This window comes from Eupeodes corollae, chromosome 1 (assembly GCF_945859685.1).
Source record: "Eupeodes corollae chromosome 1, idEupCoro1.1, whole genome shotgun sequence".
NCBI classification, from domain to species: Eukaryota; Metazoa; Arthropoda; class Insecta; order Diptera; family Syrphidae; genus Eupeodes; species Eupeodes corollae.
In genome coordinates this window covers 175,952,440-177,071,901 of record NC_079147.1, presented here as the reverse complement: position 1 = coordinate 177,071,901, position 1,119,462 = coordinate 175,952,440, and the positions used below count along the sequence as shown (strand labels likewise).

The window sequence follows — 1,119,462 nt, the reverse complement described above, 5'->3', positions numbered from 1 at the left end:
TCCATGATAACTGACAGGGTCTTCATATCACAACACATCCTCCACGGCTATCTTGGAGCTTTAAGAACCATAATATTTTTCAAATCGTGAAAATAAAAGTTTGACTCATTATTATTAGATTTTTGTCTGTAAAATACACGTGGTTATATTTATTTGCATCTTATATGAGTTTTAAAAAACTCTAATGACATAACTTACCGTTATGGTAGGTTGTTTGATTCAGACAATAAATGGAAAATAGTACTGCTTTACTTTGAGCGGTTCCCTTGCATTTTTCTTAAGGTTACAAGCCTAATTTGCCAAAAAAAAATTTGAAAAGAATATTCCCTGTGGATATCTCGGATTTTAATAATATACTATATTAATAATATAATACGTTAATAAAGAAGGTATCTGGCTTCCATTGGCATAGTTTGAAAGACTAAAAACTCTTGATTAATAGAAGATTTAAAAATGAGGCGTTTTAAAATTTTACCAGTGTAAATAAATTGTTATTATAGTGAGATATTTTGTTTACCACTTTCATACAGTTAAAAATAATTTGTTTAATTTGACTATTAATGTCTCCAGATCAAGTACGGATACTTAAAATTATTTCCTTTCCATCTTTTTTACATTTCAGGTTCGATGCACAGCTTTGATTCACGATGTTTACTTAAAATCAACCGAGAAGAGCATTGAAGAAGATCGAAACAAATATAACAGCAATAGTGGCAGTGGAAATAGTATTAATTTAGTTCAAACTCTTCCCTATGATCAATTTGCTCTGCAAGATGGTGATTTAATGGACAAAAAGGACACTTACCTCACCAACATAAAAGGTGAGCTAAAAATAATTTGTGTTTTATAGAGTCTCAGCACATACAATTCCCCTCCCTTATCCTTGTAAATTTAACGAAGAAAAAAACACATAAACATTATATTCAAAGTCTCAAAGCCACCTGTGTAAAATAATTTTTAAAAAAAGGAAATGCATTCGGTCTATTAACCTTTTTTTTTTTTGACTTCATGACATTGGGTATGTAGTTGTTGTCTATACTGCAGAAAGTAATACATACACAGATTTTTGTTTCCCTATAGCCTGGATTTTATGCAAAAAGAATTTGAGCATCATTTCATGGAGAATGTATGGGGTATTGCTATAGGTAGATTTTATATGAATATGTTGATGGTTTTGGAATACGAACGAGTATAGCAAACGAACCAAACTAAGATTCAAGGACTCTTTTCTTCCGTTGAGTGATTCGAGCATCACAATAAATACTCAAGATTTACAAGATAGATTCACTCATTTTAATGGAGTCTTCGTCGATGTGAAAATATTTGATAAACTTAAAATGTATCCAAAAACTTCTAACGACTGCCAAATAAATAGAAAAACTTTTGAAAATATGCTGAAATCAATTTGTGAAAATATAAATTTGTATTTAGAAAATATATTCATTTTGAAAATTTTTCACCAATAACAGAAAAACGATAGAATATCGTGTCTTATTGACACAAATTGAAACTGACGAAATGAGGTACATAAAATGAAACAAGTCAAGTTCAAGGAAAATGGGAAATGAAAACAAGACAAAATATTTTATAAAAATATAAAAAGTATGTATTTTATCGGAAATAAATGTAGACTTATTAAATTCAACCATAGTGTATTGTAATCAAGTAAAAGGAATATGCAATAAAATTGTATCTTATACAGATAGAAATATTTCTTGTACCTACTTTCTTTGTATGAACTTTTGTAGAATAATATATTCATTGATGTTCATGATGTAATTTAAGCTTTCGGCAAAAATTTATTTGCTGTAGAAACAGAAAGAGAAACCAGGTTTTGAAATTTTGATGATGAGGGCCATATGCGTCTTGTAAAATTATTTGAGTGATATTTTTATTTGTGTTCAATGTATTCTGCACTAAAAAGGATTGTTACTGCATTTTCTAGTCAACTAACAACATTTTTGTATACAAATCTCCGTCTTAGAAAATTATACTAAGTGCCTTTATGTGATACATACAGTTTTTATAAAAATAATGGAGAGTGGGTTAAAATTCCATATTTTGTTCATACTAACTTTGTTTATTGTTTCACTAAATAGGATAAATTAAAATTTCTATAATTCAATTTAAAACAAAATCATAATTATGCACTTTTTAATTGATAAAAGAGACTGGAATGCAACAAATACTGATACCTTTCCATTCTCACCCACCTGTCAATGTTTCAAAAAACATGTCTACAATTTCAATAACAACATTTTGGGTACGGTACAAAATATTTAAGTCAATATCTTTCTTCAATCTGGAGATAGATCAGTTCCAAACCTTATTATATCAGTTTTAAGTTTTTTTGTAGGTTTAGGGTTTTTGTAAAAAAAAAGTTGTCGACTGGATTTTTCTCAAAAAATAAACAAAAGTTAACAACAAAATTTTGCATATCAAAAAATATTACTATTTGAATGTTTATATTAAGTATACAAAAATAGACACTAATTGAATTTTTGTAGAAAAACTGAACTTAATATTAACAACAACATTTTGTATACAATTGAGAACTTTAAAGTCGTTAGAACTTACTCAATCTGATGATATACAAATGCATTTGAGTTGCCAGTAAGGGCTCGTAGAACACGGTGTAAGCAGTCTTAATGAAGACCTTGACAAAATCGAATGTTTGTCACAGAAAAATGATCCATTATTAAATATTAAGAAATCTTTAAACCTTGAGGTTTCAAAGAAAGTTGTTGACTCTTCTTGCTTTCCTTCGGTGTTTTTACAAAGCTCCTCATGTGAATATGTTGATTTCTAGATTTTCCAAAAACCTATTAAACATGACTTTTTTAAATGTTTTTCTTTTTTCACTGTCACATCCGAGCGTTAATTTTGTGTGTATGAAATTTCATTTTAGAGTTTTCTTCCACGAAACATTATTAGAGAATTGTTCACAATGAAAATACTTTTTTCACATTTCCCATAGTAAATTTTTTATCATGTGAGCATTATTTTTTCCAGTGAAATATTTTGGGTCAACCAAATGTTTCACTATTTTTTTAAATCGCTACGTATACACAAACATTTCTCAACATTTTCAGTTCGACAAATGGGACCAATTACAATAATTTCATATTAGAAGTCAACAAGCGAAATATAAAATAACCAGGTTTCACGAGAATAAAGCGTCCATCCAAAAAAACATCACGAACTATGAAACTACAAGTCAATATTGGATATTATTAACAGTACCTTAACTTAATCTGGAAACAATATATTTGATGACTTCAAGTTATGTAAACAATTTTCAATAATTAATTTAATATTTTATGAAAATAATGGAATGGTATAAGGGTGTATAAATAACTAAAAACCTTACATTGAACCCACACAATAACTTTTGAATACAGTTTTCAAGATAATCAAAAACTGTATTCTCTCAAATAGAAATATTTTCGAAAACAAGTATCCTACTAAAATCTTATCTTTAAATTATAAAAAAAATTAAAACACAGCAGTCATGGTCACCCGAATCCGTTTCGTGCCAAAAACCTTTTAACCCATATTAAATTTCATATTATATACCAAAAACGAAACACACTCCTTCTCGTCAAGCCTTCATCCTGTACAAACATCACCTCGAGTAACAGCTAATTGCCGTAAATTCTGTATTTTCCTCTTTCTCTCGCATATCTGCACACATTCATCATTGTTCGTTCTCAATTTCGACTCGAAAAACGGAAAAGGAGTAAACTCTACTGCATCCCTATAATACTGCTGCTCCATACGAGTCTATACCTTAGGCCACTGATTAATTATATAAATATTTTATTATCGAATTCAGCTTCCATCACATACAGCTACTTCGTATAATAGGAAGGTGCACATATACGAATAATACTTCCCACGTAGGTCTATAAAATTGTACTGCATCCAACACCAGCAGTGTAGCTATTCATCCATCCAAAAGAATAACCCAATTCTTTGTTCAGTTTTTCCTTTTTTATACCTACATACATTTTTATTTATGATTCGCTACAACGAAACAGACTTTCTCTTTCAATTTATCCCTTCAGGTGATGTGTCCTCGTTGAATGCTGGCGGCAGTGGATCGACTGCACTTATATCTTCAGCACCCACTGTCACATCCGTGGTCCTCCTTTTGGCAATCGTCCTGCAACTATCACACTTTTATATTCATCACCTTTGCTCAGATGGAACTTTCAGAAGCACCAGCATCAGCAGCAAAAGCAAAAAAAGTAGTAGAAGTTTCAAAAGTAAAGCCCGTTGGAGCGATGGACTTACACAACTAAGGACACCAGGTGTATCCTTAGCGATGCAACAATCATCATCAACTACAAACTCGTTCTCGCTGTCCTTGCCAGTATTTTCTACTGTGAATTCAAGCTTTGTCATTGGGCAGCAAAATTCACAATTAAAGGACTCATGACTTGAATATTATATGACAATAGATAAACAACAATAAGGATTAAAAAAAATAATAAATAATTAAACCAAAATATTCATATATGTCCTTTTTTCCATTATGTTTAAGTAAAAACAAAACAAAATATTTATAAATAAAATAAAAGTGAAAAGGAAAGAAAACAAGAAACTATTTCCATTCTAAACAATGAACGAGCGACGATATGATGACAAAACTGCTTGGTTTCTACAATAAGGAGGCGAAAAAGTAACGAATCCTTTTTGTTTTTGTTGTAAACATAAATAAATAAATAAATAATAAAATACAAAGTATATTTACAAAAAAAAATGAAATACAAATAAAAATATTATTTATATACATACATCTATGTAAATGTAAAAGGATAGCGAAAGGCAAAAGAATAAGGATAATGGTGTGTTTGTTGTTTCTTACACTTCAAATTGCCCTCGTTACTATGAAGCATAGCCGCAAGTTATTTTTCAAAATTAAACTAAGAAACAAAAAATCCTCCTGCGATGAAAATGGATTTAAAGGACTCAATATTTTGTCTTGGAACTTTTCCAAGAAAAAATATCTTAACCTATTTTGTATGTAAGAAGTTGTGTAAATAATTGAAAGTTACAGTTAGTATTAAATTTTTTTACAATCTACTCTTTTCCAATCAAAGTTTATACCAGTGTTAGCTTCTGATTGATATTTGTGGATTCCAAATTCGATTTAATACTTAAAAATCCAAATTGTAAAAACCAAAATTAAAACAAAATTTGTAAGAAACTTGTAAATTTTTTAAAATTTAAGTAAAAACTATGAAATAATTTAGTTGAATACTTTGCCAAATTAAGATATCGCAGTTTTGCAAGTTGTTTAAAGTATTTGTTTTTTTTTTTAATTGAATAAGGAGTCCCAAAATTTGAAAGATTTGAATTGAATTGAAATATAATAAGTATTTCTTTAAAATACTATTTGAATATTACAAAATAAAAACACTTTTGTTGAAAAAGTAAGATTTCCTGACTACTCACATTCGTTGAACATTAGAAATACTTAAAAATTGATAATCAAAATCAAATGAAACCAAAGTCTTCAGTTTTAACCTACTTCCTCAAATAAACAAATTGGTTAATTTTTCAGCACTGAGTTAACCAGTTTAAATTTAAAAAGGAGAACTGCCAGCATATGTTTCGCGGTGAATTCTCATCATTTAACCGTTTCGAAAACTATAATGTTTTCCATTTTGTTTGGTTAAAAGTAGAAAGCTAAGCCATTTTGTTAAGCTTCTGCTTGCCATAAACAGTCAAACCCGATTAAATTCAGCTGGTCTACTTGGGTGAATGCTTACTTAATTGGAACAAGCCGACCTACTTTGAACACATCTTGTTCGGTTTAAATAGTTTTGTCAAAGTTCTCTAATACCTAATTCCTAATACCTTGTACCTTACAAAATTGTTAGTAATATAAAAATTTGTGTAGAGACTTGGAAATTGGAGAACAACATTTTTCTTACTAAACAACAACAAAAATTGGGGAATTTTATTATTTTATTTATTGCAATGAAAAGTCAACTTAATGAATGTGTTTTAAAATAGAATTTACATTTTTAAGTATTTTGTATAAATGTTATTTTTTTATATAAATGTCTTCTGTAATAATAACTAGTTACCTAAGTTTTTAATAAGTACTTACGTTTTAAGCTTAAAATTGTTAAATAAGCTTATAGATAAAATATATTATTATATTTAACTGACTTATTATGTAAATAAATATATAACTTAAACTCTGTTAATAATAAAAAATAAACCTTAAAGAAAACGTTTTAAATAAATTTGCAAAACTTAATTAATTAAAACAAATAAATCCTTGATTTCAGGTTTGATAAAAGTTAATAAAAAAAAAAAAAACAAGTATAAAATATAATTAGTTACAATTTGAATGTGTTTATTCTTGTATACAACAAAATTAATGAAATGTATGTAATACTGAGCACATTTACGAATTGAGAACTGAATTAAATATAAATTTAAAAAAAAAGAAATTTTTATACAACTACAATTATGTTTTCGAAAAAGAAATATTAAAAAAAACAACAACAACTTTGTATAACTAAGTTAATCCATACTTATTACAACCTATCCCCATAAAATGTTTATAATTGTACATTATATTAAAAACAATGAAAAATATATACCTAATTAACTAAAGAGAGTAAATATACCAGCAGAATACGATAATGAAATGTGAAAGTTTATCTATAAACTAAATATCGACATACAATACCTATTCCATTAAAAATATGAAAAAAAGACAAATTAAATTGATGTGTGTTGTTTAAATGCAAATTAATCCATAATAATCCAAACATGACATCAACAAAATAAGAACAGAGACAAAAAAACATGTTGCAATTTGTATATTTAAGCATTTACATAAATTTAAAATTTTCATTAAAATTCCCATATTAAAAAAAAAAAAAACTAAATAAAAAGGTAAAAATAACTAAAGTTATTGCTAGTTGCAGTGTTATTTGGGAGTAATATGATAATATTATTAATGTAATGTATAGAAAATAAATAGGATTCAAAATTGTATATGTATAAAATGTATATTACTATATTAAGCAACAGAAATTGTACTTAAAAACAGCTGAGAAATATATTATTATATTACCTATATATAAATTAAGAAATGTTTTGTGTTTTTGTTTTTGAAAGGACGATTGCAGAAATTTAACATTTAAAAATATAATTTGGAGCATGAGACTCAAAACTATTTGAATTATAACTACCATCTTGACAATTATGAAAACAGAATCAGTATTGCATTGATTTTTGTTTTAAAAAAAAGTTGTTAAATTCTTCAAGGGGTACGAGTAATTTGCCTATCGATGAGAATTTGAATAGAATTTGAGGACATCATATTATTAAAACCCCATTTAAGTATAAAAATTAATTAAATTTTTTATTTCAAAAATTCCCATTCTTAGGAACTAACAACTATTGATGCTGGTAAATGCTGAATAAAAGTATTTTCCGCTAATCTTTTATTGATAATTCTGAAAAAGTAGACTGCACTATAGAGGCTTCGGTCTTTATTAACCTGGCTTACAAAATCTTCTCTCCCGTAATATATGAATGTCTAAAGCATATCGTCAACAACCTGATAGGTCTTTTCCAGTGTGTTTTTGGACCAGGAAAGTGCAAGGTCGATCATATATATAATATTATTTACATTACGGCAAAAAAAAACCAAGAACATCAAATTGACACCCACCATCTCTTTATCAAAATCAAGTCCACATATGACAGCATCTACAGTGACGAGCTGTATATAGCCATGTCTAGTTTGGCATTCCTGCCAAACTCGTGCGTTTAAGCAGGATGGCCATGGAGAATTCACTCTGCTCCATAAAGGTTGGAAACAACAATTTATTCATTATTATTTTATTTTTTGATGGAATTAGCTTACACAAGCTTCAGTATTAACATACTATTTAAAAATGTTTATGATGTTAAGTAAAAAAAGAGAAAGATTCAAAAACTAATAGAAACAAAATGCAAAATTACCATTTGATATATTTAATGGAAAAAAAAGAATACTTGCATTAAACAATATCAAGGTAATAAAATTAGTTAAATATAATCGAAAAAGCTTATCATCGAGCGTCTCCAAAGTATTGTCTTGGTCTCTTCTTGAACCGAGTGCTGCATCCAATCATCTTTATGGGCAGGGGGAGGGAATTCCACAATCGAAACGCGTGTATAAAATATTGATGACTAGAAACAAGGTAAGAATAGCGTTTTGGAGTCAGATCATAACTTTTAGTTGAACGAGGAAATTGAATTTAGCTATAAAGATATGGTGTTTTTTTGTGAATACTATGAAGCATTAATAAAGTTGTTAAAGCAAAAACATTTTCGAGAGGGGCGCCATATGTTTATTAATCATATCTCCGCAGACCAAAGACATACCTTTATAAACAACATTAGCTTCCTTTTGTCCCTGAAATCACAATTACTAAAAATTTCACAACAGTATAATAATAGGGGAATTGGTGTAATTTTTTGGGTCGTCCTAAACATTCGTAAGCCTCCATACACTTTTCCAACTGTCGTTTTCTGTTTAATACTACTCCTAGATTTTTCGCAGATTCATCAAACTGAACTGCAGTATTGTTAAGAAGTATTGGAGGAAAATACATTGTTTTTAATGTTTTTCTGGAAATAATAAGACATTTTGTTTTGGTTGGGTTTAAACATTACATTGAGACCAGTGTAGGACTTTATTTAGGTCTTCATTTATCTCATAACCTCCATTTTCAATTAGACCTAGAGAACAGCTATATCGAAGTTGAATCCTAGAGACAGCAGTTCATTTATATACATTATACATGGTAAATAGAAGAGGTCCAAAAATTGATCCTTGGGGGACACCTCGACTAAGTGAAAGGAAGGTAGACGTTTGATTATTAGCAACGACTGCTTGATACCTTGAAGATATGTATGAATAAACTAGTTTCACCGATGATGACACGATCTGGAATTTTTCTCGTAGTTTGGTGCATAAAACATGGTAGTCAACAGTGTCAAATGCTTTTGAGAAGTCTAAAAGTGTGAGGAAAGTCACATGTATCTTTTCAAGATTCTCTATAATTTCTTCAACTACATTTATGAGAGCTATGGGGCAGCTATAACCGGGCCAAAAACCGGATTGATTTGGGCAATGCATTTCATTTTGATCCAATAGTGTATATGGAAGGGTCGCTTTTAAGAACACTGAATCAATTTCATCAAAACCCACTGAGCTAGATTTTAGAGCTAAGCAAAATTTAGGAACATCTTCTTCATTCACATTGGAAAAGCTTAATCCTATAGAAGATAGGCTTTCAGCTTCCAAATTTAAAGCGATGGAGCTATCATGATTTTCAAAAGATGAGAGAGACGTACATTTTGTATTCAATTCATCAAAGTTATATATATTATATGAATTATTTCTATGTTTGCCAACACAAAGCTTATCACTAGCCAGAGAAGGATTTAGTCGAGAAGAATAATAACATTTTTTTGATTCTCTGATTTTAAGTAGAACTTTGCTTTTCAAGTCGTTATAAGCTCTCCGAAACACTTCAAGTCTAAAACGTTTCCATATTTATATGCCGTATTGCGTTGATTGATTAGTATTTTTATATTATTGGATTTATAATCAAGATTTTTATTTTGAAGTGAAGAACTTTATTTAAGTGGCTTACAAAAAAAACATTAAGGAGGGTACTCGAGTCTCTTTTAAAGTGGGTTGGAGTAGATATATTTACTCGGTGTAAATTAAGACCCTTCAAATCATCAGTGAGTGAGGACTCTTAAGAATAGATTACTAATAAAATCTCCTCCTAATACAATATAACGCTATATATTTGCCAACTCATCTACCTTAGTTAATAATGATGTGGTATCAATATTTTTAACTTTACAGAACTGTTTGATGTCAAAAAAGGCTTCAGACAAGGTGACGTGCTATAATGCGATTTCTTTAACATCGTACTTGAAAGAATATTGGTAGTCAAGGACTCCGTCTACGTAGTAGGCAATTGGATATTCCAGCTAAAAGTTTGTATAGCTATTTGGGTAAAGTGTTTTGAATTGATCCCATAGAAAGGAATACACATTATACTACAATATTCTAGAATAGATCATCTCACAAAACTTTAAGATTTAGATAAAACGTTTTGGATGTGACAATTGAATGTTAATTTGTAGTCAAATATAACTTCAAAATACTTTTTTTTTTACTCTGCAAAAAAAATTTCCATTTCTGCAAAAGTCATTTGAGAATACGCCTAGTCTCGTGGCGTGCCGGTGTCCGGTTATGACACCTATTATCGAGCTTACATGCGATCTGCTTAGAGAGAGCAAGCACCTTGAACGTTTTATATCCAGTGTTGGCCAGATGTTTTTTGTGGCTTGACACGTGGTGATGTTGTTCCACCTGTTCCCTCCCCTTCTCACAGCGTCTTGCATTAGCAACAGGTTACAAGTAGCGATTGGTATGCCAGTACTTGCCAAACGTGGTAGGATGGGCTGTACTGTACCGTTCCTGGCGAGTTCATTTCTGCCTTACAGTTACCTGGAATGCCTCTATGGCCCGGCACCCAGCAAAGGTGAATATTAAACTGTTGCGCCATCTCCATTAGAGATGATCGACAGTTATGGAATGTTATAGAGTTTGTAGAGACAGAGTCCAGAGATTTGATAGCGGCCTGGCTGTCAGAGAAAATACGGATATCAGATGTTGATATCACGTTTTCTTTGAGCCAAGACAAGACTTCCTTAATCACCAGAAGTTCCGCCTGGAACACGCTACTATGATTGGGAAGGCGGAATGAGAGACTTAATTTCAGTCGTTCAGAGTACACACCTCCACCAACCCCTTCTTTTGTTTTTGACCCATCTGTGTAAAAATGGATTGACTCATCCTCCAAGAATGTCCTATCCTCCCAAAAAGATCTGGTAGGTATAGAAATCTGGAAGTTTGTGTCGAATTGTAGTTGGGGGATGGTGTAGTCTGTGTGCTTTGGAATTGATTCTAAGTACCTTAGAATTACGGAGTGGCCAATGCTGTTGTTAGTCCACTGCGACGAAGCATTGACCTAGATCAAGACCTAGCACCACATACTTAGATTTGCGGTTGTAGACCTCCCACTTATAAAACCATGTTGATATTAAAAACCTATCTCTTTAATACAAAAACATAAATAACATAAATTGCTTAGCGTAAATAAGGTTTACTATTTATATTAACTAAGAAAGAGTAAGCTATAGTGAAACTTATTAAAATAAATAAATTGGCTGGCGCAACAGTACGTTGTGAACCAGGGCCTAGTGACTTACAACTCGCAACCATTCCTGTGTGCGAGTACTGTTGTCAGAAATGAAAGGGACCTACAATTTTAGGACGAATCCGAACGGCTTATTTAAAAAGCACTTTTTCATGACAAGAATTACTCTTGAAGGAATTGTCAATTCCTCGCAAGAGGCAGTACCCGCGAAAATTATCTCAACATACATAAATCCGCTGGTCCGATAAGTAACCTCGCTATTGTTTTGAAAATGTCTTTTTCAACGCTGTCAAAACCACTGGGTAATGTTTTTTATCCGTCCTATTCCTAAGTTCTCGTTCTGATTCGATGGAAAACAGCATTTGTCCAGCCAATCCCCAAAAAAGGCGATCCTTCCTCACCCACTAATTAACAACCGATTGCACTAACGTCCCTTCTTTCCACGGTCATGGAAACATTGCTTAATTATCATTTGAAGAAATATCTCGAAGATCGAAAGCTTCTTAATGACCGACAGTACGGATTTCGCAGCAATTGCTCCACTGGAGATCTCATGGTTTATCTCAAAAAACAGTGGAGCAAATCTATCTTGCATCGTTAAAGCGAAATATACCCACTTGCCAATATTCATTGTTGGCACTTGTATCAAGGAGATTGAACATCTCGATATTCTCGGTATGTGTATTACAAAACCAGCTCTTGTGGAACTATCACGTACACGATGTTCGTCTGTTACATGGCGTACGTCCAAAGGTTTAGTATAACTTCCATACCTGGGCTAGTGCTCCTGCAACTTACTTAAGCCTCTTGGACAGTATTGAACGTAGACCATTGCGATTGATTGGTGATAATACTATCATAGAATCATTTACGTCTGTTGAACATCAACGTAAAGTTTCTTGTCTCACCCTTTATTTTAATTATTATTGATTACCAGTTGGATTACTCCCCTTAAACGGTCTAACCTCAATACTCGCGCTTCTACGAATGCTGATCAGTATACCCTCGATCCCAACTACGATCGTACTGCAAGAACGGAGATTCGTTCTTTAGCCGTATTGCACGAATGTGTAATGCCTTACCACTCTCTGTCTATTCAAGTCATTGCAATATTCACCGACACTATATATACATTGCAATGCAAAACTTTTTCAAACAGTTATATAACTACAGAATATTGTTATATTCTATAAGTTATAAGTTGTGTAATGTTACTTTCATTACTAATTAAAGGTGTAATGGAAGAAAACATAGACATTTTTTTTAAATTGATATGAAATTTAATTTATTCGAAAGATAATTTCCTAGCAATATAATTTAATTATGATGAGCCTCTGATGGTAGTTCGACGTTTGCTTTAAGTAAACTACACTTTCTGAAAATTCTGAAGTGTAAAAATAAATGACCGACACGTCTGGCTCAAGGATTCTAATCTGAAGATATAATTTTCAATGACTTTTCCAAACATTGTCTTGTAGGCAAATGTAGATATGCTGTATTTCAAACTAGTACACAACCAAGTAGCCTAATAAAAGTACACGTAAAGTGATGGTTAGTGCCAAGGCTTGAGTTGTTGGCTAGAGTTCTTTAGTTCAATCCCTTCCTGTGGAACCTAAAGTTTTTTTTACGGGTACTGTGTCTTGCGACGAGCCGTAACTCTTGTTGTGAAAAGCATAAAACCCCTCAACCCTTGGAGTTTGTAGTATCATCATCATCATAAATTTGAAGCTATGGCAAATAAGAACTGTGTATGTAAATTACAAATATTGAATTCGTAAAAAATTCGAACACTATAGATTAAAATGTATGTCTGTAGTCGTCAAAGTTTAACCATTTAGATTGAGTTCAAATCGAGAATTTTCGAAATTTATATGATTTTGAAAGACATCTCGAAGCCACAGACTTGTTTAAAAGTAGCCATAAAAATATCGTTTTATCTGCTTGTTTTTTGAATTTTTCAAGAGGTATATTTTAAAAACCTGATGTTATAAACAGTGATTTTCTAAAAGCTATAAAAAGTTAAAAAAGAACACACATTGAGAAAATGCATGAAATCTTTATTTGAATCGATAATACGGTCCATATAATCTAATGTTTGTAGATTATTTCATGCAAATGTTGACCTTGACTGTGCCTCAAATGGTCCATTCGCTTAGTCCGTATAGGCATTAAATTGGACGATCTAGGTGGCCAATTGACCGGTCCCGAACGTGAAATAAAATCTTCACCGAACTCGCCTCTCAATAAGTCCATTGTTGCGGGTGCTGTGTGGCATGTGGCATCAATGTCTTCTTAAAACAACATGTCATGCAAGCTCTTGCATTTTGGGCAAAAAAAAGTTGGATATCATCTCACGGTAGTGGTCACCATTTACAGTTACGTTACGATTCGCATCATCTTTGAAGAAGTACGGTCCAATGATGCCACCATAGCCCATAAACCGCAACAAACTGTGACTTTTTTCAGGATGCATTGCGGTAGCTCTTGAAATCCTTCTGGCTGATATTCACTCCAAATGGACAATTCTACTTATTTACGTTCCCATTGAGTGTTCGTCGTTGAACACAATTTTTCGGTACAAAATTGAATCTTCGGCCAACTTTCCAAGGGCCCATTCACCAAAAATTTAACGTTGCAATAGGTCGTTCGGCCGCAATTCTTGCACCAGCTGTATTTTGAAAGGCATCACACCTAAATCCTTCTGCAAAATTGTCCACGATGTTGAGTAACAGAGGCCGATTTGCTGCAAACGGCGACGAATCGATAATTGATGGTCATCATTAACAGTGGCCGATACAGCAGCGATATTTCTTCAGGTCGCACTCTACGTAAGCGTGTTGGTGGTTTATTGTTCAACATTGTAAATTTGGTGTGAAATTTAGTCAAAATAGCCCGAAAATGTTTGACTGTGAAACAAAACATAAACCGTGCGCCAGCTGTTTAAAATAGTGTTGCCAAAAAGATAATAGCTAAAAAATCACCCGATAGAAAACGTATACAATATATTGAAATTTCAATTCAGGACAGTAAAAACCTTTTTATTACCTTTAAATAGGAAGTTATTGTAATCGGCCCGATTTGTCAAATTGAAAATGTTGACATTTCTCGACGTTTCAAGGTTCCTAGAGTCGAAATAAAAGATTTCAAGTGATATATCTGTGCGTGTGTAAATACGTTCGTTCGTCCCTACGTTCGGGAAGCTTATTTCGTCGTCCATAGCTCAAGAACCAGTAGAGATATCGATTTCAAATACATTTTGTAATACAGATAAAAATAATGCAGAAAGATGCAAAAAAAGGACTCTCACAAAAATTAAAAAATATTTTTTTTTAACCACAGCAATAAAAAAAATATGAATATGCAAAATGTTATTAATAATGTTTAATTTCTTTAGAACTATCAATTTATTTAACAAAACTCGATAACCTACAATCCTTTTAAGCAAGACAAATCGACAGACGGGTTTGGAAGTTATCAGTGTGGGTCGCTTCCCAGACTCTTTCTAAAAACCATTGCTTGGCTTGCTGGTAAGCTCTTTAAAACGACTTTTACAAAATGAAAGTTTTATTTCATTTCATTAACAACATAACATATTATTAACTGACTTCATCGACCACATAAGAAACTACAATTCATGGCGAAAATTTAATAAAACCCACGACAAATAAGGTAATTTATCATATTTTTCATCAAATGAAGTATTTAACACATACAATCAGAAAAATGTTGTTGTTCAAAAACCATAGAAAATTCATTATCTAAATCCTTTTTCAAAGCTCACACAAAAAAGAAACAAAAATAAAAGTTTCAATATTGAATAGCTAATGGATGATAACAAAAAAAGAACAACAAAATAATAATGTTGTTCATTGTCCTTCCTGGCGCCAGTATCATAATTCATTTTGGTATAATACACCTTCGTTCACATATATATTTATATATTTTTATATACATAGGTTTTATTGATTAAGGCAGAGAATATGATGATTGTTCAAATTCTTTTCTATATCCTAGAAAAATAAAGCTCAATCGAAAGAATGTTAACGCTTTAATTCAGCTCCAATATGGCATCACCTCACCATCTCAAAGCCTCACAGTAAAGCATGAAACACACACACAACCCCACTATCTGATGGTTGCAGATGATAATATGATGGTCCAGGATTATTGGCGCCATTGACTCCTATGTGTCCTCGAATGATTTAACGAAATAATGTTGGTCTTTAATAATTATTATTCGTATTATTATCCTTTTTTTGTTTGCTATTTCCTTGTTCTGTTTGCGAATGTGTGTGTGTGTGTCTCTGTGTATATGGATGGGAATGTTGATGATATTTCGTATATTGTATTCCATAATGAACCCCAGTTTCTTAATGGGATTTTAATTACTATGACAATGTATATTTTCTTTGTCTGTATGTACATATTTATGGAAAAGGATAACGCATCCTCATCATAATAATAATAATAATATCTCTCTTTAACCAAAGGATATGGAAATAACTTTGTGTATCTGAAAATAGAGGTTATGTACATAGATAAAGGAAGATGAAATTAATATTCAACCGTTTAATGTATTCAAATATTTCTGTATCTATATTGCCTGCCATGTGACCTGGCCGCACTGATTTAATGATGGAATAATTTTGGCAAACCCAACTAAATGAATTTATATAGACAACAATGTATCTATGGGTTAGTTGGTATACAAAATGATGTCCTTGTAGCAATAAATTTAAGGAGAACAAAACAAAGACAGAAGCTATATACGTGTATATCTAGAGGTGAGAACTGAGGAGCCTTTTGGAGAAAATATAGCAAGATTTAAAGAGTTTAAAATCGTTAAACGGTTGAAAGTCTATAAAGACTGCATCCTCTTATTTATTAGTGACCGTATATATTTCTTTCCATCAAAATGATTTCAATGTTAGGTAAGAATTGGTCGTCCTGTTTTTTTGCCATGCATGGAAAGGATCCAAACGCACACTTGACTGTAATCCAGTTGTCTGTGACTGCGAAGACAAAACAAAATGTTTTCAAGTACAAAATATGCTAATATTCGAGCTAAAACCTCTTTAGTCTCTCCCTCTACAGACAAACACAATCGGGCAAATATATTTTAAGAACTCATCGTTCGTCCTGCCCCAAAAACAAAAACGGTTCTATCAATATCTCGCAATAAGTCCATATAGAACATGAGCCGAACAAGCGGTATTCGGGTTGGGGTGGGTTGAATTGTTGTTTATAGAAAGACTCGATGCTTTGTTTACCAAGTGCTCAACTGGGTGTTAATGGATTTTGTGAAAATTTTGTTTCAGAATCTGGATACCTTATATTCTATACATCGACTTTCCTCTACCCAAATACACATATATGTATAGGTACTTGTATAAGACATGTTGAACCTAAGTAGAGTACAACGATGGGTACTTTTGGTAGTCTAGCCCTATTCAAGGATTCGAATTAATGAATCAACATTTAAGTTTTGTGTGCATTAGGCCATTAGAGAGAGAAAGGGTTTATTTTTGTTTTAACCATTTATATCTATACCTTAGCCTTAATATGAAGATTATGTGGTGATGATGTGTGTGGGTATTGTTGCTTTTTTGAAGTACACTCCATTTTATGAACACATTATTTACCAAAATACTCATATGCATATGTTATATGCATGAAAATGAACGTAAAATAATATCCTACAGCATTATTATCGGTTGCGATAGCGAGAATGAATATGAACTCCCCTTCGGTTAAGTAGGAGTACATATATATGTGTATGTATTCGTATCTAGTCATGATACGAGAATTTCTAATTATTATTTGGATTTGGATGTAAGTGCGTAAAAGATATCCTTTTTGTGAAGAGTCACTTTTTCGAACAAGGACTTGAATAGGAAATGCTTCGATATTACTTGCAAAGTAATGTTAATGAGTAATGAAAATGAGATTGATTGTATGAAAAAGGAAATTTCAAATCTCAACGCTTCAGTATAGAAGTTCTGTGGCTTCAGCCTAGACAATGTAGAAACATTTTTGTTTGTATTATTTTTCTTTCGAGCTCATTTTCAGATCAGATGATATTTTTGAAGCGTTGATAAATGGGTGGACTAATTTTTGTTGTTTCGTTACAAATATTAGCGTACTTCAGGTTTTTGTGTTAAAAACAAGTCCATTTTTGATTTATCTTGAATTTTATAATTGAATCTGAATATTAAATAGAAGAAAAGATATAGATTGAGATAGAACACGCTACCTAATTACAGCATTAGATTGCTGGAGTTTCTTAATTAATACAAGTCGGGTCAACGAAATTTTCTGCCAGAGATAGCAGACGTTATTTAAATGCAATCTTTGTTGGCTGAAATTACAGTCGGAGATCTAAAACCGAATCGTCAAAAATATAAGTTATAATATGGTCTCTAATTTGACTGTGCTAGAGAAAGTGGAATATTTTTCGCAGTTTATCAACAACGGAGACGGTTCAATTTTAAATCGTTGACGCTATACAAAAAAATACCTTTCTTTTCATCAACATATACATATCAACACTCTTAGAATATTAGTTTGAGAAGAACCAGCTTGTAACTCAGTTCAAGAGATGACTTCTTCCTGTTTCTTCCCATATCAAATACAACTGACTCAAAGAACAGTGCCATAATTTAATTTCAACATAGTTTTTTTAAGATTGTATCTTTATTATTGTAAGGCCTCTCTAAATAAGTCTGCCCTAATCCATTTTGGTCACAAAGAGTATTTTCTGTTTATTAAATGGAACTTTTTCATGTCTAAGCTTAAGAAAAACTATTTTTAGCAAATCGAACTATGGCGCTAACAAATCTTTTAATCAATAACATAAGAAGTAAATTCAACACATTCGCTACTAAATAGTAGTTGAAATTATAATTGCTTAAAGTTGAGATTAAATAATTTTTGTAAGCTTATGACCAAATATATTGGCACTTTGGCTTTTGTCAATAGAGGTATCAATTAACTATTTTTCTGGTCAAACATTACCGAAATAAATTGGAAAAGACAAATATGTATATGCACGAACTTTATTTAACATTTGCATTTCAACATAAAATATATTGCACAATGTATTAAAATAAACTACAAAAATATCGTTTTAAAAATTTAGTTCCTTCTTTAACATCTTGCTTATCAGATTTCGAAACATAAACAGTTTTTATGAAAATCAAACATCTTCAGACAAAATAAATAATTTGAAAATGTTTTGCTGAAAAAATATGACATTAAATTCTTGAATTTGTTTAGTAAGGACCATGCTAGTAAAGTCACTAACTGTTTTATTACTAAAAGATATTTTAACCTACACTTTTCACTTCTTTCAGATTTATGACATGGGATCAACTCATTGTTTTATTGTCAAACTTTTTACGAGCCTCAAAAAAACCACATCACATTAAGGACAAATAATATAAACACATTACAAAGTCGTTAAATTTCAGCAACAATGTTTAAATTTTGTTCTCTTTTTTTTAAATATTAATAATTCCCTTATAAAATAAAAATAAATAATGCCAAGCTTCGAGTAAAAAAAATAAAAGTTATGTGCTTTTTTATTTACTAGCTGACCCATTTGATTTGCATATTATTTGGGGGTTGTTGATATTGAAAAATTGTTTACTGTCAATTTCTCTAAAGCTCATGATGGTTTTTAGTACCATAAGTTTTGTTAAATAAGCATACCTACATAAGAATTCAGTATTGATCAAAACTTAGGATACGTGATGCAGTTCTTAAAAAATAACACCCAACATAAGCCTTATTATTTTAAACACTCAACTGGAAATATATTTTATGTATATTATGTATTCTTTCATTATTTAATTATAATCAAGAATATTCAGAAAGTTTCTGACCCCCTAAATTTTAAACACTTCGATACACATAGAATTTACAAAATCGTAATTGAAACAGCTTTTTAAAAACACTGGTCTGAAATGTTTTATTCCTGGACATCAAATTGCACTTTTTCAACCGGTTTTGATAGACTTTATTCAAATAAGGCTCCATCAGATGTTTCTATTGTAAATAAACAAAAAAAACACGTATGTATACCTTTTGGGGCTATCTAAACTCATGAAATAGTTTTTTCTAAAATATTCGGGATGGTTTTTCAAATCTATATAATACCTTTATTCGATATTCATTTGAAATTTTTATTGCAATTCATAAAAATTCATACATTTTTAGATTCATGTATCTCAGATTAATCTTAAAGAAACGCTGAAAAATTTGTACTTTTTATTCTTTCACTGAATCCAGGGTCTCAACAATTCTATAATATTAGGTTTTTGAAAAATATTTTAAAATAAGGAAATAATGTTGAAAACGGTTATTTTTAAAACTTTAGTGGATAGTCATAATCAAAGTTTGAAGTTCGAAATCACCACTAAAAATTAACACCAACACGTTTTTTTGTAACTGTAAAAAATATCTATTTAATTCAAAGTTTGCTCAAAACTTTATCCAGTCAATTAAAAACTGATAAAAAAGTGTATCTTCGGGCAACTTTCAAAGAGCCGATTCACAGAAAAATTTATGCAGCAGGTTGTTCGGCTTCAATTCTTGCACCAGCTAAACGATTCATGGTTAAATTAAAGACCAAATTGAAGATGTTTGACAGTAAAACAAAACACCAAACGTGCGTCAGCTGTTTGAACAAGTGTTGTATTCTCACATAATGTACGTTTCTTCCGTTGTTTCACAAGGAAACCACCTGGGACAGCTTTTATTTATTATTTTTATTATTTTCTAATAAAATTACTAATTGCTAAAGATTATTTTGTGCTAGAATGTATTTTTAGGAATTCCTTAAGCATTTGTTATATCTCTTTTAGAATACTGTTCTGTAATATGAAGCTTCTTCTGTAAGGCAAGTTCGGAAAGGATTAGAAATGTTTTTAAAAACTTTTCAAAAGATTGGTAGTTTTTTGTTTAAATTTGGATATTCGCAATCCCTCGTATGATTCAAGATGCCAACTTATTGGTTTACTTAAGATATCAGATCATCGTTTCATTAGCCTCCAACACGATTTTCCATCTTTTTCGTTGGAGTGCTTCTCGCAAATAGTGTACTAGTACATGCGGTTCGAATAGCATTTTTGATAGTTAGCGTTTGAATTGTCCTCCTACATTTCCTCTTTCTAGTGGTATCCATTCCGCAGACCGTCCCGCTAGTTTCAATTTACGATTTCGAATAATGCCTTTGACATCTTCAAAATAAGTTTTCATTCTACTGATTTTTTTTTTGTTAGATGCTAAAATTACTCTTTCCATTACTCTTTGGCATATTCTGAGCTTGGTTTCCCAATTTTTAGTAATTTTCCATGTTAGACATCCGTATGTTAAAAATGGGACCACTGTTAATCCAATATATATATTCTTGTTTTGTTTGGAGTATTGAAATCAAGAAGTTGCTTGACATTTTAGCACTGTTTCCATTAGATTGTAATTCGATGTTATACCACTTTTATTCCTCCATCATTGAGCGAAATATTTTGACCAAGCATACGTAGTCTTTAGCAAAATATTAAAGTGGTTCTATCCAAAGTTATAAAATTGAAATTGACATTTTGTTAAGCCAATATTTTTTAGAACATATATAGTTCATTGATCATAGTATGGAGCTCTCCACAAATGTTTGATAGAGCAATGATATCGTCTGCATATTGAAGATTTGAAAGATATTTACATTTTTTTTTTGTCCTTTCTCCTCCCAATCTAGATGCCTAAAGTTCTCTTCGAGGACTGCGAAAAGAGCGTGGGTGAGAATAGTTCTCATTGATAGATTCCTTTTTTATGCGTGCAGTGCTTTTATTGTATATATTCTTCAAGATTCGGCTTATTTGTTCCTGTGTGCCTTGGTTTATAAGTGCCTCCCATATAAAATTCAGTTATCCATTCTTTTGTATTCTTGATTTACATTTTAAATTTTAAAATATTATCATTGAAGTTGTTGATATCTTCTTGCGATTTTTTCGTAATTCACTTTATCTTTTTAAAAATATTGTTGTTAACATTCAGTAAAATTTTGAAAAAATCGAATTGACAGTTTTCTTACAAAAAAATAAAACTCTAAAAAAAACAATCAAAAAAACCAATGAAATCCCAGGGCCATTGATTTTTTGTTTTTTCTGATATACTATAATTTGTTTGTTATTTAATAAATTAAATAAGTCGACTTCCTCTTTCATTACGACAACAAAATATGTTTCTTTTCCTTTCTTCCTGAAACAAATGTTTGCGTTTAAATCTCTAATTATCTGCAATATATCTGACCTAAAATGTGCAATAGCTGACTTTAGTGAATTGTAGAAGCAGTTTACTTCTTCATCAGTTGCTGTATAGTTGGTGCTTATACTTGTTATTAAAGTTTCCTAATTTTATTTGTATTCCAATTACTCTACTGCTAAATCCTTTGAGTACTTTTTTATTTTATAAGAAAACCGACGCCATTTAAACCTTTTTTGGTTTCATAGTAGCTATGAACAACTATTTATGTTGCTAAGTTCTTCTACTCGTATGCATTCTCCTTGATGTTTAACCTCAGCTTACTAATTATGTATCAAATCATCTTATCAAGGACATTTTAGTGTTAGGTGTCCCCGTATAGTCTGTTGTTGTTTAAAATATTGTTTGAGTTAATATTTTCGTAATAGTTTATTTTGTGTAAGAAGTAATCCGGGTTTTTTTGCCCGAATTTCTCACGGCGGCGGGCCATCTCGTTGTTTTAAGTCCTGCTGGGGTCATTTTCTAGTGTTTGTGTTTATTGTTTGACTTTTAGTTTTTATTTGGTGGGTTTTTCTTCTGCTCGACTAATATCATCGTTACTAGTGCTTTTATTTCTTTGTGTTATTTAGTAAAAATTGCATTATTAATCAAATAGACTTCTTTAATAGGAGTATTAGAAATTTATTTGAAAAACAATTATTATTTAACCTGAGTGAAAATTAGGTATTTTTCTAGTAATCTTAAGGAATTTATATGTTCTTATAAGATATAGTTGATGAAATAAAGAAGTTAACTTAACTAAAATAAATATTAATTTTAAAGAAGATCTCACGAAATTTACCTTCAATCGGCCAAAATTTATTTTGATTTTCCTTCGTCAAAAAGTATCCCCAGCACAAAACTTTATGCTTGTCTAACTAAATTAACCCTTTAAATTTTCTTATTTGGTTAGACACTAAGCCTCAGCTTGAAGCAACATTGTAATTTATGTAATGTATTGCAAACACATAAATCTATCCAAAGACCACTTTCGTTTCAAACACAGCATTTTCTCAGTAGCTGTATGCTTCAAAATTCTTTTTTTTTAGCAAACATATCACGTTCATTTGATATGTGTGTTTTCTTCTCCCATAGCACCAAACCATTCCAAAAAGTAACCTCTTAAGGGTCACCAAGGGACTTGTGCATGGTGCATCCCACCACAGATGGATATCCGGTTAAAGCCCTATATATAAAAATCTTTATATTGTGCAAGGACAGTCTAATATAACTTTGGTAACTCTCAAAATGAAATCACGAAATCTTTATTTGGCTATTTTTTCGGGCAAGCTACTTTCTAACTTATACAACAGAAGCAACACCCCCTTTTTTGCGCCTTTACTCCATTTTCTATTCCAATGTTCGTGTTTTGAACAATTTTACGCCATGTTTCAAGCAAAGCAATGTGTCTTAATTATTGTCCTTCGTTAAGTTGCCTTTTGACTTCTTAATTAGCCATTTAAGTAGAAGAGAAGAAAAAGTAAAAAGTACAAAATTAATCTTAAAATACAGTTTTTGTTGGTGTTGACTATTTTTTCCGTTTGAATATAAAGCTGTTGCATGCAACAGAAATGAGAAATAAAGAAATGGAGGATAAATAATCACTTCTTTTTACAGGGAGAGGCAAAAAGTAACAATTTTCGGTATAGTTAGTAACCTATTTTTTCCTAGCTTGATTAGCTGTACTTGTTTTGAAAGACAGCGAATGAAATGAAATTCGCGCTGAAAGAGAATTAGCAAAATAAAAATCAACTATTTTTCTCAAAACCATAAACTAGAATTGTCTTCCATATAAAAGTTCCTAAAACCAGTGGCGACGGGGTAACATATGACTTCCCCCCTAACCCCAACTTGATTCAAGTTTAAAAAAATATTCGATTTTATGCTAAATGCATTTTTCAATTATAGAGATATATTCAATTAAGACATTTTTTCAGCCAGAACCAGGAGAGTTTCTTTTTTTTAAATTTCACTTTGGTATTTTAAAACACATACACAAATAAAACTACAACAACATTGCAAAACTTTGCTTACGTTTTGTATTTAATATTTTTTTGTTAAATCACTGTCGGCATTCATCTATACCTCGTCCTTGGACAGTATACTTTTGTTTCTGCAATCACCTGAACTTATCTGGTACATAGCTACCTGCCTGGAACATTGGTCCTTTTTTTGCTGATGGAAATATTAATTGTTTTTCTTCGATTGGAATTTATAATTACAGTAGAGTAGAGTTGCAAAATTGTCATAGGAATGGGATATAAAATACAAACAGAGAAAGAAAGGTGACGGCAACAGATGAAGATCTGGTGAAATTGAATAAATTAACTAACTCAAAAGAAAATGAGCGACACAGACAATCTGCAATAAAACAAAAATACAAGTTTAGTTTAAATTTTCTATTGAAATAAGGAAAATAAACTATTCGATTGATAAAATTGGAAAACATCTGTCAGTTTTCCAAATTAATATGTTTTATATGCCCAACACTTGTTTATTTTTGCGGTACCACTTTCATACGTTTGCACATGCTTTAACTATTGGCACAAAAATAAAGGAGAAGAACTGAAATGTAAGAGACTTTAAAATTAACTGCAAATTTCTGCGTGCAAACCCATTAAAAAAAATATAATTCACGATTATTATTATTTTTATCTTTATTGTAGCATCAGTTTTATAACATTTTTTCTTAAACCAAATTGTACAATTTACAGAGATATGGTAAAAGGCTACAATATTATAATTAGTATCTCAATCAACCAAGAATACAAAAACAAATAATATTGAAGGAAAAGATACATAAACACATTCATACAAAAAATAATAGAATGAAAGAAAGGTGGCAGGTGGAAAAAAATTCAAACCAAGCTTTGAGTCTTACAACAAAGTAGTTAAAAATATATAGAATATAGATATAGAACAGAAAAGAATAAAAATAATTTAAATAAATAAATTAATAAATAAATAAACAAACAAATTAATATATATTTAAATAAAAAAATAGATACAAAATAAACAAATAGACAAGAAAATGAAATAAATAAGTAAATAGTTTTATGAACAAAAATTTAAAGACAATTAATATACATAAATAATGAATAAATATAGTAAAAGGTCATTGTGCAAGGTTTGAAAGCAAGGTATTATCTTATCAGACATGATGCTAGGTATCGCGCATTAAGTTTGGGTATCCTTCCTGATACCTTATCCATAGCTAAAATGGAATGAAGTTCATTAGTTGAAAATGACCATGGAAGCTTCAGAATCATTTTCAGAATCTTATTTTGAGCTATCTGCAGCCGTCGCGTTGTATATTAGAGATGGCACAATTACCCCATAAAGGTGATCTATAGTACATGATAGCTTGGAAAACAACTTTGTACATTATAAGCTTATTATAGGTGCTAAGCATTGATTTGCGATTATTGAAAGGATAAAAAGGTAACTGTATTATTTATTTTCTTAATCGTTTTGTGTATATGTAAGTCAAATATTAATATTTAATCTATATTTTTTCCGTGATATTTTGCATCAGATTTACATTCTATACTTATGCCATCCATAAGAAGATTATTACTTGTTAAAAAGCAGGCTATTCTTTTTCGAGTAAGAAAAAGATTGCCTGAGGTTTTGAAGCATTGATTCTTGTTTTCCAGTCATGGAACTTTGTATAACATTTAGACTAGCTTGCAGATTAGTTTCGATTAAGAAACCAACTGAATCCGAATAAAAAATACAATTATATTGCTGTTCTACAAAAAGTTAGCAATGGAAAATCGAAAGTAAATATTGAGTATAGAATAAGTCCTAAAAATGATCCTTGAAGCACACCATCCGTTATATCATATTTTTAAGAAAACCATTTATTGACTAAAACTTAAAATTTCCTCTGAAATAAAAATGATTGAATTATTTTTATTAAAAACACTGGGAAGTTGATTATCAACAACTTGTGTAAAAGCGCATTATGCCAGACCGTGTCGAACGCTTTTTCGACATCAAGAAGTACCAAATCTGTACTTTTAGCAGACCTTAAGACACTTCTTATTTGTTTAGTAATCCTATGTACTTGATGGATTGTACTGTGAAGTAAGTAATCTAAAGCCGAACTGCTCGTTTGGTAAAATTTATTTATGCTAAAACATTTGATTTTTCATTGTTCGTGATTAGAATATCGTTACCCATTTTAAAAGAAGGAATGTGGTAGTTTTTCTTCTTTATGATTTATCTACACTCCAAAAAGGATTACTTCACAATCATTTGTCAAAATTAGTACCAAGGAAATGGACAAAATGATTTGTAGCACTCGTCAAAGTGCCATACTTCTACTTGAGTCAACTAGCATTTGGAAGTACATAGTTGCATTAATCCACGGTTGTATGTTGTATATCATCTATCACAAATTTATTAACCAAGGCAATACACAAGCTTTTAGACGCAGTGTTCCATTTTATTGAATTATATTTTAATTATGACTTATGGTTCTGTTTAATTTAATATTATAAAATATAAAATATAATATTAAAATAAATTTAATATAAATACTGTTCATCACGCCAACAAATTACCGACACGACAAAAAATTAATCAAATAACCCAATAGAGTGGAAACTAGCACTTAAGGGGATTTCATTTCCACACGACGAATTCGTTTTTACAGAAACGTGGCTTAATTCAAGCTTTTCAGACACAGAACTTTTCAGTCAAGAATTAGAAGTTTACAGAAACGATCGTCATGTTGGTAATGAAAAGGATTTACGTGGAGGTGTTCTGCTAGCGATACAAAATACATATTTCTCTTCTTCTGTATCTTTCCATTTAAATTATCAATTGAACTGGTATGTGTAAAGATAATGATACAGACAAAAACTTTTTTCATTTTAAACGTTAACATTCCTACAAAAAGTTTGGAGGCTGTTTAAAACGATCTCTACTTGGCATTAGACTAACTTATAAATATGTCTAGCTCTGGCACCAATATTTTACTTCTAGGTGATTTTAATTTACCACACATTGACTGGCTTCCATCCGAAGACGAATCCTGCCTTGAAGCTTTTCCTTCTTCTTCACAAATGGAACTATCTCTTCTCGATAAAGTCCTTCTTACTGACTTACAGCAAACATGCTGTATTAAAAACTCAAAAAATCGAATTCTCGATCTAGTCTTTTCTTCTGACGCTATTAGTACTCTAGTTCTAGAATCTGGATCAGGATTTACTAATATTGACAAATATCAACCCACTTTGGACATTATTTTTGACTTAAGTAATCACCTTACTGATCACAGTAATTCCTTTGATTGCTTATAAAATTTTCATTTCAGAAGATCCAATTTCTAACAGTTGTCTGAAGATTTAACCATTTCTGGAATTGCTGATACACTTGCATATTCTAACATTGACGAAGCGGTTTCAAGTTTTTATAAGATCCTTAATTATTGTTTTGAAAAAAAAGTACCAATAAAGAAATCAAGAAATACAAACTTTGGTACACGAAAAAATTGCGTTTACTGCGTAACAAAAGAAATAAGGCATGGAAAACGTATCTCAAAACTCTCTCTTCAATCAAATTCTCTTTTAATGTTGAACTCTTTAACCAATTAAAGTCTCTTACTATTTTTTTATATCCTTGTTATGTTACTGATATGTGCACGTCTTTGATAAAGAACCCTAAAAAATGTTGGAATTTTATAAACACAAAGAAAAAATCAGATGGCTTTCCAGTTAACTTCACTTACAAGAACCTTTCGTTAGATAAAACTTTTGATATCTGTAACGATTTCGCATCGAGTTTCCGTGAGTCATTTGTTAATAGGCCTCAAGAAGTTGATGAAGTATATTTTCATAATCTTCACACTTTTTCGCAAACTAGCTGTAGTCACATACCTGTGCTACAGAGTACGGTCCTTGATCTTTTATCTGCGTTGAATGATGAATGCTCAGCCGGTCCTGATGGTATTCCCCCGATAATACTAAATAAGTGTAGTAATGCTTTAGTTGAACCCCTTACGTTTTTATTCAAACTTCCTCTAAAAACAGGCAAAATTCCCAGTATATGGAAGAAGTCATTTCAAACACCAATTTTCAAGAAAGGTAACAAGTCGGATATATGCAACTACAGGCCCATTGCAGAGCTTTCTTGCATTCCTAAAGTATTTGAACAAGTTGTTTCTGAAAGCGTAGCATATTTTAGTAAAAATATTATTTGCGAACAGCAACATGGTTTTGTGAAAAAAAGATCAATCGTTACTAATCTCTTCACATTCTCAAACATATGTTCAAACGCTTTAAAACAAGGTTATGAAGTTGATTGTGTATACACTGACTTTTCTAAAGCCACGGAATTATTTTATTTAAACTCAAGGCTCTTGGTTTTCCACCATTTTTCTTAGCTTGGATTAAGTCATACCTTGAAAACAGATCCTACGAGGTAAAATTTAGAAATTGTCATTCTGAACCTTTTGTTGCTCAATCTGGTGTTCCCCAGGGAAGCCATCTTGGCCCTTTTCTGTTCATCCTGTCTATTTACGATGTATCGTCATGTCTACGCTCAAGTGAACTTCTCATTTTTGCTGACGATATAAAGATTTTCAAAATAATAAAGTCCACCCATGATCGTATTAATTTACAAGCCGACATTGATAGTTTCACATCTTGGTCTGGGAAAAATAGCCTTTCACTCAACCCTTTAAAATGCCAGGCGATAACTTTTACTAAAAAACTAATCAGAATCGTATTTCACTGCTGTATATCACAGCAAAAATTGACTTCCATAGAAATAACTATGGGAAGATAAAGCTTTAAATCGAATGAGCATTTTATGTAACTTAAACTGTTCATCCATAGATTTAAATTTAAATAAGGTGGAATTGAAATCATTGCTTAGAACCAGTGCTCCACTATCTTAAGCGTCTTTATTTTTGTTTGTTCTGTAATACATAATTCATGTTAAATGTTAATTATGTTTTGTTTTTTGCGCTTTTTAGGCTTTAATTGTATTTTTTTACTAATAACTGACACATACACTTATGGTGAGCCTGCATATAAGCTAACTACTTTCTAAAAATTCTAAAGTGTAAAAATAAACATAGATATGCAAAAAATTTATTGAGAACATTCAGGCGTATAAGTGAAAGTGACCTCATGAAATGATCATACTGATTTTTGCCGTGATGTAAAGAAGGTTTAGATACTTTACTGTCTTAGGATTTTTTTCCAATAATAGGATATTTCTTAAAGTTTTGCAAATTTATTAATAAAGACATTTCCACATTTTTTCACAAAATTGTCAACATTCTGTCAAAAAAAAGTCGCTAGCATTATTGGTTCGAGAGATATTAAGGGTTAACCAATATTCACTTTTTTTTAATTCAGGGGTAAAAAAATGTACCCACTCAATTTTTTTTAAAGGTCATTTCTGCATGTTTTGATGCTGATGTTGTGGTGAAAAAAGGATTCCCAAACATATTAATGCATGTATACACACAGTCACAGACCTTGGAACGTCAAGAAATATCGGACCAGTTACAATACCTTCTTTCTATGGGAGTTTAAAAGCGGACTTAGTGTTTTTTTTTATATTATCTAAACAGCTAAATGATAATTCTAATATTTCTTCATTTTATTGCAAATACTTTTAATTTTTCCCAGTACTTTACCATATTTTTCATTTTGTTATCTCTAATCGTTATTGAAGCAGTTTCGTTTTTGCTCGGTTACCCATATTCCTTCACTTAAAATAAATTAGTTATATTAAATCCCTTGAAATATTGAAAATTTTCGCCGCGAATCTTCTAAACACCAACACATTTAAGTTAATTTTCTCGTCTTGTTGTTGTCTTAGATATTGTTATTGATGTTGAGGTACTGTAGATGTATCCTTGCGGCGACAGTTTTGATTAAACTTTTGTAGACAAACATCTCAATATACTTAACCTCCAATCATGCAGAAGCAACAATACCACAGAACCACCACCAACACCCTCGTCAGTTTATTGTGCAAAAGAAGTTCTTTGTTTGAAAACATCAACCTGTTACAAAAGGTCTATCACTTTTTTTTTCATCTAAAACCGTACAATTAAAACATACGATGCTTCTTAATCCTTTTCAAAACCCAATAATAACCAATCATTAATTATCCAGTCAGTGTCTCGGCAACGAAGATCCCCCTTTCAAGTTTTTAGTAAGAAAAAATTATATTTTTTTCAAGGCTGAATTAAATGTTCTTAAAATTATTTTTGATTATCTATCAAATTTATTCGCTGATTTTACTCGTTCCGAACGCCCTTTAAGATTCACTGAAGATTTTCAGTTGGTTTTTGTTTATGTTTTTGTGGGAGGGTTAATTTAATGCAAAAAGCAGACATTTGCTTTGTCTAAATTTTGCCTTGAAAACATAAAGGTCTATGTTAAACGCAGCTAACACGTAGGTACCTTTTAGTGGGTATATTCCAATATTATCCTCGTTGATTCGCAATGGGGTTATATTTATCGCAGCTTTATGTATGTATGATAAGTACATACAGATGGTATACGTTTTTTTTTAATAAAATTATAGGGTGAATAATGAAATACAAATTATACTTTAAAGTTTCGTATCCCAGCTTAAACGGATAAAAAATAATTTTCAACTCCGCTTTTCACAATTTTTGTTTTAGATAAACTATAAACCATTTAAGACATTTTTAGAAAATCTTACCTATCGTCTTGAAGTAAATACAAAGAAAATATATATAAACGGACCTCGACTTTGTTCGTATAGCCACTTCGGACATATTTGCATTACCCTAAAGAACATGGTCAAGAGGTAGTAAATTTCAGGCACGAAGCAGCCATTCAACTGTACATATCATTCAATTCGGGCCAAAAATAATCGGTTATGATGGCACTTAACAGAAAAGTTTCTATTGTCATTGTCAACGAAAAAATATGGCAAAAAAATGACACTGGCATGCAAACCACATCCAACAGCATGTTTTGTAGATACAGTTATGATTCATGTGGACTAATAACGTTTAATGACGAAGCCATTGAGCCAAAAGTGAGCTTTGTCACTGACAATGATTTTCTCTTCTCTAAAGCCCAATTGGAGAACGTACATACGTCTTCTAATGGCTCGTCGGATTTATTTCTGGAGTAAGATTAATCGTGCATGGGTGTAAACAAAGATCCTTATGAAAAATACGCCATAATTTGAACAATACTAAGTACCCGTGGCGTAACGGTTAGTACGTAGGACTGTCAGGCCAGAATTCTTGAGATCAATCCCTGCCTGCGCCACCTAAAGATTTTTTCATGGGGACTGCCTTGAAAAGTGCTTCCCAAATTTGGCCTTCGGATTTTTCATAAAAACTGTACGTCCCCTCCATCGCTGACAATACTTGCACACAAGAATGGTTGGGAGTTGTTAACCACTAGGTTTATTTTGAATGTGAGCGATATCCAATTTTTTAGAACGACGTGGGATTTACGGATTGGATCGACACTTAAACGGCACTTCAATCAACCCGTTGTCTCACTGACACCGCAAAATATCACAAAAAATATGTAGACTCAAATTTTTCCAGCATCCTTGTTATTACCTGTCTACTAGGCCGACAATTACCACCAAACATTGGAGTTAACACTCTTGAAGTTGCGGTCACTGAATTTGAATTTCGGTAGGAAATTTTTATAATGTTCAGACGTTGCTGGATCGTGCACTTTTTCATGATGAAAATGTTGAATTCACTGAATAAATTGACAGCAGTTTGACGAAGAGTTAAACGATTCGTTCACAAATTAAGATCAAAGTTGTCAAGTTCCTATTGGAAAACCCAACAACTATCTTTAGCATCCAAAGACAAATAGTCGTGGAAAAGGCTACTTTTTACTTTGACGAATATAAAAAATATGGTAAGCTAAAAATAAACAGTTTTTGACGTTAGCAAAGGCAGTAGATCCGTTGACGCAGCCGTTGATTGATTCTATAGGTTAAGGTCTTTACGTTAATATTGAAAACTTGTGACGAGCTGTAAGTTTTGATAGAACCTTAATTCTGATCATCTTCCTATATCTTATTTCACTTTCGAGTTTCTTGTTATAAATATAATGAAAATTTACCCTATAACTTATATTTGGGCCTATATAATATTCGTGAAAACATTGGTAAGAGCTAAGTGAGGCAAAAAATGTAAATACTATATATTTATATGAATTGGCTTTATATTGATTGCGTTCTTATATTTCTATGCATACATATTTACAACATTGAAAGTTATTTTTTATTCAAATCAGACTTATACATTTTTTGTTTTGTTTTTAGCCCTAACGATTATTTAATTTGTTTTTTGGCTCTTTGTCCCTATGAGGGATTTCTATTGATTACATGCGTTCAAAATGTTGTTCAATCAAAGTATCGCATATATTTTATTTTTTTATTGTAATTGATGTTGTAGATGAGGGAGGTAAAAAGTTACCTACTATAATTTTACTGTCTATATTTGAGTTGATTTTACTTATTCTAGAATACCTTTTTTTGTGTGTTGTTTTTTTTTTGCTACATGAAAGTCGATTAAATCAAAAATTACCTCTAACTCCATTTTTTGTGTGTGAGGATATAGGGATAATGTTAAGCTCGAATATTGATGCCGTGTTTTATTATGTACTGTCAGTTGTACAAATATATGCATGTATTTTATTGAATATTAAATGATTTTGTTTTGGTTTAGATAATTTTTGTTTTTGATAGTTGTGTTTATAGTTATGGAAGCTATTACTGTATTAATTGACTTTAATGGTTAAAATTGTAAAATTTCAATATGTTGTTTTTCCTATTACAGAAATTAAATATTTATTAGAATTAAGTATATTTCATCATTATTAGTATAGTAACCAAATATTGTCGAAAAAATTCAAACTTTTGATACTTACTTAATTTTTCTACAAAACAAATTAGATATGGTAGTTTTAATGCTTTTACTAAGCTTGAAACTTTACAAATATTCCTGAAGTGAAATGTAGGCATGCGTTTTTTCTCACAATAGTAGTGCTAAGGAATTAATGAATCGAAAGACACGACACTGCCGATTTTGAGGTTTCAAAAGTAACCGTAATAATAATACACATATGAAATATTTTTTCCATGATATTCCGTTTTTATTATAAAGTTTGGCAATGCAGATAATACCGCCATCCAAGAAGTGCGATGGGATGGACCGGGCAAACGCAAACTAAAAGACTGCGATATCTACTACGGCGACTGCTACAGTGAACAAGGACAGCGTCTATTTGGGTGTGGATTTGTTGTTGGAACTAGGCTCAGGCAAAAAGTCTTGAGTTTCAACAGTGTGAACGAGCGCATCACAACAATCCACATCAAGGCTAAATTCGCCAACATAAGCCTAATATGAGCGCATGCCCCAACAGATTAGAAATATGAAGACACCAAAGACATGTTCTTCGAGGTCTTGGACAAGACATATGAGCAGTGCCCTGGCTATGACATTAAAATTGTCTTAGGAGCTTTTAATGCCAAGCTAGGAAGAGAAGACATCTTTGGTGCCATAATATAGATTGATGTGCAACTGAGTGGACGTGTTTGATTAAGTGGCAATAATCTAAATAGTTTCAAACGTTTATTTTAACGTACCAAGGTTTTAATCCACAAAATAAAAAAAAAAACTATTTTAAACATTTTACCCGTTACATTATAATATTTGATTAAATCAAAATTGCAAATTAATTTAAAAGTTCTATTTATATTGCACAAATTTGATTTTTGATTTTGCACATGGTGGAAAATATTATCTCTTAAATTAAAGTGCGATCTACTCTTTATCAAAAATTAACTCACACTCACGTAAATTTAACAAAAAGTGTACATGACTGGTAAAAGGCAGAGAAAACAGCTCTCCCAATCCCCTGGTCAGCAGCATCCTCCATCTCCAGAACCTAAACAGGCAAAAAACACATACACTACATCAAACACCGACATGTCACACGAAGAAGCTCTTCGTAAGCAAAGTGAGTACATCATATCACTTCTTTCGTCAAAAATAGAAAAATTCGAAGAGAGAATAATGTCGAAAATTGACACTGACATATCCAAACTAAAGATCTCTATTGATGACGTTACTAACCGTATTAAAACTATTGAAACCAAGTTAACCGAAATTGACGTCACCAAAGAAGAAAACAATTCACTTAAAGCACAACTGAAACAGCATGATGATGCTCTTCGAAAAATCATCACTTCTTCATTTAGAAAAATATAAATTTGTCATTGTCATTGTCGTTATCACTGTCATCGTAATCGTCGTCCTTCTATATTTGAAATTCTTTCATGATATGGTCGTGCAGCTTTTTAACTTATTTTGCTGGACTAGTTTGGGTCCTTGTTGCTTCAATATCTATATTAATGATTGATTCTAATAATCATAACAGGAATTCGGTTTTCGAGGGTTCACATGATTCTACGCGTTCTTTGATTCAAATTTTAGGTGCGCAGCACACTGGCTTGAGAGTTTGCCATATTAATGCTCAGAGTTTAGGTCCCAAGCTGGATGAATTTCGTTATTTGTTTGAACATTCAAACATTGATGTAGTCTGCGTCTGTGAAACTTGGTTTTCTACAGATTCCGTTTGTTGCATTGAAGGGTTTAACGTCTTTCGTTGCGATAGGGTTGGTCGTGTGGGTGGTGGTGTGGCGATTTTTACTCGCAGTGGCTTGAGCTGCAAGATAATTCGAAAGTCTCAGCCAGGAAGTGGTGTCGAATATATATTTGTCGAGTTAAAATGTAACGACAACAAAATTTTGCTAGGTTCAGTTTATCGTCCAAATCGCAATATCGATTTAACACCGTTGTTCGCAATATTAGATGAGTTATCTTTTGTGTCACCTTTTATCATTGTTGCGGGAGATTTTAATCATAATGTTCTAAGTAGCTCTGATCTTGTAGATAGAATGAGATCTTTTAATCTATTTCCTACTAATGTTTCAACCCCAACTCACTTTACCAGGGAGAGTAGTACATTAATCGATATGTTTTTTGTAAGTCATTTACAAAAAGTTCTTCTTTATGACCAAATTTCCAATCCCGGTTTCTCTCATCATGATCTAATTTATCTTACTTTTCAATGTTCACCCCTGATATCTTCATCTACCTTCACCTTTCGTGATTTTAAAAATGTCAACAGACAGCAGTTGGAAGCTGATTTGAATTCACTTGATTTTCATCAAATATATCTTATGCCATCTGTCGATGACCAGGTTTCATTTTTACAAAATAATATAAACCAACTCTATAACTTACATGTTCCTCTAGTTACAAGGCAATCTCGTTTTAAAGCTCATCCTTGGTTTAATAACCATATTAGGTCGCTTGTAACAGAACGTAATCGTGCATATAAGCGCTGGAAAACTTTCAGGATTGACGAATTGCATAGTGAATACAAATCTTTGAGAAATAGAGTAGTCTTTTTAATTCGTGAAGCTAAACAACGATTTTATGCTCCAAAGCTTGACCCTTCTCTAGCTAAGCAAAACCTATGGAAGAATCTGAGAGAGATAGGTGTAGGTAAAACAATTAACAACAAAATCGTATCTATCGATTGTGATGAGCTTAACAAAAATTTTGTTACTCTTAATTCCTCTTTTTCTGAATCCCAAATTATTTATTTATTTATTTATTTAGCTTAATACAAGCTATCATAACTTAACTTAACTTAAGACTAGCTTAACATTTTTTTTTTTTTTTTTTTTTTTTTTTTTTTTTTTTTGGAGTTCATCTGTCTACAGGTGGTTTCTGCTTCTCACCTGTTAATGAGGTTGATGTTTTAGAAAGTGTTCTTTCTGTAAGATCCAACTCTGTTGGAATTGATGGTATCCATCCGGTGTTTTTAAAAGCTATACTGCCTTCTGTTCTCAAATACATTACTTATGCATTCAATACTATTTTTATGACAAGCACTTTCCCCTCTGCTTGGAAGCAAGCCAAGGTTATTCCTATACCTAAAAATCGTGATGCAGATGATTTTCGACCCATAGCCATATTACCATTTCTTTCTAAAGTTTTAGAAAGACTAATGAATCATCAAATCCGCACTTTTATAAACAGAAATAAATTGCTATGTATCAACCAATCAGGTTTCAGGCCTAAACATAGTTGTACTACTGCGTTAATTGACGTAACAGAAAATATAAGAAGCGTTTTGGATGATGGAAAAATAACTGTACTTACACTTTTGGATTTCTCTAAGGCTTTTATACCGTCAATTGCCATATACTTTGTAAAAAGCTTAAGGATCAATTTCATTTCTCAAATCCTTCAGTAAAACTGATTCTTTCCTACTTGACCAGTAGATCTCAAGCAGTTTTTGCAAACAACTCTATGTCAGGTTTTCTTCCTCTGCAGAGAGGTGTCCCTCAGGGCTCTATTTTGGGCCCTTTGCTGTTCTCCATGTATATCAATGATCTACCATCTTGCCCATTGAGTTCATCTGTACACATGTATGCAGATGATGTTCAATTGTATAATAGTTTTCCACTTGGTATGCTCGAGAACGGTGTGCATGAAGTTAATGAGGATTTGAAAGAAATCGTTATCTGGTCCCGTAAAAATGATCTTTGTTTGAATCCTAAGAAATCAAAGTGCTTAGTAATTTCCAGGACTGTAATTGACACTTCATATTTCCGTGACATCTATTTAAATAATACAGTTATTGAATTTGTTGATACTGCGAAAAACCTTGGTCTCACGTTTAATAAAACGCTCAGTTGGAATAACCATATTAGAATTTCGATAGGGAAAGTTTATGGAAGTCTTCGAATGCTTTGGGCATCTCATCATATAACCCCATTAAAAACCCGACTAATATTGGCTAAAACCCTGATAATACCACAAATGCTTTACTGTTGTGAGATTTTTAGCAATTGTGATTATGAACACAAACGGAAACTTAATGTTGCCTACAATAGTACTGCGCGTTATGTTTTTGGTTTAAGAAGATATGATCACATCTCTAATTTCTCTAAATCAATTTATGGTATTACCCTAGATAATTTATTTAAACTTAGAACACTAACCTTATTTCACAATATTCTGCAAACCATCAGCCGGAATACCTTTACAATAAAATTAACCATACACGATCTGTAAGATCTTGCAATCTCATACCAATACGCTGTTCATTTTTAGTATCTGAACGACAATTTTATGTGTATGCCACTCGATTATGGAATTCCCTCCCTCAATCTTTAAAAATAATAAGCAGCTCGACCCTGTTTTGTAGGATGCTCAAAGAATTTTTCTCCTAATTATCTTGTGGATGTTGATGGTGATGATGACAATCAAATATATTTTTTCTTTTGTTTTGAATAAAATTTTCTTTTTAAGGTAACTCATTTTTGTTTATATAAATAAATTTCGTTTATATATTTTTTTTTTGTAATTTTTAAAATTTTCAATTTATATTTAACATTAAGTGAGCGAATGAATTAGCTTTTTCAATTTTCTATTGTATCTTAAAACCACATTAGAAAAGCACAATTAATGTACAAATAGTATTATTATACTGATGTTTTACTCTAATTTATAAGGTATTGTATCTTACTGAGTAAATTTATGCAAATAAAATAAATGAAAAATGAAATGAAAATAATCGGGAGATACAGCCTGCACGACACCACCTCCGACAACGGATTCAGGCTGGTCGATTTCGCTGCGGAACGAGACGTTCTGGTAGCTGGTACGCAGTTCACTCATCTTAATATCCACAAGGGGAAATCTCCTGATCAATCAACCGTCAACCAGATTGACCACATTGCGATCGACGCACGACACTTCTCCAGTATACAGAATATCCGAACATTCCGAGAGCCCAAAATTGACTCGGACCACTACCTCGTTGTAGCAAAGGTACGGCTACGGATTTCCCGATCCAAGCCAAAACAAGGAAGTACTTTGAGAAGATTCGACGTTAGACGGCTACAATCGCAAGAGATCGAGTCTCTAGTAACCTCTTAAGGAGTCCTATGCTACCTGCATTAAGCATTGAAAACCAGTGGCAACATTGCCTTGCAGCCATCAGAGATGGTGCCTCTGAAGTGCTAGGTTTCACACGGCCACCACAGCGAAACCCCTGGTTTGACGACGGATGCCGGCAAGCGCACGCAGCGAAACAAGTGGCATACAAAACGGCGCTGCACAAAAGGGCTAGAGCTGCTCGCGAGCTCTACGAGCAGAAGAAGAGAGAGGAACACCGGCTTCTTAGACGAAAAAAAAAGAGAGCATGAGAAGTGCGCAATCGAGGAGATAGACGGATGTTACAACAGGAATGAGGTTCGTTAATTTTACCAAAAGGTAAAAAAAACTCCCAAGGGTACCAGCCACGAACCGAAGCCTATAAAGACGATCAGGGGAACATCGTAGTAGAACCGCAGTCGATGGTGAGAATATGGAAAGATCACTTCTCCAAATTATATAACGGCGATGACGAACCAAGTTCCGCTGTAAGGGAGATACAACCACTCAACCTCGGCGACGCAGATCAACAATTCCGCCTACCCGACCTTGACGAAGTGAAGATAGCTATATCTAAACTTAAGTCAAACAAAGCTGCTGGAGCTGACGGCATCGCTGCCGAACTATTCAAAGCAGCAGGCGATGACTTGGTACGGAGCATGCACCAACTCATCTGCAAAATATGGTCGGAAGAAAGAATGCCCGATGAGTGGAATCTCAGCATAGTGTGTCCGATACATAAGAAAGGAGACCCTCTAAACTGCGCCGACTACAGAGTCATCAGTCTCCTTAACATTGTATATAAGATCCTCTCTGCCGTATTATGTGAACGTCTGAAGCCATTCGTCAACAACCTGATTGGTCCTTATCAGTGTGGCTTCAGACCAGGAAAGTCCACTATCGACCAAATAATCACACTACGGCAGATCTTGGAAAAAACCCAGGAGCTTCAAATCGATACCCACCATCTTTTTATCGATTTTAAAGCCGCGTATGACAGCATCTATAGGGAAGAGCTCTACTGTCAAACTTATCCGTTTGTGCAGAATGACGATGGAGAATGCACGCTGCTCTATCAAGGCCGGAAAAGATCTTACCGATACATTTGATGTCAAAAAAGGTTTTAGACAAAGCGATGTATTCTCTTCTTCTTTTTCGTTTTTTGAGCATTGCGACGGAAGCGAAGAAGATGGGTTTAGTGGTCAATGAGGGCAAGACCAAGTATATGCTGTCATCAAAAAAGGACACTGAACTACGAAGTCTTGGACAAAACGTCACAATGGACAGCTATAACTTTGAGGTAGTTAAATACTTTGTCTACCTAGGCACCGCTGTTATTAATACAGACAACGACACCAGCGCTGAAATCAAACGAAGAATAACTCTTGCAAATTGCTGTTTCTTTGGACTTAAAAGGCAATTGAGAAGTAAAGTCCTCTCTCGAGCATCTAAAATCACCATCTTTACGACCCTCATCATCCCGGTTCTCATGCTCATGCTGAGGCCTGGACCCTGTCAAAGAAAGATGAGAGCGTTTTAGGATGCTTCGAGAGAAAAATTCCTTGGAAGATTTTTGGTCCCGTACGCATAGATGGAGAATGGAGGAGAAGATATAACGACGAACTGTACGGGCTGTACAGCGACTCTGACCTAGTTAGCAGAATTAAAATTCCAACGGCTTAGATGGCTAGGTCATGTAGAGCGGATAGACATCAGCGCTCCAGCCCGGAAGGTCTTCGAATCCAATCCCGAGTTACGGCGCAGTAGAGGAAGACCACGACTCAAGTGACGCACCCTGGTGGGAGAGGACCTCAACCAACTTGGCGTGCGAAACTGGAGACAGCTAGGTAGGGACTGAGCTGGCTGGAGACGCATGTTGGTTGAGGCCCAGGTCCGCCCGGACTGTAGCGCCACCTTAAGTAAGTAAGTAAGTCGTTCTATCGTCGTTTTCAAAAAAGTAAGGTCCAAACACACCTCCAGATCAAAGAGCGCACCAAAAAGTGACTATTTGTCGATGTAATGATAATGAACCCTTTTCCATAATTTGAAGATCTTCAGAACCCCAAATACTACAATTTTGTATACATAACCACCGATTGAGAAATGTGTTTCGTCGCTGAAGAAAATTTTGTTCGAAAAATCGCCGTCCATCGCCTGTTGTTCAATAACCCTCTACGATGTTATGAATTATGATGCTGGCTTCAGTTGTTGTGTGAGCTGGACTTTATATGGATGTAGGTTTAGATCCAAAAGCAAAAAACGGAATAATGAGACGTTAGACGGTCCTAATTCCTGAGAACGACGAGCAATCGACACATTCTTGTTTTTGGCAACACTTTCACTAAAAGCAGCAATTTTTTAGTGGTACGAGCAAAACGGTGGCTTTACAATATGTGTTAACAATTAAATCTCTTTAAATTTCTTCACAATTTTGACAATTGATTGCGCAGTTTGACGATTATGTAAACCATAATATCCTTTTAAAGGACGATTTGTCGCTGTGGCAGAATGACCATTTTTGTAGTAGGTTTTAACAATTAGTATGCATTGTGCGATAATTAAAAGATACATTTTCGTGAATGTCAGACTTTCAACTGAAAAAAAAAAAAATTAATTTACGTTTATAAGACTAAGCAAGAAGTAGTTCAAGAACTTACATTAAATAGTTTTTAACTACTTTTATTCACAGACATAAATAAAACGTTTGTTTGAATTTCGAAAAAATAAAATATTATTTTTTTACAAAACACGGAATTATTCAAAATAACCAAAAAATTAATTTTAAAAAATTCAAGACAATTTGAATGTTATTTTGTAATACAGAGAAAAATTCTTAACAACTCACCGAACTGTTTTTGTTTTCATTTCACTTATAATATTAGCCGTAAGAATGTTTGGCCACATTCTCATCAAAAAAAAATGTTCATCTGATATTTTTACCCCTTTATTTACGAACTCTTGAATCTCTGTACTTTACTTTACTGAACTCAACATAGTTAAGAAGTTAGACAAATACAATGTAGTCCGTAATCCGTTAGAATAAAATTAAAGGTTTTCCCCAATATTTTTATATGTCCTTCTTTAAATACTGTGGAAAAGCCGTAAGAAGGTTACTGTAGCACCAGTCCAGAGATCGAAGTTTTGTACTGAAGGTTTTGACAATAACATTCTCTATAGTTAAATGCGTTATGATCGGAAGAATAAGCAATAAAGGCTTAACATTCGAAATTAAACAGAATCCGATCACAGAACCAAAGATACTACATACGAAGATCAAAAGTTGTACTGTCATTAATATCAATATCAATTCACAAGCCACATCTAATATTGGATATTGGAATTAATTTTCCACAAATTTATCAGAAATGCATGGCACTGTTCAAAAAGTATAAAAATGAAAACAAAGAATTTTAAGAACTAACCTGAGTTTAAATTGACATCGTTTGTTGTAACAATACGTTTTTATAAAGGAAAAAGTGTTAAATCTGATTCAGAAAGTGAGGATTAAAAGCTTAGTTGAAAAAGTTGAATTATTCTGTTTCGTTCTTTGTGATTGTTTTAAATAACATATTCTTTTTTGAAATGCAATTTTTGAGTTAATTCATAATGAATTCGAAAATTTTTTAAATATGATATTGACTTAAAAAAAAGGAAATAAATATAAATGGTTGATTATAATCACAAAAAGCCGAACTTAAGTATTCATATTGACGTTTTAATTTACAGTATATTTAAGCCTTTATCTTCTGGACCGTTTGTATATTGACTAAATTCAACTTCCCAATACTATTTATTTTTCAAGGAATATGTTGTTTCTGGCGTAAAAAGAATTGAGCTTAGAGACATTTTTATCGGTTTGTCTTTGTTATATTTAAACACAACTTTTGATTAAAAAAGCTCCCGACTTTAGAAAAAGAGGCTGGGATGTGACCCACACTGATAACTTTCCATCCCGTCTATCGATTTGTCTGGCTTAAAATGTTTGTAGGTTTTCGTGTTGTGTTGAATTATTCTTAAAAATTCAAAAATAACCAACAATATTTTGCATATGATGGAATCGTGTGATTTTAAAATCTATTTTTGCTAAAGAGATTTTAAGTCTTTAACCAATTTAAGTAGCAGTTCTTAAATGTTTTAATTTTTAATATAATCAAGTACAAAAAGGATGAAAGAAACTAATGTCAATGTTTTCTTTCATTCACGAAATATCAAGAACCAAACATCGTACATGCGTACTATTTTCTGAAGATTTAAATTTATTATGAAAAAAACGGACTGTTAGATTTTTATACAAAAATTACTAAATGTTGAAAACAATATTTTTTATAAAATAAAAATAATTTGGAGCCAATATTTAAAATGTTTGAAAATATATTTGAGTCCAAAATCAATTTTCATGATTTTTTATTAATTTTTTTTGGGTATTCGTTTTCGTTTCGTTTTTTATTAAAAAACTGTGAATTGGATGTGTCTCAAAATTGTATTAAATGTTCAAAACAATATTTTCTACAAGATAAAATAAGTTGGAAGCCATAATCCCTAATTTTTGAAAAAATATTTGACACTTAATTCAATGATTACCAATTTTGAGTTATGTTTTTTTTAGGGTTTTTATTTAAAAAAAAACTATTATTTCGATTTTTCTTCAAATTTTACCAGATGTTAAAAACCTTATTCTTCGTTGTACAAAATTGTCTTGCAGATAACAATTTTATTTTTCAGTTTTTTTTTATTATTATAAAAAAAACCGTCACTTGGATTTTTTCCAAATTTTTCTCGGTACAATATATAATATAAAGTTTAATTTAAGTCAACCAAGCGTTATTGGTTCGTGAGATATTTTGTGTTAATCAAAATTTTCACCTTATTTTATACATATATTTAATTTTCTTTAAAGCCCCTTTCCGCGTTATTATCTGTGAAACAAAATTTATTCGAAGTCGATATCTCTTCTGGTTCTTAAGGTATGGACGACGGAAAAAACGTCGCGAACCTACGTTAGTACGAACGTAAGAATTCACGAACGGACAGACATCTCTCTAATAAACTTTTCTTTCGACTCTAGGGAAATTGAAACGTCGAGAAATGTCAACATTTTTAAAATGACAAATCGGACCCATTACAATAACTTCCTATGGGAAGTTACGTTATAAGAAAAGGAGGAGGAAATATGATAACATGACAAGAAATTTGGTATTTTGATGTCGAAATACTATTGGCACATATAAAAAAATTCACCTTAACAAACATTTGGACAATGCTTATTGGAATTTGTTTATTAAAGTTGAATAGAGTTGATACTTGAAACTTGGTGATAGTCCCATTTGACTACAAAAACTGTGGCTATCAGTTATCAAATTAGATACTTCTACCACTATAGAATTCAACTTTGTACCTTAAAATTAAGAAAAAATGCCAGCTATTAAATTAAATTATTGAGGCTTTAATGCTTGTAAAAAAAACTTGGTTTGAGGTGATATACGAAAGCTATTAAAGAAAGAAAGGTTGCATTTTTTGCAAAATGGGCTACTTAATTTTTGACATAGTGAAACTAATATTGTTTCATAAACTTTTCATCAATTTAATCGAAAATTAAATTCAACGTTTTCTTTTATAAACTGTAAACGTCCCTCATACAATTATATTTTGCTTATTATAAAATATTAATTCTCTACAGAATGAATCACTAACAACCAATATAAACTGTGAATGCTTAGCTATTACTTTATTCTTGAAGGAATTTAATCTTTAGAAAAAAAGGTTAAAAAGTTAGTTCAATTTTTCGATTGTGAATTTCTGCTTGGGTCTTACAAATTCTTTATCGAAAAATCTATAATCGACGAAAAACAATATCATCTGTTAAAAGAAAACCAAATCGTAGTATTACAAATACAACAATATAAACAACAGTGTGTTGGAAGGTGATAGTTACGAAAGATTTGTATCTTGATATTGGGTATCATTGCTTAGAACGCTCAAAGTAAAACCTACGAAGCTCATATGGTCGATTTGCATTTATTTAAACCTCCGTCAAACCTAACTTAAATCACTCTGTATCTTTGATTTGACTCGGTGTTATTTCAGGGCTAAGAAACTGACCCTTAAGTTCAGTGAGTTTTCCAAAAAAAAACAATTCCATTAATTAATCAAATTTCCCCCAAATGTCACTCTAATTCATGTCCATAACCTTATAAATGATATAGGTTCACTAACTTATGCTCATACCTATTTCAATTTCATCTAAAAAATAAATCCCAAAGTTTTTTACCCATCGTGTTGGCTATTTAAAAACACATTCGGCTCTCATTTTTGTTAACCATCAGAAGACTTTATCGGCTCCTCTTCGGTCTCGGTCTCGGTTTCGGCCTCGGTGTCGGATGTCGATGTTATGAATGTTTAATAAGAGCATAAAGGACACACTTGGATGAGCTTGAGCTACAGAGACAGGCACTTTTTTTTTATTTGTCGAATATTATTCATCTAAAGTGTTGCTTATGGTGTGTAGTTGGGCTAACCCAACCCAACAAAACCAAAAGCCAACACCCGACAAAGTGGATTCGATTCCGCTTTAGATCTGCTTGCTTTTTTGCCTTTACCTCGGGCATGAGCATATTAAAAAAAAAAAATTGAAAAAGAAAAACGAAAGACTTTGAAACTTTTCCTTTCGTTTCTTGGAATCGAAAAATTCCGTAGTCAGGGGAAGTGTCGGAGCTAATTTCAATATTTATGTTTTGTCTCTTCGTCGATATTTTCTTTTGGATTCAGGTTTTTTTATTATTGTAACCCACTTCTTTCTCGATTTTTATTTGGTTTTACACGTCGAGAAGACAAATTTCCTTTCGCAATATTCTTGGGCAACTTGAATTTATTGACACAATTGTAGTATGAGTTAGAAGATTGACAAAAAAAACCTGAAAATGTGTTTCTAATACTTTTTTTGCCGAAAAGAGGAAAGTGCCTTTTTCGTCCTTTTCAATCACCATCATTCCTGGTGATAGAAAGTTGATTCAATTGTTTTTGAATGTGATGTGATGTGCATGCCAGGCAAATCGATGGCAAACTCCAACAAAATTGTGTGCCCTTTATGGGAATAGGAATACGCCCACAAAAATTCAAGAAGATGCCTCAAAGCTACTTCACTTGTTCAGAATCCGAAATATGTACGTCATATCCTATAAAAGCAAGGCTAGGTGTTATATTCGGGAGGGTAGCGACTTGTATAGGATCTAAGGAGGAGGTTGTAGTTTTATATCGTAGTCTTCGGTCATATAAGCAAGCTGTTTCTTGAGGAAGCCTGGTGCTGTGCTTGCGCTTGTGCGTGCTTCCAAACAGATGCTGGCGATATAGAATGAGAATTTATTGGGATCTGATAGACAGACAAAAATTTATACCGAACCAGCAAAGAAACATGTTTGCTTATTGAAAAGGAATTGTCATTCTTCCGTTTTGGTTTATTGGTTTATGGTTTTTTTAGCATTTTTTGATTGGAAGGGATGCCAAGGGTGTAATTTAAGGAAGTAAGCAGCGAATTGTATACTTACCTACCTTTTATTTTTATTGGCAATAATGCTTCGTGTTTGGCAGTAATTTGTGAACAATTTGCAACAAAGTCTTCTATTTTTGTTTTTGTTTTTACTTTCTTTCTTGTTTTGGATAAATTAGGTATCTGGAGAAACTAATTTGTTTGAATTGCTTAAGGGAATAGGTAAGCTATAAGGTCTGTCATTAAAAGATTGAATAACGGTTTTGAAGTGATTTATTTTAATTAAAGGGAAAGTATACACATATTTTTGAATAAATAAATATAACAATGTCACAAATGAAACTGAGATACTTAATCACGTTAATTTAAAAAGCATTATTTCAAAGAAGTTTTCGAAATATAGCAAAGACAATTAATTCAAAGGTTTGGGGATGAAGACTATCACTTGAAGCTGGCAATCAATTGACATTTTTTTGTTTAAGGGTGGTATTATACACACAATTTATTAAAAAAAATTAGTTTTGTTTTATACAAAGGCTTCAAAAAGAATGAAAAATATAAAAATGATTTTCAGCAATGTATATGAAATTAAAAACTTCCTAAGTATAAAATCAAAACAATGCGTTATTCTAAACTTGAAGTAGCATACATCATTTCATACCTTCAACGATAGTGGCATTGAATTTTTTGACAATTTTTTAACGACAATTCTTTTTTGAATGAAAAACAGTTGTGACAGGAAACTCAGTTAAGTCCAAGCTTTGACAGTAAAAAGAGCTTAAACGGTTAACGATATACTTGCAAGTGAAAGTGAAAATGATGACGATACTCAGTTGTGCCTCCATATAACATGTCGAACACCGCCGGCCGGAATTATAAATAATGAACACCTAATGATTTCGAATTATTAAATGGTATCTCGGAGGTGCTTTAAGTCTTTGCTCAAAATCCATTGCATCGAACCTTTTGACTTTTCTGAGATATTCTTTAATTAATTTTGGGATTAAAATATCTTTATTTTCTTAAATGCTTTATTTTGAAAATGTTCTTCATTTTATTATGTTTTATGCACTTCAACAAAATTGGTTGAGATTCAAGATGAAAAGGTTTTGTTTCATACTTCATCGTTACTCGATCATAACACATTTTAAAATAATACAATTAAATTCTCACGATAAATTTATCAGTATATAAAAATGACAAAATTGTGATGATAAATTGTTGACTGTTTTTTTCTGAAAATTTTGAAAAGAATCGAATTGACAGTTTTTTTACAAAAAATAAAAACCTTAACAAAAAAATTAATAAAAGTTGGTAAAAATTGATTTTCGACTAAAATATCTTTTCAAAAATTTGAGATTATGGCTTCGAACTAATTTTTACTCATAAGAAATTATGTTTTTAACATTCAGAACAATTTTGAGACAGATCAAATAGACAATCTTTGTTTATAACAAATAAAAACTTAAAAAAAATTACTCAAAGTTGGTAAAAATTGAATTTCGACGCAAATAATCTTTTCAAAAATTTGATGTATTGGCTTTAAGCTAATTTTATCTTTTAAAAAATAAAGTTTTAAGCATTTAGTAAAATTTTGAGAAAAATGGAGTTGACAGTTTTTTACAAATAATAAAAACTTAAAAGAAAGTTTAACAAAAGTTAGTAAAAATTGATTTTCGATTCAAATTTCTTTTCATTCATTTGAGATTATGGGTTCGATCTAATTTTAACTTAGAAAAAAATATATAATTTTTAACATTCAGAAGAATTTTTAGAAAAATCGAATCTATAGTTTTTTTTACAAAAAATAAAAACCTGAACAAAAAAATTACTAAAAGTTGTTACAAATTTATTTCGACTCAAATATCTTTTCAAAACTTTGATATATTGGCTTTAAGCTAATTTCATCTTTTAAAAAAATGACATTCAGTAAAATTTTGAGAAAAATCGAAAATTTTTTTTTCAAACTTTTTTTTTATTTCACAGAAACTATTGTTTTCGATATTCAGTAGTTTTTTTTTATAAAAATCCAACAGTTCGTTAAAATCTACAAAAAATAGTTCGCAAATTAGGTAAAAATTGATGTTCGGTTCTTGACATCTTTCAGATTAATTTCATTCATCTATTCATTGGTAAAAATTTGTTTTCGACTAAAAATCAATTTAACAAAGTAGACTTTCAAGCTGAACTATTTCTTTATATGAAAAATAATGTTGGTAATTTAAAAATTTTTAAGAATAACTCAACTGACAACTGTTTTAAACCAACACGAAAACCTACAAACTTTTAAGCAAGACAAACCGATAGATGGGATGGGAAGTTATCAGTGTGGGTCAGAGTAATTTAAAACATTTGTAGAAATGCCACATGTTCATTTTTTTAAATCGAGGCCCTGATTCCTAACAAGCTGTTGGGTCAGTTAATTTATTTTAAATTTAATGATGCAAGAAGATAAAACAAATTAATCCTTAGCGGAATATTCCCTAATGTAATTGGCCTTGAAACCTAGCAGACGTTTGCTTTTTAAGGCAAGAGGTAATGCTATTCACAAATTAACGACAATGAAATACACAAATTGCGTATACGCCCAGTGTGACATTATTGAAATGAAGTTTATAGAGGAAATAGAACAACGTGATTTTTTAGAAACCTATTCTTAAATACATTTTAATTCTGGAATTTGACAAAAAGCAAATAAAGTCAATACTTACAAAGAAACAATACAGGTCGGGAAAAAATCTCATAATTGATTTTAAACCCAGTTATAAACATATGATTGTATATACAAAAAAAATCAAGTTCTTAACATTTAAATAGCTCAAGAAATTGTATCTTAATGACTGCTACGAGCATAATATGATACTTTGATGTGCATTTATATCAGTCTTTCAATTAAAATAGGAGCCCAATTTATATTAACTGTTAGTTACTATTTTGTGTCTTATAAAATATTAAACAATTAAAAGTGAACACAAAATAAGACCATCAAAGCTAATTTTTGTCGAAAAGTTGTTATATCAAACAAACACAGAAATGGATTTTCAAATAATCCATTTGACAAAAAAAAAAACATTGAATACAGAAAAACTTTGTATTTAATTTTGTAAATAAAAAGTAAAAACATCCACACAAATACAATCGGATAAAACTTATTATTTTGATTGTCTAATATTTTTATCTTGATTTATTAAAAAATAATCCTTCACCTGACTCTTACATTTTAATGAACTTTTAGAACAACCATTTCAAATGTCAAAATCCATCAAAACTCTGACACAAAATATTTAAAGTTGTCAAAAAGTAAAACTATATAACCTAAAAAAGAACATGCTCGTCAGTGCATCCAATTCATTAGGATAATAATAAACTGTTGCCGAATTAGAGTCCTTCCATTTATGTACTCACTCTGTATTTGTTGGCAGGCTAAAAGTTTGAACCTAACCGTATAACAACAAATATAAACAGAAATACATTTCCTTCCATGACATGACGACAGTAGCAGGAAGAGTTTCATAAAGTTAGGCACCGCATTGAAACTCCTGTTTGTGTATCGTCGCAATCCAGTTCCAGTTTTGGAGGAGTTGATTTTGAATACGGAGATGAAATGCATCTAAACAGGTAACTGTTTCTAGTTCAGATGTTTTCTTTTTAAGGACTTTATACGAGTTTGGTTTTTGGAATTTTAAACGAATGAAATATTAGGGACACAATATTAAACAAGATAATGTAGTTCTAGAAAATTAAATAAATGGATTTACTTAGTGTTAATTTTCATTCAAAATTCTCCAAAACTAATGCAAATTTTTAAATTCATTAAAAACTATTTGGAATTTTTCCATCCTATATCGATAATCCAAAAACGTAAGTCCACTTGCTTAAAAAGAAATAAGAAATAAATTACATCAGACATTTATAATTAAATTTGCACATCTCATGGCGACAAAAAATGCTCTATAAGTTTTTCAAAATATTAATTTAAGATTTCGTTTACAGTTTTCAAATGACTTTAAGTAATTTTGGCTGCCTGACTTTGTCTTTGCAGAACAACTGAACTGATGGACACTACCCTAAAGGAGGTTCGCATCAAAGCTTTGCATTTGTCACTACTCCCAAGGAATTGAATTCAGTTGAGGAAATATTACTCTTTCCACTAATTGCTTGTCAATAATATTTGTCTCAAATTAGAAAGTGTTTTAACTGTCAACAAATTCGCTAAAGCCATGAAATTTTAAAGCGTTTTAACAATTTTTGACAAGTCACAAATACCTCAAGTATAATTTTTTTTTCTTTTCTAACAGACTTGAAATGGATGTTTTAAGGTTTCCGGTGAGTTTCATGTAAAATGATAAAAGGTACCTATTTACCTAGATATTTCAAAATAATGAGTTTCATAAAGAATATTCTACCAGTCATCTATGATTCACTTTTGTGCAAAATCCATAAGACCCTACGTTATAATTAAGGGAAGATTTAACCTAAAATACTTATATTTTCAGACACATCTCTAGGCAAACGACTTTGTGCCAACCCAATTCTATTCTGAATATGACCCAAATATAGGTATGAGCCAACCAACATATACCTAACCAAAGTTTATTCAACTTGGTCATTCGTTAAACTCGGTTGGTGGGGCCGTCAACATCTACATCCATCACAGTTTTGTCACAGTCTCCAAAAGGAGACAAATTAGTCTTCGAAAGTTTTCTTAAAAGACTTCGAGACAGAATAATTTAGATCTCAAGAGAAGAAAAAAATAAGGAAAAGCCCTTGCGTGCAAGCAAAAGCCAAACAATGAATAAACGCCTGTCCATCAGATCTTCTTGTTAATGCAGGACTTTTGCAAAAGGACAAAATAAAGAAAGTCAAAGTCCTTTGAACTACTTAATGTACTCAGAAAGACTGAATGGAAATACATTAGTACATACATGTGTATATGAAAGTATTCAAAGGACGATTTGTAGACAAACTTCATTAAAAGGCTCACCCACAGCAAAATATATTTTAAAAAGGATAATTCTTGTCTACATATTTTGTGAACTTCAAAAACTTCAACTCAGATTTTTATACTCTATGGCTATGTATTCCGTTGGTCTGTGTCTGTCAATGTGCCTTTTACCATGAAATGTGTTTTTCTTGAGTTTTATTTTACTTAAAGAAAAAAAAAACTAGTGCATATTGCAATTTCGATGCGGTCTGATGACATCGACCAAGGCCCTAAAAATACATACAATTTATCAAAATTCTTAAGCTCCTTTCACAGGATACACTTCTATTTCCCGGAACCCCAACCAGCTCCCAGAGCACTCTTTGTATTTTTCCTGACTTCTGACACAGGACTTGCTCCTTCATATATGTCTGCATCCTTTTGTGTGTCTGTCTCTCTCTCTCTCTCTATTCCTTCATTCTTATTTCTGTCACCAGGGTTAATGCTTTCGTTCTTTTCAATATGTTGATGATTTGTTTCCTACTTTTTTTGGTTCTATTCTTCGTCATTTTTTAGTTCGTTTCTTATATTTCTTTGCATAGTTTAACAAAGACGTTGAGAAAAAACCTCATTGTTATTTTACAATAAAAAAAGCAAACTTTACTGAAAGCATACGGAAAAGATGTTCTTTGCTTTGATTTTATGCTTTCATTCCTTGGAAAGACTTTTATGCTTCGTCGTATTAGGGGACAAAATAAAGCGACATTTGATGTAGGGACAGTAAAGGAATATATAGAAACATCATCATCAGTTTGCATCAATAATGCGTTCGATTACAATTATGTATAACAATATGCCTGAATTAATATCTAACAACTTTTATCTCAATTTTCTATATCTATATTTATATTATTGTATAAAAGCGAAACCATTTTAAAGTTTGTTAGGCACGATCTCAGAAAGTAGTTAACCGATTTATTTTAAATATATTTTATTATTATCTTCCCATAGGAAGTTATTGTAATGGGTCCGATTTGTCAAATTGAAAATTTTGACATTTCTCGACGTTTCAAGGTCAATAGAGCCGAACCAAAAGATTTTTAGAAAGATGTCTGTGCGTGAGTGTGTACGTACGTTTGTACGTCCGTACGTTCGCGACGTTTTTTCGTTGTACATAGCTCAAGAACCAGAAGAGATATCGACTCCAAATAAATTTTGTTATACAGATAATAAGGCAGAAAGATGCAGAAAGGGCGGGCTCTCAAGAAAATTGCGTGGATGGTTTTTTTACCATAGCAGTTTAAAAAAAAGGTGAACATTTTGGTTAACCCTAAATATCTTACGAACCAAAAACGTTAGAGACTTGAATTAAATTTTATATAACGGTTTTTTTATAAATCAAAAAAACTGAAAAAAACAATTTGTTACCTCCAAAATTTGACGACTAAAATATAATTTCATCTCCAAAACAATTTTGAGCAACGAAGAACAATGTTTTTGAAATCTGATAAAATTTTGGGAAAAATCGAATTGACAGTTTTTTTTTTTATAAAAAATAAAAATCTAAAAAAACATTACTCAAAGTTGGTAAAAATTGAATATCGATTCAAATATCTTTTCAAAAACTTAAAATTTAGGCTTAAAACTTATTTTATCTTATAACAAATATTGTTTTTAACATTCGATAAAATTTTGAAAAAAATCGAATTGACAGTTTTCTTACAAAAAATAAAAACCTAAAAAAAAAGTAATAAAAGTTGGTAAAAATTAATTTTCGACTCAAATATCTTTTCAAAACTTTGAGATATTAGCTTGAATTCACTTTTATCTTTCAAAAACTATTGTTTTCAAAGTGCAGTAAGATTTTGAAAAAAATCGAATTGATAGTTTTTTTTACAAAAAATTAAAAACCGAAAAAAAATTAATAAAAGTTGGTAAAAATTGATTTTCGACTCAAATATCTTTTCAAAAATTGTAGTTATTGTTTTGTATCTACTTTTATCTTTCAAAAAATATTGTTCTTAACATTCAGTAAAATTTTGAAAAAAATCGAATTGATAGTTTTTGTACAAAAAATTAAAAACCAAAAAAAATTTAACAAAAGTTGGTAAAAATTGATTTTCGACTCAAATATCTTTTCAAAAATTTTAGATATTAGCTTTAAACTTATATATTTTACAGAAAATATTGTTTTCAATATTCAATGATTTTGATATAAAAATCCAACAGTCCGTTTTTTCATAAAAAATAAAATCTACAAGAAATAGTACGCAAATTTGGTAAAATTGATACTAGTACATATAGACAAACTTTTAAGCAAGACAAATCGACAGACGGGATGGGAAGTTAACAGTGTGGGTCGCATCCCAGCCTCTTTTTTTCTATATTGTTATGAGAGTGTTTATGGCTTTAATTTGTTTTCATTAATTATTTGTCCAACTTAAATATTAATAATTTTACATTTTTTGTCCATTTTTGTTCATTAGTTGACTTATACAACCATTTATATCTTAAAACCTATACATAATCGACAATGATTAGCATTTCTTCATAAAGTCAATATTTTTGCGCAAATTTTAAGCCTAAAATCACTTCTAAATTAAACATACCACCTGAGAAATAACTAAAAACAAATTATAAAATTATAAACTTTTTGAATTTATTTTATCCAGGAAATTAGATTCCATCACGAGGTCGCTGCTTTGTTTCATTTCATTATCATTCATGCGTTCCATTTAATAGTTACGTTTTTTTCATTTACCTACCTACCAATTTTTCTGTATTGTATAGTTCATCAACTAACCTACACACACATTACACACACTACAGTGCCGTGCTCATAATATGCCGATTTATCTGAAGAAAAATTAGATTTTTTTTATTTTTTTGGTTCGAGGAAGTGGAATAGATTATAGTTCTTCCAAATTAAAAATAAAAATTATCAATTTTGTATCACTTCCTCGAACAATAAAACTGAAATAAAGGTACAATTTTCTTTACAAGTAACTCAAAGAAGGTACTTACAATGACGTCGATAAAAAGAGCACACAAATGTGGGTAAGTTAATTTATTTATTTATTTAGCTTAAAACAAGCTATCATAACTTAACTTAACTTAACACTAGCTTAACATTTTTTTTTTTTTTTGCAGTTCTTGTTATCAGTTTTCAACATTAATTCATGTGGGCCCTTTAATGTACAAGAACTAACAATTTTGAATCTGGACATTGGTTCAAAGTGCCTGTAATTAGTGCGGTTATGAGGGATATGGAAAAAGGAAACAGATCGCAGATTTCGAGGGTTAAGATGAATATCACTCAGGAGTGCCGGGGAATCTATATTGCCCATTAACAATTGGTGAGCAAATAATATATCAGCGTTTTTGCGTCTAATATATAAGGGCTGCCAACCTATCAGTTTTAATCGATCGGCATAAGGAGGCAAGTTGGATGTATCATCCCAGGGGAGGCCACGTAAGGCAAATCGAACGAAACGTCTTTAAACATTTTCAATTCTGAGTGAATGGTTTTCATAAAAGGGAGACCATACTTGGCATGCATATTCAAGATGAGGACGGACTAGGGAAATGTAAAGCGCTTTAGTTACATAGGGGTTGGAAAATTCTTTTGACCATCTGGAGATCTTTTAGCTTTATTAATAATTTGGTCAAAATGGGAATGGAAATTCAGATGCTTGTCACACATAATGCCAAGATCTCTAATAGAATCGACTACGTTGACGGCGTCATTAAGGAACTAGTATACTCTATGAGATAAGATTTGTTAGCCCGAAAAGGTCATTTGTTTACATTTACCTACATTTAACTCTAGGAAATTATGCATGCACATTCCACGACATCCATTCGATAGATGGACTAGTCGTGATGAAGAGTTCAGTACTAAGGATATCAGGTGTGAGGTTGGTTTCGGTAAGGAAGGTTTTGGGAGTTATTAAAGACGGCAGAAGTTTTAGACCTTACCCTCTTACATTTTGATAGTAAAAGCTAAGACATTTAGGTTTAGTGGTCTTTAGGCTAGGAGCAATAGTATTTCTTCATATCTGCACGGGATTTTTGGATATGAGATAGTCGTTTTGAAGAGATAAACGACGCAAAAGAGGTTGGGTCTTCTCTCACTTTTTGAGGAGAAATTTCAAGGCCATCATGAAATTTCAAGAATATTTCCATAAGTGCATCACGTTTGTTAGGGAGGCTTTCTTGGGAGATTAAAACCTTAATGTTTGTATTTGTTTTACCTTCAAAGCAAACAGAATCTGGTTTGTCGTGCAGGAAAGCTAGGTAAAGACGAGCATTATTGTAGATTTTGTGGTCTCTAAGACGGGACATAACATACCGATCATTAATATTGGCCTCAGATAAATGTTTAGTTAATTTAACATTTGGAGGGATCATTGGGTTAAGGAATCCTTGAGGTTCTTGAGAAACTGATAAAGAAGAAGTAGGGTTAATGGTGTGAGAATGGATGAAATTTGTATAAGCGGGTATTTTAGCTGGAGCATCAACCATCGTAGAGCATAAACCAAGACCGTTTGGATGGAGGCTTTACAGATGTAGGAGAAGTTTTCCGTTTAAGGGACGAAAGTTGGTTAGAGAGAGAAAAGTTTGCAAAGATTTGTGTTTTAAGAGTCCAGTTAGTTTCAATATTTTTTTTTGGGATTAGGTTTGGGATTAGATTTGGGATTAGGTTTAGGATTAGGTTTGGGAATAGGTTTGGAATTAGGTTTCGATTTGTTAGACTTAATTAAATTATAATTGCTACTCATTCTGGAAAGCCGCATTCGACCAATTCGTAAATATCCTTTTTGGTGATGAAACATCTAGTTATATTTTTAGGGAATCAGGAACTTGAATCTTCTTCCAGACAATTGAAGACATTCGCAGATATTGACACAGAATTCTCGTTTAAAATAGGAGCGAATACATGTAGCATCAGCAAGTCAGTTGCACTGCACTGAACATAAGCAGATGAATAAAAAAATGTTCGTTGTTACAATTTGCGAAGCAACGCGAACACGGGTCGGCTAGTATTATATAAAACTGAAATCAAGCAAAAGAGGAAATCTTTGTTACGGTTTGGCTTCGAAACTTTTTATCCAATTGTCGTGCAGTTTTTTACTTGCAGTTTTCCATTCGTACGAAATTTTGAACTCGAGATTTTAATCAAACACGATATTACTATTGTAGAGAAGTCGAAAAAGTGGGTCCCGCAATTCCGTCCGGTCTGTTTTGTCTGTCTGTCCCCGCTCCTGCAGCCTAAACCAATATGTCCATTGAGTTCAAACTTGGAAGTTAAGGTTTTGAGCAGATTCGCGTTATTCTTGAAAATTTTATTTTTTAAATTGGCTTCTTTTGGTAAGAAAAACATATTTTTGCATTGCGCTGGAAAGGAACAGCTAAATTTCTCCGAAATTTATGAACTGATTTCAATATTTTTTTTTTGAATAAGCTCTTAATTGCCTTAACAATATTTGATTATCAAAAGTGCAATTTTTTATTGTTTGGATTAAAAAAAAAAAGTATTAAATTTGTTTCACAATTCTATATCTTAAAAACGGGTCAAATGTAGAGCGTATATTTTTATTTACAATCACTAAACAACTGCATACCAAATATATTTCTAGAACAGAATTAAAAAATTTTATATGTGTAGGTATAAGAATACATTTGAAAATATAGAGTTTTTTTAGACAAAGGTATTTTTCAGGTAAAATTTTGAATTATAAAATTGTTTTTTTTTTTTTTTTAATTAAAATTCATCAGATCCCGAAAGAGTGCATTATTTTGACAAAATTTGAATTACATTCCTATCATTTATCCAAATTATGCATTTGGTACATACTTATGTATTTTTATAACTACAACTATTGTAAATACCAATGAATATGATATATTTAATCAACAATCGATTTTAAAGTGTCTATCAAGAACTATTATTTTGGTACATTTGTTTATACATGATAAATATTATTCTTTAAGAATAATGTTGTTTCCCACACACATATTTTCCTTGCCTTCGCTTATACCTATAAAAGAATAAATACTTAGTACAAGTTAAAGAAACGGGTATATGTATTTTCTATTAGAATCACTTTTTCAACCTATACACATTACACATTACACTCTCCAACTACTGCTTACGTGTCACTTCATAACTAAAATCCAAAACGCACAAGAGCCTGACTGTAAACAACACATGAATAGCAATTTCTTGTACCTTTTCGTGTGCTTGTTTTGTTTTAAACTTTACCGAAAAAAATAAACTGAACGTAATAACTCCATTTTCCACTGAAAACTTGTAGGAAAGAAGGAATGTGATTGGATTGTATTAAGTGCCTTTCTACCAATGACATTCTTTCATTATCATCATAAACATGTGATAACTTCGACAAAGACAGAAAAAATCAAACAGTTAAATATATCCCGTAGTACCGGGAAAACAGACCTTTGACGCGAAGGTCAGAAGGATGAATTCGAGATAAATGAAGAACACCAGAAGAAAAGCAATATACTAAGAAACAAAGGAAAACACTTCTTTTTGACTTTCTCCAACAGTTGCCGTAACCCTTCCTCAACAACTTTTCTCACAGCAGAACCAAATCTTCAATTCGCTAAAACTTAAAAAAAACTATCGTACACAAATTTCGTCTTTTTCAAAAAAAATTCCTTCACACAATTTTCGTTAATCTTCGCTTTGGGCGCAATCCAAAAAAATTCGTTAAGGGTGGTTAGCATAAAGGGAGGTGAAACTTGTTGTGGTAAAATTTACCGCAATAGTTCATTCAAATACACAAACCATTTCCCTTAACATAATATTTTCCGAGTATTTCATATTTTTATTATATTAAAAAGTTATGTTTTTCAACAAATTATAAATTAATATTAAATAAAATACAATTCGCATAGTTCGCATAGTCTACGGAAAATTCGCTTGGTTTTGACACTTTATTTGAAAGCCGAAAAAGGGAAACAAGCTAACGTCTAGTCGTCTAGACTAAATTTCTACACAATCACTAAACAACTGCATACTCGTAAGAAAAATATTTATAAGAAAAAATGGAAAATTTGTAAATATAAAAAAATTAATTTGAATGAAACTTGTCTAACGATTTTCAAACAAAAAAATTGACAAAATGGAAGTTTTTATTGACAAATCAAATGGCATTTTTTTTTAAGATAAACTTATTTTACAGGTATATTTTTAAATCTTTTTTAAACAGACTCTTTGCATAAAGAAGCAAGTTCGTGCATTTTATTTTAAATAGAAGAGGATATCACGGAGCAGGTTTTAGGCATAAAAAAAGTCCGATAATGTAAGTCAATCATTTATTATCTATACATACTTAATCCAAATATCACTGATCGTTTTCGATAGGAAATATGAATACCAGGTGTAAATTTTTTCGTGCATTCAAACAGCCTAAAGAACCACCAGGTCTATATGCTGTTAAGGAGGAAAAGTTTTATTGGGAGAAATTGCTGCTTCACCGGAACCATTAAAAAGTCTTTTGAATGATTCTCATCGAGATTCTAAACATTTTCTAAATACGATTCGTGTTTACAACTCAGCTTTCCAAATAACGTCATTCGGTGCAAATGAAATCAGACATATAGATTTTATGCCTACATTTAAAGTTCAGGGTCAAGTCTATCATTTAGCAGGATCTCTTTTACCAAACAACCCTGACGAACTGAAATGTTTGCAAATATATTTCACGGGTGATTCGGTGAGTGAATAAAACGGCAAATGTCGATAGCCGAAAATACTTACAGAGAATTTTTATACGACTTGCAATATTTGTTACATTGTCAAAATCCTTACGTACGCAGCTTCAAGAGTGCTTTTGAAGCAATGCCATAAAATATAGTACATTTTCAAGTCATTATCAGAGCTGATCGTGCTCACACGCACAGTACATAGACGTCGTCGTTATAATGCACCTCAAGTTGATGATGATTAATTGTTGGACAAGATTTTCAACAAAAAGGGATATCGTTTTGGGAGTACGAGATAATACTCTAAAACATGTTAGGGAAATACGATGCACTGCAGTACCCTTTGATATTTAGTCATGGTGAAGACGGTTATTCTATTCAATTGACGTTCACGTTCAAGTTCACCCAATATCAAGAGTTACTAAAAAAAAAACTGCGTCAGCAATGGATTTTTACTCTAACTGGCTTCAAGTCAGAGACAATTTAAATAACATTTTACTTTGTTGCGGGAAATTATTCAGCCAACATATTGTCGATATGTACGCTAAAATTGAATCTGAGCGAATTCAGTTTTTAGGAGCAAGTCAAACTAAATTACAGCCGATAATTACAATATTCTATGCAATTCAAAGTGACGTTGATGCTACAGAAATGGAAAAAAGATTTATTTTACAAGCTTCATTCACCGATGGCCCTCGATATATGTAGCACGTAAACAAGATTCTATGGTTTATGTAAGATATTTTGGACGCCCTGATCTGTTCATCACAATGACTTGAAATCCACAATTTTTGGAATTAAATCATCTTTATTTATAAACCAACAAGCGACAAATTGGCATGATATTATCTTACGAGTTTTTAATTTAAAAGTTAAAAACTGATTGATTTAATAACCAAAGATAAAACATTTGGTAAAACAAGGTGGTATATGTGTATACAATCGAGTTGAAAAAAAGAGGCTGGTTCACCTTTTAGTTTGGTTTCAACATAGAGTACGGCCCAACGATATTGATATTACCTGATCAAAAAGAAGATCCTATTTTATGCCATATCGTTCGAAAAATATGATTCATTCGCCCTGCGATCGATTAAATCCTAAAGCACCATGAATGAAATATGGAAAATGTACCAAGGCATTTCCAACAGACTTTTTGAAAGACACTCAATCAGGTAATTTCAGCTATCTGAAATATCGGCGTGGGGTCGATTACCGGCGAAAGGCGGAAAAATAATACGTAGATAATACTCTAAAACATGTTAGGGAAATACGATGCACTGCAGTACCCTTTGATATTTAGTCATGGTGAAGACGGTTATTCTATTCAATTGACGTTCACGTTCAAGTTCACCCAATATCAAGAGTTACTAAAAAAAAAACTGCGTCAGCAATGGATTTTTACTCTAACTGGCTTCAAGTCAGAGACAATTTAAATAACATTTTACTTTGTTGCGGGAAATTATTCAGCCAACATATTGTCGATATGTACGCTAAAATTGAATCTGAGCGAATTCAGTTTTTAGGAGCAAGTCAAACTAAATTACAGCCGATAATTACAATATTCTATGCAATTCAAAGTGACGTTGATGCTACAGAAATGGAAAAAAGATTTATTTTACAAGCTTCATTCACCGATGGCCCTCGATATATGTAGCACGTAAACAAGATTCTATGGTTTATGTAAGATATTTTGGACGCCCTGATCTGTTCATCACAATGACTTGAAATCCACAATTTTTGGAATTAAATCATCTTTATTTATAAACCAACAAGCGACAAATTGGCATGATATTATCTTACGAGTTTTTAATTTAAAAGTTAAAAACTGATTGATTTAATAACCAAAGATAAAACATTTGGTAAAACAAGGTGGTATATGTGTATACAATCGAGTTGAAAAAAAGAGGCTGGTTCACCTTTTAGTTTGGTTTCAACATAGAGTACGGCCCAACGATATTGATATTACCTGATCAAAAAGAAGATCCTATTTTATGCCATATCGTTCGAAAAATATGATTCATTCGCCCTGCGATCGATTAAATCCTAAAGCACCATGAATGAAATATGGAAAATGTACCAAGGCATTTCCAACAGACTTTTTGAAAGACACTCAATCAGGTAATTTCAGCTATCTGAAATATCGGCGTGGGGTCGATTACCGGCGAAAGGCGGAAAAACTTGCCCACTGAAGATGAATGGTGGACACGTTGTTCTTATTGATAATCGTTGCATTGTACCATATAATGCAGTATTATCCCGTATATTCGAGTGCGCATAAGCATGGAACTCTGTAGTTCAGTAAAGGCAATACATTTGTAGTTATATCAATAAAGGTTCCGATCAAGCAACATTTTCGGTAGAATCACGAGATGAAATTCAAAATTTCCAAAATGGCAGATATGTATATGAGTTCATCCGAGACTGTTTGGTGCATACTTGGTTTTTCTATCCACGAACGTTTTCCGTCAGTTTTTCAACTAGCTGTACACTTAGAAAATGGTCAGCGTGTTTATTACAATGAACAAAATGCTCATGAGAGAATCGAAAATGTAAAAAATACTACACTTTTGGCGTTTTTTGAACTCTGCACTCGAGAAGATTTTGCTAAAACTTTATTATACATTGGAGTCCCAACTTACTATACATTTAGCAACAATAAATTTAGTAAAAGGAAGCAAGGAGAACCAGTTGCTCAGTATCCAGGCATTAAAAAATCAACTGTTCTCGGCCGAGTGTACATCGTTCACCCAAGCAACGCAAACTGTTGCATATGCTTTTGCATCACGTTTGAGGACCAACATAATTTAAAAATTGTTAATAGCGTTGAGTTTCCTACTTTTCAAAGAGCTTGCCAGGCACTCGGCCTATTAAAATAAATAAAGTGGGTGGCGCAACAGTCCGTTGAAAACTAGGGCCTAGTGACTTACAACACTTAACCATTCCTGTGTGCGAGTAATATTGTCAGGAATGGACTGGACCTACAGTTTATTTGCCGAATCCGAACGGCTACTTTGAGAAAGCACTTTTTCATGACAAGAGTTACTCTCGGAGAATTTGTCAATTCCTCGCAAGAGGCAGTACCCGTAAAAAGACTTTAGATGACACTGGCAAGGATCGAACCCAAGACCTCTGGCATGACAGTCCAACGCACTAACAATCATGCCACGGGTACTACAACTCGGCCTTTTGGAAGATGAAAATGATATTTTTCAAGTCTGCATCACATTTACGCGAACATTTTGTAACAATCTTTTGTCAATTTGAATGAATTATGGAATAAATACAAAGAAAATATGGCATCTGACATATTGCAACAACACAGGCATAATTTGAACAACCGGGAATTAGAAATCACGCCACAATTTTTGGTTGAGGCATTAATATTGGTGGAAGATCAACTTCGAAAAATATCAGGAAAAATTATGTCAGACTTTGATATGGAATCTTCTACACGGATTGAAGAACTTGACAGGCAATTTCTTCAGGACGGGTATTATCTTTCAGAAACAACGTATGATGCCAACCAAGCCAACCAAGAAACGACGTTAATTGTGTGGGATGAATCGACTATGGTAAATAAAGGTGGGCCTGAAGCTCTGGGGCGAACACTTTGAGATCTTAGAGTTAATGAACGTCAGATGGAAAGTGTTGTTATACTGTTGGCTGGTGATTTTCGGCAAACATTGCCAGTTGTACAAGAGGTACAAAAAGTGATGAAATAAATGCTTTCCTAAAATCGTCGTTTCTGTAGGCTTCTGTCAAACTTTTAAGATTAACCACAAATAACGTACAATTGGGTGGTGATTATAATGCAGTACAATTTTCAAGAACTCTTTTGGAGATATTAAATGGAAATATTTTAAATAATGATGGTGAAGTATATACTAATAGAACCAACATTTGCAACTAGCGTCACTGGACAAGACGAATTAATAGCTAATGTTTACCCGCAAGTCGCCCAAATTTCAGAGAAAACGGATGATTGGTTACTCGAACGACCGATTTAAGCTCCTAAAACAATTCTGTTACAAGCATAAATAATAAAACTTATCTTTCTATTAATAATCTGACTGATCAAGATAATGCTATTGATACTCCAATTGAATTTTTGAATTCTTTGAATACATGAAGACTTCTTCCGCATAAACTGGACTTGAAAATTGGGACTCCAAAATACTTATGAGGAATTTAAATGCACCGAAATTATGCAATGGTACTAGATTATGGATATTAACTATGCAGAGGAACGTGATTGAAACTACAATTCATTCCGGCTCAGCTTAAGGTCAAGTCGTGTTTATTCCCAGGATACCGATGATTACTAACGAAAACTCGTTTGAATTTAAACAAATACAATTTCCTATAAAGCTTTGTTTTCCTATGTCTATCAATAAGACACATTGACAGACACTGAAGGTGCAGGCCTTGATATCACAACCCTGTTTTACCCACGCACAATTGTATGTTGCTTCCTCCCGTGTCAGCTCGGCAAAATATCTATATGTGTTTCCGCCTCACCAAAGAACAAAAAATATTCTTTACAAAGAAATATTATAACCGTATTAGAAATATGTAATGTACAGAGATAATATATAAATTAATAAATAAAAAACGTACAATATAAGAAAATAGTAGTTTTTTCATCCTCATTTTTTTTTTTGAATTTGAACATTTAGTTGAATACCTCCCTGGTAAAGCAGGGTAAACCAGCTAGTAGTTTATATATTGGAAAAACCTCCAAGTTTCGCATCATACGAAATCGGCATTTCTATTCGTAAATAAAATACTGGAAGATTTTGAAACAACGTGTAACACATTATAATGGCAATGACAAATGCAAACCTATCCAATTGGCACATAATATTCGATGGTAAAAATCGTTGTTTAAAGAAATCATAAAAGGACTCCCATATCTTTAAATTCGTAAAATAAATAGTTTCCGAAGTTAAGACATTGATTGTTGGAATGGTTAATATTAATATTTACAAAAACTGTACCAACACATAAAACAAAACAAATATTTTGAATTCTTTAAGCTGAAATAAACATTGAAGTTATAGCTTATATTCTTATGCCAAAGAAATTCTGTCAATATAAAGTTGAAAATAGACACCTATCCATGTTACAAAGAAACAAACATATACATGCCCATTTGTATTATGTACTTGTTGAAAACAACAAAATTCAAACCCTCTTAATGATATCTCATCAATTCAATAATATGTTCTAACATTTCTGTTATAACAGGTTGGTAGTTTCCAATCCGCTTTGACAAAAACGTGACTTTAAGTTCAATCATCAGGAACCAAAATATTATATGGGCATAGCCCACTTTAAACCTATTAAAAACCTGAACAAACACAACTGTCAAACTATTTCCATTCATCCTTCCTTCCGGTAGATTAGACTTCTTCATTTGTATTAATGAACATATATCCCACTCCCCTTTCCATATACCCAACTCTTTCGGTTCAACTTTCGATAGTGACCTGCAGTAAGAAGATATACCTATATATTTGGGTAGATATGTGGTTCAAAAAACGTTAGGAAACCTTCAATTTACGTCAGAAATTCCAGACAATTCATAACCAAAATGTCAGAGATATAGCAGTTTCTAACAGAGATATAGAGAAAGAATCAAATATCTAAGAGTATTATACGATGCCAACGGATATATCTCTCTATTCATAGAACTTCTTGCAGAACTAGTATGGGAAGAAGATATTTCTCATCTTTTTGTAAAATTTATTCCACTGTGGAAAAGGGAGTGGGAGAAGGGGCTATGGAATACCTATAAGGTACAGAAGCAGATGCACAGCATAGCACAGTACACCATAGGTTATAAGCAAGGTGTTCCGTGTGCGTGTGTGTTGTGTTGTAGAAGCTTTCGGAAAGGTATTTTGCATAAATTGCTAACCAGATGAAGGAAACGAGATACTTTAGAGACGGAGAATTATATACCTATAGAAACATCAGGAGGTGACAAACTTCGAAAATGGGGTTGAATGCAACCACTTCACCTCTTTTTTGACTCTCAAGTAGTTGATTAAATTATATCGTAGTCGTAGTCGTAGCCGTCTTCTCCATCTTCATCTCGTTCTATAGTCGGAAAATCTAAATTCCAGCAAAGGCTATAAAGAACAAGAAGATCTTTGGTAAAGAAGTACAAGCGGTTTATATATCTTACCTTATTTTTTTTTTAAATATCTTGTTTGCACAGAAAAGAATAAGAGAGAAGTACGAAGAGGTGAAAGTATCTTCCTTACCCATAATAATTTACATAAAGTCCAGGTGAAAATTAGACAAGACTCTTTCTGCTTTACGCTCTCTCTTTGCCTGTACCTGTAAGTAACTTAATTCCATGCATATGATTGCTTACTTTTGTACGTGTTGCCACATTATGATGCATATTTGAAATTAGCACAATATATCCATACCGCATATCCTTATATCCATTATCCTTCTCTTCATTCTTATTCAAAATTCAGCTACCGTTATCTTCATATCTTCTTACGAAAATGTATTCTGAAAATTATCTAAATTATATACAAATAGAAGTCTTTGTGTTGCACACAATTTTAAGAACTAATATTTTTATTAAGTTGAGCATCAATGTTTTTTATAAAGTTAAGTTTGAAATAACGAAAAGCTTAACAATAGGATAAATACAAATTCAATGAAACCAAATGCGAGTACATATCAATAATTCCTAATACATATATGTAATTCTGTAAGGTAAGGACGTAGCTTCTTGGGTACTCGCCGTAAAGGAGACTCGATTATTTTTTAATAATGTAAAACCATTCAGTGCCAGGCAAATAGGGAAGCATTTAAGACACCTGTGAACATTGCCCTTAAATTTGTGAATATCAAAAGGGAAATAAAAACGAAACTAATAATCGTTCCTAGAATAGTTCTATAGCTAACAATTTTAAAATATAATTTTTGGATTCTATCCAAAAGACTTAAACTTGTTTTGGGGACATCTGTCAAACATGAGATTTTTTTTCAAGTTTAAAATAAATGAAGGCACTGTAAGTAACAGCTAAATCAGAGGGTTGAAATATTTCTTGCACCGTGTCGGGCGTCTGAGTAATCCTAAGCAACTGGCAGCATAAAGGCAATGTCAAATATGTGATCATTTTATATGAGGTGATCTTTGATACACATGCCGAATTTTTAAAGTTGATTAGTTTCCTCCATACAGGTGTTACTCATGGACAGCGGCATCAGGAATGGGTTATGCTTTATCGACAGAAGTTAGCATTTAGTTATTGCAGCATTTAATTCTAGACGATTAAAAATCCCACATTGAACAATGCTATCGAGATGGAGTTTCATTAGCTTAGGAATAAGGACGTAAATCTTAAAACGAATATGAAAAACCGTACCGTCATAGAAATATAAGGAAGAGCATTGGAGACAAAACGGAGCCCTGTGGAACAATAGCATTTATTTTACTAATTTCAGGCTTTTAATTTACAACTTATACTTTTAACGAATAAAAGATTCCTTAATACTAAAAGCACGCATTTTTGGTAAGTGATTGCTGACAACATTTATCAAACGCTTTTATGAAAAGATGTTTCATTGTTCGGTTAAATAAACTATCAAATCACCGGTGAACCTATTGCTACGAAAACCGCACTAAAGTTATTTGTTTATTAACTGTTAATGCAAGCTATTAACAAAAAAACGCTTAAAGCTAAACTTGAATCTAAATTTCTCAGACAAATTTGTTTTACTTTCATATTATGTTATATTATGGGTAATTTGCGGAGAGTGATGAACGGTTTTAGTAACTTTTACTGGAATAAGTACCATCCCATTGAATAATATTTGTTGACAGTTAAATTTTCAACAACTTGCATTTTATATTTAAACTTGAAAGCAAAAACGTTTTATAAAAAGAAACCAATAATTTATTTATGTACCTAAGGCGATAAGGGGTTAGGGTTTATGGTTTTTCCTTGAAAGGATTATTGGAACTTTTTTTTTAAATTAGAAATAACGTTACTAGCCGTAAGATTTTTTTGGAAAACGTCTTAAATAACAAAAAAGTCAGTTGGGATCCGATACATAAAAGAAGAATTTGAGATACAAGAAGGCTGTTGAAGGGCTAGCTACGTCCATCACTGTTGAGTATAAATATACCAACATCAACATTCAATCTAATTTGATAGAATAATGCATAATTTAACCTGATAAGTATCTATTTACCTTTGAACTGATGATAAATTTAAAAAAGGACATGTGTTCAAAATCAATAGTCATGGCATCATTGATTTTAAATATTTCATATTAGCTAATTAGTCTTCGTCCAAATCTATTTTTAACACATCAAAATCAACCCACTCTTGGATGATTGAGAATAGGTATTGATCTTTATAAGGTTCATTGCCATTTTACATAAATGTATATTTAGAAGTAACATTACGTCTATTCTTATAAAATAAAAAATAGATGGGTAAGGAAGATTTTTCTGTAAAGATAATCAATCATAGGCGCCTACAGACGTTTTTGCTATGGAGCGTGGAGGTCTAAGAAGAACCTTTCCAAAATATACTGTACTTACTTTTGACATCATCGAGATTTGGTCCATGTAGCTTTTTAATGTTAAGAAAAATGTATTAGTTTTTGATACTAGTTCATATTTTTTATTTCTATCGAATAAAACCAACTTTTTTGTGTTATCGTTTAAATATAATATTTATTACATTTAAACCTTTTAATAACTAACTACTTCAAAATTGATATACATGCCCCTATTGTTTCTGAAGGCCTCGTGTGTTTTTTTTTTCTTTCGAGTCTTTCGAGTGGAACTATGGTATTAAGTAGGCAGCCATACAATTCAAGCTTCAGCTATCAGATTACGAATGTCGTTTATTAAATCTCTTTTGTCAAATAACCATAGACAATCACAGTTTCGTGGGCTTCGCCCATTTTACGGTTGCTTTCAAAAATATTATTTGCAGTATTAATGTCGATACATTATCAGCAAAACATCAACTTACACCCGTAAATCTTCTATATTCCTCCTCTCCACCAAGATCTTCCTAAAATATATTGACTATCCGTGACAGTGCCCATCATATTCCGAGGTAGCCGATTTTATTAAAATCACAATATACTCGGCTGTTACTGCTTTTCACCTCAATTGTCAATTTGGTGAATTTATGCGTGCATCGTCAGTTCAGCCTGCATCCATATAAAACAGGTCATCAACTCAAAAGGTAACGATTGAACTTTTTAGTGCTATGATTAGCATCTATCGCTCCTGATGTATGTACTTGAGTCAATTAATATTGGCATCCAAACAAGATAAGTTAGATATCAGCGACTAGTTGCTTTTGCCGTTTCTATAGTGGAAATTAGTTAAAAATGTCAAGAAGCAATTTTCCGTGCCAGGATGGTACGAGCGATTAACAATTTTTTTCATAAGATTCTTATATTCTGCCATTATTTCAAAACAGGACTCATAAAAAATAAGAAAATGTCCAATTTCCTATAAAAAAAAGTCCTGGATTATTTATTTATTTATTTATTCAGTTTAATGCAAGCTATAACTTAACATAACTTAACTTAACTAAACACTAGCTTAAATTTTTTTTTAAGTTTTTGTTATCAAAATATCAATGAGATATAAAGTAATTTTTAAGATATAAGTCGTTGAAGCTTGAGTAGCATTGAATTATTACAATACACTTTCCAACCAAAATGAAGCAAATATCGCAAACTTAAAAGACTGTGACGCACTATTTTCTGTACGCCTTTCCATTTTCGCAATATTGATAGAAAAATGAGAAATTTAGCAGCCCGTACTACCCCGTTGGTAAGATATAAACATAAATCGCAATAAACACTTTTGTAGAGCTTCCAATTCTGAGATAAACCCGTCACTGAGTAAAATGGTACTATAAAATGGAGCAAAACTATGTGAATTTGAAAAAAGTTCAAGTTGTACCTATACTTGTGTTTCATAAAGAAAAAATTTAAAATGTAATGTAAGAAAAACTAGAAATTTATACTAAACGCTTAAATTTTCTGGGTATTGTTTTTCGAGATTTCGAACAAATTTCCAAATAGAATATAACATCGTTGAAATCTTCGTAAAGTTACACAATGATAATTTAGTTCAATTTTTTCATCAAACAAAGTTACAATTCTTCATTGATTATTTAGTAATAATATAATATAAAACAAAATTAAAATTATATTAATTATTGCCACCATAAACATTAAAACCAAATCATTTTTAAATGAAAATCTAAAATCGATTATATTACAAACGCTGTTAGTTACTCTTAAACACCTAGGCAATGGTTCTTTGGCTGCATAATTTGTTGTATAATATGGATTCTTAAAAAAAAATGGTTCCTAAGGAACAGCAGGAGCATTGAAGTTAATGAAGGCCAAATTATCTTAACAATCAATAGGATTTGACAATACGTCACAATTAAACATAACCCCAGATACATCCTATACGTACCCCAGTATACGCGCAAAAATATAGTACAAAACTATCTTCAAAAAGGAGTAAGTTCATCTTTAAGAGATGACAGCCCACTAAGATGTACACTTTCAACACATTAAATCCCGTTACAAGCGTGTTACTTCAGCAACTTAGCTATTACACTAAACCGCACACCTCTTGTTATCCGATAGATATACAACTCCAAGTCCAAGAATACCAAGCAATAACAATGTAGGTACAGTTTAAAAAAATATATAACAGGATATTCGAATTACAATCAGTGAATTCCGAAAGCAAGAAGAATTTTCACCATCCAAGCAACCAACGTCCATCCAGGAAAATCTCCTCCATAATAGCAAAACCCGGAACCGCAATTAGATGAAATATAATTCGCTCCGACACGTAATGGCACTCTGCTTCACATGCGGCTACAAAATACACATATCCTTGTATACCACCTTTGTGGAAGCAAACAAACCAAAAAACATACCTGCCGTTGCCGTATAGCCGTTAAATGAAATTTCTCTTAAGCGTGAATCCTGGATCCGGAGTTCCTTTGCCAAGTATAAGAGCTATTGGAATCCGAATACCTTTTTGCTCTCCTCCTGCTTACAGAAAGACACATCACTGTGTAGTGTGTAACGGTCGCAACAGCCAATATCGAATACGGATAAGCTCGATTTCTGCACCCAAGCGCGTCTCATCTCCACCCGCCCACCCCATCACCTACCATCATCACCACCGAACTCAGTTGCCATGAGCTTCAGCTTCAACACAAGAATACAAAAGCCAACGTTCTTGCTGCATGGTTGTTCCTAATTGATTTATTGGCGTTCCTGGGTATTTCACTTATCCTCTCTGCCTCTTTCAGTTTTGGCCTCTTCATTGGTGTATAATATGTGTATATTGTGTGTTATGGATTTGGTTTCATTATTTGTCGTCCTATTTCATTTTTCAAGTACGATTTCTCTCCGCACCGCAGCGCAGCGTGCAGCAAGGATAGGGCCCTGGAATCAACCATTGACGGTTTGTTTTTTTTCGAACTCCTTTCAAAAAATACCTTAAAGGAACCAGCAACAGCCTCACGTGTACGTACATACACATATGGAAAAAGGACGAAATACCTTCTGAAATGGGACAAAAAAAAACGCAACGTACATACATACTTCGATACTCCTATGTACGTTGCGGATTGCAGGTATTTTTCTCCGTATCCCACAGGACGAAAATTGCGATTTAACAATGTTGATAGTTACCTACCCTCAGTTTTTTTTCTTGCATGTTGGCTGCTTTTTGGCTTGGTTTAAAAAAGATTCATTGGACTGGGTTACGGATTTATATAAGTCTACCAACCGAACCTATGGTTCAACTGGAAGCCTTGGTTTTATGTGAATTGAAATGAACTAATGGCTACAGAATGTGGAATGTGCTAGATAATAGACTTTAGTTCTGGAAAAGCCTATTTCTTTTGTTGTTGTTAACGCTCGGTGCTATGCGACATGTGAGAATGTTATTTTGACGAATAAACAATAATCAAGTAAGAGGTATGTATGAAATGAAATACCCCAATTCGAGATAATGTGAAGGAATTCGACACTTTCAAAATTAAGAACTTCTTGATTGCAGGAAAAGAAGGTATGTAACCTTAAGGTATGGTTTCTATCATAACAAAGCATAGTGCCAATATTTTTGTATAAGATCCGTTGGTGAACTGGACGAAAACTATTATTTAAAACTTCGTATGATCACAATTCTGAAAGAAGGTGTGTAGAGATTGGTTGCGAAAGCAATGGAGAACCAAGGTTGGTCATATGAGCCACAAACCTCATACTGTGTTTAGTTGATTTTAATTCAAACTTTATTTTCATAACTTACACAGTAAGATACAATATCTCATTTGATAGTGCAAGCTTCATTGATAATTCTATTTATAATATTTAAGTGAATGTGTTACAATTTATAATAAAAGATATTAAATGTAAAAATGACAAATAAATATATTTATAACTTTTACTACAACATATGTAATTATTTTTTTTTTTAATTAGCAAGTATAATATTGCTTTTTGAAACAAAAAATAAATAATGAAGGAAAAACAGAAAAGAAAGAAAGAAAGTAAGAAAGAAAGAAGGAAAGAAAGTTATAAAGAAAGAAAGCAAGAATGAAAGAAAGACTCGAATATCTAATCATCATCTGGGTGCCTCCAAGTATTGTCTGAGCTTAATCTCAAACAAGGTTATACTACTTATTAGCCTAATGGCTCGGGGAAGGGAATTCCATAAACGTATCGCGTGGGTAAAGAATTGTCGTTCGGAAATCAAACAACTATGTCGTATTGGTATGAGATCAAGAGTTCTTATTGATTGGGTGAAACAGATCCTGTTATATAGGTACCTTGGTAGGCGCGTTTGGATGACGTTGTGGAGTAAGGTCAACGTTTTCTTTTTAAACAGATCATCAAGTGTGATACCAAAAATAGATTTTGAAAAAGTGGAAATGTGGTCATATCTTTTCAATGCAAAAATATAGCGTGAGATACTGTTATATGCCACATTGAGTTTCCGCTTATGTTCATAGTCACAGTTATTAAATAACTCACACCCAAACATAATAACTCTCGTCATAAATATGGAGTTAATAATGTGTGTGATGTATTTTAGGATAAAAGGAAGAATAATTTTAATGAAAACCGGACTTATTTCATCAAAGCCTATCGAATTTGATTTAATAGACAAGATACTTTTTAAAACCTCAACATCATCAACAGCTGAAAAGCAAAAATTAGGAGAGGAGTTGTTAACATTCGCAAAATGCTCTTCAGTGTACCTTACATTCGAAATTTCACCGTCGTCGTCGTTGAGAGTCGGAAAGGAAACAAAAGACCTATTTAACTCATTACAGTCAATATTATCCATATTCCTTTTGATTTGTTTGCCTAAACCAATTTCCTTTAAATTTTTCCACAAATTGTGTTTAGCCTGAACAGGATCAAGGCGTGGGGCATAAATGCGCATTTTAGCCTCGCGTACTTCACTAGTTACCTTGTTTCTGAGAGTACGGTATGCACTGTAAAGTACGTCTAAACGAAATCTTTTCCACCGATTGTATGCCTTGTCAGGTTGGGATATTAGATTTTTGATACCTGTTGTAAACCAAGGACATGAACTTACTTTGGTTTTTAATAACTTTGTAACTAGTGGAACATGAGTATTAAAAAGACTTAGAATTTTGTCTTGAAAGAAGCCTACTTGGTCATCAACATATGGCATTCCATATATCCTATACCATTCTACTGCAACAATATCTTCTTTTAGTTGATCTATATTAATGTTCTTAAAATCACGGAACGTAATTTTCTGTTCAATGTTAACAGTATCACACTGGTATGTTAAGTGAATCATGTCGTGACGGGAGAAACAAGGAACTGACAGTTGATTGAAGTGAAGAACTTTGTATGGATGACTCACGTAAAAAATGTCAATAAGTGTACTACTATCCTTAGTAAAATGGGTAGGAAATGATGTATTCACTGGAGTTAAATTAAAAGCTTTCATACTATTTACAAAGGATGAATCTTCAAGAATATTGCTGTTGAAATCTCCACACATTATAACGAAAGGTGATACGTACGTTAACTCATCTAAAATAGAAATCAACGGTGAAATTTGAATTGAAGCATTCGGTCGATATACAGAACCCAATAATATTTTATTGAATTTACAAGCTATTTTTATAAAAACATATTGTGTTTCACTATAATGAGGGGCCTTCTTTACAAGTTGACAATCGAAACTTTCACGAACATAGATAGCTACACCTCCACCAACACGATTGATTCTGTCAGATCTAAAAAGTTTATAACCACTTAAATTATAAATTCTGTCATCAACATCACTTAAAAAACAAACTCCGAAACACATATCACATCAACTTTAGAACTAGCAAACAAGTATCTAAATTCATCCAATTTTTCTCTTGATCTCAAACTTTGTGTGTTAAGATGACAAACTTGCAAACCAGTATGTTGATTGCATATAACATTAATCATTATCCGCGTATTATCCCTACTGATAGCCTATACAGAATCCCTTATATGCTGCTCATTAGGATACTCCATAAACGTCAATGACATAAATAAGAGGTGCCCAATAAACTGCACCAAGCATTGCATAACCCGTTCCAAAAAAAGAGCAAACTAAAACACGAAGAGGACAAAGATTAGATATTAGAAAAAGTGAAAAAGAAAATAGAGACATGAAAAAGAAAAGTTTACATTCTACGAGCATTTTATGTTTTAATTCAAAATAAAAGAAAAATAATAAATAAAAAAGGTAGAATAATATAAGAAAAAATAAATATTAGAAGCTTGCAAAAAATAAAAAAACAAAATTTACAAGTAGCGAACAAATTTTTTTTCAGTGTACTATTTATCTGCATCATTTGTTGTCGTTGTTTGCGTCATCATGGTAGTATCAGCTAAGTCATCAGTGGTCTCAATCAATTGTGCCTCCTCATCTTTACTCTTCTTCACATAAACCAGGCCACGAATTGTAAAAACAGAATGTAGCTGTTTATTGCGTTTCATTTTCAACGCATTCTGCATTATAAAGCGATTTTTGGGTGTTAAGCTCTCATGAATGATACCCTATTTCTAAGGGTATCCATTCGGTTAATTTTGTCCATCGATTATCAGGTGTACGTATTACATGTCCTGCCCATTCCCATTTGAGTTTCTTAAGCTAGTGTCTAACGTCTTCAAAATTAGTTTAACTTCTTATATTCTGATGATTAATTCTCTCTGACATCTCTCCATTGCTCTCTGACATGATTATTATAGTTTCATTTTAGTGTTTTTCGTGACCTGCCAAGTTTGGCACCCATAGGTGAGGACTGGAAGAACTGTTGAGTCAAACATATATTTCCTTGTTTTACTCGAAATATTCAATGTAAGAAGATGCTTAACGTTCCAGAACTGCCTCCAAGCGTTCGTCATTCGCTGCTCTATATCCTTTTTTTCTTTGTATTTGAATGAGATAATCTGACCAAGGTATTTGTAGTCTTCAACGTATTCTAATATATTGTTATTAACACTAACTGGATCATAAGCACCATTTGTCATAATTTTAGTTTTCTGTTGATTTGTTGACAACCCAATATTTCCGCATTCCGAGCACAGTTCGTTCAGCATCGTTTGAAGTTCTTCACTGCCGTTTGCGATAATTATAATGTCATCGGCAAATCGGAGGTTTGAGAGACTTTTGCCATTTATCTTCAATCCTTTGTCTTCCCAGTCTAGCTTTCTAAATACTCCTTCTAAGGCTGCGGAAAAGAGTGCTGGGGAAATTGGATCTCCTTGCCTTACTCCTCGCGATATTTTAAAATCTGGTCCGTTGTATTCCGTTTTTATGTGGGACACCTTGATTGAGAAGCGCCTTCCAAATAAATCTCTGCTCTACTGTGTCAAACGCTTTTGCAAAATCGATGAAGGCAAAGTATATTGTGATGTTATACTCTTTGCATTTTTCTATTATTTGATTAACGGTTTGTAGATGATCTATTGTTGAAAAACCTGATCTAAAACCGGCTTGTTCAAAAGGTTGATTTAAATTAAGAGTGGTTTTCATTCTCTCAAATAAACACTTCGCAAAAAACCTTGAATATCGATGATATTATGCTTATCGGTCTATAATTGTTGATATCGTCCCTGTCCCCTTTCCTATGTATGAGAACTATTTCCGATTTCGTCCATTGGTCTGGGACTTCCTCGGTGACCAAAACCTGATTGAAAATAGTAGTCAACCAGTTGGCCAGTGAAAAGTTGCCGAACTTTAGGTATTCAGCTAATATCCCATCGTTTCCTTTGCTTTTTTAATTCTTTAAACTATTTATTGCTATTTCACTTTTAAGAAATGGTGGAAAATCTTCTTCCTAGTTTTGTCGCTCTAGAAATATATCATCAGTATCATGCGTGTTTTGTATAGATCAATGTAGAAGTTTGTAGCTATTTGGTTAATATTCTTCCTTTCGTGAATTCTTTTATCATTATACGCCATTGCTGTCATCCACTTTTTATAATCTTGGATTGCATTCTTTGCCTTTTTTATTGCTCTCGTTTCTTCGATTACTGTCTTTAAGAGGTTGTCATTGAATTTTTGGATGTCTTTTTGACAACGTTTTTTGATGTTCTTCCGTATATTTTTCATATCTTGTTTTTCTTGGGCATTCAGGTTGGTCTTCTTTCGAATACTATCACGAAGTGCTATCATATTTAGAGTTTCACTCGATAGTTTTTGCGGTTTTTGAGATACAGCAGTGAGAATATACCTGTCTGCAGATTCTTTCATAGTTTTTTTCCATTTTGTTATATGCTATTTGAGTAGGTTCATTTAACCTTGATATAATGTTATATCGTTATTGAAGAAAGTTATTAAGTACGGACACATCTTTAAGGATTGATCTTTTATTGCAAGGAATAAAATCTATTTGTTTTTTGGACTTTCCAGGTCCATTGATTTTGTGGTTTCTTTTTAAATAACGAGTTTCCAACTATAAGTTTTTGTTGCCAAATATATATAGGATAAGACGACTACCTCTTTCATTTCGATTACTAGAGCCACATTCTCCCATAATGATTTCTTCGCCGTTTTTCCTGAACCCTAATTTAGCATTGAAATCACCGATTATCAGTAAAATCTCTGTTTTAAAGTGTGCTTTCGCTATTTCCAGTGGACCTACAGTTTTAAGTGAATCCAAACTGCTTATTTGAGATAGCACATTAATTGTTTAGTACTCGCAAGAGCTGGTATTGGTGAAAGAAAAAACTTTAGGTGGCCTGCAGGCATGGATTGAATCCTCTGGCATGACACTTTCGTTAAACTAATGGATAATTCAACTTATTTTATATAAACTCTTTGAATCTCTCGATAATTGAAGTGAGAAGAGATTCTGCTACGTGTATTTGGCAGTTTTTAACTGCCATTGGAAGTTATTGTGATTGGTGGGACTTTTTGACTTTTCTCGACTTTTCAAGGACTCTAGAACACAAATCATAGAGAGATGTAGTTGTATACCTACGTATGGACGCATGTTCACAGATATTGAAATCAAAATTATGGTTAAAACATTGTTGTTAACTTTAAGTTAATTACAAAAAAAAACTGAAAGCTTTTCTCACACAAAAACAACTAAAAAACTGATAATAAACTATTTTCGTTCCAATTATGTTAAGAAGAAAGGAAAAACTTGAAGATGGAGCAGCATTTTTTAAACCTATATAATCTTAGCTTTCATTACACAAAAGACAGTTCAACTTGACAAGAAATCAAGATTCACATCAAAAGTTAGATTTATATCAATATAGGTATAGAATATCGACCAAACTGAATTAATATATATTTAGAAGAAATAAGTCAAACAAATACCTTCCCTTATCGATATTACAGAGCGTAATGCTTCAATCAATAAATTGACAAATTCTATTTTGCCATCTTATCTTTCCATGTCAATCAATCACGTGTCCATTCCAAAAACTTTTTTTAAGATACAACTTTGAGGAAATATTCTGAATTTTTTTACTGTTCGAAGTTGTTATTCCTTCCTTATAATGTACACAGGTAAGTTAGGGAAGGTACCATGTGCTGTGCGTCCATCCATCGTGCCTTTGATCTTCCATCTATAACACCTTATGTTTCGCAACAGCACATAACCTCGCCTTTAAACGTACAGCATTATGTATACCCATAGACATATATTTATCCATTATCCTCACTCTGATTCCTTGTGCTGATATAGTTTATCTTGATAAATGTAGGCTAATTAATTGGCAGGATTATGTGGAGGGTAATTTGCATTAATTACTACTTTTATATTGCATTCACTTCACATAATATACAACTACAAGAGAACAAAGGTAGATTCACCTATACAATGTATATATGTACATCAGATTTGTAGATATATTTATGTATGAAGGAATGTTAAGTAAGCCACGTGATGCATGGAGAAGACTCAGAGCTTGTGGAAGTGAATTTAACCCCAGAGACAGAGAGAAGATTGATTAATGGAAAATGGTATAAAGGTATAAGTTTCCTTTTTGCATTATCTTGCGTTTTAAACTCTATAGGTATACAGTGTAGTTGGATATGCATGGAGTTTTTCACTGCTGGTGCTGGAATTTTTGAAATTCAACATTTGCATATTCATCAGCATTTTGAAGCGAATGTATGTACTCATAGGTAGGTATGAATAGGTTTGTATAAAATATGTGAAAAAGCTTTTTTACCTTTCTTTTTGCAATAATGGCATCAATTGTATGAAAACCGATGTTGTGACACTTTGTTTAATATCAAAAGTTGTCGCACTGATGAGAAATCATAAATCATAATTTATAGCTGTCGGACAGAATTTTATCTCAAACGATAATCATTAAATGTTTAACAATTTATTATAGATAAGCCTATATTGGTGTTGTTTAAAGTATATTATAAAGAAAGACTCAATCGTAATTTATGCTTTCTTATATTTATTTTCATAAGTTATACCTAGTTAAGCGGCAGTTTGAAATGCCAAAAATCGTCTTAAATTTACTCCAGCAAGAATAAAACTGGGAAAGTACAGTGCCTGTTATTAGCGCTTCTTGTTTTTAAATTCAAATAAATGAATGAATGCAGGGGCTGGAATGCGACCCCACAGAAACTTTTCAACTGGTGACTCTCTTTAAATGTTTTCTAAGAGCTTAAGAAAATATTATTATGTAACATATTTTCTAATACATACAAAATAATATTTAAAAATTTTAAGTACATCTTTTGAAGGGCTTTATTTTTTAATAAAATAAATACCTAGCTATTGGATTTGTATACTAAGAAAATCGCCTCATATCAACAATAATACTTTACTATCATACTCGAGTCTCAAAACAGTTTTTACCTAGTTTGTGTGGTATTATAAAATAAACATTGATTTGATTGGTCTAAACATTTAACCGAATGTTTAAATCAATGTTCTTTTCATAAGATAAAATGAATTTGGAGAAAATAACCTTAATTACTGCCATGATATCTAGTAACAATTCATTGTTACCAATTTCAAGTGGTCTTTTTTTAATTTATTTTTGTAAGATTTTTCTAAAAAATTTAACAAATTTTCAAAATGTAATTTCATTTCTTATACAAAAATTAAAGTTGCTAACGCAATTGGCTCTAGAGATATTGGAAAACAACCAACTAAATTTGTAAACGACGTTTTTTTGTCGCCCGTAGCTCAAGAACCTGAAGAAATGTTGACTTCAAATAAAGTTTCTTGTACAGATAATAATGCAGTAGGATGCAGAAAGGGCTATTAAGACAATTGCGTGGGTTGTTTTTTTTTAGCATAGTAGTTTAAAAATAGGTTAAAATGTTGGTTAAACCTAAATATTTTACGAACCAATGAGACTTTAATTAAATTTTATATTATATATTGTAACGAGTATACCTGTATATTTTTGAAAAAATAAAATCAACGGTTTTTTATAAACCAAAAAACTGGAAACAAAAAATTACCACCTGTCAATTGACAGTCGGGATGGGAAGTTATCAGTGTGGGTCGCATGCCAACCTCTTTTTAACTTCCCATAGGATAATGTAATGGGTCCGATTTGTCAAATTGAAAATTTTGACATTTCTCGACGTTTCAAGCTCCCTAGAGTCGAAATCAAAGATTTTTAGAAAGATGTCTGTGCGTGCGTGTGTACGTACGTTCGTACGTCTGTACGTTCGCGACGTTTTTTTCGGCGTCCATAGCTCAAGAACCAGAAGAGATATCTACTTCAAATAAATTTTGTTATACAGATAATAAGGTAGAAAAATGCAGAAAGGGCTCTCAGTTTGAAAAAAGGTGAACATTTTGGCTAGAGACTTGAATTAAATTTAATATAATATATTGTAACGTGATATCAAAGAAGTATATATTTTGAAAAAAAAAAAATTTGTCACCTCTAAAATTTTACAACTAAAATATGATTTCATCTCCAAAACAATTTTGTGCAACGAAAAATAATGTTTTTGACATCTGATAAAATTTTGAGAAAAATCGAATTGATAGTTTTCTTATAAAAAATAAAAATCTAAAAAAAACATTTCTCAAAGTTGGTAAAAATTGAAGTTTGGGCTTCAAATTTATTGTTTCATATAAGAAATATTGTTTTCAACATTCTGAAAAATGTTGAAAAAAATCGAATTGACAGTTTTTTTACAAAAAATAAAACTCTAAAAACAAAACAATAATAAAACTTGGTAAAAATTTACTTTCGACTCAAATAGCTTTTAAAAACTTAAAAATATTGGCTTCAAACTTATTTTATTTCACAGAAAATATTGTTTTCGATGTTCAGTAATTTTTATATAAAAATCCAACAGTCCGTTTTTTCATAAAAAATAAAATCTACAAGAAATAGTACGCAAATTTCGTAAAAATTGATATGAGTAAATATAGACAAACTTTTAAGCAAGACAAATCGACAGACGGGATGAAAAGTTATCAGTGTGGGTCCAGCCTCTTTTTTAATTTTATATTTGTAAGATTTTTTCTAAAAAAATTAACAAATCCTTATTGTACATACAATTATTTTGAATGTAATATAATTTTTTGCAAAAAATTAGCTATAATTTTTTTTTAAGTGCTTACGCAATTGGCTCGAGAGAGATATTGGAGAACAATCAATTTTTTCACTTTGTTTACATGATTACTAGCCCCTTTCTCAATATTCTCGGGACTTTTTCTCTAGGAAAGAAAGTTCTTCTATTCCCGGAAGCCAACAGATTTTGTATGTTCCCCAAACAGCTGTACCGATAATATTTAACAAATTTTTTGGAAAATGAAAACAAAAATATTAAAATTGATATTTATGCATAAGGTAATGCATTAATTAATTAAAAATATTCAGTTTTGTAAAAAAAAATTTGTTTCAAGAGAAATCAAAAGATCAGCAAGGTGCCAAAGCTATAAGAAGATCCTTGATTGATAGTTCAAACCCTATAAAGGTACCTCAATGGTTGTTAGTGTACTCGTAAACTCGCAAATTAATATTCTAAATTAGTTTTTTCTAGTTTCATTAAACAGCTTGAATCATAGGTTTCCAACATATTATAAAGTTAACAAAGTTGTCTTTAAGTATTTGCTAGATAATCTCCCCAGGTCCTGTAATCCAGCTGAAAAAATTCCACGAATAATAAAATTGAGGGCTTGAGTAAAAATGGGAACATTTCCCCGGGAATTTACATTTAAAATTGGGCTGATTAATAAAAACTTTGATCGCCCTAACGTAGATAAGGCACTCTTCTACTTTTTGTTCCCTCTGGCTTGGCATTTATTATTCATTTGCTCAACTTATTTTAGCTAACTCAACTTTTGGAATGACAAATTAGAAAAAAGCAAATAAAATTCTTGATAGCTGCATTAAGAGATTTTGGTGTTAATTCCGTGATCTTTATGTTCTTTAAATACTTCTTTGTTCTTGATTAACCTGTGTACCTGATGGCACCTTATCATTCAAAACCTGAAAGATAAAATTGATTAATAAAAGGTTCTTGCGTTTTTATCTATTCTTACTTGTTTTCCTGCAAACAATTTGCCTTCTTATTCTCAAACTATAGAAAATATTTTCAATTTTGTTTTATTGCAACAATAATAAATGGAATAATATTATCAACATCAGTTCTTGTTCGTTTTAAAATAAGTTTTAGTCGATCTCGTATAGTTTTTGTTATACAGATAATATTGCAGAAAGGGCTCACAAGAAAATTGAGTGTGTGTTTTTTAACCAAAGCAATTTAAAAAAAAAGGTGAACAATTTGGTTAACCCTAGTATTTCACGAACCAGTTACGCTTAAGACTTGCAAAAAATCCAATTAACGGTTTTTTTTTTCTAAATCAAAAAAAACTGAAAAAAAAAATTTTCACGTCCACAATTTTACGAATTAAAAATGGTTTTACAACGTATTTCATGTCAAGTTAAATTTTGAGAAAAATCGAATTGACATTTTGTTGTATAAAAAAATAAGAACCTAATAACATTACCCAAAGTTGGCAAAATTTGATTTTCGACTGAAATAACTTTTCAAAACCTTAATACATTAGATTTAAACAATTTTTTTTTGCTTAAATATTATTGTCAATATACTCGGCAACATTTTTGGAAAAAATCGAATGGACAGTTTTGTTTACAAAAAATTAAAAACACAAAAAAACAAAAGTTGGTAAATATTGATTTTCGACTCAAATATCTTTTCAAAAATTTGAGATATTGGCTTCCAAATAATTTAATATTATAAAAAATATTGTTAGAAACAATCAGGTTGATTTTGAAAATAATTAATTGACAATTTTTTTTACAAAAAATAAAAACCTACAAAAAAAAACATTACTAAAACTTGGTAAACATTTACTTTCGACTCAATTATCTTTTCAAAATTTAAAAATATTGACTTCAAAGTATTTTTATTTCGCAAAAAAATATTATTTTTCATACAAAATTTGTATCTACAAAAAATACTTCGCAAAATTGGTAAACATTTGTTTTCAATAAAAATCTCGTTAACCAAAATAGATTTTGAAATCAAACTCTTTTATCATATGCAAGATATTTTTGGAAATTTTTAATTTTTTTAGAATAATAATAAAAATAAAATAAACCGATAACTGTTTTTAACAAAAGATAGACGGGATAGGAAGTTATCAGTGTAGGTCGCATCCCAGCCTCTTTTTTGACAATGTTTTGGATTAAAATTAGATGTTAAGTACAGTGTTTTTAACATTTTAAATAATCACCGGCCGCGGCGGCGCCACTAGAGTATCAGGCAGTGTATGGGAGGGTCCTATAAAATATTTCCTGAAATACAGTTTGATTGTGTTTTACGCTAGAAGGGTACCAGTCGGGTCTCTACGTTGCTGATGCATTTTAACTGTGGATAATTGTCCAACTACACTTTTCTTCACTTTTGAATTTACGCTTTAAAAATTAGCGCCTTGTGACTAGTAACCTACAGTTATGAGCCGAATCCAAACGGAAAATTTGAGAAAGCACTTTTCATGACAAGAATTACTCTTGAAGAATTTCTCAATTCCTCGCAAGAGGCAGTACCCGTGAAGAAACATTAGGTGGCACAGTCAGGGATCGAACCCAAGACCTCTCGCATGACAGTCCATCGCACTAACCATCATGTCACGGGTACTACTCTACATTCGTGTAGTGCAACTAAAAAAACGAATCTCTCTACCAAAGTATGTCCCAATTTTTCCGAAATTGATAAATTTCATTAGATATGAGCAGAGATGGCAGAAATGCGATTTTTTTTTATTTCTTACATTTGTTACGCCTGCTACATAAATGAGGTAGTTAATGTAGTTAAATGTAGTTAATGTAGTTAAATGTAGCAGACGTAGCGGTAGACGTCAAAACGTAGTTTGAAATGTCCATTCAACCACCAAATTGACAAATTGCATCGAAGAGATAACTGTGAAAGTGTGAAAAACGAACTCTCGAAAATTCGGAACAGGCTTAACTAAGAACATTCCAAAAATTGATAGATATCATATACACTATACTCTTAAAATGAACGACAAAAATAAAACAGATGATTATTAAATTTGCATTTTTCTTTCATAAAATTTCGAATTCCTTGATTTATATCATTTACGCAACATATTTGGTTCTTATGTATAGTTCAGTGTTTTTCAATCGTTAGTCGTTACTTATTAACTCGTTTTTTTAAAATTCTTGTCCAAAAAACAGTGATAATAAAGTTTAACGCACAAAACAATTTAAATTATTTTGAAATTAATGCATTTTCTGAATTCATAAAACAATCTCTTGTAATAAGATATACGAAGCTGCCCACATTTTAAGACAATAGTTTCGATGTAGACGATTCTGGTTATTACGGAGTTTGGAATTCTAATCTTTAAATCTTTGGGTTTTTTTGATTCTTGGTTTTTTTATTAAGAATCTTAGTACTTACTACTATTTTTTGATCATTTACAGAACAAAGGGCAGCTCAATTTGTCCTGCTGCTGCAACTACTGCTTTTGCTTTCTTGGATGGGAGATTTTGGGACCGTGAAATTGGTGATTCACGCGATATAGTGGACTTTTAATAAAAACAGTTTTATCGGGTGTCTTCTTTATTTTTTAACACAATATTCGTGCTTTCGTAGTTTTGAAAAACAGAATGCATTATTACCTACAATTTAACACAGTAAATATTTTAACTGCCAGATCGTCCTAAACTCTCTCCTTTAATATAAAAAAAACAACAAAGTGATTTAAGGAATTATGGATATTCTGATGTGGGCGAATATCCTCTTGAATCCCAAGCACAACATGCCATGAAGTATATTTTATAATTTTGTAAAACTTTGTTTACTTTTGTTTTTGTTATGTAGCTATAGAGAAAATATTCAGTGATAAAATTCTATTTTTCATTCATCCATCAACTATTTTGAACAGCAAAGTTTTCTAAATGCACCTACACGTCTACGTCCACGTTTCAATCCATTGTCTGTCAATCCTCTTATGATGGACATTTACGTCAATTTCTAAATACCTACTCATAACGTCAATAAAATAGACTGTGCACATTATTAACTTAACAAATTTGCTTTAAAACGTTATCAATAAACTATAGAAACACCAGTTAACTATTAACAAAAATATTAAACTAAAAAATTTAAATGTCCGTCACATGATTTTTATTACCCATCTTCTCCGTGACGTGACGTGAATTTCAACCATCCCACAACGTCTCTAGCTCTCATCAAAAATACTGTTCGTCGCTGTCTGCAAGCTAAAAACTTCCTCCCCCTCGTTTCAAAGTACTCATATAAAATGTTTGCTGTGTTTTTTTTTTAAGCTAAATCGAAATTTGCATTTCGCAACTATTATTTCTCTTTTCCTAAACTATGTACTAGTATTGTATATCCTTCTCCCAAGATCAGCCCAGTGGATGTGAGTGATGGTTTATCCTGATGGATGAGGATAATGATGATGATGATGATGATGATAATGATGATGACGGTGGTTACTTTGCTTTCATCTAAATATATCAGAACATACCATTGAACATTGAGAGAGAGCTGATGCTCCTGATCCTGATGCTGATGGTGATGGTGGTACCAATGGATGGTGGTTGGTTATGGTGGTTGCTTGGCAAACGTTGTCGTTCGTTGAAATTGAATTACTTTGCACAATAGTTCGTTCGCTAGCTTTTGTGTACTGTAAGAGTGAAAATGCAAACCTATACTTTTATGTAGGATGAGAGAAAAACAGGACATCACATATAAGAAGACACAAGGATATGGATTGAGAGGGTATTTATTTTGACAGGACGACGGACGTGAACGATTTAACCAATCGAACTCTGCTCACAAATTCATCCGACCGTTAGGAACTGCATTTAGCTGGGCTGGATTGAGGATGGAGGTAGTGTGCATCGGTGGGAGTCAGGATTCAGAGCTCAAGAGCTGCGGAGCAGACTAGAATTCAAGGCTCTATGATATTACAACGCCGCCTCTGACTATGCACACTCACTGCATATAATGTTGCAGTCTCTCTGTCTGTTAAACCTTTATAGTCCTGTCAGCTTCCGGGCATACATATACACATAGACCGACCCGTTGGCAGGCTGTTCAATTGAAGATAACGTTATTGAATATTAATTTATCCAATCCACAAACACAAAACACTTTGTGCAATCTGAATGCTGGATTTCTCCGCAATATACAGAGATACTCCCCAGAGGATTTGATCGGTCTTACTCCATACTGCCGGCAAATGTTCGGCTGCGCAAATTTACACAGCAAGGCTTAGAGGGAAGGGGTATACCTGTTCCTGGTCTCTCTCTATGTGAGTTCTTCCGAAACAGGTGGTTTCACGTTGCAATTTTATAAATGATTTTAGTTCGTTTTGGACTGAAGGTTTTTTGTTTGTTTGGGTTTTTCTTCATGGAGCCGCATTTGATTTTATTGTTTTATTGTGAAATTGCCGGATTTCCTGTTGTGAAGTCGTGATCGATTGATTTCGAAAAATTATGCTAGCTCCAAATAAATTTGATTACTGGAAGAAAAGTGACTAAATAATTTGTTTTGAGCGATAAATCAAAATACATAAATGCAATGCTGATTGCAATAACGACATATCTTAACAGTAATTTTGTTTTGCTACTATTTTAAAACAGTGTTAAACAATTAGACGCATATTGATTTAAAATTAAACTTGAATAAACATTGGGCAATTGTAGGTCAAGAATGTTTAAGTGAAAATTCAATAAATGCTAGGCATTTATTTTAGTTATTTTAGGTATAAAACAGATTCCACTTTGTATTTAAAAAATCTAATTGCCTCAGGCTTTTGACTGATGTTACTTTAAATGCAATAGGGTTTGAATTTCTGCACGTTGAAATGAGTGGGTAACATTGATGTGAATAAGGCAATCTACATTCGTGTAGTGCAACTAAAAAAAGAATCTCTCTACCAAAGTATGTCCCAATTTTGTCCGAAATTGGTAAATTGTTTTATTTCATTAGATATGATCCCTTGTGGTGGAGCTTAAGATATAAAAAATTTTGTAACCGCTATCATTTCAAAAGCTCTCCTTTTAAATTTGTCCAGAATTCTTAAGTGGGTCACTAAAACTAAAATATGGGAATTGTAATGAGATTGAGACGAATAAATTGACACTTTATAAATTGTGACTATGAAAATTTAATGAACTTATCAAACCCTGCCATCGGAAAGTCCACCACGACAAGGATGTAAATCTAAAAACTAAAAAGAAGGTATTGTCATCAGTAAAAAAAATTAGTGGGTTAGAAGTTTCAGACAAAACATCATTTATAAAAATAAAGAAGAGTGTTGGAGACAATACAGAGCCCTGTGGCTCACCAGCTTTTAGTTTGTGAATATCAGGTTTGAACTCGTAGAGCTTGAGGAAAAATTCTATCTAAAACGTCTTTGAAATATCAAGTGTAATAGTCTTCCTTTTTCCAAAACAATGTAATGAATGAAGCTTTCGTTCTTCAATATAAGTTTTGAGCTGAAAAATTATCAGCGTATCCATGAAATTGGAAAGGGGGGACGTAGGTGCAATTTGATGGTAGTTAGAGGGGGAGTAGAATTCGCTTTTTTTAAGGACTAACTGTATAAGTATATAAAAAAGCATACGAATTGGTTTCACCAACATTGAAGAAAACCTCTTTTAAACAATAAGAGGGATACTATCTAGGCCAGCGGAATTGTGTCATGAACTTTTAAAACTCTGCTAACCTTACGAGTTCGAGTGAATATTCGTCTCATGAAATCGTTTACGATCTTAAGTAGATACAGGAAGGTAATGTTACTCCCTAGTTTTATCGATCGAGCTTACAAAGTGGGTGTCATTAAAAACGAGAATACGAATCGATGATGAGGTGGAGTTACGTATATTTTTCAAACAAAAGGACAGGGTAGTTTTTTCCCGTATATTCTGGTCATGTGAACGTTTTGTTCGTCGAATATAATCGTTACAGATTTGTCTAGTTTGTTTAAACTTATTCCGGTCTTTTACTCAGTGGAGTTAACATTTATAACATAGGATATTCTTTGATCGTGATAACTTCTTTAAAGCTTGTATCAAAGAATGAGTTTTCTTTGTATTTGATAAATCTTACCCAATTCGGAATTAAGAATTAAGTTTATTATCATATCTGCACTGGAGTCTACATCGTCAAATTGCTTTTTCTTTAACTGAAATGTCAAGATCAGAGTTAAGAAACAAGTCTAGGGTGTTTGCGGATTTAACTGCAACGTCAGGAATTCGAGTTGGCTCGTCGACGAGTAAGTCAGGTTGTTTACCTCGGGAAAAATATCAAAATACGTCATCAAGATACGTTTGACAAGAACAATGCTGTCAGAAAGAGCTGTGTACTTTTGAAACTTCTGATTCTGCTGATATTTCCAATTATATAAATACCGATGATTCTGCTTATAGCGCTGACGATGTTGATGCCGCTGATATTCCTTAATTGTTAATACTGAGGAAAATCCTGATGTACTGATGTTTCTGATATTGCATTTGTGATAACTTGTGATAGTGCTTATAAAGTGATATCCCATTACACTTTTACATGTATTAATACAACGTTACAATGTTCGACTCATTCGACTTATAGCAGATTTTTAATCAAAACTTGACATTTCTTAAATTTTTGAAGCTTTAACAAATAAAGTGCTAACATCTCAGTAAACAGAATTCCAATAAAACAGGAAGCTCTACAATACAAAAATTTGAAGATCCCAAGAATCTAAAAGTAAATTTTACTGTCTGGATACTCGTATATTTAGATCTTTTAAACAAAATATTCTCTCAAAGTTTATTTTGAAGAACTCTATCTTCCATATCGCATAAGCCAAGTCACCTAAATTAAACTTCATAAATATATGTTAAGATACTTTTTTCTTCTGGGAGGAAAAATATGACCCCCATAAAATTGCTCAAGGGCTTACAGAAAATATGTACGTATTTATATAAAAATGCTTATACATTCTTTCTTATGTTACAATGAAGAAGAAACGAAAACCAACAAAATGAATAAAAATGAAAAGGTAATATAAAACCAGATAAAAACAAAAACGTCTCCATCTTTTTTTTTTTCAAATCAATAAACTCCCAATTGTTTACAGACAACGTGTCGCCATACTATATGACTACGACCGACGACGACAATGACGAGAAACGACAACGCGTTTCATTTCGTTCATCCTTCTTTACACACGAGGACGAAGAATGGCAGGATGTATAATGTACTCTTATATATGTGTGTCTTTTCTTTGTAAACCTACTCTCCTATAGGGAATACCTATCATCTATCCTTCTGAATTCTGACAAAACTGTACACAAATCCATGAGAATAAAATCAATTCGTAAAAATTCAAAAATGATATCCTTTCCTCGTCATATAGCCACTGCCACTGGTGCTCTTGTTGGCAACAGGACTTTGGGATTCTGAGAAAATAAGTTTATCTCCTTTTATAACTCCTCATCCTCCACATACAGCAATGTAGTAGGAGGTTAAGGTATTATTCCTGTGCAGTCGCGAACGTCACAGCTAGACGAAAAAAATGGATAACAATTTAGGGGGTAAAGAAGACTCCTATAAAAGAGTTAAAAGGTCTTCATTTTCGCCTGACTGAACTGTATTCGGATTTTTCCGAGAAGGTCCTTTTCTTTTTCGCATTAACCTCCTGCTGTCTCTTGGCTTCTATCGGTGTGTTATAAACTGCAAGAAAAAATCCAATTTCGATCTCATATCATCTCCTTAGCAACAAGCAACAACAATAATATTATAAAATTGATAAGGAAATATAAAATTCATAGCGCTCATTTAAGAAGTCGTATTATTAAAGTTCCTGTCGTCCTTGTTGTCACTGCCATCGTCATTCCCTTACGTCATTTTCTTCGTATCCTCTTGGACATTTGAGCACCATCACCCCATCGACCGTCAAGCAGGCAATATCATTTCCACAGCATCTCCATTAAGGATTCTTCGCTTCTATTCTTAGATCCTGCCTTTGGCTTTTGGCCCTTGTTTCCAGAGTCCTAATGCACTTATGTGTGCAAAAGTTTGAATAAATATTTGGAAGATAATTTTCTAAGTCAAAGTCATGCATAAGACAACGACAACAAGCTGAAAATTCCGTCTATGGAAAAGCGAGAAAGGACATTCCATAAAGCTTCATTCGAATTGAGAAGAAAAATGAAAAACAAAAACTATAAAAAAAGGAGAGATTTTCTACCTACCATGCCAAACTGCCAACTGCCAACACCTCCCCGCTGTCTAGACATTTTATGGATTTTTCTCGAAGAAGTTTTAAGGACTTGGTTGGTTGGTTAGGTTATACTTGGTGTGTGGTGACAAAATAAGCAAAAATAGCAATATCCTTGATAGTCCTTTGACCCGGTGTTGTCGCCGTCACGCCGCGCGCCAGCCGCCGCCGCGCCATCTATGCCACTTACACACACACTCATCACAGGGAGAGAGAGAGCGCGATGTAAACATTTTAACATTATCAGCGCTAACTTTTATATGAGTGTTTTAAGGGGTGTCGTTTTGGAAAAGGAGAGGCGGCCGACATGCATATAGTGGGGTTATTGAAAAATGAATGCAGGCTCAGGATGTTTACCCCACAAAACAGGCGGCAGGATAAACGAATTCTTTTTTGTTTGTGTGTGTGAGTGTGTGAGGAAATTGATGCAGGATGCTATAGTATTTCAGTGTTGCCGCCAAAGTGGCGCCCAATAACAAATGGAAAATGAAAGAATCCAAAGCAAAAGAATTGGGGGCGACAAACAACAATAACAACCACATTTATTTTTGGGTTTTTGCAAAAACAACAACAAACAAAACATCTCGAAAATCAGAACAAAAAAATACATTAAGGAAGAAAAATATTAAAGAAACTGTTCCCAGAAAAAGGATATATTTTGGATAGTTGTCAAGAAGAAAGAAAGAAAAGAAAGACCGCATCACAAGGAGTGAACATGATGTAAATAATCCTGCCACACAAACTGTTGTATAGCAGAACAGAAGAAGAAGATGAGGGCATATAAACCATTAAAGACATATCCTAGTTCCTGTGCCAGTAGAGTAATAGAATGGAATGAATACACGAGAGTGTAGAGTTCTAAGTTCCTTGCCGACCGACGACGACGACTATGACGCTCTGCTGCAGGATCAACGAAAATTTTGAGATTCATTTATTGCTTTGACAAATGTTTACAGGGTTATTATGGGGGATATGCTATGCACAGTTATGGGTCTCTACACTAGATATCAACCATACACTTCTTCATCTCCTCCGGACTCTGCTGTCTCTGGAACGACTTGAATGTGCATGGTGCTTTAGTATTATTTTGTGATTTATTGAATTTGTTGTTTCCCTATGGTAAAATGTAACGATAGAGTAATAAGTTTTCTAGGACATTTAGTTATGTACGTTTTGTAGGTTTTGTCGATAAGGAAAGAGTTGGAAATATATAGGAAAATGCATATGCATCTGGGTTCTTGGTTTATAGAACATTTAATTCCAAAGGAGAAATTACTGCTGTGGAAAAATCAACAAGAAGAATCATAAGTAATTCAAACTCAATGAAGAAGAATAACTAGATTTTGGTACCTACTACCTATAGGTAGTTATATATGTTTTATGTTGTGTAGGAATTTTAAAGTGCCAAAGAGATTGCTATTTGTTGACACACAAGAACATAGGTTTATAAGGTATTAAACTTATATATCAAATGTGTCAAAAGAAATCGGAAACTATTTCAAAATTAATTGATAATTCAAATGTGCAGGTTGGAATTTAATTTCTTCCTCCTATGTCTTCGAGTTTCAATCTCAAGATTAAGATGCAATTTATGTAAATCGAGAATTCTATTTATTTTTGATTACCTACTATAGCTTGGCCTCTGGAAGGTCATTTCGTTTGGAAAACCAGACCAAGAGTATATTAATATATTTTAGATTGGCAACTAAGAAGATTAATTAGTAATATTGAAAGGAAATCAAAACAGAAATTCTCAAGTAGATCGGTTAGCAGGTGCGTTAGCATGGTTGATACATATGGCAGGTACAACTATATAAGAACATAAACAAATAGATCAGCTAAGTTTTTCGTTGGAGCAAAATGGAGATTTTTAATAGGTGACAATTTGAAATATAGTTAGTCAAAATATGGATTGGATATCTGGCGTCAAAAATGTAAATTTTGAAGCTAATGAAATGCTGCACATTATTGTGCTGCTACATGAATCTATGTATATGTTCATGCTCTTTTATTTCTGCCCTTTGTCATGTGAATATTTTGAACGCCTTATGCTTATTGTGTGTTTCTCATTGCAAGCATAGTTCATCCTTCGCAGTATTTGCGTTTGTTTTTATTTTCGTATCTCCATTGAAATATGTTTACCAAACTTATGCTCTTTATTGTATGCACTGTTTAACTCAAATATTAGACATCTTACAATTTTGTAGATAAGTTTATTATTTTATCTATTCATCTAAAAACGGAGCTCATCAATAAAAATGATCAATTTTCAACTCCTAGGTGTTTCTCCACGCAACTTTCCGTGAGGATTTGGCTTTAGTGACTGATACTTTGACAGAAAGTAAAGAAACAATTTGGCTGTCACGAGCTGTCAAACCCTCTCTATTAGAAAGCCATATATGTACATGGTTTCTTTTAATAATATGATATAAGCCTCCCCCAAGATCGTCTTTATTTTTCGGTCAGATGATTCTCGCCAGGAAAATGGATTTGGCTAGGTAGATAATTTTGCAAAACAATTATCGAAATGGTGAATTATACTATGTGTAGCCCATTACGTACGGTTTAATGGCCGAAGCATATTATTTTCGATGTATCGTTGATTTGTTGATAGAATTAAACGTTACATTGGTTTTCTTCATTGCCCTTTCACATGATCAAAGTTTGGCTTCAACATTTTTAGTAATCTATATATATAAAAATCAATGCCACTTTTCGTTGTAATGTTATAACTCAACAATACCTTTACCGATTTCCATAATTTTGGTCTTGAATTATTTGTGGCAGTCCAGAGAAGGTTTGTCCGTAGAGAAAATTAAAAAAAAAATCTTGAAAAGGTGTAAAATCAACATCTTTCTATACTCCCATATACAAGCAATTTGTACTAATACTGATAGAAATACCGATTTGTTGATTACCTTGAAAATGTACAACGAAGCTGTAATAATAATTGAAGATATGTTTCTTATGATTGTAAACAAAGCATTTGTACAATTGGTAATGACCACACCAAATACTGAGATACATGATTTTTTTGATCGTGAATTGCAACGTGAGCAGGAGTTCCATTATCATGATTTACGTTTATTTGTACAATCGAATATAACCAAATTGAATATTCAACAAAAACATGTGTAAGCCACAATCATGCAAGCCGTTTCCAATAATGCAGGTGGATTATATTTCTTGGATGCACCTGGTGGTACAGGCAAAACTTTCGTTGTGGAACAGAAAATTGAATAGGTACTTGCAACTTCTGGAATTGCTGCTAAATTATTAGAAGGTGGTCGGACCGCACACTGCATTAAAATTGCCATTGAATGTACAGGTGATTGAAACTCCAACTTGCAATATTTCGAGAAATTCTGCTATGGCAAAAGTGCTGCGATTAACGTCAATTATTATATGGAATGAGTGCACAATGGAGAATATAAAATCAATAGAACCATTTAATCGAACAATGCAGGAATTATGCGATAATCAACAGCTGTTTTGGTGGTGCTCTGATATTGCTGTCAGAGGACTTTCGTCAAATATTGCCTGTCATTCCTCGATCAACTCCTAGTGATGAAATAAACGCCTGATTGAAGTCATCAGTTTTTTGGAGATATGTACGAAAATTTACACTGAACATTAATATGCAAATTCACTAAAAAAAATAATGCAACTGTCCATGAGTCAAAACAATTGTTAGAAATTGGTAATGGCAAAATATCAATCGACAGTACCAACGGATTGATCACTTTACCGAACAATTTTTGTGCAATCTAAAGATTCAATAAACAGAATGTGTTTTTCCGAATATTCTTCAGAATAACAGAAATCATGCTTGGTTGAGAGAATGCACCATTTAAGCACCGAAAAACATTCATATCAATGCCATTAATTTTCAAATTCAAGCGAAACTGCTAGGTGTAGTCACGACCTATAAATCAATTGACAGTGTTATGAATCAAGATGAGTCAACAGATTATCCAATGGAATTTTAAAATTCATTGGAACCGGCTGGTATACCACCACATTGCTTGAATCTGAAAATTGGTTCTTTGATTGTATTATTGCGAAACATTAATCCACCAAAACTGTGTAAGGCCACCAGATTGGCAGCACCAAAGTTTTGCCAAATTTGATTGAAGCTATAATCTTAACTGGTAGATCAAAAGGAGAAGTGTGTTTGATACCGAGTATCCCTTTGATTCCAACTGATATGCTATTTAAATTCAAAAGATTACAATACCCTGTTCGTTTATCATTTGCGATGTTCATAAATAAGGCCCAAGGGCAAACACTTCAGGTTTGTGGTGTCAATTTGGAGGAATCATGTTTTTCACATGAGCAACTTTATTTTGCCTGTTCCAAAGTCGATACACCCAACTGTTTATTTATTCATGCTCAAAATGGAAAAGCTAAAAACATTATTTATCCAATTTTTTTAGATTTATCCATATAGACCCACCATAGTAAGAGTACCCAATTCTTTTTTATTTTTTAGTTTTTACTCTTTGTTGATAAATATATTATAAACAATATGTCATTTGGGTCATTTGGACTTTTAAATAGCTAGCAATTTAAAATATTTGTTTCTTTGAATAAATGAACTTAATAATAATTATTTTTAATTACTATGCCTTATACGTAGCCAAGCACGTACCGAGCCGCTAGTTATCCATGTTTTTTAGCATCCGTAATCTGTGTGTGTAGAGACCGAAGAATAATGTTCACATAATGATGAAATGATGACTTTTCAAACATTTTTATTTCAATCTTTTTTGTTCATCGCTGTGTTATTCTTTTAAGTTCACAGACATTGACCGCATCGTCAAAAATAATAGTTTTTGTTTCAGAAAAAAACGAAGATTTAAGGGAATTATTACCAATCCGTTGACTAAAAATTATGTTGACTTGTTTATCAACACGTTTTAAAAAAAATAGTATTAAAAAAGTATAAATTTAGTTCCTAAAAAAAATGTAACAATATTGTCCTCCCGTTCTAAGTATTTAATATTTTATGCACATAAAGGCTTATCCATTTTGGGGTCCAAAAAGTAAAAGTAAATTCAACATATAAAATATTTTTTTTTCATGATATTTCTTTTCTATTAAAAAGTTTGAACGTCGACATTATGTGTGAAAAACTACATCATTTAAATCACCCACGCTAGCTGTTGCAAGCATCGACCATTTTTTGACACATATATTGGCAGGTATATCAGCCATAACTTAATGAATGTTGGTTTTTCAGTGCTCAATAGTTAAAGAGCATGACCTTGGTGGCCAACTGATATCACCACGACGAGGAATTACGCAAATTGTAACAAAGAGCGCACCAAACGGTGACTTTTCTTTTAATTACTGGAGGATTCTAAGAACCCTAAATACGAAAATATTTCTACTTCAATTTTAAAAGAATTTTATTTCACTCATAGACAAAACTTTAATTTTTCTGATTTTCTTCCTCAGAATTATCTTTAAATTAACAAATACTAAGAAATGAAATAATTAATTTCAAAACATTTGTAGTTTATTAATAAAGTTTCCACAGACTTAAAAATAAAATTCAACATGAGCAGTTGAATTTGTTTTATAAAGTGTGTTTCGCTTATTATTATTTTTTTTAATAAAATATTATTTGAAACTTTAGACAAGTTACGCCTCTGATGGATAAAATTCACAGCTTTACGATATGGTGGTGAAGTATATTTCCCAGTAGTTCAAAGATATAAAAAAATTAAGTTTTTTTCAAAAGAGGTACATTCAATTCTTGGCAGCTACATATATATTTTAACAAACAACATTTCAACATGAAGGGATTAAAAAACCACGCACTATGGTTGCTTTCCTTGACATCGAAGGTGCCTTTAACAACGTGGACACATCTGCAATCACTTCTGCACTGACATCCCTAAATGTAGAGAGTTCGCTTCGGGAGTTAATTCATTTAATGCTTACTAGCAGAATAATTAACTCAAAACTGGGCAACTCTTCTAGCAGACGATTCGTTAGTAGAGGGACACCGCAAGGTGGTGTTCTATCCCCTCTCCTCTGGAACCTAGTGGTGAATGAAATCCTAACTAGTCTGGATGCGGAGGGTTTCACAGTGCTAGCCTATGCGGACGACGTTGCTATAGCAGTTTCAGGAAAGCATCTTAATATCCTAAAAGAACTCTTACAAAATGCCTTGGACAGACCAATACTTTGTGCTGATCGGTGTGGACTGGGTGTTAACCCACACAAAACCGATCTGGTCTTATTTTCGAGGAGATACAAAATTCCATTTGCCAACCCTCCTTACATTAAAGGAATACAATTAAAATGCTCAGACGAGGCTAAATACCTAGGTCTTGTCTTAGACAAAAAACTAAATTGGAAACGCAACGTACAAGAAAGAGTCAAAAAAGCTACTGTAGCTCTCTTTTCTTGCAAAAAAAGCTATTGGTAATAAATGGGGTTTACAGCCCAGAATGACGCATTGGCTATACACATCGGTAATCAGACCGATTTTAACGTACGGCGTAGCAGTATGGTGGACTGCTTTAGAGAAAGGTATAAACAGGGTTAAGCTAAATAAAGTCCAACGTTCACCCTGCCTATGTATAAGCGGATCGCTTCGCACGACCCCGTCTGCGGCGCTGCACACCTTGCTCTACCTTACACCTCTTGGCATATTTAGTAAACAAATAGCTGCAAGCTCTGCTATTCGCCTCAATTCTTCGTCGCAGTGGGCTAACAACAACATTGGCCACTCAGTAATTCCAAAGCACACAGACTACACCATCCCCCAACTACAATTCGACAGGAATTTCCAGATTTCTATACCTACCAGATCTTTTTGGGAGAATAGGACATTCTTGGAGGATAAGTCAATCCATTTTTACACAGATGGCTCAAAAACCAAAGAAGGGGTAGGTGGTGGTGTGTACTCTGAACGACTGAAATTAAGTCTCTCATTCCGCCTTCAAAATCATTGTAGCGTGTTCCAGGCGGAACTTTTGGCGATTAAGGAAGTCTTGTTTTGGCTCAAAGAAAACGTGATATCAACATCTGATATCCGTATTTTCTCCTACAGCCAGGCCGCTATCAAATCTCAGTCTCTACAAACTCTATAACAGTCCATAACTGTCGAGCATCTCTAATGGAGATGGCGCGTCAGTTTAATATTCACCTTTGCTTGGTGCCGGGCCATAGAGACATTCCAGGCAACTGTAAGGCAGATGAACTCACCAGGAACGGTTCAGTACAGCCTATCCTACCACGTTCGGCAAGTACTTGTAAACTGCTACTAATGCAAGACGCTGCGAGGAAGGCAGGCACCAGGGGGACCAAACATCTGGCCAACACTGGATTTAAAACGTTCAAGGTGCTTGCTCTCTCTAAACAGATCGCATATTAGCTCGATAATAGGTGTCATAACCGGACACTGTCTAATAGGAAAGCACGCCACGAGACTAGGCGTATTCTCAAATGACTTTTGCAGAAGCTGTATGGACGAGGAAGAGGAAGAAACGGTTCTTCATCTTCTCTGCACATGCCCTGCTCTAGCTCGAAAACGCAAGAATTACCTAGGCGAATTTTTCTTTAACGATCTAAACGATCTAAATCATATCGGTATAATCAGCCTCTCACGTTTCGTAAGGGACTCTTACTGGTTCCATTGAGCTTAGGAGGAAGCCTCAAGATTCATGTGGTATCACAATGGGCCATTAAACTGGCCTAAGTGTGTCCGTTTCCATCTTGGACAGCCACTATAACCTAACCTAACCTATCGATTTGGCAGTTGTGGTCATTTTTAATTGTTAGGTATTCTGATATTATAAGATATAGGGTCCGAATAATAAAACTAAAAAGAAACTATGGAATGTGACCCACACTGATAACTTTCCATGCTTCTCTGCTGATATTTTTAAAGTTTGAAACAATATTTATAACAACATTTTTTGTTAGATAAAAAAGTCATTAGTTAATATCTTTTCTTGTTCTAAAGATAATTGAGTGAAATTCCATTGTATTATCAGTTTTAAGTTGTTTTTGTTGGCTTTAATTATTTTTGTTTGCAGTTTGTGAACATTTTTATTTCTTATAAAAAAAATGTCTATTAGATCAAGTGTTAAAAGCTTCGAATTTATATAGCAATTTGGTATCACTTTACAATGATTAATATACATTTAATTAAATCCGCTTCTTTCAAAAGATATTTAGGATTAACCAAATGTTACACTGTTTTTTCTTCCAACAAATAGCAACTAAAGGATTGTTAAACTTTAAGGGCCGAAGTTCATTGTGAACCACACCTAAACATCAAGTTTTTCTGAATTTCTTTAGAAATTTCTCAAATTTGAACTACTATTTGCTTATTACTTTAGCAAATCGTATACTGAACATCTGCATGATCCTGATTCACACTACTATAGTTATTTAGATGGTTGCACTCAAACCTCCTTTTCATCGTTTACAATAACTGAAGAAATGGCACTTGCCAAAATCGTAAGAATCAAAGAAAACTTAAGCCCTGGTCCTGATGGCGTCCCATCAGTTGTTCTAAAAAAATTTATGCATTCTCTGTCAAAGCCTCTAACTGCACTCTTTGAACTCTCTCTTTCCCAAGGTGTGTTTCCTCATATATGGAAAGATTCATTTATATTTCCTATTCATAAACAAGGCAATAAAACTGAAATTAACAATTATAGACCTATTGCTAAACTTTCATGCATTCCAAAACTTTTTGAAAGCTTAGTTTATGATTTCGTTTATTTCCATTGCAAGCCTATATTCTCCCCCGCTCAACATGGTTTTCTTAAAGGTAGATCCACTACGACTAACTTAATTGAATTTATATCCAAAGTTTTGTCAGCCCTTGAGAATGCAAAGAAGTTGATTTTGTGCACACTGATTACAGAAAAGCCTTTGATAAAATATCCCATAACATAATTTATCTCAAACTAAGAGCTCTAGGCTTTCCATCTATATTTATAAACTGTATAATCTCCTATCTTACGAATATAACTTATAGAGTCCTTTTCCGTAACTCAGTCTCCAGTCCGATAAATGCAACTTCAGGAGTCCCTTGGCCCCCTTCTCTTCGTCTTATCTATTAACGATGTCTGTCTTAAATTAAAAAACTCAAATATCCTAATGTTTGTGGATGATAAGAAAATTTTTAAGATTATCTCTACTCCATCTGATTCCTTACTTTTTCAAAATGATCTTAATATCTTTTTTGTTTGGTCCATGCATAATTTCCTAGAGTTAAATGTAGGTAAATGTAAACAAATGACATTTTCGCGCAAACAAATCCCATCTTATAGAATATACTACTTCCTTAATGATGCCGTCAACGTAGTCGATTCTATTAGAGATCTTGGTATTATGTGTGACAAACACCTGAAGTTCCATTCCCATTTTGACCAAATTATTAATAAAGCTAATAGATCTCTCGGTTTTATTAAGAGATGGTCAAAAGAAATTTCCAACCCCTATGTAACTAAAGCGCTTTATATTTCCCTAGTCCGTCCTCATCTTGAATATGCATGCCAAGTATGGTCTCCCTTTTATGAAAACCATTCACTCAGAATTGAAAATGTTCAAAGACGTTTCGTTCGATTTGCCTTACGTGGCCTCCCCTGGGATGATACATCCAACTTGCCTCCTTATGCCGATCGACTAAAACTGATAGATTTGCAGCCGTTATATATTAGACGCAAAAACGCTGATATATTATTTGCTCATTAATTGTTAATGGGCAATATAGATTCCCCGGCACTCGTGAGTGATATCCATCTTAACACCAACCCTCGAAATCGATCGGTTCCCCTTTTCTATATCCCTCATCACCGCACTAATTACGGGCACTTTGAACCAATGTCCAGAATTCTTCGTCAATGCAACGCTGCTATGGTAGTTTTCGATTTCAACATTTCCAAATCCCATCTGAAAGATGCCCTTTACTTTTTCCCTTTTTGAGACCGAATTCCCCTTCGAGTAATTAATTCAAATAAAATCAAAATTGTTAGTTCTTGTACATTAAAGAGCTTTTATGTGGGCCTTAGGGTAGACTGGTAGTGTATCAGAAAATACCAGTCGGGAAACCACGTTCAATGCAAGTTAAAGCGAAACTAAATTAAACTCGCTTAATATTTAATTTTATAACGCGGCTTATCCGGGTATTTAAAAATGTTCCTATGGGAAGTTAAAAAAAGGTTAAGTATTTTTTTAATTAGTTGGATTTATGTGTGAATGTGACAGAATGATGTTTTATGGTAATAAAATGTGAGTTTAGATTGTTCATACTATTTGTTTTAATTGGACACGTTATGAGCAATCTTAGGATGAACAATTTGGATTGTTTTTTCTTCTGGAGAGTGATTTCATTTGATTACTTCAAGATCAAGTCCTGGGCAGTTTTTGAACGTATGATAATAAACAAATACCAAAGTGTGTACTAAAATGTATCAAAGCAATTTTAACGATAAATTCTAAAAGTTGTCTGCCAATTTACAACATAATGAAAAATTAAATTTCATCAATTCCGTTTTTATTCTTTTGTCAGTAACATTTTCGAAAATAATATACTTATTTTACTTATTTATTGTGTGTGTAGTACCCGTGGCATAATACTTTGGAATGTCATGTCAGAGGTCTTATGCCACAGGCATGGTTGAGAGTTGTAAGTCACTACACCCTAGTTCTCAACGGACTGTTGCGGCAACCAATTTATTTTTTTTAACTTATTTATTGTACAAAAAATATAATTTAAAAAAGTTGATCGGTTGCAGCAATTCTTGATCACGGATTGCGACACAAGGTAAACTGAAGAATTGGGTTCGAATAGTTTAATTTTGTAGGTACCTTAAAAGTTCAATATAGAAAAATTTTCAGAACTAAGCGGGTTCAATTATATAGCTACATTTCTTTTAAATTACCTAACATTTTTAAGACAACGTTTCCTAAAAGAAATGCATTCAAAGTTCATTATTTGTATAGTTTTAGGAAGATTGAGAACAAAATTTGTATTTTAATTTCATCAAAATAAGCTTCTTCTTAACTGAAAATGCATTAAAATAAAAACAAACATTTCACTTCCTGTTATATGTGCAAACAAAAATTCATGTCTCTTTTTTTGGATACCTCTCGAGAGCTTCTTTGAGCTCCATTTAAGATATCTTGAATAAAAAATCCATAAACAAAGTCACCAGCCGCACATATTGTACCAAATGACTTGGCACCTTAAGGGAATCGTGTGTATAAAAAAAAACTCAATAACAACAATAATATTGAACATGACGACGACGACAACATTACCCCTAAGGACTAACAATAAAAGACTTATGAGCTGAGTAAATATCCTCATTCAAAAAAAAAAGAACTTGAAAAAAACCTTAAAATCCCAAAACATATATTTTTACCTTTTTTTCTTGGTTCTAGTGAACCTGGCTCAGTATGTCTCGAGCAGCGAAGCCATTTCCAAAAACCTTAACTCCTGCCTTGAGGCTTGAGGCTATGCGAGAACACACGTTAAATTAAATTCACTTACCTTAAGCCAGCCATATACTCTGGCATAATACCTCTCCTAATGCGAAAAACAGTTTCGATAAGTAAACGTATCCGGGGCGGGCCCTGATAAAGTGTTTAAATATATCCAGGTAGATATATAGGTGTATTTTGCCTACAGAATATAGATCCTTCCACATGGATCAACAACAACAAATGTATGTCGTCGTCGTCTTGTCATGGTCATGAATTTCTTTCTATATATGTTCTATAGTGGAGTGCGGGTGGGAATCCGGGTTGCGGGTTGCTCATGCTATTCAAACTCATATACTTTATTACAAACTGTTTTTTTTTGTCGTTTTAAGAAATGGGGCTATGGCAGGATCTCTGCCACATCCCTAGAGTTTTCTTCTTCCTTAACGTGATTTCGGCTTCCCTTATTGAAGCAGAGTGTTTTCGGATTTTTTTCTAACTTGCTTCTTTTTGTTGACACTTTAGGATTTTTTTGTTTTCTTTTTTTTTTTTAATATTTCTTGAGGTTTTCTTTTTTTATAATTTGGGTGTTTTTGTCTTTTTACTTTGAAGGCATATAATGGGCGTTTAAATTTGATTATGAATGTTTATTTATAGCAGAATAGGATTTCTTATTTGTGTTTTTAATTTTCTTTTCTTGCAAGTTCTTTAAGCTTGGTAGGAAGTCCATCAAGAAGGTTTCTTCGAAACATCCGTTGTCGTCGCCAGGAGGTCGAGGTAGTTTAAATACTTGCGTAGGTTTTTTTTTTTTTTTGTTAACTACATTACCAATGAGCCGATTATGAACTTTTGATGAACTTTGTAGCTGAAATATTTTCTTTATGTTTTTAAGAACATTTTATTATTATCAAAAAAACTGTAAACAAAGACGACTTTCTTATTTATGTATAGCCTTGATGAGGAAATTTATTTCGATGCGGTTGTGTAAATTATGTCCTCAGGCTAAACATTTAAATAGAAATCCACATTTTAATTGAATTTTAATTCATTTATAAGTAAGCATGATTTGATAGGTACCTAAGTTCATACCCCATATTTGAAAACATATTTAAACAAAGCTTAAATTTTGAATTAACAATTTTTTCGAGATTGTGCAAAATGTCAAAGTTGAAACATGCAATTTAACATTACTTATGAGACATTAAAGTTGACAGACACAAAAAGTAATCAGGTTCTCCAATCCAACCCTTCCAACTGGAAGGTTGCGAAACTAGAGAATCCAAAGGGACCCTACAAGGGTGTAATTGTTATCATCAATGCAGAGTCCCTTTCTCCTCTGGCGCAATTGAAAGGTGTGATCAGGTTCGAGTTTGATGAAATACCGCTGAGGGTCTACAAAAAAGATGGGGCCGAGACACAAACCCTTCTCCGTTCCCAACCCATACAAGCGGAAACGGCTGCTGAGGAACCTGGCGCATCGGTCACATTTCTTTCACTGGAAGATGATGCATCCCTTGTATCCCCAGTACCAGTGGAAGCTCCTACCACCGACCAATGTTTTTCCGCAATGGAGGCCGAGGTCTACGACAGCGGAGATGAGGACATTCTTTTAGAATCGTCCTCTGATATAGATGACTCTGATACCCGGGTGACACTCTGGAGAGAATAACAGCTGAAGCGCAAAGGCTCAACATCAGCCTCATTATCGGAAGTGATGTTAACGCCAACCATACAGTGTGGGGTAGCACGGATATAAACGACAGGGGTGAGTCTCTTTTCGAATAAATTCTAAACACAAACCTACTCATAAGTAACGTTGGTAAAGAGCCAACTTTTATTATCAAAAATCGACAAGAAGTTTTAGATATAACTCTTGTCTCCGACTTCATCAATAATAATATTTTGAACTGGAAGGTATCTAAAGATCACTTTTTTCCTGATCATAGATACATCCAATCTAACTTTATAAATGAACCACCTTGCCAACCGATCTTTCGAAATCCAAAAAGAACAAATTGGCCAATATACAAGAGAACGTTAAATAGTTTAATAAAACCTGAACTCTTTAATACCCCCTCCAACACTAAAGATCTTGACGTAAAAGTCAATAATCTAACATTAGCCCTAAATATAGCTCTAGATACTGCATGTCCTCTTATACAAGTAAGAGCTAAAAAGAAACCACACTGGTGGAAGAGCTAGATCCACTTTGAAAAGAATGGAGAAAACTCTTTAACAGGGCGAAAGCTTCTAGATACATGTCTGACTAGGATTCATATAAAGAATCACTGACGATATATAAAAAAGAACTGAGGAAAACCAAACGATCGTCCTGTAGAAACTTCTGTAGCAACGTGGAAGATTGCTCTGAAGCATCCAGGCTGCGCAAAATCCTCTCCAAAAATCCAATCATGTCAAGTTTCTTGAAAAACGCCTCTGGCCTATGGACCAATTCAAGCGAAAAATCGCTCAACTTGCTACTAGACGTTTACTTTCCTGGTAGCTCTAATATTATTAATAACATTGTACCAAATAGTTGTGCCAATACATTATATATAAATGTGCAGGTCCGGATGGTATAATTCCAGCTGAACTGCAAGAAAATGCAAGTTTTCTAATACCCATCCTAGAAAACATCTTCAAGGGATGCCTTAAATTGGCATACATCCCGATGTCTTAAAGACAAGTTAAAGTCGTTTCTATTCCAAAAGCTGGAAAATCCAGCCACGTTAACCATAAAGACCTAAGACCTATCAGCTTATCATCATTCCTTCTCAAAACTTTTAAACTTTTGATCGATATCCACTTAAGGGCAAGCATTGATAAGTTCCTTCTTTCAAAAGCTCAACACGCCTACAACAAAGGGAAATCTTTTGAAACAGCTCTACACAGTATAGTACGTACAATCGAATATTCCCTCCATCATAAAGAGTACACCTTAGTTGCCTTCTTAGATATAGAAGGTGCATTTAACAATGTTGACACATCTGCAATTGCACGTGTGTTGACATCTCTGAAGGTAGATAAGTCGATCAGCGAATTGATTATTTAGATCTCTCCTTTGGAACTTAGTAACAAATGAATTACTAATTACTCTAGAAAGAGAGGGATACAGAGTGTTTGCTTATGCGGACGATGTTGATATTGCAGTAACGGGTAAACATCCCATTATACTAAAATAACTCTTACAAAACGCTTTAAATAAGCTCATCACCTTATAAACGGTGTACCACTTAAATTCTCTGAACAAGCAAAATACTTGGGTCTCATTTTGGATAAGAAATTAAGTTGGAAACCTAATATTCAAGAGAGAATAAACAAGGCCACAATAGCCCTGTTCTTCTGTAAAAAGGCCATTGGTAATAAATGGGGCCTACAGCCCCGCATTACACACTGGCTATATATCTCGGTCATAAGGCCGATCCTAACTTATGGAGTAGCAGTATGGAGGACGGCGCTAAATATAGCGACAAATCGCGATAAACTCAGCAAAGTCCAACGAACAGCTGGCCTGTGTATGGGAGGAGCACTTCGCTCTACCCCCTCGGCCTCACTTGATGTTCTGTTCCATCTAATACCACTGGACATTTTCAGCAAGCAAACGGCTGCTAATACAGCCAAACGGCTTCAAGCCTCCTCTCTGTGGATCAACACCACTATTTTGAACTATAAACAGTAATACTGACTAGACCATACCCCATTATCAGTTTTATAACTATAGCTTCAAAGTGACTATACCTCCCAGGTCTTCTTGAAAGAATACATAATTTTTGATGATGATCCTATAAACTTTTATACAGACGGATCAAAAACGAAGGATGGTGTTGGTGGAGGCGTATACTCAGATAGACTAAACTTATGTCTCTCCTTTCGTCTACCCGATCATTGTAGCGAGTTCCAAGCTGAAATCCTGGCTATAAAAGAAGTCCTATCATGGCTAGAGAAAACGTTATATCAACTAATTGTATACGCATCTTCTCGGATAGCCAAGCTGCGTTAAAGTCCTTAGAATCTGTTTCCACTAACTCACTAACAGCCCTAAATTGTCGATCATCTCTTGCGGAGATTTCTACACAGTTCAACATTCACCTTTTCTGGGTGCCGGGACATGGAGACAATCCAGGAAATTGCAAAGCTGACGAACTTGCAAAAAGCGGAACAACTTTACCTCTGCTGGCTCACAATGCTAGCATAGGTATTCTCTTAGCTACATGTAAACTCATGCTTAAAAAAGATACCATAGAGAAAACAAACTTCAGGTGGAATAACACCACCTGCTGTTTAGCGACTAAACTAATTTGGCCTAATCTTAGCGCCAGTCGCTCAAAACAATTAATCTCTCTGAGCAGATTGCACATTAGCTACGTTATTATTGTCCTGACTGGGCACTGCTTGATAGGAAGGCATGCTATTCGACTTGGAGCCCCCGCAAATGATTTTTGTAGGTGTTGCATGGACGAGGAGGAGGAGGAGACAATCTCTCATCTTCTGTGCACATGTCCTGCCTTATCAAAAAGACGTAGAATCCACCTTGGAGACTACTACTTCAACGATACCAACAATCTAAAAAATTCTGACATAATTTGTCTTCTACACTTCATTCGGAGCTCCAATTGGTTCGACGATTTAAGCTGATCAACTGATCCATGTGGTATCACAACGGACCATACTTTGGTCTAAGTTTGTTGGACTTTCCAACCAACAGCCACTTTAACCTAACCTTACCTACATTGCCACTTTTTACAACAAACTTTCTACCGCTAAGCATATCATAAAGTATATAGAACAATGGTTTGCTTATGCCAAGCCTGCTCAGTTTAGGTAAAGACCCTCTTACCATACGGTGTGAAAGGCCTTTTCCAAATCAACCAGAACAGCACCTGTACATTGTTGGTTTGATTATTTATTCCATTGGATATCAGAAACGAACACACCTTAAACCTGAACTGTTTATTTATTGATGATCTCTTCGAAAACTTTGCTGATGCTCGGAAGAAGACTTATTGACCGAAGATTTGGCGGGTTGAAGTTGTACTTTCCCTTTTTCGGGAGAGGATGAACCACAGCGGTATTCCAATGCATTTTTCAGTGCATTATTGAAGAATGTGGCTTAAATGTCAATTGCCTCCATCGGTAAATGACTAAGTACAACGTTGGATATACCTTCGACACCTGCTGACTTTTTTTTTTATTTTTATAATAAGCGCACACTCAAAGGGTTATATTACCCTTATTATGTAGACACAGTGTGGGCACTAGGAAAGGGAGAGAGGGGTTGAAAGGAGATGACGGTGCACATTGGTTTTGAATTCCTAAATATTGCAATAGTTGGGAAAGACAGAGTGTGGCAAGGCATTCCACATTCGCATAGTACGGCTAAAGAACGAATCTCTGTACTTGACAGTACGACCGAAGATGGGCTCGAGGGTATATTGATGAGCATTCCTAGAAGCGCGAGTATTACGGTTGAACTGTTTAAGGGGAGGAATGCAGCTAGCTATTTTTCTAGAGCATAAACCATTAAAATAACGGTAAAAGATGGTGAGACAAGAAACATTTCGACGATGTTCAAGTGACGTAAATGATCTTATGATGGTAATATCACCAATCAGTCTAAATGCTCTACGTTCAATACTGTCCAAGAGGCTTAAGTAAGTTGCAGGAGCACCAGCCCAGATATGGGAGTTGTACTCAAGCTTTAGACGTATGTAAGTCTTGTAAATAACAGCCAGATCAGAGGGGGAGAAAAAGTTCTTGCATCGCCTTAGAAAACCCAAACATCTTGCGGCATTTTTGGCGACATCGCGTATGAGATCGTTCCACAAAAGGAGGTTGGTGATACACATACCGAGAATATCGAGATGTTCAGTTTCCTCGATGCAAATGCCATTTATGGATAGTGGCAGGGGGGGTATATTTCGCTTTAACGATACAAGACAGTATTGCGTTTTCGAAGCATTAAATTCCACGCGGTTTCTTATTCCCCATTGTACAATGCTGTTTAGGTCGCAATTTAATGAGCTTATCATATTTTGTCGTTGCAGTTCCACATCCGAAGAAGAGGGGTGTGAATCCGAAAACGAATATGAAAAGCTAAGAGTACTATCGTCAGCGAAACAATTTATTGGATTAGATGTTGCAGACAAGAAATCATTAATAAAAATGAGAAAGAGTGCTGGAGATAAAACAAAGCCCTGGGGCACACCAGCATTTATTTTGTAGTTTTCAGACTTGGATCCATCCATTGAACGATTCGAAAGGTAATTACTAATCCAATGAAGGAGGGATTAATGAAAACCTAAAGCATGCTTTTTCGATAAGAGAGCCTGATGCCAAACCCTATGAAATGCTTTTGAAATGTCTAGTGCAATAATCTTACTTTCTGCCGTATTGCCGGTCATTAAGAAGCTTTCGATCTTCAAGATATTTCTTGAGCTGATAATTAATCAGCGTTTCCATGACCTTGGAAAGAAGGGACGTAAGTGCAATCGGTCGGTAATTAGACGGTGAGGAAGATTCGCCTTTTTTGGGAATAGGGTGGACAAATGCGGTTTTCCATCCGCTTGGAACGAGACCTGAAGAGTATGACTGATGAAAAAGCTTACGCAGTGGTTTTGCCAGCGTTGAAGGTGAGCTGAAGCTCAACCTTCTTCACTAACAAGGGATTTCGTCCCCTTTGCTCGGCGATTATGGCATTTGCCAAGGAATCGCCATTGAACCGCATGAAACCGTGGTTATCAGATCACCATTGTGTCATATCATTTCGAAGGTAATGTAACATAATGTCCATAGCTGTACATATATGTAATATTATTAAATGACCTTTTAACTCAGGTATTTCCATTTCATTCGTTATTTCACACTTGTTTTTTCTTTGAAGCGCGCAGTCTATTTTATTGAACAAATCACCAATTTCATTTTGAAAACATCGTTAATAAATTATATAAAAAACGGAACACGTGCCGCACCTCATTGAATTTAATTTTAATTAATTATTTTTTATTTTCACACGCTTTCAAATACATCTTACATAAATATACACATGCATAAGCTAAGCATATGAGTATAGCACATTTGATACGTATAAAGTGAGTATAGCGCCTTCACGACCTACGCTTATATCAAAATGTAAATTTATCTTCATAACACTCCATATATCCACTTACTCATAGTCATAAGCACACAGCATGATTTTACTTTATTAGAATTACATATATTACACTATACGCAGAAGGCACGCTATCTCACTAAATACACCAAATACTAATTAGATTATTAATCTGGGTGTTATGTAATTTAATTAATAGATAATAGGTAGAGCAAGTCTATCCAACAATAATAACTCAGAGCAAAAGGGGTTACGAAATTAGAATTACAAGGTAGGAAGACGCTACCTATAACATCATAGGTATGTCTTTTGTCAACACTCGTCTTTCATTTTAACACATTTAAGCTATTATATGAATCACGTTTAGGTCTACGGATGGGCCTTTCATTTACAAATTTCTAAATTAATTATATTCAGGGAACACAAGAAAATTAATCGATTACTTAAGTTAATTTTCCCATTTTTAACACTCATTGCCTTCGTTCACTTACTTAGGTTCCTATTTGTTTTAATACCTGTTTTCAAATTAAACTATTTTTACCTGGGAATATTAAAATTGTGTTAAAATCAAGGTGATTGAATGGAAGTTCAATTACACCTTTATGAAATCATATCTAGTACCAGTTGTTGTCGTATTGACCTAAGATTTTCAAGATGTCAGGATGGCCGAGCGGTCTAAGGCGCCAGACTCAAGAGCAATCTTGCCTAGTAAAATAGGTACCTGAGCGTTCTGGTCCTCTCTGAGGGCGTGGGTTCGAATCCCACTTCTGACAGGAACTTTTTTTTTATTTTTTTAAACTCATGTTTTTCTGAAAAATATACATTTGTGAATTTTAAATACGTTATTTGCATATTTACTCGTAATAATATTTTTTTATATTCTATGTCATGTTATGACACACATGTGTGTTTATATGTTATGCACATACACTCAAGAAGCGACGAACATAAACAACTGTCAGATATAATTATTCCACTCAGTGGAATATGTATAAAAGCTTATAGAGGGAAGAATTAAACAAAGAAGGAATTTTAGAAAAATATCTTTTTTCCTTGTTAGAATAAAAAAAAACAAAATTCTTCAAATTTGTGTGTTCCAGCAAAATGAAGAAAATTTAAATAATTTCAAAACATAAAAGAAAATTTATAAACAATGAACTCTCTAATGTCTTTATATTGCTTTTTTTTCTTCCGTTCCTTTGATGAGATCCAAAGGATGACTCATTACGCATCTTAAATTTTTATATTGTAAATGTGATAAATACTAAGGAATTTCAAATATAAGAATTTTACGAAATCAAAAAATAAAAACAAAAAAGGAAATGTGAAATTCGAATCTTTCCTCCACCCCTTGGGGCACAAGAGAATATAAAAACTTTGGGAAAGAAGTCTGATATTAATCGCGTTTATCTCTGTTTTAGAGGAGGGTGGATTTCTTTTGGCCAAAGTCTAGTTGTAGGATGTACAGGGTAATTTATTTTCAACTCACTTTTTGTAATTTTTATCAAAAAATTGTGATTACGGATTTCTGAAAATAAGATAGAATAAAATTAACAAAGTAAATTGGTTTTAATTTAAAAATTAAAATGTATAGAGATTTATATATGTATGAATTATAAAACGGCTGTTTGTCCATACTTTACCGTATCAATGAACTCAAATTTACTGGACCGATTAATTTGAAAATTGGTATATACATATATGTATTTTTCCACAGGTGAAGCTGCAGAATGGCAACTTTTACCTATTCAACCGATTGTCAATAAAATCATTATGGTTATGTATTTTGAATAGGCAAGACGAATACAAAATCAAATTCATTTATTTATATTCTTATACTAGCAGACCCGACCACGCGTTGCTGTGGCTGAGTAATTAAGGAAGGACTTAATAGACAAAATTGAATTAATTTACATAACATCTTTAATTTTATTTTATTAATAAATACTATGATTGACATAAATTAAATAAAATCAAAGTTAAAGTTTACTGAAGTGCCAATCGACAAACAATATATTTGGTCAGCCTGTCTTTTGTCAATACAAATAAACTCGATGGTCTCCCTACACGTGAACAGGCCACGTATAATTGCCCATGAAAGAAACACGCATTCTCTAAGTCTAAGCCGCAAATAGACATTGTTTATCCTTGTGATTTGTTAAAAGTCATCGCGAAAGCTAAACGGATAGGAAATTGCAGTCTTTTGAAAGGTATTGGAGAATCTGACGGTATCATTGGAATGCGTGGTATCAGAACGTTTTCTCCTTTAATCTTTCCTGCCAAAATAGTCGCTTCGAGAACATTTCCGGTGATTTTTTTGATTACCAAACGTGTACCGTTGCATAGTTTAGGGGGGTTCAAATTACGCAGAAGAGTAATCGGTGATCCAATTTTAAACACAAGATTGTGAGGTGGCATTCCTGATATGTCTAAAGAATTCAAAAATTCAATTGGAAAATTCACTGCCTCGTCTTCATCGACAGTAGCGTCGATTGACTTAAACGACATTATATCGCCTGGTAATAATTGTTGATCTACATCAGCATTTTTTGCTGCCAAAATAGCACGATTACTGAGCCAATTGTGATTTAGATAGTTATTTATTATATCTGGGAAGACACTCTCGATCAGATCATTTTTAGTTTCAACAACAGTACAGAAATTGTCTGGCAATCTTATGCATTGGGTATCTTGATTAAATTCCACTTCACCGTTTCCAATATCTAATAGTCGCTGAGAAAATACTCGTGCTTTCGGATCATTTTGGAGTTGTTTTTGTTAACCTTAGTGTTTCGACGTTTCTCCATAAAAATGATTGTTTTAAACATGCATTGATTTCATCAGCAAAAGTAGAGTGAGGAATCACTGGCAATATTTGCGAAAATCACCAGATAATAGTTTGTTTAAATCCTGCAAAGTTCTATTTAATGCTTCGAGTGAATGCTTATGAGCCATGGTACACTCATCCCAAATTATGATTGAACTCCTTTGTAACACTTTAGCCATTCCACTCCTTTTCTTAATGTTACACATAGCATTTGGATTTTTATGGACGTCTAGTGGTAACTTAAAAGCAGAATGTGCTGTTCGACCACCATCTAACAAAGTAGGCTGATGATGCAATTTTCTTTTGTGACCTTTCTTTCGCAAGGATCAACGATATCAAAAATGTTTTACCGGTTCCAGCTGGTGCATCCAAGAAAAAGAAACCACTTTGTTTAGCATCAACATAATCCGATTGTATACATTTTTTTGTTCGTCAGCTAATAATTTTATTTTATTTATTATTGTTCTTCTCGCCGCAAATCGCTATTCACTAAGTCTATAGCTGGACGATTAGGTGATGGCATACCATAATGACTAAGTGATGAATTTGAGATCATAATACATAAGTTTTCAATTAATATCAATGCATATCTGGTGAGAAATCTAGATTTGGACATTGGTTTGTTTGTTTAAGTCGGTATAGTATATCTTCAGTCATGTAGTTTTTATATTTTTCCCACAGTATAGATGACTGTGTTGGAAAACATGTCGTCAAGATGATGGCAAATAGTTGACGAATACAACTTGGCGAGGACGTTAAAGCTGCATCAGCAAGTGTCAGATCCCAATGATTGTCATCTTCTAAAATTTGCAACTCACGCCATGCATCTTGATACGTACTGAACACTCGACCATTAACTTTTCGTAAAAATTGGAAAGAGATTGGTCCAGGAACAACAAACGCAAAAAGAAGCATTCACTTTGTTTTGGAATAACTGCACTGCCGATTTCATTGGTGTTTAAGTTTCCATCGATGTTTCCAACAACAGCATCTCGTAGCTTGGTTTTACCGAATAAATCGCAAACGTTCGCTTTCAATCTTAGCAAAAATATTTACAACGTATTGATGATAAAACTGACGATATTGAAGAATATAATTGTCCTGATTATGTCTAATCATTAATCGATGCGCGTAGTAATTCATTGAACTAACTTTTTTACTTTATTCATTACCATTAATTCGATCACACTGTTTTATATTCCTTGTCAGAATATCAATGGGTATTGGAGTGTGTCGTACAAACGGTGTATATCTGAAATTCTACTCACTTTATTATATCGGTGTGTAATTTTAATAGATCTGTTGTCAACTGGATCAGCGACCATAATAATAGAAACTTCATCTACGGTTGGCGCATTGAATCTGCCAGCGTGCTCTCCTGATGGTGCTTTGTCAGCTTTGATGACAATTTGATAATTATCATTTTTCAATTGTGGTGATACTCTTTTGAACAGTTGAACCAGATGATTACGGTTCTCTAAAAATATTTCCAACAATACTACAATTGCTCTCTCTCTTCTGGCTTCTTCAATAAACTAATACTGTCAAAGAGTTGTCACACGTTCTTCACAACTGCCCATGAAGTAGATTTGGAGAAATTTTGGATCTTCATTTGGTATTGGCATCAATGATCCAATTTTATGGTACACTTGGCCTTGTATTCTAAATGTTGTTTCAAAATTACGACCATCAGATGAGAGATCGAAAATTGGTGCTCCAAATGATGTCATTTGAAAGCAAGAATTAAATTTTCGTGCCTTACGCAAAAATAATTTTGAATCGTTTGAAATGCCAGAAAGTAGTGATTTCATGGGTTCATGTGGAGTAGGAAGTAATGGCAATACAACTTTTGCGGATGCACAACACATGCCAGGTGTTTCATTGCTAAATTTTAACGCTCGTTCTTGTTCTTAATAAATAGTCTTGTAGATGATTATCATGCTGTTGCATCGATTCATGTGCACGAATATCTGCAATATGGATTATTCGAGCTGCATTTCTTTCTTCTCTTTGCTCAACTGATTCGTGTGAAGAAATGACCTTGTAGCTAAGTCATCATGGAAGTAGTTTCGTTGGCAAGATAAATATTTCAATACTTACGCAATTTGTCATAATATTGACAACCTGCATCCCATCCTAACTAAAAGATCTTTGGGAAAAATACAAGGGCTATATCAGTGACGATATTCTACATCGTTTACGCACTACGAATCGAAATCCGGATAATCAATTCAAAGTTCAAACGGAACGTGTATAATGAGGCTCTGATTTTGATTGGAGGCAGGGCCGGCCCAGCCAAACTTGCGCCCTGTACACGATTTGTATAAAGCGCTTCCCTTTTTTATATTTTCACACATAAATTAATACACAAGCATAAGCCTTTCCCATATTATCCAGGAGGTAGACTTTCAATGCGATTTTTTTTACTGAGCATGAACTTATACATGTCTTAAATCATCACTTCTATGCCGTCACTTACAGAAATTGACTTTCAAAACTATCATACGTGTAACTGTACAACTCCAACGGGATATATCGGCTGAAAATTTTGCAAACAATCAATGGATATTGGAAATGGTTGAATGGAAATTGATGAATCTACACAATGTGTCACCCTGCCAGCAAACTTCTGTAAGATCACAAAAAGCATACAAAGTTATATAAAAAAACAAAAAGCATCGACAAACTAATGCAAAAAGTTTTCTCAAGCATTGCACAAGACTACAAAAACCATCAGTGGCTCAGTACGGTTGCTAAATTTGCAGCCAAAAACATAGATGTCAATATCATCAACTTCACAATGCAGCATGGGATACCCAGTGAAACGACGGGGTTGTCTACTATCCAACTGAATTCTTAAATTCGATCGATTTGCCAATCGTGCCAACGCACTTTCTTACATTTAGAAATGAGGCAACAATTTTGACTGAAGACGTACTGTAGCCAAGTGTATCCCAATGATCCCGACAGATATGGTATTTAAATTCAAACGTTTACTGTTCCCGGAGCGACTCGCTTTAGCAATGACTATTACAAAGCACAAGGACAATCGTTGTAGGCTAACAAAGTAAATAAAATTGAAATTTTTTCATTTACAAAAAAGATTAAATAAAAATTAAGTCGTTAGCTAATTTAAAAAATACAAAAATAAATAAATTAAAAAGAAAATCTGTCGAAATATCGGAGTTTATCTTAAGTTTATAATTGACCTCATAATGTTTTGTACGTTGAACGCTATTATGGTTCAATCACAAACACGCTTTAGCTTCGGCTTCACCTGACGTTTACGAGTTCAGCCATAGGAATTAAATGCATGATATCACAATGAAGCTTTGACCTTACGATTCGTTTGACAGTCGTAAGAAAAAGAACGTTTGCTTTGTCTGACGGCTCAACAGCTTGCTTTTGGATGGATTCCCCTTGGTTGTTATATGCTGTATAAGCTTTGAGAAAAATAAAAGTTGCTAATGACACAGACGCCATTTTAGAAATATCATTCAAAGCAACCTCGGAGTAAGCCCATTGTAACGCAGATGAAGCCGAAGGCGAAGCCGAAACCGAAGCTGAAACGCGTTTGTGTTTCAGCCATTAAACAAATGAAAAACTCGAAAATTGGTTTTGATACTCGAAAAAGTGCCAACTTTACCTTTTATCAGCAGTAGTTCTACTGCGGATGTTATATATGGAAAATAAACATTAAACATTTTGGTATTCCAGTGAGAAATTGCCAACAAAACGATCCGCAGTAGCCAATTTTTGGATTTAAAAAATGGTACAATCGATCAGAATAATAATTAAAAAAAAAAACACACACAAATAGAAGAAAGTTTTGTTAAAATCAAATGTTAAAATTAACTTAGCAAAACAAACTAACTAAAACTAATAAAATGGAAATTTTTTAAGAAGAAATAGTAAGAAAACATCTGGAAATCGAGATTCTATAAAAAAAAGTTCATTTAACAATTACTTCAAGGAGGGGGTTTGTTCGTAGACCGCTACATTAACATGTGGTTTTGAAATGAGCTTGGTTCGCCTCTATTGGTCTGTTATGGTCTGTTTATTTGCATGTTTGGGAACAAAAATATGGTTTTAGTTAATCAAATTAAAAAAAAATGCATATGGAGTAGGTAGCATATTCTTATATGGTGCTGAACTATTCAGTTTTTCATTGTTTAACACGAATCAAACTATCTCACTTGCACTTCATGAGAAACAAACACAGAAAATGCTGTCAAACTTAATAATTTTTAAATCTTTTAAATCTTTATTAAATCTTCTTGTGCGGTTTAAATACCATGAAGATGTATTTAATATAATCTGAGATAAACCTTTGGTGGAAAAGTAGGAAAACTTATTTATTATCTATTGTTTTCTCTTGTAAAATAAGCTTAGTTAGTTCATTTTCACTAACAAAACTAAATACCAACAGTAATAGATTGTTTTTTTTTCCCCAATGGAAAACACGCATGATTCCAAAAGCACAACTACTCAACGAACATAGCCATCGAGATACAAATGCAATATCAATCGTACCAACATTTGAGAACGAAATCACATAAGATCTCTTCGAGACTCGTAGAAATGTCAAAAACACAACCCTAGTAAAATTCTACTCTAACTTTTATCGCTAGTATTCATACTATGGATATTGTTTTTGTTAATAGTGTAAAATATTACTATACTATGGATAGATTTTCCAACAAAACACGGGCACTCGAGGTTATTACTACCCTTAAAAGGTTTAAGTTAAGCACAGTGCAACCGAAAAAATAGAAGAATTAAAAAGGAAATACCGGTAAACATTGGTCCTACAGTTTTGAATATCCAAATCTTTTAAGTACGGGTAAAAAAAGAATCTCTTTACTTTACGGCTGATTCGACAAATTAAGTCTTTAAAACTATAGGAAAAACAACGGCAGCCATGAAATATTGCGACGGTTTTTAAACAATATCAAAGTTCATGTTATATTTCTATAACCTAGTATCATTTTTGAAATCCAAAACTATTTTCTTGCGATTTATTTTAATTTCAAGAAAAAATATTATGGTACACAATTTGTTTTTTTTTTCAATTTTTTTAAAACTTTGAATCTCCAATCCAAATCAGTTTTTAATTTAAGTTTCATTCTCAAGTCAATGGAAATCTACATTCATAAACATATTACCCTGTATTACTTTTTTTCTATAATCATGTTGTAGCCCTATTTACGTATTTATCTGTTCTCTTAATATCCAGCAATTTTGATTTATGTGATTTGTTCAAGTTTTCGGCCATTAAAGTCAAAACTGAAAGGACATTTTGGTCTCAAAAAATATTCTATATACCTACTTATGTATGTATGTGTATGCACAATACTTTTAAGATATAAACAGATACTGGTATAAATAAACGTTTTTATCGTTCGTCGTCAAGTTTGGGGCGCGACAAAAAGGACATTTTGACTTTTGCACAAAAAAAAAGTAAATAGTCCGAAAAACAAAACCAACGACCGACCGCGCGACCGAGCGACAGCGCGAATGACGCAACGGACGAACTAATGGCAACACAATGTGTTAGAAAAAGAATAAATAAATAAATACATTATGCGATTTCCCCCATCATTCTTCTTATTCCTATATTCTATACTTATACATAAATATGTTCAAAAAATGTGTGGGAGTTTTGGTGAGTTTTGTTTTCGGTTTAGTTTGGTTCTGTATAGGAAACATTTTAAACATGGGGTTGGACCATTTAAGTGCATTTGAAAAAGTAAAACCATTTAAAGGATAAGGACAACAACAACAACAAAAATAACTTTAACTTGACAAGGGATATTCTCCATGGGTGGACATTTCCCACACCGCATTATGTGTGCTTATAATCCTTATGGGATGAAATATTTGTGTGTGTTTATTGTTAAACGGTTTACGTCCGATTGAATGTGTTATTTTGTTGTTTAAATAAAAACAAAACAAAAATTAAGGAAGGGTGAGACAAGCATTTTGGTTAAAGGAATACTTTTATTTTAAATTCGTTCAAGCGGTAAGGGAAGAATATTTCAGGAAATAGGAAATCTAAAATTTCAAAGGTCCCAACGAATTTTATTAATATCGCTTCTTAAATCGAATGCCACGCTTTGGTCGCATTTTAATTGGATATTATATTACCAGAGAAGTAGGGGAATTGTATATAAGGACATATTAAAAACAAGTAATAAGAAATACGAGAAACAGTCATTTGGGGGTTATTGATGTTACTTAAAAGTGACAGATGAAGTAAGGCTATTTTAAGTTGGTAAGGTATTTAATGCAATTTTGTAGCCTATGGGGAACTTAATAGTGTTAGAGTAATATAAGTTTCCTTTGAAAGCGGTGTAAAATTTTTAATAAAACCAATTTAATTAGTATCAATGGCAATAAATGAAAATCATCTTGGAACGAGATATTGTTTGAAATCAAATGAAAAGCACAAACCTAAACTGATAGTGAAAATTTGATCAGAAAACCAGGATATAACTTTTTTTTTGACTTCCCATAGGATGTTATTGAAATCGGTCCGATTTGTCGAATTGAAAGCTTTGACATTTGTCTACGTTTCAATGTCCAATCTAAATCAAAGATTTTTTAAAGAGATGGCTGTGTGTGCGTGTGTACGTACATATGTATACGGAATACCATTTTGTCGTCGTCTATTTCCCAAAAACCAGTGACTTCTTGTTTTGTACCCAAAATATCTCAAGAACCAATAAAGCTATCAACTTCAAGTTGATAAATAACTTTTTTTTGAAGATGGTCACAAAACATCGCGTGATCCTGTTGAAATCAAATGTTGCCAATATCCTCCTTATCAATTTCTGTGAACACAAATTTGTTCAACACGGCCCGATAACCACTCCTTGATCACATCCTAAGAAAATTTGACCAATTATGCCTCAGGTTAGGTTGGAGTGGCTGTCCAGATGTCATTCCTCAAGGGTCCATTGTGATACCACTAATGAGGTTACTTATAGGAGAGTAATGAACTTAAACAAACCATTTCGTACTTTTAATAAAGTTACAGAGACGTTTTGTGTCGTTGCAAGTTCACTGGTGTTATCGAAGAAGGGATTACCGAGAAAGTTATTCCTTCTAATGGAGAGTGCTGGACATGTACATAGAAGGTGTTGGACTGTTTCCCCTTCCTCCTCGTCCATGCAGCTTCTAAAGAAGTCATTTGTGTAAACCCCTAGCCTCAGAGCATGTCTTCCTATGAGGCAGTGTCCCGTTATTACTCCAATTGTAGAGCTTATACTTTGTCTGCTCAGTGATATCAAGCCTTTTGACCGTTTTAAGTCAATACTTGGCCATATTTGCTTGGTTGCTAGGCAGGTGGTACTCCGTGACCATCTAGCATTTGTTGATTCTAGAGCATATTGCTTGAGAAGATATTTGCATGTAGCAAGTGGTGTTTCTATGTTATGTTTTTGTCTAACATTAGGCAGAAGTGTTCCGTTTTCGGCGGGCTCATTGGCTTTGCAATTTTCCGGAATGTATCTGTGGCCCGGCACCCAAATGAGGTGAATGTTAAACTGTTCTGTCATCTAATTCAGAGATGATCGACAATCGTGGACTGTTTAAGAGTTTGTGAAGACAGACAGGAGAGATTTAAGAGCGGCTTGGCTGTCTGAGAAGATTCGTATATCCTAACAAGATATAACGTTTTCTTTGACCCAGGATAGTGCTTCTTTAATCGCCATTACTTCTGCCTGGAATACACTACATTGATTGGGAAGTCTATAGGATAGACTGAGATTTCAGTTGTTCCAAAAAGATACCACTTTCAACTTCGTGATCGGTCTTTGAACCGTCTGTATAGAAGTGTAGCGCATCGTCTTCCAGGGGTCTCTCTTCTTCCCAGGAGGATCTTGAAGAGATGGACACATGGAAGCTTTTACCAAATACCATTTTTGGGGTGGTATAGTCTAAGCGATCTAGGATAGATCTGAAATTGTCTAGAATAGTAGTATGTCCAGTATTGTTACTGGTCCATTGAGAGGTGGCTCTAAGCCTCCGAGAGAACTTGGGGGTGCTTCCAGATTGTATTCGAGGGAATGTTCAATAGTACGTACCAGCGAGTGCAGTGCTGATTGTACTGATTTTTCCTTAGAGTAAGCATGTTGAGCTGTGGAAATGAGACATGGTTTTAAGTTATCTCTGATGTAAATTTCAATCAATCTTTCCAAGGTTTTAAGAAGGAAGTATGATAGGCTAATTGGTCGTAGATCTTTAGGGTTAACGTGTGAGGGTTTCCCTGCTTTAGGAATGAAGACTACTTTTGCCATTCTCCAGGATTTGGGAATATATATCAACCTTTCACAGATTGTAAGAATGATTTCCAATGGTGGAATGATCATGTCTGAGCGTTTTTGTAGTTCGGCCGGAATGATTCCGTCTGGTCCTGGAGATTTATATGGATCAAAGCTGCCTATGGCCCATTGCAGTTTTTCCCGCGTTATTAGATCAACTAAATCGCTTGTAGAAGCTTGAGACTCTGATGTTAAGTCATTGAGTATGTTAGAGCGGAGTGGGTGTCTAATAACAGATTAAGAGATTCTACATCTTCAATGTTGACGGCTTTAGATCCATAATTTTCCGTGGCTGTCTTATGACAGAACTCATGTATAAAGTATGATGACGGAAGGTTATTTTCTGATATTTCAAAACTAGACATTTGCAGTATACAAATAGACAAGCGTGGCTTCGTATGCTCCTCGAAAGCGTATAACATTATGTAATGGGAGCATTTTCTAATAGTTTAGTCTAACGCTATAACCACTCCGACTTCATTTGCTAGGGCTCATCGCATAGTCGGACCCTTTAAAGAAAACATTCGACAGGAATACGAAAAGTTATAACCGGAATTCTTGCTAAACTAACACAATTGTGGGGCCAGCCTGATATATAGAAAACATATTGATGTCTAGTACTTCAATTCTTTGTGTGTACCTATCCTTTAATATAAAATATGCATATTCATACATATTTTATTTATATTGTACACCTTCTACAAAAATTAAAGGCACCGCCTTTGCTTCGTTGCAACTACAATTATAACAATATTTAAAGAGTCACTAGAAACAAAAATAATACAAAAAAATTTGTCAGAAGTGGGATTCGAACCCACGCCCTCAGAGAGGACCAGAACGCTCAGGTACCTATGTAACTAGGCAAGATTGCTCTTGAGTCTGGCGCCTTAGACCGCTCGGCCATCCTGACATATAAAAATGAAAGTGACACTAGATGTTCGGATTAGCTGAACAAAGTGTAGCACATTCTAAAAAAAAAGTTTGAGTAAAAAAAATAACAAATAATAACAAAATATAAAAGTTCTCCATGGCTGTGTGTGTAGTTTTAGGAAGCCTTAATTTAGTTTTGCTTAGTGAAACAAGTTTTTTTCAAATCCTTCTTGATAAATAAAACACCTAAAAGTGTTGTAGCTCTAAGTTGTTTTGTAGGCCGAAAATTATTTTATGATGAGTATGTACGAAATTTAACTTAAAGTACTATATAGTTAGTTTAAACTTCTTCAAAACGAATAAGATAGAACTAAATGAAAGAAAAAGTAACGAATAACTTTGAATTTAACAATGATAAAATTTTCGACTATTGTTGGATTTCCTTAAACATACCTTTATTTCGCTCTTAATCATTTTTGTTTGTATAAATCAATCAGTATCTGAAAGATAAAAGTTTAAAAAAAATATAATGAGATTTAAATCGAACTGGATCGCATTTTATGTGTAACTCAAGTATGAAAACCATAATAGATTGATCTTTTTATAATTTTTTTTGATTTTTATGTTTGAAACTTCAAAAAACTCTTGTCAGAAGTGGGATTCGAACCCACGCCCTCAGAGAGGACCAGAACACTCAGTAACCCACTATTTTAGTTAGTAGGTAAGATTGCTCTTGAGTCTGGCGCCTTAGACCGCTCGGCCATCCTGACATATAAATATTTTATTATTGCAAAAAGTTAGCAAATTAATTGAGATTTAGGCTTTCAAATGTATAGTGTGCAAATTTGCGGATTTTTTTTAATTTTTAATCCTAGATACAAATACCTTGGTACAAATTAAAATCATTTGAATATGATTTCAATAAAGGATTAATTGTAACTGGTGAATCAAGCATTTATGGGAAAAAATCAACTCGCGCTTAGCTTTAAAAGAATCAAGTTATTCAGCCTTTTATTGAAGCGGCCTTGCCTGCGTGGACCAATACAATATTTCATAGATACATTTCAGGGGCTTAAGAGGAGCTTAAGAGGAGCCAACAGTAAAGCTTTCTATGGTTTAAACGATGAAACACGGCTTGATTACCCCCGCAATGTTTTGAATATGAATTTATAATTTTAACAGGCGGATCTTATCAAATAAGCTGTGAATGAGACATGATACGCGATAAAAGTATAAAACACTCTCCAGCCTCGTAATATTAGTATACATTAATTTTAAGGGCGAAAACCGCTCATTTTTGTGTCCTATTGTCTTTCACATAATTACACTTTAACTTCCCGATAACCGTTTTGAATTTATTTGAATCCAACCTATAATTACATAAAATCAATCACCCGTAGTGTAGCGTGTATAAAATGGATATTAACACTTCAGAATTTTTTCTAACTGTTGAATCAAGCATTTATGGGAACAAATCAACTCGCGTTTAACTAAAAAAAATTAAGTTATTCAGCCTTATTAAACATACCTTCGTCAAGTGAAGTCGTATTTTCTCTTCGCTCCTCAGTTGCCCATTGCCACCTTTTAGCCGACCCCAAAAAATCAATTACAAATCAAAAACTATCAAACAATCAATATACTCGCAGCGCGTGTGATAATTCTTACCCGACCTACTTTACTGCCCATCACCCTTTCCCATTACACCAGATTTTTTTTTTCTTCTTGTGTGCTAACAAGCATAGACAAAATTAAAAACAACTAAAAAAACTTTAACAAAAAATCATATTTTTTTTTTTTGCCTAATTATGTCGTGCGCCAACAAAATGTGCGTCATCGTTGACTCAAACGCGAAACTATTAAAGTGCAGTGGCCTTTGTGCGAAATACTTACACCCCTCTTGTTCTGGCTTGGCCAGAAAGGCGAGTGTATACCTAAAAGACTACCTACACAATTTTGCGTTTTATTGCGATGAATGCAATAAAATATCTGTGTCGGATATTATGATTGCAATTCAATGTCTAAAAGAATCCCTTTCTAACGAACATTCCGTTTGCCAAGATCAAATTTCTAATCTCTACAAGAAATTTGATCACGTCTGTAATAGTGTTGAGGACTCAAACATCCAATGTCAACAATCGTCTACGCAGTGCCTTTCCCCGATACGTTCTTTAGAAAAACTATACTGTGACGTCATAGGTGGGTTAAATTCTCTTCGTATAGATATTGACGAAAAGTTAAAGGTGCTAACTTGGTCGGCAAACGATCTAAAAAAAACTTGTCTGACCAGTTAAACATACTGAAATCGGATATTGATTGCTGTTTGCAAAGTTCGTCATCCCGGCTCTCCCCCTCCTCTAATCAAAAGAGTGAAGTTACAAACGTTAGACTCGTTAACGAATTTGAAAACATTAATTGTATGCTTTCTCGGGTTTCAACGGCACTCATATCTATTGCTTACGATATAAGCAATCAAGAACAGAAATATAAGTCTAAATGTTAAATCTCAAAAAATTGAATCGCTTATCTACGACATCATTAAACAACCCGGCATACTGTCGTGTGATATCGCGAACGTATCCATGCGGCGAACCTGGCTGCTGACTCTCTGCAACAAACCACCTCAGTGAATACCATTGCGGAGGACGAAATAATCAACAAATGTGGCCATTCCTGGAAGTTATCGGACTGGAATTTGAGACTAAGCAGGCTTGAATCTGCTAATAATACTTGGTTCGTGCTAAATAATTGTCCCGGATACGCTGATGCTACATGGATTTGCTCCTATTTTAAACGAGAATTCTGTGTCAATATCTGCGAATGTCTTCAATTGTCTGGAAGAAGATTCAAGTTCCTGATTCCCTCCAAATATAACTGGATGTTTCATCACCAAAAAGGATACTTACGAATTGGTCTTAAAACTTCTCATCCGGGTCTTGGTTTTTGCTCTCCGATGGTTAATGCTCCTGCTAAAACACCCGCTTATACAAATTTCATCCATTCTCACACCATTAACCCTACTTCTTTTTCATCAGTTTCCCAAGAAACTGAAAGTTTCCTTAACAAAATGATCCCTCCAAATGTTAAGTTAACTAAACATTTATCTGAGGCCAATACTAATGATCGATATGTTATGTCCCGTCTTAGAGACCACAAAATCTTCAATAACATTCGTCTTTACCTGGCTTTCCTGCACGACAAACCAGATTCTGTTTGCTTTGAAGGTAAAACAAATACAAACATTAAGGTTTTAATCTCCGAAGAAGGCCTCCCTACCAAACGTGATGCACTTATTGAAATATTCTTGAAATTTCATGATGGCCTTGAAATTTCTCCTCAAAAAGTGAGAGAAGACCTAACCTCTTTTGCGTCGTTCATCTCTTCAAAACGACTACCTCATATCCAAAAATCCCTTGCAGATATGAAGAAATACTATTGCTCCTAACCTAAAGACCACTAAACCTAAATGTCTTAGCCTTTACTATCAAAATGTAAGAGGGTTAAGGTCTAAAACTTCTGCCGTCTTTAATAACTCCCAAAACCTTCCTTATGACATCTTTGCATTTACCGAAACCAACCTCACACCTGATATCCTTAGTACTGAACTCTTCACTAACGACTATTCCATCTATCGAATGGATGTCGTTGAATGTGCGAGTAATACACACGGTCGTGGTGTGCTTTTAGCTATCGCTAGTAGTTTTGAAAGTTCATTACTCCGTATTCCCACTTCAATCGAATTCAGCTAATGTTACACTCCCTAAGTTTTGTCTTTTTGTCCTTTGTTGTTATATTCGACCAGCCCAACAAATTAAAGCATACCAACCCGCTCTTAATGCCATTGATTATCTGCTTGAACTAGTGCAACCTAATGATTTAATCATCGTTCTTGGAGACTTTAATCTTCCTCATCTCAATTGGTCCACCTCAGATGATCAGACATCCTTCTTTCCAACTAACATCTCTTCTGAATCTGAATCTCTGTTCATTGATTGTCTGTCTGATTGTGGTCTTTTTCCACTAAATGGAGTAGCAAACTTTATGGGGAGACACCTCGATCTCATATTCTCATCTGATTGCGATAACTGTGTTGTCTCCCCGAGCCCTCACCTTCTCCCAATTGAATTTGAAAACAACTTTTTTGAAATGGAAAATTACTGTTATAATTTTCGTAGGGCTGATTTCTCCAAACTTAACGATCTTCTTAGCTCAGCCGACTTTGAATTAAGATCACTCCACTTAACAGTTGAGTCCCTTACAAATTGGTTTTATTTGATTCTTTCGTACTGTATTGAAGAATCAGTTCCGTTCTCTCATAGAAAAGATTTCATTTCTGCTCCCCCTTGGTACAACAGAGAGCTCCGTAGCCTAAGAAATACCCGTAACAAGCTTTGGAAGATCTTTTTACAGTCCAAATCTGATACTGATCACAACAACTATCTTCTCGCCTATAATTCTTTCTCTGAATTAAGGGAAACCCTTTATAACCAATACCTTGACCAAATGGAAAATAACCTTCTTTCTGATGCAAGGAAATTTTTCAAGTTTATAAATGTCAAACGAAAATCTGATGGGTTTCCACCTTCAATGAGTTTATCCACCATAATCTCCTCTGATCCCACAACCATATCAAATCTATTTGCTAATTACTTTAGCAAATCGTATACTGAACATCTGCATGATCTTGATCCACACTGCTTTAGTTATTTAGATGTTTGCACTCAAACCTCCCTTTCATCGTTTACAATAACTAGAAGAAATTTTACTTTCCAAAATCGTAAGCCTCAAAGAAAACTTTAGCCCTGGTCCTGATGGCGTCCCATCAGTTGTTCCAAAAAAGATTTTTGCATTCTCTGTCAAAGCCTCTAACTGCACTCTTTTAACTCTCTCTTTCCCAAGGTGTGTTTCCTCATATATGGAAAGATTCATTCATATTTCCAATTCATAAACAAGGCAATAAAACTGAAATTAACAATTATAGACCTATTGCTAAACTTTCATACATTCCAAAACTTTTTGAAAGCTTAGTTTATGATTCCGTTTATTTCCATTGCAAGCCTTTATTCTCCCCTGCTCAACATGGTTTTCTTAAAGGTAGATCCACTACGACTAACTTAATTGAATTTATATCCAAAGTTTTGTCAGCCCTTGAGAATGTCAAAGAAGTTGATGTTGTATACACTGATTACAGCAAAGCCTTTGATAAAATATCCCATAACATAATTTATCTCAAACTAAGAGCTCTAGGCTTTCCATCTATATTTATAAACTGGATAAGCTCCTATCTTGCGAATAGAACTTATAGAGTCCTTTTCCGTAACTCAGTCTTCAGTCCTATACATGCAACTTCTGGAGTCCCACAAGATAGTCACCTTGGCACCCTTCTCTTCGTCTTATCTGTTAACGATGTCTGTTTTAAATTAAAAAACTCAGATATCCTAATGTTTGCAAACGATAAGAAAATTTTTAAGATTATCTCTACTCCATCTGATTCCTTACTTTTACAAAATGATCTTAATATCTTTTTTGTTTGGTGAATGCATAATTTCCTAGAGTTAAATGTAAACAAATGACATTTTCGAGCAAACAAATACCATCTCATAGAGTATACTTCTACCTTAATGACGCCGTCAACGTAGTCGATTCTATTAGAGATCTTGGTATTATTTGTGACAAACACCTGAATTTCCATTCCCAATTTGACCAAATAAAGCTAATAGATCTCTCGGTTTTATTAAGAGATGGCCAAAAGAATTTTCCAACCCCTATGTAACTAAAGCGCTTTACATTTATCTAGTCCGTCCTCATCTTGAATATGCATGCCAAGTATGGTCTCCCTTTTATGAAAACCATTCACTCAGAATTGAAAATGTTCAAAGACGTTTCGTTCGATTTGCCTTACGTGGCCTCCCCTGGGATGATACATCCAACTTGCCTCCTTATGCCGATCGACTAAAACTGATAGGTTTGCAGCCCTTATATATTAGACGCAAAAACGCTGATATATTATTTGCTCCCCAATTGTTAATGGGCAATATAGATTCCCCGGCACTCCTGAGTGATATTCATCTTAACACCAACCCTCGAAATCTGCGATCTGTTTCCTTTTTCTATATCCCTCATCACCGCAGTAATTACGGGCACTTTGAACCAATGTCCAGAATTCTTCGTCACTGCAACGCTGCTATGGTAGTTTTCGATTTCAACGTTTCCAAATCCCGTCTGAAAGATACCCTTTACTTTTTCCCTTTTTGAGTCCAAATTCCCCGTCCCTTGTAATTTTAAGTCAAAAAAGAGGCTGGGATGCGACCCACACTGATAACTTCCCATCCTGTCTGTCGATTTGTCTTGCTTAAAAGATTGTCTATATGTATTTTTACCAAATTTGCGCTCTATTTTTTGTAGATTTTATTTTTTATGAAAAAAACGGACTGTTGGATTTTTATATAAAAATTACTGAATACTGAAAACAATATTTTCTGTGAAATAAGATAAGTTTGATGCAAATATATTTAATTTTTGAAAAGCTATTTGAGCCGAAAGTAAATTTTTACCAAGTTTTAGTATTGTTTTTTTTTAGAATTTTATTTTTTGTAAAAAAACTGTCAATTCGAATTTTTTAAAAATTTTACCAAATGTTAAAAACAATATTTCTTATAAGATAAAATTAGTTTGAACCCAATATTTAAAATTTTTGAAGAGATATTTGAGTCGAAAATCAATGTTTACCAACTTTCATAAATTTTTTTCAGGTTTTTATTTTTTGTAAAAAAACTGTCAATTCGATTTTTCTCAAAATTTGTCCTAATGTTGAAAACAATATTTCTTTTAAGAAAAAATTAGTTAGAATCTATTACCTCAAAGTTTTTAAAAGATATTTGAGTCGAAAATCATTTTTTACCAACTTTTTTTCATTTTTTTTCGGTTTTTAATTTTTTGTACAAAAACTGTCTAATCGATTTTTTTCAAACTTTAACTGAATGTTGACAACAAGATGTTTTGAAATATAAAAGTAAATTAAAGCCAATATCTCAAAGTTTTGAAAAGATATTTGAGTCGAAAATCAATTTTTACCAACTTTTATACATTATTTTTTAGGTTTTTATTTTTTGTAATAAAAACTGTCAATTCAATTTTTGTCAAAATGTTATCAGATGTCAAAAACATTATTCTTCGTTGCACAAAATTGTTTTAGAGATGAAATCATATTTCAGTCGTAAAATTTTGGAGGTCACAAATTTTTTTTTTCAGTTTTATTGATTTATAAAAAAAACCGTTATATCGATTTTTTTCAAAAAATATATTTGTTTGGTATCACGTTACAATATATTTTATAAAATTTAATTCAAGTCTCTAGCATTTTTGGTTCGTAAGATATTTAAGGTTAACCAAAATTTTCACCTTTTTTTCAACCTGCTATAGTGAAAAATCCACCCACGCAATTTTCTTTAGAGCCCTTTCTGCATCTTTCTGCCTTATTATCTGTATAACAAAATTTATTTGAAGTTGATATCTCTTCTGGTTCTTGAGCTATGGACGACGAAAAAAACGTCGCGAACGTACGGACGTACAAACGTACGTACACACGCACGCACAGACATCTTTCTAAAAATCTTTTATTTCGACTCTAGGGACCTTGAAACGTCGAGAAATGTCAAAATTTTCAATTTGACAAATCGGACCCATTACAATAACTTCCTATGGGAAGTTAATAAAGTCAAAATTGTTAGTTCTTGTACATTAAAGAACTTTTATGTGGGCCTTAGGGCCCACATGAATTAATGTTGAAAACTGATAACAAGAACTGCAAAAAAATGTAAAGCAAGTGTTAAGTTAAGTTAAGTTATGATAGCTTGTATTAAGCTAAATAGGTAAATAAAAATAAAGCCTATTATTGAAGCGGCCTTGCCTGCGTGGTACAATACAATATTTCATAGATACATTTCAGGGGCATAATTACATAAGTAAGCATTCCACAATCAAATTAAACAAAGAGGAGCCAACAGTAAAGCTTTCTATGGTTTAAGCGATGAAACACGGCTTGATCACCCTCGCAATGTTTTCAATATGAATTTATAATTTTAAATTTTAACAGGCGGATCTTATCAAATAAGCTGTGAATGAGATATGATACGCGATAAAAGTATAGAACACTCTCCAATTACTGCTTTGAATTTATTTGAATCCAACCTATAATAACATAAAATCGATCACCCGTAGGGTAGAGTGTATAAAATGGATATTAAAAGAAATAGGCAACATGAACGACAGGTCACTTGTCTCCAAAGTTAAGAGAATACTCTCAAATTAGAAAAAAATATTTCTTGGATTTTAACATCTCTTATAAAAAAGCATAATTTTGTTTTGCCTACAAAACTTGAACTCATTCCATATTTAATGTTTTTAAAAGATAGTCTGTGCTTGAATTTCATTGCAATGACAAATTAAATTCGTACTCAAATTAAATTGACTTTTTTGCATGTAAAAATTTATGCGATGAAATTTTATCGTATATTCAATCTCTTATTTTGAAATTGCAATGCAGTTTTAATTTTTTAATTACCTACATATGGCGGTTAGTAAACATTTACCGACGGTAACTGAACACTTTTTCGCAAGTTTTCGCTAAAGTTATTCGGATTCCTCTTTAGAGACACCACGACAACATTTAATCCCATTTTATATTAAAAGTGTTACGTGGCGTATGAGTACTTTTATACCAGCGGCATTTAGGAACTTTGTATATATATTATTTGTAAAAAATCTTAAATTTGAGATTGTAATCATACATGAGAAAACGATGGTAGAGAAGTCCTTTCAATATTTATTTTTCTGCACAAGCTCTTACCTGTCTAAATAAAATTTGGCGATAAAACTGTCTTATTTTTATTGTCAAAAGAATACTATTTTTTCGAAATTCGATATCCCAAACCACGACAAGACGATTTCTTGTTCAATTCAGATTAAATATTGATTTGGTTTTCGATGTTATTCATTTTATATTTTAAAGTTTTATTTAAGTTGAAAGAACAAAAAATTTCTTGTCAGAAGTGGGATTCGAACCCACGCCCTCAGAGAGGACCAGAACGCTCAGTAACCCAATGCTTTTTTGATTTTTTGGGTAAGATTTCTCTTGAGTCTGGCGCCTTAGACCGCTCGGCCATCCTGACATGTATTTCACCGTTATATTTGTCTAGACTCTACAGATATACTTTATATGCCCTCATCAAGATCTAATTTATGAAAGAAGGACTTTAGACCATTGATGCTTTTTCTTACTTTGTAAGGTATTTTATTTGACTAAAGATTAAGTTTTGTGTATAAAGTCCTATCAAGATAAATATATCTTACTTAAACGCTTATTTAACAGTTCAATAAACTTTGCCATAGAAACAAAATCGTTTACTTAAAGCAGCAGACTTGATTTTCCTAAAACTTCCCAATTTTAGTGTAGTCAGCAATGAGTATTACTCTTGACTATTCACTTCAATAGTCTTGGCTCAATTATCAAAAAAAAGGAAGATCAGCTAAAAAGGTTAGTTCAAGTTAATCCGTTATATTAAGATGCTCAATTCGAAAAGGTTGGCATAAGCGTTAATTTTGGTGGAGAGATAGACATGAGCCTAAATCATATGTCATACATACCAGGCGAAGTTCAGTAATTCTAAAAATTGAAGGTATTATACAAAGTAAGGCCATTTTTGCATTGAATCAAATTTTTTTTTCTGATTTGCATACACCCCTTCAATATCTACCACCTGAAGGTTTATTGTTCCATAATGTTAAAGTTTCTGCATACCAAATCCTTGCAAATTTAATTCTTTTAAATCAGGTCCATATCGGACAAAAATATTCCCAAACACCCAGCTGTTGGCACTGCAAATTTTTTAAAAAGAGTTCTATTTTTAGAATTAGAATTAAATATGTATATGTTCATACATAAAGCATACTCCACCATGAGCTTTAGATTGTATCTGAGTGAGAGAATAATCAATCAAACTCAAACAACACTAAGTTTCTATTTTAAACTTTATCAAAAAGGCTCCGAAAATAATTTTTTGCAGATAAAAAGTAGAATTTTGTTCTGAATTTTTCGTGCGATTGTGAATGGTAGGTATATGCATTTATGTTCTGTTTAATTCAGCATTCAACACTGATAGAGTCTCAATTTTTGTAATTTAACTTAATCTGAACGTTTTTGGACTATCACAAAAACATCTTAAATTCCAGCCAGACATAATAAATTACCTAAAAGTACATAATATCAAGACAAACCCAATGGTTTTATTCTGACAGTCTCTAGATTTTCTAATAGAATAGAACTTTCCTTTATTCATAATATGCTCTTGACTTGATGTTGCGACAAATTGTGATGCTGGGGAATCTTTTTTCGTTTTGAAAGAAGAACAATGCGTGATTCTTTTTATATTTGTCACCCTCTTACATTAAAAACTTCCGCGGGGCTAATAAAATCTTATGATCACTATCAGTGATAATCTAAATAAATGCGTTCAACCCACAAAATAAAACAAAGTTTAACAAAAATATCTGGTATGATCCACCTAAAACTTGCACATACAGTAAATCCCAGTTAAATGATAAATAAGTACAAATTTGAATATAAAATTAAAGTGTAATCGACACAAAATTGATGACGAGAAATAGATCGACTCCGAGTTCCCACAATAGAGAAAAGTTAAAAAAACAGTCGGTGATTAGTATGTAATAAAAGACCCACACAAAACGAACAAAAAAGTCATCCCATTGAATATTTTGATAGTAAAATAGACTATCAAATAGTCACTTTTAAGCCCATAACCGTGATAGTCAATAGTACAATTTTCGGTTGTCAATACGAAAATGTTGTGCAACTTGATAGTCAATATGACAACATGATAACTTTGGTTGAAATAAATTGAAACAATGGTTCCCATGTTGACTAGCGTGGTAATCAATATGACAACTGCAGTAATCAATATGACTACTGCATTAGTCATATTGACTATTGACAGATGAGGTTGTCAATATTACAACTGCAGTAGTCAATATGACACTGTGGTAGTCAATGTGACAACTGCGGTAGTCAATACGAAAACTGCGTTAGTCAATATGGGCATCCGAAAATCGATGACTACCGATAGTCAATATAACCATTTTCGATAATCAATTTTTGTAATAAATTTGACAACCATATTGTAATATTGACAATGTTATTTCCACTACTTTGTTGTAATATGAACTATTAAAAATTGAAGACCGAGCATTGTTTTATTGACTGCTCGGAAGTAATTTTTGTTTAAATAAGGTTGTCATATCGACTATTTTGGTAGTCAATACGACAATTTTGCCAAATTTTGAGTTGGCTATCGACGATTGCTAATATGACAACCTTTTTTTCTGTGATAAATCTTCTTCAAGTGGCCATAAGAGATAACGTTAAGTTAACCATACATCATCCGCGTATATTAATGTCATTTAATTTTTAACACAAAGGAAGGTAATTTATAAACAGACAAAATAACAATGGAACAAGGTGACTACCTTGAGGTACACCAGAATTAAAAATAAAAGAATTAGAATGGTAATTTTTGAAAAGAACACTATTATGTCTATCAGTAATTTAAGCAATTAATTTGACATGCACTCCAATTTGATCTAATTTAATTATAAGCAATTTATGGCTAAGTTTGTCGAATACTTTGTAAAATCTGCAAATACACAGTCAACTTTTTGTTTTTTCTCGAAAGCATCAATAAAAGATAATGTAGATGTCAAAACAAAAGAGAAACATTTGGGGATAGATCATCCCAAATAAGGGATTAAAATTCTTTTGGGATACAGATAAGATTTGTGGGACTCTTTTGGTGGGTTGGTTTGAGAAACTCATACATATTTTTAAAATATTCGATAATGAGAGCATTTTAATGACTGGTCAAACAGAATAAGCTTTGAGTATCAACGATGTTTGATATTTTGGAAAGAATCTTCATAGACACTTTCAAAAATCAGCTAAAACATATTAGATCACACTTAATAGTGACTTGTTTCTTCTTTGTATGTCAAGTCTGGAGGATATACGCGTCAAATTTTTGTTTACCATCAACATTCTTCCTAGAAGTTCACGTTCAGTATTTGCAACAAAGTCTTTATAAACACAATTCGAATAGTTAAAGAATTTAATTTTGATTTCTATGTATGTGGAGACTGACTATATTTTATCCAAGCTTTATTATTTTTATTTGTTAAGGTCTTATGATTCTGAAGAAACCCTGGTGGATTGTTATTTTTGAGTTTAATTTTACGGAGATGTATGTTCCCTAAAAGAAAAACTAAATAATATTTTATTAAGTTTTAAAACCATAACATCTAAGTTAAAATTTAAAAATATAACCAAATACCAAACTTTTTAAATCGTTTCAGAGTTGGTTGAAACTACTGTTTATGAAGTCAAATTCAATTTGAATATAACAGGTAGTATCTAGATTAAATGCATCTAAGCTTAAGGAAATTGTTAATGCAGGAAGATGTCGATCTTCGTTTAAAAGTTGTATGTCTCTTCGGATAACAGTATGAACAAAATCACAATTTGTTTTGTTATGGTTTTTGATTGAGCTAAATTGAATGAGTCCCAGGGAGGCCTTTGTGTCGATAGTACAACATTTTTAAAATAATCCTTGTTATAAAATACTTGTGCCAAGTTGGTTTTGAGAAGACTGAAGTCCTGAAATACTCACGAAGCCATTTACTGTTTTTTTTTGTTGTCCAGAAGTTCAATTTTGACTGTAAAGACATCATATGGATAAATATGAACCAACCTTTATTACCCACGACAGAGGAAAAATCCGTCTAAATAATACAAGTACAGCGTTTAGCTATTGAAAAAGAACAATTAAGCAGGTGCTATTGTGTTGGCACTTTGTTCTTTGTGGTTTATTTGTTAGTACTTTTTTATTTGCTCTGTCTAGTGTTCTGTGTTTAAAATAAAACGATTCGCATTATTTTGATGAAAAAACTTTTATTTGACTCATTCAAATGGCTGATGTTAATTTACATCACAAACTGTATAAAGTACATAGTAGGTATATATGTATGTCTATGTATGTCCTTCATAATAATTTTCAAAAACATAACTAAAGCAAAGCAAGATAACAACAAAAAATTAACAAATAACAAAAAAAAATCACCTCCTCGCAGTCCCCAGGCCAATTAAATGAATTTTCATTTTACGCCTTGTGTTTAGTTTCGAGTGTCCTTTTCGTCCTTTTTTCATTCTATTCATAGGAGGTTGTAATAATAATCAACAGGATGCAAGCATCACTGAACGTCCTTTCCGTTGTCGTCGTCGGTCGGTCGGTCGTCTGTCTGAACGCGCCAATTTTTCATGTGATTCCACCCTTAAGGGCGGGCGCCTCTGTCTCTGATTCCCAGTGTATACGAATATACAAATAGTCAGAACGAACGCAAACAACAAACGGAAAACTCCAGCCATGATTCATTGACAAAATAACAACAACAACATTCTTAATGGAAGCTATGAAAGGGAGAAGTGTTTTTTGAAGGGATAGGGAAGGATGCAATTTTGGTGTTTCATTTTAGAGCATTCTTGATTCTTGATTCTTGACGCTTGCTGCACGTTTCGTCAATTCTGTATGTGCTGTATCTATTTACACCATAGTCTCAAAAGTCAGACTACACACTCGAATATTTCATTCATGGAACTACATACACCAGCTACATACATCTACAGATCTAGAAGTGATAAGGGGGAACCCCCATTTTCTCTAGAAATCTATTAAACTAGCATTCCTTGGGTTTTTCCAATCTGGTGCACATAATAAAATTGTGTACGACTTTATGGTGCCATTTCGGATGTCAATTGTGAATTTTCTACGTTACCGTTGTTTTCGTCGTTGTAGTCATAGTCGCAGTCGTAGTCGTAGTCGTTAACTGCAACGCAACGACAACAACGTCTATACTTTCAATTAATGGCGCACGTGACCCATGCACTTTACAGTTGTTCTTGTTTCTATTATGGTATAACAGTACAATATCTACAACTACCAAATCAAAGCGTTACTTTTTGAATGTTCTCGTAGTTTTGTAAATGTTTTCGTCGTCATATTCGACGCTCGTCGATGTCAAAAAGGACGACAATGATGTTTAGGTGTAGGTTGGAAGTGACGGTGATTTTAGTTACTTTTGTAGTGACGAGACAAGTAGTAAAGTGGTTGGTTGCCTGGCGACAATGCTGGGAACATGTTGCAGTGGCAATATAAAACAAAAGAAATTAAAGAATCTCGATGCGGTTACAAGGTTTTTCTTTTGTTCAAATTATAGATGAATATCGCTGCGAAAACGTTGGATGAGCCATAATAGGTTATAAAGGTCTAAAATCCACATAATACTTGGAGCTAAAATGCATCTTTTATACGTAGCCTTTTCGAAACTGGTTGGGTTACGTAATATGTCCCACTAGTATTTAAACAACACAAAAATACAAATACAATACTTTTTTGGGTGAAATATGTCCTAGTTAACTTACCATAAATTATGTTATACAGATAATAAGGCAGAAAGATACAAAAAGGGCTCTCAAAAAAATTGCGTGGGTGGTTTTTTTTACCATAGCAGTTTGAAAAAAAGGTGAAAATTTTGGTTACCCTAAATATCTTACGAACCAAAAACGCTAGAGACTTGAATTAAATTTTATATAATAAATTGTGACGTGATATCAAAGAAATATATTTTTTGAAAAAAATTCATTTAACGGTTTTTTTATAAATCAAAAAATCTGAAAAAAAAATGTTCACCTCCAAAACTTTGCGACTAAAATATGATTTCATCTCCAAAACAGTTTGTGCAACGAAAAATAATGTTTTTGACATCTAATAACATTTTGAGAAAAATGGAATTGACAGTTTTTTATAAACAATAAAATTCTAAAAAAAACATTACTCAAAGTTGGTAAAAATTGAATATCGATTCAAATATCTTTTCAAAAACTTGAAATTTAGGCTTCAATCTTATTTTATCTTATAAGAAATATTGTTTTCAACATTCTGAAAAATCGAATTGACAGTTTTTTTACAAAAAATTAAAAACCGAAAAAAAATTAACAAAAGTTTTTAAAAATTGATTTTCGACTCAAATAACTTTTCAAAACTTTGAGAAATTGGCTTTAATTTACTTATCTTTCAAAAAATATTGTTTTCAACATTCAGTAAAATTTTGAAAAAAATCGAATTGACAGTTTTTTTTACAAAAAATTAAAAACAGAAAAAAATTAGCAAAAGTTGGTAAAAAATGATTTTTGTCTCAAATATCTTTTTAAAAATTTGAGATAATAGCTTCTAACTAATTTTTACTTATAAGAAATATTGTTTTCAATATAAGAACAAGTTTTGAGAAAAATTGAATTGACACTTTTTTTTACAAAAAATAAAAACCTAAAAAATATGTATAAAAGTTGGTAAAAATTTATTTTCGACTCGAATATCTTTTAAAAAATTTGAAATATTGGCTTCAAACTAATTTTATCTTATAAGAAATATTGTTTTCAACATTCGATAAAACTTTGAAAAAAATCGAATTGACAGTTTTCTTACAAAAAGTAAAACTCTAAAAAAAAAATACTGAAACTTGGTAAAAATTTACTTTCGATTCAAATAGCTTTTCAGAAATTAAAAATATTGGCTTTAAACTTATTTTATTTCACAGAAAATATTGTTTTCGATTTTCAGTAATTTTTATATAAAAATCCAACAGTCCGTTTTTTCATAAAAAATAAAATCTACAAAAAATAGTACGCAAATTTGGTAAAAATTAATACGAGTACATATAGACAAACTTTTAAGCAAGACAAATCGACAGACGGTATGAGAAGTTGTCAGTTATTTAAGACGACTCATTAATTTGTTTTTCTTAAAAAAAAGTACAACAAAAGAGAAACGGCTGATGCTTCAATTAAGAATAAACATGACAACAAGCTTACTTACTTAGGCTAAAGGCCTGTGTGTATGGCCTCACCCAAGCAACCTAGATGTCTCTAGTTGCACACTTTAAAAGTAGATCACACGCAGAATTTTCGTCTCGAAATGAAACTACCTTAAAATTACGTCTGTCGATGACGTCTTGACCGAGAGAAGTGCGTTGTAGGTACTTTATTGATGACAGCATGTCCTTTATTTTGGCTCTAATGTTGGAATGGAATGTTGAGGTGGAAGCTCTGCAATATTCTTTCAAGAACGATGTTAAGGAAATCACATGACATCGTATCATTATGACAACAAGCTATTTGTATAAATATCAAGATTTCAATGAGTGAGAAATAGAATTTTTTACTTAGGAACTAAGACCTGTTAACTCCATGGGTGATCCCGAACTGGATATAAGGCTTTAACTTATCCTACTCTCCATCGCGTGCAATATACCTCCTTGACTGTTTTTCTCCACATGATTCTCGGTTTCCCAGCCATTTTGCATTTTTTATAAGTGGATTTCACTGCATTGCCACAGTCAATACCTTTAAGAAGCGTATGTGCAATCCACTGCCACTTGTACCTTGGTATATAATAGTGTCAATGTGTACCTGACTCGTTATCCTTTATAGTACTTCCTTGGATAAATGATTGGTTTTAAAATCTCGCATAATGGAATAATGTTTTGTAGACACCTTTTAACAAATGTCTGCATTTTTCTGATAATCTCTGCTGCTAATTTCGAAATATTAGTATAACAGCACTGTTACAAAATTTAAGCGCAACAGTCGTAGCTTTGTCTTTAAGCTGAAAGATTCATTCCTCCAAACATTGGACAACATCCTGAAAGCGCCTAAGATTTCCCGATACGTTTAGTGATATCTTGTTCGGTTCCACCTTCAATATGCCCAAGATATTGGAAACTCTCTATTTTTAACTTGCGACATATAAGAACTAAATGCATAATATGTTTACATGTCAAGAATTGCATTCGTAAAAAATGTAAAACTCAAACATGACATTGCGATTGTAAAAAAGTCGAATACAGCGCGTTCCCCGATTGGGCCCGACTGTTCTAACTTAAAATTTAAAGCATTTCACAATAGGCGTTGATCTATCAAATTATTGGCCAAAAATTCGAATTTTCTCAAATACAAAATGATAGATTTTTATTAAATTGTTTCTATTTTATTTTTCCTTAACTTGGAATCTTTCAATACACAAAAGTATGCACAGGAAAACTTTATTTAATTTGTGTTGAGCAATATTTTTTAGAGAGGATGACAGGGAGGTTCTGAGCCTGAACATCTTAGTTTTTCTCGTGTTCATATTCAGTCCCTCAATGTCTGCTTCTCGCTCCACCCTTATCGTCATTTGGTGGAGATCCATTTATCCTATACTTCGTCTGCGTACTCTAGATGTTTCACTTATTTTGTCAGTGTCCATCTTATTTCTCCGTTTCCTATCGAGGCTGCCCGCAGCACAATACTTAACACTAATAAGAACAGAATTGGTAGCAATATGAAACCCTTTGTCTGACTAGCTACGCTTACTAACTATCTATTAATGTCTTTTATCTTCCTACTATAAAGTAGGTACCTTCTTTTTGCTACTTAATACCTTCCATTTACAAATTGCCTATATCCTAGGTAGGTAGAAATGGCGATCTCAAGGCAACCTAGCCTGAGATCCAATTAGCGCTGTAGTGCGCCGTTTTTATATGCCTATATCCTACTCACTACAATTTATTAATAACTCCGAAAATCTGAGGATATTCTCAAAAATGAGTCTTGTCTTCATATTTTATGATTCAGTATTAATTGTTCATTTTATATCCAATTTTCAAAAATCTTACTGTTTTGTACAATCCGCAAACTTTGGTTTGCATTTCTTAGAATTAATGCTATTTCGATTTTTTAGATCTTTTTAGGCCGTGTTTTTTTTTTAAATTCTAATGTTAATGTTAAAACCTTTAACGGACAAACGTTTTGAAAGCTATTTTTCCAAATCTTTTCTAAAATGGTATTGGGTATAGTATTTATTGTAATATGTTATTTTCCACACGATGCTCTTTCACAGAAAGGATCACTGTTTTAAAAAAAAAAGTTTGTATTACTAAAAATATTCAATGGAAACAATCCTTTTCAAGTATCATACAAATGTCTGCACTGTCAAAGCTTACGTCCACTAGGTCATTTCAAATATAAATGCATCATTTCCATAAAAATTCTTATGCAGAGAGTTATTAACAAATTAAATGACACTCCATTCAAGAATATTTTCAACGTAATAGAAACAATTTTGACATCATAGATATCATTAACATCTCCTCATAGTTCTAATAAGTCAAAAGGGGTTCAAGTTCTGGATAAACGCAATCATAATCATACAAAGGGGAATATTTGACAAGTCAAAAGTAGCTCAGTTATGTTATACCTAAGAGCTGTTTAATTCACCACGATGTATGCCAGTTTGAAAAGAACAAATGGTGAGTTTGCGTACTAAAAGAAGGTATGATATATTATATTAGAGTGAATATAAGCGAACATAACTATAAATTCAAAAAAGTTGAATCATTTTTGGCGCCATTAAGTCTTTTCAAGACAACGTTTTCAAAACAAAATAAAAAAACAACAATATACCCATCAATCTTAGTATTTTGTTAAAAATAAAAATACAAACGATTTGTGACTTTGTGTATCTAACTTTAAAGTTTCGAAAAACAATCTGTCAGCTTGAATGCGATATTCCGGATCCGGACGCAAAATGTCCCAAACATCTTTTGTCTAAGATTAAGCAACCAGAAGGGGTTTGTCAAAAGTTGTTCCTTGCTTTGTACTATGTAGGCATGTGCTGTACAGTGTACATACGTCCATGTTTTTAAACATTTTAATATTTTTCTATAAACCTACACAGCTCACATCATTCTATATGACATAGTGGTATGTATGTGAGTAAGTGTTGTAACAAAACAAATTAAAATAATGAAGAAGAACCCTTTGATGGAGGTCTTGGGAATTCAGACGTAAAGTAAAATATAAAATCTCTCTGGCAACACATCATTGTCTCCCAAAAATAAAAATTAAAATGAACAAAATATGACAAACTTTCTTTAGACTTTTCTTCTAGAAGAACAAGAAAGCCTAGGGAGTTGTCTTTTGTGTGGATATAGCACGTATGTATTATTATAGCCGACTCTTATACATTTGGTATAAAGCTTAAATCCTTATTGTAGTGCTTACTTATTTATCCGACAAAGGATTTATGAAGAAGGAGGGAATGCACTTTCGGAAACTCTCTGGTTCCGTTTGTGTTGTGTGCCTTTTTTTATTATATTTTTATTTCGTTTCTTTTTTATTTTTGTCTTTTTTAATGTTGGATGTCAAAAATATTTTAACTTAAATCTGAGCAGTCATGTTTTGAAATACATGTGTTGTCGTCGGTATTTTTTGTTTTTATTTTTGTCACATAAAGTGAAGTTATGGAATACACAAAAATGTTTTAACAAAGTGAAAGAATTAATTAAAAATAAGACCATCAATTCAACAACTGACTTGATAAAATTTAAATAAAATTAAAATTAAAAGAACAAGGTGAACAACAGTGATTATAATTTATTTAGAAAGCAAGGTTCTGTTTTGAGTATGAAGGTAACATCGTGTATCCCATAGACATATTATGCCAGATAAAACAAAGCCTTCAAATAAATCATAGGTGATTCGAATGTTTAGGTTTATTTTATTGAACTTAAACACTTCTAAATTACCTATTCTAAGATTCACTTTATTCAAACTCAGGCGATTCTAGAAGGAAAGAAATACTTTTGTCAAACTTGCTCTGTCAAAAGGGATAATAGACGGATTGGGTGAGGCCATACAGAATCTGTATTTGAAATTTCAATTAAAAAATCTTTGTCAGAAGTGGGATTCGAACCCACGCCCTCAGAGAGGACCAGAACGCTCAGTAACCTACTATTTCAGTAGTAGATAAGATTTCTCTTGAGTCTGGCGCCTTAGACCGCTCGGCCATCCTGACATATATTTGCTTTGTGGTCAATTTTTTATCGGACTTGGCAATTTATTTTTGTTTATGTTTAACTTCAAGTATTAGAATAGTGTTCTTTTTCCTTAATTTAATGCCCCACACTTGACTTTGACATTTTCATAAAAAGTTTATTTTTAGCATATTAAATATAAAAAGTACGTTCTAGTGGATTGTTTCGACAATATTATATTCTTGTTTGTTCACAACCATTCTTATAGTGACAGCAATTTGATGGAACAAATAAATAAATAACATTCCAATAGAACTTTATAAATGTGGAGGTATACAGGATATCCTATAAAGCATGGTTCAAACTAATAATGGTGATAACCACGCCCATTACGTTTCAGAATTTGGAATTTTTGGTATCCCCTGTCATAATAGTTCTCGACCAATGGTTAACTTCCCATAGGAAGGTATTGTAATGGGTCCGATTTGTGGAATTGAAAATTTTGAATTTCTCGACGTTTTAAGTATATTCGTAGGTCTGTACGTTCGCGACGTTTTTTTTCGTCGTCCATAGCTCAAAAACCAGAAGAGATATTGACTTCAAATAAATGTTGTTATATAGATCATAATGCAGAAAGATGCTAAAAGGGCTCTCAAGAAAATTTCATGGGTGTTTTTTTTTTTACCATAGCAGTTTAATTAATGGTTCAACCTACATATCTCATTAACCAATAATGCTAGAGACTTGAATGCAATTTTATATTATATATTGTAACATGATTCCAAACAAGTATATTTTTGGATAAAAATCCTATTAACGGTTTTTTTATAAATCAAAAAAGCAGAAAAAAATGTGTCACCTCTATAATTTTACGAATAAAAAATGATGTTATCTCCACAACAATTTTGTGCAACGAAGAATAATTTTTTTAACATCTAGTAAAATTTTAATAAAAATCGAATAGAAAGTTTTTGTTGCAAAAAGTAAAAACCTAAAAAAATTGATAACAGTTGGTAAAAATTGATTTTTGAGCCAAAAATCTTTTCAAAAATTTGAGATATTCGCTTTAATCTTACTTTATCTTATAAAAAAAATCGAAATGGCAGTTTTTTACAAAAAAAAAATAAAAACAAAAAAAAAACATTACTAAGATTTTGTAAAATTTTGAAAAAAAAAACCAATTGACAGTTTTTTTACAAAATAATAATCAAAAATATCAGCTTCAAATTAATCTTATCTTATAAGAAATATTGTCTTCAACATTTGATAAAAATCGAATTGACAGTTCCTTTCCAAAAAATTAAAAACCTAAAAAAATCATACCTAAAAGTGGGTAAACATTGATTTTCGACCTTAATATCCCTAAAGATTAAAAATATTTGCTTCAAACTTATTTTATCGCTCAGAAAATATTGTTCTCCACATTCAGGAGCTTCCCACAGTCAGTTTTTTTAATACAAAATTAAAATCTACAAAAAATACTACTCAACTTTGCTAAAAATTGATGTTCGGTTCTCGATATCTCGTGAATAATAGAAGATATAGACTTCAAATTAATTTCATTGATCCAATTTGTATTTGTTTATATAAGAAATATAAACTTTTAAGACATGCTGCTAAAATTGTTAAAAATTGGGTTTCGTTTTAAAAATTCGTTAACTAAAATAGTTTTGGAAATCTTACTATTTCCTCATATGCAAAATACTGTAATTAATTTTTTTTCAATAATTCAACTGACACTTTTGTTTAAAAAAATTGACGGACGGAATGGGAATTCATCAGTATGTCGCACCTCCGGTGCAATAATGACGTAAATGCAATTTTCTTAAATGTTCAGGAATCACGGTTAAAGTTTGCTTGCTTATTGAAAATACTATATCATCCTAAAATAGGCCTACAGAATCGACTTCAAGAGTCCTAAAAATAGCTGACTATTCAGTGAGTTAGAGTTCATATTCTTACCTTTTATATCTTTCACCTGTTTCTTTTTTGAGCTTGTAAAGGGTTTGAACTATTGTGGAGCGCAAGGTACATTACGACTTTGTTGCTCCGAAAAATTTTATAGTTTAAACTTTTGTGTCAAACAAAAAAGTGGCCTCTTTTGGGCACTAGCAAAGATACAATCACGTCAATTTTACCACGGATAAAACTTGACATTTGGGACATTATGGCGTTCTTAACTCAATTTCAGAAAAAATTGCAATTGCGTCGATATTGCACCGGAGGTGCGATGTGTCGCATCCCAGCCTCTTTTTTAATTAAATTTTGCAAAAAACACTTGCTTTCGTCGATTATTAGTCGATTGTTCAATCTTCCTGTCCACAAATGATTTTTGTTTTCAATGTTCTTAGCATTTTAAATGTAACCCAATTTTACACTTCAATATTTAAAGTTGTATTTTGACAAAAATTTGAAAAGGTCAGTATTTGTTTCTTATCTCAAAAATTGTCTTTTTTCTTACACTTTTGAATCAAGTTGTGATTTTTAGAGCAGATTTGAACCCCCACAGAAATACACCCTCCATAATCGATATAAATAATTACATCTTATACATATAGGGTTTTCCACTAAGGACTTGACACCATCTTATGTGTCTAAAACTATGTGACCGGCTTTATGTTTAATTAAACAATGCATGAATAAAACTCCAATTCATTCATATTCCACCATATGCATGTTTACAAGGGTTGGGTTTTTATATTATTTCTTATATTTTAGTCAAGCGGATCACACAAAACCTATTTCATTTTTTACATTTTTTTATAATTTATATATAATAATTTTATTGCTCTAAATCGTTTGTGACATTTTATATCTAAATTTATAGCCACTTTACAACTGTCTACTAATGTAAGTGATTTTAAACAAATATTTGAAATGCAAATTTAATGTCAAATCAAAATAAGACAAGTTTTAGTCGTATTTGTTCCTGGGACTGGTTTCTTAAATTCAATCGTGTACTCGTAATGCGAGAAATGTATTAGTACTAATTTCTTTGGTAGGGCTACGTCGCTCGAGAGGAATTCCGAGCCCTAGACCGGGACGGGAAAATCTCGGGCCCTCCATATTTACCATTTTTTCAAAGTTCATGAAACAAAACTAGAAGAAAAGAAACTTTATAAAAACAGAAACCAAATTAAATATTTGTGTTTTGTTTTAAGTTCCCGGACCCCTTATTTTGACTTTAAAAATTTTCAAAATAAAATAAATTTGAAATGTACGTTAAATTAAGTAAAAAAATGTATTATAACTTTCTTTCAATAGTTCAGAGTTGCCCAATTTTTCATTAAATATTAACAAAAATGTAAGCCAATAATAATTAGGGGTTCAGATCGGCAAGCTGGTGACTGATAGATTGGTAGATTACATGCAAACAAATAAGTGGAAATAGGTATTTCCTCATGGCTTTAAATTTTACGGGCCCCTAGAAAATCCCGGGCCCGTGGGGTTTCCCCCTCGACGGGGCTGATCAGGCGTAGTACGTAGACAGGGTAGAATGACATTTTAAGGCTGATGTAAAGAAAGTTTATAATTTTTTCTAATGAACATTAATAAATAAAAAAGAGGCTGGGATGCAACCCACACTGATAACTTCCCATTTCTTCTGTCAATTTCTCTTGCTTAAAGGTTTGTAGGTTTCCGTGATTTGTTAAAAAAGTTATCAGTTAAATTATTCTAAAAAATTTAAAAATACACCAACAATATTTTGCATACAATGAAATATTAAGTTTGATTTCAAAATCTTATTTCTAATGTAAACAAATATAGGTTAGATGAATGAAAATAATTTGAAGCCAAACGTGTTAAACAAAACTCTTCAAAATTACCTGACCATTTAGGAAGATTCTAGTTCTAGAAAGCTTTAACTGAGCTTTTTAAATTTTTGTTTTTAATAAATGAATTTTTTTTGTATCGTATTTTTGAACTTTTAAAAAATTGTTCGAAAATCCTTGACACAAAAAAGTATTTATCGAACGAAATGCATTCCATCAATGACTGTCGTCTGATATAAAAAGGTATGCAAAATTTTTAAATTTAGTTTGTTTGAAATGTCTTAATTTGAGAATTTGAAAACGAGGGAAATAGGCTATAAGCGTTAAGTCAAACAACCAAATCGACCAATCGGCATTTCTTGAAGTAGAATGTATCAAACTTATTCTTCAATAAATCAATTGTAAGGTATGATGTGTCTGTGTAGCTTTATGGCACCATCCCACCAAACACAATTGGTAACCATGTCGGTATAACGCTGAAAATTCTCAATAACATGACGTTTGTAATGTTTTCGAAAGATTGGTTGAAATTTCACCTTTGTATATTATGCAATAATATGCTGTACAAACCATATATATTTATATATGCATATTTTGTCAGCATCTTTCTATGTGTGGGCAATAGCCGTGTCCACTGCGTTGGTTCATGTTACGCTTTATTGTCTCAGGTTCCTGTTGATAGCGGAGAATTGTAATGCTATATAAAGTTGTGTCCAAGCTAAAGAAACATTTTTGTAACACTTAAAAGCGTTTCAGAAAAATAGAAATGTTTCTGAAATGTTTTTTTTTTGGTCTGGACGCTCTCGAAACAATTCTAGAATGTTTCTCCGTTTCTCATTCTGGGTGGAAATCTTTATTTCTTTCCCAAGTATTTACATAGGTGAAGTAGATTGTGGGTGATTGGCTATGATATGAATATACATATATTAAATGTAACGGAAGGAATAAAGCAGCGTGAATGTTATCTAACTGATAAAAACGTATAAAATAAAAAAAGGTTTGTACACAACTTTTTTCAAATAAAGTTAAAAAAGCTGATACATATTTCCGAAAAAATAAAATTTCAATACAATGATGTAAAAAAATAAAATGTATGTTTGTAAAACATATTTCATTTATATATATGTTTTAATAGTCCAATATCACGCACAAAATCGGATACATAATTAAGAAACAAAGAGACATTTCAAAAAAAATTTTCAAAGCGTTCACTCAAAATAAAAACAACGAACCAGAATCATCTGAAGTATTTTTTAAACCAAGTGAAAACATTTCAGTAACGTTTTTTAAACAATCTTTCCTGATATGTGTTTTTGGTGTGAACACACCCTTACAGTACAGAATTCTTTGTTGAAAGGTTGAGCTGTTGCAGCGATGACGAGTTTATTTTCTTGAATTGAGCCTTTAATCTCGCGGCTAACCCAGCCATACAATTAACGTGGTGTCTCATTCATAAATTGTAGCCCGGAAACAATGATTGACTTTACGCATGAGTATCAAACAACAATATCTTCACAGAGTTTCAAGCTGGATATAGTAAGGAAAACATGGACAATATTTAAAACTTGGCTTCAATAATGCATATTAAGCTTAAGGAGAAAAAAGAGCTTATGTATTTTTTGTATGGATTCGAAGGCTGAATTCCATAAAATCTTTCGAAGCTTGTTAATTTATAAACATCACTCAATTGTAATTTAGACAAAAATCGTTCGGATAATTCAGTCCATTTATGTCAACACTTTTTCTGCTGTGTGGCCAGGAAAAGATATGTCTTAAAATTTTGAAACAATAAATGTTATCAAACCAGGATGCCACCGCTCCTCTTATGCTTTACTTTATGCGAAAGATTTTCAAGATTTTTTGAATATGACGAAATAAGAGGTGATAGTGTTTCGGAATGCAGGTAGACTATCTGACAAGGAACATTTTAAATTCAAAGAAGTACCCGAATACGATCAACTTCAAGTTACAAAATATCTTCAAATCTTTTAACGCTTAAGATGACCTCTAGGCAACAAGAGGTAAGAAATATTGGAATGAAAATTTTGATATTGGTAAAGTGACATGGATTTCCAAATGATATGCACTCTTATTCGTCTAAATAGAAGCAGATACGGCAGTTTTGGATCATCGATGTTCAGTATTTGCAATTTTAAGAAGACCGAACATTTCCAAAACAGATGACCCGTACTGAGAGAATTCCAAGCCACTTAGCCAGTGAAGCTTTAATTTAAGTGAAGACAAACAATTTTAACGTTTAATGGTGAAAATACGAATGATTGAAAACAACTATTCAAATTCTGAATAGTAGCTATTTCGTGCAGAAACCAACTCATGGAGGAATTCAACTATTTATCAATTTATAATATCAACTATAAGTAAAATCAATATCAAATATTCCTTTCTGCTTTTTTTTAACAATTAACAAATGTTATGAACATGTTTGTCAATATCAATGTAGTATCCCCAACTTTTTGGAAATACCATATCGGTTTTAAGCCTTAAAATATAATTTGCCATGAACATTTTACAATAATGAAGTCGTTATCCTTCAAATTCCTCATTATTATCAACTATAAAAGTGGTCTGTTTCTCTCACTCTCTAAACTCTCAATGTCTGAAGAGTTTACCAACCACAAACGTCTATAATAACCACAAACTATACCCGCTTTTTAATAGGTCCTTAAACCCTCTTTCATGTCAAAATTGATCCTTGAGTTTTTTTACATACACAAAGCACCTAAAATTGTTCATGTATACTTCATCGTCAAAAGGAAAGAAAGTTAACACAAAAAAGTAGTATCGACACTCGAAATTGCGAAACATCAAAATTCAAATAACCTTATGGGCAATTACATTTAACATTTGCTCTCATCACACATCCCAGCTCAGCGGCGGCGGCGGTGGCGGCATATACCGAATCAAAGCAAAATTGTTGTTATCCTTACCAAATGACCATCATACGAGTATATGTGTATGAAAATTCACTTTTAATAAAATCTTTTGCAATACTTTTTTTTATCCACATCACAAGCAACCTTACCAACTGCTGTGCAGAATGAAATTGTATTTTACGAGTTAGTTTAGCTTGAATACTTATAAGTCTGCATTTAGCTCCTTTTTTTGTGGCTGTTTTTGATATTTTTTAAACTTCCTCCCAATTCCCAAATTCAACTCCTAGATTCGTGCTGTGTGATGTGAGGTAATGCTGCTGTGGTGTTATTTACTCAAATTTTTAATGAAACACTTCATACCGCATTGAAGAACTTTTTCGAGAGGATTTTTCTCTATAAAATTGCTGTTATATTTGACCCTTAAAACTGAGATGGGAATCTTTTATTATATTAGATTTTTCTTATTTTCTGTATTTTTTTTTACAGAGGATAACGAGTATTTAAGATTGAAGTCATTTAAAAATGGCGAAATATTAGCAAATATTTAGCTAGCACTGAAATTATTTTCGAGAGGCCGCATTTATATCTTTGGGTGGAATTTAGATGTTTTTTATGGATGTGTGGTGTGAGTCTTTGCTGGGGGAATGCGGGAGGTACAGATTAATGGTGTGCCGATGGGGTTTGTTTAAGTACTTTTATGTGTTTTTAAAGAGAGAAAAAGATTTATTAGTTAAGAGCAAATATTTCTGATGTGGATTTCGAGTTTTGAGAAGTTAACCTTGCGAATTTGCTGTGAGGTTATATTTGATTTTGGAAATTATTATTGTCAATGTCATTCATGAGTGCTTAAATGCTTATCTGTATTTTACTGATTTGGAGCCTTCAAAACTTTAAATCAATTTTCAAATGCAAACATTACGATTTAAGGGAAGGAATTAAATTGTAAGGGAATGATACAACATTTTGACATTAAGATTAAAGCTTATTTTATAATTGTTATACCTACAAGAAAATCCAAGCTTAAGTAATTTTAAATGTTCGAAACGTAAAACAAATTTTAGGACTAAGAATATTCTTAAGTTTTTCATTTTTATAAAAAAAGTGTCAACAATTTAATTTATTAACTTCCCATAGGAAGTTTTTTTAATGGGTCCGATTTGTCAAATTTAAAAATGTTGACATTTCTCGACGTTTCTAGATCCCTAGAGTCAAAACAAAAGATTTTTAAAAGATGTCTGTGCTTGCGTGCGTACGTACGTTCGTACGTCAGTACGTTCGTGACGTTTTTTCGTCGTTCATAGCTCAAGAACCAGAAGAAATATCGACTTCAAATAAATGTTGTTATACAGATAATAATGCAAAAAGATGCAGCAAGGGCTCTCAAGAAAATTGCGTTGATAGTTTTTTTTAACATAATATGGAGTTTAAAAAAAGATGAAAATTTTGGTTAACCCTAAATATCTCACGACTCAATGGCGCTAGAGACTTAAATTAAATTTTATATTATATATTGTAACGTGATACCAAACCAGTATATTTTTTGAAATCAAAAATACTAAAAAAAAATGTGTGACCTCGAAAATTTTACAAATAAAAATGATTTCATCTTCAAAACAATTTTGCGCGACGAAAAATAACGTTTTTACTCACATTTTGAGAAAAAATCGAATTGACAGTTTGTTTACAAAAAATAAAAACCTAAGCAAAAAAATGAAAAAAAAGTTGGTGAAAATTGATTTTCAAATCAAATATCTTTTCAAAACTTTGAGATATTGGCTTTAAACTACTTTTATCTTTTAAAAATTATTGTTGTCAACATTCAATTAAATTTTGAGAAAAAAATAAAGAAAATAAAAACCAAAACAAAAAAATTAATAAAAAATGGTGAAAATTGATTTTCAAATCAAACGTCTTTTCAAAACTTAAAGATATTATCTTTAAACTACTTTTATCTTTTAAGAAATATTGTTGTCAACATTCAACATAATTTTGAGAAAAATCGAATTGACAGACCTAAACAAAAAACTGTACTAAAACTTGGTCAAAATTTACCTCCGACTCTTTAATTTTTGAAAAGCTATTTGCTTTTTTCTTACAAAAATCCTACAGTCTGTTTTTTCATAAAAAATAAAATCTACACCAAATAGTACTCAAATTTGGTAAAATTTTATGTTCGGTTATTGATATATCCTCAATTTTATTTCATTTATCTAATTTGTAAAAATTAAAGAAAGCTATTAAAATTTGTAAAAATGTGTTTTAGTCTAAAAATTAGATTTTGAAACTAAACTATAAAAAATATTGTTAGTAATTTTACTATTTTTAAGAATAATTCAACTGACAACTTTTTTAACCCAACACGAAAACCTATGAACTTTTAAGCAAGACAAACCGACAGACGGGATGTAAATTTATCAGTGTGGGTTACATCCCAGCCTCTTTTTATCAATAGTTAGAGATTCCAGCTCAGCGGTAGTATGGCTACACAAGTATTCGTAAAATTGCATTTGTATATGTAATTGACTCTGTATACTTCAACTTGAACTTTAATTTCAACTTCAACCTTAACTTCAACATCAACTTTAACTTCAATTTGAAATTCAACTTCAATTTCAACTTCAGCTTTAGCTTCAACTTCAACTTCAACTCTAACTTCAACTTCGACTTCAACTTCAACTACAACTTTAACTTCAACTTAAACTTCAACTTCATCTTCAATTTCAACTACAAGTTCATATTCAAATTCAACCTTAACTTTAACTTCACCTTCAACTTCAATTTCAACTACAACTTCATCTTCAACTAAAACTTCGTCTTCAACTTTAACTTTAACTTCACCTTCAATTTCAACTACAACTTCAACTTGAACTTCAATTTCAACTACAACTTCAACTTCAATTTCAAATTCAACTACAACTCATCTTCAATTTCAAACTCAAGTTGAACTTCAAGTTCAACTTCAAATTCAACTTCAACTACACCTTCATCTTCAACTTCAACTTTAAGTTCAACTTCAACTCCAATTTCAACTACAACTTTAACTTCAACTACACCTTTATCTTCAACTTCAACGGCATCTGCAATTTAAACTCAATCATACTGATTCTGCTATAATACCTTTAATTTTATCGTATTCAATTTTGTATCGGTATCGCAACATTCCCTCAATTATTGTATTTTACAACCTTTGTTAAGGATCTTACAGTCTTTATCATAAAACACAAAATTACAAAGTTTGAAAATTTGAAGTAAATATGCTTTTGAATTAACTATACTAATTTTTTTTTTTTTTATTTATTATTATTTTGTTTTTCTTTAACTAAGAAACATACCTTCATCCGAAAGATGAGTTAAAACAATTTGTTTTAGTCTCAATTGATTAAAGTCTCAGATCGTGGTGTAGTGCTGATATAATCACAATATTCCCCTCCATCAGCAAGTCCCACCTTTTTGTTTTCAAACAAACTTTTTTTTTCTTTTTATCTACAACATTTGAATTCAAAACCTTGGATTAGTACATCTTGTTTGCAATTTCAAACACAACTTAGATTTATATAATATTCAATTTTTATGTAACGAACTTTTATTTGGATACCTTACCTGCACATATTGTTGTTTAGTTTGTTTGTTACTTGAGAAATAGCAAAGAGACGACTAGCAACGTTCCCATGGCCACCGCCAAACCTTGTAAAAGTTTTCAATTAAAAAACTTTTTCTCCAGCGATTCACGTAAATTGTTCTTCGCCACCTCTTTGTATGAAGAGATTTTTTAAAGAGTTACCACATTATTTTCGTTTACCAACAAAACCAGGCCAGACACTATAACGCCTTCAAAGTAACACCCTTGCAAGATTTCTTTTGGGTACTGAAACTTCCAATTTTGGATGTTCTCGGTAAATATTTCGGCACTAAGAAGGTTTTTCTTTCTAAAATTCTGTTCTCGTCTGAGGCAAGAATTTTCGTCTCTACATACCTTAACATCATAACCATATTTTTTGTGTTACACTAAGAAGCAAAAAGCTAGACTCTTGACTCAATAAAATACGACGACACTCCCTTGTAGGGCCGTGGAAAAAAGTTTGCCAGCAAAATACCCTTAAATTTATTACAAAAAGTTTAGGGACGTTATTGTTGATTTTAACTTTGTTTTTTGTTGTTGTTTTTTCTTCGTCTTGATCTAACAGCGGTTTTTGCTGACCGAAAATATCTTTTCTTTTCCTTTTTCAAAAACATAACAAAGTTTGCATTCTCTTGGCCTTTATTAATGAAGTTGAAAATATAAAATCCAAAGTGCCAGTGTGCGAGCTGTGTGATGACGGAGAACAATTTCAAGCCATTAAGTCTGGAGAGGTAGCCCTATATACCACCTATAATAATTTTACCTCTATATGATGATGCGGTAGGTATAAAGGGTGGTATTTTAAGTGATGATTGTTTTTATATGATGAGGCTTAGGGTCAGTGCTGCTGCGTTGGACGTTCGGGGGTTCAAAGAAGACAGACTCAACTCTACTGTATTAAACTTACCCGTCTAACTAATAAAGGTGCAAACGGAGGAAATTGATGAATGAAGGTCGTAGGTATCTTATAGATGAAAAAGGTGGTTAAATTAAATTGTTGCTACAAAAAAAATGAAAAAGAAAAATGATATTTAGTGGGTAAATCGAGAATGCTATTAGTGATGGTGGGATTGATGATAGCATCATGGCAAGGGAATTATTATCAATTAAATATTTTATACACCTTAAATAGGCTGATGAGAATGAAAGGAGGGTCGAAGGATGAATTAATGAGTAAATTGAATGACTTTGCAAATTATTATATCCTTTTATAGAGATTTATCTTAAATTTGAAGAAGGCACCCTCGTTAATGGATAAGTGATACTATAATTATTGTAAAATTTTAACCATAATTTAAGCTTTTAAACTAGACCACAAAAAAGTAGCGCTCGAGTTGTTAAAAAATGTTTTTGGTTATGATTTATGGCCATCATCATGGGAAATTAAAGAATATACAGTCAGTCGTTTTACGAGTAACTAAATGATAATTTGAAGTTTAAAAAAATGCTTGTGTTGCCTAAGGCAAAGATTCTTTTACTTACTTACTTAATGTATCGCTACAGTCCTGTGTGAACTAGGGTCTCACCCAACAAACTTCTCCATCTAGCTCGGTCCATAGCTAAGATCAAAGATTCTTTTAGTTAAACAATAATTTTGTTAAAAAACAACCAATAGATGGATCGAACTATTTCAACAGTACTTTAAGGATTCTGTTTTGAAAATTATAAATTTCACACTTGATTTCATGATAAGCAAACTGGGTAACCTGGGGCCTATTTCACCAAACACATTTTACTTTCCAATCTTACAAAAAAATAATAAAATATATTGAGAATAAAATAAAAATCATGCAAAGTAAAGTGTTTCACAAAATTTGAAAAGTACAAAAAAATTTTAATTTTTGATTTCTAAGACTTTATTTGAAAAGTGATAAAAAAATGTGCTTCACCAATTTAAAATAAAATTTTTCAATTGATTTGTGATTTGAAAAGTGTAAGGTAAACCTTAGATTGTGTTCATTAAGATCCAATATGATCAAATAACGTATGTACAAGCTGGCGTTGAAAATGCAGCATTAGTCAATCAGACAAAAATAATAAGAGACTTCCCATCCTGTCAGTCTATTAGTCTGGCTTAAACTTTTAACAAAATATTCATAACAATATTTTGTGAAAGATATATTCAATTCAGATTCTCCTATTGCTCCGAATTCAATACATCATAAAGCTTTATCTATTTGTTTTGAATATATTGAATATTTTAAAAATAAATTTTCTAATAAATTTAATTTAATGTACCACAAGGCTAATATTCAGGGCATAGTGAGTTATATGTCTCAATTTAACTGGAATTTTCAGCTTAATTATTCTGATTTATTGGTTTCATACAAATTTTTTACTAACTCGTTGAAAAGTGCAATTAATACATTCGTACCGAAATTGCCTATTAAATGTAATTCGAACCCTTCATGGTTCAATAAAAGGTTATGTAATCTTAGCAAGAAAAAGAACAAACCTTATAAGCTATATCGAAATTCATTAGATAATTCTTTTCTTAAATTCAGCTATTCCCAATTGGATAGAGAATTCAATGTTCTAAATTAGTTTCTTTATAACAATTATATATATTCAATAGAGAGAATTAAAGCATAATAATAAAAGTTTCTGGTTTTTCATAAAGAATAAAAAAAGATGTAATGGGTTACCAAAAACAATGCAGTAAATGGGTGACACATACTCCGATATTGCATCTATTTGTAATGTTTTTGTCAGCTTATTTCCAATCAAACTATACTTCTCCAAAGGGATATTCTTTACAAACAATTAATTCCGAAACTCCATTAAGTATTGGATTTTTGAATATAAGTGTAAATGAAGTTGAAAATGCATTACATAGCTTAAGCTGCGATAAAAGTGCTGGTCCAGATGAAATTCCTCCAGTTATTTTAAAAAAATGTGCATTTGCTCTTGCTGAACCTTAAACAATTGTTTTTAATAATTCTCTTTCTAAAGGAGAATTTCTCTCTGAGTGAAAGAAATCCTTCATCAATCCAATACAAAAATCAGGTTCTAAACAGGAAATATTAAACTATCGCCCGATCTGCAAACTCTCAGCGATACCTAAACTTTTTGAAAAGATTGTATACGATAAATTATTGTTTTGGTTCAAAGAAATAATATCACCTTACCAAATCATTTGATACTAAATTCTAAACTAAAAAGCGCAGCCTTTCACTCTGCTATGCTATCATGGCTTTCTTCCTGCTTAACGAAACGTTATCAAATTGGTTCCATAGATAACATTCAATCTTCTCCTTTATTGGTAACCTCTGGCATACCGCAAGGTAGTCATCTTTGACCGTTATTGTTCTTGATTTTTATTAATGACATGCCTAACGTTTTTAAAAACTCATCACCGCCTTCTTTTTGCAGACGATCTTAAATTCTTTAAAAGCATTAAATCCTCTCGCGACTACCATCTACTCCAAGACGATCTTAGTTGTTTAACTAATTGGTGCACCATTAATGACTTGTTTTTGAATGTCTCCAAATGTCAGTGTTTTACTTTTTCGCGTATTGCCAATCCTATCAAATTCGACTACAAAATAAACAATAATATTCTAGAAAGAGTTTTTGAAAAAAAAGATTTGGAAATAATATTTGATTGTAAATTAAACTTTATAAAACATATCGAATACATAATTGCATCTAACACCATGCTTGGTTTCATAAAACGTAATTCATCTGGTTTTACTGATCCCTATACTCTAAAATGTCTGTATAATGCTTATGTCAGATCTATTTTAGAGTATGGATGTGTTATATGGAACCCTCATTACAGCATTCATTCTACTAGAATTGAAAATGTTCAGAAAAAGTTCACTAGGTTCGTTATTTGGAAACTTGGTTGGAATATTGAAATGAACTCTTATTCAACTAGATGTAAGCTAATTGATATTCAGTCACTCGAAAACCGTAGAAAAATGTACTCTGTATTGTTTGTAAGTGATATTTTCTCTTCTCGTATCAATTGTTCTTCGCTTCTGTCTTTGATTGAGTAATAGTAATCCGGCTACCCTTAAATGTAATCTACAACGTCATTTATATATATTTATTTTTATTTATGTAAGTTATTTTCAATTAGTCTGTAAGATATTTTTGTCTGATTGATGAAAAAATAAATAAATAATAAAATACTAAAGATAAATAATTTGAAGTCAAAATATTTTTCTTTGTTCTGCTAATACTTGAGTCGGAAACAATTTCTTATCAGTTTTTTGTTGTTTATGTAGATTTTCCCGTTTTGATAAAAAATTGTCAGTTGAATTTTTCTAAAAGATTAACCAACAATATTTTGTATATGATGAAATAGTTTAATTTCAAAATCTATTTTTGCTAACGAGATATTTAGTCGAAATACAATGTTTACAAATTTTAGTAACATTTCTTCAAAATTTGTATTTCTTCTAAGAACATTTTCTTATAACAAAATTAAGAGTACATAATCATATGATTTTAAAGTCAATGCCTTGATTTAATCGCGAGATTTCAAGAACCAAATATCAATTCCTACCAATTGTCCGTACTATTTTTTTGTAGATTTAAATTTTAATAAAAAAAAACTGAGTTTCGGATTCTTATAAAAATTTTACTGAATGTAAAAAACAATATTTCCTATTAAATGAAATTATTGTGAAGTCAACAGTTTTTGAAAAGATATTTTAGTATAGTATCACGTCAAAATATATAGTATACAATTTAGTTCAAGTCGCTAGCGTTATTGGTTCGTGAGATATTTTTGGGTTAACCAATATGTTCACTTTTTTTAAAATAGTTATGGCAAAAACACACCTACTTAAATTTTTTGAGAGTCATTTCTGCATTATAATCTGTATGTTCTGTATTTGAAGTCGATATTTCTAAAACTTCTTGAAACATCTACGACGTACGAACAAAAGTACACACAGACATCTCTCTAAAAAATCTTTTATTTTGACTCTAGGGACCTTAAAACGTCGAGAAATGACAAAATTTCCAATTAGTCAAATCGGACCGATTACAATAATTTCCAATGGGCAGAAAAAAAGTTAGTCGTCTTAGAGGTTGTAAAAATAAAGCGGTAATTTTTGAATGCTTATGTTGTTACTTCAAGATTTATAAAAATTTGTCTTCCAAAAAAAAAAAAAACAAAAGTTGTTACAAGAGTCTTCGAAACATATTTCTTTGGCCATTGAATTGTACTTTTTTTTATACCATTTTAATCAACACAAATTCAATGGTACTTTTCGTTAATCGACAACTTTCTTTTGCCGGAAAATCATTATCGATATCAGTTTCACTACTCTTGGGTCTATATTATTCAAAAAAATTAATTTTTTTTTTATAAATTATCTTACTTTTATATCTTGCTTTTTAAAAGAAACAATTACAAGTTGCATTTTAGGACTGCTACGATTTCAATGGGTTGAAAAAACTTTACAAAGCAGACATTTTTGAAATTGAAATGAATCGACGAGCTAACTGGAAAATGTATGTTCTTTGGTAAATTCGTAAGAATTCTGTTGTCAACTATTATTTTCTTATTAATTTTTCAGTTTTCGTCAACTTTTCAAAACAAACATAACATAATTTTTAATGTATATTGTTTGGTGAAACAAAAAGAACTTTGCAATTTTGAGTTTGGTGAAACGTGATTTGCAAAGTAAAAGTTCAAAGTTGCAAAAAAAAACAAAAAATAGCCATATTGTTTTTAGCTTATTTTAAAAACGATGCTATCAAATCAATCCAAAAGCCCAAGTATTGGAAAGCATAGTTTCTTAATTATGTCACAAAAAAATTGTAGTTCTCTTTGTGACGAAAGACTAGTCTAGATTTATTAAACGTTTGTACCTAATAAACCTACCGAAAAACAAAAAAAAATGTTTTCATAATAAAAAAATGTTTTTTGTCGAAACGATTCTGTATAAAATTCTAGCTTTCCAAATTGCAAGTCCATATCTGTAAGTGCTGGAATTATCATTGCCATATTTTATTATTCCAGTTATTACCACTAAAAATGTCATATTCACCGTATTACATTTATCATGGGGGTTCATAAAGTGTGATACCTAATTTGTTGTTCAGCATTTTAACTATTCAGAGAGAGATAAAGGTTTTTCCTGTTTGCTCCATTTTTGAAATTTCATGTTTTATCTGCACCCAAATTAAAGTTACAAAAAAACGTTACAAAATTAAAAACACATGCATTTTGAATCATGTTGGTGTGTTGAAAAGATGTGTAATCTCTCTTAGCTGCCTATTTTATGAGTCTTTTGTGGCTGCTTCGTATTGACTGCAGTATCAGTCGTACTGCCTTTTAGAAAACCTAAAAATTATTTTGGAAAGTTTTCAAAAGAAGATTAAGACAATAAAATTTAAATTTTACATTTCATTCTGGTTCTCAACGTTGTTTACTACTAAATCGATCTGAGAGTTTTCTGGGCGTCAATGTAATCTCTTTAGAATTAATTGTAAAGCTCAATAAAAATATAATTTTGATTTTTCAAGCTGATTCCAGTTAGTTGCTTTATTATTAGAAAATATTTGCTTCTTATTGTGCAATCATTTATTGTAGACAGATATATCGACATCTATTTCACATGAAGATCTGTCCACCGTTAGACTACAATCTACAAACTACTTGTCTTTTGTTCTTATTTTAGCTTCAATTAACCAAATGGACGAAAACAAAATTAATTTCTTTTCATATCTTGTTTAAAATTATCCATTTTATTAAGTTAAATTACGTCCTGGCCTGAATTTCGCTAAATTTCTTACAATTTTGTAATACATTCTTCTGAAATATGTTTAACTGTATCAACTTATAAATATAAAATCATTAGTTAAAGTTTTTCTGGTACACTTAGGCGTATGCGCAATTTTTGTATGGATTAATTAATTTAAAAATACATTTTTTGCATTATTAGTTTCATGTTTTTCCAAGATGTTTAGCAATTTCGAAGTAAAAGAAGAAGAAAATTGTATGTATTTGCAACACCCCCATTTCTCCTTTACAAAATATTACCTTGTCAAAATGATGAATGTGATTAAATGATAATGGCAAGCCATCAGCTTTCTCAAGTAAATTTTCGGGAAAAATAAAGAAAGGAAGTACTTCTTTGTAAACAATCCTTAAATATTTATGAATACAAATTATGTAAAATTAATTTATTTAACTAGCGAACCTTTTGTAGAAATTAGTATGACTTTTCAGCTGGATTACCCTATTTAAAACAATAACTATTGATTTATATGTATGTATTACTACTAAAATATAGTGGTCTACCTTTCAAGATGCCAGATGATGATCTTTTGCTTGCAAATATAGAAAGTGTAATTGAAATTTGCCACATATAACTATTACATAAGTACATGCGTAAATATAACCATCAGTGTGTAAATTACACATTCTAACTTTATTTCTCGGAAACCATAATTCTGATGCCCAGCATCATATCAGCTCACTTGCTTTAACCTGAATTTAATTTTAATTTAAACCTGCTTAATTAACAACTTTACTCTTCCTTCTACTGAACAAAATATGGTTAATTTACTCCTACAGAAAGGCTGGGGTCAAAATATTTAAATAAGAAATAAGTTCACGGTGTACACTGTACATACATATACGAGACGGTCTCAGAGGCATAAAATAGAGGCTCTCATAATAAATTGGAAAATTACCATACAACAAGATTAAATCCGCCATACATCACTTAACCTACAAACATACAAATAGAAATAGTCAATATTTCCCATTGACATGCAAAATTGTAAACGAAAATAACTCTCCCATCCTTCTTAATGCAATTTTACTTCTTGCCACCTGGTTTGTATGCACAAGTCGGGGGCTATAATTTAATTTCAAACAATTTTAACAGAAACCCTCTACGTTCGCGGCTACTACACACATATGCATGTACTTATGTAGTTATTTAGGTAAAGGGACATAATTTAAAGCTATGTGCTGCAACTGCATGCAATAATTAAAATAATATAAATACTTTCATGAAATTATTCAATTTGGAAGACACGTCCCATATGTAAAATGTAACAACTCGATTCAGCTCAAGGAATTCCGATCAAAATATTTTACTATCGAGGCACCAGATTTGTGTTGAGTTGCTAATATGAAACAACAATGCTGACAATGTCATAATATGTATGGGAAGACACATCTTATTTAATGTATAAATACACTTGTGGTCACAAAATAGGATCACACAGTAAGCAAAAACTTATCGAAACTATGAGAACCTGATTAGCAGCATTGTATGTCATTAGCAACTTGGCCCCATTGTACGTGATAGTCGAAAACTCAGTTAAGAGCGCCATATTAAGATTTGCCAGGAGAGATCGGATAAAAGAAAAATTAAGACTTTTGGAGAAAAAGCCTAGATTTGCAAGTCCTCAGAAGTAAACTTTCTATACATTTTAAGAACAAAAAATATAACTTCGAGAAAAACTTTTGAAAGGCGTCAATTTCCAAGAAAGAGTGAGTGATGAAAATGTTAACCACACCCCAAAATCAAACAGCATTAAGTGGTACACTTGTAGTTTGAAAATATTCCAAGAAATTTGGTGAAGGAGTCAAGAACCAAACTATCAATACTGACGCGCCGCGACACTACAGTCTATTAGCATCTTTCAGGTGGAAGTCAACGTCATGGGAAATACACAAAAGCTGCATTAAAAGTCCTATAGATTCTAAATGTGTTAAATGTGTTGGTAGAATAAATGATTCCTTAGCTAATTCGGAAGCAACGGCAAACTAAGGAGACTAGATCCCTATTGTGCTATAGCAAAAAATGTAATCAAAAATACTTTGGATTAACTGCCCCCCTAAACCAGCCAAACTACTGTTTCGGAACTACAATAACAATCGATTTTTTAGCTGTATCACTCCGCAGAAATAATGGCCAGAAAATTCTTCATACAAAATTCTGGCTTTTTTTCCTAAGAAAAAATCACAAATTTTTCTGGCAAAATTTCTGAATTTCAGGTATTTTTTCCTAACAATTCTGGCGTTTTTTTACATTTACAGAAATGGAAAAAAAGGCAAAAAAAATATTTGGAAAAAAAGCCAGAAATAAACTTTCTGGCGTTTTTCCTTTTCATGTTTAGGAAAAACGCCAGAAAACTGTATTTTGTATAAATTGTTGTAAAAAATAAACAGTTTTACTACACATTCTTTCATCTATTGTAAGAATTATTGTTAAGTTGCTCTCGCGAATTCATCATTGACACTTGACTACTTTGTTAAATAAATTGTTACAAATAAAAAAAATTATTGAAAACTTTAGTAATTTTTTGCGTGGCAGCCACGCCGTAACCGCGCCGGCCCGCACTGTGTCCGCAATGCCATGGCCACGCCTCGCCCGCGACTGCCCCCCCCCACGGGTGCATGTCAAGGGCTGTTTTCTCCTGTTGTGATAAAATATCTACAATATTGACCAAGTAGCGACTTTTAAAATGCAAAACATTTTCTTTTTTTTCCAAATTGACATCAGGAAATTAGGCCAGAATATATCAATTGGTTTTCTGGCCTAATTTCCATTCTGGTTTCTGTTTTGTTTCCATTTCTGTCTGGCACAATGTTTCACGCTTATTTTCCACAAAAAAATCTGCTTCTTTTTCCAATTTGAAGCAGAAAACATTTTCTGGCGTTTTTTCCAAAAAAAAATTCTTGCGTACCTAATTTCTTCTAGCGTAATTTCCGGGAGCCGAAATAATATTAGATTAATAATAGCCCCTAGTGATCACTGCGAGCAGAAGCATCATCATTAGATGTCATCATCTTAGGATTGGTGAGCAGTGATATCTATAAGTTTTTTATTGAACAGTAGAGAACAATAGAGGAGATTAATGTAACGCCAGCATTGGCCAGAGGCGATTGGACCTAACTTAATACAAAATAAAGAACTATCTTTTTTTAAGACACATTATTAAGTTTTCTGAAGAATATCAATTGAAGGGCATACTGATTTCAAATAAGTATTCTAAAAAAGAAATCTAGCTCTTGGTGAAATGCTTTCAAAAACCCAAACATTTGTGAATTCCCAATCTCAGATTTCTCTTAATTTTATGTTAGGAATTCGCTTTAAGTCTATGGTAAAAGTTTCGAGAATTAGCTTTAAAAAAAAACACTATTTTTGAAAATAGGAAATTGGAATGGATTGGCAAAGAGGATTTCTTACTGATATTGGTTCAAATTAGAGTCCAAACCATAACAAAATGATTCAAGAATAAGGCCCTGAAATAGACGCTCTGCAAGGTGCAAAATAAAATTATAACCGAAGACATCGTTTCAGGCAAAACCCTGTTCAGAAGTCCGTCCTCACTCAAACAATTGTACCCAAAATACACCAAATAGATTGTTAAGCAATTGTCAGGACATCAATAATTTTATTGGGATGTTTCAGCTCATATGATGCTAATTTATTTATTATCAACCTCAAATAGACACAATAAAAATAATATGTTCCTTTAGACATAATAAAATTTAGGCTTTACTTAAAAATTATATAACCAATTAATTTGCCTAAAAGTACAAACTTAACATACTTCTAAATGAGTTTCTACTAAAATAAAAATTAAAATCAATTTTATTCGATAGGTTACTAATCTCCCTAACATTGCGATTTATGGGTCAATTAAACTTAAACGCGTAATAAACTCTATGCATATTTTCCCGCAATACGAATTCTTAGCTCTTGAGAACGATAACAGAAAAGAACAATCAATATGATATGATAATATATTAACTAATGAAATGTATAGCAAACATCTTACTGTGATTTGTTAATGTTTAAATGACAATAAGCTGATGTGAAATAAAACTTTGTACACGTTTGAAAAATTCTAAATCATCCTCAAAAATAGGACGCATTAAATTTCAAGGAAATCAGTTAGATCATTAATATAAATAAGCAACAAGGTTGGACTTAGATAATTCCCTAGCGGAACGCCAGAAGTAGCTAAAAAGGCTTGGACATAGTAGAATCAATACACACAAGTTGACTGGGTCCTATAAGATATTCAGTAGCCCATTGTAGTATGCTGGAATGAAAACCTAATTTTTTCATAAATTTGTATGATGTAGCCTATCAAACGCCCTTGAAAAATGGAAATGTTAGATGAAGTTGATCTACCAAATACAAAACCGTGTTGGTAAAAGGAAATGGTTCCTTTCAAGAATAAATTCAATTTATCGCAAACAATTTTTTTTAAATAACTTTGGCATTGATAAAAATTTACTAATTAGGCAGTAGTAAGTTATTTCTCGTTTTAAACCTATTTTGTAAATAGGAGTAACGAAGGACGTTTTCCATTCTGGTAGAACACGAAACTATAGAGCGAGCAACGTAACATTTTTTTAATACAATGGTTGGAAACTCATGAGGACTAGAATTATTGTCCTCAGTAAGACCGATGCGATGGAGCCTTTTCCACTTCTTAAAAGCTCAAACTTAAATGACCTAAGCTTGTACTATTAATTTAAAAAAGGAGTTACTGACATAACTGGAGTCAGTATAAATTGTTTTAAAATCTTAGTAAATGCATCACAGGTAGTTGGTAGACTTGTTAAATTCCCACCTAAATATTGCATACTTGTAGGAACTTTATTAGTTAGGGGTTAGTCCTATAATATAGATCAAAAATGAGTGGTAAGATCTATTTCGATACAGACAGTCATTTCCAATTCTTTAAAAGTTTTCTTTTAAAGCTTCGTGATCAAAGTCCATACTTAAACCCAATATAATATAATATATAATAATATAGTGGGTAGATGCACCAGGAAACGCAACGAATAAGGGTTCACTCTGCAACAGGAGTATGAACATTAAAATGTTTTTTTTCAATTATTTAATATCCATTTAAGAAAATTTTAAACAAACTGCGTTTAAATGTTAAATTATGTTTAAAGATTAATGTATTATAATAAAGTCACTTGAATAATGTAGTTAAAAACCAGAATTTTTCACTAAATATTTAAACTTTAATTTAAAAAATAAACAATTTCAATTTCAGTGCCTTAATTTTATGACCACAACTGTGCGTATGTACTGCGGTTGAGAGAACTAATATATGCAATTGAAATGTATATCTTACGACAATAGAAAGCGAGTCTTAGGAGTATTCTATCGAGCTCTGTGTGATTGGTAGGCAGGCAGGGTAACAATGAGTAGCGTCAGCTATTTTACATTTATATTCCACAGGTAAATTATGGTTACACTTGCCACTGCCAGAGGAGCATCGTTCAGCTAAAAGGTGATTAAAGGGGATGAAGTGAATATAAACACAATTAATCCACACACTATGCAATAAATTACAATTTAATTACAGCTTTGATTATTGTTACAATGCATCGATAGATATGTATATTATTTACAGATCCTAATATACGTACATATCTTTATGTACATATCTTATGATATTCAAACCTAGACATGGTCAAGTTTGAGGGAAATGGCAGCTGGGGGTGCAGAACAAGGCCACTGATTACTATACGGTTGTGGTTGTTGTTATAACTGTCAATGGCTAATTGAAGGTTATGGTGTTAGACAATTACTAGTTAATGTTTGCAAATGAAAAGCAATGGCTTCTATTGTGTATTTCTTTCTGTTTTGTCCTTTAAAAAAAACTGTAATTATGGTATTATAGGGAATTTAAAATTAAGTCATAAATAACCCACATTTAAGAATAGAACGATCAGATATGTTAAAAGGCCTTAAGTTGTTTAAGGCGTTTTAGTCACGAATTTTAACAATAAAATATACTTCTAATTTTACATTAAAAATCAATAATTTAAATCTGTATCTGTCAGAAAAATTGAGAAAATTGTCCCTCGCATATCTCCAAGAGGAATATTTACCCTTCCTGCAAGTGAGCTATGAAAGGCCAATCATTGCCGATCCAACTCCTGACCTATCAACTATAACCTGAAACCAAAATATTAGTAACATGAAAGTTTATTTTTAGGCTGGATAGTTTATCCCAAAATTGTTGGGCCGAATTGATAGCCATAGTGCAAATATGAGTATTTTAAATGCTGGTAATTCAGATTAAAAACAATGAACAAATCAGGTAGCCAAAAAGAATAAGAGACATTTAGTTACACGGAGAAATTTGGAATAAAAATAATGGTTTTCGTAACCATGCTATCCTCCCAATCCTTTCTAGCATTTAAGACATCATTGGGGCAAGATCAAAGGCCCCTGTGGTGCCAACATTTTTAAACATTATTTAGTTTGTCGTTTTGTATTTCTTCCACCCCGAAGTACGTAAAGGATTCGTGAATCGATTTAGTAAGAACGATATTGAAAGCTCTTTCTACTTCTAGAAAGATAGCTAAAGTAAATTCTTTATATTTAACTGTCTTCTTAATGGTGCTCACTACCATATGATCTCAAGGGATAAGCTACAATGGCTTCTCAACAGCTTCAAACCATTTAAATCTGCAGGACCAGATGGAATAATACCAGCCGAGCTACAAAAGACTTCTGAAGTAATTGCACCAATCCTTGAGGAAATTTTTACCAGCTGTCTATGTCTAATCCATATTCTCTAGTCATGGAGAAAAGTTAAAGATGTTAAAGAAAGAAGACAATCCTAAAGATCTACGACCTATAAGTCTAGCATCATTCCTTTTTAAGACCTTCGAAAGATTGATTGATATCCATTAAAGGGCAAGTATTGATACAAGACTTCTGTCTGAAGGTAAATCTGTGGAAACAGCACTACACACCTTAATACGCACCATTGAATATTCGCTCCACCATAAAGAGTTCACTATGGTTGCTTTCCATGACATCGAAGGCATCTTTAACAACGTGAACACTTCTGCAATCATATCTGCACTAAAATCTCCAAACGTAGAAAGTTCGCTTGATAGTTAATTCATTTAATGCTGACTAGCAGAATAATCGCTCAAAACTGGGCAACTGTTCTGGCAGACGATTCGTTAGTAGAGGGACACCGCAAGGTGTACCTCTGGAACCTAGTGGTGAATGAAATCCTTACTAGTCTGAATGCGTAGGGTTTCAGGGTGATCGCCTATGCGGACGACATTGGTATAGCAGTTTCAGGAAAGGATTGAGCTGATCGTTGTGGACTGGGTGTTAACCCACAAAAAACCGATTAAGTCTTTTGTTCGAGGAGATACAAAGTTCCATTTGTTATTATAGGAATCCAATCAAAGTTCTCGGACGAAGCTTAATACCTGGGTCTTGTTTTAGATACAAAAAAACTCAATTGGAAATGCAATGTCAAAAAAGCTCTTTTCTTGCAAAAAAGCTATTGATAATGAATTGGGCTTACAACTTAGAGTCACGCATTGGCTTTACATATCGGCCATTACAACAAATTAAATGAAGTCCAACGTTCAGCTTGCCAATATATTAGCGGATCGCTTCGCTTTGTACCGTGTTCCAGGCGGAACTTTTGGCGATAGAAGAAGTCTTTCTGGCTTAAACAAAACGTCAGGCCGCTATCAAATCTCTGGACTCTGTCTCTTCAAACTCTATAATAGTCCATAACTGTCGATCATATTAAATGGAGATGGCAGAACGGTTTAATATAACCTTTAGTGGGTGCCGAGCCATAGAGACATTCCAGGTAACTGTAAGGCAGATGAACTTGCCAGGAACGGCAGAGTGCAGCTTATCCAATCACATTTGGCAAATGCTGGCATACTAATCGCTACTTGTAAACTGTTGCTAATGCAAGTGCATTCGTATGTACCTACATAAAAGGTTAAGATAGATACGTATTATTTAGTTTGAATAAAAGTCCAATTTCCTTCGCAACTGCCTTCAAAAGGGATTAAATAAATATTATTGGCGCCTATGTATACAAATTTGAATTTATGGTAAGTACCTGATCCACCCTTTATAATAACTTTCTTTTGGTTTGAACACACATATAAAAATCAATATAATGGATTTATAATAATGGCAAACATTTAAGTCGTCAACAAAGTTGTCGACAAGCTCTTTCAACAAAAATCAACAATCTTATAGGTAGATAAAGGTAATGCTCTTCAGAATATCCATAGATACCATGATGGATATCATTTCTCAGCTAAATGATAATACACACAAGTATATATTTGCATTTCATCACTTCATCTTCTTTCATCCATATTTAATTTAGTGGAACATAGATTGTCAATGTCATATGATATATTTAGGGACATTTTACATATATTTCCGCTAAGGCAACGACGACGTTAAGATGCTTTTCCATTTATCAAAATGTAAACAGTTTTCTTTTTTTTTGGTATCTTTCGTTCTTATTACACAACTTACAGTAAATTAGAAAATAAAATATAAGAAACCAAAGGGATTCAAATTTAAAGTTAAACCGAGAATAAGTATAAAATGAAGAATAGCGTCCTTCATTTTTTTGACACAATGTTGTTTAAGAAATCCGGGGAAGAAACGGTGCAGTAAAGCTGGGGTTAGGTCATTTAAGAAATATACTTTTTTGTTTCTACTTCACAGTCATAACTTTGGAACGCAATGGAACCATTACCGTCGTCATCGCGCTCGGTGTTAAGAGAGGTTTCACGTGGCGCGAATTTAGTGAATAATTTACGAAGACTCTGGATGAATATGTTAGGGAAATATACTTTATTAGACTTTGTGGTAAAAATAAATACAAACAAAAGTAAATAAAAAAAATGAATGCTGTAAAATGTACCTTATATACATAAAAAGGTTGGTACAGAGGGTAAATTATTTTGTTACAAAATATTGTTTTTATGCAAATGTGTACAAAAAAAATTATAATGAGCAAAACACTTTTTTAAGATACTTTAAATTCGTCTTAAGGGCAAATATATTTTAATTTATAGTCAACTCTAAGACAAGGGAATGGCTTTGAAGAATAATATACTGATATTGCTTGAGACTCGAGCTACTTTAAGATGCGGCTATATCTTTTCCAAAAGTATCTATATTATGTTTATGTTAATGCTAATGTTGGTACCCACGTTTTCAAGCCCGCAAAAGTATATTCTCCAAAACAATTAAAACCATTGAACCTGAAACCTCAATCAATCAATTATATTGTAACAAAAATTGATTCAAGTGACTTCGCCAACAAATCACAGCGAAGTAGTTCGTTATTAACTCAAGTTTCAGTAAGAAAATCTTAAAAATTGAGGATCTTGATCACGGGCAAGTAAGTAAAGTTTAATTATTTTTCAAATAAAATAAATCCTATACATTTCAGAAGAAACAGAGAAATTGGTCATAATGTCTAGAAATAATTAGAAAAAAATCCATACTAATATTATAAATGCGAACGAAACTCTGTCTGTCTGTTACTCAATCACGCCTTAACTGCTGAGCCAATTTGCATGAAATATGGTATGGAGATATTTTGATACCCAAGATAAAGATAAGCTACTTTTTACCCCGAGAAAATGACGCATTCCCATGGCAAAATTCAGGTGGGCCATTCGCTTTTACCCCTTAACTACGGAACAGAATTACATTCCGGAGAATCTGATCGCTTTCACTCCTAAATTACCAAAGATTTGAGTAGAGTGTCCCACAAAAAAGCAGTTAAAGCACTAGATTGTACACTGAAAGACGTAAAAACAACCGGGCAAGAAAGACCTTGCCGGTAATTACTAGAGGTACACCGGCAGATGAAATAAACGCATGTTTGAAAGCATCTGTGTTATGGGTACATGTAAAAAAGTTTTGTCTGACTACGAATATTCGACTACAGCTACAAAATGATTCTCAAGCAAGACAATATCCCGCTACTCTCCTTACAATCAGAGAAGATTGTATGCCAACAAACTGTAACGACTCGATTACATTGAGTCATGAATTCTGTCAAACGGTCTGTAGCACAGATGAATCAAAAAGTAATGTCTATCCAAACCTGCATACAAATATGAGCAATCGGGAGTGGTTGTGTAAGAGGGCAATTTTAGCTCCAACTAATGAGTAAGTTAGCCATATAAACGAACAAATTATGTCGGACGTGGAAGGAGATATCGTCGAGTACCTCTCAGTAGACAACTGTATGGACACGGAACAAGTAATATCATACCCCATAAAGTTTCTCAATTCCTTGGAATTATCAGGGCTACAGATTGCTCACCTAGGTTTTAATTCCCCGTCTTTCAATAATTCCAACTGATTTTCCGTTTAAGCTTAAAAGAGTGCAGTTTCCTCTGAAGGCAGCATTTACAATAATAATAAATAAAGCTCAGGAGCATACGCTGAAAGTTGCAGGTGTAAATTTGGAAAAAAAAACTGTTTTTCCCATAGACAATTATATGTAGCGTGTTCATGTGTCTCCCTAACCTATGAAAATCACACTTAGTATGGCCTCATTGCATCTCGGCACAATTGAAACATACTTACAAAAAACTACAGCTCAGGTTTTTTTCATACCACTATCCAAAAAAAACTACCTAATGCGGATAAAGTCGCGGTTAAGAGCTAGTAAATAATAAATTGAGTAATAGCTTTTTTAGGGCATCTAAGGCCTGCAGAGGACCTGTATAAGACTTTATTGAAAAATACCTAAAACTATTCACGAAAATCTATTTTGCAAACACAGAACTTGAGATTGTAAGTCTTTAAAAAGCTATTAACTTACCTAACTTACGACAAATTTATTTGTACGAGTATAAGGCATTTTTGAAGTTTCATACAAGTCAGAAATAAGCTTGTATTAAGCCTTATATAAGAAATTGTTAGTTGGGTATTTATATATTTAGAATCTTTTTAAAAAGAAAAATCACGACAAAAATTGCATATCAAATCATCGAAACAAAACGATGTAAAGTTACTCTCTGAAAGTATGTGGAGAAACGCCCTATTTTTATGGTTTAGCGGATGGGTCCAGTTGGGAAGCACAAAAATTGTTTTTATCAAGATGGGAGAAGTCTACAGCATTTCTCAAATTACTACAAATTGGATGAATGAAATTAATTTGAGAGATATCAAGAACCGAACATCAATTTTTACCAAATTTTCGTTCTTTTTCTTGTAGATTTTATTTTTTTTATGAAAAAACGAAGTGTTGGATTTTTATTAAAAAAAACGAATGTAAATTGAAACAACATTTTCTGTGAAATAAAAAGTTTGAAGACAATATTTTCAATTTTTGAAAAACTATTTGAGTCGAAGTTTAAGTATTGTTTTTTTGTCTAGGTTTTTATTTTTTGTAAGAAAATTGTCATTTAGATTTTTCTCAAAATTTGACTGAATGTTGACAACAATATTTTTTGAAAGATAAAAGTAGTTTAAAGCTAATATCTCAAAGTTTTGAAAAGATGTTTGAATCGAAAATAAATTTTTACCTACCAACTTTTATTAAATGTTCTTTTAGGTTTTTACTTTTTGTAAGAAAAACTGCCAATTCGATTTTTCTCAAAAATTTTTAAAATGTTGAAAACAATATTTTATAAAAGATAAAACTAGTTTAAAGCCAATATCTCAAATTTTTTAAAAGATATTTGAGTCGAAAATCACTTTTTACCAACTTTAATTAATTTTTTTGTTTATGTTTTTATTTTTTGTAAGAAAACTGCCAATTCCATTTTTCTCAAAGTTTTTCAGAACTCGCAACCATTCCTGTGTGCGAGTACTCTTGGCAAAGATGGAGGGGACCTACAGTTTTAAGCAGAAACCTAGCAGTTTATATGAGAAAGCACTCATAATGCAAGAATTACTCTTGGAGGATTTGTGAATTCCTCGCAAGGGGCAGTATCAGCGAAAAAAAAAACATTTTAAATGGCATAGGCATATATTAATGTTTGTGTTTATATTTATAATTTTATTTATATTTATATTTATATTTTTGTTTATATTAATATTTACAATTATATTTACGTTTGTTATTTATGTTTATATATTTTTAAGGCAAAACAAAAATGTACACAACTTTTATTTTTGTGCCTAAAATAGTTTGCATAGTTACCCAAAGCAAAAGGTTTCCTTAAAAAATTTAATTTAAAACATCCTGAATTCCAAAACAAGAAATGAGATTGGAATGCGACCCACATTTATTTAAAATTTGTATAAAAATTTCCGAAGTATTAACTTATTCTTAAGATAATTATGATTTCAATTAAGTTTTTGTAGGCCCTAAACCGTCGAAAAATTTAAAAATCCCAAACCAGAACTATTCCATTAGAATAATTTGATAGGTATAATTCTTAAGGAGTATAATAAAATTCGCTAGCATCTGTCTCAAAGCGTTATTTACTATTTTTCTATTAATTTATGAAAATATCTCATTTAAACCAAAAATGAATGTCATACAAAAGTAAATTTCACTAAGCCAGTTTTAGACACAGGCGTAAACGTTATGTTTTTATTTTGTTGTGAAATTAAAAACATTTTCCCCATTTTTTCGCACATTTACTAGTAGAAATATCGCACATGTTAAAGCAGCGCAACGTCTACTGGTGCAGCTAGTTAAGCTTACTATATTTCATCAGTAACTTTAAAATCAAACCTATTTCATTAAAATTGTACTTGATATAGTTTTTAAATGATAATTTATGAGAACACTGGTGATAACTTCTAACTTAAATCTCTTGAATCCCACAAAATTCCCTCAAAAGCTCTCTAAACTATCTCTGTTGTTTTCATAATTCTCATTTTCGGCATTAGTTGGGTGTTGGGTGATTTTTAAACACTGCATGATGTAGGTATGCCCATTGCCCATAGCCAGCCAGCTTTCCATTGAAAACCGCTAAATGCTGCCTTTCCATCGACCGTAAAATACCCTTTTTAAATTCCTGTCGAATCTTTCACATCCGATTGCTGTGTGCTGAAGCCGAATCTGTGTCGCAAATTATTGTTAACGAATTTCTGGGACACAAAATCAACACACTCACATGCACATCAGTCCAACATATCCTGGCTTGCTGTTGTTTGGACACAACACAATTCCCAAAACACAACAACGATTAATCATTACTCGAGGTTCTGCCAGTGTTTTTTTGTTGTTGTTGTATAGAAACGAAGAATGTCATCCCACTATATTGGTACAGGCATTTCCTTTGCCTTATATCAAACCAATATCCCAACGCGCTTCCAAAAGTTGGCTTGATATACGCCTTGAACCACCAAATGCCAAATATTTTGCCATAAATAACAAAATCCACTACCACCGCCGCCGCCACCGTCGCTTTTGTTTAGTGTTCGCATTGCAGTGATGGGCAAAGAGGGGGGAGTCAACGGGTCACACTCATCTTGATGATAGAACTGCGAATAAAAGCTACCTCAACCATCCCCTTGCTGTATGCTCATAGGTACTGTATCACATTCAGGCGTTTATTGGATACGGAATGTATAAATTGTTTTACGCAATTTCCAATATAATCTGGTGAATCATTAGTAACGTACGTAAGGTCGGATCTGAACGCGTAAACATGTTTTGCGCAATTTTCGAAATCGCATTTGAAATACTGAAACTGCATTCTGCTACGCGGATGGTCTGCGATAGGAGGCGGCTGTGAATGTGATGGCGACACTCAAAACGGATGAGGGTAAACAATTATTATTCAATTTCAAATGATGACGATGATGAGTTGAATTCGTAGATTTACGGGTAGGAGGACTTGAATAGGAGATAATAAATGCAGTTTTGGAAAACAATGTTGAAATGATTATTCAATGTCACTGGAGAGATTATAAAAGATAATTGCATATCATTGCAAGTATTAAAAAGTTTAGAAACTATAAAGGTACACGCATTTTAATCCTTACATACTCGTAGGAAGTTATTGAATTTGTTCCGATTTGTTGAATTGCTCCCTAGAATATAAATTATAGGTTTTGAGATAGATGTATGTATGTGCGAGCTCGTGGTGTGATGGGTAGTATGTATGACTCTGTTCTGGTTAGAGGGTCTTTATCTAAATCTGAGAAGGATTGACTTAGGCAAATCATTGTTATACTAGTATATGCCTCATGATATGCTTATCCGCAGAAAGTTTGTTGCCAAAAGTGACAATGTAACTTCTACCAAAACATACCAAAATAAAAATGGTTTTTGACAAGATTTCGACAAGATTCAGCGATATTGCAACGACTGGAAACTAAAAATAAGCGTCCAGAATGATTCCTAGAAAATGATACGGTTCCAGACTTCTTTTGCTAGGGCCACGAGGGATACATGCAAGAATTGGCGCAAGATAGTGATCGTTGATCTTAGCGGGCAGCGATTACCAACAAAAGTGTAGTAAAGTACGTTGGTATCTGGTGAGATCAGTATTTATATTTCGACAGACTTATAAAATGGTCTTTTGACCAAGTACAAAGGAGACTTCAGTCTGAAGAAATGGTTATTTTCCACCAGTCGACTTAACCCCAGAAATAAGATAATTTTTATATGGCCCTTATATGGCCGATGATCGTTTATGCGGTGTAACTGTGCCACTTGGTAAATTATAATAGTTTTAATAATAAACCTAGATTAAACAACCCTTACAAATAATGTAGTGCAAATTCTGATTTCCCTTTCCCTAAAACCCTGCGGCCAACTTATCCTTATAAGAATTTGCATAGGTGCAATTCCGGATCTTCCTTTCAAAGTAATTTAAACTTTGGTCTTTATATAAAAAGGTAACCCGTAAAAATCTTTGAAAATTATTTGATCAATATTAAAATAATAATAAATAAGTCAATCGAACAAGTTATGCTTTTTTAATGTCTTTTGTTTTTTATTTAAGAAAAAAAAACATTACAATGGTCAGTTTTTTTCTTTAAAAAATGTATTTATTTCTGCCTAAAACTCAGAAATGTTTCATCATGTGTGGCAAAGTATGTTCGAGAGTGAATAGACGCATTTTTTTATATCTCCTCCGGCAAAAGTCTTTAAACGCGTGCATAATCTAATTTATCAATACTATATTGTGCGGAAATAATTTAAGTTCTTGTTTTTGGCAATTAAAGTCAGTGTTAAGGTCTTAAATATAAAGAGCTTCAACAAAATAAATAACTATAATAATTTCAATCACTTGAACATTTTATTCCCGCCATTTTTTATACATACATTGCATGATGTCATACTTGGATCGCGAGCAACAGCAACTTCCAGCATCAATCAAAACACATGTTGATAAAAAGCAAAAGTCGAAGAAAAAGTCTGAAACGTCTGCACCTCAACCACCACCGATTCCGAATTCGCCAAAAACTAGCACTTCTGACGCACAAATGAGTCTCTCTCATTACAACTCAGCCGACGGTAGCCAAAATAAAAACGGCACTGATTCTATTGCTGTCTCACATGTTCCACATCTTAGTCAACAAATTACTCCCGTTAATTCATGGCTCTCCCAGGAATCTTTTCACACCGAACTAGCAAAACAAACCGAAAATATAATTGGGACCATCAGGGAAGAAATTCACAAAATTCGCAATGAACTGTTTAGTAAAGTCAACGAGCTTGAAGATCAATTAAATAAACACGTCAACAATGTCAACCTGGCGATATCAAACTTGACAAAGAGGACCGAGTGTATTGAGAAGAAAGAAAACAAACTAGCGAAGGAGGAACTGGCTGTGTTAAAGAAGCGATGTGATACACTGGAGAAGAAAGAATATCTGACTGATGCTGTTATTTTTGGTATTCCTAAGCTCATGAATGAAAACCTGCACGACATGTTCAATAAGCTTTGCAATACGATCGAGTTCAAACCGCCTGTTTTGAAAAGCATATTTCGCACCGCACATCGTAATAAAACTGACGAGCCCCCCGTAATAATTCAGTTTAGTAATGTAGGTGAAAGAGCTGCAATGTTAAAAGCACTCTCCAAATATCGTAAGAAATCTAAGCGACCGCTTTCGTTATGCGATCTTGGGCTCGATTCAAACAGCAATGTGTATGTAAACGAGAGCTTGTCACAAAAAAATCGAGCTCTCCTTCAATATGCGGTACGTATGAAAAAGCAAAAGCGATTGTTCTCTGCCTACTCCCACCTTGGCACTGTGTTTGTCAAATTCACTGAGAACGGGAAATCTTTAGCTGTTGATGATATTGACAGTTTAAATTCTGCTGCCATGAGATGCCAACTCAGAGAAAACGAAACAACACTCATTTAAAGTAAACTCTTCACAATAATTGCAGCAATTTATATAATTTTTATTAAATTTACAATAAGAACCGTAATTTCTCTTTATCATTTCTTTATTTTTATTTATATTTTCTCTTTATAGTTTAATGTTATCTATTTCTCTTTTTAATATTTGTTAATCATTGGTCATAGAGCTTATTTTTGTTTTCCCTTCATAAGTTAAGCTTCTGCTATTCAAATTATATTATTAGTGTTGATACAATTTGATTCCTATTTATTTCAGTTATGATATCAGCTGGTGGTGGGTTTGGTTTGAGTGATATGGATGAAAATTTATTTCGAATGATTCGGGTATTGCGTTCGCGAGAAAAAGGTTTGCATATTGTACACCTTAATGCTCAAAGTTTGAGTCCAAAATTGGACGAATTTCGGTGGTTGTTTATTAACTCACAGGTTGATGTGATATGTATCTCAGAAACTTGGTTCAACTGTAAGTTTCCTAGTGCGGTGTATGATATTGAGGGCTACAAACTCTTCCGTAGTGACAGAATCGGTCGAGTAGGTGGGGGTGTTGCTGTTTACTTGCGTAATGGAATAGGATATCAAGAAATTTGCCGATCAGGTGAAAACACTGCTAAAGTGCTAATGATTATTTGCTTCTTAAAGTTAATTGTGGAGTAGAGAGTGTTATGCTAGGGGTGATTTATAGACCTAACAAAAACACTGAATTTTATACAGTAATTAATACATTAGAAAAATTTTCTTTCTATGCTCCTAATATAGTTTTGTGCGGAGATTTAAATTGCAATTTGTTAGATATTCGTTCATCAGCTACTATGACTGATTATCTTAAAAGTTTAAATCTTCTACCTGTTAATGTTACGTCGGCAACTCACTTCGCTAAAAATCATACCCCTACTCTTCTCGACGTATTCTTTGTTAGTGATATCAAGAAAACTCTTTTCTATAACCAACTAACTGCCCCGGGTTTCTCATGTCATGATATGATCTTCTTAACCTATGATATTCAATTGGACGTGACAGATGCAGTCATAAGTTATAGAGACTTTCAGACCATAGATTACCATAGTTTAAGTTATGATGTACAAAGTACACAATGGGAATATATTTATCAAATGCAATCTGTGCACCAACAGGCAGAGTTTTTGCAAGACAATCTAAACAACCTTTATGATCGTCACGTACTCATGAAATATAAGGTAATTCGAAGTAATTCTTTGCCATGGTTAAATGCTTCTATAATAGATTTGATTAAAAAACGAAACAATGCGTTTATTCGTTGGAAGCGTTATAAACTAGCAATTTTTCATGATATCTTTCGTTATTTCCGAAATTTAGTAGTTTCTCGCATTAAAACGGCTAAGAGACGCTATTATGAAAATTTATTGAACCCAGATAACCAATCTGGGAATAACCTTTGGAAAAACTTGCGTAAATTGGGCAATGGTAAACGAATTTCTGAACCTAATTCTAACATAGACTGCAACCAACTCAATGCCCAGTTTGTGTCTTTATCTGTTCCCAAAACACGTAGTTCAATTGACTCTAATGGCTCTGCATATGATGTTTCGAGTAATGAAATTGACGACCCTGAACAAAGTTTTAACTTTACTCGTTTCACAGAAGAAGATATCGTCGAGGCAATGCTGTCCATTAAATCAGGAGCGGTAGGCATAGATGGGATAAATCCGAAGTTCTTGAAAATTGTACTTCCTCATATTCTAAAATACATAACTCATTTATTTAATTCTATATTAACTAGTTCTGAGTATCCGAGAATATGGAAATATACTAAGATACTTCCTATTCCTAAGACTTTAAACTGTGCTAACCCAGAATATAGGCCTATTGCTATCCTGCCATTCCTATCCAAAGTCTTTGAAAAACTACTTTTAAAACAGATGCAAGGACACCTAACATACAATAGCCTGCTAGATACAAACCAATCCGGGTTTCGGGCAAAAAGAAGCTGTAAAACGGCGCTTTTACTTGTTGTTGATGATATACGCAGAGCGATGGACATGAATCGAGCTACATTCTTAACATTGCTAGATTTTTCAAAAGCGTTTGACACAGTCGATCATTTTGTGCTGTGTCAAAAACTTAAGTATGATTTCAAATTCTCTCGTTTTGCGGTGAAACTTCTGCACTCATACTTATCTAATCGACAACAATGCGTTGCTGTAGGAAATCAGACATCTTCATTTCTGACAGTCCCAGCAGGGGTCCCTCAGGGTTCTATTCTTGGACCTCTATTATTTTCACTTTACGTTAATGAGCTTCCTCGACTGGTTAATTCTTGTAAAGTTCATATGTTTGCTGATGACGTCCAATTATACTTGGACACTCCTGTAGATAGCATAAGAAATGCTATTAACTATGTAAATGAGGATCTAGTAGTTATACAACAGTGGGCTCTCAAGCATAACCTCACCCTTAATCCAAGAAAATCTAAAACTTTGTGTATTTACAAGCGCGCCCTTGATAAGTCAAGCTTTCCACCGGTTCTGCTGGGTGGCTCAGTTATTGAATTTGTAACGTCTGCTAGGAATCTAGGTATTATTTTTAACGAGACTTTAACATGGAATCACCATGCAGCTACTACAATTGGCAAGTTATATAGTGCTCTGCGTCTACTGTGGACATCCCAAAGGTTTGTTCCTGTCAGTAGTAAGATGTTGCTTGTAAGATCTCTTCTATTACCTATTCTGCTGTATGGATGTGAAGTGTGGTGTAGCGTTGACTCAAATACAAGGCGAAAACTTAATGTTATATACAACAACTTTGCCAGATACATCTTCAACATAAGATATTACGACCATATTTCAAGTTATTCTAAACAAATAATGGGTCTGACTTTTGATAACCTTATAAAATTTAGAACTCTCATTCAGCTGCACAGTATTTTACAGTCTCGTCAACCTGATTATTTGCACAACCGATTAACTTTTTCAAATTCGCTAAGAACTGTCGTACTGATCCAGCCAAGATTTGCTTGTCTTCAATCTGAACGTACATTTTTTGTCCATGCCACTCAATTATGGAACTCACTACCTATTACAATTAGAAGAATAATTAACACAAACGCATTCAAAAATCGTCTTTTGACGCATATAACCAATGATACTTAGGGTTATTATAACTTATTAATAAAAAAAAAAAAAAAAATTAAATTAAATATTGTAAACTATAGTTTTAAAATTGTATTTTTAGTATCTACTAAATTTAAAATTCTCGAACGCTCTAATATATTTTATAAAGCTTTCACAAATAATAAGGTTGTAATCTTAATGTGAATTATGAATTAATAAATATGAATATGAATTTCTTTAATTTGTTTTTCGTTTTGTTTGCTATAGATCCCGAACTATATTAAACTAGCTGCCCGGTACGTGCTTCGCTACGTATAAGGCATAGTAATAAAAAAAATCATTATTAAGTTCATTTATTCAAACAAAAAAATATTTTAAATTGCTAGCTATTTAAAACTCCATTATATTTACATTATTATATTTATCAGTAAACAGTTAAAACTACAAATTCAAAAATTATTTGGTACTCTTACTATGTGTTAGTGTAAAACAGTTGGATAAACAATATTTTTTGTTTCGTATTTGTTGTGGAAGAGCTGAAGTAGATGCATCTAGAAGTGTTGAATAACAATGTGCATCATCCTCCAACAGATGCAAGAGTTGACATGCTTCATCATGTTTCATGTTTGACATAAAAGACCATTGACTGTTCCCAATTCTTGAAATGATTTTGGGCCATTGACGTTAACTAATAACAATCGCAAATAAAAACACTGCATTTTTTGGATGTACTGTATATATTCTCCCAATAGCATCTGTTTGGAAAATACCTGGATGCCCATCGACTGCCGTTCCTTGTTTACGTCTTTGAAATTTTTTTGAAGACACATTTCATGTGTAATACTGGGGCACATCAGAATATAACAAATTTATCGCAAATGCATCAGTTTCGCATAATTTGAAAAAAGCGGTCAATGTAGTCGCTGGTGGGTGTTCTGCTCTTTCCAATACATTTGCTTAATTAAAATAAATACGTTGGCCATTCTCAAGATGCACAGCCAAGTGAACACCTACCATATGTCTTTCGTGCATTGGAAACGACATAATCCTCCAGACAGCTTCAATACTACTTATATAGCTCCCCAATTGATACTGAGTAATTTTATCATTTCTATTATCACCAGTATCACCGAAAACAGCCATATCGCTTCCTTTATTTACATACTTGCAAATATACTTAATGGATTTGACTGAATTACAATATTCCACATTGCACATTACATATGAGCATTGAATATTTTCGATAATAATGGACAATACGGAACCACCAAACGATTATCAACTTCAAAGTCCTGATTACGCATTCTAATGGTTGCCGTTTTGTTTATCATTAGGTGATCTACGTCGATACAAAGGATATCAGTCATTGCCAGTTATTGTGTTTGAAGTGAATTGCCTTGGGTATCGTTTCGAACACTTTCCATCAATCATACATGGCGAATTCATATTTAGTTCACCGCACGGACCATGTATCATGTTTTTAACGACAACGTGAAATAACTCAGGATCGACAGTTTGATCAGGAATTTCAGCTGATATAACGTTATCTATTTGATCCGGAGTTATTATATGTACCAGCCAATTTAATATATGTGCGTGCGGTAATCCCCTTTTTTGCCATTCGATGGAGTACATATGGCAACGAACCTCTCCAAATGCACATAATTTTACAATTAAATCTAAAAGTGCTTTCAATTTTTGCCGAAAAACACGTGCTGTGATGTCATGACGATCAGTTGTAGACTGTCCTTCAAATAAATTGTTTTTGATGTCATCCCACTTTGGATTACATGTAAATGTAATGAACAGATCCGGTCGACCGTATTTTCGTACATAAGACATTGCGTCTTGTGCATATTCGTTCATATGCCGTGGGCTACCAATATACGACGATGGCAATATAGTTAAACGCCAATGTCGTTAACATTAGCATCATTCATTATCGCATCTCGCAAATGAATATATTCCTCGGATCTTAATTTTGATTGGTTGAAACGAATAAAATTAAGACGTTCAGTTTCTATTTTGGCATACATATCAACGATGTACTGATGATATAGTTTACCACATCTCAAGATATAATTTTGTTCTTGTGGACGAACCATCAATCGATACGAATAAAAGTTCATGGCACTAACTTTTTTCTGTACATGTAGACCTGAAAATAAGTGCAAGACCTGACATTAGAAAATTATACAAATGAAATGAACTGAAAATAGATCAATTATTCACCTGTTCGTGGATCAATCATTGGTATATTGATATGGTAGCCATCGTCACTTTTCCAATGCAATATTGGGTATTGTAATGCATCGTAACTACGATGCAGTTCCGAAACACGTTTCAATTGATCATTTCTGCGATGAAGTACAATATCACGGGATCGCAACTGATCATCAAGGATAACAATAGCAACCTTATCAATTGTCGGTGCATTGAATTGCCTTGCATGTTCTCCAAAAGGTGTTCTATCAGCCCTTATTACAATTTTGTGACTATCAGATGGCATACGATTAAGAGCAATTTTGAACAATTGAACCAATGCGTTATGCTGATGGAAAAACCTTTGTAGCTCACGAATAATTTCTCGTCTTGTATTTGAAACAATTACACAACGTTGATGCAATTCACGATTTCCATCACCAATAAAATAAATTTGCAAAAATCTGGCCCAGAATCTGTAAAACATGTATGCAATTTTAGATAGATGTTGAATCAGAGTTTTTAAGACTTTATGATTAAGATTGATATAAACATGGGACAATCCTGTTGAGGTATTTACCTTTAAAGGCGGCATAAAATTATCTCTAATAATTTTAGTAGCACCAAAAGAAGTGATTTGAAATGCCGAATTTTACTGTTGAATATTACTCAAAAACTGCTTTGCCGTTTGAGATGTCCGCATCACAATGTGAGTATATTGCGTCCATCATTCCAATGTATCCGTACGTACTATAATCAATCTGACTATTGTAAATAAAAGCAACACGTAGCATTTCATCCAAAACAGCACGACGTATTCGTGATCGCCGTGCAAGATTAAGTACAGGTACAGGGTCAACAGATTATTATAGTATTATTGAGTAAATACTGTGCAGTACGTTCACGCTGCGATGCATTAGCTTGTGTGCGTTTATCTGCAGTCTGAGACCGTCTTAATAATGCCACTTGATTCGCATTACGCGTTCGCCGGCCTATGTTTAGTCGTCTTGCTCGTGGCACTGTAACTTTACTCAATAATTCAACAATATTTTGGAAACTATAAACCCAACAAAGCAATAATTATCGCTTATAAAATGAAATGACATATGATCACATCAAATTTGTTTGACAATACTAACATTACTTTCTTCGATTGTTTTTTCAAAGGTTGAAATTGGCTTTTAAATATTAGTACAAATTGTTTGTATATGGGGGTATAGAAAGGCGTTGGTTTTACACTTTCTCAAGATTTTTTTTTTATTTTCTTTACGTACAAACCTTCTCTGGACTTCCACGAATAATTCAAGACCAAAATTAACCAAATCGCTAAAGGCATTGTTGAGTGATAAGATTACAACGAAAAGTGGCATTGATTTTTATATATATAGATTAGTCAATAATTAATAAATTTTAGTGGCAAATAATTATTATTTTTTTAATCTATGGTTAATAAAAACGATATTAATTGTTATCACTCTTAGCACTGTTACAAACATTCAGTGGTCAAATTCCTGTTCGTCTCGATGAAATTATTTTAAATAAGTGGGAAGAATTGCCTTCAAGCTCTAACATCGACACTTTTGTTCCGAAATTGGGTTTATACTTTATACCCATAAAATTTATGATTTAAAAGACCATTTACACATATTTAAAAAAAAAAAGAAAAATTATATTTTTAAAAACATACCCATCGTGACAAGGCTTTGAAAGAATAACTAAGAACAACCTGGTAGAACAGGTAATTTCACCAGTTCCAAAAGGTAGTTTCAAAAACGGAGCACAGATCGTAAGTTTACTTCCTTCCAAGTCGTAAGAAACAACTCATATATCAAAGTTTCACCCCCCAAACAAGTTTCTTGTAACATGTAATTATTTTTAGTAATTTTCTATACTTCTGCTTCTTAAAGTTCTTAAAGTCTATTGCGCTGTAAAGAGTTCAAATTGATTTCAAAATGCCTAGATAGAAGTCAAATACTTTTATAGAAGGAATTGTGGATTCATTTGACAGTAAATATTAATTATATTTATTTAAAAATATGACTTTAGGCCTTTTTTCAACTACTTGAAACATTCAATATTTTGTTTTTTTTTTCAAACTTTCAACAATGAACGTGATACTTTAACACAGCACTTTAAACTCTGAATACTATTAAGTCAATAAGTCCAAGTCATTCCCTTCTATACATATCCCAATATAAGATCATCAGTCAAAAACTCATTCTTCTCACCGCAAATTTTGATTTCCTTTTCTCTCGAAAATCCATCAAAACTCGCTCCTAGGAAAACCACATAACAAATTTTCACATTACATTAAACAATTTTCTAACTTTCCTCGTGTGTGCTTCGGAATAAAACAAACAAATCAAACAAAACTTTGTATTATATTCAAATGAAGCTGCCCTTACCCATCAGAAACCTCAACGCCCACCACAGTCCACAAACCCCATCTACTTTGCCTCCTTTTATAGCTCGCAACAAGCATCTTATACATAATCTAAATCTATGCATACTTTATAGATATACGAACATGAGTGAGTATGAGTACGCATATTATATGCACTGCACATGTAAAAATTCAAACAAACTAACAATAGTTTTCAATCCACAGGAGGCTTCAGCAAAAGCAACATAGATATAAATTGTTTCCCAGAAAGCTCAGAGGGTACGACGAGTACGAGTAATATTTAGGATACAAGTTCAATATGCCAAAGCCGACCGACCGACCAACCATCATCCGCATCCTTCAAAACTGAATTTTGTCTTCTGGTCACGTTCGGATTTTCTCTTGAAACATATATTTATATAAATGTAGACAATATTGGCAGGAGCAAAAGTTTCATTTTGTTATTGGGAATATCCGTATCGCTATATTGGTATAAACTTCAATACCACACTTTTCGCCAGGATATCGTTGGATATATTGAGCACAAATGATTTTGTATATCCTTATCCTGGGCGATTGGTTTTATCTTGTTTTGTTTCGTTTTGTTTTTATTCTTCCTTAAGCTAGTATAGTGTTATTTTTACATATCAAGTGGCAAGCAGTGTGATGGTGGCAGCAGCAAACACAGCTTTTCATGTAATATTCAAGTGAATAACTCAAATTGCAATTCATATAAGATAGATACCTTCTACCAAGGACACACAAATACTCATACAAACATAAGATAGATCGTAGAGATTGAAACGGAGAGTGTTGAAGATACTTTATATCTATACGTTGAATTGAAAACTTATAGATATTATATCATCCATGCAAAAGGATTTGCAAAAATAGGGATCTATTGGGTTTCATATGGATGACGATGATGGCAGGGCAGGAAACCAAACTTTAAAAACTGATACGATAAGCAAGTGATTGTTTGCATATAAATATGAGCAAACAGGATAGTCTTGCGCCTAAGCTCCGCACTCCAATAAAACCATCATCTTCACTCTTTATTTCTGTTGAAAGAAGAAACTTTAAATTATTCACATTCACGAAGAAGTAACAATTTCGTGTTGCAGTATCAACAGGAGCACTTTTTGGGGTCCGGTGATGCTCCTTTTGGTGCTGGATGTCTTTGGATTTTTGTCCACAAAATATTATTTATTCGATTAAATTGGATTCCAAACGAAATATAGACTAAGATATATTTTGTTGTTTTTGTATAAATCTATATGGAGTAAATATATATATACATATGTGCACACCTAATACGTGATGAGATACATATTGTTAAACTTTATATGAGGGTTGTTTAGTTACAAGGATTCTTGAAATTATTTTATACACTCGTTTTAAAACTGCTTTGTTCAAAAATATTTTAATTGAAATATATTTTGGGCAATCAGTTCAAGATACTATCCCACATTTATCTCTATAAAAAAGTGGTGAGGTTTTGATCTAACAACATTTATTATACAAAGATTATATTTACATAAATCGTGTTTGTGTAATTCAAAAACATATATTGTATTTGATGAAAGAGTATACAACTTCTAAAGTTTTTTTCACTATTTTTTGTACATGTAAGCCAGAACTAAAGTAAAGTTTTATCTGAGTTAATTTATTGACCAATTTGTGTAATTATTGTGATTAGTGGAAATATAGTTTTCCGTCCTTTTTTTTGGTCGCTGTATATTTTAATTTGTAATTTGTGTTGTATTCAATTTAGACTTTACTTCATTTTTCGAAGTGCTAATTATATTTATAGTTTTATTTTTAATTTATATTATTAAAAATTATAGGTAATTGTCCGAATTTGTTGTTTTACGAGTTTATACATTAAAATGTTGAGTGAATTCAGGGTGGACTTTAGTAACATTCGTGGTTTAAGAAAAAATTGCTATGCCACACATGTCCAGACTGCATCAAACAGGCCAGCTGTTTTGGCATTGAGTGAAACTCAAATATTTGAAGATTCCGATCATTCAGAATTCAATCTAAATGGGTATAACTTAGTGCCATTATTTTTCCTCATCATGGATTAGCCATATATATAAGAAATGATGTTGCATACCAACTTCAGCTTCAATATGGTTTGTACTCTAACACAAACTTTAACTTCATGTGGTTATAATTCATGGTAGATAAGCACATCATCCACACATTTTTCATATCGAAGTCCAAATCTAGACAAAAATTCAACTTTTAACGAATTTGATGCTCTGTCTGACTCCATTCAAAGAATTGTTGCCCATTACACTGAAATCGTCATTGCGGGCGATTTCAATGTACACAATTCTTCTTGGCTTCGTTATTCTGGCCAGTCAACACGAGAAGGAAGGTATGTTGAGATCTTTGCTGAGTTAAATCTATTAACACAGCTTGTCGATGAGCCAACTCGAATCCCTGACGTTGCAGGTCAATCCGCCAACACCCTAGACTGGTTTCTTACCTCTGACTCTAATAAATACACAATCAGTGTATTACCGCCTCTAGGCAATCGGTGTTTTACCGTCTCAAGGCACATCATACCATTGTATCGTATCTGCAAAATTCTCATGTCTAAAAAACCCATTTAAAGAAAAAACTCCTATCAGAACCGTTTGGCAATATGAGAAAGCCAACTGGGACGGTCTTAATGAATTCTTCAGGAACTTTAATTGGTCACTACGCTTCCTCGATAGTTACATCGATTCCAGCACATATAAGGTTAAAAATTTAATTCTTTGTGGAATGAGAAATTTAATCCCAAACAGGGAAAAATCTATCAAAACCAAATGGATCTCATGGTTTGATTCGAGCTGTAAAGAGGTTATTAGGATCAGAGATGTAAGTTTCCGTTGTTACAAAGCGAACCCGACTGAGGAAAACCGGAATAAGTTCAAACAAGCTATAAAGACATGTAATGGACATATTCGTCGAACCAAATTTTTGCATGATCAGAAATTAAGTCAAAAAATACTACAATGTCCCAAAGGTAGTAAAAATGTATGGTCATTTGTAAAAAACGTACGAAACACCACGCCATCCTCGGTTTTACAAAGCCAATTTGCCAAGCGGATTGCTAAAGCCAATTTGCTTGCAGCGCAGTTTGCTGTTAATTCGACGCTACCGGAAAGTGTCATGAGTCCTCCTGTTCTTGAGAGCGTAAATGATTCTATGGGACAAATCTTCTTTCGCACTCGTACAGTTGCAGGAGTACTGAAAGACCTTAACATACATAAATCCGGTGGCCCGTATAGTATCTCCCCAATTGTTGTGAAGAGGTGTTCTTCATCGCTGGCAAAACCCCTGCGTAAACTTTTCCATCTTTCCTACTATACAGGTCTCTTTCCGAGTGGATGGAAAATGACATTTATCCAGCCTGTCCCTAAAAAAGGCGAATCCTCTTCTCCCTCTAACTATCGTCCAATAGCACTCACGTCCCTTTTTTCAAGGTCATGGAAAAGCTGATATATCTCGAAGAACGGAAGCTTCTTAGTGACCGACAGTATGGCTTTCGTAGCAATAGGTCCACTGGTGATCTCATGGTCTATCTCACCGAACAGTGGAACAAACCTTTGCATCGTTTTGGAGAAAGTAAGATTATTGCACTTGATATTTCAAAAGCATTTGATAGAGTTTGGCGCCAAGCTCTCTTATCGAAAATGCGTGCTTTTGGTATTGATGAATCTCTTCTTCGTTGGATTAGTAATTACCTTTCGAATCGTTCAATACAAGTTGTATTGGATGGTTTCAAGTCTGAAATTCATAAAATAAATGCTGGTGTTCCCCAGGGCTCCGTTTTGTCTCCGTTTTGTCTCCGACACTCTTTCTTATATTCATAAATGATCTTATGTCTGACACTTCTAATCCATTAACTTGTTTCGCCGACGACAGTACCCTCAGCTTTTCATATTCGTTTTTAGATTCTCATCCTTGTCCTTCGGATGTGGAACTTCAACGGCAGCGTATAATAAGCGCATTAAATTCTGATCTTGACAGCATTGCACAATGGGGAATCAAAAACCGTGTAGAATTTAATGCTTCGAAAACTCAATGCTGTCTCCTATCGTTAAAGCGTAACACACCCCCGATGCCACTATCTATGTGTGGCACTTGCATTCAAGAAACTAATCAACTATCATGTGTACCACAGATCACCTTTTATGGAATGATCATATATTTGATATTGCCAAAAATGCTGCCAGGTGCTTAGGATTTCTCCGACAGTGCAAGAAATTTGTCACCCCTCGTGATCTGGCTGTAATTTACAAAGCCTTCATCCGTCCAAAGCTTCAATATAATTCGAATATCTGGGCAGGTGCCCCTAAAACAAGTTTAAATCTCTTGGATAGAATACAAAAAGGTAAAAGGTAAGGTAAGGAACTATAATCGAAACATTTACATCACTAGAACACCGCCGCAATGTTTCATGCCTTTCGTTATTTTATCGATATTTTTACAAACAATGTTCTGTTGAACTAGCCAGTTGCATTCCACCCCTTAAACGATTCAACCGTAATACTCGCACTTCCAGGAATGCCCATCAGTTTACCCTTGAGCTCAATTTCGGGCGTCCTGTCAAGTATAGAGATTATTTCTTAAATGGCACATCGTGAATGTGGAATGCTTTAGCCAACTCTGTTTTTCCCTCACATTTTGATGTTCAGAACTTTAAGACCAATGTGCACCGGTATCTCCTTTTTAATCCTTCCCTATTTTCCTAATGGTCGCACTGTGTTTAAATATAAACATATAAAGGGTACTAATATCCCCTTGAGAGAAGGCGAAATTCCCTGCCGAAACGTTGGAAAAGTTAATGTAACTCAATTTTTTCATTGCGAAAACTACAGCGACAAAAAACACCGATGAAAAACTATATTCCAACTAATCACAGTAAAGTTTTAAGGAGGTATATCTCCCAAAAAAAAAATAATTAAAAAAACATATAATAATAATACCTCCCAAGATATATTGCACTTGATTGCCGAAAATAACTAGATTGTTGATTGGCAAAAAACAGGCTTTACTTTTTCAAGTGAAAAAGACAGCCACTGTTATTTATGCTTTTATTTTAGATTTCCAAGCATTGCAGTAGCGTTTTACTTCATTTAATTCAGATTGCGAGTTAGTTTCTATGAAAAAGCCACCTAAATCTAAAGAAAAGATAGAGGTATCATCAAAGAAAATAGCTTTTTAACCTTCAAAGTCATAAGTGAAAATATTATTAAAGATATTACCAAGTTCAGAGCCTTGAGGTACTTACATCAAAAGTATCAGAAAAAGAGGCTTTGATGCGACCCCCACTGGATAACTTCCTATCCACTCTGTCGATTTGTATTGCTTAAAAGTTTGTAGGATTTCGCGTTTTGTTAAAAAGTTGTCGGTTGAATTATTCTTAAACATTTTAAATTACCAACAATATTTTGTATATGTTAAAGAGTTTGATTTCAAGCAGCTATAAGGAGCGGTATATCCGGCTCCCCGTCCTTGGAGCTATACTAAGGATCTGGCCCTTAAGGTTTAGGGTTGTGCCGTGGGAGTGACTTCCTGACCACGTAAAAAATACATTAGCTTACCAACAAGCCTGGGATACGGATGGATTTACGGTTGACAACGCAAATAAGGGCAACGAACGTAGGATCTGTACATGTTAAGTCACTCAACAGACCAAGTGCAGCCGAACAATCAGCCAACATTGATTTGGACCAATACCTCGTTGTATCCAAGGTATATCCCGATCCAAGTCAAAACAAGGAAGTGCTGTGAGAAGTTTCGACGTTAGACGGCTAGAATGACAAGAAACGTCCAGTCCTTTTCCGATCGAGTCTCTAATAATCTCTTAAAGAGTTCGTTTAGATCGAAGTTCCTGACGTTCAAAGTTTTTTAAAAATAATAGTGCTGCCTTTTACCCATGCGCTGTAGTTTACCTGTTGATTTCCACGCATTGATTGACTATTTTTTTCAATACAAAAAAGAAGTACAACTCTACACCGAAATTAATCTACTTCGTTAAAATTAAAATTATTTTTAAAAAAAATAAACCACAAAGTATCACGGCCTACATACAAATGATGAAAACCAACAGTCATTGACGGCGGCGATTTAGATTTTGGGATTTCGTTTGTGGATTATGTCCATGGGAATTTAGATTGTGGGGATTTTTGTTTTTGGGGATTTTATACTTGGGGAAGAATTTGAAGATTTTTTAAAGTGTGGGGCTTTTGTTTTTGGATATTTTGAACATGTGTATTATGTTGGTATCCCCGATAAACAGAACCGATTACAATAAGTTCCTATGGGCAAGTAAAAATCTCTTGACTCCTAACAAAATGGTCGCCAATTAATAAATAGAATCAACACGCATTACATCATAAATTATTAATTACATTTCAATACATTAAAAGTTTATATAAAATTATAAACTTAAGGTGATAAAGTTGGAAAATGGAACTATATAAAACTGAAGGCGATAATTGGATCTAGAATTTGAATTTTCGAAAAAGTGAAAATAACTGTAAAGTTTAGATTTGCTTTAGCGATTTTTTTTCAAGTTTAATCAAAAAATAATCATAAACTAAACGATTGGTGTGTCTTTTGAAGCTTATCCGTTCTTTTAAATCACTTCTTGTCTATGGATTCATTTTGTCTATGATTTACTCAAGATGATGTTAGTATTTTAGGAACAAATTCTAAACAATCTGGCTTCACAGACCTCACTCTGCTTTTTGATTGATACGTTTAACGTCGATAAGCGTGGAGAGCTTTTTTTGTCCTCCATATCTCAAAACCCAGCAGAGATATCGACTTCAAATAAATTTTGTTATAAATATAATAACACAGAAAGATACAAAAATTACTTTCAAAAAAATAACACTGGCAACTTCTATTAAATTAACAAATATTGTTTTTAACAATTAGCAAAATTTTAATAAAAATCCAACACTCATTTTTTTCAAAAAAAAAATTAAATACACATAAAATTGGTGAACATTAATGTTCGATTCTCGCTATCTCTTGAATAACTGAAGTTATTGACTACAAACAAATTTTATTTTATTCTAGAAAAATCAAATATGTATTTTGTATGTAAGGAGTAAAAACTTAAAAAAAAATGCTAGTACTAAAATTGGTCAACTTTAGTTTTAGACTAAAAATCTGGCTAACAAAAATATGTTTTGAAATCAAACTATTTAATCATTAGCAAAACAAAACTCGAACTTTCCATTTTTGACCAACACATTTGTATGGCGACTTTTTTATTTTTAGTCTTCAAAATGAAAAAACGCCTAACGCGAATCTGCTTAAAATCTTAAGTTCCAAATTTGAAACATTCAAACTGAATTTCAATTCGATCTTATATCTGATTTAACTTTGTAGACTCACTAAATTCCAATACATGCCTGTACTGTACATACATCTGTATCTTTAATGTTTGGATTACCATTTAATTTTAGTTCTAAGATTCTCATATACTTAGGCATGTACGTATGTATGTACCTACATTATCCTATATGTTTAAACCTAACAAAAATATTTGCTTTAAAGATACACCATGTACCTAATCATAATTCATTTTTATTTTTTTGTTAAATTTTTTTAGATTATCTACCAAGCCATATGAAAGCCCCTGGAATTTCTTCTAAAAATATGTCAAGGTTTTGTTTGTTTCTTGCCACAAAATGTAAAAATTTAAATCTATTTTATATGTTTTTTCTTTCGGTGATATTTGGAGCAAGTATAAACATAAATCAGTGAGCTATACAGAAGATAATATGAAGGAAAGGAATAATAATTTCAATGTCAACTTACTTATATTTAAGCCCATCAATGGAAATAGGAAGTTGTGTAATAATTTAAGTTATTCTTGATATTATTTTATGTCGGTGAAACATTTTGTTTTGTTAGATTATCAGAGATTACTTAGTAAAATGTTCGGCCTATAGCAGAAGATACTTTAACCATTTTAGATAAATTGAGTTTAATGGATGATCTTAATAACTATCACAGTAAAACAAATAAAAACAGATATACAATCAAACTTCTCGGAAATTATGTGGCAGTAGCGTTTAAGGTTTAAATCTCATTAATTTTAACTCATAACTCGAACAGCGGCGGAGGATCAATTAATGCTGGCCGCAAACATGTTAAACTAAAAAACTTAAATTCTCTTAATAGGCAGATGTAAAAAAACTCATTTCTTCAATGGTGTTGAGTGGTTACCTGTTGATTATAAAACAAATTCCAAGATGTGGATGACCACATAATTTTTTTAAGATTTAATTTTAAAGTTTTCACAAAAAGGATAATTGAACGGTACATCCGCAGTCTATCGCATCAGCATTTTTTCTTCTAAATAACATTCTTAATTGCCGATTTTACAAAAATGGACCATTGGTACATACATAGAAATTAGATAGGGTGCAACACAGCTTCTTTATTTTGTTCAACTTCACCAAACGATATACTGATCATTTTGCGAGCAAAGATACAAGGCTTTTCTTGGCTTATTACTCCAGAAAGTTTGTGCTGCATAGAATTAGCCTTGTCTTGTCTTTTTTGATGATTTATGTATATGTCGGACGAGTTATCTTACTTGTCTTAAATGTTGTTCTGCTTTGGTATAAGTTGGAAATGAATTTTTTTAAAGGTAACCAATTTTTTCTATAATCATAATTTAATTAATAATAATTTATTTAAAGGCTGTGAAAGAACAATAACTTCCTTGTATTATAATTATTGACAACAAAACTTTTCAGCTATAAAGCTATGATTACACAGTCAACGTAATCAGTCAATGCGTTGACTCTCCGACGTAAAAATGACGTCACAATCTGTCCCAAGAGTGTCACTTCGTGTGATTGTCAACGAAAACTGGTGTCATTGCGTTGACGGGTACGATGACACTCTCGTTGACACACATTTTTGGGTAATCTCTCTTTCAACGTCATTGGGACGCGTTGACGGAGTCGTGTCATCGCAATGACCGTGTCCCAGCGTTGACGGGGCAGAATTAAAAACCGTGTCATCGTCTCAGTTTGACTGTGATTTTTATACATATAAAAAAAAACATGGCCCTGATTTTCTTACATCATTTACGAGTAATTCAAAAAATAAAAAAACAAAACTGGACATACATATAATGAAATTTTAAAGCTGCTGGTAAGTTTTTTTTTAAATTTAAAATAATGTCCCTTTCTTTGATAAAATTTATCAGATTATGATGGAAGATATCGACGATGCTACTCCAAGACAGGAGTCACTTGCCCAAGATGAAGACCAAAAAAAAGGAAAAAGCATATGCTTGGGCCAATATCGGCGTTGATTTCAGCTGTCCAAAAGCGACCAGCGCTTTGGCATGGAGGATGCAGCGATTATAAGCTGGCTCACATAAAATGTGAGTGCTGGAAACAAGTTGCTGAGGAACTAGGGATCCAAAATGTTGATAGCTTTGAAGCTAAATAGAAACAAATGGAACGCCCTTCGTAAAAAAATCGAGCCAAGGCACTTCGGAAATAGCGACCGTGTCATGGGCTCACTTTTCCGAAATGATGTTCATTGAGTCTGCCGAAGTGCTTCAATCAGTAGAATCAGTTTCAACATTGCTCTTGGTAAGCTTATATTTTTTTTTATAAATTCAATCGTAAAATATACATACATATATTTTTTAAGGAGGGAGCCTACACGGATGCTTCGTAATCATAGCTTAAGTTAGGCCGGAAACTATGTTGATGCTACATAATTCTATAGACAAATACTACAAAACATTAAACGTTCAACGTATTTACTTCGTAACTTATACCATCAATTGAAATGTGAACGTTTTTGGTCAAATAAACGCTTAAATCTTTTGTCAATCGCTCCGATTGGTCAGGGGTCATTCCAAAATAGAAGGAAATACCATTTTTTAACTTCCCATATTAAGTTATTGTAATGGGTCCGATTTGTCAAATTGAAAATTTTGACATTTCTCGACGTTTCAAGGTCCCTAGAGTCGAAATAAAAGATTTTTAGAAAGATGTCTGCGCGTGCGTGTGTACGTACGTTCGTACGTCCGTACGTTCGCGACGTTTTTTTCGTCCTCCATAGCTCAAGAACCAGAAGATATATCAACTTCAAATAATTTTTGTTATACAGATAATAAGACAAAGATGCAGAAAGTGCTCTCAAGAAAATTGCGTGGGTGGTTTTCTTACCATAGCAGTTTGAAAAAAGGTGAAAATTTTGGTTGACCCTAAATATCTTACGAACCAAAAACGATAGAGACTTGAATTAAATTGTATGTAATATATTGTAACGTGATACCAAACAGGTATATTTTTTGAAAAAAATCAAATTAACGGTTTTTTTTATAAACCAATAAAAACTTCAAAAAATATTGTTGTCAACATTCAATAAAATTTTGAAAAAAATCGAATTGATAGTTTTTTTACAAACAATTAAAAACCGAAAAAAATTTTCAAAAGTTGGTAAAAATGATTTTCGACTTGAATATCTTTTCAAAAATTTGAGATAATAGCTTCTTACTAATTTTTCCTTATAAGAAATATTGTTTTCAATATTAGGAAAAATTTTGAGAAAAATCGAATTCACAGTTTTTTTACAAAAAATAAAAACCTAAAAAAAAATGTATAAAAGTTGGTAAAAATTGATTTTCGACTCAAATGTCTCTTCAAAAATTTTAAATATTGGCTTCAAACTAATTTCATCTTATAAGAAATATTGTTTTCAACATTTGATAATTTTTTTAAAAAATTCGAATTGACAATTTTCTTACAAAAAATAAAACTCTAAAAAAAAACAATGCTAAAACTTGGTAAAAATTTCCTTTCGGCTCAAATAGCTTTTCAAAAATTAAAAATATTGGCTTCAAACTTATTTTATTTCACAGAAAATATTGTTTTCAATATTCAGTAATTTGTCCATTTTTTTATAAGAAATAAAATCTACAAAAAATAGTACGCAAATTTGGTAAAAATTGATACGGGTACATATAGACAAACTTTTAAGCAAAACAAATCGACAGACGGGATGGGAAGTTATCAGTTTGGGTCGCATCCCAGCCTCTTTAATTGATAAAGTGATCCCTTGGGCGGCAAGATCCCAACTTTATGAGATTGTTTTTAAGCTTGGCACATTCCAACATCGTTGTTTAGAATTTCAGTTGCCATATTCAAAACAGATTCAATTCAAGGCAAGGCAAAAGTCGAATAGTAGCAGAGCAGTGACGTCACGGTCAACAACACCACTTGCAATACCTTGTTACGCCATGTGAAGATAGGGGAAAAACTTCCTCTTCTTGAAGACATTGTACGATAAAGTTAATGTCATTGGCTGGGGGTGCAAAGGAATTATTGAGTTTTCCGGGAATTGGTTAGTTTGCAATTGTATATAAAAAATTTGATTTTTAATTACCATGATATCATCCAGACAACCTTTAAAGTAAAGATCACATGTCTCTGGATTGTAGTCCATTTTCATAGAACCGTAGAATCGCTCTAGCATAATTTTTTGTTTTAGATAACCATGTTGCCTTATGCAAAGGAAGATAATACGATTACTTTTATGGATTGGCCTTCTTAATCACCCGATTTTAACCTAGAATCGTCTTGAAATTTGTTATGATGTTTCGAAATTCATTAATATTAACTAATCATGTAAAATAGGTTAAGAATTTGGTAAATATTACTAAGCGACGCATCGATGATGAAAAGGTATAATAACAAAATAGTGAAAAATGTTGTTTAAATTTCTCATTTCATTAGCAAAATAATTTATACAAAAACCTTAACAAGAATGAAACAGATAACTAAAACATCCTTTATCTTTTTCCAAAATTATAAAACAGTTGCACCCTGTGCGAAAATCCCAGATCAAAGTTTCTTCTAACTTTAATTCATATTAAGCGTGTACGTTCAATTTTTGTTTCGTATTTGACTTTAACCATAACCTCCTGGAGCAATCTACAAACTTAAATTTCAGGATATTAGCTATAGTTTCAACCAAGAGGAAAAATTAAAAATATGTACATTTCAAAAATAATGTTAAATCTTCATGCAATCATAATAATTCCTTTTTAAATTGTCATTGGTAATAATATAACATTGTGTTTTATATATAAAATCCTTATTTATATGACAAAAACAGATTCTTTAATTTTGTATTAATATAAACAAGAAACACCCCAAAAAACCAATTGTTATCAATGGCCCATACAGGAAATAACCTATCAGATAGACATATAAAAGTAGCCCTCCTTCACTTTAGTAGAAAAAACAACACTAAAGCTTTGTTTAGCCTTAAAAAAAGCCACACAAAAGGACACTACTTCAAAACATATTATATATTACCCTCTCCCCTTAATCTTGTTTTTATTTGTACTTTGGCCTTGTACAACAACAGCTTCAAAGTGAAATAAAATAATGTCAAGTTAACTTTTTTTATTATTATTTCATTTCGGTAGATTCTGTCTCGTACACAATACTAAGTCAATCTGTCCTTCCGGATGCTTTTCTTTTGCAATTCAATTTAGACGTGATTCTATTACTTAATTTTTATTTCAAGGACAAAAAATGACAACCGAACCCGAGCGCGCGGTTTAGTTTTGTTTGTCCTTTGAACGTCGAGTCTTCGTACGTCGCTCGTTCTTCTATGTCGTAGTCAGTCTTTGTTATATTTGTTCGTATTTTATTTGATATGTATACCATAGTTTTATTTTTCTTTGTGATGTTCTATGATTTAATATCATCAGTTTTTATTTTTTGATGCATCACTATTGCATTTTTTATCAAGTCAAGTTCATAATGTGCATTGATAATAACAAAATGTCTTTTTATTTTTCATTTTATAGCATTCTACAAATTTGTTTGTCATTTTTTTTAATAAAATAAAAATTGAAAATTATTTCAAATAAAATTATATGAATGATTCTAGAAATTAATATCAAGTAAATGTTTTTGTTTTTAAAGGATAATGACAATTTTTGAGCCCAGTGGGTACACCCCTGAGATTGGTACTAAATGAATGCTGATTAATATACATTATTATAATATTTTCAAAATCGGTTTGGGAGAATTCGAGATATTTGAGGTTGAACTTTGTGTAGATTGGATTGGGAATTAACAATTATTTAATAATCATGTTTCGTGTGTTTGTTAACAACTTGTTCATTGCAACAAGCAATCTTTTATTGAAACACTGAGACGATCGACTCTCATTTAGCAGGAGTAGTTAATAAGCAAAACTTTCGTTACTGGGCCTCTGAAAACCCACAAGAGCTACATGAATGACGAATGACCTCTCCACAGTCCCAAAGTCAATGTTTGCTTTGGAATCAGTCGTAACCTCATTATTGGTCCGTTCTTTTTTTCGTGAAAATAATCAGGCTGTCACTGTCAACACAGATTGTTACTGATTTTGGCTTCTTGATTTGTCTTTGCTGGAACTAAGAAGATGACCCATCAACTTGAAAACTAGCCATACATCCACAGCAACAATGGGTTCTTAAGAAAAATATTCCCTGGACGTCTGATTTTTTTGGGAGCTGATTTGAAATGGCCCCATGATCACCACATATAGAATATATATAAACCACTCGACGCCGAAGTGATACAATAATCAAAAACATTCAAAGGAGTATGCGGAACTTTTCTTAATGTCCGCAGGATTGTTTTAAAAAAATAAAATGGACATCAGTTGACTGATATGATTTTTCGTTCGTAATTTATATATTTTTTTTTTAATTTGTTGAATCGTTTTGTAATGGCACCATCCAAGGAACACATTCATACAAAAATGAGTTTTTTTGTTTATATTGTCCATATTTGAAAAGCCTATTCACTTCATTCTCCTGAATTTGTAAGCTTATAGCTCAAAATCACCAAGGTGCAGAATTGGTTCTGCTAGAAATTTAATGCCTTAAATCTTGACTTAATTGAAAACAAAAAAAAATGAATAAAATACTAAAACTAATCTTTTTGTGTGTCCATCAAACAATATAATTTATTAATAATATGAATTTTAAATGAAATCAATAAACACGCATAGAAAATCATTTCGGACACACGTCCTAATTTACAATCTTCAACAACCAGTCCAAAATATAATTGAAAAATTTAAGGTATTTAACCCCGGTCATTACTTAATACACCGTATTTTGTATACAAAATGTAGTTTCATAGAGGATACTAAAAGATTTTTTATTTTTAACTATAAAAATAAAAAAATAGTTTGTCCAATACCGCAAAAGTCATTTCAGTGAACATATCGATAATGGATCAAAAATAATTTAAAGTTAATCCATCTATTCGGTGTCAAACGTCAGTCGAGGAAGAGAACAATAACAAAGCCGGCTGTCAGAGTATTTTTCGTCAAATAAATTATATCTAAATGTTAAGTACCTTTGTATTCATTATTTGTACAGCGTACATCAATAGTCCGTCATTCCGTGAACGTACTTATTTCATTTAATTATTGATGAAATTCTTTTTTACAACTCGAAGTAACAAAGGAACATCAAATATGTTCCTATTGACAAAGTCAGATCGCTTTTAAGATGGCCGCCGTATACTCAAAGGGCGCTCTTATTTGAAATCGCCATTTCGTGAACGGTCATTTCGGGAACGTTCCCGGACATGTTTTGACGTATTTTCTTTGTAAAAGATTTTGTATGTATTGTTTTCATTATTGCTTATTTAATATAGATATACTGTACACCCATGTTATAAATCAAAGCTTAAATTATGTGCTTTATTTTGTTGATTTTATCAAACTTAGAAAACCGTTCCCAAATTGATGGTTTCTATTAGATATTTAATACTAAAAAATATTTCTAATAAAGTATAAAATTGTATGCGCTGCCCTGTCAAAGTTTATTAAAAATTTTAAAACAGTATAAGCTAAAATTCATCATTTTAGCTTGCAATTTTTTTTTCATAAAACCGATTTTGAAATTTGCAACCTAGGTAATTTTGAGCCTTATTAATAAAAAAAACCGAGGAAATACTGTAGAAGATTTTCAAATATGTCCTATATGTAATATAATAAGAAATGTTGCTTTTAACATTCAGAACCATTTTGACAATTTTTTTACAAAAAATTAAAACCCTAAATATCTTAAATATCTTTTCAAGCTTCGACATATTGTCTTCAAACTAATTTTATTTTATAAAAAATATTGCTCTAAACATTCGATGAAATTTTGAGAAAAATCAAATTTACTGTTTTTTGACTAAAAATAAAAACCTAAAAAAGAGGCTGGGATGCGATAACTTCCTATCCCGTCTGTCGATTTGTCTTGCTTAAAAGTTTGTCTATTTGTACTCGTATCAATTTTTACCAAAATTGCGTACTATTTTTTGTTGATTTTATTTTTTTATAAAAAAACGGACTGTTGGATTTTTATATAAAAATTACTGAATATCAAAAACAATATTTTCTGTGAAATCAAATAAGTTTGAAGCCAATATTTTTAATTTTAAAAAAGCTATTCGAGCCGAAAGTAAATTTTTACCAAGTTTTAGTATTGTTTTTTTTTACGTTTTATTTTTTTGTAAAAAAACTGTCGATTCGATTTTTCTCAAAATTTGTCCTAAAGTTGAAAACAATATTTCTTATAAGAAAAAATTAGTTAGAAGATATTATCGCAAAGTTTTTAAATGATATTTCAGTCGAAAATCATTTTTTACCAACTTTTGTTAATTTTTTTTCTGTTTTTAATTTTTTGTAAAAAAATTGTCAAATAGATTTTTTCAAACTTTAACTGAATGTTGACAGCAAGATTTTTTGAAAGATAAAAGTAAATTAAAGTCAATATCTTAAAGTTTTGAAAAGATATATGAGTCGAAAATCAATTTTTACCAACTTTTATACATTTTTTTTTAGGTTTTTATTTTTTGTAAAAAAACTGTAAATTCGATTTTTCTCAACATTTTTCAAAATATTAAAAACAACATTTCTTATAAGATAAAATAAGCTTGAAGCCTAATTTTCAAGTTTTTGAAAAGATATTTGAATCGATATTCAATTTGTACGAACTTTGAGTAATGTTTTTTTTAGATTTTTATTTTTTATAAAAAAAAACTGTCAATTCGATTTTTCTCAAAATTGTATAAGATGTTAAAATTATTATTCTTCGTTGCACAAAATTGTTTTACAGATGAAATCATATTTCAGTCGTAAAATTTTGGAGGTGACAAATTTTTTTTTTCAGTTTTATTGATTTATAAAAAAACCGTTATATTGATTTGTTTCAAAAAATAAACCTGTTTGGTATCACGTTACAAGATATTATATAAAATTTAATTCAAGTCTCTAGCGTTTTTGGTTCGTAAGATATTTAGGGTTAACTAAAATGTTCACCTTTTTTTTAAACTGCTATGGTAAAAAAACCATTCACACAATTTTCTTGAGAGCCCTTTCTGCATCTTTCTGCCTTATTATCTGTATCACAAAATTTATTTGAAGTCGACATCTCTTCTGGTTCTTGAGCAATGGAGGACGAAAAAACCGTCGCGAACGTACGGACGTACAAACGTACGTACGGACGTACAAACGTACGTACGGACGTACAAACGTACGTACACACGCACGCACAGACATCTTTCTAAAAATCTTTTATTTCGACTCTAGGGACCTTGAAACGTCGAGAAATGTCAAAATTTTCAATTTGACAAATCGGACCCATTACAATAACTTCCTATGGGAAGTTAAAAAATTAATAAAAGTTTGTAAAAAATGATTTTCGACTCAAATATCTTTTCAAAAATTTAAGGTATTAGGCTTTAAAACAGTCAGTTTTTTCATAAAAAAATAAAATCTACAAAAATAGTACACAAAATTGGTAAAAATTGATGTTTGGTTCTCGATATCCCGTGAATAATGGAAAACATTAACTTAAAATTGATTTCATTCATCCAATTTGTATTTGTTTGTATTAGAAATAAAAACTTTTAAGAAATGTTACTAAGATCTGTAAAAATTGGTTCACGACTATAAATGTCGTTAAATAAAATAGATTTCGAAATCAAACTATTTTTAAATTTTTTTAGAATAATTTAATTAATAACTTTTTTAACAAAACTCGAAAACTTAAAAACCTTTTAATCCAGACAAATCGATAGACGGGATGGGAAGTTATCAGTTTGGGTCGCATCCTACATGATTTTGCTTCTATAAATCCTGATTTTCCTAAAAACATTTATTAATGCCCCTAAAATGGAAAACCCAAAACCTCACAGGAAATAAATTATCATCATACATCATACTCGCCCCAACAACCAAAATAACAAGTCTCCATACATTTTTTTTTGGCAAAAATCGAAAATTCGATGTTAAAGAAGAAAAGCCCGATAGATTTTTATTAAATTTTCACTTTTCGATTTTAGTTTAAGAATATTTTTAGAATGCAGTTTTTTGAAGCAAATTAATATGAACTTCACATGTAATTCAAAAATTTAAATTTTGTATCAATATAGGAGCTTAAGGAAAACAAATTATTTAAATGATGTGCATTTGTTTTTCAGAAAGCTTAAAAGCAAAATAACGCATCCTGCTGGAGCAAAACAAATATATTTTTTTATTGAAAGAAGACAAGTTAAGAAAATAAAGTTCATAGATAATTTAATACAAATCTTTCGGTTCGTTTATGAGAAAACTCGAACTCTTGATTTTTGATCAACAAATTTGTGTGAGGACCACTGTTATTTTTAGTCTTAAAAAATAAACAAAAAACACCTAACGTGAATCTGCTTAAAACCTAAACTTCAAAGTTTAAACTCAATCGACTCACTGGTTTGAGCTGTAGGGGCGAGGACAGACAGAAGGACGAAATCAGGGGACCCATTTTTTTAGTTTTAAAAATAGCTATGTAATTATGATAACGAAACTGTGTATAAGAACAAATAAGTTTAGAGTCAATAGTAATTTTTTGTTCTTAAAATGCTTTAGTTAAAAATCAATTTTTTTTGAATAACCTAAGTAAATTTTTGTAGGTTTTCTTTTTTTGTCAAGAAAAAAGCCAATTGGTTCGTATGCAGAGTCAACTGATTTTGAATTTAATAATCTTATTTGTCGAAAACATTATTTACCAAAATTTAAGGTTTTTATTATTTAAAAATATTCGATTTAGATTGTATGGACCTTGAAACATTGAGATATGCCAAAATTTTCATTTCAACAAATCGGAACGACTAAAATAACTTTCTATTTATTTAAATTTTTGGAAACAATGTTATTTTGCAGGTAAAATTCTAAATCTTAAAATATAGGTTCTAAAACATACTCTTTGGATACAGGAGCAAGTTAATGCGACACAGTCGTGATGTTTTTTGGTAGTATTAAATTTGAATGTATATAATATTATTTTTAACTTCCCATAGGAAGTTATTGTAATGGGTCCGATTTGTCAAATTGAACATTTTGACATTTCTTGACGTTTCAAGGTCCCTAGAGTCGAAATAAAAGGTTTTTAGAAAGATGTCTGTGCGTGCGTGTGTACGTACGTTCGCGACGTTTTTTTCGTCTTCCATAGTTCCAGAACCAGAAGAGATATCGACTTCAAATAAATTTTGTTGTACAGATAAAAAGATGCAGAAAGCGCTTACAAGAAAATTGTGTGGGTGGTTTTTTTACTATAGCAGTTTGAAAAAAGGTGAACATTTTGGTTAACCCTAAATATCTTACGAACCAAAAAAACCTAGAGACTTGAATTAAATTTTATATAATATATTGTAACGTGATATCAAAGGAGTATATTTTTTGAAAAAAATCCATTTAACGGTTTTTTTTATAAATCAAAAAAACTGGAAAAAAAATTTGTCACCTCCAAAATTATACGACTAAAATATGATTTCATCTCCAGAACAATTTTATGCAACGAAAAATAAAGTTTTTGATATCTGAGAAAAATCGAATTGGCAGTTTTTTTATAAAAATAAAAATCTAAAAAATACATTATTCAAAGTTGGTGAAAATTGAATATCGATTCAAATATCTTTTAAAAACTTTAAAAATAGGCTCCAAACTTATTTTATCTTATAAGAAATATTGTTTTCATCAATCTGCAAAATGTTAAGAAAAATCGAATTCATAGTTTTTTTACAAAAAATAAAAACCTAAAGATAAAATTAATAAAATTGGTAAAAATTGATTTTCGACTCAAATATCTTTTCAAAACTTTGAGATATTGGCTTTAATCTACTATTATCTTTCAAAAAACATTGTTGCCAACATTCAGTAAAATTTTGAAAAAAATCGAATTGACAGTTTTCTTACAAAAAATTAAAAACCGTAAAAAAATTAACAAAAGTTGGTAAAATATGATTTTCGACTCAAACATCTTTTTAAAAATTTAGGATAATAGCTTCTAACTAATTTGTACTTATAAGAAATATTGTTTTCAACATTAGGACAAATTTTGAGAAAAATCGAACAGACAATTTTTTTACAAAAAATAAAAACCTAAAAAAAAATGTATAAAAGTTGGTAAAAATTGATTTTCGACTCAAATATCTTTTCGAAAATTGTAGATATTGGCTTTAAACAACTTTTATCCTTCAAAAAATATTGTTTCTAACATTCAGTAAAATTTTGAAAAAAATCGAATTGACAGTTTTTGTACAAAAAATTAAAAACCTAAACAAAATTTAACAAAAGATGGTAAAAATTGATTTTCGACTCAAATATCTTTTCAAAAATTGAAATATTGGCTTCCAACTAATTTTTTCTCATAAGAAATATTGGTTTGAACATTCGATAACATTTTGAAAAAAATCGAAGTGTCAGTTTTTTTTTAAATAAAACCCTAAAAAAAATTATAAAACTTGGTAAAAAATTTACTTTCGACTCAAATAGCTTTTTTAAAATTAAAAATATTGGCTTCAAACTTATTTGATTTCACAGAAAATATTGTTTTTGATATTCAGTAATTTTTATATAAAAATCCAACAGTCCGTTTTTTTATAAAAAAATAAAATCAACAAAAAATAGTACGCAATTTTGGTAAAAATTGATACGAGTACAAATAGACAAACTTTTAAGCAAGACAAATCGACAGACGGGATGGGAAGTTATCAGTGTGGGTCGCATCCCAGCCTCTTTTTTATAATTTATTTTCATTTACAAAAAATAAAAACTGTTAGTTGAATTTTAAACTCACATAAAAACGGTAAGTTGTATGAATACCATCAAATGTACAAGATATTTTAAACCAACAAATGCCTTTTCTGCACATGATGATGTCATAACCTTTAAGAGAAACTATATACGATGTTTATGTCTTTGATAGTTCTTGTGATGTGAAAGACACAGAATGTTATTTTGGACGTAAAAACATACACAGATATCTTTCTAAAAGCCATGACTTTTGAAACCTTGAATTATGTCAACATTTTTAATTCAACTTATCAATCCGATTACAATAACTTTGAATCGAAATATAAAAATTACTTGTTTACAATGTTATTGATTTGATATTTTTAATCAATTTTTAAAACATTTCTTGATTTAACTAATCATAGTTAAATATATGTATACATAAATATTTTTCTCTGTCGTACTTCTCACATTTCAAACAGAAACCCAAAGCAAAAAATCTTCTACCCCATCATTTTAAGAAAATAATAGTCCTTTGAGAAATCTTCTTTAGTTGTGTACAGATGGTTTAATATTTCTTTTGTAATTTGAGATATACTCGTACATTCTGTTCTTAGAAGTCTCAAGAATGGGATTCACAAAAAAATTCATAACATAAAAATTTTGAAAATTATTATTTTTATAGTTATTTTTAAATTAGGACTAAACGAAAATGATCAAGAAATAAAAAAATCACTGTTTTCATCAAAACCAAAGCAAAATAAATAAAAGCATAAACAGATTAAAATGACTAAGTATTTTTTATACAAAATAAAATCCTTAAAAAATACTTTTAAAAATTGTTCAAATGACTTTTCTGCCCGAATACCAAATAAAGATATTGACATCCAAATTATATCCTTCCATACAAAGTTGTCAAAATTTATAATTGTAGTCAATTCAAAATTGGCGGCGGGTAAAATAGAGTGATTGACATTAAGGAATGTTCAGATTTAATTGATTCATCTTACACCAGTCAGAAAGTCTTAAATTTGCAAAGGATCGCAATCGCTTGTACTTTGCATACATCTAACAAATTTCCGATCATCTGCAAACAGGACATAAATTGAGTTTTGAAGTACACTAGATAAGTCATTAATGAAAACGAAAAATAATATCGGACCTAAATGGCTTCCCTGGGGAACTCCTGATGAAACAATTATAGAACTTGATAGATTTGAATCAATACGTACATACTGACAACGATTATTTAAATATGTTTTTAACCAGTTAAGCATGTTAGAATGAAACCCGATTTTTTAAAAGTTTTTTCAATAGAATATGGCGATGCACCCTATCAAATACCTTAGCGAAATTTGTGTGAAAAAAATTCACTTGGGGACCCTTCTCCATTTCATTCACTACATAATTAGTACAAATAGCTAAGTTCGTAGAAGTGGATCTACCAGAAACGAAACCGTGTTGAAAAGGAGATACAAACGTCTTGCTTAGAACCATTTTTTATGGATTGGCATTATATAGGACGTTTTCCATTCAGGAAGAATCAGCCCATCATGAAGTGAGTTATTCAAACAGATGAATAAAATTTTGCAACAAGCGGAGACACACTTTATTAAAAGAATAAGGGGAATTCCATCAGGGCCAACATTATTATCTTCGTTTAACTCCTTTAATGCATTTTGTACTTCTGGTAAAGTTATACTTAAGTGTCCTATGTTTATATTGCTAAAGGACTTTACATCAAGAAAAATTAAGTTATCATTTATCATTGATATAATTTGATTTATAAAAGTCAGGGAAAGCATTACAAATGTCAGTCAGATTATATAAAGTCGATCCTAAATACTGCATACATTTTGGTATTCCATTAGATTTTCTTTAATTTTTTATAAAGTCCCAGAAATGTTTGCTATTGGCTTTAAGTTTAGATTCAATTTCATTGATATAATTCTTATTCATATAGGAATTTATATATGTATGTATAGGTATTTATTAAGTACGTTAAAATTGTTCGGCAAATTTAAGTAATTTGTACGCAGATTGGAATTACATAGAGATTTCCGTGAAAGTTTGTATGCTTTTTTGTTTTATTATTTAAATTAATAAGCTGTCTGTTGTGCCAATTAGGTTCAGATGTGTTGAAGCATTTAATTGTAGGCACGTATAGATCAATACCCTCTTTCAGGTAGTTTAAGAAATTGTTATAGTATTCTGATAAATTTTGACATTCGATCGTGTCTGGTTGCAACGAAAATTCTTAATATAACTTGAAAAGTTATTGAAATCAGCTTTCGAAAAAATTACATTATAAAATTGTATTGGAATTTTTTTTTAACAAAATATTAAAATTAAAACAATACGACTTTCGGATGTGGCACCATTTTTTTTGTTGAAAAGAGTCCAGAAATTCGTAAAAATTTCTTACTTTCTTTCCTTCAAATTTTGTTTGGTAAAAAAACGTCATAAATTAAATTTTTGCAATTATTTATGTGTGCACAGAATACAAGGTTTCAAGGTCTGCACGCAACTATTTTCACGCCTCCCCAAATGCTAAAAAAGTCCAGGCAGAGGGGTTACAGGAGGCATCATCACTGCTAAGACGTCCGTCGTTCGTGAAAACGCATACATTTTGATTTGAAATTGATACAACTTGAGATATTTATTGCATAGAATATACTTAATTAGATTGTATATTTGTATTGATAATTTTTTCTTTGTTGGGTTAGAAATTTCCTTTAAATTTGATAACCACGAAATAAATGATGGTGTGACCAAAAGCTGCGTTTTGTCTCCGTAACTCTTTATTATTTTTATAAATGATCTTTTGCGTGAAACTTTTAACACACAAAAATATTTCACTAATGACAGCACCCTCAGCTTTTCATATTCGTTTTTAGATTATCATCCTTCTTCTTCGAATGCGAGCTACCAACGCAACGGCAGCGTAGCTCATTTAAATTTTGTGTGTCACAAACCACTTGTTGTGGAATGAACACACACTAAGACGATGGAAGAAGCTTTTTACCCCTGCTGGTCTGGCTATAATTTACAAAACTTTTATTCGTCCCAAATTCAACTAAAATTCACATATTTGGTCTGGTGCCCCAATAAAGTACTTGAGTCTTTTGGATACAATAGAAAAAAGAGCTTTGATAGGCGATCGCTCTATTACTGAGCCATTTGTATTGAAGGGGTTTAACCTTTCGTCAAAATTCGGTCGTTAAGTATAGGGATTCTTTCTTTAGCGGCAGTACACGAATATGGAAAGCTTTACTAGGCGCCATATTATCCATTCAATACAATATGCAGACATTCAAAACCAATGTGCATCGGTATCTCCACTCTAATCATATCCTCCTTTCCTTATTTCTCGTAGTTTGGGGAATCCTTGTAAGGGTATTTATAACCTCTTGATTGCACATAAAATATATAACAATTATGATTGAAAGACAGGTATGAGAACAAGTTTAAAATACCTCATATTTTGGGACAAAGTGCTGAATGAAATGTCGACCATTGGTTTGAGTAAGATTAAATATATATTAACGTTAAATTCGTGAGCAAGTTCAAGTGACCCGTCAGTGAAAGATTAATTTAAATTTTTTTCTTAGCTTTTTACTTAGCTTATTATAGTATTATGAAACAAGAAGATGAAAAAAATAGGAAAAAATCCTTGTCCCTCTAAACTTTTTCTTCTTATCTGGTTTGTAAATAGTTTTCGTTTAACCATTGGTCTTGTGTGTAATAGCACTGCGGTGTGTCTTTCTTTATTTTTGTTTGTCTCCAGAAAATGTTTTTGTCCTCTTGAAGAAACATCTTCCGCTGCTAGACTTAAAATATTTCTGGCTCCTTGTTCCATTCATATAGACTCATGGGAAATACTTGAGAGGAAATAACAAGAAGAAGAAGATCATGTTGCACACAGAAAAGTTGCATTTATATAGAAATGTATACTTTATTTATTTTTTTTGTTTGTGCCGAGATAATATGGGTATTCCCTGCCCTGCCCAATGACCATTGTGTACGTACAAGTAATATATGCCCAAGAGATCGTCTAGATGGAATCTTTAAAAATGGGAATTGAAACTCTGAATCTCGCAGTGTGTGTCTCTTCTTTAATTCCTTTGGGGTTGTTTAGGTTCTTACGCATTTGAAGACTATATTGAATTCTGTTGGACTTTTAAAAGGAAAAAGAAAGCTTGAGGTACTTTGCACATAATGTCATCCCCGTTAGTCCGATGGACATTGAGTAGACAATGTCTGCAGGGTTTTTTTTATGACAAGCATATTTCAAAGGTCATATAATGGAAAATAGAGCATTGTACTTCATACATTAAAACTAAAATTTTGGAAACAAACAAAATTGTTATTTTAGGTCAATAGACTAAAGATTATTTGTATACTCGGGATTTCCAAGGTATGACATTGAGACTGTTTATATGACTTTTTATTTTATGAGATTAAACAAGATTGTCGATAAAGGCCAACATCCGGATCACCACAATTGCTTAATTGTATTTTATAGTATTTGAAGTTTGTTGGCGTTGTCACGTCTTAATGAATTCAAATTATTATAATAATAAATACAAAATATTATTTAAAAACACAGTTTATTTACGGGTTTGGTGTTGTTCCAAGAAAGTGACATGTGACACATAATTGCCAATGTGAAATACCATGAGTTTTTAAGATTCCTACACACGAACAAAAATTGGTGGGTAAAATATATAGATATTATAAATCAGCGTATTTTTTCGACATATTACCAATATCGAGAAATTGTTTGGAAAAAAAACAGTATTAATTTATTTATAATTCGTTAAATACTAATGTTAAAAATTCTTATTATATACTTAAAATCTAAAAACTCAAACTAGACTGTTGAAAAACATCAATTTGCATATTTATACTTTTTATATTATCATTTGGTGAATAAATACAAGAGTGAAATTTATTATAGATTTCAATTAATTGATTAAGTGGACTATGTACACCATAGATTGATCTGCTAAAATTAGTATTCAATGGTTTCTGGAGTCTTATACTTTAACGACTAAAACTAAAGTTTAAACTACCAATAACTGATGGTGATGAAATTTGTCCGTTTATTATTCAAACAACAAAACAAAACTACAAGTACATCCTATGAATGAGGGGGAAATGTATGAATACCATGAAACCACGGAAGGGATCATAAAAAAAAACGCAAAAATCTTTTCTGAATGGCTTCGAGTCTCCTGGCGTGTACGGTGGCGTAGTAAGGTACAGGTATATTCCAGGACTGGTTTCACAAATGAAACAAAAAGTAATTTTGAAACATATGGACACGGAAATCACGGCCAAATCTCTTAATAACACCCAGAACTCTATTTGCTTTTTAACTATGAAATTAATATGTTCATTGAATGTTAGTTTAGGATCTAAGACAATACATAAAGGACAAGAATCAAACGTGTTGGAACTTTTTTGCGTGTAAAACTCATGGTTTTACATATGTCAACATTTAAAACAAGATGATTATTATTGCACCATTCCCTAAATAATATTAAGTCTACTTGAAAGAGAAGACAGTCAGACTTTATGTCATCAGCATATATTAGGACAGACGCATTTTGTATAATCGAAACCAATTCATTTATAAATAAAAAAATAGAATAGGACCAAAGTGACTACCCTGTGGGACACCAGAATCCACAACAAATGAATTTGAACACTCATTACGAAATTTAAAACTATAACGTCCAGAGATCCAGTTTATGAAACAGTCGTTAAAACCTTGCTGTGATAGTTTTAAAAGTAATGTTTTACGACACAGTTTGTCAAAGGCCTTCCGGAAATTAGTAAAGATGCGTAGACGTAGAGTGAAACAGATTAGTAAAAGTTGAACGCTTTTTAACAAAACCATGCTGATGGTAATCAAAGATAATTTACCTAAAGCGAAAAAAAGGACGCTACATAGATTGACTCAAACAGTTTAAGTATCACAGTTTAGCAATAAGTCGTAGTTCGTTATTTCGTTTTTAGGACCTTTTTTGTATATTGGAATTATGAAGGAGCTCTTACAGATAAAAGGAAACAAGGAGTTACTTAAAGACGTGTTTAAAAGAACACATAACTCACATGTGCTTAATACGCAACGCATTTCTTTAAAATGGATGATGGTGCACCGTCAGGACCAGGACTAAGGCATTCGTCAAGTTGTAGGATACTATTAAGGTCAGTCTCTTCACTTATAATGAAATTGATAGAATTTAAGTGGGGGAAATTTATAACACTGGTAGATGTGTTAGGAAAACTAAAAGTATTGTAATCTACAAAAGCATCTTTGAAGTAGTTTGCAAACATGTTCGCAATTATTCTCGGCTCATTAATATTTGATGTCGAATCAGTCAATAAGTTAGGGCACCCACATGTTTTTTTCTTGCGATTAACGAATTTCCAAAAACTATAAAGATTATTTTTAAGGTTTAATTCAATTTTCCGAATGTATTCCTTATATAAGATGTTAGAGTAGCCAGTGAAAAGTTCCTATAATCATCATCAGTTCCTGTTTGATCATACTTTATCCAAGCTTTGTTCCTTTTGGTTTTTAAGTTTTTAATGGAGAATCAAACCATGGTTAAACATTTAAGTCTTTTTAAATGAGTCTTTTTAAATGAAATCATTTTGTAGAAACAGTTAAAAAGAGTTAAATAAAAAATGTTACATTTATCGTCGATATTTAAGTTACAAAATAAGTGATCCCAATTTATCGTACATAATAAATTAAAAAGGTTTTCAAAATTACACCTACTAAAGTTAAATTCTATTGTTGTTATTAGAAAGCATATGAGGTGAAGCTATGTCTAATGCAGGATGATGGCGAAGAATCACAGCAGCAGAATCACACCTGCTTCAGAGCTTATGGTTTCGGAGAAAAATACTAGATCGAGTGTTTTTCCAAAACGGTTCTTCACACCGTTGAGTTCACTTAACCCATAATAAGACATATCATCTGTTAATAAAAGCTCATTTGAAGATGACGCGTTTATTGGAACGTAGAAGTTGTCGTCGTTTGAATCCAATTGAGAATGGGTAAATTAAAATCACCAACAACCAATACTTCGTCTTCAGGTTTCCGAAGGATATAAATACATTCTATACAGTTGTTTTGTTTTTCATAAACATCGTTGTTGGAGCTTCGTTGCCATTTTAATTTTCGAGCATAGTATTTCGATGTGTGTTCAGGTAACCAGCGAAAGTATTATTGAAAGCGACAAGAATTCCGCCACAAACGGCGTTCGAATTATCTGAGTTATTACAATCACATCTAAAGACTTGATAAGAGAAGTCAAAAAGCTCCGAGTCCGAGATAGAATTGTTGAGACAAACTTTTGACTTTCATGTTCATATTTAATTTGAGCGCTTAAATGTATTGCCAAAAATGACTTTAAACATGCGCTTTCGGAACTCCATGAGAATTAATAAAGACCCTGAAATTTGTATACATCTTCGCGTTCCTTGCAGTTGCATAGATCACATAGTATTGTCAGAACTGGCAAGGAATGAAGTTTAAAGATATAAATTCACCTCTTTAAATAACAAGCTGATTTATTGATCAGTGTTTTTGGCTAGGAATTAGTTGTTCAAGATTAGATTTCCACTTTTTTCAAACACGTACCTCCTGAATTGATAACTTCTGTGAGCACTAGTCGTAAAATCCTTTCGTTGCCGACTGCCATAACTCTTGTCATGTACTTAAAAAGTAATTTAAGTGTGTCCAAAAAGAGAAGTCCTATTCCTGTTTCGAGATGAATCATATATTTGGGCTGTGTACTTGGTAGCCTGAAGGTAAGACAATCTATGTAACTGTTAACAAAATTTCGTTTTTTTTTGCATACAACTTCTCTTCATAGAAATTTTGTCTCTACAGTTTTGTTTGAACCATATTTATTTCTACAAATTTTAGTTCTTTTTTTTCGTGTTTATTAACTTTGATCCAAACTCCAAATTCCTAATTTTTTTGTAATTTCAAAATGTTGACATAAAATAAGTCTGTGTTCCTTGGTTCCACACCATCAGCGTACTGCACAATTACCATATCAAAAGGTTCGATGCGTAGAGGTTTAATGTTGGTACGATTGTTAATTATTAGTGGCTTAAACTACCAAAACCTAGGAAACTTTGAATGGATAATAAGCTAAAATTTAAAAATTAGTAAACTCTTAAGTTAACCATACCAAACATTTTTTAAATGAAGTGTACATAATCACCATTAAAATTTCAAGCAGATTCTCACAAAATATTGGTATGGTGTCTCGATTTAATCAACATTGATTGAGTGCATACTTACATGGGTAAATTATTTTTACATAAAAATACATAAATTTATATATTTCTGGCTAAAAGAATTTAAAAACATGTCTCAGAATAAAAAGTTATTTTTCCTCATAGAGAAACACTAAAACTACATTTGTTTTTTGAAATGCTTTTAGATACTCAAATGATAACAATATGCGAAAAATGTATATATTCGACGTTAGAGATTTTTTGAAACTGCTTTAACTTTTTAACGTTTGCTCGTAGACAAAAAACGATCATTTATTTTGAAAACATCTGCTTATCTTGAAAGTATCATTCACCGTGTAAAAGTTGTTGCCTACAAACAGAAATATTTGCCAAAAAACCTTTATTGCCATTTATGATGACGTGGGGTTTTCGGAACCTTTTTGTCACTTCAACCTCGACGAAAGGCCTCTAAATTGCCCTGACTACATAAGCTTCAGTCTCCTGAAAATCGCGTATAAGATCCTATTACCGAATTATGTGAACGTCTGAAGCTGTTTGTCAACAACCTGATATGTCCATGACGATGACGATAATATATGCACGCTGCTCTACCAAAGGATCACTGATTCGTTTGATCTCCAAAAAGTATTTAGACAAGGCGATGGACTGTCATGGGACTTCTGAACCTCGGCAAAAGTGGAAACTGGAGGAAAAGATATGACAACGAACTGTATGGGCTGTACAGCGATACTGACCTCGTTAAAAGGATAACGTTTATTACAGTTGAATGAACACCAACGCTCTAGCCCAATAGCGTTGGACGGCCCAGTAGAGGAAGACCACTATTTAGGTGTCGCACGTAGGTGGGATACAGCTAGCTAGGGACCGTGCTATAGCTGGAAACGCATTTAGATTGAGGCCCAGACCCGTCCCGAACTGTAGCGCCACCTTTAGTAAGTAAGTTCTGTTACTTGTTCACAATGATAACGATATCGATATTAAACCTAGGTTTTATGAGTTTTGTGTCTATTTTGATTGGGCTATTTTTGGTTTACCCAACTTTAAAAATGCCTTACTAATGAAATCAACCTCATCGATCTAAGAAGACATACAAATTCTGGCGAGGTCTGGTAGTCAAATAAAAATAATATCCTAGAACATACAAAGCATATGACAATTGATTAAGGTCAATAAAATAAATTTGAATCACCACACAAATGTTTTCTTATCAAATATGTATACTATACGTATACGCCCTTTAAAATTCGTAATTTTGAAATCATTAATATTTTTAACCGTTACAACTCGAATTCATATTCTTCGTACAAAAAATAAAAACCCTAATTTTTGAAATTATTATTCCACAATTCTCTTCCTTCAGTTTCAAAATAGCTCAAATCACTAAAAAAAAAGGCTGGGATGCGACCCACACTGATAACTTCTCATTCCGTCTGTAGATTTGTCTTGCTTAAAAGTTTGTCTATATGTACTCGTATCAATTTTTACCAAATTTGCGTACTATTTTTTGTAGTTTTCTTTTATGAAAAAACAGACAGATTTTTATATAAAAACTACTGAATATCGGAAACAATATTTTTTGAAAAGCTATTTGAGTGGAAGGTAAATGTTTCCCAAGTTTTAGTATTGTTTTTTTTTTTAGAGTTTAATTTTTTTTTTTTTTAATTTCAATTCAATTTTTTTCAAAATTTTTTTGAACGGTGAAAACAATATTTCTTATAAGATAAAATTGGTTTGAAGCCAATATTTCAAATTTTTTAAAAAAGATATTTGAGTCGAAAATCAATGTTTACGAACTTTTATAAATTTTTTCTTAGGTTTTTATTTTTTGTAAAAAAAACTGTCTATTCGATTTTTCTCAAAATTTGTCCTAATGCTTACAACAATATTTCTTATAAGAAAAATTAGAAAGAAGCTATTATCTCAAATTTTTGAAAAGATATTTGAGTCGAAAATCATTTTTTACCAACTTTTGTTAATTTTTGTTCGGTTTTTAATTTTTTGTATAAAAAACTTTCAATTCCATTTTTTTTCAAAATATTATATTATAATATTTTTTGAAAGATAAAAGTAAATTAAAGTCAATATCTCAAAGTTTTGAAAAGATATTTGAGTCGAAAATCAATTTTTACCAGCTTTTATACATTTTTTTTTAGGTTTTTAGTTTTTGTAAAAAAACTGTGAGTTCGATTTTTCTCAACATTTTTCAGAATATTGAAAACAATATTTCTTATAAGATAAAATAAGCTTGAAGCCTAAATTTAAAGTTTTTGAAAAGATATTTGAATCGATATTCAATTTTTAACAACTTTGAGTAATGTTTTGTTTAGATATCTATTTTTTATAAAAAAAAACTGTCAATTCGATTTTTCTCAAAATTTTATCAGATGTCAAAAACATTATTCTTCGTTGCACATAATTTGTTTGGAGATGAAATCATATTTTGGTCGTAAAATTTTGGAGGTGACAAATTTTTTTTTCAGTTTTTTTGATTTATAAAAAAAAACCGTTAAGTAGATTTTTTTCAAAAAACATATTTCTTTGATATCACGTTACAATATATTATATAAAATTTAATTCAATTATCTAGCGTTTTTGGTTCATAAATATTTAGGGTTAACCAAAATGTTCACCTTTTTTTCAAACTGCTATGGTAAACAAACCACCCACGCAATTTTCTTGAGAGCCCTTTCTGCATCTTTCTGCCTTATTATCTTTATAACAAAATTAATTTGAAGTTGATATCTCTTCTGGTTCTTGAGCTATGGACGCGAAAAAAAACGTCGCGAACGTACGGACGTACAAACGTACGTACACACGCACGCATAAACATCTTCCTAAAAATCTTTTATTTCGACTCTGGGGACCTTGAAACGTCGAGAAATGTCAAAATTTTCAATTTGACAAATCGGACCCATTACAATAACTTCCTATGGGAAGTTTAAAATGTCATCTTAAAAAAATGTAAGGTTAGAAATTCAACAGAAAAAAAAACAACATCAAAAGAAATAAAATAAAAACTTCCTACATTATATTTTGAAACTTCACCCGCATCTCGTTGTCAAATCACTTTCTATGTCACTTTTAGTGTTTCTATCCTTGACATCCATTACAAAACTCACTATCACTTGCAGCTGATGCCTTCCTTGTAATTAGACATCAAAAGTATTATCCTTTCTCTTCTATACTATGCCCCTATGTTGCTCGCTTTCTACCTATGAATAGAAATAGAAATATAAATGTAATGGATGTGGATGCAACATTTTACTTAATTATGTTACTTGTATTTCTATGTATCTTTCTGTCACTATTATATAGTTATAGATATAATATGTGCGTGTGAATGTGTTTGTACAATTTTCTCTTTTTCTCCTAATTAAATGTCACTAGTGAAAATAAATGTTCACTTTTATCGTTATCCTGGAAGCACCTGTGTACATATGCAACTTCTATACTGGATGATGGGTTAGTTGGTTGGTACTTCATCTGATGATGATGGTGTGTATAGAATGCTACTCTGTACCTTCCTGCAAATACATTATATACTCTCACTCTGGTTGACGTTAACGATGACGATGATAATGATGATGATAATGATGATAAATTCTAAGAGTCCATTTGCAGCGGCTGGCCCATATCACTGAACTAAGGGAACATATGAATGAACACAAAGTGGCAAACGCAGCTAACTTACTTAAAGGCATTTCTATAGCCTTTCCTATCCCATATAATATTCAGAGATAGTATGGATGAATCTGAATGTGTGTTTGCTTTTATAGACATTTTGCAAGGACTATATAAACACCTTGTCTTGTTTGGAGTATTGGGAACATGTTCAAGGAGCTTAGAGTGTTGTGGTTGTTGGATTATAGAGTAATTTAACTTCAAGCTTGCCTTAGTGACATGAGTGACACATACCTTAGGCATTTGAAAAGGTATTAAAGGAGGCTAGTAAATTAATGTTGTCTACTTGATAAAATTGGGTATAAATATCAGGTGCGATAAAGACACATCAAATTTTGTTTTTCGAACTAGGTAGGTCAATTGGTTCGGTTTTGCTTGTGCGGTATTCAAGTTCCAAATCAAGTATTTCTTGGAGTGTTGTCATGATTTTAGAAATATCGAATATTTTTGAACCAAATTAAGAGGAAATTTGTTTTCATAATAATGAAGATCTTGAAAACTTTTCATCAGTTGTATTTCCTTAATCAACGAAAATGTCACCATTTACAGAAATACGGAAAATTCTATTGCTCGTTCATAAACAAAATCTTGATTATAACTATTTATTAAGATTTAGGGATAAGATCCAAGGAACTGTTTTTTATCTTATCTCTCTTTTCTTTAATGGAATTATTGACAATTAAATTTTTGTATGATGTTCCTTATGTTCACCATTATACACAATAAGGGAAAAGCTTTTGAATTTTAAAAAACTGGGTCGCCTGATTCCGTAGTCTGTCTATCCTCGCCCCCTGGAACCCGAACCATTAGGTCGACTGAGTTTAAACTTGGAAGTAAAGGCTTTATTAATCAGATTTGTCTTGCGATCCGATTTTTTAAATTTTCTCTTAAACATTTTTCTAGGGCACGGCCTTGGATCACAGAATTCAAGCATCAGTGATTTAGAATTTTCTCGAAACCTACTGCGTGCTGTTGTCATGTGTTTTTTCTGTCTGTTGTTTTTCCTCCACTGTCCTTCTCTCTTGTGTTGTTATCACAAGATATAGTCTTATAGCTCAACGTGCTGTGTCTCTAATCTGTACATTAATGTGTTGAGCACGGTTGCCAGTTTGGTCGTTTACAACCAAATTTGGTCATAATTTTCTTACTGGTCGCATGGGCATTTCTTATTCCATTTTGTCCCTTTTTTTGTAAGAAATTGAAAAAAAAAATAACTCGACTCTATTCTCAAAAATAATTGAAAGCCTAAAGTACTTTTCATTTGTAAACGGTACATAAATGTATTTAATTGAACGCACCCCATAATAAGTGCTCGATCATTAAATGCACACGCTGAATGCATTCATTTTGCAATTTATTGGCAGATGGCTCAACATCTCAAAATAATCACATCTCAAGATCATAATCTTACGGATAGAATGGACATGTCAGATTTTGGGAAAAGGCAAGTCAGCATAAAAACGGCTTAAATGAATATTGTTTCAAAATTTAGGTAAGTTCGTTTATAACTTGATGTTACTTTCTCACAGCTCAACTGCTGCTAAGTGGACACTTTTGTAAATTAACTTTAATTTAAATGAAAAGCGGTTTAATTTTGATACCAAAAATAATAAAATGCCGGCCAAAGAACGTCAAAAAAAGAAAAATAACCATATTGTTTGGTCTGCAAACAAATTTTTTTAAATTCATTTTGTATATATTTTATTAAGCGATAATATTCGATCTTTTTTTAGGTTTTTATATTTTATAATAATAAACTATAAATTCGAAGTTTCTTAAAATTTGATGTAAAAAACCATTTTTTAAATCTTGCAGATGACAATTATTTTTTGTCAGTTTTTTTTTAATTTATAAAAAAAAAACGTGGAAAAACCCCAATTTTCCAAAAAATATTTGATAATTATCTCGTTACAGTATATTTTATAATATAAAATTAAATTCAAGTAAGTACGTTTGGGTTAACCAATTTTTTTTTAAATTGCTACGGCTAAGAAACACCCACTCAAAATTTTTGAGAGTCCTTTCTGTATCTTTCTGCATTATATAGATAGTAGATAGTATAACAAAATGTATTTGAAGTCGATATCTCTACTGGTTCCTGATTTATGGACTACGAAAAAAACTTCCCGAGCGTACGGATGTACGAATGCATGCACACGCGCTCGCACAGACATTTCACTACAAATCTTTTATTTAGACTCTAGCAACCTTGAAACGTCGAGAAATGTCAAAATTTACAATTCGACGAATCAGACCGATTACAATAATTTCCTATGAGAAGTTAAAAACCGTTGCGGACACAAATTATTTTGGTCCTTTTTTGGTAAAATTGGTCATTTTTATTTTCAGCTTTGATCATGCAAATTTTGTCTAAGTGGCAACCGTGTTGCTGATTAGTATGAATGTAATTTTTTTATGAACTTGGCTTCTCTCAAAAAAGAAACAATATTTTTGTATTTTACCAGAATTGTACCATCCATAGAACCGTTATTTTGTTTTTAACTTTTGGATTTCAAAAAAAAATTATTTCTCTTTCAAAATTCGAGGTCTCAAAAACTGGTTTAGCATTTTTTAACGAACATTGAAAAAGTTCTAAAAACTGCATTACAAAAATCTGTTTAAACTTAAATTGAAAATTTTCATATTAAAAAATGAATTTAAAATAAAACCCTCCAACGATTTTCGAAAAAAAAATTAAGTAAACTAAGTTTTTTTTTTATTAAATGGCATTAAAATTTTTGAAGACAAACTTTATTTGATACAAGAGCAAATAAGTGCGATTCAATCGTGTACCTACTTTATTTGTTTTGCTTAAAATTTTAGTTTTCTAAAAGGTTTGTTTGATTTTTGAAGCATTCAGATTAAATTGATTTGGATATGAAATATTTTTTGTATTATTTAATTTTTTCTTAAATAAAGAAATTAATATGACTTGCATAAATAAATACTTGTTTTTGTGGACTTCATTCTATAAATCTTTAATCAAATTTGGGCAAGAAGATAACGATATAGGCGTTAGGTATTTTCGCCCAAAACCATATCGCTCAAATTAAAAATGTCATAGCGCACAATTTTATTAACAATTTGTTGTTGTACGATTTGGGGTATATTACCGAGTCTTTGGACGTTAAGACTTTTTTGGGTTTTATGAAATTTCAAATAAAAATAAGCGTTCGGTCACCTCCAACCTTGAATTAGACATTTTGCAATACTTGCCTTATGCCACAGGCTCCACAAACAATATTTTGAGCATTGTAATTGTAAAATGAAATGAAGTCCCTTTGGACATTTATCTTTTAAACAGTGAAGAATTTATTTGATGCCAACAATCCGGAAACAATTTAAGCACTTATAAACACAAATAAGACGTTCACGTTAAAGTTCATGAATTCCAAATTTCTTTTACAGGAAGTTTGTTAATAATTTTATTATTTTTGTCATCAGGTTCAAAATGTTCTAAGTACTGTTTTTTTAATAGTTTTAGTCCTACACGCTTATTTTCGTTGAGTGATCTTTATTTTTTAATGAAATCAAATGAATCACAAACCTTATAGAAAAAAAAACAATATTTCATAGAACCAGGAAGGAAAAAATCGATAAGCCATAAATTCTGGAATCAATCTAAGTAAACAGAACAAAGTTAACAAGAAAAAGCTGTTCCAAGCTTTTAATAACTATTTTTCTTGATAAAATCATAACAGTTAAAAACAAGACAGAATAGTTTGGTGGCAACATATTTATCATCCCTGTACACTTCCGTACGTCACGACTTGAGCCCGCACATGAATTGCCGAAAATACACATTTCGATACTCTTACGCCACATAACTTCTTACACCAGAGAACAGGTATCCACGTTCCTACACAATTAATTGCCAGCAAAGTGTTTAATTTTTGTAAGCGACAATAATTAACAAACTTTATGACCTTCAGGAGCTTGCATATAGTTTGTACAGAAGCACACAGGAACTTTCAAGGACTTATAAATGGCAATGGCGTGATGCCAAAAATAAATATCATATTTTGATCGTTTGTTAAACAACTCCAATTTCTCTACTATCAACTACTCTCTACGTCCCTTCTTCCAAATCGGCCATAATATTTGTATCCCCATTGGCAAACTTTTCCTAATCAGCCACATGATTAATTCTATCAAAGGACCAATTAATCTAATTATCAAAAAACTGCCTAAATAGACATATCGTTTAGGGCACTTTTTCAGTGTCAGTTCTGCGCTTAATTCATACCTACTCATTCACGGCTATATCTCTCTCATTCACGTCTGCTAAATAAATGGGCTCTGTTGAGAACAGAGAAAAGCATAATGCTCGCGGGCTATGTTTTGTTCCTCAACAAGAAAAAATAAATAGGTCTAGAAATAAAGGAAAATCCTTCTACCAAGCCAACATGAGCAGCAACAATCAATGGTACAAAAACAAAATCTTAACTGATGCTGTGAAAGTGAAATATTAAAGACTTTGGTTGATTCTGGAACAACAAGGTCATAGGATCAACAAACGTTGAAAACATCAACCCAAACCATATCGTCGTCTTGTAGCGTATAACTATGTTTATGTATTGTTTGTATACCTATGTGCTTTCTACCTCGATAACCTATTCAAAAAGGATAACTCTGCCTACAGGCGTTTGTTCGTTCTTGAAAGTCCTTGATATGGATGTTTATATTCCCCAGACGGTGATCCTTGATGTAGAGGTATTGTAGGTATGTATGTGGCTGTGTGTACCAAACTCTCCTACTAATTGCATATTTCTCTCGAAAGTAATCAACGGATATAAAGCAAGGGCATAGACACGAAGGAGGTTGGTTTGGTATTGGAAACGGGTGATGTGTTTTGCCTGCAAAACAACCAGGCTGTTGCTCTTCTATACCCATTATACAGAACTCATAGTCTTGTTCGTCTCTCTTATATTTTGCTTTGATATATTTTTTTTGTTTTTGTTTATATCGCTTTGATAATTCTTGTTCCGCAACTCCACACAACCATAAGAACCAACCCACCTTCCTTCCATCTTTCCATCCTCCGTATACGTTATGGATATAGAATTGGTGATTATTTGCGAATTTCTGTAGTCTTCGCAATCGTTTAGTGTTATTAGTGATGTGGTTTCATTAAGTGAGTTGATCCTTGGAGAGTTTTTTGGAATCTCATAGAGAATGACACTTCATTTGGCATAAATGTATGTGTGTGTGTGTGTATCATCCTGCTTCAGCTCCTTGCTGAGACTGTCATGGAAGATGGAAGAAGTGTTGTGAATGCGGAAGCACTTTTGGGAAAACTCCATAAGAGTAATTAAAAGTTTATCCTACATGAACACTGCGAACTGCGAACAACTAACCATACATCATGTCTATGTCTACAAAACATAAGACTTTAATTTACTGGTTATTTCCTAGGAACTATGTGCCAAAGTTATAAGTAAGGTAAGGTACCCATCACATGTAGGTTGATATGAAAAGAATTATTTACTTTACTAATGTGTATTCCTGAACAAAATGGAGCAATCAAATTGATATCAAAGCAATTCTGTGTCATCGAGAAGTTCTTCTGTGATTGAGTATCATTTAGGTGTTTGATCTTTATGTAAAAAGTAACTGGGTTCGTCACAAGAAAACTTCGAGTTTTATAATAAAATCTTTGATAAAGAATTCGTGTCTTGCATTAGCCATAGTTTACATATAGAGATTGGTGTGCCAGCATTAGCCAAACGTGGTAGGCTGTACTGTACCACTTGTGCCGAGTGCAATTACAATTTTTTAACATGTCTCAAATTCAGGCACCCAGCAAAGGTGAATGTTAGACAGTTGTGGCATATTCATTAGGGATGATCGAGAGTTATGGACGGTTATAGAGTTTTTAGTGAGATTTGATAGTGACCCGACTATCTGAGAAAATACGGATATCCAATGTTGATACCAAGTATTCCCTTAACCAGGACAAGACTTCTTTTATTGCAAAAAGTTACGCCTGTTCTTGATCCATCTGTTTATAAGAGTGGATTGAATGCCCTATCCTCCCAGAAAGATCTGGAAGGTATAGAAATCTGGAAGTTTCCGTCCATTTAAAGTTAGGGGATAATGTCTTCTGTTTGCATTGGAATTGATTCTAAATACTATAGACTTATGGGGTGACCAATTTTGTTATTAAACTGTGATGAAGCTTTGAGGCAAAAGAGCTTGCACCTATTTGTTTGCTAAGTATATCAAGAGGTGTCAGGTACAGGAACCAATACGTGATTCGGGGTTGTAAGCCTTATTTATTTACAATAGCTTTTTGCAGGAGAAGAGAGAGAGAAGTGTATGGAAATATTATACACATTTTTAATTCATTTGAAAGGCTTATTTTGAACAGGACGCAATATCGTTCAAAAAGTCACTGTGGTTTCGAGAAATCCCAAATGAAAAATTCGGACAAAGCTAATCAAATTTTGTGTTCTCGTAGGCCTGTATAGAGTGAAGACACTACCAGGCTGAAATCATTCAAAGAGTATCTTCTTCAGGATACATTGGACGCTCTAGGGGCTTATGTGGATTGGTATCGTTTCAAATTCGACAGTATTATTTTCTAAATTTTCGTAACTTCTTCAAAGCTCATTACTTACTTACTTACTTAAGGAGATGATACAGTCCGGGGTGGACCTGAGCCTCAACCAACATGCGTCTCCAGCCAGCTCGGTCCCTAGCTAGCTGTCTCTTTCGCACGCCCACGTCTTCACCCACCTGAGGGCGCACCCTAGTTCGCGGTCTTACTCTACCCTGCCGTCCCTCAGGATTGGATTAGAGGACCAAAAATCACCCGAAGAATTTTTCTCTCCAAGCATCCTAAGACGCTCTCATCTTTCTTTGACAGGGTCCAGGCCTCAGCACAATAAATGAGAACCGGGATGATGAGTATCTTATAGATGGTAATTTTAGATGCTGCTAGAGAGGACTTTACTTTTCAATTGCCTTCTAAGTCCAAAGAAGCAGCGATTTGCAAGAATTATTCTTCATTTGATTTCAGCGCTGGTGTCGTTGTCTGCATTAATAGCGGTGCCTAGGAAGACAAAGTCCTTAACTACCTCAAAGTTATAGCTGTCCATGGTGACGTTTTGTCCAAGACGTCGTTGTTCAGTGTCCTTTTTTGATGACAGCATATACTTGCCCTCATTTACCACTAAACCCATCTTCTTCGCTACCGACGCAATGCTCAAAAACGCTCCACTGACATCACGCTTTGATCTTCCAATTATGTCAATATCATCTGCGTATCCGAGTAATTGGATGGACCTTCGGAAGATTGTGCCTCTAGTGTTGAAGGTTTAGTTTTGCACAATTCTTTTCTGAACAATGTTGAAGAAGTCGCATGACAGTGCATCACCTTGTCTAAAAACTTGTTTGACATCAAATGCATCGGTGAGATCTTTTCCGAGCTTGATAGAGCAGCTTGCATTCTCCATCATCATTCTGCACAAACGGATAAGTTTGACAGGGATGCCAAAACTAGACATTGCACTGTAGAGCTCTTCCATATAGATACTGTCATACGCGGCTTTAAAATTGGTGGATATCGATTTGAAGTTCCTGGGTTTTTTCAAGATCTGCCGCATTGTGAATATTTGGTCGATAGTGGTAAGGACCAATCAGGTTGTTGACGAACGGCTTCAGACTTTCACATAATACGGCAGAGAGGATCTTATATGCAATGTTAAGGAGACTGATACCTCTGTAGTTGGCGCAATTTAGAGGGTTTCCTTTTGTATATATCAGGCAAAACAAAAATGCTTCAACGATTTTATAATTTACTTTGGCAAGATCTCGAATTCTGCGGCAAACCTACGGAAGCTGTAATTTTTCGACACAATTTCAGCAACTTACCAGTGCTGGTTCATTATTGGCGTAAGGTTTTTTCGGCAAAGCCCAAAATTGGTTACAAAGCCAAAAAAGTGAATACAAAATCGCAGAAAAACGCAAAGCTCCCAAATACATTTTAAATAAGAGAACGCCCAAATTGTTAGTTTAGTTTTGCCCAAAAGAATTTTGAATTTTGAGCTTGGGTTGTTTGGAATTTTTACTGGGTTGTGTGACAATTATTTTGGGCATTATGAAGATTATGATTTCTATTGTTTTGTATGTATTATCACCCAACAATATATAACCCAAATTGTAAAATGACACAAAGCCTAAAACGAGAAACGTCGTAAAAAATATCACTTAAAAAACATCACAATGTCCAAAAATATGTCATATCACCCAAAACCATCTTTCAGTGTAACACAAATTTAGAAATTTCATAACAAAATAAAATTCTTGGTTGGTGGGTGCGTATAAACAGTGAGTGCCTACTTGGTCTCACTATAGGATTTGAAGTAATTGCCAAGTTGGGCCTTATATCGTTTTCTGAAATCGAAATAATGCCAAACATATTAGTGTTCCAAAGTTTTGGATGAACTGAAGTTTTAAAAACTCAAAATAATTGAAACATGTGGAATCTTGTAGTCGATATCGTGATATGTCTATTAGTAATTTGGATGATATATAATTTTAAAATTGATTTTGGTAATATGGCTTTGTGGCATTTTGTTCTGAAAAAGTCTTTGGGCGATAGAGTCATTTTTGGGCGGTGTGACATTTTTAATATGTTGGTATTATTTTATTGGGCAGCTTTTTTATATTTTGAATTTCCTAGAACCCAAAAAAGTTTTAACGTTCAATGCTTCAGTAGTTAATTTGTGCGAAATGGTGTTGGGTAAAAAGAAAGTGTACTTAAATTAAACAACTACTTTGCGAAACGCGCAGAACAATCAAATTTTTTAAATGGATCTATCCATAGCAAATCGGGCTGAATAAGTGACAGCGAATTTGACAGATTTAGCTTCAACAATATAATTTATTGGTCAGCTGTCATTTTGACAAGAGCACATTTGACTTGGTAGCTAGGGATTTTTTTTTATTAACTTTCTAGTTTCAATTTTTCAATAAGTTTTTAACCGCCGAAAATGTTAATCCGACAGACATTCATCGTTGCTTAAAAGCTGTTTACGGCAATAAAATGTAGAAGCACAGTATCTCCTTGAGTATCAAAATGTAAATTAACTGACCCTGGAAAAATTAATATTCTTGATAAACATCGCAATGGACATCCGTAACTGTTACAAAAGAAAAACATCGAATTCAAGTGGACGAGCTTATCAAAAATGATCGCCGAATAACTCTAAACTGCATTGCTGATATTGTTGGTATGTCGCAAGAAAGATTCGGGTTCATTATTCAACAACTTGGCTATCGATAACGCCCGACCTCACACATCAAATGCAACCAGTACCGCTCTCAAACAGTCGAAATTCGAGGTTTTCCAACCCCCACCGTATTCACCAGATTTGGCACCTTGTGATTTAAACTTCTTCCCAATCCTATAAGAGAGACCTCAATGGTGACCATTAGATGAAGAATTCAAGGAGGCAGTCAAGTCTTGGATACAAAGGAGACCAGCTACATATTTCAGTTTCGTTGGGAGAAGTGTATATCTGTTTATGGTGATTGTATATTGAAAAATAAAGGTTTTAATTTCTAGCTAAAGAGTGTATTTTAATATATTTGTCTACCTATACATACACTTGAGGCCTACCAGTTTTGTCTAACTAGTTACAGTAAGAAACTTTGTCCAACTCTATTAAATTAATTATGTATCCCTGAAGGTATCCCTAACACTCATATGACGTTGTATCAAATAAAACAATATGCTATGCAGTTGTCCTTCAAATGTCCTTTCGAAAAACGCTATGTCGATCGACGGAGACTATGACGATGACGATGGCAATGACGATGACGATGACGTTGACGAAAACGATGTCTATAGTACATTTTTATGCGCCTTTCAATGATAGAGCTAATGGCTTTTAGCATCAAAAAGTTTTTAATTAAAACTTCACGCACGTTTTCACAAAGTAAATTCGAAAACATTGCCTCTCAGCGTGTCCTACAAGCTATACAACAGCCTACAACTGCAACGGCTACATAAGCAACAAACTGATGTTTAGTTCACAAGCAACAACTGTGAAATGGGATCCATGAAGGATATAGGCAAGGTATCTCCACACAGGACACAACAGAATAGAACGCTGGCTTACAAGTAACAACTGACAACTATAGAGGTACGGTTAGTGGTAAAAAGACCTACAGGCAAAATGGCAGAAAGCCACGGGTCCAACCATGCATGATAGAGTGGAGCAACGTTGGGGTATTTTCCTTGTAGGTATGAAAACAACATATGTATGTACATATATTGTATAATGTATATTCTTTTTATTTTTAAGTTTTTGTTCTGTTCAGTTTTTTTTTTCTATAGGAACTCGGGACTTGTATATTGTGACTCTGGAGGGACTATTCTGACAGGAAACCAGTGGTGAATCAAAGTTTTTCTTGTGAAAACAAAAGGATGTGTACAGAGGGGACAATTTTAGTATTCGGTTTCAGTAGCATAACACGCATGTATAAACTGCTGAGAGGGAGGTGTGCGCCTCGAGGAAGCTCTGCTTTTGGCTTCCCGTTTTATGCCGTGGTACCGAGTATATATTTATATTTCGGTAGCTAAGTAAACAAACCTGAAGGCGAATGGAAGCATGTTACCATGTTCTATCATCATCGTCATCATCAAGAGCAACATCATGATGGTATACAAAAGAATCGGTTAAGCAATTCGGGTCAGGTAGCTTTATCTAGTTAATCGTTTGAATAAGTTTTAAGAAGATGATCAAAAATTAGACGAACTTCTATTTACTTATATATTGGTTAAGGTATCAATTTAAAGGCTCTGAAGTACTGAGTTCTGCAACGAGAACCCGATACACAGCCCCACTCAACGGCTAATAATGTCCGAAGTGCAACTGCTCTGCTTCCCTCTAAATACTTTATGTTTTCGTTAGACAATAATCCATAATTCAAGAAAAAGATCTCCCATATTTTAAAAGGCAATGCCAAATAAATAAACAATGTAACAAAAAAGTTGTATTGAATTTTTTAAATTGAATGCTATGCCATTTTACATTAAATAAAGTAATTACTTAGTTTTAAGCATTATATCCGTTAAATAATGTCCTTTATTATTAATACATTTACAAAGCCTTTACCGGAAGTTTTTCATTGTTCGTCGAGTCATTTGTGGTGTAATGGCTGCCACTTCCTGAGTGAATGCCTCCTTAAGTGCTTCCAAGTTGGGCCATGAGTGTAGACTTGGGCCTTTAAATGTCCCCAAAGACAAAACTCACAAGGTGATAAATGGGGTGATCTTGGTGGCCAAGTAATGTCTCCTCGTAAAGAAAGAAGATGACCTGGAAACATCTCTCTCAAAATGGGCTGTGGCTCGATCTTGTTGGAACCAGACTCCTTTGTGGTTCCTAAGTAAACTGATTTAAGTTTGGTTGGAGGAAGGTCTCAATCATGTGACAGTAGCGATGCGCAATAACTGTAACTTTTTGCCCATTTTTTCTCGGAAAATACGGACCTAACACACCAAATTCAGCAACAGCACACCAAACTGTCACATAAGGGCTGTGAAGTGGTCGTTGACGAATTTCTTGAGGGTTTTCTGTTGCCCAATATCGGAAATTTTGTTTTTGTTACAGTACACTCCTACCAGACAATCCAAGGGCAACTGCATGTTTAAGTGCTGAATGCCTTGGAGATTGCTGGATAGACACACTTACATGTGCCACAATATCCGGCGTTGTTGCGGTTAAAGGTCGGCCAGACGATTTTCTCTTTAGCGCAAAACACGTTGCTTTAAAGTTTGATAACCAAACTTGAATTGTTTTTCCATCCGGAACATGATCATGTAGTCCAAGTTGAAATCGAATGCGAAATGCTCGCTGAGTAGTAATGGCAGAACCACCATTACGGATATATTCCTCTACGACAAATGCGCGATGCTCACCGTCCCACGCCATTATGATTACTAAAAACGGCACGTAGACTTCTATCTCTCTATACCCGAAATAGAATTTTATCTATAAATAGCTTTAAATATAAACGTCTAAAAATACGGGAGGTTTTTTATAGCCCTACTAGTCACTTATTGATTTGAGGAGCGTTGTTCTGCGAAACTGGATAGCATTGCGGTCAATCAGCAACAGGAAAATTAAAAAAACAATGTTGAACGATGTCTAGACCGTACCCCGTTTGGGACAGAGACAACGAAAAATTGTCTAGGCCAAAGATACAAGTGAGCAAGCATGACAGGTGATAATATTCTATAAAACTTTTGTCAGCGAAAGTTTCGCACTTTTTTTCAAAAAATATATTTTAAAAAACTTTACATACATTAGGTTTTCAACTTTTATTTCGCTTTATGTTAATTTTATAAAAAAAAATAATTGAAAGTAATTTTAATATGATTTCTGGAATATGACCACCACGCTTTATTGGACATTGTCCAAAGAAGACTTTTTTCAACAGTGAACCTATCAGAAACTATAATTGATCAAGCTGAGTTTTTTATAAAAGGTTATGCACCAAAATTCTTTCAAATCAAAACACATTCAACTTGCAAAGATGTTTTTCTCCTGAAATCAAAGAAATTATAGATCTAGTAAAACAGCGTAACGCATATTTGCCCACCTAGAAAACTTTTTACTATAGACGTGAACAGATGTTTTGTTACACTTACGGGAGCTTGCTGCTCGAAGATTCATAAAAGAGCTGAAGCTGTAACCATACAAAGAAACATACCAAGAGTTTTTAAAATACCTAAAATAATTAATGTTGGTGTTTTTTCATATACAGACATCTTTGATTGGCAACAAAGTATTTTTGAGCCCCGAGTTCTGAGAGATGTTTCCAATGATGAAACTGTGAATATTTACGATTCGCGAGGCAAAAACAACTTGACGTTCCTAAGGCTACCATGTCAGACTAAAGCAGTAGAACAGTACTTCAAAATTGTCACTTAAGCTGTAACGTCTGCATGTCGTGAAAAGTCAAGACAGCATTTAATTCAAGTCAAAAAATGATGCTGGGATGCGACCCACACTGATAACTTCCCATCCCGTCTGTCGATTTGTCTTTGCTTAAAAGCTTGTAGGGTTGGGTTAAAAAAGTTATTGAATTATTTTTAAAAAAAAATAAAATTACCAACAATATTGTTGGTATGGAGAAATAGTTAAGTTTGAAAATCTAGTTTTGTTAAATAGATTTTTAGTCGAAAACACATTTTTTAAATTAAATTAGGATTTCTTAAATTTTTACAAATTGGATGAATGAAATTAATTTGAGAGATATCAAGAACCGAACATCAATAAATATCAAAAACGTTATTTTCTGTGAAATAAAAAAAATTGAAGACAATATTTTTGAAAACTATTTGAGTCGAAAAGTAAGTTTTTAGTATTGTTTTTTTTAGGTGTTTGTTTTTCGTAAAAAAAAACTGTCAATTTTTCTCAACATTTAACTGAGTGTTAAAAAAAATATTTTTTAAAAGATAAAATAGTTTAAAGCCAATATCTTAAGGTTTTGAAAAGATATTTGAGTCGAAAATCAATTTTTACCAACTTTCATAAAGTTTTTTTTTTAGGTTTTTATTTTTTGTAAAAAACTGTCAATTCAATTTTTCTCAAAATTCGTCAGAATGTTTGAAACAATAATTTTAATAAGTGAAAATTACTTAGAAGCCATAATTTCAAATTTTTGAAAAGTTATATGAGTCGAAAATCAATTTTTACCAACTTTTTTTTTGACAGGAGGAAATCTTCAAAAGACACTTGGTAGTATTCGACACAAAGTAGTGTGGACTCTTAACCACTAAAACCACCTCTTCATCAGGACCAATCTTGAAGAATCGACTTCCGATTTTTCTTTCTTAATGTTGTACAATCACTTTGGGGGAAGTTTAAACTTTTAATACTTTCCCATGTTTTTGTACACCATAAGCTCATGAGGCTTGGTTCTTCTTACAACTTCTGTAACCATTTCTATTTGTAAGTCACGATGTAGATCGGTATTTCTTATGTACCAAGGTGCATTAACTATTCCACGAAGGACTTTGTTTTGGAATTTTTGGATGATTTCGGTATTTGTTTTCTTTGTACAGCCCCATAATTGGACTCCATAGGTCCAAACAGGCTTTAGTACTTGATTATACAGCGTTATTTTGTGTTGGATTGATAATTTAGAGTTGTTACCAAGCAACCAGTACATTTTTCTATATTCCAGTTTAATTCTTCTCTTTTCTTTTTGATGTGCTCTTTCCTCTTAAGCTTTGCATCCAAAGTCATTCTAAGGTATTTGGCCGTATTGGCGTAAGTTACAGCTTGATTATTAATGATTATTGGAATATTGTTAATCTTTTTATTTGTAAAGTTTATATGTGAAGATTTTGTTTCATTGAGTTTGATACGCCATTTTTCGGTCCAAGCTCTCACTGTGTCGACGGCATTTTGTAGTTTTACTGCTGCCTTAGAGACACATTTGTCGGGTACCAAAATTGCGGTGTGATTTGCAAAAGTAGCCATTATGGTGTGAGTACCAACTAGAATATTCCTTGTGTATAGTAAATACAGGGTAGGACCTAGGACACTTCCTTGTGGTACACCGCCTCCTATTTTCTTCAATTCCGAGTATTCTTGATCGTACCTTACTCTAAACAATCGGTCTGAGATGCACGATTTTAATATTTCAAAGTACTGCCTGGGAAGGTCCCTTTGCAGTTTGTACTCAAGTCGCTCAGGCCAAACCTTGTCAAGAGCTTGAGCAACATCTAAGAAAATAGCTGAACATACTTGTTTTTCTTCTAATGCTTTTTCTATTACATCCGATATTCTTTGAACTTGGTCTATCGTGGAATGTTTATTTCTAAAGCCAAACTGATGATTTGGGATTAACCTTCTTGCTTCTATGATTTTCCTAAGTCTCTTCAGAAGCAGTTTTTCAAAAACTTTTGCCATAATTGGTATAAGCGATATTGGTCTTGAAGCCATCACTTCTGTAGGTGGTTTACCTTGCTTTGGTATGACAATTACTTTAGCAATTTTCCAATGGTGCGGGACATACCGGTACTTAAGGCATGCATTTATTATATATTGGAGTTTAATGAAGGCTTTCAATGGCATTTCTTTCATAACCTGAGCAGTAATTAGATCGTAACCTGGTGATTTTTTATTTGGTGATTTCATATTTTTGAAAAGATATTTTTGAGTCGAAATTCAATATTTACCAACTTTGAGTAATGTTTTTTTAGGTTTTTATTTTTTATAAAAAAAAAAACAGTCAATTCGATTTTGCTCAAAATCCTGCCAGTTGTTAATCATTTTCGAGATGACAATTTTTTTTTCAGTTTTTTTGATTTATAAAAAAACGTTCATTGATTTTTTTCAAAAAATATATTTGTTTGGTATCACGTTACAATATATTATATAAAATTTAATTCAAGTGTCTGGCATTTTTGGTTCATGAGATATTTAGGATTAACCAAAATGTTCAACTTTTTTTAAACTGCTATATAAAAAAAAACACGCAATTTTCTTGAGAGCCTTTTCTTCATCTTTCTGCCTTATTATTTGTATAACAACATTTATTTGAAGTCGATATATCTTCTTGAGGTATGGACGACAAAAAAAACCTCGCGAACGTACGGGCGTACGTACAAATTTGACAAATTGGACCCATTACTATACCTTCCTATGGGAAGTTAATAACATCGAAGAAAATTTTGCCAACATTTGAAAGTGAACGTGACCTTAAAGTCCATTTGAACTAAATGCTAACATTCGAAATATAAGTTTAAAACTAATATTTAACTTTGAATCCATTGTCAAATACTAAATACTCTATTCTTGAAGCAAGATTACAAAAAACTTGTTTAAAATAAATGCTATAAATATTTTTGTATTGCTTGATTTCTGCTAAAGCTATATGAATTCTTAAACACAATGCGCAGGCTTAATTATTTTTTTTGTTGTCCTCATAAACATTAAAAAAACAATTCCTTAAACAATGTTTTATTAATATTAGAATTAAAACAAAACAAAACTCTCATATACATAAGAATAACCCGTCCTACATACAATATTTGGAGTAGAAGTTTCAAAAACTTTCCCACAGGAACAAACAAAGCAACCTTTCTATCAGGAGTTCTAAGAAGCCTTCTGTTAGGTGTCATACAACACCAAAACAAATATTTCAGATACAAAATTCTTTGTTGATATCGACGTATACCAACAATCCATGTCAAATTAAAATAATATCGATAAAAAGTAATAATTCCCTTTTTCACGTTAAAGACTAAAAGTGTAGGTGTTATACTTCACTTCACATATTCGTTGAATAACTAGCTATATTATATTCAAATTTTGATAAATACAAGCTCGTGATGGTCATATAACTAAATTTTACCTATAAATAAACAGCAATAATAATCATCAATAGTCATCAATCAATACAATTTCCGAAATTAAAGAGCAAATATTAGCCAAATGTGAGATACAAACATAAAGTACGCCTACATATGTAAGAATTCAAATATCAACATTTCTAACTGTGTATATTAAGTTCAATATATACTAAAGTATACCTAAAGATACACTCTATAGATAAGTATAGATAGTCAAACGCACATCATTCCCTTAAAATTATAAATAATAAATCTATTCAACTTGAAGCTTTGATAGAGGTAGCATATTAGCAATCCCAATCGCGTATAGCGTTTCGTCCTAGCGGACCTGTGTGTACTGTGTATCTATCGGAATTTGATGATTTCACATCGAAATCAGCACATCCGATTGATAATTTCCCTATAGATTGAGGTATGTCCTAACTATCCTAATGCTAAACAACCATATACATGGCATATAGGCATAGGGCTCTAGGACTTACAACGATACACCTTTATTTACATAGATATAGAAAATGGGATATATGTGTACATTTAGCTAACAAACCATCTTTCTATCTCCGATTAATGGCCGTTTAAGCGGAATAAATAAACATACCCAATATTGTTGTTTTCTAAGGTAGATACAAACATATGTATTTGTAGATATGTTTACTAATATGAACCCTCTTATTCTATCCGCAGTCGCGCCGTGTACCTTCAGCCTTTGGGCAATGACTTGCCCACTCCAACTTCCACATATTTAAGGATTTTAGGATTCAAATCATCATCATATCCTCATCGCATAATGATATCGCAAAATGTGGTGTTGGGTGTGGGTAGATTATACAGAGCATCGGACTTATGTAACCAAACAAACATTAATTATCCTCAGTAACGATAGTAATTAAATTAAACAAAATTCGTTTGCAAAAAGTTAAACTATTATGTAAGAGCGATAGTAGAGACCGAGGGAGGGGTTAGTGCCTATAGAGAAAGAGTACCTTATGCCAACTATAATGGTATTATCCGCCGAGCCGGTAGGTTTTATGGCCTCCCATCATCCAGCTAAATAGGTAGTTAGGGAGATATGCACTACATAGTACCTATGTATGTGTGGGGCTTTTGGGGATACCTATAAGTTTTACTCGGAAAACAAGACGTGAGGATACTTTATTCCTTTTTTTTCAAACATTACATCCATCAGCATTACCGTAAATGTTCGCTCGAGCGATGCTAATTTCAAAGCCTTGTTTGAGGTGGAATTAACAATGTGCTTGCTCCGGCGGGCATCACTAGGGCGTATACGCAACCTTTTTTACGACTTTTTTTCTTTGTTGTTCTCTTTTATGAAGAGTTAAAATACACTAAGGTGAGGTATACAATTTAAATGCACATAATGTGAAAGGTATTTGTTGCTAGCGAGTGAAATATTTGTAAAGTATGGTAAAAAGAAAAATTGGTTGGTTAGATCCTTTTTGATGCAGAAAAATGTACTCTATTAATTAATGTTAAAACACGCACCGCGCAAATATATGTATATGCATCAACGATTTATTTAACAGGTCACTTATTTTAATATTATAGTAATATTTCAGTGACTTGAGCATTTGTCAAAATGTCTAGGAATTATTTTCTACAAAATTGTTTAAATGTTTCCTTCATTATTTTCACTATATCGTTGGTTGCGACTAAAATTATGATTTTTATTAGTTGAGCTAAGTTTTAATAAATAGAAAATATTTGTTTAGGACCCTTTTTTCTATGCGAATTAATAACTGACTTAGTCAACAAGAATTGAGGTATAAGTGCATAAACGAGTGCCTCATGATCATTTGTTTTTTTTTTTTTCAGAAAAAAAGGAGATGCTGGGAAAAGATACAGCATCAGCCGGCTACAATTGCAATAAATCGCCAAATCCTTCTCCGACAAAGTCAAAATACGTCAATGTCTAAAGCACATTGTCAACAACTTGGTCCTTATCAGTGTGGTTTTAGAAAAGGAAAGTCCACAGTCGGTCAAATATTCACATTACCGAAGGTCCCTGAATAAACCCAAACATAAAATCGACACTCGCCATCTCTTAAGGGGTTTGTTTTGGCGTCCCATGGCAGCCATTTTGTTTTGGTGACATCTGTCAAATCTTTTGTTTATTATTCAGTAAATGAGTGTTCGCTAACGCAAACCTTGCGCGTATGGTGCCCATTTTACGGTAGACGTTTTTGCAATTCACAGTCGACTCTTCAACGTTTGGTGGCCAAATTTAGGACACGAGGTTCGGTAAACAATCAGCCAACAGTCATACGTTTAAGGAACTCAAGATCGGCCGACAACATCGCCGAGGTCTGTGAAAGTGTACAGCAGAACCCGAGGCAGTCTATTCCTTGCCGTACACAAGAACACGGCCTTTTGCAGACTTCAACTTGGCGAACTTTTCGTCGAGACTTGGGCCTACGCCAGTGCACGATCCAACGGACCTAGGAGCTCAAAGTTAATGGCCATAGACAAGACAATTGCCGTTTGTTCGCTGACTGGGCTGCAAATCGTTTGGAAGGAGGCCCCAATTTTGACCGAAAAATCATCTTTAGTGACGAGGCTCATTTTTGGATGAACGGTCACACAGCAAACGCCCTTATTGAAAAACCCTAGATATAAAGCCATATCAACTTATTGGCATCCCTACCCAACTCATCATGAAGAATTCACGCTGCTCCATAAAGGTTGGAAACTTAACCGAACCATAGTCATTTTCAATGTGTATACTTTAAACCTAAACAGGTGTTATAGCCAATGCCAAATAGGAAGATCATTTCGAATGTACCAAATTGGTGACATAAACGTTCAAAGGTGTTAAAAGTAAGAACAAAGTCAAAGTTATAATGATAAAACAATAACACAGTGCAATGGGTAATCCCTTCTCTCCCTTCCCTCCATCCCTCACAGTCATATTATCTCAATCGATGTAGACATTGCGTACGGTTCTTTTTATTGTTATGCAGTGTATATATGGATTGAGTTGATGTGTCTTCGGATAGATTAGTACATGTGATATCTAGTTAACCAGGGGCGGATCGATATGCAGATTTTCACTAAGGCATAACACTAGTGAAAGTCTGTTATTGAAAAGTCCAAATTGGATTCTAGTTATTACATTTACTATAGGTAATTGTCCGAATTTGTTGTTTTACAAGTTTTTATACATTAAAATGTTGAGTGAATTCAGGGTGGACTTTAGTAACATTCGTGGTTTAAGAAAGAATTCCTATGCCACATATGTCCACATTGCGTCAAACAGGCCAGCTGTTTTGGCATTGAGTGAAACTCAAATAGGTGAAGATTCTGATCATTCGGAATTCAATCTAAATGGGTATAACTTAGTGCCATTATTTTTTCCTCATCATGGACTAGCCGTATATATAAGAAATGATGTTGCATACCAACTCCAGCCACAATATGGTTTGTGGACTAACACAAACTTTAACTTCATGTGGTTAAAATTCACGGTAAATAAACACATCATTCACACTTGTTTTTTATATCGAAGTCCAAATCTGGACAGAAATTCAACTTTTAACGAATTTGATGCTCTGTCTGACTCCATTCAAAGAATTGTTGCCCATTATCCTCACACTGAAATTGTCATTGCGGGCGATTTCAGTGTACACAATTCTTCTTGGCTTCGTTATTCTGGTCAGTCAACACCGGAAGGAAGGTATGTTGAGATCTTTGCTGAGTTAAATCAATTAACCCAGCTTGTCGATGAGCCAACTCGAATCCCTGACGTTGCTGGTCCATCCGCCAACACCCTAGACTTGTTTCTTACCTCAGACCCTAATAAATACACAATCAGTGTATTACCGCCTCTAGGCACATCAGACCATTATATCGTATCTGCAAAATTCTCATGTCTAAAAAACCCAGTTAAAGAAAAACTCCTATGAGAACCGTTTGGCAATATGAGAAAGCCAACTGGGACGGTCTCAATGAATTCTTCAGGAACTTTAACTGGTCACTATGCTTCCTCGATAGTGACGTGGATTCCAGCGCTGATATGGTTACAAATTTAATTCTTTGTGGAATGAGAAATTTTATCCCGAACAGGGTAAAATCTATCAAACCCAAAGAGAACTCATGGTTTGATTCGAGCTGTAAAGAGGTTATTAGGATCAGAGATGTAAGTTTCCGTTGTTACAAAGCCAACCCGACCGAGGAAAACCGGAATAAGTTTAAACAAGCTAGAAAGACCTGTAATGGACATATTCGACGAACCAAATTTTTGCATGATCAGAAATTAAGGCAAAAAATACTACAATGTCCCAAAGGTAGTAAAAATTTCTGGTCATTTGTAAAAAACGTACGAAACACCACGTCATCCTCGGTTCCAACGCTCGTCCACAATGACACTCCCTATGTAAGCTCGATTGATAAAGCCAATTTGCTTGCAGCACATTTTGCTGTTAATTCGACGCTACCGGATAGTGTCATGAGTCCTCCTGTTCTTGAGAGCGTAAATGATTCTATGGGACGAATCTTCTTTCGCACTCGTGCAGTCGAAAGAGTACTGAAAGACCTTGACATACACAAATCCGCTGGCCCGGATAGTATTCCCCCTATTGTTCTGAAGAGGTGCTCTTCAACGCTGGCAAAACCACTGCGTAAGCTTTTCCATCTGTCCTATTCTACAGGTCTCTTCCCGAGTGGATAGAAAACTGCATTTGTCCAGCCTGTCCCTAAAAAATGCGAATCCTCTTCTCCCTCAAACTATCGTCCAATTGCACTTACGTCCCTTCTTTCCAAGGTCATGGAAACGCTGATTTATTTTCAGCTTAAGAAATATCTTGAAGAACGGAAGCTTCTTAATGACCGACAGTATGGCTTTCGTAGCAATAGGTCCACTGGTGATCTCATGGTTCATCTCACCGAACAGTGGAACAAATCTTTACATCGTTTTGGAGAAAGTAAGATTATTGCACTTGATATTTCAAAAGCATTTGATAGAGTTTGGCACCAAGCTCTCTTATCGAAAATGCGTGCTTTTGGTATTGATGAATCTCTTCTTCGTTGGATTAGAAATTACCTTTCTAACCGTTCAATACAAGTTGTATTGGATGGTTTCATGTCTGAAATTCATAAAATAAATGCTGGTGTACCCCAGGGCTCCGTTTTGTCTCCGACTCTCTTCCTTATATTCATAAACGATCTCTTGTCTGTCACTTCTAATCCATTAAACTGTTTCGCCGACGACAGTACCCTCAGCTTTTCATATTCGTTTCTAGATTCACATCCTTGTCCTTCGAATGTGGAATTTCAACGGCAGCGTATGATAAGCTCATTAAATTCTGATCTTCACAGCATTGTCCAATGGGGAATCAAAAACCGTGTAGAATTTAATGCTTCCAAAACTCAATGCTGTCTCCTGTCGTTAAAGCGTAACCCACCCCGGGTTACTGAGCGGCACTTGCATCCAGGAAACTAATGAACTTTCAGTACTTGGTATGAATATCACAGATCACCTCTTATGGAATGATCACACAGTCGCAATGTTTCATGCCTTTCGTTATTTTATAGATATTTTTACAAACAATGTTCTGTCGAATTAGCCAGTTGCATTCCACCCCTTAAACAATTCAGCCGTAATACTCGCACTTCTAGGAATGCTCATCAGTTTACCCTTGAGCTCAATTTCGGGCGTACTGTTAAGTACAGAGATTCTTTCTTAAATCGCACATCGAGAATGTGGAATGCTTTGGCCAACTCTGTTTTTCCCTCCCATTTTGATGTTCAGAACTTTAAGACCAATGTGCACCGGTATCTCCTCTTAAATCCTTCCCTATTTTCCTAATGGTCGTACTGTGTTTAAATATAAACATATAAAGGGTACTAATAACCCCTTGAGTGCTTGTGAATACAAAAAAAAAAAAAAAATCATTTACAACAAAACGGCTTTAACTGAATCCAAGTTGGTATTTTTCATGATAACCAAGGTTTCATATTAATATATAAGAAGAAAACATAGAAGATAATTCTTCCAACGAAGACATTTTAAAATCTTTAAAAATTATCAGAAAACTGTGAAAATTCACATTTTGTATATAGAAAGATAAGATTTTGAGAAGGCATTTTGAGTCAATCGTGAATGCATCTGGAGATCGCTTATTGCGCGAGGAATTCCTGAGAAAATTGTCACTATTATTAAAGAATCGTACGACAACGCAAGGTGTTTTCTGTTGCACAATGGAAAGCTTTCCGACTCATTTGATGTCTTGTCACCAATTCAGTTTTTGCTAGCGATCGACGATGTGATGACTGCCAAATGGGTACAAATGAAAGACACGGTATCCAATGGAGTATATTTGACAAGCTTAGCCACATAGATTATGCTGACGATATGTGTCTCATGGCAAACAACACCGCAGGCTTAAATCAGATGTGTCATTCACTGCAATTAAATGGAGAGGTGGCTGGCTGGATTAACACAAATAAGATCAAAGTAATGACTACAAGACAAAGCACACAAGTTATTCTAAGGCACGGAACCATAGAGGAGGTCGAGCAGTTTAAATATCTGGGAAGTTTTATAGCTCTCGATGGCGGAACGGATCTTAATGTTAACAGTTGAATAAACAAAGACCGTAGTGCATTTGGAATCCTTTCTCCTGTGTGGAACTCTAGCAAAATATCGCTACGCACCAAGCTCAAGCTCTTCGAATCCAACGTCAAACCAGTGATGTTATATGCTTCTGAAACATGGAAATGGTCTGCCAACATCTCTAGCAGACTACATGCTTTCGTTAACCTTTGTCTGCGCTCTATTTTGCAGATCCGGTGGCCGCAAACCATTTCTAACGTTGAGCTGTGGAATTGGGCCGGACGGAATGGACGTAGATAACGGAAATGTCGTTGGATAGGTCATACACTGAGGAAACCGGACGACAATATAGGAAAACAATCCGTCCAATGGAACCTGGGGATTCCATTAATAATAACAGACGCGTTGGAAGACCAAAGACAACTTGGAGGTCATCAGTTTTCAAAGAGGCTCGGTCTCAAGGTATTCAATCGTAGCCACAGCTGAGATCAGTTGCGGTGAATCGGTATAGGTGGAAGGATCTTGTTGCTGCCCTATGCTCCAGGAGGAGTTAAAGCGCTGCTGTACTTGCAGCCGGACAACATATATACATACAAAGAGACATTTTTATTGTAAATAAAAATAATTTAACTGAAAAATGGTGTGTTTCTGTGCAGTAAAAAATGTCAACCTAATTGAATTTTGGAGGAAAACAATATATGGCTTTTGTCAGCACTTTCTCGAAAATGACCAACAGTGTTCTCTATATATATAATAGACTCTGCCAGGAATCTTCAAAAGATTTAGTTTCCCTAAGAACATTTGTTTTCCTCGGAATGTTTGTGTCTGCCTTAAAATAAATATTCTTCCGACACACAAAAACTCCAGTGACTTTCAAACTTTTCTGAGGGACAGTTTTGAGCATCCTTATGGTTCCCAATGTTATATATATAAAGTGAATAACATTCTAGAAAGTATTATATTCCTGAAACATCTCAATGAAAAAATGGACTTTATACCAAAATTCAATTCGTAATATTCAACAATTTTCCATACAACTTCGAAAAATACATCATAAGTATTCAAAACAGATTAAAAATGTAAATGTAAAATCCATCATGTGTTAATCGGGTCAAGTTTGGGGTATATAAAAACGAGTCCATCAAAAAATGTTTAGAAACTTTTTCAAAAAGCTGTTCAACTTGCCTTTGAAAACGTAAACGCACTTGACCTTGAAACAGGACTTCCTTGAAAGTACTCTCTTGCGAAATAAACGCTTTCCCTTTATTGGAAATTCGTGCAATACATTTTTTCGATTGATTGACAACTTATTCAAATTCGGTTAAGACTCAACTATATCATGTTATACAGATTATATGAAAATCTCGTCCGAAATGAGTTTATAGTGAGAGTTTGGGGATCGGAGAAAGAATTATTTAAGCTCGTTGTAGAAAGACTATTTTCATGACCTGTATAATTACAGAGAAATACATGTACATATCTAATTTTTAAAACAAGATATGAGATATGAATTACCAGGTCTAAATGAACGCCTATATAACTGAAGTTTCAACCAGTTCTATTTATTTTGTAACCTAAGGGCAGCAGAAGACTGTTTTCACTTTCTTAGTATAACGTGTCATTGAAAAGTAGATCCTAGTGCCTTACAACTCTCAACTATGCCTGTATGCTAGTAAAGTTATCAAAACATAAGAAAAGCTTAACCATTTATGTTAAAACAGTTTATATATAGACAGATATGCTTATAGTTTATTTTTTGTATACCTTTATCCGTAGTCTAACCATCAAATTTTGAAAAATCTATATGTATTCAGAAAATATAAAAACAAAGTTAAAAACAAAGAAATAAGATTTCATTAAACATTAATGAAGACTCATAAGTAATATTACAATAAATTATAATTTCCAGAAACTAAATAAGAGAGATGCTTAATAGATTTTAACTACAATATCTTCATTTATAATTTATTGCTATGACTGGTTTCGTGTTTACGTTAGCCTAAAAAACACCATTTTTTAACATTTTCGAAGAAGCACATTTCAAAAACTTAATAGATGGAAATAATAATTATAAGGCTAGATTCAAATTTAGAATATTTTTTTGTTTATTATAATAACACAGAAATCAAAATATAAAACACTAAAATTCACTTCGTTTTATGCTCCGAAAGTTAATTTCAGAACTCCAAATATTAGAGTGCATAGAAACATTCCGTGAAAAAAAATATCTTAGCTCTACTAAAAACAGATTGTACAATGCTTGGGAGGCTGGGTTGCAACTCACCTGATCTGTGCCCGTCCTTCCATTTGTCATAAAACTTTAACAATATCTTTTTTGTTCTACTAATACTTGAGTGCAAAACAATATTTCTTATCAGTTTTTTGCTGTTTTCGCACGCTTTCCTATTTTGTACACGAATTCGCAATTGAATTTTTCTAAAAGCTTTACTTAAAGTTAGCTACAGCGTTTTGCATACGGTAAAATAAGTTTTATTACAATATCTGTTTTTTTCCCGATATTTTTACGATAACACCAGATTCAATACGGAATAAAACTATTTTTAATCAATAGCTGTATTTGTTTTTAACAAGGTTTAGTAATGTATTTTTAGTTTTTTTTTTTAACTGTCAATTCGATCTTTCTTAAAATTTTCTTGAATGTTCAAAACTAATATATTTTATAAGAAGAAGTTAGTTTAAAGCCAATATTTAAATTTTTTAAAAAGATATTTGAGCCAAAAATCAATTTTTAAAAAGTTTTAGGCAATTCGATTTTTCTCAAAATTTTACCATATGCCATACAATTACTTTGAAGATAAAGTTATTTTTGTTCGTAAAATATTCGAGGTAACATTTATTTATGTTCAGTTTTCTTATTTATAAAAAAAAGTTGATTGAATTTTGTTTCAAAATTATACTAGTTTGATTTAACACCTCAAGCAAAATTTAATTCAAGTCGCCATTGTTATTGGTTAGTGAGATATCTTTGCGGTTAACCAAAATGTTTACCTTTTGTTTAAATTATTGCTATGGTAAAAAAAACCACCCATTCATTATTTGTGCATCTTTCTGTGCAATATCTGTATAACGAAATTTATTTGAAGTCGATATCGGTACTCGTACGGAACTTGAAACATGTAGAAATATCAAAATTTTCAATTCGACAGATTGCAATAGCTTCCTATGGGAAGTTAATAAAAGTATTTTATCCTACATACACTGCTGGTCAAAAAAATAGGTGTGGGAAAGTGTTTGATATCCACTGTTGAAAGAAAAAAAAGAATGGTTGTTCTCTCTATGAGGTTCAATTATTTGTGTTTCAATAAAATTGTATGCCTTCTAAAATCTAAGCTTCTTATAATATTCTTTATTTTATGGTATTTACTCTTGAGGTGAGTCAAGGGCGCATCTAGACATTTCATCAGGGGGGGGGGGGGGGTTACACACTTATATGAGTTTTTACTCACCGCTTAAAAATGTTCTTTAATGTTTTGTAAAGGATCCTAACAAAATTTAATAATTGCTAAAAAGCCAACTTTAGTTATCAAATTATTTAGAACACTGTTGTCCAGCAAGGTATGGTCTTACTATTTAATTTGGATGACTCATATAAAAGCATTTCAAGATTCCAACAGTATTCTTAATATGTCATATTTAAGAGCTTGAATACAATAGCTTTTTGATGCATTTGGCGTAGAAATGTAGGAAATTGTTTTGAAATTTTGCTTTTTTCCAAAAACAAAACACACTTTTCTTGTTTTTATTTCTATTAATGCAAAGAACGCTGCAAAAATTTAAAAATCCAGAAAATGAGAGGATCTGATATGTAAAAATATCGGGCTTTTTTGAAATCAATTTCTGGGAGTCTCTTTTTACTCTCGTTATCAGTCTGCTTAATCGTATTTTGATCTTACAAAACTTAAAAATTGTAGAGACAAAAAAGTTTGATTCTTGAATCCAAGTAAGTAGCTGCATTTTACTTCATAATTTCTCTAAAAAAATTATATTAAAACAAAGTAAGGTAAGTAAGCAAATAAGTTGGGAAGAAAAGTTTTGTAGTACTCACAAATTACACGTTTCAAAGCTTTTATATCAATAGATATAAAACGTTTATTATGTTTTTCACTTAGCCATTAATTTAACAAAAGTGTCACTTGATTTTTTTGGGACATTTGTATTATTGAAATTCGTGTTTGAATCTCAGTTCTAGAGCTTCAAAGCAAATTCATTTCAATAGTAGACTTTTTTAATTTTTTAAAGTCTTTTGTATTTAACAGAAAACACAAACGTGAACTTGCTAATTTCTTTCAAAAAGACAGTTTAAAAATATTTCCTATATTTTAAGATTTAAAAATGTACCTTCAAAATATTTTTTTCTCAAAAATTTAAGTGCCATTTTATTTGTCACAAAATCTAGATTAACCTATTTTTTTTTCGAAAATCATTTTAAATTTTGTCTTAAAAATATTTTTGGTATAAGCACTAAATAAAGAACATTTTGCATTAAAATTTCGTCAAAAAATGTTGTCCCCTTTCTGAAATATCGAGTTTTGTAAACAAAATTAGTATTTTATTAAAAATCAAAACAAAATACATTTTTGGTCATGAAAATAATCATGAATTTGATCATTGACAAGAGCTTGCACTGCACAGAAAGAGAAGAATTTTGAAATCGTTAAATTAGTTCTTGAGACAACTTAAAAACAAAATTAAGGTTTTTTGAATGGTACCCTTCTGGACCAATACGAACATATGTTTTTCTTGTAGAAAGAAGCCAAATTAAGAACACACAATTTAAATAAAGTTTTAGAAAAATCACATGTTTTAACCAAAAAAATTTCGTATTAATAAAATAAAGCAAAACTCCTTACGCTAATCGGCTGAAACCCTTAATTTCAATCAACATAATTGTTTGGACTGTAGGAGCCATGAAAGGCAAACAGACGAAAGGAATCGGGGTATCCACTTTTTTCGGCTTCTCTACCGTCGTAATGTCATATTTGATTAAAAACTCTAGTTTAAAATTGTTTACTTATGCAAAACTTGCTATAGTTTATAGTTCCTATAGTCGCAGTTAAAATCACTTCAATAATCACTATTTATGTGTGTCAAAAAAATGTAATAATATAATTGAAAGGAACTTAATATAAGATTCATGATCTCTTATTTAAGGTTTCTTCTTAAGAACCTGAATATTATCTCTTTTTCTTAGAAACAATTTTTATGAAAATAATTTAAAACATGACTAAAGTTTTTTCAAATTCTAAATTGAGCGAAAATCAAAATTTGAGTTGTTTTTGACAGCAAACCACTTTTTGGTGAATGTCGTTAAATTACTAATAAATCTTTAAATGAAATCTTTACTTATACAACTTAACTGTTATAAGCTTTTTGGCTTATGCGACCCCCCCTGGATCGTCAATTGGTCAAAAGTTGATTAATTTGTGCTGTTTTTTTGGAATAAGGCTGAATATCCGATTCATATTATGTTCTTCGTCCAATCTTCAGTCAAAAGTAGTACTTTTAGCAACAATGTTTAAGGAAGTAAAATATAAATGTTATTTTCATTGACAAAAAATAAATAATTCAAAATATAATGAGGGTCATATCCATTAACGCAATACGATTAGTTTTGAATTAAAGTGAATTCCTGCGAAAAAGCAAACAATTTATCTCACAGGGGGTGGGGGGGTCATGACCTCCCCCCCGCCATTGATGTGAGTTGTTTTTCATCATTTTATTAGTTTCAAACAAAAGCCTTTTAATTTATTAGTCTTTGAATATGGATCGAAAAGTCCACTGCTCCCCAAAAGAAAGTAAATTAATTCGTCGACTTAGAGATGAGGGCAAGACCTACAAATTCATTCGGCAGATCTCAAAATTTAATAGCAATTGCTCTGAAGACCAGAGGAGAGCAAAAATAGAGGTCTGCCGAAAAAAAAACATAAGCTACCACTCAACGCCGCGGCGCGCCGCCGCCCCGCATTCTACTTCTAGCTAAATCTAATCATTTTATTTCGTCAAGGACAGTATGTGCGCAAATTGTTAATGCGGCCAGTGCCCGCTTGATCCGAAGACGGGTTCAGAACTCCAGTCTCAGGAAGATTCGCCAGGAAAGTTCCTTTCCTTAGGGCCTTAGACCATGTTAATTGGAACGGACTAGAAGACATACAAAAATGACGAAATATAATGTGGAGTGATGAAACAAAAGTACATTTATTTTCATCGGAATCCGGGCGCAATGTAAGGCGACCAAGAGGTAGAGGCAGCCATCCCCACTATAAACAAAAAACTATTAAATACGGAGGAGGGAATATATGGATAACATGGATGCGATTGCTTTTCCTACTACGGTGTCGGTCCTATTGGATAAAGACAATAAAAAGACAATTTATGTTTTATTTTAAATTTAATTTATTCTTCTTCGACTTTCTTCTTAGTCGTACAAACGCAGAATGAATGGAACTAAAGGTTATTCCTGGAAGATGTCATGTTACCGCTTTCTTAGGAAAACATGCCCCTGTAATGGCACTTTCAGAAAACAACGATCCGAAACATACTGCATTTCTTGTCAAAGATTGTTTTCGAGAGAAACAACTATCTTATTTGAACTTGTACAATGAGCTTAAGCGTAAATTAGGGGTCAATGTTTCACTAATGAAGTCCAATTTTGGGAGGCGGTACCAAGGTAATGGTTTTCCATACCCATACAAAAATGCCAAAAGTAATAAAGTTAATGCCGCGACTCCAAAGAGTTTAGGGTAATATTAGAGGATATTCAGGTTATTAGAGTAGATAGGATAGATAATTCATTATTATTAAAAACGATAATATTAATACTTTAGGAAGACGTACTTATTTTTTTGTTCAAGTGAAAAAAAAAACACCATCGGCTGTTTTTGGGCTATATTATTTATGATTGGCATGTATTTGATTTAATGAATATAAGAGCTTTTTAAAATATCTACGTAAAATTATTATTTAACATAAGAAAGTAATAAAAAAAAAAGAGGCTGTGATGCGACCCACACTGATAACTTCCCATCCCGTCTTCCGATTTGTCTTGCTTAAAATTTTGTCTATATGTGCTCGTATCAATTTCTACCAAATGTTGTAGATTTTATTTTTTTTTGAAAAATCGACTGTTGGATTTTTATATACAAATTACTGAACATCGAAAACAATATTTTTGTGAAATAAAATATGTTTGAAGCTAATATTTTCAATTTTTGAAAAGATATTTGAGTCGAAAATCAATTTTTACCAACTTTTGTTAATTTTTTTGTAGGTTTTTATTTTTTTGTACAAAAACTGTCCATTCGATTTTTTTCAAAATTTTACTGAATGTTGACAACAATATTTTTTGAAAGATGAAAGTAAATTAAAGCCAATATCTTAAAGTTTTGAGAAGATATTTGAGTCGAAAACCAATTTTTACCAACTTTTATTAATTTTTTTTTGAGGTTTTTATTTTTTGTACAAAAACTGTCAATTCGATTTTTCTCAACATTTTTCAGAATGTTGAAATTAATATTTCTTATAAAATAAGTTTGAAGCCTAAATTTCAAGTTTTTGAAAAGATATTTGAATCGATATTCAATTTTTACCAACTAATGATTTACCTAATGATTTTTTTAGATTTTTATTTTTTATAAAAAAAAACTGTCAATTAGATTTTTCTCAAAATTTTATCAGATGTTTTGGAGATGAAATAATATTTTAGTCATAAAATTTTGGAGGTGAAAATTTTTTTTTTGTGTTTTTTTTTTTGATTTATAAAAAACCGTTAAATGGATTTTTTTTAAATATACTTCTTTGATACAACGTTACAATATATTATAAAAAAATGTATTTCAAGTCTCTAGCGTTTTTGGGTCGTAAGATATTTAGGGTTAACCAAAATTTTCACCTTTTTTAAAAACTTAATTAAAAAAAACCACCCACGCAATTTTCTTGAGAGCCCTTTCTGTATCTTTCTGTCTTATTATCTGTATAACAAAATTTATTTGGAGTCGATATCTCTTCTGGTTCTTGAGCTACGGAAGACGAAAAAACGTCGCGAACGTACGGCCGTACGAACGTACGTACACACGCACGCACAGACATCTTTCTAAAAATATTTTATTTCGACTGTAGGGACCTTGAAACGTCGAGAAATGTCAAAATTTTCAATTTGACAAATCGCACCCATTACAATAACTTCCTATGGGAAGTTAATAACAGGCATAAATAAACATCAACTCATGAAATTTCCAAAAAAAACTGTTGTGTTCATTAATTGATAATTTTCATATTTAATAAAAATACAAAATAAACCAAAATGATAAGCAACATAGCTTTTGAAGAAAACCAAAATTACAGAAAAAAAGTAAGAATGCTTTGCCTGCGCAAGAATATTCGATACAACTCTAATTTCTTACAACTGGAAGTACTTTTAATTCTAATTAATTCCTTAAGTTTCAGATCATATTTTCGGTTGAATAAGAAAGCGTTTGCATTCGTATTAAACAAGTTGGAAGGCCAATTTAAAAATGCAAGCACCTCCTTAATCCCTGCTATACTAAAATTATCTTCTGCCCTTAGATTTTTTGCTAGTGGGAGTTATCAGAGCAGCGTAGGAAAAGATTTTGACTTAGGCCTGTCACAATCCTCGGTTTCCTTAGTATTAGAAGAAGTTGTGTATTTGCAATTGAACCCAAATTATGTGCAACCTGGATCAGTCTCAACATGTCATCCGATGAGAAACATAACACACAAAACAACTTTCTTTTAACAACCGGTTATCAGGAGTAATAGTATGTGTTAACGGAAAGGCAATGATAGTAAGTTTTTTCTCGAGAGTAGCTTCTGGTTTTTATTTATTTATTTTATTTATTTATTTACTCTAAACAATTTACAAAATTAATTTATAAATTATTTACTAAGGAAGACTTCAGGGCGACAATGCCATTTGAAGTCGTTTTTTAAGTTCAAAAATGAATTTAAGTTAAGATTAATTTATGATGATTAAATACAAAAAATATTTAAAAATATTTACAGAAAAACAAAATTCAGTATGTGTTTGTAAATAAATAGCAAGTTTTTATAACAGAAAAAAAATTATTTAAATATCCAAAAATTTATGATGAGGTGTTGTTGCTAATTTGATGTATCTTAAAGATTCAGGGTTGGCAGGATCTAGTAGTTCCGCAAGTTGTTGTTCATTGCTTGAAGAACCGTTAGCGTCAGTAAATATTTTTAATCCAGGACATGTAATTAGACAATGATGTACTGACAATTCGACGTTACAAAAATTGCATTTCTCTGGAGTTTCTCTCCAATGCCTTTCTCTGTAATAACGCCTACTGGTGAAAAGTGTTCTTCCCAGCCTCATACGGAGTAATTTAATGCAATTTTCTCTGGTAAGGTTTTTACTGTAGGGAGTACGCTTGTGCTGATTTTCGTACATTTGCAAGAAAGTTTGACTACTTTCCCACAAAGTGGCTACCTCTTTCTCTAAGTGTACTGCAAATATTTTTGTAATTAAAATCGATTATTCAATTGTTAATGGTAAGTTGAAAGTGTCCTTAGCTGCGGTGTCAGCATCTTGGTTGCCCTTGATGCCTACATGTCCAGATACCCAAGCCAAGCAGGTATCTATGGAAGAGTATAAGAGACTTCTCACGTTTTCTAAGGACTGGCATTTATTGAAACCACTTTTAAGGTCATTTAGTATGTTGAGGTTGTCAGTGAAAATAATTTTTTTTACAGGTAGATTCTTGGTGAAAGATAAACATTTCAGAATTGCATTAAGTTCTGAAATATAAATATAAATATAGATTATTTTTGAATTTTCATTTGATTCTAATTCCACTACTGCATAAGAGGAATTTGGATCCTTAAACGAACCACCTGTATTAAAAATACGATCGGCTTTTTTATCAGCGATCATCTGACTATGAAGTTCTTTAAATTATTGATCCGGTGTATTGTTTTTCTTATGACTTGCTAAAGAAGTGTCGATTAAGAGGAAATTTCGTTTCTAAGATGGAGGATGACTCTGAACTACCTCATCTCTTGATGTGAGGGAAAAAGGAAGAGGAAACCCTGGTTCGGATAAAAAGGACGTTATCTTATTTATTGCAGATGGTAACTTTGCGAGGCTTTCCTATGCTAAGCCATTTCTTCGTAGCCTTGTGTAAAGGGTGCAAGGGATTTCCCAGAGCCTTGCATGCTTTTGATCTTTTCTTAGCAAAGAGTTCAAATGGTAGATAACCAAGTGCTAATATAGGTGTTGTTTTTAGCGCACCTTTTGCCGTTCGGAAGCATTGGTTGATGGCAGCATTAATAGTTTCTACATTTTTCTGTGTAGACCACATGAAAGTGGGTAAACCATGTTGAAGAGAACCATCTACTTAGGTCTTAGCTAGTCGGATGGCGGTTTTCGGTAGACCACATGAAAGTGGGTAAACCATGTTGAAGAGAACCATCTACTAAAGTCTTAGCTATTCGGATGGCGGTTTTCATTTGGAGCAGACCATATTGTTATTGTTGCGAAGTTTAAGTTGATTTGTTGCTTTTTTTATTTGAGAATTCCATTTCAAATTTCCAGAAAAAAGTATGCCGAGTATCCTGAGTTCTCTTTTGAGCAGATAACATCTATACTTTAGCATCTGGAGACCCAAACCTTTTAGTACAAGTTTTTAAGACGTGTGACCATAAAATGTGTATTCGTCAACCCATGATTCCTCTGTATGGAAATTGGTTCCAATCGATTCGACCAGTTCGACTAACTTTTCGTACTGATGTTTATTAGTTCTCTTGCAGCTGAATAAAAATGCATTGATTCATGTTATTTTATAAAAGAAATGAAATATACTTATGAACTTACATTGTTTTATTTTCCGACATTTCTTTTACATAAGCTTCGACCTAATCTTCGAAAAACGTATGATTTTTAAGTCGAATGTTCTCAATTCGCCAACGGTAATACAAATTTCTCACTCACAAAGGGTTCAATAACAAAATCAGAGTCTCTCGCATCCCAGCCTCTTTTTTTACAGTTTTATTTTTAAGACAAAATTCCCACACCTACATTCTCCGAATTTCTCAACAAAAAAAATGTAAATTAATCTTTGCAATATAACAAATTTATATTCAACGAAATGAGCTTTATTTTAGTTTCTTTTTAATTTGTACAATCAAATAAAAGCCAAATAAAAACATAATTAAGTCTTAAATATCATTGAATAGAGTAGGACTAGGCTCGTAAACATTTAGATAAATGTCATCTGGATTCTACAATTTAGTCAGCCTTATCACAGGCCCCGTCGTAATAGATTCGTAGTACGAACCCCGAATAATTGTATCATTGGTCCCATCGTACTAAACAAATTTGCTACGAAATTCGGAGTTCGTGAAAATTGGTATCACTATTCACTAGCCCCGAATGAATAGGAAGTTTGGCAGTTTTTTCTACGAACAATTATTTTGATCGGAGTTTTTAAAACGAACAAAAAATTAAGCTTTCGAAGATAAATTAAATAAAAATAAAATATATGAAAAGAATCATGTAAGTTTTACTATTGTTTTAATGTGAAAGTGTTTACCTATGTTTTTTTATTTTTTTTTTTGAAGGGCAAATAAAGTTATCACAAATAAAATTCAATTCGAAAAGCTTTATGAAAAGTCTTCAAGAAAAACTTGAAATTGCCCAAGGATTTTCAAAAATCCCTAAGGAGGAAGTGAATTCGTGAAGGCAGTAAAAATAGAGTTAAATAGTTAAAGACCCACCTTCTAAGGACACCTCTAGCTGGAAAAAAGTAAATTGAATAAATTAGTCCAAACTTTTTTATAATTTAATTTAATTCTTAAGTGTGGTTAGATTGAAAGGCATGAATCAAGAGGAAAATGGTTGAGAACAAAAAAGAATGCAAAGCTACAGGTGGCGGAGCAAATAGAATGCATTTTTTTAGCAGCCTCGAAGAAGGTGTCATAAGAATGAATGAACTTTGACCAGCGGAATAAAAGACCCACAATCTTTTGGATTCGAAAATTCCTCCGAGCCTTTAGAATCAAATGAACCTTGTGAAGAGAACTAACTTGCCGATGTTTCGATGTCATCAGACGTAGTTGATGTGAGAAATGTTCCACGGCGTCTTCCAACCACTTCGCGTCAATCATATGTTTCATCCAGTCTTCGTGTATTTTCTTCATTTATTGCAAAGATTGCAACGACAATACTATCAATTTTTAAGATAGGTAGAAATGTCGATCTCAAGGCAACCTAGCCTGCGATCCAATTAGCGCTGTAGTGCGCCGTTTTGATACCAAAATCAACTTTTAAAGACAAAAACAAATAAAAATAAGAACAAATCGAAAGATGAAAAACGAACTTTTATTTAATTTTCTTATTTTGACGCATATCAGCTGATTTTGAAACTCCGAAATTAGTATTTATGTGTGCTAATGCTTTCTTGAATTCGTTCGGGGCTTATGATGTAAATGTATTCGTATTCGTAGCGTAACACAATTTTCGGGGACTCGCTACGAGGGACTCTGTGATAGGGGTGAGTATCTTCTTGAGTTGCAATCCATGTTCCATTTATATAACACGCTGCACTGTAATAAACAAATTATTTCACATGAGAAATTGATCACCAACTTTGATATTTAAAGACAAACAAAATTGAAGTCTTATAACTTTTTCGATTAATAATAATGAAGAAAGGCATTCTGAACGATTGATTTTGTTTTTGATACCAACCAAAAAAGTTATGCATAACATCAGAGTAACTATGACAAGCATTTTCATATCCACCAGGCTAAAGTTTCACTCAAAACGAGATCGACTCTATAAAGTTGATGGTCGCTCGTGAGTTCTTATCGTCATTTGAAAATATTGTAAAATTTTAAACTTCAAAAGTTTTTGCTTGCTTACCTTTATACGAATGATATCCCAATGTATCTTTTATCCCCTCATTTGGGCACCATCAATTATCATCCTTAACAACACTTCTTCCATCAAAGATCATTTTTCTGAGGCGAACTATGCCACTTGTTGATTTGCTTAAATGATAAACTTATTTTTAGCCATCCGCCTCCCAACTTTCTTAAACTGAAAAATAGAAAAAATAAAGGCACAAACTGGCGGCAAAACTTGCCAAACACGCTGACGGCTTCATTTTCTTAGTTGAGACTTCTTATTATCACAATTTATCAACTAATGTTTGTCGAGGGAAATTAAATTCAAAATGAAAATGGAAATAGAAAACTTTAACAAACTAAAAAAACGTGAATGTAATTTTTTTACAGCGTAACAAACTTTTTATTGAACATTTGTTACTAATTATTTTTCTGTATCCTTTTAGTAATAAAAAACGCTCAATTTCATATAAAACTATGTTTGCATAGCGCTTCCTTTTTATTTCTTAATCTTCTTAAGGTAAAATTCAAGTTCTTTGCCTTCAAGAATGTAACCATCAGCACGACCACATTGTCCTGGGCGGGAAGAGACACAAGCTGTTAGGAAAAAAAAAACAAAGATTCGTCATTAGAAAATTATCAAAAACCAGTGTATCAAAATATCTGCAGAATACAATTTAACATCAGAGTAACTATGACAAGCAAATCATATCCACCAGGCTAGAGCTTCTCTCAAAACGAGATCAGCTCTATAAGTTGATGGTCGCTTTAAAAGTAGATTAACATCATTTGAAAAAGCGAAAATAGGGAGACAAAGTTGATTGTTAGGCTTACCAAGGATACGTCCAGAAATGAACTGGTCCTCCAAAGCCTGCTCAACCTTGGCGTACTTTTGGCGGTCCAAGTATTTCTTCATCACACGGTCGCTGCGCTTCTTGTTGAGAACGTCGTTCTCATCGTCTTTCACTGCGTGCTTAGGGTCACGTTTGCGTCCCAAGGGCAGGATGTAGTGGGATTCGTACCACTGTCTGAATGGAGTGGCATCGATCACGATGATGGCGTTCTTTACCAGCGTACTGGTACGGACCAGCTCGTTGTTGGAGGCATTGTAGACGACATCGATGATACGTGTCTTGCGGGCAACACCCTCAGACGCCCAGGCGAAATTGCCGGTGTCCAAACGGAGAGCACGGTATTTGATGTTACCGCCACGGGTGCGGACCTGGTGGATGCGGGAACCGCCAAGCTGTAATTGAATAGAAAATCGATATCAAAAATCTGGAAACAAGATCTTCGATCTTAGGAATGATAATTTAACAATCAGTGGTCCGAACATAATGCTTGATCATCAATGGTGTACAGGTGACACGCAGTATCATCATTGAAAGAAATGTCTGTGGGGGAAAATTCTCCAAGACGAAAAACTTACTTTAGTGTTTGCAGCAGGACGTCCTAACTCGAACTTCCTCTTCTTACGGAGGGACTTGCGTTTGCCACCAGTGGCCCTTCGCTTATGAGCGCTATCACGACTTATACCTGAATGGATTCACAAAAAACATCACTTTAATCACAAGATCTAAAAACTATGAAGAATCTAACATAATCTAAAGGCATCTTTAAATAAAAAAAAGAAACTTTCACGATTCAATCTCTATAACCCAAGTTGAGGAGCAATTTCATTTTAACGTTTTAAGATAAAAGTATGTGAAAACTTTAGAAAATAATTTAACAAATTGAAAGTTGATTGAATTTGATTTCATTTTATTGTAGTTTTAGTTTAAATTTGTTTTAATTTTTATACGATGCCGATAGATTTAGTTTGGATGAAACCGAAAAAACAAGCACTCACCCATCTTGGAGTAATAACAGAGAAGGAAAGGAAGTAAAAACACATGAATTTTCAGCTCGTGTCAAACATTTTTATTGTAGTAGATTTTTCAGTTTGGATTTTGACAATTTGTGCTGAATTGAAAAAATGGCGGTTGTTTTTGATCTAGGCAGTTTTTTAAAGCATGTCATTAGACAGTGGGGTAAAAAAATCCCTAACTATTGTTTGTGTATTATGTTATTATATGTTATTCTACTTACTTCTACAAGTAGAATTCGGCAAGTTTGATCATTACAATTTATCGTTCGGGAAGACGTATTTTATTTAGATTGCGAATAATAATTTTGTTCGTATGCTCTAATTTTCATCCTAAAACTTTGTTTTCTGCAGAAAAAAGTTTAAAATTCTAGTTCGTGGCTGAAAAAATCCACAAGAGTTTGGAGAAGTATAAACTTTAATTGTGTGATGTTTGTGCATTCGATTACTGCAAACAAAAGGATGTTAGATAATTAATTAATGCTTTTTCAGAAAGATATAAGAAACCAAAATGTTGAAGGCACTTATTTCTGCATGCTTAAAACTGTAGGTCCCCTCTATCCCTGACAACAGAACTCACACACAGGAATCTTTGAGAGTTGTAAGTCACTAGGCCCTAGTTCTCAACGGACTGTTTCGCTACCCAATTTTTTTTTAACTATCAATTTATGTGTACTGTGAAATGCTTCTCTTCTTGAAGGCTTACGGCAACACTGTACATTTTTGTATAGGTAATTAAAAAGGACTTCCACTGGAGTCTTCTCTCCTACTTCCGGGTTTTAACATGTACCTTTCTCTGTATATTTTATTGTAAATACAGCATTAATCTAAGCGGAAAGGCAAACAATCAGCGCTACGGTTACACTTTTTAATAAAACATTTAGGTGAAAAACTGGTCCAAGAAAAGTACGTCTGTTCTTATAAGCTTCTAACTTATTGCCATTTCTGACTTATTGCACTTGTGGTCTCAGGAGACGACTTGATGCCATATCGCCCGTGTGAACTGGAAGTTAGATTTGTCTAAAACTCCGAATCTACTACATTTTACTAAAGCGCCCCATACACGATTCAAATCGATTGAAAACTGAGTTGTCAACTAAGTTTGTATTCGAGCACACACTGTATAGCATAGAGAAAATATATTTAGCCCTATGAGGAGTTTCGCCCGAATGTGGTTCCACCCGAAAAAAGAATCCCTTTTTCTTTTCCCTTACTTTGAGTTTCACCCGAAAAAAAAGTGATGTTCGAAAAATTCCTCCTATCAGGAGCATTCAATTCGGGCGAAATATAACACACTTGACAGCTAAAATGCAACAACGTTAAAATGTAGGTTTTTCGACGAAATTGTTGATTATGGCAAACATTTATTAATTTTTGTTTTATTTTCAGGAGTAAATCAATAAACACAAAACAAAGTGATATACTCTCGCTGAAAATGCAGGGCAACCCTGACATTGCAAGAGGTTTCGTGAAAGAAAATAAAAACAAAATTAATGCATTTTGAAAGCTGCTAAAGTTGGAGCTGAATAGCGCTGGGCCTCCCATTAAAAGTGATTTTAAAAGGAAGAAGGTAAGAAATTATTTTTGTTGTGTTTTTGTATTTAACAAATCAATTATTATCAGGTATGGACCGACCAAAAACGATACGTGCGGAAGAAGGCCTCCCAAAACCGAATTGACGAAAAAGGAACAGTTGAAACAAAACTAGGAAGTTCTCTCCCTCTTAGGAAACAATTTTCCAACTCGTTGGAATGAAGACGGCAGTCGAGGGTGTCGTTGCCTCCTCTTCATTTGGACTGCATCAGCCAAAGACGAAACCAAATGAGAACACAGAAACGAACAAATCGGAAGCATTTTACACATCCGATGAAAATGTATATGAAGAGGAACAGATAGAAGACATCGAGGAGATCACCATTGTTTCGGCTCCACCACCTGTTCCTTCCCAAATTATCAACAGTAATGCCTCCGCTCTGAGTACAACATTTCAAGAAGGCCAAAAAAAAGGATTGACAAAATCGATGCGCAGCAAGTTCTTATGGAAGAACTATTTTTCGTACTGTCAGTTTCGAAGTGAAATTTTATTCGGGCGAAACTCCTGATAGTTTTTTACCAGATCCTGATAGGGCTGATTATATATTTATTACAAGAACTTGATATTATAATCTTAAGACTACAAATTCGTAATAGGAAATAGTAAACATTAGCAAATGGAATATTGAAGAAAGTGGATTTCCACTCACATTAATTTGGGAATGGGGCAATTGATGGGAAACAGTCGAAATACGGAAGCCACCGAACTCAGGATCTTTTTACTTCAATTACAAGAAGACGTTTAGCATCGTTTTAAAGGCCATCGTTAAAGCTAAGAAAAAAAAAAACAAAACTGTAGGTAACAAAAATGTCATTAACAACCTTCTCTGTCTACAAAAATATCCGATATGCTGGAATATTTGTCTTCTTAGTTTTGGTTTAATGAATCCTAATTATTGATTTCCTCTCGTTGTTGAGTTCTCCAGGAATTTTAATGACAAATTTTCTGTGAGCAACTTCCTTGTTGGGTCAAATAGACATATTTTTGTGGTAATGAACTGCATGAAGATGATGATGTGGAATGTGATGGTTGGATTAACGGTGATTGATGGTATTGTATTGGTAATGAACTGGACATAGGATATATGGAAATGGGTGGCGAAGGTGAAAAATGTTTGTAACTATTTGTAGTTCTTGATGGTGATATAATAGAATGCAATGTTAGTTGTTGAAGTTCCCCAAGAATGAGAATTTTTTCAGTGCTTTTTTGCATAAAACCATGCCCAGAACTTTGCGTGGATGGTTGCATCATCTTCATTGTTCATCGACTCAAGTTGGGCGCAGGCTTATTGCTGAAAATCTTGTTTTGGATTGTTCTTGTTCCGTTTAGGCCGAATTTTCTATAACAAATTTAAATTTGAATTTTTAAAAAATTCTTAACTTACAAATATTTACCTTTAACTCCTCAACATCGAAATTTACTGTTGTTCTTGGTCTCGAAGAATATCCAACTCGAAAAAATACCATAACGAGGAAATATAAACATTTTCTCCCCAACTCCAGATTTTAGGTAATCGGCTACTTTTGTCAGTTCCCGGCGGTAACCTGTTTTTTTTTCTTTATTTAATTTTGATATTTAATAATAAATAAATTGGGTGGCGCGACAGTCCATTGAGAACCAAGGCCTAGTGACTTACAACTCTCAACCATTCCTGTGTGCGAGTAATGTTATCAGGAATGGAGGGGACCTACAGTTTATATGCCGACTCCGAACGGCTAATTTTGAGAAAGCACTTTTTCATGACAATAGTTACTCTTGGAGAAGTAGTCAATTCCTCGCAAGAGGCAGTACCCGTGAAAAGATTTTAGATGGCATAGGCAGGGATCGAACCCAAGACCTCTAGCATGACAGTCCAACGCACTAACCATCATGCCACGGGTACCAATTTTGATATTTGGCGTTTTTTAATTTCCAAATAGCTAGATGATTTTGAGCTATTTTTAAATTTTCTCTCCAAATATTCTTGTTCGCGTTGAGAGTCATTTTTAGCAAAACATCAACTTGCTTTGTTGAACTGTGTGGTGCGCTTCAGCAGCAGATCTATAGAGGAAATATATTTCCTCTTTGAACAGATCTTGAAATCTGAATTTCAACTCACAAGCCAAAAAGAACCGAGCCGATCCAAAATCGACCGTGTGTGAGGAAACTGAAATTACATTGTTTGGCTCTGTCGATCTATTCGGATTTTCAGAAAGTCAAAGCTTGAGCTAAGGAGCTAAGGCCAAACTTACAAGAGAACAAGCAAAGCTAAAGAGGTGGATTTAATTTTAAGTTGGATCTTCTCGAAAAAAATAATTGACAAGCAGTTTATATTTAGTAGGTCAATGTCCACGGCGTTTTGGTCACTGCAAGATTTTCAACGAAACTATTAAGTTATATTTCAGAATTCTGCAAAGAAAAAAATTCTGCGGAGAAAAATAATATTTGCAATCATCGTATTAATCTCCAAATTGATGAATAAATTACCTTTAATAGCAGATGTCGATAGTTAGTTCTTGTGGTTGTAAAATAAAAAAAAATGCGTTTGGAATTATATTTTTTTCATCAAACCTTCAAAAGATTTGAAATCAAATTGAAGGCTGTTTTTGTATAGGAAAAAAACTGACCAGCAGTCCATGTCTGGTAAATCAATGGTTTGGAATGGGATCTATTCATGAGCGTGAAAGAAAAGTGTTCTCAATTAGGAAATATGTATTTTATTATATATTTCTCTATAATGAGCTTCGTTATAATATTTTACTTCTGATTTCTAACATTGTTACTGAATTATTTAATTAAAACCATTTTGTGGAAAAATTTATCAAACTTATATGAGTTTTTTAAGCAGAAGTTGAATATTAGTATTGATTGCTTTTATGAAATAAGTAATATGAGTTTAACAAGAATAGTATTTTAATTTTGTGATAAAATACTGTCCTGTGTAGAGAAGTCAATGTAATGCCAATTTAACAAACACAAATCATCGCACTAAACAGAATCCTTCAGTGTAACTACAGATTACCGAACGCTTCTAATCTTCAAATTGAAGTTTGTTTGTTTTCATGCCAAAAATTCATCGTTCATCCTCACACTGCCTTACCTACTCCTTGAATCTCTTTTCTCTCTCACTCTGAAATTGCAAAAACGTTTTTCTCTTTCTACCACTGAAACATCAAAAGCAAAACAAAACGTCAAAACGTCAAGTAGAAAAAAAATATGTCACTTTTCACTTTCGCAAAGTCCACAAATATCCAATTAAAATAAATCGAATTATAAAAATCTAAATCCAAAGAAACAAATCCAACTGGAAGATGTCTGCCCGAGCAGACTATTTCTCCTTTCAATCGATGTGCCAAAGTCTCGCCCGAGTATTGGCCAAAATCGATCCTACACCCTGGGAAAAGGTGATAAGAAAAAGAAAACGAAGAAAAGAACCACCTCAGTGATTTGTCAGCGAAATAATTTCTTTTTTCTTTTGTACTTTCGTATCTATAGGTACAATCTCTTTTTCGTTATTGCCCACAAGAAAACGCTGTAGGTGTATTCTGCCTAGATGCTAAGGCTCAAGACGCTGTCCTCGCCCTAGGACTCTATTTTCTCGAGAGTAAATGCCAGCATGAAGAACAAATTGTTCCCTATCTACTCAGACTTGCCAAATGCCTGCCCAAGGCCGTTTGGATTGATGACTCAAAGTCGACAAAAATCGATCGTAAGTTCATGACCATGACGTCAACTTGAAGAGCTGTTCTTTTTTTGTTTTTGTATTACATTTCTATTTACTTTTGTGCTTGACAGGTATTCCCTCGGCGGAGAAGTTCAGTTTCTGTTTGAATACACTTCTATCAGACATTGCTGCCAGGTGCCCAGATCTCCGAGATGAAATAATAATCAATCAAGTGGAGACTCTCTCTGCCTTGACAAACATCATCAAATCCAGCAAGGAGGGAAGCAATGCTCCTCCTCCCATCATTCTTTGCAAGGCCACAGTTCCGCTGCTGTTTGGACTGGCCCGGTCGATGGGACGCTACGCTGCGGCTGAACCTCCTTTGTTATGTCGGATTTTCCCGTTGGAAGAGATGCCCGTGGTTAAGAGCAAGGAGACGGCCATCTTCAGTTCACATGAACGCCTCGGCAGCTTCAGCCACTTTCGTTCCATCATTCCTCGGTCGATGTCTGGCAGTCTGAGTCAGGATTCCACTGATTCTCGTTTCGCCCGTAATGTAACGGCGATTTGCCACGCCGCCAGCACTGTCAAGAAGCCAACGTTCCAGACGTACTTCTCAGTACCGTACGACCCCAAGACCCACTTCTTCACGAAATGCGGCTCCAGCTTCAATCAGTTTCCCAATATGAGAGTCTGTGACTCCCCCACCAAGCAGTCGAATGGCACCCACAACCCCATGGTCTTTCCAATACAACATTTGCAGACAATCTTCTCGATTGCAAAAAAACTGCTTACCAAGGAGAATCTGGAACACCTGGACGAACAGGCAAGCGACATTTTCTCCTTGCATCAGATCAAGGGCTACTGCTACAAGAGCTTCTCGGAGACTCTGAACCTGGTGATGGTGACATTGCTAAGGGAACTGCTGCAGAATCAAAACGATCTGCCGACCCCATTCACCAAAGACGTGCAGGAGTTCGTCAAGCGACTGTTCCTCAATGGCCAGACGGAGCTGCAAAACAAGCAACAGGATCATGAAAAGGAGAAGAAAGAAGACAACGGTGGCATCCCGGTAGTGAATAAATACAAAATCAATGTCATGGCTAATGCTGCATGTGTGGACTTGCTGGTTTGGGCGATTCGCGATGAAACAGGTTGGTTTGGGTTGACTTAAGTCACTCTTTCTTCTGGAAGCTAAATTTTCTAGATCTTTCACAGTCGACGAAGAGTACAATGTTCCTTCTTTGCAGAATGGTTTAAATTATTTACTCACTAAAGGTTAAAGCGGGTGTTCCCTGTTTTTATTTTTTATTTTTGTTGTTCTTGAGTTGGTTTTCTCTCATTTTTTGGTTTATTTGTTCTTCCTACTCCTCCTTCGCCAACACCGTCCTAAATCCTTTGAGAGTTTGAGAATGGTTTTTTGTTTGAGCAGAGAAACAGCGATCGATTTCTTTTAGTAATGTTTGTTTATGTTGCTTTCTTCTCACAGAAGCCGATAAGCTGTGTGGTCGGCTCTCCCAGAAGCTAAACTCGATTTTGAGTCACAAAATCGTCATGGATCACATGCCTCTTCTGATGGTGTGCCTTGAAGGACTCGGCAAACTTGCTCAAAAGTTTCCCAACATCGCAGGAACATCAATATCATATTTGAGGGACTTTCTTGTCGATCCGAGTCCCATTTTAGCCAAACTTCATGTTTATTCCACCGTGCAGAATGCCCAGCAAATTCAGAAAAAGGATACCAAGGAAGTGACTCCGTTCAAGATAATTGTTCAGAGTAGTAGTGAGTTGCGAGCGATTGATGTATTCGGCAATGGAGGCAAAGGTGGTCTCACCAAATCCGGACAAGCTGCGTTTGAAGCTTTGCGAGATGCGGCTATTGAGAATTTGAGCATTGCTCTGAGATCGGCGCATAGTTTGGACCAATATTGTGTTCCGGCTCTGGTGGCGAATGTATCGAACCGGCTTTTTACAGCCGAGAAACATGAATCGTAAGTATATCGTGATTTATTTAAAGTTGTTTTTAATTGCAGAAGGTTTGAGGTGGAGGTTTAGTTTGATTTTGAAGCCTTTTAGTGTTAATTTTTTGTCAAAACTTTTGAAAAAGTGAATTGCACTATAAAACGGCGTGTTTAAGCATTTTTTAGTGTAATGAATAATAAAAAATCTATACAAATTAAAATTCACTTAAAGTTAAGTGAATGTTTAAGATTTCAAGTGCACAAGTTTTTTTTTTTTAATTAAAAGAATAATAAAGTGTTATTGAGAATTCTTAGATTTGGGATTTGTTCAGCACTAAATTTTGGTTCAATGATTTTAAGCATTTTCATATTTGCAATTTCTGTGAGGTTAAAGCGTACACAAATTATTCAACAACAGTTCCCCGGTGACCGTAAACTAAACAAACTGTTGCAAAACGTTTACTTTAAATGTTCGTTCCAAGTTCAAAAGTTCCAATCTGAAATAAAACAGCACAATTTTTTAAATAGTTCAAACAAAAAAATATGATATGGAATGGAATGGCAACCACAAACGCCGATCGTATCGATACAAATTTCGGAAAGTAAAAACATTTTTTTTAATTTCATGCGGTCTCCACTGTTTTGAATCTTTATATTGATCGGCGGCCCACATTATCCTCTGCGAAAGACCACATGATTTTTTGGAGGCTTTCAATGCAAATATGCTGAAGAACAAATAACCAAATCACTATTTCTGTTATTTTAATCTTCAAGAATTCAAAAAACAATTTAAACTGTAACCTCCCCTCTAACGCTTTCATTTTTTTCTTAATGCTTATACTGTTACTCTTGGATTTTATAAGCATACATACAATTCTTTGTGTTTGTGATAATGAGAATCAAAGCCGCCATACAATACAATTTTCCTATAATCCATTCATATTCGTCCACTGATATTTTCAGTTGTTTTGACATATGCTGGGTCCTCTCTTGTTTTCTGCTTATATAAATGAACTTCCATCTTTATTAGTTAATTGCAGCTCTCACTTGTATGCTGATGACGTTCAGCTTCACTTCAGATATCGAACGAATCTTTGTGTGACTCGTTGGTAAGGTTTATGGAGTACGTTATAGGTTACACAACCTTTCACTCCTTAAAAACGCGTTTGATTCTCGCTAAAACCTTGGTAATTCCTATCCTGCTTAATGGTTGTGAAATTTATTGTAACTCCAGTTTCACGAGCAGCCGAAAACTTAATGTATCATTCAACTCAATCGTTCGTTATGTTTTTGGATAACCCAAATATGGTACGATATCTGATTTTGCCTTGCGCTTTTCAAAAATATAAAGAACTTCGTAGTTTCATTTTGCTTTCCGACATAGTTATCGCACACCAACAACAATATTGTTTTGATAGAGCAAGAAAGGTGACCTCAAACAGGTATTATCGCCCTTAGGCACATCATAACATTGTTTCATATCTGCAAATTTCTCATGCCAAAAGAACCCAATGGCAATATGAGAAAGCCGACTGGGATGCCTAAACGAATTCTTCAGGAATTATTATTATAAGGTTACTGTTCTTCCTCTATAGTGATGTAGATCTCAGTGAAGATAAGGTTACAAATTTTATAATTTGTGGAATAACAAATTTTATTCCGAATAGGGGTATCAAAACCAAAGAAAGCTCATGTTTTGATTCGAGCTGTAAAGCGGTTATTAGGATCTAAGATTTAAGTTTTCGGATTTAACAAACCACTGATAGTTACTTAATTACTTACTTAAGGTGACGCTACAGTCCTGTGTGAACTAGGGCCTCACCCAACAAACTTCTCTATCTAGCTCGGTCCCTAGCTAGATGTCTCCAGTTTCGCGCTCCAAGTTGGGTGAGGTCACCTTCCACTTGTGCGCGTCACGTGACCCAGCCATCTTAGTCGTTGGACTTTTACCCTTCTGGCTAAGTCTACGTCGCTGCACAGCTCGTCGTTCCATCTTCTCCTCCCTTCCACTTCGATGCATTTGGGACAGTAGATCACACGAAGAACTTTTCTCTCGAAGCGACCCAAGGTGCTTTCATCCGTTTTGTCATGGTCCATGCTTCTGCACCGTATAGCAGGACGGGGATGATAAGGGTCTTATATAGAAACACTTTGGTCCCTCGAGAGAGGACTTTACCACTCAATTGCTTTCTTAGTCCAAAGAAACAGCGGTTAGCAAGATTATTCTGCGTTTGATCTCAGCGCTGGTATTGTTTTCTGGGTTTACAGCGGAGCCTAGGTAGACGAAGTCCTTGACTACCTCAAAGTTACGTCTGTCGATTGTGACGTTTTGACCAAAACGTCGGTGTTGTATGTCCTTTCTAGACGACATGTACTTTATTTTGCCCTCATTAACCGTTAAACCCATTTTTGCCGCCTCTGCCTCAATACTCACAAAAGCCCCATTGACATCACGCTGAGTTCTTCCGATTATGTCAATGTCATCAGCATATGCCAGTAATTGGACAGACTTTTGAAAGATAGTGCCTCTAGTGTTGACGTGTGATAGTATCTCTCTTATTGTTCGTTCGTTGTGTTCTTCAACGCTGGTAAAATACAGGTCTCTTTCCAACTGAACGGGAAGCAGCATTTATCTAGTCGGATCCCAAAAAAGGTAATTTCTCCTCATCCTCTAATCATCGTATAATTGCACTCACGTCACGAATCAATTTACATCTTAAGAAATATCTTGAAGAACAAAAGCTCTTAAAGACCGGCAGTATTTTTACGCCTTGAGTGCGCCTTAAATATAAAAAAAAAGAATAGTTAATGGAACTATATGAAACTTTGACTCCAACCATTTCTGTTCCGCCTTACTTCGCCCTCCTCAGTTCCTTAAATAATGTTTTAAAATTTTATTTGAAGTTTTACAAAGAGAAATTAAATAGGAGGCTTTCAAATCTAAAAATTACTCCATTTTCTAAAATTTAATACAATTCAAAACCTTAATCTACTTTGCAGAGAATCGAGTCTAGTTAGTTTGAATATCATCGTTATGTTGGGTCATGTTGCTGTAGCTCTCAAAGACACCTCCAAAACAACACAAAATATTCTACAGTTCTTCATTCAGCGGTTTTGTAAAGTTCCCTCCGAACAGAACGTACTCATTGTCGATCAACTTGGCTGTATGATAATCTCTCAATGTGAACCGCATGTTTTCGATGAAATCATGAAGATGTTCTCCCGAGTAACAGTTCAAGCAGCCTCTTTGGCATACACATCCAATCCAGATCATCGGAAGCAATTTTGTAATGTATCAGATGCAGTTGTGAATGCGTTGGGCAATATTGCAGCAAATATTCAAGGTGATGCCGAGATGTTAGAGCTTTTAGGAAAGCTCTTAGAACTGTTTGTTCAAATTGGTTTGGAAGGTGAACGTTCCTATGATAACACTCCGGGTGCACAGAAGGCCAGTTCAAGTGCTGGTAACTTAGGAATGCTTATACCAGTGATTGCGGTTCTAGTGCGACGTCTGCCTCCGATCAAGAATCCCAAAATGCGATTGCATAAGCTCTTCAAGGACTTTTGGGTGTATTGTGTGGTCATGGGATTCACTAATTCTCGTCTATGGCCAGCAGACTGGTATCAGGGAGTGCAGCAGATTGCTGCCAAATCACCGTTACTCATATCCCAGACGACACACAAGTCTGATATGAGGGAGTTGAACTACACAACAGCGATAAAAAGCGATTCGGTGAGCTTGAACGAACTGAGAAGTCAAATTCTTCTCCTTCTTGATCATCCTCCAGCTGAGGTAACAGCCTGCATCAATAAGTTGACATTCGCCCAGTGCACATTCCTGCTGAGTGTGTATTGGCTGGAGACACTTCGAGTAGAGAACGCAGAAGAACCTAGCTTGGAACCGATTCTAAGTTATATGTGCGATACGGCATTGCAGAAGGACAAGTCTGGAATCTGGCAATGTGTGAAATGGTAAGGCAAACTCAGAAATCGAAGGGTTCTTAAAGACTATTGTCTCTTTTTAGTATTGCTGATCAGGTGTTTGAAAAGTTCCGCAATGTTCTCTTCATTCATGACGATGTCCGCGAAAAGGTTCTGGAATCGCAGGCGACTCTGCTACTGGTCTACTTCAACCACATCCATAAACAAATCCAACTCGTGGCCGATCAATATCTCTCACAGTTGGTCGATAAATTCCCCCATTTACTGTGGAACCGTCGAGTCCTGTGGTGTATGCTGGACATACTTCAGCTCTTGGCGTTTTCCCTGACCTTGGATCCCAACGAAGAAACGCCAACACTGCGAGTAGTTTCAACTCCTTACACTCTTCATCTTATGGATTCTTTGCCAGCCCGAGAGGGCAGACTCAAGGACTTTGCTGACCGTTGTCAAGGAATTGTTAACGAGGCTATGAAGTGGGCTCCTCGATCGACACGCTCACATCTCCAAGAGTATCCCAATCAGATTCCCACTCCTGTCCTGGCTCACCATAGTGGACTGGCGCTGGCATTTGATTCTGTTGTTGCAAGTAGTAAATTATATCCGAATGCCCTTCCGTCCACCAATAAGAGGCCACATTGCGTAAACAGTGACACGCCCAGATTTGTATCGGTTCTATGCCTCAGGGCTAAGTATGCCGGGGAGATTTCGGGAATGCTCTCGGCTATGAATGAGAAGGATAAGGCTGGAATTGCTGATCGCCTGGTAAAGGATGTATGGGATGCTTGCAAGGAGAAAAGTGACGCTAAACATCGAGGAGCCCTCTGGAGGGCGACTGCCTATTTGGTTCTATGTTCGGGCATCAATCGAAAGTTGCTGCATGCTGTTTGTAGGTTTTTTCTGATGATTAATTTGAATGTATGGATAAATTGATGTTTTTGTTTCTCCTTACAGCGACATCTCAGGTTGAACTGTTTACCGAATCGGCCATGGAGACTGCTGTCGAGTGCTGGCAGTGGGTCCTCACTGCCCGACAAGATCTAGAACTGTGCTTCATTCAGGACATGGTAAGTGCTTGGCAGATAACTTTCGAGAAGAAACTAGGGCTGTTCTCGGACGAAGTTCAAATAACCAATCCTCTGGCTGCATACGACGGTTGTAAATTGGTTTCCAAGCCCATTCAAATAGCTCCTCATCTGATCTGGTTGCAATTGCTGTCGGAAATGGTCGACACAGCAAAGTACTGCAATCGAGATAAAGTAGAAATGTTCTGCATGCTCCTCAATCGCTGTTTGCCAATTTCCAAGACCAACAAGCAGAATCGGCAGGTCTCAACAGTTGGATGTAGATTCAAGCTACTTCAATGTGGATTGTCCCTACTGCAAGGAAACACCATTGCCAAATCGATAGCCAGGAATATTCTCCGAGAGAGGATTTATAACAATGCTTTGGATTATTTCTGTGGCCCACCAACCTGTCCAAATCAGTCAAAGGAGCAATTGTTGGATGATATCCAAATACTTCTTAAGTTCTGGCAGACAATGAGGAGCGAAAAGAAGCATCTGATGACCACCGAGGTTGGTGATAATGACGTAGCCAGTGTTTTAGGAACTACATCTTCCAGTCAAATGCTATCGGTGAAGCAGAATCCCGAGACGGCATCGCTGATCAGTGGAAGTGATGTGGCACGATCCATGTCGGGAACAGGTGGATGGTACAACACCATCCCCCATTCGACTTCGACTCTATCGAAAAGATCAACTCGATCGAAACGACTTCCTTATCAGAAGGATGCATACGATAAGGACTATATGAAGAAGAGAAACCTAATTCTCGAGCTTTTGGCGGTTGAATTGGAATTCATGATCATTTGGTATAATCCTAATTGTTTGCCAGATCTGGCAATACCGGGGGAGGAGCAGATAAACGAATGGCGAGCCAGACCGTATAAGTTAAATGTTTGGAGGGACTACACACGCTTGGCGTGGTCATACAATCCAGCTCTAGCTGTGTTCCTTCCTTGCAGGATCAAAAACTCAGACTCCATTGAGGACGAGGTGACCAGGTTGGTGTGTGCTGATCCAATTGCAGTTGCTCACATACCCGAGGCTCTGAAGTACCTCGTAACAACTAAAAACCTTCTTCAGGAGAGTCCTGATCTGGTGTACGTTCTAGCTTGGTCAGCAGTAAATCCCATCCAAGCCCTCTCCTACTTCTCCAGACAATATCCGTCGCATCCCCTAACAGCTCAGTATGCAGTGAAAACTCTCTCATCATACCCAGCTGAATCAGTGCTTCCATACATTCCACAACTTGTCCAAGCCCTTCGACACGACACTATGGGCTATGTTACTGAATTCATTAAAAACATCTCCAAGAGGTCGCAGATTGTGGCCCACCAGTTGATTTGGAATATGCAAACAAATATGTTTATGGACGAAGATCAACTGCACAAGGATCCCAATTTGTATGAGGCCTTGGAATTGCTTAGTCAGAATATCATTTCGTCATTCTCTGGCTCAGCAAAGAGATTCTACGAGAGAGAGTTTGATTTCTTTGGAAAAATTACTGCAGTTTCAGGGGAGATTCGATCGTTCCCGAAGGGTATCGAGCGAAAGAACGCGTGTTTGGCTGCTTTAAGTCGGATTAAGGTGCAATCGGGATGCTATTTGCCATCGAATCCGGAGGCTATGGTGCTAGATATTGATTATAACAGCGGAACTCCAATGCAGAGTGCCGCCAAGGCTCCATATTTAGCCAGATTTAGGGTCTACAGATGTGGAATCAATGAGCTGGAGACAAGAGCAATGGAGGTTTCAAATAATCCAGTGAGTATTTTTTTGGATTTTCATAGTTTTATAGATAAGATAAGTTTTTTTTTCTGTAGAATTCCCAAGAAGATGCTCATGCCACACATGGAGTTGAATCATGGCAAGCTGCTATATTCAAAGTCGGAGATGATGTGCGCCAGGATATGTTGGCTCTGCAGGTCATAACAATATTCAAAAACATATTCCAGCAAGTTGGACTGGATTTGTTCCTGTTTCCTTACAGAGTTGTGGCTACAGCTCCTGGGGTAAGTTGAACATTTAAATATATATTTGTAGAGGCCAGCGGAATGAATAAATCCTTCCCATCCAGTGCGGTGTAATTGAATGTGTACCAAATGCCAAATCAAGAGACCAACTTGGTCGACAGACAGACTCTGGACTCTATGAGTATTTCCTTCATCAGTATGGCGATGAGAGTTCAAAGGAATTCCAAGCGGCTCGAGCGAACTTTGTCAAATCAATGGCTGCCTATTCTCTGATTGGATACTTGTTGCAAATCAAAGATCGTCACAATGGCAACATCATGATTGACAAAGACGGGCACATAATTCACATCGATTTTGGTTTCATGTTTGAGTCATCTCCCGGCGGCAACATTGGTTTCGAGCCAGACATGAAACTCACCGACGAAATGGTCATGATAATGGGTGGCAAAATGGAGGCTCCCGCCTTCAAGTGGTTCTGTGAACTTTGTGTGCAGGCATTCCTAGCAGTGCGTCCTTACCAGGATGCCATTGTGTCATTGGTCTCTCTAATGCTCGACACCGGATTGCCCTGCTTCCGTGGGCAGACCATTAATTTACTTAAACAGCGATTTGTTGCAACGAAAAATAATCGAGAAGCTGCTGCTCATATGTTGGCTGTCATAAGAAATTCCTATCAGAACTTTAGGACACGAACCTACGACATGATACAATACTATCAAAACCAAATTCCATATTAAGTCATTTTCTGTGTTTTGTTTAAATATTTTATTTTTCGTATTTTCTCTTAAAAAACCTAAACTCTTGTTGATTGTTATTTATTCATCGTATTTTTTTTTGTTTAAATCTAAACTAAAAACCTAATGTGAAGAGAATTTATTATGTTATTGTGTTTAATGTGTGTTTTTAAAACTATACTTAATAATTAAGTCATAAAGGTACATAATTATTATATTATAATAAATCTTCTATATCTTCGTGTATTGTATTATTCTGTTAAATTCCTTAAAATGTTATTCCTTGTAGGTCCTGTTCGGGGATGATAAGCAAAAAATAAAAATGCAATATTAAAAAAACTATCTATCTATCTATCTATTAAAAAAAAAGAAAAGAGTTTTCATCATTTTAAATTTGAATGGCATGAAATTGAAACTGTTTAAATTTTGCAGGGAATGTAGAATTTAAAACATTAACGTCCCACAAGGTGGATAAAATTTATTAAGTTCTAGGCGTATTTAACCGTAAGAAAATAAAATGAAAGATATCCTTTTTTTCAATTTGAATATAGTCCGAGCCGAGTTCAAATGGCTTGTGTAAATAGTCTCGAAGGGAATTTTTTGAGCTCTTTGGATATTTGGGTGGTGATGTTAATACCTATTTTTATGTTCTGTGTTATGTTCTTTCTATCCTGGGTAGTCAAATGTATGCACAGATATCCTAGTGAGATGCTTATTTTAGAACTTAACCTAACCTGAATCGAATGTTCTTTTTGTTTTCACAACCTACTCTATCTCTTTGAACTCATTATTCTGACATCTAAAAAGGTGACGAAATGGTTAGAAATTGCAATTAAATATCAAATATAATATTTAGGTCTCCTAATAATTTAAAAATGAATATGAAATTAAAAGATGAATATACAAAAACGTACATAAAGTCAGGTAAATATCTAAATTGAAAATTATTTTGAATTAGGAAATATCCTGTCGAGTGGATATATCGTAGGATACACAAACAAAATAATACTGTTTTAAAGGTTTAAATTCTTCTGATTTCGAATCTAGCCTTAAACTTTCTCTAAAAATGCTAAAGACAACCAATTATAGGATTTTTGAGGCTAAGGTAAGGCAGAACATATCCATGAACAATACAATGTATGATGATTTTGCAAGGTACTGATCTTATTGTCTTCTCTTACATAGGTTAGGTTGGAGTGGCTGTCCAGATGTCATTGACGCACGTAGACCTCAAGGGTCCATTGTGATACCACTAATGAGGTTACTCATGGGAGAGTAATGAATTTAAACAAACCATTTTGTACTTTTAATAAAGTTAGAGAGACGTTTTGTGTCAATCGTTGCCATTTCACTGGTGTTATCGAAGAAGGGATTACCCAGAAAGTAATTCCTTCTAATGGAGAGTGCTGGACATGTACATAGAAGGTGTTGGACCGTTTCCTCTTCCTCCTCGTCCATGCAGCTTCTACAGAAGTCATTTGTGTAGACCCCTAGCCCCAGAGCATGTCTTCCAATGAACTGTGTCCCGTTATTACTCCAATTGTAGAGCTTATACTTTGTCTGCTCAGTGATATCAAGCCTTTTGACCGTTTTAAGTCAATACTTGGCCATATTTGTTTGGTTGCTAGGCAGGTGGTACTTTGTGACCATCTAGCATTTGTTGTTTCTAGAGCATATTTCTTGAGAAGATATTTGCATGTAGCAAGTGGTGTTCCTATGATATGTTTTTGTCTAACATAAGGCAGAAGTGTTCCGTTTTTGGCGAGCTCATCGGCTTTGCAATTTCCCGGAATGTCTCTCTGGCCCGGCACCCAAATGAGGTGAACTGTTCCGTCATCTCATTCAGAGATGATTGACAATCGTGGACTGTTCGAGAGTTTGTGGAGACAGACGCGAGAGATTTAAGAGCGGCTTGGCTGTCTGAGAAGATTCGTATATCCTTACAAGATATAACGTTTTCTTTGAGCCAGGATAGTGCTTCTTTAATCGCCATTACTTCTGTCTGGAATACACTACATTGATTGGGAAGTCTATAGGATAGACTGAGATTCAGTTGTTCTGAAAAGATATCACTTCCAACTCTTTGAACCGTCAGTATAGAAGTGTACCGCATCGTCTTCCAGGGGTCTCTCTTCTTCCCAGGAGGATCTTGAAGGGATGGACACATGGAAGCTTTTACCAAATACCATTATTGGGGTGGTATAGTCTAAGCGATCTGGGATAGATCTGAAATTGTCTAGAATAGTAGTATGTCCATTATTGTTACTGGTCCATTGAGAGGTGGCTCTAAGCCTTACACGTGAGTTTGCAGCCACCTTTTTAGAGAAGATGTCAAGTGGTGTTAGGTTTAAAAGCACTTCCAGTGCTGCGGTTGGTGTTGAGCGAAGTGCTCCTGCTGACCGCTGGACTTTGATGAGCTTATTTAGATTTACTATCTTGTCCAGTGCGGTCCACCATACGACGGCTCTATAAGCACATACCTGCTGACCGCTGGACTTAGATGATCTTATTTAGATTTACCATCTTGTCCAGTGCGGTCCACCATACGACGGCTCCATAAATGAGTATCGGCCTGATTACCGAAGTGTATAGCCAGTGGGTTATTTTTGGGGAGAAGCCCCATTTTGATCCTATGGCCTTTTTACAAGTAAAAAGCGCCACAGTAGCCTTTTTGACTCTTTCATCAATATTTGCCTTCCAATTTAGTATTTTGTCTAAAATGAGGCCCAAATATTTAGCTTGATCGGAGAAGCTTAATGGTATTCCTCTAATCTTGGGTGGGCTAATCTGAGGAATTTTATATCTTCTCGAAAAGAGTATTAATTCTGTTTTGTGTGGGTTGAAGTCCAATCCGCATTGCTTATCCCATTTAGTTAGCCTGTTTAGGGCATTTTGTAGGAATTCCGATAGAACTTGGGGGTGCTTCCCAGATGCGGATATCGCAACGTCGTCAGCATAGGCAATCACCTTGAAACCCTCTGCTTCCAATGCTGTAAGTAGGTCGTTTACTACCATGTTCCATAAAAGAGGCGAAAGGACTCCACCTTGTGGAGTGCCTCGATTCACCGATCTGGTGGTAGTAAAACTTCTTATGTTAGAAATTAGTGTCCTGCTTTTGAGCATGAGACTTATAAGATCTATCTTCTCTTACATTATCATTAGGTAGGAGCCCTTATTGCAATCTAAATGGAGTTTTGAGAAATATTGAATTTAACGCTTTTGTAATTAAAAAAAAAAACGTTTTGGATCTCAGTTTTCAATTCTGATTTCGAATCTGAGCTTTGTACTTTCTAAAATTAGTTTTTCGCATTCGGCTTAAAACTGTAGGTTTCCTCCATCCTTAACAGCATTGAGACTAGTAAGTCACGAGGCCTTATTTTTCAACGGATTGTTAGTTTTATTTATTTTAGGTGGCACCTTACAACTTATGAAGGCTTTTCGAACATTTTATAAAATACAATAAATATTTTAACGGAACGTTAAATATAGGGATTAGGTGTAGATTTGGGAAACCATCATGAGTTTTATTAAAAAAAAAATTATAATAAATTAACATACACAAGTTCAAAAAGCCTTTCTTCGAATGTTAACTTAAATACTAGCATCTCAAAAACCTGTGTGTTATCTTTTTTGAATTCTTGGGGCTACTCTCAAATAATCAACCAATGCACCACAGACGAACCTAAGTTACTGGATCTAAATTGTACTTTTCACCAAAGTTTTTTTTATTTAAATAAAATTTAAGCTTAGTATTCTAGAAATAAAAAATAATTGTGTTATAAAATATTTACAGCGACATTCGCTCCTTTTATAACTTTTCGAGACTCATCATTTTTTAAAGTTATCATATTTAACCGTTATTATAATATACACTGAGTGCCATTAATATTCGGTTTTTTTGCTTCTTTCCATAAGAACACTTTACTTTTCACTTTAAACTTTAAAAAAGTTAAAAACCAGTTTTTTTTTTAAAAAATATGTTGTATTTAATAATTTCAACATATATAAATTTAAAATAAAATAAATAAATAATACGACAAAAAATAACACTTCATTAATATTCGTTTTTTTTTACATACTTATATTAACTTTTTAATTAACCTTTTTAACATTGATTTTAATATTTTGTTGGAATCCGTCCAGTCGCTTGGGCATATTTTGTATAATTGTTTGAATGTATTCAATGTCTATTTTGCTTCATTCTTCTTGAAGCCGTTGCTTAGGTGCACTTATTGAAGAAACAGGGTTTTCGCGAACTCGAGGGTCCAATTCATCCAACAAATTCTCGATTGGGTTAAGGTCTTTAGATTGTGGAGGTGTTTCGATAACTTTTGGACAGTTATACAGTAGCCATTCTCTTACAATATGCGGCTTGTGCTTCGGGTGGTTGTCCTGGTAAAATTTGAAATTCCTTAAAATGACTATTTTCTCAGCATTTTCAGTTAAATTTTCTTTTAAGATCCCCAAATAGTATTCCTTATTCAAAATACCGTATATGAATACTAAATTTCCCATGCCTCTTGTCGAAATGCACCCCCAAACCTTAATGTGCCCGCCTCCATGCTTAGCTGTTGGCTTTGTGTTCCTGCTTTTAGCTCTTCATTTGGTTTGCGCTACCCCATAGCTCTTCCATCCGATCCAAAGAGGTTATACTTACTCTCGTCAGCAAATATTACATCATCCCACCAAGTTGCATCCTTATTTTTGTGTTCCCTAGCGAATTTGATCCGAATTTGCCTGTTGTGCATATTGAAATATACATTTTTTCGGAAAACACGACCATTGTAGCCATTTGTATTTATGGTTCGGCTTACCGTTGATGCAGATATTTTCTTTTTGCATTCCATTAACACATCTTGCACAATTTTTGGGGCACTTAAACGAGTATGCAAAAGTCTAGTCAACATTTTATTTTAACGGTACTCTTGAATAGACAAACTGTTAATCAACCTTTACTACGAACAAAACACCAAAAGAATGTTTAAGAATTAATGACACTCGCTATAGGTATTTTATGACAGAAACTCTGCGGTTGTTGTCAATAAGTTATCCGGTGACAGGATTTAATACACTCAAAACAAAATGTTAAAGAATATTTAAATTTTCAAATACATTTTTGAGTTACGCCTTTCATGTACTTCTATAATAAATAGTTTACAGAAAAATGACGCTACATCGTCGTATGGGTCCCGAGCTACAACGGCCCTATACGTCTTTTCATTCTCCAAATTATTTTTAAAACTTCCAACCATAAGTGTCTGGTGGCTAGTGCTGTAATTGTTAATATTGTTATATTGTAAATTTATTTATATTGTAATAAATAATATAAAGGGAAATGTTGGTGGTCATCTTCTTATGTTTTTTGAAAAAAATATAGTATTCTGTTGACATAACCTTCGCTTTGCCATCTCACTTTCTATAAATATTAAATAATCATTAGAAATTGTAAAAAGGGAGTTAATTAAATTTCAATTTCACAACGTTTTGTAAACACCCCATCAATATAGTTCTCTGAATACATTCATTTTATAAAACAACATTACCGACTTCATAGACGACCAGAAACATCTGTCTTCTTTCTACTCACTGGAAAACTGTAAATTCCGTATTTTTTTTTTCTTCAACTAAAATCCAACATCATCCATTTTTAATTTATATCTGAAAAGTGTTCAAGACGTGCGAAATACGAAATTCTTATTGCGGTTTAAAACCATTTAATTCTCAAATATTGTGCATTAAAAATACTTGAAAAACGTTTACTAAATCCTATAAACTGTCGATAGATTGAAAATATAACCAGTATTTAATTGGAAAGACAAATAAATTCGAAAAGAATCGAAACAACGCAGCAGCATTTCAGTGCAGGAGCAGCTGAATTTTATTCCATTTCAGTTTCAGTTTCGTACAATGGAAATCGAGTTCACGTCGTCTCTTGACTCATAATTTGTTCATTTTCGTCATAGAAAATACAGAGAAAAAGCAAAACGGAAAAAGGAAAAAACCAGAAGAATAATTTTTGTTTAAAAGCGAAAACGTGTGTGTTAAAAGTTAAAATAAACATTTAACAACATTCTACAATAACAACACAACAGAATCTGTAGAAGATAAAATAGAACTAATTTAAGTTTAAGTTTACGTGCGAAAAGGTTAATAAAATAAAAATACTGACTTGTGCAAAATCATAAATTTGGTCTTATTATTGGTATGATTAATTTATATTGTTTAAAGTGCATCTTTTTCAATCTCGAAATTTCAATATTTTTCAGCATGAACGACAAAGAAGCAGAGGAAACTGGGCTGTTCCGTGGGCTAACTGCGATGGAAATTTCTGGTGGCCGTGACCCCAAGGAGACTTATCGGTGAGAGTTCTTTTTCTTTGCGAATTAGCTGTTTTGCTGCAATCGGCTTCGTTCGGCAGATCTATTCATTTATTTTTAGTTTTTTCTTGTTTGTAGACAAAAAAAATTAATCAAGTGTGATTTATTGTGTTAAAAATAAACCCCAACCTATTTACTTGTATGTGTATCCGCTTGTACATCAACCCCCGTCTGATAGTCGCCCCCTTGACCAATCACCCCTCACTTCCACTTGGTGTTGGTCATAGTCTTGGTTTTGTTTTTATTTCTGTTTATTCACAGAGACAAGTGAAAAGTTTGAATTTTTCTTGGTCGTCTTTAGCTCCTTTGTATTAAAATTCTGAATTCTAAGACAAAGAAGAATGTGGAAAATAGTTTGTTACAAGCTTGATCAAATTATTGAGGTAGGTCCGCCACTGCGGTCGCCAGCGAAGGTATTATTGTTTCAATTTCGTCACAAAACAAAAATGTAGCTCGTGTTTAAGATTATTAACAATTAACGTCATGACTCATTAACATTTTTATTTCCATTTATTGTTGTAATCGTCTAATTTTGTTATTTTATAAGTTGGTGAAGGTGACGTAAATAATTAGGTATTCAAGCAATTGCAATAAATAAACAAATTAATATATTTACGTAGTGTCTATTGCAGCAGTTAGTCGTAAGTGTTTTGAAAACGATTGTTAAACGAAAGAACGATTTTTTATCGAAAATCTAAAACTTGTTTCTTCCGGTTTTTTTATTAGGTATTCTAATTGGATAATTTCCAATGACATTGTTCAGGGCTGCCGTTAGTAAGACTTGATGTGTTCTTTATGGAATATAAAATAGTACGCGAATAAGTATTCCTTTTAGTTATTTATTTTTCATAGAGTTTTGCATTAAACTGTTTATTTTGTATTTGTGGCTGCCTGTTAAAGTTCAGCCCATAACAATTACATATTATCTTCCTTTCGATCATTAGTTCGTTTACTCTTCGTTGTCTACTGGTAACAGGATTTGCTTTAATTCTTTGTTCAGACAGGTTTTTCTTTTCATTAGAAGGTAGGTTGCAAGCTTTGTTTGTTTTTTTTTTCAGCAAATTTTTGTTGGGTGCGGGTTAAATTTTAGCAAGTTATTGATCTAGTTTCAAGACAATATCTACCAGTAGTTCTACTGAGGTAGATAAGTTCCGAAACAATCTGTAAGTTGACCAAAATTGATATACACACATACTTCTAAAATGAAAAAAACTTGCCGAAAAAATCGTTAGATAATTTGAAATAACTAATAATCCGCGTAGTATCAACAAAAAAACTGCTTATTCGTATAAAACGTTTTTTCAAGATATCTTCAGAATTTCAAATCATTTGTCAACTTAAAAAATTAACTTAAAAAATGCAGTATTGAGAAGTAAAGAGAAGGAAGCCTAGAGCCTAAAGCTTTGTTCAGATTCCATAAACTCAATTTGAAAGGGCACATTCGTTCACTCAAAGTTGAACTCTAGAACTGAAGGCGGGGTTTCATATAATTCAAGGTTTATTACTTTTATACGTATACAATGAAATATACTAAAATACACGAAAATTAATAAATCAATTAATGAAGAAGATTAGTGGCGAGCACAGGTGCTCGCGATGATGTTCAGGATGTAAGTGGCCGAATGATGCCGCGAAGAGTGCAAGATGGCAGCGGCGGAAAAGGGTATCATGGATGACACAAGGAGAAAATCTTTCTCCTTCGCTGCACGACATCTGTCAGACAACAGTTTCCTCCACACTTATTTGGACTTTGACTTGGTTCTCCTTTTTTGTTGTAAACGTTCCGACCGTCTATTATTTTCTGGGGCTGGATATAAACTGAAACTAACTCGCTTTTTCCTGCCATGACTCGGCTGAGTCGCGGGAATGTTGGAAGTTGATGAAGTACTTGCATGCTCGGCTTTGTCAGCTTCAGTAGATGTTGAGCAAGTTGGCGATGAGCAAACTGGCGATGTAAGATCAGTGGTAGGTGGTGATGGTGGATTCGTCTTGATAACTGAATCCTCTACCCTCTTTGGTGATGACGAAAATGATGCCTCATATGGTATATGTCTTCAACTTGATGACTTTTCTTTTTTGATTGTGATGGTTGTGAAACACCTAGGTTAGAATAAGAGATAGGATTGGTTAAAGTGAATTCTTTACTCCCCTGAACTTTCGAAGTTGGGTGATCATTTTCGGAGGCTTCTCTTTGGCGAATTTGGTTTTGGTGGCGACGCCAAATGGAACCATGTTCAGTTTCCACTCTGTACATTCTCCTTCCTAACGTTTCCGTAATGACAGCTTTGATCCATTTAGTTTTATGGCGAGTTTTATTCGGACGAGAACAGTTTGGCCACTGACGAATTTGGCTGAATTTTTTTTTACGTGAGTTTTTGAATCGGGGCACAAAGCAGATAGCGCAGTTCGATGGCATCGCCCCTGGAGCTTCTCCGCAGGTGATTTTCCATCTTTGCCCGGGGATGACCGGTATGTTGGTAAAAATACCTGTAGAGCGTCTTCACATCGGGTGTTGTCACAAAGAATTTTCGCAATCGATGTTTTGAACGTCCGTACCATTCGTTGAGCGGCTCCATTTGATTCTGGGTTGAAAGGAGAGGAAGTGATGTGTTGTATTGAGAACCGTTTACAAAAATGTTGAAATTCGGATGACGTAAACTGAGTGCCGTTGTCAGAAACTATCGTCTTCGGTAACCCCTCCAGAGCGAAAACCGTTTTTAACGTATTTATCGTAGTTGTTGCTGTACAAGAAACCATTTTTATGATGAATGGAAAATTCGAGAAAGAGTCGGCCACTATCATCCACATGTGTTTCTCGAACGGGCCCGCAAAATCAACATGAATGGGGACCCAGGCTTCATCTGTGCGTGGCCAACTTGTGTAGTGTTTCGGAGGCTGGCTTGCGTTCAACTGGCAAGCGTTACACTGGGAGACGGTTCGATGGATGGCGTCGTCTAGTTGTTCCCTGTTTTTTATTATTTTTTTTTGTTTAAATTATAATGTTTTGGTGTTAACTTATTAACTCTTTCTCTCTCTCTCTCATTAACTCGCATATTCATCTGCAATTTCATTTTGATGCAAAACTGTGACATTAGCATCCACATCATTAAAAAAAAGTCAAATCATCGACTAAAATTATAATTATAGAAATTGATTGCTTTTTTTCTAAGCAATTGTATTGATTAGTCACCTGATATAGCAGCAAAACCGAAATTCGAAGATGTAAAAAGCAACGACAATTGCTGCATTAGATTATTTAGTGCTGGTAGCTACTTTTCTTTGGTCCGACCACCCGTCTTTTTGGGGCTCGATCCCTTGAATTCGGTTTAATTTTTGTTTATTTCTCTCGCAAAGATTTTACAAATCGTGAAATGCAGAAACAAAAATTCCTGCAAACCGACTTACTTCGCTTGTTGTTGCAAAATTGAATATATTTACATACAATCTTCTTCCACGCCTTCTCCTTATCGCGATTGGTAGCATCTTTCGTCTTTCCTATAATTGAATAGTACTCTAATATGATATTGATGAACTAAGAGCAAGCTATATATTGTGCCCTCTAATGGTTTAGGTGAGGTTACTCATTTTACAGCAAGCCCTCAAAAGTTGCTCTTTAAAGGAACTTAAAATTTTGTGTTTTTAAAGAGAGAGTAGTTACTAGGCTTCGATAAATCCTACTTATAGTGATACAAGCAAAAAGTCGTTTTTGATTATAGTTTCCAAGTAGTAGTTTAGCCTGTCTTAGTAAGGTTTTGATCTTGTTTTTGATCACACTATCTTCTAAACCACAATAAGGCTCTGGTTCCGTCAATGAAGCTGCTTCTTCATTGCCTTGCATTCCAAAGTGCACCGGTATCTTATGAAGTGAGACTATATTGTACTTTTCCATTTTGTCTACCAACGCATTTCCTTACTAGTAAGTACCTTACATACTTACTTAACAACATGCGTCTCCAGCCAGCTCCCTAGCTAGCTGTCTCCAGTTACGCACGCCAAGTTGGTTGAGGGGTTCATCCACCTGAGTGCGCCGCTTGAGTCGCGGTCTTTCTCTACTACGCCGTCCCTCGGGATTGGATTCGAAGACCTTCCGGGCTGGAGCTTTGATGTCCATTTGCTCTACATGACCTAGCCATCTAAGTCGTTAGACTTTAATTCTATTAACTAGGTTAGTTTCGCTGTAAAGTCCGTACAGTTCGTCGTTATATCTTCTTCTCCATCCTCTATCTATTCATACGGGACCATATATCACCCAAAGAATTTTTTGACAGGGTCCAGACCTCAGCGCCATAAATTAGAACCGGGATGATGAGTTTTATAGATGGTGATTTTAGATGCTCGAGAGAGGCAGCGATTTTGCAAGAGTTATCCTTCGTTTGATTTCAGCGCTGGTGTCGTTGTCTGTGTTTAAAGCCTAGGCAGACAAAGTCCTTTACTACCTCGAAGTAATAGTTGTCCACCGTCCAGCATATACTTGGTCTTGCCCTCATTGACCTCTAAGCTCAGCTTCTTCGCTACCGTCGCAATGCTCAAAAACGCTCCACTGACATCACACTTTGATCTTCCAATTATGTCAATATCATCTGCGTATCCGAGTAATTGGATGGACAGTTGGAAGATTGTGCCTCTAGTTTTGACCGTTGAGTTTTGCACAATTCTTGCAAGAACGACAAAGAGGTAGCATGACAGTGCAACGCTTTGTCTTAAACCTTTTTTGACATCAAATGCATCGGTGAAATCTTCTCCGACCCTGATAGTGCAGTGTGCATTCTCCATCGTCATTCTGCACGAACGGATAAGTTTGACAGGGATGCAAAAACTAGACATTGCTCTGTAGAGCTCTTCCGTATAGATGCTGTCATACGCGGCTTTAAAATTGATAAAGAGATGGTGGGTATCGATTTGAAGCTCCTGGGTTATTTCAAGATCTGTCGTAGTGTAAATATTTGGTCGATAGTGGACTTTCCTGGTCAGAGGCCACACTAATAAGGGCCTATCAGATTGTTGACGAACGGCTTCAGACGTTCACATAATGTCCAATTCAGCTAGTAAAAATATTCGATGACTAGAAAATTGATTGTGACAAGAGCTCTACGCCATGACGGACCATCCTGGAAGAACCAGAGGTCGTCTATATCCACGTCTTCAAATTTATATAAAAAAAGTCATTTAACATGGCCTTGTAACGCCCATCGTTGAATGACCCAGTAATGCTGCGACTACTCCGAAATCCGCACCAAATTATCACTGTCTTTAGATGCAATGGCTCCTTGAGAATAACAGATAACAGAAATGTGTAAATATAATTCCTTACAGAAGGCGGTGTGTGCTTCATTTCGGCCAAAACAGAAATACAAAAATTTAATAAATACAAAATTAAATTGATAAAATGTGGTGCACTTGGCGTTTTTTCTACGTTTCCATTTTGATTATTTTTCCCTTACTGCTTTTTTACTTTTATTTTATTTCTTTATTTGCAGCTCCTTGTATATGGTCACCAAACAATTGGATGATGAAAAAAAATCCATAGTATCAATGTCCGAACTCTTCGATCATGACATCGAAGATAAACGTTCACAGTTGGTGCAACTGTGCAAGTCCATTTTATTTAAAGACTTTCAAGTTGTTGGTAAGAAAGCACGCGAAATACTCTGGCGCAAAGGTTACTACGAATTTATAGCTTTCGTAAAGAAGAACTGGAATAAAGAACAAAAAGAAGAAAGTGCCGAAGAGAACTTCCAGAAGCTGGAGAAGTTTCTGTTCAGTGGTATCGCCAACTATAAGCGTATCGCATCTAAAATGGAAGAAATCTACGATTTAGATTTGAAATTCCTACTTAATTTCGGTGTCTTCACTGAGGGGGTTGATGGATGTGATTACCGCAAGATCAGCACCAGCGATGGTGAGGAAATTATCGATGACTTCGTGGTGGACAAGAGTCTCGAGGCGGTTAGTTTTGCCTTGGACACAATTCACTCAGCATTGCTTTCCTTGGGGGACTTGCATCGATATTTTCTTGATTTCAAAATTGATTCAAAGCCGAAGATAACGAAGAAAATGGCGGCGAAATTTTATTACGAGGCATTCAAGTTGAATCCTGCCATTGGCATGTCCCAGAATCAGCTGGGAACTCTGTATTACGGACAGAATTATGACCTGGATTCCATCTATCATTATCTGTACTCGTTGGTGTGCATTGTACCATTTGAATTGAGTGAGAATAACGTGTGCAAATTGTTCCAAGCTCACGCAGACTACCTTGAGAAGTTAGATCCCAATAAGGTTGAGTTCAATCTGAAGGATTTCTATGCTCGATTCTATCTGATTGTGGATATATTCTTCTTTGACAAAGAAGTTCCAGACTTCAACAGCTTGTGTCATTGTGTCTTGGTTGATTTGAGGAAGATTCTGTGCTCGAAGAGCATCAACATCACGGAGGCAAGTGTCTTCAAGGTTGTCAATATTCTGTTCTTCTGTTTGTCCAAGTTGAAGATGATCAACTCGCAGAAAGTGTACTCGTTAAACGCTTTCCTGGTGGCAGTTTGTTCTGATCTCATGGACGCTTGCATTGTCAATCTAGAGCAGGTGGTTTTGTCGAAATCGAAGGAGAACGAAGAATTCCACGAGATGTACGCGAAGAAATTCGAGGAATTCGATATGTCAGTGCGAAAGAGTCGCAATGAGTTCAAGAACTGGATGGCCACAATGGGAGAGACTGAGAAGAAGATCAAACCTCCATCGGACACCGATGAGCAGGAGGAAATCAATGGGAAGCGCGAGATCAAAGCATCGGTTGTTGTTTCAAAGAAGGATAACGATGAGAAAAACCCACAGAATTCGACACGCAGCAGTGACGAGGCCAAGGAATCCGACTTAAAGACACCATTGTCGAGTAAAAGCAAGAAGAAGGGCATGAAATTGCGACGCCGTCGTAGGAAGATAGCACAAAGTGACGATAGCAGTTGCTATGACACAGAATCCGACATGGACACGGACTTCTCCTCCGAGGAAGATGAATACTCGGATTTGAGTTCGAATTTCGAGAGCGATTTCAGTGATATCGAGGATGGCGGAGCATTGCCCAATGGCAAGGAAATTAAACAGAAAGCCGAAGAATCAGAGGACGATGAGTTGGAGAACAGAAACTACCCAACCTTTTCCGATAACGAAGATATTGTTATCGAGGAAGAGAAGATCATATATCCTGGAGCTGATTTGTCCCAAGAAGTCGATAGTGAGGAGCTCCTAAAGGGCTTTGAGATCCTCAATCTGAATAGTGCTTCATTGGGCGCAATCAATTTTAAATCAGACATCGAGGAGGAGGTGAAGGTGGGTGATCCGCCCAAGAAATTGGTCTATCGCAATAAGTACACCAAAATTGACCCCAACATCATTGTGGACTTTGTTCAAACCGAGCCGACAATGCGTGCTCTGAAGATTCTCTTTGACTGGTTGAAGATAAACCAGGAGATTTTGTTTGGATGCTATCACTCCAACCCCGAGTTTATTCATAAAATCATGAAGCTTCTGAACTACTGCAACATTGACATCTTCACCAGAAAGGTGTACTTCGAGAGGGAGTTCTTGCTCACTTCAAATGTCCGTGAGCCTCTGAGTGAACTGTTCGATGTCCGCGCCGCGGTTCCTTTATCGGAAGATTTTGTTCTGAAGAACTTTGATCTATTCCAAAGCACACAGATGCAGCTAGATTGGGAAACCACAATTCGCGAGAAAATTACTCCCAACGAGGAGAACATACTGAGAATCTTCAAAATGGTCGATTTTGGATTCTTTATTTGCAAACAGAAGAAGTTCAACTATAGATTCTGTGTTAAGTCGAGGAAATTCACCGAGAATGTGAAGAAAAAGAGGGAGGAGAAGAAAGTATCCTCATCCCGTCGAAGGGAACGCAGATCGGCAAAGAATTCGAGGAAGCGCGTAGAAGGACGCACTCGTCGCTACAGTGATCGTAAGAATGGAATCGTACGCAAGAGCTACACCAGCAATGAAGAGAAGGACACAGTTGAGGAGTGCAAACGAATGCCCCGCAAGGGTTACCTAAGAAATCGCAATGCAGGCGAAAAAATTGAGAAGCTGCAATCGAGCAGTGGCGCCGATGAGGAACGCAGTGAAGCCCAAAAGAACGAAGTCAATAAGAAATGCGAGATAATGGGCAAATTGTGGCTGAAGAATGAAGTGGAAACTTTGGAAGAAGAGGTACAAATATTTTATCCGACTTAAACAAATTGAATGGTGTTTATTTTATAATTTGTATTATTTTTAGCTCCGCAAAAATCCATTGAATATGATTATGACACCATTTGTTGTTGTCGATGCGAAGGCACTTACTGAATATACAGGGATTGTTAAGAACTTGGTCAAAAGCAAGAAGTTTATTGTTTTGATTCCAAATGCAGGTAATTTTATTTACATTGGGTAAAAGTTCAAATGATCTAGTTTAAATTGGGAAATATCCCCTCATTTAAAACTACAAATCGTAAGTTATATTTTCTTTATATTTGGTCTAGGTAATTTTATAAGCGTTAACGGTAGTAGAGGTATAGCTTTTCAGTAGGTAGTTTTCCCCTTGGATTCTTAATGTTTCAAAATGGTTTCAGAACTACAACTGTGCAGCGAACGCTCCTGATAAAAACGAACTTTTGCGTCGGAAAATTGCTGACACTACGTTGGTCGTCCACTTGGTTCCTGCACTAGTGGAGCATATCATAAATAGATTTGGACATAAAAGCCTTCTGGACAACAAAGGGAGAAGTGCAGTAGATGATTATGCGAAAACTGCAGCAAAGCCCAATGTTATCAGCTCCGAACATATCTTCTTAACACCCCGCGTGGTTTATAACCTTCATGGTCGAGTTCTCCAAGATATTTCTTGAGCTGGTCATTAATCAGAGTTACACTGACCTTGTAAAGGTGCGGTCGAAGATGTTGAGAGGTTTAAAAGCAGGAATGTTGTTCGAAAGTTTTATGAAAAGGTGAAACGAAAATCACAGGTACATAAACCTAGAACTGAAGGCTGCAAATACGAAAGTGGAAACATCATAGTGGAACCGCAGTCAAGGCTGAGGATATGGAAAGACTACTTTTGCAGACTATATAGCGGCGACGATGAACCGAATTCCGCTGTCAAGCAGGATGATCCATTCAACATAGACGACGAAAGCCAACAATCCCGTCCTCCCGATTTAGACGAAGTAAAGATTGCCATATCTAAGCTAAAGTCTAATAATGAATGCCCAGCTCTTTAAAGCAGCTGGAGATAAGGTGGTTAGGAGCATGCACCAACTTATCTGTAAAATATGGTCGGAAGAAAGCATGTCCGATCAATGGAACCTCAGTATTGTTTGCCCGATCCTGAAAAAAGAGACCCTCATCATCTTAACATCGTCTATAAAATCTTCTCTGCCGTAATATGTGAATGTGTAAAGCCCATTATCAACAACCTGATAGGTCCTTATTAGTGTGGTCTTAGACCAGGAAAGTCCACAGTTGATCAAATATTCACATTACGGCAGATCCTGGAAAAAACCCAAGAACACCAAATCGACACCCACCATCTTTTCATCGATTTCATATGCATATGACAGCATCTACAGGGACGAGCTGTATAGACCCATGTCTAGTTTTGGCATCCTTGCCAAACTCGTCCGTTTGTGCAGGATGACCATGGAGAATTCACGCTGCTCCATAAAGGTTGGAAACAACTTAACAGAACCTTGCGATGTCAAAAAAGGTTTTAGACAAGGTGACGCGCTGTCATGTGATTTTTTTAACATAGTGCTTGAAAGAATAGTGCAGAGCTCAAACGTCAACACTAGAGGCACTATCTTTCAAAAGTCTGTCCAATTACTAGCATATGCTGGTGACATTGGCATAATCGGAAGAACTCAGCGTGATGTCAATGGGGCTTTTGTGAGTATTGAGGCAGAGGCGGCAAAATTCGGTTTAACGGTTAATGAGGACAAAACAAAGTACATGCTGTCGTCAAGAAAGGACATACAACACCGACGTCTTGATCAAAACGTCACCATGGACTATGACAAAAGCGGATGAAAGCACCTTGGGTCGGTTGGATTCTACCTATGCATCGAAGGGGAGTGGAGGAGAAGATGGAACGACGAGTTGTACGGGCTGTACAGCGACGTAGACTTAACCAGAAGGGTTAAAGTCCAACGACTAAGATGGCTGGGTCACGTAGAGCACATGGAAACCAATGCTCCAGCCCGGAAAATCTTCGAATCCACACCCACAGGACAGCACAGTAGAGGAAGACCGCGGATCAGTCAAGTAGTATTGGACGGGTCCAAATCTGATATTCACAAAATAAATGTTGGTGTGCCCTAGGGCTCCGTTTTGTTTTCGACGCTCTTCCTTATTTTTATAAATGATCTTTTGTCTGAAACTTCTAACCCACTAAATTGTTTCGCGGATGACAGTACCCTCAGCTTTTCATATTTGTTTTTAGATTCTCATCCTTGTCCTTCGGATGTGGAACTTCAACGGCAGCGTATGATAAACTCATTAAATTCTGATCTCGACAGCATTGTATAATGGGAAATCAAAAACCGTGTAGAATTTAATGCTTCGAAAACTCAGCTGTCTTCTATAGTTAAAGCGAGATATACCCTCTTTGCCACTATCTGTGAGTGGCCCTTGCATCAACGAAAATGAAAATCTTGACATCCTCGGAATGTGCATCAGCAACACGCGATGTCGCTAAAAATGCCGCAAAAGATCTAGGTTTTTTGAGAAGATGCAAGAAATTTTTCTCTCGGTCTAATCTGGCTACAATCTACAAAACCTACATATATACGTTTAAAACTTGAATATAACTCTCATCTCTGGGCTTATGCTTCAGTAACTTATTTAAGCCTCTTGGACTGTATTCAAAGAAGAGCTTTTAATTGATTTGTGCCTTTTCCATTACACGATTACGTCACTCGAACATCGTCGTAAAGTTTCTTGTCTTACCCTTTTTTACCATTATTTTAACAGATTTTGCTCTAGTGAAATAGCCAGTTGCATTCTTCTCCTTCAACAATTTAATCGTAATACCCGCGGTTCTAGGAATGCCAATCAATTTATCCTTAAGTCCAACTTCGGCCGTACTATAAAGTACAGAGAATCATTTTTTAGCCTACTACGCGAACGTGGAATGCCTTGCCACGCTCTATCTTTCCCTATCATTGCAATGTTCAGGAATTCAAAATCAATGTTCACCGGCATCTCCTATATTTTTACCTTTTTAATGTTCGCTAATTATAAAAAAAACTTAGTGCACCCAATAGATAAGCTACAAGGTATGGTCTTGGTAGATACTAAAAGTTGACTGAGCTATTTCATAATCATATTTCAATTTTTCAACATGGGTTTGTAGCAGGGAAATCAACGGCAACAAACTTAGCATTATTAAGCAATAACATCATAACAAATATGGAAAATGGTTTCCAAACTGATGTTATTTTTACTGATTTTGCTAAGGCATTTGACAGAGTCAATCACCAAATCTTGTTAAATAAATTAACTTCTCTAGGTATTAACTCTTTTCTATTAAAATGGGTTGAGTCATATTTAGCTGGTAGAGTTCAAATAGTAAAAGTTGGTAATTCGCTCTCAAAATTTGTTTCTGTTCCATCTGGTGTTCCGCAAGGAAGCCATTTGGGTCCATTACTTTTTTTGTTATTTGTAAACGATATACCTGATCTATTTCAAAATTCAAACTGCCTTCTTTTCGCAGATGACCTCAAACTATACCGTAAGATTTCTTGTCAAACTGATTGTTTTCTTCTTTTGGAAGATCTGTCGAAGCTTGACAATTGGTGTAAGCAAAATCACCTTCTCTTAAATGTTTCCAAGTGTCAAGTTTTGTCGTGTTTCCGAAATTCTAATCCTATAGTGTTTGACTATAATATCAACTACACAAATTTAGAACGTGTAACTAGGAAGAAAGATCTAGGGGTAATTCTAGATACAAACCTTTCTTTTTTACCGCATTATGATTTTATTATAAACAAAGCAAATCAAATGCTTGGTTTTCTTAAAAGAAACACAAAAGAATTCTCAGATTCATATACTTTAAAATCCCTTTACAATTCTCTAGTAAGATCAGTTCTTGAATATTGTAGCATTGTTTGGAACGCTTATTATAATAATTCAATTGACAGAATTGAAAAAGTTCAAAAGAATTTTACAAGATATGCGTTTTATAAGCTTAATTGGCGGATTGCAAGGCCTTCTTATTATAGTAGGTGTTTATTGTTTGGTATGCATTCTCTTTATGATCGTCGGGTTTATTTTTCAGTTATGTTTATGAGAGATACAGTTACATTTCATATAAATTGCCCTCCTTTATTAACATTAGTTAATTGTGTTAACGTACCCTCTAGAACTACACGCTATCGGTTTCAATTTTATGAGCAGTTTCATCGCACAAATTATGGCCGTAATGAACCAATCGCGCGTTGCACTAGAGAAGTGAATTTAATTTGCAATAGGATTGATTTTAATATTGATGTTTCGAGAGATTTATTTAAAAAATATTTGTTAAATAATATTAAACTGTAATTTCCTAATAAATTTAAAGAATTGATCTTTTTTTTTCATAAACTTATATTTATTAATTGTAAAATTACGAATAATAATGTATAACTTATAGTAATATTTATTTAATTTATTTATTTATATAAGCATACAGCCCCCAACAATTGTATTATTTAGTATCTAGTCTATAAAGATTGTAATCTGATTGATGAAATAAAACTAAAACTAAAACTAAGAGAAGTGAGCTTTTAATAGGGATGGAATTGTTTATTACTTTTTCAGTAATAGAAACGATTTTGTAAGCTGAGTTTGATTCCAATATTTGAGGCATATAAGGGTAGGATCAATAATTATTGGGTTGATATTGACATTTGCTGTTAGAATCTTTAGAAAGCACTTTTTCGTTACGTCAAGTACACTTTTTGCATCATTAACACTAGAACCTGTTTGCACGAGAATATTATCATCTGCATAAGAGAAATAACTAAATTTGTTGGGCTGTACTAAACCATAAGTCTAAGGAAACTGTCAAACATGATGTTAGTGTTCAATGACTTAAATAATTTTCAAAATATTTAGAAAGTTTTTAAATATCACCCTTGAAAGAAGCCATTCTAAAAGCTAGTTGGGATACTGAGAATTAACAGCTGTTATTAGGTGTATTTTTAAACTAGTTATAGAATACACGAAAACTTATTTAAATTGTGCTTCACAGTGCTTTGAATGCTTAAACATTAAACAAACAATTCCAGTTATCTAAGTGGAAGATTATCAACTAGAGCCAGTTTACAACCTTATAACATAAGAACAGATGATAAAGTCAATGTTCAGTATCTAAACAAAATTTAAAGCTTGCAATTAACTTCCAAATGATGTAAAAATTGGCAAATATCACATATTTCAAAAGATACCTAATATTATTTGCACAAAAAAATTATTAAATTTGAGATAATTAGATAAATTATTACCTTGAATTGTAAAAATAGCTAAACTACGTAAGCTTAACAACCTATATCTAATCTAATAACTTAAACTCCATGGATCAATTATTAGTTATTATTATTTCGATTTGTTGTCAATTGTGAAAATTCGGAAATATTAATTCTTGTTTTTTCTTTAATTTAAATTTAGTATTTAATGAATTGGACGATTTGAAGAAGCGCAGCGAAAATGCCAGGAACGTTATTCGTTGGCTAGAGCAAGAATTCACCCATGGCAACAGACATATGCGTGCCCAGAGGGATAACGAGAATATGACATTCTCGTTGGTTAAAATTCCAAGGAAGCTCGGTGAGTAATAATCAATAATTATTGATTCACATCAAAATGACCTAATCAAAAACGGCTTATCATGTTCTTTGTTTTTCATTTCAGATCGCGAGGCAACAGTCTTCGTTCAAATTGCTCAATTCTGCAATCACCTCGTTGCCAATCACACCGATCCCAATTCAACAGAATTCCAATCGAACGTGGTAACTTATCTATCGGGAGATAACTTGCACGAGAAACGTCATACAAATTTCAGTTTCACTGGCATCTTAGACGCCATACCAGTGCGTCATGATCAAATTGCTAACTTCTATGCTAAATTCAAAATGAACAAAAAATGAACAATGCCACAAACGGAGGAACAAGAAATAAAACAACAACGAAATCAATCCATCAATGACGAAGAACATAAGAAGAGAGAAGATTTCACCAGAATTTTTAAGGCGAAAGGTTTTGAGGAAAAAAATTAATACCGAATTGCGCATGCGTGTTCATTTCCAAAAAAAAAAAAACTAAAAAAAAACACCACAAACAACATACAACAAAAACAACATGCAAAGGGCAAGCGTATATTATATTCGTACATATAAAAAGTAAAATCTTTAAAAACCTAAATCAACAACAAACAAATTCAGCAAACAGACATTTTATGTGTAAACACAACAAACCAATTTTTGTTTTATAAGGAAAAGATGAATGGGAAGATGAATGAGGTGTAGAGGTAGAGAGGCAGTAAATGTGGAATCGTTTGTTGACGAGTGGTGGTGCTGCTCCCCCTCCCACACGACTCACGGTTGTAAAACAAACATTTTTACCATAAAACGATCTTGAAACAATATAGAATTAAAACAAACAAATACAAAACAGTCAAAGCCATTTTGCAAAAGTCATACAAATTGTTCTTGTTACGGTCAAAGAAATTTTTTTTTTAAAATCCGATTGAAAGAAACAAATATCCATTAAATAAATAAATTTCAACATTTAAAAAACAAAAATACACAACAAAACACAAGCAGATTAAAAGATTAGAGGAACACAAAACCAAGAAAAGAGAAAAAGAAAAAAAAACAGCGAAAGAGCAGCGCGCAATTCGAAGTGCAAAAAGGCGAAATCGCATCCAACAAAATTGTTCTTTAAATTGTGATTTTATCGTGTATTCGCGTCTTTCCCGAGCTTGAGTTTGTTCTTTTATGCTAACCTTTTTGCTTCAAAAACAAACAAACAAAATTAAAAGAATTTTCAGCGAAAAATTACAACAAAAAAAAAAAAACAAATTAAAGAAAAGAAAAAAACAACAACAACACAACAAACATAAAACTACATGGGTCTTAATATCTTGAAAGGAAAAAAGGAGTAGATGTGGACGAAGAAAACTAATGCAGGACAAACAAAAATATAAAATTAAATACTATTTTATTATTATCCTGCAGACAATAGCTTATTAGATTTTTTCATTGCTTTAAATTATTAAATTTATTTTTTCTTATTTTTATTTTGAATTTTTGAATCATATCGATCTTTCTTTTATATTTGAAAACATTTTATTCGACAGAATTGGAATAAATAAAACAGCTTTATGCTTTCCAAGAAGGATTAAAAATTAATCGCTTGAATTAAGCAGATTTAATGGGGGGTCATTGGCCCCCACTGAAAATTAAAATTTTATCATTTTTCTTTTCTACACAAGTCTTGAATTAATTTTGTATAGAGCGGTTTTAAAACAAATCTACATCCTTTCTTTTTTTTAGACAATAACAAAAAAATATGTTTATTTTGTGTTTTTGTGTTAAGTATTTTTTTTAGTTATTTAAATTAATATATGTATGTATTTCATCGAAAGAAGAAAATTTTATTCAATTTCTAAATATGAAAATCCTTTATAACAAAAACAATACGTGTCAAATTAAAAAATGCATTGCAAATAAAATGAAGCGTTTGTTTTATTATTATTATTTATTTATAATTAAAGTTACAAATAGTATATTAAGATAGGGCATAGCAGCTAGGACTTCCAGATCTAGGTTGATCTTATGGATTGTGTTGTTAACATAGTGATGAAAATTTGTTAAAAAAAAGTTGAAGATTTTGGTGATTTCATTTAGGTTGGTTGTGGGGAGAAATCAGAACAGAGCAAGTTAGTGTTACATATTCAGTACGTAGGTGGTTTCCATACCTATAGACGCTTTTTGGATTGCATAATTAAATTCCTTGTAAGTCTAATTTTGTTAAGATGTTAAACAGGAACCCAAAAAAGTTAGAGAGATTTGTCATTTTTTATAAGAATATTGATTAAACTGTTTAATAAGATAAAAACTGGTGTCAGGGTTTGTAGAAATTAAAAAAAAAATTAGTCAAATTTTGGTAGAAATGTTTTTGTTAATTAGGCTGATTTTGAGAAATCAGTAAAAATGAAGTTGCAACCTGTAGATTTTAAAGTAGTTAATTACCAAGAAACATTTGTGGAAAATGTTGTTGGTGCTGTTTTTCTGATATTTGAAGAGGGCAAGTAGAATTTAAGTTGGTTTAATATTTCAAGGTGAGGATCTTACAGCCCTATTATGGTTATCATATATCAACACGATATTTGATAACAGTTGATAATTATTAATATTATTGAATCGGTATTATGGTGATCAATTATCAATATTTTTGATAAATAGTGAATTAAAAGATCTATTGTGAATAGCTTTATTGATAAACTCGGTATTACGGCTATCAAACATATTGATACCCATCAAATATTCTATCAGCTACAAAATCTTCGTTGACAAATGTATCAAATATTCGTAAATGGTAAAGAATTGTAATTTATATACGATTTATAAAAGTTTATTTTTAGTAGTTATAGCCTTCACTAGAATTGTTGTTTGAAAGCAATTGTACTGAGGGACGAAGGTTTATAGTGCAAGATAAAATAAACAGTATTACGAGATGCTTTAAACCCACTTGACACATTTTAAATTCATGAATTAAAATAAGCAAATTAAACTTAGTATTACTGCCTTTTGCAACCTCAGGATTTTCCTCCATTAGTTTCACAAGCCTTTCTATTTGTTTTCTTTTGCCAACTATTCTACTCCTAAATAAACAAAATATTATTAAGAAAAAGGAGAAATTTATTTAATGAAAACAACTTAGGTTAGGTTAGGTTGGAGTGGCTGTCCAGATGTCATTGACACACGTAGACCTCAAGGGTCCATTGTGATACCACTGATGAGGTAACTCATGGGAGAGTAATGAATTCAAACAAACCATTTTGTACTTTTAATAAAGTTAGAGACGTTTTGTGTCAATCGTTGCCAGTTCACTGGTGTTATCGAAGAAGGGATTACCGAGAAAGTTATTCCTTCTAATGGAGAGTGCTGGACATGTACACAGAAGGTGTTGGACTGTTTCCTCTTCCTCCTCGTCCATGCAGCTTCTACAGAAGTCATTTGTGTAGACCCCTAGCCTCAGAGCATGTCTTCCTATGAGGCAGTGTCCCGTTATTACTCCAATTGTAGAGCTTATACTTTGTCTGCTCAGTGATAACAAGCTTTTTGACCGTTTTAAGTCAATACTTGGCCATATTTGCTTGGTTGCTAGGCAGGTGGTACTTTGTGACCATCTAGCATTTGTTGTTTCTAGAGCATATTGCTTGAGAAGATATTTGCATGTACCGAGTGGTGTTCCTATGTTATGTTTTTGTATAACATAAGGCAGAAGTGTTCCCCGGAATGTCTCTGTGGCCCGGCACCCAAATGAGGTGAATGTTAAACTGTTCCGTCATCTCATTCAGAGATGATTGACAATCGTGGACTGTTCGAGAGTTTGTGGAGACAGACGCGAGAGATTTAAGAGCGGCTTGGCTGTCTGAGAAGATTCGTATATCCTTACAAGATATAACGTTTTCTTTGAGCCAGGATAGTGCTTCTTTAATTGCCATTACTTCTGCCTGGAATACACTACATTGATTGGGAAGTCTATAGGATAGACTGAGATTCAGTTGTTCTGAAAAGATACCACTTCCAACTCCGTGATCGGTCTTTGAACCGTCAGTATAGAAGTGTACCGCATCGTCTTCCAGGGGTCCCTCTTCTTCCCAGGAGGATCTTGAAGGGATGGACACATGGAATCTTTTACAAAATACCATTTTTGGGGTGGTATAGTCTAAGCGATCTGGGATAGATCTGAAATTGTCTAGAATAGTTGTATGTCCAGTATTGTTACTGGTCCATTGAGAGGTAGCTCTAAGCCTTACACATGAGTTGGCAGCCACCTTTTTAGAGAAGATGTCAAGTGGTGTTAGGTTTAAAAGCACTTCCAGTGCTGCGGTTGGTGTTGTGCGAAGTGCTCCTGTGATGCACATACCTGCTGACCGCTGGACTTTAATGAGCTTATTTAGATTTACCATCTTGTCCAGTGCGGTCCACCATACGACGGCTCCATAAATGAGTATCGGTCTGATTACCGAAGTGTATAGCCAGTGGGTTATTTTTGGGGAGAAGCCCAATTTTGATCCTATGGCCTTTTTACAAGTAAAAAGCGCTACAGTAGCCTTTTTGACTCTTTTATCAATATTTGCCTTCCAATTTAGTTTTTTGTCTAAAATGAGGCCCAAATATTTAGCTTGATCGGAAAAGCTTAATGGTATTCCTCTAATCTTGGGTGGGCTAATCTGAGGAATTTTATATCTTCACGAAAAGAGTATTAATTCTGTTTTGTGTAGGTTGTCGTCCAATCCACATTGCTTAGCCCATTTAGTTATAGCCTGTTTAGGGCATTTTGTAGGAGTTCCGAGAGAACTTGGGGGTGCTTTCCAGATACGGATATCGCAACGTCGTCAGCATAGGCAATCACCTTGAAACCCTCTGTTTTCAATGCTGTAAGTAAGTCGTTTACTACCATTTTCCATAAAAGAGGCGAAAGGACTCCACCTTGGGGAGTGCCTCGATTCACCGATCTGGTGGTAGTAAAACTTCTCATGTTAGAAATTATTGTCCTGCTTTTGAGCATGAGACTTATAAGATCTATGAGTGACTTCTCTAATTTCAGCTTATCCATTGCTGTTGTGATCGCCTGGTAACTCACGTTGTTGAAAGCTCCTTCAATATCTAGGAACGCTACCAGGTTATATTCTTTCTTTCTTTCTGTTCAATAGTACGTACCAGTGAGTGAAGTGCTGATTCTACTGATTTTCCCTTAGAGTAAGCATGTTGAGCTGTGGAAATGAGACATGGTTTTAAATTATGTCTGATACAAATTTCAATCAATCTTTCCAAGGTTTTAAGAAGGAAGGATGATAGGCTGATTGGTCGTAGATCTTTAGGGTTAACGTGTGAGGGTTTCCCTGCTTTGGGAATGAAGACTACTTTTGCCATTCCCCAGGCTTTGGGAATATATCTCAACCTTACACAGCTTGTCAGAATGATTTCCAATGGTGGAATAATCATGTCTGAGCATTTTTGTAGTTCGGCCGGAATGATTCCATCTGGTCCTGGAGATTTATATGGATCAAAGCTGTCTATGGCCCATTGCAGTTTTTCCCGCGTTATTAGATCAACTAAATCGCTTGTAGAAGCTTGAGACTCTGATGTTAAGTCGAAAGTGGAAAGTCGGTGTATAATAACAGATTAAGAGATTCTTCATCAGTGATAGTCCACGTGCCTGCTTCTGTCTTTAAAGCACTGGGTATTGTTGGACTTTTTAAGAGAATTTTCCTGAGTCTCGAGGCTTCTGAAGTATTTTCTATTTTACCACAAAAATTTCTCCAAGAACACCTCTTACTCTTTCTTAATTCTTTTTTATATTGCCTTAGAGCTTGTTTGTATAAGTCCCAGTCAGAAGGAGATTTAGTGTACTTAGATCTGTTGAAGAGTTTGCGACAGCTCTTTCTGAAAGGTTCTAGTTCTTTATGCCACCAATGAGGTTTCTTTTTACCCTTTAAAATGGTTACAGGGCATGAAGATCTCATTGATTCATTTAAGGCTTCGGTTAGATGATTTACAGAAAGGTCTAGTTCATCTTTACTGGAGGAGCTTTTAAGAAGGTTGTGATTAAGCAGTTGTACTAGTACCTCCCTATAACGCTCCCAGTTTGTATTCCGGTGATTTCGAAATCCCGTAGATGTATTTGCTACATCTTTGAGCTCAAACTGAATGTATTTGTGGTCAGAGAAGGAATTCTCTTTTGAGACATGCCAGTTTAAAATCATATTGTGGATCGAGTCAGAGGTAAGTGTAATATCAAGTACCTCTTTCCTATTTTTGGTTACAAAAGTGGGTTCATTACCAAGATTACTTATGGGTAGGTTAGTGCTTAGTAAATAATCAAATACGTACTCTCTTATTTATATCAGAGCTACCCCATACCGTGTGATGGGCGTTAGCGTCTGAACCAATTAGGAGACCAACTTTTTTCGATTGCGCGTCCGCAATTGCCTTCCTCAAGGTGTTTCCTGGAATTGGGCTGTCGTGGCCAAGGTAGGAGGATATGAGCCAGTAGGTGGCTTTATCCGTTGTTAGGACAGCGGTGTCCTTGTCGCTGTAATTGGGGAGTAAAAATATGTTTAAGTCATTTTTTACTAACATGCATGACCTTGGTTCACCTTTCTCCGATGCATACAATATATTATAGCCAGGAGTCCTGAGACCTCTGATGATGGAGTTTGAGACCCACGGCTCCTGTATTAACACGATGTCTTCCTTGTTCATATGCAGTCGGAGTATTAGGTCGTTCGTGGCCATGATGGCGTGATGGAGATTAATCTGTACTAATCGCAGCATTGCTACTATTAATCAGATCAACCTCCACCACTGTTTTGTCGGCGTTTTCCTCGTCTGAGGAGGACCTAAGCAGGTCTTCCTCACTCCGAGTGATGCCTAAGATGGCGTCTCCATGTCGGAGTTACTGTCGACTGTAGTTTTAGCCTCCACGTCGGATGGCTTATTTGGGGCTGTGGATGTCGATGGTTCCACTTTTGGTGTTGCATCGACTTCCATTTTCGTTGCCAATGAAGCGCTTCCCTCCACTGAAGAGGCTTCAGTGCGTGTTTAGTGTATCTTCATCTTTTTTGTATATGCGGATCATGATTTCATCAAAACCATACCTAATCACGCCTTTGGTCGCGGCCAGTGAAGCCAGTGATTTCCTATTGATCAGCATGAGAGCCGATCTATAGTGACCCACTGTCTCCTTCTCAACCTTTGGTACTTTCCAGTCGTGAGTAGGCAGGTCCGGATTACATGTTTTGATCAGTTTCATGATCATGTCTGGACAGTTGTGAAGAGCCGGGACCATTATACGTGCTCTTGGCCGGCAAGGAATATTCTCCCTTGCAACAACCTCGAGCTTGGCACCCGGCCAGACTTCTGATGATGACAGATAAAAATCTGAAACTGAGGTGAGCCTTGACCTCTGCCCAATGATCATGAGAGATGTTACCATCCACATGACTTCTGTCAATGACCGCGGCAATGATCTTACCTTTGAGCGCGCCGCTGAATGAAAGATCTTTGTTGACGGCTGTTGTGCTGTTGGAAAGCACCTTCTGCCTTTTTGGTTCGGGCTTGTCACCCTCGAAAGACCTATCTTGCTTTGACGTTGAGTCACCGCAGGTCGGTTTAGCTTTTTTGCTAAGAAAGCCACTAGCCCACTCGAGTTTACGCGTTTGCTCTGGGGTTCTTTCCGTCGCCGGTATGACACCGACTGCGGCTAGAATCCTTTCGGCATTGCGTTGGTCTCGATTGGCCTGTGACTTCTTGGACTTCTTTTTGGCCGGCCCAGAGCTATGTCCGTGTGTCACAGATGTGGGTCCACCTCCAGATTTAATCGCTACCGATACCAATCCGGGTGTGCCCTCACCCTTCGAGTCAATTCCACATGTCGCAGATTTTGTCTCTCCGGATGGGGTGTCTCTTCTTGGGGTCGCTTGCGACGTCCTAGCAGAAGCGGGGAAGAGGTGGGGTGTGGAATTTCCGCCATTGGGACTGCCGAGCGTCACAGCTGTTCCACTGACGGGTAATTCCTTCAAGTATATGTTGCGGCTAGTAGAGGGAGAAGGACTCTCGCCACTAGTAGCAACCACAAGGTTGACAACACGTTCACACACCTGATTTGGCTCGACATCCTCTTCAGGTGATGTGACCGCATTGGCAGCCTTGGTGCGATTTTTTTGTTTTAGGATAGTTTTGCTTGTTTGTTTATTTTTAATTTTTTTCATTTTATTCCCACGAGTAAAGCGGAAAGACAGTCAGCCCCGGCAGAGCCGCTTGCCGGGTTAAGGCAGAAATATGACGGACCTTGCTACAGCATCCGAAAGAGCTCGTTAACGGCTGGTTTATCCCCCAGCCTTTCATTCTTCGGCACGGTTTTCGTACTAGTACGCTCACACCACCACTGAAATTAGGAACCTCTAAACTATGATTAAATTGGGTTTCCGAACGTTGCACTATTGAGGAGTTACAACAATTCATCGATCCAACTCAACCTTAGCTAATCACCATCCTGCCAAAAACGCACAGGACTACTGTGGTGATAATTCCCGCCTGGCACCAACTTGGAAGGTTTGAATGAGGATTTTGCCGGGCAAAAAAAAAAAAAAAAAATCTCCCGTACTATCAAGCCAAGTCAACTTATGTCAAAATGACAATTGATCATTTTTTTTTCATTCAACTGAAAGCTGAACTTTATTACCTTATGATTTATTTATTTCATGCACAATTCCATTTAATGTTTTGTGTAGAAGGGTTCCTTATCAAATAAGGAAAGAATATTTCTTTACAATACAAAATACAAATCGTTTTGGACTTGTAGCTTGTCTGTTATTGGTTGTGTGTTGGCACCCAAATAAGTTTAATCCGGCCAAGCGAATGAATGTTTTACAATGGGAAGGAATACCGCAGTATTAATACGATGATTGTTAGTAAAAACAACAAATTACTAATTGTAAATGTGAATACTAAATTTAAGTGTTTAATACACTTACATTTCCAGCGGTTTTAAACATTCGGTTTTGTTTTGAATTTCATTTCGTGATGAGTCTTCTTATTTTTTTAAATTTTACTTTAATCAATTTTCTTAATATTTTTTTTGTTTTACTTCTTGCTCAAGTTTTACTTATCGATTTATATGTATGTCCTATTTCCTAAGATATCTGAAAGATATCAACATATCAGAAGTATGCAATAAAATTTGATTGGGTATGAAGCGATTCAGAATGCCAAATATCAGTGTCGTAAAATTTCTTTCGTTTTTGAAAAACGAACGTTCGCTTTCGTTTCGTTTATTACAGAATCTGGCCCCTGTCATCTTTTTTTTAATCAAAAAGGACAGTGGTTAAGAACATAGAAGAAAACAAACTTCTGATTAAGTAAAATTGATTAAACGAGATTCCGATAAGGAATATCTGGAATTTATAGAGATCCTTAGTTTCGAAATTAAAATTAAAAGACATTTTTTTGCATTATTGTGATTTATTTTCTTTCGATTGTTATTGGTATTTGATTTTAAAACATTTCATGTAAATTTTCGTGTATATTTTGCAAATTTTATTGTTTTTGTGGTATTTATCTATTTGTTTTTATTTAAAATCTTTATTTATAATCATTTCTTACAAGATTTAGAAAAAAACGTGATTTTTATGCGCTATTTTAGATCGCAACAATTTTATATTATTCTGTGCTTCAAATTGCATTAAATTTGTATTTATTTATGAATTTTTAATTCAGCAAAGTGTAAAATGTAATTAATATTTTGTATCAGCTTTATTGTAATTCCACTATAGCGAGCGATTGTATTTTTGTTTGTTTATTATAAAGTCGATTTGCGTTTTCTAATGCTTCCGATTTTGTATGTTTTTTAAAATTTACTTTCACTTTTTTTTTGTCTAATAACTTAATTTCTTAATATCTAAATTATTTTATTTCATATTTTGTTAATTTATATTTAATTGTTATTTATATATATTTTATTAATTTACTGTTTTTTTTTTTTTTTTTATAGGATGTTCCTTATGAAATCCTCTGTCAATACATTTATATTTCATTATATTATAATAATATGTTACATTACAAAAATTTTGAACAAAAAAAAGGTGAATCACATTCAATTAAAAAAAAATATTTATAAAATATAAAATTACAATTACGCAAAAATAAAAAAAAACATTAAACTAAGGAATATAATTTTTCGTTTTTTTCTACACATACATACATACATACATATATTTGAATTTTAACCTTCTTCCAAGGATATTATATAGAAACAAAGTACATTTATAATATTTAATAAAAAAAGATTAAAAATAAAAAGATAAAACAAACAATGAGGATATATCGTTGGAAACAAATACATAATTATAAAGTTTTAACAAAGTTTATATAAAGAAGGTAGAATGTGTGTGTGTATGTTTTGGGTCCATCAAGGAGCATCACTGGCCGCAACAAAAATAGGATTCAATATTTAATTAATTTAAACAAAGAAGAAAGGACTACAATTAAATAAAAATACAAAATAAAAGTTAAAAACAAAAATCAACGATATCTTATCCTAGGTTAACATATACATATAAAATACATATTTAGCCCCAAGTAAATATTTATTAGGGTTGCTTTATGAGATTTTTTCGTCATCTTTTTTTTTATTTTTGTTTAAAACAGTTTTTTTTTTTAAATTTGATTGTTAATTCTATTTGTTTTTTTTTTTTCTTAAATAACACCAGATACAGCTTTTTCATAGGGTGTCCCGAGAGTATCCCTTCGTCGAGGTAATGTTCCGCTGGCGGTTAAAGGTGCCGATTCAGGACATCCTAGACTCATAAGCAGCTCAACTAAGGCGGTTGTTTCCTCAACGCTGTAGTGTGGTGTTGGAATTCCATTTCCACTTCCACCATTCGATATCGCCGCTGAGGAGGAATTAGTGGAGGATGTTGAGGATGTGGTGCTGGTATTGCTAGAATTTGTTTGAGCTGCTTTAAGGGATTTGGCCGTGGCTAGAGATTGGGCAGCACGTGCATAAGCTAAGCAGGTACGTCCTTCGTGATCGGTGTGTTTGATGTTGGCATGATTCTGCAAAAAAAGGAATATAAAATGTTATTTTCTGTGGAATTCTTAAGGAAGTTTGGGGAAAATGTTGCAAGAAGATCACACACCGGACGCCATTTTATTGAGGATAATTAATTGTTTTTCTTTAATTCTTAAAAGACTGAATAAAAAGAGTAACATATTTAAAATTAAGAGATTAATTTTAATTTTGTATACAAATTTTTCTGTTATCAAGGATTTGGGCAGTTTTAAAAATTAACACTTTTTTAAAACTAAAACCATCGCGTTCAAAAATGGCGCCCAACGTAGCTCCCTTTTTGCTTCTTTTTAAACTTACCCATATCAGTAATTGAGCAATAGCCAAGTTTCCAATAGCACAAGCAAGCAACAGAGGCGTTCGAACATCCCTTGGACTAACAGTTGAGTTAGTGACTTCATTGGTTGCATTAGCAAGTATTAGAATTATTGATTTCATATCAGATCTACAAAGATAAAAACAAGTAAGTTAATTTTATAGTCCTACAAGAGAAGGTAATGTCTTAGTTCTTACCTTATCACTGCTTCGATAAGCTGCTGTCCAGCTGTGGCATTCGTATTTTGATTGCACATGGGTAGAAAATCTTTAGCCTCGTATTTGTTTCGAATCCATGATTCTTTTTCTTCCCGGCTTGAATTTGGTCGTGGTTTGGGTCTGTTTCGAGTGCAGGCTTCCCATACTGAATTAGCTAGACTATTTCCAATAGCTAACATTACACTTAGATGACCAGCACTATTAAAAGAGAACAAAAAAGTTAATATACTTTGTTCGAGGTTCGAAGAAAGGAAAACAAAAAAACTTACGGCCAATCATCTAAATCCAAAGATCGAACTTTAGAAATGTGAGATCCGAGATTCCTGTGAATGCCAGAGCACTCTATACACATTAGAACTCCCAAATTAAGACTAGCCCATTCAGGATCTGTAATGATTCAAACAAAAAAAGTATCGATAGAATTTTAATTCCAAAGAAACACATTTTTTTAAAACTTACTTGGCGCATCACAATCTACACAATGCCCATTGCCTGGAACCCGCGTCCTTATCGATGACATACTCGCCATTTCACTTGACGTCGCTGGCTTCATCTTGCTCGATTCAATGCCCTGCAGGGATTTGAATATTTCCTGTTCAATTGCAGCAACCCAATCGTCACGCTCCTCACTATTGGCCGCCTCAAAGTGCCACTGTTTACTGTCCAACGACACAATATAGAACTCATATCCATCCGAATCATCGACTTCTTGATTTTTCACTCCACTGCTCTTCATTCTTCGATGACGTTTCTTCACATTCGGGGTCTGGGCATCCAACTTATTAGCACCAACTAACATCTGTTGGTTGCATGTATCACTTGCAATGAAAGTCTGTGAATTGCTATTGCTCATGGCGATTCCTTCGTCGCCAGAAGTTTGTTGGGAGGAATTTGACTTTCCAGGCTCCCACAAAGTGTCGAAGGCAGTCAGAAGACCCTTCTCTGAAAGCTTTTTGTTGTCCTTGACAATCGATAGACAACCGATTCCTTCGCTGAGACCATTTTGGTTTGATTTGCCATTTGAAAGCATTGATGATGTGAGAGCACTGTTGGTTATGATTGACTTTGATCCACGAGGTTTTTGTCCCGGGACCTTGACGGTAACATATTGCAAAGGAATTTCTTTCCCATGGACATCGTCCATGTAGTCGTGAAGAGATGGATGGTAAGTTAGTCGACCGTCATCACACAGAGTCACATACTTCTTCTTCCATTCCTTGTTGAGTGATTTGCTGGACCGCTTGTACAGATAGCCCTGCTTCAGAGGTATTGACCTGCCACTACCAAGTTCGCCGTTCTTAGACTTATCCTCACCCTTTTTCGACGAGGGGATAAAAAGATTTGATCGTCGTCGGGACTTGCGACTTGTTGTTGGTGTCGATGTTGGAGTTGGCAGATCCTTACCACCACCACCCCCACTGCTATTATCCTTCCCCGAATCTTTACTCTGCGGAACCAGCGATAGGGGAGCCAGATTCTCGGCAGAAGGAATCGCCGAATGATGCACTGTCACCGCTCCGGGTTGAAATTTTGTTGTCACATTATTATTTTCATTCGTTACAGTGACAAAATGTTGCTGCTGTGAATGTGACTGATGATGGGATTGCTGCGACGGATGACCCGAGATGGCGGCCCATTTTTGTTGTTGTTGTTGTTCGTTATGCACAAAATCGGCACTCATCCGCATAGGGATGTGATGACTTGAGGTTGATAGCACATGATGCCGATGAGGCAACGTTGCACCTGATGATTGAACAACGGATGGGGTTGAGGCAGAAAAGCCATTTGCCGCTACTGCAGCATTGGAATGATGAAAACTAGCTATGCCAAGACGGGTTCCTTGTGGAGTGGTTGGTCGAGAGTTGACTGGCGGTACACAGGTGGTGATTCTTTGTTGGAGAATCTTTTGACAAGCTGTAAGCATATAAAAACAAATTTAACATTGAACTAGGTAAATTAGAAAAAGATGTCGTCGTGTAAAATTGAAGTGTTAAAAGAAAATAAATCTGCATTGTCAAGTCAGTTCGTTTGAAAATCTAAGGATCAATCAACTAACTTTTTTGTTTTTTTAATTAATTCCGAACTACATTTTTGAAATTAGAAAATGCATTAAGCCACTGAAATCAGTTTATTTCAATTGGTTTCAATGGTTTAAACTATTTTTTTAAGTTAAAATAGACAAATTTCATAATTTCCCTGTTGAAATTTTTCGACTTAAATAGTTAAATTCATATTTAAAAATAATATTGAAATTAACTGACTAGGACCGTTGGAAATAATTGTTTTACTTAGTTGAAACAATATGAGTGAAAAAAGGTTTGCACAGAAAAAAATATTTAAAAACTCACCATCTTGAAACACTCTTTCCACATTAAGGCCATACGTTGCGCAGGTTTCATAATACGAGCATCGTTTCAAGTCGTTTGCAAGTTTCCTAGCCCTCGAATCGTCTATCACACGGGGATTTCTTTCACTAATGGCATCTAGAAAGAAAGAAGAATAGTTTAAGAAAACCAATGGTAATGAATTTGTACACATATGTATGTAATTTATTATAAGACAATTTCGTTCATAACAGTAATGATATACTAGCGTGTTTTTTGAGCATTTAAAAATAGTTTATCAATCGTAAATAACGCTTACTTAAAAGCAGTACGTTTTTTCGCTTAGAATTTGAAATGGAATTACAACTATTTCCACTTCTTTTCTTTCATAGAAACCAATACATAACATTATTGTTAAAACATACTTTTCATTCAAACACTAAACACCAACAAAATGGCCAATAAACTGTTATAAACTGGTATGTCTCAAGAGAATCACCTCAAGAACGAAACAAATAAACTAATTAAAACACTTACCTTGTGTTCCAACTAAAATAATTGGAATTTCTTGACTATTGCGAAAATGCGCCATTTTAGTATAATAACTGTATACCGCGTTAAAACTAGCCTCGTTTTCCAAACTAAACACAAAGATAACAGCATCAACCCAAGCAGCAAACTGTAAAATAAAAGAAAAATGTTTTGTTATAAATGTTTGGTCGAGTTTAGCGTTAAGGTTATGATTAAAAGCCCTTGACAGCGAATTTAATTTTATTTTAATTGTACTTGGCTTTGAAAATATCAAGTAGGTATAAAGCCACCAACTGAGACGGAGACGCTATGTCTGAACCTAACGGTACCTACAAAGCCTTTGAAAGGATAATAATTTTTTTATTTTATTTTAGTTCGAATTAAAAATCTACTTTAATTTTTTTAAATGCGTTTTGAAATAAGCATAATATGAACAAAAGGATAATTGTTTTAACCTTTGCTTAAATCACGGTGTTTACCTTAAAAATGCACCCCTTTCACTGTTCACGAGGATGTTTATAAATATGTATATAGAGGTAAGGATAATGAACTCACGACTCAAGTTCTTCTCAAGTCAATGCGCAGGCAGTTTTTTATTAAGCAAGAGAAACACCACACTATAAATTCACAAATAGTCCTCCTCGCCGCCGTCGTGGTGCCGCGACGCGACGCGCCGGGTCGAGTTGGTCGTCCTTAAGATGGTATGAAGGTATAGCACACACACTATAAACACTCTAAACACTCTAAAGCCCTTGAAAATGTTGTTTTTTTTTCATCAAACGAGCACAAAAACTTTGTTTGGTGTTACTGAAAAGTCACTTGAAGTTATTCAGAGGATATGCTTACCCCTGTTTTTTGTTTTTAAAGAAATTCACAAAGAGAAAATATTTATCGATTTTATTTAAATAACAAAAAATGGATATGAAAAAACAAGATATGAATTCGTTTGCCTGAAAATTCACGAATGTCCTTTGCAGGACGAAACCAAGCGACGAACTGAATTTTTGTGTTTGATAATGCAAAGCCGGGCCCCCGGTTTTGTTGTCATGAATTTCCAGTATTGGTGGTGTTGCTGATGATGTTCATGTTAATGATGATGGTTTTGGTGATGATGATGATGGTTGGCTGACTTGACTATGCTTTGTGCGACGGCGGCGGCAGAAACAGCAGCAGCAGAGATTTTGCTGTAGCTGAATTGCATGCACCCTTGTCGATGAAATGACGAATGAGTCCTTATATTTCCCTGCCGTTGCTGCCACCCACACACAATTACCTATTCCCCTCTCATTTGCCTTGCGGCGCATAGAGTCTGCAATCAAAAACAGAAGGACATATCACCATAGGACTACACTTGCAGCAGCAGTAGCAGCTTGTGGTTGCTGTCAGAGTTGTCGTTCCTTTTATTTAGCAAAAAAAGGCATTTCTCTGAATTAGTTCGAATTTGAATGTATTTTTGTGAAAGCTTTTTGAGGACATCAACAAATGTGATGTTTAGTATTTCATTCACAATAGCTTGGGGTGGCCTTATGACGAAAATATTACATTAACAGCAGTTTTTAATTTCATACCTACTTGTAAACTGTTGTCAGAAAACAATTGAAGAGTTTAGATGAAGAAGGGGTTTGAGTAACATTTGCAACATTTCGAGACAGAAGGACTTAAAGTTACTTTGTACAGAACTGTTCGTATTCCAACATCAGAAAATGATGATAAACCAATAAATCAAGAAAAAAAAAGACTTTAAATCACTAACAAACTTCTTTAATGAGAAACAAGGCAGACTATCTGCAATAAACGTTTTAAGACACTGTCGTATTCGATTTAAATTTTATGCTATTGATGAAAGGTAATTTCAAAACCAATGGCTAATCAACGACATATGGTCCGATATACTTATTTTTCAAATCATTTGTCTGTGTTTTCATTGGATTAAAATATGTCAAAACGCTGATTTCTATATTTTGTTTAAACTCGGTTTACAGAATCAGCTGTTAATGACTACTAAAAGTCAAAACATAAATGTCAAATTGCTAGTTTTGCTGTATTTTCTTCTTAAGCATTTAAATGCGTCGACCTTAGTTTTTCAACGAAACATGGCAACCCTGAAATTATGCTGTCACTACTCCCGCTGCTCTTGCAATAAAATTGTTCGATATATGTTGCGGAAAGCCGCCATATTTGCATACTCAACGGGGCACTATGCTGCCGGTTGAATGCTACTGCTGATGAAGTTTGTTTTTGTATTTTTGTCATAAAAGTCTCAAGTACACGTGGTTCTCTTGTACACACATAAAAAGCATACAATTCACCACCTACTCTCTCTTTCTCTCTATCTCTCTTTTTGTGTGGTTAAGCTATAGCTCTGATATCCTATTCTGGCACATGTTGCAGTGTTATGTCATCGAAATTGAGAAACAACCGCATCATAGTCCTCATCAGGAGTAGGCATAGGCTAGGCAGGATAGCTTCATCATCATTAACCATGACAGACTACCAGACTACTCGTACAGTACAGTCAGTGTTTTTTTTGTATGAGCTATCTGTGGCTAACTTCATACTGAGGTGCAGTAGGTACATAGGTGCACCTTACATATGCCTATTTTCTCCAAATCATATATTTAATGAAAGGACACAACAAAAACCCTCTTTGCCGCTCAATCTCCTTGTCAAGCGTCGACACTGACACTGACTGCCATGTCAGTGAAGCCTTTATTTTTCCCTCTTTCAGGACTATGATGGGCGCATTTCATAGTCAGAAGTGGGATTGAGGTGTATGCCTCTCTATGCAGCAAAATATCCTTAAGAGGATTTTTCTATGAGCTTGTAGTAGGTTGAAACTACCTATAGTATTTCTGATGACGAAATAGTGTACGACAACGACGATGACGCGACGCGACGAAAGGGAATACAATGACTTCTTGTGATATTTATTTTTGCACCCAAAGGACGAACGAAAGAAGGAACAAAAATTCATCTCTGAAAGGAGATTGTTTTTCTCGTTTGCCTTAAATATCTATCTACTAGATTCAAAGAATGCTGAACCTTCAATGGTGACAAATTGTATAGGAAATGAGTGGAAAAAAGCTAAGGTTGATGACGGAAGAAATTGTGTTTTTTAAAGACAGTTTTTTGTTAAATTTATTATTTGTTTGCTTAGAAATGAATTTTCCTGAAAATACAAAATAAGCGAATGACGGAATAAAAGAAACGAATCCAGTCGTAGTAAAAATGAGGGAGGATGTCTTCAAAGATGTGAGATAAATGTGTCTTATGTATTTTTAAAAATTAATCACGAATGACTGCAGCAGACATTTAAAAGCTTTTAAATATAAAACAAATTTTAAATGAAAGACAAATGCATTAATGCTGTACAAGGAAAGAATGAGACAAATGAAAAAGAAGTTTAGGAAGCAGAGTTACTTGAGGGTTTATTTTTTGCTGAATACTACGGTATAATGAACATATTGCATCTGTAGACCAGAAACATTTCCTTAAGGCTAGCGGCTAACATGAATTTAATACATTATGTACTCGTATGTATGCATGTTTTTCAGCCTTTGGCAATGCAGACTGACAACATTCGAATCAAGAAGACTTTAGAGAGGATACGATATCACAAGCCCAGATAGGAGGGGTAAGGGGGAACTTTGCTCCAATGGCTCCGAAATACACTGCTCATTTTTTAAAAATGTTTAACTACATAACTAAACAAATTTGAAAGTTATTTTACATTTGCATCCTTCTGTTGTTATAAGGCTTACGGGTCTTAATGGTTTAATTTTTTTAAACCAAGGGAAAGTGAAAAACTATGAATGCATTCTTTTGAAAAGCTTCCATTTTTAAAGCTGGAAGGACGTAATTTATTAAATAACCAATTCAAATTCACTGTAGCAAGACACGCAACAAAAAAAATGTGATACATATATTTAAAAAAAAAAAAATTAACAGAGAATTTGTGCCATTACCCTTTTCACCTGACTCCCCACAATATACATTCATTTTCTAATTTAATTAAATTCACTGAACCAGGTAGATACTCGCCAATGTTTTCAATGAATTTCTATTCAATTCAATTTCAAAAAAAAAATTGCAGCTCTGAAACAACGAGTATTGTAAAGGTACACACAATCTATATACACATACACAATTTTTCACTATATTTTAAAATTGTCTATTTTTTAATGGGATAAAAAAACACTGCTGTGGAAAATTCCCTTCCATCTGAATTCTAACGAAATCAACAAAAAAAAGAAAAAGAAGCGAACCATCAACCTAACACTTTCCCATGTCACCAATTAACATGCAATGTCAACAAAAACCTTCACTTAGAAAAATTGAAACAAAAGGCTTCTGAACATACATATATCCTCTTAGTTTGATATAAAACCGCATCTATAACACACTATCTCTTCGAACTTTTTGTGTAGAAAGTTTGTGCAACACACAGTATAACATATAGCCGGAAATTATATAGGTATATGAAAGTTCATTAGGCTCCACTTTGGTTAGAACAAGCTGCACCCTCCTCAACTACAACTATACCATTACGAACTTGTGCACTATATTGTTTATTATAAAAGGTCAGGACTGGATTTTGTTATATTTCATTTACAGGGGCAAGACCAAAATTATTACCAAAAATTAATGATTATTATAGTTCAGAATATCGCTCTTTAAATTAAGTTAGACCGACTATTGGAATCTCAATATTTAGTATTTTTTAAATATAATTTTTGTGACTTTAGACCGTCAGATTTACCTTTATCTACAAGTAGTGAATTGTTGGAAAATAATAAAACTTTCTTAGGTTTACGTCCGTAATCCGCCACTGTCTTTACCTACATAAATATATTCTCTAGTTATTTTCCTTCATCCCCATTAACAAAATGAGTATGAGGTTTTCTAAAGAAACGTGCAACAGAAGCATTTTTCCAGGGATTTTTCCAATGTTAGGAAGCACAAAACTCTTGTTTATAAAGGCTTTAACTATACTATACTATAATTTAAGTTTAATAGTCAGTGAGTTAACAACAAATAAAATATAAATATATTTTAAAATGTTTAAACGTAATTGACTTATTTATTGATTTAACTAAGAATAATAAACAAAAATATCTTTTTGCGGTGTAATCTAACCAACTTTCTTAACCCTCTTTAGAAATATTTGTATTCTTTTTTAGACAAAATTCTTATAAAATTACACACAACTTACTGTAAAAACTGATTGGTATAAAGTTAAATAACCAACATTAAAAGTTCAGTAAGTTTATTTTCATTTAAGGGTTTAAATATACAAAACAAATTTCAAAAGTTGAAATGACTGGTATAAACAAGAACTGACTATTTTTCTTTTACATCAAGTCATACATCATTACTTGTTTATATGGTTTTGAAAACCTATTTACTATAAGGAAACCTATTGAAGGGCTCACATTTGTATCTAATTTTTAAGTACTGATTGGTATAAAATGGTCCAGTCCAAAACAATGAAATCGCACCAAGCATTTAATACTTACAAAATCATATAAAATATAAAAATGTTATAAAGATTTCAATTTAATGAATGATTGGGCTTTCATCATGCCCCTTTATTATAATAACACAAAAACTAAGATGGTTTCTCCTCTGTAAAATGTACATGTATAGAAAAATTGTTAACATTTTCAATTTTTATGTTGTTGGTATAAAGAAGCATTAATTTTGTTTATTTTATTTCCATGAATTCATTGGAATAAACTGGTCTAAAGATAATTGTTCAGATATCACAAGATATTTTATCAATTCGTTTAAGTTTTAAGTCCTTTATACCAGTTAAAAGACAGAAAACTTAACGAAAGATGGTGTTCTCACTATGTCCCTGATTGGTTTAAAAGAAAACTATCCTTACATTTTCAATCATTATTTAGTTGGTATAAAGGATAATTAATTGTTTCATTTTAAAACCATATATTCATTAGAATAAGCTGGTCTTATCAATTCAGGCAACTGGTCTTAAGAACAAAAAATAAATTTCTTATTAATTTGGCTATAGTCAACCTTGACTCCCAGACTATAAGTGATACAACAGTGTGTTATAAAGAAAACAAAATTTAAAAAAAATGCGAAAAATTAGTGCAAACACACATGTCCCATGTCCAACACAGACAAAAAGTTTTATGAATTTCCATACACAAAACCGCTGCAGGAGATTTTAAAACGAGTGTTTATGAACAATATTCATTCACACTATACACAGAGAGGAATCATCATGATGCAGTCAAAAACTTCATTATGCCACCCCTTTTTTGTTGAAGAAACATTGAACGTTGATTCTCACTGACGCGTCATGACGGTCCATATGCGAGTACTTTAAAAAATTGATGTTTTTTGTTGTTGTTGTTGCTTTCTAGATAACACACTGAGAAACGATTAGACAAAAATCAATTGACTTGCCAGGGCAATATTTTGATTGTCGACGCAACTGCAATAAATCTTTTGTTACAACATCAAATAGGACCAGGATCCAGGACGCATGCAGCAGCGTGATGGTTAGCCGAAGCAACATCAATAACTCATCAGGGATTAAGTGCTTTTATCCATACCAACAATTTTTGTATTGTGTTAATGGCGCGAAGGGGGTCACTTTAGTTTTTCCTTTTTTTTTATTCTTTTGATATCAAATGAATTTCTGCATGCAAATACCGTGGTTATAAAAAACCCTAGACCCTATACTCATAAGTCCCGTAGTAGGAAAATTTATAAAGGATAATGAACCTGGTGCTACGTGCGATGCGTGGTTTTATGGTATTTTCAATGGTATTGTACCTGATGGTAGAAAATACTTTTTTTTCTTCTTTACTTTCCATAAAAAGAGGTGGATTCCCTATTGATTTTATTTTATTGATATCGCGTGTCAAAAAAGGCGTGCGTGGCTGTTTAGAATGTTTGTTTTCTTCTTCGAGGGATGATAATGACACACATCATTGTGCTGCTGTTTCAATGACGGGAGGTGTAAATTTTTTTAAAATTATTATTTTTGTTTGATGAAGAATTTATGGCCTAAGGGAAAAGTTTGTTTATTTAAAGAACAAACAAAAAAGAACAAAGAATATGAATTTTAGTTATTGTTCGGAGGGGTTGTCTGTTTTATTATTAACTATTGATGGAATGTAATAAAAAGAATGTATCTAAATAGAAAGTTAAAGTTTTTGAAAACGTTTTAAAATAATGAAAACTCATACAGAATTTCTGTTTATTTATGTCTTAAAACTATCCCCTTCCCTGTGTATAGAATTTGGCTTAAATTTTGCAATTATTAACTGTCTACAATTCACCACATCCTTCACAGCCTTTATCTCTCAAGCTATATACCCTTTCAAATTAGCATCAAATGAATGGGAAATGCATTTATACAAAAAAAAATATAATATCTGTCACACAATTTCAGTGACATCCGATAAATTCAAATTTATCACATTAGTGTTGGCTCTGGATCTGGCACACAATTGCATTTTTGTACGAACGTTTCATATCGATTTCATGGCAAAATAATGAAATAATCACTATTTGCTTATAATATGCACATTAAGCTTGTATATTGTACACATTTGCCTGTTTTAAAAGGTTAAATAGGGTTCAAAATGTCAAATTTGTGCTTTGCTCCAGAAATGTCACCTCACTATGAAAATGTAGAGACACAAATTATTACTTTATAGACTAAAGTTTTATGCAACATCAATGTTCATTTTGGTATTTCCACTGTCATTCATGTGATGCAAATGGTGGAACATTTCTACCTCTTTTCCAACAGCCTCGATACCACCCCATTTTCAGCCTTCTTGCTTACACCAATTCTATGTCAAACCATTGGGGGTGGATATATGAAAACACAGAGAGGGAGAAGAACAAAAGAGGGTTGGTTGTTATATTTGTTTTGTTTGTTTGATTGCAAAAAGATTGACCTGAATATCGCGTAGGATGAATCGAGAAAATTGTTTTTTTTTTAGTTTTTTTTCTGCCATTGTAGGATTTTGTGGTGTGGCCCTCCACCACGCCGCGCTGTGTCATTGTTTAAAAAAACCTCCTTAAGACCCAAGGAGTTTATTAAATCGAATTTTCGGTTGTTTATAGCGCGGGGGTTAAATTTTGAAAATTATTATTTTTGTGAAAAAGTTGGTGATGGTATTTTTTTGTTTTGTTTTTATTTGGTTATATCAGTTTTTTATTGTTGAGTTTACTGTTTTGTATTTTAGATGTTTCTTAAGGGAAAAATTAGGATTTGTTTGGATAAGGAGTTTTGTTAAGGAATGCTAAATATTAAAACGCCAAGATATTATGCTCAGGAATATTGAAATGGGTTAGGTTTTTTATAGGTTAAGGGCCGATTGCAAAGAATTATTTTCAAATGTTATTTCGACTTTTGAGAAGAATCAAAAATTAGCCAAATGTTAAAAATGCACAAAATGTTAAAGATGCACAACATTATTCTTTCAATTTCTAAAAGTTAGAAATATCAGGAAATTTTACTCTGGTTTTATTATTAAAGTGCTTATTCTTTTTGATCCTTTTCAATTAAAATGTATAGAGTTTTCTTTACCAAAATTATTATTTATAGAATTATAATTCCAAAAGGAAATTAATTTTAACAACTCGAGAGAAAAAAAAAACAGTTATGGTGTTTATAGTTTTAAAGTGACATACAATTGCAAAGCTTTTGAAAGTCACTCATTTAGAGTAAATTAAGTCAACCTAAGTCTAGTCCTCTCTAATTAAAGGTTTAATAAGGATCGAAACGACTTTTAATTTTATTATTTTTGTTCGTGAATGAAGAAAAAAATGTCTTATATTTGTCGACAGGTTTTCCGGGTTGAGCCTCCAGTTATAATATTTTATACACTCACATTTTTCCAACATAAATCTTTATACAACTTGTATTCAATATATTCGATGTCGTCACACAATTTAACCTAAAAAGGACTTATTTATCTATTAAATTACTATATATCACGAACATACATATTACCATATTATATAATCATAAACATTATGCATTTTCCCTTTTTCAACAATTTATTTTATTTACATTCTATTTAACCTTGTAAACAAACAAACAAATATAGAACTTATTTTGTGTGTGTGTCTGTTTTTGAAATTAATTTCACTGGAGTTAGGGAAATGGGAAATGAATGTGGGGTGAAATATTATATTTTTCCCAAACACCCTATAAGCACGAAATAAAAAACAGGTAACTTCATAAATGCACGTAAGCATGACGTCGACACCGACACCCACTCCTATATTTAGCAATGTAATAAATAGCATAAGGATATGAATTTCCTTATTACAGTGTGGCGCCACAATGACCTACTCTGAGGAGTTGGGGCGAAATTAATCGGTCTGCAATAAAAACTTAAACTAGTTGGTTAAAAAAGAAAAGTTTATGAAGGAATAAGTTAAAAAAGCTTTAAACTAAAGAAATAATAGTAATTATTATTATTATTTATTGAACTATACATAAATGTACAAACCAATACTTAAAAGCTAATAGCTACTAGGGCTTCTAGCTCTAAGGAAATAAGTCGACCTTTAACTTTATAAAAAGTCATTTTAATGTTATTAAAACAAATGTTTGTGAAAACTCCCCAGCATGTCCTTTAGTTGAACATTGAAAACTTCATCAAAGTGTAAAGAATTATAAACAACCACAACCACAAACAAAAAGAAAACATTAAACTTCAAAGTGAAAACAAAACGACAAAAAATAAAAAGTTTTATATCACGCTCGGATAAAACTTTTGTCGTGAAATATAAAAATGAAAATAAAAACAAATGTAATTATATCAAAGAAAGAAGAAGTTTACTAACAGTTTTTTTTTGATTTTTTATTTAATAATTTTCGTTTGTCTTAATTGTATACGCTCACCAAAGAACGTACGTTTTCATATGTGCTCTGATTATTTTTATATTATTATTATTGAAGCAAGTTAGGATGAGTGCTCTTGGAAAAGGATCATTTCCGCCATTTTTTGTACGAAGTTGCTGTTGTTTTATTTTTGCGGAAACTTTATAGAAACAGAAAGAATCCTTTAAGAAGTGTGAGATTGTGATAAGTTGAAAAGACGACTGACATTGCAAAACACTTTTGTCATTTCAAAAAATACTAAAAAAGTACTTGAAACAAAGAACGTGTCTTGTCTAGGTGTTAAGGATAGCTTGAGTCAGCATCAGGATAAATAGACAAAATAAGGAAGAGAAAAACTTGTGACTTACAGGGACGTATTTGAATTTTTTTTTTCAATTGGTGACTTTATACAAAATACAATTTTTAAATAACATAGAATAAAAGAAATGATAAACTTACCTGCATTTCTGGTGCACCACCTTCATCTCGTATTAACAGCAAATAACTTTGATTATCAACAAATATTTCTTTCTTAAATCGTCCACCTTCAGGTGATTCTTCTTGCATATAGGAACCAGTTAAATAACGATGCACCAAGGCCGATTTGCCAGAGCTCAATGATCCAACAATGCCCAGTCTTAGATCCGGAACAGATCGTGATATTGTCCATTCTTGACTGTTGACAAAAGAATCTGCAAACAAAAAATAATAATAAAAATCAATTTCGATTAAAGCCAAACCCTTAAAACAAATTTCATCACGTTTATGAATTATTGACAACCATCAACATCATAATTTATATAAAGCTTCCTCTTTTTATTTTTTCAGTAGAATAAGAAAAAAAAATCTAATAAGTATTCATAAAAGTGGTTAGAATACTCAATGATAAGAATATGTGTATAAAGTTGCTTCACACCTTGTTCTTTCTTTTCTTCGACTTTGGCTTTGACATGATATCTTCTTTTGACTCTTGTCTTTTTTTCAACTATATGAATTTAAATATATGGTCACTTATGATGGTTTGAAAGATATGGACATCAAGAAATCAGCACTTATGACATTTTTTTAATTCTTACGGTATCGCTTACTAACAAACCAGATCGAATGTTTCAAAAAGGGAAACAAAAAACAAAAAATAACCTTAACCCTGTGTAACCCTCTTCAAACGAAAAAATAAATAGTTTAAGGACAATTTTCATCTGAATATCCTCAGAAAATTTCTAGAAAAATGATTGACAGGACATGTTGTATATCTAGTCATTCAAAAGTTAAATTATTTCATACCTATTTATGAGTATGTACGTACATGAAATCTCAAGTACTTCATCGTAAGGTAATAAGTCTTAAATAAAAGGAACTCGTTCTTTTATTAGCTCTATCTCATCATTGGCATGAAATTGTTGCGCCAATGAACTGGACTAACCAAATGTCGCTTTCATCTGATTGTCACTTTATATATTTTTCTTTTGATTATTTTTTTTTTTAAGACGAAAAGAAAATACTGTTACACATTCAGGGATTGGCATTTGATTGACAGGATAATAGTTATGCCAAGGAATGGAAAAGTAGTTACAAAAAAGAAACATCTCGAAAAAGGGTGACTAAGTTTGTATGATTCCCAAAAAAGCGTTTCAAAGTGAACATGTTAAATTTAATGAGGGCATTGAGAATACGAGTTTTAAGCATAACAGGGCTTGAGATAAACAAAGGGAAAACTGAGTTGAGGTTATAAGTATTGAAACATGTATATTTTAAAGTTAAGATAGGATATTGGAGGTTAAAACTAAGTGTCCTAAAATTTGGTACACTAGCTTTCTAATCAGATTAAGTGAGTTAACCAAGTTATTCGTTTGAAAATGTTATTGCATGTAAACTTAACATGGTCCCAAAATTTTGGGACACATTTAAAACTAATTCACGTGTCGCATTTTAACAGTTTTTACTAATGAGGACGTTAACTTTATTATACTGCTTAAAATAAATAAAACATACGAATTAGACAAGACTACAACATTTAAGTGTCTAAAATTAGACCAAGTTCACAACATTTAAGTGTCCCAATGGATATGTTGCAGATCAGTTTTCAAGAAAAATAATAAATATTTCGAAAAATTATGTTAAGAAAAATAAAGTAGTGTATCCAGTCTAGTTTGGGACACTATGTTACATTAAGAAATACTCTATGCTTGCAATGGCCACCACAAATAAAAGTTGAAACATGTCCTTTGGATTTCAAAGAAATGAAGATGATTAATTAATTTCAAAAGAAAATATTTTGCGTCCCTTAAATACAAATTACTTTGCATTTGAAAGAATTGGGACAATTTGAGGATTGCTACAAAACCAATTTTAAAATAATAAGTACCTATATCTTTTCAAATCGATAAACAAAATGTTCTTAAAATATTGGTAGAATAATTTGCTATAATAATTTGTGGATAAATATTCTCCCACACTATTCCCCCTTATCAAATATTTCATAAACTTCATTTCCGGAACACAAATCATTGCCTTTTTAAGACATTGGCACCTTCAGATGTTTGTCCTATATACAATTTTTGCCAACAATACTTCCTTAATTGCTACCAAAAATTGTGTTTGTTGCTCTAATTTATGAGGTTGAACCTTCCAGGCGCGTACCCATAAAAGTCTTAAAAATAAAGAAAAAAAGTGCTCATAATTAAAAATAAAAATATTTCCTACTGTTCTCGAGATAGGTATATTTGGCACATGTCATCTAGAACATTCTATTCAATATGTGAACAATAACCAAGGCGGAGATGCAATCAAAAAAGAAAAGACAAGAAAAAAAAAGAAGATCCTAAAGGTAGGTATCTATCTTACGCACCTTCAATAATAACTGGCAATTGAAATTTAAGTCCACCCTCTGCCTGTAACGTGTGCGTGCGTCATTTTCTGACTGAATATTTGTCTGTGTATGTGTGAAACAAGCCAAAAAGGTAGAGAAATCAAAAGTAGATCTCTTCCTTTTAAAGAAAAGTAGATCAACAAAAAGGCGCGCGCAGATGTTCAGTTCTTTTTTGTCTAAGGTTTTTGCCATCGGGATACCTTCCTTCAACAGGAATAGGTCAATAAATCGTATAAGTAAACAGGATTCAGCAAAAATCCGTGAAATGGGAAATAATTCAAATGGTTTTGATAGGCGAAACAGAGCTACTGTGGTGACTTATAGATGACGACTATAGTCTTCCTGGAAATATATACCAACTTGTAATTTCTAAAGAAGAAGACGAAAGAGAAGCACTTCGAGTCTCGGAAGGACATTTTACACTTAATCATTGTACAAAAAACCATCAAAATTAGCGCAACAAATAAGAAAATACGCTGTTGATCCTATGCATATGTTCACATACACACAAACGCTAAATAAACACATATCTGCAAATACTGACCAAAGGATTTTTTTAAAGGATTCATCCAGCAAAGCAACGCAAATAAACAAGATAACAAAACAAGTTACATTCTATATACATGCATATAACATACATATATGCATCACAACAAGCTCAACAAAAGGATGATATAACCAAGTACGACACAATTGACCCTTTTCATGTCCTTACATGACCATACATTTATATTTTACGATCAGTTAAAGGACAATATTCACATTGCATCGCATCATAAAGACGAGGAGCGGTGGTCAACCCCTTTTTTTTCTTCTTTTTCTATTGACAATAATACAACAAATAAGTTACCTTCCTTGGAAGTTTTATCCTTTTTTCTTGAACTGTGTTGTGTTTTCTCTCCCAACCCAGCTCACTCCCATTTTCAATAACTACTCCTTCGTTTCAAGAAGAAAAAAAAGAAACAAAACACTAAGGTGAAAATGATCCGTGCTACTTAACAACGGCACAAGGTCCTTATAATAAAAATTCACTTTATTACCGTTTTATTATATCCTTTTTTTTTTCTTTTTGTGCCTGTTTTATACTTGAAGATTCGAAAAAAGGACACAATGACCATTGGTCAAGATGTAAACGAGGCTACATCATCACTCCCGATATAAGATAAAAATCCAACCAACAACAACAGAAAAAGGACATTAAATTAGACATTTTTATGGTTATACGTGTAATGTGCATAATACGTATGTATATAGGCGGCGTGGTTAACATTGTTCTTTTGAGCTCAAATTTTATGAGCTGTTGATGAGAGTTCGGGAGGAGTCTCAATAGTTTTTTTTTGGCTTAATAAAGGTATCAGTTACAATCGTAAAATTTAAGTTTATTATGCGTAACAAGGCAGTTTTATAAGTTTTTGATCCTTTTCTTGGTGGTTTTGTTACAGGATTGCATAAAATGGATCATAGTTCACCTTTTGGGGTTTTTATTTTTTCTAAGGATGTTAATATGACCTTTTGTGTGTTTTTGATCGTTAAAATTTAATGCATTTTTGAAGATACGGTTTTTGTTTGTTTGCTTTGCGATACATAATTGATTTATAAACAAAAGAAACAAAGCGGCTTCGGGATATTACTAAAGGACCTTTTAAAGGAACTATAAAATAAAAAAAAATTAATGCATTTTCATAATTAAAGTATTTATCTACTTAAGGAATGAAGCACAATGGTAATAGTATTTTTGTATAAAAAATGTAACCAACAGAATATTGCAATTTTAAAGGAAATGACTTTTTAAGACTTAACAACGAAAGGACGAATTGAGTTCTTATTTGAAACATGTATTTTTTCAATAGAAACTATTTAAAGGCTTTAGACTTGGATTCTTTATAAAATATCGTCTCAATTTTTGTTGAATTACATAATTTTTACAAATTTTGAAATCCATACAAAAGTTTTAAACTGCCAAAAAATATGAACAATTTTATTTAAGATTTAAAAAATAAGTGGACATTTTAAAAGACATTTTAAAATTAATAAATCTATTGGTTTCCATTCATATATTTTGATGAAAAGATATCACTTTTGGAGATTTTCTATTTTAAAATCTTACCTGAAATATTAAAAACGAATTAATAGAAGTCTCCAATGATTAAGCAAAATGTTTATGCACAAACCTATCCAACAAAAGTTTTCTTGATTAAAACAGACATTTGTTATAAACAATTACTTATTCATCCAAATGAGAAAAAAGGAGACTTGACAACTTTGTGTAATATATGAAATTTTTAAACAAAATCAGAAAACGTTTTAAATTTAATATTAAATGTTTCATCTAAGAAAGTATTTAACATCTTAATTTTTTTTAATAAATAAAAACGGTCAAAAATTAATTCGAATTTATAATTTCTTAGTAATTTATATTAATAAAATATGCATACAAATAAATACTGTACATTTTAATTTAATTATTAATTTCAAACAGTTTCAGATAAAATATAATTAAGTCTCATCAATCATCATGGAGACTTTTTTAGTATTGAATTTGAGCTTGACAAGCTTCCAAAACTGACATTTTCATACAATTTGTCGTTCGCCTGCAGGAATTATAACAATCCTTTTTTTTAATTCCTGGAAGAAATGTCGAGCAAAAATAAAATAACATATATTCCAGCCAACTTCCATCGCATAATATGAAATGACAACCACGAAATGTGTCCCATCCCTCTAAGGTTTAAATCCTTTTTCACAAATTGCCACAACAAATTTGTGAACAAGCCACCGAATCTATATACACTGTATATTTTAACTCTTGTTCAAAAGTTTTTGACATATGACATATTATGTATCTGCAAAAGGTAAACATTAAAAAAAAACAGAATCAAAAACATTTCTTAAAATTTTCTTACATTGATGTCCATGTAAAAGGATTATATACCTACATCCCTATAAGATGTATAACCTACACTCTCTGTATAAGATCCTGACTTCTTTGTTCAAATTCTTTTCGGAGTTGTTTCCATGCCCACAGAATTAGATCACCTCAAGGTATTTCTTTTTGGCACAATCCGGGTTTCGGATGCATTGCATATTCACTTTATCTGACAGTTGATGAATTACTTTTTCCATATAAATTATTGTTTTAATACTTCGTATATGCAAGGATATGCAGGTCAGGTATCCTGATGGCTATATACAGTGACAACATTTTATACATACCTATATTCTACATAAATTATGTAAATGATCAGCTATTTAGCCAAAGGATTAAATGACTCAAGAGTAATCATCGTGATAGGTGGTGTCCTTGGGTATTTGTTTTTCAACTTATGTGTGCAAAGGGTTACTTACGGGTCAAGGATTGTTTACCTATACCTATCACTTCTCAGGACTTCAAATAGAAAAATAAATAAAACTATGAAAAAAAACGAGTTTATCTTATATGAAAATATTTATCCTGCTGAAGTGATGAGTGTTAAAATTGTAAAAAAATACCCTTCTTCGTTGTGTGTGAAAGTTCAACACATAAACTGTCAACAGATTATTGTTTTATCATGATGATAGATTGATATATTTAGTGTCAAAATTACTTAGATGCATCATTAGCACTCACTAAGTTATACGAACAAATGCATATAGGACTATAGGAGAAATCTTAAGCCGTATGCATCTCAAAACGGCAATTAACTGAATAATTAATTAGTGCGAGAAAAAAAATGTCGGATCTATCATAGAAATGCCATATGAGGAAACGCCTTTGGCTAAATGAACCTACTACCAGACACCGCACGGTGAAGTCGCAGATCTTATGGCTTATAAGATAATACGAAAACAGACGTCTTCCCTTGTATGGAATGATGGAACAGCTCAATCTGTTTGGATAGTCACTTTAAGTGTTGCCACTGACAATAAATATTGTTGTTCGAAAAGTGAATGTGATTTGTCTGCTGCACCAAAAGAGAAGTAGTTAAAAAAAATAGAATTAAAGAAAAACAGTGAAACCAAAGCTATTCATAAAATTAACACAAAATATTGATAACTGAGTTAAGTTCATTTTTTAGACATCTCTCTCACCAATTAAATTTTTGCGGAAGAAATCTTAAAGACATTGAAAGCTTTTCTTATCGAAAACCAATTTTTGATAAAAAAAAATTGAGTGGCGCAACAGTCCTGTGTGCGAGTACTGTTGTCAGGGATGGAAGGGACCTGCAGTTTATATGCAGTATCCGAACGGCTAATTTTGAGAAAGCACTTTTCATGACAAAACATACTTATGGAAAATTTGTCGATTGCTCGCAAGAGGCATAGAAAGGGATCGAACCCAAGACCTCTGGCATGAGAGACTAACGCACTCATGATAATAACTGCTTCGTATTAAAAACATATATCTCTATAATGAAAACGTATCACTTAGTTCTACTCTATTTCTAGCTATTGAAATGTTATTTTTTTTAAAGTTTTCGAACACAACTAACCATTAGATGAATAAGTTTTTTGGTATTTTCGTTAAAAATATATTTTTAATTCAACAAAGTGGCAACACTGATAACTTGGGAGACACTGATTTTTGTCTGTGCCTATAATGATTCATACTCAAGACTCGACTCATGCAATATATTCACTAGTCAGTGTCATTAGCTGTTGTATTCAATTTTAAATCGCAAAATTGAAGGCATGAAGTGTGGATCAGAGCAAAACAACTTAAGTCACCGGCAGTAGTAGCAGCAGCATCAAGAAACAACTTTTGGATTTGTTTATTTTGTGTACTCTCCTTGAAGTTGTCGTGGGCTGAAAATTGGTCATTTAACTGGGATTCCATTTAAGGCAATGTTAAGTTTCAGTTTCGATAAACAAAAAAAATTAAACCAATCTTCTTTTTTGGGATTTCAGTTTTCTGTTATAATTAACTTTTTGGGTTCAAAAAAGCATAAATAATAATATTCTTGAAGGTATACGTTCATTTATATAAATATAGACAAATGACCTTCTCACATAAATTATATGAATTTTTTTTTATAAAGTTCATTAAAACTTATGGCTAGGTACATAATTTCGTGTAGTCAGCAAAACTTCTTGAGAGAAAAAGACTGCGTATTTTATATGAGAGTATGATACCTACAAGTGAAGTTAAACATCGAAATGAGCTTCGACACTACTTGAATTCTGTTTATGGAAAGACATGATTTTTATTTTATATAGATAGTTTTTGTTTAAGACATTTTAATATTGAATTCAAGGTGAAATGTTGGTTAGACAAGTTAAAAGTTTAGAAATCATATCGTGTTTAGAAAAAGTGTTGTAGACACATTGTCGAATCACTAACAATAAGCTTTATATTTGTCTGATTTTCAAAGAGCAATTTTTGCACTCAATTTAATGTTGTATAGTGTTTTCATACATTTAAATTTTTGTATAAAAATATTAAATTTGATTGTTAAGGACGCAAGGAAGATGTTTTTTTGAAGCTGCAAGTTTTGATTGATTGTTTAAAATTTACCAATGAGTATTGGCAAATCGAAAAACCAAGAAATTTTAAGCGTATAACAATTTATATTTTTAGCCTTCAAGAACACTTTCAAACTTAAAAAATTGCAGTAATAGTTGTATTATATATATTAATCTTAAAAAATTATGAAAGAACTTTGAAAACATGGAAGTTCCTTATTACCATGTAATGCAATAATTGATTTATAAAAAGTTTTGTTTTGATTTTACACAATTATGGTTAAGGTTTGTCCCCCTCTAAGAAGATGTCGTACAAAAAGAGGAAGTTTTGAAATATCGGTCGCTATAATTCAGGTCCCTCTACTTTAAAAGATGGCAAATTTTACAATCGATTACCAACTCAGATTAAGGCTTGAAGAAAGTAACCTTGTCCCTTAGCGAGTAACAAGATCCCTCCCCCCCCCCATCGACGAGCTAAGCATGGCAACTAGCAAGGATTAGGTTACCAGAGCTTTGGGACACCACTAATGACTCCGGCCTGGACGGGCCGATGGGTCTGTAGACATCGGTACTAAAGGTGGGGAAAGTCGTTAGTGGAAAAACTTTTAGAAGAAAGAGAGCGCTTACAAATTTAGTTTCGTTTGTTTTGGGATTGGTCATAATCTCGAACCGAGCAAAAGTCGGTCTCGCAAGTCCTTTTTGGTTTTAAGAACCGAGGTAGTCTGAAAAGAGTGTTGAAGAAATATCACGATAAAAGCAAGACTTGAGACTTCACAATGATCCATCAAAATAGTCTTACAAAATTAAAATATAAAACACATGAAGTTGCTAAGTGGTAGCTTATAGGATTCATTTGAATTATTTAGTTTTATAAAGACAGAAATCGAAAGCTTCATTTCACAAAGGATGCCACAAAAAAGGCTTTCAAACTTGTCTTTACTTTTTATTTTTTTACAAAAGTTGTTAGGGCGTTATAGTCTTTACACTCTCATTCAAGGGTTATAGAACATAATAAGAAAATAATTGTTCGAACTTTCTAAAATTTGAAGGCCAAAAGTGGTTAGGTACTTAAATGCTAAAAATGACGCTTACATCATTAAATTATCAAATATTACACCTAAAACATAATTATTATTATTTCCAAAGTCATAGTCAATAGGTACTTCAAAATCAAATAAAAATTATATCACAAATAAAACACAAACAAAAAATAAGTAACGATAAAAACAAAAAATAATCGCTCATGTGGAAATAAAATTTGTATGGTCTCGTCACACGCACTATTACCTTATTTTTGTGTACAGAAATAGGTTGTAGGTTCTTTAATACGTTAAGTCTTTTTACATATATATATTTTTTTTTAAATATTTGTTCGTATATTTCAATGTTACGCACCTTATATATTTATCTTCGATTTTATGTAAGTTTTACATGAAAAAAAAATACTAAATATTGATTTTTTATTTTCTGGGTAATTAGGCTTTATGATTATAACACGCGATTTTTGTGTCTTACAAAAATTTAATGACGAATCGATGACTTTCAAAAAACAACATAGGACTACATTGAACAAATAAAAAGAAAATTTAAAATGTTCTGCTTAATTAAATTCAGGAAAATTATGCTCGTTGTTGCTGTCGCAGCATATTTAATATATTTTTTGTTTAAAAATCATTAATCATTCATTTTCCAGTTAATAATAATCAGTCAACCAGAAATAAAACATCATACAATAGCGGAACTTTGATAGTGTGATAAAGTATTGTGCCTCAATCCTGCTAAACTTATGGCAAAATGTTGACGGAAGTTGATTATAAAAAAAAACATTACAAAATCGTTGCAGTTGCAATATTCTAATCAATATGATATACTACTTTTATATATATTCGTATTCGTCGTATAGTTAAGGAGAAACCCTACAAAATAAAATGTAAACAAAAAAATAAATATAATTTCCTTTGATTGACAGAATTTTATTTAAAATTGGATTTGGAGAATGAAAATATCTTGGCTCTTGCACCAGACGGCCTTCAATATTATTCACAGACATATAACATCAAGTATTTCCTGTGTTGCGAGCTAAGAGTCTCATGGTCAAGCGTGTTTTGTTTTTATTATTAGTAATTCATTTTTAATTACAGTGCATATACATACTCACTTATAATAGAAGTTTAATCTTTTAAATTCGTGTGATTTTCACATAATCTAGTGCGGTCAATTCAAGTGTCAGAATGCTTTCGGCTCATTTAGCAATGACTCACGAAAAATGCAGCTCATTTTAGCCAATTCTTAAGTTTTCCGATATCAATCAGACTTATAAAAACGAAAGCATATATGTATTTTAAAATTATAAGATTTTAGCAATTAAATTAATTAACGGGCGCCCAACGTGGAGCTTTTTTACTCTTGCAATAAAAATAATAATACATTTGATCTCCCTACTAGGAACATTTTCGGCACACTTTAAGCTTTTCAGCATGTTTCATCCAAATGTACTTAGTTGGCGCCCAATGTGAGGCTCTTCTTATTAAATGTGATGTATAGATTTGATCTACACATAAGTCTTTAATTCTACTTGAAGAACATTTTGGACACAGTTTAAGTTAATAGAATTTTTCATCTCAACCCACTTAACTGGCGCTCAACGTTGAGCAATTTGCTAGGTATATGCGGTGTGTTGATTTTATCAGTTAATAAAGCTTTAATTTGTTTTGATCAAACATTGGAAATGTTTGGTGCCCTAGATTCCAATACCTGGCTGTACAGCTGCTTCCTAGATGGTTAAGGTACAAAGAGAAAATACAAACAAATACGTTGAAAAGTATAAAATTCATAACAATCCGTGACTAGCTAGCTGCCCTGAAAACAAACAACATTATGTACGAACTTATATAATGTAGTAAAATTTATTTGTCTTTGGTAAAACGCAGGAAAAACTGAAAAAAAAATCCAACTGAAAAACCAATCCAACCAAAACAAACAATTATTCCCTAATCATCTACTATTCATATCCATATCCTTTCCAAAGATTTATGTTCTTCAAAACAAAGGTAGGTACCCCAAACAAAACAAAAATTGTGCCCTAATGCACACACCTTTCTCTTAAGAACTTCTTGTAAGGTAAGGGCAATTGTAAGCTAATGAGCCTAAAAAGAAAACTCTTAAATTCATACAAAAAAAGATGAGAAAAATACTAAAAGTGTGCAACACAAGACAGCCATTCTGTCTTGACAGTATTCTTCCCATAAATTCTCAAAAACAAGGGATGCATTTACATTAAAGACGATCCTTATTGTGTACTTCACGCCGCGCCACCGCGGATGCAAATATTATCCATAAAGAGAGGTACGTATCTAATTCAAATTAAATAGCTTTGCATATATACACGTGGAATTGGAATTGAAATAGGGGTCATTTGATGTAGACCAAAAGCCAGAAGGCGGATGTTTGTATCGTCAATAAATCGAACTGTTACGCTTGGACAATTTGGCTATTGAAAATTAAGGACTCTCTCTGTTCACTGTTACGGTTCTGATATGCTATGGTCATGGATAGGGGATTAGAAACATTTTTTTATTGAAAATATGTATGTAAATAACTAGTAATGTTTTATTGATATTTATAACTAATTAGCAAACACCATACAAATTGTAAAAAAAAGAAATGAGGGAACAAAGTTTTACTGGACAGATGCAAATAACTATTATTTGTATAAAAAAAGAAAAGAATACAAAACAGATTTCTACATCACTCCCAGGCATAAATCTACCGCAAAACGAATAGCATCTATTTTTACGTCTTGTGTAACATCATCGTGGATGTGTTGTCCTAAAAAGAATCATTCGAGTGTGACTGATTTTTTGCCCGGTTTTTCTGCCTAAATTTGTTGCCTATTATCACCAAAAATTCATAAATCCCCACCAAATATCAACAACACAAAAAAAGGACATTCAGAAAGACAGACAGACAAACAAACAAGGGCCATAAATATACGTAACATTCAAATTTGCCCAACAAATATTTAGAACATATTATATCCTTTGACCAGCAGGATTTTTCATTTAGCAAAAATTATTTCACTTATTGTTCTGCGCATTTATGTACTCCTATATCCTTAGATCCTTAAACAACAAAAAGAAAATAAATGCCAACTTTTAATGTCTGGCGCGTTTCAAATCTATTTTTATTTGTGTCGGTCGTCTTCAAGGGGTTCTTTGGTGGCGCGGAAAAAAGTACGACAGTCACAGTGGAGTGAAGTTTTGCACAAGGATATCTTTTTTTTGTAGGTAAAGAAAAAGCAAGTCCTTTGGAATATATTCAGAGAAGAAAAAAAATCTGAATTTAGAGTCCTTCTCATGTACAATTTCACAACTATTAAATGCTAATAAAAAGGATGGTTTTCTTTTTATGAATAACGAACAGAAAAAAACAACAACTATAAAATATTCTGGTTACCCTTGCTCCTTATGGTTATCCTTTAACGATTTTTTGAGGTATTTGTCTATGTATATTGTATAATCATATATTTATATATAGACTCGTACTTAAAGGTATGATATTGTTTGTTTCTCCTTTGAAATTCTTCTTCTTTAACGTGCACTTGAAAATGATTTCTAGGTTGATGGTTCTCCCTTATTTTGTATACTTTCAAGGAACATCCTGGCTTATTAACAAATAATAAGCAATAATTCATTCGCTAATAAAAGGATATAAATTTTATTTTGTGTGTGGTGCATACTTTAATTTTTTGTTCTTATTTTCCTTTTTTCATTCCAAACAAACTCACGTACATAGTTATGGTATCCTCATTTTTATTTTTCTGCGTTGTTTGTTCGTTCTTGTTTTCGTAATTAGATCACTCTTATGGCTTTCTTTTGATTGTGTTCAAGGATACTGTATAGGTAGGTTTGTATATTATATGCGCGCGGTATATGCACTTGAAAGGAAGAAGAAGATTGCAAAAGAGGTGGATGAGATGATGCTTGGAGATATAAAGATTGGAATGATTTATGTGTGCAGCAAACGAAGAAGGTGAAGTTAACCCTTCGTTTTCTTTAGATACATTTTTCTACGACGACGTTGCTGATGCTCTAATGGTGTTCCTAATTTGCAGGAGTGTGGACGAATGTATTAAGTTAGTTTTTCTCAAGTAGTTTATTTCCGGTTTTTTAGGTAGGCACGATAGCGTATGAAGTCAAACGTTGAAGAAAACACGCCCATTTTGGTTGGTTGAACTTTAAGAAAGTGGTTGTGATTGGCCAACTAAGGTTTGAGATACTAATGGGTGGCATTATGGGATGCAATTCTGCTTTTGTTAGATGAAAAGATTGCACATGTTCTTAATTTAGGACACGTTAAAGTTGAATGATTTTTCGAAAGATTTAAAGGTTTTATATTTTTTAAGGTTGTTCTAAACTCGATTAAGGCATTTTTAATATGAGCAAAAGATATTTTTGGTTATTTGTAAATATTTAGAAATATTCGTATTACTATCTATCTAATTACTATCCATATTTCTTTAACTACATTTTTGGGGTCTTTCATTTATTTGATAAAACAAACTTAATAAATAGAAAGAACATGTCGTGTGGATTTGAAAAATATGCATTAGGGGAGTTTTATAGTTAGGACAATTTAAATGCATTTTTTCGAAAACTCAACTTGTCCCAAAATGTTTCAACACAAAGAAATGTCTTTTATGGTTTTCATAATATAGAAATTTATAAATTAAATTCAATATTTAATCGAAAGGGGGAATGAAAATGTAGACTAAAACAATTTGTACTGGTTCAAAAAAATGGTTGATGCTGTTTTTTTTTTATAAAAACTTAACTTGTCTTAAAATTTATTCAGAGGATAATATAAAAAAAAGTTTGTATTAATAGATTCGTGCACAAAAAATCATAAGGTCAAGTTATTTCCAGAATTTAACCTGTCCCAACATTTTGGGACATGAAAAACTAGTATAAACCAAGTTTTATTAATTACTATTCTATTTAAAAAAATCGTAAGGTCAAATTATTTCCACAATTTCCTGTCCCAACATTTTGGGACATGCAAAAACCAGTATAATCCAATTTTTATTAATTACTATTCTATTTTAATAACTATACTTAGTTCATTTATAGACGGTCTAGGTCTAGATGACTGATTAATTTCGTACTTATTGAGTGTCTTTAGACCTCATCGTTATTTCGGGAATATTTTTTATTATCTCCATCACAAGAAATTAATTAACCTCATTGAAATCCAAATAATAACCTCTAACTACAATAATTTATTAGCTTGAGGCAAGGTGTCTAACCACATTAAAATCATTACCTTCACACCACTGCACGATTATGTGTACATCAAGATTCATACTTTGATTTTCAGGTGAATGGCTCTTGAAATTACCTAAAAAAACAACATTTTAACATCTTTATTTTGTTTGACCTTTAAATTTAGAAAAAAAACTTTTCTGTAGGTAAAATGTTTGATCTTTTACCGAGGAGAGGGCAAACTTTAATCAATATATTTCCCACCCCATCAAAGACCCACCAATTAAGACGACACCAACGAAGACCGATAAAATTGCATAACCTTGCTGAGTGGCTACTACTGCCTGCTGAACACACCACCCTCATTCTCTTAAAGACTCAATTACAAACCTATGTGTATATTGTATAAAAGAAATGAAAGAATTCGTTAAACTTCTTGAGAAAAAAAAGTACTCGTACATTTCGAAGACCATTGGAATGAGGTGCAATGAAATGGCACTCACTAACCTACCAAGAGGCCAGAGGGCTACTTATTCTAAATCCAATTACACTTTATCCTGAGAAGCTTTCTTCGTTGTTTATTTTTTGTGCTTTCAATTTCTGTTTGGTGTTATTTTTAGTGAGATTTTTTACGTTTTCTTCTTTTATGTTAACGTTTTTTTATTTTACATTTAAATTTCTTTTTCTTATTCGACTAAAATACAATTGAAGAAATTCTTGAGAGCAAAATCAGAATGTGTTTATCTGATGCTGTTCTTTAATTGATTTGTTTAGCCTTGAACTTTTCAACTTTTGACAAAGGAATTCTTATGGTTTGCTTGTCGGGTTGTTGTCTTTTTGTGATGATGCTCCTCAAAATAAGTGCTTACGAACTTAATCTTAGGTAAAATGTACTTTTAGAAGTGATTATTAATGCATATCGAAAAAGAAAAATTCCAACCAAATAAGTTGAAGAAGATAAACGTATACGCAGAGCGCTGCTATATAACCTCGAATAGTTCAAAGGCTTCTTCTGAATCGATTGAGAAAATGCATTATTCCAATATTATTATTTTTTTTTTCTCAATTTTTATTTAATATGAATTATTTGTTCTTTAAAATTGTTGGAATAATTGAATTTTAAATTAGCTGTTGGATATGGAAATTTTTAAAAGTAAAAATGTCCCAAAGGAGAAAGAGAAAAAGTTCAAGGATACGATATTAAAAATTTAACAGCAAATTAAATAAAAAAAGGATTTAACTTTAGAAGTTTATGGAGTAGCTTTCAAGTTTTGAATAAGGAACGATAAAGTGAGGTCTAAGTACTTTTTAATATTTAAATTACTGGAAAAGGATTACACTGTCAAAAGTTGATATTTAAAAGTTTTAAAATAAAAAACGCAAGCACTAGGGAAATGATGCAAATGAAATAAAAAAAAGGTGAGTAAAAACTGGGCTACTAAGGTAATGTGGTTTTAGAGCTAGTTGACAAGCCTGTGTTTGATGAGACTGTTCAAAAATTCGAAGGTTCTCATTCTTATGTAGGTGTCCTAGGCGACCGCCAATGTTCTGGCTCTATTGGTATTGAGATAGCAACTTTCGAAAATTAGGTATTTCATTGTTTTTCACAACACGTCTATTAAACTTAACGCTAGAAGCAAATGGGGGTTTATTTTGATTTCGCATGGGTTTAGTATTTCAAATAGAAACAATGTAGGTAGGTATGTAACCACCGCAAAGAATATTGTGACAAATTTAAACTGACTCATCTTTTAAAATTCAGAAGGTGTAATTTGTAGACATGCTTAGTCATCTTGGAATCTTCTAAAGACTTTAATTGACGTAATTGTTTGTATTTGCAGTTATGTTTGAATATCTATGCATAATCGCACCTTGTTTACACATTGAACAAAATTGGTTAAGTACCGTATTTGCTGTCATCATCACCGATAAACTTTTGAACTTGACATAAAATCATTCACCTACTGTCATATAAATTTAATTTGAATTTATAATTCAAAAAATAAGGTACAAATTTAAAATTACCGACACAGTAAAGAACGCAAGAAGCCATAACTCATTGACCTTTTTTGTTGTTGTTGAAATTCGAAAGGTTCCTACACAAATTGCTTAATTCATATACGTTACAAGAACATGGTAAATAATACACATACACATAAAAGCCATATAAAGGTATATAAAGCAATTAAATGGCGAAACGTGTTTATTTTTAAATTTGAACGCAATTGATAAAATCAAAAAGTATACATTTACATTTGAGAGAGCAAGGCCCTCTGATAGAATCACGTCTAAGCCATAAATAGGCGTCAATTTCAAAATAAAATATAATAATAACACAATTCATTAATTGAAGAACCTGTATTGTATATTTTAAAGCTTGTCAAATATGAAAGTGTACATAGTTGAGTCTAGATGATACAAGTTGAAGGTTTGAGATGGAATTCCTAAATTTAAATTGCCATCAATCATACTCATACCTAATCAGAAGTTATGATTTTAAGAACTTTATTTGGTTCCTTCAAACCAAAAGTCTTTGACCCTTCAAGAATAAAAAATCAAGTTTTTATTTACGTAGATGGCATATATCTAGACATGATTGCCTTTTTGAATTATTAGTTCTTTCAAAATTCTAAACAAATTATGTTTTTTTTTTACTGCTTACACTATTTAATAAAAAATACAATTTTTTTAAATTCTTTAACTCAAACTTACAATAAATAAATTGGTTGGCGCAACAGTCCGTTTGAGAACTAGGGCCTAGTGGTTGACAACTCTCAACTATTCCTGTGTGCGAGTACTGTTTTCAGAAAGGGACCTACAATTTTAAGCCGAATTCGAACGTCAATTTTGAGAAAGCACTTTTCATAACAAGAATAACTCTTGGAGAATTTGTCAATTCCTCGCAAGAGGCAGTACCCGTGAAGAAAACTTTATGTGGCATAGGCAGGGATCTAACACAAACTTAGCCGAGTTTAATATTATAAGGGCAATTTTGTTCACATCAGTTAAACATTAAAATTATTAACTTTATCGTGTTGTTTTTCAACTTTTCAACCAAAAGAATTAAGCTTGCAAAAGCAGCTATTTGAAAACAACTGGGGGGGGGGGTCGGTGCACAGAAATCTTTGATATTGCAATGATTGGGAGAAAGACAGAGTGTGATAAGGCATTCCACATTTGCGTAGTATGCCTAAAGAACGAATCTCTGTTCTTGACAGTAAAGTTCTGAGTTCATACAAAATTTTGTGAAGCGATTTATTTAAAAATGGCGAATGTCCATTAAAAGTAATATCGGACAAGTGGCAGCCGCGGTAGTCTCAAATAAATTCCTATAGAGATGCCCAATTTTTGACCATAGCGGTGTTAAATCGCACGATCTTGGAGGCTAAGCCACAAGCTTTGTTTTGTTCCGTCGCGTGAACTATCATTATTAACTTCCCATAGAAAGTTATTGTAATTGGTCCGATTTTTCAAATTGAAATTTTTTAAATTTCTCTAAGTTTCCAGGTCCCTAGCGTCGAAATAAAAGATTTTTAGAAAGATGTCTGTACGTGCGTGTGTACTTACAAGTTCGTACGTCCGTACGTTCGCGATGTTTTTTCGTCGTCCATAGCTCAAGAACCAGGAGAGATATCGACTTCAAATAAATTTTGTTATACAGATAATAAGGCAGAAAGATGCAGAATGTGCTCTCAAGAAAATTGCGTTTTTTGCGTTTTTTTTGTACCGTAGCAGTTTAAAAAGTGGTTAACATTTTGGTTAACCCTAAATATCTCATAAACCAATAACGCTAGAGACTTAAATTAAATTGTATATTATACATTGTAACATGATACCAAACAAGTATATTTTTGGGAACAAATCCAAGTAACGGTTTTTTTTTATAAATCAAAAAAACTGAAAAAAATGTTGTCACCTCGAAAATTATACGACTTAAATATGATTTCATCTCCAAAACGAAGAACAATGTTTTTAACATCTGAAAAAATGTTGAAAAAAATGTAATTGACAGTTATTTTTATAAAAAATAAAAACCTTAAAAAAAACATTACTCAAAGTTGGTAAAAACTGAATTGATTTCATCTCACTGAACAGTTGAAAACATTCAGTGAATTTACAAACTATTTCATCATAAATGCAAAATATTGTTGATAATTTTAAATTCTTTTAAAATGATTGAACAAACAACTTTTCTAACAAAAACGAAAACCCACAAACTTTTAAGCAAGAAAAATCGATAGACGGGATGGAAGTTGTCAGTGTGGGTCGCATCCCAGCCTCTTTTTTAACAAAGTTATACAATTTGCAAAAGTTTATAAGTTCAGGAGTAAGTCAATTTATTGTAAAATAGCAAATCAAGTTAAGCATTAACCAGGAGACAGCTTTCAAAAAGATCAACTCCGAAAAAAGTATTGTCAGATTGAAAAAACACTTTAAAAAAACACCTGTTATAATAAATTATTTAGAAGCATATAGAAATAATTAATGCAAAATAAAAACCTTTTTCTTCAAAAAAATGCATTTTTTAAAATATATGTACATAGGTATTGAAAATTTCAAGTAAATAGAGTAAAAATTGTCATCATAGATAAGCAAGTTTAAATTTTTTAGTAGTAGGTAACTATAAATAACTATGCAATACCTTTATTCCTAACATTTGACAACCTAGTACTTAAAGGCTATAATCGTGGTACCTTTTAAAATTTAAGAATGGATTTTTCTAAAATTCTAAAGTGGCATTTATGTTTCAATACCTTAGCATAATGTTCATTTTTTTTTATTTCAAAAGAATTAAATCATGGCATCTAATTTATAAACTCTTACAAAATTTCGCAAATTCTCCTAATTTTGACCAAAGTGGCAACAGTAATTACAACATCATCAGTTTTGTTTGTGTATCACTCTCAAACCTGTTCGATTATATATTTTTGTTGTTGTTAAACTTTAAAAATTTACATTTTTGTTGGTGAGTATATTTTTTGAAATGCTTTGTTTAACCTTGAACTTCAAGTGTTTGTTTAAATTATCCCATAGATACAAGGGAATGTGTATAGTATATTATGGTTGACATGCAATCATTATAATTCATGAGAAAAAATAAAAAATTGTCACAAAAATGTTCATTTAAATAATTTCGGCAAAACGATTGTGAAGTAAAGAAGATCAAATTTTATACCTATTAAAATGTCAAAATTAAGAAATCAAAATTTACACATTAACACACATTTGTTTCCCTCATCATTTAGACCAACAAAAATATAAGAAATATAAACAAAATATTGTGAAAATGATATTTAAATGGGATACATGAAATGAGCCATATTAAATCTTCATAAATTATTTAAAGTCACAGAAACTGTTTTAACTAATGACAATTAGATACGGTTTTTGGAAATAAATGGTTTATTAAGTATCTCAAGGTAAAAAGGCCTTTTGGAGAGTTATTATATAAACAAACAAATGGTTGGGCTATTAAATGACGTTATTTTATTAAAATTTAAATGGTTTTGGAAATAACAAATAAAAACAATACCAATTGACTCTTTTTTTAATTAGTCTATTGGTCAGTTTGGTTCGTAGTTTTTGCCTTCTGTCCTAAATGTTGAAATTAAACCTTGATACAAAAGCCTTTAAAAACAATTGAAGTGATAATGAGAATTAGTTTAATGTTTACCAAAACATTTGATTTAAAACATTGAGATTGGTGTTTTAAAATTTAGTCAAATTTTAATAACTTCTTTTTAAGTTATTGTTAAGCCAACATTTTTAAGTAAAAGTAATTTTTTTAGTACCCGTAGCATGATGGTTAGTGCGATGGACTGTCATACGAGAGGTCTTGGGTTTAATCCCTGCCTATGCCACCTAAAGTTTTTTTTTTCACGGGTAATGTCTCTTACGAGGAATTGACAAATTCTCCAAGAGAAATTCTTGTCATGAAAAGTGCTTTCTCAAATTTGCCGTTCGGATTCGGCTTAGATCTGTAGGTCCCTTCCATCCCTGACAACAATACTTGCACACAGGAATGGTTGAGAGTTATCAGTCACTAGTTCTCAAACGGACTGTTTATTTATATTTATTTTTTTAGTGAATGTATAAAACTTGGAATAGACAGTGTATTTAGTCCATTCAAGTCAATGATATAAGATTTTAGGGAAAGACATAATACTTAAGTCTGTTATATTAAGAATTCAGGTGTAACTTACTCAGAATTTAAAAATCAGTCCTTTCACAGCTTTTTATGTGAAACTTAAGTGACACTTATTTAATAAGTATACACACTGTCAAATTTGCCTTTAGATGAATTCTTTATTATCAGAGACATAAAACACCTGCTTTGAAAAAAAGAATTCTTAGGATTTAAAATCATTCACTTAAATCACCCCTCAACTTTCCGCAAGTACAGATAAGCAGAGTGTTAGAAAAAAAAATATTCAAATCCATCAAAAAGACTTTTGTATGAATTTAAATATTCTCACAAGCAAAAAAGCGCGCAAATTCGATTCAATCACGAATTCAAATCCATTGTAATTCGTATAAATTTTTTCCATATTATGGGTAAAATTTTAAGGAAAAAAAAACAATCTCCTTCGACAGCTGATCAAATTTTTGATGGAATAAAATGCAAAAGAAAAGAAAGAAATCAACATGAAATAATATTGTCACAGTCAATAAAAATCATTTTTTCATATACTGTGGTTTGTAAGACAACACACACACACACCTAACCACTTACTGAAAGAAAGATTATTGAAAGGATATCATAAATTTGCTTTCTTTTTTCCCTTTCATTTCATTCGATTTTTCAAGGATTTTATTTCATTTTTTTTCCTTTTTCTACGATTCGACGTCGAAGACGTGGTGTTCCTTGAACGTTATGTGCTGCATATTGCTACTGTCCGTGACTGTGTCGGTCGCCTGTCAGTCTAGCCACTTAATATCTTGTCTATCAAAATACACATTTTTTTTATGGCCATATTGAATTGTATTTAATTATTGATTTACTTTATATCTACAAACATGTATTTATGGATGTGTTTAACGTCTTTTGTTGGTAATTCTGAGTCAGGCCTGTGTCCTTGAGAGCAAGAATGAATCTTTCACATGAATGTGGTAAAATTGTATCTTCGTCCTAAGTTAAGGACTTGGGTGAGTTTTGATTCCGTTTTTCGTTCAATGTGTCTGAATCGATGATCGGTTGGATAGGAATATAAAAATTGGCATTTAATTTCTCCTTGCAATCAAATTGATGTCTATTTTTAGATTAAGTCGTCATTGGTAAACAACTAAACTGGATTTAAAATATTTTCTTAAACAAAGAAACGTATATTTTTAGACTCCTAACCCACTCAGTAAATGTACACATGTACATATGTTCAGGTGGATTCGGTGTTCGGGGTGTGATAAATAAACGATATTATCCACCAAGTTTTATGCATTTTGAATTAAAGTTTTATAAATATTTGCAAATTGTGAGAAGCACGAACTTCTGCATTTGAGTTAAGGTTGGTTGTAGTGTGGTGTGGTGCATAATTGCATTTAATTTATTTATAATGACGTAATTAGGAAATCGATAAATATAAACTCTATTTGAATGAAACTAAATAAATTAGTCATTATATGAGACAACAAAAAAAAAAAACAAAGAAATACAAATAATATGCACCAAAACAACATTTTATTGCGACTTGGGATTAATTTTAAATTTGAAACTAACAATTTAATTGTCCCAAAAATCAACAAATTGGGTTAAAAAAAAGTAGATATGTGGGTGCATTGAGAAAAAAACACGTTTTTATCAATTTTAAACTTAAGTATTCATTCTGTTTGGAATATTAATTATGTTTAAACTTATGAATTTTGACAAGGACTAATATGATATTGATATGATATTGATATAATATTTTGATAAATAGTTCCTGTTTTGTGAACTTTTTTTTTTAATTTTTCCACATACGAATAATTTTAATATTTTGATTCATTCTAAAATAAGTTTTTAGTCACACATCAACAAAAATAAAAGCTAAATTTTCTGATGTAAATCAAATGTTTGTACGAAAAAAGAATTTAGATCGTACGAACTTGGAACATTGTCTTATTTAAACTTTTTATTATTTTTTTTTTCCTTGAAATATATAATGGAGATAGAAAAAATATACGTATTATTTGAAGTATTAAGTATACAAAGCATTTATATGTTCTAGACTTTGGGAATACAAAATTGTTTAAAATATATAAAAAAAATATTTAAAGTATAAATAAGTACTAAATTTTATATTTGTCCCAAAGTTTAAAATTTCTAGGTATAAATAAAAATGTACTAAAATGTTTTCTATTTAATATCAATGCAGAACATGTATCTGAAAATACATTAAACTTCTATTTCATGTGTCCTAAAATTTGACAAACTATTAATTGAATATGAAACTAAAGTAAAAGTACACTTTTTAAAATTTGTCCCAAGTTAAAAAATAATATGAAAACATAATAACGGATTATTTTTATCAACGTTTAGGTTTTAATCAGGCAATACCATTTTTGGATTTGTTTTTTTTTTTTTGACAGCTGTCACTGTGGCAGTCTAGTTTTTCATTTCATAATAATTAGACTCACACCTGAAAAAAGTGGTGCAAATTAACACCGCTGAACTATTTTGTGTGGGGATATATGCCCCTAGCCTACGCAGATAAGTCCTTGACGTTTGAAGCCCTGAAAGAAAACATTCGTCACGTTATTGCTAAAATACGGTCGTAATTGCTGCAAGAAGTGTTCGAAAATTGGTCATTGGAGCTGAAGTTTGTTCATGCCAACCGCAGCACCCACTTGACCTAAAACATTTTTGAAACATTATGAAAAACTTTTATCTTTATAATAAATTTGATTTCTTGGCCATTACATTAAATAATATGATTTTTATTTCTTCTTGAAATTCATGTAAATTTTGATAAAAAGTATTTTGATGAATTCTTCAAACTTAAAACAAAAAAAATATATTGGGACACACATTTTTTGACTGTCATAATTTATTTCGGCTTCAAATTCAGAACATTTTTTCTGGCTTGGTTAAAATTAATAATTTTTTAAGTGGTAAGTTTATCTTAACCGGAAAATATTCTAATGGAACGATCACACAGACAGAGGGCCCCATTGTCGAAGATTACTTTTTTTTAAATGTGAAAAATCAAAAATACTTTCTTGTCATCATAATTTGTAAACTGTCATATGCTAATATAATTATTCTCCAGTCTTGTCCCACGATTAAATATAAAAAAGCTACACGAACCTGTCGCACGACTTACGTGCATATAAAATATCATTTCACCCAATGTCGCCAATGTTTCAATGTAAAAACATACAATTTTTTTCTTTTGATTCTTTGTAACTTCAACCACGACATAAAGACTTCTTGTAAATCCAAATGCGCAAATTTTATCATCATCGTCATCGCCATTGCCAGCGTCATCGTCATCGTCATCGTCATCATCATCTTCTATAACAAATCGAGCTAATGGAGTAAACTGCATTAAGGATTATGCGCCAACAGCTGTCGCGTCTGGGTACTTAGTGACAAAATTTGTTCTTTTTTTTGCTTTTTGTATCAAGTCGACAGAGAAGTACCTATTGACTTGTGTATGATGATGTTGATGATTTCTTGAGTTCATATATGTACATAATTTTGCATTGTGGGTGCAGCTGTGGGCTTCTTCAAATCTTCTTTATGAATCATGGAGTTTTTGCTTTTTTTTTTTTTAATTTTCAAATGTATTTTAAGGGTAAGGCTAGGCATTCATACAAAATCTTATTATCAAAAAAAACTCTAAAGGCTTGTTCTTAGTTTAGAGAAAGCAGAAATGCCGTATTTCAGTCGACACAGGTATCCACTGCAGCTTAATCAAGTTTGACTGCGAAAAAGGTGCGAAAACGAGACTTTAACCTGACGAAAAACAGACAAAAAAGATTTGAATGACTTGGCGTCGAGTCACTACGGTCGCCAGCGGCGGCCGGCGTCAACCAACCTGCAGAAACGACAGCCGAACGTCGTCACAGTCCTCGTCGTTTGTTGGGGCAATTAATAAATTTAACTTTTACTGCTCTTGCTCTGGTAAAGTCAGTTTAACAAGTAATTATTGGACAGGTTAGGCTTCTTTTTCGTGTTTTAAACTCGTATACGATGTACGTGATGAATTTCTGAATAACTCGAAATCAAATTACTTTATCATTTCATCGTCGTATCGCATAGAGTGCGCTAAAATTGTCGAAAAGATTCGCCGTCTCTCATTTTTACGACAGTTAATGGCAATTAATTTCCCAAACGAACGGGTGAATAATTGTTGAAAGTTTTCTGACAGATCCTGTTAAGCATACCTTTAATGTGCTGCGCTGCACCGCACCGTGAAGATCAATAAAATTAAAAAAAAAACATAAAGAAAATTTATTCATGGTCATGCTCGGCAAATGTCCCAAATTTGGGTGGCAATGGCACTCTGTGCCTCTGTGGCCCGTGGTTTCGGTTTTTCTCTGTTTGGAAGAGAACCTTCACTATTTGACAATTTTATGTATTTAGTTGCCTTTGCCAACCATCTGTGGCACAACCACGGTCAATGGGCATGAATACCTACTTGAACACGTGCTTTATACTTATTTTATAGGGCCACTCGACTATAGTATCTATAGGATTGTCAAACGGGCTTTCCTGTAAAGAGCTATCAGTATTCACACATCTATCAATTCATTAGCTGAGGAGAGAATAAAACCACATCGGTCGTCGTCGATAGTATGGTTATGGCATTGCTCACCGAATTTGGATATGAAGAGAGAGCAAAATAAATATAAGTACCTTCAAGTATATCTAAACCGGAAAATGTTCTAACGGAACGATCACACAGTACACGGTACAGAGGGCGGTCTCGGAGGTCGCGGTGGTTGCGGCGAATAAAACCCACCATTCAAAACAAATGATTGTAATGGCTGGCTCCCCCACAATAAAATATAATACTTGACTGAATGGTTGATTTTTTGCCTTCCCTCTTTAATGGGTATTCCCGACTTCAAAACGAGTGAATAAAGTTCCATAGTTGAGTAGGTGAAGGGGTTCCGCATTTGTTGTTTTTAATCAAATAACTAGCCATCATCGTCATCCTCCCTGTACTGATCATTCTTTCCCTGTTGACCGCGTCGGTCGTCGCGGTCGTCGATGGACGACCAGAGTATAGGTATATAGCTAAAGATACTTTATGTTAATCCGACAAGAGGAATTCTACAGAAGAGTGATTGCAAACATTTCTTTTGGTCCAAACCTTAGATATACCTAATATTGGTAGTGACCTAGAATTGGGATTTGTTGTGTGAGAAAAAAACATTTTCGTTTTGACCTTTAAAAGATTTCATATATTTCTTTTTTGATCGCACTGAGCCATTAAAGGTTTTAGTTGAATTCAAATTATATTTTATGATAATATAGACATGCCATACGTATTGGGACAGTTTTTGCTGTTTGGTTGCTTGAAATTATTAAGAAGAAGGATATTTAAAACTTTTTTAAAACAAAAACAAATTGATAATCACTTGAGACATCGTAGTAAACTTTGTCCTAAAAGACAAACAAATTTAACGTGTCATAAGTATTGGGACAGTCTTTGCTGTTTGGTTGCTTGAAATAATTAAGAAGCAGGATATTTAAAACTTTTTTAAAACAAAAACAAATTGATAATCACTTGAGACATCGTAGTAAACTTTGTCCTAAAAGACAAACAAATTTAAAATAGACATGTCATAAGTATTGGGACAGTCTTTGCTGTTTGGTTGCTTAAAATAATTAAGAAGCAGAATATTTAAAACTTTTTTAAAACAAAAACAAATTGATAAGCACTTGGTATATCGTTGTAAAATTTGTCCTAAAAGACAAAATATTGTACATATATGGAGTTAAGTTTAAAACTTCAACTTATAAGTCAACGTGACTGATCATCACTGACAATTCGTTGACCCGCAAAACTTTGACGATCACACGACTTCAAAAAATGAGTGTATATATGAGCCAACGTGACATACTTATAATCAACCTGTATTAAGAAATTGAATCATACAAGAATCTTTCAACTTAATTTTCATATTATACGTTGCTATAGACATACATTAAAAAATGAGTTCAATCAGTACTAAATTCTTCATTGTCAATTTTGGGACACAGTCATTGCCAAAAAAGAGTCTTCTCACATATGAGTGTCAATGTGCTAGTCAACACGTTGACAGAATTTTTCGTTGTCGATCAAACCACGTGCCACTCTTGTGACAGATTGTGACGCCATTTTAACGTCAGAGAGTCAATGCGCCGACCGTTCACATTTAGGTTCTAATAGTAGCTTTATAAATATTTTCTTGAATTATTTTATACTTTTTAAAGAAGTCGATAAAGTTAAAATCAGCCGCTTTGCAAAAATAATCAATCAGATGAAAAGTTAAGGTGTCAAATTTAATTGAAAAGCTCTGCAATATAAATAGATACACAATATTACACACCTTAAGTTCAATGATAAGTCAATTTCTCTAATTAAAACCTTGTCCCAAAATCTTGACTTTTATTCTCTGGAGTTTAAAAACATCTACTTTTGAAAAAAATGTGCAATGCCAATACCAAAAACAAGCAGATTCTAAAATTTATCAAAAATTCGTTATATTTCTCTATTGCATAGGTGTCCCAATGTTTGGGACAGCTTTCCTTTCTACTATTTGCTTTTTACTCAATTGTATTTCATAAACATTTCATCTTAAATAAAACAAAACAAAGGAGGTAAACAATATTGTCACAGATAACATCTCAGTTTGCACAATAAGTTTATATGTAGAAAAATATAAATAAAGTTGCAATACCTCCCTTACCTAATCAAAAAAAGTGCTTGAAAAAACGGAAAATTAAGACCAAAGAGACAACAATGATACACTAAAAACAAAACATACCAAAAGCGAAAAAATAAAAAGTCGTGAGTAGTTCTAGTACGATATAGCTTTTATATACCTAACCTTAAAGTATATCCTTCCTACACTCTTGTCCCAAACCCAAACCTAAGTTCACTGGATTGGGAGTTAGTTACAGTCAAAATGTTACAATATCTTTATAACCTGTCTTTGCTTTATAAAGTGGGCTGGTTTGGTATCCAAAAAAAAAAAACACCCAAACCCAAACCTAAGCAACTATATACACAATTATTTCTTTGAATGGCTTTAGCGTCACCAAAGGATTCTCTACGATTGGATATGCAATTCTTTTTCTCTAAGTCTACGAGTCATACACCTTGGGATAAACGTATCATTGGCATAGATCGGAATTCTATTTGACTTATGATTTCCTGTGGATATACGAGTATTTTCTAAAAGAAATAGAACTCGAGGTTCGTATTGACGATATTTTTGCATTTTCCATCCACAAGATTAAATGAACTTGAATCCGAGAGATGCATCGAAATAAAAGAACAAAAGAAGTTACCTCTACTTGGTCGACCGCAACTTCTGTTTTCTGTTTTGAGTTTAGTTATGTTGTGCTGTGTGTGTGGTGATTTCCTTCCGCTTTGAATACACAAACAGTTTGCGGGCGGTCGATTAAATTCTGACCGACAATGACCGTATTTGCACAGAAGTACCACAGGGTTGAACGTTTGGCTGCTGTTTTGTTTTTTTTTTCTGTTATTGTTCATTATTTTCTTTTTTCGTTTCCTTTCTCATTTCAAATTTATTCCTTTTTTTTCGCTGTAACTGTAGGCTGCACTACTACTGCTGCTGCTGCTGTGTGTATTGTTTTGGACCTTTCTTCTTTCGTTTTTGAAATTATGATGATATCTTTTGAAAATCATTCATTCGGTCTTGTACGATGATGATAGTCTGTGCGTGTCCCCTTTTTTGTGTAAGTGCTTTAACTACATACTTTATGTGACATTTTTATGATGACCCGGTCTGGTCAGTCTATGTAATTCATTTGCCATTTAAAAGCAATGCAATGAAATGAAATGAAATGACACAAATGTGAAAGATATTGAATGAAAGTAAAAATGATGACGAAGAAGAAACAATTCGATTTGCCATATCTACAATGAGAAAGTAATATTGGCCTTTTTTTTACTATGAAATTTTCTTTAGTTCTTGACATAAGTCAGATGTCAGTTGATTTTAACGATTATTAAAACTAATTTAATGTCCAGCTGCCATGTTAAAGTGTCACATAAACTAGATGTGATTTTATATCGTCGCATTGCGTCGCTTCCAATAACTATCGATGGGATCATTGATGTAAGAAGTGCAATAAGTTAAGTCATTGTTCTGATTAGTGATGGTTTAGGATATTTGCACTTTTCTTTTTGGAGAAACTATCTTATTTTTTTAAAGAAATTTTAACAACCTGAGGACAGATGCAATGATAAGGAATAGGCCTACGCATTATGTCAATTCATTGGGATGGAATCTGTATTAGGTGTTCTTTAGAAATTGACTAACTCTGTTCTTGTCCCAAATATTTCTTTGAAAATTTGTATTTTCTATAAATCATCAATAAATGTGACAAATTAGAGAAAATTTCAAAATATAATATTTTATAAAAACTAAAATATTATAATTAAGAATTCTAAAAAAATTGGGACAGAAATATACAAAATATGCTAAAGTTCTCATTATAAAAATAAGTTCAAAAAGGATTTTCTTAAGCAATTTTTTAACGAAATCTCCCCGTGATGCCCCAAAACACAAACAAAAACCATCAAGAACTCTAAAACTGTCTACTTGAAATCATATTAAAAACTCAAATTGAACATTTGGGACAAAGTATTGCTTAAGTCGTAAATATCACATTAAATAATAACAAATGTTTCTTGTATCCAGAATATTTGAACTTATATGTTAACTCTTATAACAAAAATCCAGAATGGAAGAAAAGTTGAAAATTCGTAATTGCTTTTGGGACAAAATTAGATAACCTTTAGTTTGATTACACATGTCCTTAAGTTTTTCTTTGTTCGCAAAAACAAAAATATACTGCAAGAATATAATCAACTGTCAAAGGTAAAACCGTGTATCCAGTCCTTCCCACAATGAAAACATGAAAATGTCTCAATCTTCCCACATCGTTTTTTTTTTTTTTGTAAATTGAAACATTTCAAAACGTTGACACTTTATTCTCTAGAGGCCGTATCTAAAGCCAATTTTTCACAAAGGACACAACTTCAACTTACTTGTATTCATACCTTTACAAAACACGATACACCCGCAATTCCATGATTAATGATTTCTCACCTAAGACACAAAAAGAACAAACTCCACAAAATAGAGATACTCTTCAAAAACTTGTAAAATAATTAATCATCACATTCTATTCACCTATTTTTCTTTTCTTCTATCTCTAATAGACTTTCTAAGCCAACAACGTGATGATAACGATGAGTTTATGTGCTGTATGGAAATAAAAATAATTGTGATTGCCCTTTCTTTATTTTACATATAAAGGTGTATATAAAAGATAGATTTGTATCTTTTTGATTGGGTATTATAAAAACAAATCCAAGTATGAGTATGAGAGATACTTTGAATACCAACGACCCTGAACGCTATAAAATAAGTTCAGTTGTTCGGTGAATGCGGAAGTTAACTTGATTTTGTTCGCGGTGTATATTAAACCAAACCAACTCTCTCGACACAAGAACACATATTTAAAGATGCTTTTTTTGTGTTCTTTGGATTTAAAAAAAAAGATAAAGATACTCAGACACTCAGATGTCTGGTGAGTATAGATACGACTGTTTATTTTTTGTTTATTCTTTTGTTAAGCCGTTAATGGAAATTCCATGATCTCATTAAAATGTGTTGAGATAAATTATTTTGGATTGCGAATAAAATATTAAAAAAACTTTAACAGATGTTGATGATTTTTTGTTGAGTGAATAAAATTGCCACAATTAATGTGCGCAATTTATCGAATACACTCGTTTTATGATGCCAGAAAAAATTCCTCAAGAAAAAATCTTCAATGATATCAAAGCTCCGAAAGTACTTAATCATCAACTAAAAATAATTAAAATTGTATATTTAAAATAGAGCAACATGCCCTTCAAAAATTCTATTCATCATGTATCGGCTTTTCACACTCAATTATTTTTTCTGTTTTATATAAAAGGACATTATCGTGAGTGTGTAGGATACACGAGGGCACGAGTTTAAAATAGTTTAAACTAACCCTCTTAGCTATGATTTTTATTAATATAAGGGTTTCTATTTCGTCCTTTTGCTGCGCTTCAAAATGACTGTAGTCTTATGTAAAGTAGGGACATATTATATCAACTTTCTAAGCACAGGAGAAAAAAACACATCCTTGAATGGGAATTGCTTATTAAAAATTTATTTTCCGTTCTACTTGCATTCAATGTAGGTAAAGAATAAAGTTAGTTTTGGTATTCAAGGAAAGAACTCTAGTGTTTTTTTTTGTTTTTGTTGGCATAACACAGGTGACTGTAAGTGATTTATCTTTTTAGGTTAACAGCAACTATATACTCATGCCTACTTATACTTTTATTCACAGTGAATGACGGTACTAAAAAATTTGGGCAAATATTTGCAAAGTAAAAATGTTTATGAAACTAGGACAGAGAATTTTTGTTCAGTTTTTAAATATGCAAACTTACATTAGAAAGGTGTGCTAATATAATGAATCACGAATATTTTTGATGATACATACCTGAAACGATACAAAAAATTATAAAAATTAGGAATTGGGATATTTAAAAAAAAGCATTGAAGCAAATAAAATATATACGTTTTACAGATTATCTCACAGTAAATTTGTCAATCTTGGTGTCCCAAAAACCGTTTATATGTTTTGTTCAAACGATAATTTCAACTATGAAAACAATCGTCATTTTTGGCCTCTCTTCGTCAAGTCTTCGTTAAAAATCACAATAAGATCGCTCATAACGTAAGAAAGAACTCTTACCAAAATATTCGAAACATCCAGACACTAACTTATCGAAAAAAAAGGTTTGAGCATTCGGTGAGTTCGTTCAGAAACATAAACCATCTTCTTTTAATATTTTGTTTTACCAGTATTTTATTTGTGTGTAATAATAAAAAAATAAGTTTTTTCAATAAATTGTAAGTTTATAATCAGTAGAAATGTAATTCGCATAGTATGCAGATAATTCTTTTTCTATTAATACCAAAATTTGTTTAATGAAAAGTTGTAAATTTTCAACAAAAAAATAGGGCACAAAATTAGGGCATTGATAAACATTGATTTTATCTTTTGAGAATAGAGGGAAGATTATTTTATTGAAACTTATAGGTAAACAATGCTTTTAAGAGATGTACAAACGATTTCATGCTTTTAACAAAACTAAATACAAATGTCAACTAAAAAATGTGAGTAAAAAAATTAAGAACATGAATAGACTAAACACTTGGATTTATAAACTTGTACAAACGATTATCAGTCAAACTGAATTTTTAGAATTTGCAGAAGTACAAAACTAATCATGAAAAATCATACAAAATATATTCAAACGATTGCAAATAATTTCAAAAAATTAAAAACAAAATTTGACAAAAAAGTGTCTTGTCCCAAAACGTTGGGACATGTAAAAACTAATCATAAAAAATTAAAAAACTAAATTTACAAAAAACTGTTTTGTCCCAAAACTTTGGGACATGTACGAACTAAATGATTGTATGTACAAATTTGTACAAACGATTACTAGTCAAACTGCGATTATAAAATTTTCAGATTCGAAAATTGGTAGGTCAAATACTTTACATTTTTTAAGTTGCTTTTAAAAAATATGGTGACCACTAATTTTTCTAAAAGTTGTATAAACTATACTATAGATTTTCATATTCAGAATTTCGCAACTCAAAAGATGGCGGACCAACTACATGCAAACGAAATTTAGGTAAATTTTAAAAAATTATGTACACATTTTTGATACGCGGTTTTCTTTCTTCAAATGTACATTAATTGCACTTCTGAATAATGCATTAAATAAACTAGAACATTTGTCCCAAATTTTAGTAAACAAAACTGAAATTTTCTGGTTGAAATCTATCATTGATTTTAGCATTGTATACTTGTTATTCAAAATGAATCACAACTTGAATATGTACCGAAATTTAAAACAAGCTGAAAGTATACAAAATTGTGTCATAATATCCAAGTTTGGCCACACTCACTCACTAAATTTAGGTCTTCCACCTGTAAAACTTCAATAAAACGCATACATTTTCAGCTGTCTAATGAAGCCGCCTTTATAATTAAACTTCTTCAACAAGATTCTACACAAAACCAAAAAATAAATATAAAAAAAACTGCCTGCAACTTGTGTTTCAAATCAATTTTCGGGGCTTCCGAGCGAAACAATAACTACCTACGATAAAAATCATGATCAAAATACAAAAGAACACAAAATACATCGTCAATAGCTAAAGGTTATAAATTGCCACCCATCTCTCAATTCACAAAGTATTCACATACCCAACATGCACGCTACATTCAATGACAATAATGTATCTGACTATCTCGCCTATTATCAAGTTTGCAGAGATAAAAAGATACACAATCTAAAGGTACGTATGCATGTATCTACAGTGAGCGTACAGAACCTACGATGTTCAGTTCAGTCATAAGCTTTTTGTATGTCTCATTGGATATGCAGAACGTCACTTCAGGTGACACGTTTCCTTTTCATATGTTCGTAAGTATTCTGGCTCGAAGAACAAAATAAACTTGCTTCACTCTCGGTGCGTGTTTGCAATTGAATTTTCATCAATCAATTCGATGGGAAAGAAATAATCAAGGGAAAAGTAACTCACAGATACAAATCTTTTCTTTCTTTTTTTGCAATCTATTTAGCGATTTTATTGGGAGTATTAAGAGGGTTCCTTTATAGGGTAAGGATCATGTATGTGTCTCGTGGGGGAGAGATAACTTGTTGCACAGGATAAGCTGACTATGCGGGAAATTGAGAACATAATTAATCTTAACGATTTGTGTTCTTGTAACTTTGGGACAAACTTACTTGTTTGTGAAAGTTTTTTTTTTATAAGTTGCTTGGTTTAGAAAAGAAAGAACTTATTTTTAAATCCAAATAGTTTCAGAAACTATTGTGATGCTCATTAATGACTAACGACTTATAGATTGCTTAGCAAAAGTTCATTTGAGCTCATCAAGAAGTAAATTATAAACAAAAGATCTATCTAAGTGTGTTTTTTTGTGTTTATCAATTTTGCTGCAAATAGAAATCCACTAATGAAACAGCAAAAGTTCATAATCAAGCAGACACGTCAACTGTTGCTTTTTTTGCGACCAAGTACTTATCTGAGTTTGATTAGTTGACGTTCAGACGTTTGAAGACAATGACTTGGGTATTTTTAGAATCACCATCAGTCGCTATGGAGAGAGAGAGATTGATGATGCTTGTGTTGATTATAATATAATGGTTGGGAAGTCATCATTATATTATATACGTTATAATAAGCTGTTTTGAGAAAATAAAGAATCGTAACTAAATTAGAATTATGTTTACTTCAAATTGAATACAAATTTGTTTGTTTTTTTTTATTTAATCAAGGTCATGTAAGGGACTATAGACAATTTGAGACATTGTCCCAAAACATGAAAACTCGTCACTTGTCCTTTAATGTAATTAATAAGCTTTAAGTTTCTAGAAATTAAACGCTATACTAAGTTATTGGTGCTTTGTAATTTCGTTTGGGACAGTTTAAAGATAGTAATTTTTAGACGTTTAGTTTTGTAAAGGCACCATTAAAAAAAGAAATTAATAAATAAAAGTGAATTCTAGCAAAGAAAGCTATTTATTTGTTTATGATGCCTACTTTTATTGGTTTTGGGACAGTAGAGGTTGTGAACACTTATTTAGTTTAAGAAACTATTTTTTAGAAAGAGTTTCAATAGATTCACAAACTGTATTTTGCTGTCTCTAATTTGATAATTTGTTAAAATTGTGTTTTTTTTTTAATTTAAGTCTACATTTGAAACATTAAATATCAAATCATTGAGACAAAGTATATTTTTTTTTATAAAAACAGAGAGTTTTTTGAAACAACATTCTTTTTGGGCTTTTTGTTTATTCGATTATTAATATTGAAAAGTTTCGATAGATTACATAGAATAAATATTATTATAAATATTTAAGTGTCAACGGAGTAGATATCTACTCTAAATGTCGATTAACCTTTCCTGACAATCTTAAGAAATATTTTATCAATTTTTTTTGTAATTCATTAACAAAGACACAACTTCAGTAAAAATAAAAAAGTTCAACAGTACTTTGATATTGACATTGTAATAAATTCCATAAATTATATATATATATGAATCGTTTATAATTTTGTTGATTCACTGATAAGCTTTCTATCAAAGCTGTGACAATATTTTTGTTTTGCACGATATCTCTTTAGGAACCCTTCAATATCTATTAATTTAATATTTTTGTTTGTATATATTTCTGAACTTGACGCCATATATATACGTCAATTCTATTTTTACAATAGGCATAATGTGGCATTTGCTATTTTGTTCCGTTTTAACAGAACCGACCTTCTACAAATTGATAAATGATAAGAGACTATGAAGAGTTTAGTGCGTTGTTTTAATCAATATGAAGAACTTTGTAATTTGTTTTCTTATTTTATTTGAGTAATTCAAGAAACTTAACTTAACCTAGCTTTTCCTTGGAAGTCCATAACCAAGAACCAATGGGTTCAAATTAAATACGTTTTAAGGTTCTAAATTTTGGCGAACTTTGAAAATTAAGAATAAAAGAAATTAATTATTTAGATATAATCAATTTCAATATTTAGATATTAGATATTTAGATAATTAGATATTAGATATTTAGATAATTTTGGAATAAAATATAATCATTGCGATTACAGAATCCGACGAATTAATCGTGAATGGATTCGGAGCGAGTATTTGACATTTTTAAAGTGATAGAAATTTTCAAACTGACATTTCACTCTTTCAGCAGCCTACTCATCGCATTATGTAATCAATGCGAATTGTTTTGAAATGATTGAAACATAATTTCGAAATTTATTTGATAAACATTTTCTTTTTCTGGATTCAACTAATTTTTGGACAAAATAATTGATCAAACACAAGTTATTGTTAAAATATCCAACTGAAGTTTGTATTTTTTTCAATTTAAACGCAGAAATGTCACAATAATGGGACATTATTTATATCATTGGTGTTGTCCTTAAATTAAATTGTCTTTATATGAATTTAAAAATAAGAACAAGCGTCTTTCCAGAGTTCAATATCACACCGATTCTGTTTGAAAAGTCATAAAATTATCGAAAACCCAAAAGACAGTGTAATCAAGTAAAAAATATGCGGGTTAATTTAGAAATAACTTTTCCTTTAATGAACGTCATTATTTCATATGGTCTTAATTTGTATATTTCTAAACTAAGAGGGGGACTTGTAGTCAAGTATTTTTGTAAAAATAAAATCGTCCTGAAACTTAAATCAAATATTTTATTTAAAACAGACAGTTGTCATAAATTATGACAAACAGCAACAAGTAAAGATTTTTCTATTTTTTTTAAACCAAAAATATGCCGATTTTGTATTGAAGGTTAATTCTTTTAACTTCTTTTATCTAATCATCATGGCTTACACTTTTGCAGAAACTACTGAAATTTTTGAATTCTATGGCATTTTCGAAATAAAAAAACCGAGGCCAGTACAAAGACCAAACAACTTCTCTGAGTTAAGTTTAGACATTATTTTTAAAAATTCTATATAAATAAAATACAATTTGTATTTTTTGTCGCAACACTCTACCTCACCTGATTTCCTTTTTTCCCGATCGGGAACAACTAAACTTTTAGCCCTTTTCACACGCAACGATCTACGACGTATCGATCGTAGAAAAGCTTCTGGCATCCGTGAGAATCTTTGTGGGGTATCCGGTGCTTTCCTCTCGGGGAGGAAGAAATTTTTAACAGCCAACATGATGCTCCTTGATTTTTCAAAAACTATTTTTTTCTATATATTTAGGTATAATCCTTAAAATGGCAGGTAGTAAGATATCCTTGTTTGGTTTTTTTAGGTTGAACTATAATTTATTTGTTAACACAATAAATTCGTTTTAAGTATAGGTTTCGTACGCGCGCTGCACAAATATACACACATCAAGTTTAATCTAAACTTTTTTATAAGATTATGCGCAAAATTTATCCAAGGGGTAGGGAATTCTTATCTTTCACTATAATCATATTCACTAAGGTAAACATTTTGTCATACTATCAACATATGGATGGGGTTTTGAATTGTAAATTTCTTTTTATTTTTGCAACAAATATTCAAAGCATCTCAATTAATAAGTGCATAGCCGAAACGACCCATAATAAAACTTTTAGCACTTAATCCGACCTTAACCGTGGCATTAATACAAAACAAAATAACTAAATCAAATTTAGACCGACAAATGATTCATTGATAAGCTAACATTTTTTTTACAATTTCGCTCGCATAAAGTATCTACGAGATAGATCTCCCGTTTACTTAACACAACAACAAAAATAACAAAAAAACCTACAAAGACGGACAATAATCCGACCGACGTTAACAGATCTACAGTCAGATATCAACTGAATTCGGTTTGGAGGAAAACCGCCTCGGCGAAGTATAACGTAGTGGTTGTAGATACAAAAATGTATCTGTTGGATGCGAACACTTTAACAGACTCGTAACAGAGTCTGTTAATATTGAATATTGCAACAGATTATTTCTGTCTCTTTTTTATTTTTACTATTCTTTCTCTTTCTCTGCTTCTGTTTTGTTTGGTTGGGTCGGTCGTTTTCTTTTTTACAACTTGTGACGCAATAGAGATACTTTTGCATCTGTTGGGTGGATTTATGGATTTTTTTATGATTCGGCAAGTTTTGTACACGTGTTTTTTTGCAGACTAAAAAGATAGATGGATTTTGGTGGGGTATTTTGTTGTTTTTTAATACCAGTGAATATGTGTGTGACTCGGAATAAAAGTGTTTGTTTTTATTTTTATTGTGATTGTAGGTTCTGTATGTTATCAGAGAAAATCATTGACCTTTTTTGGGTGGATTTGTGGGGCTTTGGGATTATTTGAGGTAGGTAGGTAAACAAAATTGTGTATACTTTTTTTCTCAAGAGGATTTTGGTCTAAGAATTTGTTGCTGGTTTTTGGTGAATCAGAGTCATTGTCAGGAACGTTAGTTCTTCTTTTTCTATTACCAAACACTTTTATGTTGATGCAATTTAAAACCTTATGAAGGAAAATCAAGAAAAAAATGTATTTGGAACATAACTTCCACAATCATTCATATTTAAATAATAATAATAAATAAATAAGTCATGAAAAAAGATACATCAGTTTTCAAACTTATATTCAAGTGTCCAATCATGAGTTTTAAAAAAATCTAAAATAATGTCATCAAAGTAGATCTAACTTTATAATGGTATTTGGTTAATTTTTGAAATAAATGTATGTTCTACTTTTTTGTTGATACATGTATGTATTTTTTAAATTAAGTTAAAACTATTGTCTTATGTTTGAATATAAATATTTTCAATATGAAAATGAAACATCGGGTTGGCACCAATGAATGAAGTGTACCTACGTAATGTAATTAAAAATTACAAGCCTGGAAATGGAAGGCCTTAATCGACTTCATGAAGGGAAGTGCATCTTATTCACCGACTTTCAATCCGGGACAGATTTCACCATGCTGGGGACACCGAGCCAAAACAATACGCTCAAATTTAATTTAATGAATTCATTTGAACAATTTTAGAAATATTGATGAATTCTTTATGTTTAGGTAATTATTTTTAAAGATTCTCTTGTTATTTCTTCGAATTCAGAACTGTTGACAAAAAAGGGAAACAAAATAAGAGAAAAACGTCTAAAAAATGATCATTGTGGGGAAATGCGTGATAGAAGAAGTTTGGTTAAAAAGTTCTTCAATTTCATTCCAAACCGCATTCGTGAGTTCATGAAAAAAAGAGGCGGAACGACGAAATATTACTTATTATTGCTTTTGGTTTGTATAGAATTGTTTACTATACCCTACTGCCATATTTTTTAAGAGTTCAATTATCCACAATATAAAAGTGATGTGATACCTACAGACAACAATAGATTTAAATATTGAACAGAGTCAATACATTGAAAAAGTGCGTATACGCCATAGTTACCATTGTTTTGTTATCGTGTCAGAGAGAAAAAACAAATAAACTTGGTTTATGGGTATATTTCAACTTCAATATAGAATTCATGCTGAATAAGTTCATATTCTTTTTATACTTATAGAAAACATTATTAAATTTCTATTCTATGTATGGGCGGTGTCTTCTTTGCAGTTCTTTCTATTTTGGTTTAAAAATATACTAAATATGGTAAATTATTCGATTTACATAATTTTGACACTCTATAATTAACATTCTTTACTCTATTCGAATGCAGCACAGTTTCACGTCGATACATAAATAATTTTGACAGAGCTCAAAAAATGTCTCTGTTACTTGTACAAAAATAAATTATGGCATACGTTCATGTTGGCGAATTTCACATGAATCTTATTAAAATTTTGTATTAAATTCTATTGAAAGAGTAAGAACCATAATGAGGCACCATTTTTTACTTTTAATTTTCGACACAGTTCCACGTCTAGTTCTTCCATTGAATCTAATTCAACACCTTCAAATACCACAGTTTCCTCTACCATTAATTCAAATTCTTATAAAAACCAGACCACAACTAACACAATTATTTTAAAAACATTTATGTTCTTACTTACATCCCAAATTGCTTCATCAAGTGAATAAAATTCAACAAAAGATCAAAGTCTGTACTTCCCGATGCTGGATCTTAAAATGTGATTAGACCAAAAATAAACAATCAAAAACAAAGATTCACTTAATTCAATTTCACTTCACTTCATTCACTCCGTAGAAAGGTAGGATTATCTTAATAAAATAAACCCCAACATTTTCCTATCAAGATATTTAAATACAACAACAACAACATCTTAAACCACAAATCTTTTCAACACCAAGTATACTTATTCTACCTTTAACAACATTGATGGTCTCCCAAAATCCTTCCCCAAAGCAATTAACTCGAACAAAATCCTTTCATTCCACACAGCTGGCTACGAGTGGAAAATAAAAAAAAAAGGACAATACAAAAAGAAAAAAAAAACATCAAAATAAATTGCAACACCTGCGTCTACCACCACCACCGCCGCCGCCCTCCATTGCCAATGCCTACAACCACTTACTGGCCTCCTCCAACTCAATTAGAATTTTTGCTATACCTCTCCGTTATTATTTTATCCCTTGATGCATAGCACAGTGAGCTTAAACAATGGCTACAAAGCTGAAAGTCCCGGAAAACTTTTAAAATACAAAAACTGCTTCACACTATAAATCAATGTACACGTCACATCTTCACACCTACAACAAAGCAAACAGATAGAGTCTGCAAAAGATACAAAGTGACTGTAGGACCATGCAACAATATTTTTATAGGTCAAATTTGAGGCGCAACTATTGCAAAACTTCGTCGATGTATCTATAGACCTATCCTACCAGAACGAGTGCAGAGCTTGAGGTACCCTGCTTTTCATTGATTTGCAAATGGATGGTGTTGGCGCAGGTATTGTGATGCAACAACCAAAACTAAGTACTTATAGATAGGTATTCTTTTCCCCGGCACATGCAAATTAGGCAGGTGATTAGCAGCAAACAAAAGAAACAAAAAAAGCCCCGTGTCGGTAGCCGTCGTCGTCCGTAGATACAAGATACACACAATATTAACTGTCGAAGTAGGTTAGACTTATTTTACTCGCACTCCATTATGTATGTAAAAAAAAACATAGATATAAAACTTAAAAGCTACAAGCTACAACAAACATAAGCAATTCTGGAGTATGGAAATATGGTTGCATGTATATAAAAGTATATGATTTTATTCTTACCCAGATTGTCCCTAAAATGAGAATCCTCGCTTCTTCCACAAAAAAAACTCAGGATGAGAAAAGAAAGCAAAGCAAATTCCTAGTATACAACTCCCGGGAGTAAACGTAATACTTTACTACGTAACTTTTTACTATTTCTATAGAAAGATATACAACGAACGTTTCCTGACACACTTCGAGGACCTAGGACCAAACCGAGACCGACAACGACGACGAGGAAAGAGCCTTTCCCTGACGTTTTTTGTGAAATACCAACGTGACACAACTGTGTGAATAGCTTCGAACAAAAGATGGAACAACCCTTGTTGGAAATGGAAAATGGAAAAATAATATTCAATATATGGTTGGTAAATGGTGATGCAACAGTGCACCATATCAAAACCTCTTCTTCTGCAAAGGAATGCAGTCGCAGCGCAGTGTTGAGCATAAGTCGACGATGCAGTTCGTTTAGTATCTAAAAGCAACAACTGTTAATAGCATAAGTTCGAACTGTTAACAACATTCTTAAGTTGAATCAAACATGTCTGAGGGTTCTAAACAAAATTTGGTTTCAAGTTCGAAAGAACTTTAAAGAGGTTGTTTCTTAAGAGTGTTCTGCTTCTGCTTCTGTTATCTGACAGTTTAAATCTGTAAAGTGACGAAAAGAATGGAAGTGGACGTGGAAGAGGAAAACGAAGCATAACGGTGTGTGTCTGTGCAAGTAAGTTACCTTTTACTAAACTACTATCAGTCTGTCAGGCGTTGCAGCAGTAGAAGCAGAGCAGGAGAGTGTGTATTGGTTTTGCTATTTTTTTGTTTGGAGTTGGGTCATTGCAGGATTTGCAAATTTACAGTGTTGCCATAGGAATATAATTAAAGTAGGGACAGAATAAAGAGTTTAGTTGGTAAGATTAGGTAAGATTAGACTGACAAATTATTTTAAATCTCTTTGATTCAATACTTATATGTTATATTTTCTTGAGATTTAGTAAAGTTTGGAAATTTGCAGTAATTTAGAACCTTTAGTTCCGGCTAAGATAGAATAAGAGGTGGGTTTTGGGTCACACATAGGATTAAAGATTCATTCGGAAAAAATAGAATTATGTAGAATTAGAGCAAGATGTCGTTTATATAATTGAAAAGGTAAAAAAGTCGGTCAAATGGTTCTATCAGTTTATTTTATTTGCTGATCTTGAGTGAAAACGGAAGTGATTTGTTTGAGCAAAATGTATTAGCATCTTCACAGGTCTTATTGAATTTTTATCCAAAGTTGAAGAAACAACCTCTTTGGACTGTATCAAAGTGGTGACAGAAAAGTTAAAAGAGTTCCTTTATTTTACCAAGATTTATATTTAGTATTGCTGAGGAACGATTTTCATTAGTTGAAAGTATGACGAAGTTTGAAGGTATTCGGATGAGTATTCTTAAACCAAGAATATTTAGTTCGAATTGCTTAAGGAAAGGTCACTAAAGGTGAAGCACAAGTCCAGATATGAGAGTATTTTAAGCATATATAGTTTCTTAGAAAATATTCATCTCAGAGAGGATGGCGATACTCCTAAAGTCTTTCAAAATATTAATAATATATTGTGTAAGTTAAAAAAAAAAGTCTGAAACCAATATATTTTGTTCTCAACAAGTCAAAGTCTATATTTTTCAGTTTTTTTGTAAAGTTGTCAATTAAAAAATTATGTTAAAAACAGTATTTTTTATAGATTGAAATAATTTCAAAGTCATTTTCTTCATTGATTATCGGAATTTTCGAGTCGAAAATCAGCTTTTAAACAGTTTTAGCAATATTTAAGATTAATAAGCCGGGTAGGTGGAATAACATGTACCATACGAAACATGAACGTGCCGTAACTGTTTGGGACTGTTGAAAGTAATAATCTAACAACAAGCCTCGGAAATTGACTGATTTAACAACAACAACCACGGCAACGGAAATGCAACAAAATCTTACAGAATTTTCCACCTGGATATCACCTAATGAAGTCAAACTAAATCAACGATGTTATAGAACGCTCTTTTTGCGTAGTGCTCAAGAAACTTAGTAAATTACTGGACTACAAGCCCAGATAATGGTAGCTTTGTCTTAAATTAAATTGAATTAAGTTAAATTGGGTGGCGCAACATTCATGACAAGAATTACTCCTGGAGAATTTGTCAATTCTAGCAAGAGGTAGTATTTGTATTTGTATTAATTTATTTTAAAAATCGTTACAAGGTATGACATGAGTCTTATAAAGTGTTGCAAGCCTTTACTTCAATTTCAGAATTCGAATATAAATTATATACTTAAGACTTCTATTTACATATTTATATAAAGAAAAGGAAATTTTACATTAATTATTTGCCAAATTATTGAAAAGTAAAAATTTAAATCTACTTATGCTTCTTATTCTTCTCATGGATGCGAGCGATGGGTGGAGAGTTCCAAAGGCGTAAAATATGAATACAAAATTGACGCTCAGTATTTAGAAAATTGTATCGGGGTAATATTAAAGCAAAGGACTTGTTGAATGAGGGAAATTCAGCTTACCCTATAGATAATCAGGCTGTTGTGTTTGGATGATTTTATGCAAGTTACTCAGAGAGCGAAAGTTTATCAAGCTGTCTAGGCTACAACCAGAATTCCGTACCGCAAAAATGGATATGTGATCATAACGACGGAGATTATAAATATAGGGGGTAATATTGTTATAAGCGGCTAGTCACACAGTCTAGTTTGCAAAAGATTTAACATCCACACAGCACAGTTGGTAAGGGCCTTAGCAAATGGCAGTTTAGTTTTGATCGGGATAAAATTTCGAGTGACTTGAAGAAGGCGGAGGTTAGGTAGGTAAGGTTAACGTGGCTGCGGATTAAAAATCCACACACTTAGGCCAAGAGAAAGGCCCGTTGTGATACCACATGAATCTAGAGAATAACTATTAACTAGTCGGACCATTTTGAGCTTTTTATAAAGCAAGAAGATATTTGATATCCTTTTTAGCTAGTTCACTGGGATTATCAAAAGAGTAGTCCCCTAGATGAAGTTTGCGTCTGAGTGAAAGAGCAGGGCAAATGCATAGGGTATGAGAGATTGTTTCCTCTTCTTCTTCGTCCATACAGTTCCTACAGAAGTCATTTGAGGCTCGTATTGCGTGTCTGCCTATAAGACAGTGTCCCGTAAGGACACCTATTAGGGAGCTAATATGAAGTCTGCTTTGAGATAACAAGTCTTTAGAGCGCTTTAGGTCCAGTGAAGGCCATATGAGTTTTGTGGCTGCGCATGTATGAATTTGCTATCGCAAAAGCTGTTTCTTTTAGCTATCGGTATACCTATCTTCTCCCTTTCAGGTGAAATAGGTATGACGGTTCCATTTTTAGCGAGTTCATCGGCTCTACAATTACCTGTGATGTCTCTGTGACCCGGCACCCAACAGAGGTTAATGTTAAATTGCTGCGCCATCTCCATAAGAGACGATCGACAATCGAGGGCCGTTAAAGATTTGGTCGAGACACCGTCAAGGGATTTGATAGCAGCTTGACTGTCAGAGAAGATGCGGATATCAGAAGTTGACATTACGTTTTCTCTTAGCAAGGAGGTCTTTCCGCTTTGAAAGACGCTACAATGATTAGGGAGGAGGAATGAGATGCTTAGATTGAGCTTTTCTGAGTACAAACCACTACCAACTCTCTCATTTGTCTTGGATCCATCTGTATAAAAATGAATATTTTTGTTATCCAGGAGTTTTTTGTCTTCCCATTCATCTCTGGATTGAATATATACCTGGAAGTTTTTTCCAAATAGGGGTTTAGGAATAGTGTAGTCTATGTACTTTGGTATAGAACCAAAGAGGTTCAAAATGATGGAGTGCCCCACATTGTTGTTGGTCCATTGAGATGAGGCGTCTAGTCTTATCGCTGTGCTCGCTGCCACTTGTTTACTGAAGATTTCGAGTTGTGTTAGATGGAGGAGAGTGTCTAACGCTGCTGAGGGTGTGGTTCTTAATGCCCCGCTTATGCAGAGACATGCAGTGCGCTGGACTCTGCTGAGTTTGTCGCAGTATGTGACTTTATCCAGTGCAGTCCACCATACTGCAACCCCGTACATAAGTATTGGTCAGATGACCGATGTGTATAGCCAGTAGGTTATGCGAGGTTGAAAACCCTATTTGCTTTCTATAGCTTTCTTGCAAAGGAAAAGAGCTACTGTAGCTTTTTTAACTCTTTCCTGTATATTGGATTTTCAACTTAATTTTTTGTCCAATATCAGACCAAGGTATTTGGCTTCATTGGTAAAAATTAGTGGTATACCTTTTATTGAAGGAGGTACAATTACTGGGATCTTGCATTTCCGTGTGAAAAGGACGAGGTCTGTTTTCTGAGGATTAATACTAAGTCCGCAGTGATCAGCCCATCTAGTGAGCATATTGAGTGCATTTTGGAGGAAGTCTCTCAGTGTATTAGGATGTTCCCCTGTGAGACGGCGATAGCAACATCATCGGCATACGCAACCACTATGTAGCCTTCCCTGTCAAGGGATATTAGTAGTTGGTTAACCACTATGTTCCACAGAAGAGGGGACAGAACACCACCTTGCGGAGTGCTTCTACTGACATACCTTTTTGTGCAAAAATCTCCCAAACTAGAGTTGATGATCCTGCTTTTTAGCAAGAAGGCGGAGACTTCCATAGTCTTTACCAAGGGCACTATAAAGGTGGTCATTCCAAATGAGAGTGCTACTCCTAGGTTTCTAATAGTGCTAACATATTCAATGGTTTCGTCTTCAAGTTTCAACGGGTTTAAACCAGATAAATATAAGTTTTTGCGTTAGATGGGGATGGGATGTTGATTTGACAGGTTTAAGGCGGAGATCTTTTTTCTTTTTTGACCACTGTGAAATGCAGTGTACCCGTGAAAAAAAAATTTAGATGGCATAGGCAGGGATCGATCTCAACACTTTTGGCATGACAGTTCAATGCACATTTTTTTTTTCTCAAATTCATTTTTATTTATTCAATCTTAAACTTATCTTAAAGCTAGACAAAAATTCATAAAACTAGCCTAATTATCCATAACTTACAACTAACTTAATGGTCCCATACGGACACTCTAAGTTAAACTATAACAATTAAAACTAATGCCTTTCGGCCCTAAGATCTATTTTACTTCAATTTATATTTTATTTATTTCTGTATTCAGTAGTTCAATGCACTAACCATTATGCCACGGTTACTACTGTCTTAACTTTTATTTGTTCGAAATGTTAAGCCTTATAGATAATAGTCATCTTTCGTTTCAGGAAAGCTAAAATTCTATTTATTGCAATCTTAATTTAAAAATGGAATAAGTATGTATCAAGGTATTAACATCAACTGTTTTCTTCTGAACAAACTCTAAATAAAAGGAGGAGTTTCTAAAGAAAAAAATTGATTAATTTAAATATTGTAAACAAATCTTCAATTTCTCAAATTATAAACATTTTTAACTTCCAGCTTCCTCATTCCTTACTTTTAATATTATTTAATATCTAACACAAGAACCACACCAACATTCAACGTACATATGTGTACCTGTGCAAAATAATTACTTAATAATCTCTCAAAATGCACAATCTTGCAATAAGGTAGGATTATAATATCTATAAAACCACATCGGAAGAGAGTTTTTCTTTCCGTTTCTTCAAGCTTCAAACTCTTCGTTACGTACCTCTCAACAAATGATGCTTATAAAGCCATAGACAACCACTTTCACTTGAACAAGCTAATAGGTTTTTGTTTTTTTATCTCAAGAGCTTGTTATAGAAAGACTCAAATCATATTTATATAGCCGACGAATATAATTTCACTGTCATTTAGGTAAATCACTAGTTGAGGTTTATTTTCCTTGTTAACTAACAATTTTCATCGATAGAAAAGTGATGATAGACAATATAATGGTTAACAAACAACTGACAATAAGGCTGTAGTCAAGACATTTTCTAGAGAGGGATAATTTAAATAGAGTCTGGATTATTTGCTTAGCACAGAAAAACCACCAGTGATGAGAGCTTAAGCCCCCAAATATCATTATTTATCGACGACCTTGTCCATCATTCTTCGTATCGATAGATTTCGATTTCTATCATGGAAATGTGTTTGAAGATAGATAAATGATTTGTATCGCGGAAATTAATTTCACGGATACAAACGATTATAATCAAACCAAAGTCAAAATCGAAATCGAATCCGAAGCACCTATACAAATCTGTCTGAATTGAAAGTGTGACTTTACGACTCTCGTTAACAATGCAAGGGGACACCATCAGGAAGGATGTCAAATCGTGAGTGACAAGATGAACGGACATTTGGAATGTTTTGTAAATCTATCCAGTTTGTGGGTTAAACGTAATTTATGAGTTCGATTCGGTCATTGGCTCGAACCATTCTTTTCGTTTTGTATCTTTGTACACATTTTTCAATGAAAAACTCAAGGATTTCTTCTTTTATTTTATTTCGTTCTTAATAAGCATAATGGCTTTTTTGCCCTTTTTATATCTTGTGTCGCTCCGTCGTCGTCGCTTTACTTTTATAAATACTCGTCCACGTTATTCTCGGCTCGGTGCTGATTGATTCTGTTTTGAAGTGTCGTCGTGTTAATTGTTCAAAATGTGTCGAGGCGGCTCGAGGGAAGATACAAATATTTTTAAAGATTTGTATCTTTTTTTTTATTAAGGAAGTGTGACATTATTTTTTTCTTTATTTTCTTAATTGGTTTGAATAAAAAAAACGTACTTTACTTAAAACTCGCAGTTAATGGATCGCTTGTCATTTAATTTGCGTAAAAGCGTTCACATCATCCCATCATCATCATCCTCATCAGGCTCTACAAGTAACCACACAATTTTACACTCGAATGAGTTTGTTAACCGGAATTAAAGACTTGCTTCATCTTAAACAGAAATGGGAAACAAAAGAAAATCACACCAGGAAATCATTAGGTGTGGATAATAATTAAAAACAAAAAAATGACGTTCGTTTTATTTACGTATGTATGTAAGGACTTGAAGCACGTCTCGTCGCGTCATCGTCGTCGCATCGCGCCGTTTTCATTTCTTCATCTTTGTGAATATTCACTCACTTTAATTTCACACCTTATCGTTTTTTTTTTAAATAATAAATTGTGAAGTGTGTTAATTTTTTTAGTACCTTATGATAATTATGAAAAAGATACTAAAAGGGTTTTGGTTTTATAACATATGAATTATGCTTTTAAACAAAATTGAAAAGTGAAATGAAAATATAAAGAGCTGCATGACGGGTTTTGTAGTATTTATATTAGAATGAAAGAAATGCTTTCATTTGAAATTTAAGGGATAGATGGGGTTCTGTAGACCTAAAATGTCAATAACTTTAACTTAATTTTTTTTATGTTTGACAGTGGAAGAAGCAAATATCTATGATATTTATTGCTATGGTTTTTTATATGATTGAATTGCACAAGCGTGTTTGAAACTATCTTTTTTAAAAAATAAAAGTCACACAGCAATAAAAGGTAATTAAAGGTAATTTTAATAAAGTTTTACGCACTTTCGTTTGGGAGAAGAGAGATTATTCGCGAGATTACTGTCCTTATTCGTACGGCGGGAAATCAATAATTTTAGATCATCAACAGAAGCTAATTTTTCAACTAAGCGTAAATTACGTTGTCATCAGTAACGCTATCACTCTTTTGAAATTTATTCACAATTTTCATGGTTGCCTGCAAAGTTATTTACACTTTTGGTAGTAAGTTTTAATAAATATCAAAGCGTTGTTCGATTATTAAATGATCCATATACGTAAATTTGCATAGATTTTAAACTATTCCAGTGCTGGAATACTCGACGATTACTAAGAGTACTCTAATTTGCTTTAAAAATACGGGCAGCTGAACTAACTAAAATTTGAGTCTAGCTCTGTGTCTTAGAATTTGTTAGATGAATAATAAGTTAAAAGATAGAAAACGTAGCTGTAATATGATTTGGGTTTTTTATTTAAACTGATGGAGTAATTTTGGACATGAATTTACTTTTCCAAATTTTTGTAATTGGTTAGGTTAGTTTAAAGTGGCTGTCAGTGATGGAGTAGGACACATTTAGGCCAGTTTAATGAATCTTGTGGCTTTTTTCTAAGCTGATTGAAACCAGTATGAGTCTCTTAAGCAACGTGAGAGGCTAATGATGCTAATGTGATTTAGATAGTATAGATCATTAAAGAATAATTCTCTCAGTTAGCAAACACCTTGATCGCTTTAAATCTAGTGTGGGCCAATTAGCTATAGAATGGGTTGTACTGTACCGTTTGTGGCAAGTTTATCAGCCTTACAGTTACTTGCACCCAGCAAAGGTGAATATATATATTACTGTTGTTTCACCTCTTAGAGATGATCAGCAGTTATGGACTGTTATAGAGTTTGTAGGGACAGATTCTAGAGATTTGACTATCTAAGAAAATAGGGATATCAGATGTTGATTTTCCCTTTTGTTTTTGAGACCGACTCGTCATACAGGAATGTCCTATCCTCCCCAAAAAGATCATGTTACAGAAATCTGGACGTTTGTGTCAAATTGCAGTTGGGGGAAAATGTAGGCTGTATGCTTCGGAATCAATTCTAAATACCTAAGAATTACGGAGTGGCCAATGTTGTAGTCAATCTACTGCGAAGAAGCTTCGAGGCAAATTGCAAAACCTTGCAGCTATTTGTTTGCTAAATATATAATTGGTGATTTGTTAACTTTCTTTTCAGAGCACTGGTTTCCCAGCTTCTGTACGATTTGTATCTTATGTCACTGTCAAACGCCTTCATTTGGTCTATAACTTAACAATGAATCGTCTTGAAAATCAGCAACGCTGGCAAATTATTCAATTTTATCATCAAAACGCGTGCTGTTTTGAATTTCATCGCTTACTTTTCCATTTTACGGTCAGTTGAGGCTGTTTTGGCCAATGTTAGTAATGACAATTAATTATATCGATTCGGGGCCCAATCGTTAAGAAGAAAAAACTATTACTCCGAAGGATGGAGAAGTGATGCTTTTAAAAATACAGCTGGTGCAAGAATTGAAGCAAATCAACTTACCACAATGAAATTTTTTTAAAGTTGGCCGAGGATCCACGTTTTTATCGATAAAATTGTGCTCAGCGACGAAGCTCATTTATGGTTCAATGGATACGTGAATAAGCAAAGCTGCCGTATTTGGAGTAAAGAGCAACTAACAACATTGTAAGAGCTACTAATGCTTCCAAATGTTTGCTGCGTATTATAGACTGGAAGAATTATTGAGCCGTATTTCTTAGAAGTAATGGGAATGGCAATGCTACTATAAATGGTTAGCACTACCGTTAAGTTATAACAAACATTTTTTGTGCAAAATGAAAAAGCTTGACTTGCATGACATGTGGTTTAAAAAAGACATTACTACATGCCACACAGAAAGTGTAACATTAGAACAATTAATAAATTGGCACAAATTTGACTAAGCGGATAGGCCATTTAGGAAACAGCAGCGACTATTATTTGCCTGAGATACTCAGCCCTACCATAAATTCCATCGTAATCGGAAATTGTTACGAATTCCAAAAAACTGTATCATGAAATCCGTTCTTAATGCAAAATTGCATGAGAATTTCCACTACGAACGGATTTTATGATACAGTTTTTCGGGATTCGTAAAATTTCCGATTACGATGGAATTCATGATAGGGCTGACTAAATGATCGATCAAGGTAAAGTTTTCATGCATTTTTCTGAATTTAATGAGTTTTGTTTTTAATTTCCGATAGCTCCTAAAAAATCACTAGTTATTTCCCAAGAAAGATAAACTCAAAAACAATAAGTCCTTTATAAATAAAAAACTGTCGTGAATATAAAACCAATAAATCAAGAAAAGTGCACATACGCCTTTCACTTGCATGTAATTATTCAATTAGAATCTTCGACACTTTCCTGGCAAAAAGGTTTCGTGTTTCAAAAATTATTTTTTTTCATTGACGTCTCAAGAAAATTAAGGCAGCTTCAATTTAAACTCTGAACATTTATTTGTTGTTAAATTTTGCTTCTTTAAGTCAGCCATAAAGCATTTCATCTACTGTGTCATTGCTTCCCACCAATTAAAGACATAGGTAAACAAAATATTCTTCAACACATTCCTAGTTAAATTTTATATAAATATTTTCAAAGAAACATGCCGCAAGTCGCAACTCCAAGTGCTTCCTTATTCCGGGGTGACATATTCTTCTTAACTTCTTTCTCCTTTCCAAATAATTGTATATTACTACCATAGGCAAGGCATTTGAAAAAGAGCCTTAGACATCAGACATTTTAAGCCACCCAACGACTACAATGAGACACACAAATATGAAAGTTTATTCTTCATATTAAGCTACAGATACTCGTATATACAGTTAGATAAATCTGTCGTTTAAAACAAACGAAAATGAAGACAGAAAAAATGAACCTCAACCATATGCTGCAGTTATATTCATCTTCTTTTTTGACTCCTTTTTTGTGTTGTTTTTCTTTGTACATTTCTTGGATGGATACAATTTTGTCTGCTTCTTCGTACGTTGAACTGCTTTTGGCAACAGGGCTTCCCTTTCAACACTTTCAGTAGAAGTAGAAGAAAGTGTAAAGGACATTGACATAATACAAATTAAAGTATTTAAAGCAAATATGTATTTGTGATTATGCAGGTGAAGAGTGCCTCTGGGTGGCCATCGTGTACCTGTATTATTTTTTATATTTCATACAAAGTTCAATAACCCTGAATTAAAAGTCGCAATTTAATTAAATTCTTTATTTTTTTTCTAGATATTATTTACATACTTGATTGACATTTATTTTATTAAATTATAACACATGTAATGTATTTTAATGTTGAACAGCGAATCACAAAAAGTTGCTCGTATTTGTGTGAATAAATTTCAATTAATATGAAGTCAAGTGCCATCCTCTGTGGTGCATTTTTCCTTTAAATTGAATTGAACGACATATTAATTGATTGACTGACCCAAACTTTTTTTTAATGTTGATTTTCTAAATTTGGATCAATAAACTATTGGATTTTCCATCAAAACAAGACAGAAAAAAAAATCTAAACAAAACATCAGCGAGTCACTTATTTCTTTTTTTATTACTTTTTGAAAATACAAAACAACTAATAAATTTCCCATGAAAGTTCTTTGTGGAATCATACACCGCGGTACACCTACACACATTTGGGAAACAATAAATATTTCAATCCGTTGACGGTGCTACTAGTGGTCTTCTATACGCGTCGTCGCGGTCGGGAGGAAAAGATGCTTTTCACGGGTAATCATTTTTTCAAAACACCATCAGGAGAGTGGGAAGACAGGGGTTTATGTTGTGCATTCGCACGCTTAATATTAATTATAAAAACAAAACGTTAAAAACATAAACACTGCATTTTATTGGATTAATCATTTTAACAACAATTTGAAATTCACACAAAAGAACTATAGATTACAATTTTTATATCGACTGATCCAATCATCATATCAAATAGTTTAGGAAGAGGAAGAGATGTTCTTGGAAGAATGATGAGAAGATGGGGTAGTTTGGGGTTATTTTTGTAAATAGATCATAAGACTCATTAGAAGATGTTATTCACATTAAGATTTGTCACATTTAAGCAATCAGAAAACATTTAAGATGGGGTCACAGAAGACAGGCACATTAGGCCACTATTATTTACAATCTTTTCTTTTTCGTTGTTTTCTCTTTTGACAAGGAATGAATTATTATGAATGGGTAGATGATGTCGTATTGTGATTAAACTTCAATCATCACAAATATTGTGATTCACACTTGACAGATGTTAAATTTTATATTCATTGTTTTGTGTGGGGGGTTAAACAAACAAAAAGAATCTATTAGAAGATACAAGCAAAAGCCTTAAGACAGACGCTGTTCTACATTTCTACAAAGTATTTATGAATATTTAGCAAAAAAAAGATGAATTCGTAATATTTTAGTCAGATCTTGTGTTTTGTTTTTGAGTTTTGTATGAATCAAATTCAAGATTTGTGAATATTACTTAAAAATGATTCATACTACGTGTTTAACAAACAAATTGAAATATTTCGTAATTCTGAGTGTTTTTAATTTGCATATTATTTCCAAAAATGTGTGAGGAATTCACACAAGATGCTGCTCTTCTCATTGCAAGACTGTGTTACTCAGCAAGATTATGATATCAGCTTTCTGCGCCATACAAGTTAATTAAAGAAAAAATGAGTAAGTTAGATTATTTAGGGTTGATGATCTTTTATAATAATCTTAATCATAACTACAGACAGAATGGGCAATTAAAACATTCTTTAAGAAGAGAATTTGATGTCTATTAGATTTGTTATAGTTGAGTGGGAGGGATACTTTAATTGAATCAACGCCTAAATGTAAATGGGATTGTTATTTTGTAAGTGTGAGGTTGAGACAATTTCCAGACAGTATTTTTAAAGTTGTACGTGCCATTAGATTTTGAAGTTTGACTCATATGACCAAAAATAATAATGACATGCAAATAAAATCTTATCTGACCAGTATTTTATTTAAAAAACGCCCAAATTGTGAGACCTAATAACATTTGACGCGTTTTTTAACCTTTTTATTATGATAACATTAAGATTTGGTAATTCTGAGGATAAAAAAAGGATGTGTCAGCTAAAAAATTAAAGATAATTTCATGTCCTTAAAGCAATGATAAATGTTGACTAAAAAATTGCATTGTGAGATTGTGAGTGCGATGTAAATACTACAGTCAATTGTATACTAATTCGTTTGTTTTGACCAACATGACAGTTAAGTTAGCAAAGCTACTTTCTCAAGCCAATTTCATGAAAATTATGTTTTTTTACAAAACTTCTAAGTATTAATTCAACGCATACATATGTCTTTTGTTTGTGTAGAGGTTTTAGATAGTAAGATACGCTTTGTGTCGGTTTTTAAAATCCTATCAAAACGCAAAATGAAAGCTTTTTTCAAAAAATAGCAAATTTAAACTTGGAAGAATTTAAGCCTTGGAAGAATTTTTCAAGTAATAATACCGTGCAAAGATTATAGTTGTTCTAAAAGAATCAGGGCAAGTTATGTTAAATACAGGATGATTGGCATAAAGTGCCCAAAAAGAATAGAGTGAGTTGTGTTTAGATAAACAAATAATAAAAACTAACGGCAAAAAAATAGAAAGTTATGATATATTATTTTGAAAAGCTAGAAGCCCATTCTTTAACTAAATATTTAAATGAAGTTGTTTGAGCAAATTGTATTTAAAAAATGCATTTAAAATTAATTTAAATTAATTTGTTTTTAAAACCATCTATTCGCTCTAGACTTTTACAGATGAATTAATAAAAAACGGTTATTCCACCTTTATATATATAATAAGAGTTAAACTGTAGGTTTAAAGTTAAATGAATAAAACCAAAATGTTTGTGGAATAGTAAAATTTGTGTTGGAGGAATAGTAAAATGACCTTTACCAGAAATCCTTTAAGAAAATCTTCTACAATAAATAAGATTCCTTTTGCAATTTCCACCAAGTTCCACAGACTTATGTATATTTTGTATGGGTTTTGACAGTAAATTGTGATAATTTGTAAACACATCTAGGAATATAATGTAATTTATTTGTATTCGAATGTGAACGTATATTTTTCCAGATTGTTGGATGGTTGATAACTGTTCAGAAATTGATTGAAGCATTTTTATAAACTGCCTTGCTTCAGAAGCAGACTGACTAAAGCCACGTCAGTCAGCACAATCGTCTTGAACCTATTTTATTTAAGCAATTTCAGATTATGATTATACGAAGTCATTAATCGCAACGCAACCCAGTGTCTGATGGAAGCCATAACTTTCAAACAGACAGGAATAAGTCCATCTCCTGTGTCCCCCTCGACTCTGATTTATTTTTCTAAACTTAAATATAGTTTTGTGTTGCCCTCGAAGTTTACTCCCCATAAACAAGTTATTGTGTTTTAAAACTATCTCAGGAGATAATGAACCGATTTAAATAATGTTGTTTTCAGAATTATATTTGATGATCAAAAATGTCTAAAGTCTTTTTGATTTTTAAAAAAGATTATTTATTTAATTCGATATCTCAATAACAGATATAAATCGGATATACGCACTTAATAACTGTATACGAAATAAAACCAAACACTTTAGATATAAAAAATTGATTTAAAAAAACTCACAATCCCCTCTTAATTAAATGGCATTTAAGTTTTGAAGATGAAATTTGGATATGGTAACAAATTCGTGTAACCCAGTCATTAATTTCACTTTAAATTGAATTTAAAAAAACTCACGGACATTTTTTTTTAATTTCTATCTGATATTATTATAAAAACAAAAGTTATTTGAAGTTAAAAACTCGAGTTGTTCTTATGCCAACGAATAAAGGTATTCCAAACAAACAGTGCCGAGCAAAAATATGAATGCAATCTGTTAAAAATTATGAACTCCTGAATAGAGTTGAAGTGTTAGGAGACAGAGGATGTCGTCGGTATTCAAGACGAGAGCAAAATGCAGCATAATGATCCTTGATACCCAACAAAAATGACAAAACATGAATGATTTAGATCATAAAGGTTGGTCAAATTTAAACGGCCTATGTTGATTTGAATAAAATACAAATTATTTAGGAATTTAGTGTCATTTTTAATTGTGATAATATTGGTAGTGTTCAATAATGTTTGGAACAAAACATCGTCCAAAACGGCCGCCACGACCTCGGTGGCATACCTCTATCCGATGGTTCAATTTGCCAATGATGCTGAGGCATGATAAAGGTTATGTGCCGTTAACGTGGCGAGTTATCTATCTTTGAATTGTTGCTGGGTTACCGCCGTGCACCTTTTTTTCTTCAAATAACTCTAAGCGAAGTAGTACCCTTGGTATGATGGTTAGTGCGTTGGGCTGTCATGCCAGAGGTCCTGGGTTCGATCCCTGCCTATTCCATCTAAAGTCTTTTCACCAGTACTGCCTCTTGTGAGGAATTGACAAATTCTCCAAGAGTAACTTTTGTCATGAAAAAGTGCTTTCTCAAATAAGCCGTTCGGATTCGGCATATAAGCCCCTCCATTCCTGACAACATAAGTCGCACACAGGAATGGTTGAGAGTTGTAAGTCACTAGGCCCTAGTTCTCAACGGACTGTTGCGCCACCCAATTTATTTTGTTTTATTACTCTAAGGGAAGAAGCAACCACATGAGATAACAGACGCTTTGCATTTGTCACGTAAAAAAGAGCATTGCTTCGTAAGCGTGTGGCAAGCGAACACCATTCGATATAACTGCCTGACTGGCCTCATTTGGAAAAAATTTGGCCCGATGATGAATTCAGCACCTAAACGGCACCAAACAGTCACACTTTCTGGATGCTTTGTTTTTCGACAATCACTCTTGGATTACAGAAGTGACGACTTACAGATCAATATCGCTTATACCAATTATGGCAAAAGTTTTTGAAAAACTGCTTCTGAAGAGACAAAATCATAGAAGAAAGAAGGTTAATCCCAAACCATCAGTTTGGCTTTAGAAATAAACATTCCACGATAGACCAAGTTCATAGAATATCGGATGTAATAGAAAAAGTATTAGAAGAAAAACAAGTATGTTCAGCTATTTTCTTTGATGTTGCTCAAGCTTTTGACAAGGTTTGGCATGAGTTACTTGAGTACAGAGAGAAGAAGGACTTGAGAAGAGATCTTCCCAGGCAGTACTTTGAAATATTAAAATCGTACATCTCAGACCGATTGTTTAGAGTAAGGTACGATCAAGAATAATCGGAATTGAAGAAAATAGAGGCCGGTGTACCACAAGGAAAAGTCCTGTATTTACTATACACAAGGGATATTCCAGTTGGTAATCACACCTTAATGGCTACTTTTGCAGATGATACCGCAATTTTGGTACCCGACAAATGTGTCTCTAAGGCAGCAGTAAAACTACAAAATGCCGTCTTCACATATAAACTTTACAAATAAAAAGATAAACAATATTCCAATAATCATTAATAATCAAGCTGTACCTTACGTCAATACGGCCAAATTCCTTGGAATGACTTTGGATGCAAAGCTTATGTGGAAAGAGCACATCAAAAAGAAAAGAGAAGAACTAAACTTGAAATATAGAAAAATGTACTGGTTGCTTGGTAACAACTCTGATTTATCAATCCAAAATAAAATAATGCTGTATAATCAAGTACTAAAGCCTGTTTGGACCTATGGAATCCAATTATGGGGCTGTACAAAGAAAAAAAATACCGAAATCATCCAAAAATTAAAAAACAAAGTCCTTCGTGGAATAGTTAATGCACCTTGGTACATAAGAAATACCGATCTACATTGTAACTTACAAATAGAAATGGTTACAGAAGTTGTTAAAAAATACGCTGTATCGCACAACCAGACACTGCAAAGTAATACTAATTCTGAAATGGAGTCCGTCTTGAATATAAGAAACCATGTTCGGAGATTAAGAAGAACCAAGCCTCATGAGCTTATGGTCTTAAAAAAAAAACATGGGAAAGTATTAAAAGTTTAAACTTTCCCCAAAGTGATTGTACAAAATTAAGAGAGAAAAATCGGAAGTCGATTTTTCAAGATTGGTACTGATGAAGAGGTGGTTTTAGTGGTTAAGAGTCTAATACTGCCAAGTGTCTTTTGAAGATTTCCTCCTGTCAAAAAAAAAATTGCTCTAGTGCTTTCTATGCACTCTTGATTCAAATTTTTTGAAACAAAACCTTACTTACTGATGATGATCAAACAGTTTCATAAGATACTCATCTTAAAAAAAATATAACTTAAGAACAGCATCGTCATTATTCATATAAAAAACCATTAAACATTATTAAAAACCAATAAAAAATACCCAAAATCGTCTTCATATCCATTAAAATTCTCAAACTGCTAAATTTGATTTTGTTTTCTCTATATATTTTCATCAAAGTCCGCCGCAGCACCGCTGCCGGTCCGTTCGTCCCACCAACTTCCACACGCTAGATTAAAACAAATTAACTCTTTTTCTTCAGAAAATGAAAATAAAATATCGTAATCAGATACGAACAAGATATAGGTATCCCCATTTAACTTAAGACAAATTACGAAAATCTCTATTTGTCATCTTCTAGTAATACCTACTTTTGGTCTTAAAAAAAATCAAAATGAAAAATGAAACTCAATTGAAATGAAAACAAAGCTCCATCAGATTCGAGAAAGAAATGCTGTTTTATGTTTTTGTTGTTGTAAGCCAAATGGATTCAAGTCTTCCAAGTCAGACAAATCACTGCGGAAAATCTCTCAGGTTTTTTCTCTTGTTGTTTTCGTCTACCTTTCAATGACTTGGCTGGCACGAGACTCATTTTAACTTTTTTACATACAATGGTTTTAGCTTGGAACAGTCTTGTAAAAAAGTACATCTACATCATTTAAATTGAAAATTGTATGATTATACAAACTTTTATGAACTTTAATTTAGGGCATTATTTTAAATAAACTTGTTCTAAGGTATTTTGTATAATAAGCGCACACTAAAGGGGATAATTCTTCTTTTATTATGAAGAGAAAGGAGGTGCATGATAGTTTTGAATATTGCAAAGATTGGTAGTATCCGTAACATGACGGTAAGTGCGTTGCGATTCCTGCCATCTAAAGTATTTTTCACGGATTCTGGCTCTTGCAAGGAATTGACAATTCTTCCAAGAATAATTCTTGTCATGAAAAGTGCTTTCTCAAAATGGCCATTTAAACTTTAACATCCCCGATAACTTTACTCGCACACAGGAATGGTTGAGAGTTGTAAGTCACTAGGCCCTAGTTCTCAATGGACTGTTGCTCCACCTAATTTAATTCCAAAGGCTGGGAAAGACAGAATGTGCATACTACATTCGCGTAGTACGGCTAAAGAACGAATCTCTGTACGTGACAGTACGACCGAAGCTGGGTTCGAGGGTATACCTGATAAGCATTCCTATAAGCACGAGGATTCGGTTGAACTGTTTAAGATGAGGAATGTAGCAGACTATTTCTCTAGTACATAAACCGTAAAAAAGTATCAGACAAGAAAATTTCCGACAATGTTCAAGCGGCGTAAATGAACAGGTAATGATATTATCACCAATCAATTTAAATATTCTAAGTTAAATACTGTCTAAGAGGCTTTAGTAATTTGCAGTAGCACCAGCCCAGAGATGCGAGTAATACCCAAGCTTTCGAAGGGATTTTCAGTCCCTTTGATGCAAGTTCCATTCAGGGATAATGGCAAGAAGGGCACATATCTATCTTTAACAATAGAAGTTTACATTAAATTGCAAAGATTTTTAGGTCAGAATTTAATGAGCTAATCATATTTTTTTAAGTTTAGCTCCACTGTTCCAAAAACCTCATTGCCGGTCATTAAGAAGCTTCCGTTCTTCATTATATTTCTTAAGCTAAAAATTGACCAGTGTTTTCAAGACCTTGGGAAGAAGGAACGTAAACGAAATCGTTCGACGGAGATTTTTTTTTTCTATCTACTCAAAATGAAAATTTTGCCGTAGAAATGAAGTACGATAAAGCCCAATTTTAAATATAAAGATGTGTACAGGTCTACAGGTCTGCTCCTTAAATGCTCACAGCTTAGTTCCAAAAATTGATGAATTGAGGTATCTATTTGCAGCTTCTAATGTAGATATCGTATGTGTGACAGAAACATGGTTTTACCCTGAATTAAATGACTCATTGTGTGATGTAAAAGGATTTAAATTATTGAGACGGGATAGAGTGGGGCGTATTGAAGGTGGAGTGGCCATTTATGCACGTAGTGGGCTAAAGCCAAAATTTGTATGTGAATCCTTTTCTGGTAGTTACATTGATTTTATATTTATTGAAATAACATGCAAAGATAATAAGATTCTACTGGGTTCAGCATATAGACCAAATAAACACATTGATACAACACCATTACTAACCAAATTGTATGAATTGGCCCATATTTCGCCTTATATTATTTTAAGTGGAGATTTTAACAGCAACCTTCTTTTAGAATCTACTTTTTCTGATGACATGAAAGCTCTAAACTTACATCCAGTAAACACATCTACTCGTACTCACTTTACTAAGGGCACAAGCAGCCTTCTTGATGTATTTTTTGTTAGTGAATTGAGCAAAGTTCTTCACTTTTACCAACTTTCTGCATCCTGTTTTTCACACCATGACTTCTTGCACTTAACTTATCAGTGCGAACTTCTTGTTTCAAGCAGCAGTTATTGCTATAGAGACTTTAAAAGCATTAATTATAACCAACTAGAAAATGACTTAAGACCGGTTGAATGGTCTCGAGTTTTCTTTATGGAGTCTGTCGACGACCAAGTTTCTTTTATTGAAGGAAATCTTAGCTCTCTATTCAATATTCATGTTCCCTACAAAACAAAAACCTTTAAATGCAATGACCTTTCTTGGTTCAACAACAAAATTAAAGTTTTAATAAATAATGGCAATCTAGCTTACAAAGTTTGGAAACGTTTTAGACTCGACAAACTTCATAAGGTCTACACTGACTTAAGAAATAAAGTTGTTATTGAGATTAGGGAAGCTAAGAGACGTTTCTATACTCCTCGACTCAACTCTTCATTAGCCGGTCATAGACTTTGGAAAAATTTAAAAGAAATTGGTGTTGGTAAGCACATTAACAATGTTTCTACTATCATTGATTGTGATGAGTTGAATACCAATTTCACATTCCTATCATCATTTGAGTTTAATGATAGCGCAGACTTTTCTGGACATTTAGAAACCGACATCTGCTCTACAAGGGACTTTAGCTTTTCTGCAAATGATGATGAAGTTGTTCTAAAAACCTGTTTATCTATTAAATCAAACTCAATAGCATTTGACGAAATCCATCCATTGTTTGTGAAGGCAACTCTACCGATTACATTGAGATACATAACACATCTTTTCAACACTACTATCATGACTGGGGTTTTTCCTACCGTTTGGAAACGTGTTAGAATTATTCCTGTTCCAAAAACCCGAAATGAGTATCGGCCAATAGCCATATAGCCATATTTATCGAAAGTTTTTGAAAAAATTATGAACACGCAAATGCGGCAATATCTAAAACGTAACGACATGCTATGTCCCAATCAATCCGGTTTCCGTCCCAAACACAGTTGCACTACTGCCCTTATAAATGTGGTCGAGGAAATTAGAGAAAGTATAGATAAGAATTTTGTGTCTTTTTTCACTCTTTTGGATTTTTCCAAAGCCTTTGACACTGTTAACCACCGTAATTTATGCATCAAATTAAGGGATTGGTTTCGATTTACGTCATCATCAGTGAGACTAATTTTATCATATTAGTTCTAGACACCAAGCAGTAGTTGCTAACAACCAAATTTCAAATTTTCTTCCGCTAACACGAGGTGTTCCCCAAGGGTCTATTTTGGGCCCATTACTTTTTCCATGTATGTTAATGAGCTCCCGTCTCTAAGCTTTAACTCATCCATACCTATGTATGCCGATGATGTACAGCTTAGGTACAGTTGTCCACTGGGGTTGGTTGAAAATGGTATTTGGGAGATAAACGAAGATCTTAATAAGATATTGCTCTGGTCTCGATCAAACGGACTTTGTTTAAATCCTACTAAGTCAAAATGCTTAGTCATTTCAAAAGACCCCACAGACACATCTTGCTTTTCTCCAATATTACTCAATGATAACCCTATTCAGTTTGTTGACTCAGCCAAGAATCTTGGAGTAGTATTCAATACGACACTCACTTGGACAAATCATATACAACTTATCATAGGTAGAGTTTACGGAGGCTTACGTATGTTATGGACCACCCAAACAATCACTCCAATAAAAACAAGAATGATACTTGCTAAGTCACTGCTAATTCCGCTTTTATTATTTGGGTGTGAACTATTTAGTAATTGCGATTCCAAGCATAAAAGGAAACTTAATGTTGTCTATAATAGTGTGACAAGATATATTTTTGGGCTACGGAAATATGTTCATATAACCTCATACGCAAAATCAATACATATATGGTTTTTCTCTTGATAATCTTTTCTCGTTTAGGACCTTAATTATAATGCTCCACAATATCATGCAAACACGAAAACCACCGTATCTTTACAACAGAATCCTTTTTCCACACTCTAATCGAAGCAGCGATCTGATACCAATACGCTACTCCTATCTTGTTTCAAACCGTCAATTTTTCGTTCACGCAGTTCGGTTGTGGAATGCACTGCACGGTTTAGAATAAGACTTAGACAGTATTTTGAGGCATTGCGATGATTTTAACTTTTTTTTTTTTTTACTAGGTGTTTTATAAGGTATTATAATAAAATCCATGGATCATATCTTTTTCATTAATTAAACGGTATAAAGTAGTTTTATTTATATAAATTTTTTTTTCAAGTCATCTTGTTTAAAATTTAGTATTCATTCATTGCATGTAAACTAATTGTAAAACTGAAGCTTGTACTACCTTAGATATTGTATCTTACTATGCAAGACTAAATAATATGTAATAAATACAAATACAAAAATACAAAGATGCTAAGCAACTCTTAAAAGCAAGAATTTTTACTTAGCAACCGAACTTTGAGCTTTAATTTTTAATAGGTTCTTGGTAAACAAGACCCGGATAATTCATGTCAAATATGAAATGCAGCAATCCAAAAATAGCTAAATGTATTTGTAGAAATGACAATATTAACATTTTGGGGGAAATCATGGGCTAAAGGATTCAAATCAATTTATAATGGACTGATAAAAAACTTCTTAGAATATTTAAAAATTGCTAATAATTTTGGGTTTTATTGTATGATAATAATTTTTTGTATTTATTATTTTTCTTAAAGTCGATAAATGTTCATCATTAAAATATTAAGAAAAAGTGGTCAACATACTTTTGACTCATAATGTAGAGTGTTTGCAAATCAGACAATTGATCTGCAAAATTAAATTAGTTTTATTTTTTGTTTGTCTTTTTTTCAATTGGATATACATACATATATATATATTTTTTGTATTTAACTTATTTGTATTGTGTGTAATTCAAATGATGTTATAAGTACCTCAACTTATTGCACATTTTCGTGACGAAGAAATAAAAATGAACAAAAAAATAAAATAAAGTGAAATTACATTTCTAAAAAAAGATTCAGATAAAAAAGCTCAGATGAACAATAAAAAAAATTAAATTAATGCTTTTTGTTTTGTTTTGTTTCAGTTTTTTTTATTAGATATGGAAATTTAATTATACCACCTCGACTCCTAAGTACATATTTGTATGATGGATGCTGAATGCTTGAAACCATAAAGACTGTCGGCTTATCTTGTAGACAAAATTAAATATTAAATTTCAGGTAAGTAGGTATATAGGAAAATTAAGTTTTGTATATAGTTACACAAGTTTTGTAGGAGGTTTTTGTTAAACATAATGATAATGAACTATCCCACCAGTGATATATGGCATTATTTTTTCAATTCTAGTTAATTATCATTTTGGACTTAAACTAAATAATTCTTAAGTAACATCAATGTTTGTAAAACAAAACACATTTTTATTTTCCCATAAAAGAGCAACAATCCATCTTGGTCGATTTCATGAGTCCATCAGTCAGTCAGTTAATGAAAAGAAAATAGACAAAATTTAGCAAGCAGAGAAAATATGAATTGATTTATTTTTAAAAGCATTTCAGGTGGAAGTATAAATCGGAGGTAAAACAAATAAAAATTGGCAAAAAAAAGATATTTTAAGAAATAAATCAGCAATATTCTTAGAATAAGTATATTTGGTAGTTTATATGAGAAAATTGAAAAGCCATGTGTTTCTTACGTGTTCAAAATCTGGATGTATTTTTATTTTGGCAAAGAAAATGTTTAATTGATTATTTTTTGGAATGGAATACGAGCATTGGAAATGGAGGTCAAGTTTTTAAGTGAAATTCAGTGAAATAAGAATAACTTTTTGTCCTTTTTGATAATATATTAATGGAAAGTCTATATCACCTTCACATTCAGATACCTAGCTTTAAATCTTATTTTATTAAAAAAATATGCAAAAATAGGCCGCTTAGAATTCCAAGTATATATACATAAATAGTGCTTTCTATCCTTTTGAAGGATAAAACAAAAGAGTCTTTTGATATCAAGCTACATTTTTAGTGTTCAAAAAATTCCGTACGTCAACCCAACATCTCTTCTTTCCGTGGCGAGAATCGATTTCGATTTGAGACTAAAACTCGACTACAATTTGCAGAATTTTTCTTGGATTCAGAAGCTTAAAGTGAAAGACAATCGAGAAAGACGAACGGCGTAATGTTTGGGCTTCAGCGATGATGGCCACTTCTAGATCTTGATGAATAGGTGCGTCAATTCATTAACTTGTCGAATTTGTAGATCAATATAGAAGAGGGGTGAAGAAGTAAGAGGTGATTCAATTTTAAGGGCCGATGTTGAATGTGAAACACATCTAGAGTTCTTTTTTAGTATTTCATTTTGCAAAAATTTGAGTCTGAGTCTGTAGGAGTTACGAAAACACCATTGCATTCTCGTACTGCAGACAGTAAAAACTTGCATTTACACGCTTTAAGGGTACAATTGATTCAAAAATTAAACCCTCTTTACCATTTAAAACGCCTTCAATGATCAGACTATGGGCAAGAAATGGCAACCGCGGATAATAATTTTTCGAAGAAAATCATTTTCAGTGATGAGGCCCATTTTGACCTTAGTGGATTCGTTAATAAGAAGTATTGCCGCATTTGGGCGAATGATAATATAAGAGTGAAATGCACCCACAAAGAGTAACTGTCTGGTGCGTTTTATCTCACAAGGCGGCGATGTCAATTGAAGAATCTCTCTGGTTTTATTTGAAAGGGAAAGTGTATGTCAACAAGCCATCAACGATTTAAGATCTAAAGGATGAGATATGATTCGACCCCCCTTTTATATGATCTACCCCATACAAAATAAAGGAGATGTCACAAGGTCCATCAGCTACTATAAATGTATGTATATCGCGTTGTTGAGTATCGCCTACAAGATACTCTCCTCTATCCTACAGAAACGGATAGCTCCATACGATAAAACTAACATCGTAAAATACCAGTGTGGCATCATCAAAGACAAATAAAGAATTGATCGGACCTCATGCAGGCAATGAAAATTATCTAGAATTTAATACTTTAACTTATCATCTTTTTATAAACTTTAGGGCCACCTACGGTAAAATAGTCGGAGTTGAACTATGCAAAGCCTTGAGAGATTTTGGTATCTCAAATAAATTGGCTTTACTATATACATACGTTGACCATGAACAATATCACAAAAAAAGAAGCTAAAATAGCCGGTTTGCTATTCAGACCAACCAATATCTAAAATGATATGCTCTGGGCTGCCTTCCCTTCAATCTGGCGTTGGAGAAACCAATTCACGACTCTGGCAAGTTGTAAAAAGGACCATCGTCACCAGGTCTAGATAGATACTGGGTTAGATGACATCAACATCATCAGGAGAACCGCACACGCTCAACACAATTCCTTCATCCTTATCGAACAGGCGTTACAAAATCTGGAGGGAAAAAGAAAGTAAATGGTGACATCGACTGCGGGAACACAATTGGTTAAACAATCAAGTCAGTGGAGCAAGAATTCGAAATATTGTTATCATATAAATACCTTAAAAGTAGCAGCCGATAACAAAATAGATGAAGAAAAACGCGGGAAGTTGCTCAAAGCCAACAGATCAAAGCTTTATAAATCCAGAAATCTTACCATAACTTCTAAGCTGCTGCTGTTTCGGACGATTGTTCTGCCAATACTCAGATATGGATCCAAAAACGCGGTGATAACTAAAATACACTCCAAACTCTAACGCGTAATCGAGAGGAAAATCTTACCAAGAAGTGTTGGCCCCCCATGTGAGAAAGCACAATTCAGATACGCTTTACACTCATAAACTGTATGCAAATTACCCTAAAGCACATATCGGTAAAAAATTAAGCTGAGTACACTCCGGTTGACTGAACACCGAGAAAAAAGAAACAGCCCGGAAAGTTCTTTGAAATTAATTCTATGGTAGACAACAGCAAGGCAGACCATGATTATGCTGAAAAGAAACCCGGCAATAAGTCTGTGTCCGAAACTGGATGGCGTCGGCTCGCGATCGGGATAAATGGAGAGACCCATTGAATGATGCCAGGACAAGCCATAAATTGTATGGTCAGTCAATTGAAATTTTTCCTTCATAAAACATAAAAAAATAAATCCTTCGTAACGATTTTTAAGAAAATTTGTAACTGTATCGACTTTTACAATTCCCTCTTTAAAAATGCAAAAAAGAGGCAACATCCCATAACATAACTTAACAATTTTTAACGTTTTGACTGACAGGATCATTATTGTTATTATTATTATTTTTGTTATCATCTTCATTCTCAAAACTCAATCAAAATGTAAAAAGTATCCATTACCTAAAGATTTCTTGACATTTTCATCTGTTTATGACCTTTTTTTGAATAGAAAAAAGTAATAACGAAGAAAATGAGCAAAATAGTCATTAAAATAATTTTATTAAAAAAAAAATATACCATCACAACTGTAATTTTTTCCATCATAAATTTATGATCACGTCATGATATATGAAGGCAAAAAAATTATATGTACAAAATATTCCCATAACACAAAAAAAAGAATAATATTTTTCGACATCTCAAGTTAAAAAGATCAAATCCAATAATTATTTTCAAACTGACAAAAGGTCCACATCGACCTTAAAAACTCCCAACTTAGGCAACCACAGAAAGAAAAAGAAAAAAAGACATCACCTTTTTTTTGCAGTCTTGGTTAAAAATATCTTAAAAAATCCCTCAAATCTTGAAAATTTTGCAATAAGTAAAGAATTTTCTTTAGAAAAGGTGAAATTTCTTTCTCCTATTTTACGATGAAATATTATCCACACCCCTCAATTGTAAATCGTGTGCAAGCCTCTCTCTAGAGAGCGAGAGTGAATTCAACAATAAGGACGAAAAAAAGGCAACCCCTCGTAAATTGCATCTCACAACGTCACGTCACTGACGGTACTCATCATCATCACCATCATCATCACAGCACCATCAAGGATTCTAAGGGAAAAACAGTAATTAAATAGGGTGCGCATTTGAAAATTGCTACACACATGAGCCGCCTTAACAGGAACAGCGAACAGGACTTTTCTCTTTATTCTCGTCAGCGCAACGGCCGACTTTGGCGGAGCAACGCAGTGTCAGGGGGTGAAAGTGAAAAGAAGAAATCACATTTTGCATTATTCGAAATGATGTGCTATCCTTTATCCTGTTGTCCATCTACAGAGATGAAGTTATGCGCTGCGCCCGACCGCCCGTTGAAAATAATGCTCCGGGGCATTATTATGCTGGACATCAGATTCACTCACCCTCTCTCATTGTTTGAAATTTTCATACGTCCAATCATTGGTCATTATAAACACCAGGACGAACATTTTTGGACTAATTTCCATTGGGATTATCGCACACAGCATGCATTGCATGTAGCTGCAGGACAATTTGGGCCTAGTTTTGCTAGAGAAGAATTCAAATGTTATTGCACTCGTGTATCCTGATATGCAAATGAGTCCTTACAGCCGCTTGTCTAATTCTAGATCGATAAAGGATTTTTACATTAAATTTTTAGTTAAAAACGTGAATTTTCAAAATATGTACATCTGTCAATCATCAGGCCAAAAAAACCTACTTTTGATCAAGTTTTTAAAAACATAATTATATATAAAAGTTCAGTGAAGCGAAAAAGGACTATTATCAGAATGAGAATCTGTTGACGTGCATTGTTTAATATAAATCTTGAATTTTATCTGCGACACATCAATGAAGATGACATATTAATTACAGTGCAAATCGAATCCTTTTGGCATCTTGTTGCTTATCCCTTTTTCAAAAATATGCTTCTATTGCTCCTTATTCTTAGTTTTCATCTCTGGTGTACATGCGAGTATGTCCTTAAGGAAGAATCAGATATCAAATGCGACGACACACGACGACGATGACTATAATTTTTTGCAACATCCTTTCATCTTCAAGATTAGGTTGACAAAAGGTGAAAGTATTTATATGGGAGTGCATATAGGTATAAGATATAAACAAAAGTGATGTCATGTATCCTTTTCTTTTCATTTCAATAAAGGACATCGCAGACAATTGAAATGGAGGTTCATGATGTTATATGCTGTCACGCTCTAATTGCCTATATAGGAAGGTATAACATGTATGTCGAGTCCTTTTTGTATTTTTAATTTATATTGTTACAAGTGAAATTGCAATTTTGCAGTTCGCAGAATTGTGTAGAGCAATAAAATAATAACGGAGTTGTAAGTCAAGAATTTTACACCACATAAAGTCTGAGATATATGAATGAAAGAAGGACGAGTCAATGTGTATAGTTTTGTCTTTTAGTAAGATGTTTAAAATAATTTTAAGACAGCTTGGAAATAATTTATATGGCAGATGTGAGGCCATAAGTGTAGCTACTTAAGAAATTTATTTGCTATGGAATTTATTCTGTTTCAAGTTCGGGGTGTTCAAAATGCCATAAGAGAGTGTATTATGGTTTGTTGCTGCACATGAAGCCTATATATCGACGAGTTCAGCTGGCTTCTTTAATAAAGGAACTAGTCAGAAATTAGGAAATTGCCATCAGCGACAAATTGTCTAGATCGCTCTATGCAGGGTTTTTTATTAAGATATTAAGATATTTGCTCTAATGGTTTATAAGGTCTATTGATGCCACCATCATGTGTGAATAGAACATAGTTCAAATCTTGGCTTCTCTGATGGTAACATACGAAATGTTACAAGTTCCATGACTCCCTTGCGCATAAATCGGACTGATTTTGACCTATCACAGGACTATATTACCTTTGAGGAACGCTGTGGTTTGTTGTTTATTTGCGAAGATCTATGAAGTCAGAAAAGCTCAAAAGAAAAATTATCAGAAGGGTTAAATGAAACGATTTCGATAGCTTTTTCGCATCACTCTCACGTCGCTTTTGAATCGCTCGTGCAGAACTTTTAATGTTTCGTGAAGTGTGTGGCATGTAACGTTGGATTGTTGAAACCACAAGCCATTGGTCTAGAGTTTTATATAAAATAGTACAAGCTAAAAGGAATTGGTACTTATCCGTTTATGACGTGTTAAAAGTGGTTCTTAAAAAAATTAACCATGATTTTTAACTTCCTATAACAATTTATTATAATCGGTCAGATTTTTCGATTTGAAAATTTTGAAATTTCTCGACGTTTAAGGTACACAGTATTTAATACAGAGATCTATGTATGCTTTTGTATGTACGTTTGTATGTTTTGGATACCTTTTTTCGTCATATATTTCTTAAGAACCAGTGAAGATATCGACTTTAAATAAATTTTGTTTTTAGAAAACTCCAACTTACAACCTAAAAAAACGAAAACCTACAAAAACAACGAATATCTGATAGTTTTCAATTGAAGTATTTTGAAAACAAAGAAAGACGTTCACTTCGGACTTTTTGTATCTTACGAAAACTAATGTTATTGATATTTTGCAAAACTTTTAAAAATTTCGACTGACGGTATTTTTCAGTGTCGGTCGCATCCCAGCCTCTTTAATAGAAATAAATTAACAGCTTTCATGTTCCAGAGCTCATTTAACGAGCAAAAGTTACTGCCTATTGTTGATTACCTACAAGTCTTGGGTCATTTAAATCCCCGAACCATCACTTTGAGAGATTTTTGCGATTGACGTGAAATCGACCGCCTGGATTTGTATGGATTCAAATTTATCATAAATATATTGTGACCATTCATTTTTAACATGGAAAGATAGATATCAACTGTTGAGTTACGTAAGTCTCTATTGGAAGAACCTTAATAGCCTGTGGATGATAACCATCATAAAGCACTTCCAGATAGTCAGGTTCGTACATTTTGACAACTTAAAACGCTCTCGGTTGTTAATGATTTTGACAATGAATTTTACAGTGCCAAAAGATTTTCCTTGTCCCGAAATGTGGATGGTTCAGTACAAGTGCGTCAGTACTGAAAATATTGAAACAAAATTCTTTAAAGAATTATTTTTATACATGTGCTTTAAGCAACTCATCTCAACACCACAGACGAAAGGAAGCCATAAATCATTAAAAACTGGGTCAGACACACCCTCTTGTTTATATTATCATATATATTTCGTCATCCTCTTATGCATTATTAACATCTTCTTGAATTTTTTCTTTTACAAATACGATACCACTTCGTCAAAATTGAATTGATGTTCACTTATGCACAATGGCAATATGTTCTAATGGTCTCCTTTATCTGATTTGTTTTCCTATACTTTTTATTTCTCATTGTGAATACGGCTACAGTTTATTTATATAAGAAAACTTTACGCATTTTCAGATCAAACTTAAAACAAAGTTATTACTTTATGAATATATATTTACATATATTCGGTTTTTTCTTTGCTTAGAAAATAAAGCAAACAAAATGGGGGGCAACGTACGAACGTATATCCTGCCATATCCTTTACATCTTCAATTCACTTTCATCTTTTCACTTCTTTACAGAAATGGAAAAAAACACTGGGGAATACGAGATCATACGCAATAAAATAACATAAAACTGTTTAAAGAAACTTTCTACAATAAAGTACCAGGATCGGCCAAAGTTTTCTGCGTAGAAAGGCCTTTGTGTTAAAAGAGGGCCCTTTAAGCTAAAACTGAATTCACAATATTTTACCAATGTTTGCTTCATATGTGTAATATTATGAAATTAAATTGAAGAAAGAAAACAAGTCCAAAAGCTAAGTGTTGTACGGGTCTAATTTCAAAAGGACATATGAAAGTTCTTTAGAGGGACTTTAGGACTGATATCTGACTTAATATCAAAATTTTCTCTGTTTTGTAAATACTAAGCACTGTATTACCAATATCATTAAGAGTTTCGATTTATAACTGAAGACAGAAAAATTCAGCCGAAAAAGTAGGATATAAGTTTAAAATCTTTCTGTGGACTTATTGGAAACTTAAGTGGACTTCTTTATTATGTTATATATTATATTTGTTGTAAAATGTTTAAAGTGAGAAAGAAAGTAAAGATATTGTTGACAAAAACAAAAAAAAAATTATAGATGATTTCTCTACTGCTCCAATCTTATTAAAACAGTATGCTAAATTCGCATGTTAACCTCTTTCAGCACTGCTTCGTCTTTCAATTTCTCAAGCTTACTTCCCAAAGCTTTGAAAAGATTCCTCAATTTTTCCGGTTTATAAAAAAGGAGCGTAAAATTATGTTATGAACAACAGGCCCATAGCCATGCAACAGTCCGTTGAGAACTATGGCCTACTGAGTTACAACTCTCAACCATTCCTGTGTGCGAATACTGTTGTCAGCGAACGGCTCGTTTGAGAAAGCACATTTAATGACAAGAAATACTCTTGGGAAATTTGTCAATTCCTCGCAAGAGTCAGTACTCATGAAAAAACTTTAGATCGCAAAGGCAGGGATCGAACTCAAGACCTTTGGCATGACAGTCCAACGCACTCACCATCATGCCACGAGTACTATTGGCCCATAGCCAAGCTATCTTCAATTCCCGAGCTATACCAAAGCATTGTCTACGACTCTTTTTATTTTCACTGTAGATATAATTTTTCTTCACAACAACGGTTTCTTAAAAGGCAGATACACTACAACCAATCTTACTGGATTTGTGTCTAAAAATCTAAACAAATATAGGAAGGAAATGAAGTGGGTGCTATCACTACAGACTTTAGTAAAACCTTTGATAAAATTTGTCACCAAATTAATTTTATTAAACATTAAACCCTTGATATTCCAGATTTTTGTATTTCATAGCTCTGATCATACACAGAGAACCACCGATATAAGGTTGTTTTCAGATTCTCAATCTCCGACCCCAATTATGCAAACTAAGGAGTTCCTCAAGGGAGCCACCTTGGTCCTTTGATATTTGTCTTAATTATCAACGACGACGTTGTTAATTTCATTGGTTATTCAACAATTTCTTTTTAAGCTGATAATATGAAAATAACAAAGGTTATTTCTAGTCCATCTGATTTTGTCTTACTCCAAAATGATGTTGACTCATTTCAGAGTTGGAGCGACTAAAATTCATTAGAACTCAATGTTACTTAATGCCAATTTAAATTATTCACTCGTAAGCGATCACATCTTTCCTCCCGAACTTACAGTCGCTGGACGATCTTACCATTCATTCCTACTGTTCTATTCGAAACTTCAGTTCAATTTTTGAGCCCATTTTGATTATATTATTAACAAGACCAACTGATCAATTGGTTTCATCAAACATTGGTCAACAGAATTCTCAAACCTCTATCTATATCACTTCACCTTGAAGACTCTAGTCAAGTCTGGTCTCACCTTCAGAACTTTCACTCTCAAAGATTTTAATCTGTACAACCACCAACATCATATTTCCGCGATTTATATTCCGCGGTCCTCTTTAGGATAATAATCTGTTCTTACAACCTTATGTTTAAGACTTACTTATAATCAAACCCTCCAAAAACGTAGCGATATCGCTGAAATTTATTTCTACACAAGTTTTTAAGGCTATCAAAAAAATCCTCTGCATAGTTCCCAACATGCAAACCACTTTTGACTTTTATATCAGTCTTTCCTCTCTTAGAAACAATCTCTTCAACTCGTTCTAAGTTAAGTCTCGCTTTAAGTCTTTTTCTGTTGATAGCTTGCACTAAGCGCAAATAAATAAATAAATCTTTAGGTGAAATCAATGAATACAAGCTTAAAGTTGAATTCAATAATTGGTTTATAGTGATTGCATTGCCAAAAAACTTACAACTTGCCGTGAATAGATACGGCACTGAAAAAGTCCCTCCAAACACATTCCCACACCAAGAAGACAGAAGGACACCATAAGCAATAAAAGGATTTTATTTTTTCCAATTTTGATCTCCGTCTGACAAAAGTATGTACATGTCCTGTAGATAAAGTGCAAAGGATAACTTTATCGAACGGAAATAATAAATTTATGATTCTTGCTGCCGCCAACGCTGGCTGTATGAAATATAGAATGAAGAATAAAAGTGTGTGTGTGATGGTAGCTTTATTATAGTGAAAGCCATAATAATTTCCTATTTTTAGTTGTTTAGTTTCCTTTTGTGATAATGAAGAAGAAGAAGAAGCACAACAAAAAGAAAAGGAAATTGAAATCTATTTCTGTCTCTGATTCTGGTTCTGAGTTCTATGGTAAGCTTTCTCCCTTGTTGTGTGTCTCTGACTTGATTTCAAGTTAATTTTCAAGCCATCAGCTTATGACATTGGGCTAATATAATTGTCATTTTATATATCTAAAGTGTATATGAGTTATTTGCGGGTATATTTTTAATCGCATTAGACATCCGACACGACCGACAGAAGGACAGACAATCGATCAATATACATCCTTTACATAGTATATGTGTATATTTTCTTCTTCCTGAATCCTAAAGGACATTCTATGTTATAAGAGTGAACAAGGACGAGTACAAACAACTGCACTTGTTTGAGAGACTTAATAAATTTACTTCTCGTCTGCTGGACACTCAATCAAATTATCCGGATGCATAGGCTCTTAGAGTGCCAACGACGACAACGCTGAGCAATATGGCAAAAACCAATTATGTATTTGAATTTACATATAGATGTATGTAAATATGTAAGCATGTAGGTAGGTTTATGGTACCTACCGACTAGGTACTACTGACATCACAAAAATATCCTTTGGATAAATAATACCTACTATAAAGTTGATAAGGACATGCGTCGTCGTTGTTGTGTCCTGATGCTTTCATAATTAAACCGATTTCATACTCGTACAACATTTTTTTACTCGTGTTTTCGAATTTTTTGTTTTTTGTGTGTTTTTTTCACCAAAGTGAAAATGTTTCTATGGCTTAAATATTTCATAAGCTTTTAATCCTCATTTTTTGTAATTTTTTTTGTATTTAAATCATTTTGCCTTGAAGCATTTAATGGATAGGAAAATTAAATAAAAATCTACATTTTTAGTTTACACAAAAAATGGAAGAGAAAAATGAAATATTAAACGCGAGATGAAAATTTAATGTTTTATCCTTCCTACAGCTCCATCAACGAGGAACGATTTGAACAAAAAAAAAAGCAAACTTTGATAACTCTAACAGTACAGGTGTGTCGGCGCTGAGCGACGTCTATATTTGTGAGTCTGAGATATGTTTGTTTTACTAAGGGGGTTGATTTTGAAAAATTAAATAGAGAGTGAAAGCAGCAATAGGATATGAAAGCTGGATGTGCATGCAGAACCATGCACTTAATTAAATAGCAATTTAATGTTAAATCGTTTTGTATTGAATTAAATATACAGCTCTTTAAATAGATGGAGGGGTTTGAATATCAATATATAATTCGCTAATTAAATGAATTTATGATAAATTTGTATTTAATTATATCATTTTTTAATAAAAAAAGTTTAGAATATAAAAATATGCGAAATATGATATCTTTTCGCATATTACAAATAAATTTGGCTTGAATAAATATTTCTCTAACGTTGATGTAATTTATTTACACTTTTGGACAGTATTTTGAAAGTAAAGAAATGTTTTTAAATAATTTTCAAATGCTTTTTTTTAGTATCGTAACTAAAATAATTTAAGAGAAGTGTGTATGATGGGTTTCTGAAATTTATTATTATCAAAGTGTCAAAAACTAAAATATTCAGCAAAAGTAATTTTTTTTTCTTCCACAAAATCACAAACGAAATTGTGGTTCTGAATTCGTATCTCAGCTCATAATTTTGCTATTTCTTAAATTTTTCGTTTTTTTAAAATACATCTCTAGAAAAAAATAATACGCCGTTTTTAAGACTAGGAAGCAAAGAAGTACTTAAATTCAACGATAATTTTACGAATTACAATTATCCAACTCAGTTTTTGGAAATTCTCACTATTTTTGAGTTGAATTATGGAAATTTATTTGACTATATGTGAAGTTTTGAAAAATCTTCAATTTAAATAATTTATGACTTTAATAATTTGTTCAAGATTTAATTTTTGGCACTGATTATACGAATCCGAACTTCTAATTTAGCTATATGCTCTATATGGTTAAAACATCAAGTTATGTTTTTCAAAAAACTTGATATTTAAATAACAACATAAATTGAACTATCACTGTTTTGCGTTTGTTTGTTAAGATTTGTTTTAGCATAAATACAGGAGCGTACTTTTAATGTGTATAAAGGGAAATTGAAGACTAACAATTAATGAGGGTTTTTTGAAAAATAGATAGCGACAAAATATTTGAATAAGAGATTGTAGATTTGTAAAATAAACACGAATTTTAGTTAAAAAAGCTACCTCCTGTATTCACATGGCCATAAAAAGCCTTATATAAGTTTTTTTTTTAATTAGAACAAGTTGTATCTCAAAAACCAGACGTGATATATTGATTTTAAAATCAGCCTCGAGTAGTATTAATTTACGAAGATTGTATTTTCTTATATAAGTATGTTATTTTTGAACATACCTAATACCTTAAATCTTTAGATACTATGTAGAAGATAGGATTTATTTTCAAATACGTAAAGTAAACCTTTATAATGGATGATTTTTTAGCTTTTTGCTTTTTGGCAACTCTGTTTTTGATAACTCAAGTATACGGTTTTTGTCACTGTTAAGCATCTTCATCTAAACTAACACACTTGTGTAGAGTGCGAACTGAGGAAAATGTTGTAGCTTTATTGGTCAGTGTTAGTAATAACCGTAAATTATCGATTCGGCTCAGTTTGCAGCAATTGGGCCAACGTTAATCTCGCTATGTGGAAATTGTTGCTAAGGAATTAATGTGTGAAGCCCTTAAAAATACAGGTGGTGCAACAATCGAAGAATTTTTTTCGAGTGGACTCTCGAAAATTTGGCTGAGGATCCTTGCTTTTATCGAAAAATTGAGTTCAGCAACAAATCTCAATTCTGGTTCAATGAATACGTAAAGAAGCAAAACTGCCCCATTCGAAATGAAGAACAATCAGAAGCATTGCAAGAGCTACCAATACATCTAGATAATGTCACTGTTTGATACGGATTAAGAGCTGGCGGAATCATTTCTTCAAGGGCGATTCGATTTGCAACGTTATTGTGTGCGATGAGAACTAATTTTTGTTTTTAAAAAAGGAAGAGCTTGACTTGCAACTTGGTTTCAACAAGACTTTGCCACAAACAGCGAGTTTTTGGCAAGATAATTCGATACCTTGATCTTGTAATATATCGCCTCTAGACAGTTTTTTAAGGTGTTTTAAGGCTCATGTCTAGGTATAACGCCAAGCCTCCTTCGATTGACGCATTAGAAACCAACATTAAAGCTTTTATTAGTGGAATGGGTTTATGGACCATTTGAGACGCAGCTGGGCCAACGTTTGCATGAAATAATCTCATTAGATTTCATCGATTTAAAAAAAAAGATTTCGTTAATTTGCTGTATATATATTTTTTAATTTCCGGTAGCCCTTAATATACATACGAAATATATATATAGTATATATTGTGGGAACACAATATAGACATTTTCAACATTTGTTTTTTTTTGACAGAATTTTTATTGTTGGCGTGAAATAAAAGATCAAAAGACTTCTTAAATTCTGGCGAGACATTACGTGTAATTATTATCTCACTCCAAATGACTAACTTATGACACGTGTCTCTGGAAATTTCTGCAATCGGTGCACAAAAATAGTCAATACTTCGGCAAACGAAAATGTGAAAACTTGGTGCTGTAATTTTTAACGAAGTTTAAAGAAATATTTGTATTTAATACCGCTTACAGTACCTTTTTACTCTAACACAACGGCCACTGAACTTTTGTCATGCAAATTGAGTATGATTATAAAAAACGGGACTGATTTGTATCTTATTTATTTATAATATCCAATTTATTTGCCACACTTCCATCACACACACCCTCTCAAACTAAATCACACTATATAATCCCATAGACAAATACGTTTTCTAACTAAATTTCCATTTCATGCCATCACATCCCCCTAAGGCACACCCTCTTGTGTCATTTCTTGAATTTTTATCCATCAGTTTTAGTATGAAAAAAAACCTGTACAATCCATCAACCAACTAATTTGATAGAAACTGTACCTAAATACATGTATTCCTATGAAATAAAAGAAAATTCTAACACCCCACTCTATGATATATCCTTATCGAAGCTCACCCACAATGCGCACCCTTAGCGATTAAAATTTCTGAAAAAATTGCAGTTTGGGGAATTAAATAAGAGAAAAATGTAAGATTAAAATCTCTTTCGGTGGGTGGGTAAGTTTTCACCCTCTGAAATAGAAAAAATGGTTAAAGTAACTATACGATACCCAAGAATTACGTATTTAGTTGCATTGAATAAAGCAACATAATGCTGTCCATAGCCAAAGGCGGAGCGAAGGGGGTGTGTCGAATAAATTATAGAAATTCCTCATAACTGAATTTTTCATTTCAGAGTCCACCCTCAACTCCTAAAGAAAGTGACATAATTAAGTCGCAAAGATGTTACACAGGATATTATATCAGCCAACGAACAAAAAATTAAGGACCTGTCAAGCAGTGCTGTTACTGTTACTTTATCAACCCTTGACGTCGACGTGTGATGTGTTATAACAACTTCAGACGGCGCGGCGCGACGCAACACACAGTCAACAAGGAGCAGACAAATAGAAACAAAAAATCCAACGAAAAACAGATAAAGAGCGCGAGGGTGATGTTCAGTTTAGTTCAGTTCATATTAAAACTCATTCAATTAAAATTATGCAGTGTTGATGGAATGAGGGAAAATAGACCTTAAATGAACTGGAATCCTTGCGAGTTATGTGCACGTGATAAAATATATGCTTTGCACAAATCTACCCTCCCTCGCTCGCTCGCTAGCTCTCCCTAATCAATTGTGTGTCCCTGTGATTATTGTGCATACATTTTTGAAGGAGGAAATGCACTGATGAGGCATGTCCTTTATTATTCTGCGGTTCTTTTATGATTTGGTGTTGCAGATTTTCAAAAAATTTATTATGTCCTTTGCATCCAACAATGAGATTCTAAAGTCAGAATAGAACAGAACACTTAAGTCTGTTAGAGGGTGTTTTATTAACGCTGCTTTGCACATCCAGACACCCACTTATTAACCAAAAAGTGGCAATAACATTAGGTACATAATTACATGAACATGATTATGGATGTGGGATATTTTTGAGATTTTAACGTCTGCTTTTTTTGGTGTAGGAAAGGTGTATGATTAATTTAATAGGAAACTCCCTCCAACACAGACCATAAGGTTCAAATTACAAAATCTGGCTTATTACGAATTACAAGTACAAATTATAATTCAAAATATGCAATTAGCTTAGACTAAATAGACGTTATTTACGTACACCAAAGTAATAGACAGTAATGGGCTTAACATTTTAATCTTCCTATATTTATATATTTCAGCAATATATAACGGGACATTATTTTAATAAAGGATCAGGATCTCCTATTTTTAGAACATATTTCAAAGTTCTTTAAATTGAAAACTCTGCTTTATCGAATAAAGATAAATATTGATCCCAATTAATGTTTTTCTTGAATCAAGCTTGGCCCCAAAATCCTTTGGACAATTGTGAATATAAAACGAAATGTGATGGATATCCTGTCAATTTTACTTGAAACTTTTAGTTACTTAGTTAGTACTTTAGAAATGTGTAAAGCGTTTGCTGACATTTTTTAGCCTTTACCTGATGCTTTAACTGACAAATTAGATTTCTTTCTATTCTTGCAATACTACCCCAGACTACTTTTAATATTATTCAAATGGAGTTAGACAAAATTTTAATTAAATTGAAATTTCTTCAAATGCCTTGAAAAAATGTAAATCAATAGTACAATCTTAGTTAAATACCCAACTATAGGAAGAAGTTAATTATTACGTTCTACAGTCTTTAAAAAAGATAACAAGTATGAAAAAAATTAAATCAAAGCTTTTGAAAAGTTTGTTTGTGAAAGTTTGTTTATCAAATTCAAGAATTTTATATTTTATCATCGACATGGTTTTATGCGAAAACGGTTGAAAATTACTAATTTACTTTCAATTCTGCAAATAGCCTAGAACACGGTTGGAAGCTCGACTGTGATTATTCTAAACACTGATTATTCTAAAGGTTTTGGCCAAATTTCTCATGATATTATCACATTTAAGCTGAAGATAATTGCGTTTCCTCCTCAGTTTCAAATGGTTTTTTCTTATCTTCGATAACATTCATTGCCAAATCTTTAGGGTAGTCATAGATAGACCAATAATCTTTATCTTAGTTATTATGATGTATTCCTTTGTGAAAGATACAGTAATATCTTCAAATAAAATGAAAACCATCAAAAGAATAAAATCTCTAAACCATAGATCACTTCTCCGAGAGGATATTATTTGGTGCAAAAAGAATGGGCTTAATAATAATCTAATTAAATGTCAGACATTGACTTTCCTTAGGAAAAATATTTCTAGTTTGATTGGCTATCGTACTTTATACATCGCATAAGCACACAATCAAGGGGTTATGCAGAGGCACAGTGTGAGCACTAGGAAGAGAAGAGAGAGTGTTTAAAAGGAGATTTCAGTGCACATTGGTTTTGAGTTCCTGAATATTGCATTGACTAGGAAAGACCGAGTGAGGTAAGGCATTCCACATTCGCGCAGTACGGCTACAGAACGAATTTCTGTACTTGACAGTACGACCGAAGTTGGACTCAATACTGATAAGCATTCTCAGAAGCCCGAGTATTACGGTTGAACCCTTTAAGGGGGGGAATGCAGTTGGCTATTTCGCTAGAGCATAAACCGTTATAATAACGGTAAAGAGGGTCAGACAAGAAACCTTAGGACGATGTTCCAGCGAAGTATATGAACTTATGATGATATTATCACCTATCAATTTAAATGCTCTACGTTCAATACTATCCAAGAGGTTTAAGTAAGTTGCAGGATCACCAGCCAAGAGATGGAATTTATACTCAAGCTTTGGAAGTATAATAGGCTCGTTTTTACAAGATCCACAATAATAGGATAACATTTGTTCAACGAAACTTCATATTTCAAGATTTAAGCCAGTTCCTAACTAACTCCTACTTATGAACATTGAATTAAGTATCTTCAAATGCAGCCTCTATGTCAAAGGAGGGTTACAAATGATATTGTCCGTTTTCATCAACTCTTAAATTGTGAAAGTTTAAACTTTTATTGATTCAACCAAAAGTAAGATTGATCGCTGAAGAAAATTCGGGTGATATTTTGAACGTTGCACAATATGGAAGTTTTGTTCAGGCTTCAGTCTGTTTATGTTGAAATTCCAAAAATAAATTGCAATTACAAAATGGCCTCCAGCTAAAATAGTTTTTCCACTAAATTACTCTTAAAAAACATAAGTAACTTATGTTAAATAAAATGCCTTAGTTGGTCATAGACATCTGACTTGGTGTGGGTTAACTATAGAGTTTTTCAATAAGGGCTGGTAGATGGGCAAAATGTCAATCATGGCGTAACTTTGTAAGGAAGCAAAATTGGGGTCCTTTTCCGAACGATTCGAAGCCCAGTCAACGAACAAACGGCGTTGTCTATAGTTATGAACTTTAGTTAGATCTTGTATGAGTGTAGGCCTAAGTCCCGTCGCAAAATTCGCCAAGTTGAAGTCTACGAAAGGCCGAATTCTTGTGAACGGTGAGGAATAAATTGCCTCGGGTTCTGCTGTGGACTTTCACTTTGCTTTGACAAAATGGCAGCCACGGGACGCCAAAATCTACCCGCGCCAATTTAAAAACCCCTTTATTTACGCAAAACATATATTCTAGTTGATTTTAAAGGAATTTTTGAAACGCATTTGTGCCACATCATAATATTATGTAAGTAATTATTTTAATTACATTTGACATTTTATTGCTTTAAATAAATATACAAATGTTTTGTTATTAACTTCCCATTGGAAATTAGTTATTCTTCCAAATTGTTAAATTGAAAACTTAACATTTCTCGGGGTTTTTGAAATCTCTTGTATCCTCTCGTTTGGGATAACTTTCCTTAAAGGTTCCAGTGAACCAGAAAAACATTTAAAATACAACATCGAAAAAACTTCTTTTCCAATAAAGCATTATTTATTTTTGTTCAAATGACAATTTGGTTTATTATTAAAAGAATAACCATTTACAAGAACACGATTGTGTGGACTCTTTTAGCCCTTAAATAATTCAGTTTAACATTTTGGTGCATTTTACTGATAATTTCGTAAAAAATCGTTGGAAGTGATAACTTTAATGTTCAAGTTATGACTTGGTTCTATTTAAGAAAAAAATTGCGAAAGATCTATTTTCAGACACTCAAAATTTATTTTGATAAATGCGTAGTAAGATTTTCCATAAATAAGTCCTCGAAACGGTCTATCAATTATTTGATCTACTTATAAATAGAATGTTAATGAGAAGGTACACAAAATCATCTTATAATTTATGTAAGAACACATCCACATTTTCTCATCCAATTACCTCTTTTCACCATCTGGTAAAAATCATACCTTATTTTTCAAAAATTACAATTATATAAAATTCAAAAATAATTTCACTTAACAATGCATAATAAATGAATTCTCCAAAAACAAAATCCGGCATTTATTTCTCAGAAATTCTTCAACACTAAATTATGTGCGAAAATATGCATCCAAATCGCATCACACATAGGATGAAAAATCCAACCGCTTCATTGCACAATGCCCATGATCAATATTTAGAGAAAAAATTGAAAAAGATTTGCAAAATTTTCCTTAAGCAAGGATTATATATATTTGCTGTTGTATTGTCCTTCTTTTGCAAGGAATTGAAGCAAAAATCTTTCTTTTTCTTTTAAAACGAAAGAAAACAAAAATTGAAGGATTATTACGCTCGAACTGATATTTTAACAAGAACTTACTTTTGAAATGATGACGCAAGACAAAATTGGATTCTAATTCTTAATTCTATCGCTGACTACTCCGACAAGGATCAAACCGCAGATGTTTTGGTTATTTTTGTTTGTGTACCTACTCCAAATAGAAAAAAAGTGTTGTTTCCGTATCCAATTTGAAGTCAGCCAACATACGCACACAACACCATTAAAACACAATGTGATATTTGAAGATCAAGGCTTTTGTTCGGGAGCACCCATGGAATATGGATTATCCTTAAACATATTTTGTAAATTACTTCTTAATAATTATTAATGATTTGTATGCTTTGTTGACAACATTAGAAGCCACAGCAGGACACATATGAGGTGTCTTTCAAAACCATTTGCATAACCTTAGCGAATCTAATATCCAAGCTAACATCATCAATCACTATCACATGCGAAACCATTAAGAACCAAAAAAAAGAGTAACTACATATTTAAAAAAGGATCGGTATCAGTAAGGATCAAAGTTACAAGGAAACGTTATGAATGAATTTTGCAAAAAAAATAAGATAAAGAAAAAAAAGTGTCACAAAAAACATGTAAAATCAATCAAAATGACATTTCGGGTCGAATCGAGCCAAGAAATCCGATCTAGAATGATCATTCTTGCAAAAAATTGAAAATTGTCAAAAAAGAATCTTCCGTTAAAAAAAGTGTCTTTGACTTCGCAAAACCACAAAAAAAACGAACTAAAATAAACCCCCAAGGGGAATTCCGAGACTATGATGAATATTTAGCAATTTATCTACGAGGATTATAGGGTCTGATATGTCGTATGTGGTTGTTTTTTTTTCTTCCTTTCTAAGTCCTCTGACATCTAAGGATGCTTGGTAATTTTTTTAAGGATTTAGGAGTATTTTAAAAACAATTTACGTTAGGCGTTAATACGCGGTTATTTAAAGAGAGAAAAATAAGAAAGGATTTCTCATGGTTGTCATTTACTTACACATATCGGGAACATTAAAAAAATATACGTTCCCATTTTGGACAACAAAAAACAGAAGATCGATGGAAGGTAAACATTGGGCGTTGATCTAGAACAAATTATCGGCTTACCTGAAAAGATAAAAAAAACATATGCGTGTGAGTAAATTATTTAAAATAATAATTAGAATTGATTTTAAATGACAGTGGCATCTATTCAAAGGAGGTCTGTTCAAAGATACATAATGGTATACCTCAGGGGTGACTAATGACTACTAATCTGTTGATTTTTTTGCAATTATAATACTTCGAAAGGGTTTTCTGTTTCGATATTTTTGTTTTCGAAGAGGCGTAATCGGTTTATTTTGGTGTGCATCATTGACACTGACTAATGATAGGTTTTTAATATTTATAAAATATTTTTCCATAATGTTTCAAAACAACTGATTTGAAAATAACTATGCAAATATCCATAACTAAAAATTGATCTTTACATACCGCACATAGAGGTTGTGGTTTTGTGAGGGGTCCCAAATAAAAAGATGGCTAACTATGGTTTGGAAATGTATGGAAAAGTAAACAAAATATATAAATATATGGTAAGTTTAAGGACCTTTTTATGGTATTTGATCTGGGACCAACATATGTGAGGAAAGGCTTAGAATATTACTGAGAATAAAAATAACTTAAGAGACCAAAGTAATCAAAAATCTTATTAAACGATGCTAATTTGTTAATACTTTTAACATCTTGCACGCAGTCAATCTTAATAGGGATAACTCAATACTTCGGTAAGTCACATAGAGAGCTTCAAAAGAGAGCATTCAAAGGATTCTAATGTAAGTCACGAAATTTTCTATAATTGACTTGAGCTATTTTTTCCTACAAGCAAGTCTTGGAATTAAAATCAATTTAAAAATTTAATGTTTTAAGTAATACAAGTATTTCAAGCATTGACTTGATTGACTCATATTTAAGTTAGAGTCACTTACAGCCTTATAAAGATCAATAAACAACATGAATGAAATGTGCATCGAATAGTGAATACACTTAAAATCTGTATTTTTTACACAAAACCATAAATCATTTAAGACATTTTGAGACTTTTTGTCATTTCTTCATAAGGAAATCCTTAGCGTTTGTACCAATTTTCTTAAACATGTAAAATTTCGAAGTTTTGAAGTATATTTATTTCACTTGGACTTTTAATTAGAAAATAATTCAAGCTACAAAATTTGAACTTTCCAAAACTTAAAAAAATTAACAGAAAATAAAAATGCTGTTCAAAATAGGATCTTTTGGATTAAAACTAAGCATGGGTAGATTTTAGGAAATTAAGATTTGCAAGGATATTTAAAAAATGTTTAATTTTTGGGATTTATTTATTAGGCCAATTTGTTTGCTTGAATATTTTTAAGAAAAAAGTTCTTTTTTAAGGTCAAATAGTAACATTAAGCTCAGTAATACTAAAAATGTATCAAAGTGACGATTCATTTATTTCTACAGGAGTAAACCATAGTAGGTACTATCTTAAATACCAAGAAATAATTGTTTCAATTGATAAGCGGAGTTCGTAATTATATTCAAAAGAGCGTCAAGTAACAAAAGGAAACATTTAACGATAGTCATAAGTAACTATAATTCAATAATTTGATATTAGTCGTCACTAATGATTGTGGGGTTCCATAAGTTGATCTGATTTGATTAAGAAGGTCTATAATTCAAATAATACAGCAGCTGTAGAAATCCTCTGTGAACTAAATACCGGAACAACGCCTTTTTATTCCAATACCGAATAAAGATTTAAATTTGCTCTCAAAAATTCAACGAGAGAAGAAAAAAAACAGAAACAAAAACAAAATCTATCGGTGTACCGCACGATTCTTATCTTTGGACTTTACTTTTTCTATATTCTAAAAGTAAACACCTTAATTCAACCTTAAATTATTCACTTTACATCCATCCTGGCAGAAGCGAGCAACCCTAAGGAATAAAGAAGAAAATTCAAATATCCTTTGATAGGTAGGTACCATTGAAAAACCACACGATGCAGGTTCTATCCTTATCTAAGCCCAAAGATCGCATCATTCAGTAATTAAATGATATCCTGCTGGTAGCTGCTTACTGATGGAGTTTGAGTCGAAGAAGCAAATCAAATGAAAAAAGGGAAACAAAATTCCTTTGGCACGCTGCCGATATGTGTCATTTCATGTAGGTGTAGCCTCACCTGCACACAGTACATTCTGATGGGATAAAAGATAAAACATGATTGTTTCTTGGGCTGGCTGTGTTTTGATATATCCTTCCTAAAGGTATCTGGTGTAAGATGAGTGCTGATTCCATATAGAGCAACGAAAAATGTACCTACATGCAATGTAAGTTCTCAAAATCTGTCGTCACACACTAAAAATTGAAGACTTTAACTAATAGTTTAACATTTTTCATCAAATCACAAAACTTTTTTTGAAAATCAGGACGAACATGATGTTTTGTGAGAATAACAAAAATACTCCTAAATACACAAAACGACGACGTGGATAGATTATTCTTTTTTTTTTACAATCACTTCTGTGCCAATATTTAAAGTTCGCACAATACCTATCACGATTGCAGGACATGGACATTAATCAATAACAACCTCTTTTTGACCGATTTTGTTTTTTTTTTCGGTCCATATGATATCCTTGTCGATGTCCTTTGGTTGTTATTTGTAGGGCAGACATGTTTTTGTCCTCTTATATTTGTGTTTCACTGGACATTGTAATACCTCTCTCCATCTTCTCCGGGGTGAACTAGAATAAATGATAGATAAACATTCAGTCTAGCCTCATTGTAATGGACCATATCCTTCTCTTGAATCGTTATACACACAAAAGGACACACGAAAAAACAGCAAAAAAAATTGATTGCAATTAATCAGGAAGTTTCTTCGTATTGAATTTCAGCATATTGAGAAAAATTAGAAAAGTGATATTCTAAATTTGATGAGACAACCGCCATTTTTGTTTTGTTAGAATATCATAAAAGGACTCTCTGTCTGTTAAAATAAACTCGAATTAATTAAAAAAACAAAAATGCGGAAGGATCTTTCAGATGTGATGTTTTTAGGTCCTCCTCTCTATGCCTATGCTAAGACTTAGGTAAACGAGCATTTGCATTTTTAATAAGAACTTCTCAACGCGAAGCCGAAGACGAAGATGACGATATAGTTGGTTGCTCTTGTTCGGCTTTTGTTATCCTTGTAGTCCTTTTGCATCATCAGGAGGATGCTGTTTTCTTGTTTGGTGTTTGTCACACCAATGTCATGTTGTCAGTCATGGTTGGGTGAGGAATAAAAATAATGCGGAAGATATTCTTCCTCCCCTCCACTTCGTCTTGGAGAGAGCAAGACACACTGATTTTTTTCTTCATGAAGGATTTTCTCTGGGTGAACCGCATATCTCACAGAGGGTTTGTGATCTCATTTTCTTTTTTTTTTTTTCTTGTTGCCTCCACATCATATCCTTACAAGGATAACAGTCATTCGTCATGTTTTTACTTATTTTTTTTTGATGAATAAACATCACCTGCAATGCTTCAGTTGTACCTACCTTACCTATGTATGTAGACGTTTTGTTTGTGTTATTTTTTGGCTGATGGCGACACAATCACATGACAAGGATTATTGTGAGAATTTGTTGCATGTCGGTCGGATCTATAAGAAGGTAGGTAAAACATCTTTGATCCTTGTTGAATATAGGAAAACCAGATTTTTAAGTTTATCCAGAACCTCGAGGCGTATGTCATTTTGATTAAATTTTTGCAAAGAAAAAACTGTCTGCTTTTAGATTTCTTATCTGTGATCTACGCAGAAATTTTGTCGTCGTGATTTCATTGTTGCCAATTTATATTTAATTCTGAACGAGTTTTTTAATTTTTGAAGTATCCTCTCAATTACAGAGTTTTTATTAAAAGTAAACACTTGACAAGCTCTTGAGGATGTGATCTTGTATTGTAGGTATATGGAGGTTTTATCAAAAATGTTTTAGAGGCGGTTTTCAAATTTTTTGTTTCGACTGTTTCATCTGAGAAAAAAATGCAGAACTAGAAACTATTCGGCAGTGAACAAAATTTAATCTGAGAATACCTCTGTTAACCAGATTGCAAAATTAGTGATTGGAGGAAGTCTAGGTAGTTCAAAGATGCTTCCAATAGCATATACAGAAATTACATGGAAACATGCTTTTTTTAGGTAGTTACAGGTACTTTAAAAATGTAACACGAAATATTATTTTAAAATAATTTTAAATGTCTTTATAACTAAATCAACGAAGAGAACTTATGTTCATAAATTCAATGCAAAATAAATTCGATTTACTATCAATTAAAAACTGGCAGGTGTGCATTTAAAATGAAATACGTAAAATTCAAAAGTTCTCCAAATGTTTCATGTTTGGTTTAAATTGAATTAAAAAAACTCAGGAATAAAATCGAATGGTTTTCAAAAAATTATACATATTTTCATGAATTTTCAAAGGAATTTGAATTAGACCTTGACAAAGATTGTAAACGAATACAAATTGGTATCGAATGAAAGATGTCATTGAGCTTGTTAAGGGCGTTCTATCTTTCAAATTATTAATCGAAACATGAGGTATCTGTGATTGCTTTTAGTAGTTGAAACGTTGAAATTTACTTTATTTTAAAAAGAATTTATTCATTTATTATATACGACCGCCACGGCTGACTCAGACGTAATCTCATCTGGAGTTCTGGTATTTGATGACTATTTCCAACATTCTTGGGCGTATTTCGTGAATAAGCAGTGAATGTTGTCCTTCAAGTGGTCAATAGTTTCGGGCTTATCGGCGTTAAATAGTGACATAACACAATTCCACAGAAAAAATTCAATCCGCTTCGTTAAATGGGTCGATCATGGAGACCAATTCAAGGATCCCTAACGTGGAACTAAACGGTTATTAAATCGTTTCCTTCAATACATCAAATGTGGAAGGAGCTGTTTGAAATGTTTCGCCACCACAGCTCCTGATGAACGAAAAAGTCAGCAATCATGATTTTATATCGGTCACGTTCTGGCCAGCATCGCTTAGAAGTATGGCCCAATAATTCTACCAACCGATAAAGCACACTTGAAGGATGTAACGATGGACACACATTTGAGGAATAGTCTACAACTCTAAATATGGGTGTGAGCTTAATAGCTAAACGAAAATCGGGCGATAAATATTTCGAATAGAACCATGATTTCCAAAATGAATTTGTTGATTTGGAAGCGTTGTTCATCACATGACAGCTGAAAAAATGGCCACAATTTAAAAAAATATTGCCAACTTAAAATTCTATGTCTCCCAAAAAAAAATATTATTATAAATGGTTTCATTTTGAGCAGTCCGCTATTTGGGCGGTCCTTTGACATTTAACAAAAATTACGCCAATAATAAAAACGAAACACACTTCAATAATGCAGTAAGATTGTTAAATTTTACTACAATAACAATGCAAGTTTTACAGTCAATGATTAACTTAAGTAGTTTTGAGTCATCCCAAAGCTTTTTTTCGGGCGGGAAAAGTGAAACTAATGGGAAAATTTTTACTGTTGGAAGAAGATAGTGATGCGATAGTACACATATTTCTAAAAGCTTTTAGAGTTCACTTAAGGGGATCATCCCATTTTAAGGAATTTTTATGATTTTTTTTACATAGATACAACTTTATTAAGTTTATTTTCATTTATTAACAAAGTTCGACAGTATAAATATAAAATTTGAATTCAAAATATTGTAAAGAAAACGAGGGCTTGTACTTCCTCCACGAACCCGGCTGATTGTCTTACTTAAAACAAAAAAAGTAAACAGCGTATTAATCTGTGAGCCTAAATGCATGGAATGAAATTTTTGGAATTTTTGCTTGTCGGTATTTCATTCCATGCGTTTACATGTGCTGAATCCAACCCATCAAATTTCAAGTCATTCGGTCAAGCCGTTTTTGAGATACGATGGAGGAAAGTTTGAATAACACAGTTTTGAAAAAAACTCGTTTAAAGTTTCAAGTCCTCTTAACTATGAAAATATCAACTTAACTTTCAATCGGCAACGCCTGGTCCATGAGTATTCCTTCCTCTTCTGCTTGAAACTCTTTCAAAGCAGATTGTTCACCTCAATCAATTCAATTCTGGCTTGTTGAATTAATTCTGGCTTATTTAACGGCATCACTTACGCGCCGCTCAGAACGTGAGATTCGCTCATCATCACGTTTCTCAACATAAGTATCGGCTTCGCAGCCTATAGGGCATCTCATAACCGACATTATTTTCAAATTACCTTCAAAACCTTCATTAAAGATTTCCTGAATAACTTTATCAGTAAGTTTACCTGGTCCTTCTCCACCGATTCATTTATTTGTTTTATCTTTTTTAACAGCCCGAAGCAGTATCTTTAAAACGACTTCGTATTTTAAAAAATCATTTTACTACCGTATTCTAGACATATTAAACTAGCAATTTACGAAAAAAAAACTAGCAATTTACGAAAAAAAAAACTTAACACAAAAACTCATGACTTGGCGTGGCTTAGATTTTTAAAATGCATCAAAAGGGTGAGGATTTCAATCCAAAAAAATACATTTTAACCTATAAGTTAATAATTAGAATTACCTTTTTGGGGGTCCTAAAATCAAAGAATGGTCTTTTAAAAGCTTCTCAATTTTCAACATGTCACTGTATAGTGCGGTTCTTTGTGCTAGTAAGTTATTATTTATGATTTTTAATAGACGGAATGTGATCACAATTTTTTCTTTAAGACCACGTGTTTTTTCATGTCTATTTCAATGAATCACAATCAACTTAAGGTTTTAAATTCTTGAAGCTATGGAGAACATAAAACCGCAAAAGTGCAAATTGGTCATTAAAAATTTCACGAAAACGAAGTTCGCACTTTTGTCCACGAAAACTTGGTGCTGCAACCGTTTTTTTTTAATTTCAAAATTAAATACCTTAATGTAAAACTTCCAAAACCATGAAATAAAGAAGGACATTGAAGCTATAGTAGGTAGTTTCCTTTTATCACATTTTAAACTGGCGGCATCCAAATATCATACTTCGCAAATGGCCAAAAACTCAAATTATTCGTACATTTTGAGAGAAATTTTGATTCCAACCTCACAAGAAGCTTCGTTTTCAATGAAAAACGAATTGTCTTCCAATATGTTCGACAAAAACTACAACTTATAACAGTCAAAATTTAAAGATCTTCAGATCAAGCATATATATATAGTTCACTCAACTTTTCTATATTATGGGGTACACATTAAACAGTCTAACACCCTTGTTTTTTGCCAACAAACAAAACATTGCTTTTCTATTACTCCCTTCTGTTTACATCCTAGCAAATAAATCCCCCGTACAAAAAGATTGTTGGCAAAACTCTTCCATCTCATGATAAACTATGCAATTCGACAGAATTCATAATTTAGAGCACAACATGACTTCTTCAAAAGCATTTAGATGCAAATTTTGCAACAACATGGACAAAAAAAAGAAACTAATAATAATTGTCACACAGATAAAAATTGATGATGGAAAAAACCTTTTAGACATTTATTTACCATCCTGACAAAATATACTCCCTCTTCTACTCGTATACTACTTTCTTTTCTTGAGGGCCTAAGGCTTAAATGTTTTCAATTAAAATAGAAAAAAATCAAAACATGCTCAATTTGTATTATTAGCTCTTATCCTTTTTTTCCCTCTCATGCAGAAGACGGAAATTTAACTCTTACCTCAAAATATACATAAGAATACAATAGACTTGGGTATAAGGAGGTCCGATGGAAAAAAATATCTTTTCCTTAAACAAAAAATTTCAACACACAACAAATTTGAAATCAATTTTCAAAATGCTCGAAAGAATTAAATCCAAAATGTGTAGCCCAGTCTGCCAACCAGCCGCAACCGAGAGTGTTTTGTTATGCGGAAAGGATTTTCCATCCGATTGCGAAGGACTCGTGTTTTGATTGAAATTCAATTTTGTGCAAAAATATGTCCTCTGTCCTCGCAAGGAAATGCATATCCATACAACTGGGGAAAAAAAGGATTAAACTGCATCTCACAAAACAGTCCTCCTGAACGAGGACACAAAATAAGTAGGTACACAATACACTGCTCACTGCTCGACTTGAGAAAAAACCCCTTACCTGATGTTTGTGTAGTTTGTCAAACGAAAGGATCTTCTTTCATTTCCAAAAAAAAAAACCGATTAACAGTTTTGTTGTGGACAAGGAGTTATGTTATTTTTTTTAATTTTGCAAAACTGATTATACTTATTGCCAAAAGGATCAAAGGTTTTAACAAATTTGGAATAAGTTACAAACAATATTATATCCTATCCGGATCCTTTCAATCAGGAAGGTATAATATACCTACATACACATAGAGAGGAAGTTTATGATAGAACTTAAAGGATTAAATAAAAACTGTCCTAAAAACATAACAAAATTTAATATTTATTCTCTGGTGCACTTCCTGTTCATATATGAGCGAGGATTTGTAATCCTGATAATGCACATACATAGTTGGAAAATCCCATAGCTTGATGTATTATTATGAGCCACGCTGACTATGTGACTGTGCGACTCAGTCGAAGTTGACTCTATAGCTGTCAACTAGGATAGTCATTAAATGTAGAATTTATTTGACATTTATTACCTTTCCTTGCATATAGTTGAGCGTTATTATAGGAAAGTTTAACTGATTTTCGGGGGAAAGTGGATAGAATTTTATGATCTCTCTGGCTTCTAGCAGTTTGAAGGATAAAACGGTGGAACGAGTTTTCTTGTTTTGTGTTTAAGGATTCGTTTCACGACGGAATTATTGTCGTGTTTACTTAATTTTATTCGTTTTGGTTTTTGTGGGGCAGTTTTTGTTATCTTTGAATGCGATTGTCAAGGCACGTACTGTACGTAGTGTCATATTATGTACACTGTATAGTGCTATAGTTGCTGGTGTCGTACTCGGATATGTGTCATTTACATGCATTTTGTCTTTTGTCATCAAACCGTCAAGGAGTGTTTTTTTGTTTTGAGGAGTGGACATCGCACGTGTTGGCTATGTTGCCTTGGCTATGTTGTTTAAAGGGGATAAACTATGAAATAATTGTACATATGGAGGAGGGTGAATTATTCGCTTCATGAATGATGCGGAAGTGATTTTATTAGTAACTGTCATCAAATAAGAGACTTTGATGAACTCAGCTGCTCTTTTTTTCTAAAGCGTAAAATAAGATAAGTTTGAAGATAACGAAGCTTGAAATTGGATCAATCGATAGACAAAAGAGGATATGTGTAGATTTGTAGTTGAAAATGTTAACATTAGGAAATTTGAATGGTAGAAAACTTGTTCGAATAAGCTGTAAAATTATGTATGTAGAAAGTAAAAAGAGGCTTTTTTGAATTTTAATTTTCTTGGGATTGCGATAAATTCAATATTGTTTTTTTATTTACGAATTGTACTATCACTTTCATCAGTGACGAATTACATATCAAAAACAAATTTGTAAACAGCTAAAAGTGATTCTTTCGTTTTTAATAATGTCATACATTTGCAGTTCTCTTCCAAAATTGTGTTCGGAATGTAATTTTATCAGCTGAATGGTAGAAAATGTCGCAGAAGGCAGTCGATTCAAAAATTGTTCAAAAAGCTTTGGAGTCAAGAAGAAGAGTTTTATTCGCTTTTTTTAGCTGCCATCAGCTTAACGCCAAGAAAAACGCTTCTATTGGAGGATATTCACTTTAGAGAAAAATTATTGGCGAATTTTATAGAGCACAGTTTATACTTTCTAACTAAATGGCTTCGTCAATAGACAAAATTGTGAAATATGGAGCGAACTGTTTGCGTGGATTACACCCTGGAAACGTCATGAGTCCTTTCAAAATGAAGAAGTAATTGTAAGCGCTGGTTTTTTGTTTCCAAAAATTACTGAGGTGAACATCAACCACATTGATTTCCAAAAAGATGGCTCAAAATATCATACAGCGTGCTTTACCATTAATTTATTGCAGAATCAAATTGGCGATGACTCGATTTGTTTACAAGATTAAAACTTTTTTAATACTTGTCTCTTGACTTATGATACATTTTTTTAAAAACATCTTAATATTGTTGAGACTTTATTTAATAATAATGGACAACAAATGCAACTGCCTAATTGTCATTTAGGGTGTCGTATCTATCTATCTAAGCAAAAGCTTCGTGGGTAACAAAACTAATATTGTTAAACTTTTGAAATATGATCAAATAAAAATTTAAAAAAAAAATCTACCTCATCCAAAGAATTTTTAAAGTCAAAGTTGGAAATTTATGAAGAAAGGAAAGAAGCTTTACATATGGTTTACCACAAGGGTTAAAAATGATGAGTCCGGTTCTTTATATAATTTTTGCGGATGCACTTTAACGTGTTTTTAACAAAAGTACTCCTTTTGCGTATGAAGACAACATAGATGTCGTTTTTAGACAAATGCGACTTGAAACTGCGATTTCTACAATGCAAAAGAAGTTTGATGAAGTGTTTTCTTTTGAAATCCTGAATGTCCGACGAATGAACTATTGAAATCAATCAAATACCTTAGAGTGACAATTGATGAACATCTACTGAAGCGCGACTATAATAATAACGTAAGGCTAAGTATGAGGAGTCCTATGGTTGCTTTATTTCATCTAGAAAGATATTCAAAAACTTACAAATCTTAAAAATATTCGTAAATTTTAAAAACGTTAATGCTATGAAACTTCAACCACCTTCAGATATGCAAAAATGTATCGGTCTATCTATATATCTACATATCTACCTATCTACATATGTATTTATCTATATAATGTATTTATCTATATAATAATCTATGTATCTATCTATTAAAGATCTGTAATTGATACACATCTTCTATTGTTTTCCGATTCATTTTATGTCTAATGGGCTTGCCCTAAGCCGATTAAAAGTACCTTACAGGAATGTATATCACTTTCAAAGTACCGCGATCTGAAACGTTAGAAGACTTAATTTTTAAGCAGATATTTAAAGAATGAGCTATTTTTTTCTCTGCTTACATTTGTGTGTTTTATTTTTATATTTTGTTGGTAATTGATCCAAAAGTACGGCATTATTTTGAGATTACTATTTATATTCCTAAATATTTATATTTCAAATTAAAGTTGAATTTTATTATTAGAGGTGACCATACGGAACCAGTCTAACATAACAATTAGTACTTTCTTCATTTTAGATAAGAACTCATAAATTACTCTAAGGTAGAAGACTGAGGTGTAGAATTAAATAAAAGAACCTTATTTAAGCAATTATATCCTCTAAAACAAGCATTTTTCCTAAAACAACCAGTAATTAAGTTCCAACTTCAAAAAAATAAATAGGATGTTCCTTAACAAAAATAACAAACACTTTAGGATGTGGACACGTGCCACTAACGGCTATGGTCATGATTCAAATAATTGTTCTGATTCCAATCTACCAAAGTACAAATAAATTTATCCAGGAGATATACTAAAACAATTTGTTCACCTACAAAAGAAATTTAATGTCGGAAAACGTATGAATTGAAGTTTGATAAAATTACAGGTCGGCTTAAATAATAGAAATTAAGAATTCACCCCTGCATATTGAATTTGATCCACCTCCAAAAGAAGCTATATAGCTATAGTCTCATAAGGACACTAGAGAAGGATAAGTGCAAGTTGTTCGTGTTTCCAAGATATACGAATCAAAAATGATAAATGTACCTGTCAGTCAACAACGAACGAAGGATGAAGGATATAAGACCAAAAAAGTGTGCCAAGACGTTTTTTTTGGCATTTCTGAATGCTGTGCTATCAAAGTCGCACTTAAATAATAAATCGCACGTAACATACTTGTCTCATGGCTTTGAGAGAAAGTTCAAAGAACCCTCTTGTAAAAATGAAGACAAATGGTCTAAGTTGATTTTGGTATTTTATTAAGCTGATTCGAAGGAGAAGAAAAGAAATCATAAGACAGATGAAGCAAATATCAAACAAATGGTATGCAGCTTATAGGTACTTATGTTCTCTCTCAAAGGTAAGTTAGTGCGGAATACCACACTTAACCACATTTAGACCGCATTTCTTTTTTCAAATGTCAAATTAATCATTTTCCACTTTGTTGCATTTTGTTGTGGACTTTCTATTTATAATGATCAATCTTCATGATTGTCATCTTATAGAGATTAAGAATTTTATGTGCGTATACATAAAACTATTTAACGGTCTATGTGATGCTAAAGGTATCTACTGTATCTATTTTCTTGCGGATGATGAAAGTAATGTAATCGATCTTTAATTATTTTTTATGGACAATTGATGCAATCCGATTGACAAGATCTAGGGTGCTTATCTCTTTTTGTTCCTGAGAGAAAGAGAGATAGATTATTATCATTTTGGATGATGATTTCTTTTATTAACATTCTACTTACCGATTTTTTTTTGGTATATATTGTAAGATCTGAGAATACAATCAAAATCAAAGATTGCACTTAAGATTACAAGAGTGAAAGATCTTTGCAGCAACTTAAAGTTTGAATTGTTAAAACCAGTTTTTCAGTCGCTCGAGTGCCGACTTATGTCACGTTTAATAAATCAATCTTCTAAATTTGACGATCAATTCGTGGGAAAGTAATACTAATATAAATATTAATATTAATGCTCTATTTAGATGTTGATAGCTATTGACTAAAGTGTGTCTTAGATTGGCAAAACCGTTTGGATTAAAAGTCGAAAGATGCCCATTGGTATATATTTTTATCAACTTTCGATATAGTATCAGAAAGGACTTCTTGCAAATTACCAGCATTAGATTCTGTAAGATAAACAGACACATTATGCCACCGACCAAGTTTTTTTTTAATATCGATGCTTCCGGAATCAAAAGAACATTCATAATGTAAGCTTGTGAAGCCTGGAATTTGTCCATCTCACTTTTAAGAAAATCATGTATGCAAATTCTATACTTAATCTGATTTGGATAAGTTAAAGACGAACTAGGTAATCGGAGTAATCTTTGGAAAAAAGAGCGTTCTATCAACTGAAATTCTCCGAAGTATGTTTGATAAAATAGTCTTACACTGTAAGACATGCAAGAGTTAGCGGTTGCTTTGAAAACTTGGTATTTCGATAATACAGATTAAGAGTTAATTTAGCTTCTTTATTTTACAGCTGAACATGTTTATTGAAGTTATTGTTAACAATCAATACTTCCAGTATTTAAATTCCTTTACTATTCCTAGTTGTTCAGGAACAACTTTTTTTCTTTAAGCCTTCTACAACTCTGGGGCTTCAAAAACCACAATTCTTGCTTTCTTTCAGTTGATTTTAAGGTCCTAGATATTGCAGTATATTTGGAGCCTATTTATGTGAAGTTGAAGAGAAGATAGGCTAACAAAACCAATTCACCTACAGTCTTTTGAAACGAATTTGAAGTTGTGACACCAAGCTGTCATAAAAGTTTGACACATATATTTACAAACTTTCAAGATTCCAAGTGGGGCCGTGTGTTAGCGATAACATTACTGATAAGTCTATTGTATAGAATTCTAACAAACATTTTTATAATGGAGTTTAATATCAAAATCCTCTATGATTTAATTTCCTAAATATAAGAAATATAAACTTTCGAAAAAATGTAGGAGTTATCTTATAAGGTGTTATTAAAAGAAAGAAGACTTTTGTTTGTATTTTAAAGATAAGTAGAAACTCAACGCGAATACCATCACTTCCAGGGAACTTATCGGGCCAAACACTAATAGTTCGACTTTTGTAAATAGCAGAGTTTGAGAAAATCGTACAAAAAAGTTTAACTGTGATTGAAATTACCATACACTTATTCAATTACTTTAAACGTAATTGAAAAAATGCGACTACTAATTACTTGTAATTGAAAAGCGTTACTTAATTATTACTTTCATTTGAAATGAATGCAATTAATCACGGAAAGTAATAATTATTTTTCAACTAAGGTAAACAGATAGTGCTAAATATCCCAGATTTTTAGGAAGTCGTATTTGTGAGATATTGAAAAAAAGGTACACACGTACAATGTACATGTACGTACAAAATCTATGTCGCATTTCGTCTTCCTAAAGCCCTTGGCTCAGAAAAAACTTGATATCGACTACCGATATACGCATTTTCTGAAATAGTCAAGCTGCCATAAAATCATTGGACTCTGTCTTAATAAACTCATTAAAAACTCGAAACTGCCGATAATCTCTTTTGGATATGGCGAAGCAGTTCAAAGTACATCTGTTTGGGTTTCGAAGTGAATGCTAGCATTCGCCTCAACCACGACCTGGAAAACAGAGCCCTACTTAATCACTTTTACCTTCGAAAAGATATGAAACAAACCAATGGCGATCTAAGAACCGTGGTTCGATGACGGTTCCTTGGCAAATGCCATAATCGCCGAGCAAACGGGAGCAAGACCCTTGTTTGTGACGAAGGTTGAGCTTCAGCTCATCTTCAATTCAATAAAAAATAAAAAGTCAGCAGGTGTCGATGGTATATCCAACGTTGTACTACGACATTTACCGATGGAAGCAATTGACATTTACACCACGCTCTTCAATAATGCACTCAATAATGCATATTATCCAGTGCATTGGAAGACCGCTGTGGTTCATCCTCTCCCGAAAAAGGGAAAGGACAACTTCAACCCGTCAAATCTTCGGTCGATAAGTCTTCTTCCGAGCATCAGCAAAGTTTTCGAAAAGATCAATAATAGGGCTCTGACTAAGTGGGCTGCGGACAACAAATTTATTCCGGATAAACAGTTCGGGTTCAAGGCGGGTCATGACACAATTCATGGTGCGTCTAAACTCGTTTCTGATATCCAATGGAATAAATCAAAACAACAATGCACAGGTGGTGTTCTGGTTGATTAGGAAAAGGGCTTTGACAACATATGGTTAGAGGGTCTTTACCTTAAACTGAGCAGGCTTGGAATAAGCAAGCCATTGTTGTATATACTTTATGATATGCTTAACGGTAGAAAGTTTGTTGTCAAAAGCGGCAATGTAACTTCTACCACAACTTTCTTAATTAACAATGGTCTTCAACAGGGAGCGGTGAATTCGCCGATTCTCTTCAGCATTTACACCAGCGATCTGATAGGTAGTCTTACAAAGCCAATTGCGTACGCCGACGATCTAATTCCGTACAGAACGGCCCGAAAGGTTGAGGTTATTAGAATTCTTTTGTAGCGTGATTATCTGACCAGGGCCAGAGGAGCTTTCGCTCTGACGGCTTGACCCCAGAGGTAATTTGCTACATGGCCCTCATACGGCCGATGATCGTTTATGGTTTCCTGTGTGGTTCAACGTTATGACTTCCCAGATGGAGAAGTTTCCGGTGTTTGAGCGGCAGTGTTTACGACGCTGTACCAGCCGAATCTTCGTAAGTGCATTACTATTCCAACGAGGTCCTATACAACGGGGCTCGAATCAACAGAATTGACAATTTCGTGATAAAAAATGTTCGAGGTCACATTGCAAGAGCTATGTCTTCGACCAACAATTTAACTTTCGGGGCGTTCTATCCGAACGACGAGTATTTTGAAAGTGCCCACTAGAGCGGCTTCATTCCACCAGAGGCCTTCCTCTTTTTGGATAGATGCGGTCTGATACAGGATAGATTGGCAGTTCCGTTAATCTACCACGTCGGACGAAGAACCGTGAATAAGCGACTCCCATACAATCGGGACCTCATGGCACAAGGAGGAGCAGAGCTCCTTCGGTTCAGTAAGGCTGTGTCCGAACGGGACCGAACTGATAGGGCCAGGTTTGGCGGCTTCAATCGGCACTTGATATTGGGTAGTCGGCCTGGGCCGGCTTACTTACTTGTTTTATAGTTTTAGGATTTAGTTTTAAGTAGAATAGGCATGATGGCACAAAAAAAAATACAAAAAAATAAAAAAACAAAAAAATAAAAAATAAAAAAAAAAACATGGAATATAAAAAAAATTAAAAAATATAAAAAAGACAATAAAATATAACAACAAAAAACGTTAGATTTGCTGCTGTGGTTTTACTTGTTTTAAGTATTTATAGGTAAAATATTTAGTTTAAGTTAGCTTTAAATTTTATATTAAGGTCCTTATTTTAAGTAGTTTTTAAGTAAAAATAAAAAAGGATATCGGTAGCAGTTTTTTTTTAATTTTCTAGAAAAGCGCGTTGGACTATCATGCCAGAGGTCTTCGGTTCGATCCACGCCTATGCCATCTAAAGTTTTTTGACAGCTACTGCCTCTTGCGAGGAATTGACAAATTTTCCAAGAGTAATTCTTGTCGTGAAAATTGCCTTTTTTAAATTAGCCGTTCGGATTCGGCATATAACTCAATACCTGACAACAGTACTCGCATCACAGAAATGGTTGAGAGTTGTAAATCAATAAGCCCTATTTCTCAATGAACTGTTGCGCTACTCAATTTATATATTTTATTTGATGCTTAAGACTCTAAGCAACTCATTTCATTAGAAGATCGCACCCGTTATACGAATCTTTACAGGACACTGCTTAATGGATGGATAGGCACGCTTAAAGACATGCGAAGACTGAAGGTTGGAGGCTTTTATTGCAATGATCTAAGTGGTCCAAGAAATGTAATTATCTATTGTCTCAAACGCTTCATGTGTACCTCTAACGGGTTCCGCGAGTAAGGTAGATCTTAAGATCCATATGGTATCACAAAGGGCCAACTAGTCTAAGTATGTTGGTTCTTCCCGTTAACAGCCACCTTAACCTAACCTAACAGAAATGTTAAATCGTCTAAAAGTTAAGTAATTAGTAACAAATTATTATTAATTGTTTCATATAAAATTCAATATTTTACAAAACCTTTTGTTTTATATTCGTCGAAAACCTTAAATAAATAATCCAATCGTTTTAAAGCAGTTTAACCTTTTTATTAGATTGCCTTACATAAAAGGATCTAGAAGCCTTCAAATGGCCTCTTGTGTGAAAAAACTACTTATCTTACTTTCTGCTGAATATTACTGTATTTAAAAACAACAAACAAAAGCTCGAAAAGAATATATCCTCAAAAGTTTAAACAAGAAATTATTCAAAATAAAATAAAAACTGAATTCAATTGTAAATTTGCGTTCCTATGCAAAAATAATTGCAAGCTCTTTAGTGAAACGAACGACATCTTTTTCAATGAGGTCCTTTTTATAAATTAAATTATTTATAATTGGTTTTGTTTTCGCGGTCATAAAAATAAAAGAACCGTTTTTTGTTTTTGTTTGTATGGTACCGTCTTCCTATATGGACAGATGTTGTTAAAACCAAGACTTTGTTCTGATGTGTCATTTTGACCGTCATAGGACGCACAAAAAAAAAAACAAAATTCAAAGGATACGCGACATGAATTGGTAATTTTCATGCACAATAGTCCGGCAGTGGCGTTATTCCCGAAGGACATGGTCAGGTCAGGGTTGGCGTTGTGCTGGCATAAAAACAGAACAAAAAAAGGGTGTCAATACAAACAGCTAACCATCACCATCATCATTGATGCGGATGCGCGTCAGGATCAGGATAAATTTGAACGACCGCTGCGGACACGGACACAACAAACGGAAGAGATGCACACAAAGAAGGGGTGGTGGTAAAAATAAAATAAATAAAAATAAATTAATTGAATAATTGAAATAAAAGGGTTGAATAGAGAGAGAAGAATAGACGTGTAGCGTGGACGGACAATCAAGGGAATATAACAAAAGTCATGTTCGGTTCGTATACCTAATGTAGGGGGTGATTCGGCTTGGGCTTCATATCCCATCAACAAGGCTCATGTACCTACAAATTTGATCCTAATGAGAAGGAACTTTTTTGTTTTGCTGATGTTGTAGGTATTGTAAAAACGGGGTGCATGTCCAAACACAATAATGTCGCATTAGTGGCATTTAGACAGGTTTGGCAGAAGGAAATACAAAGCCAACAAAAAAAAAAAAAAAAAAAAATGGATTAATTTAATTGAGTTAACAAGATGAACAATACAACCCTTTGATATTGCTGCCTGCAGTCTTGTTGGTTTTATTTAACGCTCATTTTAATTTGACAAATTTTTATTTGGTCATTTATGAATTGAAGAACATTAAGAACTTTAAATTTACAGGAAATGAGATTCCCGATTGCCTTTGTATAGCCTTTTGAACTTCAAAACTAAACAATTGCATTTAAGTCCTGAGCAAATGCCTTTGATGAGTTGGTTGATGGAGAATTGTACACTATAGTCAAATCAAACCTAGATAAGATAGAACTTCTGTTGTTGGTTTAAAGTCTTAACACCTAAGACTGAAGTACAAATCGTAGGCATAGTTTTGAGAATTACAAGTACTTGTAGCACTTTATTTGTTTGTAGAAAAATATACTTCAGCTGATGTTGGTAATTAGACTTCAAAAATGGAATACGAGGTTTTACCTAGAACAATTAATCTTAGAAGAGCTGATCCAGTCTACTTAGGGTATTTCAATTAAAATCAACGTTTAAGTTTGTTTTTCTGTCGAACCGTCACTGTTAAGACATATTCGGATGATGGCTTTTTTATAAAAACGAATAAAGCACAACGAAAAGAAAGTGTTAAAAGTTGTGTGTCGCTAGCAAATACTAAATATGAATGGGATTGTTGCTTAGTTAAGTGTTAACGGCATACAAAATTTTGCGCTATTGGCGTCATGCTTATTTCAGTTATTGGAAATAATGTCGTTTACATTAACAAATTAATACTAAGCTCCTATCAAATTTTTTTCTAAAAAAAACATGGGGTGCGACCCACACTGATAACTATCGATATTTCTTGCTTAAAAGGTTTTTAGATTTAAAAATGTTTTCACTTGAGTTATTCTTAAAAATTTTAAACTTATGATACCTTGATTTCACAATCAATTTTTGTTAACGAGATTTTTAGTTGAAAACCAATTTTTACCAATTTTTTTGTAGCATTTCTTGCAAGTTTTTATTTCTTATCAAAATCTTCTATTATTCAACAGATTTTGAGAACCGAATACCAATTTTTAAAAATATTGCGTACTATTTTTATAGATTTTAATTATTCTGAAAAACTGACCGTTGGATTTTTATAATTATAATTATAATTTTGTAGTAAGTTCGTGAGATATTTTGGGTTCGCCAAAATGTTTTTTTTTTTTAATTGCTATGGTAAAAAAACCACACACACAATTTTGTGAGTCCTTTCTGCATTTTTATGCATTATTATCTGTGTAACACAATTTATTTGGAGTCGATATGTCTACTTATTCTTTAGCTATTGACGACAAAAAAAGCTTCCGGAATGTTCGGATACGTACGGACTTACGAACCTACGCTACGTACACACTCACTCACAGACATATCTCTAAAAAATTTGTATTTAGACTCTAGGGACCTTGTAACGTCGAGAAATGTCACAATTTTCAATCCGGCAAATCGGACTGATTACAATAACTTCCTTTGAGAAGTTAAATAAATTCAACGTTTCGATGATTTAGACAGAAAACAGATTGAAGTTAAATTTTTGACTGCATATTTTTTAAAGTATGTACTCTTATTGACAATTCGGCTTACAATAAATATCATTTGCAAATTGTTAGGTTAACAATGGCAAAGCTAAAAACACTTTTCGGATTAATCTAAACTAGTTTTAGTCTATACGCTCTCTTCAGAGAGTTTTTTTTTTCTTTTCGTACATTAAGTGGGCCCTTACAAAAATATTGTTTTATATGTTCACCTAGGGCTCCAAACATTTGTGTTGTGTTATGTGATCATCATTCACTTTTTTCGTTTTTAAGACTGTCAAGGTCAATCCATATCGTTGCTCTTTGAGGATCTACTTACGGAAGGTCTCAAAGTTTCTATAATGAGATCCAAACCACTTATCGTGTTAAACATTTCCACTTGACTAATCTTAATAAAAAAATACAAAAAAAGAACTCATTCGTGGTAAATTACCTTAAGATCGCGTGCCACTTGTTAATTGTTTTTAGATTGCAATTTAACATTTATTTTTTATACTAGACCTTTCCGTCCGTCCGTCATCTTCAAGAATACACAAAAAAAGGTGTTCAGTTTTCATAGTGCAAATGACGGCACGTGCGCAAAAAGTTCAATTCTTACAGAAATTCAATTCCGAAAAACTATTTATGATGCATATATTTTTAATAACATACACATGTGCAACCACTTACCATTCAAAAAAAAAAGGAGAAAGAAACAACCCATCGAGTTACATGTCCTTCGTAATGAAGCAGCAGGATAATAGGATCTAAAATATTGTTCATATATTATTTTTGTACTCTATATTCTTTCGAATCCTGATATGCTTTTGAGAGGTTACATGGATGGCAAATGTTCTGATGGTTTGGCTATTCCTCAGCTGCTGTTTTCAAAAAATGCCTATGAAGAGCGTCTACTTTGGCGAACTGCCCAATGGCTAGTTATGAATGCAAAGGGGTTGTTGTAAAGAAAAAATGAAAAACTCGACATGAGTCAAAAGTCACTCGTCATATCGATGTAATCAGCGATTTTTTTTCTACTTTTCGCCGCTGCGCTTTTCAGAGATAATTAATAACGGAGTGTGTCGGACCCTTGCAGTTTTTCTCTTTAATATTATTAATTGCGTATCCTTTGAAGTTAACTTTATAGCCAGGGATAGTAAGTGGGATTTGGTATAGTTAAGTACGTGTTTTTCAACATATGTATGTTAGAAAAAACCCTATACATATAGGTAGACTTAACCAGAATCTTAATGGAATATATCCCGAGAGTTCTGAATCGACCATCGCTAAAATTTGTTCTGAAATCACTCTACAACAATGTATTTCAATTTTCAACTCAACTTTTCAGACTATAAACATTATGTTTAGGATTTTATTGCAAAAGTGACATGTGTTTTGTCAGAAATATGATTTTTATGGGTTTCACGGATTGTTAAAAAACCGATAATAAAGGAAAGGGTGAAATGTAAAGGTACGTCCTCCAATTGGCAAATTGATATTTTACAGATTTGTATCAAAATTGTGCAATATGGAAGCTCTACTTTGTCGGTACCTAAAAACGTAAAAGGTAAAAGTAGGCAAGCATTTTTTGGACATTTTGTTAAAATGGCATCAATTTCATATTTTATTGCAGCTGTCATTAGAAATGTTATAAGATTGAAAAATTAATAAAATATTTTAAGAAAAAAGAGCTATCCCAAGTGAACAATATTTCAGGGATAGGTTTTCATTTTGTATGTGATAATTTGATGGGGATATCAGTAATTACATGTTTATTGACCTTTTTTATGTAGACATAAAACACTTTAGGCAAGACAAATACAATTTATGCGTTGTTAGTTAAAAAAAAGAACACAACAAATTAATACCCTTGTTTTTTGGCATTCTTTAAATAGTATATGTAGTACCCGTGACTTGATGGTTAATGCCAGAGGTCATGGGTTCGATCGCTCCCTATGCCATCTAAAGTCTTTTCACGGGTACTGCCTCTTGCGAGAAATTGACAAATTCTCCAAGCCACTCGGATTCGGCATATAAACTGAAGGTCCCCGCCATTAATGACAACATCACTCGCACACAGGAATGGTTGAGAGTTGTAAGTCAATAGGCCCTAGTTCTCAACAGACTGTTGCGCCACCTAGTTTTTTTTTTATAATTAGTATAGTAGAAAATTCCCATCGGCAGTAGCCAGATTTTTGCATTTAAAAATAGTTACAACTGAAAGAAGACCTGTCAGAATAATATTAAAAAAAAAAAACACAAATAGAAAAAAGATTTGCGAAAATCAAAAGTTATAAGTAACTTCATCAAAAAAAAACCTAACTAAAACTAATAAAATGAACAATTTTGAAGAAGAAATGGTAAGAAACATCTGAAAATTGAGAATCTATAAAAAAAAGTTCATTTAACAATTGCAGCTGAAAACTTCAAAAAGGGGGCTTGTTCGTAGACTATACTACATTAACATGTGGTGTTGAAGCGAGCTTAAAGCTTGCCTCAATTGTTTATTTACCTGAATTGAGTTGAAATGAGCTTGATTCCACTCGATTCCGGTCGGTTGGGATCGGAGTCGAGTCAAAATTTGTAAAAAAAAACCTGGGTGGAGAAGTTGGTTTTACAGGTAACTGTTTATTTGCTTGTTAGTGTATAAAAAATATAGTTTGGTTTAAATCAAATTTAAAAAAATTGCACATGGAGTATATAGCATATTCTTATATAATGCTGAACTATGCAGTTCTTCACGAATCATACTATCTCACTTGCACTTCATAAGAAACATGAAAACACAATTTGCATTTTAGAAAGTGCTGTCAAACTTAATCATTTTTAAATCTTCTTGTCTGGTGAAAACACCAAAAAGATTTATTTAATCTAAATTGAGATAAACCTTTTAGCTTAATTATCTTTTCTATTGTTTTCTCTTGCAAAATAAGTCCAGACTAAATAATATCAACAGTAACAGATTGATTTTTTTCCAAATGGAAAACACATGATCCCACATGCACAACTACTCAACGAACACATTTTAATTTTATCGGTAGTACTCATACTGAGAATAATGTTTTGTTATTCGTGTAGAATCCTACTATGGTATAGATAGATAGATAGATTTTCCAACAAAACACTGGTCATAGTTTCGTATATCAGTTCAATTCCAATAGAATTCACCAATTTTAAAGCACATCGTTAAAGGAACTGAAGTTTCCAATAATGACTTGACAACTTTTTTTTTAAAAACTTTTTATCAAAACATTTATGAATGGAACTCAACTTGGTTCCTATGGCCACCGCGGGCACGTTTACAGTGGTCGATGTGTTGTACCCAATTTTCAATAAAGGCCACAAATTTCGGCTTGAACGGTAGATATTTCACGTTCAATATTGGCCAAAGCTCTTCTTAAGGCAGGCGGGCCGTGTGAGCTTGTTGGTATACCAATGACTTGTTTGTTCCCTTATTTATTGCATACCAATGATTAATGTAGGCCCACAAGGCGGCCAAATAACTGACCCTTTTCTAAACGCTTCTGTTTAAACCATATTTCGTCTAAGTTCAAGTTTTTCAATTCGGCCAAAATAATCATGGAATGTTAATACTGGCAATTTGCAGTAACTTGATGATCGTTTTTGTTGACGAAAATACGTGGATGAAGTGACGGTTCATGAATCATATGCGGATTTTCACCCGTCAACGTCATCAAATTATATGAATCACAAGTAATAATCTGACTGGGGAATATCAAGCTGGATTCAGACCAGGATACACCACAAATGATTAGATATTTATTTGTACTTAAAGGTATTGAAAAATCATTTTTGAACAAAGGGACAAAATTGTATTTATTGTTTTTTGACTTCAAGTCTGCATTTGATAAAGTGGACTGATATATAGCAGTTATCAGAGTAGATATCAGCAACTCATGATAAACTTCTTGAGTGATTATTGCAAATTATGGAACTTGAATGTGAATTTAGAAAAACAAAAGGTATAATATTTAGAAATGGGGGAGGACGAAACTATAGCTGTGAGAAGTGGTGATACAATGTAGAAGCTAGGAATGCAATTAGTGCTTCGTTAAACAATTGTTTTTCGAACAGAAATATTAGACATCATGATCAATTTGAAGCAGTTTCCGAAGCTATATGTTGTATTCGACTCAAGTGTGGGGCTACAAACACTACGAAACTGTGGAAAATTTGCTGATGTACTATATCAAAAGAATCGTTCATATTTCCTGGTAATGCTGGAAACTGGGCTTTCACTTCTTTTTATAAGGACCCTTAAAGTTTAAAGAAAAAACAATCCGGATGAATTAATACGAAGAACTAAGCGAATGATGTGGAATGCAATTTAACCTTAACAGCCGCCGGTGTAGAACAGAATATTCAATGGAAACAACAATTTTGCTTCAAAGAACACTGTACAACTGTCTGAACTATTATCTTATTGACCGAAATTCAATCAATCGGCAGACGTCAAGGCCATGCTTAATGATTTTCTAAACTTTTATTTAACATTAATTTTGAAATAAAGAAAATCTATCTTATCTAAAAAAAACTAAATATCTTCAGTTTTGAATTTGTTTTAAGTGTGACAAAAAAGATTTGTACATTTTTGTAATATCTAACAAAAAGTATCCATAAAATTGCGTCGTTAAGAACAGTAAGTACATTCAATTCCCAACGAAGAAACATATAATTTTTCATAATTCGATTAATTTGTATAAAATTAAAATAAAATTAAACATTAACTAAGAAATACTTTTTAAAAAAATTTAGTTTACATAAAAACATAATTAATTACATACACATTGTTATTGCAGTTCAATACAAAACCTATACTTTTATTTCATTTTAAATAATCAAATGTTTAGGTATTGCTTCAAAGTGTATTAAGTTTCAAAAAAAATAAACAACACAAAACACAAAAACTGAATTTAATTATGTTCGTAAGGAAATATGCATAATGTACGAATTTACATACCATATATTTGCATAAATCGGGAGGGTTGAATTTCCGTTAAATTTTTGGAAATCAATACATATTAAAAGTAATTACAAAGAAGTAAAAACGCTTCATGATTTTGTTCTTTCAAAACTGATCTGGAAGCAATACACAATTCCTTCATTACAAACAGATCATCTTATGTTCTTTTAAGACAAACCACCTTTTTCAATCACCCCTCTTCGGTCTGTTACAAACATAACCCATAAAATTTTTTAAAATCTTGTCAATCCAAGACACAATCAATAAGAAAAAATGAATGTCAAAAAAATTATGATTGATTTCCGATACAGAAAAAAACAAAGAAATTGACAGTACTTTGACATTTCGTCTTCTTAGAATACAACATATCCGTCAGTTGTCATACGTTTACAAAAATGAAGGGTTGGTTAGCAAAGGTCCTTCGCTATTATGATTATAATTAGTTAGATTTCAGTTTCCTTATAGGAACCCTTCTTCTGCTTCTTCGTCTTCTTATATGCCTTGTGTGGTCCATGAGAAGATCTTTTTTTTATGGTCCCGCAAAGATTCCGCTATACATCATTATTATATTGTTCAAAATCGGATCATATAAATATGCAACATAATCAAAACATACACTTTTAACCATCAAGGGCCAGGTGAGAGTACTCGTAGGTAAAGGGTCTTATTTTTGTTACAAGAATGAGGAAGAAAAAAAAATCTTGAGACCTTTCGCGGTTCCACACAGATGATCCGCGGAATGCATGCCCTCAGGCCAATCATAAGAAATGCATCAACATTAAGGTAAGATATGATTTAATCAGATTATGGGTTGAAGAAAAAAAATATATAAAAACAAAATCTTCAAAATGAAGTAGAAGACCTTAAGTTTTCCTTTGAAATGACACATATGTAAAAGATGTAGAATGATGGAATGCAGAAAGAGTTGTCGTTTCTGGAGGTGATATAAATGTGGACTGCCACAAGGGTCGGCAATTAGTTGGTGTTTGTTTTCTGTTTGATTTTAAAGAGGATTGTTTTTTTGTGTTATCTTTTTTTTTACTCGATTCAATCGATGGGAAGATAAAGTTGTTGTCATTTGGGGATTTATGTGTTTTAAAGTAGCGTGGTGAATAAATTAAATCAAGAATTAAATGTTACAATTTCTCTTTTTACATTTCTTGTACTTTTTTTTGTCTCTATTGAAATAAAGATAAAGAAAGTTGACACACACGGAAATGTAACAAAGAAAACATTTAACAAGACAATTGAAGGATTTGTGTGATGATATATGCAGCTTGATATTGACTAAAATTGTTTTTGATGTTTTGACATAGGATCAAACATAGCACAAAGGTTGAAAATAAAGAGGTCAAATGGTGTAGCACAAAAAATAAAATGCACGACTGGGTCGCACGAACTTGCTCCTGTATGCAAAGAGTCTGTTTAAAAAAGTACTTATATGAGATTTAAAAGCATACCTGTAAAATAAGTTTGGCTTCAAAGATATAAATTCCATTATGTGAAATTGTACATAATGAAAACCATAGTACTCTCATGAGCAGAAACTTTTAGGGCGACCTGATGCCGAGTCGTTGGCGTTAGTATCGAAAGTGGAGAAATTGAGAGGGAGCGAGAGAAAAATATTATTTCCATTCCCATAAGCAGCCAGCAGGATAAGGGAGATAATTAATTTTAGACCCAAAAAGTCTACACAATTTCCTTCATTTTATTTGAGTCTATCCTTGTATATGTTTTCACATAAAGAGCTTCCATTTGAAGGTTGATGAATTTGTTTTTGTTTTATTTATATCAATGCACTTTATATAAAAAACAAAATGGCTTAATATTGCTTACGTCAGCTGTTTAGGATCTTTTACCGATATTTGTTTTTATTTACATTCATAAGTCTGCTTTTACTTCGGTACGATCTTTGTATATGAAAAATGGTTTGTATTATGTATAAGGCTACGATGCGATTCAAAGCTTTTTTCCTTTAGATAGAGCTTTATTGTAATTTCATATTAGAAGAATCAGGATGGAAAATAAATAATATAAGAAAGAGGCAGACCATGAATGTTTAAATTGTAAAGCGATCGCCTATTGGTTGTGTAGTTAGGTAGTAGGTAGATGTCTAAAACGAATAAAGAATACTTCATTGGCGTGCTTAGCTTTATGCAGATAGATAGATAAGGACATGTTTATGATGATAATGAAGGAATGTTATTGGTAGCTAAAAGGTACACCCTACATTCCTTCTTTACTACAAGTTTTCATCGCAAACATGGAGTTTTTACGTTCAGTTTATTTATTTTGTTAAAGTTTAAAAAAATAACAAGCTTACAGTCAGGCTTTTGTACGTTTTGGATTTTAGTTAAGAAGTGACACGTAAGCAGCAGTTGTAGAAGTTGTACGTAATACCTTTATAAATAGGTATAATGTGTATACGTTGAAAAAGTGATAATAATAGAAAATACATATACTCTTTCTGGCCAGTTTCTTTAACTTGTACTAAGTAGGTATTTATTCTTTTATATAGGCGAAGGCAAGTAAATCATGTGTAAAACAACCTTATTCGTAAAAAATAATATTTTAAAATCACATATACAAAGTTACCAAGATATTACTTCTTAATAGACACTTTAAAATAGATTGTTGATTAAATATATCATATTCGTTAATCCGATACAGTTGCGCTACTTGGGCGGCCAAATCGTTGGTATTTACAATAATTTTAGTTATAAAAATAAATAAATATGCACCAAATGCACTAATTTAGATAAAAGCTAGGAATGTAATTACAATTTTGTCAAAATAATGCGCTCTTTCGGGCTCATGCACAGTTAAAATATTAAAAAAAAAATTATTTTAATATTCAAAATTTCGCAAGAAAAATAAGTTTGTCTTCAAAAATTTAAATGCCATTTTATAAATAAAAAAACATTTTATTTTTGAAATTTTTTTTATGAAAATCGTTAGAGCGGTTTTTTTTTAAATTAGTTTTTTATATATAAAATTTTTCAATTTTGTTCTAAAAATATTTTTGGTACGCAGTTGTTTAGAGATTGTTAATATACGCTATAAGTTTGAATTTCGTAAAAAAATGTTGAAACGTTTTTGAGATATCGAATTTTGAAAAAATTAAACTCAATATTTTTTTTAAAAATCAAAACAATAAAAAATTACACTTTTTATAATTAAATATTGTTAAAGCAATATAAGAGCTTATTCAGAAAAAAAATTATTGAAATCGGTTTTTAAACTACTGAGAAAATTAAAAAACAAAATAACGGTTCTATGAGCGGTACCTTTCCTGAGCAATACAAAAATTTGTTTTTCTTATTAAAAGAAGCCAAGTTAAAAAATAAAATTTTAGAGAAAATTTAAGAAAAATCTATCGGTTTGTTTTTGAGGAAATTCGAATTTTCGTTTTTTGCCCAAAAATATTGTATGGTGGCCACTGTTAGTTTTGATCTTAAAAAAAAAATGAAAAAAACGCCTAACGCGAATCTGCTCAAAACCTTAACTTCCAAGTTTGAACTCAATCGACCCAATGGTTTAGGCTGTAGGAGCGTGGACAGACAGACAAAACCGACCGGACGGAATCGCGGGACCCACTTTTTTCGACTTGTCTACCATCGTAATATCATGTTTGATTAAAATCTCGAGTTCGAAATTTTGCACGAATGCAAAACTTGCCATATAGTTCCTATATGTCGCAAGTAAAAACACGATTTTGAAATGCTAATGTGATAACTTATTTTCTCTAAGGAGAAAATGATAAAAATATTTTCACAAAAAAAAAAACAAATTTGAAGAAGATGAGGCCAACATTGACTTTAAAAATTTATAAGTGATTCGAAATTTCGATATTTTTTGGGATATGGCAACTCATCATGCAATTTACGTTTTTATTGGTTTTTCGAATGTAGCACTCAATTCGTTACAATTATGGTGAAAAGTAACTTTAAAATCATTTTAGTTTTTTATATAAAAAGACTTTTTTCTTTTTAGGACCAATCACTACTTAAGAAAACCTAAAATGTCTAGATGTACTAGGAAAAGTTCAATTTCTTAGAAACAACTATGGATTGATGGTAAGTGCATAGGACTGTTATGCCAGAGGTCTAGGGTTTAATCTCTGAAACATTTGTGTCACTGGTACTGAGTCTTGCGATGAATTGACGAATCCTCCAAAAGTCATGAAAAGAGCTTTCTCAATTTGATGTCCGGATTCGGCATAAACTGTTGGTCCTTGCCATCCCTGACATTACTTGCACATATGAATAGTTGAGAATTGTAAGTCAAATAGTAAGAACTGTTGCTCCAATCAATAAATATTTTGTTTAAATTGCAATTTTAAATGGCTATCCAATAAGAGGTTTCATTTTGATATTCAAAAAACGAACATTTTTGAAGAGAAATCAATGGATTTTTATTTCATTATAAGATAAAAGTATGCTATTTAGATTCAAAAACTATCTGACTCAAAAAGACGCCACGATTACTTTGCAGCACCATATTCTTGTCATGAATTTTTTCATGGCAAACTTGCACATCCAAGGCTATTAGTGTGTTCGATAACTTTACCAATTCAATCTTTAAAGCTTTGCAATGACGGTGCAGCATTGTCATAGACCTTATATTTCATGAACCTTAAAGAGAAAGTAAGTCACCTAGATTTAGGCCAATTTTAATCAACTATTGGAAAAATAACACGGTCAGTAAATTTTCTTACTTTTTACCTTTAGTAAATTTTAACAACTTTAATGCATTGCTGAAGAATGTTTAGTTACATTTTTAGAAATAGAATGGTTGTAATTTGCCAAATTTCAAAAGATGAAAGCTTAAAGAGTTCAAACTGCTCAAACAGTTGGCTATTTAAAATTAAATTTCTTGTTGGAAAACACTAAATTCGAGATTTTATCATACAAAACACGATGTAATACTTGATGAAATGTAATAATCGTAATAAGCTAAAAAAGTATTTGATAAAAAATTACAGAAAAACGGTATCGGTTGAAATTTGGCAAGGTAAGTTACCCGAAAGTGGAAACGAGAAAATTTTCCTAGGAAATTGTTTTTCGGCAGAAAATTATTTCAGGAGTACGCGGCAGCCTTCTGTGGGTTGTGTTGTAGACTATAGGACACCTTGTATTGCGTTTTATTCAATTATAACAGGTATTTGGCTAGTAATAACAATTTTGTTAAGCGCTGAAATGAAAAGTTCTTTGTAACGCCCACACTAATGAGACCTTCAAAATGGTTGCGAGTTTTAAACTTTTCAAAACTTTCATTTAAATTTTTGAAGCTTTTCCGTACAAATGGATTTAAAGAAACTCATTAATATGGATATTAATATATAATATGAGCGTAACTTAATTCTAATACTTTTATGATTAATTCTGATTGAGATACAAATTTATTACCGATCGTGGATTTATTACATTGTCCCAGATATGTCTTGAACATTTATGTTTCTTTGCTCCTGAAAAACAAGGCACATCAAATTTTAAGAAATGTTCGCGTAAATGCCTTTTATTTTCATGGTTATGAAAGTTAAAATTTTAGCAGCTTTCAGTTCCCATCATTAAGTTACATTACTTAAAAAGTTAACCTAATGAAATGGACCAGCTGCTTTTCGTTCTCGATAGAAAACTCCACAGAAACAGAATAGACAATTATATATTTGAAAATAAAATAAAAATGATTATGGGACAAAACCTTAATTTTAAGCGCTAACAAGCCTAAATAAACAAGTTGCTTGACTGCCTTTTATTTGTATGTCAATCATTTTCATAAACCCCCAAGCTCACTCCTTTGTTTGTATTTCTTCAAAAGAATACCAAAATTAGCAACATCTTTTACAACAACTTGTACGAACAATAGCTTTTGCTTCTCGGCAGCAAGCTGCTTCTGTCAAAAAACCATACAAACAAATACATACCGACAAGATCAAGTTTTCGCAGCCTTTTTACTGAACATATCCCTACATCCTTAAGAACTACAAAAATCGTGGCCAAATTAGATTCGGTTTCAATAACTAAACAAATGAAAATCAAGTTCATATTTGTGTACCTACTTATAGAAGGCAAGAAGAAATAAAAATATATTGGTCCTTGCTCGAGGACTTTTGATCCTCCATCTGCGCGCGTCTTATCTGATTCTGAACACTTTTATCTATTAGCGACCATTAACAACTAATTTTGAGAAACCGAAACTAAAGACACCAACATTTGTTTGTTTGGGTTTTTTGTTTGTTGCGTTGTTCAATTTTGTCCTTGTGCGCAATTCGAAAATATGTTAAATGTCCTTTTGTTAAAATGTACACATACATTTTTATTTTTCGGGTTTTACGTTCATATTTTTATTTGAATTGCTTAATTTGGTGGAAAATTTACTGGTTCCGCGAATAGAAACTTGTTTCTTCTCTTTTTCTACACAGGATAAGAAGAAAAAGGATGTCTTTTAATAGAAAGTCCTTATTTCTTACTTGCCTAGAGGCATTAGAATATGAAAAGTTAATCCAGATCATATGTACCTATATAAAGTGTCTACGAGTTTGCTTATCTAAGATGAATCAAAACAGGAAGGAAGGATTTAGAAAGTGTGTTGTGACATATTTTAGATTTCCCCCCACATCAATTCATACGTAGGTAAATTTGACTGCAAGGATATGCATTCGATGAAATATAAATGAGCCATCTTCATCGTCATAGTCTCGTCGTCTGGTCCATATTGATTAACCCCTTTTAATGGACCATTTCTTCAGCAGAAATATCTAATGCGTCGTATTTTCTATTGCGATTTTTTCTTTTTGTTTTGTTCTCCTTCCCAAAATGTCTATTTGTACTCCTTTGAATGAAATTCATCCTTGCAGCGTAATTTTCTACATGACTTGGTTTGATGCGTCTCATCGCTTGTCGTCGTCGTAGAATCCTTTTTATGTTTCCCATATCTACGTTGTATCATACACCTATAGTATTTGTTCATTTAGCTTGATTTGGGATCCTTGATTATTTTACATTTGATTTAACAAGGATAATTAAGTTGCCGGTAAAAGGATTTAATTCAACATCCAAAATTGCGTTTGATTTGCTTTCTTCTTTCTCTCTCTCTACACATTGAGTGAATGAATATGAGATGGAATTTTTGTAAGACAAATTTAAAAGTGATCAGATATTGTTTCTTATCCTTTTTTTCTATATATTTTCTTTCAAGGATGCAAGCAAGGATGAAATGAGCAATCTTTTGTTGTAAGACGACGTTAGAAAAATCCTACCACACGCTCTCTGTGCACTCTGTCATAATTGTAATTTTTGATTTATCACGATTGGTTTGCCGAAAGTGCAAAGATGAACTGAATCTAGGATGTCCTTTTTTTTACCTTCTTAGTCTTTTTTTTTTCTTACCCATAATGTGAAGCGAATTGGAAATTGCAAGATATTTTGCAATAATTATGAGTTGTAATAACGTGATTAAGTGTGTTAAAATGAGGGCTGACAATAAATTAGAAATTTTAGTACTATATTCAGGATTTTTCGGAACAAAAAAGAGGTCGGGTTAGCAATATGGTTTTTGTGGAAAGCCATGGCAATATATGTGAATCAGAAAAACATCAGGATAATTTCACAGAAATTATAAAATAGTGTTTTTGTTTCTTTTTTCAAACCTTTTTGTTAAAATAGAGAGCATTCAAGGTGTAGTGAAATTGATGAAATAAGATTTATACTCTTTTAAATACTATATATTTTAAGATTTTTTTCAATGTGAGAAGCAAAAAGAGGACCCTCAATCTTGTTTATCTGTTGTATTTCAATTTGTTAAACTTCTTATTTTAACAAACAAGCTTTTGGTCATTGAAATTAAAACTCACACGATTTTTTTCAGGTAAGCACAATTATGTATTATTTCTTAGTTATGTGACAAAAAATTTTAAACCTGCTAAATTATGTTATATTTCGAACCTCACGTGGACTGTAACTTAAACGTTAGTAATCTGGTACTGAGATTTTAAAAAAAATTACAGTTTAAGGGTATTTGGATACTTAAGTAGTCGAGTAGTGTTTACATCAAGTACTTGCAATGTCAGAAGTTTGGGCAGTACTTCAAGTTCGTGAGCATTATTTTATAAATTTGCGTTGTTTTGCAAGTACAGCCCACGTACTTCAAGATCTGCTCAAGCACTTGAAGAATTGTTAGAGTATTTAAATGTTTTTTAATTACTCGAGTTAATCTAAAGCACTTTAGTTTGATCAATAACTTATGTACAAAAATAGCTACTGGTTGCTTTTTTTTAAGTATTTGTTCTAGAGTGCGAAAGACCAAGTATCAGTACTTAGTTTTTCTATTGAAGGGTACTAAATTTCGTAAATACTGAAGTACGTTATTGATCTGTTGGTTTCTAAATATCTTTGTGTTGTTGGTGCCATAATGTTTGGTACCTAGGACACCTGCACTCAATGAATCTTGTAAGGTTTTAAGAGATTATAGATCCAATCCACTGCTGTACTGTGGATTTCTGAAATGTGATTGCTCATATTTTGAGAAATGTAGTCATCCTTCGGAAACTTTTATTTGTCTTCAATCTCATCCTTTTTACTTAAGTATTTGTAGGTTATTGTCGAGTTTCCGATAGAAAAATGGTCGCATTTTGTTTAAAATTTCAAATCGATGTTAGTCTACGGTCTACTGACAGTTACAGTTTCTTTCTTCAAAGGAAGTAAAGCAGAAATTTGGGGAAGATTAAAGAAAAAACGTGTTTACTATAATCCTTTATAATTTGTAAAGTAGGGTAACAAATTTAAGGCAGCAATGGTTCGATCATTAGTATTTTTCAAGACAAAATTTAATATGGTAAAAGAATATGTGTTCAGAAAAAAAACACTCAATTAGGAGATCTTGTAAGACTGCATTGAAAATGGCCAATTAATTATTAAATGTTTTTAAGACAAAATTCAAGTTTCTAAGACACAATTCTGCACTCGGAAAAAATATATTGCTAAGAACGGACTACAAAAATGTCATTGTCAATTGTTTCTTTTCAAAAGCATTTTTTATGAACATTTCAAAAACCCTTAAGAGGGTAGCTTGATATAAATATTTTATTTGACATACGAAATAAAAATCCGTAAGGTATTTTTTCGAATTGCCAACAACGGTCGAAGAAAGTTTTAAAATGTTTGATCTTTCATGGGATCTAAGATAATACGTAAGAGCCATTCTATCGTCTGCGATTTATTGACATAAAATTAAAACTTTTCTTATGGAACTAATAAATAAGTTTATTTGTTTTCAATTTATATCATTGTTTCGGAATATCTTTTATTGAACATTTCGTTACAAAAAAAAAACAAGTAATAATTATAAGCCAGTTTTCACTTAATGCGATTACAAAAATTAAAAAAAAAAAAACAATAAATAAAGGAACGACACCACAACCCTGTGGAACTCCATTTAAATAAAAGCAGACAATCGGCTTTTATCAGATCAAAAATCAAAACACTCTTAAACGCATTGATAAGGTTTCATCATCATCCATATCAGTTGAATGTGAAGGTGATAAATCATGCTTAAAATATTTAAGCGGATTCCTTATGACATCTAACGTACATACAGCTCAATCTCAATCTCAGCCATTGTGATGGTCCCTCTCTTCCATTTGGAACATGTGCGAGTTGTTGAGGATGGCTGATGGTGATATCTTATTTAATTTTTTTTTGCAATAGACCATGCACTGCACAGGCAAGACACACTAAAGAAGAAGGACTCATCGGGACGATGAAAATCTACTTTAAACCGCCTAGCATGCGGCGTCCACCGGGTGGTCTCTCCTCTCGTTATCCTTTTATGCTCTCAATACAGTTTTTTTTTGTGTTTTGTGTTTTCTTGCCGCTATCGTCCTTTGCCCCAGATGTACTCATAATGTAGGATGTCCAAAAAAATAAAGTAGCACACGTCAATAATTTTCTATACATATAATACATATATATTTTTGACACCAGGACGATGCGCATGAATCAGATTATAAGTATGCACCACATCATAGGAATGAAAGTGACTTCTGGAAGCACCGCAGGACATCAAGATGAGGGCAGTAGCAACAGCAGGAGTGACACAAAATTTGCCTAAACAACAAACGTGCGTTAAGGCAAAGTACCAATTTTTAGCAAAACGACAGATGAAATTTTATTATTCTGCCGATGAAATGGAATGAAGAAGAAGAAATTTTAAATTTATCCTTAAATATGCTCAGATTGGCTTTTGATTATGTGTCTATTGTTTCATTCGTTTTCTCGTTGTCTTGGTTTCTTCCTTGTCATCTTGAGCCATAACATAAATTATAACGATAACTATGGCCGCTTGCGAAGAATAAGATGAAACGCAAGGATATTTTTCTTTAAACACAACAAGAAAGGTGAAATAAGAGAAAGGAAGAAAGAATCTGTCAAAGGACATACAAAATTGAAAGGACGAAAGTTATAACACAATAATTCTTATGATGGTTTCCTTTCGTTGTGGTTGGATGATTTTTCATATTTTATAACTTAATAATCATCTTTTTTTTTCTCTTCATTTAATTTTTATGACATGTCCTTGTTGAGATTTCTATATAGCAGGATAACGATGTTGGTTGGTTGACCATCATAATCAGTATTGTTGTCGTATATAAATGCGGTGAGTATCAGCGCGCGAATTTTTATTCAATTTAAATTCATTTATCCTCGACGAATCTTGCATTTCTCTTTTCTCTGGGAAAAATATCCTGTCGTAAAGTAAAAAAAGGACGTAGATGATATTTTTATGATACCATTACTCAAAGGATAATGCATTTTTATTACTTTAACATCTCAATTCTGAGGTTAACCGCCAAAGAAATGAATTATGAAAAATGCAATAAAAAGAAAAATATTAGAGGAAAAAAGAGTCCTTAAAATAAATTTATTGAAAATTCGATTAAATTTAATATACGAAAAGTAGTAAGTACCTATGTCTCTCAAAGAAAATGATAATAATTATGTCAGAGAAAAAACCATTAACAAGAGTGTTTTTTTGTGTGATTCTCTTTTCAATCAAATGAAGGGCCTTGTTGAAGGATCCCATCATTTACTGAGTCTGAGTGATTAATGAATCACAAAATAGTGAAAGAATTCCTGTGAACATATTTCTATTAGTGGGATTTAAATTTTTTTGTTTTTGTATCCTTTTATCGAAGAAGCGAGTATCTCAGTCAAATCAAGGGCAGTATGTATTGTTTTTGGAGGACTTTTAAGGTCACATGCGGGTATAATGATGATGCCACGTGAATGGACAACGTGCAAAAATTGTAATATGTGAGGATGCGGGATACCGCAATTGGCTGGCTGGTGGCTTCGTTGTCGTCTTCGTCGTTGGTTGTCAAAAACGAAATAAATGCAGATCTTTAAAAATAGAAAATTACTATCAAGTGTGCTTTATATTCAGCAGAGTATGAAACTCAAATGGGATAAGTGGTGCTCGTGGTTTACCATGAAAATCCAATTGTCAATGTCATATAGGACCTAGAATTATATTCATGTAAATGCCACAGTCTGAAATGAAGCACGTTTTTGTTTTTAATGAAGTTATTAGATCACACGTTTTGAGGTTAAAATGAAACATGCTTATAAAGTCGATAATATACTCTCTTTGCATCGAATTAAATTTGAATCAATTAAAGGACTGTTGGTATTTTTTTTATAATATTGACATCCTTAACATTTAAGCTATAACGTGCAGTTGAAGTTATAATCAAGGGCAGACAAATTTATATTTGGTTTGGTATTATCGTCTTAGGTTCATTGGGTCTGTGTTACTAGTTTCTGACTTACATCAAAAATTGAAAATAGAATATTACGAGAGTTATGCTTCTGTTAGATTATGTCAACGTAAACGGTCGTAAATATGTCCCAAGGGTGTCGCGTCGTTTTGTAATAGTCAAAAATCAACGTGTTGAAGATTACATTGCAACTCACATCAATATACATTTTTGTGTCAGTGAATCTGTGAATATAATGTTAGGACAAGATGGCTCGTCCGGGAGAATTTAAATTTTTTAAAAGCTCTAACTACCTCTTAATGTATGTTTTCCATTTTTTTTTTTAAATATTAATTACAAATATTTCAGAACTGGTAGGTCCAAATAATGAATTCATGAATTTTAATGATTAGAATCGTGGCAGCGACAAATTCTGTATGTTCAAAGTTTCCCAATTGCTTTTATGTCAAGACTCGCTGGATGCAAGCAATGAGTGGTGTTAGTGATGAGTTCTGTGATTAAAGTCTTGTTTGCCTTACGATAACTTGTTTTTAGGCCCTTCTATCATAAGACAATTTTGATCTAAAGGCAAAGTTTATTTAACGTTTGATCAGATAGAATCAAAGTTAAGACTATGAACGTACCTAAAAAAAAGTATTGGTTCTTTTTGAGGTAAATACGATTTCATATTTTGTTTTGTTAAATCGTGAGATCCTCAAGGTTTTGAGGACGTCACATTGACACATATAGCCTCAACGCATTTTGGGACAACATTGAACAAAGGGTGTCATTCGTGTGACAGAAAAAATTGATTCCCTCAAAAAATCCTTTACTGTTTAACTCTTAAAGGAATATTATTCTATTTTAACCACCATAATCATTAACTAATATAACTTTGAATTTAATTGAAGGAGAATATTTTGAATTATTAGGCAGACTATTTATCGTTAAAACAATCTTAACAAAATAAGTTTCTTATATCGTTTATTAAAAGCAACGAAATACTGAAGAAAACGAGTTTTCTGTCATCTTCTTTTTGTGGGATTAACGTTTTGTAGAAAACCTCCAAATTTCGAAATCATTCCCAAGTAGGCATACAAATTTGGGTTTTCTAATAGGGAATTGGAAACCTTGAACCATCGAATAGTAATTGCTAATTTATTCGGTAAGCAAATGTTTATATTATTATTATTATTCCTTTTTTTACAATTTGAAAATCAAAATAATATATGAACATGGCAAGATTGCCGTCTGCCAGAAAATAACATTTTGTTTTAATAAACTAAATAGTTGGTATGTTTTCATTAGATTTCTTGTTATAAAAAAATATAATTTGTTGTTTTACATTCGCTCAAACAATTCGTCATATTAGTATTTAAAGAGTGGCTAAGATTTCTATCTATTTCTCTTGTTGACGATGATGATGCTCTATTTAGATGTTGAAGATATATATTTTCATCAACTTTTTCGATAACATTCGAAAAGATATCCGCCCAGTTATCTATGTTAAACTTGTTCAGTTCAAGAGAAACATTGTGCAAACGGGAAGTTGAGTCCATTCCTTAAATGGGATGCTTCTGTTCGCAAAAGATACTTCATAGAAAGATGCGTGAAGATTCGAACTTGTTTTACTCCTTACTCTTGTTAGAAAATCCGCATGCAATTTCAAGTTTTTAATGTAAATCGGCGCAATTCCAGACACAACATAAATTGCATATGATGCAGTCGAATTAGGTAACCGAAATAATCTTTTGTAAAAGAGGCGTTGTATTAACTCAAATTCTTCAAAATATAGGTGTGACAAAAAACTTGAATACCTTAAGACAAGCAAATGTTAACGGTTGCTTGGAAAAATCGGTATTTAGATCCTAAGTCTATGTTTTTGTTTGAGAAAAAAGTTGGCCACATTCTGTTGAGATCTACTTTAGCTTCTTTACTCTTACGCTGAACATTTTTATTGAAGCTACCGTTAGCAGAGATCAACACTTCTAGATATTTCAATAGGTTGGTTGTTAAGGAACCACCTTTCTTCTCTCAACCTTCTACAACTCCGTGTCTCAAATACCATTATCTTTGTTTTCTCTGAGTTTATTTCAAGGTCCCAGATATTGTAGTACGTTTGGACCCCATTGATTTGTAGCTGGAGAGAAGATGGGTTATCCGCTAGCATAACCGATTCATCCGCGCAAAGAAGTACTTTTATACGAATATCAGAAAGATAAACTCCACCGGGTAAATTATGTGAAATATCATCAATGTAGAGAGCAAACAAGATTGGGCTGAGGATACATCCTTGGGGAACACCTACAGTCGTTTGAAACCGATTTTAAACCTCGGACCCATCCCAAACTGTCGTATAAGTTTTGCATACAAACTTTATGCATATATTTAGACATTGTCTAGATATACTAAGTGAGGTCATATTTTAAATGAGAGTTTGTAGATTGGCGGTACCGAATGCAGGTTTTAAGTCGATAAAGCAAGCATACATCTTCCTTTTCTTTTGGATAAATTTGTTAGCAATACTAGATAAAGCAGAACATGTTTATATTGACAAAGAACACGAACAAGCAACATCTGCAAATAATAAACATTTTCTACTGAAATTGGAGTCGGTTACCAGAACTTTAAGAGAGTTAACTCCAATTAACGGTTGTAATTCTTAACTTAGTAGACAGGTAAGTATAGTGCGAAAATTTGAGTCTTGAGCGATGTTCTTGTGTCAGTGAGACAGGTTGGCCGAAGTATCAAGAATATTGCTGCCGTTCAAGCGTATGTAGCAAACGATCCATATAAGTCATAGTTTGTTGGCAAATATTGGCACCAAAATCACCAAAAAGACCTTCTCCAGTTTCAAAATTCTTTTAAATTATATAGAAAATTGTGGGGGTATCTTAAGGACCTTTTAGGACTTTAAGAGATTTAGAAATACGTTACAGGTCATAGCATGTCTCTGATCATAGTTTTCATGGGATTCCCAAAATCCTTACGAGAATTTTTTTAGTTCTAAGAAATTTTTGACGCAACAAGTTTGAAATGTGTGAGGATAATTTTTGGGTAAGACAGAAGCAGATTGAGTTGGAATTACCATTATTATTTTCATGTCATCAGCGTAAATAGAGACCATGAATAACGTCTTTAATAGTTAAATCAGATAACGAAGGACCAAGGTGGTTCTTTTGAGGAGCTTCTGAGTTTCCATAAATAAGGTCGGAGATTGAAAACCTGAAAGCAACTCTATATCGGCCGTTCTCTAGGTACAATTTCAGCAATGAATTAACAAAATTGATTTAAGATAGATAATTTGTTGATTTATGTTATTAAAGGCTTTACTAACGCATGTAGTGATAAAATCCACTTCGTTTACTTTCTTTATTTTGTCCAGAGTTTTGGACAAAAATTCAGTAAGATTGGTTGTAGTGGATCTGCCTTTTAAGAAGCTATGTTGTTTTGCAAAAAAAATCTAGAATGAAAATAGAGTCGTAGACAGTGCTTTTGAAAAGCTTGGGAATTGAATAAAGATTAGTTATAGGCCTGTAGTTCATAACATCATCAAGATGATTATTGTACAATCGGCTAAAGAAAAAAGGGTCAGTAGATGTCATATCGAGTTATTTTAATGTTGTTTATTTTAAAGTGAATAAAAAGAATAAATCAGTTTAACAAACATGTATTTTTACAAATTATTTTAAAGAACACATTGATAGGTTTTATCTATATATTCTATAAGGTATTGCTTTTAAAAACTACAAAAAATTGTCTGTAACTAATTCGGAAAATTTTGCTACTTATATAACTTTATAAACTTCAGCTTTCATACCTAATCGTACACACTCTTGGTCAAGGCTCCACAGTAAAAGGGACATTCCCTTTGCCAGTCAATATTAGTAGAACTTAAGATACTTTACATTTGTAAAAGCCGATATCACTGAATGTTGTATACTGCATCTAGTAAAAAAGTTCTAAAATGATACTTAAAGCAAGCGAGCCTTAGGCTGGCATGGTACCCTCAAACTTATTTCAAAATAAGGCTTTTAAATATGTGACAACCTCTCTCGTTATTTAAAATACCTTACTTACAGGAAATTCCATTAGAAATGATTCACTTACCTGAAACGGAAAAGAAGAAAAATAGAAATTTAATAAAAAATAATTTGTTTAATGCAAAAGTAAATTGAATGCATGCGCTTGATATTTTGTAATTGTATTTATTTATTTCACGGTATCGTTGATTTATAGGTACCATCATAAGAGAGAAATCCAAACAAAAACCATTCATAATCAGGAAAAGTAGGTTTAACATCATAATTCATAAGAAGTCAGAGTCACTCTCTTGAGAAGTACATTATCTGCATTCGAAAAATAGCAAACAATTTTTGATAAGATTCTAATAAATTTCTTACATTTTCTTATCGCAAACAATTTAGAACTTATAAAACGACCAGTCTTCAAAAATATCATCAGAATTCAAGTTAGTTTTAGCCAATACACCTTCGTTAACTATCAAGATGAAGCTTATTCTAACTGTCATCTTTGGACTACTAGTGACTTCGGCTAGAGCTGCTACAAGGTTCGATGACCAACTTCTTGAATTGGTGGAAAGTTTACGTCAACAAATGCCTTGTGGATTTGCAGGCCCAGGAATTCCTCCCCTAGCTCCGTACACCAACAAATTCAGGCAATTTGATTTGAATAACGTAGGAGTTGAGTAAGTTTTTTAAGAAAATATTTTTCGAAATCTTAAAGAAAATTTAAATTTGTTTTCCCCGCTCGTTTAGTCTTTCTGGAAATCTAACAAATCTCGTTATCACCGGTATTGATGCCTTCGATGTCCAAGAACTCAGCTACACAACACTCCTGATGAAGTTGAAATTCGACGTGAATTTTAGCCAAATTCAAATCTTCAGCCAATACTACGCTAAGGGTGGTCTTCAGGTGCTCGGAAGGCCACTCACGTTAGTGGGTGATGGTGATATCGATTTGCTAGCTCAGAATATTCGTTTAAATGGCAGTTTTCAACTTCGACCAACAGCATCCAATGGATTGAAAATTTGGAATTTCAAAAGTTCCTTCAACATGGATGGCGTTCAATCCCAGACTACTGGAATTTTGAATAGTCCTTTATATAGCCGATTATTTAACGAGTGGGTTGAGGAAGTATTTCGGATTATAATTGCAGATCATAAGGATCAAATCGGTACGAGAATTGGTAGTCGTGTTGTTCCTTTTGTTAATGAACAGTTGAAGAAGGTGTCTTTGTTGGAATTGATTGGATTGGTTTTGGGATTAGGATCAACTGGCCCTCTTTTTCCACCTTGTGAAGTTTAGATGAATTTATTAATAAATAATCAAAAAAATTTAATTTGAAGTTTTTTTGCCGGAGTAGAAATGGAAGGATTTTGGATTGAATTCAGAAAAATATTAAGTTTCTTGGTTAATGGTAGGCAGTTCATATTATCGACAAATAGGCAAGTGTCACACTATGGAGGACCTGGTACTAATATTTTTAGATACAGCCAGGTTTTATTTTAAAATCAATAATACTTTTGTTTCTTGAAAGAATAAATAGACAAGTTAGCAACGTTTTACATGCAAAAGAATAAAAATACATCAAGAGTAAATGTTCCGGAGAGGTTAACACTCGTATGTGTTCTGGAGTGCTTTTTCAGAGATTTTTATTTTGTTAAGAAATTTGAAAGTAGTTTTCATGTACATAAATCTAAGTTGTTTTCTTTTGCACTTAATAAAAGCAAAAGACGTTTTATGCAATCGATGGATTGCAAAATTTCAAAAAAAAAATATTTGTATAATGGAAATTTAAAATTTTCCATGTTTTAGCTCATATAGTTATTTTAAACTTAATAATCTTAAAACTATTAAATTCTATTGATTTAGAAGGATTAAAAACCTAAAGAAAAATAAGAATTATTTCACCGAAAAAATCAGGAAAATTACGATTTAAAAAAAAATGTTGAGAAACAGCTGGAAACATTTATTCTAAGCTCAAGATATAGTTTTGTCAACTGTCAAATTTTTCTAATTTTATTAAAGGATGGCTGAGTGATCTTGACGGATTAAAAATCTTTTAACAAATATGATTTTTCACATTGATTGCATTGATAGTCTGACCTTAATTAATAACCATACTATACGCAACAACCATGCCTCTTTAAGCTTCGTGTAGAACAAGCTATCGAACTCGCAATGCTTTTTTAATTTGTGATTGAAAGAAAGGATTGATTTTAAAAGTGACTGTAATAGTTTATATTTCAAATGCCTGAATGTCTATTAAAAAGATGATCTACCTGAAATGATTTTCTTGCAGGAAGTAAGATTATATCAAATTAAATAGTTAAGTATTTATAAGAGCATCTAATCACCAGCTTTTAAAAAAGCACTTTTACTAAATAAGGCTTCGCAAAAAAAGTGAAAGATCTGTTTATTTTTGTTTTCAATTGTCCTGAAAAATAAAACATTTTTTTTTTTACGAAAGTAATGTAAAAATAATTTTTTTTTGAAAAATCCATCGTTTTCTTTCTATTTTAATTTTGTGTTTGGAATTATTTTTTGAGATTATGGATAGAAATAACTTTTTCTGGCTTTTAAAAAAGTTATATTTTAATAATGAGGCGTTACGGTTGGTTTCCAATCTTTGATTTTGTATGCCAACTCATTTTTTCAAGAGAATTACCTTTCCCAACTAACACAGGGGATAAGACACTCTATGCTTTAATATTTTATCTATATTCTTTTGGCATAATTTAAACACTTCAGTGTTAAGGTGCACATAATGATAAAATGTATGCTTTGTTATTTAATTTTTGTATTTTAGCTAAATGTTGAACAGCACTAATTTGAAAACCCTGAGATCTTAATGAGCACTTAATGTATTAAATATATATACTTCCTTAATTGAACAAAAAAAATTAAATTTAAAATTTCGAAATATTTAGAAAATTTCAAGACCTCGTTTAAAAAAAAGTTGAAAATAAAAATAAGTCCGCCTAAAAATAGACAATAAAAAAAAATTAGCTGATACACAAACCGCATGATTTCTACATACCAATGGGGGCATTGTTTTGCATAGTTCGCATTCAAACGTCCATATATAGAAAAGTGAGTATTTAATATGTTGGGGCATTTTTGCAGATCTGCAAACTTTTTGGAGTGAAACCAATGCACCCACTAGTTTTAATAGTGGGTTTTGGTTTTGCCACCCATTTGTACGTATGGTACCCGGGTGACTGCAATTTAGTGGGTGTGATAGACAAATTTTCGAATGTAAATGTTTCCTTAGAATACACATTCTGAGATTTGACAGCCAAATTTAGAAAACTTGTACTACTAGATTATAAAGGAATAGGTGAAGGAGATGGCTGTGCCATTGCACGACAAAAAAAGGGGGTTGGTGGTAATGAAAGAGGCAGACGTCAAGTTGTAGGAGTGAAAAGATGAGGATGTGTAGAAGTTGTAGAGGGAAGGTGCGGTCGTGAGTTAAGCTCTTCATTGCGAAGTGCAGCAGTATAGCTTTCAACCATGACCGTAAAGGTCGTCTGATTTTTCGAACCCCATGTGTCTATATTAAGAGTATACGAAGGATCATGAAATACTTCATAAACAAAGCGAAAAGAAGGATAGTAGAAGCGCATCTTTAGCAAGACGATTTTGTGTATCTCGCACAATAAAGTCTTTCGCAGAAAAATGCGCTGCACACTTAAATAAAATCTTTTTCGATTTTAAAACATTGCCATGCTTTGGCTAAACTTCTCTTTTTCATAATGGTAAGAATATGCAGTTAAAATTTAAAGTTTGAAAAATTTAGCACAAATTTTTATGCAGCACAAAACAACTATATTCTCAGTTTGTTCTCAGTTTTAATAAAAACTTTGTATTTTAACTTTTGAAAATTAAAGCAAACGCGATGTATTAACCATATCTTGACAATTGAAAATATTCGTTTATAAGCAATAGAATTTTCCCTATTCACTCCAACTCTTGTAAAAATCCAATAGTATTTCTCCATTTTTCTCTGTTTTGAATTATCATATTCGTAAGTCTCCCGTCTACAAAAAAATTTCTCCACAACAACTTCCATAAAAAATGTGCAGATGTCACCCTATTTAAAGTAAGTATTTAAAATGCTGGGGCATTTTTGCAGATCTGCAACATGATATATTCCTCATTGGAATAATTTTGCTTCGTTAGCTAGTCTTATTTTAAGAAGGATTTTTGATCAAAGAAACTTTGAGAAGATGTATTACTTATTTGTTTATTCTTTTGTTACTAAATGGTGGTTACACTTTAAGAGCAGATGTTGAAACTTTTTTTTTTAAGTTTATTTGACATTTTCAATTTCAGAATAGCTTCATTTGAACCATGGAAATATACACAGTCAAGCAACGCTTAAAAGTTTTTCAGGCTTATTATGAAAATGGGCGTTAAAATCAAAATGTATATCGTCGGTCAATTTAAACTTCCAAATTTGGGTGAGCATGAGTGGGCTTAATAGACTTCACCGACTTTTATTTACTGAAATTAACTTTTCTGCAATGCAACACAGCCGATGCCACAATCCATTTTTGCCAAACAAAATTAACCGCCTTGTCTTGGAGCTGTCATTTGACACCTGGCTGATTTTGATTGGGTAACCGCAAGGGACCGATTTTATGCCAATTTGAATCGGAGACGATTCAAGCACTAAAGTTCAATATCATTCAGAAAACCGTCAACAAATACATACATATGTACATATCAAATAAGCAGATACGAGGTATAGTCACATCAAAATTGATTTTGTGGAATGGATAATACTTAACTCCATAAAGAATTCGTTATAAAACAAACAAATGTTTAGATCCGAAATTTTTTCTGTGAAATTTTTAATCCATGAGTTATGTGGTTTGCTTATGAGGCTGACGATGTTTAAACATTTATTTTCTACCTCTATAATAAAAAATAGTGAACCATTTCGAGATTTTGGTTTCCATCTACCGCTCTGCCAAACTTCATCTTTCTTAACATTGAAGAGCTGAATAATGATCGTTTATAAATATTCGAAAGAGACTAACACCACGGCCACTATGAAAATTAAAATGTCAATTCCCGAAAGAAAATGAAGATGATATGGCCGTTTTTCTTTGATATTCTACATAAAACAATCTTTAAAATAATTCAAAGCACATTTTATACGACGAAAACATGACCCACCTCATTATATCATTCTTTTTTGTTTTGATAATAATTGATAACAAAATGCTCTTCATTTTACTTTGCGAATTTTCACAATGTCGATTTGATTTATTCAAAAATATAACAAAATTTTGTTCCTCATGCCCAAGGATCTGGTGGCGGAATACAAATATCATCGTCATCATCACCATCAACTTCCTCCTCACTGGAATCACCATTGAAGATCTTATCCCAAATATCCCAGAAATTGATTCCCTTTAATGCTTTATTCACTTTCGGTACAAACATTTCTTCCATTTTTGCACTAATATCATCTTGATTATCATTAATCCCGTCGACTATTGAGCTCTCAATCTTATCATTCAGCAGACGATTCAACTTTCCATTACCTCCGAGTTCTGATATATTCGATTTGCATTTTTCAATAGTTAACAAAGCATAGAACTCCGTGATTTTGGCTGATCCAAAGAGAACTGGAAGTTTATACTTCAATTCGCCCTTAAGCGACATTTTTTCCAAACTCAAATCAAGATCACCTTTGCCTTCGTAACTAAGTTTAATGCCAAGACTGTTCATAGCATTCAACAAGGTGTCGGTGGTATATTTTCCAGTGAATTTAATTTTCTTAAAAAGAAAGTCAAATTGAATACGACGTTTAATCAAGTTTAGGGTGAATTTTTTAATTTTAAAATTATCCAAACCATCGATTTTGAAATGGAAAATTTCATTAAAGGTCCTAAAGAAGACAATAATAACAAACATCATAATATATCTTCTAGGTTAAAAGAAGGTGTTTCTTCATTAACTCACTCAAGAATTGATGTCTGAAGGTCATATTTCAGTTCTTCCAACCGATAGGGAGCAAGAGGAGGAATGCCTTGATCTGGAAATCCACATGGCATCTGCTTCCGAAGTCTTTTTAATAGACGACGAACTTGCCACGAGATGATAAAACGGGGCTTGATCTCCGAAATGGGTGAGTCAACTTCAACTGTACTCGACTCTTCTGGCACTAAATCAATTTCGTTATCCTCGATGTCTGCTAAAGCTAACGCCGTTATGGCTAGCAAAACTACGACTACGACTATGAACCTCATGATTAACTACTATAAACTTCTAGACAAAATTCCAATGCTTTATATACAATAGCCTTCATTTATCGCATTCATTATGGTTATCTCTGAAGAAAAAAATAGCAGCTTTATCTGTTGATTTTGACTCGACGTTTTATGATCTTTTAATAAAGCAGGTGTCAAGATTAAGGCTTATCTTTGAGTCTTTCAATATATTTTATCAATCAAAACACAAATTTTGCAGCTAAAGGATTTATTTTATTTCATTTCATAACGTCGCGTAGCGTCAGATTCTTAAGACCTCAAGCCCATGGATCTGGGGGAGGCACACACTTGCCGTCGGGCTTTGGTGGCTTCATGGCAATCACAGCCCAAATATTTTTACCTTTTAGACTCTCATTGATGCTGGGCACAACGTATTCTTCGATTCTAGCACTAATTTCAGCTTGGTTGTCATTAATGCCCGACAAAATGGTGTCTTCTATTTGATTGTTAATAAAACGATTGATATTCGAAGTTGGAGCTATTCCCGTGATGTTGGACTTGCAGTCTCCTAAGGTAATGCCCATTTTGAACTTGTAGATTTTTACACTGCCCCAGATCATAGGAGCCTTGTATTTAAATGAGCCCTTGATTGACAAGTTAATGAGACTGAAGTCAATAGCTCCTTTGCCCTCGTAACGAACCGAAACGCCTAGTTCCTTCATCAAGTTCAAAAACGTATCAGTGTTGAATTTGGAAGTTGTTTTTATTTTGCGGAATATGAAGTGGAATTTGACCTTTTTGTACATATAACTTAAGCTGAGTTTTTTGATTTTAATGTCATCGAGTCCGTCAAGCCGTAATCGTACCAATTGACTTAGAGTGCTGTGTTAATTAATTACATTAGGATTTACCTCCTTTTTTGCTCATCAAAATATTGAACTTACCTTACGAAAGACTTCTGAGCTTGAAGTGTGAGCTCTTCCTTACGATAGGGTGCTAGTGGAGGAATTCCAGCTTCTGGCCATCCACATGGCATTTGTTTAATCATATGTTTTAGAGACTTTTTGACAATTGATGATATGATCAATCCTTTGTAAGAAGGGATTTCTGGACTCAATTCTTCACTCTCTTCATCAGAGTCGCCTTCAGGTGACGACAGCAAATCGATGTAAGATTCGTCATTATCAGGGTCCTCTCCAGTGTTTAAAATTTGATCATCTGAGTCGTGTGGAGAATTAATCACATTGCCGGTGACAATAGCCACAGACAGAAGTAAAACAAAAACAAACTTTCTCATAGTTTCTTCTTTTCTCTAAACTATATGTAAATTATTGAAAACCAGCTTTTTATAGAAAAAGTGCAAGGTGGTTCGGTATTAGGTGTTATCAAAAAACACAGTAGAAGGTGTTGTTTATTTAATTTTATTTTCGGATTAAGCCACTTTTACAACATTTTTGATTAGAAATTTGCAATGGATTTACAATCATTATAAGTAGATTTATTTTATGGTATAACCATCTACTCGAAACAAATTATTGACAATACGAATACCAAATACATTGTTTTTCAAGAGGCAAACAGCTGGGCAAACATATTTTTACATGAAATTGACATAAAAAATATACTTGCAACAAAGTTTATATTTTGACATAGTTTTTATGCTTGACATTCAAACATTGAGGAAGGAAAATACGTTTTAGATAGAGGAAAGGAAGTACGTTAGAAGTCTAAGAGAGGCAAAAACGTTTTACATCATAATTCAACGTGTTTTGTATAATATGCTTTTTTCTAGGATAAGAACTTTAAGTTGGCAAGTCTAGCAAGTCTGATGACCATTTTGACAGCTGTCAGTGAATTATTTTACTTTGGTTTCGCATTTTTGACGGACGCCTGAAAAACGCTACTAAATTGTTCAAATTTATTTTTAAAAACAATGTTTCTGTTCAAAATACAAATCACGTCGTATGTCAAACAAACAAAATTGCCATATTTGGAAAAATTGATTACTACTTGAACAACTTGAATTGTTTTAAATTTGAACACCGTGGAGGATGTAGGTAAGGCTTTTTCCATATACTTATAAAGGTATGCTGGATGGTTTTGAACATTTGTACCAACTTTTTTTGGTCAATTTGCCACTATATTTCATATTTAATTTCGAATGTAACAATGAATAAAAACAAAAATTAAATACAAAATACACAACCACCCCATCTCCATAAAAAAGGGCGAAAACCACTGAAATTTAAAGTTTCTATCTCAGGCAAGTTCTTGAAAGAGCTGAATAAAACTTTAGATTGAAACCGATCAGAGCTTGTTAAAAAATCAGAAGAATCAGAGTTGTATTCTTCTTATTGAACAATTAAGTTATATAGTAGAAGCATCGTTCTTGTTGATTCTCATTAATTGGTTACACATTGACTATTAAAAATAAAAACCATACAGTGCTGTTGATTTACTGTGGAAAGGTTGTGCTTCTAGATTTTGATTGCAGTTATGGCACTTTGAAAAATCAGTAAAACATATTTGTTTGGTCTTTTTGTGGAAACATATATTTTTGGTCATCGAATTCAAGCGTGTCAAAATTAACTTCCTATTCTAAATTTGCAAAATTTTCACAAATAACTTTTAAAAATGATCTCTTATATAAATGTAAATTGTATTGTACAAGATGGATTTCAAAGATAATTATCTCTGACATTTTTATTGCACGACCTTAACATTTGTATGGCTATATACTCATTTTAAACTCTGAATCTTGTCTCTTAAAATCTGCACCAGAAATTTAGTCAACTCACTTCCTCACAAATTCTTACCTTGAAACTATTTGACGTGGATTTAAAAATAAAAAGATTAGGAGCACATTCATTTCGTTGGTATCCTTTATTTATTTTCAAAAGTTATTTCCAAGGATCAGCAGGTGGATAACAAACTTTTCCCTTTTTACCAAATGCCGCTCGAATTATTGACCATATTTTCCGTCCTTCTAATTTCTTATTCAAATGTGGGACCAAATCGTCCGCCAACATTGCACTGATCTTATCCTGGTTCATTCCAACTGCTTTCATCAAAATATCTTCAATCTGATTGTCCAGTAATTCTTTGTATTTGCCTTCGCCAACTATTCCATTAATCTGCGATATTACATTGCCCAAAGTGATGGAACCCTCAAATTTATATATTTTAATACTTCCGAATATGTATGGCATTTTATACTTGAATTGACCATCAAATATGATATTTTCTAAATTCAATTCAAAATCGCCCTCTTTATCATATTTCAAACTTATTCCGTATTCTTCCATAAGATCCATCAGTGCACCGGCCATCAATTTTCCACTTATCACAACTCTCGGTAGAAGTAAGTTAAATTTGACTTTCTTGCTAAACGCATAGTTGATTTTCAATTTGTTTATCAGCAAAATATCTAATCCGTCAATTCGGAAATGTTCGATCTTAGCAAAGATTCTGAAAAAAAGTTTAATTGAGGATCTACACACGTTCATGTAGGAGTATTAAGGATAAAACCTACTCAGCGAAATATTTCTTAAGGCCAAAAGCAATTTGCTCCTTGGTGTAGGGAGCTAAAGGTGGGATACCAGCTTCCGGCCATCCACATGGTAGTTTGTTGATGAAGTTTTCTAATGCATCTTTGCCACTTGAACTAAGGCTTCTAGATTCTAAAGCAAGTAATCCTCTTTCTTCCTTACCGAATCCTTTCTTTTGGTCAAACAAAATTGCATGGTGATTTGTTTGGATAAACTCTTCGGGTACACTTGCAGCTGCAATTAGGGCTACTAAAGTTGTAAGGACTATTAAACACTTTTTCATTCTTAAAGTCAGAACAAAAACTAATGAAATGTTAAGCAACTTGCATTCTTTATTTATATTGAATTTAATATCTTATCCGAATTTTTTGTTTGTTGGTGGTTGATTGATTAAATCAATATCTCAGAATCCAATAGATTAGCTAGCTGCTTTTCTTTAAAATTCAAATGTTGTGGCGTAGAAAAACCAATTGGGGCACATAATCTAATCTTGACCTTCTAGTAATATGGTTCAAGACCTTTTCAACAAAGTCAAACAGTCAAGTAAATGCTCCATCAGATCGCTGTGGATGTGATGTCATACAAAATGTTTAAACTGCTCACAAAAAAATAGAAATGTAAATCGAATGCGTAAAAGCGTGACAGGAAATTAAATTGAATTGAATTTGAATTAAATTGAATTTGAATTGAAAGGAATTTGAATTGAATTTTGAATTGAATTTGAATTAATTTGAGTTTGAAATAAAATTGAATACAATTTAAAATCGAATGCGTAAAAGCGTGGCAGGAAATTAAATTGAATTGAATTGAATTTGAATTAAATTGAATTTGAATTGAAAGGAATTTGAATTGAATTTTGAATTGAATTTGAATTAATTTGAGTTTGAAATAAAATTGAATACAATTTAAACGATATTAGAATTATTGAGTTTGAATTGAATCTGAAATCAATTTGATTTGAATTTGAATGTAATTGAAATTGATATTGAATTTGAAATGAATTTTAACTGAATTTGAATTGAATTAAATTTAAATTGAGATTGAATTCAAATTGAATACTGCACTAATTTCCAGTTTTAAGTATCATAAATCAATAGTATAAAGATATATTCATTGAAAAATGAAATATGATTGATAAGGAACAAGAATAAACAAAAGCTTATGGATAAAAGCTGAAAATTTTGTGGTTCAAAGATTAATTTCATCTACCTAAGTGTTTTATCATCTGGGAATCCACAAAAAAAAATATTTCGACCAGTAAAAACTTTATTGTTTCAGTCTACACATATACTCGTACATACATTTATAGATTAATTGATTTACTTTAAACAAAACAAAAAATACTATAAAACGTTTTTTAAAGGCCAACTTCGTTTGGCTATCGGACTCCACTTTATCTTCATATTTCGCACTGATACAGACACTAAAACCTTAAAAAGCTGCAAGATAATCCAGTGATCAATACGACTGAGGGTTTTTGATATGAACAGTGGTGTGTAGATTTATCCGATCAAAATTATTTCTTAGAGTGTTTAGCAGCAAGTTTTGTAATTTTTCAGAGAATATTTTTGAGTTTACACCTTTTTGATTTTGAGAATCATCATTTCGATATTTTAAATGACATTATTTCTTTTAATATGATAAAAAATTCTGTTTTAAAATTTTTTCAAGTATACAACAAATAAAAAGACATTTTTGAACATCACTGTAAAGCTGTTAAGGCGAACTTATCATCCAACATAAAAGGATTCTCTCATTATCGACGTTCAATTAGTTTTGATTTAACGTTCAAACATGATCAAGGTTTTGTTATCATTCTTTGCTATAATCGTTATAGCTTCAGCGGGAACTGTTCCGCGACAGTATTCCAATGAAGCCGAATTACCCCAATCTAATATCCACAAAAATGGTGCGTAATAATTGGCAAAACAAAAACTATATTATACTGTCAGAACGTTAAATTTCATATTTGCTTTTAAAAACCAACATAAATCAATTAATCGGCATTAATAATTCACTCCAGGAATAACTGGTAGAGGATATTTTCTAAGCTCAAAAGGAAAACAAGTGGTGGAAAACTTTGTAGCACAATTCGAAAATGGATACTCACACGATAATATGACCATCGACTTCAGCAATTCTGTCATTGGGTAAGTGATACGCAAATACCAAGACTGAAATATTCGAAATCAAATAATTCTTTACGTTTTTTTTAATTCAAAGGAGCGAAGTCACAATTGAAAATTTACTTGTTATGGGGCTCGACAATGTCGAGATAAAAAAACTCGATATCGGCTATACTCTTAGTCAGAGTGTTAAGTTCAATTTCCTTCTACCAAAAGTCGATATAACTGGAAAAGTACTTACTAATTTGACGATCGATGCTTTAAGCAAACTCGGACTGAAATTAAATGGAAATGTACACAGTGATGCAGAATTGGTATTGCAGAACGTGACATTCCAAGGTTATTTCAAATATAAAATGCCATTTGTTTTCGGAAGTGTTAAGATCTATAAGTTTGAAGCTTCAATTCAAGTGGGTAACATAGTGTCGAAGATTGATGGACTTATGGGAAATGGATTACTCAATCAGCTTTTGAATAGCAAAATCGAAAAAAGTTTACTACAGCTTGTCAACAGTAGTAAGGGCCAGACAAAAATTAGTACATTGCTGAGGGATACTCTGGTACCGTTTGCTAATTCGAAATTCGAGGGCAGTAACATTTGGACAATTCTTGGATAAGTTTTCTGTGTTGATTGTAAAAAAATATTAATATAAAAATATAAAGAAATAAAATGTTTTTCTAATGATTTGTTAATTAAAAAAAATGTATTCTACAATAGTCTTTACGAAGCTTGTAAACTTGAAAGCTTATACTTTTATTAAAATTATTTAAGTTTCAGACAAAAATTTTTGCATCAATTCTTGTTTTTTGATGAAGGTTGTTATTCAAGGATATTTAAAATTAATTTAAATAAAGACATGAATCACGAACGCAGTGTATGTGGGTCGTTTTTATACCTAAAGGTTTACTAAACGAAGGGACATATCAAGTCTACAATTAGATGTGAATATATTTTTGTAAAATATAATGTTCTAACTTTTATTCATAATAAAATAAAAAATAAGGATCTTATTTGATTGTCATAATTATTACATATAAGGTTTTGTGTTTTGGCCAAAGTGTTAAGGATCTTGAAATTCTTAAGACTAGGGTTTAACAAATCCTTACATAGAATTGACCTTACTAACTATTGAACTAATATTCTCGATGAATTTGGGATTAATATAAAAATTACGTTTTTTAACAAAAACATTAGCTCATATCTAATAATATAACCTTAACCTTAAGGCCGTTGTAGTTAGTGCATAGAACTGTCATGCCAGAGGTTTTGGGTTCACTTCTTGCCTGTTTAAGTAAGGCCAACTAAAAAAGGTTTTGTCTAACGTCATTTGAAAATTATTAATGGAATTTTGGGGACAGTCTTGAATTCTTATCTATTTTTACGGGACTATCTGAATTTCTGAAGTACTAGCTTAGTCATGAATATCTTTATTAAAACTAGACACGAAATCTCCTCAACTACCTTAGTAAAAAAGGTTGTTTATTAGCTATACGAGTATATCTAGAATTCAAGATTCAGCGGGAATTTCTTGAAACTTCCAAAAACTTAATTTCAAGAATTTAATTTACAGCTCCAAGGAACAAAAAAATGTCTAGATAGAAAAGAAGGTGTGCTGACTCATCATTTAACTTTAAAAATTTGATTAAAAGTAAACTTTAAAGGTAACAAAAAAAAGTCTAGTCATTCCCTACTTACTATAGTTTTTCAGTCTTAGAAAAGGCGAGGCTTTTTCTCAAACACTTGACTATATCAGTCTTTATTGTAGATTTCACAAAAATGTTAACCTCATCAATATAAATTCAAAGCAAGCAACCCAAATAGTTTTAAATTGGTTTCGACACTCGACAGAAACAAATAAGATTGTAAATCAGTTCCGATACGAATGTATCTTGTTAGGCTTGTTCTAATGAGTTGGTTGGAAAAAGCCTTTCAAACAAATCATTTAACTACTTCGAACTAAATACGAATTTATAATACGTGTAAAACCTCATCAAATAAAATCAACTCACTTAAAAGAAATGCGTCAAAATTGTTATGATATATTTTTATCTGTTCCTCTATATGGGTAGGTACTTAAGATCTTTCAGATTGATTTTTATGTACAACATAGAAAATTGTTATAATCTTAAGGCCAAAGATTAGATTATACCAATTAAACACAAAACACAAATGATTTGGTCCTCCATAGGATTTTTATAGAAAAAAGAAAAACAATCAAACCTATTCTAAGGCATATCACGGATAAGATACTTTCAAACTGATTGCCAATTTATTTATAAAAGGATCCAATTTTATGATTATTTCGATTAGTTGCGAATCGAGTTGAAATATGAAAACTGTGTTGATAGTAATTTTTGTGGCATTTATAACTGTATCAGCTGCAAACTTCCATAATAATGAAGTTCAAATAAAACATCGTCTTACAGCTTTAGAACTTAATAGAGAGGATGCCATCTTTAAAAAAAGGATTTCAAATAAGAGTATGCAAACAAAGTTGGAAAAAAATGAAGAAATAAAACAAAAAATATTGACTAAAATCATTTTCTTAGCAACAGTACCTATTCAAGGGAGGAAGGCAATTCTGAGTGAAAATGGAAAGTTAATGGTGGAAAACTTCATCAATCATCTGCCGTGTGGTTGGCCTGATGCTGGAATTCCCCCTTTAGCCCCATATGCTAAAAAAGAAATCGACTTTAAGTTGAAGAAATCATTTGTTGAGTAGGTCTTATATGACATTCAAAAGAAACCAAATCTAATTTTATTCAATAAATCTACTTAGGCTTTCGCAAAAATTCGAATATTTTCGAATTGATGGATTGGACATAATGCTGATTGAAAGACTGAAAGTCGGTTATATGTTTAAGAAATATGTCAAATTCAACTTGACCTATCCAAAAATTATTATCAGTGGTAAATATTTCACTGATTTGTTCATCGATTTACTGAAGAAATACGGAGTTAGCTTAAGGTACGACGGGGAAAGTCAATTTGAACTGATGCTGGAAAACATGAATTTTCGTGGATCCTTCAAGTATGACATGCCAATACTTTTTGGACACACTGAAATTTATAATTTTGATATATCGGTGACATTGGGTAATGTGGTATCAAAGATTGGTGGTATTGGAGGAAATGGAAAGTTAAATCGATTGCTTAACGACAAGATCGAAGAGATTGCAGTGCATTTGGTGAATACAAATCAATATGATATTAGCATGGAGCTTGAGAAGGTATTGGTGCCGTTTATAAATGAAAAACTAGAGGGACGCAATTTGTGGACATTTTTTAAGTCGTTATTCGGTCAGAAGGGTAAAATATGCTATCCACCACCATATCCGTGGTGAGAATGAAAAACATCCTTTAGGTACCAAAGGAGAAGAATCTTTCGATTTGTTTTTTGATAAGTTACAAAAAAATATAAATAAATAAATGGTTTGATACTATATGTGGTGATTTTTGCGTTTTAGGTAATTAAAAAAAGGCCAGATAACTTTTCAGAAGCGCTTCTCCTAAAGATGAATTTTTAGGCCAATTTGCTGTTCTGAAACATGAGCTCATGAAAAAAGGTAAGGACTGTTTGAAAAAGGATACTTCAACTAGAAAATGTTGTGGCCAACTAAAACAAGCAATGTGTAAGCTGATCTTTAAGAGGTGGTTTAGTATTGAATATTACATTTTAGTGGGGTTCCACCTTCCTTTTGCACATTGCAAGAGGTCACTTTCCAGTAATTCGTGAAGCCAGACTAATTTAGCTGTTTTTATTGTATGTTTGTCACAATCCTTTTCTACCGTCATGTGTGCGTCCGGACTCAATTAACTATAAGCGACTTAAAACTATTCAGAGCTTGCCAAACATTGATTTTGCCGAGTATAAAACAAAATTCCTTCAGCTTTAGATAAGAAGCAGTGAGACACATTTAAAATATATTGAGATTTATACCATAATTTAAGGAACTTTTCCTGTAAAGTGAAATATACAAAATTTACCGTTGCACCAAAAAGAATCCGAAGAGTGATGGGTAGGGCGTAAGATTGTTAGAAAAGAGGTCTAAGTGAATATTAAAAAATAATCCTCCACGAGTAATACTTGTGCTTCTTAAATTATCCGTTCGGATTCTAAATAAGTTTGTAGGCTTTTTGTCTGATATTGCTCATAAACAGCGTTGATTGGTTGTGGGCTGTAAGTCTCTAGGACGTGATTCTTCGCAAGTTTTAGCACCACAATTTGTTTTAAATTTCACTCGTTACCGTTGGCTCGATAGCGTGTTAGCTTAATTATTTTGCTCAAAATCAATGTTAAAGTAGTAGTAGTATTAGAAGTTTAAACCACTTTAAATCTTATGAATATCATTAAACATACAAAACTGAGAAGTTTTGTTTTTTGCAGATAATTTTAAAAGTGAACTCAAAAGATCTTTTGAAACTATTTAAAAAATACACTTTTAAAGTAAAATTTCTTCTTCAAAAATAGACTTATTTTGCCAAAGAACAACAAACAAATTGTTGTGTGTGTGGAGAGTGGAGAATTCCATTAAACACACTAAGTTTTGAAATTCATAAACAGGTGATTTTGAATTCACTTTAGTGAAAGACAAGCGGATACCTAAATCGTGTTTTCATTAAAATTTTATTTATTTAGCTGTATATAGTTAGCTGAACTTAAAATTAATTTAACAAACTATTTTTTCCTAATTTGAATCCGTCTTCGTAATTCTGCGTTGCATTTTTGCGCAGTTAACTCTAAAAGAAAAATACAGTTTGTTTTTATCATTAAATTTTTACTTAATGGACAATTAAATTTGTGTCACATTAAGTTAAAGTCTTTTTTACAATTATTGAGCGTAGTTTAATGTCTTGAGAGGCAATGTTTCTGTTTTGAAAATATTTGCCTCTTCAAATTAAGTTTCGATAAAACTTCAAATAATGAGTACGAAACAGAGTAAGAGCTTATCAATACCAAGTGCTAAGAATTCAACGTTTTTCTTTTCAATTCAGGGACATTTTTGTAGAGGTACATAACTTTAATATACAATAACACTAATATAATTCTTTTGACTTGATAGCACAATCTTGGGGGCTAATTCAAGGGCCCGTAACGTTGGAATTGTGGCATGAGCTATATAACAAGGTGCAGCGTCTTTCTTTAATTATGATGTATGCACGCTAAAATAGTGTTGCTAACTTAAAGTTAAAAAATATCAAAAGGTTAAAAAATAACCAAGTTATGTTTAATCAAAACCAATTGAGTTGTCTGATGGAAATTCGATCTTAGTATTCCATCTATTTCATAAAACATTACAACAAGAAAGTCCTTAAACAAATATAGAACAAGGAAGGGAGTCATAAAGAACCATTTTATCAGTCTTATTAAAATAAATTTAAAAAACTATCTTGTTTTTATGTTAATAGGTTAATAGAAAAATATTGATTATCTTACAGTAAATCTTGATTATACTCGTAGACACATATTTTTAAGGTTTCTAATCATATATTATTTCAATTTTAAACTAACTAAAAAAAGCATTGATAAGACAAAATTTAACGTTTAATATCCCATTGTCTGTTTCCATTATCAAAATTAAATTAAAAAACCACCTCAAATTGATTTGATTTTTGAAAGTTTTAAATAAAAAGATAAACCTTCAATTGACTTTCATTTATTTTGCAACTGAACTTCAAGATGAATTCAATAATTTTAATTTCGTTGCTAGCTTTAGCCTCGACAAGTAGTGCTGCCAGTTTAAATGTTAGTCCAAAAACATCATCAAGCGTTTCGGAACTTGAAAATGAAATTTCCATTAAAAACGTACTCATAGAAGGTATAAATTATTAGTAATTTTTTTTTTGGAAAGTATTAATTGAAAAATTTGGTATTTTTTTTCAGGTCGAAATATCAAAGGCAGGAGCCTTAGTTCGAGGGGTGAAAAAGCAATCAAAGAGTTTCTCAGTCGAATGCCAATTGGATTTCCAGAACTTGGACTTCCTGCTCTAGCTCCGTTCGTTAAGGAAGAATTTGAATATCAAATCAAACAGTCATTTGCTGAGTAAGTAAAAATCAATTCTGAAACAACACAAATTTCCTCTACAACAATATTTAAATTATAGAATAAATGCCAACTTTGAAAACCTCCAAATCGAAGGATTAGACAATTTGCTAATAAATCACTTTGAAGTCACCTATGTTTTCCACCAAAAAATCAAATATAATGTAACATTCCCGAGGATCGTTGCCAGTGGAAAATATAAAAGTGATTCGATAATCGATTTGATCAAAGAATTCGGTATAAGTGTTAATCATTATGGCAAGGGCAACTTCGAAATCGAATTGGAGAATTTAACATTTGAAGGTCATTTCAAGTACACAATGCCTTTTGTGCATGGCAGTATTTCGATTTATGATTTCGAAGGTAGTGTAGCTTTGGGTAATCTACTTACAAATATTGGTGGATTAGCTGGTAAGAGTATACTGACTCAGGTAATAAATGATGAACTGGAAGAATTCGGAATGAAATTTGTGAGTTCGAATCAGGAGCTAATAAACAAGGTAGCTCAAGATTTTCTAATTCCTTTGGCAAATAAGAAATTGGATGGTAAAAATGTTTGGTCGTTGATTGGTTGAACATTGTTGTAGTTGAATAAAGATTTGAGCATAATTCGGAAGGTTTTGAGTTTTTATTCATAATAATTCAGTTGTTAGCGTTCAAGTGCGGAATAAGTTTATGATATTTTTTATTGTAATGTCTTTATTTTCTTGGTTTTAGAGTGAGAAAAAAGATAACATAAAGTTAGCTGTTTGAAGTTTTATTGGCTGATTTTGAAGGTAAAAACACATTGGTTATAGAAAAGGAGTTGCCACTGTACTTCTTCGATTGTATATTGTGGTTTCAAATGATGCTAGTTTCAGTAATTTAGTCGTTAAAGAATCAAGACATAATCCATAAGAAAGGTTACAGACGAAACACATCTGTGTGTTCTAAAAAAATAGATATTCATTTAATATAAAAACAAAAATATAAATCAAGAAGATTGAATATCTTAGCTAGTGCAACAGAAGGTATTTCGAACGTTTGAGTTAAATGCAGAAAATAATATCTTCTACACAACGAAGGTAACAAAGTCATCAAAGAACTATTTAATCGAAAACCAGTAACAGGCCAATAAGATAACTCACTCGAAAAGAACGAAGAATCATTTCAAACTCAAGACAATTGAAAAAATATCATTTAATTTTGTACAACTTGTATATGAAGTGAAGTGAGGTGTTGTTAATTACAAGTATTTAACTACCGAATACTGTATTAGAAAAAACAGTTATTTGAAACTTAATGTTGAAGCAGTGCAAAATTAGCTAGACATCTAGAATCCATAAAAAAATCGACAGCTCCCTCGTGACGTTTTTGTAATTTAATGATTTGGTAATAATGAGAAAACGTGGTTAGAGATTTTATTCACTTTTTACATAAGGATTACAAATGTTGCTATAAAATCGAAGATGCGAGAAATAAGGTAAAATCAAGTGGTGAGCACGAGCTGACTGTTAATCTGAACTACAACTGACTTATCGAAGAATGTTTCAATATTGTTATTTGTCAATATACTTTTCCGTAATGTAAAAAGCAAAAACATATTTCTATAAACTGATTTTAATCCTTATTGTTAGTGCTCCTTCTAATTTGAAGTTCTTTAAAGAAACAATCCCAAAGCACTGAATCTGACGACAATACAAGGTGTCAAAATCGATATCACAAAGGCACAATATTGATTGTTCAACAGTGATTAGTTTTTACAATAGAAGGGGTCTGAATTTTGGAGCTATTCGAATTATAATATTTCGAATTATATGTTTTAAATCTTCCAGGTTTCAAAAACCACCGTATTTTGAAGTTAAATTTTACAAAACTCTTCAACATAAATGAAAAAAAAAAACAATTGAAATATTTATCACAGTTTTTATTTCACAAGACTTTAATCCCCCTTTAATTTATTCCCATGGAACCGGTGGTGGATAACAAACTCCATTGATTTCACTTAATAATCCAATCAAATACCAAATCTTGTGTCCTTTCATCTTTTCGTTGACCACTGGCACAACATTTTCTTCAATCAACACGCTTATTCTATTTTTATTATAATTAACAATCTTCCAAAGATAGTCTTCGATTTTATAATTTAAAAATTCATTAAATTTTTCCAGAGTATCGGTAAACTTAATTTGTGATATAACTTTTCCCAGTGAAATTATCATCGTGAAATCATAGATTTTGATACTTCCGAAAATGAGAGGAGCTTTGTATTTAAAGGATCCATCAATAATTATGTCTTTGAGAATCATTTCAAAGTTTCCTTCGCCATCATAACGTATTTTGACACCATATTCTTCCATGAGATCGACATATATGTCAGAAACTATTTTGCCAGTTAGCACAATTTTCGGAATGGTTAAGCTGTATTTTACTTTTTTGCCAAAAGTATAACTTATTTTGAATTTATTGATCAGCATGTGGTTCAGACCATCCACTCGGAAACGAAACAATTTCGAAAATGTCCTATGGATTGAAAAAAAAAATCACCAATTATTTTTGTAATTTTATTTCTTATGTGGAACCCTTCACTCAGTAACTCACTGAAAAAAATTGGTCTTGAAATTAATCGTGACTTCTTCTTGTGTGTATGGGGCAAGAGGTGGGATTCCATATTGTGGAAATCCACAAGGTAGGTGGTGGATTAAATTTTTCAAGGCTTTTTTTCCTTCACTATTCAAAATCAAGCCACGATCAGAATTATCGCTATTTTCTTGAAACAAAAGTACAGAGGAAGTATGACTGTTTTGGAGTGTGTTTTGAGATTCTTGAGGAGTTATTTCTAAATGACCAAACTTTTTTGAAAAACTTTCACATGTTGCACCCGAGTCCGACGTTACACTCAATGCGATTAAAAGGGCTACAAAATGCCTTTTCATAATTGGGTTTAGATTTTTGTGTTAACTAATAAAATCTTAAACGGAGCTCCAACCTTTTATATAGAATTTTTGGACATTAATCAATATCTTCTGTTTGTTTGTTTTTGAAATCTTATCGTTTGTAGTTCAATACTATTTTTGGACACTTTTTTATTATTGTTAAGGTATTGTTTATTTTTTGTTTGAAAATAATAAAATAAAAATATTAATGTGTTACAGGTTGATTGTTTGATTTTATCTGAGAATATTATACCCCCTATAGAAATAAAATTGAAGTAGTTTAATCTCTATTTTTGAAATGCATGTCAAAGATTTTGTTGTTTTTTTTAGATCTAAAAAAGTTATAATGATTGTTTAATAAAAAGTTTGTGATACGACAGATTTTTATCATGATGGTAAACCCTCAAGGTCTTCTAAATTTTATTGTTTTCGATTTCTTTTTTGTTTTATTATAAAATTTGAGAAGTAAAAAAAATGTCCAGACATTAAGCCGCTATAATCATAATATAATAAATTATAATAATAACAAATCAAATTTTCTTATTGCACTTTGACATTTATGTGCATTCTCTTTTAAATTAAATTTAATTTCAATGATTACTTTATGGTTTGTTTTGTTTTTTTTTTTTTAATTTTATTTTATCAAATGTAGATATATTGTGCACTAAAAATAATAGGCAAATAAAAAAACTAAGTGCCTTATATAATGTATTAGAAAATATGTTTGCAGGAAATATACATATGAATTTGCATGTAAAATTAATCTTTTTAAAAACAAATAAATGCACGACTCGGTAACACTCAATTACTTAAATGATATCAAATCAACGATACTGAATATCACTGCTATTTTTGCTTTTTTTATTGCTACAGACCTCGATAACTATGAATAATATTGAAAAATTTTAAACACCAATATGTTGGCCACAAATTCTCTGAAATTTCATACCTAACGTCAGTCCATCCAAGTTTTGTTGCGAGTTATCATCGTCCTATAGCGAAATTTTCTGCTATTCCTAAATTGTTTTAATCAATTAACTGTGACATAATTTCTGTTAATTGTTCTTCTGTTATGTGAGTGTGAAAAAAATCTACAATTCCTTATTCATTACTTTTTGTTTGGATGCAATCGAAAAACACTTTCACTTTAGTTAAAATTTGACTTAACGCTTGTTTCATAATGTGGATTTTGTCATATTTTAAAGATAGATACTATAGCGACACCTTAAGCAATTTAAAGTAAGTTCATGCCAATTTAAAATTTAGTTCTCGCCTACCTCAAGGGAGTCACCTTGGACCATTGCTGTTTATTTTATTTATGAATGATTGTTATTGATGTTATTTTGTTTGTTTATGAGCTCTATTGAGGATTGGAAAGAGCTACCACAAGATGTTAATCAATTTTGTGAATAGTGATATAAACATTGCTTGATTTTAAATACTGAAAATTGTAAGACAAGTTGTGTCAAAAGATTTTTGCAAGACTGCAGGGATCCCTATGTTATTAAAATTCTGTATGGTTGTCAGGCCAATTGTGAAATACGCTTGCGTTTTACGGAACAGAAATTTTTCAATTTTAGCTTTTGTCTCCGTTTTTTCCAAAACATCTCAGTTATCTTTCTGGTCTTAGAGAGTATTTAAAATTCTGCTTTACAATTGATGAACTATGATCGAACTATGGCGCTAATAGTCCTTTAAATCAATTCATCAGTAAATTTAAAAAATTCTCTAAACTCATTGACTCTACAAATGACAATCTCAAATTAGCAAGCCTTAATTTTAATTGTTTTGCTATAAGCGGTTGAAATTATGTTAGTTTTAAGTAAATATTGTAAACTTAACGTTAGCATTTAACGCATTTAATAAATATATAATATAAGCTATTTACTTTAACTTTTTTAAATTCAGTTTAATTAATATACTATTTTCTGTTTAATTTTGTATGGATATGATTAAATTTCTAATTCGACTCTGGAAGCGACGTATATTTTTTTAAGCGACTTACTCGTACAAAAAATACATTTTTAAAGTCAAAAACAATTTTTTTACAAACATACAATACAAATTATATTTAAAATTTAAGATATTTCACTGATTATTTTATTTTAAATTAATTTTGATAGATTAAGGAAGATTGCATTAAAGGTCTGGAATCGCAAAAAAAAAATTAAAATATTAATCTTGATCATTGAACTTGAAAAGCGTGTTTTAGGTAGACACTCCAGATTCAGATATAAAAATTGATTTTTGTTATGTGTACGATATAAAGGTGGCATTGGGAAATTCATTTAAAATTGATAAGAACTTGATGTATCTTGATCCTTGGCATGCTGTATATTTTCAAAACAAGGGGGTTTTATTATAACACCGATGATAGAAAATGCTATATAAAACGATATGGGGGATGGTCGTCTATATTTTGGTCTACTACATTGAGCTTATATTCCAAAGAAATATGATATTCAAAACAAATAGAACAGATATTTCTATTTTTGAAATTGATCGGTTTTTTAATTTGAGAAGCTTATGAAAAACATTAATGATATGATAAATGAAGATGAAAACTTTTTTAAAACCATTAGTACAGGTGATAAAACGCGGCCAATGGGTATCATTTCAATGAAAGACTCACACCTCTCGACGACCGCAAAAATAACCCCAAGTTAAATGCAATATGAAGGTAATGTTTACAGTTTTCTTTGACTGCAGGGCTATTGTCTACAACGAATTCCTTAATAGAGGTGAGACAATTAATCGTCTTATTCACTTTGAATCCTTGGTTAAGCTGTGAGAAACAAGGGACCAGAAATTTGAGCAAGAGAAAATGGCTGCTGCACCACGCAGCTGTGTATTTATTACTTGTCACAAGCGGTGACAGTAATTCCCCCTTTTCCCCCGATCTGGTTTAAGCAGAATCCGTTTTTGTTTCCAACAATGAAAGAAGAAAGATTTCACTATGTTAAGGCTCTTAGAAAAAAATCTCTGGAGGAGCTGAAGAACATTCCGGAAGAAGACTTCCAGAGAGCTCTTTTTAATTTGTAAAATCCCTTAACGCTATACAGCTGCCAATATTAAGGAAATCGCTTGGAAGATTATTGAAAGTAGGCACTGATATGTGCTTAAAATATAATTCTGTTTTTGTAATATAGACTTTACTTTTAATTACATCTGAAAAAAACTCATAAAAAATCTGATTCTATAAGACATTGGGATGGTATTAAGGTGATTTGAAAGCACTTGTGTAGTTTCCAATTTGTTTAAGTGTGAAAAACTCAATCGTCAAGACTACAGGCACAATCTTCCAAAGGTTTGTCCAATTATTCTTATACGCCTTAATTGGAAGATCAAAGCATGATGTCAGTGCCGTGTTTTTGTTTTTTGGCACTGCGGATAAGATGGAGTTAGTGCTTAATGAGTGCAAGACCAAAAGTATATGCTGTCATGAAGAAAGGATATTGAACGACGACGTCTCAATTTAGAGTAGTCTGTTTATTTTTGGGCACACTTTATACGTACTTTCATAAAATATTTTCCAGATTTCGAGAATCACAAAGCTTACCTGAAATAAATACAAATTAAGATATATAATTATTTTGTAAGTTTAAGTTTTTCGACATAATAATAAAGGTTTAAGGCTTTAAGATTGTTTCAAAATTTAAATTGCAAATTTAGTTAAAGGCAAATGTTTTTTGCAAAGGTGCAAGTTAAAAACTTCATACAACTCTAACTATAACAAATTATTTTGCAGTGTCTTTCAACATCTTTCTTAACAACGGCGGCGAAGATGTTTATATTGGTGGAGAACTTCTTTTTTTAATTTATTTTGAGGAAGTGTTTTTAACTGTTGAAAAATCAGCATTGATATAAAGCGTATCACAAAGCTACTTTACTATGATTAAGTTATTAGAAAGCTTTTAATATCTGATTTGTTTCGAAGATTACAAAAAACTAGCTGAGAAGATAAAAGGACGCAGCGTATTAGCACTTAAATCAGACGCAGAGAACCTATGCCGAATTTAACATTTGACAGAAAAATAAAAACTATATATTGCTGTTCTACAATTTTTTATAAAAAAAATATCTTACAGATTATGATATTTACGTCAAAAGTTTTGATACATCTCTAAAAATAAAAGTCTTATCCCGTAAATGTCTTCTTTAATACCCCCCATAAACTCATCTAATCGCTATTATGAGCACCTGCCAATCATCAGAAGCCAATTCAATTATAACCACGTTATATTGTATATTTTGAATAAATGAACACCAATAAACTCCGATTTACAGCCAAATCAGCAATAATCCGGCTAAACGATAAATACACATTCAATTGATAAGATTGGGCAAGTAAATTCTTCTATAAAAGTCTCAGGTACTCCTATTCCAAAAGTTAGTATTGACTACAAACATGAAGCTTTTAATTGTTGTATTGGCTATCAGCAGCGCTGTTTCGGCCGAGAGGATTGATGTCCGTGCTGGTAATTTGATAAAATTTTCTATAGAAATATGCGTAAATAAAAATATATGTGTTTTGTTTTTGATTTGTCTAAGGTCTGGGACGTAGTATATCTACTCAAGCTATTGATGCTTTGGAAAAACTGCGAGAGCAAATGCCATGTGGTTTCCCTAAATATGGCATACCACCACTTGCCCCATTCAAGGTTCAACACAAAGAACTGGCCCTTAAGACTGATTCCTTTAGGTTTGTTCTATATTTACCATCTAGAAAGATCTTTATTTTTAACAGTTTTTTAATTGCGTTTTTCTAAAGTGTCGATGGAGAAGTCAACGAGGCACGTATCGACGGTCTTGACTCATACAAAATTGAAGATCTCAGAATCAATATTATCTTGAGCAAAGTCACTTTCAAATTGGTTTTTCCCAGCATTAAGACTACGAGTTTATATGACTTAGAAACATTGGCAAAAGCTTTTGGATTCACTTTGGAGATCAAAGGAAAAGGCAATTTTTTGTTGGAGTTGAAGGATCTTGAAATCAGTGGCACCATCAAGTATTCTATACTGGGAGGAATTAAATTAAGAACGTGTACAATTAAGGTATTACTTGGAGATGTCGAATCGAAGATTGATGGAATTCTGGGAGATGGATTTGGCAATCGAAAAATGAATGAACTAATTGAAGAAATGATATCCTTGGCAATTAATGACAATCAAGGATTTATTACAGACAAAATTGAAGAATTTACAGTAAAGCATGTCAATGAAGCTGCGGAAGGATACACTTTGGCTGATATTATTGGAATCATAGGTGGTGGAGGAGAAGGTGAATCAGAGAAGTGTATTCCACCAGAAGATAATTGAAAAATTGTCACCTTAACAAATGTATTATTATTCGATTTTATTGAGCTAAAATAAAATTATAAGTTATAATCAATCTTTTTTTTACAATAGAGCTGAGTTCATATTTCGGTTTTAAAACGTACAGAATCGTTGGAAGCACTTATTTTATTTGAGCTATATTCCGAGAGTCAATAATTCATAAATACAAATATTATTAAGTTCCTTGATTCAAGGTTGATATATGACAAACATTTTGTATACATTTTATCGAACCGCACTCAATGGGTTTTCACCGGACAAATTTTAACAAATAGGAACTGATAGCAAATACTTCGGTAAGATCCCTAGCGATTCGATAACAAATTAATGATTGTTTTCATTGAAAACACAAAATATTGTTTGATTAGACCTTGCAGGAATCGTGGTTTTTAAAACAGCATTAATTTCATTTTCAAAACTCTTGCAAAGAAAAACAAAGAAATACTCTCAATTCTTGATATGTAAAAAGAGAATTAAAATCGTTTTAAATTCATGATCGAAGAAATTTGAAGGAATAATAATAATTTTATAATTTTTGTATGATTCCTCATAATTTTACCCTTGAGTCTGTAAAGTCTTGAGTTTTTTTTTTTTAGTGGCACTACGCGAATGTTGAATGCTTTACCTGCTTCAATATTTCCCACTCATTGCAATGTACAGAAATTCAAAACCAATGCATATCGGTATCTTTTTCTAAGCCTATCCTGCTTTCCAAATTACTCGCACTGTGTTTAATCAATATAAGGGTATTAACAAAACCCCTTAGTCAACGTAAACAAGTACGCAAATAATTAAAAAACGTAAATTATCAAAAATTAATTATTCAATAACACTGGTCAAAAATTAAGTATTGCGGTTTACAGAATGGTTTTTCAAAGGAATTCGTTGTCCTAACTTGGTTTTTGAAATAAACCTCTCTGAAAATGCAAGCAAATATATAAGACTAGGGTAAAAAGAAACGTAGTTCTCAAAAACAATTATACGATGGTTTCTAACAGCTGAAATATAGATACTGCTTAAATCTTTTTAGTATCTTATTTAGTGTTAGTAATTTCTCATTAGTTGTGAGATGAATTGTGGGTCTTCATTTGACTCTAGATGAAGTTTTGAAAAATGTAATTCTTTTTTGGTTTTGAACGATTCGTTTAAAAAACTTTAAATTTGTTATTACCTTGAGACTACAAATTCGTAAGTCGCATTCGAACTAAAGCCATCAATATCGTTTCACTTCAGATACAGAAAAGTTTATCTTTCTTGGATTTTTTCTTCAAAGATTATTTTGCAATTACTTCGACAGAAGTAGATTTTTTAAAGACTGAGTTTAAAACCGTGAAAGCCGTCATCCAAAAAATGTGCGCAGTTGAGATTTCCGGATTTTGGATTCTGCTGTTTTTTTTTTATCAGCTATTTACTTATTAATAATGTTCTTTTCTATAAATCTATGTTCTTATCTTTTGAAATTTCGTCACCAATGTCTGTAAAAAGTATGAAAAGATACAAAATGTATACAAAATAATAGTACTACAAACTTAATAACCATGTACATTGCTGGAAAGTAAAAAAGCTTGAACATATCGCTTAATTGATCTTAAAACCGACCGATTATAACTTTTGCACTTGAACTGAAGGTCAGGTTGAGCAATGGACTGAAGTATAAACTTCTATAATAAAACTCACCCTTAGTCTAAAATCGTTACGAAGGATTAATGTTGATTTACAAAATACCTTCAAACCCTTATTTAATTGAATTTATTTTATTTCACTTTTCGAACTTTGAGAAATCATGACAAAAACTTCACTACAAAATCCATCATCAATGGACCATTTAAAAGTCCATTTCCTCTCTTTAAAAAAAGACAACTATTATTTTTGACCTTTTTTAAGTCTTCTTACTCGACAAATGGTTAGGGATCAATTAAAAACATAAGTCCGACGAAATGGGGAGACTTATGTACTGTAACGTGTGTACACGTTTACCTATGTGTTGAATATGTTTTATAAAGGGGTTTTCTAAATTTGCATAGTTACACATGCATATGTTTATCGAGGAGGTTTGAGTTCATTTCAATTTGAGGAGAATAGAAACAAGTTCAATTATCCTTTTTAAGAATAGATATATAAAAAGACGTAAATGTTCCTTTTTTATTCTTGGTTGAGTACATTTCCTTATACCCATGACCATCAGTAGAAGTCTCCATTCCATATTTATGGTAAAAGTGTGAGCAAAGCAAATAAATATTTAGAATTCATTTAAAATTGACGCATAAGGACTCTGTATGAAGGTTTATAAAATAAAGTGGTTTTTAAATGGGGGAGCAACTTTGGATGCCACCTGCATTCAAAATGTCGGGGTTGGCTTCATCTATTTAAGCATAAATCTATTATGAGGAAGCCAACCAGACATATATTTACGTATAGGGGGTAATGTGGTGCTAGAGTGTGCTACGTACCTATTTGGTATATAGTTTGGGGGAAGATTGTCAAAATGAATATTTAAAGAGTTGGAGAAATTCATTAGACAGACAATGATTCTGATGGTTGACAATATTTGCATACACCACCACCAGATGATGGATATGGTTTATTTAAGATTTAGAAGTTTAAGTTTTAATTTAAAATTGTGGTTATAATGGGCGTGCTTATATAATGTATGAGATTGTTTTTATTTTATTATATTTCTAGAATTTTATTAAAATGTGATTCATGTCTAGTTTATGGTTTGGAAAGTCCTCTTATTTCTACAACTGTGAAGTTTCAAAACTATTTTATCGGGGGTTTTTAAAACTTATGGCAAAAAATGTCCCAAAGGCAGTCAAAGTTTCTGATCATTTATAAAAACATAGGTAACACCATGCCGTCAACTTTATATTTCTCATATTGATTTGAAGAAGTGTTCTTCACCGCTGGCATACGCTTTTTTATCGGTCTTTTATTCTATGTCTCACTACGAGTGGATGAACAACAGCATTTGAGCAGCCTATTGCTAAAAAAGGCGTATTTTCTCATCTTACATCTAACTATCGTTCAATTTAACTTAAACGTCTCTATTTTATCAGATCATAGAAACGCTGATTAGCTTGAGAAATATCTTGAAAAACTAAGACTTCTGAATTATCGTCAGTATGGCTTTTGCAGCGGTGATTTGATGATTTGTTATAATACTATGATCTTTGTAATTGATATTCCAAAAACATTTCATTTAGCATTGAGTTTGTATTGATGAATCTTTTTTACAAGTAGTATTTACTGGGATCTGCTATAAAATTCATTCAAAAAATTCTGGTACTCCCCAGGGTTCTGCTTTGTCTCCGACTCTCTTTCTGTAACTACTAATCGAGTCAACTGTCTCTCTGATGATTTTCGTTCTTTTTCAATATTTGTTTATAGGTTAACTCCTTGTTCGTCAGACGTGGAATTTCAACGCAACTCGTTAAATTCCAATGTGGCAATGTGCTGTATTCTGTCTTCAAATTGTAATCCATTCCAAATGTCGCTATCCATAAAATGCGCTTGTAACGAGGGAAGGAATCACCTCTTATGGAATAATTACACTTTCGATATCGCCAAAAATTTTGTTAGGTGACTAAGATTTCTTCGAGATAACAAGAAATGTATTACTCCTTCGTCTAAAATTTGAATTAACAAATTATTCAAGTGAAGTTAATGTCATGAAAAGTTCTTTATCAATTAAGCCATTTAATTCGGCTTAAGAGTTGTGGACCCCTTCAGTCCTGACATTTCTCGCAATAATAATAATTGACTCTTATAAGTCACTAGGCACTGGTTTTCTTTAAGCGGTTGTGATATTTAATTTATTTATTTATTTCTTGTTTTAAACAATTCAGCTGAAATACTCTAATTTCTAGGATTGCCCATTGCTATCAAGTTTTGATATTTTTTTTCAACCACACATCAAGAATGTGGAATGCTTTACTTAACACTGTTTTTAAGTTGTTTCAAAAAGTTTATCAATCAAGCGAAAAAATCTTGACAACTCATTACACTACTATCCTCTGTTATACTTAACACGTCAGAAAAATTGATAGTATCTCTGAATCTATTATGTGGTTGTTTCTAAGAGTCTCGTTTGATTGTATCATAAGGGACCTTCATATATGATAATATGATTTTAAATATAGTTAAGTACCTACTCATGACTAAATTATGTCCCTGTCATGTTGATTATTACAAACAAAAATGTTTAACTTCTAATTATTAATTAGAAGGTTCATAAAGATATTATACATAAGAATGTATTTTAGACAAACTTATGTTGATATCTTATCAACAAATTTGATTGGGTTTATGAACGAATTAAATGTGTTTTTTATGTTTCTTTAAATAGTAAAAATAAAAAAAAAAAAAAAAGGTATCTAAAAAGTTTGTCAAATGTATTTAAACTTCAAACCAACAACAAAACGCACGTGAATTTATAATCACCTTGAAATACATATATGTACATGCTATTTGAAAAGTGGAAACATATGTATGTTTATCACTTTTTCCTGATAGCTATTTCCCCGTCATATTTTATTTAATAGTTTATCAGAGAGAACGAGGCGTCATTCGATGAGTTTGATTAAATTACGCGATTAAGATTTACGAATGCCGTTACGGTACTTTTTTCGTTCAGTAGAGGAATAAGTTCCGATTAAGCTCGAAGACCCTATATTTCATGGATATGTTGAAAGTTGTTTTTTGATTAATTTTGCTCATGTTGTTTTAAGATTGTAGGGTCACAAGTCTTAAGCTTGCCCAGAAAACTGTACTATTATATTTCGGTTCTTTACTCAATTTTGATCACTTTACATGCATTTTTTACATTGATTTTCAGCACTCTAAAATTTAATATATTTTAGAATTTAAAGAGAAATAATAAACATTTTAGAAAATACAACTCAAAAAAAAAAAAACAATTCATAAAAATATCCCAATAAGTAATTATTCCTCATCCAGTTCAAACGGCTTTGATAAACAAGTCAATGATTTGGTAACATGACAAAAACTAAGGTTCAGAACCCTTTTAACTGTGATTGGCTTTTACCAAAAGTTCCACGTCATAATGCATTTCAGAGCCCTATACTATTAAACAAAAATCTAAATGATACTTCTTCGTTCTTCGAATTGAAAGATAAGAACAATATTTTTGTAAAGGATTGTAAGACGTTAATAATGTGCTGTGAACTTTTATCATGTTTTGAACAACTGTTTCATTATCAGTTCTTTGGTTCACAAAGGATTAAGACATTTACGAAACATGAAAAATGCATTTTTTAAAATACTTATTGCACAAATTTATAAAAGTATTATAATTTGTTGTCTTACCATCGCAAGTTACGAGTATTTAAAAGATTCTTGAGGACAACTTGTATGAATTATTTATGTGATACAAGGTTTATTATACAAAAATTCTTAGTTCTTTTGAAAGTTTATAAACTCTAAAACGAAAACTTCATATTTCCCACTATCCGTACAATATAAAAATAAGTTCTCTTCTTTTTGTATAAAAATTAGTAATCTAGTTTCAGATTTTTCCCAACAAACTTATTCTTCGTGCAATCCCTAATGCTGTGATAATTCAACCCTACCTTTACCTTAAAAAGTGCATTTTCATTTCGTCTTATATTAGTGTTGTAAACACATACATGTTTAATTTTTCGATTTCGTCAGGTGTTTTACCTGAATTTCGGAAGTTTTCATATATTTCACGTCTTCATAAGTGTAGAAATGGAACCAATGCTGAAAACTATCGTGTTATTGCAAAACTATCTTGCAAAGTTGTTTGAAAATATGTATAATATCTAAACAAGTTACATTTTTCTGTAAATCAGTAATTGCTCCTGAACAACATGGTTTTCGTCCTCAGAAGTCTACATCAACTTATCTTCTGGAATTCAAGAATCAAATTATTATTGTAATACAAAATAAACTGCAAACTTATGTCTTTTACGCTGATCTAAGCAAATAATTTAATACGGCCAACCACTCTATACTGTTGCTAATACAAGAGAGATGCGTGTTTCCAGAGTGAATCAAAATTTAGATCAAATCGTATTTAGAAAACCACAACAGTATAATATCAATATTATTTATAATAAGCCCACACTCAAGGGAACATTACTACCCTTATTATGCAGAGACACAGTGTGAGCACTAGGAAGAGGAAAGAGGGTTTGAAAGGAGATTCGCATAGTACGGCTAAAGAACGAATCTCTGTACTTGACAGTACGACCGAAGTTGGGCTCGAGGGTATACTGATGAGCATTCCTAGATGCGAGAGTATTACGGTTGAACTGTTTAAGGGGAGGAATGCAGCTGCCTATTTCACTAGAGCATAAACCGTTAAAATAATGGTAAAAAAGGGGCAGACAAGAAACCTTACGAGCGACGATTTTCAAGCGAAATAAATGAACTTATGATGATATCATAATCTATCAATTTAAATGCTCTGCGTTCAATACTATCTAATAGGCTTAAGTAAATTGCAGGAGCACCATTCTAGATATGGGAGTTATGCTCAAGCTTTGGACGTATTTAAGTCTTGTAGATAACAGCCAGATCAAAAGAGGTGAAATATTTCTTGCATCACCTAAGGAAACCCAAACACCTTGTGGAATTTTTGGCGACATACACACATACCGAGAATATAGAGATGTTCAGTCTCACTGATGCAAGTGCCATCCATGAATAATGGCAAAGGGGGTATATCTCGCTTTAATGATACAAAACAGCATAGGGTTTTCGAAGCATTAAATTCCCCGCGGTTTTTTATTCTCTATTGTAAAATGCTGTTTAGGTCGGAATTTAATGAGCTTATCATATTTTGTCGTTGCAGTTCCACATCCGAATAAAAGGGATGAGAATCCAAAAACGAATATCAAAAACTAAGAGTACTATCGTCAGCGAAACAATGTATTGGATTAGAATTTGCAGACAGGAGATCATTAGTAAAAATGAGAAAGAGTGTTGGAGATAGAACAGAGTCCTGGGGCACACCAGCATTTATTTTGAGTTTTTCAGACTTGAATCTATCCAATACTACTTGCATTAAAAGACCCTAAAGGTATTTACTAACCCAATGAAGCAGGGACTCATGAAAACCGAAAGCACGCATTTTCTATAAGAGAGCTTGATGTCAAACCCTATCAAATGCTTTTGAAATATCAAGTGCAATAATCTTACTTTCTCCAAAACGATGTAAAGATTTGCTCCACTGTTCGGTAAGATGAACCATGAGATCACCAGTGGATCGAAAGCCGTATTGACGGTCATTAAGAAGTTTTCGATCTTCAACATATTTCTTGTGCTGATAATTAATCAGCGTTTCCATGAACTTGGAACCAAGGGACGTAAGTGCGATCGGTTGGTAATTAGAGGGTGAGATTTTTAAGGACTGTTGATAGTTATCTTCGCAGATAATTTTAAGCTTTTCTATAGCTTCCCAAATCCAAGTGGATTTGCCTTTCAATATTGCTCTTTAATAATGGTGCTCAATACGAGAAATTGTAGGCTATGTCATACACTTTTTTTATGAAGTGTTCCCTGACCCTTCGTTGTCTTCCATGGGATCCAAATGATCGTACTTATTTAATTTTGTAATCAATTTAGACATAAGGTTGCAATTGAAAATAAGATTCTGATTTGTTCTCTTCTTCTAAAATTCTTCTTAAATTATTTGTATTGCTTAATAGGACAAATTCTGTATTCGATATCGAAGTTTAATCTTTAAAACCTCATGAGGAAAAAAATACAAAAATCAGAAAATTCACAGCCATATTTTGGCATTTTTAGTTAAATTCTGAAAATTTTTCGTGAATGACAAATATCAAAAACGCATTTTAAATACTATAAAAGTTTAAGCAGTTTTTCGTTTGTCTTCAAGTTACGAGTTTTTGCATCGACTTTTGTGTATGATTTAATATTTAAAGCTTTGGATGTATGGACACGATAAGCTATATCGAAATAAATTATATTATTTTTTATTTTTCTAAAAATTTTGGAAAAATTACTTAAGAGGTAACGAAACCGTCTCGATATGTTATAATATTATCTTATAATATTATCTTAAACAAATCCAAAGACCTTATTTTTGTAATATGCAAAGATATGGTTTTCATCGTTGTATATATATATATATGGTTTTCATATACAAAGTTTTCATGTACAAAGATATTATTTTTCAGTATAACACTTTTATAAATCAATTGTATAACAGAGAAGAATGGTTTGGAATTTAGATTATCGTGTACATAAACCTATAAGTTTTTGGAAAGGGACATTTATATTTTTAACAATTTCCCAGGGAAATTTTACAATAAAGCTCTTTAAATGGGTTTTGACATTTGCTGTTTTCATTTTCCGTACTAAAATGGACATTTACGAGAAGATGAATTTTATAATTATTTTGTAGTAAAAAAAAAAGGATTTTTTAAATATGAACGGAAAATAAATTCACATACAAAATTAAAACATTATTGATCAAAAATACATTTGAAATGTAAAAATAAGTCTTAGCACAGTGCGAAGTTTCTAAATTACACATAATATAGAATATGCATGATAAAATACAAATTTAAGAATCTCACTATACAGCAAAAAAAAGAAAAACAAAATATGATAATCTCGATGCAAAAATTCCCAAATCAAAAATGCTATAGGCACAGATAATAAATCAATACTTGTTAGTTAAAAATAATAATAGTTGTTGGTTTTTGCTTTTGGAAATGTCATCTTAACAACTTCAGATTTGAGATGATACTGAATATTCTAACAAAATTCCGTTGAGAATTACGATAAAGCTTGAAAATGAACAAATCTAAATTGCAAGATTGGCTTAAAAAGTAAAACGTTGATTTTTCATTAACAGCTACATTGAAATATTACTCGCACACAGGAACGGATTGTTGCGCCACTTTATCTATTTATTCCGGAAATAAAGAAAAAGATCATTCAACTATTCAGGAATAATTTCAAACTAACAATCACATTTGAAAAAAAAATACTTCTGGCTGACATCTTTAGCAAAAGAAAAAGCTCATATTGATACAAAACTTAGAATCCTGAAAAAACTTCGTCATTTGCAACAATGGCAACGAGAACTAGAATTCACTCCGAATTTTTGTCTAGTGCAAAAGTCCAGGATATACAACATTAAATAATTCTTTTTGTTAGTTATGAAGCTATGAAGCCCAAAAATTATTAGAAAATTTTGAACGACCCGTTGATTCGGTAAACGGTTATGATAATAATCAATTGAAGTCAATCTGACGTTTGATAAATGATTTCTACGTGTGGATAATTTTCTTCAATTGTGTTATAATATTTTTGAAAAATGTTAGTCACTCTTTTGGAAGTGTATGATAAATTACGCAAAACTATATTGATGAATTGCAAGTCATTCAATTTATAATAGAAGAATTTCAAGAAAATCTTGATAACATTGCTGTGTTGTATGCGGCTTGTAATATACAGCATTTCAAACAACAATCACATCGTTATAACCAACTGAGGAGTAAAATTGGAGAATCAAATGAAGCAACGAATGCAACTTTAACAAAACCAACGACTTTCAATCGTTCTATGATGTTGTATTATAATTGTTTAAATATTAGACATTCGTTTATGCTTAATCAAAAAATTGGCAAAAAAGGTTCAAAAGTAATTTTGTGTTCTGATAAAAGAATCGGTTCTAAAGTGTGATCCTTAAGCTGTTATCTTTTTGGAAACACTAGTTTAAACAGCTGACGCACGTTTCGTGTTTTGTTTTACTTTAAAAAATCTTTAGTTTGGTCTTTCATTTAACTATGAATCAATTTACAAACGAACAACACTTGCGAATTATTGAATTTTATTATCAAAATGCCTTCTCCGCTAAGAAAGTTCATTGCGCGCTTCTTCCATTTTATGGTCGGTTTAATCGACCAAATGAAGCAGCCACTCGGGTTATTGTGACTAGATTTCGCACCAAATTTACATTGTTAGATAAACGTTGATTTTTTAAGAGCTTGAGAACTTTTTTTTAAAAAAAAACGCATAAAATTTGCAAAATCTCATCGATTCTTTATTTGAAACGTTAGATTGGTCCATGACATTTACTTTTTGAAGATAATTTCATTTAAATGTTGACCGCGGCTGCGTATTAGGTGGTCCATTCGGAAAGTCCAATTTTGGGTAACTTTTTCGAGCATTTCGGCCGGAATAGCCCGAATTTCTTCGGAAATGTTGTCTTCCAAAGCTGGAATAGTTGCTGGCTTATTTGTGTAGACTTTAGACTTGACGTAGCCCCACAAAAAATAGTCTAAAGGCGTCAAATCGCATGATCTTGGTGGCCAACTTACCGGTCCATTCCTTGAGATGAATTGTTCTCCGAAGTTTTTCCTCAAAATGGCCATAGAATCGCGAGCTGTGTGGCATGTAGCGCCATCTTGTTGAAACCACATGTCAACCAAGTTCAGTTCTTCCATTTTTAGCAACAAAAACTTTGTTAGCATTGAACGATAGCGATCGCCATTCACCGTAACGTTGCGTCCAACAGTATCTTTGAAAAAATACGGTCCAATGATTCCACCAGCGTACAAACCACACCAAACAGTGCATTTTTCGGGATGCATGGGCAGTTCTTGAACGGCTTCTGGTTGCTCTTCACTCCAAATGCGGCAATTTTGCTTATTTACGTAGCCATTCAACCAGAAATGAGCCTCATCGCTGAACAAGCGGATTTTCTGCCAACTTTTCTAGGGCCCATTCACTGAAAATTCGACATTGTGGCAGATCGTTCGGCTTCAGTTCTTGCACGAGCTGTATTTTATACGGTTTTACACCAAGATCTTTGCGTAAAATCTTCCATGTGGTCGAATAACACAAACCCACGGTCTTCAGCAACACTCTCAGAAACAGACGCAATATTCTCTTCTGTACGCACTGTACGCATTCGTGTGGTTGGTTTAATGTCCAATAAAGTAAACTAAGTGCAAAACTTGGTCACAATCGCATTAATTGTTTGCTCACTTGGTCGATTATGTATACCATAAATCGGACGTAAAGCGCGAAACACATTTCGAACCGAACACTGATTTTGGTAATAAAATTCAATGATTTGCAAGCGTTGCTCGTTAGTAAGTCTATTCATGATGAAATGTCAAAGCGTGCATGAAAATCATAACCTCAAAAAAATCACCCTTTATTATTATATCAATTATCGATTCGTCGCCGTTCGCAGCAATTGGAACATTTTGGGGAAGGTTTTAGGTTTTAAAAAAATACAGCTGGTGCAAGAAATGAAGCCGAACGACCTACTGCAAAGTAAAATTTTTGGTGAATGGGCTTTTGGAAAGTTGGCCGAAGATCCACTTTTTACCGAAAAATTGTGTTCAGCGACGAAGCTCATTTTTGGCTCAATGAGTACGTTAATAAGCAGAATTGTCGATTTTAAGTGAATATCAGCCAGAAGGATTGCAAGGAGCTACCAATGCATCCAGAAAAAGGCATTGGATTGGCAGTGATTGGCATCATTGGACTTTTTTTTTCAAAGATGATGCAAATCGTTACGTAACTGTGAAGGTTAAGCGCTATCGTGAGATGACATCCAACTTTTGTTTGCTTAATATGCAAGAACTTGACTTGCATGACATATGGCTTCAACACGACAGTGCCTCATTCCGCACAGCAAAAAGCTTTTTTATAGCTTTAAAAAAATCACCTTTGAAAAACAAATACTGTATATGAAAATACTGTGTGTAGAAAATACTGTTTTTTTTTTTTGTAATTCATTTTTATTAGTTCATTCTTAAACCTATCTTTTTATTAGAAAATTTTGAAAAAAACTAATTTCTTTATTTTTACTTACAAACTACTTAAAATAAGGTCCTTAAATAAAACTTAAAAACTAACTTAAATTACCTATTCTACCTAAAAACTACTTAAAACTAGAACAACCACAGCAGCAAATCTAACTATCTAACATTTTTGTTTTTCATATTTTGTTGTCTTTTTTTTTTATTTTCTTATTTATTTATTTTTAATGTTTTGTTTTTTATTTTTCTTTTTGTATTTCTTTTTTCGTGCCACAAGTATGTAAGCCAGCCAAGGCTTAAAACCCCATCCCGACTACCCAATATCAAGTGCCGATTGAAGCCACCAAAACTGGTTCTCCTGCTTCACCCTATCAGTTCGGTCCCGTTCGGACACAGCCCTACTGAACCGAAGGAGCTCTGCTCCGCCTTGTGCCATGACGTCCCGATTGTACAGGAGTCGCCTATCCACGGTTCTTCGTCTGACGTGGTAGATTAACGGAACTGCCAATCTATCCTGTATCAGACCGCATCTATCTAAAAAGAGGAATGCCTCTGGGGGAATGAAGCCGCTCAAGCGTGCACTCTCAAAATACTCGTCGTTCGGATAGAACGCCCCGAAAATTAAATTGTTGGTCGAAGACATAGCTCTTGCAATGTGACCTCGAACGAGTTTTATCACGAAATTGTCAATTCTGTTGATTCGAGCCCCGTTGTATAGGACCTCGTTTGAATAGTAATGCACATAAGAAGATTCGGCTGTTCAATATAAGCCGGTACAGCGTCGTAAACACTGCCGCTCGAACACCCGAAACTTCTCCATCTGGGAAGGGGCAACGTTGAACCACACAGGACAACCATAAACGATCATTGGCCGTATGAGGGCCATGTAGCAAGTTACCTTCACTCTGGGGTCAAGCCGACTGCTAAAAAACAGCCGTTTCGTCAGAGCGAAGGCTCCTCTGGCCCTGGTCAGAGCAGCATTTATATGTCTGTCGAAATATAAATACTGATCTAACCAGATACCGAGGTACTTCACTACACTTTTGCTCGCCAATGGCTGCCCGTGAAGATCAACGATGACCATCTTGCGCCAATTCTTACACGTATCCCTCGTGGCCCTAGCCAACGGAGTCCGGAACAGAATTGTTTCTGACTTCTGGACATTTATTTTCAGTTTCCAGTCGTCGCAATATCGCTGAATCTTGTCGAAATCACGCTGCAAGAGAATTCTAATAACCTCAACCTTTCGGGCCGTTCTGTACGCAATTAGATTGTCGGCGTACGCAATTGCCTTTGTAAGACTACCTATCAGATCGCTGGTGTAAATGCTGAAGAGAATCGGCGAATTCACCGCTCCCTGTTGAAGACCATTTTTAATTGAGAATGTTGTGGTAGAAGTTACATTGCCACTTTTGACAACAAACTTTCTACCGTTAAGCATGTCATAAAGTATATACAACAATGGCTTGCTTATGCCAAGCCTGCTCAGTTTTAGTTAAGGACCCTCTAACCATACGGTGTCAAAGGCCTTTTCCAAATCAACCAGAACAGCACCTGTGCATTGTTGTTTTGATTTATTCCATTGGATATCAGAAACGAGTTTAGACGCAGCATGAATTGTGTCATGACCCGCCTTGAACCCGTTTGCTCGGCGATTATGGCATTTGCCAAGGAATCGTCATTGAACCGCATGAAACCGCGGTTCTCAGATCGCCATTGTGTCATATCATTTCGAAGGTAAAAGTGATTAAGTAGGGCTCTGTTTTCCAGGTCGTGGTTGGGGCGAATGCTAACATTCACCTTGTACACTTGCTGGAAGGCAGCTCCCACCGCCTCCACTTTTTCCTTCGGATCTTCAATTATGTAAAAGTCATCGTCAAAGATGGCTTCTTCTGGATCTATTTGCGCTGTCATGAGTACGTCTCTGTTTTCTTCGGTTCTTTGGAGTTTCAGACTCGGAAGGTCATTGTCGTTCTTTTTCCTGAATATTTTGTTGATTTTAGGGAACATACTAGGGTCACTAGAATTAACTGACCGGATCTTGCGGTCCCAGTACTTGTTAATTGACAGCCTGTAGTTCTCCTTAATCAACAGATTGACATTTTTTATTGACGACTTCAGTGTCCTAACCTCCAAGTCGTGTGGGTCTGTAAGTCGTCTGTACAAGTTTTTGAGTCTTGTCAGTAAGCCACTCTTGTGCCTACGTAGTGCGTCAATAGTCACGTTTCTGTAAGCGTCCATTTGGTCCCGTTCTTTGTACTTTGGGATTGTCCGTTCCATCGTTCGTTTTATTGTTTCGTCCATCTGTTGTAAATGTTGGCCAATTTCTGTATTTGTCAGGTTTCTGTTGTTTGGTGGGGCTATGTCACTCGAACGAAGTTCTCTCGCTAAGGCGTTGGTGAAACGAGACCAACGCATCTTACTGTAATTGTAAGAGTGCGTTGCAACGTATTCCTCCACGCGTTCGTTCGGAATCTGCACTACAGCAGCCAGTCCGCAGTGATCACTGTCGTACTCGACTGTCTGTAAGCAGTTTCGCGGGTGATTACCCACTTTGTCTGTAACTGTCAGTCTGGTGTCGTACAGCAAAAGATCCAGAAAGGAGCCACTTCTTGGATACGATGGCTTTTCAGTAGCCAGCAGGTCGACACCATATTCAACGCTGTAAAGATTCATCAAATTAAAAAGATGGTTACCTCTGGGATTATTATGTTGATTTCCCCAATCTTCATGTTTTGCGTTCAAATCACCGGCCAAGATGAAATAGTTTTCTTCCAAGCTCAGTTTAAGTTCCCTAAAAACAATCTCGATTTCTGATGCAAAGTAAGTGACCTGCGGAGCTCCAGCCGCATAAGCCGCAATCATATACATCCGCTTCCCTTGAGAGAGCGAGATGCACACAACGCAAACTTCTAGCGTCTTGAGCTTTCGCAATTCATTGTTGTATATTACTTTATAATTAATGCCTTTTCGTATAAAGAGAGCGACACCGCCCCCTTGAGTGGAGTCGGGCCGGTCTCTTCTTACGATATTGTAATTTTTATGAGTCAATTTGTGTTTGTGGTTTAGCTTAGTTTCGCTAGCCATAAACACATCGGGACTGTAGTCTTTCAACAATTGGAACATATTGGCTCTTCGTTCAATCCTTATCAGTGAATTTACATTCACAGCTAGGACTATTAGGCGCGTCTCCGGCAGCGCGCCCATTATGGTCTAAATTGCGCCAGGCCAGGCAACAAAGAGTAGAGATGATATACTCTTTTGCCTTGCTCCTTTATCTGACTTTGAAGTCCTGTTAGTCGACCTTGAATGTTCAACAACAATGTCAGGCTGAACCTCTGGGGCCTTAGGCACAGCGGCCTTTGGGGCAACCGTTGGTGGAGCCTGTCTCATGTTCCCATTCCCTGACACCATTTGGGCGTAGGAAAATTTGGGATCCACGAATTTTTGTGTAAGAGCCTGTCGAACTGTTCGACTTCTTTCGGCTTTTTGGCTGGCCTGTTTTTGTTTCATTTGTTGGACCTTAGGGCAACCCCTATAGTAAGCCGGGTGCTCATTCCCCAGCTTGCATTCGCCTTCGATGTGGGTTTCTGAGCACCTGACACAGCGCAACTGCATATTGCAGTTGGCATTGGCATGGCCAAACCTCTGGCACTTCGTACATTGTACAATGTCGTCGTGCCTTTTTAATGTCTCGCAATATCGCTGAATCTTGTCGAAATCACTCTGCAAGAGAATTCTAATAACCCCAACTTTACGGGCCGTTCTGTACGCAATTAGATTGTCGGCGTACGCAATTGCCTTTGTAAGACTACCTATCAGATCGCTGGTGTAAATGCTGAAAAGAATCGGCGAATTCACTGCTCCCTGTTGAAGACCATTTTTAATTGAGAATGTTGTGGCAGAAGTTACATTGCCGCTTTTGACAACAAACTTTCTACCGTTGAGCATATCATAAAGTATATACAACAACGGCTTGCTTATGCCAAGCCTGCTCAGTTTTAGGTAAACACCCTCTAACCATACGGTGTCAAAGGCCTTTTCCAAATCAACCAGAATGGCACATGTGCATTGTTGTTTTGATTTATTCCATTGGATATCAAAAACGAGTTTAGACGCAGCATGAAATTTGTCACGACCCGCCTTGAACCCGAACTGTTTATCCGGATTTAATTTGTTGTCTGCAGCCCATTTAGAAAGGCCCTATTGATGATCTTTTCAAACACTTTACTGATACTCAGAAGAATACTTATCGACCGAAGATTTGACAGGTTGGATTTGTCCTTTCCTTTTTTCATTGTTTAAAAAGTGTGGTGTAAATTTCGATTGCCTCCATCGGTAAATGTCGTAGTACAACGTTGGATATACCATCGACACCTGATGACTTTTTGTTTTTTATTGAGTTGAAGATGAACTGAAGCTCAACCTTCGTCACTAACAAGGAACGTGGTCCCGTTTGCTCAGCGATTATGGCATTTGTCAAGGAATCGTCATTGAACCGCATGAAACCGCGGTTCTCAGATCGCCATTGCGTCATATCATTTCGAAGGTAAAAGTGATTAACTAGGGCTCTGTTTTCCAGGTCGTGGTTGGGGCGAATGCTAACATTTACCTTGTAAACTTGCTAGAAAGCACCTCCCACCGCCTCCACTTTTTCCTTCGGATCTTCAATTATATAAAAGTCGTCGTCAAAGATGGCTTCTTATGGATCTATTTGCGCTGTCCTGAGTACGTCTCTGTTCTCAGTCTTGCTACACTCTATCTTCCTCCGTGACTGCTTTAACTTATTCCTTTTTTTGTAATGCCCACACTGTGTTTCTGGTTTATAAAAGTTATACTCTTTGAGAGTGGGCTGATTATAAAATACAAAAATTAAAAACTAATATTGCTCATCGCAAAAATATACATTACTGTGGAGGCAGGTCTTAAATGACTTTCTCAACAATGAAAACATCTGTACCTTTCCAGAAGAATATCCTGATGTGCTCCAAAAAACACCAATTCATCCTTAATAAAAAAGACATAGCTTGGTTCTTATGCTGGTGGAAAACTGAACGTCAGGTTACGTACAATTGAGATCGTGACATAGTCGTGTTAGATCGTTTATTAAATTCCATGATTTCAAATGTTTTTGATTTTAATAAGACTGAGCCACAAGCCACATAGCAAGTGTATAACGTTCGGCTTGGTTAAAACATAACTTTTTGAACGTATAGGGTTTTTTAATAAAAGGTTACACTTTGATATTTGGAAAAAATAGTAGTTTTTAGATAAACCAAAGATTGTTTTTTTCAGTCTCAAGAGGATGGTATGAAATAACTTCATGAAATATATCTTTAAGGGTTTTCATCGTTTCAGGAGCATTAAGTATTGAAACAAGTTGAAAGGTGTTAACCAGACTTCGGTGGTAAATTGTATTCAAGAAATAACACGGTCAAGAAACTTTTCTTGCAAAATTACGATTGTTTCTTTGCTTGACTCGCAAGTTCAAGGTGTTTCAGAAATTGTGGTGTTTTCTGGAAGATTTTGCTGTTAAAAATTCGAAATTGATTGTAGAATTACGTCAAGTTAGGTTATGACATACATTTGAACATTGTTCTGAACGAAAAATTGCATGATGATTTTACAAAAAATATACAAATATTTACCACTTAGTAATAGTCTAAATGTTTTCAGAAAATTCTACTAAGTTCTGAGTCTTCATAACAGCTTATGTAAGATCTAAAAAAACTCTTATATGGTCAAATACATTTAAGAGATATTTTGTATTGCTGATTTGAAATCTAAGCTTCGATACAGGCTATTTACTTAAGTACAGACACAAACATTTCAGAAACTTAATATTATAGTTTTGTTTGGAAAACGGATTTGTTATAATATATAACTCTCAACCATTCATATGTGCTAGCAAAGTCACGGATGAAGGGCTACAGTTCAGCGGATAATTTGATAGCTTTTCATAACTAGAATTGCGGTAAGATTGTTAAACCTAAGACATCTCACCATGACATTTCTACGCACTTAGCACCACCCGACGGGCTGTCAAAAAACCATTTCAGCATAAAAGGCTTAGTGTTTCATTTAAGATTATATAGAATTGGACAACACCAACAAGTAATGAGGGAATTTAAAAAAGGTATACAGTATTGACAAAATTTAAAGTAAATATTAAACATTTGATTGAAGACTTCCAAAACCATAACAAGTTTTATAAACTGTAGTTATTGAAAATATATTGCCTCAAAAAGTCTTATTGACTTTGTTTAAATTTTATTTTAAGTATAATTTGATTTCCAGTGACAAAACCTTGTTGACCAAAATAATGAATTCAGTGATAATTTCACTCCGCTTCCTTGAACAAAAAAAGATACGGTTTGGCGAGTTCTTTGGTGACTAAAGCCAAATGTAATGCAATTTAAGACATTTCAAAGAAATGAGAAATTAATCTACTTTATGCTTTCTCATAAACAATTTTCAAAATTTTCTTTTTTTTTGAAAAGGGTAAATAACGTATTTTTGTTTATTTATTTTTCCTTTTAATTCCACAATCACAAAGCCGCATATAACGGTTTCCTTTATCATAATCATTTATAAATAACTCTAAAACCTTATTTAAAAATTAAATTTATCCATACAATTTTTCTTATGATCAAAGGATATTCATTTTTCTTTGAGGTTCTTATAGGGGTGTATACCTTTTCCTTACCTCAAAAAGAAAAAAAAAACATAAATTTGTCAACTCTCCTTGAGGTTGTCTCCAAAAATAATAAATAAAAATACGGAAATGGCACAAAAGGATCCGGATAAAAAAAATAATAAAAAATGAACTCAAAAATATGCCAGCCAACGACCGACCGACCGAGCGTCACGTCGCGTCTTCGTCGTCGACAACGAAGCGAATAATACCCGAACATAACCAAGCTAAGAAGTAGATTTGGAAAAGAAGAAGAACAGCAAGAAACAAAAATAAAAGAAACAATTCAAGATGGACATTTTTGGGGAAGAAACCTGGAAGGCTCCTCCAGCCTCCTGGATACGAATGTCTTTAACAACAGTTACGTTTTTCCTCTTCTTTGAGTTATGACTCTATTTCCTTTGTACTTTTTTGTTGTTGATATATAAAGTGTATGGCTGGGAATATCAAAGGGACACACAGGACATTCCTACCTACTTCTTAGATATCAAGAAAAATTTCCAAAACTCAGGTGAATACTCTTATACCAAAACCAATTGCAGACGACTTTCAAAGGACAACAAAACTTTTTCATGTTTTTTTTTTGTTTTTTGGGGAAAAACTTTTGGCAATATTAAATTTTCCACAAAATGTTCCTATGTACGTCTGTCTGGTTAAATGTTTACACACACCCCATCATCAACAGGATGAAGGATATTTTCAAGGTAAAAGGGAACGGAAGGCTTAATTAATAACGCCAATTCTCTACATCTATGTACATAGCAGACCTACTTAAATCCTTTACAATGTCAAATTTAATTGACACCACCTGGTCGGCGACGTCGTCGAAGGGGGGAATTTCCCCCGAAATGCGCCTCGTGTATATGTATTTTGTATGATGTTTCATATTAAAACAAACAGAACAAAACAGCAACAAAAATACTAGAAGGAAGTTTGCTAATTTGCTCCAAGTAAACACAGACACCCTCCTAATATTGGGCATGCCTTAGCAAAGTCACCAACCCCTCACCCACTGCCATCACTGACTGTCGTGAATTAACCTAACCAACGGCAAGGAGAAGACGACGATGCCGACGTAAAAAAGGATTCAAGTCTGTCATTTTGGGGTTTTCTTTTTGTATTTTCGTCAACCACATAGAACCTGCAGCATGGTTGAGAGAAAATTAAAAACTGTAGCCACCGCCACCGCCGACACACAGAGGTAAGAATTGATCCTTGTTTGTTCGGCGGGTCGTCATCGTAGTCGTGTCGATGTGGGTTGCTCCGATATCCGTATGGATTCAGTTCAACCGTTCAAGTGATTTCTCGGAGCATTAGCAAAAAATCCAAATCTTAAGTACACACTTATCGAGAGGAAGTGACTTTTATTGTGGTAAATTGATTGAGAAAAGCGACCAAGACGACCCGACCCCATCCCACTTGACGACGCCCTACGAGAGGGTTATTTTTCGAAGGAGGCTTATCCTGGTTTCATGTACAATACAGGCACCTCACTCCCCCATCAAAATCGTGGACACAAAGATGGAAGAAATATCTTCCTCATTTTCGATTAAGCACCAGACAGAGCGATAGAGGAGAAATATATAAGTCAGCGATTTGTCTGGCCTCGCATCATCTCACAGTGAAAGATTAACCCGACTACTCAAGGGATTTTCTTCTCAAAATTTAATTTTGATCACTTCTTTTCGCTCAAAAGACAAGGATAAAAAGGATTTTTCCTTTAAGGTGTTTTTTTTTCTTTTTTTGTGGCTGAAGAAGCCCCATCATTATAAATTGCATGCCATACATAAATATTCAAAAAAGAGAAAAGATAAAACCTTGGGTAAATATGAAGATGTCTGGGTTAGCTTTTTTTGAAGGCTTTTTCGCTCGGTGACGCGATATTATATCCTTCCCTGCATCGTCACCTTTTCGTTTTGTTGTTTTCTTATTTGTTGTTGTTATAAATAGATTTAAGAAGCAGCGAGAAATTTTTGAGTTTAACCTTTTTGACGACTTAAGTTTTATATCGTAGTCGTCATCGTCGTAGCTGTCGCTGTCGTTTTTGTCAGAACTGACAGCAAAAGTTGTTCATCTTAAGAAATAAGTTTAAATGCTGTAATGAGGCATTTTACTTTGGGTTGTATGTGAACGCGAATATCCTTTTTGACGGTTTTAATATGCATGGATATAGATATACATGAAGATATGTACATATATAAAATAAGGTACCGGAAATAAGGATATATGATGTGTTTGGGGGCTATAGATAAGGATATGTATGGTGTGCTTTTTCGGTTGTGGCGCGACGCGATAAATAAATTATTTCTTAATTAAATGTTTCCTGCTGCGTTGAAATGGTTAGCTATTGCCTTACTCGTATATTGAAACGATATTAATGTACATACATACATAGTATGCAAGAGAACGATATTAATTTAAAGTTTTTTTTTTCTTTCATTGGGAAGTTATTTTATTTGTTTGGCTTTTTCATCTTAGCTTTTTTAAGGGTTTAAATTAGATTAAAACTCAACATTTTTTAAAGCTTTTGAAATTTTTGTTTTGAAGACTTTTCCAGGATACGTATAAATCTCAGGAAAAAGTTAAAATTCGAAGACATTACATTATTTTTAAAGGCACAAGAAGCATTCCGACTTACAAAATTTTGGAATTACATATTTTTAGAAAAAAAAAACATGAATTGGAAGTGGTGCTAAAATCTGTTTATAAAGCTATTTTGTAGAGCAACCAATTTTTATCTTCTATCAGTGAGGAACAATGATTCAGAGGATTCATTATTTTTTGCTTATTCCTTACTCAAAAACAAACCAAGGAATTCTTAGGTTCTGGAACGCGACGCTTCATTTTGATACCATGAATTCGTATCATACATACATATGAATGTATTAAAATTAAATTTTCAAAATTAGCAACTATGGAGCCACTTCTTCGAGTTCAGAAAGGAAATCAGGTCATTGATTTTCATCAAAGAATTTTCATCAAGATTTGTAAGGAATGCCCTTCCGAAGCATGACATTCTAGAACTGGCAAAGACAGGACTTTTACAGAGAAAGTAAATCACAGTTTCCCTTTGATGTTGGCCTTCTCAGCTACCTGAGGCCAGGGTCCCGTACTGTTCTGAATGGATAAGTACACCAACAAATTGAATTTTTTACAGCATCAATCCACATGAGAAATTACATTGTTATCAGTCCATATTCTTTGGAAATCAAAACTCCTTAGGCCACATATCACCTTTTGGCCTGGACGAGATGATATGGAAACTGGACATCATCGAAGCGTCACGACGAAAAACGTGTAGTTTTAACACGACAGGCCGTTGCTCTACGTGCTGCTCAGCTAAATATTTCTTCTTTGTGGACATGCTTTGCTCATCTCTGATGTACGATTGAATATTGTAGACTTGTTGTGTGGTTTTCTCAAGTCTCATGTCTATGAGAATAAGCTACAATTCAAAAATAGCACACTTAACAAGCAAGTTTTACAAAATATTAATAACGACATATTGATTTTAGGAGAGGTGTTTCCACTAAGGCACATATCCTTATCCAGACGGCAGCGGAGGAATTTCCGAGATGGAATCAACGGTGGCGTCTACAGTTATAGCAAGGTTGAACTACTTAGTGAACACCTTATAGGGTTTCTTCGACTTATTCGGAGCCTAGGCCTAGGACGGCTCCCCATCCTTGGAGGAGTTATACTTAGGATCTGGCCCTCCAGGTTGGGGGGTGTGCCGTCGGGGTTACTTCCTGGCTACGTAAAAAATACATTTAGTTAAGAAGCACCAACAAGCTTCGGATACGGACGGATTTACTGTTGACAACCAACGAAAACGAATAAAGGACAACGAACTTCGGATATGCACGTGGAATGTTAGGTCGCTTAACAGACCACGTGCGGCCGAAGAATAAGCGGAGGCCCTAGACCGCTATATCACCGCCATCCAGGAAATACGATGGGATGGGACGGGCAAAAAGAGGATGAAAAACTGCGATATTTACTATGGTGACTGCTACCACGAAAACTAACAGTGATTATTTGGATGCGTCATTGGAGCCAGACTTAGGCAAGAAGTCTTGAGCTATAGGTGCATCAATGAGCGCCTCATGACCATACGCATCAAGGCTAAATTCGGCAACATTAGCCTGATATGCGCGCACGCCCCCACAGAAAAGAAAGACGACAACACCAAAGATATTTTCTTCGAGCTCCTAGACAAAACACATGAGCAGTGCCCCAGCTACGATATTAAAATAGTCCTGGGCGATTTTAATGTCAAGCTAGGAAGGGAAGACATCTTTGATGGAATAATATGGAAGAACAGCCTGCACGACAACACTTTCGACAACGGATTTAGGCTCATAGATTTTGCTGCGGGGCGAAACGTCATGGTAGCCAGTACACGTTTTCCACACCTCAACATCCAGAAAGGTACTTGGACTTCTCCAGATCAATCTACCGTCAACCAGATTGACCATATTGCGATCGACACCAGACACGCTTCCAGCATCATGGATGTACGAACTTCCCGAGGAGCTAACATCGACTCGGACCACTACCTCGTTGTAGCCAAGGTAGCACTTCGGATTTCCAGACATAAGGCAAAACAGGGAGATGCTGGGGGAAGGTACAACGTCGAACGGCTACAATCGCCAGAGATCGCCAAATCCTTTTCCGACCGAGTTACAAGTAACCTCTCTCGAAGTTCGCTGCCGCCAACACAATGTATCGAAAACCAGTGGCAGCATTGCCAAGATGCAATCAGAGAATCCGCCTCTGATGTGCTGGGTTTCAAACAGCCACCAACAACGATCCACTGGTTTGATGAGGAATGTAGGCAGGCAAACGCAGCCAAACAACAGGCACGCAAAGCGGCGCTGCATAAAAGGCCGAGAGCTGCTCGTGAGCTCTATGAGCAGAAGAGGCGAGAGGAACGCCGACTTCTCAGAAGGAAAAAGAGAGGGCATGAGAAGCGTGCGGTCTAAGATGTTGAGAGGTTTAAAAGCAGGAATGAAGTTCGAAAGTTTTATGAACAGGTGAAACGAAATTCACAGGTACATAAACCTAGAACCGAAAGCTGCAAAGACGAAAGTAGAAACATCATAGAGGAACCGCAGTCAATGCTGAGGATATGAAAGGACCAATTCTGCAGACTGTATAAGCCAACAATCCCGTACTCCCGACTTAGACGAAGTAAAGATTGCCATATCTAAGTTGAAGTCTAATAAAGCCGCTAGAGCGGATGGCTTGAATGCAGAGCTCTTTAAAGCAGCTGGAGGTAAGTTGGTTAGGAGCATGCACCAACTTATCTGTAAGATATGGTCGAAAGAAACCATGGAACCTCAATATTGTTTGCCCGATCCTGAAAAAAGGAGACCCTCTAAACTGCACCAACTATAGAGGAATCAGTCTACTTAACATCGCCTATTAAATCTACTCTGCCGTAATATGTGAACGTCTAAATCCTATCGTCAACAACCTGATAGGTTCTTATCAGTGTGGTTTTAGACCAGGAAAGTCCACAGTTGATCAAATATTCACATTACGACAGATCCTGGAAAAACCCAAGAACACCAAATCGACACCCACCATCTTTTCATCGATTTCAAGGCCGCATTTGACAGCATATACAGGGACGAGCTGTATAGAGCCATGTCTAGTTTTGTCATCCCTGCCAAACTCGTCCGTTTGTGCAGGATGACCATGGAGAATTCGCGCTGCTCCATAAAGGTTGGAAACAACTTAACAGAACCTTTCGATGTTAAAAAAGGTTTTAGACAAGGTGATGCTCTGTCATGTGATTTTTTTAACATCGTACTTGAAAGAATAGTGCAGAGCTCACACGTCAACACTAGAGGCACTATCTTACAAAAGTCTGTCCAATTACTGGCATATGCTGATGACATTGGCATAATCGGAAGAACTCAGCGTGATGTCAATGGGGCTTTTGTGAGTATTGAGGCAGAGGCGGCAAAAATCGGTTTAACGGTTAATGAGGCCAAACAAAGTACATGCGGTCGTCAAGAAAGGACATACAACACCGACGTCTTGGTCAAAACGTCACCATTGACAGACGTAACTTTGAGGTAGTCAAGGACTTCGTCTACCTAGGCTCCGCTGTAAACGCAGAAAACAACACCAGTTGTGAGATCAAACGCAGAACAACTCTTGCTAACCGCTGTTTCTTTGGACTAAGAAAGCAATTGAGTGGTAAAGTCCTCTCTCGAGGGACCAAAATGTTGCTATATAAGACCCTTATCATCCCCGTCCTGATATACGGTGCGGAAGCATGGACTATGACAAAAGTGGATGAAAGTACCTTGGGTCGCTTCGAGAGAAAAGTTTTTCGTGTGATCTACGGTCCCGTATGCATCGAAGGGGAGTGGAGAAGATGGAACGACGAGCTGTACCGGCTGTACAGCGACGTAGACTTAGCCAGAAGGATAAAAGTCCAACGACTAAGAAGGCTGGGTCACGTAGAGCGAATGGAAACCAATGCTTCGGCCCGGAAAGTCTTCGAACTCACACCCACAGGACAGCGCAGTAGAGGAAGACCGCGGATCAGGTGGTGCGCACAAGTGGAAGGTGACCTCACCCAACTAGGAGCGCGAAACTGGAGACATCTAGCTAGGGACCGAGCTAGATGGAGAAGTTTGTTGGGTGAGGCCCTAGTTCACACAGGACTGTAGCGCCACCTAAAGTATTGTGCAAGATGAAAAAAGCTTGAATTCAATACTTATCGTTGTTTATCAAGTTATTAAAGTTGAAAAAGATTTGTTACCAGTTTTCACTCCTTCATTTTTATGTAAAAAAAATCAATGAGATTTTCCTTTAAAATTAACCAAAAGTTAACAACAATATCTTGCAAATGATAAAATAAGATAGATTCCAATTTTTAGTTACATTTTTCTTTTTTTTTTTTAATATCTATGAGGAAATACCTCAAAATATACTTTATGTTAATAACAAAATTTTGTACAATTTTAAAGTCAGTATCTTCATTTATTCTCAAGAAATTCGATTTGAAAATCAGTACTTACCAATTTTGGGTATTATTTTTAAAAAACAAACAAAAGGCCAAATAAATCGCACCGATTCCAATAACTTCCCATGTTAAGTTAAAAGCTATAAAAAGCGCACCTAAAGATTTAAAATTGAGATTCTATTAATTGACGCGTCGTATTAATATTATTTCATTTACTTTTCAGAGTATCCTTTCAAGACATTAGAAAATAAAATAAAATACAAAACTAAACTAAACCAACTATTCTGTTTAAGGGACATAAAACCATAGAATTAAACTAAATGATGATCAAACTTATTTACATTTATTATTAAATATTTATTATTAAATATTTTGCACAAGGTTCTTAAATAATCTTCTTCCCATTACTCATATAAATTATCCCTCTGGTGTACGTATTTAAACGCTACTTACACTCTCGTACATTCAAAACCTGTCGAACTGATTTCCAATTTAAATGAAGCACGTTCAGGCAATAATCACTCTCTCTTTTAACCCCCCCACCTAATTTCCCATAAAAACATTCCAATATTTATGAAGCAATTAATCTTTAAGGGGGAAAAATGTCTACGAGGACTACATTACAGCCCCCGCTAAATAAATATCTGGTAATTTCTTTTTCAACGTCTCATCTTTTGTGGTATTTTGTATACTCAATGAAACAACAGTTAAGAAGAAAATGAACAAGAAAAACTTCAAACTAAGAAAGAAAAATAAAGTCAAGAAGCAAAAAAAAAGAAAGAAAATTGCACAAAAATGACACAAACCATTCTTACTTCGAGACAAGGCCCACTATTAATAAACATATTTACAGCAATTTACTTTAGTTTTGAGAGTGCTGTGAACAGTGGGATAAACGATGTGAAATATGGATAAAATTGAAATAATATTAGAAGTTTGGAAAAACACAAATTGTTTGCACCAAACCTGCTAAACAATCTTGATAACACCGCTTTAAGGATTTCGACGGAAAAAACAATTGATTTTTCACCTTAATTTATGAAGGCAAGAAATATTAAAATCATAAACACATTAAGTATTGTTTTTAATCTAGTAAAATAGATTAAAAAATAACCTAATATAAGAATTTGGAAGCGATTTTAGATGGATATGGAAATAGAATTCGTGCATGTGGTCGTCGCAAGCACTTTTGCAGCGGTAGATTCTTTGGGACTAATTTTCGATTGAAAGAACGTTGCCCCAAAAGAAAATAGTTTAGAGGAGTCAAGTAAATGGAACGAGACGGTCAATCGAATAGCTCGAGAAGCGAACAAGCTCATCGAAATAAATCTTGCATAAATCGGTTGTACCGTTGGCCGTGTGACACAATTTGGGTCAAAGAAATTGTCGGATATCATAAAGTTGTGGCCATCAACTTCGAATTGCGATAGTAAATTTTTAAAGTATGCAGACGTTCCTCGTTCGCGTACTTTACCGTGATAAAAATGTTGATTTTACTGAACAACTCTGGTGGAATAAGTTAAAAAAAGTTCGATGTTTAGTATAAGGGTGCGTTCACAAATTATCAAGAATGCGTTGATCAGCATAAATCCACATTTTGTATTAAAGTTTCATTTTATAACACCATTAAATTTTGGTAAAATAAATCTTGTACTGGACAATTTTCGATCAACTACAAAGTTAGTAGAATTCTTTCAAATTCACTTTTTGTGCCAGAAACAGAAACCTGCTGCAATGAACTACTCCGGGCTACATTTCTTCACTTATTAACAGTGATTACCTTGAAACTAATGCTCTACAGTTGTGAATATTCTGGAGAAAACTGTCAAAATAAGTTGATGTCAATATTCGCTCTGACAATAGTTTAGTACACTACTCTATAATGCTGGATTTTTTTCTGATTGAACAAACCTTTTGTTAGATCGACATGTGACATCACGCTTTTTAAAAAAATATTATGACTAGAATAAACATAAATCAATAGTTTGAAGAATAGTATAGAACAAAGTCAGGAAATGCTCAAGAAGTAAGATGATGGTAGCTTAAAAGTTATGTACAATATCGCCACATGTAACGAAAACGGAGATATCACGGAAATAGATGTGGAAACTACTAACGTCCAGCTTCATATTCTTCATTTCTGGCTACAAAAAGTCTGTTAGCACATTGCTATGGTTAACACTATTCCCGTTAACTGCTTGGCGAACCTGATTTTCGGAAAAAACAGTAATTATATTTGCTCAAATTCGGCTATTCGACTAAGATGAAGATTTGTCTCTGAAGATGATTCTCGTCGCAATTGATTTGAACTCCAATTTTTATAAAACGCTTCTATAATTGAGTGTATTAAAGACAAAAACAGAGATATGTCAAATAAAGTTTGGCGAAAAAAACTTAACGTTAAAGTGTGGCTTTCAATGTTTTCCGGAAGCTTTTTATTTGGTAAAATTCGAAAAAAACCAAAACAGACGTCGAAACATTTTCTCTCGTTAAAACCATAACCCATGCAATATATGGCCTTGATTTTACATCTAACGACTTTTTCTTGTTTCCAAGCTTCAGAATTTAATTTTTTTTGGAGAACCATTTTACTAGAATTGTAAAACACTTATAAATTTGCAAAATGCACCAACTCTATTTTATTTTGTCAGTATCGTTGTGTATTTGTGCTTTAAACGAATAATGCGACAGTTGAAATAAAAAAATATTGTTTTTTTGTCAAGTTCTGAATTTGGCTGTGCCACTGTAAGCTATCGTCATTCTTCGCCGAAACGAAATTCCTTGCTTTACTAACGCGAATTTCTTAGACTTTTGTCCAAAACTCTTAAAGTCGCCAAAAGAGCACTTCATGCCCAGACATGCGACAGAAAAAATCCAGTCATAGCCTTGAAGAAAAAAAATAAAAACAAATAGAAAATACGAAGAACCATGTTTTCTTTATCTGCTTTCTTACTGTTAAGCTTGGTGCTCTGCATTTTCTTCTTTTTTTTTACATCGAGGGAGGAAATTCCTTCCGCGTGGCAAGAGCGGGCGCCGGGCACACTCATGAATAAAACAAGGAAAAGTTCTTCGATTTTGTTTTACCGTTTTTATAAGTCGACTAGAAAGTTACCCATGGTCATTTTGAAGAGGAAGGACGACGACCGACGGTTTGTTGGTTGGTAAGTACTTCTGCTGTGTTATGGTCGTGGATTTAACGACTTTGACTATGACTGCACAACGTCGACATAGTGATGTAGTCGTCTCAATTTCACCTTAAGTAAGGATAGATAATGTTATAAGCAGCAGCGTTAAGCAAAGCAAAACGGAAACAGACTATAGTGCCCGCTCCAAGTTCATGTAAAGGAAAAACATAAAAAAACATGAAACCGACGAGGAGCGGTGCGGCACGGCGAGTACGACGAGTGGAAAGAAAATAATAATAATAATAATCCTCTTTTTCTTAAAAATGCATTTTTCATAAGCACACTACGCCATCGCCACACGCTGACGCTGCTGACGATGACGACTTGCTCTTGCTTTGGCTCCTGCTGACGAACCCCATGGGGTGGATGCGGTGCAGATTTTTTGAAAAGTTGTGTTTCATCACTGCTGCTGCTGTTGGTTCTTCTTTGGGGTGCTAATGTTCGGAATAAATACATAAATATTTTGTTCGTAATTTATATAGTCAAGACTTGAAATAGTGCGCTATGACTATGATGATGCACTCATGTGGATTCAGAATACATTTTTTATTTAAGGGCTAAGAGGTAACTCGTAGAAAGCTTTAACATCTAACATCTTTGATATCGATTTACAAGAACATATACGGATGATATTGATTGAAGAGCATATTTTGTGTGTGTTTTTTTCAAGTTTAAAGAACATAAGTTTGCAGACAACACCATGAGAGACGGTATAAGTCATAAGCTATTTTTTGAATCGAAAATGGTTTAAAGATAGATTTAGTTTTTATTTTATCAAACATATAGACAACATTTTTAAAAATGGCTTATAGACTTATGGCGGATAAAATGTTAATGTGGAAAACTTTGAAAGTTTTTCAATGTTTTGAACTAAGCTGTTTGGTGTTTTGCTGAAAACAGTTGTAAATTCAGTTCTAAGTTGGTTTCTGTTCTAATAATTTTTAGACAAAAAGAGAGCTCATTAGAATGTCTCCAAAAAATATTTGATAAGAAAATAAAAAAAAACTTTAGCCGGATCTTAAGGTCCATATCTTAAGAACCAGTAAAGATATCGACTTTAAATACATTTTGTTTTAAAGACAATAATATCGAAAGGGTTTTTTAAAAGTTGGTAAAAATGGATTTTCAATCTTTTTATTATTCTAATGCTTAAGAAAAAATGAATTCGTGTTTTTTTGTATACAAGAAATAAAATAGGTATAGGTTGCATCCCATCGTGTTTTATAAAGGGTGATTTTTAGCTATTATCTTTTTGGCAACACCGTTTGAAACAGCTGACGAACGTTTCGTGTTTTGTTTCACTGTTAAACATCTTCATTTTGGTCCATGATTTAACTATTTTCAGCAAAACAAATGCTGTTCGATTGATTTATAGAAGAAAAACAGCATAGTTTCAAGTTACGGACCCGTGAATTATTCTCCAAGACCGTTCGATCTATCTCCACGATTAACAACGTTATATTATTATAATGCTAGACGATTAACTTTCAATTAAAGAAAATTTCATGTCATTTTAAAATTAAATCTCTTTAATAAAAAAAACCCTATATTTTGGAAGATGTGGCTTACATTAAGTAAAAACCATTATATTGATATTTTAGGCCGACAAAGACATGATATAGTTCCACCACGCTCATTCCTCTGCTAATGTTTAGCCCTTAATATTTTAAGAACTCGTCTTTTTCGTCCTGAAGACCATTAATTAACAATCTTACGGCCAATTTCTTTACAGAGTCTAAATGTTAGGACCAATTCTAGTCCCAGAATTAGTTCTCAAATCGGTATAAACTTATTACTCTACCCAAGCACTAGAATCTAGTTCTAACAATTTGGGACCTCTTTACAATACTAGTTGTTAGTAGTAGTTGTTATTGATTTCTTCACAGAAGTAACTATAAGTTATAGTTCTGTCAAATAATTCCGTTTAACAAAAATGCAAATCAATCTCAATAATATTCAAGTCTTCCAATCCTTGTTTCGTACTTTAAACAAAACTTTTAATGCTGTTAATTTGGAAATGTTTGAATTTCTGCAAATATATACATAAGTAATTAGACCAATTTTAGACGTATTGCTTCCTAGTACTGCGTTGATCGGGAACTAGTGGTGTGAACACGTATCAGTCATAGTAATCGGCATAGCTAGACTGGGTGCTACAACAGCTTAGGATGAATATGAAGAAATTATGAGTTAATGGACTTTTCGAAATCAAGGCTTTACGATAGCTGACAATGTATTTTTTTGAGTCTTCAAAAGAAATGTTTTTATTTAAACTGGTTTGCGCTTTCGTAATGAACAAAGTTTTAACGTCTTATTGTTCATCTTTTAGAACATATGCTGTCAGTTGAGGCTTAGTTTCATGCTCCATAATTGATAATCTGTGGCGACTTGTTATGGAATACTACCTTAACAACAACCACTGGATTCAGTAAACAAATAATTTATATTTGCTTCAAAACTAAAACGATAAACTAATTCAACAGAAAAATCAGTTTTTCCAAAAAAAAAAACCCTTTAATCTTCAATTTTTGCTTCACATGAATAGTCAAACATTTGTAACCTTTTTCCCAAGAACATCATTTTTGAAAGGTGGATTCTAGTACAAGTTTAATCACTTTTTAACTGCTCAAAAATTACCTTTTTGCATCCTAATATCATCCAGATTTTTTTGGACAACAAATTTTAAACAAACTCTAAGTTTCATTAAAATAACATTATTTTAAAGAGTTTTTCGATATCATTTTACGTATCTTTTAGAATGTATCTACTGTTTTAATTTTTTGTTCATAAGACGAAAAATTATACACTACTCGAAAGTAATATGTCATATGTAAATATTTTAAAATAATCAATACGGGACTTTGGACACGCTTCTCAGGATTTACCATTGTTTCGATTCCAATCACCACATTTCACGAAAAAATAAATTGAACCTTAAACCTTTCCAAGCTTTGAACAAAGTTGTTTGCGGTAAAATATTAACCAAAAAAAATTAGTTAATAATAGAAAATATAAAAATCCTTACACTCAATTGATTCCCCCGCGGTACCATAAAATACTCATTATAATTTAGTATTACATTAAATTGACTTACCTGAAAAGAAAAAAAAATAAGAAGTTAAGATAAAACTCACCATAAAATAAAATAATGCTATTTTCAAAAGTTCAATTTCAAAACTCATTAAACACCAAAATAATATAATAAATTAATTGTTTCTGTTTTGCCTCTTTTGTTGGAGTTGTTCAAAAATTCAATTTTATTCACCATTACCTGCTGCCACTTTTGCTCAATTAAACTTTCTTATAGGCAAGAAGGTAGGTACTGAAAAACATAGTTCGAACAGAACGGAACACAACTTTAATCCTTTTTAACAACTCTAAATAAAGTAAGCTGCCTACAATTTTCTCGAACGTCCTCCTTAAGGGCAATAATTCCAAAACTGAACGTAAAACTTTCATGTTCAATTAATAAATTGTATCTTTATTGGAATAGGTATAGAAACATTATTTATTCTTTCCAAAAATCACAGACTCCAGACATAAGAGAGGAAGAAAACAAGAAGTAGAAGAAACCCAAGACAACAGCGAAGGACCAATATAATCAATGGGGGCAAGGGCAAATGATTGTTTCATTTTTATATTTTTGTTTTGCTCGTAAAAGGCAAAACTTGCAAAGACAAACGGAAGTTTAAATCGGAAGAAATGTGTTTTTGAAAATAAAAATAAGGACATAAGCAATTTAGGAGAAGAAGATGAAGGAGTAAGAGTGGAAGAAGGACATATTTGAAATTGTTCATAAGCTTTGTAGATTCAATCGATATTGTCCAGAGTCAATTGGGGTGGGCAGGACAGGACATGGGCATAAATATTTTCTAAGAGAGTACAAAATATATTTTTATGGCAAGTATAGGAGACATATTGACCAAAAGGTATTTTTTTCTGTTATTCTCTATAAAACATATCATTATCCTTTTTTCATGTAATTTTAGTTCTTTTTCACTTCTTCATGAAAATTAAGCTAATAATCATACTTGAGGGCGTACAAATCGATACTACGTACTGAAAACCTACCACCATTCCAGGACAAACACACACATCACTTTATTGTATACCGGTTAGGGTTTCCCTGATTCCACAGGACGATGAGCTGTGGGCGGGAAGAGAATTTTAATAAAATTATTTGTAGTACCTAGACGACACCACCACCGACTACGACGACGACGACGGGGACAACGAAGATTTTATAAGCATGCCCCCAACCATAACCGCTTGAAGGGAAAAATAAAAAGAGCAAAATTACATTACAATGCCTGAGCAGGCATAAAATGGGTTTAAAAGGAAGGAGCAGGAGAATATTGTACATTGATGAAGGATCAAATTCAGGACACCAAAGAGAAGGTTCAAGTAAAGTATGAAGGCGTCACATTCTTTTATGCGGACATATTCAGGTCAAAGGAATTGATTTTTCATTAAAAAAATACACATAGAAGAAACCAAAAAAGGAAGTCAAAGCAAACTGTACACGAGTAAAATGAGTTTAAAAAGGAGAAAGAAAGAAAAAAAATGTTTTAAAATGATGTTAATTTAGGTTGATGTCTCGGATGGAAACAAGAGGACATTAAACTGGAACAATTTTAATAAATGCAAGGACTTTTTTTGTTCTCATTTCAGAGAAAAAAAATATGCTGACTTTCATAGATATGAAAAAAGGACGAGGTCCTATTTAAAGGGTTTTATCATTTAAACAAAGAAAAAAAAGAAACAGGGAGGAAAAAATGTTAACATCAGTAAATTGACTTCTTGTTATGAAACAAAAGCACAAAGAGAGGGTTGAATTTTGAATCGATTACAGTAAAATACATAAAAAAGGGTAAAATTGAATATTTAAACGGTAATGTCAACGTTCATTGGTTTAAAGTGGTTTAGATGATGCTTATTTTTTCATCCTTGTTTTCATCCTGAGGATGATGATGAGTTGACGCTTCTCTTGAATGAAGGTATAGATATAGGACGAGGACCCATCCTGCAAAAGTGAAAATATATTTCAAAGTCAAATTTTTCGGGAATAAAGTGCAATTGGGAATCAAATGATTGGACAGGTTAATGGAAGAAAAATGTTAAGGTTGTATTTAGGATAAATGAAGGGTGACAGGTTTTATGTGTGTACAGTATATGTATATAGGGTGAACCGATATGTGGCGCGTTGATGTCTTTCAAATTGGCACATATGCTGCATGCTATAATTTTGGTTTGGCAGCTAAGGGAAATTGGCTTACTGTCAATAATCTAGGTTGATATAGATGGGAATAAGGAATGGTTTGGAATGGCATTTTAAAAGGTGTTCTCTTATTTAAGGGGAAATAAATCGATTAGTTGAGGTTTTTTGGTTAGTTTTAAAGGATTTAAAGTAAACGAATATATGCAAATACCCCAATTTAAAAAAAAAAATAAGTAAGGTCCGTCCTCCGCTAGATTAAGATCCTTGCTAAACAGAATCATGTTAAGAATAGAGAATATTTTCATCAATTCTCCTTGGTTTTCGAGAAATCTAAGTGCCACAATTCTCCCTTTTTGAGTAATCTCTGACGTAAGACTCTGACGTATAGATTCGGATAATTTGCATGCATTTTAAGGACCCATTAAGAGAAGATACTTTTACCATTTAAAATTGTAGTAGTATTCATATTTTTTACTAGAATTTCTAAATGCACTAAAATTTTTATTTTGGAATTATGAAGAAACCCAAATGGCTTTTAATGCTCACAAATTACTAAAATTCTTGAAATTTTATTTATGAACCTCGCACATTGCTAGAAAAATATAAATGCTTAAAATTTCATAACGCTGTCAAATATTGAATTATTTCTTACCTAATCTCTGATTAATGAGTTGAAAAGAAAGTCTCATCTCAAATGATATATTTTTTCATCACATGCCTAATAGCTTCGAAAATAAAGTTTTTTTATTAAAGAAAATGAACCCTTATAATCAGACACCCTTAATAAGTAAAAAAATAAGTGTGATAAAAAGAAAAGAAAAAGTCAACCAGCACAAGCCCATATTTCCAACTTCTAGGCCCATCATCATTTATCTTCTTCACCTAAAACTGTCCAACTCAATCCATCCTTGATAGTGTTAATTTCCTCGAAAGCACCACAAAACAGAGGTAAAAGAAGAGCCAAAGAATACCTACGCATACATTATGCACAGGTATGTCCTGGAGCAAATAAAAATAACTATTACTCTTCCAGGCAAAACTTTATCCTTTCGTGCGTCGTCGTAGTCGTTGTTCGTCTATGAATGTTGTCGTCTTTGGTGTTGTTAAGTAGTTAATTACTAAACCATTCATTTTCCCAAAAACTGCTTTACTATTTCGCATATCCAAGTGTGCATGTATATATTTTTTGGTTTTCCTGAGTTAGATTCTCATGAAAGATCCTTACAACTTTGAACCACAACAATAAATGTATATATACCTACATTTACTCTGTGGTGGCATAGTTTAACAGCATCTCCCTCTCACTTCCAAATTTCAACCCTTGAATATTTGTCCTTAAACTAATTTAACTAACCAAAAGCGAGTAAAACAGACGACCGACGAGACGAAGACAGGGTGAAGTAAAATTATAAAAATCTACTCCATGTACTTTTTTATCACACACGTTGCTCCTCACTCAAAGGATACAGCAAAGGATAAAGCGCAAGCAGCTTTTCTATTCTCACTCCAAGTTAATACTTTTAGATCTACAGGAATATCCTTGACGACCAACCAACATACGAAGGCGACATTTTGGATGGGAAAAAATGAAATTGTATAAACTTTGAATGCTTGACTTAATTTTTTACAATGCTGTAGAAAGAATTACACAACGAAAAAAAGGAAGATCAAGCTGACATATCCGAGGACCTATTTTAGTTTGTTGCGGCTATACGATTTTTTCCTCTGCCATCCAACAACCGATTTCCGACGACTACATAAAGTTTCTATTTTATTCTCTTCTGAGTTATCCTTTTTGGAAGCAGGAGTATGTATAGAATTTTAGTGAATAAACCACGAAGTTTGCCTTTTTAAAAATGGAAAAAGTGGACGAACTATAACATTGTTTGTGTCGTGTTTGCCATGTGAAATGTGAGAAAACCCCAAGTGTTATACTCCGTATTCATATAGACGTAGGTTGTGTTTTTAAGATCATGAGGTAACCTGTTCGTATCCCTGAATTGAGTTTTTTTTAACTTAAATCTCGATCTTAAGGGCGAGTATTGTCTCCTTGAAAAGAAAACTTTTACGATGTACCTACATACATTCGATTGTATGCTTTAAACAAACTTCAGATCTCTAAATGAAGGTATTAAAAATGCCTCATCTTTAATAAGCTCTAAGATTTTTAGTTTTATCAATATTATTGAGTATGTAAATACGGGTATGTCTGGATTTAGATTCAGAACGTAATCGGTGGCGCTTCGAACCTTTATCTTCGCACTTAACTGTTAGTATAATTGGCTATCTGGATGTTCTAAAAATTCAGATATTCTTAGACGCACTAAAAAACAATTCAATACAAAAATACCATTCCTCTCTGAGGAGTTCCAAATTAAAAAAACAAATTTGAGCAACCACTGCGAATACTTAATTTTTTGTTCATTCTAGACAAAAGAGCTACTCTCTTTCTAGTCTTTTGTTGACTTAAGGTATAGAGTTAAAGTTTTACTTTCTATTTTTGGTGGTGAGGGGGATATTTTGCTTTTGATTGTAGGGTAGGTAAGGTAAGGTAGATAGGTAATACATATAGCAAGCAGATATAATAAGGGTTGTACACCATGAAATTGGTTTAAAGGGAAAAAAGTGTTGTAAACGGGTAAAAGATGATGAAATGAAATTCTTGTGGCAGAGCTCAAACAACGCGCTATAACTACCAACCTATGGATGTAAAGAGTAAAAGGTTGATGTTATTTTTCTTCTTTTTTTTGTGTTACTTACTTTGTTTTGTTTTTTGATTGACTTCTACCAACGCAACGCAACGTAAAACAGTACCGCACCCCCATATCAAAGTGGTATGAAACACGATGATTATAAGGATACGAGTATACTCGTAGGTATATGTGTTGCATGATGATGATGGAAAGTTTTTAATGAAAAATGTTTTAACAGAAAAAGGAATTTCGAGTTCATTCTCTGGGAATGTGACATGTGTGATAAGACAGGATATGTTTTTTTTTTCTTTAAATTAAATTCATCGGGATTTAGTTTTAGTTTTGTTTTTATTGGAAGTGTTATAAATGAAAAGATAAATGAAATTGTGTGGATTGAACAAAGGAAGTTTTATGTCCAATTGACGGAACTAGGTGTAGTTGAAAGGAGTTAGACATAGATAGAACACAGACTATAGAAATTGATAAGTTTCTTGATGATATAGAATTCAATTATACAGAAGGATTTATGAAAGAAAAAAATGAAAAGCTTTGGTTCCCGGTAAAAAAAACGCTTCACTGTAATTAAAGCTGAATTTTAAACTGATTTTCTTGAGTACATATATTTTCTTAGGTATGAGTTTGTCATTTCTGAAATGATTTTTAACTGTTGTTATATTTAATATAAAAAATGCGAAAATATATTTTACATTATTTTAAAACAAACAAAATATAGGTAGTAAAGTTAGTTCTTTAAGATTTAAACAATTTCCTTTATTTATCCGGATTGCAAGCCGTTTTCTTTACGCTCATGCAGAATCAACTTTGACGTAGATTTAGAACAAATAATGATTATAATGTCCTCCGCAATCGTAATTAATATCATACGGAACCATTAATTCCCCGTAAGGTTTTTCTCTCGAATTCTCTCTTTTTTAAGAACGCCATGTTCCAGAGCCGTATGTGCAAGTTGGTAGGGCCACGATCCTATACAAAAATAGCTTAGATATTTAATAGGTTTAAGAACTTATGGAATCTCTATTGAATTTTAACTGTTCTGTTATTGGCTGCTACTATTGCACAAATATATTAGAGGGATATTAATACTTTAAATATGGTACATGTTACACTTAAGTTTTTAGTTCTGTCATGTAGGGTATATCCATGTGACTTGTAGTTGTCTAAAAAGAGATTAGCAATCTTTAAAATATAACAACATTTCAAGGAATTGGATGTATATGTACCTACTACAAGTGCAATGAGGACTATACCAACTGAAGAATTAGAGACATTCCTCTCGCTGGCCCCCATCGATATATTCGTGAAAGAATTAGCGGACAAAAGCGTTCTATTCCTAATACATCATAACTGGAAAAGAGCTTCCTTTGGTCACAAAAATATAAAATGCACTATGGACACTAAAACAGGCTATTAAAAGCTGCATATGGATTTTAACAAAGTAGCACTAATAGATAAATTCCCACTGGATGGAAAACAAGTCATGTATGTCTTTACGGATGGTTCCACTGCAGTGCCTATCAAGCAAAGGTACTGGCGGATACTGCAGCCGCTAAGGATCTTTCTTTCTATAATTTGGAAGCCATATATTTAGTTGTAGAGTTTGTTTACTTACCGAAGATTACCCTCAAGGGCACTGTCACATTGACGGAAATGAAAAAGCAGAATTATAAATGTTTAGTCTGAGCCATATGGTATCAATAATTTACAGCCACTACAGAAAAGAAGTGAACTAATTCACCAAAGTTTCAGTGAAGATGAGAATTTCTAAAGGTAAAACAAAATTCCGTTTGCAATTAGGTAGGCATCAGTTTTCCTTATTGATAGGCAACCTAACGGGTCAAAACTTTTTGGGCATTATTAAATTATTTTCTTGACGACCCATGCAACGTCTAGTCTTTGGCCACTAAAAACATTCCAAAATGTTCTCAGAAATCAAGTTGGTTCAGGGAGCCACCATTAACCTTAACCTTGGGTACTGTATGTAGAACGGAGTTTCTCCGATAGCTTCTAATCCACTTAATTGATTGTTTATCCCTCACTGTATAAAGAATATATTAAAAGCTTGTTCAATATTTCCCATGATCGTTTGTTCCGTAAATGAATATACGACTTGACTTGTTGAAGATTGTCTAAGTTTGGGGTGCCAGATTCAAGAATTGATTTTTTTTACAACGTAAGACCGTTGTGGTGACAAGCTACAATTCTTACGCCTGATGGAGCCCATTAGCAATCCTGCTGTTAAAACTTGGTTGAATTCGTTCATTTGATCGTAGGATGCTTTGAAATCTATAAATAGGTGTAAGGTTGGGACGTGAAGATCTACAATTGTTTCCCTCCTGCTTAAGGTGAAATCTGTTGATGGAATCAAGCTATCCATTTTTGTAGATCAGATAATAATATCTTTAATGCGGTGGTAAGTAACGGGTTAAATCTTTAATTTTTGCACGTTTTATCAAAGTTAACGTGTGGTTTTTTAGATGTACCTTTAGAATTTTACATGTACAACACTATCAACAAGTGTATGCTGAGACACAGTTACATCTACAAAAACTGACAATTTTGTGTGCTTTATGGGTTGGTGTAATAATTGGTCTGTAATTCTCTAAAAACTATACTGGGCTGGGCATAGCGTTACAGTCAATTGTGATTGCTATAGAGCCATGAATACTGACTTTTTTGTTCATCAATTGAACAAATTTAATGTGCAGGACCTGAGTTTTCAACAAAACGGCGCGTGGCGGCGCTACATGTCACACAACTCGTGTCACAATTGATTCATTGAAGGAAACGTTTGGTAACCACACAGTTTTACGCTACGGACTCGTAAATTGGTCTTCAAGTTTGTGCGATTTAACGCCGCCGCTTGACTATTTTCTATTAATTTTATCAATTTTGTCAATTTAAAACAACAAAACATCTTAGCTTTATTAAATTCTAGAGCTTTGCACCTCTAATAAAATCACTTTTTATTATTACACTTGATGAATTGTTTATAAGGTGCAAATTTTTGATGGTATGATTTTGTTACTGTTTTAAACATTCGATTTAATGTTTCTGGGATATCCAAACAAAAATCTTTGAAACCGTTCGTGAGTTTTTTTTTTAACATTTTAACATGTTTGTAATTATACCTTGTAAAACATGTGTATACATAAAAAATCGATCAAAGCAAGTAAACAGTGTCAGTTTTAGTAAGTATCGTAAATCTCTCGTGCTAATAGTAATTTTCCATCAAAGGATGTTAAAAAAATACACATATTTCCATTTAAGTCTCTATTACCCCAGTTTTTTTAATAATTTTATATCTTTTTTGCGAAGAGTATAAAGAGTAAAAAAAGCACAAATTACTATTCAAGATAACATATATGTACTACGTATCGTATAACTATTTAAATATTTGTTCTAGATACAAAAAGATAATTTCCATAATATTGATGATGATGTTCAGTGGTATTTCACCTATGCGAGCGCCATTGCTCCCCTGGCCACCGCTCGCTGGCTGCCACAGTAAGGCGACAATAATATTTATGACCGACACACTTGTCGGCCATCACAGAGTGAGCTCTGAGCTGTGAAACTAGTTTGAATTTTTTAGTTTAATAGGTTTGAGTCTTATAACTGCATCTATAGACTTTAGAGGCATGAGGTACAAAGTACCCCGAACAACAAGAGCTAATGGCGGTGATTGATGTGCCTCGTAGTTACATGAAACTTCCAATACTATTATTATACACATAGAGCGTTGTATAGTTTGGGTCTCACTTCATTCTCTGTTTTTTGTTGTTGTTGTTTCTTTTATTGCTTTAACATAAATTGTGCAAATTGTGAAGAGGTCAAATTTAAAGTCATGGAACTTTGAAGTTAGTGAACTGATTGAGTCGGCTTTTTTTTCTATTATGATTCTGAGGCCAATGATGTAGATTATGATGATGACGAAAGAAAAGTCGTTAACACTATGTTTATGTCTGGTGGGTGTTTTTGTCTTTTGAAGTAGAAAATAGAAAAAAAAACTCAAGCACATAAAAATAGTAATAAAAATTCACTATAAACAAATAAAAGTCATCAGTGTACAGCTCTTTGAAAATGCGATTATAATAACTTGATTGTGCGCAAGTATGACAATTGCTTTACTTGAGAACATTTTATTTTTGTTTTTCGAGCAACTTGTGTGAAACTTTTGAAAGAAATTCCCATGATGTATGTTTCTCCCATGGTGTTGGGACATTATGAAGAAAACATGAAAAGCGAGTGTATCTTAACTTTAGATATGGGCAAATGTCCATGTTGCATAGTTATGAATAAACAAGTTCTTAAAATACGCTTAGAGATTCAAAAAAGAGAAGTCAGTTCTGTATTTTTTAAATTATGATTTTTTTTTATCAAGTTACAAATGGCCTTAACAAAGTCAAAACATTATACCACCGCTATTTGTTTTAATACACTCTTTCATGGCTTAATATAATAAATTTCAAAAACTTAAAAAACTATCATACTGGCACTGGACACTCACTTCCTTGGTAGTTTTCTTACCGAAACTTGCAACAGTTATAAATTTTCAAGTTCCAATACAATATATCCACAAGGTCTGATCACAACGGACAAGCTACAATACCAGATGGATTAATACCAGCCGAGCAACAAATAACTTCTGACATAATTCCACCAATCCTTCAGGCAATTTTTAACAGCTGATTTCCCTGGTCCATATTCCCTCGGCATGGAAAGAAGGATAAAGACCATGTAGCAAATCACCTTCACCCTTTTGTCAAGACGGTTGCTGAAAAACAACTGCTTTGTCAGGGCAAAGGCTCGCCTAGCTCTGGCCAGAGTAGCAATCATATGTCTGTCAAAATACAAGTATCCTTATCGATCCAACTAGATGCCAAGGTACTTTGCTACGTGTTTATTCGCCAGTGGCTGTTGATCTTTCTCGTATCCCTTAAGGCTACATAAAGAGGAGTCCTGAACAGAATAGTTTCGCATTTCTGAAAGTTGATTTTGAACTTCCAGTCATCGCAATATTGCTGAATCTTGTCGAAGTCACCCTGCCAAAGTGACTTGATGACCTCAAGTTTTTGGTCCGTTCTGTACGCAATTAGGTCGTCGGTGAACGCTATTGCCTGAGTCAGACTTGCTATCAGATCTCTGGTGTTACTGCTTGATAAGAAAAATACCCTAACGATCCCCAAAGACACCGAGTTTCTAAAACCAACTCTTTGAGTGGTGTTTTCTAGATAAAATTTATCCTAGTCAATAAACAGTATTGGAGTTCAACTGAATTATTCCTTTAGCACTTGACGAAAAAGGTTTAAAAACGTTTTACTTATATTTGTAAAAAAGACCTAAATATGGTTTTTGATGTTAATAAGTTGGTAAAAACGTTTCAGTGATAAGACAAGTCTGCATCTTTAATAAGATACAATTGACAAAGGGATTGGCATAAGGTTGAAAATGAAGATGCAAGTTAGAAGGAAAATTATTTTAAAAGCGTCTGAAAGCAATATGAGGTCCGGAAGAAGGATTTAAAGTCGTCTAGAGTTTTAAATTTGTTTAAAAATTTGATTTGGGTAGAAATTATTTGAAACAATTGTTGGAATATTAATAACTTTATTGACATTCAAATTAAAGTCACAAAAACTTAAAACAAGTTTTGTCGTAAAACTATGTTTGTCATATGAAAAATAAATTATATTTAAAATAACTAAATTAGATTTAAGTTTAAGATTTTAAATTTAGATTTTTTAGTGAGCTTACATTTTTTCCAAAATTGATTTAGTAGACTTTACCATGATTCTACAATTAGGGTCCCATACTCAAACTTACAATCCATTTGAAAGTACCATTTAAAAAATCGTTAATTTAGCTGAAATTTTGAATGGAAAACGAATTGTTTCCTTCCAGCTGCTGAGAAAATTAAGCGATTAAAGCTCTTAAGGTTCTACTGTTGTGGTGGGTTGTTGTTTGGTTTTAAAAGGGCTTAATTTTGTATGTATATTTAGATGATTTTTCAAGTTTGATATAGAAACAAAAAAACTAAAAAAACAAGTATAAGCGTAGTTCTTAAGTGGGCTTAACGTTGTTTTAGAATTACTTATTGTTTGACGAACACCCTGTATAGAATACGGTTTTCTGAATTAATTAAAGGATTTTTAAAACTTTATATTCACGTATTTAAAAATGACGTTCTAAGAAAGTTATAATTTACATAAAAATCTATTACGACCTGTAGGAATTTCAAACCATGTAAAATAATTATATTCCTTTCACATGCAAACTTTTACTTCAAGACTTATAGGATAATTATAGGATAACAATCATGTTAATTTTTATTTCTATTCCATAAGAAGGTCAAATAAAATATATTTGACATTGCTCCATAGTTTCAAAGTTTCATGCTTTGCCTCAATTATTTACCACAAAAACAAACACACAAAAGTTAGTAGAATCTTAGGGCTTCAAGGTTATCGTGTTTCACTTGGTTAAGGTATTTATTTCTGTATGGCATTCTATACCACAGAAAATTGGCAATTATGTACAATAATTTGTATTAGGCTTATAGCCAGACACTGTCTTGAGGTCTTGAGAGTAAATTTCTTGTTAATAAAAAACTTTGACAAAGTGACAGGTTAGTAATTTACTGTGTCTACGTTTTAATTTTGTTGTTAAGTTTATTAATATTTTATATAAAAATGGGGATAATTGGTGTAAAATTGTATACATGGGGCGATTAATGCCAAATGAATTCAGGTCTCCGATCTGGTTCTATACCTTACTTTTGGACTCAAGTTTTTTTGCCATACTAAGAAGCTTATTTTAGAACGAGCTTCAAAACTAGAACCATAAATACGTTTTAATGATTATTTAAATCAATTAAAAAATTAGAATTTTTCATGTCCACTAAGAAGTTAACTTACTTAAGTTAAACATAAATAATCGTTGGAGAACGTTTAGTTGAGATTTTATTAAAGGTATTTATAAATTAACAGCAAATTATAGCTTATGCTTTTATAATTTCGCATTCATTTGATGTGTCATAAATAACATAATTATGACATAAATATTTTTGTAAACTATATAATGAAGTTCTATTTATCACCAAAATCTTGATTCGTGACAAAAAGTCGTGACAAATTTTAAGCAATTTGAAAAAAAACTTAGAAAATTTTCATAAAAATGTTTCAAATACTTCTATAATATATTTAGATTACAAACATGATTGAAAAACTTATGAAAATAAACTTTAAGTTACTTGTCCAGTAAAATAAAGTTTTTACCTAAGGAACGTGTCAAACTTTGGTTACTAAGATTTTGTAATTGCATCAAGAGATATGGAAGTTTTTTTGTAAACATAAAAATTGCTACGAGTTTTGATTAAAATATTTTTTTAAACGCTCAATCGTTTTAAAGCTAGAGGGCAGAAATTGTGCTACGGTCGCCAATTTTTTGCCAATAAATTGTTGGTTTTTTATTATATAGTGTTTATAGCCAAACATTTTGATATTAAAAGTTATAATAAAATAACGAACAACTGATGTCTGTGACCTTTAACTTTTCAAACCTTACGACGGTGATTACAGACTTTAAACACTTTTTTCAGGGACCCAAAATAGGATAAATGAAATAATACTTTTTAATCTGTTGTTGTTTTTTATTTTTTAAAATATTGAATCAATCAGGAACAAAGTTTTTGTCAGCTCTTAGTCCACCAGTAAGATATACAGAGCATATCCAACAAATGTTTGTAATCGCCAAAAAAGCTTTTGAATCTTAAACGACAAATCAAGATATTACTGCCTGAGTGCCTGATGGTCTTGAAAATCACATGTTCTTTAACAATAATAATACAAAAAGTTTCATTAATTTATTTTTCTTTATGATTAACACTGTCGCTCACGATAAAATGGCGAAAAAAGTTCGATATTTACATAAATGATTTAAAAAATTAATGTATATGCTCACTAACGAGAAAATAAAGTACCTACATATATATTTTTATGAAAAGGGATGTTAGTGGATAAAAGCTTTAGACTAATTTGTGCTTTAATGAATGAAACAGCTGATGAGCATTTTTACAAAAATTACAAACTTTAATGAAATAGCGTATCTTTTGATTGTCAAATTTTCAAAACGTTTATTGTTTCAATAAAATATAATTGGAAACATTTTTCGCTATTTTAATGTTATGATGCTATTTCCAATTTATTATTTGCATATAAAAATTAACGTTACAATTTGCGGTTCTTAGTAAGCTTTTATTGAAACAAAAAGACAATTAGCACCGCGTTGTTGTGGTCATTATCTTAAACGGATAAAAGGCTATGGTGGCAGAGAATAGTGCAAACCTATCCTATTCGGGAAAGCATAAGCTTTAAAATATCCTCTAGACATTTTTCTAGGAAAATCAAAACCTTAGGCTCATTAAGATGATGCAATCGGTGGGGGTTACATTTATTTGTGCAAAACCTTATAAACATTAAGAGCATTCATGTTACTGATGGAGAAATAAATGGGTTTGGATCTTTTGTAGCCTTTGGTAGCAAGAACTTTCTGCACTCTAAAAAGGTGAATAAATGAACAGTAATTGAAATTAAACATATCTTTTTCGCATGTGCAACGTCGTTTTTCTAAGTATAGACAATTTCTGGAGGAATATGACTGTTGGCTCATTTTTATATTCAATTAAGATGTAGCCGACGAAAAGAGTTAATTTTTACTTTTAGGAAAACATATAATAATATAAAATGTACTGCCAAGAAAATACTTAAAAAGGCACAATTCAACATCTTCAGATGTTTTTTTTCTTTATATTTTTGAAAAAAAAAAATAAAATATTTAATTTAAATTAAATAAAGTTAGAAAGATTACTTTTTACTTAATTTACAAAAAAGTTTGAATAAAATTAAGAGACTCCCTCATATTTAAACATTTTTCAAAATGTGTCTTTTTAAAAAATAAAATAACACACTGCTAAAGTAACTCGGGTTTACGTTTATAAATCTGATTTTTTAAAAAAATTTTCATAGGTTTGTTTTGATTTAAAATGGTATTGAATTCTTGCACTCGCTTTAAATAAGTAACCAGTTTCAGCTTCAGTTGCTTTGTTTTAGTTTTTCGTAGGAAACGATTTATCTTCTAAATCAATAAAAACTTGGTATTTGGACTACAGTCCACTTCTGATGCCATATTATTTCAATTATCTTAAACAAATTATTGACATTTCAATAAGCAGCCTATTTAGACTCCATCAAAGAGTATACCATAGGTTAAATCACTTTTAAAGCGAAGTTCAATACCTTTAGGTATCACAAGCCTGGTTGCTAAAGATGAGACTAAAAATTGGAATCAACATCCAACTGCTCCAAAATCTAATTAGCGAAAACACGACAACGCCGCATATGGTTGTTTTGTTTCAGCTCCTTTTTGAGTTCGATTTTGTAAGGTTGAATGCCCAAATCACCATGTTGTGGTCTTGGACAAAATGATATTTTTTAAAAGCTATAGAAAAGTTTAAAAAAAAAACACACAATTCACAAAAATGCATGAAATCTTTATTTGATCGATAGTACGGTCCATATAATAATTTAATGTTTGAAGATTATTTCATGCAAATGTTGACCTTGACTGCACCTCAAATGGTCCATCCGCTTAGTCCAATTTTGGCATACTCTTACCAACATTTAAGCGGGCTTGTCTATATCGACATGAGCTTTCACATAGCCCCAGATAAAATAGTCTAAAGGCGTTAAATCGCACGATCTAGGCGGTCAATTGACCGGTCCCGAAAGTGAAATAAAATGTTCACCGAACTAGCCTAAGTCCATTGTTGGGCGTGCTGTGTGCCATGTGGCACCGTCTTGTTGAAACCACATGTCATGCAATTCAAGCTCTTGCATTTTGGGAAAAAAAAGCTGGATATCATCTCACGATAACGCTCACCATTCACAGTTACGTTACGATTCGCATCATCTTTGAAGATGTACGGTCCAATGATGACAACAGCCCATACACCGCACCAAACTTTGACTTGTTAAGGATGCATTGGTAGCTCTTGCAATGCTTCTGGCTGATATTAACTCCAAAATCGACAATTCTGCTTATTTACTTACCCATTGAGAAATTCATCGTAAAATGGAAGATGCGCGAGATGAACTTTCTTAACAGAGCACGCATTTTGATTATAAAATTCAATAATTGCATTAATTGCAAGCGTTGTTCGTTTTTAAGACGTTTCATGGTTAAGTTATAGACCAAACTGAAGATGTTTGACAGTAAAACAAAACACGAAACGTGCGTCAGCTGTTTAAACCAGTGTTGCCAAAAATATATTAGCTAAGAAATCACCCGTTACTAGAGAACCATTTTAGTAATAAAGTTTTATCATATGCAAGGGTAGTTCGGCACTATAACTTATCATGATGATTTGTCTGATTCTTTTGATTAAATGAAGAATTTCGGCCAGAAAGTTAAAGAAAACCACGAGCTGTCAAAATCAAATCGTACCTATTGGAAAGGCTTTACGAAATTCTATTCCATTTTTTTTTCGACAATATATTTATGGGCATGTACCCAATATTTAATTAAAATTCTTTACATCTTCATTTTTTATCAGATAAATTTACAATCAAATACTTAATACAATATAAATATCTACCACCAACATGAATGTTAAAACAACGCACTTTACTTGATCTTAAAAACTACATGTGTTTATTATTATGCGTACCTCGACTTTGTGTGCCTAAAAATGTAAACCTCAAAGAAAAGCAACAACAAAAATAAAACAAAAAAACGCACCTTCAGTGTTTTATGTTATTTTGAAAACAAATAAACAAAATCATACGGCAAGCCGCTCTGCATCACACATCACACAATCGCGCATTTACTTTCGCTTTAAGTGAAGTGTAAATATTTGCATTTGTTGGATATTTTATCCAGATTCGTTTGAGATATTTATACAAAGTGAATGAATGCATATGCGGGTTAGGTAGTACAAGAGTACCTATTAGTGGTGGCTGGCGAGCGCCCGAAGCGACGACACGACTACGCGACGCACACTGGAACTTTTTGAACAAAAGATTTTACAAAAACAAAGGAACCATTTTAAATTATATTTTAGGTCCCAATAATTGAAGACTTCGAAGCGAAATTAAAGGATTTAATATTCGGCTTTAAGGCTATATTTAAGGGCTTTTCAAAAAGGATTTGAAAACTTGCCTATAACAGAATGCATTTTGGGTATTTTCAAATGGTTCATCGCTATGCATCGCATTCAATTCTTGTGTCAGCTTGATCTTGGGTAAAAACCAAGATCCTCACCCCATCATGTGAGCTCAGCAATGCCCAATTCTTGAAAAAGCCGTGGAAGCGACATTTTTGACACTTCGACCAACGTGTTCTCTCACTGACACGAAAACACCACACAAAAATATGCAGACCCCAATTTTTGCACCAAAATTACGACCGAAAATTCCAGTTTACGCTTTTAAAGGTGTGTTCACCGGCTTCGAATTTCGGTAGAAATTTTTTATAATTTCCAGAAATTCAATTCAATTTGAGCAAAAATGTTAAATGAACCACCCTACTGTTAAACAGTTTTTATTTTTAGAATTTACAAATTCATCAAAAAGGCTATGAGGATCCTAAAATGTATTTGCCATTTATTTATTTTTTTCTTGTTCCCGTGTTTCACAGTCTAATTATAGGCTGCAATGGTAGGTATTTGGCGAATTCGTCTTTTTCTCTCTGAATTCCATGTTTCAAAGTTAAATATATCAGCTCTTTCCTAAAATTTAAAGATCAAACTTCAAAAGAGTGTGTACAATTTTTAAAACCAATGATGATGACGATGGTGCGGAGTATAATAGGTGCGGGTAGGACATATCTATGTGTTAACGTGGTTTTTGAGAATCAAACACCTAGTCCTGAAGTATAGAAGTGCACATGCGACTCGACGGCCGGCGATGGCGGCGGCGAGAACCATAAAAACCACTTCAAACAAAAGATTCCAAATCAATTATTTGAAAATGGAATGCAAACTTGCAGATGGGTAGATTCGGTACCTACATATGTACATAATATATATTTCTTTTGCTTCATATGAACATTTTTGTGCTTTGCCCGCAATTACACTTGCAATTTTCAAATTCGTTTTTACTTTTCCCTCTGTACACATTTTAATTGATGAATGTGAACATTTGAATTTTGTTCTTCTTTTAATTTGTTTTCTTTTTTTTTCTTTTAAAATTCATGTGTTATCGGTATAAGGACACACTCAAAAATTCATTGTGTCCTTCCATCGATTTAGTTGAGCGAATATTTGTATGTATAGATCCATGAACTATACAAATACCTACAGAAAAGGGAAAAGCAAGTCCTTTTTATGGTCGATGGAAAAGTCCTTGGTAGCCAGACAAATTGAAAATAAAGAGTTGATCGATTGGATTTTTTGTGAATTATGTATTGAGATTTGTACAGGATGTTGTATGGCTTTCAATACGAGTAATCCTTTTTATACCAGACGACTGAATGTTTTTTGCTTATTTTTGGAAGGAAAACTAATTTTTTTTTGGTTCTTATGTATTAGTATGTGGTTTAATTCAGATAAAAGTTTAGAAGAAGTGAAATGATTGGATACATTTTTATATTTTTCAATGACAACATTTAAAGTTGAAGGGTAAATGAACCAAAAAAAATATATTGTTACAGTTACATTGCAGTTTTTATGGGAAGTTTTCCTGCACTAGTCAAAAATTCAAAACGATTTTATTGTCTTTGAATCCAATTTGTTGGTTAAAATAGTATTCTGTTCTTTTTTTCTTCTTTTAAGAATGATGGCAAATCAGATTTGAGAGCCAAAAACTTTTTAACTTCCCATAGGAAGTTATTGTAATGGGTCCGATTTGTCGAATTTTAAAATTTTGACATTTTTCGACGTTTCAAGGTCCCTAGAGTCGAAATAAATTTTTTTTAGAAATATGTCTGTTCGTGCGTGTGTACATACACGTTCGTACGTCCATACGTTCGAGACGTTTTTTTCGTCGTCTACAGCTCAAGAATCAGAAGAGATATCGACCTTAAATAAATTTTGTTATACAGATAATAAGGCAGAAAGATGCAGAAAGGGCTCTCAAGAAAATTGCGGGCTGGTTTTTGGCAGTTTAAAAAAGTTCAACATTTTGGTTAACTCTAAATATCTCACTAACTAATAACGCTAGAATCTTGAATTAAATTTTGTGTTATATATTGCAACGTAATACCAAAAAATTAAATTTTGGAAAATAATCCAATTGACGGTTTTGTTTATAAATCAAAAAACCTGAAAAAATGTGCCATCTCGAAAATCTTATTAATAAACAATGGTTTTATCTGATAAATAATTTTATGCAACGAAGAATAAAGTTTTTAAAATCTGTTAAAATTTAGACAAAAATCGGATTTACAGTTTTTTTACAAAAAAATAAAAACCTAAACAAAAATTAATAAAAGTTGGTAAAAATTGATTTTTGACTCAAATATCTTTTCAAAATTTTGAGACATTGGCTTCAAACTAATTTTATCTTTTCGAAAATATTGTTATATTTTATAAAAAATCCAGCTGACAGTTCATTTACAAAAAAAATAACGAAAGTTGGTAAAAATTGATTTTTGACTTAAATATCTTTTTATAACTTTGAGATATTGGCTTGAAACTTATTTTATTTTATGAGAAATATTGTTTTCAACATTCACTCAAATCGACAGTTTTTTTACAAAAAAATTAAAACCTACAAAAATTAATACAAGTTGGTAAAAATAGATTTAGGACTCTATTTTTTTTCAAAAATTTGAGGAATAGGCTTAAAATAAATCGTATTATATAAAAAATATTGTTTTCAATATTCACTTATTTTTTGATAAAAATCTAACAGTCAGTTTTTTCATAACTTAAAATCTACTAAAATAGTACGCAAAATTGGTAAAAATTGATGTTCGGTTCTCAATATCTCGTGAATAATAGAAAACACTGACTTTAAATTAATTTCATTTATCCAATTTGTATTTGTTTATATAAGAAATAAAAACTTTAAAGAAATGCTACTAAAATTAGTTAAATATGGTTAACGACTAAAAATCTCGTTAACAAAAAAAGATTTTTAAATCAAACAATTTCATCATATCTATGCAAAATATTGTTGGATATTTTTAAATTTTTTAGAATGATTCAACTGATAAAACAAATCGACAGACGGGATGGGAAGTTATCAGTGTGGGTCGCAACCCACCCTCTTTTTAAGGAATACATTTTCACCGTCAAGGTTTAGTTTTCTTTTAGTATACCTCTACACCTTAGGTGATCAGAAACCTTATTTTGATATAAGGTTTCACTGAAACAAAAACCAACAATATTGTTGTTGACTTTATAAAGATTTTAAATTGGTGATCGAAGGTTCAATGTCTTTGGAGATAATTGAACAAAACTACCATGCTTGTTTTTTTTTAAGTAACCCCTGATAATGCTTACTTGATATTCAACTTGACAATACTATTTTTTCATTGCACATTCATTTTTTTTTTAATTTAAGTTTATTTTAAATGTCCTGAATTTATCGTAAAAGGATTGTAAAAAATTGTATTTTTTTTTAAATTTAACAGTTGTCATAGTTTCGAACTATTTACACGTATATTTAAAAAAAATAACAAGTCTTAAATTTATGGTTTTATTTAAAAAAATGTTAAGGGTGGGCCATATTTGCCGCACTTACTCTACTTTAAATTAAAAAAAAAAACAAACATTACTTTTTTTTTACAAAACAAAATTATTTCATTTTAAGTCTAGGAAAACCAAAAAATTGCTTTATTGTATTTGTATCCCATCGATATAACTAAGATTATTTGTATATTTTTTTGTGTTATTAAAGTTCCGCTGAAGAAGGCAGCAATCCTTGCCGAAGCGTTGGGAAAGTTAATGTAACTTAATTGTTTCATTGCAAATACTACAGCGACCAAAAAGCCGACGCAAAACTATATTTTTACTAATCACAATAATTGCTGCTATAGTGCCTACATAAAAATAGTAAATACCTGTCACATTTCAGATTCCTCAGTTTATCCTAAGTCATCAAATTGAGTTAGTACCTCTCCACCTACTTTTACTATCTTAATATACCTGTACACTAGCCTACAAAATCAGAAACTATGTTTTCCATCCAGTTTCCCTTAATATAAAACCTCCCAACAAAATTCTGCTAAAATAATTTGTCAATCACTTTAACAAAACATTTAGAAATAGTATGGAGTAACCTTAAACTCAATCGGGAATAGGAAAGATACAAACCATTAATTTTCAATAACATTGTCTTCAAGGTATTTATGTTCCATTTTTCTTGGAATACATTTTTTTTTCGGTATGATGTGTCCCTAAAGGGGGGGAGGAAGGATGAGGTGAAATAGGCTTTATTCACTCTAACTTAGCTCACCCTACGAGCGCTTATAAGCGATCGCTTATAGCGTTCCAAAAAAAATATAAAATACCGGGAAACTAGCTAATCGAATGAAATGGTTGTGCATTCGATTAGTTCGTTCAAATAAACCATTTTTATATAAATTTTTTAAATTTTGCATTATAGTAAAAACTTAAGTTTTTCAACAAATTATTTATACATATTCAATAACAATAGAATTATCTTAGTCTTCAGAAATGTCTCCAAATAAGGTCTCAGAAATGGCACCTTATTTGTTAAAATTGATTCAGCGTGAAAGTCGGAAAAGGGAGACGACTTAATAGCGAAATCGTATATGTAAATATATGATGTTAAGGTAAAAATGTTGTTCTTTAGTTTACAACACGTTTATTTAGAATTGGTCAACTTTTATTCCAATTCAATCAGAAAATGTTGCATTAGATCTGAGTTTCAAATAAAATAATGATCACTTCATTATAGAAATCTAGAAAAAATGTTGACATGTTTCTGTTCAAAACGATTTTGATTTCAGTTTTTACAAGTCCTTTTAAAGTTAACCTGGTGTTTTCTCTAAAATATGATCACCTGAAAGGTTTTTCAACTCATGAAACTCAACAAATTTTTGCATAACTACACTCAGAAACTTAATACAAAAATTACTTACACAGCTGTGCAAAATAATAAGTAATTACTTTAAGAAGGCAACCGGTGTTTAGCAAAAATTCTTTTCAGTGATAAAACAAAAATAAACCTATATAGTTTTGACTGCGAAAGAAACTTGTATGTTTGCCGTTCTCAAGGAAAAGATTTTTATAGCGTGAGGTTGTGTTTTTCTAGTTTGGTATTGGAACGATATTTTAAATTAATGATATCATGACCAAGTAAACATATGGTAAAATTTTGAAAGTCATGAGCTTCCGCATTCTGAGGACACTACGCCACTTAGGTTATATTTTTGGCTTTACTATCATTAAAGCTCGTTGGTACCCTGGCTATCTCAATCCCGCGTCCTCAAACCGATTGAGAATTTGTGAGCGGATCTGAACACATTTGAGCCTTCTTCGACAAGAAATACCATCTATGGCCTGAAATACAAAAGCAATGGAACTCCATTCCGGTAGTAGGCGATGAAGAAAACAAAGTAGGCCATTCCGGCTAATGAAAAAATCAAACAACGTTTTGTTTTACTTCAAAACTGACTGATACTAAACTAAATTTGACCAATTCACACACTTCCCCTTTAATATTTTGAACATTCCAAAACGATCAAATTTTGAAAAATATGCAACATTGAAAATATAAATAGAAAATTGCACGGTTCATTTAAAAAAAAATAAAAAGACGTCACTATTTAGTCTTACAGTTTTCTTATTTTTGTAAAGTAAACTCAGCTTACTACATGTCACCTACATCTAATTCACATAAGTTCTGTTGTAAAATTCAGGCTTTTTTACGAACTGATGCAATCATCCAAGCGTCGTGATGTCGGCAAACGTCACCTGCATGCCGCCAGGAATTAAATATTTAATTCGACGCCACTTTCCGTTGCCACCTTTGGGGCTGCATTTCTTCCGCTTTAATTAAGCCTTTATTAATATCTAATTAAAATATTTCGCGACCCATAAATAAACGCATTTAAATTGTTTGCATTCCAAACATTTTCTTTCTGTATATATACTCAAACATATTCATTTCAATACAATCTGATGATAACTTACAAGTATAATTATTTTAATTCTCGTCACGAAAAAAAAATAGCAAAAAATGCAAAGCTAGAAAATAGAGTCAACAAAATTGGCGCGCAAACCTATATTTACATTTCGCTCTGTTTCCTTTCGTTCCATTTATTTTCTTCTGTTCTCATTTACCTCTTTAGACCTGTTCGTCATGCAACAACCTTGTGTGATTAACGTCATTTTGACAAAAGCAACAAATAAAATCGACATCAATGCAGAATCAACGACCGGCAATAAACAAGAAATATAAAAGAAAACTAAAATAAAAACATGTAAATAAGTTTCAACATTTGTTCCAGTTTCTGGAAAAATAAAATGATTTTCTGATTTGCTTTTATTAAATAAGCAAACGATTCATGAAAATCAAGCTGTTGAAGGAAGCTAAAAACTCTGGATTTACATATTTCAATTCGAACTCGAATTACTCCAAATCAATTTCTAGTTTCTAAAATTGCTTCCAATTTCCAGACCTTTTTATGTTTAAAGGTACTACAATCCGCCCAACAGAAGATTTCGTGAAAAAAATACAAAATTATAAAATAAATAATCTAATTCTAAGAACTCAAATTTTGTACACATTTTTTAAAGCAAACAAGTGCGACCCCTTAGTGTATTTTAACTTTTTTCGATTCTCTATTTTGACGAATGTTTTGATAAATTAATTTACATTTTTGCCTGAACTCACGGATGAAAATAGAATGAAGAAAAATTCGTCTTCTGCAAAATGGAATTTGATTCGAGCAAAGTAAAAAAAATAAAATTATTTTAACTGAAGCATTCCGTGTGGAACTGATGTACAGTGCTGTGCAGAAAAAACTCTATGATATTCCTAGAACTATTTTTTTTGGATAACAAATATATAAACTTTTATTGTTATCGGTCCGATTTGCCGGATTGCAAATTTTGATAGTTCTTGACCTTGAAACGTCCATAGAATCTAAATCAAATGTTCTTAGCGAGATGTGAGTGCGTTTGGAATGTGTTTTTTTTCTTTAGAACTTAAATATCTACTTCAAATGAATTTTATTTTTAAGATTTATTATTTATGTGGTTAAATATTGAACGTCAAGTTATTTTCTTCATTTTATCTGACATTTCTCAATTTTAGACTTATTCAATTTGAAGCTTGGATAAATACACAATCGAGCAACGATTTAAAGTTATGCAGGCTTATCGTGTAGTTCGTGATTTTTTCGGTCGATTTAATTGTCAAATTTTGAGTACAATCGGAAAAATAATGCAAAAATTGGAGCAAACCGGGTCTGAAGGAGATGTGAAAACATTATTCCATGCTCGTACATCTCGTCCTGCAGAAAATATTGCTGCTGTTCGCAATATTGTGGCTGAAGAGCCTTCCACCTCAGCTCTAGTTTTTGATTTATATTATGCATAAAGACTTATATTAACACGCTTAAAAGGTGCAATTCACTCAAGAACTAAAGCCTTTTAACCAATTCAAGCGTCGACAATGGTGGCAAAAAATAGCAACAATCACCTCAGTAGATTTGTCAATAAGAAAAATTGCCGCATTTGGGCGGCTCAAGAGCGACTGTCGAAAAACCAATGCACCCACATAGAGTGACTGTTTGGTGCGGCTTATTGGTTGGTGGCATCATCGGGACATATTTTTTTCCATAATAAGGCCGGTCGGGCAGTTACTGTGAATTTATATTGGATATATGGATGTGGACGGAGTGTGATCTCAACAGGACGTTGCCACTTGATACACACCTAAAGAAACAATGGTTCTTTTGCACGACGCATCTAATGGCCATATTATCTCAAGTGGTGACGATGTCAATTGCACTTCAAGATCATGTGATTTGACACTTTCGTTTTTGGTTATTTTAAAGAAAAGGTAAACGTCGATAAGCCAGAAACAATTCAATAGCTAAACTGCATTAAACCTATAGAGCTTATTAGGTTCAGAGATGTAAGTTTCCGTTCTTATAAAGCCAAATCGGCTGAGGAAAACCGGAATGAGTTCAAATTAAATTTTTGTATGATCAGAAATTAAGGGAAAAAATACTACAATGTCCCAAAGGTAGTCAAAATTTCTGGTCATTTGTAAAAAAACGTCCGAACACCACATCATCCTCGGATCCAACTCTCGTCCACAATTTGCTTGCAGCACAGTTTGCTGTTAATTCGACGCTATTGGAAAGTGTCATGAGTCCTCCTGTTCTTGAGATCGTAAATGATTCTATAGGACGAATCTTTTTTCACACGTGCAGTTGCAAGAGTACTGAAAGACCTTGACATACACAAATCCGATGGCCCGGATAGTATCTCCCCAATTATTCTGAAAAGCAGTTCTTCATCGCTGGCAATCCATCCATCCATCTTTTCTACTTTACAGGCCTCTTTGGAGCAGATGTTTAACCTGTCCCTAAAAAAGGCGAATCCTCCTCTCCCTGTAACTATCGTCCAATAGCACTCACGTCCTCACATTTACATCGCTAGAACACTGCCTCAATGTTTCATGTCTTTCGTTGTTTTATCGATATTTTTACAAACAATGTTCTGTCAAATTAGCCAGTTGCATTACACCCCTTAAACGATTCAGCCGTAATACTCGCACTTCCAGGAATGCTCATCAGTTTACCCTTGAGCTCAATTCGGGCGTACTGCCAAGTATAAAGATTCTTTCTTAAATCGCACATCGACTTTAGCCAACTCTGCTTTTCCCTCCCACTTTGATGTTTAGAACTTTAAGACCAATATGCACTGGTATCTCCTTTTAAATCCTTCCCTATTTTCCTAATGCTCGCACAGTGTTTAAATATAAACATATTTACAGGCACCTCTTGAGTGCCTGTAAATTCCAAATAAATAACCGAATCATAATAAATATAAAGAAACGACAATAATTTCATAAATATTTTGTGTTTTATTCAAAATCAACATCGGCCCTTAAAATTTAAACATTCTTTACAATAAAAAACTGCAAAAAAAACTTACAAGAAAATTGAGTGCGTGTTTTTTTACTATTGCAGTTTAAAAAAAATAGTTTGGTTGCCACCAAATATCATTCGAAACAATAATGGAGCGTTTTCTATTAAATTTTTGTGTTCTATGCATATTGCAAAGTGATACCAAATTGTTAAAAGTTTAAGAAACATTAAACTTACGTTTTTTTACAAATAAAAAAAACTGAAACAACATTTTTTCACCTCTAATATTTTGTGAACAAAAAATGATATTGCCACAAAAATAACATTATGGAGCGAAGAATAATATTTGTGACCTCTGGTTTTTTGAAAAAATCGAAGTCAAATTTTTTTTACAAAACTTAAACAAAATTTACTAAGAGATTCATTTTCGACTGTTAGATCTCGACATATCCTTAATTGTTGCTGAGATATCGGGTTAAAATTTAATTTTGCTTATCAAATACATCATTTTTAAAATTTGGTATTTTTGTTTAATAATATTGCAATGGACAGTTTTTTCATGCAAAGTTACAAACATTTGTTAAAAACTGATTATTGACTCGAAACTTTCGAGTATTGATGAATGTATTGGCTTACAAATTATTTCATTCTATATAAAATGTTGTTTTTAACATAAGATTATTTCATAGGAAAAGCTATTCGGCATTTGGTTATAGAAATTAACATCCTTTAAAACTATGCTACAAAAAATGTTAAAAAGCGGGTTTCGACTAAACTGGAAGAAGAAAGTTAGCGTGCTTGAAACAAAACTTTCGAACCAATAATATTATAATCGGTTACTGCAATGAGGAGTTAATTTATAGTTAAATATTCTTTAAAAAGGACTATAAACTTACGTAGAAAAGTCAGATCGTGATAAGATATAAGCAAAGAAACATATTTATATTTGAAAAGTCAGTTTTTAAAGGTGATTTAAATATTTTTTGTGCATAGCACTGTTTAACTGAAACAAAAAAGCAGCAACCCACAATATGGAAATAATATACGCTTACAATGTTGTAATAGTATAAACGAAAAACAACAACACCAGCATAAAACACTGAAATAGGATACAGAAAGATGGGGTTATAAATTGTTTTGTACAAGAATTATGATGGCAATATTATATGCAAAGATTGATAGAGTGATATTGTGACATTAATGATGGAGGAAAATGTAATAAATTTATAAGATTAACCCCAAAGGAAAGAAACGATGTCCCTTTTTTAAGAGTACGTTCAGGGTGTATTGGGATGTTGGTGCGAGTGCGAAAAGTATTACTACAAGAAATGTCACTGATGTGACTTTGATATGAATTCTTATATATATTACGCAAAAATATTATGTCAAGCTCCAATTTATGCTGAATATGAGAAGTTGAGTTGTTATAAAGACGATAAGCATGTATTTTAATAGGTTGTAGCTGAGTGTTCATGGCAATAGAATGACGAATTTTGTTTCTAGAAATGTTATGGAATTAAAAATAAAGCTGATCTTTTATGGAGTATCGCTGTATCCTATCCTGTAATTAAATATGGTTAAAACATTGGAAGAAGTCATTTACTTCTTTCTTTAAATTATGAACGTTACTATTTTTTTGTTTAACAAAAAACCAACGCAAAATATCAAAGTACATTATTTTTCAGTCATATAGTGACAATAAAACCTTTTTAAAATAAATAAATTGTATGGCGCAACAGTCCGTTGAGAACCAGGGCCTAGTGACTTACAACTTTCAACCATTCTTGTTTGCGAGTAATGTTGTCTGGGACCTTTTTTACAGGAATTAAAAACAAATTCAGCCGGTTTTCAAACTTACAAAAACTTTAGAACTAATTTGCAACGCTTACTAAACTAGTCAACAACATGCATGTGAATAAATTTCTTGAGCACTTCAAATGTCCAACTTATTGACTGAAATACTTACTGGTTGACGATCATCAAAATGATGAAGCTGAAGCATTTTTTGACATCAAAGAACGTTGAAGTTTAGTACAAAGGTAGGGCTTGTAATATTAAAAAAGGAACAAAATCACAATACTAACAAATATTTTCTAATAAATGATTACTGACTAAAATTTAATGGGTTCACTAAAAAATTATTAAGAACGCAATCATTTTAGATAGAAACCGAATTTTATAATAAAAAGGATACAAATTATGAGTTGTCATTGCTTAAAATGAGCTTATGTAATTTTAGAATTTTTCAAGTTTTTAAATGTATTGCTTTTTACAACAAACTTATTTCTGATCAGAACTGACCCCTATTATGTTTTTGGTGTGATTCTTAAATTTGTTCAACTGTCGTTTATTTTTTTTTAAATCAAAAAGATTTGATATTATTCTTACATTCTGAGCATAGTCTATATAGATATTTTAAAACTTTGTATTTTTTGGAAAAGCCATTTGTATGATTAAAAAAATACAAGTTGTTTGCAAAAACTACTCGGAATTTTTTAAATTTCAAGGGTCTGGAGATTCCGAGGTCAACATTTTTGTTTATTGTGTTGGTATACATGCCCCTTAAGTATGATGCAATTTTCAGCTATATTCACTGTTTTCTTTGTCTGTGTAAGTTGCTAAGGTTCGTGTGTTTTTTAGGAGCTCGGCGATTTTTGCTGAAACTGCTGAATTTTGACCAAAATAACAATGGCATGAACATCGCTCGAGAGCTGTTAAATGACGTCAAGGACGATCCAAATTTGCTTCAAAGGGTCATAACTGGTGGTGAAACATGGTTATGACGTAGAAACCAAAGCACAATCGTCCAACTAGAAGCATCCAACTACACCAAGAGCGAAAAAAACACGTCAAGTCAAGTTCGATCAAATGTGAAGGTTTTGCTTCCTGTTTTTTTCGATTATAATGGCATAGTGCATCAAGAGTTCTTACCACAAGGTGGTAAGGTTAATGTGACTTTTGCGTGAAGCAATCCGGAAAAAACGCTCAGATTTATGTAAAACAATTCATGGCTTTTGCACCACGATGCCGCACCTGTTCACTCGTCGTTGCTTGTTCGTAATTTTTAGGCCAAAAACAATATTGTAGTCATGCCCCATCCTCCATATTCACCAGATATGGCTCCGTGCGACTTTTTCTTGTTCCAAAGGTGGACACATGAAAGAACAACGTTTTTTCTCGATTGAAGAAATTAAGGCCGAATCGCTGAGAAAGGACATATCAAAAAGTGAATATCAAGAGTGATTCGAAGATTGAATTGTAAACAAAATAAAAATATAGTTTTACTTTGGTAAACTGACTCGACTAAGTTTCTTAATTAAACGATAAGCTCTATTAAATATAAAAACCGGACTACTGCTGGTAGTTTAATGGCTATTTTTCACTGTCCTATATATTGAATCTATGAAAAAAAACGCGTATTATTATATTGTTTTTATTTAAATAAACAAGAGTGAAGATTTACGTAAACTGGTCACTTTAAATGAAACTTATTTAATTGGGGGAGATCTCAATTGCAGACACAGGAATTGGGGATGCATGAGAGCCAACGCATGGGGTAATATATTGTATGATCTTAATACTAGGCACTCATTTAATATTTTGTACCCTCCTGAACCCACTTGTATACCCCCTAATGATAGAACGAACCCTTCAACCATTGACTTATTTTTAACAAATATGCCAGAACTTTTCAGTCAGCCAATGGTCGTTAATGATTTAAGTTCAAACCATCTTCCGGTCATGTGTAGCGTCAATCATGCACCTCGTCAAAATGAGAACATGATTTTTAACTTCAAAAATGCTAAGTAGAGTAGGTTTTCAAATAAAATGCGTACTAAATTAGAAAACTTACCAATAATAGATCCCAATGAAGTCAGTCCTGATCAAATTAACGACGCTATTCAAAATTTTACAAATGTTACATTGGAAAGCGTGGCACAATCTGTTCCAAAGTTCATATCGATAACACAAACTCACTTCCCGAAAATATTGTGCAACTTATTAAAAATAGTAATAGAAATACTTTTTATCTAACAGAAGTTAAAGTTATTAATAATTTGATACAATTTTCTACTCAAGAGCACTAAATAAAAAGTGGAACGCGAGGCTACAAACATTAGATAAAGCCAGTAAGCCATTTTGGAAATATAGTTAAGAAAAAAAACAGTCAGATTCCAGCGTTAAGAACTGGAAAGTCAGTTCTATTGACAAATCTCAATAAACAAACGCTTTGACTCATGAATTTTTTAAAAATCATCAATTAGGTAACAACGTTTCGAGCAGTAGTTCTACTGGAATTGCTGTAGAGCAATCAATGGAAATTATAAGATCTCAACAATTTCAATTTAGCGATGATACAATTAAAGTACAGGATGTAAAAACTGTACTTGGTAGCCTTAAAAATTCGAAGAGTCCAGGACTCGATGGTTTGAAAAATATAATGTTAAAAAAACTGCCCAGAACAGGTATAAAATTTTTACAAATTATTTTTACTGCTTGTTTTAAAATAGGTTATTTTCCAAGGCAATGGAAAATAGCAAAAATAATTCCCATTCAAAAACCTGGAAAAAATCCTTCTATAAGTTCTAGCTATAAACCCATTAGTTTACTTAGTTCTCTGAGTAAGGGTCTTGAGAAACTCATAAAAAATAAAATAGTTTTGCATTTGAACGACCATAATATCCTTCCAGCGGAACAATTTGGTTTTAGAAGTTGTCATAGCACAGTTCATCAAGTGCATCAAATAACGAATGACATAAAAAGTAATTTTGTAGTAGGGAAAAGCACTAATCCGGTCTTATTAGATGTAGAGAAACTAACTCTTAGTTCTGGATTTTCCAATTTTCATTATAAAAATGATAAATTCCTTTTTAACTGAAAGATTTTTTAAAGATTCAGTAAACAGTTAATACTCTGATCTATATGAAATCCTTGCAGGTGTACCACAAGGATCAGTTTTTGGTCTTGTTTTGCATACCATATTTACTTATGATTTCCCGACGTTAACAAACTGTATTCATCAGATTCAGTTGGTTTTAACATCGAAACCAACTTGCAATCTGCGCTGAATATTGTGCAAACGTACTTTAATGATCGGAAAATTAAAATAAATGCTGGGAAAACCACCACCAATATGCTTCAAATTAATGGTATTCCAACAGAATGGAAATCACTAAATATTTAGGAGTACACGTAGACAAAACATTTACTTTTGGTGTTCATATACAAGAAGCAATCTTTCACCTGTTTGGGGTAAATGTGCTAATAGCCATTTACTTCGATTACAAAGAACCCAAAATAAAATACTAAAAATTATGTTAAATCTGCCATGGCACTATTCTACAGAAGATCTCCACTTACTTGCCAAAATTGAAAAAGATTCATTTAGAATAAGTTATTTGTTTGAGCGATATAATGTATCTTGCATACTATCGGAAAACCACCTTATCTCAAATATGGCTATTTAGAAATAAAAAAAAAACACACACAAAAAATTTAAAAAAAACACGAAACTGAAAAAAAAATAAAAACTTCAAAAAAAAAAATGGCTAAAGCTTTATATTTGTTACTTATTAATTTATTTATTTCTGTCTTTCTTTATTTATTTTTGTTTCTAATTATATTTACTTTTTCTGTTTTTATTTATTTACATGTTTATGCATTTGTTAATTTGATTATTTGTTTATTTATGAATTTTTTTTTTTTTTTTTTATTTTTGGTTGTTAACGTATTTACTTTTTTTATTTGTATTGTATTTATTTATTTACTTGTAAAGCATTTTTGAAATTAGTGTTTTTCGATGCTTCCCAGCCTCCTATTCTCTCCAATCTTGGATAACCATGTTTCTTGACAATTTGAAGAAGGTTTTTTTTTGTAGCTTTTTCCTTCGATTTGTTAGTTATGTTAAACTGTGATAATTTTATATAAAATTGTTATTTTTTTCAGAAGTAAAGTAGGGTTATACTAAATCTCTGTAAATTGTGCAATATAATTATAAGAAAAATATAAATAATTACTGCTACAATAAAATATAATATAATAATATAATATAAAAGAGTGAAGTTAAGCATTAAAACAAATCTTAATTAATTTGAATCATTGCAAGATAAAGTTGGTTTGGGTTATACTTTATATATTATATAAAATATAATTTTAGGAGATGTCAATAACATTATTATTTTTTGCAAACAATTCTTTTGAAGATAACATAATTTTTTGTTCGTAAAATGTCAGAGGTGGTTATCTTAAATAATTTAGGGACCTTGAAACGGACAGAAAAGTCAAAATTTTCAGACAAATCGAATCGAGTACAATAACTTAGTAAAGGAAGTTTATGCACAAGAGATTTATTGAGATAGAGACAAATATTTTTTATCACGTTCATATTTCATAAAACCTTTCCCTCTCATATAAACAAATTACCAAAACTTAATATGTTCAATTAAATTTAGCATTATGCTACCTAGACTATGTTTGTGCTCTAACCGGATTATCAGAACAGAGTAAATTGCTTAATAATTGTTGATACAGTATTCTGAATTTACTGTGTTTTAAAACTCTTAACTTAATACATTCGGCATTAAGTTCTTACTTTCATAAATAGTATCATATTGAATATTGAATTGGAAGAAAATAGTATTTCGACCCGCTTGCAAACAAGTTCTTTTTTTAACTTAAGTTCCGGCATTGTGTTGAGAATATGTGAGGAAATAGCAAAAGACTGACTATTTGAACGGATTTTATAGGTAATTATAAATATTTACATCTAATAAATATTTCTGTCGTCCTAAATCCTTTTTCTAATTTAACTTCACTGAAATAGGAAAAAAATACTGAAGTGTTTTTCTTCTCCCTACAAGAAACCATTATATCAACTATGAATGTACTCAGAGTATAAATTCCAACTTCGAGACAATAATTCCAAAGAAATGCTTATGACTCCACTATGGTTTTATTTTTTTACTAACTCGAAATAATATTTCTTTAATAAATTAAAACAGAATGAAGTCATTTTTTTTGTTAAAACAATTAAAATAAAATAAAAAAACACAACAAAAGTCCTGTGGTGTTTATTCCTAAAGAACCATGTTTCGCCACTTTTCAACAATCATTATCCGGCAAAATTAAATAACTCGTCTATTAAGCTTAAAACAAAAACAACTTCAAGCTAAAGCAACATACAAAACATAGAAAAAGAAAAAAAAAATAAAGGATCTCACTAAGACAGTACGAGTATAATTTCATTCATTCAAAAGGACTAAACAACAAAAAATAACACAAACTAAACTTTTTGCATCACAAAAGTTTGCAACATTCAAACAAGAAAAACATAGAAAACAGACATCTTTTCTCTGTCTCCTGGTTTTTGTATTTTTCACAGTGGATGGAAAGGATACTCGTATATAGAGCGGAAGTGGTTGATGATAGTCCGAAAGAGTTTGAGCAAGAGTATGCAGGGTTGCCATATAGAAGAAATTTGATCGGCAAGGAATTTTACTTATGAATTCTAACAATTTTATGGTCAACCCGGAAAAAGTTTGAAGTTGCATACACAAGAAGTTTGTTATGTATGTAAAATATTTTGTTCAATTTCTTTGCATTTTTGCTTCTCCAACAAGATATTGTGTTGTAAGTTGAAGGACTCAACTTAGCAACCCTATGCAAACCTGTAAGTAGTTTATTTTTTGAAATTCCTCACAAAAACTACAACAAGAATCTCGAGAAATATAATTCATCGTTTCGAAACAAAATGAAAACTTCATTCAGCGAAGATTTTTTTGTATTCTCTTCGAAAATTTCATTACAGATAGAAGGATAACAAGATTCCGCCATCGCTAGTTACCTTAACTATGTATCCTTTCAGGCCAAAGACCACGACGAGGAAGACGATTACGGAAACGAGAGGGAGAACGAGGACTATGATGGCGTTTATATCTCTCATTCTCTTGAATGAATGTATATTTAATGATTATGATTACGTTGATGTTGTTGTGAGTAGGTTGAGGGGTAGGTTGGCCCCCCAAAACAGCCTCAGCGCGGCAGCTGCTGTGTAAGTCAAAAAGAGAAAAGGGCACAATATAATATACAATCAAATAAATATAAACTCAACGTCTGGCTTTTTTAGTTACTTCCCTTTTCTTTTTACTCGAGCCCCCCACCTCTCTTCATTGTTCACCACATCTGTAATTTAACTGAAAATTCACTATATAATTCCCATCTGAAGGACCTTTTTTCTGTGGCATTTTTCAGTCGTCATCCACCATCAGGGGAGGATTTTATGGAGATTACATTCAACCCCTTTAATTAGTGGTGTAGGGTAGGTACGAGTACATCATACACATTGCTCCGTGCTCCTTCCCGGTCTTGACATTCACTCAAACCACCTTTTTCCAAGTCGGAAATAATTTAACTAGTGTACTTTATAAATACTCATCTAATAAGAACTTCAGGGTTAAGTGTATACGAAAGGAATGGTTTAGAATGAAGGTCGTTGCAGAATATATCCCTTCAGGGACTTTTTATATATACCTACATACAGATGTATGTTTGTACGTACCTACCGCAAGAAGTTCAAGTAGAGTGATTTTATTTAAAAGAAATCACCACCATTGAGAATAATTATACAACTTACAGAAACTTAAAAAAAAAAAGAAAACAAACTCAGAACTGCATTTCCAAGTTGTTGTTTGGTTCTATCCAAAAAGCAAAGTGGTATTCGGGCAGATGATCCTTCAGAGACGGAAACGAGAGATTTTTATAAACTGTAAATATATTTAAAAAAATAAAAATTAATGAAACTTCTCAATCGATTGCGCGTGGAATGAAATTTTTGAAACTTTTTTATTTTTCCAACAAATTTTGGTAATCAATTGTTTGCGCTTTGTTTAGTTTTTTTATGATTTTTCCACGCGAGCTCTAAATAAAATAAAACTTGCAATGAATTGATCAAGGACTTTTGGCTTCAAAAAGAAGGAGAGTGGAAATAAAAAATAAGTTTTTATAAATAAAATGGAGGATGTTTTCTCAACGTTTTGTAAAAAAGATGGGGGATTTTTTCTTTGTATTTATTTCATTGTTCTGCTCGAATAGAAGTGAATTAAGTTATTTCTTTTTGATTGTGAGGAATTAAAGTTTTTTCTTTCTTGTTTTATTTTGTATGTTTTCTCCTTGATATGGATGAAGAAAAAAAGGTTAGAAGTAAAAGTTTTATTTTTTGCTTTTGTTTTGGAAAGAAGAACTTTGTTTTTATTGAACGGTGGTGTTTTGGTTGAGTGGTTCAAGGTTTTTAATTAGCAAAAGTAGAGGAGTGATGGTGATTTAGTGATGTGGAATGAGGAATAATAAATTCTAGAAACACTTTAAAAAAAAGTTTGTTTATGGAATAAATGTTGATATTTTTAAATAGAAGAATTTAGTAAACCGCAACCGATAAATTAGAAAAAAATCTAGTAGTGATTTTTAAAGTCGTAACGTTTCAAAAAAGTAAATGTTTGGAGTAACTTAAGGTGGATTTTTGCTCTGGAAGTGACCCATTGCTAAGCCACAAAAATGTAGACACTTTTTTCAAACTCGTTAAAAAAAATTAAAGTTTCATATGAAACAATAACACTATAAATGGTCTTCTAATATTTACTTCAATTTTCAAAAAAAAAAAAATCAAATATTTCACTGCATAAAGAAGATGAATAGCGAATCTTAAAAAATACTGCTAGGTTTCAAATGTAATAAAATGTTTATTAAAGGTTTAGATATCCAGTTCGATGATTTTTAGACAGTATTTTCAACTTTCTATAGCAAGTTCTTGTAATTGGTCCCATTTGTCAAAATGACAATTTTGAAGTTTCTCGTGGAAAGAAGAAGAACCTTAATTGATGTTTCTTAAGAGATATGTGTGTAGTGAATATCTTTATACCTCATTTTCTTAAAAGTTTATAAAGACGAGACATACAGAAAACACTTTCAAATGTTTGGTTTAAGCATTTTTACAATTGCAAATTAAAAAAAGTGGACAATTGGGTCAATTGCTATCACCATTATAATTACCTAAGCATCGCATCCTAGTTTTGTTTTAATTTTGTGTCGATCCTGAATGAATGCACACAAGTTTTGCAAAATTTGTCAAAACATACCTTCATCTTTTCAAATAAAAATTGCCTTTGTAAGCATAATCTGTATTTTTCGCCCTTAAAAGGAGTATGCGCTATTTTTTTTAAAGCGTTTGAAAGTTTAAAAAAGGCCCTTAGGTATTCCATAAGTACACATAACTTGATTTAACGCTCTATCAAGAATTAAATAATCAGCTTCTTCGAAAATTTCTAACCATTGAAGAACTCGAACAACTTCTACGAAGCAGTCGCAAAGACTTTATCAAAGCCTGTAACTAGCTATAAGACGTTAACTTCTATAGAACCGAAGGTTATAATAAACTGACTTTTTCAGAAAAACTATAAAACTTTTAGGGTATTACAAAGGGTTTGCATAGATCTTAGTTTGAATTTATTTCGTGTCTGCCATTATCAATCTGTTCAATAATCTCAACATCTTCATTATTTTTAAAGAACACGAACAAGCAACGTCTGGAAATTATAAAAATTCTACTGAAATTTAAAGTCAGAGAATAAAACCTTAAGAAATTCAACTCTAATTTTCGGTCGTTATTCTCGAGTTAGTTGTAAACAGGCAATATCAAGTTTAGTGCACAAATTTGAGTCAACATATTCGTCGTGTGATGTTGACGTGTCCCGGTTAGTTTGAGGTGATTGGCATGCTGGCTGCTCTGCGTCCCGTTACTGTGAAAGACCAGAGTTATCAATTGTAATTTTAATATGATGGTGCCACAATTCACACAGCACACCCTCAATTGATTTATTGAATAGTAAGTTTGATGAACGTGTTTTCTTAAGATCTAACGTCTCTTAACATTTTATTGAAATGTGTGGCCACAGCCACGGCCATACAAACGAAGTCGAGTTTCATTCATAAATGTTTTGATTGTACTTCAAATCGATTGTATTTTTTTTGAAATATCTCAAATGCGTTTCGTCCTGCTTTGGAAAACCCTTTACAAATCAACATACCTATTAACCTAACCGAACCTACTTTTTTGAAGCTAAGACAATAATATAAATCAAATCAAAACTGCTGGCCGGCTGGCTTCAAGTACTCACATAAAATTCAAATAACACTTTCGCTAAATGCAAATCATACACACTTTTGAATAAATAAAGCACCATTTTAAATTCAACCGCAAAATAAATGAGCATAAGTGACTATCGACTTTATTGTTTGGACTAAATTTAACAATTTTATTTATACGGGAATGTCGATATTATATTTATATCTCCATTCCACTGCGTCACCCTTTTTTGTTTTTCTTCTATTTAAAGAAGAAATACACTCATCTGCATCTTTTATACAATTCTATTACAGAAGGTACTTGCATACTCATAAAGTTTCGTCTAAGGGTTGTGATGGCTCTATGAAGAGCATTCAAAAATAGATGATAAATAAAATATCATTATTTCATCCCGCATATGCAATATTTTTATTTATTTTGTTTTTATTTAAATTTTGTGGTGTTGTTAAGGGGGTAACTTTACCATCTGCAAAGAACTTCAACCAGCATCAGCTTGTTGAATTTAAATATACAAACATAGACGCACTCGTGCAGCAAACGAAAACGACAACTAATTTCAAACTTATGATTTCATTTAGAAAGTTTTTTCACCCCCAACCTCAAACCAAATATCACAACAAAAGAAAAAAAGAACAGGACTTTATACTCTTAAGATCTCCACAAACTACAAACCTCCCCCAGTGTGTTGATGGTATGGCTCATGATAGGTATGGCTCATACTAGGAAAAGCCATGACAATGCAGAAATATTTTCAAAATTAATAACAAAATATGGGACCATCATTGAGGCGGAAGGGGCTCTGAAAAATGTACGGAGGTTTGAGTAAGTTCTAATATAGATATGTATGTATATATGTATCTATGTTTAAGGTTGACGAAGATATTAGTTATGCAAAATCCATAAAGATGAGACCAGAAATGAAAAATAGCAAACAGAAAAAAGAAATAAACAAAAACAAACTAAGGGTTTGTTTTGCCATGATGTACCCCTCCCCTCATCCAAAGTGGAACAACAACCCCGCAAGTCTAATGCTCTGTCGCGCATATGGAAAGGATATAAGGTTATATACACACTTCCCTTCCTGACGTACATATAAAAAGAACTGGCACAATTATTCCGATGTGTGTTCTTGATCTGTCATTTGAAAAGCAACAGTGGAGAGCACACTAATCTGACGGGACACGACTTGCAAACCAAACAACACATATGAAACGGATTTTTGTTGATATTTTTTTTTTGAAAACCAACCCGGATTTCAAGGAGGCTTTTTTTTTAAAACCCCAACCCAACCAAATCAACAACCCTCTATTTGCAAAACGATTCCAGAGATTACAGCTCGCTCTGAACGACCGCCACAACGAACAAAATAAAAATGTCTCAAATGGATTCCTTCCGCCTTTTTGAGTTTAATTTCAAAGATACGAATCGCTAGGCTGGTAGAGGAAGTTGTTATCCTTGTTATATTTTCTCTCATTGTCGCCTTTGTTCTTTCAATTCTTCAGAGGCAAAAAATAAACGGGGGGACCAAAAAAAAACGTAAGTACTAAAACTGGGTATACGAAACACAAATTCCTGTACTTATGGTCACCACCATCACCCTCTCTCCGCTCAGACCTTACGAAACAAACATATTTCAACTTTTATTGATTTTCGGCAGTAGCAGGCTTCTTTTTTTTCAGTTTCAGTTCTATTTTTATTTTATTGTCCTGCGTGTCTGCGACGGAAGGAAGTTGACGCCGCATCGACAAAGAAAAGCTTACTAAATATTTGGGGATTGATACATAAAAAAGCCTAATGTGTGTAGGAAGGTTTTTTTGTGTTGAGTTAAGAGCAGACAAAATTGTGATTTGTATTTGTGTTTTTCTATTTGATGGAAAGGTTTAAAAGTTTTTCCCATACACATTCTAGATAAATTGATTAGGGATGCAGAGAATTTTGAAGAACAGTTAGAAAGCGTTCAATAAACAAAGGTTACCATAACCAAGGCTACAGCTTTTTATCTAATATCACCCTATTATATGGATCGTTCTTTAGATTTGGGTATAGTCATAGAGCAGAAGTGAACTTAATAAGTTTCATTTGGTAGCTGAGCTGCAAGTAAATATGCTGATCAGGACTTGATTACCTGCTGACTCAAAAGCTATTATTCTACCTTCTGATCTAAAAGTTTCCAGGAGCCACCTGCCAAACTTTTTGGCCAACATGCCGATCCGTTAAACTATCAAGTGGAAAGTATCTACTGATCTTACTAGTAGTTGTAATATTTTTAAATAACAAAATTAGGACCGGAGATTGGATCGATCTAGGACACGTTTAATAATATTTGTAAACATATTTCTTGATATAGAATTTTTATTGGGTTTAAGACCCAATCTTAGTGAATGACAAGTCATTTATTTAGAATTTCCAGTTGAAATATAAATTTTACCTTAATATATAAATATTGGTACAAAGACTGTAGACATTGTAATTACTAAGAGACGTAACGTCCCCAATAATCTCAAGTGAGCTCAAAAGTTAATAAGGTTTCTTGTCGAAAATCTCCGTCTTTAGGCTGTTATTTTTGAACAGTAAATGCTTCAAAACTTTTGTTTGTCCACATGCATTTTTTTGTATAGATTAATTGTTTGCAAGTTATATATTTTTGACTTCGCATATTGCCTAAATTATTTCAATCAGTCCGATTTGTCGAATTGAAAATTTTGACATTACTCGAGGTTTGAAAGTCCCTAGAATTTCAATAAAAGGGTGTTAGAGAGAAGCATATGCGTGTGAGGTTTTTTTTGACAAAAAATTAAAACTACCGAAATTTGGTAAAAATCTTTAAAATCTCAGCAACAATTTAAAACTTTTCTTGTCTAACACAAAATTTTGTTACTAATATATTTTGTAAAACTTTAAGAAATATTGAGAGACGAACGAAATATGGATCTTTTTCCATAAATCTGGAAATCTTAAAGAATCAAAGTATTCTTTATGAATTCAATCTAAGGATCCGTAGTGTAATTAGAGGGCGTTGATGAGATGAGATTCGTTGATTGGTAAAGTAAGGTCCTTTTGTATTGATTAAGGATTCTCTTAATGCATTTTACTTTTATATCTCTTTTTTGTTGGATTCTTATTATTAGGTGGAAGAAAAGTATGTAACGAGATTTTGTATGTATGATTAGCTTAAGTGATTTTCGTCTTCTTAATTAGACTTTAATTGCAAATTGGAATCTATGTAACTGCTCAAATTTTTGGGGATGACAGAAATCATTTGTCAGAAATGAAAGTGATGGTATTATAAGAAAAAGACTCATAGATAGATATTTAAGAAAAATGGGAATTAGAAGAATTTTTTTTTTCTTAGAAGACGTATACACGTTTTTACTTTTACTGATTAAGGGCTGTTTGAGAATAAAAAGATTGCTATTTCAAGATGGAAAGAAAGAGATTCAAACTTAGGAAATAAATTAGGAAACTAATGCTGGTTATCTATGATGAAAACGGCTCAAAAAACTTATAGTACTTGTCCAAAAAGGGATAAGATGATTAATGGGTTAAAATCGAAGAACCAAACTTGTTATCTGAAAGAGTATCTTAGCTGTTGGGGGTTCGTTTGTTTTCTTTTTTTGTATTTTTTATACAATTGGATCACAACTGAAATTAAACAAAAAGATTCAAAAAGCATGGAATCAAACATTAAAGTTTTAGCTTTATTTTGTAAATACTTGAGTAAAAAATAATTTTTAATGAATTTTTAGTAATAGTTTGTAGAAGGTCTTGAACCATTTTTGAACGTTTTTTTTAGAATACTGTTTAAAAAAGCATTAAACACATTTGGCATAAAACCGTCAGCAAAATGGGAAATATAAAGTGCAGAACCAAAGAATTATTATAACTTTTCCAAAAATAAAAAATGGTTAGTTTAATATTCTATTTGGTGATTACTGCGGCATGTTTATAATGATGATCGTATTGCACAGCAACAAGCTTAGATAGTAGGCCTCAATAATCACATAGGGAATAATAAGTTTAAGCGCATTTATAGGCGAAGGAATTATTTCTATTAATCAATACCTAACGAGGAAATATAAATTAATTAATTAAAAAGGGACAAGCTCAAACTTCCCTGGCACAAAACCTGCTAATAAAATCTAAACATCTCGAATTGAACGGAAATCCGAAAAAAAGTAGAACATCCCGCGAATGTTTGTAAACAGAAAAACTGCTACTTTAATGGCTTAGCAAAATAATAGAAAAACGAAGACCGTTTCGTAAATATAAGTTTGGCATTTAAAAACAAACATTTCAGGAATCGAATTACGGATGTATTGAAGAAGGCACTTGAAGAAAATAAATTGTGGTCGGCAATATTCTTAAATGTTTCTGAAGCCTTTTGGAAAAGTATGCGACTTGGAACTTGAGTACAAAATGCACAGAGACCTTTCCAGGCAGTGCTACGAAATACTGAAATCATATGTTAGGAACTTACTCTTTATAGTACTGTTCAAAAAAAGAATGCTCGGAAATAAAGAAAATTGAAGCCGATGTACCACAAGGAAGTGTTATAGGACCAAACTTGTATATTCTATATTCAAAGATTATTTCTATAAATATTTACATGTTGATGATACTGCAATATTAGTACAAGGAAGAACCGTTGAAAGGTTATTAAGTTAGTATTTGAAGGTTCAAATGTCAAATGATATACAATTTACACAGAAATAATTCTCCCATTAAACAGTACAGAAGTATCTTAGTCCAAAATTTTACTTAACACCTTGGCTTGACTTTCGATGCAAAACTGTAACATATTTCTCATGATGTTTTTAGTTAAAAAGATATTAAAAGCGTCAGTTGATTTTTTTTTATTTTCTTGTTAGCAGTTTGATTCAGTGTCATCAAAAACCCTCGAGCAATGAAAGTCTTAACTCAGGTCCTTGACTTCATTTTATTGCGATTACAAGATTAAAATGAGTAAAAAAAATTGTTTGTGCTTAAAGCTTAAATTCTTTGAAGTTACCTAATTCTTGTGGTTTCAAAGTTTATATCTACACATACAATCTTCGATTATTGTTAATTGCATCTACGAGTAACATCTTATAATATCGATGAAATATTAAAGTCTTGTATGAACATATTTCTATTGAAGCATAAAATCTTTTGGTTTCAAAATTGGATTCTCTATTTTCTATATCTACTATGGACAAGGCACCAATATTACTCCTCATATTAAGAGATAACGAAACATAATTATTTAATTACTACCGCTTCAGTTAATACCTGTTTTCATGTACAAAGTTTATATGCAAGTATGAGTCTATATAGAGGCTTGAATACATGTGTACATATATGTACCCACCCTATCATCGATAGAACAATAAACTTAAAAATCAATTAATTAACCAAACACTCATGTAAGACAATACAGCTTTCAAAATTCTCATCATCAATAAATTACATCACATTCAGAGCATATACTCGTACTTACAGTTGCGGTGAAAAAAATAGAACTGTACAACATCATCAACTTTATGAAGTGAAAGAACTTTTGCCTTCTGTTAAATCGATTACCTTTTAAGGCCTTAAATAAAAATACAAACATAGATTTCAAATTTAATCAATTTTTAACAAAATGAAAATTCCAACTTTTTGAAATAATTTTAGGTTATTATTTTTTAATTTGTTAAATCTGTTGTTGCATTCCATTTTTGATAGCATTTTTTTAATAGCTTTAACAGCTCAGCGTCTTGGCAGAATTTACACGTCATTGACATCTTACAACAGACTTTAATTGAATAACATCAACTTTGTAATCCAATAACTAAAATAATCGAAGACATAAGGCCTAAACTCGATATTGATAAAGTAACTTTTTAGTTCTATTAGACTTTTAAAAAGCATTCGACGTGGAGAATCACTCAATACTTCTGAATAAATTGCGTCACAGATTCAACATATCTTGGGAAGCTATTAAACTGCTTTCTTCCTTTTTGAATAATAAAAAGCAAGCCGTTTTCTTAAATGAAAATCTTTCCGATTTTCTTCCGATTCAACAAGGAGTTTCCCAAGGATCAATTTTACCCCCCCCCCCTTCTATTTTCATTATATGTGAATGAAATCGGTTTCATTATAAATGAAGTATCAAAACATTTTCATGCCGATGACATTCAAATTTACAAAAGCTGTTCTTTGAGTTTAATTCAAGCCTGCGTTTTCACCCTGAATCAAGAACTAGAAAAGATATCCTACTGGGCGCCTCGTAATGTGTTGATTCTCAACGCAAGGAAATGAAAATGCCTGGTTATATCAAGAAAATAATGAGATTTAACATACTTTCCTTCCATAATTTTAAACGAGAACCCATTAGAATTCGTAAATTCCACTAAAAATCTAGGTTTAATCTTCAATAGAACATTGAGCTGGTTTGATCACATGAACCAATTGATAGGCAAAACTTATGGACCTTAGTTATACCTGTTCTCACTCCATCAGCAATAATAAACTTAACATAGCCTTTAATAGAATATTATTCGATACATCTTTGGGTTAAGAAGGTACTACCATGTTCCACATTTGAAAGAGATTGTACATAATATTCCTTTAAATGATTTCTTGAAGCTTCGAACATTGATACTGTTCTTTAAAATTTTGAAAAAAAAAATCAAAATTTCAACATCAACAGGATATAAGTGATATGCACATTTTCCAAAAAGGCATTCAAATCTTCTTTTCTAACCTTCTTCTTAACTCTAACTATCTTTTTTTCATTTTTTTCTATTAATTATATTATTTCTATTATTGCCCTGTTTTCAATATCGATGAATATTTGTTTTTCTTTTGTCTTTATATTAATTTTATTTTATGTAATATTATTTTTTTTGTATTTTTTTTTTTTAATTTTGAATTGTTATCTAAAGATAAGCCATAGGCTCGCACAAATTTATAAGATATCTGTTATCTTACTGTGTAAGCTTTATAAATAAATAAACTTTTATCCTTAAAAATATTTCGAGCAACTCTTCAGTGCTATTTTTATGGCCGCTACTGTACATAACATACTATGGACTGTCATCATGCCCCTTTGTTGTTTTATTGTACAAATTATTGAACCGTATAATCATACCCTATATGATTATACCTACACATAGTACTTATGTTTCCTTTTATCTTAAATACATATCTACACAAATTCATCAATTATATAAGTTACATAATTTTGGATATCTAACCTTACCATACGTTCTATACACATCGATATCCCACATTTTCAATACTTTTCTTTGAATTTGATAACAAGATGGAAAAGATCAAAATCTCACATTTTCGGTTCGGCTAGATTTATTACAACATAATTTGTTGCTCATTTCCTTTTTCATAATTGGATTAAAGAAACATACAAATATACAATAGATATGTATGAAAATTATGTGTGTATACAAAAGTAAGTCGAAAAATTAAGCTTAAGAGATCTTCCTTCTAAATTAGACATGAAGTCACTCACCCACGTTTATGTTTTGTCTTTGTACTACCCGACTCATGTTTGTAGTTTAACAGTGATGTAATATGTGTGAAAAATTTGAAAAAAATGCAAATAAACAAATTATATCGTTTCGAAGTGATATGCTTGCTTAATTTTAGAATCATTTTGATATTTCTTAGATATAAAAATTCTATTGTTGAATTAAAAAACTATAAAAAAGGACGTCTACTTGTCAAATACCGCTAAATCAAAACAAAACTGACATCAAAATAAATGATTGTATAAAAACCAATACAATTTAAGTTTAAGACAATGTAAATATTTAAAAATGTTATTGTAAAGCTTGTTTATCATTTAAAAAAAAAAAAAAACATTAAAAACTTAGATGCAAGAAACTTATTTATTTTTATATAACTTTAAGTTGGCAACACTATTTAAAATGGCGGCAATTTTGACAGCTGTCAAGTGATTTGATTATAGTTTGGCTTAAAATTTTAACATGAATAGACTGACATCCGGAAAATACTTTCAAAATTTGCAAATTTATTTTAAAAATCATTTTTTTTTCATAAGTGGATTTGGTAAGCATTGAATCTCACTTTAAGTTCGATTGATTTGTCAATAAACGAAATTGCTGTATTTGGCGTGGTCATTATCATCAATTGTATGCGCTTGGTGTGCTTCATGGTTCGTTTCTTAATTGCGCAGGATCTGTGGATTCAACTAGATTACGCGGCAGTGGAATGTTTGGTAATCGAATGTTGAATAAAGTCTGTAAGGATCGTATGGCAGAAATCAAATTTTAATTATAAAGACAAGATTATCTTTCGAATAAAGCATATTTCATGTTAATCATTTTTGTTTTATTCCGTTTCAAAATTATATACCTCTAAAAAAACACCCTTTATTTACAAATTGAGTCCTTTAAAGGGCAAACAGTGTGTTTTCGTTTTCTGTAAGCAACTACGAGCATAAAGTCCGTGTCGTACAGTACGCCGAGGGGAGAATGTATCAGCTGTTGGCGAGGTATGAGTTATCGATCTCAACAACTCAACATTTCAAGCACTATTCTGTGCAGAATTCTGAAAAAAGATATCGAAAAAGGTTCAATTGAATCAGCAATTGAATGCAAGCGAAAAATTCGCTTGAATTAGACAAAGAGTTTGAGTGAAAAATCATCTTTTCGTGATCGGAAAAAAACACGTCAATGTCCAGAAACTTATGAATACTTGACCAACTTTGAATTTAATTTTTGAACGCAACCTTATATATCATCGAACTATGCAATAATTGTAATCAATGTATAAAAACTAAAGACACAATAATTGGAATCGTTTGAATATCAAATAAATAATAATTGCGGAATTTGAAGTAACAATCTCAAAGCCAAGTCGCATTGAATACAATTTTAAATGGTCAATTTCTTGAAAAGATTCTAGTCTCTAAAACTCGGTTTATTGATAAATTAGAACTCTATTCTTCATCAAGTTCTCAAGCGATAAAACTCTTCCTTATATATCAATTTGAAATAAAACTTCGATTGATTAGACCCTAAAATTTGGGGGTCTAGGGTATTAGATTTCCAATGTCTTTCAAAGGCCCAATTTTTAGATTAATTGATTTGGATTAAATTTCAGAGCATTTTATGTGCACTTGTAAAATATTTTAAGAAAAGCACACAAGAATTGTATAGCACGTTTTGTTAACTTGAAGTTTCCGTTCCAGGAGAAAGAACCAGTTCTCACAACTTCTCGCGTTCTACGTTCATCTTAAAACCCATTTACATTAAAAAAAACCGTTTTTTCTTTGCTACTGAATTATGCTTTTACTTAAAAGAAAGGAAAAAAAATGCTTGGTTTGATGTCCGAATAGTTGACTTTAAATCATCATGCAACGAACGCAATGATGAATGGGCGAACAAAGCTGATTCACTTGCTGTAGATGCATGCTACCATACAAAATTTTCCAGGGCAGTTCACTGAAAATCCTCGAATAAATTGGGGACGACTAGAGGATTCAGTTCACCATGATTCTTCATTAACCTAAATGGATGGTGTAAAATGATGACGAACAAACTACTATTGGAGAACTTGTGCATAAACTGGGAGAATTAATGCTAGAAGGTAGTAATTTTTTGTTTACTTTTTCACCACTTTGAAAAAACCTTCTCTGATATTTTCCTTTACTCAGAACGAAAGAAATCTTCCAAAAGTATAAAAATTGCAAAAGCTTTAGGTCATGACGTCTGTTAGGTTAGGTTAGGTTAGGTTATAGGGGCTGTCCAAGATGGAAACGGACACACTTAGGCCAGTTTAATGGTCCATTGTGATACGACATGAATCTTGAGGCTTCCTCCTAAGCTGAATGGAACCAATTGGAGCCTCTACGAAACGTGAGAGGCTGATTATACTGATATGATTTAGATCGTTAAAGAAGAATTATCTTAGGTAATGCTTGCGTTCGAGCTTGAGCAGGGCATGTGCAGGGAAGATGAAGAACCGTTTCTTCCCCTTCCTCGTCCATACAGCTTCTGCAAAAGTCATTTGAGAATACGCCTAGTCTCGTGGCGTGCTTTCCTATTAGACAGTGTCCCGGTTATGACACCTATTATCGAGCTTATATGCGATCTGCTTAGAGGGAGCAAGTACCTTGAACGTTTTAAATCCAGTGTTGGCCAGATGTTTTTTGTGACTTTGACACGTGGTGGTGTTGTTCCACCTGGTGCCTGTCCTCCTCACAGCGTCTTGCATTAGCAGCACTTTACAAGTAGCGATTGGTATGCAAGTACTTGCCAAACGTGGTAGCATGGGTTGTACTGTACCGTTCCTGGCGAGTTCATCTGCCTTACAGTTACCCAGCAAAGGTAAATATTAAACTGTTGCGCCATCTCCATTAGAGATGATCGACAGTTATGGACTGTTATAGTGTTTGTAGAAACAGAGTCCAGAGATTTGATAGCGGCCTGGCTGTCAGAGAAAATACGGATATCAGATGTTGATATCACGTTTTCTTTGAGCCAAGACAAGACTTCCTTAATCGCCAAAAGTTCCTCCTGGAACACGCTACAATGATTGGGAAGGCGGAATGAGAGACTTAATTTCAGTCGTTCAGAGTACACACCTCCTCTAACCTCTAACCCCTTCTTTGGTTTTTGAGCCATCTGTGTAAAAATGGATTGACTCATCCTATAAGAATGTCCTATCCTCCCAAAAAGATCTGGTAGGTAAAGAAATCTGGAAGTTTCTGTCGAATTGTAGTTGGAGGATGGTGTAGTCTATGTGCTTTGGAATTGATTCTAAGTACCTTAGAATTACGGAGTGGCCAATGTTGTTGTTAGTCCACTGCGACGAAGCTTTGAGGCGAATAGCAGAGCTTGCAGCTATTTGTTTGCTAAATATGTTAAGAGGTGTATGGTAGAGCAAGGTGTCCAGTGCCGCAGTAGGGGTCGTGCGAACGATCCGCTTATACATAGGCAGGCTGAACGTTGGATTTTATTTAACTTATCCCTTTTTATAACTTTCTCTAAAGCAGTCCACCACACTTCCACTTAAAATCGGTCTGATTACCGATGTGTATAGCCAATGCGTGATTCTGGGTTGTAAGACCCATTTATTATCAATAGCTTCTTTGCATAAAAAGAGAGCTACAGTAGCTTTTTTGACTTTTTCCTGTACGTTGCGTTTCCAATTTAGTTTTTTGTCTAAGACAAGACCCAGGTATTTAGCCTCGTCTGAGAATTTTTATTGGATTCCTTTAATATAAGGAGGGTTGACAAATGGAATTTTGTATCTCCTCGAAAATAAGACCAGATCGGTTATGTGTGGGTTAACACCCAGTCCACACCGATCAGCCCAAAGTATTAGTCTGTCCAAGGCATTTTGTAAGAGTTCTTTTAGGATGTTGAGATGCTTTCCTGAAACTGCTATAGCAACGTCGTCCGCATAGGCTATCACTCTGAAACCCTCCGCATCCAGACTAGTTAGGATTTCATTCACCACTAGGTTAAAGAGGGGAGGGGATAGAACACCACCTTGCGGTGTCCCTCTACTAACGAATCGTCTGGTAGAAGAGTTGCCCCGCTTTGAGTTAATTATTCTGCTGGTAAGCATTAAATGAATTAACTCCCGAAGCGAACTCTCTACATTTAGAGAAGTCAGTGCAGATGTGATTGCAGATGTGTCCACGTTGTTAAAGGCACCTTCGATGTCAAGGAAAGCAACCATAGTGAACTCTTTATGATGGAGGGAATATTCGATGGTGCGTACTAAAGTTTGTACCGCTGTTTCCACCGATTTACCTTTACAGTAGGCATGTTGAGACGAAGACAGAAGTCTTGTATCGATACGCGCCCTTAAATGGATATCAAACAATCTTTCCAAGGTCTTAAGAAGGAATGATGATAGACTTATAGGTCGTAGATCTTTAGGATTGACTTGGGAGCATTAACCTGCTTTAGGTATAAAAACAACTTTAACTTCTCTCCATGCCAAAGGAACATGGACCAGGTAAAGACAGCTGGTAAAAATTGCCTCAAGGATTGGTACAATTATATCAGAAGTCTTTTGTAATTCGGCTGGTATTATTCCATCTGGTAATGCAGCTTGAAATGGTTTGAAGCTGTTGAGAGCCCATTGTAGCTTATCCTTTGTGATCAGACCTTGTGTCTGTTCTCACATTTTATTCACTCACGCCGCCGTATTAGGATGCAATACCACCTCAAAACCGTTTGGATTAAGAGAAAGTGACTTCAAAAAATTGTTAAAAAAATGAAGCAGTTCCAAAGACAGTGCTGCTGTATTCCAAGCATTACAAAAATTTAAAGAAGAAATCGAAATTGCTGGTCTAAATGCCATTATATTGTTGTATGTATTTTTATTTCCGTCTCTCATTGTATTTTTCAGATTTTATAATAAGAGAACTAAGATTTTGACATTATATAAGTACACTTAAATAAATATTTAAAAATATTAAAGTTTTATCAATATCGTTGCATTTTCCACACCGACAACAATATTTTGAATTAATTCTTTAAATGTTATACTAAATTAATAGAAATGGCCCACTGTAATTTAATAACAAAGTAAGAAAACTAAGCAAAAAGGATTTTAATTTAATTGATATTATTTTAAAATATATTTTAAGCTGAAAGGAAGAAGGTACCTTAAATATTAATAACACACAAGGAGTTACGAAGAAAAGACTGAGAATGAAAAACTGACCGAACGACTTTTTACCGTCATTTGGCTTTTAAATTGTTTTTTTTTTTTGTGTTTTCATTGCTTATTTGTTCCTTAAAAGTAATGTCCTATAAAGAAAGGATTTGTCTCATTTTTCATCTTGGTATCTTGGTGGGGATAATATTTGTCACATTTTCTCATCTACACCAGCACACAGATTATTATTATTAAATGTGGGTCTTCCTTTCTAAAGGACTTATTTGTTTTTCTTTTTCTTACTGTATTGTCCATGGCGCATTATAAGAGCATTAAATCATAGCTAAGACCGAGAGTATCCTTTAACGTGTGTACGTACATACGTTCATTGTACAAAGAACGTATACATAGATAAAAGTTATGCGCGGATTGTTTTGTTCTATTTTATTTTTTATTTTTAAGAAGTTTCAAGAATGTGAAGATAGTCACTTAAAAAAACATCTGGGCATGGGAATTTCTCATAAAACAACAAGAACAAAAAAAAAAACAAATAAACTATGAAAGAGCTAAATAAATGAAATGACGTAGCATCAGCTATAAATTGCTTCCTCTTCTCTGCACTGCCTACATCCATAGTCCACTATGCCACACACACATTGAATTATAAGTTTTATTTTATTTTATTTTTGTTTCTTATGTACTTTCCCAAATCTTCACATTAACATGGAAGCCAAGTAAAATAAAAAGCCCTTTAATGACTGAAAATAAAAAAGTAACGAAATATATATAAAACACATCGGAACTCAGGACGGGATTGCTTCCGCCATTATTACGTTCTGACTTCTGAATGACGTGGTTTATGCCATCACCAATGTTGCCCGTGGGCCGTCAGTTGAACATGTATATGGATGTATGTTACGTATTGTTAATTTTTGTTCGAGTATATAGCTTGAGCAGGTTCGTTGAGTTCTTTAGATTTCGCCTGGTGGTATCTGCCTACGAGGCAAAGTACACTGAGTCAACAAATATCACAAACAATAATTTGTGACTGTCATTTTAAATGTCCCAATGTGTTTTTGACGGCGGCGTTAGGTCTTTTCTCCCAAAACAATATCGGCCGAACTAAAAATGTCATAGTGCCCAAATAAATTATACTGACAATTTATTGTTGTACGATTTGGATAGTAAAACTTTTTTTTGGTTTTATGAAAATTCAAATAAAAAGATGCGTTCATTCTTATTGCTAAACAAAATAACTCCAAGGTACTAAAAACGCCATATCGCCCAAAAATGGTGCCATCACCCAAAAACAGATTACTAATTGACATATAGGCTAAATGATTGTATGTGTTTTAACATTTGAGCATCCTGAAAAATGGTTTGTTTATTTTGGGCACTAAGACATTTTGGTAGGTACGTCAAAAAACGTTACAAGAATGTTTGGTCTTATTTCTCTTTCAGAAACCGAAATATGGCCAATTTACAAAGTGAAATAAAACGAAATTGCTTGCTTGCTAACAATTCTAGCTCCTATTACACAGAACGAAAAAAGTCATCATATTGACTATTTTGGTAGCCAATATGAATATTTGGTAGTCAATTTTTAGCCGATAACCGCGATAGTCAATAGAAAAATTTTCGGTTGTCAATTTTGGGGTCCAAAATGTTTGTAAAATTTGGTAGTCAATATGACAACTTTGTTTGCAGGAAAGTGAAACTACGGTTGTTATATTGAATAATGTGGTAATAAATACGACAACTGCGATAGTCCATATGACAACTGCCTGCAATATTCCGTTGAGAACTCGGGCCCACTGACTTACAACTCTCAACCATTCCTGTGTGCGAGTACGGTTTTCAGTAATGGAGAGGATCTATAGTTTTAAGCCGAATCCTAACGGATAATTTGAGAAAGCACTTTTCGTGACAAGAATTACTCTTTACCGTGCATAGTATAGGCAGAGATCGAACTTAAGACCCCTGGCATGACAGTACAACGCACTAATCATTTTGTTTGTATTCATTTTTATTAATTCATTCTAACTTAAAACTATCTTAAAGCTAGACAAAAATTCATAAAACTAGCTAAATTAACCATAACTTACAATTTAAACAATAATAAAAGTTATTCTAATGCCTTTAGGCCCTAAGATCTATTTTACTGTAATTCATTTTATTTATTTTTTTAGTTTATTAGAAAATTTGCAAAAAACTTATTTCAATATCATTTTTTATAACCATCATGTCACGGGTACTACCAATATGACAACTGCGGTAGTCAATATGATAATTTTTGTTGAAAACCGAAATTTATTTTGACAACTGGGTAGTCAATAGAACAATCCTGGATAGTCAATTTTGGTAGTCACTACGACAACCGAAAATTGTGCTATTGACTACCCAGTAGTCAATTTTTTAAACTAAGGTAGTTATATTGACTATTTTGGTAGTCATTAAGACAATTTGGCCAAATTTCAAAGTGACTATCGACGATTAATGATATGAGAACTTTTTTTCTGCGCATTATTGCTTATAAAAAGTGAAAAATTGAATGGGGCATTGCCCCTAGCAACCCCTGACTAAACTCACTCTAGGATTTGGGGAAGTTGCGAAAATATGTGTACGAAAATTTATTTAAACCCAGATTCCTAAACTGGTAGGAAACTTTCCATACACCCAACTTCGCACCTACACCAAATCCTATAGTCAGTCCAAGTGGGGGGTTGCTACATACCTCACTGTTGATACGCGTCTAAGAGCCCAACCAACTTAATCTTTTGGGTATTATGACATCTCTAAATGTTGGTAAATGATAAATAAGCAAGCACCAATTTGAACGTTCTTATATTTAAAATTTATTTGGGCGTTACAGCATTGCCATTGGTTTGTTGGCGTTTTTTTCAACATTTAGGCTTTGTAACTAGTCTTAGGCTTTATGACATTTTTTTATTATTGTCGTCTCGACTTATAAAATAACATTCTTTAATTCTATTTGGATTCAAAATTCGTTTGACTAGTTTACGAAGTAAGGAGGTATGAAAATCTTCATAAATTCTGCTGATTTTGTTAAATACTTTGTTTTTGGAGTCGTTTCTGAAAATTTTATTCTTAAGCAACCAACAGATCGGAGACACAAATTTAAAAAATATTATGAAAGCTTTAATTGTCTTAATCAAAATTAAATATTTTGTCAGTTAATTGTTTTGATTCACAGTACACAATAATATTAATGCTCTTGTTACGTAATTATCAACCTGAGGTGAAACAATTTTTTCAAGTTACCATCATACTTTTGACGAAAAAAAACAGGTACATCAAAATATAAACGTCATGTATATCTCACTCAAAATTTATTAATTGAAGAGTATAGTGATGGAATATTTCAGTTAAATGTAAAGTACCTGTACTTGATGCCTTTTACAATGTGACCTACCTGCCTCCCACTTAAAGCGGTCAATTATGCTGATGTCAACAAGACCAATAATAACCAAGGTACATATACTCGTACTTTATACATAAGTTGATGATGTTGATGACTGACCTGAACTCGAACTACATACATAGAACAGATGGAAGTTACAACCAATTCAACAACAATGATGGTGATTAATTCATTTAAAATTACTGAGATTCGTATACGACGAAAGCTGATGGCTTGGCTGTATGTTAGCTTGAATGTTCAAAGTTGATGTATGAAGATAGAGCAAGGTCTTTTTTTATTGTAGAAGTCTATTATAGTAGTGTAATTAGAGGGAATTATTGTTGCTTTTAATTTTCATTTCAATTTAATGGACATATGAATCTGATAATGGGACTTGAAAATGAACAACAACTCACATTTTCTAAACCTGAATTTAATACGAGTTCTTCACTCAGAGAAAAATGGCAACGTAAATTGTAATGCGATTCCTTTTGAATTTACGTTGTAGGCCACTTCGAAAAAACAACTATAAATCAAAGTATAACTACTTAGCTTTAAATACGAAACCTATTAAACAAGGTGTTTTACTACGAAACGCATTTGAATAAAAGCTAAACGCGTTCAAATCAATGTATTTTTTTGGTTGAAAATATTTCAAACGAAAAACAACGTTGATTAAAAGACGAAACCCCTTTAATTTAAAGTAGAAAATCTTTGTTTCTTATTCAAAGAAGAAGTCATTTAAATCAAAGTTAAAACGTTGTTGAATCAAAGTCGGAAAAAAATTTGGTCGATTTAAATTAATTAATGAGCATATTGATTCAAATTCGTTTTCTTTACATCATAACAATTTTTAAGAAAATAAGGCGAAAAAATGTAGTTTTAAATGCGTTTCCACTTTAATTCAAAGTAGAACATTTTTATTTTTGATCCAAAATTGAAATAATTTGAATTAAAGTTAAAACATCATTAAATCAAACTGGCGAAAATACTTCGTTAACTTTAAATCAAGTGGTGGGAACTTTTAATTCAAACTCGTTTTCCCCTTATCACATACAAAATAAAAATAGACAAGAAACAACGTAATTTCAAAGTTGACACAACTTTGATTCAAAGTAGAAAATATTTAATTTTCATTCAATGACGGAAGTACTTCAAATCAAAGTTGTAACGACATTAAATCAATATCAGAATTTCTTTTAATTCAAGTGATGATCACTTTTGAATTAAGTGCGTTTTCCCTTTACTACAGTACAAAAATCAACAGACAAAAACAACGTTATTTCAAAGGTGAAGCAACTTTGATTCAAAGTAGAAAATATTTATTTTAAATTCAACGATGGAACTACTTCAAATCAAAGTTGTATCGACATTAAATCAATCTCAGAATTTATTTTAATTTAAGTAACGATCACTTTTGAATTAAATGCGTTTTCCCTTTACCACAGTACAAAAATCAACAGAAAAAAACAACCTAATTTTAAGGGTGAAACAACTTTGATTCAAAGTAGAAAATATTTAATTTTCATTCAATGACGGAACTTCTTCAAATCAAAGTTGTAACGACATTAAATCAATCTCAGAATTTATTTTAATTCAAGTGATGATCACTTTTGAATTAAGTGCGTTTTCCCTTTACTACAATACAAAAATCAACAGACAAAAACAACGTTATTTCAAAGGTGAAGCAACTTTGATTCAAAGTAGAAAATATTTATTTTAAATTCAACGATGGAACTACTTCAAATCAAAGTTGTATCGACATTAAATCAATCTCAGAATTTATTTTAATTTAAGTAACGATCACTTTTGAATTAAATGCGTTTTCCCTTTACCACAGTACAAAAATCAACAGAAAAAAACAACCTAATTTTAAAGGTGAAACAACTTTGATTCAAAGTAGAAAATATTTAATTTTCATTCAATGACGGAACTACTTCAAATCAAAGTTGTAACGGCATTAAATCAATCTCAGAATTTCTTTTAATTCAAGTGATGATCACTTTTGAATTAAATGCGTTTTCCCTATACTATAGTACAAAAAGCAACAGACAAAAACAACGAAATTTCAAAGGTGAAGCAACTTTGATTCAAAGTAGAAAATATTTAATTTTCATTCAATGACGGAGCTACTTCAAATCAAAGTCGGAACGACATTAAATCAATCTCAGAATTTTTTTTAGTTCCCTTCAAATCAAGTGATGACATTTTCTGTTTAAAGTAATTTTTCATAAGTATTAAAATTGAAAAGATAAATAACACATTTTAATTAAATTTAATATGTCTAGTTAGTTTAAAAAAAAAGTAAGTATAGGTACCTTAATATTAAAATTAATTTTCTTTTAATACTTTGTTTAATTCAATCACCTTAATTTAATAATATGGCTGCTTAGCTTTTAAGTAAATAAAATACATAATATAATCAAAAGAAGACAATTATTTTTTTGATAACTTCTACTTCAAAATAATGTGGAAAGAATTCTACTTGTGATCACAAACAAACATTTTAAATGAAAGTGGCAACACCTAATCCACCATGCATATTAAATCTAGAAAACAAAATAAACTTTACTGTTGAACGAATAAGTTCAGTAATATCCTTATACAAATATACCATGCACGAAACGTCCAATCAGTTTCAATTTGATTATTCGCGGCTTTGTTCTTTTCCCATATTATACCTATGTAGATTAACCGTACCATTCAGTCATCACGTTTACTACTTTTGTAGCATTTTTCTTCTGTCAATCATGTTATTATACAATTTTTGCAATGTTTGAATTCTTTCCTTCGCTTATTCAAGGCGAATCCTTTCTGTAAATGTAAATTTCCAAATAGCCTAGTACACTTTCATTCAAATTTATGTAATAATGCAATGGGATACCTACTTAAATGTTTTATTGCCAGAGATAAAACCTAAATCGTACATTTAATAAAAATATTAAAAAAAAAGAAGTCGTAAAACTCCGATTTCATTTTATTTTATCATACTATTTTAACATATTTTCTAAGTTTCTTGGCAGTTTAAGAAATATTAATAAATAAGGTTTTATCAAACACATTGAAAATAATTTTGAAAGTGGGAACAAACCTCATAGATAAACTTTGAATAACCCTTTTGGTCCATGAATCTTTGCCTATAAGCGTCAAAATTTTGCTCAAAATAAAACTAGTAAGAAAAATACCTAACAAGAAAACTCTCCCAAACCATTTGTATTATCTTAAATGCTTCACAAATCATATTTCTTTTTTAACCTTTTGATCATTCATGGCAGTATTTAATGAAATCCTTAACTTAAAATGCACAAACGACATCATTGTAGCTAATTACTTTGCAATGTGGTTTCGTGTCTAATTATTTTTGGCGCCAAATGGAAGATTAGATTTAAACTCTTTTCAACTTTGATTTGAAGTTGCTTTCCCTTTGATTTAGACTCTTTTCTACTTTGATTTTAAGTTGTTTTCCCTTTACAAAATTATCAAATACGTTTGCACATTGAATCAAAGCATTTCCACTTTAAATCAATGTGGCTACAAGAATTTCAACATTGAATCAAATACGAAACACTATAATTGAAACACGGAACGTATTAATTTCTCTTAGAATAACTGTACTGTTTTTTTTTGTCTAGACTTTCAAAGTACCTACTGTATAGTACCATTTTACTCCTATGTTGAGAAAAACATAAATGTTCTACATATTTCTAAATGTTTCAATTGAAGCAAATAAAAATGAAGGAACCATCGTTAAATATCTTTTAGAATAGAAATTGCAAATCTTGCTTCCTGAGCTATCTAAATCAGAAATTTTGTTATTTGTGTAGGTACTTAACCATCATTTTTACACACAATTAATATTAAAAAGTATCTTTTAAGATTTGTGTGGGTAAAATGTTTAACATTTTCCTAGTTATATCATATGTTAAATAAATCTCAACTCTAAAAAAGAATTGCTAAAAGAAAATTAATTCACAAAATTTTCTCTAAGTCATTCAATATAGAAATTTCCATAAAATATAAAATCCCTACAAAGCTAGTACTAAACAAAGTAAAGTAAAACAAATTAAGTATATTACATCATATTGTTTAAGATTTTTTTTAAACAGTTTAATAAATAAAATGACAGTATGTATTGAAATATAAAATGAGTGGTTCTTATTTAAGGGAAATAAATAGTTTGGCTTGAGTCATTTCTTTTTGCCCAGCCTAAAAACAAATTAAGAAAACATACAATATTAAGTTTACGAATTTTCATTCATCATTTTATTGTTTAAGAATCATTATTAAATGCTTTCCTTGAACTTTACAAAATGACAGCACTGCTGCTAACTTCTTCTTTTTATGTGCCGGCAATATCAAAACGTTCTTCTTTTTCAATAAGTTTCCTTCTTTTATTCAAGGCAAATCTCTTGCACATTTATATTTCCAAATATCCTAGTTAATGTTCACTGAAATTATGGTATAGTGATATGCAGTACCTACATTAATTTTGTATTACCAGAAATAAAACCAAACAATATGCATATTTAATAAAAAGATCAAAACAAAAAGTTGTAAAACTCCGATTTTATTCTATTTTATCGTGTACTTTTAACATATGTATTTTGCAAACATTTAGATAGTTTAACGTATATTTAATGTTTATTGTATGCTTCTTTTTAAATTGGTCACATGTTGTGGTAATATTTAAATTATTATGAAGTTCTTCCATTTAAATTTACAAAAGGACATCATTGTTGCTACCTTCTTTGCAATGTGTTTTGGTATTTATTTATTTTTGGCGCCAAATGGAATATGGACAAGATTTGATTTAAACTCTATTCAACTTTGATTTTAAGTTCCTTTTCCTTTGTTTTAAACTGTTTTCTACTTTGATCTAAAGCTGTTTTCCCTTTACAAGAATATGAAATAAGTTTGCACATTGAATCGAAGCATTTTCGCTTTAAATCAATGTGGCTACAATAATTTCAACTTTGAATCAAATACGAAACACTATAAATGAATAATTATACTGTTTTTTGTCTAGACGTTCATAGTGGGTACTGTATAGTACCATTTTACTCCTATGTTGAGAAAAACATAAATGGTCTACATATTTCTAAATGTTTTAATCTGAACAAAGAATAATGACGGAACTATTATCAAATATCTTTTAGAACAGAATATTGCAAATCTTGTTTCCCCGGCTATCAAATGCAGAAGTTTTGTTATTTACGTAGGTTCTTAGGCATAACTTGTGTATACAATTTATATGTATTAAAAAGTATCTCTAACGATCTCGTGGTAGAAATTCCTATAACTTCTTGGTAACCAGACATAAAATCTGATATCTAATTCAATCAATCTACGAATTTTCATAAAACGTAAAATTCCTTCCTTTATAATTTTTTTGTAATGTATGTATTAAAATATAAAATTGGCGGTTCTAACTTTACGGAAATAAATAGTTTTTGCTTTAGTCATTTCCTTTGTCAAGCCTTTCATTCATCATTTTACTACTTTCGAATCATTATGAAATTCTTTCCTTGAAATTTATAAAATGACAGCACTGCTGCAAATTACTCGTTTTAAGTTTCTGCATTTTATTTCATTCCATTCAAATTTTTAGCGCCAAATATAATGCGATGTAAAATATTATCCACTTTGATTTGAAGGTGCTTTTTCCTACAAAAGTATAAAATACGTTTCCACGTTGAATCAAAGTATTTCAACTATAAATCAATATGGAAATATAAAATTAAACTTAGAATCAAATATGAAATAATTTAAACCAATGCTGCAACGCATTTAGTTCAAACGCTGAACGCAATCATTTCTTTCAAATTCAATGAAAATGTATATACATATGTTCTTGTGTGTATGTAACTATCATAGGGTCGCGAAACGATGAAAATTGAAATAATAGGTACATGAGTTTTGTTCCATTTCACCCTTTTTTCAACCAACTCTATCGATGGGTTGCTTTTTCAATAATGTGTTTCAATATCAATATTTAAGTTTGATTTTTGACGTTGTGCTTCGCGGTTGTTGTGCGTGTGCTTCAATTAATGTTTCCTAAATTTCTTTTTTAAAGCAAACAGAAATATGTGTAAAATTATTTGATAAAGTGCGAGAGAGAGAAACAAATTAACTAATGTCAATTGATTGTAACAGGTAAGCATAGATTTATATATAAATATATGTATATACGTTCAATTATAATTTAAGTTTTATTAGACAACAAATTATATATCAACGCAGAAGCGTCTGTGTTTTTCTCCCTCATCTAAACATCTTCCTTTTTTACCTAAGTGGTAATGTCCATACAAATTTATAGGTATTAAACTACTTAAACCATGTTGCCAATTTATTAGTTTTACTGTTCTGAAATTTCTAGCTTATCTTATCTTTTGAATTGCCAACATTTTTAATAAGATATCTTACTAATTTTAATTTAAACATAGTAAACACGAAAGTAAATATTTTTGCTAGTCAAATAAAAATATTCATTTCAAAAAGTAAAAGTAAAAAAAAATTAATTGTAAGCGATATATTTGACACAAAAGTGGGAACCCTACCCATTCCAACACGATATGCATTCATGTATTTGTGTGTATGCATGAGCGTAAATTCAACTTTTATATTTTCAGCGTTCCATTTCCATTTTAACTGTCTGTCTGTACCTCGTTTTATTCTTGGCATCCATATTGTCTTCAATTTTTCAAGTCGGTCGCAGTTTATTGAAAATTTAACAATGGCAAGCATTTTAACAGAAAAAACTTTTAACAATACCACTGAAATTGAGAAATCTTCAGAAATATGTGAAAATTTTTCTCCAGCGCAAAGTGTTCAGGTTTTGGACGAGAACAAACAAATCATCCACGTTTTATTCTCGAGCACAGAAGAAGCAGACACCTACAGATTGGAAAATCTTCTCAAAAATTTTGACTTAGAAGATCTTTTCCCCGTTTTCAGAGGTATGTTTTTAATTTTATATTACAGTTTATGAATGAACAAAATCATTTAAGTGCAAAGTAATTGAAAAAAGCCCTTTTTTGAAAAACATTGATAGATTTTTGAATGTCTTTTCTTCAATTACATTTATCGAGGGCATAAAATAAATAATTTATTAAAGGCTTTTAACATGAAAAGATTTTGTCTTTCAAACGTATGGTTTTCATTGTTATTATTGTACTATTCGTATTAGCGCGGGTTGGTGTTGTTGCAGTTCTTGGTTTTGTTTTTTTTCTCATAGTGAATATTTTGTTGACTTATGAGGTTTTCTTATTAAAAAATAAACGCAAACATTTTAGCAGAAAAAACATTAAACAATACCACTGAAATTGAGACTACTTCAGAGTATGTGAAAATTGTCCTCCAGTGTTCAGCTTTTGGACGAGAACAAACAAATCAACCACGGTTATTCTTGACATAGAAAAAACAGACACCTACAGATTTTAGAACCTTCTCAAAAATTTTGACTTGGAAGGTCTTTTCTCCGTTTTCAGAACAATGTTTTTAATTTTGTATGATAGTTTATGAATCAACAACATCATTTAAAAGCAAAGTAGTAGAAAAAAACACTTTCTTTTTTAACAAAAATTGATAGGTTTTTGAATGTCGTTTCTTCAATTACATTAATCATGGGCATAACATAAATAATTTACTCAAGGCTTTTAGTCTGAAAAAACTTTGTCTTCAAACGTATGGTTTTCATTGTATTCATATTCGTATTAGAGGTTGTTGGTGTTGTTGCAGTTCTTGGTTTTGTTTTTTCTCATAGTGTATATTTTGTTGACTTAGGTGCTGCTGATTATGAGAAAGGTCTATTTTATTTTCGTGGATGTTTTTGGAACTGATCTTTCTAGATTTTTTTCTTTATTTGGATTTTTTTTGTTTAATTTAGAAAAAAATATAACATTTCGGTCGTTGAGGTATTTGGCGAGAGAAGACATTAACGACATTGTTGAAGATATTGGATTACGCGCTGAATTTCGTGAAAAGCTTTTCATTTGGAGAACAAAACAGGTTTGACATAACAGCATTGACTTTATTATATTTTTTATTTCAATAAACCTACCATGATCAATTGACCCACTTAAAACTTTTTATCAGAATTTTTTTGAAATATTCATGTTTTTAAATTTAATATATACAACATTTTGAATACATAGATATTAAAAAAAAAAAAAAACAGTTTTAGTCATGTACCAAAACAGATATAATACATAAAGTATCGGTAGGTTTAGTGTTAATATTTTGACGTTGTTTTAACAAAAATATAATTTACTCTTACCGAATAATTAATATTAAAAACTAATTTAGCAGGGAACCGATGAAGACACGCTATCTATTAACTCAAAAATAACATTTTGGCAAAACCTAAATGAGTCTAAGTTGGACACTCCCACTTCCAGCTTTAAATCAAGGAATAGTAATATTGTGAGTATAATGAAATTTTGCTTTGTTGAATGTGCTTGTTTGTAATGCATGTTGTGTTGTTTAGAATTTTTTGCAACTTTTGAATTCTTCGTCTAAAGGAAAGTCTTTGTTGCAATTTTACTCAAATAATAATCACTTGGAAAATGTGCATAGGGATGCAATAATACAAATACTAATTGAAGAAGCAAATTGCCAAAACGTTTTTTTAAAGCCAAGTGATTTTTCTGGAATTGTTGATGAAATACTATCTGTTTTTCCAAACGAAAAAGACGCAAAGGTAAGATTAAGCCTTTGTTTTGAAATTACTTTGCACAAATAAAATAAAATGAGACATGTTCCACACAGAAAAGTGCTGTATTGTGCGTTGCATGAGTAACAATTTTTCCTTGAATTTTCTTAAGTATTCTACATTCTGACAATTGATTTAAATAGAGTTATCCGGTACAGGTAGTACAATAGCTAGCAACTATTATTGATTTTAGCAAGTGGCGTGTTCTTTTTCTTTAATATAGTCAGTATTAGCAGTTGTCGTTTCACTGCTATGATTTTTTAGTATAACCTATACCTAATCTAATATGCATTCGTTAAAAAAATTTAACGCATATAAAAATCATAGATGTTTAATACAATTCAATATCTTACAATGTCAACAATCTATTTGTTATTATCGAAAGATATCAGTATGGTCAGGAGTTTAAAGAAGAGAAGTACTTCAATTGTAAACTACGAGGCAAATATAAGTCTACTGTTATATAATTATGAGGACAACAAAAATGTGTGATCTAGGGTGTATCACTATACAAAGTTACTAAAAGTAACTTTAAGAAAAAAGAATGAAGAATATTAAGTTTAGTTAGTTAATATTGCAAAAAAAAGAACACACCAAAGTTTGAAAAATGGAAAAATGCTGATAAAAGTAAGAGAAAATCAAATAATAAACAACTTTACGCAGTTAACATTTTAATATAAAGACATTAAAATGAACCAGTCATACAAAAAATTCTATACGTGCATATTACTTAGCGGTACCTGTTTAATGATAATCAAATGGGATTTTCATTATTTCTGTAGTAAAATGTACATTTAAAAATTTTTATTATACCTACATACATATTATGTATATTACATCGGAACGCAACTACATATAGCAATTTTCAGAAAACTTTGTTATTAAAAAAATATGATACTGTACTAAGATATTTGTATTCTTAATTACTTCTAAATTTCTCATTACTGACTTATTGAAATATTAAAATTGTTGTGTATCTATCACTACATATTACAAATTACAATAAATTAGAGCTTAATATTCTTATTTTAGGATTACTATTTCATTCCCCGAAAAGGAAAAAAAAACCCTGGTGGTAAATTATATAATAGATTTGGAAATTCGCGATCAAAGCGTTCAAGGCCCTCCGTTGAAGAAAACGGGAAACTCATAGATTATTCATCATCGCAAACAGACGAAGTTGATGATTCCATATCGTTAGCTTTAAAAACAGCCTTAAGTCGTGATAGCTCTGACTGGACTACCGTTTGTGATAAATGGAAAAAAACGTATTCACTTCGTCAACAAGAGCTTTCCACTACATCTAATCACTCTTCTTTTTTAAAATCTTGGCCAAAATATGGAGATGCTAGAGCAACACAACTGGTAATATTAATTTATAGTTACATATATCATGAACATTTTAATGACCCATTTAATCAACCAAATTTGTAAATAAAACACAAAAGCTTCTTTTTCTCCAGTTTTGATTATTTTTACTTTCTTTTAAGATTAAAATTGATTTTGAAATAATGTACCCTGGAAAACAACACCTGTTACTCAGCAAGTGGGAACATTTCAAAATAATTATTAAAAGATATTACGAAGCTAACATCCACAACCCAAATTGCAAGAAGCAGTTGCGTTCACTTAATTCTAATTTAAGCTCTGACAACATACTAAAAGGTTTGTTTTTAGGGTGAAAGTTTTCACACTTCTTTTTTTTTAAATTTAAAAAAAAATTAACAATAATTTTAGGCCTGCATAGAAGTTTAAGATTTGTATTAATACAAATTTTGAATAAAAAAAAACTTTATAGTTGCCTATCATTTCATTTTATATTTGTTAGTAATATAAATAAACATTAAAACTAGTTTAATATACAATTTTTTTACAGATTCTGAAGACTTTATTCTGGCCATTTTGCTCAACTCGGTCTTACCAGCATCTTCAAGATTCAAAGATAGAAACGGAAGCAACAAAAGGAAAGTCTCAATTGCGGATGCGCAGGAGAGTTTTGCACTGAGGATTCCATCAATTCAGTCATATCAGGAAAATATAAGCGAATTGGTAAACAAATATTATAACATAGGTTTAACTATTCAGCCATTTATTTTGTGCGTTGGTCAAGATGACTACAATATTCATGAATATTATGTTTATTTAGACAAAACATTGTTTAAGTTTGATAGCTTTATAGAATCACTCGACCTGTGCTTTAAAACATTCCAAGTTCTGTCTTTAAAATATCCTTTAGCTTGTCAGTCGTGTTGGTTGTTTATCCAAAAATATTTTTTCAATATTGAAAGCAAATTTGATTTTAAATCAAGCAATATAACATCTTTGTTAAACTTTTTCAAAAATCAGTCATAATTGATTCAAAACCTGTGTTGCAAAAATGTGCAAGTTATTTCTTTAATATCCCGTAGATTTTAGTTTTAAGATTTAATTGTTAATATTTGTCGCTAAGCTTATAATTGATCTTACAAAAAGTTTTAATTTCTTTAGCTATATCGACTTATTAGCTGTTCAAAGAAAAATATTTAGTTTTTAACATCATAAATAAACTGTATAAAACAATAGAAATTGTAAGTACACCCTTCAAATGTCTAGATACCTCCATACGTCAAATTTGAATAAAATAGTTGTATGATCGAAAGATGTTATAAAGGGATTAGCTATTATTTATTCTTTATATAATCACTCTACACTCTGTTTAACTATTATTTTCTTACCTTGCTTTCCTCAAACTTTTCGAATTATTTGCTTTCTCTTTCGTAGTTATTTCAAAACTTTCATGGTTATATTCCTTAAAGTTTGATAAAATTATATGTTTATTTAAAATGTTATAAGTGAACAATTTCTTCACTAAAAAATTGCAAACATAAAGTTTAATTCCTTATTCTTTTAAAACAGAATTTTTTCAAAACATTACTGATTTTGAACACATTCCAAATACTTTCTATACTGTACAAAAATAATAACTACTTAGCTGTTGCTGATTCCTCCTTTAAGCTATATAAAATAATTTCTTTGCTGTTTGAAAATAATAATTTGTTAACACTTTGTTCCGAAATAAAGATTAAAATGTTTAACGAACACTTTCAAGCCTACGAAGTTGGAGAAAAAATTGGGACCTTACTTTTAAAAAATATTAACTCTTTCACAAGTCCTCCACTCCACTTATATCAAATAAATAATGAAAAAACTTTTACCAGAAATAAATATTTGTAACAAATGTAACCAATAAATAAGCCTTCTGCAAACTTTTAATTGGAAAAAAATGACTATCCAAATATGTAAGTGTAAGAATTATTTTTGTAAGAATTGTGAAATAAATAAATACGAATCTAACAATAAGATCAAAATCTATGTATCTTTTTTCAAAAGCCTTAAGTAAAGTTTGCATTAACTTTCTTAATTTTTTGCCAAAGGTTGCTTGTCCTTTTTCCAATTTTCAGCAATGGTTGTTTATTCTTTGTTTTTAGTTTTCAGAAAAGGTTGAATACGACTGATCTCAGGTAATCTTATCATGTTAAATAAAAACACAATACATTTTTCATTTATTTTTTAATTTAAACCTAGTAAATTTAAATATAAATAACAATTACTTCATTGAAAAATGACGATATTAATCCCGAAAACATAAGACAATGTATTATGTTTTTATTTAAAATAATTTCACTTTAATCTGTAATATTTTCATTTTCATTTACAGGAATACCTAATGTTTTAAAACACCAAATTTGATATTTTTTGTATTACTTTGCAATTAAATCCTAAAATAAAAGAAATTATATTGAAAAGTAATACGAATTACATCAAATTCGACGTTTTTAAGTACTTAATTGAAATTGGCTTCATATTTGATTCAAAGTGACGACACATTTGATTCAATGTGGTGGCGTATGCGATTCAAAGTGTGGACACATTTAATTCAAAGTGGCGACATATTAAATTCAAAGTGGCGACGTATTTGATTCAAAATGGCGACACATTTGATTCAAAGTGGCGGCGTATTTGATTTAATGTGGCGACGCATTTGATTCAAAGTGTCGACACATTAAATTCAAAGTGGTGACATATTTAACGCAAAGTGGCGACGTATTTGATTCAAAGTGGCGACAGATTTGATTCAAAGTTGCGACAGATTTGATTCAAAGTGGCGTATGATTTGATTCAAAGTGGCGACGTATTTGATTCAATGTGGCGGCACATTTGATTCAATGCTGCGACGTATGTGATTCAAAGTGTGGACACATTTAATTCAATGTGGTGACATATTTAATTCAATGTGGCGGCAAATTTGATTCAATGTGGCGACATATTTGATTTAAAGTTACAACGTATTTAATTGAAATACGTTCATACTTGATTCTAAGTTGAAACGTGGGGAAAAACGTTAACGTTAATTGGTTACGTAGCCACTCAATTTGAAGTTGAAACAACATTGATTCAATGTATTTCGGCATTAGGCTAAAAACATTGTGATTTAAACTTTGATTCAAAGCATAACTCAATTGATTTTACTACGATTTCACAACAATCGAAAATCAAAGTGGATCTGCTTTGATTCAATCATTTTCTGCTTTAGGCTATAAATGTTGTGATTTTACATTGATTCAAAGTGGTTTCCATTGATTTTACGTTGTTTTTTGGCTCAGTGTTATTTAAGGTTATTGGGCAATGTTATGATGGAGTTTTCTTAATCAGGTGAAGCTTTGAAAAGTATGACAACTTGTTTTTGAAATAAACTACACTAAGTTCTGAGCAGTCTTTGAAGACGAAGGTACAACTTCAGCCGTTTAAAACAAAAATGAGCTTTAGCTTGAATTCTGAGTCAAAATAAATATTATGTGAAGGGAGAGTCAATCCGCTGTTTCACTGTCATATTGGTCTCAACACCTACGGTATTAAGTATTGTGAGGGTAAACCAACTTTTCTGCATGCTCTCCTAAGTGCAGTGACCCCGGCTATGCCGATTCTGCATAAAAGTTTGATAGAACGGTTTTTGTTATTGGTAGGACATATCTTCCGGAATATATGGCAGTTAGATGGATTTTGTCAGAAAAATTGAGAAAATGTTGTCCATCATAGGTATAAGAGAAATATTCACAATTTTAGGAAGCGAGCTTTTAAGAGCCAACTTATCAGCCTATTCATTTTCATCAATGCCACTATGACTAGGAACCTAAATAAGAGTGACTCGGAGGTTAATGTTGCGGCTGGATTGTTCATCTCCACATTGGTTGACAAGTGTAGAGGATGTTGTGGCCGAATTGATAGCCATTATAGCTGCCTGCCTGTCAGTGCAGATGGCCTTGTTTCTATTTTTTTTCTACTTTGTTTGAGTTTTTGTTTGAGAATTTTTCATGCTGAAAAGACTTTTAGGGACTCAGAGAATATTCTCGACCCAACTCCATACTTTAGTCTTTCGTAACGATGCCATTCTCCTAATCCTTTCTGACAAACGATAACTTTAACTGAAGTTTAAGGCAGGGGTGCAGAAACCAGCGTACGTCGTAAAAATATCAAAATATAATTTCGTTAGTGTTGCCATTCTCTTATGGTCGGGAATACAACAATTTGATCCTTTGATTTGATTTAATGGTTGGAGGGCAGAATAAAATTTAAGGCGTCTTTTGGCCAGTATCGAAGGGCCGTTGTAGTACAGATATTGAACCTTCTTTAGTTTCTCGATGTTGTATTTCCTGTTAAGCGCAGGCCGCCACTTAATCGATCTATGTGTCGTAAAACGGATGTATACTTCCTTAAAATCATCTTCGATTTAAAGCTCTCCTATTACCAAAAGTTTTTTTTACAGGTGTACATTGCAAATCAAGCCTTCTTAACCCGTTCTATAATATATATACTTTTGGGATCTAGAATGACTCCTAGATAAGAGCTGGCAGATAAAGAGAGGATTTAACTGTTTATTAGGGGTAGGGCGAAGGCAGGTTATTAGATTTGGGTCGTATTTAACTCAAGAGCATCAGTTCAGTTTTGCTTTGATTAACACTTAGTAATCTGCTAATGCCCCAGTTGCAAACTTTCCTCAAAGCTTACGCAGTGATTTCGCTGATAATGGTTACGCACTTTTCTGAGACCAGTTAAACCAAATCATCATTATAAGGTACCGCCTTCATCACACTACTTTTTAACTTAACGAGAATTTAATTCATCACTAAGATTCATAAGAGCCCCAAATTGGTTAAGTGGTCCGTGAATCGATTCAGTAAGAACATTTTAGAAATCACATTCAACTACTAGGAGTGTAGCAAGAGTAAATTCTTTACCTTGAATTGTATTCTTAATGCTGCGCACTACATCATGCAAGGCCGTTTCATCAGACTTGCATTTGAGGTATGCGTAGTTATGTGGATCGAAAATGTTCTAATAGTAATAACTATAGATCTATTGTTTTTTCAATCAGAAAATAATCTATTTTTCTAAGATTAGTTAAGATAAGTTATAACTTTTTGTATGAATAACAGGGAAAATGCTATTTTATAAGAACACTTAACAATCTAGGAACCAGATGTAAACAAAAAACAATGCCAATCATTTTTTAAAGGTGATTATAGTTACGTCATACAAAGACAAAAGTAAGTATGGTACACTCAGGCGTATACGTACTTTGATTTTTTATTTTAGCATATTTAACATAATTATTTCAGACATAGGATGGATTTTAGTAAATTAATTAATTTCAGAAATTTAAACTTAATTTTGCGATTCATTTTTTAATAGCTTTCAATGCAACTGAAAAAGTCAATCTTGCAACGATAGCACAGTTAAAATAGGTTTCTTACTTTGGAATAATTCTAATATTGGTGGGAATTGGTACACCCGTTCAAAATATTATTATAAGGAAACTGAAAGAAGTCCTCAAAAATCCAAGGTGAGCACATAACACTATTCACGTTCTTAGGTTTATTTTATTATTAAACTCTTCATGGCTAAGTACTTAAGATTCAAATTTAAAATTTTGAGGATCTGTGAATGTATTTATTTTTGGGGTTATTCCATTTTGATTGGTATTTGTATTAATATGTACCAATATTATTTAATACAAACATAATGTGGCTTGTTAAATCTTGAGTTAAAAGTCAGCATATTTTTATTTATCGAAATTGTAAAATTTGTGTTTATTTTATGTAATTCTGAGCCCAAGCTCTTTTTCTACTATCAATCGATCAAAAAATAATAAAAATAGAAAAGCGGCTTCGACAACACTTTTACGAACACATGTATACTTTTATAAATAATCTTAACATACAAATTCGTATATTTCAATTTTTACCTTTTTTCACCGATCAAAATGAACTATTTGGAAAATTTTTTGCATTTCGATGTTCACATTTATTGTATTCTTCCTAAAATAACATATTAAATTTTATAAAATTTTAATTATAACTTTTACTTTTTGTATAGATGCAAATATTTATTACTTCATCAAATTGAAGTCAATATTTGATGGATAAATAACTTTTAATTGACTTTGGCGCCAATCAGATAAACAAATAAAATGTTTTCAAAAAAAAAAAAACAACAAAGAAAATGTTGTTTATTTTTCCTACGCTGCTATCGAACAAACATGTGTACCAACAATTTAAATTTCAAAACTTTATTCTGTAAATATTCATTTCTATTTTATATATACCAAACATTCGACCACATGAAGATTAAACGTCTAGTACATAAAAAACAACAGACATTTTTTTTTCAATTTTTTTAAAATGATCTTAAATCTTACGGACGTATATATATAAATAATTATAAATTTTAAGTTATTGTTTTTATCAAATTGAAAACTTTTACAGTTCTAGACGTTTTAAGTTCCTTAGAAGCTAAATAAAAGTGGTATAGCTTTATGTAAAAAAGTTCAGGAACCTTTTTTATCACCTTTACCTCAAGAACAGTCAGATAGATCTATCGACTCCAAATAACTTTTTTGTTTACAGATAATAACTCTAAAAATTCAGAAAATTGAGTTTTTGGTTTTTGAACAAAATTTTAAAAAAGTGAACAAATTGTAGACCTCAAATATATCTCGAACAATTTACACTAGAGTCTTCATATACATTTTATATCTTACGCATTGTGATAAAAAAATTCGTTCAAAATCGAAAAAAATGCAACTAAAAAATGAAGAAAAAAAATAATTGTATGTTTAAAAAAAAGCTGGTAAATTTTTAATTTTTTTTAGAAAAGTCGAAGGGACAAAAATAAAAAAAAAAAGTTGATAAAAATTGATGTTAGATTTAAATATCTATGCAGAAGCTTTGCATGCAAAAAAAAATTGTATTTAACATTCAGTAAAATCTTAAAAAAAATAAAACTGTCATTTTTTGTATACAAAATATGAATACACAAAAAAACTACAAAAAATTGGTAGAAACTGATGTTTGATTAGTAAATATCTCGAGAGTAAATAAAAGTATATTGACTTCAAAAGTACAGAGATCCTTTTTTTAGTCGCACTACACGAATGTGAATTGCTTTACTAGACTCAATATTTCTTATTCATTACAATGTGCAGATTAGTCTCCATCACGCCATCATGGCCACGAACAACCTGATACTCCGACTGCATATGAACAAGGAAGACATCGTCTTAATACAGGAGCCGTGGGTCTCAAACTCCATCATCAGAGGTCTCAGGACTCCTGGCTATAAAATATTGTATGCATCGGAGAAATGTGAACCAAGGTCATGCATGTTAGTAAAAAATGACTTAAACATATTTTTACTCCCCAATTACAGCGACAAAGACACCACCACCGCTGTCCTAACAACGGATAAAGCCGCCTACTGGCTCATATCCTTACTCCTACCTTGGCCACGACAGTCCAATTCTAGGAAACACCTTGAGGAAGGCAATTGCGGACGCGCAATCGAAAAAAGTTGGTCTCCTATATCTGATCTCTGATATAAATGAAAGAGGTGGGTACTAATTTGATTATTTACTAAGCACTAACCTACTCATAAGTAATATTGGTAATGAACCCACTTTTGTAACCAAGAATAGGAAAGAGGTACTAGATATTACACTTACCTCTGACTCGATCCACAATCTGATTTCAAACTGGCATGTCTCAAAAGTGAATTCCTTCTCTGACCACAAATACATTCAGTTTGAGCTCAAAGATGTGGCAAATACATCTACGGGTTTTCGAAATCACCGTAATACTAACTGGGAGCAATATAGGGAGGTACTATCACAACTGCTTGATCACAACCTTCTTAAAAGCTCCTCCAGTAAAGATGAACTAGATCATTTCACTGAAGCCTTAAATGAATCAATGAGATCTTCATGCCCTGAACCCATTTTAAAGGGTAAAAAGAAACCTAATTGGTGGTGTAAAGAACTAGAAGCATTCAGAATGAGCTGTCGCAAACTCTTCAACAGATCTAAGTACACTAGATCTCCTTCTGACTGGGACTTATACAAACAAGCTCTAAAGCAATATATAAAAGAATTAAGGAAGAGTAGGATGTCTTCTTGGAGAAACTTTTGTGGTAAAATAGAAAATACTTCAGAAGCCTCAAGACTCAGGAAAATTCTCTCAAAAAGTCCAACAATACCCATTGCTTTAAAGACAGAAGTAGGCACGTGGACTATCACAGATGAAGAATCTCTTAATCTGTTATTAGACACCCACTTTCCAGGTAGCTCTAACATAATCAATGACTTAACATCAGAGTCTTTAGCTTATACAAGCGATTTAGTTGATCTAATAACGCGGGAAAAACTGCAATGGGCCATAGACAGCTTTGATCTATATAAATCTCCAGGACCAGATGGAATCATTCCGGCCGAACTACAAAAATGCTCAGACATTATCATTCCACCATTGGAAATCATTCTGACAAGCTGTGTAAGGTTGAAATATATTCCCAAAGCCTGGAGAATGGCAAAAGTAGTTTTCATTCCTAAAGCAGGGAAACCCTCACATGTTAACCCTAAAGATCTACGACCAATCAGCCTATCATCCTTCCTTCTTAAAACCTTGGAAAGATTGATTGAAATTTACATCAGACATAACTTAAAACCATGTCTCATTTCCACAGCTCAACATGCTTACTCTAAGGGAAAATCAGTAGAACCAGCGCTTCACTCGCTGGTACGTATTATTGAACATTCCATCAAATACAAAGAATATAACGTAGTAGCGTTCCTAGATATTGAAGGAACTTTCAACAACGTCAGTTACCAGGCGATCACAACAGCAATGGATAAGCTGAAATTAGAGAAATCACTCATAGATCTTATAAGTCTCATACTCAAAAGCAGGACAATAATTTCTAGCATGAGAAGTTTTAGTACCACCAGATCGGTGAATTGAGGCACTCCTCAAGGTGGAGTCCTTTCGCCTCTTTTATGGAACATGGTAGTAAACGACCTACTTACAGCATTGGAAGCAGAGGGTTTTAAGGTGATTGCCTATGCTGACGACGTTGCAATATCCGTATCTGGGAAGCACCCCCAAGTTCTCTCGGAACTCCTACAAAATGCCCTAAACAGGCTAACCAAATTGGCTAAGCAATGTGGATTGGACGTCAACCCACACAAAACATAATTAATTAAGTAAGCTCATCCAGCGGTCAGCAGGTATGTGTATCACAGGAGCACTTCGCACAACACCAATCGCAGCACTGGAAGTGCTTTTAAATCTAACACCACTTGACATCTTCTCTAAAAAGGTGGCTGTAAACTCATGTGTAAGGCTTAGAGCCACCTCTCAATGGACCAATAACAATACTGGACATACTACTATTCTAGACAATTTCCGATCTATCCCAGATCGCTTAGACTATACCACCCCAAAAATGGTATTTGGTAAAAGATTCCATGTGTCCATCCCTTCAAGATCCTCCTGGGAAGAAGAGAGACCCCTGGAAGACGATGCGGTACACTTCTATACTGACGGTTCAAAGACCGATCACGGAGTTGGAAGTAGTATCTTTTCAGAACAACTGAATCTAAGTCTATCCTATAGACTTCCCAATCAATGTAGTGTATTCCAGGCAGAAGTAATGGCGATTAAAGAAGCACTATGCTGGCTCAAAGAAAACGTTATATCTTGTAAGGATATACGAATCTTCTCAGACAGCCAAGCCGCTCTTAAATCTCTCGTGTCTGTCTCCACAAACTCTCAAACAGTCCACGATTGTCAATCATCTCTGAATGAGATGACGGAACAGTTTAACATTCACCACATTTGGGTGCCGGGCCACAGAGACATTCCGGGAAATTGCAAAGCCGATGAGCTCGCCAAAAACGGAACACTTCTGCCTTATGTTAGACAAAAACATAACATAGGAACACCACTTGCTACATGCAAATATCTTCTCAAGCAATATGCTTTAGAAGTAACAAATGCTAGATGGTCGCAAAGTACCACCTGCCTAGCAACCAAGCAAATATGGCCAAGTATTGACTTAAAACTAGCAACCAAGCAAATATGGCCAAGTATTGACTTAAAACTAGCAACCAAGCAAATATGGCCAAGAATTGACTTAAAACGGTTAAAAAGCTTGATATCACTGAGCAGACAAAGCATAAGCTCTACAATTGGAGTAATAACGGGACACTGCCTCATAGGAAGACATGCTCTGAGGCTAGGGGTCTACACAAATGACTTCTGTAGAAGCTGCATGGACGAGGAGGAAGAGGAAACAGTCCAACAGCTTCTATGTACATGTCCAGCACTCTCCATTAGAAGGAATTACTATCTCGGTAATCCCTTCTTCGATAACACCAGTGAACTGGCAACGATTGACACAAAACGTCTCTCTAACTTTATTAAAAGTACAAAATGGTTTGTTTAAATTCATTACTCTCCCATGAGTAACCTCATTAGTGGTATCAAAATGGACCCTTGAGGTCTACGTGTGTCAATGACATCTGGACAGCCACTCCAACCTAACCTACAATGTGCAGAAATTCAAAACCAATGTGCAAAGGTATCTGTTTTCTAATACTATCCTCCCTTCCTAATTGCTCGTACTGTGTTTAATCATTATAAGGGTATTCAATTCCCTTGTGTAGAAAGTATGTGTTAATGTAAGATAATATTCTTATAAAAATCCAATAAGTATTTTCTTTCATAAGATATAAGCACTTTTAAAAATTCTAATAAAATTGGGTTTTTGTCTAAACATTTTGGGAACAGTAATCAGACTTTTAGATTTTATCATATACAAAACATCGTTGCAATCTTTTTGTAGAAAAATCAACATAAGAACTTTTTAAATGCCCTCAAACATACAAACACAGACAAAACTGATAAGAAATGGTTTTGTATTGTTTTCGAATTTTTGGTATTCTCTTCGGAATCACCGAATGGTCTTCCTTTAAATTTGGGGAGAGGAGGGGGTTAAGGAATTTTCTTTCATTTGTAGGCAAGGTAGTTCGGTAGTTGATATTAAAATTTATTTAAACTTTACCAAATTCATCAGTCGGACACGGATTAAAAATTTTAAAAACCTTGTTGATTGCTGTAAATATCAAAACTCGATCATGCATTCACCTTTTTTTATAATTTAATAACCTTAATTTGAATTATTTTGTTTATTGACCCCGGAAACCCAACCTTCAAAATATTTAGAATTCAGTTCAAAATAGGGAGCCTAAATAGCATAGAGTTACGATCTGTTAATTTCAAAAACTTGACACTATTAACTGAAATTTCTTTTCAACTAAAGACCACCCATCCGCACCCAAAAAAAGAAGAAGCAATCTAGCTAAATTCAATTACCTGTCCCCCCTCCTCCATCAAACCCACCTCACCCTTTAAGAAGTATTCAAAATAAAACCAAAAAAGAAATAGAATAGAATAGTAATAAAAATGTAATTATTAACTACCTTTTTTTGTCTTAACTTCTTCTCATACGTGTACGCCACGACATAAACTGAATTAATGTAAGGTAAAATTTTCACTAAGCAACAGGAAAGCACATACAAGTTATAAACTCCCTCCCTTTTAATTTACATACAACCAAAAAGCTATGATTTATAACATTTGAATATCAAAACAAACACACAACACAAAAATTACTTTCTACGCATTAAAAAGTTCAGAATTCAAGGTCTAGTAATTCACAATATTCGTAGTATGCTCACACGCCCACTGAAATCAAATTATTAATAACAACAAAACACAAAAAAACAACAACATTATTTCGTAATAAATATATTATGAACTTCTATGACTAATGCAGGCCCATCACACAATAACTGGGCGGCAGTTATTTTTAGTAACACCAAATTTTGTTTGAGTTCTTGATTTGAATTTATTGTTGGCTAAAAGATACATTTTTAGATGTGTATAGATGTAAATTTAGTAGGGGTGTGCCTTGATGTAATCAAAATGAAACAAGTCAATAGAAATCAAAGTGAATAATTTAATTAAAAACTCAATCATAGGACCGCTTATCGACAGCGATTTCAACAAGTGTCAGGATGGCCGAGCGGTCTAAGGCGCCAGACTCAAGAGCAATCTTGCCTGCAAACATTGCAGGTTACTGAGCGTTCTGGTCCTCTCTGAGGGCGTGGGTTCGAATCCCACTTCTGACAAAAGTTTTTTGTATTTTAATTTCTTTGCACTGAGGAATTTTTTCAAGAAATTACGTATTTTACAACACAAACAAAGCAATTAAGCTATAAAAAACGGGATTTCTGAGACTAAGACTAAAACAAAATATAGCCGTTAATAATAATTGGTATTATGATTTTGCAAAGTACAAATAAAGTTTAAAACGTTTAATTACCTCACTTTGTTTCTGGAATTTCGCATTAGGTATGAGTCTTTATTTGGCTCTACAGGAAGTTTTGAGAAATGTCATATGTGACGATTTTGGGGTTTTACAAAATAGGTTTTGGAGTTAATTTTTAGAGTTGATTTCGGTTTTAATTATATGCTCAAATTTTAAAAATACCACTTTTCGACAATATTTCTAAATATGTATTTCCAAAATGTTTCAAAAACTTTAAAATAGTTTCGTTATAAAAACAAAAAATTACTTTTAAGCCGTATTGCCTATTTCTGTTGATTTTAGACAGCTGAAATCTAACAACAAATACTATAAATATTTTAACTGAAAATAAGCCGTGTTTTTGGTATTCCATATATAGTACAGTGAGAAATTGCCAAAAAAAAACGATACGCAGTAGTACGGTTTTTATATTTAAAAGTTGATACAATTGAATATTTGCCAGAATAATTTATCAAAAAATACCGAAGCTGATTTTTGATAGTTGACTATCAAAATCAAGAAAATACGTCTGTGTAATGTGATAGCCGATTTCAAAGTTTTAACCGAACAATTTGACATAAAATAAAAACTTCAAGAAGGGGGTTTGTTCGTAGACTACTACATTAACATGTGTTGTTGAAGCGAGCTTGAAGCTCGCCTAAATTCTTTATATACCTAAATCGAGTTGAAAGCTTAATTCGCCTCGATTCCGGTCGGGGATCGTAGTGGAGTCAACATTTGTGAAGAAAAACCTGTGTGGAGGGGTTGGTTTTACAGATAATGCATTATGGTCTGTTTATTTGCATGTTGGTGTTTGTTTTAATCGAATTAAAAAAAATTGTAGGTAGCATATTCTTATATGGTGCTGTACTATTCAGTTTTTCATTTTTTTAATACGAATCAAACTATCTTACTTGCACTTCATAAGAAACATCGAAACACCATTTGCATTTAAGAAAGTGCTTTCAAACTTAATCATTTTTAAACTTCTTGTGCGGTGGAAACAATAAAAATATTTTTTATTGTTGTATGTGTTTGACCAATTCTTTTTTAATACTTATTTATTATGTTTTATTAGACTCTTTTGGTCTTTTTGTTTTTTGGAATGCGAATAAATAAAAAACAAAAAGACCAAAAGAGCCTAATAAAACATAATAAATAAAAAGATTTATTTAATCTAAACTGAGATAAACCTCTGGTGGAAACATAGAAAAACTTAATTATCTTTTCTATTGTTTTCTCTCGCAAAATAAGCCTAGTTAGTCCATTTTCATTAAAAAAACCAAATACCTAATATCAACAGTAACAGATTGATTTTTCCCCCAATGTAAAATACATGATCCAAAATGCAGAATTACTTAACGAACACAGCCATCGAGATACAAATGCAATATCAATCGTACTACCATTTGAGAACGAAATCACATAAGATCAATTCGTGTAGGCACGAGTACGATAACTTTGGCGACAAGATATAATAACGGTTTTTGGTAGAGGGGCTTAAAACAAGCATTTTTTACTATGTGAGGGGGGTCTATCTCCCCTCGTTTAGGTGGTAGGGGCAATATAAAAAATATGTACATTAAATGGAAAAAAATAATTAAAAAATAACGGTGATACTTACAATTAAGTTTTATACCTATTTTAAAGCCAACATTTTTGTCTATTAGTTTGTTTTTAAATCAAGTCAAAGCTATGCATAGTTTTTGAAAAAAATAGTTTAAAAGTCAAAATGTGTGCAAAAAAAAAAGGGTTAAAGTGTAATTTTTCAATACTTCAAGTTTGATTACCACTGTTTTTATTTCAGAATTTATTGCTCTTATTTGTTTTTGATCAAAAACTGAAAATTAGATGATTTTATGTCAAGTACATATTATCCAAAAATGTCAAGTATCATAAGTGTTTCATTAGGAAAATAATGTAATAATTATTGTTTATTTTAATCAATGTAGAAAAACGCGTAGCATTTGACGATTTTACCATTTTCATACATTTTCGTTAACACTAATCAAAAGATTTTGATAACATTTCAATGCAGAAAGTAATTAAACTCTAATGACATCAATGGATTCCTCGAAACAATTCATAACATTAATGATTTTGAGAAAGGTGCCTTTTATTTAAATAATTTCTATATTCTAGTTCAATGCTGGAAAAAGTGTTTTTTGTTCGAATTTTCATTGATATTGTTAAGATGACCTTTTCAGAAGTAAAAGTCAAACGTAATTTCCAATTTCAATACTTATTCATTAAAAATAATAACAGTTGTTGGTTTTGACTTCTGGAAAGGACATCTTAACAACTTCAGATTTGAGATGATACTGAATATTCTAACAAAATTACGTAATGAATTCCGATAAAACTTGAAAATGAGTAAATCTGAATTGTAAAAGTGGCTTAGAACGCAAAACGTTGATTTCTCATTAACAGCGTCATTGAAACATTACTCGCACACAGGGACGGATTGTTGCGCCACCTTATCTATTTATTCCGGAAATAAAGAAAAAGATCGTTCAACTATTCAGGAATAATTTCAAACTAACAATCACATTTTAAAAAAAATACTTCTGGCTGAAATCGTTAGCAGAAGAAGAAGCTGATATTAATACAAAACTTAGGATTCTGGAAAAACTTCCTCGTTTGCAACAATGTCAACGAGAAATAGAATTCACTCCGAATGTTTTGTCTAGTGCAAAAGTCCAAGATATACAACATTAAATAATTCTTTTTGTTAGTTATGAAGCTATGGAGCCCAAAAATTGTTAGAAAATTTTGAACGACCCGTTGATTCGGTAAACGGTTATGATATTAATCAATTGAAGTCAATCTGACGTTTGATAAATGATTTCTACGTGTGGATAGTTTTCTTCAATTATGTTATAATATTTTTGAAAAATGTTAGTCACTCTTTTGGAAGTGTATGATAAATTACGCAAAACTATATTGATGAATTGCAAGTCATTCAATTTATAATAGAAGAATTTCAAGAAAATCTTGATAATATTGCTGTGTTGTATGCGGCTTGTAATATGCAGCATTTCAAACAACAATCACATCGTTATAACCAACTGAGAAGTAAAATTGGAGAATCAAATGAAGCAACGAATGCAACTTTAACAAAACCAACGACTTTTAATCGTTCTATGATGTTGTATTTTCGTTTATGCTTAATCAAAAAAAAGGGCAAAAAAGGTTTAAAAGTAATTTTGTGTTCTGATAAAAGAATCGGTTCTAAAGTGTGATCTTTAAGCTGTTATCTTTTTGGAAACACTAGTTTAAACAGCTGACGCACGTTTCGTGTTTTGTTTTACTTTCAAAAATCTTTAGTTTGGTCTTTCATTTAACCATGAATCAATTTACAAACGAACAACACTTGCGAATTATTGAATTTTATTATCAAAATGCCTTCTCCGCTAAGAAAGTTCATTGCGCGCTTCTTCCATTTTATGGTCAGTTTAATCGACCAAATGAAGCAGCCACTCGGGTTATTGTGACTAGATTTCGCACCAAATTTACATTGTTAGATATTTATTATTATATCAATTACCGATTCGTCGCCGTTCGCAGCAATTGGAACATTTTGGGGAAGGTTTTAGGTGTGATGCCTTTTAAAATACAGCTGGTGCAAGAAATGAAGCCGAACGACCTACTGCAAAGTAAAATTTTTGGTGAATGGGCTTTTGGAAAGTTGGCCGAAGATCCATTTTTTACTGAAAAATTGTGTTCAGCGTCGAAGCTCATTTTTGGTTCAATGAGTACGTTAATAAGCAGAATTGTCGATTTTAAGTGAATATCAGCCAGAAGGATTGCAAGGAGCTACCAATGCATCCAGAAAAAGGCATTGGATTGGCAATGATTGGCATCATTGGACTTTTTTTTTCAAAGCTGATGCAAATCGTTACGTAACTGTGAAGGTTAAGCGCTATCGTGAGATGACATCCAACTTTTGTTTGCTTAATATGCAAGAACTTGACTTGCATGACATATGGTTTCAACACGACAGTGCCTCATTCCACACAGCAAAAAGCTTTTTTATAGCTTTAAAACAATCACCTTTTAAAAACAAATACTGTATATGAAAATACTGTGTGTAGAAAATACTGTTTTTTTTTGTAATTCATTTTTATTAGTTCATTCTTAAACCTATCTTAAAGCTAGACAAAAATTCATAAAACAAGCCTAATTATCCATAACTAACAACTAACTTAATGGTCCCATACGGAAACTCTAAGTTAAACTATAACACTAACTACTACTGGCTTTCGGCGCTAAGATCTATTTTACTTCAATTTATATTTTATTTATTTTTGTATTTATTAGAAAAACAACCACAGCAGCAGATCTAAATATCTTACATTGTTTTTCAGATTTTGTTGTCTTTTTCTTTTTTTTTTGTATTCCATGTTTTTTTTTTGTATTTTTTGTTTCTATTTCTTTTTGTGCCACCATGTCTATTCTACTTAAAACTAAAACCTAAAACTATGAAATAAGTATGTAAGCCGGCCAAGGCTTGAACCCCATCCCGACCTACCCATTATCAAGTGCCGATTGAAGCCACCAAAACTGGTTCTCCTGCTTCACCCTATCAGTTTGGTCAAATTTGGGCACATCCCTACTGAACCGAAGGAGCTCTGCTCCACCTTGTGCCATAACGTCCCGATTGTACAGGAGTCGCCTATCCACGGTTCGTCGTCTGACGTAGTACATTAACGGAACTGCCAATCTATCCTGTATCAGACCGCATCTATCTAAAAAGAGGAATGCCTCTGGGGGAATGAAGCCGCTCAAGCGTGCACTTTCAAAATACTCGTCGTTCGGATAGAACGCCCTGAAAATTAAACTGTTGGTTGAATACATAGCTCTTGCAATGTGACCTCGAACGAGTTTTATCACGAAATTGTCAATTCTGTTTATTCAAGCCCCGTTGTATAGGACCTCGTTGGAATAATAATGCAAATAAGAAGATTCGGCTGTTCGCTATAAGTCGGTACAGCGTCGTAAACACTGCCGCTCGAAGACACGAAACTTCTCCATCTGGGAAGGAGAAACGTTGAACCACATAGGACAACCATAAATGATTATTGGCCGTATGAGGGCCATGTAGCAAATTACTTTCACTCTGGGGTCAAGCCGACTGCTAAAAAACGACTGTTTCTTCAGAGCGAAGGCTCTTCTGGCCCTGAAGCAGCATTTATGTCTGTCGAAATATAAATCTAACCAGATACCGAGGTACTTCACTACACTTTTAATGTCCGTGAAGATCAACGATGACCATCTTGCGCCAATTCTTGCGCGTATCTCTCGTGGCCCTAACGAATGAAGTCTGAAAGAGAATTATCTCTGACTTCAAGACATTGATTTTCAGTTTCCAGTCGTCGCGATATCGCTGAATCTTGGCGAAATCACGCTGCAAGAGAATTCTAATAACCTCAACCTTTCGGGCCGTTCTGTACGCAATTAGATCGTCGGCGTACGCAATTGCCTTTGTAAGACTACCTATCAGATCGCTGGTGTAAATGCTGAAGAGAATCGGCGAATTCACCGCTCCCTGTTGAAGACCATTTTTAATTGAGAATGTTGTGGTAGAATTTACATTGCCACTTTTGACAACAAACTTTCTACCGTTAAGCATATCATAAAGTATATACAACAATGGCTTGCTTATGCCAAGATTGCTCAGTTTTAGGTAAGGACCCTCTAACCATACGGTGTCAAAGGCCTTTTCCAAATCAACCAGAACAGCACATGTGCATTGTTGTTTTGATTTATTCCATTGGATATCAGAAACGAGTTGAGACGCGGCATGAATTGTGTCATGACCCGCCTTGAACCCGAACTGTTTATTCGGAATTATTTTTCTGTCCGCAGCCCATTTAGTCAGAGCCCTAGAAGACTTATCGACCGAAGATTTGACGGATTGGAGTTGACCTTTCCTTTTTTCGGGAGAGGATGAACCAGTGTAAATAGCCTAACAAATAAAAATAGTTTTGATAATGTAAAAAAGCACTTTCTTACAGTATGTTTAAATACAGAATTTGAAAAACAGATTACTCTAATAAAAAATACATCATAATATTTTTTCATTGGCATAATGTTCTAATATACTTCCCTTTAACAGTACATGCTTGGAGTTTCAATAAATGATAAAAAGTGCATGCAGAAATCGAGTTCTGCTTTTGTTATTCTCTATAATGAAAGCTTAAGAGCGGTATTTTGCAAAAATCCAGTATTTTTAGATAATATTTTGTTCATGCAGCATTTTAAGAAAAAGAATTTTGAGATACAGTATTATAAGATACAGTATTTTGACAACACAGCATTTTGAGATACAGTATATTAACCATACAGTAATATGAATATACAGTATGATACAGAATTTTAACCTCAGTATCTTAAAATACAGCATTTTGACTCGCTCCCTTCAAAACAAAATTATCTGAAACTACTATAGTTTTATATGCACACTTTGACTAACGGTATTCAACAAGTCAGGATGGCCGAGCGGTCTAAGGCGCCAGACTCAAGAGCAATCTTACCCATACAACATGGGTTACTGAGCGTTCTGGTCCTCTCTGAGGGCGTGGGTTCGAATCCCACTTCTGACAAGATTTTTTTTGTATTTCCATTTTATTCATTTTAACTTAAAATTTATGTTGATATACAAAATGTAGATACTTGTTGATTGAAGATAAGATAATTGTACATTTAATAATAAATCATGAAAACTGACCTTTTTAATGTTTTTATTAAAGTGGGTCGCGGTCGCCGCTTGTGTGCACAATGTGCGTTACATAATATTTTGATTTCTTTATTTAATCAGTTGATGAAGTCTTTTTATTATCAGCTCGGCTCTCTTGATTGATAACGACAGATGTAACATATTTACAATTCTAATTTAGTTGCATTGAAAAGACTGTGCAACAAAAAATAACTACAAATGAATTGACCTTGATAGTGAATTATAGACATTCCTTATCGCTGGTTGTATTAACAGCTGGTAATGAATTATTGATTGAGTATAACATTGTTGTAAGTACATATTAAGAGGTAGGCGGGTGAAACGTTAAATGGGAAAAATGCAGGGTAGTGCTGGTGCTGGTCTTGATGCAATTGATTGTGCAGCAGCTGATTGATATGTGAATTTCTGACATTTAGATATGCAATTAACGATTAATCGACAGAAAGTCTATTTTGTTTATTTATACATACAATCTTATTCAGATAAGGTAGGAATGTTTCATTCATTCAATGGTTTGGAATATGTATTAATTTTGATCGATAGTTCTTTATCTTAAATATTTCGGAAGCTTAATAACACACAATCTACAATTCCAAAATCATGCAAAATAACATTTTGAGAAACAAAAAATTTTATACTAAAATTTGAGATGTATAGTTTTTTTCATGTCCGTAAAGCTAGAAACACCGCAGTAGAATTTTGAAATTTATTTAATGCTTTTATCCCTTTTATAAGAAAAATTAAAAAAGAAGCTTTTAAAAAATGATTTTTCGAAAATAAAGTTTTCCACTGGTTTGCATAAACTTGATCCTGTTTACAGAAAGCTGAGATCATATGACTGGGTCATACCGCACAAAGAAGTAAGGATATCGCGGATAAGGTGACGCGCCCAAGTGAAAAGTGTCCCAACCGAACTTGGAGTGCACAACTTGAGACATCTAGTTAGAGACCGAGCGAGATGGAGAAGTTTGTTAGTTGAGGCCCTAGTCGTATGTGAAGACTGTAGCGCTACCTTCATCGGGCAGATGAAGTTGGTGCATGCTGCTAACCAACTTATCTCCAGCTGCTTTAAAGAGCTCGGCATTCAAGCCATCCGCTCCAGCGGCTTAATTAGACTTCAACTTAGAAATGGCAATCTTTACTTCGTCTAAGTTGGGAGGACGGGATTGTTGGCTTTCGTCCTCTATGTTGAATGGATCATCCTGCCTGACAGCGGAATTCAGTTCGTCGTCGCCGTTATACAGTCTGCAGAAGTGGTCCTGCCATATCTAGAGCATTGACTGCGGTTCCACTATGATGTTTCCACTTTCGTCTTTGCAGCCTTCGGTTCTAGGTTTATGTACCTGTGAATTTCGTTTCAACTGTTCATAAAACTTTCGAACCTCATTCCTGCTTTTATACCTCTCAACATCTTCGACCGCACGCTTCTCATGCTCTCTCTTTTTCCTTCTGAGAAGTCGGCGTTCCTCTCGCCTCTTCTGCTCATAGAGCTCATGAGCAGCTCTCGTTCTTTTATGTAGCGCCGCTTTTCGTGCCTGTTGTTTGGCTGCATTTGCCTACCGACATTCCTCATGAAACCAGTGGTTCCTTGTTGGTGACTGTTTGAAACCCAGCACATCAGAGGCGGCTTCTCTGATTGCATCTTGGCAATGTTGCCACTGGTTTTCGATACATTGTGTTGGCGGCAGAGAACTTCGAGAGAGGTTACTTGTAACTCGATCGGAAAAGGATTTGGCGATCTCTGGCGATTGTAGCCGTTCGACGTTGTACCTTCTCCCAGCACCTCCCTGTTTTGCCTTGGGTCTAGAAATCCGAAGTGCTACCTTGGCTACAACGAGGTAGTGGTCCGAGTCGATGTTAGCTCCTCGGAAAGTTCGTACACCCATAATGCTAATATGGTCAATCTGGTTGACTGTAGATCCAAGTTGTCTGGCTCCAATGACGAAGCCGCATCCAAATAAGCGCTGTTGGTTTTCGTGGTAGCAGTCACCATCGTAAATATCGCAGTTTTTCATCCTCTTTTTGCCCGGCCCATCCGAAGGCGGTGATATCTCCTTTATAGCCGCCTGGGGCCTCCGCTAATTCTTCGACCGCACATGGTCTGTTAATGGACCTCACATTTCACGTGCATCTCCGAAGTTCGTTGTCCTTTATTCGTTTGCGTTGATTGTCAACAGTACATCCGTCCGTATCCGAGGCTTGTTGGTGCTTCGCAACTATGAAAGCTTTTACGTGGCCAGGAAGTCACCCCGACGCACAACCCCCAACCTGGAGGGCCAGATCATAAGTATAACTCCAAGGATGGGGAGCCGGATAAAACCGCTCCTTATAGGCTTGGGCTCCGAATAAGTCGAAGAAGCCCTATAAGAAAATTACTTTTTTAAATAATCTTAAACAGTATACAAGTTTTCTTCATTACTTTTTCTCACTTGTATAATATTCGATCCATCAAATATTTTTGTCAATTTATTTTCTTAAAAGACGTCAGTTATTAACTATTGCTTAAAATTGGGAAAATCTGTTGAGTTTAGATTTGTTTCAGACGTTTTTTGGAAGTGATATTTAATCAGCTGCTTCATACCCTGAGAACTCTATATACCTAGTTATCCTATTAAAAACAAATCCATTGCAAAACAACATGAGTTGGTGATATATAAAATCATATCATAAGCGAATATATTTTTAAAATGTTTTCAAACTATGTATTTCAATAAGAAACTCTTATACATTACATAAGAACATTATTTATTGAATCATAAGTCATAGTCACACCTGTAAAGATTGAAATAAAATCTTTTAAAATACAAAATTCCCACACATTTCTTTAAACATTCCAATAAAATTATTACAAATTAATATTAATATTTTTCAGTAAAAAAAAACAACACTTTTTGCTTATTTAGTGAAGTGAGAATAATTTAAATATTAAATTTAAGAATAATTTGCCGATTAAAACGATATAACTGACGGTTTCATTAAGAAAAAATATAAATTAAGTTCATTAATCGAAACACCCTCGCAATTAAAGGTCAATGATTTATTAAATAAAACAACAAAACAAAAATTAACAAATTGCTGACACCGAATTCCAGTTGAGGTCATTAAATGGTTAATATATGTATATTCCAGATAATTTTGCCCAAAAAATAATTCAACTTCCTCTCTTACTTTTTTTTTAAATGAGATCTGATACTACAAAGTCAAAAACGAAAACGAAAAAATCGAAACCAGACAAAAACGAATTTCATTTAATTTGTATTTGTTTTTCAGCGTTTTTTTGATATTGTTGCAGCTCTTGTTGATTTCTTCGAAACCTGATTCCATAAACGTGTGGGGGCGTGCTTCACGACTCACAAAAAAATACTTAATCAGCTAAAGCCCGCGTAAATCTACAAAAGGCCGACGACACGGAGAGACCGACTGACTATAAAATCACATTAAATAACAAATCACATTTCCACAATAGAAAATAATATACAATATCTGTATCTTGTATCTAGATGTTCAACAGAAGCCACCAACAAATAATAATTAATCAACAAATAAACAAAACCATCAGTTTTAGTTGTACCTTTAGAATGTAGCGGCTGCTGATGGGTTGTAACTGTCAGTTAAGACTTTATGACAGATACTTCACGGGGCAAAAAAGGGGAACAATACGAAACCAAACCGCCATCCATGCCATCAACACACAAAAGGCACATCCATTCATCTTTTTTAGAGCCTCTCAATCTAATTTCCTGTATGGTTATGGATGATTGTTCGAAGATTGTTTGGGAAAAGATACTTTTAAAAAAAAATATGTCCCACAATATTGACTTGACAACTGCTAGAATGGGGAACTTTCATAGAAACTTCAAGTATCTTCATTCATCCTCTCCCCCCGCACACATTTTGACGGTTCGGATGTTAGAAATTGATTGAACAGAAGTCAACTTAAGTTCAGCCGAATGAAAACTAAATGATACGATGTAACTGCGGCTATATCGAGAGTATAGCGTCGTCACATGGTTTGGGGCTGATTTGGCCTTGCACTACTTCTTATAACAACAACGCTGTTGATACATTGGGACATTATACATAAATTCAAGGAATAAATTAAATATAATTTAACTAAAACTTAAACTTAAACTTAAACTTAAACTTAAACTTAAACTTAAACTTAAACTTAAACTTAAACTTAAACTTAAACTTAAACTTAAACTTAAACTTAAACTTAAACTAAAACTTAAACTTAAACTTAAACTTAAACTTAAACTTAAACTTAAACTTAAACTTAAACTTAAACTCAAACTTAAACTTAAACTTAAACTTAAACTTAAACTTAAACTTAAACTTAAACTCAAACTTAAACTTAAACTTAAACTTAAACTTAAACTTAAACTTAAACTTAAACTTAAACTTAAACTTAAACTTAAACTTAAACTTAAACTTAACCCTAAACTTAAACTTAAACTTAACTAAATAGTACATTTCTAAAAAGTGTTTCAAATGGTTCAAAAGAAGATGCGATTTTGGGATCGAACATTGTCTTGAATTTGATGTTATTCAGCTGAATATTCACCCCACTGTATGTTTGCATAAGTTTACAACCTAACATGGTATATTGCGATTAATCGTTTTCTTATTCGACTTATAGATTGGAATTTCTTTACAAGGGAAAAAAGTGGATCTATTTCATTTCTTATTTTTTTTTTTGTTAACCAATTTTGATGGATAGATATCGTTGAGGCGGCACGCGGGATTCATACAAAATAATGGCGAAATGTATATACGTACGTTAAACTCATTAAGTATTACCTCGACTCGGCTTTCCTTTGGATTCTCGACTTTCAGCACAGCATCCATCATCGTCATTGATGCGGTCGTCTATTGCCATTTGCGTGTCTAATATCATTTGGTTCTTAGAGAAAAAAGATGCGCGAAGTTTGGAGGTGAGGTATGTATAGGGGATGCCATGCCGGCGAGTATGTAATTATTTCACATTTCTCACTTTAAATACTCGACAGTGATAAGATGGCTCACGCAAGAATATGTATAGCATAAGAGGGGATCGAAACATTTCAAACGGTGATGATGATGGCGATGCCGGTCGGTGGTCTGGCTTTGGCTATGGATCTGGCTCTGGGATGATGGTTGTTAAAATGGACCGCAGTTTCATGTCATCTGTCACTTATGTCGCGGCGGCATTTAATGAACGAACGAATATGGCGTGGAATTATAGCAAAAATAACTACAACAACAGAAACGAGAAAACAGTGAGAAAAGTTTTGCATGTGACAACATTAAAATTATTCCAACATATATCTGGCGCCTATATCAGCGCGCAACTCTTGGTAATGGTAATTATAGCCAAGTGCCATCGCTTGCCACAAATTCGCTGCTATTGAGCACAGTCAGAGAAAACTTCAGCCTCAGCATCCAGCCATTAGAGCCGCCATAATTAAGCACAGCACCGTATGTATAGGATTCCAGCTCCAGCAAACGAGATGAGCACAAAATTGCTTTGCTTTGGTTTGGTTTCGTGTGGAGCTGGAGATTTTATTGATATAAATTCTCTCCAAAAGCAGCTATAGATAGATATGTGGCGGTAGCGGTGGCGCTCATAAATTTGCATTTTGTAATATTTTTTTGTGCTGAATATGGTGTCTTTGCTGTTTGGCTAAACTGATAAATCATTTGCAATAAATCCGGCTTTATGGCGGTTAATGACTTTTATTTAAATATAGTTAATTTGTGGATGGATGTGAGGTGCGCGGCAGTTTTGGGTCACAAAAAGGGTCGTTATTTTGATCCGAGGCGCAGAGGTGTTTTTTACAGGTTACATTTTTTTAAGGGGAAGTTTTTTTTTCTATTAATTTAATTAGAAATAGAATTTTTTTGTTATTATTTTTTTTATAAAAATAACTCTAAGGTAATAATGCGGAACGTGGTTATGATATATAACTTTTGGTTTTATAATTTTACTTGCAAGGACTTTAATGACCAACAAACTTAGGTTTTTTGTTGAATTATCATTTCATTAAATTTAGTTGCAGGCAATGGTTTAAACTTGTGCAAAAATTATTTAAAAAAAATTACTAAGCGTATTAAAACTTATCACTCGAATGTAGTTGGGATGTACATATTATTTTAGTATGTGTGTTAAGATGAAATCATTTTTTTTTTATTTTGATTTTTAGATACTATGTCACTGCGTGAGATATTATTTAAATAGTAGCCCGCCATCTTTTGATTTGTATATGAAAACTTCAAAAAAATTGTTTGAAGTTCAATCTATGGAAGGGCGATGAGACGCTTAGAGTTTACCAAGAATTGCAATACGACTTTGTGAATTATTTAAACTATTTATGTATTCGAAATAAATTTTTCGAATACTGAGTATGGCCCAAAAATGGCCCTTTATGTTTTTGAGATAAGTTCGTAATATTTAATTAGGTGGCGCAACAGTACGTTTAAAACTAGGGTGTATAACCTTACAACTCTCAACTATTCTGTGTGCTAGTAACGTTGTCAGGAATGGAGACACGTTCATAGTAAACGCATATTTGACAGATATCCAGCTAGTATATGTTCATTTAAAATTCTTCAGGACATGTTTCAGGGTCAGTTTCGGAAATGTTCGCAGATTATTATATTAAAACTGTCTTTGAAGATTTTCCTTCTGCAAGCACATCTTTTTACACAGATGGCTCAAAAACCAAAGAAGGGGTTGGTGGAGGTGTGTACTCTGAACGACTGAAATTAAGTCTCTCATTCCGCCTTCCTAATCTTATAGCGTGTTCCAGGAGGAACTTTTGGCGATTAAGGAAGTCTTTTCTTGGCTCAAAGAAAACGTGATATCAACATCTGATATCCGTATTTTCTCTGACAGCCAGGCCGCTATCAAATCTCTGGACTCTGTCTCTACAAACTCTATAACAGTCCATAACTGTCGATCATCTCTAAGGGAGGTGGCGCAACAGTTTAATATTCAGCTTTGCTGGGTGCCGGGTCATAGAGACATTCCAGGTAACTGTAAGGCAGATGAACTCGCCAGGAACGGTACAGTACAGCCCATCCTACCACGTTTGGCAAGTACTGGCATACCAATCGCTTCTTGTAAACTGTTGCTAATGCAAGACACTGTGAGGAGGGCAGGCACCAGGTGGAACAACATCACCACGTGTCAAGGCACAAAAAACATCTGGCCAACACTGGATTTAAAACGTTCAAGGTGCTTGCTCTCTCTAAGCAGATCGCATATAAGCTCGATAATAGGTGTCATAACCGGACACTGTCTAATGTGAAAGCACGCCACGAGACTAGGCGTATTCTCAAATGACTTTTGCAGAAGCTGTATGGACGAGGAAGAGGAAGAAACGGTTCTTCATCTTCTCTGCACATGCCCTGCTCTAGCTCGAAAACGCAAGAATTACCTAGGAGAATTCTTATTTAACGATCTAAACGATCTAAATCATATCGGTATAATCAGCCTCTCACGTTTCGTAAGGGACTCTAACTGGTTCCATTGAGCTTAGGAGGAAGCCTCAAGATTCATGTGGTATCACAATGGGCCATTAAACTGGCCACTATAACCTAACCTAACCTAAGCACACCTTCCCTCACCACAATCAATCTCAAACAATCTGAACCATGGTATCTTCTTTTCAACAAGTCTCTGAAATGGTATAAGTTTCCATGTGTTTAGAAATATGCATTCTTAACGCCAGTCCATAAAAAAGGTTAAAAAAATGCTACAATCATCGTCCTATAGCGAAATTATCTGATATTTTTAAATTGTTTGAATCTTTTGTCTGTGAATTGATTTTTTTTAAATTTGTTTTTCTGTTACATGTTAAAATCAAGCATTTAACAAATTAAGTTATGAAATTCTTCTTAATAAATTAAGTTAAATTAGAGTTAAGGAACGATTCATTCATTTTGTAGTTTTCGTTATACCTTAAAGAAAGTTATTATAGCGTCATGTTCAGGACTTAGCTTTCGTGTCAATTCTGGTGTACCTCAAGGGAGTCATCTTGGTCCGCTGCTGTTCATTTTCTTTATTAATGATGTGCGTTCTGTTTTAAATAATTCTTTATCGCTATGTTTTTGAACTATAAACTCCATGAAAGATTGATTTCGATCAATTTTTTGAATGGTGATGGTTTTAAATACTGTAAATTTGTTGGGAAATGTGTATTAAACGCAAACGTAATATAATAAATTATGACGTTATGTTGAATGCGTCACGATTGAATAAAGAATCCAGTGTTTCTGACCTTGGTCTAGAACTACTAGACTCAAAATTATAGCTAACTGATCACTACAATTAATTAATATAAAAAAGCTTACAAAATACTTGCTTTCGTGAAAAGATTTTCGGAATAGTTTTGATCTATATTTTATTCAAAAGTCGTATGATTCTTTTAGAAAAAAATGGGTTAAAATAATTCAAAGCAACAAAGTCGAAGTCATTTTTTCGTCGATTTCAAAACCCTAGCTTTTTAGAAAAGTTCTAGTTTTATTTAAGTTGTAGGAATAATATTACATGGAGTGAAAAAATTATTCATTAAATGATACATATCTCTACATATTCTTCAAGTACATATGTTCTAAAAAGGATATAGATACAATATTGTGACCGTTAAATACATTTTTTTAGCGATAACCTTGTCTTTATTTTTTCTATAGGTTTACAAGATGAAGTGTAGCCCTTGCTTAGAGTAAAAAAGACGAACATTAATTTAAAAGCGAAGAAAATACAAATAATGTAGAACTTCAAAAGTAACTTATTGTCATAATTAATAAGAACCAACCTTACGTAAAACAATGTGAATATTGGAAAACCAGAAATTAATTGAATAGAAAAAAGAAAATAAGTATACGCCATGGTGACCATTTCACTACCGTTTATTATAAACGGAATACAATCATTATTTTAATTTGTTTCTATATTTATTTTTATTCATTTTCATATTACCTGAAAAAGTACAATCTTCTATTAAACGACTACTTGCATTTGGGGCCGTATATCGACAATCACGTGGATAATGTTGACCTCCAAGTGTTTAATAGTTTGGGGCTTATCGTTGTTGGCGACTTCACATATCCCAACAGGTGTGTTGCATAGTAGGCGTATCGTACGGAATTTAGGATTATCATTACTCTAAACACAGCGGTTTTATTTATTGACGTATTCATATAACCAAAAGTAAGCTTCATTGCGAAGCTAAATTCTTTTATTTTGAATAAACCCATGATTTTCAAAATAAATGTACACAATTTATTTATGTTGAAGTGGAGAAATAAAGTCAAGAAAACAATCACTTGACATCTGACCAAATAGCCGCCAATTTAAATATGGTTATATAAAAAATTCAGAAACGATTGTGAGTATTATACAACATAAATAAAAATATTCCTTATCTAACAAATTATTAATTAAATTCATTTTGATGCCACGTTTCTCAAAATCCATAAGTGTTTCCTGTTCCCATGTCTAATTTATCTATTTAAATCTTGAAGTATATTATAGATATCTTACTTCCATTCTACTTAAATAGACACCTCTTAAAGAAGTTCAAGTAATTTCAATTGAATTATCATAAAATAAGAATAAGTCTTTAGCCAAACATATCATACCTACTCAAACAAGCTTCATCAACAAACCCATCATCATCAGCAAACTGAAGCTGAGCAGAATAAAATATTCAAGGTTTAACTTTTAAATGCTTCTATGATAAAGTTGTACCTATATAGAAATCCTTTCCTATCCTACCCAAAAGGGAATTCGTCTCAAGAGTGTAATTAATTCAAAAACTATAACGAAACTTAATAAGAACTTTATCGATGGCTTCATCGTCATTATAATCTTAATAAAAGTATATGAATATATTTCTATGCCATCAATAAAATTCATATCGTAACTCATTGAAAGAAGCTCTTTTATCGATTAAGATATCAACATTCATCATTCTGGAGATATGAATTTAAATAATTAACTTTTTATTGGCTCTTGTATGCTGATGATGATGATGCCATGAACTCTTTCTTTAATATTAAATATCGCTCTGTAGCAGCAGCAGAAAAAACAATAGGCAGGCAATGAACGGCGACAGCGGCGGAGACGACGACGACGACCAAGAGATGATGATGACGACGAAATCAACAACAAGAGATATAGAAGATGAAAGAAGAAGAAGTCATTGATCTTATGATCCATAAACAATAAAAATGATAGAAAATAACAAATGAAAAAATAGAAAAGAAGAGATAGAATTTCATTTGCACAAAGGAAAATAGAACCGTAAATATTAGCTAATCGGATTTCATTTATTATTATTATATTTTTCATAATATTATTCCTTTTTTTTTATAAGTATCCATCGCACTGCAAAATCCGGCTAAAGAAAGACGACAAATAACTAATGAAACTATATTCACCAGAAGAGAAGACTTTATTCAGAGCTTATAGAGAGTCTATAAAACCCGAAGAAATTGATACTGTTACTGTAGAATATAGAAATACAGGGTTGTGCAGACAAATTGTAATGCTTCTTCTGAAGTGTTTGGGCTTCGGGTCAAGAAATTAAAAAAAGCATTTTTCAATTCTTAACGTAAGTAAAACAGGTATCCAAGCAAGATGAAATTTTTAGATAGATCGACAAGAGCTTTCAAGAGGATTTGTAACCTTTTTGCTGTGCATTTTCTACTGACTGAAGCTTATTTCCATATATTCTCCCTCTAACCTTGAACATGAAAAAATCTAACACACTATTCATATAGGTTCTATAATGATAGGGGTTTTTGAAATTAAGTTAAATTATAGTTAAGGAACTATTCATTTTGTAGTTTTCGTTATACCTTAAAGGAAGTTATTATAGTGTCATGTTCAGGAGTAACCCTTCGTGTCAATTCTGGTGTACCTCAAGGGAGTCACCTTTTTCCGCTGCTGTACATTTTCTTTATTACTGATGTGCGTTCTGTTTTAAATAATTTTATATCGCTACATTTTTGAACTATAAAGTCCTGATCTCGATCAATTTTTTGAATGGTGATGGTTTTAAATACTGTAAATTTGTAAGGAAATATGTTTTACACGCAAACGTAATATAATAAATTAAGACGTTATTTTGAATGCGTCACGATTGAATAGAGAATCCAGAGTTTCTGACTTTCGTCTAGAACTACTAGACTCAAAATTATAGTTAACTGATCACTACAATTAAATCATGGCAGGTTTATTGGTTTCGATTCAAAGAACAATTAAGGTCGTAATGGGCTTTCACCCATTTTGTTGTTTTAATGTGAATCTCCTCTAGTTCTACCCTCGACGACTATCTTAAACCTTTCATATTCAAATGGTCAGTTTTTATACTATTACAAATTGTGTGGCATATTACGATTAATTCACTAAGGATCTCAAGACCTTCAAATTGGCCAAAGTTATACGAAAAGACTTTTTTTGAGAGGCTTACTTTGAAATTGAATGAGTTTATATCGGTGTCACAACACGATTGGTTTAATTTTCGATAAATCTATAACGAGTAATTTATCATTGATGACTAAATAATTTTGAATCAAATTTTCAAAGCGATATTATATGAAATTCATTAAGTCAAACCTCTGTCGTTACCTCCACCCCAAATTCTTCTCATAAGTCCTTAGTTGACCAAGTACCCATCCTAGTCTCACTACTCCAGGTATTACGCCTGATGAGTAAATAAATATTTTAGGTGGCGTAACAGCCTATTCTAACTCTCTTCTAACTCTCAACTATTCTTGTGTGCGAGAAATGTTTTATGGGATGGAGGGGACTTTCAGTTTCAAACCAAATGTCAAGAATTACTCTTGGAGGATTCTTTGCAAGAGAACCCGTGAAACAAAATTTAGATGGCACAGGCAGGGATTGAACCTAAGATCTCACCTATGATCAGGGGTACTACTTGCCTGATACTCAGCCGTTACAAAAAAAGCCTTTTCAAAAATTCATAAGTTATAATATAATGTTCAAGTTCTAATGCAAAAAAGTAAAACCGAATAAGATCTTTTCTAAGGATAATGCCAAAAATCAGTGAAAAATCTACTTTTTCTTACAACATGGGTTAATGGGTATCGGGGCAGTTGCTCTTAAGAAAAGAGTCGATCAGATTTTAACATGTTACATAGTATTTTTTCTGGATTTCTTTCCAAACTGCCTTAGAATTTGCAGTTCCCTAGCATAAAGCTCTATTTTTCAAATCTTTAGAAAAATATTTTCAACACAGTTCAAATCTCGTAATTGTAATTCTTTGTTCAAACCACCTTGTCACGAATTTAATTGTTTTGGACCATTACCTTGCTGTAATGTCCACACTGAAGGAATATTATCTTCTGCATACAGAAGCATAACGTTTTCCAATATTTTGAGGTAGGTTCGTTTCTTTGGCCATACAATTTTTGATCCAAGAGTTTGGGCCTACTTCAAAGAAAAACATTCCTAAATTTTGTTACTATTTATTTTGTTGGTGTTTCTACGATTCAGTTCTTCAATTTTCTTCCGGACATTAGACCAAAACTGGAACTTTAATAGCTATTCTCCCGTCGGCAAATGGTTCGGTAGGTAACATCAAACGACGAATTTGTTTTTTAATATGGCAGATGTTTTGGAAAAGGGTCTTTAAAAGCTTTTCCAACTATTGTTCTGTTGAGGTAAGGTGAAGTTTTCATTATAATCCCTTTCGTTTCGGCAGAAGTTTGTATTTTATTTCGGTAATTTTATACTCGAATTACAACATCGACTTTTACGTTCGAATTAATTTGTTCAGAAACTACTACCACAGCTCTGTAAAATAGTTTTCAATAGACCTATCATCTACATTTTCTATGATGCGAGATTGGAACTGCAGATACATTTGTTACACTCATATAGCCACAAAGTAGCTATATCTATTTCTATTTTCACAATATTATTGGCATAGCAAAAAGCTCTAATTGGATTAGTGCAATAGAAAACGGTTCTATATAGGAAAAGATACATGTACTGTATGTATCTATACAGTAAAAGTATCTAATATATGCGAATGTTATTGTAAATAACTATCTGTTTGCGCCTGTACGTACTATCGTGTACTGTATAGACATATTCCTATAAAGAGTTTTCAGTATTAGCCCTTTTTGAGAAAGAAAATAACAACGCAACGCAGAAGTCTTTGCTACGATAATCTTCTATAGTTATGAGAATCCAATGAGAATATCTTTCTCCCTTAAATATCTATCCATACTCGTATATCTTTGAAGGCAATTTATAGTAATTGCAAAACTTAAGCTGGTCTTTTAAGAGGATTTTGCAAATCGAATAGACGATATGCAATAGAGTAGAAAATATTGACACTATATTGATAGGTTAGATACATTTGGGCCACACGATATGATGGAGATAGAAGATAGATATAGACTTTTTCTTATGAGTTTGAGGGTGTGTCGGTAAAGTATCAATAAAGATTTTCTGCTCCTCAATCTGATTTGAATATTAAAGTCATTTTATGTTTTTATTTTGTTATTCTGTTTACCATGGTTTTGTTTTGTGGCAATTCATATGATGAAGCTTACCTGAAAGAGAAAATAAAAAATTGATTTAGTAAAAGGATTTTTCTGTAAATGAAATTATATTGTTTGTTTTTTTTAAAGGCTAATGAAAATTTGTGTATGGCTTTTACTTCTTACAAATACTACTTCAGCCCAACAACATTGTTGTCAGTTTTTAAATTATAATTTTTTTAAAATACTTTTTTTAGGACTAATGGATTAGGTGAAGTTTTGGAATAATATCGGAATCTTTGAAGATATTTTACTCTCACGACAAATTTTTGACGTAAGTTTGATGGAAATTTTGATATAATTTTAAAATTCTATTAGGGTATATGTGCTAATTGATGTTTCAAGCAGGTATTTATTTCATTTAAGGGAATCGGAACCCGCTAATGTTGTGTAGTGTTGCCGTGTGCTTGGGCAGATTTATGGGGCCATGATTGCTGATTATTTTTGGCCCAAATTGGAAGATATAGATTTAGACGACATGCGGTTTCAACAGGGCGGAGTGACACAGCACACCGTACAGTTAATATATGAAGATTGGCCACCTCGTTCGTGCGATTTAACAAGCCAAAAATATTTTCTTTAAAGCCATGTTAAATCATTGACCTATGCCAACAAGTCAACGCCGTTGAGGGAGCTCAGAGCCAACATTGAACAAGAAATAGCTTTAGTGTTTGTAACACAGATTCATAGAAAATCGGGTCCAACGAATCGACCGCTGCAATTGTTGCCAAGTTAACGAAGTCCAGTTCCATTCATAAATCTTTTGATTGGAATTCAAGTCGGTAAAAAAGTTTTCGAAATATCTCACATGGTTTACGATTTATTTAATAAAGTGCACGACGTGGTCGAACTTACTTTTAAATCAAAAGACTCTGTTTACAAATAGTACTTAAATTTATCTTCAACAATTTAAATGTCATTTAATTAAACAAAAAAAACATAGGTTATACTTTTTTTCGAAAACCATAAGAATTGTTTTTTTTTTTTTAAAATTAATTATTATATATACAATTTTTCAATTTTAGTTCAAAAATATTTTTATTCATATACATTTTCGAGATATCAAATTTTTTTATGTAAAAAGTATATTTTTTAAAAATCAAAAAAATAAACAATCACATTTTCTATCATCAAATAAGATAAATTAAGAGAAATTCGTGCAAAATAATAGGTCATAAGTTCTTTATAAAACTTCAAAATAACAGTTCTATGAGAGTTACTTTTCTAGAGCAATCCAAAAATATTTTTTTCTTATTGAAAGAAGATAAGTTAAGGAAAATGTTTGTATAGAAAATGTACTTAAAATCTAGCGGTTCTTTTAAAGAAAATTCTAACTTTTGGCCAACATTCTATTCGCAACAAAAACATATGGCCTGCAGAGATTTTAGTCAAAGAATTTACACAAAGTCAAAAACAAGGCGTTTCTTTGAAAATCAAGTCAAAAAACTTAACAGGCTTTCGGTCTTCTACCAAAACGTAAGGGGACTTCGTAGCAAGATTGCTGACATTTTTCTTAACTCCCAATCATTTCCTCACGACGTATTCGTTTTGACGGAAACGTGGCTCTATTCAAGCTTTTTCGACACATAACTTTTCGGTTTACAGAAACGATCGTCATGTTGTAATGCAAAGGAATTAGATGGAGGTGTTCTCATAGCGGTAAAAATACATGTTTCACTTGTTCTGCATCTTTTCCATTTGAATTATCAGTTGAACTGGTATGTGTAAAGAAAATGGTACAGACTACGATTTTTTCATTTTAAACTCTACATTCCTCCAAAAAGTTTGGAGTCTGTTTATAACCGTCTCTCCTTGTCATTAGACTATCTTATAAATTTGTCCAGCTCTGACACTAATATTTTACCTTTGGATGATTTAAATTTACGACAAAATGACTGGATTCCATCCCAAGACGAATTCTGCCTTGAAGCATTTACTTCTTCTTTACAATTGGAACTATCTCTTCTCGATAAAGTCCTTCTTACCGACTTTAAGCAAACAAGCTGTATTAAAAACTCAAAAAATCGAACCCTCGATTTAGTCTTTTCTTTTGACGCTATTAGTACTCTTGTTCTAGGAACTAGATCAGGAATTACTAATATAGATAAATATCACCCCCTTGGAAATTTGTCTTGACTTAAGTAATCACCTAACTCAACAGTTATGCCTTGGATTGCTTACATAATTTGGACTTCAGAAGAGCTAATTTTCAGTTGTTGTCTGAAGATATAACCATTTCTAGAATTGCTGATACATTAGTATTTTCTAACATTGAAGAAGCAGTTTCAACTTTTTATAAGATCCTTTATTATTGTTTGGAAAAAAATGTACCCTTAAAGAAATCAAACAATACAAACTTAAGGCCTCTTTGGTACACGAAAGAATTGCGTTTACTGCGAAGCAAAAGAAATAAGGCATGGTCTCCAATCAATTTCTTTTTTATGTTGACTCTTTAAACAATTTAAGTCTCTTTCTAATTTTTTATATGCTTGTTATGTTACCTCTTTGAAAGAGAATCCTTCAAAAATTTCCAGGTAACATCACTTACAAGAACCTTTCATTAGATAAAACGGTTGATATCTGGAACGCTTTCGCAACAAATTTCCGTAAGTCATTTCTTAAAAGCCCTGAAGAACTTGATGAAGTATATTTTTATAATCTTCACTTTTCTTCCCAAACTAGCTGTAGTCACATACCTGTGCTACAGAGTACGGTCCTTGATCTTCCATTTGCGTTATATGATGTGTATTCAGCAGGTCCCGATGGTATTCCCCCGATAGGATCAAAAAAGTGTATTCAACCGTTTTAGTTGAACCCCTTACGTTATTATTCAAACTTTCTATAAAAACAGGCAAATTTCCCAGTGTATAGAAGAAGTTATATCTAACACCAAATTTCAAGTAAGGTAGCAACTACAGGCCCATTGCAAAGCTTTCTTGTATTCCTTAGCATTTTTTAGTAAGAATCTCATTTGCGAACAGCAACATGGTTTTGTGGAAAAGAGATCATCCATTACAAATCTCCTCACATTCTCAAGCATATGTTCAAACGCTTTAGAACAAGGTTATGAAGTTGACTGTGTATACACTGACTTCTCTAAAGCCTTTGACCAACTAAGCCATGGAATTATTTTATTTAAACTCAAAGCTCTTGGTTTTCCACCATTTTTCTTAGATTGGATAAAATCATACCTTGAAAACAGATCCTACGAGGTAAAAATTAGAAATTGTCATTCTGAACCTTTTGTTGCTCAATCTGGTGTTCCCCAGGGAAGCCATCTTGGCCCTTTTCTGTTCATCTTGTCTATTAACGATGTATCGTCATGTCTAAGCTAAAGTGAACTTCTCATTTTTGCTGACGATATGAACATTTTCAAAATAATAAAGTCCACCCATGATCGTATTCTTTTACAAGCCGACATTGATAGTTTCACATTTTGGTGTGGAAAAAATAGCCTTTCACTCCACCCTTTTAAATGCCACGACGATAACTTTTAATAAAAAACTAATCAATAAAGTATTTGACAGCAAAAACTATGACGCGTCTCCACATTTCAAGATTTAGGTGTTCATTTCTGTTCCAACTTAGAGTTTACACATCACATTAATTTTATTGTTAATAAGGCAAGTTCTATGCTTGGTTTTATAAAACGCTGGGCAAAGGAGTTCAATGTTACTCTTTCTTTGTATAATTGCAATGTTCGTCCTCATCTTGAATATGATTCGCAGATATGGAATTCCTATTACAAAATTCATAAAAAAAACGTATTGAATCAATTCATCATAATTTCATTCGCTTTGCCCTAAAGGGTCTTCCTTGGGATGATCCTTATGATCTGCCTCACTATGAACTATTCTACTTCTTCAAATGCAATCTCTCTATCAAAGGCGTGTTAATAATGACTTTTCATCAACTCATTAATGGTGAAATGATGCACCTTATTTGCTATCTTGTGTGCATTTGAATTGCCAAGGCGGAACTCATCACCTGCGTACATTTGACTTTATACATATTGACTTCCATAGAACTAACTATGGAAAGAATAAAGCTTTAAGTCAAATGAGCATTTGATATAACTAAAACTGTTTATAGATTGATTTAAATTTAAATATCGTAAACGTCTTTATTTTATTTTGGTTGTACTTTAATAATTCATGTTAAATGTTAATAATTACTATGTTTTATATTTTGTGAGTGTGTTAGGCTATAATTGTATTATTTTCTTACTAACAACTACACTTATGATGAGCCTCTGATCGTAGTTTGACGATTGTACAAACAAAAAAATATCTGTTTTTTATTAATGTTAATGATCATGAAGCAAAATGTATTTTAAATTACAACCACGATAGTAACTTAATATTCATAAAATATTTGGTAGTATTACTGTAAGTACGTAAGCAATTTTCTTAATGCTCATCAACTGAGCATTTGATAAACTAACCCTTTTCTAAAACGTAGAAATGGCAAAGTCTAATGTGTATAATTATTAATTTATTAGTCAAATCATTTTAATACTCTCATATCATTTTGAAAAGTTTAAAATGTATTTAAATTTAATAATGGTAAGTTGTCAAACGCTAAGCTTACTCATTTACTAGTAAATAAAATAAATCAATTTAAATGTGCATAACTTTACCCTTAAAATATAAAATATATAGGCAAGGTAGCATTAATTAATTTGAACTTACAACTTTTATCTAACAATCTATTTCATCCAAAATTATCTTCATTCATTTAAATTCCTCTTAACATAAGTCACTCAGCATTATATTCTCTCTTATCACACATAAAACATCCGTTCTCTAATAAATACCTCATTACTTAACTAAGAGTAAACTATTTGCCAATATAAGACAAAAACTTATGTGAATTCCTGTATCAACACAGAACGCAATCCACAATATGTGAATACATACTCGTATATACATTTGTATATTAAATCACTTTCCATTGAATTTTCGGAAATCAGGATTCGTGTCACTTAGCAGCAATAAATTCACGAAAATGGCATAAATTACTTGCATTCTCTTCCGAATACATCACACCCAAAAATCCGTTGGATTAACCTTCTTGCTTTGTGTGTGCAATTAATTAACCTGATAACATTAAGTCACACACATTCCGGATTACCTAGAATACAGATTACAGACATCCAGAAACATACACTTGAAACAAAACACCGTATTCACTTCATAATCACTCAGTGGCACTTAATTATCTAAGTAATTACCATCAGGTGTGTGTGTAGAGTGTATGGGGTCGATTGCTGCTTACTATCCACCACTTCCTTCCACCACTCCATTCCACTCTACTTCAAAACCAAAATATATTTCCAATTCCAAAAACTACCCTATTGCCTTGATACATACCTTTGATGCCGAACTCCCCCTTTACCAATCAAACTGTAAACAAAACAACAAACCACTTAAAGTGTCCGTTGCACAAAAGCTCTATTTATGGACTATGGATGGATACAGGACGTATATAGGTGTAGGATGCATGCAACCCTCATTGCCAAATCCAAAATTTCAACATTAAGTAGTCCGCAACATTGAACAAAGACCAAATGAAGTAAAGAAGCTTCCGAACTTCCAAACTTCCAAACTCTAAACAAACAAGCCATAAAGTACGAAAAGACCAGGACAGGGAAGGGCCACGCTGTATGCATGCATTTTCAATATACCTAACCTACCAACCGACGACGATGAGCATAATAAACGAACGGAAATTCAATCGCCAAACTAACTTAACGAATGAAAAGTTCAAATCAACCGGAATAATTATGTAATTCAATTTGATTATGATAAGGCAGGCTTTTTGCTTTTGTCTGTGTTTCTAGGTATTCGAAAAAGGGTTGTTGCACAGACACACGTACACTGTGCAGTGGTATCCTACAAAACTATAAACTTTTGCATATAGTTATACTCGTACATACGTGGGGGTTGAGGGTGAAGATGTAAGGGTTGTAAAACACTAATCGAGTAGGTAGTATATATGCTTACTTCGATGAAGAGGATTTTGAAGTTTTCATATTGGAATTGAGACATTGAGTTGAAGTAAATTTTCTGCAAAAGGAAGTTAGCCAAAAGCAAATCCTTTGAGGAGAGAATGGTATTTGTAAGGATAACTTATTTTCTTGTAAAATGTCGATTTAGAAAAGGGGTTTCTGTTTCACAGTTTGCGAGTGTCTCGAGAACAGAATTATGATCGATAGACCTTTATTTACTTATAAAATAGATAAATCTAAAGAGGTCTTCAAATATGAGACTGGGGGATGTGGATAACTTAAGGTGGACACAAAACGAAGATGTTCAACCGTTTAAGTGTAGGTTAAAAATGAGGGCCTTACTTAAAGTTGATACAAAATAGATTGCTTTACTTGAAAAAATACTGTTTAGGAATCAAATATTTAAAACTTAGGAGAATCGATCTATAAGCAAAATAATCTGATTCTTAAGTATTAAATCGAAAATTATAAAACTAGTAAGAGTGAGGTATGAGATTTTGAGCTGACAGCCATCCTCTCAGATGAATGAGTTTAAAAACTCTTGCGATGGAAACAATACCTACACCTAGAAATTACCTAACACAAAAGATGTAAGCAACTGGATTTTTAATCTAAAACCGGAACACCCAGAAACTTTGAAAAAGTGGAGCTATTGTAAGAGTAAATGTATTTCCATTCGGGTTAGGTAAGGTAAGGTTAACGTGGCTTAGGCCAAGAGAAAAGCCCATTCCGATAACACATGTATCTAGAGAATTACTTTTTACTAGTCGAGCCATTTTGATCTTTTTATAAAGCGACGAAGATATTTGATATCCTTTTTAGCTAGTTCACTGGGATTATCAAAAGAGTAGTCCCCCAGATGAAGTTTGCATCTGAGTGAAAGAGTAGGGAAAGCGCATAGGGGATGAGAGATTGTTTCCTCTTCTTCTTCGTCCATACAGCTAATACAGAAGTCATTTGAGGCTACACCAAGTCGTATTGAGTGTCTGCCTATAAGACAGGGTCCCGTAAGGACACCTATTAGGGAGCTAATATCAAGTCTGCTTTGAGATAACAAGTCTTTGGAGCGCTTTAAGTCCAGTGAAGGCCATATGAGTTCTGTGGCTGCGCATGTTGGTAAGTTGTGCCACCTAGAATTTGCTATCGCAGAAGCTGTTTCTTTTAGCATAAGTTTACATGTAGCTATCGGTATACCTATCTTCTCCCTTTCAGGTGAAATAGGTATGACGGTTCCATTTTTAGCGAGTTCATCGGCTCTACAATTACCTGTGATGTCTCTGTGGACCGGCACCCAACAGAGGTGAATGTTAAATTGCTGCGCCATCTCCATAAGAGACGATCGACAATCGAGGGCCGTTAATGATTTGGTTGAAACACCGTCAAGGGATTTGATAGCAGCATGACTGTCAGAGAAGATGCGGATATCAGAAGTTGATATCACGTTTTCTCTTAGCTAGGAGAGGACCTCTTTGATCGCTAAAATTTCCGCTTGGAACACGCTACAATGATTAGGGAGGCAGAATGAGATGCTTAGATTAAGCTTTTCTGACCACACACCACTACCAACTCCCTCATTTGTCTTGGATCCATCTATATAAAAATGAATACTCCCAGTAGGAAATTTGCTCACCAATGAAAATTTTGTGTGAAATCGCCAAGGAAATCAGCTACTCGAATCATTGAGGAATAGCATGCAATGAAATCCTTACTATAAGGCATTGCGTTTTTCCTATGATTATACAATCCACCCTATCTTTTTCCTTGTAAAATATTTCATTCCCGATATGAAGCACGAGATGGGTGTTTTGTTTTTGTTTATATTTGCCTTTTTCTTCTCTACCTGCCACTGAATAATACGGAGATTGGCTTCAGTTTTAGAATTTCAATGCTCGGGTTTTTTACATTCAATAAAAAATTGCCGTTCCCGTTCGTCAGCCTGGTTTGCTTCGAGAAACAAAGTTATTTCCAACAACAACGACCGACCGACGGTGATGGCGACGCATGGTTGAAGGATTGCAATGTTCGGGTTTTTTACATATAATAAAACTTCGATTCGCGATCCTCAGCCTGGTTTGCTTAGAAACAAAGTTATTTCCAACAACAACGCACAGTGTTCGGGGTAAGTGATTTGTTTTGAAAGCATTGTTGTTTTTTCGAGAAACTGTTTTTCAGTTGAATTCCATTGTTCATAGTGTCAACAAGTGAGTAAAGCTTAAAATTATTAAAAAGAGTTTAGAAAATAAATTATAAGCGTAAAAAAGTGAATATTTAGGTAAATTGGTAGGTAATTGTGTTCTAATGGACAAGGAAAATATTCAGGTAATTTTATTTAAATTACAAATCCCTTTCTACAATTATCTAATCCTATTTTTTTGCTCTTTTTATAAAGGCTTCCGGATCTAAACAGTCGGCAATGGACTCCATTGAATTTTCACCCACAAAGCAGCCAAGGCGGATTTTTAAGAAAATGGTAATTATAACTATTATTATTTTATTAAATTAAATTTCTATATATCTGCTTTACATTTTGTATAGAATCAACAAGATATGATAGACGAAATGAGAGCGGACATTAAACGTTTGTGTGTCACCACGGAGCAGGTAAAAAATGGGATCTGCACATTGGCAGCATTTTTTTCAATAAAATCATAAAAATTTACATGACTGTTTTTTTTTTTAAATATTTGTATCCAAATATTTAGGTATGAGTAAAAAATAATTCGATAATAAAAACATGATTGACTTCATTTCACGACATTTTTCACCAGGTCAATTTGCATTAGTGAATAAGTAACATTGGCTTCCCTAAGGAAACCACTGGTCAATATTCATTTATGAAAAAGGCGTTCAATTTTGCAAAGTGAACTCCTTGGTGAACATTCATCACATTTTTCACCAATGTAAAGTACACAAGTATATCAGCAACTCCACTAACCCAGTGATTTCCCCGGTGTGAATTCACGGTATTTTTCATCAACTACAATTCACTTTTCAATACACCAAATGCACTTGCTTGGTGATTTCCTCACTGAACAGTCACCATGAAATTCACAACGTGGTGAACGCCAATCCAATCCCCATGTTAATTTCACTGATGTTTTCACCATGTTTTCATGGGGTGTAGCTTCCATTCACCAAGGAATAAGTTGGTGATTCACCGATGAATTTTTTGAAATTTCCTACTGGGCTTTTGTTATCCAGGAGTTGTTTGTCTTCCCATTCATCTCTGGATGGAATGGAAGTTTTTTCCAAATAGGGGTTTGGGAATAGTGTAGTATATGTACTTTGGTATAGAACCAAAGAGGTTCAAAATGATGGAGTGCCCCACATTGTTGTTGGTCCATTGAAATGAGGCGTCGAGTCTTATCGCTGTTCTCGCTGCCACTTGTTTACTGAAGATGTAGAGGGGTGTTAGATGGAGGAGAGTGTCTAACGCTGCTGAGGGTGTGGTTCTCAATGCCCCGCTTATGCAGAGACATGCAGTGCGTTGGAATCTGCTGAGTTTGTCGTGGTATGTGACTTTCTCCAGTGCAGTGCACATTGGTCGGATGACCGATGTGTATAGCAGGTAAGTTATGAGAGATTGAAAACCCCATTTGCTTCCTATAGCTTCCTTGCAAAGGAAAAGAGCTGCTGTAGCTTATGCTTGTATATTGGATTTCCAACTTAATTTTTTGTCCAATATCAGACCAAGGTATTTGGCTTCTTTGGTAAAAATTAGTGGTATACCTTTTATAGAAGGAGGTACAATTACTGGGATCTTGTATTTCCGTGTGGAAAGGACGAGGTCTGTTTTTTGAGGATAAATACTAAGTCCGCAGTTATCAGCCCATCTAGTGAGCATATTGAGTGCATTTTGGAGGAGGTCTCTCAGTGTATTAGGATGTTCCCCTGTGACGGCGATAGCAACATCATCGGCATACGCAACCACTCTGTAGCCTTCCCTCTCAAGGGATATTAATAGTTCGTTAACCACTATGTTCCACAGAGAGGGGACAGAACACCACCTTGCGGAGTGCCTCTATTGACACACCTTTTTGTGCAAAAATCTCCCAAACTAGAGTTGATGATCCTGCTTTTTAGCATTAGATTAATCAACTCACAGATTGAGTATTCGACGTTTAAGGTCGTCATAGCAGAAGTGAAAGCGGATGTGTCAACGTTGTTGAAAGCGCCCTCAATATCCAAGAAGGCCACCATAGTGTATTCCTTTTTCTCTAGGGAGTATTCGATAGTTCTTACCAGAGTGTGCAAGGCTGTTTCTACCGATTTCCCTTTGCAGTAAGCATGCTGAGACATTGATAGTCTCTTCTCAATGTTGTTACGTATATGGATATCGATCAATCGTTCCAGAGTTTTGAGAATGAAAGATGATAGATTAATAGGTCTTAGGTCCTTAAGGTTGACATGCGAGCATTTGCCCGCCTTGGGAATGAAAACTACCTTTACATCCCTCCATCGCTGAGGTATATAGACCAGATTTATACAACTTTTGAAGATCATCTCAATGATGGGCGAAGTTATATCAATGATATATTGTAGCTCAGCTGGTACGATTTGATCTGGACCTGGAGATTTGTAAGGTTTGAAACTATTCAGAGCCCATGTAAATTTTTCGTTTGTTACCAGACCTTGAGGAAAAATTAAGTAAATACCCGACCCAGGACTGTTTGTTGTATTAACGGATTGGGAGCTATCCGGGAAGTGGGTGTCTAAAAGCAGGTTTAGCGTTTCTTCGCAAGAGTTAGTCCATGTACCATCTGAGTTTTTAAGACAACTAGGCATTGTTGGATTTGTCGAGAGAATCTTCCTTATCATTGATGCCTCCGAGGATTCTTCTATGGAGTTACAGAAGGATCTCCATGAGGATCTTTTGGCTATTCTCAATTCTAGTTTATACTTTTTGAGGGATTCTTTATAGGAGTCCCAATCTTGGGGATGTCTAGTCTTTTTTGCTCGATTGATAAGCCTTCTCCAATCTTTCCTGATTATATTTATCTAGTTCAGCACCCAACCAATATGGTTTCTTCTTTTCCAGCACTGTAGTGAGGGGGCAGGCAGTTTCCATGGCTTTCTTGAGGGCTGCTGTAAGCTCATCAACCTTTTGATCGAGTTCAAGACCGCACAAGGTTGTTTTTATTTAAATAGACATTTCACTTATGAATAATACGCATATCGATTAAAATTAGTACAAAAAAAAACTATTTCAACATAAAAAGTTATTACAGTTTCTTTTTTTCAAAAATTTCCGTTTTTATGCTGTAACGTTTGAACTATAATCTATAATCAACGTCAAATGTTGAAAATATCTATATTTCTTATATTCTACCTTAGCGGTAAATTGTATCGCGTTTTTTTATCAGCTAAAATTTGTCTAAGATTATTTTTTTCAAAAAATATAGTATTTTTTTATATAAATTACAAAAAATTGCTGATTACATAAAACGTTTGCATTCTATGACGTCTACCGAAGTTTTAGCAATGCGTCTCAGCTTGTTAGAGTACAATGCCTTTTTAATACAAAAATCAATGTTGTCAAAATTGTATAAGAACGCATTACAATCCAGAAACCAGATGTATTTCATCCCAATGTTGATGAAATTTAAAAAAAATGAAAACATTTTTTAAACGATTTGCTTAAATGTCTAATGGTCATCATGTTCACTTCATACAACGCAAAGAGTAAGTGCGATATACTCAGGCGTATACGTAATTTTTATTTTGATATTTTTGCTTGTTAATATAATTATATTAAAGATAGAATAGATAAGTGTAAATTAAAAATATTAATTTGTTTTCAAATCACTTTTGTTCAAAAACAAAAAATACGACTCATTTTTCAGAAATTTTAGTATAAAATGGTGAAATATTAATGGAAATCGTTACCCACTTTCGGAATGTCTTTACTAAGGAACTATGCAATTTCCCTGAAAATCTTAAGCAATCATATAGTTATTTTATTTTATTTTATTTTATTTTTTTAGTCTTCTTGGTTAGTACTGAGTAGTATAAATTTTGATTTTTTGACTCCAGCAATCTGTTTCTTTTTGTAACATTTATATTGATATTTTAATCATACGTTTTTGTATTTTGTAATGCGTTCATTGATTCTGAGTACAATATATATATTTTTTTAAGCGATTATTTCATACCAAAATCTAGAATTTAAATTGTTTGAACTAAATGACGCGTTTTATTTCTGTGTGTTGACTAAATAAAGGTGGTAGATTTGTAGACATAAATATTGTCTAACACAAGCGCTTCTAAGTGCCTAGACAAAATATCTATAAAAACAACATTTAGGAATCTTATGTGAGAAAACGAAATTATCTAAATTTCGTCAATTCCTTATCCCTATCATTTGTTAAGCTGAGAAGCTGTTACAAAATCGAGCCCTTTCCGCCAATTTATCGTATAAGCACCAAAATTCACTTTATAGTAAACGACATATCAAAAGCTTACTGCTGGTCCTTGAAACAATTGGTACCCATATTTAACATTAAAAACTATTAATTATGCTTAAGTTAAGACTCGACAATAGCGTTCAAGGCTTAAAGTGTTACTAGCAATTTCAAATTACGTGAAAGGTTCGAAATGTTGTCTATGTTCAACTGTTGATTTTCGGAAAATAAAATATATGTAAGTGTAAGTCAACTTGGCTCAAAGGCGCTCGCTATGCACCGTCAGGGCTGCTCCTTCCTCATTTCAAAAGTAATAGGGACCAATGATGCTGTCTGCGTCAGCGAACCAATCAACCCTGCAGATTTATACGGATCACATTTGATTAAGCCGACCTTGTACCATCTCGTTATATAGTAGTTATCTGTAAAAGTTCCATTAATTTAATTATACAGTTCTTCATGGCGGATAAAGACGGATTAGTGAACATTTTATAACCATTTCAAAATCGTGTAGGGTAAAAAACGAAATAATAAAGGACACAAATAGTTACCTTGTGAAACACCAGCAGAAGCCAGAAGGCTGCTATCTGAAATAAATATTTTGTAGGCGGTGTTCTAAGTAAAAAATAATATATTCATTTTCGAAATGCTATACGTTTATCAAAATTTTTGCCAAAATCTTTTAATACGCAGTCGAATTCGTATTATTTTTATTTTATATTGTTGATTCAAGCCTTCTCCAATCTTTCCTGATTATATTTATCTAGTTCAGCACCCAACCAATATGGTTTCTTCTTTCCCCGCACTGTAGTGAGGGGGCAGGCAGTTTCTATGGCTTTATTGAGGGCTGCTGTAAGCTCATCAACCTTTTGATCGAGTTTAAGAGCGCACAAGGTTGTTTTTATTTAATTTTTTTAAATAATTTTTTTTAATCATAATCTAGTATAGATATTTTTGAAACAAAATTTCCAACAAATTATTAAATACAAAATAAAAATTTATCTTATGAATAATACGCATATCGATTCAAATTGGTAAAAAAAAAAATATTTTAACATAAAAAGTTATTGCAGTTCCTTTTTTCAAAAATTCCCGTTTTTATGCTGTAACGTTTGCACTATAATCTATAATCAACGTCAAATGTTGAAAATATCAATATTTCTTATATTCTGCCTTAGCGGTAAACTGTATCGCGTTTTTCTACCAGTTAAAATTTTTTTTCAAAAGTCATAGATTTTTTGTATAAATTATAAAGAAATTGCTGTTTACATAAAACATTTGCATTCTATGACGTCTATCGAGGTCTTAGCAATGCGTCCCAGCTTTTAAGAGTACAATGCTTTTTTAATATTATACAAAAATCAATGTTGTCAAAATTGTATAAGAACGCATTACAATCCAGAAACCAGACGTATTTCATCCCCATGTTGATGAAATTTAAAAAATATACCAATATTTTTAAACGATTTGCTTAAATTTCTAATGGTCATCATGTTCACTTCATACAACGCGAAGAGTAAGTACGGTATACTTAGGCGTATACGTACTTTTTATTTTGTTATTTAAGCTTGTTAACATAATTATATTAAACATAGAATAGATAAGTGTAAATTAAAAATATTAATTTGTTTTCAAATCCCTTCTGTTCAAAAACAAAATTACGACTCATTTTTCAGAACTTTTAGTATAAAATGGTGAAATATTAATGGAAATCGGTACCGACTTTCGGAATGTCGTTACAAATTTACCAGAAAATCTTAAGCAATCATATAGTTATTTTAGTTTTTTAATTTATTGTATTTTTTAGTCTTCCTGGTTAGTACTGAGTAATATAAATTTTGATTTTTGGACAATAGAAATCTGTTTCTTTTGGTTACATTTATAGTGTTCATACGTGGTACAAAATCGTGTCATTCCCGCCAATTTGTCGTATAAGGACCAAAATGCACTTTATCGAAAACGACAAATCAAAAGCTTGCTGCTGGTCCCATAGTTAATATTACAAATTATTAGTTATGTTTAAGGTAAGACTTGACAATAGCCTTCAAGGCTCTATGTGTTACTAGAAAATTTAAATAATTCAGTTTTCTTTTTTATTGAAATTGTGGCTTACGATAAAATTACGTGAAGGGCTCGAAATCTTGTCTATGTTCAACTGTTGATGATGTCGATGATGCCGTCTCCGTCAGCGCACCAATCAACCCTGCAGATTTATAACCATCTGTAAAAGTTCCGTTAATTTAATTATACAGTTCTTCATGGCGGATAAAGACGGATTAGTGAACATTTTATAACCATTTCAAAATCGTGTAGGGTAAAAAACCAAATTGTAAGAACACAAATAGTTACCTTGTGAAACATCAGCAGAAGCGAGAAGGCTGCTATCTGAAATGAATATTTTGTAGGCAGTGTTCTAAGTAAAAAATAATATATTCCTTTTCGAAACGCAATACGTTTATCAAAATTTGTGCCAAAATCTTTTAATACGCAGTCGAATTCGTATTATTTTTATTTTATATTGTTGATTCAACAATTTTACTCTTTGCTTCCTAGTGTTTTACAGTGAAACCCCAAAATAATTATTTTTCAATTTATTTCTACACATATTTAAACATACAGTGGATTCTTATGAAAGAACAATTAACGACTCTAGACACAAGGATTTTTGCGAAAGTATATTTTTGTCAATACTGGGGACACACAAATGAAATGATTGTTTTAAACAAGCTTGACCCGCAGAAGTCTTTTTGGTGCTTTAAGACCAAATATTTCAGCTCAAAGATCTTGAAATTTGTTAAGGTAATATGTATGAAAACTAAAACGTATTTAGTTTATAATTGATATAGCTTTATAGTAGAAATCAATTCCTAAATTAATAAAATTGCACGATTGGGTCGCATAAACTTCCTCCATTGTTCAACAAATATGTTTAAAAATAGTACCCATATTTTAAGATTCGAAAAAAATAAGTTTATCTTCAAAAATTCAATAGTTATTAAATTTTTCAAACAAATCTTGAGTTTAAAAAAAATTATCGAAAATGGTTTGAACGTTTCAAAAACTAAAAAAATCATCAAATATTATTAAGACAAAAATTTAAGAGCTTGTTCAAAAAAAGTATTTAAATCGGCTTATTTTGTTTTTTAATTTAAAAACAAAATAACGGTTCTTTAGGGGGCACCCTTATAGGGTAATACAGAAATATAATTTCATAAAAACGCAATCGCTTCGTTTTTGAGAAAATTTTAAGGTTCAATTTTTGACTAATGTTATTTTTGGTCTTTAAAAATAAGAAAAAGAAAATACTAATCTGCTGAAAATCTTAATTTATAAGTTTTAACTTAATTAACCAAATGGTATAGGTTAATTAAAATCTCAAGTTCGAAATTTGGTACAAATTTAATAAAGGGTGGTTAACGGGAATAGGTCCATAAATAGACGACTTTAAGCTGATTCGGAAACTTCGCATCCGATCCGTTAGATAATGCCATTTATTTTCCACAATGTAACAGTAGAGTGTCCTTAAGCTTGTGTTCGAGTATGACTTAAATACAGCGGGCATTTAGAATTATTTTTAACATTGGCCGTCACGAAGCGGTTCCGGACCGGAAAACAATTATGAGAACGCTCGTTGCGCAAACAAGATTGACTTTACAAATTAAACGTTCTTTCGTTAACACATCGTCAAGTGTGAGTTGAGCTTCTATCCATGTAATTTGACAATTGCTGAACAGTTGAAAGCCCACTGATTATCACCAACTTTCAAAATTTGTATTAGAGATGGTGACGTTATTTGAGGTGAATGAAGCAATGCTGTTATTTAGAGTGATGAAGCACTTTCACCTCAACGGTTTTGTGAATACGCAATATGTCACCACGAACGACCGTTGCACAGCCTTGTAAAGTGACTGTACAAATTTTTGTCGCCAACTTTCTTCGAAGAAGATAGACGTCATATAGGTTGGTGTTCTTTTCAAAACCTAAAATGGTTGTCTAAAACATTATGAGTTATATCTATTTGTTTCTGTCCCTATTTTCGTGAACCACCCTGTACTTTTCATATACAGGGTCCGTCAAAAAGATTTCCCATATTTTAAAAGGCAATGACAAATATATAAACAATTTAACAGAAAAATTGTACTGATTTTTTAAATTAAATACTATGCCATTTTACATTAAATAAAATAATAACTTAGTTTTAAACTTTCCCGAAAGTTTTCCATTGCTCGTCGAGTCATTTGTGGTGTAATGGCTGGCACTTACTGAGTGATTGCCTCCTTAAGCGCTTCCAACGATGTTGGACGATGAGTGTAGACTTAGGCCTTTAAATGTCCTCAAAGAAAAAAATCACAAGGTGCTAATTTGGGGGACCTTGGTGGCCAGGTAATGTCTCCTCGTAAAGAAAGCAGATGCCCAAGAAACATCTCTCTCAAAATGGTTAGTGAACGCCGTGAAGTGTGTGCTGTGGCTCCATCTTGTTGGAACCAGACTTCTTTGTGGTTCCTAGTAACCTGATTTAGGTTTGGTTGGAGGAAGGTCTCAATCATGTGACAGGATCAAGTCGTCCAAGTTTAAATCGAATGAGAAATGCTCGCTGAATAGTAATCGCAGAACCACTATTACGGATATATTCCTCTACGACAAATGCGCGATGCATTATGATTACTAAAAACGGCAGGTAGACCCTTTATCTATCTATACCCGGAATACCATTTTATCTATAAATAGCTTTAAATATAAACGTATAAAAATACGGTAGGTTTTTTTGCCGAAACCTGTATTTAGTCAAATTGCTCACTCTTAAATTATCACGTATGGATTAAAAACAAACGTATTGAATTATACTTAAGCCAATTTCGAAAATAATGATGTGATTTTCCAAATGTTTAACTTTATTCAACTTTACATCCCTTCCTGAAAGTTTAAAACAAAAAAAAATCTACCAGACAGTTACCAACAAACCAACCTAAAAATCTTGAAATCTAAAAACCTTTTAAATCTCATTTATGTTATGGGCATCCTTGATAATAAAGAAATTCCACACTGACTTAAAATGAAAAATAATGACCGTGACCCTCCTCTACATACATATTTCAGCACAATGTGTTATACGATACCCACTTCCTCACATCTGATACTGAATAAGGGTTAAACCTTTAGTGTGTAGTATTTTTATTTGTTTCTTTTTTCTCTCTCCGAAAATCACAACGTGTGATTTTATCTCTTTTTTTTTGTTTTATAAGACACTTATAAAATAATTCCTAATGAAACCTTATCGCCTTTTCCTGGGCTTAAAGAATTTTGCAAAATAACCCTAGTTGTTGGTCGGCATCGTCGCCGCCGCCATCGTGCGAACTGCACGAACATAAGGTTCAACCTCCCTCAAGGGATGATTTTCTCGCATCATAGTCTCAGTATAGGTATAAATCAAATTGTTCCCCTTTGGGCATTTAACTTTTGTATCTAAAAAGGAAAAATAAAAATCATCAGAAACAAAAAATGCCAAAATATAATCCGAAAGGATTTAGTAGCGCAAGCTTCTTTTCTAACAAACTCCAGAATCCGCTTATTCCCTTCATATCCCCACATTCTATTGAGCTCGGTTAGGTTGAGATTCCGTGCATTAAAATACAAATTTTTCCACATTGTGCGGCGCTTTAAGGGGATCAAGGAATTTTTCACTGCGAATTCTTCATATTTTCACTTCCATTTGTTGGTATGAAAAAAAAATAAAAAACTGTCCGGGAGGATTTGGGGCGGAATCACCCAACAGTTGGGGTTTAAATGTATCTTTTTTTCCGGCTACATGCGATGATGATGATTTGGACAACATAGAAGCTCATTGAGCGATTTTTTCTTTCGCATCTTCTTAAAAATTTATGAGCGGGATTTTGAGGCAATTTACGCTTAAGCATGAAGGAAAACATAATAATGAGCCTCAAAGGGAGGATGCCGAAGAATGGTAAATCGCGGTAACTTCTTCGTGCCTGTTTGCGTTATTCGGTGCCATATTCTATGCTTTAAGGATAACCACCCTCCTTCCCCCAGTGCCTATACTACTCTGTGTCTTGTGAGCTGAAAATAAGAAGTGCAAATGCCTGCAGAACATAAAAATATGAAGATGTACAAAAATTTTATAATTTATCAAACACTGAAAGTACAACAACAAAAATAAGGGAACCATTTTTTCAGTCATACCTCAAGAGAGAAACTAAGAAAAGAGGAAATGAACCTAATTTAGGATTTATTATTTTGGATTTGAAGATAATTAGGGATTTTGGAAGGTTGATTTTTCTTCTTTTTGAATTCTCTTTTTTTTAGTTGCTTCTCAAGTTTTTCTTTGAGGGTTATTTATTTTTATTAATTATCTGCCAGTGACTTTAATTAAATTTAATGGCTGAGTGGGTATTTTCTTCTTTTTTTTGGAGGGATTATATTTTTTTTATACAAGCGAATATATATGAATTAATGGGAACTGAGGAACTATGGTATTTTAATGAGCATTTGTAATTTTCGAGCCGGAAAAATGGACATTAAGGGTTTTGTTTTTCGTCTTTTTTCTTGCCGGATGAAAACGTAATAATTGTAATAAATTTGAAAAATATTTGACAATTTTTTTAAATAGAAATAAAGTATAATTATATTTGTGAATTTAGTGCTAATGGGGCTTGAAGGAATTATGAAGATATAAAAAGGTTTTCTGTTTTTTTTTTTGTAGTGTCGTCAGCAATAATCATTCATTTGGAAAAATATCACTATCATAAACATAAATTAATAAAAGGGAGAGTTAAATTTAAATCCCGTTTATACTTTAATTTTTGAGTACTTCCAGCATTTATTTTGATAATTTATATTTTCGTTATGGTAAATGGAGTTTTTATTTCGAAATCAAAGTAAATTCTGGGATACGCGATGTCTTCTATTTGGTCTTATTGCATTCAAGTCTAAATAAATCCGGGATAACATTTTTTTCAAGAGTCTAGTGCTAGCCATTGTACAGCTTACAAAAAAATTAAGTTTCAGGAAAGTGTGGATAGGTAAAAAAAATTTTAAAGTACACCTTAAATTTAAATACCATATTAAGTGGTAAACTGAAGTGTTCGAAAACATATGAAGGTAACTGCTCCAAAAGTTTTTAGGCCTACGACCAAATTTTCAATGCCGATGGGACAGTCCACCAGCAACTTACAAGCGGTAATCAACGCTACAGGAAACGCATTACAGAAACGATAATGTTGCCATTATGTAAGATAGTTAAGCCGAGCATTAAACTCCATTTCCATAAGCTATAGAGCAGAGCGGGGATAGTCAGTAGGGACTTTTACAATATATTTTTCTATTTAATAAAAAAAAAAACATCAATAACTCTCAACCAATAAAAGCAATAATTTCGTACAAAACTCAAGATTGTCCCAACTGATTTCCATGATTCTTTTTGGTCATATTCATCTCAATGCAAGGATTGTTGCGAGAAAAATTAACAAATTTGGAGGAGCAATGAAGAAATCCATGGCTTACTTTTTTTATATTATACGCGCACTCAAGGGGATATGAATACCCTTATCATGATAAATCACAGTGCGAGCAATTAAGAAGGGAGTAAGGATTAAAAAGAAGATACCAATGCACATTTGTTTTGAATGTCTGCATATTGTAATGAGTGGGAAACATTGAGTCTGGTAAAGCATTCCACATTCGTGTGGTGCGACTGAAGAAAGAATCTCTGTACTTTACAGTACGTCCGAAATTAGGCTCAAGGGTAAACTGATGAGCATTCCTAGAGGAACGGGTATTACGGTTGAATTGTTTGAGGGGAGTAATGCAACTGGCTATTTCATTAGAGCATTGTTTATGAAAGTAGCGATAAAATAATGACAGGCAAGAAACCTTACGACGGTGCTCGAGAGATACAAAAGTTTCAGTTAGACAACGGTCACCTATCATTTTTAGAGCTTTCTTTTGAATTCTGTCTAGGAGACTCAAGTAGGTTATAGGAGCACCTGCCCAGATATTGGAATTGTACTCAAGTTTCGGCTTTATAGATTATAGCCAGATCAGTAGGAGTAAAAAACTTCTTGCAATTTCAAAGGAAACCTAAACACTTAGCAGCATTTTTGGCGATGTCAAATATGTGATCACTCCACAACAAGTGGTTTGTAATGCACATACCTAAGACCGAAAGCTGTTTGGTCTCCTCGATGCAAGTACCACTAATGGGTAGTGGCATAGGGGAAAGGTTACGCTTTTGTAACAGCAGACAGCATTGAGTTTTCGAAGCATTAAATTCTACACGGTTTTTGAATCCCCATTGGACAATGCTGTCAAGATCAGAATTTAATGAGCTCATCATACGCTGCCGTTGATAGTCCACATCCGAAGAACAAGGATGAGAATCTAGAAAAGAATATGAAAAGCTGAGGGTACTGTCATCAGCGAAACAATTAAGTGGGTTAGAAGTTTTAGACAAAAGATCATTAATTTATAAAAATAAGGAAAAGTGTCGGAGACAAAACGGAGCCCTGGGGCACACTAGCGTTTATTTTGTGGGTATCAGATTTGAACCCGTCTAAGACTACTTGAATTGAACGGTCCGAAAGGTAATTTCTAACCCAACGAAGAAGGGATTGATCAATACCAAATGCACGCATTTTCGATAAGAGAGCTTCGTGCCAAACTCTATCAAATGCCTTTAAAATATCAAGTGCAATAATCTTACTTTCTTCAAAACGATGTAAAGATTTGTTCCACTGTTCGGTGAGATAAACCATGAGATCACCAGTGGATCTATTGCAACGAAAGCCATACTGCCGGTCATTAAGAAGCTTCCGTTCTTCAAGATATTTCTTAAGCTGAAAATTTATCAGTGTTTCCATGACCTTGGAAAGAAGGGACGTAAGTGCAATTGGACTATAGTTAGATGGTGAGGAGGATTCGCCTTTTTTAGGGACAGGCTTACTCGCGAATTATATGGGACATTATATATAGACTCATAGATTTTTGTATTTATTATTAATTGTTCTAAATGATGTTATGTACAAAATACTACCGTCAAAATAAAATATTTCACATACTGCTATCGTTTAAAATTAATAGTAGATCTTGGTAAGGATTGTTTGATACTGTATTCGTAACATACGCTCTGCTTCCACTGAAAACTCACAAACATTTTTGAAAAAACTGTTCATACTAACTACTCCCTTAAGTTAACGAAAAATGTGAAGATTTACTACCTTAGTAGTGTTCAGAAAGTTTTTAGAACTTTAAATATTCTTGCTTAAAAATTAAAGCTTCGCACGGAAGAACATGAAGGAAAACCGCTACAACAGTAACTTGAAGACTTTTAATTTTAAGATGTGCATCCAATTCTTTTGATTTTTATTTATGGAGAAAATAAAACAATAAATCTACTTAAAAGCAAGTCGCATAACAGTTTTGAAAGTAGCCAAAAATTAAAGCCAACTTAAAAAAATGATATTAGAAAAAAAACCTCTCTAGTTTTTAAGACTTAAATAAGCAGGAAAAATAATGGCATGGCGCGAAAACAACTTCATTTCCACGGCAATGATGTTTTTTTTTAAATATACGATTAAGATACAAAACTACAAAAATACTTTTAAATAAAAGTAATGCCTACAAGCAGTAATTTCACTTCAATTAAATCAAGAAATTTTTCAGCTTACAGATATTATTTAAATTAATTTAAGTGAAAAATTAGAAGTAAATTAATCCGTTATAAAAAAAAGGTTAGACTCTGGTATGCAAAATAACATCGGCTTTATTTTTTGATTGTTTGGAGATGAACCATTGCTTAGGTAAGACTTTATTTTTGGTGGACATTACAATAGAAACACACCAGCCGAATTACAAAAGACTTCTGATACAAGACTGGGCTTCATACAGGAACTCATTACAGAGTTTACTAGAACCTGGACTGTCTAGTCCTTCCTCTAACGCTAACGAACTTGACAACAAAATCAAAACCACAATGGTGGGCTTCAGAGCTTGACTCGCTCAGGAAGGAATGCAGGAAACTTTTCAACCGGGCCAAAGCTGCAAAACTAGCCTCTCATTGGGACTCCTACAAAGAATCCCTAAGAATCTACAAGAAGGCACTGAGGAAATCCAAGCGATCTTCTTGGCGATCCTTCTGTGGCATGATAGAAGAAACTTCTAAAGCTTCTAGGTTACGGAAAATTCTTTCAACTTATCCAGCTATTCCAAGCTACTTGAAAAAATACAGACGGCTCCTGGACAAATTCAAGTAATGAATCGCTGAACTTACTATTGGACACTCACTTTCATGGTAGTTCTCTTACCGAAACTTGCAACAGATTTATACGTTCAAGTTCAAACACAACATATCCACAAGGTCTGATCACAAAGGATAAGCTACAATGGGCTCTCAACAGCTTCAAACCATTTAAAGCTGCAGGACCAGATGGAATAATACCAGCCGACTTACAAAAGACTTCTGATATAATTGCACCAATCCTTGAGACAATTTTTACCAGCTGTCTTTAGCTGGTCCATGTTCCCTCGGCATGGAGAGAAGTAAATGTTGTTTTTAAAACTAAGGTAAGTAAATGCTCCCAAGTCAATCCTAAAGATCTACGACCTATAAGTCTATCATCATTCCTTCTTACGACCCTGGAAAGATTGATTGATATCCATTTAAGGGCACGTATCGATACAAGACTTCTGTCTTCGTCTCAACATGCCTACTGTAAAGGTAAATCGGTGGAAACAGCGTTACACACTTTAGTACGCACTATCGAATATTCCCTCTATCATAAAGAGTTCACTATGGTTGCTTTCCTGGACATCGAAGGTCCCTTTAACAACGGGGACACATCTGCAATGAATCTGCACTGACATCTCTAAATGTAGAGAGTTCGCTTCGGGAGTTAATTCATTTAATGCTTACTATAGCAGAATAATTAACTCAAAACTGGGCAACTCTTCTAGCAGACGATTCTATAGTAGAGGGACACCGCAAGGTGGTGTTCCATCCCCTCTCCTCTAGAACCTAGTGGTGAATGAAATCCTAACTAGTCTGGATGCGGAGGGTTTCAGAGTGATAGGCTATGCGGACGAACGTTGCTATAGCAGTTTCAGGAAAGCATCTTAATATCCTAAAATAACTCTTACAAAATGCCTTGGACAGACTAATACTTTGGGCTGATCGGTGTGGGTGTTAACCCACACAAAACCGACCTGGTCTTATTTTCGAGGAGATACAAAATTCCATTTGTCAACCCTCCCTATAACCAAGGAATCCAATTAAAATTTTCAGACGAGGCTAAATGCCTGGGTCTTGTCTTAGACAAAAACTAAATTGGAAACGCAACGTACAGGAAAGAGTCAAAAAAGCTACTGTAGCTCTCTTTTCTTGTAAAAAAGCTATTGGTAATAAATGGGACTTACAACCCAGAATCACGCATTGGCTATACACATCGGTAATCAGTACGATTTTAACGTACGGTGTGGCAGTATGGTGGACTGATTTAGAGAAAGGTATAAACAGGGATAAGTTAAATAAAGTCCAACGTTCAGCCTGCCTATGTATAAGCGGATCGCTTCGCATGACCCCGTCTGCGGAACTGGACACCTTGCTCTACCTTACACCTCTTGACATATTTAGCAAACAAATAGCTGCAAGCTCTGCTATTCGCCTCAATGATTCGTCGCAGTGGACTAACAACAACATTGGCCACTTCGTGATTCTAAGGTACTTACAATCAATTCCAAACCACACAGACTACACCATCCCCCAACTACAATTCGACAGAAACTTCCAGATTTCTATACAAACCAAATCTTTTTGGGAGGATAGGACATTCTTGGAGGATGAATCAATCCATTTTTACACAGATGGGTCAAAAACAAAAGAAGGGGTTGGTGGAGGTGTGTACTCTGAACGACTGAAACTAAGTCTCTCATTCCGCCTTCCCAATCATTGGAGCGTATTCCAGGAGGAACTTTTAGCGATAAAAGAAGTCTTGTCTTGGCTCAAAGAAAACGTGATATCAACATCTGATATCCGTATTTTCTCTGATAGCCAGGCCGCTATCAAATCTCTGGACTCTGTCTCTACAAACTCTATAACAGTCCATAACTGTCGATCATCTCTAATGGAGATGGCGCAACAGTTTAATATTCACCTTTGCTGGGTGCCGGGCCATAGAGACATTCCAGGTAACTGTAAGGCAAATTAACTCGCCAGGAACGGTACAGTACAGCCCATCCTACCACGTTTGGTAAGTACTGGCATACCAATCGCTACTTGTATACTACTACTAATGCAAGACGCTGTGAGGAGGGCAGGCACCAGGTGGAACAACATCACCACGTGTCAAGCCACAAAAAACATCTGGCCAACACTGGATTTAAAACGTTCAAGGTGCTTGCTCTTTCTAAGCAGATCGCATATAAGCTTGATAATAGGTGTCATAACCGGACACTGTCTAATAGGAAAGCACGCTACGAGACTATGCGTATTCTCAAATGACTTTTGCAGAAGCTGTATGGACGAGGAAGAGGAAGATTCTTCATCTTCTCTGCAGATGCCCTGCTCTAGCTCGAAACCGCAAGAATTACCTAGGAGAATTCTTCTTTAACGATCTAAACTATCTGAATCATATCGGTATAATCAGCCTCTCACGTTTCGTAAGGGACTCCAATTGGTTCCATTGAGCTTAGGACGAAGCCTCAAGATTCATGTGGTATCACAATGGACCATTAAACTGGCCTAAGTGTGTCCGTTTCCATTTTGAAGAGCCACTATAACCTAACCTAACTTAACCTACAAAAAAGAAACACATTGGAACGCAGACCTTAATGTTGAACTAGGATCAAAAATATTAGTTTTTATTATTTTTTTTTTACTTTTATAAGACAAGAAATGCACTTTAGGAAGTAAATTTAAATTATTTTAATAATATTACAAATAATTCTAAGGAAAACATGGGTTGCGGTAAGCATTGTTCCCTCGAAGCGAAAGCTGTCATTTTAGTTCTACGAAGTGAGGGAAAATCATTGAGGGAAATAGCCAGAATAATGAGCAAATCTCTTAATTTGACTGCAAAAGCAATTTGACCAATTAAGCTAAAAACAGCTTTGAAAACGAAGCAAAACAACCCCAAAAGAAGACTGAAAGATCATTTACGACTCAAAAAAAAGATCCTAGCAAGTCTTCAAGTCAAATAAAACAAACTAAAGCTTCCAATAACTTCCAGAACTGTTCGTAGAAGACTTGTTGAAGCTTACTTTCTCAGAAGGATCGCAAGAATGGTGTCCTGTCTAAGGAAAAAAATATAACAACGCTGTTTAAAGTCGCATACAATCATTTTGATTGGAGAGGGCTAAAAGGAGACAAAAAGTGGAGAATTTTTTGTGGATTAACGAAACAATGATAAATTTGGTCGGAAGTGATGGTAGACAAAACGTTGGAAGGCTTCCTTTTAAAGAACTTAATCCCAAATACTCTAGAAAACGATCAAGAATGGTGGCGTTGGACCAATACATTTGATTGAGGGTAAAATTGATCAAAATACGAAGGTGATCATTAAAGTTGCCCGCAGCATGATAACGACCCTTAGCACACATCCAAATCTACTCAAAAGTATTTTAAAGACCAAAAAATCTGCGTATTGGAGTAGACATCTCAATTGCCCGCTTAAATCCCATAGAACATTTCGCGGGCGATTAAAAATTCGCGGTTGGGAAACATTTAACAAAAAATAAAGCCGAAGTGTGGACGATGGTTCAACATGAGTAGTACAATATTTCAATTGGCAGATGCCGCCAATTATTTGACTCAATAGATGTCACACTGTAATTCAAGCTTAGGGCCAGGCTACCAGACATCAAAATAATTTTGAAATCCAGAATAGCTTTGCATTTTATTTAATTTTTTAAAATCTGTGTATCTATTTTAAAGTCCACGAAATTTGTTCCTTTATGAATTTAAAATTAAAAACATTTTAAGTTATAATTTTACTATAAATAATGGATAGTTTTAGTTTGAAAGAAAAAAAAAGAGGCTGAGATGCGACCCACACTGATAACTTCCCATCCCGTCTGTCGATTTGTCTTGCTTAAAAGTTTGTCTAGATTTTATTTTTTATGAAAAAACGGACTTTTGGATTTATATATAAAAATTACTGAATATCGAAAACAATTTTTTCTGTGAAATAAAATAAGTTTGAAGCCAATATTTTTAATTTTTGAAAAGCTATTTCAGTCGAAAGTAAATTTTTAGCAAGTTTTAGTATTGGTTTTTTATTAGAGTTTTATTTTTTGTAAAAAAACTGTCAATTCGATTTTTTTTAAAAATTTCTGTGAAATAAAATTAGTTTGAAGCTAATATCTAAAATTTTTGAAAAGATATTTGAGTCGAAAATCATTTTATACCAACTTATAATTTTTTTTCGGTTTTTAATTTTTTGTAAAAAATCGATTTTTCTCAAAATTTTATCAGGTGTCAAAAACATTATTCTTCGTTGCACAAAATTGTTTTGGATGAAATCATATTTTAGTCGTCAAATTTTGGAGGTGACAAATTTTCTCAGTTTTTTTTTATTTATAAAAAAAACCGTTAAATAGATTTTTTTCAAAAAATATACTTCTTTGATATCACGTTACAATATATTATATTAAATTTAATTCAAGTCTCTAGCGTTTTTGGTTCGTAAGATATTTAGGGTTAACCAAATTTTCACCAAAATTTTCAAATTGCTATGGTAAAAAAAAAACACACGCAATTTCCTTGAGAGTGTACGCACAGACATCTTTCTAAAAATCTTTTTATTTCGACTCTAGGGACCTTGAAACGTCGAGAAATGTCAAAATTTTCAATTTGACAAATCGGACCCATCACAATAACTTTCTATGGGAAGTTAATAAGAAAATGAAGACCAAACTTGAAAAAAAATCTTTTTAAGTCAATACAAATTGAATGTTCAAAACGCTGTTTGGTGTTTTTATTTTAATGTCCATATCTGTATACTCCCAAATAAATTCTACGAGATACAACTGAGGCCAAAGGTTCATGTGCCTTTATTTATCATCAGGTTTATATTGTTTACATGATATGTTTATTTAAAATAATTGACAATATTAATGTGCTTAAATTTCAATTTTAACACATAAACATATTTACCTCTTTTTTATATACAAAATTTAAATTAATTTTTAATTGGATGTTGGTAGGTGGGTTTGTATCATGCCAATATTTTTAATCGAATTGAGGTTAAACGTGTTAATAATGAACTCAATCTCTTTTATCACTTAATTTAAGCCTGGCATATAGTAATAAATGAAGAGGGAGAGAAAGTAGGAAATATAAAATATATTATTATCACATTTGTTTATCATGTCTCTTATAAAAAAAAAATTAAATTGAATCGATAATAATGTCAAATATAATGTGAACTTTATGACTGGAATTTTAAATACAAATTTAAAGGCTAGTTAAGGGTCGTCGTATCACTTGTATCATTCAAGTTAAAATTTAAAGAAAATAATTATTATCAATTTCGAAATTTCTTGCTTGAAATTTTTTAAATTTTTTTCTTTGCTAATATTCACTTTTTGGTGCAAAATTATGTGCCCATAAATCTCCTGGGTATTAATTCGTATGTTTTGTATTTAACTTGGTTTAAAAAATATAAATCAATGTGAAAGTCAGAAAATGTTGGGAATACTTCGCGTTCTTGATGTTGATTTTTAATATCTAGCCATGTTTTTAGCGTGACTCTTGACTGTGACTGCGACTGTAAAATCTTTTTAACATCATGATTCTAGATTCTTCAGAATTTACTGTATATAACCACGGTTTGCAGTAAGTTTTAAACCGTACAAGATCCAGCGGGGACAGACTTACCAATATCGTTTATAAACAGTGCTAACAGCAAAGCACTCATAAGACATCCTTGTTTAACCGGTATCAAACTATTGTAAGACCCATTATAAGTATGATTCCGAGAGTTTATAAATAAGCACGCTTCAATTTACAGGGTTAAAAGATGCCTAAAGTAAAAAAAACATGGGTAAACAGCGTATTATTTTACTAAACCAATATGTATCCTTTTTATACCAACTTTCAATTTAAAATAAAACTCAGGTCAATTGATAAGCTTCTTTAATTTCATAAATTGTGTGTTCAACGCACTGCAAGGTAAATTACCTCCTCTTTAGGGCACATGTGTATCACCATATCAAAAGCGTTTATATTAACTGCAGTCAAAAACCACCGCTAGACATAAATGTGAATAATAGCATATAAAATGTTACATAAATGCTAAATTAAAATTAAAAAAAAAAAAACATTAAATTTCCATAACATAATGCTAATAGCACGCTCAATAACCGACAATATTTTCCAACAGCACATCGCAGGCAACCCATAATTATCTCTGACGTAATGACATCCTATCCTCATTTTCCAGAAACCAAGTTTTTATACTCGTACTTATTTTTAAACCTCTGCTTTGCTACTCTGCTGATGTTGTTCAGTTGATGAGGTGCATCCTGAAACTACTGCTCTACTATTGCAGCATAAATTCAACTGCAACAGCAGCTTCACACAAAATGAGGACACAAAAGGAGGTTCATACGTTGAAACTTTTTCAAAAAAAAAAAGAAAAGGAGAACGGAATACAAAAAAATATGAAAATCAGGCAAATTACCTTGCGCGGCGGTCGCCCACCATGCTGTGCTGTTTTATGTATGAAATACACCGGGACCCAATTTGTTATAAAGGAGGGAAGAGAGGACTCAAGGAGTAGTATTGTACAAGTTTCGAAGGCGCCTCTATAATTTAGCTACTTCTATTTTTTCAACCTTCTTACACCTACACATCATCTGATGACTCGCGCCTGTGAGATGCTGATCCTTTATTATAAATAATGTTGCTCCTTTTTTTCCACTCGACACTATTTCTCCTTGTCTGCATGATTGTGGCAGATTTGTACCTTCAATTTGCCTTTTTTATATCCTTGTTGCAATGAGAAAAACTCAAATTTTATAAATCTCTGGTGCAAATGTAAAATTTCCAATTAGTTGTTCTAAGGCAGAAAAAAAGAAACAAATTTTGTCTGAATGGCGGTTGGAAATGGATAGTTTGCCCTAAGTGCCTTTTTAACATCCTTTTTTTATATCTAGCAGGTGTAGGTACCTATACAAAGGTATGTGATTGTTATTCATTGAAACTCCATCACTCCAACTCCAGTCTTTCATTCATTCACCTGGGCTTGTAGGAATATGTGAATTATTCTACAAGACGAGAAATCCTTTAAAAGAAGGATTTTTCTCGGTTTAATTTTGTTCGCTCTTTTGGTCCTTCAAAAGAAAAACACAAAGGCGAAGAAGAAAGAGAAAAATTGGATGAAATATACAACAACCGACAGACTGACACGTCAGTCCCACGAGCGACGACGACGATGATAAAAAGGTGAAATGAATTTGCTTTCTCCTCTGAATACTAGAATGCTAGAAAAATCAGCGAGAAAGGACGAAGAATTCAAATGGATTCCTTGAGGAACATTGTGGATGTGCATTTTGGTAAGGAATATTTTATATGTTTTTTCTTGAGTTTTCATCTTACTCTTTTTTTAATTTTCTTCGTATTACTTATATCAAGAGTAGAAGTATAGTAAAAAATTGCATGGGAAGAACTCGACTCGAGTCATCGCATCGGTTGAAAAGGCAGGATGGGAAGGAACGAACTATAACAAAACGGAATCTCATATCACAAAGTCTAGAGTTACATTAATTTGTTCTCTCTTGTCTTTTCCCAGCTATTACAAGTTTTATTACTACTTAATGATGTTTAAAAAGTTGTTCGTCTGTTTTTTTTTTATTTTACGAGGAAATAATAAAAAAAAAACTGAAAAGCTTGGAGCGGAAAGGTAGTTACTGTTTTATTTCTTTTCCTTCCTAAGGATCAAAGTGACTTGAGAAGGATGAGAGTTCTTTTTTTTGTTGGTGACGCAAATTAATATTCTTGTTTATTGCGGATGAGTTGGTATCTTTTTTTTGTTGGTTATTTAGGGATGATTTGTCTGATATTATAGGGTTGATGTTTTTGACGTAAGTAATAAAAATAAGTAAGTTTTTCAGTAGTTTTGAGACAAATTCTCTCTAAATAACTTATAATTATTGGCTGAATCATCGATAGGTTTGAACTTTAATAAGAACTTTTTTGGACATATCTCGCGCGACTATCTTACTGCTTTGTCAGTATTTTTAAGCTCTATTTAGCCAAGTTAAAAAAAAAGACTCACACAAAGCGTTCCCAAATTGATCAGTTGTATAGTTATATTTCGGGCAATTCGAGAAACTTACTCTGTGCAAAATCAACCTCCTGAAATCACTGTGGCAAATATTATCCCTAAATTCGAATACCGATTTACATTAGTAGACGATACGCGATCAGTCCTCATTCAGCACGTAGTTCAGAGAGTATAGAAGCTGTAGTTAAGAGTATAATCGATTCCGTGACGAATTGAATTAAAGCGACTTTAATTTGCGTTGTATTATCGTTGAATAAGCTCTGAAAAATCTCAATGAAAATCCGGTGTTTAATTGAGAAATTGTATTCACTGATAAAGTAATTTTTTGGCTCCATGGTCCATATTTCTTCAAAAACTAAGAAAATCAAAGACATGTTAATTAAAAGTTATTTGAATCAAGACGCAAGGAAAATAAAATTGAAAATGATTCATTTAAAAGTATGTTCAGTTCAAGTTTGAGAAATATTCAAAACAAATTGCTTGAAACTTTCTGTTTTCGATTCTAGACCTCATGTGACTGGGAAGATTATTCCAAAGTCGAACAGCATGAACGAAAAATTGTCTGCGCGATGTCAAACACGTTAAGGTGGACTAGCGCAATAAAATTGAACGGCTAGAAACACAAAAATTAAGTCGTCCACATAGATAACTTGGAGTCTTTTTAACAATCAATTTAAAAGATAAATACAACCACGACATTTGAAGAAAGCTACCAGATTGCAATTTAAAACCTACGTAGGTTAAAAACAAACCGAGCTATTGCATTAAATGCCACCTTAAGTTTGTGATTTGATTGAGAATCAAGATCAGCAAACAGCTCACACCCGTATGTTATTATAGGCAGGACAAGTGATTTTACCAGCTTTAATTTAATATGGATAGGTGGTACGGATTTAGTAACCGATCGTCCTCTAAGTGAAGCATCTCTTTGACACAACTGTATCGACATGGTTATTCCAAGTTAACCTGTTGTTAAAGACCAAACCTAAATTTCTAACTTGGGTAACATATTCAATAATATAATTGAAATTGGAAGAGCTTTCGTTTTATTGGGATTGAGTTTAAGTCTCTTCAGTGTCGACCAATGATATAAAGCCTGTAAATCAATGTGCATTTTAGATATTGTATCCTTAAGCATCATCTCAGGAAAACTAATATATAATTGGACATCATCTGCATAGATATGAAATTGACAGTAATCCAAAACAGAGAACAATGAAAACAGTAAAGGTCCAAGAATTGATCCCTGGGGAACACCATTATTAACAGGGAGGAACGAGGACATTCTACCATTACAAGACATGGCTTGTATACGATTGGTCAAATATGAGTAAATAAGTTTTTCAGTTGTTTCAAAGAAGTTAAATAGGGTCGTCAATTTGTCAAGATTATGGTTTACACTGTCAAATGCCTTTGAAAAGTCAAGTAAGGTTATCACAGTTGTAAATTTATTGTCTAAAGCATGTCTTATATCATCAGATACGTTGAGTAAAGCTGAAACAAAACTATGTCCAGACCGAAATCCAGATTGCAAGGGATCTAATAACTACTTGTCTTTAATATAATATTTTATCTAGTTACTTAACAGACTTTCAAAAAGTTTAGATAGGGATAATTTTCGATGTCTTACATAGGATGGGATATGTAGATGTCATTATAATGGTATTGAATAGGTGCGTTATGTGGGAAAGTGGGAAGGGTAGGAGGACTTTAATAAATTCGGGATGAATATTGTCAAGTATGGTGCATTTAGATTTTATTAAGAAAATTGAATTACCTACCTAATAAAAAAAACTGATATATAGATAGATAGTTTTTTCTCTCAATTTTTCCAACCCAAAATTTGGGTTATAAACATTGCTTTCGAGATGAAAAACGGCCTTATCATTTCGATTCAAATGATCATTGATATGCCTTTTGAAAAATGTGAATAATATATTGAAGGTGATCGAATGGCTTGAGTTTTTGTAACTTCTTATCATTCAAGAATCAAAAATATTGCTATGAAAAGAAACACATGAAGTTTAAGAGGACTTAGCTCAAAAATTTTAAGTCTTCACATAAGAGGTAAATTATAACAATGTGGTCAAATAGCAAGAATAAGTTGGCCAGATATCTCGTTTATATGAGATGACCAATGGCCATGGCCCTCGTATCAGTTGTGCCGAATTTGACTGATTTCTGTTGAAGCCAAAGTAAATAGGGCAATAACTTCAAATTCAAATAAAAAAAATGTGGTTTTTATGGGCATATATTGCCCGTAATCTTCGTTCTAAAGAAATATTAACCAATGATGTTACCATAGAATGTACCAAAATCAGCATCAGATCTCAGATGTTTGCTAACGTATCCGTTTATTCACAAATGCTGTCAAGGCGATTTTCAGTAAAAATTACGGTTTATCGCTGTTTGCTTTTATCTTATGCAGCACAAGCTGTGCACAGATCAAACGATGGTCGACTGAAATTTCTTCATCACATGGACTAACCGTGTAAAATAAAATAAATAATTGCAGAAAATTGTACAGCTGTTCCGTTGTAAATTCATATATCTTGAATACATTGACAAAATTTAAAATAGCTTGATTACGGCTCCCAGCCTATCATCTTTCCTTCTTAAAACCTTGGAAAGATTGATTGAAATTTACATCAGACATAATTTAAAACCATGTCTCATTTCCACAGCTCAACATGCTTACTCTAAGGGAAAATCAGTAGAATCAGCACTTCACTCGCTGGTACGTATTATTGAACATTCCCTCGAATACAAAGAATATAACCTGGTAGCGTTCCTAGATATTGAAGGAGCTTTCAACAACGTCAGTTACCAGGCGATAAGAGAAATCACTCATAGATCTTATAAGTCTCATGCTCGAAAGCAGGACAATAATTTCTAGCATGAGAAGTTTTACTACCACCAGATCGGTGAATCGAGGCACTCCCCAAAGTGGAGTCCTTTCGCCTCTTTTATAGAACATGGTAGTAAACGACCTACTTACAGCATTGGAAGCAGAGGTTTTCAAGGTGATTGCCTATGCTGACGACGTTGCGATATCCGTATCTGGGAAGCACCCCCAAGTTCTCTCGGAACTCCTACAAAATGCCTTAAATAGGCTAACAAAATGGGCTAAGCAATGTGGATTGGACGTCAATTCACATAAAACAGAATTAATACTCTTTTCGAGAAGATATAAAATTCCTCAGAAAAGCCCACCCAATATTAGAGGAATACCATTAAGCTTTTCCGATCAAGCTAAATATATGGGCCTCATTTAGACAAAAAACTAAATTGGAAGGCAAATATTGATGAAAGAGTAAAAAAGGCTACTGTGGCGCTTTTTACTTGTAAAAAGGCCATAGGATCAAAATGGGGCTTCTCCCCAAAAATAACCCACTGGCTATACACTTCGGTAATCAGACTGATACTCATTTATGGAGCTGTCGAATGGTGGACCGCACTGGACAAGATGGTAAATCTAAATAAGCTCATCAAAGTCCAGCGGTCAGCAGGTATGTGCATCACGGGAGTACTTCGCTCAACACCAACCGCAGCACTGGAAGTGCTTTTAAACCTTACACCACTTGAAATCTTCTCTAAAAAGGTGGCTGCCAACTCATGTGTAAGGCTTAGAGCCACCTCTCAATGGACCAGTAACAATACTGGACATACTACTAATCTAGACAATTTCAGATCTATCCCAGATTGCTTAGCCTATACCACCCCAAAAATGGTATTTGGTTAAATATTCCATGTGTCCATCCCTTCAAGATCCTCCTGGGAAGTAGAGAGACCCCTGGAAGACGATGCGGTACACTTCTATACTGACGGTTCAAGGACCGATCACGGAGTTGGAAGTGGTATCTTTTCAGAACAACTGAATCTCAGTCTATCCTATAGACTTCCCAATCAATGTAGTGTATTCCAGGCAGAAGTAATGGCAATTAAAGAAGCACTATCCTGGCTCAAAGAAAACGTTATAACGTTGTAAGGATATACGAATCTTCTCAGACAGCCAAGCCGCTCTTAAATCTCTCGCGTCTGTCTCCACAAACTCTCAAACAGTCCACGATTGTCGATCATCTCTGAATGAGATGATGGAACAGTTTAACATTCACCTCATTTGGGTGCCGGGCCAGAAAGACATTCCGGGAAATCGCAAAGCCGATGAGCTCGCCAAAAACGGAACACTTCTGCCTAATGTTAGACAAAAACATAACATAGAAACACCACTTGCTACATGCAAATATCTTCTCAAGCAATATGCTCTAGAAATAACAAATGCTAGATGGTCACAAAGTACCACCTGCCTGGCAACCAAACAAATATGGCCAAGTATTGACTTAAAACGGTCAAAAGGCTTGATATCACTGAGCAGACAAAGTATAAGCTTTATAATTGGAGTAATAACGGGACACTGCCTCATAGGAAGACATGCTCTGAGGCTAGGGGTCTACACAAATGACTTCTGTAGAAGTTGCATGGACGAGGACGAAGAGGAAACAGTCCAACACCTTCTATGTACATGTCCAGCACTCTCCATTAGAAGGAATAACCTCCTCTGTAATTCCTTCTTCGATAACACCAGTGAACTGGCAACGATTGATTAGTGGTATCACAGTGGACCCTTGAGGTCTACGTGCGGCAATGACATCTGGACAGCCACTCCAATTTAACCAACCTAACCTTAACATAAATAAGATACCTTTATTTTTCCTATACATACAAAAGGAGCAAAAAAAATGTTATGAACTACAGGCCCATAGCCAAGCTTTCTTAATTCCCAAACTTTTCAAAACCTTTATCTACAACGACTCTCTCTATTTTCATTGAAGACCAATTTTTTTTTCTTCATAAAATCTGACTGAATTTTTGTCAACGACTCCAAACAAATCAGAAAAAGGAAATGAAGTGAACGTCATCACTATAGACTTAAGTAAGGCCCTTGATAAATTTAGGCACCAAATTATTTATATTTGTTTTTATTTCATGGCTCAGATCGTACTTAAGAGAACCGCCGATATGAAATTGTTTTCAGGTTCTCAATATATGATCCTATTTATATAATCTCAGAGGTTCCTCAAGCTAGCCACTTTGGTCCTCTGTTATTTATCTTAACAATTAACGAAGTTATTAATTTCATTGATCATTCAACTGTACGTTGATGATATGAAAATAACTAAAGTTATTTCTACTCCATCTGATTCTGTCTTACTCCAATATGATCTTCATCCGTTTCAGACTTGCTGCGAATAAAATTTCTCAGAACCCAATGTTGCTAAATATCAATTCATGACAGTCACATTTCGATTATATTATTAATAAGGTCTAAGGATTCCCGAACCCTTATACCACGATGTGATGTATAGGGAATACATCATCTTTGTTAGACCTCACTTATCCCTATCAGAACTCGTACTCTACAAGTTCTCTAAAATTGCCCTGGAAATCGCTGATATTAGCTTACCATTTCTGTTAGAAAGATTACTATTTATACTTCTCTAAGTAACGTTATAAAGAGAGGAGCCTCTTTCGTAATGAAAATAAAATCGTATAACATCTAAATCGTCATGATGTTCTTTTCTGCTATACTTTCTTTAAAGAACAAGGGAGTTCTAAAGCCTCATATTCTAATATGCACTATTTAACTCGTATCCGCCTCCTTTAAGAGTTAATTTAAAGTTGCAAGCTCCACTAAACCTTTATCAATTCCCATATTATTCAAACTTAACTGCCTTTGACCCTTCACAGTCTTCTGTATATAGATTTTCTTAATTTAAATACTATCGGACTGTTAAAGTACTTACTGTTATAAATAGACAGAGTCTCTTTCTGAGTAATATAAAATCACATTCAGAAAATACTCGCTCCTAAACCGAATGGGAAGCAAATGTTCATTGTTCATGATGTCGACCATGTCCACCCTTCCATAAATCGCTTATGCTCGAAATGCAGGGTGACTCTGTCCATACCTACATGTAGCTTAGCATTTATATATATATCGACCCTAGTGTTTTTGTGTTGTGGGTGCGAACCACGAAATTTATCGCGAAACTTTGTTTCTAGCTTTCAACATCACACAAATCTCTTCTCGACTCTACAAACCCTACAGTACAAAATACCACATGCGATGCTTCTGCAATTAGGGGATTTATTTGCAATTTATTTATCGAGGTGCCTGTACTTGCTCACAGATTTATAGCTAGACTTATGGATAGATAGAAATATATTAGCCCTTAGCTGCTCAAATAGACTAAATAAATTGATCGTTAAACACATTTTGTGGTGTCTGTCTGACTTCGCTGACTGGAGACTGAAAGGTTGGGTTATGGGTGGGTGTGAATGTCGTTTGTGCTTGACACTGCAGCGATGTCAACGGTAGTTATATTGGTATTATATCCATTTCACTTGACTCATCATCGCAGTTTATTTAATGGTGCATCCATTAAAACGTCACCTTTTATTTTAGATCTCTCCTTTAATTTCGACCTTTTATAGATACATTTATATATTTCATCTATCAGGACCAAACACATCACACACACACGTTCTTATCCCTCGGCCGAAACGGAAAATATACCTTATGAATCATATAGAATCTGGGAAATGGCCTCATTTTCTTAACATCCCTTGCCCTTTCTTCTCTATTCATGGGGATGTGATGGTACATTGTCGTTTAATTTACTTTTATGGGGGCAACTTGTGTGCCTTTCCTCACCTGGAATTGCCTATTTTTCGACCTCATTCTGGGTTCCAAGGTGATATAACCGAGATATCTTTTTGTGACAATGTCAATCTATTTTTATGGAGAGCAGAGCCAAAGCCTTTGGGGTGTTTGAGTTTCGTTACCTACAATTACCATGAGGATGAGGACGACGACGTGGTTGAGAAGCCCCAAAGGATATTATCCTTTTATTGAATCTAAAATTCTGTACTCAATTTATAAGAATACATATGTACTCGTATATCTGTTCATTTATTACTAAAGGATATGTCACTCTTGTAACCAAATATGTTAAGGGCGATTATTATTATGATGGCAGGTATAAAGCAGGAATATCTATTTACCTATGTACAAACAGCACCATATAGTCAAGTATGAAATATTGGTTACCTGACCAGACCATACCAATCAAATTTTAGGGGTGAATCATCATCAGCACGAATAAGAAGCTGATGGGTGTGTGTATAATATGTCTGTACAGTAGGTCACGATGGACTTAATTTTAGCCTAAAATAAGTTAGAGAAACACTTATTAGTATGTAGCCTTTAAAACAGTATTTTTAGACTCTGGAACCTTTGCAAAAATTGTTTATTCACAAAATGTTATTATTTTAATATTTTATTAGGGTTTTAATACCATAACAACAACTTGATTGTGCAACAACATGGCTGGATTATTTTTTATTTAAATGGAGTACAGGTTAGGTTAGGTTAAATTAAAGTGGCTGTCTGTGATGGAATACAACACACTTAGGCCAGTTTAATGGCCCATAGTTATACCACATGAATCTTGAGGCTTTCTACTAAGCTCAATGAAACCACTTTAAGTCCCTTACGAAACGAAAGAGGCTGATTATGCTAATTTAATTTAGATCGTTTAGATCGTTTTCAATTCTCCTAGGAAATTCTTGGTTTTTGAGCAGGAGCAGGGCATGTACAGAAAATGTGAAGAACTGTTTCCTCCTCATCCTCGTCCATACAGCTTCTACAAGTCATTTGAGAATACTCCCAGCCGCGTGGGGTGCTTTTCTATAAGACAGGATCGGTTATGACACCTATTATCGAGCTTATATGCGATCTGCTTAGAGATAGCAAGCACCTTGATCATTTAAATCTACTCGTAGTGTGGGCCAGATGTTTTTTGTGATCTGACACGTGGTGATGCTGCAGTTCCACCTGGTGTTTGCCTTCTTCATAGCGTCCTGGATTAGCAATAGTTTAAAAGTGGTAGAATGGGTTGTATGGTACCTTTCCTGGTGAGTTCATCTGTCTTACCTAGAGAATGTCTGTATGGCCCGGCAACCAGCTTAGGTGACTGTTAAATTGTTGTGCCATCTCCACTATAGATGATTGACATTTATGGACTATTATAGAGTCTGTAGAGACAGACTTATAAGAAAGATCTGAGAGAGATAGAAATCTCGAAGTTTTTAAAGAATTGCAGTTGGGAGATAGGGAATTGATTCTAAATACCTAAGAATTAAGGAATCGCCAATGTTATTGTTAGTCCACGAAGACAAAGCTTTGAGACGAATAGAAAAGCTTGCAGGCTATTTGTTTGCTAATTATATTAAGATGCGTAAGGTAGAATATGGTGTCCAGTGTCGCAGACGGGGTCATGCGAAACGATCTGTTTAGATAGGCAAGCTGAATGTTGGACTTTATTTAGCTTTCTCTAAAGCAGTCCACCATACTGCCACACCGTACATTAAAATAGGTCTGATTACCGATGTGTACGGTCTTCTGGGTCGTAAGCCCAATTTATGATCAATAGCTTTTTTGCAAGAAAAGACAGCTATGACGCTTTCTTGTACATTGCGTTTCCAATTTAGGAGTCGTCTGCATTTTCCAGGCAGCTTGGCACTGCTGGATTAGTTGATAGAATTTTTCGTAGCCTAGAAGCTTCAAAAAGAAGATCGCTTAGGTTTCCTTAGGGAATTCTTATAAATTCTTAGGGATTCTTATTAAGGATCCTAGTGATAGGCTAGTCTTGTGGCTTTGGCTCGGTTGAAGAGTTTTCTACATTTTCTTCTGAGCGAGTCAAGCTCTGAGGACCAACATTGTGGTTTCCTCTTTCTTCTTATGAATGGACAAGTAATTTCTAGCGATCTATTCAATATTGACTTTGTTGTCAAGTCTGCTAGCGTTAGAGGAAGGACTAGATAGTCCAGGTTTTAGTAAACTTTGTAATAAGTTTCCAACAGACACATTAATTACCTTTAGGAGTTATTTTCAAGTTTTGACATCTGGAACCGGTAAAATGTTTCAAGGTATACATTTGTTGAACTAAATTCAATCAATCTGTTTGACCAAATCACCATTCAGCTACGTGACATAGGACGACACAAGCAAAGTATTAAATTGTGGTATCGAAACTGATGTCGCTTGATATTCGTTATGTGGTGGATAAAGTTGAGCTACTGGTTCAAAAAATAATATATTCCTCGAATGAGGATTATTTCTGGATTTATTGGTACTCAAGAAACAAAATAGCAGAATTGGGAATGAAACCAATGTAAAAGAGATCTAAAAGCGTTAAATGAATCTCGAAAAAGTCACAAAGTTAAAAGTGTTGATTTTTTGTTAACGAAAACTTTGTCTAGACTACATCCGTCAAAAAGGCAAGTTCTTCATATTTAGTATTACTAACTTCTTGAGGGTAAAGTTAAATGGTTTCAACCACTATATGGTTCAACAGCCGAGATCTTGCGATTTGATCCTAGTAGATTTTTTCTAAAGCTAAAAGTCTATGCGAAAGTCTTGTGAAAAGATACTGTGAAATAAGAGTAGATAAATGATGTATAATATCATATCTTTCATTGTGATAGAGGAGAATTGTAACGCTTGGTTACAAATGAAATATGAAAATTCAACTTTGGTCGAACTCAAATTGTTTTATTTCAAATACAAAAATGTCAAAATGTATAGAAATTTCAAGGAAAAGACATGATACTTAATATTTGTTTTTCATGATGTTAAACAATGCTTAGTTGGAATATGAAGGGACGTGAGAATCGGAATTTTAATTGAGGTATCTATAGTGAAATTAAAGTTAAAAAAAATACTACACTGAGCTGCATATATCTAGTGTGTGGCTCAGTTTTTCACTTAAGTGAAAATTGCTACATCTCTCGTAATACCAATTTTGATTGATGAGGGTGACATTTTTGCAACTGACACTCTTTAATCAAAATAAAACAAATTTCGGTTTCAAAAACATTGTCCGGTACATTAATGACTTAGAGATATGACAGATTTGTCCGGTTTGGCTATTTGGTCACATGCCGTATTTTATCTATGTTAAAAGTTAAATAGAATTTTTAAGGTATCTTTGCACTGACCTCACTATATGATTTGTCAAATCAACATCGAACATCCATTTTTTGTTAATGTCGTCTTTAAAATTCTCTAAATTAACTTTTTAATTTTACTTTAAATTTATTATAAATTTTTTAAGAACTCAAATTATTAAAACAAATTTAGTTTTAACTTTTTTTCTGGCTTCCGACAGTCCTTTGTACCACAGTGTGCCTCAGTTAAGGCCGTTTTGTGTTCGTGTTACGAATTTGTTACGTTGCGGGTCGCAATGTTGAATATTATGTGGTGTGACTGGAATATCAATTTTTGTTTTATTTTATTTTGTTTTGCGTGCAGGGAAAATAAATCGCATGTGTTCTGTTTTTATTTTAATGCCTACTTTTCTGATTCCATTGCAAGTGAAACTGAGCTGAGCTGAGCGCTGGCAAATCATTTAAAATATAATATTTACAAAAATGTCAAAACATTAATATAAATTAATTTTTTTTTTTGCAGAGAGGGGCCATCGCTTTAGTAGCTGTGTCCCTCATCATGGTGACGATGACGATTATATGACGACTGCGACTTTACATAAGTGCATCAGCCGGACGAGAGTGATAAGTGGACAAGTGATTAACATGTCGGACAGGTCGCGATTTTGTGCCTTTTTTTATTTGTTTGCTTTTAATTTATTTATCTTTTTTTATTAATTCAATTGAGTTTGACATGTGACGTCGACTCTTTGAAATTGACTGGCATTTATAATCGTGCAAGGAAGTCTGATGCATATGTACATATATTTGCACATAGGTTTGTAAACATAATAAAAGTACGATAAAATTAAATAAGGGGAAGGACTGTTGTGCACTTTTGATAGAATTTAATTCAATTGTTTAATTGACGAAATTCTGTCGATTTATGTATTTGGAGACAGGCAATTCCTTGAAAATTTTTTTTCTTTTGACAACAGGAAAAGTCCACCAATGTTTAGCAGGATTTTGTTGTTGTCACTTATGTCTTTAAAATAGTTTACTTACTTACTCATTTAACATGCTTCGTCACCTTTTCCTTGCCGCAAAGGAGTTTCCGGGAGGACTCTTCTTCGTGCTACATGTCTAGCCCACCGGATTCTACCAAGCTCTATCTTTGAGGCTTTATCAGCTTCGCGATAAAGTTGGGTCTTTCTCAAAAAGGAACAAACTAACACTATTCTTACAAACGCAGACAAAGGTTAAGATGGCTTTGCTTTTGCACCCAAGTCGCCGATTCATAAGTCAGTTCTAGTAGGACAATAGGCTTCTACAGCAGCAGATTTGTATTTATGGTAGAATTTTTGGATTTAAAGACTTGTGATAAGCTACATAAGATTCTGTTGGATTTAAGTAAAGGTTGTGTGGAATTGTAGGTGTTTCAGAGTCTAGAAAGCAGTCCAGTCTACCAACTTGTAGGAACCCATTGAATATGTTGACGGGTCTGGATAGCAAACCGGATACCTTTACCTAGCTTGAAATGTTTATCATAATCATCCTACATAATGATGTCAGTTTATTTGGGATGCCGAATTTGTTTATAGTTTTGTAAAGTTCTACCCTGGCTATGCAGTCATAGGCGGCTTTGAAATCTTTAAACAAATGGTAATTCCTAGGTTAATATCAGTTAAGTTATTAACTTGCTTGATCTGAAACCACATTTTTATTTGCTTATTACAGATTCCGCTTATTGGACTTATAGCCGCTCTACAGCCTTTTTGACTATACTTTAATGCTTGATGCCTGCAACTTGTCTTCTTGAAATGGTAGACTCAACAATTCTTCAGCCCTTAAAGTGCAGTTTCTATCGATACAGAATGCCTTTGGAATGGGTAATCAGATTTTACTTTCCGACCTCGAAGTATGCGCAGTGAGGTGTACATTGCGTCATACTACGGACGGATTGGTAAAACTTGCATTGCTTACATTGAATACAAAAAGTATTGATCATACAAGAAACAGAAAATGATTATCTTCTGAAATGATTACATTTTGATGCTTGGATTGCTCATCAAAAGAGAATCTTATCATGAAAATGGATGGAGTTGGGAAGTTGGTTAAGAGAGAATGTGCGAATAAATATCAGCCCAATGTCTTGAGAAGCTGCTTTCAGAACATATAACAAAGAGTAAGTTGCTCAATATTATTCTATTAGAACCTAGAACCATTTCCAATAATAGGTGTCCCTAAGTAGCAAATGTCATTAAATTCCAGTCTAAAATTGTAAGTTCCACTTAATTATGTCTTAAAAAAGCATTACACCCAAACAAAAATTGTATCTTTACAAAAAAAAGTTTTAGCTCGTTAGATGCTAACGCTTGAAATTTGAATTATAATATTTAAAGATAATGTTAATTCTTCTAAATATTTAATGCCCAAGAGACTTAATTAACTTCTCCAGGATTGTTCAGCAATCAGCAGTCTTCTTACGTAACTACATTCCTCATTTGAATACAAGCTCAACCGGAAAATTTTTAACATAAGTATGTTAGAAAGCAATCCCATAAATTATTCAGTACTTCATCATACAAAATATATGCACCCTCTTTTTTGAAATATCCATTTCAAATGCAAAATCAAAAGTACACTCTCTGATATGTAATTTTTTGAAAGCGGAATGAGTCTGTAGATATTGAATTAAATTTACACACACTCTTATCCAAAACAAAATAAAACAATTTTTCTGTCATTTTTTTAGCACCAAATTGCTGTGCTTAAAGCCGAGGACAATGTAATTTCCATGACATTGAAACATCAAGAGGTTTTTAAAATTGCGAGAATCGGAATCAATCCTTAAATAAGTTGTAGAATTACAACTTTAATGTTGATCCTTATCCATGGCTTTACCTATCTTCCTTCACGCACAACAAACATGAAAAAATAAAACCCTTCGTCATAATATAATCGAGGGCTTTTCATGTGGTAAATCAAGCTTCGATTGTTTGGTCAAACAAAGGAGACTCCATAGGACGTGAAAGAACCGAGACCGAAACCACATGTATGCGACCGCGTTCGGCACTCGGAACAGTCATAATAATTATACCTGGGATTGTGTATAGTTGTGCACCCTCATCAATATCCCAACGTGGAACTTTTGCATCAATTTTAAAAGTATACTGAAGTCTGGTAGGAGTGGAAAATTGAAGGTGAGCTTTTGAAAGGGGTGACATAACGTACTTCGGAGTCGTCGTCCTCGTCAGAATATCGATGTTGAAGCCATAATACCGTGTCATGTTTACATTTATGTGAGGTAAAAATTACATATTCACTTGAGTTTTGCATTCGGTTTCAAAATGAACGCACCATAAAACGACGACGATGACGAACACGACAACGATGGACGCCTCTAACGTCATGACAAGGATATTGAAGGATATGAAATTATCCTACAATTGTTCGATACCATTTCAATTTGATAGAAATCCACTTTGCGGTTTGCGGAATCTACAACCCAATCGGTTTGAAAAAGTATTCATGTAGAATGTAGATACTTGTAAATGGCAATGGACTAGACGCTATTAATTTATAGGGTTTCAAAAGGGACTTAAAACTTAGTATATGAGACTGTGTATCCTTCAAATGGTATATGATATAGAATACAGGAATTAATAAGAGCTATTTGGCAATTTCAAAGTTCAGGAAAAGTGAGAAGCAACATTTCAAATATAAGTAAATCAGATTCTGGTTTGACGGCGGCGGAAGTTGGGGATGAGAAAAAACACATGGGATAGACCTTGCCAAAAAAAAAGAACTTAACAAAAGAATGTCAATGATAACAAAAAAGTTTAATTCCTAAACAGATCTGAGGGGAAAATTATTATAGGTTAGGTTAGGTTATAGTGGCTGTCCAAGATGGAAACGGACACACTTAGGCCAGTTTAATGGCCCATTGTGATACCACATGAATCTTGAGGCTTCCTCCTAAGCTCAATGGAACCAGATTGAGTCCCTTACGAAACGTGAGAGTCTGATTATACTAATATGATTTAGATCGTTTAGATCGTTAAAGAAGAATTCTCCTAGGTAATTCTTGCGTTTTCGAGCTAGAGCAGGGCATGTGCAGAGAAGATGAAAAACCGTTTCTTCCTCTTCCTCGTCCATACAGCTTCTGTCATTTGAGTATACGCCTAGTCTCGTGGCGTGCTTTCTTATTAGCTTATATGCGATCTGCTTAGAGAAAACGGACTCAGGCTGATCATAGGTAGTACGCAGTTCACACATCTTGATATACACAAGGGTACATGGAAATCTCCTGATCAATCAACTGTCAACCAGATTGACTACAATGGAATTGACGTACGACACTTCTCCAGTATACAGGATGTCCGAACATTCCGAGGGGCCAATATTGTGTAGAACCACTACCTCGTTGTAGCCAAGGTACGGCTACGGATGTCATGATCCTAGTCAATACAAGGAAGTACTGTGAGAAGTTTCAACGTTAGACGACTGCAATCGCAAGAGACTGCCATGTCCTTTTCCGATCGCGTCTCTAATAACCTCTTAAGAAGTCATGTGCTTCCTGCATTAAGCATTGAAAACCAATGGCATTCTTGTTTTGCAGCCGTCAGAGATGCCGGCCCTGAAGCGCTAGGTTTCACACGGCCACCATAGCGAAACACGGGGTTGACCACGAATGCCGTGCCGGCAAGCGCACTCAGCTAAACAACAGAAGAGGAGAGAAGAACACCGGCTTCTTCTTAGATGAAAAAAAGAGAGAATGAGAAGTTAGCGATCGAGAAGATGGAGCGATGTCACAACAAGAAAGAGGTGCGTAAATTTTACCAAAAAGTAAAAAACTAGCCACGACCACAACAACCACAACCGAAGCCTGTAAAAACAATCAGGGGAACATCGTAGTAGAACCGCAGTCAATGTTGAGAATATGGAAAGACCACTTCTCCAAATTATATAACTGTGATGACCAACCGAATTCCGCTGTAAGGGAGATAGAACCATTTAACCTCCGCGACGTAGATCAACAATTCCGCCTACTCGACCTTGACGAAGTGAAGATAGCTATATCTAAACTTAAGTCAAACAAAGCTGCTGGAGCTTATGGCATCGCCGCCGAACATGCACCAACTCATCAAAATATGGTCGGAAGGAAGCATGCCCGATGAGTGTAATTTCAGCATAGTTTGCCGAATACACAAGAAAGGAGACCCCTTAATTGCGCTAACTACAGAGAGTAGTTATAAGATCCTCTACGTCGTATTATGTGAACGTCTGAAGCCATTCGTCGACCAGATAGGTCCTTATTAGTGTGGCTTCGGACCAGAAAAGTTCACTATCGACCAAATAATCACACCACGGCTGATCTTGAAAAAAAATGTATCAGATCGATACATTTGATGCATTTGATGTCAAAAAAGGTTTAAGACAAAACAGATGCACTATCATGCGACTTCTTCAATATTGTTCTGGAAAGAATTGTGCAAAACTCAACAGTCAACACTAGAGTAACAATCTTCCAAACGTACACCCAATTACTCGGATACGCAGCTGGAAGATCAAAGCGTGATTTCATTGGAGCGTTTTTGAGCATTACGACTGAAGCGAAGAAGATGGGTCAATGAGTGCAAGACCAAGTATATGCTGTCATCAAAAAAGGACATTGAACAACGACGTCTTGGACAAAACGTCAATATGGACAGCTATAACTTTGAGGACTTTTCCTACCTAGATGCCGCTATAAACTTAGACAACGACACCAGCGCTGAAATCAAACGATGAATAACTCTTGCAGCTCTCTTTGGACTCAGAAGGCAAATGATTAGTAGAGTTCTCTCTCGAGCATCTAGAATCATTATCTATAAGACGCTCATCATCCCGGTTCCCATTTTTGGTACACCACTGTACTGTTATTTACAGCCTGAGAAACTAGATGTCACTTATTAATGATTAAAACCTGATATATTATAAGAAACTAATCTTATTGTTAAATTCAAGTTGGAATAGTTCTGTTCAAGTTTTCAATGCGCATTTAATTTTATTTATTTATTTTTTTTTCTTAATAATTTCCTTCGATTCCGCTAAAAACTCATTCTCGCAACTTTTGTTAATTTTGCAAACTTAAATTTAATCCCTTTTTTATATTTCTAAGATCGTAGACATAATTATCGCCAACCGACCAACTCAAAGTTTGCTAAAATAAGTTAATGAATTATTTAATCCCGTTTTCATCCCCAAGACAGTTTCTATATAAAAGTTACGTACAAAGTCTTTTTAACCAAAAAGGCAAAACAAAATAAAACAAAAACAAGAAAAGATGAAGAAACAATTGTCTTTTCTTTAACTGACGGAAATTCTTTTGGCCATTTATAATGTTTCAGCTTTTGCTTGCAGATATACTTTTTGTTTGGTTTCCTAACTTTTAATAGGATCAAAGTTTTCTTTCTGATGAGAAAAAGTGAATAAGGAAGGCGAATAAGTCCATAGAAGGATACGGTGTAAGGTATATGGTGTATAGCTTTACGCACAATTCCAGCAGGTATAAGTTTAAGTTTCTTGACGGATTATGTACAAAAAACGTTTTTCAATTTTGTCTTTTATAAATTAAATGCCACCAATTTCAACAAGACAACAGAGAAGTTTCTTAATAACCACGGAAAGATTTAATTTTTCTTGTTGGTGTAGATGACTTAATTAAGAAAGATGCACCTTGGAGACAATAGTTGGAATACAATGATACTTTTATAGTTTTAGCAGCACACACACAGGAAAAACATAATCATTTGTAAGCAATATTGTTCATTAAGATTTTAAATAGTGTATTGTTTTTTTCTTTATGAAAGGTTTAACTTTTAATCACGGAATGTGAATATTTAAATTGTTATTCAATGAAACAAGGATATAATGATAATAATTTGGAAAATACAGTGGTTTCAAAAAATGCTACATTTCAAATGTCGAAAAGGTTGATTTTTCGCATATTCTGCCTAATCCGTGTATTTCAATGCACTTCAGCACTTCTTTATCTTTCAAAACCATAAAGATTATTTGTTTACATAACAAAGGTTTATTTAAGTTCATAAAATGGGTGTCGAATTTAGTTTTTGGGTAAGAACTCTTTAAACTTCGGGTTTTAATGGTGCTCTTAGAAAACTATTACAGTTTATCAAATTTGGTCAAAAGCTCAAAAAAAAAATTTTTTTTTCTTTTTTTCTTAGGGCAAAGTTTGGAATTTGAATTTAAAAAACTTAAACAAAAATTAATTCATACTCAAATAAAATCAATGTTTAAAATTACCATTTTAATAACCATATAAGTAAGTATACGCCTGAGTATACCATTATTACTTCTTTCTTTATATGAAGTAACTAAGATCAGAATTAGAAGTTTAAGCAAATTCTTAAACTATGCAAATTTGATTCTATCAATATTTGTTGAATGTTTTTCTTTATACCTAGCTTTTTGATTATGTTGCGTTCTTATAATACTTTCAAAACTTTAATTTTGATTTATTTATAGTAGTGCTATTTTTTTAATAACAAGTAAAACAAGCTGGGACCCATTGATAAAACTTCAGTACGCACGTTATTGAATGCAAATAGCATTTGTTTTTTAATTTACATATAGAAACAAATTACAATTTAAAGTCTTAAAGTTGTCTAAGACGTTCTAGAAAACTTCGAACTTCCCGAGTTTTTAAAGCTGAGTAAAGTCTATGGTTCTAGAGAGATCTCTTTCAGATAAGTCCTGAAAGCAAAAGGCTGTTAACAAGCTCCTATTCTTTTTCTCAATGTAATTGTTTGCATATGGCTACGGTGTAGACGTATATAAGAGTTCGGCTTCCTTTTATTTCTTATACATGTCCCTAATAATGGTAATCCTTCATTGTTGGATCTATTTTTAGTATGTGATCGAAATTAAGTTATTCACTACGATCAACTATCTGCTCCAGGTTTTTCAAAACACGACCTTATTTTCTTAGATTATGATTTCCACGTTAAAAGACATAGGCAAAACCATACCATCGAATACAGGGATTTCCGGAATTTGAACTTCGCCGCCTTGGAACAAAATCTTAATACTATTAGTTGGAACTCTTTCTTAGATATATCTTTGCCCTCTATGCAGGTAGAATTTTTTACTGAAAAAATTAATGAACTTTATTATGTGCCCCTAAGAACTAAAACTTTCAGTCCAAATAGCAAACCGTGGATAACGAGAAGTTTTCTCTCTCTCGTTAAAAAAAGAGATTTATTCTTCAAACGCTGGAAATTATTTCGCATTGACAGTTTTTATGTAAATTATTCCAAACTGCGAAACAAAATTATTCGGGAGATACGCAAGGCCAAAGCTCAGACATATTCAACACGTTTCAATGCCGTATTGGGACGCAAAGAGATTTGGAAGAATCTGAAAAACACAGGAATTGGTAAATTCGATAACAAATCTACAGATTTGCTTGACTAAATGCCCTAAACTTATCTTTCGTCTCAAGCACGACAGGCACCTCGCATTTTCCAGACCGGGTTAATTCATCGGAAAATAATTTATCAAATTCTAGGCCTAATACACCCCTTTTCGACTTCTCTCCCATTACCCCGAGGATGTAGTTGAGGCCCTTCTATCGATAAAATCTAACGCTGTAGGACTCGATATGATGCACCCTAAGTTTTTAAAAATTGTTCTCCCTACCTTGCTACCATTCATCACATCCATTTTTAACTCCATTTTAAGAACACGTGAGTTTCCTTCTTTATGGAAAAAAGCAAAGGTTATTCCTATACCAAAAAATTCCAAAGGAGATGAGTTTAGACCTGTATTTATATTGCCTCTCTTCTCGAAAGTTTTTGAGAGAATACTTCAAAAGCAAATAAACGAGTTTCTAACACGGTTTGACTTATGACCTCAAGACAATCCGGCAGAAAAGCAGTTGATATGGAAAACGTTACTTTTCTAATTCTTCTCGATATCTCTAAGGCCTTCGATATGGTAAATCACAACATTCTTTGCCTTAAGCTCTCAAATTATTTCAATTTTTCCTCCTCTGCAGTCGATCTATTGTTTTCTTATTTAAAAGAACGTAAACAGACGGTTGAACATAATCAACAAAAATCGATCTTCTTACCTGTTGCGAATGGTGTTCCACAAGGCTCAATACTAGGCCCCTTGTTCTTTTCAATGTATGTGAACAAGTTGCCTAGTATTGTAAAAAATTGTTCCATTCGCATGTATGCCGACGACACGATTGAACACTACGTTGCATGTATTAATGAAGATTTAAAAAGAATCGATCAATGGTCAATAGAAAATTGCTTGCTACATAACCCGATAAAATCGAAATGCATCGTCATCGCTAGGAATAAGATGGATATGTCATGTTTTCCTCAAGTTGCTTTCAAAGAAAATGCCATCATGTATGTCGACAAAGCTGTAAACCTCGGTGTTTCGTTCAATATGACCCTGAATTGGGAGGACCATATCAATAGAACTGTGGGTAAGTGTTATAGTGTCCTTCGTATGCTTTGGCCATCTCAATATTTAATTCCAATAAAAATCGGACTTCTTTTAATAAAAACGTTCTTTCTACCTTTAATCACTTACGGTTGCGAAATTTTCTGCAAAGTTGACTTCGAAAGCAAAAGAAAACTTAGTATCGTCTTTAACTGTGCTGCTCGTTATGTTTATGGACTTAGACGTTTTGATCGAATATCCAACAACGTGATTCAATTTCTCGGAATGACATTTACAAATTTTCTCAAATATCGAACTTTAACTTTTTTCTCTGATATTCTTCAAACCCAAAAACCTGAATACCTTTATAATGAGATAAGATTCCTAAACTCAAATGTGGAATTCGTTACCACGTGAAATAAGAAGTTTAAATTGCGCAAAGAAATTAAAAAATGAATTAAAACTGTACCTTAGCAATTAATTACAATTAAAACAATTAATAATACATTTTTTAAATTCATCTTTTTATAAATTTGTAGAAGTAACTGTTCTTATTAATATTTTTGTTATTATTATTATCTTTCTTTCTTTTTGTAAATTGATGATTTAACATTTTAATTTATATTTATTGTGGTACAAAATGCCGTAGAATTTATGTTCTTACAATATTAGCTAATCATGATTAATAAAATACTAAATACTAAAAAAAATTGTGATAAGTCTGTATTTTTTGCGCCCTAATGCAAATAAAGCTATCAAAAATAAGCCTTTCAGAGGTGGAGGGACTCTGAAGCATTGTTTTTCTACCTCTAAAAACACTAAGAATCCTATACAAGATCCTAGAAGGAGTGGCCGAATGCTCAATACATTAAATGCCTTCTATAAGGATATGCGAAATGCTAAGAGGATCAGCAAGACATTCGGTGAACAACCTAACGCTGGGGAGAGCTCTCAGCACGAAGGTAAAATTAAGTGGGCTAACTTTTTAGGCAAACACAACGTGCTGGAAACCGTCTTTTAGTGATGTTGTAAAAGCCAAGATTGTTTAGTCGCGGATTTCTTAAACTTTGAACACAAGCCTGGATAAATCTCTAGTTGTAAAAATGAGTTAGCAGGAGAAAACATATCCGGTAAAAAAGTACAAAACCATCTACATAATAAAATCTAAAACTATAATAATTGTACTGAACTACGATTCTCTTCTTTCTTCTTTACAATGTCAAAAACCCTTTAAACAATATATTTCATATCCTGGACTGTGAATTTCTATTTTGTTTCTGTCAACCGCAAAAATCTGATGACACTGCACTGAAAGTAATGCAATTATATCTATTCATAGCTGAATGATGCCAAAAAAAGCAAAGGGTAAACAAACGAAAAATTCCTAGATACAATATGAATTTGCACCGTGTCGTAGCCGTTGTTATGTCGCCATTCCCTTAGGGATGGCATCACCGCATCGCAGTAAACAAATCCAACCAGCTAAAGGTCTGCCCTCGTCCTTCCCGACAGTCAACTATGAAAATTGTACATCTGTGGTTTCAACCACCAAGTACAATTTCATTGCGCCAACAACTACACTATTGCTATATGGATGTCCCCCCGCAGCGCTGTGAATGCGGTACAAGTGGGAACGTCCTTCAGGGTATTGGAATTGTATCTGCTTTTTTTGTCTTTTTTTTAATAAAAGAAAACACTACTGCGTCGAATGTACTTGCTTTAATAGCACATAAGAGTCTAAAGCTTAAATCAATCCAAAAGATATTTTTTGGCTTTTTTATCTACAAATCCCTGGAAATGCCCAAGAATAGATACAGACTCATCTGTAGAGAATACAAATCAAAAATAGTTATGCAGTCATTTAGAAATGGATCAATGGATAGTTTGTGCAATGAAAATATAATAACAAGAGTTGAAGAGGGCATTGGGTTCAGCAGAATTTGCAAGTACTTGTTTCGAATGAGATTCGAAAGCAGATATTGGTGCAGAAAAAATAAAACAATATAATGAGTACTCCTCTTCTGTACAAATGAACATGTTTTAATTTAACTTGACAACAGCGATTAAAATGTGGCTAAAAGCTAAAACAACGAAGGGTTAAATAACGATTTATTTTGGGCTTTGAACAATATCGCATGTGGCAACAGTACACGCAACGAATACCAGAATTAATTTGGTGTTTTGAGTTTAATGATGCTTTTTGACTAGGTAGGTGGCTATTTTAAGGTATAGGTAATGAATTGTACTTCAATTTGATTTTAGTTTTCAAGTGACTCTCATTGAAAATTCTATGTTAACACTTCAAGCTAGGGTTATATTTTATGAAGGTATACATACATGCGTATGTATTTTTTTTTTATTTTGTGTTAGTTTTTAGAAATAATGAAATTGCACTAAACTTTCAGCAAATTTTTGGCTTCAAAACTACACTTTCAACTCATGTTTTTAAGTATTACTTTTTAAAAACACAAAATTCAAGGCTTTTTAATGCTATTTAAATTTATTAAGTACCTTACTTTTTTCTATTTATTTAGTGACGGTTTTCTAAATCTATAGTCTTTATCTTCGATATTCGGATGAAATATTGATAGTATTATAAAATTTTGGACAAATCGACATGAGTTTTAGTATTTCTTGTGTCTCAAAATAATCTTAAAGAAACGCTGACCATTTATGTTAAAATAGTCTTCAACAGAAAACAACATCAAATTTTTGAAATGTATTTACAAAATATACAAATAATGTTGAAAAAAATAATAATTTAAAAACTTGAGCTCGGAGTTGGGATCAACATTAAAAACTGACACCGAAAGTTGTTTTTTTTAAATAAACAGTGAAACAAATCTTTACAACATTTTGGAAAAAGTAAGATTATTGCACTTGATATTTCAAAGGCATTTTATAGTTTGACATCAAGCTCTTTTATTGAAAATGCGAGCTTTTGGTATTGATGAATATCATCTTTACTGGGTTAGAAATTACCTTTAGGACTGTGCAATTCAAGTAGTATTGGACGGGTTCAAATCTGATATCCACAAAATAAACGCTGGTGTGCCCCAGGGCTCCATTTTGCCTCTGACTCTCTTCACTATATTCATAAATGATCTTTTGTCTGAAACTTCTGACCCACTAAATTGTTTCGCAGATGACAGTACCCTCTGCTTTTCATATTCGTTTTTAGATTCTCATCCTTTTTCTTCGGATGTGGACTACCAACGGCAGCGTATGATAAGCTCATTAAATCCTGATCTTGACACCATTGTTCAATGGGGATTCAAAAACCGTGTCGAATTTAATGCTTCGAAAACTCAATGCTGTCTATTGTCACAAAAGCGTAACCCTCCCTCAATGCCACTATCCATGGGTGGTACTTGCGTCGAGGAGATTGAACAACTATCAGTCCTAGGTATGTGCATCACAAACCACTTGTTTTGGAGTGATCACATATTTGACATAGCCAAAAGTGTTTAGGTTTTCTCCGACGATGCAAGAAGTTTTGTTCGTCCTGAACTCTCATATTTGGGCTGGAGTCCCAACAACGTACCTGAGTCTTCTGACTCTCTCCGAGACATTTGCTTCTCTTGAACACCGACGCAAGGCCTCATGCCTGCTATTGTTTTATCGTAATTTGTATAAACAATGCTCTAGCGAAATAGCCAGTTGCATTTTTTGCTCCAACAACCCAAACGTAATACCGTAATACCCGTACTGCTAGGAATGCCTATCCTAGTTTACCCTTGAGCCCAATTTCGGACGTACTGTTAAGTACAGAGATTCTTTCGTTAGTCGCACTAAGCCAATGTGGAATGTTTTACTAGGCTCAATATTTCTCACTCCTTACAGTGTGCAGACATTCAAAACCAATATCCAATACTCCTTTCCTAATTGCTCGCACTGAGTATTATTAACGCCTTTAGTGCGCGCACAATACAAAAAAATTAAATTCAAGGATTGCTTAAAATTTCATATGGAGTCAAATAAAGGCTCGTAACTAATGAGAATTACCAGAAAATAAGTAAGGTAATAAAATGTTATAAACTACATTTAGAAGTTTGCAAAATCAAAGTTCTATTTAGGATTCGTTGAGTTTTAAACTAGTCTTTAAACTGCAGTTTTTGGTTGTCTTCAGCATTTTCAAAAATCTGATATGATAGAAATATTTAGAAGTGGAAAATAAGCCAGAAACATTGGAAATTGTGCCAGACAGAAATGGAAAAAAACCAGGCGGGGATCAAGCATACCTTTTTGAAAATAACCAAAAACCTATGGAACATTAAAATAATTTATAGGAAGATTTAACCTTTTTTGACAATTTGATAGTTTGGAAAAAACGGTCGCAAATACAAGTTATTAAAGGATTTAATATTAAAATCTGTACGTAAATTAGTTCTTAAGTTACAGTGGTGAACACTTCGTTTTTCATCGAGATGTGGAAAGAAAGGCTCCACTCTTCCTCTTTATTCTTAAATATCTTTTTTAATAGTATTTAAATAGTGCTCATAACATATTAATTATCTATCTATCTATCTATCTATCTATCTATCTATCTATCTATCTATCTATCTATCTATCTATCTATCTATCTATCTATCTATCTATCTATCTATCTATCTATCTATCTATCTATCTATCTATCTATCTATCTATCTATCTATCTATCTATCTATCTATCTATCTATCTATCTATCTATCTATCTATCTATCTATCTATCTATCTATCTATCTATCTATCTATCTATCTATCGATCTATCTATCTATCTATCTACCTACCTATCTATCTATCTATCTATCTATCTATCTATCTATCTATCTATCTATCTATCTATCTATCTATCTATCTATCTATCTATCTATCTATCTATTTATATATTTATCTATCTATCTATCTATCTATCTATCTATCTATCTATCTATCTATCTATCTATCTATCTATCTATCTATCTATCTATCTATCTATCTATCTATCTATCTATCTATCTATCTATCTATCTATCTATCTATCTATCTATCTATCTATCTATCTATCTATCTATCTATCTATCTATCTATCTATCTATCTATCTATCTATCTATCTATCTATCTATCTATCTATCTATCTATCTATCTATCTATCTATCTATCTATCTATCTATCTATCTATCTATCTATCTATCTATCTATCTATCTATCTATCATACAACTTCCCATCCGTGCCCGTCAATTGGTTTTTCTAAGTTAAACGATGTATTAATATCAATTTTTTGTGTGCGGTAAAAAAATGATTAAATTAGCTAGCAGGCAATTTCTTTTCTTGTTGCCAAGATATTAGAATAAAAAATCAGTTTTTACCAATTTCAAGCCTATTGTTTTTTATTTACTGTTGCTTTGAATTTTCTTACAATTTTACCCGGATTATTTGGCACGTAATATCATTGTTTGGTCTCATTTTTTGATTTATAAAAACCCGTTACTTGATTGAATTTTTAGCAATGTATACCCAATTTTTATAATGTATTACATAACAAATCAATAGCTTTACTGGTTCGAGGGATACCTGGGGTCAACAAAATTTTTAACGTTTTTTTGAAATTGCTCTTTTGAAAAAAAAAATGTGTAAATTCCTTTCTGAATCTTTCAATGTTATTATCTGTAAAACAGAACTTATTTGAATAGATACCTTGTTTTTGAGATATGGACGTCGAAAAATGGCATTCGAGGATAATTGTCGTTCAGTTTTCATTTAACTAAACAGTCATCATTTAACGCGGATAACATCTCAAGGACCATACTCTGTAGCACAGGTATGTAACTACAGCTAGTTTCCGAAAACGAGTGAAGATTATAAAAATATACTTCATCAACTTCTTCACAGCTCTTAACAAATGACGCACGGAAATTTGTTGCTAAAGCGTTGCAGATATCAACAGTTTTATCTAATGAAAGGTTCATGTAAGTGAAGTTAACTGGAAAGCCATCTGATTTTTTTCTTTAAGTTTACAAGTTTAAAATTTGTTTAAGGATTCTCTTTCGAAGAGTGGATAAATTTAGCATTTCTTGATTTCTTAAAAGTACATTTTTTCCAAACAATAATTAAGGATCTTATAAAAAGTTGAAACTGCGTCGTCTAAGTTAGAAAATGCTAATATATCAGCAATTCCAGAAATCGTTAAATCTTTAGACAACAACTGGAAATTAGCTCTTCTAAAATCAAAATTATATAAGCATTCAATGGAATTACTGTGTTCAGTGATTACTTAAGTCAAAAAAATGTGCAAAAGAGGGTGATATTTATCAGTATTAGAAATTCCTGATCTAGATTCTAGAACAAGAGTGCTAAAAGCGTCAGAAGAAACGAATAAATCGAGAGTCAGTAAGAAGGACTATATCGAGAAGAGATAGTTTCAATTGTGAAGAAGAAGAAAAGGCTTCAAGGCAGGAGTCGTCTTCGGATGGAATCCAGCCAATCTGTGGAAAATTCCAAATCACCTAGAAGGAAAATATTGGTGTCAGAGCTGAACAAGTTTACAAGAAAGTCTAATGCCAAGGAGAGATCGGTATAAACAGACTCTAAACATTTTGGAGGAATGTAGACGTTTAAAATGAAAATAGTCTTATTCTGTATAATTATCTTTGTCTAACTACAACCACAGACACATCAAACAAGGTGACATAAAGAAAAATACTATGAAAACTATACTGACTATGGCAATTTTGTTCACATAAAGTAACTATCATTAGATTGTTTGTTTGTTTTACAAAAAATAAGTCGAAAATAAATAAAACCCTATCAGAGATACCATTGAAATAAAATTATTTATAGCACCTTGTTTCATTTCCTTTTGCAAATATCTCTCTGTCTTATGCTTATCCCTTTCCAAGTCATAGCTCATTACCTTTAATTTTAATTCGATTTCGCATGGCGAACTGAAATCTTTGGCATTATCAACTAACCTAAAAGGGGTTCTCTGATGTCGCATAACAATAATAATAAATTCTCTTTCAACTTATATCGCACTTTATGAGAGAATATGTATATATACAAGAATGAATAAGGGAGGTATTTTAGTATAGTGTCACCCATTAACCCTTTATCTCTCAAAACAAACATTATCTCTTATTCACTTAACTGCCTCTCGTCGGTAAATCTTGTCTATGTACCTTCAAACAACCCCAGCCAAACCCGAACTTCTTCTGTATATAGAAAATATACCCCACTTTTACCTCCCAAAACCCTTTCTTCGATTTTCATATGTTAAATTTGCGTGCACTTAATCGTTATTAGCTCCGACACAATTGTCTCTATCTCTCTCTTTCTCTGTCTGTGTTTCTGTGAATTGCTGCCAACTCCTGATGGCATCAGGCTCAGTTTGGTCTCGGTCTCGCATTCAAACCATTCTCTTAACCCCTGCCTGAAATCTTGTCATCCTCGTTATAACCTCGGCCTCAATCTCTGCAGTAAGAGTATACGTAATTAGAACTCTATCCTATGAGTCGGCTGCCAACCGCCCCGCCCCGCCTGCGCGCCAAACCTCACCCAGAAGCTTATGCTGATGTCAATGTCGGTGCTAGTACCAGTGCTATGACAAATGTCATACCCCCTTTTGAATCCTTTTTATTACTTTCGTTGAATTTCCTTGCTCAGTCCTTTCAGTGTGTTGTGTGTCATCGTTCGAATGATGCACGAAGGAGAAACGGTAACGGAAGACCAAAAAGCAGGAAATATCCCCATGAGTCATTATTTCACTGAAAGAGGATTGTTTTTTCTATCTGTCTTTATTTTTACATATACAGGGAGCTAGCTAGAGCTAGGTATAGCTATGACACGTTATCGGTGTATTTACACAGGAAGAATACGCGCGGATAAGCGTCTGGCAAACAATTGAAGGTCGCAGGATACACTATCATCCTGTGTGTGTCCTCGTCTTCGTCCTCGGTATAAATAGATTCACAGGGGTAAATTTCACTGTCTATTCTTGTGTGATGTAATTTTTTTTGGCGGCGCGGTGCCGAGAGATGATGATGATGATGATGACGATGCACGGTGATGGCAGGAGCATCAGGACCAGCAAACGAACAGAGTTTAAAGTGTAAAGCCTTCAGGCGTAAAGTTGATATGCAATAGTGATTGTTTTTTTTTGTTTTCTTTTTTTGTTAGAAGACGGGTGCGCTCCAATTGAGAGTGTGTTCATTCTAATGTGTCAATTGTGAAAGGACATTTTTTGTGTCCTTTGTTCTGATGGCTTGTGCATCCTATAGCTAGGTGGATTCACATATCCAGTTGTCCATGAATTTGCAATTTATTTTGCAAAGTCGAGATGAATAAACCGGGTCCGCACTCCACAATGCAGGCATGTTCTCGCGGTGGTGGTTCGAGAGAACTCCGACAAGCGTGGGTGAGGGTTATGTAGTAGTTTTTTTGTATTTTTTTGTGGGGAAGGCCAAGTTGAAAGGATCCTTCTATCCGGAAAAAAGGTGAATTTTATTATTTTGCTTTTACCTACTATGTGAGTATATGGACTGGTACGTGCTGATGGGTTTTCGTTCGTTTATTTTATGTGCAGGAAAGTTTGTTGCACAGGAAAATGCATCGCACGTACATCATCAAGTACACCTAGAGCAGTATTTTTGCTGAAAACCAGATGTTTAATACAAAAACAAAGAAATAAAGAAGGTAGGCAGGATCCTTTATGAAAATACTATGAAAATGTTATGGGGATGTCCGTTTCCGTGTAGGCCGATATATAAAGTACAGGGAAAGTTATAAAAGTTCTACATATTCCGCCAAGTCAGGCGTACTATAAAAAGCAAAGGAAGTTCAAAATTTTGCACACCTACTAGATTCGGTAGAGAACTATATTATACAGATGCATAGCCTACTGATGCTGTAGGCAAGCGCTATACTTCAGTTTCCACTTTGTATGCAATTAGAGTAATTGGAAGTAGAAGAGGGCTTCTACTTTTCTGTTTTTTTTTAGTGTTTTAGAGCTTTTTATTTCATATTTAACGCTTTAGTTGAGATTAGAGGTAATAATGTTTTCATACAGGCGAGATTTTATTAAGGTTTTAGTTTTTTAACTTTTTTAACATGGTTAAGGGAATTTTGCATTTTTAATGGGCGGTGGAAATTTGGAAACGGAACGTGTAAGTACTTTAACTTTATAGGTAATCGTGATGGTGTAAGGTTGGATGATTACCTACGATTCAACTTATTTTTTTATTTTGGTTGAATGGAGGTAGGATATGTTAATAATATACAATTACATATCGGAACGAGTTCTTTCGGAGGGAAGATATTCGATATTCAAGTTTATGTAGATTTTTTGGAAAAATAATGAGCTTCACGAACATAATAAACATTTAATAGAGGTCAGAAATAATATGACTAAATAGGGTTAAGAAAAAAGAAAAACCCTTTTTTTAGGAGGTTCAATTTTTCCAGAGTTTATTTTATTGAATAAACTAAACTACTATGAGGTACAAGTTAGCCTTCATTCCGCAGACAGTTTTACACAGCCTACGAGCCTGAGAAAAAGTTTTAAGTTTGAAGAAACTACTGACGAAAGAAGAGAACAAAAAATGGAGAAATAGTTTGTTTTCTAATAATGTTTTTGAGTATGTGCAATAATTCTAACGTAAATCGTTCTTAAGCATGTTTCTCTGTTGATAAAACACCCACATCTTCAAAGACAAGAAATATACCGCTTTTAATGCTGTGACTCAAGCTGTGATTTTAAATACGCTGTCGAAGACATTTTTGTGTGGTTCTAATATAGCAAAGGTTGCAAGATTCATTGGGATTTCCATTACAATTGATTTTGTAAATGCCATTTGTTCATCGTTATTTGGTTTAGTTTTAAGTTTAAAAAAAAAATTTGGCTGAGGTTATAATTGACTTAAGGGCAAGTGGAACATTATACACATTATTCCAAATGGCTTTTTTAAATTATACAGTTGGCCAAAATAATAGCAACACTCTCTAATTTTTGTGTGTAGTACTTACAGTAGGCAAATATTAAAAGATATTAGTGTTATATATTAGTGGTAAGTATGTTCTTTATCTGTTTTATATAATTTTTTTTGTAAAACTAAAAAGAGGTGTGCAAAATTTCGTAGTAAATTTACTTTAGGCTTCCCAACAAGTTGGTCATAATAATAGCATCACTTGATTAATTCAACAAAAAGCAACACACTTTGATAACCAATGCAGTTTTTTTTATTTATTAGCAATGAATATTTAATATTTCGTTGAAAACTCTTTATTTTCAACACTGCATCCATTTGATTCGGCAAAATGCCGAATCCATTTGAGTCTACAAAATTCTTGCACTTTTTTTGTTTCGTGGACCACACTTTTTGGACAATTCTCCATAGATCCGCTGTGTTGGTAGGTTTATGCTTACTAACCTTAGTCTTCAGCTCATTCCAGAGGTTCTCAATAGGATTTAAGTGGCATATTTTCGTCAGCCCACGGAATCATAACATTTTGCAGTATGTCCACATGCGACTCCTTTGTCATTATGCCATCTATAAAGAATATTGGATCAACGCTCCACCAAGAAAAACAACCCCATAAAATTATGATACCACCTCTATGCTTTACGGTTGGTTTTGTGTACCGCGGATTGTAGGCCTCGAACTTTGGGTGACAAACAAATTGTTTACCATCAATTCGGAATAAATTTATTTTCGTTTCGTCGCTCCAAAGCACATTCCTCCACTGCTTCTTGGCCTGAAGAGGATCGTCTTTCATCTGATGCCTGGGTGTGTATTTTTCTTAGTTAGGTGAGGTAAACGCGGAAAGCGGGCCTCCAAAAACAACCGAAGGTGAAGTAGCGGTTGGTGGGCCTGGGACGTCGTCTTCTCTCCTAACAGAGGGTGAGGATGCACCCATGTCCTCTCCAATTGCGACTCCACCCTCTACAAAAGTCGTAGACAGTCCATCCTTAATGGAGACTGAGGACGACCTTAACATGATCTTTCTGAGCGAGGACGAACTTCAGACTCAGAGGATCAGAAAAAAACCGTGGTGGAGGTTGATCTGCCTAATTGTAGTCAAAATGCTGCAGTTAGTACAGATTAATCTACAACACTCCATAAAGGCCTCGGCCTCACTTCTTCTCCGTCTGGCGAGTAACGGGCAAGATATTGTCCTGATACAAGAGCCATGGATTGTGGGATCCGTTGTTCGAGGACTCAGGACTCCTGGATACTACACACTTTTTGTGACCGATAAAGGTGAACCTAGATCTTGCATACTAGTGAAACGTAACATTAATGTATTTTTACTCCATCGTTTCAGTGACAACGATACTACCGTAGCAAGGCTGGAAACAACCAAAGAAAGTTTCTGGCTAGTGTCGGCGTATCTTGGCCATGACCACCTTGGCCCTCTCCCTGAAAAAACCCTGGAGAAAGTCGTCGCTGAAGCGGAAAGGCAAAGGATCCGCCTTATTATTGGGAGCGATGCTTACGCTCATCATACTGTATGGGGCAGTACGAATATCAACGACAGAGGTGAGCCGTAGAGGTGAGCCGCAAGACTAGCCTCTCACTGGGACTCCTACAAAGAATCCCTAAGAATCTACAAGAAGGCACTAAGGAAATCCAAGCGATCTTGGCCCTCTCCCTGGAAAAACCCTGGAGAAAGTCGTAGCTGAAGCGGAAAGGCAAAGGATCCGCCTAATTATTGGGAGCGATGCTTAAGCTCATCATACTGTATGGGGCAGTACGAATATCAACGACAGAGGTGAGCCGTAGAGGTGAGCCGCAAGACTAGCCTCTCACTGGGACTCCTACAAAGAATCCCTAAGAATCTACAAGAAGGCACTAAGGACATCCAAGCGATCTTCTTGGCGAACCTTCTGTGGCACGATAGAAGAAACTTTTGAAGCCTCTAGGTTACGGAAAATTCTTTCAACAAGTCCAGCTAGGCCAAGCTGCTTGAAAAATGCAGATGGCTCCTGGACAAATTCAAGTAATGAATCGCTGAACTTACTTTTGGACACTCACTTTCCTGGTAGTTCTGTTACCGAAACTTGCAACAGTTATATACGTTCAAGTTCAAATACAACATATATACAAAGTTTGATCACAAGGGATAAGCTACAATGGGCTCTCAACAGCTTCAAACCATTAATTCAAAACTGGGCAACTCTTCTAGTAGGCGGTTCGTTAGTAGAGGGACACCGCAAGGTGGTGTTCTATCCCCTCTCCTCTTTAATCTAGTGGTAAATGAAATCCTAACTAGTCTGGATGCGGAGGGTTTCAGAGGGATAGCCTATGCGGACGACGTTGCTATAGCAGTTTCAGGAAAGCATATCAACATCCTAAAAGAACTCTTACAAAATGCCTTGGACAGACTAATACTTTGGGCTGATCGGTGTGGGTGTTAACCCACACAAAACCGACCTGGTCTTATTTTCGAGGAGATACAAAATTCCATTTGTCAAACCTCCCTATATCCAAGGAATCCAATTAAAATTTTCAGACGAATCTAAATGCCTGGGTCTTGTCTTAGACAAAAAACTAAATTGGAAACGCAACGTACATGAAAGAGTCAAAAAAGCTACTGTAGCTCTCTTTTCTTGCAAAAAAGCTATTGGTGATAAATGGGGTTTACAACCCAATATCACACATTGGCTATACACATCGGTAATCAGACCGACTTTAACGTACACACCGTACACGGCAGTATGGTTGACTGCTTAAGAGAAAGGTATAAACAGGGATAAGCTAAATAAAGTAAAACGTTCAGTCTGCCTATGTACAAGCGGATCGCTTCGCACGACCCCGTCTGCGGCACTGGCAACCTTGTTCTACCTAACACCTTTTGACATATTTAGCAAAATTTAGCTATTCGCCTCAACGCTTCGTCGCAGTGGACTAACAACAACATTGGCCACTCCGTAATTTTAAGGTACTTAGAATCAATTCCAAAGCACACAGACTACACCATCCCCCAACTACAATTCGACAGAAACTTCCAGATTTCTATACCTACCAGATCTTTTTGGGAGGATAGGGGTTGGTGGAGGTGTGTACTCTGAACGACTGAAATTAAGTCTCTCATTCCGCCTTCCCAATCATTGTAGCGTGTTCCAGGAGGAACTTTTGGCGATAAAAGAAGTCTTGTCTTGGCTCGAGGAAAACGTGATATCAACATCTGATATCCGTATTTTCTCTGATAGTCAGGCCGCTATCAAATCTCTGGACTCTTTCTCTACAAACCCTATAACAGTCCATAAATGTCGATCATCTCTAATGGAGATGGCGCAACAGTTTAATATTCACCTTTGCTGGGTGCCGGGCCATAGAGGCACATCCAAGTAACTGTAAGGCAGATGAACTCGACAGGAACGGTACAGTACAGCCCATCCTACCACGTTTGGCAAGTACTGGCATACCAATCGCTACTTGTAAACTGTTGCTAATGCAAGACGCTGCGAGGAGGACAGGCACCAGGTGGAATAACATCACCAAGTGTCAAGTCACAAAAAACATCTGGCCAACACTGGATTCAAAACGTTCAAGGTGCTTCCTCTCTCTAAGCAGATCGAATATAAGCTCGATAATAGGTGTCATAACCGGACACTGTCTAATAGGAAAGCACGCTACGAGACTAGGTGTATTCTCAAATGACTTTTGCATAAGCTGTATGGACGAGGAAGAGGAAGAAACGGTTCTTCATCTTCTCTGCACATGCCCTGCTCTAGCTCGAAAACGCAAGAATTACCTAGGAGAATTCTTCTTTAGCGATCTAAACGATCATATAGGTATAATCAGCCTCTCACGTTTCGTAAGGGACTTAAGCTGGTTCCATTGAGCTTAGGAGGAAGCCTCAAGATTCATGTCGTATCACAATGGGCCATTAAACTGGCCTAAGTGTGTACGTTTCCATCTTGGACAGCCACTATAACCTAACCTAACCTAAGGGCACCTTCCTTGGAGATCGTGCATGAACAGTTCTAGAAATGGCTTCTTGTTGTCTATGTGCCATATTTAAAAAAAATGAGCCTAAAATTTCAAAATTATTCTCAGATTAACAAATCTCACCAAAATGTTGACTTTTTCAAGCTTATAACAATTAGTTGTACTTTTATTCAAATGTTGCTAATTTTTTGGCCTATTTTGTATTTTTTAGTTTGCTATCCACTGAGTGCATAATATTACAAATAACTTTTCGTTACAATAACACAGCTATTTGTTCACCATGTTCGCCTACATAAAGTACAAGATGCAATATTACCTAAAAGTAAGGAGCGTTGCTATTATTCTGGCTATGTTTTTTTATTTCCTAATTTTCGATTGAAGCAAGTGTGATTACATAAAATTCATAAAAAGATACAGAACAACAATCACTGAGTCAACTAGTTACAAGAAATTATAAGATGCTTTTGACATACCCATCAATCTAATATTTAAATCATGTAGAAACCACAAAGCTTACCTGAAATGAAAAGAAAAAAAGAAATGTATTAATTTATTTAGTTTTTTTTTGTCTATAGATATGTTAACATTCCTAAATTTAAAGGCATGTTAACTTAAAAAAAAAACTAAATGTATATGTGCATTGAAATTTCTGAGTATTTTAAGACCTAGTCTTAAATGAAAATAAAATAAATTATTTAATTCAGTAGATAATTATGATTATTCATTCAAAATCACATTCATTATTTTATTTTTAAAAACATCTTTAAAGCAATCAAATCGACTACAACGGCATTGTTTTGAAAAATCTAAAATCTCGTGTTACTGGTTTATTGACATCATAATTAGTCAAATGAAATGGTAAAGACGAAAAAATGGTTAACCTTTGGTCTTAAACATCGAGCCGAAATATATAATTAAAATGCAATTGTACAGGCCGAAAATCAGTATGACTATTCACAACATCACGCGCAAAAGATATAAAAAAGGAACCTTTTCTAGATTCAAGACTTTTTTAAGTCAATTAAACTACATCGAGCATTTTATGAGGGCAAGGGTAATCTCCATTTTAGTTGTCGTAGCGAAAACCCCGTAAATCATTTTTGATTACTTTCGATTCTGTTTGATGCATTATTATAGTATGGAGTACTAACCACAGTATTCCAAAATCGGTCTCACAAACTTACAAAAAGACATTTAAAGTGTAAGGACATTCGTTAAAATTTCGTATTAATAATCCAAACATAGAGTTGCCATAACGCACTGCATAGAATATAACTCCTAAGTTCTCATGGTTACAAACTCTCTCAAGCTCATTGCTTAACAATTTATAATCATAAATAATAGGGAAAGATGATCTTGAAAATAATACAGAATACTACATTTTCAAGGTGTAATGGTCATCTTCTGATGAGCCCAACCATTACAACGGGACGAAACGCATATAAGAACACCTATGCTGGTTTATTTTTATTTTCAACTTCATTTCCTTAAGGAACGCCTGAGTGGTTGAAAATTTGTTCATAATTATCAGGACCGTTTAAGACATATTGACGCGATTAGTCAGATATTTCTTCACCCAGTTCAATAATTGACCATGAAAACCTAAAGACTCAAGCTTTTCTAATAGTATTTTACAATTAACTCTCGGGTCAGGTCTTGAGCTGGTTTCTGGCATTATAAACCAACTATAATTGACGTATCTTGTAGAAAGTAAAATGTTGCTGATAAATTCGATTTTTTTGAGAACTCACGAATTTTTCTTTAAAAATGAGCAGAAATGTCCATAATTGTGTCAATAAATTTAAAGCCAGCTATAGACTTCTATAACATGACAATACCTCCTCCATTTTTAACAGTGGCAAGCATATTTATATGTATATGTGGTATTTTAATTATTGTTCAATTGTTCAACAGTTTGGAAATAAAAAAAATCTGGTTCATCAGGTGCAACAAAGGTATGCCATCAATTGATATTGCGTGTTTAAACTGCATTGCTTTTCGAATATTTTCTTTTCTACCATTCCAGAAATGCTGATATATCTTAAAGAAAGTGCTCTTTTGTCTCGTTTGCTTAACACCAAAGTCCCTAAAGACACAAGAACAAGAGTTTATGTTATATCCTTTTATTACTCTCAGAAACCAACATAAAAAAAGTAATTTACTTCCACGTGGATTACTAACTTTTATTGAATCACCTTTTCTATATTCGCAAAGTCTTACACACATTTATCCCTTATATATATTTACCTAACCCAACTTAAACTACTGAAGTTTTAACCCACTATATGAAAGCAAGCTCGCACCTTTTATTGAAATGTAGCAAACTTAAAAATAAAACAGAAAATACTAAAAAATGTTTGTGCAAAAAAAAAAATAAATAAATTTATCACGAACTTCCATAAAAAAAAAACTTAAAACTTGTTGGTTTTTATATCGCTTGAATATGTGCGCATATGAGCGTTGTTTTCAGCTTCACTATATATAGGGGTACTTTGCTTTCATCATTTTACTGTTCTTCCTTTGGCTTTTTATATAGCGGCTATTAATTTTATTTCTTTCGAAGGTGAAGGCTAAAATTTCTCTGCAATTTGCGTGATGGTTGTTTTCTTTTTTTTTATGATCCTTTCACTCTTTCTGGAAGGAGTCTTGAGCTCACTCTTTCGAAAGCCAAGTTCAACCAAGTTCAGTACACACAATAAAACGAGTGCCAGAATGTCATTATTATTACCTCCTACCCTCCTTTACACCAACAACATACCATTCGCCAAAACAAATATAAAAAACTGCCACGGCGACGAATATGACGAGGAAGGACGAAAACCAGGGCGACGAGGACGACGATGACGACGTCGACAATGAGGACATAAGGTCTCTCCAATTTAAGGTATAGGACGAAGTATTATGTCGCAATTCCATTTGGCGAATTTCATTTCATAAAAGTATTCGTTTTGTATCCTGGTGCCTCTGCTCAGCTTGTGCAAGGAATATGTGAATATGTGTCCTTTAGTGCTCGTTTTAGTGCTTTATGAGGTCGACTCGGATGTCAGGACAGTTTTGTGCTTCTTTGGTGTGCCATCTTGTGTTTGCTAAATAGATGCACATTCATATTTAATACCGAAAGAGAGGTGGCGATGAATACAAAAAGGAAGTGGAACCTACCCCCAACACCCAACTTATAATGTATGGATGGAGTTGAAGCTGATGGGTGGTGGTGATTTTATGGTCTGCAGCTTGTTTGTTTGTTTGCAGATGGGAGAGTGAAGAAGGCATAAAGGGCGAAGGAGGATTCATGAATGTACATCTTTTCTCCGAAAGGACTACTTACGTGCTTAATATGCTAGAAAATGTCTTTCTTCTATACGTTTGTATGCTTTGGCATATAGCCTCTATACAGCTTTGTCGGAATCGAGAGGGACTCATCACATACGAGTATACTATACGACGAACATCCGTTTGGGGAGAGGGATGATTAGAAATTTGTTTGCTCATGCTGTTAGAGACACTTAAACTATTTCCACCGATATGCAGTAGTTATACTCTTATATAATGGTCAGAGATAAAGCAATAGGAGGAGAGGCTAAGACACATCCGGCTATTATAGGAAAGCCATGGATTTATCTACATGTGTCTGCAATAAGCCTGCGACTCGCTTCTGTGATGCAAAACTCGTTTTTCGAATTTTAATTAAAAATCATTGTTTTCTGAAGCAAAACATTAAAGTGATTTCCTCTTTTCTTATAGATACGTATATAAATTTGAATATGTTTTGTGGCTTTATATAGGGGCGAAAGAGGATATTTATGTATTTAGGTAAAGTTTAGTGGTAACCCAACATTCAAAGTAAGAGATTATACAATTAATGTTAAGGGATCTTTAAGGTAAAGCTTTTGGGTATAGAACAAATAATCCTTTGAAAACAGGATATGCAAGACAAAACACATATTTTAAATGGTGCTTTGTTAAATATTAATTTGTTTTGTTGTACTTTTAAAGCCGACATGAAGAAACATGTTGATGTGAAAATCTATTAAGATTATATAGACAAAGCTAAAAATTAAGTCAAATTTTATTTGTTATAGAATTCTTTCAATATAAAAGACCGTATATAAACAATTTCAGAGCTTAAAACTTAAAAAAAAATGTTTTATAATTCTCAGGCACACAAGTTTTTGATACCTTTTACATATTTATATTTAAACACAATGCGAGCTGGAAAATATGGAAGGATTCAAGAGGCGATACCGATGCACAATGGTCTTTAAGTACTAAACATCAAAATGGGGGGGAAAAACAGAGTGGGCCAAAGCATTCTACATTCTCTATGTGCGGTTAAAAAAAGAATCTCCATACTTGACTGGACTTCTAAAATTAAGCTGATTAAAAAGATGAGCATCCTGAAAGTGTTAGTATTATGGTTGAATTATTTAAAAGATGGATTGCATCTGACTTACTCAAGAGGACAATTTTTGTAAAAATATTTGTAAAACAATGAAAGGCATGAAACATGGCGGCGGTGTTATGTTTGGGTTATATTTGTATCTTTTTGGGTTCTATGCAAGAGAATTAAACTTTTTTTTTGGGCAACCGCTCACAATTGAGTGTTATATTCAAGAAAATGAAGACTTTGCAAATAGCAGCCAGGTAAATATGGGTTATACATTTCTTGCAACGTCGGTGAAATTCTGAACACCTAGCAGCATTTTTGACAATGTCGAATATGTTATTATTCCATAAGAGATGAACTGTGATATTGAAAGTTGATTAGATACCTGGGTACAAGTGCCACTTAGGGATAGCGACATCGAGGGTGGGTTACTCTTTAGCGACAGGAGACAGCATGGAGTTTTTGTAGCACTAAATTCTACACGGTTCATAATTCTTCATTGGATAATGTTGTCAGAATTAGAATTTAATGGGCTTAACATACCTTCCCGTTGAAGTTTTACATCCGAAGGACAAGGATGTGAATCTAGAAACGAATATGAAAAGTTGTGGGTACTTTCGTCAGCGAAACAGTTTAATATTTTAGAAGTGATTGACAGGAGATCGTTAATATATATCAGGAAGAGAGTCGAAGACAAAACGGGGCATGACAACTCTATCAAATTTTTTTGAATGAAATATCAAGCTCAATAATCTTACTTTCTCCAAAACGATGCAAAAATTAATTCAAGTGTTTTGAAATGAATAAACCATCAAATTACTGTCAACTAAAGCAAATTGAATGATCGACATATGGTCTTTACAGGATGTCACTACGGGCCACACAACTCTCGCCACAGTCCATATTTATTAAGATCCATTAAAGGGTAAGGTCACATTACGTGGAATGAAAAGTTAACTGTCAAATGAAATTATAAATTTAAACCTTTTTAGATTTTGTACTTATGGAATTTTTAAAGTTACACATGTGTTACCCACGACATTGGTCAACTTCAGCCTGACTTATGATTGTCCCGCGAGCGCAGCAAACATAACGATTTTAAATTATATACATCGATAGGTCAATGATTTCAAGTTCAAATTAAAGAATTTAACAAGGAGCTAAGGTATGCAAGGCGTTCAAGGAATGAAAAATAAAACATTTCTTTTAAGATAAAGAGTTGAACCCATTTTAAAACAAATGTAAACATTGCTGAAATTTCATAGGGCGGTAGGGCTTGAAATTCAGCTTTATTTATCCATTTTTACTTCATCAATTATTCAGGTTTTTTTTCAAGCCATCTTATGCTTTAGAAAAAAATATTTTCAAAATAAAACCTAACTTTACGCTGACAAAAGACAGACATTCTCATAAATATTTTTTTTTCATAAACCTTAATTTTGTTCATCAGGTTTGCAAACAAAAAAAGAAACAAATATTCTACCTGGCGCCCAACGCCAAACTACAAAAATATACTTCTCCTAAGTATTATAAAATTCCTTCTCAAAATGCTCACATTTACAAATGCCAACATCCTATTCAAATTGAAATCCACAATGAATTACCCATAACGTATTATGGATACTCGTATATCATGAAATAAATCAACCATAATATGCATTTTCAATTACCTCGTCAGGTCTTGACCTTAACCATACCCAATTCTTTTATAGACGTCGTCGACAAGAATGACGACGAGAGACGTAAAACCAACCACACCAATCCGTGATTTCCTCTTCTCTTCTCATATCTATAATAAATGAATATTTATAAAAAAAGAAAAAAACAAATATGAAATAAACCATTCAAGGACGAAATTCCCCTAAAAGGCATTCCTATACACGTCAGACCAGAGCAGAGGTAGAAATATACCCGTACACACATTAATATATAATTGTATCCCTTTTCTATCAGATTCAGATATACTAACATATCACAGATTTATGAGTTGCATCCCAGACAAGTTTGTGGCTACCGCACAGATAAAAGCATCACCATCAAACCACCATCCACCACCAAAAGCATATAGACCGCAAAATCAGTATTCTCCACAGGATCACCATCATAAAAGCGCACAAGAAGAACCAGTACACAACTTCCAGACACGACACCCTTTTTCGTATACAAATAAATATGTTTGTTGTTATAAAATGCAAAATTTATAACTATACACATTTATATTTATATTCAATTTCACGTATGAGCATATGACAGCAGATATACTCGTACTAAAATTATTCCCAGAACTCAGTTAAATTTCAATTTTCAACTCTCAAATAAAATTGTTTAAAAAAATTCAAACAAAAAATTGACATTCACTGAATAAAATATAACAAACGACTTTGAATCCAGTCGCATTTTATGTGAGGAAAGTTCCTTTTGTTATATGTTGTGTCTTAAAACAACAGCGCAAACTGCTGCTGCAAGGACTTTTCATAACATTCCCTGCCCACACTATGCACCACCTAGATAAAGACGTTAGAAGTGAGGTAGCATGTTTTGTGTTTTTGTCAATAAAATGTACACATGGGTCCTGAACATGCGGTTTGAATTTTGAGATACAAAAATAACAATGAGAAATGTTTATGTCGTATGAAATTGCTCGAAAAAATTGTCAAATTTCACTTATCTAAGCGATATATTTTTTTTTATGAGTAATACGAAATTTACGACTTTTAAGTTTTGGGCTTGACAGTTTTGGATAGTCAAAATTTTGAAATAAAAGTATCACAATATATGTCTATATGTTCCTTGCCTGTCCTTCTATGAAGGACCTTATTTGATATACGGTTTGGCCAGAAAATACTTAGGATGTTACGAACACATCTACTCACGAAGATTTTGAAGTAACCTTCCAAGTGCTGCACCCATAAAGAAGCATAGATTCGGCATTTGTGCGAAACAGTCGTAGTCCTTATTCTGATTAAGAGTTATTCCTCCAAATTTTCGACAAAATACCGAACGCCGCTTTTGCTTTGCCGATGCGGCAGACGATGTCTTGTTTGGTCCAGCCTTCGATGGAGACGATACTTCTAAGGTACTGAAAGCACTCCACTTTTTCCACCGGTTGCGAGGAAATATTTATTTGAGAGGATAGTCGTGTTCCGAGGCTGATCATTTTTATTTTGCGGGAATTAATTTTCAGCACACAACTTCTGCTTCTCTCTCCAAACTCTCTCATTTGATGGAGATCCTATGAGAGAGCAAGCAAACATCGTCCGCGTAATGCAAGTGCTTTAAATAGGATGTCAAAGTCCATTGGATCCATCCGCTACCTAACAAAGCCGCACGCAGCATATCGCTTATCACCAACAAAAACCATATTGACGGCAGAATACAGCGCTGACAACCTACCATCGTGCAGAACGTGACACTTGGATCCATCATATGTTGCTTTAATAATAGCAATTAGTTTTTTTTTGGCATGCCTCTCCTTCGTAAAGCGAACCAGATATACTCCCTGTTAACGCTATCAAAGGCCTTCCCGAAGTCGATGAACAGCAGGCGTAGTGGTGATCGATATTCAACGCACTGTTCAATAATGATCCGCAGAGTGTTGATATTATGATCAATACACGAGGATCCAAAGCGGAATCCTGCTTGTTCGGAATCGAGTGCGGCCTCAAGGTATTCTCTGATGCGTTTCAGTATGACTTTTGCTACTATACCGAACTTATCACAGTACCGTCGACTTAATTTCACCAGGTTTTGCTTTGAGCTGTGTGCACCGGTCAGCTCTTAGGTTCTTCTGTAAACGGTCCAGTTTCATAATCTTCTGCTTCTTGCGCCAATGCGTTTATGTAGTTACACTTCTCACGGCGCACACTGCGATGAACCTCTCTCTTTTTCATGTGGTACGAGGACTCCAGATCATTTCTTTCTTCCCCTTGTGCAGCAGTTATTCGAGCCCTTAACTGTTTGCGGTCGTTGGTCCTTGTCCAAGATTCTTCTGAAAGCCAAGTGTTGTTGCTTCTTCCTTTCCGACCGACTATTCTATCAGCAATTGAAGTGAAGACATTTTTGACAGCTTTCTAATGGTATTTGATGTCGTAATGTACTGTGCTGCTGATTGTTATCATTTCGTGAGACAGGTGGTCCCTGAATTGTTGACGGGTCGTGGGATTCTTTAGTCTGGCTATGTTTGATTTAGGGGAAATCTAACAACTTAAAACATTTTATGAAATACTAAAGATATTTAAATGAAATATTACAAATTCGGAACTACCACGGATTTTATTTAAAGAAAACATTTTTTCTTTGATTTAAAAAAAAAGTAATATATCAAAAACCTTATATAGGGTCCGCCATCTAACTTTTTTTTTTAAACTAGAGCTTATTTCGTGAATGGTAACATTTAGCTTATGTCTGATTTGACAGATAATTAGATTTATCCTTCCGCTGAAATATGGTTGTCTATACCCTTAAACAACGCTGGGAAATATTGTTTTCGATCGACATATAGAAGATGCCGATTTTGTCACAAAAAAAATGAACTTTTCAGGTGAAGCTCATCTTGGCGGGTATGTAAACAAGCAAAATTGTCACATTTGGAGCACAGAAAACCCGCACGCCTACATTGAAAAGCCGATACACCCAAAACGATTCACTGCAATGTTTGGTGTGGATTTTGGTCCAAAATTGGGACATTTTTCTTCGAAATGAGCCGGAGTGGCCGTTAGAGTCAATGGCCATCGTTATCGTATCGGACAATGTTGAACGAATTTTGTTCAACATTTGATTTCAACAGGATGGTGCCACGTTTTTTTTTTATAATAGGCGCACACTCAAGGGGATATATTACCCTTATTATGTAGACACAGTGTGAGCACTAGGAAAGGGAGAGAGGGGTTAAAAGGAGATGTCGGTGCACATTGGTTTTGAAGATACACTCAATGTTTTGCGACCATTTTTGAAAAAATGGAACCTCATGATAAGGTAATTTTAGAGTCGGATTTGAATTGAGGCCATCAAAATCAATCGCAAAAGTGCAGTTTTATTGTTGGGAAAAAAATTTTCCACCAGTGTAATTAGTTTTTGAGATATAATCATTTTCGTCAACCATGCAAGTTTCCTAATTTGTTATGATAACAATTTATTTATAATTTAGTAAGTCAAATTTGAAAGCGTGATTATGTACATTTTAAAACTTAAAATCGATACATTTTCAAAGCTAAGATTGTTTAAAAATATCCTTAATATTGATATTAAATTATTGAAGTTTCTTGTATTACTTAGAATAATTAAGACGCCAGTTATAGCTTTCATTGGTTCTCATTATTGAAAACAAACACTGGAATTTTTTGACAGGTCGTTTATAGCTATCTTGAAAACATTTCTGTCACTGAAAAAAATTTCCTGATTGAAAGCCACCGACAAATTTTTACTGACAGAAATCTGTCATTGGAATTGTGTGATATTGGAACACAAATCAGTAGAACGATTCGTTTTACTTTTGAACACAAAAGTATCAGCTGTAAATTCGCAACTACACTTTTTTTTCCCAACAAAATTCTTTGTGTGATTTCCTATCGATCAGTATATAATTTTCATTTCTCATCAAAGGTAAACACTGTCAAATATCGATTCAAAATCGAATTCCGAATCGATTTCAATAAAAGCTATAACTGGTGCCTAAGTCAGACTTTTAAAGTTTAATATTGTATGATGGTAGAAATAACCTTATTGTTGACTACTTTTATGTTGGACTCCACAAAACTTGGCAGTTCAAAATATGCAGAAAAATAACATTTCGAGTCAAAAAGTTCAAACCAACTTTTGTAGTTTTATTTATTTATTTAATTATTTATATCGCAATTATCAGCTTAACAACTTACAACGCAGATTTTAGTTTGTGAATTCTAACTAAAGGGTATTAATATTGGATATTAATGAATCATAAATATGAATATACAATGAAAGATCTTGTTAGAAAAGTCTTTTTCGCTCCTTTATCTATGCATTTTAAGTTAATTATAAATTTAAAAGAACAAACTTTACATAGGAAACATATATAATTTGGAAAAGTAGATTGTACGTTCAGATAATCTGAGAGTTTCCTTTAGGGAGGTAAACTTCGACATTGGCGTTATCCAAGAACAGTGGATAAACGGCCTCAAGGTGCGAGGCCTCCAAGACAACCAATACGACCTCTTTTATGAAACCGCAGATCAAGACCAAGGTAATCCCAGAACTTGTATTTTAGCTAAGAAACATTTAAAAGGTTTCTTATGTCCAAATTTTAGCACTCCCGATCTGACAGTTGTCAGATTTGAAGATAAGAATACACAGGGTTTGCTGTTGGCCTCTTTTTACTCTGCCCATAATGCACCATCACCTCCGGAGGAGGTGCGCAAAATCATAACCGAAGCTAACATCAAAAAGGCAAACCTTCTGATCGGAGGCGACGCAAATGCTCGGCATACCCTTTGGGGAAGTTCTGTGATCAATGAACGAGGTGAGTCACATTTTGATTTTATCATTGAAAATAATATGACCATTTGTAACAGAGGCAATACCCCCACCTTCGTCTTTCCGAGCTCGGAAAATTATGATGGATGGGAGGATGTGCTATATGTTACTTTAGTAAACAACCGTAATTTATTAGTGGAGAATTGGAGAGTTTTCCCTTTGAATTCGTTTTCGGATCACAAGTGGATTCTTTTTCAAATTATTTTCGAGTCGAAAAACGCTCCGCCTTACAGAAATCCCAAAAGAACTGACTGGGCGAAATTCAGTCAAATTGCGAATTTCAAACTAAGCAACTTATCGAAAGGTGAAAACCTTTGAAACTTCTATAAGTAAAGCTTTAAGAGTCTCTTGCCCAGTTAAATATAGCCGTAAAACCCTTCCTTCTTAGTGGAATGAAGAACTTTCCAGTCTTAGGAAAATGACGAGGACAATTTTCAATATCTGCCACAAACATAAGTTTTACCAACCGTATAAAGACACTCTTAAAATTTACAAGCAAGCCCTGTTATCAGCCAAAAGACAAGGCTGGAGAGAATATTGAAGACATAAGGCTCAGCAAAGTTTTATCGAAGGAACATTGTAATCCTTCATTTCTAAAAAAGCCTGATGTAACCTGGACAGCCTCTCAAGCCGAATCTCTTGAGCTGCTGATGAAGACGCACTTTCCGGATTGCGAGAGTGATAACCCTCATTTGGAGCAAGTCAATTCCGTTATAACCAGAGAGAATATTTTGTGGGCCATCAATACTTTTTCTCCATATAAATCCCCAGGCATGGATGGCATACGGCCAGTTATGCTTCGAAAGTTGCATGATGTGGAAGCTCCATGGCTAGAACAAATTTTCAAAGGATGTCTCTTTCACGGTCAAATCCTATAATTGTTTTCCAGTGCAAAATATTTGGGAGTTATACTCGACCCTAAACTAAACTGGAAACTAAATATTGAAGTACGGGTTAAGACGGCCTGTGTTGCCTTCAACGCCTGCAGCAAAACTTTCGGCAAAAAATGGGGATGATGATGATTTTATCGACATGTGGTTCGATTGTGTGGTGGCCTGCTCTTAGCAAAGCCTATAATATTAATAAGCGAAAGAAGGTTCAGAGAACAGCTTGCGTGGGCACCACAGGGGCCATGCGTAATTGCCCAACGGACGCCTTAAACGTTATTTTGGATCTTCTACCAATCGACCTTTTTATTCAATACATATTTTCCTGCAGCGCTATTAGGCTGAAGGAATCAAATAGCTGGTTGTCAAAACCTTATGGTCACAGCAACACAACGAAATTCATTCCCTCAGATATTATCTCGGTTGAAACTGACTACTGCACTCCTACTTTGAGCCTTAGTAAGGGTTTTAAGGTTATTTTCAAATCCAGCGAAGATTGGGAGGATGACATCCATCATTACTGACGGCTCAAAGATGGAGTGCGGAGTTGGTTCTGGGATCTTTCCTGAGTCCCTAAATGTAGCCAAATCCTTTAGGCTTCCTAAATTTGCCAGCGTTTTTCAGGCTGAGCTGCTGGCAATAAGGAAGGCATGTAAGATACTTAAACAAAGCCCAAACCAAAACCGAAATGCGGCTATCTTTACAGACATTCAGGCAGCTGTCAAAGCCATTAACTCGGCCATATTCTCATCTAAATTTGTCCAGCAATGTCGCGATGAGCTTGCGAACCTGAATATTAAACTCGGTGTCACCCTGATATGGGTTCCGGGCCATAGTGGTATCGTGGGAAATTAACGGGCTGACGAGCTAGCCAGGCAAGGATCGGCCCTTAATAGCTCACTTGCGGAAATGGTTAACATTCCTCTTGGTGCTATGAAGGGTAAAATCTTTTCTATCTACCAAACTGAATCAAACCAAAGGTGGAGCAATTTACCCAACTGCATTATATTTAGGAAGATATGGCCCACCTATAACAAAACCCGTACATACAATCTTCTATGAAGGCCAAGGCAAGACATAGCCAAGATTGTTGCGGTTTGGAGGAGGAGAGGAGGAGGAGTTCATGCAGAGAAGTAGTCGTAACGACCAAAGAGAAAGTGAAACGATAATATATTTATGCTGCAAATGTCCTGCCTTGGCAAACACTAGAATTTAATACTTTGAAAAAGCATTCTTTCACAAACTTGATGAGCTTTCTGAGACAAAGATTAGAGACCTCATCTTTTTTCTCAATTCGACAAAATGGCTCTAACATAATCGCTATGAAACTTTTCTATAAATCTATCCCTTTCAATCAAAGGTCAAACGAGATTTTGGTATCAAAACGGCGCACTAAAGCGCTTATTGGATCTCAGGCTAGGTTGCCTTGAGATCGCCATTTCTACCTACCTACCTAGATTGTACGTTGGTGCAGAAGCACAGGTTCAAAAATCTTTGACATCAGCAGCGACAATATTTCAAAAATAGTAAAAACTTGGCGGCCACAGTTTGAAAATTTTGTAGTGGACAAGAATTCCAAATTTTTATAAAGCTTCCTACAGCGTGTACTTACTAAAGGTTTTTAAATTACAAAATGCTAAAACCTATTCACTATAAATAAAAATCTTGTGCTAATTTTGAACACACGTCAAAAATTGTAAAAATAAAATGTAAAATACAATTCCTTTTAAATAAACTTATAACTCCTTTATAAGGGATTTAAAAACTTTTTTTTAATTTTGGCTTCGAAGCCAGACAAAAGGGCTATGACTGTCACTTTTCGTCCGCCTAAGGGAGTTTTCATTGTACACCTCTCTTAAAAGGATACCAATTTAAAAAAATTCTAAATGCAAATATCTGTTGTCTGATTTAACCGATTTCATATAACATTCGAAAGATGGCAATCAGCTAGGTTCCTAAGATCCAGTGATATATAAACCAGATCTCAATTGGAAATCAAGTGAAAAGGTTTTCAGGATTCTGTCTTTTAAACGATTTATAACTTCGAATACTTTAAAAAATACTTTAAGTCAATAGATTATGTTGATGTGCATAACAGGTAGCTTCAGATTTACGTTTCATTGCCCATGGTAGGTTTTAAATATCGAAATGTTATATGGAAAGCATTTGTCGTATTAAGAAATCGATTTAAGTGCTTTGCCTAGTTCCCCAAATATGAACTAGAAGCTGCAATTTTCTACGAACCAAGTCTATTTTAAAAATGAACTAAGTTTCAATATTTATTTGAATTGAAATAACAAATTACACTTCGACTTAATCTAACCGTGCCTTTGTGAAATTAATTTCTGTGATTTTAAGATATAAAAGAAACGCATACGCCTAGTGTATGACTTTGGAAGTATCTATGCAAACTTACTTCCTATAATAATGTATGTACCTACTTTGATTATCAATAACTTACCCTAAAATATTAGACATCATAGTTTAAATTTGCAAGGCTCTGACAATTATCGATAAAACTTCGCAACGATGCGATCAATGAAACACCGAAGATTACATGCACTTTTTGCCTTAATCCACTTCAGTAAGTTTTGAGTTTAGAGTATAACTAAAAAGTTCATTGATTTTATGCAAACAAAAACTTAGATGCATAAAATATGTCGAGGTCGAAATAAATTCCAAATCCCTTATAGCACTCCTAATAACAAATAGAAGCACGTAGAGGTATCTACTTGAAATCTTGCATACTTGTAAGAAATTTTAGCAAAGAATTTTCTAAAATGTTTTCCCAAAGTTGTTGTTTCCTTCAAAAAAAAAAAAAAAACCACACCATCATCACCTCCACCCATATCATATTAAAATACAACATCTTTACTACTTGGCATGGTAACTATGAGGAAATAACTTGGTTTTGGAAGACTTTTTCCATCACTTCTCTTATTCCACCCTCAAAAGTGGTTTTTGTTAGTGGAGCAACGAAAGAAAAGAACAGCATTCAAAACAAAAAAGAACAAACATAATATCCAGGACACACATCCTGGCATCATTATAGTTAGGAATGAGTATAAGGTCCTACAACATGCCTTTTTCCTGCCTGCCGTCTGTACCCCAAAAGAACTCTCGTGATGTGGAAAATCCGCTTTCTATGTAAAACCATCTTAGTGGAAAAGTTCTCATATGCGAGGTCCATTACAAGCATATTTAATGGCGAGGCATATTTAAATAGGTATATAAGAAGATATGTTCATATGTACTTCACATACATACATACATATAGAAAGCAGTGTGAAGGAGGCATTTTGCATAATACATTTGCTGATATTGGGTGCGGTTTCACCTCTTTGGGGAAAAGTTTTATAGATGAAAGAAGAAAAGGAGGCCTATTCAGAACACAACACATATTAGGTAGGTGGGTTCACAAAACACAACACACCATATCGAAAATTTGATTTTGTATTTTGTGTAAGAAAATGGAATAAAGTAATATTCTTGCGCCTCTAGGGGGTTTTTAGTTTATTTATGAACGAATATTCGTATCTAAAGTATCTGCGTATGGCATGAATGCTTGTACACAATGCATTATGTAAATTTGTAGATTGTATAATTATACAGGTACATATACTTTAGTTAGTATAGGATGTTTGAAGCCTTGATATCGAGATTAATTCACGTGAAAGATTTTGTCTACCTATACTCAAAGTCTTTTAAAATATTGAAACTTTTTTTTCTTCAAAAACTTCTCGAATGAGATTTTTTACTTTTATAAGTTTTGTATTTTTGTAATGGAAAATAATATGCTTTGAAGATTATAGCTTCCACATATCTGAGTACGAAAAGACACATTTGGAACCTTTAAACTCTTAAAAGTTAAAACTCATATCACCACATTTGGAAACGTGAACATCAAAAATTCATAAAAAAGAATTGAAAGTTTCATAAAGTTGAAAATATGCCTTTGTATCCGTCAAGAATTACTGAAGTTATAAATTATTGTGGGAGGAGGTGAAAATTGAATTGAGGTTTAAGTAAAAGTTATTTTGGTTTTAAGAGGAAAAAATGTTCGAAAAATTTCAATATTTTTCTTTTTAAAATGTTTCAAAAACTTGGAAGCCTGTCATGAAAGTTTTTTTTTAATAAAAAATAAGACTCATAAACAATAATACTTTGTATGGTGGAAATTGTTTATCTAAAAATATTTAAATTTTAGAGAACAAACATACTTCAAACTTATACCATTTTATACAAAATATTGTTGTGGGAAGAAAGATTTTTATAAAAATTCAATTGATAATTTAAAAACAGAAATTCACAAAAATTTTTAAAAAATATTTAACGTCGACAGAAAACAGCATAAACTTCAACCGTTGATTAGACACATAAGTGTTTTTCGAAATTCCTCAAATGAAAAATTTGGCTTATAAGAATATTGTGTACCACGAATTAATTGGATGTTCAAATGGTAGACATGTGCATTCCAGAGGTGAACATCGGGTGCCTAGTACCTCAACTGGAGATTGGGTTCCAACCCCAGTGGAAAGTTGTTGGGGGCAGCGAACGAGAGAGGTGAGGAGAGGTGTTTCCACTAAGGCACCTCTCCTTATCCAGACGGCAGCGGAGGAATTCCCGAGATGGAATCAACGGTGGCATCTAGAGTTCCAGTAAGGTTGAACTACTAAGTGAACACCTTATAGGACTTCTTCGACTTATTCGGAGCCCAGGCCTGTAAGGAGCGGTTTTATCCGGCTCACCATCTTTGGAGTTATACTTAGGATTTGGCCCTCCAGGTTGGAGGTTGTGCGTCGGGGTGACTTCCTGGCCACGTAAAAGCTTTCATAGTTGCGAAGCACCAACAAGCCTCGGATACGGGCGGATTTACTGTTGACAACCAACGCAAACGAATAAAGGACAACGAACTTCAGATATGCACGTGAAATGTTAGGTCCCTTAATAAACCACGTGCGGCGAAGAATTAACGGAGGCCCTAGACCGCTATAAAACAGATATCACCGCCATCCAGGAAATACGATGGGATGGGTCGGGCAAAAAGAGGATGAAAAACTGCGATATTTACTATGGTGACTGCTACCACGAAAACCAACAGCGCTTATTTGGATGCGGCTTCTTCATTGGAGCCAGACTTAGGCAAGAAGTCTTGAGCTATAGGTGCATCAATGAGCGCCTCATGACCATACGCATAAATGCTAAATTCGGCAACATTAGACTGATATGCGCGCTTGCCCCCACAGAAGAGAAAGATGACAACACCAAAGATATGTTCTTCGAGCTCCTAGACAAAACATATGAGCAGTGCCCTAGCTACGACATTAAAATAGTCCAGGGCGATTTTAATGCCAAGCTAGGAAGGGAAGACATCTTTGGTGGAATAATCGTGAAGAACAGCCTGCACGACAACACTTCCGACAACGGATTCAGGCTCATAGATTTTGCTGCAGGGCGAAACGTCATGGTACCCAGTACGCGTTTTCCACACCTCAACATCCAGAAAGGAACTTGGACTTCTCCAGATCAATCTACCGTCAACCAGATTGACCATATTGCGATCGACGCCAGACACGCTTCCAGCATCATGGATGTACGAACTTTCCGAGGAGCTAACATCGACTCCGACCACTACCTCGTTGTAGCCAAGGTAGCACTTCGGATTTCCAGACCCAAGGTAAAACAGGGAGGTGCTGGGAGAAGGTACAACGTCGAACAGCTACAATCGCCAGAGATCGCCAAATCCTTTTCCGACCGAGTTACAAGTAACCTCTCTCGAAGTTCTCTGCCACCAACACAATGTATCGAAAACCAGTGGCAACATTGCCAAGATGCAATCAGAGAAGCCGCCTCTGATGTGCTGGGTTTCAAACAGCCACCAACAAGGAAGCGGCGCTGAATAAAAGGACGAGAGCTGCTCATGAGCTCTATAAGCAGAAAAGGCGAGAGAAACGCCGACTTCTCAGAAGGAAAAAGAGAGGGCATGAGAAGCGTGCGGTGGAAGATGTTGAGAGATTTAAAAGCAGGAATGAAGTTCGAAAGTTTTATGAACAGGTGAAACGAAATTCACAGGTACATAAACCTAAAACCGAAGGCTGCAAAGACGAAAGTGGAAACATCATAGTGGAACCCCAGTCAACCGAGCTCTTTAAAGCAGCTGGTGATAAGTTGGTTAGGAGCATGCACCAACTTATCTGTAAGATATGGTCTTAAGAAAGTATGCCCGATGAATGGAACATCAGTATTGTTTGCCCGGTCCTGAAAAAAGGAGACCTTCTAAACTGCACCAAGTATAGAGGAATCAGTCTACTTAACATCGCCTATAAAATCTTCTCTGCCGTAATATGTGAACGTCTAAAGCCCATTGTCAACAACCTGATAGGTCCTTATCAGTGTGGTTTTAGACCATTTAAGTCCACAGTTGATCAAATATTCACATTACGGCAGATCCTGGAAAAAACCCAAGAACACCAAATCGACACCCACCATCTTTTCATCGATTTCAAGGCCTCATATGACAGCATCTACAGGGACGAGCATGTTTAGTTTTGGCATCCCTGCTAAACTCGTCCGTTTGTGCAGGACCATGAAGAATTCACGCTGCTCCATAAAGGTTGGAATATACTTAACAGAACCTTTTGATGTCAAAAGAGGTTTTAGACAAGGTGATGCGCTGTCATGCGATTCTTTCGTGCTTGAAAGTACAGTGCGGAGCTCACACGTCAACACTAGAGGCACTATCTTTCAAAAGTCTATCCAATTACTGGCATATGTTGATGACATTGACAAAATCGGAAGAACTCAGCGTGATGTCAATGGGGCTTTTGTGAGTATTGAGGCAGAGGCGGCAAAAATGGGTTTAACGGTTAATGAGGGCAAAACAAAGTACATGCTGTCGTCAAGAAAGGACATACAACACCGACGTCTTGGTCAAAACGTCACAATCGACAGACGTAACTTTGAGGTAGTCAAGGACTTCGTCTACCTAGGCTCCGCTGTAAACGCAGAAAACAACACCAGCGCTGAGATCAAACGCAGAATAACTCTTGCTAACCGCTGTTTCTTTGGACTAAAAAAGCAATTGAGTGGTAAAGTCCTCTTTCGTGGGACCAAAGTGTTGCTATATAAGACCCTTATCATTCCCGTCCTGCTATACGGTGCAGAAGCATGGACTATGATAAAACCGGATGAAAGCACCTTGGGTCACCTCGAGAGAAAAGTTCTTCGTGTGATCTGCGGTCCCGTATGCATCGAAGGGGAGTGGAGGAAAAGATGGAACGACGAGCTGAACGGGCTGTTCAGCGACGTAGACTTAGCCAGAAGGAAGAAAGTCTAACGACTAAGATGGCTGGGTCACGTAGAGCGCATGGAAACCAATGCTCCGGCCCGGAAAGTCTTCAAATACACCCCACAGGACAGCGTAGTAGAGGAAGATCGCGGTGGCGCCCACAAGTGGAATGTGACCTCACCCAACTTGGAGCGCGAAACTGGAGACATTTAGCTAGGGACCGAGCTAGATGGAGAAGTTTGTTGGATGAGGCCTTAGTTCACACAGGACTGTAGCGCCACCTTAAGTAAGTAAGTAAGAGTTTAATCCTTTATTTTCAAGATACTTAAGTTAAAAAAGATTTTTTGCACCAACTTTTAGTAGCAATTTTTAGTAGAAAGTGTTTTGTTCGCAAAATACTCGGGGACAAACAAATTTTTGTTTCAGTTTTAAGTATTTAAAAAAAAACAACTGTTAGTTAAATTTTGTATGGCTGAAACAAAACAAAACAAAACAAACACACTTCAGCTTCGGCTTCCGCGTTGCATTGGGCCTGCTTCGAAGTTGCATTAAATTACATTTCTAATACTACATTTCTCAAAAGTTTGTTTTGATTTTTCGTTCAGTAAAAGATATGTATTTTGAAATGGAAAAAATTGAATTTATCGCGGAAGTAGCTTAAACAGCCTATCGTGAGTACGTTCAGCTCATGAGGAGTTCTTCGAAACTCATTTTCTGTTCTACAAAATTAAAACGTTTTCTAGTAAAAATTGTATAGTTATTTTATGCATATTTCAACACCTTACCTCTTCACTTTTTCTAATAAACAATAGTTATCCCTCCAAATGGAAATTCATTTTGTTTGTTGACTTTTTTATAGGCGTTGAGCTGTCAGACAAAGCAAATGTTCATAAAATTTTAACTAGAGCTTCCGTTAGGAGTTACATTACGTTCTTTTCCTTAAGATTGTCAAACGAAACGTAGGCCAAAGCTTCATTGTGATAGCATGCATTGAATTCCTATATAGCTGAACTCGTAAAAGTCTGGCTAAGAAGAAGCTGAAGCTTGTTTGTGTTTCAGCCATTATAAGAATGTACATATGTCGTGAGCGTTATTGGATCAAGAGATATTCTTAAGATATGGTCATCGAACAAGAGTATTGCGAACGAACGACGAGAAATGTTAAAATGTTTAATTCGACAAATCGGATGGATTACAAAAACGTCCCAAAGGATTTTTTTGTATTTTGTTTGAAGTTTTGGAATATATTTCCGTAAAGAAGTCCTAAAGAAAGTTTATTTAGTTTGTAAAAATCTTTTAAATTTCATATATACAGGGTCCAGCAGCCAGGTTTAAAAGTTTTGAAAAATTTTATTAATGATGCTGTCATTAAAAAAAAAAGGTAAAAAAAATTAAAAGCGAATATTAATTACGAAAAATCACATCAGACAAATGCTATCCATTTCTGTCAAAACACTCCTGCAGGCTCCTCTAAACCATTTGAGGTGGAACTGCTCGAATATTTTGGGTTTCTGTCTCACTTAAGGCTTTAATATTACGTGGTTTGTGTATGTTTACTCGTGCTTTGAGATCACATCTAATTCCAATGAAATCACACGTCCAGGGAATGTTTCTCTTAAAAAAACCATTATTGCTCTTGATGTATTGCAAGTCGCTCCATCTTATTGAAACAATACAGTATTAATGTTGATACGTCGTCTTCTCAGTTCTGGGAAACAAAAATCAAGAAGCATCTATAAGTAACGATATGTGTTGACCGTAGCAGTCCGACCATTTTCAGGAAAAGTACGGACCAATATTTGTTGGACTCATTACCGTTCGATCACATTCTCGCATTGTTCCAGGTCTCAAAAAATCAAGTTCTGTGAAAGCTTTTCACCCACTTCACTATCGTATCAAACTTTGGGACACGACTATGGCTGAACTAGGACTGAACCACCCGTTTCAATGAACGTGTTATTCATACACACTATGCGCAATCGACCAGGAGCCAAACTGACTTCCACTTAGATCAGGGAAGCTATTAGCTGAAGGAAGGAGTGGTTACTTGAACCTCCATGTGGGGTCTCCTGGGGAGCAAGTTGAGAAATCAATGAAGCTTGATGACGAATGATACTTTGCCATTAATAATAATTGAAAAAGGTACCGCGGAAAATTGCACTGAAGAAATTCTCAATCTTGTGAGCGAACGAAAGATGATTAACACCTGGACCGTCATCCTTCCCCTGAGTTAGGGGCTGAATAACTGCTAAAATCAATACAAGCATAATAAAAATCAGTAAATATACAAATTGATTGACAAAAAAAGCAACGATATTTAAAATAAGATTAAAAAAGTCTGAAGTGGAATCTAATAATCATTTTTAGAAATGATGTATATTGTAGATAAAGCTCGGCTGATTGCATTACTTCAAGATGCCGGGCGACCACTTCTAGGGTTATCTTCCTAAGATGTCCCTTCATCAAAGACTAACAGTCAGACCACTCAAGAAGTGGTACCACGGTATATGTTTTAGCCTCCTGGTGTACTCCAAGAACATATGATATGATGACCTCCTTAGAAAAGCATCGTGGGGGCTGTAGTTTATCCTATATGCATATAGGGTATTAATTATTACATTAACTAAAAAAAATCAATGTATAGATTGACAAAGCCAATACCAAAGGTTAACAAAGAAGTGAATGAGTTATGTCTTGGTAGCTTAGAAACAGGAACTCACTCGAACCATTTCGCCAAATAAGAGACAGTAACTCTATGTTTAAATCATTCAATCCTACAATGCAAGGGCAGCAATTGTAAAAACCTGTTGTCAAATTATGGCTAACCGCTACGCGTTGGCGTTGTAATTACTGAACTGGCATCTCGTAACTTGTCGGTCCTAAACGTATTCATAACAATACGATTTTCGCTCAAATCTTCTGTACCTTGCTGCCGAGGTATTACTGCAATTAAGTAATATTACACATAAGTGTTAAAATTTGATACCGCTTTGTATTTGGGCTTTTCGGAAAAAGCTCTTTTTTACTCTTAATATTCGTCATGTTTAATTCGCAAGAAAGAATTCATTCTACTTTCGAAATGTCGGTGTCATTTTATAGCGTATTTCAAATTTAATAATGTCAAAAGTAATGAACTCATTTCAAGTATTGTCTTAAGGCCTTAGAAGATAATTGAACTAAGTATAAAAGGAGAATAAGCTGTATTATTCCATTGGCATTAGAATTGTAAGACCAATTTACATGGTCGAAATAAATTGTTCTGAAAAATCAGTTAAGTTTTCTTGGTAGAAATGCAATCACAAAATTTCATATCTTCAACTCTTCAGAGAGCACTTTTAATATTTTCCGTGTTATGATTTTCTCAGTTTTATAGCACATCTTTTCACATAATTTGGATCTCTAATCATGATACTTAAAATTCACTGCAAAATTCAAAGATAAATACGTATTCAACGATCATTATCACAAAATAAAGAACTCAATTTCGAAGTGCTTTTCTAGTTGTGGTTGCGAGTTAGAGTTACGCATATCCACTTTCTTTAGTGAAATTCCCATTGACAACCACTTTATTTCTGTTTCAATGAGAATGTAATTCTTCTAGTATCGGAAATTATGACTCAATTCAATTAAGTGAAATCATTTCACAAAAACGTTTTTTTTTTTATTTAGACCAACTATACACTAGATCCAGAAAGATTACCCTGCTTACCCTAAGTCCAGAAATAAATACAACAAATAAATCAATCAGCACTTAAAATTGTTCATCTTCCAATATCTATCGACTCTGAATGTAAAAGTACCATCATCATCACTCTTTTGTGTTGCAAGTTGAAATAGTTAATGTGAAATCAACAGATGATGATATCATCATCACAACAAGTAAATTGAAGTCCTTGAATTCCAGATGCGCCACACTTCACAATTCCATTCGAATTATCACACTTTGCTTTGCATTTGGAAAACCTAGCCAGGCCCACACAACCCCAGACCTCCTCCCCTTCAAAACCTCATGTTATTATTACCACAAGCAGTATAATTGAATTGTATACACTTAATATTGACTCGATAATTCAATGAAAATAAAAATTAAAATAGGTTAAGAACTGATAACAAGAACTCATAAATTCCGATGATATCGCTGAAACTGAAAGTACATTCGTTTTATGTGCACTCATCAAATTAGTGCCTCATCCCATCATCTCTTGATGTCTCATCTCGAAATAAATTGCCTTTTAATTGGAGGAATGACCCACATAGAGCTCTCCATCTCAATTTTATTCGTGTGTCGGAGACGAAGCGGAAAATACAAATTAAAGAAAAACTCGCTAAACGTTCACACAAAATTGTTATCTCATAAAAATTACATCATAAAAAGCGGAACGAAAACGAATCTACAAAAGTTTGGTCATCGCTGGTTAACTTAAGCTTTTTGTTTTGTTTACGACAATAATTCGGAAAGGGAAATTCTTGTATAGGTACCAAAAACATGTCCTTAAGTTCCGGTCGGTTTATGTGTGATGGTGTGGATGTAGAATTCAAAGGAGTCTCCATATGAGTATAGTGTGAACGGGGAACAATTTGTTTTACCCTACATGAGAGATGGTAAACTGATGATAAAGTCTGGTATTTAGTTTTGTGAGTAAGCTAAGCTATGGTAAGTTAAGGTTAGAGCACTGTATTTCCCAATTAGACTACAACGACAAAAGTTTTAGTATAGCCACATGGATATGGAACTATAGGTTGTTGGTCGTTGCCTAGAGACAGGACACAAAAAGCATATAAATCATCCATCAGGATCTGGTTCGGGAATAGAAACTTCAGTTTTATTAATTTATCTTTTCCAAGGCACATTGTCGTTGTTCGATGGTCGTTGTTGTTCCAGAGATTGTCGCAGAGCTAAGCCGGAGAGATGAAGGTGTTTTCTTTGTTTGTCTTTATTTATCCGGTGTTGAATAGAAAATTTGTTCTAACTCCATCCGAAATTCGAACCATCTAAAGAAGAAGGATTTATGATAATTTTCCGGGAATAGCATATCAACATTGTTTATAGTACGTTCGCAGGTCTTTTTTTATGTCTTCATATATTTTTATACATATTTATTCTATGGTGGATGGGATGGGAAAGTCTAGGTTCTTGGTGCTTCAATGGTTTGCATTATTACACCATTTCTCCATATCTCCTCCTTTTGTCTTCCTTCTTTTAGACTTCCATTTGGCTAGGTCGTTTTTTTTTTTTAGGTTGCAAGTGTGGACATAAACATACATCTTTGTTGTTGCATAAATTTGCTTCTGGTTTATGGTGGAGCGTTTAGCAAAAGCAATAAATCGTGACAACAATTTCATCAAATGCTCATAGTTCGGGACGTAGGGTTGCAAATGTTATGTTATATCTAAACTTTGCAATAACTTTTATTGTGGCATAACATTGGCCTTATTTTGTACTTTTATTTCGAAACACAGTCCTTTGATTAAGAAGTTGTGAAGGGCGGATTATTGTTTTATGCATATATGTAAGTCAATTTTGGTCATTTTTAATGATTTTGTGGTATAGAAATGATTTTGTGGTCAAAAAAAGCACATAAACTTATAGAAAGTTATAAATGAAAATGAAACTACGAAAACAAAGAAATTATCAATCAATTTTAAATATGAACGTCCTTTGAATCTATAAATATTTTTCGTCAGCCATATCTCAGGAACCAGTGAAGATATTGATTTCAAACAAATTTAGTTTCGCCGATAATACCATCTAATGGTGCAGAAAGGAATTTTGAATCCATTTATGTTAATACATTTTTAATACTATGTACAATAGCGGAAAAGGATGGCGTTAATAGATACGAATCCTCTAATTCCGTTGAAAGCGCAACGGAAATTTTGAAGGATTTGTCTCGAAAAACAAAGCACCCCAATAATTTAAATTCAATTTTAAATCATTACGAGACGAAGGAGACAAAGAAGCTTTCTCAATTAGATTTGCAAAGACTTGTTTTGTCCTTCCTAATTACAATTTTTTCAGCTACTTCCACAATAATCCTGGAAACTGTGCTTTGATCGATTCCAAAATCTTCGCCAATACCGCTTTGCAAGCCAGGATCACCAACAAATAGTAAAACCAAAATTATTCTGGTCTTATTTGTTAATCGGCCACCTCGAAAAGTATCGCGATTTTCAAAAAAATAATTCGTTAGGATTTCAACTTGCGTTGGGGCAAACCCATAAAGATTCTTAACATTTCCTTTTGACTCGTCAGGACCAAACAAAATTAAATATTTAGCCATTGCGGTTTCTGTTTCCAGTCTCAACATCTTACAAGCTTTACCTCATTTAAATGAGATAATGCTTTCTTTCTGCATACGGAAATGTCTCAAATGAGATAGATCTTCAAAATGAGATCGTTTCACATTTTTGTGAGTTTTGTCGAAAAACGATTTTGCATAGGAATGATAGCAAAAGCTCAAAATAAAGCATTCCGCATACTACCCAAAGTGACAGATTACAAAAAAAAATGTTCTGGAATATTGCGATCTTGTTTTAAAACTATTTGCATCTTATAAAAATACATTTTTTTAGCTTTTGTTATAATTTTAAGAATAATTAAATTGATAGTTGTCTAATAAAAAAAGCCCGCTACCTACACTGATAACCTTCCATCCGTGGCCTTCTGTCAATATGATTAAAAGTGCAACAAAATATTAAAATTAGTATTTTGTGTGAGAAGCAAAAATTTTAGGTCAATATCCTCCTTTGTTCTCATTTTATATCTACTTAAGTCGAAAAAAATATCTTATCATTTTTTTGACGTTTTTGTAGATTTTCGTGTATTGTAAAAAAAATGTGACTTAAAAGTTATCAACAATATATTGAATATGATAAAATAAGTTTGATCTCAATATCTCGTTCCCGACATTTTTAGTTCAACATTTTGATAGTAAAATTCAATAATTTGCAAGCGTGGTTCGTTTTGTAAGACGATTCATGGTTAAATTATAGACCAAACAGAAGATGTTTAACAGTAAAACAAAACACGAAACGTACATCAGCTGTTTAAATTAGTGTTGCGAAAAAGATAATAGCTAAAACATCACCCTTTATAAACAAAAATACAGATTAGATTTTTCCTAGACCATTTCTTACATTAAAAACAAGATTAAGCATCATTTTAAAGTCAACATGTCAATTTATTTACAATTTTGTACCAATTTTTCATTTTATGAAAAAATAACTTTTTGATTGTTATACAAATTTTAAAACAACATTTTTTAATTAAAGGAAATTAATTTGAAGCCAGAATTTTTAATTTTTGAAAAGAGTCTAAAATGAATTTTTACCAACTTTGTGTAATTTTTTGTTGAGGTTTTTTTCTTCTTTTATTTGACTTTTCTTAAAACTTTACCAGATGTCGAAAATGTTATTTTTTTTAAAACCATTTTTTGTTCGTAAAATACTCGAGGTGATGAATATTTTTGTTTCAATTTCATGACTTCCGATTTCTATACCTACCAGATCTTTTTGGGAGGATAGGACATTCTTGGAGGATGATTTAATCCATTTTTACACAGATGGGTCAAAAACAAAAGAAGGGGTTGGTGGAGGTGTGTACTCTGAACGACTGATTAAGTCTCTCATTCCGCCTTCCCAATCATTGTAGCGTGTTCCAGGCGGAACTTTTGGCGATAAAGAAGTCTTGTCTTGGCTCAAGGTGGAACAACATCACCACGTTTCAAGTCACAACAAACATCTTGCCAACACTGGATTTAAAACGTTCAAGGTGCTTGCTCTCTCTAAGCAGATCGCATATAAGCCCGATAATAGGTGTCATAACCGGACACTGTCTAATAGGAAAGCACACCACGAGACTAGGCGTATTCTCAAATGACTTTTGCAGAAGCTGTATGCACGAGGAAGAGGAAGAAACGGTTCTTCATCTTCTCTGCACATGCTCTGCTTTAGCTCGAAAACGCAAGAATTAACTCGGATAATTCTTCTTTAACGATCTAAACGATCTCACGTTTCGTAAGGGATTCAAGCTGGTTCCATTGAGCTAAGAAGGAAGCCTTAAGATTCTTGTGGTATCACAATGGGCCATTAAACGGGCCTAAGTGTGTATGTTTCCATCTTGGACAGCTACTATAACTTAACCTAACCTAACCTATGACTTCCGAACGTACGTGCACACAGACATCACTTTAAATTTTGATTCCCATTTTCATAATTATGTATGCATATTATAAAGTTATGTAAGGAGAATTAGTATTTTTAGTATTATTGTATTTTATTTTAGATTAAGTTTAGTTTTATTTATAGTTTTAGTGTTCAAGCTATGTATATAGCTATAATGATAATGTTAGCCGGGAGCAAGCGAATAAGTCAAAACTTGTATGTATTAAAAATTATTATTGAATCGATTATGTTTTTGAACATTTAGAATTTTGCTTAAATTAGACAAATCTCTGAGTCGGCTAACTATAGATTTAGAATTTTTTTTCTTCAGGTTGAACATTTTTTAATTGTCTCAATAAAGCTTGAACCTGAATTTAATTGGAAAAATGCAGTCACCATTTTCTCATGATAAATAAATACCTTTAAAAACTGCTACTTAAAATTAGTTTTCGACTAAAATTAGATAAGGTTAGATTAGGATAAGGTTGCTTAAGTCAGGAAAAACCAACACAACCATTAGTTGATCCGTTGTGATACCACAAGAATCTAAAGATTTACCTTTCTCTTTAAAAACAATTCGTGTTTCCTATCAATCGTTTGAGACAATGAATGCCAGAATTTTTTAAATCACTAGTATCATTGTAGTAGAATTTTCCTAAGTGACAAAGTCACTTTTTCCTATCATTTTTCCTACCTACAGCTTCTACAAAAATCGTTTGCACAATCTCTTAGTCGGAAAACTTTAAAAATTAATTCTATTTATCTTGAACTTTCAGAAATATTTACACTCGAGCACGAACGTTAGTTTTCAGTGTGGGTCGCATTACAGCTCTTTTTTTGTCAAGTAAGTTTCGTTAATTATTTTAAAGTCAATTTCTGAAGCTTGGACATTAAAAAATAAAAACAATTTAATATACTGAAATGTTTCTTTTATTTTGAGATAAATTTGAGTTTTAGCACCCGTTGAAGCAAATCGAAAAACCTTATGGCTCTCAGAAATCGTAAGAAAAGAAAACATCGCCTCCCATACTATAAATTTGAAGTATAAATCATCTTTTATTTATGTTACTATTTTGTATGAATATATATGTATGTATATTCGGTCTTAATTGTGACATAATTTTTTATGTTTGAGAAGGGGATCAGCCTTCGAAAATGAAGTGCAACCTTATAAGAAAATAAGTACCTACAAATTCGTGTGACTGAAGAAATCTAATATAGCAGGTTTTCCATCTTCTTTTTTTAATGGATTTGCTTTTTAAGAGCTTTAAAGTTGCCCGACACCGACTAACACCATTCTCATTATGCTTGTGAGGAATATATGAAAAAGTAGCATCCAGACATCTGGGAATTCACACGTTATGTTAAAATATTCAAAGAAGGGAATTTCTTTTTATTTTTTTTTTTAAACACCCTCTTAGTCATAATTAATGAGAATGTTTTTTTCGTTTCTGGTTTAAGAAAGCATTTGTATAAAACCTTTAACTACCTACGGGATGAGGTGTTTAGATATACAGTAGAGAAAAAGGAAAATTATTACAATTTAGACTTAAATGAGAATGTATGATACTTTGTAAGAACATAAATATTTAAGTTGACACCATCTTTTTATACGATACCCAAAAGAGTACTTTGGCAAAAAGGTGCATACTTTTCAAGTACGTATAAGGTTTTATATGCTGACACAAAGTTTGAATCTTACAATGACAACAAGAAGAAAAAATATTTGCATAGCAATAAATTCAAGTTTATTATTCGTACATATAGGGAATAATGTTGGTATGTATAAACTTGATTTAAGGGATTCATTTTTTAATATGTGTCTTGAGAGATAAGACTCTAGAATGGGATTTTTAAGAAGCAATGCCGATGTCTTTCAAATAAGATGACGAAGAAGGTTTAAATCTTATTGCTTTTGAATTATTTTATTTGACATTTACGCACAAACACGGTACAAGAATATTGGAAAACATATCATGATTTTAGGTTAGAAATTTAAAACAATCGCTAATTTATCATTTTATTTAGCACGTTATCACCTACGGGAAGATGTATACCTTTGGAAAAGAGTTTTATCGCCCCATGAAACAAAGATAATCCGCATAAAACCTGACGGAAAAACGTTTGTACATCGCTCTAGAAGTCAAACCTACAATCCAAGGATACTTTGAAGACGTTCAAACACGAAGGAAGCAGCCTGGTTCGGGGAGCGTTTTCTCGAACATATTGAGAAACAATATGGAACTATTTGCATTTGAGTAAATGTCAGTTAACTAGATTTTTATGCTCGATCCAAATAATCCAAATAATCATGTAGCAAAAATCGTGAAGGAGTGGCTTACCAATGAATCCATCAATGTTTTGACTTAGCCAGCACAAAGTCCAGATCTTAGCCCTATATAAAATATATGGAATGATGTTAAGGTTAAGATCCGGCAGCATAGATTCAAAAGTTCAGACGAACTTTGGATTTGAATTCAAAAAGCTTGGAATTAAATTCCTCAGAGTAGATACTTACATTTGGTGGAAAGTTTACCTCGCAGATGTGAGGCATCGTTAAAAACTGTTGATAGATAAAATAAATTTGGAAAGTGTTTGTTTTTCCCTAAATTGACTTATATCAAAAGTTATCCAAAAAAAAGTACCTCATCACATAGTTTTTTGCAAATAACTACGAAGGAAATTATTTTAATTTTATTCTTTAAAAAGTTTGAATTCGAATTTGTATTCACTGTATGTAAGAATATTTAGTTATTTTATTTATAAATACAAAAATACATTCTTTTTTGAAGTTAAACAAAAAGTGTTATAGCAGTAAATACTTTCAACTTGATGGTTACATCAGTCTCTAAGACTTTTTTGAAATGTTTGACCCATTTCTGTCTTTTTTTTAACTTTGTTAGCTGTTCATACATATACGTTCTACAACAAAGTTTTACTGATCGGTACCGATACTTAACCAGATTGCCGTACAAATAGATTTAAGGGTTTTATACCAGTTACAGAACCAATGTCAGTAACTCGACTTTGACCTGTCCTTCAGGAATCACAAATTGGTGCTTAAATTGGTCCAGTTCCAGTCTTTTTAGGGATTTTTTGTAAATAGCAACAATTAAAATTACTTGAAAGTAATGCTTAAGTGTTGAAATAGCTAAGTTCTTAAGAACATCCTCAAGTTCTTGAATTTAAAATAATCAAGTACTTAAAATACATTAAACTTGAACTTAAATACTTTCTGTTGTAATTACAGCACTCGCCATTAATCATTTTTTAACAAAAAAAAATGTATTATTATCATTAAAAGTGAAGCTAGTATGAGTAAAAGACTTCTACTCTGAACGTCGAACTTGTCGAGTTGTAGAAGCTGAGTAAGGTCAATGATTCTCGAGAATTTTCTCCAGATGAGTCCTGAAACTAAAGGATGTTCTTATCCCTCTACCTTCCCAAAATCATCATCCATTCTCACATAAACAAGGCATACCAGCCTACGTTTATGTCACCAACTCCCATCCCACCTCCCACGTTTGTAATGACGAAAAAGCTAGCAACGGTCCTATCTCCTATACTCCTTCTCACTCTAGGTAACCTAGCTGAATTGCTGTTACCGAATCACAATCTTTTCCTTACACGTCAGAATGATGAATTAACATCAACTGACTCCTCACCCTTTCTCTTCCTCCCCAACCACCTCTCATCATTATTGGGCTGGATCTAAGGTGTTAAACGACCCGTGCCGATGATCAGCCTGGCTGGGGGACCAATTCAAAAATAGCCCAGTCTCTAACGGAGTATCCGGAAACCTGGCGACCTCCGGATTAACTAGCCTTATCTGTACATGCGAATCTCTGTGCAGATGGACTTTTTTCTTCGCGTCTCGTGGGACCAACAAATGAACAAAACAAACAACAAAAACAAAAATAAAAGCATATGTAAGACCGGTATCTCTTCAGGACCGGGCGGCAGCTTGGTGTCAAAGCCTGCTGTCGTATCTCTTGCGGCCAACACAGAGAAGGGAGTAGTGGCTAACTATGGATCCTCCTCTGCTGCTGGTAGCAACGAGAATAAAAGGGTAGCGATGCCTAATTTCAGTAGTGGCAGGGTTGTGAAAAATGGCCCTATCACTACTAGTGAGAATACTTCCAAATAGGAGCGATGATGATGGCATAATATCGGCTGATCGTTGGCAGTTGGTCAAGGTTAAGCTCTTGGGTGGCTTTTTGAGCATTTTGAGGGAGCTTCAAGGACCACTTCCTTCCATAAGCGATGGGGGTTGGCATCAAGGCCATGTCAAACTCATGGTTTGTGGCGACCAGAGGTCTTGTGACCTATACAAGCTTGCTGTCAGCCGGTTAGGTGAAGTTTGGCCAGGTGTGAAGCTCGAGGTTGTCGCTGTGGAAGACATTCCTAGCAGAATTAAAACCCCGCATCTGGATACCGATCGAACCTGCTGGTATCGAGGACATTCTCGAGATGGTCAAAGTTTGCAACCCGTCCTTTCCGACTCATAACTGGAAAATAGCCAAGCTAGAGGAAGTGAAGGGTCTTTATAGGAGCGCCATTGTGGTACTCAATAAAGAATCCTTGGCTCCTCTAGCCCTAAACGAGAGCTCCATAAACTATGGCTTCGAATCCATTAAAATTCGAATTTATAAAAAAGATAAGGTTAACGCGGAAAGCGGGCCTCCAAAAACTACCGAAGGTGAACTAGCGGTTGGTGAACCTGGGACGTCGTCTTCTCTCTTAACAGAAGGGACGATGCACCCATGTCCTCTCCAATCACGACTCCACCCTCTACAAAAGTCGTAGACAGACCATCCTTAATGGAGACTGAGGACGATCTTAACATGATCCTTCTGAGCGAGGACGAACTCTTGAGTTCATCCTCAGACTCAGAGGAGCAGAACAAAACCGTGGTGGAGGTTGATCTGCTTAATTGTAGCCAAAATGCTGCAGTTAGTACAGATTAATCTTCAACACTCCATAAAGGCCTCGGCCTCACTTCTTCTCCGTCTGGCGAGTAACGGGGAAGACATTGTCCTGATCCAAGAGCCATGGATTGTAGGATCCGTTGTTCGAGGACTCAGGACTCCTAGATACTACACACTTTATGTGACAAATAAATGTGAACCTAGATCTTGCATACTAGTGAAACGTAGCATTAATGTATTTTTACTCCATCGTTTCAGTGACAAAGATACCACCGTAGCTAGGCTGGAAACAACCAAAGGAAGTTTCTGACCGGTGTCGGCGTATCTTGGGCATGACCACCTTGGCCCTCTGCCTGGAAAAACCCTGGAGAAAGTCGTCGCTGAAGCGGAAAGGCAAAGGATCCGCCTAATTATTGGGAGCGATGCTAACGGTCATCATACTGCATGGGGCAGTACGAATATCAACGACAGAGGTAAGTCTCTTTTTGATTATATTCTTGGTACCAGCCTCTTAGTAAGTAATGTTGGAAATGAACCAACCTTCATAACTAAAACTCGACAACAAGTCTTAGACATAACTCTTGTCTCAGATAGTATACACCATATGATCTTGGACTGGAAAGTATCCAAAGAACACTCGTTCTCAGATCATAGATATATCCAGTTCAATATAAATGTGGATGATAACCCTATTCCATTGACTTTTCGAAACTACCGGAAAACTGACTGGGCTTCATACAGGAACTCATTACAGAGTTTACTAGAACCTGGACTATCTGGTCCTTCCTCTAATGCTAATGAACTTGACAACAAAGTCAATAACCTTACCTCAGCTATGAACAGATCGCTAGAAATTGCTTGTCCACTTATACACATAAGAGGAAAGAGGAAACCACAATGGTGGGCCTCAGAGCCTGACTTGCTCAGGAAGGAATGCAGGACACTTTTCAACCGGGCCAAAGCTGCAAGACTAGCCTCTTACTGGGACTCCTACAAAGAATCGCTTAGAATCTACAAGAAGGCACTAAGATAATCCAAGCGATCTTCTTGGCGAACCTTCTGTGGAACGATAGAAGAAACTTTTGAAGCCTCTAGGTTACGGAAAATTCTTTCAACTAGTCCAGCTATGCCAAGCTGCTTGAAAAATGCAGACGGCTCCTAGACAAATTCAAGTAATGAATCGCTGAACTTACTATTGGACACTCACTTTCCTGGTAGTTCTGTTAAAGAAACTTGCAACATTTATATACGTTCAAGTTCAAATACAACATATCCACAAGGTCTGATCACAAAGGATAAGCTACAATGAACACTCAACAGCTTCAAACCATTTAAAGCTGCAGGACCAGATGGAATAATACCAGCCGAACTACAAAAGACTTCTGATATAATTGCAGCAATCCTTGAGGCAATTTTTACCAGCTGTCTTTACTTGGTCCATGTTCCCTCGGCATGGAGAGAAGTCAAAATTGTTTTATACCTAAAGCAGGTAAATGCTCCCAAGTCAATCCTAAAGATCTACGACCTATAAGTCTATCATCATTCCTTCTTAAGACCTTGGAAAGATTGATTGATATCCATTTAAGGGCACGTATCGATACAAGACTTCTGTCTTCGTCTCAACATGCCTACTGTAAAGGTAAATCGGTGGAAACAGCGTTACACACTTTAGTATGCACCATCGAATTTTCCCTCCATCATAAAGAGTTTACTATGGACACATCTGTACTAACATCTCTAAATGTAGAGAGTTCTCTATAACAGTCCATAAATGTCGATCATCTCTAATGGAGATGGCGCAACAGTTTACTATTCACCTTTGCTGGGTGCGGGGCCATAGAGACATTCCAGGTAACTGTGAGGCAGATGAACTCGCCAGGAACGGTACAGTACAGTCCACACTACCACGTTTGGCAACTACTGGCATACCAATCGCTACTTGTAAACTGCTACTAATGCAAGACGCTGCGAGGAGGGCAGGCACCAGGTGGACCAACATCACCAAGTGTCAAGTCTCAAAAAACATCTGGCAAACACTGGATTTAAAACGTTCAAGGTGCTTGCTCTCTCTGAGCAGATCGCATATAAGCTCGATAATAGGTGGATAATAATAGGTAACCGGACACTGTCTAATTGGAAAGCACGCCACGAGACTAGGCGTATTCTCAAATGACTTTTGCAGAAGCTGTATGGACGAGGAAGAGGAAGAAACGGTTCTTCATCTTTTCTGCACATGCCCTGCTCTAGCTCGAAAACGCAAGAATTACCTAGGAGAATTCTTCTTTAATGATCTAAATGATCTAAATCATATCGGTATAATCAGCCTCTCACGTTTCGTAAGGGACTCTAGCTGGTTCCATTTCAGTTTTTTCAGTTTAGTTCAGTTTATTTACTTTTTCTTTTACATTATAGGCAATATAGAATTCAAACATAACAATTAGTTAATTAAAAAATTGAGCTTAGGAGGAAGCCTCAAGATTCATGTGGTATCACAATGGGCCATTAAACTGGCCTAAGTGTGTCCTTTTCCATCTTGGACAGTCACTATAACCTAACCTAACCTAAGGGCACCTTTCTTGGAGATCGTGCATGATTAACAAATCTCAGCAAAATGTTGACTTTTTCAAGCTTATAACAATTGTTTGTACTTTTATTCAAATGTTGCTAATTTTTTGGCCTTTTTTGTATTTTTTAGTTTGCTATCCACTGAGTGCATTATTTTACAAATAACTTTTCGTTACAATAACACAGCTATTTGTTCACCATGTTCGCCTGCATAAAGTACAAGATGCAATATTACCTAAAAGTAAGGAGCGTTGCTATTATTTTGGCCATGGCTGTATGTATATCTTTTTAAATCCACTTGAACTTTTTTTTGCCAGTTTCTTTTTCCGTTGTTAAAATGTTTTTATTTTCATATTTTCGATTGAAGTAAGTGTGATTATACCAATTTCATAAAAAGATACAGAATAACAATCACTAGTTACAAGAAATTATAAGATGCTTTTGACATACTCTTCAATCTAATCTTTAAATCATCTAGAAACCACAAAGCTTACCTGAAATGAAAAGAAAAAAAGAAATGTATTAATTTATTTAGTTATTTTTTTGTCAATAAATATGAAAGCATTCCTAGACTTTAAGGCATGTTAACTTAAAAAAAAAAACTAAATGCATATGTGCATTGAAAGCTTCAAACCATTTAAAGCTGCAGGACCAGATATAATAATACCAGCCGAACTACAAAAGACTTCTGATATAATTGCACCAATCCTTGAGGCAATTTTTACCAGCTGTCTTTACCTGGTCCATGTTCCCTCGGCATAGAGAGAAGTTAAAGTTGTTTTTATACCTAAAGCAGGTAAATGCTCCCAAGTCAATCCTAAAGATCTACGACCTATAAGTCTATCATCATTCCTTCTAAAGACCCTGGAAAGATTGATTGATATCCATTTAAGGGCACGTATCGACACAAGACTTCTGTCTTCGTCTCAACATGCCTACTGTAAAGGTAAATCGGTGTAAACAGCGTTACACACTTTAGTACGCACCATCGAATATTCTCTCCATCATAAAGAGTTCACTATGGTTGCTTTCCTTGACATCAAAGGTGCCTTTAACAACGTGGACACATCTGCAATCACATCTGCACTGACATCTCTAAATGTAGAGAGTTCGCTTCGGGAGTTAATTCATTTAATGCTTACCAGCATAATAATTAACTCAAAACTGGGCAACTCTTGCAGACGATTCGTTAGTAGAGGGAGACCGCAAGGTGGTGTTCTATCCCCTCTCCTCTGGAACCTAGTGGTGAATGAAATCCTAACTAGTCTGGATGCGGAGGGTTTCAGAGTGATAGCCTATGCGGACGACACGTTGCTATAGCAGTTTCAGGAAAGCATCTTTACACCCTAAAAGAACTTTTACAAAATGCCGTGCACAGACTAATACTTTGGACTGATCGGTGTGGACTGGGTGTTAACCCACACATAACCGATCTGGTCTTATTTTCGAGGAGATACAAAATTCCATTTGTCAACCCTCCTTATATTAAAGGAATCCAATTAAAATTCTCAGACGAGGCTAAATACCTGGGTCTTGTCTTACACAAAAAACTAAATTGGAAACGCAACGTACAGGGAAGAGTCAAAAAAGCTACTGTAGCTCTCTTTTCTCGTAAAAAAGGTAATAAATGGGGTTTACAACCCAGAATCACGCATTGGCTATACACATCGGTAATCAGACCGATTTTAACGTACGGTGTGGCAGTATGGTGGACTGCTTTAGAGAAAGGTATAAACAGGGATAAGTTAAATAAAGTCCAACGTTCAGCCTGCCTATGTATAAGCGGATCGCTTCGCACGACCCCGTCTGCGGCACTGGCAACCTTGTTCTACCTAACACCTTTTGACATATTTAGCAAACAAATAGCTGCAAGCTCTGCTATTCGCCTCAAAGCTTCGTCGCAGTGGACTAACAACAACATTGGCCACTCCGTAATTTTAAGGTACTTAGAATCAATTCCAAAGCACACAGACTACACCATCCCCTAACTACAATTCGACAGAAACTTTACTAATTTGGCAACTATCTGACTTCGACCTCAAGTGAATGGAAAGAAATAAAGTGAATGCAAATACATCAAGTAAATGCAAGGACTTGCAAAGACTATAAAGACTATAAAGACTTCAAAGGAATACAACGTCTTCAATGGAATGTAGACTTCGCGATTCGAGAAAAAATGATTTTAGTTTTTTAATTCTTTGTATTGAAATTGTTGCTTCACCGTAACTACCCAAAATATAAACATCCTTCAAATAAATTTTCGAATTAGATTTTATTTAAATTGGTATTTTACCTTATGCGAATGCGCAACAATTATATGAACAATTCAATACACTTTTATATAAAAAAAGGCTTACAGGTTAGAAGTAAAATGACATAATATTATACTTAAACGTTAGTACTCTTTTATAAGAAAGAGACGCAAGTATTTTTAATAAGGATAAGTCTAGACGTGACAATAAGTTCCCACTTTATTAAAAGAGGTATTATTGATTTTAAGTATAAGGCTGGCTGACAGAAGTCATAAAAAAAAAACATTTCATTTCATCAATTCTTACCGATTTCAATAACTTCTTATTGAAAGTAAATAATTAGTAGCCTAACATTTTGAAACTGATTCGTCTGTATTAACATTGACGTCTTCCAAAACTTTACAGTTAATAAGGAAACTGCAAAAAAAGTCGACAATTTGTTGAATAAAAATAATCTAAAGAAAAATTTCACTGTTACCATGCTTCTCCTTAATCCATATTTAGAAATCATATTATAAAGACCTTCATTTCGAAAACTAATAGAACAAATACCAAATTGTCCCCACATCATCGCCTCTCGACTTTTATATAATTCAATCGTTTTCATTCATTTCAAGGAGTGTTCTCAGGAAAAAAAAATAGAAGACAAGAAAAATAAAGGATGTTTATGAGTATATGAGCCTTTAGTACCCCGATCCGAAAAACAGTCAATTGTATACTTCATGCCTCTATTCTTGATCCCTTGTCCTGTCGGTCGTCGTGATGATGACACGCTAGACAATGCTTTCTAGGATGACGCGGTTGACATTTAAGTAAGGTAAAGAGCTCAGTGACATGACAAGTTACGAATAGAAACCTCTTTCTTTTATTTTTACAGTCAGTTCCATGATGATTAAATAATCAATTTGATTGCTATTGTGTGTCCGTCTATTAAATCTCTAGAAGGTAGAGACGTGGGTGAATGAGAAATATGTGTTGACGAAGAACACAACTTGAATCTGAATGCAATATTTCAGTCTAATATCGATTGTCTTCATCATCAGTGTCAAGGAAGGGTATTTTTGAAGGGTCTACTTAAAGACAGTAATCACAAATTCGCTGTGTAGGACATGTGTTTTTTTCCTCATTGTTTCGTTGTTAAGAGGTTCTGAGGTCTTGAATGAGGTTTTGTGTTACTTTATTCGTGAATGAGAGTTACTACTCACGCAAGATAATGGTTGAATCTAGATCATAAATACCTTTATATTTATTGGGTGAAACTTAAGTACATACATACACGTGATCATAGGGTTATAGTATAAAAGGAAGAAAAAACCTTGTAGAATAATATCGATTTATATTGTTTCATGCGAGGTTTTGAAACACACGCAATGAATTCAAGTTTAATGTCAGGAAGAATTATTTTCGGAAATCTGAAGGTTTATGTTATTGTTATAAATAGTTGAGAACTATCAGTCAAGTCTTTTATCGAACAAAATCTAAAATGATTCAAGAAAAAAACACAAAGCCTGTAACCCTTATTATGTCCACAGATTATGCATTCTACAATAAAGGGTGGTTTTCGAGGTATACAATTTTGAAAAAGATGATTTCTTTTAAATTGAAATAAATGTTTGATTCCTGATATGAAAGCCACAGCTGGATCAATGACTTTTAGCCAAAATTTGTTGCCGTATATTGGCAATTACGTAGCGAATGTTTTCCTTAAATTGCTCAATAGTTTAGGTCTTATCGGCGTAAACTAGCGACTTGACATATCTTCACTTAAAATAGTTAAGCGGTGCTGCGTTAAATCACATGATCTTAAAGGATAGTTCTTAGGTTCGTAACTTGAATCTATGTGGTTTCGAAATGTTTCCTCCAAAAAATCATTCGTTGCACGAGTTGTGTGAAATGTTGCTTCGGGCCGTCTTGTTGAAACCACAGCTCCTACATACCATGGTTTAATTGATGAACGCAAAAACAGTAATCATGCATCCATAGCGGTCACAATCGGCTGTCACGGTTTGCCCGCCCGCCGTCTTGTAGAAGTATGGATCAATAATTCCGCCAAATAATAAAGCTTTTGTGGATATACAGGGGTTACAATACACACTTTAGAATTATCATCACTCCAAATACGACAGTTTTATTTATTCACGTATCCATTCAACCAAAAGTGATTTTCATAGTTAAACAAAATTTTTGTATACAAAGTTCGAGCAGAACAATGATTTTCAAAATAAATTTACACAATTTAAAGGCGTTATTAAGGCGTGAATCTATTCATGATGAAAAGCCAAACCTTATTAAAAGTAAGTCACTTGACAGCTGAATTCAAATATTCACACCTGACAAATTGGCCGTCTTTTAAAATAGTATTGCGAACTTTAAGTTCTTTAAACAAAAAAAATAAATAAGGTGGCCCAACAATTAAGAACTTAGGTCTAGTGACTTACAACCTTTAACCATTCCTGTGTGCGAGTCATTTTAGGGATGGAGGGGACATACAGTTTTATGCCGAATCTTAACGGCTAATTTAAGAAAGCACTTTTCAAAATTAACTCTTGGACGATTTTTTTAATACTTAACCAGAGGTAGTACTCTTAAAAAAAAAAAACTTTGAACGCATTGAACTCAAGACCTCTGGCACGACAGTCCTACGCATTAACCATCACCCCATGGATGCTACAAAAGTTCTATACCTATTGAACAAAAACCCCATATAAGTAACATCGCACTTTTAAAAATTCAGTGATTTTGACTCCCGATTTTCTTTTGTTTTTGAGAATTGTTCGAAATTGTTTTGGTTATGTTCTGGCATAAGCTCCCTAAGGCTATCTTTAAGTCTCTATCCTTGGATCACTTTTCCAATCTTTATTGACACTTCGTAGGTCGTCATTTCATTTTTTTTTTCATTCGTTTTGTTACTTTCTTTAGTCACTTACGTCCACTATTCCAGTCTTGATGCAGCTGTCTTCATTTCATTTTAACATGTCTCTTTACATTTCTCTTTTTGATAAGGTTTATATTCTCGGTTATGAGTAGACAACAAAATTATCGTTCACTAAAATCTAAGCTCCACATAAGTTCTAGCTTCTGAATTGGCGAAATAGTTTAACAGGCTCAAAAAGGTACAACTTCTCATACCATCTATGAAAGCTTTCTTCTTCAGTCTTTTCAAGACAGTACATAGGTCGCATTCTATTTTAGGCGTCTTATGCAAAAAAAACAAACAGAATTTTGGCATCAATTTTAACTTCGGACTTGAAAATATGCCCAGTGTTTGTTAATGTTTTTTTTTTTACTTCATTCCTTTTTGAAGAACTCTTCCATACGAGGTTATTAAACCCTCATAAGCGGTTTAAGCTTACCATCGCCAGACACTGATTCATGTCCAAGCACTCATAATCACCAACCAACACAAAACAACACCCAAAAACAAGTTGGTAGGTATAAGTCCTTTTAGAGAAGAGGGATGTTTAACATTATTTCCATTTTCTTCCATACTGGATGAATGGATTTCGTTGCCAAAAACACAAAATAAAGTAAACAGCAAAAACGAAAACCAAAAAAAAATAACTTACAATTTTACCTCATTAAAGTGAAAACCATGTTTACACAGTTTAACAACCAAACTTCTGTCGTCGCGCTGTCACCGTCCGTAGCTCGTCGTCCTCGTCTTAGTTGTTGTCGTCGTCGTTCGTCTGATGGCAACCATAGTCATCATCATGTCCGTCTCCAACAACGATGTTACTACCATACAACATAAACAGTACTCCATCACTATAATATCTCGAAAGGAACCATCGGGAGAGGAGACATGACAAATTCATTACCGATAAGGAATCTCATGTCCGCTATACCCCGGGTGTACATTTAGCTAACGCTACATGACGCGACCAAAATTGAAAACTTCTACAATACCTACAACTAGAAAAGAAGTACAAGCTATATAAAAGCTTTTATCATTCTCCAAAGAAAGAAGAAGTAGGTTCCTATATCTACCTATAAATCGAACGAACAATAGGACGATGATGGCTCAAGTCCGGGAGAGGCCAAAGGGAGGACGACAAAAAGGAACACAAGACCTAAATACGCTTTCAATAAAATCGAAATCGACTGAATATAAATTGAATTCGCTGCCACTATGAGGAGTATCTATGTTTGAAACTGTTAACTAGGATGCAGCACTACCACTATAGCAGGCAGCAATATTACCACTAAAAGCTAAGCGGCCGAAGCGGAGCGGAGCGGCGCATTGGAACACGCTTTGAATACCTGAACAATGCCCGATGAGATATAAAGAAGAAGATAAAAACAGCGCAAAACTGTTCGATTTGGCAGAACGTGTATGTATGTAAGGTACGTCATACATTATGTGTGGATATGTATGTACGAACATATTTGTATTTAGAGACACAATGACGATAAGAATGGGAATGTCTTCGACTTCCCCTAGTTCTTTTTTTTCTTGTTCCGTTTCTTTTGTTAAACGAAGAATATATCTTATACAAAAGCGTCTTTCTTTTTGTGCGATGAATATCTAACTAGCTTCAAAGTTGAAGTTCTGAAGTTGTGATGTCTTGCAAAAGACTTAAAGACGTTAAGAGATGAAGATATGTGTATTTACCGCAGTCAAAGTGGCAGAATAGTTGGTAGGTATATTGCACTGCCAAATGGTTAACAATTGATATTTGAAAGATTGAAAGAAAATGAACGTTTGCTGCATGTCAAGAAATTAAATTGATTTCCAATTGAATATATTTATTCGGACATTGAATGGTACTGAGAATAGTGTTGGTTTTAGCTGAAGTTCATTCCAAGCTATCGAAACAAAATGGATGAAAGGAACGAATATTTTCGAATTCCTACCTTGATTAGCTTTCTATAATTAATTCTGAATCAAATATTTTTTTGGTGTTCGTGCTTTGGGGTAGTATTTCTTGAACCTCAAACTTCAAAATCGAAAATGAAAACTTTTTGTTCTGAAAATTCTTTTTTAAAGGAATAATATACTCGTATTTCCTATCTAATCTTCCAATGACCGTTTTTGTCTGAAACTTCTAATCCATTAAACTCTTTCGCTAATGGCAGAACCATAGATTCTAGATTCACAACTTATTCTTTGGATCAGGAATTCCGACGGCAACGCATGATAAGCTCACAAAACTCAGATCTCGACAGAATGGCGAATTAATAACGCTTCAAAAAGGTATTATTGTCTTCAATCAATAAAGCTTAATCTACCCTAAATCTAATAACGCTATCCATAAACCACACTTGCATCTAGGTAACTAACCAACTTTCCAAACTGATATGAAATATTCCAAATTTGCTAATTTGGGAAACAAAGAATAGCTCGAGTGAAATGTCAAGCTACCATATATAGAGATGATGAGAGAGTTTTTGACCGTTTAAACAACGAACTATAAAAAAAAATCAGTAAGTTCAAAAATAATTCAAGACGTGCATTTCTGATGAAGTCTGACGATAAATGCTTCTATTTAATGCTTTTTAAGCAAAGCAAAACACCTGAAAGAAAACATAACCCGTTAATAATATCAAGAGATGGCACACCCGAAACAAAAAGCTAAACCTTACCAATCCCTTGCAGTTTCCTATTCATGGTTTAAAAGAAATGGCTTCAATAGCCTTAAAAATGATCTTTCCACGAATACATCCTAATATGGATGTGGCAAAAAAGCATTTCAAAAAAAATAATATATTATGGTTTCACTTTCTTTTTGGTCACTACAGCTACGGCAAAAGGTGTTGTAAGAGATACCCAACTTCTCCGCATGAACTCCTATAGGCCAATGTCCGGTACAAACCGCAACAATCCTGGCTATGTCTTGCCTTGGCCTGCATAGAAGATCGTTTGTACGGGTTTGATTCAATTTGGTAGATAGAAAAGATGTCCCTTCATAGGGACAACAGGAATGTTAACCATTTCCGCAAGTGAGCTATGAAGGGCCGATCCGATACCAGTATGGCCCGGAATCCAGATCAGGGTGACACCGAGGTTAATATTCAGGCTTGCAAGCTCATCGTGACATTGCTGGACCAATTTAGATGAGTATGTGGCCGAGTTAATGGCTTTGACAGCTGCCTGACTGTCTATAAAGATAGCCGCATTTCGGTTTTGGTTTGGGCTTTGTTTAAGTATCTTACATGCCTCCCTTATTGCCAGCAGTTCAGCCTGAAAAACGCTAGCAAAGTCAGGAAGCCTAAAGGATTTAGCTACATTTAGGGACTCATAAAAAATCCCAGAACCAACTCCGCAATCCATCTTTGAGCCGTCAGTAAAGATGGATGTCATCCTCCCAATCTTCTCTCGATGGGAAAATAACCTTAAAACCCTTACAAAGGCTCAAAGTAGGAGTGCAGTAGTCAGTGTCTACCGAGATAATATCTGAGGGAATCAATTTCGTTGTGTTGATGTGACCATAAGGTTTTGACAACCAGCTGTTCGATTCCTTTAGCCTAACAGCGCGGCAGGAAACTATGTATTTAATAAAAAGGTCGATTGGTAGAAGATCCAAAATAACGTTTAAGGTCCGTTGGGCAAGTACGCATGGCCCCTGTGGTGCCCACGCAAGCTGTTCTCTGAACCTTCTTTAGCTTATTAATATTATAGGCTTTGCTAAGATCAGGCCACCACACAATCGAGCCATATGTTATGATTGGACGTACTATGATTGGACGTACTACGGCTGTGTACGTCCATAAAATCATCTTCTACTGAAGTCCCCACTTTTTGCCGCAAGTTTTGCTGCAGGCGTAGAAGGCAACACAGGCCTTCTTAACCCGTACTTCAATATTTTATTTCCAGTTTAGTTTAGGGTCGAGTATAACTCCCAAATACTTTGCACTGGAAGACAATGATTGGATTTGACCGTTGAGTCGAGGTAGCGTGAAGGGCGGTACTTTAGTTTTGGTGGTAAACAATTCAGTTTTACTTTGATTAACTCCTAGTCCAAAGCTCGTGGCCCAGCTGCTAACTTTCTTCAATTTAATTGCTGCGGTTAAGAAAACACCTTCTCAAATTTTTAATTCGACAAATCGGAACGATGACAATAACTTACTATGGGAAGTAAAGTTGCGGATACAAATTATTTTGGTCCTTTTTTGGCACGATTGGTCATTTTTATTTTCAGCTTTGGTCATGCATATTTTTTTCAAGTGGCAACCGTGCTCAAGGGGTTATATTTAAACACAGTGCGAGCGTTAAGAAAATAGGGAAGGATTTAAGAGGAGATACCGGTGCACATTGGTCTTAAAGTTCTGAAAATCAAAATGGGAGTGAAAAACAGAGTTTGCCAAAGCATTGCACATTCTCGATGTACGATATAAGAAAGAATCTCTATACTTGACAGTACGCCCGAAGTTGAGCTTACGGGTAAACTGATGAGCATTCCTGGAAGTGCGAGTATTACGGCTGAATCGTTTAAGGGGTGGAATGCAACTGGCTAATTCGACAGAACTTTTTTTGTAAAAATATCGATAAAACAACGACGATGTTCTAGTGATGTAAATGTTTTAATTATAGTTCTATCGCCTATCATTTTTAGAGCCCTTTTTTGAATTCTATCCAAGAGATTTAAACTTGTTTTCGGGACACCTGCCCAAATATGTCAAGATCAGAATTTGATGAGTCTATTATACGCTGCCGTTGAAGTTCCACCTCCGAAGGACAAGGATGTGAATACAGAAACAAATATGAAAGGCTGAGGGTACTGTTGTCGACAAAACAATTCAATGGGTTAGAAGTGGCAGATAAAAGATCATTTTTAAATATAAGGAAGAGAGTCGGAGACAAAACGGAGCCCTGGAGGACACCAGCATTTATTTTATGAATTTCAGACCTGAAATCAACCAATACAACAATATTGAATGGTTAAAATCCGGATCTTTAGAAAACGGTACGACCAAAATAACTCGGAACTAGAGAAAATATGAACCGGTGTACCGAAAGGAAGTGTCTTAGGACACTCACCTTTTAACTTTTATATACAAGGGAAATTCTAGTTGCTATCAATACTTTCATGGCCACCTTTGCTGATGATACTTTGATAACTAATTTTACACATAAAATCATAAATCATGTTACAATTTCTTGAAACAGTACAGAAGCACCCTTATCTATTACTGCCAAAACTTGAAAGCTTTTATGGATACAGCACATTCAAGGGATAATAAATGGCAATTGGTACTTGTAAAAGGTGATTTTTAGCCATTATCTTGTTGGCAATACTGGTTTAAACAGCTGACGAACGTTTCGTGTTTTGTTTCACTGTCAAACATCTTCAGTTTGGTCTACAATATAACCATGAATCGTTTTACAAAAAAACAATGCTTGCAAATTATTGAATTTATCAATATTATCAAAATGCGTGCTCTGTTAAGAAAGTTCATCGTTCATTCATTGTTTTAGGCGTCGAAGCTCATTTTTGGCTCAATGGGTAGGTAAAAAAGCAGAATTGTCGCTTTTGGAGTGATTATCACCTAGAAGATTACAAGAGAAACCAAAAGTCACAGTTTGGTGCGGTTTATGGGCGGGTGGCATCATTGGACCGTACTTCTTTAAAAAGGTGATGCGAATCGTAACGTAACTGTGAATGGTCAGCGCTACCGTGAGATGATATCCAACGTTTATTTTTGCCAAAATGTAAGAGCTTGACATGTGGTTTCACTATTGAGACTTATTGAGAGGCGAGTTCGGTGACTATTTTTTGTGTCTATACACACAAGCTCGCTTTAACTGACGAGTTGGAAGACAGCATTGAAGCATTTATTCGTGAGATACCTGCCGAAATATTGGAAAGAGCATGCAAAAATTGGACTAAGCGGATGGACCATTTGAGGCCCGTCAAGGTCAACATTTGTATGAAATAATCTTAAAACATTAATTATATGGGCCACACTATCGATTTAAATAAAGATTTCATGAATTTTTCTGAGTTCTTTTTTTTAAACTTTCTTATAGCCTTTAAAAAATCACCCTATATAAGAAACGGTGATCTGCATTATGACCTTCAATTGGTTGGAATGGTTAAAAAAGTGGTAACTAAACACGCTGCATCACATAATCGTCGAATGCAAAATCATACCAACTCCGATTGAAGACCGCCTCATATGTACGAGGCAATGTTCGGAGATTAGGAAGAACCAAGTCACATAAGCTGATGGACTTTTGAAAATTTTAGATTTATAAACTTCCCTTAAGTGAATTAAGAAAGAACAATCATTTGTAAATGTTTAAGTGCGGTAAGAGTTCCACACTACTATAGTTAGTCTTGCAGGGAGTCTTTTAAAGATTTCCATTGAATAGGAAAAAAAATAGACGTCAGAAATAGGGCTGAAAATATCTCCAGATCAAGAACTAAACCTATCAAAGAAAAGTTAATTTTGTATCAGGAGCCAGATAAAAGTATAAATAATTGCATAAATTGATTATTTTCATTCTAAGAACATTTAATTCACGAAATCTTTTAATTGAAAAATTAATTTTCCCCTCTCTATGAAATGATACCAATTAAAATATGTTTAATGAATTCATAATTGTTGTTAAAACGAAATCCAACACTCAAATAACAAAGTTACATATCAAAGATCAATTTATTAAATTATCGATTCGATTACAACTTTCCTCTCACTGCCTTTTATGTCGATATTAATTCCAATTCTAATTTAATTATAATTAAATTATAAACACAACTCATTTGTGTAATTAAATCTCTAGAGCTCACAGTGCGCTTTTAATATTCTCCGTTATGAATTTCTGTGTAAAATTAATTTTTAATTAAACAAAATATTTTTTAGTTTGTTAAAATGATGTTCACGCTTTTGTGGGCGAGTAGATATAACTGTGAATTATGATGGCCATCAGTTAAAAAAATGGCAAATGGCAAAATATCCAGTTACTCATTTATTGTGAAGCTTTTAAATATGGGCACTTTGTTAAACGGGATATATGCCTTATAGCACAATACCCATCGCATACCATTGCTCCATCCATCAATCCATCAAAATGATTATGTACAACATGTATAGTCAAGTTGGTTTGGTCATAAATAACGGGCCACAGAGAGGGCATTGGCACGTGACACACAAAATGTTGACAACTATCGAACTAATTAGCTGAAAGGTAAAACAAGTCAAAGCGTGGTGCCGTTGCTGTTGTCTGCCGGTCAGCCGTGGTGCCGGAATGATTCCCGTCCCATAACCACCACTTAACATATTCTCAATCCTCATCCTTTGTCGGTTCATTAAACCCGCATAATTGAAGACACAAATATACCTAAAACAGTAATAAAGAGATAGTAGTCCCCCGTAGGGGCAATCGTGACGCCGCCGACCGTAACACAATAACAAACCTACACATGTATATCCATACCTACTCGCCTTTTGTTGGTTCCCCCCCGACAACATTGACAAAAATTATTGGGTCAGCAAATAAATTTTGTTTTTTTTTTTCTTTACAAATCTACTGACTTTGGCGTTCATGACAATCATGTTAAGGGGGGAGTGGATATTTGCCCGAGGCAAAGTCAGTACAAGAGACGTAAAGTGGCAGCTGCTTGAGTGATTCCAAAACAAAACCGGAAGGAGAATTGTTTTTTGTTTTTATTTTGAGAGTATGTATATACAAACAAAAAATGATAAATAAACGGGGCCACCGCACATAACAGTTTGTTGTGAGTTCAAATCGCCCCCAGGTAAAGCACTTTAGTTCCATCTGTCAGATTCCTCAATGACACTTGCTTGTGTCAACTTAAATTAAAAAACTATGAAAAAGAGAATGAAAGTCCAACCACCGACATAGAGTGAGGATAAAATGCACATGCAGTCCTCTAAATAATATCCTTGTAGACCACCTGTCTTTACATCTTGATGGTCTTGGGTGGATGGTATTGGTCTCATAAAAAAAACAAGAACGGAAAGTAGTTTTCAGGCAACTGTCTTTTTGGTTAAAATATAATAAAATACAAATTTTGTACAAATGTTAACTTCTTAGATTGATATTTAGAGGTAGCTCAAGGAGCTCAATGGCTTTTATGTTTCTTAATTTAAGAAATTGAGAATTTGTTGTATTTAAATCTTGAGTGACTTTATCTATATTAAAGTATCTTTAAAAAGTGTCTTCACGTTTTTTTTTAATAAGTCTAATAATTAAAGTTATTAGGAAGTTTAATTGAAACGTGTGGCATATTCTTCTATTTTTAGATCACTTTATGAAACTTTAAATAACTATTTACAGCCACAGTGACTTTTTAGTGACGAAGGTTGAGCTTCAGCTCATCTTTAATTCAATAAAAAATAAAAAGTCAGCAGGTGTCGATGGTATATCCAACGTTGTACTTCTTCCGAGCATCAGCAAAGTTTTCGGAAAGATCATTAATAGGGCTCTGACTAAGTGGGCTGCGGACAATAAAATAATTCCGGATAAACAGTTCGGGTTCAAGGCGGGTCATGACACAATTCATGCTGCGTCTAAACTCGTTTCTGATATCCAATGGAATAAATCAAAACAACAATGCACAGGTGCTGTTCTGGTTGATTTGGAAAAGGCCTTTGACACCGTATGGTTAGAGGGTCTTTACTTAAAACTGAGCAGGCTTGGCATAAGCAAGCCATTGTTGTATATACTTTATGATATGCTTAACGGTAGAAAGTTTGTTGTCAAAAGTGGCAATGTAACTTCTACCACAACATTCTCAATTAAAAATGGTCTTCAACAGGGAGCGGTGAATTCGCCGATTCTCTTCAGCATTTACACCAGCGATCTGATAGGAAGTCTTACAAAGGCAATTGCGTACGCCGACGATCTAATTGCGTACAGAACGGCCCGAAAGGTTGAGGTTATTAGAATTCTCTTGCAGCGTGATTTCGACAAGATTCAGCGATATTGCGACGACTGGAAACTGAAAATAAATGTCCTGAAGTTGGAGACAATCCTGTACCGGACTCCGTTGGCTAGGGCCACGAGGGATACGTGTAAGAATTGGCGCAAGATGGTCATCGTTGATCTTCACGGGCAGCCATTAGCGAGCAAAAGTGTAGTGAAGTACCTCGGTATCTGGTTAGATCAGTATTTATATTTCGCTCTGACGAAACGGCTGTTTTTTAGCAGTCGGCTTGACCCCAGAGTGAAGGTAATTTGTTACATGGCTTTCATACGGCCGATGATCGTTTATGGTTGTAATGTGTGGTTCAACGTTGCGCCTTCCCAGATGGAGAGGTTTCGGGTGTTCGAGCGGCAGTGTTTACGACGCTGTACCGGCTTATATCGAACAGCCGAATCTTCTTATGTGCATTACTTTTCCAACGAGGTCCTATACAACGGGACTCGAATCAACAGAAATGACAATTTCGTGATAAAACTTGTTCGAGGTCACATTGCAAGAGCTATGTCTTCGACCAACAATTTAATTTTCGGGCGTTCTATCCGAACGACGAGTATTTTGAAAGTGCACGCTTGAGCGGCTTCATTCCACCAGAGGCATTCCTCTTTTTAGACAAATGCTGTCTGATACAGGATAGATTGGCAGTTCCGTTAATCTACCACGTCAGACGAAGAACCGTGGATAGGCGACTCCCGTACAATCGGGACGTCATGGCATAAGGCGGAGCAGAGCTCCTTCGGTTCAGTAGGGCTGTGTCCGAACGGGACCGAACTGATAGGTTGAAGCAGGAGAACCAGTTTTGGTGGCTTCAATCGGCACTTGATATCGGGTAGTCGGGATGGGGTTTTAAGCCTTGGCCGGCTTACATACTTGTTTTATAGTTTTAGGGTTTAGTTTAAAGTAGAATAGGCAATGTGGCACAAGTTGGGTCTATAACTTAACTATGAAACGTCTTACAAACGAAAAACGCTTGCAAATTTTTGAATTTTATTATCAAAATGCGTGCTTTGTTAAAAAAGGCCATTTTATGGTCAGTTTAATCGACCCACTAAAGCGGCTATTCGGGCTTGTGACTAAATTTCGCACCAAATCTACATTGTTGGACATTAAACCACTAACACATTTACGTAGAGTGCGAACTGAAGAAAATATAGCTGTTGTATCGGGCAGTGTTAATGATGACCATCAATTGCTCAACAACGTGGCAAATTTTGGATTTAGGTGTGATGCCTTTCAATTCAACATACAGCTGGTGCAAGCATTGAAGCCGAACGACCTACTGTAACGTTAAATTTTTGGTGAATGGGCTCATGGAAAGTTGGGCGAAGATCCACGTTTTTACCGAAAAATTGTGTTCAGAGACGAAGTTCATTTTTTGCTCAATCGGTGCGAAAATAAGCAGAATTGTCGATTTAAGATTGAATAACAGCCAGAAGCATTGATAGAGCTACCAATGCATCTAGAAAAAGTCAGTGTTTAGTGCAGTTTATGGGCTGGTGGCATCATTGGACCGTATTTCTTCAAAGATTATGCGAGTCGTAACGTAACTGTGAATGGTGAGCTCTACCGTGAGATGGGTGAGATGCAAACCTTGACTTGCATGACATGTGATTTCAACAAAACGGTGTAACATGCCACACAGCACGCCCAATAATGGACTTATTAAGAGGCAAGTTCGGTGAACATTTTATTTCACTTCGGGACCGGTCAATTGAACACCTAGATCGTGCGATTTAACGCCTTTAGGCCGTTTTGTGGGGCTCTGTCAAACCCTATGTCTATAAAGAAAATTCCTCTTCAAGTGACGCATCGGAAGACAACATTGAACCATTTGTTCGTGAGATACCGAAATGTTGGAAAAAATATGCTAAATTTGGACTAAGCGGATGGAGAATTTGAGGCACAGTCAAGGTCAACATTTGCATGAAATAATGTTTAAACATTAAATTATATGGACCGTACTATCGATTCAAATAATGATTTCATGCATTTGGTCAAAAAAATCAAGGGGGCGGATTCGAGAGGAAAGTCTTGCAAAGAATTGTTGGTCTCTTATTTGAGGAATTACCATTTCGGAGAAGCTTCAGTCAAGAACTGTATGCAATCTTCCTCGAAGCTGATATTGTGAACAAAATTACGTTTGATAGACTGCGGTGGGCTGGCTACCTATGTAGCTCGTATGAGTGAAAGGGCATCAGCTCGGAAAATCTAATTTGGCCTTATATAACTTTGTTTAAGTGTAATAGACTAAATGTTGGAAATTGGCTTTAATACATTTTACAAAAGTAAAATAACTTTTTTGAAGTTTGGCTTTATTTCAATTTACTTTATTTCACTTGCCGAATTAGTTTCGGAAATAGTATTGCATATGCTTTCATCGGTCATAGTGAAAATAATTTCAAAACATACCGTTACAGAACCGCCAATATCTTTTAATGGAAATATACTTCCTTCAAGCTGTTAATGAGAGTTGTCATTCTGTCCAGTTCATTTGGTAAAACTTTTTTGACTCAGGTAAAGTATATAGGTCGACAGAAAAACGTAGACGACGGCGCGGCGCGCGTAGCAATTCTTCATTTAACCCAGCTCAGAAAAAGACTCAACCAGTTGAAGAGGGACGACAAAAACAGTTAGAAACAAAAATTCATCTGTTTCATTCGAATTCGTAAATTTCTGTTTATAAGTACAGTGTCGCGAGGAAGTTTTAATGAAGAAGATGGAATAAATTTACTATTTTCAGCAGGTTCAATAAAAGATGATGCGGTTTAACAGTTCTTGTAAGTTTATCTTTGCTCCTGTTTCGCATGATTGTATATCTTGAGGTAAAATGTCTTCTTATAAATATTAAATAAAAACTAGTGTCGGGATGCCACGGTTTAGTTACCTTTCGCAACCTTTCATAATCAAAATCAGTATACATACTAGAGCGTTTAATGGTGATAAACATTTTTTGGCTTGTTTACCTTCACTTGCGATTGATAAAGAATCTCTTCTTATTTGAAGTAAATCAGCAACTCTTAGCTTCTTAGAAGCTGTGTTGAGATCTCATGAAAGGCCTTACTACCAGTCAGTTTTGCTATTCATCAGGTGAACTACGTTATCTTAAACTAATTTGACATTCACGTAAACAGCTGTTAATGTGAACATCTTGGATAAACTGTTTTAATAAAAAAAATATGTGTCGCAACAATCCATTGAGAAGAAGGGCCTGGTGACAACTCTCAATAATTCCTGTGTGCGAGTTATGCTGGCAGTAATGGAGGGCGCCTACAGTTTTTAAGCCAAACCTGAACTTCTTATTTGAGAAATACTTTTCATGGCATATATTACTCTTGGAGGTTTTATTAATTCTTCGCAAGAGGCAGTATCCGTGAAACAAGACTTTAGATCGCATAGTAAGGGATTAAACCCAATTACTTCTGGCATTACAATATTACATAGGTATATTAAATTACAGAGAATTTCATGTGCAGATTTAAATTCTATAGAATGAATGCGTTCACGTGGAAAACGGAATACAGCGTTGTATTACTAACGTTACCGGCTTTTATTCAGATTCACATCAAATGAATCTCACAATGCTGATAAGTCAAAAATTCTAAAAAAAATTCTCCCAACGAATAGAAGAACCAGGATGATTTAGTTGGACAACATGCATGCCACATAGCAAATCTTCAAATAGATTTATTGAAGAGTAAGTTTGATGAGCGTTTAATCTCAAAAAACGTACGATACCTTAAGGAATTGAGCCAACAACAATAGCGACCGTTAGGCTAAAATGATCGACCGCTTATCAAAAACTAAGCCCAATGATTCTACCGCTGCAATCGGGCCTCTGTAGCCCATACGAACAAAGATGAGGTTCATTCATAGATATTTAGATTGTGAATACTTCAAGACGATAAAAAGTTTTTGAAATACTTGCGTTTTATTATACTCCATTACTACTACATTTTTGTCGGATTTCAATTCTGTGCCACATTACACGTCAAAATATTTATAAGGATAAATAATAGAATTGAACAGCTTAAATTTAATGTTTAAATTATTTTTAATGTCAACAAGGCAATTCCATTCAATTATTGTGCTTTCAAAATGTTTAAAATGTATTAAAAGAACTCCAGTGCACAAGTCCTATCAAAACCATTGATTTATTAGAAGTACGACATTCTTTAACTGTCACGAAAGCTTTTTTTAAGGACAACAGCAATACCCATCAACGCGTTATTTAAATCAAATAATTGATGTTTAAAAATCGATCATTAGCGGTCCGCGACTATGTAGGTAGGTAGAAATGGCGATCTCAAGGCAACCTAGCCTGAGATCCAATTAGCGCTGTAGTGCGCCGTTTTGATACCAAAAACTCGTTTGACCTTTGATTAAAAGGGATAGATTTATAGAGAAGCTTCATAGCGATTATGTAAGAGCCATTTTGTCGCATTGAGAAAAAGACTAGATCTCTAATCTTTGTCTCAGATAGCTCATCAAGTTCGTGAAAGAAAGCTTTTCCAAAGTATTTCATTCTAGTGTTTGCTAAAGCAGGATATTTTCAGAGGAAGTGGATTATCGTTTCACTTTCTCTTTGGTCACTACAGCTACGGCAAAAGGTATTGTAAGAGATATCTAACTTCTCAGCATGAACTCCTATAGACCAATGTCCGGTACAAACCGCAACAATCCTGGCTATGTCTTGCCTTGGCCTGCATAGAAGATCGTTTGTACGGGTTTTATTATAGGTGGGCCATATCTTCCAAGATATAATGCAGTTGGGTAAATTGCTCCACCTTTGGTTTGATTCAGTTTGGTAGATAGAAAAGATTTTACCTTTCATAGCGCCAAGAGGAATTTTAACCATTTCCGCACGTGAGCTATGAAGGGTCGATCCTTGCCTAACTCGTCAGCCCGTTCATTTCCCACGATACCACTATTGCCCGGAACACAGATCAGGGTGACACCGAGGTTAATATTCAGGCTCGCAAGCTCATTGCGACATTAATGGATTTGACAGCTACCTGACTGTCTGTAAAGCAAGCCGCATTTCGGTTTTGGTTTGGGCTTTGTTTAAGTATCTTACATGCCTCCCTTATTGCCAGCAGTTCAGCCTGAAAAACGCTAGCAAAGTCAGGAAGCCAAAAGGATTAAGCTACATTTAGGGACTCAGAAAAGATTCCAGAACCAACTCCGCAATCCATCTTATAGCCGTCAGTAAAGATGGATGTTATCCTCCCAATCTTATCTGGATGGGAAAAAAAACCTTAAAACCCTTACTAAGGCTCAAAGTAGGAGTGCAGTAGTCAGTTTCAACCGAGATAATATCTGAGGAAATCAATTTCGTTGTGTTGCTGTGACCATAAGGTTTTGACAACCAGCTGTTCGATTCCTTCAGCCTAATAGCGCTGCAGGAAACTTTTAATAAAAAGGTCGATTGGTAGAAGACCCAAAATAACGTTTAAGGTCCGTTGGGCAAGTACGCATGGTCCCTGTGGTGCCCACACAAGCTGTTTTCTGAACCTTCTTTAGCTTATCAATAGTATAGGATTTGCTAAGAGCATGCCACCACACAATCGACCCATATGTGAAGATGGGACGTACTACGGCTGTGTACGTCCATAAAATCATCTTCGACTGAAATCCCCACTTTTTGCCGAAAGTTTTGCTGCAGGCGTAAAAGGCAACACAGGCCTTCTTAACCCGTACTTCAATATTAAGTTTCCAGTTTAGTTTAGGGTCGAGCATAACTCCCAAATATTTTGCACTGGAAGACAATGATAGGATTTGACCGTTGAGTCGAGGTAGCGTGAAGGGCGATACTTTAGTTTTGGTGGTAAAGAGCAACAGTTCAGTTTTACTTTGGTTAAATCCTAGTCCACAACTCGTGGCCCAGTTGCTAACTTTCTTCAAAGCTGACTCCGTGATTTCACTAAGGTGTACTTTCCTGACACCAATAGCACCAAATCATCCGCATAGGCTACTGCCTTCACTCCACATCTCTCTAATTTAACGAGAATTGTATCCATGACCAGAAGCCATAGAAGAGGCGAAAGGACACCACCCGGTAAGCGCGTCTTCATCAGTAGCTCAAGATATTCGCCTGGAGAGGCTGTCCAGGTTCCATCAGGCTTTTTTAGAAATGAAGGATTACAATGTTCTTTTGATAAAACTTTGCTGAGCCTTGTTGAGTCCTTTATGTCTTCGATTGATTGACAGCCTTGTCTTTTGGCTAAGACAGGGCTTGCTTGTAAATTTTAAGAGTGTCTTTATACGGTTGGTAAAACTTTTTTTTGTGGCAGATATTGAAAATTGTCCTCGTCATTTTCCTAAGACTGGACAGTTCTTCATTCCACCAAGAAGGAAGGGTTTCTCGGCTATATGTAACTGGGCAAGAGACTCTAACATCTTTACTTATAGAAGTTTCAAAGGTTTTCACCTTTGATTCAAGATCTCCTATCGATTCAGTGAGATTCGGTAAGTTGCTTGGATTGGAATTAGCAATTTGACTGAATTTCGTCCAGTCAGTTCTTTTGGGAATTCTGTAAGGCGGAGGGTTTTTCGACTCGAAATTAATTTGAAAAAGAATCCACTTGTGATCCGAAAACGAATTCAAAGGGGAAACTCTCCAATTCTCCACTAATAAATTACGGTTGTTTACTAAAGTAACATCAAGCACATCCTCCCATCCATCATTATTTTCCGAGCTCGGAAAGACGAAAGTGGGAGTATTGCCTCTGTTACAAATGGTCATACTATTTTCAATAATAAAATCAAAAAGTGACTCACCTAGTTCATTGATCGCAGAACTTCCCCAAAGTGTATGCCGAGCATTTGCGTCGCCTCCGATCAGAAGGTTTGCCTTTTTGATGTTAGCTTCGGTTATGATTTTGCGCACCTCCTCCGGAGGTGATGGTGCATTATGGGCAGAGTAAAAAGAGGCCAACAGCAAACCCGGTGTATTCTTATCTTCAAATCTGACAACTGTCAGATCAGAAGTGCTAAAATTTGGACATAAAAACCTATTAACTGTTTCTTAGCTAAAATACTAGTTCTGGGATTACCTTGGTCTTGATCTGCGGTTTTATAAAAGCGGTCGTATTGGTTGTCTTGGAGGCCTCGCACCTTGAGGCCGTTTATCCACGGTTCTTGGATAACGCCAATGTCGAAGTTTTCCTCCCTAAAGAAAACTCTCAGATTATCTGTGCACTTAAAGTGCTTCAGATTAATCTGGATGACCTTCAGCGAGTTTTTTTAATTATTTTTAGCTGCAGAGCTGGGGCCCGGCAACTCGCTGGGGATCTCGACTCCGCTGATAACATCGTCAACCTCGACGTTGTCATCAGCTTTGTCGGTGTCTGTTCCCCGACTCTGCAGAATTTTAATTTTGGCATTCCTTATGCCAAAACTGAGTTTTGTATTCGGCCTTTTCGAGAGCCCCTAGACTCTCCTCGCTAATCCTCAGAAGGTAAGAGGCGGTTCTTCTGCTTTAACTAAAGCTCAATCGTGCATGGGGACCAGCGGATTTTGCCTCTGAAGACCGCGGATCAGGTCCTGTCCGCTTGGCTTTATGCGGCAACCAAATGCGAGCCTTCGGTTGTCTAGGGATGTCCTTAGCTGGGATAAGCGTGAGCTTCAAGCCCTCCCAGTCATTGCTTACCTTAGCAATGCTTTCACTAAGGAAATCCCTAGAAAACCTGTCCGCACACTTAATTACCCTATGCCCCCTGAGCATCTCGCCAGAGCCAAAACTAGGGTAGGGGCCCTTAGTTTGTTATAGAGTCCGAGACTCTACTTGCTATAAATATCTATAAAACGCTCGTAATTCGTTATCATTTCTCTTAACACCTGATTCATTCGTTCTACAACTAACGTATTCTTCTACCTCGGTGTCATGTCACTTCTGGTTATTCGTCTACATCTTTGAATCGTTTGAAAAAAAAAAAACAAACAAAGAAGAAATTGATGGATATAAAAGAAGAGGAATTCGCGATATGCTTTGAAAATTTGAAAAACATTTGGCTCAAGTGTTATTTTAAAAGGGAAATACAATTAATTTTGACACAACCTTATGGAATCATAAACAAATTCCAGGATTTTGTATTGATTTATTCAACTTGTATTTCTATGAGCTACCTCGTGCGACTACAGCGAGCATTTTATTTAAACTTGTTTTCTTTTTCTGAATGAGATTTTCCATATCCTTTTTTTTTCGAGGGTGTGAATTTATTTGTACGGATATAAGATGGGACATTTTTAAATGGTAATTAATAATGCCGGGCGATGACAGTCCTTATCTCTGTTGGTTTGTTAGAATCTAAATTGTATGACTGTTGTGTTGTCATTAAGAAAACAACACAACAACAACCCACAAGTTAGTTTTTTTGTTCGTATTCCTATTATTTTAAGGATTACATGTGTCGTTGGTTTAAAGGGCAAAGTTGATGGTCGTTTATTTTAATTAGTTATGCTTGCATAGAGATTTTTGTGTAACTATCTTCGTATAGACTGTTTTGCTTGTTCAATGGGGAAAAACGGAAAGATCTAACCATATCCTTTGCCAAGAAATGTTTTGGGAAATAATTTCTTTTTTATTATTAGACTTGTAGGAAATTCTTAAAGTGGAACTCGAGATATGCATTTGAACTTTTTGAACAATAGCATTGTGTTGTGGATGGAAGTAGGTTCATACAAAAAGAATCCTTTTGTTATGAAGATTACATAATTTAAAAAAATAAGTGAAAGGTTCTTTAAACAAAAGGATAACTAAATATTATTTTGTTTGATTAATGAAAGAAAAATGTAGGTAGAAAGGTAATTTCTTGAACGTATAGAAGTAAGATCTCAGAGATAAAACGAAAATTTAATTCTTAAATAATTTGGGATTATCAAGGAAACGTAACTACCTGTGAAAAGTGTAGATACCTATTGTAGATTATTGTCCTTTTTTAGGTTCGTTTTTTTTTTTTGTGTTTTTGTATTTCTTTAGAAAATATGATTTATTGAAATTAAATTCAACAGAAAATACAAATTTGAATTCTTTGCACATGTCCAATTGTCCAATGATTTAAAGGGACTAACATTTGGGCACATCATATTTTGTGTCATTTTTCTACAAAACGTGTTCAAATTTAAAATTATTGAAAAATGACGAATAAAACAAGAGATATAAAAATAAATATTAATCGAACATTATTTTGAACAGGATTTCTTTCCGCTTGCTGAAATAATTTAATTGTTAATTGAGAGAGTTGATCAAATCATAAAATAAATTTAAATTTTATAAGAATAAAAGTGAAACTGTACTTACACACAAAAAAGGAGTTAGATCTTTTTTCACAAAAATATTTTGGGCACACTGTAGGATGTGAGGTGGGTGGAAGGTTCTGAGTATGCAAAGTTTATTGAAGTACAGATTCTTAAAATGCAAAGAAACTTTTTATGCACCTAACTTCGCACCTACCCCGGAACCTATATCAAGCACAAGCGAGTTGTTGCAGGCAAGCAGTATGCTCCCCGATATATAACTTACTGCTTATACACGTCTCACTGCTTAAGATCTTTTGGGAGTTACGACATTAAAAATTTATTGAAAAATATTTTATTTGGTCTTTGGGACGATTTTTTTAGTCCCTCTTAGTTTATCTTTTTGGGCTTTATTAACTTTCCATAGGATATTATTGTAATGGGTCCGATTTGTCAAATTGAAAATTTTGACATTTCTCGACGTTTCAAGGTCCCTAGAGTCGAAATAAAAGATGTTTAGAAATATGTCTGTGCGTGCGTGTGTACGTACGTACGTTCGCGACGTTTTTTTCGTCGTCCATAGCTCAAGAACCAAAAGAGATATCGATTTCAAATAAATTTTGTTATACAGATAATAAGACAGAAAGATGCAGAAAGGGCTCTCAAGAAAATTGCGTGGGTGGTTTTTTTACCATAGCAGTTTGAAAAAACAGGTGACATTTTTGGTTAACCCTAAATATCTTACGAACCAAAAACGCTAGAGACTTGAAAACTTTATATAATATATTGTAACGTGATATCAAAGAAATATATTTTTTGAAAAAAATCCATTGAACGGTTTTTTTTATAAATCAAAAAAATTACAAAAAAAAATTGTCACCTCCAAAATTTTACGACTTAAATACACTGCCAATCACTAGGATGAGACCACATATTTTTGAATTTGTTTAACCCGGAAAATTTTACTACATGAGAGTAGGTACATATTTTCTTAAAACAAAGTGATACAATTATAGGGTTAATTAGAAAAGACCGTTGGAATTTCCCTACATTAATTAATGAGCTACCTAAAAAGGATTCAAAAAAAGTGAGTCACTAGGATGAGGCCATTGCGAATATTTCGTTGTAGAAGTTCCGATCAGCAATTTTTTTCAAAATTTGGGTTTCAATATTTAAGAACGTTTTACAAATTGTTGCGGTAAATTTTACCACAACAAGTTTCACTTCCCTTGTTGCTAACTACCCTTGATGATTTCTTACTGCGGCCGCAAAATACTGGAAGAGTTTAGTAGAAACCTGGACCATCAGCCAGTGACCTGCTCTTCTAGCATTTTGGGAAAGCAAATTTAACAGGTCCTACCAAAGTGTGCGAAAGGATTCCACACCAACGAACTGTGCGATGGTTGGCCCACATATTGGATAAACAACATCGTCAAGGCATGAAGACGATACCCATGCCCAACAATGTGTGTAGAAAAGTCACACCAACTTTAACGTAGTATGGCCGAGGGCCCACCATAAAGTACATAATTATTAACGATAGAAAAATCACTTCAAGAATATCTAAATAACTTTTATTTTAATTATAGGCTTGGCTATCGACTTCCTTTAACACCACATAAGTAGTCTTTCCTCAACTAAAAACTAGCGCGTGTAAATACTCGGTAATGCGAGGAATTCCACATGATTTTTCCAGAAAGTCTTGGCTGGAATGGGTTGGAAAGTGAAGAGCTGAACTCACTCATTGAGCTACTGGGTGATCGCATCACCTTTTAAAGAGATCGCGTGCGATGAAAGATATCTGGCTTCTCGGTCGCACACCCCAATCTTATGGATGGAGGCAGTTGCGGGACCGAGACAGTTCGATCACCACGCAAAAGATCCGAGAGGATTGCCTAAGGGCAGGTAGCCGGAAGGGTCATGCTCGCCATGATGATGGCCACTTTTTGGATTGCGCCCAAAGTGATTAGACAAAGGAAAAATCGTGTGAAGGATTTTGTACAAAAAAAAAAACCTACATTTTGTTGGACTGTCGGGAAAAGTTTTTTTTGAGGAAGGACTACGATAGCTGTGGTGGAAGTGGAAAAGTTAAGTATAGTGTTTTCTTTGTTTTTTTTGAAAGATATTGTTTTTTTCGTCCTTTTGACCTTCGCGTCAAAAACCCGTTTTTTTGTTCCCGGTACTACGGGAAGTGTTTAACCGTTTTCGAAAATTTTCTTGAAGTGATTTTTCTTAGTTTGTCTTTTTTTTTGTTTTCCAATTTTGGTTATAGATTAATAATCTTTCTCTTGTTTGCAATACATTTATTGAGAATTGACCTTCTGTCAATCTCCATCCTTCAATTTGTATCTTTTCCTTTTTTTTTATTTTAAAAGATCCTGGTTTTTAATCCCGGCTTCGGCCAAGGTTTTCCAGGCAAATAAATACAACTTAAATTTCCCATCCGGAAAACAAAACCTTTCTTGTATTTCATTCTTTGTTTGAAGACTAATTTTTCAGCTACTGGTTTTTGGTAAACTTCCAGTAAAAAGTTTCCTGGCGCCCACTATAATTAATACGACTTGGAGAAATTCACCTCGTCGTATTTCGATATCATTTTGATATCAATTTCATTTCAATTTTATTAATCACCTTGATTAATAAAATATTCACCCCATCGAAACCCCCCCTTAAGCTGAACTACTGGGCTGGCAATACTTTTATTGCTACCTGTGGTGAATTCTTCCACCTGTTTGTCATATCGACTGACGTAAAGTGTCATAATAACTCTCGCGGCACATCGGCGGTGTGCAATTTCGTTTTTTTAATTTTAAATCATTTTTCTTTTTTTTAATTCGCGTTCGATCTTCGACAATATTGGATTCGGAAATCCAATATTGTTTAAAAACAATCGGAATTATAGTCAGTCCGTCGGGTCGGTTATACGGTGGAAAATTTCACTACAAAATAACTATTTTTATTAAATTTCAACTACAAATGGGTTCCGGAAAGACGTTGACAGTAGCAGAAAGAGGACAAATCGATGCTTTCAAGGAAGTGGGACTCTCAAGCCGAGAAATAGCAAGGAAGCTGAACAGAAATAAGACAGTTGTAAACAACTATCTTGCTGATCCTCAAAACTATGGAAAAAACCAAAAAGGACGCACAGCCCAAGCAACAACATCCCGAGAAAAGCGGTTAATTTTACGTATTGCTTCAAATTCTACTCAATCAGCTACTAAAATAAGGTCCAAAAGCAGAGTATCAGCCAGTATTTCGGCAGTCCGAAGGATAATAAGAAAAGATGGTACTAGCCAGAGAAGAAAACACAAAAAGAAACCTGTTCTAAAGCAAGTACACAAGGAGTTGCGAATGAACTTTGCAACAGAACATGTCTCTTGGAGCAGTCAATGGAAACGCGTCGTCTTTTCGGATGAAAAAAAGTTAAGCCTTGACGGCCCCGATGGTTACAACTTTTATTTCCATGATTTAAGAAAAGAGGAACTAATTTTGGGAAGACATCACAGCCATACATCAAGTGTTATGGTGTGGGGAGCTATCACCTACTATGGCAAAATCGAATTGGAGTTTATTTCTCTAACAATGAACGGAAACAGCTACAAATACTTGTTGGAACGCTCATTTCCGAAGATGAAAAATATTTTTGGACCTCTGGCTTTGATTTTCCAAAAAGACACTGCCCCCATCCACACTTCCAGGGTTGTCAAAAGCTGGATTTTATAAGAAAACGTAGAGCTTTTGCCATGGCCACCCTATTCACCGGACTTGAACATAATCGAAAACGTATGGACATAGCTATCTCGAAAAGCTTATGAAGGCGTAGACAATTTGAAGACAAGGACTCCTTAATTGAAGCTATCCGTGATGCCTGGGACGAGATTTCACTTGACTATTTAAAAAAACTTTATGATTCCATTCCAAACCGTCTAATAGAGGTCATATCGAAAAATGGGGGGCATACTCATTATTAATTGAGAAAAACTTAATAAATAAATGTTTGAAAACCAAAAACTGTAAACATTTTTTTCATTTTTTTGATATTTTATAAGATTTTTCATGTGGCCTCATCCAAGTGACGCACTTTTTCATACTGTTTTTAAGTAGCTCTTTAATTAATGTAGGGAAATTCCAACTGTTTTTTCTATTTAACCAACTTAATTTTATTACTTTTTTTAAAGAAAATATCTACCTACTCAAATGTAGTAAATTTTTATTGGTAAAGAACGAAAATCGGTTGAAAAATATGTGGCCTCAACCTAGTGATTGGCAGTGTATGATTTCATCTCCAAAACAATTTTGTGCAACGAAGAATAATGTTTTTGACATCTCATAAAATTTTGAGAAAAATCGAATTGACAGTTTTTTTTCATAAAAAATAAAAATCTAAAAAAAAACATTACTCAAAGTTGGTAAAAATGGAAAAAAAAACTTGAAATTTAGGCTTCAAACTTATTGAATCTTATAATATTGTTTTCAACATTCTGAAAAATGTTGAGAAAAATCGAATTGACGGTTTTTTACAAAAAATATAAACCTAAAAAAAATTAATAAAAGTTGGTAAAAATGATTTTCGACTTAAATATCTTCTCAAAAATTGTAGATATTGGCTTTAATCTACTTTTATCTTTCAAAAAATATTGTTGTTAACATTCAGTAAAATTTTGAAAAAAATCGAAATGACAGTTTTTTTTACAAAAAAATTAAAAACCGAAAAAAAAATTTAACAAAAGTTGGTAAAAAATGACTTTTGACTCAAATATTTGTTCAGAAATTTGAGATAAAAGCTTCTTATTATTTGTTACTTATAAGAAATATTGTTTTCAACATTAGGAGAAATTTTGAGAAAAATCGAATTGACAGTTTTTTTTTAAAGCCGAAACAAATTTAACAAACGTTGGTAAAAATGGATTTTCGAGTCAAATATCTTTTCCAAGATTTGAAATATTGCCTTCAAACTAATTGTATCTTATAAAAAATATTGTTTTCAACATTCTGAAAAATATTGAGAAAAAACGAATTGACAGTTTTTTTTAAAAACCGAAAAAAGATTGACAAAAGTTGGTAAAAAATGTCTTTCGACTCAAGTATTTTTTCAAAAATGTAAGATAATAGCTTCTTATTATCTTTTACCTATAAGAAATATTGTTTTCAACAATAGGACAAATTTTGAGAAAAATCGAATCGGCAGTATTTTTACAAAAAATAAAAACCTAAAAAAAATGTATAAAAGTTGGTAGAAGTTGATTTTCGACTCATATACCTTTTGAAAAATTGTAGATATTGGCTTTAAACTACTTTTATCTTTCAAAAAATACTGTTGTTAACATTTGGTAAAATTTAAAAAAAAATCGAATTGACAGTTTAAAAATTAAAAAAAAAAACGAAAAAAAAATTAACAAAAAAAAAATTAAAAATATTGTCTTCAAATTTTTTTAATTTCACAGAAAATATTGTTTCCGATATTCAGTAATTTTTATATAAAAATCCAACAGTCCGTTTTTTCATAAAAAATAAAATCTAGAAAAAATATTACGCAAATTTGGTAAAAATTGATAGGAGTACATATAGACGAACTTTTAAGCAAGACAAATCGACAGACGGGATGGGAAGTTATCAGTGTGGGTCGCATCCCAGCCTCTTTTTATAAATAACTTACTTAGTATTTTTCTCAATTCTAGTCAACTTCTTTTCGCCGATGTTTTTTTTTGTTGCGTAAAATCTAAATTAATGACTGTCATCTCTTAGAAGACGATTTTTCGAAATTATCCCAATGGTGCACGAAAAACCAATTATATTTAAATGTCGGTAAATGTCAATGTTTTTCTTTTTACCGCAACTTTTCTGAAATCAATTTTGAATAAAAAAAATGAGAATCAAGTTCTAGAAAGATTAAGGGCGAAGAAAGATCTTGGTGAAGTTTTTGACCCAAAACTTAACTTTGTTAAGCACATTGAATTTAGTGTAACCAAAAATTTAGTGTTATCAAACGCAATAGCATAGATTTTAAAGACAATTTTACTCTCAAATCGCTTTTTACCTCTAATTTTGGTACAATGTTGTGTAATTTGGAACCCTTTCTATAACATTTAATCTGAAAGAATTGAAATGGTCCAACAAAATTTACAAGATTCACTATTCAAAAATTTGGGTTTAACATCAAAACTCCGTCATACAAAGCTATATGCCAACTTGAATCACTTGAAAAAAAAAACGTAAAATATTTTCTGTGATGTTTATAAGTGATATTTTATCATATCATATCAACGCTCCTTTTTGTTCTCTAATAAATTTGTATGCTCCAACTCGACAACTTCGAGCATTTTGGTTTCGAGACGATGTACACAGAGTTAATTACGCGAAAAATGAACCAATAACCCGCTGTGTCAAAGAAACAAACTTAATTTTAAAGTATATTGATTTTCGATTAAGTAGATCTTCTTTGAAAAATAGACTATTACTGTATTTTCATTTCACTTTGTTTAAAACAAATAAAGTAGTAAAAACATGAATTTTATCAAAATAAAGCCGAATTGTTCAAAATAATAGGAGTAAACAAAAAAAAGTTTAAAAACTAAAAAATTCAATATTAAGATTTGTTTGTCAGTATTTTTTGGAAAATCCTTTGTTTTTTATAACTGATGCACATTTGCGTGGCATAGAGTTCACAAGGGCCTGACAACGCTCAACTGGAATTTGGTTAGATGTTTCCTCGACTGCGTCCCACAATTGCCTCGAATTCAAGGGTCTTCGTCGAGAAACATCCTTTTTCACATCTGCCCATACATTTTTTATGGGATTGAGGTCAGGCGACTGAGCTGGCCAGTCCATGACCTCAACCCCATTGACCCGAAACCATTCCTTGGCAGACTTACTGGTGTGTTTCGCGTCGTTGTCTTGTTGAAATACCCATTTAACCGGCATATTCCAACTCGCATAAGGCAGCAACACACTGGTCATTATATCCACATAAACGCGCTGGTACATCGTGCCAATGATTTGATGTATGGGGCCAACACCAGCATATGAGAAACTGCCCCATGCCATCGCTTAAGCACCTCCATGCTTTACCGTTTTAATGGTGTACCAGGCTTAAACTCGAAATTTTCTGGACGTCAGACGTATTGCCTAGAGCCAGTTCCACCGAATAAAACAATTTTGGTCTCGTCAGTCCACAAAATGTTTCGCCATTTCTCTGCAGGACAATTAGCATGGCTTCTTGCAAATTTCAAACGAGCCGCTACATGTTTTTTTGTAAGCATCGGCACTTTTCGTGGACTGCGAGCGAAAAGATTGTGTTCCAACAATCACCTTCTTATTGTTACGCTACTAACTACCAGTCTTAGATCTTCCTGGATCATCTTAGAGGACTCAAAAGGATCCTTTTGGCTGTAGCGAACAATACGTCGATCGTCATTTTCTGTCCCCGGGTTTCGACTTTTTTTCATATTTTACAGCATTGGCGATCATTTGGTCATAGCACCCCAACATCAACTTTATAACCTTATATGTTTTTCCTTCATTTCGCAACTTTTTTATGATTTCCCGTTTTTCGTCGGTGCAGTGCTTTCCTCGCCCCACTAAATAACCAAACTTGTTTAGATATTCGATATTCCAACTATTTAATAATCCTATTTTAATTTAGTTACTTACTTTTTATTTTTTTCGGTTTTTGATATTTTTTTTTTTTACGTACTCACACTCCTATTATTTTGAATAGCCTGATTGAGAGTAAAGATCATTTGATCTCTGGTTACATATGTAAACGGTTATGAATTGCAAGCCAGTTTTTTCAACAAAAATTTCAAAATGGCCTTTGTCCAATCTCGATGAACAGCAGACATACAATGAAAAAAATGAATCACAATTCGTCGTCGTCGGTCACTTCTGCTTTCATCCTTCTTTCTCTCTTCATCTTTCAAATTTTCCTTGTTTCTGTAACACAAAAAAACTCCACCACTTAGGTACTCCCTTCATATACCAAGTACCAAGTGTTAATGGGGTGTTATTACGACAGCTATTCATTAAAATAACAAACCAAATGGTCCATTTTTATGATGAAAAATACATATACACCAACCTACGTTTCATAAAATATGATAAATAAGTCAAGAGTAAAATAAGTAATTAAAATGCCAACTTCTCTTTTCGAATTTTCAGATATAAACTTCACAACCCATACAAATATTCGTAAATATGCATAAGTCCCTGATGATGAATAAGCCACACAAAATCAACCACCGACGACGACGATGATGACGATAACGATGGCGACGTTCAAAACGAACGACCCTGTGAGGAATGTAAGGCTTTGTGTTCATTCATAACATAAGCATAACATAATTCTTTCGCAAACGAAGTCCAACCCTGCGCCTGCACTGGTAGTCAAAAATAATTTCCCTCTTTGTTTATCCTTGTTAATTTTATGGTAACAAGGAATTATTATGATGAGGATTTTAATTTGTATCTTTCTTTTACTTTTTTGCCTTCAATCAAACGGAATGCGATTTATGTACATATATGAAAAATTGTTTTAATAGTTTCCGCATGAGTGCAACCAAAAAATGGGGGAGCATATTTTTTTGGTTTGAATGATGAAAAATGAAAGGGGTTCAATTCAAAGTGTCAAAATTGTATTATGTCGTTGTTAATTGTGGGAAATGTATGCAAGTCAAATGTCAGATTGACTTTTGTGCCGAGCGAGAGACAAGATGGCGCTTGTGTCAAAAAATTGTTCTTAATAGAGTAACAAGGATACGCCAAGGGCGTATTTTCATCAGGGGGGGGGGGGGTCACACACTTAGATGAGTTTTTACTCACCGCTTAAAAATGTTCTTTAATGTTTTGTAAAGGATGCTAACAAAATTTAATAAATTGCTAAAATGCCAACTTTAGTTATCAAATTAATTAGAACACTGCTCTCCAGCAAGGTATGGTCTTACTATTTAATTTGGATGACTCATATGAAAGCATTCCAAGATTCCAACAGTTTTCTAAATATGCCATATTTAAGAGCTAAAATACAATAGCTTAGAGGGTTTTGGTGCATTTCGCCCAGAAATCTAGCAAATTGTTTTGAAACGTTGCTTTTTTCCAAAAACAAAACACACTTTTCTTGTTTTCATTAATTAATGCAAAGAACGCTGCAAAAATTAAAAAATCCAGAAAATGAGAGAGGATCTGATAATATGTGCAAATGTCGGGCTTTTTTTGATGTAGTTTTTTCAAAATCAATTTCCGGGAGTCTCTTATTACTCTCGTTATCAGTCTGCTTACTTTTATTTTGATCTTCTAAAGGCGTCAAAAAACTTAAAAATTGTAGAGACAAAAAGGTTTGATTCTTGAATTCAAGGAAATAGCTGCATTTAAGTACATAATTTCTCTAAAAAAAATTATATTAAAACAAAATAAGGTAAGTAAACAAATAAGTTGGGAAGAAAAGTTTTGTAGTACTCACAAATTACACGTTTCAAAGCGTTTATATCAATAGATATGAAACGTGTATTTATTTTTCTCTTAGCCATTCATTTAACAAAAGTGTCACTTGATTCTTTTTTTTTGGACATTTTTATTGTTGAAATTCACGTTTGAATCTCAGTTCTATAGCATCCAAAGCAAATTCACTTCAAAAGTAGATTTATTTAATTTTTTTAAATCTTTTGTATTCAACAGAAACCCAATTTTGAAAGAAATGAAACGCACGACTGAGTTGCTAGAACTTGATAACTTATTCCTAAAAGTCTATTTTAAAATATTTCCCATATTTTAAGCTTTAAAAATGTACCTGCTAAATAAGTTTTTCTCAAAAAATTAAATGCAATTTTATTTGTCAAAAAATCTAGATTAACCTATTTTTGGTATAAGCCTATAAATATATGAACATTTACATTAAAATTTCGTAAACAAAATTTTTCCACTTTCTGAAACGGCATTACGCCAGAATTTTTTTTGGAAAAAACGCCAGAAAATTCTTCATACAAAATTCTGGCTTTTTTTTGTTAGGAAAAAATTCCCAAATTTTTCTGGCAAAATTTCGGAATTTCAGGCATTTTTTCCTAAAAATTTTCTGGCGTTTTTTCCATTTACAGAAATGAAAAAAGGCAAAAAAAAAACAAACAGTTTTACTACACATTCTCTGTCTCTATCATCTATTGTAAGAATTATTGTTTAGTTGCGAAGCGGATGTAATATTATGTATTATATTTCAGGTCCTTGCACCAAACGTTGTGTTGTTGCCGTGCAGACATATGAAAATATGCTCGGAGTGCAACTTAAAGTTGCAAGCTTAAGCAGTTGCAGATTCAAACGAAAATTACAAATGTCCATGCTGACGGGAAATCGTAGCAGACACTTCCCAAGTTTACATTTAGTAAAAATATTTTGGTCTTTTCTTTTTTTTAAATAAATTGTTACAAATAAAAAAAATTATTGAAAACTTTAGTAATTTTTTGCGTGGCAGCCACGCTGTAACCGCGCCGGCCCTCACCGCACCCGCGACTCCCCCCCCCCCCCCCAGTGGGTGCATGTCAGGGGCTGTTTTTTCCTGTTGTGATAAAATGTCTACAATATTGACGAAGTAGCGACTTTTAAAATGCAAAACATTTTCTGCCTTTTTTTCCAAATTGATATTAGGAAATTAGGCCAGAATATATCAATTGGTTTTCTGGCCTAATTTCCATTTTGGTTTCTGGTTTTTTTTCCATTTCTGTCTGGCACAATTTCCAATGTTTCTGGCTTATTTTCCACCAAAAAATCTGCTTCTTTTTCCAATTTGAAGCAGAAAACATTTTCTGGCGTTTTTTCCAAAAAAAAATTCTGGTGTAATTTCCGGGAGCCCCCCGGGTACCCACTTTTTTCGGTTCTCTACCGTCGAAATGTCATATTTGATTAAAAACTTTAGTTTGAAATTATTTACTTATACAAAACTTGATATATAGTTCCTATATAGCAAGTTCAATAATCACTATTTATGTGTGTCAAAAAAATGTAATAATAAAATTGAAGGCGAGTTAAGGAATTCAAAGGAAACTTAATATAATATTCATGATATCTTATTTAAGGTTTTTCTTAAGAACCTGAATATTTGCTCTTTTTTCAAGTTCTAAATTGACCGAAAATCAAAATTTGAGTGGTTTTTGACAGCAAAACACTTTTTATTGAATGGCGTAAAATTACTAATAAATCTTTAAATGCAATCTTTACTTATAGAACTTAACTGTTATAAGCTTTTTGGCTCATGTGGGGGGGCCCCTGGATCGTCAATTGGTCTAAAGTTGATGAATTTGTGCTGTTTTTTTGGAATAAGGCTGAATATCTGATTCATACTATGTTCTTGGTCCAATCTTCAGTCAAAAGTAGTACGTTTAGCAACAAAGTTTAAGGAAGTAAAATATAAATGTTGTTTTCATATACAAAACATAAATAATTCAAAATATAATGGGGGTCATATCCATTAACGTAATACGATTAGTTTTGAATTGAAGGGAATTCCTGCGAAAAAGCAAACAAATTATCTCCCAGGGGGGGTCATGACCCCTACGACCCCTCCCTTGGATCCGCCATTGGGATAAGCGGAACTGTCGTTTACATATGAATATCAACAATGACAGTGACAGGTTACTTTGACAGTCAAAAAACTCTGTCTATTTGCTGTTTCAATAAATCAATTTCCATTGGAAACTTTTTTAAGTGTCACCCATCATAATCTCTAACCTTATTAGGAGTCCAGAATGAATGAAAAATGACAATTAAACGGTAATAATTATCATTAATTGATACAATTAACTCAATGGAATTTGTACTCAATGCGATAAGTATAGTTATGTCGTCATGACTTACGTATATTAATTAATTTATAGTAGTGTATGAACTGTCATCCAATTTACAGTTACGAGAATAAATTTAAAAAAAAAATAATATTCGATCAATGCTTTCAATTGACACTTCACTTTCAACTGTCAGGATGGCCGAGCGGTCTAAGGCGCCAGACTCAAGAGCAATCTTACCCACTAACAAATGGGTTACTGAGCGTTCTGGTCCTCTCTGAGGGCGTGGGTTCGAATCCCACTTCTGACAAGAATTTTTTTTCATCATTTCGATTTTTTCGTTTTATTTTTTCGTTTCATTGGTTTTTTTTTTTGTATTTTGATCAACAATTTGGTAACAACAAAAACGACATCAACAACCAAAAAACTTGTTGTTTGAAAGCACTTCCCTTCAAACTGGAAAGATGTGTAAACAAGAAACTATTGTCATTGGAATTTGATACTGTTCCGCAAACAAAACGGACCAGTTTTTTATTGTTGGGATGTTTTGTCATGTTTTTGTTGTTTTGTCTGCCATTCACTCACTCACTCGACTTGTTCGCTGGATGATGCTCTTTTGTTAAGGATCGGATGGTGTGCGGCTTTTGTTCGTTTTGTCTTCCTTTTTTAACGAACTGTTATAATATCCTGTAGGGCTTCATTTGTTTCTTGTGTGTAGTCTCCTGCGGGCAATGTGTGTTTATTGTTTACAAATGACAATTGTTTTTTTTTTTTTTTTTGGAGGAAATTCTTCACTGATGTCATTCTGTATATTTCACCACCACCCATGGAGATTCAAAAAAGAAGAAAGCCATCATGACTGAAGTGGCCAAGTAACTTCGTTTGGTGTTCTTATTTCATTTTGTCGTCTTCATTGTTTTTTTTTTTTTGTATTTGTATTTTTGAATTTATTTTGAAAGAAGCAAAGTGGGTACTTTGACAAGTGCACATGCTCTTTTGACACATTGGTTTGGTTTTCGCTTGAGAGGTTTCTGAAGTGAGAGCTGTAGAGGTGGGTACATCTTTGTGTATGTTTTGTTTTGTTTTTAATTGAGAAGTCTCTGTTGTTTTGAGTTGCGGCACACGCAAGCCACTTTTCCATTTATTTTTGAAGTATGTATGTAAGTTCATCGAGAAAACGTAAAGAACGGCTGTTTGCTTGATGAAGTGCAATTTAACGGTCACACACTTGTTGATATTCATCAAATTTAAAAGAATGGTGTCAATTTGACACTTACGTCAAATGAAAGAAAACATAACAGTTCATAACAGTTCAAGAACCAGATGCAATTAGAATGAACGACCACTAAATTATTGGCATCTGTCAAAATCTTTTTGCTTGTTTCTAAATGCACTGAAACGTTCTAATAGCAATGCTTATCATATCATGGAGAAACAAAGTAAAGAAATTTAAACTCACTTATATTTTAAAATTAATTTATAAACAAATATTTCAACTTTACTTCCATATTGTACGTTGCTTAAGAAATGCATTGAAAATATGCCTTGATTCGGTATTAAATTCTGCCCTGGCAACGTTGGGACACAATCACTGCGATGACCAATAGTCCGAAAAACGAGTCATCGTGTCCCAAGAGCATTGACTCACACATTACTCTCAAAAATGTTTGTCAAGGTGAGAGTCAATGTGCTAGTCAACGTATTGACAGCATTTTTTGTTGACAATTGGCGTGGCAAAATCGCTTCGTCACCCGGTGCCCGCTGGATACCCAACTAACGACGAAAGTTGGATCCATTGGATCCATGAGCTGAGTCACCTGATTTATCTTTTCAGGAACTAAGAGCAAAAGAATAGAAATACCGCTCTGAATGCACCAGCTCACAATCCAAGATCGTCTGACACATATTGTGCGGCACACTGATCAGCGTCTGTACCCTGTGGGGCGGCTGAATACAAACTATGGATAGAAGTAACTGACCTATTTATAGTACGGACACTAAGTTAACGAAATTATGGCAATGAACAAAACGACTAGTGAAACTGTTAAATCCACTCTCTTACGAGGTCGGTCCTATGGATTCTGGGGAGGACTAATTATTGCTTACAAATATTGAGAGACGGAGTTCAAAGATGCAAAGAACTCCCCCAAACAAATTTACTTCAGGGGTTACATAATCGACAACCTTAAACAATACTATAGATGTTAAAAACATCAGCGAAAAAGGAACCAAGATCAATGAAGAGATCGACATCACAGATCAACAGAGTTCCAACAAAATCAAAGACAAAGACCAATCAAATTCAAAGAACTTCTTTGAAGAATGGCAAATTGAAATAGCGGTAAGAAAACAACTTAAAGTTCTAGTTCAAAGTCTTCAGCTGTAGGTGAAAAAACTCGAAGATAAAGTTTCCTTGCTTGACAAGAAAGATTCAAAGTCCACGATTCAGTTAAGTCCGAAATATATTGAAACTGAATATCAAACTGATGAACAAGAGCTCTTGTTTGAAACTGAGAAAAAGAAAAATAAGCATACCACAAAGAAACGTAAACGTAGTCTCGAGACCGAAAATAACAAAGAGTTGATTACAGGAACTAAAGTGGCAGCTGTTGCTAAATCAATATCTCACGCTAAAGGCAGCAAAAAAATTACACCACCACCAATTATGATAAAAAAATGTACTAAAAAAGCTTGCAAATACACGTCGTACAACAAAGACAATTGGAAAGTCACAGTCGAAGAAGCTGACGAGTATAGATCTGTCACTGAAGAACTGAGCAAATACCAAATACAATGGCATTCATATGAGAACAAAGCTACAAGGTCAATAAAAGTAGTAGCCAGAGGTCTTCATTCCTCGTGCTCTCCCGAGGAAGCAGTAGAAGATCTTGTACAAAAAGGCTTCCAAGCCCTTGATGCAGTCAATCTATTTAAGAATGAGACAATTAAAGAGACTGTTCAAAGTAGAAGCCATGAAAAGAAAGCCTATTCTCAGATTGTTAAAAATGTGTGGAAGAATGAAGAGACTTCCATAAAAGAAATGCTACAACTTATTCTTAAAAGAATTGATAAACAGGATTTGAATATCAAACTGCTAAGCGAAAAAGTCGCCCTAAAAAAACAATGATGGACAGAACACTTAAAATCGTTACATGGAATGCAAACGGTCTTATACAACATTCATCCGAATTAAAAATCTTTTTAGATCTAGAACATATCAATATTTGCCTGGTGTCCGAAACTCATTTCTCCAATGGCAAAGTCTAGATAATGTAATAGAAAACTATTCATGTTACCACGCTCCACATCCAGCTGACAAGGCAAGAGGTGGATCGGCGATTCTTATAAAAGAAAGCTTAAAACATTATGAAGTAACCAAGTTTAATAGTGAAAATATGCAAGTAACAACTATTAGTATTGGTATGAAAAAGAAAGAGTTTAAGATAGCAGCTATATACTGCCCACCAAGACGCTCCCCGACAGAAGATGACTATACTTACTTGCTTACTTAAGGTGGCGCTAAAGTCCTGTGTGAACTAGGGCCTCACCCAACAAACTTCTCCATCTAGCTCGGTCCCTAGCTTGATGTCTCCAGTTTCGCGCTCCAAGTTGGGTGAGGTCACCTTCCCCTTGTGCGCGCCACTGATCCGCGGTCTTCCTCTACTGCGCTGTCCTGTGGGTGCGGATTCGAAGACTTTCCGGGCCGGAGCATTGGTTTCCATGCGCTCTACGTGACCCAGCCATCTTAGATGACTATACAGATCTATTTAATCTTCTTGGGCATAACTGCCTTGGTGGTGGAAACTTCAATTCGAAACACACCCATTGGAGTTCAAGACTTATATCAACAAAAGGCAAAAGACTTTTCCAACCTTAAAATACAATAGCGAATTCTATTCCTCCAGGTCGACAATTTACCGGCCTTCCGATACTAACAAAATATCAGACGTTATTGACTTTTTCGTAGCTAAAGGAATCAAACGAAATCACATTAGTGTCGAAGGTAATTATTATGACCTGTCATCAGATCATACTCCAGTAATTTTATCGCTAAGTGAATCGAAAGTACTAGAAAAAAGTAATATAAAGCTTTTAAATAAAAAAACAAACTGGAATGATTTTAGAGATAGGCTTTTAAGTTTTATAAATTTAAGATCACCCATGGATACAATCGAGCAAATTGACCATGAAGTGGAACAATTTATTGCTGATGTGCAACAGGCCGCTGAAGAAAGTACTCCAATATTTTCTAATAGAGAAAAGAAGAGCTCGAAGAAAATGGCAAAATACTAGATTTCCAGATGATAAAACAACGTTTAGCCGTATATGCAACAATCTTAAAAAACAAATTTACAAATTCAAAAATGATTTACTCAGTACATTCCTTAGGAATTTAACGACTGATGCTTGAACCGATTTTTCGCTATGGAAAGCAGCAAAGCGACTGAAAAGACCGCAGTTACAAAACTCGCCCTTGAAATCTCAAGATGGGAAATGGATCGGTAACCCGAAAGAAAAAGCTAACCTTTTCGCTGAACATCTTGCGAATGTTTTTAAGCTATACTCATCAAACACGGCTGAAAATAACTTACAGTTTGTTGATAAGAAGTGAAATACCAATTGTTAGACTTAAAGAAATAAAAAGTACGTGTGAACATCAACTACCATATTAAAAATCACCAGGTTACGATCTAATTACTGCTCAGGTTATGAAAGAAATCCTATTGAAAGCCTTCATAAAACTATTTTCCGGACCATTGGAAAATTGCTGAAGTAGTTGTCATACCAAAGCAAGGTAAACCACCTACAGAAGTGACGGCTTACAGACCAATAACGCTTATACCAATTATGGCAAAAGTTTTTGAAAAACTGCTTCTGAAGAGACTTAGCAAAATCGTAGAAGAAAGAAGGCTAATCCCAAACCATCAGTTTGGCTTTAGAAATAAACATCCCACGATAGACCAAGTTCATAGAATATCGGATGTAATAGAAAAAGCATTAGAAGAAAAACAAGTATGTTCAGCTATTTTCTTAGATGTTGCTCAAGCTTTTGACAAGGTTTGGCATAAGGAACTTGAGTACAAACTGCAAAGGGATCTTTCCAGGCAGTACTTTGAAATATTAAAATCGTACATCTCAGACCGATTTTTTAGAGTAAGGTACGATCAAGAATACTCGGTATTGAAGAAAATAGAAGCCGGTGTACCACAAGGAAGTGTCCTAGGTCCTACCCTGTATTTACTATACACAAGGGATATTCCAGTTGGTAATCACACCATAATGGTTACTTTTGCAGATGACACCGCAGTTTTGGTACCCGACAAATGTGTCTCTAAGGCAGCAGTAAAACTACAAAATGCCGTCGACACAGTGAGAGCTTGGACCGAAAAATGGCGTATCAAACTCAATGAAACAAAATCTTCACATATAAACTTTACAAATAAAAAGATAAACAATATTCCAATAATCATTAGTAATCAAGCTGTAGCTTACGCCAATACGGCCAAATACCTTGGAATGACTTTGGATGCAAAGCTTAAGTGGAAAGAGCACATCAAAAATAAAACAGAAGAACTAAACTTAAAATATAGAAAAATGTACTGGTAGCTTGGTAACAACTCTAATTTATCAATCCACAACAAAATAATGCTGTATAATCAAGCACTTAAGCCTGTTTGGACCTATGGAATCCAATTATGGGGCTGTACAAAGAAAACAAATACCAAAGTCATCCAAAAATTCCAAAACAAAGTCCTTTGTGGAATAGTTAATGCACCTTGGTACATAAGAAATACCGATCTACATCGTGACTTACAAATAGAAATGGTTACGGAAGCTGTTAAAAAATACGCTGTATCGCATAACCAGAGACTGTAAAGTCATACTAATTCTGAAATATAGTCCGTCTTGAATATAAGAAACCATGTTCGGAGATAAAGGCGAACCAAGCCTCATGAGCTTATGGTCTAAAAAAGACATGTTAAAGTATTAAAAGTTTAAACTTCCCCCAAAATCGGAAAGTCGATCCTTCAAGATTGGTCCTGACGAAGAGGTGGTTTTAGTGGTTAAGAGCCCCACACTACTTGGTGTCGAATACTGTCTTTTGAAGATTTCCTTCCGTCAAAAAAAAAAAAAAGTTTTACTGGAGAGAGTCAACGAGTTGACAGTTTACGTTAATCATCTAATAGTTGCTTAAGGATGGTATTGACGAAACTGTCAAGTTTTTCTTTATTTTGATTTGTCTTAGAAAGGCGAGTTCGTTAAGCATGGATAAATGATTTCAGCAGTCGTAAAAAAACACTCAACTTGACCGCAAGACCGGAATAGACGTTACCTAACAAAGATAAAGCCAAACTTCACGAAAAAAAAAGAATTTTCAAAAATCGCTTTCAGCACACTTAAAGTACGTATATTTTACTTTTGTTCTTTTTTTCATATTTAAAAGGTATTTGCGTCGTTTTACGAAGTCTTTTGGAAAACTTTCAATATTGTAATTTTCAATGAGTGAATAGCTATGTTGACCTTAAATGGAACATTATATTTGATTGCTATTTATGAAAACATGTGTCAAAAAATGTATCGTAAATAATTTCGACGAAGAAATTAAAGAAACAAGAACGGAAGGTATAATTAAATGACATTACCTATCGAAAATATCTACAGGGAAAATAACAAATTAACACTTATTTCTGTCAAATTCTATTCTTTTTCCATTAAAAATAGTAACTTAACTTACCTACAAACGTGAACGCGACGACCACCATCAAGATGGCCACCATTAAGGAGGTCATTAGTGTCAACATTTGCAGCACCAATTCTACTTATCTTCGCATATAAAAGTGCTGACGTCCCATTAAAAAGCAAAACAGACAAAAAGAACGAACACTAAGTACACTGAGCCTGTGCGGTGCGCTGAAGGCACACGAGCCCAGCATCTTAATTGCGAGACTTTATAACGTTTAATTCTTTTCTTTTTTTTTAATCAATCTCCTTCTCTTGGATCTTTGCTTCGTGAGTTCTTTTTTTTATATATTCATTGTGAATTCTCCTGCGCGAACATCTTTGCGCTGCAATGTAGGCTAAGACATCAAGCTAAAAGACATCATGGTCTGCTGCCTCCGCCACCTCTGCAGCCGCTACCGCAGCGCCACCGCATTGGTTGTCGTCGACTTGGTCTTATCATCAATTTGCACAAAAACGTCAAAAGTAATTGTCAATTCACATAATTTGTTTTCTGTCACCGTATGGCAAAGGGATAGATACGCAGAGAGCGATGAATTACAGCGAGACAGAAAGAGAGAGTCCAAGCCATCTCTTCGCACAGTGGATCGTTTCATAAATATGCTTCTCGAAAAAACCTAAATTTTTCAAGTTGTTATTAGGTGTTTCTTTGATGTTTTGTTTTTTAAACTGTTTTTTAATTTGTTTTTTAACCTGGCGAAATGGGTCTTTTTGACAGCTGTCACTTGATTAATTCTTCTCAGTTTGGGTGAATTCACAAACGTCAAATTTATTTGGTAGTGAATATGTATCACTGCTTTTTCGCGATGCTAATCGTTGCTCAGCTGATGACGATGCGATGCTAATTGACAAAAGGTTTTACGGCAAAAACAACTTTCGCATTATGATGGATGTCATATTAATAAAAACTCTCATTTTAATGAAAATCTGGAGCCACACATTTTATCTTCTCTTGAACTTTTCTCCACAATACTGACTTTGATTTTCTGCCGGCAACAAATTCACTTTCATATTTTAATATGGTTTCTATTAATAGTTTAATTTGTGTTAATTTGTATTAATTAATTTATAAGCAATTAAGAATTTGATTAAATACTTTTCATTGTCTTTTCGACCGTTTTTGCTGCAAATGGCGTCGGCATCAACAACTTATCAAGGAAATTGTTCGATGCTGTTTTTTTATATTTGCGCATCAGTTTATTGAACTTTGCAATAATTAACAAAAAATCAAATGGGGTGGCGCAACAGTCCGTTGTGAACCAGGGCCTAGTGGCTTACAACTCTCAACCATTCCAGTGTGCGAGTACTGTTGTCAGGAATGGAAGGGACCTACAATTTTAGGCCGAATCCGAACGGCTAGTTTGAGAAAGCACTTTTTCATGACAAGAATTATTCTTGAAGGATTTGTCAATTCCTCGCTAAAATTAATTATTTTTTAAATTAATGCAATAATGAACAATTGACATTTTAAGTGATGCTAATTATTTGCGTTTATGAACGTGCTACAGCGATGATCACAAATCATCTCTGCATTTTTTTTTTGTATAATAAGCGCACACTCAAGGGGATATATTACCCTTATTATGTAGACACAGTGTGAGCACCAGGAAAGGGAGAGAGGGGTTGAAAGGAGATATCGGTGCACATTGGTTTTGAATTCCTGAATATTGCAATAGCTGGGAAAGACAGAGTGTGGCAAGGCATTCCACATTCGCATAGTACGGCTAAAGAACGAATCTCTGTACTTGACAGTACGACCAAAGATGGGCTCGAGGGTATATTGCTGAGCATTTCTAGAAGCGCGAGTATTACGGTTGAACTGTTAAAGGGTAGGAATGCAGCTGGCTATTTCTCTAGAGCATAAACCATTAAAATAACGGCAAAACAGGGTGAGACAAGAAACATTTCGACGATGTTCATGTGACGTTAATGATCTTATGATGGTAATATCACCAATCAATCTAAATGCTCTACGTTCAATACTATCCAAGAGGCTTAAGTAAGTTGCAGGAGCACCAGCCCAGATAAGGGAGTTATACTCAAGCTTTGGACGTATATAAGTCTTGTAAATAACAGCCAGTTCAGAGGGGGAGAGAAACTTCTTGCATCGTCTTAGAAAATGCAAACATCTTGCGGCATTTTTGGTGATACACATACCGAGAATATCGAGATGTTATTATGTGGTTTTTAGACTTGAATCCATCCAATACAACTTGTATTGAACGATTCGAAAGGTAATTACTAATCCAATGAAGGAGGGATTCATGCAAACCGAAAGCGTGCATTTTCGATAAGAGAGCCTGATGCCAAACCCTATCAAATGCTTTTGAAATATCTAGTGCAATAATCTTACTTTCTCCAAAACTATGTAAAGATTTGTTCCACTGTTCGGTGAGATGAACCATGAGATCACCAGTGGACCTATTGCTACGAAAGCCATACTGTCGGTCATTAAGAAGCTTCCGTTTTTCAATATATTTCTTGAGGAAGATTCACCTTTTTTGGGAATAGGTTGGACAAATGCGGTTTTCCATCGGAACGAGACCTGAGAAGTAGGACAGATGAAAAAGCTTACGCAGTGGTTTTGCTAGCGATGAAGAACACCTCTTCAAAACAATAGCGGGGCTACCATCCGGACCAGCAGATTTATGTGTGCTTAGATCTCTTAGGACTCTTGCCGCAGTACGAGTGCGAAAAAAGATTGGTCCCATAGAACCACTTACTCGCTCAAGCACAGGCAGAGTCATGACACTCACTGGCAGCGTAGAATTGGCGGCGAACTGCCTAACAAAAGGAGTGTCATTGACAACGAGCGTAGGAACCGAAGAAGAGAAAGAATTCCTCATGTTTTTTACAAATGACCAAAAATGTTTACTGCATTTGGGACATTGCAGTATTTTTTGCCGTAACTTTTGGTCATGTAAAAATTTGGTCCGTCGAATATGGGCGTTGCAGGCCTTCCTGGCTTGTTTGAACTTTTTCCGGCTTTCCTCAGTACGGTTGGCTTTATAGCAACGGAAACTTACCTCTTTGGCCCAAATAACCTCTTTACAGCTCGCATCGATCCGTGCGTTTTCCTTGGGTCTCATACTTTTAACCCTGTTCGGTATAAAAGTTCTCATTCCCAGGAGAATTAAACTTGTGATCAAATCAGAGCTGGCGTCAAAGTCACTATCGACGAAGCATAGTGACCAGTTAAAGATTCTGAAGTAATTATTGAGACCGTCCCAGTTGGCTTTCTCGTATTGCCACACGGTTCTCTTAGGAACTCTTTCTTTAACTGGAGAGTTTTTACACGAGAAATTTGCTGATATGACACAATGGTCAGATGTGCCTAGAGGAGATAGAACACTAATAGTGTACTTACCAGGGTCAGAGGTAAGAAACAAGTCAAGAGTGTTTTCTGCTAGACCTTCTACGTCCGATATTCGAGTGGGCTCGTTGATCAGCTGAGTTAGGTGGTTTCACTCAGCGAAGATCTCAGCACACACTCCTTTTGGTGTTGACTGGCCCGAATGTTGAAGCCGTGAAGAATTGTGTACATTGAAATCGCCCGTAACAACGATTTCAGTGCGAGGATAGGACGAAACAATTCTTTGGATGGAATCAGACAAAGCATCAAATTCACGAGAAGTTGATACTCTGTCTAGATTTGGGCTTCGATAAAGGAAGCATTGATGCGTTTGTGAACTTACACTTGGTTTGCTATTTTATAATAAATGAACTTACTCCGAAAAAAAATTGTGCAAATTTATTACCAAAATATGAAATTTTAGATCAAAACAAAATACTAATGTTCTTAAAACTCAATATAAACCACTTTTTGAAAAACATTTGAAGGGTAAAAATTCATGCGCTTCACGTTTTAAAATTGTTATACAATGCTTATCAGCATTCATAAAATAGTTGCCATTCTGTTTTAATTCATAAAGCAGTATTTAGTGCCTATTGGCCAGTTCTTAGAAGAAATCCGAGAGGTCGAAATAAGGCTCTCAGATATTTCAGAATGTGAAATACTCGAAATAAAAATCAACAGAGTCAATACAAACCGTGATTTGTTAAAAATGTTATTGATTATTTCCGACTAACTCATAACTTCTCACCAACAAAGACATATTGGAATTAATTGATCGATTTGGTTATTTAGATTTTGATATTTTAGTTGAAGACAACACTGATGATGATATTTTGAAAACTTATTTGATTTACAAAATAATAACACTAGTCTTTAGAACTACGTTTCTTGCTATCACATAAAACAAAGCAAACCTTTTTTAAAGGATTAAGTTGTCTTGAGTAGGAATCTTTCCTTAAAATTTTCTAATCACATCAGATTTTTAAAATATGGTCTTAGAAAATGCTAAAGAGAGGCAAGCATGAGTATTTTAAGGCTAAGTTAAAGCATAGCATATCCCTTAGCAAATAAATTGTATGATGTATTTGTAAGGTACAATTTTTCGTCTTCTAGATACAATTTTTAAATTTTTTTAAATTTGACGCTCTCGTGGTTTTGAAAAATAAGTTTTGAAGATAATGTTTTATGTTGATTTTTAATCCCAACTTCGATTTTAACTGTGTATCCGAATTCGAAAAAATATGTACGTGTTTAGAGACAGATTTATGATTAGAATAGAATAGAAAATCCATCAGGAACTTAATTGAATAAAAAAACAATTCATGAATTAAAATAAACCTTAAAAAGACATTGTCGATTTTAAAAAGTAATGACTTAAAAGTACGACGTGATTGAGTAATTTTAGAGTTAAATTTGACTTACAAAACACATCAGAAAAGTGCAATTTGGTTACCAGTGTAATTTTAAGATTGAATTTTTATTTAACTAAATAATTTTTATTTAGTTTTCTGTGTTTCTTAAAAAAATGTATTAACTTAATTAACTGAAAACAAGTTTTTGAAACAATATTTTAAGTTTTTACGTCTAAAATGTATAAAACGATCCACTGTGCCTCGCCGGCCGCACGGTGTACGTTCGGCTATGACAATTAAACTGAAATCCTTCATCTCTCCGTCCGCCAGCCTACCCCCTTTTGGTACCTACATAGGCAATAGATGTCGATTAATAGAATAATTGATAAAAGAGAGGCGGAAAGGGGAGGTAGGTGGTATAGGCCATTACGAAAAAAAAATAACTGCGAATTCTACATTGGAAAAAGATTCAAACAATGAGAATGAGGATGGAATTATTAACGGTGGCACAGCAGTAGCAGCAGAAGCCCCAAAGAGTCCGCTGAGTTATTTTGAAATTAACAATTTATTATGCATTTTCTTGTAGTTTTTTTTTTCATTTTTAAGTATAAAAGTATCTGTTGAATAAGAAAGAGGATTTCGTGACTTGAAGTTCAAATGGCGCATTTAAACATCATTTTACGGTCTTATATTCTCCTTATTCATTTTTGTGTTGATGTTGATGGCGATGCCGATGGATGGATGTGGGGGATGTGTCGTCGTTTTTAGGCTGTGACGCATTTGAACATAAATTTTCAAAAACTTACTAAGGTCTAAAGTGATTTCGAATGAGTGTGTCATTATCGAATTGGGACTTTGGTATATCTTGTTAGACTTTGGGGGAAGTCTTTTTTTACCCACTTTCCAAACTTTCAAACATCTGTCTGGGCACTGATGCTCAGATCATGTGGTTGCTGATGATGGGGAGTGATGTCAAGTGTAGTGGATACTGGATATGGTGTTCGTATGTAGAATTCGGACGATGATGTTATATATTTTTATAGGAATGTGTACATCGTTTTAGTTATAAAAATTTGAATATTCTTTTTTTATATGCAACAATTTTTATTTTTTAATTGTATTAGGAGTGAGATCATTTTGAAATTCCATTGGTGAAAAAGTTGTCAAGGAATTTCTTCGATTATTCATTATTATTCAAAAACTTATAAAAAAAAATAAAATTACATACCTATTAAATAAGTTAATACTTACTTACTTAGGTCTCCAGACCTAAAAAAGTCTGTGGGTGTTCCCTAGTTGGATACAAGGTTTCAACTACTATTCCGCGCCATTGTGTGCGGTTTCTAGCGATGTGTCAGAGTTCTCTCCTTCTCTTTCTCAATCTCGAAGATTGCTTCTCGAGTTCTCTAAGCGCTTCTCGGTCTACGACTCTTCAAACTTCTTAAGTGAGTGGATTCCATCCTGCAATGCAGTAGTTACTTTTTCGAAGCGTGTCTCCAATCCACTTACGCTTTCTTTTAATAGTCAATGGGTTCCCTACACGTTATCCTATATAGTTCTTCATTGGATATACGATTCGGCCATAAAACCCTTAAGATGTTCGTAGGCACCTATAAATAATAAAAATCGTAATAGTTGCTTTTATTTTCCAGGTGATGCTGCAACCGCATAGCAGTACTGATTCGATGTTGGAGCGGAACAATCTTAGATTTTTCTTTAAGCTGAGAAGGTTGCTCCTCCAAACATTGGACAACATTCCGAATGCAGATTTCCCGATGCAGCTAGCGATATCTTGTTTGTTTCCACCTTTGGAAGATACCATGCTTTCAAGGTATTGAAAACTCTCTTCTTTTTCTACTGGTTGCTGTTAAATGTTTACCAAAGGCGATGAGTGGGAGGTTCAGAGGCTGAGTATAGTTTTTTTACGTGTTGATTTTCAGCCCGACGATTTCTGCTTCTCTCTCCACCCTTATTGCCATTTGAGGGACAACACAAGATGCTTTAGATATGTTGTCAGAATCCATTGTTATGAAATTAGATTGAAGAGCAGCCAGATGCATTGCAAGAGCTACCAATGTAATTGGAAGTGCAATTTAATACTTACTTTACTTAAGTTGGAGCTACAGCGCATTGTGGGCCTCAAATAATAACTTTCGCCAGCTTACTCGATCTCTAGCTTGCTGCCTCCAGTTTTGAATACCAAGTTGAGGTGCGTCGGCTTCAACTTAATCACTCCACCGGAGATGAGGCCTGCCTCTGCTTCTTGTTTCCTCATGCTTGGCGTTCAATACCTTCCGGGCTAGAGCTTCGATGTTCATTCGCTCAACATGCCCTAGCCATCTTAAGCGTTCTACACGCAGTTTTTTGACCAGTGGCAAGTCGCTGTGCAGCTCGTATAACTCCTGATTAAATCTTCTCCGCCAGATGTTACTTTGCCGGTCGACACAAACTGGACCATAGATGGTACGCAGAACCTTCCTCTTAAAGATAGCAAGAGATCCTCCATCCGCCTGGGAGAGGTTCCATGCTTTTGCAAGACTGGGATGATTAAAGATTTGTACAGTGTCTCTTTGGTACTTCGCGATACGACCTTATTTCTCAACTGTTTTTTAGGCCACAGAAACACCGATTAGCAAGGCTAATTCTACGTTTGATCTCCGCGCTGATGTCATTTGCAGAATTAACAGCAGTGCCCAGATAAACAAATTCGTTTACCACCTCGAAGTTGTACCTGTCAATTGTCACATTTCGACCAAATCTACCGTATAATCGACTGTCGACAGTAAATACTTCGTTTTGTCCTCGTTAATGTCAAGACCCATTTTCTTCGCCTCAGACTCGATATTAGAGAAGGCACCCTTCACTGCTCGTTTGGTTCTTTCCATAATGTCGATGTCATCTGCATATCCAAGATATTGTGTGGATTTTTGAAAGATGGTGCTACTTGTATTGGAGTTGGTGTTGCGAACCACTCTTTCAAGAACAATATTGAAACAGCTACATGACACCGCACCGCCTTGTCGAAGTCGTCTGGTGGTTTCGAAGGTTTCGGTTATGTCTCTTCCAATTTTGAGGCAGCCACGAGCATTTTCTCGCGTCATTCTGCTGCTTTAAAATCGATGAAAAGATGGTGTGTTTCGATGTTATGTTCTTGGGTCTTTTGCAGGATTTGGCGTACAGCGAAAATTTGGTAGATGGTAGATTTTCCAGGCGTGAAGCCACACTGGTAAGGGCCAATTAGTTCGTCAGTAAATGGCTTCAAGCGTTCACTGATACGCTGGACAAGATCTTGTATGCGATGTTTAAAAGGCTAATGCCTCTGTAGTTGGCGCAGAGAAGGCGGTCACCTTTTTTATGAATTGGGCAGATGGTGCTTAAGTTCCACTCGTCGGGCATGGTTTCTTCCGACTAAATTTTAGTAACTAGCTGGTGCATGCTCCTTACCAGATCTGCTGCAGCGTACTTACAAACCTCCGCTTGCTGACCGTCAGCACCGGCCGCTTTGTTCGACTTCAGCTTTGTGATGGCCAGTTTGATCTCACTCTGGTCGGGTGGGTTAAGCTCTAGATCGTCAACCAAATGGATTTGACGTGGCTGCTCGCTGGCGGAAACGTTCACTTCATCACCACTAAGCAGCTGGTTGGAATAATCTCTCCAGATTTTTAAGAATTGACTGCGTCTCGACTACGGTATTCTCCTCTTTATCTTTGCAGACTCCAGGGCGGCTAGTGAATCCTGTTGTTCTTTTTTTACTCTTCTATAAAAGATATGCACCTGTTTCCTGTTAAAACATCCCTGGCTCTCCTCGACTTCACGCCACTTATGGGCTTTTTTATTTCTTCTGAACAAGAGGTTCTCATCCCTTCTCTTGTCAACGTAGAGCTGGCGGAAAGATCGTGTCCCCTTTCACTGCCACAATCTGTATGCCTCCGTTTTGGTTTTGTTTGCCTGAGCACATTCGGATTCAAACCAGGGGTTCCTTGGTGGCGACTGTGAGAAACCTAGCACCTCTTCTGCAGCATTCCTGATGGATTATTTGCAATACTGCCAGTGGGTCTCTGGGTACATCTCGTCCGTTATAGGGTTTAATGCAATTTAATGACTTATTAGACTTATTTTTGTGAGGCTTTGTTAAGCCCATGACTATGGCGACAAGGTAGCTAACGTGTTTTTTTTTGTAATTCCGGTAGCTCTTACAAAATCACTCGTTACCTTTTGGAATGTTCTAAATTATTCTTGAAGAGGAAGACATTTTTTAAAATCATGAATCATCAAAAATGAAGTAATCCATTCTTTCTTCCGAAGGATAATGCCATTAGTTTACGTTCCTCCAATAAATTTTATTTTATAACACTGCAAAACCTTTCCAGTAAATAATAATCGAATAACCCTTTAAACTGAGAAAAATGTTTTTTTTTTTATTTTACAATATCTTACTTATACATTTTACTCCTTAACCCTTTTTTTTTAAAGCACAATACCAATTCGATTGTTATATTTTTTGACAAAGCCCAAGAATTGATATAGGTATACTCTCTATCATTTGATTTTTGCTATTTTTTGCAATTCGATTTGGCAATCATGTAAATGACATGGAATTTGCTACAAAAGCTTGATGTGGGATGAATAACTTAACTTCCTTTTATATTATTTTTCTATCCCACACAAATATACCCAAAGGCCGAACTTAAAATTATTTCCAATCGTTGCAAATTTGAATCGAAAGGGATTCGTATGCTCAAATAAAAAAACTCGAATATTGAAATTTCCTGACTTCACATTCACATCAACAATTCTGCAGTCATCATCATACATCCAACTCAACTCATTTCAACAACAAACTGGACAAGGACATCTTTCGGTCGTCATTGTCTTGCGTCGTCGGTCGTCCTGATGATGGCCATTCAATAAATTTCCATGAATCAATTGCCATGCCAACCCTTAAGTGTAACTTTTTGTTTTGTGTGTGATACGTATAGTAGGAATAGTAACCATGAAACTTCTTATGTGGATGTGGAGGAAACCCTCTTAAATCTTCGGGAATTCGTAGCACCCTTGAGACTATCTGTCTTAGCTGTCATTCCTTCATCTTATGTGTGTCTTTGAATAATCGGCTGCCATATCTCTGTAAATGACTTTTAAGGCGAGATGGGGTGCTCTTTATTCTGTTGGTGGTGGGTGAACTTTTTCTGATGTTGTTGTTGGGCCTTCAAGTATCACATAGCATAAGCGACCCACAAGTTCAACCCTCTAGTGGATTATGAACTCATTCCGGTGCCTTATCCCCTTTTACAAAAGAAACAACACACAAAACACACGCTTAACATTTCCATTCATATTCTTTGGTTCTTCAGCCCCTGTAGTGGATAGAGGGACTGAAGCCCAGAACACACTCACTCAACAAACGAATTGCATTCTAAACAATTACGCGCAAATCATCTTCCATTCACTCTGACATTGCCGTTCAAGAGGTAGTGCCGCCGCCGCGCTGCCGTTCTTGCCACTGCCACCATCGCCATGACCAAGAAATAAAAAGAAGTAAAAAAACGGAGTTTTGTCACAAATGTATGAATAGACCAAACATCACAGATGAAGGCGAGTGTGGGCGAGTCAAAGGAGCAGAGGGAAGGAGAATATCTTTTAGACTTCCAACTGTCAACACAGGAAGTGAAATACTCCTCTGCATCGCATGCAATTGTCACTGCAATGCAAAAACGGAAATGGGGTGCATATGATCACGACCATATATTCGTATTCATATCGGTACTACGAACAATGCGGGGGTGGGTGGTAGGCATGCATAGGGAGCGAGTATGAGAAACAAATGGCCAATTGCACATATTGCATTGTGCAGAGGTAGAAATTGGTTATGGGTAAATATTCATGTGAGCCCAGAGAGCGAGGACTGTGCTGGATGGTGCTGGAATCAGTGGCGGACAAATGTCCTGCATGAATACGACATTTAGACGGCAATCCAATGCCAGTGACAGTGTGGCTCCGACAAACATCGCGCTTCTGTCTACTTCCAACTGCCACACTGTCGTCATCACAGTTGTTTTATATTATGGTCATAATGAATATTGCCAACTGAGGTATGAATTTTTACGAGTTCCAGGTAGTATACATTTGCAGGGTTAAATAGCCTTGTAAACAGTCTTGTCGTAGTGCAGAGTTTTAACATTTTTGACACATTTTTGAAAAATGTCTTCAAGGTATTTTTGAAATGTGAAAAATTAAGATAAAGTTGATGAAGTTCGTGAATTTATCAATATTTTTAGAAGTTTATTTTCTTATAATTTGAAACTTCTGAATATGTTTGGATAAATCTATATTAAGCTTAATGAATCTTATCCAAATGTATTCAACTAAAGTAATTAGATGTGCTTGGATAAGGAAGGATTATTAAAATAAAATACGGGCTAACCACTCAGCTTGGATAAATATGGATGATTTTCAAATAAAAATGTATCTTTTATCTATCCGAAAGCTAAAAATAGTACTGGATAAAAACAATACCTTAAAAAGAATTCCTCTAAAAATGTATAATTTTGAAGATCATAAATTATGCATCGGATGACTACTAAATATTTTTGGATAAATATGGATAAAGGTTTTTTTTTACAAGAATAAGCAATTCAAACAAAATTAACTTTTTGAAGCAATGCAAGGATGCTGTTTTTTCACAGAGAATTATTAACATTCGACAAAATGTTGATTCGGATAAGATCAGTGCACATTTTTTTACACTTTTGAGGTTAATTAATTAAACGTAGTTCAATATTTTATCCAAAACAAATCTAACATAGCACTTTAAATAGAAAATGTTAACGCATTATTAAGCTTAACTTAAGTTGTCAGATAAGTTCGGATAAAATATTTTCATACACAGATTGCTTGATTGTTTCACACAAATAAATTAAATAGTTATTTACTGATGTGAAATGATTCCGGATAACTATTTTCGCACTTTAAATAGAAAATGTTGTCGGTATAAAAGATTTGCAAGAACTAAACACATTATTAAGCTTAACTTAAGTTTCCAGATAAGTTCGGATAAAATATTTTCATACACACATTGCTTGATTGTTTCATACAAATAAATAAAATAGTTATTTACTGATGTGAAATGATTCTGGATTACTAATTTCGCTTTCGGAATTTATAAAACTCTTTGTGTTATAAAAATAAAGAGATTCATGTAATGATGAGACTTAATCTGTATTTGTAAGTGAGTTTGAATAAATTCACTAGGTACGGATAAAAGTTAAGATATTGAAAATAAATTATCTGGTTAGAAAAATATTTTCAAACACCAATATGATCATTAGTATAGCAAAACTGTAATGCTTCATAATAGGGAAATAAAGCTTAAAATTCATTGGATACAATATTAACCGAAATATTTTCTTCGTCTCTAAGTAAAGATTCATATCTTCACTCTAATTAAAATCGGATGACTTAAAATTCATAAAAAGCTTAGGAAATTTGATCTCGGATAACACCGGATAATGGTAAAAAAGATAGAACTCAAATTAAAAAAAAAAACTCTATTTATCCGTTTGGATAAATATATTTAAAAAAATCAGGATAAAAAAAGCACACAAAAGGCGAATAACTTAAAGTTATTATATCTCGGATAACAGTTTAAGGCTTCGGATAAGACTGGATATAGTTGAAAAAAATAAAATCTCATGGATTTAATAGTTAGCATTTGCTCAAAAAAGAAGAAATTCTATTTATCAAGTTAAATAGTGAGTTACCCTATAAGACGACAAATTGCATAAATATATCAAATTTTTATAGCTAGGATAACAGTTTTAGGCTCGGATAAGACTGGATGATAGTGAAAAACAGAACAACAGACTGAAATGACATTATATCTCGGATGGCATTTTAAGGCTTCGGATAAAACTGGATATTGTTGAACAAAATAAAATGGCATGTCTGTAGTTAACATTTGTTCAAAAAAGAAGAAATTCTATTTATCAGGTCAAATAAGTGTTTGGATAAAAATGACTAACTTTATAAGATGACAAATTACATAAATATACCAAATTTTTAAAGCTCCGATAATAGATTTAGGCTCGTATAAGAGTGGATAATGGTGGAAAACACAATAAAAGACTAAAATGACATGGATATACTTAATATTTGTTACAAAAAAGAAGAAAGACTAATAGTCTAAATAAGTCTTCGGATAAAAGAAATAACAAACAAAATATTAATATAAAGACGTTTATCAGTTCAAATAAATGTTCGGATAAAATTGCAAGCAAAAAAAGTAAATGGTAACAAGACAAATTTAATGTAGATCTTCAAACACAAGGGTCTTAGTCTCGAGTAACACTGTATGATGACGAATAATATAAATATATCAAATTAAAATGATTTGGATAACATTTTTAGGCTCGGATAAGATTGATTAATGGTGAACAAAAAAAAAAAAAAAAAAAAAAAACAGAATAAAATGTCATGGATGCAGTCAATATTTTGTTTAAAGGAAACCAAATCCTAATTAGCGGTTGGAATAAAAGTTTTCGGATAAAAGTTTGAGAACAAAACAAAATCAACTTGTAGATTAAATATTTTAATGGTTCTATTAACACAAAAGTCTTAGTCCCGATTAAAAAATTATGAGTTATTACAGCTCGGATAATAGTTTAGGCCTCGGATAACACTGCATAAAGGTGAATAACTTTCAATAAGAATAAAATGACATGACATGAAATTAGATAACAATCAAATTCTAAACACAAAATCTTTGATATTAGAAAATACAATAATTTTAAAATACAAACTTTCTGCAAATGTTGAGCCCACACTACATAACTGAATAGACATTTTAATTTCTAATTGATGCGAAAACAAAATGAAAACTCACCTGGGTTGGCAATAAGGTTTCATCATAAAACTCTCCGAATGCTAATCGAATTGAAATTGAAAGTTTAGCGGCTGCCGACGGCCGACGGCGGCGTTTGGACACACCATTCGAATAATATAAGGAAACTGGCCAGTATAGTTAGGTAAGGGATACCTGCCACCATATTCCATATACAATAGAATGAGAAAACTAGTCGCCTTTTGGAGCTCAGCAGAACCATAAAAAGTTTTTAATTCTATTTTTTATTATTTGTTTTTGCTCGATTTTATTCGTCCGACGACGACGCGAAGTTGAATAGGCAATGACGGTTACCAGTGTGTTTTGCATTCAAAATGCATGACTATGGTGGTAATATGTGCATTGCACATCACGATTATTCAGAAGCGGGAGGGTTTTGAAACTTTTTTTCTGTATTTCATAGTCTGACCAAAACCATCATCGTTCGGGGTCCGTTGGCTCGAATCATCAGGGGTGAGTTGTAGGGCCATTTGGTAGATTTGTTTTCCTTTTTTTTTAATGCAAAAATTCGATTTACAGAGAGAGACGTTTTAATCCGTTCATTCAAATTGGATTTCTCACATTCTATGTCGTTGTTGTTGTTGTTTTGGGAATCGACGAAGAATGCGACAACTTGCACCTAGAAGCTCGGAGTACATACGAAGCTCGGTACATGTCACTTGGCAGTGATTGATTTTGTGCGCTTCTACTTTTTTTGCTTATATGCGCGCGTAATTACTCCGATTGCTTGCTTCAGTCTTGATGGGTTGACATATGCTATGCAGTGGTGCAGTCTGCAGTACCTATTCCATATCCCTTACGAGGAAGCGACCCATATTCCCAATCTAATCTAATTTTTCTTCTTTTTTTTGCTGAACAGCGGGATATATACCGAAGCTTGGTGAAAGACTGGAGACAGTTGGATGAGTGCATCTTAATGATAGGAGGAGGAAAATAGAATAAAAGTAGAAAGAATCTCTATGTGAGCATAGTTGTTGATGTGATAGGAAAGTTTGAAGTTTCTTATCGAGAAAGGAAATATGGGGCGTATAAAGGGGGCGTCATGTTGAGCAGGAAATTTATGTTTTCTTTTTGTAATTTGTTTGCCAACAGACAGAAGCTATGTATATATAAAGAAATATTTGAATGAATACATATTAAAGAAGATTAATTGAAGTTCATGTGATTTGATTGAGTTGATTTGTGTAATGTTTTTTAAAATGTGCTTCCCGGGGGGTGTTTAATTTGATATGAGCTTCTTTTTTTTCACACAACTGTAGATTTAATATTTAAATGTGATTTCTAGAACTGTCGATACAAAGGAGATTCAATCAATCTCAATTTTTCTTTTTTTTTTAATTTTATATATTGTGTTATCCGGAATTATCCGAATTCATTTGCATATTTTAAAACTGGTTTACTTTATGTTTTATGAACCAAACTAAGCTTAATGCATATTAGATTGTATATTATCTAAAATAATTCTGTACTCACATGAATTTTTTAAAATGATTTAATTATCTAATAGTATTCTTTTTGGGCATTATACGACATAAAAGAGTTTTTCTATCATAAATTACCCGTGTTTTTTTGGCATTCTATAAATAGTATGGTAGAAAACTCCCAAGAAAACGCATCGGCAGTAGCGGACATATACGACGCATTAAATTTTTGCATGACCAGAAATTACGGCAAAAAATACTACAATGTCCCAATGGTAGTAAAAATTTCTATGGTCATTTGTACAAAATGTGCGTAACATTACGTCTTCGTCGGTTCCAACGCTTGTTTCCAATGACACTCCCTATGTAAGCTCGATTGATAAAGCCAAGTTGCTTGCAGCACAGTTTGCTGTTAATTCGATGCTGCCAGTGAGTGACATGACTCCGCCTGTACTTGAAAGCGTTAACGATTCTATGGGACGAATCTTCTTTCGCACTCGTTCAGTTACTAAAGTACTTAAAAACCTTGCCATTCACAAATGAGGAATGAGTTCATTCGAAGAATGTTTTTTGAAAAGCATACTAGACGCAACAGAAGATTTTAAACATGCCACTGTAGACTCCTTTGTCCAGTTCTTCTTTTTGTTTATAAGCTAAAATTATTTTTTTTTACCTTTTTCCTGTTCTCTTTTTGTTTTCCATTTCACACTTGGCGGTCGATTTCAAAGTTTTAACCAATCAATTTGACATACAATAAAAATTTTAAGAAGGTGGTTTGTTCGTAGACTACTACATTACCATGTGGTGTTGAAGCGAGCTTGAAGCCAGCCTCAATTCTTTATACACATGGATCGAGTTGAGATTTATTTATTCTAAACTGAGATTAAGTTTTGGTGGAAACATAGCAAAAGTCAATTATCTTTTCTATTTTTTTTTCTTACAAAATAAGCCCAGTTAGTATATTTTCATCAAGAAAACTAAACAATTTAAATAGTAACAGATTGATTTATTCTCCAATGGAAAACACATGATTCCAAATGCACTGCTACTCAACGAACACAGTCATCGAGATACAAATTCAATATCAATCGTACCAACATTTGGGAACGAAATCACATAAGATCCATTCGAGACTCGTATAAATTTCAAAAACCCAGCCGTAGTAAGATTCTGCTTTAACTTTGAGCGGTGGTATCGTTACTGCGGATATTGTTTTTGTTATTCATGTAAAATCCTACTATACTATTGATAGATTTTTCAATAAAACACGTGTATTGTTGTTTATTATATTATTAAAAATATCCGTATATTCGACAATATCGAAAATCGAATGTCAATTCTACATATTCTATGAAAATAATTTGTGGCGCTACAGCTCTTTAAAAACGAGGGACAAGTAATGGAAAGGGTTGGAGAGGGGAGACCAACATTTTTAGTATGAATCCAAACAGTTAAAGTTTAACAAATAGAGTAAGTTTGTTTTTAGAGTGATCCTCATTTCGATTGATTTTCAAAACCATTCATCTGTCTTCAGATATATTTTGTCCATTTTCAATACTTCGACGCTATTTCGATTTATTTCTAGAATAATTGTTCCTAAAGGAGTTGTTGATTTCTCTCTTGAGTGACTGTGAAACAATTTAACAAAATGTTAACAGGGATTGACACAACTCTGGCACAAACCATCAGGCCACGGGAGTTTGAAATTTTGTATAATTTGAAGAACTTTTTATAACAAAAAGGATACTTACATTTTTTTAATTTTTTTAAAAATAACTGCAGAAATAAGTCTGATTCCCGTGACCGTGAACTAACAAACGTTACAAAATGAAGATGAATTCTTTTACAAAATTCTATAAAAAGCTAAATGCAAACACTAAACTTTTTCAAGTTACTTTTAGAATATGGTTTACTTTTTTTGATTGATAATGATACAACATTTTAGACCTCATACCGATCGATATCTAATCGTAGTAATTGACCAACAGCTGAATCATATCACGAATCACCCTCCAACTAATCTGTAGCAAAACTAATCTAAAAACTTATCTAACAAAAAAAGTAATTAAGTTGAAACTATCCACCACTCACTTACCCATCTGCAATGCCTCAAAAAGAATACTCATTGTCGACTCGTACTTAAAATTATTAATGTTTTCACCACAAGCAATCACTCAAAATAAATTACATCTCTAAGTTTTCTTAGTGAACGCGTAGTATTTTGGCAGAAGCTAAACAAACTCATGGCAGTTGCAAAATAACAACTTTGATGAAGCACAGGGGTTGAAGAATATGACTTGCACTGGTTTTCGTCATTGAAACCAATCATTGGAATTTTTGTTTACGTTGAAGCTATTATTGAAAATTTCTCAGAGTCAGAGCTGACGAGCTTGAACTCGCATGTGACATCGATCGAGCAGACTCGAACTCAGTTTCATATGCAAAAAAACGCGCTTACTCTCTACAGTTCTGATTCAGTGATACGATCTCAAAGCTCTTTGTATGCATTTGCACTAGTTAAAAACTTAAAACAGTAATTTCTGCGAGGTCAGTCGAGACAAGAAGGACAAGTGTCTTCTGAAAGCGAAAATGAAAGTGTAATTATAAACAATAATGCTGGCCATCCTAGTGAATTTCTAGTAACTGAAACTAAAAATGTGTTTTATCTCCTCTAGGCACATCTGACCATTGTGTTATATCAGCAAATTTCTCGTGTCAAAACTGTTCAGTTAAAGAAACAGCTCCTAAGAGAACCGAAGAATTCAACGCTGCCATAGAGTGCTATGGCTCCGCCTGTACTTGAGCGAGTAAGTGATTCTATGGGACCAATCTGTTTTCGCACTCGTACTGTGGCAAGAGTCCTAAGAGATCTAAACACACATAAATCCACTGGTCCGGATGGTATCCCCGCTACTGTTCTGAAGAGGTGTTCTTCAACGCTGGCAAAACCTGCGTAAGCTTTTTCATCTGTCCTACTCCTCAGGTCTCGTGCCGAGCGGATGAAAAACGGCATTTGTCCAGCCTATTTCCAAAAAAGGCGAATCTTCCTTACCCTCTTACTAGCGCCCGATTTTACTTACGCTGATTAATTATCAGCTCAAGAAATATCTTAAAGATCGAAAGCTTCTTAATGACCGGCAATAAGGCTTTCGTAGCAATAGGTCCACTGGTGATCTCATGGTTCATCTCACCGAATAGTGGAGCAAATCTTTACATCGTTTTGGAGAAAGTAAGATTATTGCACTAGGTATTTCAAAAGCATTTAATAGGGTTTGGCATCAGGCTCTCTTATCGAAAATGCATGCTTTCGGTGCCCAGGGCTATGTTTTATCTCCAACACTCTTTCTCATTTTTATTAATGATATCCTGTCTGCAACTTCTAATCCAATACATTGTTTCGCTGACGATAGTACTCTTAGCTTTTCATATTCGTTTTCAGATTCACACCCCTCTTCTTCGGATGTGGAACTGCTACGACAAAATATGATAAGCTCATTAAATTCCGACCTAAATAGCATTGTACAATGGGGAATAAGAAACCGCGTGGAATTTAATGTTTCGAAAACGCAATGCTGTCTTGTATCGTTAAAGCAAGGTGTATGGGTTTCCTTAGGCGATGCAAGAAATATTTCACCTCTTCTGATCTGGCTATTATCTACAAGACTTACATACGACCAAAGCTTGAGTACAACTCCCATCTCTGGGCTGGTGCTTCTGCAACTTACTTAAGCCTCTTGGATAGTATTGACCGAAGAGCATTTAAATTGATAGATAACCCATCCACAACAATTTTTTATCCGCGTTGCACGTAGCCTCTACATTTATTGAGTAGTATCCTTTGCAGTTGACGTACTCCTCGTGATGATAGAGTGGTTTCCTTATACGCACATGTGTACAATCCAGAACACCAATGGCGCCTATTCTATTTCTTCAGAAGTGTGTGGGAATATGATCCAATCAGTTGTATATCAATTTTTGTTGCGACTTGCAGTACCACCCTAGATATCGTTGATTGATTGACACCAATGTCTTCACCAACACCGCTTTGAAATCCAGAATTTCCTTCATAAGGCAGAAAAATCCTCATTTTGTATTTATGAGTTAAAATACGACCGCGTGTTTCCAGTGTTAGGTACAAAAACTCATCTGTCAATAATTGCGCACCTGTTTCACTAAATCTATACAATTTTAGAAAACCTTCACCAATTGGACATCTTCTATTTTTATAAACACGATTTTTATCAAAATTATTCAGAAACTCGTCCATTTTGATAGTGGCTCATCAACTGAGAAGAAAACCCATCTCAACAATTTGTGAGCGTTTGCTTATCTTTTTGCATATCAAAACTAGAACTTTCTCATATAGAGCTTGGGTCGAGAGATAAATCTAACATTGTGAGTTCGAACTCGGTCTCAGTATTTTTTTGCATTCCACTCTAAGAAAGTTCTCAGGAAAGTGAGTAAAGAGCTTGAACTCATCTGTTTGCATATTTTTTTTATATTCACAAGCACTCAAGGGGTTATTAGTACCCTTAATATGTTTATATTTAAAGACAGTGGGAGCGTTAGGAAAATAGGAAAGGATTTAAAAGGAGATACCGGTGCACATTGGTCTTAATGTTCTGAACATTAAAATGGGAGGGAAAAACAGAGTTGGACAAAGCATTCCACATTCTCGATGTGCGATTTAAGAAAGAATCTCTGTACTTGACAATTGAGCTCAAGGGTAAACTGATGGGCATTCCTAGAAGTGCGAGTATTTTGGCTGAATTGTTTAAGGGGTGGAATGCAACATGGCTAATTCGACAGAACATTGTTTGTAAAAAATATCTATAAAATAACGAAAGGCAAGAAACATTGCGACGGTGTTCTAGCGATGTAAATGTTTCGATTATAGTTCTGTCGCCTTTCATTTTTAAAGCCCTTTTTTGAATTCTATCCAAGAGATTTAAATTTGTTTTGGGGGCACCTACCCAGATATGCGAATTATATTCAAGCTTTGGACGGATAAAAGCTTTGTAGATTATAGCCAGATCAGAAGGGGTGAAAAATTTCAAATTCTACACGGTTTTTGATTCCCCATTGAACTGTCAAGATCTGAATTTAATGAGCTTATCATACGCTGCCGTTTAAATACAACATCCGAAGTACAAGGGTCAATGATGTGAATCTAGAAACGAATATGAAAAGCTGAGGGTACTGTCGTCGGCGAAACAGTTTAATGGATTAGAAGTAACAGAGAAAAGATCGTTTATGAATATAAGGAAGAGAGTCGGAAACCATCCAATACAACTTGTATTGAACGATTCGAAAGGTAATTACTAATCCAATGAAGGAGGGATTCATGCAAACCAAAAGCACGCATTTTCGATAAGAGAGCCTGATGCCAAACCCTATCAAATGCTTTTGAAATATCTAGTGCAATAATCTTACTTTCTCCAAAACGATGTAAAGATTTGTTCCACTGTTCGGTGAGGTGAACCATGATATCACCAGTGGACCTATTGCTACGAAAGCCATACTGTCGGTCATTAAGAAGCTTCCGTTCTTCAAAATATTTCTTAAGCTGAAAATTGATCAGCGTTTCCATGACCTCAGAAAGAAGGGACGTAAGTGCAATTGGACGATAGTTTTAGGGAGAGGAGGATTCGCCTTTTTTAGGGACAGGCTGGACAAATGCAGTTTTCCATCCACTCGGAAAGAGACCTGTAGAATAGAACAGATGGAAAAGCTTACGCAGTGGTTTTGCCAGCGTTGAAGATCACCTCTTCAGAGCAATAGGGGGAATAATATCCGGGCCAGCGGATTTGTGTATGTCAAGATCTTTCAGTACTCTTTCGACTGCACGAGTGCGAAAGAAGATTCGTCCCATAGAATCGTTTACGCTCTCAAGAACAGGAGGACTCATGCCACTTTTCGGTAGCGTCGAATTTCCAGGAAACTGTGCTGCAAGCAAATTGGCTTTATCGATCGAGCTCACATAAGGAGCGTCATTGTGGACAAGCGTTGGAACTGAGGATGACGTGGTGTTTCGTACGTTTTTTACAAATGACCAGAAATTTGTACTACCTTTGGGACATTGTAGTATTTTTTGCCTTAATTTCTGATCATGCAAAAATTTGGTTCGTGGAATATGACCATTACAGGTCTTTCTAGCTTGTTTAAACTTATTCCGGTTTTCCTCAGTCGGGTTGGCTTTATAACAACGGAAACTTACATCTCTGAACCTAATAACCTCTTTACAGCTCGAATCAAACCATGAGTTCTCTTTGGGTTTGATAGATTTCACCCTATAAATTTGTTACCATTTCAGCGCTGGAATACACGTCACTATCGAGGAAGCATAGTGACCAGTTAAAGTTCCTGAAGAATTCATTGACACCCTCCCAGTTAACTTTCTCATTTGGATACAAGACAAAATGTTTGCCTTGGATTCGTCTCAACTTTAAGCTATGTTTTTTTATTTTTTAACAACTTTTCAAAATTTAGGACTCTTTTAGCTTTAGAACTTTTACCATCAATTTGATAAACCAGAGTTATTTACTTAAGCTGTATGTCATGAATGATACCGATTATCTGGAAAATTTAAAGGACGAAGTTAAAGTCAATGGGCGCATTCACAAAGCTAGTGACCACGTAGTCAAAATTCAACTAGCTTTGTGAATGCAAAATTGCACTGTTCTGAGATATTTAACATTATTGAAAAGTATCAACGTAAAATTTAAAATCTTTTGTGACAAAGGGCTGCTCAGTGGCATAAGAAGCGTGGTCATGCTCAAGCACATCAGTCTCGAATAACAATCGTTAGTTCTTGGCGATACTAATTTGATTGCTACGGTTTTACTAGTACCACTATCGGCTTATACGACGATATTTTGATCAGTTAGTCTGAAAGAGTTGGCAAAACCTTATGACAAGGTAATGTGAAATGTGTCAATATTCGCGAAATTTTAGTCCTAAACGATAGGAGTTGGAAAACACTTTGCAAAGTTCCTTAATCACTTTTTTTCACAGTTTAGTCCATAATGAAATCTACAGCTCTTGAACGAAGCCTTCTAACGTTATTTACCTTTTTTGATAGATAATTATTTAAAGCAACATATTTAGGGATAAATCTATAAGCTATTTATTCATAGACATAACATATAGACAAGTGCTATAAAAATTCCTTTATGTTAGGATCTATTCCCTTCCTCAAAGAGTGTAGTTTTTATGGAACACTATTGCAATTAATTTCATTTACAATTCTTTCATTTACAATTCAGAGAATTACAGTCTCTGAAATTCAAGTTAGAACTTTAAAAATCTATACCTACATAATTTGTTTCATCTTTGCAAAGACCATAACATCCCTTATTACTATTTTGAATATTATCTGACAAGAAAAGCGAAGCTAATTAGAATTGCCGGATGTTCATTGGAATTGTCTACAATAGTGACTTAAGGGATGAGGTAGGTTAATGGTAGACATTTTTATTGGATGGGCTGCAATGAAAGAAACATTTAAATTTCGAATAGAGAAATAAAATCAACACTATCCATTCAAAAGGGTTTATGACATTTAGTCTAAATAACATTCACTCGAGCATCATACTTGAAAATTGCATAATCATCAATAACATGTAAGACAAATGGAATACAAATTTTCATCTCCATAATCACAGAATAAGCAAACTATGGTCACTATGAATTAATTTAAACCCAAACTGACGACATCGATGTAAGAAACTTGTTATCACCATAATCTCCAGCAAAAGTAAAAGTCTTAGATAATTATGCAGCTTCCACAATTTCATGGGAATACTAAGGCATTCCTAAAGACATGTGTATTGTGTACATCAAAGTGACAGCTAATCGTAGAATGGGATTAGCAACCAGCAGTAATCTTATAAGACCTCTTTAGATATTCGATCATTTCTAAAAACATTAATTGATTGGTATTCTGTCTGCTAAGAAATTTGATCAGTTCGTGACCTGATCGTGAATCTCTGAAATATCCCCCCCCCCAAAAAACTGTGTATATTCGTTCTTTCTTTTCTCTTCTTAATTTCCCTCCAATCTCAATGTAAACAAAAACCCAAGTTCACCAACGACTACAACAACAAGAAGAACAACAAAAACTTGCAACCCGACTACAAAAGCCGGTTTCTTGTTTTCCAACTAAGTGGCCTCCCTGATGCTTCCCTCCACTCCAAAAAAAACATTCATAAATGTACACAATTTCATTCTTCGTCGACAATGAAAGACCAAGACCAATTTTCAAGAAGAAATGATGATAAAGAGACGAAATTGGTGAGATAAATAAATGTAAAAGAAAAATAAAGAACTCACCTTCAATGCAAACAACATGATCCCGGATCTGCTGGGCAATCTGAGCATCGGGCAGCAAATCAATCAAATCGTAAATTGCGTAAATTGACGGATGAACGCTCTCGAAGCGTTGGATCTCCTGTCGAATGGCCAACGAATTGCTGATGAATGGTGAATGCAAAACAGCATGATGATGATGATGATGACCCGAAGACGACGATGAGGACGGAGGACCTGAGGCAGCAGCAGCGGCAACGGCTGCAGCAGCCGCAACTGCAACTGCATGGCCGTGACGCTGCTGAGGAGGTGTCGAATGATTGTTCATCTTCTTGTGGAGCACCACGCGCGCTTAATTTTCTTTTTTATTTTTTGTAAAGGCAAATCAACGCGAATGCCGCACAATTTAAACACAAAACACAAACAAAAAGACAGAAAACAACAACAAAAAATAACGAGGTTGTGACACAGAAACTTTCTTCTTCTTCTATTTAAAAACGTAGACACACTTTAGGAAGATGCAGCAATTGCAGGCAGAAGCAGCATCAACAACAAAACAACATAACTTTTCTGCTTTAAAACTTCAACAACAAATTGGAGCATTTGCAAGTTGCACGACGATGAGAGGTGGAGTAGGTACAATAATTCTTCTTTTTTGTTTTGTTGGTCCAACTACAGAGAAGCAGCAGCAGCAGGAGGAGGAAGAAGGATTATTCTTCTTCTGCACCTCTGGTTTATTCTTGGAAGAAATTCCTTTCGTTTGTTGACTTTTTCGCTTACATGCTCATCTTTTATTTTTCTTATTTACTCGTATTTATTTTTCAAAACTTTCTCATCAGAAAAACGCCAAAAACCACCGACACGACGACGAAGGCTTGAGGAGGACGAGAAACACTTTTTGAGGCCGACGAGATTTATCCGTTTTATTGTAAACAAAACAATTTCGTAGACAATAACATTTAAAACGCGCACATCACAATCGAGAAGAAGTAATTAAAATTCCAAAACGAAAAAACATACAAATTTGTTAAAATTTCATTTCAATCCCAAACGAAGACGAACCGCAGTTCGAACGGCAACGACCAAAGTGACAACAAAACTGAAGAGAGACGACTGAATTTTTTGGGAAATGTTTGTTCTGTGGAATTTTTCTCTTCAAAAATGACATTTTGCGGTAAAATGACAGATTGAAGACAGTAGTGCCAGTGGATTCATGAAGAACTATTATATTGTCGATAAGGTAGGATGAAAATGCTAATGTAGTTCGACTTGAAGGTGGAAATGTATTGAAATCTTAGTAAATAAAACATGTAGTACTACAATCGCGCATGTTTCATTTTTCTATGTTAACTTTTCATATAAAACCTTTAATGTCAGATTTTGTTTATGGCAAAGGTTACAAAAATGTCTTCCATGATAATATTGGCCAGTTTATATTCCTAAGATTCCTCAGTTATTTCTTAGACGGATTGATTTCTAAGAAATCAAATTTTCGATTTTTGGCAGCAAAAGTGAAAAATTTGTATGATAATTTTTTTTTAAGATCTTAAAAATATATACTTGGAAATTTTTCTTTAGAACAAAGTCTTAACTACATTAAAAAATTAAAGGCAAAACGTGAAAATACAAATGAAATGTACAATTTTTCAAGAAGTTTTACAGATTTATCACATCTAAACTATGCATACAGAAGAAAAATTTAAAAAAAATATGGCAGATGGTCTTCAGAAGCTCGTATAACGCAGGACTTAACTAAAAGGACTGAACAGTAAAATGTACAACAGTTTTAATATTCAAAATAGAACTCCACTCCAAGCAAATAACAAATTAAAATTACTTGCTAATCTTTGTAGTCAATTTAACGAAACTTAAGATCGACTAGATGAAAAACAAATTTAACGACGAAGACGAAGAAAGGGATTCCATTGATGACGAATACATAAAAATCCTAGGTCATATATTAATTTCAAGAAGAAATCACAGGTTTGAAAATTAATTATTAATAAAGGTTAAGAAGTTTTCAAGCTGACCAACGTCTATGCCAAGTTACCTTATTTCAAAAAATCTCAAACCTACATTGAAAACTCAAGTTTTCCCATACATTTTTGGTAAACAGTTACCTAGAAAAAACTTTTCGGTAACTCCGTTCAATAACAAGGTTATGAGAAAGGCGATAAGTTCATTTCTGGAGGAGAATAAGTATGAAAGAAAATCTCTGGTGGATCCTATGTCGCAGCGGGCTGGGAAAATGTGGGAATCGTTGTTCCAGTAAATAAAACCACAACAGTGGGCTATCGCTCCTTGATGGACAACGATGCCAACGTCAAGAAAATCCTCAGTCGTTTGGACAAGCCAGGCGAGTCCTCAAAGGAAGAAACCAAAGAGATAGTAATGCAGAAATTACAGCTCATCATAACAGCTTCAGTGTTCGCTCTGGATGAGTGTGACTTTGGTACGAATCTGGAACTATTAATTGACCTTTTCTGCTCCGGCCATAAGGGCCTACATGAAATCCTTCAGAATCTTCTCAACCCCGCCTATGAGTTGCTCGGACTGCCACAATATATGGCGATTCTGAAGGGACAATTGGCCAGCTTCAACCTAGTAAATTGTTTGGACCAGTTGAAGTAAACAAAGAGGATAGCTGCAGCCAAGCTTGTAGTTCTTGTTGGTTTATGTCGTGAGCCCATTCAACCCGTTCCCAGAACTTCAATTGAAACTCTTCTTAGAGACGAGCTGATGGTACGTTAAAATCAATTTGAATTGGTTATAATTCATTTTATTTTTACAAATAATTTGAGAAGAACAAACTTTTGTACTCACAAATTTTTTCATCAATACAAAATTTGACAGCTGGTCTTAAATAAATTTAAATGTCAATTGAAAACGTGTAAATGTTGGGTGGGAACGGTTTTCAGGTTTTTGAAAACTTTATGCTGAAAACCCGGTTTTGGGTTTGGTGTGAAAAGACAGTAACACGTAGTAACATTAAAGACGATGAATAAAAGTTTTTCCAAATATTGGTTAACATGAAAGGTGACGTTTTGAAAATGGCAGCAGATTTAGTACTTGACAATAGTATCCAGAAAAAATATGAACAATTTAGACTCATCTAAAGGTACACTGACACTTTTGAAACAAAATGTAGGCTTCTTATTCGTCCAAATACTGACAATTTTTTTAATATTACAGCATATAGAATTTCAGACCAACAGAAGTTAGATAGTTCAACTAACCACGCTGTATCGCTTTAATAATAACATTGAACTTTTGAACAAAGCTATTTAAGATTTGACAGAAAATGTCAACATAATACAGAAGGATATCCGCTTATCCAGATCCAGATTTCTAACGCACCGCGTTCACGAGGAAGATCAAACTCCAAACATATTACTACCGGTAATATTTACAATCCAATCAATCTATACATGTTCGTGAAAACCCAAACAGCAAACCAGGAAAGCTAAAAATGCTGCCACCAGTTAAATCGATTTTCGACAGCAACTTAATATCGATTCTAAACCCAGCTCTTTCCAAATCAAAGAAAGCCATTTAAATATCTTTGAAAACTTAACTAATATGAAATATATCATTTTCTCTGGATCAGCAGTTTCAACTATTCTCACATCCGTGAGTGACTTAAACCCTTTTGTTACTAATAAAATCAAAATCAAAACATATGGATTTCAAATTATAAGAGTTTGGCATTTAATCGGTTTGCAATGTTTTATTAACTTATTACGACTTGAAGAACCAACGTTTTATTAATGCCAAAACAAAAATTGTTAAAAACTGAGTAATGCACAAAACCGCAATTCCACTATGCCATGCTACACATTGCTGAAGCAATATGTTGAAATGACGAAACCCTTAACGATCTATAAAAAAGAGATAAATGCATCTTAATCGCTTCGCATCGTTAACTCTGAATCACCTATTGCTGAGAAGTATCAGAAACTAGATGGTGAGAAATCCAAGGCAGGAAAAGAAAGAAATATTGGACCTACTTGACAAGGCGTAATCAGACCATCTTGTAGTCTGTATTTTGGTCCCGTGTGCATAGATGGAGAATGAAGGAGAAGATATAATGAAGAACTGCATGGGCTGTACAGCAACACTGACTTTGTTAACAAAATTAATGTCCAATTGCTTAGATAGCTAGGTCATGTAGACCAGATAGACATCAAGGCTCCAGCCCGGATGGTCTTCAAATCCAATCCCGAGGAACGGCGCAGTAGATGAAGACCACGACTCAAGTGCCGCACGCAGGTGGGTGAAGACCTCAACCAACTTGGTTCTTAGAAACTTTGCGGGGACCACAGAAAGTTGAATCCAGCAACAGTTCATAATGAATATACTCCTCCAATGATAACGGATGTTTTCCACTTCTTCATCAATATTTTCTACCATTGATTTAGAAAGCATATCATCAAATACCAGAATCAAGAAATCCGTAATCATCACTCCATGGGGGTTTCACAAGTACATTGCGATGCTTTTTGATTTGCGGCGCAAGCCAAGCTTTCCAGAGATACGTCAACTTAATGTTTCATGATATAAATTTTGCGTTTGAGATGGAATTTTAGTGATGTCTACTGATGAAGAAGAACACGAACACTATATTTACTTAAAGTATTTGACCGTTTGAAGAGAAACGCACTATCCATAACCGTGCAAGTGCAAGTTTACCCAAAAAGAAGTGAATTTCTCAGATTTTAACATCAATAAAACTGGATTTGTTCCTATTATTTATATCAGTCTTTCCGTTCGCGTGGCATGCCGGTTAATGCGTTGGACTGTCATGCCTTGGGTTTTATCCCAGCTTATGCCATCTAAAGTTTTTTTCACGGGTACTACCTCTTGCGAGGAATTTACAAATTCTCGAAGAGTAATTCTCGTCTTGAAAAATGCTTTCTCAAATTATCCGTTCGGATTCAGCTTAAAACTGTAAGTCCCCATCACCTCTGACAACAGTACTCGCACAGAAATGGTTGAGAGTTGCGAGTCACTAGGCCTTTGTTCTACACGAACTGTTGCGGCAGTCAGTATTTAATATCCTACTGAATAGTTACATTCAGGATTCCAAAAGACGCCCACACCGCTTTTGTTTAAAGTAAACGAATTCTTGATGAAGCTAAACTTATGTATGTCATTTTCTATCACCAACAGCCCCAATCTTTCTTACAACTTCTTTCGAGCAATTTGAAGATTATACTTGGAAACCGTCCGGCCATATATACTAAAATCACTTGACAGATTTTAACATATGTAGTTCACAATCTTTCTGATCGCAGTGGCAGATGTACTTCAAAATTGCTTAAATTGGCCTTTAAAATGTTAATCCTTACAAAAATCAAAAGTTTAAAGGCACAATAAATTGTGAGCAGAAAGTATTAAAGTTCCTGAAAACAGATCCAACCATATTCATCTAGACATTATGATACTTATAAAGGATTTGAAGATTGCCTGACAATGATCGACCGTTTCTCTAGATGGCCAGTAGGAGTTCCTCTCAAGAATATTACTATTGACCATTTTTAAAGCTTTCTATGACAACGGGGTTGCACACTATGGAAGACGTGTTCTTTTATGAATTATGCGATTTTTGAGAAGTTTTTTTGAGAGTTTTTGAGAAATCGAATCATAAAAATTCTGTTCTCAGATGTCTGACAGAAAAATTGAAAATTGATTTACAAGATCATTTAAAAATTAACGAGTTAGAATAAATATGGTTACAATAATGTCCACTTTTTTCATTAATATTAAGATTGTTACGATCAGTTTCAAATGAAGCAACCATTAATCAAATAGATATGGACTAATAGTTGGCTACTTCGCGTTGGTGTCATCTATTCCTTAACACTGCTAGCCCTTCTATAGGTTCAGTGAAAATATGGAGAAACTTTTGAAATTGAATTTTGTATTTTGTTTATTTTATCAAACTTTATAGCTTTATAGTCTTAAAGATGTCCCTAGTTTTTAGTTTTTTCTCCAAAACTACAAGAGGACAAGCATGGCTTAAGAACAGAAATCACTTTCAAGGTAGCTTTTGTATGAGAATAAGTATCGACTGAGAGTCCATATATAAAATGTCATCGGAAGCAACAGTACTCAACACAGCTCAGTTTTTATATCGAAAGTTTGACAGATCAAGAATTTCTAAGAACAATTATTCCTTAATGATTCCAACACACTCCAAAATTCCTTACAAAATAATTGTTTCTTGCATAACAAGAAAAGCTTGTAATTGTACAAAAAAAAGAAAACAAAATTGTATCGACTAAAATCATACACCACTGTCAAATGGAAACACCCCCTTCCAAAACATTTTTAAGATTACGGCCCATGGCCCTTTTCGCACTGCAAACCGACACTTGCGGTTTTGTTGTTTTGTTGATAACGTTTGTTTTTTTTTGTTGCTATTTTACTCCGTCCTATTTTTGTACAAATTTTCAATTTAAAACAAAAAGAAACAAAAACAAAAATTGATTTTTTGCCTGGACTTGCTAAACCTGCTTACAGCCCATCATGCAACCTATCAACTTATCTCTGTTCAAGTGTACTGCTACTGCTGGCTGAGCTAGAATACAGCGACAGCCACAGCCATAGCCATCTCAAGCGATAACCTTGTTAAGTCTAAGTGACTGCGACGACGACGAGTTGTCGTTCTCGTTGTCGGCGAAAAAGAATCTTACCCGAGAATCTACAAAGCACGGAAGAAATTTATTCAGTCTGTGTTCTGCTTGCGTCCGTGGAGGAGGATTGGATTAAATAAAATAAAAGATGAAGCATCTAGGAATGCATATTGGCTTTGTGATTGGCCTGATCTTTGGCTTGGGTTCATTATCCTCGACCTTGGCAGGGTCGTCGTGTTCAAAGCGAGAAATTGAAGCGTCTGTATTCCTGCACCGCAAGTACGAGCCTCTGCGGTTGCATACACATCGCGCCACTCTGGCCGACTGGATAGCCAACACCAATGTCACCGATGAGAACATGCAGAAGAAGAACGAGATTTTGGCGCAAAATGCAGCGTTCAATAAAGCTCTAGCTGAGGAACTTTTGGAGTTGGGCTATCAGAATCTGGAGGACGACAATATCCATAGGCAAGTGAAGATCCTTACTAGGCTGGGATTTGATGTGCTTCCGAAGGAGGAACACTTGGAACTGCACAGTGCCATCTCGGCGATGCAGAAGAACTATGCCACGCTGAAAGTGTGCTCCTTCGAGGACAAGGAGAAGTGCTCGCTGACCCTAGAGCCACACATTCAAGAGCGATTGCAAAACAGCCGGAATCCAGAGGAACTGAAGTATTATTGGCAGGCATTCTATGACAAGGCTGGTACTCCGATGCGGGAGAACTTCCAGAAATATGTAAATCTCAGCAGGAAAGCAGCCAAATTAAATGGTAAGTTGTTGGTTTGGTTAGCAATCGACGAGATATCTCACATCTATTATAGGATTCAACTCTTATGCTGAGGACTGGATTGAAAAGTACGACGACCAGAACTTCGAAGACAACCTAGACCAGGTTTATCAACTTATCCTGCCATTCTACAAGGAGCTACATGGCTACGTGCGTTACAAGCTGCGCGAACACTATGGCAGCAAGGTTGTTGCAGAGCGAGGAAACATCCCAATGCATCTGCTGGGCAATATGTGGGGCCAGAGCTGGGAAGAAGTCGCTGATCTCTTCACCCCGTACCCAGAAAAACCATACGTGGATGTGACCAGCGAGATGGTCAAGCAGGGATTGACCCCTGTGAAGATTTTTCAGCTAGGAGATGAGTTCTTCCAGTCACTGAACATGACAAAGTTGCCAGAGTAAGTTCGTAGTACTTTTTTTGGCTTGCTTTTTGATTACGGCATTGTGCCCTAGCACTGATAACCTTTTCTGTTGTACAATCTTCTAAATAATTGAATCGGAATCAGTGAAACAAGACACAAAAAAAGAAACCTGACCTTCCTGAGGTTTATCTGCCAACTTAACTCCCAACGGCTTGTGTCTTGCGATTCATTCATTGTTACTCTTCAATTGTCGTCGTTGTCGGCGCCTTTTCATGATTTGTTTCTTTTTTTTTGTATCTTTTTGTTTCTGCTGCAGAATCTTCTGGAGGGAAAGCGTCCTCGAAAAACCCACCAATCGAGAAGTGGTGTGTCATGCAAGCGCATGGGATTTATTTGAAACCGATGATGTGAGGATTAAACAGTGCACAGAAGTGACTACGAGATATTTGTATATTGCTCACCATGAACTTGGCCATATTCAGTACTATCTGCAGTATCAGCATCAGCCGATGCCATTCAGACAGGCACCCAATCCGGGATTCCATGAAGCTGTTGGTGATGTTATTGCACTGTCGGTGGCAACGCCGAAGCATTTAGCTAAAATTGGATTGGTCAAGAGTGGTGAATTGGACGAGAAGAGCAGAATCAATGAGCTCTTTAAGAATGTAAGTCAAAATATTAAGTTTTCTTTTTTATGATGGATACGTTTTAAATTTTAAACTGACAAGTTGATTAAGATGTCTACATTATTGAGGGACAATTTTTGTTTGTTTAGCTGATGACGTCACTGTTACGAGTTTTTCATGGACAACACAGAATTGTATACCAAAACAAATATGAATTCATTAAACCTTCAGCTGTCTTATCAGAGGCCCGATCGTAGGAAATCTTTCTTCCAATGGCAAAAAAAAGAATCATAGTTCCAATTTTGAATTGAATATTGCCACAGAATTTTACTTTTCACGATATCCAAAATTCATTAGAAATATTTCAGTTACATGAATCTCGTTAGATGGAGCCTGTAGGTAGGTAGGTAGAAATGGCGATCTCAAGGCAACCTAGCCTGAGGTCCAATTAGCGCTGTAGTGCCGTTTTGATACCAAAAACTCGTTTGACCTATGATTGAAAGGGATAGATTCATAGAGAAGCTTCATAGCGATTATGTTAGAGCCATTTTGTCGCATTGAGAAAAAGACTAGATCTCTAATCTTTGTCTCAGATAGCTCATCAAGTTTGTGAAAGAATGCTTTTCCAAGGTATTCCATTCTAGTGTTTGCCAAAGCAGGACATTTCCACAGGAAATGGATTATAGTTTCACTTTCTCTTTGGTCACTGCAGCTACGGCAAAAGGTGTTGTAAGAGATACCCAACTTCTCTGCATGAACTCCTATAGGCCAATGTCTGGCACAAACCGCAACAATCCTGGCTATGTCTTGCCTTGGCCTGCATAGAAGATCGTATTTACGGGTTTTGTTATAGGTGGGCCACATCTTCCTAGATATAATGCAGTTGGGTAAATTGCTCCACCTTCGGTTTGATTCAGTTTGGTAGATAGAAAAGAGTTAATGGCTTTGACAGCTGCCTGACTGTCTGTAAAGATAGGCACATTTCGGTTTTGGTTTGGGTTTTGTTTAAGTATCTTACATGCCTCCCTTATTGCCAGCAGTTCAGCCTGAAAAACGCTAGCAAAGTCAAAGCTATCAAAGGATTTGGCTACATTTAGGGATGCCAGAACCAACTCCGCACTCCATCTTTGAGCCGCCAGTAAAGATGGTTGTGTCGAAACCTATCGACACGATGTCATCCTCCCAATCTTCTCTCGATGGGAAAATAACCTTAAAACCCTTACTAAGGTTCAAAGTAGGAGTGCAGTAGTCAGTGTCTACTGAGATATCTGAGGGAATCAATTTTGTTGTGTTGCTGTGACCATAAGGTTTTGACAACCAGCTATTTGATTCCTTCAGCCTAACAGCGCTGCAGGAAACTATGTATTTAATAAAAAGGTAGATTGGTAGAAGATCCAAAATAACGTTTAAGGCGTCCATTGGGCAAGTACGCATGGCCCCTGTGGTGCCCAAGCAAGCTGTTCTCTGAACCTTCTTTAGCTTATTAATATTATAGGCTTTGCTAAGAGCAGGCCACCACACAATCGAACCATATGCTAAGATTGGGCGTACTACGGCTGTGTACGTCCATAAAATCATCTTCCACTTAAGTCCCCACTTTTTGCCGAAAGTTTTGCTGCAGGCGTAGAAGGCAACACAGGCCTTCTTAACCCGTACTTCAATATTGAGTTTCCAGTTTAGTTTAGGGTCGAGTATAACTCCCAAATATTCTTTGTTTCTCGTTTCGTATGATTTCTGCAGTTTCTTTAACAAAAGAAAATTGGATGGCTCTGCAGTATCTTGTAGAGGATGGTCGATCGTTGTTCCACACAATAATATCCCTGTTATCCTCCATAGCCATTTGCATTGGTACCAAAGATGTCATAAACATATTAGCGTCCGAAGTTTCTTCATTGTCAAATGTTTGACTGTATTGTGGTTGTCCAGAGGCACCATCACATCCCCATTTAGTGTACAATGTTAAAGACTGTCCTTCAATTCTGGTTATCTCCTCTGATGTCTTTCCTTCTAATAACCTTGTTGCAGTGTGGTCTAACAATTTTTGTAGTGGCACACTTGCTGAGCTTTCCGTAATGCTTATATCTAAAGGATAGCACTTTTCTTTTTGCTTCCAGTAATTTAATATAAGGTGGAAAAACATCATGTCCTTCATCTTTTAAGGCATGTCTTAATACTTCATATTGGCGTTTCGACAATTCTGCTTGTATAAATAATGCAAGAGCCTTATCCGGATCAAATTGTGAGCAGGAAAAGCTCTCTGATGTTGCTGCATAGTTTATCTCTTCTTGAGGAAATATATTTCTAATTTCGTCCCTCTTATACCTTTTAGCTCGATCACAGCATTCGTCAAAACTCTTTCGTGGTCTTCCCATATTAGTTGACGTTTCGGCCAATACACTTTGGGTTAGTTCTACTTCGAAAACTCCTTCGAGCCAATCAGTGTATTTTTTTTTTCAAAATGACTTTTTTCTATGAACTGCTTTCCATCGACTCAAAAAATGAGGCACAAAACGTTTATTTAATTCTGACAGCACAGTTTCTATTTGCTCAGAAATTAAGTTGGGGTATTCCCTTTCAAAATATGGTAGAAGATTTTGAACATCATGTCCATTAGTGATAAGTTCACTACACAACACCGAATAAGGAATTTCGATTGAATGCATTTTAATGTATTGAATTCACTATTCACTATATGTATATTTGTTATTATATTTCACTTCACTTTCACTTATTGATTGATCAGAGTAAACATTTTTCTTAAACACCTTGCACAAATGGTCAATAACTCAATACTGACTTTTTTTTAATTTAATCCTTTATATATATAGATTTAAGTAAGAGATTTTATTCTAATAAGACAGGGGTGTCATTCCGTAATTTCCGAAACGATAATCGTCAAAACGATTATCATTAACGATATCGTCAATAATTTGCTTCACGTAACTTTATTACTATCGTCTCGTTCAATCGTTTTCAGTATAAGTTCGTTGAGTATATTCCAAATGTCAAAATGAACTCAACGAAAGATAGTGCTTGTTCAATAACTTGAAAATGTTATTGAACTTGGTTTTTTCTATGGGAAATTTTGAAAATTTGCAAAAAACGTATTGTTAATAAACATGCCAATTATTTTGTGATGTTGTTGTTATTGTCACTTGTGTTTTCATTTGTTGCCGCCGAAGATAAAACAATAATATGAAAATGTTTGTTCAATGTCTTATATTTTTGTAAATCAGCTGCAGTAATAAACCCAATTTGGTCAAAGGGAAAGAAGTGAAGGCTTCATTTTATCCACAGGGAACATAACTTAGCTTCAAAAATATTTAATGTTTCCAAAACTAATTTGGATTAGTGCTTTGTTCAAGAGCGATACAAAAATCGTTGCCTGTCGAATATACCAATGTAATTTTCCACCGCCCCAAAGTTTCAATAGTTGCAACAAATTTTAATATTGAATACAACATTATGAATGTAGAACGACAACCGTCTGGCAAATTTATTGTTTATAATATCATTAAAGTCCTCTTTTGCAAATCCAGAACTACAATTGTTTTATTTATTTAACAGCAATTAAGAGAGATTACTAATGTTTTATATATAAAAAAATGCGTAACCGAATTCATTGCATTTTTTTTTGAGTTTTTATTTTCATTTTGTAACAAAACTAAACTACATACATATATCGAAACTTTTTTGCTTCAATTTGCTAAGTTGTCAATGGAAATTAATAGCAGACGATACCTACTTAGCTATCGTGCAAACGCTATCGTTTTGACGATATCACTTTGACGATTATCGTCTTACTTGAAGTGAGACTATCGTCGAAACGATATCGTCTAGCGATTATCGTTTTACGGAATGACTCCCCAGGTAATACAAAATTACGCAATACACAACAAAGCAATAAAACTTTAAAAATAACACCTTTTTTATTTCTACCTGCCCTACTTTTAGCAAAAAACTAAAAAAATAAAGGATTATCCCTAATCCTTTTCTTTATTTTTTTTAAGCTCTATCATATAATTTAAAATATCATAAAACTATATTGCTTTTCGTGTGTTCTTTTCAAGAAAATTGAGTTCAAAGTTGAAAAAATTTTCCGGGCAGAAATAAATGGTTTCGCAAAAATCGAAATTCTCAGACCTGTGTCAATGTATTAATTTTGTTTTATTTTTAAAATAAAGTTTGACATTTTTTCTTAAAATAATGGGCTTAACCAGTTCATTCTGACAATTAATAACGAAGAAATCAAACTTTTTGGTAAACACCACCGTCAAAACGTAGTTTTTTGAAATCCGATTCAGTGAAACATTTTTGATCATAACTTCCACATCTGCACGTATCTGCAGCTGATTTTTTCTGTGCTTTTACATAAAAGCATGGAGCATATGCTGGCATACTTACTTTCTTGGAGTCTTTTGGAGCTTTTTTTTGAAATCAAAAAGTTTAAAAAAACACATTTTTTCCTAGTACTTAAGCTTCAGACTACTTATAGAAGGTATCTTTTATAAATAATCATTTTTTTTTTTTATTTTAGATAATCGAAAATAGACCAATTAAATTATTTAAGAAGCTAGAGAATTTATTTAAAGGAACTTCGGAAAAAAACATCTCAAAATTTGTTGAAAATACGGTTCGCGATTTGAGTAAAATTATTTTTCAACTTTGAGGGCTTGTAAATCAGAACATACAATATATATGTTTAAAAATACTTTTAAATCATACGCTCGGGTTATATAAGAGTACTTAAACATAAAATTTAAAAGGATAAATATAACTTCTTAAAAAGACTTTTTTCCGCTCTCGCACCACTGTGCGACATGGGCACATGTTTCAGAAGGAGACATCCTTTGAAAATTTGTTCCAGCCACACCATGCAACTTTTGAAGCATAACTGGCAGTATGCCATCCATGCCTGGGGATTTACATGGAGAAAAAGTATTGATGGCCCACAAAATATTTTCTCTGGTTATAACGTTGACTTGCTCCACATGAGCTACGTTTAGCTCCGTGGTTTCAAGCGATTCGGGGTTATCACTCTCGCAACCCGGAAAATGTGTCTTTATCAGTAGCTCAAGAGATTTGGCTAGAGAGGCTGTCCAGGTTCCATCAGGCTTTTTTAGAAATTAAGGATTACAATGTTTCTTCGATAAAACTTTGCTGAGCCTTGGGGAGTCCTTTATGTCTTCGATTGATTGACAGCATTCTCTTCAGCCTTGTCTTTTGGCTGATGACAGGGCTTGCTTGTACATTTATACGGTTGGTAAAACTTATGTTTGTGGAAGATATATACGGCTATATTTAACTGGTCAAGAGACTCTAAAAGCTTCACTTATAGAAGTTTCAAAGGTTTTCACCTTTGATTCAAGGTCTCCTATCGATTCAGTGAGATTCGGTAAGTTGCTTAGATTGGAATTCACAATTTGACTGAATTTCGTCCAGTCAATTCTTTTGGGATTTCTTTAAGGCGGAGGGTTATTCTACTCGAAGTTAATTTGAAAAAGAATCCACTTGTGATCCGAAAACGAATTCAAAGGGGAAACTTTCCAATTCTCCACTAATAAATTACGATTGTTTACTAAAGTAAAATCAAGAACATCCTCCCATCCATCATTATTTTCCGAGCTCGGAAAGACGAAAGTGCCTCTGTTACAAATGGTCATATTATTTTCAATAATAAAATCAAAAAGTGACTCACCTCGTTCAATGATCACAGAACTTACCCAAAGGGTATGCCGAGCATTTGCGTCGCCTCCGATCAGAAGGTTTGCCTTTTTGATGTTAGCTTCGGTTATGATTTTGCACACCTCCTCCGGAGGTGATGGTGCATTATGGGTAGAGTAAAAAGAGGCCAACAGCAAACTCTGTGTATTCTTATCTTCAAATCTGACAACTGTCAGATAGGGAGTGCTAAAATTTGGACATAAAAAACCTTTTAAATGTTTCTTAGCTAAAATACAAGTTCTGCGGTTTTATAAAAGAGGTCGTATTGGAGAGTGCTTCAGATTAATCTGGATGACCTTCAGCGAGTTTTTTTTATTTATTTTTAGCTGCAGAGCTGGGGCCCGGCAACTCGCTGGGGATCTCGACTCCGCTTATAACATCGTCAACCTCGACTTTGTCATCAGCTTTGTCGGTGTCTGTTCCCTGACTCTGCAGAATTTTAATTTTGGCATTCCTTATGCCAAAACTGAGTTTGTATTCGGCCTTTTCGAGAGCCCCTAGACTCTCCTCGCTAATCCTCAGAAGGTAAGAGGCGGTTCTTCTGCTTTAACTAAAGCCCAATCGTGCATGGGGACCAGCGGATTTTGCCTCTGAAGACCGCGGATCAGGTCCTGTCCGCTTGGCTTTATGCTCATGAGCGGCAACCAAATGCGAGCCTTCGGTTGTCTAGGGATGTCCTTAGCTGGGATAAGCTTGAGCTTCAAGCCCTCCCAGCCATTGCTAACCTTAGCAATGCATCCACAACTGCTACGTGGAGGTCATCCCTGACAACCTCACTAAGAACACGCTGGCTTTGTCCGGTCGTCAAGCTTGCTCTTTTTCTGAGACGTGCAGATCTCTACCTGAGATCTGTTTCGCTTAACGGCCTTTTCTCGGCTGGCCAGAAGATTGTTGTATTCATTAACAACCTTCTGGTACTTTATTATATCTTGGGCGTCCCTATCATGAATCACTCTGGTCTCTTCATTTTTGGCAATCTTGGCAAGAATGTGAGAGGCCGTTTTGAAGAGGTTCCTGAGAAGAGCGCCTTCTGATGGTTTTTTGGTTCCTCGGGTTGCACTGCTGTGGAGGGTTCTACGTTCGTCATGTCTATTTCGTCCATTTTGTTCTCGGAAAAAAGGGGTCAGCCCCGGCATAGTCGATATACCGGGGTAAGGCCTGTAGTAGCTTATTATTTTCCCTGATAAGTAAAAACAAATCTGTTTTAAAGAAATCAAGAAATTCAAACTTAAACCATCCTTGGTAAATGAAAGAATTGTGTTCACTGCAAACAAAGCAAAAGAAATAAGTTTCCAATTAACTTCTGTTTATATGTTGAAGTCTTTAGTGAAAAATTGTATGTAAGTCTCTTTCAAACTCCTTATACTTTAGTTATATTACTGATATGGGCCACTCTTTAAAAGAGATTTCTAACAAATTTTGGAACTTAGTAAATTTAAATATTAAATCTGATTAAATTAATTTCCGTGAGTCATTTGTTTTCAACCCTGAAGTAGTTGATGAAGTATATTTTCATAATCTCCACTCCACTGTAGTCATATCCCTGTGCTACAAAATACTGTCCTTGATTTCTGTCCATGTTGAACGATGACTGCTCAGTCCCTACCAATGGTATTCTCCCCATATTATAAAAAAGGGTTGTTTTAGTTAAACCCTTTACGTTTGTATCTAAACTTTCCCTAAAAACAGGAAAATTTCCCAGTACATGGAAGAAGTCATTTCTTCCACCAATATAGCAACACGGATTCGCGAAAAAAGATCAACCGTTAAATCTCCTCACATTCTCATATTCAAAGACTTCAGAACAAAGTTATGAAGTTGAATGTTTATACGCACTGACTTTTCTAAAGCGTTTGACCAAATTAGACACGAAATTATTCTATTCAAACTTAAATCTTTGGGTGTTTCACCATTTTTCTCAACTTGAATCAAATATTATCTTGAAAATAGATCCTTTGAGGTAAAATTTCAAAATTTTCGTTCAGAACTTTTTGTTGTTGAACAAGTTAAGGTCATGCCTGAGCTCAAGTAAGGTTCTCGTTTTTGATGTTGCAATGAAGATTAAAAAAAAAATGATTTAAACCGAAACGATTGTATTCTTTTACAAGTCGAAATTAATCTGTCTGCATCTGCATATTGTAATGAGTAGGAAATATTGAGTCTAAAAAATAATCCTTGTACTTTACGTCCTGTATTGGGCTCAACGTTAAACGGAAAAGCATTCCTTAAAAAAATGGTATTACGGTTAAATTGTGTGGCTATTTCACTAGAGCATTGCTTATGAAAGTAGAGATAAAATAATGACAGCAATAAATCCTTACGACGACGGTGCTCGAAAGATAAAAAAGTTTCAGTCAGACAACGGTCACCTATCATTTTTAGAGCTCTCTTTTGAATTTTGTCCAGAAGACTCAAGTGGGTGATCAGAAGGGATACAAAACTTCTTTCATCGTCGGAGAAAACCTAAACACTTAGCAGCATTTTTGGCGATGTCAAATATGTGATCACTCCACAACAAGTGGTTTGTAATGAACATACCTAGGACTAATAGCTCTTCAGTCTCTTCGATGCAAGTACCACTCATGGATAGTAGCATTGGAGGAGGGTTACGCTTTTGCGACAGTAGACAGCATTGAGTTTTCAAAGCATTAAATTTAACACGGTATTGGATTCCAAATTGTACAATGCTGTTAAGATCAGAATTTAATGAGCTTATCATACGCTGCCGTTGGTATTCCACATCCGAAGAACAAGGATGAGAATCTAAAAACGAATATGAAAAGCTGAGGGTCATCAGTGAAACAATTTAGTGGGTTAGAAGTTTTAGACAAAAGATCATTAATTTATAAAAATAAGAAGCGTCTTAGACAAAACGGAGTGGATATCAGATTTGAACACTTCTAATTTTACTTGAATTGAACGGTCCGAAAGGTGATTTCTTACCCAACGAAGAAGAGATTCATCAATACCAAATGCACGCATTTTCGTTAAGTGAAATATCAAGTGCATTAATCTTACTTTCTCCAAAACGATGTAAAGATTTGTTCCACTGTTCGTGGAGATAAACCATGAGGTCACCACTGGACCTATTGCAACGATAGCCATACTGCCAGTCATTAAGAAGCTTCCGTTCTTCAAGACATTACTTATGCAGAAAATTGATCAGCGTTTCTATGACCTTGGAAAGAAGGGATATAGGTGCAATTTGACGATAGTTAGATGGTGACGAAGATTCGACTTTTGTATGCACAGGCTTCACTAATGCAGTTTTCCATCCACTCGGAAAGAGACCTGTATTATAGGACAGATGGAAAAGCTTACGCAGTGGTTTTGCCAGCTTTATAAATTATAGCAAGATCAGAATAGGCAACAAACTTCTTACACAGTCGGAAAAAACTAAACTCTAAGCAGTAATTTAAAATATGTGATCACTCCACAATAAGTGGTTAGTAATGCCTAAAACTAAAAGTGGTTCAGTCTCCTCAATCAAAATACCACTCAAACATACATACATAGTGGTATTGGGAGAGTAGGCAGCATTGAGTGTTGAAGCATTAAATTCTACAAGGTTTTTTCCCACCGGACAATGCCGTCAAGATCAGAATTTAATGAGCTTATCATATCATGAAAAGCTGAGGGTACTGTCATCAGCGAAACAAGTGTGTTAGAAGTTTGAGAACAGAGAGCTTGATAAGAAACTCTATCAAATGTCATTGTTATATCAAGTGCAATAATCTAACTTTTTCCAAAACGATGTAATGATTTGTTTAGTCAGATCAACAGTTGACCTATTGCTCCGAAAGCGATACTGCTGGTCAATAAGATGATTAAAAGCTTTCATTCTTCAAGATATTTCTTAAGTTGAAAAATTCTCATCTTGTCCATGGCCTTCAAAAAAGGGGACGTGGAAAAATAGTCTTCTGCAACCCTTTAAATTGCCAGACAATAACTTTTGATAAAAAACGAATCGGAAAGGTATGTGTAATTTGCTTGAATTGTATTTCGCAGTAAAAACTCTCCGTTTTATGAAATTCATAGAAAACGCATTGATTTAATTCAACATAATTTCATTCGCTTTGCCCTTAAGGTTCTTCCTTGGCATGATCCCTGTGATTTGCCATAGTATTCAGCTTCTTTTTATGCAATCTCTCCACCAAAGGCGTTTTAATAATGACTTAATATTTCTTCATCAACTTGTTAATGGTGAAATTGATGCACCTTATTAATTATCTTGCATACATTTAAATTACCGAGCCAAGCTTATCAACTGCGTACATTTGATTTTATACATATTGACTCCCATAGAACTTATTGTGGGAAGAATGCAGTTGTAGGTCGAATGGTCATTATGTACATATAACCTAAACTGTTCATCGATCGATTAAAATCTAAATGATGTGGGATTAAAATGTTTAGAACCAGTGCGAATAATTAAAAATCCAGCTGATGAAGCCGACACTAATTTCTAGTTTGAAAATTGAAAATCTACCTAACCAAATGACGAGTTAATTATACACTACTTTATAGATCTGGCTCTGCCAAAAAGTGATCAAACTAATTGGAATCGAATAAAATGATTTGTAAATTGCCATCAACAAAGTTGACGATGCTATCAAAAATGTATCATGTATTTATATTACCGATACCAATTTATCCCGCAGAAACTTTTTTAAAATGATTTACGTTTCCATTTTTTGTTCAAAAAATAAGTACAACTCCGTTTTTTAACTTTTAAACATGACTTGATCTACCTAAGTTACGACATTCAAAAAGATATTACAAGTCTAAACGTTACACTTATAACTTACAGAGATTAAAAAAATGTGTTTACTACTTAAGTCTTTAGTCTGACGTTATCTAAATTCGTTGGGATAATATTTGTCTTATGACATCCGCAAATCAGTGAGTGTTATGACTTTGTACTTAATCGAGTTAATGATTCTATGGGGCAAATCTTTTTTCGCACTCGTACTGTAGCGAGAGTCCTAAAAGATCTTAACATACATAAATCTACTGGTCCGGATGGTATCCCCGTTATTGTTCTGAAGAGGTGTTCTTCATCGCTGGCAAAACCACGGCTTAAGCTTTTTCATCTGTCTTACTCCTCAGGTCTCGTTCCGAGCGGATGGAAAACGGCTTTTCTCCAGCCTATTCCCAAAAAAGGCGAATCTTCCTCACCGTCTAATTATCAACCGATTGCACTTACATCGTAGCAATAGGTCCACTGGTGATCTCATGGTTCATCTCACCGGACAGTGGAACAAATATTAACATAGTTTTGGAGAAAGTAAGATTATTGCACTTGATATTTCAAAAGCATTTGATAGGTTTTGGCATCAGGCTCTCTTGTCGAAAATGCATGCTTTCGGTTTGCATGAATCCCTCCTTCATTGGATTAGTAATTACCTTTCGAATAGTTCAATACAAGTTGTATTGGATGGATTCAAGTCTGAAAAGCACAAAATAAATGCTGGTGTGCCCCAGGGCTCTGTTTTATCTCCAACACTCTTTCTCATTTTTATTAATGATCTCTTGTCTGCAACATCTAATCCAATACATTATTTTGCTGACGATAGTACTCTTAGCTTTTCATATTCGCTTTCAGATTCACACTCCTCTTCTTCGGATGTGGAACTGCAACGACAAAATATGATAAGCTCATTAAATTCCGACCTAAACAGCATTGTACAATGGGGAATAAGAAACCGCGTGGAATTTAACGCTTCGAAAACGCAATGCTGTCTTGTATCGTTAAAGCGAAATATACCCACCCTGCCTGAACATCTCGATATTCTCGGTATGTGTACCACCAATCACCTTTTGTGGAACGATCACATACGCGATGTCGCAAAAAATACCGCAAGATGTTCGGGTTTTCTAAGGCGATGCAAGAAGTTTTTCTCCCCCTCTGTTCTGGCTGTTATTTTCAAGACTTATATACGTCCAAAGCTTGAGTATAACTCCCATATCTGGGCTGGTGCTCCTGCAACTTACTTAAGCCTCTTGGATAGTATTGAACGTAGAGCATTTAGATTGATTGGTGATATCACCATCATAAGATCATTTACGTCACTTGAACATCGTCGAAATGTATCTTGTTAACTTCCCATAGGAAGTTATTGTAATGGGTCCGATTTGTCAAATTGAAAATTTTGACATTTCTCGACGTTTCAAGGTCCCTAGAGTCGAAATAAAAGTTTTTTAGAAAGATGTCTGTGCGTGCGTGTATACGTACGTTTGTACGTTTGTACGTCCGTACGTTCGCGATGTTTTTTTCGTCCTCCATAGCTCAAGAACCAAAAGAGATATCGACTTCAAATAAATTTTGTTATACAAATAATAAGGCAGAAAGATGCAGAAAAGGCTCTCAAGAAAATTGCGTGGGTGGTTTTTTTTTACCATAGCAGTTTGAAAAAAAGGTGAAAATGTTGGTTAGCCCTAAATATCTTACGAACTAAAAACGCTAGAGACTTGAATTAAATTTTATATAATATATTGTAACGTGATACCAAACAGGTATATTTTTTTTTAAAAAAAATCAATATAACGGTTTTTTTATAAATCAATAAAACTGAAAAAAAAATTTGTCACCTCCAAAATTTTACGCCTGAAATATGATTTTATCTCTAAAACAATTTTGTGCAACGAAGAATAATATTTTTGACATCTGATAAAATTTTGAGAAAAATCGAATTGACAGTTTTTTTTTACAAAAAATAAAAACCTAAAAAAAATGTATAAAAGTTGGTAAAAATTGATTTTCGACTCAAATATCTTTTCAAAACTTTGAGACATTGGCTTTAATTTACTTTTATCTTTCAAAAAATCTTATTGTCAACATTCAGTTAAAGTTTGAAAAAATCGACTTGACAGTTTTTGTACAAAAAATTAAAAACCGAAAAAAAAAATTAACAAAAGTTGGTAAAAAATGATTTTCGACTCAAACATCTTTTCAAAACTTTGAGATAATAGGTTCTAACTTATTTTTTTCTTATAAGAAATATTGTTTTCAACATTAGGACAAATTTTGAGAAAAATCGAATTGACAGTTTTTTTTACAAAAAATAAAACTCTAAAAAAAACTATACTAAAACCTGGTAAAAATTTACTTTCGGCTCAAATAGCTTTTCAAAAATTAAAAAAATTGGCTTCAAACTTATTTTATTTCACAGAAAATATTGTTTTCAATATTCAGTAATTTTTATATAAAAATCCAACATGCCGTTTTTTCATCAAAAATAAAATCTACAAAAAATAGTACCAAAATTTGGTAAAAATTGATACGAGTACATATAGACAAACTTTTAAGCAAGACAAATCGACAGACGGGATGGGAAGTTATCAGTGTGGGTCGCATCCCAGCCTCTTTTTTCACCCTCTTTTACCGTTATTTTAATGGTTTATGCTCTAGAGAAATAGCCAGCTGCATTCCTCCCATTAAACAGCTCAACCGTAAAACTCGCGCTTCTAGGAATGCTCATCAATATACCCTCGAGCCCATCTTCGGTCGTACTGTCAAGTACAGAGATTCGTTCTTTAGCCGTACTATGTCTTTCCCAGCTATTGCAATATTCAGTAATTCAAAACCAATGTGCACCGACATCTCCTTTCAAACACTCTCTCCCTTTCTTAATGCTCACACTGTGTCTACATAATAAGGGTAATATATTCCTTTGAGTGTGCGCTTATCATAAAAAAATCAACAGGTTTCATTTCTCGAACATAATATTAAAATAATTTTTCTTTCAATTTCAACATTTTGACCATTTCCTTCAGGTTATTTATTTTCAGATAAAACTTTAAGATTATTAATTTCACAAGCCAAATTCAAGACAATTTTGATTAAGTCACTTATTTTTGACATAAGTGCGAGTGAAGAATTACTAGCACAAGAATTGCACTTCCAAAAACAATTCAAGCTAGAATTAATAATCTTTAAGACATTTTCTTATAGTAATGTTCAATTGTCATGCAATTTTAATGAACACATTCCACCACAAATTATGAAATTGTTTGAAATAATCTTTTCACATTTTTCAACCATTACGATATTAAAAAGAAAAACACAATTATTCAGCTTATCAAAACATCGTCTTTTCTCTCCGAAGACAAACTCTGGAAAACTTTTTGATCAGTACGTTTCATTTCGATATAAAAACACTTTAAACAACTTGGTACTCTGTTTTAGTACCGAAATATTAGCTTTAAAACGATGAAGACGCTATTGAAGCTTTGCTCAAGTCGACACAATAAATTCTTAAATTTGCTTCTTTCAACACTTTTTATGTGTATAACTTATATTTTCAATGAGGTACTAACCACTTCTGTATATGCGGTTTCCTCAGTTTAGACCAATTGCAATACTATGTTTGCTGATGAACTCGCCAGGAACGGTACAGTGCAGCACATCCTAACACGTTTGGCACATACTGGCATACCAATCGCTGCTTGTAAACTGTTGCTAATGCAATACGCTATGAAGAAGGCAAACACCAGGTGGAACAACATCACCACGTGTCAGGTCACAAAAAACATCTGGTCAACACTAGATTCAAAGCGTTCAAGGTGCTTGCTATCTCTAAGTAGATCGGATATAAGCTCGATAATAAGTGTCATAACTGGACACTGTCTAATAGGAAAGCACGCCACGCGGCTAGGCGTATTCTCAAACAACTTTTGCAGAAGCTGTATGGACGAGGAAGAGGAGGAAACAGTTTTACCCTTCTCTGTACATGCCCTGCTCTAGCTCAAAAACGCAAGAATTTCCTAGGAGAATTATTCTTTAACGATCTAAACGGATCTAAATCATATCAGCATAATAAGCCTCTCACGTTTTTTAAGGGACTTCAACTGGTTCCATTGAGCTTAGAAGGAGGCCTCAAGATTCATGTGGTATCACAATGGGCTATTAAACTGGCCTAAGTTTGTCCGTTTCCACCATGGAAAGCCACTTTAACCTAACCTGTGGTGGTTAATGTGTTGAACTATCATGCTAGAGGTCTTGTGTTCGATCCTTGTCTAAGCCATTCAACTTTTTTTTACGGGGAATTGACAAATTCTCTAAGAGTAATTCTTGTCATGAAAAGTGCTTTCTCAAATAAGCCGTTCATATTCGGCTTAAAACTGTAGGTCCCCTTCAGCCCTGACAACATTACTAGCACACAGGAATGGTAAAGAGTTGTAAGTCACTAGGCCCTAGTTCTCAACGGACTGTTGCGTCACCCAATTTATTTAAAATAAGGTGTTTTTTTTAAAGGTATAGGGTAAATATAAAGGTGATTTTTTTGATTAATATGAAATTTACTATATTGTAAAGATAAGCTTTTGGCCGACAAGATCTTTATTGAAAAGGGTATTTGTTAAGCCCTTTGCCAAATCCTCTATTTTATGCTCAATACTCGCCTGTCACAGTAAAAGCACTTTGACTCTTTCCAGGATAACTTTTTAGGGTCTAGGTATTAACAAATGATCTGTAAAGCGTTAATAGCCCTTTAAGCGTAGATGCTCCCTAACTAGAATTGAAATGGATCTGGTGATTATAACCAACTCTCTGGGAACTATCTTTTTCTTCCGAATTGGTAGTATTCGTTTCATTGTGGCTATTTATTTTTAAAGACAGGAAACTTCCGAAGAATCCGATTTTCAGTCGTTGTTAAAACAAAACATTTCACCAGGACTCATACCTTACCTTTGTTAGGCAATTATTGCGATTAAATATTCCTTATGGCATCACTTAATGGTAACATAAGCGAAACTAAAACCAAATTAGCATTTATTCATTGCTTAATAATGCAAACATGTATTTTGAAAATAAAGTAACCATTTTATATCAAATAGATTTCTTGAGCAAAAAGCTCTTATGCCAGGACTAGGTCAATATGATTATTTTTGGCATATGAGTGAAATGAACTCAAATTACCATAGAACGCTTCAACAATCTTAAAACGCTGTCCAGTTGTGTATTTATTTAGTTAAAGGTTAAAATTAAGACCAACACTTCTTGACGTAATAAAATCATTGACCTTTAAAGGTCTAATCAAGTGTTGGGGGAACTTAATTTTTCTATTGTCAAACTCAAACTTCACCCGCTTTCCTTTTCAAAATATGTCACCTGGTTTAAATTTACACTATTCTCATATATGAACTCTATTTATATGGCCTAATTCGAACTGAGACACTATTTGCATAAATTAAATAAACAAACAATCTGATCTGTTTGGTTATTAATAAATTTTACACACCATGCATCATCTAAAATTTAATTTGTATACATTCTTAATCAGTTGACTAATATGATAAAACTTTTGTCATATGCCATCATCTCCATGATTTATTGCATGTAACACTTTTACCTTTCCTCTTTTATTTATTATACTCTTATGTCTAAATGTCTAATCCAAATTGCATATAAATATGAGAAATATGTATGTCATTTATTATATCTATAAGTTCCAAGCATAATTTAAAGCTTGGAGGTATTTATGCGGCATGGGGTTTTGATAAGATGCAGTAGCACTAGATTCTGTGTACTTAATCGATTAAATTAAGTATGCAGAAATACAACACTAAATGAATTATCATGCGCTTTGAGTCTGAAAACTTGAATTTTTATCTTCTTACTTACTTACTTACTTAAGGTGGCGCTACAGTCCTGTGTGAACTAGGGCCCCACCCAAAAAACTTCTCCATGATGTCTCCAGTTTCGCGCTCCAACTTGGGTAAGGTCACATTCCACTTGTGCGCGCCACCTGATCCGCGGTCTTCCTCTACTGCGCTGTCCTGTGGGTGTGGATTCGAAGACTTTCCGGGCCGGACCATTGGTTTCCATGCGCTCTACGTGACCCAGCCATCTTAGTCGTTGGACTTTTACCCTTCTGGCTAAGTCTACGTCGCTGTACAGCCCGTACAGCTCGTCGTTCCATCTTCTCCTCCACTCCCCTTCGATGCATACGGGACCGTAGATCACACGAAGAACTTTTCTCTCGAACCGACCTAAGGTGCTTTCATCCGCTTTTGTCATAGTCAATGCTTCTGCACCGTATAGCAGCACGGGGATGATAAGGGTCTTATATAGCAACACTTTGGTCCCTCGAGAGAGGACTTTACCACTCAATTGCTTTCTTAATCCAAAGAAACAGCAGTTAGCAAGAGTTATTCTGTGTTTGATCTCAGCGCTGGTGTTGTTTTCTGCCTGTACAGTGGAGCAGACGAAGTCCTTGACTACCTCAAAGTTACGTCGGTCGATTGTGACGTTTTGACCAAGACGTCGGTGTTGTATGTCCTTTCTTGACGACAGCATGTACTTTGTTTTGCCCTCATTAACCGTTAAACCCATTTTTTCCGCATCTGCCTCATTAGAACCCCATTGACATCACGCTGAGTTCTTCCGATTATGTCAATGTCATCAGCATATGCTAGTAATTGGACAGACTTTTGAAAGATAGTGCCTCTAGTGTTAACGTGTGAGCTCTGCACTATTCTTTTAAGCACGATGTTAAAAAAATCACATGACAGCACCTTGTCTAAAATCTTTTTTGACATCGAAAGGTTCTGTAAAGTTGTTTCCAACCTTTATGGAGCAGCGTGAATTCTCCATGGTCATCCTGCACAAACGGACGAGTTTGGCAGGGATGCCAAAACTAGACATGGCTCTATACAGCTCGTCCCTGTAGATGCTGTCATATGCGGCCTTGAAATCGATGAAAAGATGGTGGGTGTTGATTTGGTGTTCTTGGGTTTTTTCCAGGATCTGCCGTAATGTGAATATTTGATCAACTGTGGACTTTCCTGGTCTAAACCACACTGATAAGGACTTATCAGGTTATTGACGATGGGTTTTAGACGTTCACATATTACGGCAGAGAAGATTTTATAGGCGATGTTAAGTAGACTGATTCCTCTATAGTTGGTGCAGTTTAGAGGGACCTTTTTTTTTATCTTCACTGCAATTAAATGTCTTTAGAATTATTAGATTGGATGAAAGATTAATTTTTTCGAATATTTTATCTGGTTTTTGTAACTTTTGCTTATAAATGCTTGATTTTAAAATTGACTCTTTTCTAAGTCAATATACAATACTTTATTTTTTATCAGGTCAAGAGGTACAATTTTTTCTGAGATATTGACTTTACCAATTTTCTATCCCTTTGATTTGTGTAACGTAGGAAGGGCAATGAATCATATCTCCGATCGACGCTTTACCAATGACTTTACATGTTTTGATCATGCTGTCAGACTGTGTAATAATCTTCCCATTCATATGAGGTCTAGAATCGAAAACAGAAAGTTTATAGATATTTGTTTTTAATATTTCTCCCCCTTTAACTGAAATACATTTTTATTTCTTTTGTGACTATTTTAATTTATTTTTTAATTAATTTTTGTAATCTTCTTTAATTTATAAGCTTTGCATTACAAATTTTATATTTTTGTTCATAATTAATAAATTTAATGTAATAAATCCTGTACTATTTATAAGTTTTATTTGGTGTACAGCTGCTTTATAAATAAATAAGTAGCAAATATAGAATTATTTTTCATCGTATAAAAATAATACCCTTACTTTCCTAGACGTATTCTTTGTTGGTGATATCAAGAAAACTCTTAACCTATGATATTCAATTGGACGCAACAGACGCAGTCATAAGTTATAGAGACTTTTGCAGAAAATCTAAACAACCTATATGATCGTCACGTCCCATGAAAAAAAATATAGTTAAAAGTACACTACCGGTCAAAAGTTTGAGACCACCTCTGAAATTTGAGCAATATCGACTTTTAACCCCTAAACTTTAGGAAAAAAGTTAATACGTGAAAAAAAGTAAAGAGGATGTCTAGTTGTAAATGATAGAAAACTATACACCAGTTTTGTACTTAACATAAATTATTTATTTAAAAAAACAAATAAAAGCTCTAAATTGAGTTTTCATCAAAAAATCCTCCTTTAAATTCAATAATTTTCTTACAAGGCTTTGTATTTTTTCTTGTGGAATATTATTCCAGCAATTTTTTAGAGTTTCCCAAAGAGCAGATTCCGATGTTATGTATTGATTCTGGACATTTCTCTCAAGCTCTTCCCATAAGAGCTCAATGGGGTTAATATCTGGAGACTGCGGTGGCCATACCATTACTTTTAGAATTTCCTAATCTTCTTTTTGTCTCAGGTATCCCCGGCAAAGTTTTAAAGTGTGTTTCGGGTCATTGTCTTGCTGGAATACAAAACCTTCACCGATTAATCGGAGTCCAGATACCAAAACGTGGTCTTCCAATATCGTTTTATAGACTTCTTTATCCATTCTTCCAATCACTCGTGTTAAACATCCCCACACCATTACTGAACCGCCTCCATGCCTTACAGTTGTTACCGAACAGTCTGTTAGCATCTTCTGTTCAGCACTGCGCCTGACGTACACTCTGCGATTTGAGCCAAATATCTCAAACTCGGACTCATCGCTCCATAAGACTCTGTTGAAGTCCTCATCTGTCCAATCCTTATGGGTTTTGGCCCATTCGAACCGTTTGAGCCTTTTTTTTGGGGTAGTAGAAGTGGTTTCCGCACTGCAACGCGCCCAAAAAGTCCAGCATGCCTTAGCCTTCGTTGTATCGTTAATACAGATAATGGTTCTTCCCGGATTTCATTGATCTCGGCGCATATTTCTGGTGCTGTTTTCTTCCTAGATCGCTTGCTTATGGTGATGATATGCAGATCTTCGGTTTTCGTCGTAACTCTAGGTCGTCCTGACCTCGGTTTATCCTTAAAACCGCCGGTACTAGAGTAACGCTGTATGGTCCTGTGAACTGCTCTTTTGGTTATCTTCAATTTTGTGGCAATTTCTCTTTGCGAATAGCCTTCTTCTATAAGGGTCCTAATCGCAGATCGAGTTTCAATAGTTAAGTCCTTAACTTTTCCCATAATGCGCACTTTGTTTACTGGAGAAAATCACAGTCTCAAATAAATTTAAATTGGATCAAACCAAGCATTATAAAAAAATCCTGAATATGTAGGTATTCAAATTGTACTTTTTTACAAAATTCCTCATAATTTACAGAAAAGAATTAATATCTGGGGTTTTTTCACTTGCACCTTTTATGAATGGTCTATGTTAAAAATGCAGGTAAAAAAATCCTATATTCATTCATAAACCCAAGCGCCAGGAACAAATAACTCAATTCTTTGAAGGTAGTCTCAAACTTTTGACCGGTAGTGTAATTCTTTGCCTTGGTTAAATGCTGTTATAATAGATTTGATTAAAAAAGTAAATAATGCGTTGGAAGCTTTATAAACTAGAAGTTTTTCATGATATCTTTCTTTTTTTCCGAAATTTAGTAGTTTTTCGTATTAAAGAGGCTATTATGAAAATTTATTGAAACCAATCTAAGAAAAACCTTTGGAAAAGCTTGCGTAAATTAGAAAATTTGAAACAAATTTCAGAACCTAATGCTAACATAGACTGCAACCTACTCAATGCCCAGTTTGTGTCTTTATCTGTACCCAAAACACTTAATGCAATGGACTCTCATGGCTCTGCATATGATGTCTCTAGTAGTGAAATTGACGGCCCTGAACAAAGTTTTAACTTTACTCGTTTCATAGATGAAGAAGATATCGTCGAGGCAATGCTATCCATTAAATCAGGCGCGGTATGCATAGATGGGATCAATCCGAAGTTCTTGAAAATCGTACTTCCTAATATTCTAAAATACATAACTCATTTATTTAATTCTATATTAACCAGTTCTGAGAATATGGAAATAAGCTAAGATACTTCCTACCCCTAAGGCTGTGCTTTCCTTCTATTCCTATCTAAAGTCTTCAACAAACTACTTTTAAAACAGATGCAAGGACACCTATATAATATACAATAGCCTTGTAGATACAAACCAATCCTGGGAGTTGTAAAACGGCGCTTTAACATGTTGTTGATGATACACGCAGAGCGATGGACATGAATCGTGCTACATTCTTAATGTTGCTAGATTTTTCAAAAGCGTTCGACACAGTCGATAACTTTGTGCTGTGCCAAAAACTAAAGTATGATTTCAAATTATCTCGTTTTATGGTGAATCTTCTACACTCATACTTATCTAATCGACAACTATGCGTTGCAAATCAGACATCTTCATTTCTGACAGTCCCAGCAAGGGTCCCTGAGGGTTCTATTTTTGGACCTCTATTATTTTCACTTTACTTTAAAAAAAAAGTCCTCGACTGGTTTAATCTTGTAAAGTTCATAATTATACTTGGACGTTCCTGTAGATAGCATAAGAAATGCTATTAACTATGTTAATGAGGACCTAGTAGTTATACAACAGTGGACAGCATAACCTCACCCTCAATCAAGTCAAGCTTTCCACCAGTTCTGCCAGGTATCTCAGTTATTGAATTTGTAACGTCTACTAGCAATCTAGATATTATTTTTTCCGACACTTTAACATTGAATCACTATGCAGCTACTAAAGTTATATGGTGCTTTGTGTCTACTGTGGACATCTCAAACGTTTGTTCCTGTCAGTAGAAAGATGTTGCGTGTAAGATCTCTGCGTTGACGCAAAAACAAGGCGAAAACTTAATGTCATATACAACAGCTTTGCCAGATACATCTTCAATAAAAGATAATACGACCATATTTCATGTTATTCTAAACAAATAACGGGTCTGACTTTTGATAACCTTATAAGATTTAGAACTCTCATTCAGCTGCACAGTATTATACAGTCTCGTCAACCTGATTATTTGCACAACCGATTAACTTTTTCAAATTCGCTAAGAACTGTTGTGCCGATCCAGCTAAATTTTGCTTGCCTGCAATCTGAACGTACATTTTTGTCCATGCCACTCAATTATGGAACTCACTACCTATTACAATTGGAAGAATAATTGACACAAACGCATTCAAATATCGTCTTTTAACGCATCTGACCAATGATGCTTAGCCCGGCAATGGTGACCTAATGGTCTGTGACACCGGGTGTTCAAAAAATTCTAATAGCTTTCATCTCCGTTATTGTTTTTTGTTGAATTGGAATTTGTGTGTGTTTCATTGTCAATAAGCATCCCGGTCCATAAAACCGCCGCTCCCGGCCGGCCGTCACAATTGATTAAAGTCAAATTTGCGTCACCAATGGCGGGTTAGGGTTATAATTAATACAAACAAAATAAACAAAAAACAACAGCAAACAAAACATTAAATATTGTAAACTTTAGTTTTAAAATCGTATTTTTAGTATCTACTTAATTTAAAATTCTCGAACGATCTAACATATTTTATGAAGCCTTCACAAATAATAAGGTTGTAATATTAATGTGAATTATGAATTAATAAATATGAAATATCAAAAACTTAACACTTAAAATGTAGACAACCCTGGGTTATGCCAGGTTTTTTTTTAAGCTAACCCTTTGTTGTTCGAACGAAAATGAAATTACCTTTCATTTGACACCAATATCAAATAAAAAACAGATGAAGGTATATGTACTCCGCAGACCTCTTCAAGCCAGGCAATAGGGCCAGTATATAAATAGGCAACTTTAGTTTTCATATTTGTAAATACGAGGTTTCACCTTTTTTTTTGTACTCAATGAGTAAGATTCCCTTTGAGTCCCAAAAAACTGTGGCCATGAGCTTCCCGGCAGACGGAGTGACTTTGAACTTCTTCGGGGGGTCTGTTCCTTTTTTATGCCTTTACATGGACTCTTGTTTGCTTTCAGGGTCATAGTGGTGAACCCATGTTTCGTCCCCAGTAACAGTCCGATACATAACACCGTCCGCGTTCTCACTACATATCTCCAAAAGCTCTCTACAGCATGCGATTCTCACTTTTTTCTGAGGCGCTGTGAGCATTCGTTGCACCCACCTTCCACTGACCTTTGAAAGGTTAAGATGGTCATGAAGGATGATGTGAATGGTAACAGTCGAAATCTTGGTGATCTCTGCCATCATTTTCACCTTTATTCGGGCATCCTCGAGAACAAGTTTTTCGACTTCTTTGATGCTTTCTCCCGTACAAGCACTAGCCGGGGCGCCGGAGCGGGGGTCGTCTTCAATGCTCTCTCTGCCTCTCTTGAACTCACTTGACCACTTTTGCACAGTTGATAATGAAGGTGCGGAACCCTGGTAAACTGCCACCATTTCTTCATGAATAGTTTTTTGACTTTTTCCTTGCTTAGTGAGAAATTTAATTACAGCGCGATGCTCAATTTTCACCATCATCGTCTCAGTTGCCATTATGATTCTGTTTAAATAGAGATTTAACGGTAAATAATAATCACATTTATATGAAATTTTACATGAATGCACGAAAATAATAGTATTACTTGATAAATAAGTCAATTTATATATATAACCACAGCTTCACCCCGATACCGAGAATATATTGAACGCCCCTCGTAACACATAACGTAGAACTCACAAATGCACTTTTAATTTTCAATATTAAGCGCTTTAGGGCCGGGTTGTAGCTAGACAACCCAAGTGCATATTGTTATTCCAATTGATATCTTTGATAAAATATTGGTCATAATCAAATAGGAGATGGGGGTAGATTATCCTTCTTCCTATCTTAGACTATATCTTTGTTTTATTTTTTTAAGTTAAAAAAATTGTTTCGAAATCCATCTAAGTGAACTATTTCGTTAACGTTTTTAAATAACGTACTCAGTGTTGAAACTTATTTGTATATTTTCGTTCATTCAAGGCCGTTAAAAAAGTTGCATTCCTGCCATTTGGTTACACTATGGACAAATATCGATACGCAGTATTCCGTGATGATCTTAACGAAACTAATTGGAACTGTGGATTTTGGAAAATGCGCTCTGAACATGGTGGGATAGAACCACCGGTTGAACGTAGTGAAAATGATTTTGATCCACCTGCCAAATACCATGTCAGTGCTGACGTTGAGTACTTAAGGTAAGTTTTTTTTTTAATTTCAAAAAGTTGCACATTTTATACTTATTCTTAAAAATCATTTGAATTTTTAGATATTTTGCTGCTCACATTTTCCAATTTCAATTTCACAAAGCTATGTGCAAAAAGGCCGGTGAATATGTTGAAGGAGATCCCAAATTAACTCTGGATCAATGTGATGTTCATGGAAGTACAGAAGCTGGAAATTCTTTCAAGTGAGTGTTTAAAATCCTTATTTTTTTTTCAAACTGAATCTCGGGATATTCAAAACTGAAAAACCAATATTGTTTAAAGATTTTATAAATAACCTTTTTTTCTCAGGGAAATGCTCCAAAGTGGTGCTTTAAAACATTGGAAAGATTCACTCGAGGGTTTTACAGGCAAACGTGAAATGGACCCAACTGCCCTCTTGGAATATTTTGCTCCATTAAGAACTTGGTTGAAGACAGAAATCGAAAGATTAAATATACCCCTTGGATGGGAAGTTACTCAAAGTAAATTTTTATAATAGATTTAGTTTTGAAAATTTTGCACTAAGTATTTTTTCTTTTTTTTTATTATTTCAGAATGTAAATCTTCATAAGGAAAAACTTAATTATAAGGTAGTACTCAAGAAAAAAGAAGAAATACAAGACTCTAAACGTCCACAACTGAAATTGATTTATACTCATTTATCATTAGAATTAAGACTTGAATGTATTTTTAGACGTATATTCTTGATATTGAATAAAATTGAAGAATTTTGAAAGATTTGTTTGCCGTAATTGTTAAAAATGAGTTTGTAAAAGAAAACATTGACAAAATGAGAAATATAAATTATTTGATTTGGACAGGTATGCAAAATTATAAATTGTTATCAATAAAAACACTTTAAAACTTATTATTCTGAGCTTTACAGAAATAACTGTTTTTAAAAACATGGGCACAAATTAGCAGTGGTATTAAGATTTAAAAACCGCAGCTTCTGTTTCACTCTTATATCCCCAAAATATATTTCATGGATTCGCAGTTAGGGTCAGATTTTATTTTATTTTCTTCCTCTTGGGTATAATTTATGTCCAAAACATCTTTATAAAACTTAAGCAATGCCAATGATTTACACTTACATCCAAAGTGGATGTTCAATAAATTTTCTAGCTCATTTAGCTTTGAATCTTACTTACTTACTTAAGGTGGTGCTACAGTCCGGGGCGGACCTGGGCCTCAACCAACATGCGTCTCCAGCCAGCTCGGTCCCTAGCTAGCTGTCTCCAGTTTCGAACGCCAGATGGTGATTTTAGATGCTCGAGAGAGGACTTTACTTCTCAATTGCCTTCTAAGTCCAAAGAAGCAGCGATTTGCAAGAGTTATTCTTCGTTTGATTTCAGCGCTGGTGTCGTTGTCTGTGTTAATAGCGGTGCCTAGGTAGAGAAAGTCCTTAACTACCTCAAAGTTATAGCTGTCCATGGTGACGTTTTGTCCAAGACGTATACTTGGTCTTGCCCTCATTGACCAATAAACCCATCTTCTTCGCTTCCATCGCAATGCTCAAAAACGCTCCACTGACTCTAGTGTTGACGGTTGAGTTTTGCACAATTCTTTCCACAACGATGTTGAAGAAGTCGCATGCCAGTTCACCGCCTTGTCTAAAACCTTTTTTGGCATCAAACGCATCGGTAAGATCTTTTCCGACCTTGATAGAGCAGCGTGCATTCTACATCGTCGTTCTGCACAAACGGATAAGTTTGACAGGGATGCCAAAACTAGGCATTGCTCTGTAGAGCTCTTCCCTATGGATGCTGTCATACGCGGATTTAAAATCGATAAAGAGATGGTGGGTATCGATTTGAAGCTCCTGGATTTTTTTCCAAGATCTGCCGTAGTGTGAATATTTGGTCGATAGTGGACTTTCCTGGTCTGAAGGCACACTGATAAGGACCAATCAGGTTGCTGACGAATGGCTTCATGCGTTCACTTAATGCGGCAGAGAGGATCTTATACGCAATGTTAAGTAGACTGATTCCTCTGTAGTTGGCGCAATTTAGAGGATCTCCTTTCTTATGTATCGGGCATACTATACAGAGATTCCACTCATCGGGCATGCTTTCTTCCGACCATATTTTGCAGATGAGTTGGTGCATGCTCCGTACCAAGTCATCGCCTGCTGCTTTGAATAGTTCGGCAGCGATGCCGTCAGCTCCAGCAGATTTGTTTGACTTAAGTTTAGATATAGCTATCTTCACTTCGTCAAGGTCGGGTAGGCGGAATTGTTGATCTGCGTCGCCGAGGTTGAGTGGTTCTATCTCCCTTACAGCGGAATTCGGTTCGTCGCTGTTATATAATTTGGAGAAGTGGTGTTTCCATATTCTCAGCATCGACTTCGGTTCTACTACGATGTTCCCCTGATCGTCTTTACAGGCTTCGGTTCGTGGCTGGTACACTTGGGAGGTTTTTTTTACCTTTTGGTAAAATTTACGAACCTCCTTCCTGTTATGATATCCCTCTAACTCCTCGATCACGCGCTTCTCATGCTCTCTTTCTTTCCATCTAAGAAGCTGTTGTTCCTCCGCCGTTTTGTATGTCTTTTTTTTCGCTGCGTGCGCTTGCCGGCATTCGTCGTCAAACGAGGGGTTTGATTTTGGTTTGGTTTTCAATGCTCAATGCAGGCAGCATAGGACTCTTTAAGAGGTTATTAGAGAATCGATCGGAAAAGGACATGGCAGTCTCTTGCGATTGTAGCCGTCCAACGTCGAATCTTCTCACAGTACTTCCTTGTTTTGGCTTGGATCGGGATATCCGTAGACGTAACTTGGCTACAATGAGGTATTGGTCCGAATCAATGTTGGCCTCTCGGAATGTTCGGATATCCTGTATACTGGAGAAGTGTCGTGCGTCGATCGCAATGTGGTCAATCTGGTTGACGGTTGATTGATCAGGAGATTTTCATATCCCCTTGTGGATATTGAGATGTGTGAACTGCGTACTAGCTACCAGCACGTCTCGCAGGCTGTATCTCCCGATTATGCCAGCAAAGATAGTTTTAATGTCATAGCCAGGGCACTGCTCATATGTCTTGTCCAAGAGCTCGAAGAATATGTCTTTGGTGTCTTCATCTTTCAGCTATGAATCTAAGTTTTATAATATAAATTTCAATCAATTTTCTAGTTCATTTAGCTTTGCATCTAAGTTATATACATTAAGGCCATCTTTTTGGAGCAAACAATAGAGAAAAAGAGTTTGCCCTAATTTGTTTTGGTGTTTCCCGAATATCCGACTTATAATAAATAAATAAAACCCAATTTTCTTCTTTTTAAAATTGACCTTTTAATGCACTTAATTTAAAATGCCAAGCGTATGATATATTGGTAGATTTTAGAACTTTGTCTTTAAAATCTAAAAAGATCCTTAGTTCACTACAGTCTCGTGGTCCACGAGACTTTGCTCTTACTTTTTTCTCGATTTGAGAAAACACTGGTATTTTGGAATTTGAAGTGTCCAGGAATAAGGAAAATCAATTCTAGAGTGTCAGTGTGACGTGGAGCTCTTTTGGCTAGCCAATACTCACAAATACCTATCATAATAGAGTTTTTTATTCCGCATGTATCAGCAACCAAACAAGTCTTCTTTTGCCTTCAAGATTTTTAAGGCAAAGATGGTGAAACACGTCTGCAGCAAAATCGGTTGAAGCCTTTGGTCTGTTGTTTTCTGTCCAATAATAAGGACATTGAAGATCATATTAAAAAAAATGAAGTACTGCATTGTTAACTTCTTTTTTATTTTTCTCGAAAAGTGGAACACGCTGTTTTTGGTTCTAGGAGATACAATTGTAACTTAAGGCTTTCTACTTTTAAGAAGTCTTATTTACTTATAATAACTAATTTTAAGTTTTAAAGATAGTTTTTATTTGAGTTTAAGTTCAAGTGGCACCGTTCAATTTTTAATATATTCATACTCACATATTGTGTTTTCTTTTGTCAAATAGTAAGTCAAGCTATCTATCAAGCTCGAAGTGGTCACTTCTTTTACCTACATTTCTTCCCACAAATATTTAATCTGAATAAAAGTACAATACAAAATCTTTAATAATAAGGTAAAATTATAATAATTTTGTTTTTTCTTTAGTCTAGCTATTCAATTCAAAATGCAAATATTTATAAATCGTCAGCTTCATCGTCGCGTTCGGTCGCATAATATATTATTAACCAAAAAGCACAGCACAGAATTTTAATAGGTCGTTGCCCAACTTTGAATGCATAAATAGAAACCAAGTTGTTTATGCTTTGTTCATGTCTCTTCAGTTCAAGTTCAACCATCCATCGGCTTAACAATAGCTAACCATAGCTTTAAGATACAAATGTACATATAAGCTGAGCTTAAAAAATAAGAGATTTGCAAATTTTGGGTTGATGCGAATCGAGAAAAGTTATTTTAAAATAGACACGGAACTAAAATTGACTATTTTTGGGTTTATGCAAGAATTTTTTGTAACGAAATTTAAATTTTCAAACGATTTTTTAATCTATTAGATATTTATTTTGATGAAGGAGGAACTGGAATTGAGTTCATTGATAACAAGTTTGAATGAAAGTGGCCATAGTTGATGTGGTGCGTACAGATTTGAAGGAATTGGAGGGAATGAAGTTAACTTGAAAAGGTATTAATTAAAATCAGACCGGTAAAAGTTCATTATTTAGTTAATGAAAAACCAACGTGTGACGGGGGTTATATATGTACATACAATCAAAAACAGTAAGATTAAAAGATCAAATCAAAGGAAGATGTCGCTAAACCTTTACCTTTATGCTTCAATTCAAATCGAGCGTCCAAATCGAGAAATTTCAGTTCACGAAAAAGTTCCTATGGGAAGATATTTTGTGTTTTTGCTAATCGAATCGGAAAATAAATGCTAACATTTATGTAGCAAAGCATTTATTTGACACTTTGCAATTTATAAAATAAAACGTTTTTGGGGGCTAAGATTAAAAAGAACCGAGCCCTTCCCGCCAATTTATCGTAAGCGACAAAATGAATTTTATCGTAAACGACAAATCAAAAGCTTACTACTGGCCCTTGATACAACTTGTATCCGAAGTCAGTATTGGAAATTATTAATTATGCTTAAGTTAAGACATGACAATAGCCTTCAAGGCTCTATGTGTTAGTAGCAAATTTTAATAATTAAGTTGTCTTTTTTATTGATAATTTACGATAAAATGGCGGGAAGGGCTCGATTGTAAAGTGGATATTATGCTTTCTAAATATATCAGCGTGAATTATGCTTAAGTTAAGACATGACAATAGCCATCGCGGGCACGTTTCTAGCGGTCGATTCGTTGGATCCAATTAAGAAAAGATTAATTCCAATGAGTTTTGAACTTTAAATGGAATTAAAAACATTGCAATCAGATCCTCAATAGACTCCTCAACAAAACTTAGTATCAAATTTGAGATTTTTTGGTTAAAACAACATTAGGTGCAACCTTAACTAGATCAAATAATAAACATATTTGTTTAGGAGATTTTTGACATGGGGGACTTCACTTTGGAGATATCAGGCTAGAGATGTTGATGTTAGAGATGGACTTAGGGACTTTAGATTGGGAAACGTCACGATGATACAAAATTCAACCATTTCGTACAAATCAAAAACAAAAATTCATCTCCGATCGATTACTTCTAACGGTGTGCATATTTTATTGGTATATTCAAGAAGAGTTCTACCAAACGCAGAGTAGAACCACACTGTAAAACCATCAAGTTAAGGCCCTAAGATACCCATAGAATATTGAATAGCCAGACTCAACCTTGTAAAGTCTTGCCATAGTGTAAAACCTCTCTTTATTAACCTCTCACAGTTTGGCCATTAAGTTTCACAATTTACGATATACCCCTGTTCCCAAAAGAGCTTTGATATATCCACTCCATGCAGTCACCAACCTCTGATCAAAATCTTTATATACATATGTTGCTTCAATATACATATATGTACATCGTTCAAATATGTATATCGTTTCAATATAATGCACTGATCATGAGTCTTTCTGCACTGCCCTCCCCCCTCACTGATCACTACGTCGAGCAAACATTTGCTTTTGCTCTGGAACAATCAGCTCTACAGAGACTCCTCTCCTAGTGCCTAGAGGTGTTTTGTTGGGCGGCGATAAAGACGCGGCTTAAGCTTCTTCTAATATTCAATCAATTATTATTGTTGTTTACTTTTGAATTGGTTAAGCCGCAATAAAAAAACACGCTGTTCATCTTTGTCGCCATCGATCGTCGTCCATCGTTAATTTATTTGTTTTAAATTGAGACTTTATGACAACGATGTGTTTTTTTTTTGCATAACTATTTGTTTTAAAAGAGTCTAAAGATAAATCAGAAAAATATCAAAGAACCCAAGAAAAGAAGAAAGTAAAAAAATAAAAAATTGTCATCCATAGTTAACCATATCACACTTCTTACTTCTTATATACCTTTGCCGGCTAACAAGTTTTTGTCTTATAAGAAGTAATAATAAAACCAACAGTACTTAGGCCATCAAGCTTAGTTCTGTTCTGTGCATCGTCTCTAACTGTTGAGTGAAGAACTTTTGTGTGTCCGATATATGTATACATTTGGCCCGGTAAGTACCTAAATTTATTAACGTCTTTTCTGCATTGTTCAAAAAATAAAAAGTGTTAAATTTGCAAAAAAAAAATACATTAAAATGCAAGTAAAAAATTAAAAATATTTAATTTCAAGGCATTGAAAACAAATTAACGTCTGCATTTTTTAAATTTTATCGTTATTCTTACAATCGTGTTCTTTTTTTAATAAGATTGGGTTCTTGAATTTAGATGATTTCTTAAAGCTGAGACTGGTTTTGAGTATGTCATTAAAACAGATTATTGTAAAGTGCTTAGATGCGTCTCATACATTTACCTTTAGTCTTGAAAAAAGAGAACAATTAGAAAATTATGACATTGGCAAGTTGGCGCTAGCTTAATTTGCATTATTTTGCAACAATTGGGAATAATTAACTTCTGCTAAAATGAGATAAAAATTATTTAATATAAATTCTTGCCAAACTTTTAAAATAAGATTAACTTTAAGCAACAACTTTCAAAAATGTTTTCGTTATATAAACTGTAATTGTTCTTCAATTTTTTAGTTGATCTTCGAACTTCTATTGCTAATCATTTAATCTGACTAAGAAAGTGTATCCAATACTTTTTTTTTATGAACCCATAACTTAGCTTCTTTTATAAAAGTAGCTGAAGTGTTCTATAAATTGTAAGCAATAATTGAAACAATTACGGTAATTGAATCAATTTCATGGTAGATTCACATGAGCTTCTGATACAAAATTTATGAGAGTATACCTAAGACAGTTTGGACCGGTAAGAGTGAACAGTACAACTTTGATGTGATATTGATAGTATTTAGTTTAATAAATTAGATATAAACGTTTAGTGAATTGTTGCAGCTCGATGAATAAATTTAATTTTTTATTCGAACTGTTGTCATTTGAAAGTGAATTTTCGTTCGTTGAAAGTGATAAGACTTTCAACTGATGTAAGAATTACAAAATAGTCACACAGAAACTTAAATGGAAACTACTGACGTGTTAAGCTAGTTTAAACTATGGTGGGCCTTGTGACCAAAAATACAAGTAAAATATTTGATTAATCCCATAAGCCCGCCATTTATGTTTTTTTTTGGTGTGGGCAGGTATTGCATATCTCAAGCCCCACTGCTTGTGCATCTGCTCTGGGTGCTTGGGAAATATGTATTGTTGAATATTCGCCCAAATAGCGCAGGTGCTTTAAAATTAAAGTTAGCTTAACATTTTCCAGTACATATGCTCTGAAAGTTTGCACCTCTTTTCTCATGCTGTACTTCATACAAGGAAATAGTAAAAGGTGGTTATAAGTCAGTCATCATTTGATTTGATAAGACATGACATTGGTATCCTCCTGAGGACGGATTTTACGGTATTATAAAAAATAACTTAAGACTTTATTTAAAAAATCGAACATTTTGATAAAAAATGTTGCTTATACGCCACAGTGATTTTTAATTATATTTTTTGTTTTGTGCTACTTCATGTTTTCTTTATAAAGTTTTATTTTCACGGAAATTTGCATTTTTTTTACTATAACAACATGTCAATTTTTTCAAAATGTTGAATCCTTATTGTGTGATTTATAAGTAGAATTTTTTGTTTATAAGACATTTTCATAATTTGTGTTGATTTGTCGAAGTGAAAGTTTTGAAATTTCTCAACGTTTCAAGGTCCCTAGGATCCAAATAAAAGCTTTATAATAGACATCTCTCTACGTACGTCTGTACGTTCGGAAACCTTTTTACGACTTCCATATCTCAGGAACCAGTAGTATATAACAAACAGTTAATAATGCAGAAAGATGCAGAAAGGACCCTCAAAAAAATTGATTGGGTGTTTTTTTATAGCAATTTGAAAAAGGGAAAATTTTGGTCAACCCAAAATATCTCACGAACTAACAACGATAAATTGTGACGTGATATAATAAAAACAAAATCAAAAATCGTTTTTTTATAAATCAAAAAAACTAAAAAATAATTGTAACCTTGAATATTTTACGAACAAAAAATTATTTTAGTTCCAAAATATTTTTATTCAACGAAGATTAAAAAAAATAGTTTTCAACATTCAGTAAAATTTTGGAAAATAACGAATTGACAGCTATTTTTACATAAAATAAAACACATAGAAAACATTACGAAAATTGGTAAAAATTGATTTTGACTCATATCTTTTTAAAAATTTAAGATATTTGCTTCAAACTAGTTTTATCTTATAGAAAATATAATTTTGGCATTCGGTATAATTATAAATTCACAACAGTATTAAAAAAAAAATTTAAATCAACAAAAAATAGCATAATTGGTAAAAACTGATTTTCAATTTTCGATATCTCGTGAATAAATGAAGATATCAAAATCATAATAATTTCGTTCTGTGCTAAATTTTCTTAGAAAATACCAACATGTTTACAGCTGCGGTAAAAATAATAGCACCACTGCGAATCAAAAAAAAATCTCTTTGAAAAATAAAGTTAACTGTAATAAATAAAGAAACACTTTGAATGTGTCATAGAATGAAATAAAGAAGAAACACCATGTTACAAAAAGAAATCATTTTTTATTTAACTATTTAAGAAAAGAGAGTTATTTTTTTTTAAATATAAAAAATAATGGATACAAAAAATAGCTTCTTATACAAATTAAACCTACAAAAATAATAAAAATTCTATTTTTTGATAAACATTATTTGTCTTAAACAAGTGTCTATTTCACTAATATTTAGTTGAATAGCCTTTCTTGGCTATAACGGCTTCACATCGCCTGGTCATGCAATTGATCAAGGTTTGGCACCTTTGGACTGAAATATTCTCCCAAGACGTCTTAACTGCTTCCCACTGGTGACTGATTGCCCGTTGGTTTAATTTAATGGACAGATTTCTTCACGTCAGTCCATAAATTTTCAATTATTTTCAACCAATTTTCAAATTGATTTTGAGTTTTGGGCATTACAACAGTATTTAACAAAAAAAGAGGCTGGGATGCGACCCACACTGATAACTTCCCATCCCGTCTGTCTATTTGTCTTGCTGAAAAGTTTGTCTAGATTTTATTTTTTGTGAAAGAACAGACTGTTGGATTTTTATTTAAAAATGACTGAATATCGAAAACGATATTTTTTGTGAAATAAAATAATTTTGAAGCCAATATTTTTAATTTTTGAAAAGCTACTTGAGTCGAAAGTAAATTTTTAAAAAGTTTTAATATTTTTTTTTTTAGAGTTTTATTTTTTGTTAAAAAACTGTCAATTCGATTTTTTTCAAAATTTTGTCGAATGTTGAAAATAATATTTCTTATAAGATAAAATTAGTTTGAAGCCAATATTTCAAATTTTTGAAATGATATTTGAGTAGAAAATCAATTTTTACCAAATTTTGTTAAATTTTTTTTAGGTTTTTAATTTTTTGTATAAAAACTGTCAGTTCGATTTTTTTTTCTTCAAATTTTACTGAATGTTAACAACAATATTATTTAAAAGATAAAAGTAGTTTAAAGCCAATATCTACAATTTTTGAAAAGATATTTGAGCCGAAAATCAATTTTTACCAACTATTATACATTTTTTTAGGTTTTTATTTTTTGTAAAAAAAACTGTCAATTCGATTTTTCTCAAAATTCGTCCTAATGTTGAAAACAATATTTTTTTTAAGCGAAAATTAGTTTGAAGCTATTATCTCAAATTTTTGAAAAGATATTTGAGTCGAAAATCAATTTTTACCAACTTTTATAAATTTTTTTAGGTTTTTATTTTTTGTAAAAAAAACTGTCAATTTAATTTTTCTCAAAATTTTACCAGATATCAAAAACATTATTCTTCGTTGCACAAAATTCTTGGAGATGAAATCATATTTTAGTCAAATTAAAAATTTTGACAAATCGGACCCATTACAATAACTTTCTATGGGAAGTTATGTAAAATCAACAAAAAATGGGTAAAAATTCATATTCAATTTTCGATATCTCGTGAATAAATAGTTAAGTTATATACTTCAAAATAAGTTCGTTCTGTACTAAATTTTCTTAGAAAACTCCAACATGTTTATATAAGAAATACAAATTATTAAGATTTGGTACTAATTTTGGTAAAACTTGGTTTCTACAAGAAATTTCGTAAAAAAAATAGATTTTGAAATCAAACCATTTCCTAACATGAAAAATATTTTTTTTGTTCTGCGTTTTTGAAGTATAAAAAAAATCGTTATTTGATTTTTTTTTAGTTTAACTAGTTTGGTATAACGTCACATTATATAATATGGACTGGAATTGAAGTCGCTTATTGGTTATCATTTTTTATTCGTAAAATTTTCGAGGTAAACATTTTTTTTCAATTTTTTATGTTTGGTATCACGTTACAATATATAATGTAAAATTTAATTCAAGTCCTCTAGCGTTCTTGGTTCGTGAGATATTTAGGGTTAACCAAAATGTTCACGACAAATCGGACCCATTACAATGGGTGCATTCACAAAGCTAGTGACTACGTAGTCTAAATTCAACTAGCTTTGTGAGTGCAAAATTGCACTACTAAACTTCACTTGGAATTATTTCGCATTAGATTAAGCTCGGAATATTTTATGTTTGAACAAAAAAAAATTGATTCTATGAAAGGATAGAAATTTTTCAAAATTATTCATGAATGTTTTTTTACCAACTTATATATTTGAACGAAGTTGTTTGGTTTTTAGTAACATTGGGAAACCAAGCAAAAATCAACTTTTGAAATTAAAAAAAAAAATGATATCATACTTAAACTAATTTTTAAAAAACTAATTTTGTTTTTTATTTTTAATTTTAATTTTATTGCAAACTCGTACATTTTCCATCCAAGTTAATTATAAAATTAAAATTATACTTCTGATAAAACATTTATATTTTCCTTTGTTATTGTTTAAAAATATTTACAATTCCCTTAAAAAAACTTGTTTATAAAATAGTAATAATATTTAGCAACATACAAACATATCAGCTATGGGATATCAGTCGTAATAAAATTTTTGAAGACCGTTTAAATTGCTAGTTAAGTGAAGCTTTAGTATCATAATAAACACATTTTTATTTGCTCTACCATTTTCAGACTTATTTGGTACTTAAGGCGACATGAATTTAATCTTGCTTATCATAGGATCTGTAGTGGTAAGTAACTTCAGAACAAACATCAAATACAAAACTATAAGCTATTTCATTTTCAAAACAACAGCTCTTGCAAGCCTCAAAAGCTGAACGGACACGTGCCGAACTTGATGCATCTTCATATCTGGAAAAACTCAACAATGAGATCAATCACATAGTTAACATCGAAACCGAAGCCTCGTGGGCTTTCGATTCAAACATCACCGATGCCAATGAAAAAATTCGCAATAAAGCCTCAGCTGAGAGGGCAAAGTTCATGAAACGAACTGCTGCAGAGTGTAACCAATTCGAATGGCAAAGATTTGACGATGCTGATTTAAGACGACAATTTAAAATGTTAACTAAACTTGGATATGCTGCTTTGCCCGAGGAGGATTACGAAGAACTTTTGCAGGTTTTATCTAAAATGGAATCAAATTATGCAAAGATCAAAATTTGTAACTACAAAGACAAGGAAAATTGCAATATGCAATTGGAACCTGAAATTGAGGAGCTATTACCGAAGAGTCGTGACCCTGAGGAATTGAAGTATTATTGGCAAATGTGGTATGATAAGGCTGGAACAGCGGTTAGGGATAGTTACATGAGGTACCTGGAGCTTAATTTACAAGCGGCAAAGTTGAACAGTGAGTTTGAATTTATAATTGCTCTTTTTAGATTTTGATTTTGAGATTTTTATTTATTTAGACTACACATCCGGAGCTGAGTCATGGTTGGCTGAATACGAAGATGATACAATCGAGCAACAGCTTGAAACAATTTACTCGGAAATTCGTCCTCTCTACGAACAAATCCATGGGTATGTCCGATGGCGTTTGAGGCAGGTCTATGGTGACAAGATTGTTTCCGAGAAGGGACCGATTCCGATGCATTTGTTGGGTAATATGTGGGGCCAAACTTGGGGTGAGATTGCCAGCATTTTGACACCATTTCCCGAAAAGCCATTGATCGATGTCACTGATGAAATGGTTCGTCAGGGATATACCCCAAAGAAAATGTTCGAAATGGGCGATGAGTTCTTCCAATCCCTTAACCTCAAGAAATTACCACCGTAAGAGAATTTTCATATTTTTATGTGGTGAAGTTTTTCAAAAATGTTATTTCTGTTTCATTTCAGTACATTCTGGGAAAAGAGCATTATCGAAAAACCAACAGATGGTCGTGATTTAGTCTGTCATGCAAGTGCTTGGGATTTCTATATTAACAATGATGTCCGCATCAAACAATGCACCCGAGTGACTCAGGAACAACTTTTTACAGTGCATCACGAACAAGGTCACATTCAATACTTCTTGCAATATAAACATCTTCCACATGTCTACAGAAATGGTGCCAATCCGGGATTCCATGAAGCCGTTGGTGATGTCCTGTCACTGTCGGTTTCTACACCAAGACATTTAGAGAAAATCGGTCTTTTGAAAGACTATAAAATGGACGAAGAGGCACGCATAAATAAACTTTTCATGACCGCCTTGGACAAGATTGTATTTTTGCCATTTGCCTTTACTATGGACAAATATCGATGGTCCTTGTTCCGTGGAGAAATAAAACCAGAAAACATGAATTGTGCCTTCTGGAAATTAAGGGAGGAGTACTCAGGTATTGAACCACCAGTTGTAAGAAGTGAAAAAGACTTTGACGCCCCAGCAAAGTATCATGTATCTGCTGATGTAGAATACCTTAGGTAAGGCTTGTCAGTTTTGGAGTGCCTTGAATTTTAAGTATTTATTTGTTCTTTCTAATTAAAGATACCTCGTGTCTTTCATCATTCAGTTCCAATTTTATAAATCAGCTTGTATTAAAGCTGGCCAGTATGATCCACAGAATCCTGAATTGCCCTTAGATAATTGTGATTTCTATGGAAGTGCAGAAGCTGGAAAGGCTTTTGAGTAAGCTTTTAAAGTTATGGTAGGTTTGGATTTTGTTAATGGATAATTCTTTTTTCTAGAGCTATGTTATCAATGGGGGCTTCAAAACCATGGCCCGATGCAATGGAAGCATTTAATGGGGAACGTCAAATGAGTGGAAAAGCTATTGCAGAATACTTTGAACCATTGAGAATCTGGTTAGAAGCAGAAAATATCAAAAATACCGTATTCATTGGATGGACAAAATCTGACAGTAAGTTTTGAAATAACCTTAATATTAGTTATAGTCTGTTATTTACAAACGTGATTTCTTTTTCAGAGTGCCTAGCATAATATAAGACCAAAACAAAGACATCACAAATCTTCATTTTACAAAAAAAAAAAAACATTTCCAAAAATTCAAGGACAAATCAAATTTAAAAAGAAATAAATCATTATACTAATTAAAAGACGAATAAAATAATATCTATGTATAGTTTTTAAGAACTAATTTATTTCACTTTTATTCTTACTTCAAAATCTTGGAATGAGTTTGGAACGAACACAAATTTGAGCTCTTATAAATTAATTTGTTCGTTTTTGGATCGTAACTTAAAATCAACCAAATTTGATAAGTCTCTAAATAATGTAGGCATGAAATATGAAAAAAAAGTGATTGATATTCTACCTGAATATATAGTCTATCTATAAAACTGGCTTAAATGGTTGATTTATTGCCTTAAAACTTGGTACTGAGGGTTTTCAAGAAATACGTCTCTTATTTTTTGTATATCAAAAATGAAGGTTCCAGCCATTTTAAATTAAAATGTAATAATCTCCCGCAATCGTAAATCAATTTTTAGTTTAGTTTTTTGATCAAAAATTAAAAAAAAAGCTTCAACAATAATTCAATACTTATTCCTTCTGCCCTACTTAAGAAAATCCTCAATTTTGATGTCAAAACTTTGAGATTTTAAAAGGAATAAATAAAAAGCTAAGCTAATTTAAATGCTAGGTGTTTATATTTCATTCTCCTGCTCTGAAAAGGAAATTCTAAGAAATCTTCAAAATGCAAACGGACCAAGTATCAAGTCATTATTAGAAACTGATCATCCCAATAAATGTTAACGCATCATTAGGGCTTACACTCTGTAATAAAAGATATATAAATAAATATTAGAAGATGTGAATTTTCACTAAATTAAAACTCAGAACTCACTCTCTGACTTGGTCCAACCAATATGAACGTTATTTTTCTTATTCTCAGCTTCCAACCATTGTTTCAGTGGTTCAAAATACTCGGCAATAGCTTTACCAGACATTTTGCGTTCTCCTGTAAAAACTTCCATTGCATCAGGCCATGGCTTAGAAGCACCCATCGACAACATAGCTCTGAAAATCAAACAAACTGAAAGTTAGAAACTTCAATGATATGAGTGAAAGTTCTTACTGGAAAGCCTTGCCAGCCTCTGCACTTCCATAGAAATCACAATTATCCAATGGCAATTCAGGATTCTTTGGGTCGTATTCACCAGCTTTGATACAAGCTGATTTGTAGAATTGGAATTGAATGATAAATGAAACAAGGTACCTTTTTACAGAAATTGAAAACCTTGAGAATGATATTTTGGATTAGCTGCCTGTACTCACCTTAGATATTCAACATCAGCAGAAACATGATATTTGGCAGGAGCATCAAAGTCTTTTTCTGTTCTAACAATTGGAGGTTCAATACCTGAGTATTCTTCCCTAAGTTTCCAGAAGGCACAATTCCATTTTCTGCTGTCAACCTCTCCACGGAATAGAGCCCAACGATATTTATCCATTGTGAAAGCAAATGGCAGGAATACAATTTTATCCAAAGCTGTTAGGAAAAGTTTATTCAGACGAGCTTCTTCGTCCATTTTGTAGTCCTTGAGAAGACCGACTTTCTCTAAATGTTTAGGAGTGGAGAAAGAAAGAGCTAAGACATCACCAACAGCTTCGTGGAAACCAGGATTTGCACCAGTTCGGTAGACATTAGGAAGATGCTGATACTGCAAATAATATTGAATATGTCCTTGCTCATGATGAACGGTTGTGAGTTGGGCTTGAGTTACTCGAGTACATTGCTTGATGCGAACATCGTCGATGGTAAAAAAATCCCAAGCACTAGCGTGACAAATCAAATCACGACCATCTGTTGGCTTCTCGATAATACTTTTCTCCCAAAACGGTCTACAAATGGTTAAAAAGTAATCTTTGGGACACAATTCGATAGCAAAAGCCATACTTACTTTGGTAGCTTTTTCAAATTCAAGGATTGGAAAAATTCGTCAGCCAAATGGAACATTTTCTCTGCATTGTACTCTTGTCGAATCATTTCATCAGTTACATCAATAGAGGGTTTTTTAGGGAATGGTGCAACAATATCAGCAATATTTCCCCACTTTTGAGCCCACATATTACCCAATAAATGCATCGGAATCGGTCCTTTCTCTGGAACAGTTTTATTCCCATAAAACTGTCGTAAGCGCCATCGGACATAACCATGGATCTGTTCATAAAGGGGACGAATCTCGTCATAAATATCCTCCAGTTGCTTTTCTATTGTATCATCCTCGTATTCATCCAACCAAAGTTCAGCACCAGATGTGAAGTCTATTCAGGAAGTTTTGAGTTAAAATTAATTTACTTTTTTAAGAAAAACTAACTCACTGTTAAGCTTAGCAGATTTTGTATTTAATTCGACATATTTTTCAAAACTCTTTCGAGTTGGTGTTCCAGCTTTGTCATACCACATCTTCCAATAGTACTCTAACTCCTCTGGATCTCGACTTGTGCTAAAGATCTCTGTTAGTTCTGGTTCCAGCTGCATTTCACAATTCATTCTATCAGTGTAGCTGCAAACCCTTACCTTAGCGTAATTTGAATCCATTTTCGATAATGTTGTTGTAAGTTCATCGTAATCTTCTTCGGACAGAGCTGCATATCCCAGTTTTCCTAACTTCTTGAACTGTCTCCTTAAATTTGCATCTTGGAAGTTTTTCCAGTCATACGCTTGCAAATCTTTGGCAACTTGTTTCATAAATTTTGCTGTTTTAGCAGAGACTTCATTTTTAACTTGTTGATTTTCATCGGTTATGTTTGAAGTATAGGCCCAACTAGCTTCAGTATCTAAATTAGCCTGCTTATTGAGTTCGGCATTGAGATCTTGAAGATATTTCGCTGCTTCTTTTTCAGAATCGGTACGTAGAAAGTTTCTTGCTTGGCAGAGCTGATTCAAAATATATATTCTTTAAAAAATCTGTTTAATAAGTTGTTTAAAAGTCATGTACTTTACCCCAAGTGCTCCGAAGAGCAGAAGTGCAAACTTCATGAGTTTTAAAATACGAAAAGGTTTAAAAAATCACTTAAAAAAATAATATTCGAAGACCAAATTGTTCACACTTGAGTTTCGCACTGGCAAAGCTTAACATTAGCAAGTTGTATATAAGAAGATTTGTTCTGCTTTCGGAAACAGGTTGTTCGCTTATCAAATATAATAAAGATACTATTTATATAATGAACTTATCAGCTGCTGTGAGAGTTCGATTTAGTTTTAAAGGAAAGTTAAGAAGCCAGACTTCCTGCGAGTGTTTTTTTTTGAATTATTAATCAACAATCTTATCAATCTTGTGCGGGTACTTATGAAATATCGAATTAGTGTTATCAATCGTGTAGTATGTTTGATTAGTGTTTTATGCTTGATAAGTAATCACTGATTACGCTACTGTTGAGTACTTAAATTATGTGTGGGATTGTGGGTTCTGTAACCTTAACATACTCGTATATTTATGATGTTCATTTTTGATAATTTGATGATGGGACATAAAAACAGGTTAATTAATAATCAAGAGATATCACACTTGTTTGTGAATTGTCTGAAAGTGAAAAGGCACTTAAGATTTCGATCAGAAATATGAACACTTAAACTTTAAAGGGTCATCCAATATGTACTTGCGCAATTTTTCAGTTGATGACGGACATATTGATGAAACTGATTCTGTGAAATTTGGGTTTTGTGTGCAGTCGGTTTTGCTTAATTAGAAATCAAGGATGCTTTCAAATCATAAAATTCATGTTTTGAATTTAGTGCTTTGTTTTGGGATCTTTTTGGTGTTTGAGTCCTATGGTTAAATAAACTATCAAGGAACACTTAAGTAATAACTAAAGAAACTGCCAAGAACATTGCCGTTGTCTGTGGGGTATGCAGAAAATATTTGATTTCTCGTCGGTCACAAAAAAAAACATGGCAAAGTTTGCGCCGTTAGTTATGGCTTCGATTTACAACTTTAACGAACATTATTGAATTGAGCCATGAGCTAAATGTAAACGACGAAGAAGAGAGATATGGGTTTGCTGAGGCCGAACGGAGACTGAACCATTTTTAAAACAAGAAATCACCTTTAGCGATGAGACTTATTTCTGTATGCTTGGATAAATAGAAAAATTCTTGAATATTCGATGATTCTAATCTGCATTGGATTTAAGACCATCTATTGCATCTCAAAAAAAAATTATATTGAGTTAAGACTGATAGCGTCATCAGTCTAAACTTTTTAAGAACAACATTGTTAGAGCGATCATCTTCAAAAGATTGATAACTATCAACCTCAGTCTTATATGTGCCTTGACTTATATACGAGTATATGTATACTTAAAGATAGGAAGCTCTTGATGAATGATATTGTACTATCTACTTTTTTGAAATAAATTAAATTGTATTTAAATAATTTTACACGTGTGTTTTGTAAATTCACTTTATTTCTTTCACATCTTGAATATGAACCTTCGTCTTCAATTAAATCTCGGCTTTAAAGATTTTTTTTGGAAGAAGATTTTAAGTTTAAAGAAACACCTCTTGGAGACAAAATAATCAATTTATTAAAAAAATGCAATTTTGTTTTTAATCAATTTATTAATAAATTCAGTTGTTGAACTTGTTACACAAAGCTCTAAAAGTCTTCATTCTTTTTAATATGATCGACATTCTAGTTAAAAGAAAAATAAATACAATTTTAAATATTATTAATTTCAGTAGAGCTTATACACTTACTGTTAGATTTACTCCAACCAATATGAACGTTATTCCTTTGGTTCTCAGCTTCTAGCCACACTCTCAATGGTTCAAAATACTCAGCTATAGCTTTTCCGGACATTTTTCTTTCTCCAGTAAATGCTTCCATTGCATCAGGCCATGGCTTAGAAGCACCCATCGATAACATAGCTCTGAAATTGAAGCAAACTGAAAGTTGGAAACTTTAATGATATGAGTGAAAGGTCTTACTGGAAAGCCTTGCCAGCCTCTGCACTTCCATAGAAATCACAATTATCCAATGGCAATTCAGGATTCTTTGGATCGTATTCACCAGCTTTGATACAAGCTGATTTGTAGAATTGGAATTGAATGATAAATGAAACTAGGTACCTTTTTACAGAAATTGAAAACCTTGAGAATGATATTTTGGATTATCTGCTTGTACTCACCTTAGATATTCAACATCAGCAGAAACATGATATTTGGCAGGAGCATCAAAGTCTTTTTCGGTTCTTACAATTGGAGGTTCAATACCGGAGTATTCTTCTCTGAGTTTCCAAAAGGCACAATTCCATTTTCTGCTGCTAACCTCCCCACGGAATAGAGCCCAACGATATTTATCCATTGTGAAAGCAAATGGCAGAAATACAATTTTATCCAAAGCTGTTAGGAAAAGTTTATTCAGACGAGCTTCTTCGTCCATTTTGTAGTCCTTGAGAAGACCAATTTTTTCCAAATGCTTGGGAGTGGAGAAAGAAAGAGCTAAGACATCACCAACAGCTTCGTGGAAACCAGGATTTGCACCAGTTCGGTAGACATTAGGAAGATGCTGATACTGCAAAAAATATTGGATATGTCCTTGCTCATGGTGAACAGTTGCGAACTGGTCTTGGTTAACACGAGTACATTGCTTGATGCGAACATCGTCGATGATAAAAAAATCCCAAGCACTAGCGTGACAAATCAAATCACGACCATCTGTTGGCTTCTCGATGATACTTTTCTCCCAAAATGCTCTAAAAAATCGAATAAAATTACTTATGAATATGATTATATCGACTTAAGGTTCAATTACTTTGGTAGCTTTTTCAAATTCAAGGATTGGAAGAATTCATCAGCCATATGGAACATTTTCTCTGCATCGTAGCCTTGTCGAACCATTTCTTCAGTGACATCAATCAAAGGCTTATCCGGAAATGGCGAAATAATACTAGCAATCTCACCCCAAGTTTGAGCCCACATATTACCTAATAAATGCATCGGAATCGGTCCCTTCTCTGGAACTGTTTTATTCCCATAAAACTGTCGTAAACGCCAACGAACGTATCCATGAATCTGTTCGTAAAGTGGGCGAATTTCGGAATAGATGTCTTCTAACTGTTGCTCCATTGTTTCATCATCATACTCGTCTAACCAAAGCTCAGCCCCGGATGTAAAATCTTCAAATAAAGAAAACAATTGAAACGTTATATCACTTTTAAGCAGTGTGTCTTACACTTACTGTTGAGTTTTGCGGCTTTTGTATTTAATTCAATATATTTTTCGAAACTCTCTCGCGTTGGTGTTCCCGCCTTGTCGTACCACATCTGCCAATAATACTCCAACTCTTCGGGATCTCGACTTGTGGTCAAAATTTCTGTTAACTCTGGTTCAAGTTGCAGATCACAACTCATTCTGTCGATGTAACTACAAACTCTTACTTTAGCGTAGTTTGAATCCATCATTGATAAAACAGACAGAAGTTTATCGTAATCCTTTTCTGACAATGCTGCGTAACCGAGTTTAGCCAATTTCTTAAATTGTCTCTTTAAATCAGGATCCTGAAAATTTTGCCAATCAAATTGCTTTAGATCTTCAGCAATTTGTTTCATAAATTTGGCTGTTTTAGCAGATTCCTCATTTTTCACTAGTTCATTTGCAGCAGTTATGTTAGTAGTATAGGCCCAATTAGCTTCAGTATCGAGGTTGATCTGCTTATTGAGTTCAGCATTTATGTTTTGCAAGTATTGGGCGGCTTCTTCTTCAGAGCGGGCCAGCAAAATGTTTCTACCATGGCAGAACTGAAAAAAATTTGTATTGTTAAGATTATTAAATAAGTATATGCACCTTTGAGTTCTACCCCGATAGCTGCTAGGAGTAAAAGAAGAAACTTCATGACCGTACGAAGGTAAGTAGATGAATGAATTCCTATAATCGGAGGTAGTTTATTTTTGAGTATGATAAAACTTTCAAGTCGAATATTGCTAGTAAGGGTATTAAAAGAAATGTATACTCTAATGGGTCTTATCATTTAAGACTAATACTCAAATGCTTATCAGCTTCTGTTAACACTTTTTTTTTTATTTTGAGATTATTTATGGATTAAGCGAAACATTTTTGAAAGGTTTTATATATCTTATCGATTTGACATACTCAAATAAATAATTTACAAAGTGTTATTCCAGATTTGTTCATATTTACATACATAAATATATTTATATAAGTTTTTGGTTAGTACAGGTGAGTTTAAAGTTCTTAAGCGATTTTATATTATTTCAGTAAAAGCTAATTATTCATTTGTTTTAACATAACATGAAAATTTTCATCTTATATAAGGCCAATTTCTTAAGTTTTAATTTTATTTTAACCAGATTTCTACTGAAAATTTGTTGAAGCCGTAGAGGATGTTGCCTGTCTCTAATGGTTAAGAAGACACGCTAGTCAGCATTCGATTAATCAATGTTACAAGTTAAACATCTTCCCATAATGATGACAGCCTGGATGTTGGTTCAATTTGCAGGAACGAAAAAAGCAATCATCGTACAGCACAACCGGATAAGCGAAATAAATGTAAAATAATTCCAGTGCTAGCGCAATCGTTTAAAAATAAATGAAAAATTCTCCTTCAAATAAATATTTTGTAATAAGGAAACAAATTATGATAATAAACTATTAGCATGTATGCTTTGTATTTATATAGTTGAGTAACTAATTATATAACAATGCAAAATAATCCAAAAATTATATTTGTTCAATCTTCCGTTTTGGTAATTGACTTGTGAAATTAGATTCTTCGTTATAAGGAGCGTTTTTGCAATATTTTACAAACGAAAATAGGGTATGCATATACAAAATTTTTGGCATAGCCATATGAGACGTGGCTTTAAAAAGTTTAAAATGTATGTAGGTATGACTTAAACTCAAACAAATTGGAATGGTTTCGCAAAACTCAAAAAATGTTTTGAATTTCACAAATCCCCTTGATATTATTGGAGTAAGGTAGTTTAACAATATTGAAACCTTTTTGAGCAAATTTTTGAATGGAAGTGGTCACGTTTAATATTATTAAAGAAAAATGTTGGTATGTTTTTTTTTATTTTTAATAATTCGGGTCTGCAGTTACAAATTCTGTTTTTTTGTATTATATTATCATACTTCATACTAATATTATAAATGCGAATGTAAGTTTGTTTATTACGCTTTCACGCAAAAACTACTTAACCGATCACCATGAAACTTTGCACATGCACTCTTGAAGGTATTAGAAGTAACATAGGATACTTTTTATTTAAAAAAAAAATAAGAAAAAAATACGAAAAATAAGAAAATTGTTTGTCAAAATATCGTCAAATTTAGCTACTTCAACGCTATCTAGCATCATAGTAATGAAGTTTCAACCCTGAATACTGTTATACCAACCCACTGTATTACCGACGGTGACGACAATATCTAATTCAATTGAATATAGTTTCAACTGTTTCTATTTTTCTATGTTTACCGTACATGTTACGAATTTTGAAAGCTTTTGTCTGCGCATGTTGTTGCATCATGTTAGAGGTCCAATTAGCTTTACAGAACTTAAAATTGTCAATGGTCAGGAATGTCAAACCTACCGAGAAGCATGTGAAGCGACTGTTAGAAAATAACAATCATTGGGATGAAACTATGGAGGAAAAATTAGATGATTTTGGAATGTCCAGCCCTCGAAGAGACAATGTGGATGATTTTGATAATGAAATTGCACGAGAGCTAGATTATGATTTCATAGCACTGCAAGATCAAGTGGCAGAATTAGTTCCTCAATTACTTCCAAAGCAAAATCATGTTTTCCATCAAGTTTTACGTAAAATAGACTCCGGCAGTGGTGGACTCTTCTTTTTTTAGAATTCTGAATTATTTATTTTTGTTACGGTGAAATATATTTTAACATTTGTTGTTGCATATATTTGTTGTTGCATATATTTGTTGTTGCATATATTTGTTGTTGCATATATTTGTTGTTGCATAAGCATATATTAAGGTATAGTAATTTTTAAAAAATTGTTGATCTCAGCCAACCAATAAAATGTAGTTATTATATTGACTCATTCCTATTATTATACCCTTACCCTTTATCTCTCATACTTATTTAATTTATCCACTGCGGGCGAAGCCGCGGGTAAAAAGCTAGTAATACATAAATTATATTCGTCAATATTATGGGGTAAGGTCGTCATGGACTCTATAAATAAGGAAAGTCTAATTGGAATGGTTATTAGTATGAATTAAGTCTTTAAGTGAATTGAAATGCAGACCGATAGTGAGTTCATAACCCTTGCAGTTCCTGTTCTCAAAGGAAAAAAAAATATAATAAATCAAGGCAAACGACTTTCCTATCTTCCTATTGATAACAGCGTTCCCTTGTATAACCAGCATTTTAAAAAATGTTTGGGAGTTTCTCAAGGCGAAACTTCAATGATCGCTAGGTAATAACTAATGTATGGATTTGGAAATTGCTGATCATGTTCTACAAGACATTTCATCCTTCTCCTGCCGAAAGAGCAACTATTTAAGTAGCAAGCCTGAGAAAATACTTACTACATCTTAGAAAATACGACTTGAGCTACAAATAGGAAAAAGAGGCTGGGATGCGACTGATAACTTTCCATCCCATCTGTCGATTTCTCTTGCTTAAAAGGTTTGTAGGTTTTCGTGTTTTGTTAAAAAAGTTATCAGTTAAATTATTCTAAAAAAAATTTAAAATAACCAACAATGTTTTGCATATGATGAAATAGTGCGATTTCAACATCTGCTTACGAGATTTTTAGTCCTTAAGCAATTTTTACCAATTTTTTTTGCATTTATTCAAAGTTTTTATTTCTAATATAAACAAATACAAATAAGATGAATGAAATTAAATTGAGAGAACATCAATTTTTACCAATTTTTAGTAGATTTTAATTTTTTATGAAAAAACGGACTTTAAGATTTTTATAAAAAAATTATTGAATGTTGAAAACAATATTTTTCAAAGGGTTAAATTAGTTGGCAGCCATAATCTCAAATTTTTGAAAAGATATTTGAGAAGAAAATCAATTTGTACCAACTTTGAGTAATGATTTTTTAGGTTTCTACTTTTTTATAAGAAAAACTCTTAATTCGGTTTTACTCAAAATTTTACCAGATATTGAAAACGTTATTTTTTGTTACACAAAACTGTTTTTCTTTATGAGTAAAATTTTCGAGGTGACAAAATTTTGTTTTCAGTTTTTTGATTTATACATTTTTTTTCCAAAACATATTTGTTTGGTATCATGTTACGATGTATAATATACAATTCAAATCTCTAGCGTTATTAGTACATGAGATATTTAGGTTTAACTTAAATTTTTTTGAGATTCCTTTCTGCATCTTTCTGCATTATTGTCTGTAAAACAAAATTTATTTGAAGTTGATATCTCTTCTGGTTCTTGAGCTACGGACGACCGAACGTACAAACGTTCGTACACACGCCCGCACAGATATCTTTCTGAAAATCATTTATTTCGACTCTAGGGTCCTTGAAACGTCAAGAAATGCCAACATTTTCAATTTCACAAATCAGACCCATTACAATAACTTCCTATGGGAAGTTAATAAATTTAATACTTATGCACATTTTTCCCAAATCCCAACCAAAGAAAAGGATTTCGTTGATATGTTTGACTATTTTACTTCGTTGAATTAAAATGTGACCTTATTTCAATAAGCCATATTTCACGGCCACATCTTAATATATAAGACTGACTGATTTCCTATTGTTCCAAAGGGAGGTTCTTATTAGTTGATACGGTATCATTAAGTTTTAATATTGTGCTACGCGATCATTATTAAATAATTCACTTTTGGAAATCACCAACAACAACAATGTTCTGTCGAATTAGCCAGTTGCATTCCTGCCCTCAAACAATTTAATACTCACATTTCCAGGAACGCTCATCAGTTTACCATAGAGCTCCGTTTCAGACGTACTGTCAAGTATATAGATTCTTTTTTAAACTACACATCAAGAACGAATACTTTACCGATCTCTGTTTTTCCCTTCCATTTTTATATTAAAAATGATCAAAGACCAATGTGCACCGGTATCTCCTATTAAGTCCTTCGGTATTTTGCTAAGCTCGCACTGTCTTTAAGTGTTAACATGTTAAAATCATTAATAATATATTCAACTACTAATTTTTAATTTGCTGTCTAAAAGAATACCAAGGTATTTTGCCACTGAAAAAGAACAGATCTCTAGGCAAGTAACATGTTTTTATTTTCCGAGTAAAAAAGATAGATTATTGCTGTAGAATTTATGTACATATATATTGAAATTGAATCCCAACAGATTCCTCACGGGTGAAGTTATGACTCACAACATAAAATTAAAAAAAAAAAACGTCCAGTATCACAATCGGTACCGAGTAGAATGAGAATGTTGCAGCTCTAAAGCCATTGATTAATCAGGACTATTCTATGGACACCGTAGACTTGGTTTTTTTTTAATCTCTCAAAAAGGTATTTGGCAGTAGTTTTATTATTATTATTATTCCTTTATTTCATTGAAGAACATTTTGTTTTACAATTTGAAAATCAAAATAATATATGAACATGGCAAGATTGCCGTCTGCCAGAAAATAGCATTTGCTTTAATAAAATAAATAGTTTGTAGAAAAATAATTTGTTGTTTTACATTCGCTCAAGCAGAAAAAATTAAATGATCTTTGATAACTATTGATTTTTGCGTTTTAGTTTACGTTTTTAAAAATTCATATTATAAATTGTTTTAGAAATTTTTAAATTAATATTTTTAGGAAAACAGAAATTAAAGAAAATTAAAAGGTTGAAAAGCTTCTTCGATAATTTAAAACATGGTCACAGAACATGACGCTTCATATTCCACCCAACGGATCCGTTCATTACACCAAACATTTGTTCTCTAGAGAGGACACTATGTTAAATATAGAGCCTTAAAATTTCTTGTAGTATCGGACAAATAGCTATGAAATGGTAAATATCGTCTTGCTCATTTCTGTTACAATATCCGCGTTTTATCATCACCATGATCTGATCCGGATCTTGGATTTACATGCATTACAACAACAACACAATGTTGGTATCATTGCAAACAAATTAAATAAAACCTGTATTGCCATATAAACATTTCCATTTGACTGAAATAAAATAAAATATTTTTTCAAATAGGAAGCGAGAAGCAAAACTGCTCTCTTCATTGAGATGGTTCAGACGGTTCTGAGTTCTAATTTATGTCACCTAAGTGTTTCTTACAACCATTTTCAATTTAAAGAATGATTTCAAAAAATTCCCATGTAAAAGTATTTTCAACATTTTTTGATGTATGTAAATATTTATTTAGTTCAATATGAAATGTGATGTTTTAAGTTCCTACTTACTTTTTTGTTTTTAATGTATGTCAATATGAAATGAAATCAATGAAATGTGATGTTTTAAGTTTCTTTTTACTTAAATTTTAATTATTTATTTTTATATTAATAAAAAAATGTATTTAAAGAGTACAAACATTTTTTATTCTTTAAATTACATGTCTATTGATTAAATCTTCCATTAACTGCTGCCGCCTTGAACTGAAAAGATTCATGTTATGTAGTATGCAAGCGCATGCCACTAAGTTCACGACAGAGGTAATACCCGTGTGCTCCGTAAAATGAAGTATTCTTCTAAAACGAATTTTGAGCAAACTAAAAGTATGCTCAATTACTATTCGTCCAGAAGAATGAATTTCGTTGAATCTACGTTGAGCATCTGTCATATTCCCATTGTCTTTGAAGGGTGGAATCAGCCATTCAAGACATGGATATGCCGAGTCACCAAGCAGGAATCAGTTAAAAGGAAAACGCTCTTCGGTCCTTGGCCACTTAACATATTCATGGCCGATGGATATTAGCCACATTGTCACTCTTTGAATAATATGCCATGCTGTGGACTGTGACACGCCGGCCGTTTAAATTAGATACTTCGAGAAAAGTGTTGGTATTTGCCATGTACCACAAAAATAAATATACTTCTTCTTCGGCAGAAGTTTTCGGCAGACCTCTTTTTGGTGTCGAATTGAATCGTGGTAAATGCTTATACCGATCTAAAATACATTTTAAATAAATTAGCATCTAAACATAAATATATTATTTCAGTAAAACTGAGTGCATACCTATCAATATGTGGACGGTGGACCTATGAAGTCTGAAGTTTTTTTTGAAGTCTCCATCGGAATAGCTTTGAATTATTTCCAAAAAGTTTTTAATTCTTTGGTGATTTCCAGGAACATTTTCAGAAGTTGTGGAGCTACAACTGGAACTTAAATCATAGGGATAAAATTGAATTGTTTGATTCTTCGCTTTCATCACTTTCAAATAAAAACTGCAAATTATAAAAGTTTTTAATAGAGAAAAAAAATACAAATTCAAATGAATACTTACATCAACCACAGCAGCTTCCATTTTGGGTATTTGTTTATATTTTTTTTGCTTCGAAATGTCAATTTCAAAAGAACGAATTTGACACTGCTACAAATCTTTAAGTAATAAAAAATACGATCGAATGCTGTTTTTTTATCATGATCTGATCCGGATCAGATCACGGTGATAATAAAACACGGCTAAAATTGCAAAGTGTAGTATCTGGCAGTACTGTTTAGATGCCAGAAATGTATAACCTGGCAGCACTTGTGAAATGTCAGAAACGATTGAAACAAATAAAGATGACGTTTTACTTTGTACACTACCACGGTGATAAGCAGACGCATTTTTTATTTAAACCAATGAAGGATACTACATTTGGCGACGAGACGCTCCCACGAAAGGAGATACTAACAAAAATTAAGTACATAAAATATAATTCGGCTTAATTTTAAGCGCAGATTAGTTGAATTCGTTGATATCTGATTCATTAACAATGAATAGATAGGAGACTGAATCCGAACAAAAGCTTCAGTTATTCCATTATACGTGGCCGGTGTGGATCGAAAGGTCACAAATCATCGGATGCCATGTTGTCCAGCTAAAGGAAAGACGTGTCACACGTGTGGTCTAAACGATCATTTCTCAAGGTGCCGTTTTGGTCGTGAATCTGCCAGTCAGAATAGTTTCACTGGTAAGCGAAGGAACAGTAAGCCGGATATTGAGCAAGCAAACAACATACTCAAGCGAGAAAACGTAAAAATAGTTGACACGGATTCTAAGCTTTGTTGTAAAAATATTGAAGACGATGATGACATTTTCTGTATTGATTCAAATGAAAAGGAAAATCCAGACATTTTCTCCATCGACTCAAATGATGAAGGTAACAAGATCTGGTGTACTATTGTTCGTATTGAAATCGAGTTAGTCGTGGACTGGGGTGTCCGATACAATGTTATTGACAAGCTGTCATGGCTGGATTTGAAGGCCAAGAACATTGTGATAGTGCATAAGTAGAAGGAGGTGTATATCGATTTTTGGGCATATGGGGGGTATCCACTCAAGTTCATCGGAATGTTCACCGCTGTTATCAAGGCAGGAAAAAGCGAAAGTTTGGCCAAATTTTACATGGTAAATGAACTAAGAAAAATGTTGCTGGAATATGAAACAGGATATGCTTTCGGGGTACTGAAAATCAGAGTCAACCTTGTGTCACAAGTCAGCAGCGTGAACGTCAATGCTATCAATTCAAAGAAAATCGAGTGCAAATTGTTTGGTAAAATCAGAGGTGTGATGGTTGACATTCCAATCAGGTCGGATGTGAAGCCAGTAGCACAGCCTTATCGGCGAGTCCCGGTCGCATTGGTAAAATTGGTTGATGAAAGAAATTGATCAAATGCTGCGTGAAGGGATTATCGAGCGGGTGAACGGTGTTGCTAAGTGGGTGTCGCCGCTGGTGATCGCACCAAAAGAAAGGATGATGTCTCCATTTGTGTTGATATTCGCAGAGCAACCCTGGCAGTTGAGAGAGAAAACCACCCGTTGCCAACCATGGATGACTTTCTGCCTCATTTGTGCGAAGCGAAGTGGTTTTCAAAACTGGATGTTAAGCAGGTTTAGTTTTCGTTTGTTCAATGGATTTTTGTTTTTGTTTTTTCTTTTACTATTATTATTTATTATTTTTTTTCTCTTCTCGTTGTTTCTCTCATGGTTAAGTTAAATAATTATTGTAGTAATTAAAATGATCAAATTGTGAAATTTTAAATGAGTTAATTAAATAAAAAAAAAAACAATCTCTATATTTGTATTTTTATTTGTGGGATAAGATTTATTAGATTTTGTTTGTAGGTTGAAATTTCACTTGAATCAAGAAAATTACCACTTTTATGACGTGGATGATACTTTTTCGGTTCACTCGCCTGATGTTTTGAATAACGAGAGCACCTAAGATTTTCCAAAAGCTGATGGAGCAAATACTAATTGGGTGCGAAGGTGTTATTAGCTATATTGATGATATCGTTGTTTACGCACCAATTAAAGAGATGTACGATTACACAAAGTATAAGATCGCATACGGGAATACAACATAACATTAAACAATGAAAAATGTAGATTTGGGGTGGAGGAAATTGAATTTTGTGGACCTATTTTATCAATGTCCGAAATAAACCAAAACACGACAAAGTTGAAGCTGTGAAAGAATTTCGTACGCCTGTTAGTGCTGAGGAAGTCCGGAGTTTTTTGGGTTTAGTGAACTATGTTGGCAAATGTATCCCTAACCTGGGAACTGTTAGTGAAGCGTTGCGAAGACTTACGAAGAAAGAAGTCAGCTTTGAATGGGGCTCAGAACAACAATGGGCATTTGAAACACTTAAGCGAAATCTGACCGACAATTTAATACTTGGGTACTATAATGTGAAGTCCAGTTGGTATTGACGCAATTTCAACAAAGCGATGCACAAATTATATCAAATGCTAGTCGAAGCTTGACAGAATCGAAATTAAACTACGCCCAGACAGAAAAAGAAGCCCTTTCCTTTGTATGGGCTGTTGAACGGTTTCACTTTTATCTATTTGGACATTTTGAATTGGTGACGGATCATAAGGCACTTGAAACTCTGTTTGGACCGAAATCAAAGCCATGCGCTCGAATAGAATGTTGAGTAATCAGGCTAATGTCAGACAAGTTTACAGTGATAAACAATCCAGGAAAAACTAATATTGCCAATCCCCTGTCTCGTTTATTGATTGACCACCAATTAGAAAGCTGATACTACAAATAAAACAGAAGAATATATCAGGTGAATTATGTCGTACGCTGAACCTAAAGCCACAACGCAGCTTGAAATTGAAGAGCTTTCTTTAGGTGACGATGAAATACAAGCAGTAAAAAAGCACTCAATGAAAAGGAATTGACTGGCAAAGCATCGTTGTTCAAAGCATTCCAAATCGAGCTTTGTTTCTCAGGCAACATTTTGCTTCGAGGTACTCGAATCGTTATGCCACAAATACTTCGAGAGAGAACTTTGCAATTGGGTTATGAAGGTCATCCAGGAATGACTGTTATGAACTTCGAGGTTGATGTTATGAAAAACATTGATGCAGCCGAGACAATTACCGATTTGGTTCACCAATTTCCTTAAAAGCAGACAATGGTCCTCAGCTTGTGTGTGAAGAGATTAAGAAATATTGTCGCATTAATAATATCAGATTGCAAAGTACGATACCATATTGGCCACAAGAAAATGGTGAAGTGGAGCGACAAAATCACTTATTTTTGAAGAGACTAATAATTTGTCAGCATGAAAAAGAGAGAAGAAGCGAGAAGATTTGCAGAAGTTCTTACTGATGTACAGATCAACTACCCATTCGGTCACTTTGAAGACACCGTCTGAACTAATGTTTAACCGAAACATTCATGAAAAATTACCATTTGTGAAACAAAGTGTAGGAGTCGATGATGAGTTGTGTGATAGGGATGCAGAGATGAATTTGAAAGGAAAAGAATATCCTGATCGTACGCGTCATGCAAAGACAAATGATGTCAAAGAAGTGGATGAAGTGGTAGTAAAACGGCAAATGATAATAACAAAATTAGCCACTAGATTTGAGCCCACAGTTTACAGAGTCACGGAACGAAAAGCAACGGAGGTATCTATCGAAAATGAGGGTACCGGCACTCGGTATCGGAAAAACATCACACATCTTTTCTTTTGAAAGTTCAATAATTTGTATTTGATTATGAAAACAAAGGGAATAGATGTAGTATCTGGCAGTACTGTTTAAATGCCAGAAATGTATTACCTGGCAGCACTTGTGAAATGTCAGAAACGAATGAAGCAAATAAAGATGATTTTTTACTATGTACACTACCACGGTGATAAGCAGACGCAAGTTGAGTCCATTCCTTAAATGACAATGCTTCTGTTCACAAAAGACTCTTCTTGATAGATGTGTGAAGATTCGAACTTGGTTTACTCGTTACTCTTGGTAGAAAATCTGCATGGAATTTCAAATTTTTAATATAAATCGGCACAATTCCAGACTCAACATGAATTGCATAGGTTCGAGTCGAATTAGGTAACCGAAAAAATCTTTTGAAAGTGAGTCGTTGTATCAACTCAAATCCTTCAAAATAGACCAAAAACTTGAATACCGTAAGACAAGCAAGTGTTAATGGTGTCTTGGAAAACTTGGTATTTAGATCCTAAGTCTATGTTTTTGTTTGAGAAGAAAGTTGGCCACATTATTTTGAGAGCTATTTTATCTTCTTTGACATCAACGCTCTTAGATATTTGAATTAATGTACTATTTCAATAGGTTGGTTGTTAAGGAACCACCTTTCTTCTCTCAACCTTCTACAACTCCTTGTCTCAAATACCATAATCTTTGTTTGTTCTGAGTTTATTTTATGGTCCCAAATATTTCAGTACGTTTCGACCCTATAGCTAGCATGACTAAGTCATCCGCGTAAAGGAGTACTTTTATACGTATATCAGAAAAACAAACTCCACCGAAAAAACGAAAGAAGATATTGCTTGTATTCTAAAGGTGAGTATTTTAGAAATTCCACGGGAATGCCATCGATTATTGGGGACTTGTTGTTTTTCATGTTAAAGAGCAAATTTCAGTTTATCAAAGACTATTACAGAAACAAGAAAATTATCGACTGTGTCTAGGCAAGCGTAAGGAAACGAGTGCAAGTCATCTTGACAAGGATTGAAAATGGGATGCCAGAACTTCAGCTTGTAATACAACTGAAGACATACGATTGTTTCCACCCAACTCCCGTACATCACACCAAAAATTCTTTGAATCCTTACACCTTTCTAAGCTATTCGCTATATTGAGTGTGCAACTTAACTTTTTAGCCTCGCAGACCTGTTTGTATATTTAGAAGTAATGAACTTCTGTAATGTTTAAAGAAATTATAATATTATTTGTATGTTCTTCTTTGTAAAATGTACTCGTATTATATGTATACGCCATTTTCGCACTCAAACACTTACTTCATAGATGTTGCAACTTTTTTGTAGTTCTAGCACACTTCCTTGCGGTACACCAGCTTCAATTTTGTTCAGTTCCAAGTAATTTTGGTCGTACAGTATTCGTAAGAGTCTGTTCGTAACGTATGATTTCAGTGTTCCGAAGGACTGCTTGGGAAGGTCTCTATGCAGTTTGTATTCAAGTTCCAAGCCTTGGCTAAGAACATAGCCAAGCATCTTCGGTTTTCTTTAAGTGCCTTTTTCACCACATTTGTAATTTGATGTACTTATTCTATCGTGGAATGTATATTTCTAAATCCAAATCGATGGTTCCGCGTTAGTGTTCATTCTTCAAATATTTTGTTGAGCGTTTTCAGTAGCATTTTTTCTAATTTTTTGCCATAATTGGTATACGCGATATTGGTCTGTAGGATTATGCTTATTTAGGTAAGCAATTTTTCAATGATGTGGTATAAATATCTTAGTTTATTACATGAATTTTGGTAAGGTTATTGATTTCTTTCAAAACAAGAATTTAAAATAGTAGTACGATTGTGAAAGACGGAGTCGAGATGTAAATGGATTTTGAGCGCTCTAACTTTCAAGGGACATTATTATCATAATCAGCTTGAGTTTTTCTTGGTTGGTTCGAAATGGCTTACTAAGAATTTTTAAACCATACCTATGCAATACACAATACTTACTTGAATATAAGTGAAAAAAGAGGATGGGATGCGACCCACACTGATAACTTCCCATCCCGTCTGTCGATTTGTCTTGCTTAAAAGTTTGTCTATATGTACTCTATTTTTACCAAATTTGCGTACTATTTTTTGAAGATTTTATTTCTTATAGAAAAACGGACTGTTGGATTTTTATATACAAATTACTGAATATCGAAAACAATATTTTCTGTGAAATAAAATAAGTTTGAAGCCAATATTTTTAATTTTTGAAAAGCTATTTGGGCTCCCGGAAATTACACCAGAATTTGTTTTTGGAAAAATCGCCAGAAAATGTTTTCTGCTTCAAATTGGAAAAAGAAGCAGAATTTTTTGTGGAAAATAAGCCAGAAACATTGGAAATTGTGCCAGACAGAAATGGAAAAAAAAAAACCAGAAACCAAAATGGAAATTAGGCCAGAAAACCAATTGATATATTCTGGCCTAATTTCCTAATATCAATTTGGAAAAAACCAGAAAATGTTTTGCATTTTAAAAGTCGCTACTTGGTCAATATTGTAGACATTTTATCACAACAGGAAAAAACAGCCCCTGACATGCACCCGCGGAGGGGGGGGCGCGGTCGCGGGTGCTGCCCGACGCGCGTGGATATGGCGTTGCGTATGCTGTGCGGGCCAGTGCGGTTACGGCGGCGTGGCTGCCACGCAAAAAATTACTAAAGTTTTCAATAATTTTTTTATTTGTAACAATTTATTTAAAAAAAATAGAAAAGAACAAAATATTTTTACTAAATGTAAACTTGCAAAGTGTCTGCTACGATTTCCCGGCAGCATGAACATTTGTAATTTTCGTTTGAATCTGCAACTGCTTGAGCTTGCAACTTTAAGTTGCACTCCGGGCATATTTTCATATGTCTGCACGGCCACAACACAACGTTGCATGTTTTTTTTCACAACGTCAAGTGTCAAGATGAATTCGCGAAAGCAACTAAACTATAATTCTTACAATAGATGATAGAGACAAAGAATGTGTAGTAAAACTGTTAATTATTTATTATAGCAATTTATACAAAATACAGTTTTCTGGCGTTTTTTCCTAAACACGAAACATTTCTGTAAATGGAAAAAACGCCAGAAAATTTTTAGGAAAAAATGCTTGAAATTCCGAAATTTTTGCCAGATAAATTTGGGATTTTTTCCTAGGAAAAAAAGCCAAAATTTTGTATAAAGAATTTTCTGGCGTTTTTTCCAAAAAAAAAATGCTGGCGTAATTTCCGGGAGCCGCTATTTGAGTCGAAAGTAAATTTTTGCCAAGTTTTAGTATTATTTTTTTTAGAGTTTTATTTTTTGTAAAAAAACTGTCAATTCGATTTTTTTCAAAATTTTACAGAATGTTGAAAACAATATTTCTTATAAGATAAAATTAGTTTGACGCCAATATTTCAAATTTAAAAAAAAAAAAATTTGAGTCGAAAATCATTTTTTACCAACTTTTGTTAATTTTTTTTCGGTTTTTATTTTTTGTAAAAAAACTGTCAATTCGATTTTTTTCAAAATTTTACTGAATGTTAACAACAATATTTTTTGAAAGATAAAAGTAAATTAAAGCCAATATCTCAAAGTTTTGAAAAAATATTTGAGTCGAAAATCATTTTTTACCAACTTTTATTAATTTTTTTTAGGTTTTTATTTTTTGTAAAAAAACTATCAATTCGATTTTTCTCAACATTTTTCACAGTGTGGAAAACAATATTGTTTATAAGATAAAATAAGTTTGAAGCCTAAATTTCAAGTTTTTGAAGAGATATTTGAATCGATATTCAATTTTTACGAACTTTGGGTAATGTTTTTTTAGATATTTATTTTTTATAAAAAAAACTGTAAATTCGATTTTTCTCAAAATTTTATAAGACGTCAAAAACATTATTCTTCGTTGCAAAAAATTGTTTTGGAGATGAAATCATATTAAAGACGTATAATTTTGGAGGTGACAATTTTTTTTAAAATTTTTTTTGATTTATAAAAAAACGTTGAATGTATTTTTTTAAATAATAATATTAATCTTTGATATCACGTTACAATATATTATATAAAGTTTAATTTAAGGCTCTAGTGTGATTGGTTCGTAAGATATTTAGGGTTAACCAAAATTTTCACCTTTTTTCAAATTTCTATTGTAAAAAAACCACAAACTCAATTTTCTTGAGAGCCCTTTCTGCATTTTTCTGCCTTATTATTTATATAACAAAATTTATTTGAAGTCGATATCTCTTCTGGTTCTTGAGCTATGGACGACGAAAAAAACGTCGCGAACGTACGGACGTACGAACGTACGTACACACGCACCCACAGACATCTTTCTAAAAATCTTTTATTTCGACTCTAGGGACCTTGAAACGTCGAGAAATGTCATCGGACCCATTACAATAACTTCCTATGGGAAGTTAAAAATGTCTCCCAGTTTTCAGGTTTTAATTTTTTTTCAGCTTTCCACGTGTCCTTTTTTTCCTTTTTAATTCCTTTGAGAATTCCAATTTCTTTAATTCAGGTTGATACAACATTAAATATACATTAAAAAACAAATACTTCAAAAAACTTTCAATCTGAAAAAAAACCAACCATTTATTTTTTTAAAAAACACTCGATTAAAAAAAAACTAACAAAACATGAAAAGCGTGGGAAGAAAACTTCTTCATCATCAACAATATACCTATGTATATATACACATAAGCATATACATTTCAAAACACTTCAACAATCAAATTGAAATCTACTTACACAGAGACGACAACGACCACAAATGAGTCTCAACTTATCATCTCAAGACTCAATCATTATTATATTTGCCCCAATTACCATCATCATAATCATCACAAAATTAAATTAAGTTGACTCATTTCCATTTTTATTTGAAAAAAATAAGAAAAACAAACAATACAAAAATCATCAAGGTAAGCAACATACAATGTCTCTGAAATTTTCTTCCAAAAAATAACAAAACAAACTATTGTACACACTCGACGAACTTGCCCAAGTTCAAGTTGAACGAACTTTTCTCTAACGCAGTTTTATGACTGGAAATGCGTTAAAAAGTGAAAAAGCAGATGAGCAGAGGCGAACAGGTTCAAATTTACACTTTCTACAAAAATGTATAAATAATTAACCATTAAAATTATAACTCAAGACCCTCACACAACACAATCATTAGCGTTAAATATTTATCTAGGTATGTTAAATATAGATACAAGATACACGATTTCAGCTTTCTATAAGTTGTTTTGATTTTCACCAATCATAAAGTGCTCCACGGAATCTAAGATTATGGCAACCGCGCGCTGCTCCAATGCAAGAATCCTAAAGTGTGCCAATGCACCATAATGGGGTAAATAATTGCAGCTAAACTACCTGAAAGCATTTTGTTTGAGTGTAACAATACTCAATGTACCATATCGACAGCCGCTGGCGGCGCAGGCGCGACGAGCAACTATCGAAGCTACCGTGCAACGTGCGCGCTACCTCCACGGACTTGTATTGGCGTCTTGAAGAGTAAACGTAGGTTAGGTATATCTTGTGTTCCAGATAGAGACCACAACAAACTAACTTCGATATACATTAAACCAAAAAGCTGTTAGGTTTGGCTTTACCAAAACCAAGTAACTTACAACTTGGTAAATGGAAGCAAAGTCATCGCAACTCGGTAAGACTCGCTCAGCTCATTCTCAGCCTCAGTCTTCATTTAGCCATTCGCGCGTGTGGTAACAGACATTTTTTCAAACGGTGACTTCCGATCTCACAGAAATACCTTTCGTGAAAAACAAAATCAAAACCAATCATATCTTCGGAATTAACCTGAAAATTTTCGAAAGTCATCTGAAGAAACCTAAAGCTATCATCAGAGAGTCACACATCTTCATATGAATGACGTGAGTGAGATTTTTATGAGGTTGAGCTCTTGCGTCTTGCCGGCTCTTGGCCAAATTTAATTAACTTTCCCTCTTCGTGTTGTTTGTATAAAATTACGATTTTATATCAAAGAACTTCTGTTTCGCTTATTATTTTGTTAGTCGCTAATTGAACGTTTTTTGTTTTCCTTGATTCGAACTCGAAGAAGTAAAAGTTGTGAGTAGTTTGTTGGGGCTGGGGGAACCTGTTTTGTATTCAATTTTTGTAGTGTGAAAATTTTAACATTTTTGTTGTTGTCTTTTTTGTGTTTGAACATAAATTAGAGAATTTTTATGGATGAAACTCGCTCCGCAAGAAGGAGGAGACCTTGAATTTATCAACTAAAAATATTCGCGTAGACATTTTATAGACAAATAATTAAAACAGAGATATTTTTTTGTCTTAAAACATGATTAGATAAATAATAATCTGGTTTCAGGGCATAAATTATAAATGAGTGATCTTGACTTATTTTATCCTTGAACTTTATAATCTCAACAAAATTAAATTGTTTTGAGTGAAATTTTGAGTGGAATTTGAAAAATACATTCTCATATCAATTATACCAAGCAGCCTACACATCTTGAGTGATTTTTGAGTGAAACTCATGTAGCTTTGTTTTGAACCTATAATATAGGCAGATAGTGTGAGAATTTTATCTCAACGATGCGATGATGGTTTTTAAACAATAAAATAACTACAAGTTGGATGATAATATAATTTAACATCGCGTCGTGATAATAAGCCAAAGCAAGGTTGCTCCTCTGGTCGTTCAAACCGCAACCGCAATATTTAGATAGTACCTAACTTTACAAGTATTTCTACATTTTTGTGCTGCGTGCGATATCAGGTAAAATTTCAGTAAAACTTTAAGATATTTGTGTGACTTATTTCGACCGGTCAAGGGCAAGAGTGTTGCATTTTTGGATTTTTATTGGAAAAAATTAACATTTTTAAATAGTTTTTTTCTTTTTATTGTTCACGCTCATGTTAATTTAAGTGTGATTTCTACACATCACACAAAGATTGAAATAAGTTGATATCGTTTTTTTTAAACGCGTTGGAAGTCCATTTGGCTTAATCTGGGCGGAAATGGAAAGTTATCCGAAAGTTGTTGCTGGTGATGATTGTGTGTCTTTTTGCGAGTTATCTTATTATTTACGCATGAAATTTACATTAATGTACCTATGTACATTCATAAGTCAAGGTAGAAATGTGTCATCTTGATTGTTGTTTTGATTGGTAAGCGAGTTTATACTGGAAGACACGCTTTTAAGTTGCGCAAGGAAATTTCATAATATTTATGTAAATGCTTTGACAATGAATCACTTATTCTCCATTGATGATATTTCCATAAAATGAAATGCCCACTAGCCCAAGATAATTTTGATCAAAAAATAAAAAGAATGAAGGCATTTAAATGAAAAATGGTTGTGATTATTTGTGTTTTTTTATAATGGTTTCCGTAATTATTCATATAATAAAGTTTTTTTTTTTAAATTAATTGAACACACAAGCGCTATTCAAAGTCAAATTATATTGTTAATTTTATTGATTGTAAGTGCGATTGAGTTTATAAGATGAATTGTATAATTTTAATTCCGTTGTTGAAGTATTGGGTGACGACAACGAACAGGTCGTTGAGACAAAATCGTTTTTCAAAACAAAAAGAAAAACAAATAATAGATTGTTAATTTGTTGATATTAAATGGTAATGCTGATGGCAATATGTAAATTTGTTTAGCTATTAAAGTTATTTGAGCCCTGAGCCTAAAAAACAAGTTATATTATGGAAACATAATACAAAATAAATTGAGGAACAAAGAAACAACACTAAAGTTGGTGTCACATATCATGATAAGGATCTAAACATTTAAAGTTCCAAAAACTGAACGACAAATTTATATGCAAAAAAGAGGCTGGGATGCGACCCACACTAATAACTTCCCATCATGTTGTTGATTTGTCTTGCTTTAAAGTTTGTAGGCTTTCTTGTTGGGTTAAGAAAGTTGTCAGTTGAATTATTCTTAAAATTTTTACAATTGCCAACAATATTTTTCATATAAAGAAATATTTTATTTGGACAATCTAGTTTTGTTAAATAGATTTTTAGTCGAAAACAATTTATAACCAATTTAGTAGCATTTCTTAAATTTTTACAAATTGAACGAATTTATTTGAGAGATATGAAGAACAGATCATCCATTTTTACCAAATTTGCGTTCTATTTCTGGTAGATTTTATTTTTTTATGAAAAAACGCACTGTTGGATTTTTATAAAAAAACTACTGAATATCATAAACAATAATTTTTATAAATTAAAAGAACGTTGAAGATAATATTTTAATTTTTGAAAAAGCTTTTTGATTAAAAAGTAAATTTTTACCAAGTTTTAGTTTTGTTCTTTTTAGGTTTTTATTTTTTGTAAAAAACTGTCAATTAGATTTTTCTCAAAATTTTACTGAATGTTGAAAACAATATGGTTTTCAAGATAAAAGTAAATTAAAGCCAATATTTTAAAGTTACGAAAAGATATATGAATCTAAAATCAATTTTTCCCAAATTTTATTAAACATTTCGTTTAGGTTTTTTTTTTGTAAAAAAACTGTTTATGCGATTTTTCTCAAAATGTTTCCGAATGTTGAAAACAATATTTTTTATAAGTTTAAATTAGTCGGAAGCCATAATCTCAAATTTTTGAAAAGATATTTGAGTCGAAAATTAATTTTTACCAACTTTGAGTAATTTATTTTATTTATTTAGTTTTTATTTTTTATACAAAAATTGTCAAAAACGTTATTTTTCGGTTTTGGAGATGATATCAGTTATTATTCGTAAAATTTTCGAGGTGACACATTTTTTTTTCAGTTTCTTTTGATTTATAAAAAACCGTTGATTGGATTTTTTTCCTTAAATATGTTTGTTTGGTATCAAGTTACAATATATATTATATAATATAAAATTTAATTCAAGTCTCTAGCGTGATTGGTTCGTGGTATATTTAGGGTTAACCAAAATTGTCACATTTTTTTTTAAACTGCTGTGGTAAAGAAACCATCTACGCAATTTTCTTGAGAGCCCTTTTTGCAACTTGCTGCATTATTATCTGTAATACAAAATTTATTTATCTTCTCTGGTTCTTGAGCTATGGACGACGAAAAAAACGTCGCGAACGTACGGACATACGGACGTACGTTCACACGCACGCACAGACATCTTTTTAAAACAATTTTATTTCGACTCTAGGGACCTTGAAACGTCGAGAAATGTTAAAATTTTCAATATAACAAATCGGACAAATTACAATAACTTCCTATGGGAAGTTAAAAATAATGCAGTTTTGAAACTAATTAATGCCATAGTATCTATTTCAAAAGGAAAAGGGAAGAAAATTTTATGATATATTTGTGAGAATTAAAATATAATAACAAATTTTCAAGCAAATATGTAGGCAAAAACATTTTAAAGCATACAGAAATATTTTATTAGATTCAGTTCTATATCTCAGCATAAATAGGTATTTTGTAATTCAAAGAACTAATAAAAAAAACTTAAAATTAATTTTAAAAATCTTTGCTTAAGATGGTCAGTGTGATACAATTTTTAGTGATCCATACTGCAGCACTTTGCAACACACTGGTAAAGCAAGACGCAGATATTTCAATGCTTAAACTAGTCTTATAAGTTAGTATTTGAATCCTTAAACCCAAAATACCTTCCCTAATCCACTTTGCTACTTTTTTTTCATTTTAAAGGTTAAAATCATTTGAAAATTTAATTTATTGAACGTACTCATGGGATGGACGTAGCCTTCTTAACTTGTTGGTACTATTCGTATTCAGGGGACAGTTCATGTACAAATTCAAATAATAAAGTTTTCAAAAATTAATTTGAAATTGACTTAAATAAATACGTACAATTTATCGTAAAAGCGTACCCATCACATGAAAAAAACCTTTTTAATTGCAAATGAATAACTCATCCAAAGGCTTAAGGACCAAGAAATGTTCAAACACAAAGTTTTAAGTAGTTGGCACTTTCGTATACCCATGCGGTAGCTATCACACAACAAAAATTATTTTCGCAAGAAAAGTTATTCAGAGTTATTTTTCTATCTCGAGCTCTCTAAAGTAAGTCTTAATACGTCTTGCCCTTTCTTTAGTTGGGAGTATCTATAACCCGAGCATACACATCATTTTTTCTTATAACCAGAGACTATGCTTTTCATCATGTTTCCTGTATTCCTGTAATGTAAACCTTCCCCTAGGGTAGCATATTTCTTTAAAAAAAAATTCTGGTAAAAAGTTCTTCATCAACGATGACGAAACATTAAAAAATCATTTGAATTAACCCTAAAAATTAAAATTAGGAAAGATGATAAAAATGGAATTAGGAAAGATGATAAACCATTAATTTCCCATAGAATTGATTGCAAGTTATACATTTTCCTTGGGATGAGTTTTTGTTTCCCTTACGAGTTGTCCCTGAGAGATGTCGCCACCCCCGTGATAAACAGTTCCACTGTTCATACTCTGACTTAGCTCATCCTAAGACCACTCACAACCTAAGAAAGAACTCATCTCAAAAAATATAAAATACCGGGAAAATCAATTATCGGAAGAAATGGTTTTAACATTCACTTAGTTCGTTCAAAAAACGAACCATTTCTTTTGTATATTATTTTCCCATTATTAATAATAAAAAGTGTAATTCTTCAACAAATCATGAATTTATGTACAATAAAAATGCAGACATTTTTTTTTTGAGACCTTATTTTTTTAAAGGCCTTATTTATTACTTACTAAATTAATATTAAAATATTATGGTAAATGTAGTAGTCTGAAATGAGGATCAAAGTAAAGCATTTACATTCCCTGTTGCTAACATGGCAAATGGAGTAAGAATTCATTTTTATTTAAAAGATTATGTGTATTTTATTGATTAGCTTTTAAATTATAATTTGTTGTTTATTTTCCATAAATATAATGTTATCTAAACAGTGCAGGGCAGGGTACGGCCGGCTGGGCGGTGCGTGGTAGCATCGAACAGCAAAGTTTAATAAAGAATAAATGGTATTATTTCTAAATAAATATTCGTATTGAGAATACTGGTTTTAGAACAAGAGAGGAATAAGTATAATCTTTCGCTAATGGAACTTATAACTTAATTGAAGGTCTATGCAATGATCTTAGTGTATCACTGGTGATAGTAATCAATAAAAAAAACTATATTATGGCCTAAATTAACTCATGCATATTCAAATTAAGAGTATGTATTGTCAAAAGTAAAACAAAAATCAATTAACTGTTTATACTGTTTGGCGAAGATTAAACGGAAGCTCATTTACTTAATTTTATGAGACTAAAAGTGTTAGTGTTAGTCTAAACTGAAGTCATACAAAGAGCTGGCGGCATCGCTGCCGAACTATTCAAAGCAGCAGGCGATGACTTGGTAGGGATCGTGCACCAACTCATCTGCAAAATATGCTCGCAAGAAAGCATGTCCGATGAGTGGAATCTCAGCATAGTTTGCCTGATACATAAAAAGGAGACTCTCTAAATTGCACCAACTACAGAGGCATCAGTTCATCAACAACCTGATAAATCCTTATCAGTGTGGCTTCAGACCAGGAAAGTCCACTATCGACCAAATATTCACACTACGGCAGATCTTGGAAAAAACTCAGGAGCTTCAAAGCGGTACCCATCATCTGTTTATCGATTTTAAAGCCGCGTATGACAGCATCCATAGGGAAGAGCTCTACAGAGCAATGTCTAGTTTTGGCATCCCTGTCAAACTTAACCGTTTGTGCAGAATGACGATGGAGAATGCACGCTGCTCTATCGAGGTCGGAAAAGATCTCACCGATGCATTTGATGTCAGAAAAGGTTTTAGACAAGGCGACGCACTGTCATGCGACTTCTTCAATATCGTTGTGGAAAGAATTGTGTAAAACTCAACCGTCAACACTAGAGGCGCAATCTTCCAAAGGTCCATCCAATTACTCGGATACGCAGATGATATTTGACGTCATCATGGACGGCTATAACTTTAATGTAGTTAAGGACTTTGTCTACCTAGGCACCGCTATTAACACAGACAACGACACCAGCGCTGAAATCAAACGAAGAATAACTCTTGCAAATCAATGCTTTTTTGGACTCATAAGGCAATTAAGAAGTAAAGTTCTTTTTCGAGCATCTAAGATCACCATATATAAGACACTCATCATCCCGGTTCTCATTTATGGCACTGAGGCCTGGACCCTGTCAAAGAAAGATAAGAGCGTCTTAGGATGCTTCCAGAGACAAATTCTTCGGGTGATTTTTGGTCCCGTATGCATAGATGGAGAATGGAGGAGAAGATATAATGATAAACTGTAAGGTCCGTACATCGACACTGACTTAGTTAGCAGAATTAAAGTCCAACGGCTTAGATGGCTAGGTCATGTAGAGCGAATGGACATCAACGCTCCAGCCCGGAAGGTCTTCGAATCCAATTCCGAGGGACGGCGCAGTAGAGGAAGACCGCGAGTCAGGTGGCGCACTCAGGCGGGTTAAGACCTCAACCAACTTGGCGTGTGAAACTGAAGACAGCTAGCTAGCTGGCTGAGGTTGAGGTTGAGGCCCAGGTCCGCCCCAGGTTGTAGCGCCACTTTAAGTAAGTAAAAGTGAAACACTTTTGAGTTTCCTGGTGATCAAAAAATTAAACTAACCTACATAGAAGTGAAACAAATTCACGCGGCAGCCTTATTTCAGTGATAAATAAAAATATAATTATTTAAAAATTGTGTGATAGTGTACTGTGGCGCATACGCACTTTTCTCATTTCATTGATTTTTAGGTAATCTCTCATTTTGGCCACTTGTTTATTTTTTTTTTGGACGTGAAAATTATTGAATATTTCGTGTCATTACAAAAATTGACTTAAACTTGACTTTTTTAAATGAAGTTGTTTAAATAAACTCTGTATTAATAAAACCTTAACAAAAATAAATAAAACAACTGAAAAGCATTTATTTTTAGTTTAAATTCAGTACCACGCAATAAGAATTATACGTTGACTTCATTTTAATGTCACATGTTCAATAATTTCGCTTTGTGATCATTTAAATCCCATCTTCAATAGATTTTAAGAAATACAAATATTCGTCTAACAAAAATGTTGCAGTTAATCTGGTTTGTGTTCACCATTTATATTTTTCCAATTAGAATAAATTATTCAGTTTTATTTTTAAAAAGTATTATTTTTTAACAGCTTGATATACCTGTATAATATTAATTCTCCTTTAAGAAGATACAAAATTTAAGTACTTTTTTAATTCAGGTAAACACGAAATCTACGAAGAATCTTAATGATATTCTCACTTAAAAAAAAAAAAAATTTAATATCTCTTATAAATGATTAATTTATTACTACCTTCCTATTTATTGACCATTATAATGCTACATTTCTATCCTCCACATTTTAAAGCTCTATCATTCAACTTTAGTATAATGAGAAATTAATTAAAAATGCATGAATTAAATTTAAATTTATCAAAACAATTTTAATGATATTTTTTTTTGTTAATAAGATTATCACCTGAGGCAGTAATAATTAAATATGTATGTATCTTATAAGTTTTTGTTTAAACATACATAAGTAATTGAACCAACTTTGAAGTTAGTGTTTGAGCTTGGTCTCAAAAGTTGGGGTTTGTTTGTTTAAGTGGCCTTAACCTGGACTTGGTATAACTGGTTAATCTAAGAATAATTGCATAGGTTAGTTTAGGTAGGTATTGATGCTGAATCTTGCATGGGCTGAAGCATGATATCAAACAGAGCAATCAAATAATAAACAATTCATGTTGGGATGCCTTATTATATAGTCGGGAAGGTAAAATTGTATTTTTGGCTGTAAGACTAATTTAAAAATGAATTGGTTCCACGGTGAGGTACCAGGTAAGGAAACTGGAAACTTAAATGATTTAAAATTAATATGTTGCTGTTATGACTGTATCTGAGTTCAAGATGGATATTCCTATGCTAAACTCAGAGTGTTAGAATGCTTAAAAACCCAACACGTACTTCCTGACTATTTAGGTTGATTTCACACAATTATAACTCACTGTTTTAAGGTATTTGTCAGTTTGAGTTGTTGACCAAGATTTTCTTCAGATAAATGCGATGAACAATTTAAACGGTTAGAGGTTACAAAGCAACTGCTTGATTTTTATGTTGTTGTATTTTTTCTGATAAAGTAATTTGTACTGTTTGTTTAACATGCATTATCAGGTGCCGGCAATTACCTAAGACCAATTAACACTTGCTCCTTGCTATATTTTCATTTTTATTGATGTACTTGAGCTGAATTATAATTTTTATGATTTTATTTCTTTTCTTTTCATTTGCAGATTTCATGAGCAGTTTATGACATTTTAAATTCTCGCACCATGAATTTTCTAAGAATACTGATTTTTGTGGTAAGTTTGTTGCAAGAGATTTCACTTCCTGAAGTGATAAAATAAATTATATTCTTTTCCAGGTTCTGGTCGTAGTATCGTCCTGCCAGCAGATTCCCGATGACCCGAATGTTGTAGTTGAAAAATTTCTTAATGAAGTTAACGAACACCTTGCGGTTTTGTACAATAATCAAATTGAATATAATTGGCGGGAAGAAGTCACTGATCCAAAGCAATTACCCGAAAATATTGAAGATCCAATTTTTGAAACAATGGACTACATCAAGGGAGTAGCAAGTATTGTTTCAAAGCTTAAACGAGCAAAAGTTACAAATGCGAATCTGAAAAGGCAATTAGATCAAATTCCTGAACCCGGCTATGATGCTTTGGATGACAGTGAGAAGATGGATTTGCATGAAATCATTGGTAATATGAGTGAAATCTATAAGAATGTTGGATTGTGTTCGTTTAGAGATCGAAACAATTGCACACTGAGACTGATTCCGGAAGTTCAGGAAATAATTGATGATACGATGAATGTTGAAGAGTTGAAGTATTATTGGCTTGAGTGGCGGGATAAGACGGGCTCGAAAAGCAAGTATGCATTTTCTAAATTTGTGGAACTTTATAAGAAAACGGCGGCTTTGAATGGTAAGTACGATGGATTTTGGGTAACTCTTCTTACCGTTGTTCTTCTACTTTTCGACATGCTTGAACATTTCTAATATTTGTTTTATGTGTTTTGATCATCATCCATTTTCCTTTTTTATCCTGTTTTTCTGTTGATGCTTCTCTATTTTCTCTGCCCCTATTTCATTATCTTACCTTTTTTCTTCTTTCTCTTCATTCTTTCGTCCAAGATTTCAATTCATTTTATTTTTCGGTATATACATAACTTCATAGAAATAATATACCTTCTTATTGAGTTTGTAATTATTTTGTGTTTATTTTTATATCGTTTGTTCTTAAGGCTTCTTGAAACCTTCAGACTTCTGGCTAAGAGACATTGAAGGCGAGTCCGGAGAAGTCATAGCAACCTTAGATAAGGTCATGTTGATTTTACGTCCACTTTTTCTACAATTCCATGCATTTGTGAGATCAGCTTTGAGGTTAAAATATGGTCCAGATTTGATTAGGTTCAATGAGCCATATCCACAACATCTAGCAGAAAAATTCATTGGAAGTTCATATCGGGATATGAATGGTGATTGGACAATTGATCTGCCTTATCCATTGGTTGGACTCGTAAACATTACAGCAGGACTAATAGCTAAAGATATAACAACACCTTATGGATTAATTGAAACAGCTGCTAGATTTTATACATCAATTGGAATGCCATCAATTCCACAGTACGTTTAAATATTATTATAGTAAAGGCCTTGAGAAACTTTAAGTGCAATGTTTTATTTTTGTTATAGAACATTTTGGATCCAAAGCGCTAGGCCCAAATTTGATGTCGATGAACGATTGATGACTTGTTGGTCAAAAACTTGGAAATACTACAGTTCTGATAAAATTAACTTGTCCTTCTGTCCGATGGCTGATGAGGAACGCTACACAAATATGTTCGAAGCTGTATCAGATTACTACTACTTCAAATCTTATCGTAATCAACCAACCTTGTTTCAAGAGGAACCCTTACCTAACTTTGGTGAGGCTATTGGAAAGGCTATGACTCTATCAGCAACATCACCTAGATTTCTGGAAAAAATTGGAATGGGAGGACCAGTTTACAGTTCATATGAAGGAAGGATAAATCGACTTTATTTGCTGGTAGGTTTATTGTTAACTCTTAGGAGTTTGATTCTAGTTTATTTATTTATTTATAAAAAAATTGATATTTTATAGGGTCTCCGGAATGTATTTCTTATTCCAATATTTTATGTTCTGGATAAATATCGAGTTGATGTTTTGGATGGTCGTATTGAAAATTTAGACAATTGTGAATTTTGGAAACTTACTGAAAAATTCACCGGAGCAAAACCTCCAGTTCAACGAAGTCATGATCAATTCGATGCTCCATCAAAACTATTGATAGAAGTTGATGATAATTATTCAAGGTTAGCTAAAATCTTTGTATAATTTTAATATAAAATAAATAATTAATTTTAATTTTTTTTTAATTTAGTCCAACAATGAGTATAATTTTACAATTTCAAATATTCAAACGGCTTTGTGAAAAAACTGGTCAATATCGAAGGGGTGATGATGCATATCCTTTGGATTTGTGTGATCTTTCAGGACATAAGGAAATTGGACCATTGGTATTGTAAGTATTAAATACATATATTGGAAACTAATTACCTATTCATTTGATTGAAACATTTATAAACAATTTACTTCAGGGATAATTTAGGTAAAGTTTTTAATTTAAAATTTGTTTGGTGAGTACGTAAATTATTTACTTACTTACTTAAGGTGGCAGTATAGTCTTCTCCCACCTGCGTGCTTCACCTGAGTCATGGTCTTCCTCTTAGGCGTCGTTCCCTCTGGATTAGATTCGTAGGCTTTCAGGGATGAAACGTTGATGTTCGTTTGCTCTTCATGCATAATCCTGCTATAGTTGGCCAGAAAACCCGTCCTCCTTGCTTCCGTAGCAATGCTCAAAAATACGCTACTGACATCACTTTTTGATTTTCCTATTATGTCATTTTTGCACACATCCAAAGTGTGCTTTTTAACTTCTACCTTAATTGAAGGTTCATTTCTAATTTCTTTACAATTCATTTAAAAACACTTATCGTCGTTGTGTATATCCATTTTGAATTTTTGCACACGGGTAAAAGCCCAAATCAAAGCGATGTTTAGATTCATCGGCAAAATAAGTAAAATGCGTGAACTTTAAATGATTTACACTAGTTTTTGAACGCTGTGTCCATCAATAGTTATTTGACAAAACATATTAAATAAAGGACAGCTTTAACTATAGCTTCCGTATCAAAATTCAATGTTCGGAAGTCTATATTGAAAGACAATTTAATTCAATACTTTTTTCGGTTGTAGATTGAAATTAAAGATGCTCCGATGAATAATTTATTTTATTTTGTATTTTTTTTTCAGAAATGCAATGTCACTTGGTTCATCAAAGTCCTGGAAAGAAGTACTTTTCACACTAACAGGTGACAACCAATTAGATGTTTCTGGATTTTTAGAGTTCTTCAAACCACTCTACGGATGGTTACAGTCAATAAATCAACTCAATAAAGAAGAAATTGGATGGGTTGAGTTAAATCGTAAGTTATTAATTTCTTTTCTCTTATGTGTTCCATTTTCTTATATTTTGTTCTTATTTTTACAGAATGTGTTTGATAGAAAAAAGCAATGAACCAAACAACTTAACTATACTACCTTCATTAGTTTTAATTAAAAAAACAGAACACAAAGTAAAAAAAACATATGATGTACATTACATAGGGTATTTTTAGTTTAAGAAAATAATTTATTCATTAAGGAGGCGCATTTGAAAAGAAAATAAAATAAAAAAATATAGACAAAAAACTCGAGTTGGTCATTTTTGACATATGTCCTTTGTTTCCAAAGACGTTTGCAAATCGCGAGAATTTATTACCAAAATAAGGGATCGATTCGCAATGCGTCCAATAGTTGGTCGACATAATTGCCCAGCAAAGTCGTTAATTGGAGCAACCATTAAGCAGTTTCACACCAAGTTAACACTAGTGGATAATGTGCATTCTATCTCAGAGATACTGCGTCGTAGAATGCTCACCAAAGATGCTATTGCTGTTGTGGACCAGACCAGAGTATGGACGAAATCCGTCCGCCATCGCGTGCAACAATTGAAGCTGTTTTTGAAGAAGGATCTCGTTTTGTGGGCTTACGCATCAAACTCGTGCAGAAATTGAAGCCGAACGATCATTTAGCGCGTCAAACATTCGTTAAATAGTTCCAAAACAAGATGGCCACAATTCCAATTTTCACCACACATTTTTTTTAAGTGATGAAGCTCACTTTTGGTTAAATGGTTACGTTAATAAACAAAATTGTGGCATTTGGAGTTATCATAATAGAAATTATTAGAATTTTTTTATATATATATATATATCAGGCCATTGTTTTGTGTTTTCTATGGGGATTGGGTATCATTGGTCTATATACATATCTTCAAAAATTAATCTGAGAACGCTAGAGCCACGATAAATTACTTTTTCTTGGGCCTGTATTGCAAGATAATAATGCGGATGATTTTTGTTTCCAACGAAACAACCTCGTTTTTTTGTGCTTGTGGTATGGCACATTACTTTTTTTTGTGGGGGTATGTAAAGTCGCTTATCTACTGAATAAGCCCGAGATAATTGACATCTCGTTGCATTATTTCTGGTCCAACTGGTACAAAAAGTGTTCAAAAGTTAGGGATCTGGGCTCCAATTTATTCAAGCCCGCCGCATTGGCTACTTTACCAATAGAATTTTTAAAACATAATAAAAACCTTTACCTTTATAATAAGGCTCTTGGAGATAAGCCCAAGAGGATTGACTTCACCGTACTATGAGGTACAGAGACTTATTTTTAGCCGTACTTCACGAATATGTAACGCCTTGTCACACTCTATCTTTCCATGCTATTACAATGTTAAGAATTCAAAATCAATGTACACCGACACCTCCTATCCAACCCTTCCCTCTTTTCCTAATACTTTAGCATATTAAAGGTGTCTCAGAAAACTCAGATATCAACTGTGAAGCTTTGACATAGAGCTTATCTTCCTCGTTGCAACAATGAAGCACAGGAGTTTTAAGATGCTTGTTATGGTTCCACACCACGTTTGGCAGTTTTGAATGATGTTATATTCCTCCAGCATTCAAATTTCGTTGACATGTTTCCCGGACTAATCAAAAGTTGTATTTCCTACATGATTTAAGAAAAAGAGTAAATATAGAAATACATATACATAAAATGCTTATGTACATTTTATTTTACTGATCTGACATTGTTTAAAAAAAAATAGTCATGAGTGATTATTGATGATTCATGAGAAAATCATATTTAAATGTTCATGTGGTAAAAATATGCATTAAGCAATTCTAACCCGTTTTAAAAACGTCATAGAATTGTTTACTTTTTCATAATTTCAATACAATGCCTGCGAGTTATACCTTTCAATAACTGTAAAAATTAATCATCTTCTAAATATGCAAAATAAGCATAAATGAATATAATTTTTACCTGTTGCTTTTTCCAGTTAATTATAGCAAATGAATTATTTTCATTTGTCAAATTTACTAAGGAAAACTAAACTATTTAAATTCGCCTTGGTATATGCAATCACAAATATCCGAAATTTTTATTTAAATTCCTTAAAGCATACCATAAAAACAATGGAGAGAATAAACATCAATTTGAATTTTGAACAAATCAATCTTATTGAAATAAAAATTGTGGGATAAGAAACAAAAGATTTGAGGTACGAACTGCTGTTTTTATTAAAATTTAATATTTAGAATAGTTCTATTTCGTTTAACTGTTTTTTTTTGTAACTTAAACCTTAGTTCATAAAGAATAATCTGTAAAATATTCACTTTTGATTAAAAAACAAAACTCTCTTTAAGATTGTAATTTATAAATCAGATGAGTAGAATACCAAAGAAATTACCAACCCATTTGAGGATATATGGGTCGGAATAATTAAAGTTAAAAGATTAAAGTTGTAAAAAAGTAGCCCTTAGTACAACAGATGCCAAGTTCATTATATACAAACCTCGTCTAGCTTGTACAGGTCTTTTCCAAAGTGTAATATCCTACAGCTTAACCCCTTAAACATTATGAGAAATTTTCATATCACTTAAATACAATATTACTAATTTCAGTATTCATTTTTTTACAGCTACACAAGCTGAGAAAAATTGAGGTTATTACCACTGTCTAATAATCTACCCGCATACAATATTGTTGTGATAATAATTTCACATGTTATATGCTAAAAAATAAATATACCCATAGGCTCATTGCAACTAGATAGAGCTGAGTTGGTATCGGTGGCGTCGTCGTCGGCTTCGTCATTATAACTTACCCCCACCTACAGTCGTGACAATAAATTATTCTGAAGTTTTTGTCATTTTGTTTGTTTTTTCATACTTTTGCTTCTTACTTTCCAGTCGTGAATTAGTCGTGTTGAAGTTTTCAAGTGGATATCCGACGACGTTTTCCGCAAAAGATTTTCTTTTTTGATCCTTAATCTTGTATAGTGACCTTGATCTTTAGACAAATTAAACAAAAATGTCTACACAAATATCGGTTTTGATTTTAATGATAACAAAACTCCTGGTAATTCGCGCTTACCCACAACTAGATCTACCTCCATTAACCACACCCTTAGCCAGACCGGATATCGTCTTTAATAGTTATACCCCTAAAAATGGTGGAAATTCTCTTAACTACGAGGATGCCAATCGAAGTGATCGCTTCGGTCCCCCTTATGCGGATGATGGTAGCGATGATCGTGGGGATGACTTTAGAGTGAGTATTGTTATTCCTTAAAAACTTGTACTAAATTCTTTCCTCTCACAGAACGGGCAACCCTACGACGATCGTCAGCGATATGGCTTAAACTACCCCAACATGTACTTAAACCGGTCTTCGGACTCTCCTTATAGCCGTGATGAGCCGTATCGTGATCGGGAATATCTCAAAAGAAATAACGACCAGGATCAATTTACCACCCGAAAGCCATACAATCCAAACGACCAATATACCTCTAATCGAGACCCAAACAGAGGTTATCAAGATGATCGCTATCAACCAAATCGATTTAATTCAAGTGATCGTTATAATTTAAACAATGATCAAATCAATGAAGATCGTTATCGTTTCGAACAAGAACGTCGATCACAAATAGAAATGGAAAAACTGCGAAATTTTGTAGTTGAAACTGATCATCAAGGATCACAGGAGTGCACTGAAAATGTTGCAGCTCAATGGAATTTCGAGACAAATGTAAATGATTTCACTCAAAATGAAGCGGTGAGTTTAACTTAACATTAAAAAAATAAAAAAAATAATCTCTGTCTTGACATTCATCGCGTGCGAATATAAGATTCGAGTACACGATCTTGATCATGTTGTATGAGAAAATTTCCCAGTTATTTTATTTAATTTTCCGCAAAGTGATCTAATCAGTGTTGAGTGTGTTGTTGTGCAGAGGGAACCTTACGTGTCACCATGTGGTTAAGATTTCTGAAATGCGGTCAAAGGGGCGTATAATGTTTGTTTTGTGCCGGTTTCAAGGGCTTGTCATTGGCCTGAATTTTTTGATCTAGGGATTTGCTGTGGCTTGGCATTTTTATGACATTGTGATATTTTTATTGCAGCTCCTTGCCCAACGACGTTATGCAGAATATCAACGTCGAGTAGCTGAACAATCTAAGAGAATCGACAGAGATTTGATATTTGATCGAAAGCTTTATAGACAATTGCAATTGTTGTCTGAAGCGGGGCCGAATAGCCTGCCCTTTGATCAATTAGATAGGGTACGACATGTGATGTGCTTATGTCAGTTTTAATAAATATTTTGATCTTTTTAGTACAATCGATTGATAAATGAAATGCTAGTTCTTTACAATGAAGCTACGATTTGTGCCTACCAACAGCCCTTTCAGTGTGGCCTGCGATATTATCCGAATTTGAGGGACATCATGTCTGAGAGTCGGGACTGGGGTGAACTGGAATACACTTGGACGGAGTATCATAGAAAAGCCGGTCGGGAAATGCGGGATAGTTACAAGCAGCTCATTGATGTGATGAACGAAGTTGCAATGGTAAACAGTAAGTTTTTGAAAAAAAATATCACTTTCACAGTCATTCCTCAACACGTCTTCCCCAGATATGACTGATGGCGGTCAGTTCTGGTATATGAACTACGAATCAGGAAGTTTTCACGATGACCTGGAGTTGGTATGGGAGGAAATTAGACCTTTCTACGAGCTTCTTCATGCCTATGTTCGCCGGAAGCTGCGAGAATATTACGGTCCTGAGAAAATAAGTCGCGATGCTCCCATTCCCGAGCATATTCTTGGCAACATGTTCGGTCAATCATGGATGAATATCCTGGATATCATTATTCCCTATCCAGGACGCACAATAATTGACGTTTCGGAGAGAATGAAAGAATTCGGTTTCTCTCCGGCTGCTATGTATCGAACAGCCGAGGATTTTTTCACATCGATAAATTTTACAGCCTTGGGTCCGGAATTCTATTCGAATTCGATATTTCAACAGCCTTTTGATCGTGTTGTTTTGTGTGAACCATCGGCGTGGGATTTTTGCAATCGACACGATTATCGAATTAAAATGTGTGCTAATATCGATCAAAAGAGTTTGATTAGTGTCCATCACGAAATGGCGCACATTCATTATTTTCTAGCTTACCGACATCAGCCCAAGGTTTTTCGAAATGGAGCTAATCCAGGTTTGTTTTATATTTATTTATACGAAGAAAGAAACTAGTTTAGATTGAAATTCCAGCATTTCATCAAGCTATTGGAGATGCTATTACTTTATCGGTTTCAACTTTAAAACATCTCCAAACAATTGGATTGATTCAAAGATCTGTGGATGATTATTCTTATGATATAAACTATTTATTTACAATGGCATTGGATAAAGTTGCATTTTTGCCATTTGCATTGGCATTGGATAATTGGCGATATGATTTGTATAGTGGACGGACAAAGAAGGATTCGATGAATTGTCACTTTTGGGATTTGAGGTAAACCTTTTTTTTACAATTTACAATTTACAATTTACAATTTACAATTTACAATTTACAATTTACAATTTACAGTATACATTTGAAGTATTTGAAATGAGTTACAATAGAAGGGATAGAAACGATATAGAAATCGATACAGTAATGCTAGCTTCGGCAATTTGAATCGAGGTTGTAAAGAGTTAAGCACTAGTTCAAATATATCTTTCAAACAAAATCCCATTACTAAAATTAAATTAAACGTCAAGATGCAATGCAAATAAAGTGGTTTTCTTTTTAATTTTCGGAAAAGCTGTACTTTTGATGCACTTTTTCTCAGAAACAAAGCCTGCAGACATATGTTTCTGTTATCACCTTTACTAAGACTGACTACAACTTAAGTATCAACTGGTTTCCTACCAAAAATTAGCCCTCAGCTCCTGACCATATTGTTGTGACTTCGTTTCAAATTTCAGAATAAAACCTTAAAGGTATCTTGGCATATCTTGAAAAACAGATATAGATAAGTAAATTAAAATCTTACTTTTTAATCCGGTTTTCAACGTTGTTTAACATAAAATGTCCTATGTAAAAAGCTTCGATGATGGCGCCCAGATATCTAAAACGTCACTTTTGAAAACTGAAGCCTTGTGTTTGAATTGATATTTGGTCATAAACGTATTGTTGTGTGTTTTATAGTATACAATAGGTTATCTCAGAGTCATTAAAACGAGCTTAAACATAAACCTCATGTCAGAGGTCTTGGGTTCAATTCATGCCTGTGCCATCTTAAGTTTTTTTTTCACGGAAACTGCCTCTTGCGGGGAAGGGATAAATCCTCCAAGAGCAATAATTGTCATGAAAAGTGCTATCTCAAATTAGTCGTTCGGCTTCGGATTAAAACTGGAACAGGAATGGTTGAGAGTTGTAAGTCACTAGATCCTAGTTCTCAATGGATTATTGCGCCACCTAATTTATTTCCTAACTAAACACAAACCTTTATGCCTTATTTTTGTTGCAACATGCTACATACAATATTTAGTATTTAGCTTAACTATCTTTCAAAAGATATCGTTAGATATAAAGCGTTTATATTGATTCTGTTTTCTATTTTAAGGGAAAGGTATGGAGGAGTTAAGCCACCTCGACTGCGTTCAGAGAAAGACTTCGATGCTGGGGCAAAGTATCACATACCTGCAAATATTCCCTATATCAAGTAAGTACTTAAAATTTTTTTTTTTTTTAGTTTTCAAAATCAACAATTTTAATTGAAATTGATAATTATATTATTTGAATTATATTATTGATATTATATTGAAAATATAAAAATTATGATGTGAAGGCAATACATTTTATGCCTATATTTCGTTGATAAAATAGGCATAACATTATATTTGCGAAATGTCAACACAAATTTTAAAAGTCTTAAAGACTAGACAAGACAGTATAAGTGTTAAGCTGATTTATAGTCTTAATACTCATTTTTAATTACTGTAGACACATTTAATCAAACAAAAGCTTTAAAATTGTCAAAAATACATACGTATGCCAAACGTTTGAAATATTATCTAACTGGAGGCTTCTGCTTCAATGTAAGATGTAGCTTTAACGGCTTAAAGGTATGAATGTTTTAAAAACCTTTAGAAACTCAATAAATAAATTAAACCTGGTTACTGTCAACGATCAAACTTACAGGAGTCTTTTAGAAAAAACAATATTGAAAAAAAGATATTCAAACAAACTTATCCAATACCAATACAAATGTCTATATCAAAACCCAAGTATCGCAAAAGTAACAATAATAAGCTGTTGTTTAGCTGTTATGCAATAATCACAATAATATCGGTTAGCAGCGCAAACTCACGTCCTACATATTCATACATGCAATTTTCTTATTTGTATACATCATTACAAATTGAGAGGTGGCGTAGAGGGTATTGAAGGCAGAGAAAAGAAGGACAGAGCGGGTGTTAAAAGTTGAAGCTGTAATGCCAAACAATGTGAATCTCCTGTGATGGTGAAATGTGGATTGACTTAACTCTTAACTTTGTCGCCGTCGTCGTCACTGAAGACCACTCTATAATGTTTTGAGTTAAGATAATCAAAGAAAATAATATGGTGTCCACTTTACAATTGCGCTGCTCTCTGCAACTAATGCTGCTGCACAACAGGAAGTTAATATTATTTTTTAGCCAATCGTTGGCTTTGCAGCTGGAGGCTGTTTTATCGAGGATCTTTGCGGGGAATAATCCCATCGCGTTGCCTATGTCTTTACTAGCAGTTTATACGATTTTATATATATTTTTTTCTTTTTCAAAACTTGTTGAAATGAAATTGAATGGTGCAAGTAAAACTGCAGGCTCAACAAACTACAGACTCTTTTTGTAGGTAAGGTATTGTGTAATCAGGTAACTTTATTGAAATTAGATTTTGTAGACTTGAAGAAATCCAAATTTGGAAGTTACCGATCGAAGGAGACATTCAAATTGAAACCAAGTCATTGGGACAGCTACACGAATACTCGTAGGGAAACCCAATTATGACCAAAAATAATCAATTTTGATTCATAATACCGTGAATGGAAAAAAGGTTTTATTTTTTTTTTAATTGACAATGATGGGTCTTAAAAAGGTTTTTATAATTAAAATGCTTTGACATCATTATTCAATACAAAATATGTGTTGTGGTAATAAGATTTTGTTGTTTAAATTAAAAGGATATCAATCTGGTTTCAGTTCCGCTTATTGAAAAATGGAAAGTGGGCTTTAAGGAAAATATAGGTTTTTAATTGGTCTTGACGGCCATATTATTATTTTTACTTTCTCAAAACATTGTCTTTCAATAAGCAACTCGCAAATGATAAAATTTATTACTTTGGAGCACTTGAAAAGAAAAGCTGATCCCAATTTTGATCGAAAAATCAAAATCATATTTAGCGATGACAGTAAAGAAAATGTTCCGATTTGGGACAACACTAATCCATATGAAATTCACGAGGTGACGATGCCTCCGAATAAAGTTATTGTTTGGAATGAATTCTAGGTTGGATGCTATAGCGATTCGTCCTTTTACGAAAATGATTCCGGCCTTCCGTCAACGGTGATCGCTATAGGTCGATAGGTCGATAATCACTAACTTCTTGTGGCCTAAATTGTAAAATATAGACACCGAAGGTATATGATTTCAACAGGATGAAGCTACGTACAGCTCACGACTCAATCGCTATTCTACACGGGCAGTTTCATGGTTATCTCACTACAAGTTGATGAGAATTAGCCACCAAGATGACGTGATTGGACCCATTTATACTTTTTCTTAGGTTAGGTTAGGTTGAGGGGCTGACAGTTGATGTCTTTACCGTCACACTTAGATCAATAAAGATCCATTGTGATACCCGTGAGTATTGGTACTCAAGCTAATAAGAAAACCTATGTGTTCAGTTAGTCAAGCTTTGACGAAGTTCAGAATGTTTGTTCCTGGCTTACTAGAGAGTTCTTCTAAATCCCCGAAGAAATAGGTGCCAAGCAGTTTCTTCCTTTGATGGGAGAGTGCGGGACAGTGACACATAAAGTGCGGAGTGTCTTCATGCAGCACCTCCTGGTCACAGCATCCTCTGAATAGATCATCTGAACTGATTTTCATCTTTTTCATATGATAACCTAACAGATTATGGGTACAAAGGATCGAAGTGATCCCTTGTGTAGCTGCATAATTCTTTCTATTCTTTGTTTGTTAAAACAAGGCCAGATCTTTCTTGTAGTGCCACACCGTTATTCTTTTTGAGATTTCCTGTTTTAAATAGCAGGTAGGAGTGCTAACTAGCTGAGCTTGGCTTACGTCAAGCATTGACCCTAATCATGCTAATTCATCGGCTTTCTCGTTGGCTAGTATATCGATGTGGCCTGGGACCCAGCAGAGTTTAATGTTGTGTTGTGTGCAAAGAACCTTAAGCTTTTCGCAGCAGCATGAAACAAGCTTTGATTTTACCTCAGTTGCAGTAATCGCTTTTATTGCCGCTTGGTTATCAATGTAAAAGGTGATATCAGCTCGTGGTATCGCCATCATTGATAACTTTTTAGCAGCTGTTGTTTCTGCCAGGACCTCCGCTTGGAAGACGCTACTGTAGTTTGGAAGTCTAAGCGAGGCGGTTAACTTGAGAGCTTCAGAATAGAAGCCTGCCCCTACACCAGTGTCCATTTTAGAGCCATCAGTATAGATAGCTATTGACGACTCACTGGAGTATGGTATATTATCTATCCATTAATCTCTGCTTGGAATGACAGCCTGGAATGGTTCTTGAAAATCAAGTTCGGGTATTTTATAGTCTGTTGTAGTACTATGACCCATAACTTTATGAAGGATCTGGGCTGGGCATGTCCTATGGAACTGTTTATCCAGACTTTAGTTTGACAAAGTCTTAGGGCACTTTTGGGCGCAGATTCTTGAACAATTAGGTCTAGGGGAATTAGATTGAGTATAACTTCCAGTCCGACATACTTTGCGTGATCAGAGACTTTAAGAGGGCAGCCTTCAATTGAACGTATTTTAAAATCAGGTATTTTGCGCTTGTTAGTAAATAACACTTTTCTTAAGTCACTGGTCTATGCAAATAAGCCGCAAACCAACGAGCACACAAAGACAACATAATCGATTTTATCGGTCAAAATCAACCTGATTTATGGTTTATTTACGTCGCCTGAACATCGTCGTGAACGGTTTTTGCTCTAGAGAAATAGCCAGCTGCATTGCTCCACTTAAACAGTTCAACCATTACGGTTGCGTAATGCGACTTCTAGGAGTGCTCATCAATATACCCTCGAGACCAATTTCGATCGTTCACTCAAGTACAGAGTTTCATTCCTTTGCCGTGCTACCCGAATGTAAAATTCCTTAACTTACTCTTTCTTTCCCAGTTATTAAAATATTAAAGAATTCAAAACTAATATGCACCGACACATCCTTGCAAACCCTCTCTCCTGGTCCTAATGCCTTCACGGTGTTTCTTCATGAAAGTATCTGATCTCATATAACTTTAAATAAGAACTGTTTGATATGAAGGTAAGGATTATAAAATTTTAAAGAAACTCCTGACAAGAAAGGTTGTTTTTTCTTTTAGTTTCTACATCAAGTTTACACCAAAAACCCTACCAAACACGCTACGCTTCTGCAGTTGCCTAAATGTTTTCATCATTCAATATAATTTTGCCTTAAAGAAAATGTGTTTAAATATCCAAAAGTTTGTTAAAAAAGTAACCCTTCTACAAAACATGTCTTGCAGTTAAATAAAGTATACAGACTCATATTTTTAATTAAAAAAAAATGAATAAAATTGAGAAAATTGAATTGAAAATATATTGTTATACTTTGTTCAAATAACTAATAATTTTTTTAAATTCTTTAAAATATCATGGTTTAGAATTTTAGTTTTTCATTACAAGTTTCAAATGCTGAAGTCATCTTTGGTCTATATAATACCGTATTAAGTGTTCAAATTGAAATTTGATTGAAAAAACAATAATTTTATTGTCCTGCTTACTGAAGTTTTGGAATTTTTTGTAAATAAAATGATTACAGCCTCAAAAAGATTTTGATTTTGAAGGATGAAATTTTTGTACTTGTTTTTTTTTTTTTTTTTACATTCTTCTATACTTATTATTATGTTCAATATCTCATTATACAGTTAATTAAATTAATACAACTTAAAACTGACTTTTCTTAATACAGATAAGTTTAAAGTTTAGAGAAAAGATTTTTGAAAAAACTTGTTTTAAGTGATTACTGCTACTGCTTTTACTAAGAAAGAGCCAAATCGTACTAATTAAAATTAGTATTTATGCAATATTTTTGGGGTTTACAAAAATATTGTGCTGGAATTCTTTCTTTCGTATATTTTCATCGAAATGGAATATTATAAAACTATAGTAATCAAAAAAGGATAATTTAAATAAACAAGCCATTTTCATTTGTACTGAAAAAAACAATTTGTGAGTTTAAATCTAGCAAATAAATATCTCGGCCTTTGACTAAAATACTGTTTAACCAACTTAAACTTAAAATACACAAACGAATATTTAAATTAAATTTTTTTTCTAAATAGGAACATTTATCATTTTAATCTTTTTATAATACTTTAGTGAATAAAAACTAAAACTAAAGGGAGATAAAAAATTATACTTACCATTTTTCTTTATTACTGGAAATATCAAAAAATTCAAAACTACGTTAGTTTGTATTTTAAATAGTTTTTTTTTATATTTTTTATTTCTTCATCTTTTGGCTTGTTTAGGTTTCTTTTTCTTTTGTTCGATTTTGTCATTTCCCTAGTTTTTTAAAATTCGTTGAAATAGAAAAAGTAAAAAAAAAATCACAATTTGACAAAAAATAAAAATTATAATACGTATATAAAATTCTCTTACAGCATATAGTTATTATCTTGTGTTGGTTTGACTTAAAAATTATATCAGATCAAGTCTGTTGTACCTTCATTGTTAAAAGCTGCACAATGAAGGTACATTTAGACATTTATACATTACAAATATTTTTTTAAAAATAATACATAATATGAATTGAGTGTGGTTTTTTGGAATACTTTCATCTTCTCCTAGATATAGTTGTTTTTGTTTTTTTTTTGTTTGCCTTCTGCTAGACCTTCGTTTTGCTTTTATGCCTCTAGTATTCGTGTTCAGAATGTTCATGGTGTTCATGATGTTCATGTTCTTCTTGATGCTCGTGGTGTTCGTAGCTCTGATGCTGTTCCTCAGGTTCATGGTGCTCATGTTGTTTGTGATAGAACTCGGGTTCTTTGTAGCTTATGTGCTTCTCGTGGTATTCTGGCACATGTTTCTCAATATGAACGGGATATGGTTTTTCGACGGCAACCTTGACGGGGTAGGGAACGTGTTTTTCAATTTTGACTGGTACTTCCTTGATCACTGGGTAGGGAGCTGGGACATGAACTTTAACTTCATAGGGAACTGGCTTGTCTACATGCACTGCCACTGGACGATCTACCTTAACGTGGACAGGAACTGGCACCTTTTTGATAACTGGGACTGGCACTGGCTTTTCCACATGATATGGGACTGGTTTGTCAACGTTGTATGGGACTGGCTTATCGACATGAACTTTGACGGGGTAGTGTACGATCTTCTCAACTGGATATGGCTTGTCTACATGAACATGTACCTTGACTGGATAATGTACCTTCTTCTCAACTGGATATGGTGCTGGGACATGTACTTTAACTGGCACATGTACTTTCTTTTCGACTGGATAAGGAGCTGGCACATAGACCTTCACTGGGACGGGGTTGTCATATGGAACATGAACTGCAACGGGTACTTTCTTCTCAACTGGATATGGAGCTGGAACATCATAGGGAACCTTTACGATTTCCTTAACTTCATAGGGAACATGTTTGATAACTGGATATGGCTTAGGTACTTTAACCTTATAGGGAACTGGAACATGCTTCTCGACTGGTACATGAACATGTTTGTACACTGGTACTGGTACATGCACATTTTTGTGAATTGTCAGGGTCTTTTCTTCATGGTAGGATGGGTAGTGATGATGGTAGTCACCGAATCCGTGAATTCCACGTTTAGGTTTTGAAGTGTCATCGGCTGAAGAAGCTTCTGAGTCGGAAGATGATTCTTCGGCTTTTTGTTCCTCAACAGGTTTTTTTTCCTCTTCGGCATGGGCGAAAGTTAGCACTAAGGCTAGGAGACATGCTGTTTTCTATTGAGAGGGTGAGAATATTGGGAGAGACAAAAACAAGGAAAAAAGTTTGTTTGTGATTAAAAGGTTTTAAAAAGTTTGAAGTGTGAGAAGGGAACTTCATTTGACATTGGAATTTTTGTAATAAGAAAACAGTTTTATTTGTAAGATGTTATTTAAAGGTTTTATATCATGTTTCATAATTTTTTTTTTCAATTCGAAGAGTCAACAATTTGATTTTAAACTGATTTGTTGGTAAATTTTTGAAAATAAATGCAAAATTTTACTACTTTTAGCATTGAATTTGAATTAAACCCCTTTCTTGCGATTTGGAAAACTTGAAGCAAATAATATGGAAAATGAATGTAATACAATTCAGAAATATGAAATTAAGAAATGTAATGAACGTGTTAGTGTGCTTGTATAAATCACAATCTTTTAAGTCAATTACTTATTTTTGATAAAATTCATTACAAATTCCTATGAAGTTTTTGGCTTTGTTTTATAAAGTTAACCAACAAATTTGTTAATATTTTTGGTAATTTTGTTATCCTTCCTATGTCTTACAATAGTCGACAAAGCAACTTAGTAATACTGCAAGATTATGAGCAACTATTTTCATAATTCCTCGAAACACCATTTTTTTGTGGTAACAATTTTCTTCGTCGGTTGTTTTTCTTGTAATTTCGATAAACTTTAGGATTTCCATCAAAGTTCATTGACTTTTTTATTTCACTATTATTTTTCTTCTATTCAATGCATTCCATTTCATTTTAAATCAAATTTCACTGAATAAAATCTCGGTTAGTGCCAATTGAATGCATTTAACATTTACACCTGAACAAACACTGCACTGTTTTTTGAACTCCACTTTCAGCTTAGAAAATATAAAAACTCTTTCCTTCTTCAAACACTTACCAGCAGTTTCATTTTCAATATCGTAATCCACTAACAAAAACGAATCCGGGATGTAAATTCACCAAAAATTATATATTTTTGTTTCTCTATTCAAACAAAACAAAAGAGTTGAGTAACGAACTCGATTATAGAAAAAAAAATAAAATAAATTACTTCTCCCAAGTTTCGTCGTCTGCACACACTGCGAATAGCTGTGAATAGTTGAAAAGTAAACAGGTTAATGATACCTAACCCAGTATCTGGAAGCACTTTTATAGTTAAATCGTTTGTGTTTCGGTTTTGGTCTGAAGTTGGGGAGTTTTGCGCAAACTAGTCAAAGAGTAGTACTACTCCAACTCTATAATGCAAGTTTCCCCTCCAAGTTGCTAGTAAACCATAAGGCAACAACAATAACAACATAATCTGAGCATAGGCCAAGCTAAACCACAAGCAAACTCTACCAGATATGTGAAACCTTAGAGACCTCCAAATTCAAATGCGCGCTTCTTTTGCGCAGAGAAGCCATTGCAATCGGTAGAGATCGAAAGTGAGAAAGAGTGAGTGTGTTATTTTTGTCTTTTGTTATCTCTTGTGATGATGGATTTAATGCAGTTTGTTTTATTATTTGTAGTTGTTGTGTGTTGAGCTAATTTAAATAAAATATTTAGGTCGTTTGGTTGGTTGAGTCCAAGGAGGCAGGTAGTGCGATAGGTCTCAAAATTTTGGATTTTCAGAATAAACCACAGGCTAGACAAAAAAAGTAAACACAAAGCCTCATGAAATTCCATGTTAACACTGTTTTTTGTTTTCTTAAACTTTTCTTCCTGAACATGAAAAAATGTATTGTAATTGCTTCAGCTCGTCGCGTTCGGTATCAAATTGAACCGCATACAACACATCAGCCAATCGATTATGTCATAGATTGCAATTGTTTTAATATGTTATGTGCTTTTAATTTCCTTGTATTATCGATCGATTGTTCGTTTGATGAAATGTTGCAGTATCATTAATTGCCTCTTTGGATACGCGATGGACACAAAAGTGTATTGTAGGCAAATCACTGCTGGTGACATTGTAATAGTTGGCATGAAGATGAAAAGAGCAAATCCGGTGATATGTAGTCAGTAGTCAATCATTTTGGGTGACGATTTGTTTGAATTTTTAATGGAAATGATTTTTTTTTCGTTTAAAAACAGTTTTTTTTGTAATTTGCTTACTTGAGATAGAAGTGGGTCAATTGTATTGAGTTTGATTGAAATATGATGTTGTACTTACATTTACATGTGTAGATGCATACATTGAGATAATATTGAATTGCAATGTAAAAATTCATTTTAGTTTTTTTTTGTTGTTGTTGAAGAGATGAGAATATTGAACTAACGAACTGGAATAGAGGTGAGCAAGGTTAGAGACGCATTGATTGCAAAAGAAAAGCCGATAGGTTGTGGTAGGCTAATACACATTTTTATATCAAGGTCTTATTTTGAGTACATAAATAAATAAAGTCTTCCAACAGGGGTGCTAGTAATATCTGAGAAGACGAATAATAATAACCAAGTTTTTCTTGAAAAAACCCCTCAAATTTGATTTTACTAAATTTAAAATATTTATAAAAACTTAATAGACAGGTGTTGGAATTGCATTGAATTTAAACAAAGAAGTATTGCAAACCTTATGCAAACTATATTTTTCAGTGGGTTTTTGCTTTTATTTCATGTCAAGTTTTCTAAAAAAAAAACAACAAACGGACGTGTATTTCAGTTTTTTTAAAAATATTTCTTTAATTTCTTAAGTTTTTTATACATAATATACTTTCACAATATTGTAAGAACAAATTTGTGTAATTTGATATTTTTATATTTCCTTACACAAATTACATGCTTATTTAAATGAAAGTTTACAATTATTTATAAACTTTATAGTTCTACCGTTCTTATAAATATTATATAAATATGTATGTATGATAATAGCTATTGTTTAAAATACTGTTTTTTTTTTTATAAAAAATAGCAAATCAAAAATTACTACAGATTTTATACTTGATATTTAATTATTTATAAAGCAGCTATACATCAAGAAATAAAAAGGAGCATAATTAAAAGTGTATTTCAAATAAAGTTCGAGAAATATTAAAAACAAATACCTTATAACTTTCTGTTTTGGATTTAAGGCCTCATATGACTGGAAAAATCATTTCACAGTCTGACAGCATGAACAAGAAATTGCGTGCACGATGTCAATCGTGTATGGGTGGACGACTTGAGAAACAATATTTTAGTTTATTAGATATATAAATTGGAGTCTTCTTAATAATCAGATTGAAAAGTAAGACATAACACCGATACTTGAAGAAAGGTTTCAGGTTACAGTTAAAAAGTTGACGAGCCTGGAACCGGGCATGATCAAATCTACACAGGTTACAAACAAATCAAGCAGTGGCATCAAATGCTACCTTTAACTTCTGAGCCAAATGAGAGTCATGGTCTCAAATAGATCCCCATCCATATGTAGTTATAGGCAGAACTGGCGATTTAACCAACTTTAGTTAGGTATTGGTAGAAATAACAGATAGTATTCTGAGAGAAACATAAATATTTGACACAACAGTATCGACGTGGGTATCGCAAGTTAGTCTATTGTTAAAGATCAATCAATTATGGAATTATTTAAGGGAAGTTTTCAGATTTGCGTTCTTATTAGTTTAATTCCGTTGCCGATCGACCATGTAAGACAAATATGAATAAATAAGGTTTTGATTTGTTAGAGAAGTTGAAATAAGGAGTCAGTTTGTCAGAAGATTATAATTCACGTAATCAAATACCTTTGAAAAGTCAAGTAAGGTCATTACAGTAGTAGTTTTTGTTGTCCACAGGCTGTGTTCCAAAAGCTTTAGATAAAAAAGGAAGTATAGAGATGGGTCCGTACTCCCTTTTCTTTCTTTGTTTTGGGATTGGGATAATTTTGGACATCTTCCAAGAAGTGGGATATGTAGAGGTCAATTTTATTGTGTTGAAGAAGTGTGTTATATGAGGAAGGAGAAGTGGTAGAAGAATTTAAATAAAGTCAGGATGAATATTGTCAAGTCCAGTGCATTTCAATTTTATAGAAAAGATTGCTGTCCTACTAGCTACTCATCTAATGCATTTATATATGCGTCTATACTATCGTTTTCTGCATTTTTTGAGGACACTAAACTAATTTGGGTTTTGGGAAGTAGAAAATTTACGATTCATATCCTCCACATCAATATCGTCACCACAAACTTGGACATCTTTTCTTAAGCCCATTTATATACAAGTGGGAATAATCAGAATCAGTGGAAATAAGTGGAAGTAATAAAGAATTTTAATAAATGCAAAAAAAAAAATTCAAAACTAGTTCAACAAATATATAATAAATATCTATCATATCAATTACATCAATTTTGTATAGGTTCCATTCGAAAAAGAATTGTAATGTGCCCTCCTTCACTTAGTCTTACTCTCTATTTGTTTAATTCATATGAGCTACACCTTATTCTTTTATTTTTATTTGGATTGAGTTATGACCGCTGAGGAGTCCTCAAAATCCTTAAGAATATCAATATTATTATAATTATTGTGGAATACATCATGTTAAATACACCATAAACGTTGCTACTTGAATATCGAGTTTTCATCTTCAACTACATCGATTATGACACATTTAATGTTTCAAAAAATGGAAATCCCAAAGTATAGCTTTATTAATTTCAAATTTAAAAATAAAAGAGTATTTTAGTTAAGTAATGAGAATGCTAAACCATGAAATGCATTCGCATTAAAAATGTTAATTGTTATACATTTATAGGATTTTTTTATGGCTCTTACCGTGAAAAGATAAAATTCAACAGATATAAACAATTTAAATACAAACTTTGTTTTAGCAGGTTAAATTTTATTTGGATTGATTCCTTAACAAGAACTTTATAGACCTTTTTATGACTGTAAACATTTTGGCTAGTTCAGTTAACATGCAAACTGTATTGTATATGAAACTAAGAGATGTGCTTAAAGTTTTATTTGAAGAAAATGTTGAACAATTCACTTTTCTAAGAAACAATACGAAATCCAAAGAAAATTATTTTTCGCAATTAGTTTTTGTTTTTCTCATTGAAACATTATTGTTTAATTTCCTTTGTTTTCTTGTAACTAATTAAAATCTTTTTTAATCACTTATTGAAAAATTTAATAGCACTTGTTCTATTCAGCCTAATCATAACATTAATCTTTTCCTCAAGTCTTGAAGCAATATTTGTAATATATTATTGCAAACATTAGATTTGAAAATGTTTAATCTGTTTAACCTAGAAAATCACAAAATGACTTACAAACTATTTATATACTCTTTTGCCAACAGTTTTATGACGTTTAATATATATAAAGGTATAACCTAACCACGAATGACTTTTACGCAATAAAAGCACTCAAATCTCAAATCAGTGCGAGACTTGCTCCGCTATTTGGTTGTGCACTTCTAACAACAACAACAAAAACAACAACAGCTGCTTAAGGTTTAGGCTTTATAGCCAGGCCTCGATATGCGGTTACCACATATTCGAAGAATTACCGCGACTCCTTGCACCAGCCAACGAGCGAGGCCCTATACTACTTATACTTTGGCTCACCTCATTCATTTAATTTTTATGATATTAATTTGTGCTCCAGTGCACATGACTGATGATTGCCTTTACCATGTTTTAATTTACGTTTGCTGTGTTAACTTTTAGCTCTACCTCTGTAGCAGTACTCGTTACCAAACTTTTTTTTTTTTGTTTGGGGTTGGTAAGTAAAAAATTAAGGTACGCGAAATGTTGTCTATAAATTGTGTTCAACATCATAAATTTTTGTTAACTTGCCCTGAACATCTTGTTGCATTAAATTACACCTACCTTAGTATTTCTCCAAACATTCCAAACTCATTAGCCACCTTATAGACACCCATGACGTCTTTTTTTAGGGTTATTAACCCAAAAGTGTGACCAACAAGGTGTTGAATTAAAATTTAAATATCAACAAATTGTTGCACACTGACACTGCAGAGATATATACTCGTAGTTTGCCTCTTTCGAAGAAGACATCAATTTTTTGTTGTTGTTGTAAATTCTTTTCACGTCTAGCTGGTTGACATGAAAAAGTGTCAATCAAGTTGTGTTAACAGACTAATAAAAACTAAACAAAAGATATATGGCTAATTTGAGGGCATAAAGTAAATTAAAAAAGTGGAAGACATTAATTAAAATTTCTATACTACCGCAGTAGCTCAAGGCTGCTTTGCTGATGTTTGATTTAAAGTCAATTCGATTTTCTTTGATGGTGAATTTTATTTCGTTTTTGTGTTTTTTGTTTTTAATTCTTCTTCAGATGCAGCATCAATTTTATACCTCGCCAAGACCTCGCTCGTTAGGGCTTTTGTTCCAAAATCAATGTCAAAATAAAATCTTTTGTGTTTTTATGCAGTGGAGAAGGAGGGGAGAAAATATAAACGCGGGCTTAGATAGCATATACCGATAATAAAAAAAAGGTTGGTACAAATCGAGTTACAAGATTTAAAACCACTTTTTGACAGATTCCATTAGTTTTCGGATTAAAGGCAATTGAGAGAGCTGATGATTTATGCACAGCAGTAGTACCAGCCGCAACAAATGCAATTGTGAACCTTAACATTTGGTTAATGATTTTTTTTATTCCCTTTTTTTTAATGTAAATGTTATGGAATTAATGTTAAATTAACCTATTTGTGTTACCTTGAATTTGGAGTAGAATATTATGAGAGAATAATATTGATCTTGATCTTTTGTACAATATACACAGTACAAACATAGTTGATTAATACATCAATTTCTTAGAAAAATAAATTAAAGTTTATGTATGGAAGATTTTTCTTTAGAAGGTAGGATTTTAATGAAGGGCCACTAAAACCATTTCCCCAGTTAAAGGTCAACGGGCAATGGTTCTTTAAAAAATGTTTCTTAAAGCAGCCAATATAATGGATTGTAAATGGTAAATTTAATGCACTTGATTGATCGTTTTAGGCATATTTCTTTTTCAGAATAACCCCAAAGAGACATTGATTTTTTGAAATAATATTTATATTTTTCTTCCTTGAGCCCGCCAAAAACTCTTTCTCTTTCTTTAATTCATTCTTACTTTTATAGCGAAATTCAATATTCACATCCTAAAGCCCTTTAAACATCGTTCCACGTCCAATGTCTGTATGACCACTTTTGGTTCTTCATTTTCATAAGGGGGAGGGGGTTTCTGCGAGAAGACTAAGAGTTTTACATACCGCTCAACATCCTTTCACATCTGATATTTTCATAGACTCTTCACATTCTTATTTTATACAAATACGTATGGGCATAAAGTCAACAGGAGGATTTTGGGCGACTTTGGTGACGCTATTCAGGTTTAACCGGTGCAATCCAAATTTCAAGAATTCAATGTATTGATTTATATGCACCAATTAGTACTTATTTATAAAACTTTTTTTAGAAAATTCAAAACAAAATATTTCCATATTGTTGAAAGGGTTTATTCTTATTATCCTTTGTGTATTTGTGTTGTTCTACAATTTAAATGAAATTTATTAAAAATCATTTTATTTTGTAGTTTCACTTTTAACACTTTAACGAATTATAGTTTAAAATGTTTCGTTTCCAAGGGCGGATCCAGACTTTTATTGAGGGGGGTGGGGGTTGGGGTCACACACTTAGATGAGTATTTACTCACCGCTTAAAAATGTTCTTTAATGTTTTGTAAAGGAGTCTAACAAAATTTAAATAACGTAATGTGTATTTTAACCTTAAATTTACAGATTTTAAAGGCAACTTTAGTTATCAAATTATTGCAGGCCACTGTTGTCCAGCAATGTATGGTCTAACTATTTAATTTGTATGGCTCCCTTCTTAGTATTTAAGAGCTAAAAGACAATAGTTTAGTGGGTTTTGGTTGCATTTCACGCAGAAACGTAAGAAATTGTTTTGAAACGTAGATTTTTTTCGAAAAATGAAATATACTTTTCTTGTTTCCATTTCTATAAATGCGAAGAACGCTACAAAAATTCAAGAAAGACGATCTGATATGAAGAACTGCCGGGCTTTTTTTGACGTAGTTTTTTCGGACTTAAGTTTTGAGGTATTCTATTATTACTATCGCCATCAGTCTGATTACTCGTATTTTGACCTTAAAGGAGCCAACAAAACTTAAAAATTGTAGAGAGAAAAATACTTGACTCTTGAATTTGACATTATAGGTGCATAATTATTTCTCTAAAAAAATAAATTAAAACAAATTAAGGTAAGCAAATAATTTGTGAAGAAACGTTTGAGTGGCATCCTCAAAATTACATCAAATCTCAAGAGATTCAAAGTTTTATATCAATAAATATGAAACGTTTATTACGTATTTCAATAACCATTAGTTTAATTAAAAGTGTCACCTTTGCTGTTGTTGGGACATTTATATTATTAAAATTCTTGTTAAAATCTCAATTTTAGAGTATCCAAAGCGAATTCACTTCAAAAGTAGATTTATTTAATTTCTTAAGATCGCTTGCATTAACAGAAATTTTGAAAGAAATAAAAATGCACGTTTGGGTCACTAGAACTTGCTTATGTCTTCCAAAAAGTTTGTTTAAAAATATTTCCTTTATTTTAAGATTTAAAAATGTAACTTGTTTTTTTTTTTTCGAAAACTATTTTAAATTTTGTCTTAAAAATATTTTTGGTAAGCACTAAATAAAGTGCTGATAGATAAACATTTTACATTTAAATTTCGTTATCGAGTTTCGTAAACAAAATTATTATATTTAAAAAAAATACATTTTTTATCATAAATTTGATCATTTGATCATCGAGAAGAACTTGCACAGAAAAAGAAAATTATTGAAATCGGTTCATTAGATCTGGAGAAATCTTAAAAAAAAAGGTTTTATTAGGGTACCCTCTGGAGCAATACCAAAATATGTTTTTAGAAAGAAGCCAAATTAAAGATACAAAATATAGAGGAAGTGTTAAAAAATCAAATATTTTTAAATTGTCGATTTTTTATTCAATGTTACTTCTTAAGAACCTGATTTTTTGCTCTTTTTCCTAAAAACTGATTTTATGAAAACAATTTAAGGCATGACCAAAGTTTTTTCAAATTTAGTGAAAATAAAAATTTGAGTTGTTTTTGACAGCAAACAGCTTTTTGGTGAATGTAGTTAAATTACTAACAAATCTTTATTATGTATAGAACATATTATTTTCTTGGTCCAGTCTTTAGTTAAAAGTAGTACTGTTAGCAACAAAGTTTAAAGAAGCTAAATACAAATTTTGTTTTTGTATACACAAAATTAAATATTCAAAATATAATGGGGTCCATGCCCATTAACGATATACGATTAGTTTTGAATTAAAGGGAATTCTTTCGAAAAAAACAAACAAATTATCTCTTAGTGGTGGTTATTACCAGTATCATCCCCTCCCTGGATTCGCCATTGTTCGCTCCTACATTGTCCTTGTAACTAACTCCTAATGTAATTATCATTTTAACATATTGATCGAATAAACGTTCGAGAAATCAACTGATTCAGAAGTTTCATTCGATCATCAGGTTAAAAAAGTTCTGTTTTACCTATGCTTTAAATAATATCGTTTATGGTTGTTTTTAGCATTTTTAAAGACTAGTATTTACAAAAATCGGATGTGATAGACATATTTTAAAATTCAAATTCGGGAAAACTTTATCTTTTTGTTTATGTTACAAAAAAATAGTAATTTTCGCTACCATGTACTTCTGGTTTAAATATGAATTAATCACTTTTGGACAATACAATAACAATAATTGAGAAAAAAGAGTGGTTTTTGCGGTTTTTATATTTTGGACCAAGTTGCGTTTGACGCTCGAGTTAAAAAACTTGTATTGATAATAATTAGATCAACATCATAGCCAGAAAACGTAAAAATATAAACTTCCGTAGTTTATTCCTGTTATATCTTTATAGTTTTAATTAAACAATAAACAGGGCTAATTACTGTTTGGAAAAAAGGTTGGGATGCAACCCACACTGAAAACATGAAATACGTGCTAGTCTGTAGATTTGTCTAAAAGTTCAACAAAGTATTAATATCAAAATTTTGTTTGAGATGAAGAAACTTGAAGTCTATATCTTTCTCATAATACTTGATTCGAAAACCGTTTTGTAGTGATTTTGTAGATTGAATTTTATTTTTGAAAGAACTAACTGTTGGATTCTTATACAAAATTTAGTGAATCTTGAAAACAATATTTTGTATAACATGAAATTAGTTTAAAGGATATATCTTTAATTTTTGCCAAGATATTCGAATCGAAAATAAATTCTACCCACTTTGAGCAATGTTTTTCATTTTGTAAGAAACTGATATTTCGATTTTTCTCAACATTTTAACAGATGTTAAAAACTTTTCTTTTCGTTGCATTTAATTATTTTGGAGATAAAATCATTTTTTGTTTGTAAAATATCCGAGGTGACATTTTTTTTTGATTTATAAAAAAACCATTACTTGATTTTATTTTAAATCATGCCAGTTTGGTATCATTTCATATTATATATACCTGTTATTGGTTCGTGAGATATTTTGGATCAACTACATTTTTGTGAGGTTGCTAAGTAAGAAAACATACCCAATATTTTTTTCAATTCTTTTCTGCATCTTCCTGCGTTTTTGTCTATACATATAACAGAAATTATTTCTAGCCGATATTTCTGCTAGTTCTTCAGATATGCATGAAAAAATATGGTATCTCGAAAGTATGAACGTACGAGCATGAGAACGTACGTCAACACGCCCACTTTTTCTCTCTAAAAGTCTTTGATTTAGATCCTATAAAAGTTAAAACGTCGAGAAACGTCAGAATTTTCAGATCGAAAAATCGGACCGATTACAATACCTTCCTAATAACAAAAAAATGTCAATTTATATGCACAATATGAAGTTACATATCAAAGTACAAAACTAAAAACTTGGGATTACATTAACAGTCATTTAAATTTGGTTTCTAAATCCACACTTGTGAAATTCCAATTTTATGGTAAATCCAAACGAATCTTCATTAATTACCATTTATCTATATTTTTAAGAAAGGATTCTTTTTCAACTAAATCATAGTTTCGTAAACACAAAATAAAATTCGCACATTTTTCTTAAACTATAAGCGAAGACCAAACCAGTTAGAAAACTCTGTTACGCTTCACTAATTCAAACCAATTACTAATAAATTTAAATTCCTTGATTTGTCTCTATAAAATAATACATTTTAATCAGCGTGATGTTATGCAGCAACAAAGATAAACAGAAAAACAACGCATATCCTGTCCAAATCAGGAAATTAGTTTTTTTTCTCTTCTCAAGAAATTGTTTTACAGAAACCACCAAAAAGTCCAAGATTCGATTTAATTGATTGCAAGCGAAATAAGAGTACTTACCTATATAAAAAGCTTGCGGGAATAAAGAAAATGTTCAAACGAAAACATCGCTGAATCAGTGAAGTTACAACCGCATCATCGAAACGATCAGTAATTTAATTTGTTGCATATATTCATAGCCGCATAGTTAGGTTTGTTGCAAAAGACATTTCTATTTTTTCTCTTCTTCAGTCATTTGGCCATTTGTGCGAATTCAGTCACATCGTGGCTTAGTCACTAAAGCATGTGGTTATCATCTATTACTACTTTTATAAGCCTGTTGTGCTTCTTGCTGGAATTATTATGTAATATCAAATATTAAAGAAAATAGCCAACGGGTCAGTAGTTGTCTTGTTATTATACCTATAGAAGGCCTAGACAACAACAACAAACAATTTAAACGAAAAGAAAGACAAGACACAAATAAAAAGAGCCTCATCAATGTATAAATAACCAGCTATAAGACCAGATTAGGCACAGTAGGTTACTAATCGAACAGCGGGATTGACATTATTCTATCACCCATAAGGCAAAACATCATAATCATTCAGCTAACAGGAAAAAAGCTATGATTCGCTACGAACAAATAAAACGGGAAAGAAAGTAAAAAGTACAACTTTGTGTACAGAAATCGCAAGATTACGTAAGTGTGCACTTGCTGTAAGGACTTAGAGAGCAACGTGCAAGGCTAAGTTTATTGCCCCCTTAGAAAGGAGTGGAAAGGTTCAATTTGGTTTCGAGTTTGTTTCTTTGTTTTTTATTTCGAAATCCGTTGCCTCGAAAATTAAGCATTTCGTATGTTTTTTCTATTTTTTATCTTGTTTCCTTGCAACTGCATGTTGGTGCTTATATTTATTTCCTTATTGTCGTTTCTACATAATGAAAAATTAGTTCCAATGGAAGATATAATATAGAATCAAATTTGGCAGAAAATAAGTTTGCAGGCACTCAAGGGGTTATTAATACCCTTAACTTGTTTACGTTTAGACATCCATTGTTCAGGATTTAATACGTGATATCAGATATTAAAATGGGAGGGAAGTTTGGTAAAGCAATCCACATTCTCGATGTGTGGTTAAAAAAAAGGCTATCTATACTTCACACCAGGTTCGAAATTGAACTCAAGGGTAAACTGATGAGCATTCCTGGAAGTGTGAATATTACGGCTTAATTGATTGAGGGTAGAACTCAACTAGCTAATTCGACAGCCCATTGTTTGTAAAAATATCGGTAGGACAAAGAAATGCATGAAACATTGCAGCTGTGTTCGAATGATGTCGTTCTTTAGATAATACATAGTTCTACAGCCCTTTTCCAAAATAATTGGAATTTGTTGAAAAAACAAGAAGGGGTGACACATTTCTTACACCTTCATAGAAATCCTAATCACCTACCAACATTTTTGGCAATATCAAATATGTGATTATTCCATAAGAGGTGATCTGTAATGCACTTACCGTAATTTGATTAGTTTCATGAATGAAGTTATACTCATGGATACCGTCATCAGGGGTGGGTTACGCCTTAATGAGACATCATTGAGTTTTTGAAGCAAGCTCCACATCAGAAGGACAAGGATGTTAACCTAGAGACTAATATGAAGTACTAGCAAGCCTCGGATGAGGACGGATTTACTGTTGAAAACCTACGCAAACGAATTAAGGACAACGAACTTGGGATATGCACGTGAAACTAAGTCCCTTTACAGACCACGTGCGACCGAAGAATTAGCGGAGGCCCTAGACTGCTGTAAAACAGACATCACCGCCAATCAGGAAATACGATGGGATGGGAAGGGCAAACAGAGGATGAAAATCGTCAACATTTAGTATGGTGACTTCTTACGAGAAAACCAACAGCGCTTATTTCGATGCGGCTTTGTCATTGGAGCAAGATTTAGGCAAGAAGTCTAGATGCATCAACGAGCGCCTCATGACCATCCGCATCACGGCTAAATTCGGCAACATTAGCCTGATATGCGCGCATGCCCCACAAAAGAAAAGGATGACAACACCAAACATATGTCCATCGAAGTCCTAGATAAAACAAATGAGCAGTGTCCTAGCTACTGCATTAAAATTGTCCTGGGCGATTTTAATGCCAAAGTAGGAAGGGAAGACATCTTTCGTAGAATAATCGGGAACAACAGCCTGCAGGACAACAATTTCGACAACACAGCGCAAAACTGGAGACATCTAGCTAGGGACCGAGCTAGATAGAGGATTGTAGCGCCACCTTAAGTAAGTAATATGAAAAGCTGAAGTTACTGTCGTCAGCAAAACAGTTTCATAAATTAGGAGCGGATCGTTTATGAATATAAGGAAGAGAGTCGAAGACGAAACCGGTGAAACCAGCATTTATTTTTTAAATTTCAGACTGGAAACTATTCAATCAAAATTTGAATTTAAGGTTATAATTGAAATTTCTAATCCAACGAAGCTTGGTGCGAAACTCTATCAAATGATTTTGAAACATCAATTGTAATAATCTTACTTTCTCAAAAATGATGTAAAAGTTTTACACTGTTCAAAGTACCAGTGGGCCTATTGTTACGAAAACCATACTGCCGGTCATTAAGAAGCTTTTGTTCTTCGAGATATTTTTTAAACATTTCCACGTTCTTGGAAAGAATCAGACGACAGTTAAATTGGTCGGAGAATTCAGCTTTTTTAGAGACAGTCGGGACAAATGCTGTTTTGCATGCGCTCGAGTAGAAAAGATGGAATAGCTTATTCAATGGTTTTGTCACCGTTTAAGAACATCTCTTCAGAACTATAGAGGGGATACTAACCGTGAATTTTTGTGTGTCAAGTTCTTTGAGTATTCTTCCAACTTTCGCAACTGCGAGCAAAAAATCATTATTTGGTTTAGCTAATAAACTCACTTTTGGTTCAATGGATTGGATACGTCATGGATAAGTCAATATTTGAAGTAACGATTCTTCTCTTGAGGACACAGTATAACATCCGCAAAACAGCCTGTTTGATGATTAATGGGCTTTGGTGGAAAAGAAGGTCTGTACGTCATAGTAAATAGTGATCGCTATAGTGCCATGATTATTAACTTTTTCGTACCTGATTTTAATAACAAGACGGCGCAATAGGTCACACAAGTAGTGATACAATTTCTTTACTACAGGAACCGTTTGGTAACCTCAAAGTTTCTCATTACGGATCCATGAATTGGCTTACAAGATCGTGTGATTTACAGCCACTTGATTATGGATCAAAGTAGTCAGATTAAATTACGTCGGAGTTAGTCGTGGTGGCCATATGATAGAAATCATATTTGAATTATATTCTTTCGAATAAGGAAAATTTCATATCAATTTAAAATAAAATCGTTTTTTGCTGTTTAATTTTATTAAGTAACATGTTTTTAATTTTAAAATGAAGATACTTTTCACGTAAAAAAAAATTTGATCAGAAAAGGACCCACTTTCAGAACCATTTGCTGTGATGGGCTGTCATGGTATATTAAAAAAAAGTTGTTAATGTGTTTACAAATTCCTATTGTTAGTTATTGTGATCGTTCTGATTTTTTTTGAACATTTTAACGTTTCTATACGTTTGATGGTTACTAAAATCTAAATCCATGATTTTCAGAGAGATTATCGACAATATTTATCAGCTAGAATATTGTATTAACAATAAAAAATAAATATTATTACCTGGAAAATAATGGTGTGCAATGAAAAATAACGATTTTGACATCAGCTTTATTTCACAAAATACTTATCAAATTTTCACTTCGCACCTATCAAATTGATTTTTTTTCTCAAATTGATAAGTTATGTTCCACAATATCTGTGGAAATTTCACTTAGCACCAAGCATATTTTTGCAAAACCTTTGCGATCTCTTGCAAATTTTTTGTTTTATAATTTTTATTAATAAACAATAATTTTCTCCGTTCAATGATAAAACCGCACCAAATCGTTCTTATGAAGTCGTTTCATGTCAGCTTTCCTTTCAATGACTAACTCCAACCTAAAACGTTTAATTTCTTTCGGGATAAGAATTACAATATGCATTTGCATGGCAACCGTTTTTTTGCAAACTTTTGATAAATTTATTAAAATTAATTTTGCAGAAGTGGAAGTATAAGATTTTGTAAAACAAAACAGCGTTATTTTTGCAAAGTTTTCGGATACTACACTTTTAACTTCGCACTTTCCAAAAGAGGACGAACGTAGAACAGAAATTGTAAGGACTTTGCACTTTACCCTTACCATTTTAAGGTTTTCAGTTTCGTAGAACAAAAAGTTTTGAAAAATTAATTTAAAATTAGATAAGTGTAAAGTGATAAGTTGATAAATTGTGGAAGAAGGCCCTGGTACATTTTTCTAAGAAATTGATATTTCGTTAAATTATGTACATGTATTTGTAATTAAAATCATTTGTATGATTGTTCCAAGTCTTTGTTTTTTTTTAAATGTGTAAAATTTATATGAATTTGTAATGCAAATGTATTAATTATTTACTTACCTGTGTTTTCATTTATATATTATTTTCTTTTTGTTTTCATAATTTAATGTGTTTATTGTTTAAGCTTATGAAGAAGGAATAAAAACTGAAATGATGAAAATGAAAACGAGGAAGTGAATTCTTCGTATTTTTTTTAAAAACATGAACATTTTGTGCAACCCCTGTGGCACACAAATTTATAGGTATAAGCAATCAAAAAAGAAATAATTTCAATTCATAATAACATCGAACGCTCTGTTTATTGTACACTTGTAGTCTTGTGCATGAAATGTCTTAAAAACTTATTTAAACCATTGTTACTATAAACATTTATATTTTGTATTATTATTAATTTGTCAACACTCATTATACAAAGTGACAGTTAAGGCTATTATAGCTTCTATTGTCCACTGTTAATGTCATGTCTTTTTTAAATTTAAATGTTTGTTTTTATTGACACTTTAATGTCAAAATCTGAAACTTGAGCTCATTATTGATATTTTTATGGTACGCTTTTTTCCCTTTGTTTTGGTTGTTATTGATGATAAATTTTCATGTGATTTATAGTAAAGATAGTTAAAACATTTGCAATTTATTTTATGGAATATTATGTAAAAGGCAACACCTTGAACTTTATTATTTATTTGACGTTGTGTTTTTTGTTTTGGGATAGAAAGTAACAAGATTCCTAAATGATATTCCAGATATTAGTGTTAAACATTTTGGGCTAAATGATTTATTTTACGTTAATATTATTTGTATGGCCTGTTATGTCACACATTTTGCCATATCTGGTTATTCTGATATTTTACTCAGATGTTTATTTTTATTGACATGTGATCCAAGTATTTGACCTAGAAATTATAAGAAAAACTGAAAAATGGGATTTATTTTCACAAATTCTTTCTCAAAATTTTGTATTTTTTTGTTATCTTATTTAAAAAAATATTAATACTTCTTCTGTTGTGTAATTTTTGTGAAAATAGAAAATCTTACGCATATCAATTGTTCTCAAAACCTCTTTACGACGCGGTATGGACTTCACAAGTTCTTGGCATTTACTTCTGGTACTTCAAGCCAAAGTTAATATGTTTGATGATCATTCCATCACTAAGGGCAACGCCACAACATATTGCTACTGCCTTATGGTTCCACTGTTTTTTTTGCATAACTGAAGTGAACTTGGGGCGTAAAGGCTTAGTTTCGTTTCATCACTAATTAGAATGTAGCGAAACATCGTTTGCCTTGTCAAAGTAATTACCTTTTATTTTGAATAGCTGACATACTTGTGAAGTTCACATTTCATTCTATAAGCTCTGATTCTCAAGCCAAGTTTAACAGATTATTCTAATAGATTGATTGGCTATTACATTTATGGAAACATAAAGATTGTGACAATTTTTAATATGCAAATATTAAAGTTGTGTTGAATTATAGCTTGAAAATCCACTTTTTAACTTTGAAATTCGCTTAAGTCAGAAACTTCATATGTACTAACTAATTTATAATAAAAAGTCATATTCAAGTAGTTTCTGAAATTACAGGAGTGGTTTCTGAAACACCGCATTTCAAAAATTGCAAAATAATGCCAGAGATGAAGGGGACCTACAGTTTGTATTCCGAATCCGAACGACTTATTTGAGAAAACGCTTTTTATGACAAAAATTGCTCTAGGAATTAGAAACAACTTTTAGGTGGCATAGGCAGGGATTGTGCCCAAGACCTCTTGCATGGCAGTCTTACGCACTAACAATCACTCCACGGGTTATTATCTCACTTAGTTTTCGTTAATTCGTATCACTTATGTATAAGATGACTTTTTGTGCTCAAATTCAGAAGTAGAAGTTTTGACATTATTTTTTATCAATGACTTCGAATTCGTAATTTAAAAAAAAATAGCTGTAATACCGTTTTGTGCTCTTCAAAGTTTATGTAGGGAAGTATATTTTTTGAAAACAATCCATTTAGTGTTTTTTTTTATAAATCAAAAAAACTGAGAAAAAAAATTTGTCACATTCAAAATTTTCATCTCCAAAACAATTCGTGCAAAGAAGAATAATGTTTTTGACATCTGATAAAATTTTGAGAAAAATCAAATTGACAGTTTTTTTTCATAAAAAATAAAAATCTAAAAAAAAATTACTCAAAGTTGGTAAAAATTGAATATCGATTCAAATATCTTTTCAAAAACTTGAAATTTATGCTTCAAACTTATTTTACCTGATAATAAATATTATTTTCAACATTTTGAAAAATGTTGAGAAAAATCAAATTGACAGTTTTTTTTTACACAAAATTAAAAACCGAAAAAAAATTAACAAAGAATAATGTTGTAGACATCTGATAAAATTTTGAGAAAAATCGAATTGACACTTTTTTTATAAAAAATAAAAATCTAAAAAAACGTTACTCAAAGTTGTTAAAAATTGAATATCGATTCAAATATCTTTTCAAAAACTTGAAATTTAGGCTTCAAACTTATTTTACCTTATAATAAATATTAGTTTCAACATTCTGAAAAATGTTGAGAAAAATCAAATTAACAGTTTTTTTTACAAAAAATTTAAAACCGAAAAAAAAAATTAACAAAAGTTGGTAAAAAATGATTTTCGATTCGAATATCTTTTTAAAACGTTGAGATCATAGCTTCTTACTAATTTTTACTTATAAGAAATATTGTTTTCAACATTAGAACAAATTTTGAAAAAAATCGAATTGACAGTTTTTTTTACAAAAAATAAAAACCTAAAAAAAATTTATAAAAGTTGGTAAACATTAATTTTTGACTCAAATATCTTTTCAAAAATTGTAGATATTGGCTTTAAACTACTTTTACCTTTCAAAAAATATTGTTGTTAACATTCAGTAAAATTTCGAATTGACAGTTTTTGTACAAAAATTAAAAACCTAAAAAAAATTTAACAAAAGTTTGTAAAATTTGATTTTCTACTCAAATATCTTTTCAAAACTTTGAAATATTTGCTTCAAACTTATTTTATTTCACAAAAAATATTCTTTTCGATATTTTGTAATTTTTATATAAAAATCCAACAGTCCGTTTTTTTATAAAAAAATAAAATCTTTAAAAGATAGTACGCAAATTTGGTAGACAAACTTTTAAGCAAGACAAATTGACAGAAGGGATAGGAAGTTATCTGTGTGGGTCGCATCCCAGCCTAGTGTTGATTTAACTTCTTATATTGACAAATATTTGCTTTTAATTGATTATTGACAAACATTGTATGGGTTTATTGGGAAATGTTTTTGTTACCTTATTAAACACAATCTTTTAGTTTCTAAAAACATGTTAATTCGATATAGCTCTGGTGAAAGCAAATTAATATTAAACCTTCGAAAATTGATATTAAAATTGGATAAGGTGATTGTTGATAAATGACAGTCAAAATAAACAAATTTGATCTTTGGAAGGTAATAGTAAAATTAAAAACTAAAAAGCTGTAGCAATAAAAAATGTGATAGGCATTTTAAGAGTTACCAGACGTTTACTCAAACGTTGCCTTTTTGTGTAAAAAAAGGAAAACATTTTTGTGACCGACAAAGGTTTCCACATTCTAAAAACAAGAATATTTACCTCACACACCATTTCGTACATTTATTGTGATACATCGTAAGAACCACTATAAAATTTCATATTGACAATAATGAATTTTAAAAATTGTAATCAGAAATTGTTCAATCGAATTGAATTGAGTTGAATCATTTTACACAGACGAAAAGCTCAGTGATAGTCAATTTGACTATAAAAAATATGACAATCAATTAATAACTTAGCCACCCCTTGTTCCTTCTTTGCATGCAATATTCTTTTGCCTTCTTTTTCAGTCGACAAGGTTACTATTTTTAGTGATTGCTTGATTTTAAAAACTATAACTTCTAAAAACTGTGAAAAGTTTAGTCATAATCTTAAAAAAAAACAAATTTTAAAAGCTTGCTTTATTTAGAACTCCCTTAATCTTCAATTCAAAATTTTGATTTTGAGGAATTATTTTATTTGAATTTCATTGGCTAATGGCTAATAAATCAAATTAAATTATACAAATGAATAAAATAAACATTTCAATTTAATTCGGAGTACCATTTACCACGTTAATAATCATGCTTAACAATAATTTCCACTTGAACTGCATGCAACCATTTTCTATGAAGCATACTCAACGATATTACTAAACTTGTTTTTTCTTTTAGCTCCACTTCTTATCATAACAAAACAACTTCCTTAGTTTTTATTTCACACCTCCTTCGTCGTCGTTAGTCGTTGTTACTTGATCAATGATGTAATTAATATGACAACTTTAAGATAAAAGACTTGTTTCACGACAAAAAGAAAACATATGGAGGAACCAAAGTGAAAAGGTATTGAATTACTATTTCCACCCAGGACAAGATCAATGCAAAGAGGTCTTATCTAGTGTTTGAAGTCTTAAAGCTTCTGCAATGTAAACCTACCTATTGTCTATGTTTTTATATTTCTCTTTGAGTCGTTAAAATTTTCCTCAAGGAAACTGAAAATTTGTCTTTGAAATTCATATTCCAAAAATTACAATAATCGCAGAAAATACATCTTTCGGCAAAATATAAATGCGAAGCATTTATCATTTTCTATTAAAGCTAAACAAGAGAAAAAAATACATAAAATTACCTTCTTCACCCGCCAAGAAGAGTGGTATAAAACTTTACTAACTTCCTTATTGCCACTATATGTAGCACATGAGCTGGTTTAACGGCAAAAATATTGCGTAATTTTCATTTTCACGTCAGGCTTAAAAAAAAGAAATGTATGCATGAAATTTTATTTATAGCGCACAAGAGTGTATGTACACATTCAACACACACATTCACATAAAAAAACGTATACATTCAGATACAAGCCAACATAACGTAGTACCTATATTGTATAGATACTTTTCCATGGAGGTTTTTTGTTTCTTCTTAACTTCGTTCATTTTTTAATAATTACATGTTGCAATGAAAAATTTGTTGTTACTAGTTCAGTAGAGTAATGTCTGATGTGTAACACATGAACTGGGTACAAATTAGACATACTGCTTACGTCGGGTGAACTTGCTGGTTTAACTGTTTTTTTTTTTATATATTATAATAAGCCGTTGATTTTTATCGTGATATGTTTTTCATATTTTTGTATTGAGAAATGTTAGCGCTACATTCTTCCGACGAAAAGAAGCTTTATCAAATGAAGTCTATGGAATTCTTGTAAAATAGGACATATTACTTAAAAATGGTAAACATCTTCGTTTTGATTTGAATTGCAGAGTGAACAAATTGCATTTATGTCAGTTCTATGTGGCCTGTAGTTAAGCTCAAGAGTTTGAGTCCGTATTTTGAATGTCAAACTTATATCAGAAACATAAAAGTCCTCACAGAAATAATTATAATCACCCAAAGTTAAATTAAGACGGCTAAAGGTTGCTTTAGAAAGTGATTCTGTAGCCCTTTCGAGATTAGTTATGTACATTTCGAAATGCCAGCATAGTATGCACGATACAGAAAAAAGGAGATTCTCTAAATTGCGCCAACTACAGAGGCATCAGTCTCCTTAACATTGCGTATAAGATCCTCTCTGCCGTATTATGTGAACGACTGAAGCTATTCGTCAACAACCTGATTGATCTTTATCAGTGTGGCTTCAGACCTGGAATCCACTATCGACCAAATATTTACACTACGACAGATCTTGGAAAAAAACCAGGAACTTCAGATCGATACCCACCACATATTTATCGATTTTAAAGCCGCGTATGATAGCATCTCTAGGGAAGAGCTCTACAGAGCAATGTCTAGTTTTGGCATCACTGTCAAACTTATCCGTTTGTGAAGAATGACGATGGAGAATGCACGCTGCTCTATCAAGTTCGGAAAAGATCTTACTGATGCATTTGATGTCAAAAAAGGTTGTAGACAAGGCGATGCACTGTCATGCGATTTCTTCAACATCGTTCTGGAAAGAATTGTGTAAAACTCAACTGTCAACACTAGAGACACAATCTTCCAAAGGTCCATCCAACTACTAGGATACGCAGATGATATTGACATAATTGGAAGATCAAAGCGTAATGTCAGTGGAGCGTTTTTGAGCATTGCGACGGAAGCGAAGAAAATGGGTTTAGGGTCAATGAGGGCAAGACCAAGTATATGCTGTCATCAAAAAAGGAGATTGAACAACGACGTCTTGGACAAAACGTCACTATGGACAGCTAAACTTTGAGGTAGTTAAGGACTTTGTCTACCTAGGCACCGCTATTAACACAGAAAACGACACCAGCGCTAAAGTTAAACTAAGAATAACTCTTGCAAATCGTTGCTTCATTTGACTTAGAAGGCAATTTTCTTCGGGTGATTTTTGGTCCCGTACACATTGATGGAGAATGGAGAAGACGATATAACGACGAAATGTACGGGCTGTACAGCGACACTGACCTAGTTAGCAGAATTAAAGTCTAGGCTAGGTCTTGTAGAGCGGATGGACATCAAAGCTCCAGCCCGAAAGATCTTCGAATCCAATCCCGAGGGACGGCGGCGCAGTAGAGGAAGACCGCGACTCAGGTGGCGCACCCAGATGGGAGAGGACCTCAACCAATTTGGCGTGCGAAACTGGAGACAGTTAGCTAGTTACCGAGTTGGCTGGATACACATGTTGATTGAGGCTTAGGTCCACCCCGGACTGCAGCGCCACCTTAAGTAAGTTAGTTAGTAAGTGTGGCTTTCCTTGCTGTAGGGGCATAAGGTGAAACAAATCTTTACATCGTTTTGGAGAAAATGAGACAATTTAACTTGATATTTCAAAAGCATTTCATAGGGTTTTACATCAGACTCTATTATGGAAAATGCTTCTAATACCACAATTCTGTATTGTATCATCGCCTTTGCCATGATCAATGGATGTCAATTGCATTAATTAGACTGAACATCTCGATATTCTGGGTATGTGTATCAACAATCACCACTTGTGGAACGATTAAATATGTATGTTCCAAGGCACAAAAAAGTCACAAGCTTCAGAATAAATCATAAATGATCTACTGCAACTTAATTAAGCCTTTTATGCAGTATTCAAAGAAAAAGAAAGAAAAGCAGCAAATTTTCTTATTTGGCCCTTTCTTATCGTTGTTTTAACGATTTATGCACTAGAGAAATAGCCAGCTGCATTAATACCATTAAACAATTCAATCGTTATACTCATGTATTCAAAAGCATGGTGGAGTTGTGTGCACTTATTAAATATAATATAAAAAAAATTATCATCAGAACAATTAAAGATATTGACTTCGTGCATTTTTTTGTATATATATCACAAAATGTTGTTATTTATATTTCGCAAACCTTTTAATATATTGACAGACTGAAATGAATGGGAAGTTATTTAAATGGGTTGTATCCTAACCTCTTTTTAATCATTTCGCAGTAGGTAAGAAATATAACATTTAATAGTGAAACCATAAATTGCCTTTATTATAAATCATGCAAAAAGTAGGAGAAGATACAGCAGCTTTATTGGAAACAATGGAGCTTGTTTTTGTTTATAAATAAAAACCTCGTAGACGATTGAACCATCAGTTAAGTAATGTTTGTCAGTTGAGGTGAATGTACGCTAACTTCTTGCTATACTATAACAACAACGTCAGATACACCAGATGAGTGAGGGTATAGTATTTAAAGGACTTCGAAATGAATTAATAATTGATTTAATAATATTTGGTTATAATTCAACTAATTGGCATTTAAATCACAATACAACATAAAGGATTTTGGGGAACTGTAAGCCGAAATGGTGTATTTCGAAAACTTAAGATTTGGGGAAGAAATTGTTTGATTTATTTAAAATTTCAAAATTCTAAAAAAAAGAATTGTTTCTAAATGCATACGCATGTCATTTCAGTTTTGCTCGATCAGCACCTTGGTTATAAAATGAGTTAATAATTTATTTTACATAAGTGAAATTCTAAGACTTAATCGGACATGCAAGGTAAACGAAGTTACTATAGATGACACGCAAAGATTAATTATTTAATACCTACCAAAACACAACGTTTGCAAGGTCGATCAAATATGTACGTATTTCAAGAGCTAATCAATTATGAATGGAAATTAAGGAAAAACCTTAAATTAATTATTATATTTGCTAGGTGTAGCTTATTTTAGCCGCATATTTTATTTGTGCGCGTTGCCTAAAATTCTATAACTTTGCAAGAACTGAGTTACCTACTTCTGAATACTTCGTATATTTAAGTTTACTTTATTTAAAAAAATAACTTGTTTAGTTATTTTTTGGGACATATAAAGCAGTAATCAAATTAGTTCTATCTAAATTTCCACCATAAAGAAATATAATATAAAGTAAAGCAATCATTGAGAAATTGTTTCTAATGTAGTAAAACGTTTATTTATTTATCGTGTACACATTAAATTAAATTAAATTGGGTGGCGCAACAGTCCGCTGTGAACCAGGGCCTAGTGACTTACAACTCTCAACCATTCCTGTGTGCGAGTACTGTTGTCAGGAATGGAAGGGACCTACAATTTTAGGCCGAATCCGAACGGCTAATTTGAGAAAGTACTTTTTCATGACAAGAATTACTCTTGAAGGATTTGTCAATTCCTCGCAAGAGGCAGTACCCGCGAAAATTATTTTTTTTAAATTAAGGTGGCACAGGCAGGGATTGAACCCAAGACCCCAAGAGAAATAATAATAATAATAATAATGTTATCAAAATCATAGAAATGAGCTGTAATATTTGGAATGCTTTCTTTAACAATAACTTTTTTTTCAATTCACCTATGTATGTTTTCATGTTTTCAATTGTAAAATGTTTTCAAAGAGCGGTTGGCTTTTGATTTGATAATTCGTAATAAGATCAAAAAAGTTGTTGCATATCTCTTTTTAACCTCTCATTTTTGTTCTTAATAAAAAACTCTTACCTCAAACACTTGATTTCGATTTAAATATTTCATTTGACTTCCTGTAATTGACTTGTCAAACAAATTTCAATTTCATATAATTTATTGTTTAAATCATATTCTGAAATAAATTTGACGCAACTTGCGAGGTAGGAAGGTGGCTTCGTGAAATAACTTCCCATGAAATTATCCAAACAAAAATATGAAATATCCCCTTAACTTGGGTCCTAAAATAAACCCATATAAAATAATGAAATTATTCAAAAAAAAGATAAATATGTATGTACATACATACATATGTATATGTATACTCGAAATTACTATACTTTATGAATATATGTACAAAAATTTTATTTTGTTTCTTCTCCAATGGGCTTTTCTGCCTGAAAGTCTTTCGCACGTTTGGCCGTAGGCACTGCACCGCACCACCAGCAAAGCTTTCGCAAATTGGCTTCATTGTAAAGGGTGTCCCAAAATTAACGCAAGATTTGTATTTGCCGCCATTTGTGCAGTGAAGTGTTGGCAACCCTGAAAAAAAGCAATTTGACAGCTAACAGTATAGGGTTATTAAAAATGGAGCGTTACACGATAGAACAACGTGTCTTCATTATTAAAGAATATTTTAAAAATAGTGAAAGCTTGGCGGCTGCGTTTCGAAAATTTCATACAAAATATGGTCGGAATAGTGTTTTAACTTTGTCAACTGTGAAGAGATTAATTGATAAAGTCATGGAGGCTGGATCCGTTGGAGACGCCAGCCAAACACACTGGTCGTCCAAAAACAAGCCGTTCAAATGTGAATGTCGAAGCAGTGCGTGAGAGCGTTGCTGACAATCCAATAATCTCAATTCGACGTTCATGGACAAGAATTGCAAATTTCAAGAACCACTCTACAGCGTATACTCACCAAAGATCTGTGTCTTCATGCTTACAAAATTCAATTAACACAACAATTGAAGCCTAATGACCATGGACAGAGAAGAGAGTTCGTTGAATGGATTATTGAACATCAACAAATGGACCTTGATTTTTCGAGCAAAATCATCCTAAGCGATGAATCACATTTTCATCTTGATGGCTTTGTCAATCGCCAAAATTGCCGCATTTGGGGTTCGGAGAACCCACATGCGATTGTCGAAAAACAAATGCATCCACAACGCTTGACTGTATGATGTGGATTTTGGGCTGGAGGCATAATTGGGCCATATTTTTTTGAAAATGATGATGGTCAAGCAGTGACTGTTACTGGTGCTCGATATCGCGACATGATTACACAGTTCTTTCTGCCAAAATTGGATGATATTGATGTGTCCAATATGTGGTTTCAACAAGACGGTGCCACATGTCATACAGCCCGTGATTCAATTCAATTACTGCATGAGAGATTTCCAGGTCGTGTACTCTCTCGTTTCGGTGATCAAAATTGGCCTCCTAGATCGTGATTTAACACCATTAGACTTCTTTTTATGTGGTTACTTAAAATCACAAGTCTATGTGAGCCCACAACCTCCCGTGCATTAAAGGAGGAGGTTCAACTCTGCATCAACGAAATTCAGCCACATTTATGTAGAATGGTCATGGAAAATTTCAACAAAAGAGTGCGCATGTGCATGCAAAGCCGTGGAGGCCATTTGTCCGATGTGTTATTCCATACATAACCCTATCCTATGTACTTTACGAGTCAATAAAAATATAACTATCAAAAGACTAAAAACGGCGTTTTCTATTTAATTCAAATCTTGCGTTAATTTTGGGACACCCTTTACCTTATGAAAGTATTCATAGTCAATTTTTATAACTTGGTCATATTGCACTTTGACAAAGTGACATAAGGTCAAATTATTTTTGGAAAGAAGACCAACTTATTTTACTAAAACGAAAACACCCAGCATTATGGTGACTAAAACAGTGAGGTTTGTATGGGGGGAATGAATAAGTCCCTCTACAACCAGCCTGCTTGGGCACATTATGGGTAGGAAGTTATTGTAATGGGTCCGATTTGTCAAATTGAAAATTTTGACATTTCTCGACGTTTCAAGGTCTTTTGAGTGGAAATAAAAGATTTTTGGAAAGATGTGTGCGAAAATTTGGACGTCCGTACGAAAATTTTACGAATACAAAAATGATTTTATCTCCAAAACAATTTTTTGCAACGCAAAATTAAATTTTAAACACCTGGTAAAATTTTCAAAAAAATTTAACTTACAGTTTTTTTTATAAAAAATAAAAAACTAAAAAAAAACATTACTTAAAGTTATTAAAAATTGAATTTCGACTTTAATATCTTTTTAAAAATTTGAGATTGAGGCTTTCAACTTATTTTAATTTATAAGAAATAATGTTTTCAACATTCTGAAAAATTTTGAGAAAAATCGAATTGACTGTTTTTTGACAAAAATAAAAATCTAAACAAAAAATTAATAAAAGGTGGTAAACATTGATTTTCGACTCAAATATCTTTTCAAAACTTTAAGATATTAGCTTTAAACTACTTTTGTCTTTAAAAAAATATTCAGTAAGATTTTGAGAAAAATCGAATTCACAGTTTTTTTTACAAAAAATAAAAACTTAAAAGAAAATTTAACAAACATTGATTTTCGACTCAAATATCTTTTCTAAAATTTTAGACTTTCATTAAGTTTTATCTTATAAGAAAAACTGTTTTCAACATTCTGATCAATTTTGAGAAAAATCGAATTTACAGTTTTCTTACAAAAATAAAAACCTAACAAAAAAATTATAAAAGTTGGTAAAATCTGTTTTTCGGCTTCAATATGTTTTCAAAACTTTTAAATATTGGCTTGAAACTACTTCTTTATTTTAAAAAAAAATATTGTTATTCAAAAACTAATTGACAGTTTTTGAAAAAAAAAAAAAATAAAAACTGAAAAGAAAATTTAACAAAGGTTTGTAAAAATTGATTTTCGACTAAAATATCTTTTCAAGACTCTGAGATCATTCCTTTTTGCTAACTTTACCTTACAAAAAATATTGTTTTTAACATTCAGACAAATTATGAGAAAAATCGAAGTGACAGGTTTCTTTACAAAAATAAAAACCTAAAAGTTGCTAAAAATTGATATACGACTCGAATATCTATTCAAAACTCTGAGATATTGGCTTTAAACTACTTTTATCTATTAAAAAATCTTTATTGAGTCTTTATTGAGTAAAATTTTGAGAAAATCGATTGCCAGTTTTTTTTTACAAAAAATAAAAACTTAAAAGAAAATTTGACTAAAGTTTGTAAAAATTGGTTTTCGACTAAAATAACTTTTCAAAAAATGATATTATGGCTTCTTAATAATTATGAGGCATATTGTTTTTAAAATTTTGAAAAATTTTAAGAAAAATCGAATTGACAGTTTTTTTTATAAAAAATAAAAATATAAACAAAAAAATTAATAAAAATTGATAAAAAGTGATTTTCCACTTAAATAACTTTTAAAAAGTTTAAGACATTGGGTTTAAACCACTTTTATCTTTTAAAAAATAAAGTTGTCAACATTCAGTAAAATTATGAGGAAAATCTATTTTTTTACAAAAAACAAATACTTAACAAAAAATTAGTACTGAAACTTGGTAACAATTTACTTACGACTCAAAAAGTTTTTAAAAATTAAAAATATTTTCTTCAAACCTTTTTTGATTTCACACTCCGTTTTTTCATAAAAAAATGAAATTTACAAAAAATAAAATAATACCTCCAAAATTAATTTCATTTCTTAATTTAAACCTCTAACGAGTAAGAATGCTACTAAAATTGTTAAACAAAACTTTTCGACAAAAACTCTATTTAACAAAACTAGATTTTAAAACTAAACTATTTCTTTATATGAAAACTATTGTTGGTAATTTTAAAGTTTTTAAGAATAATTTAACTAACAACTTTTTAAATCCAACACAAAAATCTGCAAACTTTTAAGCGAGAAAAATAGACAGACGCGATGGGAAGTTATCAGTGTAGGTCGCATCCCACTCTCTTTTTATTTAAATAATCTGGTTTTAAATTACAAAATTTCCTGCAATCGTAATTCATATAGGAGTAGTTACTTAAATAAAGTAAATTTTGACTTTTAACTTTGTAGTTATTTTAGACTTTATAATTATAATAAGTGAAAAATAAAAGTCTTTCAACAAGTTATAGTACAACTTTGCACTTTATTCGGTTTTTCAAGTAAGTCGCAAAGCAAAACTACATATATGTCCATTGCTTGTAAACTACTTCATTTTAAGCGGTTCCTTTATGTTTGTATTAGTTTAAGAAAACTTTAAGAAGAAATTTGTCTCTTTGAAATCCTTAATATGATTTTGACAATTTATTGTTTGGTGAAACAAAAAGTACCAGACTTTGTACTTTGAGTATGGTGAAACGTATTTTGCAAAGAAGGAAGCTTTTCAAATCAATGTTTCCGTTTTGTAAATTTGCGATTATTGAAACGTAATTGTGTCTACTTATCAACGTGTCTTCGTACAATATTTGTACTTTACATTATTCTTGTACAAATTATCAAGTTAAAAATATATTCAAACAAATCTGATTCAATTGCAATGGCCATATAGCACAAAATAATCATAAACATAAATATTTTGGTACTATTTCATTAAGCACCGGAAAAACAAAACATGCATTTTTCGTAGAAATAGAACCTCTCCAATTGTTTTTGTTTTAGATTAAAAAAGAAGGTTGGTGAAATTTTACTTTTCTTACTCAACTGGAACTGCTAGCCACCGATAATGGGTTAACTCCAAAAACTATGCAATATAAATTGAGATCCAAATGAAGTATTTTTAGGAGGATGTATAGGTATTGGTGCTTTTTTTATGGAAAGATGAAGCATATTTATAGGAGAAGTCATATAGAGAAAAAGTATGAATACGTTAGGTTTAAACTTGGGGCCTTAAACTTGCAATAAACTAGGGCAGATTTAAGCAAATATATTTTATAATAGATAACTTTCTATAAAATCGTTAAGGAGGAGTATTTGCCAATTGTGAATGCAATTGGTATTCATAGATCCTGAGTATATGTAAATTCAAGTAAAATTGCTGTTGTTTGATATAAGTTCTTCCTGCTTTTTTGCCATTTTGAGTTTTGACAATTGAAGGATTAAACTTTAATTATTAATCCCAACTACCAGATTTAAGGCAAGATACATACTTAAATTGATAGTTCTTGGATATAAATACTTCTTAGTATCAAAATGAAATTAAAGGAAATTCAATATCTTATGAGATCAAAGAACAAAGGTAAATGGGCGGTAATTTATATGGAACATGGCCTCTCAAAATCAGAGAAATGAGCAGCAATATTTTGAATGCTTTATTTACCAATAACTTTTCTTTCAATTCTCTTATGTATGCATATGTTTTCAATTATAAAATGATTCTAAGGAGACGTTAGTTTTTGATTTGATAATTCGTAACAAGATCAAAAAAATTGTTGCAAATATTTTTTCAAACTCTCATTTTTGTTCCACTTCATTTCGATGTAAATATTGATTTTGTAGGTTTACCAACCCAAAAAAAGTGGAACTTGGCTAAAATGAGCACCCAAAAATTACGAAAAATTGTTTTGCACAGCCGAATTAGCAAAGAAAACAGATTTTGAATGTTGGTATTTTGTGTGAATATTTCACCAAGAATTGAATTGCGTTTTGTTTGAAATAAAATAATCTTTGAAAAAAATAAAGTAAACTTATGGAAAATTTGTTTTATTTTATAAAATTTAAACTGGTTAATATAAAACTATAAGAAAATAAAAACAATTTAAGGACACAAAATCGTTTGTAATATAACACCTCAGCCCATTGGCTTACAATTCTGTGTCCATTATCCATAGTGATGCTCTTCAACTAAGCTTCGTATATTTAAATAAGTTTGATACGTTTCATCGAACATAAAAAGAGAATTTCGAATTGAAAATTTTGACATTTCTCGACGTTTTAAGGTCCCTGAAGTCGAAATAAAAGATTTTTAGAAAGATATCTGTACGTGGGTGTGTAGCTCAAGAACCTGAGGAGATATCGACTTTAAATAAATTTTGTTATACAGATAATAATGCAGGAAGATGTAAAAAGGGCTCCCAAGAAAATAGCAGTTTAAAAAAAGGTGAACAATGACGCTAGAGACTTGAAATACATTTTTTACTATATATTGTAAAATGTAGCAGTAGATTTTTGAAAAAAAAAAAATAAATCAAAAAAACTGAAAACAAGATTTGTAACCTCGAAAATCTTACGAATAAAAAATGATTTCATCTTAAAAACAATTTTGTGCAACGAAAAATAACGTTTTAACACATCTGGTAAAATTTTGAGTAAAATAAAATGGACAGTTTTTTGTATAAAAAATAAAAACCTAAACAAACTTTACTCAAAGTTGGTAAAAATTGAACTTCGACTCAAACATCTTTTCAAATTCTTAAGATTATGGCTTTAAACGTATTTTATCTTATAGGAAATATTGTTTTCAACATTCGGTAAAATTTTGAGAAAAATCGAATAGAAAGTTTTTTTTTTACAAAAAATAAAGACTTAAAAGAAAATTTACAAATAGTTGGTAATCATTGATTTTCGACACAAATATCTTTTCAAAAATTTGAGATTATGGCTTCCAATTAATTTTAACTTATAAGAAATATTGTTTTCAACATTTAGAAAAATTTTGAACAAAATCTAATTGACAGTTTTTTTTTGACAAAAATTAAAAACCTAAAAAAAATACTAAAACTTTGTTAAAATTTACTTTCGAACTAAAGTAGCTTTCCAAAAATTAAAAATATTGTCTTCAAACCTTTTTTTGATTCCACAGAAAATATTGTTTTCGATAATCAGTAGTTTTTTTTGTAAAAATGCAACAGTCCGTTTTTTCATAAGAAAATTAAATTTACAAAAAATAGTACCCAAATTTGGCAAAAATTTATGTTCGGTTCCTGATATCTCTCAAATTAATTTCATTCATCTAATTTGTAAAAAATGTAGAAATGCTACTAAAATTGGTAAAAACTTGTTTTCGACTAAAACTCTATTTAACAAAACTAGATTTTAAAACCAAACTATTTCTTTTTATGAAAAATATTTTAGGTAATTTTAAAATTTGTATGAATAATTCAACTGACAATTTTCTTAACCCAACACGAAAACCTACAAACTTTTAAGCAAGACATACAAATCAAGTAACGGGTATACGGGTGTGTCATTTGAATGCACAAAGTTTATTTTGTAAAATTGACGAATTTAGGGTTGTTTTTGAAAACTCTGACACCGACATCATTTGTGTGTCAGAAACCTGGTTTCAAGATACAAATCCTGACGAAATGTATAATCTTATTAATTTTAAGTTGTTTCGTGGAGATACATGTGGGAGGAGGAGTGGGGGTGCTGCAGTGTATGTTCGCAATAATTTGAAGTGTAAATTTAAATGTAAATCGGAAAGAGATTGTGTTATGGAATATGTATTCATTGACATCATTGCAGGAGAAAATTCTCTGACATTAGGCGTTGTATATAGACCCAATAATGATGTTTCCTTAAGTCCTTTGTTTACGCTCATTGAAAATATTTCTTTAAATTCGTCAAAAATGGTAATCTGTGGTGACTTTAACAGTAATCTTCTTGTTGAGAATGCACTTATTAATGAAATGGGGTCATATAACTTATTCCCAGTTAACACAACCATTGCCAATCATTTTGAAGGTACTTCATAAACACTTTTAGACGCATTTTTTGTAAGTGAATTAAGCGACGTTTTGCATTATGACCAGTTATCGGCACCAGCATTTTCGAAACATGATCTTTTTATTTAAGATTTGATTTTAGGAAGCGTACAACTGAAACTCCATATGTGTATCGTGATTTTCACAGGGTAGACTATATTAGCCTTGAACTAAATCTGCTGAACATTGATTGGGACAGAGTCTTCTACCTCCCCTCACCTAATGACCAAGCTAAGTTTTTGAACTCTAATATTTTAAACCTGTTCCGTCCTTGGTTCTCCAATGAAATTCGTAGGCTTCTATTTCATCGGGATCATGCTTACCGTGAGTGGAAGAGATATAGACTTGTAATACACTTCGAAACCTATCGTACTCTTCGTAACCAAGCAAATGCTAAAATTAGATCCGCTAAAATCGAAGCGTACAGTTCAAAGTTAGGAACAGCCAACAAACGCCAATTATGGAAAAATTTAAGGGAATTAGGGGTAGGTAGATCTAATATTGAGTATAATGGGAACATAGATGTAGAATTGTAGATGTATTAAAACAAAACTTTGTTTCGCTTCCTTTTTCACATCTCTCTCGTAACTCATCTTCCTCACTTACTCAGGAATCTCTTAATACTTTTCATGTCATTTCACTTTTTTGGTATTGATAATACAGATATCGTTGAAAGCTGACTTAGCATCAAATCGAATGCGGTTGGAATCGATGGCATACATCCAGTTTTTGTGAAGGTAATTTTACCATACAACTTAACCTATTTGACCCACATCTTCAACACTATAATTATGACGGGTGTTTACCCTGATAATTGGAAAAGGGCAAAAATCATTCCAATTCCCAAGGGTCGAAACACGGATGAATTCAGGCCCATCTCCATATTACCTTTCCTGTCCAAGGTTTTCGAGAAAATTCTCCAAAAACAGCTCAATGTCCACATCAGATCATAGAACTTTTTGTCAAGTAAACAATTTGGCTTTCGTGAGAAGCACAGTTGTACTACAGCAATATTCAATGTAGTTGAAGAAATAAGATTGGCATTAGATGATAACCTTGTATCTTTTCTAGTATTACTAGACTTTTCAAAAGACTTTGATACGGTGGACCATCACGTTTTATGTCAGAAACTTTTTAGTTATTTTGGTTTGTCTCCATTGGCGGTTAAGTTGTTGAAAGCATATCTGCAAGATAGATTTCAAGCGGTGTCGGTCAACAACAAAATGTCGTCATTCCTTCCAACAACCAGAGGAGTTCCCCAGGGTTCTATTTTAGGTCCCCTTCTCTTCTCTCTATACATTAATGAAATACCAACTCAGATTTCGGGATGTGCGATTTAAATGTTTGCTGATGATGTCCAGATGATTTATAGATGTCCCCTGGGGCTAATAAACGGTGATTTTTTAAGAGCTTGAGAACTTTAAAAAAAAAACGCATACAATTTGCAAAATCTCATCGATTCTTTATTTAAAACGTTAGATTGGTCCATGACATTTACTTTTTGAAGATAATTTCATTAAATGTTGACCGCGGCTGCGTCTTAGGTGGTCCATTCGGAAAGTCCAATTTTGGGTAACTTTTTCGAGCATTTCCAAAGCTGGAATAGTTGCTGGCTTATTTGTGTAGACTTTAGACTTGACGTAGCCCCACAAAAAATAGTCTAAAGGCGTTAAATCGCATGATCTTGGTGGCCAACTTACCGGTCCATTCCTTGAGATGAATTGTTCTCCGAAGTTTTCCCTCAAAATGGCCATAGAATCGCGAGCTGTGCGGCATGTAGCGCCATCTTGTTGAAACCACATGTCAACCAAGTTCAGTTCTTCCATTTTTGCCAACAAAAAGTTTGTTAGCATTGAACGATAGCGATCGCCATTCACCGTAACGTTGCATCCAACAGCATCTTTGAAAAAATACGGTCCAATGATTCCACCAGCGTACAAACCACACCAAACAGTGCATTTTTCGGGATGCATGGGCAATTCTTGAACGGCTTCTGGTTGCTCTTCACTCCAAATGCGGCAATATTGCTTATTTACGTAGCCATTCAACCAGAAATGAGCCTCATCGCTGAACAAAATTTGTCCATAAAAAAGCGGATTTTCTGCCAACTTTTCTTGGGCCCATTCACTGAAAATTCGACGTTGTGGCAGATCGTTCGGCTTCAGTTCTTGCACGAGCTGTATTTTATACGGTTTTACACCAAGATCTTTGCGTAAAATCTTCCATGTGGTCGAATAACACAAACCCAATTGCTGCGAACGGCGACGAATCGACATTTCACGGTCTTCAGCAACACTCTCAGAAACAGACGCAATATTCTCTTCTGTACGCACTGTACGCATTCGTGTGGTTGGTTTAATATCCAATAAAGTAAACTGAGTGCGAAACTTGGTCACAATCGCATTAATTGTTTGCTCACTTGCTCGATTATGTAGATGTAGACCATAAATCGGACGTAAAGCGCGAAACACATTTCGAACCGAACACTGATTTTGGTAATAAAATTCAATGATTTGCAAGCGTTGCTCGTTAGTAAGTCTATCCATGATGAAATGTCAAAGCATACTGAGCATCTTTCTCTTTGACACCATGTCTGAAATCCCGCGTGATCTGTCAAATACTAATGCATGAAAATCCTAACCTCAAAAAAATCACCCTTTAGAAGATGTAGCTTATACTATCAACCAAGATCTCGAAAAAATATTAAACTGGTCTCAGAATAATGGTCTTTTCTTAAATCCTACCAAGTCAAAATGTGTTATCATCAATAAATCAGCAATTAATCTGGAGTATTTTCCAAGCATTTGCTTGAATGGTATACCAATTGAATTTACATCGAATGCGCGAAATCTAGGCATGTTGTGTAACAGGAGACTTACTTGGGGCAGCCATATCAATGTGGCGGTGGGTAAGGTTTATGGGGTTCTTGGAATGTTATGGTCATCACAAAATTTTACGCCCTTGAATACTCGGATGATGATTGCCAAAACGATTGTGATCCCAATATGAACTTATAGTTGCGAAGTTTTTAGCAACTGTGATGCCAACAGTAGAAGAAAATTGAATGTCGCCTTTAATAACATAGCTCGCTACATTTTTGGTGTACGTCGTTTTGATCGTATTTCGGAATTTTCACACCAAATTTACAACTTTTCCTTTGATCATCTCATGTGGTACAGGACTCTAATCCTACTCTGTAACATAATAAACACGCAACAACCTTCTAATTTATATAATAGGATTCAATTCAGTTCCTCGAGCAGATCCTTAATGCTTTAGCACTCTCATTATTCCTGTCGTACCTCTGAACAACTATTTTTTGTTTACGCTATTCGTCTGTGGAATCTTTTGCCTAGAAACTTGAAAACTTTAAATGGAGAAACTATAGGTTTCGATTCGAACTCCGAAGTCATTTTCAAAGTGCCTAATTTTCAAAGAACCCAGCATAAAGTTGAGAGTTGAGATTAATATGTACGAATTTTATATTATATGATTTTAAATAACGAACTGAAAGACTAAAATTTGTATAAATAGACATATGTAAATAAATATTATATACTAATTGTAATTTTAACCGAATAAATCAATTTGAATTTATTAATTAAATTAAATTTTGTATAAACTCAAAAATTTTATATAAATTCATCCTTGAAATAGCCTGTTTACTATTTTATGTTTTGTATCTTAGCATATCACTAATATTATAAGATGTATGTCTTACTGTGTACGCATTTAATGAATAAATCTATAAATAACCTAGCCTCTTTTTTTTTACTTGCGTTTTGCATTCGTGCAAAATTTCGAACTCGAGATTTTAATCAAACATGATATTACGATGGAAATGATCAAAAAATGTGGGTCCCGATATTCCGTCCAGTCTGTTTTGTCTGTCTGTCCACGCTCCTACTGCCTAAACCATTGGTTCGATTAGGTTCAAACTTGGAAGTAAAGGTTTTGAGCAGAGTCGCGTTATGAGTTTTTTTCATTTTTGTTTTAAGATCAAAACTAACAGTGGCCCCTTTACAATTTTTTTGCATGAGCCCAAAAGAGCGCATTATTTTCACAAAATTAAAATAACATTCCTATCTTTTATCTTTTATTGTTACATATGTATGTATTTTTATAACTATAACTATTGTAAATACCAACGATGGCAGTGTAGCGCCACTGCATCGGATTAACGAATATGATATATTTATTCAACAATCTATTTTAAAGTATCTAGTCTACCAAGAAGTAATATATTGGTACCGTTGCATATATAATTTAAAATATTTTTCTAAATTATATATACACGTTTGATTGGATTCTAGTAAGTACCTTCTACCTACCAATAACATTCCTTCATTATCATCATAAACATGTCTTTATTTATCTATGTGCATACAGCTGAGCACGTCAAAGAACTATTCTTTATCCGTTTTTGACACCTACCTAACTATACAACCAATAGGCGATCGCTTTACAATTTAAACATACATGTTCTTCCTCTTTCTTATCTACAGATAATTTACTTTCCATCCTGGTTCTTCTAATATTTAACTAAAATAAAGCTATCCAAAGAAAAAAGCTTTGTAAGTATGCTTACAAGTATTTTTCATTTCCAGGATGAGGTGTCCTAGGATTAGTTGTGTCTTGGAATCAGAAGTTTTTTGACAAACAAATGCCATTTATATCTTTAAAGACAAACTTGTTTTACAGGTATATTATTAAATCTTATATTTATAAGTACTTTTTTAAACAGACTCTTTGCGTATAGGAGCAAGTTCGTGCTACTCAGTCGTGCATTTTATTATTATTGACAATTGTTCTAAAAAATATTCTATCTTTGGTTCGTCTCAATTCTTCAAAAGTGAGTAATACTGTAGTTTCAGTAGAACAATACAGCCGCGTTTTATTATCACCATGATCTGATCTGGATCTTGGATTAACATGCATTACAACAACAACACAAGATCCTGCTTTGTGTTTGGATCTCAATTTGAGATCCAAAACTTAATTCTTTTTTTCACAACAAGGAGCGCTCCATCATTGTGATTTCACATGTAAATGTTGGTATCATTGCAAACAAATTAAATAAAACCTGTATTGCCATATAAACATTTCAATTTGACTGAAATAAAATATTTTTTTTAAATAAAAAGCGAAAAGCTTTATATTTATTTATTTGGTATATAATCCATGAAATAATTAGATATTTCAACAAAACTAATTAATTGGTGAAATTCAAATAATTAAGTCCAAAAAAATGTATATTTGACATAATTTATTGGTATTATTTTCCCCAAAAAAAAGGAACAAAAAAAAATCATTTTGCAAAATGTTCTATGGGCAACCCTGCTTTAAATGTCAAAAAACAAAAATAAAATCGAGAAAGCTGCAGCAGAAAAAAATGTTGAAATCACTTTTACATGGGAATTTTTTGAAATCATTCTTTTAATTGAAAATGGTTGTAAGAAACAATTAGGTGACATAAATTAGAACTCAGAACCGTCTGAACCATCTCAATGAAGAGAGTAGTTTTGAAATGACAGTGGTTTGTATGTAACACTTCCAAGAATTTCGAGAGAAGATCATACAAAATTCTTAAAAGTGTTACATACAACCCACCGTCATTTCAAAACTACTCTCTTCATTGAGATGGTTCAGACGGTTCTGAATTCTAATTTATGTCACCTAAGTGTTTCTTACAACCATTTTCAATTTAAAGAATGATTTCAAAAAATTCCCACGTAAAAGTATTTTCAACATTTTTTGATTTTTGTGATTTGCAGGAACATTTTCAGAAGTTGTGGAGCTACAACTGGAACTTGAATCATCATCGATAAGATTCAATAGGGATAAAATTGAATTGTTTGATTCTTCGCTTTCATCACTTTCAAATAAAAACTGCAAATTATAAAAGTTTTTCATAGAGAAAAGAAATAAAAATTAAAATGAATACTTCGATCAACCACAGCAGCTTCCATTTTGGGTATTTGTTTATATTTTTTTTGCTTCGAAATGTCACTTTTGAAAGAACAAATTTGACACTGCTACCAAACTTTAAATAATAAAAATATGATGATCCAATGCTGTTTTATTATCGTGATCTGATCCGGATCAGATCACGGTGATAATAAAACGCGGCTATTGTTATTGATTTAAGTTTAACTAAGCTTTTTTTTAAATCACATGTATCTTTTGTGGACAATAAGACAACCAAAATGCCAAATTCTCGACATTTCAAGATCCCATAGTAGAGATATCGACTTCAAATAAAGTTTATTTTAGAGACAGCAAGATTGAAAGATGGTGAAAGGACTTTTTGCTATACCAAGTGAAGTGATTCTAAGTTAAAAAAAAATTCACGAATGAAAAAACCATTAATCAAAAACTAAAAAAATATGTTTTCCACATCTAATATCTTACGAACAAGAAATTACATTACCTCTAAAGTTATTTTTTGTAAAGACGTTTTTAAAATCTGGAACAATTTTGAGAAGAATCGAGATAACAGTTATTCATACAAAAAACTAAAACCTAAAAAAAAACACTACTAAAAGTTAATAAAAAATGATTTGGAACTCTAATATCTTGGCGTTTAAGATATTGCTTAAAAATAATTGTATCTTATATAAAATACTGTTTTTAGTGTTAATTCATTTTTTTAAAGTAAAAATCCAACAATCACTTTTTTTATAGAAAATAACAATCTTCAAGAATATTATGTAAAATTGGTCATGTCATTGGTGATGTCCAATTTGAATGTTTCGATTTGATTCTATTGAAATAATGTTGTTAACGTGTAATATTCTTAGAAAAATCTATTAGTTATTTTGTATAAGAAATCAAAACTTTAAAAAATGCTGCTGAAATTGGTAAACATTGTTTTTCGACTAAAAATCTGCAAAATATTGTTTGCTTACTTTTAGTAAATGTTTTTGAAAAATCTGTAGTACCCGTGGCATGATGGTTAGTGCGTTGGACTGTCATGCAAGGGGTTTTGGGTTCAATCCTTGCCTTAATTAAAAAACAAAAATAATTTTCGCGGGTACTGCCTCTTGCGAGGAATTGACAAATCCTTCAAGAGTAATTCTTGTCATGAAAAAGTGCTTTCTCAAACTAGCCGTTCGGATTCGGCATTAAACTGTAGGTCCCTTCCATTCCGGACAACAGTACTCGCACACAGGAATGGTTGAGAGTTGTAAGTCACTAGGCCCTGGTTCACAACGGACTGTTGCATCACCCCATTTTTTTGAAAAATCTAATTATTTTTTTTTTAAACACGAAAAACTACGAAAACAACCAAAAATTAATACGAAATGTGTCTTCGAATCAAGTATTTTGAGAAGAAAGAATGATATTGACTTCAAATTTTGGTGTGCCACACTAAATATTCTTAATAATAATTTGTTAAAACGGACACGGATGGGCGGTTATCAGTGTGGATTGCTTCACAGCTTTTTTTGTTATTCGCGAAAGATAGGAACGTATAAAGTATTGCAAAATTTCGAGATTTTAATAAAACATGTCATCAATCTTTGGTAGAGAAGTCGAAAAAGTGGGTCCCTATTCCGTTCGCCTGTCTGTCCTTCCTTGCCTCTACAGCCGAAACTATTGGGTGGGTTGAGTTCAAACATGAAAATAAAGTGAAAATAAGGGTCTTAAGCAGATTTAAAATATGTGTTTTACATTTTTCTTAAGATCAAATATAACGGTAGTTTCCATAAAAATATTTTGCTCAAAAATTAAAAATTGGAATTTTCTCACAAATGAACCGATAGATTTTTATTAAATTGTCTCTAAATATAATACCCAGTGAGGTCGTACTTTGGATATGTTCAGGAGCTCCCATTGCCTTTCTTTTTTTTTCTGGTAGATGATCTCTCGTATAGCTTCAATGAAAGACTTTTAAAGATTGGGTTTTATTTTATTGTTGAGCAAGAAATAATACAAGGGTTTACTTCATTTTTTAACAACACGTAGTTTTGCAACAATTTTAAATCAAATCATCAATATCGAAATTTTTGAGCCTATTCCAAGTTTTATTACAGTTTTTGCAAATATATTAATTTCTTTATAATAATTTCATCAATTATTTTAATACTTACATAAATATTAAACAATATGCAATTTTTTTTTGTAATTGTAATGAATTTCTTCAGATTTTTTTCAAGAAGAATTCGCCAAAATAATTGCATTGCAAGGTACTTCAATAAATTTTGTGTAAAAAGATATCATTTAAATGATTTGAGATACCTTTGTTCTGCCTGTTCTGAATTTTAATAAAAACGCATATGCAGGTACCACAAACGAAGAAAGTTCTTATAAAGCGATTGAAAGTATGACCGCAGAGTTTGCTGATTTATTGGCTAAAATTAGCATTGGCAGAGAACATAGAAATTATCTCGTTGTACGTGAATCAACTCAAAATTATGATGTCGGTTTATTGTATATTTTATCTTATTTTGTCTTTTAAATAAATTAAATTTATTTCGTATAAAACTTTCCTTAAAATTTAAAAGATATGATTTAGTATTTTTAAAATCAAAGGAAAACACAGCTGTATTAATTTTTTTTTGGTTTTATTTACAAATATATTTATTTAAATAAAAAATATAATATTATTTCTTTTTGTAAAAAAATGAAAAATCGATATTCGCGCCTACTTCGTAATTTGTTTGTTTTTTTTTTTTAATTTGTTTTAACAATAATAAATTGAACCTATATATTGGGCAAGTTTTTTAAGGTTAAAGACAAAATGGATGCTCGCATCTTTTTTTTGATATTTTGAAGCGCCTACCATTCGATCAGTTATCATTTCAATGGACAACTCCTTATATTTTGGCTAAGAAGAATATATAGAGAAATAAAGAGTGTGAAAGGCTCATCGCAATCCAATGTCATGGTTTCAATCCGTTAGTTTCTTTGATTTATTTATAAATACTTATAGAGCGGCGGCTGCGTGATCCAATCAAGAATAATAATGGTTCCGTATTTTCCATTTATCACAAACTAATAACTAGTAACAATTTTTTAATTAAATAGAAAGACACACAAGAGGGAAGAGATAGAGTATAGAGATGGAAAATCGTTTGTCTTGTCTTAGGCTCTTTTGTTTGTTAAGAAAATCCTCTTCGGATGCAGGTTGTTTGTTTTTTAATCAAAGCTTAATGGTGGTGGAGATCAATTCCGTGTCCTTCTAGACCGATTCCGGAGAATCCATGACCAGAAATGCCATGGCTTTCTACATGAACGGGCACGGCAACTGGAACCTTGTAAGGTACAGGCCTGTCGTAAGCAACGGGCACATGCTTTTCAATGTGCACTGGAACTGGACGGTCGTATGGAACATGAACTGGCACTGGTACTTGCCTTTCTACGGGCACTGGAACGTGCTTTTCAACTGGGTATGGAGCTGGAACTGGGACCTTGACTGGAACTGGCACTGGGCGATCAACTTGAACTGGGTAAGGACGGTCGTATGGGACATGGACAGCGACTGGAACCTTCTTTATGACGGTGTATGGGACTGGCTTCTCAACTGGCACTGGGTATGGTTTGGCCACCTCATATGGCACTGGATGGTCGACGGCAACCTTGTATGGGACATGAACGACCCTTTCGACTGGGTAGGGTTGTGGCACATGAACTGGAACCTTAACTGGGTATGGGACCTTCCTTTCAACTGGGTATGGAGCAGCAACTGGGACCTTAACTGGAACATGGACGGTCTTCTCGACTGGGTAGGGTTGTGGTACAAGAACCTTGTATGGGACTGGACGGTCAACTGGTACATGAACTGGGTATGGAACTTCCTTTTCTACTGGGTAGGGTTGAGGAATGTGTACGGGAACCTTTACGATTTGCTTAACTGGGTATGGAACATGTTTGACAACGGGGTAGGGTTGTGGAACAGCAACCTTAACTGGGTATGGAACTTGTTTCTCGACTGGGTATGGAACGTGCTTTTCGACTGCGTAGGGCACAGCAACGTTCTTGACAAGAGTGATGGTCTTCACTGTTTCGTGACCATATCCATGAGCGTATTCTCCACCAGTGGTAAGGATGGCACCATGTCCACCAAGACCATGTCCTCCAAGACCGTGTCCAACAAGACCGTGTCCACCAATAAGACCATGACCACCTAGTCCATGGCCGAGCTCAATACCACCACCATATCCGTATCCGGATGAGAAGATGCCACGCTTGCCTTGTTTCTTTTCAGGGGCAGCAGCGGAAGCAGCAGCAGGTGCAGGTTCAACAGCAGCTTTCTTGGATTCTTCTTTGGCAGGTTCAGCGTTGGTAAGCAGTAAAACTGCAGCCAAAAGCCCAAAAACGAGCTAAAAATACATAAGCAGAAAAATATTGCATTTGATATAATTGAAGACTTGAGATTAAATAAGAATGCACCTGCATTTGAACCAACAGACTATAATTAAAATTTACGAACAAAAGTAAATGTGTGAGTTGATTGGATTACCTCACACATATGTGTGTTTTTTATTTATGGCAATACAATTTCCTCAAAGTTGATGCAAAAAATAACTTTTGCTTTCATTGAAGTCTTAAGACTCTCCATTTCAAGAATGAAAGTGGAAATACCTACACTACGATTGAATTTTATTTTATGGATTGAAACAGAGAGAAAAATTTAACGCCGCGATTGAATGCCGCTTGGATCAAAGCCAATTCGTCAATCTCTTATAAACTGATGAAAGCTGGACGTAAACCAAAATCTAGAGATATGGGTTACTTTTTGAACGTATGCCATTTCGGGGTGTGGTGCGTTTTTTGTTAAACTTGATGGAATCACGCCACTTTGGCGTTTTTGTGTTTTATGTCTCAATGGATTGTAAACAATTGTTAAATATATGTAAGTTCAAAACGAATTAAGCGAATACACTTGGAAATATTTTCATTGCCAAGGATAAATTTGTTTTAAAGAATGTTAATTATCAAAAATATGTATTTTATTTTAATCTATTTTTATTTAGTTAAGAAATAAAAGTTAAAATAGAATACTAAGATTTTTATTTTTGTTGGGAGTTGAATAAGTGAAAAAATAAACATTTAAGTATAAGAATATAAATCAGAGTGTCTCGAAATTGCTATTATTTATTTTAATGTTTTTGTTTAAAAAATGTTTATATTCAAATTTTTGTATACTATATTCTTCAGGAAGAAGTGAAAAAAATCGAAATAGAAAATCTCTTGAGGGTAAAAACATATAATTTACAATGGAGTTTACAAAAAAATTAAAATTCGAATCAAAGATTATTGCAAAAATAATTGTATCCCATTTTCATATTTTTTTCAATTTATAATCATCTGAATTGAAAGAAAAAAAATTGCATAAAACAGAAATTTAATTTGAACAGAAAGAACTTTTAGATTATTGTTAAAGTACTTTTCAAGTGCCAAAAGATTAATCAAATTTTCCAAAAAAGTTTAAAAATAGAGAATACTTTAACAACGAGATTATTTTCACAATTTTTTTGTCGTTTCTTAAAGAACTCCAAATGCCAATAAAATATTTTTTTCTGGATTTTTTTGAGGTAATGTTTTATCGTAAGAAATAAATTCTTCCACTAAGAACTTTTGTTGTAAATGCTATGTTCAATCACAACTTAAACAAAATAGAATCAAGTTCGCTTTTCAGCTCTTTTGTTTAAATGGGATATTAATTGTTTTCACAAGAAAAATTTCAATCAAATCAAATTGTTATATAGTCCTTTATGATTGATTGCATCACTTTATAAAATATTTCATCCATTAAGGGATATATATTCACACCAAGTCACTTTAAATAAATAATAGAAATATCACAACACTGATTTTGTAAGAAGATTTTTTTTTAAACACCTACCATCGATTTCATTTTCTATAAGATTGGATTAAACACAAAGTGTTTTAAAATTAAAAGTAAAACTTAATTTAAGGGTTGGTTAATCCAACAAACCCAAGATGTATACTGGATGTCTTTGCTTAGTATTCACCTGCTTTTATATTAAAAATGAAAAACCCAAGCGCTTTATTATGCTCTCTCGATCTCGGCAACTTGATACACCAAAGTCACAAAATGAAAAAAAAAACAGAACCACATATACAAATAAACTCAAAACCATACCAAGTTAACGGAAAAGAAACAATATAAAATAACACAAGAAAAACCCTAACACACCGAAATACCAATCAAAACCAAACAGTGAAAAGACTTAATAATAGTTGATTTAAAGTTTTGAGTGGCAAACACCGAGAGCTTGATAGTGGAAAAAAAGCTCGCCAAAATGTTTTTCGAGTCTTGGAGTATAACATTATAGTTGTGCCTCTTAAAGAGCAATCCCCTAAGACCACAATATTCACTGCATCTATTGGTAACATAGATATTTGCTACTCTCTGTTTCAAAGTGTTGTATTTCACTTTCATTGGTATGGTATTATAGAGTTCGACTGGTGGTCGTTGGCGTTGTCATTGGTTAGTGCAAGTGTACATAGAGATAAGTGCATCGTGCAGAATTTCTGTAACAAGAGCAAAAGTTCGCATGCATGTCAAATGTTTTTTTTTTGTTTATTTCTTCATTGTAGCCATATTACATAGCTAAGATAGCTAGTTGCTTCACCTTTTGCATTTATCTTGCCCCGGATTGGTGGTTCGATGGTATAAATTCTAAGTTAGTTGACGATATGATTTATTTTAAATTGAAACTATATTGCAACAGCTTGTTTAGGCCTTCTCCCTGCCGGCCACTTGGCTCTCTGGTACCCTGGTTAACTGGCTCGGGAAATGATGTTTGGTTAGTTGGAACCAACAGTGTTATGTATAGTGTGTGTGATCATATGAGTGCATGATGGCGTTGTACAATAATTAGATTCAGCTGTTGTGTCTGTATGACTACTCTAGTTTATTCTCGAATGATGTATTATTATATAATATTTTTCATTACTTTTGCTTTAGTTCGAAAGGTAAAGGATTTAATTTGTTTTATGCTACAGTTTGTGGATAATATTCCGGATACAGATTTTCGCTGCCTGATGGCAGTTATGGGATAACTAGATTTTCTAGACTAGAACATAAAAGTCTAGGTCAGGCTCAGGGAGAGAAGTGGACTGGGTTTTTACTACCAAAACAAAAAACGGCATTATTTCATTTTTGTTTTTCGTTTGATATTTTTGGACAGACGTGTTACATGAAATGGGCGTATAGTTTAGTATCTTTTTTGTATTTTTTTTTGCAAAGACGCATAAGTTACCCTTGAACGCCATTAATCTGGTCAATACGTAAACACACTACGCATAGCGTATAGTATAGCCAAATGAGGGACTATAATGCACACAACCCATTATACAGGTGATGTTTTTGTGTGTTGTTTTGTTTTTATTTTGTATTTTTTGCAAGATTTGTTGGATATTATCACATGGTGATGGAGTAGTTAAGATGGTCTATAATATGATCAAGTAACCCGTATATGTGATCTGAAGCTAATACCTTAAGGCAATATTACACATAATAATAAATTGAACAAGGTAAGCTTTATGATGCCTTTTTTCTAAACTGGGATCTGAGAAGATTAATTAACATTTCGTTTGAAATTAATTGAGTAATTTTGAAATTCCAATTCATTTTATCTCCAAATATTTAGGAAAGTAGTTCAGGCTTTTTATGGAATTCAAATAGGTATGAGAGCTTTTCCGAAAGAAGCTACTTAATTTTAATATTTTGATGAAGACTTTATTCAATTTTTTATATTTATTTAAAATATCAAGTACGAAACATCGTATAACAAGCTTTAAAACATGATGTAAAAGACTTTAATTTGTTTGGGAAACTGTATTCAAGCCAATAAATAAAAAAAAATATCTGATACTGGTTTAAGAAAGAAATTATTAGGTTATGTCAATATATCCTTAAATACACTTCCTTCAGAAACAAATTTAGTATTTCTATTCTAAGTTTGTGTGACCTAAATTGATTTTGCGATATGAAAAAATGTAAAATGCTTAATAATTTATAAGTATTAACTTTTCAAACAAAAAATAATCCCTGTAAATGGCTTGCCTACATTTTATATTATATTAATCAAATTTAATTCAATTATCTCAATTTATTGTTGTCAAATTCGTCTAGAGATGCATGATTAGTTTTTATTTTAAGCAGCCAGTTTCCTTTAAAACAAACAAACAGTTTTTGCAATTATTTGGAAAATACTTTCAATCAGATGTTCAAAGTTTATCTATCAAAACAAAAAGATAAAATTTTAAACGAAAACTGTGATTAAGCAATCACTTTCTTGAACATTTAAGAAAATACTACTATGATCTTGCTAACGAGTTACTTATTTGTTTATATTATGATTAAAACCAAAATGTACCAACCAAGTAATATAGTAACTTGACCAATTATTTCATGTTGACTTAATTGACACACATCAAAATCAAACTGGTTTTATGTTAAGAGAAAAATAATTGAAAACAACTTGCAACTTTGTAAGTATTTACGTATATATTACACTATTATATGTGCCAAACATAATTTTGTTTAGATGGAAAGAGTATTTGAATTTTCTTACCAGGTTAGGAGCTTTTTAAAAATAATAACAAACTTACATAACTGCAAAAGGAGCTTAAGCTTATCATGAAAAGTAATATTGAATTTAATTTTTAGAAATAGGTTCACAATCAGAATCTTTAATTTTTCAATTTAAGATAATTCATAGTCTAATATTTTGTATCACAACTTATGATGCTGAATACAAAAGTACTGTTATCACAAAAGTATACAGTTTGAAGTTCCTGTGATTAAACCAAATTCAATGCATATTTTTATTTGAATTTAGTTATGTATTTGTACGTATCAGTATAATTTTGTGCTCCCAGAACAGTCTTATTTCTATTCTCCCCAATTCTTGTTTGAAGAACTTAAAAGAATATGACTTATACAAGTTTCGATTTAAAATTGATTGATTTACCATTATTTTAATTGAATCATGGCCAAACAATTTTAATTTTAACAGTGGATTGTGATTTTCAGAATTTTAACATTTTCTTATCGTATTATCGTGTTATGAGTTGATTGTTTCAAAGAATTCAATTTGATTAACAACATGGCCATTTAGGAAAATTTAAATGAAAAACCTAGTTTTTTATAGAAAAAACACTCAAGATGGTTTTCGATACAGAGCAAAACATTCATATTTTTGACATTTTACTATTTTTAAAACCTCTGTTACTTCAAAACGATTACTCTTAGAAAAAAAGTTACTCAAGCTTTTAATAGTGGATTTATTGATCTACAAACTTTATCTAAAACACTTTTAGCATTTAACGAATTTTCAAAAAACTTTTTATATTCACATGAGATTTCTTCGAACTTTTTATCAATTGTTAATAATGATTTTCTACATAATAGCAAATAAAGCTAGTTTTAAATTCAACCCAGTTGGAATTAAAAACAAATCAATGACAGGTGTGGTTTTTAATTAAATTCAAAAACACTGAATTTTTATATTGATCGAAACATTCTTAGAAGACGAAAGAATATGAAAATGAATAAATATTCTAATCATTTTTAGAATACCGGCTTTTTACAGCCATTGAGAAATAATATTTCATATTTCTTAAAGTTAAAATTAATTGAAAGTATATTTATTTTTTGGGTAGATGGTAACAAAATACTCAATAGTGGCTTTATTGTACGTTTTAATTAAAATTGTTATAATTGGTTGAACGGCTATTAATAATTTTATGATTTTTAAAACAACAAAAAAATCTAAAAAAAATACCGTTGATTATTTTCAAAATCGTTTTTGTTTTAAATGCATGCATCAGAAACCCTAAAGGTAAAACATTATATAAAAGTAAAATAATGTTAATAGAATTGCTTGAAGGTTTGTGATTCATGTATCGAGAAGTGATGTTTAAGGTGAAATGACTTTTTCGAATGCACAGGAATGTTTAGTTATCTATTTGTGTGCGATAAATGGTGATTGGATTCACACTACAGTCCCTGGGTATATTATAAGACGCACTTTAGATTTTATGCAAAATCTTAATTTTCATCTATTTCAATCAGGTTTTCAAACATTGTTATGCATTTAAATTATTTTGTATGCAGAATATAAACTACTTCCTAGAAATAAAGCAATAGATTTAAAGAAATTTTTTTAAATTGATATTTAAATTTGTTTTGTTGTTATTTTTGTAATTTTTCAATATTTTGTTGAGCTTCCTTTTGCTTTAATAAGAGCCTCAATTCTGCGCTTCATACTGTCAATGCATGATTTGAATGTTTCCTTCATTTGTGGGTGGTGATTCCACACGTGAATTTCTCATTTAATAAGTGACCGTATCTTTAGCTACTTCCCTCTTCATCAGCTCTAACACGTTTTCAATTGGGTTCATAGTAGGGCTGTTTTCCGGCCAGTCCAACAGAGGGATGTTTTCTTTCCTCAAATAAGTTTTTATGGACTGGGCTGTGCGCCATTGAGCTATATCTTGCATAAAAATGTAACCATATGTCCATTCTTGAACGTTAAAAATATTGCGTATAATCTTATAATTATAAAAATTCTGCAGTTCTTCTAATAATATGGCCAGGGACTGTATGTATTTATAATTTTGAAATATTATTATCATCTTTAACGTCCCCTTTACCAGTTTTTGTGATATGCAAATTTTGATAAAGAAAAACTTTGCGCAAGCTCAGAAAAAACTCCTAGACTCAAATGGATACCTCAACATGGAGAAAAATTCCGTAAAAATGTAATCTTCTAGTTGAGTCTCTTCCACCTCAAAGCTACTTTGCTATTGACTAATAAGGTGAAACAATTAGAGAAATCGTTAGAGCATCTGATTCCCGTATTAGCTGTGACAAGCAGCTGCAAGCCGTATCTGAGTGGTTTGATTTCGAATGTATGCGACTTAGGAACAAATCTTCTAAATAAGTTAATGAAAGCTTTGCTTTCAATTACGCCCACTTTAAGACTGTTTATTTGGTTGCAAACTAAATATACTTACAGCTCTGCGGGTTTGAAAAGTTAAATAACGCGATAAATTCAGGTATCCTATTTCCGATCTTTGCTGACATGCTATTATGCTTCTCCAGAAAAACCCATAATGTGCTTAACTCTATAATTTAACTTTATTTTTACATTGTGCGCGAACTAAAGGGGTTATGAATATCCTTATGGAAATAATAAAAGGAAAATAGGATTAGAAAGCAGAAACCGATAAACATTGGTTTTGAATGTCTGCATATTGTAATGAGTGGGAAATATTGAACCTGGTGAATCATTCCACATACATGTAGTGCGGCTAAGGAAAGAATCTCTGTGTTTAACAATATGTTCGAAATTCGGCTCAAGGTTGAACTGATGGGAATTCTTGGCATAATGAGTAAGAATTTGCTTTTTCAACTATAAAGAATAATAAGTGCCTAAAAAGCGTTGTGTATGAAACAGTCTTTTACTCACTGTACCATCACTATGTATGTTTATAAATAAGTTTCTCCGCGTATTATCAAGTTATGTTATACATTCCTTATTAAAAGTCAGTCTTTTATATTACCTCATGGAATAAAGAACATATAATTGAAATAACAAGAAGTTTCTAAGAAACTCTTAAGAATTCAAGGAGTATCTTCTTTATTTTCTAATGGGAATGTAGTTTACCCCACAATTATACTCGTATATACATTACAATAATAAACTCCAATAGGAAAGTTTGAGCTAGAATTATATTAAATTGACTCATGTTATACTGCAGATAGTTTGGTATAAAAATAAAATAAATAAAGTGGGTGGCGCAACAGCCCGTTGGGAACCAGGGCCTAGTGACTTACAACTCTCAACCATTCTTGTGTGCGAGTACTGTTGTCAGGAATGAAAGAGACCTACAATTTTAGGCCGAATCCGAACGGTGAATTTGAGAAAGCACTTTTTCATGACAAGAATTACTCTTGGAGAATTTGTCAATTCCTCGCAAGGGGCTTTATGGGTTAAGCTTACAAACTCATCCAAAAGAAAATGATAATTTATTATTTCTTTATCCACTCTACAGCTGCATTTCATAACATCAATCGACAAATTCTAATTTAAAAAATGGCTGCACTTGGAATATCTAGAAAGATTCTAATTATCTGCGAAAAGTTTTTGTGTCGATCTTATGCGCCAATTTTGGATATATTCGAGACTTCCAATTGGTTCCAAACGACTGCAGTTATTTCCCAAGGATGAATCATCAGCCCAATGATGATATTTCTGATAGTTTAATTGCTTGTCCTACATTGTTCAATTTTTCCTTCAAAAGATTATTTCGGATTAATTTGACTTAAATTAAAGTAATTCAATTTGAGTCTGGGAATTTATCTTATATTACAAAACTTAACTGAATGAAGATTTTAACTAATCATTCTTCTATTCCTCTGGTTGCTGCCTAAGATAGTAGATAAATTAATACATACCTAATTTTTCTCAGTTATAAAATTCTTACAGATTCTTTTAATATCGAACTCTTCGGCTTTGAAATTGAGCACTTTCCAAAAAGATGCTATTGATGATGTTCTCGTTGAGTATTATAATTACGCTGATTCAAGCCTTTCTACTCTTCATTACTGGTCAAATGTAAGACTCGAAGTCCATTTCCATGCTTATAACAAGAGCTGACCATTTTTGTGATTTAAAATATGTTAATCCATATTAACATCATACAGAATCCTTTCAGTGAGGTCTTGACAATTCACTTTTCTCTTCGTCGCTATTTTGTCACTCCCGGATATTTATGCACGACACGTGCTTGTTTTCGTTTTGTAAAATTTTATTCCCCAAAATTATATCAGACCAATAAAACTGAGCACGTTTATTTACAATTTTAATTAATTATTGTCCTTAAGACGAACACAACATAATTTAATGGTAATCTTATGCCACAAAATGAGTTTATTTACCTTGAAAATTAAGTTCTACACTACTTCTAAAAAACTCTTTAGAAGATAAATTCTTCAACTCTTATCTATTTTGAATAAGAATTTTTATTCTTTATTCAAAACAAATCCATTGGTTTTTTCCTTAAAATAATTATACTGGTTCATATAAATCTACAAAAATTGATTTAGTTTTTACTTTTACTTTATGGTAATGCGATAAAATAAACATATAAATGTAGATATCGATTTTCGGCTGGAATAGTAGGTACCCTATTACGCAATGTTTTATAGTTTAAGTTAGTTAATCTTATTTTAATTTGAGTGAGAGGGGAAACCCACAAGTTGCCTCCTTTTTTGTAGTTCATTTTATTGACTCTCTGATGACGCTGGTATCGAGGGTTTATGATGCCTAAATGTGCCCACATAATTAACTACTATATTGATTTTTTTGTGCCTAATTTATGGGTCTGAGAAACATTGAAAACAAATCAGATCATAGGCAGTTTTGTTAATTAAACTTTAAATCCTGTTTGTTGTTGATTGATTTTTAAAACAATTATCAAGAAGTTGGTTTGAGAACATTTTGTAGTTTTTAAATGAAATTCAAGAATTTCCATTCTTGATGTCTTTCAAATCTTCGTTATAACCTCAGATGCCAAAAAATGTTTCTTTTTTTGTTTCTGTTTAATTAATTGAAATAAAGTCACAATGTCATACCAACGTAAATAATTAATATATAACCAGATTAAATTAATTAGTTATATTATATTGACTACAATGCACGCGCCATTCGCCAAAATCCGACGCGATGAGAAGATTAGTTATGAGTAAGCTAGGGATTGTGCTTATAATAGTGAAGCTGAAGATCTAACAGATGCGAGCATTTTAGTGAGTTATGGTATTATAATGGAGATTTGAAGACATCTGTAATGCAGATGAGTTGTCTAAGGTTAACTGATTTGTCTTTTTTGTTTCTATTCATAATTCATTCTTTTATATTTTTGTCAGATGCTGAAAATACGGTTACGTTTGGTTTGGTTTTTTGATTTGAAGGTTTAATTGATATATTTATAGAATTCAAAGACAAAAATAATCTTAATTCTTTTTATTTAATTGCAAATTGGATTGAAATATTTGAACAATTTAAATACAACAATTATCTTAATTATTTTTATATAACTGCAAATTTGAACCCAAGAAAAGAGTTTTGAAAAAAAGAAACATATACAAAACCTTGAAACTTTGATAAACCAGAACATTTCTTGGCAAGGCCAAAGCGGTAATTTAATTCGGAATAAAATGCTCTTCATATGTATATGAACTAGAAGTCGTTCTTAGACGGTCTGATTTTTTAGATTTATTTAGCCACGCATAATTTTAAACAAAATTAAAATTTAAATATGCCCTTGTAGTTAAAAGCTATTCAGATTAAAGTAAAATAAACCGATCCAACATTGTTATTCTATTTAAAGGTATCCTATAGAAAACAATGAAACCAATTTTTATTTAAACAAACCGCAAATTTTTCAGAATAAAACTTAATTCATAATATTTAAATTTCATTAAATAAGTTGATAAGAATTAAGAGATTATAATTATTTCAATCTAACAACTTAAAAATTAGTAGTAGTAATTGTGGAGTTCTTATCACATTAGCTACATTAATTGAATATTACAGGAAGCACTTTAATTTCATGAAAGAGAATAATTAAACGTTTTGTTAATATTTAAAAAATTGTTTGTTCAAGTGTTTGAGAGTGTCACTATTTATAACTTCAGGGTTAATTGCAATAGAAGCGAACAAACTTTTAGCTAGTAAGCCTGGGTCACTTATTTAAATAATAACTGAAAGGCACAAGATATTATTGTGCTCTAGCTATTATTTTAATACAAACTTATTGGGACTAGTAGATATAGTTTATTTAATCACAACAATAATTTGTATGTTCCTAAGGTTATTCCACGAAAAACTAATGTTGAACCATAAGTCAGCCAAGGTTTTTATGATTTTTAAGGAAAAGTGTTAGCACTGCGAAGCAATAATAAAGTATTTTTTGAGGATGTTACGTTAATTTTTTTTTAAACAAGTCATTTGGACTTATTGAAATAAGAAATGTCATAAGACAATTTGGTAAAACTTTAGTATTTGCGTACTTATCTGGCTGCAATAATTCTGATGGGATCGCTTTATTCCCTAATAAAAAGCTAATTGAGGAAGATAGATATTATCCTGAATTATCCATTTCGTTAACCTTAAATATTATTAATGTATGAATGGAACTTAAAATTTTGTATTTTCGAACTCTTCAGTTTATTGGATGATATTAACGGGAATAGCTTCTTTTTGAATGTCAGCATTGATGAGATGGTCTTAACTTTTTTATAAAATTTTTATTTATTGTTTTTGAAAAACCATTGCATTACGTAAAATAAGACTTAAAGTATAGTAAAGTATCACTCAATCCTGGAGGAATGAAGCCCAAATTAAATATTCTAAAACAAGAGATGAATTTATCAACTATGTATATTTATTCGATCTTTATATGTAATACTGAATCTAAGTCTAATTCATCCATTATACAAGGAATAATTTCTGGAAAATTTAAACTATAAGAGAAGATCTGATAGATATCCAACTGATATATATGAGTTATCAGAAATTCATTACCCAGACGACATAGGAAATACTCTTAGTCCAAAAAGTCTCCGTTCAGCAGCATAAATCAATTGTTTTTTTGAAAAAAAAAAATTATTAGGAATAAATGTAAGGACCAAAGTGGGGATATTGAAAAAAATTAAGTTTTAAAAAATTGTAATAGTGATTTTTAAAATTCTTTTTTTTTTTAATTCATTGATATAATTTCGTTATAAGTGAAGATACTGTTCAGACGGTGTACCATCATCCATTTTAAAGAAATGTGCTGCGCATTTAGCACACCCGTTATGTGTTCTTTTCAACACGTTTTTGTTTATTTTTATCTGGAAGAGCTCCTTCATAATACCAGTACAAAAAAAGGTCCCAAAAACGAAATAATGAACTACCGACCTATTGCTAAACTATCTCTGATACCTACACTGTTTGAGTCAATCGTATGTAGTGTCTTTTCTTCTTTTGTATTGATTATTAATTGTACGAAAATGTTGATCAATTGTGTTTAAAGTCCTTCCCGTTCAAATTTCAAACCAATAAATTTGTATAAAAGCCTTAAAGTTTCCGTCTTTCGTTCGTTATGTATGATTTAATTCTAATAAGATGTAGCGGTTCTAGAGATCTGTCACGAAATTTGCCATATTTTTTACAAATGGCACCTATGTTTTAAAGCATTCTGGTGTCTACTGTCCATGTCTTATGTTCTCCTAAGGTTTGCCTTAAATAATGTAATATGTCGAAAAATTATAAAAATAACTAAAATTATAATTATAATATATAATATTAACTATTGCAAGTAACAAGTATATCACAGTTAACTTCGCAATAAATTAGAACTTCCGAAACAGTGGACTAAAATATTTTTTTTTTATATCGATATGATATAGTTCCGACACAAACAACAAATATTAAAGTGAACCTAAACAAGCTAACCTTAAGTACCTTTAAATTTAAAAGTAGATAATTAACCTGTGCAATAAAAATTATGATACTAAACAAAATACTTAAGCGAAGCAATACAAATATACTGTTTTACCTTGAAAACACTTTCAAAATACTAGCAGCAATAAAAGTTTGCAGTCTTTTAACTAACCTATATGTGAATATTTGTTTCAAGAATCTAAATTATCATTTCTATCATGAACACCTAAAATCAACTCTATCATAATATAATATATATTATATATTATTTTAAAGGTATTGATATGTAAGTGATTGCAGTAATTTGGAAAACAAAGCAAAGAAAAACAATAAGATATTAAAAATTATCAACACTTCAGTCAACGACCTTAGCGGTTTTCCACTCGGTCACCTGGCCATAAAATCTGCGATACAAAAAATTCACACCCAACGCTCAGCTTACACTTATCTCGCAGCACAGCAGAATATTTATCAAGAAAAATCAAATAAATTTAAAACATCAGTTAAAATAAAACAAACATTATAAGAAATTAAGTTGCATATAAAAAATAAGAAACTTTTTAGAAAGTCCTAATTTTAATAAATGTTAAATAGTTTTAAATTAAATTATCGTCATTTTCTTAAAATTTTCTACCAACGTTTAAAAAGTCGAGCTCTTTCAGATTCAAAAATCAAACTGAGTCTGCTTTTAGTAAAGTGAAACCTTGAAAATTTGTCGTTGAAAATAAAAACCAAATTTAAACTTTTTAAAAGTCCAATTAAATCTGTTGCAGTTTTCAATATATAATGACATTGAAGGGGAGCAAATGCCCCAGGCAGGTAATGAGCCCAAGACCTCTGGTGTGACAGTCCTTCGCACTAACTAACACCACGTTTACTACATAATCTGATACAGCTATGACAAATATATATACATACATATATAAAAAAAACTAATGATTGGATAACATTTCATAGGTGTTATTTGTTTATTGTAAAAATTTTAGTTTTTATTCATACAAATACCCCACTGTTTCCTCCTCGTCGCCATTCAGACTGATTCCTCACCACAAACAAAATGATGTAATAAAATCTTTTTATGCAGCTTGTGCAGAATTCACTCTGATGTACAAACATATATTAAGGTCGCATGTGGCGGCAAGACTCACTCATAGGCTTACAATGTTCTCCTTAAGCTTGGTATATATCTCGCACTTATGATGCGGAATCGGGCTGAGAAAATAAAAATAAAAATAAACATTTCAAACGAAAGTAATTGGTGCGGCTTTAAATATCGTAGACAATCCTTTCCCTTTTCATTGTCAAATTGGTTCATGTGAGTCAAATGAAAACGCACGGTTAGAGTCTTGCGTTGAATTCAAAACTCGGAACCTCAAGCTGTTTGTCAATTACCAACCGATATAATTTATCTTGGCTTGAAAAAAAACAAGCTTCGGGGCACCTTATGTCGAATTTTTGTTTGTAAATGAAAAGGGTGGATTTATGATGCCATCCAGGCTCCCAATAAACGCGGAAGGACTTTAGTATATACCCTCAACGAAGCTAACTAATGGGTTAAGTAACTTAAAGTTCCCCAAGTCGAAGTCGTCCAAGACTATTCGTGAAAGTTGCTCATCTGGTGAATATTTCAAAATTTGCTTCCTAGATTTTTCATTATGGGTCTATCGGTGTGTGGCAAATACAAAACGAAAAAATAAAAATAATAAAAGTAACTAAAATAAGATACAGCCAAAGTTAGAGATATGTGGTTTAAATTGCAAACGGTGTGATGATGGAAGAAATTCAATCCACGGAAATATTTCTCTATGGGTTCTTCGGTTTTGGGTGGTTTATTCAACTAGAGCCAAGAGCTTACTATTTTATGTTCGTTATGGGTGAAAATTGAGAAAGATAAAGATTCGATGACAGATGTGCCAAAAATGAGGAAACAACGAAATTCGAGAGCGAAATATTAGACGCAATGTGATGCGAAATGATAATGCAAAATTAGTAGACCATTCGATTGCAATTGCTAATGTTTTAAAATGAGGTGAAAATAATTTCAGGTATGTTCATGTTTGATTTTATTAAACTGGAATTAGATCAGGATTTTTGTGTTTTTTTTCAGTTAATGTTTTGATTTCGGTTTTGGAAACAAGTTCCTTGCAGAAAACAAAAATTAAAGTAAACAGGAATGCAAATACATTACTTCCTCAAAATAAAACTGTGTCAACATCACAAAAATACTTTCAGTTGATCGATTTTTTTTTGTTTAGTTAAATAAAATCCAAATAATATTTCCTTGAACCAGTCTCGTCGAAGAGGAAGACATTATGACGGTGAATTGGCTTTTGATAACCTACTGCCTTCCTCTAGTTTGCTGTTGGTGGTTAATTATTTATTTTATTTCGGTTTGGTTTTTCAAACTACTTACATAAAATTAATTATCGACTTTATTATTTTTAGTTTATTATTTATTTGAATCTTAATTTCTTTGACTTTTTGAAAGGGATATGAAAATATTAATTTGATTGAGTGTATGATAACATTTTTGAATGTTAAATTACTTAATTTTCAATTTATAAGAATATTTTCAAGACACATGAGGTATATTTTCTTATCAATAAAATACTTATACTTCAACTTAGAATACAATTCATTGTAAAAAACACCGGTACAATTAAAGAGTTCGAACATTTCACAGTTATTAAAAAAATAAAATAAGTTATATTTAAATAAAAAGAATTAAATTGGAAGTAAAATAAAAGTAACAACGAGAATTTTAAAATTAATAAATTCAAATTAAGAACTTAAATCTTTTCAACTTTTTTAAAATTACTACTTTTTGTATTAAGGCAGCTAGGAAATTTTGAATTAAAATATAAGAAAGGGCTTCGCTCTTGTCTAGAACTTTAGTAGGGATGATTGTGCTAGGGCTTGCTTGGAATCTAGGCAAGATGGTAGTACAATCTAGTTGTTGTTGTAGTATTCCATCTCACTTTTCTTTTTATTTTTTACAATGGGTTTTAAATACCTTTAATTTGTCAGAGACACAGTGCCAGCATCAGGAAAAGATGGAGAGGTTGGAATACAAGTGTCGGTGTACATGGGTTTTGAACTCTTGAGCATTGCAATTGTAAGGTAAGACAGAGTGTGGAACGGAATTCCAAATTCGCGCAGTTCACGGTTAAAGAACGAACATACTGCACAGAACGACAGAAGTTTGACTCGAGGGTAAACTAATGGGGATTCCTATAGGCGTGAGTATTACGGTTGAACAACCTAAAAGGAGGAATGCAATTGACTACTTCATTTCACTTCACAATTGACTAATAACGGTTAAAAAGGGTGAGGCAAGAAACATTTCGATGAAGCAAAGAATTATTGGAAGTCATGCGCAAATTGAAATAAGGTTATGAAATATAAACCTTACTTCAAAAGTTTGCAAATATATCAATATGAAAACTGATATCCTGGATACAAAAATGGCCAGTACTGGGAATATGAAGATATTTGAGCTTGAAGATTTGTATATTAAGAACCAGATAGCTCTTTCTTCTATTCAAAAAGTTCGTAATTTAACAAATTAGATAGTTTTAATACATTTGACTTACTAACAATTGGTATTACTGAAAGCCCTTCTCAACAAACAAACAAAACACTTAGCTCGGTCCCTAGCTAAATGTCTCTTGTTACGCACTACAATTTTGGTGAGATCATTTTCTTACTTCTGTGCACCAACTAATTCAAAGGTCTTTCTTCACTGCCGTATCCTGTGGTTGTGGATTCAAAGACTTTCCGGATAGAAGGATGGTATTAATATGAGCTCATTTCAGCTCATGTTTCTATTTTTTCCTCTACTTGCCAAAGATGAGCACGTTAACGCAGATCGCTTTTCTTTTCTCTCAAAACAACGAAAGATGTTTTCATACAATTTTGACATGGTCCTTGCTTGCACTTTAAATTAAAAGAGCTTTATAGGTATAAACATAGTCCGGTTAAAGTTAGTACTTTAGGAATTAGAAAGATTGGTTCTTCGTTTTATGTCAGCTTTGTTGTTGTGGCATTCAAAGCGTACATAGAAAACGAAATCAATATCTACCTCAAATTAACATCTATCGATGATGATGTGTTAACTAAAGATGTTGATTTTAAAGAACCTTTCCTTACGAAAGTATGTATGACGTTTGTATGTATTATGTGTGTTGAACACACACCACCGCCAAACGCAGTTTTTGATTTGATTGAAGATTAAACAATTATAATATAATAAAATGAAAAGAAAAGAATTGAGCTCTCATGACTCAAATTTTAATTTTTGAACAGTTTAAGGTACTGGTACATACAAATTAATAATTACTGGGCTTATAAGCTTTAAAATAAAAATGACAGTAGGTCCATATATGTACATAAGTATTTGAAGCAACATCCTGCATCCAACATTCTGCTGTTGGAGCCTCCCAGTCTGTTAAAGCAGATGAACAAAGTCGCAGTGTAAATTTAATTTGGAAAAAGTCGATTCAACTAGTTAACAAAAAGTTGGTTACTATGCTCTTAAACTTATTTCTTAAACCCAGCAATTGAGGATAATTTCAATCTAAAACATAAACTTATATGATCTTTCAAAAGAATCCTGCTCTACTTAATACCTTATCAGTTATAAATAATATTAACTGTAAGACGACTTTTATATGCAGAACAAACAAATTAATAAATAAATAAATAAATAAAATAAGTTGGGTGGCGCAACAGTCCGTTGAGAACCAGGGTCTAGTAACTTACAACTCTTAACCATTCCTGTGTGCGTGTAATGTTGTCAGGAATGGAGGGGACCTACAGTTTATATGCCGAATCCGAACGGCTAATTCGAGAAGCACTTTTTCATGACAAGAGTTACTCTTGGAGAATTTGTCAAATCCTCGCCAGAGGCAGTACCCGTAAAAAGACTTTTGGTGGTATATGCAGGGATCGAACCCAAGACCTCTGGCATGACAGTCCAACAAACTAACCATCATGCCACGGGTACTACAACAAACAAATTGGCATATGAAATTAATAAAATCGAGGAAGTGCAAAAGACTTTCATGTGAAAGTTTAAAGTACAGGAAAAAAATAATTTGTTGGTTGGTTCGGCAAAAAAACGTTCTTTGTATACGAATATTGGTTTCCTTAAGAAAATCTTTTATTTACCGGGATATATTGTTTATAATTCTAACAATAAAAAACATTTTCATTTTTACTCTCAATAAACATTACTTTTATCGACAGTTTGGGGAGTTTAGTTCAAACTTAAATTAAAAACACCAAAAGTTTAGTGTAAGTAAATAAAAACGGTTTTAGTTAACTAAATTTCAAACTAAAGATCAATAACCTTAATGGACTCTTAAATTGTTGACTTTCAATAAGTTAATTCCCATCCAAAATAATATCTTTGTCAGATATGTGTGAACTTCAGTCATCATAATTGTCAAGAACTTCAATAATTCCGAGAAATTTTTCCGTACCCAACCATTTTTGGCAAATTGCTTTCAAAAATGGAGTAGTGAATGTTGTATACTAACTTCAAAACTAATAAAATTCAAGGTACACCTCTCGCGATAGCAACTTAATAAAACCAATTAAAAACAACATTAAGTATATCATTTTCAAGTACAATACAAAGATAAATCATCAAATTAAAACATTTAGAGACCATAATTAAAAAAAATCATTAAGAAAAAAATTCCAAAAAAATATAGATGCAGTCTTGAATTGTGTAACACATTTTTGTCGTTCATTGTAACGCTATAACGTTTGTCGCTCCAATAGAGAAGGTTCATTCATACTGTGTGCCCCAGGGTCACAATTGTGTACAAAACACAATTAAAATGCAATGTAACACGAACTATTTGTTAATAAATTATAATTCTTTTTGTTTTTTTTTCGTTTTTGGTCTTGTTTCTCCTTCCATATTTTGCTGGGGCACGAAATGATCAATGTTCCTTAAGTGGGACAAATTTTTCAGATCAAAACAATGCATTTTTGAACAAATTACTTACTTATACTAAGTTGTTGCAGTTATAAGTCATGTCCAGGCAGTATTCATTGTTTTATCTTTTCGTATATCGTCCCCCTTTCGAAAACCGGAGGGAATTATTCGAGAAAAATCATGACCAACTCTCAGTTCCGGCGGCGGCGCCGGAGCTTCAAGTCAACCAACGCGACGAAGACATTATCAGAAGACAAAACACAAAAGAAAGAAAAACAAAAAAAAACCTTTTCAAAGCAATGAAACTATTATTATTATTATTACATGAGAGTGTCCTACCTTGACAGACCGATTGCTCTGCAGATTAAAAACCAATGGTCTAAATATCTCAAACACGGAACCGCAATACAGTAGACCATAAATGGAATAATGTTACGAAGTATGTATTAACTTTACCAACATCAATAAACATATGGGATGATAATATAAGAAAATACAAAAACAAAAAGTCCACTTGATTGTGCAAGAGTTGTTTTAAATCAACGACGATGTGACACATAAATCAGCTGCTAATATGGGGGAAAGAGCTTGATAGGCTGCACGCTGCGCTTTTAAACTAAACGACGAGTAATTAAACACGAAAATTATACAAATACTGCTCACAGAGTTATCGTTATAATTTTATGAAATTAAGTTACTTTTATTATCTTTGATTGTGACGATAAAAAATATTGTTTAAAATATATGAAATCATGATACAAACGAAAGAACTGAACAGCAAACTTGATTTATAGAAATTGTTTTTCTTATTTATGTTGAGAGTTTTCAAAAATTATAAATGATTGCATAGATTTATTAATTTGATAATAAGAATTCAATTCAATAAAATAGTGATGTGTTATTTTACGTTTATGTAATATAGATGGAATAACTCAAGTTATTAACTGTGCCGAAAGTATGGTTGAACAACAACAAATTTTAATTTGCGGTACTGTTAAACTGCTTATTTTTGGATGGCCATCTGGCTTAGTGCGTAATAATAAATTTATCAGGTCACACTTATTTATTGTACATTCCTCATAGTTCGTCGCTTTAAGATAAGTTTTATCCCATGCATTGGAATTTAGCTCTTGTGATAGTTGGTCCCTGACAGTAATTTTTAATATGAGTCAAAAAAGCATTCATCGGCTTGTTGATAAATTATTGTAAATATATAACAGTAGGGTCTATTGATGCTATATTTTTGAAATCTTAAATTTTAACTTGTATTGAACTGTAGGCGGCATTGAAGCCTCTAACGACGATAGTATAGTAGATATTGTAAATTATAGTTCTATAAGAATATATTTTGCGCAGTCATATACAGCATACAGCCTTGACGATCAACTCTTGAATCTTTTTTAGTTTTAAATATTGAGAGGAAGATATGTTTCTGGAATAAAGTTCATGCCAACTCAGGCATAAAAATTGTTGCTGATGCTCTACCAGAATTAATGCCTTTCTATTACTCTCTTCAACTAACTATTATGAATTGATAAACCAAGCGTAAAAACAAATCAAACAAAAATCTATTAATATTATCGTGAAATCGTGACAAAGCTTGTAACTTATCCCTAACTTAAAGATAACACTAAAGATACAGAAGAAATGCTTCTTCCTTTAAGAAATAATAAGAAAAATTTTAAAAATGCCAAAGTCATAAATGTTACAGTTACTGCTAAGTGTATATATTGGTTAACAGAACATATTCTGTCTCCTCTAGGCCTTCTGACCATTGTGTTATATCAGCAAATTTCTCGTGTCAAAACTGTTAAAGAAAGAGCTCATAAGAGAACCGTTTGGCAATACGAGAAAGCCAACTGAAACGGTGTCAATAATACTTCAAGATCTTTAACTGGTCACTATGCTTCCTCGATAGTGACGTTGACGCCAGCGCTGATATGAACACAAGTTTAATTCTCCTGGGAATGAGAACTTTTATGCTTGGTTTGATGCGAGCTGTAAAGAGGTTATCAGGGCCAAAGAAGGTAGTTTCCGTTGCTATAAAGCCAAATGTACTGAAGAAAGCAGGAAAAAGTTCAAACAAGCCAGGAGGGCCTGCATTGCCCATATTCGACGGACCAAATTTTTATATGACCAAAAGTTACGGCAAAAAATACTGTCATGTTCCAAAGGCTGTCATGTCTTACTCTATTCCTACGCTCGTTGTGAATGACACTCCATTTGTTAGCTCTTTAGAGAAAGCAAATCTCTTTGCTAGGCAATTCGCCGGCAATTCAACGCTGCCAGTGAAAGTTATGACTCCGCCTGTACTTGAGCGAGTTAATGGTTCTATGGTCAAATATTTGTAAGCGTAAGCTTTTTTATCTGTCCTAATCCTCAGGTCTTCTTCCGAGCGGATGGAAAACCGCATTTGTCCAGCCTATTCCCAAAAAGGCTAATCTTCCTCTTCCCTCACGTCCCTTCTTTAATAGCTCATGGAAACGCTGATTAGTTATCAGCTCAAGAAATATCTTGAAGATTGAAAGCTTCTTAATGACCGATAATACGGTTTTTGTAACAATAGGTCCACTGGTGATCTCATGGTTCATCTCAACGAACAGTGAAACAAATCTGTACATAGCTTTGGAGAAAATAAGATTATTGCACTTGATATTTCAAAAGCATTTGATAGGGTTTGGCATCAGGCTCTCTTATCGAAATTGCGTGCTTTCGGTTTTCATGATTCCCTCCTTCATTGGATTAGTAATTATGTTTCGAATTGTTCAATACAAGTCGTATTGGAGGGATTCAAGTCTGAAAACCACAAAACAAATGCTGGTGTGCCCCAGGGCTCAGTTTTATCTCCAGCACTCTTTCTTCTTTTTAGTAATGATCTAGTGTCTGTCTTAGTTTTTCATATTCGTTTTCAGACTCGCATCCCTCTTCTTCGGATGTGGAACTGCAACGACAAAATATGATAAGATCATTTAATTCCGACCTAGACAGCATTGTTCAATGGGGATTAAAAAAACCGCGTGGAATTTAATGCTTCCAAAACCCAATGCTGTCTTGTATCGTTAAAGCGAGATATACCCCCATTGCCATTATCCATGGATGGCACTTACATCAATGAGACTGAACACCTCGATATTCTCGGTATGTATGTCATCAACAACCTCTTGTGGGTTTTCTAAGGCAGTGCAAGAAATATTTCACCCCTTCTGATCTGGCTGTTATCTACAAGATTTACATACGTCCAAAGATTGAGTATAGCTCCCATCTCTAGGCTGGTGCTCCTGTAACTTACTTAAGCCTCTTGGATAGTAACGCCTATAGAACATTTAGATTGATTGGTGATATTACCATCATAGGATCATTTACGTCACTTAAACATCGTCGAAATGTTTTTTGTCTCACCCTCTTTTACCGTTATTTTAATGGTTTATGCTCTAGTGAAATATCTTGTTGCATTCATCCCCTTAAACAGTTCAACCGTAATACTCGCGCTTCTAGGAATGCTCACCAGTATACCCTCGAGCCCAACTTCGTCCGTACTGTCAAAAACAGAAATTCGTTCTTTAGCCGTACTATGCGAATGTGGAATGCCTTACCACACTACCAATGTGCACCGACATCTCCTTTTAAACCCTCTCTGCTCTTCCTAGTGCTCACACTGTGCCTTTGCATAATAAGGGCAGTAATATCCCTTTGAGTGTGTGTTTGTTATACAAAAAAAAATATGGTAAATACGCTCTTAAAAAGCTCGTTTTGCAATGCAAGTATTACTAGAAATTTTAGGGTTAACATTATAAAAATAGAAGTTTTCTAATAACTCCAAAAGTCCGAGAAATTTCAAAACTTGCTTAAAATAGTTAACTTGTACACCAAAGCCTGAGTTGGCCACATTACCAACATCATTTTTCACATTACAAATATTGAAAATTGATCAACAGTCAGTATTTAATTTAATTTGATTTATGAAAACCATTGACCTACTATTATTTTATTTAAGGATTATTTTAAAGTTTCATAATAAATATACAAACCAGTTTTAAGCAAGACATCCTGAAGATTTTAAATTTATCTAATTAAATATATCTTGGGTCTTGGGTTCAATCCCTGCCTGTGCCACCATAATTTAAAAAAAAAATAATTTTCGCGGGTACTGCCTCTTGCGAGGAATTGACAATTCCTTCAAGAGTAATTCTTGTCATGAAAAAGTGCTTTCTCAAACTAGCCGTTCGGATTCGGCCTTAAATTGTAGGTCCCTTCCATTCCTGACAACAGTACTCGCACACAGGAATGGTTGAGAGTTGTAAGTCACTAGGCCCTGGTTCACAACGGACTGTTGCGCCACCCCATTTGATTTTGAATTAAATATATTTATGGTCCATTTGAAATATTTTAAGCTTCTTTAAGAACAGTTTTTTGAATTTTAATTTAATCTAATAAAAAAACCATACATTCTATAGATAATTGATTCGACTAGATTTTCCTTAATTTGTTGTTTTTTTTTTAAACACCTTTCAAAGCCCAAATACGTAACTTTAATTGATCAATCTAACTTAAACTAGCTCACCATTTACAGAATTGGTACATTCTTGTCTAAATGACGTATACTTTTCGAGTGTCCAACAACAAAATAAAGAAACTTAAAATAATTTCATAACCCACAATCGACAAACGAAAATTCAATTCATATACCAATATCTGCAAAAAAATTAAAAATAAAAGAAGAAACCAAACGAGCGAAAAAGTTACAGGAAAATCACAAGGTCGTTGATGTTTTAAAAAAAACTATTTCATCAGATGGATAAACCGAAGAATCATCAAAGCTGCAACGTCTCCTGGTTAACACTTTCCTTAACGGACCACAGAGCACGTAGAAAAAATAAATAAATAAAAAAAAAAACATTTATACAGTTCAAGACATTTTGTTTGAGATATAAATCTAATAATGTACCCACTGAACCCCTGGTAGTGAGTATAGTGAGTTAAGTTGATGTAGCTTAGCCAAACGTGTGGTTCACTCTCGGGGTACAAGTGGTAGTCTAAAGAAATGCTCATATGAAATAAATGACCATTCAGAGCAAGTAAAACAAAAACAAAAATAAAACGAAGATATGCTTTGAAGATTCAATAGAGTTAGGTTAGAGGTATTTTGTAGTGCTATGTTAAGCTTTGGTAGTTTATATTGGAAGTGTTGTATATACATTTGGTCGAAATACTGAAATTGAAACTTAAGAAAAAATTTGGTATGTAGGTTACACAGCGTACATACTTTTTGATTGTTTTTCTTTTAATTTCAGTTTTTGTTGGATAAACTCCGTATTCGTTGTAGATATTGCAACACATGAATTGGAGGAAGATTGCAACTAATAGTCTCCAGGTGGTGCAAAGAAAAAGGATTTAATATTAAAAGCCAGTTTTTTTTCTTTTGCTTGGTGATGAAGAAATTAGCTTCAGGCTTTTCAGGGGTTTGAAATCGGGGACAGAAAATACAAAATAGAACAGTGATTAGTTGTTAATATTTATGCAAGGAAGTTTTTAAAATGACAACCAAATATTCATTCAAAAATTAGACGGCATATTAAGGTGACAAATTAATAAAGTTTTTAGTTGTTTCTTCAATAATTTTTGAATTTGATGCTTCAAAAACTTAACGTTATCTCCTGTCGTTAAAGTGTGACTCACCCCCCACCCTCACTTCTTTCCAGAAAAGTGACCAACTTGGAATACTTATTATGTGTATCACAGATCACCACTTATGAAATGATCACATATTCAGAAAAAGTGCTTTCTTTAGGAAAAAAACAACTTTTAAAAACTAGGTTTGTAGTTAAACTAATTTTGATGAAACTCTTAAATAAGACATAGAAAATACGATTTCAAAAACAAGTCTAAATTTACTAGAACTAAAAATTCTTACAACGAAGTATGTACCAAGCTAACTAGGCACGAAATCCATAAAACCATAGAGAAAAACTTATAGTCCTATAGATAAAACTTCAAAAAAAATTGCAAATAAGTGCAACTTGAGAAATTAATGGAAAAATTATTGGTTCAGTTGGTTCAGAACCTAAACTACAATGTTCAATAATTTGTCAAATTGGGAAGATTCTATTGTCAGTAACTTTCTTAGTACTGGACATCTAGGTTTTTGTTCAAGCATTTATTAGGGAGCAGTTTAATTTTTACTGAGTCTGATTACTGAGTACTGAGCGTGGTATGTGCAGTTAAAGGAGTTTTATTTTTTATGAAGGCTACCTGAATTTTTCAATTCCTCAAATATTTGCAATATAACAACCACAAATTCAAATTTCATAAGGACAACCTAATTTTATACCAAAACTTTGCACATAAACCCGTAACCGATGATGGCTTTTATATAATATAACTTCAAAATCATCTTATCAATGGGAGAAACTGTATGCATTATTTAGAGTAAGAAACTTAACAAATATTCATGGCACGTAGTAAGTAAAAAGTGTTAATAGTAAAACAAATGGCATTTAAATTCAAATAGCATTTTGAAACTTTAACACATCTTACTCGTTTTCATGCTCATTTTGCATGCAACTATTGCTTTAAAATGTAGCTATTTATAAGCAAATAATTGTACTATCTTAGATTTTTTCCGTCATCATTATGTCAAATTTTCATATCATGTCGTAGATCTCTAGTTTTGAGAAAATGTTGCATTATTGTTAATGAGCAATATAAAGCGATAAGGAGGAATGTAAGTTGTAAATTTGTTTTCTGTAGGGCCATAATGTACCAAAACAAATACTGATAAATGTTAAGACAAGTTTTGCATACTTTACAAGTTTATATAGGTAATGAGATCAACTTAACGAGCGAAAAATGTCCACTGTTTCAATTACACGAAACCACATTATAAAGCCTTACAATTGAAAAATACAACAACTGAACATAAATGAAGTAATTTTAAATTAATTCACTTGAGTGGTTTCAAATAATAACTTCTTTTTATTAATAAATAATAAATTGTTGGCTTTTGTTTATTAAAAGCCAAATTACAAGGTAATTTAATTAAAGAAGTAAATCCGATCGACCGAAACCTATAAAAAGGCCAATTTGTTTTGTTGTTTTCGTTAAACTATTCAAAACTACCGCACAATGGTGATGGTTAAAGCACATTTTAATGAATTATTTCATGGGCACAAAAATTATGTCTTAATTTGAAGAAAGCAAAAAAATAGTTAAATAATTTATGTAAATTAGCAACAAAAAACTCTACTGTCGAGTTTGAATGATTGTTATCTTTTTATATTGATTTATTTGAGTTATTTTGATTTGTTTGAATATATTAATGGTAATTATTTGTATTTGATTTTTTTTGTCTGTTTTAATCTTGGATTTGAAAGAAATTAAACGAAGCTATGAATGTCATAAAACCCTAAATGGATTTTTTTTATCTGTTACATTATTCGTTTACATTTATGGTTTATGATACTAAAGATCTTAAAATTAAGTGGTTTATAAATATTGTATTCATTTGATATGGATCTCATCAAAAACAACTTCTTTGGGCGCTTATAGGTAGCTGGGCTGTGTGCAGCCCAGGATGAACTCGTAGGCCAACCAGGTCCAAGCCTGTGGCATGACAATATCACTATATTTTCCAAAGTTTTCAAAAAGTCAGTAAGGTTTTGCAAAGCGAAGACGAAACACTACTGACATGCGCGAATTTGTATAGATCATTGTCCGATCAACTGGAGAAAATGCGTGATAATTTCGACACTATTGAAATGTGCTCTAAGACACTTCTACGTGATGGGAGCTACATGATTACGCAAAAACGAATTCGCAATAAAATGGCTAACGATGATAATGCTCCCGATGTAGATTTAAGCCCGAAGGATAAGTTTCGAATAAACGCTTTTTATATTATTATCAATAAGTTAAGAATACAATTGGATTCCAGAGGTCGAATATATACTCACATTTCTGAACGAATTGAGTTTCTTTACACAAGCAATGAAAAAATCAAAAAAGTCAAATTATCCGAAAGATTTGAATTAAGAACTTGCTGACGAGTTAATAGAATTCCATCGTTAAGTGATGCGTACAAATGGCAATAATTTTAAATTTTTCAATCATGATAATTTATATAAGATTACTAGCTGACCCGACAAACGTTGCTTTGTCATAAAAAAAATGTGTAAAGAATATTTTGCTAGCAATAAATAACTTATTTTAAGTGTGTAAGGATGTGGTATATAGAATCTGTAAACGGTGACATAATATTAAAAAGACGAATCACCAAAAAATTTTGTTTAATTAATAAAATTAATGCTTTAAAATTATATAAATATCGCTAAATATCATACAATATCAATCCCTTAATGCAACAGAGTGAACAATATTTTTTATGATCCCATCTTTCGTTAATATAAACTAACTGGATGGTTTGACCACATTGGTAATACTCAACGTTTAATTGTCCGTGTGAATAACATGAAGCGCTCAAATTAAAGCCGCCGACAGACATCGTTTGGCCTTGATAGTCATTGCAAATGCCAATCTAATTGGAAATTGAAGGCTTTTGAATTGAATGGGCACATCTATGGGTATAAAAAGGATTCGCGGTAATTATATATTTTCACCTCGGAATTTGCCATTTAGAATTATGACTTCGATTACATTTATTTTTTAATTAATGTTTTAATTACTAATTACGTGCCGTTGCACAACCGTGCTGAGTTCAAATTACGAAGCACAATTACTGGAGATCCAACCTTAAGTTGTATATTATGCGGTGACATGCGTATTAAGTCCAATAAGTTCAAAAACTCAGTTGCATAATTTACAGCTTCACAAACTGTATCAATATTTGTATGACACCAAGTCTCCTGGTGTATCTTGGGATGTAATTCGTTGATACCTACATTTTTGCTGTTAATATTGTCTGTGTGCATCGGAAAATATCTGGTCAATAAGGGCATCTTGTGAATCAATAACTGTTCAGAAATCTACAGAACGCGGAATGACGGAAAGTATTTATCTGAAATCACCTGAAAAGAGTACTGACAAATAGTCTGTAGTTGTTTTTATATCTTTCAATGTCCTGTTCAACGCTTCAAGCGAATGTTTGTGTGTCATAGTGCATTCATCACTTTGGCCATTGATGACTGCTTTTCATATTGCACACCGCGTCTGGGTTATTTTGAATATTTATTGGCAGTTTAAGTACTGAATGAGCTGTTTTGCCTCCATCCAATAAAGTTTCCGCAATCCCAGAAGATGCAACAGCCAATGTGATCGTATTTTAGCAAGAATTAGCGAAATAAGGAATGTTTTGCCAGTTCCAACTTTTTCATAAAAAAAGATGTGGTCATAAATGGTTCTTTGTTCTACACACTGAGTGTTAAGTTGGCAATGACAATGCAAAGATCCTCAATAGCAATCAATGCTCCATTCTACATAGCGTCACTGAATACTATCGTAAGATCGTTGCACCGTGTATGATGTTGATGCGATTAAACCATAGCAATTAGGAATATAAAAAATAGATAAAAACCTATTCTCAGACCTACCGAATATATATGCAAAATTTCATTAAATTTGGTTAAGCCGTTTCGTAGGAGTATAGCAACTAACTCTGTGACAGGAATTTTTTATTAGATGTGTTGAGATAAAATTACATCAGCATTTCGGATCGTAGACACGACATTACGTTTATTTTTAAGTCTGAAGGTGAAAAATTATTCTGCGCAAAGATCATTTACAATCTGAGGAGATTCGACCATATTTCACATTTGGAAAAAAAATTATTAGGCATGTCATTTTTTAGTTATATGAAGCTTCGTACCATGTGTTTGTTATTTTCAATTCTAAAAACTATGCAGCCGTCATATCTTTTTGATAAAATCCGGCTTTCGACATCCAACATATCTGATTGTTTAATTTTACAACATTACACCTGCCTTACATCCGAGAAACAATTCTTTATCTCAGCTATACGCCTTTGGAACACAATTCCTCGAAACTTGAGAGAACTAAGTGGCAAGCAACAATTTATTGACGAGTTAAGACTGTATTTTATTAACCAAAGCAACTAGCTTACTTTCACCCCCAAACCCGCTCCCATTTACCCTTATAAAGCAACTTCAACTTTAACTTTTGTATGCTTGGAATAACGTAATGTTACTTTGATTAATTTGTTTTATGTTTTATTTATTTTTCTTTTTTTTTATTATTATGTAAGCATTTAATTATTTTTTGTTATATTGTAAAGATTTGTAATTTAAATATTTTTAATTTTCACAAATTTATAAGTGTACTCTTAGTGTGAATTTGAATATAATAATAAATAATAATAATAATTAAATAAATAAAAATACTTAAAGTCCATGTCGAACAATGATAACGCAGAAAAGACGTGATGCACTATTTCTGCTCTGCATTGAGAGTGATTTGCTTTATGAAATAGATTTCGATGAACTTATAAAAACTTCGCTGCTAAAAAACAACATTGCAAAAATTAAATAAAAATCTGAAAAAAGTCATATACATACTAGTATGTACCTACATATTCTTGTAACTATCATTATAAATAAAATTAATTTTAGTATAATTGAATTCCTTTGTTTGTTTTCTTAAGTAGATATTAAATTTTATATAAAGTAAACCATACAATATTTGAGAATATATTCAAAGGGAGCACCATTTACTCTTCAAGCTTAGGGCCCAAAAAATCTAAATCCGGCACTGAATGTATGTCTTGGGACAAAATAGCTTGATTTGTTCTTATAATTTTAGGAGTTGTATCATTTAATTTTTTCTATTCGTTAGATACTTATTAATAGTTATCCGTGATGATAAATATTTACTGGTTGTAGATTAAGTAATTATGCTGGAAAAAAATGCCTTGAAAATAGATCCTGCCAAGTACCATTTTGGCGTTTAACTCAAATTCTCATTTTGACTGATGTTATTAAGATTTTCAAAATATTTAAGTTCATCCATGATCGTTATATCTTACATGCTGATATTGATAGCTTTACATTTTAAGAAAAGATATAAAAGAATTCCAGGCTATTACTTTTACTTAAACACTAATCTTAAGTGTGTTTCACTATTGCATTTTGCAGCACGAACTCTGTTCCGCTTTTTATTTTACAATCAATGAAACGCGCTATTTTTTATAAAGGAATTTCATAACCTATTTATAACTCTTTCTTCGTACAATTGTAATATTTTAACCTCATCTTGTGTATGGCTTATTAAGTACGAAATTCATTCGCTTAGCTCTTAAGGTTTTGGGAACATCTTCTTTAGTTTCTTCAAATGCAATCAATTAATCAAAGTTGTGTTAGTAATAACTTACAATGTCTTCATCATATCATTATTGAAAAATTGATGCACCTCATTTATAATATTGTAATGATTTGAATTGCCTAGGTGGAGTTCATCACCTGCGTACATGTTGACTTCAACAGAACCAAGAACGCCAAGAATTGAGCTCTTAAACACGTGAGCAGACTATATGATTATAACTGTTCTTCTATCGACTTTAGTCAAAATGCTTTAATCAAAGTGTTCCACTATCGTAAACCTCTCTTGCAGGCATATGTTTATTGATTTTGACTTTTTTGTAAATAAATAAGTTTATAAAAAAAATAAACAAATAAAAAAATTAATCAACAAAAAAATAAATAAAAAAATACATACAGAAACAAATTAATATAAATAAATAACAAAAATTGGTCCCTTAAATATTATAGCTATGACACTAAATTTGAAATTAAAACATTTTCAGATATTTCGCAGGAATTTTTATATCGTTCTTTTAATTTTACAATTCTATCAGAAATATATTCAACAATAGCTTAAATGTTTAATTTTTTGGTTGAAAATGCCAAGGAACTTTTTTGTAAGAAGTTTGTAACCTTCGGATATGGCTTTTGCGCAGTTACCCCAAATAGGTGATTCGAAAATGCCAATTGGAATGATTGAAAATTACTTTTAAAATTAAAAGTTTATTTTCATGATTTAAACTCGGTTTAAGATTAATAAAAGGATAGAGAATTTTGATGGTAACATTTACTTTATTATTATTTCTTGAACATAATTTATAAAAGTTAGTTTACTTTTCTAGTGGACGCCAAGGTATTTAGCATTTGATTTCCATTTTGCTTTTACGCGTTGATTAAGGATGAATTACGTGTCAAAAAACAGGCTTTCCTTTTTCGTGTAAAAAAGATAGTCTGAGTTTTCAAACCATTTATTTTAATCTTCCAATCGTTAAAATATTGTTCAAGTACATTAAAAGTTGGTTTTAATAACGGAACCAAATAAATCAGAAGAAAATACACAGGTGTCATCTACAAAAATAGCTTTATAGCAATTTTGAAAAACAGGGAAATTAGCAGTAGAAACTGTATAAAGTATTATGCCAAGAACGGTTCCTTGCGGCACTCCCGCAGTTCAAATATTTCCGAAAGATTTTTGTTAACAGAAACAATGTAAAGTAAATTCTTGATGACAGAAAAGCTTTACAGTTTTTATTATATAAATGGGAAAGTTGAGCAACAAAAGTTTGTGTTTTTAACGTCAAGTACCCGTACTTTTAACGTTGGCAAAATTGGTTTTAATGATTTTGGTTAATCGATCGATACTATGGTTCGCTTGAAGTCAAAATTGTTTTGGAGGATGAATTTTATTATTGTTAATATGTGGCATTCGTATTTTTTTTAAAACACTTACTCACAGAACTTAGATAACTTACAGTATGGCTATTTTTTCAATCTATTTGAAATTAGCTTGACTTGATGCAAGACTGAAACAAATTTTAAGAAATTTTATCACTGACCCTGGAAGGTTTGTTAAAAAAAGATTTTGTACGTTATCAAAGCCAGCTGACTTTCGAGTCTTCAATCCAAAGATTACATCAATAACTTCATCAATTGTAATTATAATCTTCCTGATCATTAAAGATGATAGAATATTTGTTGTGAAGTTGTTGGTTAGTGCATGGCAATCGGTAAATATTTTGCCTAAAGCGTTTGCCTTTTCAAAACTAGACAATGCTACTAGCTCATTATGTAGTTTTAATGCAGGTATATTTAAACAAAGCTTCTTAATTACTTTAACAACATTCAAGAATGGATATCCACCTTTCTTAAGGCATCTTAATTTTTTATTTCATTCCTCGTTTCTGAAGCTCCCAATATCTTCTTTAATCAAATTTGTAAGAATTTTCATTTCAGTTTCATCTTCTTCTGAAACTGTTTCTCATTCTAATGGTTCAACTAAGTTAGGAGAAAGAACCGTTTTGCTTTTAAGCCTTATTTGTTTCAAAGGAACAGATTGTTGAACTATAACCCTTTTAGTAAACAATGAAACATTTTTATTCAATTTCTGAAGTGCATTTATCGGAATGAATATAAGGAACATTTCTTAGTTTTGAACTCAATTGGCATTTTTGAAGTAAAAAATTTAGTTTCTTCTGTTAGAAGGTAGTAAAGAAGTACTATTCAGTATTCATACAGGCAGGTGATCAGAACTTAATTTACTTAGCACTAAAGGTTGATTAAACAGTCCCAGGCTATTTTTTAGAAAAGGCCTAATGTAGAAGGCCTGGCACGGTTGTTAAGAGATTTATAAGTTGGATAAGGAGGGAATAATGTTAGCCTAGTTATTAGCCTTGAGGCATCCCCACAATGAATGTTAATTTTTATAATAATTATGGTTTTCATTTCGTGTCCACTTAAGGCTATTTTTAGTATGTACACACAAAGTGAGCACTAGGAAAGGGAGAGAGGGGTTGAAAAGATATGTCGGCGCACATTGGTTTTGAATTCCCGAATATTGCAATGACTGGCATTCCACGCTCGCGTATTACGCGAGTATTACGGTTGAACTGTTTAAGAGAAGAAATGCAGCTGCCTATTTCTCTAGAGCATAAACCAATAAAATAACGGTAAAAGAGGGTGAGACAAGAAACATTTCGACGATGTTCAAGTGACGTTAATGATCTTATGACGGTAATATCACCAAATAACCTAATTGCTCTACGTTCAATACTATCCAAGAGGCTTAAGTAAGTTAAGAGCACCAGCCCAGATTTGGGAGTTATACTCAAGCTTTGGACGTATATAATTTTTTTATTTTGCTTAATAACAACTTCGACATGCACTTATGATGAGATTCTGATCTTCGGTAGAAGCTGTAATATATCTACTTTTTTTAAAATTCTGTACAAATTTATAAATCAAAACATATTAAATTGTATAACATTACATATTGGGAAAGTTACACATTGTTTTAGTAAATTGATATATGCCATATAAGACCCAAAATTTATTACAAGTTCTTCTATTAAAAATGTTATCTAAAATAATTAAAAATTATATTTGCTCCTGTAATACCCGCGGCGCCATGGTTAGTGCGCAGGACTGTCTTGGGTTAAATTCTTGTCTATCTTGCAAGGAATTGAAAAATCCTCCATAAGTAATTTATGTCAACCAGAGTGGCCGTTCGGATATGGCATAAGAATGTCGTAAGTCACCACACCCTAGTTGTCTATAAAAGCCGTAGTGCCACTTAATTCACTCTTTTTTAAATTAATATTTAACCCTTAGAAAACACTTTGTAGAATCGAAATATTGATTAAAAATAATAATAGTAATAATAATTAATCGTACTCCCATGCATTTTCTTATATTGCTTCTAGCGAAATTCTTTGAATCATTCCACGCATATCTTTGCTACAAGACACAATTAATAAGTCAGAATTAATAAAAGAGCTTCTGACGTGACCTGATTTACTCTTCAAAAATAGCAAAAAACAAGACTCTCAACATGACTACAGCAAAATCTTCCACAAAACTTCTGGCTTTAATATTCGATATAGCCGCACTCTTGTGTCCTACTTAGTACTCAACTCACATCAGCCATCATCGCGATCGGTGGTCGTGTACATCTAACAGCTTAACACCACAGTGCCTCGCGAACTCCAGTCTGAATTCCATTTGTAGCACAAAGAGCGCTTCGAGTGCCCTATTAGTGCTGCTCTTATATTTTCAACTCAAGGAGTTACCACTGATGCTTGTTGCCAAAAGCTAAAGATACAAGAAAAATTGGTGAACAAAAATACTGGATCGTACAAAAATACCTGCGTTGTCTTTCTTCTAGCCAACTTTAGCTACCTTGGGAATACATGAATGAATTACTCTCTGTCTTTTGTTTTGTATTGTTTTGTGTTTGTCAAATACTGTTGTGCAATCTTGAGGAAAAGAGATGTTTAACTTGAGAATGGTTCATGGACCGTCACTTCATGTTGTCGTCGTCGTCGTGTTGCCGGTCGTTCGCCGCAGCAGAAAATTGTCCTGAAAATTTCAACATCACATCGAAAATTATGGCCAGTAATTGGCTCAGAAACAACGAAAAATCTCCAAACGAATGGAGTTCATGTACAACCAATGGTACAAGGTCAATTTTAACACACAGTTGTTGCGCTGATGGGCATTTGTGCAAATTAAGTTAACTCGAGGTATAAATTTTCGGTGAAAGGACCAATTATCACCTTTGCTAGAAATGCATGAGATAAACTTCGACACCATCAATGTCATGAGTTTTGTTAGAAGGTGCCACATGCGATGACCTCAAGGCACGAAGTCTTTTTTGATTTAATTATTTTTCCTATTTTTTTGTATGGAAAAATCATTCATTCATTTAATAAAAATGTTACACATTAACCCACATAAAATTGCAATATTGAAGCAACATGGTGTGGTTTTTTCTTTATATTTTATACGAAAATTAATTTTCAACATTTCATTTTAATTACTTAATTCTTGTTTTATTGTTTTTATGATTGATTAAAAAAAATAACGATAAAAAGAAACAAACAAACATTAAAATTAACAACAACGAGAGTTTGTGTAAGCGATCAACTGTGGATATTGGCACATAATTCATTTAAACGGATCACAATGCGTAACAATGAGGAACTTTGTTGATATGGAACTCTGAGGAAGACCGAAGAAGGCATTAAAATAAATTGACATATATATTATAGAGATACTTTTGTGAAACACAAAAAATATAAGGTTGTTTATCATTTGTTCATATTGAAAATATAAAGCAAAAAGAGTGGAGTGTGAAGACCGAATTTGACTTAAGCACGCAAAAGAATAGGTACTGAGGAGCCTACAATTGAAAATAACCGCGTCTTTTCTAAAATATGAAGAAATACTCACTTCAATTACGCAATGAAATAGATTTCGAACAATAGTATTGAACATTTTGATATCACTTTAAGGTCGTTGTGAAGCATAATATGTTAATAATGTTAAAAGTCGACTATGTGCGTCTTTTAGAGGAGGACTAAGAATATTGCTGTGTAGTTCACAGTGTTAATGGAAATCAGAAGCATAAAAACACAATTAACGCAATTTAAGTTTAGTTAACACAGGAACTTAAGACAATCGATAACCACCAAAGTCGTTTATTCCCTGATCCCCATTGACATGCATCAAAATGATATGGAAAAATTCTCTTCAATGAAGAGGCCCATATTCACTAGAAAATATTTGGGTGGACGACATTTATTTTCAACATGTTTGTACAACGCAACATTAGCACAGCAAAAGTTTATTAACCACTTTGAAGTTATTTTTTGAAGAGGTTATTACAATTGTCCACCGACAATGTTGTGATTGAAAACCTTTACACTGTTTTTTTTAGAGTCCCGTGAGCGATAAAGCGTATATCAATGCTCTAAAATAGTCAATTTTTGTGGATGCTTTGATTTTAGCCAATTACTTGTGCGTTCTGTTTACCAAGTATTTATCAACACAATTTAGCCATATTATATTAATAACAATTTGCCATCAATCACTGGTTGTTATTTAAATTATTAGGAAAGGGTGAAGCGTTCACAACTTCGGAATTCATATCAATATAATTTTGTGGAAACAAAATTAATTAAAGCAGAAAGAGAACAACTGCATTGTGGACGTTAAGATTAAGTGTAAAAAAAACACATACAATTCAGAAAAACTCATGAAATCTTTATTTGAACCGATATGTTGTTTGAAGATTATTTCATGCACATTTTTACCTTGACTGCACGCTTAGTCCAATTTTGGCATGCTCTTTCCAACAATTCGGCCGGTGTCTCACGAATAAATGCTTCAATATGTCAATTGAAGCAGAATTTTCTGTATATAAATGAGTTTTAACATAGCCCCACAAAAAATAGTCTAAAGGCGTTAAATCGTACTATCTAGGCGGCAAATTGAATGGTCCCGAACGTGAAATATAATGTTCTTCAAACTCGTCTAATAAGTTCATTGTTGCGCGTGCTGTGTGGCATGTGGCATCGTCTTGTTGAAACCACATGTACAAAAAAGTTGGATGTCATCTCACTGTAGCGCTCACCATTCACAGTTACGTTACGAATCGCATCATTTTTGAAGAAGTACGGTCCAATGATGCCACGAGCCCATAAACCGCATTAAACTGTGACTTTTTCCGGATGCATTGTTAGCTCTTGCAATGCTTGTGGCTGATATTCACTCCAAATTCTGCTTATTTATGTACCCATTGAGACAAAAATGAGCTTCGTCGCTGAACACAATTTTTCGGTAAAAAAGTGGATCTTCGGCCAACTTTCCAAGAGCCCATTCACCAAACGATAATAGTTGACAAACCACCCTGCAGATGCGTATGCACAAAGCCTAGACCGTTCTTCTTTGGTCCTTCCTTTGCTTAAGTGTAGTAAGACGATTTTCATGACGAATTTAAAAATTCATTCAAATAATGCAAAAAAAAACATCCTTAAGTTACTTAAGTTTTGTTTAGTAAAATAAACCGACTCCCATAATTTTAAATAATGTTCGTTTTTTGATTTCTGAAGAAAAAAATTAATACAATAATATTTGTCGCAGAAAATTTAGTGTAAACAAAAATATCGCAAAAAAGTGTTAAAACCTTGTATCTATACCATGATGGCTTGCCCTGTTTCAAAATTCATCTATCACAAAGCTAAACGTTTTGATTGTAATTTTTCTTGAAAAAGGTGGTTTTAAAATTATAAAGAACTGAAAAAATACTTCATCTAAAGTTACTTTCTCGTATTACCCGTGGCGTGACGGTTAGTACGTAAGACTCCCGCATTAGTTTTAATAGTGTGAAGAAAATCGAATTCCTCGACTATCAAACAGTACACTGGGACGCATTAAAAAGGCGCGACGACATTTTACAATGTACGAAGTGCCAGAGGTTTGGCCATGCCAAAGCCAACTGCAATATGCAGTTGCGTTGTGTCAGGTGCTCAGAAACCTACATCGAAGGAGAATGCATTCTGGGGATGAGCGGGTTGAGGATTTAACCCAGCTCAAGTGTGTCCTTTGTGGAAACCAAGGGCACCCGGCTAACAAATGAAACAGAAACAGGCCAGTCAAAAAGCCGAAAGAAGTCGAACAGTTCGACAGGCTCCTACACAAAAATTTGTGGATCCCAAATTTTCCTATGCCCAAATGGTGTCAAGGAATGGGAACACGAGACAGGCTCCACCAACGGTTGCCCCAAAGCCCTCTGTGCTTAAGTCACCAGAGTTGCAGCCTGACATTGTAGCCTTATTGTTGAGCATTCAAGGTCAACTAACAGGGTTGCAAAGTCAGATAAAGGAGCAAGGAAAAAGGGAAGATCATCTCTACTCTTTGTTGCCTGGCCTTACCCAATTAAGACAATAAAAGGCGCTCTGCCTGAGACGCGCATGAAAGTCCTAGCTGTGAATGTACATTCACTGATTAGGATTGAACGAAGAGCCAATATGTTCCAATTGTTGAAAGACTACAGCCCCGATGTGTTTGTGGCTAGCGAAACCAAGCTAAACCACAAACACAAATCGACAATATCGCAAGAAGAGACCACCCCACTCCACTAAAGGGGGCTGTGTCGCTCTTTTTATACGAAAAGGCATTATTTATAAAGTTATATACAACAATGGATTGCGAAAGCTCAAGACGCTAGAAGTTTGCGCTGTATGCATCTCTCTCACACAAGGGAAGCGGATGTATATGATTGCGGCTGGAGCTAAGCAGGTAACTTAATTTGCTTCAGAACTCGGGATTCTTTTTAGGGAACTTAAACTGAAGATTGAGGAAATCAACATAGTAATCCCAGAGATAATCATCTTTTTAATTTGATGAATCTTTACAGCGTTGAATATGGCGTCGACCTGCTGGATACTGAAAAGCCATCGTATCCAAGAAGTGGCTCCTTTCTGGATCTTTTGCTGTATGACACCAGACTGACAATAACAGACAAAGTGGGTAATCACCCGCGAAACTGCTTACAGACAGTCGAGTACGACAGTTATCACAGATTCCGAACGAACGCGTGGAGTTGGACGAATATGTTGTAACGCACACCAACAAATACAGTAAGATGCGCTGGCCTCTTTTCACCAACGTTGTCAATAAAAAATGTCAATCTGTTGATTAAGGAGAACTAGAGGTAATCAATTTACAAGTACTGGGACCGTAAAATCCGGTCAGATAATTACAGTGACCCTAGTATGTTCCCTAAAATCAACAAGATATTCAGAAAAAAGAACGATAATGAAGTTTCGTGTCTGAAACTCGAAAGAACTGAAGAGAACAGGGACGTACTCAGGAAAGCGTAAATACTCGTAGATCTAGAAGAAGCCATATTTGCCGATGACTTTTATAAAATTGAAGATCCGAAGGAAAAAGTGGAGGCGGTGGGAGCTGATTAACAGCAAGTGTACAAGGTGAATGTTAAATGTTAGCATTCGCCCCACCCACGACCTGGAAAGCAGAGCCCTACCTAATCACTTTTACCTTCGAAATGATATTACACAATGGCAATCAGAGAACCGCGGTTTCATGCGGTCCAATGAAGATTCTTTGGCAAAAACCATAACCGCCGAGCAAACTGGACCAAATCTCTTGTTAGTAAAGAAGGATGAGCTTCAGCTCATCTTCAACTCAATAAAAAAAAAAAAAAACAAAAAGTCAGCAGGTGTCGATGGTATATCCAACGTTTTATTGATGGAAGCAATTGACATTTACACCGCATTCTTCAACAATGCACTGAATAATGCATATTATCCAGTGCATTGGAAGACCGCTGTGGTTCAGCCTCTCCCAAAAAAGGGAAAGGACAGCTCCAACCCGTCAAACCTTCGGTCGATAAGTCTTCTTCCGAGCATCAGCAAAGTTTTCGAAAAGATCATTAATAGGGCTCGGACTAAGTGGGCTGCGGACAGCAAAATAATTCCGGATAAACAGTTCGGGTTCAAGGCGGGTCATGACACAATTCATGCTGCGTCTAAACTCGTTTCTGAAATCCAATAGAATAAATCAAAACAAGAATGCACAGGTGCTTTTCTGGTTGATTTGGAAATGGCCTTTGGCACCGTATGGTTAGAGGGTCTTTACCTAAAACTGAGCAGGCTTGGCATAAGCAAGCCATTGTTGTATATACTTTATGATATGCTTAACGGTAGAAAGTTTGTTGTCAAAAGTGGCAATGTAACTTCTACCACAACAGTCTCAATTAAAAATGGTCTTCAACAGGGAGCGGTGAATTCGCCGATTCTCCTCAGCATTTACACCAGCGATCTGAAAGGTAGTAGAAGGTAGAAAAGGTAGAACGGCCCGAAAGGTTGAGGTTATTAGAATTCTCTTGCAGCGTGATTTCGACAAGATTCAGCGATATTGCGACGACTGGAAACTGAAAATAAATGTCCAGAAGTCGGAGACAATTCTGTTCCGGACTCCGTGTGCTGGGGCCACGAGGGATACGTGCAAGAATTGGCGCAAGATGGTCATCGTTGATCTTCACGGGCAGCCATTAGCGAGCAAAAGTGTAGTGAAGTACCTCGGTATCTGGTTAGATCAGTATTTATATTTCGACATACATATAAATGAAGCTGTTACCAGGGCCAGAGGTGCTGTTTTACAGCAGTCGGCTTGACCCCACAGTGAAGGTAAATTGCTACATGGCCCTCATACGGCCGATGATCGTTTATGGTTGTCCTGTGTGGTTCAACGTTGCCCCTTCCCAGATGGAGAAATTTCGGGTATTCGAACGGCAGTGTTTACGACGCTGTACCGGCTTATTTCGAACAGCTGAGTCTTCTTATGTGCATTACTATTCCAACTAGGTCCTATACAACGGCGCACGAATCAACAGAATTGACAATTACGTCATAAAACTCGTTTGAGGACACATTGCAAGAGCTCTGTCTTCGACCAACAATTTAATTTTCGGGGCGTTCTACCCGAACGACGAGTATTTTGAAAATGCATGCTTGTTTGGCTTCATTCCACCAGAGGCATTCCTCTTTTTAGATGGATGCGGTCTGATACAGGATAGATTGGCAGTTCCGTTAATCTACCACGTCGGACGAAAAACCATGGATAAGCGACTCCCGTACAATCCTTCCTCCTTCGGTTCATTAGGGCTGTGTCCTAACGGGACCGAGCTGATAAGTTGAAGCAGGAGAACCAGTTTTGGTGGCTTCAATCGGCACTTGAAGTGCGTAGTCGGGATGAGGGTTTAAGCCTTGGTCAGCTTACATACTTATTTTATAGTTTTAGGGTCTAGTTTTAAGTAGAATAGGCATAGTGGCAAAAATAAAAATAAATATAAAAAAACATAGAATAAAACAAAAATAAAAAAAAGACAACAAAATATGAAAAACAAAAATGTTAGATAGTTAGGTTTGCTGCTGTGGTTGTTCTAGATTTAAATAGTTTATAGGTATGGAAGGTAGTTTTAAGGACCTTATTTTAAGTAGTTTTTAAGTAAAAATAAAAAAGGATCTTGATATTAGTTTTTTTTTTTTATAATTTTCTTATAAATACAAAAATAAATACAATTTTAAATGAAGTAAAATAGATCTTAGGGCCGAAACGTATTAGTATTAAGTTTTATAGTTCAACTTAGAGTGTCAGTATTTGACCAGTAAGTTAGTTGTAAGTTATGGTTAATTAGGCTAGTTGTATGAATTTTTGTCTAGCTTTAGGACAGGCTTAAGATTGAATTAATAAAAATGAATTTAAAAAAAAAGTGCGTAAGACTGTCATGCCAGAGGTCTCGGGTTCAATCCCAACCTGTGTCAGCTAAAGTTTTTTTTACACGAGTATTGATGCTTGCTTGAATAATTATGTTGTCAAGAAAATTGCTTTCGCAAGTAAAACTAACTGTAGGTCACATCCATCTCTTATATTACTCTCGCACAAGAATGGTTAAGAGTTGTTATTTAGAGTTACTCTCATTTATGTATCACTCGAGTTCTTCTTAGTGTGACTTTATTACATTGGTACCTTACCTTCATGTATGGCGCCATTAAAAATTCGAAATAGAAATAAATATATGAATTAACCTTAATTTGACATCCGTGATAATATTTGTATTTTTGTCTTAAAACTGAAAATCAGAATTTTCAATGTCACAGTTCAATGAAAACTCATAAATTGATACCTAAGGCTGAAGGTTGATTTCAGACATCTAGAAAAACAGACACAACAAAATCGCGAACCCCATTTTTATTGTTTCATTATGTCGTTTTCATTTCGTTAAAGTTGATCGAATTATTTACTTATTTGTTCGTATCAAAACGTAACGCAAAACTCAAAACGTGTATTAATTAATTTAAGTTCAATCTATATCATCCATTTTTTTCTCATAAAATAATTATTTTATTTGTAACAAAATAATTAGTAAATTCATAAGATTTTCCTTAAAGCTAGTTTTTAGTACAGACTTTTTAATATGTGCAAAGTATGTATGTATGAAATGGAACAATATTGTAATCCTGTAAAAATTATATTCGAAAGCTTATTCAGGTGCAAAAAGCCGTCGGCGTCCTATCTATCTCACACTAATCTTTACTTTCAATCACAAAACTGCCAATGTTGGCCAGACAAAACACGATTTTGTCCGTGTCGTCGTTCGCTGTCGTCCAGCGTGCGCCTGCACATGCATTGTCCTGAGATTATGTCATCGTTTTACGAACAACTCCTTTACCCAGATTAGATTTAGCACACAGGCTCCTAAGACAATCTCTTTCATTCGGCATACCTCCTTTTTGGTTGCGCATACTGCATATTGTGTCTTTCACTTTTTTCTTCTATACCTATCTACCCATACCTACATTTATTTTTGAACAATGACTTGTTGCCGGCAATGCATCACTGGCACCACTGCACCATTAACGCACGTCCAATCCGAAATCCATATTGAAGAAATGTACACCGATCCCATTTCTTTCGCCTTTATAATGTACAATGTATACAATTGCCAGCGCCAGCTTAACATATATTATATACAATACATACCACAAGATTCGAGCGTCCAGTCACTTCGCATGGGACTTCATACTCCACATCCAATGCAGTTTCCATCTCCGTCATCATGAAGCCGGGTGCATTATTCGCCTATAAACGCAACAAATGATTATTACTTAATCCGAACTCCCCCTTTCACGATATGGGATGGTGAGGTGATCTGTTCTCTTTTTCATAGTTCGAGACATTAAAATTAATATAAATAAAGAAAAAACTTAACATTATTATATTTTGTACCTGGAGTAGATAGCCGATTCAATGTTTTACCATTACGTGACTTGAGGAATTGGAAGGTAAAATTTCTTACGATGGTTTTTTCGAAAATGCTTTGGACAACGATGACGACTAAAAGTCAATGAATGATTATAATACATATACATATGTAGTTTGTAAAAGCAAATTTAAGGAATTACTGTAACGGGGAAGTTTGAGGCTTATTGCATTTTACAACGCCAACTCTTAGTTATACTCTTATACCGCCCATACATACACGTAATAATATTTTTTAATAACCCATATCGGAATTCTCAATGATATATTTTTATCTAGCAGTAAATGTATCTTTATGCAAAATATAATATTTTAAATTATTTTCCTGTTAATTGCTGAAATTTATTGAGTGACGTGATTTATCTGATCGAAAATATGAAACAAATAACGTTTAGATATTTTGAGATACATATTAAGTTTCACATAATAAATTAATGCATAAATAGTAAATGCTGGAAAAAGATTTTAATGGTCCTCAGACTTTTTGCTTCTGGTTTTGGTTTGAAGTTAGAAAAAAATATTTTGAACGACTTAAAACTTACGTCTAGGTTTGTACGAGTTTTAACAAACAATGAATACAGTCACAAAAATTGTGATACCTTAATTCAAAACGTATATACTAAAACACTAATCGACGTTAATTCTTCAATGAGTTGCTTGAAGAAGTCGAAGGTCAATATTGATAATCCATAGACCACAGCGTTCTGAAAGCAAACATAAGCTAATCGTTACTTAAATTCAGGCTGATTTGTACTGACATTTCCCAATTTGAACAACGTTCTTTCAGAAACCCTTTTTCGTAGGACATATTTCTAGAACTGTCAACGATGTTTACTTGAAATAAATTAAGTTTTACAGATAATAACAATTATTTAAGGACTTTTAAAAAAATTTATTGTTTTGTTTTTACTTCAGCAATTTTAAAAAAGAAGTCAACATATGGTTGCTCCAAAATATCGCTGGAACCAATAACTTGAGCAAATTCAATTTAATTTTATAAACGGTGATTTTTTAAGATCTTGAAAACTTTAAAAAAAAAACGCATAAAATTTGCAAAATCTCATCGATTCTTTATTTGAAACGTTAGATTGGTCCATGAAATTTACTTTTTGAAGATAATTTCATTTAAATGTTGACCGCGGCTGCGTCTTAGGTGGTCCATTCGGAAAGTCCAATTTTGGGTAACTTTTTCGAGCATTTCGGCCAGAATAGCCCGAATTTCTTCGGAAATGTTGTCTTCCAAAGCTGGAATAGTTGCTGGCTTATTTGTGTAGACTTTAGACTTGACGTAGCCCCACAAAAAATAGTCTAAAGGCGTCAAATCGCATGATCTTGGTGGCCAACTTACCGGTCCATTCCTTGAGATGAATTGTTCTCCGAAGTTTTCCCTCAAAATGGCCATAGAATCGCGAGCTGTGTGGCATGTAGCGCCATCTTGTTGAAACCACATGTCAACCAAGTTCAGTTCTTCCATTTTTGGCAACAAAAAGTTTGTTAGCATTGAACGATAGCGATCGCCATTCACCGTAACGTTGCGTCCAACAGCATCTTTGAAAAAATACGGTCCAATGATTCCACCAGCGTACAAACCACACCAAACAGTGCATTTTTCGGGATGCATGGGCAGTTTTTGAACGGCTCCTGGTTGCTCTTCACTCCAAATGCGGCAATTTTGCTTATTTACGTAGCCATTCAACCAGAAATGAGCCTCATCGCTGAACAAAATTTGTCGATAAAAAAGCGGATTTTCTGCCAACTTTTCTAGGGCCCATTCACTGGAAATTCGACGTTGTGGCAGATCGTTCGGCTTCAGTTCTTGCACGAGCTGTATTTTATACGGTTTTACACCAAGGTCTTTGCGTAAAATCTTCCATGTGGTCGAATAACATAAACCCAATTGCTGCGAACGGCGACGAATCGACATTTCACGGTCTTCAGCAACACTCTCAGAAACAGACGCAATATTCTCTTCTGTACGCACTGTACGCATTCGTGTGGTTGGTTTAATGTCCAATAAAGTAAACTGAGTGCGAAACTTGGTCACAATCGCATTAATTGTTTGCTCACTTGGTCGATTATGTAGACCATAAATCGGACGTAAAGCGCGAAACACATTTCGAACCGAACACTGATTTTGGTAATAAAATTCAATGATTTGCAAGCGTTGCTCGTTAGTAAGTCTATTCATGTTGAAATGTCAAAGCATACTGAGCATCTTTCTCTTTGACACCATGTCTGAAATCCCGCGTGATCTGTCAAATACTAATGCATGAAAATTCTAACCTCAAAAAAATCACCCTTTATTATAAACTGTGATGTGATAATAAATTGGCAAGCAACTAAAAATATTGACTTGGATTTATCTTTAAATAAAATACACGTTTAGTAGGTTAGGTAAGGATATAGTGGCTGTCCAAGATGGAAACGGACAGACTTAGGCCAGTTTAATGGCCCATTGTGATACCACATGAATCTTGAGGCTTCCTCCTAAGCTCAATGGAACCAGCTTGAGTCCCTTACGAAACGTGAGAGGCTGATTATATCGACATGATTTAGATCGTTTAGATTGTTAAAGAAGAATTCTCCTAGGTAATTCTTGCGTTTTTGAGCTAGAGCAGGGCATGTGCAGAGAAGATGAAGAACCGTTTCTTCCTCTTCCTCGTCCATACAGCTTCTGCAAAAGTCATTTGAGAATACGCCTAGTCTCGTGGCGTGCTTTCCTATTAGACAGTGTCCGGTTATGACACCTATTATCGAGCTTATATGCGATCTGCTTAGAGAGAGCAAGCACCTTGAACGTTTTAAATCTAGTGTTGGCCAGATGTTTTTTGTGACTTGACACGTGGTGATGTTGTTCCACCTGGTGCCTGCCCTCCTCGAAGCTTTTTGCATTAGCAACAGTTTACAAGTAGCGATTGGTATGCCAGTACTTGCCAAACGTGGTAGGATGGGCTGTACTGTACCGTTCCTGACGAGTTCATCTGCCTTACAGTTACCTGGAATGTCCCTATGGCCCGGCACCCAGCAAAGGTGATTATTAAACTTTTGCGCCATCTCCATTAGAGATGATCGACAGTTATGGAATGTTATGGAGTTTGTAGACACAGAGTCCAGAGATGTGATAGCGGCCTGGCTGTCAGAGAAAATACGGACATCAGATGTTGATATCACGTTTTCTTTGAGCCAAGACAAGACTTCCTTAATCGCCAAAAGTTCCGCCTGGAACACGCTACAATGATTGGGTAGGCGGAATAAGAGACTTAATTTCAGTCGTTCAGAGTACACACCTCCACCAACCCCTTCTTTGGTTTTTGAGCCATCTCTGTAAAAAGATGAGAGAATGAGAGACTTAATTTCAGTCGTTCAGAGTACACACCAACACCAACCCCTTCTTTGGTTTTTGACCCATCCTCCAAGAATGTCCTATCCTCCCAAAAAAAACTGGTAGGTATAGAAATCTGCAGGAAGTTGCTGTCGAATTGTAGTTGGGGGATGGTAAAGTCTGTGTGCTTTGGAATTGATTCTAAGTACCTTAGAATTACGGAGTGGGCAATGTTGTTGTTAGTCCACTGCGACGAAGCATTGAGGCGAATAGCAGAGCTTGCAGCTATTTGTTTCCTAAATATGTCAAGAGGAGTAAGGTAGAGCAAGGTGTTCAGTGCCGCAGACGGGGTCGTGCGAAGCGATCCGCTTATACATAGGCAGGCTGAACGTTGGAATTTATTTAACTTATCCCTGTTTATACCTTTCTCTAAAGCAGTCCACCATACTGCCACACCGTACGTTACAATCGGTCTGATTACCGATGTGTATAGCCAATGCGTGATTCTGGGTTGTAAACCCCATTTATTACCAATAGCTTTTTTGCAAGTAAAGAGAGCTACAGTAGCTTTTTTGGCTCTTACCAGTACGTTGTGTTTCCAATTTAGTTTTTTGTCTAAGACAAGACCTAGGTCTGAGAATTTTAATTGGATTCCTTTAATATAGGGAGGGTTGACAAATGAAATTTTCTATCTCCTCGAAAATAAGACCAGATCGGTTTTGTGTGGGTTAACTCGTTTAGTAATGTTTTGTTTATTTTTAAATTTTTTGTAAAAAAACTTTCAATTCGATTCTTCTCAAAATTTTACTAAATGTTGGCTACAATCTTTCTTATAAGATAACATTAGTTTGAAACCAATATCTTAGAGTTTTAAATAGATATTTATTTTTAATAAAAACTATAAATTCGATGTTTCCCAATTTTTTTCCGCATGTCGAAAGCGTTATTCTTCGTTTCTTAAAATTATATTGGAGATAAAATCATTTTTTGTTCTTAAAATGTTCAAGATGACAATTTGATTCACCTTTTTTTAAATTACTATTGTAAATAAAATGCACGACTTGGTCGCACGAATTTGCTCCTGTATGCAAAGAGTATGTTTAAAGCACTCATATAAGATTTAAAAATATACTTGTTAAATAAAGTTGTCTTCAAAGATATAAATGAGATTTGACTTGTCAAAAAAAACCGAGCGATTCATCCCAAGACACAACTCATCCTAGGACAACTCATCCCGGAAATGAAAAATACTTGTAAGCATACATAACGAAAACAATTGTTTGTGTATTCAACTACTTCGTTCAAAACTTATTCTATTGCATAGATGGAAAATAAATTATCTGAAGATTGGAAAGATGAAGACGTGATTAAATTTTTTTTTTTTGAAAATCGTTAGAGCGTTTTTTTTTAAATTAATTTTGTATATATACAATTTTGTTCTAAAAATATTTTTGGTATGCAGTTGTTTAGTTATTGTAAATATACATACGTTCTACATTTGAATTTTGACCCGTTTTTGAGATATAGAATTTTGAAAAAAAAATTCAATATTTTTTTTAAAAATCCAAACAAAAAAAACTTCTGATAATCAAATATTGTTAAGGCAATATAAGAGCATATTTTAAAAAAAAGATTGAAATCAGTTTATAAGTTGCTGAGCAATACAAAAATATTTTTTTCTTATTAAACGAAGCTAAATTAAAAAATAAAATTTAAGAAACAAATTTAAAAAAATCTATGAGTTTGTTTTTTAAAAATTCGAATTATCGTTTTTTGACCAAAGAAATTGTATAAGGGCCACTGTTAATTTTGATCTTAAAAAATGAAAAAAACGCCTAACGCGAATCTGCTCAAAACCTTAACTTCCAAGTTTGAACTCAGTCGACCTAATGGTTTAGGCTTTTGGAGCGTGGAGTGGACAGACTTCGACTTATCTACCATCGCAATATCATGTTTGATTAAAATCTCGAGTTCAAAATTTTTTACGAATTTATAGTTCCTAAAATATATTTGGAACAAAAACAGATATTAAAATCAAACATTTTATTATTTGAAAAATATTGTTGTTAACTTTAAATTCATTTTTTGAAAAATTGAATTAAGATTTACAAAAATCGAAAACTTTAAAAAACAGCTCAAAACTTATACAAATGTGTTTCAATTCTAGTACCTTGCAAACAAAGAAATATATTGATAACAATCATTTTATGTTACCCAAATTATTATTATTAGTTTATAAAACTCTTAGAAATACCAATAGAAGAGCAAGAATAAGAATTCATCAAAATTTTTTCCAAATTTGATCTAAATTAATAATTATTTTATATAAATCACTAGCTGACCCGACAAACTTTGTTTTGTCATATATATAATTTCTGGAGAATATTTTAATATAAATAAATAACTGAAATTGAAGGTATTTGAATTGAATTGGCACATAAATAAATAAATTCGTTGGCGCAATTGTCCGTTTGAGAACTAGAGCCTAGTGACGGATAACTCTTAACCAACCATTCCTGTGTGCGAGTACTGTTTGCAGGGATGGAAGGGACCTACAGTTTAAGCCGTAATTTGAGAAAGCACTTTTCATGACAAGAATTACTCTTGGAGAATTTGTCAATTCCTCTCAAAAAAAAACTTTAGGTGGCATAGGCAGGGATCGAACCCAAGACCTCTCGTCTCCCATGACAGTCCATCGCACAAACCATCATGCCACGGGTACTCCACTTGGCAAATACGTGGGATTCGCGGTAATAATATGCTCGGAATTGCTATTTATAATAATGGCTTCAATAACATTTTTCACTAATTTTGTAATTCCTAATTGTGTGCCGTTGCACAACCGTGGTGGGTTCAAATTACGAAACAAAACTATCGGAGATCCAACCTTGAGCTGTAAATTATGCGGGGGCATGCTTGGTATATCCAATGAGTTTAAAAACTAAACTGGGTAATTTACAGCTTTGGTAGCATCACAAAATGTTTTAATAGATTTGTATGACACTTAGTCTCCTGGTTACAAATGTTGTATCTTGAGATTAATTTCTTTTAATTTCTTTGAAAACCGAATATTTGCTGCTAAAATTCTTCTTGCCACCACTCATGATTTGTATATTTTCTGTGTACATCGGCAAATATCTGGTCAATGAGAGCATCTTGTGAATTAATAATTGACCGATAATTTTATAATCCAGTTTCATCAGTAGTAACTTTTTCGTAGCCTATATCTAACAGTTGTTTTGCGAATGTTTCGGCGGATGGATCTTGAAGCATTTGAACACTAATATTTACTTTCAGTAGTAGTTCTTCAACATTACGCCACATTTTCGATATTTTAAGCACGCGTTGATCTTATCAGCGTCCGAAATAACTGGAAGTGTTTGTCTGAAATCACCTGAAAAGAAAGTCGCCGAATAGTCTAACGTTATTTTTTATATCTTTCAATGTCCTGTTCAACGCCTCAAGCGAACGTTTGTGTGCCATAGTGCATTCATCCTAGATGTTTATTGACGTCGGGTTAATTTGAATATTTAGTGGCAGTTTAAATACTGAATGAGCTGTTCTGCCTCCATCCAATAGAGATGCGGCAATTCCAGAAGATGCAACAGCCAATGCAATACCATTATTTGTTTGTGTTTTAGCAATACTTATCGAAATAAGGAATGTTTTTCCATTTCCTTTTGGTACATCCAAAAAAATGTGGTTCGGTGCCATTTCTGCAGTATTGTATTGAAGTTCACGATTCAATTCTTTTAAATCAGATGCATTTCGATTTGGTGATTGTATATCGAAATTATTGAGTGGTAAGCTGGCAATGATAATGCAAAGATCCTCAATCAATGCTTCAATCATCTACTTACTGAATACTATCGTGAGATCGTTGCACCCTTTACGATGTTGATGCAATTGAACCTTAAGAATATAAAAAATATATAGAACCTATTTTCAGATCTACCGAATGTATATTCAAAATTTCTTTGAAATTGGTTGAGCCGTTTTGGAGGAGTATGGCAGCTTACGTAGGTAGAAATGGCGATCTCAAGGCAACCTAGCCTGAGATCCAATTAGCGCTGTAGTGCGCCGTTTTGATACCAAAAACTCGTTTGACCTTTGATTGAAAGGGATAGATTGATAGAGAAGCTCCATTGCGATTATGTTAGAGCCATTTTGGCAGCTTACACTGTGACAGTAGATTTATATATATTAGATAATTATACATATACATTCTTTAAGATGAGATTTAATCTACTTTATCTAGATCAAAGTATCATTTTACTCACCAATAAAATTTCCATAAATAATTTTCAACTCCAAATCACCTCTGTAACACCGATGCTAAATTTCCAACATCAAACACACAGCATCACGTCTCCAAACTAAAGATAAAATGTCTCGGTATTTTTTTTGTTGCAAGAATACAGAAGAAACAAAAATTAACGATCATAAATTTATTCTCATCGTGGTTATAATAATAAACCACTCATACATAAATATCTAGCCACATACTTTAACTACTGTTTGTGGCTTCTGCTGTTTAAGAAGGAGGCGCTGTCGATGCTGATGCCGATGCCGACAAATAATAACAGTGTTACTGTTATGACATAATTTGGTAATTATATGCATTTTCCCGACTGAACTTTGGCAACATTAATCATATGAGGCGTGTATAATACACAATGAGTCACGACATCGCGCGCTATTCTGAATGCTTGAAACAATACCGTACCGCATGCCTTGCTTATAAATGTAAAAGATTCGTTGCATCTTTTGGATTGTTTTCTTTCTCTTCTGTCTTTTGACGTAACTTATTTTGTGTTGATGTTGAAATATGCACAAAAGGATATCATTCGCTTTTAATAAATGCTGATGTGGAATACAATCATTTCACAAATCAATCATTTTGTTACTTTAAATATGGTAATAGACAGAAATGGTGATTTAGGTAGCGTTGGAGTGATAGCAGCAATGACGATGAACCGACGACGACCACCACCATCAGGCATAACGAGAAAAGTTGATCGTTTATTCTCTGCAGCTGAACACAATTTAACACCCACTTAATAGAGGCCGCTTATACACAAAGCTGCATAAAGGTATGCTCTATAGCGCTGTTAACCCAATAAATGAGTTGAGCAGGTTGCTCCAAATTAAGCTCACACAGACGACGGGCGGGCGGCGGCGTACAAAAATGGCATTCTCTAAGTTTCAATGAGTAGCCTGAAGCCTGTTATTTTTTGTTGTGTGTTGCACTGCTTGCGATCATCAAATTGACTTTTGAAATGAAATCTTGTTGGAGTTTACATTCCTGGACACCACCATTTCAAAACAAGAGGCCAGAAGAAGCGAATTTCGGAGCTGCGGTGGCATGACTCTGATCCTATGTTACATTAGTTCACCATCATCCAGCTAGCTCACTGCCACATAAAGTGTGGCACACTGAATAAATGGACAGCGACAGAGACGTTGAAGAGGAAATTGGATTGCATAAGATATGTTCGTCTGTTATTTAAAAGCGGGGGGTTTATGTGGTGCGGTGGCGAAGGCGACTCAATGGCGATCTCAGCCTCTGTATGTTGTATGCGAATAAAATATCAAGTCAAGAGTTTTGCAATTGTTTTTTTTTTTGAGTTAAAGATATTGTTAGATTATCCATTTAAGTGTTATTGGTCTAAATTGTGAAAAATTATAATAAATATGGAACACTTAAAGTGCTTTATGCGATATTTTGTCGATAAAATCGAGTTCGTGCAACAACTCTTTTGTTTTAACCACCAAGATTGTTAGATTGTTTTTTCTTTTGGCGAGGAATCCATTTTAAAGCATATTGAATGTTCTTACATTGAATTTATCAGTGAATCTGTGATTTTAAGGGAAAAGAGATAAATTATGTATTATTCATTTCGAGGAATCATTTCTAGATTAAGATTTGTCTTTAACTGGTTCAGTTTTTACATTTCATTTACATAAGTGCATAATTTTGTATTGTATTAAATATTACAACACTCACGAATCTAAATTCAAGCATTTCTTTGGTAATTTGATGACTACTCAATTAATGCATCTTCCGCATTACTTTGATATTTCTATTTGTAAAATGTTTACTAAAAAGGACACATTACAAAATACACATTAAAGCCATATAGAATTTAATGAATTCGACACGTTCGCATCAATCAATTACTGCGGTTCTTTCAAATCCAGTTAAAATTTCTGACCTAGATTTTTGTCAATTTTCTTTATAAAAAGCAAAGCAAATCATCTAATCCAGTCTTTCCAAACATATAATAAATACTGATGGCCAAATTAGTATTTCACAGCAACTTTGTAACTCGAAAGTTATTTTTATTTTAAACAACATGTACAAAATATATTTGTGGCTATATAGAGGTAATCTTCTATGTACTAATGAAATACTTGACTCACTTGATGTACCATGATTATTTATGAAACCATGTTTAGAGCAGCAAAAATTAACGTAGGTACTCTTAGTAAGTTATATACTCCCAGGTGGGCCATTCATTAATTTTATATCAACATAGAACACTTGTTGCAAACTTTAACAGACAAATTTTTAAGTATTCCATTCACGAGTTAAAGACCAGGGTTGGACTTGAAGAATAATTGGTTTACTTTTAAAAACATCATTTATTACCCGATCGATTCCAGATGACTTACATTCAGGTTTTAACGTAAGAAGATTTAAACTTCACTGTGAAATATCTGTTCTACACAAATTAATTATTTTAAATCATTAAAACATCGGAAAATTCATGGAAGCTTTCATAAACAAAGTACATAGCAACAAAGTGAAATTTAATAGAACGTGATTGAGCCTTATAACGATTGGATGACAAAATCATAGAGCGAAGAAACTGAAAATGAATTCTTTTTTAAAGTTGGAATATATAAATCTACACAAATATTGAAATGTATATTCATATGACTTTGTCTTTCTTAAATTCAATCAAAATTAGCATCATCTAAATCATCCACCCCGTTAGCGATGCAATCAAGTGTAAAACTTATGCGAAAAATCCGGCACTGATTGTATTCAGGTTGAGAGTCTTTGCAAAACTTTTTTAAATTTAATATCCTGGATTGGTGCAGATTTTTTTTCGTATATATGCAGACCTATCAATTTTTTGGTTTATTTACCAATAAAAATAAACACACAAAGGCGTGGACCACGCCACCGCCACGCTGCTGGCCCGACGCAACCACCTATACAGCTGCGCGCACACATAATATAGATAAACTATTTAGATTTTTTCCCAGTTTGTCGATTAAGTCTTTTGTCTATATGATCTTAGTTTATTTCTGTTATTGTTTTTTTTTTTGTCATGATTATTGGACTATGACTTCTATTTGTAAGCTTGGTGAAGGGATTGAGTTTAATCATAAGGAAGCGAATTTATAAGTCAAATGTCAATTTTAATATACATTATATATTTACATTGAGGTAGGTACCTCAACTGTGGTGTTTACCAAAAGCGATTGTGCATTAATTTTTTTAATTTGCAAATTGAAAGTAAAGTAGCAGTCCATATCACATACCTACATTACCATTTTAACTTCAATAAAGAGAAGAAACAAAATTAAAACACTTTCGCAAAGTCAAATGGTAAGAAGAAACTAAAACCTATATCCATTTACAGGTAGTGGCAGCGCGACTTCGTATTCATATTAGTGTATAGACCTATACAATATCCAGCTCAAATGACAAAGCCATTGCACAATATGCATTTTATATATGGATGGAATGCAACGTTTACTCGTACATATTCATTTCATAATTAGTCTTACATGTAGACAGCAGTAGTTGTTAGCTTAAAATTAGATGCATCACATGTTATTAAAATAAATACCTAGTCAAGAATACACAGGGGACTGCGAACCAAATAAAGTATTAATATTACGCCGACATCACATTAATTGTTGTTGTAATATTTTGATCATTTTCAACGGATTACAGTCATTCTTACAAACAAGAGTAAAATACATGTATAAGTACATACTTGCGATAGTTTATCTGTGAAAGGTAACAATTATTTTGATTGCTATAAATCATTTGGGCGTGCGTGAAAAAATTTGTAAAATTTATTGTTAGTTTTTTTTCTTTAATTTAGTTTTGAGGTAATATTTTTAGTTTCTCTTCGCTAAACTCGAACAGGAATAAAAATATCATTTAGAAATGTGTGGTTTTAGAGAATGTCGGTTGCAATAAATTGATAAAACAATGAAAATTGAGAAATTTGTATTAGTATTATAAATTAATTAATTTTTAGATACAAATTAATCCAAATTAATTGATTAGTGTTTAAAAAAAAGTTTATGTTTTAGTAGTACATTTTCTGTGCCTATTACAAGGGTAATGGGCAGCAGAACCTCTGACCTTTAGAAAATGCACTGCCCATAGTTAAACTAAAAACCTATAATTTACTTACTACTTTCTCAACTTTAGAAGAAACATTGCATGTATTCTGCACCTTAATCCAGCTATAACTGGATAATTTGCAGAGATGCCAAACCAAGATGTTGTTGTAAGTAGCGTCATTTGCTCATCATTGCCACAAGACATGGATGGTGGATTCTTCTTCTAAACTTATCAATATGTCTTTATATTCGATTCACTTTTTGAAATAAAAACTCAACACTTACTTGTGCAGTGTTATTTTTCATTTAATATAGACTCGTGTGCTATAGCAGATGATTTCAATAGGTGATTAAAAATATGTGGATTTAGTCATACATTTATTTTAAACTTTAATAACTTATGAAGAAGTACAATACAATTATTTAAAGACTTTTTTTGATGTCATTTAAATTCCTCATTGTACGGGAATGGGCTTCAAAGTTTAACAATGAAGTTCCCATAGATACTAAATATTTTTTTAAAAAGCTCAAATGGAAAGTATTATTATAACACTGTAATCAAACTCGAAGCTATAGTTCCTCAGATATTTCAGATTTTTTGAATGATTCGGCCTAAAGTTTATCATATCAGTTTTTTCAAAAAAATTTGGCACCATTCAACAACTTCTGTTGGTGAGTTGATTTTTTTTTTGTATCATATATAATTTAATCACCATCAAATATTCAGTTAATCATTCCTGCTGAGTTTAAATGGATAATGTTATAAGGGTTTGTTGAACTCTTGATTGCCTATACGGATTACATTCCTATATAGCGGTTGCAGGAAATCATCTTAGCAACGGATCTTCTAAGTTCACTTCAGGGTGCTGTTGAGGTAGTATCGAGAATAATTCCATGGAGTATTGGATAAGGTGCAAGGTATAATTCATTGATGAAAAGAAAAAAACACGCAAAAATGCATCATCAGCTTTTTTCTAAAGTTGATCTAGTGAAAAAAAACATGACACAATATGCCAACGATGTATTGGCATTGGTAAGTTATTAAACTTCAGGGGCATTTCAGTGATATTTCAGTAATTGATTAATTGCATTTACTATAATTTTTCAAAAATCAGAGCCTATTTTGTTGGATTGATTGGAAAACAATTAAAGCTTAAAAGTCAAAATTTCTTCTGCAGCCTAAAAGCAGGCCTATAAAATTTCAACATTTTTTTCAATTCACTTTCTTTAACAATGTGACACTCAATCAAAAATTGCACACTTATATAAAAGAGCTTTTTTTCTTTTCCCTTTTCATGCTTAACCTACCTCCTCGTGTCTGCATTTTTTGTATTACAATTTCTCTTTTAACCACCGTTTATCAATTGATATTTTTTCTTTGTGTAACTACTTTACCAACTTACTGTGCCACTTAACTTCTTCTTTGCTTTATTTTATAATAATCATCACGTCTTGCTAATCGTAAAAGTGCCAACAAACGTGCCATCGTGGGTCAATGTGCGCTTACGGCAGCGTTAGTGGCGGCGGATGCAGACATAAGTAGTATAAAAAAAACCGCATCATCTTCATATAAAAAGAAAAGAAACAAAACAAAATAAGAAAAACATATAAAAAAAGAGAGAGGCCATCTTCTTTTCATTAACCGTTAATGGTGATAAATTAGCTTTATGAGCGCGCACTTTAAGAGTTAAAAGCGCATCATCGTCGTCGAAGCACACGTTGGGCGCCAGCTTGTTGAAAAAATAAAATATCTCCACGATGTTGACCTTGAACATGAATTTTTCTCCATCACCATTTGATGTGCCTCAGGTTATCATTATACGGGTTTCTTTTTTCTCATCTTCTTCTTCGGCTGCTTTTTGTTTTTGGTTTGTTTGGTATTACAACATAGCGGCTGCTGTGCGATGACAGACGACCTTGGCCTTAGACATCACGAATTCGGATGTAGCAGAAATGATTGGTTCAAATGAAAAAAACAGAAACAAAATAAGACAAGTAGTTCTAGAAACGCTTATGCCTAGCGGTAGCTTATTTGACAGTTGTTAGCTTATGTTATTATATTGCCATAGCTCGGAGGGAAATAACAGGAAATCACTCATGCACGTATGTATGTCAATTATCTTGCAATTACTCTTGTATACATTGCAAAATGTTGTTAAATTGATGTTGAAATTTGTGCAATGTTTGTTTTTTTTTTAATGTTTCGGTGGATTTAGTGTTTGTATTTTTTTTTAACTGCATGTTACAATTATTCGGACGTGAAGAACCAAATATATAAAATTGCGGTTACAGTGCAATCATCTGTCAACATGTAAAATGTTTTGGAGAAGTGGTTGGATGATTGGATTTGGTATGAACAAAGGCAAAGATATAAAACAAACAAAGATAAACACCATACGAATTTTGAAATGAAACTTACAACTTGCTGGAGGCTATCAATGGTGAACAGTGGGGCATTTTGGTAAACTGAGTATTGTTACAAAACAAATAAATCGAATAATTATTACAAATTACAAAATCATTCTCTGATCTGACTTCATTTAAGGAAAATTAAAACCAAAATGCAAATCCTATTCCTTAAATTTTTGGTTTGCACATTATCTTGCATCATGAACTTGTAGTCTGCCACTCAAAATTCTTTGTGTTAAACTGATAGGGCTATTTTTTGTAAGGTTATAAGAAGTTGGAATGGAAAAGAATACTCTGCACGTAATTGCCGACACACTACACTATTTTAATCCTATATGGCAAAAAGTGGTCGACAATTGAGGTTTAGACTTAAAAATATTTAATCTAGACCAGCGCCAGGCATATATAAGATTTTTAAATATACTTGTGAAATATGTTCATCTTCAACGATATAAATGCCATTTGATTTGTCTAAAACCTAAAACCTCTGTTGTTCATTTTTTTTTTGTTTAAAAGTCGTTGGACCGGTTTTATTTAAGTTAATTTCTTTATATATACAAATTTTCCATTTTTTCATAAACACGTTTTTGTTAGGCCGTTGTTTAGTGATTGAATAGAAATTTAGTCTGGATGAATCATTATCATATATAGATATTATTTCTTTAGCATGTCTTCCTTTTTCGGCTCTCATGGGAAATTAATTTTAATAAATAAGGTGTCAAAACAAAGAGAATTCTCCGTAGACGATGCAAATTGTATTTTATTGAATATTAATTTATAATTTGTTGACAAAAAAACTTAACTTTTTATTATAATAAAAATATGAAATACTCGGAAAATATTATGTTAAGGGAAATGGTTTGTGTATTTGAATGAATCGGTAACCTAGTTTTATCCCAAGATACAACTCATCCCGGAAATGAAAAATACTTCTAAGCATACCTTACGAAAACTAACTCACTAACTAGTTCGTTCAAAGCTTTTTCCTTTGGATAGATTCATTTTAATTTCATATTAGAAGAACCAGGATGAAAAATTAATTATCTGAAGATAAGAAAGAGGCAGACAAAGTATGTTTAAATTGTAAAGCGATGGCCTATTGGTTGTGTTAGTAAGGTAGGTGTCTAAATCGAATAAAGAATAGTTCATTGGCGTACTCAGCTTTATGCGGATAGATAGATAAAAAGACATGTTTACGATGATACTGAAGGAATGTTATTGGTAGGTTAGGTAGAATGTACCTATTCCAATCCAATCACATTCCTTTCTTTCTACAAGTTTTCAGCGCAAACATGGAGTTATTACGTTCAGCTTAATTTTTTGTTGAAGTTTAAACAAAAACAAAAAACAAGCATACGAAGGCAAGTACAATATGCGTGAAACAACCTTATGCTTAAAGAATAATATCTTAAAATCATACATACAAAGGTACAAAAATAAAACTTCTTGATAGACACTTTTAAATAGATTGTTGATTAAACATATCACATTCGTTAATCCGATTCGTTGGAATTTAAAATAATTATAGCTATAAAAATACATAAATATGAACCAAGTGCATTAATTAGGATAAAAGATAGGAATGTAATTAAAGTTTACTAAAAAAAATGCGCTCTTTCGGGGTCATGTGCAGTGAGATGGGAGGGGGTTACATTTAATACAAATAAAATAATTTAAAGAAATCAAATTTGAGATTCAAAATTTTAAATGAAAAATAAGTTTTCTTCAAAAATTAAACTTTTTTTCGAAAATCGTTAGAGGGGTTTTTTTTAAATTAAATTTGTATATATAAAATAAACAATTTTGTTCAAAAAATATTTTTGGTATATAGTTTTTTAGTGATTGTTAATATACGCTCTACATTTGAATTTCGCAAGAAAATATTAAACTATTTTTGACATATAGAATTTTGAAAAAAAAAAAACAATATTTTCCAAAAATCCAAACAAAAAAAATTGCACTTTTGATAATCAAATACTGTTAAGGCAATACAAGAGCTCGTTCAAAAAAATTATTATAATTGGTTCATATGGTGCTGAGAAACTTAAAAAACAAAATAACGGTTCTATGAGCGGCACCTTTCCGGAGCAATACAAAAATATGTTTTTCGTACAAAAGCCAAGTTTAAACATAAAATTTTAGAGAAAATTAAAAAAAAATGTATCGTTTTGTTTTTGAGAAAATTCGAAATTTCGTTTGTTGACCAAAAAATTGTATGAGGCTACTGCTAGTTTTGATCTTTAAAAAATGGAAAAAAACAGTTAAAATTACGCGCATGTAATTTATAAACTAAATCCTTATCGTCGCACAAAAAATGCTGCGACAACATAAATCTATCTTTTTTATGTAAGCCACTATCGCCGAAATAGTGAATCATATTAAGTTGAATCATATTCTGCCGTCATCATATGTAAACAAATCTCGAGACATCGTCATGAATAACCGAAGGATGTGTTTACATACTTGGGTATCTGATATCTAAAAAAAACGACGGTTTGTCCTAAATGATCTTTTGTCTGAATATTCTAACACACTTAATTTTGTCTCGCTTATTGCAGTACCTTCAGATTCCCATTCGTTCTTAGATTCTCACCTTTGTCCCTCTTATGTGCACTATTGACGGCAGTTAATGATAAACACATTAAATTCTGATCTTGGTAGCATTATATAAACGTAAACCAAAAAACGTAATCTTTCGAAAACTCAATGTCTATTGACGCAAAAGCTTTAAACTGGAAAAATTTGCATCTAGGAGACTGAACAGCTATCAGTTCTAGGCATGTGCATTAGAAGCCATCTTTTGAACAGTGAACATATTATATTTAAAGTCGCCAACAATGCTGCTAAGTGTTTAGGTTTTCTCTGCCGATGCAAGAAGTGTTTTACCCCTTCTGATCTGGCTATAGTTTATAAAGCCTATATTCGTCCAACATCACATTTGTCGAGAACAATTTCCATATCTGGACAGGTGTTCCATTAATCTACTTCAGTCTCTTGGACATAATTCAAAAGAGCTCTAGATATGAAAGGTGACCGTTCTTTAAATGGAACTTTTGTATTTTATTTTATCATTATTTTCAATGCTCGAGTGAAATAGCCAGTTGCATTCCTCCGCCCAAACAATTCAACCGAAATACCTGTGCTACTAGGAATGCCCAGCAAGTAACTCTTGAACTCAATTGAACTCAATTTTGGAAATTATTTGAGGTTTAGAGATTCTTTTTTTAGTTGCACTTTACGTGTGTAGAATGCTATACCAGAATCAATATTAACACTAATGTGCTTTGCTTTGGTAGTTCCTTTCAAATCCTATGCTACTTTCCTAATTGCTCGCACAATTTTACCAGAAATCACTAAAGAGCTCTTTTATGGTCTTAATTCATAGAGAGAAAATATACAAAATATAAGACCCTACAAAGAAAAAAAATTAACTGCTAGAAGTTCTGATACTGCGTAAATTAAATCGTGGGTAACAGAAGACTCTAACTTTAACGGTAAGACATCAAATCTGAACTCTTTCTTTTTTTTCAAATTTTAAAAAATAAAAAGTTTTTAAAGCGTATGAGTATAATGTTAAGCTTAATGTTATGTGAAAAATTCCGAAAATACATTCTTAGACACCACTGTTTTACGTTAAAACTAATTGGTTTAAATCCATTTAATTTCAGACATAGACATGTTTGGAGAGATTATATCTCGAAGTACGTAATTTTGATAATTTATCTCCTTCTAGAGACGTGCCAATGACCATCGAGGTGTAAGATATCATTACTTTTATTTAGTTATAGTAAATTTGATTGGACAATTAAAATGATGCAAGATAGATAGATAGATTTTTAATCAAAAGATAAAGACAATCTTCTTAAAATTTAGTAACGAAATTAATAAAACATAACATTGTTTCTTTTTTGAATATTTGACAATGGGATGACATTTTTGTTTTTATCAATAAATTCATAATTCATATTTATAAGTTACAAAAATGCAAATTGGTACTAAATAAAAATAAAAGAGCGGAACCAAATTAATGTATATACAAATCAAATTATAAAAAATGAATAAAGTTGCTTTAAAGTAGAATGATAGGTGTAAAACTTTAAGATTTATTCTATGCTTTATTTTAGATAATTTTTTATTGTGAATGAAAATTAAATTCAGTGATTTAAATGATAATTTTGTTGAACTTGAAAAAAAAAAGAAAAACGTATGTAGATTCCACCTAATAACTTGTCAGCAGAATTAGCCGTCGGGGTGACTTCCTGGCCACGTAAACAGTACCTTTAGTTGCGAAGCACCAACAAGCCTCGGATACGGATGGATTCACTGTTGACAACCCACGCAAACGAAATAAGGACAACGAACTGTTAGGTCCCTTAACAGACCACGTGCAGCCGAACAATATGCGGAAGCAGCCGATATTACCACCATCCAAGAACTGCGTTGTATACTACGGCGACTGCTACCAAGAACAAAGACTATTTGGGTGTAGATTTGTTTGTGGAACTAGACTCAGGCAAAAAGTCTTGAGTTTCAACAGTGCGAGCGAGCGCATCATGACAATCCGCATTAAATTCGCCAACATAAACCTCATATGCGCGCATGCCCCAACAGAGGAGAAAGTTGAAGACAAAAAAAGACATATTCTTCGAGCTCTTGGACAAGACATATGAGCAGTACCCTGGCTATGACATTAAAATTGTTTTAAGTAATTTTAATGCAAAGCTAGGAAGAGAAGACATCTTTGGTGGCATAATCGGGAGATACAGCCTGCACCACACCACCTCCGACACCAACTCATCTGCAAAATATGGTCGGAAGAAAGCATGCATGATGAATGGAATCTCAGCATAGTATGCCCGATTCATAAATAAATTGCGCCAATTACAGAGGCATCAGTCTCCTTAACATTTCGTATAACATCCTCTCTACCGCATTATGTGAACGTCTAAATCCGTTCGTCAACAACCTGATTGGTCCTTATCAGTGTGGCTTCAGACCAGGAACTCATCATCCCGGTTCTCATTTATGGAGCAGAGGCCTGGGCACTGTCGAAGAAAGATGAGAGAGTCTTAGGATGCTTCGAGAGAAAAATTCTTCGGGTGATATTTGGTCCCGTACGCATAGATGGAGAATGGAGGAGAAGATATAACGACGAACTGTACGGGCTGCACAGCGACACTGACCTAGTTAGCAGAATTAAAGTCCAACGGCTTAGATGGCTAGGTTATGTAGAGCGGATGGACATCAAACCTCCAGCCCGGAAGGTCTTCGAATCCAATCCCGAAGGACGGCGCAGAAGAGCAAGACCGCGACTCAGGTGGCGCACTCAGGTGGGAGAATACCACAACCAACTTGGCGTGTGAAACTGGAGACAGCTAGCTAGGGACCGAGCTGGCTGGAGACGCATGGTGGTTGAGGCCCAGGTCCGGCCGGACTGTAGCGCCAACTAATGTTAGTAAAGGTTCAATGTTTTTTTAAAATAAAAATGTCAAAAATCACCATGATAAAAAATGTTTCTGACGAACCAATTTTTGGAACAAAATGTAGCTGAGAATCTCTGCGAAATGGTTTAAAATTTGAAATATATGACCATTGACCATCCTATTAACTTGTATTTATTTAAATGAAACGTTGAATCGTCACAAGCTGAAACGATATTAAAAAGACTCAGCTATAAGGAGCTAAGAATAGTTTCGAATAGTTTCTTCGGTATAAATGAGACGAACTCCTATTTGAGGAGCCTGTGATTTGCAGCGTTGACTCTGAAATTTTTTAGATTAATCTGAACTACATATTTACCAGGATCTAGTTCTGTTAATTTTTAATTACTGCTATTTTATGTATGTTTTAAACTCACAAACATAATATCTATGCTAATTTGACAATAAAATTCAGATTTATTCAAATCTTATCTCAAGGGAGTAACACCAAAATTATAAATAAGATATTTTTGAGTTAGGAAGATCATGTTTTCTTTTGTTAAGATGGTAGAACAATGTTTATATGAAAATCAATAAGTGGTGTTTAAACAATACTAAATTGATTTTGTAAATGATTTTATTGTGTTCAGATATAAAGACTATAAGGTCAAGCTTGTGCAAGATAAAATAGATAATTCAAAAGACTTTTATATTTATTCAAAAGCTTATGTTAATATTGCAAATTAGTTCATAGATTATAAACCGAAAATGCCTATCTTTCTTGAAAATTTGAATTTCTTTAAAACAAAAAAAATATTCTTGAATAATGAACATAGTATTAAAATTTGAGTAAACCATAAATGTATTGCTTTTGTCAGTCCAAAATTTTAAAAAACGTGCTGTTGATAATTAAACGCATTAACTAATTAATTCTTATTTTTATAACTTTATTTCAAACATTTACTTCGTTAGTAAAAAAAATATATTTGACACAGTAAATTTGAATTTGATTATCTAGAGGTTAAATTAGAATTTATTTGTCAATGTATGTGTCTGTTTAAATATGAGTACAAATAGGCTAAATGTATAAAGACACAAGACTTGATTATCGAAGCAATTTTTATGAAAAATGCGTTCATCCGGCGAATTAAAAAAAAATGAATAGTGACGAAAATTTAAAACGGAATATTCGTAATATTATTTTAAGTTAAATAAGTAAACCATTTCGATTTAAAAATCAGTTAATTTCATAAAAATTGCTTCGAAAAGTTGTATAATTATTAACAAATAATAAGCTATGATTTTGGACAGGGCAATAAATTAACCATTTTGCGCTTAAAATATTAAAAGTTAATAAAATACATATAACATATTTTTATGATATCTGTTTTAATTATAAAGCTTGAAATTTGATATTATGTGTGAAACACTACGTCATTGTTGCCAGCGATCGATTCTTTTGAGGTAATTTTCTGTAAGTTTTTGACACATATTGGGCGGCATCGCCACGATGAGAAATCAGGCGGCCGGGAACTGTCTCTTCCAATAAAGCCATATTCGCCAAATACGAAAATGTTGCCTATTAAGATACCCAGCGAGTGAGAAATGTGCTTCGTGCGTCGGTGCAGAAAAACTTCGCCATACTCCGCCTGTTGTTCAAGTACCCATTCGACGTATCTACGTCGTTGTGAATGGTCAGGTGGCTTCAGTTGTTGAGTGAGCTGGACTATATATGGATGTAGGTTTGATCCAAATGCAAAATACAACATAATGTGCCGTAAGACAGTAATAATCAATGAGAACGACGGGAAATCTCGACACATTTTGTTCTTCGGTAACACTTTCAATTACAGTAGCGATATTTTCAGTGGTACGAGTGAAACGATAATGCACAGACCTAACAATATCTATAAAAAACCAGTCTCTTTGAATTTTTTCACAATCATGCCAATTGCTTAAGTAGTTGGATGATTATGTAAACCATATTCTCCTCTTAAAGAACGATATGTGGCTTTGGCAGGATCAATTAATATTTGTACGTGTTGTGTTAAAGTTTAGCGATGTCAACTGAAAAAAAATATGTTTACCAAATTCGTTTGACAGATGTCGAATTTCAGACCTGTATTTTTGAAACTGCAAAATGGATAACCCCTTATAAAAAATTCGTTAGTTTAGAACAAAAGCGTTCAAGTTTGCATTGAAAAAAGAAAAGGCTTGGTACAGATTCATGAAAACTAATATCCCGAAAACCAAAAATTCCAAAAATCCTTAAAATCCAAGATCGCGAAATTCCAAACCCATAAAAGTTGAAATCAAAAATTAAATTCCAATTTTTTGTCTGTATTAGTGTATTTGCTCATTATAACAGAGTAAGCACTACACATTTCATTTCATCTTTTTACTAAATTTTATCCTAGATGTTTGTGGAAATTAAATTTCGATTTCAATACTAGCCTATTAGCCCAATTTTACAAAGTTATTCTATTTTTATAATCTTAATAGAAATAAATAGCACGACTGAATTGCGAGCTTGCTCCTGTATCCGTTTAGTGTTCTGTTTTAATCCAAAAATAAACAGTGTCGTTTTTGATCATTAAACATTATTAAGACTGCATGTGCAGGAAAAAATTATTCAAATCAGTTCGTTAATTCTTAAGAACTTTCTTCAGCAATACAAAAATATTTTTTTGACCAGCAAATTTGTATGGGAACTGCTGTTATTTTTAGTCTTACAAACTAAACTAAAAAAAATCTGCTTAGGATCTTACCATACAAGTTTGAACTCAAGTGACTCAATAGTTTATACTGTAGGGCTCCGTTTTTTTCGACTTCTCTACCATCGTAATGTCGTGTTTTATTGAAACCGAAATTATTTACGAATGTACTACTTGACATATAGTTCCTGGTAAAAACTGTATACAAATGATTCTAATAATAATTTTAATAAAATTTGTAGTTCACCTACACTAGACCCCACTTTCTTTTTAACTTCCCATAGGAAGTTATTGTAATGGATCCGATTTCTCAAATTGAAAATTTTGACATTTCTCGACGTTTCAAGGTCCCTTGAGTCGAAATAAAAGATTCTTAGAAAGATTTCTGTGCGTGCGTGTGTACGTACGTTCGCGACTTATTTTTCGTCGTCCATAGCTCAAGAACCAGAAGAGATATCGACTTCATATGAATTTTGTTATGCAGACAATAATGCAGAAATATGCAGAAAGGGCTCTGAAGAAAATTGCGTGATACCAAACAAGTATATTTTTTGAAAAAAAAAAAACAATTAACATTTACTTTTATAAATCAAAATAACTGACAAAAAAATTTGTCACCACCAAAATTTTACGAATAAAAATGATTTTATCTCCAAAACAATTTTGTGCAAATAAAAATAACGTTTTTAACATCTGGTAAGATTTTGAGAAAAATCGAATTGACAGTTTTTTTTTATAAAAAATAAAAACGTAAAAAACCATCACTCAAAGTTGGTAAAAAGTGAATTTCTACTTACAAATCTTTTCAAAAAATTGAGATTATGGCTTCCAACTAATTTTTTCTGATAAGAAATATTGTTTTCAACGTTCGGTAAAATTTTGAAAAAAATCGAAGTGACAGTTTTGTTTACAAATAATTAAAAACCTTAACAAAAAAATTTATGAAAGTTGGTAAAAATTGATTTTCGAATTAAATATCATTGCAAAACTTTGAGATATTGGCTTTAAAATACTTTTATTTAAAAAAAAGTATTGTTGTTAACATTCAGTAAAATTTTGAGAAAATCGTATTGTCAGTGGTATAAATTTACTTTCGACTCAAATGGCTTTTCAAAAATAAAGAATATTGTCTTCTTCTGTAGTTTTTTATAAAAATTCAACAGTCCGTTTTTTTTCATACAAAAATAAAATCCACAAGAAATAGTACTCAAATTTGGAAAAAATTGATGTTCGGATCTTGTTATCTCTCAAATTAATTTCATCCAAGTTGTAAAAATTTAAGAAATAGTACTAATATTGGTAAAAATATGGTTTCGACTAAAAATCTGTTTAACAAAACTAGATTTTTAAACTTAACTATTTCTTCATATGAAAAATATTGTTGGTAATTTTAAAAATTTTAAGAATAATTCAACGAACAACTTTTAAACCCAACCCTACAAACTTTTAAGCAAGACAAATCGACACACGGGATGGGAAGTTATCAGTGTGGGTAGCATTCCAGCCTCTTTTTATTGAAAAGGATTCAGTTGATGGTGTTGCCAGGATCTGCGCAGTTAGTTAATAAATAAAACCTAAAGTGAGATGAAGGATAATCGAGTTTTCAATTGAAGGTTTGGATAAATGATATGGAAGACGGATTGTCTCAAAGTAGTGGTCGAAAGAGATTTCGAGGCAATCGTTCAACGCTTTCAATTCTTGAAATGCGTATGCTTTGATTAGTGACGAAACATCGAGAAATGTCAACATTTTCAATTTGAAAAATCGAACCCATTACAATAATTTCCTATGGGAAGTTAAAAATATATATTCTTTAACCATTTAACCAATTCGAGAGCAATGGTGCAAAAATCAGTGTAAGGCTTTAGTGATATCGGTTTGAACTCTGTTGCCTGGTAAAGGGAAAGTTAAACTCTTTGAAAATCTGTCATATTTTGTCAGGCTTTCATTTTTCTAGCGATTTTGTTGGAAACTGTTTTAATTTTTTGTGAAAATATATCCACTTTTTAAGTCCTTTTACTTTTTTGACTTCAATTAAAAGAGCTGATGCAAGAACAGTAATACAAAAACTGGTATCTGCTACTTCCCAATCGTAAAACAATAGAAATGTTCTTTGGTCTTATAAGGTTCCTGATACATTCAAAGAATTAATCTTCATAACGTCCTTTCCTTCCTCCTTTCATAAATGCTAAAGAGAAAAATCAACAACAAAAAGTTTTTTTTTATATTTTTTTATTTATTTTTCATTTTCTCTTAATTTAAAAAATTAAATTACATAATAATTCATAAAAACATACACAAAAGTAACCTCAACATAAAATTTGTTGGTATAGTGCTATATATAAATTTTGTATCGTTTTATTTCTTAAAAAAAAACCTTCATCGAAGACAGAGAGTATAAAATAGTAATTTAGTATTCCATCCTTCTATTTTCGTCCTGCATAACCCCAAATTAAAATATCGATTATATAAATGTTTGTATATATAAAAAAAAATAATTTATGTTAATTAATTTTTGCGAACATTTTTCCTGCGCAGCTCAATCAAGTTCCTGATGCTTTGATATAATTTATGCTCAACAACATCTATGACCTTAAAGACTGTTTTATAGTGAATCTCTCCAACATCATCCCGCATTGATTAATATTATCACAATGAGATTCCAGTCCTCAAAGCCCATAAATGCTCTGCGTTAGCTCATCACTAAACTTGACCGAGAACCGGAAAATGTGTCACAGTGGGTTATTTTGTTTGATTTAATTTAGGATTATGCTGTGCAATTTTGTTTTTAGAAAATGAAGGTAAATTTAAAAAAACTTAACGAAAAAAATTACAAAAACCAAGGTGGCGTGTTACAATTACAAAAAAAACCTAAATTTCAAATCAATAACAATTCTAATGCTATCGGACTTTAGGCGTGAAGCAGAACTTCAAAACTTGGATGTTTGTTTTCAACTTTACAAGCTTTCAAACAAGAACAAGTAACATTTTAAAATCTTAGATGTTTTTTGTTGAAAATTAATTTACAATAGAATCTTACATACTATGGCCAGGGAGGGATTTTGTCTTTGCTTTTTATATAGATTTACCATTAATCATCGCGTGGAAATGAAAAAAAGGTGTTCGTCGTTGTTGTTGTTGTTGTTTTTCCCTAAAAAACGATTAAATAAAGTATTAATTTGTTTAGCGTTGGTCAAAGCCTTTGTGTATTTATCGAGGGGTTCTTGGGCAGGTATTGTGTGGTGGTTTGGTTGGTATAATTGATCTACTTCTTGTGTCCGTGTCCATACGAGATTCCGTGTCCGCTGCTTAGAGCGTATCCGTGCCCGCTGCTGAGACCGATTCCATGACCGCTGGAGATACCGATGCCATGTCCGCTACTAAGACCGATTCCGTGACCGCTTCCATAGATGAGACCACCATGTCCTCCTCCGGAAATGATTTGGCCACCGTGTCCGTAGGAGACACCGACTGGAACTCCAACTGGAACTGGAACTGGCCTGTCAACAGCAACTGGAACTTGCCTCTCTACAGTGACTGGGTATGGACGATCGACTGGAACCTTGACTGGGTAGGCAACTGGGCGGTCAACTGCGACTGGGTATGGGCGTTCAACAGCATAGGGCTGTGGAACTGGTACTTTGACTGGGTAAGGCACTGGACGGTCTACGTTAACTGGGTAAGGACGGTCAACTGGGACTGGGACGTTTACGTTCACTTGTTTCTCAACCACAACTGGGTATGGCTTTTCGACGGTGACTGGGTAGGGTTGTGGTACATGGACGGGGTATGGACGGTCGACGGCAACCTTGACTGGGTATGGAACTCGCTTCTCTACTGGGTATGGTTGTGGCACTGGAACAGCAACCTTAACTGGGTATGGTACTGGCCTGTCGACGGTGTAGGGTTGTGGTACTGGCACCTTAACTGGGTATGGGACGTGCTTGATAACCTCGTAGGGTTGGGGAACTCCTACTTTGACGGGGTATGGGCGATCGACTGGAACATGGACGGCATATGGAACCTTCTTTTCAACTGGGTAGGGTTGTGGCACATGAACTGGCACTTTTACAATTTCCTTAACTGCGTATGGAACGTGCTTGATGACTTCGTAGGGTTGTGGAACACCAACCTTAACTGGGTATGGCACTGGCCTTTCAACTGTCACTGGGTATGGTCGGTCAACAGCTACTGGCACTGGGACACCCTTAACCAGGGTAACTGTGCGAGTAACATCAGCGGATTGTCCCAAAAGGATTCCACCGCCAGTTCCTCCAATGAGGCCTCCGTGTCCGTATCCGCTTCCAATCAATCCATGACCACCACCAAGGTATCCGGTATCAAGACCAGCGTGACCATAGCCATAGCCCAGGTTAAGAAGACCTCGTTTGTCGAGTTTCTTCTCTAGGGGAATGCCCTTCTTGGCATTGCCGGCGTAAGCTGACGCCACTAAGAGGGCGACTAAACAAACCTGTAAATTAATTAATTAGACATATTAATCGAAAGTTTGATGCAAAACAAGTATACATGTAAGCAAAATGAAATGAGTCAATTGTAATGATGTGGATAAAACGGAATTGATGAACTGTGTGCAATTGAATTATTGTCTTGCAGCGAAAGTGATCACGTTTTTACATGGGGACCTATATATGGCTGGCAATGGTGCGTTGAAAGTGAAATTCTGAAGGTAATGACAAAAGTCAGCGCGTCGTCATAGTCGTCGCGATATATGGATATGAAATATCCGTGGAATAAGCTGTGTAGCTACTATATGAATTTTATTTTAAATTTTCCGATCACGTCGGGTTGCGAAATAATATATGAAATGTGAGGTTTTATTATATTTTATTTTTGTCTTTGACGCAGTTGGGCGATGTTTTTGTTTTTCTTTGCGAAATGTTTTGATTTGTATTGTTTTTGGAAATTATTTTAGTTATCAAAAGTTTTTGTCTGACTTTCGTTTTGGAATACAAATAATTAATCTAGCATTTAATTTATTTGAAAAGCAAACTTTTTACTGAAAATAGTAATGAGTGTATGGAAGAAAAATTGTAGCTTCCTGTTTAACTAACCGATAGTTTTGCTTTTAATTTTGTTGATAAAAATAAGCACTCAAATGTTAAAACTTTATGTGTAAAGTTAAGACGAATTAAAAATATTTTATTATATTTAATGATTGAAAAAAATACATTGATCAAAATTCGGATAAAATTTGTAATCTGTATTATTCGCACCCGATCATATTTCCTAGTATCGGATAAGCGAAATATTAATGCATTCTTGTATAAACAGTTTCCATATAAGCGAAATGCTATATTTTAGCTCCGTTTTATAAGTCCGAGTTTCCAAAAGGATTACTTTAATAAGTAAAAAAGAGTGGTTTAGGCTTGAAGCAGCATTGAAGAATTAAAACAACTTTAAGGGTTGTTAAAGTTCAACAATACTTTTGGAACATTTTTAATGAAAGTAAATTACCTTTGTTTTATATGTAAACAGATTTGTGAATATGTATTTTGAAATTAAGTCTAATTATACTTTATGGTTTTCGTGTTTTTAATAACAATGGATAAAAGTAAAAGATCGGTTCGGATATTATCAAGAGAAAAGAAAATCCAACTGTTGCGTTATTTGTATAATAAAATGAATTCTAGAATTCTGAAGAAAATTTCAACCAAACTCATTTTTAATTGGAAGAATTGTATTATTGTGCGTTATTCATCAATGTTATCCATTAGAAAAAAAAGAATATTAATTGGATACATTTTGTAAATGGTGATCCCATACAAAAACCAAGTTAACATCAACTTAAAAAATAGTTTGCGATAGTTTTGGGCCAATGACCTTCTCATTATGCACAAGATAAGAAGATTTCGTAAATTATCCAATGAAGATATTTTTTGCAAGTTGAATCCATTTTCAACGTGATCTTCGAAAAAAACCCGGATAAGTTGTATCAAGTCACTTTTTCGATTTGTATCGAGCATTTGTTCTAAAATAAGCTTTTATCCAATTTATCCATAATGATAAGGTTTTAATAATCCATTCCAAGAATACACTTTCAAAACATCCAATATTTTCTTTAACTTTACGAAATCACTTTTCGCTAATGCTATGAATTAATGTTCTTGTTTGTTTTTGCTTAAATCTTATCACTTTTATCCGAATACTCACAAATACTTTCATATTTATTTAAGTTCTCCTGATGGTTTTTTAAGGAAAATTATTTATGAAACGAGAAAAAAAGAATTGAAAATAATTAATATCAAGAAACACAAAATTTTTAAAAAATTCTTAATTTTGAAGCACACCTTTTTTTAATTTCCCGAATTAAGGATAAGAACCGTTTTGATTCCAAACCTTTGACTGGATGCTGAGTGTGGTCAGTTCTTTGCTTTTATACTATTTTATCTGTGAGCAATACAAAATACTTGACTTAAATTTTTCCTACTTAAACTCAGCTTTAGTCGCAGTGATATAGTTGCTTTGGTATAGTATGCTTGTATTGATTAGCTCCTATAGGCCCGAATTAACGTTCCAAATACACACACACACATTTATACACCCACTTGTAAGTATCTGTAGATATTCACTGTGCTTGCGAGAAGCTTTATAGTATAAAAACAATAATAATCCGTCTTCTATGTTCAACCGCAAACAACTGTTTTAGAAGCTTGCTTCTATGAAATGCCACTGTTTTATCACTCTGTTTAACCGGTAACTTCTTGTTGCTCGAATACCACCGTCGTCGAAGTCCCCCTAATGACGACAAATGCTCCAAGACAACAACGACAACACAAAACAACAATTACTTAACAATATAAACAGAGTCACACAAGAGTCAATGGAACTGAAAACGAATCTAGAGCTCCCTCCTTCAATCATAATATGATCGGTGGGTGAAGGGTGGCGGTGGTGTGGCTCGCTGAGTGGTAGACGGAGTTGGAGAGGAGACGCGTTTCGCGTAAGAGAGTGAGAGTAAAACACTCAAATGGAGATCAGACAGACAAGCTTCTCAAGTATTGGCGCAAAAAGTATCTATGCTGTAATACTCTCAATCAGGCTTAGCAGCAGTGCAGCGTTTGCGGCTATACAAACTCAAGAAAGACGAAGACAGGCAAAAGTGGTAAGTGAACTTAGCCATCGATGGTAACGATGGTGGTTGGCTCTTGGCTGCTTGATAAAAAGCTTTAGTTTTACTTTCGTTTGAATGTGGTCGGCTTCTGCTATAGTTGCAGATTGTTTGAGTATTGAGGCTCAAGAACGCAAGCGAAGCCACAAACAAGCTGCTTTTGGGAAGTCTTATTTGTTGTATGTTTTTCTTATCCCAAGTTTCCTGGCCATTTTTTGTGGAAAGATATGATTGCCGGTTAAGCAGTTTTCTGTCATCTATCGGGTGTTAGAGCAACTTTCATTGTATGGGCGAGCAATGCAGTTCGCATAGCATCAGCCGACTAGAAATGGGGGATTCAAAGTTTTTTTTATTATTCAATCAGTTCCATCAAACTGGTCGTAATAAAAGAGTTGTTCTTTCCTTAAAGGATTTTTTTAATTTGTATTTAATCTCAGAGTTATTGGCCCTCAAAAAATTATTAAAATTTAAAATTGTCAATAAGTACAATTTAGGGAAGAAAAATGTGCTTTAATTGTTTTTGGGTTTTTCCGTATCTTTTTTTGTTTATGGTGTCATTGTGTTTAATTGTTTTTGTTTAAAAACCAACCGACTGATGGTATGTGTGAGAAAAATATAAAAACTAATATTTGTTTTCATAGAAGAAGTGTTTGTGCATAAAGATTGTTTGGGTTCCCATATTTTCCATAGTAAAAAAAACATTTAATATAAATATATGTATGTAAATGTAGAACCCATGGCGTGATGGTAGTAGGACTGCCATGCTAGAGGTCTTGAGTTTAATCTTCACATTACTTATGTACGTTAAAGATAAACAATCAAGGAATTTAAGCCTTGCTTACAGTTTGTTGTGACAATTAATATTCAAACAAAAGAGCTGTGCATCGAACTTTACGTAATATAATTTATGGAGAGAAGAAGATTTGTGTGTGTATACTTTTATGTATGCATGTATTTAAACGTTTAGGCGTCGTTGCTTTCAGTGATAGCTTTGTATTAACACTTTGTATTGAATACAGCTGATTAATTGTTTGTTTTCTTTATTTTAAGCTCGATCCACATTTTTCCCTCTAGAGAATGTGATTCTGCTTATCAAAAATTGTTGGTTAAATGTATTTTAATGATTCCACAGTTTCTTAAAAAATGTTTTGACGTATTTAGGAATTGGGGAAACAACTTTGCGATTCTGCAAAAATGTTGCAAGTATTAATTATACACTCAAAGTCATTTTTTGTTCGTACCAATAGTAGTGTCAATATTCCGAATAACCACGAAATCTCCTTCTATAAATTCAATCCAAATTTCTAATCTGTGAACTTTACATATTCTTTGAAGCATTCATTCGGATACTATCAAGACTTCGATCACTTGATTTAAACTTATTATTTAAACTTATGGATACAAAATTAATAACTAATTGTAACCCGCCAATTCGCTGGTCGTTAATACAAAATGTCAATGGGCTTAAAGCTTTGCAGTTCATATCAATATCATTTTTAACACTAATTAATTAATATTTAAAATGCATGCAAAACAAGACATGTCAAAAAAATTGCAGGAAATATTATTAAACAATTATATTATGAAACAAATACAAATACATATATTATAAGGAAAATTGCATGTCATCGTACACCAATGAAATTGCTTACAAATATATCTTGTGGATTCGGAACAAAGCAAAAACTATTTTCACACAAAGGCAACAACTGTTGCAAGAAACTGTCGTAATATAAACATAAACGTCATCTAACATGAAGATACCTTAAACAATGAAAATCTATTTATTAATAAATGTTCTACCTTGATAGTTGATTGAAATAATTTAATAAATAAATTACATTTATTTTCATATTCTAGTTATGATTTCTGGAATTTCAGTATCAAGCATTTTTTTAATAAATTAAACGATAAATAATAATTAATTAAACATTGAAATCAGTTTTCTTTGTTCATTTGTACAACAAATTAATATAAAATAGTTTGTATCTACGTAAATACAATATCAATAGTATATAACTACATACATATTTATATATGTCTGTGTATTTTTGAAAGAAATTAAGGCGTATATTTAGATTCACTCTAAAAACATTCTACCCGGAAAATTAGTAATTTAACTTTACACCTGTGATACTCTTCAAACAAAAATTTAATTTCGAAAGACATCTGTTGTTGTGAACATTCATTTTGTCAGTAATTTTCAGGCGAACAATAAATGTTTCAGTGAAATAAAATGGTAATTTTTAAAAATAAAAGCACATTATGTATAACGGTTATTATAATATTTTAATTAAATCTGAATGCTTTTATATGTTTCTAAATTAGGAAGACATTTCGTATTTGTATGTAACTTCTTCACAATATTTTTGTATAAGCTTCTCTGACGGACCAATTATCTAGGGTTTGTTTTTAAAAATATTACCTGCAGAGTGTACGTTGCCTGGTTCGATACACATATGGTGTTTCAGCACAAGTCCAGAGACAAGTACCAAAATCTTACCACGCTGAAAAAATAGAAATAAAAATGACCGACACAAGACAACTTTTTTAAAGTGGAAAAAAGCGTTCGCTCAAAAACCACTGTGACCTTTTTATTCTTTCCCTTTTCACATTCAGTCAAAGACTAAAAAGGTCACAGTGGTTTTTGAGCGAACGCTTTTTTCCACTTTAAAAAAGTTGTCTTGTGTCGGTCATTACTTGTCTCTGGACTTGTGCTGAAACATATGGGTTAGTTTTTTTTTTTAAATTGACAGTTTAGAAAATACCCACTTGGCAAACGTACTGCCTTATGAAAGTGTAATTTTTTTAACGAATAATTATAAATGAGAATAAATATGTTTATCTTCTAAAAAGAGTTTTAACAGACCCATTATGCCAAAATTGTTCAAGATTTGATATTTTGAAGTATATGTTCAAAACTTTGTTCATGAATTTTCAATTCTAAACGTTTATATTATTCAATGACTTTTTCAGATTGAGTAAAGAGGTGTTGATACTCTTATAGTACACCGATATAATTAAAGTCTTCACTGAGTTTAATTACTTGAGAATCTATCAACCTCAAAACAGATAACTTGATCTTGTTCTTGGTATAAATTTCTGCAAAATAATTGGTAATAAATAAGTATATTCTTTTTGATGGATTGTATATCCGACATTAAAATATTTTCATTTTTAATAAAAGTTTCCGCCTCATTTCCAAAACAAATATTGCTAGTATTTTGTATACTATTTAAATCTATAAAATGAATATCTTTAGTTTTTGAATGTAGCAAAAATTTGTTCCTTAAGAAATTCTTAAAAGTCATCATTGAAATCGTAGCATGGATAATTTGAGAATATTGACTATGAAAATGTTTATTCAAATTATTAATTGTGGACAAAACCATCTTTAAAAATTTACTTAAGCAGTAACGCAAGTGGAAATCGGTGTATTTTATTTTAACATTAAATAACTCCGCTTTTCTTACAGAGAAACACAATTCGGAGACCTCATTAAGTGTCATTTTAGTTATAAATCGAATCACACAAAAAAAAAACTCGTTGAAATCGAACAGCTTCACAGTGAAAACGATCGTTCATTAGTGTAAATTTTAATAATGAGTTATTAATTTTATCGTATTAAAAGAAGGGCTGAAAGGCTGACATTTACGAAAACGGATCGCTTAACTATAGCACAAGGCCAACAAATTGTTAAAACCTACTACTAAAATGGTGATTTTGCCAAGTGAATAAAGAGAAGATTATGGTTTAAATAATCCTCAAGTATTTGAAGAGAGGTGTGTACTAACTTTTAGTAATGTTTTTTTTTTTAAGTTTTTATTTTTATACAAAATTTAAAATTTTTATTAAAATTTTATATTATATCAAAAACGATATTTATAGTTGCATAAAATTGTTTTTTGTTTGTAAAATATTCGAGGTGATAAACATTTTTGTAAAGTTTTTTTGCTTTATATAAAGAACCGTTACTTGTATTTATTTTCAATATATTGGAATGGTGTCACGTTACAATATATAACTTAAAACTTAATTCAATTTTCTAGCATTATTGGTTTGTGCAATATTTTGGGTTTACCAAAATTTTCACCTTTTTTTAAACTGCTATGGTAAAAAAACTATTGACGACGAAAAATACTCCGCGAACGGACGTACGTACACACACACGCACAAATATATCTCTAAAACAAATTTATTTTGACGCCGAGAAATGTCAACATTTTCAATTCGACAAATCAAACCGATTACAAATACTTACCATGGAAAGTTAAAAAGTCAATGTTTTTTATGATTGGACCTTACTTCTTTTAAAACGATGATGTAACGACTCTACCGTCAATTCAGAGCGTTATGGTCATATGATAACTGACTTTTGTTTCTGCTGTTGAAGAATACGACTAGGCAAACATATGATTTCATACAAGACGGTGCCACATTCCACCCAGCTCGTGCGAATATGACTTTATTGTGATAAGTGGAAATATAGTACAGCCGACGGGAAACTATATCACTACAATTACACAAATTGGTCAATAAATTAACTCAATCAACGAATATGGCTTAATTGCAAGAGACATTTCCTAGCCACGTAATTACCATCGTGGTGACATTAACTAGCCACTAAGATAATGCGATTTGACACCGCTGGTCTTTTTGTGTGGGGCTACGTGAAAGACCGTGTTTATGCAGATAAATCAATAACTCTTGATCACTTTAAAATAAATAATTCGTGAAGTTATGGCAATATGTGTCAAAAAGTGGTCGAACACTACCTTAAAATAATCGATGCTTGCAACAATTCTCGTAGTCATTTAAATGATGTTGTGTTCCCGCATAAAGCCAGCGGTAAAAATGTATAATAAAACGAAATATTAAAGAAGTTATTGTAATCGGTCTTATTTGTCAAATTAAAAGTTTTGACATTTCTCGAAGTTTCAAGGTCCCTAGAGTCGAAATAAAAGATTTTTAGAGAGACTTCTGTGCTTGCGTGAGTACGTACGTTCGCATGTTTTAAATCTGCTTAAAAATGGACTTTTTATTCAAATATCTTTTTAAAAATTTTAAATTATTACTTCAAACTAATTTTTTCTCTTAAACGATACTGTTTTCAACATTCGATAAAAATAAACAAAATCGAATTGATAGTTTTTTACAAAAAAATAAAAACATAAACAAAACATTACTAAAAGTTGGTAAAAATTGATTTTGGACTTAAATATCATTTCGAAAATTTGAGATATTTGCGTCATATTATTTTATCTGGAAATTGAATTTACGGGTTTCTTACAAAAAAATTAAAACCTAAAAACACAATACTGAATTTTGGTAGAAATTTACTTTTGACTCAAATAGCTCTTCCAAAAATTAAAAATTTTGGCTTCAAACTAATTTATCTCACAGAAAATATTGTTTTCGACATTCAGTAATTTTTTTTTATAAAAATCCAACATTCCTTACGCAAAATTTGGTAAAAATTAATGTTCAGTTTTCGATATCTCGAATAGAAGATATTGACTTTAAATTATAATTTCATTCATCCAAATTTGTTTATATAAAAATAAAAACTTTTAAGAAATGCTTTTAATATTTTGGCTTTCAACTAAAAATCTCGTTAACACAAATAGATTTTGAAATCAAACTATTTTATTACATGCAAAATATTGTTTTTATTTTCTTAAGAATAATTCAACTGACAACTTTTTTACCAAAACACGAAAACCTACAAACTTTTAAGAAGGACAAATCAACAGACGGGATAGGAAGTTATCAGTGTGGGTCGCATCCCAGCCTCTTTTTTACGTTTACTTTTGAAACCGCAAAATGGATAACTCTTCTAGATTTCAATAATGCTATGTGGTCGCTATATACATATGTATGTTGTATTTATGAGCATATTGAAGATATTGATCAAATCATTGATTAAATTAAATTTTGCGTTTATTGACTTTACTTGTGGACTGCAACATAAAGAATTTAATGCAGTATAGTGATCCAGAAATCGAGAAAAGACGATAGAATTTTTTTCAATGTCAATTGATTGGTAATTACAAAATATTCGGTTAGCCTTAACTCAGAAATTTCTAAAAGATACTTATCCATTAAAAAATCAGTGAAACCACACATTCGGATGGACTTTGTTGAATTTTGTATGATTTATAAGAAATACAAATCCAAATATGAGATGTAAGATTCTCTTGCGGAAAGAATTAAAAATGTAATAAAGAACAGCATAATGTCATTCTTCTTCAACAAACATAAGTTACTCAGTATTTATGGGCTTGAAGCAAATCTCAATTACTTTTGATATATCCTACCATATGAGAACACTATTTTTGGTGTCAAATTATTCAATTTGTTTTCTAATCTTCATTAAAAATTGAATAGATTCCTCCAAGACTTTTTTTATAAAAATAAATTTGATTATATGGTTAAAAAAAAAACTCTTAAAAACTAAAAAAACAAATAAAACCCACACGTTTTGAATAATTTAGACCAAACTGAAATTTTCTGAATAAATTTAACAATATTTATACGTTCATGCTCGTATATTGTAAAGGAACATTAGTTTTTTCCCAAAACCTTGAAAATGTTCAATTTAAAACAGAGCAAGGTTATCGAAATGACAAAAATCTCACACATATATGCAAATAACATTTCATCAATTGTCTTGTATGCCTATAAATAGGTTATAAAAGTAAAAATGTCTAACAATTAAAGAAGAATAACAATAGCGTTGATACAAATTTAAATATTTATTCAAATTTTGGGTTAAAAGTAAAAAATGTCCAACTAATGTATGTAAATGTAGGTTTAATAATTTAAATCCATTAACTGCGAGGAAGCAGTTTGTGGTCAAGATAATTTGTGTTAATTTTGTTTGAAATAAAAAATCCAGTTTTGGAGAATAATTGTAATTCCCTTTTTGAGCTTTCACTTTAGATGAATATAACTTCTAAAAATTTCATCCATGCATTTAAATTTTGGTCCATGTTCAAGGACATACATTTTTTTCCAAGAAAATACGGAAGCAACATAAAATTCAGTCAAACTGAATTAGTTTTACGAACATTGTTTAATTATGTGTTTAATATCCTTAATTTATAATCAATAATCATAAATAAAACTTCGTATTCATTAATTTATAAAAACAAACTTCAAACCAATACTTAATAGTAATATTAATATTTCATATCAATGGTCTCATAAAATTGCAGATTTGTCCAACGCTAACGACTTTGAGGTCAATAACAATAAAATTGATTTTATATTCAACGAACTACATCGACCATTTATAAAAAATATAATATTTCCATAATTATTATTAAACTATTTTATAGAGATAGGAACCTTTACCAATGAATGTTTGTAAAAAATGAAGATAAAAACAACTTAATATCTAATAACTTGAATCATTATTGATCAAATATGACCAGGCCATGTTAATACTGTAATAACAGATGTCTGTTTTTTTTGTATCGAAAACAACAACAACAAATAAAAAAGAAAATTGTGGCCAACTCAGTAAAACCGCAATGGCTAATAAAATCTGTTCACCTGATTATAGTATCTTTTATTTGTAACTGACGGCTGATGAAGTGTTTATATGCTAATAGTTGTCAGGTAGGTACGTACATGTTTATCTATTTTAAGAGAGGAAAAAAATAATTGAGGGATTTCTTTCATGACGGAATTTTAGTAAAATTTTTGTTGACTTGATTTGGATTGTTAAACTTGTTTGACATTTGGCCATACTTTGATGAGTTTATAGAAGAAATTTCGAAAAAAATGCAACAAGTGTTATAATAATAATATCAAGGGCAGATATTAATTTTAACTTTGGCCTTAGATTCGATTTCTAATTTTAGAAATAAAATAATTTTCTTAAGGTACCCTTGGTACGCCTGCATAAATAACAATATTGAGTATAAAATTATAATTGTTTACATTTTTGTTTTTAAGTAAAGTAAATCAAGTCTTTAAAAACTTTGTACACCGCCTCGGTTTTTTTGCGTCTTAAAAATAGCAGTCAGATCAGAAAGGGAGAAAAACCTCTTGCTTCGCCTCTTGAGAACTACACGTCTATCGGCATATTCGGCGACTTAGAGCATGTAATCATTCCATAGGAGGTGTATGGATATACACATACCGAATATTTGTAGGTTGTCAATTTCCTTGATCTAAGTGCTAATTATACATAGTGACAATTAAAGTAAACTTTGCTTTAATGAAAGAAGCAGCATTGAGATTTCTACAAAATAAATTCTACTTGATTATCAATGCTCCATTTAATTATAATATGTATATTTTTTGAAATCTTCATTTCTCTCAGCTTTTAAAGTCTCTTCTTTCTTTATATTCAGCCCATCGAATTTCCCTATTGAAAGCTTATTTTAAGATCAGGAATCTCAACCTCGGGCACCAAAAGGCTTGAATGTGCCCGCTTTGGTATTGTTTCCAAATTAATGCTAACGTCATCCAAGCATTTTTATTTGCCTTCTGGATGTCCTAGCAGAAGCTCAAAATGTTAAGAACGCCGGGATTTTTTGGTGAATGGGTTTGCCACCACTGGCAGATTTTTTTAATTGTCTTATAATACGAGTTTTATCTATTTATAATTGCAAAGATTTTTTGGCATTCGTTATCTTCCTGATTTTAAGAAAAACGTTGAATGATGAAAACTCGTTAGGCCGATGCGTTGGAGCAGGTGAGATTCGTTTATTTTTCTCTGCTTGTCTTTCGACCAGAAGCTAATGATTCTTTAAAAAACCTACAACTTTTGACTATAAGGTTTATTTGCGAAGTTAAACAATAACGAACTGAATGTCAAAATTGTGTATGGTAAATATATGGTAGGATAAAATTCTGTATGTAAAAATTCTGGCTATTCAAAATTCCGTTATTCAAAGTGCTGTAAACACTCTGTAAAAAAGTGCACGGTTTTAGACGACAGCATTTCAAAGTCAGAATTTTCCTTGAGAATTTTTGAGAATAATGTATCATAACTTTTTTACTTGCGACATATAGGAACTATAGGCAAGTTTTGCATTCGTGCAAAATTTAGAACTCGAGATTTTAATCAAACATGATATTACGATGGTAGAGAAGCCGAAAAAAGTGAGTCCCGCGATTCCGTCCGGTCGATTTTGTCTGTCTGTCCACGCTCCTACATCCTAAACCATTGGGTCGATTGAGTTCAAACTTGGAAGTTAAGGTTTTGAGCAGATTCGCGTTATAGATAGATTCGCGATAGATTTTCTTTAAATTTTCTCTAAAATTTTTATTTTTTAACTTGGCTTCTTTCAATAAGAAAAACAAATTTTTGTATTGCTCAGGAAAGGTACCGCTCATAGAACCGTTATTTTGTTTTTTAATTTCCTCAGCAACTTATAAACCGATTTCAATAATTATTGTTTGGATTTTTAAGAAAATATTGAATTTTATTTTTTCAAAATTCGATATCTCCAAAACGGATCAACATTTTTTTACGAAATTCAAGTGTGTAGCGTATATTTTTAATATCTTAACAACTGCATACCAAAAATAATTTTAGAACAAAATTGAAAAATTTTATATATACAAAATTAATTTAAAAAAAAACCGCTTTAACGATTTTCATAAAAAAAATTTGAAAAATCAAATGTTTTTTATTTATAAAATGGCATTTAAATTTTTGAAGACAAACTTATTTTTCGGGCGAAATTTTGAATCTTAAAACAGTTTCTTTTATAATATTATAACTGTGCATGAGCCCGAAAGAGCGCATTATTTTGACAAAATTGTAATTACATTCCTAGCTTTTATCTAAATTAGTGAATTTGGTACATATATATAAATACCAACGATGGCCACCCATGTAGCGCAACTGTATGAACAATCTATTTTAAAGTGTCTATCCAGAAGTATTATCTTGGTATCTTTGTATATGTGATTTTAAAATATTAATCTTTACGAACATAGTTGTTTCACACATGATTTACTTTCCTTCGCCTACATAAACTTAGTACAAGTTAAAGAAACGGGCCAGAAAGAGAATATGAATTTCTATTAGAATCACTTTTTCAACATATACAGATACACATTATACCTATTTATAAAGGTATTACGTACGACTTCTACAACTACTGCTTACGTGTCACTTCATAACTAAAATCCCAAACGCACAAAAGCCTGACTGTAAACAAAACATGAATAGCAATTTCTTGTACCTGTTCGTATGCTTGTTATTTTTTTAAACTTTAACAAAATAAATAAACTGAACGTAAAAACTTCATGTTAGTGCTGAAAACTTATAGTAAAGAAGGAATGTAGTACCTATGCACCTTTTAGCTACCAATAACATTCCTTCATTATCATCATAAACATGTCCTTATCTATCTACCTGCATAAAGCTAAGCTCTCCAATGAACTATTCTTTATTCGTTTTAGACATCTACCTGCTACCTAACTACACAACCAATAGGCGATCGCTTTACAATTTAAACATTCATGGTCATGCCTCTTTCTTATCTTATTTATTTTCCATCCTGGTTCTTCTAATATGAAATTACAATAAAGCCATCTAAAGGAAAAAAGCTTTTAAGGAACAAGTTGAATCTATATGAAACGCATCGTAGCTTTATACTTAATAGAAACCATTTTTCATATACAAAGATCGTACCCAAGTAAAAGCAGACTTATGAATTAAAATTAAATAAAAACAAATATCGGTAAAAGATCCTAAACAGCTGACGTAAGCATGCAAAAGTGTCTTTCATCCTCTTATAAAGCCATTATTTTTTAACTTTTCCGTTTTTTATATAAAGTGCATTGATATAAAAAAACAAAAACAAATTCATCAACCTTCATATGAAAGCTCTTTATGTAAAAATATATACAAGGATAGACTCAAATATGAAGGAAATTGTGTACACTTTTTGGGTCGAAAATTAATTATATCCCTTATTCTGCTGACTGCTTATAGGAATGGAAATAATATTTTTCTCTCGCTCCCGCTAAATTTCTCCACTTTCGATACTAACGCCACGCCAATTACTCGGCATCTGGTACTGGTCGCCCTAAAAGTTTCTTCTCATGAGAGTACTATGGTTTTCATATACAAAGATCGTGCGGTGTTTTTTTTGACAAATTAAATGGCATTTATATCTTTGAGGACAAACTTATTTTACAGGTATATTTTAAATCTTATATAAGTACTTTTTTAAAAAGAATTTTTGCACACAGGAGCAAGTTCGTGCGACCCAGTCGTGCATTTTATTTTGTTTTGTTCTTCGTTTAACGTTGTTGTAAATTTATGTTATATTTGTTTGATGCATTTAATGTTTAATCATATGATTTCAAAATCTATTTTTGTAATTTTGTTATATGACAGTCCAACGTTAGTGCGTTGGATGTCATGCAAGGGTCTTGGGTTCAATCCCTGCCTGTGCCACCTTAATAAAAAAAAAATAAAAATTTTCGCGGGTACTGCCTCTTGCGAGGAATTGACAAATCCTTCAAGAGTAATTCTTGTCACGAAAAAGTGCTTTCTCAAATTAGCCGTTTGGATTCGGCCCAAAATTGTAGTACTCACACAGGAATGGTTGAGAGTTGTAAGTCACTAGGCCCTGGTTCACAACGGACTGTTGCGTCACCCAATTTAATTTAATATTTAATGATGACACAATTCATGCTGCATCTTAACTCGGTTCTGATATCCAATCTAATAAATCAAAACAACAATGCAATAGTGCTGTTCTGGTTGATTTGGAAAAGGCCTTTGACACCGTATGGTTAGAGGGTCTTTATCTAAAACTGAGCAGGCTTCGCATAAGCAAGCCATTGTTCTACAGACTTTATGAAATGCTTAACGGTAGAAAGTTTGTTGCCAAAAGTGGCAATGAAACTTTTATCACTACATTCTCGGTGTTTCGGGGTGTTTTATCCGAACGACGAGTATTTTGAGAGTGCACGCTTGAGCGGCTTCATTCCACCAGAGTCATTCCCCTTTTTAGACAAATGCGGTCTGATACAAGATATATTGGCAGTTCCGCTTATCTACCACGTTAGACGACGAAGTGTGGATAGGGGACTCCTGCACAATCGGGACGTCATGGCACAAGGCGGAGCAGAGCTTCTTTGGTTGAGTAGGGCTGTGTCCGAACGGGACCGAACTGATAGGGTGAAGCAGGAGAATCAGTTTTGGTGGCTTCAACCGGCAATTGATAGTGGTTATTCGGGATGGGGTTTCAAGCCTTGGCTGGCTTACATACTTTACAAATATACTTGCTTTATAGTTTTAGGGTTTAGTTTTAATTAGAATAGGCATAGTGGGACAAAAAGAAATAGAAAAAAAATACAAAACAAAATAATACAAAAAATAAAAAAAAACATGGAATTAAAAAAAGGCAACAAAATATGAAAAACAAAAATGTTAGATAGTTAGATTTGCTGCTGTGGTTGTTCTAGCTTTAAGTAGGTTATAGTAGAATAGGTAGTTTAAGTTAGATTTAAGTTTTTTATTAAGGACCTTATTAACTTCCCATAGGAAGTTATTGTAATGGGTCCGATTTGTCAAATTGAAAATTTTTACATTTCTCGACGTTTCAAGGTCCCTAGAGTCGAAATAAAAGATTTTTAGAAAGATGTCTGTGCGTGGGTGTGTACGTACGTTCGTACGTCCGTACGTTCGCGTCGTTTTTTTCGTCGTCCATAGATCAAGAACCACAATATATATCGACTTCAAATAAATTTTGTTATACAGATATTAAGGCAGAAAGGGCTCTCAAGAAAATTGCGTGGGTGGTTTTTTTACCATAGCAGTTTGAAAAAAAGGTGAAAATTTTTGTTAACCCTAAATATCTTACGAACCAAAAACGCTAGAGACTTGAATTAAATTTTATATAATATATTGTAATGTGATACCAAACAAGAATATTTTTTGAAAAATATCAATATAACGGTTTTTTTTATAAATCAATAAAACTGGAAAAAAAAGTTTGTCACCTCCAAAATTTTACGACTGAAATATGATTTTATCCCTAAAACAATTTTGTGCAACGAAGAATAATATTTTTGACATCTGATAAAATTTTGAGAAAAATCAAATTGACAGTTTTTTTTACAAAAAATTAGAACCTAACAAAAAATGTATAAAAGTTGATAAAAATTGATTTTCGACTCAAATATCTTTTCAAAACTTTGAGATATTGGCTTCAATTTACTTTTATCTTTCAAAAAATCTTGTTGTCAACATTCAGTTAAAGTTTGAAAAAAATCGAATTGACAGTTTTTGTACAAAAAATTAAAAACCGAAAAAAAAAATTAACAAAACTTCGTAAAAAATGATTTTCGACTCAAATATCTTTTAAAAGCTTTGAGATAATTTGTTCTAACTAATTTATTTTTATAAGAAATATTGTTTTAAAGATAAGGACAAATTTTGACATAAATCGAATTGACAGTTTTCTTACAAAAATAAAAAAACCTAAAAAGAAATGTATAAAAGTTGGTAAAAATTGATTTTCGACTCAAATATCTCTTCAAAAATTTTAAATATTGGCTTCAAACTACTTTTATCTTATAAGAAATATTGTTTTCAACATTCAGTCAAATTTTTAAAAAATTCGAATTGACAGTTTTTTTTACAAAAACTAAAACTCTAAAAAAAAACAATACTAAAACTTGATAAAAATTTACTTTCGGCTCAAATAGCTTTTTAAAAATGAAAAATATTGGCTTTAAATTTATTTTATTTCACAGAAAATATTGTTTTCAGTAATTTTTATATAAAAATCCAACAGTCCGCTTTTTCATACAAAATAAAATCTACAAAAAATAGTGCGCAAATTTGGTAAAAATACATATACACAAAATTTTAAGCAAGACAAATCGACAGACGGGATGGGAAGTTATCAGTGTGGGTCGCATCCCAGCCTTTTTTTTTAAGTAAATAAAGTTTCAACAGTCACGTTTTAAAAAATTTGAAATACAAAGATGCCAATAAAATTAATTTATGTAATTCGAATTTATTTCGATTTGAATTAATTTTGTGAAAACTTAAAACCCTTTCAAGGACAATCTATACACAGCTATACTATCCGTTTCGACCTTTACAAAATGTTCGGGTAAGGCACTTCGCCCATTTTATGACATTGAAAAAATTCAGTTTCCATGTTGTCTTTTTTGTGATATGAACATTAAGCTTAAATTTGTATTGATATGCTCGTCACCTTGTCTTTGTTAATAATTTAAGAATAAAAAGAATTTGTAGTTTATATATATACAGTGGTGGACACGAATTTAGCACATTGAAAAGAGTACACGTATTTTTCTACCTTTAATTATGTAATACTTGCAAGAAACGGTTCATTTTTATGTTGTTACTATGACTACCTTATATGGTAATAAAAATGTGTAAATGATTAAAAATACCGTTTTGCGAAAAATGAAGATTGTTTGTGATTTGCGTTGTTTTTAGCTGGACATAAATTTAGCCCCTTTTGCAATTAAAGAGTGTATTCTTAATTCGTGTGTGTTTTTTAAAGAAAGTAATAAGTTTTGAGGTAATTAAATATTTCTTTAATGATCTATAATAAAAAAATTAAAAAATAAATGAATTAGTCATGGCAAAAGGAAAACGGTGCTCAAAGGAAAAAAGAAGTCTGATCTTGAAAATGAAGTCAAAAGGGCAGACAGTATCAGACATTTCCAAGTAGTTAGAATGCTAAAATAAGCTGGTTTATAATGCCCTTCGTCATTTCAAAAAGTTTGGAGTGATTTAAAACCTTAAACAAAACCCTCGGTCTAGAAAGACAACTACAAATGAAGATAGAATTATTTATAAGTTATGACCTCCAGTGCCATTCGAAGCGAACTTACAACAAACTATGGAGTAAATGTTTACTCAAGGACCATAAGGCGCCGATTAAATGAAAACAATCTACGTGGGTGCGTTGCTCAGAGAAAACCGCTTGTATCAAAAAAAATCTGAAATCCAAGTTACAGTTTGCCAAAGCTCACCTAAACAAACCACTTAGATTTTGGAAAAACGTGTTCTGGAGCGATGAATCCAAATTCTGCCGGTTCGGATCGGATGGGAAAAAATATGTATGGCATCCAAAAAACAGGGAATATGATCTAAGATACACCATTTAAACGTTATGGTCTGGGCTGATTTTTCATGGCACGGCGCGCGCGGCGTTGGCCCCATCGTAAAAACTGACACTAAAATGGACCAGAAAGTGTACAGAGATATGCTGTTGGATCATATGATACCCTACGCAGAAGACAATTTGCCGTTATTATGGCGCTTCATGCACGATCACGACCCTAAACACACTTCAAAGTTAGTTAAGTGTGCCTTAGAGGTGAATAAAATCGACGTTTTGAAGTGGCCAGCACACCAAATCTTAACCCGATGGAGAATTTGTGGAATGATATTGAACATCACATTCAGCAAAAAAAGGAGATTCAAAATGATCTGTATATGCAATTCCAAAGTCACGATGTGAGAATTTGGTTGAAAGTTTGCCAAGAAGAATTGCTTCTGTACTGGAAAATAAAGGGTTCCTCACCAAATACTAAGAAAAATTTAGAATTGATAACGGTAAGTAAAATTTTATCAAGAAACTGTTCAATGTGCTAAATTCGTGTCCAGGCGAAAAATTGATGTTCCTACATTCCATACTTCTTACAGATGTTAAACATATTTGAAGAGGTACTATGAAAACATAGTGCTATGTGTAAGTAATGTTAATAAAATATAACTAATTTCATAATAAGAAAACAAATTGAAAATCAAATGGTTTTTATTTTCTTTAACAAGTTTGCTAAATTCTTGTTCGCCACTGTATGTGCTTCATTTATTTGTATTATATTATTACAATGAGCTTGTAACAAACTAAAATGCAAACATTTATAAATAAAACGTTTGAATTTGTTCTTCACTGAAAACAGAAATTAACTAACGCACTAAAACGATATAATTATAAACAAAATTCGAATGAATTCGCAATGTTTTCCTTCAAACTTAGAAATATTAAGATACACACATGCTGTAAGATAAAATTTGTTATCATATCTCTGTGCTGTGCAATGACTTAAAAATATTGTAAACTCTGTAACTTTATCTTTGCCAATAAAAATAAAATATCTATCTCTATCTAAAACGAAAACAAAAATACGTACACTAAATTTCAAAACTATATAACTTTTTAGAAAAAAAAAGTATCTTAATATTAGATTAACTCAATAATTTCAATCCATGTATAATCCCTACTGACGGATTTTATTTGGCATCACTAAAAGATTAATAACAATAATATTAACTTATAGATACAAAATATTAATTTTATTCACTATTTTCCACATTAATTATTTAAATGGTATCTACTTGTGTGAGGATTAATTTTATTAATGCCAAAAAGAATTGTTTTAAATATCTATATTCGTCACTTAATTTTTAATTTATGTATGTATATTTGAATACTTTCGAATTTGAATTAATTTTGCTCTTTTTTTAAATTAATTTATTCTCAAAATCATAATATTGACGTCGTTGTTGTTTTTGATCTAATTTGTATTTTAATTTTTTGAATTTATAAGTTTTAGACTTTTGATCTTTATTCATGTATGTTAACATATTTCAATCGAGTAACATGCAAATTTTGAATAGATTTTAAAATTGATTTTAAATATTCTAATTAAACGTAAAAAGGAAGAAAATGGCCAAAAAAATATTTACTCCTCATTAAGTGCCTGCTTACGAGTATGAATGAATTTAAAGTTCAAATAGCTTTTAAATCGAAATGTATTTGTTTCAATAGGTGGTCCATATATTATAAGCTTGTAATAAGCAATATTTTTCCTATTTTAGGTACATGAAACTTCTTCTGGATAAATAAATTTCACAGAATATTCATTTTACAAATTTCATATACGACTCAATAAACATTGACCAATATTTTGCAGTCTTTTAAGAAGGGTACGATACATCTAATCTATTAGTATACTGATGAGGCCAATGTCGTACCTGGGGCAAATTGCATTTTGTAGTATTTGAGGTCACTTGAACTTTAAATTGAATTAAATCTGAAAGTTGTTGACTTTGGCGGATATCCGCTGACGAATAAAGTTAATAAGAGCATCGCAAAGCAGATTATGCAGAAATATTTCATTTATCATAGAAGAAGACATCAAGACATCACAACTGATCTAGTTTTGTATTAATTATTATCAGTAGTTTATTTATGTTTGTAAACATTTATAAATCAAATTATGCCAAAGCTAAAAATTCATTAATAAATTTTGCTGTACGGTAATATAAAGCTGAACCATTTATGTTGATTAGATGACGGATGCTAATCAGCTTGATTATGCTTTAAGTTTTATTACAAATTTGGATTAATTATCTTTTGTCAATCTTGTTATTTATGTTCTATTTTAATAGATTTAAATTATTTTTTAAATCTCAGGGGGTCAAACCTGGTGAACAATAAGTAGGATTTGTTTACTTGACCCAAACAGGTAACTTGGCATTAGTGCCCTATAAAAATGGTTTGTTTGTAATGAGCTTAATTTTCATTTAATTATTTGGTGAGTTAAATTAAATTATTTTGCAGTTTTTTTTTTACTAAAAAGTCAATCAATTTTAATTTTAAAGAAAGTAAACAATATTTCGTACAAGATGAAATACATTTATTGTAAATACCTTTTAACAAAGCATTTGATTCGAAAATCAATTTTTAACAATTTTTAGTGTATTATTAATGGATTCTAGGAACGTTGTAACGTCGGATTTACCGACAAAACTACCAACAGGAAGATGAAGATTTAACTCATGCTTCTATTTTTGTTTTAAATTATGCAGATTATATTACAATCTTTATTTTGACTTTGATTGGAATCAACATTAATAAGCAAATTCTACTCTTCATCCTGTTCGCATGACTTTATAATTGCGTTAACATGAACTTAAGAACTTGAAATTTTTGAAAACAAAAAACCCCATTAGCCAAATAAGCTCATTTCCATTTACTTAATGCTATTTCATTATCAAACTAAATACTTTTGATGACAAGTATTTTGGATGAATTAATTCAACATTTTTGTGGTTAAAAGTTGAATGCTATTATAAAGTTCTAATTGGGTAATAAGAAGATATTGTAAATGAAGCTATGTAGTTTAATTTCACCAATAACGAAGATAATGGGTTGTAATACAACTTGTTTCGATACTAATGATGCAAAATTCTTGAAAATCATTTTTAAGGGTTGAATTTTCACCAAGTTTTATGATTTTTTTTTTTGATAATTTGGATTTCCTTTTTGATTTTTGATTTAAAATGTAAATAGGAGCAAAAATATCTTTTTTTTTGAAATAATAAGAAATATTTTTAATATTTCGTACCTTTCAAAGCAAAATGATTAAATTTTAAATTTGTTTTTGATTTAAAAATGTTTTTTTTTTTTTGCTATCTAAAGTTATTAAGAAATAATATGCTTAATAGTTAATGGACACTCTTTGAGGAATTGATTCTAAAAACAATAATTTCGTTTTGGTTTTAACTTTATTTGACCCAAATTTTCCTATCATTGGAAGCAATTTACATTTTGCATCACGAACGAATTATTATAATTTATTAGTGCTCAAGTTTTGTTATTTAAAGACGTTAAGCCAATATTTAAGAAAATAATCTGAGCCAGCATAAATTTGACAAATTTTGAACAAGGTTTTCTTCCTATAATATGTTTGCTATAACAAAATAAATAAAGTGTATGACTGAATCACACTCCTGTATCCAAAGACCCACTTGGCAAATATAATTTGTATCTTCAAAAATTATAAAATTTGTCAATTGAATAAATGTGTCTTCGAAATTTTAAATGACATTTATTTATTAAAAAAAAACTGAGTCGAAAATCGTTAGAGCTGTTTTTTTAAATTAATTTTAGTTTTAGTATGCCATTTGTTAGGACTTATTTATCTGCATTTTACATTTAATTTTCGTACAAATATTGACACGTTTTTGAAATATCAAATTTAAAAGAAAATACATGCTAAAAAAAAATATAAAAACTTGTGGAGAGCAAGAATTATTGAAAACGGTGCATTAGTTCTTGAGAAAACTAAACAACGGCTTTGTGAGGTACCCTTTTGAAGCAATACCAAAATAGATTTTAATTGAAAGAAGTCAAGTTAAGTTATCCGTTCGTTTTGAAGAAAAAACTTTCGAATTTTGACCAACAAATTTGTATGGGGACTACTGTTATTTTTAGTTTTAAAAATAAAAAAAAACTCCTAACGCAAATCTGCTTAAAACCCTAACTTCAAAGTTTGAACTTAGTCGACTATATATTTGGGCTGCAGGGCCGAGGAGAGGAGATAGACAGACAGATGGACGGAATTGGTTGCCCCACTTTTTTCGGTTTCTCTATAATTGTAAAGTCATGTCTCTCTGCAACTGTTTTAGTTTTGTCACGTTAGTCCTTTAAAATGTGTTCATTTAAGGTTAAGATACACATTATGTTATTTAAAATTTGTAAGCGCCCTAAACAGAATATTAAAGAACATTACTATGTGGTAAGGTATCTCCCCCCGATTAAAAGTGTGGATCCGCCCTTGCTAGAGTTTGCTTCTAACGACTAGCTAAAATCTCGTCTCAGTCTCGTGAAAACAATACCGTTTTTATTTTTATATTACTTTCGAACATAAAACGTTTTTAGTTTAAACAAATAGGTAGGTATAATCGATCCTAAAGCTAATGAACTTTTTATGAGTGTAATTTGGTTTTATTTTAGGGAACATATTTTTTGTATTTTTATTTTTTATGAAAAGACTGGCGAGACCGATGGAAAAATTTCAGTTTTTCCTCAGTCTCGTATCTCGTATCCCACTGTTTATCTTTAGTCACCATGGGAGTCAATAATCCGTGAATTCCCGCATCATAAAAAGCGCGCAAAGTAGAGAGACAAACAAAAATCCCACAAACAAGTTAGCAACAAATGTCGCGATCAATAAATCATGGTGCACTGCTGTATTTGAAATTCATTTCATTGACCACAAATCGGTGCTGCATACACTTTACAGAGACGTCGAGGTTCTTTAGCTTAGTTAAGCCATGCCGGCGCGCCGTCCGCCACCGTCTTTTTAACCACAAAACCCTGCCTAGTATAAGGAGAGAGAACTATCGGCTTCACCCCCACCGCGCCGTTCGCTACCTTCTCCGAGCCGCTTCGCCATCCACTATCCGCCATCCATCGTGTGGAAGAGTTCGAGTGCCGACAAAATGCTATAATTACCTCAAAACAACTTGCAAAAAGATACACAATAATTGTGCAATTGATTGCAATGTGGTTGTGCGATGGTAACTATAACTCCTCTCTATATCGAATCCATGGCTTACCAGAGAACCTATATATACCTATAGATGCAAAAGACAGTTCGGTTTGGTGTTTGGTGCATAAAATATAAGACTTGAGGATATGTAACCACGATTGCGAGCAAAGGCTCAAAACATCCATCGTGATATACGAGAACATCTGGTGCAATATCGCACTGAATTGGAACTGTCGATGGCGATGGTAAATGCGAACGTCTCGCGTCGCTGTCGATGTTTACTTGCGTGTGTTGTGCACTAGGTATAGAGTATATACATTATGATGTAAACGGTCCCAACCGACCAGAAAGTTGACACATTTACCTACAACTTGCCTTGGCGTATACCACCAAAAGCTTCAATGTATCTTGTGGATACGAGAATCACTAATGGATATAGTATCGTTTGTTTTTTGCAAAGACACAGACATTTCTTGGCGCAACTAGTAGTATTCGACGTTGTCGTCGTCGTTCGTCGCGTTCGTCCCAGTATACCACCGTCTACATACTTCTACGTGGTAATGGTCGAGAGACTTCCATGACATGAGAGCGGAAAATTCACATTGATTTTCCGGGAATTGTTTCTTGGGCGTAATATGTACCTAACCTACCTCCTACCAACTGAATTGGGATTGTGGAAGAGTTCGTTGTATCTATGTTTGCAACAGAGTATCAATATCTCGCCGCCATCATTAATGGTCAGTCAGACTGAGAGCGATCTCAACGAACCCGGATATATTTATTTGATGGCAATAAATTATTTAAACTGATAAAATCGATCAAAGCTTGAACGTTTATTTTGTTTTAAGTTCAAATACAAGCATTGGAGAACATCAGTACATATACAGGCCTTCAACTCAACACGTTCTATCATCATTGGTTGACGATAGGGTGTCGGACTGTCGGTCGATGTGTGACTTTGCTTTTTAGACAGATGTTAAATTCAAGAATAAAAGTCAAGCAAAAAACCCAAACCTAGATCACTTTCAAATCACTGAATAATTAATTAAGGTGTTAAATATGATAAGCAGCCAGAGAGACAGATCTTAATTTAGATATATAGTTCTTGTTGCAATAAATATGGAGGCTTGTGTCAATAATTAAATATTCTATTAATTTAGTTTAGAAAATAAATAACTGATAACATTTTGAGTAAACTTGACTGAGCTAGAACATATTTTTTTGTTTAAATGGGTATATTTTAGAAAGATGATGATTTTAAGTTAAACAAACAAATACATTAAGGCGGAAATGTTATTTTCAAGGACTTAAGAACGAGTTGGTAATTTAATTAATTAAACGTATACGACAAATTTCACTGAAGTGGGTGACCCACTCACCTTCCTGCATGGACGGGTTCCGTTGCGTGAATCGCCGCCGTTGTTCGGTTGCTTTTATTGTAACGTAATTTTTAATTTGCCGAAGCATTTTGATTGTACTGCCGAATAATTGCGTACACAAGGAGGGAGGGTCCCTGGGGGTTATGTGCAATGTGCATACACCCTTCCGTCATAAAGTTTATAGAGTTCAATACCTTCAAACATAGATTTCTTAGTAAAGAAGTGAAACAAAACTAAGATTTTGTAATGAACTTAAAAGTATTTATAAAATTCAAACTATAGAAAAGGACAAATTTCTAGTAAATTTCGTTAATTGCACTGGTCGAAAAAGTGTTTTTTTTTTCTGTGACACAATGTTTTTTTATAGTTTAAATGCCCCGGATTTGAACCTGGTCTTTTAATTTTTTCTATCACATCAGGGGAGTCATTCCGTAAAACGAATATCGTCAAGTCTCACTTCACGTAAGAAGATAATCGTCCAAGTGATATCGTCAAAACGATAGCGTTTGCACGGTAGCTAAATAGGTATCGTCTGTCATTGATTTCCAAATATTAACTAAGCAAATTGAAATAAAAATGTTTTTTACTAAGTTTTGTTACAAAGTGAAAATGAAAACTCAGAAAAAAAATAAAATGAATATCTTTATGAAGACAATTAAGAGATAAGTCATTTAACATTTTTCTTTTTTTCTTTTTCACTTGTAAAATAATTTAAACGTTCCATTTTTGATCGAAGTACAAACAATTAATAATTTGCCAGACGATTTGCTGTAACTATTAAAACTTTGTGTGGCGGAAGCTACCAATGCCTTTATACTCAGCACAATATCCAAAACAGTTTCGGTAACAACAAATATTTTTGAAACCAAGTAATGTCCCCTGATAAAATTGAATCTTGTCTTCCTTCCCATAATTGGGGTTATACTCATTGGCCAAAGGAGGTTGCCCACCCATAAATGTTATAACCATTTGCAGATGAATTTGTGTACTGTTAAAATGTATGTATATACAAAATTATAATGATCAGTACAATATCAGACTTACATGTTAAATTAGAGTTATATCGTCGGCGGCAAAAAATAAAATAAGTAACAGTCAATAACAATAAATACCACAAAATAGTTGGTATGTTTGGTTTAAAGCAAATTGTTGCAAATTTTTACAATTTTCCATAGGCAAAAAATGTGTTTAATAACACATTCAAGTTATCGAACAAGCAATATCTCTCGTTGAGTTCATTTTGACATTTCAGTCATACTGAACAATCTTATACCGAAAACGATTGACGTGAATATAGCGATAAAGTTACGTGAAGCAAATTACTGACGATATTACGGAATGACTCCCCAGACTTATAAAATATATATACCCCTTAAAAAATGCAAAAGTCAAAGAAAATGAGATTTTTAAGGCTATTTAAAACACATATTTCTTTGCAATTAATTTGATGATGATGATTTTGCAAAAGTACCTAAATGTCTCTGTCTTCTAGATTCAATTAAAATTTTGTAGTATCCTACTTAGTTTCGGGAAGTTTTGAGTCTTTATTTGATTCTACATGAAATTTTGAACAAACATTGAATTTATCACTTTTACGAACAATTATTTAGGTTTTTTTTACGGAACGCCTTTCCCTTACATCTAATAATGTCTGTAGACCTCGGTTTGAAAGCATATTTGAGTTCTAAAAATTTTTGATCTCTGTTGTATTGAACTGAGTTCTAACGTTTTTTTTTTGCTATTTTTGTAGCACTCCGTAGCTGGTTCTGACTCAAAATTCTGACATTTTACAAACAAAAAATATTTGTGAGTTTTTGTTGGATTTATGATTGGTTTTGATATTCTCACTTTTTCGAAATAAAAATTGTGTTTTCGTGGTTTATTGGATTTCATTTAAGAATTCTGTTATATAAAATTATTCTTTTTTTTAATGCACATGTACATAATAATATACATATATTCGTGCTGCACTAAACATCTTACTCGAATACATAGATATCAAAAGAAATTGGTTTCGAGGCCTGCAATTTTTAAAACATCAAATGATATTGATAAAAGGTATTACATTGAAATGTTCAAGAAACCGTGTGTTCAGTAGATTTTGCCAAAAGATTTGTATCAAGACGAAAAATACAACAATACAATTTATATAGCTCTATTATGTCTATTCGTGCAGACTAAATAGTCGTGGTCATTTATAGTTAAATAGGTTTAAATGCTCACATACATGTGTACATGTGTTATTTTACTTTTGAAACTGTAAGCGTCTACAACATTTCAGCTCCTATTTATGACTTCTTGCCAAACCATCCATGTTTATGTATTTTCTAAAAATATTTGATTATTGCATATAAAATGTCCTCTTGGTCTTATATTTAATTAAAAATCGGAACGAATGTTAAAATTAAGTCTTTGGATGAATTAAAAACATTGCTAAGCCGAGTTCTAATATCCTGTACCCCCAAATTTGTGGGTCTTATACATCGAAGTTGTATTTCAAACTTAGATCTAAATCACAGTTCTAACTCTAGAGATTTTGATGAAGAAATAAATTAGAACTCAATTTAGTTCTAATTTAACAATAAGCCGAGGCAAGAATTTTGTCAAGAAATTGTCCGTTATAGTTTTAAAAATCGGTTTGGAGTAAATTTTTATGCTGATTTCGATTTCAAACTTTGATCTTAAATATTTGTTCAAGTTTTAAATTAGCCCATTTTTCATAAATAATTGAAACGATCTTAGCTTGCAAATTTCATTGAAATTAAAAAATTATTGGAAAAAAGAATCAACAAATTTTAAAATATTTAATTTTTTGGAATCTCAAAAAGTTTCAATTCTGCGAGTTCCAGACAATATTTTTGCCTTGAATCACAATTAAAATAATATAAATGTGTTGTTGACTCATTTTTATCAAAATATCACTTAAATTTGCTGTCAAAACTCCTAACTTATCTTAAAACGAATAAAATCAATGAACGAAATAGTCCCCAAGATTGATATAAGTTGCTATATATTAAGACTTAAAAGCTCTCATATAAGTTAATAGGCATTGAACAATTTCTGAAGACGGGATATGTATTATTATATTCTAATAAAGCTTCAATTTCCTTTTTCTGTATTCATAAGCAGTGTTGCCAGCTCGAAATTGGGCATCTAGTCAGATCTGACTTGTTGACTGGATTTTGATTATTTAAATTCAGTAAAAATAACAGTTAAACAAAATTAAAAACAAAAACAGTCAAATAATAAAAACATTTTAACAAACAAATAACATAATTTATTCTGTTTTATACCAAAAACTTAAATAGAAAAATAACAAAAAATTACTTATTTTCTATAATTAACAGCGTATAATGTACTAATGTTACTTAATTTTAGTATAATAAGAATAATGCTTTGCAGGTAATTAAAATATACGAATATACTTATTCCGAATCGGAACTCGCGGTATTATTTTCCGTATCAATATTTTGGTAAATTACATTTGTTCCAATTTTTTCCGTAACTTCATTTGGAATGATGAAATTATTGTTGTTTCTTATTTTCTCGTCTCAGGAAAGAATTTTTTTTTCTTTCAAAATTTCTTTATTGTAATTATATTCATTCTGTTGAAAGTAATCTAAAGCAATCTCCAACATCTTTTTGGAAATTTATAAATACTAAACGAAGTACTACTGGATTTCCAACAACTATGTTTTGGGGTAATAATAAACTAGTGATCCGAAAATGATTGTAGATTTTTTTGGACAGTTTTTTGAAAGTATTTATAACTCTTCTACATCTTCAACAATAAATTATCAATACATTAATGCCTTGCCATCTATTTTTAATTGTTCTAGCATATCATTTCACTTAACTGAGATTGAAGATGCTTTGCATAAACTTAAACCTAAAAAACTGCAGATATATTAGCATTTTTCCCTATTGTTTTTTGTCATTGTGCAAGTTCTTTTTCTGTTCCGCTATTACATTTATTCAATGAATCTATTTCCAATGGTATTTTCCTGAATGAGTGGAAAGTCTCTATCATTGATCCGATTTTTAAATCTGGATCAAAAAACTTAGCAACGAACTATAGACCAATAACTAAGCTACCTGTTGTTCCAAAGCTTTTAGATAGCCTAGTTCAAATTAAATTTAAATCTATCATAAAGCAAAATGTAAGTAAATATCAACATGGTTTTTGGAAAGGTAGGTCTACTAATTCTAATCTAGTAGAATTCACTAATTTTGTCATTAATACTCTAGACAATCGAAAACAAGTTCATGTGATTTATATAGACTTTGTAAAAGCCTTTAGTAGGTTTAATTACATACTCTTAAAAAAACGTCAAGCATATGGCTTCCATGGGTCGCTACTTCAATGACTTTCTTCATATTGACTTGGTCGAAAACAATATGTAAAGATCGGGGACTTTTTCTCAAAAGAGATTAAAGTAACTTCTGGTGTTCCAGAGGAGGTAGTCATATGGGTCCTTTATTATTCTTACTTTTTATTAATGATCTTCCAAATGTTCTTAAAAATTCTCATTGCCTTATGTATGCGGATGACATAAAGTTCTCTTCTCGAATTTCTAATTTAAATGATTGTTTTCTGCTTCAAAATGATCTAAATTCATTTGTTGATTGTTGCAAGTCAAATGATCTGTTGTTAAATGTTGACAAGTGTGCTTGTATAGCCTACAATAGAACTTTGTTAAATATTACTCCAAACTATTCATTAAATAATTTTCCGTTACAAGTTGTTGAAATGTTCAAAGACTTGGGCGTTATATTTGATTTTAAATTGAAATTTAACTCACATATTAATTATATTGTATTCAAAGCAAATTCTTTACTTGCATTCATCAAAAGAAACTCATTGGAATTTAAGGAACCTTACACTATTAAATCTTTATACTGCAGTATTGTGCGTCCTGTTCTTGAAATAACTGTGTTGTTTGAAGCTCTACAACTGATTTTAATAATAAGAGAATTGAAAATGTTCAAACAAAATTTCTCAAAAAAAATACTCTTTGAAATATTTTTTAAACAATATAGAAGGTTTCCATCATTCTCATAATTCGAAATGTCTATTACTTGGAATACAAACTCTTGAGTCGAGAAGAAAAATGGTATAGTGTCATGTTTATTCGTAATATTTTGACTTCAACTATTGATTGTGAGAGTTTGCTTAACTGCTTGCATCTGTATGCTCCTTCAATTTTCTTAAGAGCCAGACCGCATTTGTCAATTGATTCCCATCATACGCTATATGGACAACGTGAACCGATTTCCGCATGTTGTAATTTATTTAATATATTTTATTCTAGTTTGGATATATCAATGTCCATAAACTTATTTAAAGGTCGATTGTTCACTTTAATTAATTAAATTTTTTTCCAATTTTTAATTTTATATATAATATGTAATATTATGTATTTATAAACTGAATTGTATTCAATCCCTGTCTGTGCCACCTTAATTAAAAAAAATAATTTTCGCGGGTACTACCTCTTGCGAGGAATTGACAAATCCTTCAAGAGTAATTCTTGTCATGAAAAAGTGCTTTCTCAAACTAGCCGTTCGGATTCGGCCTAAAATTGTAGGTCCCTTCCATTCCTGACAACAGTTCTCGCACACAGGAATGGTTGAGAGTTGTAAGTCACTAGGTCCTGGTTCACAACGGACTGTTGCGCCACCCCATTTGATTTGATTTGAAACAATTCTTATACCTCAGCGTTTGATATTGGAAATACCAATATCGAAATAGCGATCTTTGTCAATTCTTTAAACGGATTTTCTCCACTAGCATCTTTATAAGATGAAACTTTACACCAAAAAGGTACTGTTTTTAGCTTTATAATAAAATATTTACAGTTTTGTCTAAATACATCAATATCTTCTTTGCTTACACGGAAAGAAATACATTGCGAATATTACAACGTCAGTATGGGTGTGAACGCAATAGTGTATATCTTAGAAGCTTTGCATTGGATAAAAAGTTGTAAGCATAGTTAATTTTCCCATACTGAGAATAGTTGACAATAGTTATAGCCGATACGCCAATGCCAGTATGGGAGTCAGGCCTATATTGGCTTGCGAAATGTACAACACTTCTAGCAGTAAAGTCTAGAAAACATTGGAGTAATAACTATTGATCCAATAACGGTATCGATTACCATGCCATAAATTATCGCCGGAAAATCTAGTGCATTGCGACCTCTCCGGTACAGTATGGGGCTGAAGGCAATGTTGTCCCGTCAAAAGTACTATGCGCTAAGTGTTTCGAATTTTTGGCTTGATTCCAGTCAAAAATAAATATTGACTGGATCTGAATTTTATTTCCTAACTAACGAAGAAAAATTCAGTCAAATCTGACTGGAAACAAATCAAAATGGCAACAATGTTCGTAAGGCATGACCTATATACAATTTTGTATGTTAAGTCTGTGACAGCCCTTCCTGGATCCGCAATTTTTGCAAACAAAATTGTTTAAGTTTTCATATTCAAAGCATGTTCGAGTTAGATATTTGACAATACTTACTTTAATCTACTCGTAGTTTCAACTCCATTCTTGTTACAAAATTAAATTGGAATTTTATAAAAACTTCAAAACTTGTTTTAAGGGAACTCAATCACATCGGTGTAAGTAGTTGAAATTGAAGCTGTTTTAGATATTTTTAATCAAAATCGAATTTAGAAAAATGTAAAATAATTGATTGTCTCCAAAACATGGCTACTTTGAAGAATAAAGATATAACTAAACTCCATTAAGTTTTAAAATGGCTTTTATCCCTTTAAAAGAAACAATTCAGAGTCACAACAAGACGAAGCAACAAGTATTCAAACAAGTCTTATTATGGCTTTATCAATACCGTTGATTTTGATTTTATTGATACCGTTGATTTTTGTTCTGTATGTAATTTATTTCCGAGATTTAGACTTTAGAAAAGTCCACAAAATTAGCCATTCCCCAAAGACAGTCTCCTCTCAAAAATTAAACTTATCAAATAATCTTGGAACAAAAACACAGTTTTTGAAAGCTTGACCCGCAGAAATTTGTATTCCCAGATCGAACCAAAACTTAAAATATGTTATTTTAAAATAAAGTTTACAAATTTAGTTCATTCATAATAATTGTGTAGTCATAAAACTCAAAATGAATATACTTATGAACACCGTCATTGAGACGGTGTTGTATCACCTTAAAGATTTATAGCTTTTTCCTCCTTCTATATTTTTTAATTGCACCTAAAAAATGTAATAACAAACTATCGGACCGTATCTTTAACCTTGTGAGAATTGAATTCTAATTAAATTTAAGTAAACACATAAATATTTAAGAATAAACCATTGTCAGAATTTTTTTCATTTGAAATAGGAGAAGACTTTTATTCAACAAAAAAAATCCATTCAACTTATGAGAGTGTAAAAAGTTCGATAAGACTATATATTATCTTATCTAATCACGACGACCTTTAAGGTCGTTTTACGAATAAAAAAATAAAACTTCACAGTTCACACCAGCCGACACACCTCATTTAACATTGTTATATGAGTTAAAACCAATGTTCAAGGTCGTTGCATTAAAATAAGAAAACAAAAAACAACTTTATTATTTCTATTTCTTATTTTAATTACGCAGCTAAATTAAGCGTATACAAGTCGGTCAGCAAGCTAAAAAACAGAATCAAAGTGATTGTGTTGTATACACTTTGGTACCGTCCAACCATGGCTTGCAGAAGCCATGACTGTCATAATATAAAACAGTGGAGCAAAACAATTTTAAAATGGGAATTTAATGTAAAATGGCAGAGCAATTTTAACAAAATAATTATGCTCAGCTATTTTAGTCAAATAAATTATTCAAACTAAATTTTAACAGTTATGAATAGAAAATGATTGCTTAGTATATTGAACCAATTTTCGCATTACACAAATGCATCTTAAAGTAATAAAACCAAGTTTTTTTCCCTTCTTAACAAACCAGACAACATTTTTTCAAATATATTGATTGTCCTAAATTGGATTCTCAACTCATTATTTCTTTATTAGTTCACGATTTTAAAATATATATCTTTGGAAATGCACAAATTACTTAATAAGCTGTTTTTAAAGTTAGGGAAATACACAGTATAGTTTCTTATTTTCAATAATTTGTTTTCGAGTAAATTGTTGGTGCTGATTCCCGATTTGGACTCCGATTTATTGTGATATTGATGCTTATACTCAAATACACCCGTTTTTAAATATGTTTGTTTATAAATATTTTTAATTATAGATTCAAAAAATTGTTTGCTATTAGATTTCTAGTTACCAATAAGAATAAATTCTGATTTATTACCATTTTAGGTTTTTCAGTTAAGCACCGTTTTAGCATAAATTCTTCAGCGTTCTTTTAACTGACAAGTAATAAGATTTTTTTTTTAAATAAATCAAATACTAATAAGTTTAAAATAGAATATTATATTGAGCTATTGTAGGTTTGAGAAATCATAAAACATTTAATTTCAATAATAAAATTACTTAATAAATAAATTACTTAAAAGCCAACAAAATTTTCGGACACAGAACTGTTCAGTCACTACTCATTTTAGTTTTAAATTGGAGATACATTTTTAATCTGTAGTCGAAGACTTTTTAACATTTAAAAATTCTTGTATACTAATTTAGTCGTTAGATTTTTTTATAAAAACTGTAGGAATTGTAAAATCTTCTAAAGGTTATTTAAGTTATTCAAGTCGTTAGGATTCTTCATAAGAACTGTAGGTCCGTTCCTAACATTGCTTGCACACAATAGTAGTTTGTTCATTTGTATTTCAATCTGAGATTAAGATAACATATATATGAAATATAAAAATAATAATAACTTAATGGCATATATTAAATTAAAACATTTAAAGAAATATATTCAGAAAGACATAAATTTAAGGACATATCATAATAATTAATGCAATATAAAATTTACATAATATATTTTGTAAAAGTATCTCGTACAATCTGCGTACAATTAACAATTTTATCAATTATAGAAGTATTTAAGAGTTTTTAATTGTGCCACCAAATTTAACTTTATTGTAGATAAGAATTCATATGTTGGTTAAATACAAAATGCGTATAAGAATATTATATTCAATCAAGAGCTAAACTGTTTTTTCACTAATTATTCAAAACTTTTTGACCAACTTTATGATAACATTATTATATTTAAGCTAAGAGCAATTGTTTTTCCTTCCCTCATCACATGGATTTCTTTTTATCTTCAAATGAGGCTTACCAAATTAAATTCAGAAGTTTTTTCTCCAACCCTTTCATTACCAAATCAAGAGTTCACCAAGGTAGTCATTTAGGACTACTACCCTCTATTAATGTTGATTGTAGTCTTGATTTTAAGGAATAAATTAATTTAATCGCTAGTGTTTGTTAAATGTTGGTCTTAAAGATTTAAGGACCCTATGTTACTCTCGCTCTATATAACGTTTTGATTCGATCCCACCTTGAATACGCAAACCATAAAATGTTCTTCTTTTTGATCCTGTACTTTTTTTTAAGTTCACCGGAAAAATATTTCATTATTTTAAAATCAAATAACTTTGATATTCCCTCTATTAAATATATTTTACTATTGAGAAAATGTTCATTCCACAACTTTTATGAGTTCTTCGGTTCATTATATTGTATAAAATCTTGCATAATTGGCATGTGCTCTTAAGCAAAAGTCATAGTTGCGATGCATAGATTCGGATTTTGTCAACAGCATATGACTTTTCCTCTATTTTAAAAAAAATTACCAAAAGTCAGTAGGCGAAAAAAACTATCCAAAAAACATAGACTTCGACCGTGTGTATTAAGGACCGAGTTTAGTCATGTCAGAAGCAACCTACCATCACGCTACAAGTAGGTACTACAAATGGCTGAAAATTATTATTTGTAGATCTCCAAATTGGAAAATGGCAACGAAACGTGTAGTTTCTAAAGAAACTTTAAACCATATTATTTTCTTTGTGGTTCAATTTTTTGTATACAATTTTGAATCCTCTCTTTGACCATATCTTCCAAGATGATAATGTCTTCAATACTTGAATCTTTTGAACTCATTTCAAAACATAATTTTGTATAATAAATGTTTTTTGTTTTGTTCACTTTTACACTATTACTTATTTTTATTTCACTTTAATACATAGAACCTTAATGAGTAAAAACTTTTATTTTGGTTGATTATATACACGCAAATTAACTAGCTGATAAAATTCAACTTGGCGATACTTAAGCCTTTCTTAAGCGATTTATTATTTTTATAAGAACGCATAAGATACGAAATTTTTTGCACGAATTATCTCTGTTGCGACAGAAATTGATCAACTTCTTAGAGGCATACCGCTAAAATTTGTTGGCCCTTCAGATAACATTAAATGTATTAAACGATAACCAAAGAACCAACATAAGAAATGTATATATAAAACGTAAACACTCCCACTGTATGTCGGTGGCGCTTTATTTCACTCGCAAAGGTAAACTATGCACCATGCTTGTTCTTACTGACTTAAAACGAAAATAAACTCATACCCACTTATTAACAATTATTATTATTTTATTATTGTTTTAAACAAATTAACTAGATTTATATGTTCCACTATCTGCGAACATACTATATAATGCGAAATTGCATTTTGCAACAAATTTATGCAATAATAACACTTTGAAGTTTAATTATGATGAAAATGCAGTAATTAGCGTGAAATAATTGGACTCCCATTCCATTCCGCTACAAGTTTAACAAGATACCTAGGAGCAGGAGGTATTGAGTGAAGTATCGTTAGCCGGATGGAAATATTAGAAAATTATTCTTATTTGTTTTTTTTTGTTCTGCCGTTAAAGCTATTCGAACTCCAAGAACAAGAAAACCATGAAGAACTTAACTGCTTACACGGTGATCAAGGATCAATAATTGCATATTAGATATTATAGTGTGTGTCATGTGGATCATGGTACCGTCTTTCACTTTCTATTTTATGTGTCGAAGAGCGTGTGACGATCGATGATTGTGAATGACGCTGTCGTTTTTTCTAACACGACACCTGTAATCGAATCGAGTTTGTTTCGATTTTTATACACGCGTATCGATCTAAACTTCTAACTAACTAATGACAACATATGGTTCCATTTATGTCGGAATAGAAAAAAATGTATGTCTAAGAAGTCAAGGCCTTCCGGGGCCGACCTTTGTAATGTATGCAATTTTGCATGCTCGAGAACAAGTTTCAGTTCAACGAGCTTGTAGGTTTTGTTTACTTAGTTCTCTTTTCAAGCTCAAAGTGCTAATTTATGATTTAGTGCAGGTTTCTAGGTAGGTACATAGATTCCGAAAGCTGGGACGGAAAAATACAGACACTATGCGGATTTAAAATCCTGGTTTGTGATTCATTTCCAACGGCTCGGTGGCAGGGATTGTGACGTAGGTGTAATTGGATTAATGGTTTAATAAAACCAAACATTGGCATAAAGAGTCGAAGGTGATACAGAACCGGATAATATGCACAAATTATATAACGGGTGTTTCTTAAGAGGTATTGGATTTTATGTTACACTAACACTATTTTAACTGCGGCAGTCATTTTGTCGATTTTCAAGTAATTTATTATTAGTATGGTTTAGCATTTCAACATGAATTACTCAGTTCGAGATAAATATATATAGCGAATTTCGTTTAGTGATGAAGCTTACTTTTGGTTGAATAAACGTGCAAAGGAAATTGCCGTATTTAAAGTGATGGTTATCTTTGAGTGTATGTTGAGACACCGTTACGACCACAAAAACTGATTGTCTGGTGTGCTTTTTGGGTTGGTGGAATATTTACTCTAACATTCTTTTAATACGAAGCTAGCCAGAACTTTGCAGTCAATGTCATCATTAATGAATTTTTTGTCATCAATTGAACAAAAAAGAGGGGTTGCGGTTTGAACCAAACAAAAAGTGGCACACATAATACGTGAATTCTCTATAGTCTACGCCGGAAAGGCCGCAACGATTGAACACTTTTAGATACAAAAATTATCGCGTTTTTATCGATATACGGCTAAAATTGAAATTTGACATTCAGATTGTACTACTTCTGAGCCAGCTATTGAGATCCTATGACAGATTTTACATTCAAATTCTAATTCCAAAAGATTATCCTTTGTATAAAGTAAATTTCATGTCAATATAAAAAAGATCATACTTGCTTTATTCACTTAAAAGTAATATACCTCTAAACATAGTTTACACAAAAACGTTAACATCCTTCAGTGTTATCTTTAATTCTTAAATAAAAATAAATAAATTGTGTGTCAAATAATTGCGTTCACAAATCTAATAGTATAAGAACTCGTAACGTTTTCGAGCGAGAATTTTAGGCAAGTTAATTTTTCGATATGTTGTCTTTCTTGCTCTTTCGGTTAGAGTCTGGGCAATTTGGCTGGCGGTAGCGGTTACGTTTGTTAGTGCTCTTCCTGTACAGGTGATAATTTTGAATTTTAAAAAGATTTTTTTATGCTTAATTTTCAATATTCACCCCATAAATCGGTCTCCTAAATATAAATTTATTATTGCCAGACATTTTTATAACTGTTTATTATTTTCCATACTCGAATTTTTTAGTTTTTTAAATACAAAATTCAAGGTATTTAGATAAAAAGTATAAAATTAATTTCCCAGGAGTTAATTCAATAATGTTTTTGACAGTTGTTTTTTTATAAAAAATAAAAATCTAAAAAACATTACTCAAAGTTGGTAAAAATTGAATATCGATTCAAATATCTTTTCAAAAACTTGAAATTTAGGCTTCAAACTTATTTTATCTTATAAAAAATATTATTTCCAACATACTAAAAAATGTTGAGACAAATCGAATTGACAGTTTTTTTTACAAAAAATAAAAATCTAAAAAAAAATTAATAAAAGTTGGTAAAAATTGGTTTTCGACTCAAATATCTTTTCAAAACTTTGAGATATTGGCTTTAATTTACTTTTATCTTTAAAAAATATTGTTGTCAACATTCAGTAAAATTTTGAAAAAAATAGAATTGACAGTTTTTTAACAAAAAGTTAAAAACCGAAAAAAAATTAACAAAAGTTAGTAAAAAATGATTTTCTACTCAAATATCTTTTTAAAACTTTAAGATAATAGCTTCTTACTTATTTTTATTTATAAAAAATATTGTTTTCAACATTAGAACAAATTTTGAGAACAATCGAATTGATAGTTTTTCTTACAAAAAATAAAAACCTAAAAAAAAATAAACAAAAGTTGGTAAAAATTGATTTTCGACTTAAATATCCTTTTAAAAATTTTAAATATTGACTTCAAACTAATGTTATCTTATAAGAAATATTGTTTTAAACATTCGATACAATTTTGAAAAAAATCGAATTGACAGTTTTTTTTACAAAAAATAAAATTTTTGTAAAAATTTGGTAAAAATTTATTTTCGACTCAAATAGCTTTTCAAAAATTAAAAATATTGGCTTCAAACTTATTTTATTTCACAGTAAATATTGTTTTCGATAATCAGTAATTTGTATATAAAAATGCAAGAGTCCGTTTTTTCATAAAAAATAAAATCTACAAAAAATAGTACGCAAATTTGGTAAAAAATGATACGAGTACATATAGACAAACTTTTAAGCAAGACAAATCGACAGGCGGGATGGGAAGTTATCAGCGTGGGTCGCATTACAGCCTCATTTTTATCATTATTATACAAACCTTTTTCTAGAAAACAAGTGCTTTTTTGTTTTAAAGAGAACAGATACCTGAAACAAATCTGTTTAATTTTACTTACAGGTTTAAAGTGCAATGTGCGTACACTTCAAATTAAGCTGCAAATCAACAGATTTGGAAAACCTTCTTTTTGGTTTTCTAATTATAAAAATATATTGGTGAATTGTTTTAAAATCATGATATCATGAGCAGAAAGAACAGAATTGCAAGATATTTTTTTTTTTATTAACCATTTCAATTTTATCAGTCAAAAGTGACTGTTGCTAATTTTCTATCAAAAAATTGGCCGACTTCTTGCAATCATTTCTACTCGTCTATACACCCAATTTTGTATATTTTCAAATCATTGGACGATTGTCCACTAATTGAATAATGGACGATGTTCTTACCAGACAACATCAACCAATTTTTAATTTGGAGAAAGTTTTGGAGTAGAAAACAACAACAAACCTTAGATAATTTTGAAAATAACGAAAAAGAAGTTTTCAAAAAAAGGTTAAAAAAGATTAGACGTATATGAAAAAAATTTGAAAGGCAGTCGTTATTGCCTGATTTATTATTGTTTAACTTTTTTTAAAACTATTATATACATTCTTAAATGTGTACAAGCTGTTTTTTTCACTTCTAAAATAATATATACATATTCTCTGTCATCTGTTGAGAAAATTGTCTTTCAATAAGTGTAACAATTTTTTGTTTTCTAACGTCTTTCAACTATGCTAATATAAAAATATTTAATGGAAGATACAAAATTGTCGGCAATTGTCAGCCAATTTTCTATTATGAAAAATAATTATATTTGAATAAAATCATAAAACAATATAAACAGACAATTTTCACTTGATAGAAAATTGGCAATTGTCACCTAATTGGATGCTATTGGTATACTTTTGACAGCTCGGCCAATATTGGAAGATCTTCCAATCGTGTATACTTAGTTTAGTGTATATGTTCAAATGTAAAATGTTGAAACATTGCAAATAGGTCGAGTCAGCCTTGAGTAATCTCTATTATGACAATTAACCGGAACCCGATGGTATTTCACCAATTTTTTTGAAACATTTGTACTGTTGCTGGGCCATCAAAATGTGTGTTTAATTGTTTCTTTAAAATTTCCCTCTTTGGAGGTTGAAAGATTTCTTACATTATTTCTATACATAGTTCTTTCTCCAAGCAAGTTGTTTCAAATTATTGTCCTTTAAGTAATCTATCTGCAGTTACCAAGATTTTTTAGAAAATTGTTAAAACCTAATCTTTATTCTGAAAGAAATTAAGATTAAAATTGTTTTAGATCTGAAGAATTCACTACGACAAACCTACAAATCTTTAAAATGGTTTGAAACCAATTTAACATTGCCCAATATAACAATGCTTAAAAGGATAAAATACATTGCCTTCCATTTGAGTATTTTAAAACACTTTCTTTTGCATCGTATCTTAATGGTAGAACTTAGTTGGCCCGCATTAACAATATAGCTACGATTATTCATGATAAGTCTGCAATCCCTCAACGTACTCACTTGGGCATATTCTGTTCCTGTCATCAATAATGCTCTTTTCTTAATGTTTGCATCTTCTTTGCATCAAATTTTCATACGATTAACTACAAAAAGATCTTGAGCGCTTATCTGAATGGTGCATTGCATTCCGGTTCTTTTTAAATGTTTCCAATTTGTCAATCTGTATCTTTTTTTTTAGTCTTGGACTTAAATTGACAACAACATATGTTTTAAGAAATAAGTCCTTGGTATAATATTTGATTAGAAAGAAAGTTTCACCTATGTATATTAAGTGAGTTGCTTATACGATTTGTGATTGGGAACTCTAAAGAGATTAAATCTCCATTTCTCGTTCGAAGGGTGCTCAGTTATTTAGAATTCTTTAAAAAAAACTCAATGTTTCAGGATTAAATAAGTTCATCCAGGCAAAATGTTCGAGAATTTTAGTACATCGTTAAAAGTGCAGTAATGAAATACCTTATATTATGAGACCAGATGAAAACTGCTTGGTCTAAGACTGCTTGATTATTGCCGTCGGTATATTTTTACTTTATATGTGCGCAATGTTATTACACCTCATGTAAATTGTCATCTTCTCTGCAGGACTATATTTTATTTATAAATACAATTATATCAATCTGCTTGATGAATAAAAATTTAATGGTTATTAGTTTCTTAACACTACATAAGAAATATGTTATGCTTCATGAAAGCCATGTGTCTACGCTCACTTTGAACCTATGTCCAGAATCCTACAACTTTCTTATGAGGCCATGTAGTCCTTCCTAGGTTACATTAATTTCTTCCTCTATTGTCCCTTTCTTTGATTTAAGCAGTCAATTATTTATTTTTATATAAGAAAAAACTGCCCCATTTTCTTGCATAATTGTTAAATAAAAAGGTGAGCTCTAAGGTTAAGTTAAATTATCTCCGTTATAAGAGTCCTTACAGGATACTGCTTAATGGGTAGGTATGCTTTTCGACTTGAAGCTTCTGCAAACGATTGGTATAGACGCTGCACGAAAAGAAGAGGAGATAAAAGTTCACTTTCTATGTTTTTTCTTGTCTTTTTAAAAGACGAAGACTATACACCTTTCAGACTTTTACTACAAAAATCCTAGTGATCTAAGAAATTTCGACATATATTTTCTCACTTCAAATCTAGCTCTAACTGCTTCAAGGAGTAAGGTAAGATCGTAAGGTCCATTTGGTATCGCAATGGACTAACTATTGGTGTTAGTTTTCAACAGCAACCTTAACCTAACGTAACCTAAGGTTGGTTTAAGTAAAACCTTCTAAAAAAACTTGTTCCAAGGTCAAATATAAAAAAAGAGGGTGTGAACCGATCCACACTGATAAATTCCCATCCCACTTAATATTTTAACTTTAAGTGTTCCTAACAATATTTAGTGTTAGATAAATAAATACGAAGTCAATATCTTTGCGTTCTATTAATACTTGAGTCAAAGACCATTTCTTATCAAACTTCCTGTTTTTGTAGGTTTTCGTGTGTTGTTTAAAAAAAAGACAGTTGATTTTTTCTAAAAAAATGACTTTAGATTATCAACAATATATTACTTATAATAAAATAGTTTGATTTAAAAATCTAGTTTTTCTACCAAGATTTTTAGTCGAAAACTAATTTTTTACTAATTTTAATTCGTAAAAACGAATACATATTGGAGTTTTATAAAATGTGAAAAAAGGTGAAATCATTTTAAAGTCAATATCTTCATTTATTCGCGACATATCGAGAATCAAATATACATTTTTACCAATTTTGTGTACTATTTTTGTAGATTTTAATTCTTATGAAAACATCTGACTATTTGATTTTTATAAAAATTTCACTGAATGTCGAAAACAATATTTTCTATAAGACACAATCAGTTTCAAGCCAATGTTTTAAGATGTTAAAAATATAATTAAGTAGAAAACGAATTTTTACCAACTTTTTCTTAGTTATTTATTTTCTGTAAGATTTCTCAAGATTTTACAAGATGACTAAAACGTTATTTTAAGTTACATTCAATTATTTTGAAAGCATTTTTTTTGTTAGTAAAATATTCGAGGTGACAATTTTTTTTTGTTCAGTGTTTTTGATTTATAAAAAATGTTTAATTGAATTTTGTTCACTTTTTTGAAATTAGTATGGTAAAAAAAACCATCCACTCAATTTTTTGAGTTAATACAATATATTTGTAGCCGATATCTCTACTGGTTCGTGAGATAAGAACGATAAAAAAAGCTACCTGAACGTACGGATGTACCAAAGTACACATGCACAGACACATTTTTCTTTTTAAATTTTTTTATTTGAATTTTATTGACCTTGGAATGTCTAGATTTGTCAACATTTTCAATTCGACATATTGGGCCGATTGAAATAACTTCCTATGGAAAGTTAAGAAAATGTCTTTTTTACAACAATCTTTAAAATGGATTAAGATAAATAATTATTTTGACTTCAACCCCTGACTGGGAATTTCCATCACTTTTAAAACATAAGGTTCAATTTGTTTAAGTCTTTGATCGTCCACTGTCAAACCTTGGAAAATTTAAATCTTCATCATTATCATTATTTACGTCATCCTATTTCTAAGGTTTTAAAGTACGTCACGCTTTGGAATGTTTTATTGGCTTTATTTTCACAACACTCATAAAATATGTTGGCAAACAAATCAAAATCAAAACAATGAAATGTTCATCATCTCCTCTTTTTTACTTTTCTCTTCTTTATTACGACACGCGATGACGAACGATGAATGTAGGAGAAAATATCTAAGTTATTGGGTCACAATGCGGTGTAGGCATTAGGCATGATGCCAAATTAGCACCCGGAACTCCTTAGCTGGGATTTAACTATATACTTATACAAAAGTTACAACCAACAAATCCTTAACTTGGCAAAAAACAAGCTACCTCTAATAGATACTAGATAGATATTTACTGTATATGTACTCCTCTTTCGCCGATTTTCAATTTAACAATCATCTCATCGCCTTCTACTTGGGTGCTGGTTGAAGTTGGATTATTTCAACCCGTCTTAGCAAATTCCGCTAACGCTTAAAACAAAAAAACCTACAAAGTTAAGAAAGATGGCACGAGAGAGTCTGACTCTAACGAGATGTTAAATAACCTATTGAACATTTAAAACAGACAGGTTTTGGTGGGGTCTGAACTCTAGAGAGGGGAAGGATGGCGAGGCTGAGACTGACCGATAAAATAAAGGAAAAAATTCATTGAGACTTAAGATCGAGATTGAGAGTCACTATGACAAGTGCTGCTGTAAGGCGCAGTGAACCGTGATCTGAGGTTATCTCTGCCTCATAACCTTAGGAACTTACACATATGTATGTACCTAGTATATCGATGGCAGATTAAAAATAAACCACAACAAAATCATATGAAGCTTTACCTGCTCAACTTAACTCATATCATTTCTGTCCCTGATCTCGTTACGCAAGAGGTCGTGGTAGAGTATCCGCAATGAAAAAATCCGTGAAATACCTATCTCTCCTCTCTAGGTAGTTTAGGTATACAGAAGTATCTTTATGTCTAGGTTTTCACAATGAAAAAATAAAATAAAATATTGTTGGAGAGAAAAAAATGTGTTTAATTACTTTCAATTGGCTGACTTTATGATTTATTTATTAAATAATACAAAAAACATCACGCGAATGTAGTTCACTTGCCAATCTTCCAAAGTTCCAGTTCCAATGTTTGGTTTATGTCTGATGCAGCAATGTGAGTGGTATGGTGTTGCTTTGATTGATCCAACTGCACAATGCAGCGGCCGCGGCGAGTCTTAGACAAGACGCCCAAGCCAGCGCAGCCCGGTGAAGTTTTTAAATTCGTTGCATGCAACAAACTATAAACTCTATAAACGCACAGCTGTATGGCATAATAATAATTATTTTGTCAAAGAGTCTCTGGTGTGTCCATTTTCTTGGCTCAATCTGAGGCATTTAAATTGAATTAATTGGTTTAACAATCGACATTCCAAATGCGATAATGCTGCCTAAAGAAAAGTTTAAACTAAAACATAATGTTTATACTTCTACTACTTGGTCTTACATAAGTAAGTCACTAGGGGATTTATTTAAAATTTGCATTAAAGAAATAACAGTCCAAATAGGGTGGTTTAAAGAGTGTGCGCCACTGCAGTAATGGGTCCCCGAAGAGTTTTCCTTCAAAACGTCATGAAATGTTGTTTGAGTTTCAGAATGGATGGTTGGCATGAATTAAATTCTAAATTCAAGCAGATGCTTTATTAGGTATTCGCAATTAAGTAAACCTTATTACCATAGTTTTTAAAGTTTTTGATTTTATTTTCGGACTGCCATTAGATTGTTTTAGTAAATAATAGTGCGAAATATTTTAATAAAAGAAATTTAAGTATTACGCCATTTAATATAGCTTAAACTTCTTTTTATGGAGTCTTATATTTGTATACTTCATGAAACTTTTATTGATAAGTTTACTTTATTAATTAAAAACTCTTATGGATACCAGCAATTAAGAAGCCTTTACAAGAAAGAGCTAGCGGACGAAGCCTCAACGGAATTTAAAAAAATATAGGAATTGATTGCATTTCAAATAATTCAAAGAGATTTGATTAAAATAACCTTTGCACTGTGCAAAATAATATAGAATAACAATTTATATAAACTGCAACAAATGGGAGCAAGATCTTAGCAGTTTATACAATTGTCTCCAAGAATTCGGAAAAGATCATTAGATTTGATGATTCGAGATTTTAAAGGGAGAGTTGGAAATTCACCAATATACTGAATAAAGATTATGCGAATTTCGTAAATAATCAAACCAAACGGTAACTATAAATTCATCAGGGAACTGCTTGCCGAACAAGCGATTATTGTCTTACGAATATTGCTTAGATATAATGCCGAACTCATAGTAATGTTAAGCTTCAGCAGGCTACTCAATCTAAGCAATAGTGCTTATTGCCAAAACTATGGTGGTATGAAAAAGATTAACAGGGGTATACAGCGATTCCAAATTACAATATTTACCTAAAAACTACAAGCTTGTAGGCGCTCATAAACAAAAACGATGTTAACAAAATGTATCTTCAACTGTAGTTTTTATCAAAGACAACAGTTTTTCGCATTCTTTGTGGACTTTAGGGCGGCTTAAAATTGAATACATAGAAGATCCTTATTTGTCAATGTAAGCAACTTTGGAGTCTTAACAACATTTTAAAGAATTTTTCAAAAGATATACGAAAAAAAAAGTCAGCTACTTGGAATGGAAATATTCTTTTAAATTAGCTAGAACCAACTCCTTATATAAGGCAGGAATGTCTCTTGAATCTACTGATGGAATCGTCCAACATGCTACAGATTATAATAAATAAACTTCAAATTTACTGCAAGCAGTAGAACCTAGTAGTAGTACCCGTTTCATGATGGTTAGTGCGTTGGACTGTCATTCGAAAGATATTGGGTTTGATCCCTTCCTGTGCCACCTAAAATTTTGTTCACGGATACCTCTTCTTGCGAGGAATTGACAAATTGTGCTTTCTCAAATAAGCCGTTCGGATTTAGCAGAAAAACTGTAGGTCCCCTCCATCCCTGCAGATACTCGCACACAGAATTGGGTGAAAATTGTAAGTCACTAATCCCTGGTTCTCTACGGACTGTTGCCCCACCTAATTTATATTATGAATTGCTCGCACTGTGTTTAATCATAGGGGTTTTTTTAATATTTTTAGTTAGCGCACAATAATGGAAGTTGTTCTTGGGAAAATGAAAAAATTAGAAATTGTTAAGAAATATAAGTACCTCGGTGTTGTGCTAACTCAAACGCTATCATTTAAAACGCTTTTACAAGACAAGCTTGAATAATTCAAATACACGATAAACTGTAATTGGAAAACTGTCTGTCATAGCTAAAAGTACAAAATTAAGAATTTGTATGCAGTCGTTAGATCAATTATGTACTAAGCGGCACAAGCCGCTTGTGATTTTAAAAACAGCAAACACCTTTAGGAAAAATTGAAAACTCTGCAAGAAACTATTTTAACGAACAAAATTAAACCATTTTTTTGGGAGAAAAAAAAATACTTTATGACCAAAACAGTTTAGATGTTATCAATATAAAAAAAATAAATTGGGTGGCGCAACAGTCCGTTGAAAAGTAGAGTCTAGTGACCTACAACTTTCAACTATTCCTGTGTGCGAGTACTAATGGCAGGAATGGAAGGGACCTACAGTTCTAAGCCGAATCCATATGGCAAACTTGAGAAATAACCTTTTAGGACAAGAATTACTCTCGGAGAATCTGTCATTTACTCGCAAGAGGCAGTACCCGTGAAAAAAAACTTTAGATGGCACAGGCAGACATCTATAACCCATGACCTCTGGCATGATAGTCCAACGCACTAATCATCATGCCACAGGTTCTCATATGTAATCAATACTTGATTAATAAAAACCAGTTTGTTGACTTTTCTTTCGTCAAAACATAATACAAAAATAATTATGGTCGCTAGCTTTATTAATTGGGTCAACCAATATGTTCATTTGTTGTAAAATTGCTGTAATAAAAAAAAACAAGCACGTTTTTATCTGTAAAACTAAACCTATACGAAGTCGATACCTCCGCTGGGTCTTGAGATATGACGGACTTAAAAAAGTATCCGGCAAGTACATACACATCTCTGAAAAGTGAATGAATTTTAAAATATTCAGTTTTACAAATCCAACCGATTACAGCAACTTCAAATGGAATTTTCTTTTTATGCTTTCATCCTTCACAAACAAGGATGAACTTCAATATTGCCCAATTGAGACGTTTAGGGTAAATTTCAGCTTTTTCGGAAAGATATTATACAAATTTCGACTAATTGCCAAATTTTAGAATGCTTTTAATCTCGAACCATCAATTTCTTTAAGGTGTCAACTTGTAACCAGCTCACAACATTTGAAGAATTCTGACTCGCAGTATTTAACTCCCATCTGGGTTGCCAGTGACAAAAGTTCTTGGTATGAGTCATTCAAAAAAGTTTATTTTTAATGTATCATCCGAAACAATAATTTGATACGTGGAAATATTTTTACTCTTAATTCTGAAACAACCAAAGAAATTATTTTATATCTTTCTCTCATCAATCAAAGAAGGTCACTCGAGAACTTATCAACAGCTTTTTTTTTTAACCAAGAACTTTATCCTTGATCTTTTGACCTAACACCCTGTTAAGATACTATAGCTCTTTGAAGCAACAAAATTAATTCTCTGTCCCCATTACAAAAGTTTGAGACACACATAAATAATGTCTGTGAGAAACTTTGTACAGAACTTGTGCTGATGGATTTTATCTAGAAGAACATTGTTGTTCTTATTATTTGAAAAATTAAAAGCGGAACTACGAACAAAGCCCTGTACTGCACTAGGACACCACCACCTACTGTAGGTCATGTATTTTACTCAACGAACACCCCCGGACCTCACCGTCATGCCATGCTATCGGCACTCCAACTCCAACTCCGACAACGCCAACGTCGACGCACGGAGAGCTATCTATGAATCATCTATACTTGAACCAAAGAGTGGCAATAAGTCGGTTTGTTGACGGAAAAGCTTTGCGGGAGTTTGATTTCTTGCTTATGCACATAGTAGGTTGGGTACGAGCATTGCTGGTTTGTATATTATGGTATCCTTTTGCATAATGAAACTTTAAGTATAGAAAGATATACATGGAAGTCGTGACTGCGCCAGTGGATAATCATGATTTGTTTGTCTCACTGGGCTTAAACGAGTATGGAAGTCGAGGAATGGATGGAGATTTAGGGTGCCAGAGGTGGTGGGAATAGAAGTGGATGGCGGACTTATCGAATTATAACCACTGGGTCGTGGTCGGCTTCGTCTCTTTCGTAAGTAGGTGAAGTATTGGGTGCATTCGAATCGAATTAGGCTAGTAGAATGGTTTTAGGTACCTATAATACTGAGAGCGAAAGTACTCGATAGCTTTGTTATTTAATGTATTTGCAAATAACAATGAAAACAAAAATAGACTAATGACATCCGTGTTGCGTTTTCATTGTTTTTAAACTTAAGGGTTTATTGAATTATTACAAAAAACAATATGTTACTATTTGTAATCAATTATATATCATGCTCAGAACAAAAAGATAGGAAAAAATCAAAATCCAAGTTAATAATTGAAGAGAATAAATTAATTAAAAAAGCTTAAAATGCAGTCCACGACAAGTAATGATGAAAAACATTCATTTCATTTAAAAATGTTTAAAATTATGAAATGAAAAACAGCAAACTGCAATTTATTTGAATGTCCAACGACAAAGCAATGAAGAATTATGAAAGCCAATCTTAATTTCAACCATCTGGTTTCCGATAAGGCTTTTCAAGAATGGATAATTTACAATTTACTGTAAACTAGAAAATAGAAATATGCAAGGAGTTGAACATAAGTACTTGCTTTGCTTTTATGGATTTTGCAAAAGCTCGATATTGTTGAACAGAATCTTATACGAAGGTACAGACAAACATGTAAACGGAATCTATCAAATTCCGAATTGAAAATTTCACGAGGTTTAAAGCAAGGAGATCTTCTCACGTGCGCACGTTTCAGCTGAACTCGAAGAGATCTTTAAGCAGCTAGCTTGGGAGAAAAAAGCCTACAAATCAATAGAAGAAATATCTTACAAAACCTTCGCTTTGCATTTCTATGAATATTATACTCGTATCAACCAATAGTGAAGAAATTCAAACTATGACCAAGATGTAAAAAATATAAGGAGAACAACTCAAAAACTGGAAAGGTGATATTCGCGACGCATTTACACTCTACCCTCGAGAAGCACTCCACCGAAAAAGATGAAAGTGAAAGATCTTGGGGAAGCTACTGCATCAGCTTGACATTACAAAAAATATTACTTAATTGTTTAATGTTTAGTATTGTTTGAGGTTAAGTATGGTTAATTGAAATTAAACTTTTAAACCTTATGTCATAGTGTTCCAGTGCGAAAGCTTAAAACTAGCGCCAACCAAGCAGTAGAAAAATATGTCTAGGGTTTAAAATGTTCACATTGTGTTGGCACCCATTTTTATAAACTAGTTCATTTAAAGAAAGAGCTCCTCAGAGAACCGTTTTGCAATACGAAAAAGCCAACTGGGACGGACTAAATAATTACATCAGGATTCTTCTTCGATAGTGACGTTAACGCCAACGCTGATATGATCACAAGTTTAATTCTCCTGGGAATGAGAACTTTTATACCAAACAGGGTAAAAAGTATCAGACCCAAGGAAAACGCTTGGTTTGATGTGAACTGTAAAGAAGTTATTAGGGTCAAAGAGGTTAGTTTCCGTTGCTATAAAGCCAAGCGTACTGAGAAAACCGGAAAAAGTTCAAACAAGCCAGGAAGGCCTGCAACGCACATATTCGACGAACCAAATTTGTACATGACGCAAAATTAAGACAAAAAATACTACAAAGTCCACAAAGGCAGTAAAAATTGTTGGTCATTTGTAAAAAACATGAGGAATTCTTCCTCTTCATCGGTTCCTACGCTCGTTGTCAATGACACTCCTTTTGTTAGCTCTTAAGAAAAAGCTAACCTCTTTACTAGGTAGTTCGCCGCTAATTCTACGCTGCCAGTGAGTGTTATGACTCCGCCTGTACTCGTTCTGTAGCAAGAATCCTTAGAGATATAAACCCACATAAATCCGCTGGTCCGGATGGTATCCCCGCTATTATTTTGAAGAAATGTTCCTCAACGCTGGCAAAACCACTGCGAAAGCTTTTTCATCTGTCCTACTCCTTAGGTCTCGTTTCGATAGGATGGAAAACTGCATTTGTCCAGCCCATACGCCTTACTTGAGCCTCTTGGATAGTATTGAACGTAGAGCATTTAAATTGATAGATGATAATATCATCATAAGTTCATTTACTTCACTTGAACATCGTCGCAAGGTCTCTTGTCTGACCCCTTTTTAAAGTTATTTTATTGGCTTATGCTCGAGAGAAATAGCCAGTGGCATTCCTCCACTTAAACAGTTCAACCGCAATACTCATGCTTCTAGGAATGCTCATCAGTATACCCTCAAGCCCAATTTCGGCCTGTCAAATACAGAGATTCGATTTTTAGCCCATACGTGAATGAATGGAGATGTTCAAATGGTAGACATGTGCATTCAAGAGGACACAAGCGTCCACAGGTTTTTTTTTCAAAACCCACCTCTGTCTATCAACTCCTACTCTCTCCTCCCCGCGGTGAACATCGGGTGCGTAGTACCTCAACCGGAGATTAGGTTCCAACCCCAGTGGAAAGTTGTTGGTGGCAGCAAACGAGAGAGGGCAGAGAGGTGTTTCCACTAAGGCACCTCTCCTTATCCAGGCGGCAGCGGACGAATTCTCGAGATGGAATCAACGGTAGCGTCTACAGTTCCAGTAAGGTTGAACTACTTAGTGAACACCTTATAGGGCTTCTTCGACATATTCGGAGCCCAGGCCTGTAAGGAGCGGTTTATCCGGCTCCCTTTCCTTGGAGTTATACTAAGGATCTGGCCCTCCAGGTTGGGGGTTGTGTCGTCGGGGTGACTTCGTGGCCACGTAAAAAATACCTTAAGTTTCGAAGCACCAACAAGCCTCGGATACGGACGGATTTACTGTTGACAACCCACGCAAACGAAATAAGGACAACGAACTTCGGATCTGTACGTGGAATGTTAGGTCCCTTAACAGAACATGTGCAGGCAAACAATTAGCGGAAAACGTAAACTACTGCAAGGCAGATATTACCGCCATCCAAGAAGTGCGATGGGATGGACCAGGCAAACGCAAACTAAAAGACTGCGATATATACTACGGCGACTGCTACCGAGAACAAAGACAGCGTCTGTTTGGATGTGGATTTGTTGTTGGAACTAGACTCAGGCAAAAAGTCTTGAGTTTCAACAGTGTAAGCGAGCGCATCACGAAAATCCGCTTCAAGGCTAAATTCACCAACATAAGCCTAATATGCGCGCATGCCCCAACAGAGAAGAAAGATGAAGACACCAACGACATATTCTTCGAGCTCTTGGACAAGACATATGAGCAGTGCCCTGGATATGACATTAAAGAGAGGAAGAGAAGACATCTTTGATGGCATAATCGGGAGATACAGCCTGCACGACACCACCTCCAACAACGGATTCAGACTGGTCGATTTCGCTGCGGGGCGAGACGTTCTGGTAGCTAGTACGCAGTTCACGCATCTTAATATCCACAAGAGGACATGGAAATCTCCTGATCAATCAACCGTCAACCAGATTGACCACACTGCGATCGACGCACGATACTTCTCCAGTATCCAGGATATCCGAACATTCCGAGAGGCCAACAATGACTCGGACCACTACCTCGTTGTAGCCAAGGTACGGCTACGGATATCCCGATCCAAGCGAAAACAAGGAAGTAGTGTGAGAAGATTCGCCGTTAGACGGCTACAATCGCAAGAGACTGCCATGTCCCTTTCCGATCGAGTCTCTAATAACCTCTTAAAGAGTCCTATGCTTCCTGCATTAAGCATTGAAAACCAGTGGCAACATTGCCTTGCAGTCATCTGGCCTCTGAAGTGCCAGGTTTCACACGGCCACCACAGCGAAACCCCTGGTTTGACGACGAATGCCGGCAAGCGCACGCAGCGAAACAAGAGGCATACGAAACGGCGCTGCACAAAAGGACTAGAACTGCTCGCCAACTCTACGAGCAGAAGAGGAGAGAGGAGCACCGGCTTCTCAGATGAAAAAAAAGAGAGCATGAGAAGCGCGCGATCGAGGAAATAGAGGGATGTCACAACAGGAATGAGGTTAGTAAATTTTACCAAAAGGTAAAAAAAACGTCCCAACTGTACCAGCCACGAACCGAAGCCTGTAAAGACGATCAGGGGAACATCGTAGTAGAACCGCAGTCGATGCTGAGAATATGGAAAGATCACTTCTCCAAATTATATAACGGCGATGACGAACCGTATTCCGCTGTAAGTGAGGTAGAACCACTCAACCTCGGAGACGCAGATCAACAATTCCGCCTACCCGACCATGACGAAGTGAAGATAGCTATATCTAAACTTAAGTCAAACAAAGCTGCTATAGCTGACGGCATCACTGCCAATCTATTCAAAGCAGCAGGCGATGACTTGGTACGGAGTATGCACCAACTCTTCTGCAAAACATAGTCGGAAAAAAGCATCCCCGATGAGTGGAATCTCAGCATAGTCTTCAATTAAGTAAATTCATGTTTTTTAACTTCTCATATGAAGTTATTGTAATGTGTCCGATTTGTCAAATGGAAAATGTTGATATTTCTCGACATTTCAAGGTCCCTAGAGTCGAAATAAAAGATTTTTAGAAAGATGTGTGTGCATGCGTGTGAACGTACGTTCGCGGTGATTTTCTCGTCGTCCATAGCTCAAGAACCAAAAGAGATATCGACTTCAAATACATTTTGTTAGCAGTTTAAATAAAAGGTGAAAATGTTGGTTAACCCTTTATATCACACGAACCAATACGCTAGAGATACTTGAATTAAGTTGCGTGTTATATATTGTAACGTGATACCAAACAAGTATAGTTTTTGAAAAAAATCGAATGGACGGTTTATTTTATAAATCAAAAAAATTGAAAAAAAATTCGTTACTTCGAAAATTTTACGAATACAAAATGATTTTATCTCTAAAATAATTGTGTGCAACGAAAAATAACGTTTTTAGCGTCTGGTAAATCGAATTGACAATTTTAATTTTATACAAAAAATAAAAACCTAAAAAAACATTACACAAATTGGGAAAAATTGAATTTCTGCTCAAATATCTTCTCAAAAATTTGAGATTATGGCTTCCAGCTAATTTAAACTTATAAAAAAATATAGTTTTTAACATTAAGAAAAATGTTGATAAAAATCGAATTGGCAGTTTTCTTACAAAAAATAAAAACCTAGAAAAAAATAAATCTAAAACTTGGCAACAATTTACTATCGACTCAAATAGCTTTTCAAAAATTTAAATTATTGTCTTAAAACTTTTTTTATTTCACAGAAAATTTTGTTTTTGATATTCAGTAGTTTTTTTTATAAAAATTCTACAGTCAGTTTTTTCATAAAAAAATAAAATCTACAAAAAATAGTACGCAAATTTATTAAAAATTGATGTTCGGTTCTCGATATCGCTCATATTAATTTCATTCATCCATTTTGTATTTGTTTTTATAAGATATACAAACTTTTAAGAAATGCTAATTAAATTATTAAGCATTTGTTTTCGACTTAAAATCTATTTAACAAAACTAGATTTTCAAAGCAACTATTTCCTTATAAGAAACATATTGTTGGTAATTTAAATTTTTTTAAGAATAATTCAACTGACAACTTTCTTAACCCAACACGAAAACCTACAAACTTTTAAGCAAGACAAATCGACAGACAGTTATCAGTGTGGGTCGCACCCGAGCCTCCTTTTTTTTAATTTGCTATAATGCTCATACATTTTGATTCTTTTCGTTAATGCGTGAGGTTTTGTTTTGTTTTATGATTTAGTTCATAGAGATCCAGTTCTCAAATTGCGAAGATATCCAGCGTTAAAGTTCGGTTTATTTGGTGTGTTATTTGTGGTTTAATAACAATCTTACACCTAAAAACACGGGCTTAATGAATTTTCTTCATTAAGCTTCCCAAAAGCTAGCATAACATATCTAAATTCTGAAACCTTTTTCATTTTAATGAATTTTAATAAAATATAAGCTTCAACAACTTAAACCAACGTCATTATAAAACATGTTTCCAACTTTAGGGGTGACTCATTTTCCTCGTATTGAAACACCACAGACCGCAGTCTTTACACACCAAAAAAAAACGAACTTTCAAATGAAGTTTTTCACACCATTATGCTTAATTCATAGATAGGTATTATTGGTCACCCCGAGCTCTAAAACCACATACCTACCTATACCTTACCTGTGCCTGACAACGCCTGAGATCAAATTGAATGAAAATCTGATTCTCCTTTGTAAAATCTAGATCAAGTTGTGGAAACTATACCAATTGTTTTTGTTTTTTATTTTTTGTTTAATTTATCTTTGTGTTCTATTAAAGAAAACAAATATCACACATCAACCTACAGACCGATTAACTTGTGGTTTGTGCACCTGTTACAAGGACGACCAGTTCTATAATTAAACAAAGTTAAAACAACATAAAGGGGGGAAACTTATATTGCAACTATCTCAGAAACTGAAAAAAAGGAAACAATAAAATAAAAACAAGAAAAAAAAATACAGTAAATAATTACAAACCTACCCTGACATTTATGTAAATTAGAAAAGTTCAGATAGAGTGAAGCTTGTTTCTTCAATTATTGTGTGTGTTGATGTTAAGTTTTTGTTTTTGATATCGATGCACTTCCTTAAAAGCCGTCTCCAATTAGGCTTTTAAAAACATTGCTTGTTGTACAAGCAACATAGAAGATGGACATATCACAAAGGCGTAGTCAGAAAGGGGATCTGTGAATTTTCTTATTTTGTTTTTGAAAAATAAAAACTAAACTAAGTTTATGGGAGATATCGTCATGAAAAAGTAAATTTCATTTAAATTTTAATACGCCAATCATCGCAAAATCTTTTTCGAAATGTGGAAAGTTTTTTATTTTGCAAATATTTGTTATTTAGAATTTAGAAAAGCTTTTCAGTGATAGGCAAAGTTAAATTTTCAATTGCAAATAAGAGTTTGTTTTTTGAAAAGTTGTTGAAAACAAAAATAAATGTACCGCTTTGAAAAGGAAGTATTAAATAATAGTTAACAACACAACTCACAATTTTGACGAATTGAACAATGAACGCGTGTTTTAAATTTTATCATTAACACGTTGATTATTCTCAATTTAAAAAAATATTTGTTTTTGATAAGGTAGCCATCGTAGCCATGCTTCAATAGGATTTGACAGTTTGTAGCAACAAAATGCTTCTTTTGAAAAGTAATTGTTACATAATTTACATAAAATCTTTTAGAAGAATATTTTGAAAACAAAGAAATGGATAATAATGAGAAAAGAGAGTGGCACTGAGAATTAACTTTGATATTGGATATGATATTTCAACAAAAGAGAGTTTTCGGTTAATAAAGAGTACCATTGAATTTGTGTGTTTCAAAAATTTTGAATAAACTACAATTCAATATTCAAAGGACTTTTGTGTTTAAGTCTCTTGCAACAACTTTTGTGTTCACTACATTAGCTTTAAACGGAGCCCAATATCACGGTCTTGCATCATCGAGTGCCGAATATTATTATTGATAAATTTCTTTCTAAAACAATTTGCTTCGCAAAAAATTGTTTGGACATAGACTCGCAATTTTTTTTTCACGGATGATTTCCTTATGTAACTTGGTGTGTTAACTGCTCTGCTCTGAACTTAAAACGAGAAATGTCTCATGTCGTCAAACTTAGGAAAAAAGCTAGTGACAGTGAGGGCCTCACCAACAGTCGTACTCAAAGAAATATTTTACGGTGGGCTTTAGGTCTTTTCACCCAAAAGGATATCGCTCAAAATTGGTCTAAAGCCCAAAAAGTTAAGAAATAAGTTGCCAACAAACCCAAATCGAATGTCGTAATCCCCAAATAAGTTTTAAATAAAAGAACATCCAAATTGTTAGTTCTTATTTTGCCCAAATAAAAAAATTGGGTTTTGTGTATGGGTTGTCCTTGTGACATTTATTTCGGGCATTTTTGTTCTGCTTATACCCCATGCTGCTGAAAGCTTACACTGTGAGCAAGCATTTCGTTTTATTTTACTTTGAAAATTGGCTATATTTAGCTTGTTTGAAAGTGAAATAAAGCCAAACATATTTGTGCGCTTTCTTGACGTTCCAAGTTCTTTAGCGATCTGACATTTAGTTTCGATTAATATTTGCGTTTGGGTGATACAATTTAAATCTCGAAATGTCTTAGTAAAATTAACAAAAACTTTGTCAGAATGGCCAAATTTTGAATGTCGATATGTCAATTGGCTACTTGGGCGTTATGATACTTTAAAATTGATTTGGGTAATATGCCATTGAATTTTGGCATGGGGCATTCTCTTCTAGAAAAGTTTTTGGGCGATATGACATTTTTAATATCTTGGCTTTATTTTATTGGACATTACAACTTAATAACGTTTTAACTCCCAAAAGTTCGGTAATATTGCCCAAATAGTACAACAACAAAAAAAGTTATTACAATTTTTTTGGGTGCTATGAAATTTTTAATTTGGGCGAAAAGAACTAACTTCCCCTCATAAAAAACTATTTTCCTACTACGGTCTTGAAGTTACCTAATACTAACTGGCTTCTGTTGATGATGATCCTCGATTCATTCAGCTAAGTTACAGTAGTTGACCTTTTTTCTCATCTCTGGGAAAATCGGTTACCATGTACACGAGAACGAAAGACAAACTATCCCCTTCGAAGTTATTTTAATTTTAGTTTTTCTTTTTATTTGTAAAATTACAATGACACAACACAAATCTCTTTGGCATTTTGAAGCCAAGTGCGAGCATCGCGTCGTGTAGGTAGACCTTCTAAAAAAATACACAAATCGTCGAAGAAGTAGATAATTGATGACCTTTTAGCATTTTACCATTCGAGTACGAGTTATACATTTTATGGAAGTTAGGGTCCATCTAACTTGCATTTTCTTCTAAAACGGAAGCGGAGGAGGGGGCAGAGATACATATACCTAAGTTTTACCTTGTTGGTTTTAAATATCTATAAAGTCACAGAAACATTTCAATGGTGGTCTTTAAATTCAATGGACGAAGTTTTGATTCTCCTTTTCCAAGTTTCGTCTATCGAGTATCTTAATGTATGAAATGCATGCATATGACGACATGTAGGTATGTAGGTCGCTTCGCTTAACTCAATCTTTATTCTTGATTTTGCTTAGTTTTTTTTTTGTTGTCTATATATTTTTAATGTAAGGTAATTTTATTTTAATTTTATTTCAAATCGATTTCAGGGGGTGTGTCCATATAAGTGGTTTGAGGTGGATATAATGGGTGTTAAGAGACCACTGGGTTATAGGAAAGGAAATTCAATTTAAAATGAGAAACAATCGAAGGTGTAGTGAGTTGTTGTGTTATATGTATGACTTGACTACATAGCTCTCAAGGTGTTATTTGCATGTTGAACTTCACGACATTATAGGTGAATATCACGTGTGGGTATGGTTTTTGGTTGTGAATGGTGATGATGGTTGAGATTATTATAATAAATAAACACGCGGACAGAAGATTGAAAATGCACGGCAAAAATGAGGTAAATGATTTTAAATGGAAAGGGCGTAAATTTAAGGTCTTTTCAACATTTCCTGTGGGAATCAAATATGAGGAGTTTATTACAAAACATAGTTATTGCAGGAATTTTTCTAATCTAACAGTTCTATAAATACTTCTATGAAAAGAATAACAAACTAAGTATGTACCTCTTAAATTGAAATTGTCTTCTCAGGTTTGATGTTTGTGTTTAAAAGAATTTCATATAGTTAATCGAGTATTGGTCAAACAATCAAAGTAGCGGAACATGAGTTTGAAGTAGTGTTATCAAATACCTTGTTACGGTAAGATTGATATGGTGGACCCAAGGGCCTTACTAAAGCAATATGTTGGGCTCACTGGCCATGATATTCGGGGGCACTCCTCACTCTTTTAAGCGATTTGTCGTGTGAGTCTCCAGCTCTTCTGCTGGCTCAGCACGATCTCCACACGGGATATACCTTAATTTGACATCCTTTTAGGGCTACTCTCATGACCCTCGAGGACAACGGGCTGAAAATGAAATTATAAAACATGGGAGAGGTTGAGATGGAGGGGAAGATTCACAACAAGAGTAAACCATGGCGCAAATACGTGGTCCTAAACGATTCTAAGAATCATGTAAGGGATGATTTTTGTTGCGGTAAATCTTACCGTAACAAATCCCTACCTTACCTACCGAGTAGTGAAAGCTGGCTTTCCGAAATGAAAGCGAAGTTACTATAAAGACAACACAAAGGGTAAATCCCTATGACCCAATTTCTCAATCGCAACCTGCGAGAGAATGTACATCACAGAGCCTTAAGGCTCTCAGTACTACTTAGCGCAGCTCATCCGCTACACGACTAATCTTGCGAATCATCACTGTAAGGTTTCAAATCCTCAACGTTCCAGGTACCTCTATCCGTACCTTTATCATCTACCAGGACGTAAGTCTAAGGGGAGACTCGTTTCTTAATGTGTGTAGTAATTCGCCGCTTCCGATAGCGAAAAGTTTCGTCGGTCAACGGTAGCAGCCAAGAACAATACAGAAGCAGAAATACGAGGGCGGTTGCTGAAAGCCAAAAAAGCCTACTTGACTCTGTATTCAATCTAGAAACTTTTGTCATATGCAATCTACCTCCAAACTAATATTGGGACAAAATTTAAGCTCGATGGACCCCAGTGGGCTGTACACCTAGCGGTTATAAGTGAAAAAGAACCAGCTCGGAAAGGCGACAGCTTGGCAGACCATGCTTACGCTGAGTAGACCAGGCCACCCTTGGGGTTCGCAACTGGATGTCGTTGGTTCTCGATCACGATAAATGAAGAGATTTGTTGTATGGGCCAGGACCAGATCCCGGTTGTCAAGCCGATCATGAGGACTTGAATATTTTGTTTAAAAAGGGTGATTAATAAAAATATTTTATGTGAGATCAATTATTTTTGAGTCAATGTCTTTCTTTGTTCTCATAAAACTTGATTTGAAATATTCGTTACCAATTATTTTTCTTGGTTTTGTAGATTATCGTGTTTTGTAAAAATAGTTTTCAATTGATTCTTTTTTTGGAAAGTTAACAAAAATACTGCCGAAAACCAATTTCTAGCAATTTTAGAACCATTTTCTAAAGTTTTAATTTCTTATACAAAAATATTAAGCATTATCTTTCGTTATCGACAAAATTTCGAAAAAAATTGAAATAATTATAATATCAAAACCTTAACATTTTCTTAAATCTGAATCTGTCATGTTTTAACAACTTTGCGTTGTATTCTTTGTAGATTCATATTTTTACAAACAATATTTTATATAAGATAAAATTAGTTTGAAGGCAATATATATTTTTAGATAATTATTTGATATTCGAGTAGAAAATCAACTTTTAGTGTAGTGTTATTTTTTTTGGGTGTTTTCATATTTTTGTAGAAAAAAACAGTTATTTCAATTTTTCTCAAGCTTGTACCCAATATCAAAAATATTATTCTTCGTTGCACACAATTATTTTTGGGGTATTATCATTTTGTGTCCATTAAATATTCGAGGTAACAAATATTTAGTCATCTCCTATCACCTCCCATTTACCATTTAATTGAAGTCGCTAGAGTTATTAGTCCGTGAGATATTTAGGATCAACCAAAATTTGCAGGTATGGTATCCCTAACATATGAACGTAATAAAAAAAGTATTTGATTTAAATTCTAGGGACCGTGAAATATCGAGGAATGTCAAAATTTTCAATTTTATTGGTCAGAATGCAACGTTTAATTTTTCCTGCTACTAAGACTTAACCAAACAAACACGAAATTTAATGTGACGATGACTTAACTTATTTACTTACATACTTAAGGTGGCGCTGCAGTCTGTGGTGAACCTTGACCTCAACAGAAATGCGTCTCCAGCCAGCTCGGTCCCTAACAGTTTCGCACCCAAAGTTGGTTGAGGTCTTCATCCGCCTGCGTGCGCCACCTGAATTACGGTCTTCCTCTATTGCGCCGTCCCTCGGGACTGGATTTGAAGACCGAGCTGGACCGTTCGCTCTTTAGCAGATCAGTGTCGTCATTGTATCTTCTCATCCACTCTCCATTTATGCGCACGGAATCAAAAATCAGTAATTTAAGATGCTCGAGCTAGAACTGTACTACTCAATTTCTTTCTAACCATAAACCTTTGAGACGTTCACATAATACAGCAGAAAGTATTTTATATGCAATATTTAGGAGACTAACGAATTTGTAGTTTGCGCAATTTAGGTAGTCTCCTTCCGTGTGTATAAGGCAAACTATGCAATCTATATATCTAAGAAGCCAGTGTTCCACTCCCCTCTGGTCCCTCTATGAAGAACCGGTTTGTTGCTTAGCTTAGCGTGTGCTTGCAGGTATTCGTCGCCAAAACAGGGGTTTATCTGTTGTGGACGTTTGAAAGCTAGCACTTCAGGGGCGGGGTTTATGTTGACTGCAAGGCAACGTTGCGACTGGTTTTCAATGCTCAATGCGGGCAGAAAAGAGCATGACTGTCTCTTGCGATTGTAGCCGTCTTACGTCGAATCCTTTCACAGTACTTCCTTATTTTGGCTTGGATCGAGATATCCGTAGCCGAACCATGGCTATAATGAGGTAGTAGTCCGAGTCAATGTTGGCCCCTTGAAATATTTGGACATCCTGTTTACTGGAGAAGAGTCGTTCCGTTGTCGGAGGCTTTATCCCCCGATTGTGCCACCAAAGATGTCTTCTCTTAATAGCTTGGCGTTAGAATCTCCTAATATAATTTTAATGTCATAGCCGCACACTCAAAGGGATAATACTACCCTTATTATGTAGACACAGTGTGAGCACTAGGAAAGGGAGAGAAGGGTTGAAAAGAGATGTCAGTGCACATTGGTTTTGAATTCCTGAATATTGCAATGGCTGGGAAAGACAGAGTGTGGCAAGGCATTCCACATTCGCATAGTACGGCTAAGGAACCAATCTGTGCACTTGACAGTATGACCGAAGTTGGGCACAAGGGTACATTTGTGAGCATTCCTAGAAGCGCGAGTATTACGGTTGAACTGTTTAAGGGGAGGAATGCAACTGGCTATTTCTCTAGAGCATAAACCATTAAAATAACGTTAAAAGAGGGTGAGACAAAAAAACATTACGAAGATGCTCAAGTAACGTAAATGATCTTATGATGGTAATATCACCAATCAATCTAAATGCTCTACGTTCAATACTATCCAAGAGGCTTAAGTAAGTTGCTGGAGCACCAGCCCAGATATGGGAGTTATACTCAACAGCCAGATCAGAACGAAACAATATATTGGATTAGATGTTGCAGACAGAAGATCATTAATAAAAATAAGAAAGAGTCAAAAATCAAATGGGGTGGCGCAACAGTCCGTTGTGAACCAGGGCCTAGTGACTTACAACTCTCAACCATTCCTGTGTGCGAGTAATGTTGTCAGGAATGGAGGGGACCTACAATTTTATGCCGAATCCGAACGGCTAGTTTGAGAAAGCACTTTTTCATGACAAGAATTACTCTTGAAGGATTTGTCAATTCCTCGCAAGAGGCAGTACCCGCGAAAATTATTTTTTTTAAATTTGGAAGGTGGCACAGGCAGGGATTGAACCCAAGACCCCTTGCATGACAGTCCAACGCACAAACCATCATGCCACGGGTACTACAATAATAATAAGAAAGAGTGTTGGAGATAAAACAGAGCCCTGGCGCACACCAGCATTTATTTTATGGTTTTCAGACTTGAATCCATCGAATACAACTTGTATTGAACGATTCGAAAGGTAATTACTAATCCAATGAAGGAGGGATTAATGAAAACCAAAAGCACGCATTTTCGATAAGAGAGCCTGATGCCAAACCCTATCAAATGCTTTTGAAATATCTAGTGCAATAATCTTACTTTCTCTAAAACTATGTAAAAATTTGTTTCACTGTTCGGTGAGATGAACCATGAGATCACCAGTGGACCTATTGCTACGAAAGCCGTATTGCCGGTCATTAAGAAGCTTTCGATCTTCAAGATATTTCTTGAGCTGATAATTAATCAGCGGTTCCATTACCTAGGATAGAAGGGAAGTAAGGAAAGAGGAAGATTCGCCTTTTTTGGGATTAGGCTGAAAAAATGCGGTTTTCCATCCGCTCGGAACGAGGCCTGAGGAGTAGGACAGATGAAAAAGCTTACGCAGTGGTTTTGACAGCGATGAACAACACCTCTTCAGAACAATAGTGGGGATACCATCCGGACCAGCAGATTTATGTATGCTAAGATCTTTTAGGACTCTCGCTACAGTACGGAGTCATAACACTCACTGGCAGCGTTGAATGGCCGGCGAACTGCCTAGCAAAGAGATTTGCTTTCTCTAAAGAGCTAAAAAATGGAGTGTCATTCACAACGAGCGTAGAAACCTAGGAAGAGGAAGAATTAATCATGTTTTTTACAAACGACCAAAAATTTGTACTGCCTTTGGGACATGCAGTATTTTTTGACGTCAGTTTTGGTCATGCAAAAATTTGGTCCGTCGAATATGGGCGTTGCAGGCTTTCCTGGCTTGTTTGAACTTATTCCGGTATTCCTCAGTTGGATTGGCTCTTAAACAACGGAAACTTACCTTCTTAACCTTAATAACCTCTTTTCAGCTCGCATCGACATATGCGTTTTCCTTAGGTCTGACGCTTTTAACCCTATTCGTGATAAAAGTTCTCATTCCTAGGAGAATCAAACTTGTGATCAAATCAGCGCTGGCGTCAAAGTCACTATTGAGGAAGCATAGTGACTAGTTGAAGATCCTAAAATAATTATTGAAATCGTCTCAGTTGGCTTTCTCGTATTGCCAAACGGTTCTCTTAGGAGCTCCTTCATTAACTGGAGAGTTTTTAAACGAGATGTATGTCTTGTTGAACTAGAAGAATATATCTTTGGTGTCTTCATCTTTCTTCTCTGTTGTGGCATTCGCACATATTAGGCTTATGTTGGCGCATTTACCCTTGATGCGGATTGTCGTGATTCGCTCGCTTACACTGTTGAAATTTAAGACTTTTTGCCTGAGTCCAGTTCCAACAACAAATCCACACCTTCTTTGTTCTCGGTAGAAGTCGCCGTAGTCCATCCTATCGCACTTCTTGGATAATGGCGGTAATATCTTCCTTCCAGCAGTTTAGGGCTTTCGCTAATTGTTCGGCTTTTTTTCATGTGCTCTTTTTGACGTTGTGTTAACGCTGTTCCACCTTTAAGAGACTTTACATTAATTATTGTATGGTTTGGACCCAATTGTTAAAACACTTAACGTTACGTTTTTATACTATGCAATAAAATTATTTTTCAAAAATTGCCACAATTTAATCGTCATTTGTTTCCATATACAAAACTGTTGATTTCTTACTGGTTTTGACAGATTTTTCACGTTTCGTGTTATGTGCCACTATCATACATCATCATCTTACTCTTTAATTTAACCATGGATGAGTTCTTGTTATCAAAATACGCGCTATATAAAGAAAGTTCATCGCGTGCTTCTTCCATTTTATGGTCAATTTAATCGACCTACTGAGGTGGTTTTTCGCGTAATACTATGATGGATGTTTAAAAAAAACAACCACCACGCTATCTCGAAGACCAAAAATACAAAAAAAAAAAGTTAGAAACCTGCTGTTTTTTGGGACCACACACAGAACTTCTCTCGTTGATGTCCAATTAACAACTGAAGTATTTACGCTGATAGATATGGAAAAGATGCAAATTTTTCTCCTTCACGCGATTCTTAATTTTAAGGGGAACCCTGTTTTTTTTAGCTGTTACTTCTTACCCCTGTTACTTTAAGCCCCACTCTCCCCTACTTTTATCACTTAATTTTACACCAAGTTTAAATTGTTTTGAATTAAACCATCAAGAGGATTACGTTGAAAACGAACTGAGGCTAGTGTTAGTGATGACCTTGAGTTTTCGATTCATTGCCGTTCAAAGCAATGATGTTACTCAACTACATATACAATTTTGCGGAATGTTTTATAAAGGTGTGAAGTCTTTTAAAATACAGCTAGTGCACGAATTAAAGCCGAACGACCTACCACAACACCGAATTTTTGTTGAATGGGATCTTGAAAAGTTGGCGGGTCCACTTTTTGTGGAAAAATTGTGTTCAGCAACGAAGCTCATTTCACGCTCATTCACGTATCATTAAATAGATAAGTGAAAAGCAAAATATTTTAGTTTATTTTGAGTTTTTCGTAGTTGGTATAGTAAGATTACATAATATATTATGAAATTGGTGCTTTACTTTTTGGTACTTTTTTTAAATCAGTATTAAACTTTTTGGATTGTTTTTTAAAAAATATGTATTAAATTTAAGGTGCATCATTTAATATGGTTTACACTCCTAAAATTCATTGCAATATTACAAAATCATTATTATTTAAAAAAAAAATTACCGCAATCAGAGCTCAATATAAATAACACGTATAAAAGACAATCTCCAATTACATATATTAAGACCCCAAGAGTAACATTATCACATAAACATACTCGTAAATCACATAGAAATACAAACAACTAGAACAAACAGCATGTACATAGAGCCATCTAAAGCTGTTTCATTAAAAATAAAATTAAAAAAGATGTAATTCTGATTAAAATAAGCCAAACCACAACCAATATTGGAACTCGTCTGTGCCCAATCTCTCTCTTTAATGAAATGATTGACTGATATCAATCACCAGCCGACTGCATGCATCTCCATTGCCTTTACCCATAAAAGTATCGCTATAAGCTTTAAAACCTATCTAAAAGCTATAACTCCACAGTCGCATAGTTTCAAAAAAAATTGTATAAGCTGAATTCTTATTTGGAATAACTAAGCCAAAATGCTGATGTGACGTAATCATCAGCAAACCGTCAACAATTCGCAATCCCTCATCATACGTCTTACGTCACATCAGAATGTGAGCATGTGACAGTTAGAAAAATATCGGCCATCTTATGCAATGGAATTCTTGCCTCCGCTCCAAAGACCGATTGGAGTTTCAATACCAAAACAAAAAAAAGCCTCCGCTAAAAATCGGAAGTACATAAAATACCACAACAATACGATTAACTTATGATCATGATGGAAAGTGAGAGTATAAAATCGCAACCTTCTTTCCATATCCGATAGAGTAAGTGTCACATATCACATATCAAAAGTCTTCAATCGGTGGCCGTTATCCGTACGAGCACATTACCTTAACTTACCTTGCCCTCTAAAATAGGAAGCGAGTAGTATAAAAACCTAGTTATTCGCTATGAATTTTAAAGTCTCTGCACCTTTAGCAGCTTTAAAGATTTGCTGCACGTCATTCACAAACACAATAGCAAAATATTTTATTTTGTTTTACTTATTCACAACACAGTCTTTAGTTTTTTTTTTAATGAAAAAAAGCATTTATTATAATCATGACTTAATATCGGTCGAATGGTCTGGAGTTTTCTTTATGGAGTCTGTCGACGACCAAGTTTCTTTTATTGAAGGAAAAATTAGCTCTCTTTTCAATATTCACGTTCCCTACAAAACAAAAAACTTTAAATGCAATGAACATTCTTAGTTAAACAACAAAATTAAAGTTTTAATAAATAAGCGCAATCTAGTTTAAAAAGTTTGGAATGGCTCGACGAACTGCATAAGGTTTACACTTAAGAAATAAAGTTGTTCTTGAGATTAGAGAATCTAAGAGACGTTTCTATGCTCCTCGACTTAACCCTTCATATAGACAATGGAAAAATTTAAAAGAAATGGGTAAGCACTTCAACAGTGTTTCTACTGTCGTTGATTGTGATAAGCTTTTTTTTTTTTTTTCTTTATCCGATGGAAATCTTCAAAAGACACTCGGTAAGAATCGGTACCGAGTAGTGTGGGACTCTTACCGCACTAAAACCACCGGTGAATCAGGACCAATCTATGAAAGATCGACGAATGATTTTTATTTCTTAATTTTTAAATCGCATTGGGGGAAGTTTAAGGTTATAACACTTTCCCGTAGCTTTTAGCCCATCAGCTCATGAGGCTTGGTTCTTCTTAATCTCCGAACATTGTCTCGTACATTTAATACGGTCTCCATTTCAGAGTTAGTATGACTTTGCAGTCGCTGATTGTGTGATACAGCGTGTTTCTTAACCACTTCTGTAACCATTTCAATTTGAAGGTTACGATGTAGATCGCTATTTCTTATATACCAAGGGGCATTTATTATTCCACGAAGGACCTTGCTTTGGAATTTTTGGATGGGTTCAGCATTTGTTTTCTTTGTACAGCCCCATAGTTGGATGCCATATGTCCAAACGGGTTTCAATACTTGCTTATATAACATTAGTTTGTTCTGGATAGATAGGTCAGAGTTCTTTCCTATTAACCAGTACATTTTTCTGTACTTCAAGTTTAGTTCATCTCTTTTCTTTTTGATGCGTTCTTTCCATTTAAGCTTTGCATCCAAATTAATTCCAAGGTAAAGTGTTCTGTCCATCATTGTTTTTTAAGAGCGACTTCTTCGCTTAGCTGGTTTATGTTTAAATCTTGTTGGTCAATCCCTTTCAGGATGAGTTCCAGCATTTCTTTTATAGAAGTTTCCTCATTCTTCCGCACATTTTTTACAATCTGGGAATAGGATTTATTTTCATCACTTTTGCTTAGTGTAATTGCTTTTCCCGGTTGATTTTTAGTAATGTTATCGACCGTTACTTTTTTGCTTTCAACTACTGGTTTTGTGTTGGTTGAGTTTCTAAACTTGTTATCAGTTTTGTTTTTTCTTTTAGTGTCTTGGAACTTTTTTGCTACTGGACATCCTCTGTAACTTGCAGGATGATTGCCTTGACAATTAACACATTTCGCTTTCTGTTCTCTGCCCATGGGACAGTTTTTGGTTGCATGTCTGCCTTCACATTTAACACAAGCGAACTCGCGATTGCAGTATTTTTGTGTATGCCCAAAGGCTTGACAGCGCTTACATTGTGGAACACTTTTCGACTTTCGCAGTGGTTCAATTTTGACAACTATGCCCATAATTGATTTAATACTGTAAATCTTATCGAGACTTTCTTTATTTTCAAACGTGAGCATAAATAAAGGTAGAGATCTCTTTTTTGCCGTTGATACCCCAGTGGAGTCTTTTACTATCTCATTTTTAATAAGATTATTGGCATCGAGAGCTTGAAAGCCTTTTTGTATAAGGTCTTCGACAATTTCTTTGGCAACACATGAAGAGTGAAGGCCTCTTGCTGCTACTTTTATCGATCTTGTAGCTCTATTTTCGTACGAGTGCCACTGAATTTTCTTTTTGTTCAATTCTTCAGTGACAGCTCTATACGCATCGGCGTCTTCAACAATGACTTTCCAATTGTCTTTATTGTATGATGTATATTTACATGCCTTATTCGTGCATTTTTCTACTATGCTCTTTCGCTCGCCAAACATTGCCAATCCGGAGATCATAATTGGAGGTGGGGCAGTTTGCCTGGTACCTTTAAAGTGAGACTTATTTTGGGGTAAATCTCTTATTTCTTTATTGGATGCTCTCATTATTGTACCAGTATCTGATTTTGAACCTGTTTGCTGACATTTTATAACAGCCTCTGGGCTACTCTCTGCTTTTCGTTTCTTTGACTTACGTTTATTTCGGTTTCCTTCAGTTTCAAGGAGGAGCTCTTCCTCATCAGTATGAAACTCATTAGCAGTTTTTTGTGGGCTTTTCACTACTGGTGACTTTTGACTTGATATGTTGTCTTTCACGGACTTTTTGTCGAGCAAGCTGACTTCTTCTTCGAGTCTCTTCACTTGTTGCTGAAGACTTTCAACAAGGGCTTCAAGTTGTTTTCTGGCTAAGATTTCAATTTGCCATTTATCGAAATAATTTTCGGATTCAACTTGGTGGATCTCGTTGTTTTTTGTGAAACACTGCTGATCTTTTGTTTCGATCTTTTCATATATGGTTCCTTTTTCGTTAATGACTTCTATGTCATTTGATTTTTGCGTTGGGGTTTTCGATGGAGTAGCCCTTGGTGATAAGCTGAATACCAATTTCACACCCCTATTATCATTTGAGTTCAATGATAGCGCAGACTTTTCTGGATTTTTAGAAACCGACAATCGACATCTTTTCTACAAGGGGTTTTGGCTTCTCAGTAGTTCAAGATGAAGTTGTTCTAAAAACCTGTTTATCTATTAAATCAAGTTCAATAGCATTTGACGAAATCCATCCATTGTTTGTGAAGGCAACTCTACCGATTACATTGAGTTGCATAACACATCTTTTTAACACTATTCGCATGACTTGAGTTTTTCCTACCGTCTGGAAACGTGTTAAAATTGTTAGCGTTCCAAAAACTCGAAATGAGTATCGGCCAATAGCCATATTGCCATATTTATCGAAAGTTTTTGAAAAAATTATGAACACACAAAGGCGGCAATATCTAAAACGTAACGACATGCTATGTCCCAATAATCTGGTTTCCGTCCCAAACAGAGTCGTGGATTTTTCCAAAGCCTTTGACACTGTTAACCACCGTAATTTATGCATAAAATTAAGGGATGAGTTTGAATTTACGTCATCATCAGTGAGACTTATTTTGTCATAGGTATGTTAGTTTTAGACACCAAGCAGTAGTTCCTAACAACCAAACTTCAAGTTTTCTTATGCTAACACGAGGTGTTCCCCAAGGGTCTATTTTGGGCCCATTACTTTTTACCATGCATGTTAATGAGCTCTCGTCTCTAAGCTTAAACTCATCCATACATATGTATGCCGATGATGTACAGCTTAGGAACAGTTGTGCACTGGGGTTGTTTGAAAATGGTATTTGGGATATAAACGAAAATCTTTATAAGATAATGCTCTGGTCTCGATCAAACGGAATTTGATTAAATCCTACTAAGTCAATATGCTTAGTCATTTCAAAAGACCCTACAGACACATCTTGATTTTCTCCAATATTACTCAATTATAACCCTATTCAGTTTGTTGACTAAGCCAAGAATCTTGGAGTAGTATTCAATAAGACACTCACTTGGACAAATCATATACAACTTATTATAGGTAGAGACAACAGAATCCTTTTTCCACGCTCTAATCGAAGCAGCGATCTGATACCAATACGCTGCTCCTATCTTGTTTCAAGCCGTCACTTTTTCGTTCACGCGTTTCGATTGTGGAATTCCCTACCTCGAACTATAAGGAGGATAGGCTGCACTAGTTGGTTTAGATGCGATGATTTTAACTTTAACTTTTTTTTGTATACTTTAAAGGTGTTTTATAAGGTGTTATAATAAAGTCAATGAATCAAATCTTTTTCATTAATTATATAGTATAAAGTAGATTTGTTTTATTAATGTTTTTTTTAAGTCATCTTGTTTACCTTAAAAGATAATGCATCTTACTGTGCAAGACTAAATAATATGTAATAAATACAGATACAAATAAATTGGCAACAATCCAGACCATGCCCACCATCTTTGACTCAAAGTCGGAACTGGCTAGCAACATTGTCTCATAATGATGGTTATGGTCAAGATCCAATAGATGCTTGTTACATTGTAGTGTCTGAAGTGTAATCGTTAGTTTTCAGCAACATTGTAATCAACCTGATTTATTTGTTTGAAAATAAATACCACTATCATCGTAGGACTTTTTTTTACACTATAGATATATGAAAAGAAATCCGTTTGACCATATTTAGGGTAACTTGATAGATTTTAAAGTTGCGAATAAAAAACGGTACCAGTCTATGAAGTATCCATTGACTGTTGGTTAATATGGATTTCACAATTCGACAGTGTTCATCTAAGGAACTTGAATTTTGTTGAAAGGCACAACTATTTTGATTGCGTGTTTGTGCAATTGATTGCTTCATTTATTTATCTCTTTAAATTTTTCTTTAATGGCAACATTCAAGAAAGTGCAACAAAAAATCAAAAAATTTCCAATATGAAAATTGTTATCCCTTTTAAAAATTTGCGAATGCATCGAAACTATCGCACATCGATACACTGCCATGTGCGATTTCCACTTGTGAAAGCTGATACAAATAACAAAAAAGTAACTTAACATTTTAAAGAAAGCTGCCAAAAATTTGTTCTTGTATCGGTGCCGTATGGTATCCAAAACCAATCTTAAAAAAAGGACAACAAATCAAAACCGTTTGCACCTCACTTAATATTTTCGTGAAAGAATTGGCAGCCAAAAGCGAGTAAACGTCGAATATAGTGTAATAAGTGGAAAAATAATTCTTTCAGTCACAGAAACATAAATAAAACTATTATGTTCCTAGAATTGATACATAAATAAGGTCTTACAAAAACACAATAATCGGTCTTCAGGGACTGTTCCAAAACAGAGGAGTACAGTCAGGAAACTTTTCATATAATCCTCCCATAGAAAGATCAATAAAGCTCGCATATTTCAAGATGAACTACTTGTGGTTTCTGAAGGCGCTAAAGATCTTTCTTCGCACAATTTGTAATACAAGAACAAAGCCATATTTAACGGCAATCAAGGTCATAACCCTCTACTGTCCCAAAGTCAGAACTAACCATAGAAAAGCAATGATCTACATACCTCTGGAGCAAGTACCAATGTTTTATTAAAATTGCCAAGAACAGGTTTTTGGTTCTTGAAACTTGAAGGGTTTCAAAGAATATATGGCCGAATATTTTTAGGAAAAAAACAAATTACGATTTACAACTAGCAAGGTTGTAACATTGCTAAATATATATTTATTATATTTTCCTGAGGAGCACAATGACTTAACAGATATTCGAGGGATATATTTTTTGGCCATAAGTGATACTTCACGCCAAAAACAAAACTTTTTCTATGTGTGCATTTTCTATTAATAAATTCTTAAAACAAAAGTTTCACTTAGAACCAACTTACTTTTTAAGATCGATAAAACTGTTCAATAATATCACACATATGTACATTTAAAGTGCTTTAAGGGTCTTTCCGTAAAAGTTTATACCATCATCCCTAAAAACTATTTGAACATTTTAAATATTAATTTTATCCCACTTATTGTTACTTCATCTTATTTGTAACTTTATGAAAACCTGAAATCATACCTTGAAAATATTTGTTGTTAAACTAATAATTGAAATAAATTGAATTTTTTTTTTTAACAAAAACTTTTTTTTTTCAAATATACCTGATCATACCCTAAAGCTTTAAGACTCTACCCTCGAATTTAAGTATAACCTAGCAACATAAAATGTACTTTAAATTTGTCTGTATTTACTTCTTTTGCGAAAAACCTAAGCCTTGTGTAAGTTTTGGCCTCATATTTGCAATCTTATTCCTTTACTAATTTCTCTAGACCTCTCGAAACTTTAACCAAATTTGTCATTATTTAAAACCAATCCCAATTTTGCAATCCCAAAATAATCATACTAAATTGTTTCGCTCTTACTTTTCTATTTTTAGATATTTCGTATCAACAGTTCTTCAATTTCAAATCTATCGAGCCATGTGCAAAGTATCCAAACAATATGATCCGTCAGATCCAAATAAACCCCTGCATAAATGTGACATCTACAGACAGCCGGAAGCAGGAAATCTTCTAAAGTATGTACTTTAAACTGATGGAATCTTTGAAATATCTTATTTTAACTTCCTTTTGTTATTTCTTTGCTTGTTTACCAAATTAAAGACGTCTAATGGAAAAAGGCTCATCGCAACCCTGGCAACAAGTTCTAGATGAAGTACTGGGAGAAGGTCGTTTAGATGGTTCAGCTCTGCGTGAGTACTTCCAGCCTCTCAGCGAATGGTTGCGTTTGGAAAATATTCGCAATCAGGAATACGTTGGTTGGACTTATGATGGGGACTATTGCAAGCGAAGCATCGAAACAGCCAATTTGCAGATATTTGGAGGTTTCTACAACGACTCCCCACCAAGATCTGAACTAGGCGGCTTGATTCTTCTAGCCATTGTTATTCTTAAACACTTTTTCTGAATAAAAAAAAAATAAATCACCTTAGCGCACGCATTATGAAACGTTCTTCTTTTCTTTTTATCTAAAATCCGCAATTTAATTTAATCTAGTTATAGGTTGCATTATGATCGAATCGACGCGGTGTCTCTTTTTGATTAGATCTCTAAAATCGGAATAATGAACAAGCATCGTCCGTCGTGGAGTAGTGTCGACTGTATGCGTGGAAGTGAAGTAGGTGGGACAGCATCAGACCCAACGAGCGAAACATGGAAGAGCTCAAGTCTATTTTGCTGTCATAAACGATTTAATTCGATTAAATTCAATTTGAGTCTTAAGTATGCAACTGGGTCTTAATGGAGAACACAAACTCACATAAGGAGACTTTAAGTTGTTTTGTTAATTTTTCATTCAGAAAGTGTTTCTTTGGTGTATCCACATGTAATACATACCTACCTCGATTCCGCAACAACAACGAAGACGCCTAGACGGACGGATAGACGAACGCGACGTACGCATGACGTTTGAAGCTTTATGGTAAGGAAGAATGAGCGGGAACATGACACATTACACGTTTTAGTTTATTAAATGTTGTGCTGACTTATGGTGGGTATATCCGTATCAATGTGAGACGTTACAACAACAATACGTAAGACAGTTTTATTCGTGAAAGTGAATTTGTTTGTTTTCAAATGAACTTGAAGGAACTGAAAAAGTCAGTGACGTGCTTTGAGTTGGGGCGAGAACAGTTACTGTAAAATACATAAGCGATTTTGTTAGTAAGTTTTTAATTATTTGACTATGTTAAGAAGGTTGGTTCTAGAACGAAAAAAAGGACAAATTTAAGCAGATAGTTAAGATCCAAATTCGGATTTGAAATTAGAACTAAAAATTAATATCGAAACGTATTTTTAAGAAGCAAAGAAAAAATTAAATTCAAGGTTTCAAAATTCAAAACGTTAAATAGAATCAAATTTAGACTCGTTATTAATGAGAATTTCCTAAATCTAAATAAAAAACTAAAATGATTTAAATTGAGGCTTAAAGATGGTGATTTATAATTTGCAAAAACCATTACATAATTTATTGTTAAGGGATAAACTATAAACGTAGCTTTAAAAACAACGTATTTTGGTTATAGTGGCATATTTTGGAAACCTAATGCAATAGATTGCTTTTAAGATGAGATTCCATTCCAAAACGAGTATTGTTTTATTTTGTGGAAGAGAAAAAAAACGTAAAAAAACGTAATTTTGTCGAGAGATGTAGAAATAAAGTTCGAGCATCGGACTCATTAAAGATATAAATTCTAGCCCGTTATCAAGATTTAATATTTCTTTTACCTGATTTTTTTGTATATGAGTGAGATATATCAATATTGTATAAAAAAAGTATCACTTAATATTAAATACGTACTTTTTAATTAAATTCTATGGTAAAATTTAAATAACTATAAGCTCATAAGGGATCTCCACAAGACGGGATCCCTCGAGACTTTTGCTAGTCTGGTCTAGTTTTCGTCGTCATCAAAATTAACTTCATGAACTTCTTACTATTAATAATTATAAAATCTTAATTTTTTTTTTAATCTTTTTACATATGACTTTTCGGTAAAATGTTTGCTTGCGAATTTAGATTAGACGCGTTAGCACAACAAATTTTTGCATTTAGCATTCTTCCCATGAGACTATCAAAAATTTCCTTATAGAATATAGAGTCTCATTTTGTAGGCTTTAGAATTAGTATCGTCTCGTTGTCAGCTCTTAAGCTCACTGTTCTTGCTTTGGCTTTCTGAAATTGAATTAATGTTTTTCTTATTAATGAGTTACAAGATCATTAGATTTAATTAAAATTAAAAGTTTAAAATAGCTCGAAATACAATGAATAAACAAAAAAAGGCTTCTTTCATGTTTACAAATAAAATTGTAGAAATCCTAGTTTTCTATTCTAATATATACAATTTTCCTGTCACGGTTAGTCTGAAAATAGGTTTTTATTTTTTTTAAATATTGTTAGTTTAATAATTTTAAACTACGCAATTTTAACTGCGCGAGTGATAATTGGGGATGTAATTGTTTATTAATTATGTTTGTGTTCTTCATAATTTTATAAGTTTTATATGTCCTGATGAACACCATGGATTTGTTTCTCATCAGGAAAGGTGCAATTACCTGCACTTGAGACATCACCGGAACTATTGAACTGTTAACTGATCATAACTGATCCAGATTCCAATCTGTTCATTAAGTCAATTGGAGAATTTAATTCGTGTTTCCAAATGACAACGTTTGGACCAACAGAATAGTTAAGAATAATAAACAATGGTCAACATCTTAATTTAACATTTAAAATCAAAGGCCAAATTTATCTTAAAATGCAAAATGCGAAGCACCTACATTTTTACAAATTCACTTTATGGGCGGTAAAGATAAACGTGTGGATGCACGTTGTGGCTCTAATGACCTCGACTCACTTTTTACCCGACTCATCGTCAGCGACCTCGATGCTCTATTGAATAAGCGCAATGAATTGTTGAAAATATTTAAATCATTACAAAGTGATAATCACGCTATTGTCATCAACCCTGATAAAACACCTGTTGGAGAGCATATTCGTAGATTTAATGCACCTGTTCTTGACGATGTTACTGGAATCATGGTTGGTCATCGTACAGCTAAACAACGAGATCCCGCAATAGGTGCCGAAACAAGAATGTCAGCTCTAAGGATTTTTATGCGTATCGGTTGCTGATAAGACGCGATCAGAACAACGTTATTCTACGATGTCATGAGTTTTGTCAGCAATTCATGGTCGACATGTATATAAAAAAAGAGAGAGAACTATTACGATACTTGAGATTTAATCAAAAAAAGGTACGTGCGGAAGAATTTATGTATTCACCTACAAGACACTATCATCACCAACGCTGACGCCCGCTCAAATCGGTTACTCTGTCATTCTTACATCATCATACATAGCCAGTCCACGCCATATGCAAGAATATATCCAGGATGCTCTGACCTACGTACGCGAATATGGGCGGCCGTGTTTATTTATCACGTTCACGTGTAATCCGAAATGGTCGGAGACTCCATCTTTACTATTGCCAGGTCAAAATGCAATGCATGACATTACAACACGTGTATTCAGACAAAAATTGAAGTCTTTTATTATAAAATTACATGTTTTCGGTCCACGTTGTTGGATATATAGCGTGGAATGGCAAAAGGGGGGCTTACATTTTGGTTTGGTTAGTCGATAAAATACGTCCTGCGTTAATCGAAAGTATAATTTCTGCGGAAATTCCAGATCCCCCTACTGATCAAATGTTGTTTGATATTGTTACAACAAACATGATTCATGGCCCATGCGGCAATCTGAATCGTTAATCGCCTTGCATGGCAGATGGAAAGTGTACTAAAAGTTTTCCGAAAAATTTCACTAAAGATACGATCACAAATGTTGATATATATCCAACTCCTCATAGAGGAAATCATTTACATCGATAACCGTTGGGTGGTACCCTATTCTCCAATGCTCATACTAATTTTGAGTTTTGAAGTGAGTAAACTATCGAGTATGTTTTGTATTGGCGAAAGATTGTATCACAAACAGTATTGTACATTCTGTTGCATTAAAGGATTGATATCGTTCTTTTTTGTAATATAGTCATAATTAGCTATATGTTTATAATTTTAAAGAAATCATATTAATAAATTACAAAAAATTGTTTTGTGATTTGTTATTTTAATATTACATTTTATATTTTAATGTCACCGTTAACAGTGCTCTATACCTCTCCTACTAATATATTACATTCTTTCATACGTATTGTAAGTGTTCGTTATTTATTTCTAGCAAAATATTTTCCAGAAATTATTTATAAGACAAAACAAAGTTTGTCGGATCAGCTAGTTATCAATATAAAAATTAACAATGCGGATTTTATGGGCTTTTTTTAATGCACTATTTTATTCGAATTCTTACATTTTTAAATATTATCGCATATTTTGTCATTGCATAAAAAGCTTAAAATCGTAAGTGCTATACGAAAACGTTTCAATATTGTCCTTGCGAAGGACTCTTGCAAAGGATAATCACTGGGATTCTGAACAAATTGCATTTTGTACGGGTGGAGCATTAACTTCTTTTTCAAAAGAATATGCCTTGTGGATTACTATGGATGCAACAATCTTCCTTATTGGCTTAAGTGGATCTCAAATATATTTTTATTTCGAATTCGAGACACATTTTAAGCGTAGTTGCTTACGTTAATGTTCCAGGAATAGGTTTATAACCATTGTGCTTTCAAGCCTCAATGTTTGAAATGCCAACCGACGTTGAATGCTGGGCCCCTCGCTTAGTTTTTGAATACATACGTGGAAGCGTTTGATATGCTCTCCACCAGTAACTGATGGTGACTAACAATCCTGCTTTTTAAATGACACCGCTGCAATATAACGTTGAAAAACTACTTACGTAAAGGAAGATGATTAGAAACAGAACACGCTACATAGAAAATTCTCCATCACGGCCAATACGAGAGTATGGTAAGATCATCTAATTTAACCGGGGAACACCGAAATCATATGATTTATACTTTTTCTTGTAGGGTTTTCAGGTATATGCTAACAAACCACAAACCAATTTGCCATCAATAAATTATATTTTCGATTATTTATATGATGCGTACAATTAAAAAATGACATAGGGTTGCGGTGTCAATTTTGGACTAACAAACTTTAAAGACGGAATTATAATCACACTTGTTTATTAAAAAATATAATGAAACCTTTGTGTAGTACCCGTGGCGTTATTGCTAGTGCGTGCGACTGTCATGCCAGAGGTCTTAGGTAGCCTGTGCCAATTAAAAAGTTTATTTCACGGATAACGACTCTTTCCAAGAGTTAACAATTCCTCCAGGAGTAATTTTAGTCAAAAATACTTTTCTCACATTACTCGTTCGGATTCGTCATAAAAACCGTAGGTCCTTAAATCCCTGAAATAACTCACACACAGGAATGGTTGAGAGGCCCTGTTTCTCTACGGACTATCGCAAAACCTTATTTATAATTAAACCTTTATTGAATTTGTTCACAAAACTTTTATATTACAATATCTGCCAAATAATGAAAGTTCTGCATCCAAGGCACAAATTAATCCAAAAACTTAAATTATTAGAATTACTAACTAGCCCCCATACAAAAAATAGTAAGCACCGTCACTGTTATAAATGATGGTTGATCATAATGAGGGTCAACCGACTGAACTCAAACATGTCGTCTCATTCAATTTAACTATATTATGCAGTGCTGCCATTACGCACACCCCGCTACTGCTACACTACCATTTAGATTCCGAGTTTTATTCTCCCAAGCGAGATACTTTCAAATGCAAACAAAACATTTACTGCGAAAGTAGTTTCATTTGTTGCAACAACAACACAAAATTAAAATGACAACTTCGAGTAAGGTCTTCCCACTAAGGACATCGTCATTGCAAATGAGATTAAACAGAATACCTCAGCTCAGCTCGGCTCAGCTCAGCTCGGCTCAGCTCAGTTCAGTTCAGACAGACAACAACAACAAAGAACAAAAATTGTAAAAACAAACAAACAAATTGTGAACAAATCCAAATGAGAGCGACCAACACAACGAACATGTATCTGACTTCTGCGTGCATACAAACATAAAATATCAACTAATTTGTATCTGGGGAGTTTTGGGGGAGCAATCCCAGAACAATTCAGTTATCGTTGTTCCGCCTAACTGATCAAACTCGAATTTTCGCTAATAAAAAATAAAAAGAAAAAGAAAAGAAAAATTCATTAAAGCTACGAATACCAACCAAAAGATACAAAGATAGTCTTAGTCTCAGGTCTCACGCAACAAAACGATGTTGCAGATACAACACCTAGTTTTGATGATACTGCTATCGGAGGTGATACGTCATAATGCCATCACCTGTCTCGAATCGAATAGTGTGAATCACGCGAGTGTCACAACCTTAACCTCAGCCAATGGGGTGAACACCACCCTGACGATCAGTAATCACATTTGCACAAGGGAGGAGACCTACATCGAACAGAAACAGACGCCCAGCATGCAGCAGGTGAAGGTGCGCGCATCAAATTGGTGTTTGGAAATCCCGCCAAGGTGTTCGAATTACAAGACTGAATTTCGGGAAGTCATCAAATTGGAGGTAAGTTGAAGTTTCTTGTTGTTGTGTTGTGGAATGGTGCTGTGCATGTCCAATTGTTTGCCGCAGTATACACATCTGGAATATGTGAGTGTCTGATTGCTTATTGTCATCTCTCATGTTGCGTGTGGTAAATTGGAAAAAAGCAAATATTTGAGTGCAGATTGATAGCAAAATTAACGCAATGCGACGGCAACCACGACGCTAAACGCAGTTGACATCTTGCTAAAGACATCAATACATGCGTTTCGTTGAGTGGAAACCGGAAGTAGGTTAGCAAAAATGGTCAAAGCTGATTGGTTAAGCATAAATGGAAACGGTTTATTGATTTATGTCGGCTATCCATTTACTGTTCGTCGCATCGCGTTGTCGGAATACATGAAACTGTTTTTACTGCCCTTGATAATGTGACACTTGCAACATTGTTTCCACATCACGTCGACTCTTTATTGACGGTTACAATGAAGAAATGTGGAAGTAGTGGCACTTATTGCAAAGATTTTGAATTCCAAAATTTAATTTCTTCGTTAAAACATCTTAATTATTTTACTTATGATACGAGTACACATTATTTTAGACTGTGTATAATATTGTGCTTAGGTGTTGCTAGCACCAACTGCCTATTTTATTCATGTGCTGATTGTTTTTCTCAGAAATTGGAAAATACCTTTCCTTGTTGGTGAGTTAAAGATGCAGATATGGTAAAGGAAGTTGGGTCAGGACACTACCAATGATACAATAAACCATTGGATAAAACAAGATTTTATTTGAACAGTAATTCAGATAATTTATCAAGGTTAAATCAATTCCGGTTAATTTTTAATTACAACTCCAGTTTTCCGGATTTCCCTTTGAGACATTCAACTATTTGTGTTTATTTTGCTTCCTGTAGGCAAAGTTTAGATTTGAAAGTATTAGTTTTGTTTCATTAATTTAGCGACTGATTTTGAAGTCATGCAGTTTCTAGTGTTAGAAGTTACTTCGTTCGTGTGCTCTAAGATGATGTAAAAACATTATATTGAAATTTTGAAAAATCTTGGGACCATCACTGGCTTAAAGAAAACGTGATATCAACATATCTGATATACAAATTTTATCAGATTGTCATGCCGCCATTAAATCTCTGGTTCTGTCTCTACAAACTGAATAAGTACTGTCCATATTCTACTACTTCTGGCTAATACTGGCATACCTATCACTGCATGCAATTAAGTTAGGAAGAAAGATTCATGTGGTATTACAATGAGTCAACAACTGGTCGAAGTGTGTTCTATTTCTTTTTCTAAAGCAACTCAAATCTGATTTAACCTAGGGACCATCCTCTTTGGCACAAGAAAAAGGAAATATAACAAAAATGTTCGTGATATTTTCTCAACATACTCGTTGTCCCAATGTTATCAAGTAAGTAAGTCAATTCCGCAGTACGGCAAATCCAATATTTGTCTGGGTAAAATTAGCTCGAGTACTCCATGCCATGAAAGTCGAATTCAGTCATAATTTTTTAAAAAGTGCTATAGTCAAACGTCATAACCACAATTCAGTTATGTTCAATCCATTCATGTATCAGTCAAATATAAAGTACGTATACGTCTAAGTGCGCTTATTGTTTATAATAATTTGTTTTGAAAAAATCGAAAAAGAAAATGTTTCATTATTCTTGACAAATTTGTTTATATTTTTATGGGCAATCAAAAAAGCTTCCTAAATGTGTTCAATTTTCTTAGGGATTATACTACACAACACATAAATAATCCGAAATAAAACAGATCTTACATAATTTCTTATAAATGAATTTAATTCCATGAAAAAAGGAGGCTGGGCTTCGACCCACACTGATAACTTTCATTCCTATCTTCCGGTTTGTCTTGCTCAAAGGGTTTATAGGTTTTCTTTTTTTTAATAAATTGTAAGTTGAATTATTTTGCAAAATTAGAGATATCGAGAATCAAACATCAATTTTTACCACTTTTTTGTAAATTTTTCTTTTTATAAAAAAAAACGGAAAGTTGGATTTTTATTAAAAACTAAATTTTGAAAACAATATAGATACAATAAGTTTACAACCAATAATTTTTAATTTTTGAAAAGATATTTAATCGAAATTCAATTTTTACCAGCTTTTATGATTTATTTTAAGTTTTTGTAAAAACTGTCAATTCGATTTTTCTTAAACTTTCACTGATTGTTGAAGATAATATTTTTTAAAAGGTAAAATTAGTTTAAAACCAATATTTCATAGTTTTGAAAAGACATTTAATTCGAAAAATGTTTACCAATTTTTGTAAATTTTTTGTAAGAAAACTGTCAATTCGATTTATCTCAACATTTTACTGAATGTTGACAACTATATTTTTTAAAAGAAAAAATTAGTTTTAAGCTTTGAAAAGGTCGAACATCAATTTTAAACAACTTTTAATAATGCTTTGTTTAGGATTTAATTTTTTGTAAAAAAAAGCTGTCAATTCCATTTTTCTCAAAATGTACCAGATGTCAAAAACGTTATTCTTCGTTTTATAAAATTGTATTGGAGTTAAAATCATTTCTTATTCGCAAAAAGTATTCGAAATGAAAATTCTTTTTCTTAATTTTTTTTTATTTATAAAAAAACCGTTAATTTATTTTTTTTTCCAAAACATGAATGTTTGGTATCACGAACAAATTTATAATATATAATTTAATTCAAGTCACTAGCGTTATTGGTGCGTAATATATTTTGGTTTAACCAAAATGTTCACCCTCTCAATTGTTTTGAGTCCTTTTTGTATTTGTCTGAATTAGTATCTGTATACGAAAATTGTTCTTGAGCTATGGATGAAGAAAAATACTTCCCAGACGTACGGACGTACTGTAAGGCCATCCAAATGCGTTGTTTAAAATAAATTGTATTCATATATTCTGAGGTATAGTTTTAAGAACGAAACTAATAATACAAGAACGCGTTTCCTCACCTCTCTTAAAATATAACAAATATAACATTCTATATTGTGATAAAATGTTGTGCCTGTAAGTGAAGTATTCGTTTCAAATTCAAAACGGGTGGATGTACATATATAACCTAGAGGCTATTCAAAATGTCGTCCAAAGTGTAACACTTCCTCGAATTTTCTTAACAAAATCCTACTTTTGAAATGTGTGTATTTTGTTAAAAATACAAATTATTGTTACAGTTATAATCCAAATAATATAAAATGTCACATATGTATATCTTTTCTGTTCTTAGACAGCCAAATATTTGATTTATTTGATTTAAGGTGGCGCTACAGTCCTGTGTGAACTCGGTCCCTAGCTAGATGTCTCCAGTTTCGGGCTCCAAGTTGGGTGAGGTCACCTTCCACTTGTGCGCGCCACCTAATGCGGATTCTGTGGGTGCGGATTCGAAGACTTTCCGGGCCGAAGCATTGGTTTCCATGCGCTCTACGTGACCCAGCCATCTTAGTCGTTGGACTTTTACCCTTCTGGCTAAGTCTACGTCGCTGTACAGCCCGTACCGCTCGTCGTTCCATCTTCTAATCCACTCCCCTTCGATGCATACGGGGCCGTAGATCACACGAAGAACTTTTCTCTCGAAGCGACCCAAAGTGCTTTCATCCGCTATTGTCATGGTCCATCCTTCTGCACCGTATAGCAGGACGGGGATGATAAGGGTCTTATATAGCAACACTTTGGTCCCTCGAGAGTGGACTTTACCACTGAATTGCTTTCTTAGTCCAAACAAACAGTCGGTTTTGCCGCCTCTGCCTCAATACTCACAGAAGCCCCATTGACATCACGCTGAGTTCTTCCGATTATGTCAATGTCATCAACATATGCCAGTAATTGGATAGACTTTTGAAAGATAGTGCCTTTAGTGTTGACGTGTGAGCTCTGCACTATTCTTTCAAGCACGATGTTAAAAAAATCACATGACAGCGCATCACCTTGTCTAAAACCTTTTTTGACATCGAAAGGTCCTGTTTAGTTGTTTCCAACTAACAACAGCGTGAATTCTCCATGGTCATCCTGCATAAACGGACGAGTTTGGCAGGGATGCCAAAACTAGACATGGCTCTATACAGCTCGTCCCTCTAGATGATGTCATATGCGGCTTTGAAATCGATGAAAAGATGATGGGTGTCGATTTGGTGTTCTTGGGGTTTTTCCAGGATCTGCCGTAATGTGAATATTTGATCAACTGTGGAGTTTAATGGTCTAAAACCACACTGATAAGGACCTATCAGGTTGTTGACGATGGGCTTTAGACGTTCACATATTACCTCTATAGTTGGTGCAGTTTAGAGGGTCTCCTTTTTTCAGGATCGAGCAAACAATACTGAGGTTTCATCCATCCAGCTAAATAACCAAATATAATAATAACAAAAAGTTCAACGACCATAAGGTAAAAATTGAGTTACCTAAATAGCTCATCGTGTTTCGGAACCTTAGTGTATTAAAACAGAGATGTATATTTTTTGGCAGCAAATGCAATTAATAACCTAACAAAATCGTAATGGAAACTTCTGATTTGGATGACAAAAGTGATAAATAAATGTAAATGCCGTATGTTCTTACTATAGTACCAGACACAATTTAATATAATTAAATATTATTATTATAATCATTTTTGAATAATTTAGTACTTTTATTTATTATGAATTATTGAAATGAATTGAATCATGATTTTTCTACCTTCAATTTTATTGATACAAATTGTGAAGGAATATTAATTAACAAAACTTACTACAATCAATTTTGTATTCATTACAACATTAGAACTTAAAAGAAAACTATTCGTGTTTTTTCTTTTCACATCACGATTTTTTGTTTGCATATTCCAGATAATTTTTTTTATCAGAAATTTGGATTTACAATTGTGAAAAAATACGAAATACTAAGTTATACATTTTATTAACTTACCAAAGAAAGTTATTATAATCGATCCGATTTGTAGAATTGAACATTTATCTACTTTCAAGGTCCCAATAATATAAATAAACGATTTTTAGAGAGATGTCTGTGCATGCGTGACGTACGTTTATATGTTCGATGTCGCCCATAAATCAAGAACCATCGACTGCAGATAGATGCGAAAAAGACTTTAAAAAATTGATTTTGCTTTTTTTGCGATGGCAATTTAAAAAATGTGAACATTTTATATATATCTTTCAACATTCAGTCAAATTTGGGAAAGATCGAATTGATAGATTTTTTTCACCAAATATTAAAACATATGCAAAACATTACTAAAACTTGGTAAATATTTATTTAAGATTCGAATACTTTACAAAAATTAAAAATATTGGCTTCAAACTAATTTCACCTTGTAGAAAATATTGTTTTCGACATTCAAAAAAATTACAAAAATTGGTGTTTAATTCTCTACTAAAAATATTGTTAACGGAACTAGATTTTAAAATCAAACTATTATGTTAAATGTTGTTGGTAATTTTAAGCTAAGTTTTCAGAAAAATTGAACTGACAACTTTTTAAAGAAAACACAAAAACCTAAAAAACAACAAAAATTTGGTTTTCGACTTAAGTATAAGGAAAAGAATGAAAGATATTGACTTCAAATTATTTATCTAAGAGGAATCAAATTTAACAGTGTGGGTTGCATCCAAGGCTCTGGTGCGACTCACATCAATTGGTGGTGTTAGATTTTTCGTTAAAAAAAGCTTTTGATTGTGTTAATTATTGAATTTGAGTTTTCTCTTAAGTTCTCAAGAACTTAATCCAAAATATTTGTCATTTTTTGTGTTTTTTAGGCTACATGTGTTTAAATTTAGAGTTGTTTTGGAAGAATTTTCAATCTTTTTGAAAGTAAAAAATCAGAAAATCTTTTGATTGTTGGAGACTTTAATATAGATATTTTGGAATACAATGAACAATTGGGAACTTGCTTTGCCTATTGGCCTCCTATGGTCTTGTTTTTTTTTTTTTGTTAGAGAAATTACCAGACCAAGATCCGATTAACGTCTTGACACTCTTTGTCTGCTTCGCTCAGTGATCTTTTATGAAAAATGTGGTATCGACTTTAGAATCACTGATAAATAAATAACTGAGATTTTGGTAGAAGAAGGACTAAGTTTTATTAACTTGGGTTAATGTTTTTCCGAATTTGGCAAAAACAAAAATGATTTATTTAGATAAACAAATTTGGTTTGTGGGAAGAAATTTTTCGCGGAAATTTATCCTTAAATATCATGCAATGAAAGTTCGTCTTCATTTGCATTAGAAAAACCTAAAAACCATTTTAAACCATGCATCACTAATACTTTTGTAAATCTTGTTATTGAACAAGCTAAGAAAAACTGTTCAAAACACGTATTGATTGTAATATCTCCAAAAGAATTAAAATGGTAAACGTTTTTTAATGAATGTTTATCGACGATTAAAAATGATTGTCCAACTTCCCAAATAAAAGAACCAATTTGTTCTGTTTGTACTCCTGGAGGACAGATCTTGAAATTTTAAAAATTATTGATATCTTGAAAAAATCAAACACTTCTAGGATCGACTGTATTTCCAATCTCAGTTTTAAAAATGTAGCTTTTTTCTATAGTGATGTCTTGGCACACATTTTTAATAAAAGTATTTTTAATGCCCTTAGATGTGTTTATGTCGTACCTTTTTTGAAAAAAAAAGTGTTACAAGTAATTTATCCCATAACAGTCTGATTTCACTTTACCATCCATAGGTAAAGCTGTGAAAAATAGAGTAGTAGGTAGTTTTTTTTTTAACAAAACATAGTTTCTCAGTGATTTTCAATTTGGTTTTCCAAGTAAATGATCAAGTAAAGATATATTACTATGGCGTTTTCTGCTCTTGAATATTTGCAAGCGTGGGAGAAAAAAATCTGCAGCTGCTTCATTTATTGATATTTCAAAAAAGTAGATCAAAAAATACGACTTAGTAATAATTAAGAAAGCTGTGTTTCAAGGTTTTATTTGTGAATGGCTCGCATCATATTTAAACAAAAAAAAACAAAGAGTGAAATTCGTGGAGCTAATAAGTGATTTCAAGTCAGTTGATTTATGAGTTTCACAGAAATCTGTTTTAGGGCCAATTCTCTCTTCGATTTACATAAATTCATTGCTAAGGTTGCCTTTAAAAGTTTCGTTGAGTACTTTTGCTGACGATTTGGGTTATAGCTTAAATGCAAATAGCATCCTCAGCCTTATTTCTTGATATGAACTGGAACTTACATTTCTTTAATATTTGGTTTACTGAGCATACCATGTTGATGCTGATGTCCTTTTTCTTTTAACTTTTAATCTGTATTGTATGTCTCCCTCTAACACTTTTTCTAGTTCCTCTAGCTGCATGATAGTTGTTTTAGTTTAAAGATTGTAAATGAATTTAAATACTTTGGACTAGTCATTGATCCTAGTATTTGTTTTTCTTAGCACATAGATAATCCGAGACATTACTTTCGTAGCACTTTAAGATTTGTTTATTATCTACACTGAACCAAATTTGGTAGTGATATTGATGAAAAACCAAGTAGATTTGAAGTTAGGGTGATCAATATACGGTCAACACCTCCTATCTGCCAATTAGACAAGTATATTCTTAGATTTAAGAAGTTCCGTCATTTCGAAGAAATGATTAAAATTTTTCGTTACGCAGTAAAATCTACAAAATTTTGTCAAATTGACTAATATCCAACATTGTTTCATGAAATTTAGTGAATAATAATTCTTCAATTTAACTAATAATTCTTCATTTTAACTTACCCATTTCTTTATAATAAAGAAACTTCCAATTGACGGGTCAAGCTTTTTAAGTTAATGAATATTTAGTAATTTGAACGGTTTTATTTCTTTAAATTGAAGCAAAGTTGTTATTTTAACCCTCTTGTTTCTTCAATATAAAGCATTATATTCTTCAAATTAATGATTTTTTTTTTAATTTTTTGAACAACAACAATATTTTGTTTTCATTTAACGCTAATTCGCTTTAAAGTAGAAAATATTTTTCTACTTTAAACAAATTTGTTTCCTGAAAAATAATTTTACTGATTACTGTATTATTTATATAAATAGTAGCCATACAATCTTAGTAAGTAAAACAGACAAACAAATAGTTTTTTTTTTCTTAAATACAAGAATATGCTTATATTTTATTCTCTTATGTATGTACTTACATATTATATATATTAAATACTGAACTTAAGATTTATTTAACTTATTTATGATTGAGTTTACTTTTGGATGGTGCTTATCATAACTAGTTTCAATTTTATAAAAAAAGTTTTGAATAAAGGCCCAAATTAAATAAATTAAAAATTTTGAAACACAGATCGATTGAATTAGGATCCAAAATTGTTTCAGTAACAATGACCAGTGGTTGAATGTTTTTTTTTCTTTTTGTCTCCGGAGAATCTCTTCGTCGCATGACGCATGCCAATTAAAAGAAAGCTAGCTTGGGAGTCCTGAATAGAAAAACGAGTAATGGCCCTCTGTGATCCACTGCCAGTGATGAGTTTAGCTGTTGGTATAAGAAGGCTTTGAATTAAATAAAAAATGCCACAGGCACGTCCATCTGAAAAAAAGAAAAATATAACTTTAAAGTGGGTCTAAAGAAATTCGAAAATTGGTTAATTTAATCTTTTATGTCAAACTACTCAATGATTAAAAATAAACTTACTTTCGAGTAAAATTTTTCTATTATTCATCATTTCGCTTAAGGTCTGGCGACTAGTTGGATCTTTTATTTCGTCTCTCATCATATTTTAATAATAAACTCTCAGCTTTAGGATATTGGTGTTTGAAATCCATTTTGATCTTAAAGAAATTATATAAGTTTGTTATTATCAGTCGTACTCATCAACGCATTTTAGTGACTGCAATGCTTAAGGTTACAATGCCTCGTAACGCGAAAACGTTTTTATATTGTTTGTTGTTTTAGCTCTTAAAAATACAATTAAAAAAAGGGGCTGGGATGCGACCCACACTGATAACTTCCCATCCCGTCTGTCGATTTGTCTTGCTTAAAAGTTTGTCTATATGTACTCGTATCAATTTTTACCAAATTTGCGTACTTACTTACTTTTATTTTTTATGAAAAAAAAGGACTGTTGGATTTTTATATAAAAATTACTGAATATGGAAAACCATATTTTCTGTGAAATAAAATAAGTTTCAAGCCAATATTTTTAAGTTTTGAAAAGCTATCTGAGTCGAAAGTAAATTTTTACCAAGTTTTAGTATTGTTTTTTTCTAGAGTTTTATTTTTTGTAAAAAAAACTGTCAATTCGATTTTTTAAAAATTTTACCAAATGTTGAAAACAATATTTCTTATGAGATAAAATTACTTTGAAGCCAAAATTTAAAATTTTTTAAAAGATATTTGAGTCGAAAATCAATTTTTACCAACTTTTATAATTTTTTTTAGGTTTTTATTTTTTGTAAAAAAAAACTGTCAGTTCGATTTTTTTCAAACTTTAACTGAATGTTGACAACAAGATGTTTTGAAATATAAAAGTAAATTAAAGCCAATATCTCAAAGCTTTGAAAAGATATTTGAGTCGAAAATCAATTTTTACCAACTTTTATACATTTTTTTTAGGTTTTTATTTTTTGTAAGAAAACTATCAATTCGATTTTTTTCAAACTTTAACTGAATGTTGACAACAAGATGTTTTGAAAGATAAAAGTAAATTAAAGCCAATATTTCAAAGTTTTGAAAAGATATTTGAGTCGAAAATCAATTTTTACCCACTTTTATACATTTTTTTTTTAGGTTTTTATTATTTGTAAAAAAACTGTCAATTCGATTTTTTTCAAACTTTAACTGAATGTTGACAGCAAGATGTTTTGAAAGATAAAAGTATATTAAAGCCAATATCTCAAAGTTTTGAAAAGATATTTGAGTCGAAAATCAATTTGTACCAACTTTTATAAATTTTTTTTTAGGTTTTTATTTTTTGTAAAAAAACTGTCAATTCGATTTTTCTCAATATTATTCAAAATGTTGAAAACAATATTTCTTATAAGATAAAATAAGTTTGAAGCCTAAATTTCAAGTTTTTGAAAAGATATTTGAATCGATATTCAATTTTTACCAACTTTGAGTAATGTTTTTTTTTAGATTTTTATTTTTTATAAAAAACTGTCAATTAGATTTTTCTCAAAATTTTGTCAAATGTCAAAAACATTATTCTTCGTTGCACAAAATTGTTTTAGACATGAAATTATATTTCAGTCGTAAAATTTTGGAGGTGACAAATTTTTTTTTTCAGTTTTTTTGATTTAAAAAAAAACCGTTATATTGATTTTTTCAAAAAATATACCTGTTTAGTATCATGTTACAATATATTATATAAAATTTAATTCAAGTCTCTAGCGTTTTTGGTTCGTAAGATATTTAGGGTTAACCAAAATTTTCACCTTTTTTCAAACTGCTATAGTAAAAAAACCACCGACGCAATATTCTTGAGAGCCCTTTCTGCATTTTTCTGCCATATTATCTGTATAACAAACTTTATTTGAAGTCGATATCTCTTCTGGTTCTTGAGCTATGGACGACGAAAAAAACGTCGCGAACGTACGGACGTACGGACGTACAAACGTACGTACACACGCACGCACAGACATCTTTCTAAAAATCTTTTATTTCGACTCTAGGGACCTTGAAACGTCGAGAAATGTCAAAATTTTCAATTTGACAAATCGGACCCATTACAATAACTTCCTATGGGAAGTTAATAAACTTACCAATTCTTATACTGCTTCCATTTGGCTAGGTTGATTGGCTTTTGTGATCTCACCTAGTCTTAAGTTTTTTGAAGCATCCCAATGCCTTCATATTTCCGCCCAAGTACAATTGTCCCTTATAATTTCTTCAATGTGCTCGGAAACATCGGATTCTGGTTCATTTAAATTGACCACATCACGAGGAAAAAATTCTGTGTTGAATATAATCTCTCTTACCAAACTCGTTTGTGCGGAGTTTGCTCCTGGAGACAAGGCTGAGTAAGATCGTTTTTGTAAAATACCACTCTTCTTGAGAAGTCATGTAGAATTATAATATTTATCATAGCCCTGAGGCTTTTTACCGTTTTGTTTGGTATAATAATACCCCTAAAAATTTAGTATGTAGTAGTAGTATATATCTAAACATTTATAGTCAAGTGTATTTTAAGGGTTTTCTTACCAGATACTCCGTCTTAAAAAGGTTCCCAATTTTGTCTGCTATTTGTTTAGCAATTCCAACCGTCATTCGTATTTCTTCTTGTAGCATGTACTTAATAATAAGGTAAATAATAATTGTTCGTAAACCTTCATTCAGGTTTTGACTGCTTTTATACAGACTTAAAATAGACTTTCCTTGGCATTATGCCTTTAGAATTTGCTCCACATCAATTTGTACATGAGTTGAGTTTTTTTTACTCGATATTGGGGGGTCAAACCCTTCAATTTCATTTTCCATCAAGTTGCTTACATTTGGCTCAGAACACATTCTAGAAGTATTAGTTTCCGATTTATTCCATTCTTTTAATTTGTGCTCAAATCTTATCTGAGTCTTAAGTCTTATATTTTTCAGTTAATTGTCTTATGTGCTGGGAAGTCATTATTTTCAATGTGTCGATGTCTATACCTTCAGCTATAGTTTTTTTTAATAATACCAATCAGATATTAACTATTTTTTAACTATTATTAATATGATCACCTTGTTTCGCTGTTATTTACATTAAATATTCAAAATATCAAAGTTATAATCAATGGAAAGAATTTCATACACCGTTAAGGTAAAATAAATTAATAGTACTTCTTATAATATTGAATTATTTGTATTTATAAAATGTATCGCTTATAAAACACTGGAAATTATCTGCAAGAAACGGTGAATGGCATAAAACAAACATGTACAAATTGTGTATTGTTAAAAAAGTTAGGTTAAAGAAAAACAAACTTCGCCTTAAAGGTAGAGCAATAGCAAAATATTTATTTTAAATATTTATATTGACAATTTAAGAAAATTTAATTAATTGAGATGTTATAAAACTTTCAATAACTTAAATAAAAAAAAGCTCTTGTTTTCATGCATACATGGATTATAATTGTTTGTTTTTCTTTTGTTGGATTCATATTATCATTGAAAATGGATTTATTCAATTACTTACATGTTTATTTGAGGTAATTATTTCCAAAAGTTTTGTATTTTTATCCGTATTTATTTATGAATTAATTTTAAATTTTCCAAAACGCGATTGAACTTTTCGGCACAACTTCACTAACAAAAATAAAACTTATCACTTAATAAACAGTTAACGGCAAAATATTGGACAAACTTCTTCAAATTGAAAAAATTTCTTAAATTTGAACAAAATATTTTCCTCTTTTTAAAAAACTTTCTTCAATTTGAAGAAAATGGAACGAAAAATGCGAATAATTATGAAAATTGTTCGGTTTGAAGAAAATTTCATCAATTTGAATAAAACACATTGCGACATTTGAATAAATTTATTCAATTTGAAGAAAAATTTATGGAAAATCCGTTAGTTTGCAGTAATTATTTTGTTTGCAAAAGATTTCATATTTGTAGGCATAGAAGTTATTGCTAACATATTGAGGAATATTCTTCAAGTTGATAAATTTTGTCAACATGAAGAAATCAGATATGTACCTATCGGAGATTTGAGTCAATAAACGATTTCTAATAGTCAAAATAAAAAAAAATTTGTTCGGTTGAATAAAATACTAAATCTATTAGCAGTTGAAGAAATTTTTATATTTCATTATCACGAAAATTTTCATGAAATATTGTGGATTTGAATAAATTATTCTTTAAAAGTTAACAAAATATTTCCGTCAATACGACCTACCTGATTTGGTTCAGTGTAAGGAATGTTTGCTTTTTTTCAAGAACTTTTGATAATTTGCTATGGGATCTTTCATTCAAAATTACAATATAGGATTTTTTTTAACTAGAAATTATGATTTAAATGAGTCCCTTGTGTTTAATTATTAAAACGTTTGGTCGATATTGTGGTAGTACGTTATCCAGTGAGTAGCCCAGTTAAGTTAAATGCTACCTATTTATTCTGGTGATATCTATTGTTAGACGACTTTTGAATACCAAACAAAATAATAATTTTAAATTGTTTGTTAATACTCGACAATCTATAGCTAGACAAGATTTGAATGGCTATTAATTTGTCATGTAAAACATAAATCATAAATTTGCTACTCTTATAGGAGTTTAAGCTTAAAGATTAATCCCCAATAATGTGTAAATTTCAACTAAAATGGAATAAAGTATTTCCAATTTTCCCAACAAGAAAAAGACGTTCTTCCTTAAATGACAGCTATGAAAGAAGGTGTCCTTAAAAGCGCCCACAGCCAATATGGTTTATAGCTAATACTTTTTGCTTATCTGGTAAAAACAATCAATTAACACATTATATTTATAATTTTTAATAAAAACATTTAAACAAATATTTAGGACTCTTGCAGGTACATAGAGACTCTATGTTTTGATAATTTTTCTGTTTAAAAATAAATGTCTGATCACCTCGTCCCCATTATGCCAAAAGACAACATTTTATATTTGTATCAAAAAAAAAAGATAGCTACCTAAATAGAGCTCCAATAAACGTGCTTATAATTTCACTAATCCAGTTTTTTGTTTACAATTTGCGATAGTTATTTCCTTCTTAGCTTTTTCATAAAAACCTCACAAACTTGTGCGATTTATATAATTTGATCACACATAAACTAAAGAAACCGGAGCGTCAAAGTTGTAATAATGCATTTACAACTGCATGGAAAATCCTAACATGAATACAAAAATGTGCTTCATACAATTTGTTCCGTTTTATAGGCGATAGAGAATTGGTTAAATATGTGCATATTATACATGGTCTTAGAGTGTTTTTTCAATCAAAGCAATACGACTTCCCTAAAGGTGGGTGTCCATTGGGGAGTAAACGTCACTTTCAAGCTGCTCTCGAGAGCGATCTCGCAAGTGGACATAGTCTGGAGAGTAGCTCGCGGAGAGTTAACTTATTACTCTCGACATTCGATCTTTTTGAAAATCACTCAAAAGTGGACACATGTGTTTACCACTATCGGGGATAAGCTCGCTGAATACCAACATAGTTCGTATTTTGCGAGTAGCTGTCCAGAGTAAACATGGCAAAGCAGTAGAAAATATGTCTTTTGTTCATATAAATTTGATTTGAATATACATTATTAACTTCCCATAGGACGTTATTGTAATGGGTCCGATTTGTTAAACTGAAAATTTTGACATTTCTCGACGTTTTAAGATCCCAAGAGTCGAAATAAAATATTTTAAGAACGATGCCTGTGCCTGCGTGTGTAAGTTTGTACTTCCGACATTTTTTTCGTCGTCCATAGCTCAAGAACTAGAAACGATATCGACTTCAAATAATAATATAGAAAGAAAGGGATCTCAAGTGAGTGGGTGGTTTTTGTACCATAACAGTTTAAAAAAATGGTGAAAATGTTGGTTAACCCTAAATAAAAAAAAAAAAGGCTAGAGATTTGAATTAAGTTTTATATAATATATTGCAACGTGATACTAAACAAGAAATAGTAGACATGTGGATTCAAGAGGACACAAGCGTCCACAGGTTTTTCTCAAAACCTACCTCTGTCTCTCAACTCCTAATCTCACTTAACCGCGGTGAACATCGGGTGCCTAGTACCTCAACCGGAGATTGGGTTCCAACCCCAGTGGAAAGTTGTTGGGGGCAGCAAACTAGAGAGGGCGGAGAGGTGTTTCCACTAATGCACCTCTCCTTATTTAGGCAGCAGCGGACGAATTCTCGAGATGGAATCAACGGTGGCTTCTACAGTTCCAGTAAGGTTGAACTACTTAGTAAACACCTTATAGGGCTTCTTCGACATATTCGGAGCCCAGGCCTGTAAGGAGTGGTTTATCCGGCTCTCCTTCCTTGTAGTTGTACTTAGGATCTGGCCCTCCAGGTTGGGGGTTGTGCCATTGGGGTGACTTGCTGGCCACGTAAAATATACCTAAAGTTTCGAAGCACCAACAAGCCTCGGATACGGACGGATTTACTGTTGACAACCCACGTAAACGAAATAAGGACAACGAACTTGATCTGTTCGTGGAATGTAAGGTCCCTTAACAGACCACGAGCAGCCGATTAATTAGCGGAAGCCCTAAACTGCTGCAAGGCAGATATAACCGCAATCCAAGAAGTGCGATGGGATGGACCGAGCAAACGAAAACTAAAAGACTGGGATATGCTACCGAGAACAAAGACAGCGTCTATTTGGTTGTGGATTTGTTGTTGAAACTAGACTGAGGCAAAAAGTTTTGAGTTTCAACAGTGTGAGCGAGCGCATCACGAAAATCCGCATCAAGGCTATATTCGCCAACATAAGCCTAATATGCGCGCATGCATTAACAGAAGAGAAAGATGAACATTCCGAGAGGCCAACATTGACACGGACCACTACCTCGTTTAAGCCAAGGTACGTCTACGGATATAACGATCCAAGCCAAAACAAGGAAGTACTGTGAGGAGACTCTACGTTGGAAGGCTACAATAGCAAGAGACTGCCATGTCCTTTTCCGATCAAGTCTCTAATAACCTCTTAAGGAGTCCTATGCTGCATTAAGCATTAAAAACCAGAAACCTGCCAAGGGTACCAGCCACGAACCGAAGCCTGTAAAGACGATCAGGAAAACATCGTAGTAGAACCGCAGTCGATGCTGACAATATGGAAAGACAAACTCTCCAAATTATATAACGGTAACGATGACGAACCGAATTCTGCTGTAAGGTAGATAGAACCACTCAACCTCGGCGACGCAGATCAACAATTCCGCCTACCCGACCTTGACGAAGTGAAAATAGCTATATCTAAACTTAAGTCAAACAAAGCTGCTGGAGCTAACGGCATCACTGCCGAACTTTTCAAAGCAGCCGGCGATGGCTTGGTGGGGAGCATGCACCAACTCATCTGCAAAATATGGTCGGAACAAAGCATGCCCGATGAGTGGGATCTCAGCATAGTGTGCCCGATAAATAAGAAAGGAGATCCTCTAAACTGCGCCAACTACAGAGGCATCAGTCTCCTTCACATTGCGTATAAGATCCTCTCTGCCGTATTATGTGAACATCTGAAGCCATTCGTCACCAACCTGATTGGTCCTTATCAGTGTGGCTTCAGACCAGGAAAGTCCACTATCGACCAAATATTCACACTACGGTAGATCTTGGAAAAAACCCAGGCACTTCAAATCAATACCCACCACCACTTTATCGATTTTAAAGCCGCTTATGACAGCATCTATAGGGAAGAGCTCTACCGAGCAATGTCTAGTTTTGACATCCCTGTCAAACTTATCCGTTTGTGCAGAATGAAGATCAAGAATACACGCAGCTCTATCAAGGTCGGAAAAGATCTCACCGATGCATTTGATGTCAAAAAAGGTTTTAGACAAGGCGATGTACTATCATGCGACTTCTTCAACATCGTTGTGGAAAGAATTGTGTAAAACTCAACCGTCAACACTAGAGACACAATCTTCCAAAGGTGCATCCAATTATTTGGATACGCAGATGATATTGACATAATTGGAAAATCAAAGCTTGATGTCAGTGGAGCATTTTTGAGCATTGCGACGGAAGCGAAGAAGATGGTTTTAGTAGTCAATGAGGGCAACACCAAGTATATGCTGTCATCAAAAAAGGACAACGACGTCTTGGACAAAAGTAGTAGTTAAGGACTTTGTCTACCTAGGCACCGCTATTAATGCAGACAACGACACCAGCGCTGAAATCAAACGAAGAATAACTCTTGCAAATCGCTGCTTCTTTCGACTTAGAAGGCAATTGAGAAGTAAAGTCCTCTCTCGAGCATCTAAAATCACCATCTATAAGACACTCATCATCCTGGTTCTCATCTATGGCGCTGAGGCCCCTGGACCCTGTCAAAGAAAGATGAGAGCGTCTTAGGATGCTTCGAGAGAAAAATTCTTCTGGTGATTTCTGAAAAAATAAATCTGTCACCTCGAAAGTTGTACGAATGAAAATTGATTTTACTTCCCAAACAATTTTGTGTAACGAAGAATAACGATTTTAACATATTTTCTTAACAAATTTTGAGAAACTCGATTTGACAGTTTTTTGTTATAAAAAATAAAAACCTAAAAAAAACTATATCTACTCAAAGTTGTTACAAATTGAATTTTGACTCAAATAAATTTTCAAAAATTTGAGATTATAAGAAATATTGTTTTCAACATTTTATTTACAAAAAAAAATAAAAAACCTAAAAAAAAAAACAATACTAAACCTTGGTAAAAATTTACTTTCGACTCAAATAGCTTTTCAAAAATTAAAAATATTGTCTTCAAACTTTTTTTTATTTCACATAAAATATTGCTTTCAATATTCTGTAGTTTTTTTTTAATTAAAATCCATATTTTCATACAGAAATAGAATCTACAAAAATAGTACGCAAATTTGGTAATTGATGTTCGGTTCTCGATATCTCGTGAATAATGGAAGATATTGACATAAAATGAGATTCATTCATTTAAAAATGGTAAAAATTGTTTTTCGACTTAAAATCTCGTTTACAAAAATAGATTTTGAAATCAAACTATTTCATCAAATGCAAAATATTGTTGGTAATTTTTAAATCTTTTAGAATTATTCAACTGACAACTTTTTTGGCTTACGTTTTTTTCTCAAAAAGTCAGCTTAAACGTGTAAGTGTATAGAAAATGCATTTGATATTCTTTGAATTATCCTGCAAATTGAGGGATGTTGCTTCACAAACATGGTTGGACAAGCTAGAAAGACCTTTAACTGACATATTCGAGGCATTCAATTTTTGCATGACCAGAAATAACACTACGCAATGACAATCCTTTTGTTAGTTCAATCGATGAAGCTTATTTAATTGAAGCTTATTTAGGTGTTCATTCGTTACTGCCAACGAGTGGCGTAACTTCTCCTGTACTTGAAAGCGTAAACGATTCTATGGGACGATATATTCTGCAGTCGTTTAGTTACTAATGGACTACAAGATTTTGACATACACAAATCCGCTGGCCCAGATACTATTCCTGCTATTATTCGGCAGAGGTGTTCTTCAACGCTGGCAAAACCCCTGCGTAAGCTTTTCCATCTTCCCTACTCTACATATCTCTTTCTGAGCGGATGGAAAACCGCATTGTTCAGACTCTTCCTTTAAAAACGGCGAATTTTCATCGTTCTCAAACTATCATACAATAGCACTCACGTAACTTAATTTTAAGGTCATGGAAAAGCTGATTAATTCTCAGCTTAACAAAGCTTAAGCTCATTAATGACAGTATTGTGTAATGAGGAATCAAAAACTGTTTAAATGTAATCCTCCACCAATGCCAATATCCCTGGGTTGCGCTTGAATTAAGAAAACTGCACAGCTTTGCATTCTAGTGATAAGCATCACAAAATATTTCTTTTAGAGTTAACACATATTTGAAGACGCCAAAAATGCTGCTAAGTTAGATTTTCTCCGCCGATGCAAGAAGTTTCTTACCCCTTTTGATCTGGCACATAATTTATAAAGCCTATATTAACCAAAACTCGTGTACAACTCTCATATCAGGGCAGGTGTTTCAATAATCCACTTGAGCCTATTAACTTATTGGTAAATGTTATGTCATTGATTACATAACTTTATAAAAAGATTTTTCACTGTTTTAAGGGATTGTTTAATGTATTTGCTTTTATTTTTCTTAGTTTAACCTTAAAAAACTACCCTGAAATCATGTATCATATGTTTCGGCTGTGCCAATTTAAGTATTTCACTTTGTTTTACAAAAATCTCAATCCTATTCACTATTTAAATACTTTAACTTTTGACGTTTTCCTTAGGATGACATCCGAGGTCAAAGTGGTAGTCGACAAACATACCTACTTCTTTTTTCTTTAGCCTGGTTCAGGTCTGTTCTTAAAAAGTAGAAGCGGTAGGCCGCGCCGCGTTAGGTCAGGGTCCTTTAAACTGACTATAAGTTAAATTATTCACCAGAAAAACAAAATTAAGTTCAATTTAAATTATAAAGAGCTTGATGGGTTACTTTCAGATTATTTCAATGTTAAAATATTAATTTCCTTAACCCTAGATCCGTATTCAGCACATGCTACATATCCTGACCATATTCGTGTATTGCAATTATTCGCATATATAACGTCCGACCAACAGACCGACATAGACCGACACGTTGCGTCGTGACGACGCCATGCATCACGCACCTAACTTAATTGGAAAACCCGACTTGATGCCTCTTGGTATTGCCCCGTGCTGCAGCAGCAACACTCACAACATTTTTTCATCCCACTTGGAAACACCTTGCTTCATTTTTCCATCACCACCACCACCTTTTCGCCTCTCACTAAGTCTCATCGCTGTACCACCATCGAATACCAAGAGATGACTTAACACTCTTAGTTTAAGCCCTAAATGAAAGTGAAACTGTCGATATACCGAGGTATAATGTGTTGATGAGATGCTGCAACAAGAAATAACGATATCACTGCATCATATGCAGTTTGTAGTCTCGGTGAAGGAACTTTACTACGCATTCATTTGTGCTATTGAGATTGGGCTTCGAATTTCAGGAAACCTTTTCTGGATTTGTAGTAACTATTACGGTCTTGATGTTCGTTGATGTTTCTTTGGATATCAAATTCATCGCTGAAGAGCGGATGAGGAAATTCTTTGGGCTGCCTGTCTGGCTGGTCTGGTTTGGTGTTAGTGTTATTGGCTGGTGATGGTTTTGAGATGCAGTTTTTGATGTAGGGTGTAAAGTTATGTAAGTTTTCTGGGGCAACTGCTCTATTGGCTGACTACCTGGCTGGTTGGTGTGGTTTGGCTGAAATAAGTGAAAGATGCAATTGTTTTTAAAAGCAAAATTAGTGTCAATTCAAAGCAAGATCATACATTATTTAAGCTCCTAATTTAGCATGATATTCAAATATCAAAATAAAGTTTGGAGTTTTTCCATGAGAAAAAGTAAATTTTACAAAATGATTGCAGGTAATTGGGCCTAGCGTATATCTTAATTAATGGTAACAGCTATTTCTTGGTGTTGCAGTGGTTACTTTTTGTTGGTGTACTGTTGTGAATTATACTGACGAGTCACAGCCTTCTACATGAGTTATTTTTGATTTTTTTCTATTAGTAGGAGCTCTATCTTGATGGTGACATTTCTTTAGAGTTTTTCTACTACTTCAATTTCATCTCTTTCCCAAGCTTCAGTTTTATAGCAAAGCATTAAAGTATTTTATAATTAACTGATAATAATATCATTTCGTTTGAGAACGTATTCCTCGTCGTCTATTCAGGAAACTTTGGGAAGAATTGGCACATTTCAAACAAATGATTTTTGAAATTCAACGATGGGTTCAGATTCGCTTCTAGATAATTACCATTTTAAGTGAACTAACAGTTTCCAACTACACTATTTGAATAACATGATTTTGCATGGTATTCAAACTTCAAACTTCTGCGAAAATGCAGATCTATCTCAAATCCCTGCTTCTGTTTTAGAGAATTTACAAAATGTTTAGAGATTTCAAGTTGAGATAGTATAAACATAAGTACGCTTCTGTTCACAATGTTGAAAGCTGGTTCATTAATGATACTCCCCGATAGTTTGCAACGTAGACGTCAAGTCCTTTGGATCACCCATTTTTATAAATAGGGAAAACTAATGAGTTTTTGAACGAAGTTGTTTAAGTTATTTAATTTTTGAAATACTCATTCCGTCTTCTCCTGGTGATATTCCATCCTTGAATATTTGAAGAACGATTTTATTTGTAATCGTATCTATTTCAGAGGAGTCGAAAGTTTCTTGAATAATCAGGGGGATATTACTACCCTTATTATGTAAAGACACAGTGTGAGCACTAGGAAATTGAGAGAGGAGTTGAAAGGATATATCGGTGTCCATTGGTTTTGAATTCCTAAATATTGCAATGACTTTGAAAGAAAGAGTGTAATAAGACATTCTACATTCTCGTAGTACGGCGAAAGAATGAATCTCTGTGCTTCACAGTACATCCGAATTTGGGCTCAAAGACATACTGATGAGCATTCCTAGAAGAGCTGGTATTACTTTTAACCTATTTAAGGAGATGAATGCAGCCAGCAATTTCCAGTAAAAAAACGACAAAAAACGTATATGATAATTTGATGGCGTTATCACCAATCCATCTTAATGCTCTCCAAGAGGCTTAAGTAAGTTGCAGGAGCACCAGCCCAGATATGGGAGTTACACTCAAGTTTCCGACGTATATAAGTCTTGTAGATAACAGCCCAACTACAAAATTGTATTTATTTATTTTATTGGCTTAAAGCTAAATGTTGCATATTTTTAAATTCTGCTTTTGCATTAGTTTACGTAAATGTACCATCTTTTTAGCTTTTCATAAATACATATGTACTTTTTAAAACCATTTTTTTAATGGAAGGTATTATTTCTCTTGGGGTCTTGGGTTCAATCCCTGCCTGTGCCAACTTAATTAAAAAAAAAATAATTTTCGCGGGTACTGCCTCTTGCGAGGAATTGACAAATCCTTCAAGAGTAATTCTTGTCATGAAAAAGTGCTTTCTCAAAAAACTAGCCGTTCGGATTCGGCCTAAAAATTGTAGGTCCCTTCCATTCCTGACAACAGTACTCGCACACAGGAATGGTTGAGAGTTGTAAGTCACTAGGCCCTGGTTCACAACGGACTGTTGCGCCACCCCATTTGATTTTTTTTTTATTTGATTATTTCTCTTGAAAATAACTAGAAAATATAGATATAAGTTTACCAATTTACAATTTTAAAATGGTGTAGAACATAAAAATTCCCCAAACCTATACTTCCAAGATTTATTTTCATAGTAAACAAATTACGAAATTCCCTACCTTTCACTCTATTAATTGTTTAATATGGGAAACCTATTAACGCATATTTCACTTTTACATGCACATTTTTCCATTCATCAATTTATCGCGTAATTTTTCCAGATGGCCACCATGAAAATGTGGCACACTCTTGTGCCTCATATGGTTGGTTCGGTACGGTAGTGTTGGCTTGACCAGGAAGAAGAAGTCCATTCCTGTTAAACAAAATCTATTCAATCGAGAGCTCTCGAGAGATTAAACAAAAGAAACAATCAGCGAGATTTTTATCATCCTGTCCCGTCTCGTTGGCGACGCGTTGTTCGTTCGGTCGTCCGCAGTGCAGCTAAGGCACAATTAATTTTTACTCCATAGGCATAGTCAGGGCAGGTCGTAGTGAAGTAGCACTCTTTTAACTAAACTCACATCTCATTGTGATGATTTTATTTTGTTGTTGCAATTGCAAGTCCCCATCACTAAGGCTGAAACTAGGAAATATTTAAGACAATTACAGTTCAGCTCTAATCGACGCAAGTTGGTAATGCGGCATTAAAATAAAAGCGACATTATGCGCTGCGCATACAAAGCGAATGCAGTCTAACCATTTGCAGCCAATCTGTGACTCGATTGTGCGAAGAACAAAAGGCGGTTGCCTATGGGTTGTGTTGTTGCAAGGCGCACTGAGTTTAAATAAAATATAAATGGAAATAACTTAAGTCCCATATCACAGCATGGCACCAAGATAAGTGAGGTGCTCCAATGAGGACAACAACGATTACATTTCTTTGATTTTATCTCCACGCCTTTCTATAGTTGGATTCGTATGAGGAAATTATAATTCAAATAGGAAGAGCAATCGTTTAAGGATTAGAAAACTTATTTCATTGAAATGTTCTCGTAAATTTGTTTGGGTTCCTGAAATCACGCCAGAAATTGAAGAAAAAAAACAGGAAATGTTGAAAATTGTGCCAGACTGGAATGGAATAAAAGTAAAAAAGATAAATGGGGATCGGGCCAGAAAACCAAATATGTAATAGACAATCATATATTCTGACTATTCAAACATTATTAAGACGTGAAAACAGTATTTTAACATTTAAAGATTTCAACTTCACAAATATTTATTAACAAGTATTTTACGTTACACACGTTGTTTTTATAACAACATCTGATTTTTTTTGTTAACCAATCTTCTTCATTAGTTTATTACTTCGTAAATAAGTCTTTTTTTTCAGCTCTCACTCTTAACCATAAATTTTAATATATTATTGGGTATCAAAGAAAAGAGAGTTTTCTGTACAGAAATGTTCCTGAGAACTAGAAAGCTGCATGGTCAAGAAATGGTGGCCCAAATTTGACAAAACCAGATCGCGTTCGATTATGCAATTATACAAACAATCTCTACGATTACTTGTGAGCATGTTGCTAGGTCGAAAGTAATGATTTTTGAAGTGCGTCAAAAAGAAGGCTGCCGGAATAGAATTGCTCACTCAATAATGAATGCATTGAAGTAGTATAAGAGTTTAAATATCTTGGAATTTTGCTTACGTATAATTTTAATTTTTCCAAGCCTGCCAAACAAAAAAGAAAAGAGGCTAAAATTGTTAAAAAGTTTTTTGCCAATCCAAAAATCGATCTTGTGTCAAAATATCATGTCTTTTAAGCAACTGGGTGCTTAACAAGTTTTTGGATACTTGGCTCTGGAGGAGTTTGAGCCAATTCAAAGACATTTTTTCAAACGCTTGTTTAAACTACCAAATTCAACACCAAATTATGCTATTTACGTTTAGTCTGGCGTAAAGCCAATATATACTCAAAACCTCAAAATTAACTCGGATTATTTAATAAGAGTGATGAAGAGGAGAATGGAGTCAGCTAGCTATTTCACATGAAGCTAACTTAACTTAATTGGAGGCAAATGTAGATGAATGGTGCTCTGTTTGCAAATGTTACTGCTAAAATTGATGAAAGAAATTACAATCAGCATCTCACTAAAGCATCGTTAATATCCTCCAGGAACACCTATAGGAAATTCAATCACCAATGACCATCAGAAGCTAACCATTTCAATAATGAATTATCGACTGAAGCTATAAGTTATATCTTCAGAGCACAAGTTGAAACTTTAAATCTTAACTATGTGCCTCATCGAGCTGATCTGCCACAAATTTGTAATTTATGTAACAGAAGAGAAATAAAAGATATACATCATTTTATTGAGGTATGCCCGATATTACAGGAAATTCGTCGATTACATTTGATTGAAAGCCATCTCACTGTAAATAGACTTCAGGAGATATTAAATGGTTCGCTAGGATGGTCCACCCTGTATAATTTCTGTAAGCATTTCCCAAATAGTTTCCCAACGTAAAGTCATTCGGCCAGTTACCATTATTTAAAACTTTTTTCTATTGTGTTTCAAATCACTTTAAAATTGATCTTTTTTGTGTTTCAAATCATACCAAAATTGTTAATGTTTACTTATCAGGCTACCATTATTTAAAATATTTTAATTTCGTGTTTCAAATCAATTTACAATTGTAAACATTTTATGTTTCAAATCATATTAAAATTGAAATCTTTTTTGTGTTTCGAATCATATCAAAATTGTTAATGATTGCTCATTAAGTTTTTTCTATTATTATTATTGTTTTAAAAAAAAAAATAACATTTATTAATTATAAATTAATTATTTACTTCAATTTTTTTTACTTTTAATATTTTTCTTGTATTACGAAATGTCAAATCAGGTAGACGGCAGAATAGCCAAGTTCTTATTCTTAAGTAAGAATTATTGTTAAACTTTAATAAGAAAAAATAACGAATTTATCTATTTATATATATCAGAAATGTTCATTCATACGCAATGCCTTTTTTATACTGGCGAAACGACGATCATCCTTCTTCAGAATGAGTTTGGAGTTACAAGGCTCTCAAAATGGTGCAAGAAAATTATCTTTATTTAAATTTAGCCAAATGTCATGACTCATGAGGTAACATGTTCTAGAAAAAAGGTTTGGATTTATTAATTGACAGATATGTATAACTTAAAACATGTTATCTCGGAAAGAGTTTCGCAAATAAAAGACTAATACTATTGAATAATTACAAATTACAAATTTTAATGTTATTATTTAATGCTAATACCTTAGTCTTGATGAAAAATTATCTTTTAGCCTTCATATTGATCTAATCATAGTAATGCTCAGGAGTTGACCCATATTTTTACGCTTAAAAGCTTTATTTTTCGTTTCTCTTTTAAGGTTTGTCCAAAAGTACTGCTTTGTCATCTGGAACACATATTATACAGGTTAATTGACAAGGTATCGGAATTTTGAGAATCCTTGGAATAATTCCAGGGGCTTATTGATGGGTATTTAAATCCTAGAACAGTGGCAATATATTGTGCAATTATGATTGTTCGTGACATGCTTACTTCTTGCATAAAGTGTTCATTTCTCTAGAGCAATTAGGCTTTCAAATCCTATTAAGAGGTACTTGAATTTCCGTATTTTGTTTTTCATGCGCTTTCATAGGGCAAATTATGATTGCAATGAATCAATATCACAATGCATCAAAGAGGTGAATTCTATTTTAAATCAAATAGATTTTATTGAAGATTGTTGAGAGAAACTGCTATATTAATTGTTGCTAGACTTCAAAATTATTTCATTCTATAAAAAAGTATTGTTGTTATTTTTATAAAAAAAAATCCAATCGTATATTTTGTATGTTAGAAATTAAAGCCTTCAAGAAAATGTTTACATAACTAAAATATATGGGAAACAGACCAACTTTATTTTATCAGATGCAAAATGTTTTGTAAACTTTAAGTCAATTTTTTTAGAAATAATCAATCAACAACAAGTATTTTGAGAACAAAGAAAAATATGGACTACAAACTTAGTTTATCTTACACAAAATGTTAATATTTATATCTTGTAAAAGTTCTAAATATATTATGACAGACGGTGGTTCGCATCTCAACGCAATTAATTCTCATGTTATCCAGTTGGATATTAACAATATTATAAATGATTTAACGATATTTTCTTTCATGGAAATCTTAAATAAATTCATTTAATTATTCTATTAGAGTAAGATTTTTGTATTGCTATTGTGTATCATTTTGCATTTACTATAAAAGGTCTAAATAATGTGTTGATTTAATACCTAGCAACAATCCAGAATGAAGCAATGAAAGTAGGTATCCATAGAATGGATTAAATCTATTTATAGAAACGAATTTGTTTTGATTGGTTTAAATGTTCATTCAATAAAATCTCACATCTTAATACAAAAAATAGATACACGTTATGAGCTGTATGCACCTCGAAAGATAATTACAATTTACTACTATTAGTTACGTACACACGTTAACTAACTACGTTACTACGAATACTATCTATCATAAGTGTTTCGAGATTCCTTATGCTACATTTATATTCTTGAAACTTGATTGCCTTCAACGACTTTGTTTTGCTCCATATTGTGCTTATGCAGTCTACATACACGTTTCTGCAACGAATTCTCAAAAACAAAATATTTATAACTAAGCTACATCCCTCACGACTTCAAATTCACATACGAGACGGAGCTGTTATGTGTGGAGACATACAAAACGGAAACCTTCCAAATCTCTTTAAAATTGACAGCCCATTACTTAAGTTACATTTTCCGGTTATGCAACTGGGTAAGGAGATCGTTAAAAATGACCGTTGATTTCAAATATGTGTGCTGCTGATCTTACTGCTGCTGTCTTTGTTTGCATGTGTGCAATTCTGCAAAACGGAAGTTGCACTAAAAATTAACTTTGAGATGACGTTGGTATAAGTATACGCCGATACGAACGCTCGTCGTCGTTTACACTGCCGTGTTACACTGCCGTCGTCGTAAGCCATTTTCTTTACAGTGATTAAGACAAATGCAAAAAAAACTGGTCCAACTGGAAGTTTTGACAGCTGAACGATCACCAGTAGCATATAATTCCATGATTCCAATCTATGATTACCTAAATCCAAAATCTGGGAAAGTGGAGCACTGCAGAGCACACACGTCTGAGCTCCGCTAACTGTGAATTGGTCAATATCCGGGGTGTGCGCAAATTAACTTTTGTACATAACAATCATCATGGGAGATTGTATGAATTTAGTTTTTGCTATCAAGACTCTTGTGGTACCTACGCTAAGCTGCGACCAGTAGACTTAAATCCAATTGAAGAACAGATTTAATAGTTTTAGCCTAACACCCACATTAAGTACGGAAAGATGTGTCTATTTATGCCAAAGTGCCCCACGATTACACCAGGCGTAGCTAAAACACTTAATCGATCTTCATTGTGAGATCGTATATGACCCTTCAAGATAATCATCTTCGTTGAAGGGAGTCTCGCCAATCTTTCATAAATATCTTGCTCCCTCTTTCAGCCATGCAATGCAAGCTATGATCAGATCTGATCATCGTTTAATTTTCCTCGTGTCTTCGTATCATCATCTTTCATCTTCTCAACAAATTATTAAATGTCGTCACTTTCGCCCTTGTACAGCTTGCCATCGTAGGGTGTGTTTGCATATGATTAATCATTTTAGGTTTGTTACTTGAGCTTGGAAAAGTAAATTGAAGAGTTAGTGAGTATGATCATGATTTAGGAATGATGACGATGATAGAAATAAAGATCAGTTGAATTAAAATAATTTAATAGGTAATGAATTGTTAAGGGGATTTTGGAATCTTTGATTCGAATATCTAACAGCAACAATAGAATAATTGTACCAAAGTGTCGTAAGTATACTTGCCCTTAGAGTTGGAATTGCCTAGAAGATTTTTAACAAAATATTTGTATCTGAATATTTTTAAAGTACCGTGATTCCTAATATTAAGAATATGCATATGAATATGTTAAGAATATGCTTGTCTTAAAATTAGTTTTTAAATACATGTATATACAATATAGTCTTTTTTTTTATTTAATCAATTGAAGCTTGTATGTCGTTTTGCGTTCATATATTGAACACATTGAGAAAACAACTTTAGTATGATCTTCGGAGAATGACGGTGAAGATTTTTAAGAAACCAAGTTTTACTCTTCATTAGGTAAAATGAAAACCTTAAAATTGATTGATATTTAAAGATTTTGGATGTTGTAAGAAGGGTTCAATGGGTAGTATCAAAAAATAATGGATAGTGTGTCGAAAACAGACCACCAATCGACTCAAGACCAAGTCGTAATAAGTGTTTGAAGGATATTTGTCATCATGCTTTACTTAAAAGTAGACAGAGGCTTTTAAAAGTGAACCAACAAACATACCCAAATCAAGTCATCTGCAAAAAATGACGTCTTACCGAATGTTAGACTTTTCCATATGTCTGTCAAAAAAAGAAAAACAGGCTGATATTCCTTGGCAAATTATTTTGCAGAAGCTCTTAATGATTTGAATAATCGACCACACTGATAACTTTCCATCCTGTCTTATAATATTTTGTGTAAGATAAAATAAGTCATGAAAACTTATCTCAAAACTCTGTCTCCAAACAACTTCTCTGTTTATGTTGAATTATTTAATGAATTTAAGTCTCTTTCTAATTTTGTATACGCTTGTTATGTTACTAATATGGGCACATCTTTGAAAGAGAATTCTAAAAAATTTTGGAAATTTGTAAACTTAAAGAAAAAATCAGATGGCTTCCCAGTTAACTTCACTTACAAGAACCTTTCGTTAGATAAAACTGTTGATATCTGTAACTCTTTCGCAACAAATTTCCGTGAGTCATTTGTTAATAGCCCTCAAGAAGTTGATGAAGTATATTTTTATAATCTTCACTCCTTTGCGCAAACTAGCTGTTGTCACATCCCTGTGCTACAGAGTACGGTCCTTGATCTTTTATCTGCGTTGAATGATGACTGCTCAGCTGGTCCCAATGGTATTCCCCCGATAGTATTAAAAAAGTGTAGTAATGCTTTAGTTGAACCCTTTACGTTCTTATTTAAACTATCTCTAAAAACAGGGCAATTTCCCAGTATATGGAAGAAGTCATTTGTAACACCAATTTTCAAGAAAGGTAACAAGGCGGATATAACCAACTACAGGCCCATTGCAAAGCTTTCTTGCATTCCTAAATTGTTTGAGCAATTTGTTTGTGAAAGTGTAGCATTTTTTAGTAAAAATATCATTTGCGAACAGCAACATGGTTTTGTGAAAAAAAGATCAACCGTTACTAATCTCCTTACATTCTCAAACATAATTTTCAAACGCTTAGAACAAGGTTATGAAGTTGACCAACTTAGCCACGGCTTTATTTTATTTAAACTCAAAGCTCTTGGTTTCCCACCATTTTTCTTAGATTGGATCAAATCATACCTTGAAAACAGATTCTATGAGGTAAAATTAAAAAAATGTCTTTCAAAACCTATTGTTGCTCAATCTGGTGTTCCGCAGGGAAGCCATCTAGGCCCTTTTCTGTTCATCCTGTCTTTGTATATGAAAACTATGGTTTTCATATACAAAGATCCTGTCTGTTAACGACGTTTCGTCATGTCTACGCTCAAGTGAAGTTCTCATTTTTGCTGATGACATCTTTGTATATGAAAACATACAAATATACAAAGATATCACAGCAAAAACTCTGTCGCGTCTCCACATTTAAAGATTTAGGTTTTTATTTCAGTTCCAACATAGAGTTTACACATGACTTTAATTTTATTGTCAATAAGGCAAGTTCTGTGCTTGGTTTTATAAAACTCTGGGCAAAGGAGTTCAATGATCCCTATGTTACTCTTTCTTTGTACAATTGCCATGATCGTCCTCATCTTGAATATGCATCGCAAGTTTGGAATCCTAATTACGAAATTTATAGAAAACGTATTGAATTAATTCAGGCATAATTTCATTCGCTTTGCCCTAAGGGGTCTTCCATGGGAAGATCCTTATGATCTGCCTATCTATAAACATCGTATTCAGCTTCTTCAAATGCAATCTCTTCATGAAAGGCGTGTTAATAATGATTAAATATTTCTTCATCAACTCATTAACATTGAAATTGATGCACCTTATTTGCTATCTTGTGTAAATTTGAATTACCGTGGCGGAACTCATCACCTACTTTCTTTTGATTTTATACATATTGACTTCCATGGAACTAATTATGGGAAAAATGAAGCTTTATGTCGAATGAGCAACTATCGTAAACGTCTTTATTTTATCTTTTGTTGTTCTGTATTAATTCATGTTAAATGTTAATTATGTTTTGTATTTTGTGCGTGTGCTAGGGTTTAATTGTATTATTATCTTACTAACAACGAACACATGCACATATGAGCCTCTGATCGCAGTTTGAAGCTTGCTATAAGCTTAATACTTTCTGAAATTCTGAAGTGTAAAAAAAAAATAATTTGAAGCCAATATCTTTCGTTGTTCTCCTAATACTTGAGTCGAAAACCATTATTATCAATTTTTGTTAAATCCTTTTTGTAAATGAAATTTTTACTAGAAACCCAATTTTTACCAATTTTAGTAGCATTTCTTGAATGTTTTTGTTTTTTAAATTTGATTTTTCTAAGAAAATTAAGCACACACTGAAATCATTTTGAAGTCAATACCTTCATTTATTCACGAGATCCATCGAATATTAATAATTACCAATTTTGCGTACTGTTTTTTGCAGATTTTAATTTTGTATAAACAAATTAACCGTTGGTTTTTTTCAGAAATAAAAAGCTCACTGATTAAGTCTTTGTAATTTTCCGCTTTACGGTTTCCTAGAAAATTTCGGACAACATTCATAAAACATTTCCAGGCGACTTTTTCCTGATCATTCAGCTTTCCTTCAAAGTTTGTATCCTTCATTAGTTCCCGTATTTGTGGACCAACAAATATTCCCTCTTTAATTCTTGCCTCGCTGAGTTTAGGGAATTTCTTTTTCAGGTATAAGAATCCACTGCCATCTTTAGGCATAGCTTTTACAAAATTTTTCATAAGGCCAAGCTTAATATGCAATGGTGGTAAAAGTATGTCGTTAGGATTCGCTAAAGAATCATTTTTAACATTTTTCTGCCCTGGAGTAAGTGATTCACGCTTGGGCCATACTTTCTTTGTGTAGTGACTTTCTCTGTCTCTGCTGTCCCATTCGCAAATGAAACAGCAATGTTTTATGTAACCAAGCTGTAGTCCAAGCAAAAGAGCAATGACTTTAAAATCTCCACAAATTTACCAAACATGTTCACTGTATTTAATTTTTTCAAGAAGGAACTTCATGTTTTGATAAGTCTCTTTCATGTTAGAACCATGGCCAACCGGCACTGAAGGAAATTTGTTTCCATTGTGTAGCAACACTGCTTTCAAACTAGCTTTTGAAGAGTCAATGAACAATCGCAAGTGACTTGGATCGTATTCAAAATTTAAAAAATTCATCACCTCAGGAATGTTATTACAATAGACTAAATCATCTGCTTTAGAAAAGTAAGGTTACATTTCTTCGTCACGATGTCGGAAATAAGAAATTTTCGTACCAGGTGAAATTAAATTCCAGTCGTTTAATCTAGACCCCAAAAGCTTACCCTGTTTTTTTGACAAGTTTAAATCGCGTACTAAATCGTTTAAATCACTTTGTGTCAATAAATGCGGTTCTTTAGAGGTTGACGGCTCATAACTTGGGTCACTCTCTTGAGATATCCCACTTTGTTGGCTAAGAACAAATTCCGGACAAGGAACAGAATCCAGACTTTCTGCTTGATTTGGAGGCTTTGGCACCGGCAGTTCGGTGCTATGTAGAATTGGTCTGTTGGCCGATGACACGATTGGGTACTGGACAGTGTGTTTAGACTTAGTTGTTATGCCTTTTGTTGGAATCAAACAAAAATAAAAATCACTTACATGATCCTTTGGTTCCGTCCAAATCATTGGTATACCAAAAGCCAAATGTCTAGTTTCTTGTTTAGACCAACCTAATAGGAGTCTAACACACGTTGAACAACATATATGTGTGAACCCAGAGTTTATTTTGGTGGCGTACAGGAAAACCGAACTAGTCTAAATAGCACTTTTCAATTAACGGAGTAAATTTCCGACGCTGAGATGTAAAAGTTAATTCTCCACACACATAACAAAAACTGTCTGAGTTATTAGAACACTTTCGCGGCATATTTATTTATTTTTATTTAATTAAATGCAATCGTTATATAGTCGTCTAAATTAACGTTATTCAAAGTGCTTGGTTACACCTGTACAATAAAGAATTAATTCACGAAATAGAACTGATGTTTGTTAGAAAGAAAGAAAGGGATGGCATTTTTAACATCCCTTTCTTCCTTTCTAAAAATCATACGTTTTCTTTCATGAATTGATTGGCTGAGTTCCGAAATGCATCAGATGCTTATTTCCGGTCTAAGTTACTAGGTCTACATTGAACTATTTTTCCAGTGCCGACAAAAATATTCGTGTGCGATTGAGAGGTACAGAAGACATGTTGTACCTCTCAATCGCGCACAATTACAAAAACAAATTTTTGTTGGCACTGTTAAAATCGTTCAATGTAGACCGTGCGTAGTCCTGCCAAACTTATATACAGTTAAATGCTTACAAAGTAGCAGATTTGTTAAGCTAATGCGTATGAAAAGGGTTTTACTGCCGCATCAAAACTTTTATTTTACATTTTGGAACTTAGCCATTCTTTTTTGCGCTAGTGCAACCAAGCACAAATAAAACCACGTAAATGAGGTCAGAAATGTAGCTGTCACAAAAAAACTGGATGTGACTGATACAAAATAATGATTTATTTTTGAATAAGGTACATCAACATAAATAAGAATCATCACAAAGTTCGTGTGACAAAAACAGTGTTGACCAGTGTAATTATTTTGAATTATAGTAATACTCAAATGATAAAGACTATTTTTATTTAACAATAATTTAATACCTCATTTTACCGCAAATTGAGCCCCTTTAATGACATTTGCAAATATCTTTCAATTTGCTTAATAGGAAATTCTTTAATTTTTTGTGTCTCTTGAAGAAATGAAGCTTTAAAAACATTTTGAACTGTTAACATGATATTCGGGTGAAAAAAAAGGCAATTCGATTTTTATAAAAAATTTACCAGTTGTTAAAAAATGTATGTTCTTAATTTTTGGAAATACATATTGTCATGTTTTGTTCTGAAAATATTCAGTTTGACAAATATTTTTGTTTTCAGTTTTTTTTATTAATATTGGTATCCTGCCCTCAATAGTATGATGTTCCACGAAATTTTGTTTTTATCGAGTAATGAAGAATATTTAATTCAGTTAAAATACTCAGCGTTATATGTTTGTTCGAGAAATGTTTGAGTGAACCCATTTCTGCACATTTTTTGAAATTGCTATAGTTAAAAAAATGACAAATGTGAAAATTGTCAATTTAAGTAATATTGCGAGCAATTTCATTTGAAGGCAGTCAATAATATTGCCGTAAATATCTTGTAGCTCTATACGGTTTTTAATAAAAATAAAAACAATATGTTTTTTCATTTGCTAGTTTGAACAACAATGAATTTACCCCAAAAAATTGTACCAATGATCAATGAGGCACACCCGTTCGGTAATTTATTTTACTTTTAATTTTATATGTCTCTAACCCATGCCCATTGACCTGATCGCGTGGTCAGCCTCATGAAAGTGTACCAGGTTTCAGGAATAATCTTTAACCTTTGTTTGTGATGCCCTGCATAAAGTATGCTCACATGCGTTTATAAACACAATTACAACTGCATCATACTTTTGTTTAATAAGTTCATAACAGCAAAATTAGACACAAAACATTTATAAAATTAGTATGAACAATAATATTTTCAAACTTATTGTTTTTAGCTTTAGGGAAGAAAAAAAAATATACGATACAAATTTACAGAAATTAGAGAAATCAGAACCGAACAAAAAGGAAAATGTTTTTGATTTTGATGATACCGATGTTAATATGTAATTCATATTTCAAAAATGTCCTTAAAACGATCAAGAAATATCCAGATGGCATTTTTCAAAAAAATTTCCGGATGACCATTTCTACATTTTAAAAAATCACCTTTGTGTTCATTACCGATTCTTACAAAAATCATACAAAACTTCCAACATTTTGTTTCGAACAAACTTAAGATTTTTCTAACTCTAACATCTAGAATATTGTTTAAGCTAAATAAAAGTATTATAATTGGCCTGGTTCAACAGAAGATCAATTTAACCTAATTGTTTTTTTTTTGCATGCTTAAGGACTAATTCAATTTCGACTGTTCTTGGATGTGAAGACGGAATCCAAATTGCATATTGCATATCTGTTCCTGTCATTTTACTGCAATTTCAGCAACGACGTTTCACATTTATGAACACACGCGTGTAACAATACTCCCGCAGATCTTATGCTGTATACTTACAAACGCAGTTATGGCACTACTGCGGAAGTTTTACAATTACGAACTTAGCCATTATTTCTAATTTAATCCGTTTTAGTACAAGTAATACAAGTACCAATATAATGTTATACTCTCTAATGCAACTTTTTGTTTGGTATCACTGACATTATCAACAAAAAAGATGCTATCTCAAATGTCAGGGATGTGTTCCGAAATGTATTGAAACTTTTTAATATTAGTTAAAAAACTGCGTTTATACTCTAATTAATTGAATGTGGAGCAAAAATGCTTATATTTGAACGTCTAAGCTGTTAAAGTCCTTAAAAATGAATATCTAATCTTAGAATTGATAAATAAGCTTCTCTATTTGCTTTCAACATTTAATTAAAAGTACCTACTTGTTAAAAAATTAATGTTAAGCCATATTGAATCTATAGCAGACGAAGTAAAAAATTGAATAAATATCAACAAATCTTTAATATACGAGTATATTGCCTTTGGCACCATACCCAACTGCCTCTATATTTCACAATCTGAAACTCTATAGATGATGCTTAATTACTAAACACCGATTTTAATGAGTCTTGCTTCTGTATTGTACGTCACTTGATTGTTTCTGCGTTGCTTAATTACTTAACATGTTAATTGCATAGTATTTCTGTATTATTTTATTCTGACAGAATTAACCCAAATGGCATCAGATACCAATTTTAGTAAATCGCACCAAACAAGATACTCAAGATGGAAAAACTACGAAGAACTTGCAATGAATATTAAACAAACATAAATTATTTTCATTTTTTCAATTTTACTTATAAATTAGTTGCAATGACATAGATATAAATATTAATTTTAAACATTTGCTTGAATTTCTCATTTTTGTTTTTCAAAGAGTTCAATATTTGATTTAGTAGCTAAATTTAAAAATCTTAGAAAGAAAATGAGTTTGGCTTCACCCACGATCTAATGAAGCAAGGAAGGGCGTTTTTTAAACTGTAAGAGAATCTTCGATTAAATGGTTTTAGTCTACGATTTTAAAGATGAGAATGTCATCAGCACAAAGCTTCCAAATTATTAAGAGAATAATTTTTTTTAATTTTACGGTCAACATAATTATGAGAAGTAAAATACGAGGGGCGTTCAATATATTCTCGGTATCGGGGTGAAGCTGTGGTTATATATATAAATTGACTTATTTATCAAGTAATACTATTATTTTAGTGCATTCATGTAAAATTTCATATAAATGTGATTATTATTTACCGTTAAATCTGGATTTAAACAGAATCATAATGGCAACTGACACGATGATGGTGAAAATTGAGCATCGCGCTGTAATTAAATTTCTCTCTATACAAGGAAAAAGTCAAAAAACTATTCATGAAGAAATGGTGGCAGTTTTCCAGGGTTCCGCACCTTCATTATCAACTGTGCAAAAGTGTTCAAGTGAGTTCAAAAGAGGCAGAGAGAGCATTGAAGACGACCCCCGGTTCGGCGCCCCGGCTAGTGCTTGTACGGGAGAAAGCATCAAAGAAGTCGAAAAACTTGTTTTCGAGAATGCCCGAATAAAGGTGAAAATGATGGCAGAGATCACCAAGCTTTCCACTGGTACCATTTACACCATCCTTCATGACCATCTTAACCTTTCAAAGGTCAGTGGAAGGTGGGTGCCACGAATGCCCACAGCGCCTCAGAAAAAAGTGAGAATCGCATGCTTTTGGAGATGTGTAGTGAGAACGCGGACGGTGTTATGCATCGGATTGTTACTGGGGACGAAACATGGGTTCACCACTATGACCCTGAACGCAAACAAGAGTCCATGCAGTGGCATAAAAAGGAACAGACCCCCCGAAGAAGTTCAAAGTCACTCCGTCTGCCGGGAAGCTCATGGCCACAGTTTTTTGGGACTCAAAGGGAATCTTACTTATTGAGTACAAAAAAAAGGTGAAACCATCAATGCCAAATCCTACGCTTCCACTTTGCATAATTTGCGGGAGAAAATTAAAAAGAAAAGACGGGGTACTCGCAGCGGGTGTGTTGCTTCTTCATGACAACGCTCCTGTTCACACGGCGCGAGTTTTCAAGGCTGCTGTTTTGAAGAAATTCAACATCCACCCTATAGTCCAGACCTTGTTCGTAGCTTCGTCAATAAGCAAAATTGAAGTATGTCTTGCGTCATTATTTGAAGTTTTCAGGCTCTCAAAAACGTGCCCGATATTATAATAATTATATCAGTGCCCCACAACTCCTGCAATTCCGTTTTATTTTTTTGTAATTTTTCTGTTCTATATTCTTTTGACTTTCTTGTTATTTCTGTACAAAAGTTCTTACCTTTTGTATTTAAGTCATCATCTAAACAAGTTCTTAGGAAGTTATATTTAGTTTTTTAACACATTTATGTTTTGTCTTCCTTTTTTTGTATAGGAGTAAATTATTTGTTTAGAAAGTTTCTCAACATTAGTCCTATGATGTAATAGACCCCAAACTAGCTAAGCCAGGTTCTACATCTGATACGTAGTCCTTACAAACCATAAAATACGAATTCTTTATTTGTGAAATTTTCTGAACTTTATTTCTAACTACATAGTACTCAGTTACCATTTGATAGAACTATGAGTACTAAGAACTTTTCTGCTTAGGAATTCGAATCTTAACAAATACTCGTTCCCAAAGTGATAGGACTAGGTCCTAGTACTTGTGTACAAAAATGAGTTTAATTTGATTTGAGTACTTATCCTAAGACTAGCACTGGTCCTTACGTTAGGATTCTGCAAAGAAATTGGGAGAAAGAGTAGCATAACATACCTTTTTTTTTAGGTTATGAAACTGAATTTTATGCCTTTATTCCTATTATCACCCTTTCAATAAATTATTGAACGGAAACATATTTCAACAGATTTCATTTATATATGAAATCAAAAAATTTCAAAGTGTCATCACTGTTTTAACCTTTGAAACAATTTTCGTTGTATACTTTTAGGAACATTTTGCACTTTCATCATCAATGTTTACTTACCGTTAATATGTTTGAAACTTACCAATTTCATATATTTTTTTTCTATTTCTTAAGAATGTCACAAAAACACGTACGATACGATACTGCTGCGATGGCTATGCTGGGATAACTTCAACCAATGAAACAATCTGCAAGCCAATTTGTCGAGGCGGATGTGGACGTGGTTATTGTCATTCGCCCAATGAATGTCAATGTGATGCCGGTTATATGGGCAAGCATTGTACGCAGAGTAAGTAATTAGTTTTCTTATTAAATTTTTAATTTATGACGTCAATTCTATAGGATGTAGTCATGACCGTTGGGGCGAAGCCTGTAAGAATACTTGCCGTTGTCGAAATCAGTCGGTTTGTGATAATAGATCTGGAATTTGCCACTGTACTTCAGGCTGGACTGGGAGCTGGTATGATCTTTCAATATACATATATAACAACTCTGACAAACATTCTTAACTAAAATAGGTGTGAACTGCCCTGTCCACAAGGACTTCATGGTGTCATGTGCAAAAAAACATGCAACTGCAGCTCGAACCGTTGCAATCCCCAAACCGGCGATTGCCTCGTTGACGAAAACATTCTTCCAGCTAACGTGACGTCATCCATGATAGAAAGTCTTAACTCGACAATTGTCAACATCACACAAAATCTCAATCGTCTTGCCAAAAACTTAGGCACAACTGAAACAGTTACCTATCTTGTTCCCGATACAATAATTGACGCAACAACTCTGAAAACCATCCAGGAGGTGATTCTCATCAAACCCCCAGATCATCCTACACCGTCAATCATTGTCCATCAACCAGGTGGAGGTGCCAAGACGCCAGAAGTTATTCATGTCATAACAAACTGGCAGCAGGAGCAGCTGACTGGTTCGGGAGACTCAAATGAAACTCGAGTTTTCGAAGCTGGCCTCCCAACATCACTAGATTCGGAATCAAAGATACTTACAATTCTCCTCATTGTTCTGCTTTGTATCATGGTATTTTTAGCTTTGGGATTTCTGATTATCTACAAGAAGTTCAACTTCAAACGTGATATAGCAGCAAGTCCATCAGCTATAACGTCTGATCCAGAGATAGATCCAAATTCGAAAGCGTTTGCCAAGCCGTTGCCAGATCTTCCTGCTTTTACTCAGATTATACGAAATAAAGTCGACGGTGAGTAAAAAACCGACAATTAGATTTCACCTTCTTATAAAATGTCTTATAGGTCCTGAATTCTACGACTGTCCGACCAACAATACCGTTGTCAAGCCACCGTACTGTTATGCTCGGAAGGAATCCCTTTATTCGGTGATTCCAAAATCACGGAAAGGCAGTGTGGAGAGTCATTTGTATGACGAGATACGCTACCCTGGTGCACATCATAAAATTTCTCACATGTAAAACATGGTTTTCTTTTCTTTTTTAATTTGTAATTTATTAGTTATTAAGAACTTAACAAAACAAATTCATATACAATGTATATTATTCATAATTATTTCTAGAACAATAATAGAAAAAGATCAAAATAATAAACTAAAAAGAATACAAATCACCAAAGTGTCTGCCAATTAAATTATTAAATTCCAATTTCAATTCCTGATTGTAAAATTCTCTTTGTTCAAAACTAGTTACTAGCAGCTCGATTCGATCGGGACTAACACATTTGTCAATGAATCGCACAAGTCCTTCCGCACATACGCACTTACCGAAGGCATCACAATTTCCGAAGGAACACATTTGATTCGAGAAACTACAGCCACAGATGTTTGGTGCAATGCACTTGCCGTAGCGACCGCATCCGCTGCAATATGAACAAATTATTAAAAATGTTTAAGGATCAAATTTAGAAAAAAATATCAGTGGAGATCTATTACAAGTCTCATTTTTTGTAAATGAGTGCATAACTTAACTAAACATTGTTGATACTTTATTTTGTCGGTTAGTTATGGACTTTCCAAACGGGTCTTATATTGATAATGAAACTTATTTGAATTTATATAAAGTTTGTAATTCATAAAATAGTAAAAGAATTATTTCAGGAATTTCGTAATTATAATATGACGGTACGGATGCGGTCGCCGAGTTCGTGAGGGTTCCGACCTTTTAATCAGATGTTTGGGACCGAACGAATACAAAATGCGTTAACATTGTACTTGCCGTTTCTAGTTAACTTCCTATAGGAAGTTATTGTAATGGGTCCGATTTTTCAAATTGAAAATTTTGACATTTCTTGACGTTTCAAGGTCCTTAGAGTCGAAATAAAAGATTTTTAGAAAGATGTTTGTCCGTGCGAGTGTACGTACATTCATACGTCCGCGACGTTTTTTTCGTCCTCCATAGTCGTCAAGAACCAGAAGAGATATCGAATTCAAATAAATTTTGTTATACAGATAATAAGGCAGAAAGACGCAGAAAGAAAAGTAAGATGCAAGAAAATTACATGGGTGATTTTGTTTACTATAGCGGTTTAAAAAGAATGGGAAAATTTTGGTTAACCCTAAATATCTCACGAACCGACAAGGCTAGAGACTTGAAATAAAATATATAATAAATATCGTAACGTGGTACCAAAAAAATATGTTTGGAAAAATCCAATTACCGTTTTTTTCTTATAAATGAAAAAAACTGATAAAAAATGTTGTCACCTAAAAAATTTTACTAATAAACAATTATTCTATTTCCAAAACAATTTTGTGCAACGAAAAATAACGTTTTTAACCCCGAAACTACCGGAAAACTGACTAGTCTTCATAGAGGAACTCATTACAGAGTTTACTAGAACCTGGACTATCTAGTCCTTCCTCTAACGCTAATGAACTTGACAACAAAGTCAATGACCTCACCTCAGCTATGAACAGATCGCTAGAAATTGCTTGTCCCCTTATACACATAAGAGGAAAGAGGAATCCACAATGGTAGGCCTCAGAGCTGCAAGACTAGCCTCTCATTGGGACTCCTACAAAGAATCCCTAAGGACATCCAAGTGATCTTCTTGGCGATCCTTCAGTGGCACGATAGATGAAACTTCTGGAACTTCTTTCAACTAGTTCAGCTATGCCAAGCTGCTTGAAAAATACAGACGGCTCCTGGACAAATTCAAGTAATGAATCGCTGAACTTACTATTGGACACTCACTTTCCTGGTAGTTCTCTTACCGAAACTTGCAACAGTTATATACGTTCAAGTTAAAATACAACATATCCACAAGGTCTGATCACAGGGGATAAGCTAAAACGGGCTCTCAACAGCTTCAAACCATTTAAAGCTGCAGGACCAGATGGAATAATACCAGCCGAATTACAAAAGACTTCTGACATAATTGCACCAATCCTTGAGGCAATTTTTACCAGCTGTTTTTACCTGGTCCAGCCTGGTCCCAAGTCAATCCTAAAGATCTACGACCTATAAGTATATCATCATTCCTTCTTAAGACCTTGGAAAGATTGATTGATATCCATTTAAGGACACGTGTCGATACAAGACTTCTATCTTCGTCTCAACATGCCTACTGTAAAGGTTAATCGATGGAAACAGCGTTACACACTTAGAGGGACACCGCAAGGTGGTGTTCTATCCCCTCTCCTCTGGAACCTAGTGGTGAATTAAATCCTTACTAGTCTGGATGTGCAGGGTTTCAGAGTGATAGCCTATGTGGACGGCGTTGCTATAGCAGTTTCAGGAAAGCATCTTAACATCCTAAAAGAACTCTTACAAAATGCCTTGGACAGATTAATACTTTGGGCTGATCGGTGTGGACTGGGAGTTAACCCACACAAAACCGATCTGGTTTTATTTTCGAGGAGATACAAAATTTCATTTGTCAACCCTCTCTATATTAAAGGAATCCAATTATAATTCTCAGACGATGCTAAATACCTTGGTCTTGTCTTAGACAAAAAACTAAATTGGAAACGCAAACAGGAAAGAGCCAAAAAAGCTACTTAGCTCTCTTTTCTTGTAAAAAAGCTATTGGTAATAAATGGGGTTTACAACCCAGAACCACGCATTGGCTTTACACATTGGTAATCAGACCGATTGTAACGTACGGTGTGGCAGTATGGTGGACTGCTTTAGAGAAAGGTATAAACAGGGATAAGTTGAATAAAGTCCAACGTTCAGCCTGCCTATGTATAAGCGGATCGCTTCTCACGACCCCCTCTGCGGCACTGGACACCTTGCTCTACCTTACACCTCTTGCCATATTTAGCAAACAAATAGCTTGAAGCTCTGCTATTCGCCTCAATGCTTCGTCGCAGTGGACTAACAACAACATTGGCCACTACATTGGACTACACCATCCCACAACCACAATTCGACAGAAATTTCCAGATTTCTATACCTACCAGATCTTTTTTGGAGGATATGATATTCTTGAAGGATGAGTCAATCCATTTTTACACAGATGTAAAAAAAAGTAGGGGTTGGTGGAGGTGTGTACTGTGAACGACTGAAATTAAGTCTCTCATTCCGTCTTCCCAATCATTGTAGCGTGTTCCAGGCGGAACTTTTGGCGATAAAAGAAGTCTTGTCTTGGCTCAAAGAAAACGTGATATTAACATCTGATATCAAATCTCTGGACTCTGTCTCTACAAACTCTATAACAGTCCATAACTGTCGATCATCTCTAATGGAGATGGCGCAACAGTTTAATATTCACCTTTGCTGGGTGCCGGGCCATAGAGACATTCCAGATAACTGTAAGACAGGTGAACTCGCCAGGAACGGTACAGTACAACTTGCATAGTACAGTACTTGCATACCAATCGCTACTTGTAAATTGATGCTAATGCAAGACGCTGTGAGGAGGACAGGCACCAGGTGGAACAACACCACCACAACACTGGATTTAAAACGTTCAAGGTGCTTGCTCTCTCTAAGCAGATCGCATATAAGCTCGATAATAGGTGTCATAACCGGACACTGTCTAATAGGAAAGCACGCCACGAGACTAGGCGTATTCTCAAATGACTTTTGCAGAAGCTGTATGGACGAGGAAGAGGATGAAACGGTTCTTCATCTTTTTTGCACATGCCCTGCTCTAGCTCGAAAACGCAAGAATTACCTAGGAGAATTCTTCTTTAACGATCTAAACGATCTAAATCATATCGGTATAATCAGCCTCTCACGTTTCGTAAGGGACTCTAACGGGTTCCATTGAGCTTAGGAGGAAGCCTCAAGATTCATGTGGTATCACAATGGGCCATTAAACTGGCCTAAGTGTGTACTTTTCCATCTTGGACAGCCACTATAACCTAACCTAACCTCTGATAATATTTTAATAAAAATCGAATTGACACTTTTTTTTATAAAAAAAAAAAATAAATTAAATTAAATTGGGTGGCGCAACAGTTCTTTGTTTTTTTTTTACACTTCAGAATTTCAGAAAGTAGTAAGCTTATAGAAAGCGTCAAACTACGATCAGAGGCTCATCATAAGTGCATGTGTTAGTTGGTAATAAAAAATAATACAATTATGACCTAACACACGCACAAAATACAAAACAAAATTAGCATTAGCATGACTGACAACTCTCAACCATTCCTGTGTGCGAGTACTCTTGTCAGTTTTAAGCCGGATCCGAACGGCAAATTTGAGAAAGCACTTTTCATGACAAAAATTAATCTTGGAGAATTTGTCAATTCCTCGCAAGACGCACTACCCGTTAAAAAAACTTTCGATGGCATAGGCAAGGATCGAACTCAAGACCTCTTGCATGACAGTCCAAAGTATTTAAGACCCCATTAAAGTTTCCTTTATTATGAAGGTTAAACTAGTGTAAAACATTAGTGAAGAATTTTAGGCCAAACTAATCATTTATAGGGTAAATGTGTTTACATATTAAATATTTCGGAGTTATCCTCTTTTTGAGCTTTGTACAATCTTAGAATACTGTTCCCTATTTCAACTTAAGTAAATTATTGTGTACCAATTAAAATTATTCCTTTGTAATAGAAATGTTTTGAAGCTTATCTTAAGGGACTTTCTTGTACTATCATTACGAGCATCACTCAAAAAAATAACTCACTTTTCACATTTCGGCACACAAGTATCGCCCTTAGATTCGAAGCCCTCGAAACAGTGACAGACACCCGGTTGTTTGCAAACACCATTTTCGCACTTATCACCACAATCCGGCAGACAGTTCGTCGTATTTTGGTCGTACCTAAAGCCATCGTGGCACTGACATCTATATCTCGATTCACAGAAGCCATTTTCACAGATCCTTAAAGTAAAATTTTGTTAAAATTGTTTCAAAAACACAAGTCCAGTTCTGTCAATTTAGATACCCACATATTATCACAAACGGCTTCACAAACTGTTCTCGGCGGTCTCATGTAAAATCCTGCAAAACATTCACATTTGTTCGGAGCAGCACATCTACCATGTCCACAATCTGGAGTGCAAATCGGTTGACAGCCAATCGGTGTCATCTGATAGCCGTCCTTACAATCACACTTATCCGTCTCCACACAAATCTGATTATGACCACAAGCCGGTATGCAGTTTGGGCGGCAAAAGCTTCGAGTTGGATCCAATGTGTGATCTCTGTTACAGCGACAAGTCCCATTCAAATAGCATCGTCCATTTTCACACCCCAGAGGACATGCATACACACATTCACCTCGATCGTTCTTGGTGAATCCATCGAAGCACTCACAACGGCCCGGTGCTGTGCAGAAGCCGTTCTTGCACTTTGTGCCACAATCTGGTTCACACCGATTCCAGTCATAGCGAGTTCGTTTGTATCCTTCACAACAGTCTTCGACTTCATGGAAATGAATGTTGCTTCCGTTGCCTTGAATGTACTCATTCCTCTCCGTTCTGAAGAGAACGACCCTATGATGGTGAAATGCTCACGTATTATTAAGGGATGATCTGAACCAAAATTTAGCCCCACAAAACCACTAGACTTACGGCACTTGTTTCCAACATTTGTGTGTGTAGTTCTTTTTCATATAAGCCAAACTACGAGCTTCCGATATGAAGATATCACCGGAGATTTCGCGCTCACTTAAGACCAAACCGAAGCTGATAAAAGCAGCACCCACGAGGAATGCCCTTATCTGCGGAAACATTATTGAATTGGAATAAAGTTTTATTTCAGCTTTTAAGGCGAACTTTACTGGGCACGAGTTTAATTTGAAATGCTGCCTCACGTAGTGAGAGCATCTTGAAAATAGCCCCTATGTTAATATTTTCTTAAACGCTCTTATCATCTGGCAGAGTGACCCAGAATCTTACTTCAGCTTTGCTTTTGATGTTGTTGTTTTCGTCAGAAAACTATACTCATGCTCAAGCGCAATAGGGCAAGAGTATAAAATGTTTTGATTTGTGAATTTGAGCTTAACACTGATAAGAATATAGTCCCATTGCGATAACAAATACAAAAATATATTAAAGAATTTTACAGACCAATTTGTTTTGCGGATAATATAGTGAATATGAATTGATTGTGTTTTCGGCTGAAAGTGAAAGCTTGAAAATAATTTGAGTTATGACATCACATCATTAAAAAAAAATTCTCCTTAATTTGAACCTTTAATCTCTCTATTACGTAAGATTTTTGAAATATACGGTGTTCAGGGAGGATATATAAACTTGACACAACAAGTACAAATCTTTGTCTTCTAGATAGATATAGTTTAATTCATTTCAGTATCTATATCCCTTAGCTATCTTTAATTTTAAATGATGAACTTAAAAATACCCGTTTCCAACATTGTTTATGCTTTGTCAAGACATTTCAAAAAATGTTAACTTTGTGAGTTTTATAACGCTTTGAGTATTTCTGTTAAATAACTATTTCAGTATAAATAGAATTGTCACGAATTTTGTTCTTAAAAAACCTACTCCAAGAATTTTCACTACCCCATATGCCGAATATATGGCTTTTCAGTGAATTTCTGAAGGTTACACATCAAAAATTTGACGTGATAGAATGAATTTGAAGACGAATTTTAGAAAAAGTAAAATTTGACTGACAAATGCGAAACCTTGTTGACAATTGTAATAGGTTTCAGCATAACGCTAGTATATTGAAGAACGCAACAGCAAGCCGTTCGGAATCGGCATTTAAACTGTAGGTCCCCTCCATTCCTGACAACATTACTCGCACACAGGAATGGTTGAGAGTTGTAAGTCACTAGGCCCTGGTTCTTCATGGGCCGTTGCGCCACCCAATTTATTTATTTATAACATAATGCTACAGCTCTGGAATACTCTTTAATATTCAAATATTTGGACGTCCTTTTCAAATGGTCCATCGGCTTCAATACTTGAAGAGGCATAATCTTGTAAACGTGGAAACCTAGATCCTTACGCACAATATGCCATGAGTGATGCCGAATTCTTGAGAACGCCGCGCCGCGCCGGCCGCGCCGCCGTGGTAGTCACTGGTTTGTATTGTTTGATATGGACGCCTGAGCGGCAACGATATTTTCGACACTATAACCGATCCGTTATCTCCTACTACTTATCCTACTGAATGATTGCAATGACGTGAATAACGACCGAAAGTTAGAGCTAACGCTCTTAAATTCATAAAAAGAGTTCAATGATAAGTTAAAGGGTGCGTTCACAAATTGAAAGTTGTCCAATATACAAAAAAATTTAAAACTGTTATCGTTGACCTCATACATACTTTTATTGATTTAAAAAAAACATCATCAATTTATTAACGGAACACAATTCTGTTTGCCCTTAATTCCACTCTTTCTAAATCCCTTATTGCATATGCAAAAGTTTGGTGAAGTACAAGTTCCATTAGGACACCCAGATGGACAATGGGCCTTACAGACATTCGTTTGAGTAGCGTCCAAAATGTATCCAGGATTACAAGAACACACATTATAGCCATCACAGAATCCATTCAAACACGGTTTTTCGCAATGAGGCACACAATTAGCTTTGCTACTGTCAAGAGTGAATCCTGGCTTACAAGTGCACGTTTCAGGAGCTGTGCAAGTGCCTTTTAAACATCCCCTAAAAAACAAAACAAATTCAATTTAAAGAACTTATATGCTTACAAAAATTAAAGACAACATTACTTTGTACATATTGGCTCACAAATATTTCCTTTTCTAATATATCCCCGATTACAGCTACAAACTCCTGGAGCTGTGCAAGTTCCGTCGCAATTTTCACATTTCGGCTGGCATACTCCAGATGGAGATAATTCATAGTTGAATGGGCAACGACAAGTCTCAGGAGCAACACATGTCCCAACACCGCCGCATCCCTTACTACAATGCGGTCTACAGAATTGCCTTGAAGTAGGATCCAAAATGAAGCCAGATTTACAAACACAAGATCCATTTGGTTGGCAAATACCATTGCGGCAACCAATGGGACAGATTGGAACACAATTATCTTCATGATCTCGAATATTTCCAGGTAGACAGACACAAGTGTTGGGGGCTGTGCAAATACCATTGGGACAATCATCCTTACAAATTGGATCACACTTGCGGAAAACATGAGGATTACGTTGGTACCCATCACAGCATATTTGAATTCGACTCATAGTTGGTGTCGAACCGTTGCCTCGTGGGATGGCAACGGCATTGAGTTTACCTGCCACAAGTGATGCTGTTCTGAAATAGATGGCTTAGATAAAGGGACTATTGATTTTCCAAGAACTTACGGCACTTCAGTGAAACAAAATCCAGATGCTATATTCAGCCGAGTGTGGTTCAAAAACTCTGCAGTCCTGTCTTTGAAAATTGGTGTAGCCGTTACAGTTTGAATGTTGTAATTCAATCCTGGAAATATGTGAGCGTTTCCCAATTGTTGATTATGCACATTCATTGATGAATTAGAATTAGATGCTAGTAATGCTGCAAAAGGGGATATATTCTGTCCTGGAACAGTTTGCGTGTTATAATTAAGGGCTGGCAAGACTGTAGCAGGTGAAAAATAATTTCCATTTCCCGATTGATTATGTGAAGTTGAAGAATTCCATCCATTATGATTATTTGATGCTTTTAACGTCGTCGTAGGAGCCGATAAATCATTTCTCGAAACTACAGTATTATAAGGTGGAAAAGTTGGGTAAATTGTATTCCCCAATTGTTGCTGAGGGTAATTGATTGTTGTTGAAGAATAATTCCATGCATTAGCATTTATCGGCTGGGGTAGTGGCGAATAATAATTAGTAAAGTTAGAAGTTTGTTCAAAATTTCCTGAAACTGAGTGTCTACTTTTGATCTGCGCAAAAACTAGATAAGGCAGTAGTATGCAAAAAAAGAAAGAAATAAGCCTCATGTTGATAGTTAATTTATTTTTTATAAGTATCTTAAAAAATGTATTCACTCGACAAACACTTCAATCAAACTAAAAACCACAATCTAATACCTAAGTATTTTAAGCTCCAAAGACAATGTTATGAGCGGTCAGCAGGTATTATTTTTGTACTTGTTTGTGGAATAAATTAAATCTGCCCTCAGATAGAATTATTGCTCTGATGGTTTTTTACTTCGACATTTTTCATTCAATTCAAAAAGTGCAATACAGTAAGACCCAGATAAGTGCAAGGGATTTTTCATATTGATAACAAAATTTTAAAAATTAAGATCAACTTCATCATTTCTGAACTTACCTCCCCACGCTGAAATTAAAACATCATATGATTATGTTATTTTCTTGGGGCAATAACTTTTATGGTCACTAAGATGTATTTCAAGGAATCGTACAGTGGATTCGAATAAAATGCATATACGGGGTAACAGTGCCATTTTGGACTGTCTCCCATAACTCTTGTTGTTTCTCGAGAGAAAATTTTTTTAGCTATGCCCCGTTGAGTATTCATCATTTGCACCATTACTCTAAATAATTTCATATTAGTTTAATGTTTCCATAAAACAAATTTTAAACCATTGAACTTGCATTTTTAACTTAACTAAAAATTTACTTCAGATTTGTCTCGACATGAAGTACATATTATAAAAATTGCGAAAAGGTTGCGATTTCAGTTATACCAGATGAGTTGAAAACAGTTACGATGGTGCAAAATATGTTACCGAAATTCATTTAACTTTTTTTGAATGGATTTGGTAATAAAAAAAATTTGAAAAATGATAGAAACTGTCACTTTAGCATATTTGCCGAGTTTGAATTCTATAATAGGGGTGATTATTATCTCAAAGTAAGTAATGCAAAATCTTAGATTACTGAAGAATTTTGTCTTTGTCCGTGCCAGTGAAGCTTTTTAAAGTTGTGTAAAAAATACAAGAGGTGTTCCAATAAATTGGTCATACTGTTGATAATTATTTTGCTGGTATTCACACTCATTGGGGAATTTTGATTCGGTATACTCCGATGTAAGAGAACTTTTAAGGTTCTTAAGAAAAAAATCTGTACTTCTAGTATAATGATAAACCTAGTTATTTTTAATCTCGGAATTTTAAAGAGCTGAAGAGAAGATGAAATTTAGTGATTTTTTTTAAAGATTTTTTGATTTTCGTAGGGTCATGCTCTATGTGATTAAGTTAACAATACAAATTATATTTTTTAACTAAACAATTTCTTAATTTAAACAAAATGATTCACCATACTTTACAAATTATTATTCCAATAGACTTTCAACGCAAGTGTGGAGGGAGTTAGTAATCATAAACAACTAACTTTGAATTATTTTAATAGTTAATAAAATCTTAGAGATTCGCGTATATAGGGATTGATTGACTTCCCAGTAAATAAAATATGTTGTTACGATGAGGTAATTAAATGTTATTTATACTTTTGTACATTAAGACGTTATTGTGTTGTTATTTTTGTATAAAAATACAGAAAAAAGTAAAATAAATATATAAGTACTTGAAATCAAACGGACTTGAATTTGGACGTAAAGTTTCACTGGTTTTAAGTTATTTGTGTTGAAGGGAGGCTATGGCTCCTATAGGGTTACCTTCTTGATTATAAAAGTTTTTTTTTTGATCGATCATTTGTAAGATCAGATAAAGTCTGCCACGTCTACGCTATGATTGCAGAACCCTAATATCGTTTACAAGAAATTGTATGTGACCAATTCGCACATTTGAAGCTGTGTTTCAGAGGAGCTAATTTCCAGTTGTTGTCTGAAGATTTAACCATTTCTAAAATAACTGATACATTAGAATTTTCTTATATTGACAAAGCAAGATATTTAATAATTATTTGGAAAAATTCTAACTTCATACAAATCAAGAAATACACATTATCCACACTTGGTACTCTAAAGAATTGCGTTTAATGCGTAACAAAAGAAATAAGGCATGGAAAACTTACCTCAAAACTTTGTCTCCAATCAACTTCTCTATTTATGTTGAACTCTTTAACGAATTTAAGTTTCTTTCTAAATTTGTACATTCTAGTAATGTTACTGATATGGGCACCTCTTTAAAAGAGAAACATAAACAATTTTAAAAACTTGAAAACTTAAAGAAAAAATCAGATGGCTTTCCAGTTAACTTCACTTACAAGAACGTTTCATAAGATAAAACTGTTGATATCTGTAACGCTTTCGTAACAAATTTCCGAGAGTCATTTGTTAATAGCCCTTAAGAAGTTGAAGACGTCTATTTTCATAATCTTTACTCCTTTTCGCAATCTAGCAGTAGCCACATCCTTGTGCTACAGGTTACGGCCATTGAACTTGTATCCGTGCTAAATCTTTCCGATGGTATTCCCCGTTAATATTAGAAAAGTGTAGTAATGCTTTAGTTGAACCCCTTATGTTAATTTTCAAACTTTTTCTAAAAACAGGAAAATTTCCCAGTATATGGAAGAAGTCATTCCTAACATACGGATATTACAAACTACAAGCCCATTGCAAAGCATTCTTTAATTGCTTGAACAAGTTGTTTGTAAAAGTGTAGCATTTTTTAGTAAGAATCTCATTTGCGAACCTGATCTTGCGAAAAAAAACATCAACCGTTACAAATTTCCTCACATTCTCAAACATGTGTTCGAACGCTTTAAAACAGGGTTATGAACTTGATTGCGTTTGAACTGAATTTTCTAATGCTTTTGACCAACTAAGCCACTGAATTATTTTATTTTAACTCAAAGCTGTTCGTTTTCCAGTTAAGCTTTATCAAATCATTCCTTGAAATCAGATCCTATGAGGTAAATTGTCATTCAGAACCTTTTGTTGCTCAATCTGGTTCTCCTCAGGGAAGCCATCTTGGTCTTGTCTATTGTCTATTGTCTATTAACGACGTATCGTCATGTCTGGGTTCAAGTGAAATTCTCATTTTAGTTCTTTATTTAAAAGGAATAGCATTAAACAGTAAGATACAATATCTTCTTTATAGCGCAAGCTTTATATATAAATTCAAATTCGCGTGCTATTTTTCCTATGAGAACCATGAAGCTTCATGTTAAATATGGTGGAACTAAAATCATTGTTTAGAACCAGTGCTCTACTATATCGTGAAAGTCTTTTTTTAATTCTGTAATAGTTCATGTTACATATGTTTTGTATTTTGCATGTGTTTTAGGCTATAACTAACACGAGCACTTATGATGAGCCTCTAATCGTATCTGAAAATTCTGAAGTCAAAAAAGAGACGAGACGAGAAGTGTACCCAAGTACGAGGTCTAGGTGACTAGTTGTAATCATCTCTTCAAAAAATTAGGTCAGGAAAATTTTAACACAATACTTATAATTGTGAGTACAAATTTTCAACTGAACTAGTCCTTCTGCCTCCTGCGTTGTTATTGAAACCTTAGGTGCTGTGAGAGCCCTTGCCCCCCTTTGGGGTTAAGTTTCAAGTGGGTTCTTCTTCTGTTAATTTCAAATGTGTTTTATTGCTTCCAGATGAGGTGCAGGCCTTGTCTGATTTGTCTGCCTTGTATGGCAGATAGGTATGGAAGATTTGAACGGGAAATCGAACGATGACTTGACTTTTTTCGCGATTCCATTTGAGTACCATAGAGCCATGGTCAATGTCCCGTTGTGTGTTTGCTTACAATACGTTCATTGAAGAAGAATTTCGAATTCATTTAATTATTGGCTAAAGTATTCCAAATGTTTATACGATTAAAAAGTAGGTGAACAGCGCTCAGAACTCTGGAAAATATTGAACGAGTGCGTCAAGCAGTTAAAACCAGTCTTCGTCGATCGGCTGTATTTTGCAATTTGATTTGCATTTTTTTCTATACAAGATGATGGCTGTCCAATAATTGCACCAAACCGACTACGGCATACAGATGAGATTTGCAGAAACAATGTTGGAATTTTGTACGGTTTAGAGTGTTTTGATTATGAGATACCAAGCCCACTTTCAATTATCATGAATGTTTAATTAACAACACTTTTGTTATCGGACCTCGCAAAATCCACAAGAGCTCCATGAACGATCTTTCCACAGTACCAAAGGTCAGTGTTTCGTGTGGCATTGACTAAAATTCATTATTGAAAAAAGCCTGAATAAGATTTTCTATTGTTACTATTTTTAAAATTTGTTTTGTTTACTTATTCTAGAAAGTATCTTCCATCGAAGTTCATAACTTAAATAAAATTAACGCAGCGCATTATGTATGTTTACAAAAAATAAACGAAAATGAAAATAGCAACTTCCTATCTGAATTTTTAAAAGTTGTATTGTTTTTAGCATCTTCTAAGCTACTCCATTCAAAACAAGACCCCTTAGAGGCCAATTTTAACACTTTCTTTTTATATGTTTATTTTTTTTTGTTCTCAATTTTCTAGTGGGATAAAATTAGCAATATTAGCAGGAAAAAAATGTATGCTGATAAGAAAAAAAGAATTTTATTATTAAAGAGTATGAAGGTATATTGAGGTTGGAATGTCGCCAAAATACAAAAACGGTCTAGTAAATTATATTAGTTCGTTTTCAACCTTTCAAGATGCAGGTTCTTTGGAATTTGTTTATCCTAATATTTCTTCTTAAATATGGATGTCAAACTTCAGTACCATTTCCTGGTAAGAAACAACTTTTTATCAAATCAAAGTCTCTTAAGAGATTAGAGACGATTACAAATTAAAACAAACACTTTAGAAATTTTGTACAAATGTGCTTAATCATAAATGACTTTTTATAATATTTTCCGAAAAATAATTTATTTGTTTAAGGTTTTACTAAAGACATGTCTAGTTTTGGGGAGGCAGATACCCACAAAACAACAACAGCAGCAGAGCTAACAAAGAGGCTCTCTACAATTCCTTACTCCACAAAGACAACTTACGGAAAGATATCTGAAGTAGTTCAAGGATCTACTACAAATTCGATCACAACAAACCAAGGATCAGCTACAACATATGACTTTTCGAAGACAACTTACAGAAATACCACTGAATCACCTAGCGGACCACCTACATTTTCTGGAGCAACATCGACTGCTTACCAAGGGCCAACAACAGCCTCTGAGCCAACCAAAGTATTCACTCCTGATTCTGGCACTATGAAAACAACAAATCAAGAACCTATTTTAACTTCTGACTCTACCGAAACAATTGCGGGAAATGGCCCAGATTTAGATGAAATTAGTACTTCAGATTGTTCACAGTCCATCCAAAAAATGAGAACTGCCTTTATCTGCGTTGCAGTTGGAGCGGTTATCGTAATAACAGCTGTTGTAATCATTACAAGGCCTTGTCAACGTCGGGGGTCATATACGTTTAAGTAAAATGTTTAAGTTTTATAAAAGCCCTACGAAGAATGTATGTTTTTTTTTCAAGAATACTGGTATAGTCGAGTAACTTTGTCAATTGAATAGAAGGTATTGTTGCGTCAAATGTGGTAGTTTTAAATTTTTGATTTACGAACTCTTATGCCAAACGCAAAATGTCCAAAAATCATAAAAATTGCTCATTTCACTAATCGGTGTTTTATCCTCTGAAGACGAATTATTTCTGTGATTTTAAGAAAATTTAGTTGACTAAAATTTGAGGATACAACTGTGTCTATGGATCAAACGATTTACAAAAAACTGTTTTTCAAAACTGCCTCAAAAAAAACCTACAATTCACTAAAAAAAATAAAAATAGAAATGTTGACAAGCCAAACCTAAACTCTGGAGTTAGTAGGTTTCTCTCGTTAGGCGTAAGCAGTAATTTTCAGAAAAGTGAGGTGACAAAAAAGGCAAAGATAAGAAAAGAACGTCAACGCCTACATCACTGTCTTATAATTTTTCTGAAAGCCTTTCGCCTAATATGGCGATCGCACCATTACACGGAAAGAAGTGTATAGCTTTTATGAGAACTTTAGTATGGCCTGGAGACCCAAAAAAAAAAGTATCGGTGATATTCCTATATTGTCTTGCAACAACTCCTATAAGTATGGGATTATGTACCACAATCTTTGCTTGTAACACATGGGCGCATAGTACGTTTGAAGAGACAGCATTGCCTTCAGCCCCATACGGTACCGGAAATGTATATGTGGGTATAACTACTGTTTCGATATATTTCTACAATAAAAAGGGACATAAGGGACATATCAATAATGGATACACTTTTCTACTAGGAGCGTTGTACATGTCGCCAGTCAGTATGGGCCTGACTCCCATACTGGCATTGGCGTATAGGCTATAACTATTGTCGACGCGACGTTACTATTCTCATTATGGTCAAATTAACTATGCTTACAACTTTTTGTCCAATGTATATCTTCTAAGCCATACAGTATTGCGTTCTACCCCTACTGACGTTGTAATATTCGCAATGTATTTATTTCCGGGGTCCATACAATTTTTTGTCTTTCTTTTGTTCTTAGGCCAAATTTACTAACTTCAGAGTTACCTTATGACAAATTATTTTTTGAAAAATCTTTAAAAAACTTCGCGGCTAGCTCTATCCTAGAGCCAAATCGTGTCATAAATTCCAGTCAGTGTAAAAAGGGCTGAAGTTAAAAGTGAAGAAGTCTCTTTCTTACACTTTCGTTCAGCTATCGACTTCGCAGGCTTACCATCATAGGGTGACGTTTTCGACATCTAGTCCAATTTTTAGAAATTTCAATTGACAGATTAAAAAAAAGTATTTTTAAAATTATGCTAGGTACTCATAGAGTTGTTAAAATTGATTTTCGACACAGATATCTTGGACAAAATTAAACATACTGCCTTAAAACTAATTTGATCTGCTAAAAAATATTGTCTTTTAACATTATAAGAATCTTAAGACGCATACTCTTATCAATTTATTTTATTAAAAAATAATTGTTTACAAATAATTCACAACAAAATTGGTCAAACTGATGTTCGAATATGTCAAGAACAAATGAAAATATTTACTTCAAAATTTTATCAATTTTTGTGAAATATTGATGTGGTACATGATATAATTTTCTTAGAAAAATAAAATTTGTAAAAATAGGTTTTTGATTTAAAATCTCGGATCTCTCAGCCGATCCAAAATTCGAACATCTCTATTAGAAGACATATTGTAAGATGCAGTCATCAAAATAAAACCTTTCTTATCGTGTTAAAATAATCTCGAAACACCACGATAAAATTCCAAAACATTTTTTTGCAAAATAAACTACACATGGTAATTGTTATGAAAAGATAAACAAATATATTATTTTAACTAACGGAAATCAAAGCCGCAGAATAATCGTTAATGATACAAAAAAAAAAATATTTTTGTTGATAAGACCTTTGCACATTAAACATTTAAATAATATTTTCCAAACTCAGTTTAATACTTTAAGTCCTTCATTCCAAGATGAACGTGCCTTGGCAATTTTTCATTTTTGTAACTTCAACAATTTTATTCAACGTTGCAGCAAGAAGTGATTCAAGAAAAATATGTGAACAAAAATTTAATTTTTGTAAAGATTCAATTTGTAACTGCCCCGAAGGCTTAAAACCCAACAAGAATAAAACGTGTTGCGTTCATATTTGTGAAGATAAATGCATTGGTGGAAAATGTGTTGGTAAAAATCTATGCAGGTGTCTACCTGGTTATACAGCTACGGAAACTCGTAATGTGTGTGAACCTTTTTGTTCGAATTGCACCAATGGATATTGCTATGGCTACGAAAAATGTGCAAAGCGTCGTTTTAATGATAAGCCGAAACTGCAATTAGACATGATCTCGTTACAAAATATTCATAATGATCAATGTCAAATTACTAACCCCTCCTCAGCTGTTTCACCAGAAGAAAAATCCACAACCATCGCACATCAAGACAAATCAACTAGAAGAAGTATTAACAATTCGGACGTTTCCGAAGAAATTGTTTCAGCTTTGCCAGACGAACAAAAAACATCGTTAGCCCCAGCTGTTAAGAATAGCCTCATACAGATTTTGAAGGGAGATACTCCACAATTTTCAACCCTTAAAACACCTACGGAGTCAAATGTTTTGTATACTCCCACAACGAAATCAGCACCTATCCCGGATTATGTCAAATTCAAAGAGCTTTTAGAATTTTTGTCGGAAATATCAAACGATGCCTCAGAAGAAACAAGCACAAAAAAAGTTTGGGAACAACTCAGAAAACATTCAATAGAAAACTACGTCTATTCGATGGTTAATGAAGAACTATCAAAGACGTCACAACCTAATGACGAATCCAATGAAAGTTCTATATTACTTAAAAATTCTGACAATTCCAACGAAATACAATTTTTCGACCGAAATCAAATACACTTAGTTTCTGAATTTCGGGTCGAGGATCCGGAGAAAATTTCAATGTTGCCAGTAGAGAAACAAAGTCCAAGTGCTTCAACACCAACTCGTTCGGAAAATTTAATTAGTGGCACTGGAATTGAAGACAGACATAAGTATTTCTCTAAGGAATTGCGAATGACTGCAGTACCTCTTGGAGTAGTTATGTTTATCGGAATTGGCATTGTTGGATTATTAGTTGGCAATCATTATCGTAATCGCCAACGGTCGTATGCAGTCTTGGTAAAATAAATTTAAAAATTAATAAAGATATAAGTTTAGGTTTGATTTATACAAAATACAGAATATTGAATATTTTTACAAATAAATAAAAATATGTTTATAGAGCGTAGAAACATCGCGTTTTTTGTTTTATTTGTTGTTAAATAACAATTACAAAAAATGTATGTAAGGTGGAGCAATAACTTGCGATGAATTACTGCTTTATGAACCTTAAACGACGAAAGAAAGAGTTAAGAGCTGAGATGTGAATTTTAGCAGAACACTAAAAAGAGATTCAACAAAATATTGCCTAAATTTGTGGAGTTCTTAGGTATATTTCTTTTTACGCAATATTTTATAACTCTTGGTACTAAGTAACTGCTGGATCATCGCGTCCTTTTACTTTAATCAAACCTCGATTTGCATGCCACACTGAAATGCAATTTTTATCTATGCCATAAGATTGTTTAAGTCGCTACCACAAAGGCCTTAAAGCCACACGTAACTTTGAGAGCGTTTTGTCTAAGTATATGGCTGCAAATAGAAGCTCATTTCATGCATACAAAGTTAAAATAAATTAAAAAAAAGATTGTACAGTCTAAGTCTAAACTGAATAAACTAAACTAAGTAGGATAACCATATCATTTCTCAATGAAAAGTGGTTATCCAAAATAGAAATTTCGAAAAGAAGCAAACTAAAAAATCCTTTTTCTTATCAAAACAATTTAATTTTCACAAAACAGCGATGGTGTTATTAATTCCAGCGATATTTACTTCAACAAAAACAAATGTTTGAATAATTCCATATACAAAGTGGTTATTTTAAAGTAATTTGAATATTCTGTAAACCTGTTAAAAAGAATGTTTTTTTGAGTATTTCAATTTTTTCAATCAAAAGTCACAATAAGTATCAAATCACATTAAACTCCTCTTTTAGTTCAAGAAAATTAAAATCAAACATCAATTATTGCAGGAATATTGTTTGAAGGAAGTAGTCTAAATTGAAAAAAGAAGAAAACAAATTCATACTTACGTTCTACAGCAAAAAGGATTGTCCTTTTAAGAAAGCAGGTCTAGTAAGGATACTATTGCCAAATTTTGAAAGATGAATCACTCTGACAAGAAACGAATTTTACAAAAAAAATATTCAATTTTTTAATAACTTTCTTTAAGAAAACATTGACAATTTGTAGAACTTACTTCTTTGTAAAGGGTGTCCCAAAATGAACGCAAGATTTGAATTAAAGAGAAAACGCCGTTTTTAGTCTTTTGATAATTATATTTTTACTGACTCGTAAAGTACATAGGATAGGGTTATGTATGGAATAACACATCGGACAAATGGCCTCCACGGCTTTGCATGCACATGCGCACTCTTTTGTTGAAATTTTCCATGACCATTCTGCATAAATGTGGCTGAATTTCGTTGATGCAGCGTTGAATCTCCTCCTTTAATGCACGGGTGGTTGTGGGCTTGTTGACATAGACTTGTGATTTCAAATAACCCCATAAAAAGAAGTCTAATGGTGTTAAATCACACGATCTAGGAGGCCAATTTTGATCACCGAAACGAGAGAGTACACGACCTGGAAATGTCTCATGCAGTAATTGAATTGTTTCACGGGCTGTATGACATGTGGCACCGTCTTGTTGAAACCACATATTGGACACATCAATATGATCCAATTTTGGCAGAAAGAACTGTGTAAACATGTCGCGATATCGAGCACCAGTAACAGTCACTGCTTGACCAGCATCATTTTCAAAGAAATATGGCCCAATTATGCCTCCAGCCCAAACTCAACACCATACAGTCACGCGTTGTGGATGCATTTGTTTTTCGACAATCACATGTGGGTTCTCCGAACCCCAAATTCGGCAATTTTGGCGATTGACAAAGCCATCAAGATGAAAATGTGCTTCATCGCTTTAGGATGATTTTGCTCGAAAAATCAGGGTCCATTTGTCGATGTTCAATAATCCATTCAACGAATTCTCTTCCTTGTCCATGGTCATTAGGCTTCAAATGTTGTGTTAATTGAATTTTGTAAGCATGAAGACACAGAACAGAGGTTCTTGAAATTTGCAATTCTTGTCCTCTACGTCGAATTGAGGTTCCTGGATTGTCAGCAACACTCTCACGCACTGCTTCGACATTCACATTTGAACGGCTTGTTTTTGGACAACCAGTGTGTTTGGCGTCTCCAACGGATCCAGTCTCCATGAATTTTTCAATTAATCTTTTCACAGTTGACGAAGTTAAAACACTATTCCGACCATATTTTGTATAAAATTTTCGAACTGCAGCGGCCAAGCTTTCACTATTTTTGAAATATTCTTAAATAATGAAGACACGTTGTTCTATCGTGTAACGCTAAATTTTTAATAACCCTATACTGTTAGCGTAGTACCCGTGGCATGATGGTTAGTGCGTGGACTGTCATGCAAGGAGTCTTGGGTTCAATCCCTGCCTGTGCCATATTAATTTAAAAAAAAAAAATAATTTTCGCGGGTACTGCCTCTTGCGAGGAATTGACAAATCCTTCAAGAGTAATTCTTGTCATGAAAAAGTGCTTTCTCAAACTAGCCGTTCGGATTCGGCCTAAAATTGTAGGTCCCTTCCATTCCTGACAACAGTACTCGCACACAGGAATGGTTGAGAGTTGTAAGTCACTAGGCCCTGGTTCACAACGGACTGTTGCGCCACCCCATTTGATTTTTTGATACTGTTAGCTGTCAAATTGCTTTTTTTCAGGGTTGCCAACACTTCACTGCACAAATAGCGGCAAATTCAAATCTTGCGTTAATTTTGGGACACCCTATATATGTATATGCAAAAACAAAGCTTACTTTCTCTTTAAAACATAAAGTCTTAAAGATTATGGTTTATTTTTGCATCGTTATCGTTAATATCAATATCATGGATGATTCGAAAAGATGCATTGGAATGTATCAGAAGGTACCAAAGCTAAGTATACACGATCTTCCAATACGACTTTAGAAAACAAAAAAATGGTACAGTCACTAGAAGGCAATTTTCTTGACAGAGAATATGATAATTTATTTTAGATGTAATGTTTTCACATGGTCGTTAAAAAACATTTAAAAAATGTATGAACTTTGATTACTGTTTCCTGCTCAAAAACTTTCTGTCAATGAAAAATTGGATGAATATTATCGTCCAATTATTTGAAAATAAAAAGAGTAGGAGGTTTAAACCGAATCAAACGATTAGAAGATTTGCTGACATCTTTTTTCTGTATGTTCTGTCAGATAAAATTGACCGTTTACAAGGTAGATAACAAAATAAGTTAAATACTTAGCTTAAGGCGATCCAATTACTTTCAATCCAAAATACAAATTATTTGACAGATGAAAGTTTATATTGGTAAAAATTGAGCTAGCCAGTCAATATTCCATAGTGGAAATCTTGCTCGTAGAAAGTTAGAAAAATAGAAAACTATTTAAAGGCAGCTAATAAATTCTATTTTACGGTATTTATATCTAATTATTTTAAGATGTAAAATAGTCCTTTAACAGCAAATATCTTTATAATCTTTGAAACTTGGTTGTTAAAAAATTTCCTGTCTAAAATTATTAGAAGATTTTGGATAAATATTACACCTAAAGTACATTTTATTGCAATGATTATCAATTTTTAGTATTGTATTTATATATAGAAGTCTGCAAAAGCTCGATGCTGCTTTACAGGTAGAAGTTAATGTTATTATTATAAACATTTTGGACTATTTACTTTTTGCCTCGTTGTATGTATATATGTCAAAAGAAGGATGATATAAAATTACCGGTCATAAGAACTAAGACCCTTCCTTTAGTCTGCTTAATAATACATGTACTATATATACATTATGTTGAGAAATAACATCGAACCTCAAATGTTCAATATATTCATAGACATAAATATCAGATAAAGGTGTAAAAAGACTTTATGAGTTTTTCTCAAAGCAGCCAAGTTGTCGATTTGGACATAACGTCCAATTTGTCAGATTTGTATCTTGTAACATGTGTATTACAAAGAATATTACAAAAAATATTATTTTCACGAAAATCTCTTCATAGGCTTCACATTTTTAACACTACAAATTAAAATTGTTGCATCTTGGTGCATCTCACTGGGTCCGGTGATTTGAATTTTCAAGAAGAATTTCAAAATTTTTCGTTAGATTTGTGCAAACAAAATATCAAAAAATACTTAAGACTTCGCTTCCTTTCGACCGAGATCTAAAGTTTCTAGAATTTATGAAATATTTTGAACCGAGTTCTACAAAATTGATTACACGTGAATAAATAGCCGAGTTCTAAATATTTTTAAAACGAAGTTCCAAAAATTTTAAGTTTATTTCTTATGCGCAGTTGCTCAGCAAGTCTCTATTACCCTATAGGAATTTCAACGAGACGTGGAAAGTTTCATTCTCGCCTCGAGAACCAAAAACGATCCTTTCTTTAAAGGATTTTAAAAAAATGTTAGTTAAATATAACTTAGCTTAGATTATTAGATTATTTTATATAGTTGTTAAGATTAAAAAGGCTTTATGTAAAACCGAAAAATGTCAATGAAATAAAAGTTGAGAAAAATCTTACTTTAGTTTTTTCACTCCCGTAAAATGGATTTGGCAAAATTGTTAATTATCCACCTAACGATTTATATGCTGCGGAATTTCACTTTAAAGTGGCAATACTGAGTCATCGCTAAAGTAAAAGTGAAATAATTTAAGACAAAACTACTTTTCTTTCAAGTGAATCAAATTTATTTTCTGTCATAAAATCTTAGTCCAACTCCTTCTTAGATTCATTATACATACCGTTGCTAACATATTGTACCGAGAATTCTTGATTCCCTGAAAGCAAAATAGATTAATTGGTGAATTATTAAAAAAATATAATTGTTTGCACCTTCTTCATTTGTTTCGGAATTTCCTGGCAACCAATATTTTCGTATAAAAAGACCTATTCCTGTTAGTGTCACTATCAAAATGGCCGTAACCGGAATCCAATGCCACCAATCCTCATTTCGAACAACTAGAGAAGTGTTTCCCAGAACTCTACTGCATAGGTATTCAGTCCCATTACAATTTAGCTTCAAGACAACCTTTTCAATGTGGCATCCATCTCTCTCGATGTCTGCCTCAGTCAAACAGTTAGTTTTATTTGAATTTATTAATGACCAACAATTGCAAAGATCAAAGATTCTTTCTTCGAAACTATTTTCTGTGGACATTTTTGCAGTAGCAGTACTTAAATGTGTTGATATTTCTTCGAAAACTGATGAACTAATGGTGACAGCAGAAGCTGTTACCATTTCAGACGTTGAAAACGATGATGATGTAGTTTCATATTCTTTTTTCGAAGTAAACTCTGTGCTTATGATGGAAGTACTACTGATGGGCAAAATGCATGTCGCAGAATTCTGATCCATTTCATAGCCTGGCCAACAAAGACATTGTCCCGGTGAAATACAATCACCATAATTACAATTCTCGCATACTGGTGTACAAACATTGGGTTCATAATCATGTGCTTCGTAGCCCTCCATACAAGAGCAATTATTTGGCGAAGCACAATAACCATTCAAGCAGGACTTTTCACAATGAGGCAGACATGCCGAAGAATTGAATGGCGTGTAGCCTTGCCTACACAAGCACAATCCTGGCCCTACGCAATCTGAATTCTGGCATTTGGGCTCACAAATCGGTTCACATTTGTTAATCGAGTCAGCTGGCATTTGAAACCCATCAAGGCATCGACAAATTTCTGGCTCAGAACATACACCATTTAGACATCCATCACTGCAAACTGGATCGCACTTATTATCCGGGCCCATTAGAAAACCCTGATTGCAAACACACATTTCAGGACGATAACAAAAGCCATTCGAACAACCCTCGGAGCATTTGGGCTCGCACCCAGATCCATTAGTGCTCAGTGTGTATCCAGGTTGACACTCGCAAACATTTGGAGCAATGCATTTGCCAAACGGACACCCATTTGCACAAACTGGTACACAATTGTTGTTTGTGTCAGAAGTGTGCCCTACTGAGCAGTTACATATGTTTGGAGCCACACAAATACCATTTTGACAGCCATTTTCACAAACAGGTTCACACAAAATTTGGTTCTTAAGCTCATAGCCTAAATCGCATGCGCATTCATTTGGGACTATGCATTTACCATTAATGCAACCGCCATCACATATCGGACTGCAGTGGTTTTTTCCGTTCAAAACAAATCCCTCATTACATGAACATTCATCCGGAGCTGTGCAGACTCCACTCTCACAACCATTTTCGCAAACGGGGTCGCAATGCCCTTCAGCATTAATTCTATAGCCCTTATCACAAAGGCACTTATTTGGTGCAACACACTCCCCATTGACACACTTGTCCTCACAGACTGGCGAACAGTTATTAAGACCATCCTTTTCAAAACCCTGTGAGCATACGCACTCTCCTGGAGTCGAACAATGCCCATTCAGACATCCTCCAATGCAAATAGGTTCACAGGTGTTGGTAAGGGCGTTTAAAATGTATCCTGTCTCACATTCACATTTGTTGGGTGCAATACACTTGCCAAACTTGCAACCACTATCACAAATAGGCGAGCACCTATTATTTTCGGCAATTTGATAGCCTCTGAAGCAGTCGCACTTCCCGGGAGCAATACACGTCCCCTGTCCGCAGCCTCCGTCGCAAATTGGTTCACAGGAGTTTGGATTGAAAAGAATCTTTTGGAATCCTTTATTACAGGTGCAAACGCCCGGTTCAGTACACTTTGCGTTGATACATTTAACAGAGCAGTACGGAACACACTTTGATTGATCAGTCATTGAGAAACCAGGACAACATTTCGTTCTTGTACGAGTTTTCCGTACTATCTATATAAATTACAAAATAATTAAACATAAAGCATCCATTCAAAATCTAATATGTATGATATACTTGAATTGCAGGAACTTTTTGCACTATCCACCGATACGTTGTTTGCCATGGAAAATAGCCTTTTTGAGATACGCGTCGATCTTGGAATCGATAATAAGACTCCTGAACAGTGTATAGCTCTGTTTCCTCACAATATGGCTTTAAGCCGTGAGTAGTAGTTGTCATAGTTTGAAATACAAAAAACAAAAGAATTTTCCAGAGAACTTTCATCTTCGAGCTCAGTTTTTTAACTAAAAAATCTAGCTTAATTCTCTAACATACTGTTTTCTAATAGCCGTCTTTGGGGGTTTGGAGTGGTTTAGTATAATTTTCCGGTGTAGATTGTAGCTTATCAAAAAAATTCTTACTGAGGTTTTCCATACAAGTAAAGTAAACCGTGGGATATCTTGAAGATATATCCAGAGCGCAGAATGATGACTAGTATGCTAATTTAGATTGGTTTATTTTATTCGCAATGCTTGCTCAAAAAAACAGTGCTGTATTTGTCCATAAGTAACGTTAAGTGCATCGTTAAAGTTTTTTGACGTTTAGTGACATCCATTCAAGCTTAAATGTAAAGCGTGTCTTATAAAGCAGTTCCTATCTGTAAATGAAACAAAAGGATATTAAAATTTTGTATTTGTTGAAGGGGCATTATTGATTTCGTTATGTATCAAAAATAAAATAGTTCTTCAATGCTTTTTCATCTCCATCCCAGTATTCTGACGCATATAGCTTGCTAAATTTGAATTATGGTCCGAGTTGTGTTGTTTTTGGCGTGGCTGTGCGACCATTTTTTGCGAATTCATATAAACCTGTAAATTAAAAAACCCTCAAACAAATTTCTAACAACTGACGTCAAATAGTACGAGCTCTGTGATCTGGACGCATGATTACAAAAGAAGTTGGCTTCGAGCTCGGGTACAATTTTGTGTGTAATGTTAGCGGTGTGGCAGGTCTCGGTAAATTTATATCCCCCAATTCAGGCCCAAAGAAGAAGAAGCAATAACACTCGTAGTTGACGCTAGCGATGATGACCTGATCTGAAAGGGAGAGAGAGTTTAAAAGGACATGCCGGTGCACATTCGTTTTCGTGCACGGTAAAAAATGTTAGACAAGAAACCTTTCGATGATATCCAAGCCACGCAAATTAACGTATGATGATATTATCACCATTCAATTTAAATGATCTACGTTCAATAGTGTCCTAGAGGCTTAAGCACCAGCCCAGAGTTAGGAGTTATTATTAAACTTTGGACGTATGAGTATTGTAGATAACAGCTGGATCAGAGGGGGAGAAAACCTTCTTGCATTCCCTTTAAACCCAAACATCTTCTGGAATTTTTGGTGACATCGCTTGTATGATCGTTCCACAAGAGATTTTTAGTGATTTTTTATTCCCCATTGTTCAACGCTGTTTAGGTCGGAATTTAATGAGTTTTTATTATATTGCACCGTTGCAATTCATCATTTGAGTCTGAAAACGAATATCAAATGTTTCGTCAGAGAAACAATTTAGTGAATCAGCACTTGAAGCGTCAGAGACAAAACAGAGCCCTGGGGTACACCAACTTTTATTTTATGGACAATTGAACGTATTGAACGTCCATAAATAATTAATAACATTCAAATTCAACGCATGAAATCACATTAATTAAAAAACGAAACGCAGTCTCGATTAATTTAAAATATTTAAGTGCGTTTTTATGTTTCTACGATGAAATTTAATCCAATTTCCATCAATTGATGGCTTCTTTTCTCTATGACCAATCTTATGGTGAAATTGTGTACATCATTTGGAGTTTGCAATAATGTGTTTTATTGAAGAGTGAATGTTGGCGCCCTCTACCACCAATAGCGAACTGAAGACCCTGCTTCAGCATTTTATCTTCTAATATTTAACGGGGCGCCACCCAGCGTCAATATTTCTATCAAGAATTTAATTTAATTTTCCTCCATTAACCTACATTATGACCATTTTGTTCCTTCCTGAAAAGATACAATTACATACATAAACAAAAACCGTTCGTAGGTCTTCAATAGATTCATTATGTCCTTGATTATTTTTTTTTTTCTGTTTTGACCTTCAACTTTACACAAATCAAAAACAAACAAACTTTTGATAACAACTCGTCTTGTATTGTGTCATGTGCGTAGCTTAAAAATGTAGAATTGCGGTCGTGTAAAAATATGAAAATGATAAGCTTGGGGGCTTATCGCTAAGCTTTGCAAAAAAAAACACAATCAAGAATTCTCTCGAAGAGAAAATGTATTTTTAATTTTGTCCGTATACAAATTTTGATAAGAAAAAACTCTTATAATGTATATTGTTTAGCTTTAAAATAGAGCCAGTCTCTGGCAAGTATGTACATCGATTGGAAGTTTGTAGAATTATTGTCAATAGTCTTGGCTCTGGCCTTCATGGAAAGTCATGCAACTTTGGCGGAACCGCATAAACGAGGAAGGCATCAGCATCAATCATATCCAACTACCACCATCGCTCCTCCTCCAGAAGAAGAGAATTTAAATAACAAATGTTACAAAGAAATCCCGTGAGTATAGAAAAATCGATCGTGTAAATGTCAAAAATTGTTAACTGTTTAAATTTAAGGAATGTAGCCTTAAAGGCTTACCCTCATGCGAAGTTCATCCGATCCGGTTCCTCCATGCATATGGCATTTGTAGAAACATGTTGCGAAGGCTACCAGCCTCATGTGGTGAATAGTGTTTCGGATGAAATAGCTTGCGAGCCTATTTGCGATAATTGTTTGAATGGATATTGTGTCGCACCTGGGGAATGTGAGTGTTATAACGGTTTTGTGAAGAATGACAATGGCGACTGTGTGTTTACATGTCCGATTAGCTGCCTCAACGGACAGTGCTACCTCGATGGTACTTGTAAATGCCACCAGGGCTATAAGTTAGATGAGACTAAAAAATTCTGTCGACCCATATGCTCTGAAGGATGCAACGGATGGATGCAGAACTGCACGGAACCCGAGAATTGCGGTTGCAGCACAGGATACACATTGAGAGAAAACGGTTGCACTCCTGTTTGCGAACCTGACTGTGGATTGGGAGGCGAGTGTGTCGAGCCTAACAAATGTAGTTGTCATGAGGATTTTAATCTCAAAGATGGTGTTTGTCAAGCAGATTGTTATCAGTGAGTTTTCTTAATTTGTTCTTGAAAGAGCGTAGTATTTTTTCAGTGATTTCTAATCTATTTATTTGTTTTTATTGCTGTACAGGAAATGTGACAACGGAATATGTTTTTCAAAACACAGATGTATTTGCTATTCGGGATTTAAGTACCACGAGAAAACGTTAACTTGTATACCGACTTAGAGACGGTTTAAGTTATTAATACAGTTTTGTTTAGTTTGTACAAATTTTAGAGTTTAAGTTAGTCTATATTCTTTGTGTTAAAATAAGAGTCAATATAATATGAAAAATAATTGAAATATTTTAATATTTAATAATTTTATTTTAATACAAGCGGACCCGACAGATTTCTTCCTGTCATAAAGATTTGTAATCTGCAGATTGGTTTGTTCCTGCTATTGATCTAACCTTTAATTGAAGACTGTGAGGTGGCAGTCATGGCAAATCCAGCGAGTCTTAAAATCCAATTGAAACCTTCTGAATAAGTTCATCTTTTGATTGCGTAACTGACAAAAACTTAATGTAGCCAGTCAAAATGTCTATAGGAAATTTGCCATCACCAATGTCAATGAGTTGTTAAGAGAATATGTTTCCAGATTGGTCGTTTTGCAACTCGACACGCACATTCTTGCTAAAATGAAGTACTTTGACATGTTTCCACAAATTGGAGCACTTTAGACATCCATTGATTTTATCAGCTTATGTTGATCTTGGAATCACTGGCAATGTTTGACGAAAGTCGCCTGCTTATAAAATCATTTCACCATCAAATCTGTTATTATTGCTTCATAGGTCTATTAAGGTTCTGTCCTTCAAAGGTTTTTTTATGTGCCATCGTACATTCATCCCAAACAATCAATTGCCATTGCAGAGTTCTTTGAAATGTTGTTGTTGTTGGAGTTTTATTGCTTTGCATGTTTAATGGTAATTTTAGTGCTGAATGGGCTGTTTAACCACCCTTAAGCAAAGTTGTGAGCGAATTGTTGCTACTATTAATGAAATCAAAAAAGTTTTTTCAACCACCAGGTGCATCTAAGGAGTGAATTCCTCCAGTTTCATCATTTGTTACTTTCATAAGAGTATCAAGTCCATACTTCTGTTGTTCATTCAACAGTGGAAGATTTGTTTGAATTAATTCTTTCAAAGTGTTAAGATCATAAAGTGTTTCTTAATGCAACTCCTGGTTAAAATCAATATGCGCAGTCGTGCCTTATAGAATTAATAGTTTGTTTCACGTCATCAAGCACATATTCTCAATTGAAATCAATGCTTCATTGTAAAATTTTCCACTGATTTGTATATTTGGATTTCCCATTCTATAACGTACTTGATACCAAAATTTCCTAATACATATAATCTTTGTACTTGATCCACAAATCAATTGGGTTTAATTGGAAGCATGTAGATATGATTATCGAAAATAATGTTAGTATTTAATGAGCGTGTGATAATATTACAGCATCATTGAGAGTTTGATCCCAATGAGTTTCATTTTCTAGCAATTGCAAACGCTTACTAGCTTCTCTAGGATCCACACAATTCACTATCAACAGTTCGTAAATGTTGGAATGATGTTGAGCCACGCACATTGACTATTAGAAGTCGAAAATAAAAATATTTATTGCTTGAATAAATTTAACTAATGGCATCGGTGGAATATACATCTGGCTGAGCAGATTTTTACTGCGTTTTGTGCTGTAAAATACACTCTTTGTCCATTTTCTAATTGTACAGCTAAGGGAACAACCAGAAGGGTGTGTCTCATGAATTGGAAAAGAAAATATTCGACAAACTCAAGTTGGGTATAATTTTCCTTCAACATTTTAAAATATCCTCTGCGACAAATGTGATCAGTTTAGTTAAAAAATTGAAATATATATTATATTATATTTCAAATTCAAAAACAAATCATTTCACATGTGTTTTCAAAAAGTATTGCTTTCAAATTAAACAAAGAACTAACCATAGGCAACCCCGTTCGAAGGGTTACAAGACCTTGTTGAAGGTCTTAAGAATCGTTTGCATGATTGATGTAAATAAAAAAACAAAACGTAGAGAATCAAAGCTTATTGACTTTTAAATCCGAACCATTTCTGTGTGCGAGTAATTTTAGGGTTGGAGACTTGTGCTGCCAAATCCAAACGGCTAGTATGGAAAATAAATTTTCGTGACAAGAATAACTCTTGGGGGATTTTTTAATCCCTCGTAAGAGATAGAGTACCTAACAAAAGCTGAAAGTGGCAAAAACAGGGATTGATCCCGAGACCCCTGGTATGATAGTCCTAACCACTAACTATCACGACACCTGATTAAATAGCCTTAGAATTTTTCCGGGATGGTTGGCATAACATCGCTTCTACACACGTTTCCCTACAAAATAGTCCAATGGAGCTCTGAATGGTCACTTGACTTCGCACAGATGACTGATATCGATTGTGGTATGGCGCGCCATCCAGCATTAACTACAGGTTTTCCAAATCCATGTGTTCGATTTTATTTGCAAAAGAAAAGTAACTTAACAAAGCCCTGTAACTCTCACAGTTCACCAAAAAGTTATTTTAGCCTCGTTTTCAAAGACAAAGACAAACTACGAGTATGATTCTCTTTTAATACATGACTTCTCCATAATACGGCAAATTCGTTCGTTAAACGAAATAAAAATTCTGCTTGTGATCTTCAAGAAACGTAAAATGATGCTGTGAATATAAATGTGTGTGTTAGGCTTCGGCCACGCAATGAACTACGATTTTCGAATCACTGAGCGATGCAAGAAATTTAAACACATGAAATCGTATGAAAGCGGCTTCATAAACCCTGAGCGACTGAAAGATATTTGAAGTCGCTATGCAATTAAATCTGTTAAATCGATTGCTGAGCTTAACTTTAGCTGTTCAAAGGTTTTCAAAGCATTTTCCCAACTAATCAGTAAATGGCCTTTCGCTCAGATACGTCGATGAGTGGCCAAGACCTTAGATTTACGTATCTTTTTTGCGAGGCAAAGAGCAATAATGATGTAGTAGACCTTAAAAATCGAAATCTGTTAACAAATTATTAGTCCTCCCATTTATAGCGTCCAAAACGTGAAAGCAATAACTGCCTTCTTCTTCTTTCTGGTAACGAAAGGTGGGAAATTCTCCTAAACTAGTCTCTTCTTGGGACGTTGATCACAAAGTGTTTTAATAAATGCAAAAACAGATACAAGATCTAAAGATAAGTAATTGATTTTCTCATTTCTTGGAAGTTGAACAAATCTTATAATGACAATATTGAATCAAGAATGTGAAAAAAATCTAAATCTAAAGGTTAACAAAAAGTTCTCAACTTTATTTCATCTCTGAATGAAGAAAAAAGTTGAAATAAATTAACAAAATGTATTTTATATTTAAAATGATATTTGAATATATATCCAAGTTATTTATTTAACAAATATTAAAACCTAGTATAGATTGGTATTTAGTATTTATCTTCTCCTGTTTTTAACTGTTTTTATTTCAAAATTTGAAAAACTGTACGACGCACGTCGTCAGTATAAACTCTTAAAATAAAACAAACATTTAAACAAAGACTAAAACAAAAATAAAAACTAGTATTCAGCACTTTTTTATTTACTTTTAAAAACTAATGTCACCGTAATAATAAAAACAGTTTGACTCTGAGAAGTGAAGGCGTGATCCAAAACTAAATTTCAACTGTTTTCTTAATACTAATTATGCAATCAGTTGTTTTAATAAAATTGTTCAAATCATGTCTAATTACTTTTTATAAGTCAAAAGTTTTAGCAACAAGCGATGAATCACAGTTTTTGTAAATTGAAGTAAGATTTTTAAAAAATGATGGAGTAAAGAGAAAGAATGTCTGTTTTCATTTTACAATGTGAGGGTTCCACTTTGACAATTCGGTTGTTGAATTCTGAAGTGCTGACTTCAGTGTCTTTAAATTTAGGACTTTGGAATTTCGAGATTATGTGTTTTAATTAATTTATATGTTTGGGACTTAATACTTTCGGAATTTTGTATTTTCGGGATTTTGAATTTCGAGATTGTATCCATGGATTTCTATATATTGCTTTTTTTTAAATATTTCGAGCTTAGTTTTAAATCCATTTAAATGTTAAATACGATCGACGTGATTTAACTTTAATGGTTAGTTAATGATTTTATGTTCTTAATCGATTCCGTTTTCTCCAAAGCACTTAATTACATTGAATCTTGGCGTTTACAAAAATTAACTACGTTTGTAAACCTTTTCGGATAAATTTTGTATTTTTAAAAAAAACTATGATTCAATGCTTTTCAAAACTATAGTAAATATTAATGTTTCTTATATTTGTCCTTAACATTTATTTTTACACTTTAACAATTAGTATATTCTCATTAAGCTGATTTGTAGGTCCATCAAGGCCTGATCCGTCCACTGCCGTGTTACACATTTTTTGAACACAGAAATTATTATTTGTGTGAAAATATCGAATTTCCTGGAATTGATGCCCTACAAAGGAAAAAATACCCATATTGTAAGTGTTTATGCAATTATAATGCGTACTTACTTTGAGCTTTTAAACGATTCGATTTGGCAGATCTCGAACGTTTGATGACAAAATAAAAGCTTATTATAACAATAATTACTGGAATCAATAACACCAAAAGATACCATTTTGTATCAATTTTTCTTTGGTCTAATTTGCTTGTCTCTTTGACATAACAACGAAATTTATCATCGGTAAACTTTTCTGTGCCATTGAAACAGCTACATTCATCATGTTCAACGCAAGTTCCTTGAATACAGCCATCAAACACACCATTACACAATGGCTTACAACGAAATGAATCATAGGCGTATCCTGCTGGACATTGACACTGGTTTCCAATTCGACATTGAGTGCAAAATTTGTTATCAATTAATTGATATCCCATTTGGCAAATACAAATGCCATAAGAACAATTTGCAGACACATACGATTGTACTTCAAAGTTATTAGTTTGCCTGGATTTGATGTTATTGGGAAGGGATTCTCTATGTGGAATAAATTTCACCCTCGAAAAATCAGTGCCAGTTTCCAAAGAGGATTCAAAATCAATCTGATTTGTTGAGGATTCAATCTTCAAGTTAGGGCGAGGATTGCTTGTTGGATGAATGGTTCCTAAACCAAAATCCGAATATGTGACAAACTTAACTCTTGGAAAGTTAATCTGTCCCATTGTGGGTACATCAAACTTTGTATTTTTCTCACTTGTTACCTCAGAAACAGCTTTTTTATTCGAATCAAAAACGTCTTTCAGATGAGTCGACTTTTCGAAAATATGTTGCCAAGTTGTAGGCTCAACTTTGAATGTTGCAACCTCCACAGTGGGGAAAACAGTTTTCGTTTCAACCACAATTCGCTTACAAGTTCCATCAAGGTCCGAAATTTCATAACCATAATAACAAGCGCAAGAATTAGGCTTATAACAATAGCCATAACCACATGATTGCTTGCAAACGGGTTCACAATTCGGCAGTTCCTTAATGCGACTCCTTTCACGATATCCATCACAGCAAACAAAAACAATTTTTTTTCTTATTTTCTCCTAAAAGAAAAAGAGAGAGCGACAGAGATAAGTTATGGAAAAATCATAAAAACTGTACTCGTATATCCAGATATTTTCCACCAAACAAAAACTTACGTCTGAAACGACTCTTTGAATATTCTTATCAAATCTATGAATGTAAAACTTATTCAAAATCTGTTTGGTACATATGCGTTCATTGCGATAATTTGACGCAATACTCAAAGAAATCATCATCGATAGAAGGATTACCCAAAATAAGTCTGCTGCCATTTTAAATGTTATCCCAACCTAACTAACGAACTCAAACAAACTGAATTCATATTCCCCCTTTTAAATTAATTATAGAACTTTATCCTAAGGCTCAACTATCTGAAATATTATTACTCTCAAATGACCGCAAATGCATTTATGAACAAAGAAAATCCCAGCTTATTATGATAAAAGATATCTCAACCCTCTTAGTCAGAAAAAAAACCGTTCTGGCATTTTTTTTTATTATAGATAAAATAAAAAGCTGATAAAAACAAGGAAAATAACACTTTTAAACTTGTTCATTTTCCTGAATATTGTCCATGGGGTTGTAATTCCAAAGTCGATTAAGCCAGTTACGTCGATTATTCCACGTCCATAAACTTGCAACCACAACTAACAAGAGTGAAGTTAATCCCAGTATTGAAAGAATCACTACCGTAGACGTCTTTGAACTAGCGATATCAGCTTTGACTTCTTCTGCTATCTCGGGAATCGTTGTGCTCGAAGAATCCGATGACAAATCGTTGCATTTGTACATTTGTGCATGACAGATTGTGTACCCCTCGTAAAACTCACATTCCTTAAAAGGTATACAATCGGAAGATATGTCATCATCTTCGCACGAATTCAAACAGCGACTTTCTGTCAGATTTTTCTGCCATATGAATCGGGACCAACATTTACAATAATCAGGTTCAGAGAAGATGTCATCGCCTGCCCAGAGGCAATTAGTTCCGTTGTTGTAAAAACCCTCAGCACAAATGCAGACACCATTTTCATTGCATTCCCCAAACGTACATGATATTTCGGTGCACTTTAGATGACAAGTTGAGCTGTCATTGGTTTTTTCGTAATGCGGCCAACAGGTGCAGGTGTTTGGTGCTGTGCAGTCTGCGTTTTGACATTCATCATCACATTTAGGGACACAGGTCGAATTTGAAGTGTCAGTCGCACGTTGGAAGCCATTTGCGCAAATGCAAATATCATTTGGCTGAGAACAAATTTCATTAAGTGGGCAGGATCCGTTGCAAGGAATTTTCGTGGTACTTGTCGTCCCAGTTAAGACAGCTCCTGTTGTTGATGTTTCAAGAAGTTTTCCGGAAGATAAGGTTTCATTGGATAGACAATGACCACTATCGGGATCCTTGTAGTAGCCATGATCACAGGTGCATTGGCTTGGTGCCGTGCAATGAGCATCCATTTGACATCCACCATAACAAACTGGACGGCAACTATAGCTGGGAAAACCAACGTATGTATAGCCGAGGTCACAGCATCCGTATAAACGCTTAGAACGAATGCCAACCTTAAAAACATTTTAGAATATAAAGTATCAAATCAAAGTTATTTGGAATATTTATATGTAAAGTTCTCACTTTGCTTATTTTGCGTGGTGAAACGTGTAAACTATGACTGAACCATGAATCAGAGAACTCCAATGGGGTAAATCTGTATTGAGTAGTTATGTAGGTTTCATATATAACGCAGGAAGAGATTTGCAATGCGGTCGTGATGGGGACAACTGGAACTAAACTCAAAACTGCAAGCAGCAACATATTGTTGTTGCGTTTTCAATTGAGGAGTTAAGACTAAACATGGATGTAAAACAGTGGACAATGCAAACCCATAGTTTGAGGTTTTGATTTATTTTCTTGGTTATCCAATTGTGATAAGAACTTTAATGTTTTATCCAGTACAGAAACTAGACCAGGGCGGACTTAGTTACAAGATAAGGGAGGCGAAAAGTTATTTGAGTCGAAAGTAAATTTTTACTAAGTTTTAGTATTGTTTTTTTTAGAGTTTTATTTTTTGTAAAAAAAACTGTCCATTCGATTTTTCTCAAAATTTTATCAGATGTCGAAAATATTATTTTTTATAAGATAAAATTAGTTTGAAGCAAATATTTTAAATTATTGAAAAGATATTTGAGTCGAAAATCAATTTTTACCAATTTTTGTTAATTGTTTTTTTTTTTAAGTTTTTAATTTTTTATACAAAAACTGTCAGTTCTATTATTTTCAAAATTTTACTAAATTGTTAACAACATTATTTTTTAAAAGATAAAAGTAGTTTAAAGCCAATACCTACAATTTTTGAAAAGATATTTGAGTCGAAAATCAGTTTTTACCAACTTTTATACATTTTTTGTTTAGGTTTTTATTTTTTGTAAAAAAACTATCAATTCGATTTTTCTCAAAATTTGTCCTAATGTTGAAAACAATATTTCTTACAAGTAAAAATTAGTAAGAAGCTTTTATCTCAAATTTTTGAAACGATATTTCAGTCTGAAATCAATTTTTACCAACTTTTATTAATTTTTTTTTAGGTTTTAATTTTTTTAAAAAAAAAACTGTCAAATCGATTTTTCTTAACATTTTTCAGAATGTTGACAACAATATTTTTTGAAAGATAAAAGTAAATTGAAGCCAATATCTTAAATTTTTGAAAAGACATTTGAGTCGAAAATCAATTTTTACCAGCTTTTATGAATTTTTTTAGGTTTTTATTTTTTGTAAGAAAACTGTCAATTCGATTTTTCTTTACATTTTTTAGAATGTTAAAAACAATATTTCTTATAAGATAAAATAAGTTTGAAGCCTAAATTTCAAGTTTTTGAAAAGATATTTGAATCAATATTCAATTTTTACCAACTTTGAGTAATGTTTTTTTTAAATTTTTAGTTTTTATTAAAAAAAACTGTCAATTCGATTTTGCTCTTAATTTTATGAGATGTCAAAAACATTATTCTTCGTTGCACAAAATTGTTTTGAGATGAAATCATATTTTAGTCGTAAAACTTTGGAGGTGAAAATTTTTTTTTTTCAGTTTTTTTGATTTATAAAAAAAAACAGTTAAATGGATTTTTTTCAAGAATATTTATTTTTTTGATATCACGTTACAATATATTATATAAAATTTAATTCAAGTCTCTAGCGTTTTTGGTTCGTAAGATATTCAGGGTTAACCAAAATTTTCACCTTTTTTTCAAACTGCTATGGTAAAAAAACCACCCACGCAATTTTCCTGAGAGCCCTTTCTGCATCTTTCTGCCTTATTATCTGTATAACAAAATTTATTTGAAGTCGATATCTCTTCTGGTTCTTGAGCTATGGACGACGAAAAAACGTCGCGAACGTACTGACGTACGGACGTACGAACGTACGTACACACGCACGCACAGACATCTTTCTAAAAATCTTTTATTTCGACTCTAGGGACCTTGAAACGTCGAGAAATGTCAAAATTTTCAATTTGACAAATCGGACCCATTACAATAACTTCCTATGGGAAGTTAACATGAAATAGTACTCAAATTTGGTGAATATTGATGTTCTTGATATCTCTCAAATTAATTTCATTCATCCAATTTGTAAAAATTTAAGAAATGCTACTTAAGTTGGTAAACATTTATTTTCAACTTAAAATCTATTCAACAAAATTAGATTAACAGATCTTATATCTTTAAAAATCTTATTAAAAATAAAAAAAAAAAGTTTCACAACAGTCTGTAAAGAACCAGGGATAAAAAGGACCTACAGTTTTTAGCCGAAACCTAACCGCTAATTTGAGAAAACACTTTTTATTACAAGAATTGCTCTTGGAGGGTTTGTCAAATCCTCACAAGAGGAGAAAGAAACTTTATTTGACACAGGAATTGATTAAACCCAAGGCCACTGCCATGGGACTCCAACGCACTAACCATCACGTAACAGAGGCTCCGTTACTTTAACATAAATAAACAATTCCAACTCTATCAAAGCTGCTCCGAAACCAAAATTAATTTTATATTTCGTATATGAACTTCGTTACAACCCCTGAAGATATTTGGCGTTTTTCTTTTTTAGTTCAGACCAGACCTCGAACTGTCAAAAGAATAATTGTATTTCTTTTTGAGCTCTGATCGTTCAGAGTTTCGAATTCGTGTTTCTTTTTTAGTTCTGAACATGTTCAGAGCACGCTCTGTGAGCTCAGAATAAAATAACTGAACACAAACAATTTGATATTTGAAAGCCGGGAAATTAAAAAAATTATCGTCAAAACAATAAAAATGGCGGAAGAGGCTAGTCGTTTTAATGTAGAAGGAAAGATAATTTAGAAAATATTAATTGCATATAGCTTTTTTATGAATCAAATTTATTTCAGGAGTCAAATGAACCAACTCTATGACTGTTTTATTAATTAATTTGATTAAAGAAAATTTTGAACTCCTTCAAACAGACGACATTTAAAATCATGTCAGTTTAGTGCTCAAGTTGTTTCATAATTAAATCAGAGAGCTGCGAACATAATCTGCTCAGAACTCTACTCTGCTCGCTCAGACTCTGCTCAGAGCTCAGCTCTAAACTAAAAAAGAAAAACGCCAATTATTTCTTTTAAATTAGAAACGAATCCCACCTTCTTTGATTCTATTTGCTATACTAATATGTGGCCTCCAGAGACTTTATACAAATCAAAAACAAGGTGTTTTTTTTAAACATAGTGTAAAAACTTGGTAGTACAACTGCTGACATCTTTCTATATTCGTAATAATTTTTCATTTTTGCCAAAAATTTGGGTTAGTCATGTTGGTTACCAAAGGATTTAAGTGGAGTTGTTCTCTTAGCAGTTTAAAAAACAAATTTCTATTAGCCCATATCGTATCCATTTCAACTATTAATTGAACTGGTCCGTGTAAAGATTATAATACAGACTATATATTATAATAGAACTATATTTTCTGGATAAATCCTTATTAGTTATTACTAAATCACAGCACACAATTCTCGATTTAGTATTTTCTTCTGACGCTATTCGAACCCTTGTTCTAGAATCACGATCAGCATTCAATAATTTTTTTGTACGCTTTAGAATTTTCAGAAAGTAGTTAGCTTATAGCATATTTTAAGAAAATAATACAATTATAACCTAACACACGCAAAATACAAAACATAATTAACATTTAAAATTAACTATTAAGGACAACAGGACAAAGGCACTTAGATTGATTTGAATCTATCGATGAACAGATTAAGTTATATAAAATGCTAATTCGACTTAAAGTTTCATGCTTCCCATGGCGAAAATGAGAGCTTCAGGTGAGCGTAGACACGACGATATGTCGTTAATACACATGATGAACGGAGAAAGGGCGAAGATGGCTTCCCTGGAGAACACCAGATTGAGCAACAAAAGGTTCTGAATGACAGTTTCTAAATTTTACCTCATAGGATCTGTTATTAAGGTATGATTTGGTGCAAGCTAAGAAAAATGATGGAAAAGCGAGAGCCTAAGCGTAAATAAAATGATTCCGTAGCTTAGTTGGTCAGTTTGAGAATGTGGGAAGCTTTGTAATGGTAGATCTTTTTTTCACTAGACTAAATGAGATTTTTAATAAAAATATGCTATACTTTTAAAAACAATTTAGTAATGCAAGAAAGCTTTGCAATGGGCCTGTAGTTTGTTATATCTGCCTTGTTACTTTTCTTGAAAATTGGTCTTAGAAATGACTTCTTCCATGTACTGAGAAATGTGTCTGTTTTTATGGGGTTCAACTAAAGCATTACTATAATTTTTTTAAACTATCAGGGGAATAAGATCAGGATTCAGGACCGACTAAGCAGTCATCGTTCTTTAAAAATTATGAAAATATACTACTGCATCAACAACTATAAACAAATGACGGAAATTTGTTGCGAAAGCGTTACTGTAGTATCTGGCAGCACTTTAAGTCTAAATTGGTGACCCTGGCAATACCGACCTAATAAAGAAAAGGAATATTAAAGAATAAAAAGAAGGAAGAAACCAAAGAAACAAAGGAAAAGAGGGACACTTGAAAGTTAGCCAGCAACGTGAACGGCCGGATACGAGAGTCTCTACATTGGCGACGAGGATCAAAAAAAAATATAAAAAAATATATAATAAACTAACGCGCAATGTCTGGTAAGTAGAAATACTTCATTTTAATATTGTTGTCTATTTGACATAGGGATGGTACACTAATGGGCAATTATTTTGTTAAACTGGTTGAATCAAGAAGTCTGTACATAAGTGAAAAAGGAAAATAAAGTAGGTTGATTCGTTTTTATCAGGCTTGAGCATAAGGCGACAAGGGAAAAAAAAAGTAAATTTACAGTTGTAGCAATTCGGAGTAAGAATATTCGGATTACCACTGCCAGTTCTTTTTCCTGTAATGTTTTATTTTGTCTCGCTTCTTTCAATGCTTTGGGTGCAACTTAAATGTTTGCAAATCGGCAAAGGTAAAAGAGAGAGCAACTTAAATGTTTGCCAGTGAGCAACTTAAATGATTGCCAACAGCCGAAAAAAAAGAGAAGAATAGTGCGACTTCAATGATTGCAAGAAAGAGAATGCTACTTAAATGATGGGCAAATATCTTGTGGTGAGACTTCAATGATCTAATCTATCCGCCATTGAATATTGTGGTTAGGAAAACTTAGACGGGCAATATACAACTGGTGTGCAAGTCTGGGGGATGTTCAAATGGTAGACATGTGCATTCAAGAGGACACAAGCGTCCATAGGTTTTTTCTTAAAACCAACCTCTGTCTATCAACTCCTACTCTCACCTCCACGTGGTGAACATCGGGTGCCTAGTACCTCAACTGGAGATTGGGTTCCAACCCCAGTGGAAAGTTGTTGGGGGCAGCAAACGAGAGAGGTGGGGAGAGGTGTTTCCACTAAGGCACCTCTCCTTATCCAGACGGCAGCGGAGGAATTCCCGAGATGGAATCAACGGTGGCGTCTACAGTTCCAGTAAGGTTGAACTACTTAGTGAACACCTTATAGGGCTTCTTCGACTTATTCGGAGCCCAGGCCTGTAAGGAGCGGTTTTATCCGGCTCCCCATCCTTGGAGTTATACTTAGGATCTGGCCCCCCAGGTTGGAGGTTGTGCGTCGGGGTGACTTCCTGGCCACGTAAAAGCTTTCAAAGTTGCGAAGCACCAACAAGCCTCGGATACGGACGGATTTACTGTTGACAACCAACGCAAACGAATAAAGGACAACGAACTTCGGATATGCACGTGGAATGTTAGGTCCCTTAACAGACCACGTGCGGCCGAAGAATTAGCGGAGGCCCTAGAACGATATAAAGCAGATATCACCGCCATCCAGGAAATACGATGGGATGGGCCGGGCAAAAAGAGGATGAAAAACTGCGATATTTACTATGGTGACTGCTACCACGAAAACCAACAGCGCTTATTTGGATGCGGATTCGTCATTGGAGCCAGACTTAGGCAAGAAGTCTTGAGCTATAGGTGCATCAATGAGCGCCTCATGACCATACGCATCAAGGCTAAATTCGGCAACATTAGCCTGATATGCGCGCACGCCCCCACAGAAGAGAAAGACGACAACACCAAAGATATGTTCTTCGAGCTCTTAGACAAAACATATGAGCAGTGCCCTAGCTACGATATTAAAATAGTCCTGGGCGATTTTAATGCCAAGCTAGGAAGGGAAGACATCTTTGGTGGAATAATCGGGAAAAACAGCCTGCACGACAACACTTCCGATAATGGATTCAGGCTCATAGATTTTGCTGCGGGGCGAAACGTCATGGTAGCCAGTACGCGTTTTCCACACCTCAACATCCACAAAGGAACTTGGACTTCTCCAGATCAATCTACCGTCAACCAGATTGACCATATTGCGATCGACGCCAGACACGCTTCCAGCATTATGGATGTACGAACTTTCCGAGGAGCTAACATCGACTCGGACCACTACCTCGTTGTAGCCAGGGTAGCACTTCGGATTTCCAGACCCAAGGCAAAACAGGGAGGTGCTGGGAGAAGATACAACGTCGAACGGCTACAATCGCCAGAGATCGCCAAATCCTTTTCCGACCGAGTGACAAGTAACCTCTCTCGAAGTTCTCTGCCGCCAACACAATGTATCGAAAACCAGTGGCAACATTGCCAAGATGCTATCAGAGAAGCCGCCTCTGATGTGCTGGGTTTCAAACAGCCACCAACAAGGAACCCCTGGTTTGATGAGGAATGTCGGCAGGCAAATGCAGCCAAACAAGAGGCACGCAAAGCGGCGCTGCATAAAAGGACGAGAGCTGCTCGTGAGCTCTATGAGCAGAAGAGGCGAGAGGAACGCCGACTTTTCAGAAGGAAAAAGAGAGGGCATGAGAAGCGTGCGGTCGAAGATGTTGAGAGGTATAAAAGCAGGAATGAGGTTCGAAAGTTTTATGAACAGGTGAAACGAAATTCACAGGTACATAAACCTAGAACCGAAGGCTGCAAAGACGAAAGTGGAAACATCATAGTGGAACCGCAGTCAATGCTGAGGATATGGAAGGACCACTTCTGCAGACTGTATAACGGCGACGAAGAACTGAATCCCGCTGTCAGGCAGGATGACCCATTCGATATAGACGACGAAAGCCAACAATCCCGTCCTCCCGACTTAGACGAAGTAAAGATTGCCATATCTAAGTTGAAGTCTAATAAAGCCGCTGGAGCAGATGGCTTGAATGCCGAGCTCTTTAAAGCAGCTGGAGATAAGTTGGTTAGGAGCATGCACCATCTTATCTGTAAGATATGGTCGGAAGAAAACATGCCCGATGAATGGAACCTCAGTATTGTTTGCCCGATCCTGAAAAAAGGAGACCCTCTAAACTGCACCAACTATAGAGGAATAAGTCTACTTAACATCGCCTATAAAATCTTCTCTGCCATAATATGTGAACGTCTAAAGCCCATCGTCAACAACCTGATAGGTCCTTATCAGTGTGGTTTTAGACCAGGAAAGTCCACAGTTGATCAAATATTCACATTACGGCAGATCCTGGAAAAAACTCAAGAGCACCAAATCGACACCCACCATCTTTTCATCGATTTCAAGGCCGCATATGACAGCATCTACAGGGACGAGCTGTATAGAGCCATGTCTAGTTTTGGCATCCCTGCCAAACTCGTCCGTTTGTGCAGGATGACCATGGAGAATTCACGCTGCTCCATAAAGGTTGGAAACAACTTAACAGAACCTTTTGATGTCAAAAAAGGTTTTAGACAAGGTGATGCGCTGTCATGCGATTTTTTTAACATCGTGCTTGAAAGAATAGTGTAGAGCTCACACGTCAACACTAGAGGCACTATCTTTCAAAAGTCTGTCCAATTACTGGCATATGCTGATGACATTGACATAATCGGAAGAACTCAGCGTGATGTCAATGGGGCTTTTGTGAGTATTGAGGCAGAGGCGGCAAAAATGGGTTTAACGGTTAATGAGGGCAAAACAAAGTACATGCTGTCGTCTAGAAAGGACATACAACACCGACGTTTTGGACAAAACGTCACAATCGACAGACGTACCTTTGAGGTAGTCAAGGACTTCGTCTACCTAAGCTCCGCTGTAAACGCAGAAAACAACACCAGCGCTGAGATCAAACGCAGAATAACTCTTGCTAACCGCTGTTTCTTTGGACTAAGAAAGCAATTGAGTAGTAATGTCCTCTCTCGAGGGACCAAAGTGTTGCTATATAAGACCCTTATCATCCCCGTCCTGCTATACGGTGCAGAAGCATGGACCATGACAAAAGCGGATGAAAGCACCTTGGGTCGCTTCGAGAGAAAAGTTCTTCGTGTGATCTACGGTCCCGTATGCATCGAAGGGGAGTGGAGGAGAAGATGGAACGACGAACTGTACGGGCTGTACAGCGACGTAGACTTAGCAAGAAGAGTAAAAGTCCAACGACTAAGATGGCTGGGTCACGTAGAGCGCATGGAAACCAATGCTCCGGCCCGGAAAGTCTTCGAATCCGCACCCACAGGACAGCGCAGTAGAGGAAGGCCGCGGATCAGGTGGCGCGCACAAGTGGAAGGTGACCTCACCCAACTTGGAGCGCAAAACTGGAGACATCTAGCTAGGGACCGAGCTAGATGGAGAAGTTTGTTGGGTGAGGCCCTAGTTCACACAGGACTGTAGCGCCACCTTAAGTAAGTAAGTAAGTGCAAGTCTGGGGGGAGGGGAAATATATATTTCCTTCATAATAGTGCTTTAATATTGTGTTTTAGTGCATATAGTTGCATTTGTCATGAAGAGACACCACTACAATATTTCTCCGAATAGGAAAAAATACTTATTTTTTTTTGTTTTATTTGTTGTCGTTTTTTTCTCTAGATAACTTTGCATCAAAATATTTAGAACTACCGCCGTTCGACTACACTCTATATGAAGAAAATTGTGGTTTAGAGTGGAGAAATTGGCTCCGTTCATTCGAGTGGTACCTTAAAGCAACTCACATCGAAGACGATTCTGAAAAGTTCGTAAAACTGCTACATTTGGCTGGGCGCAAGGTTCAGGAGTTGTATGAAGCTCTACCAACACCAGCAAGTCTGGCTGAAGTTGCTCGTGGACCACTTGCCATCGGGTGTAGCCCACATCCAACAGATTATGGCATCGCGTTATGCAAGTTAAACGAATTTTTTGAACCGAAAAGAAATGCCACATACGAACGACACGTTTTTCGTCTCATTAAACAAGAAAAAAGCGAACAATTCGGTATATTCGTCATGAGACTTCGCATACAATCTGAAAAATGCGATTTTGGCGAGGCCGCCGAAGATAATGTCAAAGATCAAATTATCGAAAAATGTTTTCCGGCGAAACTTCGGCGGGAGCTGCTTAAGTTGGGTGACTGCAAGCTGGACAACATTTTGAGATCGGCAAAAGTATTCGAAGCAATTGAGGAACAATGTAAGACTTTCGACTCAAGTGTAAACACAAACAACCAACTATCAGAAAACGTCAATACAATGGACTCCAAAGCAATCTTCAAAACGAATAGGGCCAATGACAACAAAATTGAGTGCACCCGATGTGGATATGCTGGGCATAGGGCTTTCGACGAAAAATGCCCAGCAAGAGGCAAGCTTTGCAACAAATGCGGTGGCAAGGATCATTTTATTAGGAAGTGTCGCAGCAAAAAGCGAATCCATTCATACAACACTGCAACTACAAAAGAACCAGATTTCAAACAAAGAATGAAGCATGAATCTGAAGACCGCCAAACAAAAAAAATCAAAGCAACTGAATCCGAAACTATTAAACTGCTTGACAGCACAACAAAACTCGATGAATACATTTTCTGCATTGGTGACAGTAAGGCCAATGAAATTAGTTGCAAAATTGGTGGAGTGACAATCACAGTAGTTGTGGATTCAGGTTCAAAATACAATATAATTGACGGTAGCAACTGCGATTTTCTTAAGGCGAACAAAGTTAAAGTCTCCAAGCAACGGAAGGATGCTGATGGTCTTGAGTTTAAAGCGTACGGTGGACATCCATTAACTACCATTGGAATATTTGAAGCAACGGTTGAGACTACATCCAAGTGCTGTGTGGCTGATTTTTATGTTGTTAAAGACTATGGAAAAGCTTTGATTGGCTATGAGACTGGTATTCCACTAGGTGTTATGAAAATCGGGGAAAATATCAATCAAGTCGAACAACAGAGCAGCATGAGCAAAATAAAAGGGTTTGTTGTTGACATACCTTTGAAGGAAAACGTCAAACCAGTAGCACAACCATATCGCCGAGTACCAGTGCCACTAGAAGAAGCCGTTGACAAAAAAATTGATGAGCTACTTGAACAGGGTATCATAGAAAAAGTAAATGAGCCTTCTCAATGGATTTCACCTGTAGTACCAGTTCCAAAAGGTGATGATGTTCGAGTCTGCATCGATATGCGTCGGGCCAACGAGGCTGTACAAAGAGAGAACCACCCACTTCCAACCATGGAAGATTTTCTTCCCCACATCGGAAAAGGGCAGTTCTTTACCAAGTTGGACGTGAAAAATGCTTTCCACCAGGTGTGAATTAAAAAAAAAAAGAGGAAACAATTTCTACTTATACTAAGTATACCTTTAAATAACAAAACTATGAAATCAAATATATTATATTCTTTCGTTTTTTTCAATAATTTAACTTAACTTGTTATATTTTTCTTAACTTTAAAGTTGAATATTTATATGTATATTCTTGTTCCGAAATAAATAATAAATTCAGGTATCACAGAGTTATGTTACTTTTTCGTTCACGAAATTTAAAAGGAGAGTTTCACAATTCTAAGTTTCAGAATTAGTCTATTTAAATTTTGTTATGAAACGTTTTTTTTGTTTTTTTGTAAACATGAAAAAACAACAAAAGTATTAAAAGAATGGAATGCACTTGAATCGTTTACCGTTGAAATGGGCAAATTTTAATAATTAATATAATATACATAAGGAAAAAAAAAACGAATTTTTACTTTTCCTTGTCTATGTAGAAAAATATATCTAACAACGGTACCGAAAAGTTTAGGATAGCTAATGTCTGTATGATGGCTGTTGAGCATTTCATTTAGTTAATTGACTGTCATAGATTGATTGTATGCGATTCAGTTTTCTTTTCAAAAAAAAAAAAGTTTAAATGGAAAATTTTGTGTTTTCAGGTGGAAATTTCAAAGGAGTCTAGACCGATTACAACCTTTATTACCAGGAAGGGTTTATTCCGTTACACCAGACTCATGTTTGGAATAGCTTGCGCACCGGAATTATTCCAAAAAATTATGGAACAAATTTTGGTTGGTTGTGAAGGGTGCCTGAATTACATGGACGATATAATTATATACGGGGAGACAATGGAGGAACTGAATAAGCGAGTAGAAAGAGTTTTGAAAACTCTTAAAAATTTTAACGTCATGTTAAATCAGGCGAAGTGTATTTTTGGTGTACGAGAGCTGGAGTTTTTGGGCCACAAGTTATCGGCATCCGGCATCACTCCTACACAAAGTAAAGTTGAGGCCGTACAAAATTTTCGTCGCCCGTCATGTGTAGCGGAAGTGCGTAGTTTTCTTGGCCTTGTTAATTTCGTTGGAAAATTTATTCCAAACTTAGCCGATCTGACCGAACCACTTCGAGTTTTAACAAAGAAGAATGCAACATTTGAGTGGAAAACCGAACAAGGCGTTGCGTTTGAAAGTCTTAAAAAAGTCTAACAAACGATTTAGTAGTGGGTTATTACGATGTAAAGAATCGCACTCAAGTGTATGCTGATGCCAGCCCAATTGCTCTAGGTGCTGTTTTGATTCAAATCAATGAAAAGGGCCCGAGAGTGATCACATACTCCAGTAAAAGTTTGAGCGATACCGAAAAACGCTATTGCCAAACAGAAAAGGAAGCTTTGGCTTTAGTATGGTCAGTTGAGAGGTTTAATTTTTATTTATTCGGCCGAACATTTGAACTCGTCACCGACCACAAAGCATTGGAAACAATATTTTCTCCAACCAGTCGACCTTGTGCAAGGATAGAACGCTGGGTTCTTCGTTAACAATCCTATAAATTTAAGGTTGTGTATAAACCTGGAAAGAATAATATTGCAGATCCATTATCTCGATTAGTTGTTACGAGCAAAGCAGAGCCGTGGCATTATGATTTGGACACTGAAGAATACATCAATTATGTGATAGCAAATGCCGTACCAGTCGCTTTGAAACTGGATGAAATCAAAGAGGCTTCTGAAAAAGACATAACTATAAACGATGTTAAAACTGGACTCACAGGAAGCATTTGGTCTGACAGAGCTAGACCATTTAAAATATTTGAAACCGAGCTTTGTTTTGCTGGAAGTATTTTACTTCGAAGCAACCGCATTGTTATGCCAGAAAGTCTGCGAATTCGTACAATCGAATTAGCACACGAGGGACACCCGGGAATCACGGTAATGAAACGTCGATTAAGATCGAAAGTGTGGTGGCCAAAAATAGATATTGAAGCGGAAAGCTTTGTAAAAAAGTGTCATGGTTGCACAATGGTTTCGGCACCACCACCACCCGAGCCATTGAAGCGCAAAGAGCTTCCTTCTGAACCATGGTCTCACCTAGCCATTGATTTCATGGGCCCGCTACCTTCAAGTCATTACCTCCTTGTTGTTGTCGACTATTTTAGTCGGTTTATTGAGGTGGAAATTATGACAAAGATTACAACACTCGAAACAATCAAAAGACTTAGAGTTATTTTCGCACGTTTTGGTCGACCTAATTTCATAACAGCTGACAATGGAACGCAATTCATCAGCACTGAGTTCAAAGAATATTGCAATGAAAATAATATACAAGTAATTCACTCTACACCATTTTGGCCACAGCAGAACGGGGAAGTGGAGCGCCAAAATCGATCTATTTTAAAGCGCCTTAAAATAAGTCAGAATTTACACCACGATTGGCAAAAAGAGTTGCAGGACTATTTGTTAATGTATCGTTCTACGCCACACTCTACCACATTAAAATCACCGTCGGAGTTAATGTTTGGCAGAACAATTAGAGACAAATTACCACAAATAAATCAGCCTTTTGTATATGACGAAGAATTACATGATCGTGACAAAACAAAGAAAGACCATGAGAAACTTTATGCGGATGAAAAACGTGGTGCTAAAGATAATATGATAGCAGTCGGAGATTTAGTGTGGTTAAAGAATTTGGTCAATACAAACAAGCTGTCAGTAACGTTCGAACCAACTGATTTCAAAGTAATTGAACGCAGTGGTTCAAAAATTGTCGTGGAAAATCTTGAAACAGGAGTACGTTATCGACGAAATGTTTCGCACGTCATACGTGTGCCAGTACAAAATGAAGAGGAAAATGATGAAGGACTGAAACAAAGCACAGATCAAATGGACTTAAGCTACCAGGGACCAACAACCAGCAAGAGAGCAAACTCGGATGACTTACCGCCTCGCAAGAGAAGAGCACCAGCCAAACTCCAGGATTATACCCAGTAACATTATTTATATTTACAACAAATGTTATTAGATAGTAGTTATGGTTTTCAGAAAACTTAATTAAAAAAAATGTTTATAAATTATTTTAAAATAAAATAAATAAAAAAAAAATATATAAAAAAAATAGAAAGTAAATGTAGTATCTGGCAGCACTTTAAGTCTAAATTGATGACCCTGGCAATACCGACCTAATAAAGAAAAGGAATATTAAAGAATAAAAAGAAGGAAGAAACCAAAGAAACAAAGGAAAAGAGGGACACTTGAAAGTTAGCCAGCAACGTGAACGGCCGGATACGAGAGTCTCTACAGTTACAGATATCAACAGTTTTATCTAATGAAAGGTTCTTGTAAGTGAAGTAAGAAAGATGAAAGCCATCAGATTTTTTTTTAAGTTTACAAGTTTCCAAAAAATGTTAAAAGAGACTTAAATTCGTGAAAGAGCTCAACATAAAAAGAGAAGATGATTGGAGACAAAGTTCTGAGGTATGTTTTCTTTAGTGTACCAAGGGCGGCTTAAGTTTTTAAAAAATTCTTAGTTAAAATTGGATTTAAAAAGAAGAACTGCATTTATTGCAAAACAAAAGAAATTAGACTTACCTCAAAACGCTGTCTCCAATCAACTTTGCTCTTTATATTAGACATTACTGATATGGGCAACTCTTTTAGAGAGGTTTTTGGAAACTTGACAACTTAAAGAAAAATTTAGTTTACAGTTGCCTTCACTTACAAGAACCTTTCATTAGATACAAATGTTGAAATGTTGAGTCATTTCTTTGTAGCCCACAAATTGTTGATCAAGTACATTTTCATTATCTTCGCTCCTTTTTGCAAAATAGTTGTACTCACATCGCTGTACAGAAAATGTACCTTGATCTTCTGTCAGTATCAGGCAGCCAAGATGGTATTCAGGTGATAGTTAAAATAAAGTGTAGAAATGCTTTAGTTGAATTCTCTTTTCTCATATCCAAACTTTCGCTAAAACATTAAAATTTCCCAGTATATGAAAGAAGTCATTTCATACATCAATATTCAAGAAACTACAGGCCATTCGCAGAACTTCGTTGCCCTCCTAAACTATTTGAACAAGTTGTTTGTGAGAGTGTTGCATTTTTTAGTAAAAATATCATTTGCGAGAGTCTCGTGTTGTACAATTCTCCTGCCATTCTCAAACATGTGTTCAGACGCTGTAAAACAAGGTAATGAATATGATTGTGTATATACTGACTTTCTAAAGTTTATGACTAGCGTGGCGACGGAATTATTTTATTTGAACTTAACGCTGTTGGTTTTTTGCCATTTTTCTTAGCTTGGATCAAATGATACTAAAGATCCTATGCGGTAATATTTAGAAATTGACATTTAGAACCTTTTGTTGCTCAATCTGGTGTTCCACAGGGCAGCCATTTTGGCCCTGCTCTGTTAATCCTGTCTATGAAATCCTGCTCTCAAGTGAGGATCTCATTTTTGCTCCTGATACAAAGATATTTGAAAGTTCACCCATGATCGTATTCTTTTTCAAGTCAACATTGTTGTTTAACATTTTGGTTGGAAAAATAGTCTTTCCCTCAACAATTTAAAATGCGAGATGATAAATTTTATTTAAAAAAAAAATGGGAATTTTGTAGTTCAATTAGTTCTGAAATAATAGATATCCTAGT

At 33.4% G+C, this 1,119,462-nt stretch overlaps 28 protein-coding genes, 4 long non-coding RNA genes and 8 other non-coding genes across 51 annotated transcripts in view; 20 read left to right on the top strand and 20 right to left on the bottom strand.

The window, feature by feature from the left end:
* The window catches only part of LOC129942313 (uncharacterized), a 228,683-nt gene extending 223,276 nt beyond the window's left edge, over positions 1-5,407 (top strand). The window contains exons 6-7 of the mRNA XM_056051184.1: positions 623-821; positions 4,068-5,407. Of these exons, the coding sequence (XP_055907159.1) occupies positions 623-821; positions 4,068-4,441 (573 nt within the window). The 3' untranslated portion in view covers positions 4,442-5,407. The remainder of the gene's footprint in view (positions 1-622; positions 822-4,067) is intronic.
* Positions 5,408-26,274: 20,867 nt separating this feature from the next.
* On the top strand, positions 26,275-27,021 carry LOC129953295 (uncharacterized). 2 transcript variants are annotated; one of them, XR_008782477.1, is made up of 3 exons: positions 26,275-26,398; positions 26,527-26,825; positions 26,884-27,021. It is a non-coding gene; the product is annotated as an uncharacterized LOC129953295 (long non-coding RNA). The 2 variants fall into 2 exon arrangements; XR_008782478.1 differs by having other exon boundaries at positions 26,277-26,398; positions 26,553-26,825.
* An 80,209-nt stretch (positions 27,022-107,230) lies between these two features.
* On the top strand, positions 107,231-107,347 carry Trnal-caa (transfer RNA leucine (anticodon CAA)). Its single transcript has 2 exons — positions 107,231-107,268; positions 107,303-107,347. It is a non-coding gene; the product is annotated as a tRNA-Leu (tRNA).
* Positions 107,348-118,518: 11,171 nt separating this feature from the next.
* Positions 118,519-118,635, bottom strand: Trnal-caa (transfer RNA leucine (anticodon CAA)). Its single transcript has 2 exons — positions 118,598-118,635; positions 118,519-118,563 (listed from the first exon to the last, which is right to left on the bottom strand). It is a non-coding gene; the product is annotated as a tRNA-Leu (tRNA).
* A 606-nt stretch (positions 118,636-119,241) lies between these two features.
* Trnal-caa (transfer RNA leucine (anticodon CAA)) lies at positions 119,242-119,365 on the bottom strand. The gene is made up of 2 exons: positions 119,328-119,365; positions 119,242-119,286 (listed from the first exon to the last, which is right to left on the bottom strand). It is a non-coding gene; the product is annotated as a tRNA-Leu (tRNA).
* An 8,269-nt stretch (positions 119,366-127,634) lies between these two features.
* On the bottom strand, positions 127,635-127,762 carry Trnal-caa (transfer RNA leucine (anticodon CAA)). Its single transcript has 2 exons — positions 127,725-127,762; positions 127,635-127,679 (listed from the first exon to the last, which is right to left on the bottom strand). It is a non-coding gene; the product is annotated as a tRNA-Leu (tRNA).
* Positions 127,763-138,481: 10,719 nt separating this feature from the next.
* Positions 138,482-138,604, bottom strand: Trnal-caa (transfer RNA leucine (anticodon CAA)). Its single transcript has 2 exons — positions 138,567-138,604; positions 138,482-138,526 (listed from the first exon to the last, which is right to left on the bottom strand). It is a non-coding gene; the product is annotated as a tRNA-Leu (tRNA).
* A 38,297-nt stretch (positions 138,605-176,901) lies between these two features.
* Positions 176,902-177,686, bottom strand: LOC129947339 (uncharacterized). Its single transcript, XM_056057864.1, has 2 exons — positions 177,230-177,686; positions 176,902-177,155 (listed from the first exon to the last, which is right to left on the bottom strand). Exons 1-2 carry the CDS (start codon positions 177,684-177,686, stop codon positions 176,902-176,904), a joined length of 711 nt encoding a protein of 236 aa, XP_055913839.1.
* Positions 177,687-247,895: 70,209 nt separating this feature from the next.
* Positions 247,896-249,416, bottom strand: LOC129941387 (40S ribosomal protein S8). The gene is made up of 4 exons (XM_056050012.1): positions 249,369-249,416; positions 248,949-249,055; positions 248,354-248,765; positions 247,896-248,116 (listed from the first exon to the last, which is right to left on the bottom strand). Exons 1-4 carry the CDS (start codon positions 249,370-249,372, stop codon positions 248,019-248,021), a joined length of 621 nt encoding a protein of 206 aa, XP_055905987.1. The 5' UTR covers positions 249,373-249,416; the 3' UTR covers positions 247,896-248,018.
* Positions 249,417-254,143: 4,727 nt separating this feature from the next.
* On the top strand, positions 254,144-264,631 carry LOC129941472 (phosphatidylinositol 4-kinase alpha). Of its 2 annotated transcripts, XM_056050149.1 has the most exons (10): positions 254,144-254,360; positions 254,452-254,665; positions 254,752-255,774; positions 255,839-255,898; positions 256,110-256,611; positions 259,582-260,553; positions 260,607-261,409; positions 261,475-263,348; positions 263,408-263,596; positions 263,662-264,631. In XM_056050149.1, exons 1-10 carry the CDS (start codon positions 254,268-254,270, stop codon positions 264,292-264,294), a joined length of 6,363 nt encoding a protein of 2,120 aa, XP_055906124.1. In that variant the 5' UTR covers positions 254,144-254,267; the 3' UTR covers positions 264,295-264,631. The 2 variants fall into 2 exon arrangements, with proteins under 2 accessions (XP_055906124.1, XP_055906194.1); XM_056050219.1 differs by lacking the exon at positions 255,839-255,898.
* Positions 264,632-269,936: 5,305 nt separating this feature from the next.
* On the top strand, positions 269,937-286,423 carry LOC129953773 (nonsense-mediated mRNA decay factor SMG5). Its single transcript, XM_056067230.1, has 6 exons — positions 269,937-270,493; positions 270,558-270,650; positions 276,146-278,882; positions 278,950-279,082; positions 284,355-284,513; positions 284,598-286,423. The coding sequence occupies exons 2-6, from the start codon at positions 270,559-270,561 to the stop codon at positions 284,831-284,833; spliced, it is 3,357 nt and encodes a 1,118-aa protein (XP_055923205.1). The 5' UTR covers positions 269,937-270,493; position 270,558; the 3' UTR covers positions 284,834-286,423.
* On the bottom strand, positions 270,557-271,835 carry LOC129953774 (uncharacterized). Its single transcript, XR_008782583.1, has 2 exons — positions 270,798-271,835; positions 270,557-270,735 (listed from the first exon to the last, which is right to left on the bottom strand). It is a non-coding gene; the product is annotated as an uncharacterized LOC129953774 (long non-coding RNA).
* A 7,501-nt stretch (positions 286,424-293,924) lies between the features above and the next one.
* On the bottom strand, positions 293,925-749,598 carry LOC129940317 (centaurin-gamma-1A). 3 transcript variants are annotated; one of them, XM_056048621.1, is made up of 9 exons: positions 748,529-749,598; positions 309,279-309,511; positions 298,946-299,087; positions 298,433-298,567; positions 296,544-297,998; positions 296,354-296,471; positions 296,064-296,282; positions 295,851-295,995; positions 293,925-295,537 (listed from the first exon to the last, which is right to left on the bottom strand). In XM_056048621.1, exons 1-9 carry the CDS (start codon positions 748,830-748,832, stop codon positions 295,178-295,180), a joined length of 3,111 nt encoding a protein of 1,036 aa, XP_055904596.1. In that variant the 5' UTR covers positions 748,833-749,598; the 3' UTR covers positions 293,925-295,177. The 3 variants fall into 3 exon arrangements, with proteins under 3 accessions (XP_055904596.1, XP_055904598.1, XP_055904597.1); XM_056048623.1 differs by lacking the exon at positions 748,529-749,598 and adding an exon at positions 349,398-349,644; XM_056048622.1 differs by lacking the exon at positions 748,529-749,598 and adding an exon at positions 345,225-346,017.
* Positions 432,148-433,063, top strand: LOC129940325 (uncharacterized). Its single transcript, XM_056048632.1, has 2 exons — positions 432,148-432,409; positions 432,480-433,063. The coding sequence occupies exons 1-2, from the start codon at positions 432,210-432,212 to the stop codon at positions 433,027-433,029; spliced, it is 750 nt and encodes a 249-aa protein (XP_055904607.1). The 5' UTR covers positions 432,148-432,209; the 3' UTR covers positions 433,030-433,063.
* On the bottom strand, positions 436,939-438,017 carry LOC129940320 (uncharacterized). Its single transcript, XM_056048626.1, has 2 exons — positions 437,701-438,017; positions 436,939-437,626 (listed from the first exon to the last, which is right to left on the bottom strand). Exons 1-2 carry the CDS (start codon positions 437,985-437,987, stop codon positions 437,029-437,031), a joined length of 885 nt encoding a protein of 294 aa, XP_055904601.1. The 5' UTR covers positions 437,988-438,017; the 3' UTR covers positions 436,939-437,028.
* LOC129940318 (uncharacterized) lies at positions 438,200-439,277 on the bottom strand. Its single transcript, XM_056048624.1, has 2 exons — positions 438,893-439,277; positions 438,200-438,830 (listed from the first exon to the last, which is right to left on the bottom strand). Exons 1-2 carry the CDS (start codon positions 439,243-439,245, stop codon positions 438,266-438,268), a joined length of 918 nt encoding a protein of 305 aa, XP_055904599.1. The 5' UTR covers positions 439,246-439,277; the 3' UTR covers positions 438,200-438,265.
* LOC129940322 (uncharacterized) lies at positions 440,813-441,804 on the bottom strand. The gene is made up of 2 exons (XM_056048629.1): positions 441,481-441,804; positions 440,813-441,416 (listed from the first exon to the last, which is right to left on the bottom strand). Exons 1-2 carry the CDS (start codon positions 441,777-441,779, stop codon positions 440,849-440,851), a joined length of 867 nt encoding a protein of 288 aa, XP_055904604.1. The 5' UTR covers positions 441,780-441,804; the 3' UTR covers positions 440,813-440,848.
* On the top strand, positions 443,271-444,278 carry LOC129940324 (uncharacterized). The gene is made up of 3 exons (XM_056048631.1): positions 443,271-443,405; positions 443,520-443,646; positions 443,720-444,278. Exons 1-3 carry the CDS (start codon positions 443,291-443,293, stop codon positions 444,237-444,239), a joined length of 762 nt encoding a protein of 253 aa, XP_055904606.1. The 5' UTR covers positions 443,271-443,290; the 3' UTR covers positions 444,240-444,278.
* On the top strand, positions 445,945-447,030 carry LOC129940321 (uncharacterized). Of its 2 annotated transcripts, none has more exons than XM_056048628.1 (3): positions 445,945-446,103; positions 446,179-446,341; positions 446,403-447,030. In XM_056048628.1, exons 1-3 carry the CDS (start codon positions 445,953-445,955, stop codon positions 446,965-446,967), a joined length of 879 nt encoding a protein of 292 aa, XP_055904603.1. In that variant the 5' UTR covers positions 445,945-445,952; the 3' UTR covers positions 446,968-447,030. The 2 variants fall into 2 exon arrangements, with proteins under 2 accessions (XP_055904603.1, XP_055904602.1); XM_056048627.1 differs by having other exon boundaries at positions 446,173-446,341.
* On the bottom strand, positions 451,553-453,184 carry LOC129940319 (uncharacterized). The gene is made up of 2 exons (XM_056048625.1): positions 452,248-453,184; positions 451,553-452,169 (listed from the first exon to the last, which is right to left on the bottom strand). The coding sequence occupies exons 1-2, from the start codon at positions 452,580-452,582 to the stop codon at positions 451,605-451,607; spliced, it is 900 nt and encodes a 299-aa protein (XP_055904600.1). The 5' UTR covers positions 452,583-453,184; the 3' UTR covers positions 451,553-451,604.
* LOC129940323 (uncharacterized) lies at positions 456,919-457,972 on the top strand. Its single transcript, XM_056048630.1, has 3 exons — positions 456,919-457,060; positions 457,134-457,284; positions 457,354-457,972. The coding sequence occupies exons 1-3, from the start codon at positions 456,991-456,993 to the stop codon at positions 457,901-457,903; spliced, it is 771 nt and encodes a 256-aa protein (XP_055904605.1). The 5' UTR covers positions 456,919-456,990; the 3' UTR covers positions 457,904-457,972.
* LOC129940327 (uncharacterized) lies at positions 547,782-552,111 on the top strand. Its single transcript, XR_008780664.1, has 3 exons — positions 547,782-547,908; positions 551,498-551,830; positions 551,956-552,111. It is a non-coding gene; the product is annotated as an uncharacterized LOC129940327 (long non-coding RNA).
* On the top strand, positions 563,907-564,026 carry Trnal-caa (transfer RNA leucine (anticodon CAA)). Its single transcript has 2 exons — positions 563,907-563,944; positions 563,982-564,026. It is a non-coding gene; the product is annotated as a tRNA-Leu (tRNA).
* Trnal-caa (transfer RNA leucine (anticodon CAA)) lies at positions 570,693-570,810 on the top strand. The gene is made up of 2 exons: positions 570,693-570,730; positions 570,766-570,810. It is a non-coding gene; the product is annotated as a tRNA-Leu (tRNA).
* Positions 592,534-593,186, top strand: LOC129940326 (uncharacterized). The gene is made up of 3 exons (XR_008780663.1): positions 592,534-592,833; positions 592,904-592,984; positions 593,050-593,186. It is a non-coding gene; the product is annotated as an uncharacterized LOC129940326 (long non-coding RNA).
* Positions 718,621-718,739, top strand: Trnal-caa (transfer RNA leucine (anticodon CAA)). Its single transcript has 2 exons — positions 718,621-718,658; positions 718,695-718,739. It is a non-coding gene; the product is annotated as a tRNA-Leu (tRNA).
* A 5,326-nt stretch (positions 749,599-754,924) lies between the features above and the next one.
* Positions 754,925-781,295, top strand: LOC129940625 (angiotensin-converting enzyme-related protein-like). Its single transcript, XM_056049015.1, has 7 exons — positions 754,925-755,909; positions 755,962-756,325; positions 756,606-756,954; positions 780,334-780,548; positions 780,620-780,760; positions 780,867-781,039; positions 781,112-781,295. Exons 1-7 carry the CDS (start codon positions 755,288-755,290, stop codon positions 781,126-781,128), a joined length of 1,881 nt encoding a protein of 626 aa, XP_055904990.1. The 5' UTR covers positions 754,925-755,287; the 3' UTR covers positions 781,129-781,295.
* A 5,430-nt stretch (positions 781,296-786,725) lies between these two features.
* LOC129940854 (angiotensin-converting enzyme) lies at positions 786,726-794,615 on the top strand. 5 transcript variants are annotated; one of them, XM_056049359.1, is made up of 8 exons: positions 786,726-787,146; positions 792,202-792,260; positions 792,325-792,883; positions 792,945-793,308; positions 793,375-793,941; positions 794,006-794,146; positions 794,206-794,378; positions 794,445-794,615. In XM_056049359.1, exons 2-8 carry the CDS (start codon positions 792,225-792,227, stop codon positions 794,456-794,458), a joined length of 1,854 nt encoding a protein of 617 aa, XP_055905334.1. In that variant the 5' UTR covers positions 786,726-787,146; positions 792,202-792,224; the 3' UTR covers positions 794,459-794,615. The 5 variants fall into 5 exon arrangements, with proteins under 5 accessions (XP_055905334.1, XP_055905337.1, XP_055905336.1 ...); XM_056049362.1 differs by lacking the exon at positions 786,726-787,146 and adding an exon at positions 787,920-788,078; XM_056049361.1 differs by lacking the exon at positions 786,726-787,146 and adding an exon at positions 788,087-788,150.
* Positions 794,616-795,104: 489 nt separating this feature from the next.
* Positions 795,105-797,579, bottom strand: LOC129940856 (angiotensin-converting enzyme-like). The gene is made up of 7 exons (XM_056049364.1): positions 797,427-797,579; positions 796,802-797,360; positions 796,381-796,744; positions 795,755-796,321; positions 795,555-795,695; positions 795,324-795,496; positions 795,105-795,253 (listed from the first exon to the last, which is right to left on the bottom strand). Exons 1-7 carry the CDS (start codon positions 797,460-797,462, stop codon positions 795,240-795,242), a joined length of 1,854 nt encoding a protein of 617 aa, XP_055905339.1. The 5' UTR covers positions 797,463-797,579; the 3' UTR covers positions 795,105-795,239.
* Positions 797,580-799,023: 1,444 nt separating this feature from the next.
* On the bottom strand, positions 799,024-801,435 carry LOC129942669 (angiotensin-converting enzyme-like). Its single transcript, XM_056051708.1, has 7 exons — positions 801,283-801,435; positions 800,665-801,223; positions 800,239-800,602; positions 799,613-800,179; positions 799,413-799,553; positions 799,182-799,354; positions 799,024-799,116 (listed from the first exon to the last, which is right to left on the bottom strand). Exons 1-7 carry the CDS (start codon positions 801,316-801,318, stop codon positions 799,100-799,102), a joined length of 1,857 nt encoding a protein of 618 aa, XP_055907683.1. The 5' UTR covers positions 801,319-801,435; the 3' UTR covers positions 799,024-799,099.
* Positions 801,436-817,272: 15,837 nt separating this feature from the next.
* LOC129941328 (angiotensin-converting enzyme) lies at positions 817,273-829,412 on the top strand. 2 transcript variants are annotated; one of them, XM_056049928.1, is made up of 9 exons: positions 817,273-817,449; positions 825,864-825,932; positions 825,995-826,562; positions 826,882-827,263; positions 827,333-827,687; positions 827,763-827,974; positions 828,043-828,183; positions 828,975-829,147; positions 829,213-829,412. In XM_056049928.1, the coding sequence occupies exons 2-9, from the start codon at positions 825,903-825,905 to the stop codon at positions 829,221-829,223; spliced, it is 1,872 nt and encodes a 623-aa protein (XP_055905903.1). In that variant the 5' UTR covers positions 817,273-817,449; positions 825,864-825,902; the 3' UTR covers positions 829,224-829,412. The 2 variants fall into 2 exon arrangements, with proteins under 2 accessions (XP_055905903.1, XP_055905902.1); XM_056049927.1 differs by lacking the exon at positions 817,273-817,449 and adding an exon at positions 818,167-818,318.
* Positions 829,413-831,907: 2,495 nt separating this feature from the next.
* LOC129938852 (angiotensin-converting enzyme) lies at positions 831,908-1,024,928 on the top strand. 2 transcript variants are annotated; one of them, XM_056046655.1, is made up of 9 exons: positions 831,910-832,388; positions 832,440-832,892; positions 833,240-833,398; positions 833,453-833,693; positions 833,752-834,336; positions 834,393-834,636; positions 835,733-835,831; positions 1,024,358-1,024,498; positions 1,024,584-1,024,928. In XM_056046655.1, exons 1-9 carry the CDS (start codon positions 832,149-832,151, stop codon positions 1,024,885-1,024,887), a joined length of 2,466 nt encoding a protein of 821 aa, XP_055902630.1. In that variant the 5' UTR covers positions 831,910-832,148; the 3' UTR covers positions 1,024,888-1,024,928. The 2 variants fall into 2 exon arrangements, with proteins under 2 accessions (XP_055902632.1, XP_055902630.1); XM_056046657.1 differs by lacking the exons at positions 1,024,358-1,024,498; positions 1,024,584-1,024,928 and adding an exon at positions 879,404-879,467 and having other exon boundaries at positions 831,908-832,388.
* LOC129938855 (skin secretory protein xP2-like) lies at positions 840,842-844,967 on the bottom strand. Its single transcript, XM_056046660.1, has 3 exons — positions 843,406-844,967; positions 843,253-843,338; positions 840,842-842,355 (listed from the first exon to the last, which is right to left on the bottom strand). Exons 2-3 carry the CDS (start codon positions 843,262-843,264, stop codon positions 841,285-841,287), a joined length of 1,083 nt encoding a protein of 360 aa, XP_055902635.1. The 5' UTR covers positions 843,265-843,338; positions 843,406-844,967; the 3' UTR covers positions 840,842-841,284.
* Positions 883,347-886,791, bottom strand: LOC129938854 (skin secretory protein xP2-like). The gene is made up of 2 exons (XM_056046659.1): positions 886,648-886,791; positions 883,347-885,121 (listed from the first exon to the last, which is right to left on the bottom strand). The coding sequence occupies exons 1-2, from the start codon at positions 886,657-886,659 to the stop codon at positions 883,949-883,951; spliced, it is 1,185 nt and encodes a 394-aa protein (XP_055902634.1). The 5' UTR covers positions 886,660-886,791; the 3' UTR covers positions 883,347-883,948.
* Positions 951,434-955,500, bottom strand: LOC129938853 (uncharacterized). The gene is made up of 3 exons (XM_056046658.1): positions 955,374-955,500; positions 955,237-955,264; positions 951,434-953,536 (listed from the first exon to the last, which is right to left on the bottom strand). Exons 2-3 carry the CDS (start codon positions 955,246-955,248, stop codon positions 952,331-952,333), a joined length of 1,218 nt encoding a protein of 405 aa, XP_055902633.1. The 5' UTR covers positions 955,249-955,264; positions 955,374-955,500; the 3' UTR covers positions 951,434-952,330.
* Positions 1,024,929-1,030,463: 5,535 nt separating the features above from the next.
* Positions 1,030,464-1,069,711, top strand: LOC129938400 (uncharacterized). Its single transcript, XM_056045936.1, has 5 exons — positions 1,030,464-1,031,064; positions 1,068,371-1,068,545; positions 1,068,599-1,068,716; positions 1,068,775-1,069,469; positions 1,069,522-1,069,711. Exons 1-5 carry the CDS (start codon positions 1,030,759-1,030,761, stop codon positions 1,069,695-1,069,697), a joined length of 1,470 nt encoding a protein of 489 aa, XP_055901911.1. The 5' UTR covers positions 1,030,464-1,030,758; the 3' UTR covers positions 1,069,698-1,069,711.
* On the bottom strand, positions 1,069,705-1,078,650 carry LOC129947330 (tenascin-like). The gene is made up of 7 exons (XM_056057854.1): positions 1,077,940-1,078,650; positions 1,077,344-1,077,889; positions 1,076,967-1,077,278; positions 1,075,212-1,075,466; positions 1,074,588-1,075,133; positions 1,074,322-1,074,519; positions 1,069,705-1,070,097 (listed from the first exon to the last, which is right to left on the bottom strand). Exons 1-7 carry the CDS (start codon positions 1,078,557-1,078,559, stop codon positions 1,069,830-1,069,832), a joined length of 2,745 nt encoding a protein of 914 aa, XP_055913829.1. The 5' UTR covers positions 1,078,560-1,078,650; the 3' UTR covers positions 1,069,705-1,069,829.
* Positions 1,078,651-1,091,877: 13,227 nt separating this feature from the next.
* LOC129947320 (uncharacterized) lies at positions 1,091,878-1,104,643 on the bottom strand. Its single transcript, XM_056057843.1, has 8 exons — positions 1,104,409-1,104,643; positions 1,103,328-1,104,338; positions 1,101,778-1,102,672; positions 1,101,581-1,101,719; positions 1,096,703-1,096,859; positions 1,094,091-1,094,342; positions 1,092,049-1,094,026; positions 1,091,878-1,091,993 (listed from the first exon to the last, which is right to left on the bottom strand). The coding sequence occupies exons 1-8, from the start codon at positions 1,104,586-1,104,588 to the stop codon at positions 1,091,923-1,091,925; spliced, it is 4,683 nt and encodes a 1,560-aa protein (XP_055913818.1). The 5' UTR covers positions 1,104,589-1,104,643; the 3' UTR covers positions 1,091,878-1,091,922.
* LOC129938402 (epidermal growth factor-like protein) lies at positions 1,096,403-1,097,540 on the top strand. The gene is made up of 3 exons (XM_056045938.1): positions 1,096,403-1,096,621; positions 1,096,681-1,097,232; positions 1,097,318-1,097,540. The coding sequence occupies exons 1-3, from the start codon at positions 1,096,434-1,096,436 to the stop codon at positions 1,097,412-1,097,414; spliced, it is 837 nt and encodes a 278-aa protein (XP_055901913.1). The 5' UTR covers positions 1,096,403-1,096,433; the 3' UTR covers positions 1,097,415-1,097,540.
* LOC129938401 (uncharacterized) lies at positions 1,101,518-1,103,260 on the bottom strand. Its single transcript, XM_056045937.1, has 3 exons — positions 1,102,895-1,103,260; positions 1,101,778-1,102,798; positions 1,101,518-1,101,719 (listed from the first exon to the last, which is right to left on the bottom strand). Exons 1-3 carry the CDS (start codon positions 1,103,048-1,103,050, stop codon positions 1,101,577-1,101,579), a joined length of 1,320 nt encoding a protein of 439 aa, XP_055901912.1. The 5' UTR covers positions 1,103,051-1,103,260; the 3' UTR covers positions 1,101,518-1,101,576.
* Positions 1,104,644-1,119,462: the final 14,819 nt, after the last annotated feature.

Bases quoted from the DNA above. Each gene is read 5' to 3' on its own strand.
- LOC129947339 (XM_056057864.1), bottom strand. From the start codon at position 177,686: ATGTTTTACAGATTCTGGGCCAGATTTTTGCAAATTTATTTTATTGGT. The intron at 177,156-177,229 runs GTGAATAATTGA...ACTTATTTTCAG, and splicing joins AATGATTGATCCACGAACAG to GTCTACATGTACAGAAAAAA.
- LOC129941387 (XM_056050012.1), bottom strand. The intron at 248,766-248,948 runs GTAAGTTTTTCG...ATTCAATTACAG, and splicing joins GTCCTGCTGCAAACACTAAA to CTTGGCGGTTCCCGCATCCA. The intron at 248,117-248,353 runs GTAAGCCTAACA...TTTTCCTAACAG, and splicing joins CATTTCTGGACGTATCCTTG to CTTGTGTCTCTTCCCGCCCA.
- LOC129941472 (XM_056050149.1), top strand. From the start codon at position 254,268: ATGTCTGCCCGAGCAGACTATTTCTCCTTTCAATCGATGTGCCAAAGT. The intron at 260,554-260,606 runs GTAAGGCAAACT...GTCTCTTTTTAG, and splicing joins ATCTGGCAATGTGTGAAATG to TATTGCTGATCAGGTGTTTG. The intron at 263,349-263,407 runs GTGAGTATTTTT...TTTTTTCTGTAG, and splicing joins TGGAGGTTTCAAATAATCCA to AATTCCCAAGAAGATGCTCA.
- LOC129953773 (XM_056067230.1), top strand. From the start codon at position 270,559: ATGAACGACAAAGAAGCAGAGGAAACTGGGCTGTTCCGTGGGCTAACT. The intron at 278,883-278,949 runs GTACAAATATTT...TATTATTTTTAG, and splicing joins TGGAAACTTTGGAAGAAGAG to CTCCGCAAAAATCCATTGAA. The intron at 284,514-284,597 runs GTGAGTAATAAT...TTTTCATTTCAG, and splicing joins TAAAATTCCAAGGAAGCTCG to ATCGCGAGGCAACAGTCTTC.
- LOC129940325 (XM_056048632.1), top strand. From the start codon at position 432,210: ATGAAGCTTATTCTAACTGTCATCTTTGGACTACTAGTGACTTCGGCT. The intron at 432,410-432,479 runs GTAAGTTTTTTA...CCGCTCGTTTAG, and splicing joins TTGAATAACGTAGGAGTTGA to TCTTTCTGGAAATCTAACAA.
- LOC129940320 (XM_056048626.1), bottom strand. From the start codon at position 437,987: ATGAGGTTCATAGTCGTAGTCGTAGTTTTGCTAGCCATAACGGCGTTA. The intron at 437,627-437,700 runs GTGAGTTAATGA...TGTCTTCTTTAG, and splicing joins CTTCAGACATCAATTCTTGA to GACCTTTAATGAAATTTTCC.
- LOC129940318 (XM_056048624.1), bottom strand. From the start codon at position 439,245: ATGAGAAAGTTTGTTTTTGTTTTACTTCTGTCTGTGGCTATTGTCACC. The intron at 438,831-438,892 runs GTAAGTTCAATA...TAATTAACACAG, and splicing joins GCTCAGAAGTCTTTCGTAAG to CACTCTAAGTCAATTGGTAC.
- LOC129940322 (XM_056048629.1), bottom strand. From the start codon at position 441,779: ATGAAAAAGTGTTTAATAGTCCTTACAACTTTAGTAGCCCTAATTGCA. The intron at 441,417-441,480 runs GTAGGTTTTATC...ACTTTTTTTCAG, and splicing joins CTTAAGAAATATTTCGCTGA to AATCTTTGCTAAGATCGAAC.
- LOC129940324 (XM_056048631.1), top strand. From the start codon at position 443,291: ATGATCAAGGTTTTGTTATCATTCTTTGCTATAATCGTTATAGCTTCA. The intron at 443,406-443,519 runs GTGCGTAATAAT...AATTCACTCCAG, and splicing joins ATCTAATATCCACAAAAATG to GAATAACTGGTAGAGGATAT. The intron at 443,647-443,719 runs GTAAGTGATACG...TTTAATTCAAAG, and splicing joins TTCAGCAATTCTGTCATTGG to GAGCGAAGTCACAATTGAAA.
- LOC129940321 (XM_056048627.1), top strand. From the start codon at position 445,953: ATGAAAACTGTGTTGATAGTAATTTTTGTGGCATTTATAACTGTATCA. The intron at 446,104-446,172 runs GTATGCAAACAA...TCATTTTCTTAG, and splicing joins AAAAAGGATTTCAAATAAGA to CAACAGTACCTATTCAAGGG. The intron at 446,342-446,402 runs GTAGGTCTTATA...AAATCTACTTAG, and splicing joins TTGAAGAAATCATTTGTTGA to GCTTTCGCAAAAATTCGAAT.
- LOC129940319 (XM_056048625.1), bottom strand. From the start codon at position 452,582: ATGAAAAGGCATTTTGTAGCCCTTTTAATCGCATTGAGTGTAACGTCG. The intron at 452,170-452,247 runs GTGAGTTACTGA...TTCAATCCATAG, and splicing joins TTCAAGACCAATTTTTTTCA to GACATTTTCGAAATTGTTTC.
- LOC129940323 (XM_056048630.1), top strand. From the start codon at position 456,991: ATGAAGCTTTTAATTGTTGTATTGGCTATCAGCAGCGCTGTTTCGGCC. The intron at 457,061-457,133 runs GTAATTTGATAA...GATTTGTCTAAG, and splicing joins GAGGATTGATGTCCGTGCTG to GTCTGGGACGTAGTATATCT. The intron at 457,285-457,353 runs GTTTGTTCTATA...GTTTTTCTAAAG, and splicing joins CTTAAGACTGATTCCTTTAG to TGTCGATGGAGAAGTCAACG.
- LOC129940317 (XM_056048621.1), bottom strand. From the start codon at position 748,832: ATGAACAATCATTCGACACCTCCTCAGCAGCGTCACGGCCATGCAGTT. The intron at 297,999-298,432 runs GTGAGTTTTTAA...ATATGCTTACAG, and splicing joins GGAAAGAGTGTTTCAAGATG to CTTGTCAAAAGATTCTCCAA. The intron at 295,996-296,063 runs GTAAGAACTAAG...TTATCTTTGTAG, and splicing joins CTTATCGAAGCAGTGATAAG to ATCTGATATGAAATCAATAA.
- LOC129940625 (XM_056049015.1), top strand. From the start codon at position 755,288: ATGAAGCATCTAGGAATGCATATTGGCTTTGTGATTGGCCTGATCTTT. The intron at 756,955-780,333 runs GTAAGTCAAAAT...CGTTCATTCAAG, and splicing joins TCAATGAGCTCTTTAAGAAT to GCCGTTAAAAAAGTTGCATT. The intron at 780,549-780,619 runs GTAAGTTTTTTT...TTGAATTTTTAG, and splicing joins GCTGACGTTGAGTACTTAAG to ATATTTTGCTGCTCACATTT.
- LOC129940854 (XM_056049359.1), top strand. From the start codon at position 792,225: ATGAATTTAATCTTGCTTATCATAGGATCTGTAGTG. The intron at 792,884-792,944 runs GTGAGTTTGAAT...TTATTTATTTAG, and splicing joins ACAAGCGGCAAAGTTGAACA to ACTACACATCCGGAGCTGAG. The intron at 793,942-794,005 runs GTAAGGCTTGTC...TTCTAATTAAAG, and splicing joins GCTGATGTAGAATACCTTAG to ATACCTCGTGTCTTTCATCA.
- LOC129940856 (XM_056049364.1), bottom strand. From the start codon at position 797,462: ATGAAGTTTGCACTTCTGCTCTTCGGAGCACTTGGG. The intron at 797,361-797,426 runs GTAAAGTACATG...ATTTTGAATCAG, and splicing joins TGCTCTTCGGAGCACTTGGG to CTCTGCCAAGCAAGAAACTT. The intron at 796,322-796,380 runs GTAAGTATGGCT...AACCATTTGTAG, and splicing joins AATTTGAAAAAGCTACCAAA to ACCGTTTTGGGAGAAAAGTA.
- LOC129942669 (XM_056051708.1), bottom strand. From the start codon at position 801,318: ATGAAGTTTCTTCTTTTACTCCTAGCAGCTATCGGG. The intron at 801,224-801,282 runs GTAGAACTCAAA...AATTTTTTTCAG, and splicing joins TACTCCTAGCAGCTATCGGG to TTCTGCCATGGTAGAAACAT. The intron at 800,603-800,664 runs GTAAGTGTAAGA...CTTTATTTGAAG, and splicing joins AAAAGCCGCAAAACTCAACA to ATTTTACATCCGGGGCTGAG.
- LOC129941328 (XM_056049928.1), top strand. From the start codon at position 825,903: ATGAATTTTCTAAGAATACTGATTTTTGTG. The intron at 827,688-827,762 runs GTAGGTTTATTG...GATATTTTATAG, and splicing joins TAAATCGACTTTATTTGCTG to GGTCTCCGGAATGTATTTCT. The intron at 828,184-828,974 runs GTAAGTATTAAA...TTTTTTTTTCAG, and splicing joins GAAATTGGACCATTGGTATT to AAATGCAATGTCACTTGGTT.
- LOC129938852 (XM_056046655.1), top strand. From the start codon at position 832,149: ATGTCTACACAAATATCGGTTTTGATTTTAATGATAACAAAACTCCTG. The intron at 832,389-832,439 runs GTGAGTATTGTT...TTCCTCTCACAG, and splicing joins ATCGTGGGGATGACTTTAGA to AACGGGCAACCCTACGACGA. The intron at 835,832-1,024,357 runs GTAAGTACTTAA...TTCTATTTTTAG, and splicing joins GCAAATATTCCCTATATCAA to ATATTTCGTATCAACAGTTC.
- LOC129938400 (XM_056045936.1), top strand. From the start codon at position 1,030,759: ATGTTGCAGATACAACACCTAGTTTTGATGATACTGCTATCGGAGGTG. The intron at 1,031,065-1,068,370 runs GTAAGTTGAAGT...CTATTTCTTAAG, and splicing joins GGGAAGTCATCAAATTGGAG to AATGTCACAAAAACACGTAC. The intron at 1,068,717-1,068,774 runs GTATGATCTTTC...TAACTAAAATAG, and splicing joins TCAGGCTGGACTGGGAGCTG to GTGTGAACTGCCCTGTCCAC.
- LOC129947330 (XM_056057854.1), bottom strand. From the start codon at position 1,078,559: ATGAGGCTTATTTCTTTCTTTTTTTGCATACTACTGCCTTATCTAGTT. The intron at 1,077,890-1,077,939 runs GTAAGTTCTTGG...CATCTATTTCAG, and splicing joins TTTTGTTTCACTGAAGTGCC to AACAGCATCACTTGTGGCAG. The intron at 1,077,279-1,077,343 runs GTAATGTTGTCT...TTTGTTTTTTAG, and splicing joins TGTGAGCCAATATGTACAAA to GGGATGTTTAAAAGGCACTT.
- LOC129938402 (XM_056045938.1), top strand. From the start codon at position 1,096,434: ATGTACATCGATTGGAAGTTTGTAGAATTATTGTCAATAGTCTTGGCT. The intron at 1,096,622-1,096,680 runs GTGAGTATAGAA...TTTAAATTTAAG, and splicing joins AAATGTTACAAAGAAATCCC to GAATGTAGCCTTAAAGGCTT. The intron at 1,097,233-1,097,317 runs GTGAGTTTTCTT...ATTGCTGTACAG, and splicing joins TGTCAAGCAGATTGTTATCA to GAAATGTGACAACGGAATAT.
- LOC129938401 (XM_056045937.1), bottom strand. From the start codon at position 1,103,050: ATGGCAGCAGACTTATTTTGGGTAATCCTTCTATCGATGATGATTTCT. The intron at 1,102,799-1,102,894 runs GTAAGTTTTTGT...TTTTTCTTTTAG, and splicing joins TTCAAAGAGTCGTTTCAGAC to GAGAAAATAAGAAAAAAAAT. The intron at 1,101,720-1,101,777 runs GTAAGTACGCAT...TTTCCTTTGTAG, and splicing joins GAATCGTTTAAAAGCTCAAA to GGCATCAATTCCAGGAAATT.
- LOC129947320 (XM_056057843.1), bottom strand. From the start codon at position 1,104,588: ATGTTGCTGCTTGCAGTTTTGAGTTTAGTTCCAGTTGTCCCCATCACG. The intron at 1,101,720-1,101,777 runs GTAAGTACGCAT...TTTCCTTTGTAG, and splicing joins GAATCGTTTAAAAGCTCAAA to GGCATCAATTCCAGGAAATT. The intron at 1,094,027-1,094,090 runs GTATATCATACA...TAATTTATATAG, and splicing joins AAAAAGTTCCTGCAATTCAA to ATAGTACGGAAAACTCGTAC.